General features: G+C 43.6%; 4 protein-coding genes across 5 annotated transcripts in view; 2 read left to right on the forward strand and 2 right to left on the reverse strand.

Annotated features, from left to right (window-relative positions):
• Gabrb3 (gamma-aminobutyric acid type A receptor subunit beta3) overlaps positions 1–120820 on the reverse strand; it is a 228623-nt gene extending 107803 nt beyond the window's left edge. Inside the window, exons 1-3 of one of the 2 annotated variants that reach the window (XM_038313911.1) lie at positions 120741–120820; positions 119806–119897; positions 119537–119604 (exon numbers count right to left, since the gene is read on the reverse strand). In XM_038313911.1, the coding sequence (XP_038169839.1) occupies positions 119537–119604; positions 119806–119897; positions 120741–120820 (240 nt within the window). Of the gene's footprint in view, positions 1–119536; positions 119605–119805; positions 119898–120022; positions 120103–120740 lie in introns of those variants that run through there. The other variant, XM_038313910.1, reaches the window with a different exon arrangement.
• A 62170-nt stretch (positions 120821–182990) lies between these two features.
• Gabra5 (gamma-aminobutyric acid type A receptor subunit alpha5) lies at positions 182991–269536 on the forward strand. Its single transcript, XM_038313770.1, has 9 exons — positions 182991–183076; positions 198867–198988; positions 200610–200677; positions 200783–201003; positions 233029–233111; positions 250013–250156; positions 253680–253832; positions 257779–257990; positions 269237–269536. Exons 1-9 carry the CDS (start codon positions 182991–182993, stop codon positions 269534–269536), a joined length of 1389 nt encoding a protein of 462 aa, XP_038169698.1.
• Positions 269537–292941: 23405 nt separating this feature from the next.
• Gabrg3 (gamma-aminobutyric acid type A receptor subunit gamma3) lies at positions 292942–837424 on the forward strand. The gene is made up of 10 exons (XM_038313696.1): positions 292942–292994; positions 297638–297786; positions 335831–335898; positions 616296–616516; positions 618209–618291; positions 792474–792611; positions 827630–827782; positions 833032–833228; positions 833461–833520; positions 837083–837424. The coding sequence occupies exons 1-10, from the start codon at positions 292942–292944 to the stop codon at positions 837362–837364; spliced, it is 1404 nt and encodes a 467-aa protein (XP_038169624.1). The 3' UTR covers positions 837365–837424.
• On the reverse strand, positions 330406–332032 carry LOC119802642 (SNW domain-containing protein 1-like). Its single transcript, XM_038313695.1, is given in 2 exon segments — positions 330406–331290; positions 331292–332032. Coding segments are annotated over 2 exon segments (1608 nt in total). The 3' UTR covers positions 330406–330423.
• Positions 837425–878825: the final 41401 nt, after the last annotated feature.

Below are 878825 nucleotides of genomic sequence, written 5' to 3' on the forward strand. Positions count from 1 at the left end.
GAAGGGAGGAAAGAAGAAGTAAGGAAGGAAGAAGGAAGGAAGGAAGGAAGGAAGGAAGGAAGGAAGGAAGGAAGGAAGGGAGGGAGGGAGGAAGGAAGGAAGGAAAAGGAAAAAGAAAGGCCATATTTTCAGATACTGATAAAGTAGAAAATAATCACACTACAGATTCAAGAGCTCTAGCTCTTAGGAGATTACTACACTGTCATAAAGGTACAAGCTCCACAACTGAACCCTGGCAGCCTTTCCAGAAGAGAAAGGACACTAGGAAAATAGGCAATTCCTGTTTATCACTAGGTGGGTGACTCTGTGTGCTATGTCTCAATTCTACCAGCAAGAAGGCCATCAACAGATTATGGGCCTCAACGGTGAACCTTTAGATACTGAAGCTCAAATAAACATCTTTCCTATGTAAAGAATCCTGCCTCGTGTACATTGCTATAGTAAAAGAAATGAATTACTCTGGAATTCAATATTGGTTGTATATGGGATTTATTAAGATAGTTTGCCTACTGGTTATGGTCCAACTATTCCACCAATGACTTTCTACAGATGAAAATTTGAGAATCCAGTAATTTTCAGTCCATAAAACTTGATGTCTCCACTGGTCTTCAAAATACGCCAGAACCCAAAAGAAGTAGGCTGCAATACCAGCGAGGGCATGGACTTACCTGTGAGAGTGAGTGCAAGCAGGCAAGGAGCCTGAGCATCCTTTTCCCATGTCCTTTACATAGGCTGACCCCAGCAGATGCAACCCAGAATAAAGATGGATTTCCTTAACTCCAAAGATCCAAATAGAAGGAGGGTCTACCCACCTCCAATGACCCAACCAAGAAAAATTTCTCACAGCTGTACCCAGCAGCTTGAGTTTTAGTTAACTCCAGGCATTCTAAATTGACAGCCAGGAATAACCATCACGTCGGTTATTCGCCTTTGTTGAAAAGCAGAAGGCCGCGAAGGAATCAATTGCAGGGTTTGGATAGTTAGTTAGGTTCCTTTTCTCCAGCTTTTGGAAATGTCAGAATGTGTTTTAGGGAGGTGCTTAATCAGATCACGAACTATAATCTTATTAAGCCTGAGCAAATTCAAATGAATATCAAATGCAGCAACGCGAGCAAATTTCACCAGTGTGTGGTTCAAGCCTGCTATGCTCCTGCTTCCTATAAAAGTTGTGTCATTAACGCACAGTGTGAGATGAAGTCAGAATCATTAACTCCACAGCAAAGAGTACCCTAAGATGGGCTTATTCATTATTTAACTTTGAAAAATACATTTAAATGACTGTATTCCCTTTTGACATTAAAAAAAGAACTGCTGCTTATGACAGAAAACAACAAAACGTGCACTGTCTTGAGAGAACTTCCTCTGCACACAATACTCTATTGAGTTCTTCCCTGCTTTTAAATATATTTAACATTAAGGATTACTGGTCTCTTCTCCCATGTGCTTTGTTTCATGTAAAATTGAATTTTGAATATTTTCCCACACTTACGATAATTTAAAAATCCTATTAGATGTCTGGTCTATTATATTGATCTGCTATAACTTGTTTACACCTCTCCCTGGTGGGCAGACGCCGCAGAGTGCTGCTGCCCTAGCAGGCACAGCGACAACACTATCTGGCTTCATGGCAGAAGCCGAAGAAGCAGGCATGAACCTGGGAGCAGGGAACACGTAGTGGATCCCCGCCTCTGCCTGGCTTCATCACTAAAAATATGGAACTTCTAGCCTGTTCATGAAGCCCACAGGCTCAACCTTGCCTTCATTCGCATTCGGAGGCATCAGTGGAAAAAGTACTTATAAGAGGCGGTCTGGATCGGGGTGGGGGTTCTGATCTGGTGAACAGAACAATCCACGGTGGATTCCTAATTTGACGGCATTAGTAACAAGGACGTGGTCTAGGTTGGAAGTGCTGACCAGTTTGCCTGTGTTTATTCTACCCCTGGACTTTCCTTTCTCCCATACCCCACCTCTGCATCCTGGCCTTGGTGGGTCAGACAGACTTCCCTCCCACACACCACTGCCATCCTGATTCTCTGGCTCATCTCAGGCCCAAAGGAAGGAGCTGGTTGACCACAAAACCACTGAGCATGTGCCGAAACAAACCCTCGCTGCCACAGGCTGCTTTTCCTCAGATGTTTGAGACAAGGGGGAAACAAACTGGTGGATGTGGTGATTCATCTGTTTGAACCCCACTTTCTGTGAATTGTGGAAGCCAGTGGTCCCTCTCTCACACTCCCTCACCCCTCAGCCCCAAAAGGACTTTAGTGCAGGGAGGGAAACTCAGTTCCTTTCCGAGCTTCTGAAGGAGACTTCACAAAAACCCGTCACGAACCTCAGAAGCATGGCTTGTTTGGCAGAAAATTACCATTTATTGATATATTTGTGTGTTTATGTATTTGTTTGTTGATTGTGTGTCTGTGCCTGCATCATGGGGCACATGTGAAGGTCAGGGAACAAGGTCCAAAAGTTATCCCTCTCCTCCCACTAATATAGGTCCCAGGGGTCAAACTGAGGCTGGTAGGCTTCACAGCAGGTGTCTAATCTTCTGGACCACCCCAAAGTTAAAAGTTTGTATTAACTATCTTAGTATAATCAGCTGTGGTTAATTTTCCTCTGAATATTGCAGATGATAATACATTTAGAAAGAATTCTTGATTTGAGTTAGGAGGCCCTTGCTGAACTAAATCCCAGCAAATGCCTTTTAAGATGAGGTACCCACAGCAAAAATGACCTATGTCTGAGGAGAAAGAATCGCCATGCCCTGACTTCAGGAAACACGAGGCACAGGCACCACATGGATCCATTCGTGGCCTTTGTGGTGCTCCTCAGCTTTTCAGTGTGGGCTCAGCAGTTAGTTCTCCTCCCATCTTCTCACACCGCACGTGTGCATAGGGACAGAACTTCAAGACTAAAACCAAAATTTCCCCACTTGAGCAACCTGGCCATGGGTACAAGCAGCTTAATCCTTCATGGATGATGATGCCTGGAAAAGACAGGAGCCTAACTCCTGACCTAGACACCTGCACAGTCTACATCGTAGATATACTACTTAACAGCACAGTAAGAAGCCCGCCTAGCTATGAAGAATCAGATGCCATATGAATGACTCCGCTTATGTTAGCTCCCCTTCAATTACCTCCTTCCACAACTCACTCTGCCTTTTGCCTTCCTCTCGGGGCCTCACTGCTGCTCTCCTTTAGTTTTAAATACCTTTTCCCTTTCTCTCTTATGTCCCAGAAACTTCTTTTGCCAACTGTACTCCTGGCCTTGACCGTGTCATTTTGCACAGCATAAAGAATTTGGAACGCAAAATCGGCTGTGGACTGGGCATGGGCATCATTTGTGGTTGACTTTTATTTTCTGGCAATCTATATCTCACTCAGGGCTCTCTGTTTGACCAAATCCTCTTCCCTCTGGGTTGTTAGCATCTAATGAGAGCCCAGCTCCATCTCATTCACATTCAGAAGATGGCAGGGAAAACTGGCCATCCATGGTATAGTTTTCTTGGACTGGAATCTCAACTGCCTAGTGAAACCCTGAGAGAATTTAACAAGGGAGTGTTAACCCTTCATGAACTAGTGCTTAGGGAGCAGAGCTCTGTAGACTAAAATCTAGGGATGCTCAGCGAGCTACCCAGTTTCTCTAAGTGTGGATGGAACCTCAGAGATTAGTCACAGGGAGCTGAAGACCAGAACGGGATGTGACCAGGGATGCATCTTCAGACCCTGTTAGGGGTTTACATGCATAAGCACGCCGGATTCTCACGGCACATAAAGAAGATTGTCAATTTCCAAAATTCCGAGTTTTCTTAAACCACGTAGCTGACATCCTCATGCTTGCATTGGCATACAGATGTGTGGCTTAAAAATTCATGCTATGCATGGCACAGGGAGGCTTGGCCTGGGTGCTGTCACAGCGTAGCTTTAATGACAAGCTTTACTCCCCACATCCGTTGGCCTCTGAATGGAAACCTAACATTTTCATCCCAAGCATCCTAGAGCTGCTATACCATCAACCGATGTGAAGCATCCAGAACTAAAATTTAAAAGCATAGGCAGCCATGAGGAACCTGTTTGGACCACAGTCATGGGTGAGAGGAACTATAGGAAGTCAATTGATTAAACTGTTCCTACAAGCAAGTGGATTCCCATGCCTGGGGTGTATGTACATCTTTCCACTTCACCACGGGCATATGGAGCCTGTGTCTTTATTTGCACGAGGCCCACAAGCACAGAGACACACATGCAATGCACAAATATTCCTGTGGGGGCCGATGGACAGACGGACTGGGAAGCTGCCAGAAAAAGTGAGGAATCCACAATACAGATTTCAGGGTGTTCGTTGTTCTCTACATCTCCAAAGGTTTACTTTGGGTTTGAAAGTGAAACGAACATCTGATTTTAAAACAATGTACTCAAGAGAATAGCAAAGGAAAAATCAGCTACATTGTATTTTCAGCCAAGGTGAGGCCAGTGTCCCTTCTTCAAAAGTTCAGGTTTTAGTCTGAATAGCTAGTAAGGAAAGAGTTGGGAATGAGGAGGAAGCATTTACTTGCTCCAGAATTGCCCATCAGTGTAACCAAGCACTCCCTTAAAGAGGGCACCCTTGATGGTGGGCACCAGCTTACACTAGAGCAGTCCAGGCAACTGGAGCACACAGCAAGCCCTGAGAGCACATTGTAGTTCAGAATCCTGGTTGCCTGCTGTGGCAGGGAAGGTGGAAGAAGCCTTTTTAAATGGGCGCTCCAGGGTGCCGAGGCCTTTGAGGGGAGAGTGTGCATTGAATAAACAAGTGGCAGTAAGACCCTCCAAATATGGAGCTGAGGATGAAAGCAGTGACTGTTCCCATAGCAACTGATCGTGTGTAATAAAAAAGGGCTGCTGTACTGCATTTTAAACCACCCAATATCAGATGGTCAGGGAGTTGTAAAATCCCAAGTCAATTTCCTCCATTTCCATGAACTTCTACACTGAGTAAACATATCTGAGTAAGAGTGGCCAAATTTAGAACAGAAATCAGCTGCCAACTGCCTAAAATGCTTCCACAGCAAAACTTATTCCCCAAATCTGGCCACCATCCAAGCCTGCTTATCATGCAAAGAACGGCCCCTGCACATCAGCCAACATCTGTGGGCCACCAGGGTGTGGGTGGCTGGAGTTCAATGCCTTTTGAAAATCTCCATTTCTTCAGGTACAAAGTGATCCTTGATCCTTTGCACACATCTGGAGTAGTGGTGTACAAAGAAAATACAGCCACGTGTGGCAGAACACATTTGTAATCCCAAAACACAAGAAAATGAGGCAGGAGTATCATGTCTGCCAGGTATTGCATGTACATCCTAAAGGTGACAAGTGGCTTGCAAAGGTGTATCCTCACAGGCAGCAGAGCAGGTCATATGGGAAAGTGGGACAGTCTGAGATGACCACAGAGAGACTCATGGTCCCAGGCTCCAGCAGGAGCCATAAGATGATGTGCACACACATGCATGCACACAAAAACGCAAGCATGCATCCATGTATGCACAGAATATCTGAATGAGCAGAAACTTCTGAAGAGCATAAAAAAACCAGACTATATTTTCCATAAATATTTCACACTGATTGATTTTCTTGTGCTTTATGGTCATTATTGACAGTTCCACAAAGAAAATGGGCTTTTCTGTTACCACAGAAAAGGATTCATGTGAATTCTTTGCTTTCAAAGATAGTACTTGAGGAGACCTAGCCGAATACAAATGGCTAATGTTCCATGTATGGGTAACAGAATAAAGTGGATGCAAATAAGGTCTAGTCATAGCTCCATCCACCAATGAAAGCCTTGCATCTCTGTTGCTGGGTTTCCCAGCTGTTACACCTGCACCAGAACACAAATGGGCCTATTTTTAGCTTCCTATGCCTTGAGTAAAATCTCAGAACAATTAGGCATAATTACTATTACTGTCTCTTACTGTCGTAGTGATTCTCTGCAGACAAACTCACACAGCCTGGACTGTGAATGCACAGGAGACCCTTGGGTCAGCATCCCACATCAACACCTTGGCTTCTGTACTCACAAGAGACAAGCAGGCTTCATTTCTAAGTCACGGAAGAGGAGAGTATTGCAGACTGTTGTCGTAACTGAATCTCATGTCAAACTGTATCCAGCAAGAAGGATGCATTTATGCATCTGTGTGGTGATGGGAAGGTACCGCCAGGCGCAGGTGTGAATCTAGTATCGTACTGAGCTCCACAGTGCAACAAACATTGCTCGTTTGTTTTAAGGTTATTATGAAGTCATTACAAAGCTTGCAAAAAATAAAGAACAAAGAAGAAATTAAGAATAAAAAAGATAAAAGAGAAAGAAAGAAAAGAAAGAAAGAAAGAAAGAAGGAGGAAGGTTGGTCCATATACCCAGACCCATTTTCCTGAAACTACCATCGTGAGTAACAAAAGCACAATATCAAAGCAGGGCACTGGCCTTGAACCAGTTGCAGATCCCCGTGAGATTTCACTGACTTTACAGACATGTGCATGTGTGTGTAGTTCCACACAGCCTTACTTGTAGAGATGTGTGTAGCCACCCCAACAGTCAGAACACAGGACTGTTCTGTGGCCACAGGCCTCCTTCACAGATAGAGCAGCCAGCCTGTTTTCCCCTTGCTCCTAACGTCTAGCAATGATTGATGGCTTCTGCACCTTTTAAATTTCCTTACTTTCAGAAACATCATGTGGCTTCTTGTCTGGAGTTCTACAAATTGCCAAGTCGAGAGGAAGGTACGGACATCTCCAACTGTAAAGTGGATCTGGCTATTTTTCCTTGCATCTCTAAAGGCTTTAGCTCCATAAACCATGCTTTCTGGTCAATACGCATGCTATTCCTCAGCCTGCTTGATACATGGGCCCTTACACGGCCATATGATGTCCTGATCTGCAGTCCTAATCACTTGGTCTGATAGACCCACAGTCTGCATGCATTTTGAGACATAACACTTCTATTCTGTGTCTTTCTCTAGTTTTTAAAATTTGTTTGCTTTTGTTTTGTTTGTTTGGGTTGTTTGTTTAGGGAGCAGAGTCTGCTCTATAGCTCAAGCTGGGCTAGAACGATATTACTGCCCAGGCTGGCATGCAAATTACGGCACTCCTCCTTCCTCCTAAGATTGTAAGCATGTGCTAACACATGTGGCCATCATGTTACATTGAACCTACACATACTTTGTATTTCAAGCTAAGTCTCTCAGGGATCACTTATTTTTGCCTCTTATTTTTGCATCTATTCTGACAATCCTTGTCTTTTATCTCCTGTTTAGACCCTTGTATTTAAAGTAACGATTAATGTTTGGGATAAAACCTAAAGACTCGTTTATTTATTTGTCTCCTCTCTTACTCTCCGTCTGTCTTCTCTCTCTCTCTCTCTCTCTGTCTTTATGTTTATGTTTTTCATCATTCTTTCCTTTTTCTTGCTCTTTAGTGGTATCTATGAATACCTTTAAGAATTCTATTTTGATTGATCAATAGCTGCTTTGTTCTGTTTCGTGGCACTGGGAATTGACCCTAGGGCTTCCCACATACTAGGTAAGTACTCTACATCGCCAGCCATTTCTCAACGTTTCATTTTTAAGACAGAGAATTCCTAAACTGCCTGCACTAGTCACAGACTCACTCACTAGTCCAGGCTGATCTTGAGTGTGCAGCTCTCCTGCCTCAGATCCCATCTAAGTGGGGTTCTTAGTCTTTCCCATCAGGCCCAGTGTCAATAATGTTTCGGGTAATCTTTCTACATGACTTTTAGTGCCTAATGAACTTGTAACATACATGTAAGTGCCACATCAACAGTCTGCAGTGGTGTCACCTTAGCATTGTAAGTAGAAGAGCCAACATATCGTTTTCATTGTTTATCCTTTTTCTCTCCCATATCTCATCTTCAGACTTTCCTCTAAATCCCCTCAGCACCACATCAGACAGTTTTGATTCAACGAATTTGGTTAAAACTCATGAAAAGGGGTCAAACTATTCACTTAGCCCCGAATAGTCAATCTATCGTGATCTCACACACTGTGGAAAATTTACCTTAGGGGCTCTGTGTAGGTCAGTGCGCTGGAGATAAGTCATCTTCTCTCCTCTTCAGCTTATGATACTCTTACTTCTACTTCCTTCCCAAGGATACCTTTGCTAGGTATGGAATGAATAGGCTGTCTCCCTTTGCTTTAGCTTTGGAACAATGTTTCTCAAGCTCCTCTTTCTCTTTTGTTCCCCTACCTTTACCTATTTTTAAGGGCAAACTCACTGGCTTTCAAGTTATTCCCCTACAGTGAGAAGAGCTGCATTTCTGTCTGTCTGCTGTGACAAGGCTATGCTTTGTTATTTCTTTTCTTTTTAGACGTTTGATTGCATGGATTTCTCTTTGTTCATCCTATATGGAATTTACTCCATCTCTTCAGTGTGTAAACTTAGGCCTGCTTTCGCATCTGAGGCATTCCTACATCTGGTTGTTGGGTTTTGCTTTCAGTTCCACTCTCTGACTGTAATCGAGATGGCAGATACTTAGAGATCTCTGTTGTTGCTGTTGGGTCAAGGTCCAGCTCAGATCCTACTTTCCTTTACTGGCATTGTCCCTCTTAGGGGCTTGGAAGGAAGAACATGTCTCTGATGAGCCTGCTCATCAACCTGCCAGAGTCCTGGAAGCGTTATGGTCCATAGCCAGGGACACAGGTGGAAGAGATGCTTTCAAATCAGTTTATAGACACAGATTGTGCTGTGGGACAATGGTTTTACCCTGTAAAGATTTGTTTCTTATACTAGTTTGATAAACTGCTGATTGACCAGTAGCCAGGCAGGAAGTAGAGGTGGGGCAAGGAGAATAGGAGAATTCTGGGAAGAGGGAAGTACAGTCTGTAGTCATGACCAAGCCACAGAAGATGTGACTGCTTTTCCGAAAAAGGTACCAAGCCACGTGGCTAACATAGACAAGAAATATGGGCTAATATAAGTCATAAGAATTAGTTAATAAGAAGAACCTGAGATACTGAGCCAATCAGTTTATGATTAATGTAGACCTCAGTGTATTTATTTGGGACTAAATGGCTGCAGGACTGGGCAGGACAGAAACCTCGGTCAACAGCATTGAGCTACTGCTGGGCGTGCTGCGCTGCCGCAGGTCCACGACTGGTTCTTTGCACTCCCGTCTGAGCGTGGGAGTGGAAGCTGGGGGTCAGCGGACTGAACAAGAACATTCCGTGCTCCATCCCTGAGGTCATCCCTGCTCCACCCCTTTTTTAGGTCATCCCTTGCCTGCCCTGTGCTTGAGACTGAGCGCTGCCAGCCTGGAGCTCCTTGCCTCTGGGTTGCACTCTTTGAAGCACACATCTGGGATATAGAATAGAGAAGGACCAGGGAAGTCATAGATGCTCCTTGAGCATCAGGCCCAGAACAAACTGCCTTCCATGCCCACAGGAACAACGGCCTCATGCTTCTTGTTGTGACGACCAAGGGGCTTTACTTACTAAAAGCAAGGCCTGGGAGAAACAGGCTCCTCCTTCTGGCAAGAGCTCAGGGTCACTTGCTGTGCCTGTAAATTCACTGACCTCAGCAGCATCTCTTTTGGGAGCAGTTGTTAAAGGCCATAGAATTGAAACCTCTCACCCTATTAAAAGTAAAATGGAGGCATAGTGAGCATCTTCAAAGGGAAAATGGGTTGTCAAAGTGCAGGAAAAGCTTGAGAGTAAACAGCGGCTAAGCACCCAGGTGAAAACACAAAAGGAAACCTTGGAAGAATAGAAACAGCCCCAAAAGAAGTTAATAGTGCTCGTAGCCATGGTAACAGCCAGTGATTACTCTCATCTTCATATAAAACTTCTGTTCTCCATAAAGTGATGGGGGGGGGGAAATAGAGCATAGTCAGGTAAGGACTTAAATGCTCAGACCAACACCCATGGGAAGCTTCGGAGAGTCCTTTCATCTTTCTGTTCCATAGTCTCTTACAGTGGAGATGATAAAACCATGTCAGTTGGCCACACAGGACAGGTAGGGGAGGTTTTATTTCTGAGATGTTAGTGAGCTACTTTCTGTGACACCACTAGGAAGTTACAGCACTAGGTCAAGTGCATTCTCAAAGATCAGACAGTTTTCAGACGGTAGTAACCAAAGAAAGATTTGCATCTCACCCTCGTCAGAATGGCTGAGACCAACCAAACAACGGCCAGCAAATGCTGGAGAGGTTGTACGGAAGGAGAACCCTTCATTCACTGTCGGGAAGAAGGCAAACTGGCACAGGCACTCTGTGCATTCTGTGCATTCTGTGCGTTATATGACCCAGTTCTACCACCGCTTGCCATATGCCCAAGGAGCTCCACAACCGCTCCACAGATTACTTGCTCAGCCATGTTCCTCGCCTCTCTGTCACCAATAGCGAGGAAATAGAAACCATCTAAACGTCCTGAAGCTGGCTAAAGGGCCCTGGGAAATGTGGTACATGTTCAGTATGGAGTATGAGTCGGCTGGAATGAAAAGTGAAATCAGGAAATTTTCTGGCAAAGAGAAAGACCTAGAAAAACTGATACTGAGTGAGCTAACCTCAACCGGGAAAGACAAACCTACGTGTTCTCTCTCATCCGCCGTTTCTGGCTCCAAGTCTTTAGCTGAGAGTATCTAAGAAGGAGCAACCCAGAAACCAGGAGAGCATAATGGGAAAGTAGAAAGGAGGCATGGGAGGGGAATAGCAGGATATGGGTAATATGAAGGGGAAGAGGGAAAAGCGGGGAAAGAGATACAGTTGGGATGGTGGGATGGGGTTCAGTTCAGAAGAAAAGGAGGGAAGATGGACAAATAGCACCAAGGATTCAAGGAATCATTTTACAGTAACCTGAAGTCAAATGCAAGCCATACATGTGTGTGCGCCAAGTGACTCCCAGGTCCTTAAGACAGCACAGGGTACCACTCTTACCCTTAGTTGAAACTGAGTCCCTGTTGTTGAAGATACTGCACATTGTAACACAGGACTAAGATGATTCATGAGAGTCGGACTGGATCTAAGCTGAAACCCTCTTTCCTGTGGTCTAGCTTTGGGACCACCAGAAAGTACAAGCATAAGCTTCCAAGAGAGAAAAACAACATGACTCTTAGCCAGCTGTGACACCCATGAACCAGAATGGCCAGCAAGGCAAGACATCTGTAAAAGTGGCAATCACACATTGGTGGTAACCAACAGCTGTCTAATTGGACTTAACAGCCAATCAACAGGAGGGAAATCATACCTGGTATTAGAACCCTAGCCAACTTCCTCTAGCTAATGAGGCCATGGATCTTAGAAGAAAACCTACTGCAGTTACTTTGCTGAAGGAAATTGAGATGAAAGGTATGCCCTGGCAATGCTGAAGAATGCATGGGCAGTCTGTATATGGCGGTTCTGTTGAACTTGTCCATATTGGGTTTCATGGTCTAAGCTGATGAGGATGACTGACCAGGTCTCTTCCTCAAGAGGGCACCAGATCTCATTACAGATGGTTGTGAGCCACCGTGTGGTTGCTGGGAATTGAACTCAAGGCCTTTGGAAGAGCAGGCAATGCTCTTAACTTCTGAGCCATCTCTCGAGTCCCAGTTATCCTTATACCTACAGATAAGTAAATCGACACCTGTCATAAATCAGAAAAGTTTCCCTTCATGGCAAATGGAGACCGTCACAGAAAACCCTACAAAATACAGAGCAGAGATCAAGGATCATGGAGAGTCTAGTCCCGAGGGACACATCAGCAGCACAGCTGTATCCACAACTCAAGGAATGAGGCAGGTGAGGGAGGAGAAAGAACGTTAAGTCCAGAATACCACGAAGTCTGCTGTGAGCAGGAGTCTCCTAGAAACAGCAACCTAAAACAGAGCTGCACGATGACAGTGTCGGCAGACATGCTAGCTAACGAGAACACAGCAAAACATCACATCGTCCCACCCTTAGCCAACGAGCGACAGTCAATTAAGGATTGCTGAGAGGAGGCCAGTTAGCCTTGCCCAGATAGGAGCTCCCTAATTGGTTAGCTGGTGAAAGGTGGTAAGCCCCGAAACCGCAGGCACAAAAATAACAAAAACAGATGCACAGGTTGTATGGTTGTCTGTATATAGTTGTGCAGCAGTGTGTGTGTGTGTGTGTGTGTGTGTATAACAATACTAAAAAAGATAGGCTATTAATTTGAGGGGGTTGAACGGATGGGGCATGAGAGGGACTGGAGAAAGGAAAGGAAAGGAGGAAGAGATGTGATTTTATTTTTTTTTTAAAATGTATGCTTTAAAATATCATATGTGGACAAACCAGGAACAAAAACTGCTTCGGGTATGATCCTGTAGCTCAGCTACTTCAAAGTTAAGCCTCCTGCCTTAGAAACACACACACACACACACACACACACACACACCACACACACACACACACACACACACACACACATGTACGGAGTCCATTCCTGTAGCTCAGCTAATTCAAAGTTAAGCCTCTTGCTTTAGAAACACACACACACTCACCACATGCAAACACTCCCACACACACATGCACACATACTCCCCCACACACATGCACACACACCACATACACACATGTGCACAGAGCCCCTTTCAGCTGAAGCCACTGTTCAGAAGGAGCACGCTTACGTAAGGACAATAGCATTGGAAAGTGGCCTCTCCGAAGCACTCCCAGGCTTCCCACGTGTCACACTATTTTTAGGTTTCGGGGAAAATGAATTGCTCAGATGAAAGCACTGCTCCTCCATTCTACCCAAGGACCATATTACTCATGGCCAACCAATTTCCACGGCCCCAGTGGAGAGGAGCATTTCTATTACCCGGCAGACGGGAAGCAAGGAGAGCAAGCCCCTCTTTCTGGAGAAGTTCCTTGGAGGTCATACGTTTTCATATACCTGCAGCACACTGGGCTTCTTGTGCATGCAAAGCAAGAGTTACTTAGGGCTTTGAAGTAGGCAGGAGGGACAAGCTACGGTAACTCTGCTGGGAGCCATGGACTAACTACCGCTGCTTCACCAGCAATGGTGCAGAAAAACAAGGGGAGGAAAACATGTGAACCCGTGTTTCACAGGTGCTACTTCCAGCATTAATTCCCTGTGCAGGTAAAAGGTGGAGCCAGGCAGCAGGAAGCCAGGATGTACATTGGTGACTCCTTGAAATTTTTAAGATACCAACAGGGCAAAGTTCCTTATAGGACTGGGAACAGCTGTAGATCCAAAGCCTCGCGAGATGGGACGATGTGTGTACAAGAGGAAATCCATAGTTTAGAAAAGTTTTGTCTGGGCTGAAGATGTAGCTCAGTGGGGAATGCTTGCCTGGTATATATTAGGTTCTGGCTTCCATCCCCAGAACTGCACTTTCAACAGCCAAAGTGACCCTCAAAATAGGAGGACCAAGGTTCACCATTCTCATTACGACCTGTTCCACAGACTGCACATCTCAGCCCTCCAGGGATGCAGGAGGGTCATCCATCTCATTTAAAACTAACTACGGAATACTAGGCCATACTCCTCCCTAGTGCACAGCTCCTGGGCAGAGATACTCTGTGGAGGAGTGGCTGAGCCGTGGGCTGCAGGCACACTGCACCGTGATCCGAAGTGCCCCTTCCCTCTACGCCCCTGAAGTAGCATCCAGGAAGGTTCTTCGTTTATATTAGAGGAAAACGAACTTAAGTTTCACAGCTGTGTTAGAGCAGCAACTTCAGCCAGTGTCTCCAAAGCTAAACTAGAGAGGTGGTCCGTGAAGAACTGTAACCCTCCCGGACATCCCCAACCAGGGACTTGACCTTAGAGTTCCCCGTCTCTAATAGGATCTGGACAGAAAATACTCCAGAATGTTTTTACCAGACCCTTTGTCAGTAACACTGCTAAAAATTTGGGGAGTGCAGAGCAGAGAGGATCTGTTCAGGGAGTATGACAGAGTGCACAGAGTGTAGACTTCGAATACGGTCGCAGCCATGGCTGCTCTGAACTGCACTGAGTCCTCTACGAAAGGTGTGATTCCACCAGGTTTGTTTTCAATTTTTAAATTCACAAGATAGTGTTGGATACCATATTCTGCTTCTCAGCACTTCTGACAGAAGTAACTTAAGAGAAAGGGTTACCTTTGGCTCCCAGACCCAGAGCACAGTCCGTCACGGCAGGGAAAGGGTTACCTTTGGCTCCCAGACCCAGAGCTCAGTCAGTCATGGCAGGAAGAGGGTGAAGCAGAGCGCCCAGAGATGAGTGATGGCACTCTGCTTCACTATTTGGTTTGATTGTGTCTTTTCGACAGCATCCCAGCCTACTGTGTGGTACCATCCACATTCACAGTGGCTCTTCCTGCACCCACAGAACGTTTTCTTGAAACTCTATCAAAGACATACTCAGCGGAGCCTCCTAGTGATCCAGATCTGGTCCCGGTCATCATTAGACATTCTTTAGACATCACAGATTTGGGGAAAGGGTCATCCGTAACTACCACGTTTGTACAGTCTGACTCCAGTCAGGGGCCACGGTCTGAGATGTGACGCTCAAACAGCAGCAGTAGTGCCCCACCCCCCATCTTAAAGGGAAACTCTCAAGATGGATCCAGACAGCTATGTCCGAACAAGTCTCCAGGGCACTCAGGTGTGAGCTGCAGTTTACCGCCAGGCTGTCCAAAGAACCTGCTACACAGTACGCCAGGAACAGGCTTGTAGCTGTAGAGCCTTGACCAGTGACACAGTGGGAACCCAGCAGAACACAGAGGTGAGCCATCTGTGCCAGGAAGAACAATGAAAGAGCAGTAGACCCAGGTACTGCCTCTAATGTTCCTGTCTCCACAGAGACACAGCCTAAGAAGCGACCCTTGAGGAAAACAATTCTATACAAAGCAGACAAACATCTTGTCCAACAGCGATCCTAAACTGCAATGTCTGGGATCACCCAGACACCCAGATGACTTCCCTGAACTTCACAGGTCATCCAGAAAAGAGAAATCATACCTCCCAGAATCCATTAAATCTATTTAGTTTACCAAAGTAAATTGAGATTAATATGTGCAAGACAAGGCTTATTGCCCTATAGAAAAATATGAAAATAGCAGTAAGGAGTATGATTGTTACTAAGTATAATTTGTAGCTGTAATGCATATAAGCCATAACATGTGCTTGTAGTTTTTTATTTCTACAAGGTAAGTTTCTTTGGGTTGTTTTTTGGGGTTTTCTGGGTTTTTTTGTTTTTTTTTGTTTGTTTGTTTTTGTTGTTTTGGTGGGGTTTTGTTTTTTTTTGTTTTCTGTTTTTTGTTTTTGCTTTATTTTCTGAAGCCAAACCATCAAGCAATACTGAGAGCACTGGTAAGACATTTTTGGTTGCCACCAATTTCTTGAAGTATGGGGGCATTTATTTCATCTATGCTGGTGTTAGAGGATTTTAGTAAGAAATCCTTTCCAAACCATGGCAACTAAAGATGTATCTGAACTCTAGTCTCTGAAGGAAAGCAGCATAGACTAAAAACATAGAAGGATGCAGGTCAGAGAAAGATATCTGGGTGTCACAAAATTCATATCCACACAAACCCTCAAAAGGCGACCTCAGAAGGTGCCCCCCCCCCCCGCCGCACTATCTGGATTGTCACAGTAAGGCTCGTACACCAGCTTCTGTTGGCACTTAGCCTGAGAACTCTCATCCACAGACTTTTCCAGGATGGACTTGTCTCTGTGGGCTTCATCTATCAATCTGAATAGCAGCTCTCGCTAAGAGCATACAACCGCTAAGTACTTGGGTTCTCTACTAATCCTCTTGCCAAGACAGTTCTTTGATTCATCTGTTGAGGAACTCGTTTCATCCCTCCCATCAACAAAACGGTGAGTTCTGTAGGTTTGTAGAAGGGACCATCCAGAATTTTCCTGTCGGACGTGTTCCTCGTGGATGCATCATGGCACAGACTGGTGGGGTCCCCAATGTGTAGATGTTAAAAGGTGGAGGAAGCACAAGTAAGCCCTTCACATTGCGGGGTACAGCCCTGATGTCTCACCCTTCAGAAAGAAGAAAACCCTTATCTGAGACATTTCCCTTTCCAAACCTGAGTTCTGATTCCCTCTTGTTCCACGCCTTCCTTTCTATCCTTCCTATGCCACCCATCAGGCAGTTCCAGAGACCTTCCAAACTGTCTCAGGATCCTTACTCCTTGACTCCATCCCTCCTCTCTCCGAGTAATTACCTCGTCTGTGACCTGCAACACTTGGGGAAGAGCATCAGAGAGAGATAGAAAGAGACTAGATGTCACTCTGGTGTGTGTCTGAACCTTCAGGTATGTGTATGAAACTCACATGTGTGCCTGAAGACATTATGTCACACATGTGTCAGCGTCCATGGTGTTACTCAGATGTATGTGTTTGAATAGACTGCATCACTCAGTTGTGTATATGAATCCATGGTGTCCCTCATGTATGTGAATGCATAGTCTTGTTTGTGGTTTAACCTATCATCTTTCACTTAAGTGTGTGTGTGTGTGTGTGTGCGTGTGTATGTGTGAGTCTGTGTGTCTCTATGTGTTGTATGTATCTCTGTGTGTCTGTGTCTGTTTGCCTTTGTGTGTGTGTGTGTCTGTGTGTCTGTATATGTTTGTCTCAGCAAGTGTGTGTGTCTTTGTCTTCGTGTGTATGTATGATGTCACTCAGGCGTGTTTCTGCCTCCACTGTACCACTCTACCTCCCCCTTCATCCTTATAGGAGCATGCACCTGAGACATAGAAGGGATAAGCGAGGATCACACAGCTATCAAGTAACATCCAGGCACAGGAAAGAATATAGATCTTTTATTCAAAGAGCTGTCATGACGGATAACATAAGCATCGACAGGACTGATGAAGGATTACCGAGAGAGCTCATGAATTATATGGGAGTAACTCCTGACAAGATGGCGTGTGAGCTGGAGGATGGAGGACCTGCATTCGTTATTTTTCTTCTTCATTTGGAAAAAAAATGCTTGAGAGAAGCAACTTAGGGAAGAAAGAGTTTACTTTGACTCCCAGTTTGAATATGATCTGTCGGGTCACGTGGCATGCACAGTGGGGAAGCAGAGAGAGATGGCTGCCTGTGCTCAGCTTGCTTGCTTTTTATTCAGCTAGAAACCCCAGCCCATGGAGTGATGCTTCCCATCTGTATGGTGTGTCTACCCACCTCCCTCGCAGACATGGACAGGTTTGTCTCCAGTACCTTGACAATGTTAAGCACCCCAGGTGTTCAGGCATGGTTTCAAAAGCCCTCCTCTCCCTCTCCCGCCTCCCTACTCTCTTTCTCTCTTCTGTTTTTTCCAAACGGAGACACTCCTTCGAGGAGGCAGAGGATCAGTAGAATTGGGTCTGGGCATGCTCTTGCACTAGGGCTTTTATTTCTCTTGTCGAGAGTTGCAGCTTTGTTTTTTTTAAAATCTTTTCTCTCTATGTCACATTGGCCTTTGTCATGTGACCTTAGTCTTATTCCACAGCAGACTTGTATATTACATGTAACTGCCTGGCAAAGGTTCTCAGATGAGTATTAACGGACTGCATCCCACTGTACCCCATGCATAATTACCGTTCACCAATGAGAGAGTGAGAGTCCAGAACCTTGTGCAGGGGACCTGACCACAGCAGAGGTGTTGTGTTGTGGAAATCAGGAGATTGTTCCCAGAGACACCAGGATGGCAGGTCAGGAAGGGCTCCCAAAAAGGACACGTGAGAAGAAGGTAGACAGGCAGAGATGGGGCAACACTACAAGAGGCAGGGCAGAAGCAGGGCTGGCAGGAGGGGACACGCAGCTCTGGGAGGGCCTGGGGTAGCATAGGTGTGAAGACATGTTCATCTGAGTCATCCTTGTTCCCAGATGAGTGGCAACCCCTTGACCTCTGTCAAAAATGCTGTGCAGAGAGGAGGTGTGATGTCAGTGCCTGTCTGGCCCTGGACAGACATGAGGGGCTATGGGTAAAGTGATAGGAGAAGTCAGGGAAGTATGGAAAGTATCCCAAGAGCTCAAGACAGACCTGCTCCATACACTACAGACAGGCCCTGGTCTGGCAGCCGGAAGTGCACACCCAGCCCCAGCTATTCCAATGAATATTGTCATATGGGAATTAAAAGATGGGGACTTAAAATCAGATGCACCTGAGACATAAATCATACAGAAACTGCTGAGAGAACCCGTTGAGGGGCCTGGTGGACCAGGCACAGGCACACTGAAGACACAGCCATGGCCTTGGACTCTCACCTCTGCCTTTCCTTTGCCTGTGTCACCTGGCTTTCTCTCCCATAAGTTCTTGACTTTTCTCCCCGAAGGCTTTTCATGAACGTTGGGAGGACTACCAGCCATAGCTTCTCCCTCCCGCTCCTAACTCTCACTACCCCTCCCCCACAAGAATCTCTTTTCCTTCATGGTAGAAGGCAGCTCCCTTTCCACCCAAGCAGCTGTAGAGTGGAGAAATCTTGCCCAAACTCACTTCCATCCTTTGGTGTCACGGAGAAGTCAAGACCTTCATTAGATCCAGAGAGGTGACCTCTGCCTCATACGAACAAGACAGACATACAACTGAGAAGCCAAGAATTAAGGAAAGGGGAGAAAGAGGGAGGGGGATAGAGAGGAGAGAGAGCATTCTGAGAGTTTCATGGGTCTCTTCTTTCCTTTTCCATTGGTACATATGTTCTTTTGGTTCAAACACATTTCTATATATGTGGCTTTGCTACCTTAAACCTGACATGAAACAGCTAAGTTCTTTGTGTCCTAGGGGAGGGTTGGGGTGAATCTTAGGGTTGTACTCTCACAAGCAACTTTTATTAATAAAATTTTCATGCCTTTCTTGTGTCCATTGTTCGTGATAGGGGTGACTGCCTGCCCCTCATGATTGGTCTAACTCCCTTCTATCCCACATTAATTTAAGAGTCATTACCAGACAGTTACATGGGCGATATAGGCATGCTAATATAGGGATAAGGCTAAGGTCACTTGACAAAGTAAGGCCCCCTGTGACATATAAAGAAAGCCCAAGAAAAATGCTTCATCCCTTTACAAGCCCCAGTTCCAGAACATGCCCACTTCCAAAGCCACACAACTGGCTAGGCCCTTTGTGGTTTGTGGTATCTATTGCATGTTATTCCCATAAGAATAATTTTTGTAGAATAAATTTCCATCCCTGAGCAGATGGAAATAAACAGAATTCATTTTGCTGTTGGGGTTTTTTTTCATCACAGAATCCAAAAGCCCATTTTTCAAATCTGTCTAAGAAAAAGTACTTAGTGGAGATGCTTCAGAGAGTACCTCTCTATGCCTGAACCAGGAAGGGCAGAAAGACCTTTCAACTGTGTCATGGACATGCTGCTCCAACTCCAAGAAGAAACCAGAGCTGCTGGTGGAGACTTCTGTGTGGTGGGTGCACCTTCTCACTATCATGGGGCGCTAAAGGACACAGCCACAAGCTTTTGTGGGCCATTACATCCCGTACGTGTGGAGGGGCTCTAGGATAAGTCAAGCAAAGACCTGCTCAATCTTTATTGATGGATCTGAGCTGGTTTGACTGCTGGAATCTCAGGATGACTTTCGTGTGCTTCATTGGTTTTAGGGCTGACATGTTGTCGATTTACTTTTCACAATTAAAATCTTACACGGATATTTGGATGTAGGCACTCTCTCCTCTCCCTGCCCAAAGCCACAGCTCAATGAAGTTCAGAGCTTTATCACTTCAAACAGATAATCGGCAGAATGACTATGTCCATGCCCTGCCAGGTCTTCAACAGTTGGATGGCACCCAATCCGGATGGAGTGGTACCTTTCATTTTCACATCTATGATTTGCTGATTCTCTCGGATGCCCAGCAATTGATGATACACATCAGTAACAATATGGTTTCGTGGTCTGAAAAGGAGGAACCTTATCAACCAGGGACAATGACCCCGTGTTCCACTGGGTCCTTGTTAATGTTCCTCTTTTTCTTGACATCCACAGAACGTGCAACCCTGGCCTAGGGCCACTTGGGTCTGGAGACATTGAGAATCCACAACTGCAAAGGGAACGTTTATCTAACCTCTTCTGCCTAAAGATTTCTCTGAAGTGAATTGCAGCTCTGTTCTATCAACCCTGAAACATGGGCTCTGATTTCAGAGAAGAAAATAAGTGCGCTCCATAGCTCAGCAAACACCACCTGTCTCCTCTTCCGAGGGAGCTTGAGCAGAGCTGTCTTCCTGGTAGTCATTGAGGGTGGACCCTTCCTTTGAAGACAGCCTTGGTCCTTGCTTCCTTCTTTTTGGTAACTCTAGAACTTGAAGCATCATAATTGACCCCTCTCAAGAATTACATTACCATGTAAAAAGGTCGGTTTCCTGGTTTTATTAAAATTCCATTAAAGGAAAGCTATTTCCTCTTGGTCAAAAAAAAAAAAAGTCTAAATTATACCGCTGGCCCAGGGTGAAAAGTTGCTATTCTGATCTTTTCCAAAGGTTCAACTTTACATACAACTGTTTCCTGCCTCAAGAGTTGACCTATATGAGCCTGTCAATCACCCAGTCAGGAGTCCACCCTATAAGAAATCTGATTTACCTGAAGACATGCTAGTTAGATGGGAGGAATAATTACCACTTAAAGAAATAATATACTTATCACTAGTAGAGAAGGCCCTCTCTCAGGATGACCAGCACAGAACTTCTCAGGGCATCTGTGCTAAGCCTGCCCACTCTTGAGTTCTAACATAAGACAGACTACCTTCCCCTCTTTAGTCTTCAATTTTCCCGACACTGACTCAAAGCTTAAGCATGCTCAGTGTACCCCAAGACTCTCTAGGCCTTCCTCACTCTTTCTTCATGCAGCTGTTTACAGACCGCTATGGCTGAACGCCCCAGCTTTCTCAGACCCCCAAAGCATGGTGTTCGCTCTTCTGTGTTCCCTCCCCCACGCAGCTATGAAGGTCTGCAGTTCGTGAGCTTTGCTCCTTTTCTCCCAGATGCTAATAAAATGGCCTCAAGCTTCCTCCCCAGTCCATTTTATTAATGAAAATAAGAACCCCAAAGAGAACCACAGATTGCTCATTGGCATTCTCTCCCAAGAGCCTTTGCTCTCCCACAGGTGTCCTTTCTATACAAACGAGTCCGGTTAGAAAAAGGGAACCTAGATTGAGAAAGTGCCCCTACGAGAATGGCCTGTGGGCAAGGCGGTTTGGCATTTTCTTGATTGAAGATTGCCCAGGGAAGGCCTAGCTCACTGTGGGGGATGCCTCCCCTGGACTGACGGTCCTGGGTGCTCTAACAAAGGAGCTATGAAAGCCCTAGGGATCAAACAGCAAGCAGCATTCCCTATGGCTTCTGTGTATCAGTTCCCACCTCCAGGGTGATGCCCTGAGTTTCTGTCCTCACTTCTCTGGAGGGAGGACCACAAGCCATCATGTGAAATAAACCCTTTCCTCCCCAAGCTGCTTTAGATCACGGTGATCATCAGAGCAACAGATACCTTAATTAAGACATTCTCCCTCTCTTCCTTTGTTCAGGTATGATATAAGATCTTAAATATCACCCCTCCTATATGGGAGGGGTGCACATAAAACTTCTGCACACAGAAGCTTTTATGTACATAAAATTCTTTAATCAGTAAATTGGTAGGCCTTTTCTTCAGGTTTGAATTCAAAGTACCTCAAGTCCCAGACTTAAAGCCAAAAGTCCAGGCCCCTACACTTGTCAATCAAGTGTTTCCTGAGCATCCCTCTCCACATAACATGCACACTGGTAATGTCTTCAGAATGGAGAGCATTTCTGGGTTTCAAACAAGTGCAAGAAGGATTTGATGTTTATTAAGATGCACGAAAACTACAACCTGGTGTCAGTGGAAGTGGAGACAGGACCTGGGGACAGCTCTGCATCCTGGTGTCAGTAGCAGGGGGGAGAGGAGCTGAAAACAGCTCTACAGGGCCACCCGAGGCACGGACTTCTCAGAGGTCTCAGGGAACACCTAGACTCTAGACTTGGGCACAGTTAAGAATTTTAGGAGAAGTCAGTAAGCACTGCTGACTAAGAGAAGGTTTAAGATTGATGGAGTCGATAATAAGAGAGCTGCTCAGAGAAGGATAAAATACGCTCCAGCATGATTACGGGCAAAGACTCTTCACGGCTGAATACTTGGGAAGCCTCTCAAGGTACCTTCCTGAGGGTTGCTAAGGAATGTTTTCTTGGATGATTATATGGGATAAAGTGAGGACTTAGGTTACAGGGTAGCAAGGTTTGTGAAAATGGTCTCACTCTGAAGGAAAGTAGAGAATCTTATTCGTGAAGTTTCCAGAAAATACCAGGAAAAGGAGTAAGACCTTCTTCATATTTAAGGTCATTATATATGTTCAAGCCGTAAGCATGTTTTATTGCCATTTTCACATTTGAATGTAAAATATCTCTACATAAAAGGGGCCTCGTCTCTATGTCAGCTACCGTTGCAGCAAATACTCCTTCATGGTGTTGGGTCTCTTGGTTTATCTACTGAGGACAGACTGCATGCAGACTTTACGGTGAGGGACTCCTTTCCCTCCACATATCCCCACCATTTTCCCTGTCTTCCTCCCTTGCCACAGCATGGCAAATAATGAAAAATGCGGGTTGAATGAAAGAAAAAGACAGCTAGTTATCTAACAAGACCACTGTGAGTCTTACAGGCAAGAGAGGACAGACTCCAGGCTTGCCCGTGACTCCTGTCTGGTGCACAGGAATGTGTCCAGAAACACATGGCGGTATACAATGCTCTGTCCAAAGTCACAGGTTTATAAATGACTATCATACGGAATTTGATATACTAAAGTGGATCTATTTATTACTGTGCTTCATCTTAATAGCAGTTTTATAGAAAGTCCTCTCTTAAAAGGCATAGATAACATTAAAACCCCCACTCATCTAGAAAACATGCTACCTGGCAGTGATAATCAAATCAGCGGCAGAAGAGGATACATTAGCATATTAATGAATTTAACCATTCATTCGGCCATCCTTTCATTGGCTGATATTTCCTAACACCAAACACCAGACACTGGCATGTTATGGAAAACAAGACTGTTCTGTAGAACTGGATTCTGTGGCGGGGGCGGGATGGAGGGGGTGGAGAAAGACAAACATACCTATGCATATCCTGTAATGACAGAGAGCAAGAGGAACACAAGAAAAGCAGGTATTGAGATAGGTACTGAGACAGCTGCTTTTCTAAGCAGCTCATTTGGGTCCACAAAGTGACCAAGACTGAGATGAAACCCTGGCAGCTGTCTTTATATTGTGTCGCTGGTCTCTTTTATGTGGCTGAAGGAACAGAGATCTGCCGTGGCACTAACCCTGCATTTACCCTCTGTTTCAGGAACAGCAGGATTTTGAGGAAACAACCCCACCCACCACTTACCCTGCCTAAGGGCATTCAGAACTGAGGCAGAGCTGGGTCCTGGAGACTGTGAACTGCTCCCACAATGCCCGGAGGACTTCCTGGAAGAGCTGAGACGAGGACCACATGGAGCACACCTGGACTAACTATGCCTAATTATGTGCACTTGCCATTTGCTCCCATTCTTCCTCTGTCTCCTTAGACCTCACCTCATTACCCTGAAGATGGGCTTGGGTTCCCAAACCCTGCCACTTCCCTTCTTACTCAAGAGGAAACATTGCACAAATCCCCAATGTTTCTCACTGTTTCTCATCTTCTTACTGGGGATGAGTCAGAAAGCCTAGCTTGTTGTTCCGAAGCCCAGATTTCTGGCCAAAACTCTAGTTACAGTAGGAACTGGAGTGAAGTGGTAAAGGCATCCCTAGGTCGCTTCCTTAGAGCAAAGATCTAGAGTCACGCACTCGACCACAGAGCTAAAATGAAGAGAAGGAGAGCTATCAGCTCTATAATACTATGAGCAAGGACTTCAACAGAAGCACCTGCTTGGAGACAGGCAAGGCTTAAAAGACCAAAACTTCATTTCCGTGGAGTGCTCTCCGCAGGATAGAAGGGCAGAACTGGGTGACTGCCTTGGCTGCAGACACCATCCTAGTCAGTCCTGGAGTTTACAGCATATATAACAGAAATTAGGTGCCAAAGAAGCTCAGCCTGGTTAACCCAAGTATCCGCCTTCTTTCTCTCCAAGAAGTAGCATCAAACTAAAGTAGCTGGCGGGCCTTCCTATGAAATAATTACTTGTTTCAACTCTCGGGAGTCCCTGGGTCTCTTAACGAGGCGCTGAATATTAAATTACACTCGAGAGTGCTGCCTCTGGTTGAGATCCTGGAGCTGATTTCTCATGGCACAGCTATTTCTTTTCCCCAATTTTCTAAACAACAACATCAAGTTAGAGGTCCTCTGCAGCATATAAAATAAGGTTTCGGTTCAGTGCCCGGCTCTGCTCCAGTGGACTGTTTCTCACAAGTCTGAGAGGCAGCCCGCCCCAGCATTCCTTCTAAGAACAACGAAACTAGCCATGCCTCCTCCAAACAATAATGATGTGGGTGTGAGTATCGCAAAAGAACAAAAAGGAGGACTAGAGGCTGGAAGATCCACCAAGGAGGAAAGAACAAGGGACTTCCTTCTTGCTGCAGTGACTTGGCGGGATTCTAGCTGAGTGGGCCAGAGCCATCAGTCGATACCCTACAGAAGACAGGGAGAGGGATGGGGAGTCCAATTGGTTATACGGCGTGACCCATGTTCAGAGTGTGACGCTAGAATGAATCTGATTTAACAGAGACCTCGTAAATCAGGGATTAAAGCCGTTTCTGGAAAAAAAAAAATGACTTTTTACGTGGGCCAGCATCTCTGCTTTGCTTTCTATATGTCTGTCTCCTTTCAGTTTAGCTGAAGGAATAGAAATAAATTCCCGTTCTGCACCTGCAGCCACCTTGGATTTCAGAAAGAATGGCACCTTACAGGCCAAGTCAGACTCCCACTCCCTCGTGTGAATGAATATGTTACACTCTGGAGCAGAAGTGATCTTAGGGAAATCAGACTGACACCCTTAAGAGAGAAGAGCTTGGATTACCTTGCAGAGCTAGAACTGCGACAGAGACCAACCGGACCTCACCTTGACCAGGATTGTTTGGCTAGGCCTAGGGCTAGCAGTCATGGCTCCCCTTCCTTCTCTCCTGGACCTCTTTGTCTCTTCTTCCTGATTTGGCCACGGTGGGCACATCTCCTTCCGCGCGACACTGTTCCTTATAGCTAAACTGGCGTACTGGGGACAGACACCCAAGCCTAAGTTTTGGATGCTGCCACAACGGCCCAAGCTTTTGCCTGGAAAACTCCAGTTACAGCTAGGGAACACAGAAATGGGCACTGATGTCCCAGTTCCCGGATGTGTAGATGAGAGTTGGAAGGAGCCCAGGAAGAGCTCCAACAAGAAAGGGACCTTCAGCAGTGATAATACAGCAGACATTGGTAAGAAAGACTTCATACAGGAGCAGAAATGCCTGCCACCAAGCTGGTGACCGGAGCTTGAGCCGCAGAGGGAAATCTTGTCTCAAAAAGCAGAGAAGTCTCCATGAAGCTCTCTCATTTTGTCAAACTAAATGCAGACGACATCACTCAAAGCGTGTAAGCTGTTAAGCTACAAACTCCCTAGGCCTTGGTTGTAACGGTGCTGTTTAAATGAACCTTTACTTCCCTTTGTGACTGCCACGAGATTTGAAACAAGGGACCTCAAGCAATGGACCCCGAAGAGCTGAAAATCTCTCAAGACCCTCATTCCAGAGCAGAGAAAGGCAAACTCCTGGTGCTAGACAGAAGAGGAACTTGGCAACCAGGGGAGATTTCGAACAGTGGTGCCAAGCGATCACCCAGCCAGATCAGCGTATGTTTATTGTCCTGCCTTTTATTGCATCTTTTATACAGAACCTGATTTCTAAAGACACCCTCAGCAAAACTTCACAGTTCTCTGTTCCTTTCTCATCCAGGTCCTGGCTAGCCTGCTTAGATGGACAGCTATTGCACGCGCCATTGCCCGTGTATCTGATTAGGTGACACTAGACACACAGAGAACGTACGGTTGCCGCCTAGAAGAGGCAAAGAACACCCTTCCATCAAGCAGAAGCTATGAAGTGTAACCTGCTCTTTGGGCACAGTGAAGTTCGACAGAGAACAGGAGGGACAGAGAAGTGCACTTTGTATCCTGTGTCATAAAAGCACATCTGCCCCTCATGCTGTAGAAAGGAGTTGGTGTGCGCACACAATAGAAATAGCCCAGCAAACACACAGGTTTCATGGACTGTTCTGAATTGCCCTTTAAATAGATTAGAACCCAGGCAGAGACTTGGGGAAAATGTACAGCCCAGTGACCTTGTACATGTAAACATCTCATTACACAAACAGAGATGAACTCAACAGGTAAAATGTGGAAGAATCAAAAGGAACAGAACAACGCTATGGACCTCAGAGACAAGGTTGACTGCCTGACTGAAGAGTCAGAACTAAATTTTGGGATGATTAACAACTTTGTTTTGGTTTCCCATAATATATTAAATGGCTTGAAGAAGGCAGATCTTTCAGGGTATCAACCTGTTCCATCTTCCCAGAATTCTCCTTAATGTCTCTAGGGGCAGGTAGCAAGAGCTGCTATATTCTAGGTGATGTGATCCTTTATAAACACGTATCCCATGTGTTTGCACATGCACATGAAAATAGGACTGTTGTTTTTCTGTGAGTGGTACATTCCTTCCTAGTCAAGGAGCTTAAGCAGCTTAAACAAGAATGAAATAAGCCCATCATATTGGTGAGTGCCTATAATACAAGAACTTAGGAAGCTGAGATGGGAGAACTCTACTAGTTAGTTCTTACAGTCAACTTGACAAAAACCGAAGACATCAGCGAAGAGGGAACCTCAATTGAAGGACTGGCTCTACACACGGACCTATAGGCATGTCTGTGCGGCATCTTCTTGGTTGACATAGGAAAGTCTATCCCACTGTGAGCAGAACATCTCTAGACAGGTGGACTTGACCCAGGTTACATACAAAATGTGATGATTAGAATGAAAATGGCTCACATGTCTGAAGAATTGGTCCCTAGTAGGTAGAACTGTCTGTCTGAAGAAGATTAGGAGGTACGGCCTTGTTGGAGAATAGGTGTCACTGGGGGCACATGGTGAGGTTTCAAAGGACTCATACTATGCCTGTGTCCCCTCTGCCTCCTGCTGGGATTGGGGATGTAAGCCTTTATTTTATACAATCACTATTGCTTCTAGTCCTGACCTTATGGAAGAATGGATTTAAACTGTAGGTGTTTTAACTAGAATCTCTATATTTCTAGAGATAGAGAAGAGGGGAAAAACCATGTGCTTCCTACCTTCCAAGGAAGTAGAAGGCATTTTGAAGCAAAGTGAGCCAAAATCTCCATTGAACATAAACATGATAACCACGGTTTGGAGCTATGCCTTTGCTCCAGACTCTTATTTACTTTGAAGTTGGCTTAGGGAGCTACTTTAATAATTCATAGCTGTGTTCCATTTTTTTTGTCAGTCTTTGAGGGCTAAAATTAAGTTCCCATAAGAATTTGTAAATCATAGGGGAAACATGTTCTAATTTCACCCTGATAACAAAATACACAGGAGTCATGGGGGCGATCGTGGGAGAATCTTTCTAGCAGTCCAAGGTGCTTTCTTCAAATGAGCAGACAACTAGGTGGAGAGGTGATTACCCTGGGAGGTACTATAAGAGCGCATAAAGCAAAACCCAGCAGGGTAAGCATGTCAGCAAACTGGTGAGTACCAGAAACATGTTCACACAGCCAGTGAAAGCAGGGTAGGGGTTTCCCAGACAGAGACGCTGTCCATCTGTAGGGAAGGGAAGGTCAAGAGCCAGATCAGCCTTCAGACCCCAGGCCCATCTCATCCTGTGATCAGAACCAACATCACGAGGAAGCCAACACTTCAAGTTCACACGACATGAGGTGGCCGTGTGGATTATTGGCTCTGTCAAGAGTTGTAACTAAGAGGAATGAAAACACCAACATTTTCCTGTGAAAGGTCCCCTCTAAATTCCTCCTGAGCCCCTCACCCCTCAGGCAGCGTGGCCGCACTGTCTACAGAACAGCTGATTTCTAACCCCATTAAGAATAGTACTGGCTGACATCTGTGCTTCTAAAATATTCTGTCAAGGTCTCAGAATAAAACGGTGAGACTCACACCCACCTGCTCTCGGCAGTCACACATGCTCACGAGAATTTTGTGGGGATCTGCCGAGGGGCACTGCTCTGGGATGACTGTCTGTGGTGCCTCGGCCCCAACTGTCCCCCACTCACACCTTCCAACCTTTGGATTCAGATCTGACCCACTTACGTGACTGCATTTCCGGAACACTTTAGTCGGCCTTGTTTCAGGAAGAGACAGCGGGGCGGTGGATAATCACAAACTCTTCAGGCAAACATGGAGTGTCAGAGACAGCTCGGGCATGCTCTCCCCAGACCACAGGGGATTCCCTGCCTCTGGGAAGAGAGAGACTAGAATGGCAGGGAAGCATCCCGCCCCAGGGCTAAGCCAGCTTGCTCTTCCCCACAGCAGACACGACATAGCTCCAGAGATGGCACCATCGGGCTTGTTTCTTTCCTGATCCACAGCTTCGGTCCTCAGTCCTAAGGCATTCTTCCAATGCACTGGGCGAAAACTAGCCCCACTTAAGGTCAGGCTGATTTTAGTCTGCATACTACCATGCTCAGTCTTGCCCACTATCTCTTCTGGCCCCGAGTCTACTTCCTCTGCCAACAGGTGGTGATTCTAGCCTAGAGACGGCTGTGAAGATACCTTTGGGATAGACCTAGTAGTTGGTCCAATGGGCTTGTAGGGAAACAAGCTTGTGTTGTGTAATGTGGTGGGCCTCTTCCCAGCAGGAGCAGGAACAGTGGAGCAAAAGACTGAAGTCTGCATTATGAAGATGAAGGACTCTGTCTACAGGCTGAGCTCAGGCTTCAACAGAAATATCAGCTCCTCCTTGGGTCTCCAGCATGATGACCTTCCCTTCAGACATCATCTTGCCAGCCTTCTCCATGTTCTGGCTTCTTCCTTGTAATGATTCCCCAAGTATGTGCAAGTGTGTCCAGTCCCTTAGGTCTGTTTCTGAGGACAATGCTGGCATATGGTGCCATAAAACCTCACTCTTCTTCCCTTTGTAACTGCCATACGACCGAATCCTCCCTACATAGGCTCCATTTGCCTTACACGTTGACCAAGTGGGACTCTCTTGTAGATCTAAGACTCTAGCAAGTTCCTATCACCTTGCCGAGTGATGTCGCTTATGATACAAAGGCCACATGAAGTTTATCTAAAACCACCCCATCATTGGATCTGATGACGGCAGTGAGGACTCAGAATACAAGCTGCAGTCATGTTTCTGGGAACCAGCAGGAGATTCCCTACGCCTGTATCTGGAGCCCCACATCGCTCCCTGGCCTGTATGCCTCTGTACCGAGCACTAGAGAGAGCAGAGTTATGTGTGTGTCCATCTTCCTGCAGTGGTAGCAGCCCACAGGCCACCCTGGCTAAGATTAACCTTCTCTCTGGTTTGCCATTGCTTTCTTACCCCTGTTCCTCTTTTAGCTTGATTTCAAACCCTTATCTTACAAAAAAAAAAAAAAGATCTTGTTTGCTCATTTCCTGTTCTTAAATCACCTTAAATCTTTAGGACGTGATGCAAAAGGAACAAAGCCACCACCGGCACATCTAAGCCATCCCGTCCGCACAGATGTCCTGTTCCTTTGGCTCAGATAGAAGACTCCATGAATTCCAATGAAAGGCTGACATATCTGCCTTCTGTTCCCATACTCATGGAGAAAAATCAATGCAAATCTCTACGTTCCTATCATTTGCCTCAAAATGAGCTTGTGATCCTAAATAATATCCACATTGATATGGGAAGACAGTGTGCCATCAGATACAGGAAGCTCAGAGCCTGAAAATGTGACTCCCATAAAGTCCTGTCCATGCTGAGCTTGGGCAAAGTCAGAATATCTGAAAGTCCCAACGCTCAGGAAGTCGATTACTGTCCTTATTTGTTTCCGGAGTCTGGGTTATGTAACATTCCACATTATGAAACAGACATCGTAAGCTTCTGTTGGTTCTAATTAGTGTCAGACACCCCCAGGACTTGGAAACATTATTTATGATGACGTAAGCAATCTCTTAAAAACTTATCCTGGCATTTGGGGAAATAACTCAAATGGGCTCCTACCTTGGTGTTTCGCGTTTCCTGAACCCGGTCCAAGAGTGACTTTTATTTTATTTTAGGTGAACTGTTAATTGAAATCCCTTCCCTTTGTCTTTTCCAAGTCCAAATGTCAATACCCAGGCTTCCCTTTCTTCATTCGCACCTCTCCCCAGGGTGGTGGTGATTCATCGGTAGGACACTGAAGCTGACTTTCACCTTCACCTTCACCTTTGCAAATGGTCAAGAAAGTTCACGGCAGCCCTGGGCTGTGTCAGCTCCTCCCACACTTATCCAGAAGGGTGTGGTTAGCCCCTCCCACAGCTGTAGCCCTCAGCATCCCTGATAGCTCATAGCAGAGAGCACCAGGCTGACTACATAGGAGTGTGAGACACAGGCACCACCAGTGGAAGACCTCCCTTATGTTAGCATTCTTGGACTGCCGGGAGGAAACCTGAACCTACAGAAAGCTCACTCTTCTGCAGGAACGCCAGGCTGGCAGGGAGTGGTGTATTCTGTCCCTCCCCCTTATTCTCAGACAGTAGCATACTTTGGAGGCAGGTCACATCTCTTGCTTCTTAATATTCAGGCCATTGAGATAAACTTTTTGCATTTTCTGTCTGGTCGGGCAGTATTGATGCCTAGAGGTGGGGGCGGGGGTCATGAAGTTCCTAGAGCTTGTGTCCCTTCCCCCTGTAAACAAAGTGACAGTTCTCCAGTTAGGCCCATCCCACCCTGCAGGAAGACCTGCGAACCTGGCGTGGGATCCTTGGTGGGACACGGATAAAGATGACAAGCAGCATCGCTGGCCCGTTCAGCCTTTGAAGAGATGGGTCCAGCACCAATGCTCAGCCTTCACGTCGGTCCACAGACTGAGGGCCTCCAGGTAGCAGAGCTGAGTGTTTTGTCTCTGGTACCGATGAGGTTCCCAGGAGAATAAGTGCTTCTTAAAATGCAACCATGGCCCGCACTGGAGCCAAGGGCTTGCAAGGCTTCTAACCATCTGTGGAGAGGAGATGCCCTCTGTGGCAAACGACTAGTGGCACTGATGGCATGAGCTAGAGTGTTGTCGAGACACCAACGCTGCCTTTAATTCAGGAAGTTCCCACTCATGGGGGTTCAGAGCTCTTCCTATCACCTGGCTTCCTAGCAGGAAGATGCCCACGGCTGGGGTGGGAACAAGGATGCTGCGGAGTGTATTTGAGGGCGATCTGTCTCTTATATACATGGCCAGCCCCTAGCCCAGCTTCTGTAAAACTACTGTCAGGGCATGAATGCATGGAACTGGCTACCAACTTTCGCTTCCAGGAGCAGACCCACTACTGTAGGGAAAGGTGTAGGTAAGTCCGATCCATGTGGAAAGAGAAGCTACCCCTTTCCTGCTGGATGCTATGGTAAGGAGAGGGTAAGAGTACATCCCTACATAGTGGATAGACTCAACAGAAAATATGACTTACAGCTTTCATCAGCAAACACCCTACATTTAGGACAAGATATAAACCATAATGAAATCATGACGGCTATGAGCAGAAGTCCTGGGTCCACTTTCCACAGAGGAGAAACAAACTGGCAGGGAGAGCATAAACATATAACAGAGAGCTGTGAAGAGGAGAGTCCCGTCGGGAGGGGTGGAGAGTGTGGGCACAGGCAGGTGTGACAGTAGAAAGCCGGTCCCAAGCCCCTCTCTAGGGTTTCCACCTGCCTTCGAGTTACTTTGAGGATGAACCGCAGAGTGGGAAACCTCAGAGCAGAGCCAGAGTGAGATTTAGGAAAAAAGCTATGGGAAGCTGGTAACGCTTCAGGGTACGCATTTTTAAGTTAATATAGTCATTTACTAAATGAGTGGCTTCAAGGCCTCATTTGGAAACCCAGCAAACAGAGAGATGTAATCACATGAAGTTGAGGATGCAGCTGAGAGGTAGAGTGTGTGAGCCATAGGGTGGGTGATGCAATGTTTGGGCTCCTTCCCTAAGCTAGCACACCCCTTCCTAAATCTCAGTGGGTGACCCAATGTTTGGGCTCCTTCCCTAACTAGCACGCCCCTTCCTAAATCTCAGTGGGTGACCCAATGTTTGGGTTCCTTCCCTAGCTAGTGTGCCTCTTCCTAAATCTCAGAATGCCTGGTAGAGACCCCACACAGAAGGCAGGCACAGCAGTTTAGATGAGAATAGGCAAGAAAGCAGCAAAGAAATCTTTGTGTCATTACTTCAGTTCCCCCTTTCTCTGCCCACTTAGCCGTCTTCCTACATACGCCTAAGATCACCCAGTCCCTTTAGGTCTCTACCACCAGAGGACTTGGGTGTTGGTTCACATCAACTCTTCTTTGGAAAGGAGCACCGCCTCCTAGCTTGATCAGTCTCTCATCTAGATGGAATCTAGGATTCCATCTAGGGCATAAATCACCATCCTACAAAAGACAAACTTATGCAGAATCGTTCCCTAGAAAACACAAACACACAGGAAGGTGTTAGGCATTACTCCATGCCCTCCAGAAAAACAATGTTGACAGGAGGATAGACATAAAGATGGCCAGAAACTCCAAGATCTTCAGTTGACAGGCGGGGCCGAGCAGGGGCTCTTTGTGAGTCAGACAACAAGGACAGTCAACAGTATGAGCTCCTCTGCAAAGGAGGGGCTCTCAAGCCTGTGTTCACGTTCTCAGAAGAGTGATCTGTTGGGAGCTCACTATAAAAGAGCCAGAGAATGTACGGCTTCTGGTCAGGACATTAGACTGTCTCTGGAATGTTCTCTGAGGCATGGTGCCCTAGAGCAGTCGGAGTGACCTGAACAAAAGGAGGAGGACAGCAGCCACCAGAAGAAAGGCCAGAGCCCGAGCTGTCACAGGACTTCTCAGGACATTCTCTTTCTCAGCTGCTATTGAGAATGTTCTAAAACCTTAGCAAAACACAAATCGATAAATAGCAGAGAATAAAATTCGTTCCTGTAACAGAAGCTCTCAAAAGTCATACCATTTCTCTCAGAGAGGCAGAATGGATGCTGACAGCTCAAAAAAATGTTGAGAAAGTCACGCTTGAACTTGAATATCATGTGTGAGGACTGAAGATGGAGCCTAGGGCCCCCGCATGCACTCAACCATTGAGCTGCTCCATCCCGCAACAGCTGATGAGCTAACAGTTTAGTGGCTTGAGAAAGCTTCTTCTGAAGGAAAAAGATTTCAGCTAGGGAGGATAGCGTATTGGTGGAGTGCTTCCGAACACAGGAGCCGTGCTTCAGGAGAAGCAGAAGGGCAAATACAACAGCAGCAGTGAGCTGGAACCTGGGGCCGCTGGGCAGCGGGGCAACTGTGTCCTGGATAGTTGAGGAACTGACGGAAATCACCGACCATACTTGGGAGGAGATGTCTGATCCAGTTTGATCTGGAATATTCTATTTCCTCTATTAATAGCAGCCAAATCCGGGAAAGTACTGAGATGGCTCCACCATCTCCGTGGAAGAGGGACAAAGTCGATGGCCACGAAACTGTCCTGCAGCCCCGAGCACCACACAACTGTCCACTGAAGGCAAGAGCGCCATGACTTGACTCCCAGGAGCTAAAAACTACAGGAAACTAAAAACGGAAAGGACTTCTTTTTCTATTTGTATAGTGATTTATATTGTATCGTGATTGCATAGTTGATCTGGATGGAAAACCCAAACCGAGTCATTGTTGCAAACTCAAACAAAGCCTGGCATCATTTAAAGACACTGATATCTAGTCCACTTTTGAGTACTATAAAGCCCGCATATTTGCAAGACTGCTCCGTGGACAGCTGGAGCATCAGACAGAGTAATGTGGTAGAGTGGAGACCAGCATGCTCACAGGATGAGGAGAGCTGCTTGCACGCCTGTCTCGCTAACACGGGCTCTTGGGAGTCAAGCTCTCCCTTCTGGAAAGCTCAGATGAGCACTGGTGTCAGTGGGGCCGCTATGGTGGGCTGAGGCTTGTACCCATGCTAGCTGGTAGTCTGCATTTCTGCACCATTGGTCGAAGGTTATGAGGACGAGTGTTAGGCTGGAGGGATTCCTTAAGGAATTAAGTTGGGAAGGCCAAAATGGTTGCTCCCAATGTCATTTATGTTCATGAGGGTGCAGACTCCAGTGAATGAGCAACCCCATCCACTTAGCTCAGTTCTAAGACTGTGAAGCCTAGCTGAGAAGCTGGACACCACGCCGCTGATGAAGGCTGCTCGTATGGAACATCCTCACATTCAAAGAACCCCAAACTGGTTCCTACAGACCACTAGGCAGCACTACCCACTCACCCTAGGCTACGGCCAAGCTCTCGATAAGAAGCCTGACTCAGCCGGGCGGTGGTGGCGCACGCCTTTAATCCCAGCACTCGGGAGGCAGAGGCAGGAGGATCTCTGTGAGTTCGAGGCCAGCCTGGTCTACAAGAGCTAGTTCCAGGACAGGCTCTAAAGCTGCAGAGAAACCCTGTCTCGAAAAACCAAAAAAAGAAAAAAGAAAAAAAAAAAAAAAAAAAGAAGCCTGACTCAAAAGCTCGGGTGCTTTAATATCAGATTTGTTCTAAACAACCTCACTTTCCAAACGAAAGAAAGGATCCCCAAAAGTCCAAACAAAAGGCTCATTTTCTTGCATGCACTAGGAAGCAGGAGTGGTTCTCTACAAGTCACAGGCACTTCCCCCCACATCTCTCCTCCCAAGAAGTCTGGCTAGTGAGGGCCAGGTGGATCAAAAGCTTCTAGGCTTGGGTTTGTGGTAGAACTCAGCGTCCCTCACCAAGCACAGAAAGACCCGGGTCTCCTCATCCCTGGCTTCCTGTGAGAGCCACTCCAGGCTCTCCGTGCTGCTTCAAGTGCCTCTCCAACGCTCGGCCTCACCACGTCACCACCCTGCACCATCAGCCTCGCTAGCAGCTCTGATGGCGCATGAACTAGAGCATCCGTCGCAAGACATGGAGCATCCGTCACACCCCATTACCTGGTGCTCCCATTTCTACCAGTCCGGGGAAGGAGAGTAAACTCAAAGTCTTGTGCAAAGAAAACAAACAAATAAAAAAATAGTTACAAAGATCTGGGGAGAAATAAATCGGAAGACTAAATATTTCACTCTAGGCAAATACGAAGGAATTTTCCTTTAAGAGAACATCCAAATGGGTTGATGTCCCAGCATTGTCTCTCTATGCAGTTAAGTCACCTCTGATTTGATTTTATCTTTTTACAGTTTACTGATTTATTTGGGGGGAGGGGGCACCTGCACCACGGGATATACATTTACCTGAGTCCTGTCATTCACCTGTTTGGCTGGTTTTTGCAACAGGGTCTAAAGCCCAAGTTTGCCTTAAATACCTCATACTCCCACCTATGACTTTCAGATGCTTTCATTTTTATTTATATATTATGATTGTTTATTTTGTGTCTGGCATGAATGGAGGTCAGAGGACAACTTGGGGCACTTAACTGTCCTTCTACCATCTGGATCCCAGGAATGGAACTCAGGTCTTCAGTTTTGGGGGGGCAAGCTTCTTTACCCATGAAGCTATATCAACAGCCTGTTAATGAGTTCTTCCATTTTGGGAAGGTTTGTCCTGAGTCCGGTGTGTAAATCAATCTCCAGCCCCGGCATACACACATCAGCATAAACATTGTATAATTGATGACTTGGAGGCAAACATCCACAAAAAGACAAGGAAAAGGACAGATGGAAGGAGTAAAAGTTTTGACACTTTGTATACGCATCATAAGAACACCACGTTTTCAAATGATGCAGGATCCCTTGAGCGGAGTGTTCCTCCTCATGGTTTCCTCCACCTGCTTTTCTATACAATCCAGAATCAACATCCCAGGGCAGGCGCTGCCTACGGTGAGCTGGGTCTATCGACACCAATCAGCAATCAAGAAAATAACCCACAGCGTGCCCACAACTGAGGCTCCCTCTTCCCAGATGACCCTAGCTTATGTCAAGTTGACATGAAATCTGGCTAGCACAGACTGTAACTTTCTTTCCTGCCATTGTAACAAATACTCAAGGAGGGGAGGGGAATCTCTATTGCAGAGAGACTACTGCAGCTCACAACTGTGGCTATTTTGGTGCATAGCTGAGAGAGATGTCAGCTGTGACTTGCGCTTAGGCAGCATGCCGTGGTGGAAGTACACAATGGAGCAAAAACAAAGAAGAAGAGATGGCAACCGCGTGATCCCCTTCAAGGATGCCCCCAATTACTTAAAGATTCACTAGAGCCCACTCTGGATGCTTCCACCAGCTCCTCTTAGAACCAAGCCAGGAAACAGCCCTTTAAATGTGGGGTTGGGGGCATATTTGTGACCTACAGACAGCAAGGACATTGCAATTAATCCCTCTGTATACTGCTCCCTTTATCCAACATCTTTCTATCCCCACCCTTTGCCTATCCAAGCCCGGCTGACCTTTGCTCAACTCTCCACCTTGATGGATGCTTTCTTTTAGGTAAGTGTTGTAAGAATACATAACTCCACGTAATTATACCTGTTTCTTGGAGAGAAACGAAGAGCAATGGAGAAGGCAAAAGAGGGGAAGAAAGACGGGACTGCACAATGGAATCGAAAGGGACCTCCAAAACAAGCCCCGCTGGGAGCCTGTGGTCCTATCAGGCATGACCGCCATTCACACAGAAGGGAAGTCTAACCTCACTGGCCAAACCACAGAGCAGAAGGAAATGAACCTGACCCGTGCCTAAGGAAATCTGCAAGTGAGCATTTAGGGAAGGCCATGAAGAAAGGGGAATCTAATCACGGCTTCTGTAATGACCTAATAACTCAGGAAAGGGAAAGAGAAGGAGTCAAGTTACTATTTGTTCTTCCCCGGAGCTTCTTTTCTCACACTTAATTAATTTCTCAGAGTAAGTCATTCCAAAGTTCTCCACCAGTTAGCAAAAGGAACAAAATACACATCGGCCTTTTTAATGAGCCAATAGTCTGTCATCCTGACCCTCTTTCTTACTCCTATATGGTGGTCCACCGGTGAGGTCTCTGGGGTCCCACAATGCACGGGTACATTTGTCAGCGTTAGCATCCTGTCTGTTCAGTGGAGGCAAACACCCAAGGCTTTAAGTGGGCATGGTTAGAGCACTATATTGGTTTACTTTCTTACTAATGGGACAAAAATAGCTAACAAAAACAACAACAAAGACTTCAGAAAGTGCTCGTTTTGGCTCTGTTTATGCAGCAGCAGAGGCATGAGGCAGTTGGTCATACTGTATCAGCAATCGAGAAACAGGGGTGAATTTTGATATTTATTCAACCCCTAAACCCAAGCGTGTGGAACGCAAAGCCCACGTTTAGGATGGCTCTTCCCTTTCAGATAGATCTGCCCAGAAACCCTCTCACAGAAACACTCAAGTGTATTTATCATGGCTGTTGTAAATCCTATCCAGCCAGCAAAAACCATTAACTAGCACAATCCACACTGGGATACTGGGTACCCTATCTACCTCCCAAGTACCGTCTACTGTCCCAAAGTCTCTTCTCTGCCTTCTGAACAGGGAAGACCTCTGGAGGTCATATTTCTCCTGTCACAGACACCTTGCTCCCCCTTACTCTAGTCTGGATGAGACAGTTCCCACCTGAAATCTGTATCAACAATAAGGAAGGAGGGTACAGTTAACGGCAACTAAGTTACCATCTCTTGGTGCCTCAAAACCCTTTTGGGCACACCAGCAACAGTGTTCAAGAATGACAAGGTTTGGGGGCTGAAGAGATGGCTCAGCAGTTAAGAGCACTGACTGTTTCTCCAGAGGACCCGGGTGGTGCGATTTCTAGGACCCACCTGGCAGCTTACAACTCTCTATAATTCCAGTTCCAGGGGACCTGACACCCATGGTAAAAACACAAGTACACATAAAATTATATATATATATATATATATATATATATATATATATATATATATACATATATAAATGTATATATACATATTTACATATATAAATGTATGTGTGTGTATTTATATGAATGACAAAGTTGTCTTACGATCTTATTTTTCTTCTTACATTAAAAGTTAGCATCCAACATAGTGGGTTTTATTGTGGCATTCTTAATCTCCTGTAAGTTTCTGTGAAAGTATAGCTCCAACTGCAGCTCCTCATATTTCAGAGTCACCTCCTGTCCCTTCAGGACTGAAGTCTAGGCAGAACAGGACTGGGTTCTACCTGGAAGCAAGAGCTGGCACTAACCTGTGATGTCTTCACAACTGTCGGCGTCATCTCTTCCTGCTAGGGAAGTGGAAGGGCTATGCTTTCTCCTACATGGATAACTGCTCTTTGGGGGGCTCTCTGATGCAGGTACTGGGGTACCTACTTCAGCCATGAGCTTTCCTTGTCATGAAGCTAGTGGTATCCTCAAGTGAAGGTAGGAAAAAGATCTCGAAGGCCTTTATGTATCATCTGTTTGACTGCAATGCTGCTGTGTAGGAGGCCGCTGGATGATTGAGGTGCTTTGTGAACCACAGCTGGGTGCCATCGGGGTAAGAAATCTCACTCCAGTCAACCTGTGCCGAACAATTCTAATTCTTTGTAAAGTTCACTTTTTTTAAATTATGTGAATGTGTATCTAGTGATTATGGGAGGGGGATACATCCATGCAAGAGTGGGTGCTAGTACCTAGGCAGGGTGAAGGGCTTAGGATCTCCTGGAACTACTGTGACAGGCAGTTGTGAACTGCTCAGGGTAGTGTGGTAACCAAACTGGGGTCCTGGCCAAGAGCACTGTGTACCCTTAACCACTGAGTCATCTCTCTAACCCCTATTCATTCATTCATTCATTGATTTATTTGTTTATTTTGGGTTTTTTTTCAAAACAGGGTTTCTCTGTGTAACAGTCCTAGTTGTCCTGGAATTAGTTCTTGTAGACCAGGATGGCCTCAAACCCACAGAGATCCACCTGCCTCTACCTCCCAAGTGCTGGGATTAAAAGCATGCGCCACCACCGTACAGCATCCCCATTTATTTTTATTCATTAAAATTTGAAATTTTTATTGGAAAAAAATTCTCTATGGATCAACACGCTTAAATCCAAATTTTATAAGCCATCTGTAAGAGCAGGTTCTAACTCCGTGGTAGAATACCTGCCTAGCAAGTGTCACAGCCTGGATATCAGTCTTACCACCACACACACAAATGCAAATAAACAAACAAACCAATGAACCACCAGTCACACAATAAAGTGAGAGAGAATCAAACTAGCTTCTGCATCTGTGAGATAATTCTTAGATTATATCAATTTCCGACTGAAAATCCTTAAGAAAACATTTCTTCTGGGAACCCTTGCCAAAGTGCTCAACACAGACACAAATGTGTGTGGGTCTTTACCACTGTGCTGTACATGAACACACTATTTTACTCTTCACATAGCCCCTAAAGTATAACCAATACTATATATAATAATTTGCACAATGCTCAGGATATATGCAGATACTTGATCATTATAGATAAGGGACTTGAGTATTCCTGGCTTTGGTCATCTTTGGGAGGATCAAATACTTACAGAAAGCTTGTACGTGCAGAAAGGAGTGGCTACCCAGACCAGGGCTATACAGGAAGATAGCCTCAGACAGTTTTTAAATGTTAATATCACCATGGTTCCACTGGCCAAAATGAGTCCCTATGGAGAAAGCCCTGTTTCCTCATGACAGACAGCATCTTTGCATGATTTCTCTCCATAACAGTCCAGAATGCAAGCATCGGTACCTACTCTCCCAAGTATGCACACAGCATGGCAATTACGGCATGCCTTCAGCTGCATCCAGTCAGAATCACAGTGGCCTCAGACTGGGAGCACAGGTTCCAGATGTTTCCCCAAACCAGAAATAGGAACAAGAAACACAGAAAGTAGAAACCAGTGACCCTGTCCAGTGAGACCATGCTAACTGGGCCTGAGGTGAGCTCTCCAGGAGCAAGGTTCTGCCATTCAAGAGCTTTGCCTTTCACTCCCAGAGGAAGAGTTCAAATCTCTTTCCATACAAACATGCAAAAAGCTATACAGCAATGCGTTTTTTTCCAGAGAAGCAGATGAACTACAGAATACCACACCAACTAAGGACTTAAACAAACGACTACCCAGAAAACTGCAGAGAAAAACAGACAGATGCCGAGAACCGCAACTCACTGGGAGCAAAGGGTGACCTCAAGGACAGCAGATGCTGGGGCAGTTAGTTAGTGCCAACTACTGAAGTTTGAGCACAGTCTACCTTAAGAGTTAAAAAGTACTGGGTCCCAGTCCTAAAGATCATCAAGTTCCCACAGAGAAGAATATAGAAAAATCCCATGTGTTTCCAGCAGGGAGAGTAAAGACATCATTTTTGAAATCTACCCTGGATAATCCTTATCCGTTTAACAAAGGCAATAGTATAATCCTGTGTCAGATATGATATAATGATAATCACTGTATCAGAGCCTAACCAAAGAGCACAGAGATATAACTTCCAGGCCTTCTCACCTAAAGGAGGGCTCCTTCCGAGGAGGAGCACCAGTGAAGGTCACAGTCCAAAGCCACAGGCTCGCTGAAATGCAGACCTGATCACAGGACGACAGCACCCTTTACTTGGATAACACCCTTCACTGTTCCAGCAGGACTCCCTGTGAGAACAGGGAGTGTGCGGGCCCTGCACTGAAGAACAGATGAGCTGGGCACCACCTTGACATAAACCTGTGGTTCCAGATACCCCAGCGCTGGGGACGGGAGAACTGGTTGAACTCAAATTTGAGATAACCCTGGGCAACATCTGTCTGGGCAGTGTTGAGGGGAGTCCAGTAATCCTGGCCGCAATCTGGGCCTCTAATATTTACACACACAGTGTAAATTCTAGAAACCCAAAATTGCCATGAAAGAAATGAAAAAAAAAATATGATCCATTTCCAGGAACTGTGCTTCTTAGCACAGACCCAGAGTCCCTTAGCTTTTTGCTACCACCCCTTACAGCCTTTCATTCCAGCCCGTCTCCATGTCTTTGTGTTACCCACGAACATCACCAGCACCACTCTCTACCAGGTACCCACAGCTGCCACACTAGGCCAAGACTCTTTAGAGAGTGTACCATTATTATCTTGCTTGTCCTCCAGTCCTCGTTGTCATGCTCCAGCCTGCTTGGAGCTTCTCCTCATGGCCCGCTTCAATTCTTGGGGACTCTGTTTATTTTTCTTTGCTTTTCTCACCATGGTATTTTTATGGACTATTTGGGAATTTCATATACTGCACCCTGACCACTTTTACTTCCAGGTCCTCCCAGGCCTGTCCCCCAACACTTATGACTCCCCCACAAAAAAAGATTTAAAAAACAAGTTCAATTTGTGTTGTCCCAAGAGCACATAGTCAAAGTCCTGGTGTTCAACCCCTTAAAGAAAACTGAGTCTTTCCTGCAGACCCAGGACCCCACTAGTCCTTTCTTTTAGCTCATCTCCATTCTCATGAAACAAGTGCCCACCCACAGAAACCTTCTCTCCCAAGGACATCCCAACAACAGTGGGCAATAGCACCCACAGAATAGAACGCCTGCGCCATAAAGGCAAGATCAGCCATCTCCCAGGAACATCATAACGCAAACTTCAAACCATAACTCATAACTTCAAACATTATAACTCCGAAATGCCTGATCCCAGTACAAAAGACGAACATGAACAGCTGAGACGATATAACTCCTCTAGAACCCAGAAACCCTATTATGATAGGCACTGAGAAAAGCAATTTCACTGAAACACGAGACAGGGAAGTCAAAATAGCAGTTATGAATATGTTCAAAGACCTTAAAGGGGACATGAATCAAGGCCTCTTTGAAGACCAGGGAACAGAGGAAACAATTAAATAAAATAATGAAAACAATTCAAGATGTAAAAATAGAATTTAACAATAAGCGTCACTAAAGTAAAACCAAACTGAAATAAAATTCAAAATGAAAAACCCAAGAAGTCAAACAAAAAGCTTATAAAAAGGCTTGCCAAGAGATTGAATGAAATTTCAGATCTTAAAGACCAGGTATACGACATGGGTACCTCAGCCAAAGAAAATGTTAAACCAAAAACAACCCAAGAACAAAGCATTCAGGAAATTGGGGACACTATGAAAAGGCCAAGCCTATGAATAATAAGGATAAAGGAAGGAGAGGAAAGCCAGGTCAAAGACACAGAAAGTATTTTTTAGAAAATTGCAGAAGGAAATTTCCCCAATCTAAAGAAAGAAATGTTTACCAAAGCAAAAAACAAAAAGAAAGAAAGAAAGAAAGAAAGAAAGAAAGAAAGAAAGAAAGAAAGAGAATAGAAAAAAGCATATGGGATACCAAAGAGACAGGCTCAGAAAAGAAACCCCCCATGTCACATATTAATCAAAGCATTAAGTGTACAGAACAAAGAAAGAACTATAAAATCTGAACTACAAGGGAAAAAGACATATAAAGGCAGGCCCATTAACACTGGACTTTTCAAGGGAGACTCTGGAAGCCAGAAGGGCCTAGACAGATGGTCTGCAGACTCTTAGAGACCACAAATACCAGCCCAGACTATAATACCCTGCACAATTATCAATCACAACCAATACAGAAAAAATAATTCTACAATAAAACCAAATTCAAGCACCTTCTATACAAAAATCAAGTTTTACAGGAAGCACTAGAAGGAAAACTACAGTCTGAAGGGGTCAACTACACATGAAAAAATACACAAAACTAATAATCCCAGAACAGGAAATTAAAAGGGGATGGACCTACAGGACAGCACCAAAATAACAGGAATCAATAAACACTCCCTAATGATAACTCTTCATATTAATGGTCTTAGTTCCCTGATAAAAAGACACAGACTGGCATTTTGATTAGGAAACAGGATTTATCTTTTAGCTAAATCCAAAAAACATCAAGGGTGGGCATTACTTTGAGTAAACAGGATGAAAGACCAGTGTCTTGCTCAACCTCATCATTAAAACCTCTTCTTGCCATTTGGATGTAACACAGAGACCCACAAATGCCAGTCATGGCTTACCAGCAAAGTTTCAGCACATTTATCTCCGGCAGATCCATGGTGTTCCCAGACTCCACCCTTCTTTCTCCCAGGATTCAGTCCAGTCCTCCCCGCCTACCTAAGTTCTGCCCTATCAACAGGCCAAGGCAGTTTCTTTATTCATTAATGCTAATCAAAACACACAAAGGGGACTCCCACATCACAGAAAGATTGCATAAGCCAAAGACAATGACAGCTCCAAGGCATAGTGTCCTCCCAACATGGCAGGAACAACGCATAGATGGACTGACGGAGTCTGTGGCAGCACACACAGAACTGACACAGGTTCGAACCAGACATGTTCTCGGCATGGAGAAGAAATGGATGTAGGCTATCACTCCTAACCAAAGAGTTATCTGCTGGCAAACGGAAATCACATCTCTTCAACGGATGTCACTGGGTGTGCCAACAACCCTCCAGGGCAGGCCTACTGGACAGAAATAGTTGGCCAGCCACAAAAGAAATTCCATGCTTTTTTGTGGGCTTTTGTCTCATTTTGTTTTGGCATAGCATGTTTGACCATATTGGGTTTGTGTGTATTTGTTTTGATTTTTGGTTTTGGGGGATGTTTCTTTGAAAAAGGAAGATAAAGAACATATAGTTGAATGGACAAGGAGGTGGGAGAATCTGGGAGGAGAAAACATGATAAAAAACAGTGTATGAAAATTTTAAATAGATTTTTTTCAATTATAAAAAGTAAAATGTGATTTAAAAGATGAAGTGGAGAATACCTTGACTGAGCTGGTGAGCAGAGGAGACAGGATGGAGGGAAACCACAAGCTTACAGATGCTTCACGACTGCACTGAAAAGTAGGGGTGAAGGGGGTGCCTACAAAATGTGCAATAGTCACGCGATGGTCACACTAGCTGGAGAAAGAAAGGAACTTAGAAATTCCGACACAATAATGGTGAGAAAATCAATCAGACACTGGGAGCACAGAGATGCCGAGCGGCAGAAATGGCAAATCTCTAGTTAGGCTTGCCATAGAGAAAGCACTACCAAGAGACCATCTTCAGGAAAAACAAGGAACAAGAACAAGAGTTACATCAAACTTCTCTTTAGATGTCAAAAGAAGCAGGGTGAATGACATCTCTGAATGATTGAAAGAAGACAATTGATGGCTAGCAGTCCCTATATCCCCTCATCCATGAAAGGAAACACCCTGTCAGATAGACTGTTGGGGAACGTGGTGTTGGAAAGCCCGGAGATGTCCCCACACAGGAAGAGGGGAAGGTTGAGAACTGGGCTTTTCAGAAAGGAGACCATTAGAGAAAGAGAAGCAGCAGTGGAAACATTCTGTTCTTATCATCCATTGACCTAAAAGCTCAAAATCATAAGGGTCGCTATCTATAGTAAGGGGAGAGATGCACAGAAGCCCTTAAGCATGCTTCCTGGAGCCCGGAGCCTGGTGGACAGAAGAGGCTTCTCCTCTGCATCAGGAGATGGCAAGGCAAGGGAACTTTCTCAGGCTCGGTTTGCTTTCTTTAGTGTTTAAGAAAATAGCAAGTGATTCTACTTGAGAAACCACAAACTAAGCAAAACTTGAAGGAAAAGGCAATGGCGTCACAGAGCTGAAATTATTTCCCCATGAAGTGGAAATGTCACGGTAGCTGAGGTCTCACTAAAAAAATGAAGGTATAGACACCCCCTCCGGCCATTCGTCTTCCCCCATTCACCTCCTCTCATATCTACAGTTGATAAAGCAAACCCTTCCTTTTCTTGCTCACACTGTATCCATGATTCCCTGACGCCAATTCTCACGTGTCTTTTTCTCTTCTATGTCATGTCTCCTGCACTAGGCATTGGATTAGGCATGTTGTATCCATTCTCCCACGGAAATGTCACCAGCTTCTGCAACCATTAATAGTGCTGTTTTTCAATACTTCAATGAATAAACGAAGACCCAGAATATGGTAGTCAAAAGATAGACAGTTCCTGACCCTCTCTGTAATCCCATGGGAGTGTATCTCCTCCTGACAGGAGAAGTGTTCCCCTACCTAACCCTAACCCTAAACCCTAGCTGGTATAACCCCACAGGCACAAAATGGCCCTGTGATGCTGCACACCCCCATAACCCTTGCCTTTAACCCTGATCAGCAATGCCCTGAATTCCCAAGGGTGCTAACCTTGGTCCCACTCCAAGCACTCTGTTCTCGTTTGTGGAGTTAGCCCATTCTCCATACTGATGGTGATTCCTGCAGAAGGGTCTTGAAGAACACACAGCTCCATCCAAAGGACTAATGCTTATCAGAGGCAGGGAGACTTCTGTGTCCAAGTGACTCAAGAAAAGCATGCACAGGGTATCTCTTAGCCAGAGCAGTTGGACTATTCACAGTATAGGACTGGATCCCAGAAAATACACAACATACGAAAAACGTATGGAAACATTGACTTGAAGCGATAAGGTCCAATCTGGGGACCAGAGAAAGAAAGAGAGTCAAGACATGGCAGTGCACACATTGAAGCGCCAGGACTTCTGTGATGCCAGTAAGAGGAAATCTTGAACTAGAAGCCAGCTTAGTCAGACTGCATTTGAGGAGAAAGGAAAGGAGGCGGAGGGGAGTGGGGGAGGGAGACAGGATGAGAAATTGTTCTCAAAGCACACGTAGACACATATCTGCCTGTGTTGTTAAGAATCCTGGTAGCGTAAAAGGCTCTCCTGGAAGATTCTACCTCCTGATTGGTTGGATCCCCACAGATTTTTAGCAAGCCAAATGCAAATAAAGTGTAGCTCTACGTTTCGGTTTCTTTTTAAGCACAAAGATTAAGAAGAGAGTGCTGGAGAATACATTATCCTGATTAAGTAACGACCTGCTTCCAGGGCATGGCCCTTTTCCTCACTATGAAAATAATGTGGTTTTCCCTCTGAATGCCTTGGAACTGAACATGACTTGTTTTCCAAGTGGCACAACTAGGTTTCTACTTCAGGCGAAACACTCATGCACGGTGCGTGGAGCAGCCTGCACAGCGCAGTCTGCCTGCTCCATGGGCAAAAGCCTCTTACCCTGCGGAGTGGGCCGGCTCTCTCCCTCTATGGGGACCTCCACAGGCACTTTGAAATGTACAGGCATTGAAGATAGAAGTGAATGAGAATATGAGCAAAGAGGTCAAGACCATGAGGATTATCCACTGAAACAGCTTACCTGAGCTAATGGGAGCTCACCAACTCCAGCTGGACTGGGAAGGAACAAGCATAGGTCCAAACTAGTCCCTCTGTGGTTGACGTTGCATGGCTGAGGGCAGACTGAGGGACCACTGGCAGTGGCCTGGGATTTATCCCTACCTGCATGTACTGGCTTTTTGGAATCCTAATCTCTTTGGATGTACACCTTGCTCAGCCTAGAAGGGCCTTGAACCTTCCACAAAGCAATGTGCCTTACCTTCTCTTAGGATTAGATGGGAGTGGGGTGGGAGGGTGTATGGAGGGTGTATTGAGGGAATGGGAGGGGGAAGGGAGTGGTAATTTGGATTGGTAATTTTTTTAAAAAAATCTAACAAATTAAAAAAAGAGAAAATGCTGAGGCAGGAAGGTCCTTTAGGCAGAGGCTGAAGTGACAGTCACAGAGCCCGCATGGTTCTGCACTAGGTCCTGTGGCATGTGTTATGGTTGTGTTGCTTGCTGTTCTTGCAGGACTCCTAACAGTGGGATTGGTCTCTGATTCTTTACTTGTTCTTGGGACCCTTCTCCTCCTACGGGGTTGCCTTATTCGGCCATTGATAGGAGGGTTTTGTGCCTAGTTTTACTGTATCGTCTTATGCCATGCTCAGGTTGATACACCTAAAGGGCCCTACCTTTTTCCTGAAGGGAAATGAAGGAGGAGTGGATTTGGGGCACTGGGGAGGAGGGGAGGTCCAGGAGGAGTGGATGGAGGGGAAGCAGCAAGTCAGGATGTATTGGTGTGAGAGAAGATAAATTTACAAACAAAATGTTCTTTGATGGCCTACTGGACCATCTTCCACCTCATCTGGCCTTCCTTCCCCAGCCCAGAGTGAGAGGGATTGTACGTCTGTTCCCTGGTTACAAAAAGAATGGAAGTATCTATCCTCATCCCTTTCCTAAGTTTCCTGACCTGACACTCAAACAAGCCCTACCTGGAGAAAAACCCCAGTGATGGGCATCAAACCTAAAGTCTTGCACATACAGGACAAGCGCTGCATAGCTGAGTTATACCCTCAGCCTTTGTGTTTTGTTTTGCTGTTTGTGTTTGTTTGTTTGTTTGGGTTTTTGTTTGTTTGTTTGAATTTTGCAGGTTATTCATCACTGGCCAGAACTCAGGATCTTCCTGCCTCTTCTTCCTGAGTGTTTTGATGAAAGTCACATGTGACCAGATGAGCGCTCTATTGGCCTTGAATGCAAGTTGCCTCGGGTGACTTGTATTAGTTCTGGTTCTTGTCTGGTGCTTCCTAAGCACCTGACCAAAGCAATCAGAAGAACAACAGAGTCTATTTGAATTGGAAGTTTGAGAGTAAGCATCATGCTGGGGACGGTAGGGTAGCAGCCAGCAGCAAGCTATTGCTCACCTTGTGTCTCCAGTCGGAAAGCAGCCAGTAATCCAACTGCTGCATCCTTTTGATTCAGTCCAGACCCCAGCCTACTGACCAGTGCTGCTCACATTAAGTGGCAGGACTTTCCTCTCTCAGTTAATCTTTCCAGAAACAAGCTCTAAACACACTTAGAGGTGCGTTTCCCTTGTAAGTTCCAATTCCACCAATTGATCATCAAGACCAATTGTTAGCAGGCAGCTGTGTGGTAGAATATTATTTTAAGGTGGGTTACATTTGTTTTATGCAGTAGGAGATTTGTTTGAATGATGTAAGATGTGACGTTTTTGTTGCTGCTGCATTTGTTTAACTCAGTGAAGCTGTGATTCTTTTTCTGTCTAAATGCCTGAATGTTCCTAATAAAGAGAGCTAAATGGCCAATAGCAAGACAGGAGCAAGGATAGGCAGGGCTGGCAGGCAGATAGGGGTAAACAGAAGGAGAAATGAGGAAGAAGAAGAACAAGAGAGAACAAGAGGGTAAGTTGTCAGGGGCAGCCATCTAGCTACACAGCAAGCCACAGAAAAAGAAGGAAAAGAAAGGTATACAGAAATAGAGAAAGATAAAAGCCAAGAGGCAAAAGATAGACGGGATAATTTAAGACTAGAAAAGTTGGCTAGAAACAAGCCAAGCTAAGGTCAGGTGTTTATAAGTAATAATAAGCCTCCGTGTGTGATTTATTTGGGGCGCTGGGTGGCGGACCCCCAAAAGAGTCAGAAGAGTAAAAGCCCAACCACAGCCCCGTCGTGCTCAGCTAGTGATCGAGTCTCAGCTTCTCCCGGCATGACTCACGTCCTTTTCGAAGCTGTCCACCCATGTTTGTATTTTCCTGCTAAACTACAGGTCTAAGAAGAAATTTAGAAATCACCTAGCAGAGCAATTCAGCCCACTTCCTTTACCAAGTCAGGGTGGGTAAAGGTTCCCCGGCTCTCTGACTAAGCTGGCCTCCATAAGCCCCGCCCACCAGAGCAGAACAGCCCTGGGCACGCTGCAGAAAGCATGCAGAAGAAGCTGCCAAAGAAATGTCAACTAATTACGCCTTGGGAAGAAGGGGGAGCAGATGGATTGGCATGACTAATGCCGTGGCTCTATGTTCCTCCAGAAATAAAACGTGTTGACCTATAGATTTCACTGAGGTAAGGCCTGGTAAGGTAATAGTGGGGCTTGTTGCTTGCTAGAAGATGTGCTTGCTCTTTATTGCGTATTCTTCCATTTCTATTGCGGACTCGCTGTGGCTGCCTGCAGATTGTATTAGGATTCAGTGGATGGCTGTGTGCCCACACTCAGGGAATGTCACAATGACAAGGCATGGATGGAGAACTGCTCTCAAATGTAAACGGCTCAGTGGCATGAGACCCACAACAGAGAAAGGGAAAGAGTCCAAAATGTCCACAAGGATGAAAATAGAAAAAAAAAACAGAAGAAAACACATCCAAGAACGAACGATGCAATAGAAAGAAGAGAGATGTAGTATCCAGGGAGACAGAAAGTGTCTGTGGGACCAATCCTTACCCTCACCGCTTCCAGCATCACCTGGCTCGAGTTAACAGATGCCTGCTCATTCTCCCCACACTCAGCTGTCACAAACTTCATTGAGGAAAAGCTAGTTTTGAACACCAAGGAAGGGCAAGTTGATGCGGATAAGGCTGCTTTCAAAGCAACGACAGCAGAAGCATAACAGATACTTTGGTGAGCTCCGTGGAACCCCTGGTAATAGAGACATCACTGCCAAATTTACAATAAATAATCAGAACTCAAGGAGATTTTAAAAATGATCGCTCTTCGTGGAGTGTGATGAGTTTCTGAGTTGATATTCAGATCATATACTAAAACGGAAAGAGAGAAGAAGAACAGACACAAAAGCCAACTTCAAGCAACAAAACGACCATTAATTGAACAACAATCACCAAAGAAACTTTCTGGGTGGGGACTGGAGGCTGTTTCCATCAGAGCAGGGCTCTCGGGCATGAAGCCAAGTTCATGGAAAGGCTGTGTCCATGGTTGGGAGCTTTAGACATGACAGAACAATGCCCTGAGATGAGGGGCAAGGCCCAAGGGGATCACACTGCTGCAGGAGCACAGGGAAATTATAAGAAGGTACGTGCGGCACTCTAGGAGTTAAAATCTCCCGTGTCTGGACCAGAAACTAGTTACCACTCCCAGGCATATGGAGAGACCAGAAAATGTAGCCAACAGAGAGGAACGCCTTCTATGAATCGAGATGTATCAAACCTGTATCAACACAGGCATTGAAAATGGCACAATAACTTTCACCTATAAATTCAAAAGTTAAGGAGTGATGTGAAGCCCCCCCTCCACACACAGACACACACACAAACCCAATACTAAGCCTTTTGAAAGAAACATTGGACTAGGGAGTGACTGACTAGCAGGGTGCTTGCAGAATACACGCAAGAACGTGGGTCTGAAAGAGAAAGGAGAGGCAGAGGGAGGGAAGGAACCAAGAATAACTAGAGACTACTGGGAGGTTGATAATGCATTTGAGGACATGGCAACAGGAGTCACACAAACTAATATACAAATAGGGATAGAGATTTAAAGCAGAGCAAATAGGCTGTATGGTGTCTTATGTATATTCAGAATTTCATTGCTGAATATAATGTGGTATAAATTCACACTCCACTAAGCCCTCCAACTCCTCCTCTGGGTTTCTAACACTGCACCCTCCCAATCTCATGCACCCTTATTGTTAGCCCACTGCACACAGTCAGAGAAGCCCATGTGTTCATGGGTGTACGGCCATCAGGACATCATGGATGTGAGTAGTCTGTTAGGACCTGAACTATTGAAGACACACTCTCCCTCTCCCGGCAACAGTCAATTGTCAATAGTTCCTCGGTTAAAGATTAGGATTTATGCCTACCTCCCCATTCCATGCTGGGATTTGTGTGTGTGGGGGGGGGATATGCCCTTGTGCATGCAGTCACAGTCACTATGAGTTCATGTGTACAGTCGCCGTGTTGTGACCAGAAAATATTGACCCATTGTGGTCATTAGCCACATCTGGCTCTTGTAATCTTCCTACTCCTTTCTAGATAATCCCTAAACCATGGGAAGAGGGCTATGACACAGATGTATCCCTAAGGGCTGAGAACCATGACATCTTATGCTCTGTACACTGACTGGTTGTGGGTCTGTGTTCAGCATAATCTAATACAAAAAGAAGTTTCTCAGACAACGGTCGACAGATTCAATCTGTGGGTATAAAGGGAAGTGATTGGATATGGAGGTTTATATGTGACCCTAGATGCTAGCCCATTGATCAACTTTTCTATTTTATGTTAGTCTATGCTGAGCCTTTTATTATTATATATCTATGGTATAACTTGAAATCCAGGGTTTCAAAGATCTCCAGCAGGGTTTTAATTATTGAGGATTGTTTGGCTGTCTCAGGTGTTTTGTGTTTCCATATGAAGTTTACATTTTTTAATATTCTATGAAAGATTAATAGTGCTGAAATTTTGATGCTAGTGTGTGGACTCTGTAGATGTATGTCGGTAGGGATGGTTCACAAAATTAATGGTAACAATCCATGAGCATGGGAGCTCTGATGTCTTCCTCAGTTTCTTTCCTCGGGGCCTTGGAATTTTCATCATCCATTTTTCCATTTCCTTGGTATAATTTATTCAAACACATTTTGAAGACCGGTGTGACTGTTACTGTTTCTCAGATTTCTTTCTCTGTATTTTAATCATTTGTGTATGGGAGACTACAAACTTTGTGTTTTAATTTTATAGCCTACTGCTTTGCTGAATGTGTTTATCAGATAGAGGAAGGTGGTTTTCGGGGGGTTGGTTGGATTTGATTTATTTTGAGTTTTGTTGTTGGTTTTAGTTTTATTGTTGTTGTTGTTTTGTGGTAGGGTTTCTCCATGTAACCCTAGCAGTCCTGGAATTCACTCTATAGACCAGGCTGACCTCAAAACCAGAGATCTACCTGCCTCTTCCTCCCAAGTTCTGAGATTAAAGGGATGTGCCACCACCACAGGCTTCAGATGTAGGAGGTTTCTAATGGAGACTTTAGGGTCTCTTATGTGTAGAATCATGTCATTTGCCAACAAGGATATTTTAACATCTTCCTTTCCTGTCTGCATCCCCATTATCTCCTTTTGTCTCATTGTTCTAGCTAAGACTTCAAGAATTATACTGAACAGGAGTGGACATTCTTGGCTTGTCTCTGGTATTAGCAGAAATGTTTCAATTTAGAAAGACACTGACAGGGGTTTGGTTGTATTTTATCTTTGTTATGTTTACTATGTCCCCTGTACCCCTAGATTTTCTATGGCTTCTATCATGAAGATATGTTGGATTTTCTCAAAGGCTTTTTTTCCCTGCATCTAATGAAATGTTCATGTGGTTTCTGTTCTTGAGTCTCTGTATGTGGTAGATTACAGTTATTGATTAATACATGTTGAACCTCCCTATACGCCTGGGATAAAGCTGGCTTGATACAGGTAGATGATATATGTTGTATGTTCTTGAATTTGGATTGCAAGTATTTTATTGAGAAAATGTTCATCTGTGTTCATCAGGAGATTGGCCTGTAATTTTCTTTTATTGTTGGTCATTATCTGGTTTGGGTGTCAGAGTGATACTCTGATAAATTGAATTTGGAGGAGTTCCTTCCTATTTTACTAAATAATTTCTGGAGTTTCAGTGTTGGTTCTACATTGAACGTGTGGTAGATATTTAGGTTAAATCCACCTAGATGTGTTTTTTTAATTGTAAAATATTTAATAACTGTTCTTTCTCATTGGTTTTGTTATATCTGATTAAAGTATTTACTTCATCTTTATTTAGCTTTGTTGGGTCATTCACACTTGGAAATCTATTCATTTCTTTAAGTTTTTCCAGTTTAGTGAAATATATATATTTTGATAGCGTATCCTTGCAAACCTAAATTTCTTTAGGATGCGTATTAGTGTCTCCATTTTAGTCTGTTACATTATCAATTTGGGTATTTTTCCCCCTCTTTTGGTGAACTTGACTAAAAGTTTACAATCTTGTTAATTTCCTCAAGAATTGACTATTTCACTAATGACTTCGATTGTTTTGTCCATTTTTTTTTTATCATTTCAGCCTTGATTTTGATTTCCAGGGTACTGTTGGGTCGGGTGTGGGTGAGCATTGTTCTTGTTTTCCTAAGGAATTTAAGTATAGCAATCATTACATTATAAACTCTCTCTCGGGTTTGGTGCAGGCACTTGTTGGATAACCTTTCCTCTTGGGACTGCCTTCTTTGTGTCTCAGATTTTGCCATGTCGTGCTTTTATTTTCATTTAATCATAGAAAACAATTAACCCCTTTCTTGATTTCTTCCTTGACTTGATCACCATTCGGCAGGGTGGTGTTTATTTCCATGAGTTTGTGTTTTCTGTAGTTTCTGTTGTCATCAATACCCTGCTTCATTCCTGTCTGATAGGATGCAGGATGCTGTTTCAGTTTTCCTGTTTCTACTGAGACTTGCTTCATGATGAATTTTAGATAAAATCCCATGGGCTAACGAGAATGCGTATTCTTTAGTATAAGGATAGAATGTTCTAGAGATGTCTGTTAGGTCCATTTGATTTATGATAGTATTATCTCTGTTATGTTTCTATCCAGCTGGCTTGTAGTTGGTACAACTATCACAACTCTGTATTTTTTTAATTTATTAATACTTCTTTTATAAAATCATGTGTATCTATATTTAGTCCTTACACAGTTAAAGTTTGAATATACTAATACTCAGTTTTTACTTTACTTACTATCTTTGTCTTGTAGTATGTGGTCAGACATTAAAATAGCTTTATCTGCCTGCTTCTTAGTTCTATTTGCATAGAATACTTTCTATCCTTTTCCCCTGAGTGGTGTCCACATCTAATGGTGAGTTGTATTTCTTGGAGGTAACAAAAAAGATGTATCTGCTTTTCTAATCCAGTCTGTCATGCATTGTCTCTTTATTAGGTAATTGAGATTATTACTATTAAGAGTTATGGCTGTATAATGTGCGTCGATGCCCATTATTCTCTTGAACCTCTTTTAATTGTCTGTTTGTTGCTGTCTATTTGTTCCCTGTACCCTCCTGGGTGTATTTATCCTTCTCTTCAGATCTAAGTATTCTTTTAGGTATCCTCTGTATATGCAAGTTAGTAGGCATAAATTTTTCCCTCTGTTTTTGAGATTATAAAATATTACAGCATTTCCCCCCTTCCTTTTCTTTTCCTCCCTCCAAGACCTCCCATAAACCCCTCCTTGTCTTTCAAAATCACATCTTCTTTGTCCATTGTGGTAACATGCATATATGTATATAGATAAATAGTCTTAAATATAACATGCTTGGTCTGTATGCTGCTAATTGTATATATATTTTTCAGGGTTGATCATTTGGTATTGGATGCTCAATTAGTGGGCTCTTCCCTGAGTAAAACTATCTCTTTTGCTGTAAGCCTTCCTTAGTTGCCTGTGGATTTGTGTGAGGATGAGGTCTCATTAGTTTTTCCCTCTCCTCTTTGGTATGCCTATTATTGTTATCGTTGTTAGGTTCATGGTCAGGCAGTTATGTTGGTTAGGCTTTCTGGGTGTATCTCCAGCTATTACTAGGAGACATAGCAAGCTCCCTGATTCTCTGAATTGTACAATATTTCCACCTCTTCTTCTACAATATTTTGTGAGCTTTAGTTGTGGAAGCTGTATTATTGATTTGTTCACTAGGACTCTGCACTTGATTGTGTTTTCTATAATGGTGTCCATCATTTGCAAAGAGACCTTTCTCTGCTGAAGAATGGGGGCTACACATATCTGTGGAAATCAGGGGAAATTTTCAGAATGCAGTTAGAGATTATGCTGGCTTATTAAAGTGATAGTTGTAGATTCTGCCGCTGTGGGTAGTTGGCTAGGATTCCATTACCAGGCACGATTTCTCTCTTGTTGAGTGGGCCATAAGACCAATTAGAGTATTGTCAGTTACTGCCAAGTACGCCTGCCACTCCTGGGGTATTGTACCATCTTGTCATTGATCTGGTTCACAGGAGTCATAGCTGGATAGGGTTGCTGGTTGCTTCCTTCCTTCTGAAGCTTGAAACTATGAAAACTTGTCTTCAAGCATTCATGTCAACTCCAGGTCTGGAGTCTTTTGGTTCTGTTTCTGATATACATGGTGTCTTCAGCCATAGGGACAATGATGTCTCAAACAAACTTTTCAAAACACAATATAAAACAAAGTGAGAAAGCACCAAGATTTCATACGAGGAAGATATTAACCAAAGCAAAGCAGAACATATCTCACTCTACTCAATCCTAATGAGTTTCAACCCAAAGAGGCTTCTGCCAGGAACAAAGTCCTCCTGTAGCACAGAAGACACCCAGGGGCTTGAGGCTCTGGACTTAGGCTTCACAGAGAACAAAAGTGATAGCATGTTCGTCCCTACATGTTCTGTATCCATAGAGCCCTGCATGGAAAGAAGAAGGAACATGAGGAAGAGGAGGAAGAAGGAGAAGGAAAGAAAATACGCTTAGAAAAAAGCAGCCAGGCATGATCTATGCATGACTGGAAGCAACCCAGAGAAACAGGTACAGTGATGTGAGGATTAGCCACAGTCATCAAATCTTCATATGGAAGTTCTTCATACAAAATGTAATATGGAGTGGGGGGTCCTTCTGTCTGTGTGTTGCTTTTATTGGTTAATGAGAACTGCTTTAAGCCTATGGCAGGGAAGAACAGAACTAGGCGGGGAAAGCCAGGCTGTATGCTTAGAGGAAGAAGGGCAGAGTCAGAGAGACGCCATGGAGCCACCGCCAGAGTCAGACATGCCAAAAATTTGCAGGTAAGCCACTGTCATATGGAATACACAGATTCATAGAAATGGGTTAAATTAATATGTAAGAGTTAGCCAATAAGAAGATAGAGCTAATGGGCCAAGAAGTAATTTAAATAATAGAGTTTCTGTGTGATTATTTAAGGTCTAAGATAGCTGGGCAGCCAGAAACCAACAAGTGGCCCCCCCTCTTCCAACAGTAGTAGAATACAAAAAGTTTCCCCTGGAAATCCATATTTATTTGTCTTATAAATGCCAAGAAATATTCATTTAAACTAGAGGATGAAGAAACTACTTGCTGGTTTGAGTTTGGGTCTGTTTGTGTCTCCTGTCCCTTTTTATTTTATGGCACAGTCTCCCTTGTTAATGTGCTTGTCCTTGACCAACGTTTCATTAACAGTGAATGTGTACAGAGAAATGTACTGACACAGTTAGGGAGACAAAAGTCAGCTCGTTTTTCTGGTAACATCTGCACCAATGTTTTTAAAGCAGTGTAACTTAAAATAACTGGAAAACAAGAGTAAGTGCATAGGTAAACTAAAATAAACATCACCCACAAAAGACTCCAATGCAAAAGAAGAAAACAAACGAGGCGGGTCCTCCCCAGCATTCCCTGGGAAAGAGAGAATTTTATGTTAATGCTATGTTGTGTATTTATTTATTCAAACGTGCATTCATTCATTCCACAGAGATTTTTTTCTCCTCCATCTACAATCCTCTTTATTCTGAAGAATAGCTATGTAGACTATGTGTTAGACATGCACTGAGATCACCAGCACTTCACCAAAGCCCACATTTGTGCCGCTGGTTACACCTAAGCATCTCCACAAATCACACACACACCAAAAGTTCGCAACCCCACTCTCCCTCTTCCCCGACTTCTCACTTAGACCCTGGGAAAGCACACTCTGCTCCACCCAGCTGCATGCTCCTCTGGGAGCATCTGCTCCGCTCCCTGAGTGTATTGCCTCACTCACGGGTGTTTCTCTCTTGGTTGTGGGTGATAGTACCTTTGGAATTCTCATGTAAAGATACCCTCCCCATCATTACACTCACGGCCATTTTCATGACAGTCTCAAGGCCACCTCCCTCGGGAACAGATGTTCAGCCTAGGTACAAGGGCACACCTGCCCTTACCAGGCAAAAGACTATGTTCAGAATATTGTCAATTTATTATTATTTTTAATTTCCTACATATATATCATGCTAAATCCCCCCTTTAGCCTCACTAGTCTGCCTCTATCACCCATTGGATTATTTCTCCTCCCTGACAGGTGTTCCCCTCCTACTTTCATTGTGTGTGTCTGTCTGCGCGTGTGGGGGGGGGGGGGGGGGGCAATGCATCTAACTGGGGTTCCTCGCAATGGCATAAGTATGGGGGGTTATTTACTTGAGCAAAGGTAACTTACCAGTTAACCACAAAAGGATAAAAAAAAGTCAATGAAATGATTCCTAATGATATTCCGATATACTCATAGATCAGTGCTTAGCCCAATTGTCATCAGAAGGATGTCATCCAGAAACTGGTGGAAGCAGATGCAGAGACTCATAGTAAAACAGTAGGGGAAGCCAGTGAGCCAGAGGAACCCCTCAGAAGAAGGGGGGTAAGTGTTGTAGGAGACAAAAGGGCCAAGGAAAGCAAGAGGACAAAGGCAACAGAATCAACTAAGCAGAACTCATAAGGACTTATAGAGACCTGTATGGGGCTGAGCTAGGTCCTCTGCATATACCTTATGGGTGAATAGCTTGGTATTCTTGTGGGGCTCCCCAAAACAGGAGTGGTGGGTGTCTCTGAGTTTTGCCTGAATTTGGGACCCCTTTCCTCCTACTGGGTTGCCTCAACCAGCCTTGCTATGAGGGTTTGCACCAGTCTTATTGAAGCTGTTAGGACATGTTCAATGGTTTATCGCTGGGGGGGGGGGAGGCTGCTCTTTTTTTGAAGGGAAATGGTGTAGAAGTAGATCTAGCTGGGGGAAAAAGGGAAGGGAGGAGGAATGACTTGGATGAGTGGAGAGAGGGACATCTGTGGTTGCCATGTGATGTGTGAGAGAAGAAGAAAGATTTTTTTAAAAGAAAATGAAGTTTCAAGGACATGCATCAGGAACCACAGAAAAATTTATCACTTAGTGACATTTCATATAATATCAACTGAACATGAAGGGAAATAATGAGAATGTCATGAAGGAGGAAGTGCTTACTGACACTTGGGCTATCTATAATGCATAAGTAAGCACAGTAAATTTTCTGTTGGGCTTTCATTCTGTTATGTAAAGGTATTCAATAATTAAAGAACATTAAAACAAAATAAATAAAAAAAGTAAAAAGTACAAAGCAAATTACCAAGTTTATTTAGTAAAACTACAGTAGTAGATGAGAGCCTAGAGCCTCCCAAACTCCTACGACATTGCTTTTGACCAAAGGGACAATTATTAGAAACAATTCCCTCCTGCTTGTGGAGCAGGCCTGAAATCTGATCAGAAAGCAGTTGGTTACCCCACTAACAGTCATGCTGCTAATGCATCAGTGGACATGTCTTTCTTGACAGAGCAACAAAGTTTTGTTCAGCCAGTACATAGTACACATATGTCTACATGTTTTTCATGTTTGCATGAAAACAGAAGGGATCCTCAGACTGCCACCACCATCCTTTATCTTCAGCGAGTTCCAGAAACCAGGGTACAAATTTGGAAGGTATGGTCATCACTTTTTCCATGCTAGACATACTTCAAATAACTTATAAGAGAATGGGTTCATTGTGGCTCACATTTATAGGTTCCAGTCCATGGGCAATTGTCTTGACTGCCTTTGTGCCTATGGGAAGGCAGGACACACCGTGACTGAAACACCCACACAGCAGGGCAAAGCTACTCACCGCAAGCCAGAGAGCAATAGAAGACAGGAAGAGGAAGAGGTCCTATAATTCTTGATATGGTTTGGTAATTTGAGGAGTTCCCATCAGGCCCTGCTCTTAATCACCACTTCTCATTAGTGCCTGGCTGGAGACCAAGTCCAGTACCAGTATCTTTAAAGATAATTTTATGCCCAAACTAGAGCAGCCTCCTACCCATCCTCCTCTACACTGAATGAGTCATGGGAAGTAGAGGTTGGAGTGGAAGTTTAGAAGGGAATGGAGGTGGGTATTTGAGAAGCAGGGCTCAAGCTACAACTCTGAGATAATGAAGGTGCCAAATGTTAGAAATACAAAGAAAGATGCAGATGCAGTTTCTACCTTAGAGACACTGTCAACAGTTCCAAAATGGAGAAGAAAAATGCATGAATATACAGAGATGAGGGTTTAACAAATGTGTCGGATGCTACAGTACTATAGAGGAGAAAGCCTCTCTCTCAGACAGGTTGCCCAGAGAACAGTGCATTGAAAACCATAGGTAAGGTTCCTACTTAGAGACAGATGTGACCTCACTACTTTCTATATGTCTTTGTCTTAGTTCTTTTTCTATTACTATAATAAAATACTTAAGGTTAAGTACTTAATAAACAATAGTGATTTATTAAGTTCAGAGATATTGCCAATATTAGGTAACAGGGGTGTGTCTCTGTTGTTTGTGTTTTCTGCATCATAACTTGATAGAGGCGATTGCATGTCAAGACAAAACAAACACGTGGATGGCACAGGTGGCTAGGATCTCTTTTTATATTGGTGCAAAGGACTTGAACTCAGGGCCTCTTATTTTCATTGCCAATGCTCTCACTTAGTGAGCCATCTCCCCAACCCTTTACCTCTTCCTATAAAGTCACAAAAGCCACTATGTGAGCTGTCATCTTAACTAATTACATCAGCAGCCCTACCTTCAAGTTCATTAACACTTGACTTTGGAGACTCTGTTTCACCATATGTATTTTGAGAGGACACAGTCATACTGCAACAAGAAGCCAAGCGGTAAGATTAGTGGAGAAGGTATTTTCAGCCTGGATGGTGTACTGAAAAATTGGAGATAGGGAAAATAATTGAGGCATGATCACAAAGTATATACAGGAAATGGAAGATGTTGGGTGGAAATGGCAGGATTTCCCATAATGAAACCTCGGGTTTAGAATAATTGCTTAATATGCACAGTGCCCTGACTTCACTCTCCAGTAGCACAGAAAAGAAGGGGCAGCTAGGACAGACACAGAATAAAGACTTCAGAAGTAGCTAAGATAGAGTCACTCTTTCTAATTATAGCCTTGACTGGAGAGAGGGCAAGAGACAGAGGCTGGACCGAGTTTCCATCGGAGATGATGGTTCCAGAGAGAATACAGAGTGATAATGGGAAATGGTGCCATTGAGACGTGGAGCCGCGGCCCCATGGAGTGTCTACAGACACAGTCTGAGCTTGCTGACATGAACCAAGGAGTCAGCTGCTGCGAGGATTCCAAAACGCCCCTGGGATTTGCAAGTAGGTGGTTTGTGGGGGCAACCTGAACAGAAAACGTTTCAATGGTGAGTTAGTTGTACTACATGGAAGAACTGCAGAGAGGGGAGAAAATAATATCCCAGGAAATGACCCAATTTATGACTCCATTAGAATCCAAAGAAAATTCTAAAATTCTAAAAGATGGTCTATGAAAAAGAAGTTGCTTGTGTTCCTCTAGCACTCTTATCCATAGGAAGAGGATGCCAGATTGTTTTACATGCTGGCTGCCTTCTAGAAACATGAGCAGAGAGACAGGGAAAAGCTGGGCAGCAACACTGGTGTGAAGATACAGCTACCGGTAATGGATGATTGGGAAGGGAGAGTCCGGGCACTGGGGCAGCGTGGCAGCCAGGAAAACGTTTACAGACGACAGACATGAGACTCCTCTGTTGTGTGAGCCTCTCCTCTAAGCCACACTGCTGTCAACCTCAGGGGTTCAGTGGGTCCTCTCACAAATGACTATAGTTGGACTTGGTGGCTGCTGATATTTGCTGACCGAAGTACAGGGTCCAGGGGGGCATGGAACCCCGAGGACACAGCCACTCCTCTAAGTTGCTTCTTTGCAATTCTGCAGTAATTGCCTGTGGGCTCAAGGTTCCAGGGAAGAGCTAGAGTATGTACGTGGGGAAGGTCTTGGGAAGGGTGAGCTCATCTACACAGCCCTGGGGAATCATCGTCGACATCAGGTGAAGACCTTCCAGTGTGGATCTTTTAAGGTCACCTATTATCCACTCCCCGTAAGTTAACCTACTGAAGTCATTGGTTCCCCCAAGTGGCATTTATTGGAATCATACCTCAGTTTGTCACAGGGACTCGAAACATTGTCTATGCCTCCTTAGGAAAGAATTTAAGCGAGGTTTGGAAGTGCTAGGATGACACTCAGAATGAGACGGACAACTGAAACGAAGCTGTAGAGAAGGGACATTTGCAAACAGAATTTTGGCATGGTGGTTTATCCCTTTAAGGATTGCGGGGGTGGTGCCAAGGACATGGAATGTGTAGAGAGTAGTGAGATGTGTAACTAAGGTGAGACCAGCTGGGCAGTGGATCCTGGCGGAGAAATTGGATGGCATTCTTTTTCTGCGTCGTATAACATGGCATGCCTGCCCAATGAGTAGGGTCAAGCCAGGATGTATGGAGATGCTTTGAGAATAGCTGAACATCTAAAGAAGATACTCATTACAAGCCTCGAGAGAGGTGAGTGCATCCGGGGCAGAGGGATAAATAAGCAGCTATAGATGCAACCTGGTCACTGCTGTGCATAATGAGAGAGCTAGCTGAGGACCAGGTAGCAGCCTGGAGGGAGATGGCAGGTGTAAGGGAGAAACTACCACAAGAAAGAGCTAGGGATCCTCTGGGTTAGCCTCCAATCTAGTGTTAACAATTAGATAATGAGAGAGCTGCTGCTTCCCTCAGCGAGGGGCCAAGGTTAAAGATCCCAAAGCAGATCTGTGTTAAAGAGCCCATCCTGGAACTCCTAAAACTAGAATCTGGTGGGGATGCAGGTGACAAAGAGGCAACAGAGCACCCTTTGAGTCTGACTTTTGAGGGGAAGAGAAAACTCATAATGCATCCTGTAGACGTTGTTAAGGAGTCTTAAGAATGGTTTGATGACCAAAGTCTCCCACGCCAGATCATTGTTAAGACCCATTACTGTTGGGGACTGTGAAACCTCAGATCCTGAATTTTCTACGACCCCTTGCCTTCTGGAGCAAACAGGTTTTTTTTTCCTGTGCTTGCAGCTGCCCTGGGCGCTGGGAACAGAGACCCTCATGAGTTCCTGATGGCAGGGGAGTGGTTTCTGGTAGGCTTGCAGCTGAAAAATCCTGAGAGCTAGGGCATGGCCATTAGTCAAGAAGAGCCTTATTATATAAGCTGCCCTGGAATAAAAATTGGCATTCTTGTTTGAAGAGTGACCCATGTCTCTGTGTGTTTTTTAATTCCCAGACCCATGCCCGATCATGGTTCCTGCATGATATGAAGTAGGAGACCATGATAGTCAGAATGATGGCAAAGTCCCAGGTGGACTGGTTCATACAAGCCATTACAAATGCTTGGCCATCCTTAGAGAAGGTCATTGTGTGTATCAGGATCTGGAGGATGATAGAGAATAGGGATGGGCACTCCTGAGGGAACTAGATATAAGGGACGGGCCCTGAGAGGAGAATGTTCTCCAGAGACTTAAGGAAGAACTGGTTTCAGTTAGGACCCTGAGACAGGCTTGGAGATTTAGAAGCTTTGCTGAACCTTGTGGTGGAGAAGAATCTTGATGAAGTAGGAGGCTTTGGAGAATCTGAGTAACACAGAGAATGGAAAGAGTGTCCCTGTCGTCAGAAAGCAGCCCAAAGACAAGAGAATTGTAGAGCAGAGGAGGAGGTCTCTCCGGGTTCCTTGAGGATAAATATGACAAGATTTGAACTGAGCCTGAGTTTCTAAGAAAAATAAATGACAAAAAGTCCAATCCTGTGCCCTAGGTGTTCTGGAAGGGTTTAAAGCTCAGGTGGTGGTCCGCAGAAGGCCTCTGTGATGAGACAGGAGCAATTTCAGTACCAGGGATGGGTCATTATCCCACCACCACCACCACCACCACCACCACTAAGCATGGTACTTTTCTATCCTGCAAGAGGGTAGAGATGATTTTCTAAACCTAGACCCCTCCAACGGCAGGTTTGGTGGAAGGCTTTGCAACAAGTGGGCCACAGTGTCAACCTAGGGCTTCCTGGACATTCCCCCTGCCATGCCTGGGTTTACAATCACGGGTCATCACCGCAACAATTGCTGTTTTGTACAATCTTCTGTTTCCCTTCTCCTCATCTGTGATCTGTAAGAAGAGGAATTCCACACACGCTGTCCACAGCAGCTGTGCTCCAGAGCCAGAGGGGCTCAGGAGATGGCATGAGGGTTCGGCGTCTAACTGCAGTTGGGGGAAACATGTTCAGAGTGAGAAGTTACCCTTCCAGTGCTCAGGGACTCTTATGAGAACTAGAAGAAGGGCTTGGGGGAACATTGTACAAGACTATCCAAAGAGATGCACTGCTACCATCTTCAAGTGTCTAGCTAAGGCTTTTCACAAAAGATCATTATAACAAAGATCACCATCATTGAGTTTGTTGACTCTTGATGTGTTCTCTTAGAAGAAGGGGTAGAGAGAATCTCAGTGATACTCAGTGTATCCAGCCCTACCTTTCCAACTGGTGGTAGACAATTCTGCCTTTATTACACTTGGCCTTAATGTCCTTTAGGAAGGCCTATAGTATAGGTGAGGCATCTGGAGCATAGGTGGGAAAAGACAAGGTCAGGGGCGCCATCTACCCAGCCATGGGGGAATCACCATGCATGTTGCATGTATATATCCCAGTGTGGCTGCTTTATTAAAGTCACTCATCTTTTTGCCCATAAGCCTACACCTGTCACTTTATAAGTAAGCCTAACAAACTCATTGGTTCCTCAGAATGAGTTCTGGTGGAATGTAACTTGATTTATCATTGGAATTGTAGGTGGGAGTAAATGCTGCTTCTGTCTTCCCCGGAAGGAATTTTAGCTACAACTCCAAAGTAAAGAGCTATTTTCTCCAGAGACCACCATTACAAGAATGTTTGATTTTAAAGAGACGACAGTTTGTGTGAATGCCCTGTGGAAGGCAAGATCATCCTGTTGGTGGTGGTGTCCTGATTCTGACTCTACCAACCTGAGCACTTAGGTTCCCCCTAGACCTCATTTTCCTTGTCTAGGGGTGAGGGGATAGTACCCATTTCATAGGCAAGCTGGGAGGATCGCGAAGGGAGGGTCAGCTTTCTGCCATCATGAGACAACACCTGGGACAATCAACTTCAAAGAAGGAAATGAAATAGGAAAAGGAGAAGACTGCCCCAGGAGATCTAGCTTCTTGTCACTGGGCCCCGCCCTCCTTGGGATCCCACTGCCTCTCAACAGTAGCAACAGCTGGTCACCACACTTGACACACACAGGGCCCTGGGGCCATATTGAAATCCAAACACTAGCACACGTGCATAAGATTAGTATGTATTAAATGTTGCTATCATTGACCTTATGCATTCTGATATTTTCTTCTTTGTTTCTAACTAAGATTAAAGCACTGTTGAGTCTCATTCCTGCTGAAAGATGGAAAGACGTGGATTCTTCACCTTTATACAATAAACTGCAGCATCATTTATGTACATCACAACTATCAATCCTAAGAATAAAGTTTAATGACTTTTTCGTAATGTGTATGCAGTTGGACAGAACAAAAAAGGTTCTTTAAGCAAATTTTTAGTGTTTCCGCTTTGTAGACTTAGGCAAGTTTTGATCACTCATCTCTCTATACAGATTTACCGCCTCTGTGTGAAGGGAATCACACTCTACATTGTGGTGATATCTTGTTTGTACCCAAACAAATAAAGCTTGGCTGAAGATCAGGGGGCAGATCTAGTCACTCATTAACCATAGAGGTCTGGAGGACTGTACAGTCAGACTGGAAGTGATATGGCTGGGCAGAGAGAGAAATATAAGGCGGAAGGAGATAGTAGGTCAGCCCTTTCTTGGCTGAGGAGTTAACAAGGTAAGAGTTGGCTGTGGGTTGCTCCTTTCTCTCTATGATCTTTCAGCATTTGCCCAAATGTCTGGCTCTGAGTTTTTATGATTAAGACCAAGTAGAACCCATGCCACACTGCGTCATCTCTGATGTCTAGCTCTTTCCCTTAGCAAAGTTTCCAACGACTCATCAGCAACGTTTTCGCACAGGCTCTCCCTCCACTGCCAAGCAGCATTACAGAACACGAGTCAGTCCCATTGGCTTGCTCTTCCATCCGCTGATAGACACTTGGGTTGTTTCCACCGTACCGCTGATGAATAATGCTGGCAACATTTGCAGAGAGGTGCTTGTGTGGGCATGCCTCTGCCTTTCTCCTGGGAAGATATTTGAAAGTTGGAGTTGGAATTGCTGGATCAGATGGCAAATCTATGTTTAAGTTATTAAGAAGTTGTCAAACTAAACTCCAAAATGCCTACCAGTTTCTATTCCCACTAGCAATAACTGAAGAGTCCGGGGTTTCCACAGGATGCCAACACACATCATTGCTAAACTTTCAGAAAACTATTGATCTAATATGTTGTCCAAGTTTCAACTAGGTTATTTATGTAATTGAGTTAAAAAGCTATAAATTTCTTTATGCTGGCCAAAAAATTTTCAATGTTTCAAATTGAAATAAAATTATAGTACTTACCCATCCCCTCTCCTCCCTTTAGCCCCTTCCAGTTACCCTCCCTGAAAAATCCTTTCCATACCCTCTGCTCTCAAGTTTATAGTCTCTTTTTCTGTGATTATATTTGTTATACATGTATGCGTATGTTTATATATGCATGAATATATGCGTATGAATATATAAATGGAACTTCTGCATCTGTTTTTATTGTTGTGTATGTGGTTTCAAGGATAGCCACTCTGCATAGGACAACCAATAAGGGGACTCATGCCTGGGAGGGGCTAATTCTTTTCCCTTCAGGCTTTAAGAGTCACTTAAAGTTCTTCCTCTAGAAGTGGGATCCCTCAAATCTTCCCTCTTCCATATTAGCATGGCCGTTGATCTTTGCTATTGGTCCAGGCTTGTCTTCACAGCCATTTCTTTGAGAGCATGTTCCTCAGCAGACTTCCTGGTATTTTGGCTCTCAGCATCTTTCCACAGACTCTTCGTCAGTGTTCTCTAGCCATGGGGGTCAGAGGGTTCAATGCAGATGTATTCACTAGGGTTAGGCGCCCCCGGATCTGTTGATCTCTATAATGCTGTCATTTTCTGTGATTCTGGACACATATTTTTTTTTAATGAGCGATATCCTTTGAAATTTTCTTTTGCAGTTAACTCTTTTGCAGTCCTCTCTTTTCTAATTTTAAAACATTTTTACACAATATATTTATATCATAATTTTTTCTCTCCCCCATTTTTTCTCAGAACCTACCTCTTTCCTACCCATCTAATTTTATGCTCTTTCTCTTTCTTAAAGGGAAAATATGTGTCCTCCGGTGGAGTGTTACTGGGCGTATCAATCACACTCCGGGGAGACCTCAGGCATGAGAGTAATTGACTAGCATGAAACAAAGTCCATGGATTTTTGTTTTATGCAATTTTTACTTCATTTTGGCATTTTATCTTATTTTTTGCTTGTTTGTTTTGATTTTTGTCTTTGAGTTTTGTGGGGTTTTTTTAAATAAGGAATACAGTGTTGGGTTGGTAAGGAGATATTAAGGATCTGAGAGGAGTTAGGAGAGGAGAAAAAAATGATCAAATTATATATTTTTTTAAAAAAAATTTTAATAAAAATATAATCTAGAAATTTTAATTATGTGAATAAAATAAACAAAAAAGTGCATGTATCCATGCATGCATACATACCATGTAGTCTCTTTTGTGTTGGCCTTCTACTCCTAAGCATGAGACTTGCTTTTCTTTTTTTTTAAATTTTTTTTAAACAATCTTTATATTTTACATACAAATCCCAGTTTCCTCTATTCATCCTCCTTCTCCTCAGGCCATTTTCCCTCACAATCCATCCCCCGCCCCACCAATCCACTCCTCAGAGAGGATGGAGCCTCTCATGGGGAGTCAACAAAGTCTGTCACATCACTTGAGGCAGGACCAATGCTCTCCCCCATGTATCTATCTAAGCTGGATATCCAAAGGGAATGAGCTCCAAAAAGCCAGTTCATGCACTAGGGATAAATACTGGTTCTACTGCTAGTGGCCCCTGAAACTGTCTAAGCCACATAACTGTCACCCACATTTACAGGGCCTGGTTTGGTCCTATGCAGGTTCCCCAGCTGTCAGTCAGGGGTCAGTGACCTGCTAGCCCAGGTCACTGTTTCTGTGGGTGTCCCCATCGTGGTCTTGATCCCTTTGCTCACATGATCCCTCCTCCCTCTCTACAACTGGACTTCAGGAGCTCGACCCAGTACTTAGCTGTGGATTTCTGCATCTGCTTCCATCAGTTACTGGATGAAGGTTCTATAATGAAAATTAATAAATCTGATTACGAGGCAAGGTCAGTTCAGGCACCCTCTCTACTATTGCTTGGGGTCTTAGCTGGGGTCAGCCTTGTGGATTCCGGGGAATTTCCCTAGTGCCAGGTTTCTCGCTACACCCATAATGGTTCCCTCAATCAAGACATCTCTTTCCTTGCTCTCCCTCTCTGTCCTTCCCCAACTCGACCATCCTGTTCCCTTATGTTCTCCTCCACCCTCCCCTTCGCTCCTCCCCACTCCCCTTCCATCCTCCCTCCTCCCCTCCCAGTTTGCTCAGGAGATCTCTAGAGACCTGCTTTGCTTAAAGGATGTGTTAGATTCTGTCACAGTGATGACATATCTGAGATAATCATTGTAAAGGAGGAAAGACGAGTTTGACTCACAGTTTTAGAGCGTTCAGTCCACATTGACCTGGCCCACCACAGAGACAGGCATGCTTTGGCAAAACTGCATACATGCCTCATGCAGCTGGGAAACAAGGAGCCGGGAGGAAAGGCTGAGGATGACTGTCATTTCCACAATGCCCACACTGACTGTCCTTCCACTTAGCCGGCCCCATTCTACAGGTTTCGCTACTGGCTGACAGCCCATTCTTTCACACACATCTTTGGAAATTATTTAATATCCAAACCATTGCAATGGAGTATTTTTTCTCCCATCCCCCAGTCAACCTGGGAGACTTCTTTTATCGCTGACTTGACTCATATCTCATGAGCTCTTGATTGTGGTGGTCGACACCTTATACTCCTGTTGGTATACTCTAAGCTCCCAAAAATCTGTTTCAGAAAAAACAATCCACACTATCATGGAGCCAGTTTCTAAGCCAAATGGATTCTCCCATAAGTCCTTCAGGAACAGTGTCCTTTGTCTGTGCTGATGAAGAAACATCTTAAAGATGTTTCGAGAACATCTCGAAGGTGACCAAGAGCTCCATTTTTATGAGCATGCTCACTGACTTGGGATCTGGAGTGAACCCGTACTTTCTGTTGGCGCTCCCTTTCTCTGCAGATATCCCTATGTCATGATGACTTCTACGCCAGTTCCCACTTGGGTGGGTCACAGACCCCACAGCTTCATGACAGATGCAACGGCAGGTCATTTTCCATTTGCTCCAGAGTTTTCAGAAGAGACGCGCTCGGCCGTGTTTCATGACAGCAGTTGCGACAGGCGCTAGCCTAGACTTGCCAACCTTAACTCCCACATCCAGTGCCTAGCGCCACTCCACATTGTTCTGGGCCCTAGAATGCGAAGCCCAGGACAACAGCAGGGCTGTGGCAGCGAGCTGTCGGGTGTGGGGAGGAAAGAAATGGTTTCCTTTGTCATGGCAACAGTAAGCACCATAAGCCACCTGCCTCCGTGAATCATGTTCAGATGGGGGAGAGGACAGAAAGCAATCAACAAAAAAAATCCCATAATCTTGATGCTCTTAAACTGTAGGATATTGCAGCCAAGGAAGAGGTAACTGGATGCTGTATTTGAATATTGAGGAGAGTCCTGAGTGCAGATTAGAAGCAGAGCATGCTGGGAAGAAATGCAAACTCAGAAACACAGAGGTTCTTGGGTAGACACAGACACTGTGTGTGTGTGTGTGTGTATGTGTGTGTGTGATACCAGAAAGCCCACCAGGATGGAGCACAGGATTAAGGAAAGGCTGACACTGGATAAGGTCAGGGAGTTGGACGAGGAGCTAGCAAAGGATGGAGGGATGAGGCTTGTGAAAGACAAGGGAAAAATAGATTTGCAGTGCTCCCTCCGCCTGCTGGGTGAGGAGCAAGGAAAGTAAAGAAAAACATCCAATCCAGATGGAGACCATGAAGCTGCTGGTGGGCATGGGATTGACAGGCACCATGAGAGGAGTCAGAAGCTGTGCAGATGGAGCTGGCAGCCTCGCTCGGATTCTGACCGGGACTACGGAGAGAAGTGAGCTGGGCGCCAATGGAGTGTTGTAGGCCCTGTACATTCACAATGTTCCAGTGCCCTGGTGTTCATTTGGTACAAGTCTGTTACTCAGAAATGGCAGTAGCTGGTCTTCTGTGGGAGCACTGTCAACTGTGTGCTGGTAACATTAGAGATGAGACTCTGAGGAGAAGCAGAGAGCAGGGCACTGTGCCTTGGGAATGCAGGGAAGAGGGTCTTTCCTTTCCGATCATGGCAAGAGTAGACACATGAGCAGGAGCAAAGCTGAGCGAGTGGGCAGGGAAACAGTACCAGGTAAGAGGAAGAGAAAGCTGGCACCAGGACACGGGGCTCAGAACCACTGTACCACACCAACCAGGACACAGGACGTGAAGAAGGCCATGACCAGAGCCAGGATGGGATGAAAGGACTCCTGCTTCTAAACTGGGTGAGAGTTTCTGAGAGTGGTCAGGGTGGCACAGCCATGATAAGAACTAGGGTTGAGCCACATTTTTAGAAGCCAGGAAGTGGCCAGAAGTCAGCCCTGGGGAGGACAAGTGGAAAACCTCTTTGATGTTTTCACAGTATAGATTGTGCAGCTGTGCAGAGGTCAGCCATGGAGAGGACAATGACACCATGAAGAGCACAGGTTGGGCAAGGGAAGGAGGAGACCTACAGGAAGGAAGGTACAGAGGCCCGAGCCGTGACGCTGGCGGTCAAGTTACCCTGTGGAACTGAGCGACTCTGCTCGCCTGGGTGCAGCGTTGTTCAGCCGTGTGGCAGGAGAGACGATCCGAAAGTGGCCATGGAGGAGTGTTCTGGAAGGCAGGGGAAGAGGCCCCGATGACAAAGGAGGGTTCAGAAAGATGATCGCTGTCAGGACGAAGAGAAGCTCTTAGCCATCACGGGACCAGGCAGTGTTGGTTAGCAAGGGACAGTATGGCTTCAGGGAGTATGATGTCACTGCTTCCATCATGAAGTGTGAAGGAGGAGGAGGAGGCTCTTCCCGAACCTCAGCACCTACTGTGTTGGCTCTGGGACGGCAGGAAGCTATCCTGCATCCACCCGAGGGCTCTTCATGGCCGGGATGCCACAACCGAAGCAGAGTCTGAAACCGACAAAGAGGCATGGGCGTCTAGATCTGAGACGGCCAATGCGGGTGATGTACCAGTGAGCTGGAAAGAACCTTCTAGAGGTCAGCTTGTCGCGGAAGAGCTGATATGACTGATGTACAGACTGTGGCCCAGAAGAAAATTCTAACACATCCAAGCAGCAGGGACAAAGGTAATGACCATAGACTTGTTTTCCTGTTCCAACAGCCAGAGAGCTCAGCCAAGGAGGATGTGTGGGATATCTTCAGCAATTTCCATAACCACTGCAGCCCGCTGCTTTCCTTCCACAGAGAGCTCTAAAGGAAGCCCAACCTTTCGAGCGCTGTTTGAGGGTGAATAGGTAAAACCTATAGAAGTCTCGGTCTGATGGCTAAAGTTCAATGCCCAGCACCTGGCACTGCTGTCATTGTCACATGCTTTGGGAATAACCTTGGCTCACAGAAGCTTAGTAAACAGGACTCAGGGTCAAATAAGAAACCCACAAAAAATTTTAGAAAATTTCAAGAACAGAGAAAAACACCCATTACTTACCTCAAGATGCTAAAACATACCGAAAAGGAAGCCAGAGAAAAAACACACTTACCTACACAGCAGTCTAAATATATAAAAGCAAAGTGCCAAATATGTGCAAAGAACATGAAGAGATCATGAGTGGGTGAAGGGCACATGGGAAGGGCCCTGAGGACCCAGGCAAAGTGACTCGGAAGTGGCACCCAGGTGAGCTGGAGAAAGAATGCCATTGCTCTCCCAGATCAGCAAGCTTCCAGCATCCTCCATTAAGAAAATACAGGAAGTATAAACAGCAGAAGGCCTCTACTAAAGAGGCCAGAAAAGCCCAGAGAAGGCATCAGAGGGCAGGGCTTAAAGCCACTGCTTCTGCGGCAGAGCCTACTATGAGCCTGGAAGGTTCTCAGAGGCATCCCTAGAGTTTGCACAGGGGACAGCCTGGTGGGGTGTCTAGCAAGAAATGTTTCTTCCTGGAGCTGTCTGGAGGATGCACTATGCTCCAGGGGATCTCAGCTGTGCAATCTGAATGGCACAGAGATGCACAGTTGTGACAAACAGTCCTCAAGTGCCAAGTGGGACCTGGATGGCTCTGACAGTGATTGGTGTTTCATGCTGAATGCTATAAAATAAGGGCCCTTTACCAACCTTAGCCTCTTACGAATACTGACCTCACAGAATATTCTCTAGAGATAAGAACAGAAGGCGCAGTGAACTAGAGCTGTCAGTGCACACAGTGCCGGTGGGATTAGTCCTATGGTGATGTGATACCCGCGTGGTAAGCAGATTTTTCAAATGTGCTTATGTCTAGAGACCTTTGTTACCATGTGTGGGAATGGTCCCTCTGCTAATAAACTATTAAAATCTCCTCTGCCCAGTACTGGCTACTCCACGAACAACTTCAGCATTCTGCAGAGTGCTCTGAAAGTGATAATCTTGCGACATTTTCCAGACACAAAAACCCAAATGCACTAGAAACCGGCCACAGTTAAGAACACAAGTCAATGTGGAGGCGAGTTTTCAGTTGAATTCCCATACCTCCTAATCAAAACCATGCAGCTCCGGCTACACATCCTCAGATCAATATCTTAACTCATGGGAAGGAAACAGGAAATACTCATCTTCACAATGCTAAGACTATGATTGGTTTGTTTGTTCCTAAAGGCTCAGAGGGTACAAACTGCAATGCAGCTTTCAGCAACTGAATGCAACTTGCTCATCTTCTCAGGCCAAGTTTTGTGCGTGTGAAGGCTATGCTAGACTAGAGGGGGCGTCTCCCCCAAGGGGTAATGAAAGGGTGTCTATCAAAGCAGTGATAATCAGTATCTGCACATTGCTGATGAGGATGCATTCAAGTTCACCATCACGGAGAGAACAAAACCTTAACTGTCTCCCAGCCCTTCCTACTGCACTTCAGCAAGACCATATCGGAAGCACTCAGTCCTTTCCCACCATCCAAGAACTGACAATAGCCATGTAGCACGCTCCAACATTTTAGTACCATAGTGGCTTTTCAAATAGCACACATTACAGAATTATAGTCATGTATTCACTAAAGAACAATAATCATCTAACTGCAAATTCTCAAAAACTTATCCCATCAGTCAATGGTACACCATCAGTCACTGGCACACCATCATCAGTCAACAGCATACCATCAGTCAATGGTATACCGTCATCAGTCAATGGCCACTGTCATCAGTCAATGGCCACTGTCATCAGTCAATGGCACACCGTCATCAGTCAATGGCACACTGTCATCAGTCAATGGTCACTGTCATCAGTCAATGGCACACCATCATCAGTCAATGGCACACCGTCAGTCAATGGCACACCAACATCAGTCAATGGCACACCATCATCAGTCAATGACATACCATGAGTCAATGGCACACGGTCATCAGTCAATGGCACACCATCATCAGTCAATGACATACCACCAGTCAATGGCACACCGTCATAACTTATGCTCATCACTGTCTTGGGAAGCAAATGCCTAGAGAGCTTGGACAATGCACAAGGTCTTCAAATGAGTAAGATCAAATCCTCCCTCTGCTTTTCCAGCCTCGAAATCTACCAGAAAATCTTGCTTGACTTCTTGTCACAGCTTGATCACATTGACTTGCAAATCCCATCTTCCCCGGGACCCTCCATGGTTACCCTCTTCTACCTTCAACTCCTAAAACATGCACTCTGAAGGTCACCAGGCACACTGCATGAATGTTTCACTTCTGATGTCTCCACTTCTGAGATTCTTTTTTGTTTGTTTGCTTGCTTGTTTGTTTGCTTGCTTGCTTGCTTGCTTTTTCAAGACAGGGTTTCTCTGTGTAGCACTGGCATCTTAGAACTCGCTTTGTAAATCAGGCTACCCTCAAATGCAAATATCTGCCTGTCTCTGCCCTCTGAGAGCATGCACCACCACTAGCCAGCCACTGTGAGCTTCTAATCCTGGAAGATCTTAAAGGCTGTGTGGGTGATTATGGAGCTAACCACATATCCAGGCACTTCAGCCAGTCACCCTGCCAAGCACACTGTAGATTCCAGGTGATACTCTCATACCTGGCTTTCTGTTTGTATAATCTAGCACAATAGACCAGGCAGCTGAAAATATAGAAAAGTTTATTCAACGCATGGTTTTATAGTCTAGAAGTTCAAAAACATGGCACTTGGATTTGCTCAGTGACTACTGTGGCCTTCATGACACGCCAAAATATAAGGGAGGTGCCACATGGTAACTCAGGGCTCTCAGCTCTCGTGTCTCATTCTGATGTTCTGAACCCTCCCCTCATGCCTTCATTGTTCCCAATATCCTCAACCAAAACATTACTTTCAAATACCAGAAACATATAAGTTGGGACGTTAGCATCCGACACATGACTACAGATGTCATACCAAACTCCCCATTTCTCCCTAGTCTGAATCATGTCTACTTAGTAAGGCTCATTCAGATCTGGAACTCTGTGTTATTGTTTTTAAAATGTCCTTTAGATCTGTTAATTGGACAGGAGATTCTTCTCTCCTACACCCCCAAGATCTCTCTCTCTCTCTCTCTCTCTCTCTCTCTCTCTCTCTCTCTCTCTCTATATATATATATATATATATATATATATATATATATATATATATATATATATATATCAGGCTTCAATCTTCTTCTTGGGTGCTTATTAAACTTTCCCTGGTCATGATCCCATGATCCCTCCTGCTGTCCTGTTAGGTAGAGGCTTCTCACAGGTAGGGATGGGTTTCATTTTTCCTAGGTAGTATTCCATTAGCTCAATGGGCATCTGTAAGATTCCACAGGTACATCCAAGCATGCTAAAGGAAAAGATTTCTCAGGGGTTCTAAGTAGGGTTGCCCACCAATTATGCTGAGTTCTCAATTATGCAAACCTATGTATGTCTTTCAACTACACTGGAATATAAAAACAAGATCATGAAATTATCCCATAATAACCACCTATGACACTATGGTGCTAAGTCATCTTTTGTGGGAGTTCTTGGTCCTATATATACAAAAACAAAACAAAAACATGACTATATTCTTCTGAAGAACTAGTCCCAGGACAAAGCAAGATTGAGCAGTGGACAAGTAAGGACAGCTTATAGTATACATGTATTAATTTAAAAATCACGCTGACATTGCAAAAAAAAATGTCTAGTGTGTTTTGTATTTTGTTGAGCACTGGTCCATGGATATTCTTCAGCTGGTGGTAACAATTCTGCTTTTCTTCCCTGATAGGAGTCTGTGAATGTTTGTAATTACCTTAAATTTCAAAACACTGTTTGCCATCCATCATCCTCCATGAGGCAGCCAGCAGGACTCTCCAAAAACACCAACTTAATCCCCTTATTCCTGAAGCCGTACACCTCAGTGCTCCCAGACTGAAATTTGGCAATCTCGGCACAGCTTGCAAACTTGATGTGAATGGATCTGACCTATATCACCAATCTGCTTTCCCCCCTGCCCCGACACACTTACCCACACATGCTCCCTGGCAGTCAACCCCCAACCACCCCCAACCCTGCTCCCCAACAGCCCACCAATAAGGAAAAGCTGTTGTCTTTGCCTAAGAATCCTCCTCCTTCCCCTTCACCAGGCCCCTGCTCCAGCTTACTGCCAGGCAACTATCCCCTCCACATCTGCCTGTGGACACCATACTTGGCACTGACGAGGCACACAGGAATCAGGTTCAACTGTGTCCTTTACTGCAGGGTTCACAGCAGGTTTACAAGTGCCTTGCTCCTGTTCTGCCCATAAGGCTCTCAGCATGGGGACACACCGAATGCCACCATGACCATTGGCTATACCAATGAAGGGCCAGGTACAAAGCAAAGATCATTCTAGAAAATCGCACAGATACTGACGGGTCCTGCTGCATTTGTTGGACACTTCTGCAGGTGAATAAGCTTGGCTTCCATTTCACAGTTCAAACCGGGCACGAAACCATTGTAGGAGAAGGGCAGGGCCCGTGACATGACTCCAACCATTTTCAGTGACCAAATGGGATTCATATTTTACCATGATCCATCGTGCAACATCCATGAGGGAAAGCTAAGTTTCAAATGCTCAGCCTCTAAGGGTGACAGCACACAGCAGCAGACACAGTCAAGCACAGTGTTTGAAAATGCGTCAGGTATTGATCTCGTGTATCATATGACCCCATATCGACAACGGTTTCTGACATGAAATAAATCAGGTTGTCTCATTGGTTGCAGCTGCTATCAGGATGCCTAGCCCCGTGGTGAGATACACAAACCAGTTCAAAATCCCATAGACGGAAGGGGAAGGAAAGGGTTAAATAGAGCCAAGAACCCAGAAGTTGAGCATCATAATTGGACTGGCCATTCCCAAGCCGGTCTGTCTTCAGCATCCATATTTTCTGTTTTCTATGTCAGCTGCCATTGGTCAGGACCTCTCTCCCGGCTTGGGGATCACTACTTCAATCACCAAGCATGACTTGGAGACTCAATGTGACTGAGATTTATTTGATGGCAAGAAGAAACACTCCCCACCCCCCGCTGCCTCCACAGTACTGTGACACCCAGGCAAATATTTTCAAATATTATCACTTTTCATCTCTGAGATACGTTCCATCAAAAGACAGTAGATTTTTCTTAGAGCACAAACATTTTTTCCCTTAGGAATACTGAGAATTCCTCCTTTCATGGGCCATGAACAGAGTTGGTCTTTCTGAAACCTTACACATATGGCGAGCTATGTACGCAGTCCCTGTAGATCTCCAGTTACTTACGAGGGAAGCGAAACTCCTAGAGATGGAAACTGAAACAGGTCTCGGGGGAAGACCTGAGAAATGACGATAACATGCAAATACCACAACAGAGAAACTAAAAATTCAATGGAACACGGCATTTTCCAACCACGAAGATCCTCTTTACCCAAAAGCATTAAAATGTTTTCAACTTCATCATAGACCAAATGAAACACTCCATGGTAAATGAAAAAGAGACCCTGATGAACAAGACAGTGCCTGGGCTTTGTAACTGGCATTAACGCCAGCTATCATCATCAAGGTCTGTAGCTGTCTCCTTGGGATGCTGGCAGGATCCAAGAGCTACCCATGTGTTAGAGGGTGAGGTCAGAGATCAGCGGAGTAGTGCCTTCCTCCTCTCTGCTGAGGACTGAACCTGTGGTACAGGAATGACTTGGAAGTCCTTAGCTTGAAGGGCTGAGGACACAGAGTAGAAAGAACTTTCCTAGGAGAAATTCGCAGCTCTCAAGGAAGTCCCCGCTTGGCGATGATGGTGCACGCCTTTAATGGCAGCACTTGGCAAGGAGAGGCAGGGGGTTTGTAGGACTTCTTCCCCTCTGCACCAGGAGAGAGGGATCCTCTGAACCCCACAAAAGAAGAGCTTTACCCTTGTTTTCTCTCTCTCTCTTTGGTTTTTGGAGACAAGGTTTTTTTTGTTATATAATTTTGGTCCCTGTCCTGGAACTAGCTCTTGTAGACCAGGCAGGCCTCGAACTCAGAGATCCACCTGCCTCTACCTCCCGAGTACTGGGATTTAAGGCATGTGCCATGACCACTTGGAACTTATCTGTTTTTTATTGCCAGGGTCTGCTCCAGCTAAAAACTACAGAGAGAGAGGGCACCAGTTTTCCTCTCTGGCTTCCCTGACAAGAAGGGCCTATGCCATAACTAAAGGATGGAAACACAATCTAACCCAAATGCCCAGGACTCCCTGATGGGCATCATTAACCATCACAGGAGGCTCCAAGAAGAGGCAGCCCAGATACCAGGAAAGTCAACAGTTTCTGGCTTCCCAGTCTGGTTTTCTGTAAGACTTAATAGAAACATTGAAGAAAGACAGGTGGTCCATGACTTGTTCCAATAATGCTACTAGATGTCATCACAGGCTATTTTTCTAACTTGGCTCTGCACCTACTCCGTTTCCCATCTATTCGATATCATTTGGAAAAGAAATTTACGTTCCTCGCATAGGACTGCACTCTAATGTTTAACGAGCGAGCCTGTCTAAGTAGTTCAAGTATATTAACCTCCTGTGATTTCAGTCATTCCCTTTCTCTTTGTTCAGATACTTTGCTCCATGCCCTAGGATATTCAACACAACACGGGAGACTTGATAGAGTAACCTTGAAAACTCGTGAACAGGTAGGTTTGATGTGGGAGAGTTTTCTGTTTGAGTTGATTTCATTGGTTAATAAAGAAACTGCCTGGCCTATTTGTTTCAGCCTCTTACTCACATCTTGATTAACCCATATCTAATAATCTGTGTAGCACCACAAAGTGGTGCTTTACAGGGAAGATTCTAGCGTAAGTCCATCTTGGGCCGGAGCTTCATCGCGTCTGTCTCCCTGAGGAGAGGCACGGTGGTCTGACTAACTTCCCAGCATTTTGTTCTGTCTACTCTACCCAACTAAGGACCAGCCTATCAAAATGAGCCAGGCAGTTTCTTTATTAACCAATGATATCAACTCAAACAGAAGACTCTCCCACATCATAGGTTAGGTCTCATTCAGCCAGGTGGGGTGGTGGCCTGAGCCATGGGGCTTGGCTCATCCAACAAGATGGAAGCGTGAGGCTATGCCATGGAGTTCTTCACGTCACTGGTCTGTATCTAGGTCAAGGAGAAGTAACAAAATGGAACAGCATTCGTTTGGGGCACTTAAAATACAGTCAAGAGACCACTGTTCAGCAAGCCATTTAACATATTCAGTTAAATCTTTGGAGGCCACCTCCAGTAACAGCTGCCCTTTGAGATGTGGCTAGCCTCTGTTGATGAACACCATGGAAATTCTTCCCCAACTACTCTCAGCCTGAGAACAAACCCCAGCCCCCTTTTCCATCACCAACACGATTCCTAGCAAATGATGTAACTCTCAGCCTCCTCAGGGTTTGAAGAGATAAATGGCACTACCAGTCTGTAAGTCTCAGAACACATTTTTTAGATCACTGAATCTCTGTTGTCCAGGATTACAATCTTAATTAACTCAAATAAATGTAATTTTCTTTGTTCCTAGCTCGCTTCCTTTCCTTTTCATTCAACATTTTTTAAATGATAAGTTTTTAAATGCAGAGGGCCTGGCTGGCCGTTTATACGGACACTGAAGCTTTTTGGTTGGTTAGCCCTTTGGGCTAGTCAGCATGTTGGCGAAACAGGCCGCAGGTGGAAAATAAACCAAGCAATGCTCTGTAGAAACCAAAACTAACCTCCTTGGTTTTTTCCTGTGATTTGACTTGATCGGGGTCCTTAGGTGGCTGACTCATTCATCTATGGTTATTTGTACCAGCCATGTCCAGTTTGAGTCTCCCGCGGCTCTCAGCAGCCACAGCACCAGCAGCTTTTACACAACTATGGTCAACACTTGATTCTGGGTGGGGAGCCAAAGCCTGCGGCCAGGCCATCCGCTATGTTAACTAGCTAAAGGAGACCCTAGCGGGAAGGCCTGCTACTTCTTCAGCTGGGACTGGTCTCCACTTGTCCACCTAGCCTTGTTGCCCTGTAGGTTCCCCTGGCACTACAATAGTTGCTGTAGCCTTTGGGGCACACTACTGTGTCAGGGACCTATAACCTCCGCACTGTGCCAGACTACATCCCTCACTCCTTATGTGTGACTTCATTTTCATAACAATCCCTAACTTCTACCTTCAGACATTTGGAGTAATGTCTACAATAACACTCAAGAGGACGTCTAAGCCCCCTCGAGCAGACTCCTATTTCTCCAGGGTCACTGCCCAGAAAGAGCTCAACACTCCCATGGAAGAAATGGAGGATGCTAATGAGGACACATACCTGGCCCTTGAGAAGACCTCAACTTCTTTTCATGATGAGCAAGTACACTGATTGAAGCCTGACAGTGCAAACCTTGAGGTTTGCACACATAACAGAAAATACATAGGAAACCCTCAGATTACAGAAGAAATTCATCAAACTGATTTCATCACTTACTTCTTACAAGCTCACAACATATTTTATATATTTCATATATTTTTATATAAATTTTATATATTTTATATTTATCTTAATTGTGTATATTTTATATTATATTAAGATAATATGCTATAATATATTAATATGAGTCTATTAATAAGTGGGCCTATGGTTAAGTAACACAAACCTTTTGTATGCTATCACCTGCCTACCGAAGATGAGTTTTCTCATTCTCCACAATGCTAGGTATGGGCTAACTAGATTAAACCTTGCTGAGGCTAGTTATTTTCACACTTTTTAAAAAGTCTACATTTAGGCATTCATCTTCTATAGTTTTGCAGTGAATGAGCTGCTTGTATGGAATTGAAACCATTATCTTCACACAATATGGGTGTCTGTGCACATAGATGCTGAGCTGAACTCGAAGGTAGGAAGCACTGTGCATATGTGAGCCAGTCCTCAGCCTCACAGCCACTGCCCCTGCTCCCATGAAACCTCCCAGACATTCCATCTCCTTCACCAAAGCATTCTGAACTGTCAGCTTGTAAAGCGGAAGGCTCAGCTGGGGAATGCCGGAGCCACCAGGAGTGTGATGTGCAGAGCGCTAAACACAACTGCCTGGGAAGGAGGAGATCATTGCCTGCTCCTCACCTCTCTGCATTCCGAGTGCTGGGGTAACGGAGGCCCTGTGGACCTTTCATAGAGTGAACGGGAACTGAGCAAATGGCCTAGAGAAGAGAGATGCCCCAGTGTCCCCTGAAATTCTTTTCAGTAAACACATCAGAACAAAAATTAATACCATGTTAAGACCCCACTACAAGATCATGATCAAACTCCTTAACAATCTACAGGATTCCCCGACACACACACACACACACACACACACACACACACACACACACACACACGCTCACACAAACATGTTTTTTAAGTTGCCACAATGTGCATGCAAGTTGTGTTACTCTCCCAGGTACTACTGTTCATCCAGTCAGGCTTCCTGTGCTCACGACAAGGGTCTTCGTTCACCCTCTCCTGCCCAGGAGCCTTCTGCCCACCTCCTTGAAATGCTCCTTGTTCTGAACGCCTGCTCTTACGAATGCAAACTGCGTCGAAAAGGACAATGGCCCCTCTTTTAACTCACTGCAGCCTGGGATGGACTCAGGGTCACTTGGCACACACCCAGCCTTGAGTGATCAGGAGAACAAACCTGTCTTCCACCATCGCTTGTCCTCACAGCACCTGTTACTGTGCCTGGGACAAGGACTCGGTGGACAGCTGGAGAGTGACTTGATTCCCTGCAAGGGAACAGAAGTCAGTCTGGATTTCTGTGGGCTTGTGCGCGGTTCAAACAACTGAACAGGGACTAATTATAACTTCAGCTATTTTTTGATGCTTAACACAAAAGTGTTCAAACAAGCTTCTGATTCCGAAACTGCAAGATAAATTCCACCTCAAATATTAGCATTTTACTTGATTAAATAAAATGATCCAAACCAGAAAATCCCCATTAGTACCATATTATTAATAATTTACAGGCCATATTCCAATTTAATGAACATGCCACGGCGGTACCTTTCCGGCCTAGCCATCGCACACTGAATCTGGTAATGTTCTTGAATCTCATTTGCTCCTGTGGTCTTTCTAGGTCTCTCACGTCATGACACAATTAGTACAGCAGGAAACTTAGCTTGTGAGATGTCTGCAATATGTATCTAGAAATAAAGACTTCCTAAGCTTTAAACAGCTTTTCTAACGTTATGGTTAGAACGGTTTTATCATTAGTATCCATTGTTGTTAATAGCTAACTGTGCATATTTTATAGTCAGACTTTAATATAGGTGTGTATTGATAAGAAAAAAAAAACCAAAACATATTGTTGCCAGCACCTGCAGATTTGAGGCTTCCACTAGGCTCTTAAGTCACTACAAGCTACAGATAAGGGGCAATCATTGTGAGTCCAGATCCGTCTGTTCCCCGGCCTGGAGAACACTGATCATGCCCGCCTCTAGTTGGTCTATGCACATATAGACCAGAGGGCCTTGGTGTCTTTATGAATAGCCTGCCTTATACCCCTGTCCAGTCATCATTGCCTCATACCTCTTCCTTGGTCATGTGGTCTTGAGGAGGCCAGGTGGCACTGTAGTATACTTGCTGATCTACCTAGTACTTGCTGAAAGCAGTCCACTAGTGGACAAGGGCACCAGGCTGACAACTGGGGTCTCTGGAAGCCTGAAGCCCTTGGCTGCAACTGCGGAAGACGCCATCAGGCCAGTTAGAGTCCTAGAACTTCCCAGGACCAGGCCCCGGTGTCCTGTCACTGTGACAGGTGACAGACAATGAAAAGAGGAGCTATGTCCTCTCTCAAAATGTCACTTTCTCTCCATGCTGGATCCACAGTGGATCAGTTCCAGCTTGACTTTCTCAAGGAAAGGGTTCCACTTTGTTTATTTATTGTTATTTGACATTGTGGGAGTTCTCACCCAGACTGTCCCACGTGCCGGGCAAATGCCCTACCACTGAGCTACTCTCCAAGCCTGGCAGTTTCTGGTTTCTGTGTGGCTGATGTCTTTCTTCCTGAACGCTGCCTAGTTTCTTTGTTAGCCTTCCCATATGCATAACAAACTTCACCTCAGTGGTTAGGCCTCTCCCAGGCCTCCTGGCCTTCCATCCCCACCAACTCCACAACATGAGTACCTTCTAACGCGTTGAACCTTCCTTTGCAAGTGTGTTTTTGCTATCAGCTCCAGCCAGGCAAAGCTTTAGAACTCGGAACAGGGCTCACACACAAAGGTGCTCACCAAGACTGTCAAATGGATCCTGGGCGCATCACCTGGCCCCCTCACATGGGAGGAGTTCCATCCCTACATGGAGGTCTTCTTAATCCACACCATTATGTCTGGTTTCTGTTTCCTATGCTCACCACTGTCTGAAAATACTAACTGTAAAATCCCAGAAATAATTTATAGTTTTCCAGTTGTTCATGATTCAGAGAAAAACAGAGAAATCTCATGCCGTTCTGCTACTTATCCTTGCCTGGGATTTGCATCGTCCCTGTCTCCAGTGTATCCATCCTGGGCTCTGATGCTCTCTTTGTTATCCTCAGCTACATACTCCAGGCTAGCTAGCCTGCAGGCTTCTTGAGATTCTCTGTCTCTACCTTCTATCTCAATAGAGAAGTACTGTGACGGCAGACACGTGATAGTGCATCGAGCTTTTCGAGATTTCTGGGCATTGGAATTCAGGCCCTCATGCGTCTATGAAGCTTTAATCACTAAGCCATTTACTAAGGCTGCTGCTTTTCTATCGGCATTTTTGGTCATCGATGTTCCCGTAAGAGTCATTCATTAAGCTAATACTCATAGCACTCTATGACTTAGCTAGCCCACAAGCCAAATTCTTCCACATCCTCTTACAAACCATTTCCAAAGACCTATCGGCAACACGGTCTTGCTTATCATGGCAAAGGCCTCACTCCTGGTGTTGAGTTTCTGTATTAATAACTGTGCTTGTCATTTATCCAAATATCCAAGAGAAGCAGCATAAGAGAAGGACTTATTCTGCCATACAGGTCAGGTGATACAGTACATCACCATGAGGAAGGCTCAGTAGGGGGGTCAGCTCCGTGGTGGAAGCAGGACACATTATTTGTTTACATCTCAACTGATTAGGCAGCAGAGAGAGCTCAAATCAAAAGCAGAGAAACCCAGAAGCCTCCAGCCCCACCCTATGTCCTTGAATCTGTTAGTTATGCTGTCTGTCCAAAGGGTTCAACAAATTTCCCAAACACTAGAAACTACAGACCAAGTGTTCAAACACATTAACCCATGGGAGGTATTTCATATTCAAACTATGCGGCAAGGCAGGCCAAAATACACCAAAATCAAAATTCAGAAAAAGCCAAGAGTCCAAACACAGTGAAGCCCTCAGGAGTTGAGCATTAGCAAGACAAACTGATTATCCATATCCTTCTTCTGTCAGTTGTATCTCATCTCCTGAAACTCCAGCATCCACAGACCGGGATTCAGGAGATCTGGGGCATTAAGGCAGCCAGAATGACACAGTGGTTTCCTAGGAAACACCCAACAGCTGCAGAGGCCACCTTCTCGCACAGGGTGATGGGCATGCAGGTGGCAAATGTAGACAAAGCTTTGCCAACATTTTTTATCTTAACCATTTTGTGATAATTTTATGTCTGTGAAATATGTTTCTTGGTCTTGATTATGACATGGAACAGATGATTTAGAGCCACTGTACTTCACTTTATCAATAAAACAGTATTGATAACAATGTAATTTTCTCATTGGACCACCACAAACTGTAACTAGTGTCAGGCACCTATAGTATATAGTTAAAGCTGACAAATTCCTTTAACTAAGCAATTATGAATAAAATGCACGTTCGAGTACAGGACACATCATTTTCTATGCTACCATATGGACACTCATATTCATCAACATCAGAAGAACAATATAGTATCTCTCCACTTTCTAATAAAGCCAATTCAAAGCTTGTATTTTAAAATAGAATTGATTAATCAGTGTTGTAAAATGAGGCTGTTGTAGGACATGCACAATATATTAAGTAATACAAAAACCACCACACAATATAATAAATGAAACATGAAGCAAACACACCAGCCAAACACATACAAACAAAAGCCACTTAATACAATGGTCATTTAACAACTTTTCAAAAACCTTCTACCACTACCAAGACAACTACTTCCTTTTATATCCATCTGGAGTGGTATCCATGTCAGAGTCTTGAGTTAATTAAGACACTTTTGCACCCTCATTGCCACCTTGACCTTCACTATAGAGTTTACACAGAGAGGCTGGACCTCACCAGGGAGACATCAGGAAGCTGGTAGACACAAACACACAGGTACAGACCAAGGCTGGATGCCAATGCCAGACATCCGCTGTACCTTCCAGGAGGCTCATCAAAACCAGGAAAACAACCCAAAACATAGCAGGTTTTTCCCTTCGTGCTTCTATTCTAAAATTCTGAATTTTTTCTGCATTTAACATCTAACACCATGAGACCTACTGCAAAGGGCTCATTCAAAACTCGGCAAATGCAGAAGACAGCCCCAAAAAGTCTACAGTGCTTACTATGAACTACTGCTTTAGATTGACCTCCTTGGAAAAAGCATTGGTGATACTCCTCTGTTGATTATGCAGGTTTTCTGCTACAAAGGTCAGCATGAAAGTTTAATAGATCATCAAACAAGACTAAGTTCTGTGAGCGACATCAACGTAAGGTAGAATGTCATGGGGAAAGATGCAGAAAGGGCCTTGGTCCCTGACCCATTGCCCATTGCCACCAACAGTAAGAATCGAGTTCCTATATGCCTTCATCTACACCATTCTGAATGTGCCTGTCTGGTCTCTTCGTGCTTCTCTTTGTTTGTCCGTTTCCTTGTGCTGAGGATGGAACTTGGTCCTTGCACACCCTTCACAAGCCCTCTGTCATGAACCTGCATGCGTAAGCTCGTTGTATTCTCATTGAAAAAATGAATACCTAATTAATACAGGTTGGTGCCACAAGTTCTCCAGAAATACACTCGCTGCTGAGCCACATCTTATAAATGGGGAGAAAGAACTCATGGTGTAAAATAGAGATGTTTTTAATATTCTCCTCATGACTAGAAAAAACCTGTGTGACTCCAGGTCACTCCAGAAACTCAGTGAAAGACAATTCTCTTCTCCATCAAGGAACCTAAGTATCTCTCAACCGGAGATGCCCCCTCAGCTACTCTATTCACTACTATTTCAATCACATATTGGGCCTGCAAAGCTTAGTTTATTTGTGCAGGTTTCTTCTCTATCATGACTTAGATGGACATGCCCTGTGTCCAATGATGGAATGAGTGGGCAAACGGACACTCGCCTACACACATCACATCTATGGATGCTTCTCTGCCCAGTGTCCCTTCCAAAACCATTGTTCCTTAACCTGTACTTCTGTTAGCTCTGAAGGCCCTTACAAAACAAGAGCTCCTTAGTAAAAGTGCACAGGAAAAACCTACACTGAACAGGATACTCAGTGTTGAAAGACTGAAACTTTCCATCGAAAATCTGGAACAAAGCTAGGATGTAGAGACCTGGGATGAAGAGGGGAGAAATGAAAGGGCCATAAAAATCTGAATGAAAGATGCAGTGTTGTATGTAAATGGCATGATCTTGTGTGTGGAAACCTTTGTAGATCACACATACAGGGTGGACATTACTGGACATTAAAAAAATGAACTCAGCAAAGAAGCAGGATATGGTTAGTAATAATTGCAAACATGATTTCATTTATAATAGTATCAATGAAATAAATACTTCAGAATTACCAAGGAAGAAACAGACCCATAGAACACGAACTATGAAATAAACCAGATGTGACATCTTAGTTTCTTTTCTTGTGGTTGTAACAGAACGGCTTGACCCAAGCAACTTAAAAGAGAAAGGTTTCCTTTAAAGTGACATTCCTGATTGCAGTCCATCACTGATGGCCAGTCATCAGGAACCTGAAGCAGCTGATTACAGCACAGCAAAAGCCATGCAAAGAGAGAAGTGGATGCTTGCAGGTGGGGACTTAGCTCACTTTCCTTCACATGTAACAGTCCAGGAACCCCTGCCTAAAGAATATTGCCACCTACAGTGGCTAGGCCTCTCTCCCTCAATTAATGCAATTAAAATGATGACCTACAGCCAGAGGTTCATCTCCTGGCTGAATAACACCAATCATTACAGCGGGCAAGTGCATTTTCAGAAGGCTGTCAAGACCACTGAATGGAAAAAGGGCAGTGTTGTCAACAAAAGCCCCTGGGGAAAATGACTCTCCATCTGTTGCAGAATAAAGCTGTGCCCTTACCGAAGCCATATGCAAAACTGATACAAAATAGTGTGAAGACTTAAATGTTAGAGATATTTAGAAAAAGAAATAAATTGAGTGAAGAGGCGTCTGTGCCTTCCCGTCCACAGACCACTATTGGTCACAAAAGCTACAGTGTTGACACCACCCAGCTGCATGGGTGGAGAAAAGAAAACGAAACGAGATAGGGTTCACACACACAAAGTCATAGATTGACCAACTTTACTTAAAACAGAATAGAATTCTGAGATACTCCACAGTATGGGGAAAGTTGAAGGCCGCTTGCTGATAAAATAAACTAGCCACAGAGACAAACGCTGTGCCATTCCATCTGTCCAGAGACAAAATCTCTAAAATGGGCCGGGCGGTGGTGGCGCACGCCTTTAATCCCAGCACTCGGGAGGCAGAGGCAGGCGGATCTCTGTGAGTTCGAGGCCAACCTGGGTTACAAGAGCTAGTTCCGGGACAGTCTCCAAAAGCTACAGAAGAAACCCTGTCTCGGAAAAAAAAATCTCTAAAATGTATACAGAGCAGTGATCTCTGCTAGTTGAGAGACAAGAGGGGGAAGAGCTGCTTGGCTGATCAGGTTTTCATTTCATAAGGTGGAAAGAGTAATAGAGAACCGCACGAATAACAGCGAATTCCATACTGGAAGGTGGCTAAGGTAGTCAACTCTACACATTGAACCAAATAGCACAGTGAATTATGTTTTAGTCCACTGTCTGTACAGAAAAAAAAAAGAATTATGTTTTAGATAAATAAGCTCCTTACATGAGGCAGAAGCATACCATGCTATTTCTCCATTAAATACAACAAGAACCATAGGTTATAAAACTGTAAGCCACAGCTTAGTCTTTGTTTTACCCTCGGTTAAAGGGAATCTCCTCTCCCCAACCATTTACAGGGAAGGAAATAATAGAACATGACAGAAATGGCTATCTTGAGAACCACTCTTTCAGAAATTGTTAGCTACACATTTGTATCGGGCACTTCTCAGGAGTTCAGTTGAAATATTTTGCAAGGTCACTTTCCTGGATAATCTTCTGTACCACACAGGGCATAGGAAGCAGAACAGTGCTTGGTCAGGAATGATAGGTCTGTGGGTCAGCTGCACAGGACAGTTTGTGACCTAAGGCATGATCTGTGGTGGCTCATATGATCTGTCATGAGTCCTTAGCCATTTCAGGGACAGAGGCAGGTATGTGTCACTAGGAACACAACTTCATATGACCACTGTCTTTGGTCTTGGGCAAGCCAACATGGTCTGAACCGCAGGTGATTGGAATATGGCTCCATATCCTGACTGTAAACTGTCATCTGCAAGGGAGTGTGCAGATATCAAGTTCTCAATGAACACAGTGTGAGAAAATGACAACTGTTTTGATTGGGGAGGGAAATGGAGCTGAAAATTTTGATCAGCAGAGCAGTCTATGACAGTGACCAGTTCTGTTGGGAAAAAGCAGATTTCCCCATGAGGACCGATGGAGAAGTGTAGCTTTTCCCTGTGGATTACCCTTGGGGATTTTCTCTCCGATTCTTGTGTCATCTGCCCCATCCCAGTCTCCGAGGAAAATACGCATCTCTAAAATGCTGCCTCCCTCCTGCAACAGAAGGACACCTGTGCCTCTGCTCCCACAGAGCAACTGGAGTCATGGTAGGCTGCAACCCCTAAACGATATTTAAATGCAAAAACTGTGGTTGGTGTGTGTGTGTGTGTGTGTGTGTGTGTGTGTGGTCTGTAGTATGCTTCAGAGGGATAACACCACCTCCACCACACTTCAGGGCAGGGATGATTAGCTCACAGGTGGAAAGATCCCCACAAACACGGATCGTGGAAAAGGAGAATATTGCAAAATGAGAGAATGGTGGACCTAGATGTGTTTGTTGTCTTGGCCATGCACATGAAAACATTCCCATCAAGAAACATAAGAACCTCTCAGGTCAATAGGAGAAGATTCTTCTGGCCAGCTCTCATGCCCCTCCCACTGTATGTGATCTTTGTAAGATCTTTGTAATTTGACATAGGATGGCAGGGGATGGGGGAAAGGGGAACCAAGGAAACTGGGAATCAGCAGAGTACACAAAGGAAATCACCTATTTCCTTCCTGTCTACCCTGATGTAATATCGATATTTTCATGTGCTGCAGGCTCTGTAAATGTGCAGCTATATTTTATTATTATGGTGAGGGTTCCTTTCATTTGGACATGCACCTACAATTTCACATCCTACTTTTTCACTTAACATTATATGAGCGCCCTCCCGTCGCAAAGTGGTTTTAATGTGGGCGTTAACTTTTATTGATGTGTGATAGTACAGTCTTTCAATTTGCATTACCCTCGACAATTGGATTCTACAGTTGGCTACTAAAATGAGGACACTGAGCCCAAGAAGGTGTCTTTGTGGTGGACCGCTAAGAGAAAAACCACTGGAGACAGGTTAGCAACTTAATAGAGGGCCCTCCATGTGTTATCCAATTAACTGGATATACCTAAGACACCCTCATCCCTGACTTCTTGTCTTCAGAGATAATTATAATTTCCTTTTAGACTAAAACTTATTTAAAAGAGCCAACAAGCTATACTAAATATTGGCAAGAAATGAGCATAAGCCAGGGGCACCTGTTTTTACTCACAAAGCTTGTTGTACATTGAAAGACCTGAATCTCAGAAAGTGCGGCTGCCTGCTGCCATAGCCCATGCCTCATGTTTCTTCCATGGCTCTGGATTTGTGGCATCCCCCTCCAAGTGAGGTTTTCCAGCAGCAATGGGGAAGAGCTGAATCACACTCTTCGGGTAGATTAAAGCATCTCTCCCTGTGCATGTTCCCTGGCTCCCTGAGGATTCACACCCCAAGACTTAAGTGTCTTTGCTATGAAAGATCATAGTGTATCTCGTCACAGAGGAAGGGGCACTAACATTCAACATCACAAACAAAAGGCAGGGAAGAAAGAGCCTAGAGGGATACCTGTGATGTTCTCTTCTAAGGACATGGGTTGTTTAGTGTAATTTTTAGATGGTGCTCAGGTTGATCTCAAACTCCAAAGGTAAAGCAATGCTTCACCTCAGTCACAAGAGTTGGAGTAGCTGCGTCTACTAACTAAGCTGCTTCTATCTAGTTTGATTTTGATATTCCTGGAAGGTAATTATCAATATGGTTGCTCAAACTGGTCCAAGTTTCTCTCTCTCTCTCTCTCTCTCTCTCTCTCTCTCTCTCTCTCTGTCTCTCTCTCTCACACACACACACACACACACACCACATACACACACAGCTTATCAGTATTTGGTGTGGCTGCTTCATGTGGAACATCTCCTCAAGAAGCAGGAGGAAGGCGGACCTCACCTGGACGGGGACCGGAAGGAATATTCATGAACGTAGCCATGTTATCATCCTGCCCTCCGGTGTTACACTAGGTCAGGAAGCATCCACAGAAACCAAGCAGGCCTTTCTCAAGTGAAAGCAGAGCCTGACACACAGTACGACTCCACTCATCATCCCTGTGCCCCTTTGTGTTGGAAGTGACAGGCAGAAGGGCTTTTCCAAGGCTGGGACAGCTCCTCTTTTGCTGACCAGCATCACTTACTTGCTGGTAGGAATCTGTTACCCCGGCATTGATAACGGGATATGGAGGTGCGGTTGGAGTCAGGGTGTTTTCAGGAATATTTGTTGTGTGGATTTAATGTCTCAATTTACTCATTCTCTATCCCAGAGGATGACCAGGTAGCAAGGAGCAGCTGAAGTAGCCGGCAGCGTGAGGTGTGGTTTGACTCACTGACAAAGTACTTCTAAATACTAAATACTTGGTATGTTCAGGTCACAAATACAGAAAAATAAAGTATAAAATGTATTGTGAAAAATTCAAGGAATTTTTAAATAGAGGGAAAGGGGTTAAAGTTGATTTGCAGCTTTGAAAAAGACAAGCGGTACATACAAGAAATGTCCTCCAGACAACCTCTTAACAGAGACTTGGCAATCTGCTGCCTCCGTGCCGACACAGGCAGCACAGTTGTCTCTCTGCGATCTGGCTCTCTATTTCTAATCCACTCACCAGCAAAGCCATCCTCTTGCAAATCAATCTGAATTTCTCACACGACACGATCCATTAAATGACTGACGCCCTCACCTTGTCCGTCTAAGTCCCAAGCCAAGGAGCTAACACTGAGCTTGGCATGAAGTAAATGTGGATGTGGGGTTAAATTTAGGCTGGCTGAACCAGGAAGGGAGATACAGAAAATGGGAACACAGAACCAGAGGGCGTCTCCAAACAAACAATGGGATTGTACAGTGGAGACCAGTGTCTCCGACAGGTAAACAGCCTGAAGAAAGGCTTTCAAAGTGCCCCTGCATCTAATGCACACAACAGCCACAGAAGATGGACTCCCTTAACAAGTTCAGCTCCTCCTCCTCCTGTCACACCAACGTTCCAGAAAGACCCCAGCGCCGCCCTGTGACCACCAATGGCCTCCCTTGCCTGCATGGTTCCTGCTTTCCACTGCTCACAGGATGACTCCCAATGTGTTGGTGAAGGAAATTTACCAGACAGGAGGTTCACATGTAGCCGTGACGGCTAGTAGTGGTTCTGCTTTATCCAGACAACCTGTGCTCACTCCCACTTGCCCCAGCCCAGCACTAATGACACCCTCTCTCATTCCTACATCTCATTGTACAAACGATAAGTTACGAGGCATCCTTTTAAGTTCCCCCGTCGCACACAGATGCGTGCTTGGAACTACTGGGAAGACAGCGCTAACAGGAGAGCCCACAGCCAAGGCAAAGAACAGACTGCAGATCTGAATTTCAGGTGAAAAAAACAAAATAGTAGGGTGCATCCGTTTCTTCACCCACTAAACGAGCTGAGAACAATGACGCTTTCCCCCACAGAGCTGAGGAAGCAGTGTGTATGTCCCTGCGTGTGCACGTGGGCCACGAACATCACAAATGAGTCCCGAACACAGAGAAAGCTGCAGAGACTTTGTCTCATTACTTGATGTCCTAGCCTTATTTGTGGTAGCACAAAGACCAGAGGCAGAAGGGAACAACTGAGCTTTCTCATCTCCAATAGAGAAAAAGCAAAATAAACATGTAACCACTCGATCTGGCCCAAGCGATGGCACCAAACCCTGAGAAGCCCAAGATGTACACTGGTCGCTGTTCTGAATCTCTACCCCCATGAAAGAAAAGTACTTCATCGGAGTAGCAGAAGCAATATGCTTGCTAAGGCTCCCTGGCACATTCCACAAGAATCAAGCCATAGCGCAAGTTTATGGCGAATATCCTACCTGGCCATGCCCAGCACCATATACACTCTTACCAAGCCTACATTCATACTCTGAAAATGGTGTCACTTATGACTGCAGACTGCACCACGTGGATGCAGACACCTTGTCCTTTTGATGGTTGCACAATGCTCACGTTTGTAGATGTGCCTACGAGCACCTCAGCTGCTTTCTCACTGTGGGGCATCTGGGTACTTCCCAGTCTCTCCTCATTCCAAACAATGGCACAGTTACCATCCTGGCAACAACTGCACCAAGATTTTTAGAGTAAAATCCACCGGCCACAATTTCTGGCCTACAAAGATACAGCCTTTTAATGTTCCTTTATATCACCCAGACTGGGGCCCTTAGAGATGCCTGCCTGCAGATGGTCTTCAAAAGCGTGTTTTCCTACACAGGCTTGGCAAGACTGGATGCAGAGTGCACGCCCTTCTGGTTTTACTTGTGTCTCTCTATGCAACCTGCAGCTACAGGCTGCTGCTCCGCCACCAGCATCCGTGTCTCTTCTGTGGCTCGTCTGCTATGCCCACGAGTCTTTTTTACCACATCTTTGCCCTGATAATGTCAATTCTCTACTAGTTTTAAATTTAGCTCTTTTCTTTATGTTGGTGTTTTGTTAAAATACGAGCAGAAGAGGAACGGTGTAGGAAGATAAGAGGTGGTGCTGGCCTGGAACCCCAGCACTTGGGAGATTGAGCCCACCGTTTCACATATGGGAGGTTGAGCCCATCATTTCACAGTAAGCTCCAGGGCAGCCGAGTATGGAAAGGAAGTGAAGGGGACTGCTGAGTCAATGTATCTAGTCCCGCAATAGCACACACTCAAACCCAATTGGGTTCTCCTGCATTTTCTTCAGTTCTTTTAAAAATGCTCAAGCCTTTGCCCCATTTGATGTTTTATATAAGAACAAAAAAACTAAAATACTAATGTTTTCACCTAAAACCTAGATTATTCTTATCCCTCAAACTTTCAAACATCATCTCCCCATGCTCAGCCCTAAGCAGGGGCATCCGTATCATCCCCTTCATCCCCAAACACAGAAAAATAGGGGTGGACAAGAAAGGATATGTGAGCAGGAGGAACACTACAAAATGGGGTCTCTGGATGTAACAGGGACGCTAGACTCATGAGCTCTTAGCAGCTTTGGTCACGTGCACAAAACCTATAAAATTCCAGGCCGATCAATAATTCCAGCCCGTACGAAGAGGAACCCTTGAGGAACCACATTTAGCTAAGGCATGATTTGCAATTAATAACTGCTGTGGCCAGGCGGTGGTGGCGCACGCCTTTTATCCCAGCACTCGGGAGGCAGAGGCAGGCGGATCTCTGAATTCGAAGCCAGCCTGGTCTACAAGAGCTAGATCCAGGACAGGCTCTAGAAACTACAGGGAAACCCTGTCTCAAAAAAACCAAAAAAAAAAAAAAAAAAAAAAAAAACTGCTTTGGGGGCTATCATTTTTCTTCAGGGATGTAGCAACTGATAAGTTTTCCATGATCCAGTAAACACACACACACACCATGCACACACAAGCAAACCCTAATGAAATTCAGTGGGTTATTTATTTTTAAAAAGCACAGTAGTAGAAAGGGGATCTACTGGGAAGAAAGGCTCTAGAGGGCTGGAAGGGTAAGTTGGGAGAGCAGGGAATGAACGTGATCGAAACACATGTCTGAGATTGCCAAAGAATAAACACAAAATTATTTTTAAATGAAGCTAGGCCTCCAGTGCGGACTACATATGTCAGCTGGGGGCGGCGCCCACCAGGCAACAATAAGCCTTCCCACCCTGCCAGCACACTGGCATGTGTTCTCACAAGCTTCTCGGTTCTCAGATGGGGAGGTTTCAGGTCTGGATTCCAGCTGGTTCCAGAAAACCCATGTGGTGTGGGACACTGAACTCCAAGTCTTTGAGCTTCCCTGAGTAAGAAGCCGCTGCCTGTTATTGGAGAGGACTGTTAAAAAAACGCTTTCCCGGCTCAGAATGAGGCAGAGTACAACTAGCTGCCCCCAAACAGAGTTAATTCATTAGCAACCACCCGTGCCAGAGCAATGAAGACCTGAAATCTGGAGGAAAATGACGACCATATTAGTTTCCCTATTTTGCTACCAAGGAAAATTCAGAATGGTAGCCTCATTGGAGAGAGAGAAAGAAAAGAAAGTAAGCTTCCCGGTGCTGAAGAGCTTCTATTCCTCATCGTGCAGCTGAGGCCTGCTGATGAATATTTACCACATCCTAGTTTGATCACTATCCAACAAGAAACTGAGTCAAAGTTATGATCAGGTTGATCCCCAGGGATGAACAAATGCATGCAAACAGCACCAGCAACTCTGCTCTTGAGGCAGTCACCAGGCATTTCCCAGGAATCTCAGAAACAAACCTCCTTTGCAGTCTCCCAGGCTAGTAAAGCAGAGCGAATTGAGAGTGGGGGGGAGCTGGAGGGGGGCACGCCCCTCACTGGAACACAAGGTCCAAGGTCCTGAATTGCCCTACCACTTCACTGGGGCTCAACACAACCTTAAAAGAAACCACTTCCCTGTGGGAAGTCCAAGGCCCTCCCCACTCCATCCAGGTCGACTTTCCACAGGGCAGGGCACCCTGACTTCTCTTAGGACTGGAGAGGGAGGGGGAAGGGGAGAGGGTGGGGGGAGTGGGAGAGAAATGGGAGGAGGTGAAAATTTTTAATAAATAAATAATTTTTTTTTTAAAAAAAGAAACCACTTCACACAGCGTTGAGGCCCCTGAATGAAGCACATAAAAAGAACAGAGTCTACCTGAGGCTATCCATCAGACTGATCATGAATCTGGCCTAAAACTGACAACACTAAAATAAACACAGAAATTCTCAAAGATTTCTCCCAGAAGACTAGACACACTGGCTTCTTGGTGATGGCTGAATTTGGTGATTATTCATGTGTTCCAGATCCAAATCCTTCATGAAGAACAGAACAACAGATATTTTCTATGAATAGAGAGCCCATCCCTTCAACCGGCTTCATGGAGTCTTGTAATCTGCAGTCCTGTCTCCTAATTTTCGTTTTACGACCTAGGCTTAGTGCTGGGAGCTCCCCTTCTAGCCTCAGGCTGTCAAGACACTCTCATGTCCCACCCATTTTGTGGGAGGTCGTGTGGGAGTCGAGGTTTTGATTGACATCGCTTGGCTTCACTACTGAATTGCTTTCAACCCCTTGTTAAAAACTGGTTGAACTCTAACCACAAGCCTGCTGGGAAGCTGCTCCCAGACTGACAGTGCTGAGCCTACCCGCTTTCTTTTTCTCTCTTTCCTCTTCTCCCTCCTCTCATTGGCATAAGTGATACCAAGACTGCCTGCCTTTTTGTTCTTCCTTCTAAATGTGGAAAAATATCTTCCTTGAATTTCTAAATACCAATTCATTAATTAATTATAAAGGAGGACATAAATCGGGAAAGAGATATGACCGGGGAGGAATTCCAGCATTGGCTTGGGGTTGGGAATGAGGGGTGGATATAACCAAGACACATTAGATACCTGTATGCAATTCTCAAAGAGATAAAACTAATATTTTAATTAAAAGATTAAGCAGAAGTTTAGGAAAACTAATACTGGTTGAATTCTTGCGTAGACCCACCTTTAAACTCTCTGTTCCCATTCACTAGCCTGCATCCCTGTCTTTTGGTTGGTAGTGTCTTGCCACAGTTCCCCAGGCCCTACAGTATTCTACAGAATTGCACGGGCGCCTTGCCAAGCTTTCCTCTTCAGGGATACGAGCCATACTTGCTCTTGTACCTTTCCAAATCGATATGAGACCACGCCTAGAAGAAATAAATAAATACATGCCTTTGCCGGGACTTTACAGGGATTTCAGAACACCAGTAAGCCAACTGGAAGAGACTTGATGCTTGCTTACTGCGGCAGGCTTTCCAACTTAAGAAAACAGAAAGTCCCCCCCCCCCTTAACCAGGCTCGTACACACATTCTGCGCTGTTTCCCTAAGCATATATCTAAGGATTTCATTTTCTTGGAGTGGCCAAATGTTGTGTATTTCTACTCGTGTTGCCATAAATTCCTTATCAGCGTATGGACATGATTTTCTATGTGGTTATTGGATATTGCCACCCTGCGGAATTCACTTATTGGCTCCAGGAGGTTTTATGTAAAGTCCTTGGGATTTTTCTGTAGACAGCCAGAGCCCAGACAGAGAGGGCTTGTTTTCCTTCTCTCTCCTCTTGGTGTGCCTTTTGCTCTCAGTGCTTACTGTGGGGGCTGGGAGAGAGAAGGTCTGATGATAAAGCTCACGTTTTCTGGGAGGAAAACGGCCGCTGGAAGCAGATTCTTGTGAAACAGAAGGCACGGGGTGAAAATGTTCTCACAAATGGCTACTGCACTTCTCCAGTATATTTTATGTCCGCCACTTCTCGCCATTAGCCTATTGACTGCCATTCATTGCACACCTAGAAAAGGTCATGCTGGATCAGAGTCCGTTGTTCATCACCATCTTGATGGACATGGTTTGGGAATATTTTATTCGGGTCTTTCGTGCCAACCTTGAGAGTGTGTTCCTCATTTCCCCATGGGTACTGTCCATGGTCTGAACACTGGCTTCATAAAAAGGCTAGAAAATGGTTGTCTCCTCTTCTGTTTTCTAGAAAAGATTGCGTGTAATCAGTGTTAATTCTTTAAAGGAACTTTAGAATTCCCAATGAAATTAGATTTCTTCTTTTTTCTAGTACTTCTAATTACAAGTTCACGTTCTTCAGTCATTATTGGATCACTCGGATTATCAGTTTCATCTTGAAATTTTAGTCATTTATATTTCCCCCTGATTAGGGTGTGTGTGTGTATGTGTGTGTGTGTGTGTGTGTGTGAGAGAGAGAGAGAGAGAGAGAGAGAGAGAGAGAGAGAGAGAGAGCTGGAATTCACTTCATACAAATCACCTTCTGTTTTGAGACACGGTCTCTCACGGGTTTGAATATGACCAGGTGATGTGGGATAGCTGGCCCATCTGGGTCTCATATCTCCACCACCAAGCTTCATTCTCAAAGATCTCCCTCTTTTCCATTTGAAATGGTGTCTCCCGTTGCCCAGCCTGGTCTACAACTTCATATGCACTCAATGATGCCCTTTCACCTCTGCCTTTCTCTCCTTCCTTTGCTTCCTGAGTTGCCACTGTCTCCTGCATGTGAGCATGAGTCCCCCAGCCCCTGCAGCTGTGTGCTGTCAGAGCGGGAGACCAGGGATCCAGGCACGCCAGATGAACATTCCACCAACCAAACTCCTAACTGGTAGCTGTTCAGTACTTGGATCTATTGTTTCTTAGGTATTGAGTACGAACATGTGTAAAGCGGTCACAGCATTCTAAATCCTCAGTCACCTCCAGAACGTGCAGGTCACTTCCGGAGCTTCTGACGCCTACACTACCCCTTTCTTTTCTGCCTGTAGTTCGTGGGCTATTTGTCCTTTTTTTTTTTTTAAGCCAAAATTATATTTGGTCAACATTCTCTGCTTTGGTTGCAGCTTTCAGTTTCTTTCAATTGTTCTTGGCTTGGGTTGTTCGGTTGGTTTGGGTACCTGGGATGGAACTCAGAGTCTCAGACACAGGCTAGTAGATTCCTCTGCCACTGAGCTGTGTGCCCTGCCCTTCAGTCCATTTCGTATCTTGCCTTCCAGCTGCTTCATTCAGCTTGACGTTGCTCCCCCTTCGCCAAAGAAGAAAACTTAGGCTGAAAGCTTTCCCTTCAAGCACCTAGTGCCGTAACTCTCTCTTTCCAACTGTCCTCAGCCGTGATGTATGCACTTCCGTACAGTGCTCCAGATCCATTATTCCCCTTGAAATCCCTCCTGTGCACCTAAGGATCGTGGCCAAAAAAAAAAAAATGTTTTCTATCATCTGGAGATTTCTTTCTATCTTTTCATCATTGGTATCCAAGACAATTGGAAAACAGGAACTGTTTGATATGAATCTTTGAAACATCTTGGCTTTGTTTTACAACACAGAATATGACATCTCTTGAGCCATCCTCCATGAGTGTGGATTCCACTGCCAGAGGCTAACCGCTCTAGAATGTCCATTAGATTCCATGGACAGATTCATTTTATGGGAGGAATGGTTCTGGTTTATTTTTCTCTATTGGCACGGGTGCCACCATGCTGTACCGGACACAGGGAGGACCGTGGGGAAGCTGCCTTCCTTCACACTCTCATTCCCATGTTTACCCACCAACCATGTTGCGTCCAGGTCACATCCAGGTCTTTTAACCAATGTGATGAGAACCAGAGAGAAATGACATTCCTCTATCCTCACCCAGAATTGAAAGTCTGTTTAGAAATACTTTGTTAAATATTTGATTTTATGTATATGAGTGCATGTCTGGTGCCCACGGAAACCAGAAAAGTCAGATCCTTTGGAACCAAGCCTCTGTGGGGGTGGTAGGAACTGAACTCAGGTCCTCTGGAAGAGTAGCAAGTTGAGCCATCTCTCCAGTCCCTAGAAGTATCTCCTGTCCCATTTTTCTACCTTTTGTTTCTGCTCATTAACATCTCTACGGGGGGGGGGGGGGGGTGGAGAAGTTAGAGTTGAAGTTTAAATTCAGTTTAGTTCAGTCCATTTCCCACTTCCAGCAGCACTGGAAGATGTTCTGTAGGGCGAATTGGGACCTTCTGGGAACTGCTTACTAAGATGAAGTGCTCCCTGACTTGGGCTTGTTTATGATCCCTTCACCTCTAGACACGGTCCTTCCAGTGCTTTCCAGAGAGGCCAGCTCGACACAGATAAGGCTTCCCTGCTCAAACCAGGGAGCTGCAGGGCAAAAGAGTCTCAACGTTTTTGTTGTAAAAGTGAGTGTAGGTTGGTGAGAATGGTGCTAGCTTCGAGTCTGTGGTCCCCACATAACGGTGAGTATTCCTACGGCAGAAAAATGGAGGCAGAGATAGGAGAAGCCCCTGAAGCCCAAGGGATAGCTAGTTTAGCATAAACCAACCTCGGCATGTGGACAGTAGCACATATGGACCACACACACACACACGTTGTGATTTAAAAACTCCCTTTTTTGTGTTAAGCAATAGACTTGGCAAGCGTGCTGACATCGTTAGACCTTAGTTAGATAAGAGACAACCAGGCAACACAGAGAGCAGCAAATCAAGATTAATAAAATACATACATAAACACACACACAGCTTAACTTCAACAATTAAAGAAACAGAATCACTGAATTTAAGACGGAGCGAGTAAAGGTACATAGGAGGGACTACATGGAGGAAAGGAAATTGCCAGAAGTGACCTAATACTATTTTCAGGTCCAAGGTTTTTTCAAAATTTTAAGAGAAAACATGCTTGCGTTAAATGTAAATAAGCCGCTTCTATGACAAGGACAAGGTTGTTTATGGTCTGAGGGGTCTAATAACATGAAGAGACAATTTTCAAGTGAGCCTTAACACAGCAGTTTCTTCCAAGGGAGAAGCTTCAGGAACTGCTCCATCTCATACACGTTATAGAAGTGTGAGAAACTCGGGCCCATCTGAAGCGCAAGCCCCTGAAAGCAAGCTCTTTCGAACTCTATCCCAGGCAGGAAGTTAGAATAACACACTGTACTTTTGTCAGTAACTCACTAGAGGTCAGAAACTTTAGGAATCAGTTATTTTTTTTTCCAAATATCATTGGGATATAATCTTATTTCTCTTTAAGGCGTTTTTAAAAATGCCAGATTTGACACATTTTCAACCCCACTTTCTACCATATTTTCATCCCCACTACCACCACCATAAAAAAAAAATAGGCTCTTAATTTGTCTCATTTTGTTTTATTTGAGACAGGCTCCAGCTATGTGGCCGAGGTTGGCCTTGAACTCTTGATCCTTTTGCAGACGTGAACCACACACCCAGCTTTAGTTAGATTCTGTAATCATCCTAGGTTATGAAACATTCAAAAACTAGAGTTGAAACTCATAGTCCAGAATGAGCCAAGGTCAGCACCTAGGTAGACTTCACCTGGGGAAGCTGGGGAAGAAGCGTTTCCTATGACAAAGGTCTCCAGAATTCACAGGATCCCTCTTTTGAACAAAATACAGTACATTTTACGATTCACTTTAATCAAATATTAATAATAAAATAACCCTTTGAACATCAACTGGAAAAAATTCAGTGGAGAGATCAAAGCGGAGGTAAGCGGCAATGTGTGACACCAACTGCGGACAGATGCTCAGAGGGCCCAACACTCTGAGCTCAGAGTCTTGGAAAATGGCCCAGGAGTGGAATGTCAGGAGCCACCCTCCCTCCTGCTGAAGCTGCACTCTCTAGACAGGGTTCCTGAGACCTGGATTCTTACCAACAACTCTCATCCTCCTCGTGTGTAGGTGGACATTTGGCTCCTACTTTTCCTCACACCCCGATATTTTCAAAACACCTTGGGGAAAAGCCGATGATAAATCCAAGTGACTTTTCCTGAGAGCCTTGTGCCGCTCCGAGATAGGAGCCTACTGCCTGAATTCGGGTAGTCTTTCTTCTCCAGGTGTCCTATGGTCCAGTTAACTTCTTTTTCTGCTGATTGCAGGTTGGCTCTTGTGATCTGAATGAACATGGTCCCCACAGGCACAAAGATTTGAATGCTTGGTCTCTAGCTGGGAGAATCATTTTGGGGAAAGATTAGGAGGTCTAGCCTTGTTGAAGGAGATGTGTCATTAGGGGAAAGCTTTAAGGTTTCAAAAGCCTAGGCTAGGCCCAGTCTCTTTCTCGCCACCTGCTGTTTGTGGATCAGATGTAAGCTCTTGGCTACAGCTCCAGTACTGTGCCTGCTTGTCTACTGCCATGCTCCCTACCACGATGGTCAGGGCCCACTTTCTGAAACTTCAAGCAAGCCTCCAATTAAATGCTTTCGGTTATAAGTTGCCTTGCTCACGGTGTCTCCTCACAGCCACACAAAAGTAATTAAGGCAGTTGGTTTGTTTATAGGAATAAAAACTAGACACTTGGATCCTGTTCAGTAAGCTTAGAATGCCAATTTATACCCCTAATTCCCAGGTACTCTACACAATTGTTAATAGATGTCTGGCAAGAAGACAAAGATAAATATTAAATGTAGGCCTTTAGGTGAGGTGGTCCCCAGTCCCTCCCAACAAGTAAACTATTCTATACTTTTTGTTGTTGTTTTGTTTTGATTCCTGTTTTTAAGACAAGGTCATGCTGTGTAGCCTTGGCTGTCCTGAAACTTGCTGATGTGGGAGTCCTCTCTGTGTGCTGTGATTACCATTAATGGATAAAGAAACTGCTTTGGACCTATAGCAAGGCAGAACTTAGGTAGGCAGGGAAACCTAGGCTGAATGCTAGGAGAAGGAAGAGTGGAGTCAAGGAGACGCCATGGAGCCATGGCCAGAGTCAGACATGCTGAAACTTTGCTAGTAAGCCACTGCCACATGGCGAAACACAGATTAATGGAGATGGGTTGAATTAATATGTAAGAGTTAGCTGATAAGAAGCTAGAGCTGATGGGCCAACCAGTGATTTAAATAATATGGTTTCTGTGTGATTATTTTGTATCTAAGCTAGCCGAGCAGCCAGGAACCAACAAGCAGCCTCCTCCTACAACTTGCCATATAGACTAGGTTGGCCTTAAACTCACAGAACTGAACTCTCTGCCTCCCAAATACTGGGATTGAAGCCACCATGCATGGCTGTCCTATACTTGTTTAAAAACATCGTTTGATATACATATTTTCAGTTCAACAATGCAATGTTGCTTACCAGGCAAAGGAGCAGTACTTTCTCCTGGGTTCATGCTGACCATGTCTTTACCTGGGTGACAGTGTTGGCAAGAGGAGGAGAGGCCCATAGCCACCTTCTAGCCAGTTCACCTGCTACCTTTTTCTCTCACCCATGAGCCTTTTTTTAACATGTACAGTTTTAATTGACAAATAAAAATTGCTTATAAAGTAACTCCACGTAACTCCTCGGTATCTATTGATTCTAGGAGGTTCCTTAGAAAGACCCACACATGTTCACTCCCTTTCTAGAAGATAGTATAATACACACAAACTACTCAAACCCTCCTGACTACTTCAAGTCACTTCCAGATAACTTCTTAAATTGTGTAATCAATGTAAATGATAAGGAATTGTTGCTATGGTGCACTGCATTTTTTTAAATTTCTACTTTTGTATTGGTATGTTATTGACTTCTTTTATCTCAGTCCACATTTGTTTGAGTTCATGGAAGTAGAGCTCCCGCATAAGAATATCAACTGTATTTATGATATACAGCACGGTATTTGCATGCACACACTATGTGAGATAATTAAATCACACTAACGAGCCCACCTGTTATCTCATCGCCATCTCTATACGACAACCTTTCAAATTAGCCTAGCCACCATGCAGACTCATGCTTGGTCCCGAGTTGGCAGAACGGCTTTGGAGGATTTCCAGACCATTCGTCCCCTGTAACTGAAATGTTGCCCCCTAGGATGAATATCTGGCTCCATGTTCATTCTGGTGACTCGGTGACTCTTGGTGTTGGCTTGGAGAGTGGGTCTTTTTTGTTTTGGTGTGGTTTGGTTTGGGGCTCTGGCCCCGTCATCCTCAATCAAAATTCTAACACTCCTGTTTAAAGTGTCTCTTGTTCATCCTTGCTCTAGAATTTTCTCTGAAAGAAGATCAGTGGTGTATTAACCAAAAGGTAGAAGCTCCATGCCCAATGAGAACCCCCAGGCTTCCCGCTCTGCCATCTGTTGCTTGGTGCTGCTGCAAGCATCAAGGGCTGATCAGATGTTCTCTCCCCAGGCCTTGGGTACCCATCCCTGGACTGCTGAGGCCGTCCTTTTCCCTGCTTCCTGGCACTCCTCGGTACTACTTCAGTCAGTCAGTTCTGCCAGGTCTGGGCAGTCAGGCTGGGAGTGAATTCACATCTTAGAAACAGGCGGAGGAAGAAAGTGGTGGCATTGGGTTCACAGAACCGGTGCACAGGGAACTACGGATGCTTACACTCGATTAGTAGGCAAGCCACTATGATATATTGGTGAAAAGAGGGGTGCAATTTCATTTTCTTAGGACTAAATGACAAGGTAAGGACCAGCGTGGGCAGGCTAGGCAACCAAAAGGGCCCAGATCAGGCCATACATTGATACTGGTTCAGAAACAGTACCCAGAAATCTAAGGTCAAGGAAGGAGACCTATAAAAAGAAGTCAGTTGGTGACAGTGGGTGAACAAAGGGTTTGTTCCACCTCTTCTGCAAAGGTATTTGTTACCCCCCCCCCAAGCATGGTGCTGAAAAGCAGACAAGGAGCATGGGTAGAAGAAACGCAGACTCACAGGCAGAAGGAGGAACTCCTTACAGGGATGAGGAAGAGGAGGGGCTGAGAACTCCCTGAGGCTAGGCAGGGCAGGGAGGCGGAGGAGTAAACTGCTAATGCTCTCAATCTTTTGGGAAAAAAAGAAATTTGCTTTCAACTCTAAGGAAGGAGGACAGGCAAAGGAGGCTTTAAATACAAAGGATGTTCTGACGGAGGAAGACAATGGCCATAAAGTAAGAAGCTTGTTTCCAGGGGGACACTTGTGCCGAGAAACATTCTTCTCCAGCGTGGAGATTTGTGAGGATTCTCTGAGTGGCTTTTCTTCATCTTCTGAAGGTTGGTCTAGTCAAGGCTGTACAAGTCTAGGTTTCAAGAGCATCAGAAACTTGAGATAGTTTCCTCTGTCTACAGCTGAGGTAGGGCCTGGGCTTAAGGACAAGTTGGACTAAAGTTTTCTTTCTTTCTTCTTTTCTTCTTTCCTTCCTTCCTTCCTTCCTTCCTTCCTTCTTTCCTTCCTTTCTTCTCTCCCTCCCTCCCTCCCTCCTTTCTTCCTTCCTTTCTCTCTTTTCATTTTTAGACAGAGTCTCATTCTGTGAACCAAGCTGGCCTTAAACTCATGATCCTCCTGCCTAAGCTACAGAGAGCTGGGACTACAGGCATGTACCACTTTGCCCAACTCTCAACCTAAAACTTCTGAAAGAGCAGAAGGAACAGTAAGGGTGGGAAGCAGAGAAAGAGTTCAGAATACTATAATAAAGGGTCTCCTAGGAAACCAAAGAGAGCCTTTTGGTCAAATGTGGGACCTCGATGCCCCTAGGCCACAAGAAAAACAAAAAGAAAATAAGAAAGAAAACAAAAACAAAAACAAAAAGATAAGGGGCTCTTTTTCCTGGGCAAGGTGAAGGATTGATATCTAAGTCGGAAGGAAAAAATGGTTAAGTCCAACCCCATCCAAATTTCCTTTCCAATTAAATGTTAATAGCTTCTTAGCATTTTTTTTTCTGCATCAGTAGACCAAACTTTGAATCATATTAAGGGATGTCTGGCTTTTATATTTTCTCATTAACTACATGGAAATGTGTCTCTCGAAATGTTACTTGCATAGGCAAAGTACACTAATGGGTCATTGAGTAACTCCTCCAAATAACCAGCTGGCCGTGGCTGACTGCAGGCGACATCACTGTGCTTCTGACAGGGAGCAAGGCACTGACACCCACCAGGCTTTTCTCCCGGGTGGCTTATGTGATAAGAGACTTTTCTAGCACTACAATGACTCTGCCCTCAGTTTCACTGCATCTTCTCCACCAGCCCAAAGGACCCAACTCTACTCAGCTTCTATGATTTAACCGAGATCCCAGTGTCCTGGTGGAACCCGGTCCTCCAAATGAAAATAGTCAATTGCAGCTTCTGATTGCAAAGCATGATTTTGGAGAAAATTGCTATTTTCTTGTGCAAAATTTATTTGGGGAAATAGACCTTGATTCTAATTCATTCCAAGCGACAAGGTTAAACTGTGTTCTCTATTGCTTATATCTCTCAGAATACCGAACATAAAATTCAGATAAAATTAATTTAAATATAAGACTAAGTTATATGTGCTTTATTGCTACTTCATCTGAATTTAAATAATGGTAAAATTAAGACTAGTTTGAGGATGGAATTTAATTTTGGCTTTAAATCCCATAATTTTTAACAGAATACTGTCCTCTTTCCATTCACAAACAGAAATTTATTCTATAATAATAGAATATTCTTAGGCAATTCAACAGAAGCCCAAATGGGGAGCTCTGATATAAAAAGCTTTTTGGTTACATATTTTTAAAAAACCTTAAAAATTGATTTGAGAACCGGTCGGTGTTGGCGCATGGCTTTAATCCCAGCACTCGGGAGGCAGAGGCAGGCAGATCTCTGTGAGTTCGAGGCCAGCCTGGTCTACAAAAGCTAGTTCCAGGACAGGCTCTAAAAAAGCTGCAGAGAAACCCTGTCTCGAAAAACCAAAAAAAGAAAAAAGAAAAAAAAAATGATTTGATTCAGTAATTCTTTAGGATAAAATACATTCAAAGAAAATGATTCACAATACAATAAATGATGTTTGCCTGACCTTTATCTCCAACAATGGGAGACTCCTCAAGACGGTGGGTACAGGCAATTGCTGCCAAGCCTGGGGCCTAAGTTCTAGACTTGGGACTCACACAGTGCAAGGAGAAAACAACTCCGGCTGGTTATCCTCTGACCTCCGTGTGCACAACAAACAAAATCCCACGCCAGTAAATAAGTGTTTATCATTTAAAAGAGCACAAACAATTAAAATATGTCATTGAGATATGCAAGGGAATGGTATCTAACACTTAAATGATTCACAAAAATATTTACAAGTCTCAAATTATTTATAGCATTAAAAGCATGAATGATGGTACCTCAATAGATATGTTTAGCAGTGATAGGCATTTGTTACATGTCCATAAAAAATTTAATGCATGCAATTGCATTTTTCTAGATATTCAAATTCTTTTCTTTGTGAGACAAGACTCTTTCATCTTTGGAAAATGATAAGAATGATTTTGTAAAGGCTGTTCATGTACGGTAAGTATGAACTCCCAATGGAGAAGCATTTTGTCTAAACACGTGAGTCCTCCATGAAAGCCGAGGACACCTTACAGGGACTGACACAGAGTTAAACGGTCTAGAACCCTTGCATGAGGTGCAAGTGCGTGCCAGTCATCCCAGACCTCCGAAGACTGAGGTAGGAGGATCAGGGTTTGGAGGCCAATCTGGGCTCTCATAGCAAGACTCTGTCTCCAAAACGGGAAAAACAAAAAACAAAAGCAACAAAGAAATATGAAATTCATTATAACATTCTGTATGGCATGCACCAAAACCTGTGTGAGTGCTCAGCTCAGCAAAGTTTCACCCCAGATAAGAGAGAGGCAGCACCTGCCCTTTGACCTACCCAGTCCTTCCAGCCTTCCTCCAGCTGGCACGTGCCAGCGATATCACCCAGCCTTACAGCACAGGCGTCTTTGACACTGCCGCTCTCCTGGAGGTCATGTACCCTAATTAGCTGCCGCCCATAGAACGGCAAGAGGACCATTGCAACAGCACACTCATGGTTCCAGTTTTGTCAAGGATGAAACCAGGAAGAAGAGAAATAAACAGAGTTTAACTATTCTGTGTAGTATAATCGAGTCCACCCTCTGGAACCATGGGGTTTGCTTCTGGGGATTACACACACCATGGACAGAAAACTCATAGGAAAAAAACAAAACAAATCTTCACCTGTTACCAAATATGTAGACTTTTCTTCCTGTCACTGTCCCCTGAACAATACAGAGTAACAACCACAGAGTAATACCATCTGCAATGCATTCAGTATTATAAGAAATACAAACATGCTATTCCTGTGCTCTGGAAGACTTGGAGTTCCAAGCCAGGCCAGGCCAGTCTGGAATAGACTACAAATAAATCCAGCAAACTGGGCATTGCTTAAGTATGTGGCAAGAAAGGCACATGCCACATGCATGTAAATACAGAGTTCTGTAGGAAAGATTTGAGGATCCCTAAACTCCAGAAGCTGCGGGGTTCCTTGAACTAATCCCTCATGGATACTAAAAGACAACTATAATTCTATTTTCTAATTAAGTCTGGCAAGATATCCCAGTGATCTAAGTAATGAAACAAACAAAATCCCTGCCACAATGATTTTTGCTATAACATTTTAATGTTTATTTCATCTGTAACTTCTTAAGTCATTTCGGTGCCCTTCCGGTCTTCTGGAAGTGAATGCTACATTCTCTCTCCTCAAGTCTGTAGTCAGATCCCTGGGTCTCCAGATGCCAGTATTGGGCAGTGAGTTATTTTAAAGGTTTTAGGTCATGATGGCATTCCCCGTGGTTGAGATCAACACAGCTCCAACACACACCTTTCTTTTAGACAGGTTCTAACCAGATAGTCCTGGCTAACCCAGATCTCATAAGGCTCCTGCCACAGCCTTAAGAGTGTCAAGTTAGCATGTGCCCTTGCTATAGCCTTTTGAGTTGTGCCTTCCAAAGACACGACCCAGCGGCTCTGGTCCCTCTGCCGTGTGAGACCCCAGTCATCTCTGTCTGTAAACTACGAAAACCCTTACCGGGCCCTGCATCTGTCAGCACCTTGATCTCATATTTCCAGGCTACATATCTGTGAGAATGCACATGCGTTTAAAAGCTGCTTAGCTTGTGGCCTTATCGATTTTTCAACAAGTCGCTTTGCAGAAATGCTATCGGGAACAGCTGACTATACATAGCTCAGCTCACGCCGTCCAGCACTGCAACCTTCTTCTGCTCTCGACAGCATGGCCTTTGTCTGTCATGAATTAATCATGATCGACTCCTAAACTCACCAGTGATATAGTCACTCCTGAGTTCATGTGCGCACACTCTCACGAATTTCTTCAGTAACTATCCTGGACCAGTAACATATCCTAGGCTCAGCAGTCCTGCACCTCTAAGAGATATGGGAAAAGCCTACACCAGGACACTGAACTGGTCATAGACTTCAAAACATGGACAATTGAAAGCTCTCTGTGTTTGTGTTGATGGCTCAGCGCCTGTACATGGGAGTCAAGCCATCTTCTCAACCTCAAGTGTCTTGGAATGAAGGAGAAAGGCAAGAAGACACAGGGCAGCAGCTGAACTGAACTAAAACCCAGTCACACAGGACATCATCACTAATAAGGGACGTTACCTATTTTGAAAGTTAAAACAGAAGAAATTCACACTTTGCCTCTTCCCAGCTTTCTCTGGTGTGACCTACAAGACTTTGATAAGCCTGGACACTTGAAATCTGTGCAGAAAGCCCAATTTGGATTATCCCGACAGTGTCTAAGTCTGAAACATCACCAAGCACAACCAGTACCGTCCACTCCACTTTTCTACCTTCCCCGAAGGCCCTTGTCAGGATGATGGAATTCTGCTGCTATGTTTACTATTTCAGGCTAGCATTATGTTCATTATTGGTTTTGAATTTTGATTATAATGAAAATAGCAACTCAAAAAATCTCCTTAAATGTGTCATGCCCTAGAAACACTCCCACTAGTGTATAATTCACACAAGAAACAGCTCACACACGTGAAAATGCCCGCGAGGCCCTCCACTGATCAAGTGACCAGCGTCACTAGCACTATAGGGTGGCACACCCCCAGGCTTCTATCTGCCTATTATTTCATAACCAATTTTGGACGTAATTTTGGATGATGAACGTAAGTATCCATCAGGAAATAAGATTGGTTAATAGATGCTTGTTGTGCTGTGAGCCTTTGCTTGGAGAATTTCCTGTGTTCTCTTCTGGGGATATGGGAGAAAAGAAGATAGCCTTTGTCAGATGTTTGGACCCCGAGAAGGGCGAAAGAAAAAAAGACGCTGAAGGAAATCTTCTCAAGGTAGTGATATTCAACTTGAAACAAAAAAGATGACAGGTAACATTAATCATTGCTGAGCTCTTAAAAAGAGAGAACTGTCATCCAGGTTAACATTGGAGCAGCCATGCAGGACCTAGGCCACTTTAGCTGGCCCCTTCCCATGTATTCCCATAAGCCACGTAATGTCTGTGATCTGCACCCACCCAGGCTTTCAGAGCACAGTGAGTTCTCTATCTAACTTAGAAAAAGGTGTTCACCTTTTTGAATGCCTGAACTTTGCAAGACAGCCAGAGAACAGGAAAGATGGGTCAACAGCTCTAGGAGCAACCACATGGGCTACCCGTGCAGAACAGTGTCATAGTGTCACATGGGAAAACCGCAAAGCTTCTCAGCTGACACCACAATCCAGTGTGAGAAGGACTTCACATATGATAAGGGGTGAAAAGCTCGACAATTTGAAATATTTAATTTGTTATGATTTCCATGAAATCAATAACAACTTCCAAATGTGAGCCACACCATGCATTGATTTACATAATCTTAAATAGGTAGACTCTGAGTTACATAAGAATCTGCTCACCCGAATGTCTTCTTTTACAGAATTAAACAGCTTACAAAAGCCAACAGTTTTACTTACTGCTTTGCTTACAGTGCAGGGAAGTGAACATATTCATCTTTACTACCATTTACAAAGTGAGTTTTATGTATGTGAAATTCTTATGTATTGAGACCTGGAATCAGGCAAAACTAGAACAGGGTAAAACTTAATTGTATCTTTACAGATGACTAAATATAGAAATTTCATCTCTGAAGTCTAAGCCTCCAGCTGTGGACCCAGAAGCTCCTCTGTCCTAGCTCTGTTCCCTGCCTCTCAACTGCCTTCCTCAAGTGCAGTCTCATTGCCCAGCATTTGGTTAAATACAATAGTCCATTTGACAGTGGCCAAGTCTGTGCCCTCTACTCTTTTGGTTTATTTTGTGAAATCCATGCAAAAATTTATGAAACTGCTAAAGTGCCACAAAACATTCCAAAACAAAACATTAGTTAAACATATGTCAATTCTTAAACCCGAATGTGGACATTTTGCTTCTCTTAAAATTTAGCTATCTTAGATAAATAACAGAAAGATGTTTTGGCTACAGAAGATACATCCACAGCCCACTTGAAGATTTACAGCAGAGCCAGAGCCCTGCTTTCTGGTTGCCAAGGCAACGCGGCTCACAGCCCTGCCTTCAAGCCTTCTGCACCAAGAATGGCTAGACCCGAACTAAGGCAAACTAAACCCTTCTCTCTCTAAACTCTGTCTCGGGTATTTGCTCAAGCAACAAGCAAGGTAATAAAGAGACATAAAGGATTTGTCGGTCCGAGTTCTCTCAAACCACTCTCTGTGGTCTAAATATTCTGACAGTTAACTTTTTTTACAGCACAGAGACTCTTGCAAGTTAAACCTCCAATGGCCTCTATGGGTTAACTTCTTGGGGTGTTGAGAAAATTATCTATGCAATTAAACTCTCAGTTTATAAGCTAATTCCCAAGTGTGGACAACCAGTTTTGAATCATAAAATAAACTTTTATGTACTATAATATAGTACTAAGGCAAGCCACAGGAGGAAGATAGTTGCACAGACCGATAGGTACTGAACCAATAACAGATAGACAGATAGAGATACATGCTAGATGGATAACAGATAGACAGATAAATAGATAGACAGGTTAACAGAAAGACAGAAGATAGATAGATAGATAGATAGATAGATAGATAGATAGATAGATAGATAGATAGGCACGTGAGCACTGTCTTTGCAAAGTGAGAACCCTGAGAGAGTGAGTATGTGTGTCTGTGTGTGTGAGTGTGTGTTATGTGTATGCATATATACATATGTGTGTTGACACAAAGTGACTTTCTCCATTTCTCTCAACTTTAGCTTCTGAGACAGAGCCTCTTGTTAAACTCAGAGCTCATCAATTAGCTAGGCTCACTGCCCACTGCTCCAGGGAACATTGGACAAGGATCCTGACATCTCCAATCCCCCTCCCATCCCTACTGCCCTCACCAGCTCTCGAGTTACAGATGTACACAGTCATGACTGGTTTTTACAGGAGAGCCATGGGTACAAACTCAGCCCTGTGCTTGCATGGCCAAGGCCTTATTGATGGAGCTATTCCCCCAGCCACAAATCTGTATTTCTTATGAGAGAGAGAGAGAGAGAGAGAGAGAGAGAGAGAGAGACAGAGACAGAGACAGAGACAGAGACAGAGACAGAGTGGGTGGGCAGAGCATAGGAGGAAGGGAGGGAGGGAGGGAGGGAGGGAGGGAGGGAGGGAGGGAGGGAGGGAGGGAGAAAGATAAGTTACCACATAGTGCTTGCATGTGAGTGTGACCACAAGAGCATTTGTGTGCACAAGCAGATGCCAGACAGAATCATTAGGTGGGTATCTTCTGTTATTGGTCTGGTTGTCCTAAGACAGGGCCTTGAAAGCTTGCTGTTTCAGCTAGGCTTGTTGCCAGTGAGCTCTCAGGAGTCACCTGTTTCCACTTCTCAGTACAAGGTTATGGGCAAGTGCGGCCAAGCCCAGCTGTGCTGAGAACTCACGGAGGTCCTCAGGTTTACTGGGTAAGTGCCCCTACCCAGTGAGCCCACTTCATGGGCTCCTCAATCTGGTTTAAGCCCGTTATTTTGTGCTTCGAAGTGGCCCAAACAAAAAACCATCAAAGTTAAATGTTTGACTCACTGCAGTTCTGGATCTACTTTGGTTTGCTCACCTACTCACACCAGAATTTTGTAATTCCTAAGTCATACACAGGTCCCCAAGGGACTTTCTAGCTAAAACAAGTGATACTTCCCCTCTATGGCGGTACGACAGTCTGTGGGACAGTGTGGAAAAATATCTGACTCTGAGCTATTTCCACTAAGTATTCATGAACGTGTACACCCAACTTAAAAAACTACACAAAATTGGTCACCTCGTGGAGGCAGTTTTTTTTTTCTTTTTTAAATTACTCTCTCCCAGAGTTCTTTAATATTTCTAGAATCCTTTATCCAGAAAGAATCTTATTTTCTGCAAAGATAACATGAGTTATAATTTTGTTATGGAATCTAAGTCCGTGACAGAATGCCTGCATCTAGGTAAGTTATAAAGAAATTGAAGCTGTCTCCTCCAGCAGAGAAGGCTCGGAAGTGTAAGGTGGAGTCTCACCTGCAGAGCCTTCTTGCTGTGTCATGCCACAGAGGGAAGAAGGGGTCAAGTTCGCCCTTCAGGAACTCATACCAGTACAATGGCATTAATATTGATCCCTTCTTAAACGTGATCACATTTCAGCTGTTGCATGGGGTACAAAGCTCCCAAATACCTACATTTGAAGGATGCAGGCAAACAAGAGTGTGCACTACAAGATCACGTTGAAAACATATAAATGTCAGATGGCTGGGTATGAAATGTAACATGTTTAAAGACAGAAGGGGACTTTTCTATGGGATTCAACATTGGGATCTACCTGTCCCCATGTTCAGCCCCAGTATTCTCTCGAGAAAACAGGCCAAGCCAGCAGTCACGGTAAGCCACATTTTGCTCTCAAAGCTAGTCTGTTGGGCTAGGGTTGAAGTTCAGCATTGAGTATTTGCCTTTTTGATAATGCTGCCTGTGTTTTATCCCCAGCTCCACCACTACAACAATGATTATGTGTGGTGAGATCGGAGTCTTTTGAATCTTTTATTTTTCAAGACACTCATGTTTCCTAACTTGTAAACTGTTCCCCTGGCTCTCTCAAAAGAATACAGAGGTTTAAAAGTAACAACCGTCCCCTCATCATGAAAGCCTGTTTCTGTGGAGCAAAATCCTGTTCTGTTTTTTTTTAAGTTGGCCCATGAAGACAAATACTTAGTTTTTGTGTACAGAAAATGTCACCCATTACCATCAATGAACCACAAATGAATTCCTTTTCTTTATCATCGTTGCGAAATGCATAGCCCCTGATTCACAATGAAAAAAGATTTACTTTATTTTGTATTTACAGCAACAATGACAACTGTGTAGAAAGCGTTAATTTCATGGTTCATTAATCCTTTCAACATCACATTTTCTTTTAAAATTTAATTTTTGAGTAGAAGGTGGATGTGGGATAAAATATATGCTGATGGAATCTATACCCTCTTTCAAATGAATGAAGAAGCGTAAATCAGAGATCTTCAATGGGTATAGCTTTACTCTCATCTAAATTTCTTTCTTGCTCATCTGAATGTGAGAATCACTCATGCTGATGTTTCGATTGTTTTCAATGTTGCTGTGTGATGTTTGAGCTTCACGGGGAAATGCAGAGATACAACAGCCAGCACTTAGCCATGGATTCTGCCTGGCACTCCTGTCTTCTCCAAAGCCACACAGAAGGCCAGTCTACACCCCAGCCCCAGAAAGCAAAGCTGGACTCTGGTTTGAATCCGTGGCACAGCAAGTCACTAAGGGAGAGGACCTGACTTTATCCTTTCTCCCAGATTCCGCAGACAGATAATTTTCTTAATGGATAACATGAATGATCCTAAAGTACCTCGCCCTAAAAAATCAGCAAGCAACTGAAAGCCACCACATCTCTGGATAACACTGATGGGCGGGGGGAGCATGGCCCGAGGAGTCTCTATAAAAAGCACAAGCAACCTCAACTCCTCGGCTGTATGGAAAGGCTCATGTGCTTTCCAAGTAGAGACGAAAATTCTGTGTCACAACACGGTGAGTGGTTTAGAATTACCCACACCAACCCTTACGCAGGCTGGATTCTGTGGGGCCAGTGCGAGCTTTCACTCTTCTTCTGCTTTGAAATCAACATAAAAGCTCCCCAGTGACAGAGGCAACAGCTACCGAAGGTTTTATTCGCAACTTATGGTCTTATCCTGAGTACAATTACACACATTCGGAATTATGCCTCCTGAAGTAAGAAACTGCATGCGTATCTGTCTGGAAGAGACTTCACATGACCCCAAGTCTCAAGCTATAAAAATATCCTCTTGGAAATGTTCATACCTATTCATGCACTTGTATAAACATTCATCTTTTGCTTTCATTCATATCATTTTTTTTTTCCGGCAAATATGTAAGAGGCGCCTCTCAAGTGTCAGGCAACAGGCAAGCACTCCTCATAGACACAGCACTGCCTCACAGAGTGTGGTCTAATAGAGAATCCGTGAAGAAGACTGACCAAGTGAAGCAGACCACCGAAGCTCAAAACTGTGACGTCAAATGAAATACAGAGTTTCTTTAAAAAGTAGAAGGGAAAAACCCGGCTTGAGGTGACACTTCTCTGACCCCTGCATAGAGCGTGGGTGTCACTCTCTAGAAGGTGAGCTGGGAAAGCCTTTAAAGCAGGACCTGGCCCCAGCCTTGCTGGACAACACAGTTGTGCTGGTGTATCTCAAGCACGTTTTCTCATCTGCACCTTTAAAACTTTGTCAAGCTGATCGCCACGCTTGAAGGTCAATGGGATGTGATACTTGAAGAATGTAAGATGAAAAGATAAAAAATAATAATCATACACAGTGATGTAAGCCTTTTACACGTCAAGGGATTCCAGCTGTCCCATGTGCCTCGTTTACTCCTCAAACTACAGTGATCAGTGCACACTATAAAACACAGACCCACGTGACAAGCAAGAGAGGCGCTGCTACCTCTGCTGCTGCAGACACCAGACTGTGGCAAGACCAGTACTGAATCCACACCGCTTGAGACGTGAAATCATAAAGTCGACAAACCGACAGAAGCCTTTCTTCCTCAGAGTCCTGGGTGCTCACCCCCTGAACTCTGTGTGCATTTAATGGAAGGAAGTGCCCTCTCTCTTAATGTCTGGGAGACAGACATTCTTCACTGAAACAGTCAAAAGATTTGACAAGAAGAGCAAACAGCAGCAGCCACTTTTCCAACTGCATTCACTTCCGGTCATCGACGGATACACGAGCAGAGGGTTTGCTCTTGGAGGCTGAAGGCAGAAGCTAGCCATAAGTGTCAATAAACTGAATTTCAGGGAATTTCACGTGGAATTGTTCTTTAAGCAGTCATTGATTGAGACTAAATATTTAAATATTTACACACAAGGTACCATAAGCTCCCTGAGCAGGCTCATGAAGGAAGCCATTCACATCAGGAAAATGAGGGTAAGATCCATTTAAAAAAAAAAAAAAAAAAATCCAACAATACAAGCTTTACAACCTCCCTAGGGGGAAAGACAAAAAGCATTTGCCTAGGGCTCCCTCCATCATCCATTCTAATATTAAACACAAGCCTCTCAACATCAAGCATGTTATGTAAGGGACTGCTGTAATCTATTTCCTAAGTTCATTTGTGATTTCTTATAAGTGCCTGGCATTGATGTTCGCTCATGACTTAGGCATGAAGCGGGCCAGCAGTGAAAGGCAATGTCCTCAATAAACATCCATAGTTCTCTGCATGGCAGCCTGGACTCAAACACTGACACACTCTATGGACCTTCCTGAGAGGCCTTTCCTAGTAAGCAGTTTTCCAAGCCCCAACTGGGTCAGCAAAACACACTTTCCCTGGCTGAGTCATCCCCTAGCTGTCCTCTGCACTGAATGCCCTGGTCCATTCCCTACCTTTGAACTGCTAGAAGCAATTCTCACACAGTCTTGAATGTGGCTCATCCCTGTAGTGGAGAAACAGGCGACAGACGCCTTTCTGATACGGACTCCACAGTCTTGACTGAAGTTTTCTTTGCAGAGCCCCCCACGATAGAGTGTTGGTATCCATCTGTGCACTTAAAGTAAGGGGTTCAGAGTTACGAGACAAGAGTTCACAGATTTGGAAGCGGAACCATAGCTGCCAGGCCTAGATACTCTCTAAGTACCCTAAAGGATTCTGGGCTTTAGCCTCCTGCTTGCAAACCAGCAGAGCACAGATTTGGAGTAAGCTCCCAATCAGCAATCAACAGCAGGGCAACTGAAGTCAGAGAGCCGATGTCAGACAATTCCCCAAACCCTTGATCCTAGCTTACTCTAGCCAGAATATCTCTGCCTTTCTTCTCTCATCTGGGAAAGAAAAAGCCAAGAAAAATGAACTAAGTATAGGTTATGTGTGTATGTGCTTATTAGCATAAGAATTTGTGAATATACTATGAGAACACTTGTATATGAACATGTGTGAGTGTGTGAACATTGCATGTTAACGTTAGTTTGTGCCCCTATGTTGTTTTGCATAAATACCTTCAGCTAATGCTTTGCACCTGCTTCGTACATGAATAAGAATGGGTCTATTTAGTAGTTAAAAGGCTCCAAAAGACTTCCTGAAATGTACTCAGACTGTGTTCTTCTGCACTATACTATGTTTACACCTCGATGTATACAAGTAGATTTATGAGGGAAAAAATGCAGCCCATGGCATATTAACAGCGGAGTGCTAGAACTGTGACAATAATCACTCTGTGTACTAGTTCTTTTTGTCAACTTGACAAAAGTTAGGGTCAACTGGGAAGAACGAATCTTAATCGAGAAAATGTCCCTGTGGTACTGGCCTGCATGCAAGCCTGTGGTGCATTTCCTTGATTAATGGTTGAGAGGAGAGGATCCAGCTCACTGTGTGGCTGGGGTATGGGCGCCCCTGGGTTGCTCGGTTCAGTTCAATGGGAAAGAAGGCTGAGTAAGCCGTAGAGAACACGCCAGTAAGCAGCAGCCCTCGATGGCTTCTGCATCAACTCCTGCCTCCAGGTTCCTGCCTTGAGTTTCTGAGCTCACTTCCTGCAGGAATGACATGTGACCTAGGACATGTAAGATGGAATAAACCCTTTCCTCCTTAAGTTAATTTTGGCGACTGTGTTTATCACAGCAATGGAGCCCCAACTAAGGCTGTACCCGTGGATGCTCCCTAATGGCAATGAGGACAAGGCACAGGGGTGAGGGTTCATATGTGCATGAAACCAGGAAAATAATGATCTTGCAGCTATATTTCCTTAGGATTGAATTAATTAATTAATGTTGATGGAATAATTAAATTGTAGGCACAGTCCTAGAAGAGCTGGACTTCAGGTCTTACCTTATGCCTATAGTACTTTCCACCGAAAAAGGAAGATGTGCAGTTTACACTAACTAACAAACAAATCAATACCTGTTTTAATAAACCAAAGTCTCATTTAGATATCTTCCAGTATTTTTTATTTTTAAGCATTTCCTATCTTCATTCATATGTCCTTCTATCTAATCAATACGATTCATACACAAAAACCACCACTAAGCACCAAAAACACAACATAAACATAATAATTTTAGGTAGATAATATCCTCTCACATAGAAATCTCTCAGAAATCCATATACTAAATCTCAGTAATAACATCCACACACATAATTTCCAGGATATTTGAAATTTTAAAGTCGGCAATAAGAGAAAGGAGACAAGTTATATCAAAGAAAATGATGTTGACTGATCACTGTCAGGAAAGCCAAATAAAAAGAGGAGGGAAAGAAAAACTGGAAGACAAAAAAAAGTAGAATTTCTCCAGTGTCCACATATCAGGCTATGACAGAAACCAATTCTGTGTATGAAAGTACCCAAATCTATTCCTAACTACTTGCACAAAACTCCAAATAAGAGTGGTCAGCTAGCACACCTATGCACATAATTTACATATTTGTTTATCTGAAACCAGATGTTCCTTGGGAGCATGATCTTCCAGCAGGTACAGACAGCACGTTACAGTTGCTTAAGGAGACAGGCACAGCATTGCCGCTGTGCAGCGGTGGCCTCCAACACTCCTAAACCCATAAGCAAGCACATTTTCATCTCTCCCACCTAGCTACATATGTGTTTCTAAACAATCTCACTCAAAGTATGTGTGCAGGTTTCTAATTCACTAGATGTATGTTCTTAGAACTATGTCTATGGAGCTGCCAGCCACGGTAGCTCACTGCTATAGTGCACGCCAATCAGGCACGCAGTCCTAAGCCTGCTTCTGAGCACTGTAAACAAATGATTGTGTGTGTGTCTATGTGTGTGTACATGTGACTGTGTGCACATGCGTCGATGTGTATTTGTAGGTATGTTTGTGAGTGTGTTTTTATATGTACATGTGTCTGCACATATGTGTGTACACATATATGTATATGGGTAGGAACTTCAGGAAAATTTACAACAAACACATGACTTTTTATAATCATTATCACTAATATTTTTAATTCTGCCATCCTTAGTCCTTACCATTTCGCGCTGTCTAAATTTAAACTATTATCAAAATATCCTCTTTACAGCACATCTCAAATCTTGCCAATTTACAAACTTCCACGGATTACCTTGTGGAATCTCTGGTATCATGGAGGAGGGCCTAGGCAACTTGTATGTCTTCTGCATTGAGTTTCATGTCTCTGGTGAGACGCTCAACTCTGATCCTGCTCACAAGGCCTTTTTTGCCTTTGCCAACCCGGTCTTTTACTGCTGATAACAGCCAGAATCCATGCCCATGTCCAGTTTTATTCTACATTCTTTCATGAAGCTTTCCTCCTCAAAAATATCCCTCTCCAGCTACTTTTCCCTCCTCTCTCTGCTCCTTCTCCTTACTCTGCAGGCTCATCATCTACTATAGTGGGACTTACCATGTCACAGATTTTGTGAGAACCATTGCTACTTCCAGTAGTTACAACCCTCTTAAAGCTAGACTACTTATTGTTTGGCAATTATTTCTTCATTCGTAATTTACAGTACTTGGTTTTGTGCAGTGACCAAGCAAGCTCTTAATTGAATGAATTACTTTTAAAAAGTGACTGTGTGATGTCTCAAGCCTTAAATCCACATATTCTCTGTTGTCTCCTGCCAAGCGTGACTCCTAAAATAATAACCATTGCTATATATGAGGTTCTTTTAATAATAGGCACATGTACATGTGTGGTCTGCAGTACAATGTTGGCTAATCTGCTTCCTTGAGGAAGAAGACACTTCACACCGTTGTCAATCATATCTGTCCAAAGGCTTTGGTCTCCAAGGCTACAAAGCCCTAGCTTACGTTCAAAATAAAGTTAGTTCTCCAAAATCAGAAAAAGTACGTCCGTGAGAATGCCAACTGAGGAGGCATGAAAGAATATGCCATAGCTATGCTGTGTATAGTTTGAAACAGTGATATTCTGTGGTCTGTACTTTCGATCTATCTGTCAATAAATCTAGGGAAATCCAGGATACCTCCGCTCAAAGACCATGAACTAAGACAAGTAAGTGACATTGTGATATCAACTGTGCGCATGACATCACAAGAGCTGGATAACCAAGTCATAAACTGTGCAGGGTCTGCACTACCACTGTCCCTCATTCATTCTTCTGACCGTGTTACGCTGTGTAGACTTCTGAAGGCACCATTCAACACAGTCTGCTCCCATCTGACATCCAATACAATGACGTTCGACATAGTGACACACTAAACGTTCATGCTAGCTTTCTCAAGATCTTGACATTACCAACTGAAATTTTTTTCAGACTGCAGATTTTGAATATAGAAACCTGATACCATAAGGTCATAAAAACATTGCTTCTGGACAAGGAATATTGTAAAGATAGGAATAAGTACATAACGTTTATTTTCCAGTGTGCACTAACGTCACGTCCCTCCTGTATTTCATGTTGCGCTACCTGTATACAACGATGTCCTGAGTGCTATACTTTGGAGGAAATGAATGGAAAAACCAAACAGAAACACTGTTGCTTCTCTTTCATTTTTAGGGCACTGGAGACCAGTGCTGTTGGTCAGAGTGTGGACTTGTGAATGTTAGGCCGATGTGCACTATGCTCCTGAATTACAAGTACCTCATGCCATTACTTTAATTCTTTAATTATAAAAATAAATTTAGTAGGATGTTTTTCCTCTAATTCCCCCAAATAACATATCTTTCAATATATATCTTACGCAATATTGCAGGAAATTGCTCCTGTAGTTTGCTACAACGTTTCTTCACAGACTAGTTACAAAACACCTGTTTCAAAATAATTGGAAGCACGGTTCTTACAAGTGAATACCCCAAGACTCCACTCGACCCCAATCCTGCCAGAACTCCTTGGAGCGAGGCACTAGCATGTATGAATTAAAAGCAAGTTTGCCCATGTGATTCCACTGTACAACACGTTAATAAGGAAAACATACCCACTCATAGTCTCAACATGGTATGTTCAGAAGAAAAGTTGCCGACTGATGGCTTCCAAAAAAATACTGTGTTCAAACACCCTTTCTTAGGATTTCTACAGGGCCACTAGACAGACAAATCAACAAACATGTTTCCTCAGTTCACGACATCACTTAGCTTCTTATTTCTTGATGCATTAATGTAGGAGGGGGGGCACAGTCTCCGCACCTGGGGATACTGACCTCCTCTTCCCACAGTTCAGAATATTGGATCTGGTCAGCATAGGCATTAAGCCTGACCCTGGAATGCCAAACCTTCCAGAGTCCTGGCAAGGAGGCCTCCCCAAGAGCGCAGGGCAGGGCTCCGTCAGCACCCAGGACAGCGCCCGGTGGAGGAAACCGGGCCTCAAGAAGCAGAGCCTTGGGACACCCACCCAAGAAGCCACTAGACACAGACTACAGATACTTGCTCTTCTCTCCGCAGTCAGCAGCTCTTTCCAAATGACAACAAAGGAAATCCTAAGTACCTTTCACCTAGGAATGCAAGCCGCCCCCACACCCAGTCTCCCTTCACAGTCTTCAGCGCCTGTTGCTAAGGGAGGGGGAGACAGCGCTCGGGAAGCCTCGCGACCAGGTGACAGCCCTCCTGAGATGCTGTCTGCCTCGGGCGGCGCTGAGGACCGGAACTCTGGGCCATCCTAGGACCCCGCGACAGGCCTGGTGCCCACGAGCGTGCAGGGAGCGGGGCGGGCAAGAGCCCGGCGCCAGAGCGCGCGGCTTCCCCTGCGGACCAGGAAGCCCAGGCCGGCTGAGGCCTCCAGCACGGAAGACATAGAAGGGCCCAAGCGGCCGGGTAGGAACAGGGACAGCTTGGGGGAAGCGCAGGCACTCACCATGTTGACTTCAGAAACCATGTCGATGCTGGCGATGTCGATGTTCATCCCCACGCAGACTGGGGGACCTGCGGGAAGCGCAGTACACTGTGATCAGCCAGGCTTCAGCAGGGGGTACGGGTGACTCTGAGGATGGGGAGGGGGCTCTCAAAGGACCACCCACCCCACCCCGCTGCAGCTCGGCGGAGGCCGCCCCCGCCTCCCTCTCCACCCAGGCCGCCAACACGGAGGATCGCGCTTCCCGCAGCGGCCGCGCGCATCCTACTTACCCCCGAAGTCGGGTCTCAGACGAATGTCGTAGCCTTTCAACAGCTTGTCGACGGTCTCCTTCACAAAGGACATGTTCCCGGGGTCGTTGACGCTGAAAGAGGGGCACGGGGCACAGAGAACAGGGTCAGGTAGCGGCTCGCCCGCCAGCGCCCGGCGCGCACACAGCGCGCCAGCCCGCGCCCGGCCCGCTTCCCGTCAACCCATCAGCGACCCTACCTCTGGGCGCAGCAAACCACCGCCACCAGCACCGGGGCCGAGAAGATGCCGAAAAGCCTTCCTCCCGCAAAGCCCCACATCCCTTCGCCGCGCCCCGGCACGGGGGAGGGGGCGCCCCGCCGCCGTCGCGACCCGCAGCCGGGGCTGCTGCTGCTGCTGCTGCCACCACCGCCGCCGCGCTGGCCCGGAGCGGAGGAGGCGGAGGGGGAGGGGGAGGAGGAGAGCAGGGGGAGGAGCGGGCCGGGAGGGAGGAGCCCCGGCGCGGGAGCGCTGGGCGGGCGGAGGCGGGGGCGGAGCCGGCCAAGAGCAGCACCCGCCCCCTACGAGTCCGCGGTCACGGCGGGGCTCCGGGCACCCTCTCCAGCCGCGGTAGCGGCCGCTCGGGAGGTGCGGGGAGGGGCCGGCGTGCGGTCGCAAATCCGCTCTGGCCACTGCGGGCCAGGGCCACGACTGCGTGGCGCCTGGCAAGGCGGGGGATGGGCCACCGAGCTAGCTCCCCTGAGCTCCCTACAGCCGGACGAGGGAGGGATGGTACCCTTAGATGCAACGGGAGGGCAGCAGAGGCGTGGGAAATGCTCTGCATCACCCCAGCCCATCCCACCCTCCACCTCCAACCTCGCCCTGCTCCGCCGGAGACCCACTGGGCGCTGCACAGAGGCTCGGCGAGCTGCCTGGTGAGGAGCCTTGCGGCAGAGCTGTGAGGAAGCCCCATTCTCACCTGCTGGGCTCAGATCCGCGGATCCCCAGTGTCCAGGAAAGCCAAATTGACAGTAGCAGGGCCTGGAGCCCGGAGCACATGGCGTTGCTCCTCTAGCCTAACCTGAGTGGGATCTGCTCCACTCCACCGTCACTGAGCTAGGAACCAACGGCGACGTGGGGATCCCCGCCTCCCTCCGCCCCTACTCCCACCCCCGGGCTTTCCCGCCTGACCCATCCTCCAGCCCCTTGCATGGCGGCCCGATTATCTATTTATCAAATATGACTATGTAAAACAGGCTCCTTAAGCTGCGCCTCTCCCCGTGTCTCCCGCCCAACCATGTGAGTACTGAATCTTTCCTGCTCACATAAAAGCATTCATAATTAACTGTTAAGTGAAATCTCGTCGATGAACTGCAGTTCAAACAGGACTTAAGAGACCCTGGCCTCTCGCTATAATGATGGGAAGTAACGAGCCTTTTCTGGTGCACACCAGAAACATCCACACGTATTTTAAGGTAAAGGTCTTTGTTTTCCATGTGCCTGGCTCGAATATTGGTCAAAAACAAGAACTGGTATACCCCGATTTTTTTTGTGTGTGTGTAACCACTGTATACCCGCTCGTGCCATTCCACCTGTGCGGCAATAGAATACTCCCATTGCTGCCTAACCCACCGTATGTATCACCACAGTACACCCAAGGGTGCCTACTCGCCTGTGGCCACAGGTTGCCTGTTTTTCTATAGTGACTGATAATCTTCAACAAAGTTTCCCTGTACCTGGGCTCCGAACATTGAGGAAGATGGCTCCACCACCCTAGTACAGTCAAAAGGGAGAACCACAGATGATGTCAGCTTCTAGTTTCTGTAGGCTGGTTCAGGCGTCCAGGCTGTGACGAGTGCTTAATAACATAACCACTTTCCAGTGTTGACTCAGTTTTTTTTTCTTTCTCTTTTCTTTTCTATGACCAAGATTTATATCGGTAAATATCTAAATCTAGACTTTCACTCTCAAGGTGGCGTGTTTCTGTGCATTAATCTTAAATACCTTTGCTTTTCTAAAAATCAGCAGTTTTATTTTTAGGACTGTATTGTGGCTGCATTACCTGGAAGGTTCAGAGATAAATATAGCTCCCTAATTATTTTCTGGAAAAGTTCATTCAGGAGTGCTTTGTATTCTGTGTCCTGTTCACGTGCACTAGAATTTTCTGCAAAGTGGCACCTTCGTTATGCCACACATTCGTGATTAGCCCGTGTCTCCTGTTCATGTGCACCAGCTTTAGTGATAGATCCTGCTGGGAACGTGAGAATAAACCAGCAGCAACCCAGGGCTGTCCTCCTCCCTGCTGGTCTAGATGTCCGAAGATTGGAAGAAACACATGGCCAGTCAGCTGTGAGCACCCTAGGTCCCTGACTCCATCTCTCTCTGAAGCTCTTGGCCTTGCTAATCACCAGTGGTTACCCCAGCACCTACTTCTGCGACACTTCTGATACACCTTATATGGGAGCAATCCTTCCGTGTCATGCCATTATATCTTGTCCGCCTCCTCAACTGATGAGGAGAGAGCAACAAATGCATCCTGCTCCAAATGGCCCTACTCAAAAATCCGAAATTCCAGCAAGTCAGAGGTCCTAAGATGGACATTTGGCCAACGGAAAGAAGCAGGGAGTGTATACACACTTCTTAGTGCCTCTCAAAGCTGACCCTATGAGCCAGACCTCTCAGCTCCCTGGGCTCAGTCACAGCCTGTTAGCTGACAGACCCTCCAGTGCTCCCTTTCCAAGTCTCGAGATCTTTTCCCTTTCCCGCCTGTCTGAATTGCTGCCGCACACCTTCATAAAGAAATATCACTTAAATTTTGCCTCAGGACATGTTTTCTGGAGAATCCAGGCTAAGCCTGGAACCACCTGGCAAGTCATTAAAAATATCACTTTAAATACAATCGCCATAAAATAGGAAAGAAGCCTTTAAGGGGATACACTCATGTAACCACTGCGATCCAGTTGCCTGTAGCAACAATGTGCTCATCCTCCAGGTCATTACAGCCACTTCCCGCTGTCCTCAGCCTACTTTAGTAGGTATGCCAAAAGGCTGGGTGAACACCGCGCACATCACCCCATGTCCTCCTCCCTAGTGACAACGAGTTAGCAAATTCAAGAGAAAGACCAGTCTTAGTTAGCACAGAGGATTGGTCATTTTCCTAAGTTGTATATTATAGGAAACAAAATGGGGAACATCAGATTGCATGCAAAGGCTTATGGGAGGCTATGAGAGCGCACAGACTGGAAGTGAGAAAACCAAATTAATTCCACCTCTGCTGTATTAACAAATCACTTCCTTGCTCTATCGCGCATTTTTTCTTGTTTCTGGGCTAGAACAATGCTCATTCATGATAAAAAAAAAAAGATACCATTTTTTAAATTCTTATGTACCAACTGTACAAAACGGTGGATTTAATTTTGATATTATATTGCTTTCATTTGCTTTGGACAGACAGACTTTTTGCAGTCCATGGTGGATAAATATTCATGACATAAGAAAAAGGAGGCAAATGGCATTTGGTGCACAGCTAGGCAGCTTTGAGCAGGCTAGGATTCCTCGTTATCTAAATCCTCAGGTGGAGTGGTGGGATTTTCTAGATATTTTTTGGCATACAAGATTTGTGGGGAGCTAGTGTACCCTGTTTGAAGGAGCATCCACGGCATGAGCTTGACCAGGTCAAACACCCCAATGACTAAAGTGCCTCAGACTTGGGAGAGGCAAGGCCTTCTCTAAATCAGACTCAGAGAATAGCAAGGCCTTCCCTGGTCCCAGTACAGACATCACCAGTGTGCATAGAAAACATCAACCACAACCTCCTCCCCCTGGGTGACCAAAGCCATAGACTGCTCCTGTGTAGAGAGCCACTATCTACCTAGAGGAGTTAACCCAACTGCTCATCCAGCTGAATCTGGTAAACTTGCTGAGCTTCTGGGCTTCTGGTGCATCTCCATCAGGGTGCACATCACCCAACCCCAGGTTTTCTGTGTATGCATCTCTTGTTTCTTCCTTCCCTTCCACCCAGCCAGCTCAGTCTTAAAGTCATGTAGAGCATGGCAATGTTTCCATCATTTTCTTTTGTTTGTTTGTTGTTTACTGGTCCTCTGGATTTCACCAGCCCTCATTCACTACAGTTTTTACTAATTTGGGCCTTTGATTACCCGTGGGGTTGTTTTTTCAGTCTTCACTGCATTCGTGCCTGCAGTGAACTCCACGATTTCTCTCTATTAACTGCCTTTTCTGCTTGGCTTGTTCTTGTTTATCCAAGGCCTCGATGCATATCATTAGGGTATATACCTGAGATCTGTCTCTCTAACGTAAGCACTCACAGTGAGAGATACTTTTCCTGCGATTCTCCTGCTATCAGTCTGTACTTTTGTTCCACTGTGATCTGATGGGACACAAGGGACTATTTCTATTGTTTTATATTTGGTGATATTTGTTTTGTCTTGCCGGAAACGTCATCTATTTTTGAGAAAGTTCCATGGGCTGCCAACAGGATGTGCATGTTTTGGATGTTAGAAGGAGTAACCTGTAAATCTCTGTTAAGTGAATTTAATCAATTATGCAGATATATTCTGAGCTATATTGATTTTTAGTCTGTCTAACCAATTTATTGATAAGAGTGAAGAGTTAAAATATTCTACTATTGTTGTATCAGTACCTACCTATTCCTTTATTTCCATTATTATTTGTTTATACAATCTTGGGGCCCTACGAGTCCATGTATATGTGTTTCAATTGCTAGTCTTCTTCATGGAGTCTTCCCTTTGTTAAAATGTGGTAGCCTTCTTTAATTCTTCTAATTGCTATGATTTCAAATGACGTTGTCAGATTTTAACTGTCACACCAGCTTACTTGGGCATCTCTTTGTTTCATGAATTCTGGGCCATCCTTTCATTTTCAGCTCGTGTCTTACCGACTGAGGTAATTTCTTAGGGACAAAAGAGAGTTGGATCTCATCTTTTAAATGTAATCATTGGGTCTGTGACTTTAAATTGTGGCGTGAAGGCCGTTTAAATTGGGGTTGTTGAGGGCTTTGCTGATTCTCGCAATTTTCTCTCTGATTGGATTATTATTTGGTGTTTTGTCTTCTCCATCCATAGGAAGGCTTTTGCTGATTTAGTGTGTTGGACATGATCAATTCTTTCTTCATTTTCTTTTGTTCATCTTTCACTTCCGAGAAAGTCATTCTCTGCTGCTTCCCTTGGTTGACTTTCTTTCCGGGACTTGCTGAACATCTTCTGTGATGTTGCCTTAGTGATTATGGATGGCTTTAGCTTGCTCTTGAAGTGTTCCACTGCTCTGTCAAACTTGAAAGATAACTTTACTGAGTGTAGTAATTTTGGTTGAAGGTTATGCGGTTTCAAGCCTGAAGTTCTATATTTTCTTAGATTTTAAACAATTTTAAAGATTTAATTTTAGTTGTGTGCTGTGTGTGTCTGTCATGTGAATTATGTGCAGGTGTGCCGGTGCCCATGACAAGATCCCCAGGAACTAGCTAGGACTTGGGCAATTGTGAGCTACGCTATGTGTGTGCCAAGAATCAAACTCTAGACTTGGGTTCCTGGCTTTCAGATTTTTTAGGAGCTCTGATAGGATATTTAAACATTTTGTTTTATGATTTTGTAACTACATGAGAGGTGGTTAGGGGTATTGGATCTGGATAGAGGAAGTTATGATCTACCTGATGTGGATGCTGGGGGCCTCCTGATATGGGGGCTGGGACCAAACTCGGGTTCTCTTCAAGAGCAGTATGAGATCCTAGCTTCTCAGCCATCTCTCTGGCCCCAAGTATTCTGAAATGTTTAGTATAATAAGTGGAATCCCAGTTTTCTCCTACAGTTTATGATACCATTTCCCCGTTGTATCTGATATATTTTTGACATCTTGACTATGATGTAGCACAAAATGGCTCTTCTCTGGTTATGTCCTATTTCAAGTTCTAAATGTCCCTTTAGCGTGTTATGGAAGTCCATTTATCTCCCTAGATTTGGAGCATATTCTGGCATAATTTTGTTGAATAGGATTCCTGAAACTTTAGTGTTTAATCTCAGCTATCTACTCTATTCCATATTTTAAGGGATAGCATTTCACTATGTAGCCAAGGATGACCACAAACTTGATATTCTCCTGCCTCAGCCATCCAAGGAACCGAGATCACAACCGTACTCTGCCGCACCCTGATGACCCGCACAATTTCTTATGTCCTGTCACTTGATCATCTCATAGTGCTCTTGAAAGTTATAACCATGTTCGTTTTTCTTTATTGACAATAGAATGCAGTATGTTTTCAATTTTGTTCTCGATCCCTGGTTCTTCTTTCTTTGGCTTGATCTAGTGAACGGTGTTATGTCCTACTCTGTTTTTATTTGAATTTATATCTTTATTTCCAACATTTCTTTTTGTTGTTGTTGTTTTCTTTTTCAAATTTAAATTCCCTTGCTGAATTTTCCATGCTTGTTGCTGACTTCCTCGTTCATTCTCTTATCTGTGTCTCTTGTTTGCACAATCTATGGAGCTCCTGATGGCCGTTCCAAAGGAAACTTTTAAATTCACCGGCCCGTTTCAGTAGCTTTGAGCCGGTAGTTGAGGAGTCAGACACATTGGAGTGAGTTTTGCTGCCTGACATTTTGTGTTCCTCCGGTTTTTTTCTTGCTACTTGAAGAACTGTTGGCTTTATATCTCTCTTCCTTTTGTATCTGAGGATCTTCCTAACAAACAGGAGCCCAGCTCCTACTACTGCTGATCCAACTGCTCCCTTGATAAGGATCCTTCCTTCTTCATCCTCTGGGTAGCCCCTGTGGCTGGAGCTGTAAGACTCCTTCCTCATGGGCGTTCAGCTTTCTATTTCTCCAGTTTTCAGCTATCCCGCCGTTCATTTAGTAAATGTCTGCTGCCCCTCCTCTCTTTCTAACTTTGGAAAGTTGTCTGTTCTTTCTCACGCTATTTTTCCTTCTCAGTAGTACATGGAGGCAGCTTCTTATCCCTTGGGATGTCTGTACTTTGGTGCTTATGTGGAGGCCGGGTTAGAGATCTGGTCCTGTTTAGCCTGAACTTTACTAAGGGTCTGAACCAACATAATTTTAGTCTGCATTTATTTATTTTTGTGGTGCAATAAAAATATGTTACAAATATATTTCAGTTATTTTTAATTTATTGGTTTGTAACCACATATAAACAATTGTAAATGCCTCATGAGAATTTAGAGTCTAATTTTTTTCAATGGTTTTGTACTATCAGAGTTAATATATTTTGACAAAATTTATTGACTATATGATTCTAATATTTTGAAACTGCATTTGTTTGGTGTACTTGCTTAGGAATTTGAGAAAAGTCTTGGAAGTTTTTAGAACCATAATATAGTATCCTCCTCTTTTTTTAAAAAAACCCTGAGTCTTATTAGGTTGTTCCTGTAAGACAAAGCTTCCCCTTTGCAAGTGAGGTGAACCCCACCAGAGGCACTGTTGACCACAGCCTTGGTGTTGTTATCTGCCTTTTTCCTAGTATTTGGGCCAGAAGGGCAGTTCTTTGTTGCTGCTCCACCCCTTCATCCCACCCCACTCCACCCCACTCCCACTTGCATCAAGTAATAGTTCCTTGTTTCTGACTTGTATAGGACCCCGCTACAAACACACGTGACGAATGGGGATCCCGGGAAACTCCCCAACGTGTCATTTCCTGTCAGATTTGTGGTGTTACCCATGGTGTCACTTGTTTCGTGCACATGACCTGGTCCTCTGACCTCTGGTTAAAAATAGGAAATAGGACAGGCACATGGGGAGTTTCACAGCTCTCAGTGGCTTCTGCCAAATCTGGGAACCAATGGTGTGGCCAGACGGGACCCCACATTAACCCCCGCGTACAGAGAAGCTCCAGCCAAAGCTGCTGAACCCGGCTGTAAAACTGTCCTGAAGCTAGGCATAGCCAGTTCAGGGAGTTTGGGGAGTTCCACATTTTGCAAAGGGTGGGATGAAATTGTGGACTCAGGGTGAGGACTGAACTTAACTCCAGATGAGACCTATGAGTCCCCACAAAATACATGGGGAAATCACCTGGTCCCTAGCTTTCATAGTGCTGGAAGTTTCTAAACACACTACCAGGGAAGGAAGGTCATGAACAGTCTTCCATGGCTGTAACATTGGGAGCTAAAATGATGACTGGCCTTGCAAGATCCCCGCACTGGGGCAACGGTGCCAGAAAAGCTATGACAATAAAACACCACTTTCTGGTTGGATTTAAAGCTTTTTCCACAAGATGAAACCTATGCCCAGTATCATTAACTGAACCAAAAACCCATAGATGGCTAGTTCATAGGCTCTAAGGGGGAGCCTAGTATTAATACTCTACTAAATGGATGAAGTAACAAACTGCCCCCTAAGTTCTCATCTTTATACCCATAAATTAATGAATCTCTTGACTCTCATCAGAAAAGCGGTTTAAAAAAAAAACCATAGATGGTAATTAATACAGAAACCCACAAGTTGTCGGTGTGCAGAGAATAAGAGACTTCGGAGTGCTAAGTTCTACACTCCACCCAACCAAACTTTAGATATCATCTTGAAAGAGAGGAGAAAATGATTTTAAGGGCTGGAGGGGGTAGGTGTCTACAGCAAAATAGTACTTCCTAGACATGACAGCACCATAACTCACAGAAACATACAGCACCTAGCGCTATGTGTACAAGACCTGCACACGTGCAAGCCAGACAAAATCCTGGCATGGATGGGTCATGGAATCCACCTTGAGCTGAGAGCTACTGACATCTGATGGCTTCTTAGAGAGGGACAGTCATTTTCCTCCAGTGATAGGTCCTCTAAGAGGCAACCCATGGTGCAGTGGGTGGCCCACACACATTCAGGGAGTTCTAGGCAGATTCACTGAGGTAGAAACAATAAAGGAAGAATAAGACATGAAATTGGAATGGAATAGATGGAGGGAATAGAAGAAAAATTAGAATGGAGTCAATGGGCATGGATTTATTGAAACACATTATATGCTTATATGAATAATAAAATATTTAAATAAAGAATGGGAAATCATACATTTGTTTCACCTTAAATAATACATTTACTTCTTATGCTTAGTCTTTCTGCACAATATTTTAAAAATACTTCTGTCATTTCGGCTATTAAAAGAAGACAATCAAGAGGAAAGATAAATGCCGGTATTTAATCTTCCATGTTTAACTCTTAGCTCCATTAATCCATTTGCTAATATTAGATCACTCACACATTCCTGAAATAAACCATAACCGTCTATACTATATCACTCTGCTTTAATTTATGTAGGTCTGCCAATATAACTTCCATTACTACTTCCTTCCCAGTGCATACTTTTGAAGTTAGAGGGGCATTTAATAGTTCTATTGAGCTTGTGGTCTTTCTGAGTTTTCACTCATTTTTTTTCTCAAAAAATTTCTTGCTTCTTTTCTTTTCTCTTTTTGGTGAGACTTTCCCAGCAGAAAGCTCATCAGTTTCTATGAATTTGGAAATGGGGTTGAATTTGTTTTACCGTAGAATATTACTTTGTAAGTAGACTTCCCAGTTGGCCATAGTGTCTCCTGGCAGTGTAATGACAGAAGCTCAGGCCTTCTCTTAGCTTTCATGAAGTTGATGGAACTCTCATTGGGCTTTCGCTGTGTCTTTCTTTGGATTTCCTTAGCCTTATCTTTCTTAGAATTTTCTCAGATTCATAGGAATGTTTCATTCCCATGGCTGCTTTTATGATTTATCTCTCAAGCACCTTCCCAGGTGCCCTGGGGCAATCAATGTCATGGACTATCCATTCTGCAGAAGCTCTGTATATGCTTCAGGGAGGACTTCAGGAGGCAACACCCATGGGAAAGGGGTCTGTTCTCTGCTCACAGAGTTGTACTAATGGTTGGTCTTCTATGAATCGGCTCTTCAACAGTAAGGAAACTGTCTCCATAAATAAGACTCATCCAGACCCACAGTGGGCAAATCACAATACAGAAACATAAGGCCTGAAAAGTCAAGGCGATCTGAGTCCTCTTGATAACTCCTCAACTATGAAACTCACACATGCTGAAATAGATAGAGCAACAGAAAATTTCAAATGTTGTCTAGTAAAAAACAATCAGTAACCTGAAAAAAATAAACACACACAAAGAAAAACCCCGAAAAACCAAAGTAGATGAATTCAACCCAGGATCATGAGCAGAAAACCAGCAACATAGAAAAGTCAGAGACGTCGATGAGAAAATAAGTAATATTGTTGAAATAGCGACATGTGAGAGAAACTCAGGAATGCAATCCAGATTTTAAATAGAAGAAGAAAAGACATGTTAAAAATGATAAACTCAATGAGCTAATTAAGAAAATAGAAAGTGGCAGCTGGAGAGATGACTCAGAGGTTAAGAGCACTGACTGCTCTTCCAGAGATTCTGGGTTTAGTTCCCAGCACCCACATGGTGGCTCACAACCACCTATAATGAGACCTAGTGCCCTCTTCTGACATGCAGGCAAAATGCAGACAGAACACTGTGTAAATAATAAAGAAAAAAGAAAATATTTAATAATAATAAAAGAATAGAAAGTGTCACCAAAAGACTTGACCAAGCAGAAGAAAAACCCATAGATGAAGGACAATATGCCAGTCAAACAAGGATAGAAAATGAATAAGCATAAGTATAATATTCAAGAACTTTTGGTTATGATAAAAAAAAACCCTGAAACCAAGAATCTATGTAAGAAAAGGCAAAGAGACTCTATTCAATGACATCATAACACAAATTTTCCTAAATCTGGAGAAATTAGCATTAAAATGTAAGAGGCACTTGGAACCCCAAATACACATGAAGAATCTACCAGCTGTCCATTATAGTAAAGACAGCAAAAATAAAAAGCAAGGAAACAGTACTACAAGCTGTAAGGAGAGGCAAGAAGATAGCTTCTCAGGTAAAGACACTTGCTTCCAATCCTGACACCCGAGTTTAATCTCTAGAACCTTCACAGTAGAAAGAAAACTGACTTTTGTAAATTGATCTCTGCCCTCCAAGAATTTACCCACCCATACACAAAGAGGTACACATGAAAGGAAACAATATTAAAAGCTATAAGAAAAAAATTCAAATTACCTGTAAAGGCAGAAAAGCAGTATAACATATATCTTTCCAGTAATGTTAAAATTAAAGAAATAAATAGAATGTGTTTCAAACCCTGAAAATAAATAGCTTCCAACCAAGGTTGCTAGATCTATCTTTAAAAGTAGTTACAGAGAAAAAGATACTTCAAGGCACGTATAAACAAAGGCAGTTGATGACTACCAAGTCAATGTTGCCTATATTTAAGGAAATAATGTACACAAATGTACACAAAAGAGGAAAAAAGCAGTATTAACCAGAACAGAGTGGGAATAAATGAATTTTAGGAGAAGACTCCATGAACGAAGGAGAACCGGAAAGGCATCTCCTGTATTCCACACAGTAATCAGCATAAGTTCTATAATAATAGATGAAACACCAAAGAAAACATCACTCAAACTTAAAAACAGCCTCAAATTATAAGAATGAGAAGCAATCTTAATAATAATTTTAAATGTAAATAGCCTCAACTCACCAATAAAGAGATAAGGACTTACTAACTGACCGGATTAAAAACCATCTGTCTGTTGTCTCTGAGAAACACCCCTTCCTGGTAAAGGCACCCCAAAGTGAGAGACAAAGAAGGGAAGGCAGGCTACTAGGTCAACTGAATTTAAATGCAATATGGTATAATTACCCTAATATCTGAGAAATAAGAGGACGGCAATTAAAAATTAGGAGAGATAAATAAGGCTGCTATATATTAATCAAGGGAATAATTCATCAAGATGATGTAGGAATAGGAAATATGTGTGCTATGGATGTTGGGCTCCCAAATGCATTAAAAACAAAAGCAAATGCACACAAAAGAACAAACAGGTCCTGTCCAATTCCAACAGGTGATTTCAGAATCTCCTCTTGTCTCTACACAGGTCAATGAAATTGAAAACCAAAGGACTTTCAGAGCTAAATTACAGTGTGGGTTAAATGTCCTCGACAGATACATACTGAATATTTCTTCTAATAGATATAATACATGTTTTCTCAGCAGCCTATAGAATCTTCCATAAAAATAGATCACATTATAGGCCATAAATAAGTTCTTAGCAAATACAAAAGTCCATGACCATCATAATCAGTAGCATGACAATAGATAGGGAGGCATGAAGCTGGAGCAGAGTACTGAGAGCTTACATTTGATCCACAAGCCTAAGACAGAGCAAGAGCAAGAGAGAGAGAGAGAGAGAGAGAGAGAGAGAGGGAGAGAGAGAGAGAGAGAGAGAGAGAGAGAGAGAGAGAGAGAGACAGAGACAGAGACAGAGACAGAGACAGAGACAGACAGAGAGATGTAGCCTGGCCTTGGCCTTTGAAACCTTGAAGACTACAGCTAGGGGACAAGTATTCAAATATATAAGCCTATGTGGGCCATTCTTATTCAAAGTATCACTGTGATTAAATTGTTACGGGGCAGGGGATGGATTATAAATTGTTAGAATCAAATAATATAAGAACCAAGAATCAAAACCTTCAGGATCCACTTTAAAGGAGTAAAGTTTGTATATATGAGTATTTACATGTTAAAAAAATCAGAGTGATCTCAACCAAATACCTAACCAAATACCTCATGGTTTTAGGAATAAGGAACAACTCAAACACTAAGGAAATGATAAAGATTGGAACAAAGAGGAGCTGGAAAGATGGCTCAGTGGTTAAGAGCACTGCCTGCTCTTCCAAAGGTCCTGAGTTCAATTCCCACAAACCACATGGTGGCTCCCAACCATCTGTAATGAGGTCTGGTGCCCTCTTCTGGCCTGCAGACATACACACAGGCAGAATATTGTATACATAATAAATAAATAAATAAATAAATAAATAAATATTAAAAAAAGATTGGAACAAAGATTAATGAAATAAAGTTGGAAAGTTTAACGTAGAAAACCAATCAAAGTATTAATTTAAAATGTTCAAATTAACAAAATTTGACAAAGAGTAGAATCAGATTAACTAAATAAGGGATGCAAAGGAGGAAGTAACTACAGATTATGATAAAATTTATTAAAACATTAGGAATACTTTGAAAACATATATATCAAAACAACTGGAAAACATAGATGAAGTGGGTAAATTCCTACACACAGAGGACTTTACCAGAAAACACACCAACAGGTCTCTCACAATTAGGACTGAAACTACAATTTCAAAAACTTCTCAGCAAAGAAGAGCCCAGAATCTTATGCATCAACTGCTAAATTTTCCCAAACCTGTAAAGAACCTGATGCCAATGTTCCTCACACTGTCCCATGAAACAGAAAGGGAAGAAGTGAGGGTGCCCTCTCCCCCTAAATCCAGCATTGCCCTGAGAAGCATGCAGCAACCAGAAAGAAACCACAAACCAGTTTCCCAGATGAAAACGGATGCAAAAATTTTTCAATAGAGTCCCGGGAAAGGGAATTCAAGAACACTAAGACAAGGCCATCCCATGACCAAATTGGCAGCATTCCAAGGGGGCAAGTTTTGGTGCAACATATGCAAATCAACCAAGGTAGTGCAGCATCTAAGGATACTTAAGGATGGGGATCACAGTGATCATCTCGATTGATGTAGGAAAGCAATGCTGAAGTTCAACAACCCTTCACGACAAAATCCCTAAGTCAACTGGGGACAGAGGGAACATAAACTCGAAAGAATGCGGCAAATGTATAGCTAGCATTTCACTAAATTGGAGGAAAGTGACGCTATTCCTCTAAGATATGAATTGAGAAAGACACGCTCTCAGTCTCGGATCATACAGTGTCCAAAACCTTAGCTGGACCAATCAGATAAAGAAACGAAATGAAATGCACACAGATCATAAAGGAGCAAGTGTACTAGCCTTCACTTGCAGATGACATGATTCTTCAAAGAAAAGGCACCGAAGACTTCTCCAGAACAACTGATGTTATTTATAGAGATTGTTAAAACAATTATTATTTGTGATAACAATAAGTGCTTTCTGCAAGCTGGTAGGATACAAAGTCAGTATGGAAAAATAAGTAGCAATGTGTATTAGGACTTCTTCTAGATTTATGCACTCATCAGAAGTACTGGTTCAGAGAACTGAGAGAAATCAAAATCACAATTCAGCATCAGAGAAGTAAATGGCCCTGGAAGATGTTTAACCAATAGTAAGGAAACTGTTTCACTTAAAGCAAGATTTCAAAAAAACTAGAATTTTTATTATATCCCTGGATTCACAAATGAAACAAAGCTTTTAAAAAGACTAACATATAATATGAAATATTTTTATAACTAGGAAGAAATTGATATTTCTAGATTGAGTACTATGTGCTAACAAAACCCAAATCATGGTCTCTAGGCCCAGGAATGAAAATAAGAAATCTTTATTTTTGCTGCCATATATTCATAGATTAAGTGTTTGGTAGTCTTAATATTCATTCATTTAATAACTGGTAACATCTTTTGGTATATGGGGTGCCTTTGCTAGAGACAAGATCGTGTGTGACTTGTAAGTCAACAGAGATGGAAAAGTAAGAGCAGCCAGGTACCCACTGCCAAATCCATGAAGCAGAGAACAGTAATGAAGGAGAAAGAATGTAGTCACGAGGCTCGAAGACTGACAGGCAGTCAGAAGATCATTTGAGCCAAGACTAACAAATAGCAAGAATTCCTCTTCTGGGGGTGGGGAGAAGGTAGATAATTAGACAAAAGAATCCATATACCATTGTTTCAAGGTATATCACACACAGTGGACAGCCATTGTGATATCTGACCACTGCCACGTGTAGCCTGAATGACCTTGGGAATTATATTTGACATACCTGGGTTCACAGAGCTTTACATGTAAGGAAGGAATGACGGTCTCAGTGTATCTTATGTGATACAAGCATGGCTATTGATTGTGGTGCCAAATCTCACATAAGATATTTGCTGAATACAATTTTTCCCCATGTCACTACAATGTAAAACTGACCTCAAGTTGAAAAATAGATTTTTTTTTTTGAGGTGGTGTTCTGCCTGTCTCCCATGAACAGTCTGGGTGTGGCCTGCCTTTATTCTTCATTCTGTGAGGATTTAGACTGAGATACCATGCCTAAAGTATATTGTAGAAAACATACCATTTATGTCAATGTCAACATTTTGGTCCTCGGATCTCTGTTAGAATATTATCTTGGACATAAGGTCTTAGATTAATAATTATGTAGTTTCATTGGCTATGAAACTATCATGATTTTATTTCATTTTCTCTCTGTACAGACTCTGAAGTGATTTTCTTGGTTTTATCTCCAGGACAACAACTCTGTCTTCATATATTTAGATTCTGAATTTTAATGTAACCACAGGATTTCTCAGTTTAGCAGACTATGTATTTCCTTTTTTGAAACCCCCCTTGGTCATTTATTGTATTTCCTATTGGCGTTTCTTCCTTCAATATTATGTCCATCTTAAAATACTCCAACATTTCTTATTTCTGTGGTATACGTGTGTATGTGTGTCATTGTTTACACACACATACATGCAGAGGCCAGAGGTCGGTGCTAATTGTCTTTCTTATTGTTCTTCACCTTACTTTTGAGGTTTCTCATTGAACCTAGAGCTTGTTGCTCAAGACAGACTGGCTAGCCAGAGAGTGCCTGGGATCTATCTGCCTTTCTCTTTCTAGCCAGTGAGTGCCTGGGATCTGCCTTTCTCTTTCTCACAGTGCCATTGTCATATGTGTGCGCCATAGTGTCTCCAAGGAACTCAGGCCCTCATGCTTGGACAGCTAGCACTTGGCCTGCCAGCCACCTCACCAGCCCCTGGAAACAGTTTTTATCAAGGTTGACCTCACGCTGTGTAATTATAGTAGAAAAAAAAAACGAATGAAATGTATGCCCTGGCAATGCTGAAGCATGAGGGGCAGCCCGTATTGGGCAGTTCTGTTCAATCTGTCCATATTGGGTTTCAGGGTCTAAGTTGATGAGGATGACGGACCAGGTCTCTTCCTCAAGAGGGCACCAGATCTTATCACAGATGGCTGTGAACTACCATGTGGTTGCTGGGAATTGAACTCAAAACCTTTGGAAGCACAAGCAATGCTCTTAACTGCCGAGCCATCTCTCCAGAGCCTATGTTGTGAAGCAGTCACTGTTTTATCAAACATCTGTCTACTCCTGAGTCCACCTTTTATTCTTTGTTTCTTGATATGTTACAAATTAAGCTGCATTTTGCTTCCAGCTAAATCGGTGTAACAAGAGTCGGATTCACTTACTTGTTTGAAATAATAGGAAAAGACTATTCTGATCCATTGGAAACAACAGTTTCCACAGTGTGTGTAACTGTATTCTCAGTATCTGAGTTTGATTCCATCAGCAAAGCAAGGCCAGTTCTTCCGAGCTTGGTGTGCAGCTCAGAGGTAGACCATTGGATTAGCCAAACAAAAACCCCGGGTTCCATCATCAGTGCGGCAAAGTAGGGGGTGTGCACTCAGCTCAGACTGACAAGATGTCCATTACCTTATTCCTTTGGTTCTTGTATTTAATTAAAAACTTAATCATGAAACATGTGACCTATATGCTTTTCTGTGGCATTTGCAGCACTAGGAGCTATTCTCATGAGCTGCGGAATCGGTGTGTGCTCCGTATTACCGCACAGACCTCATGGGATGCCTTTTGTGCACTTGAGTCCTAATTGTAAGAACTTAGCCATCACTAGTGTTCCGGACATGTTGGCCCGGATTCTCTAGGCAAAGATGCCTGTCTTCTACAGTCAATGGCTGCTCAGAAAACAGGGGCAGCATTTAGACCCATAGGTTTCATTTTCTCTCCCTCTTCTCTTTCTTCCTTACTCTTCCCTGGCCTCTCCTCCTCCAATGAGTTGGGTAAAGGAGTGTTTGGCAAAGAAGCAGAGCGAAGTGTCTATGAATGCCACTCTAACTTGTTTCATTACAAAAAAGATCGCGTGGTTATAGCAGCTGCTTCGAAACTGACTTTGTTAAAAACAAACCCGGAAGAAGGAAAACACTTGGTTCTTAGTGATAAACATCGATGCGTCCCTCCAACCAACAAGGATTCTACAGACAGGAAACAGCCAGGGACTGCTTCTTTCCTTTGCTTTATATATATATTTGAATAGTTGCCAATCTCTGTAGTACCCTATGTCTGCTTCAGAACCAAAACTTCTTCAAGGAAGAGTAAAAGATACAGTTGTCTCGGGTAAAGAAAAGTATTAGAATACAGTTAGAAGTTACAATGTGTCATAGGGTTTCTCTTGTTACAGACACCATGACCATGGCAGTTCTTATAAAGGAAAACACTTAATTGGAGGTGACTTATAGTTTCAGAGGTTTAGTCCGTTGTCATCATGACAAAGGCATGGCAGCGTGGAGGCAGAGATGGTACTGGGTCAAGATCTACATCTTTATCCACAGCCATCAGAAAGTGAATTGTCACCCGGAGTATATACATGAGATCTCAATGCCTACTTCCATAATGATGCACTTCCTCCAACAAGAGCACACGCCTAATAGTGCCGCTACTGCTACCTATGGGTTAAGCATCCAAACCCTGAGTCTGGGGTGGGGCATACCTATCCAAACCACCACACATTAGGAAAATGGCAGTAGTAAATTCTCATCTAGGGTTACGACCTCTCCAGCCAAGGATACCGAGTATGTTTACTGTGCCGGAAATGAGTTCCCTCCTACCGAGTTGGCCTTAAGTCCAATTAGACCACTGTTGGTTAGCCCCAAGACAAATGTGCTACCACCACGGCACCCTTGAAAGTATCTTGCCATGTTAGTCATTGCTGTGGCTTACAAGCTTTGCAGCTGGGTAAGAATATCTATTACTTTTCTCTTCTGGGAGCTTGTATAGAAGCTCCTGAAACTCTGAGACCGAGTCACCAAGAAACAGACTTCCTCTAAGTTTTGTGTTAGAAATGTGTGGTGTGGTCAGCAATAGGGTACTGCTTTCAATTTCTGGAAGGCAACCAAAAACAATGACAATAACCTATATTGATTTGGGGGTCGCTAGGACACCTCTAATCAACAACTTGAATGGAGGGATCCCTTCCTTGTTTGGCACTGGGGTTTTCTGTCTATGGTATTAGGAGGGGGAGCAGATTCACTTCATGTGACATAACTCCATTTAAAACATACTACTGTTTATATAAGTATATAATGTGTATTTTAAGAAAGATTATAAAGTTGTGTATCTCACTGTGGTCTTTTCAAATATCCTTAGTGTTATTTGTCCTTTCTCAGTATTAGTCTCCTTCTGTGTTACTATCTTCCCTCCCCAGGGAAGCCCCACTGGGTTTTCCCCTTTCCCCATTATACCAACCTTGTTTTACTATGTTCCTCTCGAAAGTTCCTTTTCCCTCACCCTCCCACCATAGGCTTTTTCTACTTTCCTGTCGTTTATGGTTACTTCAGGTTTTGTACTCAAGTCTAAGGATTTGGAACTAGGATCCACAAATAAGAAAGAACAATCAGCAATGTATGCACTGATAATTAATTTGTATCTCAATAAATAAAGCTAGCCTGAAGATCAGAGAGTAAAACAGCTGCCTTGGTCAGCCTTACAGACCAGGCAGTGGTGACACACACCTTTAATCCCAGGAGCCACACTAGTTGCCATAGAATCCGGGCGGTAGTTGTGCATGCCGTTAATCCCAGAACTGGAGAGGAATATAAAATGGGAAGAAACAGCTCTCAGTTTCAGTCTTGTACTGAGATTCCTGGGGACAGGATCGCCATTGCAGACTAAGATAGAGGAAAGAGCCGGTGGCTGGTTGTTTTGCTTTTCTGACTTTCAGGTGGAACCCCAATATCTGTCTCTGGGTTTTTCTAAATCATGCCACAAATGTATTTCTGGCTCGGGTTACCTTAGCATAACACTTTCCAGTCTCATTTATGACCTGAATATTGCACTTCTCTGTACGGTTGAGGAAAAGGATCCTATGGTGTCTGTGCTCACCTTTTCATAATCTCCTCAGTTGAAAGCCGCCTAGGCGGCTTCCTCTTCCTGGGTACTGTGAGCAGAGCAGCAGCGAGCATGAACAAGTACACACCTCTGTAGTAGGCTGCTCCATTATCTGACCGGATGCCAAGGAGTGGCAGAGCTGGCTCATATGGCAGATCTATGTCCAGCGCCCTGAGGAGTCTCCACACAGATCTCCATAGTGGCTGTACCAGTTTGCAGTCCCACCAGCAGTGGATAAGAGATCTCATCTCCCTGCATCCCCTCCAGCGTTCATTGTCAGAGGACTTCTTCATCTTGGCCATTTTGGCTGACGTGAAACAAAATCTCAAAGTGGTCTTAATTTGCCTTCCTTTAATTGTTAAGAATGGTGAACACTTTAAGATATTGCTAGCCAGTTTTATTTCTTCTTGTGAGAACCCGGAGTTCAGATCCTTAGCCATTTTTTTTTATTTTTTATTATCTTTTAGTTCTTTGTATATTATGGAAATTAATCGTTTATTGGATGTGTAGCTGGCAAAGCCCACTCTGTGGGCTTCCTCTTCATTCAGCTGGTTATTTCTTTAGCTGTTCAGAAGCACTTTTGGTTTTATGAGGTCTCATTTGTCAATTGTTGGTCTTCATTCCTGAATGAAAGAAGTCCTATCCAGAAAGTTCCTTCCTACACTGCTCTCACAGAGAGGCCTGTGCTTCCTTTGAGAAGTTTTAGCCTTCCAGGTTTCACACTGTGATATTTCATCCATTTGGATTTGTGTGTGTGTGTGTGTGTGTGTGTGTGTGTGCGCGTGTGCACACACACACACATGTGCATGCACATGCACGTGCAGAGTGATAGATGGGGGGTCTAATGTCATTCTTCTAAATGTGAATCTTCCCGTGCCACCTGTCCTCATTGCATGTGTGTCTATCAGCTTAACTATAGGCTAGTCGCCTGTTTAACTCTGCGTCAGTGAAGCTATTTGGACATGTGAGCATACAGTTTTCCTTGCACTTCTAGATCAGGACCACACTACGTGAAGATTTTAGCAACATCAGCTCTCTCTCTCTCTTTCTTTCTCTCTCTCTCTCTCTCTCTATCTCTCCCTCCCTCCCTCCCTCCCTCCCTCCCTCCCTCCCTTGAGCAATGCACACAAAGAGATTATGGAGCTGGGGAAATGGTTGAGTCAGTGAATGCCTGTCTTGCAAGTGTGAGCAATTAAGTGTGATCCCCAGAACCAAGTTAAATAAAGCAAAGCACAAAGTCAAAGCTGGCAGCGCTTCCCTGTCATCCCAGAGCTGTGCAGAGAGATGGATGACTGGGGTGTTGTGGGCAGCCAGCCTAGCAGTTCCAGGACAACCAGAGACCTGTCTCAAAAACAAGCTGCATGACGTTCCTCAAGATAGTCCTATGGCACACACACACATGCACACACATGCACACACGCATGCTCATACACACCTGCACACACACACACGTGCGTACACACACACACATACACACGCACACACATACACACACAGAGGAGATCCATTAAAACTGGAGAGATAAATAAATCATATAGTCTTCCCTAATTTTAAACTTTGTTACTTACCTTGGAACTATCTGTCTCCAGACTGGTGATCTTAATGCTTACTCAGTCTCCGGGTACAAAGAAGAGAATTGAAGAGTCTTAATTCCAACTTGTCTAATGTTCTCTTCCAGTACTAGAAAATGTTCCTGAATATTTCTAGCCAGTGTCCTAAATCTGCTTCCACTTTGGAGTCTAGGGACAGCAGAGCCTTGTAGACAGATTACGCTAAGCAGGGGCAACTATCTCAAGGGGCTTGAATTATCTTCTCAAGGGGCTTGAATGAACTCAGGGTTTTCTCAGACATGAACTGAACACAGAAAGAAATGAGAACTGAAATACAATAATCTGACCAGGACTGCTTCGGAATGCATCGCCCTCACCTGGCCCCAACTCCTCCTGTGTTTAAACCTCAACCTCGCGACAATCCTCGAGACTTTCCATCTGCCCAACAAAGCTCCGCTGATTTACACACCCTTTTCTACCTTGGCTTCTGCTTTCGTTGGGGTAAGTGGTCAGAACAGACATGTTGGGACTCCATAGACTCTGGCCTGTGGCCCAGGCTCCACTTATGTAATCTTCACAATTACTGTTGTTTCTCAAAGCGATTTTTTTTTTAAATTTTATTTTTAACTCCTTACTGTGAGACAGGTAGACTTCAGTTCTTCCTCGGCGCCAGCCAATTTTTTTTTGGGGGGGGGGGGGGTGGAGAATAATCTTTGTACCAAGAAAGCTCCAGGCTCAAGGCATTTGTCATCACTACCAATTTTCCCCTTTTCCTACTTCAACCCCCAGGGAATCTTCAGACCTCCCCCTTGAGAACCGTGGAGTACTTCCAGAAGGGAAATCCAGAAACCCATGGGCCGTCTTCCAAGACTGAGTGCCCCAGGATTCTCAAGCCCTCAAGCTAGTCTTCCGGCAGTTCTTTCAAACGTGATGGAAGTGTTCCAAGAGTCTACCGCCGCCGTGATGCCAGACAAAAAGAAGGAATCCGCGAAGAGAAGGGACGCCTTCCACTCCAGGACTCTGCTGGCATCTCCTGAGAGTCAAGAATGTCACCGGCGCTAACAAAATCAAGGTCCTCTGCAGATACAATACTCCCTTCTCTAGTGACATCTCCGTATCCAGCACAACGACTGTGCTTGCTTAGAGCCAGGAAGATCTGACCCTTCAGTCGACCAATCCCCAGTCCTGCTGTTTCATCTCTAAACCTGAACATCCTACCTCACAAACAACCTTCAATGTCCACAGTGAAAGAAAACCCCTGATCGCAGAAGAGTAAGTTAATCCATTTGGGTTTTGATTTGAATTGTAAACTGTGTCATCATTGAAGCTGCTTATGCGTGACACTCTGAGCAGCATACGTAGCTCGAAAGGCTAGAAACCACTAACTGACCCTTAAGACAATTGGTCGCTGGTGGTTTGAAAGAAAACGGTCCCCAAAGGGAGTAGCACTAGTAGGAGGCGTGGCTGGGAGTAGGCGTGACCTTGTCCGAGGAATTGTGTCACTGTTGGGGAAGGGCTTCGAGGTCTCCTATGCTCAGGCTAAGCTCAGTGTGGCCCAAAGTTGCTTCCTGTTGTCTGTGGATCAAGATGGAAACCTCTCAGCTGCTTCTCCAGCGCCATGTCTGCCCGCAGGCTGCCCTGCTTCTCACCATGATGATCATGGACTAAACCTCTGATACAGGATGTTAGCCTCACTTAAATATTCTTCTTTATAAGAGTTGACGTGGTCATGGTGTCTCTTTACAGCTATAGAAGTCCTAGGACAGTGACCTCATCCCCTTCTCCATCCACTTAAATCCACAGCATGCAGCATTATCCCCTGTCTCTGTGTAGTAACATAATTCTGCTGCATCCTTACTTAGCTTCAATTTGGTTTTTGGGGTTTTTTTTTTTTTTTTTTTTTGCAACCTAGGTGAGTTCTTAGCTTCACCTGGGTGAGGTCCCTGACCTGAAGACTCAGATATAACGGGTAGGCTGCAGCACCCATGCTCCCCCTGACAGCTCTGAGCACCCTGTAGTATGAGCCCCATCAAGCAGACCTCCACTCATTGTGAACCTCAGCATCTCTGGATTTCTCAAAGTGGTTTTCCCTGTGGCCACAGGGGTATGATAGCCTCCTCCCAGAAGTTGGTAATATTAGAAGGTTCAGATTTTTGTTGGTGGCCAGAGCAGCAATTTTTTCCAAGTTCCTTTATGCTTCATTGCCCAAATCAGAAGAACTATATTGCTTAATTAAAACCAATCTGTAAATTGGCTACATGCTCTTAAAATAACTTCTCTACATTTTGCAACTTAGTGTAAACTCAGGTTGAGTTCGTAATTAAAATTTTAATATAAGGGCTGGGAAAACAGCGCAGTCAGTAAAATACTGGCTGCTCAAGTAAGAAGGTATGAGCTTAATCCTCCTTAGTTACATTTAAAACACAAGTTAAGCTTGGCGCTGTGCTAGGGTGAGCCTAGTTCTGGGAAGAGGAGTCCGGTGGACCACTAGAGCTTGACTCGTCAGCCAGCCTAGCCTACCTGGCGACTTCCAGACCAGGGAAATCCCCCTTTCTCAACAACAATCAACATAAATAAATAAATGAATGAAAGAAGGTGGGGCAGGACCTGAAGATTGGTGTCCAAGATCCACATCTGGCCTTTCCAAACACATGCGCATGCTTGGTTCCCCCACTCACCCCTAACATGTATCCACACAAACACACACAAACACATACTCACACTTCAAAGTGTGTGTGTGGGGGGGGGGCTTCCGAGAGAACTTGACAGTGTCTTTTATTCAAGCAGCAACGTGTGTGTTTGCTCATGCTGGCACAGAGGAAACATACATATCCAGTCGATACATATCCCGATAAGATTTGATTGCCATATTATTTACTTTGTTTTATTTTTACTCTGTTGAAACAGAGTCTCACTGTTAGTCCAATGCTGACTATAAATGTCCGATGTCCTGCCTCTATGGCCTATGTCCTGACATGGTAGGCAGGTACCACCACACCCACCAATCATTATTTTAATATGGTTTTTCACTGCTAAGTTTTTAATGCTTGTTCATTTATTATTACTTGTTTGTTTTATGACATGTACATGCTCCTCACATTTGACTCTCGTCTCATTTGTTATTTGCTATTTGTTTGTTCATGTCTCTATGAGACATTTGTGTTCCCTTTAATTGATTTGTAAGAACCTTTTTATTAAAAACAAGTAAACATTTGTCATAACCATTTTATAGTATTTATGGAGTATGCATCCGCATTTATCACCTGGGTCTTGAGTCTCTAGCACTTCAATCGTCTTTCTCCACATGCCACCTCACCCCACAGCATGAAGGACTTGCAGTGGCCACACGTTGAGGACCCTGATTTGTCGGGAGGAGAGCGGTGCTGGAGGGAGCACTGGGTGGCCAGTCTGCCTCTCTTCCTCGTGGAGTCTCAGGCATTTCTCTGAAACCGAGAATCTTAAATGTTTATATCCCTATCCTTGCGATTCTGCTTGCAAGAGGAAGTCAATTATAACTATTTGGGCTTTCATCTTGGGAATTTTGTCTAACCTAAAATGTGTGTGTGTGTGTGTGTGTGTGTGTGTGTGTGTGTGTGTAGTGTGTATAAAATTCTTTATGTGACCAATGTATGAGTTCTTTGCTTGTCATCTTAATTATTCTTTAATATTTGAATAATTGTGGGCCTTATTTCTAAAATCAATAATTGTCTAACAATGAAGAAGTAGATACCCTACAAGTGAGCAATATTCAGCATATTTTTATGTTCTGATTCCTGATTTATTTCTCTAGTGATGATAATAAGATGTCATACTGTAAATAACAAAGATCAACAGCAATGAAAGATGAGTTTTGCAAATTCACAAAATCTTTGATAGACATTACCACAATTCTCAAGAATAAATAAAAACACATCTGAGTATCACATGCAAGTGGAATCATGCGCGAGGTTTAAAGAGGAGTTTCACATTCAGACAAGTCATAGATGCTGGCAAGACTGTGCAGAAAGGAACATTTGCACAACCGGTTAAGTGCGGAAAACAACCGGAAGTGCCTGGTGCACACAGAGCATTAACCACAAAGGATGCCGAAATAGTTCTTCATCAGCAAGATGAAATACAAATGCTAAGTATTTCTAGAAAGAGAGAAGAAAGGAAAACAGAAAAATTGCCCCCTCAAAAGACCCTTATTTATATAAAATCTGTTGCCTTGGATCAGTTTATTAAGCAATAACAAATGATAAAATTTGGAAAATATTCAAATCAGTTCATTATAAATACGAAACTATTAAAATTTAAGAGGAAGCAAGGAAAATGTGTGAAGGTCATACCCAGTTTATTCAGTTTTTGTGTATATACATGCTCACGCATGTCCTAGTGTACATATGCACACATGTAAGCAGAGTTCCCAACCCTAAATATTCGCTTTTGTATGTATATGTATGTTGTGCATGCACTAGTACACACATACATATTTGCAAGTGGTGGTCAGATCCCATTTATTTTTATGTGTCTGTGTATGTTCGCAAATTCATACATGCATGTGGAGGTCAGAGGACAACCTTGGGCATTATTCCTTAGGTTCTGTCCATCTTTAAATATTTTTATTATTTTATCATTTGTTTTAGACAAGGCCTCTCATTAGAGCCCACCAAGAGCACAAGAACACTAACTATCTATCCCACGACCTGCCTGTCTCTGCTCCCGGTACTGGGAACGTGAGCCCTGAAGGACAGACTGATTATATGGGTGTGAGGCTCATGTTGAACATTTCCTTGTTTCTATAAAGCAAGCCTTCGTTCACTGAGCCATCACCCCACCCCTTGGTCATCTACCATGCTGTCTATTTATGCATTTCCCCCTTTAACTTACTAGTTTCCTTACATAAGGAAGTTTTGACTCGGGGTATTTTATTATGCTTCTTTCTAATGATCGCTTTTAAATGCTGATGAAATAAGTACCTGACACAAGCATCTTCATGAGGGAAATTTAGACTAGAAAGAGAACTGCTGACTTTGTACATTTTCAGACTTGCTACTCTCTGCAAATGACGTTCCCAAGCACCCGTGACCTGCCCAACCACATAGTCTCAGCTCCTTCAATCTGATAGCAGACGACTTACTCTCACGTACGTCAGTGAGGCTGTCTCTCTTCCCCACCTCATCTCATTACCTCTCTCTCATGCTATCAGAGTTATTACTCTTACAAGCTAGTAACGTAACCATTCAGTGTTACTTCACCTGTTTTTAATGTGGTAGCTTTAACGTGCTTACAAGTTACTAGGATTCTTTCCATTTTAGAACAACATTCGTATTTGGATTTTTTTTTTTGCCCGTTTTAGCCCAAAAGGAGATTGTGTGTGCTTGCAAGCGTGCGTATGTGGGTATCTCTATGTGTTCACGGCTGTCTCACTAAAGGCTGCGAGGATTACCTAGTTTCACGTTTTCTATACAGTAAGTTTTGCTGTAGTCAACTCTCCCCTCTGCTGTCTTCCGAGGTGGCCTGTTTTGTGTGCTGTTGGATGAGCTCGACTCTGCCAGAACGGCCATCATGATCTGTCCGTTTCCATGCTGGGCTTTTGTTTTACAGCGCATTTCCTCCCGTTACATCTTCACCCTGTCTGCTGATTCTGTGTGGGTGTGCGATGGAGCTTCAGAAGATCTGTTCCTCACCTGCAGCCAGTTGTCACAGCAACAGGCATCAGCCAGTCCTAGGTGCTCCTTTGGAAACACTACCCCTTGCGGACATGGCCAAGGATCCCCAACACTTTGCTCTTAGTATATCTCTAGCCTAGTCCCTCGGCTCCTGAATTTTCACCTACCTCAATTCTGATACAGCACCTGAAACTCGGCAGAGGGGCCTCTCCTTCCGGCCTCTCCCAATGTCTTCTCTTAATTCTGTTTCCTTATTATAACTTCCCATCTCTAAGGAGCCCTGATAAGTCTGTAGAGTTGAATTTACATTTATTTTTTTACATTATTTTCATTATTTATTTTACATTATTATTTAGAAGAAATACCACTTATATGATAATTTACTTAGGTCTACAATTTCCCATTTTAAAAGTGTGTGTGTGTGTGTGTGTGTGTGTGTGTGTGTGTGTGTGCACTTGCATACCCAAGTGCATGTCTGTAGATGCCAACGGGAGATAACTGGGGTCTTTCTCAGTTGCTCTCCATCTTATCCTTTGACACTCCCCAATCCACTCTTCCCTCTAGGAAAATTTTAGTCTTTAGCTCAAGGGTTGAATTATAGTCTTCAGTTGTGCAAAGTACCCTTGTAATGTAATCCTTGGCGGGGTTTGGGCTTTGGTAAACCATGGTTGCTTTGTATTACATCCTTGGCTTAGCTGTCTGTACAGGATTCAGCGCTCTGGATTCCTACCCTGGACATTGGTGCTGCTGTCCTTGCTGGGTGGCATCCGAGAGAGACACAGTCTGAGTCTACTTCTTCATCTTACATCCTTTCTCTTTAACGTCTTCCCACCATCTTCCCACTCCAACTGCGGCAGCAGGATTTGGGGACTTAAAGGCAACATATCTAATATTTCCTGTCAACTCTGCATGTAGAGGAGCTATAGTGGGGTTCTAGAGTTTGAAGAGACATCTATTTTATATTGATGAGTTGATGGGTGGATTTTTTGCCTTTTAATAAGGAAGCATATTGCGCGCGCACACACACACACACACACACAAACACACACACACACACACACACACACCACGCTTAGTACCAGGACTAAGACCATGGTTTTGCGCACTCCAAATAAGAAAATACCCTGCCACTGAGATATAATCTGAACCTCTTACAGTTTAACATTTTAAAATAAAGTTTGACATTTATTGAGTTATACTTTATGATGGAGGAGAGTTATCTATGTTTCTTTCATTGGTTAATTAATAAAGAAAACTGCCTTGGCCCTTTAAGAGACAGAAAATTAGGTAGGTGGAGTAGACAGAACAGAATTGTGGGAACAAGGAAGTAGAGTTGGGGAGACGCTTCAGGCAGTCACCATAGTGAGTCTCCATGCTGCTCCTCTCCGAGATGGACGCAGGTTAAGATCTCTCCTGGTAAGCCACACCTCGTGGTGCTACCCAGATTACTAAATATGGGTTAAAGAAAGATGTGAGAATTAACCAATAAGAGGCTGAAACTATGGGCCAGGCAGTGTTTTAAAAGAATACAGTTTCCGTGTAATTATTTTGGGCAAAGCTAGCCGGGTGGCGGGACGCAGCCTGCCATTCCTTCTACAACTTTACAGTGGCAAGTCACAGATTGTGAACTCTGTGAGGTCTTCACATTGCCTGTTTTTTGTGTGGGGGGTGGCTATCCAAAGTTTGAACCTAGAGCATCATACTTGCTAAGCGTGTGTCCTACCTCTAAGCTAGTCTACCCACCAATTTTACCTTGCTGAGACGTGACTTGGATGTGTTTAAACTTCATTTTGTGGCCATGATTGATGTTTTTGAATATTGTTTCAGGCTTTTTTTTCTCTCACAGAGCTGGGAGATTTCCTTCCAGTGTTAACTTAGCAATCCTCTTTGCAGAGTCCACTGAATACTGGACAGTTTCAAGTTTTCTCTACCAAGAATTTTACAGTTGCCAATAGTGGACACATTCTTTTATCTTATCAATTCCCCTGTTCGCTTTCCTTATTCAAAGTTTTCTTTTTGCCTTGCTGTACCGAGCTTTATGCAATGTAAGTGCACACTGAAATTCAGATAGAGCCTGATCTGAGCCCCATATCTGAATCTTCTTGTCTGTCTACTGTGAGTTTTCAACTCTTGACCCCAGGGTCTGGTAAACTGCCACTCCCAACCCCAACTCCCACTCCAGTGCTTAGTTTCATGAGGCTGCTGCTTTCCCTGCCCCTGCCCCTCAGTCTGCTTGGTCCTAGGCTGCTGGTCTCCTTGTCCTTCCCCTTGAACTACCTGGCCCTGAAGCTGTTTCATTTCTTCCCCCGGGAAGTTCTTGAGATCCACCAATTTCTGCAAGACCTAAGCATTTCCATCAAGGGCACTAGTGTAGACACTATACTCTAAGGTCAAATAATCCTGGTCCCTCCCATTTCTGTTATTCAGCTCTACCCTATGATGCAGCTAGTCTATGCCTTTGGCCTGAAAGTGACCTTAGAACAGAAATTTCTGTGGCTTCAGGGTTTATGGAGCTTGCTTAAATTCCAGAGAACTCAGTTCGGTGCCCATTAAAGTTCTCGATGGAGGGGTGGCTTCCAGGCTGCTCAGCAGAGCCCCAACTTCAATGTGTTCCATCACAATTCTTTCCTGAGGAAGGATCGGATGTCACAAAGAGACCCAAGATAGAATGTCCAAGCATTTTGTGTCTGGGGAATATTCTTGGTATCCTTAAGCATTTGGTCTATGGAGAACTCTTACTTTCACACTTCCAACACAAAATGTACAGCTGGGAAAGAAGTGAGGGGAAATAAAGATGCCAAAGTTGTTGTTACAATCATGATTCTTTTAGCTAATTTAGAAACGTATGTGCACTTACTGGGAAGTGGGGTATGGGGGGCACACACCCCTCCTAGAAAAAATACTCTCTGTGGGTAGTGTCATGGTGTGTCAGACCTACACAGCTACTAGGGGAGCACAGAGCACAGTCTCAAGACTCAGCATTCCATTTGGGCTTGATCATGGATTTTCTCATCCAAGGTCTCAGAGCGGCCAAACTGCGGGAGGTTGACATTAACCAGAAAGTGCCAATAATGAAGGTAAGGCAGAAGGTACTGGATGCTGCCCAGTTCCCTGAACAGAGTCAAGCAGAAGTGGCAGGGGGCTTTGCTAGGTACGGCACACATACATATGAATATTGAAAAGAAAGACTGGCTCTGTTTCCTCCTACAGGAGACAGTGTGTTGGGTTCTGCCTGCGGTCCATAAGAGTCCAACTGCTATGGCCTTTCAGAGTGTAAGGATGGTCACTGTTGCCACTAGGCCTAGATGGCACAAGACGAACTGGACAGGAGCAGCACCAATATGAAGCTGCTCTGGGAATGTGTTCGGAGGATTTGTAAGTATCCTGCATGGGTTTATTTTTCCTCTCAATTTAACATGAGCAGCCAGCGCCAATATTAGATTTTGACTCATTTAGCACAGCCATTGTCAGATAAAAATTCTGTGGACTTCATTTCTGCCATCCGTATCATTAGACAGGATTACATCCCGATAAATACAGAGGACACATTTGTGCCCTTAGGTGTCGTACAACTGATAAGCCTGTCTGCAGAGTCAAAGACGTGCTGTCCTGCCTGAGGTTTAGAAGGCAGAGAAATCCAGCATAGGCGAGGCTCTGTCTCCTCTGCTCACTGGAAACACTCAGCTCCAAACAACCTACCTCAGGTCAAAGCAGCTCACTACTCTGCTGAGTTAAGCGCCTCTGAAAGTCCATCCTGTCCTCGGGGATGGCAGCTCCACCTGCCCTGAAGAACTGCCACACACACTGGTCTCTTCCACGGTACTCACTTCTCCATTATTGCTGCCGTTGCGATCTCTTTGGCTAGCGGTGCCCTTCGGGTCACTGATGCTGGCTAGCTTCCCTTCTTTGGATTGTTCTTTCCACGAGAATTCCACAGAGTGGTCCCCTGCACGGAGGGAACTGGAATGTTCCCCTGATATTAAAACATTAAATCCTATCTGCATGAATGTCTTCAGGAAGAAAAGTCTACACGGATGGAGTTATCACAGTCAGAAATACGTGGTGACACCTGGGTCATCAAATCCCTTTTCTGGAGCTCACGTCATCCTAAGAATGCCTCCTTGCTGAAGTCTACAGAAGGTGCTATCCCCTCCTCAGTTTACTCCACTGCTGTGCACATTCTGAGCTCCCACTGGCAGCCCAGCTGGAAGCCACAGGAAAGCTAAGTGGGGCATTTGGGGGACTCCTGGGAAAATGGATATAGACACCTCTCACTCAGATGCTTCGGCACAGATGTACACACTGACATCAGCATTAGTGCCAAAGAGGGAAACTGAGCTCACAGCAAGCTGGGCACCAGGATCTTCCAATAGGCCACTACCTCCGGCTGGAGTCCAAGCCAAAAACATGGAAAGTCTGCAGGGGTAAGTGAACAGTTCAGCCCAGGCCAGACCATCTTGTTGGCACACTGCATCTTGTCCTCGAAGCTGCCCCCGCAGTGAGCAACTGCTGGCCAAGAGCTGCTCTCTTTCTTCAGCTTCTCATTTGAAAAAAAATCACAGCCAATGTGGCATCTCAGACCTGGACTTCTAGTGTGCAAGAGACTGAGGCAGGAGGATTGCTGTGAGTTCCAAACTAACCACGGCTTGCATAGTGAGTTCCAAGCCAGCCGGAGCTGAAAATATAAAATAACACTTTTCCTCTCAAAATATAAAATAAAGTAAAAATAAAAAGAAACAGAAATGAAAACTGAAACAAATTGGGAGACCCTTCACTGAAAAGAGCACACACTAAACAGGAAGCGAGTTTGTAGCAAATGCAGGCCTGTCAAAAATTGTTTATGTTCTCCAAAAAAGTCTACATTTAACTGGAACTAACTGAATAACAGCTATCTAAATTTCAAATCAATAAAGTGATATTTTGGTGTCCAGACACATAAATCATTCAGTAAATCACTTTTAGAATCCAGAGTATAATGATCTAAATTTCTACTGCCAGCTATGGCTATGGGTGGGATGGGGGTGGGGAGCAATCTTCCTGCTTAGAATGTGTGTGTGCAGTATGGGAGGGTGCAGAGAGACATGAAAGTATTTGGGGCTGGGAAACAAGAAGGCTCCCTGTGGTGAATGTGATGTTCCATGCTAGGCTTGCTCTGCTCCAACTTCCAGGTCCACGTTCTACTGAAACAGACTTGAAGCAGACAGCCTGTGAAACCAGGTGTCTAACACAGAGCTGATGTGGACGTCCCCTCTGTGTGCTGTCATTACCATTAATGAATAAAAAAAAAACTGCCTTGGCCTGTTGATGGGACAGAACTTAGGTAGGCAGGGAAGACAGAACTGAATGCTGGGAGAAGGAAGGGCAGAGCCAGAGGGACACCATGGATCCACCGCCAGAGATAGATGTGCTGGAACTTTCTTGGTAGGCTACGACCTCATGGTGATATGCAGATTAATAGAAATGGGTTAAATTAATATAAGAGTTAGCCAATAAGAAGCTAGAGCTAATGGGCTAAGCAGTGTTTTAATGAATATGATTTCTGTGTGATTATTTTGGTTCTGGGCAGCCAGGACAAACAAGCAGCCTTCCTATGACACAAGGTGGTAGGAACATAGTCAGTTGCTGTTAGTGGAAGCAGATTCTATGCAGGGTGAGGGCACATGGATCACCAGCCATGCTTTTCTCCCAAGTTGGCCTTGAAAATTGATATGAAAATATAGTTAATGCCACAACTACGGAGCTTGATACATCTTAAGGGTGTGTTTGTACCACCTCTCTATCAGAAGGACTCAGCCCCAGGTGCTACTGCACCTGCCCTAATGATAAAACCTGTACTAGCTCCTTGCCCTTCTCTGTCCTGTCTCCCCATGACATACCACTGGCCCCTGGCATCCCCAAATAAATTACTTTTTCCCTGGTATTTATCTCAGGGTCTGTGCTAAGGTGACCCTGCTAATGATATCAGCTTAGTGTGGCCAGGGGAAGCACAGAAGGTAGCTGGTAAGGGGCAAAGAGTCTGGGAGACACATTTTGACATCTCACAGGGCCAATCGGCTAGCTGCAAACTCAGGTCCAGACCACCAGTCAGTATCTGAGAGGTCAGGGTTCTCGAGAATGGAACTCACACAAAAATGAATCCAGAAGTTTATCCACGATTCATTTGCCCATTGCTAAGGTGCATGGGTCATGGGGCTGGAATGATAAGTACACAGTGGACAGTAACAGGTCTAAGACTAAGTAGTGAAAGCTCTCAAGAGATGACAGTTATCTCTGTGGATACACTGGGTTTTCATTTGCAATCCTGGGAGGATAAAAATTAAGAGAAAGATGAAACAGAAGAAGAGGAAACTTTTCATGCCGACAGCATCCAAATGAGCTCCTGCTTGGCTGTTTGCTAAGAGCTTAGAACCAAAAGAAAGCAAGGAGACCTACATTAATAAAATTAGACATATACAGGAAAAGATTGCTCAGAAACACTAGAGAAATGCAGAAAATCATTAGGGAATACTTTAAAAACCAGTAAGTTGAGAAAGCTAAAACAAATGGATGCATTTGGGGATACATCGAAACCACCAAAATTAAACCAAGAAGAACCAATCACTTAAACAGACCAATAATAAATAAAGAGATTGAAACTTGGGGTTATGGGGTGACTTCTAACTAAAACCTGCCCAGGCCCAAGATAGATTCAGAGCAGGAATCTACCAAACATGAAAAAATATACTGTAACCAATTCTGCTCAGAGAAGCTCTTCCAAATTCTTACAAAGCCAGTATCACCTTAATACCAAATGTGGGTAAAGACTCAACCAAAAGAGAGAATAATAGGCCAATATTCCTGGTGGGCATGGATCCAAAGGTTGTCGATAGAATGCTTGTAAACCTAATGCAGGCATGTATCAAAAGGATCATCTGTCACCATACGGATGACTTTAGCCTGCCCAAGCAGGATTTGCAATATTCATAACTTTATGATGTAATAAATCATATAAATATACATAAAGAAAAAACCATATGATTAGCTCAGTAGCTGCAGGCAATGACCCTGAGAAATCCCAAATACCCATCTTCTGTTGAAATTACTGTTAAGTGCACATTTGTATTGTCCTAATATGAAATTCTCAAAAATTTTCAAAACAAAGTATGATTTTTGTAGGAGTAATAGATAAAGACATAGGAAACAGAATAGCAGCTCTCAATTAGGACAATAAAAATGTACATTTAATAGAAGTCAATACATCTTTAGAGGGGGAGCAAAGAAGATTCAAGGATGAAAAGACTTCAACAGATGATGCTAAAGCAATTGGTATCCCAAACAGAAAGGATGCTAAACCCAAGCAGAGGTCTTACTCTTTTCAAAAACTATCTCAAAATGGATTGTAGAGCTACACATAAAACAAAATGCATAAACCCAGACTATATTATTTAGAAAAAATATATATGACTTTAAACCTGGTGTTGACATTTTAGAAATCACACAAAAAGCATAGGCTAAAAAAAGAAATGATTTCTGCAGTGGGTTTATTAAAATTAAAAGATTTTGTCCAATGAAAAAGTTAATATAATTTAAAAAGACACAAACTAGAGCCCACGCCTTTACACAGATGTGTCTGATAATAGTATTACTGGAAATATCCCAAATGGCTCTTTAAGCTTAAGGGCAAGGAAACAACCCCAATTAAAACAATCACAAGTCTCTGTGTGCCTAGAATGGGCAGACCCACACTAAAGGGCCCTATGAAAGTTTCTGTATTCCTATGGTGGGATGGCCCACACAGGAAGAACTTCAATCGCATCCTGGGATATGGATCTATAGGAGCTCCCCCTGCTCCTTGCTGATTCAAACCATTAAACAAGGCACTTTGATTTTTTTTGTAAGCTAAACACTCTAACTGTTAAATCCAATCATTGTGATTTGTAGTACTTGATGTTCTAACATCAAGTTATGTAATGTAATGTACTAAAATATTTATAGGAGGTTCAACTGTAATTGTCAAAACTTAAGAACAGATGAAAGTTACTTCTGCACATAGTCATAAACTCTTATGCATCCACCCAACGGAAGACTGTTCAGACGAGTAAAGAGATGAACTATTAAGTCAAAAAGAGGCGGAATGTGAACATGGCGGCACAAGCCTTTAATCCCATTGTGTGGGAGTGTGAGGCAGATGGGTGTTTCCTGAGCCTCAGGTCAGCCTACTGTGTGGCAAGACCCTCTCTCAAAAACCACACCAGCATAGCACAGACCTTAAGTTTATCCTGATAAACCAATCATTCACGGTGAAAAGGCTCTATCATGTAAAAGTCCAGAGGAAGACATGCAACCACCTGGAAGAGGTAAAATGATGGAAACATACAAGGTGGAGTAGGAGGAGGAAGAGAGCTGTGGTGGGGAGGCCAGAGAGACTTCTCCGCAAGGTACTTCCATGCTATCTGTAGCTTTAATGCTGATGTGCCTTTGCCAAAGGACATAGAATATGCAGCATAAGGAGTAAACGTTAGCGGAGGCCAAGGACTTTAGAAACGAGCAACACAAAACATAGAAATAAAGCTGGACAGAGCTGACTGAGGAGGCACCAGCTAAGTGACCACGGATGAAGGCAATGCTTGCGGCATAAATAAAAAGCGCTCAGTGGTTAAGAGCATTGCCTGCTCTTCCGAAGGTCCTGAGTTCAATTCCCCGCAACCACATGGTGGCTCACAACCATCTGTAATGAGGTCTGGTGCCCTCTTCTGGCCTGCAGGCATACACACAGACAGAATATTGTATACATAACATATAAATAAATAAATAAATAAATAAATAAATAAATATTAAAAAATAAATAAAAAAGCGAGCGCCTTTAAATAATGAAGTGAGGTCTCTAAAACTTACCTGGTTTCATAAATGGCATAAAGCTTCCCATGTTCTTTAACTGCGTTCCTGAAAAAACACAAAGAGGGACGTGGTGTAAGATTTGTTTTGTTTAGTTTTGTTTTTGATGTTATTGTTTTTTGAGACAGGGTTTCTCTGTAGCTTTGGAGCCTATTCTGGAACTCACTCTTGTAGACCAGGCTGGCCTTGAACTCACAGAGATCCACCTGCCTCTGCCTCCTGAGTGCTGGGATTAAAGGTGTGCACTACCACTGCACGGCTATGATGTAAGATTTTATACTCTATGGTCAAGAATTTCTCTTAACAGACATCTGTCAGTTTGCCACTACTTGGCGAGATATTCTGACTGGCTTCTTGCAAAATTTGAGAAATACCATTAAAAGGAACTATGTGCGTACTTAAAGCGGCCTCCACATAGGATCAGGTTAGCTCAAGCTGGGGGTGGATGCACACCACTGTCTAAACTCTGTGGAAGAGAAAGGGAACAAGGGAAGCTTTCTAAATGTGGTAGGTCTAGTTATAAAAATTAAAGACAGCCGGGCGGTGGTGGCGCACGCCTTTAATCCCAGCACTTGGGAGGCAGAGGCAGGCGGATCTCTAAGTTCAAGGCCAGCCTGGTCTATAAGAGCTAGTTCCAGGAAAGGCTCTAGAAACTACAGGGAAACCCTGTCTTGAAAAAAAAATAATTAAAGACAGCAAGATAACCTAAAGTTCCTTGCGAGATGTCAGCTAAACAGATAAAACAAAAAAAGACGTATCATAAATAAAACATTTCAGTTGAAACCTGAGCTGTGGAAGAAGCCAACACTGAGATGTATAGGAATAATAGGCAACAGAGAATTTAGCACTCTGAAAGCAAGAATGTACCAGGCACGCTTGATGTCATCCTATGACCACGTGCATTGGTTGCCATGGACAGGCACTGAATCTCTTATGCTGGAATACCACAAACGTGTTTAGAGTAAAATAATAGAATAAATGCCCATAATTAATGGCAACGAAGTCATAAATGACAATGGGTCATCTCTATGTGAAGACCTGATCATATCCAGTGAAGTAACCCAACATGGATGACAATACTGCATGGGGTCACTCACTGGAGGCCCCTAGCTTTATATCTTCAGACATGAATACATGTCCTGTAGTAACTACAGAAACCAAGAAATATGCCACCATTACCAGGATGTGGGGAGAAATAGAGAGAGGAGTATCAGGGGATCACCAAAACAGGAAAGGGCCCGCTCTTTAGGGACACAAAGGGTGGTGAACACAGAAGAAGCTTAGAGAAAAGTAAAGGGGAATTTAAGGGGTATCAGTGACCTCATAGGGAAGAAGGGAAGAAGGGGCCCTTTAGGTAGTGGGGAGAGAGGCAAATACAGAAGAAAGAGGGAGTAGATAAAATAACAATATTGCTAACTGAGAAAGTCAGAAGGAAATTGTAACTATTTACCAAAAATAAGTAAACAAATAACCTCCCTGTAACACATGTACTCCAGTGTGTAAATATACATATACAGTTTTAATGAACTTTTCATATCTGGGCTGACGATGCTGTTTCTAAGAGTCAAAGGCCACCGAACAAAAACCCGACATGAGAAACATTCTTTCTAAGTTGTTGGCCAGGGCCATCTTAAAGATGCCCCAAATATACAACCTATTACAGTTGCCCTTGGTTACACCTGAAAGATGGAAGGTAAGTCCCTCTTGCCAGAGACACCATGTACTTCAGAAGCAGGACCTAGAGAACCCCAAGCCAACCCTTCCCTGAAAACTAGCATTCACAGTACCAGAAGGCACCATCCAAGCTTCAAGAGGAGGGAGGCAACATACAGCCTTGTTCTGCTATGACACCTATTGTAGTGATGAGACAACCGGCCGCTTCCCGCCACCCGGCTCCAGGCCGCCTGGCTAGCTTATGCCCCGAAATAATTACACGGAAACTGTATTCTTTTAAACACTGCCTGGCCCATTATCTCTAGCCTCTTACTGGCTAACTTTCACATCCTGATTAACCCATTTCTAATAATCTGTGTAGCACTACAAGGTGATGTCTTACCGGGAAAGATTCAGCATGTCTGACCTGGCAGCTGGCTTCATGGCGACTGACCCAGAGAGGAGAGGCATGGCAATTGCCTGAGGCATCTGCCTCACTGCCTTCTTCCCAGCATTCTGTTCTGTCTACTCCACCTATCTAAATCCTGCCCTATCAAAAAGCCAAGGCAGTTTCTTTATTAACCAATGAGAGTCCTCCATCAACCCGTGAACCATATGAATGACCAGGATGGCACAATAACCCTATGGGCACAGTCATGGCACACATACCTTGGCAGTGACCAATAATTCTGTAATTGGACTTAAGGCCCACTCAGTAAGAGCAACACCATGCCTGGTACTGCAAACCTACCTAAATGCTCAGGACTAGAGAATCATACTTTCTAGGGGAGAATCTACAACCTCCAATTTCCTAAAACAGCATAGTCCTCACCCTGCATCAAGAACCTTCTATTTGCAACACATGGAGATCACTACCGAAAACCGCAACCCATCAAAACTCAAAGTGTGAGCCCAAGTCTTAACGGGTAAATCTACAAAACACGTTCCACATCTCAGGGTCAGAGAGCATTGCAGAAAGGGAGGAAGAAAGGTAGGGAGAGTCAGAGTTTGGAGAATTTTCTGTGAGACTGTAACATGAGGAGCTGTGTCCTCTACGTCTCACGTGTGAGTTGAACAACGACAACACCCGTGGACGTGTGGGACTGAATGGCGAAACCCCCGCAGGGCCTCAGCTCCAAAACAATTATTAAAAACAATTATTACAGAGAGCTGAGTAACATTGAGAGCTGAAGATACGGTCCTCTCCAGTGAAGAACACGCCAAATGGTTAACCAGCTCCTAACAGCCAGCCCTGAAAAGATGCATGCAAGTAATAGATGGGCTGAGCAATTATATTTGGGAATGTATATGTACACACACACACACACACACACACACACACACACACATTCAGGGTGAAATATTGTAACTATATTATCAATCTCAAGAAAGAGAATGTAGATATGTGGGTGTGGTTTTTTTATTTATAAGGAATAAAGTTATATGATTTACAAGAAAACAGCTGCAAATTAAACTGGTCATAGACAAATACTTTTCCTTCATTTGTAGTTATTATATTTTATATAGACACAGAAAACATGCATGCTATATGACATTAAAGCAGAAGTGGGCAGAGGGAAAGGAGAGGCAGGAGAGGGAAGGGGAAGGTGTGGAGGAAGGAAGGCACTGTGCCTGATAGGTAAGATATTTTTACAAATAAATCATAATAAGGATATTTCTGGCTCATCTAAGTAGAGACAGAGCCTTTGACATATAGTCTTTGGGATTGAGGTGTATCATTCATTGTTTTATCTATGACCATGACTATGGTGCACACAGAAGTATACCTGTACTTCTGTTGCTCTTGTTTTATTGGCGTCCTTGGAGTTTCCAGTACAGAATTACACCATCTCAAAGAGGGAATCCCCAGGTTGCTTTGGTGGTGATATGGAGCTGGTACCCCACTGCTGCTCACATCCACTGAAGGCAGCCTGCATCTCTCCCTTGCCGTCCCTCCCCATCATCTTTGGATCCTCGCTCCATCTCAGTACAGTCAGTCTCTGTCCATCCGCTGTCCATCTCCATCCCCCGTCCATTCTGCCACAGACTGCATGGTGTTCACACAGCCTTTTTCCAACCCCTCTGGGATGGTTGCAGCGTTTGAGTAACAGGTGGTTACTCTGTTCTATTTCTTTGTTTCCTCAGACTGCTTTTCTTATGCCCTCTTTAGTGACGCTTAGATATCTTGTAGAAGAACTGCACAGAGGTAAATAACTTTTATTCTGGGAGGGGTACAGCCTCGTTTGCTGGGACTTTACTCTAATTTGAGTCACCTAGATAGGCACTAAGCTGAACAGGGGGTGGAGAGCAGTCGATTGTGTGGTTTATGTCTGTGAATGAAACCAAGAGATGCGACGATTTGAATGTTTCTTCAAAACCTCATGTCCAAATTCCCTTCCTGCCAGGACAGCATTAGGAGGTGAGATTGAGGTGTGTTCAGCTGTGAGAGCTGTCCCCTTGTGAGTGGACTGTCACCTCTACCCTGTGGTAAGTTTCACACGGGCAGGTTTTTCTCCTTCTTGCTCCCCTTCTCTCCCTCTTTGCCCTTGGCCATACAATACCCTTGGGCCCAGTAAGGATGCTGCCTGAGGCCCTCACTACATGTTGGCCTTGGGTTACCAGCCTCCAAAATTGTGAGGAATACACAATATAACAGGCTGTGGTCGCCTATTATAGTAACAGAAAATGGACCAAGCCAATCTTTAAATTTACCTAGGATATCTAGTTGGGGTTTGGGTTAGACAAATAAGCTCCTCCAACCTCCTTTCCCCTACTCCGAGTCCCCCATCCTTGGTAAAGGCACCTTCTATACTGGGCCATAGCAAGAACCTGCCTTTTTCAAGTTGAATATTAGAGATGCATATTTTGTGTTGGAGAGGAGGGGGTTCTCAGTTGTTCTTCTTAAAGATGATTGTTTATTCTTTTTTTGTTGTTGTTGGTTTTTTTTTTGGTTTTTTTTTGTTTTGTTTTGTTTTGTTTTTCGAGACAGGGTTTCTCTGTAGCTTTGGAGCCTGTCCTGGAACTAGCTCTTGTAGACCAGGCTTGTCTCGAACTCACAGAGATCCGCCTGCCTCTGCCTCCCGAGTGCTGGGATTAAAGGCGTGCGCCACCACCGCCCGGCTGATTGTTTATTCTTGTGTGTTTTTATTATACTTCAAGTGGCTTCTTTAACCTTCTCCCCAGTTGCTGGTACATAACCATCACCAGCCTTCAATGCATCGGCTTTTAGAAAAATGCTCAGTCTCTGTTACCTGTGTCCTTGACTGTGGTCAGCCCTTCCCACTTGTCCTCTCTGAGATTCATTGGTCATCTTTTCCTCTGACACATGGCTACATGTTCTGGACTGTGACAGGCAGTGCTCTATGCATATATGGGCACAGTTGCCGCTTTTCATGGATTCTGATGCATCACCCCGACATCTCTAACTGCTTCTGCTATAAATTCCCAAGCTTTGTGGCCTGCAGAATGGCCAATTTTAGCAAACTCGTATTTATGCTTTAAACAAATCTATAGCTGGTATCTGTGTCTGTTCGTTTTCGTCAGGATGGTGTTCTGCCTCTATAAAGCAAAATAAAAAGTGTCGTTTTGGATCACTTCTTGTTCACTCTGCAGATCTCTCAATTTCTACGCTGGTCCTCCTGGCTTCCTGTGATTCAAGATTTCATCTCTGAGATGGTGTTTGGGCTTTCTTGGCATGCTCTGAGCAACAGACCTTCTAGGAGCCAAGCCACGCTTCTGTTATTAAGGCCTCTGGCTTGCTCAGCAAGGAGTTAACAATTCACAAAACATCAGAGGAGCAGAGCACAGCTCCAAATTGGTTGGTTGGCAGTTTGCTTCATCAACTACTGGCCCCTAGCCATTTGGGGAAATTCTTCATATAGCCACAAGATGGCGCAATGCGATGGAGCCATTACCTTCCGGGAAGGACCGGGCCATTTTGCACCCCAGGTGGAGCCGGAATAAGGAACAGACGCAGTGTTAGTTGGAAATGGAGAGGTGGAGATGGGGAGGTTGCCAAGAGGGCGGCAGACAGGCTAGGTTATGTAATTTCATTTTATTCTCTGTGTGAGGGAGAATAATTGCTTTGCTTTTGAAAAGTGTGTATTGGATTCTCCTAGGAGAGATGGGGAGTGGACTAGTTAGCGAGGTGATGAGGAAACCTAGGGGGCCCAGGACCACGTTAGAACCGGCTATTCTCGCCCTCTCAGTGTAGCTAAATCACAAGCACAGGAAGTTAATTCACCCTTGAGAAAAACAATGCTTCCGCACGTCTATGGGGATTTTCCTTCTTAGGTTGTTGAAAAGAATGGCAAAAAGCAGAACACAGTACAAAGACACGTTGGCGTGTGTTTATACACACTCTTAGTGCCGCCACTGGACATTTCCGTATACAGCAAATTAAAGGCAGCTCTCTTCCTCCAAGGAATGACCTGTTTAATGTGGAGTACATGACTCCACGCCGGTGCAGCACACCTTTCCCCGATGAGAGCAGACAGGCGAGCTGCAAGGACTATGGCACCGTCAGTCAGTGCCCGCTCTTCCGTTTGGACACAGCAAAAGAGAAGTTATGAAAAATTTTTGGTATAATTTAATATTTTTCCTCCATAAAAAAACATGCCATTTCTTCTTTTATTTGGTTCTTATACCATCCAACAAAATTCTGTGATCTCATTCATTAAGATTCCTAAGCTTTCAGAATACCTCCATTTAAATACCACAGTATTCTCCAGTGTGTGTGAAGATTATCCTCTTGTTTGTGTTTTGAGACAGGGGCTTACTCAAGCTCAAGCTGGCCCCAATGTCATACTAATCCTCCTGCCTCGGCCTCCCCAGTTCAAGATTAGAGGGTTAGGTCATTGGTATATTTTCACCTTGACAGACTCATCAGTGTTTCCCTTGGAACACACACTTATGAAGTATCTAGATACTTCATTGCAATGCTTATGCTTGTAAGTTGATTCAAGCAAATTCCAATGTTTTTTTCAGCTTATTCTTTTGGGCTTTCTATAACTATAATTACAGCATTTAAGACAGGTAGCTATAGTACATAAAAATACAATTCTCACTTGAGAGGAGTGAGCTGCTATCTCTTCTTCCCTTTCTTGACAGACTGGATGTCTTGGAGGTAGTATTAACTTTAATACTAAAGAAGGTGGTTGTATTTTTAATAGGAATATGTGAAAAGGAAATTGCATATGCTTCTGTGTTAAATGCAAATTTTCCATGATGCGTAGTAACAGTTCACATAGAATAAAGCCATTTCCATATTGATTTTTAAAGACATAAATACAAATTTCAACCATATGGTATCTATACAAGAATTACTCTGGCACAAAGATTCACTGGTTTCCAATGCGGATCCTCTTTCACCAATATAAACATCACTATCTGATCATCACGCGATGTACACATTTTAAAACATCACACTATACCCCATAAGTATTCAAAATTACATATCAACTAAAAACAAAGCAAAAATTTCAAAGTGGAAACTTCAATTTAAAAAAAACATGAAAATAAACAGGGAATTACTGAGGATGTGGAAGGAGAAAATAAGAGGGGGGAATATGAACAAAATTAATCAAATGTATAAAATGTAATTAAATAATTACTTCATTCAATGACTATTTGTCAAAAAGAAAAAGTGTCCACATCACACACAAACTAACTCAGCAGCAAGGTTGAAGTCACAAACACGGATAACTGTGTCACCTTTAACCACGAGAACTTACATGGGCGTATTTGAATCACACTGAACAAATTAAGGCTGATACCTGTAGTAAAGGAATATTTGAAAAAGAAAAATCATCTAATTGACTGTAAAGAAACTACTAGGAAATTTACTTTCATAAAGCAGTGTGAATTAAAAGATACAAAGCAAGCTTTTGCAGAAAGGGAAAAGAGGTTAATATGTGATAATACTCATAGAGCCTCAATACCTTCTCCATGGCTAGCCACAGAAGCAGACAGATTCGCGAAGGACTACAGGAAATTTGATACGGTGATGAGAAGAGCTTATTTCGCACAGGACATGGAATACAGGAATACAGGACACACTCACTGCAGAAACACACTGAAGAGCTACTGACTTGGCGTTACGCTGTCAGCCGGAATTCATCTCAACCAGTTTCCAGCAAAGACACCAGATACACTCCCCCCACCCCAAAGATGCAATTCATTTCAAAATCACTGGCAAAAGACACCGCAAAATTTCAATCTGATGAGAAATTAACCTATGGATCAGAGAAGAAATGTGGTCTTACAAATCAGGAAATACACACACACACACACACACACACACACATGATTAAGGTTTGGGAATGCCATTGAAATCATTAGAAAATGTATAGCCACAAATTAACATTGGAGAAAAAATAACTAAAAAAGATGAACTGAATATAATCTACATGAAACCAGACCCAAAAGTATTTTTCAAAGGAGCCAAGAATAAGAAGTAAATATAACAGCAAGTATTGGGTAAATATAATCAAAACATAAAATTGAAAGTAACAGAGCCAAAATCTGGTTCTTTGTGAGACAAAAATGGAGTTGTTTCTGGCAAGATTCTCACAAGGCTAAGATAAAATAATTAAATGCAGCAATGCACATGGGGGCAACTTTACTGCGGGGCTGGCAGAACCATCAAGAAGAACTCTGAGGAGCTGTGCCCTAATAGTCTATGAATTTCTGGAACAAAAGAAACCGTAGGAAAGCAGCGCTAAAATGAAACAGGGAAGAACGTGGCTGATGACTTCACCTGTTTACCCTCCTCACTTTATGTCTCCTTGTGCATTTGACATCCCTAAGGACAGCCAAGAAAAAAAAAAAAAAAAAAAAAAAAACCAGAGCAACAGACAGTACGGGGAAGCTGTGGGGGTGTGCACCAAGGCTGCAGAAGGACCTGACCGTACCTGTAGGGTTGTGGGCCTGGGACCAACAGTCGCTCAAGACCGGCGAAATTAAGTTCACATACAAAATGTTGGTTGTCATGGAGCAGGCACAACCTTCTAAGTTTTCTAACCTGCTAACCCCACAAAGAAAACTGCAATGAGCCAAACCTAATAATTGTCTGAAAATGCATGCCACTCAGGAAAGCCCCAGAAGGCTCTAAGTTATGGGAAGTGTGATTGATGGCACACATGAATGGGGGCAGTATCCTGAAAAGACCATGATGCATTTCCTTTGCATAGGCTACAGGTTCACCCCAGGGATCCAGACTCCCCCTAGGCTTGAGGGAGCTCTTGGGCATAGCGCAGTGCTTGGTCCCCAGGGACAGAGGGACAAGCACCTCAGTCACACACCTTTGACACACAAGGAGTACTTCAGCTTCCTGAGGGGAAGGGGCCTGCTGAAGATTTGCATGGGCTAAATAGCATTCCACAGAGGACACAGCCACCTGGAGAAATGCAACAAGGAAAAGCGTTGCTCCTGGCAATCCCAATGCACACCTGCAGAGCTCCTGCCACGTGGGTGCTGCTGGGCCCTGCGATTGCTCCACTCCTAGGAGTGGAAGTAACTGGAGGACCCTGTCACTTCCCCTACCTCTTTTTTAACACCCTCCCCCTTCAAAAGGACCCTGGATGCACCTTGACTTGCGATTAGCTTCTCTAGAAACCGTTGCAAGTTGAAAGTATCATTAGTCAAAGAGCGTGGAAGCATTTTTGACCGCAGCGGGGAAGGGGTGCATCTGTCTAGAACACGCCCCAGTGGAGGACCCTGATGTAGCCAACCAACCGAGGGAGATACGTGAATTCAAAGTGTGCAGCAGCCTGGGGGACAGTGTTTCAGAGTGCTTGGGTCAGGGCCCTAAGAAACCATGGTCCATCATTTCAACTCAAACAAGCACAAATTCTAATAGTATCTGAGAGTGTTTCAGAACGAGAAACCATGTACCCCGTGGATGCTGGGGAGAACACTGGAGAAGGAAGCATGTCAGTGGACAGAGGGTGGGAAGCACAGGAGACAATGGCTACAAACTGTTTATGGTGGATGAGCTGCTCAAATTTCCAAGGAAGACCAAGGAAACATTCACACAGCCCAGGTACTTCAGTCCTCTTGTTGAAAACAGGCTGTAGGGCAATTAATAAAATCCCAGAGACAAACAGTGGGGCTCAACCTGAAGACAAGAAAAGTAAAACAGCCAGGCACTGGCTCATACCCCTACTCAGTCCGAAATGGCGATCATACCTCCAGGAATCTCAGAATGAGACTGAGTCTGAGAGCTGTCTCCTCCCACTTTATAGTCCTCTTTAGTTCTGGGATTAAACCACTACTGCCTGGTTTCTATGGCAAACATTTATGGCTACTGGGATTAAAGGTGTGTGCCACCACTGCCTGGTCTGTAAGGCTGGCCAGTGCAGCTGTTTTACTCTCTGATCTTCGGGCTAGCTTTATTTATTAAAATGCAAATGAAATATCACTACAACACACTGCATAACTCACAGAAACCAGTCTGGAAGGCTTGACATTACTCCATCGCTGTGACGTTGTGGAAAGGCAGACTATGGAAACCCCACAAAGGTGAGCAGTTGCCAAGGACTAGGAGGTGGAGGAGGGAAATAATTCATAACTAAAGCACAGGAGACTCTAGGTCGATGAGACTGTGTGGCGTGGGGTTTCAATGGCGTGCAGCTGACATTTACCAGTAGTCAGAATGCCCACCTCACATCAGCTGCTAGCAATAGGGAAGCCATGACTGGGGAACCAGGGCAGGGGATCCATTTTCCTCGGTGCTCTTAAAAACACGTCGTGACTTTTAAAGATTGGAGGAGTTGGAATTTTGGTACCAGGGCCTGTATACAGTCTAATAAAAAGTACTGAATGAGAAAATGAAGATCATTTTGGTATAAAAGGCTACGTTCCTCCAAGAATAAAGTAGCTATTTGTATCGGTGTACCGATTCAAGGAAAATTGTTCAGCACTGAAAGTCCCAGGTCCTCGTGTTAATAGAAATGGACTCTGGACACCTTAACACATCGTGCTCAGGGAAAACCAGAATAAACTTCACTATTACGTGAGGCATGGCATCCCAGCACAGCTGACTTCACCATTATGTGGGGCATGGCATCCCAGCACAGCTGACTTCACCATTACGTGGGGCATGGGATCCCAGCACAGCTGACTTCACCATTATGTGGGGCATAGCATCCCAGCACAGCTGACTTCACCATTACGTGGGGCATGGGATCCCAGCACAGCTGACTTTCTCTTTGAAAACATCTTCCCTGGATGAAAAATTCAGAGAACTCTGATTTCTAGCTACAAATGAAAGCTACACTGTAGGGGTTAGATGGTGTAAGCAACGTACAGAGCTACTAGGTTGAAATAGCTGGAAATGAGTGATGGTTTCACTAGTTCAAGTGTCCCTTCCTTCCTTCCTTCCTTCCTTCCTTCCTTCCTTCCTTCCTTCCTTCCTTCCTTCCTTCGTTCCTTCCTTTCTTCCTTTCTTTCTTTTCTTTTTTCTTACAGAAAATATAGATACTGAGATGAGACCCTTGTAGCTGTGCAGCAGGGGCCATTGCTTGTTAGGTTCACTTAAAGATCACACACTTTGGGAGATGGCGGCATGAATTGTTTGTTGCAACTCAACACGTAGTCCTCTCCCTCTATGCTTAGATGTACTAAATATCTAGATGAGCCTGAAGCACCAAGCATTAAAAGGATGGCCCATGAGGTGGAGAGGTAGCTCAGCAGGCAAATCAAAGGTGCTGCACCTGTGTGGACCTGAGATGAGATCTTCAGAAGTCAAATCAAGCCAGTTGGGAAAGCACAACCACGGTTCCTTCAGCAAGGGAGGAGGTGGTGGAAGCATGATCCCAAAGGCTGTAGGCTGGGCAGCCTGGCATGTACAATGTACAGCAGGGACCAGGAGACTTAGTCTCCAGTCAAGTGCAAGCCCAGGACCAGCACCCAAGTTCATCGTCTGAACTGCTCTCTCTCTCTCTCTCTCTCTCTCTCTCTCTCTCTCTCTCTCTCTCTCTCTCTCACACACACACACACACACACACACACACGCACGCACGCATGCACGCGCACACACACATACACACATGCATGCATGCACACACACGCACACATACACACATGCAGGCATGCACACACATGCACACATATACACATGAATGCACGCACACATATGCACACGCACACACATGCACACATGCACACAAGCACACATGCACATACACATGCACACATGCACACATGCACACACACACGTACGCACACACAGGCACACACACAGAGAGAAGGGAGACAGAGACAGAGTGAGGCAGTCATCGGAGCAGTTAGCACTAATCATCAAATGGGTCACAGGACCACACTGTCTCTACCCCCATCATTTCCTCCTCACCTCTCCCAGGAGGTACCTATTACCAGCCATGTAGATAAATTCACAAGGCCCGAGTCACCTGTCTGTCACTAGGCTACCAAGATAAGTGGCAGTGTCAGCCCCTGGCCTCAAACCATTCTAACCCCAAACCCAACTCATGTCCTTCTCCATGGCTGAGTCAGTCCAGTTTCTGCAGGAGCACACACTCCCTCCCCAGGAGTTTGGGTTCCGAGGGTGGTATCCCAGGCGTGGTGAGGCAACTTCATGTGGAAGGAGATTTTTCAAGGCTTCTTTACTGGAGTTAAGAGAAACCATGGTTTCTTTGTGACGGTTGGGTCTTTGGTGTTAATTTCTTCTAAGCACTTAAGTACCTTAATTTATGTTCCAATTAGCAGTGCCTTATTTCCAAAGATTGCAGTAATTCAGAATTCTGAAGCCTGGAAGATGTGCTATCTAAGCAGACTAGCGAGCAAACAGAGGTACTACTGCTGTGTGGTACCTTTCCTCTGCAGGTACACAGACTTCACAGACTCCATCCCATCTGAAAAGGGAAGATTTTAGCATCTAGCAACTATGGTGATAGAGCCCGAGAGTGAAAGCAGTAACTAAGAACAAAGGAGTTTGGTGAGGGACCATGCTCTTGGGAATCTGACATATATGCGGCCTAGCCCAGCTGGTTTAGATCAGAGCTAAATTTACATCCTAACACATGGCTGCCTAGGATGATCAAGCATCAGATCTTTCTTTGATCAAAGAAACTGTATTTTTTTTAAATGCCATAGACTGGGATAGAGAGACGTCTCCGTGGTTAAAGAACTTGCTGAGCAATCAGGAGGACCTGAGTTCAAATTCTGAGCTCCCAGGTAAATATAATCCTAGCTTTAGAAGGCACAGACAAGGAATCCCCATGGTGACATGGCTAGCTCTAACTATGTGGGATTAAGAGACCCCCACATCAGTGTGTAAGAGGGAAGAGTGATCGAGGATGGTTTACAACATCCACCTCTGTCTGTGCCATACATGTGCAACCACACCCACCCTTACACACTTCTAAAAATGGAAAGGAAAGAGATGCCATAGATAGACCTTGGGTACCATCCAGTGTCTTGTGCCTGTGACGTAACAGCTCATGTGTCTTATTCCATTTTCTCTAAAAAATAGAAATCGTTCCAAATTTTCTGGTAGTTTTCTTCTTTTAAAAACATGGCAAAAAAAAAAAAAAAACATGGCTAACTGAATCAATCTGCCTGAATTTGAGGTCATTTAATTCTGGAATAAACCCTTTTTTTAAATTATGGGCAACATTTGCTCTCTTTCAAACCCTATATACATATTTTTCACATAAGAAATTGTGGGTGTGAGAAATATAACATTTCAACCTTGAGTGGACCATTAACTTAAGTCCACCTCATCTTGCATAAGAAGGTCCAGAAACATACTTGCTCAAATTTGGTCCATGACAATATTGAGCAGAAATGGAGGCTAATTACATTCCTCTTCATACACTGTCCTCTGCCCAGAGCTACTGAAGTTCTTGTAGGGATGATAAGTTCTACCTGATGTGACTAAGGGGCTCTGCAGAGCTCCTCATGAATCCTTCATAAAATCCGGGTGCCCATTAAGAGGGTTGCTGTTATATCCTACGATGCCTGCTCTGTAGTTGCTGATATATATTGTTATTAATCAGATGCTGCATGGGAGAACAACCCAGTTGTCTTCGTCTTCTTCTTCTTCTTCTTCTTCTTCTTCTTCTTCTTCTTCTTCTTCTTCTTCTTCTTCTTCTTCTTCTTCTTCTTCTTCTCCTTCTCCTTCTCCTTCTCCTTCTCCTTCTCCTTCTTCTCCTTCTCCTTCCTTTTCTCCTCTTCTTCCTTTCTCTTCCCTCTTTGTATTCTTCTTCCTCTCTTCCTCCCTTCTTTTTTTGCTTTTCTTTTTCTCCCTTTTCCTTTCTTTTCTTCTTTTTGAGTTAGTCTCAAGAACTGGCTGGGTTTGTGTGTCAACTTGACACAAACTAGAGCCATCAGAGGAAGGAGCCTCAGGCAAGGAAATGCCTTGGTGAGATCCAACTGTAAGGCATTTTCTCATTGAGTGATCAATGTAGGAGGGCCCAGCCTATGATAGGTGATTCATTCCTTGGGCTCTATAAGAAAGCAGGATGAGCAAACCAGGAGAAGCAAGCCAGTAAATAGCCCTCCTTCATGGCCTCTACATCCACTCCCACCTCTAGAATCCAACTCTCTTTGAGTTCTTGTCCTGACTTCCTTCAATAATGAACAGCAATCTGGAAGTGTAAGCCAAGCAATACTTTTCCTTCCCACCTTGTTTATGGTTATGGTGTTTCATCGTAGTGAGAGACCCTAACTAAGGCACTATATAACCCAAGTTAGTTTCACCTTGCAATCCTTCTGCTTTCATCTCCAAAGTCCTGGGATTGTATGAGCCCCCACCCCAGCTAGTTCTTTTCAACGGTACACTCTCCATAGCAGCCTGCTTGCTGGAGCCTTGCACATATATGTTTTCCGTCAAGTCACCCTGTTACAACAGCCTCTGTCCTTACTTACATGGTGATATGAATGTGGCTTTCCCCTCAGTGCATGTGCCAGGAGCCGGTTTCCCCATTGTGGTGATGTCAAAGTAATAGATCCATTAGGAGGTGGGGTCTGGTAGAAGGCAAGTAGACCGTGCTGCTGACATCATCCAAGGGGACTGGTAGAGTTCTTTAAGGAACCTGCTTGGTTCCAGAAGGAACCTGCTTAGTTCCCATCAGAGCTGTCATGAAGAGAGAAACTGACCCTCTGAACCCCTCTCTGGCTTCTTCTCTTCTCCCATGACTTCCTGTTCCCTTTTCCCATACTTCTACCATGACCCTCCTACCACTTTGTAAGAGGCCAAAACACAGTTTGATAAGTCAACACGATCTTGGACTCATAAATTGCCAACCAATGAGCTCAACAAATTTCTTTTCTTTATGAAGTATGTGGTCCTGTGCATTTTGTTACAGCAACAGAAAATGGATTTAGACATCCATTTAGCTAGAGCAAAGTGTAATGAGTATATGTGTGCATGTTGTATGTGTTTAAGTTTCTAGACATTCAAAATTTCTTCATACACATACCCTTTTCTTATTGCCAAAACAACATAAAAATCTAATTTTCTCTAGGTGGATATTAGTTTCCATTTTAAAATGCAGCCTGAAGTGGCTATCAAGGAACACAACATGCAGGGCTGGAGACAGAAAACATTGTAAAACACCATATTCTGCAAACAAAACAAAAACAACGGAAACCTTCTGTTTCTTTTATGAAAGGCAAAACATGTTTACATCTTAACTCAATGTGTCTGTTTCCAGAACCCTTTATTTGTCTTCAACAAACACAAGTCAGGAAAGAAGCATAGTGCCTTTTGCAATACCAGCTGAGAGCATGGAAGGTTAGTGTAGCGGTTAAGAGTACAGCTTGCTCTTCTGAAGGACCCACGTTCCATCTCCAGCATCCACATGATAGCTTATGACAGTCTTGTGACTCTAGTCCCAGGGGATCCGATACCCTCTTCTGGCCTCCATGAGCACCAGGCATACAAATGGTGCAGAAACATACATGTAGGCAAAACACTCATACAGATAAAATTAATAAATGTTTTAAAAGTTAAAAGTCTGGAAACATTGATGAATTGTTACCCTGTTACCCACAGGAGTTTGGCTGTGTGTCCTGACCAGAAGAGGTATTTCCATGAAGTGCCAAGTTTTATGAACAATTAACTAACAAACTAGAAACTCCTCGATTTTTTTTTGTCAGAGTAGCCAGGACTGACATCTAAGTGGATAAGCATTTCCAGAGCTTCTGTCTGAGTTGTACCTCATTCCAGCTTAATAGAGGAAGTTGCCTCTATTAAGAGGAAGGCACGGCTGTCACCCTTCAGTTATATGGCCGTCCTAGTGGTCCTGCTCTCTGAGTGGCTTGGTCTTTGGACCATGTAGACCTACCCCAGAGCAATGGGAGACACTGATGTTGAAACAACTCTAGAGATGGGGTTGGAAATGCTAGGCACCCAACCCTTCATGTATGACATCCTCGTTATGTGCATTTTAAAACTTTTCCCTCCTGGATTAAGACTTTTGAACTAGAGAAAACTGCAAAATCTGTGATATCAAAAGCACCTTGATTCCTTCTTCAAAAGGTGTATGAGTCTTGTAGTTAGCAGGAGAGTGAACGACTTATAACCCAGCACTTAGTTCCAGAGGCTGAGACAGGAGGATGTGTTCAATTAGTTTTAAATAAAATAAATATTAAAATGTTAAAATCTCAGTTTGATTTCTGGTATACTTAATATAGCAATTGTAGTGGGCATTCTGAGTCCCTGGGAGGCTGAGGGATCATAGCTAAGGGTTCCAAATACAATGGGTGCTAAGAACCCAACATGTTGGAAATGCTGCCGCGAAAGCTGTTTATTTTTCACGACAACAAAATACTGTAAGGAACCTAAGTGACTTTCAGGAAAGGGAGGCCATGAAGTAGTGACAATCTGGTCCACAAAGGGGCATGCTGTATCAGGAGGCCTTGTTTCCTTAGACTATAGCATGGGTAGACATGGAAAAATCTGGAATCTTGTCATATCGGCTATACTGTGTTTTTATACAAAATATACTGTTTATAAAATTATATAAAAGCAAACACAACAGCTACATTTTAAGTAATACATTTCAAAATAATACGGAGCGACTGGGTGGAGGCAGAGACTAGGCTTGAAGCTCACAGGGTGTAATCAGTAATGTACTTCTGAAGGCCATTGGGTAGCTCTTTTATTATTTTCTGTTGCAATAGCAACAAAGTTCATGAAGAAAAAGGCTTTACTGAGCTCACTAGTCTGTGAGTTTAAGAACATGGTGTCATTTCCTGTTTGGCTCTGGCTGTGGGTGTCTGACTAGAACACATCATGGCAGAGTGGCACTACAAGGAACCTGGAAGGATCAAGGCCATGGTTAGTGCCTTTAAAGGATACCCCCCCAGGGCTGACTGAGAAGCAAAGGACAATGGCTCTGGGCTCTGATTCTTCTGCATGGACGGGCTCTGTGGGAGCCTTCTCAGCTTGGTCGATCACCTTCCTGGACCAGGGGGGAGTTGGGAGGACCCTGGTCTTAGCATAGAGTGGGGAACCCTGATGGCTCCTTGGCCTTGAGAGGGAGGGAGGGGAGGTGTGGGTGGAGGGGAGGGGAGGGAAAGGGGAGAAGGAGGGGAGGGAAGGGGGAGGAGGAGGGGAGGGAGGGGAGAGGAGGAGGGAAGGAGATGGAAATTTTTAAATATAAAAAAAAAATAAACCATGAGAGAAAAAAAAAAGGATATCCCCCCAGAGTCCAGACTCCCTCTTTCTGTGTTCTACCTCATCAAGGTCCCACCACCTGGCAGCATTCCCACACTGAAGGCCGACATCCCTACACAGGAACCTCTGGAGAACTCACTACCACCATCTCCGTTATCATAACTAACCAATTTTATTCTTAGATGAAGCTCAGGTTTATATCATTTATTTCCCAGGTACTTATATTGTTAAAATGATGCAGCTAATATTGTAGAATTAAACATAAATACGGTTATAAGCAAACCTGATTCTTTTATTTATTTATTGAGACAGCATTCCTCTTTGTAGTCCTGGAAAGGTAGATGAGCCGACTTCAAACTCACGCTTTCTCCTGCCTCTGCCTCCCTAGTGGAGTTCTGGGATTAAAAGGATGCTCTACCATGCCTGGCCTGGAAAACCACGTTTAAAGGTTAGAAACAATACTGAGTTATACAACAGGCTAGAGAAGAGTGTCGGTACCACAGGAGGCAAAAGAGATAAGTTAGCTCAGGAATAATCTCTCTAAAGGAAATTTAAAAGCAAGATTTAAAACTTCTTCTTCCTCTTCCTCTTCCTCTTCCTCTTCCTCTTCTTCTTTTTCTTCTTCTTCTTCTTCCCCTCCTCCTCTTCCTCCTCTTCCTCCTCCTCTTCCTCCTCTCCCTCCTCCTCCTCTTCCTCCTCTTCCTCCTCTTCCTCCTCCTCCTCTTCCTCCTCCTCCTCCTCTTCCTCCTCTTCTTCCTCTTCCTCCTCTTCCTCCTACTCTTCCTCCTCCTCCTCCTCCTCCTCTTCTTCTTCTTCTTCTTTCTTGCCACTAGGAATCACTTAGGATTCAGTTTACTGATGGCAACGACTTGTAACTATGTTGGTTGGTTTTCATTCACTTGACACAACCTAAGGCCATCTGGAAAAAGGAAACTGAAAATGCTTCCACCCCATGAACCTGCAGGCAAATCTGTGTGATGTAGAAGGACCCAGTGAAATGCAGGCCGTTCAACTACAGGGCAGGTTGTCCTGTATATGTAAGAAATCAGGCTGTACAAGCCACAGTGTCAAGCCAGTAATCAGCAACCCCTTCTGCCCCGGTCTCTGTTTCAGTTAGTTCCTGCCTTCAACTCTCTACCTTGAGTTCCTATCTTGACTTTCCTCAGCTGTAATTGAAATAAACCATGTGTTGCTTTTGTTCTTGGTATTTATTGCAGTAACAGACAACAAACAAGGATCTTTCTTCCTTCTGTCTTATGTTGTTTGCTTTGTTCTGTTTTTTTTTTGTTTTGAGATAGGATTTCACGGAGTACCCTGAGCTTTCTTCCAGCCCACAGTCTTTCAGCCTTAGCTTCCTGAGTGCCTGGATTGCAGATGCACACTTCCATGCCTGGCTTTTCAAGAGCTTTCTAATAACCAAAACTAAATAACATAATAGACATCGATGTATGACAAAATTCCTTTTAGATCCCACCGTCAGAAAGACCTGCAGGAGAAAATTGCTACATGTGCTCTTCAAATGGGGTGTGTGGGGGTCATAGTGGAATAATTGTGATGGGCTTCTTAATTATTACCCTCACAAACACCTGGAAAAGCAGACAAAACACCTTAAATCCCTTCCCAGATGCTGGGAAGCAGTCCATAGTAACAAGTTCTTGGTGAGAAAATAGACACATAGAGCAGACACAACATCCTCCTGTTTTCTACCTGCCAGGGGACTCTCAGAACAGATCAGGCAGCAGTTAAGGTCAGAAGGGAGACAGCATGTCACTCGGAAGATAAAGTACCAGCCAGAAGGAGAAGTAGGCAGTAGCGACCGCAGAAACCTGCAGAGGTATTAGTACGCGTAGTCAGGAACACAGCATAGTCAGGAACACAATGGTACGTATTCATGAAGGAAATCTCAGGAAGCTGAGCAACTCAGGGTCATGAAGCCGTCAGATGAACAGCCCCCAGGAAGCACCTTTCAGTGGGACAGTCATCGGAGACAGGCTCTGCACACCTGGGTGTTCGATGGAGGCATTGAAGGGACACACTTTAGTAAGGGACTAACTAGTCCCACCCTGAAGCTGCAGAAAATGCTCTATCAAAGAGCTTAAAGAGCGACCGTGTTGATCTTCAAGTGACTTAACTTCCTTTCCATTTTAAAACATGTAGTCTTAACGTCTAGAATGGATGTGTAGGTACATGAATATGGTGTGTACATATGTGTTCAGTATCTAGGTGTGAGCATATGTGTGTTGTGTGAATGTATGCGACACATGCTTTGTATGTATGCACATGTGTGGCACATACAGGTTTGTCTGCACGTGTATTATGTGCATGTGTGTGTGGTAACTGTATGTTTTTGTGTGTGTACTGTTTGGAATATACAAGCATGTGTGGTGTGTGAAAGTGTGTAGGGGTGTATATTTATGCACATGTGTGAGGTATATCCATACATATGTGATGTGTGCATGTATGTGTATTTGTATATTCCAATCCATGGATGTGTAGATGCCAGAGGTTGATATCTTCCTCTACCCTGTCCCGTGTATGTTTTTGAACATGGTCTGTCACTGATCCTGAAACTTGTCATTTCTACCATGCTGGCTTGCTAGCAAGTCACCAGGAATGCCTGTCTCCATCGCCCCAGTACTAGAGTTCTGGATGGACACCACAATTTCCTGGCTTTTTACTGCAGATGCTTGAAGTCTACACTCAGTAGCACTTGCACAGCAAACTTGCTACCCACTTAGCCATCTCCCTAGCCCCAAAGGACACACACTTTAAAGGAAGGCAATCAAACCAGACACTTAATAAAAAACTCATAACCCAACAAAAAAAAACCCCAGCAGTTGTAACATATTGCAGAAAAACATGATCCATAATCCAAAGAGCCAGTAATGCCAGCCTGGGCATGGCACCGAAGAATACTGTTCAGGGGTGCTGACAGGGGTGGGCTTCAGTTTAAACCAAAATTAAGGAAGTAATGATAAAAAGAAAACATTCCAGAGATGAAGTATGCGATTATTGAAATAAAAGATGCGCGGGACAGGATCAGGGGCAATCCATGCGCCTCAAAGGGAAAGCTTAGTACACTGAGGTCTGAAAATAGGAAGCATCCAGAGAAAGAAGTTAAACAGATGTTCCATGGCCGGCCAGAACAGCAGGAGAATGGGACCCAGTCGGGAGTGGAAGACAAAATGGATTTTCAGTTTTTACTTTAGGGAAAACTTTTAGATAACATAACCGAGGCTTAAGATCCAACTATTTTAAAAATAAAACTGATAGAGGGAGAGAGGGGGGAGGAAGGAAGGAGGGAGGGAGAGATTAAAAATGGTGGTAGAAGGGAATTCTGAAAGCCAGCTGCTGGAAAGAGCAGATAGAGAGAAATCTAACAGAAGAGCAGATGACTTCTCCTTAGGGGTGAGGTACATGCAGAGGCGGGGAGAGAAAACCCTGACAAACACAGACACACCTGTCAGACCGGAATCCTGCACAGGGAAAGGGATCTTTCAAAAGTGACCCTGAAACCCAAACTCTTCCAGGCAACACATGCTCAGTGAGTTTATTATAAAAGATCTGTTTCATAGAGATGATACATTTTTTCCTCTGATAATAATTAAAATGATTCTCAGTAGAATTTTTCCCTATTGAAAATCCATTAACTATTGAAAATCCCTATTGAAAATCCATTAACTATTGATTGCTAAAGTAAAAAAAAAAATAATTAGTAGAATATAGAATGAATGGTACTAAGTAAGATGGGGAAGAGCAGTAGATTCATATACTCCAAGACTTGTCTCTTCATATACTTCATATGCCATCCACACTTAAATATAAGGACGTCTGTCAGTTGCACCATAGCAGACACACCTGAAGGGTATCTGTGGGAAACCTTCCAGCCACCATTTCGTAAAAGAAAACCAGCATCGCTTTGGCCCAAAATAGTGGATAAAAGACGGATATAAAATAGGACATGTTCCAACCTCCCCCCCCTCATTCCCTCTCATTCCCAAGTAACAGAAATGAGACCTGGGGGACAGAAACATAGGAGAAGTTGCTCTGAGGTGCCCACCCCAAGGAAAGGTGGGCAGAGGGGGCAAGAGTGTGGGTATGTGCTCAATGTCATCAAATCTGTGGGGTTTTTCTTTTTCATTTTGTAAAGGGAACCTAGAAATCTGAACATATCTATCCATCGACTCGTTGATATAAAAATCTAGCTTTAAATACTCTCTCTATTTTAACATGATTTTGGTTAACTACAGCATGGCTCATCTATATGTAGCCTTCAAATGACTACTTTCACAGCCCTAATTCAAATGATACCAAAAACAAGAGAAACAAATACCAGATTGAAGGCAGACACAGTGTGCTTTCTCCCCACCCCCCACCCCTGCCTTACAGTCTGTCTTCCTCTGCCTTTGCGGCCCACACTCCCTGTCAGGGTCAAATCCACTGCTGCGTCCCTATAAATTTTCCCAAGCCTCTTATGTCAATCTTGCCCTTTCTGTTTCCTTAACAACAGAACCATCTTCCATCTGGTGGAAGTGTTCACGTGTTGTCTGCGCAGACCTGTGGTCAGCCTCTCTGTCAGTGAAGTGGCTGCTTCGGAAGGGGACACAGGGCTAGCCTCTGCTGCCTGGGTGCACCTGCTTGCTGTTAGGCTCGACTTTCCTCTCCGTGCTTCTTTCTGAGACTGTCGCCAACCAGATTATTGCCTACTTATGACATTAGAGCTCCTTAGATGCACCCGAAGCTTTCAGGAAAACGTCATTTCCTTCCACCGTGCTTGTCTCCTGCCCGGCCTCTGCACACCTAGCTCATTGCATCTCTTGCGGCATTCATCTTGCACTAGGTTCTTCCTAAACACAGAAATCACACCCAGTTCCATGAGTGGGTCTCAGTACACATATGTGGACTCTTAGCTTGTAGTCAACCACTTGTCTTGATCAAGCTCTGTGTCATGGGCTTTATGTTTTGTGTGTGTGTGTGTGTGTGTGTGTGTGTGTGTGTGTGTGTGTGTGGTACCACTGATGCTTGTCATGCTATGCCTTTAAGATGGTCTACTTTACAATTTGTACAATTTGGAATAAGTCTGCACAGCACCAATGTATGCACTACCTCCTTCAGTCCCATCTTCTTTCCTATGTGCCGTGAGAACTCTTATTTTTTCTAAATTTTCTTTTTACTTATTCTTTGTATCTTTTCATGCCATGCACCTCATCCCAGGTGGTGAGAACTCTTAAACGCCACCCCGTTAGCAAATTTTAAATGTACAAAAATATTGCCGATTGACGTCACAGTGTCGTACAGTGCACGTTTATATATGGATGCCTACACACACAGATACATGTGCACACATACATCCATACACAGAGAATGCATGGTGCACAGACAGCATCTACAGTTCACGCTAATCAAGGCCGCTTCCACTGAGCTACGTTTCTACTTCCTCTCCTATTCGGAGGATCTATATCTAAAGCAAATATCATCTCTGCTTTGAAAAGGTATCTATGTTCCCATGTCCATTTGAACATTTTTCATAATAGTCAAGATATGGAAGGTAGCATAAATGCCTGTGGATTGTTAAAAGCATGAAGACAACATATAAATTATACGGGATGTTCCCTTGCCTGAACAAGGAAGGAAGTTCTGCTGTTTCTGACAACATGGATGGAGCTGGCAGAGATGCTAAGCAAAATGAGCCAGGCATTGAAAAACAAATGCCACTAGGCTCACTCACATGCTGCCACCTGTCATGTTGTGGGTGACTGTACTACATCCATCTACATGGATAGAGCCAGTCACCCCTCAGACTCTGCTGTACACGCAGTGTGCACCCTCTATTTATGGGGATACAGAGTCGATGCTTCTTTTGGTAAAATGTCCATCCATCCTTCACACGGCTTCTCTGGTAGCAGCTATTTTTAGGTTTTCACATTGGAGATTTTATACAGAATGAGCCAACGCTGGGCTTAGGTGGAACTGGGGTGCCCTCTACTGTTTCCCAGACCTAAAGCTACCATGTGCAGTTTCATTCAAGAAAAGGAGAGGTGCTAATGAAGAAATAGGAATGTGGCCAGAAGACCCATTATTAATCAGGGTGGCCACTGCCTTCAAAGTTACCCCAAACCTGTTGAAAGGACAGTAACAGTACATAGACTTCTAGGATTTCAGGTTTCTCTACGGTTTGGGCTCTTGGTCATCTCCAAGTTCCTTCAACTCCATCTGTGTTGAATCATATAAATGTATTGAATATCATACAAACCCTACCGGGGAATGTGACATCAATTCAGCTTAAGAAGGGAGAGGAACTTAGGCAATATGATCATAGGCAAGGATTTTGTTGCTGATGCTGGGTTTGGAGAGAGCGATGGAACCCAGGCTCACTTCAAATTCACGATTGTGCTTCGGCCCCCAAGGTCCTGGGATTATAGGTTTGTACCCCACGCTCAGTTGGAATAGTTGAACGGACTTGATCTTATTTACCACAATCTTTACTTTTTATGCTTAAATGTGTCATTATGAAACTGATGGTCCAAAATATGAACATTTCAAATATAGTCTGCCAGAAGAAAAGATCGGCACATATATGCTACACAGTTCGCGGCGACATAATATCTGTAACTGTGATGAATACAGAAATAATCCCTGTGTGCCTTCTTTTCCCCAAAGTAGTCCCGGCAACTTGGTTCAGCTTTCTATTCATTAATTATTTAAGTCTTCCTATGTTCATTGTGTTGTTTAGTCAAGAGAATCACAGATGTAAATTTGGCGTTTGTCAATCAAGAAGTGATACACACAGTGAAAAGCCCTTGAAGCTAGTTATAAACCCAAATTAACTCTTTTTAGTCCAGAGATTTTAATGATGTTTTTGCTTCACCAGGGGGGAAATATCAGGAGCAACTATAACTTGCAAGTAGGAAAGGTTCACGTCCGTGGGCAGAGTCCTGGAGATTTTGGTACCATTGCCTTTGAGTCTGTGGCTCCCTAGTTCTCCGTAGCTGGCAGAGTAGGGTTTAGGAAGGTGCCCAACAGGGGCAAAGAGCAAGAGAAGGGGTCGGCTCCTCCAGTTCCCTTAAGGGTACACTTGCAATGACTCAGTAACCTTTCAGTCCACCCCGTCTCCATTAGCCTCGCCTCACTGACCAGGACTCTGCAACCTAAGCCTTCTGGGGACGTTCAGAATCTTAACCACAGAATTCTCAAGAGACTTTATCTTAGTGACACATCTTCCAAGAACTCAGCAAATGAAGAAAACGCTGTGTTCAGTTTATCCATGTTAGAAAAAGCTGCTTGAAGGAGCATCTTGCTTCTATTTCATGAAGAGCCTCTTGCGCCAGAGTTATTCAAGATAGTGGTTAACGGTTAGTCAAGGTAACCAATTACACATGTGGAAATGCGTAACATACCATTGCTGAAATAATTTTACAGTTTCTGGTTTGGGGAAACCCAGAATTTCTGTAATGTATAAAAGTACCATCAGGTAGCTCAGATTTGCACAATGCCCTCTCTAACATAACTGGAGATTGGGGGAGAGTCTTATGGTCAGCACTGCTACGGAAGGTTCCAGCAGAGAGGGGGAGATTTGCTGCTTCTCCTTATCCCTCTCAGAAGTCACTACTCTGTGTCCACAAACTATGGGGCATGGGAACAAACCCCGGGGCTTCAGTCTAAGTCTTTTCTGTTCTTTAATTTTTTGTTTTGTTTTGTTTTTTTGGTTTTTCGAGACAGGGTTTCCCTGTAGTTTCTAGAGCCTGTCCTGGAACTAGCTCTTGTAGACCAGGCTGGCCTCAAACTCAGAGATCCGCCTGCCTCTGCCTCCCGAGTGCTGGGATTAAAGGCGTGCGCCACCACCGCCCGGCTTTAATTTTTTTTTTTAAAAAAAAAAAAAAAAAAAAAAAAAAAAAAACAACAACAACAAAAAAAAAAAAACAGCGTCTCATGTTTCCCAGGCTGGCCTGGGACTCTCGGTGTAGGGAAGAATAACCTTGGTCTTCGGCTGTTTCTTGGGTTCTGGGATTACATGAATATGCCAGTCAGGTAGCGATTACACAGTGGAGGATGGAACTCAGGGCTTACTGCACAGCTCAGCAAGCACTAAGCCCTTGCTCACCTCCAGGAGAAACATGCTGCCGCCAAGAGGAGAGCTGCCTTGGCATTCATCTTTCATAGCGTTTGAAAGGGTCTCCTTCTGCCCAGCAGTAGTTAGTATGGGCTGTCCTTGCCTTGCGGAAACTGTGCTACCGACATTAGACAGACACCAATCATGTTAATCAACCCCATGTCTCTGCTGAGAAAGCAATGTCTTCCTTCCAGGCGGCAGAGGGTCACCTGAAAGCCTTTGCCCGCCTGTGACCTACTTTTAGATCTATGACCCCATAACGTGCCTCTACATGTAACATCCCCTAGTTGATCGGGGAACAAGCCTTCAGCAAAAACCCTAAACATGCCCTGCTGTTGTGAAAAGGTTTCCTTACAAGATCCAGCAATGAATGAATTACTCTCCGTGAATTAAATAAAAAGGGTGCTATTATGTCCGTTTCTTCCCCAGAAAGAATGGCTGGGTAAACCCAAGGGGACTACTGAGTACTCAGGAAGAACAGGAGATGCCGGCTACGTTACCTGATAAAAGCAGGCCTAGCATCCACCTAGATTACAGACGCTGATGTCAGTTCACACAACCGTAGCCCCCACCTGCCTAAAAGGTGACCAGTGGTTATTTATTCATGGGGGAACCAAACCTTGTGGGCTTCTAAGGCCCACAAAAAACTTCAGCAGAAACATGGTCCATCCCCAAATACAGCGGCCCCCTTGTCCTCCCCCTAAGCTTAGTGGGGGCCGGGCATTTGGTGAGAGTCTGGCGGCCTCTACCGGGCACCTCGGCAAAGGGACGTTCCCCAAACCCAGACACGACATGTGGCGCTCTAGAGAGGTGAGAGAGAGCGCGAGTCCGCCGGGGGCGCTGGGGAATCTGCAGCGGGGCAGTGCGCGGCCTCGGGCGCGGCGTGGAGCAGAGCCGCAGGGCGGCGGCGGGAGCGCGGGGCTCCGGGTCCCCTCGGCGCCGAGCGCAGGGCGAATTCGCGCCGGCAGGATGGGGCAGTGATTCCGCACTGGCCTGCCGCGCCCGCCTCAGGGACAGCGGGCGGCGGAGAAGAAGGATGCGCCCTCGCCGACGGCTCATCAGCCGGGGGCCGCGCGCAGGGTAAGGAGCAGAGGCCACCACGGTGGCCGGCGCCCTGAGCTCGGGGCCGGGACGAACGCAGAGCAGCTGGGCGCTGGCGAACCCTCAGCGCAAACTTTGCCCGGAGACTGCGGAGGCCACAGGCACGGAGGGCAGGGCAGGGGACTTGGTGGCGCGGCTGGACGGGGCTTCGGGCGCAGCGCCTCGAGGTCTAGGGTGGACACCGGGTAGCCGCTACCTGCCGCGCTCGCCGAGCTCTCCCGCCTCTTAAAGCCGCTCCCGCCCGGCAGCAGGGGCGCGCGGTGGGCGCGGGCCCCACTTGGTGTCGCGCGCCTGTCGCGCGGGCTGCTCGAGGCCGGCTCTGCCTGCGCCGCCACTGCACCGCGCGCAGCAGAGGAGGAAGGCGCTGCCTGGCGAGCGCTCAGCCGACCCTGTCCGGGGCTAAGGAGGTCCTGAGGGTTAGGCGCCAGCCCGAGGGCCGGTTTACCGGAGGTGTCCGGCGGCGCTGCGGAGCGGCAGGTGCCGGGTGGCGGAGGCTGCGGCTCCGCAGTGTTACCCCTCGCCCACCTGCGCTGTGCGCCAGCCCTGGTGAGCTCGCACCGCGATGGGGTGGGGGTGCGCCTGGGAGAGCAGCCTAGCGGTGGGGATCGGGAAGTCGGGGGCTGAGGGGCGGAAGAAGGCTCGCCTGGGTTTCCCGCATGCGGCGCCGCGTGCCCGCTGCCTAGATTCGCCGAGCCCCAGGATGTGCCCAGGCGACCACACCATGTCAGCCTTCTCTGTTCTTGACTGGAGTCTCAGAGGGCCTTCTCCACCGAGAAGGAAGTACCTGTTGTGTGTTTTCTAGTTCTGGACTTTAGGGGGTCTCCTTGGAAAGATGTTTCTTTTGGAACTCTGGCTGGATGGTGTACGTTGAGCACCTATTTACGTTATGCGCATGCTGAGATAGATGAGCCTTCTCTAAGGTTGTTGCTGGCCCAGGAGCAGTGCTTGCTTGGATTTCCACTGCACTAACGAGAGCCCAGATAAGAACAGAGAGATATTTGCCAAGTGTCATGATTCTAAGTCATACATTCTTGGGGCAAGATGCCAAGCCAGAAAGTCCGACCCTCACAGACAGGTCTACCGGTGGCGCTCCTCTAGAAACCGTGTTTCTGACGTATGCCTTTCCCCCTCTTCCCACACACTTTCAGCACCTTGCAGAACAAGAAGCAGTTTGCTGGCTTTGAACGTGTGACAAATAATTGAGAAAGGTAAATTTATCTCACTTGTGGATTTGATAGATACAAAATGCAGTTGCCAAATAACTTTGAGCCCTATGTTAATAATTGGGTCATACAGACTGTGCTAAAAAAAAAAAGTCCAACAGTGTTTGAGAGATGCAACGAGTCTATCGACTGTGCATTCTATAAAATGGAAACAAAAACCTGTACTGTCTTCTTTTTACACCGTCTTGCTGCTAACGGAAAAGTGGTACAAACCACTGGCCCAGTCTGCTGGTGACAAGGACCAGGTTCCAGGCTTTGTCAGTGTCTCTGTGGCCGCAGCATGCTGGGATCCACTAGAGTGGCAGGGACATCCGTGTTCACGTGCATTTCCCCTTTGTGTGCTTTCAGCTTCAAGATCAAGTTGGAGGAAAGAACAGTTTTTCATCCAAATTCATCTGCTCCAACTATTATTCGTACTGGGCATGGACAATGGCATGGTGTCTAGATTTATCATGACCAAAACCCTCCTTGTCTTCTGTATTTCCATGGCCTTATGCAGTCACTTTGGGTAAGTTCTCCCCTGGGCTTTCGCCGTATGGTCTTGGGAGTCCTGGGCCGTTGTGAGCCCCTATAGCGTAGGGCAGGACTGTCCTGGCTTGCCACCTCTGCCATCCTGCATCCTTCAGTTTGTGCTGAATGTGTCCTGACCCAGGCTTTCTTTCCGAACAACGCTGTTCCTGGATCAGGGTCTCTGAGATGAGTTAGACAGGAGAAAAGAGGTCTTTGCAAGCGGAAGCAGAAGACGGCTTGAGGGAATCTGTTTCCTCCTGCTCAGGTTGGAAGAGATTCAGAAGTTCATGGGCGTTAAGGATGTCTGCTGCTGTTAGACGAGTGTGTAACACACTGATTCCCTCCTCGTGGCCATCAGGATGCTGATTTTGCTTTTTTTTTTAAGCCAGGCTGATGCTGTGCATGTGGCATGGAAAGAGATCCAAAATAGTCTTGGCTGAGCCAAGCGCAGAGATCAGAGACTACACCTGGCTCACCTCCGAGACTCTGGCGATGCCGTTTCTGTTGGCCTCTTCATTTGGGCCGTTAGTGTCTCTGTAGCAACACTAGCCTTTCCCTAGCACGCTAGTAATACCCAGTGTTCCAAATGCAAGCCGTTAGGAGGCAGTCAGTGTTCTTCTTCTCTCCTATGTCCCTCCCTGCCCTAAATTGTCCTGGCTAATCAAAAGGATTGCAAGTTGAAGTGGTCCCGCTGGACAGCACGTGCTGCTTGGTTTCCTGTTTACCACTGTTCATTCCCAAGGGAGCACTTGAGCTAGTTAGAAGGACTGCAGCTCACAACCATCCGTTTCCATTAGTACTGCTAGAGGGTACAGGCCGCTTGGCGGGGGTTCACAGGCCCACTCTGCTGGGAAAAAAATTTCAGTGAGGGCTCACACTTGTGGCCAGGGTAAGATAAGATGTATTCCCAGCATCTGAGGAAGTCTTAACTGGTCCTCTCATCCCTCCTCTCTTCTCCTCTCCTCCTCTTTGTTCCTCCTGTCCATCTCTCATCTCGCTCGTTCTCATCACTACCTCTGTCCCCTCTACATTTCTAATTTTGTCTCTGTCCCTTTCCTCTCGCCATCTCTTTTTGTTCTCCCTCTCTCTTCCTCTGCTCTAACGGGAAGGGACCGAAGAGCAGAGAATGGCCAGAACACAGGCAGGAAACGTCATTCCCCAGCAATGACATCCTTGCTTGCCAGGGAAACGGTGTCTTTGCAGGCCGCTGCCCAGTCCTCTGCATCCACTGTTTACGATTTACACACATGCAGAATGCACTCTGGAATCCGTTTTTACAGGTCAAATGCTTAGTGACTTTGCTTCTTAAACCGAGCAACACACACTCTGTCTAACAGGTTGTATTTGCCATGAGTCAAAAGACACAGCAGGAAAAAGGTGGTAGTCCTTATTTACTGGATGACATTCTTGCCTTGCTCCTACTTGCCCCTCTCCAGTCCTTTGATTTTCCATCTACTATGTGAGAGATTTTCCTTTGCAAGTTCTTTGTGAAATCCTATAAATTGCAGCGTCTCCACTGAATGGAAGGTGCACATGAACAAAATCCCACGAACATGCACCGGTGCAAATTCATACGTTGAAATAGTTGACTTATTTTTCTGATGTTCTATGTATTACTGAGTGATATCTTAGAACTTCTGCCCATGCTGTGCTGTGCTATATTGGGAACATAAGTTTATAGGATTTGGCACAATAATTACGATTATGAATCAAATCAGGCAGGAAGCTATCACTCTCTCTGGTAGATGCAAGACAGAAGTAGGAAGGTATGTGTATGTGTGTAGCTAGTTTCTTATTTAATTCTACGGCTTGCTAAGGTCTTCTGTGAATTATAGACGGGCTTACAAGTCTCCGGAAGGAAATGCAGATTAAGTCTGAGACTACCCCTCAATTTTTCAGAAACACTAACTGTTGGAGAAGATATTAATTTTTAGATATGAGGGTTTTAATTGTTTTATAGTCCACCATAAAATAATACCTACCAACTGCAAAAAACTATGTGAGATGCAGCCAAGTTTATTTTAAAAAGGGTGCCCTGAATTCCCAACTCCCGTGTCATCATTCTTCCCATTTTGGTTCCTAACACTGGTTGCCCCGTGCATAATTGTGTGTCTCTGGGGTCACACACTGCACGTTCAACTCTTTGTTAGTCTTTGGCCCTAAGCTTCTGCTCTTGCAAATTCTTTAGGCTATGTAATTTTAAAATGGACAGGTAGTGTAGCAGTGCACAAGTGGGCCGCCAGGAGCTACTTCCCAACCTGGGGGCATTTACATTACTCCTGATCTTCCAGTTATCGGTTCTTTTGTATAGAACATGCTTGGTTTGTAAGTTGAAGCATTTGAACTTGTTTCTATTAAAAGATATCCCTGTGAGTGATGTTTTATGCACCCCCATGGGAGTGGACTTAAAAAGCAGGGGCCGTGAGCGATGTCTTACACACCCCTGGGAGTGGACCGGCACAGCATGGGCTGTTAGGGAATGCTCAGCTTCTTTAGATGGGGGGGGAGGGGTGGAAGTGGGCAAGCAGTACATGGTGTACACAGAACACATTGGAAGACATATCAAGCCCCACTTACTCCTTCTGAGACGAGGTTCTGCTTACTTACAGATTAATATGTGAGAACCATTGTGTTGAAACCCTACTAGTTCCATAAAGTTTCCCCGACTTTAAATCTTGACAGACTAATAACTACTACAAGGCAAAGCACCCATTTCCCCAGTGTTTTCAGCCAATCCTGAGGTCGGTGTCATTAGCCTCATCCTGCCGCTGGCAAGGTGGGGTGGCCGAGTATCTGTGCAGCCTACACCTGCTGGCACCCCCACACTGCGCTTCCCTGTGCCCTTCTGCCCATTTCTCCCCTGTGCTCTTTTCTCTAACTGCGATTTCGCCATCTGTCAAAGCAATCGAGAAGCTCGGGGGTCTGAACCTGGAATGTAGCATGCATCTGGGGCTTTGGAAGAGTTTTCTGTACTCTGAGACTGGGGAAGGGAACAGTTTGAATACAATCTCCTTACCTCCTCCTCCCACCAAAGAAGGGATTTCTGTGATTAAGGTTTAAAGGCAGTTGAAAGGGGAAGTTGTAAAGATCTTAGTTTGATTGTGACTCGGATCAGAGAATTACCGATGCTCCTAAATTCGCCCAGGAGACTTGGGAGCTGGCAGGGGTAAGGAGATCTATGCAGAATCAGGCAGGGGAGAATGAGGAGAGAGGCAACATGTACGGTCTGTACAGGTGCAAGCTGACCCACCGCATTTATAAAACTCTGTGCCTTCAGCATCAGAGGATATACGTGCAAAGAGGAAAGCGTATTTGGTGATTACATAAGGCCGTTAACGCGAACCTGCTTTGGAAATATCATGAGGACTATTTGTCTTTCTCCACGTGTCTTTCTAAATTTAGTCACCAGTAGCTCATTTTCAATCATTTTGTAATTTTACTATCAGTTATGAGTTACAAAACAGGGCGTGAGTCAAGCATATAACTGAGCCAGGCCCTTATAGTCAGCTGCTGCCCCGACCCAGGCAGACACGCGAAGCTATTTAAGCCATTACAGTTATTTTAATGAAACCGGTTGTCTAAATTACACGCTGTAGAAAATTCGTACTGAAACAGGATGGGATCAAAGTGCTGCCCAAGTATATAACATTAAGTTTAAGCTGGAATTAATTTGTCACCATTGAAAAATCATACTTTGTTAGACTTGACAGGCCAGCAACAGTTTCAAGGCACATTTGAAGATTTTCAGTTCAGTAAGGTAATGTCAGATTTCATTCATTTACTGGTATCAACATAGAGATTTGTTTATAGAAAGGGGAAATACATCTTAAATTTTTACATGGGAGCTGCAATTCAAACAGATGTTGGAAATGATAGTTTTTTTATTGATTTTTATTGAGCTCTACATTTTCCTCTGCTCCTATCCTGGCCTCTCCCCTCCCCTTTGGCCATCTCCCAAGGTCCCCATACTCCTAATTTACTCGGGAGATCTTGTCTTTTTCTACTTCCCATGTAGATTGGATCTATTTATGTCTCTCTTTGGGTCCTCATTGTTGTCTAAGTTCTATGGGATTGTGGTTTGTAGGCTGGCTTTCTTTGCTTTATGTTTAAAAGCCACTAATGAGTGAGTATATGTGATAATTGTCTTTCTGGATCTGGGTTACATCACTCAAAATGATGTTTCTAGCTCCATCCATTTGCCTGCAAATTTCAAGATGTCGTTATCTTTTTTCTGCTGTGTAGTACTCCATTGTGTAAATGAACCACGTCTTCCTTATCCATTCTTCAGCCAAGGGGCATTTAGGTTGTTTCCAGGTTCTGTCTATGACAAACAAAGCTGCTATGAACATAGTTGAGCACATGTCCTTGTGGCACGATTGAACATCCATTGGATATATACCCAAAAGTGGTATTACTGGATCTTGAGGAAGGTTGTTTCCTAATTTTCTGAGAAATCACCACACTGATATCCAAAGGGGCTGTACCAGCTTGCATTCCCACCAGCAATGCAGGAGTGTTCCCTTTCCCCCCACAACCTCTCTAGCATAAGTTGTCATTAGTGTTTTTGATCTTGGCCATTCTTACAGGTATAAGATGGAATCTGAGAGTTGTTTTGATTTGCATTTCTCTGATGACTAAAGATGTTGAGCATTTCCTTAAGTGTCTTTCAGCCATTTTAGATTCCTCTGTTGGAAAACGATGTTTTTAATTGACAGTAAGAAGAGGGTCTTTGCAGTCATGAAGAAAGGTCTTTCTTTCCCTGTGAATATATGTGACAGCCTGGCCTTTGGTTCCATAAAGAGGAATCTTTCCATCCTCCTTTCCAACACGCTAGGAGAGATGCCTCTCCTTGCTGCAGCAGTGAGCATGTCTGGATCATGCCTGCACTCGCCATGTCCCGTGAAGCGGGAAGTTGTCTTGAATATCCTCCGATAACAAATTCATTCTTCTCCAGAGATGCAGGTGCCTGAGGCCCAAGACACACAGCCGATATAGTAGCTGGAAAAGCATGGCAGAGTGCGGCCAAAGCAGTTAGCAGGGTCGATCTGGTGGTTCTGTATGGAGACTGCGGAGAGGAACAGCCTAGATGAGGATGGTGGTCCTGCATAGAGCAGAGGGTTCGTGTCTCAGCGGGGTGATGGGGCTGTCTCTAACCTTATTTTAAAAGATAGAGAGAGAACATGTTCCCAGACATTCGACACACCAGTGCTCAGTGAGCAGCGCTCAGAGGGACTGGAGCATAGATGTGCTAAGCAGGCTGTCCCCAAGCGCTAGGATGAGTCACTAGCTGGGATCAAGGAAGAGGGAGATTTGGGGGTATTTGGGTTTTTATGAAGAGTCAGTGGCACAAAAGACACATTTTAATTGGTATGGAATTCAAAGGGAAGTATTATAATTAAAAGCAAAAAGATATCTTATCTCACTGTCATAGCAACAAGATTTACCAAGAGGCCTATGGGGTGCATTGCCCGAATTTTCAGAATGCTGCTGTTAAAACATGGTGTTTAATTTTTTACCGAGTCCTCACGGGGTGCATAAGAAGAGCCAAGGCTTTAGAACTTGGGAAGTCGTGCCCAGTGTTTCACTGATAAAAGCGGTAGAATCACCTCTTGCCTTACAGATGGCTACTGTTCCCTTTACAAAGGAACCACAGAAAAGAAGACAGCAGGAGAGGGAACCTATGTGTTAGAAACAAAAGAGCATCCTAGTCTAGAAGATGAATTGGACCACTCCTGAGCAGCCCAGGCCAAACCCACTATGATGTGAGGTTTCTGGAGCCTAATGCACAGTGAAGGATCACATGGAAGGAACAGAAAAGCTCCAGCTTCTCCCTATTTCAGAGCTGTTTCAGAAACAGAGAGAACCGAAACGTCAGCAAAACATAAGCCAGTGGTTTTCAGCTTAAAAAAGAATTGATCTATCAGTTCACATTCAGTTTGGTTCTATCCCAAGATCACTAGCAATAACTATGAAGAGTCTTTCGGATGATGGGTCCAGCTCTTACCTCTGTTTTGACTCATCCTATGAGGTCAGAAGTTCCTTAGCCAGCCTGCAGCTCAGTTTCTGAATCTTGTATCTGGGAGTAATAATTGATTTGTCATCACAAGACTGATGCATTGGTTAACATTGTGCAAAATGGCTTTAACCGATCCAGGTGTGTGTCTGTGCATTAAGACACCCTATCCATGGGGTGTAGGGGGTCCAGAAGATAATCCATATGCCTGAGCAAAGCCTGAGTACAATGAAGACCACATCTGGGGTCATACCCATGCAGTCTTGCTTGCTTGAGTGTGGTCGCGGGCATCTTTGCTGGTTACTAAAGGGCCAGAATGGAACCTGGCTTCCGTGAGGGTGTGTCCAGATGTGAAAAGACAGGTAACAAACCAGCCATTGGCGATGTCAGGGCGACTACTGAAAGAGTAATTCGGATGGATGACAGTAAAGGCACTGGAAGGAACTGAGATTGCAGGACTGGAGGAAGTGGGGGTCTTAGGAACAGCATAATGGTGGAGAAGACCAAGCCGGTGTGGGAAACATTGATGTGTACAGGGTACCACAGCAGCGGTCCCTTGAGGAGATTGGGAACGCCTGGCATCAGAGATACTGCTTCATGGGAAGCACAATCACACTATAAGGGAGAAGACTGAATTAGACCCGGAGGATCTGGAGAGTCGGATAACTTTACTGTGAGGGTTTCTGTGGGTCAAAGAGTGGAGTGGAGTATCTTATTGTGTGTTTGTCTATAATTTTTTGTTGTTGTTGTTGGGGTTTTTTTTTTTTTTTTAGAAAGGATCTCATGTATCCCAGGTTAGTCATGAGCTGTCGGTGAACCAAGAACAGACTTGCACTCCTGATCCTCTGACTCGGGAGATTAAAGGTGTGTCACCATGCCTGAAGTGTGCAGCCCTAGGCTGCGAACCCATGGCTCTGTGCAGGCTGGACAAGCACTCTACCAACTGAGTTCCAGCCTTCTCCAGTTTTACGTTTTGGAGAGGAGGACGTCTGGTGCCATGGGACCCTCCTACTGTAGCCAGCTGGGTATCTGAGACTAGAGACGGCTGTGCCAGATGACCTCACTGAGTAGCTTTGAGCGAGCACGTTCCTGTTTAGAGGAAGCAATGGCATGACCTCGGCGTCGCACCCACTGTGAGTGCGGACTGAGTAGAGTTGAGCGAGGTCTGGGGTAAGACAGGGAGAGATGCGCTGATGATATTCAGCCGGTTAACAAGCGTTTGTACGAAGCGTTTGTGTTTTGATCAGCGGGATGTATTGAAGGGATGATGTGCGCCTGAAGGGAAGATGAAGGGTTAAGGATGCATCATCCACTCTTCCTCTTATCAAGGAGTTGGAGAAGAGAGCAGAAGAAGATGTGTGTGTGTGTAGCTATGGCTTTGTAAGCCCTTGGAGAAACCATGCCCTATCCAAGTAGCTGGGCAGGCCTTTGGACGTGGGGGCTGGAGTCCAGAGAAGGGCTGGGCTGCATCATGACTTAAAAGCTGCTGGGCATGAGAACAGACAGAAGCTGACCATGGTAAGGATGGGAAGAGGTCCATCGATTGTGCCCTTGGACGTTATGAGACTATCAGCTTAGGAGGGGAGAGTAGGGGCAAAACTGAAAGGGGAAGAGGAGAGGAATGGAAGAGCACAGCCGGACACAGCAGCACTTAGAGGTTAAAGCGAGAAGATCTGAGCTTGCAGCTACGCAGCACAACCCTGTCTTCAAAATAATTGAGTAAGCAAGAATGCATCCAGCAGCCAGAACCTAAAGAGAAGAGTCTTTTAGAGGCCAAGAGGAGAGAGCTCTGCAGGAAGGGGGATGCAGTTGTCTTGGCTCAATGTGGCTACTGGGTCCGTGAAGTGGAACAGCTGGTCTTGACTCTTGGATCCGGCAATTCAGAGTTTACTCCTGGCCTTTTACAAAGAGAGGTCCCTGGGCTATAGGTGGCAGGAGATAGACATGAGCAGCTGCAAGAGAAGGGAAGGGAGGTGTGTATGTGTGCGTGGGATGGAGTGGGGGTCTAATGGATACAGCATTCCCAGTGAGTTTTCTAAGAAGAAGGGCCAATGGGCCCGGGTAACGCATAGGTGCTATGGTCTATGGTGGCGCAGTGATAAGCTCTGGAGTCCGAGCCAGGCAGCAGTGCCAAGGACACAGAGAACCTGCAGGCAGAGCAGTGAGGAAGATACCTTTGATCCGGGCAACTGAAGGGCAACACTGGGAAGGCCTGGGGGCACGAGGAACACTGAAAATCTCTGTCATATTATTTCATGGCTAGGGCTTTAGGATTATGAAATGTTCTCCAAGTTCACAGTCCCACCTTGAGACAGGAGGGCTCTCATGTGGGAACCAAACCGTAGCCACGGCCTGCCTTGTTGTTATTTAGAGGATTACTAAAGTCGTAAGCAATGGACAACTGAGGAAAATATCAGTGAGTGGTGATGTTCATTTGGAGTTATAGAGAAACCTGAGCAAACAAAGAGAAGACACGTTTCTTAGCAGTACTCAAAGTCCAAGGAAGGAAAGCAATTTTAGAAGGTAGGGACACCGACACCAAAGTCAGTCCTGGGGAAAATTCAAAAAGACATTCACATCCATACTGCCTGGAGTTATGACTACTGAGCCATCCTATGTAAACCACATGTGACGATTACTGCAAACATAGACATTAACCACACAGAAATCTACCAGTATGTCTTCTCCAATACTATCTGTGCTAGGACAATGTTCAAATGACCTTCCCGCGTCTGGTGAGTGATTGTCCTCTTTAAAACACCATAGAAGAGAAACCTCACCAGGGTCACTTAATGTGACTGAAATTCTTAATAGATATTGCAGTCCGGATGTGTTAATAGTAAAATAGCAAAGTTATACTGATATAAAATCCTTTAACAGTCTTCACCCACGCATGAGCATGCACTCACCAACACATGCACACATACACACACATGATTCTTCTAGGTCTCATTGAGAAAGTCACTCTTAGCCAACTCCCTTTCCAGAGTCCATTGTCCCTACGCAGCTGCTTCCAGAAGCCCCTCTGGTTTCCCAGTCCCTTATATGAAACTGCATTTGCATGTGATCTGTATACACCCTGCTTTGCTACATTGTTTCCAGATTACACACAGTATAAATGGTGATTCTACTCTTTCCCTGTGGGGGAAATGACAGAACAAATTCCTGTGTGTGTGTGTGTGTGTGTGTGTGTGTGTGTGTGTGTTAGAGATGCTATGTTTTTCTCACATTCTCGGTCAGTGCTTGATGAAGTTTGTGCACACAGAGCCTGAAGCCGTGGGAGGTCATGACTGCATTCTGCTGCAGTTCTAGAGATCCTGCTGGGTGGGGGGGGGGTATGGTCTATCTGAAGGTGGCTTCCTCTCAATTTCCCATCCTTGATTTTACACCCCTTATTTTCCTTCAGCCTCATTCAGAAATTCTAGCAAACTCGACATAGTAGAAACACCAGCTAGCTGGGAGTCTGCAGCAAAACAACCTGCTTTTGATCAGGAGGTCAAGGCCAACTTGTGTTGTGAGACCTCATTTTAAAAAAAAGTCAAAAAAACTACATCCAGCTAATAACTCTCAGGTGACCCACCTCTTAGCTCCACTGTTTGCTCCTTAGTCACCGGCCTCTCTATTCTCACATCTTGCCTCTTCCAAGTCCATGATTCCTAAGAATCCAAGGGCCTTGTCAAAAGAGATATCAAGTCACCATTATCATCAAGAAGACTTTAAAAGTATAGCGTGGCATCAAAAGTCTTTTGTGAATTTGTTTGTGACTATCTTCTCAGGAGCACGTTAACATTTTGAATTTTTAAAAATTTTGTGGTGTCCCTGGGCGGCGGTGGCGCACGCCTTTAATCCCAGCACTCGGGAGGCAGAGGCAGGCGGATCTCTGTGAGTTCGAGACCAGCCTGGTCTACAAGAGCTAGTTCCAGGACAGGCTCCAAAGCTACAGAGAAACCCTGTCTCGAAAAACCAAAAAAAAAAAAAAAATTTGTGGTGTTGATGATTAAACCCAGAGATTGGTCTCTGGTGGTGCTCCATCACCCAGTGCCTGGCCCCTGCAGTGAGTGCTCCATCACCCAGTGCCTGGCCCTGCAATGAGTGCTCCATCACCTAGTGCCTGGCCCTGCAGTGAGTGCTCCATCACCCAATGCCTGGCCCTTGCAGTGAGTGCTCCGTCACCCAGTGCCTGGCGCTTACAGTGAGTGCTCCATCACCCAGTGCCTAGCCCTTGCAGTGAGTGCTCCATCACCCAGCGCCTGGCCCTTGCAGTGAGTGCTCCATCACCCAGCACCTGGTCCTTGCAGTGAGTGCTCCGTCACCCAGCGCCTGGCCCTTGCAGTGAGTGCTCCGTCACCCAGCGCCTGGCCCTTGCAGTGTTCTGTTACAGAGAGCAGTGCAGCCCTCATGCTGGCTTTTCCCAGATGTCTCACATTCTTTCTTCATAAACCAGTCGCCTCTTTGGAACCACTGTTCATAATTCTCTCCCGTGCTTCTTTTTACTGGATTGAGACAATCTTCAATCTCAAAAATTTGTGTCTATTTTCTTCCATCCCAAACCTGGCTAAAACCATGTTCTCTCTGTCCCCTATGTTCCTGTCATGTCATGCTTTGTGAAGTGACACTCTGGTCCTACCCTGGCTGTGCTCTTCTGAAATTTTCCAGTACTAAAGCTTCTCATCTCTAGATAGATTTCAGGGTCAACGCTCCCTTCTACGTGACCCCAGTTTTCCCCACAGTGCCTGGCATAGGTTCAGACACTGGTCACTGGGTCCCATCCCTGGGATTCCCTGAGCAGCATTTAAAGACTTAGAGGCTACTGGAGGCTAGAGCACCTACCCTAGGGCAGCCCATCTATCTCCAGCTTATCCTTAGACTGCCCTCTTTCTACCAGGACCACACAGGGCGATCAGCAGGTAGGACTCAGCCTCCACAAATACTGTGTCTTCTTCTCTCTGAGGTCAGTTAAGCCTGAGTCTCCAAGGACCGGAAATAGAGAAGAAGCTAATGCCTTAGAAAGGCCAGAATTGGGACAACAGAGAGTGGGAGAGACCCCTTCACAGTTTACTTCTCTTCAAGACTATCTGGAAAGCCAGCCCCTCAGTGGGTCAGATTTTCTAAGATGCCGGTACCTAAACTCACTTTCTCAGAATTAGAAGTTGGATCGCCATGACAGGGATTTCAGGAACATTCATTCGGTAACTCTGCAGTATCTACCAGTGTCCCTGACTGTCCTGCAGGCTCTGTGTGCCTCAGGCTGGAAAATGGGGCTCATTTGTGTCTTTTATCCTTCAAAACAAAATCACTAGAGTGACTGGATCACATCCTCGTGCCTTCCATATAAACTGTGCAAGAGAATGCAAAAGGTAGCAACTTTTAGAACACGTTAGGTTGGTTCTATAAAGCTGGCCTAACATACCCGCAGATTCAGCATCTGTGAAGTTGACTGCACATTTTCTGGTTTGGCTTAAAAATCTTGGGAAAAAATTGACTTCTCTGTAGCTGAGTATGCACAGACTTTTTCTTTGTGCTTTTCTCTAAGTAATATGCGTACTAATCATCAGCTCACACTGGGCTAGGGGTGGTTAAAGTAGGCGGGCGGCTGTGTGGAGATGTTATGCACACCCACAGCTATTGCAAAAGGGATCTGAGCGCACACAGATTTGGGGTTTCGTATTGAAGGGCATCTCTGTTGTCTTAAGAATCCCTTTGCTAGAAGAAACAGTAAGTACAAAAGTGGTATGCCTGGAGCATAGTACCTTTTCATAAGCAATATTGAAAACCCAATAGGAAACATTCATGTTTTAAGAGAAGGGAGCTATTTTAACCTTATATTATAATTGGATTGGATTAATCTTCAGTTATAATCAGAGTAAGTCACCAACACTTAAAACCACTTCCTCTATGCCGAAAGTGCTTGTCAGTGATAACAGATTTAGCTTCGCCTCACAAAAATCCACACCTTCAAAGATCTTTTCTGAAGCCAGAAGCAGGAGCTCACTTACAATTGTGCTAAGAGTGAGCAGACCCCTTGGCTACGCTCAGCAGGGTTAATATGGATGGTGGCCTGGCCTGCCTGGGGAAGACACGGTGCCCCCCGCTCCCCGGGGCTCCAGTCACCCTGTCTCCCACTGAACACAGATCCCAGTTTGTCCCCACTGTTTTCCTTTCCCCAACTGCTGGTTGGTCCAAACTAGAGTTTCTTCCTGCCTAAGAAGTAGTCCTTAAAGATCTTGCTGCTCGGCGGGGGTCTAAGCAAGTTCCCAGATATCTGTGGGTGAAGGAGTCACTGTGCCAGGGGAGCAAGTGGAACTTACATAACCCTCAGCACTGTGAGGACAGGACATGGCATAGCCACATATTACAGGTCATTCATTCTGGGGTTCACTATGGAAAACAAAGAAACAAAATCCCCCTAACAACAGCAGCAATGTAAACCCAGCTTCTGCCTAAGAGGCATTTCCAGAGATATTTTTTCTTAATGTGTCTTTTCTACTCCTGGCACATGACCTTTCAATACAACACAAAAATATTTCAGACCTTCCACCCCACCTCCCAGCAATGAATGCTGCTACAAGAAGATTCAAAGATTGATACAGGAGGCAATTACGGCGGGACAGGGAAGATCTGAAATTTTTCTAAGGAAAGTGTCATTATGGACAAGTGAAAGTAGATATTTTAAAATATATAATAGAAACAGTGTCTATTCTGAGAGATGACTAGGAAGTTAAGAGCACTGACTGCTTTTCCAGAGGACCTTGGTTCAATTCCACACAGTGTTCCCAACCATCCGTAATTCCAGTTTCATAAACTCTAAGACCCTTTTTGGGCCTCTGTGGGCTCCAGTCATGTACCTGTTGCACAGACATGCACATAAAATAAAAATAATAAAGTATATGTCCAATAAACAGAAACATCTCTGGAATTCATAAACATTGCATCTATCCCTGGCCCCTTGGGGACAACTTGGATAGGGGTAAAGTCAGATTCAGATCCAACAGGCACACCAGTTTCCAGAAACAATGAAACAGCTGGCATATGGGAGAGAGAGAGAGAGAGAGAGAGAGAGAGAGAGAGAGAGAGAGAGAGAGAGAGAAGCAATACAGTGTCATGCTGTCATGAAAATAGCCAGTGATGTCACCAAATCTTTTTCTCTTGATGGCCAGGTATGTTCCTACCTAATGTGATTGAATAACATTTCATAATTGACAATGGACCAACTTAGAAAGCCCTTGAAACATGAAATTATTATTGCCCCTTTATTGTGGGGATAATATCCCAAACCTCTGGTGGGTGCCTAAAATTTAGGGTAGTGTTAAAAAAAAAACTTTCTTTCTATGGTGCACACCTGTGGTAAAGCTCAGCCTATAAATTAGGCATACTGAGAGATGAAGAGCAACAATAACAAAATCGAAAGGTTTTAACACCACACTAATGAAATCGCCAACATCGTTACCCTTGTACTTCAGGGCCATTTATTTAATTTAGTTAATAAGCGTTCCTTGACATTATACTTGACAACGATGTGGCAGTCGAGCTGGTAATGGAGACAGCTACTAAATGGCTAGTTGGCAGGCAACATACACAGTGTGGGTGCTCAGAAATACTATCCCCCTAGTAATAAATAGCTTATAAATTCTGAATGGCCTACTTATGACGTATGTATGTTTAAGACTTTTGAATGAAGTTGACCTTGGGTACTTTAAGCAGTGGGAAATGGACTCATGCATGAAAATAGTCTTGTGTTTTTCCTACTTGTTGCAGGAGGGGGCTGTTTGTTGGTCCTGGCTGCTCAGCCACAAAATAATCACACAGAAACCGTATTCTTTGCATACTGTTTGGCCAATAGCTTAAGTGTATTTCTGGCTAAACTTATATCTCTATTAATCTGTATATCTCAATGTGGCTGTGGCTTAGCAGCTAAAGTACCCAGCATCTGTTTCCAGTGGCTCCATGGCTTCTCTCTGACTCTGCCTTCCTCCTCCCATACTGTAGGCCAAGCCAGTTCTTTATTCATTAACCAATGAAAGCAACACATAGACAGAAGGCCCTCCCACACCACCTACTGTTGAATATCCTCACACCTTAATTGTTAAATTGAAGAGATAGTGAGGCCCTCCTAACATGAGGCAGCTGGACATTGCCTAAAACTGGATAACCAGATGGACAATCACTGAATGTCTCGAGGAGACTGTGAGACCAGATATTTTGTGCCTAGTTACTAGACAGCCAAGCAATCCTAGAGTACAGAATCCATCTTATGCAGCCCAGATGTTTCAAGTCTTTCCACCCAGGTACCACCTACCAGGAGTGGGGAGCAGCTCCCTTGTTTCTTCCGAACTCTGAAATTATTATGGGTGCTAGAAATAAGAGGCACCCGATATTTTAAAATAATAAAGAAGAGAGTGAAGTACATCCGTAGCCTGTGTCCTAACAGGACTGAAGTTTAGGGGGTGAGAACTTGCAGCTGTATGCATTTAAATGGTGATGTGAAAATTAGATCACGAGAATTTCATGCTTATTCAAAGTGGACTCTCTTTGGGGCCAGTGATGGGTTGGTCTGCTTAGATGCGATCAATGTAAGTGCATGGTTTTCAAGAGCTGAGGGGAAAAGGGCATGCACAGTCTGGCCTCAGCCTCTCACTGAGAGACAGCAATGCCGATTTTAACAACTGCATGAAGTGCTTCTGCAGTTTCCCACAGCATCCCACAGCCAGGCTTCCCAGGGAAGGGACAGGAATCATGTGCTCTTCTTTTCAGTGTGCCAAGAGTACTGAATGTCATCCAATAATGCGCCTTGAGTCTGTGAAGCCCAGACCACTTTGTATGCCAAGTGCTGATTGCACCCCTGAAATCATCTGAAGGAAATGGAGGAGGATCTGTGGTCTCCAGATGCGTTATTGTCTTCCGGGCATGGAGACAGTCCTCTTGGTTTTCTCAGGGTACATGCTGAGGTCAGAATGCTGTGTATCTGGCGCACCAACTTCTTGGGAATAATTGCTTTTATTGATCACATTTAAGTAAGTCAATTCTGGCTCTCAGCTTCAACTCCAACTTTTGGAATCTAAAATACTTCCCGCCATTGAATAAAACCAGAATACTATTGTTCATTTCCTGTTGGCCAGTCTGCCAGTAATGGTTCCTGACTCCTAACTTAGGCACATTTTTTTTCTTTTTGAGATAGGGTCTCACTATGTAGCTTTAGTTTGTTTGCCTGGAACTCACTATTTATGTAGACCAGGCTACTCTTGAACTCAAAGAGTTCTGCTTGTCTCTAACTCCTGACTGCTGGGATTGAAAGTTTGTGCCACCACACCTTCCTTGGGTTAAAAATGTTCAGCATCCCTGTTCTCACTGCTGACTTTTAAACTCAGTTTTTCTGATTTAAATAAAAGCTCTGAAATTCCCTGTGATTTCATGGTCCTGTTAGTCCAGGTACCGAGGTTAATGTTGAGGCCCACATTCTGTAAGAGCAGCCCAGCCTTCAGAAAAAAAAAAAAAAAAAAAAAACAAGAACTTCCAGATCCTCAAAAAGAGTGTAGAACCTGAAGTTTGATGTTAGGTTGGCAACCATTTCACCTAGAGCAGAACGAAGAATGTTCCAGATCCAGGGCTTGTGAAGGGAACCTAGCAGCCAGCCAAGGCAGAGTGGCAGGGCTATTTAATTAGATCCCAGTCCTCCAAGGTCAGATGCAGTAGGAGTATTGTGTGCCTGTCTTGAAAAAGAAATATGTATAAGAAGCAATTGGAAATTTCTCTCTTTTGTTTTTTTTCTCTTTGAAAGTTTCTCACAGATGCCAACCAGTTCTGTCCGAGACGAGACCAATGACAATATCACGATATTCACCAGGATCTTGGACGGGCTTTTGGATGGCTATGACAACAGACTACGGCCTGGACTGGGAGGTGAGTGTGCCTCCAGCTGAGGCCTGGGAAGATCCAGGGCAGAAGCACCCTCCGCCAATCCCACGCTGACTAAAATTCAGACAGTTCCAGAGAGAACCACTCGCCCAGGATTTTGAGTGGAATACTTAGCTGTCTTTTGTCCTGTGTTATTTTCCAGATTCGTGGGGCTGGAGGGAAAGTGGTTTTTCCTTCTTACATTGCTGAAGACTTCTTGCTTGCCAGATAATCTCCCAGCTCATTCTGATTCCTTAGAAGGGAACCAAGTTCTTAGGTGCCGGCCGTTAAAGCTGAGAACAACGTGTGTTAGGAAGTAACCGAAATGGCTCTCACTCACTTTCCTGCAAATGGTTATCAGAATTTCACTGCCCACTAACGGTTTTCTCTGTGTCTTTGCATACTGGAAGTCTGATTCGTCACTGAACTCATAGTTAAAGTATTTAAAATGCCCCCACTTATCTAAAGGGAAGCCCAGTGGAGGTCTCTTCCAAACGCCCTATCTGCTGCTTTGGTTCCTATCCATCAAAGCCGTGCGGTTTAGACCCTTGGGCAGATGCACACTTGAAGTGAAAGGAGTTCTCTGATGTCTGTATCATTAACAACGATGCATGGAAAGCACAGATCTGCATTCATAGTCTTTAGTGCAAAGAGTCCTCACAGATATGGCGCCATCCCTTTACCCCATGGAAAGACGTTCTTGGGCTCAGTGCCCAACAGTCCCATCTCTGTGTGCACCCTCAGAGGGACAAAGCATAGAAGACTGCTGAGCTGACATCAAGTCTTGCTGAATTTTGTCCAGGTTGCCTGTGTGACTCTTAATCATTCAGCAGAGAGCCTAACGGGCCGCTCCGGCTCAGAGGGCACAGTAGGGCTTGTATCTGATCCAGAAGGCAGGCCCTAAAATCACACTACCCGACATGGTAAATATATACCGTGCCATGGAATAGCACCTCAGCAGGGGAGTTGGGGAACTGTTTGAGCCCCGCACGCCGTTAGGCAGCTGGAAGTGGTTAAGTGTGGGTGGTGGTACATTCCGAATGTAGATTCTGCTCATGACCCAGGGAAACAAAACAGGAGCTCTGTCCAAGTATTGTTGGCCGTTTTTGATACTTCTGTATACACCATCACTTTAGTAAGTGCGGTAGGACCCTATGATGGGGGTTTCTAACAATTCACAATGCCATACAAGGAGGAGTGCTCTCTCTTTTTTTCAGTCTGTACTTGTGTTGGCATACACCCAACCTCTGCTCATCACTCCTTCCCTGAGTACACCCAGTGCTTCCGATCGGTACCCACAGCAGGCTGGACTTATGGCGCCAGGTTTATTAGGAGTGTCACTATTCAAGACCTGGCATCCCAGTCCGCATCTATAGAAGACCTCCCCCGAGGGGGAGGGGTACCATGAGACCCAAACCATTACCCTAACACAATGGATTACTCTTATTTTATTTTTAGCTTGGAACAATCCAGCCCATTGAATATTTTTTCAAGTATTGCAGGTTCACAAAGCACATAAATACACCAGCTATACAGGATGGAGTTGAGTGCCACACTGAGAACCTCAGCGCAGTGTAGCGGAGGCTCACGCTGAGGCAGCGCAGAGCAACCTATGTCTGTGTTTCAGAGCGAATCACCCAGGTGCGAACAGACATCTATGTTACCAGCTTCGGTCCAGTGTCCGACACAGAAATGGTAGGTACCAAAGTCTGGTCAACACAGACAGTTCCCACAGCGAATCGACCATGTTAAGGGGCCTCTCCTACTGAGATGCCACCCTGATGCCGTCTTCTGTATTAGGAGTATACCATAGATGTGTTCTTCCGGCAAAGCTGGAAAGACGAGAGGCTGCGGTTCAAGGGGCCCATGCAACGCCTGCCTCTCAACAACCTCCTTGCCAGCAAGATCTGGACGCCAGACACGTTCTTCCACAACGGGAAGAAGTCCATCGCACACAACATGACCACACCCAACAAGCTGCTGCGGCTGGAGGATGACGGCACGCTACTCTACACCATGCGGTGAGCAGTTGGGCAACACTGGGTGGCCAGCCAGCTCGGCTGGTGGCTAACATACCTGCACAAGGCTTGGTGCCTCATGGGTATGCAGATGATTTGAAGGCTGCACATGTGTTGGGGCATATGTGAGTGTGTACTTTGGTGCACCACACAGCGTGTGCTGGTACACGGAGGTGTGTGGGGGCACACGTGTGTGTACTATGGTGCACCTCACGGCGAGCACTTGTGCTTGGAGAAATGCAGATGCTAAGGCTTGTTCAGATTGTTTTCCTGAGCTGGAGAGGTCTCCAGACATCGGCGTTTGTACTTCTTTTATTCTTGGTACATGCTCAAGAGCATCCTCTGAAATAGTGGCTCAGATTACAAAAGAAGGAATTGCATTTTATACCAACTGAAGAGCCTAAAATGAACCCATTTTGGTTGCAATTGTACAGCTTTTTCAAGGTTTGGAAACCCATTTCTTATGTTTTGATTATATTTAAATACTAAGAATAAGTTTTAATAGTTACAATTCAAAATGACATTTGCCACTCTTAACTCTGAATGATCCATAGACTTCAGCTAATCAATGAATTGACCAATGAGCAAGAGTCCTTCATAGCTTTTCGGTATCCATGGAGTTAGTATAACTGGAATTCGGGAAGTGCTTGCAAAGTTACAGGAAACAAAATTATGACTGCATTTCTCTCTCTCTCTCTCTCTCTCTCTCTCTCTCACACACACACACACACACACACACACACACACACCTAGGTATCTGTAGAATTTATTTCATAAAATTTTTGTATAAAAATAATTTCAAGGGCTGAAGAGATGGCTCAGCTGTTAAGAGCATTGCCTGCTCTTCCAAAGGTCCTGAGTTCAATTCCCAGCAACCACATGGTGGCTCACAACCATCTGTAATGAGGTCTGGTGCCCTCTTCTGGCCTTCAGGCATACACACAGACACAATATTGTATACATAATAAATAAATAAATAAATATTTAAAAAATAATTTCAATACATAATCATATTAGAAAATAATATAGCTATTGCCACATTCAGAGGCTGTGTTTAGAACTATAAGCCCCCAGGGACGCAGGGGCACGGGGTCGTGCATGCCGCTGACAGGAAGACTTGTCTTGTAGCAGCGTGGTAGTGAGCAAGACACTGACACACACCTTGGTTATTTCATCTTCTGCCCACCCCTTCATTTTCCCTCACACTGGCCTCAAACCTGTGCTCGTAGATGAACGCAGTTATAAGAGTAAGTGTGTCTAAATGGGAAGGCTGTGGAGAAGTTGAGAAACAGCAGCGAGATTGAGAAGGAGTCCTTGGCCATTACCCTACAGAAAAGAGGGAGTCTGCAAGGAACTCAGGACAACAGAGAAAGGGGACAAGACAGAGACTGAGCATGGAGCATGCTGGGGGCACCTAGCATTGAAGGACTGAATGTGGCTATTGTGGGATTGATGTTTTCATAGAACAAAGTTATCCACCATCCCTCTAGACTATGGTCTGTGATTCTCATCTCCAAGAAGCTACTTAGGTCCAAACTGTGAGCCACACTTCGTACAATGTGCAACTTTACTCGGAGCAGTGTGCACACTTCCTATGGGACGAGTGCAGTCAGCCACGCCACGCTATGGAGAAGGGGGGACGGACGAGGTATGGTAGTCCTCACTGAGAGTCATCTTCAGGACACAGGTATCAAATGCTTCTGTCCCCAAAAGAGTTTTACTAGGCAGGCGGCCGGTGACACCTTCCCATTTAATGCTCAGAACGAGTGCAGCTCTGAGGGATTTGGCAGTCACCTCACAGTCACAGAGTCGTCTGAGAGCCAGCCACAGTTTCAGCAGTACCCTTGCTCGATGTAGCACGCTCGTGTGCTGGAGCGCAGCTGAATCCTCACTGCGTCTAGGAGTCCTATTAGGAGCGTCTTCATAGTGCCATGCCCAGAAGGAAGGGTGAGAGGGTTGGGAGCCAGAGCGACTCCTGGCAGTCAGGAGCGGTTGTTTATGCAGAGCAAGCCTGGTAATGAGCTGCGAAGTTGATAATGAGTTTTCTTTCTCTCAGCCTACACGATCTGAGCAGTGGAATAGTCCTCGGGATTGCTGTGCATCTCAGTGTGCTAAAGCCGCCCCACGTAGCTGTCTGCGGCTGCGAATATAAACACCAGGACGGAAAGCAAAGCCGGAGGGGGAGGGAAAGGGTTTATTTCAGCTTATACTTCCATGTGGCCATTCATCACTGAGGGAGGGCAGGGCAGGAACTCAAGACGAGAACTCGGAGGCAGAAACTATATCAGGAGCCATGGAAGAGTATGGCTCGCTGGCTGACTCTCTATGTCCTTCTCAGTTTGCTTTCTTGACCGCTGACCACCCTCCAGGATGGCACCCCCATAGTGGAGGGGGGCCTCCTATGTCAATCACAGATCAAGACAGTGTCCCACAGACTTACTTGCATACAAAATAATCTTATGGAGGAATTTTCTCAGTTAAGACTGTGCCATGTTGACAAAACTCAGCTGTCCTTTGCTGATTTAACAAATAGTGAAATTACTGTCGCTGCACAGGTTACATACTGGAAAAGGAGGACCTGGTGCCCATCCGCCATGGGCATTCAGGAGGACAGGTCTTCTGTGCAGCACTGGGGACATTCATCAGGCCTGGCACTGTAGCGTAGATCTTGAATGTCCCTCCATGTCTAGCACGCTAAAGGCCTTACACTCTAGGCAGTAATATTGGGAACAGATGGAACCTTTAAGAGAGTGACCTAGTTTTCAAGTCAGGGCGACAGCCTTCCTGTTCCTCACTTTGGCTTTCTAACATGAGACGCACGATGTGACTCTGCCATGAAGTCCTGTCCTTATGTCTCTCTTGCCAAAACTCCAAACAAATGATGGGGCCAACAGGTCATTACCGCAATTTCCAAAACAATGAGCCCAAAGTCCTCTTTCTCTTTGTAAACGGATTTTTTTTTTTTTTGGTTTTTCGAGACAGGGTTTCTCTGTAGCTTTGGAGCCTGTCCTGGAACTAGCTCTTGTAGACCAGGCTGGTCTCGAACTCACAGAGATCCGCCTGCCTCTGCCTCCCGAGTGCTGGGATTAAAGGCGTGAGCCACTGCCGCCCGGCGTAAACGGATATTTTGCACGCAACTGTTGCAGGGACAGATAGACAGTTTGCACACCATATAAAGCCAGTGGCTTCATTTCCCTGGGTGCATTAGTTCCTTGGTAACAGCCACTCAGACAAGATCGTGAGGTACACTGTCTGAGCATCTGTACCAGCCTGTGCGTGGTGATATTGCGCATGCCATCAAACTGTAGAAGAAATGCACAAATGGGTACCTGGTTCAGGTAAAATTCTGTTCCTGCTCTACTGGAAGACATATCTAACTCAAAAGATGAAGCCCGAATGTGTGGTGAAGGCTAGAATCTGCGTGGTACCCTTTCTAGCCCAAGGCAGACATAGAAGTGTTTCAACACAGGAGCCATTGTCTGACAAAGTAGCTCCCCCAGTTCAATAAACCCCAATCTAAACCAAAGAAGAGCTTGCATTTTGGTGGGGTGTTTATTACAATTCCCACCATGAGGAGCGAACTGGAAATCTTTCTGGCCGTTGTTGATGCCAGCTCCCCAAATGACTGTCACCTGAGGCTCTTACCTGAAGCTAATTGTCGGTGCTGGGTCTGAAAACCTTTTACAATTGCTCCTATGGGCCGTTCTTCCCACGCTCTAGAGATAAGTGTCACCAGCAGCTCTGGTAAGTGTAAAGAGAGACACTGACATGTCCCACTGTCTTAAAAAAGATGTCAGTCACTTTTGGCTGGGAGTGTGGCTCAGGGGTAAATTTTGAGTTTAGCACATATGAGACCCCAGACTCCATTCCCAGTGCCAAACAATGAGACAAACAAGAAACCCAAAGATACATTATAAAACTTACAACTTTTTTAAGATTATATTTCAGAAAACGCACTATAAATTAAAAGCATTCTGAGTTGAAGATGCCTTTCATTTCCCCTGACTGGGAGAGCATTTTCACACAAGAATATAATGCATTTTGATTTTATTCACTCCACCACTGTCTTTTTTTTAAAAATCTCTCCTAATACAGTAAGAATGTTAGGTCTAAGACTCATTTTGCTGAGTACTGGGTTATAGTAAATATGCACATTGGCCCAATGCCCACTAGAGGGCACCATACTCACAAATCCAGCATCCAAAGACAGCTTGTGCTAGTCTGTCTCTCTCCCACACCTAAGTGCCCTTTCTTGTTCCCCCTCCCCACCTTCCTTTTAGGAGCTCTTCTTTCTCCCTTATAGTTCAACTTCGAATAACAATCTATATTATTACACAGAGGAATGGATGGACACACACACAGTCTTTGTCTCTCTAACTCAGAGAAACTCAGCTAACCGTATTTAATGAGATTGTCTTTCATTCAATGTTTTCGCAAATGATATAATTTCATTCTTCTTGATGAATGAATGAATGAATCCGCAGTGCGTAGCTATAACATGGTTTCCTTTGACCCATTTATATGTTGCTGGGCATCTATGCTGGCGCCCTATCTTGGGCATTGTGAGTAGTACTTCAGTAAACATGATGTGAAAGAAGGCACAGGGTGTGTTGACTTAGAGTTCCTTGGATTTGCATGCTGTTTTCAGTTCCCTGAGGACCTCCCCCTAATTTCCACTGTGGCCTCGCAGATTTGCATCCTGAGTGGCAGCTAGCAGGAGTTCATCTTCCCTTGCATCCTTATGAATATTTCTCGTCATTTGTTTCATTTATAGCCATCTGGCTTGTGAGACATGAAATTCCAGTGCAGATTAAATTTGCATCTCCCCAGAGGCTAAGAATTTTCCATTTTTCCCCCAAATATTCTGTGTCCATTTGTCCTTCCTTTGAATGCTGTTGATTCAATTCATTGGCTCAATTTATTTTCTCAACTTTATGCTCATGATTTCATTACATATCTGTATATAACATAATTTGATTATAATCTCCCCCGTCATTCAATCTTACTCACTTCTGCTTCCCACCAAACCACTTATTCCCAAGAGGCCCCTGCTACGTCCTTGGCTGTGGTCCACTGGAATTAAGGTTGCCTGAATGAGCATAGGTGAGCTATGACAATGAGGGCTGACTCTCCCACCTCCATCAACCATGAATTGTCTCCTAGGAGAAGGGTGACACTTATGACCTTCTCCTTGCTCCATGGCAGAATGCCGATGAGCCCAGTCCTCTGTTGCTGTGTGTTCATGGGCTCAATACCCAAGTCGTGTCTATAAGATGGCATTGCGAGCACTCTTCCCATTCTCCGGCTTTTACGTTATCTCTACGCTTCTTCTTAGCAACGTCTCCTGAGCATCGGAGGGGGTGACGTAGATGTCCGATTTAGGGTTGATCCCTCCACGGTCTCACCACTCTCCTCAGTTAGGAATTTCCGCATTAGCCAATGTCCACTTCAAGACTATGCTTTTTTTAGCTAAGGCTATCAACAATCTATGGATGTAAACGTGAACATTGGGAAGGCCGTTTGACATCATGTCCATATAGCAAGATGACAGTAGGTTTTCCCATAGGGCCGATGACCTCCACACCCCTGGATTTTGACCAGTTTTACAGCGCCAGGCGTGGGTGGCTGGAGGAGGCCATAACAGCCATTTTGCGCCATTGGGCTCAGCTTGCCGAAAAGTTGTCATTGAATCTCACAGGGCTCGTAGCTTGGTAAAACTGTTTGATGACATTTTTCTCCTAGCAAGTTACACAGCAACTTCCGGAACCGAGAAAGCTAACTTCCAGGGAGGAACATCGCAGCTCCAGCAACAACCTGGTTTCTGCACATTTTGCCACCAAATTACATGCTGGATTCAGCAGTGATGTCTTATTGCTTCGTTTTGATGCTCTTTCATCAACTGATTGATTGTATGCTGTGGATGTTTAACTTTTAGAGCTCTTCGTAAGTTCTAGATGTTAGCCCCTTGACAGAAGTAGAGTTGGGAGAGATTTTTTTCCCATACTTTTTAGGACATCTTTTCCTGTTTTATTGCTTCTTTTTCTGTTGAGAGAAGCCCTTTAGTTTTATGTATTATAGTTTTTAAATTCTCGGGGTTACTTCCTGAGCTATTAAAGTCCCATTCAGAAAGTTCTTGCCTATTCTTTACCTTCAAATGGTTTGTTTGCACTTTTCTCCAGCAGTCCCAAAGTTTCAGACCTTACACTGAGGTCTTGAATCCATTTTTAATTGGTTTTTGTGTAAGGCGGGTCTGGTTGCCTTCTGCATGGACCTACCCTGCACCACCTGTTAAAGAAGCTGTGCTCTCTCGGATACGTGTTTCTTGACCTCTGTCAAAAGTAGTTAGCTGTAGCTATGTGCTTGCTTTTGAAGCCTCTATTCTGCTCCATATGAAACATGCCTGTTTGGGGCCAGCACCATGCTACTTTTGTAACACTGACTCTGCAGAATAATTTAAAATCAGGTATTGTGATACATCTTCTCCTGTTCCTTATGCTCAATGTTTCTCTGGCTCTTAGTGGTCTTTTGTGTCTCCATAGGCCAGTTTGATAGTATTTTACTAGTTTTGTGAATAAAGCCACTAGAATTTTAATGGGCAGTGAACCTAGGTCACTTTTGGTAACATAATGGTTTTCACTTTGTGAATTTTTGCCATTCCATGAATGTAGGAAGGGGCTGCTAGTTTGTTCCCGGCCATTGAGCCTCTACCAGATTCCAGAGGCTTGATCTTATTATGTTCACATGTTGAGGTTCTTGATTCTCCTACACGTATCTATACAGCTTGGTCAGCACCACTTGTTGAAGATGCTGTCTTTTCTCCAATATTTAGTTTTTAGATCTTTGTCAAAATTATGATGTGGGCTTATATGTGGGCCCTTAGTGCTATGCCATTGACCAATGTCTGTTTTTATGCAAATACCATGCTGTTTTTATAACTCTTTAGTATAACTTGAAATCAAGAATGGTGATATACCTAAGCAGTATTTTTTATGTTTTACTATTGTTTGGGCTATTATGGCTCTTCACTGTATCCATATGAAATATAAGATGAATGTTTTAATTTCTGTGAATGTTGGTGAGGATCATTAAATGTATCAATTGCTTTTGGTAGCATGGCCAGTTTTATAATATTGATTCTAACAATCCATGAGCATTTGGAAGGTTTCTTTATCTCTTGATGTCTTCAGTTCTTCAGTGTTGTGAAATTTTCCTTATATAAGTCTTTTAGTTCCTTTGTTAAATTTCTTCCAAGATATTTTTAGGCTGTTGTGAACGAGACTGCTCCTGATAGTTTTCTCATATGTTTATCATTGATATGTAGGGAGGGTGCTGAATTTGTTCATTAATTTTACCACTTTGCAAAGCTTGTTCATCAGCTATAAAAAATTTGTAATAGAATATTTGGGTTCTTTATGTATAAAATCATATTATCTGTTAATACAAATACTTTGCTTTATTTTTCTCCTTCCACTTTTATCTTGGGCTCTTGTGTTATTCTTCTAGTTTAAGATTTCAAGTATCACATTGAACATGAGTAGGGAAAGTAGCCACCCTGTTTTTGTTCCTGAGCTTAATGGAAATGCTTTGAGTTTTTTCTTCATCTAGCAAGATGTTGGATGTTGGCTTGCTGTGTATTGTCTTTCTTATGTTGAGATAAGTCCACTGTATCTTGAATACCTCCAGGACTTTTAGCATGCTCTAATGTTGAGTTTTGTCAAAGGCTATTTTTTTTTATCTAATGAGATTATCTTGTAATTTTTGTTAATGACTCTATTCATGGGATTGATTCAGTTCATTGATTTAAATATTGTGGATCATATCTGTGTCTCTGGCATGAAGCCAGCTTGTTCATGGTGTGTGTTTTTTTGATATATTCTTTGCTTCAGCTTCCAAATATTTTATTGAGATTTTTCTGCCCATGGTTCAGCAGGCAGATTAATTTATAATTCTCTTTTTTATAGGGTCTTGTCTATCTTAGGTACCAGAATAATACTGACTTCTTAAGGAATTTGGAGACTTTTTTCCTTTTATATTGTACAGAATTATTTGTGGAGATTAGTGTTCATTCTTCTTTGAAGAGCAAATAGAACCCTGGACTGAATTCACCCAAGTTCTTTAACTGGGAGATTTCTTTCCCAAGTTGTCATTACATAGTGTTAGGGAGACTGAAGTCTATGTCATAAGAACTTCATTTAATTCCGTTCACAAAAGTCAAGCTCATAGCCTACTGCACTAACTTTTAGGAAGGAAACTTTACATTACATAATATCGATTTGTCTATAGTTTTTGAAATATTGCCTTAATCTCATTGTTTGTTATATATCTACTTAAATGATCTGCTTCAGCTTGACTTAACCTTTGTGAGTCATATTGTGTAAAAGCCCAACCATTTCTTTCAGGTTTTCCAGTTTAGTGGAATATACATTTTTAGAGTATGTTCTTTTGATGGATTCTTTCAGTTTCATTAGTGTCTATGGTAATGTCTTCCTTTTTATCTACAATTTGGGTCTTCTCTCTTTCTTTTCTCTAATTAGGCTAAAGGTTTGTCAGTCTTGTCAGAGAAATATATCGTCATGTCATTGATTTTTGTTATTGTTTCTATTTCCTTAATTCTTATTTTGAATTTTACTGTCTCTTCCTCTCTATGTTTTGAAGGTGTTATTTGTTCTTGGTTTCTATAAGGACCTCAGGTGAATTATTAAATTATTAATTTGACGTATCTCATTTCTTTTTCTGTAACAGTTCCTATTATGACTCTCTTCATCCCTTTTCATGTAGTTTGCTATTTTGCATACTCATTTTTATTCAGTTCTACGAAAGTTCAAATTTCCTTTTTAATTTATTCCCTGGCTTAATTATCACTCAGTAGAAGGTCGTCTAGTTTCCAGGAGTTTGTGAACTTTCTGTAGTACCTATTGTTGTTGATATTTAGATTTATTCCCTTGTGGTCAGAGAGAATGAAGGATGTTATTTCAGTTTCCTGTTTTAATTAAACTTGCCCTTTGTCTTATTATGTGGTTGCCTTTAAAAAAAAAATGTCATGACCTGCAGAAAATAATGTGTATTTAGTGTCTTGGTGAGATGTTCTGTAGACGTCTATTAGGGCCATTTGATTTATGATATAATTTAACTCCAGAGTTTCTCTGTTTAGTTAATGTTCAGATGACCTCGGTATCAGTGAGCTTGGGCATTGAAGTTACCCATGATCACTGTGTTAGAGTTATTCTGTGCTTTAAAACCTAAAACCTACTAGGGCTGCTTGTATGGAATTGGGTGCACCTGCGTTTGGTGGCGCATATGTTTCAGATTATAATAGCCTCTTCATTGATTGTTCCTTCTGTGAGTATGACATTAGCCTTCATATCTCTTCTGATTAGTTTCGCTTTGAAGTGTGTCTTTGCATTTCTATTGCTGGGAGGAGACACCATGACCACGCCAACTCTTATGAAGGAAAAGAAAACATTTAATTGGGGTGGCTTGCATTTTCAGAGGTTTGGTCCATTATCATCATAGTGCAACATGGTGGCATGTCAACAGAGTCTGAGAGCTCCAACAGGAAGGGAACTAGGACACTAGACATGGCTTGAGAATACATGGGGCCCCCAAGCCAATCTCACAGTGACACAGTTCCTCCAACAAGGCCATACCTATTGCAGTAAAGCTACATCTCCTAACGATGCCTCTCCCTGTGTTCTGATGGTGCCAATTGCATTGAATCCCCCACAAAGTATAATTTGTCACATTAGAATGGCCATGCCCTGTGTTTCTTGGTTTCATTTGCTTGCAATACCTTTTTCCCATGGTGCATAGGGGAGATAAATTTCCTGCTGGCAACAAAAAGGTGAACCCTGTTCTCTAATGCAGTCTGTTTGTCTATCTCTTTATTGGGGGATTGAGGGTATTAATATTAAGATTTATTATTGAATGATGTCTCTTAATTCTTGTCATCCTTTGTTTTGTGGTGGTTTTCTTAGCCCTCTTTTCTTTGACTCTTCTGGATCATTAATTGATTCTTGTGCTTTCTTGGGTGTGTTTATCCTGGTCTTCAGACTCACGAACCTCCTCTGGTGTCTTCCACACAGATGGATCAGTAGCCATAAGTTTCTTTATTCTCTGGTTATCATGAAATTTTTTTTCTATTTTACCTTCAATTTTAATAGTTTTGCTGAGCAAAATAGTCTGAGTTCATAACTGGTCTTTCAAAACTTGGAATACATCCATCCTGGCCCTTCTGGCTTTATGTTTTCTGTCAATCAATTGTTATTCTGATGTTATTAATCAGATTAATAACCAGATGTTATTCTACCATTATAAATTGAGTTGACTTTTCTCTCTTGAAGCCTTTAATACCCTTTCTTTATTCTTCATTTTTAATGTTTTAACTACAATATATCATAAAGTGTTTCTTTTCTGATCCTATCTATTTGGACTTCTGTAGATGCCTTATACCTAGACGGACATTTCTTTGTCTAAGTTTGGGGAAATCTCTCCTATGATTTTATGATTTTGTTGAGAACATTCTCTAGGCCTTCAGTATGGTATTCTTCTCCTTCTATGCCCATCTGAAACTTAGATCTTCGTATGGTCTCTGCCACTTCATGCTCATGTTTCTTTTAAAAATTTTGTACAACTTTAGTAAGTGACACAGCTCCTCCATGTTCCCCTTTAGTAATCCATCCGGTTCCTCTACTTTCTCTTCCATTTCTGGCTTGCTGCTTTCTACACGATCCATTCTGTTGATGAGGCTTCCATTGCATTTTTTATTTGGCTTATTGAGCCTTTCATATCCTATCTTCATTTCAGTTATTCAACAGTATCTAACTCTGCTTTCCTACTGTAGACGGATTGCCTTATTTCCTCTCTGTTTCTCTCACACACTATTCTGCGGTGGTTTGTGGGGGATAACGGGTGCCTTCGTTTTTCGTGGTGTTCCTGCTCTGTTGCTGGGATTGCGAATCTAGAGTTAGTTGGTTGGTTGAGTTCTTCTTTCGTATTTAGATCTGAAAAATTGCAGTCCTGCTTTTGCTTTCAGTGGTGACCTTTAAAGTGTTGAGCCCCGAGTCAGTCCTGATAGGACTGATACATTGTTTCTCTCTGTGGGACTGATGTTCAGGGATGGAGTTTTTCTCTGAGCCGCAGGATCGGCCCTGTCAGTTGGGGTCTCTCACCTACATCTGCAGCTTTTGCTGTGAGTTGTGGGCTTCACCAATGTGTGTGGACCTTAATGACAGTCAGACCGGATCTTCTCCCTGGGATTGCAGCTTCCTCTGAGGCATGACAAGATGTCGAACCTAACCTTGTCTTTCTCGGGGGGAGGGGGGCGGTGGGTGTCTTTTCATTGAAAGACTGTTAATTCTTTAATTGGCTGCTTGCTACAGACCTATTTAAATTATCTGTAACCTCTTGATTTAATTTTGGTTATAAGTGTGAATTTACCCATTTCTTCTAGACTTTCCTGTTGTTCTTCAAAATATGTACATATTTGCTGGTGATCCTGCAGTTTTCATGGCTATCTCTTGTAAAATCATAAAACACTTCATTTTTAATAATTTGGGTCTTCTCTGTCTTTTGGTTAATTTGTTTGTTTGTGATTCAAGTCTTTGTATTTTTCTTTTAGCCTTCATTTTACTGTTCTGACTGGTCTTCACTATTTCTCACTGTCTACTCGGTTCCTTCATTCGTTGGAGTCCAGGAGTGCTTTTCGCATTTTGGAAGACTCACGAATGAACTTTCCCTGTTGGTCTCTGTAGCTCCTAGCCCCCCAATGCTATGGATAATCTCAGTATTAATGTGAGAGGGAGCTCTGGCTGGCATCATGGGGTCCTTTGCCTATTAAGGACCTTCTTAAGCAGAGTCACCTATTACGGAGGGCTGCAGCCTCACTGGGTTCTAAGGACTCTCTGCTGGGAGAGGGGTGGTGGGCACTGAGGCCCAGGGTTACAAGGGTTTCAGATTCAGGTTTTTAGCCTCTGCTTCCCAAGAAAATGCCCTAGCAGTCAGCTAGACTGAGTAGAAGGTACAATTTGAGGTGTTCTGCTTACCGAAACAGGTGCTTCAGAAATACAAATTCATGGAAGACTTTGTGACGGCATTATATCTATCTAGAGATAAGGTAAATAGATCGAAGTGAACTATAGGCATCCACTCATCCATAATACCCAAAGCCCACCTTCCTGTTCTACATTAACAAATGCCCAAGAAACCAAAAGGTAGTATGCTCTGTTTGGACAACGGACTGAAAATCACTGCCACTAGGTGGCGCTCCGAGTACATGCACTGAGGGAAAAGTAGGCCAGCGGCAGCGGCAGGCTGCTGAGCGTCTCTGTGGTCATGGGAGGGCTTTCAAGGGAAATAAGATGCTGAGGTTGGGGAGAATACCTCCAGGAGCCCTGGCCCTCACTGGCCAGGCTGTGCCTGTTTTCCAGGCCATGGCAACACCAGAGCTCTGGGTCCAGGTCAAAGGTTGCTGAAAAGTCTTTTTCTCCCTCTAGAGAAAAAGGAATAATTTGGCTCAAGAATTTAACTAATTAAGGACGGGCCTAGGCTTTCCAAGGGTTGGAAATTGATGAGAATACGACACGCATAGCTCTGTCTGCATTCTATCCGTGCCTCCCAAGCCTGAGACGACTTACGAACGTCAGCCAAATGATCAGAGGAGGATTCGCAGTGAGGTTTTGAAATGTACCTGAAAATGACTAGGCATGTCCCTGCCGCTCATCAAGAGATATGTTAGGATCTGCCGTACACCAGATTTCTCAAAAGAAAACAAACAAACAAAAAACAAAAACAAAACCCTTAATCTCGAGTTCTTTGTTTCTGCTGGTGTTCCTCGCAGAGGTCCAAACCTAGCTTCTATTGCATTTAAAAAGGAAAGATGGGGCTAGAGAGATGACTCGGTGTCTGGCCGAGAACCTGAGTTTAGTTCGCAGTATCCACATCAGACAGTTAGCAACTCTATGGAGCTCCAGCTTTGGAGAACTGGATGCCCTCTTCTAGCCTAGGAGGGCATTTACACTCAAGAACACAGAGCCATGCCCTGCCTCAAGGAGCCTATTTTAAAAGAATAAAATAAAATCACAAATATTTAAACTAATGTTAAGTAAAATCAGACATTTTTCTCCCCCCAGCTATTTACCGTATTTTAAGTATCCGGTCCCTAGATTTGAACAGGGGCTTCCGGGCTGGGTAGAACATTCAAGGGAATTAATGTCACTCCACGAAGATCCAGGGGACATTGAGGCCGATGTGAGAATAAGGCCCTGATCATGGCCCTACACACCCATCACAGACAGTAGTCCCCGTGGCTCTGTGCTACATGTATGAGGATACAAAAAGCCAAACGCCTGACAGTCAAGGAAAGTTCCAGGCATCAGTAGAGCATTGAAGCTTTGATGCTACCGTTTGTTAACATGGTGAGGGGTGTTCTAAAGTATTTTAAAACCAGTCTGTGGTCAGTAAACCATGAATACACTCATAGACATCTAACATGTCTAGTGTTTATTATTGAAGTTTGCTTTTTTTCGGCACTATAAACTGGCTTCTCTGATAGTAGCCCACACAGTGTAAAGCCAAACAGTGACCATGGGTTGTTCCTGACTGACAACATTCAAACACAGGGAGAACGCAGGGGAAGAGGAGGGGACCTTTGGGCTGGGAGAGGCCAGGAAAAGCTTCCTGGAGTAGGCTGCCTGTTACCGGGCACAAGGGAAGAGACAGTCTTGAGTAGGTAAGAGGAGGCTAATCGCGGATGTCCAGAACTCTGCACCTCTGAGGTGTATGTGGGCGAGGCTGATGAGGGAGAGCATCGGCACTCACTGGGGTTGAAGCAAAGACACGACCGCTTTGTAGAGATAGTGGCCTGCAGGGTCAGCATCCCAAGGGGAAGTTACAGGGATGATGTGTCCAGACAAGAGGCAAAGGCAAACTCCAGGGACATGGGCGAGAGGGACCACATCTGTCTGCCTTTGGGGAGCTGACGAGACTCACTGAATATGCCAAGCAGTCAGTGTATCGGAGGTGTCAAAAAATAACGCCGGCTTCAAAACGTTGTCATTCCCCAAGGTACTGCCTGGAAGGAGGCAAGGAACATACAGGGACATTCAAAAGTGCCCAGGTTCTCACAAGGGAGTGACAGATATGAATTCTGCTCTAAATTTTACGTAGGCTGTCTCCGAGACAGCTAAATAAAATTGTCTAGTACAGAGAAAAGTACATCCCAAGTAGGCATTTGTGTTTGACCTCACAGAGAGTACACAGCAGGACCATTCTCCGAGTCCTGGCCTGAGAGACTGAGCCCCAGAAGTCTGTGCATGCGAGGGGGAGGGTGTCACGGGCCTTTCAAATGGCCACATGTGATAAGTGACAGGTGCCAACCTTTCCCAGAAAGGCCGAGTAATGACTCACCTCAGGAGTGTACCTGTGTGCCATCAGCCCAAAGCAAACCGCCTGCTCTGTCCACCTAGGTAACCTCCAGTGCCCAGAATACTGGAAGGCAGCCCCTCTGCTTACCTTTCCTAGTCTGTGCTTTGACGGCAAGCAACCAAACTTAAGAACGTATCACTGAGGACGGCTAGCGTAGGAAATGGGTGAGTCTGTGAGTGTGTGTGTGTAGTGGGGGGGGGTGTATGGGATATGCAGGAAAGTGAGGGCTGTGGTGTGTGGCCCATGCTATATGTGGATGTATGGATCTGAGCATACATGCTACATGTGGATGTATGTTGGGGCCTGTAATGTGTGAGGCATAGAGAGAGGCATGTGTATATGTGTTGTATATGAGTGCGCGAAGAAGCAAAGAGTACATCAGGTGACCACTGTACATGAGTGTGAATAAGGAAATGCATGTTGACATGTGTGGTATGAATGGTTCATGACTGTGTACGGATGTGTGACTCTGTACACGTGCGTGCAAACATGTACACACATGCATGTTTGTGCATGCTTGTGCACAGAGGGAATGAACCTCCATCTCTTAGGCAGATCAGCCTGGAAGACGGGTTTGGCTGCCTCTCTATCATGTCCTCGCAGCCGCAGCCCTTCACAGCCACCGTTCCTTGCTCCCTGTCCCCTGCCCCATCCATTTGGTCACATCCAGAAGTCTTACCCTGAGTCTGTCTGGGCACTGCCCGCCTGCCTGGCTGTCAGGTCACAGTGTCTGCGGGGCTTTGCTGTGGTTGCAGATGGGAATGAAGGGCAGGGTGAGTTCCTACGGAGACATCAGGGCTGAAATAAACATTGACGTGATAGTAAAGCCACCAGAGTGTTCTGGACATAGTGACCAGAATGTCCCGAAGGGCACACAACCGCAGGAATCAATATGAAGCCACATTAGTGTTTACTTGGGGTCGTTTCTAGGAAAAGGGACCGGAAGTAGCCAGAAATGGGACACAATAGGTAGATAAAAACCACCCCAGGGAGCACGGTGTGCAAGGCAATTGCTTGGTATAGGCCTTGAGGAAATCATGGGACATAGAGGTTCCTCCTACACCGGGCGGGTCCTCATACCCAGCTACTTTTCCTGCAGAAGTCAATGGAGCAGCTACAATTGGAAGAGGTCAGAGGGCAGAGGGAAACGCTGAAAACAGAATGGGGACTCTTCCCTCAGACAGCCATGTGCAGGTTCTCTGAGTTTGTGGCCTGATTTGGACTTTGTCAAAGCCCCTGCAGTCTTCAGGCACAGACACGGTGCAAGAGTACATGCCATTGGGGGGAAAAAAATCAAAGCAAAAGCTACCTGGGCTAACTATTTTACTTCTCTCTGAATGTAGGAATGGTTTTGCTTCCTTTTTGTGGTGCCATGGTTGAAACTAGGGTGATAGGCATGGCCAGCAAGTGCCCTGCCCTGGAGCCTCCCCAGCCCTGCACCCTGCTTTCCTTATAGGGAAGCTAGAGGGCTGTTTGGAATATAACATACACCTCCCTCTCGCGACAGCCCAGGTCGATGGTAGCTTTGTCTCGCCACCACACTGCGTCATCTGCCCTGGTCTCCGTTCTCATCCGTAAGATCAGGATTGCAGCATTGGGCTCTTTGGAGATGGTTCAGGTACAGCCCAGTCTCCCTCTTCTCTGGCCTGCTCAGCAGCACGCGCTCTCCTCAGAGCCTCGCCTCCTGGGCCTCCTCAGCCACCTGTCGCAGACGCTAGCCTAGTCAGATCGAGGGTGTCCCACTTAAATTCAGCTTCCTTTTGTCTAGTCATTCTTGCAGGGTGCTTACATCTGTGTCTCCCTGGACTCTCTCATCACCAGGACCATTTCTTCCCCCCTCTGGACCTTTCTTGGTGCTGTTTCCACCTCCGTGTGCTCCATGTCTCCCTACAAGATCTGGGAGCACTTATTTTTGCCCCGTTTTATAGTGAACAGAACTGTGATATGGACTTCGTTAAAGCCCCAGTTACCAGGTCAGGCCTCTGCATTTTCTTCTTTTTCTTAGTCTCCATCTGGATTTCTTCAGCCATCACTTATTTCTAAATATCCATCTCCTGCTGCCCCGGCATGCTTGCGAAGCAGCCTAAGCTCTAGGTGGTTTCTAGTGGATTGTAGGTTACTCCCCATGTGTTCTGTGTAGACTACGCTAAACAGCCTAGAGGCCTTCTCATGCCCCAGCCGCTGACCAAGAGTTATATTAACCAGCCACTCTGTTCATCTCTAGGCCTTTGCGCTCTTTTCTCTGCCATGGGGCATGTGACTCTCTTTCTTCTGCCATCTACCAGAGGACACTCTTACTCATGGTTCATATCATATCTACGGACATCTGCTGCCCATGGATGATCTTGTTCTCCGCTCTGAAGGGTCCTACCTTTGCTTGGCTGATAACCTCTTTCAGTTCCTCTTGGGTTCTTCACTGAATTCCTTATGACAGCCTTGGCGTGCTTATACCCAGCCAACCAACTGGCAAAAATTTTACCCAACACTTGTTCCTGTCCAGGATCAGAAACTATTCTACATGAGTTGAAATCTCAATCTGCAACTAATTGACTTCCACATTTATCTTGCTTTCTCCTCTGTGGCTGTGAGGAAATACTATGAGAAAAATGGCGTCAGGGAAGTGGAGTTTCTGTAGGCTGCAGCTCTAGGTTGCAGCCTGTTATGGGAAGGAAGTCACAGCATCAAACTTGAAGCAATGGGCACATGGTGTCTGTAGCCAGAATACAACATTAATGCATGCCTAAGCGCTAAGGTTCAGCGTGCATTCTGCACCGTTATCTCTAGTCCAGGATTCCTTGCCAAGGGCACAGTGTCACTCACAGTGGGTGGGTCTTCCCAATTCAGTGAATGTGATTAAGATAATATTTTACAGTGTGCTCAGTAGCTCATCGCCAAGGTGATTTGAGATATTACTATTCTGACGAACAATACTGACCATTATACCCTCTCTTAAGGAAGTAAAAAAAATTCTGTTTCCCAGAATGATAAATATAACGGAAATGAGTGTTTTACAGTTCATAACACAGACAAGATGTGTACTCGTTTTGTTGGCTACCCTGAGTGCAGGGTCTCCCAAAGAACTCTCACACTCTCTCTCTCTTTCCCCCTCTCTCTGCCCCTTTCCCACTCCCTTTCCCGCTCCCGTTTCATCTCTCTCTCTCTCTCTCTCTCTCTCTCTCTCTCTCTCTCTCTCTCTCTCTCTCTCTCTCTCTCCCTCCCTACCCCATGTCCCTTTTATTCTTCCCCCAGGTCAGGCCTTCCCATTGTTCCCATTCCTTCCTTTAAACTGTTGTTTGTATTTGTGTGGATATCAGCCTCAAAGCATCAAATCATCCATTGGTGTCTCTTGTTTTTTTTTTTTTTTAAAGATTTATTTATTGTGTATACAGTGTCTGTCGCATGTATGCCACCAGACCAGAAGAGGGCACCAGATCTCATTACAGATGGTTGTGAGCCACCATGTGGTTGCTGGGAATTGAACTCAGGTCCTCTGAAAGAACAGGCAGTGCTCCTAAACTCTGAGCCATCTCTCCAGCCCCAATTGGTGTCTCTTGTAAAGAAAGCAAAAGAAAGAGCTTTGTAAATACTCCCCTAAGAGCTGCACTGATAGGGCACCATTTCTCATGGGAACTAGGCTTTCACCCTTATAAAACGTTATCAGCCAATAATTGCAGTTGAACTGACTTAAGTCTGTTTATTCATTGCTTTTCTTCCAGTTCCATCATTTGTCATGTCAGAGAGCAAGGAGTTCCACGGGGGAAGGGAACATAGCTTAGTTACCATGAGCGAAATTTTGCCAACCAAAAATTTTCACGTGGAAGCCTAAAACCCCCTGGTACTTCAGATTGCGACTATATTTGGAAACAGTATCTTTAACGAGAAAATGAAGGTTTAAATGGGGTCCTGACCAGTGAACCTTTATCCAGTCTGGCGGGTGTCCTTGTTGGCAAAGAAAAGGACATAGCCACACACAGAGAAAAGAGCCTGTGAGGACATGGGAGAAGGCTGCTTCCTACAAGCAGAGGGGAAAGGCCTCAGAAGAAGTCAAATCTATGACACCTTTAACTCAGACTTGCAACCTTCAGAGTGCTGGGAAAGTATCTCTGTTGCTATGGCAACCCCAGCTGACTAATGGGAGCACTGGGGGAGAGTCACTGTGCTGTGCCCTTGAGGAAGGGGGTGGTCGTAGGGGAAGCTGCCTTCATTCACTGCGGTTCTTTTCACTTCTTTGGCTGCCAGACAGAAGGACAGGTTATGCAGTGTCATAGGGTAAAATCTATGAATCTTTTGGGGGGGGGGGGGGGCGGTGGGAGCAGGCAGGATAGTTTTCTGTGCTGGGATAGAATCTCAAGCCTCCCACACTCGCAGCTCCATATTCCTTTGACTGGTAAAGAGCTAAGTATAATGCCTACTGTCACGGTCCCTGTCATAGCCACAGGGCCTCCACAACACATATGCCCTCTAATGAAAGCATAGCTAGATGGTCTCTTAGGAGGTACGCCCTGTGTTAGAGGAGTGGGTTGCTAGACTGTGCACTTGAAGGATACATCTTGTCCCTGGACCCTTCCTCTCCAAGTCACCTGCTTCCTGGCTGCCCACAGGTGAGCACTTGTGACTCGAGCCTTCCACCTCAGACCAAAACAGAGGAGAGAGTCAACCATGGCTAGAAGCTCAGAAACAGTGGACCATAAGGAAATTTTCAAAATCTTTAAAAAACATTTTTAAAATGCTTTTTTTCTCAGTTGTTTTCTAACATCAATAAAAGAGCAAAGTAGTGAACTTAATTTTAAAAAAACAAGTAGATTTATTTGCCCATATATTTTAATTATTTTGCAATTATTTCATTTTTGACACTTACAAATTTTTTGGTTTTTCGAGACAGGGTTTCACTGTAGTTTTAGACAAATATTTTATTATATTAGTAAATATACTAACTTTTTTGAAGGGTAAGTTGGCTTCACAAAGTAGAATTTATTTAATTTTATTTTTTAAAACAATCTTTTTTTTTTATTTTACATACCAATCCCAGTTCCTTTACCCTCCCCTTTTCCCACTCCCCCCACTTTTCCTCTATGCCACCCCACCCCCTCCTCAGAGAGAATGAAGCCTCTCATTGGGAGTCAACAAAGTCTGCCACATCACAGGACCAAGGCCCTCTCCCCTGTATCTAGGCTGGGCAAGGTATCCCTCCTTAGGGAATGGGCTCCAAAGAGCCAGTTTATACACTAGGAATAAAGATTGGTTCCACTGCCAGTGGTCCCACAAGTTGCCCAAGCCACACAATTATCACGCACATTTAGAGGGCTTACTTTGGTCTATGCAGGTTCTCCACTGTCAGTCTGGAGACAGTGTGCTCCCACTAGCTCAGGTCAGCTGTTTCTGTGAGTTTCCCCGTCATGGTCTTGACCCCTCTACTCATATTTTTGCTCCTCCCTCTTAATAGCTGGGCTCCAGGAACTCTGCCCAGTGCTGAGCCATGGGTCTCTGCATCTGCTTCCATCACTTACTGGATGAAGGCTCTAAGATGACAATTGAGGTTGTCGTCGATCTGATTACAAGGGAAGGGCAGTTAAGGCGTCCTCTCCACTATTGCTGCATAGCCCCTTAATTATGCATAACCCCAAGCTTCTGTCTTGGACTTCCATACTTGAAAACCACATTCACTGATTAAATACACACTGTCTTTATACACCCCCACACCCAAGCATACGCCTCCACACCCAAGCATACGCCCCCACATCCAATCATACCCCTCCACACCCAAGCATACCCCTCACAACTTCTGTTAATCACTGTAGAAGAAAGTCACCTTTCAGACCAGTTTTGGGCTTACAGAGCATAGAGAAATGTACAGAGATTGCCCATGCTTCCTTGACTCATCTGTGCACCACCTCCCGTGCCCGACCGCTGTTACAGTAGTGTAGTAGGGTAGTGCTTATGTCATATGTAGCCCCAGGAGCCTGGTTCAGGGCAGAGTTTATGCTTTGTACTGTTTGTTTTATGGGTTGTAAGAACATATATCTAATATGGTATCACCAAGAAATTCCCTAGCTTAAAATTCCTATAGACTCATCTATGTATTGGCTCCTGACAATTGCTTATCTTCTTATTGTCTCCTTAAATTTGCTTTTTCTTTTCTTTTAAGTACATTCATTAATTCTTGGACAATTCATGCATCTTGACCATATTCATCTCATTCCCCAACTCTTCCCAGGTCCAACTCCCCTTCCCTATTCACCCAACTTTGTATTGAAAAAACACAACAAAACAGACAGCAAACAAACCCTCATCAAGCCCAGTCTGTGTTACCACTCACTGCAACTTGGTAGGCCTAGCAGGCCTCCCAACCTTAATGAAGCTATTCTTCCAATCCCAGGAGCTATAAGTTACCAATATCCGGTCCCTCAGCTAAGGGTAAGACTTTCTACCTGCCTCTCCGTTCCATGGATTTTCTCCAGCTTGAGTTTGAGCAAGTCTTATGGATGCTGTCGTAACTGATGTGATTTCCTGTTTTCAATGGTCTTGTTGTGTCAAGGAAGCCTTTTCTTTGTCCCCATCCACTGCATCTGGCTCTTACGATCCATCCCCTCTTCTGTGATTGTCTCTGAGCCTTGAGGGGAATGTGTATGATACAGAGACCTTGTTTAGGGATAAACATCCTGCAGTTTCCCCTTGTCAACTACTACACAGGAAACTTCTCTGATTAGGCTTGAGAGATGCACTGATCTATTGACAGAGCAATAAGGAAATCAGTAGGAGTCAGTTTAATAGTGTGCCTACTTAACAGAGCAATACTGGCGTGTTATATCCTAGGCCTACAGCCTGTCTAGGCACAAGTTCTTGGTGCCAACAACAGTGCCAGGTATGGGCTCCTTGAACCCAACCAGAAAGGGGTGGGTTACTACCATAACATCTGTGCCGTCATTGTACCAGTGCATGTGGTGCAATGGTTAGCGGTTATTTTAGCTCATAGGGCAGCTGGCTAAGACTGGTGATTCCTTTTCTCCTCTGCTGGCATGCATAGCCTTTCCAGCACCGCGACAGATGGCCAATGGGATGAAGCTTCCAGCTCAGTCCCCGCTGACTTCTCCATCTTCTATTGCTGAAGATGCCACACACTTCAGCCATAAAACATGGAGATTTGCCTTTCCCGAGAGTGCCAAGCAGTTGGAAGCTATGGATATAGGCTTTCCAATAAGCTCATTCTACTTAGCAATGTGCGCTTGTTCTTTTTGTTCCATGTATAATTTGTGGTATGAAAGCTCATTTCTTTATAGCACTGAATAATGTCTGGGTAGAGTTTAGCCATTCACATATGGAAGGATGTATTTGTGGCTTCCAATCAGCAATTAGTCCTTGGTGATTAGGAGTATAACTGTAAACGTTCCTGGGGCTATTTGTGTAGACATGAATTTCCAGCACTTTCAGATAAGGACCGAGAAGCTCAACTCTGGGTCGTATGCTAAATTTGTTCAGTTCTGTAAACGTTGCCAAGCTGTCTTTGAAACAGTTGGAGCATTTTGTGTATCCAACATTGATGAATGAGATCTCCTGCTTCCCTAGATCTTGGTACCATAGAAACTGTGGATTCCAGTCATCTTGGTGACTGCAATGTTATCTCATTGTTCTACCTTGCTGTTCCATGATGAGATGTCATTGGGACATCTTATGTGTGGTTGGCACCACGGCATTTTTTTGGTGAGGTATGTTGAAACCTCTTCTAATACATTCTAAAATTGATTTTACTCACGTTGAGCTGTGAATTCTTTATACATCTTGAATGACAGTTTTCTTTTTTCCTTTACTTGTGTCTAGTCCTTGACTTAATGATGTCCCATAAGTTCCAGTATACTGGGGGACTCTATGGTCCTTGCCTCTTACAGATCTTTCTAAGCTTCGACTTTGCAAGTTTTCTTCTTGTCTACTGACCGGTATCCCACCCCTAGCTTCTTCCCCTAGCCCGGGGAAAACATTTGCACAGAAATAAGCACTGCCCAGACTACTGTGTCAGCTCGAGATATCTCTGGTGCAGATAAAACAATGGCAGCTCTTGAACTAGTCACCCAGGAAGCCTTTATCAGAGTGAGGGATGGCACCATTATTCTTTGAATATCGGACACTTGCTTGTGTTACCAATCAACTGCCCTGGGAATGTGGCCCCTACTATAGCAGAGGTGGAGAACAGGGTGGGGCCAGGAAGTCTTTAAAGGCCACAGGCCTTGCTTACTAAGGTCCGAGTACTTTCTGTGCATTAAGCAATCTTGCCATGGGTTGTAAGGTTCTTAATAGATTATAGAGAGGTTTTGTTTTTCAGAAAGCCATACTGGAAACTTTTGCTAAGCCATTGTTTTTATGAATGGACAAACTGTTAGAACCCTAATGTACAGGTTTTGTTCATGCCATCCTTTTTTCTAGAAATTTTTTAATTTTTATTTTATGTGTATGTCTGCATGCCGCCATGTATGTTAAGTACATGATGTACATGTATGCAGCAGATCAGAAGAGGGTGTCAGACCTCTGGAATTGGGCTTCCATGTGGTTATGAGTCTCCATGTGGCTTGGGACTTAGCCCAGATCTTCTGTAAGAGCTGTAAGTGCTCGTAACTCCCAAGCCATGGCTCTAGCTCTTTCCCTAGAGTTTTAAGAACACCTACTATGCATCACACATAGTACTGCTCACTTTATACTGGGACATTTTAAGCAATACTGTACATCAGGCTTTGCAGTCTTCACAGTGTTTTGAGCTCCGCATTTGTGAGGAGCGGAAGCTCTTCCCTCTGGCTCGCGCTTTGGATTGTCCATGCAGTTTCCTAAGCTGAACTTTGAGTTGGCCTCACAGGGAGGAGCTGGTTTGCACACTGTGCTCTGTTTTGCAAGCATTATTTACTTATTATTATTTATTAATTAAATAATATAATTTATTATTATATACGATTATGGTGTATCTACTGCTGGATGTGTAATACACATAAAATTAAGCATCTCTACTCCTTCGTTCATTATTAAAATGCCTTCTGGAGAATATATCTTTTAAAAAAGTGAAGTCACTAATTGAAATGGAGCCAGAGTGATCTTGTCCCCTTTGGTTAAGGCCCACACCGGCTTCTTGAGAGGGCAACCTTTGTGCTGGTTTTCCCAACATAAACAAGAATTGCTGACATCTTCTCCCCAGCAGCTGAAGAGGAACAAAAATACAAATAAGTGGTGCCCAGCTCCATGGGTGCTTATAGCTCTGTGTAATTCTGGTCGTCAAGTTCATGTGCATCCCTGCCAGACCCAGCAGACAAAAGGAGTCCGTTATCCTCAGAACAACCCGTGAACTCTGGAAGGAAGTTGTAGGATTTGGGGGCATTCATTTCTAAGAATGTGAAGTTGTGCTATGTCAGTAGTAAATGTTTGGGGGCAGAAGAGAGATCTTGAGACAGGATCTTGCTGTTTAGCCCGGGATAGCAATGACCTCCCAATCCTTCTGCTTCCGCGTCTGGAGTGTTAGGATTACAGACTTGTACCACCATACCTGGATATACTATTTCTAGAGGATGCAATTCTACAATTGTACCAGTGAAAGCATGGATTATTTAATGTCAGAATTTAAAACTGGGAGGATTTTAGATTCCCAACGACAATTTAAGATTTTTTTTTTCAAAACTTGCTTTCTGCTGAGTTCAGATTTCAGCGTGTGTGTGGTAGCTCAGTGTGCACGCCAGTCTTCTAGGTCCGATCCCTTGCCCGTCTGTGGGTGTGCACAAGACGTGGTTAGCTCTGAATCTGCTTCATGAGGACAAGACTTTGGCTGGCCTCTGGCAGTTCTGGGCAAATCAAACACAGCTACAGTGTATCTACAGTAGTCATGGGATGGGAAGAGTTTGTGTGACCCAGCCGGCCATGACTTTCAGGGTTCAGCAGGCACTCCTGACTCACCAATCCTTTATATGCAACACAGTCCAGTTTTGCATGGCTATTGAGCATTTGAAGATAGTTACCTCCAGCACACTAATATAAACGACAGTTCCAGGAATGTTTACAGAATTGGTATCCACAGAACACAGCACTGCGTCTGTGGTTTGTTCATGAGGAACTCATGCATTTGTGCTTTCTGCTGCTTGAAGAGGACTTGTGGGTTTTCTTCCTCCTGATGCAGCAGTACAGGGATGCTGAGCTTCTCCTGAGTTTGAATTAGGCGAGGCTCATGGGAAGCTGGTGTTTACACACACACACACACACACACACACACAAACACACACTCACTCATAGTAGCAAAATCTCTGTGTTACTAAAGCCACTGCCCTGATCTGCTTCTGAGATCGAATACACTTCTACATTCAGAGAACCTGATATCTGATGCATAGAAAAATAGAAAGAATGGTTTATCATTTTGGCCAAAGCTGAGAGGAAATAAATTTTGCATTGCTCCCCATCTTGTCAATAACAATGAAGCAACAGATGGTAAAGACGGGATAAAAAGCCAGGATATACACACAGGGAGACTGAGCTGCTGGTCCCAGGTGGCAGAACTGGAAGGCAATCTTTGTCCTGAGGTCAGGACTCCATGGAGGGCCATGTTCACTCACACCAGCATTTCCGGCTGAGATCAGACGTATCCTGCTGCCTTGAACATTCAAGGCGTTGGTGTTTGCTGTGACCTATCTATGGCATCTTCAAATCCTGCTACTGTTCAGATGGGTAGCATTCTGGTGAATAAAGAGTTATCTGTATATTTGGTTCATCCTTATATGGACCACTAGGACTAGAAAATTAGTATTGCCAGATTACCTTATTTCTGTTCCATGACAGCTGTCATTAGCTACGTAGTAATGATTTAAAATGTCTCCAGATGTCATATCTATTCCCCGAGAGTCACATTTGCATGGGTGGGTCATCTGCCCCTTCACAGTTCCCGCTGGTTTGTATGTCAGTAACCTACCACTCATCTCTTTCAAGGCATCTGCTTATTACCAAGGAAGGTCTGAGTTTCCTTTGTACCGAGGACTCTGTGCTAGAACACTTGCTTCACATGTGTGCTCGGGTTGAGCTCCCAGCATAGCAAAACACCAGCGTGCAGGGGCTGCTGCCTCACAAAGAGTTCGACTGGCTGTTCCTTTACTAACATCACTGATGTTTGATTTCGTGGCAGCTACTTCGTTATCTTCCTGTTCTGCTTTTAAAAGTCTCCTCAACCTTGGTGGCGTTTTACGTGAGTTTAGGATCTCCCAGCACCGGAGGCCAGAGTCCGAAGTGAGGCTTCCAGTGCCAACATCGGGCTCCTTGGCATATTTGCTTTCTCTTTGCATCTGTTTAGGCTTCGTGTTATCCCTTGACGCATGACTCTAGTGCATTCCAACTTTTGCCTATATTTTTGTGCCTTTCCTTCTGACACAAATACTGTGGTCCCTTCCGATGAGAAAGCTTATGATTGATGGGACTGCACTCACCTGGATAATCCAGTTCCCATCTCAAAGGTCCAAGTTCACCATACTTCAACTACCCCCATTGCTCTGTATGGAAACATACAGGAAGTCGTTAATCTGTACCCCCACCTCATCTTGTACCCCCATTTGTTCTAAGTCATTGGTCTCTGATCTCTGCTCCTCTATTCTGATCATTTGGAGGCTCTTGCCAGAGGGTGTCCTATCACCACTTTGGTTTTTAGCTTGTACGTTCTAGGTAACGAATATATTAATTGTAGCCGAGACGAGCTAAAAGTGTCAATGCCGTCAAACGTGGCTTCACTGTTGGCAATTTTCCCTCCATCTCTTTTCTCCTCCTGATTTACCATGAGAAGTAGGAAGAAAAGAGTGGGCAGCTTCTTCCAGATGAGTTCCCAGTTTCCTCGTGGTGTTCACATTCTGTGGCTGCTCTAACAAGTCACCAAAAGCTAGATACTTAACCCAGTCCAAGTGCATTCTCATAAGTCTCTTAAGGCTTTAGAAACCATGAACCAGAAACAAAATGATGATATTGGCAGGACCATACTCCCTCTGGAGGCTCAGGCAGGCACTACTATCATTTAGCATTTCTCAGAGCTGTGTATTTTTCTTCTTCTTTTTCTTTTCTTTTCTCTTCTTTTCTTTTTTTTTGTGTTTCTTTACCAGAGCTCCTGCCTGAGTCCTCAAGCAGGCAACATAATAACTCACAGTCTTCTCTTTTCATGTCCGCTCTTTTGCATGGCCTCATCTCTCACTTCTATCTCCCAAGAACTCCCATGATTGCTTGGGGTCCAACTTGATGGCCCCTTCATCTCAAGACAGCCTATTCCCATCCACAAAGACGCTCTCTTACTCATGGGAGCATTTATGTGCAGTGAGCATTAAGGCCTTACACTATTTAGCTCATGGCAGTCCTGGACGAATTGTGCTTTCCTGTCACTGTAGATACAATTCTTCTGTGTGTTCTACTGCTGCACAACAGGACCTGCCTTCTCAGTCCCCAGGAGCTCTTCATTTGCTTTGGCGTCTGCCGAGTGGCGCTTAGCTCTCCTGTTTCTACCCACAGTGACCACGGACAATTCCCCACCTGCTTCTCACAGCTTGTCTTAGTTACCTTTCGATTATATATGGCCAAGGCAACATAGACAAGTTTACTTGGGGCCTACAGCTTCAAACCGTGAGTCCGTGAACATCATGGCATCAGGCAGGCAGGCGTGGTTCTGGGTCAGCAGCTGAGAACTTGCATCAGATTCACTAACAGGAGCTAGAGACAGCTAACTGGGAATCATATGGGCTTTTGAAACCACCCACCCCCAATGACCCAAGTCCTCCAGCAAGATCATACTCTTGAGTCCTCAAACAGTTCCATTAACTAGGAACCAAACATGAGCCAAAGGGGCTATTCTCATCCACCACAGCACCACTGCAGACCCATTAACAACACAAAGTCTACCCATCTCCGAAAGCCTAGTCTTTTCCTGTCAGCTCATTCCCAAAGCCATTTCTATATTTTCAGAACTTTGTTACAGTAATACATCTTGTCTGGGTACCAAATTTCTGTTTCCTACTGGTACTGCCACAAATAATCACAGGTATATGTGCTTAGACCACAACAAATTCTATCGACTCATATAGTTCTGGAGTCTGGAGTCACAAAAGTCTCATGGGGCTAAAATCAAGGTGCTGGCCGGTTGCCTTGGTTCTGGGAGTTCCAGGGGGAGAATCTTGTCTCATCCAGTTCCTGGAAGACATCTGCTTCCCTGAGCTCTGGGCCTTACCCTCACATCTGCTCCGGTCCCCGCATCTCCCTTGAGACTCTCAACACCTTCACATCCTCCTGAAAGGACCCGTGGAATTAGAACGATCTCCTTGGACAGCCTAGGGCAATCTCCCCACACTGAGAACCGTAATTAATTACATCCGCACCAAGACTGTTGTCCTCTGCGGTGGGTAGTCCTCGGTCTAGGAGAGATGCGCATTTTTCTTCATGTTTGCAGTGCTGCCTGCCTCTTCGCGGCACATCTTCTGCTGCAGTATTTCCATGGAAACCAGAAAGTCTTCAGTCTGTAGTCACCTTGCTGTCACTGAAGTTCCTATCTCAGTTAACCCTTCCTTTTATTCCTAGGCTTTCTCAGAGCATAAAATCAACGGTTGTCTTTCTTTTCCAAATGGGAAGAACTGGACTGAAGAAATCAGGCATTTTTTATAAATGTCACTCAGCTAATGATGACGCTACTCTAGGATCTGGTTGTTTAGACTGAAGTCCCTTGTACACGTGAGTGACCCTCTGGCCAAACAGGAACCCAAGCTAGTGAATGTGGGGTCCCAAGCTCTCAGCTGTAACATAAAACCAATTGGGAACAGTGATCTTTACTTGCAAAGTTCTCTTTCCCTCCTATTAAAATTCAGTGGTCAGGCATCAGGTCCCACTTGTTAATGCTTGCATTACGTTAGCAGAATTTATAAATAAAACAGAAATTGGATTTCTGGAAAACAAGTACCCTGTGCCTGTATCTTTCAATAATTCAGAGAATTTTGGCCAAAGGCAGGATTCTGAACCCACTGAGCTTCATTAACTGTAGCTAAAATCATTACGGCTTTGTATAGGTCATTTACCTAACTCCTTTGGTCTATGACAGCCAGGCCTTCCATAAGAAGGTCTGAGCTGAATTCCATGTGGAGGTCAGTTACCTTTCAGGGTCCTCTCTGTGTCTAAGAGCTCAGATCAGAGGAGTCCCTCTATCTAGACAAATCCAGGCCATTTTTCCAGTGTGTAAAAACAGCAGAAGTATAAATGTATTGCATTTGCTCTTGGTTTGTTGTCGCCTGTTAGCAGAGGGGACCATTACTGGGAAAGCACCTGTCCCGAGGCTTCCGAATGACTATAAGGCACTTTATACAAATAAGGTATGAGTCTAAGATGCTAGTTGCATTATACAAGCCACTGTTGCATATGGGTTTGCTGGGACCGTTTTTACAGAGTCTTTAAAGCATATCTAACTAAACCCTGTCCTGCTGGGCTCGGCATGCATTTTTCGTATCCTTCTGGCCCCTACAGTGAAGATGGGACATCTCCACTCTCACAACATGCTACGAGAAGGTTCCTGTTGAGCATCTCTTGCCAGAATGCTGCTTTAAACTGTGCTAGTGCAGTGATCTCAGCAGCCGGGCAGCTCTTGGGGGCAAGCACCTTCAGTGAACCCCACAAAGGCAGCCAGAGCATTCTGGCCCACCTTTATGACCCTGATCTTGGCCAGCGGCAGAGAAGAAATACACTGGGGAATGGACAGAGTACCCAAGGTGGGAGTCTTGTTTCTGTGGCGTCTCTTTTGATACTGGAGACAAACTGCAGACATTCTACGTTCTAGACCCACATGGTCATATGAACAAAACAGACCAGCACAGAGGGATGGGGACTGGGCGTGCAATATTCACTATGTCTAAAACCAGGCTGAGGACTCTGCTTCCAGGCAGCCTGCACAACACTGGGAAACTGAGTGTTTGCTGGAGGAAGAACCAGTTCAGAGAGCTGGTTGACAAGGAAATTACCAAATAGAGGCTCTGTTATTGGCATTATCTTAGCTATACCCCCTTGGAACGGAGAAGAGTGGCATGAAGGTGTCAGTCATATCGTTCACGTTATTAAGGGGTGATAGAGATCTGGGTATGTTAATTGAAGTCTTTTGAGCTATGACTGGCTCATCGGAACCTCTCTCTCTCTCTCTCTCTCTCTCTCTCTCTCTCTCTCTCTCTCTCTCTCTCTCTCTCTCTCCTCACACTGTTCCCAGTGATGGAACCCCAGTGTTCTTGGCATAGCAGAAGCCACAGAACCACACAACTCCCACGGTCCTCTCCTGTCCTGTGATCGCTATTGTATGGTCTTTCCTGTGCCACGTGGCTTCTAGTTCCACTAGTGGGTCTGTCGTTTCACTACTGCTTTCTCTAATACATCTCCTAAATTATCTAACCGTCACGGACAGTAGCTTTATGATTGCTTGATACTGCTCTCAATGGCTGTGCTTTTTAAGTCCTTATTTCCCTAATTCTGGCAAGTTAATCTCTGTTTCTAGCACCATTCCACAGGCCTGGACAATAGCCCCCTTTCATAGTTTGCAGCCGAAAACTTTCCTTTCAGTTACCAATCCTGTAAAATAAGTTTTAAAAAGGTTTAAGGACAGTCTGTTGGTTATGAGCTATGCTGACAGACATGCGCATCATACAGAGTTTTAACATGAGTCTCTCAAAGACATGACTGTGAGAGGGGATTGGTGATGTGGGAGATGGTTTTGCTCGAATGTGTCAAAAGATGCAGTTTGTACCAAGATCAGAAGGCAGTGCGCACACCCATGACCTATACCGGCTGAAACGTTAGGTGAAGTCTGTAGCTTTATGGGTATCCTCTGCTCCATGACCATGTGTAGAGCATCATCTTCTGAGTCATCTCTCCATCTGAACCTGGGGATGAGAGCTGAGGGCATATCCCGCCACCCTGTACTCATGTCCCTTGGTGACTGACTCTCTCCCTGGAGTTATTCTGCAGAACAGCGCCAAAGAATTTTCTCTTCTGATGGGCATCCGCTATCACCCTGCTTGCTCAGTGAATGGCTAGATTGGCTCTTCAGGCTTCAGTGGCCACCAGTGATTGATGTTACCAATTTAAAACACCAGGGCTAATCTGTTTTAACAAAAGGAAGTGATAAAGGCAAAAAAAAATGAATGTCTTTTGCATTTCATTTGCATCCTGTGAGCCCGGACAGCATCTCTACTTAATTGAACGAGCAAAGGACTGCAAGAAGTTATTTGTTTTCTACGCTAGCATTAAAATTAGAGCACGCATAGGAAGTCCAATGTTTCATGTTTTATGTAATTAATTTAATTTTAAATAATGGAAAAGAGCACAAGAAACAGAAAATGAGCTCATTAGTACAATTTAGAATTTTGCTAAAATTTTGGATTTTTAGTACAAACTCTGTAGAGGCATAAAAGCATGAGTCTTTTTGTTTTCATTGTATAACAAAATGCCCAATGCCAGGTCATAGACAAAGAAAAGAAGTTTCTTTAGCTCTTGCTGTGGAAACGAAAAACCCTCAACTCTCTAGTGAGGTCTCTGTGGTGACCATATAACAATGGCAGAAACGTGTGGAAGAAACCCAAGGTGGGATGGGAAACCAAAGGAAATGGGAGGCTGGCTTGGCACTCTATAGTAACCCAGTTTTGGGAGAATGACTGGAGCTACTCAAGAATTACATCAATCCTTCTTAAAGCGGTTCCCTGTGTGACCTAATCTTAACCACTGGGTCTCACTTCGGAAAGGCTCTACCTACTCTACACTACGACACTTAGGATTTCTACCATATAAACCTCTGGGGAGCTCACTCCACCATGTCTGGGCCTCTGCATCACCACACTGTGGAGTACTGAACCTAGTCCATCTTACAGAGCAGAGCCTACAGTCATAGGCTAGGAGCTAGAGGCTGGAAGAGCCTCTCTGTAGGCAGTTTGTGCTCCACTCGTGACTCTGCCACTGAGTAGCTCTACATTCTGCACCTCGCTCCATCTGTGATACTCTGTGGTAGCCATGGTGATCTCTGTACGCTACTGTGATGATGATAACGTGGCCAGAACACTCCCACAATGCCTGCCATGGCATGAACAGCCCTCGGCATGGTGGTCAGTGGTATTCTTAGGTGGAAGACTAGATTTGAATTAAAATGGCAATAACCAAGTTGCACTAGAAAATTGCTATTGCAATACAAGTTCCTTTGTGGCCCACTGAGTAATGAATGAAACAGGTTCTGGTAAAGAGCTGATTGTACGTGTATTTACCTTACGTTTATAGTTTTTGAATGTGTAAACTATTTAAGAAAATAAGTGTATCTGTAGCCTTGTCGAAGAAAGCCTGTTACATGACTATAAGGGGTAGGAAGAGGGAAACCATTAAAAAAAAAAAAACACCATGGTCAGCTTTATGAGCAATGACGTGTGTAGGCACGTAATCAGGCCATAGGGTTCCTGAGTTCTTTGGACCCGCCCCTTCACTCCCAATGATGCTCACTTACAGCACAAACATGGAGTTCAGAGGGAACAGACAATTTCATTAACATATTAATTAGAATTTTAATTCAAGTGGATTTATGAGAGGCAGAGCTGGGCTGTTGATCCATCTCTTTTTATTTTCCAGCCTGACGATCTCTGCTGAGTGTCCCATGCAGCTTGAGGACTTCCCCATGGATGCCCACGCTTGCCCCCTGAAATTTGGCAGCTGTAAGTTATTTTTACACCTAAGAGCTATGGGTGTGTTTTGGGGTCAACTTCACATTCATTCAGAACAGGCTCAGTCCGTGACTACACGTTGTGAGATATGGTTTATGTGGAGGTTGTGGGGGTCTTTTATTCTCAACGCGTGGTCCATATGAGAACTGGAACAGTGAGCATCCGTCATAGGCGGTAATGTCTGAAGACATGGAACATTCTAGAATGTTTGCATCGATATATCATTGTTGGCAGCCCCTCTTCTCAGCTTTTCTTTGCAGTGGTCCTGCTTTGTGGTTTTCATGCTTCAGGTTATAATCCTCACAGTCTCACATACCCAACCAGTGACTTTTTTTTATTGCACGGTGATGCCGACTCTCTTGTAGACTGTTTGGTAAGTGCAGTGATCTTGTCTTTCATGGGCATCGTCTCTACTCATTCAGAACACTCAAATTATAAGTCAGTGTTATTTGAGTAACTACTCAAATCAAAATACATTAGGTATGCACTTCTCAAATCTGGTGGACATCCCTGGGATCCAGCCACTCTGACAGAAGATGTAATGGCTCCCCATTCCCTGTCTGTGAGGGTGGGAACTGAACTGACCTGAACTTCCTGCCCTTTTTCCCTCTATGTTCGTATGGACTTGACACTCCTCTCATTTACTGTCTTTCTGTACCCCAGTGCCCTGCAGATGCTAGGCAAGTACTTTCCCATGGGATGCAAGAAACCTCTAGTTTTCTTTTTCTTTTTTCCTTTTGACACAAGATCTCCACTGGGTAGCCCCCGCTGCCCTACGTGAACTCTCTCTACAGGCTACCCTTGACCCCATAGTTTTCCTGCTTTAGTCTTAAAAGTTCCTGGTATTAGAGACCTGTGGGTCAGATGGTTTAAGGCTGCATTTTCAAAAACAGACAGTTCTTTTTTCAGATTAAGCTTGAAAAGTAGGAGGCCTTGAATCTTGGCTGCTTTACCCCTTGGCCATCATTCAGACTACCAAGGCATCCAGAGTCAATGCATCCATCATCCTGCCATAGGATGCAAGATTTGGACATGTCATCTGGACTCAAGTCAATTTGGTTTTTGATGCTTTCAAAGATCTCTTTCTCTTTGACTTTTGATAGATAACTTATGATGTGGGTATTTTTTGGTGTGTGTGTGTGTGTGTGTGTGTGTGTATGTGTGTGCACGCATGTGTGCATGTGTGTGTATTTCTTTGTCTTCTGAGAGGCTTGGGCATCTTTTTGGCTTCCCGGGACTGTCTTTTACATCTTTTTCTCCACATGTAAGCATTTCAGAGCCCCTTCAGTCTTCTGAAGCTTCACCACGCTGATCCACTTGATGGTCCCAGGAGTTCCTTATACGTCTTTGCCTCTCACTCTTTTGTGTGTTTTCACTTTCGGCAGAACAATTCCCAATGACGTGTCTTCAACTTCAGCCATTGTTTCTTGTAAGTTACCCAGCCTGCTGTTGGTTCACTTGATTGAATTTTCCAGTTCAGTGCTGTAATCTTTCTCTCTGCTATTTCTGTGTAGTATTCTTGTATTTTCTGTCTCTGTTGAAATTTGACTTGTACATGTGTTACTTCTCTGACCTCAGTGAACACTCTAATACAGTGAATATTTCACAGACATTCACAGGTAAGTCATCAGCTTCATTTCATTTGAGTATGTTTTTCATCTTGTTCCAGTCTTTGAACTTATGTCCTTATTGTGTTCATTCTTTATTGTTTCTTTATTTAATTATATTGTTGAATGCTTTACACAAAGCAACAGGTTTTTAATATTATTATTATTTAGATTTCCATCACTATACCAAAATATTTAACATAACCGACTTATAAACACATGAAGGCATATTCTGGATCACATTTTTCAAGGTTGTGTTCTGTTACCATTTGTTTTCTTTGGGTCTATAGGAAAGGGGCATGTCCTACTGCAGAACATGGCAGATCAATACCCTTCATATCACAAGACAGAGAACAAAGAGAAAAGGAAGTTGGTAGGTCCCACAATTTCTTTACCATCAATGATATAAGTGCTTTACTTACATTCCTTCCCAGTACAGAACCCCCAAAACCATGCCTTTAACACGTGGGCCTTTGGATGTTATTAAAGATCTTACTCTAACTGTCCACCAGTCTTCCTGACCTGGCCATGTTCCCCAGTCCTCCTGGACACATTCTCGGAGTTTCATCACGCTTGGTTCTGGTCTAAGTCATCTGCTTTGCTTTATACAAAGTGTACATGCGTATGGTTGGTCCTCTTTGGACTCAGAGACAAGGAAGACCAAGTCTGTTCCCTAGGCAGCCTTTGGAAAAGAAGTTGGCTTATTGGCATCTTCACCCAGCTCCTTCATTCTCCAGGAATAGCCAATATTTGATATTTAGACTCTCATCCTGTTAAGTCTCCGATGAGTTGGGGAGGGATCGTGCTGGCCAGCTGTGAGCTTCATCAAGAGCCTGACTCTTTACTTCCCACGGATGCTTAATTAACCCACTGTGTAGCCCTTAGCAGAGTCAGCATGGTGAGCCTGTGTTCTACATCACCCAGTTTGCAGACTCTCCTTTGTGCGTACATACTTGTTCCTGTTTTTGCCATCTTGAACTCAACTGAGTTGTCAGCAGCAGCTATAGCTGCAGTGACTATGGCTGCCACTAGCCCAAGCTGCTGTCCTTGTGCCCACAGGCCCAGGGCCTCCCTCTTTGCTCTGAGTTAGCTGCAGGGTTCCTAATTCCTCCCGTTCACGGCACTTATTGTCAGGTGAAGCAGAAGCCTGTCCCTGGGGAAGCACATAGAAAGATGCATGCAGAGGGTATGAAATCTAGACTGAACACATGTATTATACCTATAGTGTAAATATGATATGTATAAAAGTCATATATGTAAATATGATATTTTGCCTTCATATTAAAGGAGAATATGTTTTATGTTTAAAATATTACGCACACACATACACATACACGTGCACACACATGTTTGTATGTAGCTACATGGCAGGGTTCAGGCTTCAATCTCAGCCTTGCCTGGCTTCAGAGTCTCGGTGAGGTGGAAGTGTGGGGTGACTGTATGCATCTGTGCACATCACATTTCCAGCTCCTGCCTGGGATTCTCTCAGCTATGGGGCTCTGGAGGCCCAGACGCTTCAGCAGCACAGAGGAATCCTGCCTGTACTTAGCAGCCTCGCAGCACTGGCTTACAATTTCCTTCAGGTGTCTGCTCTCCTCAGATTTCCAGTGCCAGTCTCCCTCCAGTGCCCTAAGAGTGATTTCTAATGGGGGTCCAGACAATAGTAGCCGCTGTCTGATCTCTGCCCTCTGCCATTCCTGGAAGAGAGCCTTTCTGACCCGAAGGGTTTCATTACCGATTACTCTAGGCTTCTAAAAGGAGCCCTGCTTAAGGGAGGTAAGTATGTGTGATAAATGAAACATTTGGTAGAAGGAAATCGCTCATTTTTTTTTCAAACTTTTACCATCAAGTTATGGCTATGGTATCCACTTCCTTGGGGGAGTGGTATGAAGAACAGTCATCACTCTTTCTCAGAGTCACTTGCCGGTGGCAGTGAACACCTGTGTTTATGATGAGTGTTTATGATGCCACTGAGTCTGGCATTCCCCAGGTAGGTCACCTGAGACTGCCGAGTCCCGTGATTGAAGGAACAGTAATTGTTCATATCTCCAAAAGAACATTAACGGTAGCTTAAATTTATGCTGCTCTCTCTATGTGATGATTAGGTTTTGATTTGATCAAAAACAAAACACCAAGGCTATTTTTTTTGCCACCCTGAGAGACTGCTCTGGTCACTGGCTAGATCAATGCAGGCCGCTGTGATCCCAGCTTAATGGCAATGACGTTCAGGGCAGGCGACTCAAAAGTAATTCTGGATAAAGGAAAGTATGTGACAACCTAATTTTTTTTTCATTACTAAAATTATTTCATACTTGTCAGGCAGCCAACTGCAGGGAAATCACTCACACTCAAAGAGGCACACACACCTAACCACGGAGGCACCTCACTCTCCACCAGGAGGGGAAATTATATGAACGATGCACACAGAGCAAAGCCAGCAGGGACAGTGCCTGACCCCAGCAGAAATTTCAGATTGCCTTGTCGGATTTAATGTCCTTGATGTTGTGGAGATGGATCTTATTTGACTTTAGTGTTGAGTATGTATTTACATAATCTGCTATTATCCCCCCTGCACTATGCAAACCACCCCATAGCATGTTTATTTTTAATTGACTGGGCAGTAGCAAATTCTGGAAAACTTACCATTCCTCGGCTCATAAGCTTCGCATTCAGAACACGCTCATTCTCAGAGACAAACTGCTATCCAATTAAAGGTGTTTTTATTTGTCTTTTATCTTTTAGATTTGCTAAAAAAGAATAGATGCTTAGCCAACTTGTTCACTTATGCTACTTAGGCATGTGAGCGCGCAGAAGCTAAATGCGCAAGTATAATGAGCTTAAATTACCCAATTCAACAGTTCTTCGCTATTAGCAGACAAAAGAATGCAAATGTGTGTCTCTCTTCTGCTGAGCCACATGCTTAGGTTTCTCTGGTTTGTGTAGGGCAGAAGTGAGCTAGCCACTGAGGGCTACTGCCTCTCCTGTCAGTGTGGAAATTAGTCCTGGTTTATAGACAAGGCTTCCTAGACTGTAAGGAAGTTACTTAGGGATAACGACATGACTTCCATCCGCAGTGCCCCAATGTAAACTATTTGAAAAAGAGAAATTATTTTTGTTCATTTTCTTCTTAGAACGGCACATTAAGTATTAGCTTAAATTATGAGGATAAAAACTGGAGACCTGCACACTTACAACTAGAAGCTACTTCTGTGAGGGAACAGGCTGTGCATCTCATGCTGTGAGCTTTTAGTGAATCCTAAACATGGATTCCTGACCCTACTCTTGCATCCGAGATACCCCAGGCAGAGTGACTGCACAATTTCAGTAAGCCTGGTAGATATGAACATCAAGATTCATCAAGTCCTAACCCGGGTGTGTCAAGTTCAGATTTGCTAAGTAATCATGCTGACATGCTGGTTAATCTTGACTTTCACTGTGGTCTGAATGATTATGTCTCCTCCCATTCATGTGCAGAAAGCTAATTCCCGGTGTGTCAGGGTAGTGTTGGGAGGGTCTTCGGGAGGTGATTATGTCATGAGGATGGAGCTTTGAGGAGTAGGATTAGTGCCCTTAATAAAAAGCTCAAAGGAAAGCTCTTATCCTTTCTGCCCTATGAGGACATAGCAAGAAAACAAGAGACACAAATTTTAAGAGACTAAAACACTACTTAAAAGAGGCTTTGTATGTGACCTTCATCTGTCTTAGATCGTCACTAGTCACACTGTTGATTAACAATATTTATACTTTTAATGTTTATGAGAGCCCTGTTACGATGAGTTGTTTAATCTCTACAAATTTGTGTATTTAGTAGAAGTTTTTTTTTTTTAATTTTACCTGTTCTTTTTAAGTTTATGGCATGTGGTCAAACAGGATACAAGGAGTGAGTTCAATCCTTTTTTATTCATAAATGTTTGCTTTGTGTCCCTGGATGCGGGCTATTTTGAAAGCCTTCCATGTGCTCTTGTAGTCTGTGTGCTCTTTGGTGTTTTGATTTGGATATTCTGTAGATATCAGCTACATCCCTTTGAGCTGTGATGCCAATCAATTCTCAAGCTTCTTTGTTTATTGTTTGACCAGACAGCCTTCCTAATAGAGAAAGTGGAGTATTATTGGATTGATATTAATCTGTGACTTTTGATATTTTTTTTTAAGGAAGTTGCGTCACTTGGGTTTGGTGCATATATCTTTAGAGTAGTAATATCTTCTGTATTAAGGTATTAACTGTACCTTAATTGGAATGAAGTATCCTACTTTGTCTCTTCTGTTTAGTTTTAATTTGAAGTCTATTTTGCCAGCTATTAGAAGATCAATATCTGCTTGCTTCCTGGTTCCATTTGATTTAAGTATTTTATTTATTCTTTTACTCCAAGGCAATGACTATCATTAAGACTAAGATGTGTTTCTTCAAGGCAGTAGATGGATTTTGCTTCCTGATCCATTCAGCCCTTCTATGTCTTTGGAGAATTGAGCCCATTGATATTTAAAGTTATTAAAGATTTTTGTATGCATTAATTGAGGTCATCTTGTTGGTGATTTTGGTGTAATTATGGTTTTTTATTTCCTTCCACAATCTCTCTGATATACTCATTCCTCTCTTCATCCTGAAATAATATTCCCTGAATTTTCCTTAGGTTTGGTTTGTTGGGTACTTTTTTAGGTTGTTTATGCCATGGAAATATTTTCTTTCCTTTTCAATCATGGCAGATAGTTTTGCTGCATATATTATTTTAGGTTGACTGTCATTGTCTTTTAGAACTTAGAATATATTGCTCCAGTACCTTCTTGCTTTCCAAAGCTTCACCAGAGAAACAGAACTAATTATGATGGATTTTCCTTTATGTGACTAGGTTGCCTTTGTTTCTCTTGCAGATTTCAATGCATGTTGCTATATCTTTGTGTTTTAACTATGATATTTTGTGGAACTTTTCAGGTTTTGTCTATTTAGTGTTCTATGTGCTTCTTATATTTATATGGGTGTGTCTTTTCTTACTTTGGATAATATGTCTTCTCTTTTCTCATTGAAGATCTGGTGTATGCCATTGACTTGAGATTTTACCCCCCTCATCTATGCCTATAAATCAAAGAGTTGGTTTTTTTTTCAAGATAGTCCACATTTTTGTATGTAAAAATTATTATGTTCTTTTCAAATTTGGTCTAGAACCTCCATTTTATCCTTGAGATCTGATATTCTGCTTTATATATTATACTCATAGCTTCTTCTCTTACCCCATCTCCATTTCTTTCTTCAATAGCTGACCCACAGAAGCACTCTCTGTCAGGAGCCCCCACAGCCAGCACACTTGCCTAGCATCCAGAGAGGGCAATAGCAATCCAAGAATGAGGCATTCACCCAATAAAGATAGAACCACGTATTAATACCAAAAAATACCTCTAACATCATTGTTCCAGATGCCTAGCTTCCATGTTGACAGAGGATTCTGTCCCGCCTGGTACCGCAGCCTTTCAGTGCCAAAGAAACACCACAGAGACTTACATTAATTATAAACTGGTTGGCCTATTAGCTCAGGCTAATTATTGATTAACTTTTACATCTTATATTAACCTATAATTCTTGTCTGTGTTAGCCACATGGCTCGGTACCTTTTATCAGTGAGGCATTCTTATCTTGTGTCCTCTGCATCTGTGTGACAACTGCATACTGAGCCTTTCCTCTGCCCAGAATTCTTTTATTTTGGTCACCCTACATATACTTCCTGCCTGGCTACTAGCCAGTCAACATTTTATTAAACCAATACAAGTAAAAAAATCTTTACAGGGTACAAGACCATTGTCCCACAGCACTCCCAGAGAAAAAATAAAAACATAAGCACTTAAACCAATAATATCTCCACCAGAAATCAGTAACCCTGACACAGTAGGCCCTGAGAAACACAATATAGCTGAAGCACAAGACAAGGACTTAAAATATATCAATTATTAATATAGTCAAGGGTTTTTAAGGAGGATATGAATAAGTCTCCTAATGGACTTAATGGACACACAAAGAGTTGAATGTCCATGTAAACAATTAAAGATATGAATAGAATCACTAATGAAAAATCCAAACAGAAATAAAACTAGAAATTAAAAATTGAGGATATAAAATATAAAACCTCAGAAGTAAGAATCAAAAATAGAGTACAAGACAGGGAAGAGAGAGTCTTGGGTGTTGAATACAAGATAGAAGAAATTGAAAGGTCAATGAAAAAGTTAAATATATAAAACACCCAGGCACAAAACATCCAATAAATCTGGGATACTATGACAAGACCAAACCTTCAAATGACAGAGATCTAGGAAAGAGGTAAGACTCAGGTCAAAGGCACAGAAAATATTTTCAACAAAATCATAAGAAAAAATCTTACCAATCTAAAGAAGAGGTGTTTATTAAGGTATGAGAAGCATGCAGAATGCCAAATACCAGAAATGAAACAAGACAAAAAATGAAATTCCACATAATGCATCATTATCCAAACACTCAATGTACAGAAGAGAGAAGGGATATTAAAACCTATAAGGGAAAAAGACCAAATTGCATCTAAAGGCAGATCCATTAGAATAACAATTGACTTCTAAGTGGAACTCTGAAAACCAGAAGGGCCTATCCGGATGTTCTACTAACTCCAAAATACTATAGATGACAGTCTAGACTACTATACCCAACAAAGCTATCAATCACAATTGACAAAGAAGGAAAAAAAAATCCATTATAAAAACCAAATTTAAGCAATTTCTATTTGTCAACAAATCTCTATAAAAGGAAAACTTCAGTCTGGAGATAATTAACTACATCCAAGAAGACACAAGGAACAAATTATTAAAGATCAGTTCATCAAAATGTGAGAAAATGCACACCATAACAAAAATTAACAGAAATCAATAAACATTGCTTGTTGATAGCTATCAATATTAATGGTCTGAATTATCCAAGAAGAAGCATATGCTAACATATTGGAAAATAAGGCTGGATCCATCTTTCTGCTGCATCTAAGAAACTCACTTTAAAACCAAGGATAGGTATCTCTCAATGTAAAAGGTTGGGGGAAAGCAGATACATAAAGCAAACAGATATAGCCATTTTATAATATTACAAAAAGTACTTTAAGCAAAAAGTAATCAGAAGAAGTAGGACACTACATATGCATCAATGGAAAAATACATCAAGAGGATATTGTAATTCTAAACATTCATCAATCAAACACAAGGGCACCCAAGTTCATAAAAGAAACACTATTACATCTAAAATCACAAATTGAATATCATGCAGTGATCATGGTGATTGGTGGCTTTTAATACTTAATTCTCCCCAATACACAGATTATCTAGACAAAAACTAAATAGAGAAATTATGAAATCCAATTGCACCTAGAACACATCTACAAAACATTTCACCCACAACACAAAAGAACACAGTTTCTTCTCAACATATCTTAGAACATTCTCCAAAATTAACAACATATTTGGACACAAGACAAGTCTCAAAAGATATAAAAAATTGAAATAACACCTTATATTCTGTCTGATCACTACGGGTTAAAACTGGAAATCAGTAACAAAAACAAAAAAAATAGTTTTTAAGAAAACTTAAAAACTAATGGATATTGAAAACTTGCTTCTGAATGAATAGTGACATTAGAAAGAAATCAAGAAGGAAACTTAAAAAATTTAGAATTGAACGGAAATGAAAATACAATATATCTAAACTTATGGGACACAATGAAAGCAGTTCTAAGAGGAAAGTTCATCGCACTAAGTGTCTGCATAAAAATTTGGAGATATCTCATATTAGTAACTTAGCACACATGACAGATCTAGACTTGTTAGAAGAAAAACTGCTCAAAAGGAGTAGACAGCAAGAAATGATCAAACTCAAGATTGAAATCCATGAAATAAAAACAAATAACAAAAAGACAAGAACCAATGAAAAAATGTGTTGATTCTTTGAGAAAATCAACAAGACTAACAATCCCAAATTGACAAAAATATGGAGAGAGAAGATCCAAATTAATAAAGTAAGAGATGAAAAGGGTAACAATACAAAAGAAATGGAGGAAAATCCAAGATTCATAAAGATACCACCAAACTGGAAAACCTAAAAGCAATGGGTGAATTTATATATATATATATATATATATATATATATATATATATATATATGTGTGTGTGTGTGTGTGTGTGTGTGTGTGTGTGTGTGTATGTGTGTGTGACCTATTGAAATTAAATCAAGATCAAATAAATAATTTAAACAGACACAAAAACCCCAATGAAATAGAATAACCAATTAAAGGTTTCCCAATCAAAAAACATGTCCAGGGCCAGATGAATTTAGTACCAAATTCAACATGCCCTTCAAAAATGGATTAATGTCAATACTCCTCAAATATCCTACAAATTGAAATTGAAGGTACACTGTCTGATTCTTTTATGAGGACACTCTATCTCTGATACCAAAACAACACAGAGACCAAACAGACAACAACAAATTTATAGCCCAATATGCCAATAGACCATAGATGTAAAAAAAATTCTGAATAAAATACTGGCAAACTGAATCTGAGAACACATCCAAAAGATTATCTACCACAGTCAAGTTGGCCTCATTCCAAACATGCAGTGATAATGGTTCAAAACACATAAACTAATATGCATAACTCACCATATAAGCAGACTGCATGACAAAAATCATATGATCATCTCATTAGATGCAGAAAAAGGCCTTTGACAAAATCCAACACCTCTTCATGATAACAGTCTTGGAGAAACTCAGAATACACAGGACATATCTCTATGGATTAAAGGTAATATACAGCAAGCCCACACCAATATCAATCTAAATAAAAGAAGTAAAAAAGTATTAACACTTAAGTCAGGAACAAGACAAGGTTGTCCACTTTTTCCATACCTGTTCAATGTAGTATTTAAAAAGCCTTAGATAAAGCAATAAGAAGACTGGAGGAAATCAAAGGTATTTAACTAGGAAATAAAGTAATCAAAGCATCTTTATTTTACGATGATATGATTTTATACACAAAACAACCTAAAAACTCCACAGGAAACTTCTATAGCTAACAAAAGATTTTAGAAAAGTATCATGGTTGCAAAACTAACACACAAAAAATAATCAGTAGCCTTTCTATCTACAAATGACCAACAGGCCGAGAAAGAAGTCAAGGAAGCAGTACCTTTCACAGCAATCACAAAATATAAAATGTCTTGTGGTAACTCTAACCAGGCAAGTAGAAGACATGTGTAATAATAAAAAAAAAAAAACCCTCAGGACACAGAAGGAAGAAATGGAAGATGACACCAGAAGATAGAAAAATTCGCCCAGTCATCAGCCAATAGGATTAATATTGTGCAAATGACCATCATACCAAAATCAATCTATAGATTCAATGCAGTCTCCATCAATATCTCAACACAGTTCTTCACAGAAATTGAAAAAGTACGATTTTCAGCTGCATATGGAAACACACAAAGACGAACAAACAAACCAGTGGATAACAGGATACGTCAAACAATCCGGAATAATAAAAGAATTTCTGGAATTTTCAGCATCTCAGATTTCAAGTTGTAGTACAGAGCTGTAGTATTGAAAATATGGTACTGGCATAAAACATACAAGCTGATCAATGAAATTAAATGAAGACACAGAAATAAGCTCACAAACCTATGGACACCTGACTTTTGACAAAGAAATTAAAAATACACGCTGGAGAAAAAGCCATCTTTAGCAAATGGTGCTGGTCAAACTGGACGTCTACATGTAGAAGACTACAAATAAATCCATATTATGATCGTGCCCAAAACTCAACTCCAAATAGATCAATAGACCTCAACATAAGAGAGATTGGGCAATTGGCTTGAAGCTGTTGATGTGGGAGAGGATTTTTCTGAATAGCACATTGATAGCACAAACATTAAGACCAACAGATAGTAAAAGGAACTCCATGGAGCTGGCAATCTGTATGATAAAAGATCCCATCATTCAGACAATGTGATTGCCTACAGAACTGGAAAAGTTTTTTTACAAATGACACATCTGATAGTATATTAAAGAAAAAAAAGCACAAAAAAAGAACATCAAGAAAACAAGCAACAATTTAAAATGGTATACATCATTAAACAGAGTTCTCCAACACTGAAATAGATATGTCTGAGAAACGCTTAGAGAAATGTTCAACACCCTCAGCCATCATGGAAATACTAAATAAAAGTAGTTTCAGATTTCATGTTGTACCTGTCAGGATGGCCAAGATCAATAAAACATATGGCATTCTCGTGAGAACGTGAAGAAAGAAGAGCACTCAGCCATTACTGGTGGGGATGGAGACATGAGCAGTCTTTAAACAAACCAGTGCAGAGGTTCCTCAGGAAAGTGGATATAGATCTACCTTGAAGTGGTTCCTCACGAAAGTGGCTATAGCTTTACCTCAAGATTAACTCTACCACTCTTGTCCATATACCCAGAGGACCCTACATCCTACTCCAGAGATCTATGCTCATTCAACTCCATTGTTGCTGTATTCATAATAGAAACTGGAAACAGTCTAGACTTCTCTCATGCTTCATGGGTAATGAAAATGTAGTACATTTACACAGTGGAATATTATTCAGTTCTTAAGAAAAATAAATTACACTATTTTCAGGTAAATGGATGGAGCTAGACTAAATCATCCTGAGCGAGGTAACCCAGATACACACACACACACACACACACACACAAACAGACACACACACACAAACAGGCACGCACGCATGCGTGCACATGTGTGTGCACAGTTAACGTTTTCTCTTATATGTGAATGTTAGCTTTTAGGCCTTCAATGTGTGTATTATATTCTTTAATTACTATAGAAATTAGGTACCTAGTAAGAAAATAGAGGAGAGATGGGACCTACCAAGGGAGGGAATATAGACTATATTGTTACGGAAAGATAACAGGGAAACTAGAATAGGAGGGTTAAGTGCAGAGGGCATGGAGAAACTAACATTGAAAGATACTTTATTACTATAGAAGCTTCTTTAAATGTATGAATATATGAAAGGAATCAAAATGGAGTCTCCAAATATTAGAGTAGATGATGAAGCCCCATAAGACATTTTATGTTACCAAGTAAAACGTCCAGGAATGGGTTACATTTTGTTCAGTCATTAGCCTGAAAACCACCTAAACATCACAAGATACTGCCGAGGCTAATGGCTACCCTTTATAACCTATTGGTAAGTCCTTATTCTTAAAGCAACACTCACATAAACCATGGTACATGGAGAAGCCAAGCGAGTACCTAACTGGAAACCACTACAAACCAGCATTGATGATACCAGAAAGTACTCTGCGTACTACCAGAGGATAAAATAATCATTAAAATCTCCCTGCCAGCCGGGCAGTGGTGGTGCACACCTTTAATCCAAGGCAAAGGCAGGAGGATGTTTGTGAGTTCAAGGCCAGCCTGGTCTACAGAGTGAGTTCCAGGACAGGCTCCAAAGTGACACAGAGAAACCCTGTCTCGAAAAACAAAAAAACAAAAAACAAGAAAGGAAGGAAGGAAGGAAGGAAGGAAGGAAGGAAGGAAGGAAGGAAGGAAGGAAGGAAGGAAGGAAGGAAGGATCTCCCTGCTGCAAACCCTGTGACCTACAACAGCTCCTCAACTGTAAGATATATCATGCAGTAATGGAACAAATGTCCCGGGAGCATCCAACCACTTTCTAACTGGATTCAAGACCCATTCCACAAGAACGAACCTGACACTCCTAAAGTGGTCCATAGCCAGAGGCTAGAGAGGCCTGGGGGAAAGCCTGTTATCACTGTTCTGCTAAAGGAACATTAAATAAAATGCATCCCTAGGACCTAGCCCTCTACCCATAGATCAGTGTCTCCCTCATCTCTCATCAGAGAAGCTGCTTCTCTCAGTAAAAGGGATCTGACACAGAGACCCATACCTGGGAAATGGGCAGAGAGTTAGAGATTCAAAGCACCTAGTCTTAACTAGGATGTCTTCATCAAAGACCGCCCCTCAAGGCTTAGAGATCTATGTGGAAGAGGCAGAAAACTTATAAGACCCAGAAAGGTCAGACGACTCCAAGGAAGCAATGTTGTCTAGATTTTAAAAAGGATTGATGCACATATGACGTCACAGGGGGTTTGGCAGTGCAGAGTTAAGTCAGGTGGGGTCCTAGTGCTGAGAGGGGTAAGTGGGCACAAGCTCCATCACCACCCAAGAAGCGATCTCCAGCTGATACCTGCTCACATGTGAAAAATTAGTTTTCTCCATTGGAATCTCACTGGGTTTGTTAACCACACTTTGGAGCAGGGTCCATGCCCAGGGATAGCTGGCCAACATAAAACAAACTCAGTGGTAATTTTTTTTGTTTGTTTTTTTCGAGACAGGGCTTCCCTGTAGTTTCTAGAGCCTGTCCTGGAACTAGCTCTTGTAGACCAGGCTGGCCTCGAACTCAGAGATCCGCCTGCCTCTGCCTCCCGAGTGCTGGGATTAAAGGCGTGAGCCACCACCGTCCGGCTCAGTGGTATTTTTTTTAGTGACTTTTCGTCTCATTTGCTCTGTTTGGCCATGTTTTGTTCCATTGGTCTTCCTTATTTTGATTTCCATTTTTCCTCGTTTTTTTTTGTATTTTTGTGGGGGCTTTTGTGTATTGCTTTTTGTTTTGCTTTGCTTTTGTTTGTTTTAAAGAATGGAGAAGAACATAAAGTTAAGCATGTAGGAAGGTTGGGAGACTCTAGAAGGAAGTAGGGAAGGGTAAGAAATGGTCAAAATATATCTTATGAAAATGGTTTTTTCCTAAAACATGCTTAAAATAAAAAGAAACCGTGCTCAGTGGAATTAAGGGTGCAGATATCAGCCCACTTTTCCACAGCTACTTGGTGTTTACAAAGAAGCATAAAATCCAAACTAAAGAAAAGAAAAAGGTGCTGGTGAAACCGGATGACTCCATATTGAAGGCTAGGCCTATATTTTTTTCACCCCGCATAAAACTCAGCTCTAAATGAACCAAGGACCTCAACATGATACCTGCTGCACTGTTATGTTAGAGGAGAATGTTGAGAATACACTTCAACTCCTAGGCAGGGAAGGCTTTCTGAATAGAACTCTAATAGCTCAGAACTAAGACTGATAATCAACAAATGGAATCTCATAGAACAAAATATATTCAATACAGCAATGGACACCATCATTTAAATGAAACGGAAATGTACAAAGTAAGGGGGGGAAAACGCTTACCAGCTATAGATCTGATAATGGGCTTAAGTCTAAAATATAGAACAAAAACAATAAAAACCTCAAACACCAAAAAAAAAAAAACCCACAATCAATCCAGTTATAAATGAGCCATGGAACTAAACAGAGCAATTTCCAAAGAAGAAAGACAAATGGTAGAGAAATATGTTTTAAATGCTCAGTTTCCTTAGTTATTAGGGACATGCACATTCAACTATTTTGAGCTTTCATCTTACCCCAGTTAAAATGGGTAAGGAAAAATGACAACAAGCCCTGACATGGACATGGGGAACATTGAAGAGTTCCTCACTGCTAGTGGAAAGTCAATCTGGTAGTGCCACTATGGAAATCAACATAGAGTTTGCTCAAACAGCTTGAGATAGATGTCACCCGATCCAGCTGTACCCCTCTTTCATATATAACCAAAGGCCTCTACCCTACTACAGAGATCTCTGCTCACCCATATTCACTGCTGCTCATTCACACCAACAAGGGAACGGACACAGCCTAGATATCCATCACATAGTAAATGGATAATGAACATCTGGTACATATTCACAACAGAATATTGTCTGGAAAAAGTCAGTCCTGAAATTTCCAGGTAGTGAAGTAACACGGAATCCAAAAGACAAACTACAGTCTTGATTGCCTACATTTGAGTAGGTCACATCTTTGCTTTAAACCTTTCTCCAGGTCAACCTGGCTTAGGTGGACAAGTTCAATGGCTTAGAGTGTCCCCAAGGCTCTACTGTCTTGCCCCGCCTTCTTCATTATATTCCTAGCTTCTTTTGGGCATCTCTGGATTGCTCCTGCTTCCGGACCTATCGCCTGCAGCTTCCTTTATCTCAAGGGACACAGAACCACTCCTGAACATCCCTTAGATACCCTGAATGAAGCCTCGAGTCAATCGCATTCTGTCACGTGCCTCTTCCTTCTTCTCCTCAGCTGCCTTCACAGCTCTTCCTGCCCTTTCTCCGTCTGCAGGCCTTTCCTGCCATCACGTTTGCTTTCCTCAGAGCATGAAATACTTGGGTTTGCTTTCCATCCTATATGCCCCAATTCTCTTTTGTTGCTTATATGGCAAACTCTCACCAACCTCACAGATTAAAATAACACCTGTGCAGCCCAAGTGTTCTCTAACCAAAAGCCCACAGGACTTGGTAGATTTTTCTGTCCTCTCTGTCTCACAAGGCCTGAATCGAGGTGCTGGGAAGGGCTGCGTTTTTCTCTGGACATTCTGAGCAGGCATCAGGTTTTTAAGTGGGGAAGCATTCAGTTCCATGCTGCTGTGGGTAAAGGTCCTCGTCTCCTTTTCAACTACCCCCTGAGAGGCTCATTCCCTCCCTCTTGGTGCTGTGGTCACTTCTGCCAGCTTCAGAGCCAATTGGCCAGCTGAGTCCTTTCTGCATTTGCAAATCTACTCCTGGGTCCTGTCTTTGATGGGACCCATGCTCGGCCACAGTGATAATCTGAGATCATCATGGCCCTCATTTTATCTGCAGAGCAGCTTTGGCGGTGGAAGTAACAAGTTGGCGGCCTGGCATTTGGGCAGAGCTGCTGTCTCCCCAAGCAGCTGGTCGCCCTGGACAGTGCAGCCAGTACACAGGGAAGATTTGGAGTAGTAATAATTGATTGTTGTGCTGACAGCTGAGTGTCACCATGTGAGTCAGGCAGCTCTCTAAATCTCAATGTTTGTCCTGTCATCAGCCCATCCCACAGATGAAGGAACTACAGTACAGACTAGGTGACCTGTCAAGGTCACGGATCTGCTGGGATGGCAGGCACTTGTCTCAGAGCTGACTTGATTCTTTGGTCCATGGGAAGAGAATACATAATATGTAAGAATTGGCTTAATGAGTGGCATAATTGGAGCATCCGGTCTTTTTGTGATAGCAAGGGTCTGACCCACATGGCGCAGGTGTATCCTCCATGCTTTCTAAGCCCTGGAGGTTGATTCTCAACATCTTCCCCAAGTCATCAGCATCTTCACGTTTCCCCCAGTGGAAACCACTCTGTGCTTACCCACTTTCCTTCCCTTTCCCTACAGATGCTTATCCTAATTCTGAAGTCGTCTACGTTTGGACCAATGGTTCCACCAAGTCTGTGGTGGTGGCAGAAGATGGCTCCAGACTCAACCAGTACCACCTCATGGGGCAGACAGTAGGCACTGAGAACATCAGCACCAGCACAGGTAAGAGATGCGTAACTTATTGTCTGGGGCTAAAGGGCATCCAACCTTCCATGGCTCCGTGTCCTACTCTGAAGGACTACAGACCCCATATAAGTACTCTGGCTCCTGGAGGACCTCTCGTAGCCTGGCAAAGCAGCACCAGCTGTAGTGACCTGGGAACGGAGTGGCCACTGATCTGTGGTGCATGTGGCATCTGCAGTGGCCATGTGGGTCCTGTCTGGAGGCCTGGTGATCTGATTGTATAATGTCTCTTCCCACTCCTGAGAAACAAGGTGGTCTCTGACAAGAAGGGGATGACTCCTGCTGCCTGTTCCCCTGATTCCTTCTCTGAACATCTCAGAGGTTTCCCTGTGGTTGAATCTGGGAAACCAAACTAGCAGAAGACAAGGAGTGGGGCTGAGGAGGTACCAACAAGGCGGCAGGTGCTGTCAATCATACACAAAGCAATTGTCTCTGTAGGGCAGTCCAGCTTGGACAGAGGAATACCATGCACATGGCCTGCATGACCTTGAAGTTCTATAGCCATACCTCTCCTGGCTGAGGGCAGGCATGACTTAAACTATCACCAGTGGTGGTATTGGCAAACAGGGTTGCAGCCTGTTTCCTCGTGTAACAGAAGAGGAAAGTCTGAAGGGATGAGCCGAGCCATGACTGTGAAACGTGGTCTGAGCTTCAGAGAAGCCTTTGGCTCGCTTCCTGTTTGTTCACAGTCAAGCAGCTAGCAGGATACACGCAAGGCATGAGGGGCAAGCTCTTTTTAATATTGCGTGCACCTGCCAGGGCACCGTCCTACCGACCAACAGTCCATTTCCAGTGCACTGGGCATCCCCGAGTGATAAAGAGAGCCTGAGAGGGGAGTACCATGCCACAGGTAAAGAAAGCAGAATTTCACATCTGGTTTTATGGAAAGGAAAGATATATGGCAGAATTTTGGGGTGCAGACACAGGGCACTGCCTTCGGGAATAGCTTCGTACATTTCCTCAGCATTTCAAAAGAGACGCTGTGTTTCAGCCGGCATTCTACAAAGTCATCAATTTAAAAGCATTGCCCGGTTTTGTTACTAATCTAAAGTAAACCAGCAAGAAGAAGTGAGAGGATAGTAATTTCGTATCCTACTGTATTTTGAATGGCATTTCTTGTCTTCCAGTGCTATAGAGAAACAAAATTTGACCCTTTCAAAGGCACTAGACCTTGTAATTAGACATTTATCTATCTTTATCACTATCTCTGTTTCTCACTTCCATTTAGAAGCCTGCTTGACCTCTCAGTTGCTCTCAGCTGCGTAAGATTATTGGAAAAGTGCCCATCCCCATCATGTGTAGGCTTTACTAAGAATGCTGGCTTCTTTTCTGTAAGAAGGCATTTTTCCCCTCTCTCTGATCTATGACATCATAAGCACATGTGTTGGGGCATCTGTAGCACCCTTGTTAAGCTATGGGTTTTGGTTTTAGAAATATCCAACATGCCAATGCTGTCTACGCAGTCAGAAGACCTCCACCCCCTCGTAGGCAAGCCCACAGCTGGAGTGCATCAGGAACCTCTCCAAGATAATGCTTCCATGATCATAGGAATCTGGCAGTCTGGTACCCAAGCCCCAAGACCTGCTTTGTACTACCCACTGATGAACAATCCAGATGGTCTAACAATCTACACTTTCCAAGTATCCTTCCCATATCTAGGGAGACACACAGCATCTTTCCCATTGCTAGGGAGACACACCCTTGTCCAGACAGCCTCTCTTCCCATAGACCCATGGCCCACCCACCTCAGCTCCTTACCAGTTAACCATCAGGACGGCATCGTTCTCGACAAAAAATGGAAGATCCCCACTTGCTTCCCACACAGCCAGGCAAATCCACAGCAGGCAATGGGACATTGCCCAGGATGTCTGGTTTATAAAAACAGAGGACGCAGGTCTCTCTGCTTTGTGGCAGAAAAATGTACTTCCTAGATCTGTGACCTTCCGTGATTGTTCCTCCCTCTCTATCTGGGCTGAGAAAGCAGCAGGCCTTGGCAGAGAGTAGCTGTCCTGCCTCCCTTGGAACTCCCCAGCATGGCTCTGGATGGCTGAATTCTATCCTCAAGGCTAAATCCTCAGGTCCTGATTGCTATGAAGCGGTGAGGGGGGCAGGGAACATGACACAGATTGATGGAGGATTAGTGAAACACACAAATCTGATTTTCTCCGAAAAAGCATGCACCAGCAAGGTCCCTTTAGGGTTCACAAGATTTGCTTATGAAATGACCTTTAAGAAAGCCAGGCAGCCAGTCCCACAAAAACCCAAAGCTAAACAATCACAGCATATATGCAGAAGACCTAGCACAGACCCATGCTGGATCCATGGTTGCCGATTTAGTCTCTGTGAGCCCCTGTGAGCCCCACTTAGTTGATTCAACCAGTTTTGATATGAGGGTTTGTGCCTAGTCGTATTGCATCTTGCTATGCCATGTTCCACTGATATCCCTGGGAGGCCTGGTCTTTTCTGAAAGAAAATGGAGGAGCAGTGGATCTGAGGGGAAGAGGGGAGGTATGTGTAGGAAGAGTGGGAGGGATGAAGGGAGGAGACGTGGTGGTTCAGATGTATTGTATTACAGAATGGATGGATAGATAGATAGATAGATAGATAGATAGATAGATAGATAGATAGATAGATAGATAACAAATAAAAGCCAGGCAGATTGCAGGGTGCCCAGTCCCAAATGATACATCTCCAAAGCAACCCCCTCCCTCAGGGGAAATCACGGAAGAGGAAGCAGAAAGATTGTAAGACCCGCAAGTCAAGGACACATACTCTGATGTGCAAGTGTGTTCTATAGATGATGGGGATGTTGCACTGACGAACTCTCCACACTATTGATTGCCTGAATAAGATCAGCATATGATGATAGCACCAATTGGCATAACAACGTGGGCAGGAAAATTCCCATCCCGAGATGAAGAGCTCCAGGTGGTCAAAGGGTGCTGAGAGAGGGAGGGTCAGTTCCTCCAGAGGGGAGGTCCTAGATGGGTTGTCCAATCCCATTGCTCAGTCCTGGACACACACTCACACACACACACAAACATACAAGCACACACATCTATCTATCTATCTATCTATCTATCTATCTATCTATCTATCTATCTATCTATCATCTATCATTTATCTATCTATGACAATGCTAAACAGGCACAATAAGTTGTACATATGTATTTGCATATACATTTATGTTCATACTGTAACAAAAGTAACTAAAGATGATATCACGAATTCAGGATGAGGACGTGGGAGGATGGGGCTAGAAATGAGGCAATGCTCTTATATGAAGTCCTCAAAGACATTATTACACAAACAACAAAAGTGGAATTTACAAAAGCCCTGACATCCCCTACTACCAGCTGCCCTGCTACCTAGACAAATAACCCAATTAAGCACTGGCTTGATTGAAGGCAGATGAAGGGAGCATTGTGGACGCCTCTGGGGAGGGCAGTAACCCTGGCCCAGGGGGAGGACTGATCTGCATGGTCTCCATGTGTGTCTGCAGGTGAATACACAATCATGACTGCCCATTTCCACTTGAAGAGGAAGATCGGGTACTTTGTCATCCAAACCTACCTTCCCTGCATCATGACGGTCATCTTATCCCAGGTGTCCTTTTGGCTAAATCGAGAGTCTGTCCCAGCTAGGACGGTTTTTGGTGAGTACCCACAAATCAGGCCTTGACGTTGGTCTGAACAGAAACTGACGCTGCAGCTACATTTGGACTACGTGTTAAAGGGATGGTCCTTCCTAGGTAGCATCGTAGGAAAGGAATCAGGACATGGTAATGGGCTCAACAGGGCTGACAGGTTTACTCAGGAAAACCTGAGAAAGGCTCACCCCATGCACATAGTGAGAGCGCCTCTCATATGGACTGGGGAGGTGTTTTATTGGGTTAGGTGGAGGAAGCAAGGGCTATGTGGTATGGCAGCTAGCTAAGCTCTCCTTTGGCAACATAGTTTTATGTTACTTAGGTTGTGTGTCAAGAGCTTAGGGTGTGCTGCACAGCACGCTGTTGTTCTCAGCTCTCCACAACATCTGTTTGTCAGGGCACTGTGTGCTTGTTCCGCAAGCCAGGTGTTCAGGTTTAAGATGCTGGTGCGATGGTACCATTTCCTATCTTGGTACTATGCAGGGGAGCTTGGGTTTATAGATGATGGAGCTAGTGTAAGTCAGATCATTAGAGCTATGGCCCCGAAGAGGACTGTGGGACTCTAGTCTCTTTGCTTCTTGGCCACCAAGAAGTGAGACACTGGACCAGTCTGTGCTCCTGCCATTGACTCCTCTTATCCCTCAGCCTCCAAATCAGCAGAACCAACTGACCATGACCTAAAACCCCCCAAATGCAAACCAAAGCAAATGTTTCTTCTTTTTAAGTTAATTATCTCAGGTATTTTGTAAGAGTAATGGGAAGCTAACTATTATCATGACCATATCTCTATCATCCCTGTCCACTGTGACCTGGGAAGCAAATTGAGCAATTAGTTTAAATTTTAACACGAAGAATAGTTTAGGGAATGATATTTGTTCTGCTTGATAATTATTTCCATTTTAGAAGAACCTTCAAAGATGTGAAATTATAAGCACGCCCTCCCCTTCCTTGTTCCTACCTCTCTTCCACCATGAGGATCAAATCCAGATCCTCATGAATGGTAGGGAAGTAGGTTTCTACCCCAACTACACTCCTAGGCTGGGCACAGTGGTATTTGCCCAAGCAGGTGATTCATTTGCATATTTTCACATGGTTCCTTTTAAAATGTGCACCCCACTGTAAGATCTTCCACAAAAAAGACAGTCATTCCATTGTAGGGACACTAGGACATCCCCCAGAGGGTAGATGGAAACCCACTTCCAGCCATCAGTGTCTGCAGGCACTGTGTTCTCAGACTCAGCCAACCACGGGTGGAAAACATTCAAAATGCCACCACAGCTGTACTAAATGCGTACAAACTGTCTTGCTATTGTTTCTTAAAAATAGAGTACAGCAAGTTTTTGTCTGATGATAACATTAAATAAGATAGTGTGAGGCATCGAGATATAGCTCATTGTACGTCAGAGACTGCCTGAAGGTTCTATGCAGACACTGAGCCATTCTCTATGAGGCTCACGTGTGTATGGGCTTGGGAACCTGACGTGGTCCCCGAACCTGTCCTCAACAGATACCAATGGCAACCAGCGAATGACTTTTCCTGGGAGGCATGAGAAATGTCTGTCTATCCCAGGTGATACACCAGTGACAGACTCAAGAAATGATTCCACCCAAAGCTATCTTGGTGAGCCAGTGAGTTGATCTCATCGGGGTAACTTACAGGTTCATAGCTGCGAGTTTCCGTACAGAAGCAAGCTGATGACATATGAGAGCTGATCCCCTGTCAGCATGCAGCCAGGTCTGTCATGAGCCCCCTCTTCCTGGCAGTTGTTCTCTGCTTATATAACCTGGAGGAAGGGCCTCATAACCTTTAAGATTCCTGAGACTTGTAATCTGAGGCAAATTCCTGAGACTTATGGGCCTCCCGGATATAAATGTTTCAATTCAGAGGAAATAGCTATGGAAGAATGATACTCCTGAAGAACAATCTAGAAAACCGTCATTATGTGTCCCTCAGATATTAGATGCAGCAGGATCTCTCATAGGAGATTCTTTGCCATAGTGGATGGTTGTACTCTCTCACCTTGAAGCTCACTGCACTGGTCAGCTCTCTGTTATTGTAGCATAGTTGCTAATCTTAAAAAATTGCTAATCACTCAAGTAACTCTTTACTAACCTTAAAAGAAGAAAGAGTTCTTTTGGCTCAGAGTTTTAGTGATTTTAGTCCATGGTCATTGTCTCTGTTGATTCTGGTCCTGTGGCAAGGAAACACATCATGGCAAACATCTTCACCTCATGGTGTGTGTGTGTGTGTGTGTGTTGTGGAAACAGAGAGATAGACAAAGATAGAGACAGAGACAGTGAGAGGCAGAGGCAGAGACAATGAAGAGTCAGAGACAGAGTCAAAGGTACAGACATTGTCTTAGGGTTTGGACTGCGGTGTAGAGACATCAGGACCACAGCAGTTCTTCTAGAGGGAACATTTCATTGGATGGCTTACTGACAGTTCACAGGTTCAGTCCATTATCATCATGGTGGGATGAGACGTGGCAGCATACAAGCAGACATGGTGCTGGAGAAGGAACTGAGAGTCCAACATCTTGCAGGCAACAGGAAGTGGTCTGAGGCACTGGGCACGGCTTGTATATAGGAGACCTCAAAACCCACCCCTACAGGGACACACCTACTCCAACAATGCCACACTTACACCTCCTAATAGTGCCACTCCCTATGAGCTCAGGGGGCCAGTTGCATTCAAACTGCAACAGACATAGAGAAGCTGAAAGACAAAGAGACAGAGAGAAACAGAAGCTGGACCCTATTATCCCTTTTTAGGTCGTGACCCGCCCCATGACTGGAAGACTTTATGCTACGCTCTACCACCTGGGGTTAGGGACCTAACCTTTAACACTAGGGGCCTTTGTACTGAGACTTGTCTAAGCCTCCCATTTAAGAAGGCATAGGACAGGCAATTTTGCAGGTTTGCTGTGACAACAGAGGCTCCTACAGTTCCCACACTAGCTCCTACATCTAGAGTTTTGCTTCCACAGTAGGAAGGTGTTTGCATGCACCTTATCCTGATGGTATATGAGAAGACCAAGGGCCCTGCTCATCACTCCACTCCTGGCTGTCACCTGCCTTACCACAGCTTAACTTAGAAAATGTAATCAACATGTAGAGATTGGCTCATGTCCGGGAGGCACTGACTCACTAAGTTGATGAGCTTAATAAACTCTTTAGTGGACATGTCTTACTGAGACCAGGGAAAGTGTGAACAAACCTACTTGTAATAGTCCATTTACTTCCTCTTAGAGATTCCTAGCACATATTCAAACATTAAGCAGCCCAAGAAGAGGTCTGTTTGAGCCTCTGCCCTGAACTGGCTCCTCAGCATAAGCCATTAGCTGAGTTGCTAAGAAAAAATCAAGGTGTCAAATCAGGATGCCTCCCCAGGCATTAATTCATATAGCTTCCATGTCCTGTGCATTGCAGCTCTCCAACTTGCTGGCCCACCATTGGCTCTGTTGAGTTCCTTTGTAGTCATAGTTCCATGTGACATCTGTAGAAAGTTCTAGCACTGGCTGGTTTAGAAACATAGCTCTGTTGTCTCTGGGTTCAGGATGTTAGGACCCCAAGGTCAAGATGCTGGCAGGGTTGGTTCATACTGAGACTTGAAGGAGTCTCTTTTAGTTGATTTTTTTTCTCTTTGTGGGCCCACCACCCAACTCTCGAATAAATACATGGAGACTTAATCTTAGTTAGGAATGCCTGCCCTTCGCTTGACTTGTTTCTAGCCAGCTTTGCTTAACTTAAAGTAAGGGAGCAATTAGTAAAGTAATGTTTTCACTGCAGAAAATGCGATACACACGGGTGCATTCAGGGGGAAAGGAGTCAGCTGAGGCTAAGGAAAGAGGTCTTGTGTTCTGTCGTGTTCAGGGAGGGAGTTCCAGGAAAAACCACTGGTCTCTGTTCCCATGTTGTCTTCTGCCCTCTCCCCATGTCCCACTCTGAGCAGGAGTGACCACAGTGCTGACCATGACGACACTCAGCATCAGTGCCCGGAACTCGCTGCCCAAGGTGGCCTATGCCACAGCCATGGACTGGTTCATTGCTGTCTGCTATGCATTTGTCTTCTCTGCTCTGATTGAATTTGCCACAGTCAACTACTTTACCAAGAGAGGATGGGCCTGGGATGGCAAGAAGGCCCTGGAAGCAGCCAAAATCAAGGTAACAAATGCCTTATAAACCTTCCTTTTTTCGGGTTCCATTGATAAAGGAAGTGGGCCTAATTTGGGGTCCAAATGACCAACAAGGGATTTCCTTTCCCAGCTCTCCCTGCAGAATGATCTTTCCACTCAGCTTCAAGGCTTTTACAGGTTCTTACAGATGGTCTAATTTATTTGCAATCAATTTCATTCAAGCCAAATGTCTGGTGTTCAGTGAATGACTCCAACTTACTTCTTATATTCAAACTGCTTATTTTTGTACAAACAGTCCTGTCTCTCTAGGGATGACGTGTCAGGGTGTGAGTCTCAGGTCATATGGTCTTTAGTCACTGGGCTGTGTACTACATCCTCTGTGAGGCAGCCATCCCATCTTGGAAAGGAGGGAGAGCTTAATCAAAGTTGTCCATCAGCCAAAAGACCCAGCGCTTCAAGGAAATGGCCCACTCAGGCAGGCAGTGGTGTGAAGTGTCCCACAGTCAAACGGTCTTCACACATGACTTTGCCCAAATCCAAAGAACAGTTGAGAAGGAAAAGTAGCATAAGGTCCCCAGCTGGATTGCTTCCTGTGTGTGGCAGGGGTGGGGGTGAGAAAACGTATGTGCACAGAAAATCAAACCACCAATGATAACCTGCTAACCAGACCATGCACACATCTGATATCAAAGCAAGTTCTTTGTACTGAGAGAAGGGTGGGGAGGGGAGGGGGAGACAGTTTCTTCATGGGAATTTTGAAAGGAAATCTTAACCTTTCTTCTGGGAAATGATCCTGAAAGGAATTAAGACAGGATTATGCATGAATAGAATTAGAAGTCCTGACCCATACCAGCTTGTAAACCTGGATACTTCCATTCCCCAGAAATCATCTGGTTCTACCCCACCTTCAGTTCTTGCTTGTCTGGGATTGTTGACTAGGATTGGATACTATATTTCTTCTCCTGAAAATAGAAGTCCATAGGTTCTGACTTTACCATGAACTCTCCTCTTTTCCGAGTACAATATTCCATTCCCCCATGCCCTGTGCTATTGTGAGCCATACCTCAAATTCCACTTGGCTGTGGTTGTGTAAGAGGACAGGGATGCAGGAACTGGGAGACAGGAGGGAGATGCTGACAAGAGAAGCCTCACTTGGAGGTGTACCACCGTTCCTAAGTGGAAGTTCTCAGAAATATGCTAACCAAACATTGAGCTTTTTCATCCAAGCTCCCTTGATGTATGAGTGCCACACTTGATATCTCACTTGCTGCCATGCCTGCTCTTTTTCACAGTGCCTCTTTGGGTTTGTTTTCAGGGTCTGGGAAGACACAAATGGCTTAGCTATTGTGGCTGATTGTAGGGAGCTGGGAACCATTTGTAGAGACAGGGCATCCTCAGACTTTGAGACTTATAAAGAGTAGCCAAGGTATCAAGTAGGCTGTCTGTTGGGAAGAAACATGAATAACGTGGAAAGCTAGGTCTAACCAAGTTACCTCATGTTACTAAATTAAAGGCTTGCTGGCTTCCTGAACTTTTTAAGAGCCACATGGTGATGGAGTGGAGTTGGTCAAATCTGAGTGGAAACACTCTTGAGATGCCATTGTACAATCAAAGGGTAAGACCCTCATGAGTCCAGGTGGCCTGTGAGGTCTTGGGCTGATAGCAAGACCTAGTATGCTGTTGGGTCCAGTGCTAACACAACCAGTCCAGGTTCCCTGTGACTTCTCATCTGTAGGTCTGTGTGAGGGCCCGGATGGGGCAAGTGAAGGCAACATGGGGTGGCTAATCTGACACACATGCATTGGTCAGCCTTATGGGACTTCAAGTTCATGAGTTGTTTGCCAGTGACGGGAAGGCTCTTTGTGTGGAGATATCATGCCATTGGGCAGGTCGGCACACTCTGTGACCCAGGGACTGAGTAAGAATGAGCACCCTCGTGGTGTTCCCATGAGGTGATTATCACGAGAAGTAGAGAACACTGTCAAAAAAAGGGCTATGTTCTCCACTGTTTCCTATGCCCAAGAAAGGAGGAAGAGGTGAGATGAGGCAGAAGATGGTGATGCTTGTACTCTGTGAAGATGCTCTGTGTACAGGCTTTAGCAGAGCCTCAAATGGCCCATAGTGAAGCCTGAAGCAAGTCAGGGGACATGGCAGGGAACTGATGCTTCTGCCTCATTGGCTGATGTATGGGCATTGAGTGACATTTTTTCCTGGGGAGACCTGAAAAAGCATCACCCACTACAGAGAGGGAATTGATCACAGACCAAAGTGCACATAGCTCTGAAGTCCAACACAGTGAGTCAAGGAAGTATCCTGGGGTAAAGGAATATGAGTGGGGAGTGACTTTCAGGAACACAGCTGGCTCAGAGGCAGCTGAACTGTCAAAGTCCATGGGTGACAGCTTATGAAAGCTGGAAAGTTAGAGCACACTGCAAAGCATGCAGACAGCTCAACAGCTTGGGAAGTGTCCACTCCAGTTGCTTTAGCTGGCTGGAGTCTTCCAAGCAGCCTGGCTGGTGTCTGCTGCTTGTAGGTTGTCCATATGGTTTGAGCCTTTACTAGGCAGCTTGTCTTGACTGATGGTGACTCTTGGTAAACATTTTTTTTTAATTTTATTTGTTTGTTTTTATATCCCAACTGAAGTTTCCCTTCCCTTCCCCGTTCCCAGTCTCCCCCGCCACCAACCAACCACGCCTCCTTTACTGTTTCTCTTTAGAGACAACCCATATCCTATGGATATCAACCAGCCATGCTATAACAAGTTGCAGTGAGACTAGGCTGAATGAGGCAGTATGGTAGGAGGAAAGGGTCCCAAAAGCAGGCCACAGAGTCAGAGACATCCCCCTCTCTCATTGTTAGGAGTCTCACAAGAAGACCACATTGCACAACTGTAATGTATATGCAGAGGCCCTAGGGTAATTCCATGCAGGCTCCCTGGTTGTCAGTTCAGTCTCTGTTTTCAGTTTCTGGCTATTAGGAATAAGGCTGTTATGAACATAGTTTAGTTGTGCAAGTGCCCTTATCATATGGTGGAGAATCCTTTGGGTCTATGCCCAGAATTAGCATAGCTGGTACTAGAGGTAGACCAATTCTTAACTCTCTGAGAAACCACCATATTAATTTCCAAAATGACTGGGCAAGTTTGTATTCCCACTAACAAAGGAGGAGTGTTGCCATGATCTCCAGCATAAACTATCCCTTGGGTATTAATCTTACCCATACTGACTGGTGTAAGATGGAATCTCAAGAGTTGTTTTGATTTGCATTTCCCTGATGGTTAAGAATGTTGAATATTTCTTTAAGTGTTTCTTGGCCATTTGAGATTCTTCTGTTGAGAATTTTCTGATTAGTTCTATAACCCATTTGTTAGTTGAATTATTTCATTTGTTGATATCTAGGTTCTTGAATTTTTTTATATGTTTTTGATATTAGACCTGTCAGATGTAGGGTTGGTGAAACTCTTTCCCCATTCTGTAGTCAGCCCTTTTGTCCTACTGATAGTGTCCTTTGCCTTACAGAAGCTTTTTAGTTCATGAGGTCCCATTTATTAATTGTTGGTCTTAGTGCCTACATGATTGGTATTCTGTTCATGAGGTTTTCTCTTGTGCCAATGAACTCAAGGCTGTTCCTACTTTCTCTACTGTCAGGTTCAGTGTATCTGGTATTATGTTCAGGTCTTCGATCTACTTGGACTTGAATTTTGTGCAGGGTGAATCAGTTTTTACTGTTCTACCTACAGACATCCAGTTAGACTGGCATCATTTGTTGAAGCTCTTTTCTTTTCTTCATTGTGTAGTTTAGGCTTCTTTGTTAAGAAATTAGGTATCCATAGGAGTGTGGATTTACACTTGTTAATCAGTTTGATTCCTTTGCTCAACCTGTCAGTTCTTATGCCAATACCATGTAATTTGTATTAGTATTGCTCCATAGCATAGATTGAAATCAGGCATGGTGATAACCCCAGAAGTTCTTTTACTGTGAGGGATTGTTTTAGCTATCCTTGTTTTTTTTTTCTCCATATGAAGCTGAGTATTCATCTTTGAAGGTCTGGAAAGTATTGTGATGGAAATATAATAAGGATTGCATTGAATCTGTAAATTGCTCTTTGTAAGATGGCCATTTTTACTATGTTAATCCTACTGATCCCTGAGCATGAGAGATTATTCCATCTTTTAATATCTCCTCCAATTTCTTCCTTCAGAGACTTTGAAGTTATTGTCATACAGTTCTTTCACTTGCTTTGTTAGAGATACACCAAGATATTTCATATTATTTGTGGTTATTGTGAAGGATGATGTTTTCCTGATTTCTTTTCTAGGTCTCTTGATAATTTATATAAAGGGGGGATAAAGAATGTTTTTTAGTTCATTTTGTATCGACCCACTTCACTGAAGGTATTTATCACTGTAGGAGTTCCCTGGTAGAATTTTGGGGGTCATATATATTATCATATCAAATGCAAATAGCAATACTTTGGCTACTTCCTTTCTAATTTGTATCCCCTTGACCTCTAGCTAAAACTTCAAGTACTTTATTGAATATATAGAGAGCGAACAGCTTTTTTTGTCCCTGACATTCGTAGAGCTTCTCTCAGTTTAATTTGATGTTGGCAATATGACTTGATACATATTGACTTTATTATGTTTAGGTATGTTCCTTGTATCCCTGATCTTTCCAAGACCTTTGTCATGAAGGGGTTCTGGATTTTGTCAAAGACTTTTTCAACATCAGTGAGATGATCATGTGGGGTTTTCTTTTTCTTTTCAGTTTGTTTGTATGGTGGATTACATTGATAGAGTTTTGTAAGGTGAACCATCTTTGCATCTCTGGGATGAAACTCATTTGATCATTGTGTATGATATTTTTGATGTGTTCTTGGATGTGGTTTGTGTGATAGTTTGAAAGAAAATGACCCCCAAAGAGAGTGGCACTATTGGGAAGTGTGGCTTTGTTGGAGTAGGTGTGGCCTTGCTGAAGGAAGTGTGTCACTGTGGAGGCCGGCTTTGAGGTTTCCTATGCTCAGGATACCACTGAGTGTCTCAGTTGAATTCCTGTTACCTGCAAGACATAGGACTCTTAGCCACTACTCTGGTACCATGACTGCTTGCACACAGCCATGCTCCCTGTCATGATGATAATGGACCGAACCTCTGAAACTCTAAGCGAGCCACCCAAATTACAATTATAATCATTATAAGAGTTGCCATAGTCAGGGTGTCTTCTCACAGAAATAGAAACCCCAAGACAGTTTGCAAGTATTTTATTGAATATTTTCGCATCGATGTTCATGAGAGTACTTGATCTATAATTTTCTTTCTTTGTTGAGTCTTTTTTTGTGGTTTGGCTATCAGGGTGACTGTGGCCTCATAAATGAATTAGGCGCTGTTCCTTCTGTTTCTACTTTGTGAAAAAATTTGAGTATTGGTATTGGCTCTTCTTTAAAGGACTGGTAGAATTCTACATTTAAACTATCTGGCCCTGGACTTATTTTTTTTTGGTCAGAGAGAAGGCTTTTAATGATCATCTCTTTTAGATTTTTCAATGTTGTGGAGTAAAGGTTTTTGACATTATGACCTAATGATACTTTGGATTTCCTCAGTGCCTTTTGTTATATACCCCTTTTCATTTCTGATTTTGTTAATTTGGATATTTTTCTCTCTACCTTTTGGTTAGTTTGGCTAAGGGTTGTCTGTCTCTCTGATTTTCTCAAAGAACCGACTCTTTGTTTCATCGATTCTTTGTATTGTTTTCTTTCTTTCTACTTTATATATTTCAGCACCGAGTTTGATTGTTTCACTCCTTCTACCTCTCTTGGATGTGTCTGCTTCTCTTTATTCTAGAGCTTTCAGATGTGCTATTAAGTCTGTTGTCTGAGAATTCCCTACTTTCTTCCCGCAGGCACTTAGTGCTATGAACTTTCATCTTGGCACCATTTTCATGTGTTCCATAAGTATGAGCACTTTGTGCATTTATTTCCGTTGAATTCTAGGAAGCCTTTAGCTTCTTTCTTATTTGCTCCTTGACTCAGTGATAATTCAGTAGAGAGTTGTTCAGTTCTCTATTATTTTTATTGCTGAAATCCAACTTGAATCCATGGTGGTCTGAGCATCTGGCTTAGTGCTTGATTTTCCTCTATTCTCATCTGCACCCCCACTCTCTTTGCTCTCTACCTGTTATCTTTCCACATCCTTAGTGGCTGACGTAGTCTTTATAACTTACAATGCTATGTTTTACTTAAACTTGGTTTAATGAGATGATATTATTTTGATAATGAAATTGAAATGAAGAACTTACGCCAGCATCTTATTATGCATATTTTCAAACATAATCAGTGTTAAAAATGTTTCTTTTTGGTGACCTTTTGAGACTTGCTTTGCAGCCAAGTATATGATCAGCTTTGAAGAAGGTTCCATGAGGTGCTGAGAAGGTATATTCATTTGTGTTTGGGTGAAATAGCCTATAGAAATCTGTTAGGTCCAGTTGAATCATAATATCTGTTAGTTCTGTTATTTATCTGTTTAGTTTCTGTCTGGAAGACCTGTCCATTGGTGAGAGTGCAGTGTTGAAATCTCCTACTATTAATGTATGATGTGTGATTTAATTTTTAGTAATGTTTATTTTACAAATATGAGTACCCTTGTATTTGGGTCATAGAGGTTCAGAATTGAGATGTCATCCTGGTGGATTTTTCCTTTAATGTGTGTGAAATATCATTCTGCATCTATGTCTTAGTTAGGGTTTCTATTGCTGTGAAGAGACACTGTGACCACAGCAACTCTTATAAAGGAAAACATTTAACTGAGGGGGAAGCTTACAGTTTCAGAGGTTTAGTACATTATCATCATGTTGGGGAACATGGTAGCATGCAGGTAGGCATGGTGCTGGAGAAGGAGTAGCGACACATTGATATATAGGCAACAGGAAGTAGACTGAGTGCCACAATCAATGAATCTTCAGCAAAAGAGACCTCAAAACCTGCCTCTACAGTGACAAACTTCCTCCAGCAAGGTTACACCTATTTCAACAAGGCCACACCTCCTAATAGTGTAACTTCCCTTTGGAGGCCATTGTTTTTCAAATCACCACAATCTCTTTTTATTAATTTTGGTTTGAAGCCTATTTTGTTAGATATTAGAATAGCTAAACCAGCTTGCTAGTTAGGTTCATTTGATTGGAAAATTTTGTCCGACCCTTTACTCTTTGATGTTGAGGTGTGTTTTTTATATGCCGCAAAAGGATGGATCCTGTTTTCATATGCATTCTTTTAGCCTTTGTCGTTTTATTGGTAAATTGAGTATATTAATATTGACAAATATTAATAACCATTGATTGTTAATTCCTGTTATTAAGTTGTTCCTGGTAGTGGTTGTGTATGTGTGTGTGTGTGTGGTGTGTGTTTGTGTGTGTGTGGTGTGTTTCCCTTTCTTGGATTTTGCTGATGTGTGATTATCTATTGTCTACATTTGTGTGTGTATAGTTAACGTCTTTTGATTGTACTTTTCCTTCTAGTCCCTTATGTAGGACTATATTTGTGGATATATATTGTTTAAATTTGATATGGTCATGAAATATTGTGTTTTTTCCATCTATGGTGACTGGAAGTTTGTTTTGTTGGGTATATTAGTCTGGGCTAGCATCTGTGGCCTCTTAGAATCAAAACATCTGTTCAGGCCCTTCTAACTTTTAGAGTCTCCATTGAGAAGTTAGTGTTACTCTTATAAGGTCTGCCTTTATATGCTACTTGAAGTTTTTCCCTTGCAGTTTTTAATATTCTCTTTGTTCTCTGTGTTTAGTGTTTTGATTATTATGTCATGTGGGGACTCTCTTTTCTGATCCAATCTGTTTCTGTAACCTTCTTTTACCTCTATGGGCATGCCCTTATTTAGGTTAGGGAAACGTTCTTCTATGATTTTGTTAAATATATTTTCTGGGTTTTTGAGCTGAGAGTCCTTCTTCTATTCCTATTATCCTTAGGTTTGGTCTTTTCATGGTGTCCCAGATTTCCCTGACGTTCTGTGTTAGGAATTTTAGCAATTTAACATTTTTTGGACCAATGAATCTGTTTCTTCTGTTGTATCTTCAATGCCTGAGATTCTTTCTTCCAGCTACTGTATTCCATTGAATATGCTTGTGTCTGTAGTTCCAGTTTGCTTGCCCATTTCCTGCATTCCTTCTATTTGTTCTTTCTTTATTGCTTCTAGTTTCCTATCATGAGTAGTTTCCTTCTCCTCTTTTGTTTCTTAATGATGTTATTTACATTTTTAAAAGAGATTTATTGATTTCATATGATTTTTGTTGCCTTTTCTTCAATTTCTTTAAGGGAATTTTTCATTACCTTTTTAAGGACCTCTATTATCTTAATAAAGTTGTTTTTAAGGTCATTTTTCTTGTACTTAAGCTGCCTTGGAATATTTAGGTCTTGCTGTTGTAGGATAGCTGGACTCTGGTGATACCATATTGCTTATTGTTATTGATTATTTTCTTAAACTGGCATTTAGGCATCTGGATTCGGGATGATTAGTTCTAGCCCCCGAGTTCTGAGTTTGTCTTTGTTGGATGGGTGTATTGTTCCTTGGTTTCTGTTTCCTCTTTGGTTTTCTAGTCTTTGTGGCCTGGATTTCTGGCAGCTGGCCTGACCTCTGGTCTAGTTGGGAATCTCTGTCCAAGTGCAGCAGAATGTCTCTGTTCTTCTGATTGGTGTGGCCTGCACCTGTTTTTCTGACTGTTGCGGCCTGTACCTGAGCTGCTGAAGTCTACTCTACTCTACTCTACTGGTGTGTCTTGTTCCTGAGTGGCAGAGAACCTAGTAGGGTTGGAGGCAGGGTCTAGCTCTGGGACCAGAGATGAACTGGAAAGGCTATTTTATAGGAAGGTCTTGGAATACAGAATCTAGGGAGTGGGCAGTTCCACCTACAGGCAGGTCTCTTACTGGTTCTCATTGGTGCAGTCTTCCCCTGATTGGCAGAGGTCTGTTGAGAACAGGGGCAGGGACCAACAGTGAAGTAAGTGCTGAACTGAGATGGAGTGGGCCTTAGAAAGGGCCCCTGAGAAAGTGAATCGAGGGAGGGAGTCAGTGTCACCCATAGGTGGGGCACTCACTTTTTCTGGCTGCTGTGGCCTGTGCCTAAGAGGCAAAAGTTCACTGGGGTTTGGAGCAGGGTCCAGCAGAAGAGTCAGGGACTAGCTGGGAAGGCATTGGCCTGGGAAGGGTCCCAGGGAACAGAATCCAGGGAAGGATACACTTCTTCTGGCAGGCTGGTCACTTACCAGTTCTGGCTGGTGTGTCCTGCTCCTGCAGGTCAGAAGTTCAACAGGGCTGGGAATAGGTCCCAGCAGAGGGCCAACAATGTGCTGGGGTGTTGTGGGCCTGGGGAATAGACATGGGGAACAGGGACTTTCAGCAATCTTTACAGTATTTATATTCTTGGAGAGGGGAGGCCTTGTGAATCTCGTCAGCTTCAGGGACTTCCTGGAGGTGTTTTGAGTTGTTTGCTTCTTGTGGTTTTCCCTCCCTGTAAACATGTTGTGTTTTAGTGACAGAACTCCGAGTTGGAAGGTGTTAATCTCAGGTAAACCCTTCTGCCTTTCTGGAGTCTCTAGATGGTCCTGGACTCCTTGTATCTGTCTGAGCGCTTGACTTTCCTCTGTTCTCATCTGCACCCCCACTCCCTTGGCTCTCTGCCTGTTACCTTTGCACATCTTCAGTGGCTGACATAACTTACACTGCTATGTTTTACTTAAACTTCATTTAGTGAGTTGATATTATTATTTGGGGAATGAAATTGAAATGAAAAACTTACACCAGCATTTTCAAATGTAAATTTTCAAGCATGGCCAATGTTGAAAATGTTTCCTTCCATTTCTGCTGGTAGCTTTGTAATATATTTATGTTATAAAATCCATGTATCATATCTATGTATTCATCCATCCACTCATTCACACATCTATCATCCATCCATCCATCATCTGTCCATCGATGGGTCCACGCATCCATTTATCATCTGCACACTATCATCTGTTCATTGATATAGCTTTCATCCATCATCCATTTTATTTTTATACATATCAAAATAGATCCCATTCATACCATTAACCTGAGTTCGGTGTGGTTTACTATTGATTTTATTCTCTTCGAGGAAAATATGCCCACATTGAAGTACACAAACATCAAGCATATCTTTGTGGAATTCTTACAGATACACATTCCTGTGTCCCCCAAATCCCTGTCAAGCCATCAGCTTCTAGAAAGCTCACCATATCTCTTTCTAAACAGCTCCTGTCCTCCCCTCTCTGAATGTAACTACAGTTCTGATTTTTCCACAGTAAGTTTATTCCCTGATCTAGCATTTCATATGTAATTTAACACACAAAATCAGGACAGCGTGAACAAGGGTGTTGTCAAGTTTCTGAGTCCAGGATGGTCAGAACAGGAGACAGCACAAATGCTCATCAACAGGAGGTAACTAGTGACACATTCTTAGGAGGGACACTGCTTCCCAGTGACGGAGGGAGCACTGCTTCCCAGTGACGGAGGGAGCACTGCTTCCCAGTGACGGAGGGAGCACTGCTTCCCAGTGACGGAGGGAGCACTGCTTCCCAGTGACGGAGGGAGCACTGCTTCCCAGTGACGGAGGGAGCACTGCTTCCCAGTGACGGAGGGAGCACTGCTTCCCAGTGACGGAGGGAGCACTGCTTCCCAGTGATGGACGGAGCACTGCTTCCCAGTGATGGACGGAGCACTGCTTCCCAGTGAAGGGAGGGTGCACTGCTTCACAGTGAATGGAGGGATCACTGCTTCACATTGAACGGATGAAGCACTGTTGGAAGCAACTGCATGCATGATTCTCAGGGTCCCTTTCTGAGCTACACCTTACCCCAAGGACTACTTACCATAGTGACCATCTTTCATCTCTTTTTAATCTCCTTTTAATTCTAGTCTAGAATGTTCCTTACAGCAAGCCACACAGAGCACTCACTCCCCCTGGCACACTTTAAGACATGATTGTTGCCGTGTGGTGCAAGAGAGATCTTAACTCATTTGACACTAGGTTCCCGAGAAACACCCAACACTGACACCAACAAGGACTCTCACTTAGCCACACCTATCTGCTGACTCCCAGACTCTAGGCTTACGAGTCTCTGGAGGTCTGCCCTCCTCCAGAGCTGAGTTCAAGTTCATTTGTCTCTGCTGAAGACAGACCATGAGACCTTTACCAGGAGCTAGACGGTGACATATCAGGTGACATATCATTACCTTCCTATCATGTTTTGCAGAAAAAAGAACGCGAACTCAAACTAAATAAGTCAACAAATGCTTTTACCACTGGGAAGTTGACTCATCCTCCAAACATCCCAAAGGACCAGCTGCCCGCAGGGAGCGGGAATGCATCTTCCGCCCCGGTCAAACCTGAAGAGAAGACGGCTGAGAGCAAAAAGACCTATAACAGCATCAGCAAGATTGACAAGATGTCCCGGATTGTCTTCCCTATCTTGTTTGGCACTTTTAACTTAGTTTACTGGGCAACATATTTGAATAGAGAGCCCGTGATAAAAGGGGCCGCTTCTCCAAAATAAGCTAGGGAAGACCCAAACTTCTAGGAAACTATACTCCCAGAGAAATGGAACCGCAGAGAGCCCAAGCCCACAGAGACTGACTGGGCACTCTCTTTCAGGAAGATTTTTGCATGTTTAATAATATGTACAAATAATATTGCCTTGATGTTTCTACGTGTAACTTCCGATGTTTCAAAGATGTCCCCTTAATAAATAAGGCAAACAACCTTCTAGAAAAACGGGAGGCAGTGACTGACACTCAGACGCTCAGTGCCCTAACATCAATAGTTTACAAACAAGATAAGTCTATTTTTAACTGTTCCAAGTCTATGACGTTTTTCTACTTCGAATGCCATTTCATACCGTTTTTCCCAGCTGACAAAACATTTTAAGGAGCCCCAGTGATGGCTACTTGACAGCTGCAAAGAGCAAAGATCACGGGGTGCACACTGTCCATGAAGAGCAAACTGTGGACATTTCAGTCCAGTACTAATTGCCTTTAATACTTCCTGTTCTGAAATTAGTAACCTTACTGCATGAAGTGACATGAAGAAATAGAATAAGCAAACATTTATGCAGACAAATTTAACGAGAAGCACATAGGGTGTTAGATGAGCAGATCAAATATTTCCCCCAGGGGAAAACAAATGAACTGATTCAAAGTTAACTTTGATTTTAGAGGGCACTAAATTTATTTCTACAACCCTAATAATGACTAAGAAAGAAAAGAAACGTAAAACCTTAAAGCCACAAGGTCTCGGGTCTTCTCAGCCTCAGCACTCTTGTGTCCGTCGTCTCTGGAAACGCCAGCTCCCCCTGCTGCCGCTCTAGTGCTGAGAGACCGTAGTTGAGTTATTTTCCGTTTCATTTCCCTGTACATACTTCATGATTGGATTATCGCTCCGTTAGCTTTTGTATATGAATCTTAAATGTTCATTAAAAAAAAATTTAAACATGAACTGATCTTATGGGCATATGTCATTTATATTTCAAACTCAGTGTTTGATGAACTGACTTCCTGAAAAATGGCATAAAATTCTAAATATGAACTTGCTTGGAGAAAAAAAAAAACAACAACGAATTAAAGCTTAGTGGGTGATTCTTCAAACCTAATTGTGCAGGGCAAGGCTTCGTGAGGATGCTTCTTGATATGGCGAGCACAGACAGGTATGGCCAATCTCTCTTCCTACCCCGGATCTCTGTGTGCTTCTTACAGCACGTTTCCTACAGGCATGGTGACCACTGGTCCTGCCTCTACACCCTCCTTTGCTGCTCTTGTCTGTATCTCCTCCCTTATGGGCGAGGTGATGGCTTTGTTCTGGCTTCGTTCCCTTCTTCCTAGGGCCTGGCCATACACCCTCTCTTATGGGCCCAGGGACTGCTGATCCTAGCTCTGCACCTGCCTTCAGCTGTCCATGAATAATCTGGCCAAGCAGGGCAATTGGTTCACTTGCTTTCTGTTGGAGGGAATATCAGCAGGTTGGAAGGAACATGCTCTGTCCTAGATTTGAAACTCCAGAATTATAAGCGAGGAGTTGTAACCCTCAAGAATATCAAACTGATGATGAAACCTCTTTATACAAGGTAGGTGCCAAGCGAATACCTCAACTCTCCTTCTTTCTATGTCTTTTTGTACATGTGTGCATGAGTACATATGTGTCCGTGTATGCACACATGTTTGTGTGCTCACGTGAAGGCCAGATGGTTTCTTTAGTCACATTTTGCCTTATTTCTTGAGATAAGTTCTCTCACTCAGCCCGGAGGTCCTCATTTCCCCTAGACTGGCTGATCAGCAAGCCCCAGCTATGCTCCTTGCTCCACCTTCCCAGGGCTCCTGTGACAACCACACAGAATCACACCTGGCTTTTACCTGGGGCTCAAGTTCAAGTTCAGGTCGTCACGCTTTACTGACTTAGCCATCTCAGCAGCTAGCTCATCTACCATTCCTTCCACCGCGATGCTCAGGATCTCAGAAAATGGGGTGACGGAAAGGTCATTCTGATGTGCCGTGGAAATGTTCTCCTGTTGTATGAGGATGGCATCCACAGGATGACGTGTTTCCGTTACACCAGCATGAAAACCAACATTAAGGTTCCACGTGAAGGCTGATTCTCCATTACTTTTTCATTCTAGATTGTTAGACTCTCTCGCTGTGTAGCATCACACGGCAGTTTGAAGAAGACAGAAAAGTAATATTCCAAAGTTTATTAGCACCATCTTAAACCTCTCACTCTCAACAGAAGATGGCACTGTCCTCACCGGGCTGCAGGCAATATTTTAACGTCTGGGTTTTTCAAAAGTCCTTGCTGAACTTGTTCGGAGACTACCCATTTCATTATGTGCTGCTGAACCTGGAATCTGATGAATATTTACCAAAAATAATCACATTTGTTTTTCCTTCTCTGATTTCATGTTGCAGGCATTCTCGGAGTTTGTTATTTTTAATGGGAACATAATAAAGAATCACCTTGGGGAAATGGTGACGAAGCGAGCAATAACGTTTCTGGAGATAATTATAAATTATATTGCTCTGCCTTTAGAGCCTGAATGATTAAAAAGTGTCTTGTTTATGTCACCACAGATATAAAGAGAGGGTGTTCTAACAGTGCACAGCCAGTACTTTCTGTGCACTTTCTGATGAGCCTAAAGGTCTATCCAGGGCAAGGCTTAGCTGCAAATGTCTGATGAGCCTAAAGGTCTATCCAGGGCAAGTCTTAGTGGCAAATGCACTCTGTTGGAGATGGGGAAGGGGCTGCAAACCTGTCCATCACCAACTTGATGTCTCCTGAGAAGCTGCACTCTCCGTCTCTCATGGTACACCCTACGGGAAACAACAGCAAGTGAGAAATTTCTGAAACACGGAGATTGCAACTCAGAGACATCAATCCTTTGCCTGAAATCACAGGACCCGTTAGGGGGAAATGCAGGACTAGATTTCTGTGTCCTGCTTTCTCAGTCTGGGTTCCCCATATCATAAAACTCCTTTTTCTGAATGCGGATTAAAAACAATTATGACTCAGATGACACTCTGTCTCCTCAGGCCTGGGCAAATGCTTATAGTAAGCATACCTTAGATATCTTTCCCTCTGAAAACATGGTCCTTAACATCTGTACCTTATAATTCTGCATCTCTAGGATGTCACAAATTTAATGTCCTCTGTTAGTGTATCGCTCCTTTCATAATATAAAGGGAGGGAGGCAGACCCTGATGGAAAGAGGGGAGAAAGGAGGATGGGAGAAAGAGAAAGAAAGGGGAAGAGGAGAGAATGGGAGTGAACGAATGAATGAACAAATGAATGAATGTCACTAAATAGGAGACCACGCCTCCTTAATTGGATTTTTACTTCTGAAGACTCGGCTGTGAGTGATTATGGTGATGAACCAGGAGAGATGAGCCTCAAGGGAAATCACAATGATGACAATGAGTTTTCAATCCACATCAGTCTCCACTGGAAGAGCTAGTGTCAAAGTGAAGAGAAATTCTGCAGTCTTCTCTGCCTTCTAAATATTTAAAAGACTTAATGTTTATTTCTATAACCATCAGAAGAGGTGGAAGAATGATTCTAGGAGTCGGGGAGGGGGTGCATGGAGGCCACCAAAAGAACACAGCCCAATGAGCAAACTAAGCAGGGCACAAAGGGGCTCACAGAGACTGAAAAGGCATGCACAGAGCCCGCAAGGCTCTGCACCATGTCCTCTGCAGTTGGTGGTTTTGTGGGACTCTTAACAGTGGGAGCAGGTGTGTTTCTCTTTTGCCTGCTCTTGGGATGCTTTTCCTCCTATTAGGTTGTCTTGTCTAGCCCCCGAATGAGGACTTTTGCCTTGTCTTACTGTACCTGATTTTGCTGTGTTTGGATGTCGTCTCTTGGAGGTCAACTCCTTTATGAAAGGAAATGAAAGGGAGTGGATCTAGAGGAGCGGGGAGGTGGGGACAGGGCTGGAAGAAGGGGAGAGAAGGGAAATTGTGGTTGGGATTTGAGAAGAATCTACTTTTCAATAAAAATATAAACAAAACGAAAATAAATAAAGTCAACATACAAAACCCAATAGCCTTTATATATACAAATTTTTAACTTGATGGGGAGTAATTTAGAAAAAAAGTCCCATTTACAGTAGCTGAATGAAAAAATTCCAAGTACCTAGTAATAAACCTAAAAGTCAGAAGTAAAATGGAAGACCTCTGCAATGAAAATTTTAGCCACTGAAAACAGAAGTTAAAGAAGATACTCGATGATGGAGAGCTGCCCATGCTTCTGGACAGACAGAACCAATCCTGTGAAAATAGCTCTACTATCAAAAGTGATCTACAGATTCACTGCAATCCCCTCATAATTTCAATGACACTCTGTACATAATTAGAATATTTAGCTCAGAAATTAATATCAAGTCACAAAAATAGCTGAAGCAATCATAAGCCAAAGAACACAGCTGGAGGCACTGTTTCTGAACCTCAAATTATACTACATAGCCATAGTGATGAAGATAATATGGGGCTACCACAAAAACAAACGTGTGGACACATGGAACAGAGTAGAGGATCCAGCAATAAACACATACATGGGTATGGTCACAGAATTTTTTTCACAAAGGTGTCAGAAACATATATTGGAAAAAGTCAAATATTCAGCAAATGGTATCGGTAGAATTAGTTATTGATTTGCAAAAGAATAGCAGTAAGTAGTCTTTCATCTCTCATTCTGCACATAAGTCAGTTCAAAGTCGATCAAAGACTTTAATTAAAACCCTGAAAATTGAAACTGAGAGAGCAAATCACAGGAATACATCCTCAACATGGAAGCACAGACAAGAACATTCTGCCATAGCCCAGAGACACATGGAGAAGTAGAGACGGTGGCATTTCAAATCAGTTGCCAAAAGTGGTACTTTCCACTTGCGTGGGCACTCAGTGAACATCAAATTTCTACACAAACCTCATCTCAGAAACACAAGGGTTAAGATGGAAACCGAACAGACATCTGAGTGAGAACTGGATGTGTTTTTATCACGAGGGACATTGGGAAAATTTCCTGTCTTCAAATCCAGGTGTAATAAGATACTGATAAATTTGACTAGAAAAGTATATTTAAAACTATTTCTGATAATTTTGGACAGGATTCCTGTGCAGGCCTGTTGGGTATCTTCTTAGCAATTGATGTGGAAGGGCCTAGCTTACTGTAGTTTGTACCATTCCTAGGCTGGTGGTCCTTAGTTCTCTAAGAAAGCAGGCTGAGCAAGTCATGACGAGCAAGATGGTAAGCAGCACCCCTCCACGGCCTGTGTGTCAACTCCTGCCTCTAGGTTCCTGTCCTGTTTGATTTCTTGTCCTGACTTTCTTCAATGTTTACTTGTGATGTGGAAGACTAAGCCGAATAAACCTTTTCCTCCCCAAGTTATCTTGGTCACGGTGTTTTGTCATAGTGTTTGTAACCCTAAATAAGACAATGCTGCATTTACATCATTTCCGCATTCCTGTTCCCCACCAACCCCTCTTTGTTCCCCCACTCCCTCTCAGGCAAGCTACTAGCACTCCCCATACTTTTTTTCCCCTTATTTGGGTCACCCAAGTCTTTCAGTTATTTGCCAAGGATAGTCACTTCCTCTCTCTGACTCCTTTTCTCTAAGATTGGTCAGATTCCAGATCCCTACTGGGGACCCTCTAGCCATCACATGGAATCAGAGTCCCAAAGCCCTGGTAGCTGCCTGCCTCCAACACTGAAGTTAGCCTATCCTTGACACCCAGGGCCTTTCCACATTCCCATGAAAATCCTTTACCAGGCTCCTTGAGGAAACTGCTGAAAGCACCAGACTGTAGCAAAGAAACAGAATAGCCAGCCAGAGGCTGTATCCCCAAACACCAGACAGAGGAAACAGAGACCCCTAACCGGTTACGAACTAGCTCCCTCCTGAATACTGTAAACTCCGCTGCTTAAAGAACAGAGACATGATCAAAACATGTCTTTGACTAAAATCTGTCCTATTACTCATAGATGAGCACATCTGTCAATACCTGTCCTTTTTAGGTTGTTGACAACCTGACACAAGCTGGAGTTACCTAGGAAGCGGAACATCCGCAGAATAAACACCTTCATAATATTAGACTGTAGCCAAGTTTGTAGGGCATTTTCTTAATTAGTGACTGACGGTTGGGGCAGGGGTCCCAGCTCACTGAGAACAGTGCCACCTCTGGTCAGGTGATCGTGGATGGCATAGCATAAGCAAGCCAGGGACAGCAAGCTAGAAAGCAACATTCTCCTGCAAGCCTCTGCTGCAGTTCCTGACTCGGGTTCCTACCTTCACTTCCTGCCATGACTTCCCTTCAAGATGGATTAAAAACTGTAAGTGCAAATAAACCTGCCCCTTCCCAAGCAACTTTTGACCAAACAGAGAGTAAAACCACCTGCTGTGTAGCAGTTTCCTCTGAAATTAAAACATGCCACCCTGAAAGGAAGCTCTTTAAGATAGGATGTAAACAACTCAAATTAGCTTCAGGAAGTCCCTGAAATTGATCGGATTCACTGAGCTCCGTCCCTCAAGATACATAAACAGAAAAGAATGCTGAGGGTCATTCTGGGACAAGGCAAACTACAAAGAAAGACTCCCAGACAGAGCAGCCTTAAGAAGCAGGGACAAGCAAGGACCAGCAGAGCTACTTAAAGAGGCTCAGACCAACTAAGCTGTCTGGCGAGGACAATTCCCGACCTGTTAAGATGCCTTCAGGCTGTACAGTGCACCAGTTTTTGTGAGCTGTCATTCAGGCTCGGGTGGGCTTTGGTGATGCAGCTGTCTGAGGCTTTTCAGATACTGTAAATAACCATCCATGTTCTTATAAGTGACTCCAACATTACCCATTGGTTCATGAAGGTGAGCATTGGGCCAACCATTACAGTTACTTCCTTCTGTTGTGGGTTCCCTTTCTGGAGTATTAGACTTGTACTTTCGCAGTAGATGGCAATTAACACAGAGACCAACAGATGGCCAATGTTCACAGAATAATAGACTGTGGGATGCTTAGCCCCAAAGGAGACCTTTACATCACAATCCTTCTACTTACATTTAAGAGTCATTGCAGGAAAAGGGATAGAAAGTAACGAAAGCCAAGGGTGTTGGATGAGTACAAGAAAACAGTGGGTTTTTCTTGAGAACGTACAGCAGTTGCACATTTGAATTCACAGCTTTTGAGATAGCATGCCCAAAACCTTTGCAAGCTCCAGCCAGCTGAAACCCCAGCCTGGAGATGGGAGAAAGACCAGAAGTTCCCGAAGGCCTCTACCAGGCAAAAGCATGGCAAACCTGGTACTGGTTAGGCCTATCCTTCCTCCTCCCCTCCACCTTGTTCTACCATTGTATTACATTCCTAAAGCTAGCCACCAACATCTATTCCCTTATTTGGCCCCTCCCTCCTCCCAAGGCTGATTACCAAGGTCTAGCTATCTAAGTATTAAAGTCCAGCAATCAAAAGTCCCCTTCAAAATTAACCAATTTGTCCTCCTAGCACAGGGTTCCCCCCCCCCTTCCTTTTATAAACTACCATTTGCCCATGGGCCACATGTGTTTCCTCTTTACCCAGAGGCAGCCCTTTGTCCCTCGGGTTGCAGGGAAAATATCCTTCCCTCCTTTCCCTTATCCTTTCTCCTGTTTTTGTGTCTAGTTCCCTGACCTTTGTCACTCTGGGGCAAATAAATCTTTGTGTTGAGAATTTAGTCTCAGGGTGTCTCATGCTGGTGCTGGTCCTTTCATTGGTTCTGAAACTCAGTTCTGTCTACAGGGCCAACCACCCCCAGCCCCCACCCCACAAGCCAGGTCTCACACATTTGAACCTTCCAGGGCTTGCCTTCTCCAACCAACAGTGGCTAACTGATGAGTTTTCCCCTACACTCCCTCACACAGCTGATAAGCAAATTCCATCCAGCGTTGGTGTGGTTGGCAGGCTTTCATTTCACTTTTGGTGGCTAATACCACTGGAATCTGGAGTCTCCCCCCTTCCCACCACCAAACCCTAAAAATCCTGTGGACAGGTCCCAGATCTCTCTTGGAATAATTCCCCCTCCTCTCTCTCTTGGTAACCAGAGTCTTAGTGATAACTCCTCCTCCCAAAGACCTTGTTATTGGCCTCTTAAGACTCATGGGGACACTCTGTCTTTTGACTTTGGCTCACTGATCTCCCCTAGTGATGGGAACAGCTCTCTCTACCTGGTTAACTCATACCCAATGTTACTGGTGCCTTTCAGCACCCAAAATCAACCCTGATGCCTGAAAGATGGAAGGAGACGCCCTCTTTCTCTCCTCCCCTCCCTCTTCTGTTTCTTTTGGGTTTTTTATTTGTTTGTTTGTTTTCTTCCATCTGCTCAAAGTCCCCCTTCTTTTCAGCCTGCCACCTATGTTCTGGAAACTGTTGAAAGTCAGCCCTGCCTCCTCCATCACCAAAGCTTGGGGAGCCATGCCCACAGCCCTGCCTTCTTCTCTGCTTACAACAGCTACCAGCAGGGGTCTCTTATCCAACTCTCTTCTTAAAGCAAAATTCCCTACTTTTAATTCTGCCATTCCACCCTGGGTCTGCCCATTCTGGATGACTATACCTGGTCCAGTCAGCCTGTCCAGTCCTCCTTAACAACCCACAACCCAAGCAAATCCATATCTTCCCTCCGCTTCCCCTTGGAACTGCAGCTACCTTAGCCAAATGTCTAGGCTGCCACCCCCACCCCAGGAGCTGTCTGCTAAGTTCCACAGCTCCTTTAGGTCCTTCCTGGCCTCTGCAACATCCATCAGGGACCTCGGGTTTGTCCTGGAAGACCTCCAGTTTCTCTACATGCTCATGGCTTATGACATTGGAAACCTCCCTTAGGTTTCTCTTGCCTTTCCCCAGTAGCAGCATATATTTTATGGCTCTCTCTCATCCCCCATCTCTCTCTGCCTTCTCCCTCCTCTTCAGCCACTGTCTCAAACTTTCCTGTCATAAACTGCCTACAGCTAACGGAACACATGATCTCCCAATCTCTTATATCTTAACCATGTTATACACTTCCCAAAGTCTCTCACCTCTACTTCCTTTCAGTAGAGTTTCACTTTCTACCCTCTATCCTAGGCTACATACACGTAACTTAAAGTTACGCCTAAAATCAAATATACTTAATAGACACTGGTCCTCAAACTCTTCAGAGATCTGCTGAATATGGCATTTAAAATGTTTAATGTAACCTTTCCCACAATAAATAAAGACCATTTTAACAAAACAAATCTTTAAAATCTCCAAAGAAAATAGATGGGGTACCACACCAACTATTCCATCTTGATGGTGGTACTGCTAACCTCCGGGAAAAACTGTCCCATGCCTGCCAAGACCCTTCACCAGCTATAGACATGTTTGGTTTGACTGCTGTACTCTGCTTCATCTAAGTTAGGTCAGTTTTCCCAAATCCTTCTCCACAGGAAAGCCTCTCAGGCCTGGGTCTGACAGTCCAAGGCCATGCTGTTCCGTATGGCAACCAAAGAGTCAATGCTGTTTTAACGTGATGGCTGAAGACTGACCGCTTCAGCCTCTAATGTGCCACGCGGGCCTCAAACAACTCTCTAAGTAAGTCTCTGTCATTTTGATTTTATAAATCTTAAATACATTTTATAAATTTTGGTAAACACAAAAAACATTTAAATTATACTTCCTACTGCAAACAGCCATTTCCTGTCCCAACTACCCAGTCCCAAATAACTAACTCAGAGACAGAATATAAATTACAAATGCTTGGTCAACAGCTCAGGTTTGTTACTAGTTTTGCTAACTTTTACACTGAAATTACGCCATGCTTCTAGCTGTACTTGCCATGCAGCTTGGTACCTTTAGTATGGCACATCCATCTCCTGTTCCCTCTGTGTCTGCTGGCAATTCCTGATTCTGCCCTTTTCCTTCCTACCATCCTTAGTTGGGTTGTCCCACCTATACTTCCTGCATGACTACTGGCCAATCAGTGTTTTATTAAACCAGTTCAAGTGACAAATCTTCACAGTGTACCAGAGGATTACTCCACAGCATCCTACCCAGATTTATCCTTCACAAGTCTTTGATGATATCAATGGCTAACTGGAGCTTTAACAATAAGCATCTATGCTTGGTCAGCTCATTTCATATCTACAGTTTACCTAGCTGACAGCATCACACAAAAAGAGATCTGTAGTTCCTAAAGGTTATATAAAGTAGACAAGTAGGTTATAAAAATTACAAAACAAATTATATAAGTTATAATGGTCTAAGGACCCAGAAACTTAAAATAGGTTATGCAGGTCTAAGAAAATAATTTAAAGTATATAAAGGTCTGAAAGCATAAAGCTTAAGTAAGTTGTGAGTGTCTGAGGAAGTGACTTGAAGTATGAAAATCCAGAAAATAGCTTAAGACAAGTCTAAAAATTTCCCTCAATCCCTCAGGCTCCGTATGTAGGCCCTGCTCCAATATACCAGCCTTGATCCTACCCCTGCAGAATGTTCCTTTAAATTGCACCTTTCACAGTTTTTTCTTTTCTGACTCCTTTCTAATAACTCACTCAGTCCCTGCTCCCTTACTAGAAGAGGACGTTCTCCAAAATTGGCATAAATTTTACCTTCTAATCCGGCAACGGCTTCCAAAGACACCTCTGTGCCATCCCTCTTCCTTTCTTCAGCCTCCATTGGTATACTCTCTCACTCTTCCAGATTTTTCCTGCATCTTCTAGCTCCCATCTTTGTCTCATTCCTTGCCTCCTTTTCTCTCTAGGACAAATAAATCTCCTTGGTGTTGAAAACTTAGTCTTGGGATGTCTTGTGCCTAGCTAGGCCTTTAAGTTCCATCCCTAGTTAAGAAACTATTGATAATTGAACTGCAAGGACTGGGAGAATTTGTTTCCTTTAAGGGTATGGTCTCTGGTGTGTTGACTACCCTTCAGTGAAGGTCACATAAGCAAGAGTAAGTATATGGGCAATACAAACTAGACTTGATGGGTCTATCTGTCTATCTATCTATCTATCTATCTATCTATCTATCTATCTATCTTTCATTCATTTATTTTGAGACAGGATTTCTCTGTGTAACAACCCTAGCTATCCTGGAACTAGCTCTTGTAGACCAAGCTGGCCTCAGATTCACAGAGATCCACCTGCCTCTCCCTCCCGAGTGCTGGGATTAAAGGTGTGGGTCACCAATGCCCAGTGACTTGATGGTTTGAAAGAAAAATAGGGCACAGGTAGGTTGGGAAGGGAGGTGGATCTGGAAGAAACTAAGGGAGGGAATGAATATGGTCAAAATAGAGTGTATAAAATTATCAAAGAACTAGTAAAATACAAGAGAAAATAGCCTGGTAGAATTCTGCTGTGGATGCATCTGGACCTGGGCTTTTGTGACTGGCAAGACTTTTTTTTTTTTTATTAGTTTTGATCTCCTTATTTGCTATAAATTGGCTTAAGCTAGTCACCTCCTCTTGGTCTAACTTGGGGGGGTTTGGCAGAAACTAAAATTTAATTGCTTTTAGATTTTCAACTTGACGCAATAGAAGGTGATGAAATATTTCCTTATAATATCTGAATTTCCATGGTGGATTTTGCAGTGTTTTCCTCTTTGTGTCTGAGTCCATGCATTTGGGTCATCTTTCTTTTGGTTAATTGGCACAAGGTCCGGCAATCTTGTCTATCTTCTCAAAGCATCAGCTATTAGGTTAGTTGACTTCCATTTTTCCCCCTTGTTTCTATGTCACTAATTTTGTCCCTGGTTTTTATTATTTATTTCTGCCTACTAGACTTGGGTGTGATTTGTTCTTGTTTTCCCAAACTCTTGAGTCAGACCATGAAGTCATTTTATTTGTGTTCTTTCTGATGTTTTAAATGCAGGCACTGAGTGCTACAAATTTCTCTCCTAGAACTTTGGTTACTGCGTGTCCCAGAGGTATTGCTGTGTTTCCATTTAGTGCTGGAAATGTTTTGATAGCTTTCCTTAATTTCATCTTTGACTCATTTATCATTCAGTAATGAGTTGTTTAATCTCCATGAATTTTTATAATTACTCAAGTTTTATTTGCTGTTGATTTTGAATTTTATTGCTCTGTGATCTGACAGGGTACATAGAGATGTTTCAGTTTTGCAGAATTTTTTACAAATTCAAAGGGTTTGTTTTTATGTCCAGTATATGGTTTATTTTTAAAAAGGATTCCTTGGGGTACTGAATAGATGGGGATTCTTTGGTGTTTGGGAGGAATAGTTTGCAGGTTATCTGTTAGGGCCATTTGTTGCATGAAGACATTTAATTCTAATATTTTTATGTTGGCATTTTGACCTGATGACCTGTCTATTGGAGAAAGTGGGATGATGTAATTGCTTACTATTACTGAGTGGTAATTAATTAATCTGTGTGTTTAAATCTACTAGTATGATGGCATGCTCTTTATGATTGATAGGTCAGAATTTGGTGCCAAAGTTTAGGATAGTAATTTTAAGACCTGTTTTCAAAATCAGATTTCCAAAGTTAACTTCTTGGTTAACTGATCCCTTGATTGATAAGGATGAAGTAAGCTTCTTTATCTCTTCTAATTAGTTTTGGTTTGATGTCTACTCTTCAGGTATTAACATAACAATGCCTGTTTGCTTCCTGGTTGTATTTGCATGGAACACCTTTTTTCCCCCAACTTTTACTTCAAAGTGGTATGCATTTTTGAGGTAAGTGATTTTCCTTTAGACTAGAGAAATATGGTTTTTTTTTTTTTTGACAGAACCTCTTTATGCAATTACAATTCTGGTTATCCTTATCCTGGAATTTGCTGTATTAATCAGGATGACCCTTATCTCACAGATATTCCCAGGCCTCTGCCTCCCAAGTGGTAGGTTAAAGATGTGTGTCTCCCTGCCTGGCTGGATTTTGTTTCTTAGTCCATTCTGTTAACCCATAGTTTTATGGAGGAGTTAAGGTTACTAATACTTAAAGTTATTGTTGAAACATGTGTGTTGATTGCTGTTACTTTATTTTATCACTGTTTGTGTTCTTAGTCTTGCTTTGTTGATCAGTGATTATAGCTTCATTTTTTAAATTTTGTTTTGTTTTAGTATAGCCTCTTGGATTATTGCTTCGAGTACTCTCTGAGATTCTGGTATAGTAGACATGAGTTCTTTTAGCTTGTCATATGTGGGAAAGTTTACTTTCTCTTTTAACTATGGTAGACAGTTAAAAAAATAAAAACAAAAAAACTAGTTTGTTGGGTACAGTGTGTAGTTTGGCATATTGGTCTTTTAGAATTTGGAGTCCATTAACTCAGGCTCTTCTGGCTTTTAAAGTGTCCACTAGGGAGCCAGCTATTAATCTGAAGAAATGCCACCTTACTGTCTTTTTAAATTATAGCCATTCTGATATTTCACTGTGCTTTGGTTTCATCAAATGCTCTTTAGATTGACACAAGAAACTAAAATTCTTTCTTCTGTGACATTAGTCATCTGAGTCCTTGACCAGCTTCAAACTTGCTTTTGCATTTTTGGTTCTTTTGGAAATTTGAGTTTGAGAATAGGTCTCACTATATAGCCATGGCTGGCTGAGAACTCTCCAAGTTGGCCTTGAACTCACAGATATCTGCCTGCCTCTAGCCTAGAGTGTTGGGATGAAAGGTGTGTGCCTTTAATCATGGGCCTCTTTGATATTTTTTCATGTGTCTTTAATGCAAGCACAACAAACTTCTTCCTTCAACCCACTTGCCTTGTATGTTGCGCTCAGCATGCAGCACTGCCACAAATGCCTGCAAAGAGTCAAATGGGAGCAGTGATTCTTGACTCACGGTTTTGGAGTTCTCAGCTCATGGTCTCTTCTGAGAGCACGGGAGGCAATGCAAAGTGGCAGCCAACGCACTTCGTGGCGAAGAGAAGGAAGAGAAACTGAGCTTCTCTCACTCCAGAAAGGGCAAGTCCTCAAGGACATAAAGCCTCCTACTTGTCCCTACTGCTCAAAGGTTTATTACCTTCCAAGTGCACCAAGCTGAGGCTGTAGGGTTACCACACGGGCATTTGGGACACATTCCTGCTGCCAATGGTAGTGTCTTGTGAGCATCTCTGCTGTGTATTTCATTTAATAAATCATTGCTTGCCCGCAGGTCATAAAGGCTTCTGCTGAAAACTTCAGAAGATCATCTCTCTTCTTCTTAAATTATTTATTTTACATCCTAACCACAGTTCCCCCTTTCTCCTCTCCTCCTATTCCCTCTCATCCACCTCCCCTCTGCCCAGTCCCATCCACACCTCCTTCATTTCTGTTCAGAAAAGGGCAGGCCTTCCATGGGTGTCAAGAAAACATAGCATATCAAGTGGTAGAAAGACTACAATCCTCGCATTAAAACTGGGTAAGGCAACTTAGTACAGGAATAGGGTCCCAAAGCCAACAAAAGAGTTAGAGACAGCCCCTGCTCCCACTGCTAGGAGTCCCACAAGAAGACCAAGCTACACAACTGCCACATATATGCAGAGGGACTTGGTTAGTCACATGCAGGTTCACTGGCTGTTGGTTCAGTCCCTGTGAGCCTTATGAGCCCAGGTTAGTTGATTCTATGGGTCTTCTTATAGTGTTCTTGAACCCTTTGGTCCTAAAATCCTTCATTCCTCTTTTCCACTGGATTCACCTAACTGGGCCTAATGTTTGGCTGTGAGTCTCTGTATCTGTTTCTATCAGTTGCTGAATGAAGCCTCTCTGAGGACAGCTGGGCTAGACAGCCATCTTTGAGTATAACAAAATATGGTTAGGATTCATTATATCGACATTTTTTTTTCTCCAGTCATGTTTGGTACTACCCTAAGTCTCTGGGTCATACAGCCTCTCTGTCCTGGTACTCTAAGAGTGTAGGGGTGAGCTCACTCTCAGGCTGGGCCAGTCATTGGTTGGCCACTCCCTCAATTTCCACACTACCCTTATGCCAGCACATCCCATAGTGAGGACAGAATGCAGATGGAAGGTTATGCGACAGGTTTGGTGTCCCAATCCCTCCACTGGAAGGGTTGCCTGGTTACAGGGGATGGCCAGTTCAGGCTACTTATCCACTATTGCTAGGTGTCTTCGCTGGGTTTATCCTTATATATTCTACCTGACCCCTAACTGCTCTCCACTTCTAGTCCTCTACCTCATCCTTCCCCACCTTATCTATCAGGTTCCCATCTGCAACTGCCCCAGTCCACCTATGAAATTCTTCTGTTTCTCCCTTTCCAGGGAGGTCTCAACGTTCTCCCCTTGAGCCCTCCTTGCTACCTAGCCTCTCTGGGTCTGTGGATTGTAGAATGGTTACCCTTTTCTTACACTAATATCCACTTAGGAGTGAGAACAGGCCATGTTTGTCTTTCTGGGTCCGAGTTATGTCACTCAGAATGATCTTTTTCTAGTTCCATCCATTGGTCTGCAAATTTCATGTCATCGTTTTTAACAGCCGACTAATATTCCATTATGCAAATGTACCACACTTTCTTTACCCATTCTTCGGTAGAGGGACATCTAGGTTGTTTACAGATTCTGGCTATTATGAATAAAGCTGTAATGAACATAGTTGAGCAAGTGTCCTTGTGGTAGTAGGATGGAGCATCTTTTGGGTGTACGCCCAGTAAAAGGGTTTTGAGTTAGATCGATTCATAATTTTCTGAGAAACCATCACACCGGCTTCCAAAGTGGCTATACAGGTTTGCACTCCCAGCAGCAATGAAGGAATGTTGCCCTTGCCCCACATCCTCACCAGCATAGGCTGTCTAGGGAGTTGGCAATCCCAGATGGCAGACAGGTCCCTTATTGGCTCCTTTCACTGGTAGGTCTTGTACCCAAGCAGTCGATCAACCCTCTTTGAAGGCTGAAATACAGTTCAAATTAATTTTCATAATTTTAAATTTATACTTTTAATATCACTCATGAGTCAACTCTGATATTCATAAAGATAAATAAGTGATCACATGTGATTTATGTAAGACACTGTTCTCTCGAAACTCTTGACAAGCTAACAGAGAAACCTGTGAGAATAACATAAAAGTGACTCATATTTTCCAATGTATGATTCAATCTAATTTTTCCAATAACATCTTCAACCGTATTTTCCCATTGAATCCAAGACATCTGTTAGACTGTCACATTGTATAGCTACCATTTCTGCTATTGTTCCTCTTGTAGATCTGAGAAATTCTCTGGCCTTTCTTCATATTCCACAACATCACTATACTTTAGAAAAACAAGTTCTAGCAAAATGTACCCAAGAGTCTCAGTCTGTCTGCTGTTTCTGCATGGTCAAGTGCAGTGGTCAGTGTATTTTTGGACAGCCGCTGCTTTTCTTAGCCATGCATATGGGTAAATATACCCTGTTGGATCCCATTGATCTTTGCCTTAAGCTGCAGTCTGCCAGCTTTCTCCACTCTAAAGCTACTCTGTCTATTCTTTTAAATGTTAACTGTTCTTTGGGGAAATTATTTGAGAGCACTTAACGACGTTAGTTTTATGCAATAGCAGCAATAGTGGCTTTTGCAGCTGGCTGTACCACAGTGATCTTCTAGCTCAAATGCTGCTCAGTATTTATTAGTTGGTTATGGTATAATTGGGAGGTGCTTCCCCTCAGCTCTGCTATTATCTGTAGTTGAGACTTGTGCTTTCTTGTCTTAGCCAATGCATTTGAATTCATAATTGTCATTATTTATTTTTATTCTGAAGTGATCCAAGATTTAGACAAGGGCCTCATCAAGCTGGCTCTCTGTAGAGTTTAGAATTCATTATGTCTTTCTCTATTTTTAATCTAAACCCATTTTCTGACTTTATTTAGCTACACCAGGCGAAAAGCGTACATATTTGGGGCATACACCACGGCGCCTTGAAGTCCTCTGCACAATTGCATGACTGCCACACTCAAACTGGCCACCATGTCCTTCACCTTTGCTTGTCTTCCTCATGTTTGCCATAGCGACAGGATTTTCCAGGATCCCGCATGCTTTCTTTTAACTCCTTTAATTCAAAGTGTATCCCTAGGTTTTGTTTCCATGAACTGATTATGCTTGTGAAGTCTTACTGGCTGTTGAGAGACGTTAGCCAGCAGGGCTAGAATATGTAGCCACGCACTGCTCTTGCAGAGTTGTGCCTACAGTGTACGAGAAGTCATGAGTTCATGTTCCTGTTTCCTACAAGGTTGTTTCTTTGCCATCTTACATCCTGTAGACCAGGCTAGCCTCAAACCCACAGAGATCTGCCTGCCTCTGCCTCCCTAGTGCATGCACCACTAATGCCCTTATTGCTCCATATCTTAACATAACATAGCAGAATGGCGATATTTGGTTTTCCCCTAGGTCTGTGGCCTATCTAGTCTCAGATTCTTGGTCACCTGAGCTGTGTCAGGCATAGGTTCCATCTCATGAAGTGGGCCAATCAGATAGTGGTTGGTTACTCCCACAAGCCTTGTTCTGCTATTGCATCAGCACATCTTATGGTCAGGTAACCACTGGAGCAAGAAGGGTTGGTAGCCTGATTCGTTTTTACCTGTCTCCTTTAGCAGTGTAAAAAGTATCTCCCAGTACTGTGAGCACTAATGAGCAGGGGGTGGGGGTGGGGGGATGAGGGGGCAAAGGTCCTCGTTAGGCACCCATTCACCTTCTCCATGTTCAATGAGATATGTAAGTATTGTCTCCAGCAACAGGCTTTACCACCAACCTGAGGACAGCAACTCATAGCAATAGCCTGAGTGCTTTGGGGGTTCCCATGGGGTCCATTTGGCCAACAACTCAATTAGATGCAACTTATTCCTGGAACTTGGGATTTTATTTGGTGCTGAGGGATGTCTAGTGGTTGCTTTGTCTCCCCTATTATTTGGTGATTGTATTTAGATTTCATATATATATATATATATATGTATATACATACATACATATATGGAAGCTTCTATGGTATTAATTTCCAAACAACTGCTTAAATGGTCCCCCATTTTAGCTGTCCTCCTCCTGTATTTCCTCCCTTGCCCATCCCTTCCCTACCATTCCATGTCTGATCTTTCTTCCCAGGTCTCCCTCGACCCTGCTTTAGGTAGTATATAACTATTCTATTTCCTCTTCCGAGGGAGATCTCTCCCTCTTCCCAGTCCCTTCCTCTGTAGCTATCCTCTATAGCTAGACTGCCTGTAGTCTGCTCATTGAGCTCCCCAAAACTAACATCAACATATACTGAATAGATACCACATATATCTTTTAGGGTCTGAGTTACCTCACTCAGGATGATTATTATCTAGTTTCATCCATTTACCTTTGATTTACCTTTGATTTTTACCGCGTTTTAACGGCTGAGTAATAGCCCATGTGTAAACATACCATGGTTTCTTTCTCCGTTTATCCAATTCTGTATTTTTATACTTTTCCTCTAAGAGTGAGAGTGTGTGTCTCTGTGTCTTCATGAGTTTACCGTGCTTTTTCTTTGGTACTTTTGTTTGTTTATTTGTTTGTCCTATTCTTGCTAGTTTTTTTTTATTTTTTTTTAGGTGCCCATTTGTATTCTAATAAGAGAGAATAAAGAGTGTGGATTTGGGCCAGTGGGGGATGGTAAGGGGAGGTTCTGGGATGAGTTGGGAGAGAGAAAACTGTGATCATAATGTATTGTATGAAAATAAGCTATTTTAAATAAAAGTTAAAATTACACACACACACACAACAGCAAGGTTACCTTTCTTAAGGTAATCTTTTCCTGACATAAAGTGATGGTCCAGGGACACACTACATTATACATTTCTGGTGTTATTTATTACTATTATTACCAGCTAACAAATGCCTTGCTTTTGACCTGGAGATTCTGTTTGAGTCAAATAACCAGAGAAATGAGCACTTACTTGCCCCAGAGGACAGATGCAGGAATGTCCTTCATACTAGTAAATAAAGGGTTGAGTACTCGCGTAAGTGTTGTCTGCACACAGCATGGGCACAGCTCACGAGGTACTAAGTAGGGGATTGTTTAGAACATGTTTCCTGGTTGTTTAATGTCACTTGCAAAAGCAGGCACACCAGTCCCTTATAAAGGATTGAATATTGGTTAGTCTTTGGAGCCTGTTATGCCCAAATCCGCGAAGTCCCCCAAAAGCCAACAAGGAAACCGAGTCCGGTATGCAAAAGCAAAGAGTCTTTATTTTATGCAAGTTTGCAAACTCGGTCTCTCCACATGTCCAATGTATTGAAATAAACGGAGAGCCCAGAGCTCAGTTAGAGTTGGGTTTTTATGGTAGTAAAGGTGGGGGTGAGGGGTTTCTGAGATTCAGGACCCCTAATTGGCTGACATTTGTCTAGGAGTGTCCTGGTGAATGTGTGCTGGCAGGTGGTCCTATCCACAGCAGTTGGAATGTTACGCATTTCCTTTGGATGGTCTGTTCTTGGGTGGTGCTCAGGTAATCTCAGTTTGTGGTTCTTCCTGCAACCAGGTGTTGCTTCAGGGTAAACTACTGAGACTCAGGCCTCCATTAAACTTATCAATGGCTGAGTCCTACTCTGGCAGGTGATAATGGTTGAAAGTAAAAACTTCCTTTGGGTGATCGGTTCATATTTAGCATATCATGGCTGGCTCCTACAGAGCCCAGTCACTGGGATGTAGTATCATGTAGATGGTGGACAGGAGGGACTTGCGTACCTATTGTACAAGTATGTGTTAAAAGGCAACAGGCACATGCTATAAAGATTAGTGCATTTTCTCATACGAATCTTATCCTCACTAGTAATTTTTGATCGAGTGGGACATTTGTTCATAAAGTATAAAACATGACAATACAATTTAGAAGTCTATGTGTCGAGCAAGGGAGGTTTTGTTTAAAACAAAAGCCTTAGAAAGCCACAATGCAATGACGATCTGATGATGGTCTAGGTACCTGGAATGTCAGGCTGGCTTTGCTCCCTGGCATTGGAAACTGCAGAGGGAATCCTGAGAGGTATTTCTCCAAGAAGCCGCAAGAGGATCTCCTAGCTCAGGCAGCCAGCTTCCGCCTCTCAGGCTTTTCCACCTCCTGCGGAGAGGAGCTGTAGCTAGGCTCTGGCAGGAGCTGCACCAACCCAGCCAGGTCAACCCCCCACCCCCACCCCATACAGCACTGATGCCTGGTTGCCTGCACTGTCTGTTCGTGAGTTTTGAGTTTTGCAGATCGACTCTCAAGCCTCATGTCTTAGGATGAAGCGCCACTTTTTTCCCTCCTAGCTTAATGTTTCGGTATTTATTTTCCTTTCTTTCTCTGCTTAGGAAGGGAAAGTGAATTCTGCTCAACCAAATGGAGCTGGTGGGTTTCTCAGGGGCTGAAGAAGGAAAGGCAGACCAGCAAGGAGGCTATGCAGGCACTGCGCATGCTCTGCAAAGCACCCCAGCCTGGTCAGCTTAGGCAAGGGAGAGAAAAAAAAATCAAAGGCTAACAGCTGGTGCTTTGAAGATTCTTGACCTTGCATTTTGCTTTCATACTTATGCTCAGAGAGCTTGCTTTGAATATGTCATTCCTCCTGACTCATTTAGCATAAAGTATTTTTCCTAGGCTGTACCATGAGGCTTTCTAAAGTAAAATATTCAGCTCTGTTGAGCTTGCCCATTGTGTCCCGTAAGTGGAGCAAAGCACTCCAAACTTCAGAAGAGGTAGGGTCACACTCATTCATAATAATAGCACATCAAACCTGTGCAGGCAAGAAAAGAATAAACTCCGCCAGCATGGGGCCGTACAAAGGTCTCATGCCTTCTATTCTGACAGGTTGCAATAAACACAGACACATGTAATCCCAGGACACGTCTCCTTATGCTGACATCTTATAAAAGTATTCAAGTGCTGTCTGTCTGTATTGTAACATAGATTATAATCATGTTCTGAAAATAAAAAGAAATATGGTGAGAATACAGCTTTTCAGGAAGAAGTAGTGTCTGCCCAGCTTCCTGCTCATGGGCACAGTGGACACAGTGACTAAGGACAACTAGTTAACCTAGTTAACTAGTTAACTGGGACTTTTCTCCACCCTTGCAGTGGAACTATGGGGAGAATTTGAATGACTCAATCCCAGTGACTCTCAGCTCCTATGGAACCATGCCTGGTGTTGTTTTCACCAGGGTTCCTGTAACTATGTCAGAAATGGAAGCATGAAAGGACTGTTACATTTCCTTTTAGTTTTCTTGCAGAATTAAAAAAAATTCACGGAGATGGCATGCAGGTGGCCCTCCTGCATGTGTGGATTCTGTGTCCCTTGGGTTCAAATAAACTTGAATGGAAAATATTGTCTTAAAAAAGTGTATCTGTACCAAACAGGCATTTAGCTTATTCCTTAAATAATTACAACAGCTATTTACATAGCATTTCTATACAGTAGGCATCACAAATAGTCTAGAGCTGACTTAAACCATATGGGAGGTCTATGAAAATTTTAATGCATTTTCTATGACAGATTTAGCATTCCCGGGGAACCAGGGAACCAGTTTCCAGAGAGGAAACCGAGACATGACTACACTGGTAAAGAGACTCAAGATAATAGTGCACCACTTTTTTTGAGTGGTTTGTGAAGCATTCCATTGTACGGCGCAGAAATTGGAGATGAAGGAAGAGTTTTTGCAGAAGGTTGAAGAAGTGAGCCAGGAGCTGGCTGGTAGGAATCTCCAGAGAACACAGACCTTTGTACTTACATAAGTGTGGGCAAAGGATGCTAGAAACAGTCCTGGTTGGGCTGAGCAGGGTGAGCCCAAGTCCTCACCCAGGTAGGTAGTGGTCCATGGCCTCATGTTAATCAAGGCAGCATTGTGCTTAGTTAAAAACAAGACTGTTACCAACAACAGTCTCCAGCCTCCTGCTGGCTCGCACTCCCCATCTGTGAATTCAGAGACCAGGGAGGGAATTCCCAAGAGCTGCAACCTGCTTCTCTCTCTGTTTTATGAAAAGATTTGTCAGAGTGGCTAAAATCCCTTTTCTCTGGAAATATGCTCCATGTCCACACCCTCCTCCTGGACCCTAACAATGAACCAAAGTCGTCCCCCCCCCCCCATTTCAGCTTATGGAGCTGGAGTTGATTGGCCATACTTACAGAGGACAGGTAAGAGGTTACTGATGGGATGTCACGTGAACACGAAACACTCAAACTGCAAAATCTTCACTTAACATGGTTAATTGCTTCCTTACCTCCTTGCCCCACTGTCCCCAAGCCGGTATGTTCTAGCACCCCCAACCCCATGCAGGCTATTGACAGTGAGGCCAAATGCATACAAATGGCTGGGAAGAATGGCTGGAAATCAGGTGAGGGTCCAATGGCGTCTCAGACCCCTTCTTCTAGGAAGGAGAGTCAACAACCCACAGGCCCAGTCCTGATGGATTCCTGGAAGCAGGCATAGTGCCTCTCATATAATCATCGTGGTAGCCTGGCTGTAAGGATAGCACCTTAGAGCTGTCAGTATTAAAGAAACTGTCGTGGTTCTATGAATAATCGTAGTTGAAAATGTATTTTCTATCAATGATTTTTTTTTCCATTAAGAAAGCAAAATTCTTATTTGTGTTGAAGCTAATAATTGCATGGCAAAAGATTAGCTTTCTAAGGGGTCATGCAAAGAAAAATAGGCAATTTTCAGTTTGGAACATGAAAATAGTTTCAGTTCCACTCCACGGAGAGTTCCTTGCTTTCTAACTTTGAACCCTTCTCTCTGGCCTTAATCATTTCTCTTCTGCTAATTACTGATATGTTCTAGCCTCTCTTTTAGGAGAGAAAGGGACATGGTTGGGACTTCCCAGCAAGCCACAATTACAAGCACCAGGGGGAGTTGAGGGAAGCAAGCACCACGCTGGAGAAGATCGCCTTTGGGCAAACCATTTCGCCTCCTTGCAATGGCGTCCCTAAGAGAAGACACACGGCACGGGAGGCAACTGGGGTGGGTGCGCTGCAGAAAAACTACCAGTGCCCAGGGCTCCATCGATGACTTGGGCCAGTCCCCAAGCCCTTTCTGTGTCTCCCTGCGGGATCCCCAAGCTCTCCTTCTTCCCAGCCCCGCCCCCTTCCCGACCTCCAACTCCGAGTCCATTCAAACCTCGCTGCCTTCGCCCGGCGTTGCCAAGCGTGCTACTGGGGGAAACTCCTCCCCGCCGCGGCTGGCGGGCACCGCCGGAGCAGCCGCGACCTCCCGCCCCGCCTCCGAGCGCAGCGGCCCCAGCTCAGAGCCCCGAGCCAGCCCGGGTAGTGGGCGTGTGGCCCGCGGGTCTCGGGTTGCGGGAGGAGGGCGCCCCGCCACCTGCCGCCCGTCCCCATCCCCCCGCCCCGTGCGCCGAGAGCGCCCTGGAGCGGACACATCCCGCGTGCGCCCCGCGGAGCCGGGACCGTCGGGGCCGTGGCGCTCGGAGCTGACACTTGTCCCTCCCGGCCCGCCGGATCCGAGGCGCTGTAGCCCGTGGTAGCCTGGGCGCCTGAGCCGGAGGAAAGCCGGGACAGCCGCGCCCGGCAGAGGCTTCGGACCCGAGCCCGGAGCGCCATGGCTGCGAAGCTGCTGCTTCTCCTCTGCCTGTTCTCGGGCTTGCACGCTCGGTAAGTGGCTGCCAGGCGTTCCCCCGAGGCCGGCGGGGGCGGGAGGGCGGCGGGGGGGCGCTGTCTGCCGGCCGACAGTCCCTGGTGCGCACCGTCCACTGGGCTGCGGGAGAGGGATAGTTCAGGCACCTCACCTGTAGGTCTCCCCCCAGGACCAGAGCCCCTCTCCAGGGCCGCTGCAGTCCTCCGCCACCCGATGTGTGTGGGGTCTGTCCAGGCGATTTTAGGATGTGGTGGTTTTAAGGGAATTTGGAATTCAGAATGATGAGGCAGTGGCCGTATCTTTCTCATCTTTTCCCCGTGCCAGCTATCCAAGGGCTTACTGACACACATGGGTTAACATTCTATATCCATTCCATCATTGAGAACAAATCCCAAGACCCAGGAATTCTGTTTTCTTAGTCACCCTGTGTTGGAGGGGGCTGGAGCAGGCGGTCAGGAAGAGTACTGTATCTCCCCCAGCTCCTACACCACATGCAAGCACTTCAGACTCTATAAAAGAATCATGTTGCGGTTCACACGGGTGCTTCTTCCTGAAACTGTGGGAAATTACCTCACCGTGAATACCCAAAACCAGCACCAGTCAGCTCACAGAAACTCAGAAGCACTCCAGAGACAGACAAGGGCTCACAAAAAGGGCGGAGGCACCGGAAGGGTTAAAGCCTGTTGCCAAAAACACAACCAGAGATGTTGACATGGTTTAATTCCCATCTCCCAGACTGATGCTCTGGCTCCAGGTTGTAGACTACCCTGCCTTGGAAAATCCCTGACTGCATTCCCTACCTTCACCCTAGGAGTAAGAGGGCTCCCAGTCCCTTCCAGAGAGCGCACTTGTTTGGATGTTTCTCAATTTCCTAAATCAGAAAGCAAATTAGAAAGCATCTATCCCTGTGGTTCACAGGTCCTGTAGCCCTCACCGGTGTCCATCCTCTTTCATGTGTGTGAAATAACAAAGAACTATGAGTTCTCCTCAAGAACTCCCCAAAACTGTGAGAGGAGGGCTTCCCAAATGCCTGCTCCAGCTAACCAAGGTCCTTACCCTAAGGATGAAATCCCCGTCCCTGTCCCCCAGGACTTACTGAGTTAACACTGGAGACTTGAACACTCACACAGGAAAGGGAGGCCTCTCCACCAAAGTTTCTTCTTGTCCAAGGAGGCGGCTAGAACGTGCAATGGACAAGTGTGTTTTGAAGGGGCTTGTGTCTGGAGGGACCTTGGTTCAGAGCAGATGCCACCCAGAAGCATCAACAAGGCTGCAGCAGCATCCGCAAGTTCCTTCCTTTAGCCAGCACCTCAGAAACCTGGCTTGCAGTCTGGGGTTGGATCATGTGTGTAGATTTATAGATAGTTGCAGTTCTGCAAGAAAAGATGCCAGGTTCTCTCCTCGTTCTGTGTACGACCAGGGGAAGGTGGAGCAGTCTGGTTTCTGCAGACTCCCAAACATGAGACTCTCTTGGGAGTCCTCATCTTTCCTTCACACCAAGGTACATGTACTGATGTTACATGTTCTCTATCAGAGCCTTCAGTCGTGGCAATTATAATTGCTTATCAGCTTAAAAGAATCCATTTGGTGCTTTTTTTATGGCTGCATGTCTCACTTTAAAGGGTGCTTACTTTTTAATGGGTTTAGTGCCTCTGAGAGGATTCTCTTCAGCATTCAAGATTCCCTGCTGGTACGGATGCTCCCTATGTAGACTCTGACAGGATCCCTTGTGTCTCTGCAGTGGGAGAGCCTCCCCCACCCCTGGTACCCGTGGCAGAGCTTATTACACGGGAAAACATGGTACCTCATTTCAATGTTTGGAACATGCTTACTAATTTCCTAGGTTCAGGGATTCGTTTTAAAGTTGAAAACTCCTTTGGAGGTTGCTTCTGTCATTCTGATGAAGAGAAGGTGTATGAACAGAAGGGAATGTCTGGGAATTGAGCATGTGCTTGCTTTACTTTTAAGGAAAAGCTAATTGCAGTGATGCTGTTTAGGAGGCAGCAATCCAAGCAACAGAGTGCTCAGAAGGTTATATATAACCCATGTAGAATTCTGAAGAGAAAGGAAATCCCATTCCATCCACCTGCTAGTGGGTCCTCTGAGGTGAGACTGGTTTTCTTCAGGGCACAGTAGAGGGGGAGGGTTCATCTCCTGGACTGGGCGAAGCACAGTGCTGGCAGCTGAGGAGCAAGGACCTCTGAGGCACTCTGTGCCAGCTCCATAGCTGGGGTTCCACGGAGGAGAGGGAGAGAACACACCTGCTTTCTTGGCCCTTAACCCCAGCACTCCCTTCTGCCCAGCCACTCAGAAGCTTATGCAATTTCAGGTACTGCCTCTGACCACTAGAGGGCGAATGAGACTCCTTATAACATCCGCCCTTGAAGTAGCGGGCTTTTCTGGGACTGTTTAGGGTCTAGGAGTACAGTTAACAGGGAGGGCTGAGTGTACTGACTATGCACACGTGACTGGTGGGCCAGTGAGGACCGTGAAGCTGTAGACCCAGTGCCTCTGCAATGATGGAGAGGGCAGGGCAGGAGGCCCCCCGCAGGGCAAGAGGTGCCCAGAGGAAGACAAGAAAGGGAGGAAGGAGAAAGACAGGCATGTAGCAGGACAACCGGGAGGCCACGTGACACTTGGAGGAACTAGCTACCCACTTTCACAGCCCCCAAGTATCTTTGTTCTGGGATAATTTGTTAGGTCCTAAAGGCAGTGTGTGGCTGGCTATCCGCTGTCCAGATGACTAGTGCTTTCTCTTGTTTTGTTTTGCTTTCATAAGACCATGATATTAACATTGCTGATACAGCTTCCGGCTACATAAAATACCTGGACATTTAAAACTCCACCACATTCTTTGTACAAATGCAATTTCGCAGCTAGTGAAGTGCATTCCCCTTATTGGGTGGAGACACCAAATATCCCAAGTTCCTCTTGGTGGTGAATGCTCGGCTTCAGTAAAAAAGCCACAACAGTTTGGGCGTCTGTGGACGGCTTATTTCAATCCCATAGCTAGTGAGTTATTCATGAAACAGAATTCACTTTCAGATCGGTTTAGGAGAAGCTTAATTGCAAACGCTATTCCGCGAGACTCATTATCAACATCTCACACTCACGTGGCTCGCTGTTCTTTCTCGTCCACACCTTCCTGATTTGCGGCTCTGAGCAGCTGTTGATTAGAAACATAGTCTCGAACACGTCCAGCCGTCTTCTTGTCCTCATTCCCTAGCCAAAACCTTGTCATAGCTGTTGATATAGCAGCTGTGTTGAACTGGTCACCTGGGAACGATGAGAAGCATCTGTGGACATTATGTGTAAATAAAGGAGCATTACATGTGTGGAGTTCACCGTCTTCAGATCGCGGTGGGTGCAGGGAGTCCCGGGGGGCCCATCTTCAGTAAAGACAGGACAGCAGGGCATGGATTTGGGTTAGACTGCTTGACCTGCCAGCTATATCTTCTTAACACACGCAGGGCTGATGCAAAGACAAACTGACTAGTACGGAAACATTTCTATATGCCTCTGAAGATCTCAGTGAAGATGAAGGGCTGAACTTCTAAGTGATCACACTCTTCACCAACTCCCTGTTAGCTTCAGGAAACTGACATACCCGAGGACATGCACCTTGGTGTGGGGCTCACAGTGGACACCTGTCTGGGATGCACAACAGAACAGAACTGGTCTTATACTCAGTGGGAACAAATCGCTCTGATTGCGCCCCCTTCCACCTTCTTGTAGAAGAATGACATCAAGACACACACAAAGACCAAGGAGGACAGGGGTTTTGTTTCTTAAGCTCTTCTAACATTCAGGGGCATCCGACATAAGAGAAGTATTGCATCAAGGTTGAAACATACTCTTTTTTTTTCCCAAGCCCCAGGTGCTGTGACTGGGTGGGCCTCACTCACTGAGAAAACCTGCTCTTGTCTTAAGTCTCTCCTCACTCTACAGAAAGGGCTGTGGTGCTTAGCAGAGCTGGGCAGAAGGTCAGAGATGTCCAGGCCCTCATTGGGATCCACTTAAAAGCGTAGAGTGTTGAAGACATACTAGAAAATACTTAATTCTGAAAGCCTGCTGAGAAAGAGATGAACCAGTTCGGGTGATCAAGGTGTAAACTGCCAGAGGGCATTCTGCGCTCATCAGCGGACATATCTCCTGGCCGTCCCCCTTGCTGAGTGCCAGCAAATTAGGCCATTTCAGAATGCCCACACGATTGTCTCCCAAAGCCCAGGCCACAGGGAAGGCACAATCAGAGTCAGCTGTTTTCAGTGAGTCTGCTCTGTAAAAGATCCTCCTTCCCTCCTCAGTCTTGTTGGTGGAACTTAGAAACAACACCACAGAGTACTCGAAAGTGTGTCTGACTTGGGCAGGTGAGTTAGGTGCCTGTTTCCTGTTGGCCAGTTTGTTATCAATTTACCTGTTGCCCTGTGTCTAGTTTAACTTGGACAGGGCTGTTCTGCCAATAGCAGTTGCGTTCTTCCTGGGTGTGTGTGTGTGTGGGGGGTGTTTCCTAACGTGTGTTTTGCTTCTTTAAGTTTTACAGGCAACTAGGCCAGCAGTATGGAGGACATTCCACTCCCTGTAGTAGCACTGAGAATGGACAAGTCTGAGGAATTTTCTGGAAATGTTGCAACTTACGTGTCTCGTTACGTTGTAACTGCAGGTCCAGGAGGGTGGAAGAAGATGAAAATGAAGACTCTCTGTTAAACCAGAAGTGGGTCTTGGCACCCAGATCACAGGACACTGACGTGACGCTGATTCTCAACAAATTGCTGAGAGAATATGACAAAAAGCTGCGGCCGGACATTGGAAGTGAGTGCCCCTTTGTTATTCCAATACAAAAGACACTCTGACAGTATGTGAATTTAGAATTTTCATGGTGAATAGTTAACAAATGCAGTGTTGTTAACCTAGTGTAATTGGGTCTACAATATTTGTCACAGTTTAAGTGAGGGGTAGGAAACCCCGAGGGACTGGCCTTGGTCTGCCAGGTGGGGGTCTGTATTTTGCGTCATAGCCTTGTGACTTCATCATCAACTTACCCATTGCCCTGTATCTAGTTTAACGTGGGCAGGGCTGTACTCCTAACAGCAGTGGTGTTATTCCTATGAGGTGTTTCCTAATGTGTGGTTTGCTTCCTTAAGTTTTACAGGCAACATGTACAAGTAGGCCTGCAGTACCGAGGACGTTCTGCTCCCTGTAGGAGCACTGAGAAATGGACCAGTTTCTCAGTGAGTCCACTGAGCTTGCTGCGCGTGTATCATTGCCACCAGTGCGTGTCTTCCTGGGAACGGATCCCCCTGCTATTCCCTCTTATCCAGGGTGGTCTGTGAAAGCCTCATTTGGCTTTTTCACTGCTGGGGTTGAGAGCTCCTTGCTGGTTGCTTCCTGTCAGATCTGCAGCGTGTCTTCATTCTGTCCCCAGGCTCCTTCACGGGGTGTGGGGGGGCAATATTGATGCAGTTTTACTGGCTCTCCTTTTAGGAAGTTTCTCAGAACTCTTTCGATGGAGCCGTTGTTGACAGTGCTCATCAGCTCGTAAACTTTCGTGTGACCGTTGCCAGAAAATCCCTCCCACTTTCCGAGTCCAGGACTGCAGTTTATCTGTATCGGGATCTATAATTACCTTCGCTCTAACTGGAGTGGGATTTCAAAATATTTGTGGTTCGCGCAGGAGAATTTAAAGGTGTGTACCCGCTGTGATACTGGAGAAGCCATGTCAAATTTCCACACGTCCCTTCTTGTATGCAGTGATGAGTATACCACTCTTTTCTTAACTGGTATCCAGCTTTAAACATATTTCTTCAGTTGACTGCAGCCAGGATGTCTAGAGATGACAACCAATGCTGGCCTGGATGCAGGAAATAAAAACACTTATTTGCTCTTAGTGTGGAGTACAAGCTGGGGCAAGCTCTGTGGAAATCAAAAAAGATGGGAAAATAGATCTAACACCTGATGCGGCTCTACCACCCTTAGGTTTCTACCCAAGGACTGGATGTCCTACTGTCCAGATGACCTGCCCATCCTTCCATAGTCATTGATCCTCTATTTGTGATAGGGAAGAAGAATAGTCAGGAACCGACAAATAAAAAAATGCAGTACATTTATGCAGTGGACTATTGTTCATATATTAACAAGTAAATTTATGAAGTTTTCAGGTAAATACGCAGAGCTAGGAGTGTTCACCCTGAGTAATCCATATTGGAAAGACAAACATCTCATATTGTCTTTCATATGTGGACTGTTTAGATCAGTGTGACTACAGAAGTCAGGGAACTCTAAGTGACCGTGGGGAGGGCAGATTTGAAGAGGAGGGGCTGGAATGCAGGTTAGGGACAAAGGGGTCAGGAAAACCATGCGCTAGGAATGGTTAAATGATGTGGAGGATGGGAGGGTAGAATGGGAGGAGGGAATATGGGAAGGGTCAGTAACTCTAAGGAGTATAGAAATCTACTACTAAAGATACTTCCTAAATACACACAAACACATGCATAAAAGGAAATTAAATGGTTATACCCTATAACTTGGATGTTGCATCTCCCACACCATAACACCATAAGCTATTAAGTAAAAAGCCTGTCTCCAGACATGGGGTATTTCTTTTCTGGTTGTTTCAGTGAGGTCCCATAGACCCTCCTCTAGGCATTTTAAGATCCTGACATTGCTCCTGGTTACCCTTCAGAGCTTGGTATTAAGACAATTGCCACAGACAACAAACATACATCAGCCATAGAACGCAGAGAGCTCAAGATGACACACACCAGGAAACTTCATTCCTACTGGGTAGGATTCAGAGAGCTGGAGAGTCCTATGCTGTTTGCCCCGGAAGAAAAGTAATGCATACTCTTGACCATATGTGAAGCCCGGAACAACAGTAAGGACTGGCCTGCACCCGTGGAACAAAGATTATGTAGTAACCAACAACTTTCTGATTGGACTTGAAGCCAGGTTGAAGCTTTTTCAAACTCTAAATTAATTTTAAAACAAGTTGGAGTTCATGCCTGGTGCCTTTAACTGAGCCTAAAACCCATGTCTGGCTATGCCCTGTGGTCGTTTAAATGGAAGTGGTTCAAACCTATAGGCTCATGTATGTGAGTACTTGGTCTTCAGGTGGTGGTTGTTTGAAGAGGATTAGGAGGTGTGGCTTGCTGGAAAGTGTATCACTTGGGGGCAGGCTTGAAGTTTTAGAGTTTTTAGAGTTTGCCATATTTGAGTTAGCTCTCTCTGCTTTGTGTTGCTGGCTTCCTCAGTGTGGGCCTGAACAAAGACAAATGTGCAGTTCTGGAAAAGGTCCATTGTGGAACACACTCTGGGTTGAGGACATTTTTTAGGCAGGAAGTGGGCCCGCTCAGCTTCCCACCCAGACCTCTGTCACCCTTCTGAAAGGTCAGTTATCACTTGCTGTTTATATAAAGTTTGAGAAAGCCTATTCTCTCTCTCTCTCTCTCTCTCTCTCTCTCTCCTCTCTCTCTCTCTCCTCTCCTCTCTCTCTCTCTGTGCTTGGATGGCAAACAGGAAGGTCCTTTCGGTGCCACAGGCAAGCTATGTTCACACTTCTACAGTTTAAAATAGCTTCCTCCTTTTCCATGTGAGTTTTGTTTCAGGACCCTCGATGTGTTCCTGAAAGCACTCGTGATATCCTGTCCTACAGAGGACCTATAATAACCTGTGATAGGATTTAATTAATAAGGCAGTATAAGAACTTTATAATAATAACACATAAAACAGCCAAGCAGCAGCAACATACTGTGATGCATATTATGTAAACACACTCTCAAAATACCTTCCTGTACTGTGTTCACCTAATTTTCGATGGTGGATGACCGCAGGAAGCTGGAACCATAGAAAGAGGCCATGGGTTAGGGAAGACTTCCTGCTGAGTACATAAAGAGCTGTGGATTTTTCACAGGAGAAGGGCCCTGTGGTTTTGGAGTGAAAGGATTTCGCAGAAAAGTCAAATGCAAAGTCACAAGGCAGGATGCTTCTCTGTGATTTCAGAGTCTGAAGCCCTCCCTGTTCCTGTCCCCTGGGTCTTGGGGCAGCCCAGTGTCCTGATAAAAGTCCCTATCCCTCATAGGCTTGTGGGCGCATCTTTCTTTCTCAGCTGAATACTAAGTAGCACTTGACTAGCAAGCTCTAGCAACTTGCTGATACTCAGCTAGAGTGGAGTTAACTGCCTAGGAGGGGTTCTCCTGGGAAGATACTGTGTCTGTGTTTTCTTTCTTTCTTTCTTTCTTTCTTTCTTTCTTTCTTTCTTTCTTTCTTTCTTTTCTTTTTCTTTTTTTGGTTTTTCGAGACAGGGTTTCTCTGCAGCTTTAGAGCCTGTCCTGGAGCTAGCTCTTGTAGACCAGGCTGGTCCGAACTCACAGAGATCCGCCTGCCTCTGCCTCCCGAGTGCTGGGATTAAAGGCGTGTGCCACCACCGCCCGGCTGTGTCTGTGTTTTCTATTCTGGCTCAGAAGGGCCAGTTTCTCACAAAGATCAGCATTGCTTTTCTGTTGTCAAGATTTCTGTTCAAGTTTAGTGCACTTTACCGGTGACGACCATTGCCCTACCCACCCTGACTCAGTACAGCAATCGATGCTCAGCTGAGATGCTGCCGACCCGTTTGCTGTAAGCTTAGTGGAGCACTCAGTTGACCTGCTAGCTCACTTCCCCTTTGACATCCCCCTCCCCCAGTTCCTCAGTGTGTTTTCCCTTCCAATGTAGTTGTTGATTTTCTGAACACCTATCTGAGGATGGCAGGCTGTGGTGTGACCAGGACGCCCTCCTGTAGCGTGATTACACACTTTCTGCAGTTTTTGGTTGAAAGTTGGTGTTTTCTGTTTCAAGGACAGTTTCTCTCTCTCTCTCTCTCTCTCTCTCTCTCTCCTTCTCCCTCTCCTCCCCTTCCCCACTCCACCCAGCTACAGCTACAGCACAGCACTGTCTACATGCTAATCTCTCCCTGCATCGTTGTCCGTCATAAAGAGATGGATGTGGATCCGCTTATGCCACAGATTTTCTTAATTACTTTCCATGTCACAAATTGTGATCATTGTATTTATACCTGTAGTTGATAGTGATTCTCTCTGTTAAATCCTAAATTATGGATAAATCTGTTGTAGTCTCTTGGCGATCATCCATCATTTTAAGTAATGCTAAAGCCATGTCCTCCATCCGTCCAGGGCCACATAGGATACCGTTGTCTGAGGAGTAGATCTTGTCCTATGAGGTGGGAAAGGCTATAGGAAGAGAAACTGCCGAACAGTATAGTTGTGGAAAAGAAGGTAATGACTCGTGGTAGGGATTTTAAGATGTTTGACCACATCTCAGAGTATAGATTATTAGAGGAGAAATTAGAGAGCAAATGCTATTCCAGTCATGTGGGGAAAAATGAAGTTGTGTCTTGTTACACTGTGATGACAGAGGCAATGGGTAGAAATGACCACAGGCACATGCCACGTAGATCTTCTCTTGGGTCGGTCAGTGGAGAGACCGTTCACTGCTGAGTTCCTCTTCCGCAGGCTCTAGCTTCTCTGAAGCATGTTTCCCCAAATGCACTGTAACTTCTAAATGTGGTGTGGAAGGCAGTCGGGTCATGAACGGAAGGGTAGGATGTGTTATTGTAGTAACTCAGGGAACATGACAGGCACACCTGTGTTCTTGCTGGATGTCCTGCGTGCGCCGACAGTTTTCACGTATGACCTTTTTGATGGTCGTGTTCCTCATGTCTTTACCCAAATGTTAATAAGTTCTCGTGTTGAAAACATTGAAGTTCCATTGTGTGTGTCTTTGAAGTGTACAGCACAGCACAGCACTGAGGTCTGCGTTCATGAACGCTGGCGGCGACACAGCATCTCCTGACTGCCTCCAACTTAGCACCCGATGGCCACTCCCCAATCTGCCCATCCTCCTCCCAGCCTCTGCTGGCCAGTATTTTGCTCTCAGTTTCTGCAGTTGAGATTACGTTTTTAGATCCCGTAGGTGAGTGACCAGTGATTTTTAAGAAAGTCTTTTCATGTGGCTCTTTCAGTCCTTCAGTGAGCATTTCTAAGAATGCTGGAGCTGTGAGGTAGACGTGAGACCCATCGGCCACAGAGGTGAGCTCTCAGCAAAAAGAGTGGTTAGTGGTGGGAAGCGGAGAGCATCGCCGGCCCTATCGCTTACTGGTCCTGTCTGCCGTGTTCCGCCATGCTATGTTGAGAACTTCAAATGGGAACACGCCGTTTGAGAGAATGTGCAGTGTATAAGGATGGCTTCACAAATATCTCAATGATTATGAACTTCTGTATTGATAATAGAGGGAGACCACTGTCCATTACCATTGTCATGGCCATATCTGAAGAAAAATAAGAGAGACTGGACGTGTGGGGCAGTAGTAGAGGCTTTGCCCAAAGTATGCTACCCTGGGTTTTACCTTCAGGCCAAAAATTAATAAAAAAGTTAATAGGGGGAAAGAGGAGACACTGAGTCTCAAGTAATGAAGAACAAATATCAGGCTGCCCTTCCAGTTGCCAAGGAAGAAGAAGTTGGAAGTAGGTCCCTTGGCCCACTGTGCACTGTTCGTGCACAACCTAACTTCTCCCGGAAATTGCATGACTAAGGTCAACCAGAGTTTCGTGTTTTAAATCCTGCCAACCTCACCTGGGCTCAGCTAGGCTAGACCCTTCCTCTGATCCGCAGCCTACTGTACAGACGGCCCTGCCGTCACTTCCCAGCAATTACTGTGCATCCAGAGAATAATGTAAAAGTATTCACTCCAGTCTCAGAACAGATGTAGGAGGAGAGGAAACAGACATTCTTAATTGCTGTGCTTGAAGTGAGAGCTATTACTGTGGAGTTAGTTAACTGACTCTCCCACAAATTTAATTCAAATGCATAAGGGAGGTGGAGAACCAACCTGGTGGAGAAATTATACCTGTCATCTCCTGAGAGACTAATTAGACACCTCAGAGCTGCCAGGTTAAGTCCCCCTGTGTTTTGTAGCAGACTACCCCTCTGGAGGATTCTTCCTGTTTGGGGAAATGGCTCTTTCCTCGTTCCCGAGAAGTCAGGACCCACGCCCACCCTCTCTTGGTTTAGATGGCCTCTGTGTAAGACAGGCTTCATGAGTGTCACCCAGAAGTTCAGCTAAATAATAATTTGAGCTAGGATGTATACTTCTCTTATTGGAAATGCATAATGATGTTTTATTGTATAAGCAATTTAATGTTTCTTAAAAGTATGATTTGGTAAATTACATATATATATTTCTAAATATAATCTTGCGTTTCTAAATATAATCCTAAATATAAATGCTTGGACCTCATTTGAATAATCAGTTCAGTTCATAGAATAAAAACGATTTGTTTCTTATGTTTATTCATTACTGCTTGAGGAATTGAGCAAAGTAGCTGCATCTGGATTAGTGCTTTTGAATGAGAAGGACTCCCGTCTTGGATGATGGGCCTTACTGCTGCTTCCCAACAGATGCTTGGAGAGACCCCTGTAGGCTTCTGTCTCTAAGTGGTATAATGAAGTCTGCGACCAAGATTATAGGTCATCACTGGCCTCTGCCAGCCGACACAAAGTGGCAGGTGTCTCACATCCTCCCTGCCCAGACCCGCACTGTTGTGGCTTCCCTTTCAGCATGGTTTCTGAGAGCCAGTAGAGAGTCCTCAGACAGCTGCTCCAGCTGATCGCTTTGTCCCGTCAACAGGTCTCTGCTTTGCTCTGCAGGCCTCATCACTGTGGAGCTAACATCTGGTTTGTGGTACCTTGCAGATCCTCTTACTGTAGGATGGTACCCTTGGGTGTGGGCGGGGATCCCTACTGCCACATGTGAGGAGGGATAGACACTCGTTAGACACACAGCCCGATGAACTGGAACATTGTATGTCTCCGGTATTTTAAACGAGAGTTAGTCCAGCCGCCCATAGCTGGGCATTGCATCAGAACTGCCTCGTTATTGTTTCAGAATACAAGAGCCAGGGCTGGAACCTGACAGGGTGGAATGGGTGTTACTCCAGTTTTCTAGCTCACCGTTCTTGCACTATTACCATTCTTATGTTTACTTTTGGGTTATTTTTTCTTCTAGTTTATTAGGAGGGAGGTTGACATTATAAACTCCATCCCTTTTCTAATCTAGAGTCCAGCCTCACAGTTTCTTCCGAGTTTCCCGCTATCAGGACTCCTTATATTTCCCCTCATATTTCTGTGTTTCGTCCACTAGAGACCAAGTTCTTTCTATTTCATTTCACTTTGACTCTTGACTATTTGGATGTGTTCCCTTTATTTCCTAAATATTCGAGGTGACTCAAGGCGTCTTTCTGTTTCTGATTTCCAATTTAGTTGCGCCATGGTCAAAGACCGGGCTTTCAACTACTGGAGTCCTGTGACATTTAGTGAGGTTTGTGTCATGGCTTGAATGGCCTGTCCTGGTGTGCAATCCGAAAGAAAGCAGGGTCTGCTATATCTCAAGTGTTCCGTAGACGAGAGCAGTGCGAGCGTGGGTTAGGTGGAGATTCTACTCAGCTGGAGCTGCGCACCCCTGATGCAATCCTGCTCATGTGAGTGCTGGGAAAGGAAGAGGTTGAAATTGGTCACTGATACTTAGAGGAAACAGAGCTCATCTGTCTTCAGCTTCCAGCTCTTGGCTGTTCCTGCCATACTGGGTGACCTTCTGTGCTTTGTAGAGTTGGGGGTGGAGACGGCGCTTCTTGGAACGCTCCTGCTGGAGCTGACTAAGAGGATTCAGGGCAAGGCACTTAGTTCAAAGCCTGGCACTGATGAGGTGATGGGTTAATAGCTGTTGGTCATTACAGGAGGCCAGCGAGGGCTGGCTTCTGTCTCACTACACATGTGTGAAGCCTGGGTTCCATCCCCATTGCTAAAGTAAATAAATAAATAAATAGAGACGTCGACAGATGGTTGAAATAGACAAGTATATGGAAATAAAATGAAAGAAAAAAAGAGTCCGTTATCAAGACCAAAAAGGTCCGTGTCTCACAGAAACGTGGGTCCATTATCTGGTGCTATGGTTGGTTGGCTTTCTCAGTGTTGTTCTTGTTGTAATCATGGTAACCGTGATGCATGTAAAGCTTTTACTGCTGTATATTATTTGTATGGAATAACAGGAACGACAAGCTTCACTATTTTCATGCATGTGCAATGTGCTTTCATCTTGCCCCTCTCCTTCATGCTCCATTCCCTTCCCACCTCCTGCTGGTGCTCCCTTCCCGAGACACTCCTTTTTCCTGTCATTCATATGTATAGTTGTATAGTCTTCCCACATGGTAGGGAAAACACGACATGGCTTTTGTGATTCTTGTCCTTCTGACTGTCCTGGTTTGAATGAAAGAACTCACAGAGTCTCAGACATTTAAACACTTGATTCCCTGTTGGTGGTGCCATCGGGGGAGCCTTAGGAGGTACAGCCTCACTGGAGGAAGTATGTCGCTGGGGACAGGCTCTGAGGTTTCAGAACCTTGCTTCCGGCTTGTGGTTGAGGATGTGAGCTCTCAGCTTGATGCTCCAGTTATCATTTGTAATTGCTGCCCCATTTCCCCACTATGCTGGTGATGGACATCTGTCCTCCTGGAACAGGAATCCCCAAATAAACCATCCCTTCTGTAGGTTGCCTTGGTCATGGCGTTTGGTCAAAGCAATAGAAAAGTAACAAAAGCATAAAGTCTGGTCTTTTGCACTTAACATGCTCTATGATTCCGTCTATTTCCTTGCAAAGGACATAAATTTATTCTTCTTTACAGATGAACAAAACTTTTGTGTAGGTACCCTGTGTTTTCCTTATCCATTTATCTATCGATAAGCATCCAGGAGGAGCCCGTTTCTTTCTACCGTGAATATGGCAGCAGGAAACACGGATGGACAGGTATATCTGTGGTAGAATATTTTGGGTCCTTTGGGTGTGCACCCAGGACTGGCATAGCTAGATCAAACCTGTATCCCTTTGCTAGTTTTCCAGCAGCCTCCATAATGATTTTCACAGTAACTGCTAATTTACTCCACCAGTAGTGGGTAAGAATCCAATTTCTTCTTCCCAGATGACGATCCCCAGGGTCGGCATTACTCTCTGCGAGTGCTTTCTTCTGAGTTCCTTAATTTGTTTCATCAAATCTTCCTGATATCTGTAAGGTACCTGGCCCTGCTGAGTGGTCTGTGGCCCACACTACAATCCTGGTTGTCCTGGACTATACGTTCAACAAGGAGCAGACCCAGCGGAGAAGTGAGTGGTACGTTGTTCACCATTGTAAGGAAGGAAGCCAAAACCCGACAGAGTGTGTGTGATTTAGTGTGAGACTTGGGTGCAGGGGCTGAGGAGACATCTTATTACTGCTCTCCCAGGAATTCAGTGGAAACCAGAGTCTGATAGCAGCCTTTCCTCCCTGGCCTCAGCCTTCAGTCTGCCCTTCCCTGTCCTGCTGCCTAAAATTTAGCCTGTAAAGTATTTTCTATTTGTTCATTTCCCTGAGGTTGTCCAGTTTTTGTTCATGTCTACATGTCTACTGCCACCTCTGCACCAGTTAGCACCTTTGAGATCCCGACACTAAGGTCCTTCCTTGGGAAAGCCTTTCCCGAGCTCCAGGTGAGCCTGGGTGTACCTTATCCTTCCTCCTGCTGCGTTCATCACACGCAGATCTGGTTTTCTCCGTCTGTCACCCCTGCAGGCTCTGTACCCTGTGTGGGCCGAGACCAGGCCTGGGCTCACACCATTTAAAGAAATGTGTCTGAACAGGGGATTAATATACTGAATGCAGAAATAACTAAAAAAAATGAGTCAAGAAAGCAAGTCCCCCATTCAAAAGAAGGGCTTCTGAATCTGAACAGAGAGTTCTTGAATGAAGAAATAAAAGGGGCCGAGAAATGTATCAAAAAGTGTACACCCTCCTTCGCAACTAGGGAGTGCAAATTAAAAGGATTTTGTGATTTCATCTTACTTCCGTCAGAATGGCAACTATCAAGAGAGCAATGGACAGTAAATTCTGGTGAGGATATGTGGAGAAGGGAGCCCTCATTGGCTGTTGTTTTTGGGGGTTCAAAACTGGGGCAGTCACTATGGGAATCATTGTGGAGAATTTTCATAAAGCTAAAAATAAATCTATCCTATAAGTCAACTGTACCACTCTTTGACTTACGCCCAAAGGACTCAACACCCTACTTCACAGATACTTGCTCAGCCATGTTCCTTGCTGTTCTATTCGCAACAACCAGACCATTGAAACAGGATTCCAGGAGAGGCAAGCAACCAACTAGTCCTGCTTAGCTGTTGCACGTATGAACTACCATGAAGACCACCATGGTGTAATGATAATCCTAAGGGTACAGTAGTGGGACTCATACCTGGGTGATAACTGACAGCTCTAACTGTATCAGGGTCCACTTAACAAGAGGACAACCATGCCTAGTGCTGGAAACCGGGCCAGCTACCTGGGGTTGTGAGATCTTGGGCTTAGAGAAGAGACTACAGCCTCGACTTTATTAAACCAGCATAATTACTCACTGGGTTCTAAATATTTACCCTCATATCACAGATACATGCAACTTCCAGTCTCCACCAGTGGAACTTTCCCCTGCGGTAGATGGAGACGGTAACTGAAAACCACAACTTGTCAAAACGCAGAGAAATTGTGACCATGGGGTACCCAGCCCTAATTTGTACATCCACAGCCCAAATCCTGCCCTTGAGGCCAGGGGACGTCAGGGAAAAGGGAGTGGACAGACTGTACTAGGACCAGGAAAAGTGAGATTATGGCTCTGAGAAATGGCAGGGAAGCTTTACCCACAGTGCCTCAGCAATGTGGCTGTCTGAACAAGCCCCCCAAAAGGACAGTATCAGTAGACGTGCTAACAGGGAAGAGGGAAGCCTCAGCGTTCGTCACCCATGGAAAGGGCCTGAGGAACTAAGGAATGTAGAGAACGCTGAGAAAGAAAGGCTTTCCCAGGGATAAGCTTCTAGGTTGGTTATCCAGTACAGAGTGTTCAGCCGCGCCCCCCATCATATACATACGCGTGCGTGTATGTGTGTATGTGTGTGTGTGTGTGACAATAACAGAGAAAGAGATCATGAGTTTGAGACGGAGCATGGAGAGTATTCTGTATACAGTACAGAAAAGGTTGGAAAAGGAAAGTGACATAATTTTATTTTAATTTAAAAATTAAAAAAGGAAAAAGAAATGGACCCGGGGTCTCTAGAAGATGATCACACAATCCAAACCATTGATGTAAGACAAAAAAAAGGGTTCACTTCTGTGGAAAAGTCCATAGCTGTGCCAACCAGGCAGAGAAACCCCCTCATCAAGGGTCCTGCTAGACCCATCAAGGGTCCTGCTAGACCTCCCTTCCTAACACACAGAGGGGTCGCCGCACCTCATTCTGAATGGTCAGAGCTAGCCTTCCCATTCTTACATGATTGCCTGGCTCGGAGCAGTGCAGCTTATGAGTAAAGTGTAACTTTTGAGGACAGGAAGCAACCTTGAGCGCACACGTTAATCTTAGAAAAATGCTGACTTGGGGAGGGATTTTTGACAGATGGCCTCTTTAAAGATTGATCAAAAATCCTGTGTCCCATTTAGCCCTTTGATAGAAAAGATGGTGCCTTTTGCTTCTGTTTCTTACACACTCCTTCCGCCCTGCCACGAGGTGGGAGCTCCCAGTCAACTTGCTTGCCTAGCATAACCCTCCTATTGCACATCATCCTCACGCTCCACTGGAGCCAGATACTCTTCCCCAGCAGGCCAAAAGGCCTGCATTTGCAGGGTGAGTCCCTTGCTCTCTGGGGGCAGAGGTAGGCCTGAAGCTAGGCCCCAGCTTCTCAGGGATCTTGTGATGACTGACTCCTTCCCCACTATGCTCTCCTGCACTCTTGAGTCTGTGGGTTTTGACTTCAGGCAAACATGAGAAACACTGGTTTATTTGCAGAAGGAGGAAGCTTGCCTGTCCTGGAGGTGATGGCTCTTACTGGGTTTCACCCACAAGGTTCTCACAGATCTCAAGGGGATATGGCCTGGGTATCTGACCTCAGAAGGGTAGGGAGGGCCTTTCCAGCAGCCAAGGTGCGAGTTCTGGGCTTTTAAGGGTCGGTCATAGGGCACTGTCCTATTTCCTCAGTCTCTGTTGTTCCTAGACAATCTTCCTGGCTATTTCTTTTCTGGTCAAACAAGGATTCCTCGGAACCATGTGCAGTGCCTAAGTTTGGGATGTGAGTTCTGTCTCCAGGGTAGGACAGTCCAGTTCTGAATGCTTGAATTCTTTGTGTGCTGAATCCAGTACAGAACAGAGATTTTTTTTTTAAAAAAAAAATAGCATTTATACAATGCATGTACAGGTGTCAAAAATAAATCTTTTAGAGCTGTTTCCTAAGCAGCCGTTTCTACCGCACTCCACTGCCTTAGAAGCAGAACCCACCCAGAGAGGATGAAAGAAAGGTGGGTGTAGCTTGGTGGCGGAGAACTTTGCTGGCGTGTGGGAGACCCTGTCTTCCATCCTCAGCGCCAGAAAGACAGAACCAAAACTACCTTCCTGTCTGAGGATTGTTTAGGTTGCCTGGGGGTTCTGTTCCTGTGTCACCCTCCTGTCAACCAGCTTCCCTGGGACCCTGAGAGAGGACGGTGAAAACCGAGTCTTCTGAACAGCCTCCTACTGCATCACAAGTCCCAGAACAGGGTGGGCTTTGGGAGGAAGAACATTTCAAGGCTGCAGAGGGACTGTGGGGAAAACAAACACAGTTAAAATCTAGACCAATTGCGTAAAGTGCTTCCTACTGTCTCAGCAGCCTACTTGCCAATTTGGGTCTATTTCTGTCTGGTTTTTCAAGCGAGGTATGAAAATGCCCGGGATGGCTGTGCCTCTGCTTTTCTCCAGCTTTGTTGGTGCTCGTATCATTGCACGGAGCCTTTGGAAGGCTTGCTGCTAGGCTTATGCATTTTAGGGGCCTCATGCCCTCTTGACTAACTGGCTGCTTTGTCAGGATCAACTGAATATCTTCAAGCCTGGTAGTACTCTGTTGAATTCGGAGCTATCCCTCCAGCTTTCCTGGCACCGGTGCTGGGGTGGGGCAGGCCTTCCACTGCCATTGCTTCTAATGTATATTGGCTGCTCTGTTTACGCTGTATTTCTGGTAGGGGTTTAGGAGGTGAGGCTTGCATTTATTTTGCGCTTCCAAACAGTCTGCTTTTATCACATTGCCTGAGAATGTTGGTGTGAATTTTAGGCCTATGGTTCTCTTCTGTTTTCCTTTCTCTTTTTGTTTACCTTCCTCTTTTATGGTTCTGCTTATTTATATCCATGATTTTGTTCTGTTAAAAGTTTACTGTGTACTGTAATTTGTCCTTGGGCAATATACCAGTTCATAGAGTGTAAATTCAAGAGAATTTTTCATCATGTTAGAACCTCTGTGCTGTGTTCTTGTTATTTTCATTTAAATAAACATGATCTGTTTAAGGATACGTCACTGCCATCTTTGTAATGATTAGTATTTCTTTTCTTAAAATGTGTTTGGTTTGTTATATTTTATTAAAATAACACTTTATTCTTTATTCTCTGGTAATTCTGTACATTATCACGATGCATCTTGATTCTGTCCATCTCCCACACCCTCCACCTCTCCCCAGAGACCCCATTCCTATCCTGTGTGATGGTTAGTTTTTATTTACTTGACAGAAGCTAGCATCATCTGAGAAGAGGGAACCTCAGCTGAGAGAATGTTCCAATCAGATTGGTCTGTAAGCATGTCTGTAGGGTGTTTTCATGATGAACGATTCAGATGGGAGAAACCAGCTCACTGTGGCCTGTGCTACCCCTAGACATTGGCCCAAGGCTGTATAAGAAAGTCAGCTGGCCATGATCCTGAGAGCAAGACAGGAAGCAGTGTTCCTCCATGATCTCATGTCAGTTCCTGTCCTCAGGTTCCTGACCCCTTCAGTGATCACTGGGGATCACAAAGCATGAACTAAATAACACTTTTCCTCCTCCCCAGGGTGCTTTGGCCATGCTCATCACATGAACATGAATAAGAAGCAAACCTCCTCCAAACCTGGGTCTTTACTAACACATTCTGTTCTTTCATAATGCCATACACGAACACTGCATGTTTTGGTTCATCTCTACCTAGCCTCTTTCCCTTATATCCTACCCCCACAAGCCCCCTTCTTTCTCTAAAGCTCATTCCCCTACTCGTTGGCTTTGGTTTATTTAGTGTCCACCAGAGTCGAAACAGGGCTATTCTGAATGTGGATCTCACTGTTAAGAGCCTTGTAGGTTCACCATTGAGACAACTAGACACTGTACTTCCAATCACAGAAAGGGAAGAGACCATCAGTGGATGGGCGTTGTGTGGTAGGGCCCCTTGAGGCTGTTTTGTCTTCATCTCTCAATGCCAGGAGGGCCTGGTTTCTGAGGACCCAGTGAGCTGTGCAGAGCTTTTAGGAGGTTGAGGTTCCCAGGTCTGTGTCCTGTTTATAAGATCACACTTCATGCATGCTCTTTCCCTATGAGCTCTTAAACCCATCCAGCCCCCTTTGTTGTAATGTTCTCTGAATCTTAAGGTGGTAGTATAAGTATCTTGTCTAGGACTGAGCCCTCCAGTGTCCTCCATCCTTCACACCTTCTTCAGCCCAGGGTTTCTTCATTTGTCTCTGTTGACTTCAGGAAGAGGCTTCTCTGTTCATGCCTGAGAGCACTGTTCATCTGAGGTTATAAAGGGAGATAGTTATGGGGTGACATAATGCTCTATCAGTGCCTCTAAGCAACCACAGTAACGTCCACCGTCCACCAGGGCCCAGGACCTCTGTAGTCACAGACTTTGAATTAAATTTAGTATTAGGCACGGGCGTTTGTCTTATGGAGCAAACTCCAGATCAAATTAGGGAGTATCTGGTCCTTTCATATCCATCACGCCACTGTCAGGTCAATGGGCACATCTGTCTGGAAGGTGGGTCCTATAATTCTTAGACTTCCATCCTGGTTAGATTGCCAGTGCCGTTACCTCACCATAGCCTGCATAACACGATTTGGCATCCTGAACACCAACCAGTTTGGAGGAATCTCCTAGTATGGCTCTGGTGTGATTTTTCTGCATCTTCTATTCCTAGTATGTGGTGTCTGCAGCAGTAGGGTCTTAGGACTCGGTATGGTGGGTAACCGGGAGAAATCTCAAGAGCTTGTGTTTTGGGGGGGGGGCTCTCTAGATCAGTATATGTCTTTTGTAATTTTCCTCTGCCTAAAGGATTTCCTGTAAAATTCTCTTTTAGCACATGACTTTCAGTAATGAATTCTTTTAGTGCCTGTATGTCTGAAATGTTTTTTTTATTTTTGTCTTCCTTTTTATATTTATTATTAAAGTATAAATGATAAGCTGTAAAATTCATTGTACTGAAGTGGATGGTCCAGGGCTTTTATTATATTTATAAAGTCATTCAGCCATTTATTTAAATTTAAAGCATTTTGTCATCTCCAAAGGAAGGATGTTTTCCCATCGTCCTTCGTCTCCCAGAACCCTAGGTAATCAGACAAGTATCATTTCTGTTCTCTGGAAGACTATTATTCATTTTGCAGATGATGTAATCAAAATGTTTGGGCTTTTTTACCTCTAGAGTTTCCAGGTTTTCTCTTGTCCTGGTTAGTATTTCATTATCTTGACGCCAGCTAGAATTATCTGGGAAGAGGGCCTTCGAGTGAGAAAATGCCTCCATCACATTGGATGGCTGCAAGTCAGCATGACAGGTTTCTGATTTTTGATGATGTGGGGGAACCCAGCCTGCTCTGGGCGGTGCCACACCTGGCAGTTGATCCTGAGTGTGTAAGAAAGCCAGGTGAATGAGTCGTGAGGAACAAGTCAGTAAGCGACATCCCTCCATGGTCCCTGCTTCCGTTCCAGCCTCCAGGTTCTGGTTTTCAGTTCTTTCTGCCTTCATCAGACTTCCCCTGAGGCGGAACTGTTATCTGAAAGCCAGATAGACACCTTCTTCCCCAGGTTCCTTTTGGCTTTGGCAAACCAGAACACATTTCATTCATAAGTCGCTTGTATCCATAGCTCATTCATTTTATTGTTTTGATTTCTGTCTGATGATCAATTGTGGGGAGATGTTTCATCTCTGGTTTTCTGTTGAGTTCAATGATAGAAAGTAAAGCATCAAAATCTCTATGTATTATGGAACTAGAGAAGCACTTACATACCAGTCACAGTTTCTGTGCTGTGCTTTATCTAAGAGTCTTTCAGATTTGCCTTCTTGTCTTTTCGCGGAATCTCCATTGTTCCTGATGATGTGTGGGGTCGACCGTCTGACTGCAGTTTCCTTTTCTGAAATATTTAGTTTATTTTTATGTGCATTGATGTTTTTGCTGTGGGTGTTGGGTCCCCCGCAACTGAAGTTATAGACAGGTGTGAGCTGCCATGTGGGTTCTGGGAACTGAACCCAGATCCTCTGGAAAAGCAGTCAGTGCTCTTAACCACTAAGCGATGTCTCCAGCCCCTTTCTTGTCTTGTGTTGTTCCCTTTTGCTGCTTTCCAGAGCTTTCTTTTACCTTTCAGTTTCAGCAGTTTGTCTCTGTTGCATGTTATCCATTTCTTTGTGTGAACTCTCTTGGGGATTCCTTAAAATTATTGCATGTACAGAGTGGAGAGCTGATGGCTCAGCCACGAAGAGCTGTTGCTGTCTTTCCTGAGGAACCCAGTTCGGTTGCTGTCAGCCCTGTCACAGTAGCTCAGAACTGTAACTCTTGCTCTAGGGATCTGACACCCATTGCCCACTGGCACATATGTGCTGTGCACACTCCCTAGGATAACAGAGGCTGGAAAGTTTGGAGCCAGCCTGGCTTTCCTAACTAGTGCCAGGCTTGTCAGGGCTTACGGTGATACACTGTCTCAAACAATCAAAAAATGCCAAAACAAAGCAAAGAAGACTTCATGTGAAGATACTTTATTTAATGTCAGGATGTACACAGATGGGAGCCTGTTCTACTTTGTTGGAAGATCAGAGAGTTTGAGTTTATTTTTGTATTTTCAGAGTTGCTGACAACAGGCGTGGCTACTAAACAAGAGATCCCGATCTAGGGTGTGGTTACTTGGTGTTTTGGACATTAAGATGACCCATAGACCAAAGGTCAGAGAATTCAAACATACTCCTGTGCTCCTTCATTTAAAATAGGAGGTTTGACTTAGTGGCTGCCTGCAGGATACTCAAATCTTAGCTATTTGGATTCTTTTCTTTTATTCCTGGCTATCTATGTCACCAGTAAGGTGCTGCCAGTGTTCGGGAATCTCACACTGTGTTCGACTTTTATCTGTGGATTGTGACCTTAGTTATTTCCCATAGTCCCAGGAAGTTGAAGCTTTGGTCCCACACAGATGACCGTAGATGGAGATGCTTTCTTTAATTAAAGCCTTGACTCCTTGGGAAGTGCCGCTGTTTATCTTTCAGCCAGTGTTCATCCATGGCGTGTTAGCCTTTGTGTTTAGTAACATTTCTGGTCTTTGTGGAAGCATCCGTTTATAGCTTGGGGAATCTTTTCGGTGCTCCTCGTGTTTCTCTGATAGCTCCCGAGCAGCTTAGTTCAGGCACCCAGAATGTCTGGTATCCTGAGATTGTTGAGGGAGCTCCTTCCGCTCCTTCAGCCAATAGCCGCTGAGATACCAGCCCATTGGGGCGTGCTCTCTTTAAAAAAAAAACGCGGCCACTTCCCTCCACTCCTGCTCTGGCTTCCGGCTCTCCTGAGACTAGGCTTCTGATTCGCAGAGGGCTGTTGTCTGGGACCGTGATCTGTAAGTTTTTCCCCTTCAAATAAATAATCATTCTATTAATCATAATTCCAAACTGGTATGGGATTGTTTGTGACTTACAACTTCATTGAGATGACTCTGTGATTCCAGGAGGGTGCTTTGTGACTGCTCCTCTCCCTTGGTTTCTCTCTGATAACCTTCTATCACTCTCTACTCTTTGTTATTGGTACCGGAAGCTAAGAGTGAGCTTGGATTGATTGCTCTCCTCTGAGATAGCGTATGTGACGGAGATAACAACCGCTTCAGTAGCCTTGCTCCCAATTCCAGGATTTGTGTTGACTGCTTTTGCTTCCCAGTTCTTCCTGGCCTGTGTCTCCATCTGGTTGGCAGGTTCATTTCCTCACTGTGCTTCTTCTGCTCAGTCATGTGCTCACTTTTTGTTTGTTTGTTTTGTTTGTATTTCAGACACTGATTTTTTTCTTGTTGACAATTGATATTATTATATTCCTATAAATATTCCTGAATGCATTATGTAGTATAGTTAAGTTCATCAGAAGGATTGTAAACCTTTGAATTCTGTCTTTGAGCTTTGTTGGGTGGATTTGGTTGCTGCAGCACTTCCTGGATTCAAGTCAGTCTGGCTCTTAGCAAGGGTGGGTATTCCTTGTCACGTGGGCACACTGGGTGTCACCATATAGTCTTTGCTGGTTTTCTAAACTCTCCTCATACATAGTCTGTGATTCCCTAAGATGAGTACTCTTTGGATCCCAACAGTCCCCTGGCAGTCTGTGTGCTTTGAACTCTTGTAGTGTTGGTCTGTTTGGACCCTGAGCTTCTTGTCTAACTCAGAGGCTCACCCCCTGCCTGGGTGACTTGCCATGACTCAGATGGTGTAATGGCAGTGTTCCTTTTTACCTCTTTCTGTCCTCAGTAGGCATTGTTTTGGGATGTTTCACGCCTTGTGTCTTGAAAGCCACTGTTTCAGTATTTTGTTAGGGTTTTGAGCATTTTGAGTGAGGCCAGTTCCTGTTGTTACTGTCTCAGGTGGGGTTTGTAGCTGTTGTCTGTTGGTTTTAAATCTCTTCTAGCCACTGGATGGAGCAGCTAGCGGTGAATGCACTTCCTTTTAGCCACTCTCTTTTTAGAGTTTTCTTCATAAAGCCTATTTGTTGCAAGGCAGGGGCAGGCGAGTGCTGGCCAGACATATAGCTACACCCACACTGGGTTGATATTCGGCCCCTTACATCCCAAGTAAGTAAAGTAGCGCTGGGAACAGGAAAGCATTCCCTAGCAGTCTGCTTATGCCAGGGCAGACTCAGTCATTGGTGTCCGATTGAGGGAGGAAGGTGGAAGGGGGTTTTTGTTGAAGAGAGATGTCCATGCTCAGTCTTTTAGGATATGGTCAAGGTAAAGACTCTTACTTGGGGCTGTTGGGTTGTAATTTTCTCATCTGTGAACTTTACTTAGGTGAGATGAGACACAGGAAATAGATTATTTTTAGCACAGGAGGTCTTTTCCGGCTTACAATGATCTAGGTTCACTAGTCCATGATCATATGGGGACAGGCCTTTGAAGCCTCTGGTAGGAGAATGGTATACGAATGGTGAACAGTGTGTTGCACAGCCAAGGCCCGTGCATGTCATGCCAGGCCAGGCAGCAAAGAGAGTGGAGAGTCTGTGGTGTCACAGTCCCATGTATTCAACCACACAACAACAACCCACCCAGTAGGTTCCACTCTGGAAAGTTCCGACTTCTCCAATTAGGCTACGGGCTGGGAACTAAACCTTAACACATGGGCTTTGAGGATTCATCAGATCCAACTGTAGCATTGACAGATGGACCTTATGTCATGATTATTATGGGAATATAGGAAAATTTAAGTGATTGTACATTAGATACCATTTTTATCTTTACCAGTGGTAACAGTGAGAGTTTCAACTTTTAAAGCCATGTGTGAGCCTAGTCTTCCAGCAACAAGCGTGCCTGCAAAATAATATTGTCTTCAAATATGGCGAGCACTTCAGACATTCTGTCCCGTAACCAGACCAGTAATACAATGTGCTGGAGGCCCCTGCCTGTTGTGAACACTTGGTGATATTGACTGCCATGGCTTGTTGGGTCACAGAAAATGTTCAGTATTTCCATGTCCAGAAGACCATTCTGATCTCAGACATCTACAGAAACTTTAGGAACAGAAGGAGTGAGGCAATGTGTTTAAGCTCTCCTCTCCCTCAGCATTTGAATTGGTATTTTCATCAATGAAGCAATCTGCTTTGAGGGCAATGTTCGATGTTTTAGTACTTATTAGGTTTTTATTTTGAAAGATACTACTCTGTAAACAATGGGGTGCACAGAGTGCAAAACTGCTCATGCCTCACTCAGGGTCAGTGTGGAGATTTTCTCCCTCTTTCGAGCTCCTCTTCTTTTTGATAACTACAATGAAACCACAACACTTCATATCCTCCCTTCCCTCTTACCATATAATTATTGTTCCATTGACATTCAGCTGTCACGCAGTATCTCAGAATCTGCAGTTGGGTTGGTTTGTATTTCTTGGTGGCTGCATATGTGTTTGGCTTTAGAATTTCATCATGATGAGCCACACCCGTGCCTCAAGGGTTCAGCCACATCTGAGCTTTGTATTAGTTACCTTTTGGGAGAAGTAAGCCACCTCCGGATTTCATGGGTCGTGAGTGCTGCTTTCCCGGGCCAGCAGTGAGTGGTCAGATGGGCACTGTGCGTGCAGAAGAGTTAGAGGCTCCATGGGACACTGGACAGACAGTTGTGTTTCTCTATCCACCACAAACCAGCTTTGCTTGTTTCTAGGCTCAGTGGCTCTGGTCACCATCGCCTAATGTGTGGTATCTTGATAGCCTTGGTTTTATGTATTTTTTTTTTTTTGAATTTTAATGGTTTTGCCAAAGTTAATTGCGGTTGCTGTTACTCCAGGTAGGAGAAGTACTGCCCCATCTGAGTTAGCCGTCTTAGCCGCTACCATCTCTGCACGCTTACAAATGAGATTGAACTGCTTCCAGCCACGTGTGCCTTAAATTGGCTTTGGCTCATTCACACAGTAGTAGCAGGGGGCTTGGATAAGACCAGTAACTCTGGTTTAGGAGTTGCTCCTGCATTTCCGGATGCTCTTTCTCATGTAGAGTCATCCTTATAGGTAGAGTTTTTGGCTAACTTCACTCTACTAGGGAAGCTTTTTCCTAGTCTGATTTGGACAAGAATAATTATTTGCTGCATAGGATAGAAACTTCCACAAGGTTGTCTTGCTCTGGGTCCTTCTAGTAGCTGGGCACAGGAATGACCATCTGCCCAATCACGCCAGTGCCTCAGCCTCATTTCCAGATCTAAAGCACAAGCCTCATGAAGCAGCAAAACCATGAAAGGGAATTCCCATCTTTGTTCTCCTTGGAGCAACTCTGGCCTGGAGCAATGTTGTGGGCTTTATCTGTAGGTTTCTTTTCAAAGGGGAAAGTTATAGCAAAAGTCTGCATGCTTCATTTAGAGAGAAATGCAAACCATCTCCGAATATGTCGTAGCTATCTTCACACACGACTTTGGTAGCAAATTAGAGTTATCGTCAAACGTTGTGAATACATAGGTCATGTAAAGATAACCCGGAAAAATAGTTATAGATCTTATGTTACTGTATGCTGTGTGATATAACAAAAGAAATATACAGTAGTTCCGTAGATAGATATCAATAGTTATATATAAATGTTAATTTCATGTTACTTAAAAAAAAAAAACAAAAAACAAAATTTCACCCAGGATCAGGGTTGTAAACGTGTGTGCTGAGTTCCTAAAATACATTGCAACCAAACCACTGAAGGTTTAGGATTAATGAACCCTGACTTGGAAAGCTACGGATGTGAGTGAGACATTGAGCAGTTTTTGCTGTGCACTCGAGATTTAACTCACATACCAGAACACATGCCGCTTGAAATGCACAAGTCAGCACGTTGAAGAGGTGTATTCGCTCATCACGCGGTCCTGACCATTATCTGATCCCATTCTATTTTCTACCCCTGCAGGAAACCCTGTGCCTGTTAGCCAGCAGTCCTCATTCTTCCTCCCTTCCCCAGCTTCTGACGACCACTCATCCACTTCCAGTCACTATGGATCTGTCTGTCCTGCACATCAGAGACAACACAATAATAAGATATGTGCTCTTTCTGTATAGCTTCTCCCAGTAACTTCTAATAACGTCATATTCTGTAACTTTGGATTACATTATGGCGTTGCGTACACACTCTTAAAATTAACCTTAAAATAGCAAATATTGCCTTTTGAGACGTGGAGGTGACAGGGACCATTTGAATAACAGTCTCTCCAAAATCCAGTCAAATCTCAAGTAGCCTGGATTCTGCTGCTCTGTGAGATGCCAGACTTTTGTTCCTTCTGTAATGGAACAAGTTAATCTTGCTATTTAGTTCAATTGTCGCGTTCTTGCTGTAAATATTGGGTATTTGCTTTCTTCCTCTTCTTCCTCCTCTTCCTCTGCTAACTGTTTCCTACCTACTACTTGCAAAGACACAGTGGTTTTCCTTCAGTGGGAAGGAGAGGGAATGAAATTAACACAGGAAATGTCACCACCCTCTTGCAGGCTCTCAGGGGTCACCATGGCCAGCACTTACAGAACTGCTCGGTGAAGAAGCTCGTCTGATAAGATGTGCATGGGTTCCCTTGGCTTTTCTCAGTTGCACACAGCAGCAGACAGCTTCAGAGGAGATGCATCCTTTCCTTTCCTTCTCTTCCAGGGTAGGAACTTTTGCAGAGGAATCTAACGGGGGAAGGAAGAACAGTACAAGGCTCTGCTCAGGCCTGCTGTGTGGTACTGTCCAGAGCTGACTGTCACTGTTCTCCCGCTGCCTGAGACACCTGTGCTCAGACACACAGGGGGCCTGGAGATCCTTCAGAGTGACATTAAGTTCTCGCATTTGTCAAGATTCGGTGCTGACAGCGAACCAAAGAGTGGTCCAGCAGGCAGGAGCCCAGCACTTGACCCTTCCTCTCAATTTTGAGCAGTTGGCCCCTTACTAAGCAAGCTGGAAAGTAAAAGTTCTATCAAGTTATTTGGATTTTATCAAGCCATACATGAATATTAAGAAAACTGTGCTACCCCATTGACTCATATGCATATCTATCTATACTAGCACATATATGAGGGTTGGAGTCACCTATGTATGGATTAACTGTATTTGAAAAAATGTCTCTATGTGTCGCACATGAGTGGACATCAGTCCTTGCCAGAATTCCTTACACCATCCATTTTATATGTTTTTCATGTTCTATTAAACATCATGTGTCTCTTATAGGTGACTTAGTATGTGCAGTGCAAGTATTACACACAGATGTGAATATCTGAAGATTGGATTTATGTGTGTGGTGGGAGAGGGATTATCTAGATATTAAGATATCCATCTGTACTTCCTGGGTAGATAAAGACCACTGTTTCTATGTACACAGTTACATGGTAGATGAGGAAGAGCTAGATCACCAGGCAGATGAAAGGGCTTGTTGGAAGAAGAGAAGGCCTTGGTCTTTTTCTTTTTAGGTTTCTCTCTTTGTATATTTTCCTTGGCCTTATCTAGTGGGCTTACTGCTAAGGCCATAATTTTATCAGGTGCTCAGCGAAGGCAAACTCCTGTTAATATTCAGTTAATATGGCTCTCATCCTCAAGGCAAACTGTGAGATCATTATTATTAAGAAGGGCTTCACTGAGGTCCCATGTTTTAAGTACAATGTCATCAACCCACAGTACGAAGCATATTATAAAGGCTCAGGCATTGTCCCAGGAGCACAGCCATGTTTCCATAAGGATGTAAACATGCCCCTCTCTATTAGCGAGCTGTCTCTTCCCGCTTACTAACCTTTCCTGGTATCTTGCTCCATCACCCAGATTGCTGCCCATTCGTTATACTGTATTTCTGCATCTTACATTTCTTCATTTGGGAGCAACAACAACATTTGGATTTAATCACCAGCTCTGTTGTAAGGAGGCCACTTGTTGGTTCCAGCAGCTCGGACCAGAAATAATCACACAGAAACTGTATTAATTAAATCATTGCTTGGCCAAATACTTAGGTGTGTTACTGGCTAGCTCTTACATCTATAATTAACCCATTCCCATTATTTTATATTTTCCCATGAGGCTTGTGGCCTCCCGGCAAAGTTTCAGCATATCTGTCTCTGGCAGTGGCTCCATTGCTTCTCTCTGACTCCCCCTCCTTTCTCTCAGCATTCAGTTTAGTTTTCCCTGTGTACCTCTGTTTCCGTATAGCTCTGCTATAGGCCCAAAGCAGTTCCTTTATTAACCAATGGTATTCACAGCATACAGAGGGAATCCCACATCATAGCTCCTTGGGTTTGCAGATATTTTTTGAATCTATCATTGTTTTGGCCTCAAATCCTCTATGACTTAAATCAACCTTTCTTACTGACTGGGGATTTGTGGTACCTGGATATTCTTTCAAATACTAGAACTTCACAGATACGGAAGGCCCCAAGAGGCTACCTCTATAGGGATTGTAATATTGAGTTGGACTCCAATTTCCAGCTTGCCAAGCACTTGGATTCCAAGTCCCAGCCTGCCAAGTGCTTGGACTCTAACTTCCTGCCTGTCAAGTACTGACCCCTCTCCAGGGAGAGTCAGGGCCACTCCCACAGGTATTTAGGCTTGCACTGCAAAAAGAAACACATGGTCTACGGGGTTTGCGTGGGCTCCTGTCCCACCATGCTGTCTCAGTCCACCCGAGAGTGTTGCATTTTTAAACACGATCATTTTAATTTGGTCCAATCTGGTTTCATTGGAGTTATTTGCATCGGCGGAGCGGCTTTCCTTAAGATTAAACCAAACAGGGATCAAATAAATCATCCATCTCTCTCATCCTTATACCACTCTTGTTTCTGAATATTCTGAATACATTCATCTGTGAGACACAAGCTTCCTTGATGCTGTCCTGCACCGTATAATCCATTAACTTCTGCTGTCAGCCGTTTCTGTTTTATTAAAGTTCTTCCAGATATCCTTGGCTCGTGGTAAGTCTTACTTAAGTTAGAAGGTGATCCTGGCCCAGTAGTGACTTTACTCTTTTCCAGGCAATTGTTGCTATCACTGACAGCATGGCTGGTCTGGTTCTCAAGACGTTGACAGCTTCATTTCAAGAGGTCACCTCTCTGCCGCCTGACCCCTTACCCTGTTTGTAGCCACTTCAAATTCAGACAAGGCAGAAAACAGTCTCTGTGACACCCCTGCAAACGTCAGAAGGTTAAAAGTCCTCTGTCCTTCTCTTTAATCCTCAGGGAGAAGTTTAGAGTTGCAATTTCTCTTGAATGTGCTCTGCCAAACTGGGGGTTGGGGCTCAGGCTGATAACACTGTGAATCTTCCCACCAGACTTCCCATGGCTTCCATGGCTCTCTCTTTCATGGGCGTCAGAGCTCTGGCGAGTTTTCTGGATTTGCCACAGAGGCAACTATTAATGTGTTGTCCCTGAGCTACCATCTCTGTGTTGAGAGTTCAGGTCTTCCTGTTCTACGTCTTGCCAACATCACCCTATTATAGCCTTTAAAGAGCCCAATGAGTTTGCTGACTACAGAGGTGCACACACAGCCCTCAGACCTTGCCTTGCTTAAAGGTGTCATGCAAATGACCTTCGGGATCTGCTGTGGATGCACCCCTCGCCAGTGCCTGCATTTTGATTCCCAGCCAGATGTAGAACAGAGAAGCTGCCATGAAAGGCCCTTTAAACCTTCTCTTTCCTGTTATAATCGATAGAATTAGTGGTTAGATGGAACGATTTCTTCAAATACTGGAGAAGAGAATCCACGGTAATTCAAGTTATTTAGCCAGGTCACAGAAGTGACCTTAGAGCTGGGTTTTCAGGGTTGTAAGCCTCAGTAGAGGCTTCCTGTGTTTGCAGTCTTGCCATTGAATTCTTTCAGGAGGTGGTTGTTTAGAAACGTTTGAGTAACTCCCAGTAGGAGCTCTGGAGGAAGGTGGCCCAGAAGATTGACTGACGTTTGATTGATGTTTTCTTCTCTTTCGAATATGCAATCTACGCCTGTTTATTTTGCTTTTGTGAACAGTGAGGTGGGTTTCACCATTTGCCTTCTTTCATGTTTCTCAGTCCCTGTTCCCTGGGACATGACTTGTGGGCCTCAGTGAACTCCCACTAGTGTTCTTGAGGTCACCCGTGGAAAGGAAGTGTGGGACAAGACTGGAAATTTCAGAAATGACACCCGCGGTTCTAGCTGTCAACCCAGATTTGAGAAGCAGAGCCAGTTGGCTCAGTAACCCCCTCACAGAGCTGGACTGGGACCAGCAGTGCTGACGTGACCCACATGGGGCTTCCAGTGGCCAGCTGGGCCAGTGTTGCATTGACACAGGAGCTGGGAGCTCCTTTTGGCTTAGCTAATTTGTCTGTGATACACTTCTTCTGTGGGCCCTCAAACCATTTCCCCAAACCTAGCATTTTCCAAGTTGGAAGTTGTGTATCATTCAGACATTACCCACAGATCTAATATAAGCCTTAGAGACAGAGGATTTGAATTTTAAGGAGCCTGCAGTGATTACTTGTGGTGATAATTATGATCATGATTATGAAGATGATGGATACTAAAAACGATAATAGATTCTTAACGAATTCTTTGTTCCTCAGAATACTGCTAAGTCTCTCTCCTAAAGTAGTAAATCTAGACGTTAGTTCAGAATCCTTGCTTTCTTCTGTAGGCAGGCTGCAGAGTTCTGGCCGGTCACCACCGAAGCCCCGTACACTCCCGCCTTAGCCTCCTGACGGGAGAATGGGAAGACCGTGGAATTAGATGCAAGTACCATCGCTACTGTTCCTTTGCTCCAAGGTTATCAGCAGAGCTTATCAAATAGAAGGCGGCACAGATCATGACACGTGATGGGCCAAAGACTAGTCTGTTAGTGACCAGTAGTTCTGCTCTTGTCTCCAAAGGCAGGGAAGATCGGGAAATCAATTCCCAGCTACTAGAAGTGGCCTTTATGCATTAGCGTTGTTTGCTTATCTTTTTTTTTCTTTTTTTTTTGGTTTTTCGAGACAGGGTTTCTCTGCAGCTTTTTTAGAGCCTGTCCTGGAACTAGCTCTTGTAGACCAGGCTGGCCTCGAACTCACAGAGATCCGTCTGCCTCTGCCTCCCGAGTGCTGGGATTAAAGGCGTGTGCCACCACTGCCCGGCTTGTTTGCTTATCTTTTAAATTGAAATTCCTCCTATTTAAGTTTTTCACATTGAATCTTTTATAAAATTAGAGATGTGACTGGGTTCTATTAGAAGGTAAACGTGGTTAGAACGGCAGACATGCAGTGTTTGCCATTCTGGTGGCATCTTACCTGCGGCGGCCTAACTGTTAGTTGCCGAGCATCTGATGGTCACTGTGATACTGGCACACTACCTGCTGCCCCCTCTGGATTGACTGTGTGAGCAGCCGCCTCGTCTAGGGGAAACCAAGACAATGATATTGTGAAACTTCTGGATTTCAGACTGGGTTGGAATCAGCTGGGATGATCCACCGGCCATGCTATCTTCTGTGAGGTTTACATTTCTCTCTGTACTGGTACCATCTATAGGATAGCTTAACAGTTCTCTTCCATGGGTGGCCTTCAACGCCTCAGTCACTGCCCAAAACTCGCAGCAGCTTCTACCCATGTCGGCCCTTGGTATTATTCCCAGTATCCATCTGTTCTAATCTGTGTTTCTGTCATTGCTTATTTGCTGCTTATTTATGGATGAATGTAAGTCCCTTTATTTTCTGTCCCAATGTCACCCTCAGCCTTTTTCTGTTCACAAAGAAGAAATCATCTCCATGGTAACAGATGCCTACTGTCAGGCTTGTCCTTATGTAGCAGAGCTTTGCCCATTTGACTTCTTGGATCTACATCGTTGTCGTCGTCGTGTTCTGGAGGATGTGAAAGGGTCTGCATCACGTGCCAGTTCTCAAGCTCAGGGGAACGTTTAACATGCGCAAGCCAAGTACCGATGATAGCCACACAGCCCCGCTTTCTAGAGCTGTCGTTAGATCACCGTGTCAGTGACTCCTTCCTGCTTGTGACATAATGGGAGGGACTCTGGGGAATCACACAACTTTGGGGTCCAGAAACCAGCTCTTTTGCTTTGGGAATAAGAGGTCTTGGTATACAACAGAACGTGTACTTATAATAGATAGATAGGTCAGGAAGGGGTCTTACGTCACAGTTGCTTCATGTGAGATGCGCTTTCCTTCAATGCTCACAGATATGTAGGAACCAGTTTTCATAAAAGGTACCAAGCAAAAGACTCAGGTCAACAAAAGTCAAATGTCTGGGTCTCTCGTGGATCTGGGTTTGTCACTCAGACATGCTGAGAGTTCAGCCTTATTTTTCCTGGGTGGACCCCGGCGCTTCCTCCTCCCCTGGAAGAAGAGCTTCAGAACCTGTGTCCACATGAAGCCTACCACAACTTCTGTTGCTAGGGTCTTTTTGTGGTATCTGTCCCAGTTCTGAGCCTGTGTTGCCTCCAGCAAGTCCTGACAGCCAACCCTGCTAGGAAGTGCATCTATGGGTTTGCCACAGTTTGACTGTTTCCTTGTTGCCGCTTGGTTGGTTCGTTTTTGTTTTGTTTTGTTTTATGTGGAGACAGAATCCAGGGCCTGGTGCACCCTAGGGTGTACTCTGCCATCATGATATTCTCCTAAGCCTGAATGTTGTGGTTTTAGATAGACAGCTTTGAGGATTTTAGAAACCGCCGTGATTTGCTTTTCCATTTTACCTTGAAAAAAGCCAAGCAACACTCTCAAATTAGCTTGTAATCCTTTTCATGAGAGAAGACCACATGTGCCATTGCTTTACAAGGATAGTTCTTGACTTAATAAATAAGGCTGATGACTCCTAATAGACTCCAGGATGAAAAGGAAAGAGATAAATTTAAAAATTAAAAACATTTAAATGCAATCCACCTTCTGGCCCCACTGGTTACATCCGTGGATGTATTCAGTTGTTGATCCATTGGTGCTACAGTGGAAAAGGTTATATTTATATTACTTGTGCAGGATAAATAATTATTTGTATAATGTTTCCATAGTATTCAGCATGTTATATGGAGTTGATTGACAATGTTGTGTATAGGTTGTATGAAAGTATCACTGTTGCAAGATATCGCTTGTTCGTTCTGGCTGTCCAGAACCAAAATAATCACACTGAAACTTTATTAATTAAAACACTTCTTGGCCCATTACCTCTAGCTTCTTATTGGCTAACTCTTACATCTTAATTTAACACATTTCTATTAATCTGTATATAACTACAAGGTTGTGGCATACCAGCAAAGTTTCAGTACATCTATCTTTGGTGGTGGATCTATGGCATCTCCTTGACTCTGCCTTTCTTTCTCCCAGCATTCAGTCCAGTCTTCTCCACTTACCTAAGTTCTACCCTATCAACAGGCCAAGGCAGTTTCTTTGTACATTAACAATAATCACAGCACACAGAGGGGACTCCCACATCATCTCCCCTTTTCAGTTTAAATAAAAAAGAGGTTTTTACTTTAACATAGTAAAATTACGTATAATAAAGCAGGTATCAAGCAAGAATTACAATTACAATATTTCTATTTATTGTATCTTTTATCATAACTAAGGAAAACTATAACTATCTATATACTCTTCAAGTCCATCAAAGGCTCAAGAAGGATATAGTATTACCTAAGTAAACAGGAAGTACATTGTAAGCAACTTCTAAAACTTTAGAACTGACAGAGACATCTTGCTGCCTGGACAGTTACCTAACATTCTTCTGTACCGTTGGGACATCCATCTTCAGCCTACAGGCCTATAGTATCCCACAGACTTTTCCATGAAACAAGAAATTTCAAAGACAGTTCAGTCACTTTCTTCTGTATCCTGCAGAATGTCTCGTAGACTCTTCCATGAACCAGGAACCCCGAAGGATCATCTCACTTTTAAGCAAGTTCAGCAGTCATTTCTCTGTGGGTCCTGCATGTCCAGTGAAGTAGACCAGGCAAGAGCCCAAATGGCTAATCAAGTCCATAAGGAGCCTCTTCAATGCCCACCATCCTTTTGAAGTAGTTGGTGCTGCCAGGAGCAAATGTGTCTTACCATCATGAAAAGTCCTAAGTTATTAAAACATTTTAAATGCCATATTCTGAAGGTCTCTGGAATATTTGAAGACTCCTATCCACCTGAAATATATCTCTATATATCTAGAAAAATCTAACTAACATGACTACAAGCTTGACTATGATAGATGATTATCTGTTAACCTATATTTCCTAATTATACATCACATTTTAAAAAGTCAGTCAGCAGTTGGGTGAAGTATTTTCTTTTTGGGGGTGTTCACAGCAACCTTTCAGGGTGCTTGTTCCATGAGACCATAGTGGTTTGGAAGCAATCCAAAGGTTCCATCCTCTGTGGGAACAAGAGAAGAACCTTTTATCCAATATATTCTTAGACTCAAATTTGGAAGTCATGATACCTTGACAATACACATGATGGTTTAGCTTAGCAGCCTATACAGTGAAATATCTCTCTGTACTTAGCTCCTTCACAGCCAAAAAATTCAAAGAAGACACAATAATATACCTAACCCCGAGTCTCTGTGAATTTTTCATCTTTACATGGCTTGTTTTTCTTGACTCCTTTTAGTAATGACTGTCTGTATGCGATGCTCTTTAAAAAGTTTTTTTTTACTTCTTTTTCAACTCTGTACTCTTTTTCTTCTCCCTTCCAAGCATTTGTACATTCATCCAACACTGTGACCCATTTAGAATTCTTTTATGTATGAATCTGTTCTTATTGCATTAACTGTAATTCTCTACTGTCTTGAAAAGCTTTTAAAGTGGTAAGCATCTTGGTTGTTGCTGCTCTGGATGCTGGCTCTGCCTCTCTGTCCACTTTTAGAATGGTGGAAGCACCACCACTGTCAGCTCTGGGGCCACCAGGCAGGAGCTGTGCTCAGTAGTCCAACCCTGAGAATGAGAAATACAGCAATAAACCCCTTTTATCTGAGTATCAGCCAAATCTGCAGTGCGCAGCTTGGAAACATCTCTGTGTACGGCAGCTGGATTCCGCCATGCTCTCCCACCTGTGCAAGCCTAGTAGACCTGATCTCGCCATCTGCCTAGGCAGGGAGCGCCAAGCCACAGGCATAGTCTCAGCCATTTTTCTCCCAGCCCCGAGTGGGCACGCAAGCACTCGGCCAGCAAATGCCATTCAAATACTCCATAGCCAGAGTTCGGCTGGCAGCACAGCCCAGGAAGCCATATTTTAAAACTGCGCAGCTTTTTTTTTTTCTGCTAAGGCTGAATCAGGAAAATCTCTCTTACAGGCACTGCAGTACACCACCAGCAAACAGCAAGAAGCTGTGTTAAACTCTGTATTTTTGTGTCTAGAATTCCTTTTCAAACTCTCTCAGGTTTTAAGTGGATTTAGATGGACATGTGGGTGCCAATTTGTTGCAAGGAACTGATTGTTTGTCCCGGCCACCCAGAACTGAAATAATCACACAGAAACTTTATTAATTAAAATACTGCATTGGCCCATTACCTCTAGCTTCTTATTGGCTAACACTTACATCTTAATTCAACCCATTTCTATTAATCTGTATATAACTACAAGGTCACAGCCTACCAGCAGAGTTTTAGTACATATATTTTCAGTGACAGATCTGTGGCATCCCTCTGACTCCACCCTTCTTTTTCCCAGCATTGAGTCTAGTCCTTTCCGCCTACCTAAGTTCTCCCCTATCAACAGGCCAAGGCAGTTTCTTTATTTATTAGTGATAATCACAGCACACAGAGGGGACTCCCACATCATATCATCCAATTTTATGTAAGGGACTTGAGCAGACAAGGATTTTACATCATTGAGGCTCCTGGAACCAAAAGACCTCAAGGAATTGCTATGCTACTAACCTTGAGAAGAAGATGGCTGGATGTGGATTAAAGAGGCGTGTTCTCTCTCTCTCGCTCTCTCTCCTCCCTCCCTCCCTCCATCCCTCCCTCCCTCCCTCCCTCCCTCCCTCTCTCCCCCTCTCCTCCTTCTCCCTCTCTTTGTGTGTGTGTGTGTTGTGTCTGTCTCTGTCTCTCTCTGTCTGTCTCTCATTAAGGCTGGCATTTTGGACATTTCGTAGGAAGTACACATGTGCTATCTGAAGAGAGCCCATGACATATAACTTGTAGGAAATAAAAATATATTTGTGTCACAAAAGATTCTGAAGGTTGTGTAATAAAAAGCTTGAACTTCGGGAAATATAATTTTTTTTTCCTAAATGTTTTTATTTGAAACAAGAGCTGCACTAAGCAAGACCTTAGTTTCCCTACTGCAAGGTAAACAGCACAACGTTTGGTAATTTAGTTCCAGTATGTGCACATTATCCAACTCACCGTTTTGGGGTAATTTTATTCAGAAAGTTCTTACACATAATGTTACCCCTGGATTAGTAAATGTCACATACAAGAAGTGGTCTTAATTCTCTGTGGGGCAGGCAGTATTTCCTATAAGTGCTGCACGATGGGAGAAGCACAAGCATAACCCATTCTTTAAAAAAAACTAATCCAAAGTAGAATATCCAACCCCATCCCCCCAACTCCTGGAATAAAAAGTAGTGCTGGGCTCTCCCTCCCAGATTTAGTTTTTATCCTGATGGTTTACAAAGGGTTTCCCAATGATCTGCATCATCAGGTTCTGAACAGAGTCCACTGGCTTTCAGGAGAGGATCCTATCTACTCCTTCCTCCGCTTCTTGCCTTCGTGCTCATGCTCCTTAGGGCGACTGCTATCAGAAGGTCTTTTAGAACCACCATGCTGTTTGGCTTCTTCCAAAAATTTGTCCAAACCAAAAGGATCTTCCTCAAACTGAACTGGTCCCTCTCGGTTTCTCTGTCTACGGTCTGAACCAGAAAACTCCTTATCAGGAACAAACCGGTTGGTCTTTATCCTGGTTTCTAGGTCATCACCATACATATCCTTGTCCAGGTTTTTACTAGGCCTGTAGATGCTTTGAGCCATATCTTTACCACCTCTCCAGGCCTGATCATAAACATAAATTTCATCTTCTCCACCTGCAAATCCACTGTCCATACCCTTGGTTTGGTTGAAGAGCCTCTGGTCATACTGAACTTCATTGGAAGTTCGAGGATTGGGCACGCCAAGAGCAATGACTTCACTGATATCTCGATTTTCATTTCTCTGTAGTTTTGACCTCTTATCAGGTGCTGCCCTGGAAAGGTTCTGGTCATGCTGTCTCTCTTTTCGCCTGTCATGACGGATTTCATCCCTTTCGCGTGCTTCTCCATCCTCTTTTTCTACGTGGGTTTTGATCCCAGCTCTCCTCTCTCTGGCTTTCTGGGCCATTTCTCTAAGTTTCTCTTCATGCTTCTCCTTTTCTTTCTGAGCCATCTTTCTCTCCACTTGGGCTCGCATTTCCACAGCTTCACGAGCCTTCCGATCAGCAATGTATAGAGCTTCAGCCAGTTTGGCAAAATTTTCGTTTATGTGCACGGTCTGAAGTCCTCTTCCATCAGAAGCCAGCCGCTTATCCAGAGGAATTGTATAACCCTTTGCGTTCTTCCAGTTGGAAATACACGGGGGGAATCTTCCACTCTTGCTGTTCCTTTACAGTCATCTTCCGACTAGGAGAATGCATCACAGGTGCAGGAGGAGATGGTGGTCCCCGAGGAATTTTCTTATTAATATTGAATCTTGGTGGCTCCATTGGATCTTTCTGCATTTCTACCATCCGAATAACTCTCTGTTTAGCTCCAGAGTTGAATGCTACACCTTGTTGAGATGGTGTGTAGCGGATATACTGAGCAGGAGCCAGCTTGTCAGCTGCACGAACTGGCATGGCTGCAGCAACCTTCTGTGATACGGACTTCTCCAGGGCTACTCTTGTCTTCTCTGTTATCTCTTTAATAGCTTCTTCATCAGGCCTTTGCAGGTCTGGGTCATCTGCATTCATAACCTCCTTTGGAACCAGGTCAGTGTATTTGCTGTAAATGACCTTGTCTTTGGACTGCCCCTGTCGAGCGATTGCATCGTATTTGATTTTCCCTTCAGGATCCACCTATATGGCCAGTGCATTCGACATTTTTTTCTTTCGCCCCATATCCAGGTGATACTGGGCCACATGGATTTCTGGGAAAGCACCTCCATCTCCAAAATCCTCTAACAAACGTGGAATCCAGCCTTTCCGGTACCCATACGGGGGAGGCTCTCTTCGTGAAGAGACCAAAGAGGTCTGCCGCGATCTCTGAGATCTTGCTCTTTCTTCAGCTTCAAATTGGTCCTGAGATAGCTGAGTGGGTGCAGGCAAAAAGCTGGTGAGCGCCATCTTCTTCCGCTTCTTCCAGCGCAAGCTACAGCGTCGCGGGGCCAGGAAATATAATTTTTAATATCAAGTCTCAGAGACACTTGAGGCCATGAACGGTCTTCAAGATTTTTCTTTGCAGTTTTTCCCATGACAGGATTCCTGTGGTGATGGCAATAACCAGGACAGAGAGCTGCATCTCCAGACTTTGGAAGCTAAGGGTCGGCTACCTGCCTGATTGGTCTAGCATCAGACTACCTATTCCAAGCCTCCTGCAAAGTATGACAGCTGCTCCTCTCATGGGCAACAGGATTTGTCTCTGTCCTGACAGTTCAAATAGTAAGCCACCATTCTCTCCTCGGTTGCTTGATTTAGGGTGAGAAATGCCATGGTGTAGTAAAATAATCATTCATGCATACACAGTGGTTTTGTGTCCATGGTGAGGGGACACTGTAGACCACACTGTCCCCAAGGGTTCCAGCAACCTCTGTAGGGAGGTTTATGGCTGAGGTTTCTCAAGGCTTACCCATTGTTCCTTTTTCAAGCTCTTGTTTACTGCATAATTTTCTCAGACGTAGTTACTCTAAATTTTTAAGAAATAACACCCAGAAAGGCAAGATAGAACTGAAACAAAGAATTGCAAGTAGATATATTTTTTAGCCAATAAATGGGACCTAGTTGTAATGCCCCCCTTTTTAAATAATCTTTCAGTAGAATTTGTCTCCTCTCACCTAGAATACTGGTCCCTCTTGTTGCTATTTTTGGATGTATTACCTTTGTGAAAGATGTCATCCTTCTTTCTGTTGCCTAGGTATTTCCAGGTCATACTGTGCTTTAAATGTGCATGTGTCTTTATTTATATGTAATTTATGATGTACATTCTAAAACTTTCCATCTTATCTATATTCATTGAACTATAAATTGGTAGCATTGCATTCTCTCTCAACTATTCACTTCCTCCTTGTCTTTCCATCGAAGCTTAATTCATCCCTCTTCCCTCTATAGCCCCTGGCAACCACCATTGTAATTGACGTCTCCATGAATTTCATGGGGTGAAATATTTCACATTAATGGATTCATGTAGTGTTTGACTTGTGATGGGATCATTTATTCAGCATACTGCCTTCATCATTCATCCAAGGCGGTACCATGTCTTAAATTTTCATTCCTGTTAAAGATTAAATTAAATTCCATCATATCCCCACTTGGATTCTTCTTCATCTTCGGTGGACACCTGACTTATTTCCGTTATTTTGGCCTGCGTATAAATATGGACATTCAAATATCTGTTGAGTCCCACTTGCGATTCCTGTTGGTAAAATACCCAGATGTTTGATGGTTGTACCTAGTGGTAATTCTGTTTACTGTTTGGAGGAACCACCATGCCATCATCCATGGTACCAGAGTAATTTTCCTTATTATCAACAATGCACATTTCCACTCTAGGGTGGCTGTTCCACTCTGCTAAGCCTCCTGTGTACATGTTTAAATTTGCTGTAGTAAAATTGATCTATTTCTCTTTTTGTTGTCTGAGATTTTGATATTCGTTACAAGACACCATGACAAAATTAAACATCTCCCCATCTTCTAAGAGTTTTCATAGTATTAGCTATGGTTCATTTTGAACCTATTTTGCGTCTATCTTTGGTTATGAACTGAGATGTAAGGGTCCAAATTTATTCTTTTGCTCTTGGATATTCAGTTTTTCAAGCATTGTCAGAAGGCTGTTGTTTTTTCTCATTGGATGCTTGATGACTTTGTTGAAAGCCTTCGTCAGAACTGTTTCTTTAGTGTCTGAATTATCAAGCGTGGCCTGTGTGCTTCTCAGGCACAGCCGTCGGATGGCATTCTAAAATGCGCCACTGACATTATCATGGCTCTGCTTAAAGCTAAAACTGGTGGTTCCCCCAACATTTATGAGCGTATGTGTGTGAACGTGTGTGTATTACTTCTGCTTCTCTCTTAAAAATCTCTGTTACATTGCCACACTCAATACATTTCACACACCCACTTGAGGCCATTCAGGCTTGATGTCTTCGAGCCCTTGTAATTTAATAAGATTAATGCACTCAGAGACCCAGAGTCAAATAAGTACTCTGAAACAATGAGAATAGGCTTGTGCAGAAAGACTTCACTGACGTCACATCACACAGCCTTCTGCACATCATGATCTAAAGTTGTTGTGCGTGGAAGCAGAACAGCGAAGAATCCAGTGAAACCAAAGGAAGGTGCTGTCCGTCATTTTTATGATCAGGAAAGTCTAGTTTCTGGTTTAGTTTCAGCTTATTCGAAATTTATATGTCGTGTGTATACCGTGTAGAATTGTGTTGGGGCTTTCGTCCAAAATGCCAGCAGTTCTTTGGAATTAACATGGCTTAGATGTGCTGACAGATGTTGGGAGTTGATTAAATCCATGACTGTTGTTTCATTTCGAGTCTGAGAACCACTGTCCTGGATTTTGATCCCTGAATGTATGGGCCTGGAAGCCCAAAGGTACCTCAGTTCCAGAAGCAAAGTGCAGAGTCCATTTGTGAATGAGCAGCTGAGCTAGTCAGCAAAACTGAAGGAGGCCCATTGAAATAATTGCAGCAGTAAACAGTCTTGTTTCCATGGAAACTTCATGTGGACAAGTTCGTGCATCTTGTTTATGTTCCTCTTGGGCAGGAATACTCTGAAACTTGCTCTGTTCTCTCCTTTGACTATTCCTGAGTAGTGAAGGACTTCCCCCTGAACAGGGCATTGGCTCCTGAGCTCGGACTCTGTAGAATCCCTGTCTCCTCACTGGTGGTGCTCGGTTCCTGTGCAGGCAAGGGAGAGGAACCTGAGTTAATCATGTAACCTGCAGTGTGTGCTGCCCATGGGAGCTGTGCACACTCACACTCTAACCTGCAGTGTGTGCCACTCACTGGAGCTGTGCACACTCACACAGTAACCTGCAGTGTGCCACTCACAGGAGCTGTGCACACTCACACAGTAACCTGCAGTGTGCCACTCACAGGAGCTGTGCACATTCACACTCTAACCTGAAGTGTGTGTTGCTCACAAGAGCTGCGCACACTCACACTCCAACCTACAGTGCATAATGTTCACAGGAGCTGTGCACACTCACACTGTCACCTGCAGTGTTGCTGCTCACAGGAGCTGTGCACGCTCACACTGTCACCTGCAGTGTTGCTGCTCGCAGGAGCTGTGCACGCTCACACTGTAACCTGCAGTGGTGCTGCTCACAGGAGCTGTGCACGCTCACACTTGAAACGGTGGTATCTTCATTCACATTTTTGACTGTAGCATTTTAACTCTGTGCTAGACATGTGTATGTCTCCTTAAATAATAACGGTGATAATTTTAAGCCATGGTTTCATTTTTCTTTTGGTGTTTGAACTTACTAGAATTTTGCTTTGAAATTATAGTTTTTTTTATTTACCTCTGATATTGCTCATCTGTGATTCAGCTTTATAATTACTTAGACATTAGATTATGTATGCAATGTCTTATATTTTATCTCATTTCTTTGCCATAAAATCAGCTTAAGTAACATCAAATATCTCTATAGTCATCTGTTATTGGCAATTTGCAGTGGGTAACTGTCTTATCTTCCCACAGCTGAATGAATCCAAGTGGGAATCCCTCCTCCTTTTAGAAAGAGTTTAAGAAGTAAGACAAGCTGAGTTGAGTTTTAAATGCAAATTTAAGTCCCCAGGAGAAATGCCCCCCTCCTGTGCTGATTGTTAGTGGCCTGGCCTCTGCACATTGGGCTTTGCCCCCCCCCTTCTATTCTCACTGTACCATACATTACTAACATGTGTGTATTTTTCTCCACAGTAAAGCCAACCATGATCGATGTGGACATTTATGTGAACAGCATAGGTCCTGTGTCATCGATAAACATGGTAAGAAGCCCCTGTGTTTGGCTTGGCAGCTCCTGCATCCCTTCATGCGTCCGGTCTCCAGTGGATTTCTGGATTTGTGTTGGAGTTTTGTCAGTTGGGTTCAAAGACCACGATAACTCCTTAATGTGATATTGAAAATGGTCTTTAAGATGCAGGAGACACCGCTTGTGACATCAGTCATGAGCTATTGCTCTTTAGAGCAAGAACTGTCCTAACTCTAGCACTCTAGCATGTGTTGACAGTACATGTTTTTCAAATCGGATTGTTTGGGGCTGTGCAGCCATTGTCTTTAGCTGACCTCTCTTATATTAGGGATGTGTATAAGTGGCAGGCACCTTTTGGTTTGAATCTGTGGTTAAGCCCCTCTTGGGTCATTTATGTATCTGCTTCAGGGGGACTATAAGAGCAAATACATTATTTTCCTGAGTGTATGGTTTCCATAAGCTTGTAAGCAAGCTGGGCACGGGACTCTCCTGTGGAAGATGTCAGTCCCCATGGCAAGTGCTTAGCTGCATAGGAAATGTCACTGTGCTAGCATGTGTTACACAGACCCTTCTGACAAGTCTGCCAGGTGTCGTGTGCCTCCTGCCCAGATGCATTGTTGCATACCCAGAGCGGGTAGTTTGATGTTGCCAGCAGTGTTCCACGTGAGGCTTCTCTATGCCTACTGCCTCCGAATCTGGGGATGTCTGAGAGAAAGGACAGGGCATTGCTGACACACCAGCTCCTGCTTTCTCCTCATAGTGTGTTGTGCTTGGGATTAGCTCCTTCAGGTCAATGGCAGGAATGTCTCTTTGAATTGCTAGATATTATAAGTGTTCTTTGCTGACATAAAGCTTCCATGGCATGGTAAAATTTTGTTATGGGTAATTAATTGTCTTTTCAAAAATGGAAACATCTCAAAGGTGTGGCTAATGGTTGTAACAGTAGCATGTGTGTGGTTACATGTGCCATTTGTAGCATAAAACGCAAAATCTCCGAACAAAAAAATGAATATCAATGTCATCCATTGTATGAACAAAGAGGTAGAATGAATAAAAGAAACTTACTTTACACAACCCATTGGCTGAAAATGGGGTGTGTACTAAAACCAATTAATAATTTAATATTCCCTTACCTGGGAAGTCATTAACGCAGGGGACTGTGCTGAGGAAGTGCTCATTTGTAATGCGTTTGTTTCTTACCCTGTCTTTGGTTTGGTTGTCTTTTCGTCCACAAACCTTCTCAGTGCCTTGGTTCCCCACTCCAATTTATCCCTAACACTGACAGTTCCTCCGCAGACACAATCACACAGCCCTTTAGTGAGGAGGGCGCATTGGTGTTCCTGGAGGTTTTGCCTAGCCCCTGTAGCTTGGAGTTGCACTTGGTGCTCAGAATTACACTCTGGTGGGGCATTTTTGTGTGGAGATCAGATCTGCCAGAGCAGGATGCCATGTGACATCACCCACAGATGACAAGGTCCCGAGTGAAAGTCAGAGTCGTTCAAGCCGGGTTAGCAGGTAGGGATTGTCGGAACAACGTTTCCTAATGACGTCAGCGTGATCATTTGCGGACGGGGACAGCTTTACAAGGTCCCCCGTGTGACACAAGTGGAAAAGAGTGAACGCTGGCCACAAAGCATCCCTGGACCCAAGGGACCGAGGCCTGAAGAGAGATGGGAGAGATTTGAATTATGTCCTAGGTTTTATTTTATTTTATTTTGTGATAGGCTATCATCTGTCCCAGGCTGGGCTCAGGTTTGCTGTGTAACCAAGTTTACCATGAACTTCTGATCCAAGTGCTGGGATTTATAGGCATGCACCACCATTCCTGGTTAATGCGGTGCTGTAGATCCAACCCAGGGCTTCTGCAAGCTAAGCAAGTGCTTCCTCAGCTGAAACACACCCCTGCTCCCCACGTTAGGATTTAAATCTTGAATTCTAGCCCTTCCACCAAATAGTAAAGAATGATGTTAATCAGGGTTGGCAAGATAGCTCAGCAGGGAAAGGCATTTGCTGCCCAGCCCGAAGACCTGAGTTCAGTTGCTGAAACTCACAGGCGGAAAGAGAGAACTGACCCCACAAGTTGTCTCCCCATTTCCGTAAGTGCACCCTAGACAGCATGCACACTTGCATACACATGCATGCCCACACGCAGACACACCAATAAATAGATGTAACTGAGCCCTCAGAAGAAGGTGCCTATGCCCCTGTGCTTCTTAGATTTTGTATTGGCTGCCCTTTATTCTGGGAAATGGAGACTCCTATCTGGTATTCTCCTGGTCCCAGAGGGACTAAGCACAAACAACTACAGTACATCAGTGCCCGGGTGCCAAATGGACTGAATGTCATCTTTGTCTCACTGCCCAGCTGGCAGTTCTGAAATTAGAAGTCTGAGCAGCTACAAAGTCACTAAGAGTCCTGTGAGAACAGAGGCAGTAACGGTCAATGTCTTCCTTCATTTGTTGATCGCTAAGTGGTTATTGGGGGGGGAAATGCTACAGCCTTATCAAACTTTAACACTGTGGCTAAAGCTAACTGAAAGCTTAAGTCCTGAAACCCTAAATGCACTTCCAAATGATGCTTCCCCACGGTAACAGTCGTCAGTTGAGTTTCCTTCGTTGCTGACATCCACCGTTCACTACCGACTCAACCCTCATCACTTCCATTCGGTTTCCTACGCCGTACCTTCTCGTGTATCCCAAGGTCTGCATCTCACTTGTACGTATCTTATCTTCTGGGACTATGACGTGGATCCACAGCTCTGTGAATCATGCCGTTTTGCCATTCTGACTCTCAAGGAGCCAAAGGACCTCTGTGGAGCCTCTGTGAAATTGCCTCAGAAGGTCATTGAGGTCTCCCAAGGGTCGGCCATGCTCCTGCTCCCCAGCTGTAGGGCGGGTCTGACTTCACCCTAGTACCAGTTCCGTGTGTGCCCTCACCTCCCTCAGTGCAGGACCTTTGCGTGCATGCATGTGTGTGTGTGTGTGTGTGTGTGTGTGTGTGTGTGTACGTATACGTACATAAACACAAATGCTATGGTGCATGTGTAGAAATGAGGACACAGCATGTGGGGTCTGTTCTTTCCTTCTCCCTGTGAGTTCGAGCAATCAAAAGTGGATGGCAGAGAGGAAGGCAATTCAGTTAAAGTCTGTGTTATTGGGGCGGGGGGAGAGATCATTTGGAGTATATTCAGGGTTTCAGTATGTGGTTTTAATTTATCATTAGCCATGATATTCAAGTTCTATATAGTGTTAGAATTTTCAGCAAATAGCTGCTTAGCAATCGACAGATCAAGAAAGACATTGGCTGTTACTGCCTCCATTGTCACAGGACCGGTTTTGTGAAGACTCGGATTTTAATTTCAGAACTTCCAGCTAGTCTGGGAAACAGAGGGTGGAGCTCAGTCTGCTGAGCACACTGGCACCGATGTCCTGCAGCTCTTGGTGCTTAGTCTCTTTGGGACCAGGAGGATAGGACCTTATCAGAGTTGTCATAGCATCCTACGTGTTACCCACTGCATTGTGCGCTATGTGTGCAGCTCCTGGTGGACACAGATTGGTCAGGACCAAGAGAGCTGTTGCCAGAGAGGCACCTGTGAGTTCCTTTTTAAGAATTTCCTCTTTAAGTATCCTTTCCAGAAAGTTTAGTCTCCTGGGTGTTGTCCTGATGGGTTATCCATTGTTCTTATTTGTGTGGAGTTAAATGGAGCTCCTTCAGATCTCATGGGGAGGATGCTAAGTATGATCAGCTTGGGGGTCACCCCAGGACATCCTCCCAGCCGTGGAGTGGAATGCAGCTGTGCCTACTATAGAAATACCACTTCCGCTCCACACTCAGATGAGGGTTCAGCGTGTCCCAGGGTTAGGGTTGCTTTTCCTTTCTAAAAATTGAAAGATTGAATTTTTCTTTCCTGAAAGTTTTGACAGAATGTACAGAGAACCTTGGAAGTGTGCAGCTGACAGGAGGGCTCTTTCATTGCGTCCTGAACGTTGTGTAACAAGTATATAGCACTGAGGATCATACCTTTAGTTAGCACCTAGTATGTTCTGCCCGTTCCTCCTCTCTCCACTAATCCTGGAAACTACTAAACACCATGGTCTTCTGAGAGCTCTGTACCTTCACTTTCCCCAGATGATGCAGGACGACAGCCACACTCTGTGTGACTCCACACTGATTCCTCCTTCTTTGTAGGCTCCGCTGCCAGCTTCCTCGTGGAAGCCCAATCAATCATCACCATGTAGAATAAGTAATAGCAGGTAGTTGAGAAAGCACAGAGGCAGGCTAGACACCGCTAGAATATTCATGGCGATGACTCATATCCTCAGTATGCAGAACTGGTAGCAAGCTGCACAGCCCTGGAGGGGAAGGGAGAGAAGTGAGACTCACAACCACACTCTTGTCCCGTTAGAGCAGACATTTTGAGAGGGAACATCAGACAGCCGTGACCACGCCATAGATGTTGATAATGCTGGAAGTTGATCGTTTTACCCAAGGTTTGTAGCATTTTTAAAATATTCATTTATTAATTATATACACAATGTTCTGTCTGTGTGTATGCCTGCAGGCCAGAAGAGGGCACCAGACCCCATTACAGATGGTTGTGAGCCACCATGTGGTTGCTGGGAATTGAACTCAGGACCTTTGGAAGAGCAGGCAATGCTCTTAACCGCTGAGCCATCTCTCCAACCCGGTTTGTAGCATTTTTGAATTTGTAGTTTGATACCCTACATTCATGCTTGAAAAAGAAGTTACTCTTTTTTTTTTTTTGATTGACAAAGTAATTTCACATATGTTTGGGCACACTGTGATGTTTACTTTCAAGTAAATACTATGTGATGATGAAATAAATAAAATAAAGGCAAGAAAAACATCCAAGACCATGAGTATTTTTTTCCTTTGGAGAAAGAACATTGGTGATAATCAAGATATGAAGTCAACCCGTCAATCACTAATGAACAGACTACAGTGTGCATGAACAATATTATATTATTGTGCCAATCTAGTCATCCACAGAAATGTGGGTAGACCTGACGATGTTACATTAAGCCATGACAAATACCCATGATTCCACTCTGATACCCATGATAGGTATCAGATGTTATTTCTTAAGAGGGGAGGAAACACATTGCTAGGGTCTTTGTGGTACGTAATTGGAAGGAAAGAGGAGAAGCTCACCAATGATACCATGACCACAGTAAGATAAGATGAACAAATTCTGATGCTCAGAGTTCACAACACAGCATGGGATTTAGAATATCTCAAGAGCTAGAAAGAACTTCAGATATTCTCCGTGTTATCTCTTGCATTGCTCCAACATTGTTTACTTTCCTATCTTGTGTGACTCTAGTCACCTGAAACCTCCCATATGTCCGGTGTCCCTACTGTCTTTACTCTTTGTTCTCTATTTGTGATCTATGTTGGTTGTGGTACAAGGATTTCCAACTCACCTTCTATCGCTAAGTCTTTCTTCATCTGCTCAGTGTCCTGTGGAAGCCATACATCTATTCAGGTCTAAAGTCTTGTACCTTTTGGCTGTAAATCTGTGGTTTTATTCGAACAGATTCCAGTTTGGGGACTCTCCATCTTACATCTTACAGTCCATTTTCTTGCATACATTGGTCATTAAATCCAGGTCTCATAACCACCATTTCTGGCCATTTCTGGTCTGCTTCTGTTACACTGCGTTGTTTGATTTTGCTTCGTGACAGTTCAGGCAACGTTGATCGTGCCCGAGAACCTGTGAATTCTGAAGTAATATTTTCACATCTCTGTGCAGGTGTGAGCCAGTGTAGGCTGGCCTGTTGTCTTGCTGAGGCTCCGTTGGGCACTGCCCCCCCCCCATTTCTTAGGCGCCGTTCTCTTAAGGTGTCAACTGAGGGCCTTGTCTTGTACACTCATTTTCATGATTGTCTCCACTCTGTGTGGCTAAGTCAGCAAATGTGTTGAAAGGAAGCTATCACTTGTTGGCTCATTTCTGTCATTGCTTACTTTTTTTCTCTCAGCACTTGTGGTTAAATGCAGGATTTTATGTACCCAAAACTGAGCTGCAATTGCTGCCTTTAAGAATTTTAATTTAGAGATAGAGTTGAAGCTACCCAAGCTGGTCGGTGATGGCCTTGATTTTGCAGTCTTCTTCCTCAGCCTTCTGCATCGCCGAGTTCACAGACCTAGGTTCCCTGCTTTCTGGGAATTTGAAACTACTCTATTTTTTGGACTTCTTGTTGACCCCAAGCCCTCTCTCAGATCCCCTTGCCTTCTTCATCCTGGCTACTCTTCTCTGCCTAGCCTCTGTGCCTTCTCTACCAATCTAGCTTGAGATAAAAATCTGTGGAGAGCATTACAAAAGAAATACTGTTTCTTTCTGAATCCCTGCCCTCTGTCTCTTTCTGGTTTCTCTATCTTTTAAATTGATATTTTATCTGAGGTTTCTCTTGGTCCTTGGTGGGACTGTTGCTCTATTATAATGTATGCCATCAAAGCTGCTTAACCTTGTTTGAAAAGCCTGTAAAGCTATTTTATTTTTTATTAATGTGTTGATGTTACATGTTAATGGGGCATGATAGTTCAACATGTTTACATCATAAACAGATTGCAGGCAACCCCCTTGTATCTGCCTTCGCACTTTGTGCCAGTTTCTTGTGACCAGCATTCTTCATTCTTCAAAGAACTAGAATAAACCGTCTCTCAAAATTCATACTGGAGCACAGCAGCACAACAGCCAGTGCCATCACGACCGAGTGAGCGGGTTTAGAAACATCACCATTCCTGAGTTTAAGACACATCCCAGAGTCATGGTACCCCAAACAACATGAGTTTGGCTTTAACAATAAAGAGACCACTTTGTTGGTACAATAATGACTACAGAACAAAGTAGTGACTAAGGAAATAAGCCCTGGTGACTCCAGGCAACTGAGTCTCAACAAGGGCACCAAAGCACATTGAAGAAATTACAGATTCATTGACAAATGACTTGAGAATTGAAGTTCTTATGGACCAGGACTTAATTCTAAAAAACAAAACATAAAACAAACAAAAACCACAGAAGAGTAACTTGGGCATGAACTAAGTACAAAGCAGCCTTACTCAAGATGTTTTCTTGACTTGAGAGTCTCTCAGACTGCTCTCAGGATATCAAAAAAGGTAGAGTTTTCTGGGACCTAATATTTTTTGGTTTCTCTACAAAAAAGTGAGGCTTTGACAGGGAATAAATGAAGTTAATTGTTTATATCTTCTAGAAACATCTGCTTTAAGGAAGTACAACTGTCCTCCATTGTCAGTTACCCAAGAAGATAGTCACGTAGGTGGTTTCAATATTCTTTTAAGAATTGAAAAATAGATTCTGAGCCAGATCTGGTGGTACATGACTATACTCCCAGTACTTTGTAGGCAGAGTAAGGCTGATTTCTATGAGTTAAGACTAGCATGGTCTATACCATGCTAGTGTTCCAGGACAGTTAGAGCTACACTGTGTGAGCCCTGGACCCTCTCTCTCTGGGTCCATTGCATAGTGATCAACAGGATCATAGAAGTAAATGTTCCAAAATTAAGGACACAGAGCAATACAGATATGAAAGTCATATAGGACAGAAAGTAGATAAGACCAGACAGTAAACTCCCCATGGTATAGTATAATTTAAACACTAGATATACTGAAGAAATACTGAAGAGAGAGCACTGAGTGGAGCAAGAGAAATGTTAGAAGTCATATATTTAAAAAATCCCATAAAACAAGCAAACAAACAAATAAAACCGGACTCTTCAGTGGAAACTTCAAAAGCTGCAGGGCTTGGAGCTTACTAAAGATCACAGATGCCAATCCAGACTCCCTTACCCCGCAAAATCTGTCACAGTTGAAAGAGAAAGAAAAATTTCCATGATATAAACAGACTAAAAGAATTTATGTCCACTAAATCAGCCCTGCAGCAAATACGGGAAGCAATAATTTGGACTGAAAAGAGGAAGAAGCATACTCCAGAGGCTACAGAAAGAAAACAAATAAAACTATAATTACTGGAACACAAAATAGAGCTAAGAACACAAACAGAAAAGAGAGCAAGACAGCAATCAACACACACCTTTCAGTAATAACTACATATTAGTGACTTCAACTCAATCAAAAATTTAAAAAATACACCGATTATCACAACAAGCCCTTATTGCTGAAGAATGCCATTTGCTTACGCCATTGGACACGGGGAAAGAAAGTTGGTGTCCAAGTAGGAACTTGCCCCTAATGGCCAGCATTTATAGTACTGGAAGATTCTTTACATGCTACCTAAGGGGACAGTCATCAGTACCACCCAGCTGTGAGCCCAGTGACTGCCTGCAGGGTATCCATGAGCACTATGTTATGGGGATAACCGACCACTTTGTGATTGGCTTTAAGGCCCCCACATGAGATGAAGCTCATACCCAACACTGCTAATGTGGCCAAGAACATGAGACTAGCTAGGTCATGGGCCCAAAGGGAAAACCTGCTACTACTATTCTTCTAAGGAAACAGAAGCAACATGACTCATCATGGCATACTGCAATCCACATGCAGAGCACAGCATCCCTCAGCTCTCAGCAGAGAAGCTTCTTTTCCAGTAGATGGTGATTAACAAAGAGACTCATACCTGGGCAGAGTGCAGCATGAGAGACTCTGAAGCTTAGTCCTAATGAATTGTCTTTGTCAAAACCCTTCTTTTACGGCTCAGGGTTCCATGTGGAAGAGGAGGCATAAAACTTCTAAGAGTCAGAATAGGTGGATAACTCCATGACAGCTGTTTTCCAGACACAACAGAGCTGATTTTCATACAAACTAACAGAGATGGTAGCAGTACACGCAACACCAGTACAAGTTCAAGCCAGAGGAAGTCCCAGGACAGACAGTTTGGAAGGAGCACTTCCAAACTCCTGCTCTGAGCCAGAGTTATTCTAACACTAAAACCAATTCCTGTTGAACATGAATGCCAAAGTTCTCAGTAAATTACTTTTGAGTTGAATGCATGCATTTGTGAAAACAACCCTCTGCTATAACTAGCTTTATCCTGGAAAGACAGGGAAGATTCTGCATGTGTAACTGAATACATGTAGTAAGTTATGTAAATGGAGTTAAAGACAAAAAAAATCACATGATCTATTCAATAGATGCAGAAAAGACGGTTTACAAAAGTCCATTATGCCTTCATAATAAAAGTTCTACAGAGAATGGAGATGAAGGGTACCTACCCCTCAACACAATAAAGACTATATGACAAGTCCTCCAGCAACATTATTCCAAATAAAGAAAGAGCACATCAAAGCAATCTCATTAACTGTCTAATAGCCATGATACTTTTCAATATAATGCTTGAAGTAATAGTTAGAGAAATAAGTAAGGGACAGAAATTAGAATGGTACAAATAAAAAAGTAAGTCAAACTATTCCTATTTGCAAAATGATATGCATAAAGGAACCAAAAAGTTCCATAGAAAACTTCTAGAAAATAACAACACTTTTAGAAAGTGGCAGGATACAGTATCAGTTTACAAAAATCAGCAACCTTTCTACCAGTAGCTAATACCACTAACTAATGTGATGAGATCATGGAAATACTCCCATTTATAATAGCCTAAAAATAAAATACCTAGAAATTAACCTTACCCAAGAGATTACATATCACTGCATTAGAAACTTTAAGTTTATTTTAAAAGGTAATTGATACAGATATAAGAAGAAGATAAAACCTCCCATGCTGATGGGTTGGTTTAATTAACATTATGAAAATGACCATTCTTTCAAAAGCAATTTATAAACTTGATGCAATTCCAGTCAACACCCTGTGAGATTGTGTAGCGGAATAGAAAAACATTGTCCAAATTCATATGAACCCATAAAAGATACTGGATAGGTCTAGCAGTGTGGAGCAAAAGGAACCATTCTGGAAGGATTGCCATATTATACTACGAGCTATATTGTAGAGTTGCAGTAATAAGAACAGCATGGTCCCAGCACAAAAGCAGATGTGTCAATCACAATCAAGGGATGAAAATAGAAGACCCAAATGAATGCGCATAATTACAGCCATCTGGTATTTGACAAAGATTCTAAAATTATACACTATGGGAAAGACAACATCTTCAACAAATGGTGCTGAGGAAGTAATTTGACATGCATGATAATGGCAATAGATCCACATACCCATATATGTCACCCTCCCCACCCACACATGAATGAGCCATAAGTGGACTGAATGTCTCAGTGTGGTCCTGGAATTTGGAAAGTACTAAAGAAGAGACAGACAGTAATACTCCACAAGGTAGAGATTAGCGAAGAACTCCATTTTGCCTACAATTTAAGGTCAAAATTGTCAAAGAGTACCTCGTAAAGCTAAAAACATCCTGTATCACCCCAAAATAATCTACAGAGTGATGCAGAAGCCTATAGAGAGGGAAATAATCTTTGCCATCTATTCATTGGCTAGATTAATATTCAGGATATACAAAGAACAACACACAAATAAATCAAGAACACAAATGACCCAATGAAAAAAATGGACCTGGATAGAAGAATAAAAGGGATTTAAACAAAAGTTTTTATCTTGCTTATGTCAGAATGGCTACGATGAAAAAAACCACTGACAGCCAATGCGGGTGAGGATGTGGAGAAAGGGAAACTCTTCTTCACTGTCTGTGGGACTGCACAGTAGTCTGCCCACTTTAGAAATCAGTGTGGAGAATTCTCAAAAAGCTGAAGAGAGTTGCTTTATGACCCAGCTATTTCTGTTCCTGGCGTATGCTCAGGGTCTCCATGTCCTAGCAGACATGTTTGCTCAGTCACAGTCATTGTAGCTGTCCTCACAGTAACTAGCAAATGGAAACAACGTAACTGTCTTCACAGTAACTAGCAAGCAGAAACAACGTAGCTGTCTTCACAAAAACTAGCAAATGGAAACAACTTAACTGTCTTCACAGTAACTAGCAAATGGAAACAATGTAGTGTCCTCACAGTTACTAGCAAATGGAAACAACGTAGCTGACTTCACGATAACTAGCAAACAGAAACAATGTAGCTGTCTTCATAGTAACTAGCAAATGGAAACAACGTAGCTGTCCTCACAGTAACTAGTAAATGGAAACAAAGTAGATGTCCTTCAAATGATGAGGGGCTATGAAAATGTGGTAAAAATACACAGTGGGGTTTTATTGACGTCTAAATAAAAATAAAATGAAATTTACAAGTAAATGAATGGAACTGAGCAATATTATATCTACTGTGGTAACCTAGACTCATATTTTAAAAAGTGGCTGAAGTAACCATTGAACCCTGTAAAGTCAAAAAGGACCATGGGAGGATTGGGGAGTGATGTGAGAATCCCCTCTATGTGCTGTGATTACCATTAATGAATAAGGAAACTGCTTAGGACCTATAGCAAGGCAGAAATTAGGTAAGCAGGGAAAGCTAGGCTGAATTATGGGAGAAAAAAGGGCGGAGTCAGAGGGAAGCCATGGAGTCACTGCCAGAGTCAGACATGCCAAAACTTGGCTGGTAAGCCACTGTCACATGGTGATACACAGATTACTAGAAATGGGTTAAATTAATATGTAAGATTTAGCCAATAAGAAGCTAGAGTTAATGGGCCAAACAGTGATTTAATTAATACAGTTTCTGTGGGATTATTTTGGGTCTAAGCTAGCCAGGTAGCCGGGAACCAACAAGCAGCTTCTCCTCCATGCTACAGGGGAGGAGAGGAAGTTACAGAGACGAGATTAGCAAGGCACAGATGCAGAGAGGGGAAGTGGCAAACCCAGAGGGTATGCTTTTCTTGGCAAGTAGGAGAGAGCACAGTAGAGACAGGGAAGAAGCAGAGTTAAAGAGCACCAAGAGTGTTTCAAAGTTGCCATGGACAATGACTGACTTTGTATGCTTATTTAAGCAATAAACACCACTTTCAAAGCTAGGTCCCACTTACCTCTTCTGTTAGGTTCAGTGTAGCTGGATTTATGTTGAACTTTTGATCCACTTTATTAGATTTTTGTGCATGGTAATAGATATGGATCTATTTGTGTCCTTCTACATAATGGACAACCATCACCATTTGTTGAAGATGCTTTCTTTTTTTCCATTGTTTGTTTAATTTTGGCTTCTTTGTGGAAATATCAGGTGTCCGTAGGTATGTGGATTTACTTCTGGGTCTTCAATTCGATGCCATTGATCTACTTGTCCTTTTTTATGCCCATACAAAATGCTTTTTTGGTTATTACTACGGCTCTGTAATATCTTGAAATCAGACATGGTAATACCTTCAGAAGTTCTCTTACTGTACAGGATTGTTTTTGCTGTCCTGGGGTTTTGTTCTTTCAAGGTCTGAACAATATGTTGGAATTTTGATGGGGACTGCATTGAATTTGTAGATTCCTTTTGGTACGCAGGCCACTTTTACTACCTAGGTTAATCCTGCTGATCCATGAGCATGGTAGGTCTTTCCATCTTCTGTTATCTTCTCCAGTTTCTTTCTTCAAGGACTTAAAGTTTCATTTGCTTGGTTAGAGTTACCCCAAGATATTTTATATTGTTTGTGGCTATTGTGAAAGGTGTTATTTTCTTAATTTCTTTCTCAGCCCATTTATTGTTTGCATATAGGATGGCTACTGATTTTTTCCAGTTAATTTTGTATGCAGCCATTTAGTTGAAGGTGTTTACCAGCTGTGGGAGTTTCCTGGTAGAATTTTTGGGGTTGCTTATGCATACTGTCTTATCGGAACAATGTAATTATAAGCTTCTCTGGTGTCTGTTCTTCTCCACTTTCTTATTGTTTCTGAACATTCTATCATTATGTAAAATGTCATTAAAATCCCTGGTGAGATCGGCAGCCACATTTGTTGAAGTGAAGGGGAATGAGCTTGCAGCTGTGGGAAAGTTGAGATGTCTGTAGTAATGAGAAAGCTGACCTTGCTAGCAGGCATTCTGTGCCCAGTTTCTTCCAAATGTGTGAATAGCTCAATATCTTGATTTCCTTTGCCTTTAGTGTTTCTGTGGAACATTGCCTGGTTGATTTCCCCCACTCTTTAGACACATGCTCTGTGATGCACCTCTGACAAGAATATCAGTGTGTTACTTTGAACCATTTTTTTTCTGACAGGAAGAATCGTGGTGATGGAATGTCTTGCTAAGGCCTCTTTATTGTCTCCCGTTTCTCTCAGTGTGGTTCCCATAGCCTTTCCTCCTACAGGCCACTTGCAGGAGACAGGCAACTGTAAGTGTTTGCCATGTCCAGCTGTGCACATGTGAGATTGGTTCATGCAAGGCCATTGGTGCTGTGCAGAAGCCTGTCCACAGATGGGGCACCGTCCCAATATGGTGTAACTGGTCACAGATCTCTTTTGGAAAAAAATCTTTCTGGCAGCATTGGTACAGAAGATAATGGGGAGTGGTAAAACTGAGTTAAGGAGGTACCCTACGGACTGTAAAATTTCAGAGTGAGATGCATTCCCTCATCTCTGAATATTACAGAGCACCCTTGTGCGTCAGACGCTGAGTCAGGTCAGGGGAAGGCAGTGGTAATGGGAATAATGAGGCTGGTGGACTGACCAGATGATGCCCTCAGATGAGGACATTGAGCAAGCCTGCACAATGCTGTCACACACGTCTACTGTATGCATGTGTTTGACCACACTGTAGGATTTGGGGCTAGGAGGAAAGTGGGCTGGATGGCATATCACACAGGCCTTGGAAGGTCAGGGTATGGCATTTGCATTTGGTTCTTTGTTTCGGAGGGCACCCGACGGAAGGTATCATATGTCTATAAATAGTTTGTTTACTGTGATTTACCTTTTAAAGGGATGCTGTACACTGACTGAAGGTTGGAAAGCCAGATTGTCCCTAGCTCCAGGGTGAGCAGTCACAGCTGCTTATCTCATCCATGGAGGCATTTGTCATTTGCGTTTTCTTCTCCTAACATTTGGCAAAGCCATGGCCTTAAGTATCTCAGAATGTGGCCATATTGGGCATAGGGTTGCTACTGATTATATTAATGAATATATGGTCACACTGGAGCACCTGGGTCCCTAATCTGGTACAACTGGTGGAGAACTGGACACGGACACATAAGTAAAGTGCCATGGGAGCCGAAGGGGAGACACCGGGGCTCTCTTTCCATGGGTTAAGGCATTCATTCCCGAGATTACAGCAAAGCACCGGGAATCCAAGGAACGGCCTGAGCTGGGCTCTCTCTCAGGCTCTCAGAGAAGCAAATGCTGCCAACACTGTGGTCTGAACTGCTCCAGAAATGAGGGAGGCTCGCGTTGCCTGAGCCTCTGGTTCGTGGTACTTGTGATGCTAGCCCTGACACAGATACCCAGTTCCTAACTCTGTGCTCAGTTCCCTCTGTATTTTTTACAATGGCTTTTTTCTTAATGTTTGCTGCTTCCCAGGTGGCTACCGGCAGGTCCAAGAGGCCAAGCACTCACTGGCTGTCCTGCTCCCTTACCAGACCTCAGGCTTCCTGCCCACAGGTGCAGCCAAGTTGCCTCTAGGACCTTTGCACAGCCGGTGAGCAATGTTGTGGGGTCTCCCAGTCAGTGTCTTTTCCGCAGGATAATCTGCAGGCATCCCAACACTCCTTCCAGGCTGCTATAACAAGATACCTTTGTAGAAGGAGGCTGCTCATTCATTTCCTAGCCACCCAGTCCCAAATAATTACAGAAACTTTATTAATTACAACACTGCTTGGCCTGTTACCTTAGGTTTCTTATTAACTAACTCAAACATCTTAAATTAACTCATTTCTTGTGTATTGCCACAAGGCTGTAGCTTACCGGGTAAAGTTTTGGCACCTGTCGCCTTTGGCAGCTCCATGGCATCTCCCTGACTCTGCCTTCTTTTCTCCTCTCTCTGCTTGGAATTCCTGCCTTACTCGATTCTGCCCTGCCATAGGCCAAAGGAGCGTTATTCATTAACCAATAAAGGCAACACATATACAGTAGGACTTCCCACACCATGCCTTAGATGTGGAAATTTATCCAACATAAATTTTTGCTTATATGTCTGGAGACTGTAGAGACTGAATTCAGGCTGCCAGTAGGTCCTTCCAGTACTGTCTAGTAAGACTGTTCTCTACTCTCAAGATGGCACCCTCGTTGTGTCTTCATGTAGCAGAGGGGCAAGGCAGGTTCTTCAAACACTGAAAATGGAGTATAGTGAACATTCAAAACGTTATCATCAGTCAGTTCCCCAGAGGTTCTGCTTCCTAATGTAATCACCTGGTGAGTTTCTAGCTGGAGTTTGGGGAAGACGGTGGCATCCGTATTCCAGCACGCTCTGTGAGTTAGAATGCTCCATAGCGCTTCATAATCCAGGATGTGAGACACGCCTATCTCAGAGAGGAAGCAAAGAAAGAAGCTGACACAGGGGCCTGACATTGCCATTAGCTAGACATGGTATGGGTCTAGAAGCCTCGGTCCGGGAATCAGAGCTGTTCAGTTGTTCTGAAACTGCATACAAGAAGAGAGGGTGATGAGTTCAGATACACAGCCTGATCTGATGCTGAGGGGCTTACAGAGAAAGCAGATAGATATCTGTGGTCTCAGGAAAGGCATTGGATGACAGCCATGTGCCCCAGGCCTCAGGAACTTCATATCAAGATAAGCGCAGTACAGTATGGCACTTCTATACTGTGGAGCTAGGGTGACCAAGGCATTTGCATTTCCTCGCCACCCCCCAGTCTAGCACAGATATCTGACTCAGAGCTGACTTCCAGTGGATGAGTGGGAGGTATGAAGAAATACGGGAAGGAAGGAAAAGCAGCTGGTGCGATTGATGGAGCCATGTAGACTCTGGAGGGCAGGGCTGAAGTCACCTTTTCATTAACACTTGGTGTCCACCAGTGCCAAGCCCAGAGCACTGAACACTTGTCTTAGTTGGTGGAACTGCCCTGTTTCAGACTACTAACTTGACTTTGAGAAGCCTAGGGACAGTGCTGGCCATGGGTCCAGATTAAATACTTTTTAACTAGACAGTATGTGCATGTGTGTGTGTGTGTGTGTGTGTGTGTGTGTGTGTGTGCGTGTGTGTGCGTATCTGTGTGTCTGTCTGTATAGGTATCTGTGTATAAGTGTGAAATGTGTCTTGTCTGTGAATGTCTCTGTATGTTTGTGTATATGTATGTGTGTGAGTATGAGTGTGCGTCTGTGTATCTAGGTGTCTGTATATGTAACTGTATGTGTGTGAAGTGTGTCTGTCTATGAGTGTGTGTATGTGTGTGTGTTTGTGTATCTGTGTTTCTCAATATATATATATGTGTGTGTGTGTGAATGTGTATCTTTATGAGTATATATGTATGTATGTGTCTGTGTTTGTGTATTTGTATGTATGTGTGTATGTATGTGTCACAGTAAGTGTGTATGTGTGTGAATGCGTATCTATACAAGTGTGTTATGTATGTATATGACTGTGTGTATTTGTATGTGTGTATCTGTGTGTCCCAGTATGTGTGCATGTGTATGAAGGTGTATCTATATACGCATGTGTATGTATGTATATGTGTCTGTGTTTGTGTATTTCTTTGTGTGTATATGTATTAAGGTGTATCTGTATATGCATGTGTATGTATGTGTTTGTGTCTATGTGTGTACTGCACAACGAGGAAGGTGGGATTCGGTAACACATATAATATAGAAGAAAGTGAGATGAAACTCATGCATCTGTGCTTCTTTCGTTTTGATTCAGTCAGCTTCAGTTCAAACTAATAGAACCATTTAGGAGTCTAGAAATGTTGCCACGCTTCACTTCAAAGGCCTGCGGTTAAATGTGCTTGTCCTTGGAGCTACAATGCTGTGGCCAGCAATTATTGCCCTTAGTCAAAATGATCACACATACCATTTCAAATCAGGGCTTTTTGAAGTACCCAGAAGCCACTGACGGTGTTATCTGGAATTTCACATTTTCTTGGGGTATATGAAGGCTCAGTCATGGCATTAATAAAGTGCCAACACCTCTTTACCCCTGAAGGTGTCGTCTTATTTTATGGCAGTAGACTTCAAGATCAAAGGATGCCATTGGCTTTCCTTCCTTGTTGTATTGCAGGTGCCTGGTGGTGAGCCATGACCGTGTCTAGGCACTCCTGGCTTCACTGGAGATTGCCAACAATCTGCAGAATAAGCCTGCAGACCAGGAGAAACTACCTTAACAGTTAATAGAGTTTCTGCCTTAGGAACAACCACCAAGCAAATCTAAAGTCTGTCTCCTCACAGGCACCTCAATGACAGTGTGAGCATTGCAGTGTGGTGGTCCAGGAGTGTAGAAGTCAACCTCAGAACGTGACAGGACAAAGGACAAAGAACAAGCAGGCGCATCGTGGACGTGATGTCTGAAAAGGACGAGCTTGGGTACAAGATAATGTAATCACTACAATGAAAGAGTGGAATTGTGGATTTGTCCATGTGAAATAGAAAGACAGAAGAGGGAGGAGTGAGGGTGGGGCCAGCCTAGGTAGCACATGTCCTGGAAGGGCTGTCAGAAGCTAGAGCTACCCACCCGGTGTTCATTGCAGCCGCTGAGTCCATCCTCCCCGACTCTATGCTTCCTAGCTCTTTGACGCCTGCTCCTTTAATCTTCTTCTTGCTCTGGCAGAGAAGCTCATCTTGGCACCGCCATCCCCTCCATCCTTCTTCCTGCTTATTCTCTTCTTTGAGGTTTTGCTTTCTGATGCTTCTGTTGCTTTCAATCAACCGAGCTCCAAAAGTATGAAGTGTGTAAATAATGAATAAGTTTACAACTGTAGACTGTTACTACTAGCATAATGAACTCCCATTCCCTCCCACTCCATGGCGCTCAGGGCGTGCATGCACCATCTAGGCAGCTGTCAGCCTGTTCACAGTGTATCTACTGCCTGCCTGTCAGTCGCTTAGTAGCCATCTACATGTGTGGTCAAGCTATTGAGCGCATGTGTTCAGGTCAATTTTATCTTACCCCGCTTCTTAAAGCCTGAAATCCATACTGCTGGCAATCCAGGTCTGTAAGGAAGCCAGGAAATGCTTTCACTAAGTGAAAAGGAACAGGTTCTATGCATAATAAACAAAGCCGAACGTATTTAGCAGTTGCTAAGAGCTACACTGAGAATGTGTCTTTCACCTGTGAAAAGGATAAAGCGTTCACACTCACGCAGATTTCGCTTCTATCACACATCAGCTGCAGACATCATTGTGATAGCACCTAAATCCTCAGGAAAGATGGAAAAGGCACTGTGCTGTGGGGTGTGTTGCCTGCCATTTCTGCTGCCCAGTGCTCCTGTTCTTGGATTGTGCTCACTTGGATTCTTTGGGTTATTGCTTCAGAAGTTCAATCACCTTCGTGTTTCTTCCTCTCTCCACCCCCCCTCCAGGCTGTGTGGGAATACAAGGAAATGGGATGGATGGCTGGAAAGTTACTGAGAGGAGAGACTGAGTGCGGGCATTGTGGTTGAGCCAACCAATTAGAAGTGCTTTCTGAAGCCCAGCTGAGTAATCATAGCCAGAGATGGGAAGGCCTCACGTGATCAGATCACCAAGGACGGCCTTGCCCCAAAATGATTATTCTTGTTAAAACTGACTTATCAGATTCTTTGCAAAATATTTTGTTGTTTCAATTTTTTTTAAGAAGTGCACAAATTGCCAGGGGAAGACACAGGTGGTTGACTGACATTTGGTGAAGCAGAGAGAGCCTCTGTTGTGTTGAGGATACTGTGGGACTGGGCCATGGGGGATATCTGTTCCACAAACGTTAGAAGGCTTTCTTGGAGTACATGAGAGACATCCAAAAAGGCTGAAGTTCTGACAGTCTATACCGCTGCCTTGGTGCCCATACCTTTAGGGGGCCCTTGGTGGCCATATGCTTCTTGTAGCTTTTGCATCAGAAATCCCTCAAGCATGAAGAGTCTAAATCCAGTAACCCCCACTTCTAAACAAAGGGGGACATCCTGAAGTTCAAGAGGGGCTCCTTACAGGGACACAAACCCCAAGCTTGATTTCTTCCAAAATCCAAAGGTCCTGTTTTGAACATCAGCCTGCAGCTGTCAGGGAGACAGTGTGGTTTCCTAGGATAGCCTTTTGTAGTTAGTAAACAAAACTATGTCAGGGAATTCTGTTTTAGTATTAGAAAGCTAGAAGGGTTATCCATTTATTCTTGATAACACCACTGATAGGGACTGGAGATTTCTAGGTTCCTTATATTGACTTAGTCAGAAGCTCTGCTCAATTTATCTTCCTAGGAAACTTTATTCTTTCTTTTTAACTATTCTTTTAATTCATTTTACATATCAACCAGTTTCTTTTTCCTCCCTTCTCACCCTCCGCCTTCTAATCCACTCCTCAGAGAGTCAAGAAAGTCTGGTATATCAAGTTGAAGCAGGACCGAGCCCCTCTCCCCTGCATCAAGGCTCAGCTTGGTGTCCCACTGTAGGAAATGAGCTCCAAAAGCCACAGCTCATGGACCACAGATAAATTCTGGTCCCACTGCAAGGGGCCACACAACTGTCATCCACATATAGAGGGCTTAGCTTGGTTCCATGCAGGCTCCCCAGCTGTCAGTCCAGAGTCCGTGGGCTCCCACTAGCTCAGGTCAGTAGTCTCGGTGGGTATCTCCATCATGATCTTGCCCCCCACCTTGCTCATATGATCCCTCCTCCCTCTCTTTGACTGGAGTCCAGGAGCTCAGCCCAGTGGTTGGCTGTGGATCTCTGTATCTGCTTCCATCAGTTACTGAATGAAGGTTGGTGTTTGTCTTTCTGGGCCTGGATTACATTTAGGATGTTTTTTTTTCTAGTTCCATCCATTTGCCTTCAATTTTATGATGTCATTTTTTTTTACCACTGAGTAATATTCCATTGTGTTAAATGTAGTACATTTTCAAAGAATCTCAAATAGCCAAAAGACATTTAAGGAATTGCTCAACATCCTTAGTCATCAGGGAGTTACACATCAAAATGACTCTGAGATACCATCTTACACCAGTCAGAATGGCTAAGATCAAAAACGCTAATGACAGTTTATGTTGGAGAGGATGTGGAGTAAAGAGAACACTCTTTCACTGCTGATGGGAGTAAAAGTTTTATTAAGGAATTTTGAGAAAGCCATTGTTTTGTCCTGAATGAGGCCTCAACAGACCAAACCTAAATAAAACAGGATCACACAGGTTCCATGCAGTCAAACCAAACTCTGAAAAGTTTTCTGTAAAGACAATGGATTAAAACTAAGCAGGACCCCCTGTGCCTGGACTGGCCAGAACAAGAAATCTCCTGTGTTTTACCCTACAAAAGAATACCTTTGAAACAAGCAGCCCACTTGTGTTCACTTCAGGACCTTTCTACCTGCAAAGTCAAGCTGCTCCATATATGGCAACTCTTACTGGAGCTGCGTATGGTGGCTCGGACCTATAATCCCAGCACTAGGGAGTCTATAGTGATCTAAGAATTGCCCATGAGTTTGAAGCCTTGGTAACATTGTGAGTTCACAGGGAGCCCAAGGCCAGGCTGGACTATACTGAGAACCTATTTTAAAACAAACACTAACTAACTAATAAATGCAGAAACCAAAGAAACTAGAAATAAGAACTCTAGTTGAGAATGAGAGACATTGGAGGCCTCTGTGATAGTCCCCCCCTCCCCCAAAAAAAACCCAGTCCAGACAGGAAGCTAGGAAGCTGTTGCAGTTCTTTACAGTTGATGGCTTCTGGCCAGGGAGAGGGGGGCCCTGACGCTGGATAACAAGGTGCTCACTTGTCTTTAAGGGGCTGATTCCTGGGAATTTGATCACACTCCAATGATTCTATGGCTCTGTGGGCAATTCAAATTGTACTTGATGTATTTTTTTTTTGTTTTTTATTCTTTTTCGGGGAGGGTGGTGGATGGACCTGGAAGGAATGGAAGCAAGTGGGATCCGGGTGCATTGTATAGAGTTCCCAAGATAACAATAGAGATAATATGTTGGAGGGAGGGAGGGAGGGAAGGAGGGAGGGAGGGAGGAGAGAGAGAGAGAGAGAGAGAGAGAGAGAGAGAGAGAGAGAGAGAGAGAGAGAGAGAGAGAAATGGAGTTTGAAATGAAGAGCTCTAGCTAATGTAAGGAATCATACATAGGCATGCTTGGACAGTACCTCAGGCACTCACTCATCCAGTAAACCTGACAGCCAAGGTTAACCATAACTCGTGCCTGTATCCCTTGCCCCTCTCTACAGAGCACCCCAAAATGCCCACCATCAGATAAACAACCTGTACTGAACAAAATGGTGTGTGAGCTCAGGCAGCTTTTAGCCAGAGCACAAGACTATAAACGCTGAGATTCTAGATTTCCAAAGCCATCGGCCACCACATCAATTGGCCCTTTCCAAAGCCGGTGTGCATTCAGGGGAGGAGAAAGAAAGGGACCTGGACCCACAGAGGTGCTGCTGTGCGGCACACAGCTTGCATGCATTATCCTGGTCAGTCTACAAAGTCAGCAACCCCCAGAAGCACAGGCGTGTTTTCACATCCTCCTCAGGGGTCTCTGGAGGCAGCGTGTGCTCCTCAGCTGTCCTTGGTAGCGCCGCAGCAGGCCGGTGTATCCTGCAAGCATGGCCAAACACTGTCCGACCTTAGACCACAGTCTTTCCTCACGGTGGCATAAATGTTCTCTCTGCTGAAGGAAGCAGTGGACTGCCAGAGAATGGAGTTCAGAGCGGGTATCTCTCACTGCATGGACTGTCTGTCTCTGCTCAGGGTTTTCATCCCATGCTTGTCCTCCTGCCTCGCTCGGCTCGTTTCACAGCTCTGATTGCAACAGAAAAGGTCTTCTTTGCCCTGCTTTTGCTTTATAAGAATATATCCACAGAAGATTCTTTGGGCTTTAATTTAAAAGTTAGCGTGTTGGTGCTTTTGGAGGTCTGGGGTGCCGTCAAAATATGGCTGCAGTTTTGGAATGGAGGAAAGATCTTCCCCTCCTTTCCACATTTTAAAGACAACATCACCCAACTCATCAGTGGCTCTCACACACTTTTCTGTCAATGTCTTCAGGAAAAGTGGTACCCACGTGAAACTGTTATGTGCCTATACATCTCCCTTGCTCTGTAGTGATATAAAATCATGCATTGGTGGCTCTCTCCTTTAATTATTAAAGACAGTGAAAGTCAGGAGATAACATCGGACCACATCCTATCACTAAGCTAATTGCAGTTTTGCATATTCCTTCACTCTATAGAAATAAGCCAGCACACATTCATCTGAAATCCAGTTGACTATCCCATACTGTTGTGTTCTGGGGACCACCCTGACACCACAGCCTTGTTATTATGTGATTGGCTAGCGATTGTAAGTCCAGGCATGCATTTCTGCCCAGTTTGGTAAGCAACCCAAGTCAGACTCGTGGGGATTAGAATCATCTGTGTGGGCTGTGTGTCTTTGAAGCAGCTGTGGTCCAAAGCCTTCTTTACTGCCATTACTGGGCACTGACTGTCACTTTGATGAGGAAGATGTGCCTCCAGTCTAGCCTAGAAAGAACCTAGGTCACATTTTTTTGTGCTTGTTATTTTTCTTTACTATCTCTGCTTGGGAGAAACCTCAGCCAAGAGATGGGGCAGCCCTTCCTCCGGCTCAGCATTCTGTTGAATAAGGAAAGGGAACATTTAATAATTATCACACATTTGGCAGGGCACAGTTGATGCTTTTCAGATCTGGACTTTGAAGGCTGCATCCTTAAAGAAGGCAGCTTTTAGCTGCTGAAGTCAAGGCAAGCCTTGAACAGGATGCTGGGATTGCTGTCGGGAGAGGCGGTGTGAATCTACTTTTGAGTCACCTCTGGAGTCAGGATGGATTGCCTGTCTCAGACACAGCCTTTGACTGTGCACTTTGCCCTTTTGGTGTCTTAGGTAATTGGAGTTCATTTTGCTAAGTGTTTTGAATCCAGATGCAAATTTGAGTCTCGTGAAATAATTGTGTTACAGAAAATGAGGGAATCAGATAGGCAGCCTTCGCATTAGGTAAATTTATAAGAGAAGCAGCCCTGGGCAGTGGCAGAAATGTGTGCATGCGTGTGTGTGCTGTGTTTGTATGTGTGTGTGTGGTGTGTTTGTATATGTGTGTGTGGTATGTGTGTGTATGTGTGGTGTGTGTATGTGTGTGTGTGTGTGTGGTGTGGTGTGTGTGTGGTGTGTGTGTGTGTTGGGGGTGGCTCTCTGGCATATAGAAGAGACAAAGCTGAAGGGTGATTCATCCTGCTCTTACTGGGGACAATGGTCACATGCAGCCCAGGACATCCCCCGTGACTATATCTCCACTTCCTTAGAAGGAACCCATTGTTGTGTGCTCTTTGACTCCGGGCAGCGTGCAGATACCATTTTATCTCTTTCTCTAGAGATAGGTCCCATCTAGTGCATGCTGCAAACCAGGTGCACATTAGAATCTTCTAGAAGCAGGTCTTCACCCATAGAAACTGTCTGAGTAGACACCTAGACATGGATATGTTCTGAGGCAGGGACTTTTCCTGGTGCTGGCCAGGAATCTCTGCTGAGGTCTGAGGAACCTGAGGCCTAAGCATCTTCTCAGGACCACAGTGGCAGAGGACTTTCTCCTTCTTCTTCATCTTGTCCCCAAGGATCTTAGCTGACTGAGAATGCAGACATTCCAATCTCCTTAAACTGCCACTCTCACTAATCACACAAAACCATAAAATCAGACCACTCCTAGTGGCTGGCAGATTTTTTAGATTTTCTTGTAAAAAGAAATACATCATTTTAAAAACCAACAACCAGTAATTCGACTTAAATTAACATCTCTCTAGAAAGGTAAACGGTTAAATCTGTCACCAGGATGCACCCCCTGTATCAGTGGATTGTGGCAACATTCTGGGGTTCAGAATACGCCAGCCAAGCAAAGCATGAGGCCAGACTATCATCCAGTTGGGGGGTCCTAATTGACAGTCTAGACTAGATGTCTCTTACTTCTTCCCTGCCCCCGATGCGAATGTAGGTCTCCATTTAGCTGGGATTGTTCTGTTTATGTGTTCGCCATTCCCATACTGGTTCTGTTCAGTGTATGGCACCTGTGCCTGGCATGTGGGAGGACATCTTCACTGGGACACAAGGGTCAAGCAAAGGTCTAAAAGATCGGAGACTGGAGAGCAGGGACTAACTGCCTTCAGGCAGGGTGGTTGCATGCACATGTCTCTTATGGAGCTAAGCCCCGCCCCATTGGATTGAATGCTCTAATGTCTTTGTTGTGACATATATAAACTTTGGGCCACGGAGCTACACATCTTTAATTTCATACTCTGGACCCCACCAATGATGTGAGTATCCCTGCTTTGGAGAAATCTCGGCCTAAAAGTGGGTCTTTAGTTTTTGCTTATGACCCATCCTTTCACCATGGTTTGTGTCATTGACACAGTAATAGGGTCTCTCAGGTCTACTTTGGAATGGTATTGATTATGCATATGTAAGGGCCTTGACTTTTTGGCTCAATGGGTAATAGCTGCTCCTTGAAAGAAGAGTTAGTGAGAAGAAGGAACTGCAGGTGTCGGTCATCTTCCCAGAGAGGAGAGAGTACACAGGGGGAGGAGGATTATTTGGGAAAAGGAGAGGGGGAAGGGTCCATGAGGGATTATTTAGAAGGAGAGACCATGAGGGTCCGTGGGAAAGGGGTTTATTTGGACGGAGGAAGAGGGGAGAGAACGCCAAGATGAACAAAAGGGCATGTCCAGCCCGTTTCATATAAGGTAACTCAATTACAGATGGCTCAAGTGTGGGTCACTGAGATGACCCATCGTGTGCCTGGGGTGTTCCTCAGCATGTCACATGAGACCTATAATAAGTGGGCTTCTCTTCCTTGCTCTGAGATGGGCCGTTCTAAACACAGGCGGGATGCCAGCATTTTTCTGGCAGAGGAAGGAATTTTAAGTTTAATATGTGACATACCCAGTGTCAATTGCTGTGGTTATGAAGATGCCTGTGTGAGGTTTCGCCTCTCATGGGCATGGACTCGTACAACATCCATTCATTCTTTGATAACACATAGAGAGATTAGCTTTGGTGAGAAAACACAGACTTTTATTTCCTGACTGGGAAAGAATCTATTTTCTGAGACATGTGTTTACTCTCCATCTCCTGCTGGGAACTCTGTTCGGTGGCCCTGTTGCATGAGCTTTTCCTGAAGAGACATAAATAAATATTTACTAGTCCCACAGATAGGACACCAATCACATACCAAAGAGATGATTCTACGAAAGCCCCACTTGAACCAATGAGTGTAATGGGTTGTTTATAGGAGGGCAAGCAGGCAGCTGCAGTGCCAAAAATGTCTGTCTCCCTCAGCAATTGTCAAGTTATCTATTCTTGGGGTGGGGGTTTGTGAGCCCCTCCGTCATGGGCAGTTAATGAACCCAGCAGTTAGAAGTGACAGATCAAGGGGGCAATGGTCATGTTATATGAGGCCACTGTTCTATAACAGGCCCCTCCAGCCAGCCCTCTTCTGTCATTGACAGAGCTCCAAACACATGCTTGCTCAGCAGAGTGTTTGGAATACCTGCAATTCCCCCGCTGGGGTCAGAACTTTCTGATTGACAGCCAACCAGAGCCAGCCCCCTTCACTTGGGTAGTGCCAGGCCTCCACAAGCTCCTCTCTTCAGGGACCATATTTTCCTGTTTACATGATTGAGTTTAGCATAATAATGCTTTCTAAGTGGCTCCTAAAAATGACTCTGGAGTTTGTCAATAGCAAAACTTGCTGAGCAAACGAAGCTGGCTCTCCGCACTAAACAAAGCCAGGCACCTGCGGCCACATTGAGTTCCACGGTAAGAACATCTGGGTTGATGGTTTTCATGTTGATATATTGCACTTCCAAATGGGAGTTTTCTACTTAACTGTAGCACCTTTTGTGCACTATATTGCTTATTTTGGCAAGTTCTAGATTAATAATTTACAACTTCAGTACAATTATAGTAGTAGTGTATTGCCACTAATTACTACAGACTAAATTACAGCTTATTATTTGAAGTTCTGTTTGGTTGGGATGAACATAACATTTATTTTAATGGCTTTACTGTTTTAAATGTTATCCATTTTGAGTAAACTCAGTAGGTTTTAGGTTAGGTGAGCTATCTGAGTATTGTCACCATAATATTCATGAGAGTAATGAGTCAAATATGTTCTTGAATTCAGCTTTGAAGCATTTTGAGAATTTCTGTGTCTAAGTTCATCGGGGAAATGGGTCTGTAATTTTCTTCTTTTTCTGCTTTTAGTATAAAATAGATACTTGTTTTGTGCAAAACAGAGTGGTGATCCTGTCTTTTCTATGTTGTGGGATAGTTTGAGAAGCATTACTATTAATTCTTCTTTGAAGGTTTGGTAAAAATTTACCTGTAAATCCATGGAGGCCTGAGCATATTTTAGTTGGAAGATTTTAACTACCTCTCCATTCTCATGTTTTGTTATAGATCTATTTGAATTGTTTCTTTCATCTGGTTTCATTTTGATGGGTCTTATGCATCTAGAATTTCATCCGGTTTCCAATTTTTTTGGAATGTATGTCTTCAAGGAAGACCTAAATGTGTTTTTCTGAATTTCCTTTGGTATCTGTTGTAATGGCTTCTTTTTCATCTCTAATCCTTATTTATTTTGGTCTTTTGTTTTTATTTTGTCAGTTTGGCTGCTGGTTTGTCAATAATTCTATCTGCTCAAAGAGGCAACTTTTTGTTTCACTAAAGTCTTCATTCTGCTTTTGTTTCCACTTCGTGATTTTCCACCTAAACTTGAGGATTTATCCCCATCTTCTGATTTGGAATTTGGCGTGTCCCTATGTTTCCAGAGCTCTAAGGTGAATTGTTATTATTTGATATGTCTCGTATTTCATAATGTAGTTACTTAGAGCTTTAAACTTCTTCCTTGGGACTTCTTTGTGTTGCGCAGGTTTTGGTTTGTTGTGTTCTTATTTTCATTTGCTTTTCACCATTTTTCAGGTATGTAAGTCCCATTGTTCTTAAATAGTGTGGTGTTTAATTTCAGTAGTTGACAAATGTTCTAGGATTTTAAATGTCAGCTTCTCAATATTTGTTGACACTTACTTGCTGTCCTACCACGTCACCTATTTTTGTTCCATAGGCTGATGAGAATGTATAATTTATAATTTCTGATAGGATGTGCTGTAGCTGCCAGTCAAAGCTACTTAGATGATGTCATCTAATTTGCATATTTATTGCTTGCTTTTGTTGGGAAGACTGGTTATTTAGTGACAGTGGACTGTTAACATCCCCAGGTACTCTTACTCCGGGTGTAATCTAGCTTTGTGTTTCCCAGTGGTTGTTTAATGAAATTGGGTGCCCCTCTGCATGGGGCACCCATGTTTAGCATCATAATATCCTCCTGATGCATTCTTCCCTTAGCCTGTATGAAATGACCATCTTTCTTTATTGTTTTATTCTGTTTCACCAGGTATTAAAACAGAGATACCTGCTTCTTCCTTGGTTCTGCTTGTTTGGAATATCTCTTCCCATCCTGAGTGAGTGTCTGTCTTTTATGATGAGGTTTGGTTATTTGAAGGCAGCAGATAGATGGCTCTTCATCTCTTCCTTCTCTTCCTCCTCCTCCTCTTCTCTCCCCCTCCGCCCGCCAAGTTTCCTATCCCGTGTCTTTGGATTGGGGGCATTGAGGTAGTTAGTGCTCAGTTACTCCTGAAGCTGTGCCCTGCTCTCCTTGTTGAATCCACTTGTCCTGTCCTGTGTCTTTGGATTGGGGACATTGAGGTAGTTAGTGCTCAGTTACTCCTGAAGCTGTGCCCTGCTCTCCTTGTTCAGTCCTCTTGTGTGTCTTTCATTTCTTCCTTATTTCATCCACCTGCCTTTCTGGATGCTCAGCCAGCAGTTTATGTTCTTGGTCACCTTCTTTCAATATCATTGTAATATTCTTTGCCATTCTGTCTGTGATTTCAGATAACTCACACTCATTAGATACTATTTGTAGTGATGAGCTGCGGGCAGGCCTGCTTTTCATCCCGCTCGGCTCCCGGCCACCGGTTAGCGTATGCCCCGAAATAACAACACACAAACTATATTCATTTAAACACTGCCTGGCCCATTATTTTCAGCCTCTTATTCACATCTTGATTAACCCATATCTAATAATCTGTGTAGCACCACGAAGTGGTGCCTTACCGGGAAGATTCTAGCCTATGTCCATCTTTGGCTGGAGCTTCATCGCGTCTGACTCAGAGAGGAGAGGTATGGCATCTGTCTCACTTAGGAGAGGCGTGGCATCTGACTGAGCCATCTACCTCACTTCCTTCTTCCTGTTCTGTCTACTCCACCCACCTAAGGGCTGGCCTATTAAATGGGCCAAGGCAGTTTCTTTATTAACGAATGAAATCAACACAAACAGAAGACTCTCCCACATCAACTATTGCTACGCTGTTGTTAACTTTTGCAGGATTTACACTGTCACAGATTTTTATGTTTTTCATATTACTACATTGGTCTTTACAAATCTGATGTTATATATAACATACACACATATATAATACACAAACACACACACATATATATATATATCTTACTTTTTATTGGCTGTTTTCTTTCAGTTAGGAAATTTGTCATGCAGGACTTGGATGTTGGAGAGTTGAGTTCCCTACTCCAGGAACTCAGCTGCCTGGTGGGAACAGTGAATTCCTGACACACTTAGCTGAGGTGGACTTCTCAAATCCCTCTGGCTCTACCAGGGTCTGTGTGTCGTACCTTATGCAGGAGGGGCAGGTAGGAGCCGTTGGTCTCTTTCCCTTGTGTTCTCGGAGTTCTGGCATGTGGGGAAAGGGAGGCTGTCAGTCTTTTCCTGGCCGTTCCCTTGGGTTTCTGCACTTCACCGTGTCCTCTGCTGGTCCCGCTGTTCCAGTATGTATGGGGAGAGCAGCTGTTCCTTACAGTTTCTGCTCTTCTTTACTCGGCAGCTTGATTAGGAAGTCAGGCCACCAAGCCCTGGAGAGCGCTTCCAGCTGGGCAGTGATTCCCAGCTTTCCTGCCTGCTCCCGGGTTTAATAAGCTCCTTTACAGACCTTGTCTCTTGGAAGTTAAGAGCTTAATGTGTGTTATTTTCAAGTGGAGCCTTTTGAGATGTAATCTGGTCATAAGAGTGGAGCCCTTGTGAATAGGGTTAGCGCCCTTATGATAGAGACTGTAGAGAAATGTGTAGCCACAATGATAGATTGAAGTGTAGAGACAAAATGGGTAAATTATCTTTGGTGGAGAACATAAATTGCAAAACTTGAATCAAGAGGAGAGAGGAATGGCAATATCAGGGAAAGTATAAAAGACAACAAAGAAAATCCCCCATCAAAATTAATGACTTTCAGATCTCTCCTTGAACCCATAGTCTTTGGGCTATGAAGGGTGATGGGGGCACTATAGAGGGATGTAGATGCCACTGTCCATACTGTGGCTATGGGCACTGTAGAGGGATGTAGACGCCCCTGTCCACACTGTGGCTGTAACCTAACCTGGGTAACCCAGGTCTGTGAGAACACACGAGCACACAGTTGTGATTCATTGGCTAGGATGAACACTGAGCAGGGACTTTGCAAAAAAAAAAAAAAAACCCTATGGTCTGTCCATCACAAGGTTGATTGGTGGGTTCTAGGGGCTTTGTAATGGTTGTGGTGTGCATTTGTGCGAGAGAAAAGGAGCAGCTCTGCCCATATCAGCGCTGTGGGACTGATTCCAACACCCTAAACTGTGACCTTGATTTTGGATCCTGATGAACTATACTCAGAGGTTCTCATGAAACATAGGACAGGCTTTATTTTTTTTTTTTAGGGCACTCTGTCACTTCAGGGTAATTCTTACATAAAGGAACAAGAGTACAAGTAATCTCCTGAACACTATAGAAACACACATAACAAAATATGTTGCACAAAGTACTCTGTGTTTCTCTCTATCCTGTGTTGGTTTAAATGGGCAGTGTCCCGATACGATCATGTCTGTGAACACTAGGACCCCTTATGGGGTTGTTTCTGAATGTTAATAAACTTTGCTGGAGGAAGTGCATCACTGGGGGTGGGCTTGAGGTTTTAGAGCCTCCCCCCTTCCTGTTTTCTCAGTTTCCATGCCAACCCTGCCACATGGACCAGATCCTTATTGAAGCTGTGAGTACGGACAAGCCCTTTCTCCCTTAAGTTGCATTTGTTAGGGTGGATGTTTCCATAGCAACAGGAAAGTAGCTAATACACGGCCCTTTGTAGGATATTGTTTTCTAACGCCTGCTCAGGGTGGCTCCACCAGCTTTTTCCCATCTTCTGTTTAAACCGGGAATGCATTAGAGGATGCGTAAGATGGGGGAAATTAGGTCTAAAATCCTCGTTATTTACTATACAATTGTATATTTAGGAAACCAGAGGTAGTAGAAGGCTTATATACTGATATGGATGATCAGAGTTTAAGAATAAAGTAGGAGTCTGTGAAAGAAAAAGGGAAGAGAAAGAACTTGAAAGAAAAGACACCATCGCCGAAGTAATAGGAAGGAAATCAACTTTTAAAAACTCCCAAGAAAAGAATGACGGATATTAAGCAAATCCAGGGATTTGTGACAAAATTGGCCATGTAGAGAAGTCGCTCATTTGGAACACATGTATGTAACAATGCTGCTCTGGTTCAGGCACAGTTCTCATTACTGAAACTAAAATTTGAGTCTGGGAATTGGCAAAGATGTGATGGCAGTCATGCCACAGCGTGGAAAGGGTTATTTTTTTCTGTGGGAGAGGAGGTAGTGGAGGGTACCTGGCCTTGGAAAGCCCTGCCCAGGGATAGTTTAGGCCCTTCCCATTGTCTTGTACTGTCGGGGTACATAGGAAGTTATCCAACATGGACAGAAAACTAGCAACACTCAGACCAGGAGAGCGATGGGTAAGGTATTTCATTAGAGCTGCCTTCTATTCTTCAATAAATGACTTTCCCTGGGTGGGTCTGGTGGGTTTGCAAACTGTCCCCGAGCTCCTAAACATTAGCCAGGTAGCATGCGTGGCATGTGTGGAGCTCTGTAAACACACACGCTAGGAGAACACTACCGATTCCTCCCCTTTTCCAGCCCGTCCTCTCTCCTCCCTCCGACATCAGTGGCTACACAGAGGTCCCGTAGGACAAAGCTGTACTCTGGAAACACCCACCTCCGACAAGGGAAAGGGAGCTCTACCTCAGAATCTGCCTGAAGCATGCAGGGCCTGATTCTATTGACGATGACAGGGTATGGAACCCAAGGCCGCCTCTGTGCTGGTCAAGTGCTTTGCCCTGAGCCGTACACACAGGACAGTGACCGGATTTCTAGTTCTACATTAACCAAATCTTGAAGTTTTCTGTTCTGGTGGTGAGGAACTTCAATAAAGATATTTACTAACTAGGCCTTGACGTAGGTCACAAGTGTCGTTGAACACATGGTTCTTGTGAAAAGAAAACACAGTTTTTGAAGTCCCAAGAGACATTGTTGAGTTTGATTGTTTGTTTCCGCCAGAGAACACAAAGGCTTCATCAACTAATTTTTTTGTAAAATGCTTTCTATCTTTAGGAGAAAATTACAAATGAAAAATCTGTAGGATGTATAACATTTATTAAAACAAAAGTTCAAAAGAATGTACTATTGGAGGCTTGCTCAGCTCCCATATATTACACATCAACAGAGCTACACGTCCCTAAGTAATGAGGCCAAATGTAGACCAAAGAATGCCAGATATGGAGATATGTTTTCATCCTGAGTCATCTCTGGTCTCCCTTGGTGCATGGATTTCCAGAACTGCTGTTTGCGAGGGATGAGCCAAGCCTCCCATTTCATATGTTGAGCTTAGGAATCTGAGGGAAGAGGATAATAAGTTCAAGGCCAGTCTGGGATATAGGAGGAAGTTAAATGTCAACTTGGGTAGCTTCATATGATCCTCTTTGAATAGAAGAGTAAAAGAGGCCTTGAGCTATCACTCCGTGGTAGAATATTTGTTTCATATGTATGAGGCCTGAGTTCAGCTCCCAGGGAAGCACCACCACCATCGTGAAGTCTGTTGCTTGGAAGTCACATTTCCATCTGTCATTGACAACACCGAGTAGTAGTAGATGCTGCGGCATCAGGAGTACATTTCAGGGCGTTTGGCATTTGCTCTAAACCTAGCAATGCCTGGTGTAGTTGCCTAGAACCCCTAGTACAAAGGAAATAAGTTTTTGTGGCTAGGCAGAATGCAGGGCATTGCATTCTACATCACTGGGATACCAAGAAGGCGTGTGTGCTGTTTTCCCCAGAAGGCTTGCTTCATAAGGTGAGAATGTGAAGCTGGCTGGCAAGTGGCACCCTCTCATCCCTCCTTGATGGTCACCGTGGCTCTAAAGAGGCTCTTCTCGACTCTGAAGAAGCATGTGGCTTTTTGTCAACATTTGGATGACAGACCATGTGAATCTACTCAGTCTGGAAAGACGTAATTGAATCTTAAGCCTGGAAAGGTCCACTTGTTCCTCGGGATGACTCACACTGATAACGTTTCCCAGTGCTTGGATCCTCAGTCCTAAGTTCCTCCAGCTGCTGAGGACAGGAATCCATGGCCAGAATTCTGCAGCGCTTGCTGTGTCTGAAGTCCCAGTAGACACTGTTGAGTTTGTTTGTTTGTTTGCGGTTGTATTGTAGATGGCAGTTTGAATCTTACTAAGTATTATAGGACAATGGTAACAGTTTTTTGAGTATACTTGATTTTCAGTTCTTAAACAATGGGTGAGAAGCTCAGTAGAAGCCTGAATCACACACTTTTCAGTTTGAACGAACTCCGAGAAACCTACTGAACAGGAACTGAGTTATGTTGCATTTATCCCTAAAATACAGCATCTCTAGAGTCTGTGAATCTAATTTATGAACCCTCAGATCCCTACTCACATATCATTGTTTTGGTCTTTCTTTCTCTTTTTATTGTTTTATTGAGCTATACATTTTTTCCACTCCCTTTCCTTCCTCCCCTCTCCCCTTCTACTCTCCCCCTGCTCCCTATACTTGTGATTTACTTAGGAGATCTTGTCCTTTTCTCTTTCCTAACTGGATCCATGTATGTCTCTCTTAGGCTCCTTTTTATTTTCTAGATTCTTTGGGGTTGTAGACTATAGGCTTGTTATCCTTTACTTTAGGTCTAATATTTATTTATGAGTGAGTACATACTATATTTGTCTTTCTGGGTCTAAGTTACCTCAAATTATGTTTTTTTTTCTGGTTCTGTTCATTTGCTCCTGAATTTCAAGATGCCATTATTTTTTTACTGCTGTATAGTACTCCATTGTGCAAATGTACCACATTTTCCTTATCCATTCTTCAGTTGAGGGGCATCTTGGTTGTTTCCAGGTTCTGGCTATTACGAATAACTGGATATCAAAATACGAAATAATCCAATTGAAAAATGGAGTACAGAGCTAAACAGAGAACTCTGAACAGATGAATCTCTAATGGCTGAAGATGCTTCAGGAAATGCTCAACTTCCTTAAGTCATCAGCAGAGAAATGCCAATCAAAACAACTCTGAGATACATCTCATACCAGTCAGAATGGACAAGATTAAAAACACTGATGACAGCTTATGCTGGAGAGGGTATGGAGTAAGGGGGACACTCCTCCATTGCTGGTGGGAGTATAAACCGGTACAGCCATTTTGGAAATCAGTATGGCAGTTTCTCAGAATATTAGAAATCAGTCTGCCTCAAGACCCAGCAGTACCACCTTTGGGCATATCCCCAAAGCATGCTCAATCATACCACAAGGACACTTGCTTAACTATGTTCATAGTGGCACTGTGGCAATCTCTTAGAGCCATGTTGTACCTAAATCATTTGAAACCGGTATGCTAAAAGACAAATGTTTTCCCACAGCTATTGCCAAGATAGGGATTTAGCACTATTTTCCATCAGCTGATGAATGCACAAAAATCTGTCCTGAAAATGTACTATGTGATACTATTTATCCCTAAGAATGATACAGTTTTGTTGTTTGTAACCTGGATAAGCCTGGGGGACATATTAAGCACAGAAAGATAAATATAGCATGATTTCACATACACTGAGCTTTTAAAACTTGATCTCACAGAATTTCCAAGGGGCAGGTAACAGGAGGCTAGGAGTGTGTTAGCCTGCGTGGGCCGCATTATGTCGTAGCTAGACCTGGAAATTAGCTCCGGTGTGACATCGCACGGTTGAGTGAAGATAGACAGAAGTAATGTTCAATTGTGGTAATTCATGTTTTTTTTTTTTTCTCAGAGTCTGGGAGGCTAGATAGGATCCCAGGGTCTGAGGCACCAAGGGGATATAGCCATAGTAGAATTCTTACTTAGCATGGTCAAGGCCCTGGGTCTGATCTTTAGTACAGTAAAAACAATAACAATAAACTAGCAAATGTACACTATTTCTCCATGTAGCTAGAAAGCCTTATCATAAAATGTAAAAGATTAGGGCAAGTGATGGATATCTTAATTACTCTGGTTATTATACAATGTATACATATATTGAAACATAATATTGTACCCTATAAATAGACATTATTGGTATGTGCCAGTCAAAAGATGAAATAAATGAAAACTTAAATTGTCATATTAAAAGCTCTGATGGCTTATATTAATCGTCAACTTGGCAGGCTCCAAAGTCACATAGGAGACAAGCCTCCGGGCATGCTTGTGATGTGGTATCTAGACTAAGTTAGCCTTTTGATGTATAAGTAGGGGTCCCTGGATTAGGGTAATGGATATGGGAAGAAGACTCGCCCTCAATACGAGTTGCACAGTGACATGGGCTGTGGTCTTGAACTGGATAAAAGGAGAAAGGGAACTGAGTACCAATATTCATTTCTCTGCCTGCCCCGACTGTGGATGTGGTTGATTGGCTGCCTCACTTAGGCTGCATAGTCCAGAATGGTTACTGTCCTCATCAAACTTGGCAGATGACTTTGGCGTGGCAGTTAGTGCCCGTTAGCCTAGCCCTTGCAAGGTTAAGGAAATACTGATGTGAGTTAGAGGCCAGCACACGTTACGTAATGAGTTCCAGGCCACCTTGGGGTATAGAGTAAGACCCTATCTCAAAAGACAAACACAAAGCAAACATACAAACAAGCCCTCCAGTAAACCTGGTAGGCGATGTGTGCAGTGTAACAGCCATTCTAGGGGAAGTAGATCTATTTTTAAATTGTTTGCCCTGCTATAGTAGGTGCACATATATATGTATGTATATACGTTTGTGTATGGTGCATATTAATAGTATATGTGACATCATATGCAGGCCAGATGTCAATGTCAGGTAACTTCTTTGATTGTTCTCTTACTCATTTTTAGAGAAAGTGTCTCATTGAATCTGGAGTTCACTGACTGGCTTTAGTTGCTGGCCAGTGAGCTACAGGGGTCACAGACTTATGTCTCACTTTCTATGTGGGTGCTGGGGATCTGGACTAAGGCCTACAACCACTTTACTGACCGAGCCACTACCCAGCTCATGCGTTGTTTTGTTTGTTTTTGATGTCTTAGACTGCATGCAGCCATTAACACAATGAACCTATTCATGAAGCCAACACACCAATGAATTTTGGACCCTGTGGTCATTCCCAAAATAATTTTAAACCCTGATTGTCCAGGGAAATGCTAAGCTGCAGTAACAAATAGGAGACTCAAGGTAATTAAATCATCTAAGGAGTATAGAAAGTCTTCACGTCAGAATCCCCACGTGGGCAGTTCTGTCTGGTAGCTTCTGGGAAAGACTCCATTACCTCCAATGCGAGGCTACAGACATTGATCTACGTGTCTTCTTTCCACCCAACAGAAACCCCGCAAGCACCGTATCTTGTCCCAGACTTGGAGGGACAAATCCTCACAGAAACCTAAGTTGGGGTCACAGCCTCATGCTATGAGTCTAGGAACTGAGATTTCTGTCTGGAAGATAGGCTATTACTATAGAAACCAAGGACATGAGTTTTGGCAAATTGTTTGATGGGTTAAATCCAAATGATAAGAAAGCTGTTGGCCTGTAATTTATAAATTGATACAGACAACTGAGATAACTTCAGCTTTCATTCAACTTGAAATTTAAGTGAATAAATATGGAGTCAGATATTTGCTTCCAAATCAGTCTTTTTTCATATTGAAATGGTTTCGAAGCCCAAAGTGCTCTCCCATTCTACACCCAGCTAATGTTGTCCTCAGCTGTGCCCAGGGGACCATCTGATCTGGCAGGCTAAATCCCTTCCACTTCCTCCCTAGAAGCGTGCACCGAGATTTACAAATACGTGAAGCCATGTTACAAAAATGTTACAACCGAGATGCAGATCAGCTAATTCTATTCTCTGCCTATACAGTTGGATGTTCATCCTGAGGACAAACAGGCAGAGAAGACAGAGTGGCACCAATGATCCCTTCAGGAACTCTTAATATATCTGGCGCTCTGTTTTGTGGTAGGCCTTATATGTCAAGAGGACACTTGTGTTCCCAAGTCTTATTTTTCCCACTCCCTTTTTGGTGGTGCTGGGATTGAATCCATGGCCTCAGTGCATGCGAGACAAGCGCCCCACCGCGGAGCTATAGACCCATATGCAAAGCACTGCATACAATGCAGTAAGATGAATTTATCACTAGGTGGTGTCACAAAGAGCACAAACTTGGTCTTCAATCATTATCTGTTTGCCAAGTTTTTCTCTTGCTTAAGCACTGCTATTTCATAATATCAAAACTTGGACATTGCTAGCCTCTCTGTGATCAGAAAGGAGTAAATATATTATCACTACCGTTTTAGGTCTTTCTATTCAAGCATGCATGATCAGACATTATCATATTGATTGCAACCGTTTAGCAATTCTATAAAATGGAATTGCCAACAGTGAGGCCATAATCTAAGAAGCGATGTTAAATGTCAACCACATTACTTGGAAGAGAAACTGTGCAGGCCTGCTAGCCATGTTCCATAAACAAGGCTGCTATTGTCGCTAGAAGGGTGCTCTGGCACTTTTAGGCCTGCACCTCGGTCAGCCCTTGGGACCTGTGTTCACTGTCTTGCCTCAGCAGGGTGGAAACTTGCCTGCTATGTGAAGTTACAGCCTGCTGCTGGGGAAGCTACTCTTAGACAAACAGCTGGCCACCCTGCGGCCTCTTAGAATCGGATTGCTTTGCTGGGGATTGCAAAGTCATCCCTGCCCAGAAGGACTTGAGGCCACCTCAGAAGGTACCGAAATCTTTGGGAATGCCCAAGAATATGTGTTTCAGATTGGCCCTGCATTGTGTCAGGTAGAATGAGCATAAGACTTTCCGTGGTCAGTCCGAGTCCCCAGAGTAGGATCAGTTCTGGGCAGCAGGAACCATGGCTGAGCAGTCCAGGGAGGGGCCTGTGAGGCTGTGAGGAAGAATATACTGTCTTTCCTTGCCAACTCTGCTCCCGAGTTGTTGAGCGTTGCTCATGGCTGGAAAGGGATGCAGGGATCCCACTGCTAAGGCTGAGTTTTCACACCCCTCCTGGCTCTCCTGTGTCCCTTCTAGCTTCATTTCTGATTATAGCTCCATGTCTTTTTTTTCTTTTTGGTCTTCCATGATTCTAACAAGAGTTAGAGTTTCTAAGGAAAGTACTAAATATCATCTGCCATAAAATACTCCGGGGCTTTCCAGTAAGTTAAGGCATCAGCCAGTGCCTCCATGCAGTGCAGGGACTAAAGTCTTAGAATATTTGGATTCTGGTGGAGGAGCAGGTGTAATACAACAGGATTGTTAGGAGTTAGCCAACTTCCACAGGTCCTCTGTGTTTTTTTCTCTGTGTGGGATAAACATATATACGTTTGTATACAGACAAATGTTTCTATCATCGCAAGAAATATAAGGTCAAGCTTTGAGGCCATATTATACAATATTGACGGTAACAAGAGCTTTTAGGGAACAGGCAATGGGCTCATTTGTCCAATACAGGCATGTCCTCACTCTGTCAGGAAAGCCTTCCATAGCCAGTGGTGTAGCCAGCAGCATAGCCAGTGGCGACAGAGAATCACTCACCAATGGTTAGTCTGACACGGGCTGGATGGGTTCTGAGCTCTGACCATCTAACAAATTAGCCTAGTGTAGCAAAACTGTGCCTTGTTTATGGGGGATAATTTAGATGCTGGATTTTACAATTTAATGAGAAACAAGTTATGTGCTGCCGAAGTACTTTTCGTATGATGACCACAGCTCCCTGGTGGTGATATTCTTGCACCTTTGGCAGCAGAAGGGAAAGGCTGTAATCCGTGGAAAATGCTCGTCTTGATGGGCGAGCTGTGTCTGTCTTCTTTCATGACACTCATCCCTCTCAAAAGGGAGCATGCCTGTTTCCTCAGCAGCTGAACACCAGCTCTGTTGAAGCTTCAGCAGCTGAATGCTAACTCTGTCTCGGCTTAATTGGTAACCTGTAGTATACTGAACCAGGCAGCCAACAAGCTTCCAAAGGGCTCAGCAGCCTCTTCTCCTTGCTGAACCCACCAATACTTTAGTCCTGAATACCCTGCACTGTCTCAGCTTCTGAGCCTAGTAGGAAAACCTGGTCCTCAACTCTGTACCTTTACCTGGACATATATGCATGAGTTGGCAAAAAAAAAAAAAAAAAAAACATGGGTGGAACTCAGTGAAGAGATGGTGTGTATTCAGCTCTATTCAATTCCCTTTTAAAATTGCATTTTTATTGTATTATGTATAAGCACATACAAACATGAGTGTAAAACACACACACACACACACACACACACACACACACACTTATACACCCTAGCACTCCTGTGGCAGAGGACAATTTGAAGGAGTGAGATCTCTTTGTTTACCATGTTGGTCCTGGGGATCAAACTCAGTTATCAGCTGGGTAGCAAGGGTTCTACCTCCTGAGCCACCTTGTTAGCCATTAGCCTACTTCTTCTTTTTCTTAATTGACCAACTACTTTCTTAATGCTACTAAATATGGATTCTGGATGGAACATGTAGGTAATGCAGAGTGGAGATTAGCTTAATCAGAAACCTCGTTCAACATGGAATTATATCTCTGAAAACATAAAATGATGGGAAGTTGTTAAATGATCCTGGCAAGAATTGAAGGTACTCATGGAGGGATGCTCTAGCCAGCCTTGGGGCCCCATGACACTGTCAACCCCAACGGCTCTGATAGACCATGACACTTTGCTCTTTCAGTGAAAGCAGTAGAAAAGCAACTCTAGTGTTCCCTTGTCCCTCCTTCCACTGCAGCCCTCTGCGGGGGATTTTACTCGACAGCCACAACATTGAGCAAACTCTGGTTTTCATGAAGAAAACACCGGTCCATTTAGACCTGCTAGCTTGCATTCAAACTGCAAAGGGGAAAACACTCTCTGCGGGAAGGTAGTGTGTGCTTCCTCCCCCTGGGAATGACGGGTTTTGATCCCTCGTACCTGGCAGGCAGTACCATTCAGTGAGAGTCCGAATAAATGAACTGTAGTATCTTAGCCCAGTTAGCTTGGCTTAAAAACTGGGCTTCTGGGAAATATCCCTGGCATATTTATATATCCCTATTTCTTTTTTCCTAATTCATTCTAGAGCTGGCTGTCCTTATGAGAACAGTTATGTTCATATAAACCTTGCTCACTGATAACCACGTGTCTATGGAATCAAAGCATCCTTTCCCCTGTTCTTTCCCCGTCTTAGTGTTCATCAGCCAAGATGACCCTTCATTGCTGGCTGTCGGAGGCTGAGTGAATCTCAAGGGTTGCCGCTGACTTATCTGGAAGAACAGCTGGCCCATACACAAACAAGCCAGTGATGGAGGAGTGTCTGTGTTACTTTCATTATTAATAAAGAAACTGCCTTGGCCCTTTAAGAGACAGAAAATTAGGTAGGCAGAGTAGACAGAACAGAATGCTGGGTAGAAGGCAGGGGGCAGATGCTTCAGGCAGTCGCCATGCCTCTCCAAGATGGATGCAAGTTAAGATCTCTCCTGGTAAGAGACCACCTCGTGGTGCTATACAGATTACTAAGTATGGGTTAATTTGTCAATAAGAGGCTAAAACTATGGGCCAGACAGTGTTTTAAAAAAATACAGTTTCCGTGTAATTATTTTGGGTAAAGCTAGCCGGGTGGCGGGACGCAGCCCCGCTGCTCCATCTACAAGCCAGCGTGTACTAATACTTGAAACAGTTGAGGCCACTTTTGATGGGATGCTAATGCATGTTTTATGACACAGCTTAAATGTCCCTAAAATAGGGAAAAGATTGACCCATCCAAACAGACAAATTTAAAGCCACTCTCTGGACCCCTGGCATCAATAAAAGTCACAGGGGGTCTGTGATCACCTTTTGATGTCAGAGCAGGTGATTCCATGTTGGAGGAGCTGCCGCTGTCACCCCAGTGAGGCAGAGGAGTTAAAAAATGCACTCCATGTGAGCCAGGAGTCACACACGAGGCCACATTTTCTGCAGCCCCGCTCGGCTCTGTCCTCTGGAAAGGCAGCGTTTTCATCTCTGTGTCTTGCCTTATCTCTTTCTTGATTTTAAATTCCTCAAGTTGTAGGAGTGAGGAAAGATGTATCTATTTAAGATCTTGGAGGGCTGGGGAATGTAGCTCAGTAGTGCGATAGTTCCCTAACGTGTACGCAGAGTCCTCTGTAGTACACATGGGAATCTTGAGTGTAGCTACTTTTATACCATGTCGACAAATGTATGTGCATCATGACATGGGTTATTGAGACCCATGAAATCCCAAATAAGCACTGGATGCAAACCTCTTCAACACAGTCTGGCTGTGAGTATGCCGGGACTTACTTGATGAGATTCTTCTTTCTTACCACACACACACAAAATAAGTGTCCTTATGGGGCAGATGAACAAGTGTCACCTAGAGTTTCGCTTACATGAGCACATCAGCATGCATCACTACCCCAGATCAGTCCCCCACTGCAGCTGTGTCCTTTCTGATCCAAGCAGGGTTCTGTTCTCTGCATCCAGCAGCTATGAAGTTCGCTAAAGACTCAGTGATCCTGGATGCAAGGTGGACCTGAGCCATCTAGACCCGTTGAGCAAGGAGGAAGAAGGCTGGATAACCAGTGTTCCCAGAGAGGAGTCAGCACCCAGGAGAGGAAGATGTCTCTGTCTAGTCCCTCCTCAGATGGTACCAAGGTGTGCCTCCAGCTAGGCAATGTGTAAAGAATGTGTTTGTTCAGCTCATCCTTTTGGAGACTGGGAAGGCCAAGAGCATAGTACTAGCCTACAGAGAGGGCCTTTTTACATACATGAGATAGACTATCACGTGGGGACACAGGGCTCGGAATTCTCTTCTTCCCATGAGAACACTACTGCCATCACGGAGGCTCTGCCCTCTGACTTTTCTAGTCCGGATCACCTCTTCTGTACCTTATTTCCCAGTGCCATGAGGGAGGTTAATTTTTCAGCTCATGAATTTTTAGGAAACACATTTAAATCATAGCAGAGAAAATGTCGAATTTCCACCAGTATCACCTTCCGATGTCCCCACCTTTCTGTGTGTTTCTGGGATGGTATAAAGACAAGGAAAGCTTCTTAATGGTACAAGTACAGGTGGCAGCACACAGGGGCTGTTCCTGGAGCACAGGCATTATGACCTGTCAGGTTAGATTTTATCGTCCACGGTCACTGTGGCCACATGGGACATTGAAACTCCTTTATACAGTCGGGCCACATGGTGCAATCTGAGTAAAGCCAGATTTTCAGTGAGCATGTGCAAAAGACATTATTAAGGTAAATTAGCTTTTTGAGGGAACCAGTAAGGTTATAAATTGGTTTTAAGGACCATCAGGTATGCAGACAGCCAGGAACATGAAATGAACATGCAAAACCAGGGTGAGGTCATTGACGGCCATGGCAGTGGTAGTCATCCTGCCAGGCTCACATTGCATGATAACACGCAGACACACAGTAAAGCTGGCCAGAAGCATGTGTCAGTCAGAGGTCACGATGCCCCTTCATTCCTTGTTTCAATACTGGTCAGGAGTTTATTCATTCTAATTATTTCCAGACTCCAAAGACTGAGTAAGTCTACAAAAGCCGCTGCTTTTGCTGTGCTTCTCAACCTTATTGAGCAGAAATTATAAAATCAAGTTGGATTTCTATTGTTGAACAAACTAGAAAACTAATGTTCTTAAAGAAGAGACATAGTCAATGTTCCCATAAGGTGGGTATATACAGATACACAACATATGCTGTAGACATGTTCAGAGACCAGAGAGAGCAATGGTGGGCCGCTGTGGAGAGGGCCAGGCGATCACTGAGCCATGAGCTTGCCTCTAAGGCCTATGAACTAGGAGAAATATTCATAATGCTCACCCACTAAAAGGGCCTTTTACCTCTCAGCTTGTAAAGAGGAGAGAAGGGCCGCCCCATCAGTGGGTGTTAGAATGCTAAAGTTAACGTGAGAAAGAAGCAGTGTGTGATACATACGCTTTTATACACATAGATATGCACATGCGAAGATGCATTCATCTATGCATATGTAGTTTACAAATTTTTTTCAGGAAAAAAGACTAAAGCAACAAAAAGGCGCATTTTCTATCTCCTTTGGTCTTAGAAAAGTACATGCATGTGCATGCATATTCATTCATGTATGTGTACATGTAATGCCCACCTGCATGTTTGTATGACAGCATATGTATGTGTACATATGCATTCTGTTTATTTGCTTTATACAGATGGCAACACCCTGTCATGAGTGACTTCTGTGCTAAGTGGGCCAAGCCAGAGGATGGAAAGTCTGCTCACAGAGTTACAGTGATGGTGTGGAGTGTGGTTTGGGGTCATAAGAACCCCTGATCATTTCTGGCAGCTGTAGGGAATCTGTCTCAGATCCTTGGGTGTCACGGGTTTCAGAGAAGCATGGGGAACTCTTATTATCATTGGAAATCAGACAGCTCACATAGATAGGATCAGCAATCCTGTGGCAAATTCAGTACCACAGTGGTCTTTCCCATCAGGCCTCAGTTCAGGTTGCCACAAGACACCATGACCACCAGCTGCGGGGGCAGCCTGTGCTCCACTGGGAGCATCTACAAAGGGATTGTTTTTCTGGGGCAGGAGGAAGCAAGGATCTCTTGGATTTGGCAGAAAATATGTTGGGGCGGGGCTTGTTAGCACATTTCACTCTGGTATCCTTCCCAGCATTGTAGTGATGGGAGCAGCGGGCTGCATTCCCGCCCGGCTCCCGGCCACCTGGCTAGCTTATGACCCAAAATAACAACACACAAACTGCATTCATTTAAACACTGCTTGGCCCATTAGTTTCAGCCTCTTATTGGCTAATTCTCACATCTTGACTAACCCATATTTAGTAATCTGTGTAGCACCACGAGGTGGTGGCTTACCAGGAAAGATTCAGCATGTCTGACCTGGTGGCTGGCTTCATGGCGACTGTCTCAGAGAGGAGAGGCATGGTGATTGCCTCACTTCCCTTCTTCCCAGCATTCTGTTCTGTCTACTCCACCTATCTAAATCCTGCTCTATCAAAAAGCCAAGGCAGTTTTTTTATTAACCAATGACAGTCCTCCATCACAGCATGGTCTGCTTAACCAAAATGAAGAAGTCCTTCTATCTACTTGCCTTTCTTTTTTTAAACTTGGGATAAAATATAATTACATTTCTCCATGCTCTTTCCTCCCTCCAAACCCTCACAAGTACCTTTCCTTGCTCTCTTTCAAATTTATAACCTCCGTTTTCATCATGTGTTATGGTTTGAATGTGTATGTACGTATGTATGTAAGGGTGTATATATATATACACACACATACATATATGTATATATATACATATATGTGTGTGTATGTATATATATATATATATATATATATATATATTCCTAAGTGTGGCCTGCTAGACCCGTATAATATTACATGTGTGTACATTTTTACTTTTTCAGGACTGACCACCTGGTATTGGATAACCAATTGTGCTCTTCCCTGAGGAAGACTGTTTCTCTCACTCCCAGGATTCCTGAGTTATCTGTCCTGCACCTAAATAAGGTTCAGGAAACACTGGGAAGGAGTGGGGCAGAAAGATTACAGGAGTCAGAAGACCAGGGAGAGAGCTGTGAGATTGAATCCCCTAGTCATGTCAGAAACCACTTCCATAAAGTCTCACCATCGTGACTGCCCAAATGAGAGCCAAGCAAGGATGGCACTAAAAGACTTACCTAAGTGGTCCGGACTAGGTCCTCATCCCTACACAAAGGGCTACAGGCCTGCCTTTATTTCAGAAGGTCAAAACACTGTCCTGTGGGTAAAACAAAGGCTTCTTAGGTTTCCCTGGGTGGCGCATTGGGTTTTTAGCCCTTTGCCTAAATGCAGCAGAAGAAGCCTGCTTCACTGTTGCCTGGCTTTCCTCCTTGAACTTGGAAGTCCCGTACTCTCTTAAGACATGAATCGTTTCCAGGGTCTCTTCTCTAATTGTCATGGAATCGACATTAAATGTATGTTTCTCTCCACGGCCACCACACGACTCTTGAGACATTCCTGAACATGCCTGTTGTGTATCTGGAATCGGTCCTCCCCATCGAACACGGGATGGCTCACCTGCAGCAGGCCGGTGGCACCCTAGCACAGTAGTGCTATCTCGTCAGCCCAGGGAAAGGGCAAAACAGGTGTGTGGGTGGGAGATTGGGTCACGCCATGTGTGCCCCCCCCCCCAGTAAACCTGTTTTCACACTATAAATATGTGTTCTACATGAGTGACATTTCTTCTCCTGTACCTTGGGGCGTGGAATCATGCCTGCCACTCACATGCCTTAGGAGTGCTTGGTCAGTTTCATGGTACTTTCCAGTTTAGGCTTAATGGTGTTCAATCATCCAATACACCCTTGTGGAATCTACAGTGTGTCTAACTGCGTGTGGTCCTGTATCGTTTACTACTTACTGATACCAAAGCTGATGCCCAGCGTGTACAGTGGCAGGATGCGCTCAAGGCCTGTGTTGGATTGCTCTTTTGTTAAGCAGTGCACGAGCATCCAGGAGCAACACAAACGCTCTTTCTGTTTGTCCTTCAGGAACGTGCAGCTGTAGAGGCCTCTGGGGAGCCACAGATGGATTAAACTGATAGGATGCATTCATTTAATAACCAAGACTCCTGGGTAGAAGTCAGAAGAATAAATGTCTGAATGATAGGTGACCCCATTTATCCTTAGATTAGCGAAAGACAACTACCTAATTACCTTAACTGTTTTCAAATGCGTTTCCTCCTTGCCCCTGACCTGGTAGGCCTCCTCCTCTCTGTTTGGGCCTCTGCAGCAGGGGAGGCCTGGCTTGGTGCTGCACCGCACATTCCTTGTCTGACTATTGTGGAAGAGTCTGATCATGCATTCACAGTACACGCCGTGTCTCAAAATCTGGGCTCCCTTGTATCCTAGGCAACCATGGAAACAGACATTCCGGAGTGATTCTGTCTCCGCCATGTTTATGTCACTAACCCTAGTTCCCTATTTTGGCTCTCTGGGGCGAAAGGTCCCGGTCATGATGAGTGTTTTGTAGATCTGTGTTGTGCCGAGAGCCCGGGAGGATTGTGCCATGTACATTTCGTACTGTACATTGTATTCTGAGGTCAGTTATCTGGTGAAATCGCCAGGGTGCTAGACCAACTCCATGAGAGGCTCCTAGTAGCCCTGCCGGAGACCAGGCCTCAGTTCTGGTTTACCGGAACCGAACAAGAAGCTATTGCGAAGACCACAACTCAGGGGCTACCAATCAGCAGGTGTTCCACAGCCTTCTGCTAGTTAAAGATAGCTTTCCCCACCCTGCTTCTGGAAAATCCCTAACCACGAAAGACACCTACCAGTCCTATAACAACCCGAAAGCTTGTTGTTTAAACCCACCAATCAGTCCCCAGCCTAACCTCCCCTCCCTGGAATTCCGCTAATCTATCTTAGAAGGAGCCTGCGAGCTTCTCTTGGGGTCACCATTATGCCATTTTGTCAGATGGTTTGGCCCCTGCGTGCTGGAGTTTTTTCTCTCGAGAGCTACATGCTCTTGGTGGTTGCATACATGTCTGGTTGTCTTTTATGGGACTTCTTGTAAACCCTAACAGTGATTTTCCTCTTTGACAGCTGTGGGATTAAGGAAGAGACATTTTGATAGCCACGACGTCTGTCCAGGCTGTATGATCCCTACAAATCAACCTTTTCTGTACAGCTGTCAGCATTGAGATCGGATAGCCAGTCTTGTCCCGTCAGATCAGGCAGTGTTTCAGCCTTCACAGAGCTGGGCCTTAGTCAGGATAACATTGGGAACCTAACATCCCGCTTCTCTAGAGCCTGTCAAGTCACCTGTCTCCACGCCTGCTGTCTGCAGTGCAATCCTTCACTCCTGGTAAGGGTCCCCAGGGTGAAAAGCTTTCACAAGCCTTTACAGAACCTGAAAACTCAGAGTCACAGTATTGCTTGTCCATCTCATAAATGGATTTCTTTCTTAGGTGGACCTTTGTAACTCTCTGACACCGACAAAGGTTGTCTTTAGTACATCTCTGCCTTACTTTCTTATTCTTGGGAATGCATCCCTAGTGACTCTGACGTTCATCTTAGTCGGGACTTGTGGGGCACTCCAAATAGTCCAAAATACCACAGTCAGATTGGTTTTTCGTTTTGTGACTATTGACCTGTAAGGCTGATTTTAATTCGTATGGCGGTGTGAAAGAAAATACCCCCAAAGGGAATGTCACTAAGAGGAAGTGTGATGTGAGCTTGTTGGAGGAAGTGTGTCACTATGGAGGCTGGCTTTGAGGTCTCATATATGCTCAAGTCACAGACCCAGCGAGATCACTTCCTGTTGCCTGCACAAGCTGTAGGACTCTTAAACTCCAATACCATGTCTGCCTGCATGTTGCCATGTCCCACCATGGTGATAATGGACCTAATCTTCAAACTGTAAGCCACCCCATTAAATTTTTTCCATTATAAGTCTTGCCCTGGTCATGGTGTCTCTTCACAGCAGTTAAACCTCTTAACTAAGACGATTAGCAATAACCGATTGCTCAAATAAAACAGATCCCAAAGCATGCATTGGCCCAAGCACCAGAAATCTGATTCCTGATTATGTGACACTCAATCTCATCACTGGAAGCAGGTGGCAGACGCCATCCACACACAGGGACACGGGTCGGATGAATCAGTATCTAGGATGGCAGGGCTTCAGATTTCGTACACAAGGCGACACCTTGGCGGTGTGTTTGTTTAGCTATGTTTGCAACTCGGGTGGGGACTGAGGGAGGAACCCAGATTCTTCCTAGGCTCCTGGATAAGCAGCTGCGCCTGGGGGACTAAGAACGTCCACCGTCCCTATTGACTATTAGGTGCTGGTCACAGTCAACCTTTTACCTATAATCGTGAGCCCGAAGCGGTCACTTGGAAACTTTGTGTGGGCCAGCATTGGCTTCTTGGGTCAGGGTGCTTACAGCCAAGCCTGGCAATCCGTGTTTGATTCTTGCAAGTCATACGTTAGAAGATGATGTCTTCTGGGGGTTGTTCTCTGGAGAGCATATGTAACTGTATACATACACAAATATGATAAAATATGATATGATAAAATAAAATTTCTTGCTTGTGTATTGTTCATTGCTTCTTGCTTTAAGGAGTAATGAGCCTATTAATAACATTTGTGGTTATATGAAATTTACTTCAACAGAGAGTTTTTCCTCTGCTGAGAAAAACCACTTGCCACTCTTAGTGGGAGAGGTCTTATCAATTTGGGCACATATTAAAATCTTTAAAGCAATTTGATTTACTTGGAAAAGGAGAAGGGCGATTGCGTGCTGCCAGTTCTCAAGGAATGAGATCCAGTCTTGCTGGCTTCAAGTCCCCCACACAGCATCAGGGCCCCGAGCAAGTCTCACTTGCATCCGCGGTCCAGCACAGAAGCACGGGCCAGCTCCAGAGCTGAAAGCTATGAGCAGCTGCAGACAACAATGGTGTCTGTGTAAGAAATCTATCCCACCTCTCAACACTCAGTAGCTCTTAAAGCACCCCATAACATGGAAGGCAAGCTAGAAAGATGCTGAACGTTATATAATTAAAAGCAGTTTTGAAAAGTTATGTGAGAGAAAAAGCTAAAAGAGCCTCCAGCTCAACTTTCTGTGAGAGCCGTGTTTTCTATGCCAGGCAGTTTGGCTTTTTGCAAGAGAGGACATCTGAGCTTGAAGAACAAGTTCGTATCAGCAGGCAGCAGGTGTCGGAGACTCACCAAAGCATGAAGGTCCTGACACTGGCCCAGATGTGCCTGTGTCTGTCTTCCCATCTGTTTGCCCTCCAGCAAGGAAGTGAGGTCACAGAGCAGAAGTGCTCTCAGGAGTTTGCCCAGCATGCAGTTGTCACGTGGCCCTGTCCTGTGTGCTGTGGTTATTACTGTCTGCGAGGAACCCTTTGCAGTCTTAAGCTTGCTGGACTTTAGCTCTGGGCCCTTCCTGCAGCTCTCCTCTTCTTGGCTGCAGCAAGATCACCCATGACCTTGCTAGCGCCCACTCACAGGATGTCAGAACCCAGCACCTTGTAGACCTCTCAACACAGGGACTCGAGAGGCTCCACTGTCTCCCCAGGAGCCACAGATTCCTGGAAACGTGGGACGCTGATGTGCTTATGAAAAGCTTCTTGACAATGGGGCTGAGATGCTGTCTTGAGTCTCCCCTGGGTATCTTCTGAGCCCTATGATGGCAGGTAAAAAAGATAGAGATTTGAGGTCACCATAAAAGGAAAAGATGTAGAACTTAGGGTGGTGTGGCCACAAACCAAGGGATATCAGGAGCCACTGGAAGCTAGGAGAGAAAAGAAAGACTGTCCGGGCACCTTTGGAGAGTGTGACCCTGCAGACATCATGCTTGAGGGCTTCTCTTTCCTGAAACTTTGAGAGATGGAAGCGATTGCCTTTAGTAACTCACTGAGCTCATGATACTATGTGTGTGTGTGTGTGTGTGTGCGCGCGTGTGTGTGCGTGTGTGTTTATGTGCATGTGTGTGTGTGCGTGTGTGATGTCTATGTCTGTTGCATGTGTCTATGTCTGTCCTGTGTGTATATGTGTGTGTCGTGTGTGTACTTACTACCCATGGGTACTAATGTATGTTTCTTTTTTTTTTTTTTTTTTTTTTTTGGTTTTTCGAGACAGGGTTTCCCTGTAGTTTCTAGAGCCTGTCCTGGAGCTAGCTCTTGTAGACCAGGCTGGCCTCGAACTCAGAGATCCGCCTGCCTCTGCCTCCTGAGTGCTAATGTATGTTTCTTATTCACGAGCAGAGCTTTGCTCCCAGAGAAAGTGGTGACCTGCCTGGACCTCCAGAAAACTACTAGATTGGATTCTGGCCCTAGAAGGTCTGCTGTTCCATTTTGAAGCCCCCGGCTGCCTAGTTTACCTTCCTTTCCAGCCTTCCAGAACAGGTCCACCATTGGGTCCCAGTGATGGGCATGCTTGCAAGTAGAGACCAAGTGGCTATAGAGCATCAGGGCAGGGACCCAAATCCCCCAAGTACCTCTGCGTTTGGCCTCACGTGACAATCACTGTTTGGTCGCTGTGTTTGGGATGCACAGTGGTGGGTGAGTGACTCTAGTGGGGTTAGTGTCTGTGTCCTAAAGATTTTTTTCTGATACCAAATAGGTCTAATTAATCCCCTGCATCCAGGGACTCAGAGAACCTTACAGGCTTTTTAGGAACCTTTCTGCATAACTCATTTTGCAGATCAATTGGAGTCTCTCCCTCCCTCCCTCCCTCCCTCCCTCCCTCCCTCCCTCCCTCCCTCCGTCCCTCCCTCCCTCCATTCCTCCCTCCCTCCTTTTTCTATTACATTTTTTTTCTGGGTTGCATTATCTTTAAAAATGCAAAGACAAATGGGGACTAATTTGCAAGAGCCCTATATGGCTTAATTGATTGCTTCTAGTGCTGACTTTTGTAAGGAAGAGAGGCAGCCAGCAGGAAAATGGACACTCTCTGTCCTCCATACCGTCTTCCTGAAAGCCCTGCCAGCTTCAGAATATTGTAAAGAAACTGTGTGAAACTGAGAGAAACCACAATCAGATAGGACAAGTACTTGCCTGTCCCCTTACCGTCCCCTGGTGTCACATCTTACTCAGCTGAGGGCCACTCTAGAGGCCAAAGGAAGGCCCTTTTTGCTGCTTAGCAATGGTAAGGAGAATCCTACAAGGACCATAGGTAAGGAGTGGGACCCTGGTAAGGACCAGGGCTGCTTCCTCATCAGCCCCATCAGGACCAGGTTCTTTCTGCACCAGCAGGACCAGGGCTCTTTCCTCAGGAGCACCATCAGGACCAGGGTTCATTCTGCAGAAGCACCATCAGGACCCAGGCTCCGTCCTCAGCCATCAGGACTAGGGTTCGTTCTGCACCAGCAGCATCAGGACCTAGGTTTTTTTTCTTCAGCAGTACCAGCAACTCACAATCACCTGCAACTCTGGCCTCTGTCGGTTCTTGCCTGGATATGGTGCATGTAAACTTATAAAGGCACATACACATACACATAAATTAAAAAAACGAAAGTATGTAAAAATATCTGTTATTCAATAAATGATCAAAGTGTTAGGATCTTGAAGAATGGCACACAAGGTTGACCTCTGGCCTCCACAAGTCTATGCACGTAAGTACATACGTGCACCCACAGAAGCATGCACCCAAGACACACAGAAACACATGTACCCATGTATTCACACACACCTATATACATACACCAAAAAGAATGAGCCCCTCAGGCAATGGTGAGGGTGGTTCCTGGTGCCTACAGCGCAGCTTGCCCTGGTGGCATGAAAAGGGAGAGTCCTTTTTGTGTGGAATTGAAGTACTTTGGAATCGAAATGATTCTTGGAAAAGTGAGATGCGCAAGGTAAGGAGAATGGAGGGCGTGGAGAGGTGAAGTGATAAGTTGGGGTCTGGAGGGCAGCGATCTGAAGCAGGGACTCAGATGGGTATGGAGATGGTGAACTTGAGCAGAGGAGGGTTGTCCAGCAGGGCATCCATGAGACAAGAGTGGGTTCAGGGGAGCAGAGAATTAGGGAAGGAGACAAGAGTGGGTTCAGGGGAGCAGGGAGAAGAGGTAGCTTGCAGAGAGGCGGTACACCTTGGTATGGCCTTCAAACACGATGTTGAGATTTTAGAAGATGACAGGGGGTTGTGTGCACACAGTTTTACTATACAATTGGTTTAGAACTCCATGAGCACCCAGGACCATTATAGGGTGAGTGGAAGGGACAAAGGGGCAGGAAGGCTCCTTCATGAGAAAGCCTTGAGGGATTTTGGCAGCACACTGACTTTCTCAGTAGTAAGGTCTTCCGCGGGGCTTGCTGTCTGTCCCTAGATTACTAAAAGCAAACTTAGCTGTGCATCAAGGGAAGCGGAACACACAGCCTGCAACCCATCTCCAAGCAGTCGGAGAACAGCTCATTGACAGTTTCACAGTCAAGAGGAACTTCACGGCCAAGGCAGTGCTGCTGAAAAAAAAAAAACAAAAACAAACAAAAAAAAAAAACAAACTAAAAGGCATTCTTGCCTCTCTGGTTGCTCTTCTCTTGGCCCTTTTCCTGGAAGAAAGGCAGCCTCAGAAGATAATTGCTGGCTCACTGGCCAAGTTTGAGGTTGACTTCATAGGGCTGAACTTCAGGCTAAGCACAGTCTCTGGATGGGGGGAATGCTAGCTGCCTGAGATTGTATCTGCATTTGAAAGGGTTCCCCTCCTTTGGAAGACAGTGCTCTCCCTAGAGCATGAACCTCTCTGGTTCAGTTGTCCCAAGGCCTGCAAAGTTACAAGCAGGCCTGCATGTTAAAGAATGCAGCGTGGGGCTCATCAGCATTGTTTCATATGTGCGTTCACCTTTAAAAATTGTTCATTTCTTGACCCCTTTGCTCATCAAGACCGTGATGGGGAAGCACACAGAAAAAGCTGACCCGAACTAATGAGAGCTCACTGACTCCGGACTGACAACCTGGAAACCTGCCTAAGACTGATGTAATCCCCCTGAAAGCAGGTGACAGTGGGTGGCCTGGGCAGTTTATGGGGACACTGGCAGTCGGACCAGGAGCAATCCCTAATGAATGATCTGGCTTTTGAAGTCCATTTCCTAGGAAGAAAAACCTCGCTCAGCCTAGACACAAGGGGGAGGGCCTTGGTTCTGCTTCAGCATGGGAGTGTGACAGAATCTGTTGACTCCCCATGGGAGCCCTTACTCTCTCTGAGGGGCAGATGGAGGGTAGGGTGCAGGGAAGGTGGAGAGAGCATGAGGGGAAGGAGGGCGAACTGGTGTTAGTATATAAAAAAATATAAAAAAATTTAAAAATGTGTTCATTTCCTTTGTTAATATTGAACAGTACTTTCTTGTGTTATATTGGCTGCTCTGGAGGCTTCCATGTCTATAAGACTAGCTTCAAACTCACAGTCCTCCTGCCTTAGCTTCCTGCGTGCAGATGTGCTCCGACACCTAAGGAAAATGTTCTCTATCCTTTGGTTGATCCTCTGTGGTGGATTGAGTGAGAATAGCTCTCGAAGTCTCCTCCATGTTTGAATGTGTGGTCCCTAGTGAATGGGACCGTTAGGGAAGACTTCGGAGATGTGGTCTTGCTGGGGGAGGTGCGTCACTGGCAATGGACTTTGGAGTTTCAAAAGCCCAAGTCAGACTCAGATCCAGTGTGTCTGTCTGTCTGTCTCTCGGTCTTTGTGTTTCTCTCCCTGAGGATCAGGAAGGAAAGCTTTCAACTGCTGCTCCAGCATCATGCCTGTCTGCTTCCCACCATGATGATCTTGGACTAACCCTCTGAAACCTGTAAGCCAATCCCCAACTAACTCTTTCTTTTATAAGAGTTCCCTTGGCCATGGTCTCTCTTCACCGATACAGATCACTAAGACACACCATATTTAGAAAAGAGTAACTTGATATAAATGCAACATTATTAGTTAACATTATTAGTGATTTAATCGGGCTTAATACTATTGCAATCTTTTCAGATGTTGAGATCATTGCTTTGTGTGTCGGGGATTAGATGTGTCCCTCTGTGAGTGTGTGTTCTTATGAGTGTATGTCTGTGACTGTCCACGGTCAACAAGGGGCGTTGTTTCTCTGGAACTACCCACCTATTTTTTAATTATTATTTTAAATAAGATTTCCCACACCACTGGAGATTGTGACTTCATCAAGATCATCTGGCCAGTGAGCCCCAAGAATCTGCCTTTTCCCCTCCCCATCACTAGGATTGCAATCATGTACCACCATGCTCTGCGCTTGACCTGGATGCTAGGCTCAAGCTTGGGAAGTTTTGGCTGGATGCAGACATTTGACAAAGGGGGTGGAGGTCATCTCCCCAGCCTTTTACATCTTCGTAGTGGAAGACTTTCAACATGGGTCTTCCTAGTTCCCTTTTAAACTATGTGGTGAATTGATGTGACCCCCCCTCCCCACGCTGCTCTAGTGCTCATTCTAGCCTGATGACACTATTTGGTACCCCTGAGACAACCTCCCTCCATCCCTCCCTCCATCCCTCCCTCTGCTCTTCCCAGTCTTTGATGGCATCTGTTCCAGTCTGTTCCTCCTTGGAGTCAAGTTGGCTGTTACAAAGCCTGGGTGTCATACAGTGTTTGCCTTTCTGTGCCTGGCTTTAATAACCACCTTGGCCCAAATGATGATATATCATTCTTTGTATGCAAAATAATATTACATTATGTGCATGGCCCAAATTTTCTTTGTACATTCAAAACAAATGTTGTTTTGAACTTCAAAAGATTCCAACAGAAGCAAAAGAAAGAGTTAATGCTTACTCCTAACCAAGCTTGGGAGGTAAGAAGCCATGTGGCTTCACAGACTTTCTGAGAACTGTCTTCAGCGTCCTGGAGGTGCCTAAGACACCATGTGGCACAGAGCAGATATGTCTAAGGCCACATTAGGTGAGAAGGCCCTGGAGGAGAGGACTAACGGGTTTTTGTTCCTTCCAAACCCATAGGAAGAACATAGCCAGAGTGGGTTCCTCCAAGATGAACAGTAACCAATGCTTGCTATATAATCCTCCTAGCTGTTGGTTACAGTGGACACTCACTAGTATGGATGCAGTCTCCTAACCCTTGTTTGTAAACTAGCAAACCAAGGACCAGTATATGAGGGTACAGGACACGCAGTGATGGAACCAGGGTGTGAATTCTGATGTGTGAACGATAGCTTTTCCTGCCCTATTGGGCTGTATTGGGTTGGGAAACTGACAAATTACACAGGTCTTGGAGAACTAGGGATTTCTTTAGTTATTGGAATTTCACTGAGAATTCATTGCAGCTAAGGGTATCACTCAACTGTAGAGCTTTCCTGGTATATGGGAGACTTTGAGTTTGATCCTTAGTACCTTGCTCCTCACCTTCACTATTGTTTTAAATTAACTCTTTTATTGCTTCTAGATAAAAGGTCAAAGTACATTCAATGACTAAGAGCATCTCCACTGACTTCTGAGGCAATGCGGGCAAGGGTAGAGTGGCAGGGTGTGACTGAGCCTCCACCAGCTTACCCCTGAAGCCTGGGCACCACTTACTGCTCATTAGAAGGGAGACTTCTTTCATATGGTCATGGATTTGCTATGCGGAAACTTACGTTATCTTTCCCATGGTTTTGCTGGTGCAGTAGGGCCCACGGGAACTGTTATACGTACATTTCAATGGACTATGTATTAATTTTCAACAGGAATTCTTTCAGGGATAGGAGCAGTTAGTGGGCCAGGTGCTCACACTACAATCTCGAGCCGAACACCATCTGGAGAGTTTTAGCAGTTAGGCATGGCAACCTGTCTGCCTGCATACCAACAACAGACACAACTCTTCTCAAGTGTATCTCCCTCTGGCCTTCTGATTTTGATGTCTTCCTGAATTCCATCTTGGCTGAGGTGACCCTTGTTCAAGTCCTCCTTCCCCTGACGAAAGAGCCTCTTCACCAGGAAGCATGCCATTATGCTGGCAAACAGTTTAAGAAAATGCCAGAGGATGTTTGACTTCTCCCTTAAAAAGCTGCTGAATCAGCAGACAACGTTGAAGGAGGCACACTGATTTCAGTGAGGAGTTTTTGACATCATAGAATAGAGAAGCAGGCTGAGGGCGTGCACAGACTTTCGAGTTTAATGAACAATACCTGAGCATCAGCATTCATAATCAAATTTCATAAATAAAAAAGCAGAAGTTTGCACGCACAATTTCAGATCACATTTGTTTTCAGGAGACTCATGATGGACAGGCTCTCTGTATTAAACGGGGATTTGTTCAAAGCTACGTGCCCAGCACTACAACTGAAGGAGCTTGTCCTAGACAATTTACCTTCCAGGCTGATCAACAGTCACTGAGCTGTGGGCAGAAAATGCTATGTCTGTGGAGAAGACAAAGAAGGAAATCTTGATTAGCTTATCTACAATATGTAGACATGTATGTGCAGAAAGACAAGAGATCCCAGATGCCCATTAGAATGTAGTGAGAGGGGCATTACTCACTGCCAGTGCAAGTGAAGTGAGCAGAGTTTTGGAAATCAGTGTGGAGGCGTCTCAGAAACTTAAAAGTAGGATTACCATATGACCCAGGCACAACACTCCTTAGCATATACCTACCCATACAATGCCTGCCATATGACCCAGCCAACCGCTTCAGGTAATATGCCTATCCCACGGCTACCATATGACCCAACCAACCACTTCTGGGCATATGCCTGTCCATACCACTGCTACCATATGACCCAGCCAACCGTTCTTGGGCATAGGCCTAGCAGACTTATATTCTACAAAGATATTTGCACAAGCTTTAGGGGTTCCATCTTTGTGGCAAATTCTCATTAAAAATGTTTATTAAAACATTATGTATTTTGTCCTCCCAATGAAGATTTTTCTTCAATATTTTTAGTCATTCTAAAAGTTCTTATTTGTTAAATTAAACTCTTCAGGTATTTATAGAGTGCTATTGTACTTAAAGATTGGTTGTGATCCATGCTTTTGAAGTTCCCTGCCCGAAGAGCTGCCATAGACCTGGGCTGCAGGAGGGAGGAGCCACAGCAGTGGTGGGGTGTGGGAGAGCTTCCCGAAAGTGCTCTCTTGCATGTTTTCTGTTTTATAAATCCTTTAAGATCCCTGTATCAGCATCTTATGGGGCAAAAGGGAGTGAGGTGACATTCAGACTTTATAACGTCTTCAGTTTTATGGATAATCAGGGAAAGAGTCAACCAAACTGAACTTTGTAATTTTCTGAATTTCTGGGGGTAACTTTGTAGGACTTGTTAGTATTCTTTAAGCCAGCAAGGAGAGCATCAGAGACTTATTAGGAAGATTGTACATTCAGGAGAGCAAACCATCCTCACTGTTCGAAGGTTGAGGCCACTTTCCCCTGACTTGAGGGACCCTTCAAAAGCACCCCAGCAGCCGTCTGAACTGCTGGACAGCAGACCAGGGTCATTGACTGTCTTTTAAGAACTGCCTTACTCTCACACATGTAAAGCTAGACAAAAGACCAACAAGTGTGCACTCGTAAGGATGTCAGAGTCTGCAAACAGACTTTTCTCGGATGCCATCTCAAAGCTGTACCCCATCTGCAGCTCGGCTTTCCCATCTGTGTGGAGTCTTGTGCTCTGTGGGCCCAAGGACAGCAGTAAAGTCAACTATATTTATCACACGTGTGTTGTGCCTACTTTTATTGAAAAGCTTTTTTTTTTTTTTATGGCACAGAGGTAAATAGACTGCTAGCACCCCGCCTATATAATCACAGCCCATTTACAGGTTGATATCTCGTTTTCAAAATGCTTAGGAGTTGAAGTGTTTGGGGCTTTGGATTGCCTTGAGCTTAGAATATTTCGGTCTGTCTAAAATGAGCTATCTTTAGTATAAGTTCCATGTGCAAACATGAAATTAATTTTTGTTTTCAGTATGCCATATAGTGTGAAGTGTAATTTTGTGCGCTATTTTTTTTTAACAGTTTTGCGCAGGAAATGAAGTTCCATGTCATGTCATTTTCCCCTTGCGGATCTATATTAGCTATTTTTTTTACTGCTGTGATGAAACACTATGACCAAGACTACGTATAAAAAATTGGGCATGTGGTTCCAGCAGGCTAGAGGCCATGATGGCAAGGGGAAGGCACAGTAACAGGAATAGCTGAGAGCTCATATCTTGATCTGTAAGCAGGAGGCACAGAGCCCCGGAATGGCAGGAGGGTTTTGAAACCCCAGAGCCCAGCTCGCCGTGACACACTTCCTCTATCAAAGCCACACCTCCAAATCCTTTCCAATCAGTTCTATCAACTGGTATCATGTGTCCCAATAGATGAGCCTGTGTGGGCTATTCTCCTTCAGATCGCCAAAGGACGCTATCGGCAACCTAAGTTTTACACTTTTGAGCACTCAAATTTATGGCATTCAGAGCAGAGTGTACCAACACCCTGTCCACAGCAGCCTGTGAGAAGGGCCAGGCCCCTTGTTTTGGGTTGGAGCCGAAGATGCAGTGGAGAGATAGGATTTCTAACCCATCCCATCCACAGGACTCTGGGCCATAGGAGGGGCACAGTTTTTTTTTTTGACCAAGTTCATCTCGGCTCAACTATGCTGCGCATATTCTCTCTTCCACCTGGAAACCTGTCTAAACAAACAGAGCCTACTGAGGTGATGTTTGACTAGTTCTACAGTCAAATGCTGTCCTGTACTGTGCCTCAGTGGATTGGCCACCATAGATAGTCTTTCTTAGACCTTTGGTTGCATTCTTTGTCTTAGCTTCTGAAGGATATTTCTCACTGTGTACATAGGAGTAAATTCTTAATGGCTGTGTTTTTGCTGCACCAGGCAGGGTGTGACATACAGTTTTCCCAAATGAATCTGTTTTACCCTTATCCTGCTTGGGTGATATAAATGGAGACTTCTGTCCCACAGTGTCCCCGAGCTGGTCAGTCACAAAGAAATACACAGAGGCTTATATTAATTATAAAATGTTTGGTCTATTACTTAGGCTTATTATTAACTAGCTCTTACAAATTAAGTTGATCATTAACTCTTGTCCTCGTTAGCCATGTGGCTTGGCACCTTTTCTCAGTGCAGCATTCTCATCTTGCTTTCTCTGCATCTGACTTGTAAACTGCCTTTCCTTTTCCCATAATCCTTGTAGTTTGATTTCCCTGCCTATACTTCCTGCCTGTCTTCTGCCAGTCAGTGTTTTATTGAACCAATATGAGTGACAAATCTTTACAGTGTACTAGAGCATTATCCCACAGCATTTCCCCTTTTTTCTTTTCAAAGCAAGAACCCTGAACCTATCTCCTTTGTTTAGCTTTTTTTGCTGACTATTATCTGTAACCAATTGTAAACAACATGCTAAACAAAGAGGAACATCTGTAATCCATTTTTTTTTTTGGTGGGGGGAAAGTGTGCATAGTTTCCTAGGCTACTTCCTGCTGATTGGAGGTGCTGATATTCTCAAGGGGACCCAAAGAAAATTTAGGATTATAGTCAAGTCCTGACTGTAGTATTCTGTAAGGCTGGATCATCTCAGCCAGCAGCCTTGAAGCTGTTCTGGATGCAGAACTCAGACGAAACTGCAACAGAGGTGCTCTAAAACATTAGATAATTAGTGCTATCTGCTCCTATTGGAGATTTTTCAGGGGGGTCTACCTTAATAAAACCTTATTTTTCTTAACACAGAATGAATCCACAGCCTCTCATTTCCTGTGGAAATGAAAGCAAAACCTCCTTTCCAAAGTAACATATCCTTTGACTTAAATTTTGAAGTCAAGGCATTTACAAAATACATAGGTTGTATTAATCTAGCAGCATTTATAATCAGATATCTTTCAGCAGCTGTTGTTTCTTTCCTCAGCAATCAAACAATTCAAAGACAACACAAAAACATACAGTATCCAGATTCTCTCTGTATTTTCCATTTTTATATGGAAGTTAAGACAGGCAAATGGGAGCTAGGGACGCTAGGGCTTCCCCTGAATCTGGGTGTTTGGGTTTGGGTTCTTAGAGCTGGGATTTCAATCCCAGCTCTGACCTGGAATAGTGACTTAAAAGCCTCAGGCAAACAACTTTTTTGTAAATATCTACCCCAAAAGTTGGGCACCAAATGAAGCATGATTAATAAAAACTCAGAGATGGATCGTGAGGATCAGCCCGAAGACCAGAAAAAAACAAAGCAGCCAGCCACTGACTCTTACCTCGACCTCAGTCTTAAATGGCGATCCCGCCTCCAGGAATCTCAGAATGAGACTGAGACTGAGAGCTGTCTCTTCCCGTTTTATAATCCTCTCTAGTTCTAGGATTAAGGGCGTGCACCACTACCGCCTGGTTTCTATGGCAAGGTGGTGTGGCTGCTGGGATGAAAGGTGTGTGCCATTGCTGCCTGGTCTGTGAGGCTGCCCAGTGTGGCTGTTGTTCACTTTTCCCATCTTCAGGCTAGCTCTGTTTATTAAAATATAAATGAAATGCCACTATAGGGTGGAGCTGCTGTACAGTAGACTTTGCCTTGGCTTTGAGTGGAAGAAACCTGTAGTGAGGAACAACAGACCGGTGAGAGAACAGGGCTCCCACGCCATGGCGTTGGTTCTGTAACGGAGAGCAAAGCTTAGGTTTTGCCTGAGAAATAGTTAGTGCTCAATATTTTATTATTGGTTTTAGATCACAGGGACCAACTGCAGGTGCTCCTTGAGTGTAAATTAGAAATACTGTAATTTGAAAATGTGCTTAGTCTGTGTATCCCCTTGAAAATCATAGCTTAGCAAACTGGCTCACAGGGTATAGGTTGGTTATCCTGGAATTGGCATAGCTGACCCTTTGCCTTGGCTCACAGAAACTGCCCAGCATCTGGAGAGCATTTTGGGCCACATATAGCAGGCCAGAGAAAAGACTAATGTTTGAAATTCAGAGATTGGCTCCTACAGAATGCTTCTGGGGTTCTGCTTGTGCACCATTGTAATGCTGAAAAGTAATCAAAATGGAACAAAACTAGGTGTAAGTTCGGGACCTGTAGAGCAGACAGATGTGAGTCAGTTGTAAATAAGGGACTCCAGGTCAGAAGCGCTGAGTGAGTTGTAACTCTGGTGCCATCCCTTGTACAAAGCCCAGCGCAGGGAACAGGGGTGTCCACTCTAGAGAGCTGCATCCTGACTTCCTGAGAAGCATGACTGTCATAAAACATAGTTCTTTCTTACTTTGGTGTTGGTGCTTCTAAATTGTCTGTTTGATCTCTCTGCCCCGGGAGCCTCTTCGGGCTCTGTAACTTTTATATTCGAAAGGCCTTTAATCTCAGCAATTTATAGAAGTGTTGGTGGTGGTGGTGTTGGTGTTTTTGCAGAAATTTACAAGAACTGCTTCAAACTTATGTTGTCCTCAGCAAGTGCTGTTTTGAAGTCGAGCAGGACACAGGCCAGGGAGGGACTTATTCGAGCTAGTTTGAGTGATCAACACCATGCTCCTTTGGGAATCTAGGAAACTGGACAGTCAGTGTGGGAACCAAGGAAGCTGGGCTGGCCTGCCCATCTCTGCTTGCAAGTTTGTTGCCTGTAAATTTGTTTTCATTAAACAATTAAGGCCCATGTACTTCTAAAAATGATCCATCATTTTTCATATAAAATAGTAGGTCTTCCCCATTGTATTAAATTGATAAAAATCTATAGACACGTGGAACAATTTTTCTAAGAGCTCTGCTTTGAAATGGAACTGTATTTTCAAGATGTGTACATTAGAGTTTATTTGGTTATGGTCAAACTTCATTAGAAAAGATTAAAAGCTGGTCTCTAACTGCCTGCTGCCCCCACCAGCAGCATAGGTATTCGTGATTGCCAAGGTCACTGCTATCCAGTGATCCCTGATAATTCTCCTTTTCTTGCTTATGACGTTCGATAGGGTGATGGGGAGTGAGGTAACATATACCAGCATAGTAGAGAAAGGTGGATAGACGGTTCAGTTCACTTAAAGCATTATATTATTCAGTTTAAAATGTAATAAAATTGTTCACTTATTTTTATATCAGCCATATTATTTTTAATACTTTGTGTGACTGTCATATGATCTGAAAGTTTCCCATTTTGCTCTATCTTGTTGGATGTCAGAGGCCACACTGTATGGTGTTCACTACACTCAGGGAACTTTCATCATCTCTTAGCAGATCCAGCTCTCTGCTCCAATCAAAGCTAGTACTAGGGACAGGCTCCACTGCGAAGTGGCTGAGATGCTGAGATGCGTTGTAAGGCAAAATTACCGATGGATGTTATTTAGACCTGCCTAGTAGGAAGTCCTGGCTTCCTCGTGGGAGGGGTCTGCATCTAGTGCCTGTTCTCTACTGGACCTTAGCTGGAGGTGGTGAGCTTTGTCCTTATTGGGGACTCAACCCTCATTCTGAGAGTGTGCTGGAAGTGGCAGAGTTCCAGCCCAGGTTCTTTAGCCCCCTGCTCTTTACAACTAAATATTGCAAAGTTTAAAAAGAGAAAACCAAGCAAAACTAGACTTTTATTATTTATTGAATTTATTTTACACAGTTTGCTTTGTTCCCTTAAGTATGTGGATGCTATCAAGGAGATGGATGGTTGTGATCTGAGCATATCTGTCACTGTTCTCAGCCACACTTCATGAAATACCCCCCTCCCAACCTGTTGCAACTGGGGTGGTGATGTATGGGCCAAGCTGTTGCTGTGCTGGCCAGAGATTTCAACACTCGTGGATGCAAAACAGGCACGGAAACATTGCAGTGAGACTGGAAGAGGCACATCCAGCTCCAAATCCATATCTGTACAGTTATTACCCTGCCTACCTCTAGGATTTAAGGGAAAACACAAGGGATAATTATATATGACACATGTCAATGTTGGGGTGTACTAGACAGTGGATAGGAATCAAAACTGTAGCAAATGCCAAGGCTGAAAAGCAATGTAACTCATTAGATATTCACAGTTTTGTGCTGTAGTTTGGATATGGTGTGGGACCCAAAGGCTTCTTTGTCTTTGGGTCCATTCTCCAGCTCTGCCCTGGAAGATGGTGGGACCTTTAAGAGGCGTGACATACTAGGGGAATTTCGTGTGCTTGGGGGATGCTATCTGAACCCAAGGACAGCCTTTCTTTCACTTCCCTGACAGAAGGGGAGTAGCTTGGCCCTCCTTTGAGCTCTGCTAAAAAGGGAAGGATTTGCAGTTGCAGGAGAGTTCTTTCCATACATGAGAAGGCCCCAGGTGCAACCCCAGCAGTGCAAAACAAACAAACAATAACACACACACACACACACACACAGAAGAATGGTCTACATAGCCAGACTTCCAAACTGTGTTACAAAATAATCTTCTTTATAAATTGGTTTTCTAAGGTATGTGTAATAGGAAGTCAAAGGTGTTTGACATACCTTTGACATACATGGTTAGATGAGTTCAGCAAAGGTCTTTCAGTGCCATTGACTTCAACTGCCACCTGCTTGGTAAATTCAATGCAGGTGCAGCTCACCTGGCATTGCAGATGCAGCTCACCTCGCGTTGCAGGTGCAGCTCACCTGGCGTGGCAGGTGGGTTTCTGTCATACTGCGCCATCTCACATAGGCAGTGCTGGAGCTTTGGAAGCCACTCTGACTGTCTGCCTTGCCTTTTCAAAGCCCTGTGAAGTGATGTTCTTGTCTTCAGGCTTTCTCTGGCTTCAGTGTCCTGTTTCTGTTCCTGCCCATCCAGGAGAGCAATAGGAGCTAGATGAGACCTGCTCAAGAAGCCAGGACTTCCTACTAGAAAGGCTTAAATCGCACCCTTAACTTTGCTTTACAAAGCATCCCAGCTTCTGCATGGAGCCTGCTCCTGTTACCAGCTGTTTGCTAGAGCAGAGAGATTGATTTGATGGTGGTGGCGGTTCCCTTAAACCTGCATTTTCCAAAGTGACTAACTTATATGCTGATCAGAACTGAACAGAGAGGCAGTTCCCAGTGACCTGGGGGTGTTGGTCCCTTGGCTGGGTGAGGCAGGGTCCTGTGGAGTAGGGTCCAGGTGGGACAGTGGACAGATGTTGTCTTGTTTGCTTGAGCTTTGCCACGCCTACTTGTGATCCTGGAAGCTTAGCACTTAACAGAGAAATGTCTTTGTACTTACAGTGCTTATGTGTGAGGGTATGTATAGGCTGTGAGAGTTTTTAATAAAGTATTACCACACTCTGGTAAATTCTGTTTGGAAAAGTGTAGGAAATGGGAATAAAGAGACCCTAGAGTATGTAAGTAACCGACTGTGTCTTACACACACACAAGTGCAGGTGTGTACTTGTATAAGTGATTACAGATAAGTGTCCCATAACTGCGTGTATGCATGTAGTTGTGGGTGTGTGGTTTGTGGTTGTGATTTTCCATTAGATAACACTGTATATACTAACAGTTCGGATTTTTTTCCGCTCCGATCCCTGTGTCTTTGCATGACTCTATTTTCTACAGTTGGAGCATGTCCCATGGAAGCATATCTTACTTCTCCCTTTGCAATTGAGTAGCATTCACTTTTCCCCCTGCACGATTGCTTGGTCTAGAACTTCAGTAAAGATTAACTACAGTGATGAAGGCCTGCGTCCTTGTCTTGATCCTGATTCTATGGAGAAATGTGTGAGGTTTTTGCTAGTGTATAAAAGTTAGGAGGAGGTCTGTACATGTAAAACACCCCTCAACACGCTGAAGATACTCTCTTCTGCTTTTGTAATAAAACAGAGATACCTTTCATTATGTAGCACCGTGTGAATGGCTTCTGCTGTACTCGCTGAGTTTATCATATTGTTTTCCTATCTATATAATATAATTAATGCTGTTCTTAATGTGTTATGTTAATTTTGTCCTTTGTATATTGCACTCCTAAGATGAATCTTAGCTGAACACGATGTATGCTTTTAGTATTCTGCTGGATTTGCTTGGTGATGTTTTGTTTTGGATGTTGGCTGCCATCCTCTAGTGTTGTTGTTATGTTGTGTGTGTGCGCGTGCGTGCGCGCGCGCGTGCGTGCGTGTGTGTGTGTGTGTGTGTGTGTGTGTGTGTGTGTGATATTTGACTTTATAATGGTGGCTGAGAGACAGAAAGGAAGCATTCCCCTTTGTCTTGCTTTTGGAAGAGTTCCTGAAGGATTTCCATTATTTCTTCCTTAAACATTTGGCAGGATCCACCCAAGGTTGTCCTCAGCGATTCTCCCCTGCTTGTTCTAGAGCAATTCAGACTCTGTCTTCATTGTGAGCCAGCCTTCATGGCAGTCCTGTGTAGATTCCACAGAGTGACCCTTGCACTCGGTTTCCCCTCACCTCAATTCTAATCGCTTCTCCCAGAATTTGCTCCCCCCCAACACCTTGAGCTCTTCTGTTGTCAACCCCACTCACCCCCAGTCTACTCTTGAAATCTGTTCTTTTTCCCCTTCCCAGGGAGATTCTTTGTGTCCCCTCTTAAGCCCTCCTTGTTACTTAGCCTCTCTGGGTCTGTGGATCTTTAACAAAATTATCTTTTATTTTACAGCTAACCTGTTAAGTCAAATCTCCAAACCATTATATGTTTGATTAAAACTACACTCTGTTCCATCCAAAGACCCAAATCGCCACATGGGAAAAGGATGCACAGGTTAGGAGGAGTAGAGCCTGCTTACGTTAAATTCCACAATGTTCCCTGTTTAGAGTCTAACATATATTTCAGTGCTGTGAGCCTTTAGTTGTCTTTATGAATTCTGATAGGCTAAGTTAAACAACACTCCTAGGTTTCTTGGGGATGACACCATAGGGTAATACTACACCTATTTTGTTGATGCTACATCCATAAAATAAATGTCTTCTCAGCCCATCACTGCTCCATAGAGCACCAGTTCTTTTTGTCCAGATTTTCATGTCCAGACTTTCTCCTTTTCTTTTCTTTTATGGATATCTGCCAGAATCTCTCTGTCTTCACCCATTTGTCCTTAACTTCTGCATCTGGATCTCTCTGACCATTCAACTTGGTTTACTGTTTGTTGTTGTTGGTGGTGTTTTTGTTTTTGTTGTTGTTGTTTTCATTGTTGTTGGTGGTGGTGTTTTCATTGTTGTTGTTGGTGGTGTTTTCGTTGTTGCTGGTAGTGGTGTTTTCATTGTTGTTGTTGTTGGTGGTGTTTTCATTGTTGTTGGTGGTATTGTTGGTGGTGTTTTCATTGTTGTTGTTGTTGGTGGTGGTGGTGGTGGTGTTTTCATTGTTGGTAGTGGTGTTTTCATTGTTGTTGTTGGTGGTGGTGTTTTCATTGTTGCTGGTAGTGGTGTTTTCATTGTTGTTGGTGGTGGTGTTTTCATTGTTGTTGGTGGCATTGTTGGTGGTGTTTTCATTGTTGGTGGTGGTGTTTTCATTGTTGTTGTTGTTGGTGGTGGTGGTGATGTTTTCATTGCTGTTTTTGTTGTTGGTGGTGTTTTCATTGTTGTTGTTGTTGTTGGTGGTGTTTTCATTGTTGTTTTTGTTGGTGGTAGTGTTTTCATTGTTGTTGTTGTTGGTGGTGGTGGTGGTGTTTTCATTGTTGTTGTTGGTGGTAGTGGTGGTGTTTTCATTGTTGTTGTTGTTGTTGGTGGTGGTGTTTTCATTGTTGTTGTTGTTGGTGTTTTCATTGTTGTTGTTGTTGGTAGTGGTGGTGTTTTTATTGTTGTTGGTGGTAGTGGTGTTTTCATTGTTGTGGTGGTGGTGATGAACTTTTGGGGGGGTTGTTTGTTTTCTGACAGAGCTAGGGAAACTTTTGAGTCTCATGAGGAATACCTGTTGTTGGGTGCAGATTCTGTGTGTGGGGAACAATGAAGCAGGCAGAGTCCTTATCATCTGACCTCATGACTATAGTTTTAAGGTACTGGCTTGCTTACTTCCATTGTCTTTGCTGTACTCTTCTACTTCAGTCTCTCTTGACCAGCGTACCTTTGTTTAGGTGCTGCCACCATGACCGGCCTACTTTTGATAGGCGCTGCCATCATGACTGGCCTACCTTTGAGAGGTGCTGCTACCATGCAGTGCTGGGATGGGTCAGAACAGGTATATTTAATGCTTAATTGTTTTTACAATAATTTCTGATATTCTTGAAGATTCATACTGGGAACAACAGGCTATGGGCAACTGGTTTAGGTGAACAGACCCCATTTCAGAGCTGTCAAGACAGTGGGCAGCCGATCCTACAGAATATACCCTATCACAAGGCTGCTAGGGCTTTGGGCACCTGGTCCAGCAGAGTGTACCCCATCTCAGGGCTGCCAGGCCATAGGCAGCTAGTCCAGCAGATTATATCCCATCTGAGAACTTTCCAGGCTATAGGCACTGGGTCCAGCAGTTACAGTCCCTCTGAAAGCTTCCCCAGCTATGGACAGCAGGTCCAGAAGAGTATATTCTGTCTCAGTGATATGGGAGGCCAGCTGTAGAGATATAGAAGACTTGCTCATTAAATCTTTGTTTCCTTGGTATGGAACTTATATTGCAGGTTTTTCAGAACTGAAGGGAACCTTTGAGATCGGTGTTATCAGATCAGTCTCTGTTTGAGAGTCTGGACCAGCTGGAGTTCAGCAAGTACCAGTTTCCTCCCTCAGCATCCCTGATGCTGCAGGTGTGGTCCTTGGGGGCTTTGACACAGATGCCCATGGAGAAGATCCTCAAGAAGACAGAGAAGGACTGTCTTCACGTGATTTCCAACGCCCTGGGCTGTAGACTTTTGGTGGAGGGGCCATGAAAATTATTTCTGGATGGAATGACCCATAAGAACACCCGAGAAAGGCCTAGCCCAGGGGTTTGGATGGAGAAGGAAGGGAGTGGGAAGCAAAGAGGAAGTGTGCCTAGTACTGAGTGGAAGGTTGATGAGCCAGGCACAGGGGTGTGGTAATAGAACTGGAGGGGCTGCAGCTGGACTGACAACAGGCCAGATGTGCTCAACCACATCAGTTTCCCCATCTCTATAGTAGAAACGAATATAATAATCATAAAGATGTATGAGAAAAATGTATACAAAAGTGTTTGAAATGTTACAGGAGTGACGTTAGCACAGATGATTTCATAATCACTACTTGCAGACTCTGTGCCCCACACCTCTGTTTCCTGGGTGTGGCTGTTTGGATGTCATTAGCCCCATAATCTCATAGGAAGCGGCACTATTAGGAGATGTGGGTTTGTTGTAGTGTGTGCGTCCCTGCTGGAGGAAGTGTGGCACTGTGTGGCAGGCTTTGAGATTTCCTATGCTAGGATGCTGTGCAATGTCTCAGTTGACTTCCTGTTGACTGAAAGATGTGGGACTCTTAGCTACTGCTCCTGCACCTGTCTGCCTGCACACAGCCATGCTCCCTACCATGATGATCATGGACTGAATCTCCCGAACTGTAAGCAAGCCACACCAATCAGCTGTTTTCCTTAGAAGAGTTGCTGTGGTCATGGGGTCTCTTCACAACCATAGATACCCTAACTATGATACTGGGGGTTTTGCTGTTGGATAGTCGGCCCTCCATGCGTGCAGATTCAGTATCTCTGAGCTTCACTACTAGGTGTTAGGAAAATGGTATCTGTATTGAGCACATGCAACACGTCCCTTGTCCTTGTCTTCAGACCACCTAGAACAACTGGCCATGCTGTCGTGTCCTCAGCACTTCACGTGTTATATCATGTCTAGCAAGGATGCAAGGTGCACAGATGGATGAGCATGGGGACCCAGAAAGCACAGGCAGAGAGAAGTAGCTTTGCTCTGAGCCATGGGAGTCTTCTTACTGCTCACCTGCACTGGTGGCCCTCTGCTTACTCTGTGCTCAAGAAACAATTGTTTCCAAAATGTGCCATGCTGGTTTTTCCTGATCACAGAAGTAACAGATGCTTATTGTTGACGTCTGGGGATCAGAGAACATAAAGCTTCCTGTCTGTCACCATTTACATCTTAGGATGCGCATTTCAATATGTTTATTGACAAAACAAACCTGGTATACCCTGAAGGCGGCGTTTACCAGCCAGCATCTTTTCACAGACTTGTATCCCAAGTGTTCCAAGAGATCTCCAGTTTGCTCCTTGTCACCCCAGCACAGCCTCACTTCTTGGACTCTAGCAATAATTCAGATGGACATCCTGGTAGAGAGAGCACTTGGGAATTTAATTGTAATAAGAAAGAGAGCAAGAAGACGTCGTAGAAGAAATGGCAGGCTGAAGTGAGCAGCGTCAGCCCCAGTTTTACCAGCACAGAGCTGTTTCTCTCCTATGTATTCCCCTGTACCTCCTCTATGGCGACACGTCAGGAAGGATCATGCCTCTTTGGAAGGACACTTTACCCAGAATTCAGTCTGCTGTAGGTAGATGCACAAGATGCAAGTATGTCTGCAGGCTCTGCCTGTACAGATTAGCCCTGAAATTGAAAAAGACTGCAGGAGAAGGGTTGCTGAGTCTCTGAACGTGCCAGTGATGTCCATTGGGCTGGCGAAGCGGGCTCTGAACGAGTGAACCCTTGCCATCTCTTGCTCTTGATGTCTTGTTTTAAGGTCAGAAGGTGGCCCAGTGCGCGAGTCAGCAACCACTTCCTGTTGTTTATGTCCTACTTTGGGGCAACCACAGGTCAGTCTGTGTCAGAGCTAATCTCTGCTTAACATCAGTGCCGTGGCATGAATAAATTACTCAGTACCCTGCATTTTGTTTTTCTTCGTTTTCCTTTTAAAAATGTGTACCCAAGCTTTGGCCTCCCTGTATTACCCAGTTCAGTCTCCATATTCTAATAAACAGAAATCTGCAGACAAATAGTACAGCGTGTGCATCTCCATCACAGTTTTGTCTCTGCCATTTTTTAAAACCACATATCATTGTTAACTTTCGTAATACCTTACGCTATTGTGTCAAATACTGATGGGCCCAGCACTCAGTACCTCTGTTACTTTACAGAGGGATTAATAGGATCATTTGGGCTTGTGCGCATGAGTTTTAGAGATACTCTGTAGCATAATGCGATGGTTTAAATAGGGATGCCCCCCCCATAGGCTCATATATTTGGTCTTTAGGGAGTGGCACTAAGGGCCCAGTGTGTCTCTCTTCTCGCTAACTTCTGCAACACTGTGTCTGTGGGTATGCCGCTGTGCTGGAAAGGGACTAGAACTCTCCATGTAAAGATCCGATTAGGAGGCTTTCCTTCATAAGAGTTGTGTGGTCACGGTGTCTCTTCATAGCAATGTAACACTGACTACCACAAATGGGTTTGGCATCTACCTAGTCCAAAAATTGAAATGCTGAACCGTTCCCAAACCAGAAATGTTTTAAGCATCGTTTCTAATAATCTATGCAGAAAATTCCATATGTAACTCAGCCACCAGTTATAGCCTCAAAGATCTGCTAACGTTCATGTATAAAATTGCCTTCCAGGCCATGTGTATGAGTCATAAGTGAGTTCTGCTTGTGGATAAGCAATGGTCACTGAGTCTGGAAGAACCTGAAATTTTCTCATCCCGAGCACTTCATATCAGGATTGCATGTGTGAGCGAGTAAGAGGTGTCAGACACGGGTGTGTGTAGCCACGTCCATCTCCAGAAGCCCAGAGCCGGTCTCCGGACATCAAGCCCAGCCAGACCATACATGACGTCAGCCTCAACAGCTGTCAGTGACTTTTTATTTTATTATTATTATGATTGTTTTTGGTAGCTGATGTTGGAAATATAAACTTCTGAATGTGGACTTATGTCCTTGGCAGCTATCCTGGGATAGAGCGAGTACCGCAGTGGCTGACCTTGCCTCTGGTCTCACACATTTCTTCGTTCATAAGACCTCCACGTAATTCTCTTCACAGTAATTTTACCCCATATTCTCCAGGAGCAGCACCACGCAGGACGTGAGGCTCAGCTCCTCGGCTTCCTTTGCTGAATGAGGGATTTCCCCCACAGATGCTGTGGCTCATGCAGTAAGTATTTTCCTGCAGAGCCTCCACCATGCAGTTGACAGGAGGCAACCCTGCCCCTTCAGCATAGCCCACCTGCCCTTAGCTTCCTGGATGTCTCTTCTGTCCCCCCCCTTTTTCGATACCTACTCTTGCTTTCAGATATGGGTATGTAGTGCTTCTCTGTGTCAAAGCCAGAGCCCGGTCTGGCTTGGGGGTCTCCCCAAAGGGCCACCTCTCTCCCTTTTCCAATGGCACGGCAGCCCGTTCCCTGCAGCGCTTCTTCAGCGCATGTGATAAACAACCACCATATGGCCGGCCTGGCAGCCTATGGGTCCTTGTATTCAGAAACGCATCAGTTCATCATGTATAGTTCCCAGCGGAGTACAGACCATTTGCTCCTCCTAAATCATAACAAGATGTTCCCTCATATGAGCACAGCGGACACCATCTCACAAGCACATAAAACCAGGGTCCTGGCTCCATATGCTTTTCCCGCGTGTCTGTCATTGAGTTTTACAAATGTTTGCCAATCGCAACTGCATTAGAGATCCCAGTGTCCTCTGCGCTGCTGAGGACAGCTTCATTAGAGGTCTCAGTGTCTTCTGTGCTGCTGCGGACAGCTGCATTCAAGACCCCAGGCTCTCCACTGCTGAGGACTCTGAGGTTGAGCAGAGGACTTCCTTCCTTCAGCCGTACCTAAACAGGAAAGGGAGTGAAATGTACTTGCATGCATCCAGTAGACCGGATCACTCACTAACTCTCTGTTCAGGTGATCTGAAATCGTTGGTTCTTTAGGGGTAGGCATTTGGGGATTGACTGGTACAAGGACTGAGCACCACGGATATTGATGGCAGGACAGCGGGGCTGGGGCACAAATGTTTTTAAGATGGAGACTCCACAGAAGCATATTTGAAGAGGTGAAAGAAGTGAGGAGCACGCTGTGATAACCCAGGGCCATTGTGATGTCTGGGCCAGGGCTGCTACTGGGGCCCATGTCTGGGTTCTTGAGTCTTAGGCAGCTGTGGTCCCTGTCGATGTCCATGGCTCCTGATACCACCAAAGACCTAGAGGATAGGGCTTTGAAGAATTGACCTCACCCCTCACCGCAGCCACACTAGGGAGAACTGGTCCTGCCCCTCACCAGTTGAAGCACTCAGGGCCCTATACCTCACCTGGGCAGCACCACAGAACTGACCGTGTTCACAGGGGCATGAGTGAGCTGGCCCTGAGGGCATTAGAATTGGAGAGCCCCTCTTATATACCATGGGGTGGCATGGGTGAAAGAAAGATGCTATCCTCCCATTGCCCCTTGTCACCTACAGCAGGTGGAGGACCTGGCCCAACCCCTCATCAGCTGTAGCACTCAGCAGAACAGGCCCTGTGCCTCACCTGGGTGGCACAGTAGAGTTGACCCTATAGACAGGGGCACAGGTGAGCCGGCCCTAGGTACATGAGAGGAGTAAGCTGATAACTGCCTACCTCCTCTGTGGCATGGTGGTGTAAGCAAGGGAAAAATGCTCTCCCCTCTCGCTCCTACTGCCTCCAGCTGACAAGGGAGCTGACCCTTTCCTTACTGAATACAACATTTGGGAAAATGGGCCCTGTACCCCATCTGGGCAGCACAGGGAAGCTGACCCTGTTTAGGGGGACATGGGTGAGCTGGCCCTGAGAATGTGACATGAGAGGCTCTGCTCCTCATCTGCCATACAATGGCATGGGCAGGCAAGTCATGCCCTCCCCTCTGTGCCTGAGGCAGGCGAGAGCTGCCCCTTCCCCTCACCAGCTGCAGCACTTAGGAGAACAGGACCTGCACTTTGCTTGGGCAGCACAGTGAAGCTGACGCTGTTGGCAGAGGGGTGGATGAGCTAGCCCCAAAGTTGTGGGCATAGGAGAGCTGTCCCCACTACTCCTCTGATGTGGGATTTTCCTCTGTATGTTGTGAATACCATTGGTTAATAAAGAAACTGGCTTGGCCTCATAGGGTAGACCAGAGCAAGGTGGGGAAAACTAAACTGAATGCTGGGAGAAAGAAGGGCAGAGTCAGAAAAAAGCCATGTTGCCCTGTCAGAGACAGACGCTGGTTGGAATCTTGCCAGTAAGCCACAGCCATGTGGCAATACACAAATTACTAAAAATGGGTTAAATTAAGATGTAAGAGTTAACCAATAAGAAGTTAGAGCAAATGGGCCAAGCAATGATTTAATTAATACAGTTTCTGTGTGGTTACTTTGGTTCTGTGCAGCCAGGACAAACAGGCAGCCTTCTGAGTACTGTCATGTATTATTAAAAATAAAACACAGAACTCTTTTCCATATTATCAGTAAATTTGAATTGTGTCATCTAGAGTCAGGTGCTAGCCTATGTCCATTTTTTTTTTTTACCTTTTATCGCTAACTTTCTATTACTGTGTGTCAGTCGATTAAAACATTTTGTGAACCCCCTGCTAATATATGTTTTTAGGTAGTTCCTGCTACTAGATTTCCAGTTCTATTGGGCTCTGACACCAAACTTGGAACATCTGAAATACAAAAGCCACAGAAGCTGCCCAGGGAAGGCCTTGGGTAAGTGGGTCCTAATGATTTCAGCAGGAGGAGAAAATGACCAGACTTCAGCACTAAGATGAATACAATGTTGTGCTTATCTGACAAAGTATAGCGTGTGACGAGGAAACATGCCCACAATTACATTTGAAGAATTAAACAGAGGCAAAGGAGACAGGGCCCCTTCTCCCAAGGCTAAGTCAAGACTGAGAAGGCAGAAAGATGAAGGAAGATGGTCAACCTTTCCCTAGGCTTGGAACATTTTGATGTACTCACCTTCCCTGCTTCCTCCTTCCCCCTATCTTCTGGCTTTTTTTTTTCCCTTCCGATTTCAATTGAAATTTCTTCTACATTTTTTCTGCCTACCCTGCAGCAGAGATGTGTAATTGAAGCAATTCTCTATGGCAACCAAGAGACCCACTGAGAAGATGGGTGACAGTTTGGAGATGATTTTGTCATTGCAGCCTGAGAAAAATGTGTTGCCCGCAGGGAGTGAGCAGAGTTGTCCTTGCTGGTGAGCATGGTGCAGGGCAGAGAACTGTACCCTTCTTCGCCTGACAGAGGAATGACATAGCTTGAAACAAGCCAAGTACTCACAATTCCTCAGACTCCGCCCTTCTTCCCAGCACTGTCTCCGCCCCCAAAATGCTGCCTAGCTGTCAGCCATTCAGCTTTTTATTAACCAGGAGAGCAACACATTTTCACAGTTTACACAAGTAGCATTCCACACTAACCCAGTCCTTGGAAACTGTACTAATGAGTTAGTGGCCATCCTGTCCTAAGAGTCCCCAGATGACCAAGGGCCATCAGAACTTATTCATCCATTGATGATGGGATAAGGAAGCCACAATGTCAGGGAGAGGAGAACATGCTCCAGTGTCAACATGAAGACGAGGGAGATGCTCTAACAAAGCACAGAGTGTGAGAGGGAAGTGTTTACACAATTGTGATTTAGAAATGAGAACCGTCTTAAGGACCTAACTGAAAGTTTGCTTTTCTACCCTGCACCCACAGTGACAGAGCCACTTGGACGTCAATGAACTGTGACTAGTCCCTGCATCACTTTTTTTCTGTTTGCCCGTGTCTACAAGTTTTCTTTTTATCAAAACATTTGCATTGTATTGGGACCCATCTCATGGGCTCATCTGACTAAATCACCTAGTTGCAGACACTTTCCCAATGTAGTCACAGGGGTCAGAGTCATAGACAACTGCGTTGGGGTACATGTATTTCAGCTCATAACATTTATATATAATTCATTTGATAACATCTAGAGCAACAATGAAGAAAGAAAATTAAGTTATGTATCTAATCCTAGCATCCAGGAGGCCACAATACAAATATTGTAAAGTCAAGGCCAGCCTGTGTCCCTGCCTCAAAAGTTAAAGATGGTATGTGGGGGGGGCATGGTGATTTGGAGGTAGAATGCTTGCCTTGGTATGTGTAAGGCCATAGGTTTGATCCCAGCAACATAAGGAAGGAAAAGATAAACTTGTATTCACTTAGATGCATACACTTTTAACAACATCAGAAGTCGTGGAAAGAGCCTTGCTGTTGTATTTCAGCATGCTGCTTGTTGTAGTTTACTTCCGCTACTCTGATAAACATCAGTTTACTTCTGCTACTCTGAAGCATCCGAGCCAAAGGCAACTTGGGGAAGAAAGAGTTTATTGTGCTTACAGGTTATGGTCCATCGTGAAGACAGAACAGGGCAGGAACCTGAAGGTGAAACCATGGATACACGCTGCTCATAGCTTGCCTCTTCTTGGTTCACTTAGCTTCTTGCTTTCGTACACAACCCAGGAGGACCACCTACCTGAGGTTGACACTTGCCTCAGTGTGCAGGGCCTTCCCACATTGATCATTAATCAAGACAATCTTCTGCTGAGTTGCCTGCAGGTCAGTTTGGTGAAAGAAATTCATTGAGATTCTGTCCTTCTAGATGACTCTAGCTTGCCTCAAGTTGCTGAAAACTCACTAGCACGGTTTTCAATGGTCTCGACACTACACAGGTCAGACTAAGACACAACAGGTATGTAGATTAGAAAGGGTAAAATAAACATTTTCGAGTACCTGACTGACTATGTAAAACCACAGGACATCTGCAGGATATTCCTGAAACTTCCTGAATTCATCAAGGTGTCTAGATAAAAGAACAGCACACGAATTCAGTCACATTGGTTTGTATAACTACCAGGAGCGTGTGGAGACCAAAATGAGAACAATTCCAATATTTACAAATGCTCTAGAAATGAGATACACAAGGATAAACCTAAGAAGTATGTACTCTTCATACAGAAAAAAGACCACAGAAAAGCGTAACGAAAGCAATAGAATTCCATGTAGATTGGAGTGTATCTACTTGTGAGTTGGAAAATTGGGCACAGAATGACAGCAAGCCACCTGCTCATTGGTGGGCTTGATCCCTAGCAAAATCCCACCAAAAGTTTTATAGTTGAAGACCTAACTGTGTGAAACTGTATCTGAATGATTTCAGACCTAGAATAGTGGATATGATTTAGAAAAGAAGCAGAAAGTTAGAGTGGTTCACCTAACACATTTCTAAACTATTTTCTAGGTATAATGATCACAGCAAGACACCTCAATCAGAACGGAGAACCCCAGAAGTAAACTAGTGCGATTATGTTGAAGTAGTTTTAAATAAATATACCAGAGCCTCATCTGGGAAAGAAGGTACTAGAACAATCGGGCATCAATAGGACAACAAAAGGGAAGAGAAAAGTCTGAAATTTAAACCCATACATTATTAAAAATGAAAACAAGATGTGAGAGGCACACAGTGTCTGACCCTCCTGTCCATGCACACTAGTTACTTTGCTATCGCTGTGATAAAGCACCATGACCAAGGTAGTTTATAGAAGGAAAGGTCTCTTTGGTCTTATGGGCTCAGAGGGTCCGGGACTACGATGGCAGGGGAGTGTGGTTGTAGGCTGCAGACATGGCAGCTGGAGCGTTAAGCTGAACGCTCATATTTTGAAACTTAACCTGGAAAAAGAACATGAACTAGGAATGTGAAACCCAGCCCCCAGTGACATACATCCTCCCACTAGGCTACATTTATTATGCCTGCCCAAACTGTGCCACCAACAGGGGACCAAGAAACCAAATGCTAGAGCCTATGTGGGACGTTCTCATTCAGGCCACCACATCGTGTGGAGGAAGCTAAGTTGCCATAGGATCTCTGGGGGTGAAACCCCTTCCAAAATGCATGTTCTGAGCTCCACACTTTAGCTAGGGCCTACGGTCAATGTTAGAAGCTGTTTGAGCTGTGTGCTGGTTAATCATGGCGTCAGCCTGACTGGATTGAGAACTACCTGGTAAATGAGGGACGTCTATCTCTGCGTGTGTCTGTTTCCAGAGCAGACGGCTCATGAGAACCGGGACCTAAGCAATAGATACGTGCTTTCGTGAGTTGATCTCGTGATTGGGCTCATGTTAGGAGGCCATGGCAAGCATGAAGAGCCACGCAGCCAGAGGAGGTCCTAAGGGCATATCTTGTCCTGACACCTTCTCCGTTTTCATTTTCTTCCTTCTTATTCTCCATAAGATGAAACCCTCTTCTACCATGCTCCCACCACCATGGGGCCAAGTAATTGTGGGTCACATCTTCTGAAAATAAGCTAAAGTTACTAAAGCCTCCCATTATTTTATGACTGACATTTTGGTCACAGGAACAACAAGTAACCAAGACGACAAAAAGCCAGTTCACATTCTCTTTCATTATGTTCAAAAAAACTGGTTAGATTTAATAACAACAACACACACCAAATAGGAGAGCCCTTGAGTCCTGAGAAGTGATTTTTCTTCTTATTTATTATTTTCTTTTTATTATTTATTTTCTTTTTATTTATTTTTTTCTTTTTATTTATTATTTTCTTTTTATTTATTATTTTTCTTTTTATTTATTATTTTCTTAAAACAACCCAATCCATTTATATGTAATATTTCTTTCTACATAGCTTTGAAACACTTTGGGCTTGTTTTGACTTTATTGCTTATGGAAAGATTTGGGAGGACAAGGTTATTCCACTCAACTAGACTCTAAAAAAAGATATGAAGTTGAGTCATATTCTATTTCACTGACTGGCTCAGAAAAATGCCCAAATTCTGGGTGGGGGGTGCTGCTGTAGGTGCTAGTAATACAATATTTTTTAAAGAAATATATAAAATGTGCTTGGTGGTAGCCCTATTCTGATCTCTGCAGGAGAGGGTTTCCACCGTGGTGGCTGACTGTTTAAACAGCTGATGGTGTCTCCAGCTCATGACTAGCCTAGAATCACACAGTATGGATGCGGTGTCAAGCCATGCTCTATGCTGCGAGCTTCAGGAAGGCACCGCTGGCTCTGCACGAATGACAGGGTTTCTGGAACTGACCGACTTATCTCTCCCACTGAAAGAGCATCCCCTAATACACCGTCAACTCTCTAGCCTTAATACACACGATTGCTAATATCTTACTTCTCAACAGAGGATCTGTGTGTGTGGACTTGCTTCTCCAGAGAGTTCCCAGGGGTCGTGCCTATGTTAGGTATTACTCAGATCTCAAATATTGAGGCTCTCTGAAGAACAAACAAAGCTGCCACTGATGGAAACGCTGCACGCTCTTCTGCTGACATTTCCTTCAGTTCTTTTGGAATTGTGCCTTTTTGGCCAGCTGAAAACCTTGATCGTGGCAGGGAGATGGAATTCTTAAGCAGATTCTGTCATAGCCTTGGTTTTCCTACTCCCAGTGAATGTGGACATTTGTCAGAGACTTGGGTGTCACATGGTCTCATTTCTGTAGTCATTCACTCAGGAATACTTCTTCCAGGCCACTCGGGGGCCAACCTCTTCCTCAGTGCCTCCTCCCCAGCGTGCTGAGTCTGAGCAGCCTTGCACCCGCTCTCAGCTTCTCAGGACTGAGTTACCTTTGCTTCAGATACTAGCAAAGTCACACACATGGGCTTCAAGTTGAAGTCTGAAGACCAAACACAGCTATTCAGTCATAAAATAGAGACCCAAGGACCATGACCTCCGGGTACCCCAGCAGTCCATGCCAAGGGCAGCTAGCCTGCTGGCCTCTAATGGCACAGGAATGACTCTGTAGCAAGGTAAATAGAAAGAGCAAAGCCAGTTAGAAATCCCAATGTGGGCAGGGAGAGAGGAGAGAACGAGTAATTGCATTCCTTATAAGCCTTTCTTCTTTCGCATTAAAACACACACACACACACACACACACACACACACACACACACATTTCACACATCAATTGTAACAAGCACATAACATAACGGTGCAGTTTATTATAGACAATTACTTGCTCCTTACTAAAGACGACCATTTTCTCCTTACATTATAGACTCTCCCACCCACCCGAAATGACCAATATCAATAATTTGTGATACAACTACCCACACTTTCCTTCTGGCTCTTCTAAGCATTTGAAAATACGGAGTTGTGTGCCTTTTAACTGCTGCTTTCAAGAGGTCTTTGACACATCTGTTTCTCACGGTGAGGGCTTTCTTTCGAGGCGAATGGGGAAATAAATAAGCACTCCTGGTAATGATGGAGAACTCAGCTGGAATCCCTTGGGACGGCACTGCTCAGTCTTTGAAATTCAAGGTAATTTTATAGTCCCATCCACACTTACAGAGCCCACGGAAAATGAAATACCCCTTGCTTTCTGGTGTTTAAGGCAGAAAAAAAAAACATTATTTCCTCCTAAGTGAAATCTGAGGTCACCTGAAAAATAACCCTTGTTGGCTTGTAGAACACTCAGTGGTCTGTCTTGCTTAAAACAAGGATTGCAAATACAGGTGAGTGCCTGTAATCCCAACAGTCAAGGACATACTGGAGTTCATAGTTCATACTAGAGATTTTTATTTCAAATAAACTGTTTGTTTAAGGAAAAAGGATGATTTCTGTATGGTACAACATTTTTTTCCTCCCCCCTTCCTTTGGTGTGTGTGTGTGTGTGTGGTTTCCCCATAAAGGAAATTCATTACTTGACTAAGAGGTAGAAGCACGGTCAACTAATTCTAGGCAGCCAAATGCTAGAAGATTCCATAGGATTTGCATGATCAGAAGCATGTTCAGCAATGACCAAATTATTTTGGTTTATACAGAAACTGAAATAGACTACCAAATGATGCAGCTATCCTCCTAGAAGAAGCAAAGCAACCACCTTGTAAAGAAGTTTGTACCCCATGCTCATACCCATAATGTTCATATTAACCAAGATACAGAAATAAGACATGGATCTTGCCAGGGGATGAATGGGTGAAGAAATTGCATTCTGTCCATTTAATAGAACATTATGTAGTTCCTGCTTCCTATGCAACATGGATGGGCCTGGAGGACATAATGCTAAGCGAAGCCAGATGGACAGAAGGGAAGCTGAGTGATGTCACTTACACGTGGGGTATTAAAAACAAGTGAGTGCAGGGATAGAGAAAAGTGGTGGTTACCAGGGAGACAGTACTGTAGATCACACGCCAGTGCAACTAAAGGAGGAAAACCATGGAGCAAAAGCAATAAAACAAAATGCTGGCTTATAAAAACAATTCATAAGTCTGATAAAAAAAAAAAAAGAACTTAGTGGCATCGTTATCCAGAGTGAGTTGAGAGTTGCTGCAGGCCTGCTACTGTTGGGGAGATGTTCAGGAGAAAACAGGAAGAAATGTGTTTATCAATTCAACAACTCAAAGAAACTGAAAATTCCCTACTAACCACCTTAGCCAGAGTCATGGTGAGGAAGTAGCAGAACTCGACAATGAGAGCCAGGTCTTAGGTCATGGTAATGAGGCTGCTAACATTCTCTTGCCTAAGGAAGGGAGGAGGAGATTCCATGTACACTCCCTGACCAGCCCTTTTCCCCAGCTGCAGGGAATCCAGCCCAGCATTTCCATGGTCTTTGGGTGAGCCTGTGTCCTGTCAATATGGAAGGTGCCTCAGGCTGAGACTCTTCTTTTGTGTAGCTTTGTAGGTCAGACCTCATACTGGTGTGGTAATATTTGATGATGTGGGTGCCTTTGACTCGCCCATGCTCTGATAAATGGCCCTTCCCCCGTTAGTGTGTTCTCCAAGCTGGACTTGTATGGAATGAAATCTTTTATTTGATCTTTCTGCAACCTCTCCTTCTTGGGTGAATAGATGGTTTGATAAATCTCCCCAGGAAATCATAGCATGGTTGATTTTGTTTCTTCTTTACTTTTTTTTTCTTATCTTCCTTCCCCTTTCTTTTTAACTCTCTACTTTCAAGAACTAAAAGATGCTCCAATGCTCCAGGCTTACACTGTGTTTTTTCTTCCTCTTCCCTGTAATTGGAAAGAACAAGATCTCTCTCTCTCTCTCTCTCTCTCTCTCTCTCTCTCTCTCTCTCTCTCTCTCTCTCTCTTTCTCTCTCTCTCCCCTGTGAGTATACATATTAATATCCATAATTCAAAGTCCAGTTGTTCTTTTCTTAGCTAAGGAGGATGATTGTGCATATAACCCCTGTACTGTGCATCCTGTCTCTGTGTGCTGTGTGTCTCTAGGATTCCTTCCAGAGTTTGAAGCTGGGTGTTTCATATATAGACTGTGGTTAGGTCATGTGGTGATTCTGATGAGAACAGCCCCCATAGACTCATGTATTTGAATATTTGTTTCCTGGTGGAATTGTTTGGGAAGCATCAGGAAGTACGGCTTTGAGAATAGGGGTGGCTGGAGGAGGTTTGTCCCCGACACAGGCTTTGAGGTTTTAAAAGACTCTCAGCCTTCTGTCTGCAGATCACCACGTGAGCTCCCATCTGCACCCATCATTCCCTCACCGTCATGGACTCTAGCCCTCTGGAATCACGCTGCTTTATGGCCAAAAAGTAACTAAGGCCAGTCATATGTCATCAAAGAGAGCTACTGTTCCCTGCTTCTACCTTATACTTGTTTCAATTTTTCCTATTTCCTTAACTACCTCTCACAGGAAGATGGTCCAGAGTGGTGAGGAGCTATCTTTTTCCATTCCAGCCTCAGGCAAAAATGTTTAAATCTCATAAACAGGGTCGAATGTAGACTCTTTCCAAATTCTTTTCCCTGTTATGACTACTATTGCCTCTATTCTTTGATTCTGATTTGTAAAATCTGGAAGCTGTGTTCGGTAGTGTCAGCTGCCTTTTCTGAAACTACAGTCACTATACTGTGATCGTGTGGGTTATCATCTGTCTGGTCTGTTCCTATGCTGGTTTGTGTGGGCTACTGGATGAATGTCAAACTAGCCTCCCGATGGGGAATGAGCCCCCGTGGGTTGTTATGATGCTCATATACTCCTGAATCCAATGACTTAGAGCCTTACATCATTTTGACACTTAACCTTGTGAAAATATGAATGTCTAAATAGCCACATAGTGGCTTTTTGGATGTTGGTCGAGAAAAGCCACTCAAGGAACGAAGGGTTTAGTTCGGCTAACAGTTGAAGGGCACACTCCATCATGGTGGGAAGGTTTTGTTGGCAGGAATTTGAAGTTACCTTGCCTCCACAGGCGGGAACCTGAGAGTAGAATCATCATGCTTTCTTTTCGTTCCATCTGGGACGCCAGCCTATGGCCTGGTCCCTCGCATTCAAAATGAGTCTTCCCACCTGCACGTCCCTGTTGCCTTGTCTTCTTCACCTGCCAGTCATTGCTGGACTGCAAGGTTACTGTGCTCTGCCTTAGCGATTGGTGACCACAGCCCCTATTTCATGCCTGTCAGGTTTCCCTTTAATATGATCATGTCTCCTTAGAGAATTGGTACCTTTATCACAAAACAGCAACTTCCTTCGTGATAAAATTATTCGATCTCTGGTCTTATTTTCAGAGCTCGATATCACTATATCCAGCTTTTCCTTTTCTAGCTTTTCATGAGTAAAATTCCATTATTGTTGTAATGTAAAACGTTCATAAGAAGAGAACCAAAAGGCGGTGGGGGAGGTCGGGAATTCCTTGCCTTTCCCTTTTCCCACCTTTTTCTGCTGAGTAATAGTCATTTTATTGCCTTTAGCTGTTTTAACGTTTTTTTTTTTTTTCATATGTGTAGTGGCATTTCAGTTGTATTTTAATAAATAAAGACTGAAGATCTGTGAGTAAAACAGTCCTACTGGTCAGTCTTACAGGCCAGGTTATGGTAACACACACCTTTAATCCCAGTAGCCACACTAGTTGCCATAGAAACAGGGCAGTGCATGCCTTTAATCATGATGATGCACACTTTTAATCCCAGCCCTAGAGAGGATTATAAAACAGGAGAAAACAAGTCTCAACACACAGTCTCATTCTGAGATTCCCGGAGGCAGGGTCGCCATTTCAGACTGAGGTGGAGATAAGAGCCAGTGGCTGGCTGTTTTTCTTATCAAATCTTTAGGTTGAACCCCAGTTTCTTTCCCTGAATTTTATTCACCGTGCTTCCCATATGTGTACAAAATTCTATAGCTGTATACAATTTTACGATTTCTCCGTCGTCAGGCCTCCAGTTTGTAGTTAATTAAAGCTGCAGATGTTGCTCTTACTGGAAAGTATTCCAAGAGATAGGTGCTTTTAAAAATGTCCTAGACACAGAATACAGAAAACCTGAGCATAAAGTGCAGGGTTTCCCTTGCCAACATAGCTCTGTTCCGATGCGTCCCTTTCCAGGGAATCCTTGCTCCAGTTAGCCTCTTCTCATTCATTAGCTCAGGACTCACTCTGTGCCAATCCTGTAGGTTTTGAGGATTGTAATGGCATGTGTCTATCTTCGCCATGTTATGTGCTGTTTTTTAGCTTCTCCAACTCCTCTCTCTCCGAATTCATTACTTTCCTCAAACTCTTGGCAGCTGCTAATCAATAGCCTTTTTCCATTTGAGCTTCTTTCAGTCCTGACTGTTCTGAGTCTGTATAGTATATTTAAAGTAGTTCTCTCTCTCCCTCTCTCCCTCCCTCTCTCTCTCCCTCTCTCTCTCCCTCTCTCCCCCCCCCTCCCCCGCCCCCCCCCCCCCCCTCCCCCTCCCCCCCTTCCTTTCTTCATTCTGTTGCTAAAATTTTTGTCCTCGTTTGTAAACAGAGCATTCTCTCTACTACCCCAAGAATCCCAGTTTCCTGATTTAAGCCCCTGCTTGCCTTATTTTAGGAGATACCCCAAATCGCTAGCATATTGATTTTGAAAAGTTGTGCTACCTTTACATTTTAAAGAGCCCTTTGCCTCTCACGCTCCCGTAGGCTGCATGTTTTGTGGACGTTGCAGGTTGAGCAATATTTTTTCTCTATGGAGCTTCAATGTAACCTGGGGTGGTTTGAAGGAAAATGGCCCCCGTAGGCTCATAGGGAGCAGCCTTGCTGGAGAAAGTATGTATGTCACTGAGGGCGGACTTGGAGGTTTCAAATGTTCAAGCCAGGCTCAGTCTCTCCGGCTGCCTGCCAATGCTAATGCAGATATAGAACTCTCAGCTGCTTCTCCAGCACCATGTCTGCTTGCAGGCTGCCATGCTTCCTCCCAAGATGATAATGGACTAACTGAACTGTCAATCAGCCCCAATTAAATGCCTTCCTTTATAAGAGTTGCTGTGTTTGTGGTGTCTCTTCACACAATAGATACTCTAAGACACACCCCAAACAACCATGCTTACAAGGCCACATTTTATTTATTGAAAAATAGTCATCTGACAGTTAAAATTACAGGGAGAATACCCAGTATCACCTCAGGCTATCTGCAGATACAGAAAACCCAGGTGCAATGCCAATTGACAAGTGCCGTCAGGTCCGGGACCACTGATGGGCACATATGCTGAGTCCTAGGAGTCTAGACCTGGAGGGGATGTTTTAAAATGCTTTTCTAGGAGCTTTGTCCTTGTAGCGATCCCTGCACGCAAGGTGCAATTCATGAACCTCCGCGTTATCAGCGAACAATGCTGAAAAGCCGGGCAGCCGCCCTGTCCCACACCTTGTTGGAGCTGCAAATTCCACAATTTTCATTGTGTGTTTTGTCCCTCCCTATGGCGTCAGTGCTACACATGTGTGCCTTTTACTCCAGGACATGTGCTCCTGCTTATGGAGGTTCTTTGAACCCATCTTTCCCACATCTTGGCTGTAAGATCATTCAAGTGTGTCTCTCACATGGGTAGAGCCCAGTGTTATGGTGTGTTTTGCAGTTCCTGGTTACTTGGAATACTAACGCAGGAGGATTGTTTGAACTCAGGAATTGGAGGCCAGCTTGGGCAATATAAAAAAAGGTCCTGTCTCAAATAAGCATCAGCAGTAACAACAAAACGTAAAACCAAAACAAAAAAGTGAAGTTTTAAAGTGCTGTATCTATGTCTTTCATGTTTTTACAAGCAGAGAAAGATTTCCAAAGTTCCCAGTTTTCAAATAGAATCAGCGACGTGCAGATCTTGGGAATTCTGTATGCCGGTGATTTGTCCGCCTGCAGCCAGAGGTGGGGTGTGCTTCGTGGCAAAACGGCATTTACTCAGTACAGATCCCCTCCAAATGCAGTCAGCACATAGCAATTTACACCAGAGAACAGGGTAGGGAGTCTGTGGGAGGAGAATTACTAAGAGGAAGTATGAGGGCTGATGGAATAAGCTGGCTGGACAGATTTCTCTGAAGACAGGATAAGGTGGCCAGATACTGAACTGAGATGGTGAAGAGAGATTTGGCTACATACAGAAAATGGTAGACTTTGGTCAATGTCACTTAGCGAAGAATTCTTGCTCCACTTTGGCTCATCACAGACATGCGTGACAACGGGGCTTCCATGAGATGAGGAGTCTTGGCGATCTTTTGTTGAAAAAGAGACTGGAGGGGTGGGAAGATGGCTCTATGGAGAAAGCCCCGCTTGGGTGAGGACCTGGGTTCATAATGCACATAACATCAGGACAGCCAGACTTGCTTCCTGTCATCTCAGAACTCAGAAGGCAGAGACTCTATCCCTGGGGCAAAGTGATTAGGTAAACTCGTGGACCCCGAGAGCTCTGATGAGAAACCCTGGCTTAAGAAATGCATAGAGAGCAACAGAGGAAAGAAACGTCCCTGCTCAAGTGAGGAGCACAGTGTTGTTTCGGGATCAGGTTTGAGTCATCGTGGCCCAGAAATACAGATTTAGGTTACCTCAAATTCCGTGTTCCAGTGTGGAAGCAGTTGAAATAAATTTTACATTTTGCCAGAATAAGGAAGGTCATAAATCAAGGCTAGCTTCAAATCCATTAGTGGATGCGTCAGAGAGGCAGCTACAGCAAGACTGAGGAAGCTTTTCGAGAGGGCTCAGATGTTCTCAGCCTTTGGTTCGGTGGAAGCCAGTTGTTCTGCTAAGTCAATAGATTCCACGAGGTTTTTATTGTTCATCACAGGATGTTATTTCTAATGCAAACATGGGCAGAGAATGGCTATTTAGCGGGCCAACGCTAGCCAGAGAGAGGAAAATAACCTCTGTCCCTGCCTCTTCAGATCACTGCAGTTCAACCAGCCATTCAGTCTTTGCGGACACAGCTTCCTCCTAGGGACTCTCATTCATAACATCAACCATGGTCCTCTTCATGCATGCACACATGTGTGCTCCCTGCACATGTGCCCACACACCTACATACATGTAGATGTGCGCATGCAAACCAAACATACATAAAGGGAGAATTGTCACTGTCCCTGTGCCTTCTCCCTTCACCTTCACAAATGACCACTTGCCTTTGTCGTTTGTCTCTAAATGAGTTTTAAAATCCATACTTGAAATAACGATGTGCTTTCTTCAATCTGATGGTCTTAATGGAAAAAGGCATGGAAAAATCTGTTTACTTATTGAACCCAAGGCAAATACCATGAGTAAGGAAGTAAAGTAATGTGACCCCTGCTTCTCTGAAAAAAAAAAAGAAGAGGAAGACAACGTCACTACTGCTTATATGGGGAGCTGTTTTCAACACAAGTTTGTTTTGAGTGTGCATTTTCCCCAATTTTGCAATGTTCTCACCAGGGAGACAATATACAGAGATAAGGATTTGGGAGGGGTTTGATCCCAAGGGCTCCTTCTAAGGAAGGAGATAAAGTCCTCTGTGAAGGGGGCTTCCTCCAGCAATTATTCCTCTTGTTTATCCATCTCCTATGCTATAGCTATAAAAGCCTGGGGTCCACCCTTTTCACACTTGGGAGGATGCAGCACAGAAGTTGATGTACCATCCTGGTGCAGAGAGCATCCTCCATAAACTTGAACCTGCTGCTGCATTGGCCTTGACCTTCCAGAATCTAAATCTGTGAGAAATACATTTCAGTTATTCATACTCTTCTAAACCTTGGGTGCTTTGATAGAGAGGCACATACCATCATAACACCACACTTATCATTATCATCACACCGCAAAGAGTTAAATGCTACTGATTTGGGGACCTTTGCGATAACCAAGTCAGGTAAAAAGAAGTTAAGAAATGGTTCCAGGGCTTGGTACAACTAAGGGAAAGAGATCTTTTTAATCCACACAGTTGACTTTAGGCCCCAAAGTCTTTATTTCCTAGCCTCAGCTGTCTTTGTTTCAAATCTCCTGGGGTTGGAGTACAGGTGAGAACGCTTTCCTAGCTCACACAAAGCCCTGGGAGCTATCTGTAGCATGATGACATGCCTAGAATCACAGCACGGAGATCAGAAGTTCAAGACCATCTATAGCTATTTATCAGTTAGAGGCTAATCTAGAATACCTGAGATCTCATCGCAAACAAAAACAAAAGACTTTCATCGCCACTGCCACCAGAATATATGAAAACACACACACACACAAACCCGGTCCATTTCCATGAAAGTTTCCCCTCAAATCCGAGCACTGCTTTTCTGGATGGCCTCTTTCTGAGTCAGAATGATACTTGGGTTTCTCAGCTGCACATAATATCAGGCCTAGAGAAGCAGGCTTTCTCCTAATGTGCTGTGTAGGCCACATTGTCCCTGGCATTCTCCAGGATGAGGTGCACTGTTCCAAGCCAGGCCTGAGCCATAGACTCTGCAGAAGGGAGGAGACCCTGATCCCTTGAGTTCCTGACACAAATTCAAATGGATTTCACATGATCTTCCTGTATGACATCAGAGAACTATTTGAAGATTTCTAGGGAAAGGGGGGATGTTCTTTGCTTCAAAACCACCCTCTGTTTGTCTATTCTAGAATTAGTAAGTTTAATCAACCCAGTCATTCTACGGGATCTGGAATGACTAGCTCAGAGATATGTCTAGACTTTTTCAGGCCCCTCTAGAACTCCTAAAGATGTGTGCTTAGCTGCAGGTCTCCAAGAGGAGCCTGTAATTTTCCACATCTCTCAGAACAACATCGTCTAGAAGGACACAACCATCCTCAGCCTCACTCAAGATTTCCGGAAGTACCTTGGACAGTGGGTTCTTACAATCTACTCAGACCTTAGCTTCGAGGATTCTGTGAAGAAAAAATCCATGGGGAAGAAAAATCAGTGACTCTTAGAAATTATTTTTATTAAAATATTTAATTATCATGAGAAAAAAGGACATCCTCTTATTTAAAAACTGCAAGGGGGGCTGGATAGATGTCTCAGAGGTTAAGAGCACTGGCTGCTCTTCCAGAGGTCCTGAGTTCAATTCCCAGCAACCCCATGGTGGCTCACAACTTTCTGTAATGAGATCTGGGGCCCTCTTCTGTCATGCAAATGTACATGCAGGCAGAACACTGCCACTGTGTACGTAGTAAATAAATCTTTTAAAAAAACTGCAAGGGTTGAGTGCCAATCATAGTAACTTTGGGTCTGTAAGAACTTAGGTTTCTTAGGGTTATCCCAAGACGCAGAGCCTCTTTCTATTTCTTCATTGAAAACAAACCCACCCTTATCCTCGTCAAAGCCTTGTCATCTAAATTGCCCAGTATCTTACAAAATTCATGTGAAAGACCATTTTAAAAGTCCCTTGGGGGCTTGGCGGTGGTAGTGCACACTAGCATTCAGGAGGCAGAGGCAGGAAGATTGGTGAGTTCGAGGCCAGCTTGTTCTACAGAGCTAGTTCCAGGACAGCTAGGGTTGTTAAACAGAGAAACCTGTCTCTGGGGGAAAAAGTCCCTTGGGGTAAAAAGAAAAGTCTCTTTATTATAACTTTTTAATTAATTGAAGTTATTTGGTTTTGGTTTGTCTTTTGAGACCAGGGTCTTATTATAAAATCCTGCAGCCTCAGAACTCTGTATGTAGCTTAACTTGGCCTCAACCTGTGCATCATTGCTCTCGACTCTGGCCTTTGGGTTAAAGGTGTACAAGCCCCCCTCTTAGTTTTAATTATGAGGCAGTGTCACCTTGTAGTCCCGGCTAGCCTTGAGCATTTGAACATCGTCCCTCAGCATGTGGAGTAGTGAGTCCCAGGCCTGTGCCATCAGAGCTGATAGCAATGACAAGGGGGCAGTAGCGCTGCCTGTCACCTTCAGCAGCCTGAGGGATTCCCAGAATCATTTAGGGATCAACTCAGGCCAAACAAATGGGATTAGTGACTTTGACACAGAAAAGAATTTCAAGACTAGCCAGAATGAAGTTGGAGGTTTTCTTAAGTATATTTTAACATACGCTTTAAGTAGCAGGGTTAGGAGGAAGACATACCAAAGCTCCTCAAGGGAAAGTCAACTAATTGTCTTAGCTTAAACCATAGATACCACTTTGGTGGCTGTCAAACATCTCAAAGGTTTCCTAAGACATCTTTTCCCTGCATCCTTTCTTTTGTAAGTGCCTTGAGAGGCTGGCTCTAGAGGTGCCTCGTATGGAAATCTCATCTGATACAGTAAAACTGGCAACCACTTGGGTTGCATGAGATGTTTGTCACCCATTCTTTTTCTGTAAAAAGATTTTTTGTGTGAGATTCATGGAAATGATAATGCTAGATTTGATGGATTGCAAGTGTTTCAAATGGTCCTATACTGGGCTTCTATACTTGCTGCCCAGGATGTGGTGTCTGGGTGCTAGAGAAAGAAGCAGAAGTAGAAGGTACCTCCCTCACTTCCCTCTTCTTCAGTTTCCTTACCTTCCCCTCCCCTTTTCTCCCCATCCCCTCCACATCTTTCCCCTCCTTTCTCCTCCCCTCCCCTCCTCTCCCTTCCCTTCTCTTTCATTTGCTACAGAACTATTTGTTTATTTTAAAATATGTTTTAATGTCAGGATTTTATAAGTGAGTATAAATAGAGTATACTGTATTTCATCGTTTTTACCCCCTCCTTCCTCTACCTTTTCACACCTCTCCTCAACACTTGAATTTGTGACCTCTTTTATATTTATTTCCAATTTAAATGTATATATTTACACACATAACATTGTAAGACTTATACATTCATTTTGTTATAATATTTCATATATATGAGTCTAGTTAATGTTCCCTTATTTGCACATGTGTTAAAACTGATCCTGTATAATTGGGGTCTTATCCTTGAAAAAGAAAAAAGAAGGAAAGATCTAATCCATTCTCTCTTAGTAATTGTGGACTGCCTGTAGTTCCTACCTAGAGAAAATTTTTCTCTGTCCATGTTGGCATGTCTGCCTCCTTTTGGTGACTTTTTACCTCCTTACCTAAAGCAGGCTGGGAAAGAGCTCTCTGACTTAACATCTATGCTCTTATGATTCCCATTCCACAGAAGTCTTTTATTATTATTATTATTATTATTATTATTATTATTATTATTATATCTCTGTTTCTAAAGGTTTGGACTCTTTGTGCCAGAAAATGGCAATCATGCCTCGGTTTCATAAAGTTGCTGTGACCACCTTGTTACTTGTTATATCGACCTGCAACTGTGTCTTTGTTCTAAGAGGTTGCTATGACCAACTTGATATGGTTATGTTCTGCTTTTGTAACCCTACCAATGCCTGCCAAATCTTTCTGGAAACCCCCGACTCCTGAACTACAAAAGCTCTTATCTTACCCATATCCAAGGCTGATCTCTGTTGTTGGTTGGTTCAATCTTTACTCTTTATGCTTTTGGGGGGCTCATCATGCCGCTATCATGTAAATCACACATGGAGATTTATTCTTAGTTAAAATGCCTGGCCTTAGCCTGGCTTGTTTCTTGCTAGCTTTTCTTAAATTGTCCTATCTATCTTTGGCCTCAGAGCTTGCTGATATCTTTCTCTATTCATGTATACCTTTTCTTTCCTTCTTACTCCATGTCCTGGCTGTGTAACTGGCTGACTGGGTGACTGGGTGGCTGGCCCCTGAAGTCCTCCTGCTGCCTCTCTTGCTGCCCTTTCCTTTGCTCCCAGATTTCTCCTCATATTTATTCTCTCTGCCTGCCAGCCCCTCCCATTCCTCTCTCCTGCCTTGGTATCGGCCGTTCAGCTCTTTATTAGACCATCAGGTATGTTAGACAGACACAATAACACAGCTTCCCAAAGTCAAACAAACGTAAACTAAGCAAAAATAACATACCTTAAAATAATATTATATGAGTGAAAACTTGATCCGGTGTTTATTTCAGGAGAAACAGTCAATGTACACAAATTTAAAAAAATTTCTGTTAATTAAGAGCTTGCTTTAATTACTTTGGCCATGATTTGGGTCAATGTTCTTTTCCCATACACTTTTGGGGTTAACAGTATGTGCAGAGGTGAATTACCTTATCCTTGATTAGTTTTAGCTCCTGGAATAGCCACTGTTTGTTCATCTTCCCTTGTTTTATGGGTTCTTCATTTTGTCAAACTACAAAACTTCATGAAATTGTCTCCAGATTGGACCAAGTATATCTTGTCTCCAGATTGGTAAAGTATATCTTGTTTTCTGTCACATGGTCACTCTAACTGGCTCCATAATGAACTAATTCTTATTCCCTTTAAGGTGAGAGCTTGGCATCAAAGTATGCAATTATGGCACCCAACATGGGGCCCTAAGCATGATCCTCTTTTCACTGGAGAAATGACTTGCTTGAAATCCTGGTGCCTACGTGGGTCCATCATATCTAGACTGTCTAGTGTCATTTGCTCCAGTGTGTTGTTTGTGGGTTCTTTCCAGAGCTCTGAACCTGCCTTGATTTGGTGAACAGTCCATTTGTTTATTCTGAATTCACCAATTGAGGATCCAAATTTGATAGATAACTTTTTGCAAAGTATTTGGTTCGAGGTATTTAGTTTGTTTGTTTTGAAAACATTTGGTCTACACATTTAGTTTATTTTGGTTTGCTCTATGCTTGCTTTCAGACGTCTAAAGGCAATTTTCTTTTTTCTTTTAGAATTTTGAAGACATTTTGGTTTCTGTTTTGTTTGTCTTTCAAATATTTGAGTTTATTATCATTTGGTCGTTTGTCTTCTGACACTCATCAAATGCCCAACTCTGCATATTTTGGCTGCTTCTCCCATGACTTTGCCAAATCTTTAGCTTAGGAATTTTTTGAGTCCTCGATGGTAAAGACACTGAAGACAAGAGATAATTGTTCCCTCTCACTCCAAAGTGTGAAGGTGCCAAGGGGAAAACCTTAGGAATTACAAAGGCCTCATAGAGCAACCCAAAAATCATACCTCATTCCTGTGTTAGAAGGAACTTTATTGGCTCACCTGGGCAGACACTTAATCAGGTTTGGTTACCCAGTGTCTTTAGCATCTTCATGGTTTTGTAAATGTCAGGATAATCCAAATACTCAGTGGGAGAGATGGAATTCAAGGTAAAAGCTGAGAAAGTTGATTCCAAAGGTATCCCATAAATCTGTCCCAAAATACATATTCCCTAGCTAGGATGGACAGGCAGCTTTCAGGAGAAAATGTATTTATATATACATGTAGATAGATGGGGAATAAGTTTTCCAAATAGGAGGAAATGTTTGGGGATAAACAGCCATCTGGTATGGATTAGATATGTGTGATCATTACTGTCTAACGTATTTGGAGAAATGAGAAGATCTAAAGATAGTTGAGTATGTGTTACTTCCAAATTGGTTTATCTTTTACACTTAACAGCGTCCTGGACAATAAAAATTTTAAAGATCACAAATAGTCAGCTGGCTGTAATTAAAGCGTAAAATAACGAATAAAAACGGATAACTTTGGTCATTTATCATAATAAAGAGCTCTAAAAACTATATGCGAGTTCAATTAAAAACTAAGATAAAATACTCATCCAGAAAATGTTTTGAAATTTATGGCAACACTAATGACAGATTTAAAATGCCCCCTACTCTTCTCTGCCTCTAACCACATTTCCTTATCTTCTGCCTCCCTTACAGTTTTCCTTACGCAGTTTTCTTTAACGCCTATGCTTACATTGATGTATATTTCTTACACACTCCAGTCCTAGAATTCCTTTCAGCCTCAAAGCCAAAACTCTCAATTTAGCCTGAGTCAAGTGTTCTATAGCTTAGAGAAACCCCAGGCTGTTAAAGACAGCCAAGTGTAAAGAATTTTGCATCCCATTGACCATATTCCTGGGAATTCATGGTGAGATGACCTTCAAGAATAGTTGATGAGTTTCCTTTCTGTCATTTGTTTAGTCTGTCTGTTAAATATAGCTTCTGTGTTCCATTGCTTCTAACCAGAAACTCATGAAATATTTGGTTGCTACTGACACCAAAAATAAATATCTCGTAGACCCGCCATTACTCTGCTCGTGGGCCATATGTAGTAATGTAGGACTTTTCTGGGGAACATCTTCATAAAACTGGATTCCCCTTGAAACTGGTCTGGCAAATATAAAGATATTGTAAGAGACATTGTGTCCTTCCATCTGACAATCGAAGTATTAAAATAATGGGCCCTAAGTGTATGGGAGTTTCCCTAGGATTCTCATGCCAGGAGAGGGAAAGGGAAATGGTCAAAAGGGAAAATTTAGTCTCTGAAGGGTTTCAAACAGTTCTAGCAATTTTTCAAACTTCCTTATGGTGTAACAGGCCCCTAGTCCTTAGCACAACTGAAGACAGATTTAAGATGTTTGCTGATCTCTTAGTCTTCCTTCCTAATATAACCACATTGAATAAAACTTATTTTTCTTACTTTCATCTATCTATCTATCTATCTATCTATCTATCTATCTATCTATCTATCTATCATCTATCTATCTATCTATCTATCTATCTATCTATCTATCTATCATCTATCTATCTGTTTGCTTGTCTTTACATCCTGACCACAGTTTCTCCTCCCAACCCCTCTCCCCACGTACCCTCTTTCCTTTGAAATCCACCCCTCTTCCTCTTCTCCTCAGAAATGGTTATCAATGGGTATCAACCAAGTATGGCATTTCAAATTGTATTAAGACTAGGCTCTTCTCTCCTAATAAGCCAGAAAAGGGCAATGTAGTAGGAGGAAAGGGCTAAAAAATCAGGCACCAGAGTCAGAGACAATCCCTGCTCCCACTGTTAGGAGCCCCACAAGAAGACCAAGCAATACAACTGTAACATTTATTTGGAGGGCTTAGGTCAGTCCCATGCAGACTCCCTGGTTGTGAGTTTGGTTTCTCTGAGCCCCTATCAGCCCAGGTTAGTTGATTCTGTATATTTTTTTGTGCTGCTCTGGATTCCACTGGGTCCTACAATCCTTCCTCCACTCCTGCACAGAATTCCCTTAACTCCACCTAATGTTTGACTGTGGGTCTCTGCATCTGTTTCCATCACTTGCTGGCTGAAGTGTCTCTGATGACAGACAACTGGACTAGGCACCAATCTATAAGAATAGCAGAATATCATTTAGAATCATTTCATTGACTTATTTATTTAGTCAGAACTGTTTGGTTCTAAACTAGCACTATAGTCTATCCAGCCTCCACACTAGTGCTATGGTTTATCCAGACTCTTGGTTCTGGCCTTCCAAGCAGTGTCAGTGGCATGGGTGGGCTGTTTCTCTTGGTTCTCAAGTAGGATCAGTCATTGGTTGGCCACCCCCACAATTTCTGCTCCATCTTAACCATAGTATATCTAGTAGGCAAGAGAAATTGTAGACCAAAGGTTTTGTGGCTGGCTTGGTGTCCCAATATGAAGTCTTGCCTAGTTACAAGAGATGGCCAGTTCAGGCTCCATATTCCCCATTGCTAGTAGTTTTAGCTAGGATCACCCCCATAGATTCCTGGGGGATTCCATTGCACTAACTTTCTATTTCTTCCTAGTTCCAGTTGTTTCTCCCTCCATCCTCCCCGTACCTGATCCCTCCTGTTCCTGGTCCTACCCATCTCATCGAGACTCCCCCTGTTTCCCTATGATGTCTACTTCTGCTTTATAGTGAGATTCATACCCTGCCTTACTTTGAAGCTTCCTTAATACCTAGCTTCTCTGGATCTATAAATTGTATGGATATCCTTTACTTTATGGCTAACATCTGCTTATGAGTGAGTACATCCCTTGTTTGTTTTCTGGGTCTGGGTTACCTCACTCAGGATGATCTTTTCTATTCCCAACCATTTACCAGCAAATTTCATGATGTCATTGTTTTTAATAACTGAGTAGTACTCCATTGCATAAATGTATCACAGTTTCTTTACTCATTCTTCTGTTGAGGGCTATCTAGGTTATTTCCAGTGTCTGACTATTACAAATGAAGCTGATTTGAACATACCTTGTGGTGTGATGGCATTTCCTTTGGGTATATGCCCAGGAGTGGTACAGCTAGTTCTTGATTTATTTCTAATTTTCTCAGAAACGTCTGTATTAATTTCAAAGTGGCTATACATGTTTGCAGTCTGCCAGCAATGGAGGAGTGTTTTCCGTATTCCACATCCCCTCCAGCATAAGTTGTCCCTGTGTTTTTGATCTTAGCCATTCTGACAAGTGGAAGATGGAATCTCAGAGTCATTTTGGTTTGCATTTCCTAGATGACTAGGGATATTGAATATTTCTTTAAGAGATTCTCAGCCATTTGAGATTCCTCTGTTTAGAATTCTCTCTTTAGATCTGTACCCCATTTTATTGGATTTTTGGAGTTTTTGATGTCTAGTTTCTTGGATTCCTTATATATCTTGCTTATCGGCCCTCTGTCAGATGTGGTTTTGTGAAGATCTGTTCCCGTTCTGTGGCCAGCCTTTTTGTCCTATTGACTGTGTCCTTTGCTTTACAGAAACTTCTCAGTTTCATGAGGGTCCATTTATCATTTGTCAGTTTTAGTGCCTATTCAATTAGTGTTCCATTCAGGAAGTTTTTTCCAGTGCCAATAAATTCAAGCCTATTCCCCACTTTCTCTTCTATCAGATATCTGGTTTTACGTTGAAGCCTTTAGACCACTTGGACATAAGTTATGTGAAGGGTGATATATAAGGATCTGTTTGCCTTCTTTGACATGCCAACATTCAGTTAGACCAGCGCCATTTGTTGAAGATTCTTTCTCCTTTCCGATGTATACTTTTGGTTTCTTTGCCAAAACTCAAGTGTCCATAGGTATGTAGATTTGCTTCTGGATTTGGATTCAATTCTGTTGACCAACCTGTCTCTTTTTAGGCCAGTATTATCTGGTTTTATTGCTATTACTTTGTAGGGCAGCTTGAAATCAGAGATGGTGATACCTTGGGAAGTTCTTTTATTGTACAGGATTGTTTTACCTATCCTGAGTTTTTTGTTTCTTCTTATGAAGGTGAGTATTGTTTCTTTGAAGTTATGTAAAGAATTGTGTTGGGATCTTTATGGGAATGGCATTGAATCTATAGCCTGTTTTTGGTAAAATGGCTATCTTATGGCCATATTTACTATGCCAACCTTGTGGATCCATGAGCATGTCAGATCTTTGGATATCTTCTCTAATTTCTTTCTTCAAAATATCAAATTTCTTGACATTACCAAGAAATATCTTGTTTTCTCCATCCACTGTGGTTGAAAGTATTGCAGGGAGTAGTATTCTGGAATGGCATCTCTGGTCTCCTAGAGTCTGCAAGTCATCTTTCCAGACCCTTCTATCTTTGAGAGTTTCTGTTAAGATGGCTGTGATTCTATTCGGTCTACCTTTATGTGTTACTTGGCCCTTTCCCTTACAGCTTTTAGTATTCTTTCCTTGTTCTGTACGTTTAGTGTTTTGATCATAAAGTGACATGAGGACTTTCTTTTCTGGTCCAATCTATTGGGTGTTCTGTAAGCTTCTTGTACCTTTATAGGAATGTCCTTCCTTAGGCTGGGAAAATTTTCTTCTATGATTTTGTCAAATATATTCTCTGGGTATTTGAGCTGGGATTCTTCCTTCTATTCCTATCGTTCTTGGGTTTGATCTTTTCATATTGTCCTGGATTTTCTGGATGTTTTATGTTAAGAGTTTTTTTAGATTTGACATTTTCTTTGCTGATGAATCTGTTTCTTCTGTTGTATCTTCTATACTGAGATTTTTTCTTTCATCAGCCTCCCTGTGGGCTAGAATGAGGTGGGAGGGCTTGGATAGTAGAATGAATCTTGGGGAACAGAATCTATTAAGTGGGGCTGTTCAGCAGTAAGTCAGCTCACTCACCTCAATCTTCATTCTGTTATATGCCAAATTATTACTATTTTGGCATGCCCAATTGAAATAAACATAAATTTAAATATCATTGTCATATATTAAGACTTGGCAAATATGTAATACTTTATAAATTTGAGTATACTGAACATCTTAAAACCAGTTATTCTTTGGGAATATTAAATGTTTTATAAACATTAAAATGCTAATAGTTCATATAAAACATTTGTTAATTATAGATTTCATTAAACTATAAAATATGTTATTTATGAAGATTTTAATATGGACTTCCTTTCAAAATGCATTCTAAATATAAATACTTATTTAGTTTTTAATCTCATTTATACAGTGAGTAGCATAAAATTTATCTAATTTCTTCCAAATATTCTTAACAATTACTTGTAATATGTCAGTTTTTCATTAATGCTGGACTGTTTATAAATTAAGAGATAAATGCTTATGGAAGATCTTTGTTAAGTTTCCTTTTAAAGACAAGATTATAGAAAAATAATCCCAACAAAAAATAGCATTTGCAATCTTGGTTTATTAAAATATCGATTGTGTAGGATTTTATGTATGTGTGTGTACACATTGTTTACATGTGACTGTTTGTTAACGTAATGTACTTAGTACCAGCTGGCTTACAACTGCTTGTGTGAATTGAGGTTGTTCACTTGTCCCAGCTTCCTTTCAGCTCACAGGAAACTGAAATTGTCAGGAACAAAATAGTGATAAAATTATCCATGTAACATTTAATAAATGTGACCACACACGTAAAAAAAATGGAAATGGTGAATAGTCCCCAGTCTTTCTTCCTTTGAGGTAATTAACAGAGACTTTAAATTAGATTCCTAGCCATAAGAGTCCTTATACTATTTAATAAATAACAGGTGCCCATCCTTGCACATTGTGATTTTTGCACTGAAGGGTGGGGGACCACAGAGAACGCTACCTCCTGGAAAGAACCAGTGTCTGCAGAGACGGACTGATTAGAACCTCGGTTACTGTGGAGAAACTGACACGTTGCGGGTCCAGAGGCTAATTATCTTCTCGCCCACCTGGGTGACAGAACTAGCATGATGGGACCAGCAGATAAAAAGCTTTGGACTCCATTGGCATAGCAACCTACTGGTTTCCACCAACCAAAAACTAGGAATGTCATCAGCTAGAGTTCTCAGCCTAAAGAGAAGCCATCTTGCTAAAGCCACCTCCGTGATATACTCACCAAAGTATTTTAAGCTCTCATTGATTTTTGACTTTTCTTTGCTCAGGAAAACTATAAAACTTCATGAAACTTGTGGTGGGAAATTCTGAATCATCTAAATCTATCTTCCTGGGCCATGGCTACTCAAGTATTGTTTCAGAACAACGTGTCTCTCATTTTCTCTAAAATGGAAGGTCTATTTTTTTCCTTCACATCTTCATCTCATTGTTAGCTGGTAGATTATATAGAGAGGGTGAGATGTTTCAGAGTTCAGGCTTGCTGCTCCACTCTGGCTTCTGGTCCTGTCTCTGAGGTCCATAAGAGAAGATCATAATCTATTCTCTCTGTATTAAGGGACCTTCTCATGATCTTCTCTGTGTGTAAGGGTGCATGTGCATATGTACACCATGATCATAGATCTTACATTCCTCCTGACCTAGACTAAAGATTAATTCAGAATAGGCCAATTGTTAGGAGTGTGTACTATAAACCCCTTCCTACAGAATGCGCTATTCACGGGCTTTTATCCTGGTCTGTGAAGGGCCTCTCTCAGATGTACAATCCTTAGTAGGCCTTTGTCACACAGGCTTTCTCAACATATCTCTTGAACGCGCTGATCAGCAAATGACTGTCCTACATGGTGTAGTGTAGTTGGTGTTCAGAGCGACTACCGGTCACCTTGCAGTCATCCCTGGTTACCAGCTAGTGGCATGCTCTTTTTCACACTTGTGAGCAAAGGTGTGTGCATGAGAAAACAGAACTGACGGGGCTGCCTTAGCAGTCTGCCTGTGGCAGACTGCTTAAGGAACTTAGTTCAGCGCTACTGTTTGAATCTTACTAAGTGACTCATTAAAAATTTGGCTTTCCCCAGAAGACCAGGTATGCCTTTCTCTAGCAGGTACGTATGAGAGCTGAGGAAAACCACACCCTTTGCAGGTCGACTGCTCATTTCGTCAGTTGTCTCTTGTTTTGTTAACATGCTGTTTAGCGCTTAGCATCATATAAGCATCATTAACTTTCCTAAGTATTTCCTAAATTTCCTCTATACATTTCCACAGTGTGTGCTGTCTGGAAAGCCTTTGTTGCTGTGTGAGGTGTTCTGAGCCCTGCGGTGAGCATGTGATGTAACCTCCATCTCTTCCTCAGGGATGCCTCCAGTTGTTTTGCATTGTGGTGTTCGCAGTATTCACACCATAAGTCGTGCCGAGGAAAGCCGTGATGTTCCCTTTGACGAGTAACAATGGATGGGCCTTGTGTTTGCCTGTCAACAAGGACTCTATGTTGGCCCCCTGGTATCTGGGGTGCTGGCTGTCACTGTAGGAAATGCTCCTGCGGTGGGGTCAACTCATGAAACACCTGTTCTTGCTACCAGAAGGCTGATTTCTAGAAAGTACTTACATCTCTGACTCCTAGGATAGGGGTTGTCGAGGATTATGGCTTCACTGTAAAGCATTGGCTACCACCTGGGCTTGTATCCCTGGGTTCTGTCCATTAGAACAAATCAGAAACCTTTTGTTCAGTCTTGGGTCAGCATCAGTTGGCCTTAAGTAACAAAGTAAGTAATCTGAGATTCTGGATACAGCCTTGGGGAAGAATAGTCTTTAATGTTTGGATTACATTTCCATCTTGTATATTGTATCTGACTAATAAAAGCCTTTTATGCCACCCGAAGTGGGGCGTTCATATGAAGTATCATCACATCCTGATGTAAGCATCTGACAACCACATAGGCTCTACCACAGAAGTATTTCCTACAGTGGCAGCCAGCACCCTAGATACCAGGAGGCCAACATAGAATCCTTGCTGGCAAACAAAAGGCCCATCAATTGTGATGTGTCAAATCTGTTTATTTGGAAGGCAATTTCCCTTCTACCTGAAATATTGAAGACCGCCCTTTTTGGTCTGCCCACGACGCTGAATGAGATGCTTATGGTTGTTTTTGAAGCTGAGTTGTGTAGACTCCACATGTCCTTACCCACAGAGTTCTTAGCTTTGAAACTCGCAGCTTCAGAGAGCAGGAATCACTGAGCCTGCCCGTTTCTCTTTGGCAGTCCTCATTCCTGTTTTCATCATTTGTAATGACCCACCGAGCAGCTGGTACCTAGCTTATCTGATCAATAACTGTAAGCCCAACTGCAGAGAAACTCCAGGGTTTGTGTGGCTAAGCTGAGTAACAGTGACTGTAAAGGCTCCAGCATAGAGCTGCCGTAGTAGTACTGGGGAGTCAAAGTCCTTTATATGACTGAAAAGGTATGTAGCTTGTCAGAAACCACAAAGCCAGAAAATAGCTGAAGTTTGAAGGCAAGCAGTTTGCCTGAACTGTACAGCATAAGAGCCCTGCTTTGGGACCATAATATGTACATACCCAGTGAGCCTGCTGCTCTGCAGTACTTCCTGTGCAGCTTGACATGATGATTAGAGCAGCCTTCTGAAGTAGAAAGTGTTGGTAGCAGCTTCTTTTGCAAGTATGGAAACGAGGAAGTTAAAGGTGATATAACTGGTTCAGTGTCGTGTCCCTCAGCTGGGAGTGACTTCAGGTCCAGCATCCGTGCTGTGAACCAGTGTCCTGTAGTTTATCAGATGTTTAAAGGGATTTACTCACCCCAAGGCCCTGCATTGCATTTAATTAAAAAGGCAAGCAAGGGAAATCTAAGACCAAAGCAGTATCAGCCAAGTCTCCCTTTACCAGGTGGAGACAGAGACTATACTGAGAGAAGGTTGAGAGGTTGCATTGAAACCTGAGACGTGACCTTCCTAAGTTCAGTAGCAAGGGTGTTCATAGAGAGTCACACACAGAAAGATTGTTTAGCAGCAGATCCGTAGTCCGCAGCGTAGACAGTAAGCTAAGCATTGCGGAAGCCTGGTAATACAGGACGCATCCTCTAGGTTTGGTTAGCTCCAGTTACTTGACTCTTGTGACTTCTCTGGCCCTTGGAAATCCAGTTCTGTCCTTGCCAGTGCTGGGCTTTGAGTTACCACTCGTGCCAATCTGCTTCTGAGAAAGCTTACCTGCACATGCAGTATTTTACCAATATTGTATTGTGGGAAAAAAATTCTATTTGCTCCGGGCGGTGGTGGCGCACGCCTTTAATCCCAGCACTCGGGAGGCAGAGGCAGGCGGATCTCTGTGAGTTCGAGGCCAGCCTGGTCTACAAGAGCTAGGTCCAGGACAGGCTCTAAAAAAGCTGCAGAGAAACCCTGTCTTGAAAAACCAAAAAAAAAAAAAAAAATTCTATTTGCATATTTTTTTTTCAGTGACGCTTCTGTTGAAATTTGAAATAAGATAATGAATAAGAACACATGAGAAATCTATCAGGCTTTTGTGTTTGGCTGTGTATTAAACTTTGTTTTCTCTAAGACTTGAATGCCAATACCTAACTCTACCCTCAAAGTAATAAAAGGCTTCTGTGATCGAATCATGAATCATGAAGGGTGTGTTCACGAGAATTCAAGTAGGGCCCGTCAGAAGAGGCCAAGTGAGCACGCTCTCTCCTTGGTTCATCTGAGAGTACAGTAGGCCATGTATAGAGAACGAGGCTCTCATTAGATGTGACAATCCCTTGATACTTGGACGTCTCTGCCTCTGAAACTATGAGAATACATTTCTCTTGTTTAATGTTACACAGACTAGGGCAGTTTCTTACAGCATCCTGAATGGCTCCAGGGAAATGTCTTGGCGCATTTCCTTCACCATATTCTACAGAGAAACAATGGATGTTCATTGAGTGCCATCCATCTTTAATAGTTATTGCTGTGGGGAATATAATATAATTCATGTTCAGCTCCTGACTGGAGATAGTCAGTGCTTTGGGAAATGAAATATATCTGCAATAAAGAAAGCTCACTTTGAAATTGTTCATGATCCAGGCAGAAGAGGAGGCTGCTGCCTTGTTTGGAACTTGAAGTGTCCTCCACGCTCTACATGGTGAAAGCATTATCCTGGCCAGCAGCACCAGTGGGAGGTGGTAGAACCTCTAAGAGGCAGTGCTTGGTCCAAGAAAGTCAGGTTGTTGGATGCATCCTTGGGAAGGAGGTACCAGGCCCTGGTCCATCTCCTTTTTTCCCCTGGTACCATGCAGTGAACTCTTGCTGCCCCCATATGTTTTTGCTGTCATATATGGGCCCCATACAGGCCAAACACAATGTCCCAACTGACTCTTGATACAAAGCTTTAAAACTGCAAGCCAAAGTAGACCTTTCATCTTTTTAAAGTTGAATTAAAAACTATACGCATACAATTATACCATTTCTTCCTTCCTCTTCCCCTTCCTACCTCTCCCGGCCAAACCTTAGCTTTCTCTCACGTGTTTGAACCTCCTCTGCTTTTCCCGTTTTTCTTGCATATACACATAAATGGACAAGTATATGAATATAGTGCCCTGCCTGAAAGTGTTCAGGGCTGCCCACATCTGAGTTTCTACCAGGGCACTCATCATGGGGGCAGACTGAAACTCCCTCTCTAGCAGCTGCTAACGTTCGTGGCTCTCCCCATGAGACTTCCCCTGTCTGTGTTGGCACGTCATGCTGTTGTCATTGTCCAGGTCTTATTTATGCAGCTGTGCTGTGTCCAGAGTTCATGGGTATAACTTCCCTCTCATAAGCAGAAGATATAATCACAACAGACTTCCTGGTCCGCTGGATCCTACAGTCATTCAGGCCCCTCTTCCGTGGCGGTTGCTAAGTCTTGGATGCAAGAGCTGTAGACGTATTCATGGGGGATGGACAACCAGTGGTCAGTTGTTCTTTGCATTTTCATCAGCTGCGGCTTTCAGTCATGGTGGGTTTCTGCTGCAAAAGGAGAGAAGCGTTTCGGTGAGTCTGGAAGGTGAAGCTGGAGATTATGCTGGCTTAGGAAACCAGCAGTAGGAGGGTCTCCTCCCAGGTCATCGACTTCATTAGCCACATGTAGGTGGCAAAGTCTGCACTACCAGGCATGTTCTTCCTCCTGTTGAGCAGGCCTTGAATCTAATTACAGAGCTAGTGGCAAAGCTGAAGACAGAGTGACATTGTCTCCCTGGGTACCTTGCCAATCTGGTCGCTGCCACGTGTCTAGACTTTACAGCTGAGAATGAATACCAACGCTCTTACCCCTTGGCCGCTTGCATGGCACTTTTTGACACGGCAAGAGAGAAGCCTCTACAATGAGTTTTCAAGCTCAGTTCCAACTTGGTTATTGCAAATCCTGTGTCCAAAGTGTGTCACATCTTCTGCAGTAAGGCCTTATCTTAACTTCTGGGAGACAGCCAAGTGTATACATAGGCTATTCATCTTTTTCAGTTTATACATCCGACATTATGTAATTGCAACAGAATTCTAACACCATCCCCCAAAATCACTGAGTTAACTGAGGTCCATGCATCAGTGAAGGAATTAGAAAATGTGCCCTTTGACGTAATTCTGGAAAAAGTCATCCATCCATTCATCCATCCGTCCTTCTGTCCATCTGTCCGTCCGTCTGTCCATCCGTCCAGACATTGTTGAATATAATGTAACCAAACACTTCAGTGTGAAGCAACACAAACCAGTCTAGAAATCCTTTGTTTTGGTGGGATTAGTACCAGATTGATCATGGTGTACCTGAGATGTTTGGGGAGGTTTAGCAAGGCAGCTTACACTCTCAGAAGCTGAGTTCTGTAATATCACAGTGGACTGTGTTCAAGTCCTTTTAGAGCCTGGGAATAGATTGTAGAGTCCATATTTCTTTAGAGAAAGTTACACTCTAGGATGTTATACAACACTTTCCAAATGGGATCACCGAAACAAGTATGCGAAAAAGACACCTTGAACCTCATGGTTACCCCAAAGCCTGTCCTTTCAGTCCCTGACAGATGCACTGTGAAGTCCCTTTACTAATAGTCAGTTGTCTAGGAGGAAATGGAGAGCAGAGATAGACTCACTGAAACAAAGCTTAGTGTTTCAGGTTCTGAGTCAAGGCTATGCATGACTGAGCTGCCGTACTCTTAGCATCTGGAACAAAGCCATTGGACAAGATCCATGGCCTGGCTATGAGATGTGTTAAAAGGAACAAGGGGAAGAAGTGAGTGTACCATGATAGAGTCTAGACCAGGGTCTCTGCTGAGGCCCTGCTACTCATGGTTAGTTATCCCAGGCTCTGGACTCTGATTAGACAAGAAGTACTCTCAGGGCTACAGTCGTCAATCCTTCGTGGAGAGAGTGACTGGGCAGGGAAAGAGTATTGGGGTGTTCCTTATGTTCAGGGCATACTGGCTGGAAGGCCTTCCTCACAAAATTCTGGAAGAGCAACTCTTGTTCCTTAAACAATGCGTGAAAGCTTCCCCTCATCCATTTGTTTCCTCCTAATGACATTTCTGTCTGAGCAGAAGCTTTATTGCTTTGACTGTAAGCCTGGTCCTTGCACACTACTCAACAGGACTTATTTTTCCTCAGATGTTCATGAGATATTGATTCTTAAAAGCATTAGCTTTCCTGAGACACCTTCATTTAATTATACCACCTCTCTCACTCCAGTGAGATCAGTCAGCATGTACATGAGCCAGGGCACTTTCTGTGGATGAGAAAAAAATAGGAAAGGAAAACTCTCACTGGTATTTGTAGTCACTCTTGGGTCATAAGAGGTAATTGAGAGTATGAATAGAAAGATGGTAGATGGATGGATAGATAGATAGATGAGATAGATAATAGATAGATGATAGATGAGATAGATAATAGATAGATGATAGATGAGATAGATAATAGATAGATGATAGATAGATAGATAGATAGATAGATTGATAGCTTTACTCTCCAAAGTATTGTGTTCCTGCAGTGGAGGTTCTCTTTGAAAATGGTGACCATATTCATACATGCATAGCCACAGCAAACAGGGTTGCCAGGTGTCTAGACCAGGACCATTATATCAGGTGTCGCGGGAGCTCCTTCCGCTCCATCAGCCAATAGCCGCTGAGATACCAGTCCATTGGGGCGTGGTCTCTCTCTCTCTTTAACAAAGCCGCCACTTCCCTCCACTCACTCTCTGGCTTCCAGCTCTGCTTCCGGCGGTGACTAGGCTCCCTTCCTGATTGCGCAGAGGGCTGTTGGCTGGGACGGTGATCTGTAAGTTTTTCCTCTTTAAATAAATAACCATTCTATTAATCATAATTCCAAACTGGTGTGGGATTGTTTGTGACTTACACCTTCAATCAGGTATCCACGAGATGCTTAGAAGCATGAGAAATATCAACTGTAACCAAAACTCATCTCTGTAGTTGAATGCCTTTAACAGAATGAGGACAATTGATAGTTAGATACTTTAGGAATGTCAGACTGGTGTGTAAAAGATGGATGTCCTCTACCTGTGGATGTGATGATGATAGAAAGGTTGCACTGAAATCAGATGCGTATCCTCTTCTGCCAAATCATCTGGAGAAATATCAGGTAAGTGCAGCAGCCAACTGTGTGACAGAAGGCCGAGGCATGGCATTTTCTGCTCACATACTCCGCGTGTGCCATCCTGCTGGACATGTGTGAATGCCCTAGAGACAAATGGCACCACCAATGAACTGGTGAGAAATCTGGAACACAGAGAGGCCCGGTCACTGTTGTGTGACAGACGTTTCCTGGGGACACACAGTGCACACATCTGCTCATCCCACATAGGGAGCCCCCAGCAGACCAAAGCACAAACACCACCAACATCCAGCTTGGTGATCTGAGGAGTTTTACTGGGGTTACTTACAGAAGTATTGATGAGGGGTTACCTCAGGAGCAGAAATGACTCAAAGGCAGCTGCATCACCAAAGCCTGCATGGGTAAGAGCTTGCAAAAGTGGGGAACCTGGAGTGCCATGCACATATTGCAAGCTCCCCAGGTGGGCTAGTGCTCTTTCCACATGGCTAAGTAGCTCAGCTGGTCTTTTCTTCTCCCAGGCAGCTGGGCCTGTCTCAGTCTCTTTTGCAGCTTGGCTTTGTATAAGAGTGATTCTCAGACCTTTGTTTACTCTTGGGAGAGAGGGACCCAGTGAATCTATTCAGTTTCAAGGACTTCCTGAAGCTATTTTGAGTTATTTACTTTCTGTCTTATAGCAATTCCCTGTAGGGTGGAAGATTTCAGTCTTAGGGGGAAAACGCCACGCACGGTTTCCAGCATACCAACAGAAACAATTTTTAGAGCCTGGTCCTGCTGGCCTCAGTGAACCCATCTTCACCTTTAACTTAAGAATATATTAAAGTATATTTAGTCATTAAATGTCCATGCTGGTTGTGTTAACAGCACTTTCTTACTGTATTCTTTGACCCCCAGTGTCTAAGTAACATTTCTGTTGCTGTGAAGAGACATCATGACCGAGGCAATTTAAAGAGTTTATTGATACTTACAGTTTCGGAGGCTGAGTCCTTGAGCGTCATAGTGGAGAGAGTGGTGGCAGCAGGCAGGCATAGTGCTAGATCTGTAGCTGAGAACTTACATCCTTATCTGCCAGTAAGAGGCAGGGATGTCATAGGCCTTTAAAACCTCAAACCCTGGCCCCAGTGACACGCCTCTTCCACTAAAACCACACCTCCTAATCCTTCCCAAACAGTTCCATCAGCTGTGGATCACACCTTCAAATACATGAGACCATGTCGGAGAGTCCTCATCCCAAATATCACTTCCAATTTCTGGAAACCATCAGAACGGCAATCCCTGCTTGCAGTTGTGCTGTGTTTGGGCATGGTCATCTGAATAAGTGGAGTCCTGGGTTCTCTATGGAACTGTGCCTGATAATTAATGTATTATGAAGACCGCTGTGAGCTATGGCATCCTGCCCTCAGCCTTGGTGAGTCATCCCCTCATAGCAAACACAGTTGCAGTTCTTTTGTGCACAACACAGCCTAAGAAAAGTAGTGCCTATGGTGTTAGGTTACTGAAATTGGGGCACTGGATTTTCTATTATTCAGCGTGATTCTTTATAGCAGATTCAGAAATGGACTACAGGGCTGGCCAAAGCAAGGGTCTACACTAGGTAGTGTTGGTTTCATAGCTGAAGGTGGGTGATGAGTGATTCTTTGGAAGACTGGGGACTTCATGACCTATAATGTCACACTCAGTTTAAGATGGGCCATAGTTTGGAAGGTAGATCAGGTGCCCACAGACTTCAGGATCAGAATAGAGAGAGAAAACAGATTGCCGGGAGTGTGTGTTACCTCATGTCGGTGGTTCTGGAGACAGCATTAGACAGAAAGGAGAGATATTATTATTCCACTTCCGAGGGACCTAGAGGGTAAATGTTAATAGAAACAGCAGAATGGTGGTCATTGGGATTTACAGGAGTGACGAATGGGGATTCTGGTTTCTTATTTTTAAGTTGTTAATTTCGCTTTATACTTACTTATACACATCCATTTGTTTGTTTTGTGTGGTTCTGGGAATCAAGCTCAGGGCTAGGCCATTCCTAGTGTGACTTCCTGTAGCCATCAAATGAGGGTTGCATTAGTCTCAGCTCTGAGCTGTGGATTTCTGCGTGCCTCTTCCCTCTGCCTTGTGTGTTCCATCTGTGGAGTAGACTCATCAGGAAATGCTCTCACACTGACAAAGCCTCTCTGCTTGGCGTCCACATAAGTGCATGCTTTCTGAAGCCAAGGGAATGCCGTGTTGAGAACTTTTTATTAACTGTTGTGATATAAAAGTTTTCTTGATTTGGCGGTTCATCATACTTCAACCTCAGAAGACAGATTATTTCTTCCACAGAGAATTAAATGTTTAGAGTTCTTTGACATACCTGTGTTTTAGACATTTTATTGTAGAAAGTTAAGACTTCTTTGCTTGTGGACCTTGGCGCTAGTACTCATCACCATTTGCCCCTGGTTCTTTTTTCTTTATCTCTTTCTTTCTTTCTCTTTCTTTCTTTCTTTCTTTCTTTCTTTCTTTCTTTCTTTCTTTCTTTCTTTCTTTATCTCTTTCTTCCTTCCTTCCTTCCTTCCTTCCTTTCTTTCTTTTTTTGGTGTTTTGAGACAGGGTTTCTCTGTAGCTTTGGAGCCTGTCCTGTAACTTCTTGTAGACCAGGCTGGTCTCGAACTCACAACAGTCGCCTGTCTCTGCCTCCCAAATGATGGGATTAAAGGTGTGCACCACCACTGCCCGGCTAGCTCCTGGTTCTTTGAGTTTCCATGTAGTGAAGTTCTTTGGTGCTTGCCTTCTTTACCTAAGGAGAGGCTGACTTCGTCTTGCTGAACTTGTTCATGGATACCAGTCTGTCTCTATAAAGCTGTGAAGTTTGGAAATGGTTTTAATCATAAACATGATTGACCTGAGGTCAAAGCTGAAGAGGTTGCCATGTATCCTGGAGTCTCCTTACCTGGGGAGTGGGTAGCAGCAGATGCCATGGCCCCTGGCATCTCCTGTTCTGCGGAGTGGGTAGCAGTGTCTGCCGTGGTCCCTGTATCTCCTGTTCTGGGGAGTCGGTAGCAGCGAATGCCATGATCCCTGGCATCTCCTGTTCTGCGGAGTGGGTACCAGTGTCTGCCATGATCCCTGGCGTCTCCTGTTCTGGGGAGTGGGTAGCAGCCATGAAGTCCATAGTACGCTCATGGGACACAGCAGCCTGTTTGTTTGAAATGAGCCAGCAATCTACCCGTTCCCTGCTCGCCATACTGAAAAAGTGCCTCCTATTTCCATGTTTTTGTCAGGGGAAGCCTCCAAGTCTCCATCTTAGCCTTATCCTCTTGCGCCAAGCCATCATTGGAGTGACTGCCTGCGCCAGACCAAGTTAGTTTCCTTCCCTGGCTCCAGAGGCTGTGATGTGCCCCCTCTGTAGAAGGAATGGAGGGCTGCGTCCCGCCACCCGGCTAGCTTTACCCAAAATAATTACACGGAAACTGTATTTTTTTAAACACTGCCTGGCCCATTATCTGTAGCCTCTTATTGGTTAATTCTCACATCTTCCTTTAACCCATATTTAGTAATCCGTGTAGCACCACGAGGTGTGGCTTACCAGGAGAGATCTTAACCTGCGTCCATCTCAGAGAGGAGAATCATGGCGACTCACTATGGCGACTGAAGCGTCTCCCCACTCCTGCTACCCAGCATTCTGTTCTGTCTACTCTGCCTACCTAATTTTCTGTTCTCTTAAAGGGCCAAGGCAGTTTTCTTTATTAATTAACCAATGAAAGTAACATAGACAGATAACTCTCCTCCATCACCCCTCCTCCACTCCACCCTTCTCCTATTGTCGAGGTCCCATGGCTGCCACACGAGGTTTGGCCATAGTCCTCCTTGTGCTTTGCTCCTCCTTTCATGTCCCTTACTTCTAAGTATATACTGTCCTGCTCAGAATGACCACGGGCATGCGGGCATGCGGGCATGCGGCTTTGATTTTGAAAACAGCCCTCCTGCCTCCTTGCCCAGGAAGTCTCCCTGGATACCTGCTATTCATGTCGGTCTCACCTTCCACGAAGATCCTAATGTCCTCTTGCTGCCGTAGGCCCTGTTCCAAAGCATACTGCAGCACAAATGGACAGCTTGAGCTGGGTGTTAATGGGCAGGCCTTTGGATAGGTACCCTAGGTACCTGTGAGGATGTATTGAAATATAAATTAATTTAAATTAAATTAAAAGGCTGGTGATGTAGCTCAGTGGTAGCAAATTCTCCTGGCACATGGGTTTGATCCCTAGAATGTGCACACAAATATTCCTTCCCCCTTCCCCATTTCCCCGAATCAAACCTCCCTAGAAGCAGAATGCTATTCTTAAGGCTGCCGCAGCGTGTATGTTCCCAAGTTGCTGGAACACAAGGAGAGAACTTTTCCTAGAGCAATATGAAGGTCCCCACTAAAGGCACCGTCCAGTGTGAGAACAGTGGCCCTCATGAGTGACAGCGTCCTCCAGCTGCCACCCAGAGCTCCAAAGACTTTGACTCTAAAATGTAACGTTTGCTAAGCAAGTGTGTTCAGCTTTAGTGAAGAAAATTGATTGCCGTTTGCTTCTGTAGACGGAGGGCTCTCCTCTCTGTTATAAGGAAGCTGCTGGTTCAGATCAATAGGATGGATACACAATATGGATATTTCTATTCAACACAAAACCCTAGAACTGACCTTGAAAAAAATTTTTTGTTTTGTTTATGCAGATGTGCCTGCTGGCCTGTAGGTACCAGGTGTGTGAACATTCCCAGGGAGGCCAGAAGAGGGCATCAGATCAGTGGACACTGAAGTTGTCAGCCTGACGTGGGTGCTCAGAGCCAACCCAGGTCTTCTGCAAAGCAGCAAGCACTCTTAATTGCTGAGCCATCTCTCCAGCTCCTTAAAGTTTATTTTTGATGAGCACACAGTTGTACATATTTCTGAAGAACATTGTGGTATTTTGATATATGTCTACATTGTGTTCTGATAAATTCAGCTTTAACATTCTACCCTTCGGCTTAAACTTTTCACTTTGGTTTATGGTGAGAAGATTCAAAATCCTCTCCTTTAGCTAAAAAAAAAACCATACACACACAGTTGTTAGCTGTGGTTAGGCAACAGGGCAGTGGAAGAGCAGATATTGCTTAGCCTGTCGAACTTAACACGGGCACCAACTATAAGAGAGAAAATGAAGTCAGTAGTGCTGAGAAACGCCCAGCCGCAGCTTGGCAGGGTCTGAATGGACTCACGAAGACTGTCTCCTGAGTGCTCCTGGGTCCTCAGTGCCAAGATCTTTTACAACAGGGAACTCCATGGCCTGTCTTCACGCTTAGTGTTTCCACCCAGCAGCTCTGGGAATCGGGTACTCAGTCCAGTTGAAGGGAATGGTTTGGATGTTTCAGGCAGTGAACTGGGACACATTGTGACTTATCTGCCAGTGGTGATGTTGGGATTTTCATGAGAGTTAATCCATCCGGAGGACAGAGGGCACAGTGCCGGACCAAGGGTTGCTGCTAGGTCACCCTTCTGTCCTCTAGTGAAGGGTGTGAAGTGCTCTGTGAGTTGTTACAGGGAGTCCTTAGGCACAGGAACTCCAGATACAAAAGCGAGCAGACTCTCTCCTTTAGTTCCAGCCTGGCGAGGAGCTGTGATCACTGGGATGAAGTCACAACCCAATGGCCCAGCCTTGGCAGCATCTAAAGTCATCTCCAAAAGAGAAGAGCTGGGCATGAAGTGATTGTGGTTTATATAGCTCTGAAATTGACAGATAGAAGCCTGGAGATAATGGTTTTCAGAATTTTGTATTGCATTTTTTCAAAAACTTCTTAGTCACTTCTGAACATGATTGAAACTGTGTTAATTTACCATTTAACTTTGTAGACTGGAATGGCTTTGTGAATACACACGCTTTTGGAAGCTAAGACAGGAAGATCAAGAGTTCAAGGTCAGTATAGGCTAGAGAACCAGACTGTATTGTCCAAAAATCAAAACCATAATAATTAGAGCTAACATAAGTTGATAAACAGAAGCATAGGACGGAGGTAATAATTGTTTACAGGATGTTACACTAATGTTCACCCATGTCTCCAGCATATACTTTCTTGTAATATGGTCCTAAGTTAGAAGCCTCCCTTTATGATTTTGTACATATGGATTTACAAATTCTCCTAAGGAATAAAGAATGGCATTTATATATTCATGACTTTTTATGCATTTTAATCATAAAAATCTGAATAAGTTCTAGATTTCGCCCCCACCACCTTGATCCTAGACACAGCTACACTCCTAAATCCTCCCAAGTGTGACCCTTTCATCCTCACCTCAGAACCTGGTCATTTCCAGGGAGTGTATCATAGTTGGGATACCTGTTTCCCTTCTAGCCCGCTTACCCCTAGGTCACTCTGTGAGCTGAAAGAGTACAAGGACTCTCCTTTGCCACTTCTCCAAGGGAAAGACCCACTGCCACGCCAGGCTGTGCAAGACACTTCCTTTCCCGAAGAAGCCTCCACTGCTTACTATTCTCTCCACTTCTGGAGTTGGAAGTTGACCTACCAAGTGCTAGTCAGGGTTCTCCAGAATAGAGGTTTGATAGGAATTCTGAAGATGGTTGTATGATTGAAAATAGTTACGTCGTGTTCTTGATTCTTGTGTAGGCCACGAGAGACCTAGAAAATCAAGGTTTTTGTCTTCCTACATCTTTATATTTCTAGGAAGATGACCTGGAGCCATGTGCAGGGCTCTGTATCCCTGAAATCTCATCACATGCCAACAAGTTGGGCTTCAGACAGAAATTCATTACATTTCCAAAGAAACTCTTTCAGAAGGTGTGAGGGACAGTCCCTTGCTCCACTTTATAATCAAAGAAAATCCATTTTCCTTGTTCTTCAGCGGCAAGGCATGCGGCTAATCCAAAGGACAGTGGGCTGCTTCTTATGGAATCATAAAGGGAAAAGGGTATGGAGGGATGCTTGGCAGCACACATTATTTACATGAAGCATTCAATAAAATGCGCCCCTCAGTTCCTGCACAACTGGGATGACAGAAGTAAGGGGGCAGTGAGGCCAATGGCCCTGTAGCCTGCCTGTAGCAGCTCCCGTCTGCTGACTGCACTTGTCTGTTTTCTCCTCCTCCCCGTGTTTCTTTGCACCCACACAGAGTCTCCATGAGCTCCCTTCTCTTTCTGGCTGGTACTGAGGCATCTCACATTCATCCATGCCATTGTGTTCTGTCTCCAGTATTTGAGTGGGCTTTAAATATTTCTAGATTTATTAGCCTTTACAATCCTGATTCTTTTCCTCTTTGTTGTTTTGTAGGAAAAGAAATGACTGAAAAGGTTCTTAAACTTTTAATTTAAAACTCGTTTTTTCCCCCGAATTTATCAGGACTTGACAACTTTGAACTCGATAATAGATTTCTAGATGGTAGAACTCATTCTACAAAAGTCCCGATGTCTTTCTATTTTTGTTAAATTTTTCTCTGATACAAGTTTTCTTGTAGATAAGAGTCACAGCGTGAACATCCGAAATGCTTCCCTCGTATGTGATTCCATCTGGACAGTACTCACAAGGCTAGCTGTTCAGTGTTTGGGAGAAGCCAGGCCTCTCATAAGCCAGCATGGCTTATCACCCTCGCCCATGCTTTCGTGGTCACAGAGAAGGGTAATTGATTTGGTCAGAAGCAGCAGCAAGCGGGCATTCCACGCTGCCCTCCCCTAACAATCCCATCAGTCTCTCGGTTCCTTGTCAGTTATTCTGACAGATGAAACTCCATTTTAGTCATGAAAAGATAACGCCAATGAAGGATTCCTCCATGCTGTTAGACAAAGTCTGGTCCATCATTTGTCTGTGTAGCAGAAGGAGACATCACAGCAGCATTTGAGATGCTGCGGGTAGGATCTTTTCTGTAGACCTGGTAGAGGCCAGTATGCTGCTGCTGGGCCATGTCTGAGGGCAGCTGACCAGGACAATGATGTGAAGTATGAAATGACTCCCTGTGGGATAACTGTAGCCATAGGCAAGTTGGACTGAGAACTGACGTGGAAGTCCTCTAAGAATGAATTCATCTCAGTCTATGGCCACTGACTGCAAGCCTTAGCTATGACAAACACAAGGCACCTCCATAGTGCACAGAAATAGCCTCCAAAACTTACCGCCGCGCAGAAAAGATACAGCAATATTTTTTGGGTTATATTTTTGATGACATTTCACAACAGCCCAGAGGTTTACTGAGTACAGGACATCGTAACTGTCAAGTAACTGTAAGAGTCATGAAGTAGGTTCCTCCAAAATGACATTTTCTGTCTTCAGCTATATGACAGTCTTAGAAAACTAAATCATCATGATGAAGAGGATTTGCCTTCAGAGGAGGATGCCACATGGGCGTGCAAATATTCTAAAGCGGCAATTTCAGAGTGTCTCTACAATGTGCTGGCTGGTGGCTACCTAGAAACCACCACTCACCCGGCTGGTCTCTACTTCTCCTCAGTTAGAATGTTTGTGGCACACATATAAATTCTCAGTGGTATTTGTTGATTTAAAAAAAAAGTTCTTCATGTGCTACTGGCCTCCAATAAAAATCGGAGCAAAAAGATTTAAAAAAAATAAAGCAAAATCTGAGGAATGCAGTATCTATGAAGTATCATATTTATTCTTGGAAATCTCTGAGGTCATATCGAGCCTTGCTGGAGGACTTCGACCGAAGAAGGCTGCATTTGCCCACCTCAGGATGTTTTTGGGAGCAAAGAAGATGGAGGCTGAGGCCCAGGTGTAAGTAGTCCTGCTCGGACATGGAAGGTGTGGTCCTCTGTGGCAGAAAGCCTGTCTGCAGGGGTTAAAGGAAATCTCTATGCCGCTACTAAACCCTCTCGTTGAACTAAGATAGCAGAGATTTCTGTGTTAGAAAACCATCTCAGAGAAACTACTGAGCAGGAACAGCAACATCAGCAGCAGTGAGGAGGAGTAGCTAATCTGAGATAGAAAAGTCATGAGGTAAGTAGAGGACCAACTTGAAGTGGATTCTGTTGGAAGAGAAAAAAATAATTTAGCATGAAATGCCTATAATGGATCCCAGGCTTGGAGTTTAAATCAGCTGTGTTGAGTATGATCAGAGAACTAAAGGGATCCATAAATAAAGAACTGAGAAAAACCAGGTCTGGCAGTACAGGCCTATAATTCAAGCTGTTGGAAAAGCTGGGGCAGAATTGCAAATTCAAGACCTGCGTGGATTTATACTTCAAGGTTATTTCAAGGTCAACCTGGAGACTTAATTATACCCAGTATTAATACGAGGTGTAGAGAAGAGGCTGGGAATATATTGTTCTATAGTATAACACTTGCCTAGCCTATGGGAGAACCCAGACTTATGCACCTAGCACTTCAAAACGTACATACATATATACATACATACATACATACATACATTCACACATACATATATACTAAAAACTAGATGATATCAGAAAATAGTATGCTTTAAATGATTGAAATCAAATTGCTGAATTTGAAAACTTCATACCTGAAATAAAAATTTACTAAAAATCATTCAGTATCAGAAAATAACAGAAATAGGCATTAGCAACTATGATAAAAGGCACCATGTGCTTTGGACATAAGTACTGCAGGACACAAGGTGGATCTGACCTGAAAGTCTTCTTGCTGAGGGTTAGCTTTTATGGTACCACAAAGCACTATGGCCAGCAACCAACTAGTCCTACTTAGCTGTTGCACGTATGAACTACCATGAAGACCACCATGGTGTAATAATAATCCTAAGGGTACAGTAGTGGGACTCATACCTGGGTGCTAACTGACAGCTTTAACTGTATCAGGGTCCACTTAACAAGAGGACAACTATGCCTAGTGCTGGAAACCGGGCCAACTCCCTGGGGTTGTGAGATCTTGGACTTAGAGAAAAGACTGCAGCCATGACATTCCTAAACCAGCATAATTCCTAGCTGTGTTCCAAATATTTATCTTTATACTCACAAATAAGTGCAACCCCTCATCCAGGAAACTTCTCCATGCAACAGATTGTAGACGGAAACTGCTTGTTCATTTCTTGGCCGCTCAGACCTGAATAATCCCATAGAAACTATGTTAATTACAACATTGTTTAGCCCATTAGCTCAGGCTTCTTATTAACTAACTATTACATCTTAAATTAACCCATTTCTATCAATCTTGAGTATCACTAAGACACTCTGACCTACCGGTAAGGTTCCAGGGTATCTGTCTCCTTTGACAGCTACATGGTATCTCTTTACTTCTGCCTTCTTTCTTTCTATATCCCTTCCAGCCTGGCTATATTCTGCTAAGCCGTTGGCCCAAATAGCTTCTTTATTCACCAATGGTAATAAAACATATTCACAGCATACAGAGGGAACTCCCACACCAACAGAAGGGACACCATTACAGAAAACAACAACCTGTCAAAATACAGAGAAAATGGCGCACGCCTTTAATCCCAGCACTCGGGAGGCAGAGGCAGGCGGATCTCTGTGAGTTCGAGACCAGCCTGGTCTACAAGAGCTAGTTCCAGGATAGGCTTCAAAGCTACAGAGAAACCCTGTCTCGAAAAACCAAAAAAAAAAAAAAAATACAGAGAAAAGTGATCGTCACAATGTCCTGCCGCAACTGATAGATCTACGACACAATTCCTGCATTCGGGGTTCAGAGAGAACACTGCACAGAGGAGACCCAAACGTTGTAAGAGCCAACATATCAGGCAATATGCTGTGAGATTGTGGCTCCTAGAAGTAACAGTGAAGCTTCACAGATGATGTGTCAAAATCGTGACTGCCTAAGCAAGGCCTGAACCAGGACAAGGCTAAGTGACATGGTAAAACAGAAGAAGAAGTCACTGGCTCACCCTACATGAAAAATTACAGGCAACTCCAGGATCCTGAGAGTAGGAGAAAGAGTCTTCCACATGGATGAGTCCCCAGTTGGTTACCCACTGCATGTGGTCAGTCTTGACACTGTATACATACTGCTAACACTGAATAGACTAAGAACATATTATTTATATATTTATATATTATTATATTATAAATGAATATTTATTTATTTAATACTGATTAAAGAAGAAATCATGATTTCAAGAGGGGGGCCAGGTAGGGGCTGATGCGTGGAAGAACTGGAGGGATGAGAGTGAAGAGGGAAATAATTTTATTATCATTTTTAATTTTTAAAAAATGAATTAAAAAAGAAAACAGGTGAGTCAAGATTATTCAGTCTGGGTGGTTGAAAATTTTAAAATAAGAAGAAAGTCAAGAAAGGCCAAAAGCTCTTTAAATCTGCTGAAAACCTCATCTACAGTTTTGCGTTTTTTGTTTTTAAGTGAACACTAGATAAGAAAATGCAGGAACCCTTATCAATCACACACGATCTGTGTCAAGTCAAACAGAAACTTCGACACAGCTATGAAAAGCAGCACTGTTGGCTCAGCACAGCATCCTCAAGTCAGCAGAGGAGATGAGCATGGGATACAGAGTTCTTAGAAAGTCTGTCCTAGCTGGGCATGGTGGTGGTGCACACCTTAAATCCTGTACTGCAGGGGCAGAGGCAGGAAGATCTCTGTGAATTTGTGGCCAGCCTGGTTTACATAGTGAGTTCTAAGACAGCCAGAGCTACATGATGAGATCCTGCCTCAAAAATTACACCCCCCCCACACATACATACACACACACACATACACATATACACACATGCACGCACACACACACACGTGCACACACACCCTTCTTTCATGTAAGAACCCTATAGCCTCCTGTCTTAGTTAGGGTTTCTATTGCCGCAAAGGAACACCACGACCACAGCAACTCTTAAAAAGGAAAGCATTTCTTTAGGTGATGGCTTCAGAGTTGAGAGGTTCAGTCCATCATCATCATGGTGGAGAGCATGGTGGTGTGCAGACAGATGTGGTGCTGGCTGCATCATGATTATAAGGCAACAGATAATGGACTGTGATACTGAGTGGTATCTTGAGTATAGGAAACTTCAAAGCCCACCCCCACAGTGACATACTTCCTCCAACTAAGACACACCTCCTAATAGTGCCACTGCCTATGAAACTATCGGATTTGGAAAGCCAATCACATTCAAGCTACAATCCTTCAAGAGCTATAAAAGAAGTTAGACCTTCTAGATAGATAAAATTGATAATATTCATTGATTGAAGATATGTATACATATATCTGTATAAATAGATCTATCTAGCTATCTACCTATCTAGAGCTATCTGTCTATCTATCTATCTATTTAATCTATCTATCTAAATTAAATAGATATATGAAATGCTAGATATAACCCTTCAGACTTCAATGGAAAATAAAAGGAGCATTCAAAACTATTTGAAAAATAACTAGTAACTAATGAAATAAGAAACCTTTCCCAGCGTAAATGTATTTCTGTTTATAGAATTTCTTCTTTCATCTACATTAAAGGCAAACTTCAGAAAGCAGTAAGTATGTTCTCTTTCATAGACTTAAATTGATTTCACTAGTGAGGTAAAAACTAGCACAAAGATAAAGAATCAAAATTTTTATATACTCTTGAAGTGTAATTACTGCTAGCTACACTATGTCAGGTAAGCTGCTTCCTTTTAATCACCATGGCTATACTTATAGTATAGCCAAGACATAATACAGCAAAAGAATGGCAAGAAAATTCAAATGAGACACTAGAACCCTATAATTTAACAGAAAAGAAAACTGTAACATAAGTCATGAGGAGCAAAAAAAAGATACGACACATAATAAACAAAGATGGTGAACCCATAGGTAGTCCTAGGTATCCTGCTTCAGTGGCTTCTTGGGACCTGGATACAAGGTTCCATGCCTTTCCAACTATTTCATCTTGCTTGTTTGCCCATCAGCACTGTATGGGTGATGCCAGATTCAGCTGCCAGCTCGAAATATAGCCTAACCCACACGTCGCCCCTGTGTGTCTTTGTGGCTAAACCTCCTGAAACACCTCTCAGTGTGCAACGTGCATCAGAGGCTCAGGTTCTTACCGTAGGCTCCTTGCAAATGGATGGTTTTCATACGGTTTTCTAGTTTTATCCTCAAACCTTCAATGCAGACATTTAACTTTAACATTGAACTGTAAGATGGTTTTCCTTTGGTCCCCAGAGACTAATTTCTCTGTAATGTTGCTAACCTCTGTGACAGTGATCCTCATTTTGTCCGCCACTTTTGCTGGAGTCCCGTCTTCCCTCCTCAGCCAACGATGGCAGTCCCCAAAACTTTCAACTCTACTCTCTGTGTCTCTCATTGTAACTCCAGCTAAAGTAGGAGCAGCAGCCACGGGGCTGCCTGGATGTTTATTCTGCCTGGAGATCTTTCTCCATCACATGACTTTGTGCGTGGTTTTGAATGTAGCTTTATTCCTGTTTTCAGGACAAGGCAGAGTGCAGCCAGGTGCTTTCCTGCAGTGAATCCTGAAAGAATACAGTGAGGATATGTCCATCCTTGTGGCTTCCAAGGGCAAACATGGAATGCTGGAGTGTGTGTGGTGCTGGTATAGGCTCGACACACACACACACACACACACACACACACACACACATACACACACACGAGCAGAACAGAGCTCAGCTTCCAGAATAGACTCTGGGATTTACAGCTGATGGACCTTCCACAAGGGTTCAGAACAGTCCAGTGGAGAAAAGGACCCAAGTGTGACCAGTAGTGTCTGCCTCATATTCCAAAGCAGATTCTTAGAGCCTACCCTAGACCAGGTGTTCTCTATGAGCTTGGGAAAGCCATGGTTCTTCCGCTCTGTGATGTCTCATGTATCACATGAAGATGATCATTTTTCATACAGAAATTATCTGTGGTGGGCATGGTAGTGCAGACCTTCAATCTCAGCCCTCTGGGGGTAGAGACAGGAAGATTCTGTGAGTTCAAGGCCAGCCTGAGCCACATACTGATACCCTGTGTGAAAAAACAAACAAAATTATCTGATAGCATTCATTCGGTGCTCAGTAATTGCCCCCGTGCCACCCTTACTTGAGTGATGTCAGGAGACAAGGAAAGAGTCCTGTTCTTCCTCTCCTTATATTTGTGCAGCATTGCTTTCTAATTACAAATGTGGCATTTTGAAAATTTAGAGAAAAATGTGAATGTAAGCATTTGGTTACATTTATTGATTGGTTTGTGTATGTGTGTGAAAGAGAAAGAGAGGGAGAGAGAGGAAAGAGAGAGGAGACAGGGGGAAAAAGAATGTCCATGGATGTTCACTGGCCAGTGTGTGTGTGTGTGTGTGTGTGTGTGTGTGTGTGTGTGTGTGTGTGTACGAGAGAGAGAGAGAGACAGAGACAGAGAGACAGAGACAGTGAGGCAGGGGGATAAGGTTACAACTTACAGAAATTGGTTCTTTTCACTACTACATATTATTATGTACATTATTCTTGAATAAAACTTTAATATACGTTCATCTTAAATATGTAGGAAAGAATCAATATAATTGTGAAATGCTACATGAGATTTCTTAGCAATATATGATACCCAGGGGTTGTTTTTTAAGATCTCTGGTGTGTTCTGGCTAACCCTGCCCTTTTTTTATGCGCATGCTCCTTTCAATACACTTCACAAGGGGCTTCTGCAGGCTGACCTCTGAGAGCCAGAGGAATGGGCTGAACTGGAAGACCAGTCCCTCACTGCACTCCGCCAGCAGCCAGCTTGGTGGACGGTCAGCTACAAAGTGAACATGTGACTCACAAGTGGGTCCTCGGGTGAAAAGAAGGATTGCAAGGGAAGCAGAGAGAAATACTGCAGAAAGTGATGAACCTGGTGGCACCTACCTATAATCCCAGCGCTTGGGAAGCCGCGACAGGTGGATTCCTGCTTTAGCCTAGCCCATGGTACTGAGAGAAAACTTGCCAATGGAAGGGAAATCAAAGCTGGGGGAGAAGAATGGACATCCAGAGATGCCGTATGCTCGCTAGTCTCCTTCTCTCATGTGGCATCTTACAGAACTGAAGCACAGAATCTGTGTTGGCATGACGCCCGTGCTCATATCACCATAGCATCGGTCTTTGCCCTTGTGAAGCCATACACATTTCCCTGCGCACCTCCTGCCGGATACCTACTTGTCTTTCATTTGTATGAATTTGCATTATGCAAAAGCTACCATATGGAATACCAGTCCCTGGAAATAGAGCTCTTACTCATATAATTTACTGGAGATTGACGGATACTGTGTGTTTCAATAAATGAGTTTTTACTGCTGAATGTTCTTCTGTGGTGGTGGGAGCCGAATAATAGTCCCTCCCCAAAGATGTCCAATTCCTAATCACTGGAACGTGTAAATATTTTATTTTAGTGACAAACTAAATCGACGGGATTGTGAATACCGAGCTGAGGGTCAGCCTGGAGCATCTGGGCAGGCACTATGGAATCAGAAGCCCTTCCCAAGGAAAGAGCATGGCTCATATCCAGAAGAGACGGGGCAAAGGAACGAGAGGTTGGCATGTGTCCGCGTGATGACTCTGCCTGCCATTTCTGGCTGTGACTCAGGATATACCGAGGCATCTAGCAGCAGGAATCATCCCAGAAATCGCTCGGCAGTCCTGACCTGGTGTCTCAGTCCCCCTCATGCTTGGGTAGTATACAGGCATGTTGGAATTGGATCCTAATTTTGCCATTACTGCATGTGTGACTCCTGAGCACATGGGTCTGCTTTATTTTTGTTGTTGTGATGAAATATCAGGGTATCTTCACGATGGAAGTTTATTTTGTTCGGTCTCTGGAAGCCTTGAAGTCTCGATCACATGGTTTAGGGTCTGCCTGGGACCTGTGGCAGGAAGCGGGGAATGTTCCCATCTCAGAACCCAAGACTGGAGAGAGCTTGGTGGGTAAAGTTTAGGTTTTGATGCTAATCTGTTCTCATGAGAACTTTCTAGCAGAGCCGAGTGTTGCCTTCCTTGGGAAGCACCCCAAATACCTAAGGACATCTTGCTATATCTTAGAAGGTTGTGAAAGCTCTGGCAACTTGGGGTCAAATTGTTTCCATTTGGGGGAGACAAGCTGATATAAAAGAAACCCAAAGTGATAGAATTGCTGCTATAAGGTAATTTTTGATAAGAGTTGCTTAGGAGATACTAAGTCATACACGTAGAATTTCACTTAGGAAACACTGCCTCCCAAAACACCTCAAAGATAAGTCGTCTGCTAACCAGACCTGCTAGGGATAAGTGAAATTTAGCATGCTGGGATGGATATAACTGTTTAGCCATTAGACCCCACACCCGCATCCAAAACGTACTTGTAAGGGGCAGCTCATGGTTGGAAGCTCACGGTCACAACCACCGCGTTCCGGTCGGCCATTGAATTCCCTCTGCTTTTCTCAGGAGAGACGTAAGTCTGCTAGGTGGGCAAGATGACCCTGGGTAACAACTATACACATAAGAACAACACTGGTGTACTTAAAATAATTCCGGCAGCATGCAGTATCTTAGCTGTGTGAATCTCCCATCTGCCTCGACAGCCCACCCGGCAGAAGTGTCCTTCCTGCCTCTCTTTAAATTGTTCCAAGTGTCAGTTACCAAGGGTCAGGGTCCAAAAGATGAATGGAGATGGTGGTGTTTACAGAATGCATAAGCCTAAAATGTGCATAAGCTGGTAAAATCCATGTCAATCCTCAGGTGGGTGTTAGCCCCAATGCCCTGGGGTTTCAGTAAAGAACTTTGCCTTTCTCTCTCAATGTGCAGAGAGAGCTCTTCTAGGATGCCATGCTATTTCTATTACCAAACCACACCCAAACCATAGTCTTGGGTGATTTATTGTTTTCCATTTCAGATTTCTAACCTGCGGCTCCCAGTACCTATTTTAAGTAGTAACCATTTGCACCCAGGCCTGTTCCTATAGACACACATATTCTCATCTGTGCAGTTATTGTTATGGTAAATATCGCAACATGTAAGGCGGGGCATATCAGTACAGCAATCAGCATGTCTCGTGTGTGAGTGACTCCCCGATTTCTGGAACACAAAGGTTCATGTTGAACATGTGGGTACGATGACCTGCTTTCTCCACTGTGTGTGGAATCCCCATTGCCCTCTGCGGAATAAAATACGGGGCATCTCCTTTTCATAGGGCACTCATAGCCACAGTGAGCAAGTAGGCTGTCAGTCCTCGGTCTGAACACCGATCGGAAATACAACTGGGCTCTCAGGAAATTTCGCCCTGCCATTTTGGGTCAGGAGAGATCTTGGGGTGGGCAGGAACTTCAAGAGTAGGGAAAGGGAAAGGCAAACATTTAAAGAATGCCTTCATGAAAGGCTCACATGGACAGAAGTGTTAGCTTGCCAGAGAGGCAAGAGGAGAAAATGGACTGAAGCTCTGAGACCTGAGGAAACTTACCTGGTGGGTGAAACTCCACAGTGTGGCAGCCTGCTGACTCCTGTCATGGTGGGGGCTGGACCCCATACAACCCTTCAGGACTGTATGCGTCCCTGTAGACGGGCCAGGGAGAAACCGCTGTAATTATGAAGGTGCTTAATTTCCTCACTTTCTCATGTTCTTTCCAGTCTTACTGTAGTTTACTTGTAATTTCTATTTGCAGATTTGCTTCCCTGTTGTCTGTTATGCATTTTGCGCAATTGCAGCAATAGTGGGGAATCTTGCTACTCATAGCTTCTTCTAAAAGGTGTCTGGGCATCACACAGACTTTATCCCTGCTCTAGCACTGAGCTGGATTTCAAGCTAAACAGTAAAGCAGAATACAACAAACTTTTTATCTATAAAAATTTCATTACAAATGAATGACGTCTCAGATAGAGAAAAAGGGGAAAACACCCCCTCCCCTTTATGTCTCTGATAAACCACACATTTGGGGAATAGTGTTTTTGGGTGCAAGAATTTTCTAGTCAGTTTTTCATATGGAGAAATGCCATTTGATATGACTTAGGTGGAGAAAGCCGTTCACTTCTATGATTGACAGGCACGTCCTCATAACCCACTTATTCTTTCTGCACACACTGCACTGAGATGCTTAGTGTCTTAGAGTCAAAGCTGTGCCAATCCTTCAGCGGTGGGGGTTCATCCCCAAGACAGTCCTGCGGTGGGGTGGGCTCATCCCCAAACCAAGCTTTCTGTGCTGTTTATAGCACTTACCAAAGACTTTCTATTTCCTTTCTTCTCCATATTCTTTTTATTTTTCTTTCCTGTCTCTTCTTAGTTATTTTAAAATTTCCGTTCATTAAATAAATGCAAATTGTATAGCTTGAAGAACACAATCGTGTTTAAAACCTTGGGGAACCATAGGCTGCTGTCTGCTCCACCCGTCTGCTGTTCCTCTGGGGGAATTTCCTCACTTCCAGATGAGCTCTGCACGACCTCTGTGTAAGCTCATTGGGTTGTGTCCTGTACCTTGTCCTGGTCTCTTTACTTGTAGCCATAAATCAAAACTTTCATTTTCCTGGTGTTCTTTAAGTTTGGGGTTCTGTGTTTTAAATGTAGGCACTTTCTGTTTTCTCTGGATTAGGCCCACTTTAATTTCTCTGTGAGGTCAAGCCCTGTTTGGGGAAATTTATATTATTAGTTTGTCATATTCTTCTGTGTTATTTTATTTTTATATGGGTTCTATGTTTTTCCCCACTGTTTTTTGAGACACTATTTCAACTTTCCATTCCAATTTCTGTTTTCTTTCTTATTCTTTGAATCTTTCTTTTGTAAAGCATCTTGAATTATCTCAGTGATGTTTTCACAGTCTTGCGGGACACTAGCCATTGTTTCTTGAGGAACATCTGGTTCTACACTACTTCTGTTTCTTTTGCTGTGTTTGTGTTACTTTTGTGTCCTTTGGTGTGTTTGCTTGCTCTGAGCTTCATCATTCATGATGATGTATTTCCCCAGTAGCTTCCCATTAATGTGAAAACAGGGAGCTCCCTGTGGTCGCCCACTGATGCAGGTTGGGAGTTAAGGGGACTTCCTGCTTGCTAAGATGCTTTCCTTTGATCTGTCAGTTTTGCCAGACGAACATAGCAGGCTTGGTTTGTGTCTTGGTTTTTCTTTTGCTTTGGTTACACAAAGTTGTAAAGCTGCTCCCAGCAATACCAAGCAATAAGGGAAAGCAACCCCTGTTGGCCTTCAGTCACCAGGTGTGTGTGTGGCTTGGAATTCTTCTTCCTTCCTGCGGATTCCTGGGAATCGCTGCCCAAAGGTCCAGAGAGTCTTCCGTTCCTCCCCACTCCTTCTGATTTGTTTGCTTGTCACTGTTAGTGGATGGGATTTTCTAAGCTGCTTTCATGTCTCTGGAATAGAGTATGATGCCTGGGTCAATGACAAAAGACTATTCCATGTGACCTGGGAGGCGTCTGGACTTCCAGTTTTTCTCTGTTCTCCTTGCATCTAGTTCCTTAACCTTCAGGATGTTCATCGTTTTAATGATGCTTTTTGGCAGATAAAGGCCTCCAGTCAAGAAGTTCCACACAGGCAAGATGGTGTAAGGGATAAGCGCATCCGCCCTAAACATCTGAGGACCGAGTTCAATTTCTGGAGCACACATAAGGGTGGAAGGCGATAACTGATTCTACAAGGCTGTCCTCTGACTTTTACATGCGTGTTGTAACATGTGTCTCTCATACTCCACGATAATAATAGTAGTAAAATAAAAGTTTAGAAGGAAAAGAAGTTCAACTTCTCAGTTTATGTTTGCTGTGCTTGGTACCTTTCATGTCATGTTCAACGGACATCTGCGTATGCCATGGCTAGGCAGATTTTTTTGTTTATTCTTAAAATTTGAACATGTAATATTTATACCTTTATTACAGGTCAATTGACTTTTCTTTGCGGTGTTAGGTGAGAGTCTAGCTTTCCATCCCCCCCCCCCCCCCCCATAGCGAGCTGTCTCTAGTTGCTGTAGACATATCGAAATGCCTATGGAGAGAGTCACAGGACATTTTGAATTTTAATGGGCAGGAGAACAGCAGCGGACTTTTACAGCAAGAGGAGAACACAGGCCAGACCCAGACACCGTTATCTTGTGCTGACCAAGGGTCAGCTGTGCTGCTCGAGAGAAACGGGGATAAATGATACTCTTCTTTATAACCTTATGGCTAGGAATAACCTTTAACATGCAGTTATTTTGTTTAGGGAAGTGGATGAAAATCCAATATACAAGCTTCTAGCCCCAGGACCCCCCCCCCAAAAAAAAGATGTGTTGGGACTCTTGTTCCTGGAGAGACTGCCAGTAAGACACGGCTCCTGATAGATGGGACTGGATGCCTGGCTGTGCTCGTAAGTTACAAAAGGATGATAGCACATGGCATGTGAAGGGATTTCCTGGAAGAGAACCCAACTCAAGGAAAGTAGCAGGAAGGATAGCACAGCTCTGATCAGTGGGGAGGATCTGGGCCTGGTGTCTGGCACTCTGGCTGCTATTGTGCTTTGGACCAGTGGGAAGCAGGTTGCAGCAGTCGGCTGAAGCCACACCAAGACTCTGGCGCTCACACAGCCCTGGGTTAAGACTTTCTAGGGAGGGTCTGTTGAAGGAAGTCAAATCTTCCTCATTCTGCCTCTGTCCATCCCAGAGCTGTGGTGTCCAGGGAGCTGGGGAGCGGTGGGGCCAGTGTGCTAAGGAGATCAATTAGCAACATCTTTTTGGCTCAGTGGGTATCTGTTGAAGTGGCTCATAGGCAGAAACTGACATCCAATGGAGGAAGCACACTAAATGCAAAATTGGTTGCCCAGCATTTTCTATAATGGGTCTAGAGGAGGAAGCAGCACCCCGTGGGAGTGATCTTGGTTTCCCTTGGGCTGGGAATAGCCTATAAGCAAGAGATTTATTCGGCTTGTGGTTCCAGTGGCTTGAGACCTGTGAGGTACCCCTGATGATGTTACAACAGTGAGGGAGAACAGAAAAAGTTCTGTGTGCAGAAGGAGCATGCGTGTAATCACAGGCTGGGGCGGGGCTCGTGGTTTTTTTTAAAATAACAACCTGTTCTTATAGGAACTCCTTCATTGCTGTTGAGCTTAACCTATCACTTGACATAGCATTAATGCATGTCTGATGATCAAGACCCTGATTTAATTCCCTTTGCAAGCCTTATGACCTCCTCGTTAGGTACTGGGAGCCTCTAGGTAATGAACCATCTGGACCACAGAGGCAAGTTAACCGTAGACTGGCTGCTTCCTAAGCGTCCTACATAGCTCATTAATGCTTGTATGGTCTTCAGCAGAGCGTGCACGGGAGGAGCACGGGAGTTCCGTGCTGGTATTTACAGTGAAAAACAAGCACAAAAACTGCTTCGAGCAGATATGTGTAGGAAAACGCCATTGTTTTCAGAATGGATCTTCTCAGTACAAGGGACGGGAGATGCTACTGTGTCTCTATGATGAGAAGATTCATGGACGAGATGGCTCTGTCAGTGGGCTTAGGGGTGTTCTGTTGTAGAGCCCGGATCTTTAGATAGAAACTCTCTTGTTTCTCCTATCCCATCCCTAAGCTCTTCCCTCTAGACTCAGCGCCCCCATATGCCCCCATCCTTATTAGCTGCCAACCTCCAGCTCAGGGGAATTCTCAAGCCTACCTAGGTTTTACCATGTTTGCCTTCATCCCCCTTCGAGTCTGTTGGGTCTCTAAATTACACACAGACTCGGAGCTCGACAGCCACGTCGAGCTGCTGTTCTCCGTCCCTCACGTCTCTTTCACTGTCCTGCCACAGGGAGGACTTCAGTGTCCCAAGCGTCTTAATGTCATCACCTGCTAAGCTTTGCTGCCTTGCCATATGTATGAAGTATGAGCTCTATTAGTGAGGACTCTGGGGTTCTACCCCGTGTGCTCAGATTGGTCCCATCACCATACTGTTCCCCCACTCATCTCAGGAGAACTTTACAAGCGGACATTCCTCTCATCCAGTTATCACCAGGGCAGGAATAGATGAGCATCTGTCCTCATGTCCCCAGGCAACGTTTATTGCATTGCGCTTGGAAGAACTCAAAATATTTGACATCGGTATTCCAAACTTATTTTCCTCACCTTTATAGTTTGAAATGAAAAGCTGATAAACAATAGCAAAATATACACCTGTCTACCTGTGAGCTGGTAACGATAATAAATTTATTAAATACCACACACGCGTGCGCACATACCTCCTACTCTTTTGAACACAACAACATGCCATCTCTAAGCATTTCATATGTATCTCTTAAGAGGGAAAGCATCCTCCTGCCTATTCATAACCCCAATAAGTCAGCATTCACAGTTTATATCTTATGTTCAGTCTAAATGTTTCAATTGCATCGAAAATATCTTCCACAGCTGTATGTATTCATTTGATCTCAGAATGACAGACCACACCTTGGTGCTTCATATGTGATTTTTAAAATAATTTTATCTGGTGACAACGTTATACACATACATAGTTTGATCATATCCACACCTTATCCATTGTCTGTCTTATCCCCCTCCCTCAATGGAAGCATCTGCCCTCCCAGCACGTCCCTCTTGTACTGCTGAGTTTTGTTTTCTCTATTTTCATGACTCACTGAGTTTAACTGCGGTTGCTCATATGTACACAGGGATCAGCTTATTTACTGGATCATGCACAGTTTACTTGCGGCTCTAACACTGAAGAAAAGTGACCCCCTCATTCAGCAGCCTAGCTGCTCCCCAGCCAGGGGTGGAGCCTGGTGTACACTGCTCCCACCCATGCTGGAATGTTGATGGCTCAGTCTGGTGCCGGTGACTATAGGTGCTATGAGGTTATGGGATCATCTGTCATGTGATGTCCAGAAGAAAGGTTTGCACACCACCCTTACCGATCCTCCAGCTCTTTGCTTCCCTGAGAGGAGCGCTACAGATGTGCTCTTTAGTGTGGAGTATTTGAGAGACACTTATTCTCGGCGACCACTAACTAACAAATTGGTGTAAACATCAGCATTTAGAAAGCAGGTTAGCAGAATGTCCTGGTAAAACAGCAGCAGCGATTCCCTAGGTCTCTGACCTCCCCAGTCTTGTGCTTTTGACTAAGTTTCAGGCATGGATTTCCTTTTGTGGAGCGTGCCTGAAAGCCAGTTAGAAACTAGTTAGTTACATCCATAACCTTCATGCCGTTATTGCACCAGTGGGTTCGTCTTGCCTGGCAGCTCAGTGCTGACCACACTGTAAGCCTGTTGATGATGTTGCTCTCCAGTGGCTTGCACAGCGGCCATCTGTACTGTGGACGCTGGCCAGCAGGGAAGAAGCTTCTAGCTCAGTTCCAGTCTGATTTCTCTCTGTCCTTCAGCCCTGGTGGTTGAATGGCGTGTTCACCCATCAGGTCCTTCTGTCAAGTTCTGGACAGCAACCAAGAGCCGTTGCAATACCCTGTATTATTTGCGGGAACTTTGAAACCTCATAGCCAGCAACTCATACAGAAGCATCTCCTACATGGTGCTGGGATTCTTGTTTTAAAAACCCTAGGCTTCTAGGGGCAGCATTATCCAGACAGGCCAGGCTATTTTAAAATTTTTAAATAAAATAAAAATATTTGGATCTAGTTTAAAAAATAGATTATAAAGTAGAAGGTTTCCAAAGACTTCTCATCTTTCCCTAGTTATGGTTCTTTACCCTCAGCTTTTCTGCTCCTGCATCCTACCCCTTAGCCCTTCTCATGTTCTTCGTGGTTGTGCTTCATCTATCAGGAGTTCATATTTCAAAGATTCCAGGCCAGTTATTATATAGGATGGGTGCAGCATCCCATATTCTGCTACAGTGTAGTTCCCTTGTGATTGGTTTTACACTGGGAATTCTTTTTGCAACGATAGCTTCTCGGTGACAAACTTGTAGGTTAATTGGTAAACATCAGGTGAACTGACTGCTGAGTGCTGTTGTGTTTATGATGAGAGACTTAACAGTCGGCCTTCTGTGCACCATCAGGAGAGCTGGGCAAACTTGGACCAGCGTCTCTGTAGCTCTTCCTAAGCGGGGTCCTGGAGCATATGGCTGCCTGGGAGGTCCTGTGTTTTGATGGATAACAGCCGCTGGGTCCTAATGCTGCCCTGCCCGCTTCATGAGGACTTTTCCAAAGACTCCCTCTCTGTAGAAAGAGAAGGCACAGAGATCCAATACATGGTTCAGTATCTAAGCGGCTCCTACGGGAGGGAGCAACTTAGGGCTGAGACTGAGTTCCTGGATGCCATGCTGGACGAAGCAGATGTGGGCCTCCTTGGCCTTGAGGAGCAAGGTTTCACTCTCCCAGAAAGTGTGTTTGTGGGTGTTGGTCAGTGCCCAGAAATGCCTGGAGACATGGCAGTGGATAATCTTCCGATGAGGAAAGCAGGGAGGTGAATGTGCTTGACTCTGAGCAAGCGTCCTATACTTGGGGAGGAAGAGCGGTTCCCACAGAGGATGTGGCATGGGAAGGCGTGAGGCTGGAGTCAGCGCTGCCTGTTGGAGAAAGTCATGGATGGCTGCTGAGCAGATGAGGGTACGAGTAATGAGAAGCATTGTGAAATAACAGAACACAGGGGAACAGACTTCATGCCCTCCTAGAGGGAGAAAGGAGGAGGGAGGATGCTAAAAGTCCTACACTAGCTCAGGACTAAGTATAATAGGGGTTATTTATTTAGGGGTAGACTCACAGATCACAAATGGGGGAACAGCAGCCAAATCCCGAAGACTGCACTTTACATTGGCATAAATAGTACAATATGCCACGCCCAAGTGGGCGGGTAACTTAAAGGCTATGGGTTATAGGAATTCCTGCAACAGGGAGGGAGAAGGAGAGAAAGAGAACAGAATAACTTGGATCAGAAAGTCAGGATTCTTATAATATGTTCAGATCTCCATAAGGAGCAAACCTGCCAGTTTTTGAGCCAGGGTCCTGGCTTCTGCAGGCCGCATGGAGGAATCAGCCGGACATCACAGCTTCATTCAGCTCAGATGTGCTTGGATCGTAGTGAGATTTATTACATGGTGCCCAGCAAGGATGGATTTTTCTAGAAGAAGACTTGGGGTCTGGTATGCAATGCAGACAGAGGTGTGTCGTGGGAAGTTACAGCCCCATGCCAAGTTAGCCCTGTGTGAGTGTGTGTGTGTCCTTGCTCCAAAGCTTTCCCAGAAAGCTATCGGCCCCAGAAGCGGAAGTGACCATTGAAATCAGCTCTATGAAAGGGGCAATATCTTCTTCCTCTTTTAGTCTGATACTCCTTCCTTCGGCACGTGTACAGTTTTGTGTATGATTATCTATAAAAGGGATATGTGGATGTTGCTGGTGAGTGTTGACAGTCACACTCGTGGGGGACCTGCCTTAGCGGCACTGCAACGGGCAGCCAGCATAGCCATGTTTCTGTTACCTCTGGGCAAGCAGAATGGACAAGGCTCCATTCATCCTTCTTAGGCTGGTGTCTGTAAGGGGACCACAGAACTGCGTCTTGAAGAGCAGACACGCATTCTCCGCAGTTCTGGAGACCCAGGTGAGTTGGCATCACACAGCTGAAGCAAACGAGGGGAAAACAGAGCTGCGTAGAGGGTGCTGGTGAGAGAATGCCGACGTACCACTGGGCAGAACTAAAACCTTAGAATGGTAGGATGCTGTCTTCAACGCACTGACAGGAGAAAGATACGGACGACTAAACCATTCTATATCTAGGTCTGGGCAGATGACTTACCCAGGAAGTCAAAACATAAGGGCCTGAGTTTGCATCCCCAGAACCCTTGACAAAACCAGGCTTGGTGGTGTGTGTCTGTGAGATCAGAGACAGCATCGCGAGATGCGGAGACAGAGGATGTGCAGACGTCACCGGTCCTTTATCCTGGCCTATATGTTGAAGTTTCAGGTGAATGAAAGATGCTGCCCAAAACACACAAAGATGAAAGGTGTCTCAGGCATTGATGCTGAAAGTTGTTCTTGACCCCATGGCCTGCTGAACACACGGAGGCATGTGCCTGCATGCACAAGTACATCCTACACATACACACACACACACACACACACACACACACACACACACACACTCCCCTATCCAGGGAAACAGGAAATGAGATAAAAATTCACAGTTAACAAAAAAAAAATTCATTACGGACAGAGGTACACTAAAGAAATAAGGCATCTTTTTTTTTAGGCTAATAGAAAATGACATAGGAAACGAGGGTCTGCCAAAGGATTGAAAGCTCAGAAACATGGAGTTATGGAGTCAACAGAAAAAACTTGTTTCTCACTTTTTAATTTCCATAAGAATAATTGATTATTCAAAACATAAACAAGAACCTCGTGACATTGTTTATAATAGGGATAAGAGCACAGGACAAGAAAGGGAGATTATAAGATGCAAATTTCTTATAAGAAAGTCTATACTTCTGGGGTCCATTTTGATACATTAAAACATATATATCTGGTAAAAATTGTGACTTCTGCCTATTATTCTAGTACTAGGGAGCTGAGGCAGGAGGATTGCAAGTTCTGCATCTGCCTGGGCTTATAGTAAGATCCTGCTTAAATCAAAACAAAACCAAAACAGATACTCTTAGAAAGATAAACATCACGTTCCTTACAGACACCCTTACAAAACAACACAGATACCATTTAAAAAGTCAGTATGCAAGATCCGACCGGATACTAGGGAAATGATTGATCATAAAGAATATAAAAAGAATGCAAAGACAGATGGGACTATAGAAAATAAAGACCAAGTGGGAAGGCAAACATGTCAGTCACTGCCTCAGCGTGGGTGGAACAGAAGCTGAGATTCATCAGTTCAACCCTGCAGGTTTTCAAGGGGGATCTAGCGCCTTAAAATTGAAAGCTTCATGGTTGAAGTGTGTTGATTGAGTCTGGGAGAAGTGCAAGAAATAGTATCTCATTTGTGTTTCATCGGCGCTTTTCCTTCGTCGTCAGTAGTAACTGTTTGAAACGGGGAAGCTGATGGAAAATGTGCCAACTGCCACTATATTAATTGCTCGCTCTAGGCTGGCTCACCCTGGTCATCAGGTGTTGGGATTGTAAGGACGGGTCTTCACAGGGATCCTCACTTCTCTTTGTCTGAAACCCACACCTCAGGGACCTTTGGTTGACTTATTATCTTATTATTATTATTAAGATAATAAGGTTGACTTATTATCTTATTATTATTAATTTGGTTGATTATTATCTCTGTACCTGCAACATTTTGAAATTCCATGATCATAACTGACCAAAACAACCTAAAGGGGGGGGGGGGATATTTCATCACCTCGTTTAGGAGTCTTTCAGTTCATAAAAGCTGACACTTGAGCAATTTAGTGCACGGTGGCCGGGCTGTGCGGAGGAGGGTGTCATGTCACATGAGAGCAAGGGGTAGAGAGGGAGGCCAGAACTGGGGGTCAAAGCCTGCCTTCAGTGACAGTGACTCTGACTTGGGAAGAAGCACTGAGATCCACTGTCAGCCTGCAGAAGATTTCCCCCAACAAACCCTGCACATTTGCAGGTTAAGCCTCTCTCTGAGGTCTCTTGACCATGTCTGTGAGTCACCACATCCTCAGAAATTTATCCCCTGCATCCAATGAGCTCTAATTATATTGCAGGGTGGACATCACTTGCAGTGTCTAGAAATAGACCTGAGACATCAAACCAAACTCCCAGAAAGCCTGTCTGAATCCCTGCTACAGGTAGCCATATTTCATATTTCAAATCTATTTATTTATTTATTTATTTATTTATTTATTTATTTATTTATTATGTATACAATATTCTGTCTGTGTGTATGACTGCAGGCCAGAAGAGGGCACCAGACCTCATTACAGATGGTTGTGAGCCACCATGTGGTTGCTGGGAATTGAACTCAGGACCTTTGGAAGAGCAGGCAATGCTCTTAATCTCTGAGCCATCTCTCCAGCCCTTAAGAGGGTAATTTTGTCCTACTCAATGCTAACTGGGCATCTTCCTGCCTCTCTAGGGATCCAGGGACATCCTTGGTGCTGCAAGACCACAGAAGACATAGGCAGAGGGCCATGTGCTGCTTAGGCACCTGTGCTCTCAGGCTAGGGATTCTGTGTGTGCAGCCGTCCTGAGTACTCTACAATGCCAGCAGCAGTTTGGACCCGACATCATCTGAAATTGCATTCCGCCACCTGCGTGTGCCCGCCAGAAACACCTGCTTCTGCTTTCAGTGTGCACTCTGCGTTTAGGAGGGCAATTCTTCCTCACACATCCAGATTCATCTCTTGTGACAGGGCATCTTCACGCTCCATTCCAGAAGTCCGTGGTCATTTAGCATTTCTAAAGTTGACATGGCAGGGCTTCCTTCTTGCTGTCTTTTAAGCACCCATTTTGTATCAGAATGTCCTGGAGGTGGTCCTATGTATTGATTCAGGAAAATGCTGTCAGCAGTTAGGGTCCCAGTCGCACACGACATAGAACTTCCTGCATTCGAACAGGCCTAGACCACGAGGAGTAACAGACTCCACGCTCAGTCACTGAAGGATTTGCTGTCTAATTATATATATATATATATATATATATATATATATATATATATATATATATTTGGAGGGAACATTTCTCTGACAATAATAGTTTTAAAAAAACTTTATAATGGAAAAATAAAATACAGCTCCAGAAAAAATAGTGTCATAAAACCTGTGAGCCCATTTACCTAGTTTAATATTTATGATTTCATCATACCTTTTTACAATTATTATTTGAGGTAGCATAAAAATATTTCAATGATCGAGGCCAGCCTGGTCTACAAGAGCTAGTTCCAGGACAGGCTCTAAAAAAGCTGCAGAGAAACCCTGTCTCGAAAAACCAAAAAAAAAAAAAAAAATTCAATGAAACTCATGTCTCTTATCATCCCCCCCCATACTTAGCGTGCATTGTTAAAATGTGGACTTTTAGTCCTAGTAGTATGATCATACTGGAACAAAGTTAACAGTCTGCACTTAGCATCATGGTAAGTTGAGTTATATGGTAGTATTATTCTGTGTTAGCCCATCTCATGCCTCTGGCAGCTCCCGCATGGCTTGTTAGCGGCCTTGATTGCTGGCCCTTGACTTTTTCAGCGTGTTTGTCTGTATTTTTTCTGCTTGCCACGTTCCCTGATTTTTGCAAGTGAATCCTATCAGGTCTTTGCTTTTGTTTTAAAGCCCGTTTTCTCACAGCTGATACATTTTAGCAGCAAGACTAGTGTTCAGAGAGATGACCATAAACACCAAAACCTTCCCTTTCCTAGGTGTTCTGGATATCTCTGATGTTGACCTGTACCATTCCCCCTTCAGAAATGCATGGATCCTTGTGGATTTAATTCACTTTAACGAGCTAGGGTCCTTGTTCTTTGTGACCCTTCTTTGAAGAAATGCTCCTGTCTCTATAAGTGTCTTGGTTCTCAGATGTCACCCCCTTGGGTCTCTGTACATTTCTTCCCTAAACTTTGGAATTAGTCGCCCTCTAAGGAACTCTTCCCCTATTGTGGAAACCAGTGACCCAGTATTATAGGAATAATAAGCCTTCCCACTCTGGGTGGTGGAACCCCTCTTACTAAAGCTCCTGACCTCTTGGGGCTAACTCCCGAATAAGAGCTGGCCTTGAACAAGTTCTACTAACTTATAATGCATACATTAGGCATATGCATCTCACACTGTCATCCTTAAATCTCTTTCAGGTCCCCAACCAAGGTTAGACTATGGACAGATTTAACAGACAGGAGACTGCAAGTCTGGCCATTCAGGCAGATGGAAGACTTACACAGCAAAGATCTGTTTGATTTAAAATAATTTAAGGAAAGCTAGACATGATCTAGTTATTGATTCCACTTCCTACTTAAATGTTTTAACTAAAAGCCAATGTGTGTTTAGACATGTGGCTGACATTAGTGGAGAGGGAAGTCATCACAGGGCCCAATATCGACAGTTAGACAAGGCAGAGAAAGGAGAGCCCAGTGAAGGGCCCATGGGCAGCCTTCTGAGGAGGGAGCTTTCTCTGGCTTCCCTCCACAGTGCATCTGACCTTTGGGCTAAGAATACCTCCGCTTCTGCTTTTAGTGTTTCTAGCTCACCCCTGAATGCTAATGATTGATTGAAAGGAATTGTTATTGTCCCTTGATCTAAGAGACCTCAGAGCTTCCTCAGCAGAGCCAAGGCAGTTTGCCTAGGGCAAAGGCTGCAGAAAGATAAAAAGCCTGGAGGGACAGCTTGTCACAGCTGTGCACAGCAAACAGCAGCACATCCAGGTGTGTTCACAGCTGTGCACAGCAAACCGCAGCACACCCAGGTGTGTGGTTGGGCCTCCTGGAGGGACAGCTGGTCACAGCTGTGCACAGCAGACAGCAGCACACCCAGGTGTGTGGTTGGAACTCCTGGAGGGACAGCTGGTCACAGCTGTGCACAGCAGACAGTAGCACATCCAGATGTGTCTGTTGGGCGTCCTACCCTAGAGAACATTGCTGTACAATGGACGTTGGAGTATGGCCATGGAGCTGAGCTGTGTGAGCTCAAGAAAGATATTAGTGCAGGCTCCTTAACAATTGATTTGATGAACTTGTGTCTCTTTAATAGCTTGACATTGCCCAAGACCTTGCTAATTAAGCCAAGGGAATAAACTTAGGCTCACGAGTTCAGGGAGGCCTGTAGACTGTGCTCTGATGAACTCTGGTAGCTCTGGTGTATGATGAGCTACGAGGAACAGAGAAAGGGAGCATCATTCTAAGGCAAATTTCACTGCTGTTTTGGACTTTCCAGTTGATTTGGACTGATAGATGCTGTGTCCACAAGTCAGCAAGACTTCCCAGAGGAGGTGTCTAGAAAGTGCGCCTCAGACCACCTGCACTTGGGATCCACAGGTGCAGGGGCTGTCTTCCTCTTGCTCTGGCTTGAGCCTCTTGAAAGCCATTATTTCTTCAGGCTGGTACGGGGAATTTCAAAGGACATCAAAGAGTTGCTAGGTCATCTGAATAGGCTCTAGCCTTCCCCAGCTTTGTGTCAATGATTGACAGCTGTCTGTTGCAGCGTTTACAAAGAATCAGAGAATGTGAAGAACATGGTCTGAAAACATCAAACGAACATACAGAATGCAGAAGACGTGGAGATGCTACTGACCTGATTTGCTGTCCCACGCTGTGCACCGCACTGGGTTGTCACATGTCCCCCCTATAAATATGTACAATTGTTAGGACTCAAAATGAAAGGGATAATAAGCATCTGGAGTTGCAGCTAGCTAGAAGACAGCGTTCCATCAGTGTGCTACCGTTCCAATTTCTAGAAGGTCAATGTGGGGACAGTAGCTAACTGTGGTAGGGGAGTGTGCACTGGAGATGGAAACAGGAAACATCAGGATTAACCCATGAAAACAAGAGAGCTGGCAGAGAAAGGCTGGGAGCCTGGGCACCATTGTCACATCCCAGCACCCTGACAATAGCCTTTAATAGTTCATACTCAAACAGGAAATGAGGATTGCTGTGTAAGTGCCCTTAAAAATGCTATCTGGTTCACAGCCCGCTAACGGGGGACTCTTCTCTTATTAGGCACACGTTTCTGGCCCCCAAGTGAATTCAGGGAGCCAGATTTCTGATGCAAATTACATGAAGGTTTTTTTTAAAAAAATAATATTTAAACTCAAGTTTGGACCAACAGCTTTCCAGCACCCCAGGTGTGGAAAGTGTGGCAGGGAGCCCAGGGAGGTTAGAACTTCTAAAGAGGAAGTGCCATAATCAGGGGAGTTCATGTCCTGTCGTCTTGGGATTGGGGAAGGAGGACATAGGGTAAGGTAGTTTCTGAAACCATTGGTCAGTTCTTGGGCACGAAAACCTAACAAAGGACCACTAATAACTGACAAGATATCTTCAAGGACAAGATGCCCCCCAAGAACATCTGGACCTCGTTAAATTTTACGGCCCTTCTCCCTATCTTCTTAATTGTCCATTTTTAGGGTATCTATGTGAATTTCTGCTGCGGCAGCACATTTCTGGAGCTAAGATGGCCCAGCCCCCAGCTCATTATATGGCTTAGGATGAAGCCCCTTCTTTAAAATGGAGTTTGTGGAGTCAGGTTGTCACAGCCTTAGTGGCCCAGTGCTATTTTCAGGAGTCCGTTTCTTTTCTAACAAGCTATGGTGTAATCCTTAGTCCTAAGACACGAGCTCATGGACGCCCCTGATCTCATGTCCATGGCTCCACCCTAAACATCTTTTTTCTGTTTTCTTCTTTCTTTGGATGACTGGCCAAAAGCGTAGGCATGCTTTTATTGACACTTGGACTTCCCACTGTTTCTCTGAAGCCTCCTCTTCTGCATACAGTGGCTCACCAGCATCTTTTGCTGAATATCCTGGCTTTCTGGGAACCTAATTCAAAAAGGCAGCTTTCTTCCCCTTCTCCAATGCTTCCTCTTAGCAACTATTAGGGAGTGCGGCAAAACTGGAACTAGACCACTCTGTGGGTGGAAAAATCAATTATTGGGGGACACACCAACCGCCTGACTGACTCACAAGGACAGAGAACAACAGCTCAGAGGGAACACCAGTTTTATAAGGATGGAGACAGGTCTCAGGGCCAGATTAGCCCCAGGAGTAGTGTGGAGGCTTTGATTGAGGCGGACTATTGGGTTTATCAGGCACTAGATGGTTGCTCACGGGTGGTGGAGAAGGGAAGTAATCATGGCCTACTGAATACTGCTGGGTTTAAGTTTCTGTTTACCTGGCTGCAGTCCTGTCTGCCCAGGAGGATCCAGCCTGCTTTGGGGCTGGGAGTCACCTTAGGAGGTTAATGGCCGCACAGCTGCTTTAAGGGGCCCACTTTGTGACCTAAAATACCACCGTTCACCTTCCTGGTGGCTTAGTCTGAAATGCCAATAAGTTGTCTTCCGGGTGCTCCCTTCTGTGTCTTGTTTTTTTTTGTTTTAATTCCTTAATCATTGAGACTAAAAACCCAATAGTGAGCCCCCCGGTCCTCAGATAATGCGGCTGCCTAAGAGCCGTACTTACTTCTCCTTCAAGTTCCTTTCCATCTGAATTCAGTTACGGTTTCTGTAGAATGTTGATGTGAAAACACAGCTGCCTTCTGAAAGAGAGGAGGCAGTGACTTCGGAGCCAGTACAAGGAGCATGGCTGGGCGCGTGGATTCACGAGGCCTCAAATGCTGTGTTCCAAAGTCGAAACTGATTAGGGAGCTTTTATAGCTATAGGGCGAAAGGCTGTTACAAATCACAGGCTTTTAAAACTTGTGGGTGTGGATATCACAGAGGGAGCTGAAGCAAAGCTCAGAGTCTCTATTACAGTGTCCTAGAATTAATATCCCTCCTCAGGAAGAATCCCCTCCACATACTTAGAGATTAATGAAGTTTAAAGCTCTTTAATAACATTGTGTTGGCTCTAGCTGATGCCCAAAGAGGAACTGGCCCTGAATAGAGGATTTTACTAACTTATGTGCGCCAAAGCTTATATTCATTCCCTTTTCCTGTCATCCTTAAATCTCTTTTGGGTCCCGTTCCTAAGTTGCCCTTTGAACAGGACATGGCAAGTTGGGCTATTCGAGCAGATGGGAGGCTTACAAAGATATCACCTGATGTCTGGCTTCTGTTGCTATGCAGAGACTCTATGGCTGTGGCAACTCTTAGGACAGGAAACATTGACCTGGGGCTGGCTCACAGATCCACAGGTCTAGTACGTTATTATCATAGCAGGAAACACGCAACAGGCAGACATGGCACTGGAGAAGGAGCCCAGACTTTTACATCTGGATTAGCAGGCAGCAGGGAGAGAGAATATGCCACTGAGCCCTGCCTGAGCCCCTCAAGTCTCAAAGTCTTTCCCTTGGTGACACAGTTCCTTCAACAAGGCCACACCTACTCCAGCAAAGCCACACCTCCTAATAATGTCACTCCCTATGTGCTTATGGGGCCATTTTTGTTCAAACTACCCCACCACACTGGAATTATTATTATTATTTTACATACACCAGTGTTGTTCTTTAACAATTGCTATTGCTCAGCTTCACCTTGTCCACCTGGCAGAATTATGCTTAGCCAAATAAGAGGTCAGGGAATTTCTGCATGGCCAACCCCCTTGAGCTCTACATTAAGAGGGTTTTTTTTCCCTCTCTCCTACCTTTTCCTTCCTTCTTCTTTCTCCTCTTTCTCCTCCCTCTCTCCTCCTCTTTCCTTCCCTCCCTCCTTCCTTCCCGCTTCTCTCCCCCTCTCTCCCTCCCTCCCTTCCTCCTTTCCTCCTCCTTCCCTCCTTTCCTCCTTCCCTTCTTTCCTCCCTCCATCCTTCCTTCCTTTCCTCCCTTCCTTCCTTCTTTCCCTAATATGGCAATGAACCTCATGGCCAGTTGTAAGTTGGGGTTGTCTACTTTTGGGAGGTTGGAACCTGGTTGGAGTCATTTTTGCTGACACATTTTTGATGACAAGCCATCTGAAGCTTTCTCAGCAAACCTAAACCTCAACTAAGGTACAGAATTTTCTTCTCAGTCTCTAAGCAGCCAGGTCGGAGCACTACCGCCCCTACACTCACATCAGAGGCGGCCCTTGCTAGCTAAATTCTACAGTGCGTAACTTAATATTTTCTAAGCAAGCTCATGAGTAAATCCTCTGTTAACATCAATCTTACTCCTTCAAGTTTCTCCTGCATTGCTAGGTTCCTGATGTTATCCTGTGATACCTGTAGCTTTTGGGTTACTACCCTCTAGTGATATGTTAATAACTTTCAAAAAGAAAAGCTCAGCTAGACGGGCACAAGGATTTAGGTCACACACAGAGTTGGGCGATGTATCACCATTAAGGGGATGAAGAAAATTTGGACCTCCATCTACAGTGTCCCCACTTCCTACAGTCAGAAAATCTGAATCAGTCAGTTACCTTTGTAGAATCTTAATAGTGGGATCATTCACAACACCAAGTTATCAGTAGTACTTAAAAACCTATGAAACCAAAAAGAAATAAGTTCTCTTATGTGATTGATCACTACAGCCTATCAGTTTGGCGACTTTGTTTTTTCCTTGAGTGTGTGTGTGTGTGTGTGTGTATACTGTAGATTGAGCCCAGGGTCTTGTACATATCATTCAACTAGCTCCAACCCCTAAACTAGCCAGTGTTCTAAGAACTGGCTATTGTTAACTTCGAAAGCCACCTCCAGATTTGTGTCTCATCTTACAACTAACAGAAGAAAAGGCACAAGGCAGGGCACCAGTGGACAGTAGAGGCTGGGAATGTGGCCTGCCTATGGCAACCGTCTGCATGCTTTCCCATCCTATGGGGAGAAGAGGTCAGACAAGCTGAACTTGGTGCCCAGGTTTAGATCAGGTAGCCAGTAGCATCACCGGCAGAGCTGCGGGTAATTGGAATGAACTGTACTAGAAACTGTCCACATGGACCCTTTCCCGCGCTGTCTCAGCTGGAGAAAAGAATCCTCTGGTCTAGACTTAACAAGGAGCAAAGTACTGATATCTTGGTCCCTTTGTGTGACTTTAAGAAATATACATTGTTTAAGCTCTTTCTGCATGTCTGTCTGTGGGTCTGTGCACCCGTTTCTGACTGCTGTGGAAGAAACCTCTCTGATAATGGCTGGATAAGTCACTCATCTGTGAGTATAGCAAAATATCATTAGGAATCATTTTATGAATTTTTGTTTAAGACCAGTAGTGTTCCTTTTTATCTTAGGGTCTCTGGTTATTGGTTACCCAAGCAGTGTTGGATATGGTAGATTTCCCTCAAGTCCCTTCTTCTGTCAAAACGAAGAAAATCCCTCAGAAGAGGAGGTGGAGAGATCATGAGAGGCATAGGCAATGGAAGACACCAGAACAAGACCCTCGGAATCAACAAAGCAAGGCACAGATGAGCTCACAGAGACTGAAGCAGAAAGTTCGGGGCCTGTGAGGGTCTGCAGTAGGTGTTAGGACTATGCTGCCCTGCACTTTCACCTAGTCAGTACAGGGGCCTATGACTGCTAGTTATGCAGGTGCGGAGGTCCCTTTAAGAAGACAAGCCCTGCCTACTCCCATTCTCTCTCTCTTTTTCTCTCTGTTTCTCTCTCTCCCTCTCTTTCTCTCTCTCTCTCTCCCTCTCTCCCTCTCTTCTTCTCTCCTCTCTGCTCCTTTCCTTCTCTCTACACGCCCCCCTTAAATAAAACTTCACACTCAACCTTCATCCACATGGCGTATTTGTCTGTCCCTTTCTTGCTGCCTACACTAAATGGGACCTGCAAAAATCTCAGGCCTGCAATAATCATAACAGCAGGTTTGTAGTCTGGTGAGAACTCCCTAGTCTCAGGTTCCAAGATGCTGTTTAGCTCACCCTGGGGGGAGTGGCGGTGTAAAGAAGACATCCCATCTCTCTGAGACACTTGGCTAAGGTCACCTGAGCCATCTACATGGATGGAGGGTCACGACCAAACATTCCAATGTTATCGGCTCCTGTCATGGTTGCATAGAGGATTTAGTTTCAGTGTGAGTTTGAGAAAGACACGAAGAACAAAACCACACAAATGGACAAGTGGGGTGCACCGGTAGCCCCAGGAAAGTCAGGAGCCTGACCAAAGCATGGCTAGGCAGAGAATGAATGTGAGCCATGCCTAGGTCAAATATTCAATTTATCTTATGGTAATTAGTTCTGTAGTGGTCCCAGTTGCTTTTTAAAAATAATCTGGCTCTCAGATTTACATTGTTCATGACATTGGATAAGGACATTTTAATACAAGTGTATTTTGTACTTTGAGCACAGCCCACTTCAAACTCACCTACTTCCCCCTTTCCTGCCCTTCTCCCTTCCATTAGTCCCCTTTATTCACTGAGACACACGCTTAGTGCCATTATATGTGCGTGTGTGTGTATGTGTGTTCTACGAAGGATAAATGAGTGAGAATGTATGGTATTAATCTTTCTGGGGCTGACTTAGTTTACTTAATATGAGTATTTGCAGTTGTATCCATTTTCTTGTGAATTGCATAAATTAGTTCTTCTTTATGGCTAGAAAGAACTCAGTATGCAAGTATGCTGCAATTTCTTTGTCCATCCCTTTGTTCTAGAATACCTATTAACTATTGTGAACAGTGCTGTAGTGAGCATCGATGTTTAAGGATGGCTTCTATTTTGAAATGGAGCCTTTGGATAAATACAGAGGGCTGGTGTGGTTGGGTCACACACAGGGTCTATTTTTAGTTCTTTTTGAGCACTCTCCATCCTAATTTCCATAATGGCTGGGCTACTTTATGTTCTTGCCAGCCTTGGCTAAGGGATTCATTGGCTTTATCCACCATCCTTGTCTGACTTTTCTGTGCAGTGCACTGATGGTCAGATGCCCCTAGGCACTCAGGAATTTCAGTATACTTAAAAACTTGCAGAAGTGGAAGGAATGGGAGAGAGGAAAAATAACACTAAGGATGTTTGGAACACTATAAGGAATCATAATTACTTTTGTGTACCCCAAGTTACATATCATATTTAAGTGTATGCATGTGCATAGTTTAAATGAAGGTAAGTCACAGGGGCTGACTTCTCTCTCTACAAGAGCCATAGACTGTCTAATGAAAACTGATGTGGGATTTCCCTCTGTATGCTGTGAATGACATTGGTTAATAAAGGAACTGCTTTGAGCCTATAGCAGAGCAGGGCAGGGCAGAGCAGAGCTAGGTAGGGAGGAATGGACTGGATGCTGGGAGAAAGAAGGGCAGAGTCGGTGAGAAGCCATGGAGCCTTCAGAGACAGATGCTGGGAATTTTACCCAGTAAGCCACAGCCACGTGGTGATATACAGGTTAATAAAAATGGGTTAAATTAATATAGGAGTTAACCAATAAGAAGCTAGAGCTAATGGGCCAAGCAGTGATTTTATTAATACAGTTTCTGTGTGATTATTTCAGGTCTAAGCTAGCCAGGCAGCCAGCTACTAACAAGGGGTCCCTCTTCCAACTGAAAACCCCAGTACCAGGCTTGAGAAATTTTCCTTTTTGTGCTGTTGTTCAGGGAAGTCCAGATTTAGCAGGTTGTATTTGTATGTTTATGCATAGGTATGTTTATTATATATTATGCATAAAATGTGAACGTTTCTTTTTTATTTTCTTCTCTTTTTTTTATTTGTTGTCGTATTCATTCTTTGGAAACAGGGTTTTATACTGTTCAGGGCCCCTTGCCTAGAGCATGGTGCTGCCCACAGTGGCCTGGGTCTTCTTCCTATATTTATTAACAGTTAAGACAATCCTGTAGAGACATGCCCACAGACAAATATGAGCAGATAATTTATTATTAAGACTTGTTTCCATGGCGGCACAGCTGTCACATGGACAGTGAAAATTACCCAATACAGTCTACCGTGACAGTCTAGCAGCAGACTGTTGTTCCCTTTCTCCCTTGCAGAATCAGGTTTAACACTTTCCTTTGAATGTCCATGTTACGTTCACAGTGCATCCAACAAAACACAGCTGTTGTGTTCAAAATAAGGTCGCTTGACTTCTGCCATTTTATAGATGAAATTGCTTCCAGTTTTGAAATAATTTGCATTCAGTCTATTGAGATAAAATTTTCCTTCCTCCGTGCTCATTCTGCCTCCAGGAAATGCAGGCTTTAGTTTCTTGCAGTGTGTGTCAACTTTGAGCAAACAGTCCCTGAGTGAGCACTTTCTAGTTTGGAGTTGTTCAGTGTCCACCACTTCTGGGAAATCATCATCATCATCATCATCATCATCATCATCATCATCCCTAGACAAACACTTCAGGGTCCTGTTTTCCCATCAGGAGCCTGCTCATTTATAGTGTATCTACAGAAATTAAGTCTAATTTCTGGCCTGTTAATATCTATATCTAATGCAACAGTAGAAAGACCACACACAAAAAGAGGCCTTTGGAAAAATAACTAAAATGATGTAATTGGTGGAGACAGACCCATTGCAGCCCTGTGCATAAAATCAGAAGACTTCTCCTGTGTTTTCAGATGATTCCTGTGGTCCACCCTAAGTTTTTCTTCTCAGAGTGGCAGTTAAACATAACTCTGATATCACAGTAGTTCTATTTTGTAATATTTTTTCTTTTAGATAGAGTTTCATCGTGTATCCCTGGCTGGTCTGGAATTCACAGATATCTCTCTGTCTCTGCCTCCTGAGTGCTGGGACTAAATACATGTACCATCATGCTGAGCTATTTTTTTTACTCAACATAGAGGAATTGTGTGTATTTATGGATCACTGTGTGAGATTTCACTGTGTATGTCCTGTGTATGGCACAGAATGGTGTAACTGCTCCATCTTTTTCTTCAGACAGTTTCCTTTAATTTGGTCTGAGAACAACGCCATTCCCTCGTGGCTATTTCAAAAGACTCTCTTAGTTGTCAATCTCAGTTTTTACTCTGTGTTACAGTGTTACAGTAAGTCACAGTTACAGTGTTACAGTAAGTCACAGTTACGGTGTTACATTACAGTCACAGTTATGGTGTTACAGTATAGTCACAGTTACAGTGTTACAGTAAGTCACAGTTACAGTAAGTCACGGTTACAGTGTCACAGTACAGTTAGAGTGTTATAGCACAGTTACAGTGTTACAGTACAGTCAAAGTTAGTGTTACAGCAAGTCACTGTTACAGTGTTACAGTAAGTCACAGTTACAGTGTTACAGCAAGTCACGGTTACAGTGTGACAGTAAGTCACAGTTACAGTGTTACAGTACAGTCACAGTTACAGTGTTACAGTACAGTTGCAGTGTTGCAGTAAGTCACTGTTACAGTGTTACAGTAAGTCACAGTTATAGTGTGTTACAGTACAGTCATGGTTACAGTGTTACAATAAGTCACAGTTACAGTGTTACAGTGAGTTGCAGTTGCAGTGTTACAGTACAGTCACAGTTACAGTGTTACAGTAAGTGGCAGTTACAGTGTTATGTAAGTCGCGGTTACATTGTTACAGTACAGTCATGGTTACAGCGTTACAGTACAGTTACAGTGTTGCAGTGCTATAGTTACAGTGTTACAGTAGCCACAGAGTGTTACAGTGCTATAGTTAGAGTGTTACAGTGGTTACAGTTACAGTGTTACAGTGCTATAGTTAGTGTTACAGTGGTTACAGTTACAGTGTTACAGCGCTATAGTTAGAGTGTTACAGTAGTTACAGTTACAGTATTGCAGTGCTATAGTTGTGATGTTACAGTATAGTTAGTTACAGTGTTACAGTACAGTCACAGTTACAGTGTTATAGTACAGTTACAGTATTACAGTGCTATAGTTAGAGTGTTACAGTAGTCACAGAGTGTTACAGTGCTGTGGTTAGAGTGTTACAGTGGTTACAGTTGCAGTGTTACAGTGCTATAGTTAGAGTGTTACAGTGGTTACAGTTACAGTGTTACAGTGCTATAGTTAGAGTGTTACATTGGTTACAATTAGTGTTATAGTGCTATAGTTAGAGTGTTACAGTAGTTACAGAGTATTACAGTGCTATAGTTAGAGTGTTACAGTGGTTACAGTTGCAGTGTTACAGTGCTATAGTTATAGTGTTACAGTGGTTACAGTTACAGTGTTACAGTGCTATTGTTAGAGTGTTACAGTGGTTACAGTTAGTGTTATAGTGCTATAGTTAGAGTGTTACAGTAGTTACAGAGTGTTACAGTGCTATAGTTATAGTGTTACAGTGGTTACAGTTACAGTGTTACAGTGCTATTGTTAGAGTGTTACAGTGGTTACAGTTAGTGTTATAGTGCTATAGTTAGAGTGTTACAGTAGTTACAGAGTGTTACAGTGCTATAGTTATAGTGTTACAATGGTTACAGTTGCAGTGTTACAGTGCTATAGTTAGAGTGTTACAGTGGTTACAGTTACAGTGTTACAGTGCTATAGTTATAGTGTTACAGTGGTTACAGTTACAGTGTTACAGTGCTATAGTTAGAGTGTTACAGTAGTTACAGTTGCAGTGTTGCAGTGCTATAGTTGTGGTGTTACAGTATAGTTACAGTTACAGTGTTACAGTACAGTCACAGTTACAGTGTTACAGTGCTATAGTTAGAGTGTTACAAGTAGTCACAGAGTGTTACAGTGCTATAGTTAGAGTGTTACAGTGGTTACAGTTAGAGTGTTACATTGTTACAGTGTTATAGTTACAGTGTTATAGTTACAGTGTTGCAGTACAGTTACAGTGTGCCAAGTTACTGTTTCATCCACCTGAGCCTCAACTAAGTACATTTGCATGTTCCCTGTGCTCAGGTGGCCAGACTGTCCCCCATGCTGTCTGGGTGATCTACAGGATGGTCTCCAGCTTCCATTGGAGATGGTAAATGCTGGACTTCCTTTCATATCCCAAAGCTCACCGAGAAGGTGGCCTGGCTCTGGGAACAGTAGGGGTCACTAGAAGCTCTGTCCATCATCCATGCACACACTTCTGAAGGAACTGAGCACAGCTTAAGGGGAGGTGTTTAACATCAGTCTGAAAGACTGCCTATATTATGCCTCTAACAACAGAGAATAAGTAGGTCCTGGCTGAGTAGAGACACATAGGGACACAAAGTAGGAAGAAATGAATGAAAATGAAATTTATGCCCTGGCAACCCTGAAGGACGCATGGGCAGCCTGTACATGGCGGTTTTGTTGAACTTGTCCATATTGGGTTTCATGGTCTAAGTCGCCATCTGTATGTACAAGCCCCCCCCCCCCCCCCCCCCCACCACCACCACCACTGCTTGCCCCGCACTGTTGGAGACATGGATTCTTTTTTCTTGGATGATTTAAAACTGGCAAATGATTGCTCTTTTATAAAACACTGAGAGTACCTGCCAGTTTCTGTAAGAGTAGAATAAGGGACACTGAATCGAGTACCTATCCAGCGCTCCAAAGTCACTTTTGCCATTGTCAGATTAAAAGGTCATTGCTAAGATGATAATCTTACTGCTAGCCAACAACAGATACTTCGCAATCTTTTCATCTAGTTCTACACACACACACACACACACACACACACACACACACACACGAGGCAATGGATTTCTCAAACTACAAAGTACCAAAGCATAGCATTTCTTTGACAACAGGCAACTGCTTGTACTAAATGAAAACAAAGCAAAGCATTGCCTGCGGGAATATGGAAGCCATCAGCGGCGTGGCCACCCTGGGACTGGGACTCACAACTTTGTCCTGGGCCATAAGTCGAAGCAGAAATGCAGGCTTCTGCGTGGGAAAAAAGAAAAGGTTGGTGCGTTAGGAACTGGATCCCATGTGCTGGTCTCATGAGTCATTCAAATGTGTGTTTGCTGAGTGACTGGAAGAATCACTCTTTCCTAGGAATGAGTCCCTAGTGATTGCCCAATGCCAGCTGTTCAGCACTAACACACACACACACACACACACATGAACAACATTTAACAGACTCAGTAGGCTATCTTTGTATAGTTATTCATCTATGTATATGTGTGTATATAAATTAATATTTAAAGACTATAAAATTGAGATAGCCTTGGGACTGGCAGAGGACACGTTGGATAGGGGAAAGGCAGGGGAAATTGGCTGTGATGGGGCTTAGTAAAGCTGCCACATGTCTGCTCCATGATACGGTTAAGACTTGTAGATATGAGAGAGGGGGGGAAGGAGGGAGGGAAGGAGGGAGGAAAAGAGGGAGGGAGGGAGGGAGGGAGAGAGAGAGAGAGAGAGAGAGAGAGAGAGAGAGAGAGAGAGAGAGAGAGAGAACATCCAGAAGCATCTAGAAGAGTCCAGAGTGGAGAGATAAAGAAATATAAAGCCACGTGTGGTGACACATGCCTTTAATCCCAACACTACGGAGGAGAATGTAGGCAGATCTCTCTTTGAGGTCAGACTGGTCTGCAAAGTGAGTTTTAGGGCACCCAGGGCTGTTAGAAAGAGATATCCTGTCTCAAAAACAGCAGAATTAAAACAATAAAAAGAAATAGGCTGAGCACAAACATAACTAACAGACTGGTCATGGCCAGAGATAGTAGTTGTACTTTTTTATTGGGACTGCCGGTCCTCAAATAATGACATGGAGGCTTGTTATTAAGTGTAGAAGCTCGGCCTTAGCTTAGGCTTTCCTAAGTAGCTCTGAAAACTTAAATTAACACATGCTTTTAAATACATTCTTTCATGAGACTTGTTGCCTCATCTCCCGGCTGTCCCCCCTGTTCCTTGCCATCTGGCTCGTGACTCTGCTCTGCTTCTTCCCAGAGTCCTCTCTATCCCCAGAAGTCCCACCTCACTTCTTTCAGCCTACCTATCGGCCATTCAGCTTCTTATTAAACCAAAAAGAAGGCACCTTGCCAAAGAAAGATCTTCGCAGTGCAAGCAAATAGTCCTCGGTAATAGAGGATAGAGAGCATGGAGAGAATGGCAGTAGCCAAGAAGTGAGAACAGCCAGCTTAGGAGAAGGATGAGTTGCCGGAGGGGGGAGAGGAGGGCCAAAAGATAGCATGGGAGCTGGGCGGTGGTGGCGCACGCCTTTAATCCCAGCTCTCAGGAGGCAGAGGTAGAGGCAGAGGCAGGCAGATCTCTGAGTTTGAGGCCAGCCTGGGCTATAAGAGCTAGTTCCTGGACAGGCTCCAAAGCTCCAGAGAAACCCTGTCTCAAAAACCCAATAGATAGATAGATAGATAGATAGATAGGTAGGTAGATAGGTAGGTAGGTAGGTAGATAGATAGATAGATAGATAGATAGATAGATAGATAGATAGATAGGTAGATAGGTAGGTAGATAGGTAGATAGAATAGAATAGCATGGGGCTTTCAAATGTGCACCAAGAACTTGTGAGTAGGGATTGAGAGAGCCTGGAGGCTTGGGGTCTGGGCTTTGATACGCAGCCACAGGTATATGTCAATGGAGTCTTATGTTCCTTCTGCCAGAGGTAAGGGGAAAGAGTCCTTTGGGCAGATGGGAGCTGGTTTCGCAAGTTCCTGAGGAATGCTGGCTTTTAGCGAACTGCCAGACATCAGAGTCTAGCTTGAGCTCCTTTCTGCATATATGGATTGCCTGTCTGAGTTTGGGCAACTGCAGTTTGCTTTGGCTCTGACACTGCAGCCTTTTCTTGCTGATGGAGGATGACGGCGGACTCCTCTGCAGTTGCTTTAAAGCAGAACTTAGGACGTGGTGGTAACGCGAACACTGGAAGATAAGTGCAGGGACGGGGAGGGAATTCAGGCAATGGCTGGACACACTTGGCTATGTGAGCTGATGCTATCCCAGAAATCTCCAGGCAGCTAGGGTTTTACCGAAAACGAAGAAACCTCGGTCTGATAGCAAAGACTGTTGTCCTAGAGCAGAGTTAAGCTATAGGCACAGCCAAAACATCTGCTAAATAGTACAACTGCCCCATGACTGTTTGCTCACAGTGAAGGATGATCCATTCATGTTTGCCAGAAGAGCCTTGGGTGGTGGCTGCCTTTAGCTTGCCATATCCCCTCTCCACAGTATTCTTCGGTGACAGCTGCAATTTAACTTTTCCCTACTGCCAATCAGAAAAAAAAGAAATGATGGGGGAGAGTTTTCAGTAGAGGCCAAAAATGTTTCATTTTCTCTTTAATACATATGTAGTCCTGGTATCGTTTCCGGATGCTAGGACGCAATATTGCCTCGTTCTCCTGGGGCCCTAGACACACCAGGAAGAAAAATATGAAACAAAACAAAAACATTAGGTTTTGCATTGCTGTTGTCCCTTAGCCCCTGGGCCTGAGATGACAGCAGGGAGGAGGAGGGACAGAGCAATGGCGACACCTGCTAGGTGTGCACGGAAGGAAGGAGCTCATTGGAAGCCAGGCAGCATGGGTATGAGCACTGGGATTTATTCTGCTAGACTGCAAATTTAATTAACTAAAGTATTGTTTTGAATGGGGAGAGGAGGTAATTCAAAATGGCTGCGGACCTCAAAAAACTGTTGAAGTGTGTTTTATTTGATTACTGGAGCATGTATTATCTTCTCCCTGCTTATTTAAAAGACAAATGCTTTAGTTTTCAAGGAACATGAGAATCTGAACACCCAGTGGAAAAATAAGTTTGCAGAATGGGAAGATATATTACGCAAACGAGATACACACGCACGCACACATACACATATCACTCCACATTATCCTCTCCATCCTCTGCAAACTAAGCATTCGATGTAGCAGTCAGATGAGTTTCCTATGTGCCAAGTCTATCCATTCTCTATGTATCTGCGCATGAATATTATCCTGAAATGGCCTCTTGAAGATGTTCTCTGCGTGGCTGTTCATTGCTTTCTATAATCACCAGTTAATCAGCCTTGCCGAAGGCTCCATGCCAGGTGCAGTACCCCTCCCCCCACCCGGGAATCTTCATTCACATATTGCTTGGTAGAATTCTCTAGTGAAGCTACCCTAGCTTGGATGAGAGATTCTCACAGAACCAATTCTTTAATGGTTACGAGAATATTTAGGATAGCTATTTAACACAAGTTAATATTTTTGCCAGATTGCAAATTTTGAGACATTGACCCATTTCTTTGTAATTGTCTATGTTTGGCAGCTTTTCATTACTGTGGGGGGAAAAAGCGTCTTGCGATTAGCAATTTAATCCGAGAAAGGATGATTTGGCTCATGGATTCAGAGGCTTCAACCTGTGGTTGTTGGTCCAGTCGCTTGGGGGTTGTAGCTGAGAACACAGCATGGTAAAGCATCTGAGTGCTACAACACACACAGCCAAGAGGCACAGAGAGAAAGAAGAGAGGCCCAGGGACCCCACGGTTTCTTCGAAGGCATGCTCCCAGTGACACAAATGTCTTCCCTAGGTCCCACATCTTTTAAGTTCTACTGTCTGCCTATAGCTCCTAGGACTGGTGACCCAGACTTTAGCACGTGGCCTTTGGGGAACATTTAAGGGGACAGTTGACATTGGCAAGTGTGTGTCACACTTTCCCAGTTCTATTATTATTCTCCTGGTGCAGTGGTTCTCAACCTTCCTACTGCTGTGTCCCTTTAATACTGTTCTTCATGTTGTGGAGACCTCCCCCCCCCCCCGCCAGCTGTTGGAACATGGTCAAAAGAACCGTGCCTTGGGGAGTTGTAAGAGAGGCTCCGGGAAAAATTGCAGAGGGCCTTTTAGCTCAAGTACGTTTTGTGCTCTTAGACGTGATTCTTTGCCGTCTGTGACAAACATTTGCATTTAATTTATAAGACACATTTATTCTTGTTGGAGGTCAGATCGTAGCTTTCGAACCCAGTCTGGTGAAAGGATAAGCTGGGTGCTGTCCTCAGTGTACCCCGATTCTGGATGTGCCCCTCTCTTGCTCTCCAGCTTTCCTAGATATAATCTAGTACACGCCAGACAGTTGTGTTTACGTTGGTCTGCCCTGAGAATGTCCCGGGGAAGGGCTACTCCGTTCATACTCAGCACGTGCTCACTGGTGTTTATTTACATGTTTGTCCGATAAGGATTTTCTGAACTCACACTCCCTCCCTCGAATCATTGATTTCTTTGTTACAGTTGTGTCTAGAAGTACACCGCAGCCTAGTGGTGGGGCCACACCTTTGGTCCCAACACTTCTGAGGCAGAGACAGGTGGATCTCTGTGAGCTTGAGGCCAGCCTGGTCTACAGAGCGAGTTCCAGGACAGGCTCCAGGCTCCAAAGCTACAGATAAAACCTATCTCAAACAAAAACAAACAAACAAAAAACCCACAACCAACCAAAAAAGGTTGTCTGCAGCGTTAGACTATAGTCTGCCCCATTCCTTAAGGTCCTCAAATCCCAGGTTTCACAGACAGATGTCAACACCCAACCATAACATTACTTGTATAGCGCCTGCATAACTGTAATTTTGCTTCCGTTATGTATCCTAATGTACATATTTGATGTGTAGGCTATCAGATATGGGAACCACAAGGGGTCTCAGCCCACAGGCTGAGAACCTCTGTCCTAATGCTACACAGTCCATGTAGGCGCCTTTGCTCTACTCCCGATGTCAGGAACCAGTTTTTCCTCTCCTTGTCAAGCTTACTGGCTTCTTCCCTTGTATTTGTAAGGCTGGGCAAAGCCCTTGGTGATTTTTTACGTTGTTTTGCTACTTTGTTTCAATGAATTCTGTCTGATACTTACAATTTTCCTGCTTTGATTTTTATCTAGCCCTTCTCTTACAAGTTTGGTGATGCACCTGTTCTGTGTGACCTTTGCTCTCTGCTGACATAGAACATTTAGTTCAGTCGTCTGCCCACATTCCTTTGGCTGCAGTCTCCACTTTTGACATGTTTTGTTTGCCGCCATCCTTTCAGGGCTGGTAGGAGACCTTCGTGGCCAGCACAGGGCCCTGCACCACGATAAGACATTTTATTTGAAGGATCCGATCAGCTGGCTTATTCAGAAGTACATTGATTTCCCTATGGGTGGAGATTTTTTTTTCTCATTGACTGTCTTCTTAACTCTTAATTTTATTGTGGTCAAAAAGCAAATTTGGTTGTTTCAAGTTACTTTAAACTTTGTGTGTTTGTTTTACAGTGCAGCTGCTTAGTGTCTTGGTGGCTCTTTCAGGGTGGTAGATGGAGCACACAGTCTGCTTGAGTGGCTTCTCCAGCCTTCAGTTGCATGCTCTTGTTGAACTGAGTTGGTCCATTTGTCTGTGGCCTTGGATGTCCACCTAACGGTTGTGTCAGTGCCTCGGGTCTTTGGAGATCACAGTCCCAATGTGGACCTGTGCACTTTAGCTTCAAGCCTGTTAGCTCAGGGTCGTGCATTTGATACTCTGTTATTGGGAACATGTTTATTTGAGATAATAATTTTTCTCCTGGAATGAGTATCTGACACTCATTTAATCTTCCGTTGTATTACTCGTAATCTTTCCTCTGAAGTCTGCTTAATGAGAATAATATAGAAACTCCATTATATTCCTAAAATCCGTATTTTCATGGCGTATTTACAAATATTTAATTTTGATCTGCATATGTTGTTGATTTTGAAGTGAATTTCTTGTAAAAAGAAAAAAATGTATACGGTTAGGCCACCTCAATCCCATCACTTAGAGGTAGAAGCAGAGCAACTCAGTGAGTTTGAGGCCAGTGTGGTCTCTATACTGAATTCCAGGACAGCAAGGACTATCTAGTGAGACCCTCTCTCGAAGGAGGAGGAGGAGTTGGGTAAGTTCCTCTGAAAGGCATGCGTGTTCCGTGCTTTGCCCTAACCGTTTACAGTTAAGGTGATTGCTCGTGTGTGGGCGGCATGTCTCTTTTCTGCATCTCAGTCTTCCAGGGCTGTTTACTAGTTTTCGCTCAGGTTACTTGCCCGTTTTTATGGTTCCCATACTGAATTATCTGTGGTGCTGTGAAATATTGTCTTGTTGGTTTCCGCCTCAGTTTCTGTGAGAATCGCGGCTTCCCGCTCTCCCTGTGTTTTCCCACGTGGAACAAATAGTACCAGACACACTTCTGCCTCGCCCGCAGCTCTCATCTTCCGCTTCGAATGTCATTGTCTCGGGTCTTTTCTATTCGAGTATTAAGCATCACGCCAGGTAAAGTATTATGACTCAGACAGCAACTCTCACTTGCAAAGCTCATTAGAAGGTGGAATATGAGCTGGTGGTACCTTAGTGCTTGCACACGCTCAAGCTCTTCGTTTCATCTGGAGTTCCAAGCCACCTTCATTATTATTTCCTTCCTGTTAAACCTCAGCAGTAACCCATGGAGGGAAATCTGCTTTCTTTGGAATGGAGGCATCATCATGGGATGTCTTCTCTTTCACCTCTTGACCTGGCCTCTGCAGGGTCCTTTCTACGTCCATATTTGTATGAGCAGTGCCCTGCCATTTGCCCTGAGTTCAGCTACTATGGGCATTATTTCTCACTGGCTAGTATTAAGAATTTGGGCGGGAAGGGAGGGAGGGAGAGGGGAGACTTTGCATGATGATATGTTGGTATGTGGATTTACTTCAGTGTATTTTATGAAGGGTTTGTTTGGCTGTTGGGTCCTACCCCTGTCTGTCCAGGCTCACTGCTGTCTGCTCTGACTCCTCGCTGGGTGCCATCAGGAGCTCTTGTTATGGGCCATGCCATTCCTGTAGGTACAGCCTCGGTCTCCGTTTGTTTGAGAGGCAGATTCAAAGGGTGCTCCTTCATGTTGCTCAAATGTTTACCCCGAAGCTTCAGGGCTTTTGCTTCAGAAATGCATAGCAAATTTCCTCTCCCTCTTTTTTATTCTTAAATCCAGATCGGCTGGCATGTTCATTCAGAATCCCCGATCCTGCTCTGAGCAAGCATCCCGACAAAGGCAGTTTCAGGGAGAAAGCTTTGATTTGGCTCACAGTTCGAGGCTGTGGCCCATCATGGGGGAAAGAAATGCTCTGTTCAGCTCCCTTGCTCCCTTTAATGCCGTTCAGGACCTGAGTCCAGGGAATGGCTGTGCGCCACTTCATGGTGGATCTTCCTGTCTCAAGATATTTAAAGAAGATAATCCTTCATAGGCATGCTATGTCAATGGCAGAAATATGTATATATACCCCTTAAAATCACAGGTGTTAGCTCCTTGCTTCCATCCTGAAGGGATCCTGAGGACACTGCCTCTCTCATCCCTGAACTGACAGGGAGGCTGAGTTCACAAAGGTCTGCAGATCCTCTGGGCCCCTGGAGTGGGTACAGCATCTACAGGCTGCCCTCCTTAATGTGGATGTTTTCTGGTCTCACTGTGCTTTGGATGGAGTGATTTTCAGAGGACAAAGGTTAGCCTTGGGCTTGGGGCCACAGGAGGAGACATCAAATCCTGTGTCCGTTTGCACAGAAGCACAATTAGTGATAAATAAGGCTCAATTATTGTAGCAAAGCAAGCACAGCGTGAGACATTTTCTTTTGCTGTATGATTAGGAACGTGTTATGTTGCTCTGATCCCAGCTGACTCGTATTTAAAGTCAATTTGCTTCTTATTACAACAAGAAAGGAGTTGTCTAGGACAAAATTTAATGCCAGAGTTAACTCTGTTTCCACATAGTGGGCCCGATGTCACAGGCAAGTATTCCCAGGGAGAGTGTGGGGACTCTGGTGCCAAGAGAAAGATGTGCCACTTCAGGATCTCTGGTGGTTTTTTATTATTTGTTCTTTTCTTTCCTTTTCTTCCCTTCCCGTGGTTCTAGTTTAGTGTCTTTGTCTCTTTCAAACAAAACCAAAATGAGTAAGAAGATAATTTCCCAGCTTTCTGTGGCTGCAAATACAGAACCCTGGCTGCTGGTCCAGCTGAGGTCTGTTGGCTGGCACAGCTACTATGTTAACTGCGGCTGCCATGGGGAAGGCATGGTGCACTTGGACCACACATTGTCTGCCTGTAGAAGAGAGAGAATTCTATGAGTGGGCTAGAGCCACCGCCTCATACCTCCTCCCTCTTAAAATGCAAACTTCTCTTTGGGAGTTTCATAGCAGTTGAAAACAACAGAATCTTATGCATATTTCCGTAATGGGGCTATAAGTCAAGAATACGTGTGTGTATTTGTGCGCTACATTTGTCCATGTTGTGTGGTGGCCCAAGGCATACCTCTGAGTACAGCAGGAACCAGTTTCCTTCATGGAATCCAAGCTCTGCCAGAAGAGCAAAGAACAACCCTGTTTGTCCCACAGGAAGTCATCAAGTTCTGCAGAGAAGAGCCAAACAATGGGTCCTTCGGGCTTTGTGGGTGGAAGTATCCCTCCGCCTGTGAGATGAAGTGTCCTTCGCCCCATGTGAGTGATGTTGTGGTGTATCCACACACAGCTTACTCTGGCTTGGAGCTGCATGTGTGATTCAGTGGTGAAGAACCTGCAGTCTACACGTGAGACCTGGATTCTATCTCTCGCAACGCACGCACACGCGCGCACACACTTGACCTTGGGATCGTCTGGAGTGCTGATACACTCTCCATGATGTATTTCTTTTTTAATCACGGTCCACAGAAGATGTTCAAGTCCTCAGATTTGCTTCCTTTTGAATTTTCCATTGAACTGTTTGCATCGCCTTTCCCTTTAGCTGCCTCCAGCATTGTAGTTCATGTACAGTTTATGAAGTCTGGACCTTGGCGATTGCCACAGTCCACAGAGAGATACAGCCTCCTTTGTGTGTCTCCTCTGGAATAAATCCTATCAGTCCAAACAGACGTGTACTGGAGGAAACAAAGAGAACAGAGATTGCGTTCTTAGCGCTTCTTTGCGATTTGGCTATCCGCATCTGCTTTGCTTTCTAAAGGCATGTTTAAAACACGTGCTCTTGGCTGACCTGTTGCTCCCTGGAAGTTTGCTGTCTCCCCTGGATAGGCAGCTGAAGGGTACAGCGACTGTCCCCCAGTTGCCAGGAGAGACAGCTGTAGTGGAGCGGAGCATGGGGGTGGGAGGGCAGGTGCTGTTGGAGAGAGCTAAATTTGGACTAATAGAAGCTGGGTTTCTGGGACTGGAGTACAGGGGTGAGTATTCAGCACCTTAGTGTGTGCGTGCTGAGGGAAAAGAAAGATGTGGTGGGGGAGGGGGTAAACAGAGGGGTGCCCGCAGGAAACGGATAGACAGAAGGAAGTGAAGGAGAGGGAGCCGGGAGAGGTATGGTAGAATCTGTAGATCTTTGCCTTTTTCTTTGTCGGTAGCATGGAACCTTAGGTGAGATTGGTTACAGGACACAGACTGCCACTGAAGTGACTTTTGAAACCAAAGAGAAGGCTGTGGTCCTTTAACCCAGGAAAATGTGTTTTTTCTCCATCTCGGGTCAAATCTGTATAAAACACATCGGTGTCATTGCACATCCCATGCCTTCCCAGGGCCCAGGGAGCAAAGAGCAATTCTAGAAGCCCAAGTGTCCATCGGACCTTTGGAACACAGAGCACGGTGACCATGTCCCCGAGGGAGCCAAGGGCCTGGCATGCTGTCTGTGCTTTGGCTTAGTCATTAGGCCCCGGCTATCAGGACCTGGCAGCCTGTCCCTGATGCTCAGTCCATTACCTCCTGTTAAGTATCATAAACGTCAGATTAATATTCTGTCTTTGTTTACAGTCCCCTGACTGTTTGGGGGAAGAAATAAAGAAAGCTTACATCATGGCATAAGTTGTCATTCTCCTAGTTTATTGCTTAGGATTTTCTAGATTAACCGAACAGATCGAATCAATATGTATCAAAGTGTTTCCTAGATTGCCCCACACGTACTGGTCTGAATAGTCCAATAGCATCTGTTTTACACTGAAGATCCTGTGCACCTACATCTGCTCATCTTGAGCGTCAGCCCTCACAGTCTGACACTTGACGGTCTGAAGATTCCCAAAGATCTGCTGGCCCTTGGTCCCCATAAGAAGCAGCCGCGGAGTAGAAGACGTCCCCGTGAGATGGTGGCAGGCAGAAAGAGGGAGCTTTTCCTTCCAGCCTCCTTATATCCTGGCTGCCACCCACATCTGAGTGGATCTTCCCACTTCTGCTTCTGTAATGAAGAAATCCCCTCACAGGTGTGCCCAGAGGCTGCTGACAGTCCAGATCCATTCAAGATGACAACTAAGATTAGCCTCAGAAAATAGAAAATGCGTGTGTGCTAGCATTTTTTAAGATGCTGTTTTCTGCTACCAGAATGAGATTTTCTTTCTTTCTCTCTCTCTCTCTTTCTTTCTATCTTTCTTTCTTTCTTTCTTCTTTTTTTCTGTTTTTCTTTCTTCTTCTTCCTTCCTTCCTTTCTTCCTTTCTTTAAGAAAAACCTTCATGTCCTCCCTCCCTTCTTTCCTTTATCATTTCTCTCCCTTCTTTGTTTCCTTTTTTATGCTTGGTGTAGATCTCAGGGCCTCATTTAGACCAGGCAAGGCTCTATCACTGAGCTAGCCCCCAACCCCTTACCTGCTCATAACAACTTTTCATAAAATGCATATACAACTTGCCACGCTGAGGTTTGGGGGCATCGCTCTGGGAGCCTATTCCTATTTTGTAGTTATTGTCGCTGTTCATCTAGGGAACTTTCATCTTCCACAACTGCCATCTTGTTCTTATCAAACACTGTAGAGTCCCTGGCAACTACCACTCCTGTCTGTGGATCTATAAAGGACTTGTGTTTGGAGAACTGGCTTTATTTTATTTAACATAATGCCTTGGAGTCAATCCATGGTGTAGCATGAGTCCGTAGGGTTCCTTTTCTTTTAAAAAGACCAACAACACTTCCCTGGAGGTTCAGATGTCATTGTCTTCACCCACTGTCCCCTTTAATGTCCACACTCACTTTAATGGAGAAGTTTTAACTCCACTATCCGTTTACCACTTTTTTTTTTGTCCCACAGTCCTGAATGGAAATATATTTTGAACCAAATGTACAATGAACTTACATGACCTGAGTAAGAACTCTCCCCGGAGGTGTTTAGATCTACCAGCTAGCCAAGGGGAGAACGTGCATGGCAGAGGTTTCCTGGTTTCTTTAAAGTAAAAAATGACCACTGATGTAATTTAAAAACCAAATTGTTTGCTTTTTGCACCCCTTTCTCCCATGCACACCCTTGATCTGCTGGGAATGGAACTAAGGGCTTCGTGCATGCTGCCAAGCACCAGGCAACTCCTGATAAGGTAGATGAGGGTTCTGATCATCTAGGCAAGGGATGCTGTCAACCCTGTCTGTGCTAGTGAACCCACTAACCTTATATGCATTGGGACTGTCTCTGGTAGGTCAGCAGGTGTTGATTTGAGACTTGCATTTCTTTGCTCTCTCTCCTATCCCAAAGTGTTTTAGCGAACTCCCATTCTGTCTGATCCCTCACGTCTGCTTGAGATCTGGCATTTTGAAAACTCTTTGCAGGGAGAAGTCAAGGGTCCTAAAGTAGTGAGGTAAGGCTCCAGCCCCTGGCAGGATGCCATGGAAGCCCTGGCACCCTGTGTCTCACAGGAATTGGGCTACACCTTCTCACTTCCATTCACTGCAGGGTGCTTGCTCTAACTTTGCTGAGCTGAGGAAGTTTGTCAAGGCCCCGTTGAGATCCACTGTGGAAGAACACGCACCTCATCCATGTCGGAGGATGGCCAGGTAAAGTTGTAAGCAGAAAAAGACATAGAGTTTCTTAGTTTACCTCCTCTCCTCAGCCTTAGATTCAGTGATGCAGCCTTAGATTCCATGACATAGCCTTAGATTCAGTGATGCAGCCTTACAAAGTCAGCCAGTCAAGGATAGAATGGGAGGAAGAGCTTATTGCCTATTCCATTCTTGCATTGTTTACAAAACCCGCCCCATGATTTATATTTTTTAAAATAGATTTTCAAAGAAGCCAGGCACAGCCTGCCTTTCATCCCACCACTCATTAGGCAGAGGCAGGTGGATCTCTCTGAGACTGAGGCTAGCCTGCTCTGCGTTAGGAGTTCTAAACCAGTCAGAACTACGCAGTGTGACCTTGTCTCAATTTTTTTCAGAAATGTATCAATTGAATCAGTCCTTTAAGCATTCTGTAGTTAAGCAGTATTTTTGTGCTAGCAGTCAGCAGAAGAGATGCTGGTTACTCTATTGGGCTTCCAGATTGTTCTTGCCATCAGCAGCCCATGATCAAACATTGGTAGTGCATTTTCTGTGAGACATCATTCAGTCCTTTCATAAGACTCAAATTGTTCTCATCTGTCTGTCTGTCTGTCTGTCTGTCTGTCTGTCTTCTATTTCTATTTATCATCTATCTATAATGTATCTATCTATCTAATATCTACTTATCATCTGTTTATCTATATCTCTATCACCTATCTATCATGTATCTAATATCTATCATCTATCTATAATATATCTCTATTTATCTATCATCTATTTATATCTGTCTATCATCTATTTCTCTATCATCTGTTTATCTATCATCTATCTATCTATCTATCTATCTATCTATCTATCTATCTATCTTTCCTTGTCCTTCTCTCTCTTTCCTGTCCATATTTTGTTGGCCAAATATTGAGAAATACCTAGTGAATTACATCTAGGGAGGCTACACACTCAGACTTACATGATCCTGCCAAGAGAATCAGAATAGGCCATAAGCAGATGAGCCCTTCCATCAAATATTTGAGGAATGTTGTGTGCAGCCTTGAAGGACACCTTGCCTCCTAGGAGATACAGAGAACTTGTTTCTTCCCTGGCCTTTATTTTGGCTTCACCCTGTACTCCATGAGAAACCTACAGCTCTTCAGAGAAGTGTGGGTCTGTTCTTTATATTTGCTTGAGGAAGACGCAGAACAGAGGCCACATTCTAGTGTGTTTTTAGTTGATGTTGTTTTACTTGGCATCTTTAAATTAAAAAGCTTATCAGCAGTTGACCATGTGATTTTCGAAGGCATTGAGTAAAAATAAAGTCATGAACGAAACAGAAGTGACCTAGTGGCTGAGTGGCTGTGAAGGCGTAGTTCTGGAGACCCAGAGGCTTGCCCTATTCTGAGGTGTCTACCTCAGGGTGTCTCTCAGAGGGTCCCATGGATACTGCTTTTTTCTGCATTCAAGGACTGCTGGGTGGGGCAAGGGAGACTATTGCTTGTCGATCAAACCCTGACATTTCTAGATGATTCTGTAATTTTTGTCAGGTTATACCAAGCAGCTATTTTCTAGGATGTTTAAACCACCCTTGCTCCTTTCTCCAGTGTGGTTTTAGCTACCAGTCTGTGGCTATGTTAGCTTCCTGAAATGTTTCCTTCAACTGTGTTTCTTAGGTAGACAAACCAGTTTGCCTCTAGAAATGGCAAATGCCTGGAATGCTGTTTCCTGTTCCTTTTGGAGTAGTGATGAACACTTGGAGATTGTGATTGTCCTAATGGACTGCCTCCCTGAATCCATTGGATTTGAGGAAAGCAGATGGTTTGGGGGGGGGGGGCGGTGCTGCCAGAATCTCTCTAAAACTCTTTTGATAATCTGTTCATCCTGCCTTTCAAATGCAGATGACCTGCAATCTCCCTTTCTGCCAGGTTTATTTTCTTCCCAGGGAAGTTTAGCTAAGCCTAAATATCCAGCTCCTTCTTCAGCTGGAGGAGTCCTAGGACCACACTTTGGGAGTGCTGTTTCAAGATCACACCCCCCTGTCCCAACCCAAGCTTTGGTTAGCAAGGTGTGTAGCAGCTGCAGAGATAGGAACACTGATTGCGTTTGCACTGCTGCGTGTCAGGTCCCCCACATGTAAAATGCGGTTCATGAAGCCCTCTGCAGGGATGCTTCCAACTAAATCCAGAGTACTTCAGAGATCACCTGGAAGACAATTAGCAAGCATAAGTGTCTGTCTTAATTATCAGTAATATAGTTCTGAGCAGATTCACCTTTTCCCTTGAATTTCATGCTGGAACTTGCAGCAAAAGCCCTGGTCAAAGTGTGTATTTCCCTCATCAGCGGAGAACATCATCTCCACTGTCAGCACTTGTTAAAGGTATACTGCGTGAACACAGAATGTCAGGGTAAATCTGGTCTGCACTGGACACCCCTGAGTGTCACTAAGGTCTTGAGGCCCAGAATGGTCATTGTGTGTTGGTGGGTGTCTGTGTGTGTGCACATGTGCATGTGTGTATGTGTTTGGGTGCTTATTATGCACTTTTACACATCAGAACCAGCAGTTCTTTGATACTGCCTCTGTCCACAGTGATGTCTCCAGGATGTCAGTCTAGAGCCTTGGCAGTGGTCACACTGCCCTGATCCTGAGTTTCTAGAGTGTCCGAACCGTGAAGTCACCCCACTAATTCTCTGCACAGAGTTTAAATCCATCTCAGTCTGGCGACCCAGAGCCCAGCATAGATCTGAGTGCTGTCAGCTGCTGGCTTAGGTGGCTCCCTGTGATTCTCTCATTATTTGCATCATTTGGCATCGTTAGAGTCATCCACGGTCCTGGTTTGTCCTCTTTAAAGTGAAGAGCTGGATGACGGTCCTGGTTAATTTGGTTGATATGGAGGGCCCAGTTCACTGTGGCCCATGCCATACTAGGCAGGTGGGTTTGGATGGTGTATGAAAGCAAGCTGAGCAAACCCTGCAGTCCTCCATGGTGTTTGCGTAAGCTCCCGCCTCCAGGTTCCTTCCTTGACTTCCACGGTTGATGGAATAGGACCTGAGAGCTATAAGGTGACTTAAGCCCCTTCCTCCCAAGTTGCTTTTGTCCATGGAGTTTTATCACAACAACAGAAACCCTAAAAAGAAGAAATAATGTCTATGACATTTTTTTAAAAAAAATCTTTATTCTTTCTCTTTGTTTTGTTTTCTGTGTGAGTGTTTTACCAGCATATATATATATATATATATATATATATATATATATGTGTGTGTGTGTGTGTGTGTGTGTGTGTGTGTGTGTGTGTGTGTGTGTGTGTATCGCTTGTGGGACTAGTGTCCCCAGTGGTTGGAAGAGGGTACTGGATCCCCTGGAACTGGAGTTGCAGATGGTTATGGACTACCGTGTGCGTGCTGGGAATTGAATCTAGCACTTGTTGCTCTTCCCTGTTAAGCCATCTCTATAGCTCCTACTATCACCTATCTATCTATCTATCTATCTATCTATCTATCTATCTATCTATCTATCTATCTATCTCTATCTATCTCTATCTATCTATCTATCTATCTATCCATCCATCCATCTATCCATACCTCTTCCCTCCCTCCCTCCCTCCTTCCCTCCTCCTCCTTCCTTTCCTCCCTCCTTTCCTCCCTCCCTTTCTCCCTCCCTCCCCCCCCCAGTTTCATTATGTAGCCCTGACTGTAGAAACGTGCTTTATAAACTAGGCTAGATTAAAACTCATAGACTCTGTCTACCTCTGCCTCCCAAGTGTTAGAATGTGTACGCACTACCGTTCTAGGCTTCATTTATATCCTTATAGTACATAAGTACATAGTATGTGACTATAGAGAGGCCACTTAATAAAATTCTCTTATGAACAATGACAATGTTTGGATATTCTGTGTAAATCTGAGAACTGTTATATTAAAAGCTTTTTTGCTCACAAAATTGATAGAAATGCATTACTAAAAGCTAAAATTGGAAAGAATAATGTTGTATTATTCTACACAAGGTGCTAATGCCCCTACCCAAGAGCCATGGAATGGCGAAAACTTTAGTGCCAGGCCTGGAAACTTCTTGAGTTGTTGATCAGGAGTGGAGGGGTAGGAATAAGATTCTCCATACGAAATAAGCTGTTCCCTTGGTTACCTCGCAGGCATGATGATAAGATCCAGTTGATGAAGACTTGAATGTCAGACTTGTAATGAAGCTGGAGTTGACTTGAAAACCTCCTGCCTGAGGACTAGTTCTCATAACATCAAAGCAGCTATACAAGTGGTTAGGAGAAAAAGTCAATTAATAGTCCTACCCAGCGGTTAAGCTTGTGCAACAAAACAATAATCAACCTGGAAAGACATCCTCAATTATACAACAGTGACACCTTCATCTTGGGATAATTATGGTATTTGAATGAGAATGGTACCATAGGTTTATATTTTGAATGCTTTGTGGAACTGTTTGGAAGAAATAGGAGGTGTGGCTTTATTGGAAGAGGTATGTTACTAGGGGTAGACTTTGAGGTTTCAAAAACCCATGCAATTAATTCCCAGTTAGTTTGCGCTCTCTCTCTCTCTCTCTCTCTCTCTCTCTCTCTCTCTCTCTCTCTCTCTCTCTCTCTCTCTCTCTCTCTCTCTCTCTCTCTCTCTCCTTTTGTTTGTAGATTAGGACATAAACTTTCAGCTGTTTATGTTATGTTCCAGGACCATGCTGGAGTGCCTGTAAACTACCAATCAAATGGTTTCTTTTAGAAGAGTTGTCTTGGTCATAATGTCTCTTCCTAGCCAAAGAAAAGTAACTAAGACAAAATTTGGTACCAGAAGTGGGGTATCGTTGTGACAGGCCTGGCCATCCTGGTTTTTGAAGGGATGTAGACTTTGGACAAGTTGGTTGGTTAAATGGCTTTAAGTGAGGTTTAATCATCCACTCTGGTATGATGTTGTAAGACAACAGAGTTGAGAACAATGTGGGCTGAATGGAGGTACTGCTCAAGAGGAACACTGTTAACAACTCAACTAGAGACCATTCTTGTGAATTTTTTTGGCAAAGAATATTTGGACTACGGAAGATTTTGTACTAAATTCACTGGCAGAGGAAGTTTCAAGACAAGCTAATCTCGACTATGTTACATGGCTATTAGTGATCTGTCTTGTGCAGGTCTGTGATGAAACTGAGCAAAAGGGCTAAAGAAATATAACAATGTACAGTGTAAGGAGAAAGAGAGTACCAGGAAACTTCATGTGGGAGCCATGGTGTGTGGGGAAAGAGAAAGGGAGAGCCTTAATGCTGAATGGAATAAAGAGAGTGACACACTCAGCATAAGATCCCATCCAGCTAAACATCCAACTAGGGGGAGGGGTGGAAGGAAAGCTTGTGGGACAAAGGAACACATCAGCACATCAAAGCTTATGCAGATGCAGTGCCAACCGGGTCCCACTCTCTATCCCAAGTCAGCAGCTGGACTTGGCAACTTTGGCCATGGGGTTCTGGCACTAGAGTCAAACTATACCAGAGTAAAGGGACTATGGAATCTTTCTCTGTGGTTAAGGAAAGCCACTGACGACAGAGAGGGAGCGGGGAAATCCCTGCGTGAAGTCCCAGAGAAGCCATTGCATAAAGCTATAAAAATGTATCCTGGCTTGTGTTGGAGAGCCCAAGATGTTGGAGAAGCCAGAGTCATGGCATGTCTTCCGAGGAGAGCTACATGCAGGAAGGAGAACCAACCCAAGAGAGAGAAGTTTGCTTTGGTCATCAAAGCTGGAGGAACTGAGACATCTAAGCATTTTAACACTGGACAGAGCTACAGATTTGGAGTTTTTCCTGCTGGGTTTTTCGGTCTTACTCAGGCTCAGTATTTCCTCGCTCTTCCTCTGTTATTCCCTTCTGGAATGGTAATGTATATTCTGTGCCACTATATGCTCGAAGCATGGAATTAGGTTTTGATTTTATAGGAGTTTATAATTAAGAGATTGCCTTGAATCTCAGAAGAGATTTGGGACTTTTAAAGTATGAGCCTGTGAAAGACTGGAGATTTCTGAAGTTGAACTAAATGTGTCTTGCATTGTGATATGGCAGCATGCGCATGGGAGCCAGGGAATAGAAAGTGGCATCTTGAATGAGAATGACTTCCGTAGGATTATGTATTTGGATGTGTGGCCCTCTGTGTGGAACTCTTTGGGAAGGATTAGAAGGAGTTATCTTATTGTAGGAGGTGTGTCACTAGATATGAACTTTGAGGTTATCGAAAGCCCACATAATTCTCAATTAGTTTCCTCATTGTTTGTGATGCAGGATGTAAGCTTACAATGACTGATGTAGCATCAGAGTCAGAGGAGCAGGATGCCTGCAATGAGATGGGGTCTTCTGGAATAACTGAGGTGCTGTACCCATGGAATTTCAGTACTGTGGTTGCCCGAAGAATAACCGCATCCTGACAACACCAGCTGGCATGCCCGTGTGGATGGGAGGTGTTTCCCCATCTCTGGATGAAGAGCTATAGGAAGTCAGGGCTGCAGAGAGGAGACTCACTTCTCTCTAGGGATGAGCTGCTGGGAGTCTATTTAATCCCAAGTGGCCAGCCCTAGACAAATGGACACATGAGCAACACTAGATCAACTCAGTAAGTTGTGTGTGTGTATCTTTATAATATAATAGTTATAGAAGAAAATGTCAAGAGTTAGAAAGGGGTTGAGAGGGACATGGAAGGAGATAGGAGGGGGAGATGGAGGGATTGAAATGATATAAATGCAGCACTTACATATAAAGTTCTCAGAAAATTAAATAGGATTCACCATCCTACTACCTAATAACCACTTTTAGTATTGTGAATTTAAAAAAAATCATTGACAATTGCCACATAGTAACCTTATTACTGAGGAGTTATTAGCATCTGAAAGCTGCTAGGAAATAGAAAGTCAGTTGTTTTGTTGTTTTTTTGTTTGTTTGGTGTTTGCTTTTAAGTAATGTGACCCCTGTTAGGCTGGCCACATGCCAAGGTGGGCACCACAGAGTAGGCAGTGAAAGCAGGCAGTGAAAGGATTAGCCTGTACACCCCCTCTTCTCTCAGGAGGTTCAGCTGACTCCAGGAAGTGTTTGCTCCAGGGAGTGTCTACTCCAGTGAGGGTCTGCTCCAGGGAGTGTCGGCTCTGGGGAATATCTGCTTCAGTGAGTGTCTGCTCCAAGTAGGGTCTGCTCCAGGGAGTGTCGGCTCCAGTGAGTATCTGCTCTGGGGAATATCTGCTTCAGTGAGTGTCTGCTCCAAGTAGGGTTTGCTCCAGGGAGTGTCGGCTCTGGGGAATATCTGCTTCAGTGAGTGTCTGCTCCAAGTAGGGTCTGCTCCAGGGAGTGTCGGCTCCAGTGAGTGTCTGCTCCAAGAAGGGTCTGCTCCACTGAGTGTCTGCTCCAGTGAGTGTCTGCTCTAGTGAGTGTCTGCTCCAGTGAGTGTCTGCTCCAATGAGTGTCTGCTCCAGTGAGTGTCTGCTCCAAGGAGGGTCTGCTCCAGTGAGTGTCTGCTCCAATGAGTGTCTGCTCCAGTGAGTGTCTGCTCCAAGGAACGTCTGCTCCAGTAAGTGTCTGCTCCAGTGAGGGTCTGCTCCAATGAGTGTCTGCTCCAGTGAGTGTCTGCTCCAGGGAGTGTCTGCTCCAGTAAGTGTCTGCTCCAGTGAGGGTCTGCTTCAGGGAGTGTCTGCTCCAGTGAGGGTCTGCTCCAAGGAGGGACTGCTCCAGTGAGTATCTGCCAGTGAATGTCTGCTCTAGGGAGTGTTTGCTCCAGTGAGTATCTGCTCCAGGGAGTATCTGCTCCAGGGAGTGTCTGCTCCAGGGAATATCTGCTTCAGTGAGTGTCTGCTCCAGGGAGGGGCTGACTCCAGGGAGTGGATGCTTTAGGGAGTGGCTGCTCCAGGGAGAGGCTGCTCCAGTGAGTGCCTCCTCCAATGAGTGTCTGACTCCAGTGAGTGTCTGCTCCAGTGAGTGCCTCCTCCAATGAGTGTCTGATTCCAGTGAGTGTCTGCTCCAGGGAGCCACCAGTCTCTTCTGATGTGCCTTGCTCTCCTTTCCAGGTTACGAAGCATTCTTCACATACAATCTTTTCTATATTTAGAATATGACTTTTAGAAAGAATTCCAGAATGTATCTACGATTGTATATTTCATAATACTTCGAATCTACCTCACTATTGTTGCACTTCTTCCCAAGGTAGCTTGAGCTAGAAGAAGTCAGACACAAGGCTGGGGACGGTTAATTGTACTTGGAGTGCAAAGATCTTGGGGAGATTTTTCATCATCTTGTGGTTATGTCCAAGGAAGCCCCACCATACTGTTGCTAGAAATGCAAACATGAATATTGTCCATGTTTGCCCATGCTAAGAGAAGTACAGCAAAGGAAAAAAGAATCATGTTTTGGCCATGCCTTTAGATAATAATTTACATTTCATTTCTCTAAGCAGAATCATTATCTCAGGATCTCTAAGGTTCTCAGGGCTGTAAGGCATTGATTGCTTCTTGGGAAAAGGTCATTGAATCATATCAACAATGCAGAGTTTTTCCTGACTCAAAAGTCTATCTAATAAGTGGATATTCACCACACTGCACATAGCAATGGAATATTACTGAGCTACCATGATGAAAGCCAAGGTGAAAGGGGCTGAGGAGATGACTCAGTACTTAAGAGCATTGGCTGCTCTTCCAGAGCTCATGAAATTAATTCCCAGCAACTCCATGGTGGATTATAACCACGTGTAATGAAATCTGATGCCTTCTTCAGGCACGCAGGTGGATATGCAGATAAAACCCTAGTACATAAAATATAACTAAATAAACAACCAATGAAAAATAAACAATCTTTAGAAATATCCAAGGTGACGTCAGTCAACTTCTCCTCTGTTCCTCAGTTTCCCAGCCTGAACGTGAGTGGGATAGCTTGAAGGGACTTTCATTGCAAGGCCCTCCGCTGCTCTAGCTAATCATTACCACATGAAATGGTTCCTGGTGTGGAACTATTCCATTATTCACACATTTAAGATGGAAAAAAAGATTGGAAGTGACTGTTTCAATCATTCCCATGTCTCCACACATCTAACAAACTCTCACACATGTATTAGGAGGGCTCCAGCATATTCTATGTATCCCGTGACCCTGCTATTCATTGCTCAGTGAATCTCCTCTTCCATTCAGGAGACAAAGCACTTCCAAGCTGTTTCTCTAGGAGACATTCAGTATGACATTTCCTCCCAGCGGAGAAGCTGCACAGGTTCTGGCCATGACCTAAACTCTGAGTCATGAATAGCAGACAGGTCATTTCCCGGAAGCCCTTACCCACTCTGCTGAACTATGACTAAGACCTTTCTCTTCTTCCTCAATTTTATGTCCAGAACCACTGCTACAGTTCAGATCATGAATGGCCCCAAATGTCAATAGAATGAGCATACGGTTCTCTAGGGAGAGGAAGTTAAGTATTAGGCGATGCCCTCCAAGGGGACATTGGGGCTCCAGCCTCTTTATCTTCTCTCACTTTGCCGTCACCAAGAGCTGAGTTCTTGTCCTCCGTCAATCATCTGTTTCCCTACATGAGATTCTCCTTGACCATTGACAGCAGAGCTGACTCACCATGGACTCAAACTGCAAAAGCCATGAGCTCAATGAACCTTGCATTTTTTTAAAGTTGAGTCATATCAGTTATTTTGTGACAGCTATGGAAAACTGACCAATGCAATCACATTTATTAAGTCAAAAACAACCAAATGTTTTCTTCTTCTTCATCTGGTTTTATTATCTTTGGGTTGTTACAGGCTTTCATAATTTTAATTTAAAGGCAGTGATCCTGGAAAGCTCCCTTCTCTGTCCTCCCCAGGATAATGTTCTGGATGGAGAAGAATCACAATTTCCCTTTGGAAGGGAAGCTTCTTTGACTTTGTGGGCCCAGCTTTCTGTCGGATTATGTAATCTGAAGATTTTATTCCTGGCATTGGAGAACATTTGTTTGTATATAGGGACTCGCTGCAAATCTTCTGTTCGAAACTCCTAACTTTAGAAGAGTCTAAGCAAAATAGTAGGCTTAGAAATGATAGTGTCTCAGTCCTCCTGAGAAACCAAGGACAACGGCAATGAGCATGAACTCTACAGCATGGACGGGCTCACTGTGAGCCTTGTCAGTTTGGTTGCTCACCTTCCTGGACTTAGGGGGAGCTGGGAGGACCTTGGATTTAACATAGTGAAGGGAACCCTGATGGCTCTTTGTCTTGGAGAGGGGAGGAGTGGGGGTATGGGTGGAAGGGAGGGGAGGGAAGGGGGACGAGGAGGGGAGAAGATGGAAATTTTTAATAAAAAAAAATGAGAAAAAAATAAAATAAAAAAACACCATCCTGAGTGAGGTAACCCAGGCCCAAAAAGATGAACATGGGATGTACTCACTCATAATTGGTTTCTAGCTATAAATAAAGGACATCGAGCCAAAAAAAAAAAAAAAAAAGAAATGATAGTGTCTGTCTGCCAAGCAAGTGTGCTTGAGGGGATGAAGGCGCAAGTGTGGGAACCTTCCCCTGCTTATCCCAGGCTGTATAATCAGTCATAATTTCTGGAAAGGGCATATTGGACGTGGTATGTCTGGTAGAATGTGTTGGGAATCATCCCCAATAGGTCTGTGGCACCTGGGATGGTCTTGGAGCAGTCAGAATACCACTGGACTGGATTTGCTGACAGAATGGGGTTTGGGATGGCCAAGCAAAGGGGAAGGACCTGCTGAGAGAGCTTTCCAGGATGGAGGTTTGGGGCACAGGAAAGGGCAGAGCCTATGCCTATGGCTGATTGATGAACTCTGTCGTAGTTGGGGAACTTACAACTGTGTTATTTTCCCCAGAAGTTGCACAAGCATGGAAAGAGCAACATGGTTAACAATCTAGTCCCTGATCCATGAGTGTGAATCCAGAAAGATAAGAGATTGTAGCACGATTAATAAAAACCCAAAGACTGATATTGGGGTTCAAGCTGATGGTCAGAAAAGCAAAACAGACAGCCCCTTGCTCTTACCCCTACCTCAGTCTGAAATGCTAATTCTGCCTCCCCGAATCCTCAGAATGAGACTGTGTGAGTATGCTGTCTTTTCCCGTTTTATAATCCTCTCAAGGGCTGGGATTAAAGGCATGCACCACCAGGTTTCTACAGCAACATAGTGTGGCTACTGGGATTAAAGGTGTGTGTCACCACTGCCTGGTCTGTAAAGCTGACCAGTGGGGCTGGTTTACTGTGATGTTCAGGCAAACTTTATTTATTAAAATTCAAATGAAATATCACTACAAGGGATGAAGGGTGTAACCGAGAGCTGTTGAGGGCTCAGTGGTGCCCCCAGAGCACGACTTCACACAGTGCGATGCAGGGTGCTGCAGGTGCGTATATGGAAAGTAGTTCTGAGTCAGGGTTAAGCCATCTAGGGCCTTTAGGCTTAGTGCTGGCAGTGGGTGGCTCACGAATAGCAAGCATGCAACCAGCGCTGAGCCTTGTGCTCTGATGGAGGAGGAGCCATGAGACCCTATTGCTGGACTCTTAGAGCCACTGCCAGGCTGAAATCAGGCAGGAGCTCCGGTGCCTTCCGCGAGATGACAGAGCCGTTCGTGAGGAGAAATAGGTACATATCGTCTGCTGACCTAAGTCAGCCTGCCTCTTCGTGCCCAGTGCCTTGGGGAAGCTGCAGGATTTTCCTGCGTGGGGACGCAATGTGGGAGTCTTTGTTTTCAGGGAGAGTGAGTGATGGAGCTGCCACGACTCTCTTGACAATCCAGACACTTCTCCTAGGAGTATAAGGGGTGGGGCATTCGTATGAAAGTATAATAGAAGCGATTGACTGGACATTGCCCAACATGGACTACATGTAACAAAAAGAGCATGCCGCAAAAAACTGCCAATAGCCAAAGGCTGGAGAAGATGGTGTTACTTAAACAACCTATAAAGGACTAATGTTTGCTGTCATGACCCCCACCCCCGGCCTCCCCTGCAATAGTCCAGGCAAGAGCAGTTTCTTGCCCAAATGGCTATCAAACTCAATAAGGAGCCTCTTCGATGCCCATCTTCCTCTTGAAGTAGATTGGTGCTGCCAGGAGCAGACATGTCTCATTGTCATGAAAAACCCTAAGTTATTAAGACATTTAAAATGCAATATTCTGTAGTCTTTGGAAGATATGAAGTATGCCTATCTAACTGAAATATATCTCTATATATCTAGAAAATCTAACTAACATGACTACAAGCTTAACTATTATCAATGATTATTCATTAGCAACCTATATTTCCTAATTATACATTACATTTTTAAATGAACTACACAATCACACGTTGGGCACCATTCTGTAGTGTGGAGCTGCGGACAGGCCTGCTTTTCATCCTGCCCAGCTCCAACATGGCCAGCTTTACACCCGAAATAACAACACACAAATTGTATTCTTTTAAATACTGCCTGGCCCATTACTTCCAGCCTCTTACTCACATCTTGACTAACCCATATCTAATAATCTGTATAGCACCACAAAGTGGTGCCTTACCAGGTAGATTCTAGCGTACGTCCATCTTGGGCTGGAGCTTCATCGCATCTGGTATCTCTCTGAGGAGAGGCACGGCAGTCTGCCTAATTTAGGAGAGGTGTGGCATCTTACTGATCCTTCTACCTCACTTCCTCTTCCTGTTCTTTCTACTCCACCCACCTAAGGGGCGGTCTATCAAATGGGCCAGGCAGTTTCTTTATTAGCCAATGAAATCAACTCAAACAGAAGACTCTCCCACATCACTCCCCCACCGCTCACGGGCCTTCCTCCATCTAGGGAGTGCCTTTATTCTTAGTACACTGCCTCTCTCTCTCTATTCTACCCACATCTCCCTGACGGACTGTCAGACTCAAGGGCCTGATGATCATAACGGGTGTGCCCCAGACTCAGTTCTGGCCTGTAACTTTTCCACTCTCCGAAAGATGATGACAGAAGATTCTTTGTTGAGCACTATGCCATTTGGGCTATAGAATCTCAACCTCCACTCTTGTTTTAATCCCTTATAAGAAAATAAACTTGGCTTGGGAAATAGAGTCAATCAGAAAAAAGCACCCGCGTAAGGCTGTATTATCGTTCTCCAAACTTGAGTCTTCCTTATGAAGAAAGAAGATTCGGTTAGTTCTCAGGTTTAGAATCAGAAAGGCCAAATGCAAGAACTCCATTGGTTTAGCCTGCAGAGATCACACATCGCTATAGGGAAGCCAGGAAGTGACTCATGATTCTGGTTAACTCTTAGGATTCACTCTGTGGAGAATTAACTCAGAGTCCATGAGAACCACCTTATTTCATTAAATTATTTTTACAGTTATTTATCTGTGTTCAAGTGCCACAGTGTGTGTGTGTGTGTGTGTGTGTGTATGTATGTGCATGTGTGTGTGTATGTGCATGTGTGTGCACGTGCGTATGTGAAGAGAGATTGAAGGACAGTTAGTGGGAGTCACTTCTCTCCTTCCATCATGTGAGGTCCTGGGATCAAACTCACATCCTTCGGCATGGCATCAGGTGCTTTAACCTGCTGCACCATGTTGTTGCCCCCTCCATTAAGACATTGGTACTGTGAACCAAACTTATCCCACATTGTGCCCTTGGAGCGGAGGAGCACACTGAAACCATGTCTACGTTGCAGCAGCGACCCAGCTGAAGGGTCTTCCTGTCCCCCATTTTAACTTTTAGCCTTTCCCTTAGTTTCTTTTCTGTTGCCGTCACAGGCAACTTCAGGGGAAGGGGTTCATCTCAGTTCCCGCTCTCGACACCATTTCAGTATGAGTCAAGGCAGGAGCTGGACACACCTCCATTCCAACCGGGAAGTGGGAAATACAGCTTTTCCAAATGTTAAGGAAGCTTTTCTCATTGTAGTGGGTCAGGAAATGAGAATAGGTGCTGAGACAATTGCGTGGAGAATTCGACTCTTCCCACAGTTCATTTCCCCCAGCTGGGATAAGCCGCGCGATCCACCCATACACAGCTAACGCTTTTGATTCTGTTTGCACGTTCTTGGAACTCATTATACCCAACGGGCGAACATTTAATGTGTTTTCACAGATAAATAAAACATTTCGGGGCAAGCCAAATATCTATTGTGACGAGATATCATTTGCCTCTCGTTGGAGAGGATCTGTGTTCCTCAGCTCGCCATAAATTAAGTCAAATCAAATAGTAACAGTCACCCCAACTGCAGTATGGTGTCTCTTCCCTAAACTGGACCTGAAGATCAAACCAGCTTTTCAGTGGTTTGGTCTACCTGCTCCTGTTATTGAACCCCTCCTGCTAATAGGGTTCAGAGAAGGGATTCTGCGGCTCACACAAGTGCTAAAAGTGGAGTCTAAGTAGTTATATGTCACTCTTCCCCTTGTTTGCTGTGTTACAAACTCTGTTTCCTTTTAAGTAAATATTCTGTGTGCAGATGGAAGCTTGGCTTGTGTAACCTCTATTTGTATAGATTTATTCACTTTCTTTTAAACTATTTGTTTATATTTTGGACAGATAGATTTCCTCGGCCTTTGAAGGGGGGGGGGATCGTTATCACACTCTCTTTTGGATTGTTGCTCAAAGTCTTAGGGCAAAACCCGTAGCACAAGCAGCCGTAGCAGGCAAGGCTTGGCCACTGGTCCCAATCCGTCAACTAAAGGGATGGTAGAGAGGAAACACTTGGAAGACACATCGAGAAAGAAAGAAAAGGGGTCATGTTGCCCCAGGTTGTCTTTGGAGAACTCACATGAACTTTTGGTTTGGTTAAAATAAAGGAAAAATTAAGAAAAATTAAGGTAAACGGTATGTACTATTAAACAGTCCTGCAGAAGCTGTGGTCTGGTTAAACACTATCTTGGTTCTGGTTATTTAAGATGGCCTGAAGAAGCCCTTCTGCTTGAGCGGACAAGCTGTTTCTCTGGAGACGGCTACATTCGTTCGAGGCTCATCCTCTCCATCACTTAGGATTTACTTTGTTGGCAGAAGCGGCCTGTTCTGTGACGCCCCACTGTTCCTAGAATACGAGTGTAGGTCTGTTGCAATGACACATCTCTGCCTTCAGCCACAAAGGGGTTGAGAGAGTTCTCCAGGCAGACAATCCTTGAGTAACCAGTGTGCTTAGGCAGAGGCAAGCAGCAGTCTAACCCAGAGCAAGGGAGACCCATTCAGAGCAAAGCAGGCTTTGACTTGTATTGTGGTCCGAGTGAGGGGCCCCTGCTTGCACGGCATCATGTCATCCTTGTGATAATATTTCTACTCTGCTGTCCATTCTCTGCCTCTCTCCTGTTCTTCTGGCCTCTGTTTTGTTTCTATGTTATTTCTTTGTTTGTTTCAGTTTGTTGTGTTTGTCGGAGAGCCCAGGCTGAATTTGAGATCATAATCCACCCTCCAAGTGCTGAGAATTAATGTGCTTGCTGCTAGGTCTAGCTCATGATCTTACTTTTTTACTTTTCACCTTGGGCAGTAAGCCTAGAAAACCTTTAAGGGTCTGAAAATAAACACATCAGCCTTTCTCTGCTGTGATGTAGCATGTCATTAATAAGTGCCTGCAAGTGCTCTCCGGTGGGTGGCAGAGCGGCCAACTCCTGAGTCTGGGTTTTGGTTTTTGGAGCAGCGAATGTTGTTTTTAGGCATCCATCTCTTTGTTTTGTTGAGACAGGCTCTCTCACTAGCGGCCCATAGAGCATAGATTCGGCTGGGCTGCCTAGCCCATCAATTCCATGGATCTTCAGTCTCCATACTCCGTTGCAGGGACTTCCATGCATGGCACCACGCCTGGCCTTTCTCATGAGTTCTGAGGCTCAAGCTCAGCTCCCCATGCCTACGTAAAGAGCTTCTACTTGCTGAGCTAACTCTCTAGTGCTCTGAGAGTTCAGGCTGTAAGGAGGCGAGCAGTGACTTCCCAAAGTCGTTGAGTTTGCTGGCCTCTCCAATGTGGGTTTGAAAGTGGACATTTGGTGCCTGCTGTCCGTGTCTTTTCTTAAAAGAGTATAATTTCTCCTGTTTGTGGTGCTGGCAGCAGGAGCGGTCTCGTCTTGTGTGCTGCTCCCTGGCTTGCAGTGGCTGCCTGCTCGTCTTCTGCAGGCTCCTTTGGATTCTCTCTCAGACTCTCTCTTTCTTTAATGCCCTCTGAAGAAGAGAACCACCAGTGGATTTCCGTGGAGGAATTCTTCTGAGCGCTCTTGTGTGGACCTGAAGATAGAGAGGTTATATTCATTGCCATTTTCTTCTTTTCTCAACCCATTTGCCTGATGTGGTGACAAATTCGTATTTGGCCAATAGACAAAGAATAACTACTTTTCACTGACTCCACAATTATATGAGAAATAGAATGATCCAGTCCCCTGAACGTTGAAAAATGTTAGTTTTTTTATTTAATAGACATCATTTATGGGGAAATTGTAATGTTTCCCTTGATTTCCTACTGTTCATAACCATGTCTCACACAAATATTAAATACTCATCATGGGAAACAATAAAGCTAAGCTGGACAATCAACTGTGCCAGGCCTCTTATGGGCTAAGTGGAAGTATGTCTTTAGCATGTGAAAGGAAAGCCATCTATGAGAATTGAAACAATTTTAGATTAATTCCTAGGGAAAATGAAAACAGTTAACTGCCTTATTGTAAGCGTTGTACTGTGTGAGGTGAAGTACGATCCCATATTGTTGCAGGAAGCTGCACGCTGTAATTTGGTCTTATGTGTTTAGAAATAGTGCTTAGCAACCTGGCATAGGAATTGAGGGCAGAATCTATAAACTTAAAAGAACCCAGTATAATGAAAAAGAATAGGTGTGTATTGAATTGAATAGATGCTTAAAGTGACCCATTTTCTCCCAGAGGTGCTGAAATTTACTGGGGGTGGGTGGGGGCTAAGTACTGTCAAGCATGTGCCTGGTTTACCTGCCTTCTCATACCTGCTTCCCAGGAGAAGCAGTGGCCTTGCAAGCAGAGGCCACTCACAGCAGGAATGGGGTGGGAAATAAAGGTTAGGAAGGAATAGAGCAAGGAAAAGACCAGAAGACACCAGTGAACAGTCCCTGCTTTGCAGGAAAGCTGAGCTGGTGCCTGTCCTGAGACATCATGGTTTATATGCTAAGACTGCACAAATGCTCTAAGAAACTCTCTGACCATTATTTTGGGGATAGTAGACAAGAAGGCATGGCAGAGACAGGTGAGTCAGTATTCTCAGATATTCCTCTCTAAGAGAGTAGGAGAAGAAAGCTGCTCAGCAAGGCCTAGACTTTTACTTTGTGCTTACAAACCTGTCTGCTGCTCAGTCTTTTTCTTTCTTTCTTTCTTTCTTTCTTTCTTTCTTTCTTTCTTTCTTTCTGTCTGTCTGTCTGTCTGTCTGTCTGTCTGTCTTCCTTCCTTCCTTCCTTCCTTCCTTCCTTTCTTTCTTTCCTTTCCTTCCTTTCTCTTTCTCTCTTTCTTTCTCTCTTTCTCTCTTCCTTTCTTCCTTTCCCTTCCTTCCTTCCTTCCTTCCTTCCTTCCTTCCTTCTTCCTTTCTTTCTTTCTTTCTTTCTTTCTTTCTTTCTTTCTTTCTTTCTTTCTTTCTTTCTTATTGTTTTGAGACAGGGTTTCTCTGTGTAGCTTTTGGGGCCTGTCCTCGTGCTTGCTTTGTAGACCAGGTTGGCCTCAGACTCACAGAGATCCACCTGCCTCTACCTCTAGATTGAAGGCATGTGTCACCACTGCCTGGCCATGATCCCTTTTCTTTAAATTCATATTTTTTAAATTGCTTTTTATAATTGATGCTTGCCAGTAAACAAAATGTCAACAGGGTTTCTACCCTGGCCCTCTTCTGCTACTGCACTGGCACTCCCTGTCCTAGGAAGCTTAGGCAGCAAACCTGAATTTCCCATATCCCAGAGTCCAGAAATTCAATGTCAGTGTGTCAGCCTAGTTCAGGCTTGGTGGAGGCTGACTTTTGGGTTGCAGGAGTAACCTTGCTGAGTCTGCACATGACCAACAGAGGGTCTCCCAGCATGAGGACTAGGTCTTAACACCTAGTTCTCTATCTATATCCCTACCTCCATGTAGCATCATCTTGGGGGACATAGGGATTTTGTTTATTTACATGTGTATGCATTTGGGGATGGAACTCAGGGACTCACAAGTGCTAAGAACACAGTGTAAAGCTGGGCTGTGTTGGGGACATGGACAGTCCTTCTGTATTGCTATAATGGAATTCAAGGAACCAGAGTTAGTAATGTTTTTTGTTTGTTTGTTTGTTTGTTTTTGTTTTTGCAATATATATCATAATCTGCCCAAACCATGAGCTAAGGGATGCTGAACCAAAATACTGAAAGATAAAGGAAGCTGAGGTCTCGGGTGTGGCTACATAATAGAGCCCTTATACAGCTTATGACAATAACAATAAGAAAAGATTGAGTTTAAATTTTGTCCCAGTTAAGCTGCTATGTCTTATATAACTTGGGAAATGATTGCATACAATGTGAAATACATATTCTTTCAACTGCTATATTTTATAACTACTTACATATGCAAAGTTATTTCAGCTTTAATTATGATGTTTTTCTCTCTGGCAGTCTATAAATCAACTCTTTTTGGTTCAGGGAAGCTCATGAGTAGAAAGAGTTCTAAAGAGCTGTAACAAAAGCCCTCACCATCCCCAGTTAGTTCTCCCTCTGCCCCCTGCTAGTGGATCTCACTGTGAGCTCTCAGCTGCTGCTCCAGCACCCTGCCTGCCTGCCCGCTGCCGTGTTCCCCACCATGATGCTCATGGTCTTACCCTCTGGAACTGAGTCCCCAATTGACTCCTCTTTTGTTTTTGTTTTTTTTTTTTTTTTTTTTTTTTTTTTTTTTTTTTTGGTTTTTTCTGTAGCTTTGGAGCCTGTCCTGGAAGTTGCTCTTGTACACGCAGGAGACATTCAGTTGTTTAAACTTCAAGAGGACAAGACTGGGAGGTCTAGAGATCATGTATGGTAGAAACCAATGTATAAATTCAAATTTCAGTTTGGGGAAGGGATGTTGTAAGAAATTGTTTTTTTAAAAAAAATAATTTTCTGCAGATTTGGCCAACTTGAGCACAAGAAACAGGTAAGGTCATGTCTGTGTTCTTGTGTAAAAGGTGCTCTGCTCAACTGTGAGAGACACAAATTTAGAGCCAGACTTCCCTAACAGAAGTGCTACAGCTCAATGAATCTTCATAGCTTCAGAGACAACTAGGTTTATTGCTTGCCATAGAGCTTGGTGATTATGTTCTTACAGGTGACCAGGAGTGTGGCTGGGGTGTCATTCAATGATGACACAGAGACCGGGGCTGTGGCTGGGGTGTCTTTCAGGAATGAGATTCTCACAGATAACCAAGAATGTAGCTGGGGTATCTCTCAGGGATGAGATTCTCACAGAGACTAGGGCTATGGCTGGGCTATTGTAGCACGAGGGGGCCAGGCCTGCTTGTTTGGCTTTCTGTCCCGCCCAGTACCCCACAACTGGCAAGCCCCAAAGAAATAACACAGAGATCTTTAAAGTTAAAAAGCTGATTGGCCCATTAGCTCTAGCCTCTTATTGGCTAATTCTCATATCTTGATTGACCCATTTCTAATAATCTGTGTAACACCACGAGGTGGTAGCTTACCGGGAAAGATTAAGCATGTCTGACCTGGCGGCTGGCTCCATGGCGTCTGTCTCACTGCCTTCTTCCCAGCATTCCGTTCTGTCTACTCCACCCACCTATGTTCTGACCTATCAGGCCAAGCAGTTTCTTTATTAATTAAACAATAAAAGCAACACATAGAAAGAAGACCCACCTACATCAGGCTATCATTCAGTGGCTACCTTCTCATAATTGTTTAGACTGGTTGGGTATCCCTCTTTGATTAGTTTTCTTACAGATAACCAGAGCTGTTGTGGGGTATCCATTGGCAATTCTAATTCCTACAGAAGGCTAGCAACTATTTCTCTCCCTCTGTGAATCTGATTCTTTCAAGTGACTAGAAGCCCCTCTTCCTGATTCAGGTTCATGCAGAGGACAAGGGGTTTTTGATGGGGTCGTCTCTCTGTAATCTGGTTCTCTCAGATGATCATGGTGTCCTGTGTTTTCATTGCTCACAGATGTCTAGAGTTGTTCTTGGGACATACCTTTGTGGTTATAGTCCTTACAGGGGACTGGAGGCTGTTGCGTGGTTATTCTTCTGTGATTCGGGATCTTAAACATGAGCAAGGTCTTGCTGGAGTACCCCTTTGTGATTCCAGTTCTCACAGATGGCTAGGGGTGTTGCTAGCACAGCCTTTATGATTTATTATAGTACCCACAGATGACTAACAAAGCCCCCTGTGAATTTTGATCTCACTGCTAGCTACCGGCTTCCTGGGGTATCCTCTCTGATTGATTCCAGTCCTCAGAGATGACTGGAGGCCTCTGCTTGGGCCTCCCTCTATGTCTTTGAGATTTGTTCCTCGTGACTCAAAATATGTGTCAGGTTACTCACCATTCAGTTTAGATTTGTTTCTTAAAAATGGTATGTGGGAAGCAAGATGTGGGTGGAAAGTGTGTCTTCCTGAGGTGGAACTTGGAAAAAAACAATTTATGTGTACAGCAGTCAGTGATTCACGGCGGAAATCCCACTAAGATGAGGGTCATAATGGCTACCTGTCAGCCCAGTTAAGGCATAAGGTCGGGGGCAATTTCAGCACAAAGATATATGACTGAGTAATATTGACCCTTAACACCCATGAAATTTCCTGTGTTTCTGTTAACCTGCTTTATCTTTATCAGGAATTCCTTCCAGCTTCCATGAGACCATAGAGCTGCATCCTAGATTCAGAGTGGGGTTCAGTCTAGCCACACATGCACATGGACTGTGGGAATGCTTGACTGATCAAGGGTTGCATCATTGTAAGAAATATGTTGGTAGTGAGTGATTAGGTAAGTGGAGAAAAGCCCCTTTTAACGCTTTGCTTATGCCTAGGATTCCTGGGAAATGGGCCAGGAATGTTAAGCTTGTGTAGCATCTACAGCTGCAGGAAGGGACCTTAGAGTTGATTTCTAGTGACAAGCCATGGAAGGATCAGCGAAACAAAGGACTTACTCACCGAGAGAATCTCTTGGGTGACTGGCTTCAGGTTACTTCAGACCAGCCCCAATACTTCTTCACTAATATCTATTTCCTTCAGAAAATTGCTCTTACTAAAGGATGCCTTTCAGAGGTCCTGTGTATCTAGTTTCTAAGAATGACCAGCATCACACGACACAGAAGTGTAGCTTGGACTGTGCCACGAGGTCTCCTATACCTCTGCTTTGAACACCACCACAATATAAGATGCTCCACCACCTTAAGAATCCATGATGGTTTGGGTAAAACAAACGCTCAGTGAGACATACTGTGGAGGTCCCTCAGATGGCCAGGAAATGGACAGAGGGGCCCTGAAGCACAGCAACACCAGACTCACTGAAAGGCTTCAACCGTTAGAGTAAGCTGGGCTTGCGACAGTCCATCTCCAGTATTCCCGTTAGCATGAAGAGGGGGAGGACATTCATCCACATTGTCCCTGCTGTGGAGAGGCTCAGATAAAGAGGTTTAGTGAGTCCAAGTCATTAGGGCATTGCCGGAGCTTTGGGTATAAAGAGAGAACAGGAGTGGAGGGCAGAAATGTACACAGTTAGCTGTCCTGGTCAGGTGTGAACTGGGAGATCATAGATTCCTGGTTCTGCGTGGTAATTGAAGAGAAACTCCTACTGCTAATTGTGTCTTGGTTAGAGACACACCTCTCCATTGCCACCCCTAGCAGCAGCCTGAGGAGTTTGCTTACCAGGGCTCGCTGCTTGGACTATGTCGAGAATCTTGCATCTTCCTCAGGAACTGAATTATACACAGAATGCAAACTGGCTGGAGAAATTTATACAAAAGCAAAGCAAGAGCAGAGATCAGATATGTCACGAGAGCAGTTAGCTCCTCGAGTTGGAACCCTCAGGCAACTCATTTGAAGACAGTAGTCATATGTACAATTTAGTGGGTGTTGAAGCTGTTATGTTGAAAAGGTTGCTGAGCAGCCTATGTGAGATCTCAGGGTGGTTCCCAGGGAGAAGCTGACAGGACTCCAGTTGACACGGTGTCCCAGTGTCCTAGCTAAGGTTATTATTGCTGGGATGAAACACCGTGACCAAAGCAACTTGGAGAGAAAATGGTTAGTTGGCTTATGCTACCACATTGCTGTTCATGATCAGAGGAAGTCAGGACAGGAACTAAAGCAAGGCAGGAACCTGGAGGCAGGAGCTGATGCAGAGGCTATAGAAAGATGCTGCTTACTGGATTGCTTTCCATGACTTGCTGGGCTGGCCTACCATCTTACAGAACCCAGGTTTTGAACCATATAAACCCTACCAGCCCATGGATAGCACCACCCACAATAGGCTGGGCCCTTCCACATCAATCACTATAATTAGGAAAATGTACTATTGGCTTGTCTGCAGCTTTATCTTGTTTGCTTGTTTTGGTTTTTGAGAGAGGGTTTCTCTGTAGCTTTGGATCCTACTGGAACTCAGTCTGTATACCTGGCTGGTCTTGAACTCACAGAGATCCGCCCATCTCCGCTGCCTAAATGCTAGCATTAAAGGCGTGTGTCACCACTGTCCCTCACTACAGCCTGATCCTGTGGAGGCATTTTCTCAATCGAGGCTCCCTCCTCTCAGATGACTCTAGCTTGTCTCAAGTTGGCATCAAACAAGGCAGCACACATGTTCACACCCTAAATCACAATGATGCAGAGGGGAAGGGTGACCTCACTGTAAACAAAATTCGCCATCATTTTAAAGATTCTCAGAAAATGCCTGGGAGAAGAGCGAGGCCCTACCTAAGGTCATATATGTTCAGACCTTATATTTCTAATATCAGTGATGAATATAGATAGGGTGTCGCAGAAATGCCCTCTGAATACAGTGGAGACAACAGGACATTCATGTATATAAATGAGCAGAGTCAGGGTGTTAGTCCATAGAAATTATCAACAGAAAACAAGAGAAAGAGAATTCTCACCCAGCTCAACGAAAAGGGTCCATTTGAAAGGCCGGCCTAAAACTCATCAGATATAAAGGTGCCATGTGAAGCTAACTTAGTGGGGTTCTTGCTGGATAGGTAGCCAATCGAGGCCAGGTTGAATACAGAAAGCCAGGATTGAATAGAGAATATACAAAGGATGGAGGATATACAAAGGAGCCCAGCTAGAGCTTGATCACAGCCTGTTACCTGTTCAGAGGGGGCACAGTCATCTTTTCTTATCTGCCACCCTATTTCTGAGGCCCTATAACAAAAGGCAGTCACCAAAGAAAGGCACGCGAATATAATAAGTCACATAAGATGGGAGTGTCTTCACAATGAAAGAACAATACAGAGAAATAGGGCAGACCTATATTTTTTTTATGCTCCATTTGAGGAAGAAATGAATGGTGATGAAGAACGTTTAGCATAAAAGTTTGTATCCTGTGGTAACGAAATGGGGAGACCTAGCAGAATTTATCTGTTTACTTTTTTGAACCTTCTCGTCACCCCTCACCCCTCTGTGTGTGTGCGTGTGTGTGTGTGAGAGAGAGAGAGAGAGAGAGAGAGAGAGAGAGAGAGAGTTGTTATGTTCAAATACCTAAGGCTGAGTGTTTTCTAAATAGAAACAGTTTACTTGGCTCATCATTTTTAATGTTTAAGAACATACATTGGCGTTGAGTTCTGGCGACAGCCACCTGTCTAATCATTTCACATGTAGGAGCAATGACTGTCTCATGGGAAATACATGACAAGAGAGGAAGCTGACCTCTCTTATGGCAGTCCACTCTCTCATCAAGCAGCCGTATTCAGAGAGGTTGCCTTTGTTTCATTCTCTGACCCATTCCCGGGAGATGGGCTTTAATCCTTTCCAGGGTGGTAGCCCCAAAGGCTTCATCACATTTGAGAGTAAGTCCGACCCCTCAAAAGTTCCTTCCCTTCTCCAACCATTGAATGCTTTGGGGGTGGTCTCAAGGGTAAGGCTGTTTCTCCCTCTTGGGTGTGAACTAGCAGTTCTCACCTGAAAGTCTTAGAGCCAGTTTCAGGTGAAGGGCACCAAATACTTCCTAGGTGCTGATTACAGTGGCCTTTGTATGGGGATCTGGTTCTGGAGAATTCCTCTTGTAGCAGTTGTTGTTTGGAGATTTAGCACAAAAGACCCCTTCGTCCCCTCTCTCTTTTTTTTTTGAGACAGGGTGTCACTATTATAGCTCTGGCTCTGCCTACCTTGGAACTTACTATGTAGACCAGGCTGGCCCTGAACTCACAGAGATCTGCTGGCCTTTGCTTCCTGAGTGCTGGAGTTAAGAGCATGTGCCACCACACCTAGCTGAAAGACTTCTTTTAAATTTAATTATTGGCCACTCTAGGGTTTTCATCTAGTCGTAGTAAGACCACATGGAATACTTGCTGTCCACATTGCCAGTCTACTAGTGGTATCATTATGCTAGTCTTGTTCAGTCAACCGTATTGTTGAGATTTTATACATTTTCCTGTTGTGCCTAAGGGGCACTATCAAGCAAACAAGTGACCTGGGACTCTGACTCTTAAAGTCTTTTTGGCTTCCTCTTCTGTGATTTTTTTTCCTGAGCTCCACATGTGTTGCAGTTGGGGTTGGGCCCTCCATGGCCCTGTATTCTCTATATCTTGACCAGTTCCGGATCTCTGAACAGTCTCCATCTGTTGCCAAATGATAGCACTACACTTACCTGTGAAGATAAATATTAGAATTTAGATTATAATTGGAAAATACCTTTGTTTTGGAAAGCGGTAGTTCTTGGTTCTCCTCTCAGGTCTATGATGTCTCCAAGTCAGTGCAGGGTTTTACATTACCAGGCCTGAAATCTCTCCTTCTGAGTGGGCCTTAAGTACAGTTGGTTAACCTCAAGATAAAAGAGCCACCATTGCACTCTTGTGGCTATCTCGCCAGCTCAGTCATTGTCATGGATCACAGGCATTACAGCTGGGCAGGGTACTAATTGTTTCTCCCCCTTTGGCAACGTAATAACGAGTTCCCACAATGATGAGAGTCAGTCCTTAGGGAAGAGGTTCCCAGGTGAGTTCCAGACTGACCCCTCCACGTTCTGTCTGAAAAGTGTGTTTGGTCTGCAGCAACAGGGTCTTACCTTCAAACCAGGGAAATGTCAATTGTAGGTTGATTCTATAAAGTAGTCCCACACTAGCTCAGAATTAATTATAATAAATGGTTCTTTATTTAGGGGTAGACTCACAGATCACAGTCCTCTGCACAAGCAGGGAACAGGAACCGAATCCAGCAGCTGAGAGAGAGAGTGTTTGTGCTAGCTTTACATCAGCATTTATAGTGTAAGAGACCACGCCCAAGTGGGCGGGTCTCTTAAAGGCTACTGGCTGAAGGAGTTCCCACAGCAGGCAATGGCCTGTTTTGTTTTAGGGAGTCTCATGTATTGTTTCAACCAGAACATGGAAGGGAGATTTCCGATGTCCATGTCCAGCAATGGAGTTCTGTCACGTAATGCATAACTCTTAGAGTGTCATCAATGACCCTATGTAACATAATTCTATTTTAAACGCACACACACACACACACACACACACACACAGAGAGAGAGAGAGAGAGAGAGAGAGAGAGAGAGAGAGAATTTAAGCAAGCCTATAAAATAATATGTTGCCCTATAGCTTCTTTAGATAATCTTAGTGTTGTTTAAGTCTTCCTCCCCTGCTTCTTCTCTACCCAGCTAAAGTCCCCAGCCCCATATTCACCATCACCCACTTCACAAAACCTGTCTCCTACTAGCTCTCTCTCCATCTACTTCTCCTTCCAACCCCATGGTCTTTTTCTAACTGCCTGCCTGACTTCTTCAGAGACTTCAGGTTACATACCCAAATCCCCACATTCGGAGGGAGTGTGTTCCATAAATAAGAAACAACAGGCAGCATTTGCCTTTCTGGTCTGTGTTCTCTAACAGGCAACATTCAGCCGAGTGAAGAGGAACCTCATAGACTGGGAGAGAACCTTGCCAGCTGTGTAGGTGATAGAGGATTAGTATCCGGAATAAATACAGAACTCCCAAAATAGTCAATGAAAATCAGACCCAGGGAAAATAGGCAGTGGATCTGAGCAGAGGGTTTTCAAAAGAATAAAACTGGCTAAGGATGATCTTTTCGAAGGTGTTCAGCCTCTCTTACAGTCAGAGAAATGAAAACCAGTCTGTCAGAGGATGCAGAGAACAACTCATGACAAATGCTATTGGGGATGAAGGGACACAGTGGTCCAGCCACTGTGGAAATCAATGTGGTGAATTCTTAGACAGCTGGAACTCTACCACAGGATGCAGCTGCAGTGTTCATCCAGAGTCCTCCACGTTCTCCTCCCCTGGTACTTGGTCACTCATGTTCATTGCCACTCTCTTCATGAAGATGGGATATGGGAGCCACCTAAATGTCATTTAACTGTTGAGTGGATGAAGACTCCATTTTTATTGTGACAACTTCTACAGCATAATGGAATTCTTTTTTAAAAAAAGGAGAACATTGTATGTTTCCTTTGGATCTTTTAATTGAGCACATTAAGTTAACTAATTCTTCCCATCATACAAATAGGAGAAGCTTGGTGAATCCCATTTTAAGACTGCTAGATTATAAATTCCCAGTACTTACAATGACCATCCTGGCCTGCAATGCACCTACTACAACCCCGGCTTTCAAGTGCCTTCCCATCACACTGCAGAGCATTTGACTTCAAGAGTGACTCTTGGGTACCATTAGAGTGATCTTCAGGGGAAAGAGTCATTTTGTTTCCCGCATTTCCTGGGTTCTTACCAGTAACCAAAGACAGATGACCCAAAGGAGAAGAAGTTGGAATCCATTGACACACACCTCGTGTTGTCACGGGTAACAGAGCAGACAAGCGAATCTCAAAGAAAATCTTGCACTTCAGGTTTAAAGACCACTCAGGTGCTGCCACGAGAAGCAGGCAAACGAGAACGTTTTCTGAGTTCCCTACAGACATCATTTGTTGCCTTTTGATAAGAATTTCTAGTCCTTTGGAGCACTGCTCTTCCTGCCTGTGGGTGGAGATTTCCTTCACACAAGGGAATGTCACCCAGAGTAGTCTCATACCTTAGGGCTTCCCTTATGTGGCTTCTCAACAAGAGCCTTTATGTGAAGGAAATTTCTGGCTTCCACAGCCATGCTTTGGGATGGCCTGCCCTATTAGCACCATGTTAGAGACTCCAGAGTCTTCTGTGTATGTGTGTTTTGTGAGCACAGCTGTGTCCCAGTGGGAGAGGCCATGATGTGTTTGGCAGTAAGAGTGTAACTCACCAGTGCTAGCTGTGTAGCTTCCGGAGTTGGAGACATTGGCTCGGGAAGCTGAGAAGAGCTGTAGGAAGAGGCAGTAGAAAACAAAGTGGGGGTTTTCGGTCAAGGTGATGTGCACTTAATGTAAATGTATACATAGGTGAGAGGAACAGTAAACACAGAAACAGAATCTATCAATGTAAGATCACAGCTTCAAAGGGGATAAAAGACAGTTTACTGTGAAGCCAAACATGGGCTGGCCAGGGGCCACCAGATTCAGATTCCACAGAACCATTTTCCAACATGGCAAGAGGCTGACGAAGTTTGTATAGTAACAGCACATAGAAACGAACAGATCGAGACGCTATCAAATACATTGACAGAGACAATAGGTAGGTCGGATGAGCAAAGCAGCTGCAGGTCTCAGAGACTGTCTGGTGACATTCCTAGCATTCCAGTGGGCAGAAGCTCACTTGTCAACAGTTCCCAAAGGTCTCCCTGTGAGTCATGGGACATTAGGTTAGGACAGAGGCTGGCAAGGATTGAGAAGTAAGGGAGTTAAGATAGCCCCAATTTTTTTAAACTTTCTTTTTATTTGTTTGTTGTCTTTCCCATCATGCATCTTGCTTCCATTCATTTCCCTGTCCCTTCCTGTTTGTCCTCTGCCCTTGCAATGCCCCCCAAAAAAATTCAAGAGAAAAAAGAAGAAAGAAAAGAATTTTAAAACAGGACAAATCTCATCATGGAGACTATAGTGTGACACAATAAATCACGCAGTAAACCCTTGTCCATACTTCTTTACTTGCAAGTGTTCATTGCAAAGTTATTGGTCTGGTTCGAGGGCGTCTGGTTACAGCTACACTTTCGATGCTGGGCCCTCATGGGGTCTCCTCTGGGATATCCTGCGGTTGCCCTGCATCGTGGAGATCCTACACTTTGGTTCTGCAGGACTCTCCCCTTCTCATGCTCCAGCAGGTACAGATGGAGTGGATATTGGGGTGGGATAACACATAAGCTGGTTCTGGGCCTGGGTAGTTGGAGGGTTGGTTAGCCTGCCAGCTCTCCCCTATGATGTGCTTTCAGTATTACCCTGGCAAGTTCGCCACTTGTCCCATGAGCAGGGGGCGGAGCCAGGACTTTTTTCAGGCTCTGAGTCTGCTCTCCCACGTCTGGATCGTCAGCGTCAGCTCTGCTGTATTACACAGGCAAGGTGCGGGGGCAGCTCTCCCACGTGCTACAGCTGGTGAGGGGCAGAGCCAGCTCTCCCGCTCTTGTGACCCCTGGGCCAGCCCTCCTCCCCACCACAGGTGGCAAGGGGTGGGCAGAGGGCATCTCTTCCCCACCCGCACCACCATATGGCAGATGAGGGGCAGGGTCAGATAGCCCATGCCTGCCTGATTTTTCTGGGTCACGGGCACCCCTGTCAACAGGGTCAGCTCTGCTGAGCCGCTCAGGTGAGGTGCAGGACCCATTTTCCTGGAGCGCTGCTGGTGGTAAGGGGGAAGGTCAGTTCCGTTGCCCACCACAGGTGGCAGGGGTAAAAGGGGAATGGCGTCTTTCCCTTGCTTTCTCCACCACGAGGCAGACCAGGGGGAGTGGCCAGCTATCTCTCTCACCCTCAGAGTCAACTCACCTGAGCCTCAGCCAACAGGGTCAGCTCTTCTGTGCCGTCTAGGTAAGGGGGAAGGAGGGTTGGCTCCCTCTTCCGTTGCAGGCCTCAAGGGACAAGGAGTAACGGGGGCAGACATTTCTCTCCCACCCATACCCCCACATGACAGAAGAGGACTGGGGACAGCTCTCCCATGCTCACAACTTTGGGGCTGGTTCACCCACACCTTCACCAACAGGGTCGGCGCTATTGTGCTGTTTAGGTGAAGTACAGTGATGACGTAAGTCACAAAACAATCCCACACCAGTTCAGAAGTATGAATAATAAAAGGGTTATTTACTTAAGGGGGAAACTTACGAATCACCATCCTAGACAACAGTCCTCTGCGCAAACAAGAACTGAGTCTAGCAGCCAGAACCGGGAGCTGGAAGCAAGAGAGTGGGCATACACTTACCTATGCTTTTACAGGAAAAGAGACCACGCCCAAGTGGGCTGGTATCTTAAAAGATATTGGCTGAAGGAGCAGAATGTGCTCCCACAGCAGTACAGGGCTTGCTCTCCCAAATGTGCAGCTGGTGTGGGTCCAGGGCAGCTCTCCTGCTCTTATGACCTCAGGGCTGGATCTCCCATCCTTCATGGGTAGCAAGAGGGGCCAATTCTTCCCCATCCTTACCACCATATGACAGATGAGGGGTGGGGCCAGATCTCTCAAGCTCACATTGCCTGGGAGCCGGCTCACCCGTGCCCCATCAACAGCATCAGCTCTTCTATGCTGCCCAGATGAGGTGTAGAACCTGCTTTTCCCCTCCCCGTGCTGCAGCTGGAGAGGAGTTGGCTCAGGTCCCCCACCCGCTTCAGGTGGTGAGGGGCAGGGAAAAGGGTATCATTCCTTCACCCATTCCACCACGTGGTATATGAGTGGGGGGTGACCTGCTCTCCCATTCTCACGCAATCAGGGTCATCTCACTGATACCCCTGCAAAGAGCATGGTCACCTCTACTGTGCTGCCCAGGTGATGTATAGGACCCTCTTTCCTGAGTGATTCAGCTGGTAAGGGGCTGGGCCAGTTCTCCCTAGTGTGGCAGTCAGTGATAGGTGGAGCCAATTCTGCACAGCCCTAGTTTTTTTTGTTTTTTTTTTTTTTTGGTTTTTCGAGTCAGAGTTTCTCTGTGGCTTTGTAGCCTGTCCTGGAACTAGCTCTTGTAGACCAGGCTGGCCTCAAACTCACAGAGATCTGCCTGCTTCTGCCTCCTGAGTGCTGGGATTAAAGGCGTGCACCACCACCGCCCAGTACCAGCCCTAGTCTTTCAACCTTTAGTGGTATCAGGAGCTTCGGACATCAATGGAGACTCTGGCTGCATCAGAGCCCTGAACCCAGACACAGGCTCCTGCATCAGCCCAGGCATAGACAACATCATGGCTTGATTGCCACCCACTTGAGCCTGCTCCCCATCTCTCCTCTTCAGACGTGCCAGTGGCTACAGGGCATGAACCATTCTGCCTCTCTCTCTCTCTCTCTCTCTCTCTCTCTCTCTCTCTCTCTCTCTCTCTCTCTCTCTCTCTCTCTCTCCCCTCCCCATCCTGCACTGTACATTTACTAACTATAATAGTGCCCATCTGGCTGGCGCCACAAAGTGCCAGGTGGGACTGTTTTCTTCTCAGACCCTGGGGCAGAGAACCATGCCCTGCATGTGGGTCTCCGGATCCTTCTTAGTTCATCACTGCGCTGGGCAGAACCATGCTTCCTCATCAAGAAGGGATCACAGTTCCTAACTGCCTGGGAGGCAGGTTCCTGGTTCGTGGGGAGGTGTTGCTGAAGTCCTCTGGCTGGCAGGGATCCAAGGTGAATTCTAATTCAGCTCTATTAGGCTCTCCACAATCTCTATTTCTCAACAGTTAATGAGGCTTGCAGAAGGCTCAGTGAAGGTGTGGTTCTTTCTAGGAACTGTGTTCACACACAGAAAGAAGTGCTTTAGCATAGCTATAGTTTACCTGGCCCAAAGAGTGTGTTCTGCTTATAAAAGGCAGGGTAAAATGTTCTTACTTAATCTAAAGAAATTGGCTTAAATTTCAACCATGGGTTTATAGGTGGTTTATGGGGACCTTTGTGTAGGTTTACTGATAAGAGGGCTGACCAGATTGAAAGTAGGTCAGAAAGGGCAGGGGAACCCTTACTCTTCCAAGAGGCATGTGTTTTCATTACAAACGGGGTGCTTAAGCTCACTAGTGACATTTTCTCAGAAAAGAGTACACCATAGAGAACCTCTGGAGGCAGTGTGCTCAACTGGGCTGAAACTCTTGAATTTTAGCCAGGAAGAAACTTGAATCAGATCCTGGGGGAATGAGGGACTTCTTTACTGTTTGATGTCTCCTAACTTTCCCTTCCTGTGCCTCCTAATCACTTTCTTTAGAGCTCAGAAAGCTGCCAAAATGAAGCCACCTAGTGCCCCCGGCGTCTGACTGAAGACTCCATGTGTAGAGGGGTTGGTGAGAAGGGCAGCTCCCTGGACAGACAGGCTCCTTTCTAGAATACCTTGAACCATTCCTTCATTTTTCCCCCATAAACGGAAAACTTAGGGCAGGTGGTGCCCAGGATTTTTACGAGGATGAGAACTGTTTTCGTACTTTTGGATGCTTGGGGAGGATGTTTTGTCTTGGACGTGGAATTTTTCCCCCACATGTAATTGTAATGTTTGTTCCCTCGCAGGAGACCCTGACAACAGGGTCTATAGTGCCTTTATCTATAGAAGGCTTTAGCTGACAGATGTAGGCTAGCAGGGGCATGCTTCGAGGGTTAGAGCCTAGCTTGGGTTCTGGTTCAGCTCTCTGCTTCCTCATTATCTAGGCTGTGAGGAATTTGCTCCGTGTTCTCATCACCACGGATGTGAGAAAGCTCCTCCCTCCCCCCATAATGTGTTCACCAGGATGGACTTCCCCACCAGGAAACCAGGAACTCACATGAATCCTTCCTCTCTTCTTTTACTTGTGGAGTTATTCACTTGTGCTAATGGAAACCTAGGGTGACCCCACATTAGACACCATGTCACCGGGGAGGATGGGATTCCGCCTTTGTTTTCTTGGTGTCCTTCATAGAAGGAGTTTACATCTGTCCAAGAAGGAAATCTGATGGCATATTTATTAGTGTCTAAGAGAAAAACGTCAGAGCAAGCAAACTGTAAATCTCAGCAGCCCAGAGGAGGAAGATGGAGAAGAGGAAGAGTTGTGCCTTCTGAAGTAGACCAGAATGTATGGCAGTGGAGGCCAGCGAGCAACCCTGTGGCAGCACAAGTCTGCCTGGTGAAAGGACCATAGTTTCAGGAAAAAGAGTGAGAAAGCCTTAAGTGCCAGAGCAAACATGCCTAGGCTCTCGCCAGTATCCGAAAGAAGACAGAAGAAAGAGAGGCTATGCTTTTCTGAGTTAGGACTCATAAAGCAGCAGTCTTATCAGAGCTGCATGGCCTTGAGTAATGGCTGTACCAAGAGCAGGGGTTCTGGGAAGAAGAAATACAGTATCTCATTGAAGGGATAGTTATTCCTCCCATGACTTTAGTTTTAGGTGGATCAGCCTTCTTGAGGAGTGGTCTTTTGACCAGATGACTGATAGTCCCAACTTGATTAACTCTTAAGGGAGGAGACAAGAATGTATAATTTTCTGATTTTTGGAGTAGCCAAATGGCATGTTCTGACCAAGAGCCAGAGTTGAGTCTATTCTTTTGACTAGCAGGAAACTGTTTTCTCTTCATGTGCCTCAGTGAAGCCCTGGAATTCTCAATAGCCCCCGATATTACTGCAATAGTTAGTCACAATAGTGAGAAGAGTACTATCAGGTAAAAAATGCATTGTCTAAATCTAGTACTGACACCACAAAGTTTACATGAAGATCCCATGTATGTATGTATTATGTTTTCTTTTTTAATCTTGTTGTTTCTGACGTTATGAAAATTGCAGTATCTGGGATGTCATCTTATTTTCCTAACTAGATAAGGCCTTGGGCTTCCAGGATCACACTATCCAGCTGGACTGGGCCGCTATGGCCTTTAGCAGGAAGTAGCAGAATCAGGTAGAGGGAACTTGCGTTGACTGGAAATGGAAAAGAAACAGCACATGTGCCCAATGGTGAGCAGACACAATGATAAATTAGCAGCAAATGGCAGTGGGGCCTCTGAGGACTGTTGGGGCCCAGGGTGGGTATTGCACTGGAAACCACTGCCGAGAAAACTGGAGCACTGCCTTCAAAATCAGGCTTCACATGGAACTTTTATGCCAGGGGATGCTGCTAGAATGTTGAAACGATGACTTACAGCAAGGACAGAGGTGCCCAGGTATCTGCAATCATCGTTTACTGGGACCTGGGATGCATGGTCCATTCGTCCACCTTTTCCATCCAGACAGGGAGGTTCTTCATCTAAAAAGTCAAAGTAACAATGGCACCTAATTCACAAGGCTCTGTGAGGAAGAAGTGAATTGTCTGGATCGGTGTACATTTAATTATGTTTGTACTTAATTCTACTTGCATTGGGCATGGCCCTCATTTAACATTGCAACATAGCTATTATGCCTGGACGCAAGACGGGGAGGAGACCGCGGAGGGGTTAGTTCTCCGCTTGCAAGATGAAGCGGTTTGTGCTCTGCACTGGACTTAACGTGATGGAGTCAGTCACCCTAGGCTCCGTGTCTCCTGGACATCAGCGGTGGCGGATTAGCCAGTCTGTCGGTCTTTCCCTTTCATTATCTATTGCATCTGTGAGAAATGAGACTTCAGGGGTTGAGAAATTATGCTTCTAGGGATCTTGAGGTGGGAAGGGAGAGTGGGTGTTGGGATACTTGTAACAAGAAAGCAAGTATGAGGGGGACGAGCTGGAAGGGGAGGGAGGAAAGGAGAAATTGGTGGGGGAGGGGAACAAAGTGTAATGAGACACGAAGATGCCATGATGAAATGTTTGCCCTTGTATGCAAACCTAAGAGTTAATTATAAAAAACGAAAATAATTTGTGTGTGTGTGTGTGTGTGTAAGGGATACTATGGATTAGTGGGGCCATAAAGACCAGGCAATGTCAGCAGCAGAGGAAGAGGGACCACCCTCTCCCACAACCAAGAGTCAAACCCCAAGGGGGCAGGACAGGAGAAACTTCCTAATATAATTTATGTCTGCAGACCATTGGGGCATCTGCAATCCACAAGCGTGGCCCTGTCTTCATGCATCTCTGGAGACACAGCAAGACTGGTAAGAGCGGGGGGAGGTCATCATCCCAGACTCACCAGCTTCCAGTAGTTCATGACAAAGGACCTTCTGTTTCTCCTCATGTGTCTGGATCTACTATCATCTTCTCCCATGAGTCCCTCTGTAGAACTGCGGGTGTTGACATGGGATGGTTGCCTGGCCTCCAGCTGGTGAGGGTCCCTCTGCCTGGTTTTCACCGTTGTCTTTTTCTTACTTATTAGTAGCTGAGTTGTGTCTCTTTCCTGTTGGGCCCCTCGCGTTGGGTTGCCTGCACCCCTCTATTCCTGTTGGCAAAGTCCAACCCTCAGCATCCCTTCTAGAAGGTCTGCTAGGAGTGCCAAGTGTGCCTACGTCAGGAGTGCTGCTGCTCAGTAGCACCACGCCTTCCCGCCCCAGGGGGAGGATGACAAACTGAGGACTTTTGTTCCCTGCCCCCAGATTTCTTGATTTGATATTGAAAAGTGGACCAGTCTCCCTGTGACTCCTTCCCAGTCCTCTTGTTTAATTTTCTACTGTCTCCTATGAGTTCCAGCTCTAATACTCTCTCCTCCACCCCTCATTGCCTTCTTTATTATAAATTCAATTTAAAATGGAAAATAGAGAAAATGAGAAAGGATTTTTACTCAGGAAGGAAGCAGTAACAAGATTTCTCTAGTCGTTTGGTGCGTTTAAGTTGTTCCAGGTTGTAGGAGTCGTAGAACTGTGCCCATTGGCTGGAAGCTCCTTGCCGGCCACCGCTCAGCGCTGCTTTCTGGGGCCTGGGAGTGTGTTAGTTCATGTTGGGTGGGGCACATGGAAGGACATGAAAGAATACGGGCAGATTTCGGTGATGATCTCATCAGCTTACAGGAGTGTGTCTCACCCATGGGGCAACCACAATGGGGATCCAGTGCCGCCAGGGGATCCTGTGTGAGATGCCACCTACTAAAGAATTATCACCTGTTTGAGTTCGTTCCTATTCCTTTTTTGTTTGCAAGTACACTGGATAGTTCTGAAGATTTGATCACAGAAGACTTTGTTACCCATGACAAGGCAAAGCAGCACTCATTAACGGTATCAGTTGCTTAACTAGCATGGTTCATTCACGTGAAATTCCAATGAACAGCCAGCTTGGCGGGCTCCGGGTGACAAAAGTGTCTCCTTCTACCTGTGCCATGCAGTGTTTGCGTCTCAGACTTCAAGCAAAGACCAACCAGAGGTCTAGACTCAACGGGTACTTATTAAGCATTTTAATGGAACTCCACTAGGAAGGAACTTGGATAAAAGGTAGAGCAGCTGTCTCCCAAAAGTAGGGAGAGTCCGGGGCTTCCATGGAGGAGTTGCCTGTCCAAGTTCCCACTCTGTGCTTTAGCGAATGAGAGAAGTGCTCATTCCCAAGCAGCTGATTGTAGGCCATGTATGCTTACCGGTCAGATCCAAGAGGCAAGGGATGCTTGCCAACAGCAGCTGCTTCTTGGCAGTTGATCTAGGACTACGTCTAGGCAGAGGCTTCAAAGATTCAGTCTGCCGCTCTTCAAGGAACACAGAACCTGTGTGTGACTTGTGGTTAACCAGTGGCTGCCAGGCTTAGCATTTGGGTCCTGGTGGCCGCTCGGTTGCCCTTAAGTTCACGAACTTCTTAGTCATAATTAGAAAATTCAATATCATTGTTCTGCATTTTTTATTTTTTGAGGTTATAGTATAATTACATCACTTCTTTCTTCCTCTTACTTATTATATACTGCTTATTGTTCTCGTGTGCGTGTTTTCAGGACTGACCGTTTGGTAGTGGGTAACCGATTCATGCTCTTTCCTGAGGAAAACTATGTCCCCGTTGCCAGCGTTCCTCAGTTGACAGTAGTTTGGTGTAGACCTGAGGCCATCTGTGCTTTTCCCACCCACCTTGCGAGACTGTGTGTTAGCAGCTGTTGCCATTCAAATTCCTTGTTCGTCTGGCTCTTCCAGTCTAGCTCTGCCTGTCCAGATGTTCATATGCTTTAACCACACAGTAGTTCTTGAATTGGGCCCCTTCTAAACCCTCTTTCTAACACAGAACGTAGGCCATGATACTCTTCAGAAATGATGGCCGTTATTTGTTGTTGGCTAGAATGTGGTCAAAGTTCTGTGAGGCGGGCGGGTCTAAAAGTTGAGAAATGCTCCTGTCTGTTCAAACGGAAAGGTTACTACAGGCATTCTGGACTGTTTCCGTTTTAAAACGAGCTCATAAATCTCTCTCCTATAAGAATTTTCATAGAATTGGATTTTCACAGCAGTGATTTGAGTTCTCCTAGCATTGCAAGGTAGTGGGGGCTTATATCCTGGACTTTGGTCTCGCTGTGGTGCAGTAAATTACTATATCCTATTTGTATATGTTTACGTTTATGTGATTGGTTATACAGTGGATGCTAAATTTATACTGATGTTTTCAAACCTTATGAAAACTTACCTTTAATTAGTATTATCAATTACTTAATAATCTCTGTAAGCCTCATAACGGCAGCCCTTGAAATTCCAATTGTCCCCTGCTATATTGTCATATTGACTTCTGTCTGTGCCCCTTCCCTTGGTTAGGCTTACGACCAACGCGTGATTTTACAAAATCTCATTTTCCTGCTGGCAAGACAGGGTAAGGCTGCAGGGTTCCTACCAAATTCTAGGAGGCGAATAACAGGAGGCCTGGACTACATACCAGGGAGAGGTCTTTCTGAGCTCCGCAAGTGTTCATTTCTATCCAGGACAGGTTCTGTCAGGCAGGGAAATCTGTTCATAGTTAATTAATGGCGAAAGTGTCATTCCGTTTCAGTCTCCATTCATGACTCTCTTTGCCTTCCTCTGAATTAGCTCCATCAATCATTTCCAACATTTCTGTCATCCCAGTATTTGCCCCGTATCTGAGGCTTTGTGTTCCAAAGTTTCCTTTGCCTGTGATTTCCTGTGGTTTCCAAATAAGGAATGGAAGGTTTAATTTCCAGAAACAGCTAGTGCACCCCGAAGGGGCCGTGCTGTCTTATGGGAGCTGGTCTGTCGCATTGACGTTTACTGCGATTTCTTCTTGTACTGCAGATGGCTGTGTACTGGTTGCCATTGGCTGAGCATGCTTGTAACATCGGGTCCTATCCCAGCACTGCCAACAAGGAAAATGAAAGAAAAAGTTCCTCATTACAGGGGGTCACAACTACTCGTGGTGTCAACTTTCATGAGAGGGTCAGAGCTAGATTTTGTTAACAACAGGAAAAAAGTGCTAAAACATATACATGTTACCAGTTTAATGTCTGAGCTTGGGTGCTGGTCTCTCTCCATGGAGATCTCTACATTTTAAATACTGACTTCAATCAGGAAGATCGCTCTTATGGAGATGTTGGCATATTGACATGCTCTGTGGTCAGAGAAAAACAATGTTTAAAGTGTTAGCTTCAGTTCTACACTGAACATGCTTAGCTGACATGTTTGTGATACTTCACGTTCCCAAGATGGACATCTTTGATTGCCTTCTCCCCATTTCCCTCTTTTTCCCTTGGTTTTCGTGGTAAGGAGAGAAGCCAAGACCCCAAGCATGCTAAGCATGTTCTACTATGGAGCTTCATGTCTGGCTAATTTATCTTAAACCTTGAAACTTCTTAGCAAATACAATTTTTGTCGTAATTCTGGTAAGCAGTAAGATGCTCTTCCTGAAGCAGAGGCACACGGGGTTTTCCATTTCCATCTGCCATCGCCCCTTCCTGGTCCCCGGGTGACCGGTTGGGAAGCTCCAGGTATCCGAAGCATGCACCTGAGGTAGGAGAATAGCTGTGTTAACACACTGAAATGATGACATCAGCTCTTGAGGAAGAGGCAAATATGAATTGTCTTTTAAAAGTCTTTTGAAGTTCTGCGGGTTGCCATGTTGAACAGAGGCTGACATTCATCCCAGATGTCATCGTCCCTAGGCTTTGTCTCATCACAAGTGTGTGGGAGCTGGGACCTCCTCTCCAGATGCGTCATGGCGGTGGCCTTCTCATCTTGTGCTTTTCTTCTCTTGCTTCCCTTTCTCTTGTCAGTCATGCTTTCACTGTAGATAGCCCTTTCCAGAAATGCTCCAGACCGTAATGAGTGATGTACGACAATGAGGACCGTTGCTGTCCTGTGGTCTGGGCTCCGTGAGCACCGCACACTCCTCCACAGGCAGCCCTGCTTTACACGTGGCTGTGTGTACGCTGGCTATTGTGAAGGTTGGCAGGTCAGGCGCTCGGCCATGTGGACACCCCACTTTCTGCTTCAACATTCTCTCCCATGCACTATTTACATCTGGACACATGTGGGTCATTCTTCTGAAGCACCTACAGTATGAGCATCTGTCATTTCCAAGGTGGTCAGTCCTGCCAGACTCATTTCTGCTTCTAGAGTTTCTGCTCCTCCCTTTACATACAAAACACACGCAAAATCCTATCGCTCTAGTTTCTCATCAAAAATGTTTATTTTGTGAATGTTATGATTGTACATGCATGTGGATGTACACGTATGTAGGTGTGCCTGCATGTCTGCCTACATGTATGTGGGGGCCAAAGTCTGACATGAGGTATTTTCTTGATAAGTCTTCACCGTACTTACTGAGGCAGGATCTCTCCCTAAAGGTAGAACTTGCCAGTTTAGCTAGTTGAGCCAGCCAGTTTGCTCCTGGATTCTCCCTGCACATCTCGAGCTCTGTGTGTGTGCTGGGGAATCCAAACTCTGTTCCCACGTTTGCATGGCAAGTGTTACCCACTGCATTATCTTCCTAGCCCCCCAAGGCTCTGTTTTAAATTTAAAAAATTGTCCCATAAATTGTGCATCCTGGGGCTGGAGAGATGAGAAACAGGAAATAGGGAAAGCGCTTTGTGCATGAGCATGTTTGTCTGAATTTGCATCCCCATCAAACAAAAGCCAGGAAGAAGACAGGAGGACCCAAGGACTGGCTAGCTGGCCAGTCTAGTCAGTCAATAAGCTCCAGTGCACTGAAAACGCTTGTTTCAGTAAATAAGACGGAGCCTGATCCCTAAGGACTTGCGTCTCACAACCTCTGGCCTCTGCACACACATGCAGGGATACGCATACATACACGGTGCTACACACAGACATACATATACATATGCGTACACCCTGCACACACATGCAGTGATACACACAATATACACAGTGCTACACACATACACATTTGCACACACACACATATACACACATGCATGCACACATTCACACATTCTTTTATACACACACGCACACATACACATACATAACAGCTGCACGTTTCCGGATGTCAAATTATATTTGAGCACATCCATAGACAGGTCTGCGTTAGACCCCATTAGACTCGGTGACACCATTGGCATTCTGTGTGTGGGTTAGGAGCTGAGTTTGGCAGATAGGAAGAGCAATGTTGTCAGCACATGAAGGAGATTCTTTTAGAGGACTCTGTAGGCCAGCAGTTGAGAGCTCACCTGGCAGCTTCAAAGAGTCCTTGGGGACCCGGCTCCATCTTGACTCTACTCTCAATTTCCAGGCACTAGAACGTGGCTTGCCTGCCATCTAGTAGCCTGGACCAGTAGGCTACCGTTTCTGTTCCATAAGGACAGAGGACACTGTCCGGAGTGAGGTGTGCAGTGTGATGAGGATCCCATGTACTGAGCAGGTTTTTCAGCTGAAACCTAAGCTCAGGGCTACACTAGTTTGCAAAGACTGCTTGGAAATGTTCTTTGAGCCGGACCCATATTCCAAAACTTCGAGGAAAGGGTTAATGGGAGGTCAGCAGGTGTCCCCACCTGAATAGAGCATTCATTTAGTCGCCCAAGCTTAAAATAATCATTTTCTAATCTCTGCGTGTTTGTCTCTAGTCAAATTATGAACTCAGGACAATCTAGTTGAATCTTATTGAGTTGTCCCTAATTTGCATAGAAATTAAATTTTCCATTACTTTTTATTTTAAAAATTGAATTAAATATTTATTTTTGTGTGTGTGAGGAATTGTTGCTATTAATTCCCAATCAGAGCAAAGGTGTATCAAATATCTAATGCATTTATCCCTCTAGCGCTCAAATGGCTTCCTCCGCGGGAGCTGAGGCTTTGTGCGGAAGGCACCAACCTGAAGGAACTGAAATAACAAGAGCTGGCCTTGGAGACTAGCACTTGCTAAGAGGGAAAGTCTCAATAGTAACAACAGCAGTCTATAGAGGGGAAGTGGCGGGTAGTGATCTGATGGAGCAGGATTAACTGTCCTGCATTTGGGGATAATGGGTGAAGATTCAGCAGAACAATGCAGGGGTACTGGATAGTGTGAGTCAACTCGACCCAAGCTACAGTCATCTGAAGGGAGGGAACCTCAATTGAGAACAAGCCTTCGGTATGAAAGGGCTATAGGCAAGCCTGTGGGGCACTTTCTTAATTAGTGATTGATGGGGGAGAGCCCAGCTCATTATGGGTGGTGCCATCCCTGGGCTGGTGGTCCTGTGGTATATAAAAAAACAGACTGAGCAAGTCATGAGGAGCAAGCCAGTAAGCAGCACCCCTCCATGGCCTCTGCATCAACTCTTGCCTCCAGGATCCTGCACTGTTTGAGTTCCTGTCCTGACTTCCTTCGTTGATGAACAGTGCTGTGTAAACATACGGCAAATGAACCATTTCCTCACTAAGTTAATTTGGTCATGATGTTTCGTCACGGCAATGGTAACCCTAACTAAGCCAGCAAGGGTGGCAGTTTATTTTATTTTGGAATAACTTTGGCTAACTACCAGACAACTCTCAATAATTAAAAATGAGCAGTTTTACATGTCTTTCAGAGAGTTTGGCACATAAATACTGTTTGGGTTTTAAATGTTAATTGAAAAAAATCAGTGAATGAATTGAGGTACTTGAAACAGATGTTTAATTTATTTACGCCAGTGTTCCTACTTCTTTTCAACATCCACTCAGAAAAGAGGCATTGGAAGCTGCATGAATCAGAGGAAGATTCCACTCATGCCGTTGCAACCCTATAAGGGACCACGGATTTCAGCAGCCAACATGGCTAGTCGTACACGCTTGTTCTTGGGTCTAGGGAGAGAGAATATCCACAAGAGAGGTCTTGCTATCAGCATTGGGAGAATAAATCTGACGAGAAGGAGCTTGTTGCCTTTTTTGTTGACAAAGGGAACTACATGGATGCTGCAAACCCTAAAACCCATTCCCAGATGAGAATTGCGGCTACCATCAGCTTTGTGTGCAGAGAGAAGACAAGGGTTTAGTTAGCCCTTAATTTCAGGCTGTCGCTAAGTAGAAGTTGATGCCCTTGGATTTGGATATGGTTGACTCTCTAATGAGCTACATAAAAAGAAGACTAGAAAAGCTACAGGTGTGTGTGTGTGTGTGTGTGTGTGTGTGTGTGTATGTGTGTTTGTGTGATACTCAGCATACTACCTAGTCAGTGTTTCCTACCTTTGAGGTAGGCATTCTTCCCCTGAACTCCACCCCCATTGCAAAGCTGATCAGAATGTTTGGGGCAGATTGCTGTAAGTTTGTGAATCAACCTGTTGTGTTGGTTGTTGATAAGTAATGTATCAGGGTTCTGTTTCCGTAATTGCTTGGACCCACTCATTTGTATATCCCATCTATTAATACCAGTGCAACATCATTATTACTACAGAAAACATAAATCCTTTTAAATGTGATTAGAAGAACTTAAATAAAATAGAAGGAAACAAGCAAAGGAACACAGAAACAAAAAAAAGAGTCCATTAAAAGCCTAGTTTTGCCAGCAGACAAATTTCTGAATCTTATGTACTCAAGTTTATTTGTTATTTCTGCTTGTTTTCTATTTCTATAACTTGCCATTAAGAGATAGGGAGTTGAATTTACAATATTGATTTTGAGGAAAATCTGGAGTAATTGAATATCTCTTAACTGGCTTGGAGATGCAGGGCATGCAGATAGAAAACCAATAAAGCCTAGAGTTGAAGATAGGATTTCCCTGTCTAGCTTTAACTGTCAACTTGACACCACATGGGGTCACTTGAAAAGGGAGTCTCGGTTGAGCATGGCCCAGATCACAGTGGCCTGTGGATATATCTGTGGGAGCTTATCTTGATTATCAGTTGATGTAGGTGGGTTCAGTCCACTGTAGGTGGCCCCATTGTTAGAGCAGGCAATCCTGGGATGTATACAAAAGAAAGATACCTAAGCATGCTCCTGTGAACAAGGTAGCAGGAAGCTCTGCTTCATGGTGTCTGCTTCAAATCCCCACTGCATTCCTGCCCCAACTTCTCTTATTGAAGGACAACAAATTCAAAATGAAATGAACACCTTCCTCCCCATCTTAGTTTTTGTCTATTGTTGTGATAGATAAGACAACTTATCCAAGAGTTTATTTAGGGCTTACAGTTTCAGAGAGTGAGTCCTTGACCATTGTGGCAGGGAACATGGCAGCAGACAGACAGGCATGAGTTTGTAGTAGTAGCCGAGAGCCTACATCCTGGTCCACTGTGATGAGACAGAGAACGCTCATTTGGAATGGTGTGAATTTGTAACCTTAAAGCTCACCCCTTCCTTGCAATACATCTTCTTCAGCAAGGCCACGCCTCCTAATCCTTCTCAAATAGTTCCATCAGCTGGGGACCAAGAATTCAAATGCATGAGTCTGTGGGGCCATTCTCCCTTCAAGCCAGCTGATTTGGATAATGGGTTGTCACAGGAGAACATCTACCGTGATGTTTAAGGGATCAAGTGACAGGCTGTAGGTCACAAGGTCAAAAGCATAAAGAGTGGCAGTTTCTAGGCTCCGGAAGACCTGTTTTGTGCAGAAGAGAATGTTTCCACATTTGTAAGTGAAATTCAGCGGAACAAGCTGGTAAGTTATCAGGAACTGGGACGAGGGAGTGTCCTCAGAGACCTGCCCTTCTGCTCACTGACCCTCACTCAGAAAACCCACACTAAGGACCGAACTGTCAACACACGAACCTTTGGAAACATTAATGATCCAAACCAAAGCAGGTAGATACAGACCAGAAGAAGCCAAAAGAAAAAGATAGCTGAAGCTTGAAGGCCTTGGAGGCAGGAATTAGGAGCGATGCCTTGAGTATGTCTGTCATTCAGGACTGGTGAGCCCACACAGAGCACTGGGATGCATCTGGCTTTATTAAAGGCATGTTATACTCCAACCCTCGATATGACACCAGCCTCGACCAGCCATTATGGCTTGTCCACTATATCATTTGAATAGAAAAATCTTCTTTTTATTGGTCTTGAAATATTTAGAGAAAATGCTGTTCTATAAAAATTTCCTTCGAATGAAGATCATTTTGTCTTTTTAGTAGCAAAAACGTGTATATGTGTGCCTATGTATGCACGTCTGTATGCTTTCATGTGTGAATGAATGTGCATTCATTTGTATGCCTGTGTTCTTGTGTGTGTGCACACATGTATATGCATGTTTTGAATGTATGTGTGTGCATGTGGATATGTGTGTTTATATGTATAGTGTGCCTAAAAATGTGTGTGCATGTTTCTGTATGTATGTGTGCATTTATGTGTATGTGCATGTATGTATGTGTGTTTCTTAGAAGTTTCAGAGGCTTCCTTGTCTTGTGGTAGAGAATTAAAAGTTTGGGGAGTTTGTCTTTCTTCAGGCACATTTTGAGCTTCACAAATGAGGCAGCAAAGCAGATCCTTGTCCCCAGTTCTGTGGGGTTCTATACAGGCAAATATCACTCTCTGACTGTGGAGACCCCTCCACCCCAGAGGTGAGTAGTCTACCTTCCCTGGGTGTGGAAGACCAAGTAGACAGAAACCCAGAAGAGACCTAACTAGGGCTCAGAATGGAATGATTTTGGCTGCTGGGATGTGCTGGGCAGGAAGGGCACACAATGCAGGCCCTGAGGCCGGATAGGTGCTGCACCCTCATAGACTCAGCTCAGCTACTTGTGAGGTAGATGCAGGATGAGCAGAGCACTTGAACCCAGGAGATCAAGGCCAGCCTGGCACTCTGGCAAGCCTCCATTTAAAAATATAAAATCAAATAAATAAATAGCCAACCTGTGAGTCATTTCGAAATGACATACTTTCCGCCAGGCCTGCCTTCACACCTAAGGAAATCCTCGTGGATGTGTCAATGAAATGAAATAATATTGGTGTAAACTGTAACGCACACGCCTAGGGCTTCATTAGCTCCCACTGATTGACCCTGACTGTATGGGGGGAAATATGTTAAGAGTTGGTGAGGTACTGAGAACCAGTTAGCGAAATGTAGGTCTCTCCTTTAAAGCATCCCTCAGGAATAAGGCTTTCGACACAGGCATTGATGTGAGAGGCCCTGCTGCACAGACCACTCCCTCTCCTCAACTTCCACGCCCTCTTATTTAAATATGCAAATGCAAATCTACTGAAGAAACTTCAATTCCAGTGTAATAGACTTTAAACATGGGGGTGGGGGGGTGGGGGCGGTGAGTTAGAATAGATAGTAGAACGCCCATAAAGCATTGTCTTTTTATAAATAATTACTTTTTATGTATATGTGTGTGGAAATCCATGTGCCAAGATAGACAGATACACATCACACCCGTCATGTTCAGAAAGTTGCCACCATTTAACTGCAAATGTCGAAGCCACAAGCCCTAATCCATAGAGGTTTACTGTTCAGAAAAAGACCTAAAAAGGCCTGCTCAGCCATTACATCTAAATTAGTTGTTACATAATATTAAATTTGGGCACATGGTCTAATTAAGACATAACCCTGGTCCCTAACTAAGATTTCTAATCTAGCATCATGATTTGCCTTGAATTAAAGTAAATGCAAACCTAATTAGATAAATACGGTAGTTATCACGATCTGATTATTAAGCAGCAATTTCCAAGTCCTTTTGCAGAAGAAAATTTCATCTGGTTTTGTAAATATTGAAAGACAGCGGTGTGGTGGAGACTGTAGCCTAGGTGTAAGGCGGGGGGGGGGGGGAGGAATCCTATTTATTTTACCGCATTTTCCTTTGCTTGGGGATTTCGTTTTGTGTGTCCTTGTCTCGGCTCATTTTGTGCTGCTGTAATCAGATTTCACAGACCGTGTGATTTATAGTGAACGGAAATGGATGACCTCATTTCTTGGATGGCCAAATGTACAAGGTGAGGAAGCTGGCACCGGGAGGTCCTCATGCTGTGTCCTCACCTGGGGGACTGCAGATAGGCAAGAAAGAGCGAAGGAGCATGAAGGATGGATGGGCTCACTCTTACCTGCAGAAGGTGGTGCCATGTTCCAAGCACTTTCCAACATCCCACATGGGATCAGGCATGCCACACATGGCCTTTGTGTGCACACAGGAACAGTGGGTACTCCTGTCTAAGCAAGTGCTGTTCTTTCTGATCTGGGTTGACCTGGACTAGGCACAACGTCGCTCTCGTCTGCCACATTCCAGGTGGGACGCAGAGTCGTTTCGATCCTGCGTGCCTCCTGAATGGCCATGTGCTGGAGGTTTGGTCCCCAGAATGGCACTGCTGGCTGGTGGTAGAAACTGTGAGCCTCAGAGCCTAGTGGGGGGAGGGCAGGCTGTCAGAGTGTGCATTCTTTGCTTTACCATGATGTGAGCCTGCGCTTATGTCCCGGACTGGGCCGCTTCAGCTCACAAGAACAAGGTCAGTGACCATGGAGTGGACTCTTTGAAACCTTGCTTTACCTACGTGAATAGCTCAGTATTTTTGTCACAGTGGTGGAGGCTAAGGCTGGGTGGAACACAGAAATCTTCTGACTTTCCTACTTAAATAAAGGAGAGAGAAGAAGTGCTCAAACTGTCACCTGGCTGTCTGTGAGCAGGTAACCAATGCCAGTGTGGCAGAAGACAAGCATAGGTATGGCTTCATTTCTGGCTACTTTTCCTCCTTCTAACTGCAGAACCATCTTTATATTTGGGAACGCAGGCCAGGCTTCCTTGCTTTCTGCCTCTCAGTCATGTCTGTATCCTCCTAATGGGTCTTACTTGCAGCTTCCCCTGAGGGCAAAGGCACTGGCTTAAATTCCCATCCAGTCTCTCAGTTCTTTCAAAAGCACCCCCCCCACACACACACACACTTCTGAAAAGCAGGTGCACAGGGAGGGATCTCCCTGGTGGCCCTGTTCCAGTGGAGTCTTTCCCCCATCCTCACTTAGTGCACAGCCACATGACTGATTCCGGTGAGATTTGCTGGCCAACAGCCCAGGCTGGCCTTAGTCTTCCTCTAGGTCTCCTGCCACGCATCTGTGTTCTACCTAAGGCCTTGGTGCCCACTCTGCAGTCACCCCTTGGTGCGTCACTCCTATCTCCATCGTAGACGATGTGATAAAGAACTCCAAGTCCAGAACATGTTCACATCCCCCAGACAAAACCCGGGGCTTGGGAATGCCCAGTAGCGAGGTGAGGTTAATAGCATCTCAGCTTGGTACTTGAGCTCCTTGTACCTGTACCACAGCCTCGTGAAGTCATAGTGACCACAGTTCTCGTATTGGTGGCAGTAAGAACAAGTTAAGAAGCCTTCTCTGTGACATGTCAAGTACTTGGCTTTCCAAGGAATGAGTAAAATACAGTCCCAGAATAAAATTTTTAAGTGGCAAGGAAACAAAAAAAAAGTGAGATCTCGTAGAAGAGGAGCTGCCGAACCTGAACCACTTTGAGTCATGCACAAACATGTCTTTCAGTGATTACTCATTCTTCCCTCGAAGAAATGACCAGCATGTGTAAGCTTTGCTGGGGTCACAAGTGCGAAAGACTTACTGTCTTTTCTTAAGTTAAATGGAATGATGATATACCATTCAACCAGAGTACTTAGAAACAACATATACCAAATGTGATGTGGTGGGACATGACAGTGACCCATTCCATCTGTAAATGACAAAGTCTTAAGCAGTGCCACTACTCACAAAGCCCACCAGACCCATCCGGTATTTCTCAGAGCCATGTTCCTCTGTGGTTGTCTCCCTTGGTGGCAAGACATGCCAGGCCTAGAATCTGACTGTGGTCCTGAGAAGCAGAACCAAGTGGCCTGGAGCATCACAGTCACCGTACTCTGAGCATGGAACCCGTTCTTGCGGGCCCTGGGTATGAGCCTGCTGTGGCTTGTGTGCTTGGAGAGTAGCAGGCAGAACTGGCCAGGCCCTCCTTACAATTCAGAGAAGTCTGCCATCTGTCATACATATCGTAGCCAGTTAGCTTTTTCTAAACTTTTCTGAAGACTGTCCTGTCAAGAGATCTTTCGTGAGATGTGTGGTTTTCTCCTAAGCTCCCTCAGTGTGAACTGAATGCATTGCCAGGTGTCACACACAACAATGCTCTGGACAGAAAATGTGGAGGGTTGGGCTTTCTGGCTGGAAGTAGCATAGCAGTCATTGATAAACAGAGTTCATCCCTATAAAGTCACATGGGGCATCCCACATAATGCTGCACCCTGCTCTGATCTGATTTCCAAGATAGAAGAAAGAACAACATTCAGCCTGCATGTCTCCGTTCTCAAATGAGACATCTCTGTACCCTGCAGAACCCCAGCCTCCATCGAGACAACTCTTGGTTCTACAGGACCTCAAGTCTCCAATGAAACACCTCTGTACCTTATAGAACCCCAGGCTCCAATGAGATGTCTCCAGCACATCAGTGTCCCCCCCACAGGGGGAAGCTGCTTCCTCTTGGAGTCTTGGATCCATGGAGTTCTGTGTATCCCCACGGCACACACCGTGTAGCTTTTCTTTGTTTTACTCCTTACTGAACTACATAGGACCTGCTGTGTTCTCATCTCTTCTGATGGGGAGTTCAGTCTTGCTCAGGGAGTAAGCAAGCGAATATGTTAAAGAGAGGACGTGATCTGAAAGGTTGTCACCTGCTTCGCAGAGTTCCAGCTTTCTCCAGTTGAAGGCTCAGAGTCTGTGACTAGCCACGGCGAAGGAGAAAAGGCAGAATGAACTCAGTGGTGCTGCCTTTGCAAGCCCTTCATCGTCTGACTTTATCTGTGGCTAGATGCGTGGAAACAGTTGTATTGTCAACATGTGAAGACTGGACAGGCTGGACAGGCTTGGGTCGGCAGTGTGCTGGAGGCCTCAGGCATGACCTTCAGTTCCAGGTGGCTAAAGAAGATGCTAAAGAAGATGAGAGTATTGAAGCCTGGGAGGGAGGCAGATGAGAGGTGGCAATGTGGTTACCCTGGAGGGAGACATGATAGACGGCAGCGTGGTTGCCTGGGAGGGAGGCAGATGAGAGGTGGCAGCGTGGTTACCCGGGAGGGAGACATGATAGACGGCAGTGTGGTTGCCTGGGAGGGAGGCACCTCCGTGTGTGTGTTTCTGTCTTCACCCCTCCACATCACCCCCAGAGTACTGCAGTTATAGGATGTGCCAGTATGCCCACCTCGTGCCTTTTTAAAGGGCCTTCTAGTCTAGTTGTGTCTCCTTTGAGGATCTCCGGCACTGAAGGGATGCTGGCCACCTGGTGCTAAGTATGCAAGTGTTCCTGTCACCTCTGGTTCTTCAAGAATTTACCTGAAATGACAACTGTCTTCCTGACATCATAGACAAGCCTGGGGTGTCTCCTACTGTGCCTGTAGGCTTTGGCAGGTCCCGGTAAGGGGAGGTGGTACTTGTTTGTTTGTTTGTCTCGGCAAGGGGAGGTGTTGTTTGTTTGTTTGTCTCAGCAAGGGGAGGTGGTGTTTGTTTGCTCAGCTTTCCTTTCACGTTGCAGAGAGAATGCCTTGCTTTCCTCAGAGTCATTGGTAAAGTCTGTGTCACTCCCAGCTGATTAATTTCTTTCCTATAATGAGTGAAGTGCTCTGATGTCGTGGTTGAAGTTAACTCTCTTAATTTATTGACCGTAAACACGGCTCTGAGGAATCTTTGGGTGCCATTGGGAATACTCAAAGCAGAGCCGGGATCCCTGGGCCTTGCTGGCTACACAGCCCAGCCAAATCAAAAGGCTCCCAGTTCAGTGGGAGGGCTCCTTTTCAACACACCTGGTAGGAGGCATCTACGATGGCCCGGCGCTGCTTGCCACCAAACTAGACAATCTAATTTTGACCCCAGGTAACCACACAGTGGATGGAACAAGGGAGCAAATTTCCACAGGACTGGGGTTTGGTTTGGGCACAGTAGAGCCTGACCATAGAAAGTGTGTGACGTAGTAAATTACAGTAATTCAGCGAGATTAAAGCCCTGGAAAGCTGTTAGGAGCAGAAGCTGGAGAGATCAGAGTAGATCGCTGGGGCGTGGGGGAGGGGGAGGGTCGTCCCTGGGCTGAGATGACCCGAGGCTGCAGGTGTCTGCTCACTGGTGGATGTGCTCTTGATGATTAAGCATGTGCTGCAAGTGTCCTGGGCTTGGGGTGACGGCTCAGAGGTTAAGAGTTATACTGTTCTCCCAAAGGGCTGTGTTAGGCTTCTACACCCATACCTGGAGGCACACATTGCCCGTAGCTCCAGGTTCAGGAAGGTTCTGATGTCTCTGTCTTTCATAGTCACAGGTACTCCCATACACAGGCCCACACAGAGACACAAAGACATAGTTAAAAATAGAAAAACTTAATCTTAGAAAAGGTATTCTCTGGACTGTTGCGGTCTTGCATTATTAGTTAAATGTTAACTATCAACTTTGTTGCAGGAAGCTATCTTCTGGCTGAGCATGATGCTCAGAGCATGAGCCCCCCCCCCCTTACTTCTTGGCACTGAAGTGGGGCAGCCAGGAGTCTGGCAGCTGCAGGAGAGCAGTCTCTTGGAGGCACTCAGACTCCCCGGAAACTGGAGGAGATGTATTTTTTCAGATCATTAGTGAATGTGGACCAATAATGGCTCCTCAACCCATATCCAGTGTCTTCATCTTCATTCCTATTTTCTCTTTCGAGGACAACATTGACGCTAATGGCATCTCTTACTCCTTGATCCTTTGTCTTTAAAGCAAGAGCTTCCTCTGCTTTGCTTGTTCATCAGAATATCTTGTTTTGCCAAGATAGGGTCTCAACTTTGTAGCTCTGTTATCCTGGAACTCACTAGGCAGACTAGGCTGGCCTCAAATGCACAGATCCGCCAGTCTGTGACTCCCAAGTGTGAGGGTTAAAGGCATGCAGCACCGCACCCAGCTAAGAATGTGATTTGCAAAGCAAGTAAAAAACAAAAAGCCAGGGAAGTGTAGAAGCCTATGTGTAGACATTTAGTGGGTCTCGGGAAACCTTTTCTAAATCTCCACATCCCTTCTTAAATGAATGACATCTTTTGAGAACCTGGTTTCAGAAAGTGTTCATCTGACTTATGAAGAGGATTATAAACTTAACCTACTGGTCATCCGTAATCATCTGAGAATCAGGTGCAGAAGTTGTGATCTCCGTGTGTCAGTGTGGGTTGGACATCACATCATCACTGATTCTCTGCGCTTTGATTGATTATTTGCTTCTGTTAGGATCTCTGTCTTCTGTAAAGAGGAGTTTCTTAAATGAGGGGTGAGAGATCCACTTATCTGTGGGTATAAAGATGAGTATTTAGGATTCAGTCAGGCATTATCCCGGTTTAGTAAAGAAGTGGTTGTAAGTTCTTCTCCAAGACGCATGGCCTGACTTGACCCTAGGAGTTGGCTAGTTTTCCAGTATCAGGCATGATTTCTCTCTTGGTGTGTGGGTCTGATGGTTGCCACTAAGACATACCTTCTGCTTTGGCAACCTTGCAGTGTATCATACCCTGCTGGTAGTTGTTGCGGTCCCTAGGTGTTATGTATGGGTAGGACTATTGGTTGCTTCTTTCACTTGGAAGCTTACGTGGCATCTTCTGGTACCACCAGAGCTACTCCTCAGGGAGGAGGCTGTCAGGTCAAACCCAGCTTCCATCCTCCGGTCCCATGTCTGAAGTGTGTGGTATCTTCAAATTCTGACCAACAACTTGAAAGGGGTTTCTCATGCCTGGTATTAGGGTTTCTGTTAGATTAGTCCTTAGCTCTTGGAGAACATTGTCGGCTCAGGTGGGAAAATTGCATTCAAACTATATGTAGCCTCTCTCTCTCTCTCTCTCTCTCTCTCTCTCTCTCTCTCTCTCTCTCTCTCTCTCTCTGTGTGTGTGTATGTGTGTGTGTGTGTGTGTGTAATTTTAGGTAAATATATAATAATGATTTCTTACCAGTTTTTGAGAATCTCTTACTCTTTTCCCCTTTTTTATTGATTTTTATTGAGCTCTACATTTTTCTCTGCTCCCCTCCCTGCCTCTCCCCTTCCCCCCTTCAACCCTCTCCCAAGGTCTCCATACTCCCGATTTACTCAGGAGATCTTGTCTTTTTCTACTTCCCATGTAGATTAGACTCTTTACCCGCCTCCCTTCCTCTCCGTCTGTGTTTGCTTCCTTTCCAATTAAGTTCCCAGTTTTTCCCACTTCTCCATTCAAATCACTTTCATACTGACATTCCTCTCTATTGCTCCACCACATAGTTGGTGTGGGACTTTTTTTCCCTTCTTGATGATGCACTCACCTCTGAAGGTTTGGAAGCAAGAAGCACAGACAGGAGAGAGCACATGCCATTTGTTTCCTTGGCTCCGGGTTGTGTCACTTAGGATAGCCGTTTCCAGTTTCATCTGTTTATTTGCCGATTTCCTTTTTTCTTTACAGCTGAGTATTCCATTTAGGCTTAAAAATCTAAAACAAATAAAAATCCAGGATCTTCCTCTGTAATCCAGGCTGAACTTGAACTCTTGACACTCCTTTCTCAGCATCCAGAACCCCAGGTTGATGGGTTAGCTCAGCATCACAGTAGCACACACTTCTAGAACCCCCGTCTCAGCATCCAGAACCCCAGAATGATGGGTGGTCTCAGCATCACAGTAGCACGCACTTCTAGAACCCCCAGTCTCAGCATTTAGAACCCAAGGGTGATGGGTGGTCTCAGCATCACAGCAGCGTGTACTTCTAGAACCTCTGTCTCAGCATCCAGAACCCCAGGGTGATGAGTGGTCTCAGTATCACAGCAGTGCTAATTTCTAGAACCCCCGTCACAGCATCTAGAAAACTAGGGTGATGGATGGCCTAGGCATCACAGCAGCGTGCACTTCTAGAACCCCTGTGTCAGCATTCAGAACCCCAGGGTGATTGGTGGTCTCAGTATCAGAGCAGTGCTCACTTCTAGAACCCCCTGTTTCAGCATCTAGAACCCAAGGGTGATGGGTGGCCTTGACACTGCAGCAGCATGCACTTGTAGAACTAACAGGCAGTTTTTTGGCAGAATGAAGGACAACTCAGTTTGTTATAGATGCTTGCGGATTTGTAAACAAATTCACAAATTTACAATGTTTTAACTTCAAAGTCGTAAGCATTCCTTTTAGCGTTTATAGTGGATGATCTTGTCCTGCTTCTTTGTTCTGCGTAGTCCCACTTTCTGCATGAAAGAACCATGTTTTCTTGTTGGATTTTGGTATCAGTCAGGCACAATGAGAGTTACCAGTGTTCAGTTACTGACTCCAAGTCCCAACCAAAATCACACTTTAAGTGAATGCTCTTTGGAAATGAGACCATCATAACCCAGTTCCCTCAAATCAGGGACAATGACAGATAACGCAGATGCCCGTGATGCTTCAGCGGCAATGACAAGGTGACATTAATGTAAAACTTCCCTGAATGAGTACAGATTGGGGAATTACAACCTGGGGTTAAACGGGAAATAAAACATCCTCAGGTCAGGACCGAGGTGCGGTGCTAAAATGAGTGTCCTTTGTTTTTGAGCTTAGTGGTGTGTTGTTCCATACCTAGTGGTCAATCATCCGTCAGCACTCAGGGAACATAACCCTGACTCTGATGGTACCAGATCTTAGTTTGCCACAGTCACTCATTTAAGACACAAAGCATGCTGCCTGATCAGTAGTTTTTCAGAGAGGGAGAAGACCACCAGAGCAGTCAGAACTTGGAAGCCATCAAAGAACGATTGGGTTTATGTTCAGAACAAAAAGGAGCATAGATATTTCCTCACATTAGGAGACTTGTCAATACTTTCTTAAATAAGCAGCTTGTGGTTAGCCATTTTGGGAGCAGAGAGGAACAGCTGATGATCAGATCGAAGCCAAAATATTTAACATTTCCACCTTCTTGCTATTGATCTGGGAGAGGATTTTGATTTTATAAATAAAAAATAATGATAAGACTGGTGCCTGCCAACTGTGTGATGTTCAGTTGTGACTACGTCAGCACTTAGTTACAAATGGTTTTTCAGTGCTGGGCTCCACACTGGGCTTGTGGGCGGGACCCATGTGGACTAGATTAACACTGATAGACCAACTGCTGCTTAACAGTCTACTTGAGCAAAAGGCATAGAAAGCAAGTATTGGCTACCTCCCCAACACATTCAAGGAAGACTCGCCAAAACAACTGGGGTAGGGGTGGAGCTTCTCGGGGATGCAGTAATTCCGTTGACAGCTGATGGGTGAAGTTATCTGTCGTGTGAGATGTTCTACCATGACCATGGCAACCCTCTAAAAGAAGACATTCAGTTGGGGACTTCCTGAGAGTCTCAGAGCTCTAGCCTACAGTCACCATTGCTAGAAGTGTGGCAGCATGGAGACACAGTGCTGGAGGAGTAGCTGAGAGTCACACATCTGGATCCTCTAGCAGTAGGAAGCGTGGCAGCTGGAGGATCCCCAGGCAGTAGGAGAGAGGGCTAACCACTGGGCCTGGACTGTACTTTTGAAAATCTCAATGCCATTCTCCAGTGATACACTTCCTCCAGCAAGGCCACCCTTCCTAATTCTTTCAAACAGAGCCACTCTCTAGCAATCGTTCAGATCTAGCCTATGAGGGCCAATCTTATCCATACCACCACAATATACATGGGCAAAGGAGGGGGATGAAGGGGACACCTTGAGATATAGTTGAGAGGGATGAGGGGACACTTCAGATATAGAAGTAACAGGGAACACAAGGACGTCTCCAGTCCCCAGGAAGGCTATAAAGCGTAAGGATTAGAGGGCAAAGCATGAACACCTGATCAGTAGTTTTTCAGAGAGGGAAAAGACCACCAGAGCAGTCAGAACTCGGGAGCCATCAAAGAACGATTGGGTTTATGTTCAGAACACAAAGAAGTCCCGGGAATGGTAGGTAGGAGTTTCATATACTGACTGGCATCTTAAAAGGCCCACTGTGGGCCGGAGGAAAGGGGTTGAAGCAGAGTATTGTCATTCTGCACGGGGCATGGCTCTCCTCAATCTGCGGATTCTCCTAAAGTTAAATTTATGTGATTTTTGAAGAGCAGAGATTTAATTTTGCTGAAGTCCAGTTTATTTTTTTGATAGATTATTCTTTTGGCCTTTTAAAACACATCATTGTTTTTCTCTTCTAGAAGATATGCATTTAGTTCAGTAATCCATTTGAACTAATTTTGTATGTAATGCCAAGCATAGGTAGGCGTAATGATTGTTATTTTTCTTTGGCTGTGGGTATCTAGGCTTTTAGCATCACTTACTGAAGAGATTATCCACAGCGTTGTTTTTCAAGTTTCTAAAATACTAAGTGATGGGACTCCGCCCCTTTCTTCTTTAACCCATTTGTCTCTGTGCTGCTTGATGGACTCTGTAGCTTTAGAGCAAGCCCCACTTGCAGGTTTTGGCCCTGCATGTTTGTTCTTCCTCTAAGTTATTTTCTGGATGAAACGTGCTTGTGTTCCCACTGAATTTGGGGAGCAATGTTTTCCTCTCTACTAGCTACCGTGCTGGGAGAGTTAGCATCCTTATATCCGGCTGTGGCTGTGCAAACAGCATCTTCCTTCATTTGTTAAAGCCTTTCTCATTTTCTCCCCACCGTGCTTCTAGTTCCAGTGTGTGTACTCTACTTCAGAGTAGATAGTTGCATTCTTTGATAATATTGCAAATCGTGCTGCTGTGTGAGCTTGCATTTCTAGCATAAAGCAGCTGCAGTTAATTTCCTTTTTTTGGTTTATCAAGGCAGGGTTTCTCTAGCTTTGGAGCCTCTCCTGAAGCTAGCTCTTGTAGACCAGGCTGGCTGTGAACTCACATAAGATCCACCTGCCTCTGCCTCCTGAGTGCTGGGGTTAAAGGCATGTGCCACCACCACCCGGCTCCAGTTTATTTTCATATGTTGGCCTTGTACCCTGTCATTTGATTAATACATTTTACTACCAGTTTTGGTAAATTAGCACCATTTTACTTCCTATAGTCTAACCTCTGTGCCACCCATGTCTTTATTTTGAGTATGCTGTTTTACTGGCTAGAATCCCTAGTATTCAAGGTCAACAGAAATAATAAGGGTAGCAGCTGTGCATACTTTGTGACCTTAGAGGAAAGTGTCAAGCACAAAGATAGCTAATAACTTGTTATAAGGATTATTCATATGTGGGTGTCCTAGTTAAGACGTCTTTGGTGTAATTAAACACTAACCCAAAAGCAAGTTGGGGAAGAAAGGGTTTATTTGGCTCACACTTCCTCATCTCCGTTTGTCATTAGTGGAAGTTGGGACAAGGAGCTGAGACACAGCAAGGACCTCAAGGCAGGAGCTGATGCAGAAACCTTTGAGGGGTGATGCTTACTGGCTTGGTTATCATGACTTGCTCAACCTGCCTTCTTATAAAACCCAGGCCTTCAGTCCAGGGTGTTACCATTCACAATGGACTAGTCACTAATTAAGAAAATGCCCTACAGGCCTGCCTACAGCCAGGTCTTATGGAAGCATTTTCTCCATTGAGGTTCCCTTATTTCAGATAACTCTAGCTTGATGCAACTTGGAATCAAACTAGCCAGCACAATGATTAAGCCATTTCTATTCTCTTTCTAGGTTCCAGACAGTGGCTTTTTTTTTTTTTTAAGACCAAGAATAGGTGGCTTTTGTCAGATCCTTCCCTGTATCTGCTATGGTAGGATTTATATGGTATTTAGTAGCTTAGAATCAGATAATCTTTCTACAACAGAAGGAAGGCAAACAGAGTATGTAAGAAGATCCCTGAAACTAAAAGATATTTTGTGTGCTCATGAATTACGTGAGCCTTTGATTTTGTTAGTGACCACCCTAGTTCTCTGAGCAGAGTGTGTGGCACCTGGTCACGAGACTCAGTGTTCCCTTGTTACCAAACAGATGCAAAGGAAGTGAACCATTCAAAGTTAAGGTCCTTGCAAGAAGCACTGCTCTCTACCAAAACCATGGGGACATATATTTCTGGAAACTCCCTTTTGGCAAGGTAGGTAGCCACAGGCTATCCCAGCAGAGATGGCACAGACGGCCTTACAGAGGTGAATATCAAGTTCAGGATGATGAAGGTTACTACTGTATCTTACATTGACTTTATGTCTAAGCCACTGGCCAAAGCAGCTTCTTTATTAACCAATGATAATAAAACATATTCATAACATACAGAGGGGAATCCCACACCATCTCCCCATTTTTTGTCTAAATAAAAAGGAAGGTTTTATGCTACCTTCTATTTTATCTTTGTGAGTCTAAAGTTTCATACCTAATTTATTCTTTATTATAACTAAGGAAAACTATAACTATCTAGTCTTCAACTCCATCAAAGACCCAAGAAGGATATAATATTACCTAAGTAAACAGGAAGTGCATTGTAAGAAACTTAAAAACTCTAGAATTGACAAAGATATATCACTGCCTGGACAGTCACCCAAAGTTCTTCTGTAATGTTGGGACATCCATCTTCAGCCTAAAGGCCTGTAGTGTCTGGCAGACTTTTCCATGAAGCAGGAATTTTCAAAGACGGTTCCACCTATATTGGCAGTTTGTCAGTCGCTTTCTTCTGTGTCCTGCAGAATGTCTGGCAGATGCTGTCATGAAGCAGGAACTCCGAAGGCTTGTCTCACCTTCTTTTGGCAAGTTTAGCAGTCATTTTTCTGTGGGTGCTGCACGGCCAGTTCATACAGCATACCATCAAACAGTCCAGGCAAGCGCAGTTTCTTGCCCAAATGGCTAGCAAACTCCATAAGGAGCCCTTAACGAAACAACATGCTCTTTCTCCTGCCCCTGCCTCTCTCTGCCCCTGCAATTGCTCCCCTTGTGTCAGGCTGGTGTCCCAGCTGTCCTCAGCAGCAGTTTCCAAGCCTGGGCTCTCCCAACCAGAACTACCTAGTTATCTGTGTCCCTCCTGGCCCCTGCTGACTTTCTCCACGTGCTCACTCCTTGTGATGAGACCTGAGATGCACCTGCAGAGCCTCCACAGAAGGGTGACAGGTGTGGGGGCTGAAAATTGGCCCATGTAGCTCAGATTCTGTCACAAGCGCGGAGGAAATGATGAGCCCCCCTGTAGCAGTGGCCCCACCACTGTGGTGAGTCTTCTTCAGAGAAGAGCTTGCTACAGCAGGGTGCGTGTGCAGGGTGAACGGCTGGGTGGTGTGGCGTGCTTCCACGGAGATGCCGTCAGCGGGACTAACACTGACCAAGAAGGGAGAGCAGATTTGGAAACCCGTTCGTTCCCCATGCTGGATTACCTTGCCCAGCCTTGAATACAGTGGGGGGTCGGGGGGGGGGAATAGGAGGAGCTTGCTCCTGCCTCCACTTGATGTGCTTGCTTTGTTCAAGCCCATGGGAGGCCTGTCCCTCTCTGAATTGAGACAGAGGAAGAGTAGACAGGAAGGAGGGTAGATGGGAAGTGGAGGACCAGGAGGAGAGGACAGAGGGGAATCTTTGGTCAATATGTAAAATAAATAAAAAGAAGTTCTTTTTTAAAAGAAGGGAGAACCAAGTCAGGCCTTTAAACATTGTAGTAAAGGTATTTTCTTCTAAACTGGCTACCTTTGGGGTTTCCTCCTTGCTGCGGTGCAATAACTATTTCAGAGGCACCACTTTGAGATGATATCAAGGACTGTACCTACTCCAAGCTTGGCCAGAGTTTCCACCCTGTTGTTTGTTTTTATTTTTATTTTGTTTTAGCTTTTGGCGGCTGATTCAGTTCTGAATCATCTGCCCAGATCCTGGAGACTGCCAGGCAGACTCTGTAGCCTGAGGAGAATGACCACCCCGGCTGTCTCAAGAGGACTAGGCTGAATGGGTCTAAGTCTTCTTCAAGGGAAAGATGCTTCAGAAAAAAAAAATCTTTTTTATCTCTCAAAATATCACAGGGTATTGATGCTCAGAGGTTCAAAGCCTTACACAAGAGCAAATATTTTTTACAAAGCATCCACTCACACATTTACTCTCTAGTAGGGGCTGGAAGAGCATTCTCTTTAAAGAGAGAGAGAGCGCACACTTGTTCCCTGTCATCCATTCACTTCTGCTGTCGTCGTCCAGAGGCAGCCAGAACGGTGATGGGTGTGGCTGGATTCCATGACGAAACTCTGTGCAGAAGTGATGGGTAGGTTCGTTTTGACTCTCTGGCTGTGGTTCAATGACAAGAAGAGGCAGAAAGAAAAGGAGTGTGTATTAGAGAGTCACAGAGGAATACAGCTTCTCAACTCACAATACACTTATTTGGGATACCCTTTGAGACTTGGTAGCATTTTACTTCTGCAAAGAGTGGAAAGTAAGTGTGTGTGTGTGTGTGTGTGTGTGTGTGTGTGTGGTGTATAATCAGTACATAATAGATTATACATATTATATATTATATATGTGTGCTGTGATATGTTTATTAAAATTGCTTTGTGATTGTGAATTATTGTGTCAGAAAGGTCCCGAGTCTTGTTGCTATGACAGGGATGCTCAGTTGTCAGGTTGGTGGACGGCTCTGTCCCCCAGTCTCCCGGGATTTAGTTTTCCTCCATGTTTTGGTCCAGCATGCTCAAGGGCATTCCCATGTTTTACGTGTTGGAATTCGAGGCAACTGTCTGTCCATCTGGGCTTGTCTCGGTATGAGGAAAGAGAGGCTGATGGCTCAGCCACAGATATTACATGAGCAGCCCACGGGCTATTGGTGAAAAACAAGTTATCCTGCCACACTGTGCTGTGTAGGGGACACAGAAGTGGACTCAGTCTGAGATGCCACAAACCCGGACCCTTTGGAAAGGGGATATTCTGAGGAATGGCTGGTGACACCAGCTGAGGCAGTAAACACTGAGAGCCATTTGAAAGGAAGGCAAGACAATGGCTGTGCTGTGTCACAGGCTCTTGGTGCAGGTGTAACAGATCTTGGTTGAAGGAGGGAACATTTCTCCCAACACCATTGCAATGCCAAGGTTTTAACAATTACCTGCTGCCCCCAAACTTAGCTACATAACTCACATTGAGACCTTACCATTTCTGAGAGTCAGGAAGAGCTGTCAGTAGTTCACAGTGTCTCAAGAAGCCAAGGTCAAGATGTTGTAGAATCAACTGACAGACTACCTCCGAGTTTACTCACACCAATGTGAGCCTACGGTTTCCATTTCAGTGGACATTCCACAGACTGGCTAGGCTTGCTGTCAACACGGCACCCCTCAGAGCGATGCTGAGGAAGGTAAAATCAGGCTCGTGGGGCGCTAAGGTCAACTGTAACCTAATCTCAGAAGTGATATATATCTTCGCTTTTGTGGGATTGCTACAAAGTCCAGTCTTAACACAGTGGAGGAAGACACCACGGGCCCTCTTGCTGTTGCCACTCTGCGAGCTGTCAGAAGGCATCACACATTGCCTGCTGTCCTCAACCTGGACTAGACCACCCCAAGGAACGTCAGCCCTATAATGAGCCAAACCTGTGAGATTTTCTCAGCTCAAACAGCTTGTGGCTTATTGAAGTCAATGAGAAAAATATCTTCTTTTGTAATCTTGGGACTTCATGGAGTCTTTAAACACTGGCTTTCTTTATAAATCTCAGCAGGAATGGGACACATAATAGGACATCTGCCTCACACCTACCGGACTTCTGGGTGTTTTCTTGGAACATCAGTTAATAATTTGCAGAGAAAGAATGGCGTCCAGGTTTAAGAAGGCAGACACTCCAGAGGAACACAGCTTACCATTTTACACTGGTAGGAGCAGAATAGTCATCCGGCGTGGCAAAACTGGTCATGGATCGGTTAGTGGCAGCGTGAGTGTGGCGCTGGCTGTGGCATGGCTGAAATCTCCTGTAAGGGAACATTTCCACCTCACCTCATAGACTGTCCTTCCATCATAGAATGCAGATATTATAAACGCTAGCTTGTAACGTCTGAGCAGTTGCATCGCCCCGCCCCGTGCCTCCGTGAAGTTTAAGTTCATCCAAAAGGCCTGGCTTGTGAGAGACCTTTCATGCAAAAGCTGCATATTCATGGAAGCCCTTGAATTATGAAGATGTTTACAGTAAGAGGGGAGACAGAAATCATAGGAATGGCAAGTGTTTATGAACAGCAGCTTAATTACGGTAAGAAGGTAGAGCTAGGCTTCAGGGAGCTTAAGTGCCCTGAACCTGGAGCCACAGTGTGTCTTACTGACACAGGAGTCTGCTGGACTGTGACCTCTGAGGTGAACCAACGGGAACATTGTAAACACAGGGTGCACATTCTCATAGCTCAATGTCTGTGTTCACAGAGAAGTTCCCAGATTCTCCATGGCTAACTCCCAGCTACTGACTGATTCGGTTACTGTTCAGTCTTTCTTTTTTTCTTATTCTCTCATACATTATTACATCCTGACTGCAGTTTCTCCTCCCTCCCCTCCCCTGGATCCACCCCATCTCGATCTCCCTTCAGAAAAAGGGCAGGCCTCCCAGAAACATCAACCAGACACAGCATAACAAGCTACCACAAGACCAGGCACATACCACCACATCAAGGCTGAACAAGACAACCCAATAGGAAGAAAATGGTCCTGCAAGCAGGCAAAAGAATCTGAGATAAGCACTGTTAGGAGAGAACCATGAGAGAACCGAGTTATTCAGCCTTAACATATATTCTGAAAACCTAGGTCAGACCCCTATAGGTTCCCTAATCTCTTCAAGCTTCCATGAGTTCTGGTCAGTTGATTCTGTGGGCCCTGTGGTCGTGGTGTCCATGACCTTCCTCGTTCCTCTGATCCTTCCTCCTGCTGCCCAGCAGGACTCCTGAGCTTTGCTTAATATTTGGTCGTGGATCTCTGCATCCACTCCCACCAGTCTCTGGATGAAGTCTTCTGATCTTGTTGATGACAATCCTGTTAGACTCTGATCCCAGCACACTCTGCATGCAGGATAAGCTGTAGGTTGAAGGTTTGGGGCCTGGGTTGGTGTCTTAGTTAGGGTTGCTAATGCTGTGAGGTGACCCCATCACCAGCCTTTTTTGAAGAAAATATTTATCATCATGGTGCGACATGGTGGCTTGCTGGCAGACATGATGCTGGAGAAGGAGCTGAGAATTCTACATCTTGATCTAAAAGCAACAGGAAGTGAACTGAGACACTGGACGTGGCTTGAGCATATATGAGCCCTCAGAGCACATCTTCACAGTGGACACACTTCCTCTGAGAAGACCACATCTACTCCAACAAAGACACACCTCCTGGTAGTGCCACTCCCTGTGACCTTATGGGGGCAACTGCATTCAAACTACTGCAGATGGTGTCATAATCCCTCCTCTCGCCTGGTTACAGAAGATGACCGATGCAGGCTCCTTGTCCCCCGTTACTAGGAGTCTCTGCTAGGGTTACTCTTGTAGAGTCCATGGAACCAGCCCTCAGCCACACATTTCTTTAAATGAAAAGGGGGGATGCAGAAATGAATAATGGGTAAGATCCCTATTCATGGAGTTGCCGCCCAGAGTGAGGTGCGTCTCGGGCATCAGAAGGTGGTATCTCTCACTATCGCATGCGGAGGGGCTCTTTCAGAAAGGCTGGGTAGAGAGCAGACAGCGTCCAGCCCAGCGAGAAGTCAGAGCCATAGAAACAACTTCATCTCTTTTCCTTGATGAAGTCTGGAAAGGCAGTTCCTGGAAAAGGAGACAGAGTAAAGAGAACGTCAAAGAAGTGGACTTTGCGTCCCCTTACCTAAAGAAGAACAAATGATCGTCAGGTGTGCCTCATTCTTCTTTACGTTGTTCGAGTTCTTTCCTACTATCATGTGACATTGCAGGGGCTTCTGCACAAGTGGATACAAAGTAATTTATATTGTGCAGTTAAGAAGACAATCGTTAGAGTGAGTCACCCCATTTCCCTTGATGGCTTCCGAAAACCAGAGATGCTTGGAGGAGATTGAGAGCCACCATCAGTATAACCTGTCCAAGAATATAACCTGAGACACGGTACTTCTTATTACAGAATGGTCGGCCCAGAGCTTGCGGTTGATTGGCGAGACCCACACGGCCCTCATCCTGCCATGTCTCCTCGCTACCTGCTGCACGACACTGGCTACACAGATTAAAATATAATTTGACCTTAATTTGAACTACTGTCATTTTTAAGAATTGCAATTTACATTCCTGCTGTTAAGCAAGGAGGGAGTAAAGCAGAGTTCATCAGACCGTGGCTCCTAATTTTTTTTAAGCTTTTTATTCTGAGCCTACTATAGATTGGGTGGCCGTTGAAACATTAGTATGGAATTTCCTGGGTCATCTTTACCCCATTGCTTTATGTGGGAAAACGACAACTGAAACTTGAATCTGGAGAATGTTCAGTGGTGCTTAGCAGGCTTCCGTCAGAGTTTGCATGTTATACACCCTCGTTTGCCTGTATGGCTACGGCTCTGCGCATTTTGATTGCACACGTTGGTGCCTGTATTCACCGGCACAGTGAAGAAGTCAAGTCCCAGCAGTCCCAGGAAGAGCATCTGCACTGCTCTTGGGCAGTCACACGAATGTCCACCAAGGTGTCCCCGGAACACTTCAACAGGTCCAGTCATACACCATAGAAACCCCAACACTGCACTTCTGCCGTGGTCCCAGCTCTTTGGATATGCCCAGGGCATCTGTATCTAGGGCTGGTTCTGCCTTCTTCCCAGATTATAGTTCAAGACCCAAATGCCCCATAGTGTAGCCGCTCACTGGTATTTGTCTGTTATGAATGTCTATCCTGGTTCTGTTCCTTGGAAATTTAATTTTATTCTTACTGTTGAACAAATTTGGCTGATTTCAGGTTAGGTAGGAAAGGCAGTCCTTCAGATACTTAGTGTTAATTTTCAATTGGATGAATGGACTGTTTCCAATTCAGTGGTGGGCAAGATGGCAAGTAACTTTCCCTATAGGCTGGGTGGGCCTGGACTGATAGAAGAGCTACCAGAGCTAGGCCTATTAGTGTAAGGATGGTACGAAGGGATCGGGCTCACTCATCAGAATGGACCTGTGCATAGTCCATGAGACTCCAGCTAGACTGGAAATGGGAAGATGGGAAGGAAGGGATCTGGGTCACTCACCAGGCCCAACAGATTCCCAGGCCGGGCTAGGCCTTTGGATGGTATAAGAACAGTTCTGGCATGTGGGCATCTGATACACTCACCTGCATGGGTTTTGGCATAAGCTGTGTGACCCCCAAATTCCTGGGCATGTGGGGATGGAACAAGCAGGTGTAGTTCTGGGTTCTTTATTAGCCTATCCCTGGATAAGTAGCCCACATGTTCAATCCCAGTAGGAACCCATTCATTCCAAAGCTCTCACTTACCTATGCCTATGCCGTTGCTTTGCAAATTAAGTCTTCAGCACATGAACTTCAGAAGACTTAGAGTGTCCCTGAACCCTGTGTCCCTCCTCAGCAGGATGAGGTCAGTGACAGCTGGACTCTGTGATACAAGACAAAGGGACCCCTCTACTTATTACCATAGTGTTTCAAGGATAAACCTAATACAGTTTCAAGAATAAACCTAATACCCCTTCTTCCCCTTCTTCTCCAGTTTGCTCCAAATTATGTCCTACAACCAAAGCAAACAGTGCAATAATGTGTATTGTACATGTATTTAGAGGGTCTATTTAAAACAAACAAATACAAGAGAAGGGCATATCTACATAAATGAAAATATCATTTTTATACTTACATTTAAAAACAAGTTGAACACATACTCATACACAACACACACACACACACACACACACACACACACACACACCATAGTGTCAAAGGACAGAGCTTGCCCTCTCCTTTTTTCCTTTGTAAGAGAGCACAAGCCCAGTGGAGAAGATTGAAGAGGCTGTGGGAAATTGAAAAAGCCTGAGAATTCTCCCAGTGAGGATAATCAGGGTTTGACTTGGGTTTCCATGGAGACAGAACATAACTCATTGCTGCCCTACAGACTAGATCATCTGCCTTCTGATGTGCAGACTGGTGCTTCCTCTCCTTGGCTACGGTTCACAGTTGTGAGAGCAGAATCTTGGTTGAGGAAAGACTCCTCAAGAAAGAAAAAAAAAGTCAAGAGATTATGGAAATCCTGTATTGTGCCCCCTCTTTGGTAGCTGATATTGATTTGTTGGGGTGGAGATTAGATCATGTTGGTAATATTGCCCTCCCTGCCTTTCGTTCCAATTTCCTCTCTCTTCCCTCACATTTGCCCCGAGGCTTTTGCCTTGGACATCTGATCCTGGCAGATGCCCAACAAGCAGCCCACTTCTCTCTAGGAGGCTTGTTCTAAAAATTCAAGGTCTTTCAGTGATCACAGGTTTCTGTGGTGCCTAGTCTCCAACACCGTAGCTACAATTCAGATCTGCCTTCCTTGTGAGCTGAGCTCTCACGTTTGAGTGTGTGAAGATATTTTCTTTTTTGCCTAATAAAGCCTCCTTATCTAAAGGATGGTGCATAGCGATGAGGTAGCTGACCCTTCATAATCTCCGACTAATAATTGAAAACCACATTTAACTTCACTTGATGTCACTGCTGCTCTAGAAAAAACAATAAAGCTTCCTGGCAAATAATACATTGTTGTAGCTTACTGAATATGTAAAAATTCTCTAAAATTCAGAGGTCTGGAGAGATAGCCCAGTGGCTAAGAACTCTGGCTGCTCTTACAGAGGGTGCCAGTTCTATTCCCAGGACCCACATGGTGGTTCACAACTGTCTGCAACTCCAGTCCACGGCAGATAACACCCTCTTCTGGAATATGAGGACACAAAGCCTCCATGTGATACATGGACATACATACAGGTAAAATACATAAAAACAAACAAGCAAACAGATAGATAGTAGATAGATGATAGATAGAGAGATAGATAGATAATAGATAGATAATAGACAGATAAATAGATATAGATAATGAATTGTTGATAGATAGATAGATGATAGATAGATAGATAGATAGATAGATAGATAGATAGATAGATAGATAGACAGGCAGATAGATAGATAGATAGATCGTGGCTCAGTGGTTCGGTAACTGGCCCTGGTTCACTCTTTAGCATAGAAACAAATAAAGTAAATAAAGAAGTAAGTGTAATGCCAGTCACTCAGTGAGAAATGCAAAATACTGACCAACATGTAAAATAGATCCGTGCTGTACCATCTGTGGCATCCTGTTAATATTATGATGGAAGTCAGTATACCTACATAATAAGCTGATATACAGTCTTTTTTGCCTTTGTCTTTGATGATCCATATTGGTTGACAATTTGACGCAATTTAGCATCACCTAGGAGACGAAGTGCTAGGCGTAGCTAGGACGGATATCTCACTTAATTATTGAAGGTGGAAAGAACCACCCCAACAGCCAAAGAAATAAAGGAGAAAGCAGGCTGAGCATGAGGCGGGTCCCTCTATCCTTCCTGACTGGGGATGCAGTGTTAGCAGCTGTGTTGAGCTCCTGTGGTCAAGACTTAAGACTATCATCCAAAATAAGCCCTTCCTCTCCAAAATCACCTTTTCTCAGGGTACTTTATCATAGAAAAAAAAATAGCTAAAACTATTTCCTTCTTGATTGACATATGTTCATTGTGAAAATTACTATTTGGTTATACTTTCCACATATGTCTTCCATGGTCTTGATTATATTTCCTCCCATTGCCCTATTTTGTCCTGATTCCTGCTGATTCCAGTTCTCTTTCCAAAGAGTCCTCTTCCTTTCTTCCTTCAAACCATGTATATACATATATGTGTATATATGTACATTTGAATATTCAGGTCCAGTGTCTAATTACTAAATGAAACGTAACATTTATTCTATTTTGAGTAGCATAGTGATTTCCAGTTTTATCTATTTTCCTAGGACTTAGCTCTTTGTCACTAAATAAATTTCTACTGTGTACAAATACAACATTTTTCTTTGCATTTATCTCTTGGTGGGCACAGGAACTGACTTCCCAACTTGGCTCTCGTGAGTAGCGCCACAGAAATTATGCATGTGCAGGTGACTGTCTCGTGGTCACTGCTCTTCCAGTGAGTATATACCTAGCAGTATATACTAGTAGAGCTGTATGCTACTACAGTTCTAGTTTTAGGGTTAGTGACATTTCTAACTTACCAGCGGTGAAAACTGATGTGGTTTCCCTTACCTCCTGTCCAACACTACTTGCTGTTGTTCATTTCTTCTGTGTCCGTGGACGTGTGTGTGTCTGTGTGTGTCTGTCTGTGTGTGTTTGCTCGCTTGCAGGTATACCTGCTAATGTATGCATGTGCGGAAGCCAGATGAAGATATTATATATCATCCTTCCTTGTTCTTCTCATTTCCTGGAGGCAGGATGTCGCATTAAACTTAAAGCTTTCTCTGCCAGCTAGGGTGGCTGTCCAGCAAGCTCTTGAGATCTCCCAATCTCAACCCCTACCACCTGGTACTAGTTACGGCAGTGTTCAGTTTCAGGCTGTCCCCCTTGTTTGTGTGGGTTTAGGGGAGTTTGAATTCAGACCCTTGTGTTTGCACATCAAGTGTTTTGATCCAGTGAGTCATCTCTCCAGCTACTGTTGTTTGTTTTCTTGATGATAGCTGTTCTGATTATGGTAAGTGGTACCTCAATGTACTCCGCCTTTTCTCTTATTTAAATTTAGATATTCCATTTTTATTAGTATACAAAGTAATGCCTTCCTGACGGCATTTCCATTTACGTTCAGTAATGGACTTTAATCTTATGTACTTCTGCATTACCCTGTGGCTCTGATTCACCCTTATCCTGCTTCCAAAGATAGAATCTTCCTCTTGTGTGATGAAGAAGGTGCATGAGAGAACATGGCTTCCATCATCTGTGCCTCCACTGGCAGATGGGTTCTCATTTGGCAGAAAGCACACTGTACCCAATGTTCTCTCTCACTTGTGAAGCGGTGATTTTTACCTCTGTCCATTACTACATTCATTATGCATTTTGTGAGTTGTGTGTTAAGGGTGTCTAGGAGTGTTCGGGTACTGAGGATAACCCTTTCCCACCTTTCCAAAAGCTACACAATGTTTGAACTGTGCTGAAGCTATGATAACCATTTGATGTAATAAATTAGTGTAATTGTAATAAATTAGTTTAGAATCTTACTGTTTTAGAAATAACCCATTAAAGTAAGTAGTCATGGGAGATTACAGAACATAAAACTATTCTTGTCCCTATATATGAGGTAGAATTGCAGAAAAAAAAATGAAATTTGAATATGGCTTTCACACACTCAGCAAGGATTTCCTAAAATTTTGCACAGGGTGGAAGTAAGGTGGGTGGAACTTCAAGCTCTGATACGGAGCATGGGGCTCTCATACACATGGCTGTTATGCTTGTTTTACATAGGCAGAGAAGATAGTCACTCCTCCGGTCACAGTCTGTGTGATGACTCCTCCTACCTGAGCCTATTCAAACTTCATGTGTTCTATTCCTTTCTTGGAAAAGTGTTCATGGTTTCCTGTCCTCCTGCAAGAGACACTGTTCTGTCAGCTGGGACTCGGGTAGCAAAGGAGACAAAGAAAAGTCACTGTTAATACTGAGTGTGTAAGATGGCAGTGATAACAAAGTCTGCATGGCCTTAGAGGGTGAGATTGGAGTTACATCTTTGAAATAACTAGAAGCATCAAGTGTAAATGACTTTAAGTAGTGTTGATGCAAAGGGAGAGAGAGAAAGAGAGAGAGAGAGCACTCACCTCAAAGGGAATAAGATATAGTTGATTCTAGAACCAGATTTGAATGACCATGGCCAGAAGCACAGATTTTGTTCCCCCAAATTCCATGTTCCAAAGTGGGAACAGTCTCATGACATTTTTATGGTAACAGAGCAAAGACAGTCATAAGTGAAGACAACTTTAAAATATGCTGGTGGGTCCATCAGAGACACAGAAAGATTGGGGAACTTATCTCTAGTCCCCAAATGTTTTGATGACTCTCCTGGCTTCTGGGTTGGTGAAAGCTAAGCCAAAATATCCCAAAGGTTTTGATCTGTTAGTAACAGGTCTCCAGATGGAGCCACAGAAGGACATACTTCTCGAGGCCTGGAACTAGAAGCCATTTCTTCTATGCTGTGGGATAATGGATAATGCTCTTGTACACTGTAAAGATTTGTCACTTGTATTGGTTTAATAAAATTCTGACTGACCAGTAGCCAGGCAGGAGAGATAGGCAGGACAACCAGACTAGGAGAAGTAAGGGAAAAGGAAAGACAGAGATGCAGTCACCAGTCAGACGCAGAGGAAGCAAGATGAGAAGGCTGCACTGAGAAAAGGTACCAAGCCATGTGGTTAAATACAGACAAGAATTATGAGTTAATTTAAGTTGTAAGAGCTCACTAAGGATATGCCTGAGCTATTGACCAAACAATGTTATAATTAATGCAGTTTCTGTGTGATTATTCAGGTTTGGGCATTTGGGAAATGAAAGTTCAATTTTCTGTCTGCACTTGTAGCCTAGGCTACCTGTTTCAATGTCTCCACACCTCCAGAAAGAACACCTCTAACTGGAAACAAATTCTTAAAACACGAGCCTGTGGGGAGTTACATATATAAACTCTACCAGTTTGTATTTTCAGTGTTTGTGAAAATGGACAAGAAACATCAAGAGTTTGAGTCCAGTAAGCTTGAATGGTATTAGCAGTGAAGTCTCCAGATTACTTCTAATAAATATACAAAGGTCATATCAAGTAATAAAAAGGTATAGGCTGCACCTTAGCAGGTAACAAAACCAAGTCATGATGTCCCCAGTGGATCAGTTCTCTTGCTTATGCTCCTTTTCTCTGAGGCTGTCCCACTTCTTTCTCATAGTTTCCTTGAAGCACGAGGGCCTGGCCTCCCTCCCATCACCTCTTTCCCCAGTGTCCTTATAGAATCTGTTAAGGATATGATATGGCTCCATATCAACAGGCCAATGCTTGGATTTAGCTGTCTCAGCAAGGTGTGGTCACCAAGAGTTAGAGAGCAGACACATATGGTTACAGCGGCTGCTGCTTTTTATCCTAATGCAAGGCAGCACTTGACTATTCCTTGTAGGGTGAGATCTAACAGTGGGTAGCTTGACAGGGTTGAAAAGGAGAAGGCACGCAGGATGTAAGGGGTGGTCAACAGCTACTCATTCTGGGAAATCATGGCAATGAGTCACAGTAGCAGACATACAGGCTTTCTGTTTTAGAACTTAAAGATCGTGGCCTGTGCCTTGGGTCAAGTCTGATCACCGATCCTCAACATGAAAATTAAGGAGCCAAACAGAAAGAAAAGAAAATGGAAGTGCTTTGAGTGTCTCTCTATTTTACTTGATGTTGAAAAGCTTCTGTATGGCAAAGGACACCATCATCTAGACGAAGTGACAAGTCACAGGCTAAAGAATTGGAACTGTTTTCTCAAATTATGCAACTGTTAGAGGGTTAGTATCTAAAATGCATAAAGAATGAAAAAAGTGGGACATTAAGAAAACAAACAACCCAATTTAAAAACGAGGCACAGAATGAAACAGAGAGTTCTCAAAAGAAACAGAAAATTGTTGGTAATAAGTTACACTTAAAGAAATGCTCAGCATCCTTAGTCATCAGGGAAAAGCAAATCAAAATAACTCTGAGATTTCATCTTATACCAGTTAGAACAGGCAAGATCAATTAAACAAACAAAAGCAATTTATACAGGTAAGGATGTGGGTGGGACAAGCCTCATCTACTGTTGGTGGGGGTCCTAATCTCTACAGCTACTATGGAAATTGGTGTGGCAGATCCTTGGGAAGCTGGGAATTGATATACTTCATGATCCGTATAAACTACAAAGGCTAGGTATTGACTTAGGAACTAGTAGGGAAGGAATGAACTCCCTAGCAAGGGAAAATAGAATAGATAATTATGGGTTGGAGGGGGTACTGAGCAGGAAGATAAAACAGGAAGGGGTGAGGAAGACAGTAATGATGGAATGTAGGAAGAGACAGCTAAAATTAAGGGCCATTTGAGGGACTGTATGGAAAGCTAATACAGTAGAAGTTTCTTAAAATATGTATGTGTGAAATAAATATAAAGGGAGATACCAAATAATCAGAAAGCAATGCACCAACTGAGTATCTTTCACCACCAAGGAAAACCTCCAGTACCCATAAGTCATTTCTAGCTGATCTGTTGGCCATCGAGGCCCTGTGGAGACACCCAGACAGCTCAGGTTATTCCCAAAGCTATCTCGATTGCTCTTCGCACACTGATGGTAAGGCCTTCTTGCTGAAGGCGACACGTGCACATCTCAGTGAACATGGAGAAGTCAGGCAGGACTTGTAGAGCTTTCACCTCACCAGTGTTCACAGTACTGGGAGGTATGCACACTACCAGAGGAGAAGGGTAACCACCAACTTAGCTTCAGACCCTGTGAGCTCCAGGGGCGGCATTTCTGCTGGTACGGGAGTAACACAAACATTTAGAGTAACTCAACACTCTATGACCGGATTTAAGGCCCACTCCCTGAGGCACAACTTACCGATGACATTGCTTGGGTGGCCCGGAACGTGAGACTAGATAGCATTTATTGGTCAAGGGGAAAACCAAGTAGTATTGTTCTGCTAAAGGGACATTTGCAATAAGATGACATTCTCTCATATTCATAGATCAGTGCCCTGCTTAGGCGCCATCAGAAAGGATTCTTCTTGCAGGAGATAGGAACTCGCAGAGACCCACAACTGGACAATATTCAGAGAGTAAAAGGCTTTGAAATGCTTAGTCCTAAATGGTATGTCTTCATCAAATACCCCATCCCATACCACCAAGTGTCAGGTAGCTGTGCAGAAATGGAGGTGTAAAGCGTGTAAGAACCAGGGGCCATGGATGGCACCGAGGAAACCATGTTTCCCAGATGCAACATATTCTAGATCACTTCTTAGTGGGCGGGTCTTTCTTCAAGCTGTGGTTGCCCTCACTAGCTCTGGTCTATTCTCTGGTGTCTATTGGCCCCCCTATTATGGAAGGAATTTCTCAGGCTGCCTTAGAGCCGAGCAGTATCTTTAGGGAGGCGTGTGAGGGGGAGCTTGCATTCTTGTGACACATCAGACCCTAAGGCTGGTAGCAGAGGGGAGCCACAAGGAGTGACATCTGTGTTGGGCAGGCAGTAACAGATGGCTCTATGCTGGGTGGTGGGGGACAGTCCTTTCCCGTGGATTCAAGAGCCCTCCCCACCAATGACTGTGATGGTTCAGAGGAACCACTCCTGTAGGGAGCTTGATATGCTGCAAATGCACAGAGGGGGATAAATGAAAGGCATTGTCTTTAATGCCTATGATTTCAATCCTGATCTGATATCATCAGAGGAAATACGGCTGGAAAATGCAAATGAAGTGTTTACAAGACACAGTCTTTAGTGGTTGCGCTTCAGAAACTCCAAAGGCTTTGATGTAGCCATAGATCAAATTAATGTCGTAACGTTGGCCACCAGGTAAACAAATAGAGCTTCATGCTATTAGTGAGAGTTCCACCCTGGCTTTCAGTGTGAGGCTTAATTTAGGTAAGTGTCTGGGTTTCTTGTATTTATTTTTTTTCACCAGTGTTTAAAAGTTCCTCCCAGGGCCGATGAGATAGATGGCTATACGAGGTCTAAGTAAGGCACCTGCTGCCAAGCCTAAAGACCTGAGTTCCATTCTCGGGGCTCACAGAGTGAAATAACTCACTCGCAGAGTGAAATAACTCACTCCCCACAAGTTATCCTGATCTCCAAATGTGCCGAGCACACACATATGCATCCATACCTCCATACCTATGGACATCTCTCTCTCTCTCTCTCTCTCTCTCTCTCTCTCTCACACACACACACACACACACACACACACACACACACACACACACACACACTGAATGTAATTTTAAAAATATGAAAACTCCTTTCCAGCACCAAATGGCGCAGAGGTTAATGTGCTTTCTGCCGTCTTCAGAGTCAAGGAAACTTGATCGTCTCCTGTGTGTGCCCTACACTGCCAGCCCACATCAGAATCTCTAGGCCCTCGCAGAGAGACACAAGTCACAAAGGCTAGCAGCTGGAGAGTGCTAGTTCAGAAGAAACTCTAGAGAGGGCCTTGTTAGCCCATGATGTTACTAAGTTGGAGCTAGAGGCTGTGGGGAGAGCAGAGTGAGAACACTGGCTCAGGGTGGTGGGACAGCACGCGGGCTCCAGAAGACGGAGAAAGCATACTACTTGTTATTAGTTAATCTTTATCTCCTGAATGGTGTATTTGATTTTTATTTATTTATTGTGTGTGTATGTGTATGTGTGTGTGTCTCAGGGTGCAGATGGAAGTCATAGGGCAATTTGTAAAAGTTCGATCTCTCCTTGCATCCTGGGGATTGTACTGAGATTCACGGTTTTGTCATAAGGCACCCTCGTGTGACGAGTCACTTTATTGGCCTTAATGTTTAAAATTATGGGAAGCGACTTACCATTTCATGAATTAAGAAACCGTGGGAATGGATTAGAATACAAGGGTGGGAAGAATTGATTATTTCAAAAATAATTCTGCAGAAAACAATAGGAGCATGAACTCGTATGAATCCACAATATAAGAGAAGGGCTTGCCAAATTCAACATTGCATTATATATTACAAATTGTAGATATCTCATTATTTTCTTTTGGGCTTTGCTTGATATTGAGTCCTGTGTCTTGCACAGGCCATTAAAATAACACTTTTACATTCTAAACATTGCTTTGAATTTTAATTCTCATGTGAAGAAAGTTTTGATTAGATCGAGCACATTATTGATGAGCTGCTCGTGAATGGTCCTACCGTCTGACACAATGCCAGCTTCTGCAGGCAGAGGCAACGACTGGTACATGAGAGAATCTCTTCGAATTTGGCAGCCTACAGAAAATAACTAAAGTTAACAGGAAGCGCCCTAATTCTGCCTCTGGGAGGTACTGTGCTATTGCAGGTCACATCTATCAGGAGGTTTATATTTAGAACAGCACAAGAGTCATTGTACTAGCCATCTTTGCAGAAATTGATGAAAACAGAATTACTGTGTTTGATCAGAGTCTTAGTCAAAAAGTTGTGTTGGTGGTGTATTTGAATATGCAAAGAATTTATCACAGTTTACAGTGGCGGCTATCACAGGAAGTTGAAGACAGTACTTTCTCTCAACCTCCGTCTTTCCATTAGGTGATTAAGTCCTTTGGTTCTCTCCTACTCCTTATTGACTCATCTTTCATTTCAAGTAACACTGGAAGTCATTGTCTTGGTCACAGTTCTCTTGCTGTGAAGAGACACCACGACCATGACAACTCTTATGAAAGAAAGTATTTAATTGGAGCTTGCTGACGGTTTCCGAGGTTTAATCCATTATCGTCAAAGCATGGAGCATGGTAGCACCCAGCCAGACATGGTGCCAGAGAAAGAGCTGAGAGTTCTCCCTCTTGATCCAGAGGCATCAGAAAGAGAGAAACACTGGGCCTGACTAGGCTTTTGAGACTTCAAGACACCCCCATGACATACTTCCTCCAACAAGGCCACATCTACTCCAACACAGCCACACTTCCTAACCCCTCCTATGTACTGCCACTCCTGATGACTAAGCACTAAATATATGAGCCTACTGGGGCCATTCTTACTCAGACTACCACAGTAATATACTTAGTTATTCTTCCGTTGTTATGAAAAATATGCCTGACCAAGTAACCTATACATGAAAGAAAGTTTATTTGACTTAGTGGCCCAAAGAGAAAGATGAGAGTCCATCGTGACAAGGAAGCATAGCAGGAAGCAGCAGGCATGGTGGCAAGAATGGGAAGCTGGGAGCTCACATCTTCAAAGGCAAGCAGTGAGCAGAAAGAAAAGCGGAGATAGCATGAGGCTTCGGACTCCAAGAGAACACCGCTAGTGATGGATTGTCATGAGATTCACCAGTCGGGCCGTGAGTGCATTTAAACAAAGAAAAGACTTTTATTCAAGCACTAGTACCCGGCACTAGGACTGCATCCCCACATCAGGGACTTTCGAGATGTGGCCTCTAGCCACATTAGCCCCGGGATTGTAAAGGAAAAACCGAAGAATTCCATGCATCCTGTCTCCATGTAGCCAGGGGCTTACCCTGACACACACGTCTTGCAATTGTCTGTGTCATCTTTTGGAGCAGAGGAAGCAAGGTTGATTACAAAATCAGAAACAGCAGGGAGCCTTGTGACCTACTATCTTGCAAGAACAGCAGTTAAATTACAGGATCATCCAATTTCAAAATAGTCCTCAATGTCTGGGTGAAAAATGAAGGTGGGCTGCTCGGGTAGAGCTTGCACGAGCTAGGGGCTTACAGGCTAGGTGCATTTTTTTTTTATTTTGATCTCTCAAGCATAGTAAGTTTAATTTTAAACACAATATTATCCATCGCAATACCAGAGAGGCCACACCTCCTAAATATCCCAATCGTGCTCCTCATTGGGGACCGATGACCAGAGCATAAGTGGGGGACGGACATTCTCCCTCAAACGACCACATGTGCTGTTTCCTACGGGGGGCCTAGCTGTTCTCTTCTCAACTCCAGAGTGATCTGCCATCTCGAGTTCTTGGCTTTCTGAGTAGACTTCTCTACCGGTTCATCCACTTCCTGCCGAAAGGGCACATCAATCAGCTTAGTAGATGCCCAAGCCAAAATACGGTATCAGCATTTTGGCGTCAAGGGGAACTACTGTCAAGTGTTAATCGTATCCCCATTTGATGGGTGCGGAGGGGGGTCATCGAGTCTTTGGCTGTCAATCATGCTCACCCATTGCATCCTACCCATGAAAGAAGCAGAAGCCATCATTTAAACTAGACTAAGTATGTTCAGCCACCGCAAGAATATTTCAAAATCCTTCAAAATAAACAGCAATGGTTTATATAGAGTTGGCAGAGTTTGCTACGGCGCATGAAAGGTCAGTGTATTAGTTACTTTTCTATCGCTCTATAAAACACCATGGCTGAGACAACTTATAAAGAAAAACATCTAATTGGGCTTATGTTCCCAGGGGTCCGGGTCCATGATGGCTGAGCAAAGGCAAGAGAGCAGGAAGAGCTGAGAGCTCACAGCTCAGTTGAGAAGCAGAGGTAGGGACCACACTGGGGACGGCATGTGTCTTTTGGAACCCTCCAATCCCAACGCTGCGGCACACCTCCTCAGACAAGTCCACAGCTTTCGGTCCTTCACAAACTGGTCCACCATCTTGGGACAAACCCTTCAAACATAGGAACCCGTGGGGCTCGTCTCACTCGAATTGCCGCAGATAACTACACTTTCTTATCTACTACTTAGTACTTTTTCGCAAGCGTGTGCTTTTGAAACGTTTTCTCTTCTTCCGGGGTAGCTGTGCAAAATCAGGAAGAAGCTGAATCTCTGAACGAGACAGTAGAGACACGGGGTCGTAAGTGGTTCACAGTACTATAGAAACCGCGGTTTCCTATCTTTGGGGGGGGCCTGTCTGGGGTGAACACATGAGTGTTTAGGATGTCACTACAGCCTTCTGTGATGCAGAGCATGCATCCTGCAGCGAGAAGGGTATGCCTGTAGAAATGGGATCGTTTTAGAGGACGATGATAAAGTGAGGAGAGGTGTTTGGAGAGGGTGGAGTGGGCGTGACTGAAATTCACTATATACAGGGAGAAAATTCTGAAATAGCAAAGAAAATTACTTTTTAAAAAAGGAATATAGCCCATGGATAGGCTGGAAAAAGTTATCTATTAATTTGGTTAATTGTAATTGTTTCATTCTTTAAAAGCTTAAAAAAGACTAAGTTGCTAATTACATGTGACATTGAGTTATTAGTGTCCCCAGTGATAGGGACAGAAGCACAGTCCCTGCTCATCCCCAACTGCAGACTGAAGCCTTCCCTTTAGGGTGGGAGAAAAGAATTCCAGGGGCCAGATTTGAAGAGGGGCTGGAAATTTATCATGAGCCATTTGTAACATAGATCCTAACCATAGCGGGTGCTGGAGGACAGCATGCTGGGGATGAGTGGCCCATAGTCCAGGGTGGACTCTACTTTCTTTGCAGTGGGCTCACATAGCATTTTGGTGCCTCTCAAGTTGCGTTTCCAAAGGTTGCTAAGAAACACCACCTACCTTTCTACCGGTTCTCAAACAATATGCATCACAGCTGCGTGGAAAGCCAAAACTTTCCTCTGTAAACAAATTTGTAGGTTGGATTTGCTAGACGTCCTATTTAGGTCTAAGGAAAAGAGAAGGGTGTTAAAAACACATAACTATATATAGCTTTAGCCCTAAGGAACTCCCATTGGTAGAGTGTCCTTGACAAGATGTCTTTTGCAAAATGTGCATTATCTTCATGGACAGTTTGGCCTTTAGCTGATACCTCGTTTTCTGACTCCATTAGCAGAAAGGTGAGCCGGTGCCGGACCTTCCTCCTCACACATACCTCCATGGCCCCATTATTGCCCTCCAAGTTTTATCTGGCCTCACATAACAGTGCTATTGATCAGAGGGAAATATAACTAATAAAAAATAAAGAATAGCTTATGATCAGATTTCTCTAATTAAAATGTAGAATTAGAGTACTATCAAAATGAGTGTCGTATTTGTTTTCTGTTGCTAATCCCTTTTCATACTGCTCTGACCTCCACTTGGAGTTTAATATGAACTTTTAAAATCATTGTATTTTTCTTCCATTCACTACTGTATAAAATATTGCTTTGCATATTTTTTTAATTTGAATAACATGATAGAGGTTGTTTATATTTGCAGTGCTGGACGTGAGTCCAGAGCCCACACACACTAAGCCAGTTTTGAACTGTTGTCTAGCTCAGTGAGGGTTTCTCACCCTCTCAACCTTCTCGCTGGTATTACAAATCTTTCCATGTGGATGTATGTGTGCAAGCGTCACCCCCTCACTCAGTGTTAACATCACCAGTGAGGCTTGGATATCTATTACATTCCAAGTGGTAAGTCTAAGACCAGCCGGAGCTGTGCAAAGATAGGAGCTGTCTCTGGCGGAAATGAAAACAGATATATAGCTTTGGAGAACAGTGTAGTAGGGAGCGTTTTGAGATGCGTTAGCAATTACTCAGCCATCCCTTTGCAACTACAATTAACATTTCTGAAAGGTTTCTTGGATTGTAAAAGACGGGACATTTTCTGTCAACTAGTGAAGACAGCCTGTCTCTTCTCTCCTTGACAATGTTTCTCTGATGTTGACTCAACCATGCATTCCTGACATATCTGTTCCCATCGATGATTTGTGCATTTTGTGAATTTCTGTGTCTTCTTCTGTAAAAAGAAAATAGGCCCCTAAGTCCACAGTGTAACCTCACACGGGTTATGGTGCATGGCAGAGTACTGAGATATGAAGGTTAGCCGGGGCTACCCAGGCCATGAAGGCAGGTCACAATGCTTCTTTAAAGGGGAAAGCATGGGCCTTAGGATCAGAGCAGCCCTGGTGAATGAAAAAAGCAGCATTGGTCCATGTGGAGGTGTGAGTCCAGGGATGTCACTGGGACAACTAGAAACAAACGGATGGCAGTAGATTAGTGCTGTTTAATCCACAAAGTTGTGATCATCACTGCAAGACAAAAAATTAATAGGGTATTTTAATTGTATTTGTACCTTCTCTACTTTCTTCGCCTCCAGTATTTTAAGACACCTAACAACGAAGTGTGTTGTTCCTTTGAAGTCTTAATTCTTTGACTTGGTTTATACAAGATAGGAATCTCCTGCGCCTTCTGATTTGCAAAGCAGTCTTTGCAACTGCCTGGCCACAAACATTTCTCCTTTGAGCAAAGATTAGGAGAAGAAAAGACAAGATGTGTTTTTTGTTTTGTTTTGTTTTGGACATTTCATTTTCTTTTTCTTCTTATTGAAAGCAGGAACGTTGGTTCAGTATTTTTTAGCTAAATTTTGATAATTACGATTTTTGAAAGCGTTTTCTGTTATCTATGATTCAGTTTATGTCTCGCAGATGGTTTCTAGATTCTCCTGGTCTTGACACACAGGTGTTTGTACTAAGGCCTTATTTGCGGGATTTCATTCATGGTTTTGTTCCCTGTGATTCTTGTAGGCATTCAAACTTCCTGTCACACTGTTGTCAACCCAAGAACCACAGGTCTCATTTTAAGGAGACTGAGAAATAGCATATTCTGGAGCCATTTTGACTGATCATGGTCAGAGAACACATACTTAGGTCACCCTAAATTCCACGCTGCAATATGGAAGCAGGTTCCCAAACCTTCTAGAGTTTTACACAACCGAGAAAGTCATAAATCAAGACAAACTTAATGAGGGAAGCTTTCTTATAGGTTTAGGATACTATCTGTTGGCGTTCTTAGCTTTTGGATTAGTAGAAACTAATTGCCTGCTAAATCAATAGATTTTAAAAGACGTTTATCTGCTTATGATGTCAGTTCTGATTCATAATGGGGCAAGGCATTGTTTCAGTGAGCCCACCAAAGAAGATTGCTCAGACACAGTGTATAGTCAAATATGAAAGTCTTCATTACAGATGGCTGGGACTGCTCTGTTACTGGGGACCCAAGTGTGGTACCTGTTGTTTAGACTATGAGGTTTTTAAAGGCAAGAACCACAACCTCGTATCCCACTTCGCAGCTGCATGGGGACTTCTCATGCAAGCAAGTGCTTTAACAGAACCTAAGATAAGCTGTTAGCTAGAGGGGGAGGCTCTGCACAAGTGGCCACTTTAACAGAAGCCAAATAAGTGAGCTGAGCCGTCTTGATCTCAGGTTCTTAGTTAAGAGTTCTAATTTTCCATGGGGCTTCAAGCATTAAGGAGATCAAACTCTAATTAAACCTGAAATGGCCTCAGCAAGAATATAAGACGGAGGCACCTTTGTACTGTCTTGCCCTCTCACAGAATGGGCTGTTCCAGAAGGCTAACCTAGCCCAAGATGAGGTAATTACCTTCTGGACCTGCAAACCCCCAATCTCTCCACAGTAATGAAATTGCAGGCAGTCATCAGTATCTGCAGATTTTCTTAGTCACAGCCAGACATGGCTTCTTTTCAGACAGTTTTATTCACACTGTGTTAAAGATATCTTTCTTTATGATTGTCTTTTACAACTTAGTTATTAGTTTCATAAGAAATATGTCTCACTGTTTCCCAAACGTCCTCCAAACTCCTTGGCTCTACAGTCTCCCTGCCTCAGGCTAACCTGAGGAGCAGGGAAGGTTTTCCTCTTTATCTGTGTGCACAGCCCTGCACCAGCCCCTTGAGTCTTCTGTTAGGTTTACTCAGGTATAGATAGAAAGGCTTTCCAACGCAGTCTGATTTTTAACAATGTAACTTGGTCGGTATTTTTACATCCTTTCTTTTTACCCCCTGCCCATTGTACCTCTGCTCTTTCTTTTCTGATACTACCAGGATACAGCTGTTTGGGTCTTGCAGGTCTTCGGATCTCTACACATTCACTTTGTTTTCTTTATTTTTTTTAACTTGGTCATTCTGTCTTTGAGTTCACATCACCTTATCTTCAATATTATTGCCCTAAGCCTCCTGTGGTAAATGTTGAATAGTCAAAAAAAATGAAAACGAACAAAACATAATAGAAGAATTATCCATGTGTAGATGAATTTTAGGGACACTGAAGACACTGAGTGCCACCGAAGGCGAAGGGAGCAATAATTGTACATGATCTCTGAGATGCGTTTGACTGTGGTATCTTCTATGGAGGTATGGTTTATCGATGTTGACACCATTTTCAAGTTCACCAGACTTGAATGATAAAGACAGATGGTAGAAGAATGAAAATACATAGATTTGGGGAGGAAGTTGGATCAGTCCATGCAGAAATGGGTTAGATGTTGTGTTTTCAGAACGAGCACAACACTGGTTCAGACTATTTGACGCAAGAAGAAAGAAAAGTGTGGTCATGTTCATATGTACTGCATAGATGTGTTCCTTCATTCCTTAAGCACCAAGACTTGCGGAAGGACCACTGAAGAGGCGATAGTCTGATCGAGCACCCAGATACGTCCTAGTCACTGCATCAGAATCCTGTGACAGTAACCAGGCATTTCTAGAGAAAGGCTGATTGTAGAGAAAGGCTGGAGCTGTGTAGAAGAGCACAGAGTACTCGTAGACCATACACAACAGTTGATCCAGAAAATTATGGCCAACTGAAAGAGCCACAAAACCATAAAGGACTTTGAAATACACTTTCAAATATAAGCTAAGTATAAGACATCTTGAAATGGAATAAAGAGAGAAGCGTGGGGGAAAGGGCAAATCTCAGAGAAGATCCTCGGGTAAGGTCTGCGGCTCCTGTGGAAGGAGATGGAAGTTCCAATGGCCCTCACCCTGTCCACAAGCTCTTGAGTGCTGGGACTGCAGGGAACTTGGCATCCAAAAACCAGAACATGTAAAAGGATGGAAAGCAGCCCCCAAATGGAGGAACCCGACCTAATAGGCCTCATCAGGATAACCCAGGCGATGCCAGCAGCAGTAAGGCATGCTGATAAGTGTCCTGCTATAGCATGATGTGTTGGATACTTGGCTGTGACATGCCGCACCTCCAGACCTGACATGGAGGTAATCACGGAGAAACCAACATAATAACACTCCGGATGGTAATTGCAGACAAATTCTGACTGGAACACCTCATGGCTGTCATGGAAAACTCAACAAGTCTGTGGAAGAATCCCATCAACATCGTATCTCCTCATCAAGGTGTCCCAGGTGCATCCTAAAAAGAAAAGGGCATTAGGGGACAGCTAAGAAGATTAAGTGAAGCTCAGACCTCAGTTAACAGCGATTCCATTTGAATCTGGGCTATTAGTTATAACTATCAGTTAATCTAAAAATCTTCTAAGCTTTTAATGAGGAGGTGGCAAGATAGTTTCGTTGGTAAAGTATCTGCCACACAAGCATGAGGACCTGAGTTCGAAGACCCAGCTCCCATGTTGAAACCTGGGCGTGAGAGCACACAACTCTATCCCCAGCACTGAGAGGTAGGGGAGAAATGAATTTCCGAAGGCCACCACTAACCAGCCTCAGTGAAATGATGGCACCTGACATGGACCACTGGCCGCCAAGTATATGCAGGTGCAGTCAACAGGTGCACACACCCACATGAACACATACACCACACACACACACACACCCCAAAAATACCTCAGAAAACAAATAGTAGGTTATTGATGTGCATGGTAAATAGTATCCTAGTCACAACAAAGACTCCCCTCTATGTTTTCAGAAGTTACAGAAAGAATAATATTCACAGAGAAATATATATATGCATTTTATATATATATATATATGTATGTGTGTGTGTGTGTGTGTTTTGTGTGTGCGCATTCTTTGCCAAGGTGTAAGTTGCTTATATGAAATATCCTCGACATGCTGAACCAGTTCCTGTGATTGACTATTCAGTGATAGATGGAGCTTGTACTTATAAAATAGACCACTGGAGAAAGGCTTTGGATTCCAATGGTGAATGTGACTTTGCTGTTTGCTTTTAGATAGTGTTAATGATTTGGGGATGAGATCTTAAATCTACTGTATGCTTTTATAAATCATAATGTCTTAACACATTAACGTTTATGCTGAGCTTGGATTAAACATTGATTTCTTGTGGCTTTTGTACCCTCTGGTCTCTCTCCATGAAACTGACTCCCCAATGAAACCCATCCCTGTGAAGGTAAATGTTGCTTTCCATTTAATCTTGGGATTAAAAACAGGATTAATCAATCTACAGCCTCTGTTCCATGTAGAATGGGAATGTTTTATAGGAGATAGCAATCTTGTTAGTTTGCAGTAGTCCAAGCTCACGAAGAAGCAATATGTGAACTCTTAATGGCAATCTGAACGGTAAGCCAACACCCATGTGTCTGTCCACGGTTGGACCAGCCCACCGCAGAGAGGAGCTGGTGTTTCCTTGTTTGCCTTAGAGAAAGAGAATCAGATGTGGGGCCAGCTTTGCTAAGGCAGTTACCCCCCCACACACACACATACACACGCACTGCCATGTTCACATTGAACAGTGGCTCTAATTGTTTCCTAAATAAACATCCATAGCAATTAGCTTAAATGAGAACTTGGTCCCCGGGAGAAGAGAGAAGAGAAGCAACAGTGTGAAAAGCAACTTTTCTCAAGTTGTTGCCATGGCTCCCGGGACGCGGGCTATTTCCATCACAGCAGCAAACAGAAGTGCTTTTAGGAAGGGGACAAAGGGAAAGGCAATCGGGGCTATTTCCATAGCAACGAGAAATTCGGAGCTGGCTCTGGCTCTGCTTTCCCTAATAATACTATTACCCGTTAATAATTTTACATGATCCATTCCGTGTTAAACCCTCAGCGCTCGGTGTTTGTTAAAAATGTCTCCGAGGCGCCTGAGCAATGCTGACTGGCGACTGACTGAAGCCGAAACAGCCAGTCATTTCTGTGACGTTCACAGGACATTCTCTTATTCATATATCAGAGCAGTGTCACTGGGTGGTCACGGACATTAAAGAAGCGCTGGAAAGAGAGTTAGATTTTTCAAGATGTAGACAGAGTCCAGGTGTATTTGCGGCATTATGTAGCAAAGCTCCGATTAAAGAAAGAAAAGCGCATGATTGGGCCTGTTTGCTGAGAGCGAGTGTTGAGAGAGAAGAGGTTAAGAAAGGGAAGGCAGGAGGTTGAAAAGGCATTTAATGGCTTTGCACGATGCTTGCTTCTGAAATGAATTATGAAAATGCATTCAGCCATTGTTGGAAATAACCACAGTGTCACACAAAGGAGCGTGCAAACAGAGCGAATCTTAGCAGGACAAGCCATTGCTCTCAATCATGAACACGTGCTCATCACACGAGGGGAAAAGCAAGGCCACCCCATGCCCAGGTGGGAAGTTCACTTGGTGTCTTCTCTGATTCAGGTTGAGTCTGTGTATATTTACATGGGCAGAAGTTCAGTGTCACGGTCTTTCTTGATTGGCCAATTTTGAAAGAATTGACCTAAAGGGAATGAAGGAAAATGGGAAAGGAGACATACCACTTGTTATTGAGTTCTGAGAAGACAGCTAGGCCACTGGGAGATTTTTAACACATCTGCATGGAAGTCTTCAAAGGTGGAGGAGATTTTAAAAAAAAAAGTTTTAATTCCTTGTTTTAAAGGAAAAATTTACAGTATTTCACATAAAAATACTGATATAAAAATGTCTCTTACATCCGTGTGCATACGTATTGAGCATCAACTATAGCCTTGCTGTTCTCAGTACTTGGAACACATCCATGATCTAAACAGGCAAGGAGAGAAAGCACAGACAAAAGCCAACTGTAAAGAATTTGTGTGTGTGTGTGTGTGTGTGTGTTTGTGTGTGTGTGTGTGTGAGAGAGAGAGAGACAGAGACAGAGAGACAGAGACAGAGAGACAGAGGCAGAGAGAAGAGGAGAGAAAGACAAAAAGACGGAAATGGAGACAGACCCACAGAGAGATACGCTTGAAGCAAAGTGAGCAAGATTTAGTGCCAATCGGTGGCACAACTGAAAATATGAGATTAAGGATGAGCTAGTAGGGAGGCTGGAACAGGAGGGACTTTGTAGAGAATGAGCACAGAGAGGAGGCAAAGAATGACGGGACAACACACACAGCCCTGGGAGGTTCAGAACAGAATCCAGGGCCCTGTCGCTTGCTGCCTGACTTCTCCATTTTACACAATTACGTACCCATATAGTTTCCTCTTTAATTGTTCTGTCTTCGAGGGCTGGACCTTGAACTCGATGTGAACCTGTTAAGAAATACAAAGTATCTGATTACACCAAAGATTAGTTAGGCAAACCACTCAAGGCTTATGAGAGAACAGGCACCTAACGGCTCTCAGTGGCCTCCCTCCCTACTGCAAAATCGTCTCTAAAGGAGTTATGGCCTGCCAGTCCCTGCTGGAGCTCTTCTCTGAGTCAGTATGGGTGCTTTGCAGAAGGAACTCTGGGCCAGAAGAGTCAGCTTTCCTTATGCCCTTGTCAGAAGTCCGTGAGCTCAGGAAGCTGCTTGAGGATGAAGGCTGAGTGATGCTCTCTGGCATCCGACAGATCCCAGGCCTTGTTTGCTTTGGGTGCAGAAAGAGCCTCGTGCATAGTAAAACAAGACAACCAGTCTGAAAGCAAGTGCTGCATCCAAAAGTTTGCTATGAGACGGCTTCCTAGGAATGGCAAAAGCTGCTGCACCCATAAGGTCTTACCAACCTGACTGTCCAAACATGAGTTGACATGCCAGATATGCCGAACTGAATGGCGGAAAGACCAAGAGGCCGCAACCTTCCACAAAGAACCACAGACACGGAAATGGGGACTAATGATGAATGGTAATGAGGGAGACTAAAGATTTCTCAAGATAATTTGACTCCGGATGGATCCATCCCAACTTCCCACAAGCAGAAAGTTCTCATCGATAAGTTAGACTTGTAGAATATTTTAGGTAAGTGTGGCGCTTTTGATTCTGGGAATTTGTATTCAGTTTCTCTGGTGAGTCAAACTTCACATTTTTATGCCCGTGGAGCCTCCAACACGTGGGCTCTTCATTCCTGGAATTTGATTAGCGTGCTGCTGAGTAAGTAATAAACTGTCTAAGAGAGGGAAGTAATAGAGTAGCTAAAGCTGCCCTAGGACATAATAAATAACCTTGGTGGCCACTGTGATCAGGACAAGAGGGTTCCTTTCTTGTCGTAACCTCTGTGTGTGACCTAACACATGTCGTATATTGCAAGATAATACCTAAAGTTAATACAGTAACAAACATGAAGTAGGAAATCCAGCGCTTGCTGATGAAGGGTATTTTAACTCATCTGTCCATAAGACACCTTCAGCCAGACTGGCAATATTTTCTGTTTGTCAGCAATTGATCCTTTTGTATGAAATAGGCTATTTCATAGCCGGAGGATATGAGATAATTTATTGTTTCCTCAATTTAAGATTTTCTTTTGATTTTGTATCTATGACTTCCAATGAAGCGGCTGGTTCTACTCTTAGGAAGGTAATTTAGGAAATTGATTTTTCCCCTAATTTAGGGAAAATAAAAGAATAGTCATATTGCAGAAGAAGTCAGAAAACAAGACAGTATCATTCCAAATTCTCTCCCTACAGACATAATCTTTTGAAAACTATCAAATATTATTAGTGGGTGATTCAGAAATAAAAGTTGTCAAAAATTAGGAATATTTAGATACTGCAGGCATTATAAAATCTTATTTTTATTTTATAATAAAAATTGGACTCCAACAATAATTGTTTTATATTTCCCATCTGCTTTTGTTGCCAAATATGAATATTAATATTTTTCATCATCTAATAATGACACTGTGTGACACGTGAAGACACATTTAGTGAAGAATCATGGGGTCTTGAAGTCTGTGGTTTCAAGTTTTCCTTTATAAAAAATAACCTTCCTTATTTCTAGCATTTGAATATGAATTCTTTTGCACAGTAGAATTTTTTTAAATATTTTTAGATGACTTAGTCTGTCATTGGGGATTTTTATAATTTGATGTAGGTGTGCCAGAGGAAAGGTGGGAGCTTGGTACAGGTGGGACGGAGAGGGCCACAGAGAACAATAAAAAAAGATGTAAGGACATCAGGGAGCTGATAAGCTAATCCAAAAATAAAACAACTGAAGGGTGTGAAGTTGCCAGCCTCTGTATATTACTGCTGCCGAGCTGTAACTTGTTCAGGGACAAGTGTGCCCCCGGTAAGTGACTTAAACATATTGTATTGCTGTTTTGTTTCCTTGGTGGTTTTGGTTAGGTTGGCAAACTCTGGTCATTTGGGGGAAAAAATGAATTGCATTGTTGATTTTTCTATAACATTTCACATTTTATACATGAATATACTCATTCTTCTTTGTACATAAATAACTTATGGAAAATATCCTAAAACATTTTTATTTGGAGCTGATAGCAATGAATTCAGGTGGGAGAACCATTTTCCTTGGCTACTCTTTTTGTGCAGTGTAAAAATATCAAATCCTGAGCACTCAAGCTAATTTTGTTTTAACAGCAGTATACATTTTTCTTCTTTTTTTTTCAAGTTTGAATGTGGACTTTATTGAGATAAAGGGAATGGGAAGAAAGAACAGAAAAGACAGAAAGACAGAAAGAGAAAGGGTTGGGGAGATGGAGAGAGACAGAAGGCTGCCTCCTCAGAGAGAATGACATAAAGGAAGAGAACATTTTTTTTCTTTAAAGTAACTTTTTATAACAATTTACTTGACAGGGACTTTGTTAAGTATTAAATTTTGCAGGAAAGCCCACAAGATATAATTTGTTAACTAATATTAGAGAATCAACTGCTATTGATGGGAGACAATATTAAGAAGAGAAGCAAAACCTGTATGTTTGGTTACCATGGAAAAGAGGAATTCTGGAATTCTCTTTGAGCTTAGTATAGCTGTACTCAGCATTACTGATAATGTTTGGAGTTGCAGTATAGGCTGCTCATGAATTGCTAGGTAAATCAGGGAAAATAAGCAATAGCACTTGTTAATTGGGTAGACATGACCAACAGTGGAGCAAGAAGGGAAGGATCATGTAATGTGATGGAAGCCGTCTGAAAAACTGTGCGACTCTTATCAATACTTGTCACATTATCTGTTGATGTCAACTTTCTACAGTTGGAGAATGGGGAGACGGTTGTAGTGACTGAAACCCTACAAGGAAAGGAGACAGATGGTATGGAAGTCCTTCTATATGCGTTGCTTTATTGATTAATAAAGAAGCTGCTTTTGGCCGATGGCTTAACAGAACATAGCCAGGCTGGAAAATATAGAGAGTAGGCGGAGTCAGGGAGAAGCCATGTAGCCACATGCAAACTGGCACAACCACTTTTGGATTATAGTATGGCAATTTTTTTTTAATTAAACAACCATCTACCTTAAAACTCAGCAAAATTAGGCAACTATTTACCTTAAAACTAAGCAAAATTAGGTAACCATCTACCTTAAAACTCAGCAAAACCTCTTTTGGGCCTAATTACAAAAGATGCTCAACCATACCATATGGACATGTGCTCAGCTATGTTCACAGCAGAATTACTTTATTATAGCCAGAACCTGAAAACAACCCAAATGTATCTCTTTTACACATAGGATAAATGAGACATCATCCTTTTAAATAGCCATAAATACCATAAAATATCTTGGAGTGACTCTAAACAAGCAGGACCGAAGATTGGGTCCTGTCATTGCTGCCTGTGAGGGGCGAAATGTGGGGACCAGCCATGATAAGCCAAGTATAGGCAGGTCACCCAAAAGGAAGTTCCCCACTTCCAACCACTATCGCCTTCCAGAGTAGAACTCTGGCCCTTGATAAATTTAATAAGAGGCCTGAGTCTCAGCAGTTTACCCTGAAGCAATACCTGGTAGCAGGAAAAACAAAAAAAACACTAACTGAGATAACCTGACCCCCACCCAAGAGCAGACCACACAAATGGAAACACCTGTATGATAAGAACTTTAAGTCTTTTAAGAAAGACATTTAAGACATTAGGAAATGGAAAGATCTCCTATTTTCTTGGAAAGTAGAAGAAAGACAGCAAAAATGACAATCTCACTGAAAGCAATCTACAGATTCAGTGCAAACGTCCATTAAAATTACAGCAACATTCCTCACCTACAGATTTAATGTAAATGCTCATTAAAATTATAGCAAAATTTCTCACAGAACTTGAAAGAACAATCCTCAACTTTATAAGAAAGAATAAAAACTCAGGATAGCCTAAACGATTTTAAAATCCTATACAATTAAGGAACCTCTGAATGTATTACAATCTCTGATTTTAAAACTTTCCCAGAGAACCACACTAGTGAAATTAATACACCTTGGATATAAATTTATATGCCTACAAACTAAAGATTTTTGACCAAGCCCGGCAGTGGTGGTGCATGCCCTTAATCCCAACACTCGGGAGGCAGAGGCAGGCGGATCTCTGTGAGTTCGAGACCAGCCTGGTCTACAAGAGCTAGCTCTAGGACAGGCTCTAAAGCTGCAGAGAAACCCTGTCTCGAAAAACCAAAAGAAAAAAAAAAGATTTTTGACCAAGAAGCAAAATTGTGAAATGGAAAAGAATCATATTTAGCCTCCTTTTACTCTCCTGAAGCTGTAGTTTCCTAAGGCTAGTTCCCTTTTTTGCAAACCTGCCTGGCATCTTCTGTTGGAAGCTGCTCCACACCACAGGAGTTTGGCAGGGGGTTGTGACACAGGCTCTCTAGGCCTGTCAGCCAGCCTACCACCTTAAGCTCTGGCAGGCATAGCTGTGTGGATTTTACCCTTACTCCTTGTGTCTTGTGGGACTCCTTGAGTCCGCAAATAAACATATCCTGTTTACAAAATGCTTGCCCCATGATATAATTTTTACCTTGTGTCACCGTGTATCAAAACCTCCAAATTTGATTCATGGTCGGGTTTCCCGTGGCAATTCTTCACGAACTGTTGCTTTGCTCTGCTGGCCGCGGTGGTTCAAGTGAGTGGACAGGCCTGTTCTCCATGTGCAGTGACATTCCTCAAGCCTCCAGGGTTTGCTCAGGTCCCACGTTGGGTGCCATCTGTCCCATCCAGTGGGGCATGAACAAAGGGTCCCTGATAAACCTGGAGGAGGAAGAGGAATGGAGGGGACAAGAGACACAAGAAATGACAGCAAGTCTTGCTTTCTGATCAAGCAGTCCATTTTATTTTTTTTTCCCTCAGGAGCTGTTATATAGCAAACAGGCAAGGTGGAGGGGAAGTGTCAAATCTGCTGGAATTCAGGTCTGGAGAATTCACTGGTTGAGAGAAAGAGATATTAACTAACAAAGGAAATGCTAATTGCTTCTGAAGCCTGGGGCCTGCAGGTCTTGCAGGGAGACCAGATACTAGGTTAAATTCCTAGGTCGGGAACTAACCCTGCAGAGGTGACAGAGGTGAATATTTTACTTAACTTGTGGGCTTAAGATGGCAATAAACAAAATACAGGTCTCAAAATACAGGTCTTTGCTTCTGGTAGCCTGAGAGCTCTCTCTCTCTCTCTGCACCCACCCCCCAGAAGAGGTGGCTGCAGTCTCCTGTCTTCTTCCCCCTTCCTCCCCCTTCTTTCCTTGTCTTCCATAACTCACTAATTAAACTGTACCCACTTTCTCTGCATGGCGTGCCTCTCTATCTCTGTCTCTCACCCGCTGGGCTCCTCCTGGGACCTGCTGCCCCACCAAGGTCTCTCACCCGCCTGGGACCCACAGAGGCCTCGGGTAGTGGGACGCGGCTGCCCCTCAGGGAACTGAGCCATTTTACAATCACAGTGAATCTTTCTATGAAAGAGAGAGAGAGCAGTATGCATGGCAGATGGCAGTGAAGGGAGCGTTGAAAAGCTTGTATGCTTGAAGAAACACTGGAGAGAATCGGAAGGGAAAGAAAAATTTGAAGGTCATAATGAGTAATCTAAGTGCAGAAGCAAGATGTTTCCTGTAAGAGTTTTTTTTTTTTAATGTAGCATGGAAAATAATAAAATCCAAAGTGCCCCTTTAAAAAATAAAATAAAATAAATACTTTAAAATGGAGGTGCTCTGTAGGGTATGTTACCAACGTAGGGTAACATCCATTGACAGGGTTAGAAAGGCTCTTGAAATCCCCACAGCAGGACAGTTGACCCGCTGTCGTTGCCCCCCAGAAATAGACCATGAGGTACTATTGCAACATGTGTCCTGGTTTGCATTCCATTGCTAGGATAAATACCATGACCAATGGCAATGTGGGTACCAAGGCATCATTATAGTTTATGGGCTTCAAACCATCATACAGGGAACCCAAGGCAGGAAATGAAGGCAGGAGCTTGAAGCAGAAACCAATGGAGGAACACTGGTTCCTGGGTTTTTCCTTCTGGTTCATTCTCTACCTGCTTTCTTGTGCAGCTCAGGATCACCTGTGCAGTAGTGGCTCCATCCATACTAGAGAAAGCCCTGGCACATCAATAGGAACAACAATAATAATATAGGTTCTATATATCTGCCTTGAGAGCACTCTGATCTGAGAAATTCCTCCAACCGGAAACCATTCTAATCTGTGCAGTTGACAATCTGATTGGCCATATCACCATGAAAATAGCACTTTAAGCCACACCTTTTCATTTATTGTTCAAAGGATCTTACATTAGTTACACAATAAAAGCACATTTTCAAAGTTCCACAATCTACAAAGATTTCAGCATCTTAGAATTTCAAGATCTGAAACTCTTTTGGCTTTTATTTAAAAAACAAGCAGCAACTTAACGTGCCGTCTTATTTCAAAGAGGAAGGATCAGGGCACAGTTACAGTTAAATAAAAGGGAAACCTAAAATTCATCACAGTAAATCACTTCCTGGAGCACAGTGGACATCAGCTGGGGGTCACTCATCGTATTGATGTGGGAGAGTCTTCTGTTTGTGTTGATTTAATTCGTTAATAAAGAAACTGCCTTGGCCCATTTAATAGGCCAGCCCTTAGGTGGGTGGAGTAGACAGAACCGGAAGAAGGAAGTGAGGTAGATGGCTCAGACAATTGCCCTGCCTCTCCTCTCTGGGACAGATGCCATGAAGCCAGCCACCAGGTCAGACGTGCAGAATCTTTCCCGGTAAGACACCACTTCGTGGTGCTACACAGATTATTAGAAATGGGTTAAAGCAAGATGTGAGAATTAGACAATAAGAGGTTGAAACTAATGGGCCAGGCAGTGTTTAAAAGAATACAATTTGTGTGTTGTTATTTCGGGTGTAAAGCCAGGTGGCCGGGAGCAGGGCGGCGGCGGGAATGCGGCCCACAGCTCCTCACTACATCGTATTCTCATTCTGAAGTCCTTGAGGTGTCACATCTCTTCAGGCCTGCCCTCCACGGCACACTCAGCTTGTCCTGTAGTCTCAGGCTGGCTCCAGGCCACTCCTTCCACTGATTGTTCTTGGTGAATATCATGTGGTCCTGGAATCTTCAGTATCTTGAGATCTCCACTGTAGATCAGGTTGTTCCTCCACCCAAGGCTTCCTTCCTTTCAGGTACTCTGACTCTGCCATGTTGGGTCAAGTCTCCACCCCCGCGTCATGACGCTTTCTTCCTTCAAAACCGGCACCATGACGGAGACTCTGACCTATTGCCAAGTTCTGCCGCCAGCTTGGGCTATAACTTTGGATCTCTAAAACTGCAGCGTCTGTGTGAGAACTTTGAGGAAATATTTTCATGAAGACTCTGCCCCACTGACGCTGTTGTGTTATTAATTACAGCCGATTTTCCGGGTCCAGCTAATCAGCATCCTTTGTCACAGCAAAAGCGACAGTTTTTACTTCCATGTATCCTCAATCCAAAATATGATCCCGAAAGCCCTGGTACTCTTTGCTGCCCCCCCCCCCACGCCCCAGACTTCACAAGCCAGACTTCCATCATTTGCATTCCTTTTTAACATTCTCACCTGCCAGGCTCCCACAGAACAGCCACTAAGCTCTAGGAACACAATGGTTTTCCCATCCCAGAGTTTACACAATCCTCTCCCCTACAGTGGTATGGTCAGGTTCAACCCCAGAACTGATATCCACAATTTCCTGGTACCAATATCTGTCATAGTTTGCTCTCTGTTGCTGTGATTAGCATGACGACAAGGAACATGGGGATAAGAAAATTTTTCTGAGCTGCAGTTTATGGCCCATCATAGAGAGAAGCCAAGGAAAGACCTGGAAGCAGAAACCAATAGAGGAACGCTGCTAGCTGGCTTCCTTCTCTCTGGTCCAAACTCAGTGAGCTTTCTTATATAAACCAGTTGCACCTGCTCAGTGGTAGCTCCACCCTCAATGACTGGTCCCTTCCATATCAATAAGTAATCAAGAAAATTATAGTATTAGTATATAGGGCCTCTGTAGCCTGAACTGCTGTCTTTTCTCTACTTTCTGCTTCTTTTGAAAAAAGAGATTATTCTAGCTTCTAATATAAGCCAAGCTTAGCGGAAATATAAGCATTAAAGAGTTAATTGTAGACTTTGGGCCTATAAAAAAATTTCAAAAGCATCCTAAAAACGATCATATTTGCATGCATACGCATACACATATTTTAAATTAGGCATGCTAAGATTAGTAATAAATTTTAAAATGTGCAACAATTTAACTGCCAAAGTTTGATCCTTGGTTATTTTCGGGATTTTTTTTAGCGCAGATTGCATTTTAACTGATTCTATTTTAATCACAGAATGGCAGAGAGAAACAATTACACTAATTTAGAGTCCACTTTTAGCAGGACCAAAGTAGAGAGTTCTGTGTCTTAGATGGAGCGTTCTTAAATGAAGCTTACTGTGTGGACTTAAGCTGATTCTCCTTCCATATGTGTAAAAACTAAGCAGCACAGGGATCAACTTTAAAATGGAACAATATTATTAGGAAAAGTTTGGAACATCAGATTTGTCGGTGTATAAGGTGATGGTCTAATTACAGGAGGTTCCCGGGGAAGAGCATCATAGCTCAGCCTCCATCAGGGAATCTGATGCCATCAGCGTATCTTCTCTGTCTCCTCTCCATTTTAATAGGCCATGATCTCTCATGCAGGTTTTGCCCCTGATTGGGAATTCCTAGCTCACAGAGCAGTCGCAGGGGCAGATGAGATGATGGGGATGCAGAGTCACAGAAAGAGAAATGAGATAGCAGTCGAGGAGAGCTATGCTGCACAGAATTCATTTCTAGTTCACAGCACAACCTTTAACTTTTATTAGTCTCCCCATGCGTTAATCCCCCTCTTCCTGCCCTCTCTCTGATTTGATACAGTTCCTAATATTCTTCCTGACTCTTTTTGCAAATTAGGAATTTCTTATTATTTTTTTTCTTAGATTCCTTAAACTTCACTGAAAGCCCAATTCTCTCATTTAGTGCTTCTAGGCTACTGTGGAAAGATGAACAAAAGACAAGCAAAATGATTTGAGAATATCAGATATTCCCCACCGAGAACAACAAAAGCAAAGTTATCTTTAGATAGATTTCCCAAGTTTCCAAAATACTTGCATGTTGAATTACCGTAATTGTCCAGCACAAAATCAGCTGGAGTACCCAATTGTCTTTTTCCTTTAGATGTTTCCTCCTTCTTGAATTTGTTTCCAAATTTTGGTGTCTTCTACTTTTCTGAAAATTGCAACCTTCTATTCTAACTTGTTGCAGGAAATAGGCTGCTTGTTTTTTTTGTCTTGTTTTGTTTTGTTTTGTTTTTGTCTAGAATTTCTTTTTAAGCTCCCTCAGGTTTTACGTGGAGTTAGTTGACCACATTGGAGTGCCAATTGTTTCTTGTTTGTCCTGGCCACCCGGCTAGCTTACACCCAAAATAACCACACAGAAACTGTATTAACTAAAACACTGCCTGGCCCCTTAGCTCTAACTTCTTATTGGCTAACTCTTACATCTCAGTTTAACACATTTTTATTAATCTGTGTATCACCATGTGGCAGTGGCTTACCAGGAAAGATTTGGCACGTCTGTTTCTGGCTGTTCCATGGTGTCTCTTCCTACTCTGCTGTCTTCCTCCCAGAATTCAGTTCTGTCTTCTCTGCCTACCTAAATTCTGCCCTATCAAGGGTCCAAATCATTTTCGTTATTAACCAATGAAAGCAACACAAAGACAGAAGGACCTCCTATACCACTAACTGGAGAAATTTATTGTTTGAATAGAATGTAACTATTGCTTCTTAGAGTAGCTACCTCGGGAGTCACCCTGATTGATTCTCCCTGCCATGTTGTCTCAGATCTATCCAGTACATTCATAATGGTGTAAATTAGCTAAAGACTGGGCCACCACCCCTTTTGCTTTCTTCTTGAGCCAATATGGTCTTTTTCCAACCAAAGAAGGGTGTGTCCTTTCTGGGGCTTTCTTTTGAACCTGCAGCACATTCTGAGGGGAAGTTTCCCGACTCTTCCTTCGTGTTTGAGCCAGAAGGAACAGGTGCTTATCTCCTTTGCTATCTTGACTGTTAGATGCTCACAGAATTTCTGAACTAAAGGAGGAGCATGTTTTAAAAATCAGGGGAAAACAATAGGAAGGAAAGGAGGGAGGGAGGGAGGGAGGGAGGGAGGGAGGGAGGGAGAGAGGGAGGGAGAGAGAGAGGAAGGGAGGGAAGCATGAAGGAGAAAGTAAAAAAGAGGCAAATTAGATATTGCAGAAATGAGAAGCAAAAAACCAAAATAATATTGTGCCTGAAGGCTTACAGACTGAAAACATGCTCTAACCAATTGCTTTGAAGCAATAAAATCTGCCTGAAGGGAAAGTGGGTCATCTGTGAGGCCCCATATTAGGTGCCAAAATTGTCCATGTAAAACAACTTCTGACTTCAAAGAGAACAAGAGACCATTTACTCTGAGTTAAATATGAGGGGCAATGGCCTGAGAACACAGATTCAGATGGTCCCAAGTTAAATGTTGCAATATGAAAGGGACTACAAAATTTTATAGTAACAAAAAAATGAAAGCAGTAAATCCTCAGTACATCAGTGGGGACATTGATTGGGTAAGTTAGAACAAAGCACAGTGTTTACTATAGGGTCCATGGGGCATCGGAGAACATTCTTGGCTTTGGAGTTGGGGTAAAAGTAGTTGTCAGTTAATACATTCCAAGGGTTTTATGTCCTAATTGAAAGAATGTCACATCAGATACAGATGTATGCAATGAACAAGAATCAAAGGCACTCAAGATAGCCAAGATTCATGGCAAGCACTATAGTCATTACGTTCTGACCAATTAATCAGCCTTGCAGAATCTTTACCATAGGGATGACTATTTGTTTTGGAATTTTGGTTTATAGCCTGTAAATCACTCAAGAAGTATTTAACTACAAACAGGTGGTGTGTAACCTATCTCATACCCCTTTGGGGCTGAAGGGGTAAAGATAAGACTAACAGAGATGTCTTATTCATTGTTAATATTTTTTTATTTAAGTAAAACGTATTTATATTGCTTCCCTTTCTCTCATGTTCCTCTTTTATCCCAAATTTACAGCTTCCAGTTTTAAACATTGATATTCTAGATACATACGTACATGTACACACACACATACACACACACACATACACACACACACACACATCCTGCTGAGTCTGCTCAGTGTTGCCTGCATGTATATGTTTCTAGGGCTCAGCACTTAGTATTTGTTATCCAATCAGGTATTTGTTATCCAACAGGAAGAGTAATTCTCCATCTCAGCAGTTCTTACTTGCTCTAGCTCTTTATTTAGTTTATGGGTCCCATGAGCTTTCCTCATCTATCTTGGGATTTGAACTGGTGTTATTTTCCTCATCTTATTTTGGGAAATTGTGTTGTTGAGACTTCATGGGTATAGTTTCTGTCAGGTCCAAAGACCATTTGGACTAATGACTAACGGTGGTGCCTGTTAACACCAAAGCCATGTCAGACTCCAGGCGCCCTCAGTACCTTTGAGGCTCTACTCATGCCAATTTTAGCCTAAACTTCTCCAGCTCATGAACTTCCTTCCCCCAGCTTCTGGTCTCTATATAACCTGGCCATTTTGACCATCTGCTTTCTTGGTAACCCCTCTCTCTTTCCCCTCTCCCAGTCCTACTCTCTTGTTCCCCCCATGGCCTGGTTCAGTCAACTGGCTGTGTGTAGTCCACTTTCTCTCCCTGATCTGGGCACTTCCAGATACCTCTAGCTATAGTCTCCCCGATAACTACAATAAAAACTTTCCCTCAGGCATCCCTTGAAGTGGTCATGTCTCCACTGTCCAGTTTCCCCATGATGTCTAGAAGTCATAATCTCCCCGCAGATTTCCTGAAATTACAATTTTTCATGCCCTCTTCCATAATGTTCCCTGAATCTTGGGCACAGGAGTTGTATTATATACCTAATAATTCTGTCTCACCACCCATAGTTCTCTCCATTTTGACTGGTTGTGGCTTTCTGTAATGCTCTCCATCTACGGCACAAGGAAGCCTGTGTGATGAGCTGACAGCTACACTCAGTTGTGGGAATCAAGGTCAGGATTTAGAACGCAGCTAGGAATTACACTGGTTTAGGAAGACGACAGCAGGACATTCTCTTCTAAGATACAGGAGCTCACTGGCCGTGTGTAGTTGGAAAGGTTTACAGTACTGTTAAGCGGGCCCTGAGTCCATTCAGACAGCTGTTGGGCACCACCAGGATGTATTGCCACTTTTGCACCTTTGGGCATGCTAGCTGTTGAGGTTTGTAGGCATTACAGTTTGGTAGGAGTACTGACTGCTTTCCTTCTCTTGGGAGCTTACAGATTGTCTTCTGGCACGATGTGTGCCTGGAAACTTCTGGAAAAAGCTGTGATGGATAAATTGACTGACTACAGTGCTCCTAGAGAGAACAGACTTGCAGGTCCAGAGGCTGTTTACCTGACCTTGGGCTCATTCTAGCCCTGCAGAACAGCCATTCCTTGCCCTGCAGAACAGCCATTCCTTGCCCCCAGCTGTGTCAGAACTAACATCTTGTGACTAATAAGTAAAAGGCCTTTTAGAATCTTAACTATTATTGACATAGGAGATGGCCAGTTCCCACCAGTCCAAAAGTCAGATAGCATCTCAGTCCCATAGAGTTGCTCCTCCTCCGTCTTGGTATAACAGCCTCTCCCATGTACCCACCAATGTATTTCAACCATGCCTTGAATTATGGCTTTCTTTGTTCTGTAAAAGCTACAAAACATCAGGAAACTGTTTCCATACGGAAACATGAAATTTGGGGCCTCCTAAATCTGTGTTCCTCGGCCATGGTCATTCAGAATGGCACCAGAATAGAGGATCTCCTGTCCCATTAGGGGAAAGCCATGTGTTCTTTGTTGATGTGTGAAAACTGATCATCAAGAAAGAGGCTTTTGGGTCAGTTCCAGTTCACATACTCTGAGTTCTATGGGCAAAGTGTGTTGTTGGGAACTGCTTGTTCGTCCCGGCCACCCAGAACAGAAATACACATAAACTGTGTTAATTAAATCACTGTTTGGCCCATTAGCTCTAGCTTCTTATTGGCTAATGCCTACATCTTAATTTATTAATTAATCTATTAATCATTTCCATTAATTGATGTATCACCATGTGACAGTGGCTTACCGGCAAAGATTCTGCATGTCTGACTCTGGCAGGGGGTGGGGGTGGGGTGGCATGGTGTCCTTTTCTATGCCTTCCTTCTCCCAGCATTCTGTTTAGTTTTAATTGCCTAGCTCTGTTCCTGTACAGCTCTGCTATAGGCCCAAAGTAGTTCTTTTATTAGCCAATGAATGCAACACATAGACAGAAGGACCTCCCACACCAAAAGCGTGTGATGCATTTAGCTATGGGGATTTATCTTCATCTTCTGGGAGACAATGATGGGCAATAGCAATATAACAACAGCCTATATTGTTATCAAAGTCTATTGGTCTCCTTTGTGATAACCCTGAAGAGAAGTTTTTCATTGTACTGCCGTTGTTAGATAGTTTATGTATGCGGTCCTGGGAAGGCATTAACACCCTAAGCGATAGTGATGTGACTTCATTTAATACACACACACACACACACACACACACACACACACACACACACACACACACACACACACAATTTTAGTTAAATATAAATAAAACAACTCATCTTTTCTGTTTCTCTATTTATTTATTGTTATTCATCCATTCTCCCTCCCTTTCTTTCTTTATTCTCATTATTGCCTCCAGAACTAAGTATCCTCACTCCTTCTCCCCTTCATAGCACCTGTATCCTGTTATTACCCTCTCCAAAGCCCCCATGCATCCCATTCCCGTTTTATTTTCCTGGTTTCTGTAGTTTCTTCAGGTTCTATTCTCACATTTGAAGATCTGGAGCTAGAAACCTCCGATGAGAGATAATACGTGGGATTTGTCTTTCTGGGTCTGGGTTATTTCACTCAATATAATAGTCTCTAGTACTGTTTACTTGAAAAGTTAATGATTTCCATTTTTTTGCATCTGAATAACATTCAGTTGTGCATATGCATCACATTTTCATTCCCCATTCATCAGCTGAAGGACATTTAGAATGTTTCCATTTCCTAACTAAAGACAGCAGCCACGAACATGTTTGCACAAGTGTTTGAGAAGTAGGGTGTCGAGGCCTTTGGACAATATGCCAAGGACTTATAGAGATGGATTCTATGATAGTTTTATTTTTGGTGTTTGAGAATTTTCCATACATAGTTTCAGCTGAGGCTATACCGGTTTGAAATCCTATCCACAGTGAATGAGGGTTTCCTGCCCCACGTGCTTTCTACATCCATCCATCCTGAATATGCAACATAGCCGTTCTGACTTTGATGATAGAAATCTCAGTCATTTTCATTTGTAATTCCCTGATTGCTAAGGATAATGAGCACTGTTTTGTGTATGATATTTCTTCTTTTGAAAACTTCCCAGATTCATAGCCTATTTTTAAATTGGGTTGTTTGTTTTCTTGACTATATTGTGTTCTTTATATATTCTGAATATTCATTCTCTGTCAGATATATAGCAGGTAAAGATTCCCTCCCACTATGTAAGCATCTTCTTCATTTGATTATTTCTTTAGCTGTCATAGACATTTTTTATTTTAATAAGTCTCACTTATTAATTGTTTAATTCCTTTCAAAGAGAGTACTGTTCAAGTGATTTCTTACACCTTTATCTTGCAAGGTACTCCTTATGTTCCTCTTATCTGTTTCAACATTTCTGCTTTCACATGAATGCTTTTGATCTATTTGGAGTTAATACTTGTGAAAGTCGATAGCTGTGTGTCTAATTTGATTCTTACACAGTGGATGTCCGATTTCTCCAGCATCATATGTGGATGGTGTCTTTTCTTTAGTGTACTTGTAGCATCTTTGCCCAGTATTGGGTGAATGTAGTTATATGTAGCCAGGTGTAGAACTTTTTGTTCTATTCATCTACCTGGCTATTCTTGAGCTAATACCATGGTTTGTTTATACCTGAAAATTTTTATAATTATGCCCCTGCAATATATCTTGAAGTCTGGAATAGTGATCCCTTCGGCATTGTTTTGGTGCTCAGGAATGTGTTTACTGCCCAGGTTTTTGTGATGATAAATGAATTTTAGCATTCTTCTGTAAAGAATGCTATGGATAATTTTTTTTTTTTTTTGGTATTGCATTGAGTCTGCAAATAGGTTTTGGTAGCATGCTCATGTTCACAGTATTAACTCAAGAAATCCATGTGCAGAAGTGTTCTTTTCATTTTCTAGTAACTCTTTCAGTCTTCTTCAGAGATTTAGAGGTTCCATTGTAGAAGTCTTTTACCTTACCTCCTTAGGTTTATTCTGAGGTATTTTATTTGTATTAAAGTTGTTGTCATCTGGAATATGTCTATCATCTCTTTAACAGTATGGTTGTTCTTGGTATATAGAAATTTTGTATTTTGCCACTTTGTTGAATGTTCTAATTGTGGCTAGAAGTATTTTGGTAGGAAGTATGGTATCTCTTCTATAGAAGATCAAATCACCTGCAAATAGCTATAATCTGACTTTTACTTTCCTACTTGAATCTCTTTAGTTTCTTTTTGTCTGATTTTCCTATCTAGTGCCTTGGGCATTGTATTGAAAAGAACCAGTCTCCTTTTTTATTTTTAGAAGCTTGCATGTGCTACTGAGTAACATGTATATCCTTTGATGTTTGGGTGGGATATTCTTTAGACATCTATTAGGTTCATTTTGCATATAATTTCATTAAATGTTAGTGTTTCTTTGTTTTACACACATGACTTCTCAATTGGAGAAAGTGGTTATTAAAATCACCTATTAATTGGGTCAGTTGTAATCTGTGTATTTAATTCCAGTGGTAAATATTTTATGAAACTGGGTACGTCAGAGTTTGGTGCATATATGTTTATGATTGTAATCAATTTTGATTTATTGTTCTGTTGATCTGAAGGAAGTTCCCTTCCTTATCACTTCTGATTAGTTTAAATTACATTTTATCAAATATAAAATGCAACTTCCGCTTGCTTCCCAGTTCCACTTGTTATTTTTCTTAGAATACTTCCTCCTCCATGACTTTAAGGTGGTACCTATCTTTAAAGCTTAGTTTCTTGAAAATAACAAAAAGATGGATTTTATCCTTTTTAATTATTTATTGATTTTACTGAGCTCTACATTTTTCTCTGCTCCTTCCTTTCCTTTCCTCTCCCCTCCCCTTCTGTCCTCTCCAATAGTCCCCAGGCTCCCAATTTACTCAGGAGATCTTGTCTTTTTCTACTTCCCATGTAGATTAGATCCATGAATGTCTCTCCTTAAGGTCCTCTTTGTTGTTTAGGTTCTCTGGTATTGTGAACTGCAGGCTGGTTTTTCTTTGCTTTATGTCTAAAAGCCACTTATGAGTGGGTATGTATGATATTTGTCTTTCTGGGTCTGGGTTACCTCATGCAATGTTATGATTTCTGGACCTGGAAATGACCTAAATGCCCCTCAGTCAAAGAATGGATAAGGAAAATGTGGTACATTTACACAACGGAGTACTACACAGCAGGAAAAAAATAACATCTTGTAATTTGCAAGCAAATGGATGGATCTAGGGTTTAATTCTTAAGCCACTCAGATGCCCTGTATCTTTTCATTAGAGTTGAAGCTATTGGAAGTTGAACTCATTACTGAAGAGTGTGTGCTGGTTGTAGCCCCTTTGTTGTTTCCTGTTATCTGTGCACTCACTCACACTTAATGTTGCTAAGAATTTCTGTGCTATGCTTATTCAACTACACTCAAATGTTTCTCCAGGTGTTCTCTACAGGACTGATGTTCTTTATGTCGTGTTTGTGGTGTGGGAGGATTTTCTTTGTCCTTCTATGGAAGATAGCTTTGGTAATCATCCCAGTCCGGTTCACACTTGTGGCCATTTAGAACTTGTAGTTTATTCCCCTAGCTTTTCTGATTTTCAAACTTTCAAACTTTCCATTGAGAAATCAGCTGTTATTTCCATAGGTTTTCTTTATATGTGACTTGTGGGCTTTTTTTTCCCCTACAACTTTCAGTACTCCCTTTTTTCTTCCTACTTGCTGTTTTGGCCATGGCATGCTGTAGGTAGATTCCTGTCTGGTCTTCTTTTTTATTTATTTATTTATTTTTTTTTTGGTGTTATCTTTGCTACTTGTATCTGTCTATGGATATGACTTTTCTTAGTTTGTGGACGCTGTCTTACATGATCTTGAGCTGATGTGGTAATGCTTGATCTGGGATTCTTCCCCTGCACTTATGCCTATAATTCAATATTTGCTCTTTTCATGCTGTTCTACAGTTTCTACATGTTCATCTCCTATTATTTTTAATTTTTCCTTGGGTGAACTAATTCTTCTGCTTTATCTCTGGACCCTAATATTTTGCCTTCTGCTTGATTCATTCTTCCCATGAAGATTTTTGAGCTTTTGAATTCTGTTTTCATCTCAGAGTGAGTGCTCTGTTGCTTCTTTTTATTGAATTACATTTTTAAATTCTTAATTGTCATTTTCATTTCATTAATATTTGTGTTTCCTGAGCATCACTGAGTTGTCTGTCTGTGTCTTCTCTAGTTTCCTTGAATTCTCTGGTGGAGTTTATCAACTTTTGACTTCTAGACCCTAGGGTTTGAATAGGTAATTCCCACTGCAGAACATTTTTATAGGACTGGTGTGTTTGGAGAGGATTTTAACCTTTCCTATTGTAGTTGTTTAAATGAAATTCTGCCCATATATCTTGGGCATTTAAATACTTTATCCCTGGTAGGTGGCTGTTTTGGGGGGAAGAATGAGGTGTGACCTTGCTGGAGGAAGTATGTCACTGGAGGTAGCATTGGCAGGGGTTCATAGGATATATACCATTCAAGATAGCCTTCTCTGATTGCAGTTTGTGACTTGAAATCTGAGCACTTAGCCGCTGCTGCAGCACCATGCCTGCCTGCTGCCCGTGCTTTCCACTGTGATGGTCTTTTATCTTTGTGGAAGTATAAGACCACAAGAAACATTATGAGAACACCTTCTATAATAAGGTGCCTTGGTCATGGCGCTTTAGAAACCCTAAGACAGACATCGGTACCACGAAGTAGGGTATTGTTGTGAAGAACGTGGCCATATTGGTTTTTGAAAGACTGTGGGATACCTTGAGACATCAGATTACAAAGTGGCTGAGTGATGCAAGCAGGAGTTGAGACTCTCTAGGAAGAGAGGGAGAGAGGGAGGGAGGGAGGGAGGGAGGGAGGGAGGGAGGGAGGGAGGGAGGGAGGCAGGGAGGGAGGGAGGGGAGGGAGGAAGAAGAGCTGGGAGCTGTGCAGACTGCCAAGGCCCACTTCAGTTGACTTCAGAGCGGAACATTAGCAACTGGGATACTGTGGCTAACATATACTAGAATAATGGGCTAATATAAGTTATAAGAGTTAATAAGAAGCCTGAGCTAATGGGCCAATCAGTTTATAACTGATGTAGACCTCTGTGTGATTTCTTTGGGACGTAACAATTGCAGGAACAGGGCAGGACAGAAACCCCGACAACAGGATACAGAGCTTTCTTTCTTTTTTAATCTTTTTACATACAATATATTCCAGTTATACTTTCCCCTCAACCAACTGCTTCCAGATCTGCCCCACCTCCCCACCCAACCAAATCCACATTCTTTCTTTATCTCTCATCATAAAACAGGCATGGAAAAATAATAGTAATAATGATAATAAATAAATAAAAACAAACAAAGCAAAACAGGACAAAGCAAACAGAAAAAAGAAGCAAAGAGAAAGCAGAAGAAACACAGAAAGGCACAGAGACATGCAAATTCACACACAGACTTCCCATTTAAGGCACACCAAACTGGAAAGTATAATACATAGGCAAAAGTCCTATGAGGGAAGCAAGTTTCTAGTATGGTGAACATCTACTGGTGGGTGTCATGCCTGCTCTTACGTGTGGTTTGTATGCTCCATGAGACTCTGTTGGAGAGAACAGATTTCCTTTGTGAGCATAGCTTTTCTGTTTCCCTCCCATTCTCACCTCTGAGATGCCATCTGCCCTAGACCCGTGCAGCCCTTGTATGTGCTGCCTTGGTCTCTGTGAGTTCCTGTGTGTCACTCCTATAAGCTTGGTGTAGTGGGGAGCTGTGGGCTGCATTCCTGCCGCCCTGTTTGCGGCCTCCTGACTAGCTTATGCCCCAAAATAATTACACAGAAACTGTATTCATTTAAACACTGCCTGACCCATTAGTTTCAGCCTCTTACTCACATCTTGATTAACCCATATCTAATAATCTGTGTAGCACCATGAAGTGGTGCCTTACCGGGAAGTTTCTAGCGTACGTCCATCTTGGGCTGGAGCTTCATTGCGTCTCTCACCCTAGGAGAGGCACGGCAGTCTGACTAACTTAGGAGAGGCGTGGCATCTGACTGAGCCCTCTACCTCACTTCCTTCTTCCTGTTCTGTCTACTCCACCCACCTAAGGGCTGGCTAAGGCAGTTTCTTTATTAAAACAGAAGACCCTCCCACATCAGCTTGGTGTCTTCCATTTCCACTGTCTCTTAGAACCACTGACTCCCCTTTCACAGAACTCCCAGAGCCCTGAGGGGAGAGATTTAATGGCGACATCTCATGTAGGACTGAGGATTTCAACACCTCTCATTTTCTGTATGCTGTCCAGTTGTGGGTCTCTATATTTGGGCCACGTACTGCCAGAGGAAGCTTCTCTGGTGGTGGCTGAACCATGCACTGATCTGAGTATAGCACAATGTCATTAGGAGTCTGTGGGGGCTGCTTTCCATCAACAGAACAGCTGTATTTGGTTTCCCCTAGGTTCTTGGCCTATTTTGTCTCAAGTTTTCGCTACGCAAACAGTGTTGAGCATGGGTTCCATCTCCTAGAGTGGACCGTAAAGCCAATCAGATAGTGGTTGGTTACCCCCACCGTCTGTGTGCCAATATTTCAATTGCATGTCTTGCAGGCAAGTCACCATTGTAGGTCAAAGGTTCGTAGCTCAGTTGGCATTTAGATTTCTGCTCTGGTATTATGCACAGTACCATGACTCTATTCAATAAAAGTGAAAGCTATAGGTAGGCACCAGCTCGCCCTTGTCGTGTTCAGTGAGTTGTGTGGGTGTGGTCTTCAGCAACAGAGCCTTAAGGTCAGTTTGTGGCGGGCAAGCGATAGTCTTGACAATAGTCTGAGTTGTTTGGGACCTCTCTAGACAGGAATTCAATTATGTGTAGCCCATTCCCACGACTGAAGATTTCATTTAGTGAAAAGAGATGTCTAGTTGAGGCTTTGTCTTTATTATCATTTTACTATTCCATTCAAATTTCTTTCATATATGTATATATTTTAAGAAGTTTCTATTGTATTAGAGTTTTTTTTTAAATGACCCTTAATTTTAGCTGTTCCTCCCTGTATTCCTTCCCTTCCCCCTTCTACCTTCCACCTCCTCATTTGATCCTCCCATTCAAATCCTTCTGCCCCTCATCTATCCATAACTATCTATTCTATTTTCCCTCCCAAAGGAGGACTTTTCTCTCCCCACTAATTCCTTACTCTATACATACATAACCTCTATGATTAAACAGATTATACCTTGATTATCAAAGACTTAACAGCTTGCTTCCACATATAAGCAAATACATATCGTATTTATCTTTCAGAGTCTAGGCAGCCTCATTCAGGATGATCTTTTATCAGATTTAGGACTGTTCTCCACTTTCTCTTCTCCCAGATTCAAGTGTTTAGCTTCCTGTTGCGGTTCTTCATCCTTCTGAGGTCCAGTTTTACGTAGGGTGACAAATGTAGGATGATTTGTATATTCTTCTACACGCACCCATCTAGCTTGACCAGCGTCACTGGGTGATGAGGCTGTCTTTGTCCAGAGTATATTTCTGGCTTCTTTACCAAAAATCAGGTGTGCAGACTTATATATTCCTGGTGATATTCTGGTAGAGATTATAGCTGCTTCTTCCCTGGTCTGAAGAATTTGTCTGAGGCTACTAACAATGAAGACCTAGCTTCTTTGGTGGAAGACAGTCAGTGTTGCCTCGTTCATGCAATTGTTAGTTATCACTCTTAAACAGATATACAATGAAAAAAAGAAAGCGTGTCAGAAAGAAATATAAAATATACAGCTCAGAGAGGAAAAGCTTAATATCATAGTCAGCTTAAAATCATAGCCAGGGCTTGTACTGGAAGAGAGGCTGCCACAGAAAAGCAGATTAGGGATAGTGGGGAGGGGCAAATCTGTGTGGGAGTAAGGAAAGGATGCCTCAGGGCGGTACCCCACCCAGGTAAGCTTGTATCAGAAGAAAAGGTCTAAGAAATTAACAAAGCACTGCTGCAAATATAATTCAAGGGAGCCAGGTTCCAACCCAAACTTCCAGCTAAACTTGGCGGTGTTATCCACAGGGCACTAGTTTTACAGTCATGAAGTATACAAGAGTAATGGGATCATGGGATCGTTTCCCTCAGTTTCAGGGAGTTGCTGAGGCCAGGCAGCATATGTCAGGGGAGTCTCTACACGAACGCAGTGACAGGGACAGAGGCCCTGAGAGGCCCTTAAATGATACTGTGAAGATGGAACCTAAATTGTGCTTGGAAACCCCAAGAAATTAGAGATGCCAGAGCTGCGAGGAGATGCACACAGAGTGGAACCAGTCCAGGAAAGAGATGCATCTTACCCGGCAGCAAAGCTGGCAGGCTGGAGCCTGCTAAGCCCTTTAATATCAGAGGTGGAGCTGCAGGATTTGGAGTTTGCCCTGCTGGGCTCCAGCCTCGCTTTGCTACAATGTTTCCTCACTGTGCTCTGATCTCTCCCTTTTGGAGTGTTTCTGTATATTCTGAGCCATTGTATCTTGAAAGTATGTAATTTGCTGCAATTTTACAGGGGTTTACAATTAAAAGATTAGCTTGAGTCTCAAAAAGGACTTAGACTTTAGACTTCAGGAGACTTTGAAAGACTATGGGGACTTTTGAGGTTGGATTAAATGCATTTTGTCTCATTATATGGCCATGGACGTATGGGGATCATGGAGTAGAATGGGATGGCTTGAATGTGGTTCCTCGCCAGTCTCAAGCATTTGAATGCTCAGTCCCCTGTTGGTGGCTGTTTGGGGGAAAATTAGGATCTCTGGCCTTGCTGATGTATGCCACTGTAGGTGGGCTTTTGAGCTTCACAGGGTGTGTAGCGAGTTAGCCTGCTCTGATTTCTGTTTGTCGGTTGAGATGTGAGCACTTAGCAGCTGCTCCAGCACCGTGCCTGCTTGCCTGCTACCAAGCTTCCCACTGTCATGGTCATGGACTCATATCCCTCTGGAATGGTAAACCCCAAAGAGCTTTTCCTTATTAAGGTACCTCAATTGTGATCCTTTATGACAGCAATAGAGACCATCACTAAGAGGCAGGTGGATTTTGGTTTTGAAATGTGACCTGAATGTACAGACTTCCTTTGTTTGTCATGCATCTGATGGAGACACTAACCAGTTGGAATGGGACACAGGATGAACATCTCAGCTCTAGGCTGGAGGTAAGGGCATAGAAAATGCAGGCCAGGCTCCTTGGACTGGTACAGAGCATGGGATGTGGGATCCTGGCTCTAACTGAAGGTCACAGTGAGTTCAGGTAGACTAGAATTAAGAGGCTGGGCTCCCTGGAGCACAGGATGAGCACACAATTTTGGATTGGAGAATGGGTATGGCGTGGGTTGAGACAAGACAAGCTTTGTACACCCACATATATCAGTCCTCACCTTGCTGAGTAGACCAGCCCTCCAGAAGTGGACAGATGTCCACAACAGAAAGATGGCAGCCAGTCTGTATGCACACATTTGAGAAATCTTCTCTAAAAAACGCTTATCCCTCCCAACCATAAAGTATTCTTCTGACCGTCTTACAGAACTAGAACCCAGAGAGTGATCAGCCAGACCACACCTTGCCCTGGACTCCTTAACTGTGCAGGTCTTTTCCCTTGCCAAGGTCTCTGACTGTACCTAAAGCTTACGTCAGCTCCAGGATGGCAGACTGGCGGCCACTGGATACCTTGCTCTGTTCTTCCAAACGTGTGCACACTAACAAGATTGCATCGCTCTGCCCCCAGCTTCGGTGGTCACGTTAGTTGGTGTAGTGGACAGGTGACTGAGCCCAGCCTGTGGCTGCTGAAGTATGGCTTCTGTCCTGGGTCTCCCATTAAATTGTCACGTTAATTAGTCTTAAACTTAGTTGTTGGAATGCAACCGAATGTCCATACCTGCTGGCGGTGGACCTGGGGGATGAGCACAAGGGACCTTCTGGACAGAGGATGCAGATGCTGTTTATCTGCGCTAACAAGCAGAGCACCAGGCTTGGAAGCTTTTGAACCTGGGAATCAAATGATGGCAAAATGAATGACAGGCAGCAGACACTCAGGACCGTCTATTTTAAGGAGTGCCTGCTGATTTGGCATAAGGCTGTGGACAGGCTGCTGCTGAACAAAAATCCTTGACAGTGCTACGAGACAGACCAGCAGAAATGTTATTTCAGGGCCCTGTGTAATCTGCATGATTTGATTGCATCTCCCAAACCTACAGAGAAGGAGCAAGAGTGGAATAGAAACAGACTCTGGATCCAATTCTGAAAAGAGAGTAATATAGAACCTGAAAGAGAACAGCTAAAGTTGTTGCCCTATGCAGAGAATGCAGTTACCTTCTCTGTTGGTGTGGACTTAGGAGCCTTGAGTCAAATTCTTTTGGAAAACAGTTATATCTGTGTTAAACAGAACATTTTCTTGGTCACTGTTACTAAATGGTGAAGGCTAGCAACTAATTGCATAGCATTTGCATAATACTATATACTGTAAGTCACACATACACACAAGTACATTGACACACAAACGTACTCATATACACTTATAAACACACATACAATGCATACACACATGCACACATTGATGTACCCAGCACACACACTTTTTAAGTCTCTTGAGCTTGCCCAGCTCATTCAGGCAGAGCAATGAGGGACCGCCATTCGGGAAGACCGAGAAAACCTCAGTGAGCATGACGCTCCAGTCTAGGCCCTGTGTTCCAGGCACAGCCCCCAGGACAAGGGCTTTTCTTCTGCTCTCCTCCCATCCCTCCAATCTAGAACCCCTGCAAAAGGGGCTCTCTGGCTTGCCCAAACTAGAGCTCCCAAACAGCTTCCTTGACTACCCTGCCTCATCCTGTCCCTGCTGAGTGACAGCTGCTCAACAGATGGGCTTTGGAAGATGAATATATTACCTTGGTCATCTCCGTCTAATCTGAGACAGGAACAAAAGCTTCCAGTTTCCTTGGCCCTTCATGCCGAGATGGCAGCTCCTTCCCGTGAACTGGACCAGCGATAGGAGGAGCATGGGCCCTCCCTGAAGGACTGCCGCATGGCTTACACCGGAGGGCAGATTTCAGGAGAGAGGCAAATGACCCTGAGCAGCAATTAAATATGTACAAAAAAAATCAATAGTGCTGGTCAGGGCATTGTGTAATCACGAAGCCAGTGTGATTCTGTATCTCTTGTCTTCTTACTTACCTAAGAAGCACCCATTTCGAAGAGCACCTGTGTAATAGCTGTGTCATGCTGTATCCTCTAGACATGTAATACAAAGAAAAGGAGGAAAAAACTGGGAACTGAGTGAGCTTATGGGCAACAGAGGCCGATGGGACTCCCTAGGGTGGACACAGCAGTGCCAAGTGTGCTGGTGGGTTAAACCGACTGAAAGATACAAAGGCATGCTTGCTCTTTTTTTCTTCCTTTCCACAGCAAAAGATGAGTTTTGACATCAACACCTTAAAAATAAGATTGATAAAAGGCATGACCAGAAGCTGTAGAAGCAAAGAAAATATCATGATGCCAACAGGCCCAGTAAATAATGCTTAGCATCTTTATCTGCTGGAGAAATGAAAATGAAAAGCAGAATGACCTCTGGCTCCCCACCTGTTTTATCTATACAAGAGTTAAAATTTAAAAAAAAAATACTGACAGTAGCAAAGACATTTGACAATGTGGGGTGACAGAAGCTTAGCCCAGAGCTGTTAGGAAATGCAAAGTCACTCGGTTGCAAGAGGAAAGGGCTTGACAGATTCTCACACTTTTAAATACGCTGTAAAATATGACTCCAGAGCCCACTTCTGGATACTCATATCAGAAAGATGAAAACTTATTCCCATATAAAACCTTGTACATTAATATTTATAAATGCTCTCTTCATAATTGCTTGTGCTGGTTTGAATGAAAATGCCCCCATAGACTCATACATTTGCATGTTCAATTACCAGAGAGTACCACTGTTTGAGAAGGATTAGAAGATGTCACCTTGTTGGAGTAGGTATGTCCAGAGATGTGGGCTTTGAGGTTGCAAAAGCCCATGCCAGGTTCAGCCTCCCTCCCTCCCTCCCTCCCTCTCTCCCTCTCTCCCTCCCTCCCTCCCTCCCTCCCTCCCTCCCTCCCTCCCTCCCTCCCTTCGTCCCTCTCTCTCTCCCTTCCTCTCCCTCCCTTCTTTTCCCCCTCTCTCTCCCTCTCCCTCCTGAGGATTGGAATGAAAAGCTCTCAATGGCTTCTCCAGCACCTCCTCTGCCAACCTGCTGCCTTGCTCCCCACCCTGATAACCGACCGCCCCTCTGAAACTGTAAGCAAGCTTCCCAATCAAATGCTTTCTTTTAAAAGGGTCGCCTCTGTTCACTATGTTAAGTCCAAGGTCCTCCCAACTCCCTGATGGCTCTTTGGCTTGGAGAGGGAGGGAGGGGGGGTATGGGTGGAAGGGAGGGGAGGGAAGGGGGAGGAGGAGGGGAGGAGATGGAAATCTTTAATAAAAAAAATGAGAAAAAAAATATTTTAAAAAAGGGTCGCCTCTGTCATGTTGCCTGTGGTGCTTTAAGTAAGAATGATCCCTGTGGGGTTCTACGTTTGGATGTTTAGGGAATGGCCCTCTTTGAAAAGATTAGGAGATTTGGCCCTGTTGGAGGAAGTGTGTCACTGTAGATGCGCTTCAAGGTTTCAAAAGCCCAGGCTAGACCCAGTGGCTCTCTTTTCCTGCTGCCTGTGGATCCAGATGTAGAAGTCTTCAGCTACCCCTCCAGCATCATGTCTGTCTGCATGCTGCCATGCTTCCTGCCATGATGATAATGGACTAAACCTCTGAAATTGTAAGCAAGACCCAATTAAATGCTTTCCATTTATAAGTGCTGCCTCGGTCATGGCGTCTCTTCACAGCAATAGAACAGAGACTAAGGCATTGCTAAAAGTTGGATAATATTCAGTAACCTTCAAACTTGGACATCGTCCTGTGATGAAAGAATATTTAATTAAAACAGGAACTTCTGATACATGCAGTGGGTTGGAGAAACTCCAGGGGCATTCTGCTAAGTGAGAGAAAGCAGAGTCAAAAGCATTGAGAAGCCCTCTGCGGAAGAAAAACCTCCCAAGATTGTAACGATGAAGAACTGATCAGTGAAGGCCAGGAGGGTGACTACAGGGGACGCCAGGAGTGTTTGGTGTATTTAATACACTGATGTTACACAATTACATATGTATGTTTAAAATTCATAAAACATATGGTCATTGATGCAAAAAGGTTCCATATGGTAAAATAGGAACAAAATTGAACAGCAATGCTTTCAATAACTTCTAACGTTACCAATACCCAAGGAAGAATTGACTGAGAAGCATATACCATGCTCTGCAATGGGCTTTAAATTATTTTGAGAGACGTTGAAAGAGAACTCAACAAAGCTGTCTGGATTCACCAGCTCCCTGAGCTGCTCTCATAGGCCAGCATGGGGTTGCATGTCGCACATGGGGTTATAGGTCGTATTTCTGACAAAGCCCTGTGGTCATGGCTAGTGGGAAGAGATAGCCAAGGCCAAGACACAGTGCAGAAACCCCTTGTGAGCATTTTAACAGCTACCATGGGCCTCCATACACCTTTGCTCAGTCAGACAGGTCTTGAGTGTTCACTAATGTGTGCCCTGATGTCCAGAGAGCAGGTGTGCCCCTGGTGGGGCACACGACAGAAAGGCATTCATGAGCACTAGGGTGAGCAGTCAGGCATTGCTAGGCTGGGCACAAGAACAGGTAAATGTTTAAGTGAAAACCAACACCTGGAACTATGGGCACTGCACTTGAGAACAAATGTCAGAAGGTCTTTGGCCAGCTTCTAATTTTGCTTTGATGTATTTCATCCCTTTTCTCTAGGGCATGTGACTTCAAAGTGTTCTAGTGAGTCTGTCTCCTGTGTGTGTGTGTGTGTGTGTGTGTGTGTGTGTGTGTGTGTGTGTTAGTTGCCTATGGCAGTGGACATAGTACCACAGGCTGGTACCAGACACTGAGTTCTTCGTCTTTGACTCTGGAAGTGTGTGATCAAATCCCTTGTCTTGGGCTTTCTGGTATAAAGGAGAGAGAACCCCTCTCTTTCTGACCGGGACCTACTCACACTGAAAATGTCCTCCCCAGTTTTATGGAGTCCTATCCATTCTGACAGGGTCCTGCCTCTGACAGGATCCTCCTCACTGTGAATAGAGCCCTCCCCATGCTGACAGGGTCTTTCTCACGTTGGCAGAGTCCTTTCAACTCTGACAGAATTCTCTGTATGCTGGCACACACTGCCCAACTCTTACGTGGTCCCGCCTCACTCTTACATGGTCTTTGCCTCATGACAGCCTTGTTCCTTCAGTTCTGACAGAATCCTCTATGTTCTGTTTGAGCCCTCTTCACTCTGTGAAGTCTGACTAATGTACCCACCCTTCTCTTTTTCCCCTTCAGACGTTGAAGGAGAGGGTTGGTCTGTGGACAGCTGCTCCTTCATCCAAGGGCCTCTGTCTTCATGGACAGTCTCTCTTGCACCTAACTGATGCAGCTTGTCCCAAGATATCCCATCCTCTGCTCCGATGCTGTCTGTGGCTCTTGGGGCCCTTCACAGCGTCTAGTGTGGTCAAGGACCCAGATGACTTACACTTTCAGTAACAGAAGAGCTGAGGAGACCAGAAAAAAAGAGCAGCTCAAGCCATCCATGCTTAGGGGTAAATAGGCCTTGCGAGGAGGGCGCAGAGCCCCCTGAGATAGAGTGACTTCAGGCCTCAAAGAGACTGAAATTCAAGCTATAGCACTGCGGAAATAACCCCCAAAACAGTGTACATCCGTTATGCTTCTGCCATGATAAGAAGAAATAAAAAGACTATCTAATTATATCTGCAAGTTTTCAGATTAGTGACGGCAGCTACCTTTGATTGTCAGGTGTCTGTGATGATTATTTTATAAAGAAAACTTGCCAGCATCTTTTTCGTCTTCTTTTCTCCCTCCCTCCCTCCCTCTCGTCTCTCCGGTCCCTTTCTCTCTCCTTCCTTCCTGTCCTGTGAGAGGGTGTTGCTGGACTGGGATGCGCCAGTCTCTGAGTCCCATTGCAGCCCCAGCAGCCCCCCTTGCACATGCTTGTGTGAGCATGCTCTCCTATGCGATGATGGGCAGAGAACCAACGTGGAAGGAAGACCTTGCTCGGCTCCCTAGAGAGGAGTGTGTAAACACAAGTCTTGCTTCGTGTCCGAGCAGGGAGAAGACCGGGAGGAACTGGTGTTTGAATCTGAGGGAAGTTGCAGATGGGTATTATTAAGAAGCATGCTTTTTCTTCTGTTTGTCAGATGGCTCCGCATGGTGCACAACACCCCGTTTATTTGGGCATCATTAAGTTCTTTAATTACTAACGCAAAGATGAGCACAGGACCTCCACCAGCACAGGGGTGTATACAGGGAGGACTCCAAGCGATTTCACGTTTGCATTTAGTAGAATTTCAGACATGTTTCCTTCATTGCCAATTATGAATTGTGCAAAAGGCCGTTTATTTTTAGAAAGGACTTTCAAGAGTTGCTTTCTCCTCTGCCGAAAGATGGATGATTAATGCCATTACAAAGGAAGTTTATGAGAGAAAGGAAAACATTTCTCTGTGGGTGGGAGTGTTGCACCAACACTTAGTCAAATGTAGACACAATAAAGCGTGTTCTCTGTCAGCCCTGCGCCCTCTTAACGGGGAGTCCGTGGCAGGATTTTGGAACGGGGAGCAGGTTGGCTGCCCTTCCCATAGAAGGGCACCGTGGGCTGCTCCTTTCCGTCACACGGAATTAACATGGAGTTTTGACTGGCTCCTTCTTCTTCAGCCTCTGCCTCGTGGATAATTCATGCATAATGTGCACAGAATTGACACATACAAATGTTCCTCTAAGGACCACACAGAGCCATTCCACATCGAACTTGCAAAAGCAAGACGCAGAGATATGCCAGAGGAGATCAGTTTGAACCAGTTGCAAGCTGATTCTAGGCCAGAGTGTAAAAACCCGATGGTTGGAATTGAAGGGGCGCTGGAATTTAATCTGACCCAGGGCTTCTGTTTTTCAGATGAAGAAACTGAGGCTGGGGAAGGAAGGAGATACTAGTGTAGGTAGATTGTAAGCACAAGGGAAGAAGACACGTCTAATCTGGGTCCCTTTTCACAGATGGCATACCTTGAGATGGTACCCACTCTCTCCCTCCCAGTCATGCCCAGGAAGGAGATTTTCCGCAGAGAATCGAAGGCTCAGTGATGGTGTGAGTACATAAGAATTAATGTTGTAGGCCCTTCATGGAAATGCCTTTGCTATTCTGTCTCAAGAATGCAGCCTCTTGGTCCAGAACCACCAGCAGCATCGGCAGCTCTTCTTCTTGCTGTGCAATCTCAACCCTTCACACTAAGCTCTTAAAAGAAGAGGAGATGCACACAGAGCACCGATGGAGATAGGAATCAGGAAACAGGAAACTAAGCTGCTGAGAAGAGCTGCTGGCTGCTCCGTCTGTTACAATGCAATAAAGCACCCTTTGGTGGAAGGGTTAATTGGGCTAGGAGAGTTCTGAATAACTCTGAAACATGAAGTAGCTTCGGTGTGATTCTTCAAATTCACTTCCCCTACTCTGGTGTGATATAAACAGGTAGATGGCAGCATGTGTATCCTTGAGGAGCTCGAGCAGATGGTGGATGGCTCTCACTGAGCCGAGTGTCACTCACCTGCTTCTTGAAGCCATACAGAGCCATGCCTCCCTGCCGACACATGAGTTGCCAGGTGAGCAAGTGGTCACCGGGCCGACTCTTGAGTATCGTTAAACCTAACCTGCTCTGCTGGCATTAATCCTGGCCACTTTGACAGTGATGGCCTATGAGGGACCCTAGTCATCCTTGGGAGACATTGCAAGCCTCCTCTCACCCCTTAACTCAGAAGAAGGCCAACATTAAAAGGAAGGAGTTAGCAGTTATGTGCAGCCGCGTATGCCACTCTGGCTGCTCATATATCAGCCTTAAGTGTGTTGAATGTGTTCTCTAGTCAGTAGAGCCATTTACTCAGAAACCATAAGTCACATGAGGTCCTGCCATCGGAGGGAAACAGGATGCTGGCCGAATCCAGTCTGTCCTGAAGGGCTGCTGCCTTAGTCACTGTTCCATTGCTCTGAAGAGACACCATGACCAAGGCCACTCTTCTAAAAAAAAAAAGCATTTAATTGAGGTTTTGCTTGTAGTTGCAGAGGATTAATCTGTTGTCATCATGACAGGGAGCATGGTGGTGGTCGGGCAGGCAAGGTGCTGGAGAAGTCCTGATCCACAGGAGCAGGGAAAGAGAAAGGGAGGGAGGGAGAAAGAGACAGAGACAGGGAGACAGAGACTGGCTGCACCTGATGTCAGCTTTTCAAAGCCTCCAGTGACATACCTCCGCCAGCAAGGCCACACCTACTCCAACCAACCCCCAGTGCCTGATCCTTCCAACAGCTCATCAGCTGGGGACTAGCGCACAAACATAGGAATCTGTGTAGAGCGATCTCATTCAGAAACCACAGATGCTCTGCCGTTTGCTGTGTCTTCTGCTGGGCATGAACCTGACCAGGGCCTATCAGCATGGACCGCTGAACCCCTTGATTAGGACTTTCCACTGAGTCACATGTTCAGTGAAGCACCCCCCCCATGCCTGTCAACTCCATATCCCAGGGTCCTTATTCTACCCGTGTCCGTGAAGCAGGCTGGAGTTTCCCCTTCTCACGAATGATCTGGGAAACACTGTATCCAGCTTGTGTGCGTTGATCTTTCATCTGTGTGGCTCTCGGGGCTTCAAGTGCCCCAGTCCAATGGTGTACATAGCACTCTGCCATCTAATCTAATGATAAGGGAAGTGACCATGTCCATACCTCAGAGGAAGCAAGTTCATCTGCTCGAAGGAAGAGAGCTACCCTGCTTGGCAACAGCGAGCTCTGTGCTCTGTATCCAGCTGGTGGTGTTCCTTCTCTATCACAGAAAATAGACTTCTCTATCCTTCAAGAAAGACAAAAGCTCAGCGCTTCCCACGCCAATGCTCACAGTTCCATTTTCAGCTCACCCTCTGCATCTATGGCCACGGCACCGGTACATTCAACCGACTACGGAGAAGATACATTTTTAAGATGTGCATGTCATTCCCAAAAGGCAATATTTGGCTTTGCCATGTCCCGGGTACTTGCCTGAGGTCCAGTGGATTGTGGAATTCGATAGACTGCCCGCACTGTGGTCATGACTGCATGCTTCTAGTGTTCTCCAGGGTGCATTGCCAGACACTGGGAATCTATGCCTGTGGTGCTTGTGTCTGGACAAAAAGCCACAGCAGCTCTTGTCACCACTTCCTAAAGAACACAATATGACAACTTCTCATTCTATCCGCGCATTGCATTTGGTGTGTGTCATCTAAAGATGAGTGGGCATACTCGAGAGGAAGAGCCGAAGTTACGTGTGTACTTTGCTGGGCTGGAGACAAGATGGGCATCTACGGGTTTGTTGCAGGAGAGGTGCGTGCTGGAACTAGCCGTCTGCAAGAACAGCTGCTCGAACCATGTCCACCTTGACTTCTATCGGCCTGTGAGCCCAGAGGACAATTATCTAAGCGTCTCCGCCTTCTGGTACGGATGCTAAGATGAAAACGGCCAGAACACAACAGGCCGACCACTGTCACACTTATGAGACCCTCAGAAAGGAAGGGCTGTGTCACCAAGTGTCTTGGGTGCCTGATGGTTCTGCCCTTGGGTAGGACTCTTAAGTGCTATTTCCTCCCTGACTCTTGACTCCATTGTTGGGAATGTTTTCTTTTTCCATTAAGCTGCTTGATCTCTGTGAAGTGGACAGTGAAGAGTCCTCCTCCTTGGGCATCTGAAACATCACTTCCAGTCTGCTGTCTGCCCATGAAAGATAGGAATACGCAGGTAGAGCTAAGGCTCACACCGTTATCGGTTTTGTGACCTGAGGTTCTGTTTGCAGAAATCCTGAACACTTAGCTTCTTATCGGCCTAACCAGTGCCCAACCAAGTCAGCCAGTTCTTTCTCTGTATGGCACCGAAGGACAAGTGTGTGTTTGCTGCTGTTTCTCCCATAGCTTTCATTCCCTTTCTTTTTATTGAAAATTATGCACAGTTGACCTGAGGGATATATATATATATGAATGTGTGTATGCATATTTTATATAGTATATATGTACCTCAGGTATGTATATATTCGCATCTACAGAACCACTTTAGATATCTGAGACCACAGATATTAGTCCCTAATCCAAAATTCTCTAACACTTGCACACAGCCTGAGCAGACTTTCCATGTACTTTAAATCACCTCTGAGTTACTCACGATACCAGGGCACTGCAGACGCTACCTAAGTAGCTGGTGTGTTGTATTCAGACAATGACAGGAAGTCCTGTCTATGTTCAATACGGGTTCCATCATGCTTGGTCACATTTCCAGATGTGGAGCCTCAAGTAAGGAGGCCAAACCAGAGTTTCCACAGCTGTGTCAGTCAGCTTTCAGTAGAGGAGCCACGCTGCACTTGACTCTCTTTTCCTCGAGAGTTTTCAGGATGCCACTGAACCACATGAGTGGTTCCAGTGGTGGATGCGCTATCTCTACGTTAACGGATCTCTCAGGATCCGGGTAGCTCTCTGGATGATTCTGTCCTGATGAGGGGGGGTGGCTGCTGCTGCTGTCTGTCTTTCCGTACTCTGTGCTGGCTTTCTCTTTTTCTCTTTAACAGCTACTTTCAGTTCCCTGCTTCTGTTCTGGGAGAATCATTTGCCCATCATAAGCTTCTGAGCATGGTCGTAGCACTCAATATGTGCTGATTGACCCCGTTTCCCACCTTTGCTCAAAGAGCTGTGTGTTCATCAGACGTTCATTCTGCCTCGTCACCGGCCAGATTTGATGTGTCTGACCCACACTTGTCACCAAGCTGCTAGCTTTTTGTCCCAAGTTCATGATTCCTGTGTCAGTCAATTTTTCTTTTTTTTTTTTATAGGAAATAGATTTTTTAATACATATATTCTGATTCCAGTTCCGCCCTCCCTGCTTCTCCCATTCCACCCCACCTCCCTTCCCATCTGGGTGCTCGCCATTTCTGTCTCTCCTTAGAGAACGCATAGACGTCTAAGGAAGAGTCATGAAATAAGAAAAGCAAACAGACTGGAGGAGGACAAAACAAACAAGCAAAAGATAAGACGCCGAAGAGAAAGCTCAAGGAATGAAAATTGATGCAGAGACACACAGGTTTACACACATGGGAATCCCATAAAAACTCTGAGCCATAAGCCATCATTTGCAATGTTTAAACAAGCAAGCACCATGAGACAGAGACCCTCCTATGATGCTATTGATTTCATTTTCTGCTGGCCATCTGCTGCAGGCCATGGGTGCCTCCCTTTAGAATGGTTTGTTTCCCCAGTAAGACTCCTTTGGAGAAAACTAGCTTTTCCTTTGGGAGCAGCTATCAACTGGAGATAGGTTCTGGGCTAAAGATTGGGCCGGGTGTCAGCTCCTCCTTTCAGCTCTAGGCCCACATCCGGTGCAGACCTGTGCATGCTGTCACAGTCTCTGTGAGTTCATATATACAGCATCCCTGCTGTGGCCTTGATCTCTTGGTGAGCTCCATCCCCATTGGCCCTTACACTCTTCTTCCTCAGGGTTCTCTGAGCTCCAAGGGGCTGAGCAAGGCATGGATCTGTGAATATATCAGAAGGCTATTAGGATTCATTTTATTGCTATGTTCCTTTAGCAGAACAGTAGTATTTGGTTTTTCTTCTAGGCCCATGACCTATCTAGTCTCAGGTTCTTAGCCACTCAACCAGCACTGGGTATAGGTAGGCCAGCTCAGATCAAATACTGGTTGGTTACTACCATAAGCATTGTGCCTCTACTGCACCAGCATATCAGGCAGGTCACCATTGTAAATCAGAAGGTTTGTAGCTGGACTGATGTTTGACTTTCTTCTTTGGTCGTATACAAAGTACCTTTCCGTATCATGAACAGTCATCCATAGGGGTGAAGGTGCTATGTAGGCACCAGCTTGAGTTCTCTGTGTTCAATGAGTTGTATAAGTGTTGTCTTCAGCAATAGGACCTTACCAATAGCCATAGCCTGGGTTGGGTTGTTTGAGGGTTCCCATAGATTCCCTTTGGCCTGGTTCTTACTCAGATTTTAACCCACTCCCGACACTAGAAGCTTCTTTTGGTGATGAGAAGTGTCCAGTTGGGAATCTGTTTCCCCCATTATTTGGAGATTTCATTTAGATTGCCTTCATTTATGCATTTATTTTAGGAAGCTTCTACTGTATTAGATATGATGCCTCAAATAGGCCTTGGTTTATCTGTATCTCCATGTATCCCCTCAGTCACCCCCCCCTCGTCCCTCCCTCTTTCCCTTTGATCCTCCCATTCCACACCATCCTCTGTCTATCTATAACTATTCTATTTTCCCACCCTTCCCCCCAATCTTTTAACTCTATACAAACCTCTGGGGTTATATGGATTGTAGATTGCTTATCAATGACTTAACAGTTAATATCATATATAAGTGAGCATATATCATCTTTGTCTTTCGAGGACTGAGTTACCTCACTCAGTATGAATTTTTTTCTAGCTTCATCCATTCACCTATGAGTTTCACAATTTCATTTTTTTTTAAACGTGGAGTTTTTTAAAAAAACTTCCTTTGTATAAACACACCACCTTTTCTTTATTCATTCACCTACTGACAGCCATCCAGGTTGTTCCCAATTACAGGCCACGATGAACCATGATCATGTTGTGTGAGCATCTCTGTCATGCTTTGAAGTGTCTTTTGGCTGTGTGCCCCAGAGTGGTATAGCTGGATCTTGAGGGAGATCAAGTGCCATCTTCCTGAAGAATTGCCTCACTGATTTCCATAGTGACTGTACAAGTGGTACATTCCTACCCACAGGGGACAAGTGCTGTGTTTGTCTCCTGTCTTCAGCAGCATGAGTTAATTTCTGTCATTTGTTTTATTGATCTTGGTCATTCTGACAGATGTAAGATGAAATATCAGAGTAGATTAGATTTGCATTTCCCTGCTGACTAAGGATGTTGAATGTTTCTTTAAGTGCTTCTCAGCCATTTGAGTTTCCGCTTTTGGGAATTCTGTTTAGATTTGTACCCCACTTTTGAATGGCATTATTTGTTTTCTTGATGCTCGGATTTTTTTTGAGTTCTTAATATATTTTGGATAGTGATATATAGATAGATATAGGTATCAGATGTATAATAGACAAAATCTTTTCCCATTCTCTAGCTTGCTTCTTTGTCCAAATGGTGGTGTCTTTTGCCATGCAGAAGATTTTCAATTTCATGAGGTCGCATTTATTTGAAGATTTTATTTTTGGTTTGTCAAGACAGGGTTTCTCTGTATAGCTCCAACTGTCTTAGAAATTTTGTTTGTTTGTTTGTTTGTTTGTTTTTGTAGACGAGGATGGTCAGAGATCTATATGCCTTTGCCTCCTAATGCTGGGATTAAAAGGCGTGTGCTACCACACCAGGTGAGGTCACATTTAATAATTTTGTTCTTAGTGCCTGTGCTATGGGTATTGTGTTCAGAAATTCTTTTCCTGTGCCAATGTGCTCGAGACTGTTCCCCACTTCTTCCTCTATTAGATTCAGTGGATCTGGCTTTATTCTGAGGTCTCTGATCCATTTAGAGTCATGTTTTGTGCTGGCTCTTAAATATGGATCTGTTAGGATGCTTCTACATGCAGTCATCCAGTTTGTCAGGCTAGTTCTTGAACGCTGGTTTTGTATAAGTCGTAATATAAGAGAATATATGACCAGGAATAACGTACACACACGCATGTGCACACATGCGTGCATGCACGCATGCACACACCCACACACAGGCACATGCACACAGAGACAAAGACAAACACACACTTATTTACTCCCTTCACTCCCATACTGTGCCTGGTGTGCTTCTCTACTTAGGATGAGCCTGTTAGACATGTACATTTTGGAGGCAGCCGCCATTGATCCATAGTGGAAGATATATAGGAGACACAGAGACTCTTTAGGAGGCCATCTGTTTGCTGAGACACCACAAAGCCCCGATAGGTTGTGAGTTGACATTGAATTGAGTCTTCTGGGGAAGTTTCCTTATCTGCTTTTCTCATAGCTGCTCAAAAGGTCACACGAAACTCAACTTCTTTGCTTTCAACTCCCCCTTCTCTGAGGGTGAAGACCTGGACACGGCTCTGTCCTCTTCTCTTTTCTTGGATAGTCATACCACAAACCGCATTATACGTAAAATACAGACGTTTGCTTGGGTCACATTTCTGGACGCTGGATGCCCAAGGGCATGGTTTCTATTAATGTTGAGTCTTGACAGAGTCTTGACAGTGCAGAGGAGGCAGGTACCGCATGGTGAGGCAAAGCCTGTGACCTTCACTCTCTTTTCTATTATTTATCACTTTCTGAACTCAACCAAGATATATATATATATATATATATATTATTACATTTTGTTCATTTTATATCTCTCCACTTCCCCCTCTCCCTTGTTCTCCCCCCCAACTTTCTTTAACTGTGAATGTGGGCCCCCATGGGACATGGTACACCTGTGGAGGTCACAACATAATTCAAGGTTCACTTTCTCCTTTCATCAGGAGTTCCTCAGGATCAATCTTAAATCGTTAGGCTCGCACAGCACGAGCTGTCCCTGCTGAGCTGTTCACAGATCCATCTTCCTTTCTTGAAAAGCCGTGACCACCTTGATAGGGACCTTCCCTTCAAGACCTTGTTTAATTCTGATTTCACTCCAGACTCTCAAATGGAAAGTTCAAGCTTGTGAACTCTCAGTGAATGCATACAAGGAGGCTTTCGGTTTTCTCTGAACAAAATCCAAACTTGCATGCATGGGGAGGTGTGTGCATGGTATTATCACGCTCAATCACGCTATTATTTTAACTTAAGTTTTGTCTCATTTGACTGGCAAACAAGCCCCCTGATGACTTTGACCTTTTCTGCTCTCAAATGTTGCTTCTCCGAGGGCTACAGAGCTTAGTATGACCAATGCAATGGAGCAGTGCTAAGGGAAACATTAGCTGACAGAACACTGGCTGAATCTTATCCTGGAAGCTCAACTGGAAGAATTACCCAGTTCACCGAGAGCTACTGAGCCCATGCTCAAGCACTAAAATTATAATATCTAATGCCTAGTGGAAACTATGAAAAGCCAAGCTTTGGAGATCAGCCCCGGAAGCCACCTTCCCCCAGACCTGTGGTGGCTCTTCACAGCGTGGGTAGAAAACCTCCTCAGAGATAGACTAGGCGGTGACATTCCTTGTGTGTTGTGGTGGTACTCTCAGCCCTGTCCCAGTCCTCTGATCGTCAAGCCAAGTCATATTGGGCCTGTGAACCTTGAAACAACAGCTACCTATGCTGGGTCTTTGCCTGTGGGAGAAAAGACCCACTAACTGCCACTTTGGCCACCTCCCCACCCGCAGCCATCTGTTAGCATCAAGACTGCCTTCAGTGGCTTTCCACTGAAGTTTGGTGCTGTTTATCTCCTGTGCTTCCTCCTCCTCCCTCTTCCTCCTCCTGCCCCTCCCCCTCCTCCTCCTCCTCTTCTCAAGGCTGTGTTATCTGGGAGGACTGTTGAATAATGGCATGTTGCTTCATGAGCTAATATAAGTTACTGGTTCTCAGTGCTCAGCCTCCACCTTTCCAGTTCATCATCTCATTTACTCTTTCACACATTTAGGAAGGGGACATTATTTTCCTCACTGTATAGAACATTGGCTCTGAGTTATCAAACAAGGTGTCAAAATTTGGTTAGTTTAGGTTCTTCACCGTACCCTGAAGTGTGTACTGCTCCCTCCTCCACCCCCATCAGATTATACGTTCTTATTGTCACTTAAGGTTAAGAAAACAGTGCCTCAAATTCTATCATATTGCTTGCTGATAAATGCCAATTAGGTGTTTGCTGGATGTAAATGCATTAAGCCAGACACTTCATCTGCTGCTCGTGAAGGTGGGAGTTGGGAGAGGGGGAAGTGAAAACATGGAGAAAAATTAAACTCTTGACAAAGACAGCAAAGCATATTGAAATTCGGTCTCCTTAAATCTCAGAAGCCCTGTGAAAGGGTTGCCTCCTTGCAAGGAGGAGAGGACTCAGGAGCAGGACAAAGGGACCAGTTCTTCTACCCTGTCACATGTCATAGGTTTCAGATTCCTAGGCACCTGCCTGTCTCCTTTCTCAGGCTCAAAGGCTTTGCTGACTGACTGCAAATTAAGAGAAAAATCTCTTTTCTCTGTTTCAGGAATACCAAATTGACATCTTTTTTGCTCAGACCTGGACAGACAGCCGCCTTCGATTCAATAGCACCATGAAAATCCTCACCCTGAACAGCAACATGATTGGCCTGATATGGATCCCAGACACCATCTTCCGAAACTCCAAGACCGCGGAGGCTCATTGGATCACCACACCCAACCAGCTCCTCAGAATCTGGAATGATGGGAAAATCCTGTACACGTTACGGTAAGATGTTATCTAGTTCTGTTTTGAGTTTTTAAAACTGGCTTTATTAATGAAATCTAAGGTAGTATAGCTTGCTGCTATACCCAGGAAACACACATGAAAGAGAATACATCTATTCAAGTCCAGACTTGGGAAAAGCAGGAGACCCTTCTGTCTCAAATGTTTGTCTTCTTGGAACTCAGCAATGCAGAGTGTTCTCATGGAACACAGAGGACTACAGCAAGACCCCAGATGGGGGCTCCCTGCTGATCAGATGGTCTCTCCAGGGTGCTGGTCCCCACTCATCTTTGAGTGTCTCTATGGACTTCTTGGGACCTTAGCTTCCAAAGACAGTACTTCCTTTATCTACACAAACACATTAATTCTTCTGCAAGTTAGGTCACAAGTGCTAAGGAATAAGGGACCTTAATGAGGCCTCTACATAGAACCCAGAAACCCAAGTGAAAAGTCTGCCTCTTTAAAAGAAGAGGGTAAGGATTAAGGAGTAGGGTCAAAGGTGACCAGTTCTCCTACCCTATTCCACATTTAAGGTCCTAGGCACACACCTATCTCTTTCCTGGGCTACAAGGCATCTCAGATTGACCATAAATTAAAGAAAAGCACCTTCCTTTGAAATACACTGCTTTCCCCAGGCTCTCTTAAGTGCCTTTTCCTCATAGCTCCTAACGTTCTCCTTCATTCCTCATTTATTATAGAGATTTTAATTATGAGTGATCCTGGCACGGAGGAGAAATTGTGATCCCTACCACTCAGGTTTCCACGGCACCAGGAGACACATACTGACATCAAAATGTGAAGGCAATATCAAAGTCCAAGGAGAGGAAGTTTCCAGACAGGGACCCACAGAAAGAACAATGAAGAGCCACAGCAGGGAAGTTTGGTGATGATCTGGAGTAAGGAAGGCAGACATTATTCCAGGCTTCTCGTCAATCATGCAGGGCTATGAAGGAGATTCAAAAGAGAAGCTCGTCTTGAGCAAAACAGTACTGAGCCTGGCTGGTCCTCGATCTGTGATAGGCGTTTTGACACACAGGGAACATGAAATGGACTCAGAGTAAAGCTGCCGCCTGCCTGGGCCAATAGAGGGAGGTGTCCAAAGCAGAAATGCGTGGAAGCGGAGGGATTTGGCCTAATGTCTCTGTGGACCAACATACCAGCTTCAAGTGGAAGGATTTCATTCAAATGAATTGAAACAGTGGTTTAGGAAACAACAGCCGTTTTTTTTTTTTTTTTTTCCCCACTGTGGCTTGGTTTGTATTTCTAGGGACCACCAAAGTTTTGCTAGAATTTGCTCTGCTACTAATAGTTCAAAGCAGAACAGAGCCGGGAAGTGGTGGTGTATGCCTTTAATCCCAGCACTCGGGAGGCAGAGGCAGGCGGATTTCTGTGAGTTTGAGGCAAGCCTGGGCTGCGAGAGCTAGTTCCAGGACAGGCTCTAAAGCTACAGAATAAAACCAACAAACAAACAAACAAACAAATAAATAAATAAATAAATAAATGCAAAACAGAGTAGCTCAGTAAGAAAGCAATCAAAAGAGCCCCCCTAAGCGAACCAGAGTGAGGGAGACCCTGCGTCCTGACATTGCCCACCCATCTCCTCCTGGGGCGCACACCCACTGTGGGATGCCTAACCCTGTTGGAGGCCTTGGCTGTGTTGCTGCTGATCCCAAAGGATGCTGGTCTCTTTCGCAGGCTCACCATCAATGCAGAGTGCCAGCTGAAGTTGCACAACTTCCCCATGGATGCGCACGCCTGCCCCCTGACCTTCTCTAGCTGTGAGTATGTAGGGGGATTGGCCCCTGAGTGGGCAGCTCTGGGGCTGGGGCTGGTTGTTCTGGTTCTGGTTTCCAGCGGTCAGCCGTATTGTTGGTGACTGTGTTATTATTACACAACTAAAGAAAACCAGTAACAGTTGTGTCTTTGGCCACCAGGATAGTTTTGCTCTGGACTCTGTGGCACAGAACCTTATAAAACAGGTAGCTTTGATTAACGAGAGAGCGATGCTCTTCCTGGTGTTGTTATGGAAGGATTCAGAGGTTAATGGTGCATAACGAGCTATTCCTCCTTTTTTTGCAATATTTTGTTGCATTCTTTAGGTTTAATATTGTAAAGATTTGCCTATTAATGAAGAAGGTCAGATCCTCCCTTTGAATGTACTTGTGTATCTCCTGGACCAGATGGCGATTGGCTTGGATGATTCCTAACACTGAGTGCCTGTGCACACCCACAAGGAAATACCAAATATCAAATAACTTACAGAGCTTTTAAGGAAAGGGCAATATGGAAATACACCTATTGAATTTATGGTGGTTTATTTTAAATGTATTCATCACACGTACTTACATATGTATGCAAGACTCAACAGACATTTAAATAACTGTATTGGCTTTCTTTAAAACTGAATATCAAGCATGCCTGGCAAGTCCGAGGGAGTCCCAGGCAGACAGACTGAGGGCGGCATCCAGAGACAGACGCACAGGAGAATTGGTTATAGGTTCAGAAAAATCCAAGATGCAACACAGAATTTCACTGACCTCCTAGACTTGGTAAAAAAGTGACCTCATGTAAAGAACAGTTCTTAAGTAGCTAAATCTAAACTCGAGATGTTTGTTGATGGCACGCATGGCTGGTGGCCAGCCCTTGAGTGTGCCTAACTCTGGGGTGGTGAAGTTACACGCAGATCCCTTCGGGCAATTGCTGTCTTTATTTGGAAGTCAGAGACTGGCTGACTCTGCAGCAGTCTTGTGAGCTGTTTGGGTACCTGTGGACACACGGTGTGATTTTGAGAGATCCATGCAGGCTGTATCTATTGCTGCCCGGCTGCTTCTGCTGCTCTTTCCAATATGTCAATTTATCTATTGAGTTTATAATTTAAGTGGTTACTTTATACTAATAGGCTTTCCATTTGCTCCTTTTTCCTAACCTCCTGCTCAAATTTAGATTTCTTTACCAAATTTTCAGTGACTTCTCTTTTGAAAATTTGTCAAAAATAGTCATCTCTATGGGCCACCTTTGCACAACTAGTTGCTGAGTCATTTGTTAATTTGAATGAATGTTTCCTAGGACCCCTTCTAAGACTTTTTTTTGTGAATTGATGGAGGCCTGGTGCTTTCTAAGCTTGCATTGACCTGAACTCAATTTGTACCTGTCTTCACCTCCTTGCAAGTCATTCCTGTCCCCATCCGATGGTAATTATTGATCTGATTGGTGTCACTGCATGTTAGGGGCCTGATCCAAAATTTCATAGCTAGCGTCTGGTCTCTGTCCCCCAGCAGGATGTATCTGAGTCATGCACACTGGCACATTATTTAATGCTTCCGTTTTCTAGATTTTAAAGTTTAAACCGGAGAAGCTGGGCCATGCATATGGTGTGAACTGAAGCCTATACATTCTTCCAATTTTAGGCTCCAGAGCTTCAATTCATAAGTTAGAAAAGCACTTTGACTCTTGCATTCCTTCACGGGCAAGGGTGGATAGGAGCTTCCTTTTAGAGAGTTCTTCAAGAGGCCTCCAGCTGAGGACTTTTTGCCCCTGGAATCTTACCTTCTGCCAGGGCCTGGTCTTGGGCCTTGCCTTCTTCCTTGCCTGCATGGATTCCTTGGGCTCCCTGAGGAAACCAGCAGAGATGACAGGGTCCAAGTGCTCCACCTCAGGCATCCCCTTACAGCCCTGTGTCTTCCTGTCTGTTTCCTTTAGACCCTCATGCTTGCCAAACGTACCTAACCATTCTGTAGATGCTACTAAGTTTTTCACTCCAGTCCAAGATTATCCTGGCGTGACATTTGCTCTGTTTCTAGAGTGAAAATCCTTTTAGAGGTAAAATACTTTTATTGTGTAAGAAAAGATCTATCCCTGCTGGAACTAGTTAGTAATTAGAATAAAGTAGCAGGAAGCAGTCTGTTATAATTTGTGAGACCAGACATAATTAATTCTGTGTCTGATATATAACAGTTGTGGAAGATGTTCACAGTGAATGTGCAAAAAAATGAGTAACTGAGATATATATAGTGTTAAAAAGAGAAGATTTAAAAAACGATTCTTAAAGTATCTCTTCTCTGTGTGTTTCAGATGCATGTGTATCTGCAAATCCATTGTGGCCGCCAGAGGGCGCTATAGCCCCCTGGAGCTGGAGTTACAGGTGGCTGTGAGCCGTTCCGGGTGGGTTGTGGGAATTGAGCTTGGGTCTTCTGCAAGAACAGTGTTCACTCTTAACAGCTGAGCTGTCACGACGGTCCCTATAATCTCTGTCTTGAGGTTCTTTGTAGAAAAACAATTAAGCTAAAAGACAAAGTGTGTGTAAATGGCTACTCGTATTCTTTCTTTATGGGCACTTTGAGTGTAGTCGGTTTCCTTATTGGTTTTCTCTCCGTGAAATGTGAGTTTTGCGAAAAATCTTCCTCTCTACTCTGATGACGGATCAGAATATATTGCCGTAAAGGTTGTTTCCTTTGCGGTTTTAATTTCCAGAAGTTGCTTGGCCTGTGAGACGCTGCCGGAGCTGGTGCATTGCACCTACTAAGGGCCAGTGCTTCTCAGCCACCGACAGGGCAGATACGTCCAGAGGGACGCATTGTTAAGCGGAACTCACCGTAAATGGCAGGTGTATCAACTGCCGCTACCATACGGAGCGCCGTCACTGAGAAGCAAAGCGTTCTTCAGTGCCCTTTTTGCACACTGCGATTACAGGGCTGGTTGTTTGCTTTGGATGCTGCTCTTGCTCGGAGTCACCAGAGAGAGCCATGGGGATGCAGCAGCCTGGGGAAGACCCGTGACTTCTGAAAGGTGTTTTAAAATTGTGTGTTACACTATACTACGGTATAAAAAAAAATTGTCTAACCATCCTAAGAAATTGTGTGTGTGTGTGGGGGGGGGGTGATGTGCGTGTATGTGGTGCGTATGTGTGTGTGTGGTGTGGTGTGGTGTGTGTGTGTGTGGTGTGTAATGAGTGTAGAAGGAAGGAGCAGCAAGTGTGTGGAGTCACTTCTCTCTTCCCTTCATAAGAGTTCCTTTCTTCACTGATTTGTCTCATTAATCCTTTGTGAGTTTTTATCATAATTTAAAAATGAAACAAATATTACAGTCATTTAAGCAAAGGTGATACGCAGAGGGAGCATAAGTCATTAAAGCAGTTATAAATCATTAGCAGTTAGTAAATGTAAGTTGAGATCAGGAAGTGCCGCCCCTACAAATGATAGAAGAAAGGCTGAAATCCAGAGCAGCGGCAAGTATGCCAAAGATACCAACATTCTGAAGATGGGGATAGAAGATGGTAGAAATGGAAAAGAATTTGGAGGTTTCTTTCAAAACTAAAACAACACTAGAAGGACTAGGTATTACATAATTAGAGATTGGACTCAGAGAAGCAAAGTATATAATTGTATAATCATGAAGATCTATCTAAGGATATTCACAAAAACCTACCTATGGATATTCATGAAGACCTACCTATGGAGATCCACAAAGGCCTACCTATGGAGATTCACAAAGACCTACCTATGGAGATTCATGAAGTCCTACCTATGGAGATTCATGAAGACCTACCTATGGATATCCACAAAGACCTATCTATGGATATTCATGAAGACCTACTTATGGAGATTCATGAAGGCTTACCTATGGATATTCATGATGACCTACCTATGGATATTCATGAAGATCTATCTAAGGATATTCATAATGACCTACCTATGGATATTCATGAAGACTTACCTATGGATATTCATGATGACCTACCTATGGATATTCATGAAGATCTATCTAAGGATATTCATGATGACCTACCTATGGATATTCATGAAGACTTACCTATGGATATTTATGAAGATCTATCTAAGGATATTCATGATGACTTACCTATGGATATTCATAAAGACCTACCTATGAATATTCATAAAGATCTACCTATGGATATTCATGAAGATCTATCTAAGGATATTTATGATGACCTACCTATGGATATTCATGAAGACCTACCTATGGAGATTCAGGAAGACCTACCTATAGAGATTTGTGAAGACCTACCTATGGAAATTCAGAACATCATCGCTTTTCTTTTCTAGAGACAGATTCTTTGTGTACACCAAGTCTTCCTTGAACTCCAGTCTTCCTCAGTTTCTCAGTCCTGGGGCTACAGACATACACCATCTCAGTTTGCCCAGCTGTAATACCAACCCATAATGGAAAACATTTTCATGCCTGTCAGTGCACGGGCTGCTGGAGAGTTGATCTTAGGCCCTTACACTGGACAACTCAGCAACCAAAGTAAGCCAATTACTGGTTTGTACAACAAGTTGGTTGGGCTACCCCAGGATTTACATTAAATGAAAATAATCCCCAATGCCACTCATGTGTGGTCTTTGGTGTTCTTGAAGTGACTGGGAAGTACAAGCCAGGGTAGAAGAGTTGATTGAATCTAAAGAAACACAGGCTAAATAAATAGGAAAAAAGGAAGGCGTCCTGTTATTGAACAGAAATCATTAATTTTATTAAGATAATAATGCTCTACAAAGATTGAAAGTTAGTGCTAAAATCTTTTTTTAAAAAGTGGCAAAAACTCAGAATGACCCAAATATTTTTTTTTTTTTTTTTTTTTTTTTTTTTTTTTTTTGGTTTTTCGAGACAGGGTGACAGGGTTTCTCTGTAGTTTCTAGAGCCTGTCCTGGAACTAGCTCTTGTAGACCAGGCTGGCCTCGAACTCAGAGATCCGCCTGCCTCTGCCTCCCGAGTGCTGGGATTAAAGGCGTGCGCCACCACCGCCCGGCCCAAATATTCTTTTTTGAGGAACAAATTATATGCCTTATGCATGTGATTTCAAACTTACTAACTGGCTACAATAACCAAGACAGAAAGATACACATACAGAATCTTGGAATGAAACTGAAGTCCTGAAATTTAGAAAGTACATTTTGACCAATACTGTTTGATAAAGGTACTGCAATAATTCAGTGTGGAAGGATGGCCTTTCCACCGAAACCACTGAGATGCTGGGCTATGGATATGCCAAAGGAGGAAGCTGTACTCCAGAGCCATGCCATGCAGCCATTGGAGGATAGCAAGTGTGGGTCTTTGTGATGGTGGGTTAGCTGATGGTGGCTCAACTCTGGAGCCAGAAGTATGAACAACAAAGGAAAAAATAGACAAAGCAAATGCCGCTGTGTTGAAAACTGTCACACCTCCGAGGACACCATCAAGATAGTGAAAGGCCAGCCACCAGAAAAATAAAGAGATAGCTGTATGTCATACGTCTGAAATCTCATTCAATGGGGAAGTTGTATGCCTGGGAGAAATGGCATCTGGTTAGTCATCCCAGGTGCACTACTCTGTGCAGTTTTGAGAAATTTCTCTAAGTGAAGGAAATAAGTAAACCTGTTGTTGGCCAGGAATTAATCCCCCCCATAACAGTTAATGTCACATTTATCAAAATTTTCTGTTTGTCATATGTATTTTGTTTTCCTCTTAAGTATGTTTCATGAAGGAGATACCTATGCTCTAAAGTGGCAAATGTCCATCAGCATTCCACGTTAGCCTCCAGGAGACATCAGGAAGTAGTGGGAACCCTACCAGGCTTCATATTGCAAGTGTGAGGCAGTTATTCTTCAGTGTTAGCCAATTCCAGCAAACACAGTATGATGCTGTGAGATTGTGTCTCCTCGGAACGCCAGGTGCTATACCCATAGTGTGTCACTAACGTGGCTTCCTAAATCTGAACGGAACAGAGATAAGGCCAATAGACATGCTAACATACGTGGGGAAAGCTCAAGGGGCATGGAGCCTACACAAAGAGCTATAGGCATCCAAGGATGCTGAGAGTGGGAGAAACAGTCTACTGCAGAAAAGAGCACACCGACTGGTTATCTAATACTGGAAACATACAGGTAGCATTATACTGACTGAGCAGGTGGTATTTACATATAGGAAAAAATTATATATATATATATATGTATATATACATATAAATGTTTATACACACATATATGCCCAAATATGTACTTAATAACAATTAAATAAAAAAGAGGCCAGGAATTTGAGAGAGGTCAAGGATGGATATAGGGAGGGTTTGGATGGAGGAAAGGGAGCAGGGGAGTGATGTAGCTATATTGTAATTTCAAAAAGATTGAAGAAAATTAAGATTAAAACTATTTTGTTAATTTAATTTTTAACAGAATACAGTATCCTGAGGTTTTCTAGAAATGCATACTTTTTTAAAAAAACTGGCAGTATGTTTAGGAATATTCAGTGCATAACTGCAACATTTCAAGCATGGGAACTGGGTTCCCTCCTCCCGCACGCTCTGCTGGCCAGGCACTCTCCGTTCACTCACTGAGAAGTGTCATGGCTCCTAACTTCTAATTTATCATGCTTAGATTCATGTTTCTTATTACTTCACAGTCCCTCTTGGCCACTGCTGCCCTTTAAAGACACACTGCATGCCATACGTTAGAGACAAGTGGAATCAATTTTAACACTACGTTTTACTCAATCCATCTTCCTAAACCATTATCATTTTGATATGGAATTAATGTGAAAACCCTGGTGTGTTTTCATATCCTAGAACAAGCTACGTTATTATGAAATCTCAGAAATCAGATCCTGTGCCACTGGCCCACACCTGCTCCCTGCAGGGGTTGTCCAGAGATGAGAGTCACCTCTACAGACTGCCCTTAAATCAGGCAGCCTGGGCATGAGCCAGCTCCTTACCACACAATGCTGGCATCTCTCCACGCCAACTAGCAATATTTCAGTTCCTCTGTAGCCTATGCCTGGCTCAGGCTGCCCTGTGGTGAGTGTCCTGGCTGAGCCTGAAGCAGCTATCACCAAACAAGCCATGTCGTTCCAAACCTGATTATTTCCACATCCGTTCCTAGTTCTAACTTCCCCGTACTCCTCACTGATTTTTGCCATCCTCAGAGTCCTGGGATCCCTTCGTGAAACTGATCTTGACTAATTGCTCATGGCCCCACGTGCATGTGCATGCATGTGTTTAATAGAAGCCTCAAACCCCTGCAGGAAACCTGGTGATTTAGCTTGCTAAACGCCTCTATCCTCTTTCACTCTTGGATGCAGGCTAATGAAGTGAAGATAGTATATCCCAGGCAGAACAAACTACATTACAGTGCTCTTGTATCATGGAAATTGACATAGTTTACCAATTGTGACAGACGCTAAATGAAGATGCCCCCTTAGTATCCACAGAGAATTGTCTGAAGTCCCTCTCCGCAGGACATAAAACACCGTGCCCCTCAAACTTTCCATGTAAAATGACACAAGAGGGGCACATCAGCAGAGCTCATCACGACTCATTCCTTAAGTCATCTCTAGATTATTGGTCTTTACTGCAGGCCTTGGTGCTGTGACAGAATTACTGAGAACCAAAGTCTATAGTGGAAGGGAAGTCACAGCGGCGGAGCATGAAAGGAGGAGTGCTCACACTGCATCTGCAGACACAGTGCAGAGAGATGGGTGCTGATACCCATGCTTCTCGCAACCCAGCACCTAGCCTAGTGGTGGGCGTCATCACACTGCATCTGCAGACACAGTGCAGAGAGATGGGTGCTGGTGCCCATGCATCTCCGCAACTCAGTACACAGCCTAGTGAATGGTGCTGTGCACATTCAGGGTGGGTCTTCCTCCCTTAGTTAGCACTTTCTGAAAATACAGCCATACCCAGAGGCTTATCTTCTAGCTGATTCTAAATCTTGTGGAGTTCACCATCAGAGTTAGCCAGCCCAAGCCCACCCTTTGCCAGTTTGACACCCAAACATGACTTTTAAACCGCAGCCTTCCACCTATGATCCTTGTAGGCTCATGGCTGTCATATAATGCAAAATGCATTCAATCCTATCTCAGTCTCCATAGTCTTTAATAGTTTTAGCAATGTCTGAGAGTCCAAAGTCTCTTCTGAGACTCACAGGAATGTAGTCTTGAGCTCTGATAAAATAAAAAGCCGCATACTTCCAATACACAGTGGCACAGAGTAAACACTGCCAGACCCAACAGGAAGAATGGGACATAGTAAGGGAAGACCAGATAAAAGCAAGAGGAAAAACACCAAACCGTACAGCTCCATGCCTGGCATTTGGGGTGTCAACAGCCTTGGATAGTCCTATCCTTCCTTTTTTACAGTACTTGTACACCTCTCAACTTAATAGATGCATGCAATGTCATTACAGGACCTCCTCACGGGAATCAGATCGTACCGCATGCTACCAGGCCTTAGAAGTTTTGTAGGAGCTTGGGGAAAGCCTTGCTTGTGAACCTGCTGCTGTGTGGATGATGCTGCCTATTCACATCTCTGCATGGCTCTGAGAGGGATGTTGGCTTGGGGATGCTGCTCAAGGCATCTCCGACGGTTTATGGTCCAAACTAAGTACTTAGTGAGGTGGGTTGTCAAACTGGCTGTTTCCCAGCGTGGGGGCCTGCCTCCCATGCTTTCTGACCTGGGAAAGAGAGAACAAATTTTCTTCGTGAGAATCATCAAAAGCCTGTGGTAGCCCATGCCGGCAGAGACCCTGTATCCTGGGAAATAAGTGTTCAAGAGCGAAGGAGGGCGTGTGTTCCTTCCACGAGGCAGACAGTCTTCCAAGCAGGGTTTTCACCAGCATCAGAGCCGGCCAGACAAGTGGACTCTGAACTCCCAGTAGCATGGAAGCCAACCACATTATCGAGTTCATTTTAATTGGGCAGCTGGGCAAATATCTGAGCACATTTCCAAGATGTGGCAGAGTCCCCTGGTCCTGTGCATGAAGACCAAGATGCTACCTGGGTTTTCTGTCAAGAGCCACACTCGCCCATTGTGAGTTGTGAGAGATGTAGTCTCAGCCATTATTCTGTTTGTCTACCACACGTCCAACTGAGCATCTGGCCATTCCTGGCCTCTGTCTGCCTCTGACATGCCATCTTTGAAGATGTGCATGCCTATCTGATATTTCATTCCAGCTTCAGTGGGCAGACTTGCACAAATCCTTATGTCACGGCTGAGAGGAAGCCCGATGCCTGCCATTGCCCTGAGCCAGGTACATGAGTCTTGTCGTGTAAAATGGCAACTCCAGCCATCATGAAGGACTTAGTGAAGGTTCATTGCTTTCTCTAACCTACATAATATTCCTGTGTTGTCTGCCACAGCTGGGCAGTTCCTTGGGGGACTCCTACCATAGTATAGAAACCGCCAGTGTCAGCCACACTCACCCCTGTGTGTGACACTGGTGGCTACGTTGTTGTCTAATGTAGGAGCCTATAAGGAGTATCTCTCGCTTAAGTGAGATACTCCATCAGGATGTTACTTGCTATCTTCTGCCATTGGGGATGGACCTTAAAGGGGTTTTGACAGGTGACAAAAGTTGTGTGCTCATATTAGGGATGCTAATATGCCACTCCCTCCTCTTAGTCAGTGTTGCCCCCTCTCATGGAGTATGATTAAGGAAGAGAGTGGTGCCAGTAACATCAACAATGGATACAGGACTGTTGTAGACTTTCGGCTCTCCATAGAACTGATGATGGGAAGGAAACTTTGGGTCACGGCATCACTAAGATACTCGACCCATCAAAGTCAAATGTTGCAGAATGAATCAAGTCAGAAAACAAAGTCATGTTTCTTATATTCCTTAGAGCAAAGACGAAAGTTTATTTAAAAAGTCACCAGACCTTCAGCAGGGAACAGCAGCCGCAATGCTCACCTCGGGTCTCCTGGGCGATAGTACTTAGACACTGTCTGCTTTTCGTGCAGCCAAATCCAAACAATGCCGAGAAACCCTGGAGCATACAGGAAAGAAACCAGGGCAAAGAAAGGCTGCTTGCCGATCCTACAGTTTTCAGAACCCTTGTGTTCGTTTTTACACGGTATTTACCTTTGGAAAACTTTGAAACCAGACTCAGCGGAGCAAGCCTTCCTGTTTATGGAGAAGCTTGGAGAGAGAGAGTGCAGTGTTGAGAGACAGAGTCCATGTGCCTCGAGGAGTTGTAAGCCAGCGGTAGGAACCTGGCCAGCACCCCACTGAGCACTGCCTGTCTGTGCTCCGGTACTGTTTGTATGGGTGCCTTTCCAGGAAGAGTTTGATTCGCGTGATGGGAAAGGATGAGAGAAGCTGAATCCCAGCTTAGATTGTGGAGAAGAAAGATGGGTTTGTCTTTTTAATTCTTTATAGGTTTTGTCCTTTATTCCATACTTGTTCTTTTGCTACTTTATCCAAAGTCCTAACAGGAAATATTTTTGTTTGGTTTTGCATGTGCGTGTGTGTGTGTGCGTGCGTGCGTGCATGCATGCGTGTGTGTGTGTGTGAGAGAGAGAGAGAGAGAGAGAGATATTAAAATGGATGGTCTCCAGCTACACCACTTCTCGTCCCTGGTGTTTCTGCTTATGGTGTATGTACTTTCTCAAATAAGATGTCAGCACCTTTAAAGTAAAGGCGGTACCCAGTAAAGTGCCAAGGGCTCTGGGTCAGCCCTCACCACACCCCATACTTAATAATGAACTGAGTGCTCCAAATAAAGCCCTCACTTTCCACCCAGCTGTAACCAAGTGGTTCTAGAATATTCCAGAAATGACTTGTTCCACCCAATCTCATAATCATCAGTCATCTCCTTCTTACACATTACCGGAAGGAGAGGTGAGGCCACCTGGTTATATTCCCTTTGGACGGTGCTGGGGGCTAAATGCCATAGGACAGCATACTGATGCCGAGGGCCCCTGATGATGGCAATCACAACTCTTGCTATTATCAGAGGAGGGGTGGATGGAACCAAAATGAAATTCACCCAGAAGATGTGCATGCATTTCACTGGGCATAGCTCTGCTGCAGTAAACCATTTTGGTTGAAAATTTTAAAATCTATTGTACTGTTTTAGGCTTGAAATTTATGTCATTTGTAACAGTGTTGAAGCTTGAGAAATCATTAGGAAAATATCACTAAGATTGCTGTGATGGCACAGATGTCTAAGAAAGCTGGCTGGCTTTCAGAGTTTTCAGAATAATTAACTGGGGAGAGAAGTCATTATTCGTAAATCTCAAAGTGAGACAGGGTGGCCAGGTTGCTGCCCTGTAGCCAGTGCCTGCTCATGTCCTGCTCTCCTCATTGGCTGGCCCAAGCACAGCGCCACACAGTGGTTAAAGCAGGACATGCCTTATTGCTTATGTACTTCCTATCGGTGTGCAGAAAACCACCGTCTCCTAACAGACTCAAAAGCTGAGTTATGGACGGACGTGATCAAAGCGAACCTTCTGCTAGGTTGCAGGACTCATATGTGATGAATGACTGTGCGTTCAGCTCCTGCTTCCCTTCATTTGAATGCCATCCTTCATTTCAGGGTGTGGCATAAACGTTCCTAAGTATAACCTGTTCAGTCCGTATGTTACACGTATGTGCTTTCAGTCACTGGACAACCAGTTGGTGTGCACTGACCTGGACACAACCTCCTCTTTCGTTTGCAGCTTTACTCGGTTGCCTGTGGTTCTTTGTGTAGTGCTGAGGCCTCGTGGGCTCTTCCCCATCCCATATGCCATGTTCTTTGTCAGGAGACACAATTCCCCAGCAGCTCCCTGATCCCTTGGCTCTTACATCCTTTCTTGCCCCTTTTCCACAATATTCCCTTAGCCTTGGTTTTAGGACTGTTTTATAGATGCATCTATGGGGAGTGGACTCCACGATTCTGCTTTTTGATTGGTTCTGGTTTTATATAATGGTCTCCATATGTGGCAAAGAAAAGTTTTCTTGATGAGGGGTGGACATTACACTTATGGTATAAGGACAATTTTTTATGAATTATTGTTAGGGATTATGCTGGCTTGGTAAATTAGTGGTTTTAGAGTCTCCTTCAATAACCATGACTTCACTAACAGTGAAAAATTTGCTAGGTTTCCGGTACTAGGCATAGTATTTATTGTTGGGTAGGTTTTAGGTCCATTAGAATGATGTTGATTACTGCCAAGGTATGTCTGCCGCCGCCGTTGCACCTGTAGGAAATATGGTGTCCTGCTGGCTGTTGATGTAATTCACAGGTGTCAAAGTTGGGGAGGACTGTCATTGTCTCCTTCCTTTGGAAGCATGCTTGAGGCCTTCTGGTACCATAAAAGGAAGTCCTCAGGGAGGGGCGTCCAGGTAAGTCTCAGCTCAGGGATCTCCAGGCACTGTTTCTGAAGTGCATGGTGTCTTCAGCGATGATCTTCTGCCATCTGCGGATGAGGGTAACCAAGGGCAACAGCAATAGGCTGTGTGTTTTTGGAGTTTCATCAAGAGCAGTGGCCAGCAACATAAAAGAGGGTTTCTTATATCTGTATGGGTGGACTTTGGCTCTTGGAGGCAGAGCCATCTGTCAAGATGAGGAAAGTCTACTAAAACTGTGTATGTGTATTGATACAGCAAACTGTGTGCCTTGTAGGTTGTTGTCATTCTGGTCTTTTGTTGTTTGCTTTGTGTAATTAATCTGATGAATCCCTGAGCCTTTTTCACACATCCATGATGCTGCTTTACCCTCCTCCTTCCCCCTGCTGGCACCTTGCTTCCTCCCCCTTAAGGAGCTCCCCTTTCTTAGTTCCACTATCAGCTTATCAATATCATTCTCTTCCCCGCCACATTCCTCTGCTTTCTTCTGTATTTGCCCCCCTTCCCTTCCCACTTTTCTGTTCCTCTTTTCAGATTATATGTATCCTGATAGTCCCTTCTCTATATCTCCTCAGCACCACCCCGCCATCCCAACACCAGTCCAGTTTCATTTCCTTGTTCTCTGACTGGCGGTATGCTCACATCTGAAGAGTTGGGGCTAGGAACCTCCAATAAGAGAGGATACGCGGGGAAGCCATGTGCATTTCTCTGCTTGTCTGAATACCTCATCCAATAGGGTCTAATTCTACTGCTGGCCATGTAGCTGCAAATTTCATGCGGTCACTTTCTTTACAGCTGAATAGTATTCCCCAGCATTTATGTACCCACGTTTTCATTATCCGTGAATCTGTTGTAGGACATTTAGGTTATTTCCACTTCCTAGCTATCGTGAGTAGAACAGCCATAGGCGTGACTAAGCAAGTATCTATGACGCAGGAAGTCAGGTCCTTTGGGTACCAGCTGAGGAATAGTATAAGTGGAACATGTGGTAGATACACTTTTAGCTTTCTGATAATTCTCCATGCTGATTTCTATAGTGCCTGCATCAGTTTGCAATCCGACCAGCAGCGAATGAGGGCTCCCTGTACCCCACATCCCCTCCACCACTTTTATTGCTCGTTGCATTGATCTTTGCTATTCTGACTGGGAAAAGGTGAAATCTCTAAGGTTCTTTGATTAATATATTTTCCTAATTGCCGGGAATGATGAACTTTATATAGATATAGATAAATATAGATATAGATACTTCTTAGCCATTTTTTCTTTATGGAGAACTCTCTGTTCCAGGTCCCAGGCCCATTTTATTTAAATGGGTCATTTGCTTTTGGTTTGTTATTTTGGTCAGTTTGTTGTTTTTGACTCTTTAGGTTCTGAGTTCTTTGCATATTCTTGATAGTAAACCTCTGTCAGACATATAGCTGGCAAAGATTCTCTCCCATCTTGTGGCTTCCTTTTAGCTGACTGTATTGTTTCTTTAGGTGCACAGAAGCACTTTAGTTTCATGGAGTCCCACAAATCGTGGGCAAACGGAGTCCTCTACAGAAAGCCCTATATCGTGTAGGGCACTACCTGACCTTCCTTCTAACAATTTCAGGGTTTCAGGCTCTGAGAAATCTCTCCAGCACTGTTACTTTTACTCAGGATTATTTTGGCTATCCAGGGTTGTCGTGAGAGGAGCGGCGGGCTGTGTTCCTGCTGCCCAGCTCCCGGCCGCCTGGCTAACTTATGCCCCGAAATAACAACACACAAATTGTATTCTTTTAAACACTGCTTGGCCCATTAGCTTCAGCCTCTTACTGGCTAACTCTCACATTTTGATTAACCCATATTTAGTAATGTGTGTAGCACCATGAGGGGAGGCTTCCTGGGAAGATTCTAGCCTACGTCCATCTTAGGTTGGAGCTTCATTGCATCTGACTCACTTCCCTTCTTCCCAGCATTCTGTTCTGTCTACTCCACCCACTTATGTTCTGACCTATCAGGCCAAGCAGTTTTCTTTATTAATTAACCAATGAAATCAACAGATTGATAGAAGACCCTCCTCCATCCCAGGGTCTTTTGTGGTTCCATATGAATTTTGCAGTAGTTTGTTTTTTTAATTTCTGCAGAGACTGAGGTATGAATTTTCATTGGGATTGCATTGAATCTGAAAACAGCTTTTGGTAGAATGGTCGTTTTCACAGTGCTGATTCTACTAATCCTTGAGCATGGAATGTTAAAGATATTTTCTACCAAAATTATTTCCAAGGTCGACTTGTCTATTCCAGCACACCTGTTCTGGTCGGTTCTTTTGTCAACTTGACAGAACTTGAATTAGGAAAATATCTCCATCAGGTTGACTTTTTAGGCATGTCCGTTGGACATTTTCTTCATTCATGATTGATTTGGGAACTGTCCAGCCCACTGTGGGTGGTGCAAGTCCTTGACAGATGGTTCTGAGTTGCGTTTAAAAAAAAAAAACTGAGACAGCCAAGAGGACCACGCCAATAAGCAGTAGTTGTCTTGTCTATGGACTCTGCTTCAGTTTTTGCCTTGGGTCCCTGCCCTGCATCCCCTCAAGGATGGGCTACAACCTTTGGGGTAAAGTAAACTCTTTACTCCCCAAGCTGCTTTCGGTTGTTGCCTTTATCACAGCATCAGAAAGTGAATTAGGAAAAAAATGGTACCAGGAAGGTATGATATAATTGTGACAGTCTGGAGTGTTTTCTTTTGGGGGGAGAATTGGGGTGTCATTTGGAACTTTGAGCTGGAAGAGCTCTTGAGTACTCTGAGCTTAATGGGCAGTTCTGCGAGAGCTTGGAAGACGAGAACGTTGAGGGCAGTGCAGACAGCGGGAGCTAGTTTATGACGTTTCAATAGGAAGCAAAGACTTGATCAGTGCTGTGAATGTGGTGTTCTGAATTAGGAGTCTGTTTCTGGTCAGTTGGAGTGAGGAATTGTCTGTGAGTGGCACAAGACAAGCAAACTAAAGAGAAGCCTTTGTTTCACTGGCACGGTTGAATCTAGTTGAATCTATTTGAGAAATGAGTGGTGTCTAAGAAAAGACCAGCATTGCTGAGGGGAAATTCTCTGGGAGTATTTCCCAGGGTCAGAGCGCAGAAGCTGTGGTCCAGAGGAGACCAAGGCTGCATCTCCTGCTGGCAGCCAAACTTGTTAATGTGTTAGAGTCTCCCAGGTGGTATTGGTTTTGGCACCAGGAGAGATGCAAGGTTGAAGAGGTCGTGGAGAGAAGCTAAGATTTGGTGCCATGTGACAAGGTTGAATTCTGGAAGAGAGGCCAGGAGGTTATTAGTGGAGGTGCAGCCTATTGAGACCCCAAAATATTAAAGGTGCCAGTGCTGTGGGATGACCACCAAGGACACTGGCAGGTGGGCATGGAGTAAGCCTGAGCCTGGAAGACAATCTCTGTGTGTTGCAGGTTTCAGAGCTTGACCAGTGGAGTTGCTCAGACTCTTTGGGAGCCGGGCATTGAGCTCTCTATGTTATTAGGCTTTGGTTTTGCATTTTGTGACTATTTCCTGTGTCTTCCCTCTTAGAATAAGTTGTAAATAACTTTTGATTTTACAGGAGTCTACAGTTGGGACACTTTCAACTTTTAAAGAGATGTTGGATATTTTAAAGAGACTGAACTTTTAAACTGTTTGGATTGATTTTTAAGATTCTAGGTCTTCTAAAAGTTATAATTTGTTTTATGTCGGAATACTGATTTTAACATGAGATCTTGGGGACAACTCAGCAAGGAAGGGTTATCGGCTTAACGGTGATGCTTCAGTGCGATGGTGACAGGGGGTCCATTGTATTGATTTGATACAAGCTAAGGTCACCTTGGAAAAGCAGACTAGGAAACATCATTTTCTCTCATCTCCTCTCCTTTCTCAAAGGCCTAATTGCTGAGTGCCATTAGCTCATCTGGCAGTTCATAGTTAGATGTGAAGAAGAAAGAAGGACACTTACCAAGAGCTTTGTTGTCCATGCTTGAGGAGAAGCTGGCCCAGTGATGGCCTAGTGCTGGCCTGGTGTCGGCCGCTCCTGAGCTGATGCACTGCCAGAGCAGCGTACAAAGGCTACAACCAGCAGAAGACCCTGCTCCCTTCCCTGCTGTGCTTGACTCTGTGATGAGCCGTGAACACCTTGGATGGACAGGTGATTTGCTGTCAATTTAACCACATGAGATGATGTAGATGAGAAATCTGTAAACCAAACCATGTCTCCTGCGGGCTGTTGTTGAACCCTAATATAGACAGGAATAATGCCTGTCAGTACATTTATAATACATACATAGTTGCACTTCGAGTCAATATTTTCATGAATATTTTTTCGTGCTGCTTTGGAGAGGTCAAGAAGTGTGCTCTGCGTTCCTAAACACATTCACAGTAGGTGCTTCATAGCTGTTTATTTGTGTGTAGGTGGCCACCCAAGACACAGCACCTATATTAATAGCCCATGACGAGACACTCAAGCAGTGTCTCACTTTGAAGAATGACAGTCTACTAAGTGTGTGGCTAGCTTCCTAAAAGAACACAGTTCGTTATCCGTGCAACCTTTGTACATCCACAAGTGAAGAAGGCAGGGGAACAAGGAAGCTGCAGCTTAACTGCCTATTATTATTATTATTATTATTATTATTATTATTATTATTATTAGCTGTCACTATGAGGGAAGAGAGCCTCAGAAATGTAGATATGGAGTTCTGTTAATGTGTGTGCAGGGTCTGAGTGGGGGATATATAAAAATGCCTGGTATACCCAGCCCCTGATTTTAGACACCTTTTTATTTTAGTGATTGGGGTCTGGGAGAGGACAAATGACTCTAATCATTCTGATCCCTTTTCATGGCGCCATGCCGGCCAATCCAATGCTTTGTGAACGGCGCTCAGGCTTGGAGCTTGAATCAAAAGAAAAGAGACTGAAATAGGGACCGCTTTTTCTTAGGGTTTCACAGGCGTGTAGAGTGGAGTATTTCTGGAGTCACTAATGAGCGCTGAAGTCCTGGAGCATCTTAAGGGTAATGCCGACCTGTTCTGCAACAATGAGGAGCAGCGTGGGTTTTCTCAGATTATTAGAGCTGCCCGTTCTTGTGTGAGCCCATGTGGGGTAAGGAGACCTTAGGGCCTCATTTAGATGAAAAATGTCTCTAAAAGTCTTAGCGTGGAACAAGGCAAATGGATGAAATGATTTCATTCTTCTAGCTCGTGTGTAGACTGTGAGGGCCAAAGAAAATTGTGCTATTTAGCATGTGTCTAATGGAGTGCATTGTGTCATCTGCTCTTTCTAAAGAAGGTTCATTATGGAGTTGCCTTGCTTTCATCAAATGACTCTGCCACATAAGGAAGGGACAGGGAAAGAAAGTGGGGCGGGTCGCTGTAGTGAAAAGTTAGCATTAGACAGAAATTGGTATCTGAGAAATTCTCTCAGTTTGGATATAATAATTCTGTAAACATTTGTAATGATACATAATTTTAATTTAAAAATTTAATTATTCTTTGTTAACTAAAGATTTTCTTTGATAACTTTAGACATGTATGTAATATATTATAATCATTTTTATTCCTTCGCCTTCTCTCAGCTCCCTCCCAACCCTGTCAACTCCCCTCCTCCAGACAGGTCCCTTTCCCACATCCACGTATTTATATTTTACTTTGTAACTGAGGTCATCTTTGTGAACACAAATATGAAATTATCCAAGGGAGCCTAGTGAATTTACCAGCCAGTACACATCTGAAAATGCTAATTCTCCTTCCCCCAGAATCTTTCAGGAGCCAACACTTCAGCGAGGATGGGTAGGAGCCCATGGGTATTCCTGCCCTCTGCCACCTACTACTGGCTGTTGGCATGTCTAGTCTTGTGCCTGCCTACTGCAGAGAACCACAGTTGCGGTGCCTTCGTGATTGCAATGACTACCCTTGCCCCTGTTTTCTAATTCTTCCATTCTTTCTGCACTCATGACTGAGTCTTAGAACTACTATAGCTAGGGAAGAGCGCTGAACCATCCCCTTTCTGATGACTCTAAATCCAGTACTATTCGTTGTAAAGGGAAGCTTATTTAATCAAGGCTGACGGTAGTATTTGTCCAAATGAATAAATATGGATATTTAGAAGGTGCTATGTCAATTCAGGTTATGAATAGTGCTCAGTTTCTTCTAGGGTCTAGGACCTCCTCAACCCTGAGTTTCTGATCAGGTATACAGTTCCAGGCATGAAGTCCTTCCTGCAGCGTGGAACTCAAATCCAGTCCAAGACCAGTTGGTTGCCTCTCTAACAACCTTGCCTGATGACTTGGTACTGTAGTTCTTAGGGTTCCAGGTTGGGTAAAGTACTCATGCTTGTTCTTTCCTAGAAGTCGAGGTAATGCTTTCTGCTGTTATAAAAGCTGGCTTGTAGGAAGAATCTTTCAACTTACTTCTTACTGCCTTCTCAATATCTGGCCACCATGGCATCTTCAGCAATAGCGTCTGATCAACTAGTTCTGGTGGGCAGTTAAAAGGAAGCAATGGAACTTTGCTTAGGGTTTTATATTTTTTCATATTTTTATTAAAAATTTACTTTTTTTTACATACCTGTAGATGGAGGCTGCTTGGTTGTTCCCCACTGCCCAGACCCAAAATAATCATACATAAACTATATTAATTACAGCACTGCTTGGCCAATAGCTTAAGCTTCTTATTAAGTAGTTCTTACATCTTAAATTAACCCATTTCTATTAATCTATGTATTGCCACGTGGCTGTGGCATACAGGTAAGTTTCCATCCAGCATTTGTGTCCTTCAGCAGCTACATGGCATATCTTTGACTCCCCCTACTCTCTATATATATATCTGTTCAGATTTCCCAGCTGGCTTTATTCTGCTAAGCCACTAGCCAAATAGCTTTATTCATTAACTACATTAACTAATGGTAATAAAACACATTCACAGCATACAGAGGGGAACCCCACATCACATACCAACCCCAGTTCCCCCTCCCTCTCCTTCTCTCACCATTCTCCTCCCCATTTCCCATCCTCCATCCACTCTTCAGAAGGGTAAGGACTTCCTTGGGGAGTCAACAAGGTCTGGTATACAAACTCGAGGCAGAATCAAACCCTTCCCCACCATATCAAGGCTGAGCAAGGTATCCCATCACAGGGAATGGTCTCCATAAAAGCCAGTTCATGCACCTAGGATAAGTCCTGGTGCCACTGCTAGGGCCCCCACAATGGATCAACCCACACAACTGTCACCCACATTCAGAGGGCCTAGTTTGGTCCCATGCAGGTTCCCCAGCTGTCAGTCCATAGTTGATGAGCTCCCACTAGCTCAGGTCAGCTGTCTCTGTGGCTTTCCCCATCATGCTCTTGACCCCTCTTGCTCATATGATCCCTCCTCCCTCTCTTCAACTGAACTCCAGGAGCTCAGCCCAGAGTTTGTCTGTGGGTCACTGCATCTGCTTTTGTCAGTTACAGGATGTATATTCTATGATGACTGTGAGGGTAGTCACCAATCTGACTTCTCCACTATTGCTAAGAGTCTGGCTGGGGTCATCCTTGTGGATTCCTGAGAATTTCTCTAACCCCAGGTTCCTGCCTAACCCCATAATGACTCTATCAAGATGTAGCTTTCACAGCTCTCCCCCTGTGCCCTCCCCCAACTCTGTCTTCTTGATCCCTCGTGTTCCCATCCCCCATCCCCTCCCTTCAACACTGCCCCCTTCCCAGTTTACCCAGGAGATCTTAACTGTTTTCCTTCCTGGGGCCATCCATGTGTGTCCTTCTTAGGGCAGGATTTTACAGTTTCACCATCAGTTACATTTTTATACACTTATCCACCACAAAAGGAAAAATAACATGATGGAGTTGAGGCTGGAAAAATGAACTTCATATCCTCTTTCATGGCTTGTGTCCTCTGTCCTCATTTCATGCTTGATAGGTTCTTACCATTAACTTTTCATGGTCCTATTTCTGAATATTATAACACAGACACACATCATTTTACATGTATTTGCAATATACTTGAAAGATAGCACATTTCCACATTTCACTCACACACACACACACACACACACACACACACACAGTGATTGTTTTGGTTAACCTTCCTCCTATTTCACCTCCATCCCTTCTTATTGTCTTATTTACTGTATTACCAATTAAAATGAGACATTCTGATTCATGAATTTATTAATTCATTGAAGAATGACAAAAGGCTACCTAAATAATATCTCAATGAAAATAAGAATAGTATTAAAACTTGTTACCACAATGACACTGATTTACATTTTTGAAGATGTCTTTAAATGTTGGTTTAATAAATTAATTAAGAAAATTTGGTTGAACTTAAACAGGCCTGAAATGAAAACACTTCAAATGATTGTGATTAGCGGCTCTTGCTATCTTGTCAGCCATGACTAATAGCACATTAGAAGTCAATTGCTATATTAAACTTGAAGCTGAGGCAAGAAGCAGTTCATACACTGTTCCCTTACCACCTCCAGGTCAAGTTCATCCTCGGAGTATAGCTTTTATGCAGGTATGATTTCTTATCATCCTTCTGTCCTTTGGAAAAATGCCAGCTCATAGAGTTCATACAGCTATGTAAAAGTTAGCACTGCCATAAGGCTCCATTTGTTAATAATCTCTATCGATTTTGCTAAGGAATTTAAGAGCTGGGAAGCAGAAGCCTATCAATAGTAGATGCGTTTTCTGAACTTCCAATTTCTATTTGCAGTCTCCAATTTTTATATTGGCCAAAATGAATGTCTTCATATATTGTCATGTTCCATTTGTGTCAATCAAATTGGCTGCCCATATCTAGAGATAATCTTCATGTGTTGCTTTTACAAGTGCTGCTTCTTTGGCAAAGCATTTTTTGTCATCTCCTTGGATTTCAGGTCAACTGCCCAGGAATGTCATCTCAGGGACTGTGCTGTTGTAACAGACACTTGAGACTGAACAATACATAGGGACCATAATTATTCCGGATGCTGAGTACGTTTGGTATTGTGTGAGAAAAGAAAGCAGAAGGCAGAATAGCAAGAAACTAAGCTTGTTTCCTCAAGCCCTCTTCCAGAGTTCAGAGCTTGCAGAGTCTCGACACCTCTCACCAACCCTCACTAGGGAAAAAGGCTCCAAAATGTGCTGTGAGGGATATACTTAAGCCAAAGCAAACATTGCTCATTTCCTCGGATCCTTCAACGAGGCTCTTTAGAGAGCAGCTGTGCTAAAGAGGTGTCTTCCTCCAAATTCTTGGCAATATTGTCTGGTAGAAAAGTGTGCAGTCGAGATGAGGAAGGAAATCTAGAGTGAAGAGCTGCAGTTGGCTTCTGAACAACCTGAAAGTCAAATACCCTCTGTATAGGTCCCCCTGAGAGCTGTGCCTCGTCACCTCTGTTCCTGGATCACTTCACTGAGACCCCAAAAAGAAACAGTATAGGAGGAGGGATGTGTGGTACAAACACATGGGGAAACACAAAGACTGCAAGACGAAAAGACTGCAAAAGAAAGGATTCGCCTCCTGGCTAAACACGTTTCTCTTGCTTTTAAAAATAACGTTTTAGTCTTTGAAACTTTCAGTCATGGTAATTCACCAAGTGTACCCATCGCTATCTCCCTCCAGCTAGCTCCTCCTGGTGCTCCATCCCATGTTAATCCCAACTTTCTGTTCTCTTTTTCTTTTAGTTTTTATTATTAATAATCCTCTGAGTCCAATGAGTGCTGCCCATGTACACATGGATGGGGGTATCATATACTCTGGCATGGGAAACCTACCAGTAGCCATATGGCAAAGGAGAGTAATTTTTCCTCCCTCAGGAGCCATCAGTGCCAATACCTCCTCCAATAGGGGTATAACTTTGGAGGCCTCTTTACCATTCATGCTGGAATTTTTATCTTGATCTGGTGCAGGTATATGTGGATGCTATAAGTTGATGCATAAAATAACCACACTATGTCCAGATGTCAGTATTCTATAGCTCTTCTGCCCATCCACAGGCTCTCACACTCTATTTCCTCTTCTGAAAAGTATCCAAACTTTGTATGAAGGAGGTTGGTAGACAACCCATTCACAGCTGAGCATTAAGATAATTTATACTTGGGGCTGGCCAGTTATGAGTCTCTACATTAACCACTACCCATTACAAAATTTAACTTCTCTGATCAAAGTTGTGAGCAGCAGAAATTTATGTGACTAAAATAATTGTTTAGAATGCAGTTTGACTACATGGTCACTTAGCGAAAAGCACTAAGTGACCCACTAGGACCGATGCTCTCGGTCCTAAGATGTCATAAGATTTTGACCATGTTTATAATACCAAAACGAGAATATCTTCTGTGAAGCAGGCTTTTAACCAATCAGAAAGTGGTTGGCCATGCCTGTAACTACCATGTAAGGATTACATCTGTGGGAATATCTTCTAGGCATCTATTTTACTATGTGGGATCCAGCTCTGGATGCATCCATTGACCCCTTTCTCCTCCAGCAGCAGTATCACCTTCTGGCAATATGTAAGTTATCCAGGAGGGTGAGATCTGGTCCTCACCAGTGGATTCCTCTCTATTCCACATCCAGAGTGAATGATGTATTCAACAATAGTGTCCTCATATATACATACACACACACACACACACACACACACACACACACACACAGGTTCTCTCCATATAATCCTGACTGTCCCAGTCCTGACTGTGTAGACCAGGCTGACCTCAGACTCAAAGATATCCATCCACTGTCTCTGCTTTTCAGGTGCTGGGATTAGAGCCATACTCCACCACGCCCAGATAAGCAATATTGTCTTATCATCTTATACTATGGTGGATAACCAAGAACAATGACAGCAGCCGATGTTGTTATGTCTGTCTAGACTCTCCCAGGTGGACAACTTGTAGGGAGAGGTTGCTGGCACTGAGATTTTCATTTAACATCCCATACCTTTGGGGAGCACATTGCACAACCATACACACCTGTCCAAACTCCCTTGTAAAGTAGATCTTCTCCCGTCTTCATCTTCTCAGACCCCTATCCCGCTTGACGCTGTAACCTAAGATATACAACCCTCTCCTTTCCTGTCATTTTTTGGTGTTCTACTACCCTGTAAAACTTAATTGATGAATGGGGGAAATTAAAGTGGATTTGGTACCTTTCCTGAAAACAAGGGGCCATTGCTATTTTAAGTATTCACTTGTATTTAGCAAGTCCCAACGGGAAGATGTACACTGGAGAGCAAATGAGTTTATATGATATTTGGGGTTAACTTCAATATGGTCCAGCTGGGTTGAGAAACCCATGAAACGAAGCTGGTCAGGAATTGATCGTTTCTAAAATATGATGGGAATGGGGAACTCATCATGCCTTTCTTTTTTCTTGCCATGTGGTTGGAGACGCCCATCTTAAAAGTCATTTGATAAACAAATACTGTTCAGGTGACCCATGCTCGTAATCCCAGCATGAAAATCTAAGGGAAAAGAATTGTGAGTCTGAGGCAAGCCTGAGTTATATAGTAATACCCTGTTTCAAATAGACAAGATAGAAAACAATCAAACCCAAACCAACATACATCCAGGATATATTTGTGCTGTAGGAAGTCTTACAGCCAGTGGTTACCCGCCCAATGGGGCGTGGTCTCATACTATTTATTCCGATGTAGAGCATGCGTCGGGCCTCTTTTCCAGCTGCAGGATTCGGTTTCTGATCTCCGTTCCAGCAGAGTATTCTGATTTGTGAGTCTACCCCTAAATAATTAACTGTCTATTTCTCAATTCTGAGCAAGTGTGGGATTTCTTTTAAGCATCTTTCCACACATTAGTACTAGGAAGGGAGTTTTGGATGACCGAACAGAAAAGGTTTTTATGTTGACATTTTACTGTTGATTTACAATAACATAGAAAGGCCTGGTTGCTGCATGTCCTGGTAGTCTATTGGGAGAACTCTCGCTCTGTACTTCAGTTGTATGTACGCATGCAACTCCCCTTGGGAGTCTGGCCAGGCATTGCTATGTTGTGTTGAGCTTTATTGCAGAATGAGAACCTGGGCAGGAAAGGAATTAGGTTGGGCCCTTAAAGGAAAAAATACTCCTGACAGGAGTTACAGTGACACCTTCTGGTGGTTTGCTTATGGTGCAGACCCCACTTATGAATACTGTTGGGAAAGCAAAGCCACAAATGGTCCAACCTTAAACAATGGACAAAAGTATTCAAATCAGATGTAAGCAGGAAGCAAGCAGGCATTGCTGCCCTAATACCTGACAAAACAGGCTTCAAACTGAAGCTAAGCAGAAGGGGTAAGGATAGACACTTCATTCTACTAAAGGACCAGTTAACCAAGAAGACATTACTGAAGATGGAAGTTTCTGTCCCACCCGGTCCCACAGTCACAAAGAAACACACAGAGGCTTATATTAATTATAAACTGTTTGTCCTATTATCTCAGGCTTATTATTAGCTAGCTCTTACAACCTAAATCAACCCATAATTCTTATCTATGTTTAGCTACATGGCTTGGTACCTTTTATCAGTGCAGCATTCTCATCTTGCTTCCTCTGTGTCTGGATGATGACTACATCTCTGTCTTCCTCTTCCCAGAATTCTCTTAGTCTGGTCACCCTGCCTATCCTTCCTGCCTGGCTACTGGCTAATCAACGTTTCATTAAACTAATATGAGTGACAGTGTACCAGAGCATTTTCACATAGCACGTTACTAAATAAACATTTGTGTGTGTGTGTGTGTGTGTGTGTGTGTGTGTGTGTGTGTGTGTTTGTGTGTGTGTAAGTATATTCGCCCAATTTCATAAAAATATTACTGGACTGAAAGACACAAATTAACATCAACCCATTATAGTTAGGTGATTTCAATACTCCACTTCTCCACTTTCTCCAATAGACATGCCATCTAGAAAAAAAAAGAACAGAGAAATATAAGAATTAAATGACATCATATATAAAATGGAGTTGCCAAGATATCTGCAGAATATTTCAATCAATCATCAAAAACTACACATCCTACCCAGCAGCACACAGAAGCTTCTCTGAAGGAGACCACATCCTGGGGCACAAAACAAGTCTTTACACATCCAAGAAGACTGAGATTTTGTATCTTGTCTGACTGCAGTCCAGTAAAACCCAAAATTGACATCAAACAAATTGCCAGTAAATATACCAATTTATGAAGATTAAATAAGTCATTACTGAATGATAAATAGGCCAAAGAAGAAATAAATAAAGAAATAAAAATGTCCTAGAAGAAAATGAAAATACAACAAAACAAAACCTCTGGGACCCCTTAAAGTAGTTCTATGAGGAAAATTTGTAGCTCCATATGCCCACATTAAAAAATAAGAATGACCACACATAAATGACATTTTAACTCAACAACTTAATAAAACAAGAAAAAGGCAAATTCAAAGCAATTAATGGGAAGAAATAATAAAAATCAGGGCAGAAATTAATGAAATAGAAATAAAGAAAACAATACAAGGGATCAATAAATCTAAAAACTGTTTTTTTCTTCCTTCTTTCCTTCCTTCCTTCCTTCCTTCCTTCCTTCCTTCCTTCCTTCCTTTCTTCCTTCCTTCCTTCCTTTTGAGAAAATAAACAAGATTAATAGGTCCTTGGCCTACTAACCAAAATGAAGAAAGAGAAGACCCAAATTAACAAAATCAGAAATACACTAGAAAACATTACAACAGAAACCAAAAAAATCATAATATTTTAAGAGACTATTTTTAAAACTTATATTCCACTACACTACTAGAAAACTATATGAAATGGTTCAGTTTCTAGATTCAGCCCAACCATCAAACTAACTAAGAAGTCAATAACCTAAACAGACCCATAATAAACAAGGAGATTGACATAGTAATAAAAAGCCTCCCAAATGTCCATGGTCCTTATTACCACCAGGGGCCATAAGAACAACAGTGTTGAAATCCCAGGGCTCTGCTGAGTGGGTCCTGCCCTTCACTGGCTCTTGGATAGCTGGTCCTGCCCCTCACTGGTCACTACAGCAGCAGAGCTGGCCCTGTCCCTCATGGAAGAGCTGACCCCAAATGACATGCGCATAGAAGAGCCAACTCTGCCCATCGCCTAAGTGGGGGGCTGGTCCCAGAAGCCCAGACTGAGTAGCTAAGCTACCACCCAGGTCCACATCCTGACCCTTGATTTGGCCTACCCTAACATTCGCCCCATCCATGACCCGTCCCCCTCAAAAAGAAACTTTTCTGAGAACTGAACAGGAAAATTCTCAAAATAAAGGTGTGTGGGGGGGGGGGGCAATGGCCAAGAGATGTCTCAGAAACTATTCATCATCCCTAGTAATTAGAGAAATGTAAATCAAAACAACCTTGAGCATGGGTCAGAATGGCAAAGATCAATGGAACAACCAAAAACAAACACCAGAGGAGATGTCGGGAACAGGAAACCCTCATTCACTGTGGGTGGAATGGCAAACTGGTACAGCCTTTGTGGAAATCAGTATGGAGAATTCTCGAAAAGCAGAAACAAAGCTCTTTCATGTCCAGCTGTACCACTCCTTGACACACGCCCAAAGGACTCGGCTTCCTGGTCTACAGTGGCCTGCTCAGTCACGTTCATGCTGCTCTAGTCACAACAGCTAGGATGGAAACAACCAAAATGGCGGACAAATGGCAAATGGATAACGAAAATGTGGCGCATATACACTGTAGAATACTATTTGGTAGGAAGAAAAACTCAGTCATAAAATGTGCATCTAATGAGTGGAGCTAGTAGAGACCATACTTAGTAAGGTGTTACTGACCCAGCAAGACAGCATCATGTAGTCTCTCTCATCTGAGACTCCTGGTTCCAAATCTTCAGCTGTGAGGAAATATATTGGAGTAACCGTAGAGAACAGGGAGGTAAAAGCTGCCCTTGTCAGGGCGGGAGGGTGAGAGAGCAGCTGAGAAGAGAAAGGCAGGTGGTAATGGAGAAATGTGGGGCTTTAACTAGGGGTGGGAGGGTCAGAGTTGAATGCTAATGGTCCCCATAGGCTCATATATTTAAATGTTTGGTTCACAGTTAAGGAACTGTTTGGTTTTGACTTGGGAGGGAGTGTGACATTATGTATGGGCTTTGGAATATCAAAAGCCCATGTCATTCATTCCTAGTTAGCTCTCCCCTCCCCCACCTCATTAAATGTTTTCTTCTATAAGTTGCCTTGGTGTTGGAGGAGGCTGCTTGTTTGTTTCCTGGTCTCCCAGACTCCCAAAATAATCACACAGAAACTATATTATTTGTAATACTGCTTGGTCAATAGCTTAATCGTATTTCTGGCTAACTCTTATATCTTAAACTAACCCATCTCCATTAATCTGGAGATTATTCCATTAATCTCCACAAGGCTGTGGTTTACCAGGTAAAGTTCTGTCTGGTTTCTGTCTCCGCAGGGATACATGGTTTCTCTCAACTCCACCTTCTTTCTCCCAGCATTCAGTTTAGTTTTCCCAGCCTAGCTCTACTCAGCCCTGTTATAGACCCAAAGCAGTTTCTTTGTTCATTAACCAATTAAAAGCAACACATAGACAGAAGGACCTCCCATCCCCCCTTGGTCTTGATGTTTTGTCATGGTAATATAAAAGTAACTAAGATAGGATGAAAAATACAGAAGAAGGAGGGAAGAAGGAAAAACAACAATAGGAATGTCCAATAAAAATCTTAAGAAAACAATCAACTCTGCCTAAAATATCTATAATACACATGTTAATGTATGAATATATATGTATAATTCAAAGGAAATGTTCACATCTGAGCTACCAATGATTCATCTATGAGCCGTAGACAATCTAACAAAAATCCAACACAGCCATGAAAAATCCTCTTTTGAGTTGTTGGTCAGGGTGGCTAAGAGATTCCCCAAACACTGAAAGCTATTGCCATTGCCCCTGGCTATTACCCCTGACCCCAGAGCTGGAAGGTAAATTCCTATTTCTGAAGACACCATGCACTTTGAACACAGGGTCTAGAGGCCCCAGAAATCCAGAACTGGATTTGACTTGAATGCCTCTTCCCTGAGGACTAGATTAATGATACCTTCTCAAAGGAGAACAGCAGCCAACATTCATACCTAGTTGTGGGAATGTGAACCACATCAGGGACCAGCATGGCTCAATAACCCTAGAGGTGCAGTGGTGGCATGCATACCTTGGGAGTGGCTAGGTGACCAACTGAACTCTCGAAATGGACTCAACAAGAAGGAAATCATGGCTGGTACTGAAAACCTACCCATCTACCCAGGGCTAATAAAGACCTAGATCATGGAGAAGGACCTATATTTGCCACTTTATTAAACTAGCACAATTCTTAAGTATATTCCAAATGTTTGCAATTACCGATACAGATGAATGTAAAAGTGTGGTTCCCACCCGTCATCAAGTAAAATTCTCTTTGCAACAGATGGAGACCATTATATTAAAAAAAAAAACTGCACATAATCAAAATGCAGAGTATGGAGCCCATTCCTGGTGGAGACATCTATAAACGACCCCTGTACTGAAGGCTGAGGGAACATTGTGAAGGAGGAGGGGGCTGAAACGCAGGGACTCTGCTGTGGGGCTGTGTTTCCTAGGAATATCAGAAGCCACACCTAGCTGGTCTCCCCAACATGGCTGTCTAGGCATGAGCTGGATAAGCACAATAGACAGGCTTCCATGGATGGGGCAGCCTCGGGAATCCTCAGTCCTACACAAAGAACTACAGGAGTGGAAGGAAAGTTGTGCACTGGGAGAAACCATCTTCCCCAGGGAAGGACACAGCAGTTGGTTATCCAATCGCAGATGGCCAGCCCTGCAAGCATGCTTACTAGCTAACAGACTGAGAAGGGTGCATTTACTTAGGAATGCATATGCAGTTTTATACATATGCACTTATGTACAAAACAATAATTAATGACCAAGAGGGCATGGACTTGAAAGAGACCGAGGAGGGGTGGGTATATGGGAAGGTTTGGAAGGAGGAAAGGGAAGGGGGATATGACATGGCTATGCTGTAATCTCAAAAAATAGAAATAATTGAAAAACATAAAAATAGACATAGAAAACCAGTAGAACAACAAAAAAAAATACTAGAATAAGAAAAGAATCTTCAGAAATTACATTCTTCCTTGGCCAAATGTTGTGTTCTGTTAATTAAAATGTATATTATTATCGCAAAACAGAAAGAGGTACACCCAGCAGGAAGAAATCGTGGTTGCTCTTGTTTCTTTCCTTCCTTCAACTGCCCAGAAGCCTTCGGGCCAGAGACACACCCATCTTTGCAAAGGTGTCACAACAGGAAGGTGTCAGGCCCAGGTGACCCAAACCAGTCAAAACTAGAAGTTTGGGTGCCTTTGAGTACCTGCTTCTGCTCCGAGGGGCCCCATCCTGTGTTCTGTTCCTTAGCCTTGCTTGGCAGCATAACCTACGTTTTTAATGTATCATTTTTCCTGTTTGTTCTGATTCCTCTCTATCAGGCTTCTTCGGACACTTGGTTCCATCTTAGTCGGATTTGAATGTTACAAAGACCAATAGCTTCATTTAATTGGGGGAGGTAGATTGATTAGTTCTTCATTTTTGCAAGTCATGAAATTAAGCATTCAAATGGTAGGATAAACAGTCTCATTACTCAGTAGTCCGGGCCTTCCAAATTCTTCTTCAGATCTGGGGAAAGAGGCGTTTGCAATTCGCCCCCGTGGTTAAAAATGCAATAATACAAAAAAGGGGATATATATGTTTCAATGAATTAAGGGTGTGCCTTGCCTTCTGAATGCCCTTCTGAGCCTCTCCGTGGGCATGGATAGGAAGGAGTGTATAGCTTGGGGAATGTGGAATAGATAGATAGCCTCTATTTCTGCATACCTTTATCAGAGCTACATTCAGACAGGCATTTTCTGTAAGATAGATTCAAAGCAGAAGGTTATGTAAGCCAGAGAAGTCACGCCAAGATTATCTGAACATCTTTTTTTAAACCATGAAGTCTCTCCAGTTGAGCTCGCACACGCTTATTTCAAACGTGCTCCTCCTACTTCTCTGCTTGCTCCTCTTCCTTTTCTTCCCCTTCCTTTTCCTTCCCCCCCCCTTGTTCCCCTTCCTCCTGTCTCTTTTTCACCACTTACCTACCTTGTTCTTCACCCTACCTACTACGTGTTTCTTCGATGCACCCTTGCAAGGTGAACCCACCTGCAGCCATGCCTCAGGAACAGGGCCAGGGACATTTCCAGGTCAAATGCGCTGGGTAGCTACTGTGGTCGCACCTGAGGCAACCTTGACCGGGAAAGGCAAGCTGCATTCAGAGCTGCGGTTGAGGATGCCTGTGGAAACAAACTTACCCAGCGTGCTGTTGAGTTTCCCTTGGCGTCCTTCCCTAGAGCTTTGCTGTGCTGGGCGTCCAGAAACTAATGGAACGTGAACCGTATGCTGATTAGTTCTATGTGAATGTGACACCGGGTAGGGAAGAGGGAGCCTTGCTTGAGTTTTGTCTCAATAAGATTTAGCCTGTGAGTAGGCCTGTGGGGGCGTTTCTTAATTAATGATTGACGTGGGATGGCCCAGCCCATTATGGGTGGTGGCACCCTGGGCAGGTGGTTGGGAGTTGCATAAAAAGACATGCCCAGGAAGCCAGAAGGGACCAAGTAGTAAGCACCAGTCTTCCTCTTGGCCTCTGCCTCAGTTCCTGCCTGCATTTCCTTTCATGCAACAGGGGGAGACCCCTGCAGAAGCAACAGCTTGTAAAAAAGGCAGAAAATAAATGACCATAGGGTACCCAGCGGATACTTCTACAACCCCACACGTAAGCCTCAGGCAATGTCACAGAAGGGGGAGTGGAAAAATTCGAAGAGACAGAGGATCAGAACTAGATGTCCTCTGTGAGATACGATCTTCTGTGCGTAATAAGGAAGCTGACCCAGGAAATCTTAACAATATGGATGCCTAAGTAAAACACAAACTGTATCAATCGACACACCAACGTAGGTGGGGGTATTCTCCCAAGTCTTCACCCCTAGCTGAAGAGCTACAGGAAACTGGTTGCTACCGAGGGAGGGAGAATCAGCCTTCCCTGGGAAGAGTCCCCTGGTAAGTTAACCAGTCCCAAAGGTCAGTTCTAAACACATCTGAGCAACACTAAATGAGTGTGTCCGATTGTGGGAGGAATTGAGGGCAGGAGGGGGAGGGGAAAGTGGGGTACACACAGTACTCATATATTAAGTACATTTTTAAAAATTAGAAATAAGGGCCTTGAGAAATACCTCAGCAGTTAAGAATACTGGCGACTCTTCCAAAGGACCCAGGTTCAATTTCCAGCATCTGCAAGAGGAATTACAACCATCTAACTACTGATCTGGGAATGCAGCTCTCTCTTATGGCCTCTGTAGGTATCAGACATGCACATTCTAGAGAGACTTGCCTGCAGCCAAAACATCCATACACAGGAAAATGTAATAGTAATTTTTAAATTAAAAATAAATAAATAAACATCTGGTTGTTAAGAAAAATTAACCTAGAGGTGTCAGCTGCAGTGGTTTCTCAGACCTGGTGACAAAAATCAAGCCCGTCTCTTTCCTTTGCAACTGTAAGATTAGCTTATGGCCCTGTCTAACCTCCTGCCTGCCTCAGTCCTTTGGCACGTAGGCTAGGCGAGGCTGGGCTAAGGCGTGTGTTTATGGAACTCCAGCTTCTGAAAGCCTTGAAGAGACAGAGGACCCTTTGTTCCAGAGATGGGAAAGCTCTTTTGGTAGGCTCCCTTCATATCGCTCTATGACAGCAGCCTCTCTCGGGATTCTCTTTAGGCCTAAATACTCCCTTTGGGGGGATCTTCTACTAAAGAGTGGTTTATGTCCGCTCCTTTTGCCGAGCCTGCATTTTCCCTTCTTCACACTTGCCTCCAGAAGAAGGCATGAGAAGCGTTTTTTTTTCTAACATGAGTGACAGCTGGAGGGTGATTCTGAACATACAGCCTATTCCTGTCTGAGTTCTCGGGAGCTGTCTTTGGGAAACCATGTTTTGTGTGTCCACGGATGCGATACCAGCTCTCATGCTCCTCTATTCCCAGCTTCTCTGTAGCCAGCGTTTTAGGGCAGACGATCTATCTTCGGCAGACCCAACAAACTAGGATCCCCCACTTGTCCAGAACACTAACTGGAAGACCAGTGCTGATGAAAAGCAGAAGGATATTGAACTAATACATGAAGAAGATGAAAAGATAAAGGAACCAGTAAACCCAAGCCCATGTTTCAGGTACTGATCTGAGCTTCATGGGTAAACAGAGGAAGATCTGGGGCATAGTCAAGATGACACATGCAGAATTACATGCAGTCATGGTGCCAATGTGATTACACACATCATGGTCTCAACTCCCATCTTACAAGATGGTCCTCCCCTCCCATTTCATCAGTTCTGTGAGAATTGTCTATGGTATCTCTTGATTGTATTCTTCCCCCCTCACTCTTTTCCCAGCTCCTTCCCCAGAGCCCCTCATAAGTCTGTGGCATCTAAGGACTTTGTCGCTGCCATTAGTGGCTCTCTGAGCATTAGGAGGTGTGGCCTTGTTCGAGGAAGTGTGCCCCTGGGGATAGGCTCAAGGTTTCAGAAGCCTCCAGCTCTCCTCAGTGCCCTCTCTGTGCTTCCTGTCTGCCATTCTGAGATGTGAGCTAGCATCTGCGGCTTCAGCGAGTATGCCTGCTGCTTCCTCCCATGGTGACCTCCCGTAATAGGCTCTTTTTCTGTATCATTTGCTTTTTTTCACTTACTTTATTTTTGCATCTCAATTGCAGTCTCCCTTCTCTCCTCTTCTCTTACCCCCTTCTCCTTTCTCCCCCTTGGTCTCCCCAGTCCACTAAGGAAGGGGGCAGCATTCCATAGGCTTCAAGGAAGCAAGGCGCATCAAGCTACTTAAAGACAAAGCACCCCCCCCCCCATGTTCTATCTGTGTAAGTCATGGCCTTCCAGCAGGGGGAATAAGTTCCCAAGAGCCAATCAAAGCACTGGGAGCAGGCCCTGCTCCCATTGCCAAGAGTCCCACAAAGAGACTTGTGCAGGGCCATAGATACAGATCTATTTGCATTCTTCTTCATGCTGACATACAGTTATGCCAGCACCATTTGCTGAAGATGCTTTATTTTCTTCATTGTGTAGTATTTGGCGTCTTTGTTGAAAATCAAGTGTCTATAGTTGTGTGGATTTCAGTACAGAATTCTACCAGACTTTCAAAGAAGAACTAATACCAGTACTCCACAAATTATTCCACAAAGTAGAAGGATCATTGCCAAATTCTTTTTATGAGGCCATAGTTATCCCAATACCCAAAGCGCACAAATACCCAACCAAGAAAGAAAATTACACACCAATGTCCCTCATGAACATAGATGAAAATTTTTTTTTGATAAAATACTGGCAAACTTAATCCAAAACCTCATAAAAAAATTATCCACCACGATCAAGTCAGCTTCATTCCAGAGATGCAGGGATGGTTCAACATATGGAAATCTATCAATGTAATCCATCATATAAACAAACTAAAAAATAAAAACCACATGATCATCTCATTAGATACTGAAAAAGCTTTTAACAAAGTCTAGCACCCCTTCCAGATAAAAGTCTTCCAGTGATCAGGGATACAAGGAACATACCTAAACACAATAAAAGCAATTTACAGTAAGCTGACAGTCACCATCAAATTAAATGGCGAGAAACTCAAAGTGATTCCACTAAAATCTGGAGCAAGACAAGGCTGTCCACTCTCTCCATACCTGTTCAATATAGTGCTTGAAATTCTAGCTAGAACAATAATACAACAAAAGGAGATCATCAAGATTCGAATCAGAAAAGAAGTCGAAGTACCAAAGTATTGCTATTTACAGATCACATGATATGTAAGTGACCCCAAAAATTCTACCAGGGAACTCCTACAACTGATAAACATCTTTAACAAAGTAGCTGGATACAAGGTGAACTAAAAAAAAAATCAGTAGTCCTCTTATATACAAATGATGAAAGGGCTAAGAAAGAAATCAGGGTAGCAAGACCCTTCACAATAGCCACAAGTAATATAAAATATCTTGGGAGGATAACTCTAATCAAGCAAGTGAAAAAACCCATAATGGACTCTTAATCCCCTGAAACTGTAAGACCAATTCAATGCTTACTTTTATAAGTTGCCTTGCTCGTGGCATTTTAGCACAACAATAGAAAAGTAATCAATAGACTTACCCACCCATCTCTGTGTCCTTCTTGTATTTAAACCTATCAAGTACAATTTGTGCTACCCATGTATTCAATGTCTGATCTTCCGTGGAGGGTGGTCAACCCATCAGCATCCCTTCCCTTAGGAAAACTGGTTTTCTTTCCATAGCTATCAGATGCAAGTGGCTCTTTAACTAGGCATGGACTTCATGCCTACCTCCCTTCCGCACGCTAGGATTCTTTCTGACCTGGGTCTGAGGAGGTCTTAAGCATACAACTTTGCTCCATCCAGAAATTTTATTTCCTTGAAACCATCTGACATCTTTGGCTCCTACAATTTTTCTGACTCCTCTTCTGCAGTGATCTCTGAGCTTGGGAGGCAGAAGGTGTGATATGGATGTTTTATTTAGATTGAGAATTCTACAGTCTCTGTCACTGACTACAAGAAGCTTCTCTGATGAGGCCTGAGAGGTGCACTAATCTGTGGGTAGGATGCTAAGTCCTTAGGACTCCATTTAATACCATGTCCAGGGAGCAGAGCAATAGTTGTGACTTCTCCTCAAGGGCCTATGGCCTGGCTAGCCACACATTCTTGGCCTTGGGGACAGTTTCAAGTGGGGATTAGTTTGTGGAGAGGGGCCTTAAATCCAGTCATAAAGTGGTTAGTTGTTCTCATGACTTTCATCCCACTGTTGCATTAGTGGCTGTGTCTTGCCAGACCAGTCATTGGTGTAACTCTCAGGCTCACAACTCAGGGAGATGGGTGGTTCCCTGTATTCAGAAGCTAGACAGTAGGGATGAAGCTTCTGGGAGAGTTCCAGCTTGATTTCGCCATGGTCCCTAACGCAAGTACGGGGTAGCATTAATAGTAGAGTCTTCCTATCAGTTCTGGAGAGGAAGCAAAGCCATTATCAGTAGAGTAGCGTGCAATGTTTGAGAGGATGTTGGACTTCACTTCCCCACAGCAGAGTTAACCTATATCTTGCACTGGGGTTTTTGTTATCTTGTGGTACCTAAAAGCATGGGGGAAAATTCACTCAGCACAGAATCAAAGAGGAACGACCAGCAATACTCCTCCAACTGCCCCACAAAATAAACAATGGAGGAGCATGTCCAAATTCTTTTTTGGAATCCGGTTTTACTCTGATAACCACAACCAGATAAATACCCAACAACAACAAAGGAAATTATTTGCCAATATGTCTGATGAACTTGGCTTCAAAAATTACCAATAAAATAGTTGAAAGCAGAATTCAAGAACATATCAAAACATTATCCATCCTGAGACGAGTTCATCCTAGAGATGCCGGAATAATTCAACATCCGTAAATCAGTAAATATAACCCACTACATAAATATACTAAAAGACAGAAACCACACCATGGTTTCATTAGATGCCCAAAAGTCTTTGACAATCTCTAACATACTTTCATGATAAAAAAAAAAACAAGGAATCTAGAAATATAGGGAACAGATCTCAACACAATTAAGGCAGTATATAGCAAGCCAACATATTGCTAGATGGAGAAAACTCAAAATATTTCCACTAAAATCAGAAACAAGACAGGAATATCTGTTTTTCCCCTCCTAGTCAATATAGTACTGGAAGTTGTGGCTATGGCAATACCAGTGGAGACGAAGGGAATATAAACAAGAAAGGAAGAAAACAGTGTGTCCCTATTTGCAGATAGGATTCTATACATAAAGACCCTACCAGAAAACTCCTACATTGACAAAACTGGCAGGATTTAAAATAAACACACAAAACTTGGTAGGTTCCAGTTTGCAAATGAAGACATCAGATAAATTTGAATTTGGTAATTGCCTGAGGGGAGCTTTCTAGTTGGTGTTCTCCAGGGTACGGCTTCTTCATCATGGATACTTGTCTGCATCTTGTGAATGTGTTGGTCCTTCTTGGGATGCTTTACCATTCCAGGAATTCGTAGCGACTGTAGGCATCTCTCCGTGCTTGTGGTGGGGTGTGACTGTGGCATTGCCTGCCTTCTTACTGGGCTGGAGCGCATGCAGGCAAATCCTTTCTCCATGGTGAGGGGCTCCAGAGGTTTGCAGAGAGCATCTGGGTGCTGTTCTTAGCTAACAGGAGCTGTAGCTCCCAGATATGTGCTGGACTCCAGTGTGTTACTTGAGGTCTTCACAAGAACTGCACTTGTTCCAGCAGCTTCTCAGTCTTGAGTCCTAATTCCTGCCTGTGTAAGTGGGGCCTGCTCTGGATGGGATGGGTTTGGTCGTGAAACCCAAAACCATGTACACTGCTATCTTGGTTCTCAGTGTAGTGATGCGTGACGTGGAACCTTAAAGGTAAGGCCTGATGGGAATTAATTAAATCAATGGGAGCTTTGCCCTTGGGAGACATTAGTATACTTCTCCTAGGTTCTGGTTACTTCCCAATAGAGTCAGTCAGTTCTTCTAAAAGGAAGGAAGGGGGAAAAAAAGAAAAAGGAACAGAAAACCTAAACCTAGTTCCTGAATCCCTCTGGCCTCTTGTCTTGCCACGCTGATCTTTGAACAGCAATGGAAAGTGAGCAGCTATAGTACCTGATGGGTAGAAGAAGGCCAAAGCAGGTTCTCGAGACAGTGACTTAATTTCTTTCCAGGTGATGCCAATACTACACGTTTGGGGCTGGATCAACATTTTCTCCAAATGCCACTCTGTTGTGGAGAAAACGGCTGGAAGAACTTGTTTTGGTTAGCTTACACTATTGACTTCACACAGCCTCAGCTGAAGAATCACCTAGATCAGATTGCCCCGTGAGCATTTGTATAGGGAAGTGTTCTGACCATTCATTAATCGGGCAGTACCATTCCCCGAGAAGATGGCCCTTGATTGTGTGAGGAAGCCAGCTGAAGCTAGGCCTGCGGGAATCAACAAGCAGCAGAATCCATCAAGATTCCAGCTGTACTTATCTGTCTGAAGCAAGTTCTTCAGGCAGAGAGAGTGCTCTATGAAATAGTCAGCGGGTCTGCCTTTAGGGTCCATTCTTGAATTTCTGCCTGGATTAGGAGCTGTAAACACAAACAAACCCTTTACTTCCCGCACCGCACTGACTGCCTGGCCAGGTTGCCTTAGCATTACAGCATTACAGAAACTGGACCGGAATCGCAGGACTTGCCGGTGTAAACCTCCACCAAATTGACTTTAGCAACTGGCAGACAGGTGAGATGCTTGAACCTGTCACCCTCACAAGGGCCCCTGCAGTGGAAGACAGCACACTTTCCCGTCTGTCTGCAAGGATGGGGTGTCCCTGGGCAAACGCAGGTGGACCTTTAATTGAGGGCAGTGGTCGGTGGTGTGCAAGGAAGGGGCACGCGGCAGTTTTAGGCGAATCTGCTTTTATAGAGACGTCACTCGCTTTCTGTTCTGTTCCTGAGTTCAGCCGTCAGCTGAAGTCATGCTAAGAGAAGCTGATGTGTCAATTAAGCCTCTTTGCAAGACTTTCCATTCAGTCCTATCACAGGAACATTTCTGAAATGATTATAATTCCCTGTCCTTATTTCCCTGGCTTATTTAACTGATGTGTCTCCATGGCCCCCTTTGAGAATAATCTGACTCTTCTTTGTATTCCCTCTGGAGACAAGACTAACTTTAAGTGAATACGCATATGTATATTTTACACATCGTTTTCCGGGTTTTACTCGTGCTGTTTTTAATGACGGTGGCCATACACACTTTTCATCCGTTATTTGCTCGCATGAGTTTGGGGCTAGATTGGATGCCCTTCAAGTTGTGGAGGGTCTTGCTGCTCAGCTCCGCTCAGCCGACGTGCACACAGACAGTATCAGAAACACAGGAACAAAGGGCGAGTGACAGCTTCTACTGATGTCGTTTTATCTTGCTCTGCACTGCAAACACCTGGAAACTTCTGGGACTGTAGTAACTCAATGGGGCTGCTATGCTGAAGCTGGACAGCAGCTTCAAGACAAGTTTCACCTGAGCGGGTGCTCATGCCTTCTGTGAGGCTCAGTCATAACGTGAAAGATGGGGTGGCAGTTCAACCAGGCTAGGAAGATGGCAAAACGATGTGATCTCGCAAAGTGAACAGAGGAAACTCTTGAGACACTACTTTTGGGTTAAGAAAAAAAAATATTAATGCCTCAGGCACTGATAGCTACTTCATAGACTTTTGTACATTCAGAACCTAATGATAACTGATTTTATAACCTGTGTTTAAAAATAGGTTCAATTGGATTTTTCCTTTTTGGAGTTTTATCATGAATAGGAAGTGGAACTGTCTCCAGAGCTCTTTGCTCTGCTGGGTGCTCTCTGTTCAGCACCTGTTACTTAATGCCAGCCTCCTCTACAGGTACTTAATGCCAGCCTCATGGAGGTACTTAACGCCAGCACCCTCTGCAGGTACTGAATGCCAGCACCCTCTGCAGGTATAGACTGTTGCTAGCTAACGAGGCTCCCCTTTCCACCCAGATTCTGGTGTTTCACAGAGCATCTCCACAATGCCTCATGAAGCTGTGTGTCAGAGGTAAACTCTGCTCCTTTTAGTTCCCAGGGTGTGGGCACTGGGTGCGAGTAATGCAATGGTGGGGAGAAATATGAACCCACGTCCATGCCGTCCTATAAATTTCAGAAGCATTTGCAATAACCTCAGTTTTAAGGGCTTATGAACTCATTCATAATTCACTAATAGCCTGTGTCCTGCTGAGCTTTCTGTGATCTTTCCAGCAGCTTCCAAGGGCTTTTCTCTCCTATGGCAAACCTCCACATTTCAGAATTTCCTTGCACGTATCGTCAGAACTCATCACTGTCCAGTGCTGAGTGCCCCGAGCTCCGTCTCATGAAATGAAACCATCCAGGATTCCCTGAATGTCTTATGAAACAACAACAACAACAAAAAAAAAACTTGAGAAGATCTATACATATGAGACAGTGAAAAATGTGGAGGGAGGCTATTGCTCGCTGTCGGGAAGTCCTGTCTGATGAGATTCCAGAGCCACTGGGCACAGGAAGTCAATAACACTTTAAAACTGAAGTGTGGGGGTCTGGTGCAGTGGCTCAGCAGTTACGAGCAACTGATGCTCTTGCCCAGCCCCGGCGTCAGGTCCCAGCACCCATGTAATGCAGCTCACAGCTGCCTGCAACTCCTACTCCAAGGGATCGTACCTCCTCTACGCACGCACACGCACACGCACACGCACGCAGTATGCGTATGCACAGGTATTTGCTCACATGCATGCATGTGCACGTACACATGCACACACACTTAAAAAAAATCCTAGAGTATATAGCAAACAAGGATACATTATCAGACTCAAAAATAAAAGCAAAAAGCACAGTTCACAAGCAGACAGCCCTCTGCTGAGACTGTGTTGTATAAAAATCCCCTGGGTTAGAGTCTCAGGGAGAAGTCTGCTGGGGGTTGTGTTTTAGGCTTATCTTTAGGAAAGCAGGAAAGCAAGGCGAGGCAGAGGGAGACATGGACTAGTCCTCCTTCAATGGTGGGAACTACAGCATCTCTTCAGAAGAGCCCAGAGTCGAGGCTCTTCTGAGACCAATTCCAGGTGTCTCTTGGTGGCAGCAATCTCCTACAACCTAGACATGCCAATGACAAACACAGCCAGGAGCCAGTGTCCCTCCCTCTGGGGATTGGAGGCCTTCAGATGGATGTGTTAGGTCTCCCTTTTCTGTAGTTTAAGAGTACAATCTGTCATGATGGGGGAAAGCATGACGTCAGGGGTGAAGCAGCTGGATGACGTCAGGGATGAGGCAGCTGGATGACGTCAGGGGTGAGGCAGCTGGATGACGTCAGGGGTGAGGCAGCTGGATGACGTCAGGGGTGAGGCAGCTGGATGACGTCAAGAGTGAGGCAGCTGGATGACGTCAGGGGTGAGGCAGCTGGATGATGTCAGGGGTGAGGCAGCTGGATGATGTCAGGTGTGAGGCAGCTGGTCCCGTTGGATCTGCAGTCAGAAATCAGAGAGCAATGGATGCTGGATCTCAGTCCTCTTTCTCCTCTCCGTTCAGCTCAGAACCCCAGCCCACTGGACGATGCTGCTCACATACTGTTCTTAAGTCAAACCTTTCCCGACACAATCTCATAGATGCATCAGCAGCGGTGTTTCTGATTCTAAAGCCAGTCACTTTGACAGTGAAGATGGGTAGCAGCATCCCTACCAGAGAAGTCCTGTCCAGTGGGAGACTGAAGACAGGGCTGCCAACCCTTTTGTGCTTACTGGGTTCCAACGGGACCTTGGGAACATACAAGAAATGGACCTACAAAGAGACCCATTCTTGACAACACAAGACCCATGACCCAGTTAGGATTTCTGAAAGAGATGGATCACAGCGAGTGTGACCATAGCTGGTAGAGACATGTGAGGCTTAGCAACACAAAGGATTTTCTTTGAGCTGGAACACACAAAACGTCTTAAAATAAGCATAATAAAGGCCTTTCTGGAAGCCTGGGCATAAGCGAACTGAACAACATGGAGCAAAGGCAGCCTCTGAGACACTGGATCTGGGCCTTTTCAGTGGTACGGTGGTCATTTCCACCAACCAAATGCAAGAGCTGAGGCCTACTTTCTGAACACAGACTCGGGTTGGCGTTCTGAATAATGCCTCTTAGTTCCTTTCCTGCATACGTGAAACAAGCAGGGCAGCTCAGGGGTCCGCTCTCCCTCAAGTCGTCAAACCTCTGCTCGGTGCCACATCAGCCAATCTGTGGAAGCAGCTCCTGGGATGGGTAAGATTGCGTTCTCATGGGTGCTGGGTTAGACGAAACTGGTGGCATATGACTGGGTGGCAGCCAAGCCATTATAGGGATGGCCACCATCACCCACAGAGAGCCCTCCCTCTACGAGCTTTGTGCCGATGACTTGGAGGAATTCATCAATACCTGTGATGGAGATGAGGGTACTTGGGGAGGCTGTGTGACACAAGCAGAGATTTTGGAACCACAAGAGAAGTTGACTGCAAAGCCTTTTCTAGGTCCAGAGCACTGAGAACAGGACAGAGTGGATAGGAAGCAGGCCATGGTGAAACCATCGACATGCAATGGACCAGCTTCTCTTCCTGGAGTCTGTACAGGATTATGGGTGTGTGCGGTGCTGGGAGGCTCTTTGACTTGTCAGGGAGAGCCTTCTGCAACACTGTGGTGGCGATGGACCTCCGTGGGGAGAGAAAAAAAAAAAACCTCCGTGGGGAGAGATAAAAGAGCCCAGGTGGCAGCACTTCCACCCAATCAAAAGAGGGACATCTCGTGAACGCTGGGAGAAGTGGGGTGATCCCTGAAGAACAGTGCACGTCTGAGTCGTTAAACGACGTACACCATTTTCACTTCTTCCAGTCCCGAGTCTGAGAGCATCCAAAGATCCGATCTGGCTCTAGCAGAGGTCTTGAGCCAGTGGACTTGTTCCTATCTTTAGTAGGGCACCAGTCGCATCCCGTGTGCTGTTCACAGTCATACATCAGCTCATCCTCACACCCAGTAAGAAATCATGTGTTAAGAAACCAAGATCCTGTTGCTGCCTGCTTTCTATGTATGGCCTGAGCCTACAATCAGCGATCAAAGCAACTCTGCCTCCCTTCTATTTCCAGTCTCCCTCCCCAGAGGAGCCCTTTCTCCTCTCCTCATCAACATTTATAGATGCATGTCACTTTCTTGCCGGTTCTTTGCCATGTCTTAATAGTTTCAAGATCAAATGAGTGGAACAATGACAGAGAATAGTGATGACCTAAGCAGATAATGTTGTGCAAGTTGTCAGTTGTGTTGGTCCAAACAGAATATGTATTAGTTGCTCTGGTGTTCTGATATGGTGATACACAAACACGCTCCCCAATGGTACCCGTCACAAGGATGCTAGAATTACAGATTTGCCCAAAGGCCATCTCAAGCTCATATGACTTGCTTTGATTGCATGTATGTGTTTCCCTTATGTATATACCTGGTACTCACAGAGGCCAGAAGAGGGTATTGGATCCCTTGAATTGAGTTATAGGCAGTTGTGATCTGTCAGTTGAGGAATAAAACCTGTATCTTCAGCAAGACAAACCAATGTTCTCAATCTATGAGGAATCTCTCTAGCCCCAATTTTTGTTTTTAACCACTGTGGCTATGGATAATTGTGTCCAAAGGACTTACAGACGCCCGTGTTTGCATTTAAATCCCCCCACTTGCCTCAGTGAATATGTTCATAGTATTGTACAGCATGTTCATTCTCCTCGTAATGCTATTTTTCACAAATAGCCAGCATCATACTTAGGGAGTACATCTCTCTGCTTCTCTGTTTGACAGTATCACTGCATGCACAAGGAGCGCTGGATTAAATGTGCGCACAATGGCCCAAGGGAAGCTTTGGAAATGAGAGTCTGTCCTTCTATTAAGCTTGCATTATGAAAATCTGTGTCTGGTTTTATATATTTCAAGTGGGAAGCTAAGTACACAAATTGCTTCTAATTAGAGAAGATGGTCTTTGTCTTCCAATTGCATGTGCCTGTCACCGGCCAAATTATTCTCGGGTTCTGTGTGGCCAGGCATTTCTGGCAGTGTGATCTCATAGGTCAGGCTGTATCTCTGCATGTCTCATGGGGTGCACAGCTTTACACTGGCTAATGATGGGGAACTGTTGTGTTGCCTGGACAACTAGCCATCCAATCAGGGGTAGGAAAAGTATGGCTTGAAGATAGGTGTGTATGTGAAATATTGAGCTATGACTGTAAATGGAAAAGCCATTGAAAAATCTCTTTCAGAAAGTGTGGCTCCTTTCAAATAAGACATTTACGTGTGTTTCTCCGCTGTATGTAAGGGGATGAGTGTTTTATCTCCACTAACATTGAAAATAATTTCCTCAGAGACTCCCAGATGGTGGGAAGAAGGAGACTAGGAGGTTTTCAGAACAGAACTATGTCCTTTACATCGGCTTTGCTGCAGTTTGATTGGCTTGGAGCAAATGATTTTAAAGTATTTCCTTATCATGAAGGTGTACAAATGCCTATTTTATATACAGCAAGTTTCGTGATGCCTTCAAGGGGAAAGAAACTCAGAACTGGGAGACGGCTAGAGAGGCAGATTATCAGCTGAGGTTGCGTGACCAGTTTATGGAAGGATGTGTGCGGTTGCCAAGAAGTGTTTCTGCCCTGCCTGGTTAAAAATATGTTTGTGCATAAACACACATCCGTCAGCTTTCCTCTGTCCCTTTGCCATCTATAATGCAGATGGAGACAAGAGTTATGCGATGTAAATACATCTTATCATTTTTAAGTTACGGGGCTCTAAAAGAAAAGGCATACTTCAGAGAACTTCGCTGTCTCTGTGGGGGAAAGGACGACATAGTTCCCATTGTCTGCGGGACAGTTACATCATGCCGTGCCGAGTGACAACCTTGTTGTTGGTTCTGTTTGGAAACTGATCAAGACATCTAGCTATGTGTTTGGATATCTAGTTGGCAATGGCTGGAACTGTAATGAATAGTGACTGTCTGCTTGCCGGGATTTAGAATCACTATGGGAAGAAATCTCTAGTCATTATCTGTAAGGGATTTTATATATTAGGTTAGTAGAGATGGGAAGCCCCATCCTAAATGCGGGCAATACGGGTGGATGCACTGGGGTAATAGATTGAGCGAAAGAGACAAAGAGCAGTAAGCATCAGTATCCATTGCTCGCCTCATCCTGACTGTGGACACATTGTGCCTGACTGCTTCATGCTGCCACTGCCTGGCCTCTCTGCCACAGTAGACTGACACCTTGAACTAAGAGTCAAAGCAAACTGTTCCTTCCTAAAGTGTTTCTGTGAAGTATGTTGTTGCAGGCCAAAGGAAAGTAGACTAGGGGCTAGATAGAGTTCACCTCTCCCCCCATCTCTGGTCTCAAATTGGCTATCACTGAGTCTTCATATCCCTGCATCCATCTGTTGGCACCTTTAGCATCTCTCGATATGGGATTACAATTTAACCTCAGTGAGCTTCTCAGTTTTCCTTAACTTATCTAATCAACGGTGGACAGATATGAGGTGAGAATCAGATCACTGTAATATGCAATCTTTCTTTGAAAGCAGAATCAGAAAATGTCAGGGTAGTGCAGACTCCCCTACTTAGGGCAGTCTCTTTTATGAGCCTGGTAATTTATTATTACCCTCCAGTGGAATCAGGACACTGATTAAGATTATTGTCCTTGATACTTCTTCAGGTCCTGCGATAGCAAGGAATGGGACAGAAAAGCTCTGATACAATGGCCTGTCTGTCTTTAGACATTGGGGAAAGGCTATTTCAGCATTGTGGACCACGATCCTGGTAAGACTTTCAGGAGGCAAAGGCAATGAAGACAACCAGGCCACCGCCCATCTAAAATCTAGATTTTAAACGCATTCCTAAATTTTACCAATGGGAAACCCAATATGTGCCTTGAAGTTCTCTCTTTCTCTCCCTCCCTCCCTCTCTCCCTCCCTCCCCCCCCCCCTCTCTCTCTCTCTGTGTGTGTGTGTGTGTCTGTGTGTGTGTGTATGTGTGTGTGCATCCCTCTCTCTCTCTCTCTCTCTCTCTGTGTGTGTGTGTATGTGTGTGTGTGCGTCTCTCTCTCTCTCTCACACACACACACAGAGAGAGAGGGAGAGAGAGAGAGCGCACCTAGGTGAATCTATTCCTAAATATCAGAGTCTAGAAAGCCCAGTCATAATATGAACAGGGACACATGGGTCAACCCTCACCAGGGGAGCAACTACATTTCAAGAAAGTCACTGTATAATGGGAATAGCTGTGCTCATGCTGATGCTGGGGTTCACCTTGCTTGAGCAGTGGCCACACACTGTTTAGAGCTCCGCAGCAGGCTCTTGGTGAGCCTTCATAGGCTTTTAGGGTAGACATTGGCTCGAGGCTTGAAAGCCTAGGGATGTAGCCTATAGTCGTCACCTCCAGGACATGCAGTGTGAGTCCCGGTACCCTCTGCAATAGAAACATGTACTACCTTCCTGGAAATGCTAAGCAGAAACATTAGGAGGTAAGCAGAGGCCTTTGCTCTAGAGTCCAGGGGCCTGTGTGGCAGATAGCGAGGAATGGCAACAGAGGGAAGTTTGATTGTAAATGTCCCTCCATGTCATAGGTAAGTCCAGCTTGTGTGCTATTGGGAAGTCCTGGTATCTTTAAGCGCTAGGGAGAGTAGAAGGTCTTTATAACATTGCAGCGTACCTTGAAGGAAAGAGAAGGCTCCTCACTCTCTTCTCTTCTCTGTCCTGGCTGTGTTGTACGCAGTTTTTCTCTGCCAAATGTTTCTAGCTATGATGTATGACTTCATCACAGGTCCCAAAGCAACATGGCTGCTATCGGTGGACTGAAGTCTTCAAAGTTGGGAGCTAAAATCGCCATTTCTCTCCAAACGTTAACTATGCCAAGATCATTTGCTATAATGACAGAAATGGGACTGGAAGGGGAGGCCCAGGGTAGCCAGCCTGACTTCTTGATGCGCTGAGTTCTCCACTGAGGAAGCCAAAATGGGAGCAAAGGAGCCCAGGGTAATGGAACAGTCTCCAGTAGGCTGATGAAGGTTCCATCGTTAGCCGTCCATATTCCCCGAAACTTGACTTGAAATCCTCTCTTACTCTCACGACCTTTCTACAGGTTTCTGTTCACCCACCCTTGGCATTTTTGCTTCTCGATTGTACTTTCTCTTGTGTATGAACACCTACCTGTCTTCTGAAGCCATAGTACAGAAGAAAGGAAACCTTGCAGACGTGAGTGTGGTAAGGACCTCCCGGTCCTCTTCTTACCTTCTTGCATGTTAGAGAGCCATGGGTGGCATATGGGAGAGAGAGAGAGAGAGAACTTCAAGGCACATATTGGGTTTCCCATTGGTAAAATTTAGGAATGAGTTTAAAATCTAGATTTTAGATGGGCGGTGGCCTGGTTGTCTCCATTGCCTTTGCCTCCTGCTGCTGCTTCTAAGTGCTGTGTGAAGCCAGAACTCACAACATAACAGCAGCGTAGTTGGTGAGAGGAGACTGCATACTTCGGGACTACTCCACTCCCTATCACTGACTCTTCTGCTCGGCAAAACCAGATGCAGACTTTCTGCCTTCCATGTCTACCAGAGCAAATGTATTGAAAATAGCACACTTGATGGAACTAGGTTCTTAAGTATTCTCTTATTTCAGGTCCTCCATTTCCATAGCTCTGTGTTGGCACAGGCCACCTCCATGTCTGTGACAGTTAAGATCAAATTAAGCATTGAACAGGGCTAAGAAAACTACACTCTAGGAGGAACAAAAGTTTTAAAGTGACAACTTTTGCTCTGCATGGCTCAGATACATGAAGGCAAGCAGGACAAGCACATGACTGGCTTTGCTTTCTTGGTTCATGTTGGCCGTACTGCACAGCAGAGCCACCAGCATCCAGAGTTCTCATTGCCCATTTCTCGTGTTCCCTGTGGGACCTCAGTTTCGGAGGGAGAGACCTCCTGCAGTTCTGTGTCACAGTATTCTGATTATGGCGTCCATGAGGCAGCATTAGGATACAACCTGCCTGGCCCAGAAATCCCTTTGCAAGAGGAATAAACACTCCCTGCTTCATTAGCAGCTTGTTTAATTCAACTGCACAGCCTTTTCTCCATCAGTCACATTTAATGAAACAAGTCCACCACAAGTTTTAATTATGTACAAAATACCCAGGGAAAGCAAAAGGAGGTGGACATTTCAGCACATGATTCTCCTGTCATAGTAAGGACACGAAGCTTCAGGATTCTCATGGACACTGTTGCCCTCAGCGGCTACTATAGAAATGGGTATTCTTTTCCCAGGAGCAACCAAAGACATGAGCGTAAGCCTACATGTGTGTTCTGCAAATGGATGAACTTGTCCTGTGAATGGCCCTGAGCAGATCTGACACTCACTGCTCCCTTGTGTTTGTTCTCAGTTGGGGAAGGTGTCAGGAAGCCCAACATTTTCTGCTGTTCTCTCCCCTGACAATGAACATTCTAGAACATTATTCATGTCTTAAAAACATATGGCAGTGATCCAGAAGTGAAATAAATCACCAGTTGGTTCCTTTTTTCTCACAGGTGGGATGTTGAGGTGCTCTGGTCAGTGGATTCTGAAGAGCAAAGGCCACTGGGAAATAGCAGTTGGTTGCTCAAAGGAGAATCTGACTCTTGCAACCTGACCTCTCTTTTCCCTTACAGTTTATTGCCAGGGTGCTGAGGAAGCCTTGTTAATAATGCAAATTACAGCACAGGGGTGCCCTTCCTTATTATGGTTAAGTGATTTCTCCAGGCTGCTAATGACCAAGTGCCAAAGGCAAGTTGTCCATGCAGTACGTTCTGTGATTTGTGATCCTCTTTTGTGTCTAACAACTCTCTGCATTTCAGTTTTGCAAGGTCAATTAAAATAAATTTGTCACCGTTCTGTATACTAATGTTGTATCACAATATACTTTAGCAACAAGAACTAGGGCCCGAGTATTATGCTGACATATTGTGTGTGTGTGCAATAGGATGTGTGTGCACATTTATGTGTGTGATTGTGGGTGTGTTGGCACTGTGCCACATAGGGGGAGGTCATCTTAGTCCTTGGTCCAAGGAAAATCTTAGTCCTTACATTTCAGCTTGCTTGAGACAGGAACTCTATTTTACTGTTGCTTGTGCTGGGCTAGCTGACCTACGAGCGTCTGAAGATTGTCCTGCCTCAGCTTCCATCTCCCTGTAGGACTTCTGGATTACAGACTTGCCTCCTCTCCTGTCTGGCTTTGCCTGGGTTCTGGAAATTCAAACTCAGATCTAATGCTTGAGCACTGGTGGTTTACCCACTGAACCATCACTATGCTGATATCAGTCTTAATATAGCATAATTGAATTTGGGAAGACTTGTAATTTAATAATTCTTGTTCATCTACATTGGTTAGGAGAAAAAGAACAGTCTGGGTCTTTTGCCTTTTAAATAGCAGTCTTAATGAACAGAATTGTAATGTCATGTGTACGTAGTAACATTTAAGGACACACCATTTCATCTTCATTGTCTTAATTGACTTACAGCATGGTAAGTATACTTTATTGAATTAATAAAAAAATCTAAAACACCTCACGAAATCATATTCAAGTATTAATGCAAAGATCGTAGCTGTTTGTAGGGTATATATGAGTAACATTAGAATTTATTGTTTTCTTTTAGGAAAACTATCTGAGCTACTATTATATTAAAATGGAGTTTGAGATCGTTTTCAGTTCTCTCTTTTTTACATTTTTACGTAACTGAGCAACAACCACACTTAATTCACACAAAATAGGTACTCCTTCCTTATGGCCTTGCTTGATTCTTTACATGTTATTTTCAATTTTTGAACTTATTTTAACTGATCCCCAGAACATAAAATTGTCCAGTGCTAATATACTTGCGCATACAATGTCTAATGTTTAGATTAGGTATCTCTCTCTTCAGATGCTCATTATTTCTTTCTGGCAAAAAACGTTACAAGTGATTCCTTCTGCTTTTCATCGTATCCCATAGATTTTCATTATCTGTAATTTTATTAACTGTAATTCTGTACCCATAGATTAACCTCTCCCCGCCCCTTCTTCTTACATCCCTGGTCCCTGGCCACTACAATTTCATGCTCAACTTCTGTAGGGTCATCTTTTAAGATATAGTTCACTTCTGTCCATTTTAACCAGCCTCTGAATTTAGGGAGCTGCTGCTGTCACTATGACTGTTTGCATGGCTCATCTCCAAGCTGTTTGGGTTCTGGCTTCACCCTAGCCCCTGGCATCCATATACCCAAAGAGTCTGGAATGTTCAGATGGAGGCTCCACCTCTGGAGTTGCCACAGTCTAGACTCTGCCGCCAATTGATGACCCCTCCCCAGAGATGCTCAAGGCCAATCCTACAGGGTGTTTAAACTGCTCCCCCCCAGAGAATAAACACATGATTTTCTGGTCTTTCTTTCCTGTCTCCTCTTTGGGGTGGGAAGCCATCCTGAAGCATTTCTATCCATGAAACCTGGACTTTTTCTAATTCAGTTTGATTTTGTCGGAATCAAGCGGAGAGGCTTATAGGGGTGCAGAAACTTCACAGGGCACCTTCTCTTTAATGCTGTCCTTCCTATTGCCCACTTCCTTCCCTCCCAGGCCCCACTAGCACACAACCCGCCTCCAGCTATCCCAGGGACATGGGATGGTCTCTGCAGCCGCAAGTGCTGGCTGGGTATCCCCTGAACTTGCTCCTTAGTGGGGGCTTTGCCTGTAGATGACTCTGCCTGCAGCTTTCAGCAAGACGTCATCCCGTCAACAAGTGCCAAGGAAATAGAGCCCAAATGTCAGGTAGGATGCATCAGGCAAAGGACAGACTACAGCAGAGAGATACTGGACAGGAACCAGGAAACCTGGAGTCCAAGACTTGAGTGGACATACTGTTTAAACTAGCTCAGAGTTTCTACCTTCGAAAGAAGTTGAAGTGTGTGTTGTGAAAGTAAATATGCAAAAGCATTTTAAAAACACAAAGTGAGACCTAAGTACAAAAAGTCCAATATTTTAATCAACTCATTAATTAATTAGGAACTCAATAAAATACCGATACTTACTCAAGGAGAATTTGAAAGGGTAAGCATGTGTGGATATTGGTATGAAGCTGTTTATGTTGATACTGTTTTGTCAAACACAAACTAGTAAAGCTCCGCTTAGAAATAAGTCACCATCTTGGAATGGTAGCTCTCTCCTTCAGGCAAAAGCTGTTTTCCTTTACTGGGCAAGAGCAGACATGTCAGCGAGTCCCTTACTGTGGTTGCTGGGACACGGAGTACGTCATCTGGGTAATGCCTGCTGCGGGGCTTATTGTAGCTCACAAAGGTGGTCAGTCAGAACTCATACAATTCAGAGATCCCAAATGCACTAGAAACTGGCTTTTTCTTTTTTTTTAATTCAAAAGATTTTAATAATTGAGGGAAAACATACACGACCAAAGATCCCACAAATGCCAGGAGCACAGGAAACCAAAGAGGAAGAACAAGAGCACATGGATGTGTTTATGGGTTTTGTGTGGCCCCAGGGGGACACATCTTAAGCAGCATGTGATTGGCTGGAGTACACCATCATGCCCCCCTTTCTTTAAACAAGATAGAACTAAACCCAATACAACTATATACAGTAGGAACAGATACCAAATATAAAATTACAAACAACAAACAATATTAAGCAGAAAACATATAACAAAAGTTTTGCTAAGCATTCTATTTCAAGGAGTCTAAATAATGTAGAGAACTATAATTATCTAATCTTCAACTCCATCAAAGATCTGAGAAGGGATGTAATACTACTTAAGAAACCAGGAAGTACAAACGAGAAACTTCCAAAATGTGCAACAAATGACAGAGACAACTGACTACCTGGGCAATCACCCAAAGTCTCATTTGCAATGTTTGCAATGTTGAGGCAACCAACATTGGGTGGCCAGGACAAATAAGCAGCCCTCTCCCTTGCAACATGACTGTATACTTTTTTATGGTTTATTTTTTTATATTTAAAAATTTTCATCTCCTCCCCCTTCCCTCCCCTCCCCTCCACTCATACCCCCCTCCCTCCCTCTCCAGGCCAAGGAGCCATCGGGGTTCCCTACTCTATCTTAAGACCAAGGTCCTCCCAACTCCCCCCAGGTCCAGGAAGGTGATCAACCAAGCTGAGAAGGCTCCCACAGAGCCCGTCCATGCAGAAGAATCAAAACCCAGCGCCTTTGTCCTTGGCTTCTCAGTCAGCCTTCACCGTCAGCCACATTCAGACAGTCCGGTTTGGTCTCATGTTCCATCAGTCCCATTCCAACTGGAGTTGGTGATGTCCCGTTAGTTCTGTCCCACCGTCTCCATGGGTGAACGCACCCCTCACGGTCCTAACTTTCTTTCTCATGTTCTCTCTCCTTCTGCTCCTCATCAGGACCTTGGGAGCTCAGTCCGGTGCTCCAATGTGGGGCTCATTCATTTTCTTCATCTATCGCCAGGTGGAGGTTCTCACTCAGAATAGTGTTTTCTATTTCCATCCATTTGCATGCAAAATTCAAGATGTCATTGTTTTTTACGCTGAGTAGTATTCTAACATGTATATATTCCACAGTTTCTTTATCCATTCTTCCACTGAAGGGCATCTAGGTTGTTTCCAGGATCTGGCTATTACAAATAATGCTGCTATGAACATAGTTGAGCATATGCTTTTGTAGTATGATTGGGCATCTTTTGGGTAGATTCCCAAGAGTGGAATTGCTGGGTCCTGGGGTAGGTTGATCCCAAATTTCCTGAGAAACTGCCACACTGCTTTCCAGAGTGGTTGCACAAGTGTGCATTCCCACCAGCAATGGATGAGTGTACCCCTTACCCCACAACCTCTCCAGCAAAGGTTATCATCGGTGTTTTGGATTTTAGCCAATCTGACAGGTGTAAGATGGTATCTCAAAGTTGTTTTGATTTGCATTTCCCTGATAGCTAAGGAGGTTGAGCATGACCTTAAGTGTCTTTTGGCCATTTGAACTTCTTCTGTTGAGAATTCTCTGTTCAGTTCAGCACCCCATTTTTTAATTGGGTTAATTAGCTTTTTAAAGTCTAGTCTCTTGAGTTCCTTATATATTTTAGAGATCAGACCTTTGTCAGTTGCAGGGTTGGTGAAGATCTTTTCTCAGTCAGTAGGCTGCCTTTGTGTCTTAGTGACAGTGTCCTTTGCTTTACAGAAGCTGCTCAGCTTCAGGAGGTCCCATTTATTCAATGTTGCCCTTAATGTCTGTGCTGCTGGGGTTATACGTAGGAAACGGTCTCCTGTGCACATTTGTTGTAGAGTACTTCCCACTTTCTCCTCTATCAAGCTCAGTGTGTTCAGATTAATATTGAGGTCTTTAATCCATTTGGACTTGAGTTTTGTACATGGTGATAGATATGGATCTACTTTCATTCTTCTACAGGTTGACATCCAGTTATGCCAGCACCATTTGTTGAAGATGCCCTCTTTTTTCCTTTGTGTACTTTTGGCTCCTTTATCAAAAATCAGGTGTTGATAGGTTTGTGGTTTAAGATCCGGGTCTTCTATACGATTCCATTGGTTGACTTCTCTGTTTTTATGCCAATACCAAGCTGTTTTCAATACTGTAGCTCTGTAATAGAGTTTGAAGTCAGGGATGGTAATGCCTCCAGAAGTACCTTTATTGTATAAGATTGTTTTGGCTATCCTGGGTTTCTTTTTTTTCCATATAAAGTTGATTATTGTCCTCTCAAGATCTGTGAAGAATTTTGATGGGACCTTGATGGGGATTGCATTGAATCTATAGATTGCTTTTGGTAGAATTGCCATTTTTACTATGTTGATCCTCCCAATCCATGAGCAAGGGAGATCCTTCCATTTTCTGGTATCCTCTTCAATTTCTTTCTTCAAAGACTTAAAGTTCTTGTCAAATAAATCCTTCACTTCCTTGGTTAGAGTTACTCCCAGATATCTTATGCTATTTGTGGCTATTGTGAAAGGTGATACTTCTCTGACTTCCCTCTCTGCTTCCTTATCCTTTGTGTACAGGAGGGCGACTGATTTTTTGGAGTTGATCTTGTAACCTGCCACATTACTGAAGGAGTTTATCAGCTGTAGGAGTTCTTTGGTGGAGTTTTTGGGGTCGCTTATGTACACTATCATATCATCTGCAAATAATGAAAGTTTAACTTCTTCCTTTCCAAATCGAATCCCCTTGATTCCCTTATGTTGTCTTATTGCTATTGCTAGAACTTCAAGCACTATATTGAAGAGATAAGGAGAGAGTGGACAGCCTTGTCTTGTTCTTGAATTTAGTGGGATGGCCTTGAGTTTCTCTCCGTTTAATTTGATGTTAGCTGTCGGCTTGCTGTAAATAGCCTTTATTATATTTAGGAATGACCCTTGTATCCCTAATCTCTCTAAGACCTTTATCATAAAGGGGTGCTGAATTTTGTCAAATGCTTTTTCAGCATCTAATGAGATGACCATATGGTTTTTTTCCTTCAGTTTATTTATATGATGGATTACATTGATTGATTTTCGTATGTTGAACCAGCCCTGCATCTCTGGGATGAAGCCTACTTGATTGTAGTGGATAATTTTTCTAATGTGTTCTTGGATTCGGTTTGCCAGTATTTTATTGAGAATTTTTGCGTCGATGTTCATGAGTGAGATTGGCCTGTAATTCTCTTTCTTGGTTGAGTCTTTGTGTGGTTTAGGTATCAGGGTAACTGTAGCTTCATAGAAGGAATTTGGCAGTGACTCTGTGTTTCTATATTATGAAATACCTTAAGGAGTATAGGTATTAGGTCTTCTTGGAAGTTCTGGTAGAATTCCGCATTGAAACCCTCTGGTCCTGGGCTCTTTTTGGTAGGGAGGTTTCTGATAACAGTTTCTAATTCTTCGCGACTAACAGGACTATTTAGAGCATTTACCTGGTCCTGGTTTAACTTTGGTATATGGTATTTATCTAAAAAACTGTCCATTTCTTTTACATTTTCCAATTTTGTGGCATACAGGCTTTTGTAGTAAGATCTTATGATTCTATGAATTTCCTCTGTGTCTGTGGTTATGTCCCCCTTTTCATTTCTCATCTTATTAATTTGCGTGTTCTCCCTCTGCCATTTGATTAGTTTGGCTAAGGGTTTGTCAATCTTGTTGATTTTCTCCAAGAACCAGCTTTTTGTTTCATTGATTCTTTGGATTGTTTTCTGTGTTTCTATTTTGTTGATTTCTGCCCTCAGTTTGAGTATTTCCAGTCTTCTACTTCTCCTAGGTGAGTCTGCTTCTTTTTTTTCCAGAGCTTTCAGGTGTGCTGTTAAGTCACCAATGAGTGCTTTCTCCGTTTTCTTTAAGTGGGCACTTAGTGCTATGAACTTTCCTCTTAGCACTGCTTTCATTGTGTCCCATAGGTTTGAGTATGTTGTGTCTTTGTTTTCATTAAATTCAAGAAAGACTTTAATTTCTTTCTTTATTTCTTCCTTGACCCAGGTGTGGTTCAGTAGTTGACTGTTCAGTTTCCATGAGTTTGTAGGCTTTCTGGGGGGTAGCATTGTTGTTGAATTCTAATTTTAATCCATGGTGATCCGATAAGACACAGGTGGTTTCTAATTTTTTTTGTAACTGTGGAAGTTTGCTTTGTTACCAAGTAAATGGTCAATTATCGAAAAGGTTACATGAGCTGCAGAGAAGAAGGTATATTCTTTCCTATTTGGGTGGAATGTTCTATAGATGTCTGTTAAGTCCATTTGGTTCATTACCTCCATTAAGTCTTTCAATTCTCTGTTAGGTTTCTGTCTGATTGACCTGTCCATTGGTGAGAGAGGAGTGTTGAAGTCTCCAACTATTAGTGTGCGTGGTTTGATGGCTGCCTTGAGTTCTAGAAGTGTTTCTTTAAATAAGTGGGAGCTTTTATATTAGGGGCATAGATATTCAGGATTGAGACTTCATTCTGAAGGATTGAGACTTCATTCTGAGTATAAAGTGTCCCTTTCCATCTCTTCTGATTGATTTTAGTTTGAAGTCAACTTTGTTAGAAATTAGTATGGCCACACCGGCTTGAGAAACTGGCTTTTTCAATTGCGGACATGTGGTTTGACTTTGATTTTTGCTCTCAGGATTTCCCAGGCAAATAAGCAAACAAACCCACACAATTTTCCTTGGCTAAGTGAAGATGTGCACACATCCCCTTCAGCTCATGTGAGACCATCAAGAAGACAGAATCTATTCCTGCCTCCCCCACCCTTAATTTCCCTTTTCTGCTCAGACCAGCAGATTTCTCTAGATTTTTTTTCTTAAACGCTATATCATGAACTGAGGAGCCTCTGCAATAGTAATATCTTATATCTGCTCTCATTGCAATATTGCCGTTTTTCAGAGAGCATACTCAAACCTCCTGCATTCTTCACATTGAATTAATGCATTTTATTTATCCCCATCAGGATGTCAGGCTGATAAATCTCAAAATTCTCTGCGGAAGCAAAGATGCCCCTTCACTTAGAGGGAGTTCCCACTAAACTCAACACAGCGTGAGAAAACAGTGGGTCAAAGGGCAACGAACAGTACTAGCTTAACACTGTATTTTAGCAAGAAACTGAACTATAGAACACTGGTCATCTCCCTGGTGCCTGTGACTGATTGGGACATCAAGACAATCCATCACAGCCCCATCACTAGCCATGGGACAAGGTAGGTGCTTCTAACTGAAACTCACCTGATCTCCAATTTGATCTTGTTACTCTTAAATGCTTCACTTGCGCAAAGGGCTGTTGTTGTTAGGTCTTAAGTAAACCCAGGACAAATGGCTAATTTAGCTGCCTATGAAGATATCAGAGAGATGCTGGCCTCTGATCACCATGTTCTTCCAGCATCTCAAGTACCTGTTACAGAGTCCTGGCTCCTCTAGCTACTTCTAACCATGCCCCCACCCTAAAGCTCTCCCTCCCTTGAGTGTCCCTTCCCTTCCCTAGCCTCTCTTCTCTTCTGTATAACTCAGCTGTGTACTCTCTGAGCTTCTATTTTGGTTCTCTTTGCTCTTTTGGTCATCTTTTCCCCCCTCTCTCCTTCCTCTCTCGCTCCATGGCCTAATCTATTCTGCTGTCCCTATCTCGTCTGAACTCTTCTAGAACCTCTGACTGAATTCTCCCTCGTTTGAACAATAAAAACCTCCTCACCTTTTCCTAGAAGTGGTCATGTCTGCATGGTTTGTATGTTCCTGTGCATTTTCCCAGAAGAAGAAGCCAGCAGTCTGAACATCTGTAGTTATTTGTGCATTTGGAAGGGGACCTCTAAAGGCATCCATTAGCATAGGGGCAAAGGCCATAGTCAGGAGATTGTAAAATGGTCTTGGTGTCTCTCTGCTGCCACTTGAACATCCTCTTTCTTGCTAACCTTCCCCCAAATAAAGCTATCACCTTGTGCAATTGATCAGAGCCATCATACATCCTTTTGTTCTTAACTAACGTAGCCTGGGACACAGTAAACAACAACAACAACAAAAATGCTGTCAACTCCACAGTCCTCACTAGTGTTAGGTTTCAAACCTGGGCAAATGACTTAAGGTGCCTATTTAACATATCAAAGCGGGCCTGGCCTCCAGGCTCTCCCCGAGTCCCTCAGTCTTGACCTGTTACTTGACCCTCCTGACTAGCACATCTGTGCCCCCTTCCCTAAACTTCTTCAGCCCAGGGGCTCTTTCCTAATAACTTAACCATTTTGGTTACTGCTCTCTTTGTACTTTTTGGCCTCACGCTGCTGCACCCCCTTTTTTCCCTTACCCCCTCTCCTCACTTGACACAGCTCAGGCTGCTCGTGTCCACTCTGAACTGTTCCCAGATGTCACTGCCCCTGGCTATGCTTTCCCCTCTAGCTATAAGAAGCCTTCTCCACCATATCTAGGAGCAGTCAGTCGTGTTCCTTTTCCTTATCGTTACTATTTATCATTCACCTGGGAGCATCACGAAGCTCAAATGTGGTGTGTCTGGCTGCTGGCTGCTTTATCTGATGGCTAGAGAAAGAATATTTGGGCACCTGTCAGAAGTGAGCAGCAATGGTTGAGACTGTAGAGTCCTTACATAGAGTCCTGACCCAGGATGCAGAGAAAGGCTTTGGGTTCAGAAATGGATGAGTGGCCTACAGTAAAAGAAAGATGAGCAACGTAGGCACAGGCTAATTATATAACAACCGCGTTAGGAATGGGTTGTGAAAATACCATAGTTTTGCAAATATGTGCATTACTCACATATATACTTAAGTTATATACCTAATATGTTATATGCTTTTAAGGCTCGGTTTGCTGACTTGTGATGCTTGTTTCAGCTCTGAATTAATTGGTATAATTGAAATTACCTGGTGTGAGTGAGAAGCAAGCATGAAACAACAAATCCGCTTAGGAGTTTATTAGAGGAGACATGGATAGGCCTGGTGAAGTCGGTGTACAGAAGGAGAGGGATGAAGATGGCATGGGAGGTGGCCTAACACATGTGCACAGGGGGCTGACATATACAGATGGAGCTCATGACGTAGTTACGTCATACTCAGATGATGGAGCTCATGCATGCACACAAGTGCGTGAATAGCTGCGTCATACATAGGTGATGCAACCATGCCACACATGGGTCACCCAGGGTCTTTTAAGATCCCCGGGGGCAGCTAGGTGCCTGAGGGCTTGGCCGCACATGCGTGGCCTGGAACCCGGAAGTGCCAGCCATGCTGGTTGGCTAAAATCATAACAATCATGACCAAAATATTGAACTAAATCATAATGAGGAAAATGTGAAAGGGTTTCATCTCAGTAGGAAACTGACATGGGACCGTGCGCATTTCTCTGGCTTGTTGCATATGGACCCTGTCAGGTATGAATGCCCTGGAAGGGAGAGAGTGACTTGGAAAGTGAGCTGGATGGACTGTACCTGCCCTGAATGCCTTCAGCAGACAGAGAAAAACCATTCTTCTCTTCTGTGTGTCTTCGGAGAGGTGGCATTGTGTCCTGTGCCCCTGGTCGTATGTGTGTCCAGTGTGGGAATGCAAGTGAGTGGCTGTATAAGCATAGTGTGTCAGTGGGGCTACCGTGAGTGTGTGGATGTGTGTGTGTGTGTAGTATGTGCATCTGTGGGTGTGAGTTTCATACGTGTGAATGTGTGAACGTGTGGGTGGGAGTGTGAATGCGTGGGTGTGTGTTTCCCACCGAAAGCTGCTCCTAGGGACTCCTCTGAAGACCTCTGATTCTGAACAGGATTTGTATATACCCTTCTTCCTCTCCATGTTGTTTTTTTTTCCAGTGTTCCTGCTTCTTTCTTTAGTTCTGAGCCCTTTTTAGAGCCCCACATTTCCCCTCTGTGTGGGCAGGATGCTTCCCTTTCTAAGGGTGCAATTCTCACTGACCCAAGTTCACTTCCAACTGATGCTTAGAGCTTCACACATCACAGGAGCCCTTTAAATGTTGTCGGGTTTCTGTTCTACCCTGTTCCAGCAATCGTTAAGTCCCTAAGAAAGCACACCGAGGTCTACATTAGTTATGAATTGATTGGCCCATTAGCTCAGGCTTCTTATTACTCTTATAATTTATATTAGCCCATTATTCTTGTCTATGTTAGCCATGCGGATCGGTACCTTATTCGGTGGGGCAGTCACATCTTGCTTCTTCTGTGGCTGGGACAGGAATGCCGAGGAATGGACTTGCTTCTTCCCAGAATTCTCCTGTTCTCATTGAACCACCTCTACTTCATGTCTGGTTGTCCCGCCTATGCTTCCTGCCTGGCTACTGGCCAGTCAGTGTTTATTTAAAATATAATTGACAGAATACAGACCATTGTCCCACACCATTTTAAGAGTCCCTCGTTCCTTCTTCTGTTTTCTCTCACCTTTCTGACACTTTTTTCATTGATGCATAAGCTATAATTACCAAACATTATTTTTAGTGTTATTTTGAATAAATAGCTATGTGCTAGATTGAGAATAGGAAAAAAAATCAAGATCCTCCTTTCTTTCTTAACCTTTCTCTGCTGCTTTTGTTCTTCTGGTAGAGTTTGGAGTCTGACCTGGAACGTTTTCATGTTTTCTGAGTAGTTTCTTTGAACAGTTCTTACAAGGCAGTCCTTTTAGTTAAAAATAGCCTTTAATTTTTGTTTCTCTGAGAAAATATTTTTTCCTTCACTTGGGAAGGAAATTTCTGTCAGATACTGAATTCTGAACTGGTAGCTGAATTTTTTCAACCAGTGGCTCTACTGATATCCAAAAGGCAGTTCTTACTTTTCCTTCCCCCACATTTAATATGGATTTTATTTCTTCTGACTTCTTTCTAGATAGCAATCTCATGTTTGATCTTTATGTAGTTTAGATATAACATGCATAGTGTTAGAAATAATCCTTAAGAGGAGCCTCTCCACGGACACAAAATAAGTCCAATCAGACCAGATTAGACCAAATCAAAGATGCCCACGTTTAATGAATGTAGTGCTCCTGGGTGGCAAGGGAGCAGGACCCGGGGGGGGGGGGAACAGGGAGGGGGAAATCCACGCAAATCCCGGAGTAGCCTGTGGGAATGGTCCTGACTCTCCCTGGTGAGGGGTCAGTGCTTGGTGGGCTTCCCTGAGGTGGAGTCTGGACCAAGGCAACTTCCAAGAGGAAGGGGACTTGAAATGGAGCGTTCTGCTTCATTTGCACCCCTAGGATGCATACCAGGGCCTTGGGTGATGCTTCCAATCACATAAATGTGGATTTTTTTTTTTTCATATGTATCCTCCTCAGTGTCCTGAAGTTTTCTTGACCCTTGGTTTGGTGTCTAGAATTAGTTCGGGGCAGACTGCATGTGTTGTTGTTGTTGTTTTCAATGCTCTCTCCCTGTCTTTCTTATCCTAACATCCTTAGGTGTCCTTCACACCTTTTTCAGCTCCTCCATCCTTCTTGAATCTTCTGTTGTATACACTTGACTCCTTTTTCCCATCTGCATTTCTGCTTTGGCAGTGTCTGCTGCTGTTTCTTCAGGCTCAGGGGTTAGCTTCCCACCCATCTTTAACTCTTCTGTCTGCACTTTTTTTGTGGCTCCTTGTGCATGGGTCCACTTTGCCCCTCAGACCCTTTAGCAGATAAGTGGTGTGTACTGAGTTTGTGTGTCCTGAGCATCCAGCCACCTGCCCCTAATGGTTCCCATCTTCTTACCCTGTTGTTGACTCAAGCAAAGATTTCTGTTTCCAAGGTACTGCCCCAGTAAGTTGTGGTTCAGTGCAGCTCCTGTCTGTCTTCTCAATTCTGAAAGCAATGGCTTGCTGTTTGGCTTCAATTTGCTGGAGAATCTAAGAGGAATTTTTGATTTTTCATTTTCTTTACTGTGGGGACTAAAGGCTTCCAGGCTCCTTATTTACGAGAAGTCCCAACCTCTATCTTCCTAACAGATATGTAAGACTAGAGTTTATCATCTGCTTACTCCTTCTGACCAGTGAGTCTGAGCAGACATGAGAGATAGAGAGAAGGAGGTCTCAGGGTGAAGACTCCGCGTGGATCACATTGAGGAGTGGTGTCTTTGAACTTTGCATTTGTCTAGGCCTGTCCTCCTGTCTTCCCTTAGCCATTAGGAGACTTGAGGGAAAAAAGAGTTTGTAGTTTGAAACATAATTTATATGATATATGACTGTAACTATCATGACTGTTACCTTCTCAGACAGTCTAGAATGGCATCATAAACTTCATGAGAGATTAAACAACAGTAAGAATGATCTTTACACCTCCCAACTCCATATTGCAACATGCACTTATTGGCTCTGAACTCTTCAGTCATTGGCAATAACTCAGTCAATACAACTCATGAAAATGTCTGACGTCTTCACGTATCCTTGCTGTGTTCTGTTACAGTATACAATATGCCAGACAGAGAGCACCAAGTAGGTGGAGGGGGGGAACAAAACAAAGAAGAGATAGAGTCATCAGTGAGGTCTAAGAGCAACAGTGATGACTGATTAAATAAGGGTTTTATCTGTAGAGTGGCAAGCATGTGTAAACGGCCTGTGACACAGCACCCTAGAATAACTATCAGCCTGATGTCACCAGAGGAATTTCAGTTGGAGCCAGTGTCTTCAGCAGAAGACAAAGACTTAATACAAGCCTGGAAATAGTGTTTTGGCAATGGTGCATGGAAAACAACAGAACAAGAACACGTAGAGAGGGAAAGAGTAAAAGGCAAGAGATGGTGGTGGTTTTGACTGGTGTGTGTCCAAAAAGACCGGATGTGTAGATTCTGAGTACAGTCCAGTGTGTTGCAGAAACTGGGGAACCACGCACAGTTGATGTAAGGGAGAGAAGAAGGAGCAAACTATTAACTTGCAGTCCAGGGAACGCTGTGGGAATTTTTTCTGGTAGGGAGCCAAGAGATTTCTGAGCAAACATTAATTTTGACATGTTCTAGAGCAGAGGTTCTCAACCTGGAGGGTGGCATATCAGAAATCCTTCAATATCAGATATTTACATTATGATTCATAACAGTAGTGAAGTCACAGTTATGAGGTAGCAATGTAAACAATTTTATGGCTGGGGGGGTCTCCACAGCATGAGGAACTGTATTAAAGGGTCACAGTGTTAAGAAGGTTGAGAAGAACCACTCTGAAGTTTACTCACATGCAAATATTGAATGTGGGTATAACCAGTGCTAACTCCAGGGCAAATGTTCAAATGTCCATTTAGAATTCAGCAGTACAGAGATGCAATTTAAACCATGAACTGGCTGGAGATACCTCAGGTGCAAATGAGGAGAAGGAAGCAATGATATCCAAAGGTGATTAGAGAGAACCTTCCTGCTTTAAGGGTTGCGAAAGAATCTTAAAAGAGCAGCCAAAGAGACTGAGGAGAAGTGCATGGCAGAGCAGATGCAGGACCCATCTCTGCCATTACTTGCCTGCACTTTCTAGTATTCCTACTTCTGTAAATGGCTATCGTATGCATCTGAGAAAAGCTGCAGCTTTGGCCTTGTGTCGCTACTTAACCATCGTGAATGTATAAAGACAGTCTTCATTCTCTATCCATTTCCAAGGATCATTCTTCAAGACTTTGCATATTAAACAGCACAGCCCTGCAGAACTTGGCACAGCCTACAGTCCAACATAAGAGAACATTAATTTATTCCTGTTTCCCTATCTGACTGATCCATTATTTAATTTCTCGGGGCAGCTCTGCTGTTTGTGTGTTTTCTGGTCATTTCTGCAGTTAAAATTTATCCTGTTAGTATCTGTAGTGGTTTGAATGAGAATTGTAGATGGTTGCAATAGAGTAGTCCCACACTAGCTCAGAACTGAGTATAATAAAGGGTTCCTTATTTATGGGTAGACTCACAGATCACAGTCCTGCATGAGCAGGCAATAGGAACTGAGTCCAGCAGCTGAGAGAGAGTGTTTGTGCTAGCTTTACATCAGCATTTATAGTGTAAGAGACTATGCCCAAGTGGCCTGGTGTCTTAAAGGCTATTGGCTGAAGGAGTTCCCACAACACCTCCCTTTTTTGTCTAATAAGAGAGTTGTCTAATACAAAACTATACAATAAAAACAAATATCAAGTATATGATAAATATATCCTAAAATTATATCAATATACAAAATGTCTTAAACAGAGGTAGAAGCATGCATGCATATAATATGACAAAATAACTTTGCATAGATGTATAAATATTATAAACAGAAGTAGGAACATATTCAATATAACAAATATAATTTGAATTTGTATAAGTATACAAGAATATATACCAATGTAAATTGTCTATAAATAATATTTTACAAGTATTCACTCTATTACTCACTATTATTATTAGTGTGAGTAAGCTCAAATTAATCTGTCTACTATCCCATCCAGTTTCCTTTAAAGAAAAAGAGATCTCTAAGCATACATAATTTCCATCCCATCCCCCAATCCTATACCAGTTATAATCAACCGCTAATTATGTCCCTAACCCTGAGGACAAACTTTGTTGTGAGAGGTAGCATTGTCTTCTAGAATTACTACCAGCTGTCATGGGGATGATATTTTTTCTATGGGATCATGTAAAACTAAAACAGGTTAAGTTTCAAGATTACTGTCTGATATAATTCAAATAGTCTCTGAGTATTCGGTAAGGTTTTTCTGAAGTTCCTGTTTGAAGTTCTGGCCAGAACGTTGTAAAAAGGTACACCATTTCAGCTAACCAAGTTGGAATCATTTTGAGCAGCTGATACCTAAAACCAATCTTTAAGTGGTGCTATCAATATCATGACATCATATCAACCAGATGGAATCCTTGTTTTGGGGCCCCATCTTCTTCCTGGAAACTTCAGAGATTACTGCATGGAAAATTTATTCATTGTGGAAAACTTAGACATTATTCATATAGACATATTTTCAGCAGAAGGTACGATACAGACAAAAATATGTATGGAGAGAAGCAAAAATTTTTCCAAATTCTTTCTTCTTTACATCCCATACCAGATGGCTACTAATATGAGACAAAAACTGAATTTTTCTTTTAACAACATGCTTGGATTTAGAGAAGGATAGCTATTGTCCAACTCCAAAGCCAGCTTTAATTTTTTAAAAATATTTCTTATTGTTTATTTACTTTATTTTATGTGCACTGGTGTGAAGGTGTCAGATCCCCTGGAACTGGATCTTAAGACAGTTGTGAGCTGCCATGTGGGTGCTGGGAACTGAACCCGGGTCCTCTGGAAGAGGAGTCAGTGCTCTTAACCTCTGAGCCATCTCTCCAGCCCTCCAGCTTTAATTTTTTTTCCTTTATTTTTTTTTTTTTTGGTTTTTCGAGACAGGGTTTCTCTGCAGCTTTTTTAGAGCCTGTCCTGGAACTAGCTCTTGTAGACCAGGCTGGCCTCGAACTCACAGAGATCCGCCTGCCTCTGCCTCCCAAGTGCTGGGATTAAAGGCGTGCGCCACCACCGCCCGGCCTCCAGCTTTAATTTTTAAGTGGAGATATATACGTGTTCAGGTAATGAAATTTTATTTTATATGATATGTCATCATAAGTCTTATTTCTCTTTGCTTAGTAATTCTTTCTGGATAGCAATATTTTCTTCTTTAGGAATCTAAATGTTCAAGGTCCCTTGAATTTTTGAAGATGAGTATTTTCCTGCAAAGGCAAGAACAGAACTCTGCCCAAACCCTTATGAGGTATCCTTGACACCTGTATGATTGTCCCTTCTGTGGATGAGTGGTCATTTCTTTCTCATCAGGGTTCTCTTTTTCAAACCGAATTTTTATTCGTTTTGATGGTATCCACAGCTTTTCTTCTCCTGTGGAAACAAGAGTGAGACCTATTCCCCATCGTTTCTCTTGGTTTCCACTGTGAACTCAACATATCCTTTAAATACACTGGCTGGATTAATTCAGAAGTTTTTTTCTATTATTCAGTGTCTCTCTACCATTGTTTCTTTCTCATTAGAATTAAATTCAAGGTTAATAAAGCATTATGCAATCTATTTCTGGGGGTATTTTATATACCTTTCTGTTTGTTTAGCATATCCTTTACAATTCAATTTTGATCTTTCTATAACTGCCTTACCTGTAGGATTATTTGGTATACCTGTAATATGCTTTATATTATAATAAGCAAAAATATGTTTAATTTTCTTAGAGACATATGCTGGACCATTATCTGTCTTTATTTGTGTAGGTATACCCATTGATGTCTATAACTTCTAATAAATGTGTGATTACTAAATAAGCCTTTTTTGAGCTCAAGGCAGTTGCCCATTGAAAACATGAATAAGTATAATGGCATGGTGTACATATTTAAGTTTTCCAAAGTCTGCAAAGTGGAACATATCCATCTGCCAGATTTCATTCCTTTGAGTACCTTTAGGGTAACTCCCTGCAGGCAGTAGTGTTTGGTTATAGGAAGAGCAAGTAGGACATCTCTTTTTAATCTCCTTAGCTTATTTCCATGTAATAGAAAACTTTTTCTTTAAACTTTTGCTATTGACATGATTTTTATAATGAAATTCTGAGGCCTTCAGCACATTTCCAATCAATAATTGATCAATTTTAGCATTACCTTGTGCTAGAGGACCTGGCAGATCCATATGGGATTGGATGTGTGGTATGTATATGGAACACAGACTATTCCTGAGTATATCTTAAATCTTAATGAATAATGAAGTCAATTCTGTATCATCTGGTATAAATTCAGTGGTTTCAATATGCAAAACAACTCTTTCTGCATATTAAGAATCAGTAACTATATTGAGAATTTCTTTAAAATCCTTTAGTAGTACTATGAGAGTAGCATATAAGTCTGCCTTTTGGACAAAATTATATGGGCTTTGTTCTACCTTACTTAAATCTTCTAATTTGTAACCTGTCTTTCCTGATTTATTTGCATCAGTATAGAATGTATGGGCTCCAGTTATTGGTATGTAAATGCACAATGATGGGAAGGATCCAAGTAGTTCTCTTAAAAGGTTAATTCTATCTATTGGGATTATTGCTATTAATCTCACCTGAAAATTAGCACAAGCTCTTTGCCAGGGTTCATTGTCTTCCCATATGTTTTTTAAATTTCATCAGTAATAAAAGTTACTATAGTCTCTGCTAGGTCTCTTCTTGTTAGTTGATGAAGTCTTAATTTTCCTTTTATAATTAATTAAGAGACATTTTCTACATAAGTTTTAAATTTTTTACTCAGTTTATGTGGTAAAAAGATCCATTCTAAGATAATATATTCCCTCTGCATTAAAATTCCTGTAGAAGAAATTAAGAAAGAGAATATAACAAGAATACAATTTGGATCACCCAATCCACATGTACCTTCTGTAATTTCTCTTCAAACAAAGTTAATACTTTCTCAGCTTCAGCTGCTAATTAAACAGCTGGGACTGTTTAAGTCTTTGTCACCATCTAAGGTTTTGTTTAAATGAATTATTAGATCAATTGTTATCACAACAGCAGGCCATAGACTGGAAATGTCCCCTAACAATCTTTGAAAGTCATTCAGAGTCCACAGTCAGTCTCTTCTAATTTGTGCATTTTGTGTTCTAATTTTCTGTAAACCTATTTTATAAATTAGGTAATTGATAGAATCTCCTCTTTATCTTTCTTCAGGAACAATTTGTAATTCCCATTTAAACAAACATTTTTCTATGGTATCTGCATTTGAATCAAATAGCAAAATGTCATCCATGTAATAGTAAATTATAGATTTATTTAGGAAATTATTTACACATTATTTCCAATGGCTGGCTTACAATATATTGGCACAAGGTGGGGCTATTGAGCATTCCCTGTGGGAGGATAGTTCATTGATATCTCCTAGTAGGCTGAGAATTATTATAAGTAGGCACTGTGAAGGCAGCTTTTCTCTGTCCTTTTCTTGTAAGGGTAGAGTAAAGAAACAATCTTTTAAATCAATAACTATAAGAGGCCATTCTTTAGGTAATAGGAAAGACAAAGGAATTCCAGTTTGTGGAGGGCAAATAGGTCAGATTGCCTTATTGACAACTCTTAGATCTATCACCAGTCTCCATTTTCCAGATTTCTTTTTAACAACAAATGCAGGAGAATTTCAGTGACTGGATGAGTCTTCAATATGCTGAGCATCTACTTATTCCTATACCAGCTGTTCTAAATCCTGCAGTTTCTTTTCTGTTAAAGACCATTTCTTTAAACCCATATTGGTTCATCAGTTAACCATTTTAAAGGTAGGGCCATTGGTACCTTTGAAGGTTTGCTAGTTGTTTTGTGTTCTTGTATAGCCTGAATGGCTGGTGACCTTTTTTTTTTAATAGTACCTAATAATATTCTTCCCCAAAACATGAGTTTCTGGGACTGCAAGAATGTTAATCTGGGTATTCCATTGCTACAGCAGGCCCCATAATTTAACTGCAGTATAAATCACCTGTGGCCACAGCCTTCCTCTCTGTTCTTCTGGCCCTATGCATTCAAACCATCTCATGATTTCTTTTTACTTGAGATAGGGTTCCTATTTCTAGAAACTGAGCATCTGCCTCTTGAAGAGGCCAATTTGGATGCCAAGATTCTGGAGTAATGATAGTCACATCCACACTTGTGTCCAGTAATCCCTCAGTTGCAGTGTTATTTATATGCACTCTTATCTTTGGTCTTTGATCATTTATAGAAGTCTGCAAAAACATACTTTTCTTATTTTCTATTGAAATTTTTAATTCATGCTGCATGTTTAACCCATCATTTAGAACAGTATGCTTTTTTTTTTTTTTTACAGCAGGTCCAGAAGTTTTTAATTTTCTTGGTGAGACATGTCCTCCACAGTGACTGGGAATGACTGAATCATGTTTGATCAGGGGGCCTGTGAGAGACCCCCAAAGGAATTTCCAATTCGTATCAGATTGGCTTATTTTTTGTTAGTCCACATTTATTGGTCCAATTTCAGCCTTTGCCACATCTTCTACATAATCCAAAAGATTGAGACCTTCTAATTTTGTCATTCCCAGAGAAGACATTATTTCTAGGAATGCCTTGTGTATAATCCCTTCTCAGATGTTCTATTCTAACACAATTAATACATTTGGGCTTTTGATATCTTCTCATACTTTTGGAAATTGGTTCTCCTACCCAGGCTTCAGTGTTATAGTCAAGTATCTCAATGTTCATTGTTTGCACGATCCATTCATCCATTGTTGCTAATATAACCTTTAAAGGTCCAAGTATCTTTTTGCATTCTAACTTGGGATTTTCAAAAGTCAGAGATTCAGTAAATACTCATCTAACTTCTGGGTCTGCTACTCCTATTTGTACAGCCTTAGAAAATCTTTGCAAAAAGTCACTAAAGGATTCCCTTTAGCCTTGTTTAACCCTACTATATTTTTCAATTCTTTTTCTTAGTTCTTTACTCCTGTCCCAAGCATTTAAGACTGCTGTGTGGCATAGGGACAAGATGTGTTCATCATAAAACTCTTGATCCTGTGGGTCAGCATAAGTGTCCTCACCAAGAATTTGATTTTAGGAAACCTCAAATCCTTTTGCTTTTCCCTGTTGTTCTAAAATTTTGCCTCTTTTTTTCTAGTAGCATTTCCACAGTAGTTTTGGCCTATCTTCCAAGACTGTGGAAATTAATTGAAGTCAATCATGTAGGGCATCCTCATTTCTGGAAGCCCATGTCTTTTTTCCTCTCCCTAACAGATGGTAAATGCAAGCCATAATATACTACTGCTTGTTTAATTTCTTTTTGATCATTCACATCTATAGGTTTCTATATACATTCTTTGGATCCTTTTGGGTATTTTGTACTTGATGATTTGTCAAAGATGATTAAAGAGTAAGTAGCAAAAACCCTTGGTAAGTCATCTCTGCCTCTGACATGTACTGGCAATGTGAAATCTTTTCCTTGAACCTTCTCTACCTGCTCTTCAGCACTGATAATTCCCTCAATTGTTTTGAATCTTTTTACCACTGCCTTTTTTAAAACCTGAATCTCTTGACCTATGAATTTCTAATAATTTTATTGAGTCATTTGCCCTCTGGTCCTCATTCTGCAATTATAATTACAAGTTATGAAAATTTTCTATTAAGGATAACTTCTCGGGGCTGGAGAGATGGCTCAGAGGTTAAGAGCATTGCCTGCTCTTCCAAAGGTCCTGAGTTCGATTCCCAGCAACCACATGGTGGCTCACAACCATCTCTAATGGGGTCTGGTGCCCTCTTCTGGCGTGCAGGCATACACACAGACAGAATATTGTATACATAATAAATAAATAAATAAATATTTAAAAAAAGGATAACTTCTCATCCTTGGATATTATTTGGATGGCATGCAGATTGACTTCCTTTATAGATACTCTATCTACTAACTTATCATAACTTTTTAACAGATTTTGATTGCCAAATTCAACAGTATGAATTCCTTCAGATAATTTCTCAGTATCTTTTGCCATGTGTTGAATTTTTTCTGTCAAATTAATGTTATCTTTTTCAATGATATTAATTTTTCAGCTGACTTTTGATTTTCAATGGTATTAATCCTGTCAGCTAGCTGTTCATTATTAGTCTGTAAAGACTGTATCATTTCTAAAAGTGCCTCATTCTTGGCTCTGTTATTAAACCATTTTCTTAAGGATATAATATGAAAAACAAAGCTAAGCCCTAGTGTCACAAAATGGATGTGTCAGAAAAACCATATAAGCCTTGTAGAATAACATCCTTAGTATAAGCAAAAAGGTTATTAAATTCCTAGATGGTAATATTTTTTGCCATTCTATAACTTTCAGATTTATTGATTTCTTTATTAATCAAATAAACTTACCTTAATTATGGAATTTTAGTAAATCATTGTAGGTGTAATAATCTTTATTGGCCAGTAGGTATCACAGTCGTGGCCGTATGGTAGAGACATGATCAGCAGCGTCATGAACAGTCCCACTCAGCTCTGCATTGGTGCCTGCTTAAATACTGACAAATATGCTTTGCTTGATAAATTAAGAGCAATTCAATCAGTTCTGTACACAGAGAGAAATTTTGGTGGCTAGAATATCAAGGAACCCAGAGCTTGTGAGCCAGAAACACAAACAGGAAGTTCTACAAGTCACTGAACTACAGGGAAAGTGGCAGGGGAGGGGGGTGGAGCGTGCATGAGCCTGGGAAATTGCCAAGTCACCACATGTCAGGTCCACCCACCAAAGGGGGAATTACATTGAAGTGGAATTCTGAAAATAATCACTTTATAGGTGAAATCAAGCCAGGCGGGCAGTGGTGAGGAACCTTCTAGGCCATGGATCTTTTGGCTGGTCCCAGATGACATGGAGTAAGGATCCACATGGGGTATCAGATGTAGATGGTTGCGATAGCGTAGTCCCACACTAGCTCAGAATTGAGTATAATAGAGGGTTCTTCATTAAGGGAAAGACTCACAGATCATAGTCCTCTGCATGAACAGGGAATGAGAACTGAATGCAGCAACAGAGAGAGAGAGAGAGAAAGAGAGAGAGAGAGAGAGAGAGAGAGAGAGAGAGAGAGAGAGAGAGAGAGAGAGAGAGAGAGAGAGAGAGAGAGGACATGTGCACCAGTTTTATGTTGGCATTTATAGTATAAGAAACCATGCACAAGTGGGCTGGTATCTAAAGGCTATTGGTTGATGGATTTCCTGAAGAAGAAAATGGCCAGTAGGCTCATGTATTTGAATGTTTGGTCTTCACTTAGTGGAAATGTTAGGAAGGGGTGAGCAGGTGTGGCCTTGTTATAGTCTTATTGGAGGTAGTAGGTCACTGTGTGTGGAATTTGAAATTTCAAAAGCGTGCACCTGGCCTATTAACGCTCTCTCTGCTTGTTGCCTGTAGATCAGGATGTAAATCTCTCAACTCCTGTTCCAGCACTATGCTAGTTTGCTTTCTGCCATGAGGGGTGTAGATTAACTCTCTAAAACTATAAGCAGTTATTCATACTGTGTATTATCACAGAACATGGTGTGTGTGTGTGTGTGTGTGTGTGTGTGTGTTTGTGTGTCTAGCCTTGGGTCTCATCCCTAAGATTTCTCATTTTGCATATGAAAATATTTTTAGATCTGAAAAGTTCTAAATCCAAAATATTTCTACTACCAAGCATTTTAGAGAAGGGCCATTCAGGGAGTATGTATAAAGTCAGAGACCCAACGTCTAAATTCCCCAGCCACACGGGAATCACCAGAACAGATTCACTGCAGGGAGTGTGGATGGTAGCCCATAAGAGCATTAAAATCTGCCAGAAGGCTAGGAATAGAGCACTGAAGATGGTATAACTATACTTCATAACCTGTTCTCACAAAACCTATTCACTTTTAGGAAAAATGAACAAGGGCATTTTAGTAGGAGCATGTGAAGTGGTTCCAGCTTCCATTATGGGTCTGTTATATCATACTCTATTGCAAAGAAACTTAGAGGAGGAAAAGGTTTGTATCACCTTACAGGTGACTATCTGTCACTAAGAGGAGTCCAGGCAGGAACTCAAGCAGAAATTTGAAGAAGGAGAAGTAGGAGGAACAGGAGGAGGAGGAGGAAGACTGCTTGCTGTTTTCCTCTCATTGGCTTGTCCCAGCTAGCTATCTTATACAGCTCAGGTTGACCAAGAAATCAGATACCCACAAAGGGCTTGGCACTCTTTTTTTTTTGAATTTTCACAAACTAAATGTACCTTTTAATCAGGCTAGTACAGAATATTATTAGAATCTCATATTCTCCCAGCATGCTTTGTTACATGTCTTTACCCTCACCAAAGGACAGCCATTGGCATGGCTTACTGCAATGCCATGTGTTAATTTCTTTCTGAAAGTATATAAGTGAAATCAGAAAGTATGCACTGCTTTGAGGCCCATATGTAAACATGCAAGGGCATGCTTGTGAGAGTCAACCTTGTTTGTATGTAGTTGCTCATTCTCTTGCTGGGTATCATACTGATTTATGGGTTCTATTGTTGATAAACATGTCAGTGGTCTCTAGTTTGGAATGCAACACTGTTATGAATGCTTTTTTATATTTATTTTTTTATTAAAAATTTCTGCTTCCTCCCCGCCTCCCATTTACATCCCCCTCCCCCTCCACTCCCCCTCCCTCTCCTGTCGGAAGAGCAGTAAGGGTTCCCTGCCCTATGGGAAGTCCAAGTTCCTCCCCCCTCCATCCAGGTCTAGGAAGGTGAGTATCCAAACAGGCTAGCCCCCCCCCCCCCAAAGCCAGTATGTGGAGTGGGATCCAAATCCAGTGCCATTGTCCTTGGCTTCTCAGCAGCACTCATTGTCCGCCATGTTCAGGGATTCCGGTTTTATCCTGGTTTTTTTCAGTCCCAGTCCAGCTGGCCTTGGTGAGCTCCGATTAGATTAGCCCCACCATCTCAGTGTGTGGGAGCACCCCTCGCAGTCCTGACTTCCTTGCTCATGTTCTCCCTCCTTCTGCTCCTCATTTGGGCCTTGGGTGCTCAGTCCAGTGCACCATTATGTGGCTCTGTCTCTATTTCCATCCATTACCAGATGAAGGTTCTATGGAGGGCTTGGCACTCTTACATCAAGTAAAAATCTAGACAGTTACCTACAGACATACCCACAAGCCAATGTGATCTGGGCAATCCTTCAGTGAGACTCCCATCAAAGGTAATTGTGAAATGTCATTTTAACAGTTAAAGCTAACTTGGGACAGAAAACACTAAGGAAATTGTTTGGGAGGTCCTTCTGTATATGTCTTGCTTTTATTGGTTAGTAAATAAAGAAACCGCTTTGGACCTAGAGCAGGACAGAACAGAGGTAGGCAGAGAAAACTAAACTGAATGCTGGAAAAAAGAAGGCAGAGTCATGAGAAACCATGGAGCCACCAGAGGGGAAAGATGTGAGCTGCCAGCTGGAATCTAGCTGGTAGGCCACATACCTCGTGGTAAAATATAAAATAATAGAATTGGGTGAAATTAAGATGTAAGAGATAACTAGCAATACACTTAAGTGATTGGCCAAGCAGTTACTTAAATAGTACAGTTTCTGTGTGGTTATTTTGGGATTCTGGGCAGCCAGGAAACAAACAAGCATCTTCTTATGACAAATTGGTACCTAATCTAGCTATTTTACAGTTTAAAACATTTCCTTTTATTTAAGCAGTAAAGGGGAGGTAATGTGTGATTCCCTTCTTATGCTGTGAATACCATTGGTTAATAAAGGAATTGCCTTGGCCTGTTGATAGGACCAAGTAGAACTAGGCAGGGACAACTCTACTGAATGCTGGGAGAAAGGAGGTGGAGTCACAGAGACGCCATGTAACCCCTCAATGATTTACTGAAATCTCATAATGCAGGTAAGTTTATTTTATTAATAAATTAATTTGAATGTTATAGGTCTCCATCAATTAAGTGGATATAATATTTTAATTCATATTTTAGATGAATTGTGCCTACAGTTGTGAGGATAGAACTTCATCATATGTCCTAATGTTTGACTCCATGGAATTATTCAATAGTATTCTGCACTATGGATCCTCAATACAGATTTGAATTACATATTAATGTTAATATACATGAAGGTGGGGAAATATTGTTCATGATGCAAGTGGTTGTCATGACTCTGATACGTTAAGCCCTCAGTGCATGGCATAGAGTTGTATTTGAGGCTGACTACACGTGCCATTTCATCTTCAGAACTCTGACACAGAGCCTATTTCCCTTATTACACCACTATGTTCAGGTGCTTCTCCTCAATTTGTTCTTTTGACTGTATTAAATATTTTGCCTGAAGTATAAAGGATAAACATTAAAAAATCCCAAATTTTATAGATCCAGTTTAATGTATTTGACATTTGCTTGCATCTGTGTGAACATCTTATGTTTGCTTACACCTTCCAGAACATACAGTACGCTCCCCGTTATACATTCTGGTGATTTGAAATACACATGGGCCCTGAAGGCTCATGGATTTGAAGGCGTAGTCTTCTGGGAGTAGTTTTAATAGAGAACTGAGAAGTGTGGCCTTGTTGCAGTAGGTGGTGGTGTTTTTCTGCAGCCATGAGAAGTAAACCACAGAGCTCAACAAATCCATATATAGGAGTTTATTAGGTAAGGGCAGGGATAAGGGGAAATCCCACTGCTGTGCTGTTAGTGGCCTTCTTGCTTCTATACTAGCAAGGACTGTCTTGCTGCTGTGCTGTGAGGAGCCACCCTGCTACCGCACTGCTGGTGGCCACCTCACTCCTGCACTGCCAGTGGCCATCTCACTGTGCCTCTGGTGTGTATCCTCTGTGCCACTCCTATGATGCTGCTGTGCTGCCAGTGGCCGCTGGAAAATGCCAGTGACTCTGAGTGCACAGTGCCCCAATGCACAGCCTCAGCAGTGAGTGAGGCAGCTCTGGTGAAGCAAGAGGAGGGCACAGGTGACTGGAACGCTGCTGCAGAGGCTGCAGCTCTGGTGCACAGGATGGTGTGGGAGGGGGCAGGATGGGAGCACTGCACAGACATGATGTGACCACCTCTGTGAGCCCAAGTAGGATGGGGCCAGTACAATAAAGGAATCCTAACAGGTGTGGCCTTGTTAGAGGAGGTATGTCACTGGAATGGGCTTTGAGGTTTCAAAGCCCATGTCAGGCCCTCTGACTTTCTCTTCCTGCTGCCTGCAGATCAGAATGTAGACCCCTCAGCTCTCTCTTCATCACCATCTCAGCCTCAGTACTTCCTTGTTCCCTGCCATGATGACAATGGACTAAACCTTGGAATCTGTAAGCCAGCCCCAAATAAATGCTTTCTAAGGGTTGCCATGGTCATGGTGTCTTCACAGCAACAGAAGACATACATTATTGATCAAGACATACATTGTTTCCTACATTTTGATAGTTTGATACCTCAAATCTTGGTGACATTAAAGGACCTGCCCTCCCAGGGTTAGTTTGTTATAGCTAGAGGCAGCACAGGGCTCCCAAAATCAAACTTTCTGAGTCTGTGATCAGGAGCACTCATCCACCAGTAGAAGCACAATGTCCACCATAGAGGACAATATGAGATTCCTCAACACTATGAATAAAACTATCATATGAAGTGTCTGTGTTTTCCGGGTAATACCTAAAGGAAATGAAATCAGCACCAGAGACATAGCTGCCAAGCCAAGCTAATTATGGTACTGAAAGACCCTAATTTCTAAGGTTCAAGGAAGGATCCCCCAGACTCAATAAGCCACACCAATGGATGCAAACATATATATGTGTGTGTGTTCCCAAACACATAAAAACAATCTATACTCAGAATGTTTAGTGCTATTACTACATTTTTTTTTTACGGCTGACTATTGGTATTGAATAGGCAATTGTCCACACATCCCTGGAGAAGATTATTTCTTCCATGCTCAACATTCCATATTTGCCTGCAGTTCTTTGTGTAGGGTTGAAGTCTCATGGTCTTTCCCTCATCCACATCAGCAGGCCTGTTGGTGTCACCTTGCTCAGCTCACATTTAGCAGTCATCTTGGTGAGACCTCGTGGTTGGAGTTTCTGACAACCTCACAGTAAACTCTCAGGAAGACTCCAGAGACTCTTCCATCCCGAGGAAGGAGTAGAGTCTATAAAAGAAGGAATCAGACGTCTAGTGAATTAAACGTGCGAATTCTGAACTTCCAGAAATTCAGACTTATTAGGAGTATAGAATAGCCAGTAGGCAGCATTGTGGTGTGGTCGGGGACAGTTAATTCTTACAGACACAGCAAAGGAAAGCAAAAGCAAGCCATGAAGGAGAGCTAAGTGTAGGAAATAAAAATGGAATATGAGAGACTGGAGACTTCATGGGAAGGCAGGGTCCTCTCATGAGGATGTTAGCTTCATCAATAAAAGGGTTTAAGGAATGGATCCACATGCAAGAAGCTCAAGGACAAAATTATTAGAGTTTAAAAGAAAAAAACTCCTGAGTCAATGGAGCTATAAACCTCAGCAGCTGCCCAGTGGCTAAGAACAGAGGAGAGAATGAAAAATAGCCATGCCTTTCATGCCAGCATGGAGGTCAGACACATTGCAGACAAGCAGCCATGTGGCAGGGAGGAAGGGAGTGTTAAGGAAAGAGTCAGGACTCTATAAACATAGCTGAAGCCCGAAGTAGCGTGGAAAGCGGGTTTAGACAGTAGATAGAGGTGAAGGGGGTGCTGTCCTTTTCTGAATGCTTTAAAGAAGTGGGTAGACTTACAAACCTGCACAGCAGTGACACTGTGTGCTACGATGCTGGGAGTGGGGATTCGGGAAAGGATAACAACGGAGTCTCATTAAAAGAGTAATTATCCCTCCTTGTCATTTTGCATGGCTCGAGGAAAAGGCAGCTGTCCTCGGAGTGCTACCTTGGCTGGGTGATTGAACCTGGCCCTCTGGAATATTAGATTTCCACCCAAGCCACGGTCCATTCTCTCCACCAGAAGGAGTTTTCTTCTGAGGAGTTTTTGCTGATATTTTAAGGAAAGAGGGAGACTCGTGATCGAATTTAGCCTCTCTCCACATATGAGCGGAAGTCTACAATTCAGGAAATATATAAGGCTCCCATAAGGGAGAATTAAAAGACAGCATAAGAGAAAGGAGACAAAAGATAAAGTAGCCAACTTGCTCAGTCTAGAAAAAAATACCACCTGAGATCAACTGTTTTCACAAGAGGTAAAACTACTGACTCATAGTTGGCCTTGCTGTATTCATACCTATGGGGAGGTAGGGCATCGTGCTAGGGAGCGCCTGGCTCATAGCACAGTCACTAGAAATCAAAAGGGGGAGGGAGAAATGGGCGGGCTGGAGACCCAGCATCCCCTTCACGGGAGTGTCCTCTGTAATACAACTGCTTTCCACCAGGTGCACACTTACAGGTTCTAACACCTACCCACCAATCCCAGCACATGCTACTCTATGAGTTACACCATGCTGGCCTTCCGCAGATTCTCACTCAACCCTAGAGGAGCGTAGAGGCCCAAAGAGGTGGCCATGTTTTCCTGTTTTCACAGGAACTAGTGTGGAGAATGTTACATCTTAGCAAATGTGCAGGCTTTCTGGGGGGCCTTCTGTTTGTTTTCTCTTTCGAGACAGGGTCTCTCTGTGTAAGAGCACTAGCTGTCCTGGAACACTCTGTAGACCATGCTAGCCTGGAACTTACAGAGATCCAACCGCCTCTACATCCTGAGTGCTGGGATTAAAGTCTTATACCTGCCTGGTCAAATGTGAGATTTGTGTGATTTTTATTTCTTTTACTTACTTAGTTATTTAAACTAGCAGTCTTGCTTCTTGTTCATAAATGTCCCTAGTGCCACCCAAAAGAGACACAGTCCTTGCTGAGCAGAGGCCACATGGAGGAGGTTTGTACCTAAGTCACAAGTGTTATCTAAGTAAGCTACTTTGATAAATAGTGTGTCATCACTGTATGTATATCCATCACAGAAACAGTCACACACCAGATAACTAACCTTTGAAAGTAATCCCCTCTTACTTTGGCCCATCCCACAATGAAATGCTGGCTGAAGAGTATACGTACAAGTAGCAGCATTTAGAGTCATAACTCAGCAAATGTACCCAGACAAGCTAGTCACATAGGGAGACAAACAAATCAAAGCAAGTTTGGCATAAATTGCTTAATAACTGAGGGCTGTTTCCATCTTTCACCTTAACAAACATATAAAATCAAAAAAATTATTGAAAAATGTGGCATATCCTCCATTAGCGTTGGATTTAAAGACAGTACAAAAGATGGAAACATAAAACTGCCTCCAGGGCATAAAAACTGCCAGGAAGTTAAGGAAATTGGCAAATAATTACTACAGAAGAAGGAGGACCTTCTAGCCTTTTATTCTGTTTTTGTGGGCCAGGAATCTATTAAATAATATTCACAGACATAAATGTCAATGCTAATGCTGTAAATTTTCCTGGCTACACCAAATGGGGTGTTCACTATTTCATTTTTAGAACTTAAAAATATCAAGCCCATCGTGGTAAAATCAGACAGGAAAACACAGAACAATAAACCCTCAATGAATGGAGTTTCACAGCATCTCACCTTGACTTTGCCCCTTTCGTATATTACACCATGGGGAGTTGGTCAAACAAGCTGTTATTCTTCATTGTCAACATTAGTTGGTTTGTAAAATTTAAATTTGGTATCACCAGAAATATAGTATAAACTGAGCATCTAGTAATCTGTAAAATGAACGTTAAGAATTTGAAGGAAAGAGTAACCAAAAGATGAAATTTTAGAGTTGTTCTCCTTTCCTGAAATGGTTGACAAGATCTTATTTAGGATTTCTTCTTCTTCTTCTTCTCCTTCTCCTTCTCCTTCTCCTTCTCCTTCTCCTTCTCCTTCTTCTTCTTCTTCTCCTCTTCCTTCTCCTTCTCCTTCTCTTTCCTCTTCCTCTTCCTTCTCCTCTTCCTCTTCTTCCTCCTTCTTCCTCCTTCTCTTTCTTCTTCTCTTTTCCCTTCCCCTTCTCCTTCTTCCACGTCCACACTCTCTCTCACTTTCTCTCTGTTCATGTATGTTTATGTGCACACATGCACATTGTGTGTGTGTGTGTGTGAGAGAGAGAGAGAGAGAGAGAGAGAGAGAGAGAGAGAGAGAGAGAGAGAGAGAGAGAGAGAACTGCATGTAGAAGCCAGAAGTCAGAGGTCAATGTGAGGTACCTTGTTCATTCTTCACATTATTTTCTAAGGGAAACTCTCTCACGGAACCTTGTTAGTTCTTGCTGATTTGGCTAGCTTGTCTGTATAGTGAGCTTCAGGAATTCACCTGTGTCTGTCACCCCAGGGCTGGGATTACAGGAGGCTGCCCCCACACCCAGCTTTTAATTTTGTCTTCTGTGCATTCAAAAACAAAACACAGTTTTCACCTTAAGAGAATAAGAGATAGTTTATTCTGGAGCCATTTTGAGTGACCATGGCTCAGGAACACAGACGTATGATACTCGTGTTCCAACATGGAAGCAGCCTCATGAAGTTGTCTAGTTTTACCAAGCAAAAGTCATAATTCAAGATAAATTGGAAGTATATTCGTAGGCACGTGTGAGAGGTGATTACAGTAGGACCTAAAAGATATTCTGTAGGCCTCAGATGCCTTCTCATAACATGCGTAGTTTCTAGGTTGGTGGAAACTTGAGGTCTGCTCAGTTAATTAATCCCAAGAGGTTTTTATGACTTAGTCACAAGATGCTAGTTCTGACACAGAGGTAGGCAAGGAGTGGCTGACTGTGCAGGGGACTGATGCTAGCTAGCCTGAGACAAGTATTTAGCCTTTGGACCAGAAACATTCCAGTCTTTCTGCACCGTTGTGTTTCTAGCCAGTCCATTGGTCTTTGTAGATACATCTTCTCCAGAATACTTGTTGACACTTCTCATATGCCTACTATTTACCAACATTTTTCCTTTAAATTTAGCAACTTCTTTGAGTCCATATTCTCTGATTTCATTACGTCTCAGTTAAACTTTTCTCCAAATTCCAGTCACGTTTCTGCTACACTTTCTGAAGGAACTTGTAAACCTTGGATGTTTTTATTATAATCCATGAATAGCCCTTAACACTTGTTGAATTTACCTGTCATTGAAGTCTCCAGTGGCTTCTGTTCTCGGTAACTGGACTCTCCCTCCTTCCTCTTGGATGCACCCATCTCTGAAGAAGTTGGGATCCAGCTTGCTGTTCTTGTAGGACTCCTAACAGTGAGAGCGAGTGCTGTCTCTGACTCTTCCGCTCTTGGGACCCTTTTCCTCCTACTCGGTTGCCTCATCCAGCCTTGATATTAGGATTTGTGCCTAGTACTATTGTAACTTGTTATGCCTTGTCTAGTTGATATCCCTGGGAGGCCTGTTCTTTTCTGAAGGGAAACAGAAGTGGAGTGGATCTGAGGGTAAAGGGGGGTGGGGGGAGACTGAGAGCAGAGAAGGAAGGATGAACTGTCATTGTTGGGATGTAATATATGAGAGAAGAATAAATCAATAAAACAAATGCCTCAATCTCTATATGGGAAACCAACAAAAAATCATATAATTAAAATACATATTATCAAAGGGAATAAGAATCAGGATCCTTATCTGTCCCTATTGTTCTTAAGCTTATCTACCCATACTTCCCAGAGGAATCCTACAGGCATACAGACTTTTCAAATTGTGCTTTGAGGGAAAGCAATGGGTTTGTTTCTTTTACTCTTGATCTGATGACAAATAGTCAGAATAATACATATAGCCGTGATATAGTTTGGCTTTTCTTGTTTTGATAATATACATTATGACCAAAACCAAGCTGGGGCAGGAGAAGTTTATTTGGCTTTCACTTCCAGGTCATCTTTCATCACTGAGGGAAGTCAAGGCAGAGGCTCAAGGCAGGACACTGGAAGCAGAAACTGGAAAACACTGCTTTCTGGTTTCCTCTTTGGCCCACACTTAGATAGCTTTCTTATACAAACCAGAACCTCTGCCTATAGAAGAAAGACCATCATACCTGGGATGCTGCTGCCCACAGTGGACCAAACCTTTTGTACCAATGATTAATCAAGAGAAGGCCCTCAAAATGCCTAGATAATTCTTCAGCTGATGCTTTCCTCTTGGATGCCTCTAGGTTTTCTCAATTTGACAATTAAAGCTATCTAGGACCAACTCTCTCCAGCTGAGTGAGGCATGGGATGATGGGATCATCATTAACCCACAACTAAGGAGTGAGACTGGCACACATTTCTCTGCTGTATGATTTGCGTTAATCATAGGTTGCGTAAGCAAGAGCTATAAGTGAACTTGACCCTGTGAATTGAGCTATAAGTGAACATGACCCTGTGAAATGAGGAAGAGCCTCATGTGTATCACATTAAAGTCCTGGGATTCAAGCAGAAAATGGTGTTTGGAAGAGAGGCGCATATTTAGCAGTAACTGGGCACCTTTTTATTCAGTTATTTGATTAAAGTCGGAGCCATTATATTTAAATCAAACATGCCTAGCTAGAGACGCATGCAATATGAGTCTCCAGATTGCAGGTTGGACGTTCTTAATTGCAAAGTCAGAAAAATGACATGCTTCAAAATCTTTCAAACACTTTGTGAATCCTGACGGGATGTCACAAATGGAAAGCTCCACACTTGACCCTCTCTGATGCGTTTTAATTGGGATGCAACTGCAGTTAGCACATTGTGTAAAATTATCATCCAGATGTGTACTCAAGATGGTCAAAGCCAAAGTGAATTTTGTGTTTAGACTTGCATTTAATCTCTAAGCGCTCTCTCTCTCTCTCTCTCTCTCTCTCTCTCTCTCTCTCTCTCTGAACACTTTAGTCTTGTTCTCTTAGATAAGCAATTATCATCTGCAATGTATCATGATGACCATGTGGCATATCTTGCTACCACAATGCTAACAGCTTTTCCACTGAGGAGAGAGAGATAGAAGAGGGTAGCATAATGCCCTGTTTTTCAAGTCAGTCAAAGGAAGCTCCTGAGTCCTCTCTTTCATGTTCTGTACACTTGATAAAATGACCCTCAATAGTTACATGGTTACAGTGAGTGAAGAGGTCTTCATGTGAATGAAAAAAAAATAAAAATAACCAGCTATGTTGTGAATTTCTTAGAAAACATTTAGCTCTCATGCCTTATATTAAATGGAGTGTTGTTTTTTATATTTTATTTTAAATAACCATTTCAATTGTTAAAATTTATGGGGTTCGCTCTGATATGCATATTTGGTAAGAAAATTGACTCTGCTGTAAAGAACACAGGTTCACCATTTCAGACTGTGTTAGAGGTAAGAGCCAGTGGCTGGCTGTTTTGCTTTTCTGATTTTCAGGTTGAACCCCAATATCCGTCTTTTGGTTTTTATTAATCATGCTGTACATTTCCTTTATCTTATTGAAGGAGAATGCCATATCATAATGCTCTGAGTAGCTTAAGTCGTAATGAGAGAGCACTGTTAGGTATAACAGCAATACTGAGGCGACATTGAAGTTTTGTACGTTGATGTAAGAGGCATTCTCTCATGTCAAATCTGGTCACAGTGAAAACCCCATGCAGTTAGTCGATGCAATGAGGAAAGAGAACCCAGCCTCCGCGTAACATTCAAGAGATATATTTGCGGTCCCTTGGCTTACAGGCATCTCTGTCAGAGGTCAGAAGAAAGGACGAGACATCCTGTTTGCTGCCAAAAAAGTAAACACCGTTTCTCCTTGTATATAACAGAGCCAAGAGCAACTAAATATCACCTGTCCAATTAGTCATTGCCATTTCTCTAGGGATACATTTCACATCTAATTAAACAAACCTGAGAGAAAATAAAAGTCCATTTTACCGAAGCTTTTGAACTGAAGTGACGTTGGTGCCTTCCCCTCTGTTTTGCCTAGAACTTGCTAGTTTTCCTTGAAAGCTTCTATGGCTGTGTCTTTTAAGTGTCTGATGCGTTCTAGAGAGACCGGCATTTGTACTCAGTGCATTTGCTGGGGGTGCACTTCATCTATGGAGCATAGAAACCCCAGGGAAGGCCTCCCGTTTCCACTGACAGAGATGGTGGATGTTTTTAAAGGAGCCGGGGAGTGAAAAACTTCAGAGAAAATAAAAGAACTGTTATGTCTTCTCCTGACTCCGTGTAGTATTAGTTGAGGATTGAGCAAACACAGAATGGCCAGCAGCAGCCACAGAGGGGCTGTGTTCCTGAACTTGCGGATATGGGTGTTTGTTGTTCGTATCCCAAATGAAAACCTGCCTTGCCAACTCAGATGACTATGATGTCACTAATTTACTTATTTCATTCATTTGTCCATTTATTCCATCCCTTTAACACGGATGCTGAACTTTTAGATTTAGGAGCTTAGGATGAAGGAACCAAAGGAAAGAAGAAACGGATGAGACCCTGTGTTTCCTAGCACAGTAGCAACAGGCAGCAACTTTCCTTTGGGGTACACATTGTGCAAATGGGAGGGAGCTGGTCAGCTCTCTCCTAGGAGTGGACAGGGCTTTGGGATAAGGAACTTGGTATAGCTGTGGAGGGTCCGTGCAATGTAAGACAGTCTTGAGAACTTGGTCATCTGTCTCTTCTAGAGCAGCTTGCTCAGGCAAAGCAGACTGTCCCAACAACCGTATGATAATGATATGCATGTGACTGACCGGGGTGGAGCTGTGACAGCAAGACGGTCTCAGTGGGACTTGTGGTTTTCTGCAGCTGGGGCATTCTGTCATGGAGGGATTCCATCCTCACTCTCCCAGGAATAACACTTACTGAAGGAATCTACAGTGAGCTCAACAACCTGCCTGGAATAGGGACACAGAGTAAATGTAAATGCACGACCTATGGGCGTGTCCTACATGTTAATATCCCCTACCCTGTAATTCAGCTACCCCGTTTCTAACACATAAGCTCGAGAAAATGAGTGCAACTTTCCATGAAGAAATACTCTAGAGTATTTGATGCATCCTGGCTTTAAAAGCTCCTGATGTTCCCCAACAGTGGACAAACACACTGCAGTGTTCCTGTCAGTCAAATACCACTTGGGGCAAACAAAGTACGGAGTATCATGAAATGCACACCAGCGAGGCCACAGAAGACGCTGGATTACAAAACTAGGCACAGAAACTGCATCCCTGTAAGTCCAATCTTATGAAGTTCAAGAATGGCAAAATCGTGTGTTGTGATGTAGCAGTGTTCACTGGAAAAATCTGTGTACAATTATGATTTCAGGAATGTATTTTTTAAACGACATTTGGAACTTAGTTCTACATCTGTTTACGGCATGAGCAGAGACAGAGGACAGCTTACTCATTGTGTTCTCTCCTTCCACTATATGGGCATGGGCTCCAGGGTTAAAGCTCAGGGCATCAGGTTTAGCAGCATGTGCTTTCCCTGCTAATCTACTGGTCTAACACAGGTCTTTGTGTGTGTGTGTGTGTATACACACACACACACATATATATACGTATATATGCATATACGTATATATATGTGTATATATATATACTTATACATATATATATATATATATATATATATATAAGCAAGAAGTTAGGTTTTCGCACTTCTCATCTTATTACAAATATATTTCAAGTTATGTTAAATCTGAAAAAAAAACTAAATACAGAATGGAGTTCCTGTAAGATTTGTGTAACTCTTGAATTCAACTTCCTTCCTTCAATTTCTCGTTTGCTTATAAACTGCACGTGTTCCCCCTGTTGTTACTAGGGGAAATCACATGATCTTGTGTTTACATTACGTCCACCGCTTTGGAGGTGCTTGTTCTCTTTAGTGGTCTCAGGACACAACCAGAAACTACCATCTGAAAGATGTGTTTCCTGCTCCGTATTTGGATAGTTCCTCAGACATTTTTTTCCCACACAGTCTTTGAGGACCTTGATCAGTGCTTCCGGGGCACCCCAACTCTTCCTGATAAGGAAATGCACAAAGAACTTTAACCTGATGTCAGCTGGGTTTCTATATAGTCTATCAGCCACTTCATAGAAGCAGAAGGAGCACTTTACAAAGCAGTGTGTGCTATGTGACTCATGGGTGACGGGTGATCAAACATCTACCCATCCCCAGTAGGAAGCCCATTACAGACCAAAGTAAGGGTACCACCAAAGTTCAGTTTGCTGAACTAGTACCTTTAATGGGGTTACTCACAAGAGCAGAGATGACTCAAAGAGAGCATCACCAAAACATCCTACTCCATAAAAATCTGGCATGCAATGCACAAACTGTAGGCAGTTTTAACCGGCTGCAGATTGTCCTTTCCAGAAGGTTCAGTGGATCTGAGCCTCTTTCCGGGCAGCTTGACTGATCTCTGCTTCTTCCAGGAACACTGGATGTTCTGTTTCTTCCAGGTGACAAAGCTGGTCTTTGTCTCTGCCAGGCACCTGCTGAGTAGGTGCTGTCTGGTGGAGACAGAACTCATTCATCAGGCTTCCTCTTAAGGGATCACTGATCTCTTCACAAGGGCTTCACTCTCTACGTGCATCTCCTTCCCCCAATGCAAACTCTCAAGTGTAAAGATCACACTTTCATCTGTCTGTCATCCAATCAATGTAGTAAGGAGGCTGCTAGTTAGTTCCCGCCACTTAGTCCCAAAGAAGTCACACAGAAGCTGTGTTATTTAAATCACTGCTTGGCTCATTAGCTCTAGCTTCTTATTGGCTAACTCTTACATCTTAATTTAACACATCTCCATTAATCTGTGCATCACCACGAGGTTGTGGCCTACCAGCAAAGTTTCAGCACGTCTCTCTCCAGCAGTGCCTTCTCCCCTGACTCCACCACTTTTCTCCCAGCATTCAGTTTAGTTTTTCCCACCTAGCACTGTTCTCCTATAGCTCTGATATAGGCCCAAAGCAGTCCCTTTATTAATCAATGATATTTACAGTATACAGAGGGAAATCCCACATCAAATCAAATATGAGTGCTATACACATCTGTTTTCTCCTGAGACATATTCCTCTCCAGAGGTCAGTCTTTGAAACCAAATCAGTTATATGTTCCCAAAATATAGATGTAGGACAGTCATAAGATAGATATTCAGAAAAAGAAAAAGAAATGAATACCTGTTCCCAAGCAAGTCCAACACACAGCAAGGCAAATTCAATTAGAGCCACAGATGTGAGAGTCTTCCTCTTTAGTGTCAGCCTCTGTCCTCTGGGGCCATGGTCTCACCTTAGGACCCCCTGGGGCAAAGCTTAACTTCTACAGCTCTGCCAGGTGGAGCCTGCTTGCTTGTGGCGTCTGTAGAGAACTCACAGCACCAATATAATTCTGTGTATTTGCTGGGTCTCATTGCAGAGGCGATCTTACACAGGGCTTCTGCACCCAAGTTGCCAGGGTCTAGATTGTTTCAAGGGAATAGCATCACCAGTAAAGCTGGCATTTCTTCTGGGACTTGTATGTTGGCTACTATATGCACACCCGCTTGTCTGTGGGCTGCATTTAGGGAGCAGCATCTTCAGCCTCACTGAAGGAACAAGAGGGAAACCACCCTTGCCAATGCCACAGACACCCACAGAAAAGTTCTGACCCGGGAATCTGCAGAATAATATATTTACATTGTCTAGTTATGCATTCAATCTCTCTGTTTCAATCTGTAGGCAGAAGTTGGATTATGTTTGTTTTATAAAAATGTACTTTGTTAGTTTATGCTTGTGGCTGTATTGTTATTTCTCTTAGTTAATGTGATTACTATAATGCAGGATTCAAACTGGCATTGGCGTATTTGTTTTATATTTTTCATGTCTGTTATGTTCTCGTGTTTCTTAGTTGAATCAGCTACTTTTCTCATTGCTGTGGGAATAAAAGCACAACAAAAGCAATTTAAAGAAGAAAGGGTTTGTTCTGTCTTACAGTCTTAGAGAGCATCCACTGTGGTGGGGAGGTTATGGCAACGGGAAGCAGAAAGAGAGGACTGCTAGACTCGCCTTGTCTTCTCTGTGTTTTTCAGTCCAGAGCAACAGGTCATGGAGTGGCATGGCCCAGAGACAGAGTGAGTCTCCCATCTCGGTTAACCAAGTCTAGAAAGCCCCTTATAGACAAACCCCGTGATTTGTTTCCTAAGGAAGTTCCTAGGTCCTATCAAGTTCAGGGCATTAGCCATCACCTCGGCCAGATCCTTCTGCTGAGATGATGTGGGGTTTTAATGGACCACATAGAAGTTCTGTATCGCTTCTCTCACTTGGTTTAAAATGTATGTTTTAGTGTTCTCCGTGGAGGTTATAATTACAGTTCTTACTTAAAAGAGCCTTATTCAAATCAATCTCATTTCAACATTGGTTCTGTAGTGTGTCTACAGACACTGAGTTTCTTTACAGCACTCAGCCATTTCCAGCAGTTCTTTAGCAGGGGCTGCACAGATAGCTGCCACTGACGGTCATCAAAGTTGGAAGAGAAGATGCAGGCTTTAATTATAAAATAAAACTGCCACCCGACTTTTCTACCCATTTGTTCAAGGGTGCCATGCTTAGACAGGCTTATGGAGTTCTCTCTTTAGTGGAACTGTAGCCAGAAACAGGACCCCAGTGGCTGTGTGGGTCCAAAGCTACCTCCCTCAATCCTAAGGCAGTCTTCTGGAAGTCCTAACCCATTATTACATGTTCTCAGGCTGTGGAATTCCCTCAGTAGCTGGGATCTGATTAAAGAGTCTTGGGATAATACCAGCTACCACCTTGGCTGCAGGGAGGGAGAATACGAGAGCCTTTGTAGACCCAGTAACGGCTCGGCAGTGGGTCAGCTAATAATGGGTCAGAATTAAAACAGGGCTTGCTCTGGAGTTTCCCTCAAGGAGTGGATCAGTTACAGCCTTCAAACCAACATGCTCCTTCTGTATCTGAAGAAAGTGATGGTGGTGTTGCTATGCAGCTGTTCCAAAGCCCCCTGATGTTGCCGAGGAGAGTTCCAGTGACCCATATGGAGTGCTGTGAAGAAAGCTTTGAAATAAACTAGCCATATGCTCAAAACTACACTGGGTTTCCCTTCCCTCATGAAATATTCCTGAAAAATGTTCAAATCCATGCAACGCTCCTTCAGATAGAACAGATTTCGACTTCAGATAACCTAAATGATGTGCCCGGCATTGGCGACTCTGTAGTTCCTGCCAGCTGTGTAGTTTAGATCACAGTGATGTTCTCAGTAGAACTCAGGGCTCATTGCCCCTCTGGGTGCTGTCCGGTTGTGGCCTGAAGCTCCGTGGGAGCCCTGTTGGTGTGAATCGCAGAGGTACACCAAGGTGGATGCGCATGACAGCAGCGGGAGCTGGTGGGTCATGAAGAGTTCATAGCGGTCCTGACTGTAATATCTTAATGTTTCTAATCTTTAAAGCAAGATTTCTCTCTCTCTCTATATATATATATATACCTTTATCACCTCTCTTTCTGTTTGTGTTAGCCCTGTAGCAAGATCTGTGGTGTGCATTTTACTTTTCATGTCTATAGAAGTAAAAGCTTTTATGAAAGTCCCTGTGGTCTTTAATATTTACACACATGGCTACTCTTGAGGTCTCTCTGTGGCTTCTAGGAACTGTCTGCCCATCACTTCAGCGCAGATCCTGAAGTTCCAGCAGGCCAGGCATGTGATGGGAAACCCTTTCCCTTTTCTTAAAAATCTTCAGACATTTTAAGTCCGTCTTAATTTTTAGGGAATAAACTTAACGAGTAGGGAAGGTTAGGTTCAGTTTCTTTTTCTCTCAGTCTTACCGAGCATCATGGTCTGTGTAACCTCTAGGTCTCCTAGTTCCATTGTTGCTGAATCAAATTCTCTCTGGCTGCTACCATGGGCCAGGAGCCTTTACGCTGTCATTGCTTTGAGAATAGTCCCCTTTGTCTCTGCTTTGTGTCAGCTGAATTTGATAGACAGAGCTCCCGTACGGAACCCCAGCTTCTCAGGCAGGCTAATTGGCCTTTCCAGTCATTTTAGAGGTGTCTGAGGGTGTGATATTCTCTGGCTTTCACCTCTCTTTTTGCTCCTTCCCTGGACGGCTTCATGCACATGTTGGCAGACACCACAGGATGTCTGTTTTCTTCATGTTCCTTTTCTCCCTTCGTTCATCAGGATTAAGTGGCCTTAACTGTTAAACATCCCTGCTGTTGACTGGACAGTTCTCATCTGTTGTTGAGCAATTTTTGTGTATGTCGTCATTCATGGGTTAACTTTTTAATCCAGAAATGTCTCTTGGGTTCTTGTGCATTATTTTAAGCTCTTGTTAGTCTTCTTCCATTTGATAAAAGGTGAAAGCTTTTAGATATTTAGAAGATGATAAAATTTAGTTCAAAAGGCAAAAACACTTCCATATATAATGATTCTGGAGAAGAAGCTGCCAAATATTCACATGGCAGTGTGTTCACCATGCTCATTAGGGAACTGTGAATTAAAGCAACATTAAGAAACCAATACATATTTACCAGCATTCCCTTTAAAAGAAACCCAGCAGGCACGAGGAGGGCGTGTCTTGAACGGTGTGTGCTTGTTCTCTGGTTAGGAAATGCTGCAACTGCTTCCCACATGTTTGCCAGTGCACACCGGGAAAAGACAGCCACCAGAATTCATCCCTCCAGAGAATTAAAACACATTCCCATAAAAGCTCATAACTGCTACATGGAGACCTAAGAGTTCATGACTGCCACGTTTTGAAAGCAACTCACCGGGATCCCCTGGAGTGGTTTAAGGAAGTAGCGAAAACTGCTGTATACTCACATGGGATATGCGATTGTCCCTGTCATCCTGACTGGGTTGGGATTGACCTATTTACAAATGGCGAACCCCATTGTGAGTGGGTCCATGCGGATTTTGTCAGACAGGATCACGGAGGGAAGAAGACTCATCCTGAACAGGGCTCTTCCGTCCTGTGACCTGGGAACCTTGACTTAATGAAAGAAAAAAAGAGGAGGAAGCTAGCCAAGGCATCCCAGTTTTCTCTGCCTACCTCTGTGTGCTGAGACCTGCTGTCCTTTGCTCTCCTGACTATGTCACACTGAACTCTCTGCAACTGTGACCCAGAGTCAGTCTTTCTCCCACAATTGTCATGAATATGTTGTTAACCCCCTAACTGAGAGTAAAGACCATTATCCAAGTTCTGTGGTCAAATTAAGCAAGCTTTATTTTCTGTCAGACAGGGCTATCTCCCTAAAGTGGGGTTGGAAAATGGAAAACAGTGTTGAACGTAAGAAAAAGTGGGGCTTATATAGCCCCCCACAAACTGCAAGACTACGGAATTTTCAAGGGTTTAGGGGTTTCCAGAGGAATTTTAGTTATGTAAGAACTGGCCTGAACATTTCAACATTATTGACAGATATCTTATCAGGGTGCATTCAAGATGTGAGTCCAGCTGCATAGAGCAAGGAACATGTCACGTGGCAGGAACAGGTGAGAGCATGGTCAAGCTTGAATTTTGCACCAGACAGAAATGAACTTATTCTGACGTCATAACAAAATGGATTCCTTCCTAAAGATGGAGTCAGGCTGGTTCATCAATAGGACAAGTAATTTAAGCATGTAATGTGCTACTACTCAGAAGACTATTGTTTTATGCACCAGAATGCTCAAATCTTAAAGTAAAAGAGGTCAGATCCAAAGGTTATCTTTTGCAGGATTAAATCTGTATGATCATGCAAAGGTCACAATTATGTGAGGAGACAGCGAGGGAGAACAGACTGGGATTGGGTAGTGGTCAGCATTGTGAGCAGACAGGAAGCTAGCAAGTTTAGCATGCATTATCATTCTGGTGGTAGACACAAAACTGTATTTGTCAAACTCAATAGAAGTACACATTAAAGCATATTTCACTGTGTATGCATTAAAACACAGCTTGATCTGGTTGCTAAGATGAAGCCCTGATGAATGAGCCTGCCCTGCCAGTGAAGCACGCATCTCATGGGAAGGGAGAGCAGCTAAATGTTCCCCAGAGTACCCATGTGCTGAGATGGTCCTGTGGAGCCAAAGATACAGTGACAAAACCCTTGATTCAGTTATCATGTTTTCTCCTATATGGCCAAAAATCCAGCCTATAGTCATAAAATGGTACATATGCATTTACAGTGGTTTCATAACTCATCATGCATTTCTCCATGCTTTTTCATATGCTGTGCCCAGTGGCCACGTGGCTCCCAACAGTCTTCAGCTCTAGCAGGTTCTGTCCCACGCAGACGGCCCTCTTACATCCTTTGTCTGTTCTTTCATGGTCCACGAGCTTCCCTGCCAATGTCCTACTGGTTTCCGGTTGCCTTCCTTTGACATTTGTTTCTGCCTCTGCATAGCTGTTTTCTCACTCCTTCCTGTATTTTTTTGAAAACCTCAGCTGGCAGTGAATGACGTGTAGCTGATGGGAATATTGCATTTTTTTTTCATTTTCATGTGTTTGCTCTTAGAGTTTACAGGATCGCACTTAATCCTCACCTCAACATCAACGGGGCATCTTTTTCTGAAATTTTATCTTTATATTGGTTTATTTTGCTACTCTAGTGAAATACTCAAGACTGGTTATTTTCTAAAGGAAAATAGTCTTGTTTCGCTCCTGTTTGAGAAGCTCTATTATTGTGTAGCAATAACTTCTGCTCAACACTAATGCTCAAGGAGGATGGCGTGACAGTATTGGGAAGACCTCCAAGAGGACTGTCGCCTGGCTAGACAGGAGGTCAGAAAATGAGTTAGGAGCCAGTCGGGTGTTTTTGTTATGTCTGTCTCTGTCTCTCTCCATCTCATTCCTCCCTACTTCCTTCCCTCCCTCCCTCCCTCCCTCTTCTCTCTCTCTCTCTCTCTCTCTCTCTCTCTCTCTCTCTCTCTCTCTCTCTCTCTCTCTCTCTCTCTCTCTCTCTCTCTCATCAATCCCCCCCACCTCTCTGCAGGATTTACTATGTAGCCTAGGCTTGTCTGGACCTTGCTGGGTAGCCCAGGCTTATGTCAAACTCATCCTTTGTCTATCTAAGCATCCTCACAGTGCTGCATTCACAAGGCACTACCCCGACAGCACCATTGCCCTTTTATAATATACCTCTCTCCGGGAATGAGCATCAGTCCCTTGAGGACTGCTCCCTCCCTCCCTCTCTGTCTCCCTCCCTCCCTGTCTATCTCCCTCCCTCCGGGCTCCACCCTCTCAAAGTCCAGACACCTCTTAACATCACTGGTTTGAAGACCAACTTTCCATGCCTCAATCTTTGGGGACAAACCATATGAAAACCACGACAGTCTTTATAATCAATATCATTTTCCAGTACAGACAAACATGACGGTATCACTATTATATGTAAGGAGAAGTCAAAGCCACTCAAGGGAAGGCCTGGATTGGTCTTTATAGGGACAGAATTTTCTGGAAGGCAAGGTCTTACGTAGTATCTCATTTTTTAATATGGAATTTTAAAAAAACAGAACCCTATTGACCAGCAGTTCACATAGCATGTAGCTTTATTCAGAGTATTCCAAGACTGTTTCCAGCATTGGAGAGTTCTCCCTGAGAATTTACCCTATGTATACAGAATGATCTGAGATCATTGCCAATCACTAGCATGCTATCTCCTTCCTGGTCTTCCTGACCCCTCTTAGTTATCCCAGCCAGCTCCCCTCTTACATCTGTGTCTTAATTTTTGTGTGTATCCACTCAAGGCTGAGTGCTCATGATTCTCGTGACGTGACTAACCTGACAGAAAACATCTTGTAGCCCTCTTCACCATTCTCCAGGCTGGATGATCTTTCTGCCCTCTTTCCCAAACAAGGTGACGTAAATGTTTTCTCAGTGCCGAGCACTTGCTTGGTCTTATCACTTGGACCAGTTGAGAGCCTGCCCCATAGCCACTGTCCACTTCTAACAGGAGCTTTTCTGACCAAGGCTGAGAGCAGCACTCGTCTATGGATCTAAAGATGAGTATGAAGAGGGCATTTTGAGCCAGGCATGATGGCACACAACTTTAGTCCCAGAACTTGGGAGGCAGAGGCAGGCAGATCTCTGTGAGTTCAAGGGCAGCCTAGTCTATAGAGCCAATTCCAGGACAGCCAGGGCTGCGACACAGAGAAACCCTGTCTCAAATAAATAAATAATAAAAAACCCAACAACAATAGCAACAAAAGGCTGCTTCATTGAATATGATTGAATAAATGTTCATTTAGCAAAGCAAATTATCAGTAGTAGGTTCTGCCCTAGGGCCTGTGACTTGCCTACACTTAGGCTGTTGACTAGGTTTGATGGTATTTGGCATGTATTCCCTCTCATAGGAAAGGTCTTAAATCCAAGTCTGAAAATAATTGTTTACCCCCAAATCAGTCATGCGACTATCACACGGGTGCATGCATTCTGCCTTTTCTGTGCAGGATCTATAGCAGGTAGGTCTATTGGTTATATTTTTTTTTCCCTGTAGCAACCTGCATGAAGCTATGAACACTGGCCAGCTGGGAGAAAGGTTTCAGTTCAATTTCATCTTCATTTCTCGGTGCTCTGGATAAAAGCCTAAAGACTCAAAGGAAGGCTCCAGATAGGAGAGAATATGTGGTATTTGTCTTTCAGGGTCTCGGTTACCTCACTCAAAAAAAAATTTTTTTTCCAATTCCATCTGTTTCCTGCTGATTTCATAATTCATTTTTACAGCTCAATAAAATTCCTATGCCTATCCGAACAATACTCATTGTCTATTCGTCGGCTGGTGGACATCTAAGCTGATTTCATTTCCTGGCCATTGTGAGCAGGGCGGTGATGGACATGGATGGACAGCTATCTCTACTGTAGGAAGTAGAGTCCTTTGGGTATAGACCAAGAGATAGATAATGCGGCCTTTGGGTTAAACCTTCTCCCCGATTTCCACAGAAGCCTCACCAACTTACACTCTCACCAACAGAGAACAAGAGTCTCCTGCACTTATCGGTCCATTTGACTACATTGATTTATTTATTGTGCATGTGTGTCTGAGTTGTATGTGCAGGTGTGTGTATGCACCACACATACACGTATGTGTATGTTCATGGGCACATCCATGCGCACTGCATATGTGTAGAGGACAGAGGATAACTTGTGGGAGTTGGTTCTTTCCTTCCATCATGGGGATCTCAGAGATCAAACCCCCATCGCCAGGCTTGGCAGCAGGAATGTTTACCCACCAAGCCATCTCGCCGGCCCCCATAGCCTGCTTTTTTTCACTGATTGTTAGTTTGCTTGCTTGAGTCTTGTTCTCCATAAATTCTAGACATCAAGCCTTTGTCAGATGTAGAGTGGGTGAAGGTTTCCCTTGTTCTGTGAGCCGCCTCTCCGCTCCCTTGAGCGTCTCCTTCCTGAACCAAAGCTCTTTTATGAGTGTGGCTTTCGAAGTGTGTGGTGGTGTGTTTTAAGCTTTCGCCTTCTGCTGCAGTTGAGCCTTCAGTGGCTGGAGATAGAGGAACAGACAGTACTTTAATGCCCTTCTTGGAACAAAGTGACATTCTTCTTTCTTCTGTGTCATGTGACAGTTTCAATGTGCAAAATATTTATGGGGCAACTGTCAAAATACGTACGTGTTTTCCTGCGTGTGCGTGTAAGTGCGGACTATGCGCATAAAGGAAATCCTTATAGGTACCCATCTTGTTTTGAAAAAAGAATTTGGGCTACGTCATTAGCACTGATTTCCCAACAGGATAGTATTGAATCTCTATAAAATAAATCCTTAGGATTCACAGCAGTTCTGTCAATATATGAGAAGAGGTGAGTGTGGGTGCGGGAAAACTGTGTGGCTACCCGACAGCAAGGCAGGGACTTGTTTTCTCCACCAACTGAGCCTCTGTACCATTAGAACAATATTCTTTGCATCTGGTTGCACCGTGAAAAGTTAAACCCTTCCTCCCCCTTGCAAACCTGTATGCAAAGGCTAAAACAGACGTGTAGCCATTGCTTAGATAGGAACACAGTGCAGTAAATAACTGTGCTCTCCACTGAACACGTCTGCTGAGTCCGCGTCCTAACTGAGAAGACCTTGTAAATCAGGTGGAGAAGAGACTGAGTTAAAGACATAAATAAATGGCCATTAGGTCAAGAGAAGGTCTGCTTCTCCAGACGGATAGGTGCACCTTTTGCCAGGCCCAGCCAAGGGTTTCCATTGTCTGTAGTGCATCAACATTCAAATGCATTCTTAATTGTGTAGCAACAGCTTCTTTATAATTCCTTCACTCTCCCCAGATATGCATGGTAACCTCCATCCCAGTCACAGTTCATTTTCAGTTGATATAGCGGAAGACACGTCATTAAGCTTTGACGTTTCTAGAAACCTATGCTTTGGAATTATTTTCCCAGAGAGGGGACTCCTAAACTTGACCTCAGGACCCTTCCAGAGGAAGGGGACAGCTCGATTTTAAATCTGACTTGAAAGTGTTATCCCAGATTTGTCCAGTGAGTGGTTGACTCTGAGAGTTGGATTTATTTTCTTAAACTGCCCTTAAAGCCTTTCCTCCATGAGGCCACTGGGTCCAGATCTCACGCAGTCCCTGGGTGCTCAGCCTGGTCACAGCAGCAGACTAGGGTGGTTCCCTGGCAAATGAGAAGCAGGAGTTGCCGATTTCCGTAGAGGTAACTAAACCGTCGTCCCCTGCCCGCTCACTCTATTTTTATTCAAGCGACATATAAAATTCCAATCTCTTATCGCAATGTTGTTCAAGGGGTTTTCAAAGCTAAACGCTCATCCCTCTGGTGACATTTCTTCTCCTGTGAGAGAAGCTGGGAGCTTAGCTTCCTACACCACAGACACGTGGTAAGTAGTCTCTAGGAAAGGAAACACGACAGTCTTCAACAGCCCCTGTGGGATTTCAAGGACGGCTTTCCATGGTGGCTTCCTTTCCTCTATCACCAGGCAGTAAAATAACCTGCAGAAAATAATTTAATAACTAGAGAAAGGGCTTGTTTCAGTGCCCAGCTCTAGGAGGTCAGGGAACTGGGGGTAAGGAGCTTGGACCAGCTAGCGTGTTGTTGCATGCACGGTCAAGAAGCGAGGTTAGGAAAGCATGCTGGAGGTTAGCTCTCTCGTCCTTCATTGTACAGTTGTGGGTCCCCCATCCAGGAAGCTGCCTACACTTAAGATGAGCTGTACCTAAGCAACCAAGATAACCCCTCACAGTCACCCAGCTGATTCTACTTTCTGTCAGCTTGAAAGTTAGCACAAGCCTTCACACTTTCCAAGGCCTTCTACCTTCATTTGCATTAGAATTCTGAATGAGTTTGCCTAGGGATTTTACAGCCTGGAGCTTCTTAAGTAGCTGTCAGACATTTTTACTGTCTTGGCCATGTTTTCTTCAGAACATTTTATAATTATGGAAATGGTTAATTTCTCAACTTTAAAATTAAAAGGCTTCCCTTGCTCCCTGTTGATGAGGGCACTATTATTTAATGTTTTCTTTTTATATTAACAATTGATTTGTTTCTTTCCCGTTATTACTTAACCATTCATGCTTGGCTACTTTTCTAAATTTTATTTTAGACAGCACTTAACATATTTTTCTAGAACTACAAAGAAGAGGCAGATCTTTGAATTTTAAAAAAATCCACAGCTGCCAGACTGTTCTTAATCACTTAAGAACTAAGTGGGGCCGGGCGGTGGTGGCGCACGCCTTTAATCCCAGCACTCGGGAGGCAGAGGCAGGCGGATCTCTGTGAGTTCGAGACCAGCCTGGTCTACAAGAGCTAGTTCCAGGACAGGCTCCAAAGCCACAGAGAAACCCTGTCTCGAAAAACCCAAAAAAAAAAAAAAAAAAAAAAAAAAAAAAAAAAAAGAACTAAGTGGGATGCATGCACTTTGTGCTCTTTCCAAAAATTATATAGTTAATATTCAAGTGTCCCAAAGCTGTACTGGACCGAGAAGAAATCTGTTGCCTCCCTAAGGTCTTCTCTTTTGGTGAAATTAGAATTACTGCATTGTCTGCGGTGGAGGGCCTCTGTGTTTGTAGAAAAAGTGTCTGCTGTAGGACTGCCCAACTGAGCTAAAGAACCAATACCCAAGAACAAGATCCTGGGCTCTTTCCCCTGCCTCTTCACAGGCTCACTCTTGGATTAAGTACCTTGTCCAAGAGGACAATCCTTCTCTCTCCTTGTTCTGCAGGTTTTCACAAAACGCTTTTATTGATTTTATTATTGAGATGGATTGCACAGCCTTCTTTCCTTGGCAACTCCAGCATCATGATACTTCCCCACTTTCCCCCAACATGCACAAACTTGACCTGTAGGTAAGACCCTTCTTAGTGGGAGCTTATCCAAAGGGATCACTGGTGGGCAAAGTGGTGGATGAGAAAAAAAATAAAGATTTTCAAATGGACAAGAAGGAGTTGGTGTAGAAGGAATGGAGGGCTGTGTCCCGCCACCCGGCTAGCTTTACCCAAAATAATTACACGGAAACTGTATTCTTTTAAAACACTGCCTGGCCCATAGTTTCAGCCTCTTATGGCTAATTCTCACATCTTCCTTTAACCCATATTTAGTAATCTGTGTAGCACCATGAGGTGTGGCTTACCAGGAGAGATCTTAACCTGCGTCCATCTGGAAGAGGAGAAGCATGAAGACTCACTATGGCGACTGAAGCGTCTCTCCACTCCTGCTACCCAGCATTCTGTTCTGTCTACTCCGCCTACCTAATTTTCTGTTCTCTTAAAGGGCCAAGGCAGTTTTCTTTATTAATAAACCAATGAAAGTAACATAGACAGATAACTCTCCTCCATCATTACCCCTTTTTCTGTTTAAACAAAAAAGAAAGGCTTTAACTTTAACATAGTAAAATTACATGTAACAAGAGTTATCAAGCAAGAATTACAGTTACAATATTTATATCTATTTTTTATCATAACTAAGGAAAACTATAATTACGTTATTCTTCAACTCCATCAAAGACTCCAGAAGGATATAATATTACCTAAGTAAACAAGAAATATGCAGCTTTCAAACTCTAGAAATGAGAGACAACTTGCTGCCTGGACAGTCACCCAAAGTTCCTCTGTACCGTTGGGGCATCCATCTTCAGCCTACAGGCCCATAAGTATCCAGCAGACATTTCCATGAAGCAGGAAATTCCAAAGACAGTTCAGTCACTTTCTGCTGTGTCCTGCAGAATGTCTCACAGACTCTTTAATGAATCAGGAACCCCAAAAGGCCATCTCACCTTTAGGCAAGTTCAGCAGTCCTCTTTCTGTGGGTTCCTTGTGTCCAGTTTATGCAACAGTCCAGGCAAGAGCAGTTTCTTGCCCAAATGGCTAACAAACTCCATAAGTAGCCTCTTTGATGCCCATCTTCCTCTCGAAGTAGATTGGTGCTGCCAGGAGCAGACGTGTCTCATTGTCATGAAAAACCCTAAGTTATTAAAACATTAAATGCCATGTTCTGCAGTCTTTGAAAGATACGAAGAATGCCTATCTGAAATATATCTATTCACATCTAGAAAATGACTAACATGACTACAAGCTTGACTATTATTGATGATTATCCATTAACAACCTATATTTCCTAATTATACATTACATTTTTAAATGAACTACACAATCACAATAGCTTAATCAAGATCAGAAATACATATACATATAACAAAATTGACCTAAAAATCTATACCAATGCAAATTATTCATATTTATATCATATCCCCCTTTAAATGTAAAAGAACATTTATAAACAATATTTGGGATTATGGGCGCAGTTATTTCTCTCCAAACTGCTTCCTGCTGAATGGGGGCGCTGTAATTTAGGTCTTTCATGGTGTAACCTGTGTGCTAGGTTCCTCTCAGTTGGCAGTTGAGTGAAGTAATTTTTTGAAGATGTTCACAGCAACCTTTCAGGCGGGCGTGGTCTATCATACCATATTGGGATAGAAGCAATCCACAGAGTCTCATCCCCTGTAAAAACAAAAGAAGAAACTCTTTTCCAAAGCATCATGTTCTTAGATCCAAATTCTGAAGCCATACCATTAAGATGTCCATTCTGGTCTAGCTTGGCAGCCCATATAATGAAATGTCTCTCTGTATTTAGCTCCTTTACAGTCAAAAATTTCAAAGAAAACACAATAAAATACATAATCCAGACTCTCTGTGAATTTTCCATTTTTCCGTGGCTTATTTTTACTCTATCACTTACTTTATTCTGTCTCTTTAAAGACTTTACCCCTATTTTAAGGCATTAACTTTATTCTCTATATATTTATTTTTTCTCTCTCTCAAGCCTACGTACAGTCATCCAACATTGTGACCCATATGGGGGTCTTCTATGTCTGAATCTGTCCTATTGTGAATCTGTAATTTTTTACTATCCAGGAGCATTTCTTAAAATGTTAAGCACTTCTTAAAATCTTAAGTTGCACCATGTAGTCCTGCCCAGTCTAAACCTTAACTGCGCTGTTATTATGGTAATTACAATAGATCCTGCCTGAGATCAGCACAGTTCAGCATGGTGGAGCAGAGCCAGAGCCGCTCCTGCCTCAGTCATTTGATGCCCCTGAGCCGCACACAGTTCCAGGCACACAGCAGTCCATATTGGAGCCGCAATCAGCAGTTTAATTCTGAGACTGAGCGTGCAGCATAGAAACTCTTTTCATCCAAGTTACAGCCAAATCTGACACACAGAGCACTGTGCAGTCTGAAAACATCTCTCTGTATTGTGGCAGGAATCCGCCATGTTCTTCCGCCTGCCTAAGCCTGATTCCGCCATCTGCTCAGGTGCAGGCAGGGAGCAGGGAGCCATTGGCCCGGTCTCAGAGCACTGTCCTTCCGATCCCAAGCGGGAACACAAATATCCAGGCCCATAAGAGCCATTGAAATGCTTTAAAGCCAGAGTTCGCGCTGGTGGCACAGCACCAGGAAGCTGCGTTTTAAAATGACTCAGCGTTTTCTCTGCTGCTATTGCCGAAACAGGAAATCTCTCTACGACACGTCCTAGCAAACAGCAAAAAGCTGTGTTAAACTCTCTCTCTCCTTTATTTAAAGCTTTTTCAGGTTTTTAAGTGGATTTAGTCACCACGTTGGAGCGCCAATCTTTAGAAAGGAAGTGGCGGGGCTTGCGCCAAGCCGCACTGGCGGCAGGCAGCCAAGCGGGGAAAGGAGGGGTCCTAAAACCAAACGTTGGGCGCCAGATGATGGCGTAAATCACAAACAATCCCACACCAGTTTGGAATTATGATTAATAGAATGGTTATTTATTTAAAGGGGAAAAAACTTACAGATCACCGTCCCAGACAACAGCCCTCTGCGCAATCAGGAAGGGAGCCTAGTCGTCAGAAGCGGAGCAGGAAGCCAGAGAGCAAGCAGAGGGAAGTGGCCGCATTTTTAAAAAGAGAGACCACGCCCCAATGGGCTGGTATCTCAGCGGCTATTGGCTGAAGGAGCAGAAGGAGCTCCTGCAACAAGTTGGGTCTTTTGCTTGACAGCATCTAAGACATTGGCTCCTCTGTGCGCTGGTCTTTTCCTGCACAGAGAGAAGTCAAGAGGGATGGATGCAGTCTCCCTGTTAGTGACACGGAACACTGACACAACTGGCTCACAGCTAACCTGGCTCCCACGTTCCCCTTGGATTTTTGGAAAGTCACGACTTTTCTTCTCAGTTCCAACTACTAACTCCACTTATGTCCAACCTCTTATCTCCTCTTTGCCTCTATCAGAGACTTTTTCTAGAACATTCTTACTCACCTTCTTAAAAAAACACACACACACATATTTATGAGTTCTTTGAGAATTGCATTCGGTGTATTTTGATCATATCCACCCTCAACCCTTTCTCCCCTGATTTCTCTCAGATCTACCCTAACTCTTCACCTCTCCAAACTCTGAAAGAACTACCTCCTTAAATAACCCACTGAGTCCACTTTGTGTTGTGCATATACTCATGTGTATGGAGCCATCTGAAAGGATGGTCAGCCTACAAGGCATCACATCCTTAAAGGAAACAGACTCTACTCCATAAACCATTAACTGTTGGCAGTTCCTCAATTAGGGATATAGATATGTGGGTCCTCCAACAACCTTAATACTAGTTCAGTTGTTTGTCCTTTCTCATAAAGAAAACACTTTTGCTGTGGTCCTCCCTGACCTCTGCCTGTTAAAATATTTCTGACTCCTCTTCCCCCTTGGTCTCTGAACCTTGGAAAGAGGTGTGATATAGAGCCCCATTTATGGCTGAGCCCTCCACTGACCTGTATTCTCTATACTTTTGATTAGTTATGAGTTTTTAGCTATACAAAAACATCTCTGATGAGGACCGAGCATCACACTAACCTATGACAACAGAGATGCAATTTAGAGAATAGTTTGTGATAGTATGTCCATTTAGCAAAGAGGTTTGCAGACTTCACCTCGGTGGCCTATGAACTCCCAGTCATGGGTTCTCAGCCAGATTTGCAGTACTAGGCATGTATTATCTGCCATGGAGTAGGCTTTAAATCCAATTAGGAAGTAGCTGTTTAACCCCTGACAGTCACCCATTCCTGCAGCATAGCCTATCCCACCCCACTCCGATCATTACTGCACTCCATTGCATTCATGCTGGATGAGGTTGTTAATGAGTTTTCCCTTTCGTAACTTGTGTACCACCTTCCAGGACTATGAACTCTAGCCAACAGGGAGAAAGCTGTTTGAGCAGTGCCAACTTGATTTCTTCATATCCCGTAACCAAAAAGTGTATGTTATCTCTACAGGTCAGGTCTTACCATCGAATTCTGGTGGCAAACAGTACATTAACGATCACCTGTTTTGTTCGGATGGTCTTCAGAAAACCCCGACTAACAGGTCAAGGGGCAGTATCACACACTCGGCACTGCACTTTTTTAAAAAAAGAAATATTTTTGTAAAATATATTCTAATCACGTTTTCTATCGAGGACTGGCCTTGACAAAAATACTTCTTAACCAGGGTAGGGGGGTGGGAATTGAAGAAATACAAGTAAAGGGTAGGAAGGTGCGTAAGATAACACGACAGAAGCCATAAGACAGTATCAGGAGGGTATTCCAGGGATAGCTGAAATTGCATTTATTTTTCCACAGCTTTTATACCCAACATAAATGGGGGGAAATGGTAACTAAAGACTTTATTAACATGATACAAAGGTTCACTCACAAAGTCAACTCTGAGACATCAAATCATTAGCATTCTGTTGTCTAGGTAGCAAACATACTCTGGATCTCTTATGCTGAAGACCGCCCTTCCCTGGGTGACCTCATAGCTAAGAAGGAAGGAGCAGAAGTACATTTGCATATCCTGACTACCTGTCAGAATGGCATTGAACTATCTTAATTTCAAAGGGTCCAGGCAACCACCTCCTGAGTTGGAGGTGCAATTACACCTGTCTGCCTGTCCATCTTCAAACTCTCTGACCAACAGACAAGGTGGAAATGGACCTGCATTCTTTGGCCTCCACAGTTTTCCTATCTCCCAAATCATCCCAGATCTTCCACACCTCCCAACCCACCCAGTGCTTTCTCTCTCTCTTTAGAAATCAAAAAACAGGCAAACAAAAAACAAGCCAAATAAGAATAAAAGTTAAAAGCCCATTAAATCTGAACTATAATATATAAGCAAAACACCAGTAAGACAAAAAAACGTGCTTAAACTAAGCAATATGAGGCAAAAAAAAAATCTACCAAAATACTATTGAGTTCATTTCGTATTGACCATCTACTGCTGGGCATAGGCTTATTCTTCAGTATAGTTATTATACCCAATAAAATTGCATTGGAGAAAACTGATTTTCCCTTGCAAGTTAGTGGATGTCAGTTGCAGATAGCTTCTTGGTTAGGGATGGGAACTCCTTGAGCCTTGTCTAGCTTTGACTTTTGCAGGCCCTGTATGCTGCCACAGCCTCTTTGGGTTTATATGGGTGCTGTTATGTCTGGAAGGTACTGTTTACTTTGAGTTATCCATCCCATCCGGCTCTTAGAATCTTTTGGTCTCTTCTTCTGCCTAGCTTCCAGAGTCCCGAGAAGAGGGGTCTGAAGAAGAGTCCCATTTGGAACTGAGTATTGAGGTCTTTCACGCCCTGGACACTGTCCTGTTGACTGAGGTTCCTATCCTGATCATAAACTGATTGGCCTAGTAGCTCGAGGTTCTTTTAATTCTTTCTTACATCTTCTATTAATACATTATTCTTGTCTATGTTAGCCTTGTGGCTTGGTACTTTTTTCCAGCAAGGCAGTTGCATCTTACTTGCTCTGTGTCTGGCTTCCTCTGTGGCTGGGTGACAACTGCAGACTAAAACTTCCCTCTTCCCAGAATTCTCATTGCTACACCTCTACTTCCTGCCTGGTTGCCTTTGCCTCACCTATACTTCCTGCCTGGCTAATGACTAAGCAGCATTTTATTAAAAATAATACAAGTGACAGGATAAAAGACCATTGTCCCATAGCACTCCCCCTTTTTTAGAACAAGAACTCTGAATCTAATATCCTTTGTTTAGCTTTTCTCCTGACCATTATCCGTAACAACTTGTAACCAACATTTTAAACAAAAAAATATACATAGTTCATTTTTGGGGGAATGTGGGTATAGGTTTTCAGGCTACTTCCTGATGATTGGGGGCATTGATAATGGGGACCTGAAGAAAATTCAGAATTATGATTAAGTAGTGACTGGAGTATCCTGTGAGACTTGATCATCTCAGGCAGCAGACTTTGAACTGTTCTGGATGTAGAACTCAGACATCTGGTTCTCCTATTGGAGATTTCTCAGGGGGCCTTTCTTGGTCAAACCTGTGTTTTATTAGCACAGAATAAATCCACAGTCCCTCATTTCCTGTGGAAACAAAAGAAAAACCTCTTCTCCGAAGTAAATATCTTTTGACTTAAATTTTAAAGTCAAAGAATTATATATATATATATATATATATATATATATGATTAATCCAGTAGTATTTATAATTAAATGTCTTTTTGCTCCTTCCTCAGTCATCAAACAATTTAAAAACAACATGATAACATACAGTAATTAGACTTTCTGTGTATTTTTTATCTTTACATGGCTTTATTTTGACCTCGATTTTTTTATTTTTATTTTTAATTTTTGGCTTTTTGAGATAGGGCTTCTCTGTGTATCTTTGGCTGTCCTGGAATTTACTCTGTAGACCAGGTTCATTGTTCCACAGCACTGTCCAAATGTGGTCTCTGTGTGCTGAAAGAGGAAGCTTCCCTGACAATAGCTGAGTGAGACACAGATATATGGGTATAGCAAAATGTCATGAGGAGTTGCTTTATTATTGCATTCCTTCAGCAGAACAATAGTATTTTGCTTTCCTCTAGGTCCATGGCCTATCCAGTCTCAGTTTCTTGACCACCTGAGAAGCATCAAGCATTTCCATCCCATGGAGTAGGCCTTAAATCCAAGTGGTAATGGTTGATTACACCCTATTGTTGGTGCCACTATTGCAATACCATATCTTGGAGGCAGGTTACTGTTGTAGATTGTAGAGCTTATAGCTAAGCTGATGGCTATCTTTCTCTTCTGGCAACATGTAAAGTATCTTCCGGGACCTTGACTAGTCATGGTGGGTAATGCTTACTTACCACTTCAACTTATCTATGTTCAGTGAGGTTTATAAGTGTTGTCTTCAGCAATAACATCTTACTATCATTTTGTGGAGAGTGACAAGAAGACTCAGCAAAAGTCTAAGATATTTTTGAGTTTCTATGAAACCCCTTTGGCCAATGGCTAATAAATGTAAACCATTCCTGACACTGGAAGTTTCGCTTGGTGACAAAGATGTCTAGTTCTGGCATTGTCTCCCCTGTTATTTGGTACTCCATTTAGATTTATTTCATGTATTCATATATTTTTGGAAGCTTCTAGAGTAGTAGCTTTTTATATGGTACCTCAAAAAGCCCTTAATGTTAGCAGTCCTTCCCCATGTTCTATCTCTTACCTTTCTCTTCCAAACTCTTCTACAATTAATTCTACCCACTCCAATCTCTTCCTTTTGTCTCAATACTATATATTCTATTTTCCTTTTCCCGGGGACATTCTCCTCTACCCCATTGTGGTAGTTTGAATGTAATTGGCCCCCATAATCTCATGGGCATTGCACTATTAGGAGGTGTGACTTTGTTTGAGTGGGTATGGTCTTGTTGGAGGAAGTGTGTCACTGTGAGGGTGGGGCTTTGAGGATTCCTATGCTAAGGATACCACCTAGTGTGTCAGTCCACCTTCCTGCTGCTTTCTGGTAGAGATGTAGCCAGTACCATGTCTGCCTGCATGCCTCCCTGTTCCCACCATAATAATGAACTGAACCTCTGAAACTGTAAGCAAGCCAGCCACCCCAATTAAATGTTTTCTTTACAAGAGTTGCCATGGTCATGGTGTCTCTTCACAGTAATGAAACCCAAACTAAGACCTCATCATTCCTACTTTATTAAGTAAGCTAAACTCTGGTTATATGGATTGTAGCATAGATATCGAAGGCTTAAATCTAACGTCCACACACAAGAGGAAACACAAGTTCTTTTTCTCTCGGTGTCTGGGTTTTCTCGCTCAGGATGGTATCCTCTAGCTCAATCAGTTTACCTGCAGATATCACAATTTTGTTTTATCACAGCCAAATATTCTTCCAATCTGTAAAGTGTATCACATTTTCATTATCCATTCATAAGTTAATACATGCCTAGGCTGTTTCCAACTTTCAGCTATTATAAATAGAACATAAATGAAAGTGGATGACCAAGTATATCTGTTAAAACCTCTCTGCAGTCAAGTGTACATGGGTAGTTGTGCTCACCCGCCGGAACCTCCAAACAAGATCTGAAGGCACTGTGCCTTTCATTTGGCAAACTATGACTTCTAGGAGGAGCAGCATTATCTCCTGCATAGGGTAACTTCCATTAAAGTAATTTAAATGAAAAAAAAAAACACATAGGCAGCTTATAGAATAGTAGGTTTCAATCTAGCTTTTTCAGATGCCCTAAGTGTTGGTTTTTTTCTCACCCACTCCCTCCTCTGTTCTACCTTCTCGTCCCTCTCCGCACCTGAGCTTCCCTCCTCATTAATTGCTTTTCCCTCCACATCACCTGTCTTCCCTCCCTTAAGATCCTCCTTGCTCCTTCCCACCAATGGTCCTCTTCTAGAAGAAATCTTCCTGGGGGGGTGCTTGTTTTCTGTTTTTCTTTTGTTTTGTTTCTTTGTTTTAGAGACAGGCTCTCACTATGTATCCCTGGCTGTCTCAGAATGTTATGTGTAGAACAGGCTGGCCTGGAACTCAGAGAGATCCACCTGTCTTCGCTCTCTCCTTTTGGAATTAAAAGTATGTGCCACCATGCTTGGCTTAATTTTTGTTTGCATCCATTTACATACCTTAACTTCTCAACTCCTGATTATAATCAGATGACCATTTCTGACCATGAAATTGTTAAAAATGAGCCGCTGACAACAAATCTTTGTGAGTGACCATTTAGAGGACACACTGAAGTTTTACTGTGAGTTGCTATGAGCCTGCATATTATTATCAAGCTTAAGATCTGTGGCCTTGCAATAAGTAGCTATTTTTTTGAGATGAGCAACATCAAAAACAAAATTCTTGGATTCACAAAGTTATAATGAAATTCACAGATCAAATCCCATTCACGAAATGAGATCTTCCCTGATTGAACCATGGCCTTTTTGTTTGTGTTAGTGAATAATTGTCCTGTGAAGTCCTGTGCTGTTTCCCTGGGACTCAGAAATGCTCACATTCTCAGAGTTGAGTGAAGTGCAGTAGCCATTCAGTCTCCTAGATTTTGACTCACTTTCCCAGAAGCTGGAAGGTCAGACAGAGACAGATCCCATGAGATTTCATCACGCTCTCAGACCCGCACGCAGGCTCTTTTCTGGGATATACTTTTTAGGATTTTCAGCCTGAGGTTGACCTAAGTAACTCAAAGTATAGAAAAGTAATACTGCAGCTAAAGGAGGCCTTCGTGTTTACATTCATTATTTTCCAAATAAGTATGTTAACTGATCATCGGTTGACCTAAAGAAGCGATCGTGTATTTCAGCCCTGTCTACTTTAACCCAAACACTTAGCCTAAACAAATAGCGCACTTTCAAAGCCAGATGTGGGGACCTCATTACTGGTGGTTTTATTTTAAACAGTAGCCGATGTAAAGGCAGTATTGGAATTACATACACAATTTTAGGTGCTCAGTATTGAGGTGATAAGAACAGAGATAATATCTTTCCTAATCTATTTACAAAACCTAGGTGTCCACATAGTCCAGCTCATACCATATCCTGACCCTCAGGACCGCAGACATGAGGGTATGAATTTGAGGCCTTCTTGACCAACACAATGATAATCTGTGTAGTATGAGGAATGGGCTGCTTGTTGTCCCAGCCACCCCGCTAGCTTAACCCCCAAAATAATCACACAGAAATTGTATTCATTTAGACACTGTCTGGCCCATTAGTTCTAACCTCTTATTGGCTAATTCTTACATCTTGATTCAACCCATTTCTTTTAATCTGTATGTCACCATGAGGTCGTGGCTTACCAGGAAAGATTCAGCAGGTCTGACCTGGCAGCTCCATGGCAGCGGCTCTCTGTCTGCCCTTTTTCCCAGCATTCAGTTCTGTCTACTCCGCCCTATCAAAAGGCCAAGGCAATTTCTTTATTCAACTAATGAAAGTAACACATAGACAGAAGAACCTCCTACACCAATTCCGTACCAAAACAAATCTATGAAGAGGAAAAAATGATAATCATGGAAGTTTTGCAACTGTAATGGCACAAGAGATAACAGACGAACTTGTCTAAAGACACAACATTTTAGACAATGGTTTATAAGTATTCTATGGCTCATAGAGCTATCATCACTTCCTGTGGTATAGCTTCATTTAAAACGTGTGTATATATTGAAGATTTCAGTGACCAGATTCAAGAGAAGAACACTGTCAGAAAGATGTCTTCTATCTAAAGCCCAGTTTTCTACATCAGCAGCTCTGATGAAGCACCTGAGAAGGTTAAGGGTTAACTTGCTTTGACAGTCCTACACCTTGAGGGATGAGATGAGTCTACAGCACGTCAGAGTGTCAGCTCAAGACTGTCCCCTATTTGGGACCTGCATCCCAGTTGCAAATCACGTCAGTTCTACAGCCAAATAAATAGATTCAGGATTGCTAGGCTTCTGTGACTCACAGCCCAAGGCCAGTCTTTTCCAGTATCCTGTTGTTTATCTTTCAGTGACTGTAGAGCTTCATATTTAATATCTGGGGTCAATAGAAAATGAACAGACACAGATGGAGTGAAAATATAAACTCACACCCAGGGTCAAGAAAAGAGAAACAGAAGTTATCAATAGATTGAAAGAGCATCTAGATAATGCAGCTGTTGTAGTAGTCCCAGATGTTGTGCCTGTAATTTTCAAACAATTGAAAGGCAAGACACACTGTGTAATGTGAACAGCAAACACATACTGTGCAGTCAATTCTGAAAGAGTCATCACGACTGCAATTTAAGAATAATCACAAATGAGTTCTGATGGGAAAGTTAGTTAGCTAGAAGATAGAATAAAGTTTCTGAAACAACTGGAAAGTTAAAGAACGGGGCAATAGACGTAAATGGAATAGAATATATGTGTACACACATATGTCTGAATGTATATTCTGTATGTACATAGGAATATGAAATACATATATACATATATGTATATATATATACACATATGTGGAGTTAAAGAGCAGAAAGAAAATGGGACAGAAGCAGCAATAAAAGTGGAGAAAATTTAGAAATTCATGAAAGACATAAAATCAATAATCTGAGAACACCTGTGTATTCCAGTGAGGGTAAATAAAAAAGTGATTCTAAAAAATCAAATGCACCCAGGTAATCAGCTGGAAACCAGAGCAAAAGAGACAATCTCAAGCACCTGCAGCGAAAGCATCCATTTCTTCCCAAGGTGCAATCCTCTGATTAAAGTTATCCTCTGCAGAACACTTCGAAACCAGCTGGCAGCAAAGTCTGCTCAAAGCCTGCTCTCTGTGCTTCAGGCCTAGGAAGACCCAGGTTTTAAAATGGCTTCTTCAAAAATTCTATGGCTGAACTAGCCCATGCCACCCAATCCTATATCTAAAGCATATACTGGGGTGGACATGTCCACCTTAATATTGTCTCCACACCTCCCTTGGTGATGTGGGATTCCCCTCTGTGTGCTCTGAATACCACTGAAGAAACTGTCTTGGGCTTGCACAGGGAATAGACGTAGGGAGGGAAAACTAAACTGAATGCTGGGAGACAGAAGGAGGAGTTAGGGAGAAGCCATGTAGCCCGCTGGAGACAGATGCTGGAACTTTATTCAGTAAGCCACAGCCTCATGGTGATACACAGATTAATGGAGATGGGTTCGATTAAGATGTAAGAGTTAGCCAATAAGAAGCTAGAGCTAATGGGCTGAGCAGTGATTTAAATAATATAGTTTCTGTATGATTATTTCGGTTCTGGGTGGCCAGGACAAACAAGTGACTCCTTGCTACACCTTGGGACAGTTTGCAGCATGACTTTGATCACATAGTCATGCTTATTTCTCTTGGAATGCTTACTGATCTCCTATCCACATATGTATTCAGCAAGATGTCACACTGAGTACTGAATCTGTCTTCATTGGTTCTAGCCCAGAGTCCTAAGCTCAGCCTCACTTGAGGGTTCTCTAGCTAGTAGACAATTTCTGATCATTGACATGAACTTGGGCACAAAAGGTCCCAGCACACTGATGTTTAGTGACATTTACTTATGTTGGTCACAGAAAGATTCAGAGATCCATGTAACTGACTGGCTTTAGGCTTAAGTTCCATCTGTGTTCCCCCCACGCTCGATTCTAAATGAAAATGGGGTCAGAGCAGGTATCTCTCTTCGTGTGTGCTTCCACAAGCCGTCAGGGTGCATGCCTACCTCATTCTGCATTGCTTGGCTGTATCTTTATTACCGATGATGTCTTGCTTACTTTTGTATTGCTGTGTATAAGCAAGGCGACTTATAGAAAACAGAATTTGATTGGGGGCTTGCTTAAAGTCTAAGAAGGTTAGTTCATGATCATAATGGCCAGAAACAGAGCGGTAGGCCCACAGGCATGGTATGGGAGAGGGATAAAGATACAGAGAGAGAGAGAGAGAGAGAGAGAGAGAGAGAGAGAGAGAGAGAGAGAGAGAGAGAGAGAGAGAGAGATGGAGGGAGATGGAGGGAGACAGAGATGAAGAGAGATGGCTAAGGATCTCTTTTCCATTCTGCAAATTGAATTGATGTACAGTGTGTTTTAAGCCGCTGTCACGCTGGCTTTGTTACTATGGCTATGATGTAAGATGACGTTATAAAACTTCTGTCATTGTCCTTCCTTCTTGGGATTGTCCTGACTATTTAGTGTCCTTTCTCTTCCATGTGACTATCTGGAATGGTTTTCTGTATCTGTGATGCCTGATGCAGAATTTTGATGGCGTTTCCTTGGAAGATATAGGTCATCATTTTCAAACTATTATTCTGCACACCCATCGGCACAGGAGGTCTTGCCATCTTCTGTTGTCTTCCCTGAGTGCTTTTTTCAAATATTTCAAGTTTACACCATAATGCTATTTCTGCTCCTTATTCAGGTTTACTTATAGGTATATTTTTGAGCGGCTGTCCCTGGGATGCTTTTCCTGACTTCCTTCTCAGCGAGTTTGTTATTGACATATAGCAAAGCTACTCATTTTTGCATGTTGATTTTATCCTGCTGTTTTGCTGAGAGTGTTTAATCAGGCTTAAGAACTTCTGTTGGAATCTTTTTAAGTACAGGATTATATTTTCCTCCAGTGGAGAGAATGTTACTTCTTCCTTTCCTATCAGTATCCTCATTTTTCTCCTGCTGTCTTTCTCCGGCTAAGACTTCAAGCTCCATATGAATAGGTAGAGGGGGAGTGGACACCATTGTCCCTTTCCAGATACCGATGGGAATGCTTTCAGTGTTTGTCCATTTCATGCAAGGTTCGTTCTAGTTTTAAGTATGTCTGTTTGTAAATATGTTAGTATGTGTGCATGCTATGTTTCTTCTGGTCCTGGTGTGTGTGCATGTGTGTGTGTTTCTGAATGTGTGCACGTGTATACATGTGCACACGTGTATGGGTGCGCAATATGTGTCTGTGTGTATTTGTATATGTGAACCTCTGAATTCCGTTAGTACTTGTCAAAATGCACACATTTCATAATGGAATTCTAAAAATGTGGATTCTTTCTTTGGTGTGCTTTGACTAAGAGTTTGACCCTCTCGTCGTATGTATCAAACAAGAGATTCTTTGTTTCACTGATTTTTGCATTGTTCTTTGAAGTCTTTATTTAAGTAGTCTGTTTGAATCTTTTCTTTCCCTGTACCGCTGGCCTTGATTTGTTTTTAGTTTTTCTAACCCAGCCATGCACCCATGTTATTCACGTGATATCTCTGCTTTCTCTATTTAGCATTGACTTTTTCTCTTTGAACTCCCTTTGCTATATCTTGTTACTCTTTTAGTATCGTGCACTTTCGTCCTGATTTTATTGTGGTGATTTAATTTTTTCCTGATTTCTTTCATTGGACAGCATACATCTGAGAGCTCATTACTTAATCTCCATGTGTTTGTATAGTTTCTTCTATTGTTGGCTTATAGCTCTATTCGTTATGATCTAAGAAAACACAAATATTGTTTTAATCTTTTCGTCTGTGTTAAGAGTTGCTTTTATGGTGAACGGTGTGATCTATTTTCGAGAAAGCCCAGTGGTGACTGAGAAGGACGTGTGTTCTGCAGCTGTCGGATGCCATGCTTTGTATACATTCTGTTTGGTCCATTTGATCTATGGTGCAACCGAACTCTGAAGATTCTTCACTCATTTCCAGTCTGGGTGGCCTGCCTATAGGTGGCAGTGAAGCCACCCACCACTTTTGTATAAAGACATAGCTGCCCTTTAGTATCTGTTAGAGCCCTTTAACTGATGGACGGATAGTGGAAATGTGGTGTATATACACTATGGAATACTGTTAAGCTTTTGAGGAAAAGAAAATCATGAATGTTGAGGGTAAATGGATGAAATTAGACAAGATCACACTGAATGACATAATCCAAACCCAGAGAGGCAAATGTCTCATTTTCTCTCTCATCTCAGGGTCTAGCTCCAACTCTTCACGAGGGAGTAAGAATGTAACCTAGAGTAACTACAGAATCCAGAAATATCAAAAAGGAACCCTTGTAATGGTGAGGCACAGAGGAGCAATAGAGAGGGGAGTACCAGGATACAGTGATCTGAAGTAGAGAAGGGGAATGGGGGGCTTTAATTAGGAAGTGAGAATGGAGGTTTAGATAGAAGGAAAGAGGAGAGTAGAATAGCAGTGGTGATCTCTAGGTGTGTCTTAAGGAATAATAAAATTAACTATATGAAATTTTAAAATATCTTTAAAATACCTATAAAACATATAAGTCAGTGTATTCATGTATTGTTTACATGAAAATGTTTCATCTGAATTGAAAATGCTCTCCCCAAACAGCCATAGAACATTTAACAAGAACCCCAACACTAGGCATAGAAGCCCTCTTTTGAGTTGGTGAGGTTTGTCCAGGAGACTCCCAGAACACTATAAGCTATAGCTTCCCAAAGATGGAAGGTAAATCCCTATTGCTGAAACCACCGTGAGTTTCTGACAGTGAGCCCAGATGACCTGAGCTGGATCTGACGTGAAAGCCTCCTCCCTCGGGACCAGCTTTCTGGTACCAGAAGGTGCCATGCAAGATACTAAGGTAGGGAAGCAACCGATAGCCTAATTCAACTGTAGTGCCTTAAACTACAACAATGACCAGAACAGCAAGATGACACTCAGGGTACAGTCATAGCACACACACCTCGATGGTGACCAACAGGTCTCTAATTGGACTTAGGCCAACTCAACAAGAGGAAAAATCGTGTACGGTACTGGAAACCTAGCCCACTACCCAGGCCTAAGGCCATCATGGATCTTGGAGAATCTACAACCACCACTTTACTAAGTCAATTAAACCCCCATCCACATTCTAAATATTTGTCCTTATACCAATAGATAAGCATAGTTCTCACCATTCATCGAGGACGGTACTTTTGGCAGCATAGATCAGTCAGTACAGAAAACCACAACCAATCAGCGGCAGAGTTGTGGAGCCCCATCCATAGGGATGATACATGTACAAAACAAGGATACATGTACGAAACAACCCCTAACCCTAAGGCTCAGGGATCACTGTGGAGGAGGGCGTGGAAAGATAATTAGGTCCAGTGGATCATTTTGCTATGAGATTGGTATACTAGGAATGTCAGAATCTTTACCCACAAATCCCACCAACATGGTCACCTAAACATGAGCTGGACCAGGACAACACCAGTAAGAATGGCGACGTGAACGGTGGAAAGACCAAATGCCTTCACCCCACACTAAGAAAGTCAGGTGACTAAGGAACGCTCAGAGTAGAAAAAAATCTCTGACTCGGGGACGAGCCCACCAATTGCTTATCCAATATCAAATGGTCAGCCCTGAAAACATAAACACAAGCGGCATCCCAGAGGCAGAGCAGGTTGTGTTTGTCCTTAGGACTATATTTGTATACGTGTATAGATTACAAATAGATGAAAAACAGCCCATAAATTTGAAAGACACTAAGGAGGGATATATGGTAGGATTTGGAAGGAGAAAAGAGAAGGGAGGAATTGATATAATATATAAAAATGAAAATTATCTCAAAAACGTAAATTGTTTCAAAAGCATAGTATTGGATGTCTTACCATTCCCGAATTCAATCTCTACTGCAGAGCGTAGGAGTCAAAACAGCACGGCAGAACACAAAAATAGACATACAGACAAATGGACAAGGCTAGAGGATGCAGCTGTAAACCTACACCATTCTTCCACTAAATTTTTGGCAGACATGTCAAAAGTATACCCTGGAGGAAAAAGCAGCCTCTTCAAGAAATAGAACTGACAAAACAGGAGTCCCCAAGTAGAATAACTAAACTATATCCAATCGCTCACCCTGGATGAAAACCAACTCCGTTTGGACCAAGGACTTAATCTAAGACGCAAAAGTCTGAAATCAGTAGGTAATGAATACAGTTGAAAATAAGCACATTAGTAAGGCATTTCTAAATAGGACTCTGGCCACTTAAGAAATAAGGCTAACGGTTGAAAATGGGACTTCATCAAACTAAAAGGGTTCTGCACAGTCAGAGAGATTATCAGGTGAAGAGGCAGCCTATGTGCTAGCTGTACATCTGACAGGGGATCTGTAGCTAGAATATACAAAGAACTAAAAAAAAAAACTTAATAACAACCAATCAAACAACCCAGCCAATAAATGGGCCCATGAAATAAGCAGGCAGGCTTTAAAAGATGAAATAGGAATGGCTAGTAATATGTGAAAAGTATTCAATGTCACTAGCCAGCATCAGGATGCTAATTATAAAACTTCACTGAGATTCCCTCTGACCCTAGTCAGAATAATGGCTGTCCTTAAGAAAACAAATAGCAGACGCAAGTGGTAAGTAATGAGGGAGTAAAAAAGAAAGAGGTAAATGAAAGGGACCCTTGCACACTGCTAGTGGGAATGTCAACAGGTTCAGTCACTTTGGAAGTTAGCATCAAAGTTTCTCAAAGCCCTGAAAAATAATCTGTAACGCAGCGTAACTCTGCCACTCCTGTGTATTTCTCCAAAGGACTCCACACACACATACTACAGAGATATCTGCACATCAATGTGATTGCAGCCCTGTACCCAACTGTGAGTCATGTACCCAGCCCAGGGTTCGACCCCAGAGGAGCAGATAGAGACAATGAGTGTAGCTATTCCCACAGTGGACTGGAGCCTAGGTGTTGAGCAATAAAGGAGCAGATGGGGAGAATAAGCATGGCTGTATTTACAGGGGACTTGCTTTGTTTGTGCTTTTGCTTGACGCTTTGAGACAGGCTTTCTCCCAGTGGCCCCAGCTCTCTTGGAACTTGCTCTGTAAACCATGCGTCCTGAAATTAGAGATCTGCCTGCCTCTGCCTCCTGAGTGCTGGTACAAAGATGTGCGCTGCCCAGCGTGGACTTGTTTTCAGCTTTAAAGAAGAGTAAGTTGTGTTGTTTTTAGGAAAACGGGCACAAGTGGAGGTCACCAGATTGAATGGCGTGACAGGCTCAAAAAGGCAACTCTCAAGTGCTTGCTCTCACTTGCCTACAGGTCCGAGATTTGATATAGATACTTGAAATGATGTCTGTGCATGATTACACCAAAGCAGAAGCACAGCTGTCTGGAGGGCTGATGGGAGAGAGAGAGAGAGGGTGGGAAGGGTAGCTGGGGGGGGGGGATATGCTCCACAGACATGACAAGCTGTTGTGAAGACAGCCCAGTCCAACTGAGAATAATAAAATTACAAATCCTCACACGTGTGTGCTCTCATTAGAAACAGATTTCACCTGCACTTCATGCAGAGCTGAGATCCACATTTTCGTATTGTAACCAAGGGTTAAATCACATTTGAGTAGATGAGATTAGGGCACGCTTTAATAATTAATTGGGTCCTCTTGTTTGCAATCACCTTCTGCATGTGTGTGTGTAAGTTACAGTTGGTTTTAAGATGGCTAATTATACAGGTGGCTGAGAACCCGCCTCGCAGCTGCTGTGGCTTGCTCTCAAAGTCAAATTACTTCTCAGCCAGTGGTGTAATATGCACTTGTATCTAAGTAAAGCTGTCGGATCTTCCTTCCAACCATTTTCTTTAGGATGGGAAGGGAGGGAAAGAATACCACTTTTCTACACTTATTTCCCCCCAAATCGTGCTAGTTAATTTGATGCTTACGCTTAGAAAGACTGATTTGAAGAAAATGTCCTACCAGGCATCAGTTAGGAACCCAAGGTAGTCTCGGAAATTAGGTTCCTAAGTATGAAACGTGTGACGAGGATGCCTGTAAAAATCACAGTGCCCAAGTCTTTCATCGTGAATATTAAGGAGATTTCAGACGATGTGTTGGTCATGTGAAAGTCTATGGTACAAGTCCTTGGGAGCAGCCTGCGCTGCGCTGGGACTCTCTTCTCCAGCAGTGTCCTGTTGACGGCGTGAGGATGTGAACTAAATTCTGTAAACATTCTCCCAGCTCTGTTCATGCAGAGGTCTCCCAGACACCCGGGCTTCTCTCTTCTGGCTTTTTTTTTTTAAATTTTGCCCCCATTTTATTCTCTCTCCCAACACAGTTAACGTCTATATCTTTGTGCACCTCTCACTCCCATTCTGCAGAGTGATGGTTTTGTCAACAGTCCAGAGGGACTTTTTAATCTAAGGAATGGGATAACTTCCAGGATTAAAATAGACTAAGCTTCCTCTTAGAGAGGAAGCAAATACTATTTATCTTGAACACCTAAAACAAACACCAGAAGGAACTAAGAGGAAATCCAGAGATTAGAGAGGATTTGGTTCTGAGGCAGTGTGTTGTCCATCAATCTCATTAACACCGTGAGCTCACTGTCAGGCTGCACGTGGCACTTAGCTGGGCAGATGAAGATGCATCAGCCTGGTGGTAACTCTCTCATATCGGGCGAATTCCACACCGAAGGCTCTGAATATCTGCGGTCCCCAGTGCTTTAGACATCCTTAACCTCAAACCAAATTTCCTTCAGGTCATTTTCCTGGTCGCGATTTTCACTTGCCTATCAGCTCTGATGGTGCCTTTCCCTCCAAATGTGCTTTCTTCATGCAATTTTAGGATTGGCTTTCAGCAGAATTGGAGATGATTTGCTCCTATACAACTTTTTTTAAGCCCAAAGGGGATAAACGGTAGTTTAGGTTCTTACATATCTTGTCTTAGTGAGGGTTTGTGTTGCTATGAAAAGATATAGCAACTCTTGTAAAGGAGAACATTTAAATGAAGTGGCAGCTGACAGTTTCAGAGGTTTAGTCCATTATCATCATGGTGGGGAGCATGGCAGATGCAGACAGACATGGGGCTGGAGAAGGAGCTGCTATATGTTGACAGGCAGGCAACAGGAAGTAGACCGTGACACTGGGAGTAGCTTGAGCATAGGAAAACTCAAAGCCCATCCCCTCAGTGACATGCTTCCTCCAACAAGGCCACACCTCACAACAGTACCACTATTTTGGGGACGGTTTTCTTTCAAACCATGATACCCAACTTCCTGATTTACTCATCAATGTATTTGAATAGCGCCTTATTGACGATTTCCTTGTTCTGTTACCATAAAAATGCATGAAGTCGCCACCTATTGGAACACAGAGTTTGAAAGAAGTTGGAGACTTTGGTGCTGCTTTTGCATCCCTGTGGCCTGTACTTCAGCTACTGGCTATGGCTCTCACACTGCATCTTGCATGTGGCAGTCACATTGTCAGGAAGTGCAGTCATGACTACGAGCCCTGGCACTGGGCAAACTCAAATTCAAGTCCCCGGTCTTGCCGTTTCTTCCCTCCTTTCTTTTTTGTTTCCAGTGAATGAAAATGGGATAGTAAAAGAGACTGCTTCATGGAATGAAGTCTTTAACAAAATGGATGCATGCTACCATCCTCTCAAACATAGCCGCCTGTGCTCCAGTGTGTGGTAGAGACACTCTGATAACTTAGCACATGACACGTCCCCAGGTAAATGGAGCCTGAACTAGCATGTGCTTTTCTTAGCAGACGAGCACTTGGCAGGCTCAGTATTCCTGCTTGCTCCGGAGCACTGCATGCTCGCAGTCCAGGCCGAGAAAGTACCATATTCCCTACCCTGTGGCAATGAATTTATTCCAGCAGACAGCACCACAGGGCTATATAACAGGGAAGATGCACAGCATCAGAGAGCAAGTTTGGGTGCTCAGGCTTTTCTGGAACATTCTGCCACAGTGTGACAGAGGGAGGTACTCAGAGCAGTAAGGATACATCTGGAGACCAGCATCTAAACTTGGCTCAGGAGCTGTGGATGGCAGAACCAGTCACACCTGCAGCTGGACCATCTCCAGTCCTCAAGGGGACTGTTGTGTTCCTGCTGGCAGATCTTCTACCTGCACATCACGGTGAGCTACAGAGATTTGTGTTCCAATTTAGCTACGACGGGCGTTTATTTAGGAAACAGTATGTCCACACACACAATATATATAAAAAACCCATCTTCTTTGTTTCATTTTGGTAACTGGGGACTTTGTAGCAATTACTGTGGCATTGCAGGAAACCTCCAGGTTCCTTGTGTGGTCAAATCATATACAGAAAAATCAAGCCGTGAAAGTCTAAAGCCTGTCTTCAGAAATGGGTTCCTTCAGGCAGGAAGTGATTGCTGTGAGTTTTACTAGGTCTAGGTGGGCTGGCAGTTGAGGTGGGAAGGATTATGGCAAGAGATGTATCTGTTGGCGTGAGCGTTGCTCTTCAGTTCAGTTCTGAATTCAGCATCTCCCACTGGTGGGATCTGCATTTTCCACAAACGGAACGTGCCAAAGCCCAGAAAATGGCTTTTAGCTTTAGAAGTAGAGAACTGGTTTGCTTTCTGGCTAACCCGAAGGGACTCTACAACTCTTGTTCCCTCCAGCCCTGGTCAATTTTTATTGGCTTGACAATCGTCCCATCCCCTAATTTCGAGACCCTCAAAGCAGGGTTCCTGCTGAGCTCTATCTACTCATCCCTTAGTTAGTGTGACCTAACTTTGTCCCCTAACTTTGGTTTTTTGTTCTGTGCCCTGTCTGCTGTGAAATTTCTCAGTTACTTTGTATGGTATTCCAGAATAAATGATTCAATGTGGCCTCTACATCCTCACCTCTCCCTCCTCCTGTCCAACACAGAGTCCTTTACACCCACCAGAGGGAACAGCCGTGAGTAGGATCTCACGGTTTGCACTGTTATCAAAGTGACGAGTCAGGTTGATGCTGCTTAGAATTTCAGTGTCTCCAACTGCCAGGGAAATTTGCACGGAGCAAATGTGCCAAGTCTACTTACTCACCCGTAAAGGTAGTCCATTACTTGCATTAAAGGAAAGGCAACTTTGAGCTCTGCAGGGGTGATGGGCAGCCAGCCAGCACTGCTTTGATTCTGTTTTGCGTTTATTGATCAGAAGCCGTGCTGCGCTTTGATAGCCAGCATTTACATTTGTGAGAAGTCAAGTCACGCTCATCCCTGACAAATAGTTTGGAAATTTGCTGCCAGGAATATCATAGACTTTAAGAACAAAATACCCTTGATGCCTTTGAAATGCTCAAAAGTCAGACATTTAAGCATTGGAATATATCTAAGATTTAATGTAATATCTGTTTATGTGTGTAGATATATGTGTATGTTTGTGTGTGAATCTGTACTCCCAAGAGGTACCCTTAGCAGCCAGAAAAAGGTGTCTAGAGCTGGAGTTGCAGCAGTCCTGAAGTGATTGACGTGGCTGCTAAGAACCAAACTACAATTCTCTGAAAGGGAGGCACACTCTTAAGACTCTTAAGCCCCAAGGTCTCTCCACCCCCAAGTTCCAGATGCCAGCTCTCAGGACCTTCCGTATCTATTTATGGGCCACCATGCTGATAATGGACTAAATTTCTCAAACTGTAAATAACGCTTAGTTGAAGAATTTCCTTTGTAAGAGTTGCAGTGATCATGGTCTCCTTGCAGCAGTAGAACATGGACTAAGACAGATCAAATTGGTGACCAATAAGCCAGTTCTGCACAGGATACTGTTCTGGTTAGTGTTACGTCACCTTGATAAAAGCTAGAAAGAGAACTTTAATTGAGAAAGCGCCTCCATAGAATTGGCCCATAGGCAAGTTCTGTTGTTCATTTTCTTGACTGACGATGATATGGGAAGGCCCATACCAATATGGGTGGAACAACCCGGATTAGATAGAGCCAAGTTATATAAAAGTGCAGGCTAAGGGAGCTGTAAGAAGCAAGCCACTAAGCAAGATTCTACCATAGTTTCTGCTTTCACTCCTATCTCCAGGTTCCTGCCTACAGTTCCTTCCCTGTCTTCCTTGTAATTGGCTGTGACTTGAAAGTTGTTAACTGAGATAAATTCCTTTGTTCCCAAGATACTGTTGATCATAGTGTTTACCACAGCCTGAAAAACCTTAGCTCAGACAATACTTGAAGGAATAAAGGGAAGCTTAATTTTTTAAGAAGACATAAGAAATAAATAATTCCAGTGTTCTGGATCAAAAGAAGGAAATGCCAAGAACAACAAAATGTCAGAAATGAATATACGTAATTCAGTAGTAACTAAGTATTAATGGTCTAACTTCCCAATAAAGAGACACAGACTAATAGATTGGATGAGAAAATGGTACTGCCTCCAAAAGAACACATATATGGCCAATGGAAATATTACCTTAGGGTATATATTAATAAGGGTTTTATATATATATATAGTTATTGTGTATATTACAACACACATGTATATATATATGTATACACACATTCACACACACATATATGTATATATATACAGAGACAGAGAGAGAGACAGAGAGAAAGATGGGGCGGCATCTAACACGAGTAAAGAAATGGCTCAGGACAGGATAGGCGAACTTGACAGTAAGTGTGGTTGCAAACAAGCAAAAGGTGGAAGCTTTCATCTTCCACGTCTTTTTATGTAGCCTTACATACAAGGTGTTGCCCAGATTTAGGGTGGGTCTTCTATCTCGAATAATCCAGCCAAGATAAGATCCCTCACAGGTGTGCCTAGTTGCTTGGGCTTTAGTTAGAGATGGAGTCAAGTTGATAGCTGAGATTAGCAGGATAAAGGGATGGAAAATGATACTCCAAGGAAAACAAGCAGGTGTAGCTATTCTAATGTCTGACAAAATGGATTTCAAACCAAACCTAATCAGAATAAATAAGAAGGAGCATTTAATACTCATTAAAGAAAAACCCAGGAGCAAACATTACAATCATAAACATATCTTTACCAAAGACAGAAGACTCACTTTCATTTAATAAAAAGGTACTATTAGATATAAAAATCACAGATATATTCCAACACAGTGATAGTGTATGACTTTATTGCCTCGGTCCCACTGATAGACAGGTTATCTAGGGGTAAGGGACTGAAGAGAAAAAGTCAATATTCAATGACATCATAAATAACAGAAATTTGTAGCACATTTCCCCAGACTCTAAAGAATCGTGTTCTTCTCAACAGCCCATAGAACTTTCTCCACAATAAACTATATATGACAGCACAAAACTAGTCTCAACAAAAGAAGGAAAATTGAAATTACATCCTTCATTCTATCTGCCCACTATGCAGTAAACCTGGAAATTAACAGCTATAGAAACCCAGAAACTACACAAATTCATGAAAGCCCTGCAATGCAATACTGAATTGAGTAAAGGAGATTTAAAAATTCCTAGAACTGAGCAAAAGAGAAAACACAGCATAACAAAATAGATAGGACACAAGGAAGGGCAGCCTGAAGAGGAAAGTTTACAGTACTAATTGCCTGCATCAAAAACTTACGAAGATCTGAAATTAATAATTTAAGACTCATTGGAAGGTCTTAGAGAAATAAGAATAATCAACACCCCAGAAAAGTAGATGGGAAGAGATAATCAAAATCAGGGCTGAAATTAATGAAACAGAAAAATAAAAAAGAAATAATCAGGGAAGCAAAGAGTTGGCTCTTTGAATAGATTGACAAGATGAACAAACATTTAGCCAAATTAGCCAAAAAAGAAAAGAAAAAAAAGGAAAGAATCAAAGTCAATACAATTAGAGGTGAAAAGGGAGACATTACAACAACAGTCTCCAGGTAAATTCAGAGACTTGTAAAGACATACTTCAAAAATCTATATTCCACCAAGCTTGAGAATCTAAAAAGACAAGATGAATTTCTCAATTCGATATGAAACTTTAGGCCCACAAAGATGAAATAGATGATGGAATATTTTCTTTAATTTTTCTAGACACAAATAGACTAAATATTGTAACTGTAATTCTTGCTTGATACCTGTTTTGTTATATGTAATTTTGTTATGTTAAAGTTAAAACCTTCCTTTTCATTTAAACAGTAAAACAGAGATGGTGTGGGAGTCTTCTCTTTATGTTATGAATATGTTTTATTACCATTGTTTAATAAAGAAGCTGCTTTGGCCTGTGATAGGGCAGAATAGAGTTAGGTGGGAAAACTAAACTGAATGGGGAGAGAAAGAAGGCGGAGTTAGGCAGATGCCATGTAGCTACCCAAGAAGCCAGATGTGAGGTAACAAACCACGAGCCTTATGGTAAAATATAAAATAATAGAAATGGGTTAATTGAAGACGTAAGAGCTAGCTAGGAATAAGGCTGATCCGTTGACCACACTGTTGTAATTAGCATAGTTTTTATGTTATATTTTGGGTCTGGGTAGCTGGGAAACAAAAGCAGAGTCTCTGCTTACAATTCTCTGAGTTGTCTTTTTGTTTAATAATAATATCAATTGAATCATAAAAAATGGAAAATTTTCACTAGATCTTCCTTTCTTTCCTAAGATGAACACGCCACCAGGGAAAAAAGCATCATTTCTAAGAATCACACTAGGCTGTACCTTTCTGTCTCTGACATTAATTGACTTTTGAACAGGATAAGAGGAGGAACTTAACTTTATCCTGTTTCATATGCATGATCCATTGCCCCTTAGTCATTTGTTTTACTATTTGACCCTCTTATTAGTTGACACTCTTGATAATAATTAATTGACCAAGTTCGAGGCCAGCCTGGTCTACAAGAGCTAGTTCCAGGACAGGCTCTAAAAGAGCTGCAGAGAAACCCTGTCTCGAAAAAAACCAAAAAAAAAAAAAAATTAATTGACCAAAAAGGAACTTATTTCTGGACTCTCAAATATATTTCATTCATTGGTATGTTTGTCTTATAACTGTATTTTGATTACTGGGCATTTTTAGTGAATTTGGGGATTGGAATGTTGAGTCCTCTCTTTTTATTGTTCTCCAAGTTTGCTTTTGCTGTTCTGAAGGCTTTAAATTCCCATCAGCATTTGAGAATAGGATTGATCATTATTATTATTTTTTGGAAAATGCCATCTGGAAGTTTTAAAGATCGGGTTGTTTTGCAATTTCTCATCCATTATTGGCTGTTGTTACAGAACAGAAATATGATTTGGTTTTGCATATTGTTCTTGACCACTGAAACTTTGCTGACATTCTTTATTCTGATGGTTTTTCTGTAGATTCCCTGTGGTTTTCTAAATACCGTGCTATAGATGAATGCAGCTTGTTCTATTTATCCCCTTCTGATGTAGCTGTTTCATTTCTTGTGTAATTATTTCATGTAGAATTTTTCTTTCTTTTTGAATAGGGTTGATGAGATCAGTGTCACAAAAGACTGGACTTGCACCGTTTAACAGGATTCTAGCTCTGGGTTCTGACACCTTCTCTCTCCCTATAGAAGGGTCTTTCTTGCTACATGTGCCATATTGTATCTTTATGGCAGAGTATTTGTTTTGGCAAGTGGTTTTTGTGACTACATTAAAGTGGTAAGGTTATTTTTTATCAATAGTTTATATTGTTCTAACCTCTGCGGACTCTTCTCTTGTTCCTGTTTCTTTTACTATGAGAGCTGCTTGTTACTTAGAAATATATTGTTTAATTTCCACAGAGTCATGGAATTTGCCAACTGCTGACTGTTATCAGTCTCTAACGTTATTGCACTGTGGTTGGAGATCACTCTTTGCATGTTCAAGTAATCTTATAGTCCTCTAAGTTGACTTAGTCATGTAGTCTACAGCTCATCCTGAGAATTATCACGCTACCTGAGACCCTCAGAGTGAGGCATGGAGTCTCACTGAGTGCTGGTAGATGCTACGGATGTCTGATAGATTGGTTTTGTAGCTATGTCCAAAGTAGATGAGTGTGTTTAAAAACAAAATACCTCTGCAATGTCTTTTATGTTTATCCATGGAGTTAATGTCTCAGGGAGTCTCTATCTCTTTGTGTGTTCTATCATAGAAGGATCTCTGAAAAGACTGGCTCTGTCACTTCCAGATCAACTGAACCATCTCAGCAAACTAACAGACAGTAGTCATATAAATACATTTATGGACGTATGATATTTGGAAAGTAATTTACATGTAATTTAGCACAAAGTTCAGGTGAAAGAAAGGAGCTTTTTCCATATCATATCTTTATGCACTGTTGAAACTAAGTGTTAGGAATTTTTCCTGACACGAGCTCTCTGCCTTTGCAAAATCCCAATCAAGCCAAATCAAAACAAGCCAAATTAAGAAATATCCAGGTTTAATGGGATTCCTGCACTCTCGGGTGGCCCTGAGGGGAAACCAGGAGGCCAAAAAACGCGACCACCAAGAGGAAGGAAAAGAAACCATGTATTCCTCTTTTGGGACTTCACATAAATACCCTGTGAGAGTGGTCCTGATGCCCCCCTCCCCCAGGGAGGGGTCAGGACCTGGCATGCTGGGATTTGGAGTCCAAACCAATACAACTCTCAGGCCTGGGGGCTGGGATAGATGCGAGGGGCTGGGGTCTACACTTAACACTAAGCTCTTCCTTTCTCTCCACTATTGGCATAAGAAAAAAACCATCTTGTAGCTTCCCTTGGCCATCTCCTTACCTAAATGTACACTATAGTTTACAAGTACTGTAGTTAATAGAACTTCCGATCCCAAGTCTGCCAAGCTTTCCATCCCTCTGTAACAAGAAGCCCTTGTTTCTGGTTTGAGCCACAGACTCCAAGGCCTTCTGAGGCGTCACCACCCTTTCTAAAATGTATGATCCTATGATAAGCTCAGTACTTATTCCCTGGCGGGATGCATGTGGACCCACAATGCTCCTCTGAGCACCACTAGTAGAGTTCTTAAAATCCACACTTACACATCATAGCCTTTCCAGAACATCTAAACCTTTCCTGCCAGAGTCCTTCGAAGTCTGGCCTCTGTGTGCTCCCCTGATGTAGGTGTGTCTTCTATCTATCTGATGATTTCATTGGGTAATTAATAAAGAAACTGCTTGGCCTCATAGGTTAGAACATAGGTGGGTGGAGTAGACAGAACAGGAAGAAGGAAGTGAGGTAGATGGCTCAGGCAGATGCCTCAGGCAATCGCCATGCCTCGCCTCTCTGGGGAAGATGCCATGCCTCTCCTCAGAGAGACAGATGCGATGAAGCTCTGGCCCAAGATGGACATACACTAGAATCTTCCCAGTAAGGCACCACTTCGTGGTGCTACACAGATTATTAGATATGGGTTAATCAAGATGTGAGTAAGAGGCTGAAACTAATGGGACAGGCAGTGTTTAAAAGAATACAATTTGTGTGTTGTTATTTCGGGTGTAAAGCTAACCATGTGGGAGCCGGGCAGGACGAAAAGCAGGCATGCCAGCAGCTCCCCACTACACTCCCCTAAGCCAACCACATTTCCAGCTGCCAAAGCTGGGTCAGCTTCCCACTCTGCTGTAACAGAGGGTCAAATCTGAGTGGTTCACAGCAATGCAATCAGGGGGTCAGAGTCTCTTGTCAGTGTTGGCTGTTCTGTGGGCCACCCCCTGTCATTCCCTGATACAAGGCTCTCGACTGTGACCTGAGCTTCTGTTGCTTCTCTCTGAGTCAGCCCCATTGCCTCCTTAGCAGGACCTCTGTGCTTAGACTGGATTCACCTCAGGACCCTGGATCCCAAAGCTCCTTAGCTCACCACGATAAGTACAAGTTCTATGAGTTGTGGGCACGCTTAGGGGCTGTTATTCGTTCTGCCATAGCTTCTAAGGAGGTTGAGCAGTTAAAATTCTGAGAATGAGGACCTGGTCCTCCATTTCCAAACTCCTTCCATAGAGGGATAGCTACTGTTTCTCACAGCTACTGGGAGGGGGTGAGCAGTTTTTGTTCCTCGGTGCCTCAGGCTCCATAGAGGCATATCAGGCCCCTGTCCCTGCTCAGCTTCCTGAATGTGTCTCCTTGGCGTCTCCATAGGTTGCTTCATGCTTGGCTTCTGAACTGCTGTTGTTGGTCCGTTTCACCAGTGTTCTCTTTACCTTTTCATGAGAGCATCTTTGCAGAAGTCCTTGCCTGAACCTTCTGGGATAGCTTTCTTTTGGGTTCGATGACAATCTGGTTGTGACATTTGTCACCATGGTCAATGATCTCCATGGTTGATTTTGGCATGTGCAAAACCCCAGAAGATTCATGCATGTCGGAAAATGACCTTCTCCAGACAGGAAAATGGTCTTTGGTCTAGGGTAGTAATTGCTCTCCGCTGCTAGAACCCCCAAACAAACTCTCTGTCATTCAAAAGATGTTGTTCCATCCTTCTTGATTCTTGGGTGCCATTGTGCGCGCTAGCGTAAAACTGTGCTGTGTCCTTAGAATGGGGCTGGGAGCAACTGCGGATGAAAGGGAATGCTTGGTACACTGGCAACCGTTATTGGAACTCCCTGGTAACAATGAACATTGCAAGGTCAGGTTCCTAGTCAGTGGTGGCACACACCTTTAATACAAGCACTCCGGAGGCAGATCTCTGTGAGTTAGAGGCCAGCCTGGTCTACAGAGCTAGTTCCAGACAGGCTCCAACGCTACAGAGAAACCCGTCTCGACTCCACCCTGCCTCAGGACAGGCTCCAAAGCTGTGTCGAACTCCCCACCCCCACCCATCAAAAACAAGACCAGACCCGCAACCTTGCTAACGAAGGTAAATTTCAGGCTGACCTTGTGTCTTCTGCATCAAAGAAAATGTAAACATTCGCGATTCTCCCGCAGCTGAGTGCGTGTGTGGCACGTTGCCCGGGACTTGCACCGAGACGTTTTTGTTTGCAGCGTGTGTCCCTTCCTTCCTTGCCCATGCCAGTGCTCATCCGTGAGGGCTGCTGTCCCCAGGAAATACATTTGAGTAGCAAATTGCATGCCGTTGATTTGGGGTTTGAATAATAAGCCTGAAAATTGTGGCTGTCTTGCTGGAGTTCACGGGCATTGTACGCAGCCCAGAATAACTCGGGCCTTATTTATGCAGATGTTAAAAGCAGATTCCTTTAAATGCCTTAAATGTGTGTTTGTGGCTATAAAAAAAATATGGGACAACAATAAGCATTTATGGATAATCATTGTGCTGGATAATATAAGAGATAAGTTCTCCTTAGACTGCCAGGAGAATTTAAGTACAGAGCAGAAGAGACATTTAAATTACATTACACTCTCACCTGGCCCCCATCGGATGAGCCTTTTTAGCTTTATCGTATGAAGTGGGCAGTGGCTACTATGAAGAGTTGTATCATCCAAATGAAGTAACACATGACTGCGTAGCTAGTCAGTCCAGAATGGAGATATTACCTGACACATCCCAAATGTCTGACCACAAACCAAGGCTGCCTCTTGACCTCTCCACTTTTTGTCTGAGAAGTTTTGATGCAAACCCAGGTATAGAAAGCAGAGTAAGGGCGGTGGGGGGAATATGGAGAAGAATAAGCAGCATTAAAGACCTTTTGAAAAACTGTATGGAGCTGGGTGGTGGTGGCGCACGCCTTTAATCCCAGCACTCTAGAAGCAGAGGTAGGTGGATCTCTGTGAGTTCGAGGCCAGCCTGGTCTACAGAGTGAGTTCCAGGACAGCCAGGGTTCTTATATAGAGAAATCTTATCTTGGAAAATGTAGTAGTAGTAGTAATAATAATAATAGTAATAGTAATAATAATATAAACAAAGCCGTATGGAAACAGTAGCTTATGCTGCTGTAGAAGCTTCATTTAATATTATCTTTTTTAAAAAAAGAAATACAAGGTGATAATTCAAACAGCAAATTTTAAAATCAAAAATTTTAATAAAGTCCAAGATGATATTAATTTGGTATTTAAAGGTTTAAGAGAAGGTGATAGGAAAATTAGAAATCATTGACTATAATCATGCTGCTCCATTTCTGTAACGCTGGAAAGCTTCGTATGTACAAGAAAATTTCTGCAAGCCGTGAATATAGTCGTGTCGAATCTGCGCTGAGGTATGCCGGGTATTGGGGCTGGCCACAGACAAGGTGCAGAGGGGCACCCGGAGCCGAGGCCACAGCGAGCAGGATACAGCATGACTAGTGCTGCTGGCAGCACCTCGCATCCCTATATGTTGCATTTGGAATTCCATTTGGTTGCTGTGCATTCGGAAGCTTAATAATAATAATAACATTGTAGAATTCTCCCATTCACTGACCTGGTTCATCGTTCTCTGGGTTGGGAACTAATGCAAAAGCCGGTGAAAACACTCGTTATCCCCTCAGACTCTGTGAGAATCAGTGTCCCTTGGTGGCAAGGGTAGGGCCTTCCAGACAGTGCTAGGAGCCAAGGGTTGGGAAGTTTGTTATATTGAACAGGTAGGTGGGTGGAGACTTTTTTGACTTTTTAAAAATTGTCAGGCATACTGGTGTTTTGAAGCAGCTTCCCAGTCATCAAAGAAATATTGTGAATGAATTTAATCATGTTAGAACTCATTGGTTCTGAAGGGTGGGAAGAAAAAATATCTGAACATGTGTATATCTCTAGTCGATTAAAGGAAATCTCTTTCGTTTCCTACTTAATTGATGATTAGAATAGATGGGCCCGTTGGAGTTCTGCATGGCACAGAATGGTCAGGTAAATTAAAAGAGTTCTGTTTCAATGCAAACATTTCTGTATCTTCAGTTCACATGCAATCTCCACCCACGTTCCACCTCCCGAAGAGTTTTATACCAACTATTTCCTAATTTTGCAAATATTTGTAGAGCATGCAACAAAAACCACAACAAAGCCAGAGCAGCAGTGCAGAAGGATGGGTCTGCTCACTACCACTCTGTGATGCTGACCAGACTCAGAACACAGAGACGGTAATACAGGACGCGAGTTTAGTAGCAGGGACATGAATGCAGCCCCCAGGGGGCGCTGCCCTGCTCTCTGGCTGTGTGCTAGGAAAAGCAACCTGGGAGGAGTATGCTGTGGCTGAGAGCACAGAGCCTAGGAGGGAAGAAATCCCAGGGACTGAGATCTTCTGTGAGCCTGTCTACACTGGACAGGGAAGTCAGGGAAGGATTCCTTGGGGACCTGGGATATACCACGGAAAGGCAGAGTCTCTGTGATCCTCTCTGACTTTTAACTGACACTCAAATTTGCTTTTTTAAAATTGTTTTTGTTGAGCTATGTATTTATAAATTTCTCATTTTTTTCTGGAGACTCCTTCAGTCTTTTCTCAATAGTTAAATTCAAGGCTGCTCTCAATATATATACCACATTTTAACTAAGCCTTTAAAATTTTTAATTGTTTGCAGTTCCACAAATGCACACTTTGGAGACTGACTCTCTTATTATTAAAAAGCAAATAACACTTTGCGGGTCTGTAGTCAGTGGCAGTTTTATTCTCTCTGAGGTTGGAACCCTGAATTGGGGGTCTGAGAATTCTTCTTTCTAGGTGGAAAAGCTAAGTTATTCTTTGGGGTAATGAGCCCATCGTTTAGGCATGCATTATGCCAGTATACTCTCAGGGCATAACCAGATCCCTTGTCTTCCATGCTTCTGCCCTTCTGACATTCTCATATAGCTGTCTGCTTCATTTCACTGGGTAATATGGCATGCTCAAGATCTAGCTTGTGTATAAACTGTGTGTGCTACGGCCTGTGTACACAGCACCACATTGTATGTATGTGGCCTGTGTGTCTGTGGCCCATGTGTGTATTAACTGTGTGTGTCTCTGTGGCCCATGTGTGTATTAACTGTGTGTGTCTGTGGCTCATGTGTGTATTAACTGTGTGTGTCAGTGGCCCATGTGTGTATTAACTGTGTGTGTCTCTGTGGCCCATGTGTGTATTAACTGTGTGTGTCTCTGTGGCCCATGTGTGTATTAACTGTGTGTGTCTGTGGCCCATGTGTGTATTAACTGTGTGTGTCAGTGGCCCATGTGTGTATTAACTGTGTGTGTCTGTGGCCCATGTGTGTATTAACTGTGTATCTGTGGCCCATGTGTGTATTAACTGTGTATGTATGTGGCCCATGTATGTACAAACTGTGTGTGGCTGTGGCCTGTGTGTATGGCATCACATTTGTGTCTTGTGACCAAACTGTCTCCTTCTTCCCCATCTGTTACCACCCAGTCTTCATCCCTGTCATTTGCACAGCATAAACTTCAGATCCAATCTTGTAAGCGGCCCGTTGCCTACATTCCCAACAATCTCAGAAATTTTTCTGGGATTTCCTGGTAGATCAATATCTTGGTTTATTTAAATTAATCATGAACACCTCCCAACATATAATTGGAAATAAATTAGCAGTGACAGATACTACCAAGCCAGAGCATCCTTCATTTGTAGGAACCTGTTCTTGCCTAGGAAATATTAACTTGCACTCTGCGATTCCTGTGTGTGTTTGAGGTTATCAGTAGTATACCTTCTTCTCTCAGCACTGGGCAATCATCTTTGCCTTCCATGCCACATCCTCTCTGTAGATGTGCATCCAAAACTATGCTGTCTACTTGGGATTGTACTCACTTCCATCAGGAGCATAAAAATAATCATTAGATCACTTTTTTCTCCTATGCATTAACAGGGCAATAACTTGTTATGTTACAGTATCAACTAATGTTGGTATAGGGCTTTTTCTGTGGCACACAGGTCAAGCATCCTTCATGCTCCTCACTCCTGCTCCTCTGTCTTAATCTATGCACCTGAGTGTTTTCCATGTTTAGCTCCATGTTACGGTAAAAGGAAGAGAAAGGGTAGACTTAGAGATACTTGTTAAGGAAACTAGGTGGGAGGAGCATGGTTACAAGCAAGCTGTAATTATCCGGTTAATTATTCCATTACTAACATTCTTGAAGAAACAGAAGTTAGATGGCATTGTAGGTAGAGCAATGGGGTAAAGCATAGGGCTCACCATGGTGAGGCCAGGAAAACAGTCTGTTCTATTCTTCTGGAAAGAAAGCAAACTTTTAAATTGATTCCTGTCACAGTTTCTCCCTCGTGTTTCAACTCAACTCCCACCCCTCCCACCCCCAAATCTCATTTTAGAAATTCAAGTGAAACTGGTCCTGTATCTTGTTTTAAAATTGTCACACAGATGCACATGGAAAATGGGCCCTTGGAACTCACTGCTGTGCTGAGCTCAGATTCCCCTTTGCATGATCTCTGGAACACAGATGCAGCTTCTGTTTCAAAGGGATGGAACACTCCAGAACATTATTGCTGTGTCATTTTCCGGTTCTGATTGTTTTATGTGTTTATTGTGTTAACTTCTTGACTACTGTAAGCCACTTGTCCAGCTTTTCATTGCTATGCTTAGGATTCAAGGAACAAAAGAGCAATGGTGGCAATGGCTCTTGTCTCTCTGTGCATCCATTAAAGATTCCTATTCTAGCCCTCTGCATTTCATCCTGTGCATCAGCCAGCTGCTCAGAATGCACACTTCTGGGATGAGCATAGTGAAAAAACCATGTCTCTGTTGCGGCGGGGGGGGGGGGGGGGGGGGCGCTTGTTTGTTTCCTGGCCGCCTGGCAGTTCAGACCTGAAATAATCACACAGAAACTGTATTAATTAAATCAATGCTTGGCCCATTAGCTCTAGCTTTTTATTGGCTAACTCTTACATATTAATTTAACTCATTTCTATTAACCTGTGTATTGCCACATGGCTACTGCTTACCAGCTACAGTTCCAGCATCTGTCTCCGGCAGGGCTACGTGGCTTTTCCCTCTTCTGCCTTCTTTCTCCCGGCTTAAGACAGTTTCTTTTTTTTAAATTAATCCACTTTTTATTGGTGCATAATTATTTTTATTGTTTATATTGCTTTATTTTTTTGTTTTGTTTTTTTGACAGTTTCTTTATTAACTAATGGTATTCACAGCATACACAGGAAAATCCCACATCACCTCCCCTTTTCTGTTTAAGTTAAAAGGAAGGTTTTATCTTTAACCTAGAAGAAAAATTACATATAACAAAACAGACTAAGGGAAACTATATATATATATATATATATATATATATTCTTCAACTCCATCAAAGACTCCAGAAGGATATATTATTACCTAAGTAAACAGGAAGTGCACTATAGGCAACTACCAAAACTCTAGAATTGACAGAGACATCTCACTGCATGGACAGTCACCCAAAGTTCTTCTGTACCTGTGGGGCATCCATCTTCAGCCTAAAGGCCCATAGTATCCAACAGACTTTCCCACAAAGCAGGAAATATCAAAGACAGTTTCACCTATATTGGCAGTTTGTCAGTCACATTCTTCTGTGTCCTGCAGAATTTCTGGCAGTCTCTTTCATGGAGCAGGAACCCAAAGGATAGTTTTACCTTTAGGTAGGTTCAGCAGTCATTTCTCTGCAGGTTCTTCATGTCCAGTTCATCAAGCAGTCCAGGCAAGAGCAGTTTCTTTCCCAAATGGCTAACAACTCCATAAGGATGCTCTTCAATGCCCATCTTCCTCTTGAAGTAATTGGTGCTGCCAGGAACAGATGTGTCTCATTGTCATGAAAAGTCTTTGGTTCTTAAACAGTTTAAATGCCATATTCTGTAGTCTTTGAAAGATTTGAAGAATACCTATCTGACTGAAATATATTTCTATATATCTAGAAAACCTATCGCCGGGCGGTGGTGGCGCACGCCTTTAATCCCAGCACTCGGGAGGCAGAGGCAGGTGGATCTCTGTGAGTTCGAGACCAGCCTGGTCTACAAGAGCTAGTTCCAGGACAGGCTCCAAAGCCACAGAGAAACCCTGTCTCGAAAAACCAAAAAAAAAAAAAAAAAAAAAAAAAAAAGAAAACCTATCATGACTACAAGTTTGTGTATTATAAATGATTATCTATTAACCTATATTTATTAATTATACATGTGGCTATGGCTTACCAGCTAAAGTTCTGGTGTCTGTGTCTGGCGGGGCTACATGGTTTCTCCCTCTTATGCCTCCTTTTCCCCAGCATTCAGTTTAGTTTTCCCTGCCTACCTCTATTCCCTGCACAGGCCCAAGACAGTTTCTTTATTAACCAATGGTATTCACAGAATACAGAGGGGAATTCCACATCGTGTCTCTGTTTCTCTCAGGCCTGTGAGAACATTTTCTACATGAGTTGCCTTTGATGGGGAAATAAAATCTGAATGATGTGGGGCTCCATGGCTACAGTGAGAACAAATTAAGATCAGAGTAGATACCAGGGTAGGTAATCACTGGGTTTCTTTCTCTTGTGTGCTTCAGAGCCAGTAACTTCCTGGGAAGAACTAGCCACATAAACATAGTATTCTTCAGGGGCTGCCCTCAAGGATCACTGAATATGTTTGCTACAAGCAGCTCATGAAGGAGCGTTGGAGTCACTGAATTGAATGAATTGGATAAGACTTGTTTACTATGCAGGAAACTGAAACAATGGAAAAATCAAACCTCACTTGGGGAAAGTGCTATATCATCATGAGCTGTGAATGTCACACTGAGAGTATAGTGTGGTGCGTGTTACACAGCACCTTATTAAAACACCAGGGAGGTGTCATACTGAAGGGCAAGGTCCCTACAGCAAGGACAGGTGCAGAAAGGCTCCTGCATAAGCACCCTTCTCAAATTGCCACATAGAGTCCTGGCAAGGAATGAGCCTCTCTGAGACTTGAGAGATTCACTCCCGATGCACCAGGCAGAAACCCCTGTCCAATTCTCTGGCTCCATAGTGAGCACTCAGCCAGGGTAACTTTCCTTCATATGGTCACAGTTCATGAAATAAAACACACACACTCTATAAGCATAGCCTTGGGAAGATGAACAATGCACAGGAAGAGTAAGGGAGGGGATGTTTGGAAGCTGGGCCACGTGAGCAGTGAAAAACACATGCAAATCTGCATGCATGAGAATATATACCACAGTTACAGGGGATTTGCTCAGCCATGCCAAGTGGAGTTCACATGAAGTAGGATTTTTCTGGTAGTGTAAACATTGCTGCCAAGCAAGTCCAAATTGTCAGGCATCAAAGCCTCAAGATTGCTCTGAGGAAGTTCTAACTTCAGTGCTTAAAGATGTAGTTGAACCTGGAGGTAAGGCCTTCAAAAGAATAATTTGGGTTCAGTGAAGACATGGGTATGGGTGCCAGTCCAAAACGACTAGTGTCTATATAAGAAGAAATTAGGCCATGCACACACTTTGTGTCCACAGAGCAGCTGTACTGAGGCAGAGGGATGAACTATTGGAAAGCTAAGGAAATTCCCAGTGTTGGTATGGAAGAGGTGAGACGTGTTGGAACTGACTAACCAGAGAGTCCAATGGTGGCACTCACTACTTTACAGGGTCTTCAGAGGTCGTGGCTGGACAGGTGCTCAGCTTCTTCAACACTGCTCCCGTCTTTGTTTATCACAGGAGGCCTCAGCTTCATCACTGGAGGTAGAGGAATATATGTTTGTTGGCTTCAGGATTGGCATTATTAGGTAGAATAAACTGCCAACCAAATCCAAGAAAACACAAAGAGGTAGAAATGCTAAAGAAAACCCAAACTTAAATGGTGCTAGGAATAAAAATTTTAAGACCTCTAACTAAAGCTCAGTGGAAGGCCCCAGTGACAGAATGGACCATGTGGAAGACAGAATATCAGGATTTGAGGACAAAGTTGAGGAATTCTGAAAGACAACCAACGTGAACCCCAACACCTGAGTATAGCAAAGCTACCTGTCATAAGAGGAGAAAGAAGAGCTTCATGACCAAAGCAAGCTAAAGGAATTGATGACTATCAAACATCTAGAGTGAACATACTGGAAGGGTCACTTCATGTGGAGCAGAAGGAGAAATGCATGCAAGAAGCTCCAAAAATATTGCTGTTAGCACAGTTGTTCCACAAAGCAGGACTAAAGAGAAAAGCACCACAACATCAGTAGTATACAACTTTGAATATCAATGACCAGATTCCCCAATTTAAAAAAAAAAAAAAAGCACAAGCTAACCTATTGAATTAGAAAAAAAAAACAATCCTTTTTTTTATCTACAAGAAACAAACCCCACCTTGAAGGATGGATTATTACCTGACAGTCGATGGGTAGGAAATATATTCCGAGCAAATGGGACTAGGAGAGAATCAGCTTATCTTTCACATCTATCACTATGCTAACATCTTTCCAAAGAGCAAAACTGATAAACAAGCAAGGTGACCACTTTATTTACAAAATACAGCCCACAACAAAGCATCTAGAATCAACAGGTTTACATTTATTTTTCCCTGAAGAGTTAGTTAAAGATTGGAAATAAAGAAAGTTAGTCACAACCATATAGATCTTAATTATAAGACCAGAAACCTTTTCCAACTAAGATGATTTAAATGTTGCACAGTATTTTAAATGTTCCCCTTAAAGCTAGGCATCAGAGGAAATGTACTGAATTCCTGCTTTCTCTGCTGTCACCTCATGAAGGTGAAATTTCCAGTTATGGTATGATGTGAGTGTTTTAACCTGCTTTTCCCGCTCACAGTCCAATACTCCGCTTGTTAACTAGTTGTGAGTTTCTGTATTAAGAACTGTTAACTGCATAAACTTCTTTGATGAGACCTGAGAGCTGCACTAATCTATGCATATAAAGATAGGAATTTAGAGTGGCTTGATACTATGCCCCGTTAGAAAACAAATACTAGGTTGTTAACCCCTCTAACGTGGGTTCTTGTCCAGACTCAATAATATCAGATATGTATTTCTATCTGTGGTGTAAGCCTTAAATTTTAATCATAAAATAGTTGGTTACCCCCATTACATTTGGGCTGTCACTCAACTCCTAGACATATCTTGCCATACTGGTCATTGTTGTAGAGTTTATATCTGAGTAAGATTGTTGGTGTTCCTCCCTATACCACACCAGCATTCTGCTGAAGATTTTGAAGTACTGTGAAAGCAAGCTTGCAGGAAGTGAGTTAATACCAACTTGATTTCTTTTTTTTTTTTTTTCATGGTTTACTTTTTTTTTATATTTAAAAATTTCCATCTCCTTCCCTCCTCCTCCCCCTCCCTCCCCTCCTCCTCCCCCTTCCCTCCCCTCCTTCTCCCCCTTCCCTCCCATCCCCTCCACCCATACCTCTCCTCCCTCCCTCTCAAGGCCAAGGAGCCATCAGGGTTCCCCATTCTATGCTAAGACCAGGGTCCTCCCAACTCCCCCCTGGTCCAGGAAGGTGATCAGGTGATCGACCAAGCTGAGAAGGCTCCCACAGAGCCCGTCCATGCAGAAGAATCAGAGCCCAGAGCCATTGTCCTTTGCTTCTCAGTCAGACCCCGCTGTTGGCCACATTCAGAGAGACGGGTTTGGTCGCATGATCCATCAGTCCCATTCCAACTGGAGTTGGTGATCTCCCATTAGTTCTGTCCCACCGTCTCCATGAGTGAACGCACCCCTCTCGTTCCTGACTTTCTCCCTCATGTTCTCGCTCCTTCTGCTCCTCATCAGGACCTTGGGAGCTCAGTCCAGTGCTCCAATGTGGGGCTCAGTCACCTTCCCCATCTGTCGCCAGCTGGAGGTTCCCTCACGGTCCTGACTTTCTTTCTCATGTTCTCTCTCCTTCTGCTCCTCATCAGGACCTTGGGAGCTCAGTCCGGTGTTCCAATGTGGGGCTCTGTCATTTTCTTCATCTATCGTCAGGTGGAGGTTCTATGGTGGTATGCAAGAAATTAATCAGTATGGCTATAGGAACTGGCCTTTTCAGGCTCCCTCTCCTCAGCTGCCCAAGGAACTAACTGGGGGCATCTCCCTGGAAACCTGGGAACCCCTCTAGGGTCAAGTCTCTTGACAACCCTCAGGTAGCTCTTTAAATTAGGATATATGCTTCCCTGCTCCCATATCCACCCTTCCTATATCCCAAGCACCCCATTCCTCCGAGCTCCCCCCCGTTCTTCCCTTCACACTTTTCTTTCCCCATCTTCCCTTGGCCCAGTCTTGCCCAACCCTCAAGTTCCCAATTTTGCCTGGTGATCGTGTCTACTTCCAATATCCAGGAGGATTACTATATCTTTTTTTGGGAGTTCACCTTCTTATTATCTTCTCAAGGATCCCAAATTTATAGGCTCGGTATCCTTTAATTATGGCTAGAAACCGATTATGAGTGAGTACATCCCATGTTCATCTTTTTGGGTCTGGGTTACCTCACTCAGAATAGTGTTTTCTATTTCCATCCATTTGCCTGCAAAATTCAAGATGTCATTGTTTTTTACCGCTGAGTAGTATTCTAGCATGTATATATTCCACAGTTTCTTCATCCATTCTTCCACTGAAGGGCATCTAGGTTGTTTCCAGGATCTGGCTATTACAAATAATGCTGCTATGAACATAGATGAGCATATGCTTTTGTTGTATGATTGGGCATCTCTTGGGTAGATTCCCAATAGTGGAATTGCTGGGTCCTGGGGTAGGTTGATCCCGAATTTCCTGAGTAACCGCCACACTGCTTTCCAAAGTGGTTGCACAAGTGTGCATTCCCACCAGCAATGGATGAGTGTACCCCTTACCCCACAACCTCTCCAGCAAAGGTTATTATTGGTGTTTTGGATTTTAGCCAGTCTGACAGGTGTAAGATGATATCTCAAAGTTGTTTTGATTTGCATTTCCCTGATAGCTAGGGAGGTTGAGCATGACCTTAAGTGTCTTTTGGCCATTCGAACTTCTTCTGTTGAGAATTCTCTGTTCAGTTCAGTGCCCCATTTTTTAATTGGGTTAATTGGCATTTTACCGTCTAGTCTCTTGAGTTCCTTATATATTTTAGAGATCAGACCTTTGTCAGTTGCAGGGTTGGTGAAAATCTTTTCCCAGTCAGTAGGCTGCCTTTGTGTCTTAGTGACAATGTCCTTTGCTTTACAGAAGCTGCTCAGCTTCAGGAGGTCCCATTTATTCAATGTTGCCCTTAAAGTCTGTGCAGCTGGGGTTATGCGTAGGAAACGGATCCCTGTGCCCATTTGTTGTAGAGTACTTCCCACTTTCTCCTCTATCAAGCTCAATGTGTTCAAACTAATATTGAGGTCTTTAATCCATTTGGACTTGAGTTTTGTGCATGGTGATAGATATGGATCTACTTTCATTCTTCTACAGGTTGACATCCAGTTATGCCAGCACCATTTGTTGAAGATGCCCTCTTTCTTCCATTGTGTACTTTTGGCTCCTTTATCAAAAATCAGGTGTTCATAGGTTTGTGGTTTAAGATCCGGGTCTTCTATACGATTCCATTGGTCAACTTCTCTGTTTTTATGCCAATACCAAGCTGTTTTCAATACTGTAGCTTTGTAATAGAGTTTGAAGTCAGGGATGGTAATGCCTCCAGAAGAACCTTTATTGTATAAGATTTTTTTGGCTATCCTGGGTTTCTTGTTTTTCCATATAAAGTTGATTATTGTCCTCTCAATCTCTGTGAAGAATTTTAATGGGACCTTGATTGGGATTGCATTGAATCTATAGATTGCTTTTGGTAGAATTGCCATTTTTACTATGTTGATCCTCCCAATCCACGAGCAGGGGAGATCCTTCCATTTTCTGGTATCCTCTTTAATTTCTTTCTTCAAAGACTTAAAGTTCTTGTCAAATAAATCCTTCACTTCCTTGGTTAGAGATACTCCAAGATATCTTATGCTATTTGTGGCTATTGTGAAAGGTGATACTTCTTTGATTTCCCTCTCTGCTTCCTTATCCTTTGTGTATAGGAGGGTGACTGATTTTTTGGAGTTGATCTTGTAACCTGCCACGTTACTGAAGGAGGTTATCAGCTGTAAGAGTTCTTTGTTGGAGTTTTTGGGGTCGCTTATGTATACTATCATATCATCTGCAAATAATGAAAGTTTAACTTCTTCCTTTCCAAATTGAATCCCCTTGATTCCCTTATGTTGTCTTATTGCTATTGCTAGAACTTCAAGCACTATATTGAAGAGATAAGGAGAGAGTGGACAGCCTTGTCGTGTTCCTGAATTTAGTGGGATAGCCTTGAGTTTCTCTCCGTTTAGTTTGATGTTAGCTGTCGGCTTGCTGTAAATAGCTTTTATTATATTTAGGAATGACCCTTATATCCCTAATCTCTCCAAGACCTTTATCATAAAAGGGTGCTGAATTTTGTCAAATGCTTTTTCAGCATCTAATGAGATGACCATATGATTTTTTTCCTTCAGTTTATTTATATGATGGATTACATTGATAGATTTTCGTATGTTGAACCAGCCCTGCATCTCTGGGATGAAGCCTACTTGATCGTAATGGATAATTTTTCTAATGTGTTCTTGGATTCAGTTTGCCAGTATTTTATTGAGAATTTTTGCGTCAATGTTCATGAGTGAGATTGGCCTGTAATTCTCTTTCTTGGTTGAGTCTTTGTGTGGTTTAGGTATCAGGGTGACTGTAGCTTCATAGAAGGAATTTGGCAGTGACTCTTGTGTTTCTATATTATGAAATACCTTAAGGAGTATAGGTATTAGGTCTTCTTGGAAGTTCTGGTAGAATTCTGCATTGAAACCATCTGGTCCTGGGCTCTTTTTGGTAGGGAGGTTTCTGATAACAGTTTCTAATTCTTCGCGACTAACAGGACTATTTAGAGCATTTATCTGGTCCTGGTTTAACTTTGGTATATGGTACTTATCTAAAAAGTGTCCATTTCTTTTACATTTTCCAATTTTGTGGCATACAGGCTTTTGTAGTAAGATCTAATGATTCTCTGAATTTCCTCTGTGTCTGTGGTTATGTCCCCCTTTTCATTTCTGATCTTATTAATTTGCGTGTTCTCCCTCTGCCGTTTGATTAGTTTGGCTAAGGGTTTGTCAATCTTGTTGATTTTCTCCAAGAACCAGCTTCTTGTTTCATTGATTCTTTGGATTGTTTTCTGTGTTTCTATTTTGTTGATTTCTGCCCTCAGTTTGATTATTTCCAGTCTTCTACTTCTCCTAGGTGAGTCTGCTTCTTTTTTTTCCAGAGCTTTCAGGTGTGCTGTTAAGTCACCAATGAGTGCTTTCTCCGTTTTCTTTAAGTGGGTACTTAGTGCTATGAACTTTCCTCTTAGCACTGCTTTCATTGTGTCCCATAGGTTTGAGTATGTTGTGTCTTTGTTTTCATTAAATTCAAGAAAGACTTTAATTTCTTTCTTTATTTCTTCCTTGACCCAGGTGTGGGTCAGTAGTTGACTGTTCAGTTTCCATGAGTTTGTGGGCTTTCTGGGGGTAGCATTGTTGTTGAATTCTAATTTTAATCCATGGTGATCCGATAAGACACAGGTGGTTACTAATATTTTTTTGTAACTGTGGAAGTTTGCTTTGTTACCAAGTATATGGTCAATTATCGAAAAGGTTCCATGAGCCGCAGAGAAGAAGGTATATTCTTTCCTATTTGGGTGGAATGTTCTATAGATGTCTGTTAAGTCCATTTGGTTCATTACCTCCATTAAGTCTCTCAATTCTCTGTTAGGTTTCTGTCTGATTGACCTGTCCATTGGTGAGAGAAGAGTGTTGAAGTCTCCAACTATTAGTGTGTGTGGTTTGATGGCTGCCTTGAGTTCTAGAAGTGTTTCTTTTACATAAGTGGGAGCTTTTATATTAGGGGCATAGATATTCAGGATTGAGACTTCATTCTGATGGATTTTTCCTGTTATGAGTATAAAGTGTCCCTTTCCATCTCTTCTGATTGATTTTAGTTTGAAGTCAACTTTGTTGGAAATTAGAATGGCCACACCCGCTTGTTTCTTAGGGCCATTTGCTTGATAAACCTTTTCCCAACCCTTTACTCTGAGTAGATGTCTGTCTTTGTGGTTGAGGTGTGTTTCTTGTAAACAGCAAAATGTTGGATTCTGTTTTCGTATCCAGTCTCTTAGCCTGTGCCTTTTTATAGGTGAATTGAGTCCATTGATATTAAGTGATATTAATGACCAGTGGTTGTTAACTTCAGTCATTTTTAGTAGTAGAGTTTGTGTGTTTCCCTTCTTCTAGTTGTGCTGGTGAAGGGTCGCTAGATGCCTGAGTTATTGTGGGCGTTGTTGGACTCCTTGGTTTGTGATTTTCCTTCTATTACTTTCTGCAAGGCTGGATTTGTGGCTGCGTATTGTTTAAATCTGTTTTTGTCCGGGAATATCTTGTTTTCTCCATCAATGGTGAATGCAAGCTTTGCTGGGTATAATAGTCTAGGCTTGCATCCATGTTCCCTTAGTGTCTGTAGCACATCTATCCAAGCTCTTCTGGCTTTCATGGTTTCCATTGAGAAATCAGGTGTAATTCTGATAGGTTTCCCTTTATATGTTACTTGACCCTTTTCCTTTGCAGCTCTTAATATCTGTTCTTTATTCTGTATGTTTTGTGTTTTGATTATTATATGGCGTGGGGATGCTTTCTTTTGATCCAGTCTATTTGGTGTTCTGTAGGCTTCTTGTACCTTCATAGGAACATCCTTCTTTAGGTTGGGGAAGTTTTCTTCTATAATTTTGTTGAATATGTTTTCTGGGCCTTTGAGTTGTAATTCTTCTCCTTCTTCTACCCCAATTATTCTTAGGTTTGGTCTTTTCATGGTGTCCCATATTTCCTGAATGTTTTGTGTTAAGAATTTGTTAGATTTGTTTAGTTCTTTAATCTGTGAGTTTATTTCCTCTATTGTATCTTCAGAGTCCGAGATTCTTTCTTCCATCTCTTGTATTCGGTTGGAAATACTTGTCTCTGAAGTTTCTGTTCCTTTACTCAGAGTTTCCATTTCCAGTCGTCCCTCAGATTGTGTTTTCTTCAATACCTCCATTTCATTTATCAGGTCTTGTACTGTTTCCCTTACCTGCTTGATTGCTTTTTCTTGTCTTTCTTGTTTTTCTTGGGTATCTTTGAGAGATTTATTTATTTCCTCTACCTTTTTGTTTGTCATCTCCATTTCTTTATGGCAGTTTTTTACCTCCTGTTTAAGGTCCTCTATTATTTTCATAAAGTACTGTTTAAGGTCGGTTTCTTCTATATCTTCTGGGGTAGGGTATTCAATTCTTGTTGTTTCGGGATGTCTGGCTTGTGGTGATGTCATGTTGCCTTTCATGTTATTGGAGGAGCTCCTGCATTGGCGCCTGCCCATCTCTTCCTTCAAAAGGAGCCTGGAGGCGTTTGGTGTCCTAGACCAATCTTTGCTGTGACTGAAACTGGTTGGATCTCCCCAGTGCCAGAGGAGGATCTATTCCTTGCGTCACAATCTGAAGAAGCCCGCACTCCCTTGCAGGAATCCTCAGACCTGCCTGGAGGCCAGACTCTGACTCCTCTGGGTGGATGGCCTTAGAACAGGAGCAGGACACCTGAGAACACTAGGGAAAGCTTGGGAGACACAAGCCTGCAGAGGGAAGTGGGGGTAGGGGGTCTGTGCTCTCTTCCAGGGCAGGTTGCCCCAGGGTCCGCATTCACTCACCAGTTCAGATGGAATGTCAGGGCACAGGATCAGGGATTCCAGGCAGCCCAGGGTCGCAGCCCAGACAAAAGGGCCAAGGTGGGGGCAGGGCGGGATGGAATACCACACAGCGAACCTGGCAGCACAATCTGAAGGAGCCCGCACCCCTCCGCAGGAATCCTCAGACCTGCCTGGAGGCCAGAGTCTGACCCCTTTGGGTGGATGGCCTTAGAACAGGAGCAGGACACCTGAGAACACTAGGGAAAACTTGGGAGACACAAGCCTGCAGAGGGAAGTGAGGGTAGGGGGTCTGTGCTCTCTTCCAGGGCAGGTTGCCCCAAGGTCCGCATTCACTCACCAGTTCAGATGGAATGTCAGGGCACAGGATCAGGGATTCCAGGCAGCCCAGGGTCGCAGCCCAGACAAAAGGCCCAACTTGATTTCTTTATGTTCCATGAGCAGAATGTATAATGTCTACAGCAATATGATCTTACTATCAAGTTCTAGTAAATAAGAGCAATAACAATACTCTGTACTGTTTGGGGTATCCCCAGGACCATATATTCAAGGAGAGGTATATCCAGAAGCTGTTCATTCATTCCTGGCTGCTCAGAACTGAAATAATCACACAGAAACTGTATTATTACAATACTGCTTGGCCTATTACTCTAGAGCATTCCTAGCTCTTATATCTTAAATCAACCCATTTCTATTAATTTGTGTATGGCCACGTGGCTGTGGCTTAGCAGGCAAAGTTCTGGCATCTGTCTCCTCTGGCAACTACATGGCATCTCACTGACTTTGCCTTCTTTCTCCCAGCATTCAGTTTAGTTTCCTCTCCTAGCTCTGTTCTGCCCTATCACAGGCCAAAGCAGCTTCTTTATTCATCAACCAATAAAAGCAACCCATATGCAGAAGGACTTCCTACATCAGGGATGTATCCTGCATCTGACACTGTGCTTTGTAATTGGAACCCTGCCACTTCTGGGGGGAGCATTAGCACTATGCGTGGTAACATCAATACAATACTTTTATATGAACACAGTCACCATACACACACACATGCACACACACACATACACACACACACACACACACACACACGCAACATATAAAAAAAACTTTGAATGTGGCCTTTTCGAACGTCTTTAATGTTATTGATCTTTCTACTGCCCGACTTTCCTCTTAAGCCCCATTATCTCCCCTTTCTCTTTAGTAAGGTAACACAAACCCAGAAAGACAAACAGCTCATGCTCTCACTTATATTTAGATCCTACAGTCAAATCTTTAGGTTTTCAAGTTTAAGTTGGAGAACCCATTGAATCCAGAAAACTAGAAAATGAGCATTAGAGGGAAAGGAGAGGAGAGCTTTGTAAGTATATCACTTCCTTCTTTCAGTTTCCTCCACCCAACCACTCCCTTTTGCTCCCTCTCTCCTAGTCTGACAACCCTTCTTCCCTTTGGTTATTTGTGTGTCTGTGTGTGTGTGCGTGTGTGCATGTGCGTGTGCACAAATACAAAAATACAACCTACTGAATCTGATTTTTTTTTCCTTCAGACTTTTGGGTTGGTTTTTATTTGTTGAGATAGCTCTGTGGCATTGGCTGACCTGGAGCCTACGATGTAGACCAGGCTGGCTTCTAACTCGTGGAGATCCTGCTACCTGTGCCTTGTAAGTGGTGGGATGAATGATGTGTAGCACCACACCATACCAAGACCCTGAGTCCTTTTTTGTTTTTGTGAATATGGTTTCAGGGCTGACCACTTCATATTGGATAATCAGCAAGGGGCTTATCCCTGGGAGAGGCTAATTCTCTTTTTCTCAGCAATCATAAATTATCATTTGCCTGTAATTCCTGTAGTTCTTGGTCTAGGGGTGAGATCCCTTGATATTCCCCCACCCTTCCATAAAAGGATGTCTACAGATATTGTCACTATTCAGAACTTGTTTGTGCAGTTATTTCTGGGAGAGACAGCCTCAAAGTGAACTTCCGGGCATTCCAGCTTTTTTCTTTCCCCTTCCGAGAGATAGCCTCTTTCTCAATTATGTTTTCCCCTTCTTATCACCTGTATTGCGCTGTTTACTTCTTAAGAACCTTTTTCCCCTTTAGATTCTGTTACAGCTTTCTGGTTTCAGATGAAAGAGAACATATAGCATTTGTTTTTCTGGGTCTGGGTATTCCCGTTCAGTTTTATCGTTACAGAATCTATCAGTTTACCTGGAAATTTCATTTTTTTTTCAGTTTTTCTTTATGGCTGAATAGTATTGCATTGTGTATACCTACACTTTCATTATCCCTTCATCAGTTGAAGGACACTTGGGTTGTTTCCATTCCCTGTATATTGTAAATAGGGTGGCAGTGAACGCTGTTTAACAATTATCTGTGGAGTAGGCTGTCAAGTGCATTGGACACATACCAAGAGTGGTGTAGCTGGGTCATATGGTAGATTTATTTTTAGTTTATTGAGGATTCTCTCTGTTTGATTCCCAGACTAGGTGTACCAACATGTATTCCAGTCAGCAATGAATAAGGATTTACCCACAACCTCAGCAGTTTTTGTTGTGGGTTGTTATGTTGATCTTGGCCATTCTGACTGAAGCAAAATGAAATCTCAAAGTTGTTATAATTTACATTTCCCTAATGACTAAGGATGATACTTTTTGAGGTATTTATTAACCATTTTTATTCATTTTATGGGGAACTCTCTGTTTAGGTCCATAGCCCATTCCTTAATTAGATTGTTTGTTTCCTTGACTCTTTATTTTTTGAGTTCTTTGTGTATTCTGGAGAGCAATGCTTTATCCAAGTCTTTCTCAGCCTGTGGATTTCTTCTTCACTCAATTCTTTGTGCATTAGCTGTACAGAATCATTTTTTTTAAGTTTTATGAGATGTCACTTGTCAGTTACTAGCCATAGCTCCTGGGAGAATGGAGTCCTTTCCCCCACCTATATTCTCGATTGCAATCTAATATTTTTAGCATTTCAGAGTCTGGATCAATGTCTTTGATCCATTTGGAACTAATGTTTTTGTCCAAGATGCTATGTACAGGCTGAATTTTATTCTCTGCATGTGGACATCTAGTTTTTCTGTCACATTCATTGAAGATACTGCCTTTTCTCTATTGTCTGTTTTTGGTCTCCCTGTCAAGTATTATATAGCCATACTTATCTGTACTCCTGTTTGGCTCTTCTATTTTATCCTCTTGGTTTTATTTCATTGATGTACATGCCTGCTTTTGTGCTAGTACCTTATTGTTTTTGTTACTCCAGCTCCATAGTGTATCTTTTTCCACTTATTTATTTATTTAGATTTATTTATTTATTTTACATCTTGGTCGCAGTTATTGCTCCCTCCTCTCCTCTCACCCCCTTACCCACTGCCTCCCACACTCCCCTCTGTTTCTACCCCCCCAATCCACTCTTCCTCTGTTTCTGTTTAGGAAAGGGCCTGTCTTCCATGAATATCAACAAAACATGGCATATCTAGTTACAGTGAGACAAAACACCTCCCCATGTATCAAAGTGACCCAGTATGAGGAGTAAAGTCCCCAAAGCCAGTAAAAGAGTCAGAGACAGTGCCTGTTCCACTGCTAGGAGTCCCACAAGAGAACCAAGCTACATAACTGGAACATATATGCAGAGTTCCTAAGTCAGTTCCATGCAGATTCCCTGGTTGCAGGTTTGGTCTCTGTGAGCCCCTATGAGTCTAGGTTAGTTGATTCTGTGGGTTTTCTTGAGGTGCCCTTGATCTCTCTGACTTCTATAATTCTTCATGCCCCACTTTCTCAGGATTCCTAAGCTTCATGTTTGGTGGTGGGTCTGCATCTGTTTCTATCAGTTGCTGGATAAAGATGCTCTGATGACTTTAGGCTAGGCCCTAATCTCAGCATATCATAGAGTGTATAATGTGTGCCTTGCAGCCTAGAATAGCATTCCTTCTAGCGTTGGTCCTTTCAGTCAGGATTTCTTCGGCTGGCTACCTGGGGTCTTGTATGGTCCTATTTGAATTTTGTGGTATTTTTCTACTTCTGTGAAGAACATCATGGGGATTTTTATTGGGATTGCATTGAATTTGAACATTGCTTTTGGTAAGATGGCCATTTTCACACTATTAATTCTAGTTATCTATGAGAATGGGACATCTTTTTCATTTTATAGTGTCTTTCTCACCTCCTTCTTTGGAGATTTGCAGTTTTGTTCATGTCTTGCCAAATTTCTGGAAAGCTTTGATACAATTTATGATTGTTCCTCTAAGTTATTTGCCCGAGGATTCATCTAGGTAGTTCTTGTTAGAGAATATTCCTACAGGTCTAGTGGGTTTGCTAGGAGACATGCTGTCTTGAACATTCACATTTTTGTTTTTGTGCTTTTAACTGGGCATGTGAATTTGTGTATTCTGTTGTGAGAATCTGGTCTGCCTTATATGGGCTAGTACAGGAGGTGTATGACCTGAGCTAGGGCAGGAAATGGATGAGCTGCTTAATCGGACCAGGCAAAGATGACTCCCAAACCACTGATCTGGAGCACAGCCTATTGGTCTAGAGATGGAAGCCTGCAGCAGGCACGGGAGGAGAGGAAAAGTGTCTCACCAGTTAACGTGGCTCAGGAACAAAATGGGTTTGAAGGCCCCTGATCTGGATCTGAGCCTATGGCTAGAGAGATGGCCAGGGTGAGGTGAACGAGAGACAAGGAAGATGTGACTGACCAGACACAGGTGGCTTGGGAACAAAGCTGCTTCTTCATCTGCGAGTGTGGAGTTAAACCAGTCGGTGTGAAGATGAGCACAGGAGGTGGTGGCACTGGATAAGGGAAGAAGTGACTTACCTGGCCAAGGTGACTCTTAAAGAGAAGTCATGGGCTGAGCATTTCTGGAGTTACCTTTTGTGGGTTTTGCAGATGGCAGGCAGGTAGGGGAATGGATGGCAAAGAGAAGAGAAACAACTTACTTAACAAGGTGGTTTATGATGAAAAGGGAAGAGAGATCTTAAGAGATGAAGGATATTAGGACCTAGGTGATATGAAAGGTATTTTTTAAATTTATTAAGATGTTAGGTAACTACCCATGATGTTACTTAATTATTAGGCAGTAATTTTATTTAAAATATATAGTAAAGTTCTCCAAAATGATTAAGAATTTATTCAATTATATATGTAGTTGTATCAATTATTATAAGGGTATATTGTTAAATGAATGCAAATTCGGAATGATTGTAGCTTTCCTAAATGAAATTTTATTGCTGTTACATGTTCTTGAGTTTCTCTTAAATTGTGCATACTCTCATGTGACTGTGAGCAACTGTTTCTGTGTGCATGAAGCGTGTGTAGTTACATGTACCAGTGCTTATGTGTGGAGCTCAGGGAACAAGCTTGTGGAGTCAATTTGCTCGGCTTACCTTCCCGTGCATTCTGGGGGTTCAATTTGGGTCACCAGGTTTGCATAAAATGTGCCTTTAGCCCTGAACCGTCATATTCTCCACAATAAACCTGCTGGAAAAGGACACCTCACTTCCATCTTCTTATTCTTAGAAATTTCATAATGGTACTGTACAGGTGGTTTTGGAGATTGCTAAACGCCCAGTCTGTTAAGTAACGCTGAATCATTTTAAAGATGTATTTTTGTTTTGTGTTTATATAGTGTTTCACCTGGGTAGATGAGCACCCCATGAGTGCTGTGTACATGGAGACCAGAAGAGAGCAGCAGATAGTCTGTAATTCGCCTATCAGGTGGTGCTTAGCTGTTGCGTAAGTGATGGGACCTGAACTCAGGGTCTCTACAAGAGCAGCAGATGCTCTAATGGTTAAGCCATCGCTCCATCCCAAGTGTTCTGACTTTTTAAATGAAATCATTACATGCAGCCTTTAATTATAAAACAAATGGCCTGTTTAGATGCAAATCTACATGCGAAGTATGGGACTGTTTAGCATCTTTAAAGTCTCCACGCTAAGTAATGTGTTTCTTATGGCACTTCCTTCACATGCATCATTATACTTTATTCTAGTTCACCTCTCTTCCAGTGCCTTCACACCATGACCTTTATTTACCCACCTGACCACACCCCCCCCCCCGACGATATTCCCCTCATCTTTCATGTCAAATGCATTCTATGTCTTTACCTCCTTCCCCTGGAGATTAGCTCCACCCTTTGCTTGATCGTCTTTCTAATTTCATAACCCACATATTGAAGCAAGGTTATGCATATCATAGAAAATTTCATATTTGCTTTCCTAAGTCTGGTTTATTTTGCTTAATATAATAATGTTTAGGTCCATTCCATTCCTGTAAATGCCATGATTTCATTTTTATTGATGGCTAAGTAAGATTTTATTTGTGTGTATACCACATTTTCATTAAGCATTGATGGACCTCTAGACTGGTCCAGTTTCCTGTTTCCTGTGAACAGTGCAACAATAAACACGAATATGTAGATATGCTGTTGTGACTTAGATCCCTCTAGTAATTACCCAAAAATGGTGTTTGGGTGAGAATGAATTTTAATGACCAATGAAGTGAATTTTACAAGGTTGAGTGCCCCAAAGCTTATTACATATTTATTCACAATTATGGTATCTTTTCTGGTGATAGCTTTCTGGAGAATTGTTTCCTTAATTAAGATATAAGGCCTTATTAATTTTAATTGTTATCACTAATTATTATTAACTTCTGCTTAAGTTCGGTTTGAAATCTCCTTTATGAAATATGATAACAGTTACCTGTACCAGCTGGTTTTCGCCTTCCCTTCTCTTAACAGATTCTCTTCCATCCTTTGTCTCTCAGGATGTCTGTGTTTTTTAAAAAGACTTGACCATTGAAATTAGTTTTATGTTGTTAACCAGTGTACGTTTATTAGTAAGTTGAAATCGGTTACATTTAAGACTATTACTGAGAGAAACTTACTGATTCCTGTTTTAATTGTTTTTCTGTGGATTGTGTGTTCTTCTTTTGTTTTGGACAAAATAGATTCTTTCCTGGCTCTGTTTTTCAGTCTATTTTCCCCATAACATGTATATTGTATAGGAGGCCGCTCAGCCATGAAATAACCACATAGAAACCATATTATTTGCAATACTATTTGGCCAATAGCTTAAGTGTATTTCTGGCTAACTCATATCTTAAATTAACCCATCTTTATTAATCTGTGTATTGCCATGAGGCTGTAGCTTACTGGGTAAAGTTCTGGTGTCTGTCTCTGGCAGAGCTGCATGGCTTCTTCAGACTCCTCCTTCTTTTTCCCAGCATTCAGTTTAGTTTTCCCCGCCTAGCTCTGTTCTGCCCTGCTATAGGCTCAAACAGTTTCTTTATTCATCAATGGTAATCACAGCATATGGAGGGGAATCCCATACTTTCCTGTGATCTCATGGTTAGACTTTCTTCCTTCCTTCTTGATATCTAGTATTTCTTTAATTACCTTCTGCAGCTTTAGCTTGGTGGTCATAAACTTCATTATTTTATGCTTGTTTTAAATTGTCCTAATGTCTCTATCAATTTTTTAAGATATCTTTGCTGGATATAAAACTCTTGATTTGCTTCCTGATCTTAAAATATATTTCATGTCATGCTTTCCCAAATTTTATAGTTGGTAATGGTATGTACAGTGTTATTCTAACTTGTTCCCCTGGTGCTATGGTGTTTTCTACATATAACCAGCAATGTTGTTTCTATGCTTTGTAGGTTTGATGTCTTAACTCCAAGATGTCACGGTGAGGTTCTTTTTGCAATGTACTTACTTTGAGTTTTATTTTTAGCTTATGTATATATATAATATATATATATCTAGTTCCCTCAAGATTTGGGGGAATTTCTGCTGTAAGTTAGTTGTACAGGTTGTGCTTGGTGTTTATCTCAGCAACTTCTTCTAATATATGTGTTCTTAGGATTGGTCTCTTGATCATGTCCCAGACTTTGTAGACCTTATGGTCATACTCTTTCCCCCCTTTTAGTAATGTTTCAATATAGTAATTTGTTGATTGTGTTTTCTATCCCCTGATAATCTTTCTTCTGCTTAGTTGATTCTATTGTATATGTTCTCTACTACTTTTTTAAAAATGTACTGACTTTTTCATTTCCAACCTGTGGTTGTTTGGTTTTATTTTCAAAATCTTAACGTTTTTTGCTAAAACTTTCTTCCATGTTTATATTTTCTTTATCCTTATTGCTAATTTTCTCATCCATTTTCCCAACATTTTTACTTTGTTTTGCTAAAATGAATAGAAATAATTTTCTTCTTTGTATTTTCTTTCTGGTCATACATCATATTAACCAGTCAGCTTTTGAAATTTAAATTTGAAAGCATCATTTTATTTGCTTCAGTAATTTCGAGTTCATTAGAGGAAAATTTATGACCATTGGAGTAGAGGAGTCATGTTCCTTAATTTGTTCTCTTCTTTATTGGTAAAATACTCTGACAAAGACATCTGCTGGGATGGAGATTTCTCTTAGGTCACCATTCAGAGTGCAGGTCACCACTGTGGAGAAGCTGAGGCAGCAGCCACTCCAAGCCGCTGGCACATCTATAACCAGGGACAAACCGCAGCAGACTGATACATACATGCTCCCCTTCTCCACACACAAGCTAGGATCTCAGCCAGCAAAGACACCACCCAGAGCTGGCAGGACTTCCCACCTCAGTGATCAAAACCAGGATGAAAACCCACAGGTGTCCTCAGAGGCCACCCCTTCTGGTGGCTCCAGATTCTGCCAGGTTGAGAATGAACACTAACTACAGCGTCGCGTTCCCTCGCTTTCCTGTGTTTCTTGTTTTCTGTATTACAATTGTGTAGCTCTTGGTTTTGAATTCTCTTTCATTTTTATTTGATCTTCTCATTGATCAGCCTATTTTTAAAAGCTCAATCTCCAGTACCACACAGAGAAAGCAGATTGCCGTAACAGCAATCCCATAAAGAAAACAGAAACACATGTAAAATATGCAAAATATGCAAAGATGAAGAGTATCAAGTAAAAAATTAATAACATTTTTAATGAATAGTAACAAAATCCTACTAATGAAATAACAGTTTACAGAAGGAACAAAATGTGACGGATAACTTTTGTTTGTTTGTGTGCTTGTTTGTTTGTTTGTTTGTTTGTTTGAGACAGAGTCTCAGTTTTCCAGGAGAGCCCTAGTTCTCCTGGAACTCACTATTTAGACCAGGCATGTCTCAAACTCAGAGACCCACCTGCTTCTGCCTCCCAAGTGCTGGGATTAAAGATATGTACCACCATGCCTAGTTGGATACATAAAAACTCTGATTGGCTTGTTTCCCAGATATAGATTTTGTCCCACTCAGGAGACATAGGTCTGGATATGTCTGTGGAGCATTTGCAGAGCATTTTAACCGAGGTAGGAATGCCCCACTGAATTGAGTGCCATTTGTACCGGGCTCCCAGACTGGAAGGAAAGTAGGAAGCAAGAGGAGCATCGGCACCGACTTCATACTGCTCACGGCTGTAGATGCCGTGGGACTGGCGGCCTTAGGCTCCTGCTGCAGAGCCTTCCTGCTGCGGTGGTTCTGCCCTGCGCTGTGATTCCAAAGGAAACCATTCCTCCGTCAGTGACCTTTCTTGGGTGGTAATTATGTCACAGCAAAGAGAAAAGTAACAAATGCAGAACGTTTTCTCAAGAAGAGGGCCTGTTTCTGTGATGAACCCAGCTATGTGGCTCATAGGCCTTTGGAACAGAAAACCAATTTCAAGGTCTAAAGATCGGTTTCAAACAGCAGGCTCGGGAGGCCATGGTATTCAGAAGGCCGCGGTTAATGGGTCAGCCGAGTAGACGTTCAAAAGACCAGCGTGGCAAGAGAATGCCGACAATGCCAGCCGATTTCATGATGTTTCCGAGGAGAACAGGACTCAGTTAGGGGTTTCACTGGAGGCTTTCCATTTTATATCTATGCCTCCACAAAAATATCTGGGTGCATGCTATTTGTGTTCTGAGAACTTCAGTGAATGCAAAACTGAAGGCCCAAATTGTTTGGTGAAGAAGAGAGAGAGAGGGGAGAAAGAGAGAGAGAGGGAGGAAGGGAGAAAGAGGGAGGGAGGAAGGGAGGGAGGGAGGGACGGAGGGAGGGAGGGGGAGAGAGGGGAAAGGGAGAAAGAAGGAGGGAGGGAGAGGGAGAGGGAGGGAGAGGGAGAGAGGGAGAGAGAGAGAGAGAGAGAGAGAGAGAGAGAGAGAGAGAGAGAGAGAGAGAGAGAGAGAGAGAGACCTGGGGCAGAAAGCTCTGGAAAGGGTGTGGTATGGTGAATAACAGAGGACAAGGGAACTTTAATTAAGCTGTAGACAACTTAGGTATGATGAGCATAGCTCCCGTAGTTATAAGGCTCCGATCATTAAAGAAAAAAGCCTCCTATTCTTTCCTGAGGGCGAGACCTGACTTCTCAAAGGCCTCAATTTGTGAAGACAAAAATTAACTTTAAAGGAGAGAATCAAAACTGAGAATGCCCCCCCAAAGGGAATCCCTCCTGGATAAAAATAGCTTCAGCCACTGTATTTTAGTCAGGGTTCTCAAGGGGAACAGAATCAGCGGGATAAGTAAATGTATATAACATATATACATATATATTAAAGAATTCAAGTCATCTTTAAAGTAGCAATGCCAGCAGACTTCCACCTGAGATCCAAGAACTGATAGCTGCATGGTGCTTCATTCTGGGGTGCCTCAGCCGCCCCAAACTGGTGCTAGAAGCCCAGAAGGGTCCTGGAGAGCTACTGGCCCCTAACACATTATGATGCTTGAAAAAGGTGGGGAAAGTCGGTTCTGATATCCGTGAAGGATTCAGTAGCAGGAGCAGCAGCATCTGACAGATGACATCAGCAGCGGAGGGAAGGTATTGAAGCTCAGACCACATGATCCTCCCTCTGCTCTGCCCTCCTTGTCTGGGCTGCTACCAGAAGATGCTGGCTGTTAGGTCTCAACTGGGGACTAAGGGCTAACTGAGGTGCATATTTAACATATCAAAGTGGACCTGGGTGCCAGGTTCTCCCAGCCTCTTTCAGTGCCTACCTATTATAGGGTATAACTGGCATACCCTGCCCCCTACCCTTTCTGCAGCCCAAGGGCTGGGCTTCTGCCCTCCTTATATAATCCATCCATTTTGGTTCCCTGGTCCTTTTGTCTACACTTTACTCTCCTGGCTCTCCCCTCTCGACTCCCCCTTCTCACATGGCCTGGCTGGGGGTCATAGTTACTCTCTAATCAGGCAATTCTAATTTGTGGCAAGTTGAAATTAAACCACAAACTACAGCAAGCCACAGAGACTGGCTGTGTTGGGTGGCAGCAGAATCTGGCAGCATTGTGTTCATAGTGCTGGTGTTGTATGTGTGTAAAATATATTCCTGCAAAAATACAAGAGTTTGGAGTCATGGATCCTTGCACCAAGTCTTCCAAAAGTAAGTGCAGCCAGGCAGTGTGTGACAGTGTGGTGTGCCTGAAAAGGGAACTTTAAGAATCCACAATGTGAGGTTGTGAAGGTTACTCTAAATAGAAGTATGGGCTCCATGGGCGTTGAAGATGCCAGCACTGTGGGATACCCCCTGAAGAAAGCCGTGGGTGCAGGCTGGCATGAGGCTAAAACGGATGCAAGTGTGCCCTAGGCAGTTCCTGTGCTAGTGACTCCAAGGAAAAGCCCCGGATGTGGAGCGTGAAGCTGTAGAGTTTGATGTTCACTTTCCTTGATGTATTTTGGCCTTCCTTTGGCCTGGTTTTCTTCTTGATATGCCTCCTAATATTCTCAAGAAGGTCTCTGCCATTACATAGCATAAGCATGCAACTCGATTTTATGGGTTTTATTTCATAGGACGCCAAGTGAAATGTTTGCAAATGTCTCAAAAGAAATTGAACGCTTGTGCTTGTTGGACAATTTTCAAACTGTTAGGAATTTGAGAACTTTTTGAGATGGATGAAGTGTACTTTGCATTATGAGATAAACATCTGATCTCAGGGCACAGGGTTGGAATGCCCATACCAAACACAATTGGCTAATAAATCAATAACCTAGTGCTAAGAATAGGTTACCACTCCTGAAGTTGTGAGCCAGTGAGGTTCTAAAGACTCCCAAACATTACAGACTATTGCCAATGCTATTTATTGGTTACCCTCTATAACCCCATAGTAAGGTTCTCTTGCTGAAGGTATCATATATTTGAGTCAAAGACCATGCAAGTCTGAACCTGGTACTAACTTGGAAGTGTCATTACCACTGGCTAGCTTTCATCGTGCTGGAAGATGCTATGCGTGCTACTGGATTGGAGAAGCAGTTGTCAGTCTTACCTGCCTGTGAACCCTATGAGCAATCATAGCAACTGGCCTGGCCAGACAAGCTCACGGGTGCAGTAGTACCATGTACATGACGGGAGCAACCAATCACTTTCTGATTGGATTTAAGGCCAACTCCACAAGATGAAACTTATAGCCGGCACTGCTGTCAGGACCAAGAACCTGGACTAGATGGATTACAGGCTCCAGGGGAGAATTTACTGCTTGCTGTTCTGCCAGATGGACTTTGATAGGAAGCTGGCTCCTAATGATTTATTGGAAACCCACAGATGAAGACATCTCTCACCCCTCATTAGAGAAGGTCCTCTTTGTAGTATATGGTGGTTAAAACAGACACAGAACAGGGCAGGGGACAGAGGATAAGAGACCATGGAACGCTTGATCGTAAATAGGACATCTTTCCCACACCCTCTCCTCCAAAGGCTCAGGGGTCATTGTGCAAGAGGAGGTGGGAAGATGGCAAGAACCGGAAGAAGTGGTTTCTTCTGGACACAGCAGGGCAGTTTCACACATGAAACCTCAATGTGAGGTTAGTACACAAGACTACCAATCCTCTAGCCAGACAGAGTTCCAGCACGGATAGAGATGGTGGGCAGGAAGTCCTCCCCTCCCCCAGATGAGGAGATATGGCAGTTGGTAGCTGCTGGAAAAAGGAGAACTAGCTTTTGGTTTTGGCTTAAGTTTATAACTTCTGGTAAGCTGACCATTCTCTGGTGCAAGACCTCACAGCCAAAAATATATGAGTAGCACTAGTTGGACTCAGTGGGCAAAATAAATAAATAAATAAATAAATAAAAACAGAAAGTGCGTGGGCGGGCAAGTGGGGTGGGAGGAGTACATGTGACCACAACGCATCAGATAAAATTCTCAAATAACTAATAAGATTTAAAATACACGAAATGACATGTTGGAGTGTTGACAGAGGTAGACTTCTGAGAGCTAACCCTGACTGTCACCCTGGAAGCTATTAAAATAATCTAGGAGACAAATATCTGGTTGTGACTGTAAGTATATTTTATTCTGAGGAACTTAGCTGAGGTTAGAGTTCACTCTCTAATTTTGGATACACAGTCCCGTGGTCTAGATTCTTTGGTGGCCTCAGAAGGTCTCAGCACCAGCATGCCTCTCCTTGCTTCCTTCCTGACCATGGGTGCACTGTGACCATCAGCCTCACCCTTGCGCTCCTGTCTCCCCCCCATCCCAGCCAGGTCTGCTCTTAACTGCACGGTCCCGTCTTGATGGACGCTGCGCCCTCAGACTATGGGCCAAAGCCAACCCTTCTTCCCGTAACTTGCTTTTGTCCAGTGATTAGTCATAGCCATGAGGAAAACAGCTCACACCGTAAGGACCGTCCGTTTTAAGTTATCCCGTCATGAAAAGATGTGTAAATTTTCATGAATGCATGGAAGTGTTAAGGAATAAAACCAAAAAAAAATTAAAGGGCTGTAAAATTACTGCTAAAAGTGCATTGGAATGATAAAAGTCAGAAATGAAAGAAGAAAGAAGGAAAGACAAAGAGGGAGAGAGACTGTTGAAAACCGAAGTTTGAAGTGTTGCACTGAAGTGTGCCCGTTCCATGCTTGGAGGGGTGATGGTGGCCAGTGGAACTTTTTATATGGTTTACGGAGTTCCCGAGTGTGTATTGGACAACCACCCAATGTCCGCCTAGCTGTCGTCTCTCCCTTGGTTCCTCTCCATGCACGCCTGTGGATAATGCTGATCGCTCTTAGTTTCAGAGTCTGGATAGGACGTTTCCTCACCCTCCCCAAACTCCCCGGGGTCACACCCCTTTGAGTTCTTTATTTCAGATGGGCAGGCAATACCTTTAAGATGCATTGGGAGTATGGGAAGCGACCACAACACCACAATATATACAGGTGGAGGACCTGTCTTTGAGATTTCAATACCTCCCGGGTATCAGTCACCCTGATGGAGGAGGGCTCTGAGGACACCACTAGGACTTTGGGGGTGCTGGGCTCTAGGCCAGTAGACTGGGGCGGCTCTAGTGGTTGATCATCTGTTCTTCAAGCTTAGAGCTGTCAGACTCCACAGTTACCCTGTGCTGAGGAGACCTGCACCTGGCCACAGTTGATCTGTTTCCCCAGAACTTCCCTGTCTGAACTGGTGGCTTTCCACCTGCATCCTTGGTTCTTCCCACCACCACCACCACCCCTGCCCCGTGTTCCCTACACTTGGTTTACCACAGCTGCCTCCTTGTACCTTCCCTCTTGCCTGGGGCTGCGGGAGACCAATTTAAAGCACCCTTGCTTGTGACTGCCCGCTCTCATCCGTTTTAATGGGTTCTCTCTCAAGATGGTACCTTCCCCTCCCCACCCCACCCCCAATCATACAGTTAGACACAGAGAGCTCCCGGTACATATGACCTGTCCGTGAAAGCATTCATTGTATTCACATTTCACAGATGGTTGTGAGACGACAGAGAGGTCTGCGGGCTTGTGCCTGGGGATAGCGTCCTTGTTCTCCTTAGAGCCACGGGAATTGCGTTTTGGAAGCAGCTACTGCCCCACGCCCTGCCCCACGGGGAGCTGCACAGTGCAAGCCGGGCCTCCCGCACTTATTATGGCTGGGCTGCTGGCATCTCTCTCTCCACACTTCTTAGGCCTGCTTTCATTTCCTTTGTTGATTTCCAAAGTGTGCGCCCCCCCCCCCCCCCGCACTCCCTCCCCCTCCCCCGCCCCCATGGAGTCTAGTCTGAACCGAATCACCCCTTCGCTGGTCACAGGGAAGCAGCTCCCACCCTGTCCTCTTCTCCAGGAGGTTCCCAGCACATTTCTATTAGCGCAGCTGTGTTTTTCCTCTCCCTCTATCTCCCTACAGTCTTTTAAGTCCGTTCCTTTTTCTTTCTTTCTTTCTTTCTTTCTTTCTTTCTTTCTTTCTTTCTTTCTTTCTTTTTCTTTCTTTCTGTAGCTCCCTGCGCTTTTGTAGCCATGCATTTTAATGTTCTGTGAGCTGCAATCTCCAGGTGTACTTTGCTGATTTCCATAGTCAGTATTGATTGCAGTCTCCAGCAAGAGCTCTGTACTTTACGGCGTTCCGGGCGGCTCGCTACCATCATTCCCTCTGCTCTGTCAAATTTGTTTTGGTTTAGATGCACACATGAGACGTTCCCCTACTTGTTTCCCTGAATGTGTCTTTGCCTAATTGTTGCAGGAGCATTTCATGGGTAGAGTTCCCAGATTTTCAGAATCTTTCTGCATCACTTTGAAGACTTTATATAATGGCTAAGGAAGCCTGCTGCACCGGCCAGAGCGAGAATCTCATACCGCAGAGACGCTTACCCTCAGCTAGGAGCCAGCAGCTAAGTCTTGGACCCAGTTGGCTTTCGAAGAGGCATGGATTGTGCCGTCAATGCTGCTGCGCAGACTGCTGCCCTCTAGGGGCAGGTCTTAAAGCAGCGGAATCACCATAAATCAGTGTCTCTAAGAGACACCCAAGCAAAGGAAGGTTCAGGACTCTTGCAGGTTGGTTGTTCTGGGGAAAATAGCTAGTTGACGTAGAAGGACTCAGTTCCCTAGAAGTACATCCATGGCAGCGCAGTCTTGATAGTACGAGCGTCGCAACGAGGAAAGTGGTACATTGGGAGCCAGTTGGTTGTGTCCTGGCTAATAATTCTCCCTGACTTTCACCTTCCACGCCTGATGGATGGTCTTTCTTTGTTTCATCTTTAAAGGTGTGTGTTTCAAGCATTGTGACATTTTCCTATAAGAGGCACTTAAAGGAAATTAATTGGTACTCAGCTGCAAGCCTCCCAGGGGGAAAAAAAAATGACAGTGAGAAAATAGGAAATGCCACAGACGAGTGTCCGGGGATGCAGAGAGAAAGAGTGTGGGCTCTTTCGTCCCGTCACAGAATATGGCAAGACTCTGTAACAGCAGTGCTAAATTCTGAGATGGCGATTGCAGGGTGCAACTTCCCCCTCCAGCCCTTGTCCTCACGCCCAACCACGTGTCCCTTCCTAACAGCGGGCCTTCCTAGAGTTAGTGCATCTTCTCCTATGTTCCCCTTCTCCTGAACTGACCATTGTCTACATACTGGGAATATGCCTCTCACGGGCTGCTGGTCTCCTGGACTGAACAGTTGTGGTCTGGGCAAATGAAGAGGGAAAATGTGGGTAAATGGGGTACATGGTTTGGTTCGGACCCTAAAGTCACAGCGAGTGCAATGGTGTCCTGTGCCCGGCCATGTTCAGAGAACATCTGGAGTGGGTCTCCTAAGGAGGAGTATGGGGAGCCTGACCAGCATCAATAGAGCAAGACTGCAGAGAGATGCCGGCAGAAAGATGCGGTTAAGGGCAGGCTTCAGCTCTCAGTGTCCCCCGCCCCTTACCATCTTCCTCTCATGGTGCCCGTGTCTTCTCTGTTCCGCAGTCAAGGGTGAACCGCGGTCTTCACACATGCTAAGCAAGTGTCCTGCGCTTGCACCCCAGTGCATGAAGGTGGACTGAAAGATGTGAGGACTTAGACAAATAGGCTGTGTATCTTTAAGGTGTGGGAGGTGAACAGCATATCCCTGTGTGTGTTTGAACATTGGTTGCTTGTCTTGTTCTTGGAGGTGAAAACTGGCTTATTTATGGCAATGCGTCGCAGTAGGGCTGCATTCCTAACGCCATGAGGGCTGGGTGCGGTGCCATTATTTGAGAGTTAGAAGTGGAAGCTGTAGAATGGGTGCAGGTGAGTGCTTCCCTGCTAGGGCCAAGGAAGGGAAACGGGGTGACGATATGAGAGTGCCCTTTTGCTGACTGCTTTGCTGATGGCTGCCGCTGTGCTGGGGGAGAGAACAGGACGAAAGTTCTCCATCCACTGGACTGAGGAGTAGCAGCCATTATCTCCCACTCATAAATAAAAATGTGCCCTGCTTTGCAAACACCCCTGAAGGAAGCCCCGCCTGCGGGCTCCTGTCCGTTCCTGGGTGGTCTCCAGGAGAGCAGAGCAGGGCCTGCGCTGAGACAGGAGGGAAGAGTCTGAGCAGACGTGGCCCATCCAACACAGAAGCATTCTGTCGACCAAGTAAACCAGCACATGGAGCATGAGCTGCCTGCCAGGGATGCCAAAGAAAAGCCGAATGCAAATAGACGAGATTCCATTAGAAAAGACAATGGGGTTGAGGTTTAAACGCTTTGCAATGAGTGCCCATAAATTGGATCTGAAATTAGGTAAATGGAGGAACAGCATAGATCAAAAGAGCGTTTCGATTTACGCCGGTGTGGGTGACACCGGCGTAAAATAACTTGTCAATGCAAGCCATTTTCCTTTGAACACCATCTATGACATAATTATCCACGTAATTGTGCCTGAAAAATCTCGCCTGAATGCACTTTACGAAGCAGGAGGGTTTGATGATAGTGTATTATAGCGTCGAAAAAACTTCGATTCAAGCCAATTTGCAAGCTTTGATGAGTGCAAATCACAGAGTCCCTGTCAGAGAAAGCTGAACAAAAGCCAGGCAGGTATTTCTGTGAGTGCTGAGGTGGTCATATACACGGATCACACGGTTGACGTTTCAGGGCGTCTTGATAGAAAGGATTGCTCTTAGCGCCACAGACGCTGACTTCCCGGGAGTTTATTAAGAAATGAAACTCCCTAAGTATCTGGTTAAAAGCAAAACATTAACATCAAAAAAATATAATAATTTACTTTTACACCAAGTTGTGTGCTTTCCACATCATTTTCACGTATATTCGGAAAATGCTTGAGGTGTAAAATTTACCGAGTGTAGCCATTTGTTTCAGAGCTTCTAACATAGCTTTGTGTTTGATGCCTCCAGGAAGATGTGCCGGATGAGGCTGACGTATAACAAATGGCTTCTCTTCCTTTCCTTCTGTGTTCATTCTTGGTCTTCCCTTGATTCTCCCCCTCAATAGGTATCTTACCACACAACGAAAGAAGGGAGGGAGGAGGGAAACTATGTGATCTTTCACAAGAGAATAAATCCGAAGTACCCGAGTGGAGGGATCACGTGATGACACGGATCAGTTAGGAGAGACTACAAGACTACTTGGTCCCAGTCATCGTCATCAAGGGACCAAGGGCGGGGTTCTGCTGATCTCTTATCTTACCTGACTTTGCTGGAGTCATCCTTCTGGATATGATGATGCACTAAAATTCTCTTAAGAAATATTTCCTTAGGGCTGGAAAGATGACTCAAACATCAAAAGCATTTCCAGAGGACTAGATTCAATTCCCAGCATCCACATAGCGGTTCTTAGTGATCTCTGACTCCAGTCCTAGGGGAATCGGATGCTCTTTTCTGTCCTCTTTGGGTACTGCTACCCTCTTCTGTCCTCTTTGGGTACTGCACAATGTGGCGCACAGATCTGCATGCAGACAAAACACCCTCAGGCTTGCGCCCATACACACACAATTAAAGAAACGAAAAATAAAATTTTTAAACACTCTATCTTGAAACTTGAAGATGGTAAGTCCAAAGAAAATTTAAAGCAAAATAAAACATTTGCATTTCTTGCTTTTTATGCAAGCAAGGGAAGAATTTTGTTATTTTTTATAAGTGCCTAAAGTAACTTTAGTTTAAGATAAATAAAGAAACTAGAGAGAAAACAGTTTCTTTGGTGTGTTGTCCTTTCCTTTTGGGAACTACTGACATGTATGCTCAGAGAGAGAAGAGTCCCATGTGCCATTGTGGCTTACTTTTGAAAACCAACTGACCTAAAGCAAGCTATTAAAATTCCTGTGGAATGAGTCATCCACTAACTGCCACCAAATTTTCATACATTTCAGTCTGAAATAATTGAATGTTCTCAAATGGTTGCTGCGCTTTTTAAATGGTGTTTCCTGGGCATATGAAAGTCCTTGTGAGTTTACCATGCATACTTTTTCTGTGGCCACAAATGTCAGTCTATTTAAACCACAAAAACGTGTATCCCATTGTCCTTGCTTTCGAGGTTTATGTTGTTCCCTGTATGTCTGGTGCATGCAGTGCCCAGAGTGGCCAGAAGGGGGCATCAGATTCCCCCAAGGACTGGACTTTAGACAGATGTTGCCTGCTATATGGGTATTGGGGACTGAACCCAAGTCTCCTGAAAGAGCAACCAGTGTTCTTGACTGCTGAGCCATCTCTCCAGCTCCTGTATTTCATTGTAAAAAAAATCTTTATCTGTTTTTTTTTCTAAGCATAATGTAAAACATGTTCTCTGCTGCATTTTACCTCAGCTCCATACAATTTCTTTCTCATCTTCACTCCTGAGTTCCTCCTTTTCCATCCCCTCTCTACTGCGCTACTTAAAGCTGATACACTTGACCCTTAAAGAAAAAAAAAAAAGAACATAAGCTACAATTTCCCCCATAGAGAGGCACAGTTTTTCTCTATTGCAGTTAACACCGGACTCCTGGCAAGCCTCTGTATTTGTTGCTGGAGTTAGCCTCTCCCCAGACTACAAACCAAGTCAAAGACAGCTCACTAGAATGGATCTTCTGAAGCAGAATGAACAGAAACAAATGGAGCTCAGGAGAAAAAAAACTGAAAGACATATCCATGCATCCAATGCAGAACGTACCTGTGAAATCTGGTTTTGTTGTTTGTATGTATATGATTTTAGGGATGACCATGTTTTGCTGAAAGCCCCCCTTCTTAGCAGTCACGAATTGCCTGTAGCTCTTTATCTAGGGAAGGGCTGGAAATCCTGTGAGATTTTACCCTTCTGTGTGCGTGTGCCAACTGTTTTTGTTTAGACAGCCATTTCTCTGTGTGTGTGTGTGTGTGTGTGTGTGAGAGAGAGAGAGAGAGAGAGAGAGAGAGAGAGAGAGAGAGAGAGAGAGAGAGAGAGAGAATAATAACAAGGTCATCAGTTTGAGGGGGTGACAGAAAGGCATGGAAGATTTGGAAGAAGGAGGCATAGGAGGAGCTGGAGGGAGGAAAGGGAAGGAGGACATGATATAATTATATTTTAGTTAAATATAGTTTAAAATACAGAAAATACAACAGAAGATGCAAAAAAGACATGAGACAACAGTTGTACTATTTTATATCAAGTTGAGACAAGGTGGAGTCATTTTGGAAGAGGGGATATTATTTGAGAAAATGGCCCCACTAGATTGGCCCGTGGGCATCCTCTTGGTACATTGTCTTGCTTAAAGTTGATATGGGAAAGGCCCAGATCATAGGGAGTTGTATCACCCCTTGGCTGATGGTTCTAGGTACCATAAGAAAGCAGGCTGAGTGGGCCCGAAGGAGCAAGCCAGTAAGTGGCACCACTTCATGACTTCTGCCTTAGCGCCTTTGTCCCAGTTCCTGCCGGGAATTCCTGCCCTTCCTCCTTTATAAAGATTTGTGATCAGGACATGGAAGTTGAAATGAATACTTTGTTACCCAAGTTACTATTGGTTACTTTGTTTCATCGTAGCAATAGAACACTAAGACAACAGTCAACAACACCTGCATAAACTCACAGTTTCTCAATATCATAAAAGCAAGATGACTGCAATGAGACGTGTTTTCCATGGAGAAGACACAAACGGGCAGATGAATGAAATAGGAAATATCAACTCCATACCAAAGAGATGCCAGGGAGTGCAACAAGATCTCTTTAAGCTGATAAATACTTCCAGTGAAATGGGAGGATACAAAATTAAAACCCAAAATTAGTAGCCTTCTTATATACAGATGACAAACACAGGGATAAAGAAACCAGGCAAACAATCCCGTTCCTGATAGCCACACGTCAAGCACAACACTGGGAAATAAGCCTCATCAAGGGTGAGAACAATCTTCACAGTGAAAAGTTCCTGCTTCTGAAGAATAAAGTTGAGCAAGATGTCACAAGGGGGACAGACTTGCTATGCTCTTGAATGAGGAGACTGGATCTCATGAAAAATGTCCACACTGCCGAAAGGAATCCATACATTTAGTGTAAGCCCAATGGAAATTCCGGAACAATTATTCATAGAAGTAGAAAGGACAGATTAAAAGAACACACAAAATACTAAGAAACACCAAGGCAAATCTTGAACAAAAGAGATAATGTGGGAGGAGTCACCATACCAAGTTTTCAAGTTATGCTACAGAGTCATTTCAGTAAAAACCAGACTGGTACTGGCATAAAAACAGATACACTGGCCTATGAACTAGAGTGAGGACCCAAATATAGCCCCATGTTCCCACGACCACCTTGTTAGGGGAGGCTGCTTGTTTGTTTCCTGGTCACCCAGACTCCAAAAATAATCACACAGAAACTGTATTATTTGCAATACTGTTTGGCCAATAGCCTAAGTGTATTTCTAGCTAGCTTTTAATCTAAACTAACCCATCTCCACTTAATCCTAAACAACTCATTCTGAGTTGCACATCACCATGAGGTTGTGTCCTACCAGCAAATTTCAGTGGGCTCCAGCGAAGGCATCTGTCTTCTATGGTGTTACATGGTTTCTCGACGACCCCACCTACTCTCTCTCTATATCTCTTTCAGCCTGGCTTTACTCTGTTAAGCCACTGGCTGAAAGCTGCTTCTTTATTAACCAATGGCAATAAAACATAGTCACAACATCATCACCTCCCACATCACCTCCTGATTTTTAGCAAAGAGACCAAAACATGCATTAAAGAAAAGACAGCATTTTCAACAGATGCTGCGGGGAGGGGGGACAACTTGATGGCTATGTGTGAAAGAATACATCTTGTTCCTTAAATCTCACACTGCATAAAGCTCGGTGCCAGATGGATCAAGGACTTCAGCAGAAGCCCAGGGCTTTGACATTGCTGAAGGAAAATGTGCAGTGTGCGCTTCAACCAGTGTGCGCACGAAAGGACTGCTTTCTGAAAAGCAGTCTAGGAGCACGGGAGGCAAGAACAAAATTTAACAGATAAGAGTTCATGAAATTAAAAATCTTCTGTTCACCAGAGGAACCATCAACTGAGGAGAGAAGAACATAGAAGAGGAGAAAAATCTTTGCCTGCTGCACATCTGACAAAGGATTAGTGTCTAGTCTTAGAAAGAACCAAAAAAAAAAAAACAAACAAACAAAAAAAAATCAAAAAACCAAAACAAGTGTGTTTTGGTTCTAGTTATCAGACTAAAGCAAATTAAAACTACTTAAGGTTCTAGCTCCTCAGAATCACGATTGCCATCATCAAGATTAGAAAGACCTCAGGGGCTGGTGAGGATGTGGAGAAAGGACCAGAGAACTGCTACATAAGCCTAGTCCACCAGGCTCACAGGCTAACTCAGAACCCACAGTCATGCAGGTCACCCTGGTTAAACTCTGTGGGTCACTAAACAAATATACATAAATCTGAGAAAGGGACTTAGAGGCTGGTGTCGGGAGTTGATGGGGTGGAAAGGTGATAAACACAGTAGGGGTTGAGAGTATTCAGGATGTACTCTTTGTCTATTAGAAATTGTCAAGGGACAAATTTAGTCAATAAAAGTGCATAATAAAGAAAGAATAACAAAAAGGAATAAATATCAACTCCCACACAAAGACAGAAACAACAGAAAAAAAACAAACACAAAACAAAAATCTGATCTCTTGTCAGTATCCCCAAAAGCCAGAAAACCATGGGATGATATATTTCACCTTCTGAAACTAAGGAACTGTCAACCGTTTTTGCTATATCCAGCAAAGTTATCCATTAAAAATGGTGGGAAAAGGAAGAGATTTAATGAAACACACAAGTAAGGCTATTAATGACAAATGCCAAATTAAAGCCCAGTACCCTCCTCAAGGGGAAATGACCTTATTTTGAACCAAATATGAGTGCCCAATGGCCCAGGAACACAGACTGGGGTTTCATTCAATTATATTCCAATGTGGTAGAAACTTTATGAAGTTTTAATAGAAACAGAATAAGGGTCATAAACCAGCATATTTTAACAAATTCATTGATACAAACATCTGGTCACAGAAAATCATGAACGTCTTGGCTCTAGCTTTCAGAGGCGTCTGTGTTCTTAGCAGTTTGGTTGGTGGGAGCTAAGGGTCTGTGCATTCCAGAGGATTCAGCTAAATTGTCTCAGGTTGTTAGCCGTCATACAGGAGGAGAATAAATGACTGTTAAGGGGTTAATGGCCCAAGATAGTCTGGTTCTGTACTTGTAACATTCCAAACTTCCCGGTCATTTTAGCTCTAATCAATTCATCAGCCTTACAGAGGGTTCAGAAGATGCTGTTACTATTCTTTCCTGGAATGTTTATTCGTACAACCGAGCCATTAGTGAAGAAAATGTTGGAAAGAATCCCTTTCGTAGACAGACACAAAGGGAAGTTGTCCATTTCAGACAGGCAATACCACCAGACCCAAAGACAGTTTCACCCAAGTGCAACTTGGGGAGTCCCTGTGTGACTTAACTCTTTCCTGGTCGGTGGCAGTGCTCACTTCTGTATCCATGTTTTTCTCTGAGTCACAGAGTTCACGTCTATGTCCACCGTTTTCTCTATCTGTGTCACAATGCTTATATCTGTGTCCACTTCCCTCCCCCCCTCCCCCCGTGGCTGAGAAGGGCCCAAAATGAGTTCATCTGCCAAGGTACCTGTGTGATGTGACCCAGCCCATTTTCAAATCTTCTGTTCTCGACTGAATGCTTTTTCTAACTTGACCAAAACCCACAGTGTTTAGCATCTCTCACTGTCCATTGCTGCTTCCACACAGAATAGGTGGCAGAACGAAGAGCCTGTGACCCCTGCAAGTGTCCTCACATGAATATGGGACAGTGCAGACACCCTGTTCAGCTCCTACCCCAGGATCTTCTCAATCTTCATGCAACTGAAGCCCCTAACCCACAACTGTTATGAATGAGCCATGTGGCACACACTGGGTACCAGTACACAGCCACACATTGTGACATTGTCAGCAGTAACAGACACACTAACAGTGGCGTTTAAAAAAAAGTCTCTCTCCTTCGTATGTCATTACTCCAGCTTCTGGGATCGAGCCCTGTTCCTGTGGCTTTTCTTCACCGTGACACTGTGCCATTTAATAATAGTGCTTGTGACAGGGGGCATGTTCTTGCCCAGCCCCTTCCCACCCGGAGTGAAAGAGCCACAATGGCTTGATTTGATACAGGCCTCAATATCGAAATGGAATCTTCTTTCCTAAAATTGCATTTCTTGCACATGTCCATCTTCCACAGAGGAATTCCAGAGCTGACTCACGATTAGAGGAGAGGTGAGCCTAGTCTTCTTTGGAGACTGAGGAGCCTCGGTCCCAGCATCAGAGATTGCATGGCAATATAATATAATACAATATGTCTCTTAGAGAAGTCTCTGGGCTGAGAAGCCAAGTGAGAAAAAGCCCCCTTTCTCCTGCTTTGACCAAATGCAAGACAATCTCAGCTTATTCTCCAGAAGTGATTGCTATGGGAGCTAAACAAATGAAAATGCCCACAGCAGGATGCCGTGAGGACAGGCTCTACCCAGCATCCTTCAGGTTGCCCCTTGTCTCCGTGGCACTAATTTCAGGCAGTCTTGTACCGCTCAGCAACCCTCTAAAGCTTCCTCTCTACAATTTGTACATTACAATAAATTCTCTAAACAGAAACCTAACTCATTTTCATCATTAATCACATAATAGCTATTGTGTCAGTAGAATAATGCTGTATAAAACTACATTCATTGTAGAAGGAATGGTGGGCTGCATCCTGCCACTCAACTAGCTTTACACCCGAAATAACAACACTCAAATTGTATTTATTTAAACACTGCCTGGCTCATTAGTTTTAGCCTCTTATTGGCTAATTTTCACATCTTGCTTTAACCCATATTTAGTAACCTGTGTAGCAGCATGAGGTGGTGGCTTACCGGGAAAGAGCTTAACCTGCGTCCATCTCGGAGAGGAGAGGAATGGCGTCTACCTCATTGCCTTCTTCCCAGCATTCTGTTCTGTTTACTCCGCCTACCTAATTTTCTGTCCTATCAAAGGGCCAAGGCAGTTTCTTTATTAACCAATAAAAGTAACACATAGACAGATGACCCTCCTCCATCAACTCATGGTGTAAGTATAAGAAACATAAACAAATTTTGTGTTGAGGCTTGGGTCCTGTTCTTCTGGTCATTCATTATGCAGGTGCAAGTATCCCCCAAACAGAGATAAACTGAAATACAAGTTGTTAATGGTCCCAAATATTGTGTTTGTGGCATACACAGCCTGTAACAGAAAATCGTGAAGTAAAATGCAGCGTGATTTGTAAACATAGTAAATGTCTGTGGACGTTGACTCATGACTTACGTGGTAGAATCCATGTCAGATGAAAAGGGATGAAGTAACTTCAAACTGCACATGTGAACGCTATGCCGTGCTAGCTTCTTAAATTCTTTCTTTCTTTCCTTCTTTCTTTCTTTCTTTCTTTCTTTCTTTCTTTCTTTCTTTCTTTCTTTTTAGTTCATAATATAATTATACTATTTTCCTATACTCTTTCCCCTCTCCAAAACCTCCCATTGAACTTTGAAATTTCCAAGGCATAAACACACACATAACACACATACAACACATGCATATGCACGAGTGCACATGCACTCATTTAAAAGGGACATACCTATAACAGGTGGCCTCTGCTTGAACAAGACCATCTAGGGGAGAGTTGCTCTCAGTGGAGCAGGCAAGAACTCACAGGCCACTGGGACTATCATTGGCCAGCTCAAGCTTGATCCAGGAGTTGGCCTATGTTCCAGCCATCTAAACACTTTGGTTTCTCTCTCTCCTGTGGCTTTGCCTCTGTCACCATTTTATGCATTGGCCATAGATCCTTGCATGGAATCTGACTCCATTCCATATTGTCTGTCTTCTGTGACTTTTTTTTGAAATCTTGGAAAAAGCCTCTGTGGTTTCCTGACTCTCATAGCTGCATGCCTGCAAAACTAGTATCGTGTGGACATTGCCAAGTCTTCCTGTCAGGTTGAGATCTAGCCAGCCCTGGTGGATGATAGTTCTGCTGGTCTTCACATGCATTCGGACAAAAAAAGAATTTCATTAAATGAATAAATAAAATCTCCAAAATATATATTACAAATTAAACAATCATTCCTTTGCTGCGCTGATGAGTTCAAGACTATTGCCCATTTTCTTTTCTAACAGATTCATAGTGCCTGGTCTTATGTTGAGGTCCTTGTTCCATTTGGAATTGAGTTCTGTGCAGGGTGATATATATGAATGCATTTTCACTTTTCTATATGAGGCTATCTAGTTTGAACAGCACCATGTGTTGCCCTTTCTCAAGTATGTATTTTTTTTTTTTTGCTTTTCTATCAAAAAGTCAAATCTGCCTAGGTGTGTGTAATTTTATATGGGTCTCCTATTCAATTCCATTTGTCAACATGTCTGTTTTTGTGCCAGTAGCATTCTGTTTTTATTACCATAGCTCTACAATACAACTTGTAATCTGAGATGGTTCTTTTATTATCCAGGATCTCTTTAGCTATTTTGAGTTTTTTTTTATTTCTGCATAAAGCTGGTCCTTGTTTTAATTTTTTTGAGAATAATAGTGTTGAAATGTTGATGGGAATTGTACTGAATCTATAGATTGCTTCTGGTAGGATGACCATTTTTATGATATTAATCCTACCTATGCATAAGCATGGGAGATAGTTCCATCTTTTTATGTCTTCTTCAATTTCTTTCTTCAATGTCATGAAGTTTTTATTATAAAGATCTTTCACTTGCTTTGTTAACAGTTATCCCAAGATACATTTTTGAGACTATTGTGAAAGGCATTGTTTTCCTGATTTTGTTCACAGCATTCTTTGTCATTTGTATTTAGGAAGGCTACTGATTTTTGTATGATAATTTGATATACTGCCACTTCATTGGATGTTTATCCACTGTTGAAGTTCCTTGGTGTAAATTTTAGGATCTTTTACATATAAAATCATATCGTCTGCAAATAAAGATACTTTGACTTTTCTGTTTGTATTCCCTTGATTTTTTTTCAGTTGTCTTACTGCTCTAGCTAAGACTTAAGTATTGAAGAGGTATGGAGAGAGTGGACAACCTTGCTTTATTCCTGATTTTAGTGGCAATGCTTTGAGTTTCTCTTTATTTATGATGACTGTAAACTGTCTTTATTATATTGAGATAAGTCTCTTATATCCAGAGTTTCTCTAGGACTTTTCTCATGAAGGGATGTTGACTTTGTCAAAGACCTTTTCTGCATGTGGTGAGATGATCATGTGGATTTTGCCTTTTAGTCTCTTTTGTAGTGGATTACATTTATTGATTTATATATACTGAATACTCCTTGTATGTCTGAGATGACGCCTACTTGATCATGGTGATTAATCTTTTTGATGTGTTCTTAGATTCATTTTTATAAGCATTTCATCGAGGATTTTTGTACTTATGTTCATAAGGGTAATTGTCCTATAATTTATTTGGGTGGGGGTTGGTTTTTATGTAGTTTATGTAGCAAGGCAATAGGGACTTCACAAAAGAATTAGGAAGTATCCTTTATTTTGGGGGAGGTGTAATATTTTGAGGAGTTCACCTGGAACCATGGTCAGGTAAGGCTCTGGGGATTAAAGAACACATAGAGACGTGGGTCACTCTTGAAGCAAGAATGCCAATTTTATTATGTTCCCAGCTTATATAGTGCTCTCCTTGACTAAAGGCCAAGCCCTAACTCTGGGGATTTTTCACTGCAAGCCCACCAGAAGCTACTTACTTGTTTTCAGGAACTCATGAGAGTTCCATGCTCAGAGCAGCTGTAAGCATAGAAACATAAGTTGTTTACTCCAGCAGAAAAGAGGTCATAGAAAGTTCAGGGTCAGAGGGTCTGCAGATCCCAACAAAGAGTATTAACATTAATTCTTTAAGGATCTAGTATATTTCTGTGTTGAACTTATCCTTCTCTGGTCATTTTTAGGATGATATGGGAGATTTTTGATTACGTCTACTTCAGTGTGGTTCATGAATCTATCTAAATTGCTTATTTCATTTTAATTTAACTTTAATAAGTCATATGTCAAGAAATTTAGACATTTCTCTTAGATATTCCAGTTGCTGAAATATAATTTTTTAACACTTTATCCTTATGAGTCTCTGAATTTGCTCGATATCTGTTGTAATGCCCCTCTTTTGCCTCTAATTTATTAATTTGGGTCTTTTTATTATCTACCGTTTGGTTAGTGTGGCTAAAGATTGCCAATCTTGTTGGTTTACCAAAGAACTAATTTATTGCTTCCTTGATTCTTAGTCATTATTTATTTGTTTTTATATATTTGATTCTTAATACTAAGTTTAATTATTTCTTCCCACATAATCTTTTTCAGGATTATTTCTTTTTGTTGCTCTAGAGTTTTTAGGTGTGCCACTACACAGTGTAAACTGAAGGTGTTCATTCAGTGCTGTGCATGTGCCTTTAGAACCACTTTCATTGTGTCTCATTGGTTTGGGTACATTGTGTTTTCATTGTCATTCCAATCAAAATGGTTTTCATTCTCTTCCATGACTTCTGTCTTGACTCAATTTTCATCCAGCAGTGAGTTGCTCAGTTTCCACAAGTTTATAAGATGCCTGCTTTCTTTTGTTACTGATACCCAGCTTTAGTCCATGATGGTCAGAGAGAATAAGGGTATTATTTCAATTTCTTGCACCTGTGGATACTTGCTTTGTGTCCTACTATGTGGTTGCATTTGGAGAAATGTGCTACTGAGCAAATTGAGCTACTGAGAAGAAAGTGCATTCCTTGGTGTTTGAATGAAATGTTCTATAGATGTCTGTTAGGTTCATCTGATTTTATGATGTTATTCAATTCTAGCATTTCTATGTTTAGTTTTTGTCTGGATAACCTGGTCTTGAACTCTTGAAGCTCTTCATTCTACCTCTCAATTTTTGGGATTACAGGAATATGCCACCACACCATCTCAGTGCTAGGATTTCTGAGAATTCATGTCATGCAGTTAACTTTTCTTGGATAAATCTACTGAATTTCAAAACAGCTATTTAATTTGATAAATAAGCTTTTATTTTTACCCTTGAAGGGGTGCAAGGGAACCTAGTACACCAGTTACACAGCATCAGTCTGTTCTGCAGACGTCATGTGTTCCTTTGCCTATTCATTGAGGAACGCTTTCAGATAAATACAAAATAGTGTGTGGCTTCCCCGGTGCAGACTTCACTTGACTCCTGGCAGGCATGTGCTTCTGTTGTATCTCTGTCTCTACCTGACCAAGTTATCACAGGTTCCATAACAACAGGGAGCAGCCAGTCAGGCCAAGCATCCATGAAGGCTCCGCCCTGCGTTGGGTTGACAGTTCTCCCATTTCTTTGAAGGGTTCCTTCCACCTATTTGGCCAGCAGCTAGGCCACAGCTTATTAGGATTTCCTCATGGTGAATCTACTGATTGATTTCCTTCTTAGGAGTGTTTGATTTGGCATATGTAGTGTGACTTAAGAAAATAAACTATCTTCCTATTTTCCTTAGAGGTAGATACGACAAAAGATGGAAAAAAAATCTAAGATTTGTCAGTTTACAGTGATCGTCTGTGGTGATGGCAAGTGTATGACTTTTCTGGCACAGAGGACCTATACAAGATTGCAATTTTCTCAGGATGGTTTAGTGATTACTGTTCACACACTGATATTTAGGCACCATGCTTCACTTGTGATGTATGTGATGACAGACCTTTGAATTATATGCTCGTTAGTTTTAACTATATTGACTTGATACATCCTAGAATTACCTGGGGTTTAAAATGTTTTAATGAGGAATTATCTAATCAGGTTGGGCTGTGGAAATGTCTGTAGGAGATTATCTTAACTGTTAATTGACGTAGGAGAATTCAGCTCTTTGTGAGCAGCATTATTCTCGAAGCAGGAGGTCATGAATTATAGAAGATGGAAGAACACAAGCCAGTGAACGCCTTGAAGCATGGACCACTCGCTTTTCTCTACTCTTGACTGTGGCTGTGACTTAGCTGCTTTATGTTCCTGCCTTGACTTACCCTCATTGATGGACAGTAACCTGAAATTGTAGGCCAAAGAAACCGATTTGTCCCTCAGTTGTTTTTTGTTAAGATAATTTATCACAACAACAGAGATGAAACCATAGCAAGTTAGTTACCCTTTTGTTGTTATGATCCAAGTACCTGATATAAAAGCAACTTAAGAGATAAAGGGCTCATATGCATGGTGGCAGGAGCATGTTACATTGCAATCAAAGCCAAGAAGCTAACAAAGTATAAAAAGTGCAGTTGTCAGACTTCAAACTTCACCTTTTGGTTACCCACTTCCTCCACCAAGGCTCTACATACTGAAGGTTCCATGACTTTAACCAATACTGCCACCATCTGGGGATTAATGGCCGAAGACACAAGTCCATAGGGGAAATTTCACATTCAGATTACATCAATCTCCATTTTAATAAAAGCACAAAGCTCTAATTAAATTAGCACAAGGTGTATGTGCTGCTGGTTTGAGTAGCTGTGTCTCTGCCTCTGTCCAGTACAGCCTTGTTGGGGATGATGCTTCAAGGGATGTGTGCTGTTCTGAGAGAATGAGCTCCTGTGCTCATGGACCAGGATAGAGCATCTTGAGAGAGGATCATTACAAAGCAAAGCAGCTCCATTTTGCTTTTTGCAGGGCCCTCATGTGACTTCTCTGCTCGCATTTCTACTGCTGGACATGTAGGCCACCATAGCTGTCTGTGCTGACTGCTCCGGGTCCCCTGACTAGTAGCCGGTTCTGGCATCATGCTCTTGTTCTGGCACCATGCTCTTGAGCTTCCAGAGCTATGAGCTAAAGAAGAATCCTTTGGGTTTCATGTGCCCAACTTCGGTTATGTTCTTACAGTCACGCAGGTGGAGCCCTGCCAGGTCATGTAGGGTGGAGTCTCCTATGCATCTTCGACTTTTCTGAGTGGTGCTTCAGAAACTGGAAGATGGTTTATTTCTGAATCTCACAGCGAGGAGCTGAAGATCATAGGAGCATCATCGTAGGAGGTGGGGAGAGGGAGGGACATGCTCTGGAGTCCACACCATGGAGCCAGTCAGAGGGAAGAGAGGATGGGTAGACTTTTCCTTTGATGATGTGGAAACTGCAGTCTTCTAACGACAGACACTTTCTCTTTAAGACCATTGTCAACCAAATGCAAAGAGAGAAAAAAGCAAAGAGTTGGCAAACAATATTGTGACGATCGTGCGCAGGGTCAGTCGAAAAGAAAGACCCTGACCAAAACAATCTTAGGAGGAATAACAAATTAGAGAGAGAAATAAGGAAAGCCTAATAGGATGGCAGGACGGTGAGATCCCTGAGCAGACAAGGTGGGAAACTTGGGGTCAGTCTGTTAACAACACAGTGTGGCCCAGCTTAAGGAAAAAAAAAATCAAACCCAAACCAGCAAGTCAGTTGGCTTCAATCACGGTAAAAAGCAATGCAGCCATCAGAGATGAGGTTCTCACTGACACTGACACAGTAGGACTCAGAATCTAGTCCTCAGGGAGAAGAGAGTCCTAGCGGCAGGAAGATGAGGAGAGGGGAGGACACGACAGTACTCAGATTTTGTGAGGCTAGCCTCGGAGTCCTAGCGGTGAGTTCTGACAGCCATGAGTATAGGTAAGGGGAAGCCTGGGATTCGAAGACCCCAGTCCAGCAGTTGCTCTCATGTACTTGGGAACGCTGAGCAGAACATTCTAACTCAGAGGGGTAGGCTAAGCGTAGAAAAGCAAGGCTGGTCCGCCCAGTCCTTGACTATAGAGCAGCGGCGTTGGGACAGACGACCCACAGTTGGGAATTTGGAAGCATTTGTCTGAGCATTTCAGAAGGTAATTTTATCTTATCTAAGCATGCAAACAAAAATAAACGTAGATATTAATCATGAGTTTTATATAAAATTTTTCAATTCAGTATATCATACATAAAATGTCAAGAGGGGGAAAAGACATATGGATGGGAAGTCTCCATAAAGGTTCAGTTCTTGGGCTGGAGAGATGGCTCAGTGATTAAAGACGAGGCTTATAACCAAAACCACAAGTGAGCTGCCAGACTGCACCAGGGATTTAGAAGGGGGTTCTGGCTCCGACTTATCGTGGCTTCCTGTCCGCTGACTGACTACAAAGCCGGAATGGTTGTCGTTTGGAGGCTGGTCACTGAATAAAGCCTACGTCAGAGGAAGGTCTTATAAAATGCTCCGACAATGAGTACACACGTCTTCGGGAAGGTAGAGCTGACAGGCAGATAGGTACAGCCCCGGCCACTCTTGTTGTACTGCCTGTGCAAAAGCTGTGGCCATCGGCAGTTCTGTGAAGAGCAACGCAGCGAAGCCTTTGGAAGGAGATCAGCGCCTCGGGAACTGGGTTTGGCCACTGTGTGCGCTGTGGTAGGAAGGCAGATAAACATGCTTACGTTGTAGAACTTGAAGCTGGGAATCATGGGGGATCAGTGAGGACAGTGGGGAGGGCAGGCCCTGAGCCACACACCTGGAAGCTCTGCCGAGGTACGCTGTTCCACCTCAGAAGAGAGGGTCTTGTAAGAGCCGGAAGTTAGGGAGGGCTAGAGGGAAGAGTGTCCTCTCAACATGACAGGAACACTGCCACTTGTGAGCTCACGACAGGTATGCTTGCTTGCACGCTGCCTACACGAAATCAAGCCAGTCAACATTCCCACATGAGGTGGGAGTGGTTCAAAGCCCCTATGCCTATCCCGGAAGCGGTTGATACTTGGCTTCTGGATGAGGAAGACGGTGTTTTCCTTCAGGATGTAGTTCCTAGTAAGTCAACCACACTCCAGTGGATTGCTCCACACGCTTTATGGGAAACATAAATATACGTATTGTGCTTAGGCCAGGAAGGCAGAGTTGGTGCCTATGCTAACAGAAGAAAAAGCCTCTGATCTTGGAAGGTCAAATCACCATGGTTCAAGGTTAAAATAAATGTAGACAATAGTCTCCTACCTACTGCACCCATAGAAACATGGCGAGGCTTCTGGTTAAGCAATCCTTGGTTTATCCTAAAGGCAAGTGGTAGTGTCCTTTGTCATTTGTCCTTTGACAACTGGAGTCTCTGTGTCTCTGAAAAATGAGAGGAAACGGGACCAGAATGATAGCTCCTGCTAGGTGATCAGAAACAGATTTTGACATCATGTTTTCATATATCTAAATATGCAGATGCTGATATCTGCTCTGCTTTCAGATGGTTACCCCAAAGAAGAAATGGTGTACCGCTGGAGGAAGAACTCGGTGGAGGCAGCAGACCAGAAGTCATGGCGGCTCTATCAGTTCGAATTCATGGGCCTCCGAAACACGACAGAAATCGTGAAAACGTCTGCAGGTAGGAGCACTGACAGAGAGGTCAGTGACCTTTATCTCCTGTTTGCCGAGCTCCTGCCAGGCCCTGGTGGATCTCCATTGCATGCTTAAATGATGAGTCTTATATAGCCAGGAACACTCAAGACCATATTTAAGAAAATACAGCTGATTCAATAATGAAAATACATTAAAGGTTTAAGATTGGGTAAAATCAGAGCTATTGGAACTGACTTCTATTTTTGAGTAAACTGTGGAGGTGTGATATCTACGAACCTAACCAGGCTGCTCAGAACTGCCTGGTTTATGTAATCCTAGCTGGGGACTGGGTGACTTGTGAATCTGTTTTATTTCTATTTATTTTTTTTTAAATCTATCGTTTTCATTTTACATACCAATCCCAGTACCTACTCTCTCCCCTCCTCCTGGTCCCTCCACCTTTCCCCCCACCCCACCCCAATGCTCTTTTCAGAGAGGTTAAGGCTTCCCATGGGGATTCAACAAAGTCTATCACTTTGCTTTGAGGAAGGACCACGGCCCTCCTCATTATATCTAGGCTGAGCAAGGTATCCATCCTAAGAGAGTGGGTTCTAAAAAGACAGTATAAACAGTAGGGATAAATCCTGGTCTCATTGCCAGTGGCCCCACAGTCTGCCCCAGTCATCCAACTGTCACCCACATTCAGAGGGCCTAGTTTGGTCCTATGATGGTTCTTTCCCTGTCAGGCCAGAATTGGTGAGCTCCCATTAGCTCAGGTAACCTGTTTCAGTGGGTGAACCCATCATATTCTTGACCTCTTAGCTCATATTCTCACTCCTCATTCTCTTCAACTGGATTTTGGGAGCCCAGTGCTCTGCTGTGAATCTCCGCCTCTGCTTCCATCAGTTGCTGGACAAAGGTTCTATGGTGACATTTAAGATAGTCAGCAATCTGACTACAGGGGAAGGCCAGTTCAGGCACCCTCTGCTCTATTGCTTGGCATCGTAGCTGGGGTCATCCTTGTGGATTCCTGGGAATTTCTCTAGTGCCAGGTTTCTTGCTAGCCCCATAATGGCTCCCTCAATCAAAATATCTCTTTCCTTGCTCTCCATCTCTGTCTTTCTCCAATCTCAACTATCCAGTTCCCTCAAGTTCTCCTCCCCCCTTCCGGTCTCTCCTCCTCCTCCTTTTCTGCCCTCCCTTCTTTCCCTACCCCCATGCTCCCAATTTTCTCAGAAGATCTCTTCTATTTCCCCTTCCCAGGATCATCCCAACAACGCAGATTCTGCTACATCGCCTCTCCTAAGACTTAGGTGCCATTGAGAATTCTCAAATAACAGGAGCTGGTGAAAATGTCCTTTAATAACATGTTCTACTCTTTCTTTTATTATTGTAAAATTTAAGATGGTTCTAAATTTATGATAACATTGCGAACAATAATTATCAATTTTATATCATTGTGATTATTTACTCCTAATGTATAGCATCAATTATATGACAAATGAAATGCACAGATTAACTTATTTTTTTATGTCTGTGACCTTCTTCCTTGTACTTGGTATTTAGTTGTTATAGTCAACTATCTTTCAATTGACTTTCTTCTGGCAGATGTAAAGATAAGATCTTGCTATTTGCTAATATGAATAGGATTTGCTCTGAAAATCCCATAATAAATTAGTTTATTGATGACTAGAGTAATTATAATATATCATCTTAAAACTGATTAAACAATTAAGTATATCTAATGACAAAAATTGCATAGTAGACATACATATTCAAAAAGGTCCTGAAGAGCTATCTGACAAACTATGAAAGAGTTTTCTCTTTTTCCTTATAGGGTTGAGCATTGCCCTTCCAAGGTCTGTAAAGAGTTGTGTTGGGATTTTGGTGGGGATTGAGTTGAATCTGTAGATTGCTTGGGTAGGATAGACATTTTTACTATGTTAATTCCATCAGTCCATGAGCACGGGAGATCTTTCCCTCTTTTGATATCTCCTCCAATTTCTTTCTTCAAAGATTTCACGTTTCTGTCATGCAGGTGTTTTACTTGTTTGGTTAGTGCTACCCCAAGATATTTTATATTATGTGTGACTATTGTGAAGGGTGTTGTTTCCCTGATTTCTCTCTCAACCCATTTATCATTTTGTGTATAGGAGGGCTACTAAGCGTTCTTCTTTTTTTTAAGTTAACCTTGTATCCATCCACTTCACTAAATGTGTTTATCAGCTATAGAAGTCCCTGGTAAATTTTTGGGGTCACTTACGTATCATCTACATATAATAATACTTCAGTTTCTTCCTTTCTAATATTTATCTCCTTGATCTCCTTCAGTTGCCCTATTGCTACAGCTAGACCTTCACTTACTATATTGAATAGATGTGAAGAGAGTAGACAACCTTGTCTTGTTCCTGATTTTAATGGAATTGCGTTGAGTTTCTCTCCATTTAATTTAATGTTGGCTATTGACTTGTGGTAAATTTCCTCTATTATGTTTAGGTATGTCCCTTGTTTCCCTAATATCTACTAATCTCTTTGATCAAGAAGGGATGGTGGATTTTGTCAAAGTCTTTTTCCAGTATCTTAGATGATCATGTTTTTTTTTTCTTCTTTCAGTTTGTTTATATGGTGGATTATAATGACTGGTTTTTGTGTGTTGAACCATCCTTGGACCTCTGCAGTGAATCTATTGGATCATGGTGAATGATCTTGATGTGTTTGGTTTGGGAGTATTTTATTGAGTGTTTTTGCATCCGTGTTCATGAAGGAAATTGGTCTATAATTCTCTTTCTTTGCTAATATTTGTGTGGTTTGGGTGTCAGGGTGACAGTGGCCTCATAAAATAAATTAGGCAGTTAAATAAAGTAAATAAGGTAAAAGTTGGGAGATATTTAATGACTGGTTCAGTGATCAGGAACAATGTATGAGAAAGGAATATAAAATAAGTAAAATAATATAAAGATAAAAGAGAACTAGTCCTTGCAGGGCAGGTGTCACTGTGGTTTGGAAGGTAGACTGGTTTACTGTTAAGTGATGAAAGTTGGAAGGATGAAGAGTCATAACTTCATTAAGTGGACTGGGGAGGCAGCAGTCAATGTTTGAGGAATGGCTTGCCAGTTCTGACATTCTTTAGATTTCACAAAAATGCATATTTTACTAACCAAAACCCAAGAGGAAAACCTCATAAGGAGAAAAAGAGATCAAGAGATGATTAAGATGTAACTAACTAACAATGGCTTTAGGATGGAAATAACATATTTCTAAGACAAAAGAAGACGAGTTGGGTGTGGTACCACATTGTTTTTAATCCCAGTACTCAATAGGCCTGTGAATCGCCAAGTGTTCAAAACCACCCTGGTCTGTATAGCAAGTCCTTGTCCCAAAAGGGAAAGTATGGATAATTTCACAAGAGAGCACTGAATTTGGGGTTTTTGAAAAAGAAATACAATCATTTAGAAATGTAAGAAAGAACATTCTGTAATTTTTTAATTGAGAATGCTAAAAAAGATCAGCTAAAATAAGAAGTGAGAAAATATGGGGATGAACATGAAAGCTAACCATTAGAAGACATCAAATTATATAATAATTTAGAGTTAAGAAGGCAATAAGTGAGAGAGATGACATATGACATTTTCATGTAAGAGTCTTTGGTTAAAAAAAAAAAGTAAAGGTAATTAGAGTCCCAGGAAAGGAGCTCATAGACAGTGAGTTAAAAGAGAAAACGTATCTTAAATTGAATTTTCAGGTTCAGTAAACTGTCCAGTGCAAAGGGTCAATGCAAAGGGAGTTCCCAGACTGTCTAACGGCGGACTAGAAGTGTGTCTTTAAGCATCTAGAAGAAAAGACTAAAGCAAAACTTAACACAGATGTCTGACTTTGTACCAGGATAAATAGCAACCTATAAATATTGAAATTCTAGTCCTGAAAAGAGACAAAGAATTTTAGAGGTAACAAAATATCCAATAAAAATAAAGAGAAAATAATCTTTTCAGACTTTAAGGAGGAAGAGTATGGTGCTGAGAGCTTCATAATGAGCTCCCATCCTTTCAAAGACATTTCGAAGCTAACCCTTACCCTGGCTGTATCAAAATCGTCCTAGATGGCCATGAACTTTAGCCAACTTTTCTAAATAATATAGTCAGGACGTGAGGTATTTTTGGCTATGGTGTGTAATCATTCGGAGTGGTTCAGGCTTCAGGAAACTATGCGGGACAGGTTCAGAAGCACGGTGCAGGCTCTTCGGAAATACATCCTGCAGAGAGCTAAGATGAGAGCCATTTTCTAGAGACTCAAAACCATCTTTACGTGGCTACATTGTAGTCGCTAGGCTTTCAAACACACCATTGCATCAGATGGTGAGATCAAACAGAAGCCTGGGGCTCAAAAATTAATTGCCCGTAGTACCTTTTTCTGGCATGGGTTTCACTGGCAGGCTCCGGCGAGGACCTGCGGAGAGTCTAGTTGTCGGTCAGATGCTAAAGCATCGCGGTACCATGACCACAGCTGATACTTCTGATGTTGATTCATGCTTGAAGTACAGAAGCAACTCTCGGTAATTGTTCAGAGTCCAAAAGCATCACCGTGTGTATGAAGTTTCCGTTGTCACCAGCGTTTAATACTGAGAACAAAGCTTTAAACAGTTTCCCCAGCCACCCACTCTAAGCAGAGAGGACAGGTGCTGCACCATGGGGCCAGATGGTCCTGTGTCCACTGTGCCCCTAGCCTGGTATTTGGCCCTGGGCAGTTCCTGTGACCATCACAAGTGAGCTCCCTGATGCAAGAGGAAGTCTAAGTAATCAAACTGATAAAATGAAGAATGTCCTAGTGCACGAGCTTAGGGAGCATTAAGTTACATAACGTTGAGGCGTGCTGCCTCCAGTATGTCTGGGCAAGGAGTAGAATACTGAGCATGCTCGCTAGCTGAGGAAGCTGAGGACGCTGACTCCAGTGTGAATAGAGAGAGCTGGTTCACTCACCAGGCTCGATGGCTGAGGAGCACACACTCCAGTGTGAATAGCGAGAGCTGGAACACTCACCAGACTCATTAGAAACCATCGGAGGGAAGCATTGGCACCATGACTGGAGTTTCGGCTTGCTGAGAAAGTTTCTGCTAATGTCTAATTACCAAGATTGTCCTTTTGTTAGTTCCTATTCCCATAAGCAAAAGAGACAGTCCTCTCATACAACAGGCGGTGAGGCCTAGCCCCATATCACAGAGCATGCATAGAAGGGGCTGCTCAAAGGGGCAGTGCAGGGTGACAAGCATAAGTCCCTGTCTGCTAAAAAAGTCCCTGGTTCTCTTAGGAAAACCATAATTCTGACCCTTAGGCAAGAAAGCAACAGGGATGGACTGAAGAAATAATTCTGCTGATATCTTTGCAGTGTGGATCTCCCATCTGCCCGGCAGATAGATTACAACTCCTGTGTCTATTTATATTGTTGAAAGTGTAACCTGGGGCTGGGACCAGAAAGAGATTTCAGGTTGACAGCATATATGGAGCATGTAAGCCTGTGCTGTCGATATGCCAGTAAAATCTATCTGTGGCTGGCTCTTCTTTGAGCTTGGGCCAGAGATGGACATCCGCTATCCTTAAAGGGCTTTGTTTTGTTTTGTCTTGTTTGTTTTGCAGAGTGTGTGAAGTGAAGTCTTAATAGGGGTGCGGTAGGGATTTCGGGCCTCAGAATTCAGCCTCAGGCAGTTCTTGTGACCACAGCAAATGCAAAGGAAATGGCTATTGAAGTTCAGTGAACTAACAGATATCAAGTGCACAGTCATTATCATAGATAGAAATAATGTCTCTTATTGTTGTCTGCATGCACTTCCCGTGAGGGAGGATCGAGATATTGATGCATTAGCTGTCTTTAGGAAGTAGTCCAGTAATTTAGCTGCTAGCATTTAGTTCAGTGAGACACATTTGAACAGGCATCTATGGTGAGAATGTGTTTAAATACCTCTCTCATAGAATGAAGTGAAACCTTGCCCTCTTCACGTTTGCCTAAATGGAGTCTGGGAAATAAACCAGTCTAGGTTCGTGAAGGGGCGTGGTTTATCGGCAGTTATGATTAACCAGACTAGCTTTAATATATAATATTCAGCTTTAATAAAGGAAAGAAAAGGGAACTTACAAATCCAAGGTTCTAGCGAGGAGCACAGGAAAACAAAGAGAAGGCGGGCAGCACACCCGCAAGATTTTATAAGTAAATATTAGCCTAAGTGGGACACACCTTACAAACAAGGTGATTGGCTGGGCTTCCCCTTCAGGTTCACAGTTATCCTTTCAAAGGTTGTGACAGTATCTTTGGCTACAAGATTGAGTGGAGAAAAAAAACCCTTCAAGACCTACCAAGTCATCCTCCCTCTGCAAGCCATGGAGGAAAATGGAAAGAAAAAAAACCAAAAAAACTCTGCTTGGTCTAATGAACCTCTCCACTGAAAGATGAAAATAGGTGATTGAATTCTTAAAATAACTTCTACATTCCTTTAAGATCCTCTCTAAACAAATATTCTTACTATGAAACCTAAAGGAATTTCATATTTAATACAGAGATGAAAATATTTGCTTGTAACTTTTTGTGCTTTTGGTTTGGTCCTTGCCGGGCCCGTTGAGCAGCCCAGTAGGTCAGTGTCTTTATTCATAGAGGGCTGTAGGCCTAGCGGGTTGCAGACATGACCTTCGGCAGTACACTCCCTATGAGCCTTGATGAGTTCAGGCTCTCGCTGAGATGCCAGTAGTTTTTACTAGGATATCACTGCCTGAAAGAGTTCATCTTACATAATGGACCTGACCCAGAGTTTTCAGAAAACCTAGAAAAATAATGAACCCAGCGAAGGCATTTGGATGTGAGACAACGGGGGTGGGGGAGTTCCCACTGCGACAAGCTCCTACCTCAGATGCCTGGGCAGCAGTGCAGGGCCTGTGCCTACTGGTTTTCTTATCACTCTGACAAGCCCAAACTAGTCATTTCCTTCTTTAAAGCTCTTTCAGTGGTGTAAGATTTGTGTGATTTTGGTTTTTCCTAGGCTTGCTATCAGACCGTGTGGATCTTATCTACTGATCCTTGGCACTCGGGCATTTTTAAATGGGTTCATGAAGTTCTTGAAGTAGGAGCTTTATTCGGAGCTGCACAGAGCTGTGACTGGCCCTTTCATCAGGACTAATTATGCTGTACTTAGAACAAAATTTCTTTTATGAAAAGTAGCTTGCAAGCCCACGGTTTTAATGAGACTTGCAGGCGTAGCTGGGAATGCTGCAAGTCTCCCTAAATGTGTCTTCAGTAGAGGGATCCGGGACATTGAGATTTTTTTTTCTTTCTTTGTAATACATTTGCAGATAAAAGGAGTTAATACACTTTGGTCTGAGGATGGTGTGAAGTTAGTACCACTGGAATGGAAAATAATCTGACTTGGCGATTGCCCGCCAGCCCATCAACATTGCTGTGGAAATGCGTGAGTCTCTGGGAGGCAGAGTAGCTGGGTATGGATCCCAGACTTTTCCTGGTACAGACCTCGTAGAGTTTTGATACATTTATTTACCTGTTTGCGTGGGTCTCTCTCCTTCCCGTGGCCACTGGCCCACGAGAGAAGAGGGAGCAGACAGGATGAGCAGGGTTCAGAGGGCAGTGGAAATAGCTTTCCAGGAGACAGTTTCAGTGTTACAGCTCGACTTTATTTCAGAGTAAGGGGAATACGTAGGATGGAGACAGCAACAGGGGCATTACCCAGTTTACATTTGGCAACACAGTCCTATCATATAGCTGGAGCACAAAGACCTAATTATCATATTGGGGGGGGGGGCGAATTTGAAGAGAACTGTGCCAGAGCTCACACTTAAAGACAAGTCAGGCATCCAAGAACAGGGACAAGCTTCCAAATAAGGTCAGGCATCTGGGCCTAGAGACACTGTCCAAATAACGTAGAGACAGAGTTCAGCTGCAAAGGGAGTCCTCCATTTACGCCGCACTCAGAGAGGTGTCCAGACATAGTCAACTGCAGCCTTGATAGCAGGGGACTCCAGCATGTTTGTGTCAGTGTGTGTGCATGTATGTGAGTAACTATGCCATGATACACACGTGGAGATCAGAGCCCAATTTCTATCATACAGGTTTCGGGGATTCAGTTCACCTGGCCAAGTTTGGTGACAAATGTCCTTGTTGCCTGAGCCTCCTCATCAACCCACAGACTTTCTTTCCTAAGGTCTCTTTTGTTTGACTGAAGTCAGAATGTATTTTAGGGAAGGAGTTTCAGAACACCCCATTGGTTCTGTGGAGTGCTGCTTTTAAATAAGTTTGTTTTCTCCATGTAGAAAAGACTGTGTTCCAGGTTTATGTTTATATTAGTCTTGTATTGATGAAGGAGCCACTGACAACGATGTATTTGCATTCACCTTACGCTGGGTGCCCTGACATGTCTGTCACCCATGAGATTCTGTCTTCAGTCCTGATACTGTACAACAGACCCAAGGAAAAGGTACAAGTTTATTGAGTAAGAAAGAATAAATAGTCAATTTGACCAAAGGAAAACGCTTACTCTGTGTTGTAAAGTGAAAGACAGTCTCGACACCTTTACCAGTTCTGTGCTGGCCATGGATTTGCTGAAACAAAGCCAATCACGAAAGGTCATCTCCCGGCATCTCTGGATGACAGTTGTAGGAGGGGAGCCCACTTGTTCATCCCAGCCACCCGGCTAGCTTAACCCCGAAATAACCACACAGAAATTGTATTCATTAAAGCATTGCTTGGCCCATTAGCTCTAGCTTCTTATTGGCTAACTGTTATATTAATTTAATCCATTTTTATTAATTTATATATCACCACATGACAGTGGCTTACTGGCAATGATTCTAACTGGTGTCTGTCTCAGGGAGAGGATCCATGGCTTTTCTCTAACTCTGCCTTTCTTCCTCCCAGCATTCATTTCCATCTTCCCCACCTACCTAAGTTCTTCCCTATCAACAGGTCAAGGCAGTTTCCTTATTCCTTAACCAGTGAAATCAACACATAGACAGAAGGACCTCCTACACCACAGTCACCTTCTAAAACCATTAGTACATAGTCTAAAGGTTTAATCTTGAGGTTTCTAAGCTTTATAAGCATAAAAACATTTTGTAAACTTTCTTTAAGCCCTGTGTGTGTGTGTGTGTGTGTGTGTGCGCGCGCGCGCGCGTGTGTGTGTATTTCTCAAGTTTTATTTCCTTCAACTGTAAGGCATATTGATATAAAAAAATTAATGATATGCTTTCACAAACTCAAAAGTGGAAAAAGTATGAAGATGAGAGTTTTAAAAACAAGACAACATCCATCAATTCTTCTTCATAGTGAAAACCACAGTGATAGTAAGCATATGTATTCTAAAACAATGTTTGAATAGCTCAGACAGTTTACTATATCAATGTAGAAGTGGAAGTATTTCATGAAACTTTGTATTGATTCTACGTAAAAAAATTATAGGATTTTTTTGATTGCTTCAGAATAAGGGAGAACAGAAATGAAAATAAGGTAAAGTCCCCTTTTCAGCAAGTATTTTCTAAGCTGCCTCAAATGCTTTTGATGACTCAGTGATATTTTTTTAGCTATCTACTTCCCATGAATCAGGGTCCGTCAAGATGCTTTGCACTGAGAAGTGAGCTGATGTCAGACCCCTCCCACTGGAGCTGGGGTATCACAACAGCTGAGTCTTTGGGGTCCTTACTCTTCCCACTCAGACAGAACAGTGGTTTCTGGGAAGCACTGCGTCTCAGGAAGAGTGGTGGGAAGAGCTGGTAAATGGCCTGTGTGTTGAGAAGTTTGAGCTCCTGGCTCTTACCAGGGCACAGTGACTTCTCTAGTATGGGGAATTAACACTGTTTAATTTTCCCAAATACCTCATCTGGATTAGATATTAGATCACATGACTTTTCCATTTTAAACTGTTAACATTGTGGATGTTAAAACTCTGGACCGACCTCATTTCTGAAATTCCATCTGCTCGTCATAAGTAATTATGTGTATGTATCCATGCTATATTATGCTGTTTATATCATGAATATGTGTTGATATTGAAGAGGTATATAGTAATAATCATGAGGGATAGTCATCTCTCATTTTCTTTTTTCCGTGGTTTTGCAGTAAGAATGCAGGCTTTGTAGAATGAAGAGAAAGCTATTTTTGCTTTTGATGTTTCCTAAAAGAGATTGAGTATAATTGATAACTTTCCTTCTTTTGAGATTATAATTGGATCTCCCTCCTCGTTCCTTCCTTTTAAACCCCCCATCTGCCTCTCTCTGTTCTGTAACATGAGGGCCTGCTTGTTAGGGTTTCTGTCCTGCCCAGTTCCCACAGCTGGTAAGCCCTCCCAAAAATTACACAGAGGTCTCCATAAGTTATAATGGATTGGCCCATTAGCTCAGGCTTCGTATTAGTTCTTATAACTTATATTAGCCCATTATTCTTATCTATGTTAGCCACATGGCTCAGTACCTTTTTCAGCAGGGCAGGTCACATCCTGCTTCTTCCGTGGTCTGGGCAGGACTGGGAAAGAACTTTCTTCTTCCCAGCATACTCCTGTTCTCATTGCCCCACCTCAACTTCCTGTCTGGTTTTCCCGCCTATACTTTCTGCCTGGCTAATAGCCAAACAGCATTTATTTAAAACACAATTAACAGAATACAGACAATTCTCCCGCACTGTTCTCTTTCATGGGCTCTTTTTTCATTCATTGTTATTACATAGGCACATGTATGTATCTTGCTCAGTCCACACAATGTTACCCATATGTATGTTTTCAGGGCTGACTGTTTGGCTCTGGGCAACCAAATGCTTCTCTCCAGGGAAGCCTACCTCTCCCACTCCCGAACCTTTCCTCAGCTGCTTAAAGTTCTTTGTGCAGGATTTTCCCCATCTACTTTGACCTACCCACTGATGTCATCCTTATTTAACTCATATTTAGGCCGTCACGTTGGTGAGACTTGATTGGTGTTGCTTCTGACATTACTAGGAGATACAATCATACAGAAAAATCCCTGATGCCCTGGCTCTTCCAACCTTCCCCCCCTCTCTTCTGCAGTGTTTCCTGAGCCTTAGGTGTGGGAGTGCATGGAGACCTATCCATTGGGTTGGAGCTCCACAACTCTGCATTTTTATATTGGAAACCTAGTTAATTATTCGGTGCTAGTGACATCATGGAGGAGAACCTACACCCACAAATTTACTAAGCCAGCAAAATCCCTAACAACAATCTATAAATGTAGTTTTCACACCTCACCAAGGAAACTTCTCTTTGTAACAGCTGGAGACGGCTACAGAAAACTACAACCAATAAAAATGCAGAATTTCTTTGAATATTTATTATGTCTATCTGTGAGATAGATTTTCACTAAAGATATCCTTGTGGAAATTTTTTAAAATTATAAACAGTTTATTTTAATTTTTATAGGACTATTCAAACAATTTATCTCTGAGCTGCGCTTCATGGTTCATGTCATTGAAATGTTCCCATCTTGTTTGAGAAGATTATACCTTTGAATCCCCCAAATCTACCTTTATGATGTGGGTAATTTTTATTTATTTGTTCATTTGTTCATTTTTAACTGAAAATAGATTCTTCTCCCATACAATACATCCCAACCATATTTTCCTCCCTCTGCTCTTCCTAGTTCCCTCCTCCCACCCCTGTCTTCCAGATCCACCCTCATTTTGTTTCCTCTTCAGAAAAGAGAAGGCCCCCAAAAGACTACAGCCTATCAGGACAAAATATGATACAATAAGATGAGGCAAAAACTCTCAGACTGAGACTGGACAAGGTTGGACAAGGCAACCGAATATGAGGAAAAGAGTCCCAAAAGCAGGCAAAAGAGTAAGAGCTACACCCACTCCCACTAGTAGGAGTCCTGCAGAAATACCAAGCTAAGAGCCATAACATATACATCGAGGACCAAGTGCAGGCCCATGTAGGCCTTGGGCTTGCCACTTCAGTCTCTGTGAACCCTGTTTAGTCTATTTGGTGGGTCATGTTCTCCCAGAGACCTCCATCCCTCCTGACTCCTTCAATCTTTCCCTATTCTGTGGGGTTCCCCAATAGAGGCTACCAATTTAGACTCTCCCTCTGCATAATATGGGTCTCTGTACCCAATCCCATCTGATGCCAAAGCAAAGGATGACTGGGCATAGTGCTGGTCTATGAAGATAACAGAGTATCATTAGGAATCATGTCATTGATTTTCTTTCTGCCAGTTGTGTTTGGTTTTACCCTCAGTCCTTTGGCTATCCAGTCTCTGGTTCCTGGGCATCTATGCAGGGTTGTAGGGCACAGGCTTCCTCTTGTAGCATGGTTTTCAGGGTCAGACAAACATTGGTTGGCCACTCCCACAAATTATAGGCCACCGTTGCCCAGCACACCTCACAGGCAGGACATGTTGAGAGTTTTGTAGCTGGGTTGATGTCCAGGTTTTTATGTCAATAGCCTACAGAGTGTTTGCCGTCTCAAGCCAAAGAGACTAGCATGTATGGGAAAAGGCTCCATGCATGTACCACCTTGACTCTCCATGTTCAGTGACCTGTGTGGATGTTGATCTCAGCAATGGGGCTCTTCTGTCAGTTTTCAGAGAGCTGCCTTCTGTCAACTTAAGTTTTTAGGGATCTCCATGGGACTTCCTCAACCAACAACTCAACTGAATACAACCACTGGAAGGGTTGCCTAGTTACAAAAGTTGATCAGTTCAGATTCCATTTCTTCCATTACAAGGAGTCCTCACTTGGGTCACCCTCGTAGATTCTAGGAAGTTTCCACTGCACTAAGTTTCTACATGACTTCTCCATGCTCCCCAATTCCAGCTGGCTCTCCCCACACTCTCTCCCTCCATTCCTTCCTCCCACACATCTGATCATTCCTGCTCCCATTGCCACCCGCCACACTCTACCCATAAAATTTATTCGATTTCTCCTTCCCAGAAAGATCCATGTGTTCCTTCCCCCCCCCCCCCAAAAAGCCTTCCTCCTTACCTTGACTGTCTGGGTTTGTAGATTGCAGCTTGACTGTCATTTGCTTAATAGCTAATATTCACTTAAAAGTGAACACAGACCATATTTGTCTTTCTGGGTCTGGACTGTCTCACCTGGGATGACTTTTTTTTTTCCTAGTTCTATCCATTTGCCAGCAAATTTCATGATGTCAGTTTTTTTTTTTAACAGCTGAGTAATAATCCATCGTGTAAATGAGCCACACTTTCTTTATCCATTCTGCAGTTAAGGGTCATCTATGTTGTTTTCAGTTTCTAGCTACTGTAGACATAGTTGAGCAAGTGTGCTTGTGGTAGAATGGAGAGTCCTTTGAGTAGGTTCCCCATTACTAGTGGAAGTGCAAACTTGCATAGTCACTAAGGAAATCAATATAGCAGTTCCTCAGAAAATAGGGAATCAATCTACCTCAAGACTCAGGTACACCACTCTTGGGAGTATATCCAAAGGACACAGATAATTTGCTTCTTGCTCTCATCCATCTTCCCACTTTCCAAAGAGTCCTTGACTTACTTCTTTGAGTTTTGACCAGTCCATCTCTTTGTCAATATCACCAATTTCTATTCTTTATTTCCTACTTTATTTCATACTTCATTCTGCTCTTTTTGAGGTGTTTTGAAGTAGAAGCTCAGATTATTAATTTCAGACAGTTTTCTAGTTCTGATTTTTTTTTATAGATTTAACATCTCTTATTTTCATTTAGTTCAGTGTCTTTTCCACTTTACCTGAGTCACCCATATGGACACCAAAAAGTGCTGGGAAAATTTCCATTAACCCTTCTTCAATGATTTCTGCTTAGGTTGTGCTGCGATCAAAGACTACTGTGACAGCAAGTCTCCATTTTACTTGTGGGTGTTTACAGTCTCGGCACACTTGGAAGGCATGTGTAGCAATGTTAATGAGCAGCTTCTCTCACTCTCTTTCCTTGCTATCTTTCTTTTGTCTAGGCCTATCAGTTGCAGACAGAGAAACACTGAACTCTCCAACTAGTGCTATGGGACAATGGTCTTTTATTTGTCACTTGTATTTTTTTTTAATAAAACGCTGATTGGCCAGTAGCCAGGCAGGAAGTATAGGTAGGGCAACCAGACAGGAAGTAGAGGTGGGGCAATGAGAATTCTGGCAAGAGGGAAGTTTAAGTCTATAGTTGTGACCTAGCCTCAGACGAAGAAAGATGTGACTGCCTTGCCAATAATGTACCAAGCCATGTGGCTAACTCAGACAAGAATTATGGGCTAATATAAGTTATAAGAATTAGTTAATAAAAAGCCTGAGCTAATGGGCCAATCAGTTTATAACTAATGTAGGCCTCTGTGTGATTTCTTTGAGACTTAACAACTGTGGGACCAGGAGGAACAGAAAGCCTCAGCCAACAAATTATAACAGTAAATTGTGCCTCTTCATGTTTATCATATTTTCTACATATATTTTGCTATTTTGCATTCAAATCACTAGTTTTGATTTTCTCACCCTTAGCCCCAATTCCATCTTGATCCATTATTTAATTTGACTTATTTACAGTTCTTAATGTACATTTTTAAGTCAAGAATTAATTTTGAAATCAGAAAATTTTGTCTTTTATTTACATGACTTGATTCCCTTCCATTGAGTATTGTTGGTCCAGCAGTGCCCAGGCCTACCACTTTCCTTTCTGCTGCCTGTGAGTCACTTGTCCTTATTATTTCTTTTCCCACCTCATCACCCCCTTCTTCAGCCTCCCACTACCCCTCATCACTCTCTCACAATGTGTCAGAGATAGTTAAGGGTTACTTTTTGTCATGCAAATACATGTCTGTGTGAGAGTTGGGAGTACACAGGTGCCCACAGAGACCTGAATGAGCTCCTCTGGACCCACAGCACTCTTAAGATTGAGCCACCTCCCCAGCCCTTTGAAGTCACACCATCAGTGGTGACTGGAGGGGATTCCTACATAAACTGGAATTTTCAAGTATTAGTTTTATAATGATTTACATCCACCATGATGGGAGACTTGATTTTGCATATCCCCATTGTAGAAGGAACAGTGGAGGGCTGCTTCCCACCACCCGGCTAGCTTTACCCAAAATAATTACACAGAAACTGTATTCATTTAAACACTGCCTAGCACATTAGTTTTAGCCTCTTATTGGCTAATTCTCACATCTTGCTTAACCCATTTCTATTAATTAAGTTACCACGAGGTGGTAGCTTACCAGGAGAGATCTTAACCTGCGTCTGTCTTAGAGAGGAGAGGCATAGCGACTGCCTGGGGCATCTGCCTGACTCTGCTTTCTTTCTCCCACAGTTCTGTTCTGTCTACTCCGCCTACCTAATTTTCTGTCCTATTAAAGGGCCAAGGCAGTTTCTTTATTAACAAATGAAAGTAACACATAGACAGATGACTCTCCTCCATCACCCCATGCCCTTTAATCCCTTGAGGACCGTTCCGATCATTTATATTACATCTGTTTAAGGTACAAACTCAACAATAAAGCATTGCCATTTTATATCATTTATTTCCTTTAAAGAGGTTGAAAATAAAAAGCAGTCTAAGTATATTGGACATTTTGGATCACTACAGTGATGCTAGCCCCTGATTCTTATCCTTGTCCCCAGGTTTTGTTATGCTATTATTAGCATTTTTATATGGTGATATGTTGCATTAACTTAGCTCCTTTCCTCATCTCTGTGAGAAATTAATGACTATGAGTAACTTAATGGAGAAAGGCTTGTTGGGGTTGCAGGGTACACTCCATGATGGCAAGAGAGCTGAAAGAGCAAGAGCTGGAAGCAGCTAAACACATAGCAGCTGTAATCAGGAAGTGGAGAGGAAGGGACATGCTTGTGTACAGCTTACTTATATATTTTTTTAAACAGTACAGGACCCTAACCCAGTATTCTGCACTGGGAACAGCTGTCAAGTGTTCCCTTCTCAAAGGACTTAATCAAGATAACCCTCCATAGGCATGCCCGAAGCCCTGGTCTCTAGGGGATTGTAGACATCATCAAGTGGACAATTGAGGTTAAACATCACAACTTGATATCTGAACACATCATTTTAAATTATTACCTTTAACCCCTTGTCCTCAAAGTACAATCCAATTTCAAAGATCCACAATGCATCTAACAAGTACAGTAGTTTAGATCTGAAGTTCAGGTTCATCTGCAATTCAAGGAAATCTCTTAACTGTGAGTACCTCTACTGGAAAGAAATAGACATGCTTCCAACATACAATGACACAGGATGAACATTCCCATTTCCAGATGGAAGAATGAGGCTGTCATCAGACATAAATAAGACAAAAATCCAGCAGAGAAAACCTCAAGTTCTTCAGCCCTGTGCCCAGCATCCAGAACATCTGAGGAAGGATGGGCCAGCTCCAGTACTTCAGGACTCCCTTGAATGCACTGTATTCGGACACACAGCGCTGGCATTGCAATTGCCACAATCTGACCATAATTTAGAAAAGCATGGAGAAGAAGCAAAGTCTTTATATTTACCTGAGGTCTTCACGCTGACCTCTCCTTGACCTCTGAGTTTTTAGTTTTCTTGTGCATTTCAGTTGTCAAGTTTTCATTGGATTCTCTGCCTTCGCGTTCTTTGCTCGTCCTTTCTCTTCCTTTAACTGTGTGATCCCCTGAACCTGTTTTTCACAGTATGCTAAAGATCCATGTAAAGGTGTCATATTCTTGTCACTGTACTATGAGTATTTGCTGTTAATTATCTTTCTTCACTCAAGTTCAAATCTTTTCTTGTTCTGATTTTAATTAACATGGTTTGCAAATGATTAGACTAGGTACCCACTGTGAGGTAAGTTGTAAGTGCAAATAACACCTCACATTTTCACTTGTTAAAGAAGAGATAGTAGCTGTATCACTGGGCATCATAATCATTTGATCTGAGGGTCCTAGACTGAAGATAATAAAAAGCAGCTATTCATATGGGACAGAACAAAAAGAATGCCCTTGTAGTATAGACATTGTTGACGCTTTGTCTGTCTTTCAGTGAGCTGTGTCTTATTGCTGTGTGGAGGTCATAGACAGTCCTTGTCAGCTGCTGACATGTTGTAGAGGGTTTATGATCAGGAGGGAAATGATAAGCTCAGCAGAATGCTCTAGACCAGCTCCCAGGACCATCAATACCCCAGACAAACCAGCCAGCTTATATGTTCTTACTCTATATAATTTTATAATAGGCTTAGAACTCTCTTATTTAGACAAAAGGGGAAGGTTCTTTTGGATCTCCTTGAGCCAATAGTCTTGAAGATACCAGCCAACTTTGGGTGTGGTTACATGAACCATAAATGCAGAAGTAAAGCATGCATGTATCTCTCAGCTGCTGGATCCAGTTCCAGTTCCAAGTATATGCAGAGGACTACAGATAGCTACTCTTCCTGACTTCCTCATTCACAGTCTGCCTCATGTAAAAGTTTACTATCTCTGCAGTCTGTTTTTCAAAGGTGTGTTTGCTATTTTTACATTTTTATTGAGAGAAATTTAATGATTCAGTGCTCTTCCTAAGTTCCTCACTTGTGCTAAGGTTAACTATATGCTTTTCTTGTTATACTAATCCTTCTCATGAAGAGCATTGTGTCTTGTATCCCATTATTTTCTTTGGTTTGAGAACATCTTCATCAGTCTATATTCTTCTACTGTGTCTTGACTGAACTACAATTCCTTTCACTCAGAACTTAGCAATTTTTAATTGTTTTTATTATGCTATATGTTTTTCTCCATGCCTCTCCCTTCCTCCTCTCTCCCCCTTTACACTCTCCTGTGACCCCCTAGCTCCAAGTTTACTCAGGAGATCTTATCTTTTCTCATTCCTATGTTGATCCGTGTATGTCACTCTTAAGGTCCTCTTTGTTGTCTAGGTTCTTCGGGGTTGTAGACGTTAGGCTGGGTTATTTTTTGCCTTATGTATAAAAGCATAAGTAAGTACATATTATATTTGTCTTTCTCAGTCTGTGTTACCTCAGTCAATATGATTATTTTTCTTGCCTGAAATTTCAAGATGTCATTGGTTTTTTTCTGTGAGTAGTACTTCTTTGTGTAAATGTACCACATTTTCTTTATCCATTCTTAGGTTGAGGGTGATCTAGGTTGTTTCCAGATTCTGTCTATTACCATAATGCTGCTATGAACATAGTTGAGCACATGTCCTTGTGGTATGATTGAGCATCCTTTGGGTATATACCCAGAAGTGGTATTGCTGGGTCATAAGGAAGGTTAATTCCTAATTTTCTGAGAAACCACCATACTGATTTCTAAAGCGACTGTACAAGTTTGCACTCCCACTAGCAACAGAGGAATGTTCCCCTTATCCTACATTTGGCCAGCGTAAGTTGTCATTGGTGTCTTTGATCTTGGCCATTCTGACATGTGTAAGATGGAATCTCAGAGTTGTTTTGATTTGCATTTCTCTGATGGCTAAGGATGTTGAGCATTTCCTTAAGTGTCTTTCAGTCATTTTAGATTCAACTGTTGAGAGTTCTCTGTTTAGGTCTGTACCACATTTTTTTTTTTTGGTTTTTCGAGACAGGGTTTCTCTGCAGCTTTAGAGCCTGTCCTGGAGCTAGCTCTTGTAGACCAGGCTGGTCTTGAACTCACAGAGATCCGCCTGCCTCTGCCTCCCGAGTGCTGGGATTAAAGGCGTGTGCCACCACCGCCCGGCTTGTACCACATTTTTTATTGGATTATTTGCTCTTTTGATGACCAATTTCTTGAGTTCTTTGTTTGTTTTAGAGATCAATTCTCTGTCCAATGTGGGGTGGCAAAAGATCTTTCCCAATCTGTAGGCTGCCATTTTGTCTTATTGACCATGACATTTGCTTTACAGAAGCTTCTCAGCTTCAGGAGGTCCCATTCACTAGTTTTTGCTCTCAGTGTCTGTGCTACTGAGGTTATATTTAGGAAGTGGTCTCCTTTGCCAATGCATTCAAGTGTACTTCCCACTTTCTCATCTATGAGGTTCAGTGTGGTTCGTTTTATGTTGAGGTATTTAATTTATTTGGACTTGGTTTTGGCGATAGATATGGATCTATTTTAATTTTTCTATATGTTGATATTCAGTTATGTCAGCACCATTTGTTGAATATGCTTTCTTTTTCCATTTTATAGTTTTAGTGTCTTTGTCAAAAATCAGTTGTTCAGGGGCTGGAGAGATGGCTCAGAGGTTAAAAGCACTGACTACTCTTTCAGAGGTCCTGAGTTCAATTCCCAGCAACCACATGGTGGCACACAACCATCTGTAATGAGATCTGATGCTCTCTTCTGGACTGCAAGTATACATGCAAGCAGAATACTATATATGTAATAAATAAATTTATTTTAAAAAATCAGGTGTTTATAAGTGTGTGGATTGATATCCAGGTCTTCAATTCAGTTCCATTGGTCCTCCTGTCTGTTTTTATGCCACTACCAGGCTGTTTTCAGTACTGTAGCTTTGCAGTAGAGTTTAAAGTCAGGAATGGTGATGCCTCCAGAAGTTCCTTTATTGTACAGGATTGTTTTGTCTATCCTGGGTTTTGGCTTTTCATATGATGTTGAGTATTGTTCTTTCAAGGACTTTGATGAATTTTGCTGTGATTTTGCTGTACATTGCATTGAATCTGTAGATTACTTTTGGTAAGACTGTCATTTTTACTATGTTAATTCTACCTACCCAAGAGCATGAAGATTTTTCCATCTTCTGGTGTCTTCTTCAATTTCTTTCTTCAAAGATATTGAAGTTCTTGTCATACAGGCCTTTCCATTGTTAACTAAGAGTTGCCCAAGATATTTTGTGTATTTTGTGGCTTGTCTGAAGGGTGATATTTCTCTGATTTCTTTCTCAGTCTGTTCATCATGGTTATAAAGAGGGCTTCTGATTTTTTTTTTAGTTACTCTTGTATTCTGCTACAATACTGACGATGTTTTGAGTTGTAGGAATTTCTTGGTAGAATGTTTGGGATCACTGGTGTATGCTTTCATATCATCATTAAATAGTGAATGTTTGACTTCTTCTTTTCCAATTTGTATCCTCTTGATCTCCTTTTGTTGTCTTATTACTCTGGCTAGTACCCCAAGTATTTTATTGAATAGATATGGAGAGAGTAGACAACCTTGTTTTGTTCCTGATTGCAGTGGGATTGCTTTGAGTTTCTCTCCATTTAGTTTGATGTTGGCTGTTGGCTTGCTGTATAGTGTCTTTATTTTAATATGTATGTTCCTTATATCCATGCTCTCTCCAAGACTTTTTTCATGAAGGAGTGCTGAATTTTGCCAAAGGCTTTTTTGGCATCTAATGAGATGATCATCGCTTTTTTTTTTCTTTCAGTTTATTTATATGGTGAATTACATTTACATTGACAAATTTTCGTATGTTGAACCATTCCTGCATCTCTGGGATGAAGCCCACTTGGTCATGGTGGATGATTTTTCTGATGTGTTCTTGGATTTGATTTGGCAGTATTTTATTGACTATTTCTCCATTGATGTTCACGAGTGAGGTTGGTCTGTAATTCTCTTTCTTAGTAGTGTCTTTGTGTGGTCTTGGTATCAAGGTAACTTTAGCCTCTTAAAATGTTTGGCAGTGCTCCTTCTTTTTTATTGTGTGCAACATTTTGAGTACTGGTATCAGCTCCTCTGAAAATTTTGTGAAATTCTGTGTTGAAACCATCTGGTCCTGGACTTTTTTTTTGATTGGGAGACTTTTGATGATTGTTTCTTTTTTTTTCGGTTTTTTTGAGGCAGGGTTTCTCTGTACCTTTGGAACCTGTCCTGGAGCTAGCTCTTGTAGACCAGGCTGGCCTCGAACTCACAGAGATCCGCCTGCCTCTGCCTCCCAAGTGCTGGGATTAAAGGCGTGTGCCACCACCGCCCAGCTTGATGATTGTTTCTATTTCCTTAGCAGGTATAGGTCTATTTAATTTGCTTATCTGCTCTTGATTAAATTTTGGTAAGTGATATTTATTCAGAAAATTGTCCATTTCCTTTCAGTTTTCCAATATTGTGGAGTACAGGTTTTTAAAGTATGGCCAGATGATACTCTGGATGTCTCATGTCTGTTGTTATGTCCCCCTTTTCATTTCTGATTTTGTTAATTTGGATATTCTCTCTCTACCTTTGGGTTAGTTTGGATAAAGATTTGTCTATTTTGTTGATTTTCTTGAAGAACCAACTCTTTGTCTCATTGATTCTTTGTATTGTTTCTTTGTTTCTTTGGAGGTAATTTATAGATTGAGTGACTATCTTATACTTTTAACAGTATTTTTATTCATTATTTGAGAATTTTGTGCAAAACATTTTGATAAGACTCACCCTTCAGTTCCTCTAAGATCTACCCTCACCTCCCTATCCACCCAACTTCATATCTTCTTTTTTATTTGTAAAAAGATTAAATAAGAAAGTGTTTGAGAGTTCTGAAAAGTAGATATTATTTTAGTCAATTAGTTTGAGCTTTTTGGTTTCAGGTTGATATTCATAATTGCACCCAAAACAGCCTTAGGACCTGTAGAAGTTACTCCAATACAAAGGATAGATTTTAGAATACTGAAAACCCAGAAATGAGCCAGCTAGGTACATCAGAAAGTTAGCAGGTGCCAAAAAGACCCATAGTGTGAGGGAGATAGAGAAGGTCTAGATTCACAGTGCACACACACACACACACACACACACACACACACACACACATACCCCAAAACAAAACAAACAAACAAAAAACACATGCTTGACCATATTCTAAAAGAAGAACCCTGATTTTTCTCATCCATTAGCCAGCAAATAAGCCAGGAAGTTCTGGTATGCACAATGCTTCTTGCTAAACACTATCAATGGAACAGTGAGTAACAGAATATAGATCTCCATACCTGGCTTCCACGGAGTCCAGTCTCAAGGAGACTGAATTGACTGGTGTAGCACTTAAGTTGGAAATCATGGCTGTACTACCTGGAGGTCAGGGCATGGCATGATTCTCTGTAAGTGAATATGAATCTGGGAGTCTGACCTCACCCATCACTGGGATCTGGTCAGTAAGAAGAAACCCACCAGGCACGAGGCTACTCTGGGCCTGTGCAGAAACAACCCTGGATGACCCACACATTTGAGGCGAAAACCACTGGCTGGAGGATTCAGGGTGTGCACTTGGCATGAAAATAGGCTGCTGTCTTCAACACAGAGCAGAGAGGTACAGAAAGCAGATCAGGGAAAGGCAGATTGCTTCCCATGACCAGGATGCACACTTTGTATGCCAACTCCATGAGCTGACCAGGGAGTGACCGGAAGGAGCGCAAGGGTCTGACGTAAGGAATCCATGAGGACATGATGTCAGGGACGCTGGAGGAGAGCACTGCAGAGTGGTTAAGGTAAGCCACAGATGTGTGAGGACAGAACCCCCTACCGGCCACTATGGTGAGGGCAAAGGCAGACAGCAAGCAACTGTTTCTGCAGGAGTGAGTTTTTAAAGGGGAAATCTATGTTTGGATTAGTTGGTAAAATAAATCCTGACTGGACAAACAATGAATTTTGATCGTTGGACCTTGGTGTTTTATCTCAGGGATGAGTCGGTGGCCAAATAAAGGAACAGACCATGGGGGCTAGCTTTAGGAATGTAATCTAATGGTTTGGTAAGGGAGAGGAGAGAAAGTGTGGCAAGATGTGTGGTTGCCATGTTTGCGGTTCTTGGGCCTGGGAGAGAGACCTTCAGGACAGATTTGCAAGGGAGCCTGGGCAGAAGAGAGAAAGAGACACTTCAGTAAGCCCCACGCTTCCTCTCACCCCACTCCCATGCTACCTGACTCTAAGCTCTCACCTAGGCGGTTCAGTTCTGGGGGTGTAGAGCCGTGCGGTGGGGGGTGGGGTGAGAAGTGGGTTAGCAGGCAGAGTGGGGACCAGCCGGACAGAGTGTAAACACGTACAAATGAGTCAAGTCCGGGCTGCAGAGATGACTGAGAGGTTACACACAATGGCTGCTCTTCCAGAAGTCCAGGGATCAATCCCCAGCACCCACACGAGTCATGTCCTGAGTTTCCATTCTCAGAGGACACTTTCTCAGCAACGCTCCTGCTGCTGTTAAACCCCACCTGCCAATAAGAAATGCTCAGAAAATATACCTAGTTTAAACCTGTTGTTGTCTTAGGATGCATTTTCTCGTATCCAGCACATGACAGATTTTCAGAGTTCAGTTTCACAGTCTCGTTATCTGAATTCATAAGGTCTGCAAATGTTTAATATTTGAGTCCCATGAATCCATATTTGCTATAAAAAGTAACTCAGAAGTCTCATAAAGAGGAATAAAATGTTCTATTTGTCTTCTGACCTACCAATTTCATTTCAACAGTACACTGCACTGCTTCTCATTCTATTGAGAAAACTGAGGTAATGCCCACTTTAAAGTGATTAAATAGTTATGTTGAAATAAATTTAAAGGAAGAATGAAATGTTTGAAAAATCACCTTAAGTTGAGCTTGAGAGACTTAGAAAAATAAGGACCAATGCACACTCCTACCTGTTCAAGAGTAGAGAAAGAAGTCAGCATGTTGGGCCCTGAAAGCCGCAGGCATCAGTCATGATGAGACCTGAGAGGTTCTTTCCCAAAGCAGGCCCACAGCTCGTCCCATCGTGTTCTCTGAAGGCAGCCCTGCAATGATCATCAGGCTAATCCTTAGGCTGTTGCTTCAAGTCAGTTTCAGGCACTTCAAACACACCTCCAACCCCTGCCGTAGCTACAGTGAGCTCTACCCCCAAGGACACTCATTCATCCTCTGCCATCTATTAACTGGGTATTTTGACAGGCGTTACTGGCAGTGACATTGAATGGACTCTGTCACCTATGAAAAATCTCACTGTTATGACGTGAGCATACTTTTGTTGTTCTTGGTGTTTGTTCTGGGATTGAACCGAGGGCCTCACACAATTTACGCATGCGCTCTACCACTGCGATACAAACAGTCCAGCTGGGCTTCTCCACCCCTGCCCTCTTCATCTGCATACATCTCGCATTTGTAGCTGTGCAGAAGACCTGTGCTTTGGGGTGTGTGATGTCCTTCAGGACACTGTGAATGAGCGAGTTCTAATTCATTTTATAGCTGCAACATGCTCGTAACATCTTCAGGTAAATGCGTATGGTACTGTGTTGAGAAAATGCCAACTCTCGGGCAGTGCCTTTTTTTTTTTTTCTTGTATATTCGTGGAAGCATGCGAAGGCTTCATTTCAGTGGCCTGGCTCCACAGAAGCCACATAACAAGGACAGCAGTGCAAGGCCATAAACAGCCACTAGTGGCAAGCTCTCTAAACCAAGGCAAATTCAAGGTCGGAGTGCTTAGAACTTTGTATACTAAAAAGGAGGTGATTTGGATCAAAGAAGCTAACATAATTTGCCATAAACTCTGAATTACAACCATTGATTGTTCTGTGTTAATTTTCATTCAATATTTACATTCAAGGGCATTGCAGCAAATTGGTTGTACTTTAAATTTACATCTTGGTTTGATTCATGTGTTGCTTTCCAAAAGATTGTTTTATGTCAAAAGGATTACTGGCTGAATATAGCTTTAAGAAAGAGTGTATAACCAAATACCACTGAAGGAAATTTGAGGAATAAGCTTTTGTAAGTATTCTTATATACTACTGGTGGGAGTGCAAACAGCTCCAGCCACTATGGAAATCAGTGTGGATGTTCCTGGAAAATCTAGGAATAGATCTTCCTCACAGTCTAACTACTCACTCCTAAGAATACCAAAGGACTCTACACCCTACCACAGAGATATTTGCTTACATCTGCTCACTAATTTTTGATGTGGGATTTCCCTCTGTATGCTGTGAATACCGTTGGTTAATAAAGAAACTGGCTTGGCCTGATAGGGCAGAGTAGAGCTAGGTGGGGAAAACTAAACTGAATGCTGGGAGAAAGAAGGCGGAGTCAAGGAGAAGCTAAGTAGCCCGGCCAGAGACAGGTGCCGGAACTTTACTGATAAGCCACAGCCTCATGGCAATATACAGATTAATGGAGATGGGTTAATTTAAGATATGAGTTAGCCAGAAATACACTTAAGCTATTGGCCATCAGTATTGAAAATAATATGGTTTCTGTGTGATTATTTCGGGGCTGAACAGCCAAGAACAAACAAGCGGCCTTCTGTAACAGGTCTTCTGCTCACACTAGACAGGAAATGTAAACAGCCTAACTTTCTATCAACTGATAATGACAATGTGATACATATATCCAATGGAATGCTTTTATCTATAAAGGAAAATGAAGTTTGAAGATAAGTGGATAGAACTGGAAATAATCGGTGTGGCGTGCTCAGCTCAAAATGGGAAATTAGCAACACGCCCTCCACTCTCAGGTTCACCAAGTACATAGTGAATTCAGAGTGGCCAGGACTGTATGTATAGATCTCCACAGGAACAAGCCAGGCACAACCCCATCGCAGATGGGGAGAAGCTCACAAAGCCCACTCCCCTCTAAGGAGCTATTGGTGACTGGTGGCTGCTAGGAGAGGAAAAACTTTTCTTTAGGGATATGCCCCTTAGAAAGGCTGCCAATGAGTAAGTAGGGTTTCCAGTATTCATGCTCATAGGTAACCATTAGTACACTTTTTTAAAGAGCATGTGAATCTGGTAGGAGTTGTACAGAGGAGAGGGGGAGATAGGAACAAAACTGAGTGGCGGGAAAGGGGTAGTTTTGATCAAACACAATGTATACATGCTTTAAATTCTCAAACAGACAAACAATAAATAATTATTTAAAATACAGAGATCTGGAAAACCTTTTACCGAGTTGCTCAATGGTGGTTTTTCTGAGAGGAAGAAAGGATATCTCAGCCGCCATCACGATGCTCCATTCCTGTCGCTCAAAGAATGCTCTATAATGAAATACTAGGAAACAGAACTTTAAGGTAAAGCCTTTCTTCTTACTGCTGAGCATAATTTTCTGGAGTCTTACTTAAGCCACTCGGTGTAAAATAGTCATTCCTTTTTTGTTACTGATTTGGAAACTGTCCTTAGAATAAGTGTCTCAGTCTCTTATTTACCCACTGAATGGCATCTAGCATGGCTCTTGATTTTGCTATTAAAGCCCCTACAAGCACGATGTATACATTTTGGGTTAGCATGCTTTAATTTTCTGCCCCGAAATGCAGTGCTGAGTCATCTGATGTGTGTGCATTTGGTTGCTGTGGTCTTAAAAGGCTGTCCTATGTGAACGCCATAGTTCCTCCACAGCCTCACCAACACCTGAGTCTCTCCTCTAGTCTCTCTATGATTGTCGGGATGGTTCCACTCTTAGTGAATGGTGCCTAATCTTCACGCATGCAGTCTTTTGACTGTTATATGTTTACTTCCTTGCTGATGAATTTGAGTTCTGTTATGACCAGAGGCATGTTGTTGCCCAACTAAAGTGAGAAAGACAAATCTGTCAGCTCTATGTGTATGGGGCTCCATCCTGTCCCATGAATCTCTTTGTCCATCTCGTTACACATTACCACTCAGTCTAGTAACGTGGTCTCAAAACCGTGTTGGTTGCATCATTCTACTTTAAGATTTATTTTAATAGTTGTTTTTTCTGCTCCCTTCATCTCAGAATTTAAGTTTCTCGCAATCCTGTATAGTTGTACAAGGGTTCTCTCCCAGATTTTGGTTGCTAAGTATTATAGTAAAGCTGTGTCTTTATAGGTGATGAATCTGTATCCACAGCACTCCCGCTTGTCTCAGGGCCTGTAAGGTGCCTTGATTCCTTCCATCCTGAATTAATAACTTTCAGGATTCCTGCCCTGCGCATATCGAGTTATATTCACACCTGCACACATTCTAAACTAGAAATGGTGTTATAGCTTCAAGGATAGATGCATCATCTCTGGCTCCACAGTTTATTGCTACTGTACAAAGGTATAATTACGTTATCATGCTTGATGCTCGCATGATCTTAATACCTTGAGAGCTCACTGTGCTTATTTCTTGGTTTCATTCTTTTTATATACGGCTGCCACTCCCTAAACCAGTATAATTTCTAAGCATATTCTAAATACTTATTCTTATATCCACTGATAGGTGGAGTTCTCACCCTTTATTAAAGAAGTTTCTTTTTGCACTGATAGAGACATTATGGATATACACAACTGATCAAAATGCAGAGAATAGGGGTCCCTGGAATTTATAACCCTAACTGATACATTTACAGTGTAACTTCTCATCTGAAGCTCAGGGAAAATTGTGAAAGATGGGGCAGAAACATTGTAACAGTCAGAGTCCCGATAAGCTTGTTTCTAGATAGTTTCCCCTAGCGCATGATAAGAAAAATACACTCATGAACTCTCCATAATATGGTTGCCTGGCCAAGAAGAACAGAATGACACCAGTTGTCATGCCACTGGGCAAAGGAAACCCCACATGGGCCCACCCCTAGGTCCTTAGGGTTCTCTACCTGGACAATGACATCTTTTGTCAATTTATAATCACACAAGGATTATTTGTACAATCTGGTTCTTGTTCTCATCTTTCTCTTCAGTCTTCTAATTTAATTTTTAGTTAACTGAACATATTTTATTTTAATATTTCCATAGTTGACTTTTAACCAATGGCAGTGACACTAGCCTATTTTGTTTGGTATTTTGTAACCCCTGACCAAAAATTTAAGGGAGATTTTTATGCTTGGCATATGGGAGTTTGTTAAATGGTCTATGGCTCTTGCAGGAAGGATTATCACCCTATGTGGCATGATTCCATCTAAATATAGCTATATCCATATATGCATTATGCAAGTATTTTAAAAATAAGTGTACCCATAACTCTGTACAAAAATCAAGTAAAATGGGTCAAAGACCTCAATGTGAAACCTGAAAAACTGAAACTTCCAGAACAAAAAATAATTTGCTATACCCTACAAGACATAGGTGCAGAAAAGGATGTACCGAATTGGACCACAATTGCTCAGGAATTAAGATCCCCAATTGACAAATGGGGCCTCAGCAAACTGAAATGCTTCTATTCAACAATGAAAATAAAAATCAAAGAGGAAACACACAGGTTAGGAAAGAATCCTTGCTAAGAATACATCTGACACAGGATTGATATTATCCAGGATTGAAGAAAATCTCAGAAAATAAAGACTAAAGAAGGAAAATCAAAACTGACTCACATGAAGAATCAGCGAGGGATCTAAAGAGAAAATCCCCAGAGGACAAAATAAACACAGCTAGGAAATAGCTTTTCAAGTGTTCAGATTTACAATCCAATTTAACAATTAGAAAAATGCAAACTGAAACACGTCTCAGACTTCATCTCGTCCATTCAGAATGACTGAGATCAAGAAAGCCACTGAGAGCAAATACTGGTGAAGAGCTGAAGACAAGGGACCCCTCACTCACTCTTGATGGCATTGCTAGCGGGTGCAGCCACTGTGGACATCAGAATGGGGAAATTCTCAAAAAAGCTGATTGACCCAGCTCTACTCACTCATTGGCATATACCCACAGGATTTGAAACTCCATGACAGAGTTGCTTGCTTAGACAAGTTCATTGCCCCTGTGTTCACAGTAGCTAGGGGATGGAAGCAACCCAACTGTTCAATAGCTGACAAATAAAGCATGGAAGTAATTTTCTCTCTCTCCTCTCTCTCTCTCTCTCTCTCTCTCTCTCTCTCTCTCTCCTCTCTACCTCTCCCTCTCCTCTCTCCTCTATCTCCTCTCCTCTTTCTCTCTCTCTCTCTCCTCTCTCTCTCTCTCTCTCTCTCTCTCTCTCTCTCTCTCTCTCTCTCTCTGAATAGAACTTGAAAATAAACTGAGGTAGCCTAGACCAAGAACAGCAAACACTACACTTCTATCTCATTTGTGGATACTCAGCCTGAATCTTTAGACTTGACTACTTGACTATATGACCTGAACAACTACAGCAGCCATGAAAGTGGATACAGAGAGAGTAGGAGTTCTAGCTAGATAGACACAGGAGCTACAGAGGAGCCAGAGGGGGACATTGGGGGACTATTTCAACAGATAGTGGGAAAGGAACAAGAAATGGGTAACACTAAGGACGTAGCCATTCTTTAAGTAGATAGTTTGTGTTCTTGAGATTTATTTCCTTGACCTCTTTGTCCATACCAGATATAAATCCTCTGTCAAATGTATACCTCATGAAAACTTTCTCCCATTCTTTGGGATTCCTCTTCACGTGCTTGAACTTCTCCTTTTCTGTGTAGGTTTTTAATTTCTTAAGAGCTCATTATTAGCTTCTGATCTTGCTTCTTCTGCTACTGGTATTCTGTGCAGAAAGTTCATACTTGTGCCTATAAGTTGAAGCTTACTCCCTGTTTTTCCTCTGGCAGTTTAAGGGTATAAGGTGTGATGTAAATTAAGGTTGCTGATCTATTTGGAGTGTTGTGCACAGCAACAGAAAAAGGTCCACTTTCATTTTTTATGCATGTTGAAAACCATGTTTCCTGACACCATTGATTGATGACTCTTGTCTTTTCTCCAAGGTGTATTGTTGACACCTTTGTTAAAACTCATGTAACTGTACTTGCATAGACTTAGGTCTGGATCCTCAATTACATTCCTGATTTACATGTCTGATTTTGTGCCAGTATGGCATGGATCATATACTATGTCTCTAGTCTATAATTTGAAGTCAGACATGATGATGATTCTCACAGAATTATTTTTGATCAAGATTGTTTTTGTTTTTCCTTGTTGTTCTGTGCTTCTTCTGGAAGAATGACTGTCTTGCCAAGACTTGAAATTAGATCTGACACTTGCACGGACTGTGGGTTGATGGTTTCTGCCAATCTCTTTGTACCAGGGCCCATGGCTTACTTCCTTCTTCCAAGAGTAAGCCGCATGGCTGGAGCTGTGTTTAGCTTTGCCTACTTCTTTTGGTTCATTGCCAGCTCACTCCTCAAACACTCCTCAGTTACTAATTTTACAATTTTCCTGAAGTTATTTATCTCTTTTAAATAGAGTCTGTGTTCTTTGACTCTTCTCCTTTAGAGTCATGGAGATCACCTTCAAGTCTTTCATTTTCCTGGAAGGTCCTGTTCTGTCATTTTAAATGATGTTGAATTGTCATTGTTATTGCTAATATCATCCAGACATTATCATATTTTCCAATTGTTTGTTCTTCTAAAAACTTAGAATTGCTAAAATTTCTCACTATATCTATACATTTTCCCTCTCTCCATATTACTTTGACTCAAGTGTTTAACCTCTGTGGCTGAGAATTATGTGCTTTCCTATGGAATCTGTGTCTCTGTCATCAGTAACACTTCTGTTTGTTCCAACCATAGTCCATGTTCTAAAGCCTGCTGTCTTCAGAAATGGTGACACTAACTCTTTATTGACATTGTAGCTATTCCCTACTTTTCTAAACTTTTAACTCAAGTATGTCTTTTTTATCTGAAGTGGTTGTTATGTCTCATACAGTCCAGTCTTGAATTCCTTTTCTCTGTGTTTTGACCATTAGTCTATAAGCTGAATGTTGATAGGATCAAATAAAATGTCCTTCCCTGGCTTTTGTACTCCACTGTTTTTTCTTTCTGTTTTAAAATTAAATAAAGCAGCTTTGTGCCTCCCTTGTGTTGTCTCCATTGATTTGCTATTTATAATGGCTCTAAAATAGCTTAGCATTTATTTTAGGACTTGCGATACATATTGACCTTCTGAGTCGATTTCCAGATGTTGGTCTGCTTGTGTGAAACCGCTGTGAGAGCCTCCTAAGGGCACACTCCCAGCACCTCCCCTGGGGCTCTCAGAGAGCTGCTTCTCTGCCTTGTTCCATCTTCTGCTGTCACCGTAAAATGTAGGGCTCTAAGTTTGCTGTGGCCGTTACCTTATAAATATGTTAATTAAAAGAATAGAGAGTATCGTTTATTGGATTTCTGAAGCCTTTTCTGCATTTCTAACACACTTTCCCATGCAAATGTCTGAATAAATTTGATACTTTGTCTTTGAATTGGTTTTTTTTTTTCCCTTATGAGCAAATCGAACATTGAGGAATTCCCTTAGATCGCGTGGATCTCAGGGTTCTTCATTTTCTTCACTTTTAGAAAGGTATTCTCACTGAAGTTCACTTTTGGATCTTTCATTTTGTTTTGATTTTGTGTTCTTTGAGGACTCCGAAGAGTTCCTTGCCTTGCCTTCTCCCTTTTGGTGGTGGGTTAAATCACATGACCCCCAGAGTCTTGGCCATTTGACTACTTGGTCCCCAGATGGTGATGCTGTTTGGGAAGGCACGGGAGATGTGGCTGTTATTGGCGGTTGTATGGACTCGGGTGAAGACTTTGAGAGTTTAAAGACTTGAGCCATTTCCAGTTTATCCCCTCTGCTTTGAGCTTGTGATTTAAGATGGGAGGTACTGGCCCCTGGTACAATGCTTGCACTCTGCCTACATGGGCCCTAACTGCCTGCAATCGTATGATCCAATCAGCTCTTCCTTCTATCACACACCTTGGGTGTGGTGTTTTAGCACAGTAGTAGAAACACCGCTAATATACTTGTACAATTTTGCAATCCTTTCCCTTGTTCTTCTGCAAGAAACACGTGTCTCTTTTCCTCAGACAAACCCCCTACCTGTGTCCCACAGGTTTTGATGTGTCCATGTGTATTTCGTTGCTCTTGTTGTTTTGTGTGCCTTGGGATTGTCCTGCTTGGTGATGGAGTTTTTTTGGGATTAGTCACATAACCTAGGTTTACTAAGATCTTGGTTCCTTTCCCCTGGTGTTTTTTTTCACCCTCTTCAGGCCTCTGAACTTGAATTCCATTTTGTGTATCATAGTGGATAATCATATTCACCTGTTTAGTGGCACATTGGTTTGTTTGTCTGTTTGGCTGTGGTCATCCAGTGAGTTGCTTCATCTCTCTTACTGAATGGGTCTTTGGATTTCTTTCATTTCTTTTTGATTGTTGTTTTTTTTTTAATTTCTGACCCGATTTTTATCTTTCATGCCATCTACCGTCTCCATTGGAATGGTTACTGTATGAAGTGATTATTTTAAATACATTTTTTCATACCTAGTTCTGGTTCAGCTGGCTGTCTTTTCAGACTGCTATTCGTGATTGTTTTGTACATACTATAATTTCACCGGCAGGCTATGCATGTTTCATACTGAAGCAGATACTGAAAAAAGCATATTGCATGTTTGGAAGTGGATTGAAGAATTGAATGACTTTCAGTGAGAGAGTTTTTTTCTTTTTTTTAAAGCACATTTAGTCAAAAATTCAGCCAGAGGCTGCACAGAGGACTCAGCGATTGTGGCTGCTCTTACAGGTATCCTGACTTCAGCTCCCAACACCCATGTCACACAGCTGACAACTGCCTTTAACCACGTACTCATATGCATAAATAAAATACAGCCTTTTAAGCGCCAGGTCATCTTTGTCTCTTGCTTCCCACTTTCCTCTGCATCTTCCTTTCTGCTCTTCTTAGGGCGCATCTTTTGCCCTGTCTCTGCTTTGATCTCACTCCTGACTCTGGGCCGTGTTTATTATGCTGGGTGTTGGAGTGAGGGAGAACTCGGATATCACCTGATGCTTTAACACAAGACCTAGTCTTAGAGAGGATCTGTGCTTGTGGGTCTTGTTCTTGAAATCACTCCCATTCCTCTTTAAGGTGCAATGCTGGCCTTGCCAGCTAGTCTTGTGTCTCTCCAATCACACAGTGCTCTGTCTTTCCCAGATGCCCTGCCCCTAGCCTCTAATTGTGGTAGGTTTCCGCCTCTGGCTTAGTGAACGAGTTTGGCTGTCCTTGCTCCTCTGCGTTGGAACATGTTTTGTGGAACATGTAGAGGGACAGGCGTGGATTTTCTGCATCTCTCTCAGTAGCCCCATGGGGTGGCTCTTTGCAGAATCTTCAGTCTTCCTTTGGAGAATCTGGAAGTTCTCTAGAGAGAAAAACAAACAACTAAGCAAACTACAGGAGGAAGGGGAAATGTGGCCAGGAAAAGGCTCCACACTTTCATGACGCCTCACAACTAGCATTCCGCCAGTCACATGTCAGTTGATCCTGCGTGTCATTGCTGGATAACATGTTTGCTTGTGGTTTTCCCGGGTCAGCAGTGCTTAGAGACAGCATCTTGTCACTAGTTTCTAGCTTCACAATTTGGACTAGTCGCTTGTCCTGAAAACGTATGCCTTTGATTCGTGCGTGCAATAAAAGTGGTTAGCATGCAATCACTATAGACAAGTGAAGAGGTTGCTCCAATTGGCCAAGAGTAGATTACGTCATCTGTGGACCCATTCCCCATTCGTTTCTCCATCAGATGTTCTATTCAGATGGATGCACCGTGAAAGGGTCGGTCTCGGTCAAATTGAAAATTTTTGTAAAGTCTTAGAATTGTAAAAACTTTCTAATAAAGAGTTGGGGGATATAGTTTTAAAACCTTAATGAGTATTTTAATATAGAAAAAAATAAGACTTACAGAAAAACTGTGCAGACAGCATAGGGTCCTTCGGCACCTCAGGCCCGGTTTCCTCGCTTCTCTAGGCCGCTGTGGCACATTTGAAAACAGACGAGCTAAGGTCGAGTCAGCGTTATTAAGGAGACACCATAATGGCCAGGTTTCCTCGTTTTCCTCCACAGTCCCCCTTTTAGCAACATCGGATATCACGCTGCCTTTAGTCACCTGGGTTTTTAATGGCTATGAAAGTCTTTCTGAATCTATTTGGTTTTAGTAAACTTGGCCGTTTGAAGAGTCCTGGGAATATGTCATGATGGTTACACTTCAGACAAACAGTGTATACTGGGAGCTTCCTCAGACCACATCCCAATCTGGAACCAAGTGGGAACCGGGAGGGCCTTGGTGACCAGCGTGAGCGTGCCTACTGCCCTTGAGAACTTCTCACTCTTGATTTCTTCATTAAGCCTCCACAAATTTCTTTCAAGTACATGTGTCTTGTTGACCTCCAGCCTCTGATAGCTTCTGCATCTTCTGTGGGTATCTCATCTTTTGCTTCTTTCTGGATTCTCTCTACCATTAAGATTCTGGGATCGTGGCCTCCCCTGTAACCTCATTTCCCTTTTGAGACCACCAAAGCGGTGATGTTCAGTGCGTGTATTGACTACGGCTTTCTTGTTTTTAACTTAAGAGTTCAAGTCCCTGGGTCTTCAGACTTTGAAACTGAAGTAAGAGTTCCACGCAATTTTTATGCAACATCATCCCATGCTCTTGAGCCTTCATCTCGTTAGAAACTAACACAGGACTGCTAGGTCTGGTATAAACACGGTTCTAAACACAGATGTCTGCAACTTAAACATGTAAGAAAACGGTTGTATCGGAAGGGAAATGGTCCCACTAATATTTAAACATTAAAATCTATTTTTAAAGATAATTCAGTAACAGCTGCTTAACAATCCAAATAATTATCCCAAAGATTTTCTAGAACTTAATTGTAATATAATCATATTAGCTAATTAACTTTTTACATGGTTGGTGTACTTAAATTTCCCCATGTTTTGCTAATTCTAATAACTATACTTTAAGATTAAAATGGCCTTGGGCATGAAGTAAAACCAGATTTTAATGAAGTTATTGCATGCTTCTCTTTTAAGATATGCGATGCTTTCCTTTTGTTCTAAGTGACTGAGAAGACAGGTTGATGAGGACATGGGAAGGGATACACACCACATATGGAGATGCCTGTGTCTTCTCCCTGAAGTGCCACAGTAAGGCAGAACCGACATTTTGCCATGCACCACGCTCTAAAAGCAATGGGATAATTGCAAATGGAGACATTTCATTTCCGCTGTTATTAAAGACAAAAAGCCTTAGAATGACTGAGCTCTGTTTGAGGGCTGAAGTTCCTTTGTGACTCTTGATGCAATTCTGCAGCACACAGATGGTCTCTAGCAACAGCCTCTTATCAGATGAACCGCCAGTTAGAAGATGTGCGTGCCTGTCCCCAACCGATAAACATGTCAGTGTGTCCTTTACACGGCACAGTAACGTGTTTTACAAAGTCAAAGACGTGATGCAGCTCAACGGCACCAGCATTTGACGCTTTTTCCGACTGGTGTCGCTGGACCTTGTAGTTTTCATCCAAGTAGTTTAGTTAGAAAATTAAATTATAAATCCTTTCCCCCACTCCATTTTAACCCATGGACGTCATCTTGATTTGGGGAATGTTTTATTGCAGGTGACTATGTTGTCATGACGATCTACTTCGAACTGAGTCGAAGAATGGGGTACTTCACCATCCAGACGTATATCCCCTGCATCCTGACTGTGGTTCTGTCCTGGGTGTCATTTTGGATCAAAAAAGATGCGACACCAGCAAGAACCACTTTAGGTAAGCTGCAAATAAAAACTTCATCCACCGTTCTGTGCAAGGTCAATGCAGAAACATTCACCAAATACCTTAATTAAAGGGAATTCAAACATAATTGATTTAAGAGCAATGTGAATTTTTCTCACTATTCAAGTTTGGTCTCTCTCACTTCTCTCTCTCTCTCTCTCTCTCTCTCTCTCTCTCTCTCTCTCATTAAGTTTTATTCAATCAAAGTGTGCATCAGAAAAATAGGCAGTTTTCTTCCAAGGAGGTTTCAAATATTTAATTTTTATAAAACTCACTTGTTAGAATATAGAAATTGTTCAGATCCTCATTGCTGATTCACTATTAGAAAAGTTTCTTGTTTCTTAGAATGGGCTCCATATAAGAAATTATATATAATTTAGCTAATGCATATAATTTATAGTTTATAATTTATAATTATATGCATTAGCTCAAGAGCCCGGAGCCATGGTGGACAGAGCATGATTTCCCAGCCCAACCAAGTTAACTTGGTTTTAGGCTATGGCGTGGGGCGGGGGGCGGGGCGGTTGTCAAAGACCTGTCGAGTAGCTGAACTGATCTTCACAGACTGCCAGTCCTCAGCACTCTTGGCTGCATTGGCAACGGTGCTGTGCAGTAGGCGGCTTCCTTACCGTCCACCCAAGCCCTGTAGCTCTCAGCTGTCACAGTATAACATCTGCTTGTCCAGGGCATTGTGGTTTGTGCTGGCCACAGGATACAATCTGATGCAGTTTGGAGTCTTAGCGCTTGTGCTCCTAACTGCCCCCTCTTCCTGTCTCTGAAGCAGACTCCCAGGTCGGCTCTCACAGTGGTCTCTGTGCCAGCATAAACTCCAAGGCCTGCTTCAGGCCTCAGATATTCTCTGCTTCTTCATTGGTCTTTGAAGGTTTTTGGAAATTCGGATCCCAAGAGAAAGGTCTCACACTGTGACCAAGGAGCTCTCTGGCTGAGAGTGCACCTAAGCCTAGCATGAGCACCTACCATTCTTTGCAAAATAATAATTCTACATTTTTTTGTAGAATGTCCCAGTTAAAATAGTAGGATAAAGCGTTTCGATCTTCTGAGGACATGAAAGTATTTTTTGGGGACTCTCGTACGTGGCATTTCTGCCATGGCCCCGTGTCTGATTGAAAGCATGAAATGAAATTGACTAATTCAAAGATCCTGGTAGGCCCTGCATCATGCCTTGGTGGCTCAGTAGAGCTGACCCTGTTGGCGGGGATGTAGGTGAGCTAGCCCCAAGGGTGTGAGCCTGGGAAAGCTGACCCCATTACTAGTTTGTCCTGTGGTAGCGTGAGCAAGGGGGAGATACCCCCCTTGACCCTGCAGCAGATGAGGGAGCTAACCCTCCACCTCCCCAGCTGCAGCACTCAGGAAGGCTGGTCCTGTACCTCACCGGGGCAGCACAATAGAACTGACTGTATTGCCAGGGATGCAGATGAGCCCAGTCCAGAAACATGAGCATGGGAGCTCTGGCCCTCGACCCCACCACTCACCTGCCAGATGGTGGCTTGAGTGAGGGAAAGATACCCTGCCCCCACCCTTCAGCCTACTGTGGCAGTTGGGAGAGCTATCCTAAGGGAATAATGGGAGAGCCCTTCCTGCCCCTTCACCAGGTGCAACACTTGGCTTCTGCTCCTCTCCTCGGCAACACGGTAGAGCTGGCCCTGGTGGTGTAGGTGTGGGCGTGAAAACAGGAGAACTGGTCCCGCCCCTTGCTCCTTGCTGTGTAAAGTGAACTAGTCCCGGGCAGCAGCAGGGAGCTCACCCTGGTGGTGGGGACAGGGAGAGACTGTGGGCTTGGACCCAGCGTTGTGTTGGCAGAGCATGTGAAGGAGCAGGTCCTGCAGATCCAAAGCTTCGGGATCTCCACGACACAGGCAACAATGGGATTATCCAAGCAGAGTCCCAGTATCCACAGCATAGCGGAAATCAGAGGCCTCAAACCCGACCAGTCACTCTTTATGCGAGTAAAGATTCATAAACTAAATGGCTTACGGTGTGACTCACATCTACGATGAGATTTTTCTTTTCTCAGAAATGTTATTTTATTGGCGGGGGAGGTTGCAAGGGCAGAGGGTGGATACGAAGGGACGGGAAGATGGGGAGATGAGTGGGATAGAGATGCATGATGTGTAAGACACAAAGAATAAGCAGAAAGGAAATTAGAAAAGAAGACAAGCAAAGATCCTGCTGGATGAGGACTCTGATGCCATACTCAGGTTGGCACTTTAATTGCCTAGAATATATGCTTCCCCTATGTATATCTGTCTATCTATGGCATGTATAGAAAACATATTAAACAGATCCTCAATAGTTTTTGAAGTAAATGTCTAATCGCTATGGTCTAAATTCAGCACCGAAATGCACCTTTTAAGAAATGATCCTAATTTAAATAGTAAGACCTGCCCACATTTGTTCTGTATGATTTTGAAGGACCCAGAGGCATTTATACCTATGATGAACAGCAGCGAATACGTCCTTGCTCTCTGCTCTCCGTGCGCTGCGGCTTGAACCTGGGTTGCTGCCTGTGATCATGACATAGTGTTCTTTCTCTGGCGCTACTGCCATGGAACCTTTAGGAGAAGAGGCCTGACTTCTAGAAGACAGTTGCTAATCAGGCCTCGGAAGGCTGCACCCAGTTCTAGGTCAGCCCCGTTCCCTGCCCATGGTTTGCTCTCCATGTGAGGAACTCTGTAATGTGCTTCCTGTTGTGATACCAATGTGAGATCCCCCGCAGGGTCTAATGTCCAGATGGTAGCGCTGTTTTGGGACGTTCAGAAACATTGGGACATGTGTCAGCGAGGGCAGGTATATGAGGGGGTAAGTCTAGTGTAGCCAAGCTTATCAGAGCTCCCTGCTGCCTCATTGGCTGAGGTGTGAACAGACCATGTAACAAGTTCGCACCTGGAGGAGCCTAGCACCGGCCGCCACACCTTTGCTGCCAATGCAGTGAGCCAAGATAGAGCGTCCTTCACGGACCTTGCACGTGCCATTTGACGAAAGTGATAAGAGAACAAGCTAACGAGCTATGTCTCTGCTCCATGGGAGAACACCTTGCGTCTAATAGATCTGGCACAGACTCTCCATATACTAAAGTTAGCTTTACAAGGAACACACTTGGATGGTAACGTCAAAAGTGTGCAATTTCTAGAGGAAAACTTATGAATCTAATATTGGATTACATAAAACAGTTTTCTCAAAAAACAAAAGGTTTAAATGAAGAAAACAAGAATATTTAGAACATAAAAGATATTTGAATAAATATGTACTTCATGTTATTGGACAATATAGACCACCATGAAGATTTACTAGTTATATATAATAAAGGCACCTGAAAATTCCTTCCCATTTAACTTTAGTAAAATTGTATGGGGCTAGGAGAAATTTTGACTATAGATAAGAGTCCTTGTATTAATGACTTCTGACAAAATATGTTATAACAACTTTTTTATAAGTATGCAATTTTTATCAATTTTATTGAGCTATACATTTTTCTAAGAGCTTTTAATTACTGTAGAATAGTATTTTTAAACACAGACACTAATTCCCTAGATATCCAAAATACAATCAAAAGTCATACCATCAAGCATGTCACCTGGAGGCAGCAAAGATATTGGCATTGCATAAGCAGGCTTCTCAAAGGCCAGCGAGAACATGTCTGAGGAGCATGCTTGAGGTGAACGAATGCAAGAGCACAGCTCATGAAGACAGAACCGTGCAGTGGAGAACCATGTACATGTTTAGGACAGGTGACACCTTAGTGAAAGAAAGAACTCACAAGATTGATCATGCCAGGGGAAAGAATCTGTGGACTTCAGTGTAAATCAAGAAAAATTGGTGCCACAAGGAGAAGACATAGACTGAAAAAATATGAACATATTGACCGACCCTAGAGCCTGTGAAATACCAAAGAATAAAGTCTAACATTTCCACCATAGATGTCCCAGAAGAAGCCCATTAGGCTGAAAATGTACTCAAAGAAATAGTAGCTAAATATTTCTCCAGTTTTCCAAAAAGCAGACAGATGCGCATATTCATGGATCTGAGTAAATTCCAAGCATGATAGGAATTCATGCTAAGACAAATTACAATCAAATTCAAAAATGGAAAAAGATTCTTGAAAGTAGTAGAGAAAAAAAGACATGATCCTTCTTACAGGGCATCACAGCCGGAATGACAACGGGTTCTTGTTGAAGCCATAGAGGCACAAAGGAAACAGGCTCTCAACCTGAATTTTAAAACTATTGAGAATCTAACGTGGTCTGAATAAGCTTTAACTCTTTAAAGAAAATATTTAGGACAACTACATTGTAATCATAGAAAAGTAAAAAGCAATAAGGTGTCTACATTTTGTTGAAATGGGGATAAACCCTGCGTGCCCACTAATTGGTGGATCCCTTGACATGCTACACAGTGTGACACTGTGCCCTTATATAGTACACCATATGGTGCGCTCAAAGACATCATAGGGCCTGCAGGTGCTGCCAAGGGCCTTAAAATCTGAAACCATCAAGAAGGAAGTCTACAGATGATCGTGGTAACTTACAGAACAGCAGGAAAGAAAGTCAGAAACAAGAAGACAAATGGAACAAATGAAACACAGAAAGAGGCACGATGGTGTCCCCTATGATTTAATAACTGTGTGTGGGTTGAGCCACGAAGGTTCACCAATTACAGCACAGAGGTTCTGAGTGGGAAGTGTGAAAACTGGTCCATGCTTATTTTTCAGAGAGGGCATCTCAGAGTGATGCTGGGACTGAGTACAGAAGGGTCAGAGCTTACACAGCAAGCAGGCAGGAAGCCTGGAGTGTAGAGCGGCATAGGACGTCCGGGAAGGCTAAAGGCTGCGTCTCTATCTGAGAGCAGAGAAAAGGTGAAATGCCAAACAAGCAGTGAATGACAAAAATCTGTCTTATGAGTACTCGTAGATGTAGGATTGTATCGTGGTTCCGTAACACATCAGAAATGCGGTCGGGACATGCGCTGGAGGTGCCTCCCCTCCTGACCCTCCGACTCATCTTGCACACTATGGTGTTGGTTGTTCCCCTCCTGATTGCAGCTGATCACGCTGTTCAGGCTGCTCTGCCACTGTCAAGTGTCATGGGGCAGCTGCCACATATCACCTGCCTGGGACAACACTCAAGAGTCAACGTTCAAAATCTATGTGTTTCTTACTTTGTGTCGCCTTTGGCCTTCGGGTCTGGTGCACTGTCCCCTTACACTGACAACTGTCCCCTCTGCAGGCATCACCACAGTGCTCACCATGACCACGCTCAGCACCATTGCCAGGAAGTCCCTTCCTAGGGTATCCTACGTCACCGCCATGGACCTCTTTGTGACCGTGTGCTTCTTGTTTGTCTTTGCCGCCCTGATGGAGTACGCCACCCTCAACTACTACTCCAGCTGTCGAAAGCCAGCCGTCAGGAAGAAGAAGGCATCGGTGAGTGGCTGGGTGAGCCAGGGTATCCCAGGTGTACCAGGAGGGGCGTTTAAGGAAAATGTGCGCTGACATCCTGTTATACGTCCTTCGGGATCTCCGGAAGTGAGATAGACTTGTGGGCGGGGCACTAAGATGGAGATGCCGCCCACGTCTGCAGCGCTAGAGTGGGCTTATCCGAAGACTGCAGAGTTCCAAGGCCACTTTCCAACTCCGCTTTTTCTTTCTTTTGCAGTTATTGCATCCAGATTCCACAAGATGGATTCCTGACCGATTAAGCCTACAAGCACCCTCTGTATGTATAGATTTAAAGATGCCAATATTTCTGGGAACTCTGACTAAGCTAAGCTTGCACTGAAAGATATCTTCCCTCATAAATGTGAATGAGTACTGCATGTGATCCGTTGAAAACGTTTATGACTAAAAGGAACCAAGTTAGAACATTTGTACAGCAGGGGAAATATTCTAGCCTGTCTACATGGGGACCTTGATGGAGCGTGTGTGCTTGCGGCTGCACTGCAGACATCCATGTTCTATGTATCCATGCAATCTAAAAAACTAAATGATGGCCATCTCTCCAGACCAAACTTCTTTTAATATTTGAAGTAGCAACCTCCCAGGTCTTTATGTTAATTGTTATATGTGTCACATTTTATAGACGATCTGAGATGCCTGTAGTTGCATATTGAATCTATTAGAGACGTTAGCCTTCGTTTTTTAATGCAACATTTATTCTGGCTTTCGCTTCATGTTCACAGATTGGTTTTTTCCTTTTCCTTTCTTTCTCTGCCTACCCCCTGTGGTTTCTAGCCTGAATGTCCCCGCTTGAATGCCTTTCTTTCCCCACAAATAGCATGGCACCCTCATTTCCTTTTGGGCACTTTTGTGATAATGTATGCCTAAATAACAATTCATTTTATAGTCACAAGTGAAACAGAGTGCAGGGAAATCAACCCCTATTGATGCTATTAAGAAATTGGAATGAAAAGCTAGAAATGTCATTTTAAACCACTGACCCTTAGGTCATGTGGGTCATGTGTTGTGTTTACACAACACGCACACATGACCACTCCTGTCATGTGCCGTGTTTGTGTGCAACCATGATTTTCATTCCTTGATTTACTTACCCTGAATGTTTCCTGTTATCTTGCGTCATGACTGGCTCCTAGCTCTTAACAATGCCCTATACTCTGTGTATCTCAACCATTTTTTAAGAGGAAAAAAATATACAGTCTTTACTCAACAAATATGTTTCAAGGGGGTGTAGTCAGAAGGGTAGTGGGCAAGCATCTTGTCAGCCCTGAGAAGGCAAGAGAAACTGCTTCCAACGACTGTTAGACAAAGTCATAGAGAGTGAGGTGCAGAGAGACGGATGCCAATCAGAACTAGTAGCCTGAGGCCCAATGAGCACATCTTCACACCCAGAGACCTGGGTGTTGAGGAAAAATATTGATGCATCCCTCACTCCAAATGAGTAGGCTCTGTCTGAGCAAAGATTCCAGCTTTCCGACCACTGTGGATCATACTGAAAACTGTGACCGTCTGTCCTTTAAAGTACGTCCTGGTTGATGGAGAAAAACTTTAAAAAGTATTTTCCATACTAGGGGAATAAAAGCAAAATGTCTCTTCAAAGCCTGGACAGTTTCACCATGGGTGTCCCAGATGCAGGGTAGAGGACAGTGTTAATAAATTTACTCTAGACCCAGCCAAAACTGCCCCCAATTTACCCAACATAAAGGTGGGAATGAGGGGTCTCTGAGGTTTAGGACCCCTGATTGGCTGACATTTGTCTAGGGGTGTCCTGGTGAGGTGCCCTGGCAGATGATCCTATCTACAGCAGTTAGAATGTCAGGCATTTTCTTTGCATGGTCTGCCCTTGGGTGGGGGTTGGGTTATCTCAGCTTGGGGTTCTTTCCTGCTACCAGGTATTGCTTCAGGGTAAACTACTGAGACTTAGGCCTCTTATTTAAATTTATCAGTGATCAGAGTCCCAGGTAATAATGGCTGGAAGTCAAGAACTTTCTTTAGGTGACCTGCCCAGACTTAGATTATCATGGTTGGCCCCCACAGGACATAGAGAGAAGTGTTTACACAGCACACAGCACAGCCGTGGAGGGCCTGTCCTGTCAAGTCCTAAGTTCTAGTTCAGTCCTGTGAAGTGGAACTCATTTCCGATTCCCAAGCTACAGAGCTTGGAGCTCCCCTGACCACCGACTGCAGAGCTTCCACTGGACTTCAGCAACCTGGGTCTTCACTTCCCTAAGTTACAACAAGAAACATAGATCATTCATGCCCTAGGAGCCCTCCCTGCTGATTTTCCTGGAAGCGCTGAAGTCACCGTCTCTAGTGGTTTGTCTCTATCCGTAGAGACACTGCTGGTGCTCGGCCTGGCTTGGTGTCTTCCCTCAAGTGTTGGACCCTGGAGTCCAATTACCGAGAAGGAGTTGCCCCAAGAAAATACTCTCACAGCACAGTTGATGTAAAAGCAAGAGGATTTAATTGATTCTGTCGCGACAGCGTCTTTCAGCATTCGAGAAGCCAGGAAGACCCTGAATAGCTTGTACAGGCTACTTTTAAAGCAAAAAGCCACAGAAACAAGGGGGGAGTCGGGTGGTTGTTTTTCATCCTAACTGTATCTGAGGAACTGAGTCAATATGCCCTGACCAAGGCAGAGGAACTGAGTCAATATCCCCTGAGCAAGGCTGAGGAACTGAGTCAACATCTAAGGGTTATCTTGCCCCAATTTCAATAACTGAGATCTAGCTGGAGAACATCCACAAGGACACGGGGAGATGGAAAATCCCCAACATTCCAGTACATGCATGTGAAGTTGTTAGGTCCTTGGTTCCTAGGGGAGGGGGGGAAGCACTGCTGCTGAGAGGCCTCAGAAATGGCCTCAGAGTTGTCAGAAATGGCTTTAGAGTTATTTTAGAGCTTTTCACAAGGTCTACTGTCTCCTCTGCCCACAGCCCACATTCACACCATCACTGAGGGACTATGTGGTACAGAGTGTTTCAGCTCTCCGAGCGAATGAATGGCTAGCTGCAAAATGTCAAAGCCACATGTAAGAAAACTCTCAGCAGAGTTATCATCTAGTAAAGATAGATCTTTCCCAAACAGAGCTTGCCGGAAAGACGCATGTTCTTCAAATACGCTGGATAATTGGCAGAGGCGACTCTCGTGGTTTTGATATACACTTGGGCTTCAGAAGCATGAGGCCAGCTGGTGCCCATCTTCACCAGAGTTTTGCCCAGCACATCCCCCACCTCTGCTTATGTCCTAGAGCTGTGGAAGCTGCTACAGAGTGGATCTCTGAAGGCTCCCAGTAAACACAGGATGCAAAGCATCTTACCTATAGGTGGACTCTCCCCAACATCCATGGACACACATGCTTTCCCATGGGCAAAGCTCCAGAAGGCTTCATCGAATAACAAAACAAACAAAAAAAAAAAAACAAAAGAAAAGGAAATAGGTGTCATATTTCTCTTCCCATGTTTCAGTATCCATGTGGCCTAAAATTCAAGGAACAAATCTATGATAGGCATATATTTGCTACATTTGCTACAAGGTAACAGAATAGAGCCATGAAATGGCTAATACATTTTGAAACTGTATTGTTCTCCCTCCCCCCAAAATCTGAGATACAAAGTTTTAAAACGGCAACATGGTTTTCCTTGTTCACTGAGCCGCAATAGTGCAAAGCATGGGTTGTGACCAGTTCTGGGTAAGTGTGGGGTAGGCATGACCTGCATCTCTCTTGCCTGAAAGCAGACCTAAGATGTCACCTGTAGAGCTCGATGGTCTTCAGGCTGTCCTACCTGCCTTTCCTGACTGCTGTGCTATTCTTGTGCCTGCAGAACTATTCCCTCCTGGACATGAGGCCTCCACCACCTGTGATGGTCACGCTAAACAATTCCCTGTACTGGCAGGAGTTCGAGGACACCTGCGTCTACGAGTGTCTAGATGGCAAGGACTGCCAGAGCTTCTTCTGCTGCTATGAGGAGTGCAAGTCGGGCTCATGGAGGAGAGGGCGTATCCACATCGACGTCTCAGAACTGGACTCCTACTCCCGGGTCTTCTTCCCCACGTCCTTCCTGCTCTTCAACCTGGTCTATTGGGTGGGATACCTGTATCTTTAAGTGCTGCTCTGAGGATGACTGGAGAGTACTTGATTTACGTGTTTCCCTTCCCCCACCCCCAGACATGTAGTGGCCAACCAAAACGTAGCAGGGAAGACACTACTCAAGTTTGTTATGTTACCCTTTAGCAGCATGGGAGGTACTCAGAAAGTATTTCTTTATAAATATTTCACTCACAGACACTCACATGCGCGCGCGCGCACACACACACACACACACACACACACTTATACACACACTCACACACACATACATACACACAACAATTGCATTCTAAAGTGATATTCTTGCTAATCCCCTCTTTGACCTGTAGTCTGATATTTATGAATGGCCTTGGATATTAGAAGCTGCCAGTTACCATGCCAAGACCCCTGTAAGACATGCAAACGAATATCCAGAGGTCCCCTCAGGCCCTCACCCTCGTGTATCTGCCCATTGTGTTCCTTGGCACCAGTGCCTATGTGTTCAGCATCTCCCTTACTGGAGATACATCCATGCCGACCTCACTCCGAGATCCAGCTTGAGCCGCAGTCAGCTCCGGTCTTTCAGTGAGGTCTGTCTGCTCAGGCGCTGCTGTGCCTAGCTAGTGACCCTCCTCCTAGCACCCTTCCTTTCAGCCTGGGAGGTGCTCATATATATCAGCCACAAGTTTCCTTCTGTGGGGGTAAAAAAAAAATGTGTCTTTTAAAACTTGTTGCTGAGATTACAACTGCTGTTTGTCTCTAAATCTCACAACGTAGTAACTTTATTCTATCAGCTGTGTTTGTATACTGGGCTCCTGGTCGCATTTCACGTCAGCGTTTCTGTAAGAGCTGTGTTTGACAGGACCAAGTCTAAGTCTCAGATGAGGAGTGGAGCTTATATTATTGTTCGGGGTTCAGTAACTGTCTTCATCCTACAAACAAAGACAAGCAACATGGACAGGCCTTTGTTTTGAAACTGTATTCCAGAGTGTGAAATAACGTAGACGAGAATTTAATCGTGAGCATTAACTATTCAAGCCAAACCAACTTTAAATGCAAAAAAATGGCTAATGGTTATCTTGAATTACACACTTTGATGAGCAAAAATTATTTTATACTTTGAAATATGGATACATAGCAAAATCCCAAAGAATGTCCTCCCCCCCGCCAAATCAATTCTCTTTTGATATTTTTGTAACACAAAACATTTTGCTTCTTGGTAGTAGTTCTTTGCTATGACCGGATGCTTTTGTGCACTCGAGGTCCGTGACCCTTTTGAAGTATCCTTTGGCACTCTTGAGCGATATCTCAGCGTGATGACAGCATTCACTGTAGAATCCCTGTATGCTTTGCTCCCACAAAACTGAACTAATTTTATTGAGAGTCACTCAGTTTCAGTTTCTATTATACGTACTGTCCGATGACTTAGAAAAGGCAAAACATTATACAAATAGAATATATAAAAGTACTGATCTCCCACGGTTTTGAGATGGATTTCAGAAGAGATGATGGCAGTGGAAGTGTTCAGGGAAACTGAAACTAGTTATTTTTGCTAATTCTTTCTAAAACTGGTGTACATGATAGTTACTGCAGAAGGCTCCAGACAGTTGACCTCTAGCTAGAAAATTCAGTTTAAAACTTAATAAACACCCATGGAGAAGAAGCTGACGATGAGGGCTTAAATGGAATTTCTCCTCCGTTGGGAGGGAGTTTTGCATATAGTGAGCTACTTACTATCTCTGAAACACTTACCTTTGGCAGGCCGGCTCTGGAGGTGCCCACAGTAGTGAAGGCCAAGGCAAAGCAACACATGCAATCACAAACACTGAGTTTAAAATTTCTAGTAAGAATTTTAACCTATTACATTTCAAAAGTTCTGGAGAAAACTAAACTTTCTAGTAATTTTTTTTTCTCAAGGATTAAAACCTACAAGGATTGACTGTGTCAGAACTGACTCCCTGCTATCTTAGGACAACTTGAAGTTGCCTCTTCTCTCAAAACCTGTCAACATAGACTTTTCCATGCAAGACTTATGTACCCATAGCCAGTCATCATCTCCTGCCCAACCTTGGCGATGCTTTTCGAAACACCGAAAAAGCCAGCCCATGACAAGGAGCATGCCAAAGCCTGTTTCTCAGTAAAATTCAATCAACCATGTTAGCTCAAATTTCCAGGATAAACCATTCCACTGCATGGAACAGGGGAGATGCTTGCCCATTGTTCGGGGCAAAGCGGGAAGCTTTCAAACATGAACTCCGCAGAGAGTCTGGTACACCTGGAGGAGGGTAAGCAATGTTTCCCTCCTCAGACACCAGCTCTCCCACTTGATGAAAGGGACCCGTGTACAGCTCCCAAGCTCAAGCCTGGTCTATCTAGTCCGCCCCACCCCTCCATTTCTTTCGCCTGTCGAGCTGTGGAACGCTTGGCGAGTGGTCTGAACAACCTGCCTTTCAAAGGTGCTACTGCATCCCTCACTCCAAATGAGTAGGCTCTGTCTGAGCAAAGATTCCAGCTTTCCGACCACTGTGGATCATACTGAAAACTGTGACCGTCTGTCCTTTAAAGTACGTCCTGGTTGATGGAGAAAAACTTTAAAAAGTATTTTCCATACTAGGGGAATAAAAGCAAAATGTCTCTTCAAAGCCTGGACAGTTTCACCATGGGTGTCCCAGATGCAGGGTAGAGGACAGTGTTAATAAATTTACTCTAGACCCAGCCAAAACTGCCCCCAATTTACCCAACATATGCCTTAAAATAAAATGTATAGCCCCCAACATTTCCATTTTCCAGAGGTCTCCATTTCCTACAGTAACCCGTAATTCATACTAAATTTTACTGTTTTTTTAGTGCATGAATGAAAATGGGATGTCATTTTTCATATGACAACCAGACATGTTCATGTTTGCTTCAACTGAGTTAATTGCAGACTTTTACGGGTTCTTCATACATGAAAATGCTTGTCCTTAACCACAAACCATTCTCGAGTTCCATGTGGGAACAGAACAGCCCTGTTCCAGGCTGTTTGGCCTGGTAATGAGCTGCTGCCCAGAAACACATTGAGATGTGTGTTGCAGCTCTATACGATGCCACATCTGGAAAGAATGGAAGCAAGGGACCAGTCATCCCAGATCCTAGCACAGCTGGGAAGCGGTGGTCCACTCTATCCAAAGGGCTAGACAACAAGACAAACAACACCTCTGCCTCCTTGATCACTTTTATCTCAGACACCAAACTGAAAATTGTATTTGACACTTGAAGAATTGCAGCTGGTCCCCAGATACTGTTGTTCCATTCTGTCACTTCAGTGCCTGCGAGGCACCAAGCATCTTGAATCTGCTTGTGGGTTGGCAACTATTTTTTTCCTCTTAGAATTCAAAAACATACGAGTTTCCATATTAACAATAGCAAAGAGACTAGAGATAAACATAGTTTTTAACTAAGCAAGGATTGAAATGTTGAATTCCCTTTATACTGCGAGATTGTTGATTTGGAGCGTGATGACACACTTATGGAAAGGTGTTTGGGAATAGGAAGGGAAGAACCGTAATCCTAACACACAGCAGGGATCTAATTCATGATTTTCCCTGAGTTCCCTTCAAAACGGCCACCACAAGTGGCCCATAGTAAACACTGGGTCTAAGGGTGTGCAATACCAGGGTAAGCGTGGCCTAAGAACCGAATGCTCATGAAGCAGACAAGATGGATAAGCCCATCTCTGATCCCTCACTGTCTTACCTTCCATCGTAAACATGGAGTCTAACACAGAGAAGGAAAGAAAGACCCGTGACTTGTGATGTTATGGTAACACAGTCACCAGTCCCAGAATAAGAACTTGCTTTGTCTTTTAAATAGTTTATGGCTTTGAAGACTTAAAGTTAGAATGTTTCTGCTTCCCCCTTTTAAGATGTCTTCAGCTTATAAGATAATAACCCCATGATAAAAGCTTGAGCTAATTCTGTGAAGTTTAAAAGAGAAGATGGTTCCGATTATTTGCTTCCAACGTGTCTTTTAGTAGAATGATTCTTTGGTTCTAATCTTCCCAGTAAGACTTTTAAACCTCTTTGTTACCTTTCCTGCAATAAAATCCCAGACTTAAACCACCTTACATAGTACGAAAATCTGAATTGAACTCTTACTGGTTATTAAAAAGTTTCCATGCTTTGAGTTAATCAGGTGTCTCAAGATAATGTTATATAAGCTAGTAAATAATTACACACACACACACACACACACTCCACACCCAGAATAAGGAAAGTTTGAATGTTGTTTTGGATAGAAGCTAAAGCAAAAGGGAGCTATAAAAGGTCAAGTTTGGTAATTGAGGCAAATGTAAATGCTTTGCTTGGTCTATTCAGTTAAGACCAGAGTTAAGACTACTTTATCCCTTAACTCTTGACAGCTGTAAACAGTGCAGGGCTCTCCTGGCCCAAGGAACAGGCTGCAGGGGGTGAGTCAACAATAGTTACTGTGGGGAGGAAAGACCTGTCTGTCTGCTGTGTAGTTTAAACTAAGCAGATTGGGGGTGGGGGTGGGGGAATTGACTTTCAACAACCAAACCTCTCAAACTGAGCTAGTCCCTGCTTCGTTTTGTTCTTTTCTAAATATTTAAAGATGCTTCTTCCTACTTTTGCCAATAAGTACAGTCTGCCTTCTGCATCCATGTGTTCTGAATCTGTGATTTCAGCCACCGTCAAGAATGTCCAACCCGAGCATGGGAAGGCATTTCTCCTGGTCGTTATTACTGGTGTAGAATTGTCTTCAGCAGTGTAAGCCACCTCATGGTGATTGAACTGGTGGAGAACTGCGTAGTGTCTGTGCATACAATATACCACTGCATTACAGGGACTTGTGTAACGGAGGGTTCTCTTATCCTGAGGGTTCCTGGGACAAGCCCCCTACAAATCTGGGGGAACATTACAGTCGTAATGTTTATATTCCCTACAACAGGCTTAGATCCAGATTATCTCCTGGTTGCCCTGCCCACTGAAGTACCCTCTCAGTAAATGTAACAAAGCCAGTGCTCATTTTCTTAAATATGCATTTCTTAGATCAGGTGCTTACAGCATGGCTAATTCAGTTCCCCGAGTACCATACATCTCAAAATTATGATATTGTCATTAGCTTCCATTCACAAAAGAAAGTTCCCTGTTACCACGGATCTCTTTTTAAGACACAAGACTTTCTATAGTGAAACCCAAAACCACTTTAGGGAAAAAGACCTTTGACCCTAAGCTGTAGCTTTATGAACATTGTGAGACTCGATGTGGAAGCCAGAAAAGGTCATGCATGACTGGAACAGAGGTGACAGGGGTCCACCTTCTGATTTTCTCCCCAAACAGACTGAGTTCTTAATGTTGACGTCTGCCGCCTGGCAGAGTCTGGCAAGTCCTCCTGGCAAGGATGAGCCTGCACCTACTACACGATCTCTCAGGACAGTTAGCTGGATAGGCACTCCTAAGTCTCCTTGTCAGCTGTCACAGGAGCCCAGACCAGCCTACATCACTTTCTTAGACACTGAGCTGGTGTCTTGACTCACGGGAATCTGTTGGGAAGATTCTCCAGACTCATCCTTTAAAAGTCTTCCCACTGTGAGATTGGGGATTGTCAGGGGCGAGGAATGAGGGCTTTGCAATAATTAATAATTACTACAACAGATTTTTATCAAGAATTGTTCAGATTTTTAACAGGAAAGATTTTTGTCATTTTATGTTTGTGTGAAGTCCCCCAAGACACAGAACCCCACATTGGGAAGATCTGACTGCCCTACCCTCTGTTTAGCCTTGACAGTCACAGATGACATCCAGTGAGCTGGGCACATCATTGTATCGTCCTGCTTTCAGGGTGGTCTGGAACATTTAAAAATGAAGAAGAAAGATAAGAAACAAACAATATCTTGTTAAGAAACTGTCCCCATGATTGAAAACAGAAAATGCACATAACTTTGAAGAGTGAAGGTTCATCTTGTCCGTCAAATACGCAGGAAGGGTGGGGCATGACTTCCACCATGATTCTTGTCCACATCCTAACTTGTAGCTATTAACGCAATGCAGAGATTTGGTGTCTTTTCTAAGCTGTCGCAGAATTAGGCCATATATCAAGAAAAAATGACAACAAGCGTTTCAAAGGTTTAATTTTCATGTTAGATCAGAGTCCAGATTTCTGCTCTTTCCTCAGAAGTCCCTCCACCCCGCCTAGAGAACCACCCAGCGTGTGAGGTGTGCCTGCCACCCGGCCTTTTCTTGCTTGTCACTTTTCTTCCTGTCATTTTTGGTCATTTCCTTCTAGAGAGCATTTGGATTGGCTAGGAAGGCTTTCTTTTTGCTCATGCAGCAGCATCTTTGGAAGCTGCTAGTTTTGTTGCCCAGAGAAACCACTACTTTGTCTCTAGCCATGTAGCTTGGGTCTTAGAGTTACTGCCCAGCAGTTCCTGTTGCCATTTTCTTTAGCTATGATCCCTTTAAATACATAGTAGTGACGTGTTTACTATTGTTTTCTTCGTTTTGACTCCAGCTTAGAGTAATGATGGGAACACCCCCAAAGACTCAGTGGCCAATTGCGCTAGTAAGCCACTTTTCCATACTGACATGTTTGTGTATAGATACGAGTTGTTTTTATGAGCGGCACCTGAACTCTGGACTCAGCGAAGCTTTGCTTTGTTTGTGTTTTCCGTGAAAGACTCTAGAAGTGTGGCAGTTTTCGGGTTACTGACCTGTATCTTGTTCACAGTGACAGGGGAATCTTGTGTTTACATACAGTGGCATGTGTTTCTGTGTTAGTGTGTACAGCGGTCAAACTGGACAACTTATTAATGTGTGTGTTACTCTACCCGTCACCCCAAATGTAGTTGAAACACTTAGGAGCACAGCTTCCTAGTGACAGCATGTTAGTTTAGTGAGCCTCTGGTTAAGACAAACAGGAAACGGGGGGAGGGGAGAAGAGGAAAGGGAAAGAGGGGCCCAGATAGAGTAAGAGACAATCATTGTATTTTCCCAAAATATGGGATCAAATACTTAAAAAAAATCAAGATGAGGTGCCTGAACAGAAGCCGATGTGGAGAACATGTTCTCCACAGGGTTGCTTGGGGTGCCTTGGTTTTATGTGCACTGTGGCCAGGCTTCTCTGATGGGGTGAAAGTCCTCCTCAATATTTATATGGTACACTGACGTTGGAGTGTTACTTGAGAAGTCACATAGTTGTTCACAGATAAACCTGGGTAGGATGGGAGCTGGCTGGAACCTTCAAAGCCTAGCTATCAGCCACAGAGTATTCAGGGCCGTTCTATGAAGTAAAACATGCACGACCCTGGGCCATGTCTCAGGCAAAAAGATGCGGGGTCTACTCTGTCTCCTTGGAGCCCTTGCAGCCTGTGGAGCCCACGGTGGGCTGATCCCAGAATCCCACAGCATTGCAACATCAGTTCTGAGCAAGGGATGAGTGTGGAAGGGTTCGGCTGCCCTGCCCAAGTGCTGGCCCCTCAGAGAGGTAGGGTCGGGGTCAGAGGATGGCCCCTCACGAGTGGCTTTCAAGAGCCCTGGGTGCTCTGTTGTCCCTGAGAGTCCTCTCCACCAGAAAACGTGAGTCCCTGTACCCTGCATCTCGTGGTGTCCTAGTGAAGCGAGGGCGCCCTTGTGCCCAACGTGCCTTGGCAACTCCCCGGCGGCACCGCGCCCTGCCTTGCACGTCGCGACCCCGCCGAGCCCTCAGGGCCAAGCCCAGCCAGAAGCCAGCTGAGCCTCGTGGCTGGGTCGCCCTCTGTATTTGTATTTGGATTCCTATGTTTGTACTTCTGATACAAATAAATGCACATGTTGTCAGAAATACTGAACTGCACGTCCTTCTAGTTTGAGCGCCAAGTGGGTGGGCACTGCAGGCACTGAGGGTGAGTGACAGCAACTGCCCCTCGCTGATGCGCATCTCTTGGGAGCGGGACGCCATAACAGAATCTACACCTGGGGGAGTAGGTCGGGACGGTTATGGCAGCAGAGTTGAAAGGGTTAGTTCTGAGGGACGCTCCTCTCTCCACTCCTGCCCAAGCTCATGTACAGGAACTTTCGAACCAACCATAGGACGCAGGACACTTCTGTCCAGTCAAGTCAAGGCAGATGTGCCTGCCTTCAAGTCCACCTGCCGCGCGGGGATGGATTTGACCAGAAATGACCTGACATCACAAGGAGACATGGGCTCAACAGCGAACTCCCTGATCCTCTGGCTCTTGCGATCTTTCTGCCCTTTCCACAACATTCCCTGAGCCTTAGGTGGAGTGGTCTGTAGATGTATCCATTGGAACTCGGCTCCACAGCTCAACATTTTGATTGGCTGTGGTTTTCTGTAGTGATCTCTTTCTGTTGCCAGGAGACGATTCCTTGAGGAAGGGGAAAGATTACACTCTTCTGTGGGTACAAGGACAGGCTGTTTATAGATTGCTGTTAAAGATTATGCTGGTTTAGTTAAATTGTATGTCCTCCTCCAGTATCCATGGCTTCATTAGCTCTGAGCAGTTGGCTAGGTTTTCAGTACCAAGCTACACACAAATGTCTCACCAACATGACTGCCTAAACACGAGCGGAACAAGGATACCAGTAGGCATGCCAAAGTGGACAGGAGGAAACACATGGGGCCTCAACCCTACACAAAGAACTACATACACATGCCCAGAGCAAGGAAAAATAGTCTCCACAGGGAAGAACACACCAACCCATTATCTAACACCAAATGGTTAGGACCAAAAAAAGTAAGTACAAGTACCATTATAAGACTGAGCAGCTTATATTTAGGGATATATATATATATATATATATATATATATATATATATATAGTGTGTGTGTGTGTGTGTACACATATATGTTCATGCATGCAATAACAGTAAATGGGAAAGGAGACCATAAATTTGAAAGAGAGCAAGGAAGGCTATATGAGAAAGTTCTGAGGGAAGAAAGGAATGGGAGAAGTGTTATATTATCACCAAAACCTAGTTTGGGGGTCTAGTCCTATTCTGGCACCATAAGTGGCTGGGATCTAAGACTATCTGAAGGTCAAACATTGGCCCTTGACACAGGCACAGATGTTAGTCTTGACATACAGTAATAATCCCACTCGTTATTAAGGGGTCAATTTAGAACAATCCAGTTTGGGCTCCATAGGTAGATAGGTAGATTCTATGTCCCTAAACAAAAACAATACAACAATAAAAACAGACAAAAGAAGAAAATTGGATACAAGATCACCCCAAACAATGAAATCAAACAGAAAAACAACTACCCTGGGGTAATAGCTCAGGGGATGTTAGAAGCTGCTACGTCACACTTGGGTTCATGTGAATGGGACACATTTTTCTAAGAACAAACCCAGGTTGGGAATTGATACATCGCATATTAGTTTTGCTCTTCCTGGATGAGCATTGCACAGGAGTGGGGGGGGGGCAGTGGAGAATGTGAGGTTCTGTTAGCGCAGACCACTTCTCATGCAGGACAGTCCCCCAGGACTCATGCCAGTGCTCCTGATGCTACTGAGGCTGATCTTATGCTCGAGCAGTGGAGAACCTGCCATGCTCATTCACTCCTTCTTAGAGTTGTGGTCCAGCTCTTTGTGATCAAAGGAAGATCAGAGCCACAGCAGCAACAGGGAACATCAGAACAGGTGGCAGTTCTAGAGGACAGACTGCGCACACCCAGTCATACACGCCATGAAGCATCTGGTTGTGGAGGTTCTGGCTTTGTCACCGGTTTATCCAGGAAATATCTGGGACTTGACATACTTAGCAAAATGCAAAAAGAAAAAAAAACCCTGAAAGCTTCAAGGGTGACTTCACACTCCAGCCAGCCTTTGCATAGCCTCGGTTGTGTGGAGTAGATCACAGAGGCCATTCTTTGGATATCTTAGACATTTAACTAATTTAACATTACTTATTTTTGAGAGGCTTCACTATCCAGAAACTATCTTTAAAATATGCCAAAATGTCAGTCTGGAGTCACCTGTGCTTCATAGGAACCAATATAAATCAATAACAGCTACAAACAAAGCAAGACAATATCCACAACAACACAGCAACGATGGGGCATTTGGCTGTTCTCTTGCTTGGTGGTTTGATTTGTGAATTAGGCAAAGTACTTTCTCCTGCTCAGAAGCAGAATGGCTGTGACCCCCAGGTCACACCCACAACCTGGCAGTGCTGCTTAGGAGAAACTTCACAAAGAACCAAGACGTGGAACTCTGCCCCAATATCCTGTCCTCTTATCTCTTCTGTAAACTCTCCAGCGAATTTTCTGAAGTCATGGCTTCTGTGGGATACTATCCTCAGGATGACACCCCTCCCTCCTCTTCTCATATCTGAGGCAGATTTACAGAATACTCGGCTCAGAAGGAAATGCCCATGCCTGTACCCCAGAACGCGGCAGGCACTCTGAAGAGGTAGGAGCCTGGGGACATGAGTGGTAATCTATTTTAAGGATGCAGAAATGGAAAGGGATACACTCCAGAGCTGGTATAGCTAGTTATCTATAAAGGCTTAAGGGTTATTAATAGTTAATTCCATGAGATGCTTAACAAGGCATTTCAGCACTTACAGCCATTATATTTAAATGCTTAAGGATAATTAATAGTTAATTCCATGAGACACTTACAAGGCATTTCAGCATCTATAGCTGATGAGATCAGACAATTTTCTTGATACAGTCTAAAGGAAGAATTCCAAACCTCTAGACAGTTAAGATGTCAGAATGGACAAATAAGTATGACTAGTCTGTGTTCCCATCTGAGCGCAGGCTGAACTCAAGCATATGCCCCTAATCTGGAGACCAAGAAAGTCATTTAGTGAAAGAAACTACTGTGCACAGATGACAGTTGGAAATGATTTTGGTGGGACTCATAATATCCCAAAGGAACAGAACTAGGTGACTCAGTACACACGACCAGCTCTTGGGACTAAGAAGAAGCCATGGTATGGTGCTGGATAATTGTCTATATTCTGTCAATTATATTTTAAATAAACACTGATTGGCCAGTAGCCAGGCAGGAAGTATGGACAGAAAACTCAGACAGCAGAATGGTGCCCACATGGACAACTGCATCCACATAAAGTGTGACAGAGCTTGGGAAGTAAATCTAGACAAAAAAGAATAGAGTTAAGCACAGCTTATTGATAGCAGCATTTTCTCAGGTGGCTCTGTTTGCTAGAGGCAAATGTGTCTCATTTAAGAGAGGCTTCCTGACTCAGCTTTAGCTGTAAAACCTTGCAGCTCTTTTAAGAGGTCCTGCCAAGAAACACTTAAATGGTGTTGATAAAAAGCTAACTGCATGCTTTTTGGTTTTCAGCGGTAGCAGGCAAAAAGCTGCACTGTTTTAAAATGCCAGCTTTCTGGGCCGTCCTGCCAGCACAATCTCTGACTCTTTCAGGCAACAGGTCCAGCTACAGAGCATTTGAGTGTGGTCTGTGAGCAGACTGCTGCAGCTTGCTTGCTGGCAGGGACATTGAAACACCATGGAGTTGTGGCAATAAACATGGCTACAGCTGGTACTGGTGCATCTGCCATGAGGCTGGAATCTCAGAAAGCTAAGTGTCAAAGCCATGACTTTAATCCTCTCCATATTGCTTAGCAAATTAAAGATTCACATGGTCAGAAAAATAGAGATACAGTAAAGAGAGATTCAAAGAAAACTTCTAAATAATTTACAATGTGTTAAAAATATATGGATGCTTAGGAGAGAAAAGAAAAAGGTTAAAGTCCTTAAAAAAGAAAGAGAGTAATTGGGTGTGGTGGTACACACCTTTAATCCCAATACTTGGGAGACAGAGGCAGGCAGACCTCTGTAAATTCAAAGTATGGTGTCACAAGCCTTTAATCCTAGCACTTGGGAGGCAGAGGGAGGCAGATCTGTGAGTTCAAGGACAGTCTGGTCTACAGAGTTAGTTACAAAGATACACAGACAACCTGTCTCAAAAAGCCAAAAAGTAAAAATAAAAGAAATAGAGGTTAAAATAAAGCCACATAAAGACAAAAATGCACAGAGAGTCTGGATACTGTATGTTATTATGCTATCTTTAAATTGTTTGAATGCTGAGGAAGGAGCAATAGCTGCTAAAAGATATTAATAAATATAAATAAATATAATAATATATTAATATATAATATATTAATATATATAAATTAATATATAATATATTGATATATATATTAATATATAAAATAATATATAAATATAATAATAAATATAAATAAATATAAATAAATTTATTTATAAATAAATAAATATATATAAATTAATATATAAATATAATAATAAATATAAATAAATGCTGCTGAATTAATCCAAGATAGGTATTTTGAAAATACCTTGACTTCAAAATTGAAGTTAAAAGGTATGTTACTTTGGAGAAGAGATTTTGCTTTTGTTTCCACAGGAAATGAAAGGCTGTGGATTCATTCTGAGTTAAGAAAAATTAGGTTTGATCAATAAAGACCACCTGAGAAATCTCCAGTAAGAAGAAATGGCCTGGATGTCTGAATTATACATCCAGAACAGATTCAAGACTACTGCCTGAGATGATCAAGCCTTACAGGATACTCCAGTCAGGACTTGATCATAATTCTAAATTTTCTTTAGGTCCCCATAAGATTATCAACACCTCCAACCAGAAGGAAGTAGCCTGGAAAACTATGCCCACATTCCCAAAAAATGGACTATGGATGTTCCTGTTTTTTGTTTTTGTTTTTGTTTTTTAAAGAGGGGGAAGTGGTGCGGGAAAATTATTTATATTCTATCAATTGTGTTTTAAATAAACGCTGATTGACCAATAACCAGTCAGGAAATATGGACAGAAAACTCAGGCAACAATGGTATATTGATATGTGTCTTTCCCTGGGGCACTAGACATCCACCTGGTACTGAGTTCATTACACTGAACCCTCTATAGCCTTGCACTGACACTGAATGCTCTTTTTCTTGTCCTTTAAAAAAAAGTAAAAGATTTAAAGTCTTCCAGATAAGACTTTGCCAATCCTGTCTGATAGCCATGAACATGCTTGCAGGGGGACTTTTTAGACCGTGGGAGGGATAACACATCATGTCGCTCTTCAGGCAGTGAAATCAGCTTTTCAGACAGTCTCATAGATTTCACATAGAAACAAATGCTTTCGTTGGTGACATAGGCTTGACTATCCATGTGTGATGCAGTAAATGGTGTATGAATACGCCTGGAATTTCCAGTCAGGTGAGCCATATTTTCTAATAATAATAACTGCAGCCCAACAGAACAGACATAAACATCAGAGAAAAACAAGAGTTGACCAACCAAGGGTTACACAGAGAAGAGAGGACCACCAGAGTGCTAGCCACTCACATTTTACAATTTTATTTCTTTTTTTTTTCACCATCAAAGTGTCTTATTGACAGATAGTGACTGGAAGAAGTGATGGCCTTCATAATGACATTTTTGTTTGGGTAGGTCATGTACTCTGACAGATTTACTAACCAAAATCCTTCCTGTTCTTCTCTCCCCTCCAATAATGTACCTCCCCTTCCCAGGTGGTTGACAGTCCTCCTTATATTTCCCAGGTCTGTGTGTGTGTGTGTGTTTATGTGTGTGTATGTGTGTATATGTGTGTGTTTATGTGTGTATGTATGTTTATGTGTATGTATGTGTGTGTTTATATGTGTGTTTATGTGTGTATGTTTATGTGTGTGCTTATGTTTGTGTGTTTATGTGTGTTTATATGTGTGTGTTTATGTGTGTATGTGTGTGTATTTATGTGTGTGTTTATGTGTGTGTTTATTTGTGTGTGTACTTGTGTATGTGTGTTTATGTCTGTGTGTGTATGGTGTAAGTTCTAACTGGCACATATGAAAGAAAATAGTGTAACATTTATCATTCTGGGTCTGGCTCATTTCACCCAATATGATGATCTTCAATTCAATCCATTTTCCTGTAAACCACAGCTTCCATCTTTACTACTAGAAAAAAGTCCGTCATGTATAGATACCAACTGTCCTAATTCATTCATCTCTTCACAGATGCCTGAGCTGATTCTGTAAGTCAGCTTTGCAAATGATATCATAATAACATGAATGAGCTAGTTTCTCTGCAGAGTGCTGTCTTTGATGGCTTGGGATATACTCCCAGGAGGAGTGTAGCTAGGTCATAGGGTGTTTTATTTTCACTTTGTTGGAGAACTCCCATGTAGATTTTCATCATGGCTTTGCTGGCTTACTCTCCTTCCAGCAGAAGCCTCCTTCCTGCTGCCCTTTGTAAAGATAGCTGTCTGTATGGGACCACTAAAACCGCAGTGTAAATCTGCTCCGCACTCTGCTGAAGGTAAGCATGTCCTGCAGTTCTTCAGGCATCTATTGGCCATGTGTATTGTGACATTTGAGAAGTGTCTGTTCATTTAACTTTTTCAATTGTTGGTTTGTAACATGAAGGGACGGCTTGTTGGGGTTTCTGCCCTGCCCAGTTCCCCATAGCCGGCAAGCCCCAAAGAAAATCACACAGAGTTGTACATAGGTTATAAACTGATTGGCCCATTAGCTCAGTCTTCTTATTAGCTCTTGTAGCTTATATTAACCCATTATTCTTATCTATGTTAGCCATGTGGCTCAGTACCTTTCACAGCCGGGCAGTATCTTTCACAGCCGGGCAGATCACATGTTGCTTCTTCGAAGTCTGGGCAGGAGTGGGAGGAATGGGCATCCTCCTTCCTAGAATTCGCCTGTTCTCATAGCTCAGCCTCTACTTCCTGTCTGGTTGACCTGCCTATACTTCCTGCCTGGCCAATCAGCGTTTATTTAAAACATGATTGACAGAATACAGACAATTCTCCTGCACCATTGGTTGAACTATTTGGCTTTTGTGTTTAATTTTTGAGGTTTAATAAAAATGTTTTGAGGTTTAATAAAATGTTTTAATTCCCTGCCAGATGTACAAGAACAAAGATTTTCTCCCATTCAGTAGGCTCTCTCTTCATAGTTTTTTGCTTACAGAAGAATTTTAGTTTGATGGCATCTCACTTGTCAATTCTTAGATTGAATTCCCAAGTTATTGGAGGCATTTACAGAAAGCTGGGCATTCACATTTAATCTGACCCAACCAACCCACCTTCCTCTGGTTACCATAAACCTCGATGCATGCCCATTATAGAGTAGAAAGTCATTGCACTTGGGGAAACAGCCACAAACACAGTTATAAAAATCAAACTGAGATACAGTATCATTTTAAAGAGTCTATTGTCCAAACAGCAGCTCACGGAAAGTATAACTGCAGAGCAGAAATGGTTCCGGAGATTCACCCGAGGGATTCCGGTGAAGGGTGACACAGGATAAACAGGGGGGGAAAGCAAAGATGACACACAGTTGATCACAGCCATCAGGTTTCTGCTTTCTCTTCTTCTGAGAAGCTTGTGCTCATTTAACGATGTGTACTGCTTCTGATTCAGAGGCTCAATGTTCTCCTTTTCTTTAGTATGGGCATTTGTAAGAATTGGTCCTGGTTTAATTATTTTTATATCCATAGCAAAAGGCCATAGAAGGATGAAGTAACATGTGGCAAGGATGAAGTACTGTGTGGCAGTCTCTCTCTCTCCATTGTGACTATGCCTGAGGATGTGATCTCTCAGCTTGCTTCTCTGGTCACCTTGCCTGGTGTCCTGCCTCCCAGCTATGCGGGCCTCTTTTCCTTCTGGAACCATTCGTTCAAATAAACTCTTCTTTCCATAAGTGGTTTTTGGTGGTGATTTTTTTAAAAATCACAGCAATAGAAAGTTGATTAATACGCCAATCTTCTTCATTCCATTATTCTTTTCTATGGGAAAGCCCACTCTGCCCAGTTCTTCATGTACAAACCTGAGCTGTGTATGCGTGTGAGCCTGGAGCCCTCTTTTCTAATCTCCTTACATAGCCCTGCTGAGATTCTGACCTCAAGCCTGGGGCAGGAGCCAGGAACAGGAGTATATGGCACATCTGCCCACTTCGGATGAAATGAAGGAAAGGAAGCCTCATGAGAAGGTGGCACCGAAAAGATGAAAACAAGCCCACCGTGTGGGTTGGCATGCAGAGACAGAGAAGGATTGTACTAGGTCCGGTAGCTGTCTGATCTCTGTAAACCATGTGGCTCCAGGTTTAAGGAGTCCAACCTCAGACACTGTGTCGTTAAGACTATGATATCACAGCTATGATATCATCTCTGAAAACTCAACCACTGGGGTTGATTCCAACCTTTGCCCTTCTCTACCCGGGACCCATCTACGGTGGGCCCAGCTCTGCACCTTGTGTGACCTTGGATGTTCATTCTGCACATCCAATGGCTGGGGAAAAGAATGGCACACTTCCAGGGAAACATGCTGGTAGGTGAGGCTTTAAAATGGCCACATTCCCTTAGCAGAGACTGAGGAACTGATACTACTTACTGACCGTAGAGCAGGATGGGAAATGTGGTCCAGCTCCATACCTTGCAGAAAGGGAGCATGAACTTTGGTGGACAAGAGTCTCTACCATGAAACAGACAGAAGTGAAAGGACAGTTCAAATATCAGAAAGGCTGGAGGATCAGCTCAGCGGGTACCGGTGAACTCCAGCAGTGACAGCACCTGCTGTCTACCGGAAATGCAGACCAAGGCCCATCCAGAGTTCCCCAGTCAAACCCGAGTTTGCCAATGCATGAGATCTTAAGTGCTCTTTCACCTCAGAATTGTCTCTGCCCTAGCTAGGGTTGCTATTGCTGTGATGAGACACCATGCCAACAGCAGCTTGGGGAGGAAAGGGTTTATTTGGCTTGTGCTTACATATCTCTGCCCATCATTGAAGGAAGTCAGGACAGGAACTCAAACAAGACAGGAACTGGGAGGTAGGAGCTGATGCAGAAGCCATGGAGGGATACTGCTTGCTGAATAGCTTTTCATGGCTTGCTCAGCCTGCTTTCTTATAGAACCCAGGACCACCAGCCCAGGGATGGCACCATCCACAATGGGCTGGGCCACCCCCGCCCCCCTCAACCACTAAATAAGAAAATGATCTACAAGTTTGCCTACTGTTCAATTATATGGAGGCGTTTCCCAATTGAAATTCCCTCCTCTCAGACAATTCTACCTTGTGGCAAGTTAACAGACAGCTAGCTCCAAATAGTTAAATTTAATCCTCACTGTAAACATCATCAGAAACAAAAATATTATTCTGTTGAAATCTGCCAGACTTTCCACGTATGTTGCCTTAAATTCAACAACAGTGAGAATCAGTATGTGACATGAAGCATTTTTGTTTTCATTTGGGGCAACACTGAAAGTGGAACCCTGGGTCTGTGCATCGTAGGAAGGCAGTCTACCTCTGAGGTCTACCCACAGCCCTCTTTTTTAACTTTTAAAGTTTGAGACAAGGTCTCAGTAAGTTGCCCAAGTTAGCCCTGAGTTGACTCTGTGGCTCAAGCTGGCCTTGAACTTGGGACCCTCCATCCTCTTCCTTCTTAATAGATGGGTTCTGCACTCCCAAGCCTCACTTAATAGTGATAGTGCATTTCAAATCCATTTCTATTGATTCCTGTATTGATTTGCAGTTCTCCATTCTAAAAATTGTCTTTAAGATCTCTGAAGCCAGCCTTTAATCCCAGCACTTGGAAGGCAGAAGCAGACAGATGATCTCCGAGTTCAAGGCCAGCCTGGTCTACAGAGAGAGTTCCAGGACAGCCAGAGCTGTAACACAGAGAAACCCTGCCTTGAAAAAAAAATCTCTGAGGCCACAAGATTGTACCAAAATGAGAATTTATTCAAGAAAAACCTATTTGAGGTTGGAGATTAGAATAAAAGTCAGCTCGGATTCTGTACTTTGACTACATAAGCAAGCAAAGTATTCTGTGCTGTTCTAGGAGACTATAGTTCTTGTTGATGTTAACAAGCAGTGTGTTTTTTTTTTCACGTGAAAACATAGAATCTTCTAACATCTAGCAGCTTGTGGAGCTTGGGGCTGACAGACCTCAGCATGGGTACGTTCTTTGTGACAGTAACCATGAGCTATCTCAAGTTGCAAACTACGTGTGTGAAGTTTTTACAGTTTATTGTGTTGTGATGTACAGCAAGAAACTGTTTCATTTAATAAGGGCCACACCATTAAATTTCAAAGTTGACTTTTACGCTGCAATTTGAACTGACATATTTTATATTCTTCTATACTAAAACATAACTCAGATTTCCATAGGTTTTGAAAGCAAAGGCAATGGGTCTTACCTGAATTGTATCTCATGTTACAAGCTTTAGCAAAGTTGGTTCAAGTTGTTTTTAAAAACGTGGTAAGAAAGAAGACCTACACAGCCATGTGATATAGGTACAGCAGGCAGTGAGCTTCTCCTGGGCTCATCTTTTATATCTTTTATATGGTCATCATTTTTTATATGGTCATCTTTTATATCTTTTATATGGTCATCTTTTAAAAACTGTCATGGCCTCCTCTTTTTATTTGAATATCAACTTACATGTTGAAAATAAACATGTAAGGATAATAATACATGGAAGATCTTAATTAAAACCAAGCCAGTTAGGGCTAATGACATGTGCTGTTCTTAGACCAGTTAGGTCAGGGATATAGAACTCAAGGTCTTAGATGTGTTTACACGTGCTCTACAAAATCATATCAAGTACCTAAGTATCTGGGACACAGGGATCCTGTGTTCTTATGTGCCCAAATATACCATTACTACCTGGGTATTGCAACCACGAGCAGAGACAGAGCTACTGGTCTCAGTTCACATGGTAGGCAGGTAAAACGCTACCAAAATATGGCCCCTTCTTCTAGGTAGGAAGGGAGGTAAGGAAGGAGGGAGGAAGGGAAGAGAGGAAGGGAGAGAGTGAGAAAGGAAGGGAGGGAAAGATGGAGCAAGGAAGGGAGGGAGGAAGGAGGAGGGATGAAGACAGGGAGGAAGGAGGGAAGGAGGAAGAGAGGGAGGAAGCAGGGAGGGAGGAAGAGAGGGAAGAAGCAGGGCGGGAGGAAGAGAGGGAGGGAGGAGACTTGAATAACATTCACTGTGCTTATGATACAGTGGTAAAAGTTTTAGCTACAATCTACTAATGAAGACTTAGTTCTCTAGAAAACAAGGGCGCATAAGGGGACTTAAACACATAATACCTAAGAACAAAAAGCTAATAACAAGGGATAAGAGTCCATAGGCTTTCAGACTATGGTCTGTAGAGTCCCTGCATAGAGGGGCGTATTCAAAACTGCAGCCATCATGCGCCCAGCCCAGGGAGCTTAGAAGCTGTCACACTAAGCTTCTTTCACCTCTGAGAAACATAGTAGAGGGAAGAGTGACAGGCACCGGTGCTACCCAAGTCTGCCTCAGTTTACCAGCATGCTGAATGGGAGTGCAGCCACAGACACAAGGTGTCCACCAATATGGGGAACGGGAATGCAATCACAGACACAAAGTGTCTTCAGGACCATCTCCTCACAGCTGTTTCAATCCCCTTTCTAGCCCTGTGACTTCCGTGTGTTCACAGAGCAGGAGTCTGTCCAGGGGAAAGACTCCCTTCAGGAGATGGTGCTGAGGGCAGAGGTGTCTGATCCTGTGGCTACAGTCATGTCTTCCAGGTCTTTGTATGTGTATCTTCTCTTTAAATGTAAGCCTCCAGGTGCCAATTCCAGGGTTGGGCAGGAAACCACTGAAAACTAATTTGAAAGTATTAAATTTAGTGAGACACAGTGTACAAAAGGAAGATGCACTGGTTGTGACTCACACACAGGCATGTACATACATGTACACACAGTAACCCTCGTCCAGACTTTGGGAGACCCTATTTTCTTTGCTTTTGAGTGGACCCCTTAGTGATATCACCCACTATGAAGCCTGAGAAGACTGCACGTAAAATATCATCATCTGAACTTCTGCACTGAGAGCGTTCACCAGATGCTAGCATAAATTCTAGCAGGTCCCTGTTACTATGGTGACCATATCCTCCTTAAAATGACTGGGGGATAAGCCAACATAGCCACCCCAGGCAAATGTATCAGTTTGTTCCAGTGAAAACCTGGTGACAGGTGGACAGAGCCTCAGGCACCTTCCCCATCCAGGTGCAGGAAAGGCTGGCAATTATCAGCCCTCGCTCTGCCTTTGATGACGTGAACATGCACCCAAAACCATCTCCATGGTGATCTGGAAGGTTCTTTCTCTGAAATACAGACATCCAAGGATGCACTGTGGCTCTTTCTCCATCTCCTGCCCTTGGTATAGTTAGCACATTGCTTTGCTCAGACCTCTGTCATGGCCCACCACTCTAAGGCTAGCCCCAGCTTCCCTGTGAAGGCACCAACGAGGATGCCCAAGGTGGCCTCGCAACAGGGCTGTGACCCTTTAATATCTGTGGTGCCTTTCCCCGAGCCCACCATAGCCTGTCAACACTCTGCAGCATTTTGTTTCTGTTCAGTTGATCTTATCTCCTGCTGGACTCCCTCCTTGATGCCAGAGAGCTTCTAGAATCTAGTCCTCCTTACTTCTTGAACTGGGTCCAACCCAGCTCATCATTGACAAATCCAATGTCATCGTAAAGTAGCTTACTTCAATCTTTCTCTATGAAGAACTTTCCTTCTGAAGTGCACCTGTATGAAGGTCTGGAAAGAAAATGGAACTAGTTTTCAGTGTGGGGAAGAGATGAAGTCAGTTCTCAAAGGAGCCAACTGGAAGAAAATCCCACTTTTATTCTAGAGGAACAGCCACGATCTGCCTTCCCGCAACCCCGTTTCACGGTTCTCCCTTTTGTGAGGGAAGCGTTAGCACAGAGTCTCAATGATAAAAGCCAAAACATGGACAGACACATCTACAGTTAAAAGCAGGTGATAATCTTTTAAATATAATGTACTGATTCTTAGAAACTTTCATCCATGCATGAGTATTTGATCATATTCGCCCCAATTTCCTTCCACAAATCTTCCAAAATTTATTCCCTGCCCCACCCTTCCAACGACATGCCCAATTTTTCTTAAAATAACCCACTGAGTTAAACTAATGATGCCCGTGTATGTATTGGTTTGGGGATATTCATTAGAGCACATTGTCCTGCCAGGAGCCACACCCTTTAAGAAAACTGACTCTTCTGTAGCAATCCTCACTGTCTGATTCCTCCGTAGAAAGGAAGAGACATGGGGCCTTGTGCACACTTCCATGCTCGAGGCTGGAACGCTTTCTGGCTTGCTCTTGTGCAGGTCTTGTTCAAGCAACACAGCTGCTGGGAGCATGAGTACAGAAGTCTTATCATGGCCTGCAGACACTGCGGTGTTCCAGCCCTCCACTATCTCTGGCTCCTGCAGTCTCTCCCCTGCCCACTTCCATAATGTTCTCTAAGTAGTGGGGACGGGGAGGATGGTAGAGATGTCCCATTTGATGGGGAGAACTCCACAGACACACCTTCTCTGTATGTTGGCCAGGGGTGAGGGTCTCCATCAACCAACCACTGCACAAAGTTTCTCGGATGAGTTCAAGACCTGTATAATCTATTATTGGTATAGATACAAATGTAGAAGGCAGTTGGGTGCCATGTTTATTGAAAAAAATGGTAGTAGTGTGTGGCTGGGGTCTATGACCTCCCCAGCCATGGGTTCTTAGCTATATGTAAAGTCCAAGCCATGTGTTTTTATCTGTGCCATGGGCCTTTGTATCCAACCCATACCATTTGTGCCACTATTGTGCCAATATCATGTTGGTCAGGGCTGTGCTGAATACTCTCCAAATGATACATGTCATTGCCAATGCTCAGAGTTGATCATCAAAAACTGGTGGTAAAGCCCTAAGCATCACACACTTTGATCACAGGCCATGGAGAAATCAAGTTGGTATTGACCAGTAGAATTCCTGCTGGCTGGCTTCCACACTCCTGGAAGGTGCTTTGAAGGCAGGTAGGAGAAAAGAGTAACTTTTACCAAGCAGAGAACCTTGTGAGTTACAATAAGTTCAAGGGGGGCATTTCCTGATTGAACTTTCTCTGAATGTTTGGATTATAGACATTCAGCTTATGCCACCAAATGTCATTTCTAGTTTGGGAATAACCCAGCTAATTTTAATATCTGTCCCTCCCTAAAACTCTCCTAAGGGGTTTACCTGGAAACCATCACTTTATGATACAGGGTCCCCCAAGGAATTGTTAGGTGCCACTCAGCTCCTGCCTGCCTTAGCTTCCCTCAGAAAACACAGTAAATAGAGAAACTTGCTAAATAACATAGGATGAAAGTAGCTATTATTTCCAGTTCTAAAATTGAATATGCCCTATCCAATTTTGTTAAGCAATTCTGTCCAATGCTGGATGTGAAGAATTGCCCTACCACAAAATACATAATATACACATGCATAAAACCTTCCCAAAACATTTCACAGGGAAGAAACAAGCAATTGCCGGCAATTTTGTTGACCACATATACTACTATTATTACTTTGATAACAGCAAGGCGAAAATTTGTATAAAGAAAAAATCGTATCTAGCAGTTCTGAGTGATGCGTATGTCTGGGTATTAGGACCATGCAGAGAATTTCCCAGCAACAGTAAAGGATGCATCAGTGTGCCAAGTTCCTTTCTGGCGTCTGCTCATTTAATCCTTCCCTCAACCCCACAAGGCAATGCTTGCTATGTTCTTAGCTCTAGAATGGTGATTAAGAGTCACAGACTGGTTAGAATTGCCCAAGCCCTGGATAGGAAAGGACAGGCTTCCTACTCTCAAGTGCTTTATTAACGGGTTGCTGATGCTGCCGGCAGGGAGCTGCTGAAAACTCACCATTCCATAAGAAACGACAAAGAACCAAGATAGATCCAAGTTAAAACTTTGGGCATTTACGTTAGGTGTTGCTTCCTTTATTTAGCAAGAGACACCTTGGTCTAGTAGACAAAGCAGGTCAATGTCAGGGTTTTTCACACAGGAGGGCAAGGCTAGCCAGGGATATACTCCAAGGTTAGCATGCGGACTTAATCAGATTCTCCATCAAAGCCTAAGCAAACAAACAGCTCCGGATTCCAAGCCTGCTTGGCAGTTCTCTCAGCCACTCTCCAGGGGAAGCTGAAGTGTGCAAATACTGTCCTTGTCCTTGTTTTTTCTAACATGTGCCTTGTACACGCTAGTGTTATTTGTTGTGGTGGTCCATACATGCAGAGAGAGGGTGCGGATCAAATCTAACCCCTCTCTTCTGTCCTCCCTGGTGGTCCATAGACACAGAGAAAGGGTGCGGATCAAAGCTAACCCCTCTCTTCTATCCTCCCCGGTAGTCCATACATACACAGAGAGGGTGGAGATCAAATCCAACCTGCCTCTTCTATCCTTCCTGGTAGTCCATACACGCAGAGAGAGGGTACGGATCAAATCTAACCTCTCTCTTCTATCCTCTCCATGGTAGCTTCTCCAGTCTTCAGGAAGCACTATCCTATTTTCAGAATGCTGTTTTAGCTTCCTCATCTGGTTTAGCGCATTCTGCACTGGTTTTTCCACATCTCATGTATCTCACTGAGTCAATATGTTTCAGGCCTGTCCATTTGCAGCACATGACAGGATTTCATTCTTTTTTAGTGCTAAAGCGAAAACATTTTAATAAAAAAAATGAATGCAACTTAAAATTACCTTATAATCATACACTATTTGATTAATTCTTTGAGAATTTCATGCACCATATTTGAAGCATGTTCACCAGACTCTCCCCTCCCCAGTTGCTCAGGTATCTCCTGCCACCTTAGCCCCACCCCAATGTTTGTTCCCTTTTAGTTTTAGAAGAGACTGTTTCACAGCAGATGTCTTGATGCTCTGGCTCTTACTATCTTTATGCCCCTTCTTCCTTGATGTTCACTGAGCCTCAAGTGTACATGGTGTGTTGTAAATCTTTTAATTAGAAATAGGTACCACACAGTCAGTTAATATATGCATTTTTCCCACTTGTGACTTTCTGGGATGATCTCTGTCTGATGCACGAAGAAGCCATTTAATGAGGGATAGAAGCTACGCTTGCCTGTGACTGTAAGGATAACTATTGGGATTATGATGAAAATCATGCTGATTTAGGAAAGTGTCTACAGTAGGCTCTACTCTAGCTTCCATGACTGTTCCAGCCAGGTGTATTTGGCTAACTGTAGCTAGACTTTCTGGTTAGACCTTTGATTTGGAGCACCAGTCCCCAAATAGTGACACAGAGACTTATTAATTATGAATGCTTGGCCTTAGCTTAGATTTGTTCACAACTAGCTCAAATAACTTAACGCATTTCTATGCATCTAAATTTTACCTAGTGGCTCTGTACCTTTACCTCTTCTCTAGTACCATGTGTCCAACTTGCTCCATATCTTACTGGCTTTTCTTGCATCAGATTCTAACTCTTAGTTTCACTCCATGCCTGGAAGTCTCACTTATTCTCTCCTGCCTAGTTATTGGCCATTCAGCTCTTTATTAAACCAATCAGGTGCCTTAGGCAGGTAAGGCAAACAGACACATTTTCACAAAGTGTAAAAAGAAATGCTTCAGTATTTCCCCCTTTTTGTCTAAATAAAAAGGAAAGATTTTAAGTTCAACACAGTAAAACTACATACAATAAGAACAATTATCAGGGGGCTGGAGAGATGGCTCAGAGGGTAAGAGCACTGGCTGCTCTTCCAGAGGTCCTGAGTTCAATTCCCAGCAACCACATGGTGGCTCACAACCATCTGTAATGAGATCTGGTGCCAGCAGTACATTGTATGCTTAATAAATAAATAAATAAATAAATAAATAAATAAATAAATCTTCTTTTAAAAGAACCATTATCAGGTAGAAATTACATTCACAGTGTCCAGTTTATTAGTATTTGGTAAATTCAGAAAAAGTACTCTATTATCTATCTTATCTTAGTGAGTCCAAAGTTTTATATCTAAACCACTTTCTATCATAGCTGGCATTGCCAGTCTAAAAATATCCTTTTGCATCTTAAAATATTTTAATAACTTAAATATTTAAATAACTTAATCTGTTATGTCTCACAACTTTTATAAACTTTATACCTCTTTTGTTTCTTTTCTGAATTTGGTAAACAAGAAAATGATATACCTATCTAGTCTTCAACCCCATCAGAGACCCTATGAGGATAAAATATTACCTGAGTAAACAGCAAGTGCAGAAAAAAAAAAGCTTCAAAAACTACAGAAATGACAGAGACATCTGGCTGACTGCTCAGCCACCCAAGGTTTTTCTGCAACATTGGGGCACCCATCTTTGGCCTATAGGCATAGAATATCTCACACACTTTTCTGTGAAGCAGGAATGTTGAAGGACTGTCCTGTCTTGTCTTGACAAACTTTGGCAGTTATCCTTTTTTGTATCCTTCCTGTCCAATTTTTACAGGATGCTGCCAGCAGTCAAGACAAGGGCAGCTTCTTGCCCAGTGGCTAACTTCCACAAAGAAAGCAAACTCCATATGGAGGTTCTTCAATGCCCATCATTCTTTTTTGAAGTAAATTGGTGCTGCCAAGGGCAAACATGTCTCATTATCATGAAAAGCCTTGTGTTACTAAAACACATTAAATGCCATATTCTGCAGGTCTCTGAAGTATTTGAAGACCACCTATCTATCTAAACTATATCTCTGTTTGACTTTAAAAATATATCTAATATGCCCAGCAACTCGATTGCTAGATGATTAAGTACTAATATGCATTTCTATATTATCCTAAATAGTTTGTAATAATAACTTTCAAGGACTAGAACTATACATTACATTTTTAAATGAGGTACATAAGTACAATACCTTAAACAAGAATAGAAACATATGTGCCATATGTTATAGCAAAAATAACCTTAAATTTGTATCAATATAAAAAATTCACACCAATTTTAAAATATTTGAGACTAGTGGTTGCTTTTTTAGTTTAAAAGTAGATTTAATCATTTCTATATCCCCCTTTTTTCTTTTCAGAATAAGATCCCTGAATTTAATCTTCTTTTCAGCATTTTGCTGACCATTACCAATAACAACTTGGAACCAAAATGGTAATTTTGATAGATAATCCCCCTAAATGATAATAAACATCTATAATCCATCAAATAACAAAAAAGCCCTCCCATCCTACCTTTTGGGAATGTGAGTGGCATGTTTTCTAGACTGTTTCATGATGTCTGGGGGTATTGGAATCTTTAGGGAACCCTAAAAAGGTAAAATAATGGTCAAGTCCTGAGGGAGCCAGCTGTTGTCCAATCTTGGTGTAATGGAATAATGCAAGATTTACATGAAGTTCTGTCTGGAGCCATCTATGAGAATGAACCATCTCAGCCATCAGTCTTGAAGCTGTTCTGCATGCAGAACTCTGAGGAAATTGCAACAGAGGCACTCTCAGAGGTTGGATCACCTGAGTCCAAAGTTTTATATCTAAACTACTTTCTATCATAGCTTGCATTGCCAGCCTAAAATACCATTTTACATATTAAAAATATTTTTAATGAATGACAATTTGTTATATCTCACAACTATTCATTGGTGTCTGGTCCCCTAGCTCTAAAAACATACACTCTTTAAAGTAACATACATATCTGCACTAACATACATGTAGAATGTGCAGTGTACACAAATCAGTTAAAGATTTTTTGTTCTATGTTTTAGCAGAAAAAAGGCATCTGTCAACCTTATCAGTATGTTTGGACTGCATTACTAAACTGTAGTATAAATCTCTATCCATGTCATATGAAAGGATGACATTTTATAATAAGTCATAAGGACTCTGTAACCAACCAGATTTATCATGTCTCCTCTCCAAGCTGTTTCCATACAGAGGCATCAGCTGACAAGTCACCTCCCCTACAGTCTTTTGTGGCTTCCTTCCCCATGTCTGTAGCCACAATACTCAGGAGGTATCCCCTAGTCAGATCTCTATTAACCTAGAAGGAATCCACACCCTTTCATTTCCTGTGGAAATGAAAACATAACTTCTTCCCCAGTATAATACTTTTTGCTTGCTTCTATTTGAAAGTTAAGGCAATCTTAAAGTATACAGGTTGGTCTAATTAAGCAGCCTCTTTTATAATCCAGTATCTCCCAACAGCTGTTCTCTGTCCATTAGCATTCAAAAAATTCAAAATTAACAAAGGTCCAAACTCTCCATATTATAGTATTTCCCATCCTTACATGGCTTATTCTTTTTTTACTTATTACTCTAGTACTCTCTTTAAAGACTTTATTTTTAATTTATTTTTTATGATTGTCTATATACTTTTTTTCTAAGCCTATGCACGTTGTTAAACACACTGTAACTTAAGAGTTTTTTTTCCATCTGAACCTGCTTTACTGTGTATCTGTAACCTTCTCTGTAGTGGGTTCCCCGCCACCCTACTAGCTTAGACCCGAAATAATCACACAGAAACTGTATTAATTAAATCACTGCTTGGCCCATTAGTTTTAGCCTCTTATTGGCTAACCCTTACATCTTAATTTAACCCATTTCTATTAATCTGTATATCACCACTTGGCTGTGGCTACTGGCTAAATTTCTGGAGTCTATCTCTGGTGGGGCTACATGGCGTTTCTCTGACTCTGCCCTTCTTTCTCCCAGCACACAGCCTAGCTTTCCCCTCTTAGTTCTGTTCTTCCCTTCCATAGGCTCCAAGCAGTTCTTTATTCATTAACCAATAAAAGCAACACATAAACAGAAGGACCTCCCACACCACTTCTCTGTCTGCATGAACAAAATGTGAAGCTGTCATACAGCTTAGCTCTTGTGTGCTGGTGACTCAAACCTGCAGGCAACAGAAATGAGATACATCTTTGTACCCTGGCCCCCATGAGAGACTGGGGGACTAGGAAGCTGCATTTGTCTCGTGTGTGTGTGTGTGTGTGTGTGTGTGTGTGTGTGCATGTGCGTGTGTGTGTGTGTGTTTGGACCTTTTTGTAAGTTTCCTCTGGTCATATGTTGAAATACATGCTCCTATGTCAGATGCTATTTGTAGTGAGTCTTTGTCTGTCTGGCCAGCCAACTCTCATATCATTACACAGAAACGTATTATTAATATGAAATCTCAGCTGATAGCTTAGGCTTGTTTCTAACTAGCTCTTATACCTTAAATTAACCCATATCTTCTAATCTACATTCTTTTATGTGGCTTGGCTGCCTTTCCTCTGTGTTCCCAATTCTACTTCCACTCCTTCTGGCTGACAACTCTATCCTTCTTCTTCCCAGCATCTTCTGTACCTGAAAATCCTGCCTAACTATTGGCTGTTCAGATTTTTATTAAACCAACCAGTGTGACACATCTTCAAAGTGTGCAAAAAGATTATTCTACAGCTAATGGAAGGAGGAATAAGCCCCTTTTCTGGCAAAGACAACTCAGTAGCTAAAGTGGGTTCTTGGTTCATAGGTTTTAATATGTACTTTCTTCATTCAGCATATTTTCTATGATCTTGGTGAAGATCTGATCTAGGGCATTTACCTAGGATTCTTCTCTTTCATCTCTGCCTATAATTTGAAAATTTGGTCCTTTTCATGATATCTTGAAACTTTTCCATGTGTTTTTAATTTTTTCTTATTTTTTGAGTTTTCTATTTCTTCTACTTGTATCTTCAAGTCTGATATTCTGTCCTCTACTTGATCCATTCAACTGGTAAGACTTTACCCCTAGCTTTTAAATTGGATTATTGAGTTTTTTCATTTCCACCTTCATTTCAATGAGTGTTTTTCAATATTCCTGTCTTCTTGTTGTATTCAGTTTGCAAATACTGAATTCTTCCATCATTTCATTCAGATAAATATTTTTGTTTCCTTAAATGACTAGAAGGTTATTGTTATTCTCTTTAATTTCTGTCGATCCGGAGGTTATTGTTATTCTTTTAATTTCTGTCTAGTATATGATAGTGTATTCTTTAAACTAATTGAATTATTTTATAAAGTTTTTGATTGTTCTTCAAAATTCTATGTCCTGAGTTTTTTCTAGGTAATTTTCATTAGCAAGTATTTCTCTAAGTCTAATGTCTTTGATGATGCTCTTTTGGCCTTTCATATTATTTGTGCAATGTGAACAAGTCATGTGGACTTGCTTCTTTGGTTCTATGTCTAATGTAAAATTGTAGCCTGCAATAGATTGGGCCAGTGAAGGAGCTGCATGACCTGAGCTAAACCAGTGAAAAACAGCACATGAGCTGCTTGATAGATATTTGATTTTGTACATGTCCAGATCTAAGGGTATATAGATGCCACAAGGGCAGATGGACTAAGTGGGAGGTCTCACCAGACCAGGCCTGTTCATAAGCTATGCTTCTGGACCTAGGTTGAAAGGTGTCAGGGTCTCATTCTTTACAACTACTTAAAGCTTTATTATGTGCACCTTTCATGTATTCTTTTGCTGTTGACAGCTCTCTGGGCTGATTCCATGGCAAACAGTATTATAAAAAACATGGGTTAATTCTCTATCACTTCCTCAAATTACAGGCTCCAGAGGTAAAACAAACCAATGCAAAACACAGAAACAAATAAATTCGGCCTCCATCTTAAAAAGATTTCTCAACAGCCTCACTGATGTTTGAGTATTTGCATCTCATTGGTCAAATCTGACTCATTATTCATACAAGTAAGTATGCAGAGCCAAGCTCTCCTGTCCTTTGCCCTGTGATCACCTGAGCTAACCTTGACCCTTTGTGTTTTTAAATAAAATTTGCACAAACAAAAAAATACATGGATTCTGTATTATTTTGTTTTGTTTGAGCATTTACCTCAGGCTGGCTTTCAAAACCATGGTTTTCTTGCCATGCTTACAGGTGTGTGGAACACTAGGCTGTTGTTCAGGTTTGTCTTGCCCATGTAGATCTCAAGAACTCATACTGTTGACATATTGGATCTTACAGCCATCAAAAATAGTTTGTTGTTATACTTAGAAATTTAATATTTATCAGCAGTCTTTTTCAGCTTTCTACAAGAATATCTTGCACATGTTTTATTAGCTATTTTCCTAACTATATGAGATTTAGGGTGTTATGGTCAATGGAATTATATTTCATTTTATATGTATTTATTGCTAATACATGAAAATACAGTTGATGGCCATGGATTTTAAATGTGGTAATATGGCAAAAAAATCAATTTAATTCTTTAAAGACATGGTTTAAACTGTGGATTTCTGCAGAAACCAGGAATCTTTAGTGGGAAAGTGACTTGACTTCTTCCTTTCCCTTGTTTTCTTCCCATTATACTTCCTGCCTTTTTGATACACTTCTCAGATCGTGGTGTCTAAATTGTGTTTATACATGACTGGGACATTATTCTTTATTCTATATTTTAGAGGGACTTTAAGGTGATTCTGATTATTTGTATTTTAAATACATGTATGTATTAGTAGAGGAAGGCATCTTGACAGGAAATCATTAGCTTTATGACAAAAGATCTGATTCTTTATTTAGTTATTTATTATCTGATGAAATACATAGCTAAATATTTTATTTTGGGTGCTATCATAAGTCACACCATATTAGATTCAAATTGCATGTAAAAAGTTCACATATGGGGCCTGAAGAGATGCCTCAACAATTAAGAAAGCTAGCTACTCTTCCAGAGTTTGATACCCAGCACCCACATGGTGGCTCACAACTGTCTGTAACTTCAGGTCCAGGGGATCTGATACCCCCTTCCAGCCCTTGTGGGCACTAAACATGTGCACAATACATAGACGTACATATAGACAAAACACACATATACATAAAATAAATAATAAATTACTTTTAAAGAATTTTGCCCAGTAATTCTAAGATGTTTTTATAGATAGCTTGGTATTTCCTAACTGTTTCCACCAAACTGAACCTTCTCTTACTGAGGGAAGACAAATTTGTAAGACTCATGAATTCATACTTTACCAAGGCTGGTAAACCACAGACAGTCACAAAACCCACAAAACCCTTCCCCTGGGTTATTTAAGTGGTAAATTATTGCTGGGAAAAAGAAATTACATAGTAAATGTTCTGGAAGCTGGGCATAGAGCATTGTGTAAGTCACTTACACAGGCGGGTGTGTAGGGATTTTCAGCTAGTCCACCGTGCTCCTCACATTCATGCTAAGCCCAATAAACTCCGTGGTTCACAGAGTTGGATTTGGGTGGAATTATTTCTCTGGTCTGTCAGTGATTTCCTATTTGAGGTGATATTTGTTCATATCTCCCCAGGAAAAGTGAGGTAACAAATATAAACAAATATTTTATTTCTTCCTTTCCAATGCGCATGTCTCTTCTTTTGATTGCCTTGCTGAACACTCACCAGAAGGCTGAGCAGAAGTGCCAGGAAAGGCCAACACTGCCTTGTTCTTTGTACTGAATGGCAAGCTTTCCTTTTCTTTCCATTTTAGTATTTTACTAGCTGATTGCTGTTACTTTTACATTTTGACATCTTTATGATCCCATTTTATATGTTATATCAAATTGTCAGTTTACACAATATTCTTCTAACATTTGACCTATATTTTATGATCCATGTTGCTAACCAGAGTATAGATCCAAACACCTCCCATGTGCAATTTAAGGAGCTTACAGCAGTAGTCTCCAAATTCTGCTTCTTAGCCTTTGTGGCATACTTTCAGCTATGACGTATATGGATATAAAATGTTTGTCTTAGTGTGCTATTGCTATGAAGAGACACCAAGACTCATGATAGCTCTCATTAAGAAAAGCATTAAATTGAGGCTTGCTTACAGTTCAGAGGTTTAGTCCATTGTCATTGTGCTGGGAATCATGGCAGCATGCAGAAAGACTTGGTGCTGGAGAAGGAGCTGAGAGTTCTACACCTAGATCCTCAGGCAGCAGGAAGAAATAGACCCTGGGTCTGACTTGAGCATTTGAAATCCAAATCCCACCCCCCAGTGACATACTTTCCCCAACAAGGCCACATCTACCCCAATAAGACTGCACCTCCAATCTCTGTCAAGTAGCGCCAACTCCCTAATGAGCAAGCATTTAAATATATGAACCTATGGGGACCATTTCTATTCAAGTCAGCACAGCATTGCTGCTGCTTTCATCTTCGAGAGTTACCTTTCTGTGTGCTAGGGTTTGCCTGATTTAGGATTATCTGTCTTAGACCTGTTATCACGACACTGTGAGCTCACACATGAAGCTTCGCTTCTGTGCCCATAAGATACTGGTTCCTTGTACTCATCTGCCACCTGTGGATACCCATTTTTTGTGTCACTCTTTACAATAATCCCCCAGGCTTGAGAAGAGAAGAGGGTATGCTCTATATGTTCCACTTAGGACTTAGCATCCCCCCATGTCTTACTTTCTGCACCATGGCCAATTGTGGACCCCTGTGTTAAGAACCATCTACCACAAGTAGAAGTGTCTTAGATGAAGGTTGATAGATGCCTTAAACTACCACTTGTGGTCCATGGTTTTACTGATTTTTGCTACTGACTAATTGAAAATCTCAAAGCTGTTTTTATTAGCATTTCCCTAATTGCTAAAATAAGAAAAACAGTTGAGATCGTTTTCAGCCAATCTTTATTTTTTCTTTTGAGAAAATGGTTCAGATCCATAACCCATTTTTTTGAATGGATCATATTTTTGGCACTTTGGTTTTTTAGATTTATCTCTAAAATCTGGATATTAATCTTCTGACATGTGTGTAGCTGGCTGATGTGGGAGAGTCTTCTGTTTGTGTTGATTTCATTCGTTAATAAAGAAAACTGCCTTGGCCCATTTAATGGGCCAGCCCTTAGGTGGGTGTAGTAGACAGAACAGGAAGAAGGAAGTGAGGTAGATGGCTCAGTCAGATGCCACGCCTCTCCTAAGTGAGACAGATACCATGCCTCTCCTCTCTGAGACAGACGCAATGAAGCTCCGGCCCAAGATGGAAGTATGCTAGAATCTTCCTGGTAAGGCACCATTTTGTGGTGCTACACAGATTATTAGATATGGGTTAATCAAGATGTGAGTAAGAGGCTGAAACTAATGGGCCTGGCAGTGTTTAAATGGATACAGTTTGTGTGTTGTTATTTCGGGGCATAAGCTAGCAGGCGGCCGAAAGCTGGGAGGCAGGATCGCAGCCTGCAGCTCCCAACACTACAGCTGGCACAGATTCTCTTCTGTTCTGCCTGCTTCCTCTTTACTGGATTGCTTGTTTCCTCAGCTGGGCAGAGGTTCTGGTTTTATGAGGACCCACTCCTTAAGTAATTCTTAATATCACAGCTTACTCTGGATTGTTTAAATCACTTTCAGGGATAGTGGTGTTTCAGAAGTTGGCTTTACAAATTTTAGTGTAATTTTATATTTTCCTTAGTTCAATACTGTTGTGGTCACAGATTTTCCTCCTTGCCTACAAACACATGTAAATAACTGCTATGTTGCCTGATGTTTCTGTCATGCCCGGTCGTGCAGCCATTCAGCCCCAAAGAAACACACAGAGGTCTACGTTAATCATAAACCAGTTGGTCTATTAGCTCAGGGTTCTTATTAACTCTTATAACTTATATTAGCCCATAATTCTTGTATGGGAAAGATAAGGCAGCATAGCCAGTGGGGAAGAGTCTGGCGCTCAGCAGGTGCAAAACCTTGGAAGAGAAATAACCACGAAGCCAGTCTGGGTTTAAAGCACCTCCCAGGCTGAGTCACAGGTTGCAGGTGGCCAGAGAGGTAGGAGGGACTGAGCATAGCATGGGAAGGCATCTGAGACCTGTGTGACCGCCATGTTGGAGACAAAGTGCACTCCAGTGAGACATCCATGGGGCATTGTGGCAACCGTTCAGAGCACATGATCCCTTTGGGGGAGGAGGTCATGTGTCAGATATTCTGCATATTCGATGATTCCTAACATTACCAAACTGACAGCTACGAAACAGCAACGAGATAATTGCATGGTTGGGGGTCACCACAACATGAGAAACTCTACTATAGGGTGGCGACGTTAGGAAGGCTGAGAACCACTGAGCTAGGATGCTTGAGATACCGCGCCCAGGGGTGGTACTAACACGCTGAGTGCTGCAGATGTGGGGAGCAGAAGCTCGCAGAGAGAGAAGTGGAGCCGAGGAGGAGGATGGGGAGAGGAAGGTTCTGGAAAACACAGGTCAACGGTATTGAGAAACCCTGGGTGTGTTCCTTGTCTACAAAGACAAAGTGAGACAGCTGCAGGTCACAGGGCAGCTCTCTGGCACAGCAGGAAGGAGGAGGGCAGTCTCTGAGGCACCTGCACCATGTCAGGACCAGGTTCATAGATAGGAAGTAATCTAGAAATCCAGGCTATGAAGCAAAAAAAAAACCTGTGAGTCCTGAGTCTTGAGGGAAGAGTAGCAAAAGAGGAAGCGCTGGTAGTGCCTGAGGGGAGGCTCTGAGGAGACTGTGTCATGGGAACTGGGACAACGTGGTATTTAGAAAAGAGAGTGGTTTAGAATGGCCAAGTAAGAGATGCGCCATCTGCGACTACCCGCTCCACTCTTCATTCGTCAAAGTTCGTTAATGGAGGGAGGCTGAACGGCACACAGGATTTCCGCGGGATGCATTCTGACGGGCACTATAGCACACGCAGGGCATCGTGGCAGTGCGATAGACCAGTCAGCAGAAGACAAATACACTAACATCCCTTACATGAAGTGGCCAGATTGGTGCGTAGAGGCAGAAAGCACAGTGGTGGGTGGGTACCAGGAGCTGTGAAGGGGGCGTAGAAGCTACTGTTTGATAACTGAGTGTTGGGCTGGGAAACAGAAGCGCTGGAGGTAGACAGGGGCTCAGCAGTGTAGATGCGCACAACGCTACTGAACTACACAGTTGACAATGTTTAAGGGATATTGTTTAAGGGCTAGTGAGACATCTTCGTGGGCGAGTGTTACTTGTCAAGTCTGACGGCCTGAGCTCCTGATGGCCTAAATTCCCTCCCCAGGCCTCACAGGATAGGAGGAAAGTCTCAACTTTATCAAACTGTCCTCTCATCTCTACACAGGTGACATGGCGTGTGTATGCAACACACGCACCCTTCAATTAACAAAAACAGTTTAATTTTTAATGTGAAAGTGGTAGCTTACATGTTTACTAATGCAAAATGTTTTTTTTTAAAAAAAAATAATAATTTGCATTCTGAAAACAGATGATGATAATGGTCTCAGCAAGCACTGGCTGAGAGAGGCACAGCGCACAGTCAGCCAGCTCTCTGGTGGAGAAGCAGACAGCTGGGGCAGTAGCTGAGGTATTTCTCCCAAGCAGGATCTTATCGTCATTGTAGGCACTGGAGCAGGACATGGCCTGAGATTGCCCCAAGAGCAGAAGCCTGGACCCAGGAAAGCCAAGATGGAGGATGGGCTGCCTAGAGAAGGACAGGGTGCAATTGCATTGGAGAGCCTCTCCAGTCCTCAAAACCCTGCCTTAGCATGACGGGTTAAAGGCAAAGGAAAGAGCTCCAGAGGCTGGAAGCAAGTAGGCAAAGTTGGATCTCGAAACACAGAGAGAAGTCAAGGAAAATGGTATTTTGGGCACTGGCTTTTCAGGTCCACCCAGAACATCAAAGAGGGAACTAGGAGCCCTGTGGAGTTACCTTCTCCAGAAATACTCTGTCCCCAGGAGAGGCACGAGGCACACAGTACAGGCTGGAGATCGCTAAATGCCAGCATGCGTTTACCAATCTATTTTCTCATTGTGATGGCGATGGGGGAGAAGGAGAAAGGATTCTTTTGCTTCGTGATTTCAAGAATTACAGTCCATCATGATGGGTGTCCTGGCTGCATTTTGTCACTTGAGTCAAACCTAGACAATTCTAGGAAGTGGAAATCTTAATTGAGACAACACCTCTGTAAGACTGGCCTCATAGGGAGGTCTCTTGGGCATCTTCTCCACTAATGTTTGATGTTGGGAGGGCTGAACCCACGGTGGATGGGGCCACCCCTGGGCATGTTGTCTGGAGTTGTAGAAGCACGCAGCAGCTCAAGTCACGAGGCAGAGCCAGTAAACAGCTCTCCTCTCTGGCTTCTGCTTCAGTTCCTACCCTGACTTCCCTGTGTGATGGGCTGTGATTAGACAGAGCAAGTCATGTTAACTCTTTCCTTTGCAAGTTTCTTTAGGTCGCAGCCATAGAAGCCTAGGAGACTGAGGAGGGTAGGGCAGTGGGAGTGGCCTATGCCCAGGATGGCAAGAGCTTCATGGTCACCTGATTTCTACATGGTATCGATCACTGGAGTAAAGAGCCAGACAAGAACCCCAGAGGTAGTCGCTAACTCTCAGGTTCTTCCCTTAGTGACTGGCTTCTGTTAGCCAGGTCTCAAAGGTTCTCTATTCCCCTGAAACAATATCACCAGCTGGTCTCAAGACTGGAATGCACACGTCCATAGAGGACTGCACAGAGTTAACACATTAGAGAGTCCTCATACCGGAATACACCAGTTTGAATCCATCAATGATAAAGTCAGTCACCAGTATAGTATCCGTGTCACACGAAGGAAAAACATATTAAAGTAAAGCTCTTCCCTTTGGTGTCATTTAATCAGGAGCCAGTCAAGATTTGAATTTTCTCCTTCTCTCTCTGTCTCCATGTCTTCCATTGTTCTGTCTGTCTGACGTATGATTCTGAGTCTATTCATCCCTGAGTGCTGTCTTGTGAATCTGTCTGTCCCTTTGTCTGTCTCTGTGTCTCTGGGTGTGTCCCATAGGGCTTTGTTCTCCTTCTCAGTACAGAAAGCATCCCGTGGGAAAGCTTGAGGGATGTGTTACAGACACCTTTAACAGAGGTAAGGGAAATTGTTTCTCATTCCAATTAACCACAACTGACCCTGATAACAAACAGTACTATAAACATCATTGTTTATCAAACAATACTCATATGCTGTTTCCAACGTATATGATAGATGTTCATTTATAATGCTCGTTTTAGCTTAGTTTGTTTATAGAAAATGATTGCTCTTGGATCAGGAGTGTGGAAGAGTACATAATTTAAGATGACCAATTAAGCATTAACTTAGATTATAAAAATTGATTACTTGGGAAATCCAAATCATGTAAGGTTGATTGTTACATTGTTCTCTTAAGGCAGGTTAAACAAACAGGCTTAGTACACAGTAGGATAGTAACTTAAGTCTTAAGTGACCTCAGGGTGTATTATTGAGTCTGTCTTAAGGTTTAGCAGAAGTCCCAGTCTTTTAGAATATGAGAGCTATCTTTAACATAACACATTACCACTGAGGACTTCTCAGAAACTGTAACAAGAGAGGATAGGAAAAATAATCCGGCTGAAGGAAGAAACAAAGCAAGCAGGCCAACCGGGTGAAGATCAGCGGTCAGGGGCTAGAAGGGAGTGTGCGCTCAGGACAGAACTGCGCATGACGGCAGAAACTGTGCATGTTCACTGTAAAGGATGGCGCAGAGATCCAAGTGGAAGGGCTATCGCCTTGGTGAACAAGGATGTGGGCATTTGCAAGTCTTACTGAAACAGAAGAAGAAGAGTCTTCTGCGGACGGGAGACCAGGCACCAGGACGTATCTAGTGGGACAGAGAGAAGTAGACACTAGCTTTGTGAGTCAAGGAGGAAGCCTTGAGTGTGGAAGGAGCGCACAAAGTTCTGAGTGAGTGTGTATTATTGACACAGATCAATGCCTGCGACCCATGGTGTTAGCAAACGTTCCTCGGGGTGGGGCTTGGAGACGTAGCAAAGCCCTTTTCTCTTCTGATAATGATTGGCCAGTGTGCCAAACCAGCCACTGCAGCGGCATCCTCCCTGCTGAGTACGACCTGAGACTATGCCCTACAGAGAAGACTAGCTGGGCCACCATCTTGTGCTGTACACCGTCATCAGGCTGGTGTTCCAGGCTGGTGGTGCTGCTCCAGCAGAGCGAGCACGGCCCATCTGAGCCCACCTGTTCTATCTGTGTGTCTGTGCTTTCTTCATTTGCTCATCGCCCCAATCGGGTTTCCAGGAGCAGGCATGCCTAGCATGCCTTAGTTTGATACAAGGGAGAGAAGAGAGCTGTGCTAGTGCAGCCGAAGCCAAAAGGATGGAGCTATGTGGCAGATCTGGAAAGGGTGGACTTTCTGTGTATGACTATGCGCGTGTGTATGTTGACTTTTTATTTATTAGGCCCTTTCGTCAGGCAGTAATTATAAAGTTACAATTATAAATATATTCAATGAGATTCGCATCTTCCCATCCCTGGGAGTTTCCATTCCCCCATGAAAGACCCTATGGTGACTCATACTGGTGGGTACAACAGAAGAGAAGGCAGCCAGGCTGTGGTGTTCAAAAGAGCAAGGGGCTCTGGCCTTAATCAGCCTCCAGTTCTATATAGGAAATGACAGTCAGAAAGCCAAGTCTGTAGAGTAATCCCTGGTCAGGAAGCCTAGGTCAGGTCAAGAAGCTTGGGTCTATACAGGAAGCCCAGGTCTGTATAGAAAGCCTGGGTCTAACCTGTAGGCCCTGGTCATGAAGCTCAATCTATACAGGAAGTTCAGGTCATGAAGCCTGAGTGTGTACAGAAAGCCCTGGTCAGGAAACCAAGCTCTGCCTAGGAAATGCCAGTATGGAATCCTCTCCACTTTCAATCCACAAGGTTCTTCTAGGTTACTCTTCTAGAGAAGGCCATGTGACTTGAGACCTTCTCATTCTTTCTGATTTATTTAATTTGAAAAGGACTTTAAGGTTTGCACAAGGATGATGACCACTTACGATTGACAAACTGACCCGAAGCCCTGCAGATCAGGAAGCCAGGCCCCCACCTCTGCTTTTCTCCGTCCTTCTGGTTGAGCCTCACTCAAACAGGAAATACTCACAGGGACCATTTCTAGGACACTTGGCATGAACTGAAAGCCATTGCCATTGAGCTCCCGCTGTGACGTGGCGTTCATGTACAATACGATGCGTTATTTATGTATAGCCTGTGCATTTCCTCTCAGACGCATTATATCATCTCTAGATGACATAATGCTAAATGCAATGCAGGCCACTGTTACGTTGTTCAGAGACTGCTGACAGAGATAATCCAGACTTGATCAATGGAGAATTACATTGATCACCCACTGAAAAATGTTTTTGATAGATGATTGACTGAGCCTGTTGCTCGAATCACAGAGATTTTTTTTTTAATTCTATAAATACAACATAATTCTCATAGAGACTCCAGGTATATTTCTTGACAAACTGTGTGAAGAAACCACAAATTGATGCCCCACTGATAGTACAGCTACTAGAGTGACCCGGTAATGGGAAAAGCGAGGATCACACTGATGTCCCAGTGACCCATTACAAACGGAGTTGAATATGGGCAAAGAAGCAAGAAATAAAGAAGCCCAAATGGGAAATTTGGAACTAAAAGTATAGTAACCAAGATGGAAGCTTAGTGCGAAAGCTTGACAGCAGAATGAACTAGACAGGAAAGTCAGAGCGGGAAACTACGTAGCACAGTGACCACTGTGTGCAGGGGAGAAGATAGAGCAGCAGAAAAGAGAAGCTCCCCACACTGCTGGGTCAGGTGGGTGCTGTGGCTTCCACGCCCTCCCCACCAACATTGCTGTGCATAAATTAAGGGTATATTTATGGGCTGCTCATTTTCAGACCCACAGAGCCTTGTACTGATATGGAATGGAGGAAAGGGGAGGCAGATTTTGCCTGTTGTGCTTGGCTGGAGTAGAGCTCTTATGGTCTGTCTTACTTAGCTGCCCTTCTGGTCCTTTGGCTGGACCAGGCGTGCATGTGTGCGTGTGTGCATGCGTGCATGCGTGTGTGTGTATGTGTGTATGTGTGCATGTTACAACTTTTTGTTTGTTTTTTTCTGTATTCACTGTGGTTTCTGAGTTGTTTTTTTCTCCAGGATCCAGTTTGAAATGTCAGAGGTAAAAAGAAAACCAAGGAATTCAGACATGTTCTTGGAGATCTCGACAGGACTTACTACCCCTTTACCTCTGAATCCCCTTCTAGCTGTTGCGTTTAGTAAGGAAATGGATGCCTGTGCCTTTTTCCTAATTGTTAAACTATTTTGAAGACTTGGAATCCTCTTCCAATTCCAACTGAGGCCTTTCCCTGCTGCTGAGAACTCTATAGTACACTTTATGTCAAAAAACATATTATTTTACTTAATTTGGGACAAAAAAGTTTATACTAATCTAACAATGATGATGGATTCATCATTTTCTCTTCGGGAAAATGCCTACATGCACTCAGAGATGGCTGGAGGAAGGCTTGCTCCTCACCTGTGAAGTGACTGTCTTTAAGGAATCTTATTGTCTTCCATTTCCAAGCTGCATGCATTGGCAGAGGCTGGATCATCCTCATCTGCCCACACTAAGAAGACTCCAGTTCAAGGATGGATTATTTAGGGGTTACAAACCTCAACTAAGAGAAACTGCTGCACAATATTAATTTCCTTGGTATCTTAAACTGCGTCATTTTAGCATGACTCATCTTGTCTCTTACGTCTGACTTCATGGTTTCAGGTTTCAATAATGCTGTGGCCTTGTCTAGGCTCCTGCGTCAGTCAGGAAATACATCGTCAACCTACCCATGGGCTAGAGAGTGTTCAGTTTAGGATAATGCTAAAGCAGAAAAGAGTTTGGTCAAGAGAGTCAAATCTCTGTCTTGGGTGGAGACCTAACATTCCAGTTGGGTAGGTTCAGTCACCTGGCCAGGTGACCACTCAATTGGAAGACGGGTTCACCTTAAACCAAAATGAGGAAAGAGAGACAGACAGAATAGCTGGTTCTTTAGTGCTTTCTTCCTAGAATCCATAACCCTAGCAAGCAGCTCACCAGGTTGCAGCCATGATGCCTCAAGAAGTCTGCCCTCCTTTCTGAGTTATAAAGGATAGGTTCTTTTCTTCCACCTGCTTTCTAACATGTGTTTCTTAGCTGGGTTTCCCCAACATTTTGGGCTCCCTTGCTCTTTCTATGCAGCCTACCTTCGTGCCAGATGGCTTCCGTGTGTCTGGCCTCCGTTCCTCCATCCCTATGTAAAAGGGAAGGATTCTTTTTTCTCTCTTTCATTTTCCTTCAGGCAGCTGCTGAGATTTGCAGCTTGCCTGGTCTGGAGGGTTTTCTTTTAGACTCTGATGAAATTATCCTTGACTTTCCATTTTAGTCTAGTCTTAAGTTCATGACTGAGATGAAGAACCTCACGAAGGGATCCCAGTTTTCACCGTATCTGTCATAAGAGCCCTGTGACATGCAGACAGTAGCATGTCAGACATAGAGACAGTCCTGGATGTGGCCATGGAGCCCACAATTCAGAGATCATTCTATGACAGTTAGCTCTACCTAATTTATATCTGGACCCAAACTGAATCAATTCTCTTCTCAAGTGTCTGTACGCATCAGTAGTTTCTGGTCCCAAGACACATTGGACAATGCTGGAGACATTTTTCATTGTTGAGACTGGAGCATACCTCCGGTATCTGGGGAGAAGCCGGGGAGGCTGCCAGAGATCCCACACTGACAGATGACTCCTGCCGCAGTGAAATGCAGCCCCAGTGAGACCAAGGCACTCTGATACACATAAATCTTCATGCTTTGTTGGGAAGGTTTGCTCCAGGATTCCCAGGGCATTGAGCGACATTTTCCAATGGATTTGTGGTTCCTTGGCAGTTCTAAATATGGAAGGTTGAGGCAGGCAAGAGGACAAAAGGTT

Source organism: Arvicola amphibius, chromosome 12 (assembly GCF_903992535.2).
Source record: "Arvicola amphibius chromosome 12, mArvAmp1.2, whole genome shotgun sequence".
Classification (NCBI taxonomy): domain Eukaryota; kingdom Metazoa; phylum Chordata; class Mammalia; order Rodentia; family Cricetidae; genus Arvicola; species Arvicola amphibius.

Bases quoted from the DNA above. Each gene is read 5' to 3' on its own strand.
- Gabra5 (XM_038313770.1), top strand. From the start codon at position 182,991: ATGGACAATGGCATGGTGTCTAGATTTATCATGACCAAAACCCTCCTT. The intron at 200,678-200,782 runs GTAGGTACCAAA...CTTCTGTATTAG, and splicing joins CAGTGTCCGACACAGAAATG to GAGTATACCATAGATGTGTT. The intron at 233,112-250,012 runs GTAAGTTATTTT...CTTTCCCTACAG, and splicing joins CCCCCTGAAATTTGGCAGCT to ATGCTTATCCTAATTCTGAA.
- Gabrg3 (XM_038313696.1), top strand. From the start codon at position 292,942: ATGGCTGCGAAGCTGCTGCTTCTCCTCTGCCTGTTCTCGGGCTTGCAC. The intron at 297,787-335,830 runs GTGAGTGCCCCT...TTTTCTCCACAG, and splicing joins GCTGCGGCCGGACATTGGAA to TAAAGCCAACCATGATCGAT. The intron at 833,229-833,460 runs GTGAGTGGCTGG...TTTCTTTTGCAG, and splicing joins TCAGGAAGAAGAAGGCATCG to TTATTGCATCCAGATTCCAC.